We start from the raw sequence: 1,097,977 nt of genomic DNA on the forward strand, positions 1-1,097,977 counted from the left end.
AGATCACTGGATGGCCCTGAGCAGCCAGTTATCTCTCAGCCTTACTTACCTCTTTGAAGATAAAACGAAATAACCTCATGTATGCACCTTCAGTTCCTTGGAGGAAATATGGTATACAAATGAGATAGACACAGAAAGATAAAAAAAAAACCTTTATTGATTTAGAAGAGATGTTAGAAACTCTGTAATGCAATCATATCACATGCAATGCATTTTACTATATATAGTAAAACTTATTACAAAAGGAGATATTAAGGAGTCCTTTGAAGGTCTAATGACTGGTTATCAGCACCATTGTTTCTAAAATGAGTCCACCTCCCCCCACCCATAAAACAATGCCCTGGTATAGAAAAGACGCTTATTCTCCATTTTTTCACTGCTAAATCTTGTTGTTTAGTCATTTAGTTGTGTCCGACTCTTTGTGACCCCATGGACCAGAGCACACCAGGCACACCTGTCTTCCACTGCCTCCTGCAGTTTGGTCAAACTCATGTTGGTAGCTTCAAAAATCGAAAACTGCTAAATCTAATGCCTATCAACTCATCTTAATTTTCAAATCACTGGTTAAACCCAGCACCCAGGAACCTAGGGGGAGGCAGGGCACTCACAAATCCATAATGTCATTATTAATGTTACACCTTTCTCCAGAACTGAGACTCAAGGCGGCTTGCAAATGTAGTATCAAGGATAAGACACAAAAAGCTTAAAACATATAAAAGATAATAGTTCAAAAGTAATTAAACTCTAAGAGAATTAAAACAATATAAAAGCCCTTTCCTTAGAAAATAGTCAGTTCCCAAAAGCCTGTCGGAATAAAATATTTTTCACCTGCCGGCAGAAGGAGAACAAGGAGGAGATATTTAATTGTGTGGAGTCCTTATTTTGCAAGAGATGCAGGAAATTGAAATATCTCATTAAAACATTCTAGTTAGATATACATAACCTCAGATACACACATAGCATTTCTGTATAGAATTGCTTGAGATCTGTTTGTTGTATAGTGGTGGTTTGCTGTTTTTTTTACTGTGGCATCCTCATCTGCTCCTAGCTGCTGGGTGTGTGTTGCTTACATTTTCACCTGAATAGAGAAAAGGACAAAACAGGGATGGGGAATTATTTTATAGTTTAAAAGTTCAGAGTTGCAACGTGCTAATTGACAATTAAGGCATCATTGCTACACACTGGGGCTTCTGTATTTTGGCACACACCTACCTTCTATAGTGCCTTAAGATGGAGGCGGATCTACTGCCCTTAGCTCAACAAAATTTAAATGGTATTTCAAGGGAAAGTGCCAGAACCAAAATGAATATAGCTTAAGTGGGACACTTGTAGCCTCAAGAAGTGGAGTATATAGTAAGCTGTTACTTATTACAAGTTATCATACTGCACTTCAGGCTTGCATTGTCAGTGAACTTGTGTAATAGCTAGGCAATTTCTCTCAGTGGTGTTGTGTGAGTCAACATCTCCTCTGGCTACAGCTGGGGATCAATCTCCTCACCTGCCAGTGTGGTTGGCTCACAGACAGAAAGGATTGCCCTCCATATATATATACCTCTTGTATGCTCATGGTTCTGAGAACCTAATATTCTTTGACATGAGATGTGAGACGGCCACGCTAAAGCATTCAGAAATAAAATGGGTTTTCTTCAGAAGAGATGATATTGTGAGACAGAAAGATTCCTTTTAAGACTGCTACTGAAAGATTTAATGGGATGGAGAAGAATAAGGGAGGGTGAAATATATTGTTATAATAACAACAGAAAGCTGGGCTGAGGGCTTACATAAAAACATCTAGGCCTTGGCTTTCACACATCCAGGCCAGAGCAATATGAAACTTAACAACCTGATTAATGACAGACTATGGAGACATTTCTGAGTCTCAGCTGACCCCAAGGTTACAGACTATGGGGAAAAGAGAAACCTTGTGTGATTATTAACAGAAATAGTTGAACAGAAAACTAAGGGCAGCATGGAAGACACCAAAGTAGCAACAGTTCAGCAGCATCTGCCAGCATTCATTTCAAGAAAAAAAAAATTTAGCTTTCAGAGCTGAGAAGTCCACACATTCAGATAGCAGTACCTTTGTATGAGGAAAGGAATAGTTTTAGATGATGCCAAGATATTTTGGTCATGGATGACAAGCTAGATGTAGTAGGAGAAGAAAGTCTTAGTATTAGTATATGCGTGTGTTTAGCTTTTTCACGTATTCACTCTGGAGGGATTAAAGGTAAAGGTACCCCTGCTCGTTACGGGCCAGTCTTGACAGACTCTGGGGTTTGTGCGCCCATCTCACTCTATAGGCCGTGGGCCAGCGCTGTCCGGAGACACTTCCGGGTCACGTGGCCAGCGTGACAAAGCTGCATCTGGCGAGCCAGCGCAGCACACGGAACGCCGTTTACCTTCCCGCTGGTAAGCGGTACCTATTTATCTACTTGCACCCGGGGGTGCTTTCGAACTGCTAGGTTGGCAGGCGCTGGGACCGAGCAGCGGGAGCGCACCCCGCCGCGGGGATTCGAACCGCCGACCTGACGATCGGCAAGCCCTAGGCGCTGATTTCATCAACTTCTGTCAACAGCATTTTTATTATATTTTTAAAAGAGTTGTGGTTGTTTTTTATTTCCCCATGGTAAATGGTGGTGATGGGTCATGAAGCCTCAATTGTTTCAAATCAGACTAGGATTCCAAACTGAATCAGGCAGCTTCCAAGGTAGTCTGCTTTCTAAAGCACCAAACCAGGATCTGAACCAAATCTTGTTCTCAGTGCACACCCGTAGCATTTAACTACGTTCTACATGTTCTCTCCCCCCCCCCCACCAACTCACTGTTGATTTTTCTCAGCAGAGACTGGATGCTTTTAAAACACTGTTCTGCTATATTTAATTTTGCAGAGCACCACATAATCTGATGGCACTACATAAATAATAAGAGTCCGGTGCTTCTGGAAGACTTCATGCTGAAAGCAGTTGATAATTAATGTCTTGCTTTAGGGCCAACAAGGTTGTGACTGCTCTCCACATAATCAGCCCATCAAGATGCATTAACTCCAGTAGTAGTTAGCAACATTTGAAAATGGAAAGTGGGGGAAGCAATATGCACTGAAGTTACAGTGGTGTTCAGAAACCAAGCCTGCATTGCTTATGTTAAAAGCACAACTTTGGTTTCATAAAGCAAAACTGAAAACTCGAGAATTCAGAAAAGAAAGTCACCTTCATTTGGATGTGTGAAAGATACGTGGAAATACTGGGAGTTGGCATGAGGGCTGGTCTACATGAAACAAGCGACTACAGACTCAATGAAACTATAGCAACACTTCCCAAGTGAACATGTGAGGTAATTCATGCAAGCAACAGGAAAAGACTCCATAAAGATTTGGACTCCCCGTTCAGAAGTGTCTTTCATGCATTCGAATGGGAACCAGTAGTGAAGACTGTGTATAACATTTACCTTTCCTCCCCACCCCCCACAATCTCGGGGATATAAGCAGAAGATTATATGATAAAATGCCTATTCTTAGACTGTATCACTTTTGATGGCTGGGATGGGTCAAATAGTTCAATGCTTCCTCATATAAAAATAGATGCTAGATAGAAAAATGTTACTGCAGGTGCCAAACTGCAATATTTGTTTATAATGTGTTTGGATATTTTGTAATAGACACTGGAGATCAAACAGTCCACATTACTTCCAGCAATTTTGAATAATACAGTCCAGAAAGAGTTTATGTATTTGTGTAGAAGCAGAGATGTCTGCAGCTGCACATCTTATATTCAAAGGGTTCAGTGTTGTGCATATTGCTTACCATCTTGCCTATATAGCCCAACTTCTACTGAGTTGTTATTCAGGTTGCTAATGATTATTTTATTGGCTATCTTCTGCCTGGTATGATTCAGACACCTCCCAAATGAGTAATGATGTAAACTACTGGAAAACCAGTACATAATCCAACGGTTTTGTACTGCTGTTGTCAACAGCAACATACTTATAGCCTCCCTTCACGAATGACTCCAGGGCGGGTTACAAAAATATCCCACTTAAAAACAGAATGCACTCTCATTAAAATCATAAAATACTGTCACAGTACCAACCAATAACAAAATTAACAGAACAGCCCTACAAAGCAACAATGTGGAAGGAGGGAAAACATCCACTCATCCTAAGACCTAGGTAAGTATTTGTATCATGAGCAAACATCAAAATGTATAAAATGCTGGCAACCTGGAGGGCAGATCATTCCCCAGCATGGTGGCCATCACAGAGAAGTCACTCTCAGGTACCACTGCCCCTTGAAGCACAGAGCACAGCACCAGTGCTAACTCCTGGTGCACAGACTTGGGGTCATTCTGGACTCACAGCTGTCCATGGAGGCACAGGTTCATTCTGAGTCCAGGGCAGCTATCTACCAGCTACCAGCTGAGACCCTACCTGACTCAGCATGGTGCTAGATGCTCTGCTTATCTCCCCTTGGAATACTGCAATGCGTTCTACCTGGGGCTTTGAAGGTGACTCAGAAAGTACAACTAATCCAGAATGTGGCAGCAAGACTACTGACTGGGAATGGCCACCAATATCATATAACACTGGTCCTAAAAGATCTACATTGGCTCCCAGTACAATTCAAAGTGTTAGTGCTGACCTTTAATGGCCTTGGTCCTGTATACCTGTAGGAACATCCCCACCCCCTGTAGTTCAGCCCAGACACTGAGATCCAGCTCGGAGGGCCTTCTGGTGGTTCCCTCACTGTGAGAAGTGAAGGTACATGAAGCAGGCAGAGGGCCTTCTCAGTAGTTGTTCTAAGCCTGTGGAACACCCTCCCATCAGATGTCTAAGAGACTATATAACTTTTAGAAGACATCTGAAGGCAGATCACGAAGTTTTTAGTGTTTGGTGTTTTGCTGTGATTTTATTATGCCATAAGCCTCTCAGAATGGCTGGGGCAACCCAGACAGATGGGTGAGCTATAAGTAACATATTATTACTACTACTACTTTATTACTTTATTACTTTATTAGTAGGGATGCAGGTGGCGCTGTGGGTAAAAGCCTCAGCACCTAGGGCTTGCCGATCGAAAGGTCGGCGGTTCGAATCCCTGCGGCGGGGTGCGCTCCCGTCGTTCGGTCCCAGCGCCTGCCAACCTAGCAGTTCGAAAGCACCCCCGGGTGCAAGTAGATAAATAGGGACCGCTTACAAGCGGGAAGGTAAACGGTGTTTCCGTGTGCGGCTCTGGTTCGCCAGAGCAGCGATGTCACGCTGGCCACGTGACCCGGAAGTGTCTTCGGACAGCGCTGGCCCCCGGCCTCTTGAGTGAGATGGGCGCACAACCCTAGAGTCTGGCAAGACTGGCCCGTACGGGCAGGGGTACCTTTACCTTTACCTTACTTTATTACTATAAAGAATATCACTAGCAGCATGTCTACTTGGAAGTAAACCACATTGACTCCAATAGGAGGTACTCCCAAGTCACTAACTGAAGGTGATGGGCACTAGCTTGAGAGACAGGATCATGACTGCTTTGGGCCACAGCAGGTTCTAGTACTATTGCTTTCTAAATGTGTTGAAGAGCACTTTCAATTTTTACCCTCTTTCTTGGCAGTCAGTTCCAATCTGACTCAGGTATACCTGTGTGACTGGGTGCTCTTGCGTGAAGGTCTGAAATTACCCTTACACTCAAGGCTGGGAAAACAGGCTGTAAAGAACTTAAACTTCCTGGTATAGTGCATTGCTCAGACTTTGTGATGAATGGGACAGGATTTCAACACACAGTCACTAGGATACAATCACTATGATCCTGCAGTCTGCTCCAACACCAGTATGGATACATACAAATGCATACATTTGTTTCAGTTGCAGGAAATGGTCCATCAGAATGGGAAATGCTTCTACAGTGGTACCTCGAGTTACATACGCTTCAGGTTACATACGCTTCAGGTTACAGACTCCGCTAACCCAGAAATAGTGCTTCAGGTTAAGAACTTTGCTTCAGGATGAGAACAGAAATCGTGCTCTGGCAGCATGCCGGCAGCAAGAGGCCCCATTAGCTAAAGTGGTGCTTCAGGTTAAGAACAGTTTCAGGTTAAGAATGGACCTCCGGAACGAATTAAGTACTTAACCCGAGGTACCACTGTATTTCCTATTCCTTCTTCTTCTTCTTCTTCTTCTTCTTCTTCTTCTTCTTCTTCTTCTTCTTCTTCTTCTTCTATCACTTGTAGCTGAGTAAGATTGTCTTCCATGAACATGGTCTGTGGAGACCAATTCTGGAGCCACACTTTCTTCCACAGTGGGGACATAGTTTCCAGGTTGATCACAGTGAGGATTTGCCAAGCATGCCTTCCTCTTACCTCATTTCTCCCTTTTGTCCTCAGTTTGTGCTTTTTCAAAATCCGCAATGCCTTGGGTAGAGGCTACTCTCCAACTGGAGGACTCGCAGTCCAGTGTTTCCCAATTATCAGTGCTTATACTACATTTTTAAAGATTTGCCTTGAGAGCATCTCTAAACTTCTGTTCCTGCAAGGGGATCTAGAGCTGTGCCAAAAAGCCTCTCCCATTTCCACCAACCCATCATTTAATGCAATTCCACATCCTTTGGACTACAGCTGCTATCAGTTCCAGCCAGCATGGCCAGTGGTCATGGATGAGGGGAGAAATAGTCCAAAACTATTTGGACTGGGAAGAGCAACAGGCTGGGAAGGTTGAGACAGACCATAAGTGTGCGAAGTGCTTTCAATCACCTTCTTGCATGCACTCACAAAAAATGCATGAGGAAGGCAATTCTTGTTGATTGAGTTGTGGCTGAGAGCAGGAAGACCTCTCAAAAGATCTCATAGGAGACAGACTGAACCAGGGACCTGCATGTCTAAGACCAATATGCTTGCCAGTGGTCCTTGCTGTTTGGATCAAATGCAAGTATTATTATTATGATTACTACTACTACTACTATATCTTGGGATGGCCATGCCTACGGTGGCTTCCTTAGTCTGCCTAATAGTAGGTCTGTTCCTCATTCTGGGTTATAAAGAGAAGTAGAAAAAGTAGAAACTTCACATATACTGCTTTTAATGGTTTTGTATGTTGCTGCATACAGCCCTGATATTTTAAGAAAATAAGTGAACAAATGAGATAAATTAATAAATTAATATAAAATAAATATAGCCTTCCTTTTTCAAAATCATTGCAATAAATACAATATTAGGATTTGAATTCTCTCACTCGCTCTCGTTCTCTCTCTCACACACAGGAAAAAACATCCCAGGTCATAAGGAATGCTACTGGAACAACTGTGAGACACGTGGGTCCTACAAAAGACCAGTAGTTCAAATCCAAGGCCAATTGAAAATAGGATTCGTTATTAGACTTTCAGATAAAAACAATTGCACTTTTGAGCTATGTGTTCATTTCCAAATTTTATAGACTGCTGATATCAGAAGCATACAGTGAAGGTGCCTGACTAAGGCAAATAAAACTTAATGATATCCTTTAATAATAATAAAAAAAGTTTTTTCCTAAAACGGATTACAAAATTCACCTATCCAAATCGCAGCAATGTATAAAATATATGGTGCTCCATTGTCCAAAAGCTATAAAGAATTTCACCCAAGATCAACAATAATAAATGAAGGAGAACAAGCCCTCCCCCTTCTAAAAGGGGGTGATGACTCTGCATTACTTTTTGTTCCCTCTCTGCAAATGAGTTCCCCAGCCCTCCAGCCTGTGAATCACAAAATAAAACAAATGTTGGCCGAACATTACATATGATCATGGTCTGTATTTCTATATTAAACTTTTTCATCACTTTGAAATGCCATCCAGCAGATTTATTTTTGTAATTAAGTGAATTGTTATTTACCAGCAGAAATAAGGCTGGGATAACAGACAGCCTAACAGTACCATAACTCAAAGGGCATGAATTATTACTGAGATCTGATTAATTGAATAGTTATTTCTTTTGCTACAGTTTAGGGAATGGCACCTCATACGAGGGTGGGTGGGAATGTTCCATTTATACTTGGCAAAGGCAATTTGTGCCTGGCGAGTTCTAAAGAACTGAAGAACTGGATATAGTGCACAGAAACATGCAATGGTAACTCTAGGACCTGCTCTTAACTATGGGCAATTTTTGTCAGCAAAGTCCACAACAGATGGTGTGATTGTGAAAGTGAATTCCACCCAGCCTCAAATTTTGTGATTGCAATTTTGGGCCATTAGAACTATATAAACTCTGTTTTGTTGGCACTGTGTTTTCTCTGGACATCTGGCTGGTTCTAATTAATGTTACAAGTCAGGTGTTTCTGCGGACCAAATTACACCCATCACACATGCAATGTGCAGGTCTGAATTCAAAACCCAGATTAACTGGATTTGAAATCTAGCAGACATTTGGGGACTTAGTCAGTGAACTACAGACGGGCATTTAGGGCATTCACTTATATCTAGTTAGTATGTACGCAGCAACTGTTGTAGGATTATAACTGTCTAGCCAAGTTTTCCAGCACTGAATTATCCAGACAAGTATCTGTCAACAAGGTATTACATTATTACTACCACGTACAGCTGTATACATGAGAGTATGCTGTCTACTGTGGGATGGGGGAATCATTCCCTGTGAAACAGATATCACTTCCACAAACTGAGTGTTTCAAGGAGCTTGAATTAGCAAACTAAGATTCTCAAAAGGTTCTCTGGAAAACAAATTTAAGTCCAGCTGCAACTGCTGAACACATTTCTTGAACCAGTTCAAATCTTCCAGAAGCATTTACTTGATAATTGGTTGGGAGGTGGACTTTCAATCTAGCATAAAGCATATAAGGCTTAAATTATTGTGCTGATCTGCAGTAAGGATACTGGATTTTATAAATGGGGATATCCAGTGCTTTTTTTCTGGGGGTACACAGGGGTACGCATACCCCTAAACATTTTGTGAATCTAAGTTTGGCCTCATTGAGAGGCAGTATTTTAATATGAGTAGGAAAATGAGAGTACCGCTAAACATTGTTTTAGAAAAAAAGCACTGGAGGTTGTATACTGCCAGTGTACCACTCACATCACTTGGTTCAGTTTCGTAATTTGATATTCCATCTTGTTGACTGCACATTTATTACTGCAACCTTTGGAGACAGCAGTAAATGTGATGCTCAAATTTTAAACTGCAATGTGCAATGAAAAGAAATGTCATGGTGCACCTGTAGCAGCAAAACCGGCCACCTTCATCTACCCCACCTGCAATAAAACATGTCTCTCATGTATCAGAATCCATAGCCCCAGCAGTTGCTGTAAGTCTACAACACTTTGACTCTGCCCCTGAAAGGACATTTTTCCATTGTCTCCAGAGACAGCTGGATGCCAACAATGTATAATGTTTCCAGAAAGTGATATTTGATTCTGCAGCAGCGGGTTTCTGCATCCCCAGAGCTCAGAGTTTCCTTTCTTCATGGACATCTGGAAGCAGTGAGAGATTCATTTCCTGTACTCATAGCCTGAAGGGGCAGCTTGATAAGAGTCCATCACCTCATGCTCAAGCATTGAAGGAAAATACAAATGATTCACACTGTAGTAACACAATATCATTATGTTATGGAAATTAAAGAAGTCAGATGTGTACTGTGAGAAAGCTAGGATGGGGAGAGTGGTGGTTGGGGCGAAAGAGGAACTGTGGAGGGGAGAGGGGACTTCAGATTTGGTTTCAGCAGCAACCTTGGAACAGGAGGTTGACACAAGTCCTGGAGCAAAGGGAAACAACCTGAGTTCAGTATAAGAAGGCCTATGAGAAATCTGAATGCCTCTTTGGTAATCTCCCTCAGTGAAAATGGAGGTGAGGTAACATGACCGGATTGGGAGATGGTTTTAAAATTCAGACTCTCCCTGTCAGGACACTTGAGAGATCAGCTATTGTCTGTATGTGTTCAATTTTTTTAACTCCCTCCTCTTTCTTGATTGGCTTACACTCCACACAGCCCTGATTGGTTTCTGGGTCACCGGGAGGCTGTCCCAGGGTCCGTCAATCACAGTTTGCAACCTTAACCTTAGCAGTTTATTTGAGAGACTGCTTCATTCCATATAAACCCAGTAGATTGTTGTGGTCTGTGGGACAGTCTCTTCTGTGAGTTCAAAAGATCTCTGAAGCCAGATTCCACAGTCATTCAGAACAGAGCTTTTTAGCTTGGCTGCCCCTGTTCTGTGTAATTGCTTTCCTGATGAGTGCCCACTAACTGTACGTTATAAAAAACGATTGAAGATGCAAACTTTCCCAGTTGGATAAATGGGTCTTTACCACTAGTGTCCACTTTTAAATGTATTTGACTTCTTTGTGTTTATAACTATTTTTAATTATTGTATATGTAAATCATCTTAAAAAAAATTATAATTTCCAGGTTTATACATTTCAATAATTTTACAATCCTTTTAACATTTCAAAACTTGACTTCCTTCCCCCTTCCTGTATTTTTAATATCTTCTGCATATCCAAATTAATTGGTTCATTTATTCATTTACTTTAAATATATATGCTTATGAAACTGCAGGTTATTACAATAATCCTGCCAATGTTCTTATCTGTTTACAATTTATCTGTAAATAAACCATTTCCAATCTTTTATTTTAAAAATGTTATCTTGATTTCTTATTTTTCCGGTAAGTTTCGTCATTTCTGCTTATTCCATAAGTTTTTGTATCCATTCTTCCTTTGCTGGGACTTCTACTTCTTTCCATTTTGGGGCAAGTAAGATTCTTGCCGCTGTGGTAGCATACATGAATTCTGTACAGTTTGGGTAGTTCTGTCCCTATAATTCCCCCCCCCCAAAAAAAAAGCTTCTGGTTTTTTTTAAACAAACTTTCTTTTAAACATCCTTTTCACTTCATTATATATCATTTCCCATTAAGCTTTAACCTTCCTACAAGACCACCACATATGATAAAAAGAACCTTCTTTCTCTTTACACTTCCAACACTTATTTGATTTAGATTTATACATTTTTGCCAATTTACTCGGTGTTAGATATCACCAATATATCATTTTCATGTAATTTTCTCTGAGACCATAACATGCTGTAAATTTTATATCCATATGTGTAAATCATCTTGAGATGGTGGATTAGAAGGCAATTAATCAATATTAATAAATAAAATAATAAATAAAGGAATATTAATAAAAAATTAATAATAGCAACAGATCTGAACTACTAACATAGTTTTATACCCATAAACTGCTAATATGGTTATCCTCAAAACTGAACAATTTAATTGTAGTTTGGCGAACTGCTGAGATCTCTCTAATGGAGGTCATTAGTCTCCCTGAGCTCAGACCTACAAATTAAAGTATTCACTTAGGGGAGAAAATGACTCTTGATGTAGTCTAGATATGCCATTAGAGGAGACCTGAAAGAAAAGGGTAAGGCTCCCAAGTTGAATTCAGTGGCAGGGAAATGCTTCTCGTGCTCCAATATGGCACATTCCCAGCAGCAGTTAGAATCGGGAATGCATCTTGTAATCTCCAGACCCTCTTTGCTCTCCATATTTATTCTTTACTCTTTCTTTTTAACTTGACAGCAGTCACTTTGACTATTCATTCTCCCCATCTGCATCTGTCACAAGGATTTTTGTGCATCTGCAGTCAAAAGTGAAGAATCTTCTCCGACAAGAATCTGTTCCAAAGATGTATCTGCCGTTGCACTTATGACCCGCAATTACCTCTTTATACCAAATCACTTGATTACAGTTTCCGCTATCCTTATTTTATGACAGTGTTTATATTCAAGGAATTTATCTGGGCTTTCTGGATAAATGAAAATACAATATAATGTGTGTTTGGGGGGGGGAGTGGTGTTACTTCTTATAGGAGAGAAAAACTGAAAGCAAAACTAGCCCTTCTTTATGTAAAACTTCTAAGATCATTGAAGTCCTTTTTATTCAAAAAGGCCTTTTAAAGCAGCGTAGATAGTCTGGGCCTTTGTTCTAAATTTCAGGGATGTGGGGAGTATAGATGTAGGACTCTTTCTATTTTTTAATTGCTTTAGAGTTTCGATTTCACAAGTTTCTAGCATTATTGTAAGCTGTCCAGAGTTGTAGAGTAGCATACAAATGTAATAATTAAGCAAATAAAAATGGCTATTTCATACTGTTACACACCACCCAAATTTCAGAGCAGTGAGAGACCTGAGAGGTTCTAGTGATTATCCAAGGTTTGGGTTCATTGGAATGAAGGTGAGTGAAACTGTGTTATCTTTAGGATATATGGTGGTTGTTTTTTTACACAGACATACAAACTGAGCATAGAATTGAGGGGGCTCACAGCATTAATATCTCACAAGAGATCTTGCTTCCCCATTTGGTTGTCAGGGAAACCCCAAAGTCCAGCAAAGATCAGCTTAAACAAAAGAGCTTTTTTAAAAACAACAACAACCAAATCTCTGTTTCCAGTCTGCTTCCAGTCCACATGCACACACAACAACAAGTGAAGCACTGTTAATTGGCAGTTCCCTATACCAGATCCTTGGGAGGTTGACAGCTCTTGATGGGATAACAGTGGTACCTTGGGTTTCAGATGCTCCAGGTTACAGACGCTTCAGGTTACAGACTTTGCTAACCCAGAAATAGTACTTCGGGTTAAGAACTTTGCTTCAGGCTGAGAACAGAAATCATGCTCCGGCGGTGTGGCGGCAGCGGCGGGAGGCCCCATTAGCTAAAGTGGTACCTCAGGTTAAGAACAGTTTCAGGTTAAGAACGGACCTCCAGTATGGATTAACCCGAGGTACCACTGTACGTTCCCTCTGAAGAAGCGGGTACTCAGCTTGGGAAAACCTCTGGATCCACTGCTGTCACTTGAGGCTCAGGTGGCCTTGGTGGTGCAGAGTGCCTTCCATTAGTTTTGGCTGGTGACCCAGCTGCACCCCTATCTGTTGTCTATGCTCTGGTAACCTCTAGAGGTGGATCTACACTCATGGTTTATAATGTTTATGAGGGTCATGGAATGATTCTCATGATGTAATGGACTTCTAACGTTCACAATGCGTTGTTAAAATGTGACACTAGAAGGCGCTGCAGAGCAACTGGCATTAGGGAAACTGGCTCAGGACAGCAATACTTCAAGGACGGCCTCTCCCCATGTGAACCTACCCAGATCCTGAAGTCATCCTGTGAGGCCCTTCTTGTGCTCCCTTCATGATGGTGGCAACACAAGAACAACCCTTTTCTGATTGGTTCCCTGCTTGTGGGATGCTCTCCCCAGAGAGGCTTGCCTGGTGCCATCATTATATTTTCTCTATAACCAGGACTTTGGCCTTTAACTATCTGTGGCCCTTTAGAAGTAGGCAATATATTTTTAATGTATTTATTTTTCTTCTTAGTTTTAATGTATCAAATAGGGCAAAACCGAAAGCAATTTTAATGTTCCAACTCAGGCAAAATGTCTTAGGAATTCAAAGGAACCAGAAGAGGGAAATGTTTCAAAGTGGTTTCAGACATCCCCCCCAATACAGTATCCTGCTTTCCCTGAAAGAGTTGAATCCCTAGAAGCCAATTTGCTTCTGGGATGCACCAGAAGTGTCACTGCAGTCTCTTGGCATGCTACCTCTTTAGCACACATGCGCTGAAATTAGAGCAGCCTTTGGTTTTAATGTTTTAGATACCCTTCTCATTAAAAAATGCTTTCATTGCATTATCACATACTGAAAGCCTGAGGGAACAGCAGATCTCCCATGTTGTAAACTGGAGATAATTTTCTGTATCTGTAACTCATGTAGAAAGTAATATAATCCCAATTAAAGCTTTAGAGCTTTTTTAAAAAAGAAATATTTGTTTCCTCTCATAAACTTCAAGCAGTAGCACATCCTTCAGAATAACTATCATAAGTACTGCACATATCATATTTTCATTAAAAAGAAACACAATGAAATATCCAAACCAGCCTTAAGTTAGCATTAAGGAGTACTGAAATTTATAGGTACAGTAGAACATTAAGTATACATAATATCCTGAAGAGCAAATTCAGCCCAATTGCAATTACGCTATTTTACCCAACAGCGTAAAGTTTTAATTGTTCCCATTTGCTGAGATCTAATTGTATTTTATGCATTATTGGGCCTAAATTTAATTTAGCGTAATCCGTTTTGAAAGAGATAGGTGGGTATTTAAGTTGGCCATGTCTATTAATGCTAATGTGAAACACATGGCAATTCTCCATGAGGGCTGAATCCAGAGAGCAGAGATATCTATCTTTCATTTATGTGGGGACTATTACCTTTATCATCTGAAGCCCTCACAACCCTTTAATTGCTGCATCTTTACAGGGGGGAAAAGGTTGTGTGCAAGCTACTTAAGATCATGAAAATGGATGGTGATGTGTGGGGAGAGTCATTAGTAAACAATGTTTATTTTGTTTTATTACATTTGAAAGCTAACTAGCTTATGCCCAGAGTGGCTGGGGAAACTCAGCCAGATGAGCGGGGTATAAATATATTATTATTATTATTATTATTATTATTATTATTATTATTATTATTCTGCCCCTTGCTTGTGGGAGCATCTACTTTCAGAAGATTATGAAGCTGAACTGTAATACCGGTGGAGATAAAAAAACAACCTACTTTTTTATTTGTAATATGATTTGCTCTAATGCACATACTTGACTTAAGCAGAGGTTGGATGGCCCTCTGTCTTGGAAGTTTTAGTTGCGATTCCTGCACTGCATTGCAGAGGGTTGGACTAGATTTAATAATAATAATAATAATAATAATAATAATAATAATAATAATAATAATAATAATTTATTATTTATACCCCGCCCATCTGGCTGGGTTTCCCCAGTCACTCTGGGCGGCTTCCAAAAGAATATTAAAATACTATGATACATCAAACATTAAAAGCTTCCCTAAACAGGGCTGCCTTCAGATGTCTTCTAAAAGTCTGGTAGTTGTTGTTCTCTTTGACATCTGGTGGGAGGGCGTTCCACAGGGAGGGTGCCACTACTGAGAAGGCCCTCTGCCTGGTTCCCTGTAACTTGGCTTCCCGCAGTGAGGGAACCGCCAGAAGGCCCTCGGTGCTGGACCTCAGTGTCCGGGTAGAACGATGGAGGTGGAGACGCTCCTTCAGGTATACTGGACCGAGGCCGTTTAGGGCTTTAAAGGTCAGCACCAACACTTTGAATTGTGCTCGGAAACGTACTTTTGGGGTCCCTTCCAACTCAGTGATTCCATGGTTCTATGACTCCTTGACAGTTCTGTCAGTACCTGGGACTATGACTTACAGAACATGAGTGCATATGAATAGCCCTGCAGGATCAGGCCAGTGGCTCAGCTAGTCCAACATCCTGTTTTCATAGTGTCTAACTAGAAGCCTGTGGGAAGTCCAGAAGAAAAACCTGAGTGAAACAGCACTCTCCTCTCCTGTGGTTTCCAGCACATGTTATTCAGAAGCATACTGCCTCAACACTAGAGGCAGAACATAGCCATCATGGTTACTCAATTTGTGCCACGGGCAGGGAGGGTTACGTACCTGGCTGAAACTGAATAAAGGTATGTATAAAGGTAAAGGTACCCCTGCCCGTACGGGCCAGTCTTGCCAGACTCTAGGGTTGTGTGCCCATCTCACTCAAGAGGCCGGGGGCCAGCGCTGTCCGAAGACACTTCCGGGTCACGTGGCCAGCGTGACATCGCTGCTCTGGCGAACCAGAGCCGCACACGGAAACACCGTTTACCTTCCCGCTTGTAAGCGGTCCCTATTTATCTACTTGCACCCGGGGGTGCTTTCGAACTGCTAGGTTGGCAGGCGCTAGGACCGAACGACGGGAGCGCACCCCGCCGCAGGGATTCGAACCGCCGACCTTTCGATCGGCAAGCCCTAGGTGCTGAGGCTTTTACCCACAGCGCCACCTGCGTCCCAAAGGTATGTATACATATGCACAAATAACATTTGAATGCTCGCCAAGCGTATGTTTCTAAGGAAGAAGAAACACTGTTAGAGATTTCTTTGTAGTCAAAGGAATTTTGTCGAGTAGACAAGATTAAAGCATGTGTATTAAGGATACATTTGAAAGTATAGTTACGGGTGGCAATTATTCTGTTTCAGAACAATTGCTTTCGATTTTGTATTACATAGAATGAAGATGCGCATTACAAAAAATATATATAAACTCACCTAAAAAGTATTTATTTACTTCTTTTCTCTGTAAAGACTGAATATATTTGAAGCTTAAGGCTGCAGTCCTATACATGTTTACCTAAACTAAATGGGGGTTTTCTGAGTAGGCACGCATAAGATTGCATGGTTATTTAAATGTCTTTTAAAAATTCCCACTCAGAACTAGAGACTCGAACTCTATAGATCGAAGAATTTAGGAATTCATCTTCTGCCCCTGTCTTAATAATAATATAAAAAATTTTCTATGGTAGTTTAAACATTTTCATTTTCAAGGCAAATGAAGGAAATGGAAGGTAATGAAGGGGAGAAGACAATCACCACTGATGCAGTTTATAAATCTTTACTGCATGCAACCCTGTTGCATGATATGTTTGGATACTAAATACAAAACTAGAACCCTGTGCGGCTTCAGACATTACAGTAATTGTTCATCCAAAATAGCCTTTCCCTACCACTCTTCAATAACTTGAATGTATTATTATTATTATTATTATTATTATTATTATTATTATTATTACCCCGCCCATCTGGCTGGATTTCCCCAGCCACTCTGGGCGGCTTCCTACAGAATATTAAACACACAATAAAACATCAAACATTCAAAACTTCCCTAAACAGGGCTGCCTTCAGATGTCTTCTAAAAGTCAGATAGTCATTTATTTCCTTGACATCTGATGGGAGGGCGTTCCACAGGGCGGGCGCCACTACTGAGAAGGCCCTCTGCCTGGTTCCCTGTAACTTCACTTCTCGCAGTGAGGGAACCGCCAGAAGGCCCTCGGCGCTGGACCTCAGTGGGGGCTGAACGATGGGGGTGGAGACGCTCCTTCAGGTATACTGGGCTGAGGTCACTTAGGGCTTTAAAGGTCAACACCACCACTTTGAATTGTGCTCGAAAACGTACTGGGAGCCAATGTAGGTCCACATCAATCAACACCAGGACTATTCACATGTTATTATGAGCATGTTGAAAGGAGAATGGGGCTTCGTCCACTTCCATATGCCCTTGCTCTGAATACCAATACATTGGGGTGTTCTGCCCCCTCAAATATTTTAAGGGGTGGGGCTGAAGACCCATCGGTTCCTACGAGTTGGATTCTATGGGCAACCCCAATTTTGCTGCCTCCCTATCACTCTCTCACACAGTGGTAGTGACGTCATGCTGGGAGGCCATTGCCGCAGCTGCACCCTGCCACTCCTGAGTTGCTGGCCCAGGCCATTCTCTAGAACTGGGAATGTATGCCTGCCCAGTTCAAGGCTGCTTAGGGCTTTAAAGGTCAGCACCAACACTTTGAATTGTGCTTGGAAACATACTGGGAGCAGCAACATGGACTACAGTCTTCTTCACTGGGTGTGTTAAGTGTTCTTCTGAATTACAGGTCAGTTTTTTTAGTGGAGAGAAGGGGATTGTAAGCAGTGAGTTCAAATGAAAAGTTCTCACTATATACAATTCCCATGCAATCATAGCTGTCTGATAAAGAAGGTGGATATTTCAAGATTTTCACTAAACTGCTGCACACAAAAACCTAACCTTGCTGCACATAAGATTGCTTTTGTAATCTTTACATAAAGGAAAAGTGGTGGCCACAAAATTGAATGTGAAATGCACACATATCTATTGGCAAAACCTATCTGGTGTTTCGCAACTTTCTGACTAGTTGCAGGACCTTAGCCAGACCTAGCAGAGTAAACGCAGAATCCATGGAAGCAACTGGCAACTTGGCTGCAGACAGGATAGATGAAGCAGGAACCAGGAGCTTGTAGTTAGGTGTTTATTATATACAGTGGACTATTTACAGGAAAAGAGCACGGATCTTTAGCTAGCTCTCTCATACACGACGCACAACTCCTACACTGACACACAGAACTCTGAACACTGAACTCTGAACTAACACATTCCAGTTAGTAAGCCATTAATTATTACTCCCTTGAGAGAGCTTGACCAATCAGGGCGCTGTCTCCATGTCTCTGTTATCACCAGGCAGACTTACCCCTTCACATAACCTTTTGGCTGTCTGCCAAACCTTAATTGACTCTGTGTGAGTAGCTGCACATACACAGTTTCCCAACAATATCTTGGGTGGCAGCTCTCCTCCTGGTGAAATGGGTCTGCAATTCCAGAAACACAGGATTTTACAATTGTCATGATTTGACTGTATATGCTGTATATCGTGGATACTACACAGAAAATTGTATCATGTAGCTGGCTTGCAGGCATGTGTGTTCTCTAAAAGTTGGCAATTTGGAACTGATTCTCTATGAAATAAGGATGGGTTCCAAAATTCATTGTCATCTAAGTAATCCATAGAAACGCTTACCTCTAATATGCTAAGTTTTGACAAGAGATTTTGTGATATTGCGTGGAATTGCCCCAAAATTAAGAGTTACTGGCTGATACACTATCAGGTATATGAAATATATAACAGGGTATATAATCCAATTAAAGGCAGAGGTAGCCTTACTCTGCTATATTAAAGATCCTTTTAGTAAGTGCAATTATCAGTTAATAGAGAACATGTTGATAATGCCAATGATTCTGGGTCGTACTAAATGTAAATCTGATAGGCTTCTGCGCATTACAGTAGCTCAATAAAACATGGCATACTGCCAGGTTAATAAAATTAGCAAATTATTCACAGGCAGACAAAAATCTGTTACAGAAAGACAACTTTTATCCAACATGAGAGCCTTTTCTGAGAAACTGGATTGGTCATCATAACTGAAGCAATATTGACATGGACAGCTGTAATTTTGTGTCTGGAAAATGACCACATTTTCCAAATACCGTATTTTTCGCCCCATAGGACGCACCGGCCCATAGGACGCATCAAGTTTTTTGGGGGGAAATAAAGAAAAAAAATTATTCCCCCCCCCAGGCGCTTGTGGAGATCAGGTCGGGGACAGCAGGGAGACGCGCTGCGTCTCCCTGCTGTCCCCGGAGTGGTGGGGCAGGCAGCGGGGAGAAGCGCTCTTCTCCCCGCCGTCAGCCTCCAAACCACTTCGGGAGACAGCGGGATGGTGGCGTTCCGCCTCCCTCTGTCCCCGGACCTTGTGGGGCTGGCGCTGGGGCTCTCCTGAAGCCTGGAGAGCGAGAGGGGGCGGTGCGCACCAACCCCTCTCGCTCTCCAGGCTTCAGTGAAAGCCTGCATTCGCCCCATAAGATGCACCCACATTTCCCCTTCATTTTTGGAGGGGAAAAAGTGCGTCTTATAGGGCGAAAAATACGGTAACCTTTTTTCTTGTGGTGTTTTCCAACACTGTTTATTACTATATTAAGTTTTCATGAAGTATGTGAAGACTGTAATATAATGCTTAGACAGCAAAGCTTGATGTTTTTATTGTAAATTGAAAATGATGATAAAATATGTGTAAAAATAAATGCAGTCTTCACTTCAGCTTTTTGTGTCCACAAATTTCCCTTAGTTATAAATAGGCAGATTGTACATCCAAGCAAAGATGCATTGAACTGTAACAGGACTGTACTCTTGTTAGACCTCTACAGATATATTGTATGCATGTAGGTGCCAAGCACCATTTTTGGACCCATTAGAAACTTGTATCTCATGCCTGCTCACATACTTATACCACAACCCAGTCCCATACATACAGCTTCATAATTCATAGAATCATAGAAAAAGGGACGTGAGTGGCGCTGTGGTCTAAACCACAGAACCTAGGACTTGCTGATGAGAAGGTCAGTGGTTCGAATCCCCATGACATGGTGAGCTCCCGTTGCTCAGTGCCTGCTCCTGCCCACCTAGCAGATCGAAAGCACGTCAAAGTGCAAGTAGATAATTAGGTACCACTCCAGCGGGAAGGTAAACGGCGTTTCTGTGTGCTGCTCTGGTTCACCAGAAGCAGCTTAGTCATGCTGGCCACATGACCCGGAAGCTGTATGCCGGCTCCCTCGGCCAATAAAGCGAGATGAGCGCTGTAACCCCAGAGTCGTCTGCAACTGGATCTAATGGTCAGGGGTCTCTTTACCTTTACCTTTAAGGGATCCCCAAGGGTCATCTATTCCAGCTCCCTGCATTGCAGGAATGGAATAAAATCTTCTATTTTAATTCTGAAATTGCATTTCTACATTTCTGAAATTACCCACTGTGGCGATCACACAGGGTCCCTGGACGTTTGATGGTCTATTGATCCCTGTGCTACCACTGTGATCACTTCCCTGCTGCCACCAACCCGTTTCTCTTGGGTGCACACTGAGTCCAGAGAGTTGTTAACATTAAACCAAATAAACAAGTTTATTTTATAAGCATTAACAAGTTTATGCTTTCAGATAATTTCTCTTGTCAGTTTCTTAATCTTAGTTTCTTTACCAGCCTATACCTTTCTAATACCTTCTAACTGATTATCCCAGCTGTTTAACTGACTCCTCTTAACAAGATTCTCTCACATCAAACTAGCCCAACCCACAGACTTATCCTCCTTCCTTCTTCTCTAACTCCAGACTGACTTCTTAACAACTCTAACTCTAACTCCTCCCCTTGGGTTCCTATTGGTTAATCATTTTACACTTAGTTAACCCTTTCCTTATGAACCCAGTATGATGTCACACACCTAGGAGGGCAAACGCCACACCCACATACAGGCTTTTCTGCCACACCCCGATAGATCTGCCCCACTTTTGCTATGTTTTGTTTAGCATAACATCTTAAAGAGGAGTAAGGTACAACTTGCTGGCAATTTTGCAACCTTTTCGTTGGTCCTATTAAAGTATTATCATTCCATTGATGTTATATATGGCTGCATATATTCTATAAAGAAACCAATTTGCTTCACAGCTGTATTTTTTCCGGACCATTTTAAATGAAAAACCATGCCGTAATGGAATAATGGTGACAGTATCTGACCATGTTTTGAAAGCATTAGACAGGAATTAGACAATATCATCTGACAGCTTCCAACCAGCACCATTGCCCCAAGCACAGGATTAAAACCAGTGCTAGTCCTACTCGGGGCTTTTTTCAGTTGGAACTCGCTGGAGCTCTCAGGTGGGCCACATTGCCATTCTAAAAGAATGGGGAAGCATTCATGATGGTGAGTTCCAGTAGCTCTGTTTCTAGAAAAATAGCACTGATCCTACTCAAAGGAGACCTACTGAAATTAATGAAACAAAGTTAGTCATGTCTATGAATTTCAATGGCTCCAGTCTGAGTAGGACCAGCACTAGCTACAACCCAGTTAAGGAAATCAGCCCTGAGTGCTCACTGGAAGGACAGATCGTGAAGCTGAGGCTCCAATACTTTGGCCACCTCATGAGAAGAGAAGACTCCTTGGAAAAGACCCTGATGTTGGGAAAGAAGGAGGGCACAAGGAGAAGGGGACGACAGAGGACGAGATGGTTGGACAGTGTTCTCGAAGCTACCAGCATGAGTTGGACCAAACTGCGGGAGGCAGTGGAAGACAGAAGTGCCTGGCATGCTCTGGTCCATGGGGTCACGAAGAGTCAGACACGACTAAACGGCTAAACAACAACAACAAAGTTTCAATATTGAAATAATTGGTCACCTTGTAAATTCTGTCAGCGGCACTGGACCCCACTGTCCCTGGAAGCGATGCCCCTTGGCAAAGCTCTCTGTCCCTCAAACTACAACTCCTACCAGGGCCAGCCCAATATATTTTGGCACCTGAGGTGTACCACAAATGGTGCATCTCCCCACCAGGGAAGAAGGGCAGAGTGAAGATCTACATGAGGAACAAGGGTTGGGGGAATCAAATCAGCCTTACCCAACAATTGAAGTGGGAATTCAAGGCCGTTGGGCGGTGGTGGTGGGGAACAGGTGCAATCTGAAGCATGTTGGGTGCACGCAGAGCCCAGGAGACCTCAGAGGGCAGCCCCCCACCATTTCCTCCTAGGAGTGGAAGGAGACCAGCAGGGCCTCCTATGCACAGAGGGGCACCATTTGGGGCAGGGGTGGGCGGCTGCTGAGGAGGCAGCAGATCCTGCTTCCAAGGAGTGCACTGCAGCTGTCACTGCCACCACAGCAGCAGCAGAGGGTAATACATTTCTTGGAGGTCCCTGTGGATCCTGCCCCTGAGGCAGTTGCCTAAACTTGCCTCATGTGTGGGCCGGCCCTGACTCCTACTTGAACTGGGCAGGCATACATTCCCTGGGCCAGCAACTCAGGAGTGGCAGGGTGCAGCTGCGGAAATGGCCTCCCAGCATGACGTCACTACCACTGTGTGAGAGAGTGATAGGGAGGCAGCAAAATTGGGGTTGCCTGTAGAATCCAACTCGTAGGAGCCGATGTGTCTTCAGCCCCCACCCCCTAAAATATTTGAGGGGGCAGAGCCGCCCCCCAAAGTTGATGGGCATTGCCATTAAAACGATGTACGTGCACCACATCATGTGATCAATTATGCAATGTGGGGCTTATCTCTCCCCCCAATATTTTATTGAAGTTTGCACCCCTGGGGTTTCCCATGAGCATAATGGTGCAGCCAATCCAGTGCTTCTGCTGGTGCACACATGTGTCGCCTGTCTTCCTGACGCCTCACTGTTTCCCTTCCTGATACCACTGCTGAGGGGCTATTGCTATAGTTCTGCCCCACCAAAGGAGCTGCCCCTGCAGCGAGTCACTGTTCAGAAAGCTGCATGTTCTGCTGTAACACTGCTCCTGATTGGCTCCAGCAAATCATGGTAGTTCTGTGCAACAGAACACGGAAGTAAGTTTCTATAAATGCCACCAAGCATGAGTTTTAGCCTGGGTTTTCCCCCTCACAGTAATAGGGTTTCAGCTTGGACCAGAGCACTCTGCAGAATTTATGGTCAGACGGAGAACACGCACACATAGACAACAGTTGTGTGCATGGACCCTTCTTTCAGACACTCCAATGTATTGATATTCGGCGCAAGGGATCGAGGACACATGGAAGTGGCCAACGTACCATTCTCCCTTCCAACGTGCTCATAATAACATGTGTCCTGGTGTTGACAGATTGATGTAAACCATTGCACATTTTACTGTTCTTGGACTTTTTCAAGGTGTCTCCAGAACATGCCATGACAAGTTCCTGCTATGTGCCTCTATTGCAAAACTTCAAGTATAGGTGGTATTTCAGGGGAATGGAGTAGTGCCTCCCCCATTTCTCTCTTTTTGTTCTTTCTCTTTTAGAATACTCTGCCTCTTCAAAACTGGCCAGGAAAATGTCTGAAACCACTTCCAGTCACTGCAGTTACCTCTGTGTGAAAGTGCTCTAAGTGCTTTAACATCTCTGCTTTTTGAATGGTAATAGCCAGCGCAAATTGCCTTAATTTAATCTTAATTTGATTAGAGCCTCAATGGTAAAATGCAGAATTTTCTCCCTCTCTGCCTCCCTCCCTCCCCTTACATCTCTTTCTCCATGGATAACCCTGATAGGATTTCAAATCCCTCTCTAGCTTCTGGAAAGCTGAAGTCTGGAGGTGAGCCAAGCTTATTAGCAAGACAATGATGTTATTGATGGGTGCAGTCCAATGCCTTGCAATGAAGTGTCCACATTTCAAATAATTAGGATTGCACTTGGCTCTAATCAACCACTAGGACTAGTGCTGAGGAGCAGTCATCATTCAGTTCACAAGGGGGTAGAAGGAATAATAAGGCTAGCACCTATGTGGTGGCTCTTTGGTTCCCTGTCTACAAGGCTGGGTGCAAATGCTGAAACTCCTTGCTGTGGTTATGGCTACTTGGAGACAGTGTTCAGAGCTGGCCCACCCATGAGACAAGGTGAGAGGACCACCTTGGACAGCAGGATTCACAGGGGCAGCAGATCCAGCCTCCAAGGCATGCATCCAGACCCTCCAACAGTCCCGTTTTAAGCAGGACATCCCATATCACAGAAGCCAGCTTCTGTTTCATTCTCAGAATGTCCCAATTTTTGGTTCAGCACTCTGATAGGTAACTACCTGGGAATCTTGCACTCCTCACACATACAGTGGTACCTCAGGTTACATATGCTTCAGGTTACATACGCTTCAGGTTACAGACTCCACTAACCCAGAAATAGTGCTTCAGGTTAAGAACTTTGCTTCAGGATAAGAACAGAAAAAGGGCTCCAGCGGCACAGCAGCAGCAGGAGGCCCCATTAGCTAAAGTGCTGCTTCAGGTTAAGAACAGTTTCAGGTTAAGAACGGACCTCCGGAACGAATTAAGTACTTAACCCGAGGTACCACTGTAATTGGATATGGCCCACAGTGTGTGTTTTTTTCTGTTTGATTTTTACCTGGTCTTTTTGTTACATTGGTGCAGCACCATAGATTATCCTCTTCTTTGTTTTGTTCTTTCTTAGACCCACTTTTGGCCTTGTACGTGCAATCTGCCAGAGCCTGTCTTCGCAGGACTCACTGAGGGTTTGAGACCCATTGATTGGAAACCTTCACCTGGTTTAGCCAGCCAGTCGAAGCTGTTCCCACTGTGGCCACTGTTGCATGCTGGCAGATTCTTGAAACCAAAAGGTGGTGTGTAAACATAATACACAAATAAACTATGAGGCGAGCCACAGTTTTCTTAGGAAAGGGTGGCCTGTTCCTTAGATGGCGAAGTGCTGAACAGCGTAAGTTCTCAAAGAAAAGGAATAGATCCTGGAGGCTTTTAGGCATGCCTGTATTGGTGTGCACATACTTTGAGTGGATGCTACAAAGCCTGCATAAAATCATTTACAAATTTAAAAATGAATCTGCCCATCTGCACTTCCATTTAAAAATAGCTCAACTGTGTTTGGGCTTGGTGCCTCAAGGCATGTGGTTTTGGAAAGGTAATACCTTGCACATTAAATCAGCTGTTCCTGCTGCTCTTGATGAGAAGAGTTGTTAATAATAATGAATTTTTTTGTTCTACGGTAGAATTAGCTCAGAGGGGATTTTTCCCTTCAAGGTTCTCTTCACACCACTTCTGCTTGAACAACCCACAGAGATACTCTGCCTGCCCCACCTCGCATTTCCTAATGGAGAGAATTTGCCCTTTTGCTGTAAGTCATTGAAAATAATTTTTTGATCCATTCCATTCTCTTCATTAGATTAATGAAGTATTCTGAGCACAGTGAGGAGAATTAGAAAGACAAATCATAGGTTCCTTTGAGAGATGTTTCTGGCTGCTGACTTACCGATGAGAAGAAGGAAAAAAGATCTCAAGTACAAACTGGGTGTGTAAGTTTCCAGAGAAATTACTAGGTTACCACTCATGATGCAGAGACTTCAATATTTGAGGGCCCACTGTGTGCGTAGCCTGCGGTGCACCTTTATTTTGAAAAATGCTCTCAAATATCTGTGTCAGAGAGTTGGAAATTAAATAGAAAAGAGAGGAGTCAGGAGGTTTTTCTCTGCAAGGGGCTCTTTAAAATATTGCGGGAAGCAGAGTGATCTTGAAAGGAGGAAATAATACGTCAAAAGGAACATGCAAAGTATGGGCTCTACCACACAGCTATGGGCCTTCTTGCCTTTGAAGGCCTGGCACCCCTAGAGGAAATGGCTTGCCTGATGCCTCTTGGGGCCCCTGTCAATGTTATTAGCAATTTGTGCTTCGTGGTTCTTTCCCACACTTATTTTGCCATCACTCCTAGACGGGGCAAAGCTAGCATGAGAGGGAATCGGCTCCTTCCATGTAACTTATGGCTTCCAATGTTAACAAAGCAGAATAGTCCAGACATGGTGGTTCCCATGCTAGTAATATCACACCAGAAAGAAGGGGCCCCGGGTGAATTCATGGCTCTAAAGTCCTGCCTCACACAGACCTGAGGCATCTCAGACCTTATGTGCTCCATATGGTCTGAGTTACCTTTTCCTCTCTGTGCTTTGTGAATGATTATGACATATTATGAGAGCGTAGCTCCTTACTTCTGGGCAGACCCGCTTATCAAAGAACTTCCTCCCTCTCCCACCAGGATCTCTGCACTTGTCAGACCACTCACCAGACTGGTAGCTGGGTTTCATTTTTGAAGCAATGCATATGTAAGCACGTAAAAATAGCAGCACGTAAAAATAGCTGCATGGCTCAATCTGTAGTTTATCCCAACACATGGAGCACATCGTAATGCCTTGAGATTTCTGAAGATGCTCAGGGGCATCATTTACTGCTAGGCAGCATGGGAAATTCTTCTTCTATCTTCCAGCGAAGCTAAGTGAATTGAGAGGCACAGGAATTTGCAGATCACATGCCTCTCAGCAGGAAATGAGTGTCCAGCATTGGATGGTGATGCGTGTCCCATTTCTAATGAGCTTTTGCCTCATGACAAGTTTGATGGGGGACAGGTGAAGAGCAAGCCGGGCTGTATTTCCCAGGTCCCAATATCTCAAAGTAGCCCATTAGGCATTCACACTTTAAGAAATATCTCTCTAGTCTACTTCTCCCCACCTCACTCCCACCCACCAAATCTGGTTAAGGAAAGGCTCTCCAACCTCTTGAGAGTTGTCAAAGACTGAAACCTATGATCCAGAATTGAGTGGAATATTTCTGTAACAAATTTACAGCTGGATCAAAGTACGTGATTTTACAGTAGAGTTTATCTTGAAATGTTAAGTAGCCATTGGCTGCCTCACCTGATACAGTGCTTTTTTCTGGTGGTACTCAAGGGTCATGATCAAACACGATCAAAGTGTGGCACTTACTAAGCTTCATGATGAGTATGGGCGCCATTTTTCTTTTTTAAAAAAGCACTGCTGATAACCCTGGTGGGGTTTTGGAAGATTCTGTGATGTTACTGAGTGTATTGTTCATAAACATTTTGGAGATGTTGTTGGCAATTAGAGGCCTGATGATAATCTTTGTAATCCCCTCGGAAGGCGTGAAAGATAATTTTGACAGGGATTGTATTTCACTCAGATTCCAAAGGGAAAGGAAGACCAGTGCTTTGGTGAGGGAAGAAGCATTGGGAAGGTTGAGGTTGGAGGTGGTGAGTCGAAAGAAAGCCTATCAATATGGAGCCGAAATCCAGAGGAAAGAGATGGATTAGGTAGGTAACCACAAAATAGGAACATCTTTTTGGATGAATGCTGCACCAGCTTGAATAGGACATACTCCCAAATAAAGGCCCAACCGAACATAATAGTAAATGCATAATTAGAAACCACATCAGTATTTCTTGTTTATTTAATTGGTGTGGGGTGAAACTTTTATTTATTAGGACCAATAAAATCCTTCTCTTCATATATAGAATCCTCATGAAAATCCCCCCTGCGCTGCTATTAGCCTTAGGGAAGAGAACCTCTAATTTCTCTCAATGGGAGCTTTTTCTCTAAGATGAATAGCAGCATGAGGAGTTCTTTTTTCCTTTGGGAACTTGGTTGAGGAGGAATGGATTAAATGTCCCCATAACCTCCAGAACCAATAAAAGTTAGGGCATGCCACACCCATGATTTTGTAGACAAAGCCCCCTGATGTGCTTTCTGATGCTGAATTTAGCACTGCATATAGCTTGCTCCTAAATGAGTGTAGCATGGCAGCCTCAATGAATATGTACTATTAAAAACATGAAAAAGGAAAGAAAAGTAGTGTAATCTACCTTTGACATCTAAACAGCACTTCTGTGCATTGCTGTAGCAATCAGCACTGGGGGAGTTCCTGTGATCTCTGAGCACACAAAAAAACAAAGCTTTTCACAAAGGGAAGTTTAAATATTTTTGAAGAACCGATTACTAATTAATCTACTTACTGAAGACATTAGGAACGTGTCTGGGTTTCCTTTCCTTTCCTTTTTTATTATTTCAGGTGTGCAAAACCCATTGTGAGAACACCACAATTTGCATTTTTTTCCGGAACTCTAAATGCTATCAGTAAAAAATCCTTGAAGAAACAGATAGGATGCAAAGGGTTATCTAGTCCAGCCCTCTGCAATGCAGTGTTGTCCACCAGTTCTGTCCCTATTACCTTAGAAAAGTACATCAGTCTTTCACTAATTCATATAATGTATTTAATTAAAAAGAATATAAGGCTGGTTTACAATGCTATAAAAGCAATGCAATAAACTGATGGTTCTGTGTACTCAAGTCTTTACTGTTCCAAGAAGTGTATATGTGAAAACATGGAAAAACTAATCAATGACCCTCTTAGAAGGAGCAACTGCAAAAAAATCACTGGAGCAGACAGAAATTATTAAATTGACAACTAAGTTAAAATAACACTCCAAATTACAGAAATGAATCCCTCTGATCCACTATATTAGAGGGAAGCTGGAAGTGGTATTGTGCTAGCAGTACTACTGCAAGTAGATTCCCCCGCTTCCTCCCCTACAGCCCTGTGTCATCCCCATATCTGCTCCAGAGGTTTGATGGAACACCCAGAAAATATCTAGAGAGGCGTAGGCAGAGAATGTTCCATCATGCAGTAAGAAATTCTTGTGCTGAAGGAACATTCACCTTGGTGCTATGTTTTTCATTTGAAAGGAATCTAGCTTTCTGCTACTTTAATTACAACTTACGTGTCAACCTTTTGTACTTGTGGAATATCTTGTGTTAGTATGGACTATCACTTTGTTCATCATTTTGTGAAATATGTGGCATTCTTTTAAAATTTGGTAGGGAAATAAAAACAGGAGGAGAGAAAATGTTTGCTTTTCGATAAGGCTTGGTATGTGTGCTTTCATCCTGATATGAACTTAGTTTCAGGCTTAAAACCCCTTTGAAAACAATAGTTTACAAATGAAAACCTTTCAGACCTTTAATTATAAAGGCTCGTTCATCCCTGATGTAATCTTTGTACAATTATATACATCCATTATAAAAATAATTAATTTCCATTGTGACAATTGGAAATCTATCTCACGGATTTTAATGAAGTGAGTGTTATTCTAACCGCCCATCCTCCAGACATTAATGGAATAGATAATTCCTTTTCACTTTTGTGTAGACGGAACAAAGGCGCTCTATATTTAGAGATGTGTTACTTTTAAAATCAGAAGATGGGAAGATGCACCACAATGCTCCTAGAGATTTTTCTAGCAATTGACGGTAAGGTAAGTGGATGACAGGTTACCCACTTGCTTGTGTTGTTTATAGCTGATGGTGCCATAGCAATGGCAGGGTATGTTTGGCAGCATCTGATGCTGTACCATTACTAAAATATACCAGGTGCAGTAGCAGATGGTGTGGTGGGGCAGAGACTCTTACCTGATCACGCAGCAGGTGAGTCATTGCTGCCACTTCTAATCCCTTTACTAACAATCCCTAATGATGAATTTGCTTCTTTTGTCATAGCTACCAGCATGATTGTCCTTACATTGTTATTGAGTTATCTACACTTAGAGCTGATCAACAGTGGCAGAGTCTCTTGGAAGGTGCTGGACGAGAGGTTTTTAAGCAGAGGTTGGATGGCCGTCTGTCGCGGATGCTTTATTTGAGATTCCTGCATTGTAGGGGGTTGGACTAGATGACCCTGTTGAATGGTCTCTTTAAATTTGAAGGTTCATTATTTTTTCACAAGATGTGTATTTCTTTAAAGGCCAGAGCAAATAACGTGACCTAGTTTTACAGCTGTGAAGCAGTATAGCAGGTGCTGTTAAGTTGTGGTAATTAAGCTGTTGGGTATGGTATATAAAGAGCAGCAAGCAACTCTCTCAGTGCCCTGGTGGATGGGTCATGCTTATTGATATATTGTAATTTAGTGTAAAAGGAATTTTTTTTTTGTTTTTGTTATTAAAACCTAGCAAAAGTTATTTTGCGTTTCTTGAATGTGTGATCTCCCCAGCATGCTTTCTGCAGCGCAACTAATCTGCAAAATAATCAACAGACCCTTCCAACTCTACAATTCTATGATCTTACAATTTGACCAACTGAAACCCTATCAATGTATACAAAATTAGATATCTTGGAGACCACTGTAAGCAGACGGAAACATTATCAGAATTGTAATGTAGCAAGTACTGTGGAGAAAATGATGTTATATAAAATAAAGATTATTGGAAAAGATGCAGTAGAAAAGGTTTAATAATAGGACCCATGGAGGGGAGGTGGGAATCTGTAAATGTGGATGTCTATGGTTGTATTGTTATATTTTTATACTTGTAAAATCAAATAAGAATTATTTCCTTTAAAAAAATGTATACAAAATTCAGATTTTTTTGTGTATCACTTCACACTTATATTGGACTGCATTTGCCATTTTAATGCCGATTCACACAATCTGGAAAGCTTATCGCAATACCTTTTCAGACCTCTTTTGTAATCCCTTTGTGTGTTTCGCACCCTGAATTATTTAGTGTCATCTGAAAATTTGGACACCTCACTGCTCACCCCAATTCCAAGTTGCTTGTGAACAAGTTAAAAACCAGCAAATATGCATGAGGGGATTTTCACATCCATACTGCTCCCAGTCACCCTTGCTTATCGGGCTCCATTTTGTCATGTCTCTTACAGTATTCTACTAGCCAATCAGGGCTCATGCAATGAATGAGGTGCCTCATGCTACCCTATGGCCAGTCAAGTTGGCTACATAACACAACTGCTGGGGCAAGCTAGCCAGCCTTGCCATCACTGTGGGCAGTGGGAGAAATTTGTCTCTACATTACCCAGAGAATCAGGCATCTTCTCCTTATTTTACTGGATGGTAGTGGTTTCAATGCCCAACCCTCACAACGCAACATTGGAGAGGAAGCATCATTCAGTTGCCTTGGCAATGTGGGAACGCGTTATTTCTCTTCCTCTACTACTCTGTGAGGACAGGCAATGAAAACACTGCAGCAAGGCAAGAAGATAAGGAACATATCCATTGCCTGCTCAGGCTGAGGTCTCCCTGTCTTCCCAAACTGCACTGCAATTGCTTCATTTCCAGCACTAACAATCACCTGTTTGCCTATGCAACCCAGGGACCTTGTCCCTGCCTTGCAAACTAGGGGGACGTTTCACTACTATTCACAGCCATCTCTGAAGCATAATTGAATGTTATAGGGGGCTCTTTCTCCGTCAGTGAATTGGGGTGGGTGCTGTGAAACCAGGGAGGTTGTTGTGCCTCAGCCCTGATTACAAGACAAGACATATTGATGTATTCTGAATTTCTGTTCTTGGCTTTTTTTAGGAAGGAAGGAAGGAAGGAAGGAAGGAAGGAAGGGGTGAGAGAGAAGAGGCAGAGAAGGAAGGAAGGAAGGAAGGAAGGAAGGAAGGAAGGAAGGAAGGAAGGAAGGAAGGAGGGAGGGAGGGAGGGAGGGAGGGAGGGAGGGAAGGAAGGAAGGAAGGAAGGAAGGAAGGAAGGAAGGAAGGAAGGAAGGAAGGAAGGAAGGAAGGAAGGAGTGGGAGTGAGAAGAGGTGGGGAAAGAGAGTGGTTTTTTTTTTTTTTGCCAGAATAAGTACAAAATGAGAAAATAGACACTCTGTGGGTCTAGTTGGAGAGAGAGATGAGATACGACTGCATTTCAAACCCTTTTCTGTCCTTCAGGAGCTAAGAGCATACTTAGGGTTTCAAGATCCCATCACTAGACGTGGCTTCAGCCTAGTGGATGCAGTGCTTTAAAACTGCCTGACAGGAAGCTTCTGTAGCTAATAAACTCCCTGATGCTCACTTTCCACCTCAGCTGACCTGCAAGTGAAAATATTCTGTGATTTTTTTGGGGGGGGGGTAGGACACATTGTGGTCATTTTCAAGGAGTGTTTTTTTGTCACATCCATCATGGCTAAAAACTTTGCCCAGAAGAGAAAGCAGAGATTACTGTGATTCATTTCTAGCAGTTGTCATGGTTGCTAATATAAACTCCAAGAGTGTCCAAGCCATTATAGGATGGTCCTGTAATTCTGTGTACTGAAACAAATTGCTCTGAGCAGGTAGTGCTTCTTCTAGCGAGTAGCCTGGCTCCTGTTGACACATTTGCCCCTATTGACTCTGTGCACGTGTAATCATTATTGGCATAATAAATCTGAACCACTCACAATGAGATTTTCAAGTTACCCTTGAAGATTATTCAGAAACCACTTTGGGTGGTGCATGGTCATTGAAACCACTGCAATCACCCTAGTATTCGCTGAATCATCCTCTTGTACTCTGAAGAGACTTTCGAAAATGTAATCTAAAGGTGAAATGTGACCATTTAAAGTGTATCTTGTGTTATTAGATCCTTTGTCAGACACATGCATTTCATACCATCAGATGTAAGGAGGGGTGTGTGTGTATTTGTTTTCTCATGAATTGTGAAGTTGTGACTAACAACGTTGATCCCAACATTTTCTAGGAAATGAAGCCTCAAAATGAAAGCTCACTTTCTGTAGTACCTCCACAAGGGTGGTGAGGGCCCTTCTGAGCTGCCCTAGTCACCCACCTGAATCAAAGAGAATGAGGGAAGTGGGGGCACATTAATTTGACCTGCGCCAGAATCAGGGGTGACCCCTAAACCAGCTAGGGAGACAGCTTGTCATTGTTTCTAGCACCTTCGCAGGTGGTGAATGTGACTGTTGTCAAACAGGCATCTGTTTAGGGCTGCCCCGGGTCACGCGGCGACTTCCTGGTGAGTTCTAGGTCTCATGCAGGGAAGGGTTCCCCACATGCAAAACAGTCTGGCAATTTACATGTGCTTAGGAGTAGCAATTAGGTTTTCCTCTTTTCAGACATGCATCTCTTCTTAACAATATGGGCCACTGAGTGCTGATTTACACACAGTCCCTGCACTAAGCTTAACCACAAAGCAGGCATGGATGTCAGGTGTACACACCTTTCCCCAGAACCTTTCATGTGAATGGCAGCCTCACCTGTAAATGTCTATGTGTGCAGGTCCTCTGATGTGATCTAAGCACATTGGCCCCAATCACGTACAGAACTGAAAGCATACATGGTCTTGCATTTGTGAAGGAGGATTTGTAGACCTGCTCCCAACAGAAAAACAAACAAACAAGAACTCACTTTCCCATAATATGTAGAAACAAAGGGGGAAGTTGTCAGATTTATCCCATTAATCTCAAACTACTTAAGTAGTTAAAATGTATTGGCCAGTTTAAGCTAACTAAAGATAGTGGTTTACATCCAACTATTCTGGCTTAATCAAGCTAGAGGAAAAAGTTAAGCTTGAGAAAAGATGGTGACATCAGCTGGAAAGAAAGGGAAATTGAGCAAGTTTTCACTTAACCAAGACAGATCCAACTTCATGCAATACTAATGAAATATTTGAGGGTGAGCAGTGGGGGAGTAAGATTGTCCTTCTTAGATTGCAGTGTGCTTGATGATTTGGCTCCAGCACTCATCTAATATATCTGGCTATTTGAAATATCTGCACTCTCAAAGGGACCATTTTATAGTTTTCTCTTGCTCTTGCATAATTGATTGATCCCTTCCTTTTAAAGGCCTGGACAGCTTTCAAAGTGATGGGACATGTATTGATGTGACTTTGAGAGGGACATGAATTGTGAGCGTGTGACAGAAGGCTGAAAAACTTTTCTCGAAAGATGAAGTGTGTGTGTGTGTGTGTGTGTGTGTGTGTGTGTGTGTGTGTGTGTGTGCTAATCACGTAGGCTATGCAGGCTGCCCATGAAGACACATGGCATCTTTCAAACTGGGTTACGGCAGCTGCTTCCAAGATCTGGACTTGACTATGAAGCAGCAACAGATCCTCTGACAAATTCCATACTTCAGCAGGATATGATTGTTTATTTCCACAGGCACTATCTATGGTGAATCGATGCCACCATGATCACTGGTTGTGAATGCATTGGCATCATCCAGAAGGTGTTTCATACTGTATAAAGTTGCCACAGAGAGCTGCTGTCACATTCACAGTTTCCCCACAGGCAGGAGAACCACACCAGACCTGGAGTTTTTGATGGGGAGCAAAAACAGATCAATGAAAGGAAAACACTGCTGAGCTTCTAAGAAAAGGAGTGAGTTGTCCTGTTTAGATCCTTTGAGTGAGGAAAGCATGGGGAAAGAAAGTCAAACATTATTCTTGTTCTTTATTAAATTTCTATAATGACCTTCATCTGAAGATCACAGGGAAGTTTACAATATAAAAAGATATATACCACAGTGACAAAAAAACACCACAATATCCCTACACACAGTTCAAAAGGCCATGGATTGTTTATTTACCCAAATGCCTAGAAGAAGAGGGAAGTTTTTGCCTGATGCCTAAAGATATGTAGCGAAGGTGCCTGGTGAGCCTCTCTAGGGAGAGCTTTCTACATGTGGGAAGCCACTACAGAAAAGACCTTGTTGTTACCCTCTGGACCAGGCATAGGCAAACTCAGCCCTCCAGATGTTTGGGGACTACAATTCCCATCATCCCTGACCACTGGTCCTGTTAGCTAGTGATCATGGCAGTTGTAGTCCCAAAACATCTGGAGGGCCGAGTTTGCCTATGGTACTCTGGATCTCTCATGGGAGAGACATATGAAGACGGGCTTCACACATGGTCCAGGTGAGTTCATATGGGGAGAGGTGATCCTTACGGTAATGCGGTCTTGAGCCATCTAAGGCTTTATAGGTCTAAGTCTTTTATTGGGCCCAGAAACTAATTTTCAACCAATGCAGTTGGGCCAGGATTGGTGTTATATGCTCAAACTGTCTTGACCTAGACGGACAGGAGATATGATAGCCACCTTCAGATATATAAAGGGCCGTCATGTGGAAGGTGCCGCAAGCTTGTTTTCTCCTGCTCTGGAGGGTAAGACTCAAGGGCTTCAAGTTACAAGAAAGGAGATTCCGACTAAACATCAGGAAGAACTTTCTGATAGTAAGAGCTGGTTAACAGTGAAACAGACTCAGAAAGTGGTGTTCTCTCCTTCATTGGAGGTTTTCTATCATGGATCTATCATGGATGTGTTAGCTAGGATTCCTGCATTGTAGGGGATTGGACAAGATGACCCACGAGGTACCTTTCAACTCTACAATTATATAATTTTACGGTTCTAGCTAGCTAGCTAGAGAGAAGAGGAAGAGAAAATGAATTAAAAAGTAATAATAATAATAATAATAATAATAATAATAATAATAATAATAATAATAATATCTTTATTGTCATTGCCCCCTCTCGGGGACAACAAAATTACTTGGCTGCTCCATCCACCCAGGTAGGGCACTCCACACAAAATCAAAACAACTATAAAAACACTAATTAAAACAATACAGTATAATACAGCAAGGAAGATTAGATGACTTTCATAGTCCAGGCTTCCCATTCAGGGCCGAGATCGCTCTGGGGAAGAAGCTGTTCTTAAGACGGCTCGTTCTTGTCTTCATCGTCCTGTATCTCCGTCCCGACGGCAAGAGCTCGAAGAGACAGTGACCAGGATGCGATGGATCTTTTACTATGTCCAGTGCCTTCCTATGGCACCTTGTTGCATAAATCTGCTCTAAGGTGGAGAGTGGGCAGCCAACAATGCTCTCTGCTGCCTTAACAACTCTGCACAACCCCAACCTGTCCTGGGTAGTACAGCTTCCGTACCACACACACGTAAATCATTCAGATAAGGGTTGTGACACAAGTTGACCTACCAACAAGAGATCTGGTTAGCCATTGCTACCTCCAAGACAACTTGCTGATTTTTCTGACTCCATGAGTTTTGATATCTACTTTCCTCTTAGAAAGAGAGCCTGTAAAACCTTATGGTTTAAAGATCACAGTATCTCCCCCCCCCCCCGGGCTTCTGATAACAAAAATCCATTATTTATTCAGTGCCAGATTAGCAGGAGCCCTGGCTCAGGACCTACCACTGACTCCATCCAACAAATTAATTGCTTGTACCTCTTCCATTAGTACAGAATAAAAAATGACCTTAAACGGTGCCATGCATTTTTAATTGTGCCCAGCCAAAAACATACAGATTCTTACATGCCAGTACTATTTTGCTTAGCAATGACTGCATAACGCATTGGAATGGTACCACTGAGTATGTACCGTACCTCTGTATGTCTGTCTGTGTGTACATGAACCCTGTCAAAACCACAAAGGACCACATTTTCCTAGAAGCTCAAAATAGGCTCTTTTCTCATTCTACTGGATGCTGCTCCAAATTGAAATGGGGATTTCCCATTTCTGAACACAATATTGAATCACGCTGGATCTAGATTCTTCACAGCTGGAAAGACCCTTTCTATTTGAAATTACTTTTAAAATGGGACTGTTGAACTTCAGTCTTCAGTACAGTGGTACCCCGCAAGACGAACGCCTCGCAAGACGGAAAACCCGCTAGACGAAAGGGTTTTCCGTTTTGGAGGTGCTTCGCAAGACGAATTTCCCTATGGGCTTGCTTCGCAAGACGACAACCCATAGGGAAATATCCGGGACAGCGGGGAAGCGCAGCGCGTCTTCCCCACTGTCCTCGGACCTCCTCCGAAGCCGGGCGGTGGGGCGGGAACGCCTCCTCCCGCCACCGCCGGGCTTCGGAACGATGCTCCGAAGCCGGGCAGCGGGGCGAGAACACCTGCCCCCGCCGCCGGGCTTCGGAACGCTGCTCCGAAGCCGGGCGGCGCGGCGGGAACACCTGCCCCCGCCGCCTGGCTTCGGAACGCTGCTCCGAAGCCGGGCGGCGCGGCGGGAACACCTTCTGAAGGCGGGCGGGGGGGCGAAAGTCTTTGTCCCCCCTGCCTGCCTTCCCAGGGGCTTTTAAATCGCCCCGGACAGCGGATTTAAAACATAGAGGTGTCTCCCCCCTTTAGTTGCTTACAGTGGAATGTGACCGGGCATGTTGTTCTCTTGATGCATCTTTTCATTGACCAGCCTAGATTATAGGGAGGTATTCAAGCCCTGCAGCAATAAATCTGCGCCAAACTAAGCCCAGTGTGAGCTAGTCAATCAACTTTTTGATGTGGCCACCATGTTAGTGACCAAGTTTTGATTGGTTCCCATTTGGCCCCACCAGAGCCCCCCGTCAGTGTTTGAGTGAACACATGTGGTCTTAAGGTGAGGATGGGGAGGCAGCTGTGCATGCAAGCCCTGCCCCCATACCAAGGTGCAACAGTTCTACCTCTGACCTTCACATGTAGAACACAAAGCCTGATGAGAGATCCAAACCACATTCAACTGAATTTGATTAGAAGCCTCCTGGTAGCTGATAATTTGTGATGTTCAGGGTACATAGCTGCAGAGATGGTTCTAACTGTGTCCAGCCAATCCCCTGAGTAGGGCTCCATGTCAAAAATATTTTCCTACAAGCCTTACTGAAAAGGTGTGTGTGTGTGTGTGTGTGTGTGTGTGTGTGTGTGTGTGTGGCAAATGCCGCAGGTCACATAAGAAAAGTTCTCTTCATTATTAGTGTTCATGTGGTGTGGCTGTAATCATGCAAAAAATTGTTTCCTTTCTAAAAGACAAGTTGAAAGTGGAGTGCAACAATTTACCTTGTCAATGGTGGAAAATCGTAACTCTGTGGAAAGTGAAAGCATCTTTATTATAATTTAGTGTAAAAAAAACAAAATCAGAATTTGACAATACGGAAACACCCCAATTTTCTGCTCATTTTCTTGAGCTCTGCATCTCTGGAAATAACCTTCAGATTTACATTAACGTTGCAGAAAAACAGCAGTCGGTTCTCAAGAGAGCCTGGCCGATTCCATTACATACCTCACCAGTGTCCAACTTGGCATTCTCAGGAGTTGCTGACAGATGTGGTTTCATGCCAAGCCAATAATTCCCTGCCATTTTCACATGACAGCGCAACTCATTGTTGGAGCAGAAGCTGTGATTTTCAAATAGGGAGCCATTTAATCAGCAAGCATTTGCCCACAACTTAATTTCCTTTGTCCGCACATGGACTGCAACAGTGATGGTTGCCTTCCCCCGCCTTTCTCATTAATTTTACTGGATGTGAGGTAAACCTTACCTTACCTTACCTTTGTATTGGATGTGAATATAGTCAGTTGCCTTATATATTGAGTCAAACCCTTGGTCCATCTAGCTCAGTATTTTCTACACTGAGAGGTTGTGCCTCTCCAGGGTTCCATGAAGGGGACAGTCCCAGCTGTACTTGGAGATGCTGGGAATTCAGTTTGGGACATGCTGCAGGCAATGTAGATGCTTCACCAGTGAGCTACAGCCCCTCTCTCTGGATCTTGATGACTATTTCATGTTCATCAGTGATGTGTAGGCATCCCCCAGTACTAAATTTCAAGTGTTTGAGATGTATGTAGAAATAGGGTGGCTATGTGTCTTCCTGAACAGAGTGCTCTGTTGGGTGGGGTCCTCTGAAGGGCTCCCTGCCCAATCCAGTTTAGAAAGGTGAGTAGGGTTCTTGGAGCAGCACATCAGCTGTTTGCCCCTGGAAAGCAAACTGAATGAGCACACAAGTCACTTGGCCACACTTCACCCCATTGTGGTAAATGGTGCTTCCATGTTCCCTGGCTTCCACCATGGTGTTCTGTTGCCACAGAAGTAGTTTAGTCATGTTGGCCACATTACCCAGAAAGCTTTCTATGGACAAACGCTGGCTCCCTCAGCCTGAAGCGAGATGAGTGCTACACCCCATAGTCACCTTTGACTGGACTTAACCGTCCAGGGGTCCTTTACCTTTACCTGTGATTATATGCATTTCTATTTAAACTATAGTAATCATTTCTAAATTTGCTTCTATGCATATAAATCTTCTTGTTTGGATTTTATGCAAATTCGTGTCCTCTTTTTTGATGATGCATTTTTTGGCAACGTGTAAGTGGCCATCCTATGTAGAAACATATCTAGTTAGCTCTGCCTTCTCCCAGGAACCATTTTTTCACTGTGACATCCCATGACCCCTTTCACGTGCACATTTCTTTTTCCATGGTGTTGTGCATGTAAATATATCAGCCACCTGTGTGACTGGCAGTGTGAGATTTGGCATTCTTCTGAATAGGCTGGAACCAGCTCAGTTGGAATGATCCACACCAATGGTCTTGCCTATGTCATTCAAGTATTCATACACACATCCATCAGCCATGTGGGTCAGAAAAGGAAGAAGCAGCTACCACTTAGCCCAGGGGTAGCCCGGCCTGTAGTGAAGTTAAAATAACAGGGGGGGGGGGAATAGAAACCTAATGTAATGACATTGCAACAGATGATAACACGCTTATTTCCAGGTACATCAAAATGTCATATAAATGGACAGTCAGACATTATTATTATTTTATAGTGATGGGGAAGGTGATGAGAGAGAGAAAGGACATACAAATTGACACAGAAATGTATTGGGAGCAATCACTGCAATTGCAAATATCAACCATTATGTGAAGAAAATTTGAGTTGAAATAGGCAATTTGCACTCTAGTCTGATAATAGCATGGAAACTGGCAAAAAAAAAAAAAAAAAGCCTCCGGAAGAAATCTTACACATGTTACCTTCTGTAAATAGGCCATTATTATTTAAATTTTACTTTGAATACACTGGTGCTTAATGATGGTGACCCTAATCCATCAGCTTCTTCCAAAATACACACAGAAATGCAGGGTTTCTCTAAAAGGATGCAACTTACAGAGCTGCCCCTGTAGTAAGGTGAAGTCCAAATGCACACAGGCAGCAGCTCCAAATTTAGATACAGTATGCTCTGAATTATCCTGTAACAGTGCCCTATTCCTTTCCATAGTAGTTGTTGTTTTCTTTAAAAAATAGCTAGTAGAGGGGTGCAGGATGGAGGGGTGATCTGGATCAGGACCATGATATGGGAAAAAGGACTTTGCCCCTGCTGTGGTCCTGATCAGAATCTCCCACGCCCCTGCTCAAATTGCAAATAACAAGCAAGAGGGAGGGTAGCTGAGTCCCATCAGGACCATATTGGGAGGTCAAAGGGTTAAAGGCCTTGCCATGTTTCCAATCTGGTTCAGCCCCCTCCCCTATCACACTGGCTATTCCCTGAAGGCAAAGAACAAAACAAATCCTATTGTGCTAGGGCAAACTACATGACAAGCCTAAAATCATGCAACAAGTTGAAGCCTAAGGTTGTGCCTTAACTGGATTTGAACTCACGTCTCTTTATAGAAGTTCTATATATATTCAAGAGCAGTCCTCAAAATCTATTATTCCAAGCAGATCCTCTGGCACACCAAAATCACTGGGCTTATGCTGCATTCAGTGGCTTGGGAGTTGCTGCCTTTGCCGTATATTTATCCCACACAAAAAATTGCCCTGCATTACAATAGTTTTCAAACTCCTGCATAAGAAAACCTTCTCTTTTTTTCCTTTTTAAAGAGCAGAATTGGACTCACTTGACGCCTCTTGACATGTTCTTCTAAAAGGATCCAAAGGATCAAATGAAAAGATTAAAAATGAACAAACAGAAAATGAGTCTCTCATATGACGGATACCTCATTACCATCCCTTCATCCTCTTCTATCCCTGACAATAAAGCATTGTCGTTCATAGATTTTGAAGCTGGTGGACGATCTGCTATTCAAAACAGTTTTTGAGCTCTGCTCGAACAAAGGGCTTCGTGATTCAAGAACTGGCTCTCCTCATACCCCAATATCACATTCACCAATGTCGAACACGGAAATCTATATTACATGGCCAGGGAGAGAAAGAGAGCAGGCTGGCATTTTGATGGTGGCAGTAGGTGGATGGCATGAAGACTATGCACAAATCCACTTTAGGCACCCTAGCTCTCTCTGGTTTGGGATCATTATCTCCCAGCCTCGGTTTTCTGCCTTTCGGTGATCATGAGCTACTACTCAAGAAGATAAGAAGAGTCCAGCTGGATCATCCCAACTGGTACTACAGCTTGTTTCCAAGACTGGCCAGCCAAATCTTTTCAAGGATCCCACAAGCAAAACAGGAAAGTGATATCCTGTCTCTGTCATTTGCCTACCAGCAACTGCCTTTGAAACTGCCCCTTGGAAAAACAAAGTGAGAGATTGGCTTCATTATTATCAGATAATGGAGACATATAATTTGGATAAGAAAGTTGGCTTCCAGGTGGAAAAGTCAAAATTAGAAACAGAACTATTAGAACCCAAAACTAAGAATTTGTCAAGAATGTATAATTTGCTGTTGAAATGGAATACTCAGGATGAAACGGTGAAATCTGTTATGATTAAATGGGCACAGGATGTTGGACATAATATTATGTTTGCTGTCTGGAAACAGTTATGGACCGCAGGTATGAAGTTTACAGCATGTAATGCCTTAAGAGAGAATATTATGAAAATGATATACAGGTGGTACATGACCCCAGTCAAGCTTGCAAAAATCATTTGCCCGATAATAAATGTTGGAAATGTAAAGAAACTGAAGGTACATTTTTTCACCTTTGGTGGACGTGCCCAAAGATTAAGGCCTTCTGGGAAATGATATATAATGAATTGAAAAAGGTATTTAAGTATACCTTCCTGAAGAAACCAGAAGCCTTTCTCCTGGGCATTGTCGGCCAACTGGTGCCAAAGAAGGATAGAACTTTTTTTATGTATGCAACAACAGCAGCAAGAATACTTATTGCAAAGTATTGGAAGACACAAGATCTACCCACCCTGGAAGAATGGCAGATGAAGGTGATTGACTACATGGAACTGGCAGAAATGACTGGCAGAATCCGAGACCAGGGAGAAGAGTCGGTGAAAGAAGACTGGAAGAAATTTAAAGACTATTTACAGAAACATTGTAAAATTAATGAATGATAGAAACTAAGCGGTTTCCAGCTGTAATGCTTTAAGAGATATGGGGAAAAAGGGTTTCACAAATGGGTAAAAGTTTAATGGTAAGGATTTGCTGAACTAACAAATCGAACTGGAATACAAAGAAGGGAGGTATGAGGAAGTCCGAAGAAATAAGTGTATGGAAGTTATGTTATTGAAAATTAATGTGTGTTTTTAACTGTTTTTCTATTTTAACTGTTTTTCTATTTTGTATCTCTATTTTTCTTTTTTTCTGTTATATCTTAAAAACTTTCAATAAATATCTTTTTAAAAAAAGAAAAGAAACTGCCCCTTGAAATCCCATGGCTTTCAATAGACCTACCTTCCATGAATTTGCATAATCCTCTTCTTTGGGCTGCAGTCCTGTGCACACTTACCTAGGCATAAGCTTCACTGAACACAATGGGACCGACTGCTGAGTAAACGTCAATCGGATTGCAGTGTAGCACAAATCTAAGGCCATCCTCTCATCTTGTGGAAGTGAGTGTGGCTTTTGTGATTTTAAAGTGTGAATGACAGCACCTTGGCACATTTATTTATTTAGTCAATTTCAACACCACTTAGCTACAATAATCTCTCAGTGGTGTATATGGGGTTTTAGGTTTCTCTGTTCCACATTCTGTAATGTTTGCTTTAATTTTATATTGGTTTTCATCTGTATTCTTATTGCTGAAAAGTGCTTTGGGGCCTTTGGTGAAAAGCAGCCTCAAAATCTTATTAATGACGAAAAATAAGATTAAATGAATATAAACAGTAAGGTTGGTGGCAAGTAGCACTAAGGAGAAGACCAGACTGTGGAGGAAACAGATATATCTGTTGCTGTACAACTGTGTGTCCACTGCTGTAAAATCACCTTCTCCTCTTCCTCCCTGCAGCATTAACCACAGAGGAAAACGGCTGCCTGTAGGATCTGGCCACATGGTGAGATAAGCTTTACAATATAAAACAAAAACAAGTCACAATAATATCAAAATAAATAACACATGAACATGTATTCAATGCAAAACAATGCAAAGCGCAGCAGGCAATTCCCCAGTCTGACGAGTAGAATGTAAATACCCATAATTAACATAGTTATTTCACTGATTAAAAAACTCCCACACACCATAGTTCTAAACTCACATTTTAATAAACAGTCATCAATGAAATGGTGGTTGCATGCTAAAGATGATAGCTGGTTACGGGTAAATATAACTGAGGGATAGCTGGCAAAAAATAATAATCTGTTTTTATTTAAATCTTTATCATGAACCATGCAGCTACTATGAAATGTGAGGAAGATGAGGGCATGGGCAACATCATCTCATCACAAAGCTAGAGCCTACAGAGGACTGATTTTTCCAGGAGATTTCTATTCCACTTCTGCTGAAATGCATGACATTAAGTGAAGGATGTAAGGGCATGGCAGCGGGCATTCATTTCTAGCAGGGCGGCCCAGGAGAACTTCCCACCAGTTGCTGTGCCCCATGTGATCAGAACTAGCACTGGAAAACTTGGAAAGTGCCAATGAATGTAGTAAGTGTCTGACTGTTTCAACCTTCTGTGAGCAAACATGGAGAGGCAACAGTTAGCATGGAGAAATTATTGGGATGCTTTTGTGACAGGCAGAGATGAAGATTCACATTCAGCTGAGCAGCACTGAATGGGTTGAAATGACAAATGAGGGATGATAAACGAGCCTCAGTAGCTTGCTGTTTGACTGGAACAGGGCAAGATACAGGTATGTTTCAGCATCAGTGGGCCTCAGGAGGGCAGCAGTCAGTGGAGCACACGAGAAATTTCCAGTGACATCTCTGGCCTCATCCTCCCTCCATTTCCATCTGACCTGGACAGCTCTGTTTATGCCACCATCCCAGAAAACCTTGCTTCCTTTGCTTAACTTGACACCATGTCCCAGTTGTGTCAACCTGATGATGAGCAATATTATTCCTCCATACAAACAGAAAAAGAAGAGGTCGGGGACACTGAACCAAAATCTTTATCATCAAATAATTTTTCTTCTCCAGGGGTGGTTGTGTGTGGCTGTGCTTAACAATATATGTATTTTAAACAATAACTACATGGTTCCGACACTGTTTCATTTTCATCGTGCTGGATTGCAATCCTGGGCACACTCGCCTAGGAGGAAGCCCCATTGACCTGAGTGTGGCCTCCTCGTGAGCCATAGGACTATTAATCACTATGGAACCCTGGGCAGTGTAAGCCCTCTGTGGAATGCCTCAAGTACAGCCATTTTAGGCCCTTGGGTGGTGCCCTAGAAAACAGAAAGGTTTGGTCTCAGGGTGGGAGACAGTTCTGAAATTTTAAGGAGAAAGAGAGAAAGAGAGAGACTGAGAATTGATGACATTTCAAGCACTATGATACCACTTCAAACAACCATGGCTTCCCCGTAATAATTATGGGAGCTGTAGTTTGTGAAGGGTGCAGAGAGTTGTTAGGAGGCCCCTATTCCCCTCACAGAGCCATAGTTTCCAGAGTTCCCCAGGAAGAGGGGATCACTTTTTGAACCACTCTGCCAACTGTACATCTAGCAGTGGATTAGGGATCTCCTCACAGCTCACTCTTAACAAACTATTTCTCCCAGAATTCTCTCTGTCTAAAGTGGTATCATAGTGCTTTAAATGCGTGGCGGGAAGGCTGTCAAGAGACAGGAGGGAGGCAGTTTTCCTCCCTCATACAGCAGCCATTTTTCAGTACCAGCTCCACTGCCAGCCTGAGGTCTACACCTGCAACTCAAGACTGTGGAGCCAGAGGCTGGTCCAGCAGCCCTCAGGATTTAATGGTCTTATTGCTTATGGTAAAGTATATTATTTCCCCCCACATACTTTAAAATTTAAGGCAGCCCTACTGGGTTTAGGGGCTTTCCTGCTCACTCTGCAGAGTGGGGCCTACATGGATTGCAGCCTTCACATCCCTGCTTTGAGCAGGGGCGTAGCCAGGATTTATGTTAGGGAGGCAAGCTTTATGTTAGGGAGACCCAGAACCGAGTTATCTGTAGCACAACTGGGCAGTTAGTTAAGTATTTTTATTTATTTACTTGATGTAGGGGAGCAGTTGCCCCCACCTGCACCTTCCTGGCGACACTCATGGGACTGGAAGACTCTGAAATGCTCACTCCTCCACTCATACTTTGCTGTTTAGAGACTTGGCTTAGAATTGTATACACCTGAGTAGTTCCTCCTGCTCCCATACCCTCCAACCGCCCCCATTTTACCAGGACAGCCTGGATTCACAGAAGCATTCTGGCTTCCATTTGGATCCGGGAATATCCCGCTTTCCCCCTCCAGAACTGCTGCCAAGCTCAGGGATGATGATGATGATGATGATGATGATGATGATAATAATAATAATAATAATAATAATAATAATAATAATAATAATAATAATAATAATTTATTTCTACCCTGCCCATCTGACTGGGTTTCCCCAGCAACTCTGGGTGGCTTCCAACAGAAGATTAAAAATACATTAAAATGATCCTCTCCCATGGCCTCTGCTGCTGGCCTCTTTCCTTTTGCAGCTCCAAGTGGCTGCTGGAGAGCAAGCAGAAGAGGAGAGGAGAGGCTCACCACTGCCACCACCAAAGCCCAGCCCTCAATAATTAGCCGGAACTAGCAATTCAGGCCCATCCACTGCAGGAGCCAACAGAATCGCTGGCGTTGCAAGCATGATCTCACTGCAGGGGTTGTCCTCGCCTCCCTTGCATGCCAGAGCCCAGTGGCAGAGAGACCCAGTGCTCTCTCTCCCACTCCCACTGTGACTCCTTCTCTCTACCACTGCCACCTCCAGGTCGGGCCTGACCCAGGAGAGGCACTGCGGCCTGGCGGCACTGGGCCAGCAGTAATATTGCATGCCATGCAAGAGCCCAATAAGGAGAGGCGCGGTGTTGCCAGTGTTGTCGTTCTGTCTATCCGCTGCTGCTATCCCCAGGTTGGACTTGACCTGGGAGTTGAGCTGTAGCCTGGTGGTGCTTGGCCAGCGTCAGTCTCGTGCACCAGAGCCCTGTGGAAGAGAGGCATGGTGCTGCTGCCCCAGGGTCAGGCAACTGCTTTACCAGGGCCAGTACAGTGGTACCTCAGGTTAAGTACTTAATTCGTTCCAAAGGTCTGTTCTTAACCTGAAGCACCACTTTAGCTAATAGGGCCTCCTGCTGCCACCGTGCCGCCGGAGCATGATTTCTGTTCTCATCCTGAAGCAAAGTTCTTAACCCGAGGTACTATTTCTGGGTTAGCGGAGTCTGTAACCTGAAGCGTATGTAACCTGAAGCGTATGTAACCCCAGGTACCACTGTATGGCTGTAGGTATCTCTGTTTGTATTCTGTTCCCTTGAGTAAAATTGCAGCTTGGCAGTGCTGGGCCAGTGGCAATCTCGCACGCAGGAGCCCAGTGGAGGAGAGGCACAGTGCTCCCACTACCCCCACCACGCCTTCTCTCTGCCACCCCCTGGTCAGACCTGTAATCATTCCTGTAAGCAGCAGAAATGCCTCTGTTGAGACTGCCCTACCAGGGCAGCCACTCCTGGACTAATCATAGTGCTGAGTCTTGAATGGGGATGAGGTGTGTGTCCCACCAAGGATATAAAAAACCATGGGAAAGGAACTACATCTATCACTATCTAACTACATCTACATCTAACTACATCTATCACAATCTATCACAACATCTACCACAGCTCTGAATAGCCTAATGAAAGCTAACCCAGTCTTTCCAAATTACCTCCATGTGAAAGGGAAGGGAGGGGACGTGAAAAAGGAAGAAGGCAACAGCAACAGGAAAGCATCACAGTGTGGCCAGCCCATCACAAAACAAGTTGAGATTTAGATCCAATGCGGATGACAGGTCTATCAATAGCTGTTAGTCATGATAGCTAAATGGAACTTCAAAATGGGTACCTCCAATATGCCAGAGACTAAGAATGGTAGAAGGTTCTAGCTTCATGCTTTGCCTCGGTGAGTTTCCGATTAGCCAGGGAAATGCTGGAGCAGATCTGTCCTTAGTTTGATCTAGCTGGAAATTCTTTCTTTAGTCTTATTGGCTGGGGTGCTACCAAAACATACTGCATATGTAGTAAAGCCCTATTTTAAACAAAAACAAAAAACAAAGCTCATGCTCCCTGAGCTCTGGCCTTGCTAGCTAGGGGTGATGGGAGTTGTAGTTCAACAACATCTGGGGACCCACAGGTCGAGAAAGGCTGTCCTAGAGCATTATGCTCCTTGTTAAAGGTACCTGATGCCTACTCTTTGTCTTCAGCACAATTCGATTTTCAGAGCTGTCTAAGCATATTTGAACACAAATTTTCCACTAAATATGTGTTTCAAATTAATGGGAGATGTGCTGAAATCCCTTAGGGTGCTTTGAAAAACTCAATCAAGAGTTAATCAGCTAGAACCACTTATAATTTGATCAGCCACATCTGCTAGCCTACTTCTACCATGAAATCTTAATGTTACAGGATAAAATTTGGCTGAATCTAGAAAGATCAAGATGTCTGATCTGAGATGCTGTCCTTGCTGAAGTCCAATACACTGAATACAACTAATCTAACACACCACTTTGACTTCTGCCTTGCAGCTAAAACAAGGGAGTTTGCCAGCGGGTATATAACTGTGCAGAATACACTCCATCCCAACTGTATTTTTTCCATGTACCTCAATCATGAAAAAGAAGCATATTTAGCCACTTTGAATTTCTTAGAATCATAGAATTGTGGAGTTGGAAGGGATTCCTAAGGGTTATCTAGTCCAACCCTCTGCAATGCAGGACTCTCAACTAAAGCATCAATGACAGATGGCCATCCTACCTCTGCTCAAAAACTTCCAAGGAAGGAGAGTCCACAACCTTCTGAGGGAGTACATTCCACTATTGAACAGCTCTTGCTATCAGAAAGTTCTCCCTAATGTTTAGTCATTATCTCCTTTCTTTTAAGTTGAATCCATTGGTTCTTCTCTCTGGAGAAGATGAAAACAAGCTTGTTCCACCATGTGACAGCCCTTCTGGTACTAGCATATGGCTATCATATATCCTCTCAGTCTCAGGCTTGATTTCCTGAAGAATGATTGATGGAGCTGAGTATGTTTAGTCTGGAAAAGAGGTGACAGAGAGGAAACGTCCCAAGCCCCGCTGCCTGGAAGTCTGTAAAAGGGAAGCTAGATGCAGTTTTCACACATCCTGAATCATGTGTCATGAGTTTGCAGTCATGTGGAAGCTGTACATGCAAAGCCTTTTCCTTTGCAGACCTCTGCATTGGTGCTTGGATATCCAGGGGGAAGAGGGCAGAGTGTTTGTGATTGGGCACAAGTTCGCTCCACATCTAAATTCCCAAAGGCTATAGGTGTACTCAAGTCGCCTTCCCTAAATTGTGAAAGAGCTGAGAATTCTAGTAACACTGAAGGGAAACAAAAAAGGGAAAGATAGTGCGCTAGTTTACATAACATTCATTTTGATTCCTCTTCTGACAGTGCCATCCACACACAGGGCAAATGAACTGATAGTTGGTGACTTCACCTGACTTCCCTACCTGCCCCATCCCACAGGCTGGAATAAATTATCTATGCACTCTTGATCAAGTGTAGGTTCTACTGAAATTTCTGATGGGTGGCTCTAGTGACTTAGGAAGTACTCTGCACATTGCCAAAGTCACGAGAGAATAAATGACCATTCTATATAACATATTTTGTTTTACTTACTTTGTAAGGCACTCTAGTATCCTAAGAGATGGAGAGCAGTTGAAAAAGGAAATGAATTGTGCACAGGACCTGAGCCCTGACATTGGAAACCAATTGTGTGGCTGAGCATCATTGGGTTAAATAATATATTGAACTGATTCAAGTTACACTAGAAAATAGTTTGCTTGTCTTGTTTCTCCCGTTTCTCTCCTGTCTGCTGCTCTGGGTAGCACAGCTTTGGAACTCCAGAAGCTCTATAATCGACAGTTTTAAACCGGCCATCTGTATTGGTAGAGGATATTAACAACAAAATTACTTACCCAACACCCACCCCAATTAGAATGGTGAAGAAAATTTGGAATTGCCAGATTTTTTTTCTTTTTCTTTTTACAGCGATTGTAAATTGAGTTCTGTCCTGGTGCTTAAAACCAAACCGCACGCCTAGCAGCTGCTCAGAGAAACAATGTTGTTCAAATCTAAGTGGATGCCTTCTGCAACCGGCACTACAGTAGTTGATACTTCTAGTAGTTCTAGTAAAACACAAGAAAAATCCCAGAAGCCAAAGTTAGACCTCTTCTCTCCAAGGTGCTGAACAGCGGGTTGAGCATCCCTGTCCCAGAAAGTTCACAATCTATTAGAAGAATGTGCTTTCCTTCTTCGAAATCAACACAAGGTACACCGTGCCCGAATCTCAGGTTTCAGGGGTCCCGAATCGGTTCAGCAGATGATAACAGGTGGGTCTTCTTTTGAAGCAGCCGAGAATAAGCCGATGGACAGCAGCGGAAAAACTATTTGAAAAGGCAAGAGAAAAAAACCCGAAGAGAAGACACTCTAAGGCAGGCTGGAGATGTCGCCTGCCTCCGCCGTGCAGAGAACAGCCCCGGTTTGCGAGAAGCTCGCCATCCCTTCTTCCCGCAGCCGTCTCCGCCTCGCCGGCGGTTCTCTCCGCTCCTCCCGCTTCTCTGCGTAATGACGCGCAGGGAGAGCAGGCAGGCAAGCCTGGGAGCAGGAGGAGGAGAAGGAGGTGGGCAGAGCGCGAGCGGGAGGCGGAGAGGAGCCGACCGAGCATTTAAAGAGGCAGCCCAGCCTCCCCTTCGCCCAGTAGCTAGCCGAGGAAGGCAGGCAGGCAGGCGAGTGCGTTCGGGAAGAAGCGCCTACGGCAAGAGTCCGGAGCTGGACCTCTCCGCCCCACCGGACCATCCCCTGCCCGCCCCTCGGTAAATCCTCTCTCGCTTGCGGCAGGAGGCGCCCAGATCCCCGGCTGGCTGGCTGGCAGCTGCTGGAACAGCGGCGTTCCCTCCTTCCTACTCGTGGTAGCCTGGGTGCCCACCATGCTCCAGCCGGGGAGGCTGTGGCAGCTGCTGACTTTGATGAAGTTGCCCTGGTGCCTGCTGGAGTTCCTGTTGTCGGCGGTGGCGCAAGGCCAGGAGATGTACGCCCCGCACTCCATCCGCCTGGAGGGCGACATCACCCTGGGCGGCCTCTTCCCCGTCCACGCCAAGGGCCCCACCGGCGTGCCGTGCGGGGACATCAAGAAGGAGAACGGCATCCACCGCCTGGAGGCCATGCTCTACGCCCTGGACCAGATCAACAGCGACCCAGAGCTCTTGCCCAACGTCACCCTGGGCGCCAGGATCTTGGACACCTGCTCCAGGGATACGTATGCGCTGGAGCAGTCGCTCACCTTCGTGCAAGCGCTCATCCAGAAGGACACCTCCGACGTGAGGTGCACCAACGGGGAGCCGCCGGTCTTCGTCAAGCCGGAGAAAGTGGTGGGCGTCATCGGGGCGTCGGGCAGCTCCGTCTCCATCATGGTGGCCAACATCTTGAGGCTCTTCCAGGTAGGGCGCTCCGCGGAGGCTCCAGCATCAGGTTGTTGGCGCCAGAAATGGCCAGAGAGCCCTGGCACGCGGGCTGGCAGGGAGTGGTGCTGAAGGAGAGCGCCAGCCGCGGGCATGGCAGAGAGCAGCCCCAGCAATGGAAACCAACCAATTTGGCATTGTGCTGTAGGATCACTAGACTCGAGGGCTTCCTTAGGACCAGGATGCCCAGCGTTAGATAATCCACCCCATCCCACTTCCCTCCTGCAGGCAGTTCACACGCTCCCATCCCCCGGGGGAGTTTGCTGCTCTGCTCTTTGCCTTCCCCAGCGCTCCCATCTCTATTTTCCCAGCCGCCTCTTCCCTCCTTGGAAATCAGAGGCACCCTCCCTTCCAGCACGTATCCTCGGGATTTTTCTCCTGACACTCTCTGGATTTATGATCCCATTTTCAAGAATCAATCAGTGAATCAAGACGACGGAGGGGGGAGACGCAAGGCGATGATTTCAATGGGTTTGCATTAGAGTGAAATATGGCTTGGCTAAAGGCAACCGGTTCCCCGCCAAGCTCTCGGTTCAGTGCTAGAAAGAGGCGAGCTGTTGGGTGAGGAGGGGGCAGCTTCCACGGATCCGCGAGGAAGCAAGACGCCACTTTCCGGCTTTGGGGCTGGAGGAATAATCCTGCTGGTTAATAGGAGAAAAAAGCTTATTTCATTTTCATTTATTTGCATTCTAGTTTAAAGCCCCGTCTTTATAAATTGGAGCGGGGAGGGGGAGCTGAACTTCGCTCGATTATTTTTCTGCTGGTGTACCAGTTTGGGTCCAATATTTGTTTGACAAAGTAGGCAGTATTCAAACCAGAAACGGGGGTGAGTGAAGATGCGTTTTGCAAAAGAGTTGCACAGCTGCATCCTCCATCCTCAGCCTTCTGAACGCCTTGAAATAGTAATAACGAAGAACAGTCAGTTTCTCTGTCAGTCTCGTTAATTTCAGCAGCAGAATCATCATAAGAAATGCTAGGACAGCAAAGGGTGAAAGATGGGCGGAGGAAGCGAGATTAAAGGATGTCACCATCGTGTGTCTGCCCCCGCGCGCGCACGTGTGTCGCTGCGACGCTTTGCTTCCGCGTGTATCTCTCTCTCCCTCTCCTCTGCCATGGCTTTCCCCCTTTCCCAAATTGAATTTCCCCTGCGGGCGCTAAAGCCCAGTCCCAGCGGTTCACCGGCCTGCAGCTGCGTCGAAGCATTCCCAAAACCAAGCCTCCTTCTTTGATACGAAGTTGTGCTTCAGTATTTGGAGTTAAAGCCGCCCTCTTCCAGAAAACAAACCAACCCATAACAACAACAACAGCGAGCCCCCTCCCGTTTACAAAGTGCCTGCGGTCTCCCTGGGTGAGACGACTGGATGTCTGGTGATTGGTGAACAATCCAGACTCTCTGGTACTCAATGGCCTTTGTATCCACCGGAGTGGGAAAGAGCTGGCATTTAATTAACCCAAAAGCCAAGACTTCGTCTTTGAGGTTTGGGCAGGGAGGATGCCTTTCTGTTTTTAAAAAAAGAAAAGAAGGGAATGATTTATAGCCTTGAACTCTGATTGGGTTCCAAATAGGAGGACTTCAGCAGATCAGGAAAGAAAAGCGTTTGAATGTAATCAAAGTGGAAGGAAAAGGAGGAATGGGGGAACGGGGCGAGAAAGAGTGGGGGCACTTCTCCGCCGTCCGCCCTCGCAACACCCTGTAATTTCGCGTCTAATTGCCACATGGCAACTGTTCCGTGGAAGGCGGAGCGCAGAGAGGGAGCAGGTTGCTTTCGCTGCTGAAAGCGACTGGGGAGGGCAGGCTGGGCTGAGCTGCCCCGAGCGGAGCGGTGCGTCAACTTGTAGCTGGCAGCGTGAAGTTAGGCTCCGCCACTTGTCCTCGTTTGGCGCCGTTGGTTCAGCATGGATTCCCCACCCCTCGTTCCCCCAGCTGGGCTGCCTTTCCTGGCTGCGTTTCCTGAGGCGGCGACCGCCCTGCTCCGGCTGTTCTGCTCTCGCCTAGCCTGGGGGCGATGTGAAGAGGGAGAAATCTGGTGGTGATCCGGTCTTGCCTCTGGGTTCCGTGGCTCTGCACCAGGGGCTGCTGCCACTGCCCAAGGATGCCCGATTCCTGGATCTTCCTTTTCTCTTCCGTTTTCCCCACGCCAGGAGGTGGAGGATGGGAGGGCTCAGCCGGCTTTCCCGTTGCTTCTGGCACCTTAGCTTTGCAGACATCTCTCCAGGAAGAGCTTGCTTGTTCAGAGCGGAGCTTTACATCTCCCCAGTGAACCTGCCAACTTGGGCTTCCCAACTGCTGCTTCCCAATGATCACACATGGAAGGAGTGGCAAAGCCATCAACAGCCACACCAGGGCTCTCACTCTTCCACAAATTCTCCTTTCCTTTCTCCAGAATTTCAAGTTCCCCACAGACAAATTCCCCCCCCCCCCATCTATGGTAACAAAGCAATCTTAATTAAACCAGAGATATTGTATCCTGGGCACACTCCTCTCTAGCCCTTTTTGAAGACCAACAAGATTCCATAGATAGCTGCTTCCCTGTGCAGTTGGACTGCTCTGCTGAACATTTTCCCTAATGCCTTTGACCATATCAGCCACCCTGCATTTTAAAGACAAAGTGAATTAATTGCTTTCAATCCTCTTCTCTCTCTCTCTCTCCATCAACAACTCTTCGTTGCCTCCCATGCCAAATGCACAGCACACTGTAGTGCACAATCCGTACACCTGGTCCATATCATCAAACTGCCAGCATTAAAGAGAGCCCCCATGTTCTGAAACATCTAGCTGAAGGATATAGCAGAGTTCCTGCTTGAGATGTGTCTCTCAAAACTTTATGATGGATTTGTGTCGGAAATTGTTTGGTCCCTCTATTAGAAAGACCACTTCTTAGCATTCTGGTTTCCAGCTACCTAGAGTGGCTGTCTAATCACAACTATAGTTTGAATTGCAATAGGCTGGTCCCAGAATGATAGAATTTTATTTTTTTTCCATTTCACCTGCTTTTTTATGTTATTTAGAGGTACATTCAATATTTATTAAAATGTTTAAATTCCACCCTTAGCCTAAAGATCTCAGGGCACATAACAATAAAATGTCGTAAGATCACTATATGCATTACAATAAAATCACAAAACACACACACAAAAAGCCATGTCATACTTTTTCAGCTATACAACAATGTAGCCATTGATGGAAGGGCAACACACACCACAATTGCCTCGTTACGTATATCATGTTCAGAATACCACAACACAAACGTGTTGTGGTTATTTGTGTGTTGGTGGAAAGGCAGCAGCACAGCCCCAGCCGACTGTGTAGGGTGCTCCACATTGCACACCTCAACAACAGGCCATTCACAAAACAAGGGAACCACTCAGCCACAGCATCTCCCTCTTAACAGGATTCAGTTTCCTGGCCTTCATCCAGCCCATTGCGGTGGCCAAATATTTATCTAGAACTTCTACAGCCTCATCTAACTCTGGTGAGATACTGGATCTATTCAATTCCAAATCATCTGAAGACTTCACCCAGCAGTTTCATATAGATGTTGAATAGCACTGTGAACAGAACAGAAGCTTGAGGGACTCCATGGATCAACTGTCTTGGGGCCTCTGGTGGACACCCGTCACTACCCTGGGTCCTGTACCACCTGGGAAAGGAACATCTGGCCACCACAGAGTATACTTCCCTGAGGCCTCTCAGGGTAGCATAGTTTATGGCTTCTAGGTTTGGAGGTGTTAAAGTGAGACAAGACCACAATAAGTTTATGAAACAAAATCTGAAGTTATATGGTGTTTTAAGAAAAAATATTACAAGGAAAATTTCACAGAAAACCAGCATAACCCAAATGAAGCAAAAGACAAACAAATGGTTAAACACAATCCTCTATCCCTAACTCTAGTGCATTCCCTAAAGTGAGAATCATAAACTTATTTGTTGTCCTGTACAATCCCAGCACATATTTCTTACCACCATTCTCTCCCAGGCATACAAAAGCTTTGATGCCTCAGGAGCTCCGCCTTAAATCACACACCTTCAGGCTAGCTTCAGGCTAGTAGATAAAGACTTTCCCTATCCACCCCCTCGAAATCACAGGCTCCACCTACCAGGTTATGGGCAACAGGAAGTATTGGAGCCTTTTAGTTTCCCCTCTCTCAGACAAGAGACATGTCATAATTCATATACACAATGGAGTTCTATTGCCTTTTTATTTGAGCCTCCAGATACAGCAAGTTAACCCTATATAATCCCCAACTGAACAGACAATAAAAATATGCATTCCCATATATTACACAATAATACATATAAAATCAGAGTTCTTAGAAACCATCTATTTAAGAACAATCTAATTCCTTCACAGGGCCAAACAGAAATCCCCTAGTGCTACATATGGAACTGGCTATGTAGGTAGGAGTAGGACCACTGTACCTCCAATTTCCAACCCACAGAGCTATACTGGTGAGATGCATTAATTATGGTTACAAAAACCACTGAGAAATCCAGGAATGTCAACAGGGTCACATTTTTATTGCTTTTCTCCCATAGAAGATAATTGGTCAGGGTGGCCATGACTATTTTGATCCTAAACGAGTGCCTGAAGCCAGACAGAAACTGGTCCAGAACACTTGACCTCATCCAAAAATGCCTGAATCATTGTAATAATGCTTTAGGCTTTTCCATAAACTAACAACTTAGCTTGCCATTTAGTATCTCAGGTTCTTCTCCCTCATAATGTAGTGAGGGGTTGTTATGTGCATATCCGGTGATCCCGTGTGTACAGAATGCTAACTTTATTTTTACTGTATGAATGCATTCTGTTAATTCTTTACAGAAAAATGTGTGGCCACAACCCCCCCCCCAGCTATCCTAATTTACCCCGCTTCCAGTTGTGACTATCCCTTCCAAAACTGACCATTGTTCAATTGTGGTAGAAGAGTCCCACACAAATCTGGTACAAATCTGTTGAATTGTTACATACAAAACCACTACCTTAGTCATTTCTCTTTTTAAACAAAAAAAGCATAAAAATCCATACTGGTTTTCCTCTTCAGAATAAGCTACCATTCAACAAGAAATCAATTATTTACTTTTATATTTGATTCACACAGAATCATGGGCATAGCCAGGATTTTTGTTAGTGGGGCAGGCTTTTGTTGGGGGGATAGAACCTCAGCTTGGTATTGATTCTTATTGATTTAGGGGGACTGTTGCCCCCCTGCCCCCCTTGGCTATATCCATGCACAGAATTACATAATAGCCTTCATTATTAGGCATAAACTTGGTTTTCTTTATCATCAAGCAAATCATCCCCAAAGCCCCTCCCTACACAAATAATTGTCACTCAAAAGTCATTGCAAGTACAATCCCACTCACCAATGAGGTTTATATTTCTGATACACTAATACTGCATAAGGATACACCTGCATGAGAAACATATGTGGAGCTAGTAATATATTGATTCTCTTAAAATAGTCACTTAAACCAGAAAAAAAGAAAAGCCCATTTCCTTGACTTGTATAACAATTTCTCATTTTGGATGCTGTCAGGGGTAGAAATAGAAATAGCAGAACACTAAGGACTCAGCTACACAGCTGCAAATAAAACGTTTTAAATGTGTTGTAAAGTGCAGTATACAAATGTGACACTAGATGGTGAAAGTGAGCTATGCAAAATTCAATGTGTTTTTCAAAACGTTTTTTAAAAAAGCATTTTCACGGCCTTTTTTATTTGTGTGTAGATTCCACCTAAGAGAGCATGTGGTTTATTTTGAAAATATGCAAAATATGTTAAAGTGGCTATGTTGGAGGGTATATATCTTCTGTATTGTGGATCTCAAAGCTATACCATGGAGCTTGGCAGATGTTGTCAGACCATTAGAAAAGTTTGTTATGATGTACATAACAGAAGAAATAATATTTTGAATTTCACCTTTTGATTTATCTCTAGTTAAAGTCACATATTTGTAGAGAAATGTGTCTGGGGTCAAGAAGACAGACATTTCACTAAAATGCATATTTTCTTCTTAATGAACAAAAGAAAAGCATTTCATTTACTCTCCTGCCTAAAAGTTTCCCAGTCAGAATGCTGTAAAAAATGAGCAAGACCTATGTCAGCAAAACACTTTAAGAATATTTGCAAAATATGTGTATTTACAGAGTTGTCTATTGATGCTAGGGTATATGTTGTATTCTGTATAGTGGACTAGACTGTGGGCTGTGGTTGCATTGCATCTCATGAAGATAGTGTCTAAATACAAGAGGTCATTGAGACAAGATGGTTACATTTTTCAGTTTCTAAATGTCATGACACATTCAGCTAGCTTGCAGAATTTGATTTAGGATGCTGAATCAGGCTACACAAGTGACACTTACTCCAGCACTCAACAGCTGAAGATAGAGACATGAAAGAATTAAGATTTAACCATTCACTCACTATCACCAGTGATTTAGAAGGGACACAGAAACCAACCACAAATCTGAACCAGTAAGACGGAATGGCTATTATTTGTGTAGTGGGTATTATCAGATAGATAGATAGATAGATAGATAGATAGATAGATAGATAGATAGATAGATAGATAGACAGACAGACAGACAGACAGACAGACAGACAGACAGACAGATAGATAGATAGATAGATAGATAGATGATAGATACATAGATATACTGCTGTACTAAGTATCAGGGCTTAGATGTGGATATAGACAGGGCTTTTAAAAAATCGTATTATTATTTCATTATTTCTTCTTCTTGATTTCTATGCAGAAACATAACCACAGTTGTGTGTCTTCTAGCCACATGTTTGCTGGTAACAATGAAACAAAATTAGGATAATACAGACTAAAATACATGTGCAGATGAGCAATGGTATCACTAGTTTTGAAATTTTAGCTTACATCTCACTAGTAGGGTTAACTGACCCCTCACCCAGGTGTGTGTGGGGGGAGCCATGGGGTCATGCTGGCTAGAGCTGCCCTCCAAATCCCAGTGCATTGTGCTGGTCACATCTTCCACAAACTGCTTATTTGACAGCTGTGTAAAGGGGCAGCACATGCACACAGATGTATGTACACAAGGCTTTTCTACCACAAAGAAGAAGAAGAAGAAGAAGAAGAAGAAGAAGAAGAAGAAGAAGAAGAAGAAGAAGAAGAAGAGGAGGAGGAGGAGGAGGAGGAGGAGGAGGGGGGGGAAGGGTTTGGATTTGATATTCCACTTTATCACTACTCTAAGGAGTCTCAAAGCAGCTAACAATCTCCTTTCCCTTCCTCCCCCACAACAAACACTCTGTGAGGTGAGTGGGGCTGAGAGACTTCAAAGAAGTGTGACTGGCCCAAGGGCACCCAGCAGCTGCATGTGGAGGAGTGAGGAAGCGAACCTGGTTCACCAGATTACGAGTCCACCGCTCTTAACCAATATGCCACGCTGGCTCTCCTTACAAGAGAGGGAATCCTGTGCCAGCTAGAATTGCCCCTCATGTGGAGCAGCCCCACACAGCTGTACTACACATAGCTAGCCAATGTGAATGCTGGTAGGCATTTCAGTTCCAATTCTAGTTCTTAGCAGATTCTAATAGATGGTTGAAATCATAGCCAATGGCTTCAGTCTGGGACACAGCTTTTTGATGTGGGCAGAACCTGCCTCCTTACCTGATATTCCACTACAGTGTATAATGGAAACTAGTTCCTGTGAGAATGAGCAGGTATAATGTATCTCTGGCTATACCACTGCATCTCTGGAAGTGCATCTTGGTTGTATCTCTGGAATCTCAGCAAGTCAGGGCTTGGTCTCTTGCATTAATACAAACCCGCCTCGATAACTCAATGTCAGTTTCACAGCATCCCTGGGATCTCTGGTACATTTCACCTGCTTTTTCTCTTTGTGCATTGGGTTCCAGTCTTGCCTATCACTTTTGAACTCTATGTTGTTCAGCTAGATGTGCTATTCAGTTAAGTGTGTGTGTTGGGCATTGGAGAATCAGGATTTGTAGGAACTGGTGAAATATGTATATATGACCTTACAAAGAACCTCTCAAAACATGAGATGGTGTACAACCTGGGACAGTTATGTAAAGTTGAAATATGTCTGGGAGGTACCTAAATAAGGACGGAGCAATAGGAACATAAACACACCTGGCTGGTTTTGTTGAATCAGTGACAATTGTACTTCTTCATCAGTTTAAGAGATTTATATTCTGTGTGTCTGGTGCTAAAATTTGTAAGACAGCTAACAAACAATTCTGAATAATATTGTTAGCGTCTCAGCTGGGGTAGACATCCACAAGATTTTCCTCTGTAGAACAAAACAACAGACTCCCATGACTTATGATACAGTAGATATCAGCACCGGAGTTTTCACAAGCCCTTTGAGTTTCACTGTCTTTCTAAAGCCTGCCTCCCATCCACATTTGAGCATAGCTGTCAACCGTCCCTTGTTTGGCAGGAAACTCCCTTATCCCAGCGCCCTTTCCCACTGCTGTCCCTTATTGATGATGTCCCTTAAATTTCCCGGATTTCAAAGGAAGCAGCTCCTCTCCCTCCCTCCCTGCCAGCCAGGGAGGAGGGAGGTTCCAACTGTGTTGCTTGGCTGCGTTGCTCACCCAATAAGGAGTCCAAGAATGTCTGGGGGCTGGAGCTTGCGTGCCTTGTGCCAATCAAATCGGCCACATTGCCTGGGGACTCGCCTTTGCTCAGTGCTTCCCAGTGGAGAGGTGACAGTGGTTTTCCTTGCTGCATCTCCTTTGCCGGGTTGCTGCGCTGTGGGAACCACTACTTGAGGCTTCGTTTGGCTGCTGGCTGGGCTTTCTGCCTTTGGCTTGGTGGGGCTCAGAAGCTAAACATACCTGTGCTCGGAATCAGATGGATATGTCATCGATGGCCCACTCACCCTTGCTGGGGAAAAGGTCTTTCTGGAGCAGGGGCACATGGTGGGGGAAAAGGAAAGGAGCTGGTTGAGTGCAATGGCGGGCGGCGATCTCGTGTGTGTGTGTGGGGGGGGCTTTTGGATTTGTTTTGGAGGCTCCTTCGATTGACTGTTATGGGGGAAAGGAAAGGAGCTGGTTGACTAAAATCCCTTATTTTGGCTGCTGGTCCCTTATTTTCGAGGCTGCTGGTCCCTTATTTTCAAATCTGTAAGTTGACAGCTATGCATTTGAGACTAGTTCACATGCATGTATACATATCACTTGATGTCCACAGAATCAGGTGATGATGACTTGCATCTGTAGATGAGCCATTACAGACCAGACACTGCAAGTGAAACTTCCATATTTCATGCACGGTGTTTTTCAATAGAGTCAGTCACACATTCTGCTGCAAGTCATCAAGTGCTGAGTCACCAAGTGATGTACATGCTTGCATGAACTAGCCCTAGGCAGGAAAGCAGGTTTCATGATGATTTGAAAGAGTAGAAAATGAGGCTTCCATGATCAGCTAAGCCTATTGAAAGGTTAGCAAGACAAGACCCGGGAGCGGAGTGGTAACGGCAGCTTCTTCCCTGTGCAATGCGATACCAAAAAAAGAAGCTTTTGTAAGCACAGTCATAGAAGTGTGAGAGGGCCACACTGCTGCCCAGCAATCAAACTACTGTCTCCATGCAACACACAGTATACCCCCCCCCCCTTGCCAGGTTTTTTGTGTCACTTCCATGTCTCTATGTTCTAGTCCACTGTTGGAGACAATATGCCTCTGGATATCCACTGCTGGGAATCACAACAAGATGTTGGAGTAGGTGAGCCTTTGACCCAATTCAACAAGTCTTCTATTATGTTCTTATGTTCAAAAGTTCCTGTAGGAATGGATTTTGGTGCTAGGAGTGGATATATTATTTAGTTATTATACATTCTTACTCATGTGATTGAGATCAGTAGAGTAAATGGGCGTAGCCAAGAGGGGGCAGAGGGCAGCTGCCCCCCTAGATCAAGTAAAGCAATAGGAATACTTAACTAACTGACCAGTCATGTCAGTTCTGCCCCACTAACAAAAGCCCTGCCCCTCTCTAAATCCTGGCTACACCCATGGCAGAGTACCATCCTTTGCAGTTTTAAACTTGGAAGCTAAGGCAATGTTGATTTAATCTTCTAGAAACAATAATCCAGGATGCTTTAAGACAGACTAGATTTTCTCTGGTATCATCTTTTCTCCTTCTTAAAAATAACAATCACACACACACACACACTTTTGTAAAGAAGTAAAAGTAGTATTTACAGGTACAGTAGCAAAATAAAGGCAGGTTTATAACTACAATCTAAGTTCCAAAAGTACAAAAACTAAGTTCAAAATGGTGTCTGAACTTCAGAGCTCAGACATGTCCATGTGGTCAGCTTGGAGGCATGATGATGGAGAGATGCCCAGGCAGGAAGGATGTAGCGTTGCAGCTTCCTGCCAAAGCAGACCAAGAAACTGATCTCATAGAGTTCCTTTAGAAAATGTTACTCAAAGTGGCAGATAAAAGACAAAACAGTGACCAGCAACACTGAAAACTGGATACTCTCTGCCACTGTATTTGGTCCCATGACCCCTTGGAGCAGTGACTAATACAAGGCCAGGATTATTGTATTTTTGTTTGCTTGTTTGTTTTATAATTACAAAATTTTGCTTAAATCATACATCAGCCAAATCATGTCATATAGCAAACACTGCCATATTGTAGCATGCTAAGAATGTTCATAGCTATCATTTTATCCATTTTCTTCAAATTCCAGTATAGACGACTATCAATTTTGTTGGAATATCTGGAGTGTTCAGATTCTTTCTTACAAGTAATTTTGTTCACGACCATGGAATCCCACACTTTCCTTAACCACTGGCCTTTGGGAAATTACAGCTTATCCAGGTTTTGGTTATGACTATCCAAGCTGCTATCAATAGTGCTTTCTTTACTTTACACCCAATGTTGCGCCCAATACTTTTCTCCTATACATCAATTGAAAGAGGAGTTGGAGGTACCTCCTCTGAGCTACCTTTTTATGGGAGGGGGGTGCAGCAGAGGCAAATCATTGTCTATGGCCTTTAGTCAATACAAAAGATGATTTCTTTGCAATCCACGTTAATTTCATTCAAGAGAACTTCCATACTTGGGTTTATTTCATATGTGCAATCAGCCATGTACTTTGTGGGTCTCAACACAACAATGCAAAGCTCCTTGTAGCAGGTGATTTGTAAATGCTGTTCTTTACACCACTAGGGCAGATTTTATCTATGAGAATTTGACACAAGCACAGCAAATGGAATGCTATTTTGGTATAGTTAAACTTGTGCAAACTGTATTAGAAGTTGCTTGAGGAAACAGCTCAGCACTGCAGTTATCAAAGGATGTTCTGTTCTGTGTTCCCCTGCTTTCTAAGTGAAGGGGGAGAGCAGGGCCTTATTATCTGCTCTGGGGGAAATGGCTGATCCCCTCTCTAGATGAATATGTGCTTTTCCAAAGATGCTCTCTGATCTGAGTTACTTTTACAATGCAGCTGTTGAAATGGTAACATTATTTTACATTTTTTGTTACCATTACTATTGGTTGTGAGCTGGTTTGGAACTCCTTTTGATATAAAGTTCAGGATATAACTCCCAAGGAGAGGTGGGGGGTGAGGCAGAGAGCACTCCATCTTCCTATTTACATTAAGACTTCTGGTAGAGCCATTAAAAGAGATTGGAATCCCTATTTTACTCATAAATTCACATCAAAAAGGTGGGGGCGAAGGAACCCATTGTTTAAACTGCCTTATTTGTAAATAGGACAGAAGTAATTAAAGAGCATTATGAGGCCATTAATCTGCCTCTTGGCTTTATATACCCAAAGATGGAGAATGGACAAAACAGCAAGGTTAAATTCAAAATAGAATAGCTCCATCTCACATCACATCACACACACACACACACACACACACACACACACACTGAACAAGCCCCTCAAAGGACACACACTACAAAGTAATATTAAAACTCATCAAATAATATTGACAGACTCCTCCATTTTATCTGTTTGTTTGAACAGAGCCCTTCTCTTCACAGACATCATTTATCCCTCTTTTAAGCATTTGTTACTGAAAAGAAAGCAGGCTAATAGAGCTATGTTATTGCAAACAACTCCTGTGTATCCATTAGGGTTTCTTTATAGAGCTTGCCCTACATCTGCTGGTTCTATCAAATTATCCCTATTCTTTGTGCCTGGCACTATGCTGGAAATGCCTGTAAAAGCTGCCATGATGCCTCTGGGCATCTTTCAGACACCTCAGAACCAGGTCAAGCCTTCTAGCTAAACATTGAGCATCTCTGGGTTGATCTTGTGGTGTCAGAATGCACTTGTTTGGTGGTGCACAAGGATATTGCCTCCCGCCTGCCTTTCTCCCTCCCTCCCTCCCTTCCTTCCTTCCTTCCTTCCTTCCTTCCTTCCTTGAGCAAATGATATCAAGGCCTGACAAAATCCAGTTAGAACAGCTGATATTTAGCCAGGAGATAGAGAATATAATTGGAATGTTTTAATGTAGGTAAGAGGTCTTCAGGGTTGATGCTCAAAGCATGTGAGCTGTTCTATAGGCTGCTGTTCAGGTGCAGAAAGGCAAACATGTTTGATGAGTCTTCTCAACAGATCCATGTTACACAGAGTGCTATTTTTGAGCACTCCTCAGCCCTAGCTGTAGTTGGTTCAACTGCAATGTCATTATCTCATTCCACATGGCTGTAGTTGTCTTTCAGCTAGCTCCGAGAAAACACTGTGCTTTGAAAGTGGGAGGGAGCGGAGGAGAGAAAATGAGGATACACAGCAGCATTGGACTAGAAATGACATATTCAAATTGACAGAAAAAATCAAATGTAATAGGCTTGGGTAGGTACTCCTTCACCTTGGTCCTTCTCCTCCCCTTTCTCTTGAATGCTGTGCAGAGGGCAGTTAAATTTGTTCCACATGCCACAGTGTCAGCAAAGGAATGTAGAATAGTTGCACAGATGGCACAGTCAAAGTTCGCTGAGGCTGTCCTGTTCTGACCTACTTCATTTGTTTATTTTTTCATTCAACTCTGAGCATCTTGTATCAGGTCTGGAATACCCAGAGCCAGGTGTCTTATGCCTATAAGCTGTTCTTCTCTTGGCTTTTGGCAGATAAAATAGACTCCAAATTTGTCTCTTTAGTGAAGCAGGGGGTCATGATTTGTTTAAAGGCAAAAGAGAGCCCCAGAAAAGAACTGTGGTTTCCAAGAATGAAGATCAACTCTTTCAGTTCTGTAAGATTCTGGGTTTAAATGGGATGCTCTTCCCAAGCTCTTCTGTAGGACTGGAGGGGTAGAGCATCTGTTTGACTGAATGGGCACCTGTTTCTGCAATTGCATGCATGAGGCAGGCCTCAGTCACACTGATGCAGTGGTAGAGTGTATGAGAACCAGTAGACTGAAGCTGAATCCTACTTAGACAGAAACACTGTGGGTGAGTCGCAGATTTGAGATTTGAGAACTGGGAAATTTGCTTGTTCTAGACTGAGTTGCACTCCGTCTGGAAGAGCAGGGGTGCTCTTTGAACCATCATTTGTCCATTGAGCTCCAGCTGGCCTTGGTCACAAAGAGCACCTATCACTAACTACGATTGCTGCGCCAACTACACATCTTTCTGAACAGTGACAATTGGGCCACTGCAACACATTGTCGAGTTTAGAGTCTTGCTTTTTTGCACTACATGGGGATTTCCTTGAAGCTAGGGTGCAGGGGCTACAGTGGGTGAGAAATGCCTCATCCAGAGCTGTGAGTGGTGCTCCTTATAGGGGAAATATCCTCAGGGATCTGCACTGGCAGCCCAGACACCACCAAACCAGCCCTAAACAACTCTGGACCAGGTTACCTGAAATCCGTTTTTCCTCTGCACTGCACTGGAAACAAGCTGCCCAGCTCTAGCCCAGCCAACCTATCTTTTCCTTCTCTCTGAAGTGAAAAATAAAATACCTGAGCTCCTCTCAAAGGATGCTGTTCTTAAGGTTGGGATTCATGAAACATCTGCACATTGTTGTAATTCCTGCGATTTTTATTTTTTTTACAATCCTTGCATTTACCTACCACGTATCCTAACTTGGTGAAACACTACTCCTGTCACTATTTACGTTCTAGTCTTGTATTTGAAGAGTTTTAATCAAATAGGATAGAAATATTTCGGTTATCAAAAAGGAATTGGTCAGAACTCACCCTACAAACTAGGGTTCAGAAGACCGCTAGGTCATGCAACAGTTAAATTAATGAAACTATTTAAAATATACAAGATACGTTCAGATAGTTGCCTCTTCACATTAATATACGCACCCCTTTGTACATGTAGCACGTCGCACACCTAGATTTCAAGCAAGGAACTGGTTACATCGAAGAACTGGGATCTCCACCCCAGAGAGCTTACGATTTGAAAGAGTTTGTGCTTTGGAATCAGTCGCCAGCGACTTGCGAGCGTTTTTCTACAAGCCACTGTACAGAGGAGCCTCCTCGTCCCAGAGCATTTGAAATCCTCCAGCGCAGGACGCATCCGCAAGAGGATGGAGAACGAACCGAGGGAGAGCTGCGAAAAGGCTCTCGGCACAGGTAACAGAAAGGACCCGAAGGAGAGAGACTCAAGGCAGGCAGGAGACGTCGACTGCCTCCGCCGAGCTGAGAGGCTCGCCATCCCTTCTTCCCCGCGGCCTCTCCGCATCGCCTCGCCGACGATTCCCTCCGCCCGCATCTCTGCGTAATGACGCGCAGGGAGAGCAGGCAGGCAGGCAAAGCTGGGGAGTAGGAGGAGAAGGAGGTGGGCAGAGCGCGAGCGGGAGGCGGAGAGGAGCCGACCGAGCATTTAAAGCGGCAGCCCAGTCACTCTTTCGCCCAGTAGCTAGCCGAGGAAGGCAGGCAGGCAGGCGAGCGCGGTCGGGAAACAGCGCGCCGACGGCAGCAGCCCGGAGCTGGACCTCCCCACCCTGCCAGACCCGCCCCGGCCCGCCCCTCGGGGGAATCCTCGCTTGTTCGCGGCAGGAGGCGCCGGGACCCCCGGCCGGCTGGCGGCAGCTGGAACAGCGGCATTCCCTCCTTCCTACTCGTGGTAGCCTGGGTGCCCACCATGCTCCAGCCGGGGAGGCTGTGGCAGCTGCTGACTTTGATGAAGTTGCCCTGGTGCCTGCTGGAGTTCCTGTTGTCGGCGGTGGCGCAAGGCCAGGAGATGTACGCCCCGCACTCCATCCGCCTGGAGGGCGACATCACGCTGGGCGGCCTCTTCCCCGTCCACGCCAAGGGCCCCACCGGCGTGCCGTGCGGGGACATCAAGAAGGAGAACGGCATCCACCGCCTGGAGGCCATGCTCTACGCCCTGGACCAGATCAACAGCGACCCCGAGCTCTTGCCCAACGTCACCCTGGGCGCCAGGATCTTGGACACCTGCTCCAGGGATACCTACGCGCTGGAGCAGTCGCTCACCTTCGTGCAAGCGCTCATCCAGAAGGACACCTCCGACGTGAGGTGCACCAACGGGGAGCCGCCGGTCTTCGTCAAGCCGGAGAAAGTGGTGGGCGTCATCGGGGCGTCGGGCAGCTCCGTCTCCATCATGGTGGCCAACATCTTGAGGCTCTTCCAGGTAGGGCGCTCCGCGGAGGCTCCAGCATCAGGTTGTTGGCGCCAGAAATGGCCAGAGAGCCCTGGCACGCGGGCTGGCAGGGAGTGGTGCTGAAGGAGAGCGCCAGCCGCGGGCATGGCAGAGAGCAGCCCCAGCAATGGAAACCAACCAACTTGGCACTGTGCTGTAGGATCACTAGACTCGAGGGCTTCCTTAGGACCAGGATGCCCAGCGTTAGATAATCCACCCCATCCCACTTCCCTCCTGCAGGCAGTTCACACGCTCCCATTCCCCGGGGGAGTTTGCTGCTCTGCTCTTTGCCTTCCCCAGCGCTCCCATCTCTCTTTTCCCAGCCGCCTCTTCCCTCCTTGGAAATCAGAGGCGCCCTCCCTTCCAGCACGTATCCTCGGGATTTTTCTCCTGACACTCTCTGGATTTATGATCCCATTTTCAAGAATCAATCAGTGAATCAAGACGACGGAGGGGGGAGACGCAAGGCGATGATTTCAATGGGTTTGCATTAGAGTGAAATATGGCTTGGCTAAAGGCAACCGGTTCCCCGCCAAGCTCTCGGTTCAGTGATAGAAAGAGGCGAGCTGTTGGGTGAGGAGGGGGCAGCTTCCACGGATCAGCGAGGAAGCAAGACGCCACTCTTCGGCTTTGGGGCTGGAGGAATAACCCTGCTGGTTAATAGGAGGCAAAACAGGGGCACCGCGTGGTGGTGGCACTGAAATCCGTATTCAGCTCGGTCGTCTTCTTCACTGATTTCTATTCTGGTTTAAATTCCCATCCTTTCCAAGAGTATGTGTATCTGTTTCTGTGACACACTCTCTCTTTCTCTCTCCTTTTGCTGGGTGTGCTAGGACAATTTCAATATGCGCATAATCTTTGCCTATCCGAGAGGATAGAATACAAAGTCGGAGCCGATGAATAGATAAGATCGATTTGGAAAGGGATCTTGTATGGAACCCAACTCCTTCAATCCAACCGTTCCCATCAGCCTGGACAACAGGTCAGTTTATCTGGCTGGCTAGTCCATTTCGGCATCTGAATCAGCGTGTGCATGAGTGCTCCTGTTGCAGGGAGATATCCCCCTTCTTTCCCCAACTGCGAATGCCCGGAGCCTTTCATTCCTCCCTCGAGTTGTGAGAGATGGCGGTGAAAACCGGATTAAAAGATTGGTGCTGGCGATGGTTTGCGGTGTGTGCGCGCGCCTGTGTTGCTGCAGTGCTTTGCCCCCATGTGCGCTGGTTTTTATTTTTCATGCATTTCTCTTGACTCGCTCCTATAAACTGAAGCTCCCCTTGCCCCTTCGGATATCAAACTGCGATTTCGACGGGTCCGTGTCCAGCAATTGCGCTGACAGCACGCGCGTCCCCTTTCTAGCCCAAGTTGCGCTTCCGAGTTAAAGCCCATCCCACTAAAAAACAAAACAAACCACCCAAACCACCCCCCGTTTCCAAGCTGCCTACAATCTCCCTGGGAAAGGCGGGAGACAGAGCACAATCCTGACTCTAGCAGTCAATGTCCTTCTCAAGAGAGAGAGAGAGAGAATAAATTAACCGACAGCAAAGGCATTTTTGCAATTCGGATAGGGGATACTTCTACCTTGGAAAGTGTGTGTGCGTTTGTGTGTGTGTGTTTGCAATAGCTGATTTGTAAATTGAAACTCCAGATGATTCCATCTCGGATATAAGAAGCACTTGTGTGTTATAGGGAGGGGAAGAAAAAGAGCTCCCCGGGACAGAGAGTCGGGGCACTTCTCCGCCGTCCGCCCTCGCAACACCCGGTAATACCGCGTCTAATTGGCAAATGGCAACTGTTCCGTGGAAGGCGGAGCGCAGAGAGGGAGCAGGCGGCTTTTGCTGCTGACAGCGAGGGGGAAGGACAGGCTGGGCTGGGTTGCCCGGAGCGGAGCGACGCCTCAACTTGTGGCTCGCAGCGTGAAGTTAGGCTCCGCCACTTGTCCTCGTTAGGCGCCTTTGGTCCAGCGCGGATTCCCCACCCCTCGTTCCCCCAGCGGGGCTGCCTTTCCTGGCTGCGTTTCCTGAGGCGGCGATCGCCCTGCTCCGACTGCTCTGCTTTCGCCTAGCCTGGGGGCGGTGTGAGGAGCGAGAAATCTGGTGGTGATCCGGTCTTGCCTCTGGGCTCCGTGGCTCTGCACCAGGTGCTGCTGCCACTGCCCAAGGATGTCCAATTCCTGGATCTTCCTTCTTTCTTCCGTTTTCCGCAAGCCAGGAGGTGGAGGATGGGAGGGCTCAGTCGGCTTTTCCGTCGCTTCTGGCATCTGAGCTTTGCAGGCATCTCTCCAGGAAGAGCTTGCTCGTTCAGAGCGGAGCTTTACAACTTGAGAACTGCCAACTTGGGAAGCTCAGCTGCTGCTTCCCAATTATCGTCACTCCTGGAGGGAGTGACAAAGCCACCAGCAGCCACACCAGGGTCCTTCTTGCCAAAGGGTGGGTCTTCTAGTTGTTCTATAATATGTGGGTGTTTTGAATATTATTATTTCATTTTTTGTAACAGGCAGGATCTTTTCATTTGAAACCTAATGAAACTTTTTTAAAGGCAGTTGGAACAGTGGTAGCAGTAGAAAAAAATAGGAGGGACACGGGCACAGAAAGGGCAAAATGTTTTTCTAGGTGTCTGAGTTGTGTCCCACATGTAAAGATCTGCGACAGAAACATATGTTAATCATAGGCATTCAATAATGGGGGTGAGGGTGGGGGCGGGGCGGGGTGAGGACAGCAAACTCCTTCAGATGTCTTCTAAAGGTTATATAGTTCCACATCTCCTTGATATCTGATTTGTTCCACATGCTGGGTGCCACTACTGAGAAGGCCCTCTGCCTTTCCCCCTTGTACCTTCATTTCTTACAGTGAGGGAACCATCAGAAGACCCTCAGTGCTGCATCTCAGTGTCCAGGCATACTTTTACGGAGACATTTCCTTCCCACAGCAGTTCCTCCCTTCAATCTTCTGTTTCATCTATGCAATCATGAAATGTCTGCTGTATTTCCAGTATGTTGATCTTATATAGCATGTCAGGAAGGCAAGAGTAAAACTTGTCACTGCACAATAAATTAAGACACACACACGTCTTCGACATCCCCTGATCTCATTATGTCATCACTCTGCTGCTGCCACCCTGCCAGAAACTGCTGTTCTGAATACGAATATTTTACAGGTGTGCATTACTACAATGAGGTTCATATCCCATCATTCCTCTTCATGTACTGCTCAAGAGTCACATTCTTCATCCCCGACACAGCTGCCTCTTTGAAAAGGTCTCTGGAAACTGACTGCAGACAAGAGAGGAAATGTAGCACTACTATTAGAGTACTGTGTTGCTCTGGATGTGCAACAGGTTAGGGTAGAAGAACAACGTGTCATGCTTACCACATTTCTTCCTGGGCCTTCAGCATATGTGCCCATGTGCTTCAAATCCACTTTGGTTTTAGCCAAATACACTATAGAGGGGTGGCTTCCTCATGTGCAAGTGTGGAAGCCCCCAGTTCAAGTCTCCTCCTCCGCCATGAACTTGTCTGAGTCTTTAGGCAAACTACTCTACCTCAGTTCCCCCATCTGCAATGCAGGGGTTATGATACTGGCCTGACTTACAGAGCTTTGCAATAAAAATGATGGTGATGACGGTAAGTATGGATGGAGAGAGCTAAAAGACAAAAGCGCCTTGAGTTTATTCACCACTGCAATAGGGCTAAACACAGCATTCTTTCAGAATCAAGCAAATGATATATTACTTTCCATGCTCCGCAAACGATCTGTCTCTCCTCGCAAATCTGTTAAGATCTTGCTCTTCAAAAAGATTCATATTTCTCAGATAGTGATTTTAAAAAGCGCAAAACCAAACAGCCTCCCCCATCATTTTGTATTCTACTATATACACAAAAGAATCCCACATTTATACATGGGACATTGCTATAATTAAGAGGGAGCTAATAGCATATTTCCCAGGGGAACTGATGCTGTAGGATTCATTGCTACTTGGGAAAGATGGCTATTTATTTACATGAAGGCTTTGACTACCCCCTGATGCATTTTGTAGTAGTATGCTGCTTGCAGGCTTGGGATCAATTCAAATTATTATTTTCCATTAGAAAAGTTCATTATGATGTACATAAACAGAATACAGAGCATTTTTTATTTCTGCTTTCAGTTAGGCAAAGTTGTATGTTGGAGGACAAATATCTATGGGGGACCACAGAGATACATTTCCCATTTTACTGAAGAAGAGCTTTTTTCATTTGCCTGCCTAAAAAATCTTTAGCCTTGTTGTTGTCAGATGTAGAGAAGCCAGGAGCCCTAAGTGACCAGGACACTTTAGAAATGTTCTGGAGTAATGCAAGAAACGTATATTTGCATGGTTGTCTGTTGCTGTTGTTGGTTCAGTTTGTTGGATGGTTCTCTGCCAATGCTCACCTTGTATCTCAGGAAGCGGTGGAAGAATTGTTAACATACAGCAGTTTGCTGAGGCAAGTTGGCAACATCCTCAGAATATAACTCTGACAAATGTATCACATGATTTGCTCTTGCCTGAATTTGCATAGAATGGGAATTTTGTAACTATTATGTCCTCCTTCAGAGAACTGTGGTTTGTTTAAACCAGCTGTGGTTAACTTTTTCTAGCTTGAGGGCTACACTGACAATCAGCCACCCCTCTGAGGGCCAAATGCTAGTGGTGAGCATGGCCAATGTGTATGTGTACACATACAATTCCCATACATTCTAGACTCGGGTAGGTAGCCATGTTGGTGTGACACAGTCAAAATAAATAAATTTTTTTCCAGTAGCACCTTAGAGTCCAACGAAGTTTGTGCTGCGTATAAGCTTTCAGGTGCATGCACACTTCTTCAGATACCCATACAATTCCCATACAGTTTACACACACATACTCACACTCACTATACAGTGGTACCTCAGGTTACAGACGTTTTAGGTTACAGACCCCACTAATGCAGAAATAGTACCTTGGGTTAAGAACTTTGCTTCAGGATGAGAACAGAAATAGCGTGGCGGCGGCGCAGCAGCAGTGGAAAGCCCCATTAGCTAAAGTGGTACCTCAGGTTAAGAACAGTTTCAGTTTAAGAACAGAGCTCCAGAATGAATTAAGTTCTTAACCTGAGGTACATACTTTCCCTCCACACAAACTTTCACATAACAGTAGATTGTGGTTTTCCATTACATCAGAACAGGATCATTATCAGATAGGCTTTGCGGAATGAAAACATCTGGAAATGTATAAATATCATTATAGGCATTATATAGGTTTGTGACTTACAGACTGCAAAGTTTAATATGGCCTAGTCTGCATGACATGGTAAGCCAAACTATGGCTCAGTGAGATTATGGATTATAGATGGATGTTGGGAGAGTTGCTTTGCTCCTCTCGGGTCCTTTTGAATACTATATGTTCTTTGCTGCAGCTCAGTTAGAGAGGAGATGGTTTGACCACAAGTCCTGTTTCAGATGACTCACTACACCAAAGTTTGGCTTAGTTTAGCCTGGCAGAAGAAAGGCTTGGGGAGCAGCAAAACAGCTGCAAGCCTTTCTCTTGGGGCCTCTATTTTTGCGTAGTCTCGCTAAGCCATACCATGTCATGGGAAACAGGTCTGTGTGCTACCTGTGTAAATAAGCCAGTACAGGTAAAACACCACAGGTAAAACTTACCGGTACATGTAATTTCAAGCACAGGGCCTTTCAGTGGGGCCAAGCCTATTCTGAATGTGTAGTGTGCGCCTACCCTCTTTGGTTTGGGTGCAGGCAGTTCCAACAAAACCCAGCCCCCTCCTTTCATGGCTATGGGCCGTAGGCAATAAATTGCTGTTGGTGTACATGGGAATTCCTGCCCCCTCAAGCCCCATAGCTGCAGGGGGGCAGGATTTTTGTCTAGATCACAGCTGGGGAGGGAAAAGATAAATCTCTCCTCCCCATGGCCTGTGCACGCTGTCCCACTACATGTTACAATTGATTAAAGAGAAGCTGATAATATAAAACTGACCTCCTTGGAAACTAGCCCTCAGGATGATAAGGAATACTTGTTAATGAGGACTCAATGAACAGAAAGCTCTTTCCAAAAGGCTGGTTGGACTAGAACTGAGAATGGCAAAGACTGTATAAACTGTCAAAGGGCTTTTCCCATTCTCTAGGTGTGGGGCACCTTATCCACAGAGAGTTGTCCTAGATGGTTTCTCCACACACCTACGACTGCTACTAGGGAACTTGCACATTTGCTCATTTGGGCCCCTCCCTGTTACTCTCAGTTTTTGCTCACTGAATGGAGATTATGATCTGGAGACTTCTCCTTTCCCAGCTCCCATCCTCTTTGTTTTCTTGGCTCTGTACTATATTAATTTTTATGAAAGTAATATTGATTACACTTGAGATGGCACCATGCTAATAGGATAAACCTGCAGACAATACGTTCTGAGTTTTCTTCTCTAAAAATTGGTTTCACTTGGAGGCACTGATCCATCCTACAAACCACATCATATCAGATGGTGTTATTTCTATTTATAGCAATATGCTAATTAATCTCAATGAGTGACAATGGAGAGTGTCCTGGGGATAGGAATATGATGAATTTTGTCATATTATTGAGAGAGATGAAGCATATAATTAAAGCCATTTGAGAAGCATAATACAATCAGAGCGCTGGAGGTGTATGAATATCCTGGACAATCAGGAAGAAAGTGATAGAAAAGAATTTGGCTTTTGTAAGCACGGTCATTTGGTCATGAAAGCATAAGAGGCCCACATAGCATCTCATATAACAGTTCTGTACACATGTACTCCCAGGAAAGTGAGTATAAGATGGTAGACTTAGTAAACAAACTCTTGCCCTCAGACACCATGGAAGAAGGAAAGTAAAGCCAGCTTTCTTGTCAAAGACTGGATGAGAAAAGTTTCCCCTTCCCCCAGTGGCTAACATCTGGTTGGAGAAATGAACTGAAAGTGACAGGCAGGAGACAAAACAATAGCCATCTACTTTGAGAACCAGATATTCCCAGCAGTATAATGGGGTTACATGATCTCAAGAGGCAGACTCTGTATTTGGCTTCATAATGTTTGACAGTGTGTGTGTATGTGTGTGGTTTATAAATACTTATAAAGAAATATGTATCCTGGAATGTGATTGCTGGCCCTCAGTATTATTTGCCCAAAAGCTACCAGAAACTAAACATTCCCAGATGTAAACTCCGTAAGTGAGATTCTCTTCTCAAGACTAGGGTGACTGCAAGTAAAGGGATGACTTTAATAAATAAGTGTGGGGTGCTTTTCTAACAGCTGCAGCACTGCTATACAGCAATCAACACTCATTGAACCAGCCTCAACGTCTTTATTAAAAGTCTGGGAGCCTTGTCCAACCTGGCCACCCTACATAACACTTGGAAATGATGGCCTATTCAAGCAGAAGCCGGGAGTCCTGATCATTGCTCATACTACACTACAGCTAAAGAGTGAGCAATTTCTAATCAGCTATCAAGTGTTCCGACTAGAACAGAACTGTGTGTAATCTCTTGCTGAGTCACGAAAGCGCAGGAACTGACACCGAGTGCAGAATTCTTAAGTTCCATTTACTGTTTGTAAGCATAAGACATTGCAATTTAAAGTCACAAAGGAAGAAAACGGAAGCATTGCCTCCTCATTCTGCTCCCTCTCTGCTCTGTCCCATTCCACCCCCACCCCACCCTTTTAGTGATGTCATTCATGATGTTTCTAGGTCACTTCTGGGTTCGGCACATGTATGTGATTGCACACATATTGGCCATGCCTAAAATGGGGGTTGCCTTTACTGTGTAGGTAGCACATCAACTGCGTACTAGCCCAGAAGTGGGGGGGGGACTATAAAAAAAGAAAGGTTCGATGTAACAGGTTGTTGTTATTGTTGTTGTGTCATTAACCTAATTGTGCTGGTTTCTCACCCTCCATTCAGACCAGCAGGAATTAACACAGGCATTGTCACAGATCCATTGAGGCTTGCAGGTGTCCAGTGTGCTGATTCAGCAAGCCTAACCAGGCCTTGGAAAGCTTCTGTTTGAAATCAGACTTTGAGTTGCAAATATTTTTTAAATTACAAATCGGTTTTCTTCTCAAGATTCAGCTGCAGAGGTGGCAGAAGAGAAACAAAAAGGTCACCGTGAAAGAATTCAGATGATTAGTTTTAAGCTTACTATTACATTGCAAAATATGGCTTTGTTACCATATGGTCCATCAAGATTCCCAAAGAATCTAGCAGCAAATTCAAAGTTACATTAGGGCAGTTTTATCTGTGAATCCTTCAGCTGGAAGTGTTTACCAGAATGCCCAGGGGAACTGACAGGCTCTGTAAGATTTCACTCTTCCCTTCCCAGAAGCATACCTTTCTCCACTAACACCCTGCTTTGGGCCATAATTTCACTTTTGTTTTTAGGTTTTCCAGCATATCTCCTACTTTCCCCTCTTTCCCTTAATTGAGACCTTTCACGACCACAATAGGAGACTTCATTTACAACTCCTGCTTATAGAACATCAGTCCTTGTTTGCTGCTATCTTCTGAAGTTTCCTGTGTCACATCCAAGCAAATGTTTCACATGAGTGCAAAGTCTACCACCCTTTCTCAAACTTGGGTCCCCAATGTACCTTCAACATTTCTGTAATGAAAATAGGGATGTCCCATTCCATAACGATAATTTTACTCTTTATAGCCCACCCCCCTAATCTTACTGGGTTGCCCCAACCACTCTGGGCAGCTTCCAACATATATAAAAAAATATAAAACATTAAACATTTTAAAAAACTTCCCTCTATAGGATTGCCTTCAGACGGCTTGAGGAGTCAGAAAACTCGCTACCCCCAATTTCTCCAATGAAAATAGTGACATCCTAAGGAAAAGTGGGACATTCTGGGATCAAATCAGAAACTGGGACTGCTTCTCTAAATCAGGGATGTCCCTGGAAAATAGGGACACCATAGCATAGGAGGGTTACCATGTTGTGGGAGAGGGGGAGGCAGAGTTCCTGCACTTTTAATCACTGCATTATTGCCCCTGGTGTTTACCATCACAGCATCTTCATTATGCAAAAAATACACCTGTTGAATTTCTGCCAGTATAACCACTGATAAATCATGCATAGGAGCTCTGCAGAAAAAAGTGGTGGCAAGATGGGCATGCCAGTTCACAGCAGGGGAGGAAACTACCACCAGAAAAGCATCTTATTCTTTGCAGATGAAATCTTTTGTTCAAGAAATACAAATATTTTGTTCAGCATGCCTCAGCAAAACAAACAAACAACAGCTAACCTCAATAATGAGCTAGCATTGCAGAGTTCTGTCATTTCAAGAATCTGGAATTGCAAGTATTTAGGGACATGTTATTCATGTCCATTCAGTAGTATTTCAGCAACCAATATGGGATGAAATTCCCACTCACTCAGTGCCTGTACCTGCAAGACTTTCTGCACTTACTTTGAATCCAAAATACATCAGCAGTGAATCAAATGCAAATGTGCCTACCAGTATTATGACCACCATTTCTCCATTGCCAAGTCTCTGAACTCGGGTATTCACTCTTGAGCCTAAAGATTCTTGCAGCTGGCCCAGAGTCCTCGAGTGGAACACCTTGAGCAATTCACTATCATCCGTCATCAGTCCAGTCACTGAAACGGTGATAATAATTGCCCACTTCATTGCGTTCTTGTGACTGATAATGCTTTATAATGAGATATGGATTAAAACATTTTGCACATTAAAAGTCCTTTAAAATGTAATTAAGTCTTAGAGAAGCCCGTGAAAAACATGGGCTGTGTCTTTCTTTATTAGCATGCTTTGAATTTTGCTGTTGCTCTAAATGGAACATGGGAATGGGCTGCATACAGAGTCAGACGATTTGTTCATTTAGCATTACAACTCAGTATTGTCCACACTAATTTATTGTTAGTCTACAGCATCTCTACAGGTTTTCAGACAGGAACTTGAAGATTCCTGTGACTTAACTGGGAACTCCTGCATGCAATACACTATAATTAATAAGTATTATTTAATGTTACATCACTACTACTACTACTTCAACTTATTTCATGCCGAATAAAAACCATCTCTGGGTAACTTACATATATTACATTGCAACTTGACTTCCATTTACAACTTGAGCTTCTCCACTCGACTATGACCCTCCTTTTACCAATTTGCAAGTTTAAAAATTTACCAGGTGTATCTCTCTGTGTGATGGTAAATGCCCTGTGGGGCAGGGGCTGGGGAGAAGAGAGGAGAGAGAAGGGTGAGGACTCAATGTGAGCATATGACATCAGCTTCCTTGCAGCAGTAATGTGACTCAGTAGATGTGGGGCTCGCTTGGGGTCAGGTCACAAAGGAAAAGAGCCTCTATCCAACTACTTGTGATGGCACAGTTGCCTGCTTTCTACCGGTTTTTCTGCTCCTGACTCATTAGCAACAGCCTGGTACACAAAAATTAAACATTCTCTATCTGACCATTCTCATGCACATGAGTTCCAGGGGAAAGTATATTAAAGTGGCATGGAATGAATTTTTCCCACTCAGATTTCTGTGACGGCAGCAGAACACACCCTTTGATGGACATTCTTGACCACTGTGGCCAGTGTCTGTCCATTCACAGGAATATAGAATCATAGAGTTGGAAGGGATCCCCAAGGTCATCTAATTTAACCCTCTGCAATGCAGGAATCTCAAGTAAAGCATTCAAGACAGATGGCCATTCAACCTCTGCTTAAAAACCTCCAAAAAGGAGTGTCCACAAACTCATGAGGGAGACCTTTCCACTGTCACAGATCTTACTGTTAGAAAGTTCTTCCTGATATTAAGTCAGAATCTCCTTTCTGTTAACTGAAACAAGCTTTCTCCATCTTCCATGTGACAGCCCTTGAGATACTGGATGATGACTATCATATCTCCTCTCAGTCTCCTCTTATCCAGGCTAAACATCCTCAACTGTTCCTCATAAAGCTTGGTTTCCAGACCTGTGATCATCTTGGTTGCCCTCCTCTGCACACGTTCCAGCTTGTCAACATCCTTCTTAAACCGTGGTGCCCAGAATTGGTGGTCTGACCAAGGCAGAACAGAGTGGTACTATTACTTCCCTTGATCAGGACACTAGACTTCTGTTGATGCAGCCTAGAACAGCATTAGCTTTTTTTGCTGCTGCATCACACTGTTGACTCATGTTAAACCTGTGGTCCACTAAGACTCCTAGATCCTTTTCACATGTACTACTGGCAAGCTGCTCTTTGTGCAGCAGGTTCCTCCTGCCTTACGTTTGTTCCTATTGAAACTCATTTTGTTAGTTTGGGCCCAGTTCTCCAATTTGTTGAGGTCATTTTGAATCCTGATTCTGTCTTCTGCAGCGTTAGTGATGTGACACCTCTGATGTGCATAACAGAAGTGTTCCATGTTCCCTGCATGGGCACCACAACTTTGAAGCATAACCTTGCACCCAGTAGGATACAGTCTACATGTGACACCAGCCTGCTAGTTAGGGTGAAATGAATTGAATTATGTTGATAAATGGCAAGGTAAAATTCATTTCCACTTTGTTCTCACAATTTTTTTCCCATCTGAAGCCTGCAGTTAAATCACTGCTTTTAATATCCAGCACACAAGATTAATAAGTCATTCTTTTCTTAATTGATTGTGATATCCAGAAACACTTTATAATAGAGTAAATGAAGACTGGGTAGTGATATACACAAAAGAGTTCCTGACTTAGGTCAAAAGAACTTCCTGGATACCAGTGCCCCAGGGGCTCTTATATAGTTCAAAAAACCCTCCATATTATGAACTCTAGTAGTGTACTAACACAATGAAGGATTCTGAGAAGAGCACCTCCTCTGGGACTCCAATAGTCTGCTAGTCTACAAAGCTCCTGTAGAGCAGTGTTCCCCAACCAGGGGGCATATGGCCCCCTCGCCCCCCCCCCAGGATATTCCAAAGGGGTTGCAGGTGAAAATTGCATAAATGGGGGGCACAACACAAGGCTAGGGGGCCACACAGAAAAGTGAGAAGTGACGGGAGGGGGGATCAATATATATATATAAAATCCTGCTTGGCTGGCTATCTGCTTGGCCAATCACAAGTAGGTAAGGGAGCAGCCCACCAGGGCCTCACGCTCCTTTTCACCACTGTGTGTTTTCTAGGAGCAGTCCTGGTTTGTTTCTGGCAGGAGAGAGCAATCACTGAGGCTCCGCTTTGACCAGCAAAGCCCACGATCCCGAACCCCCAGGTTAGGCAAGTGTAGTGGCAATGGGTAGGACTGGGCAAGCCGGAACTGCTTGTTGCTGCCACCAGTGTTGGGCCCGGTGGGACTGACTCCGCAAGGCGCAGGGTGCAATCCACTCCAGCGTCTAATGTATCAGAGCCTTTGGATGTTGCTGAGAGGCGCAGAGCCCGTCAGCAGCATCAGCCCAGCGCCTAGCTGAGTGGGATCGTCTGGTGCTGCTGAGTTGCATATAGTAAATGTCTACTCAGGAGACAGCTGCACTGAGTTCAGTGGGCCTTACTCCCAGGTAAGGGTGTGTGGGACTATAATGTTTTATCTAGGCAGCCAGGGCTCCTCCTGATGACAAGATCTTTTTGAACCAGGCCAGTGAGGACCACTTGCTTTTTAAAATTCTCCCATACATACAGAACTCCCTGTGCACCTTTTGGACTGTAGCTGTAGGTTTCCCCCTCTGTGTCAAATAACTGGGGCCAAATAAGTGTTGTTTACTATTTATAATACATGGAAGATGGATCTCCATCGGGAGGTTCTGGACTCTCCTTCCTTGGAGCTTTCTAAGCAGAGGTTGGGTGGCCGTCTGTCATGGATGCTTTAGCTGAGTTTCCTACATTGCAGGGGGGGGGGGGTTGCAATAGAATGATGACCTTCGGAGTCCCTTCCAGCTCTATGATTCTATTTTTTTCTGCTTCAACAATATTTCATTAAGTTCCTATCATTTTATGTAATTGTATTTTGTACAAATTATAAAAGTTATAAATAAAACATGTTCTATTTGCAAACAAAACATTTACCATATTTTTCCGTGTATAAGACTATATTTCCCCCCTATTTTTTCAAGTTTAAAATGGGAGGGGGTGTCATATGGGGGATCTCTTTATTTGGAGTCCCAAAAACAGGAGTCATGTTATACATGGTGGCGTGTTATACACGGAAAACTACGGTAAATACCCACCTTTCTACTGGTAGGATAGGGGGGCATGGGCATAGTCAGGATTTTTGTTAGGGGGGCAGGCTTTTGTTAGGGAGGGCATAACCTCAGATTTGTATTGATTTTTACTTATTGGGGGGCAGCTGCTCCCTTGCCCATGCCCAGGGGGTGGCACAGGAAGGAAACAAGGTCAGAAACAGGTTGGGAAACACTGATGTATAAAACATTCTCTCAAGATCTTCAGCCCTCTCCTTGCTTGGTGCTTTGGATACCACTGGATTTCAGCCAGTGTGTCTCATAAATTAGGAGATTTAGTTTCAACTGTCTTGACTCACCTGCAACTTCACCATTGCCTTTCAGAACCGTATTTGATGTTTTAGAAGTCTAGGAGGTAAATTTCTTAACACTGTAAGGCAAAGGTTGATCTGGAGGTGAACTAGCACCACAGTGCATTCCGACAGTGTTCATCTTTTAGCGGTTTCGCAGGGGGGAAATTCTGCAGAAAGTTCAGCTAAGAGGCTACTGTTTTGTCTCCGGAGAAAAGCATCATGGGAAGCGGGGAACCACCCTGGCCTGGTCCATTGACTAGAGAAGGAGCAGCTGCAGAGAGCTTGCTTTGTAATTGATAACCTTTATTTAGAGTATACCCTTCTTTCCCACTCCCTAAAGGAATTTATCAATGCAGCTTACAAATATGAAAGCAAACATAAGAAGAACAGTGAATCAACAAGCAAAAAACAAATGATCAAACTAAAAACCACAGCAAAAGAACAGAAAGAGCAGCACTCACAATCGGCACACTTAGCAGCAAAAGATGGTAAAGTGTACTGTATTTGAAAAGGAATCTTTTCAATTGCCAGCAGAACACCAAGAGGATGATAGCCTATCCTCTTGGGGGTTAGATTCCCAAATTATGTTTTTTCCTTCTGCCTACCAATTCCTTATCCATTTGTGCCACGTCTTTTAGATTGTAGGCCTGAGGGCAGAGATCATAATTATTGTTGATCACTGTAAAATACTCTGACAAACTTTTTTGTTGAAAAGTGGGGGAAATTGGATTTTTAAAAATTAATAAATAAAAGTAGCACTTTTTTAAAAAAAAAATACTTTCCATAACAAACGGATTCTATGAGTTGCCCAGGTATTCTACCCAGTTTTCCTGCTTGTACTTGGAGAACAGATTCATGAGGTTATAGCTATTAACTTTTCTGCAGCAGCAAGAGATGATGGAGGAACTGAAACAAAAACAAAGAAAAAGCCAGCATATTAGAAGTGCATGAATGCCTGCAGCAAGGCAGCTATTACATAAAAGTCTTGATAATCATGCATTATCTATCTATGCATTTGACAAAACGAACATTTTGTCTAAGAAATCATACCTACCACCCCATTCCTATTCATCATGAGTCACGTTGCTTCGTTAGAGGGTTGTCAGGGTCAGATTCAACATCCATTTATGAATGTCCCATTTTCTGCTTTGATACTGAGTTGCTGATGGAAAACAAACATTTTTGGTGACCTGAAGAGAGATCCTAGCACATGTGTGTGTGTGTGTGTGTGTGTGTGTGTGTGTGTGTACAAATGTACATAAATTCAGAGGCAAGTCCATGACTGAAGCCAACTCACTGTGTTTTGTTTTAGAGGTACACTCTTGCATAATGGACTAAGCTCAGGGAAGGAAAAGAAAACAGCTTGATGGGTCCACTGGTTGGAAAGGAATCTGATTTCCAAAAACGATCTCCATCCCCTTTCTTGAATCATAGGATGTAGAGCTGCCAGGTTTCAAAGGTGCTCTTGCACCTTTAATAGTTGTGTAGCAAGGGAAATTCAGCAGGTGTAACTTGTCACCTGTTTTTAAAATAAAATAAAACAGTTCTGCCTTCTTATTCAAGGATTCTACATTTAATTGATGAATGTACACCTGGCCAGTCCTACTTGGAGGAGGTGCCAGTGCCTTGCAAAAGGTAGAAAATCAAAGCCTGGCCTGCAGGAGTTAAATCATGGCAGGTAAACACAAGAAAATTAAGAAAGAGGACCAGGAAGAGGAATGGCTAGGCAAGTGGTTCTTCTAAGATTGCCAGCCTTTGAACTAATCTCTGTAAGTGCCTAGGAATTATTAAGCGTGTTCTCCCTAGCAGAGAGCACGTGTTGCGGTTGGGAACAGGCCACCCTCCAGTGACTAGGCAAATTTAGTTGAATCCCGGCCATTTAAATGGTTAAACTGGGTTGCTGGGGTGTTTTGATTGTTGCCAATTCGGAGGAGGGGTCAGAGTCTATATATACAGGGGCCAGACGTTGGCACGGCCTCTTGGCCGTTTTGCATCGGATCACATGGAGCACTGGGACAATCTTCTCATTGTCTGGTTACATTTCTTTATTTCTTTATTTCCCCTTTCTTTTAATCCTCTCTAGTCCCTTAAATAATTTAATTCCCCCCTTTTCCTGTTCAATTTCCCACCCCACCCCTTACCCTGCCCTGTAGGAAGATTCTCCCTGTATCTGTGGCTTGCCTTTCCCAATAGTGAGAGAGCCCCCGTTAGGGGCTTTCTTTCGCAAAAAGGTTTCCCCCATTTCTCTTGTTGAAATTGTGGGGCTAGTCAGGGCTGTTCCCAGCTTAGCTGGTATCACTTTCGTTTATAGTATCCCCGAAGGTTGGCTTTATGGCTCCCTGTGCCTCCAAGGACTATGAGCACTCTGTATATGCTCTTGAACTATGCTGTTTCTGAACAAGTTTATTTTCTTTAAGTTTGTTTTGCCCTGATAGAGGCGACTGCCATTTTGAGATGAGCCATTGTGGCTTAGTGGCTAAAGTGCAGGACTAGGACCTGGGAGTTCATATCCCCCTCTTAGCCATTGTTAAAACAAAACAAAACAAACTGCTCCTTATGGGCTATTCTGTTGCTGGGCAGTTCGGCCCATTTGTGATAAAAGAACTTTGGGTTTCTTGAAGGGGTGCTTCCCTCTAAAAGGGCAAGCAGGGGTACCTGGACAAGCTGTGGGCTACCTCAAATCTGCTATTTCACTGGAAACATTTATGCCTGGCCTAGCAGGTGATCCTAGGGCTTTGCCCTAGAATTCGATGGCCTGGAAGCGTTTCCGGCCTGAATAGTGTCCCCATGTGGTCCATGAAGCATTGGTTTCACTGGGTCAGCGCATAGTGCCGGTAATGCCTAGGTTGCAGGATTGGTCCCTGTATGGGACAGCTGCATGCTCCCCCATGCTCTACCTGGACACTTAAGTCCTTTTGGTGGTTACCTCACTGCGAGGGATGTAATGGGCGCCATGTTTGCAATATGCAACTGGGAGAAAGCACCTTTGCGTGCCCGCATTGCAGTTTGCTCTGTGCGTTGCAGAGCACGGCGCTGCACGGGCTGCAATTGCATTGCATTGCTAGGAGATTTGCAGTTGCATTGCACGGAGGGTGTGTAGTTGCATTGCACGGAGTGTGTTGTTGCATTGCACGGAGTGTGTAGTTGCATTGCACGGAGGGTGTAGTTGCATTGCACGGAGTTTGTTGTTGCATTGAACAGAGGGTGTGCAGTGTACGGAGTGTGTAGTTGCATTGCATGGAGTGTAGTTGCATTGCATGAAGGGTGTGTGCATTGCAGGGAGTGTGTAGTTGCATTGCATGGAGTGCGTGTGCATTGCAGGGAGTGTGTAGTTGCATTGCATGGAGTGCGTGTGCATTGCATGGAGGGTGTAGTTGTATTGCACAGAGTGTTTTTTGTTTTGCTTTGGTTTTTGCATTGCACGGAGTGTGTGTGCATTGCACGGAGTATGTAGTTGCATTGAACAGAGGGTGCAGTGCACAGAGTGTGTAGTTGCATTGCATGGAGTGTAGTTGCATTGCATGAAAGGTGTGTGCATTGCAGAGAGTGTGTTTTGCATTGCACGGAGTGTGTAGTTGCATTGCACAGAGGTTTTGTGTGTGCATTGTACGGAGTGTGTAGTTGCATTGCACAGAGCGTGCTTTTTGCATTGCACGGAGTGTGTAGTTGCATTGCATGGAGAGTGTGTGCACTGCACGGAGCGTGTGTTGTTGTTTTTTTTTTTGTTTTTGTTTTTTTTTTTTTTTTGCATTGCACAGAGTGTGTGTCTGAAAAGGAAGCTGGCTTGGCGGCAGCTTGGTTGGGACTTCTTTAGGGGTTCTGGCCAGCGTCGGCCCTGTAAATTTACATATCATGATGGCTGCACAAGATGCCCCCTGCCCAAGCGGGGGCTGGAAGCTGGCAAGCAATAGCTCAATACCTTTTGCCCATATTCCCATTTTATTTAGGGATCCAGTTGGATATCGTTGCTAAAACATACCACTTGGCTATGGAGAAGCTGTCTGCCTTGAAGGAAGTTATTTTGTAATACTTCCTCTGTAGCAAGTGATGCTTCACCAGATCCGATCTTGCTGGGTCACTTAACTAATCTTCCCACTAGGCCAGGCTGCCTAGATTTCACCCCTCCCATATCCAAGAATCTCCTGAGGAGTCTGCTGATTCTCCAGAGAGGAGGAGGCGTGTTCTGGTCTCTACTTATTCTGCTCCAGCACCAAGTCAGTCAGTCAGTCAGTGTCGGAGAGGGAGAGAGACTGAGTGTTAGAGATCATGTGTAGAGATAAGGTTGCTGCTAAGGGCAGCTGCAGATACTCAGTGCAGTGCAGCATTTATTTATGCTTAGACCTATTAAGCTCTGTATATAGTTTGTATAGTTGTAGATACAATAAAGAAGATATTCTACAGAGCTGCTCTCTGAGTTGTTTATATACTCAGACTCTGCTGTACTCTGCTGTGCGACGACTGTCTTTTTGTTGGAGTGAATCCGGTGCTCACAACTCTAAGCTGTGAGTCCACAGCACTTTGACCTGTTCATGTGCAGAAGGTGGTCTCTGGAAGTGCTACCCAGCTCGCCTAGCCCAGTTGGGGCTGAAGTGGATGAGTCCAGTTGGTGGCACTGGCTCAAGGGCAATGCTGACAGAGGTCCCCTTACCTTTGTGTATGCCTACCAAATGTGGTGAAGGCAGATATCAGGCGATGGTAGCAATTCCTGAATGTATGCAATAGTAGTTTGCCATGGCAGGATACCTTGAACCCGCTCAGGGATTTTCAGGTTCATGCTGGTGCTGCTGGATCTTTGCCCTTTGGTTTTTATTTCAAGGGCTGCTGGTGTGCAAAGCTATGGCCTCAAGCCTGGTGTGGTGAGGCAATCATGTGACATAACTTTTCTTGAGTTTTCCCCATTGTAGTAGCAGTTCACATGTGGCCCGAGGAGTTCAGTGACCATCGGATCTGCTTTTGGTCTGATAACCAGGTGGTGTTGAGCGTCTTGGCAAAACAGTCCTCATGCTGTAGCACAGTCTCTGCCCCTCCGCGCATGCTTTCGAGCTGCGCCACTTAAGGTTTAATATTGTGCTTTCTACTCTCCAAATTACGCTGACACTATCCGATTTTCAGATGAAGCGCTTCAGATCCTGGGCTCCAGACTCAGCTATTGCCAGACTTTTCCAGTCTTGTGGCATTTTGACAACAATTAGTAATTTCAGAGAGCGGCAGCTTCCATTTCCCCTTCTGCTTTTACCTCTTATGGGAAGGCCTGGATGGATTTCTTAGCCTTAAGCTGGCAGTTCTTGGCCATTCGGAAGAATTTGCCCCCATCCTCTGAGCAGATCCTGCAGTATTTGGTCCACCTGCTGCAGATTGGGCATGCGGTTATAACTATCCGAATTCAGTCCGCTGCAATGTCTGTTTCATTGAAGCTTTATTTTTTCAGAGACCCTTGTATAAAGTTTGCAGTGCGCAGGGCCTTGGAAGGTTGGAATAGGCTCCAACCTCATAGGACAGTGGGCAGGAAGTCGGTCAATTTTTACCTATGCAGTATCTGCAACAAGTTAAAACTTGTCTGCGGGTTAAAGATCAAGGTGAGACTCCTTTCAGTAGTCCATTGCATTTTCGCACTGAGGGTTGGGGAAATGGTTGTTGGAGCCAGCACGGGGCCGAGATTCTGGAGGCTTATTGCTTCAGGACTTTTCCTTATCCTTTGGAGCTTGTCATTAGAGCTGGTAACTCTAAAACAGACTTAGTGGGCAGGAGTGCCACAATCAGGCTTCCCGCCACAGGTGAGGAGGGCCCTTGCCCGGTTATGGATAACAGAATATTTGGCTTTTTATTCCCTGGGGGCTGGCCCGCTCCTAGTGCATGAAAATGGGTTCCCGTTAGCCCGGCATCAATGTGCTTACGTCGTGCACCAGTTATTAGAGCCTGCGGCTTGCTTACCGCTGAACACTCCTCATTCCTTACGATTAGGTGCTGCTGCAAAGGCTGCACACTGGGGGCCTGTCAGTAGACAGGATTGTGAATACGGGTCATTGGAAGTCTGACGCTGACAAGGATTATATCAGGAAGTGTCACAGTGATGTCTGTGCTGATGCTTGTCTGTTGTTTCCTTTTTTCATAGGAGCAGCTGTGCACATTTGGGCCACAGCATTGTACACTAGGCTGGCAAGCATGTTCACGGGTTTGGACTGGGGCGTCATCTCAGTCTTCCTGCCCATGTGAACATATACTGGATGTCCAGATGGGGAATGCTTTGGGAGGAGATCCTTCCTTTGGTGCGGTCGAGTGTGACCTGTGCAGGTCCTCCCGCAGTGCTGGTGGTACAGCTGGGCGAGAATGTTTGCTGTCTTCCTCCAGCATAAGTTTGCATTCCTGCATGCAAGAGGGCTTGGATTGAGTTGATGGCAGCTCTCCCTGGACTCAAAATAATTTAAGGCATTGGTTCAAGGTGGTCTGGAGGGGGGGTGGGAGCACCTGTCCCCTCCAATGCGCAAAGATGTTCCATTAAGGGAATCCAAGGATTTGCCATGCTTTTGTCGACCCATTTTGAGGGGTAGGGCCATGCAAGAGTCCCTGGGAGCATTTGGGGTGAGCTTGAGTCTGATCCTGGTTCATTCCTCCCCCATGCTGTTTATTGGAACTGACGATATGGTGGGGCCCAGTCGTCAGTGCTGCCCTGCTGAGGTCAGGTGCAGCTAGTCGGGAACCAATGCCTAGACAAACTACCACCGAGCAGGCCAGAAAGCATGTTAATAAGGCGGTGGATAATAGAATAAAATAAATAAAGTGAATAAAATAACAAATAAAATAAAATAGGTCCTTGCTTTAGGTGGTTCTGTAATATTGCACCCTCCTAATTTTCTTCAAGGCTGTTCCCCTCTTTAGGGCAGATGGGGTGCATCTTTCCCCTATGGGGAACGACACCTGGCGGGATGCGATTGCCTTGGGATTCATTGCTCCCCCACAATGTTTGCTGGTACTGACGATATGGTGGGGCCCAGTCGTCAGTGCTGCCCTGCTGAGGTCAGGTGCAGCTAGTCAGGAACCAATGCCTAGACAAACGTACCACCAAGAAGGCCGGAAAGCATGTTAATAAGGCAGTGGAAATAAAATACAGGTCGTTGGAAATCGAATGCATTCAAAGATTATGTTCGTTAACATTATTGGTGTCTTACAATTTTTGCTTGTTTCATCTTATTTATCAGGTTTAGCGGTGACCCGTGTTTGGATTGTGGGGCACAGTATCGTCCATTGGGCTGGCGTCGCAGCACGGCAATCTGGATTGGGTCCAGATTTCGGCTTTCCTCCACATATTCGCTTGTCTTGGCTGTCCAGACGTGGGATGTGCTGGTCGGAGTTCCTGCCAAGTATCCGGAGGCAGTTGCTCTTGGAGGGGCCGCCAGCTGCTATTGTGGTGCAGCTTGGTGAGAACGACCTGGTGCCCATGGACTGTTTGTCACTACGTGCTGCAATTTTGGGTGACCTGGAGACGCTGCGTGCAATGGTGCCGACAGCGAAAAATTTTTGGTCAAAGCTTTTGCAACGCTGCGTTTGGAAGGGCAGTCGTTGCCCGGCTGCCACTGAAAGGGCCCGAAAACGCATCAATTCTGCTGTGGTCAAAAAAGTTTTGGAGCTGGTGGCGATGCAATTTCCCACCCCGAGATTCTTTTTGAGAGGCCATCCTTTTTCCAAGCTGATGGCATGCACCTTTCCGCTTCAGGGAATGAGGTTTGGATTGGTGCGGTGGTGACCAAGCTGAGGTCTTGGTTGGGGCTGTGAGTGGTTTGGCGGTGAGCTGAGGGCTCCATGGCGGTTAGGCACTGGTTAAATTGGTGCTTGGAGGGGTAAGTGCCTACCCCTCCAAATGATGCGAATGGGAATTCCGTTAAAGGAAATCCAGGGGCTTGCCATTCTTTCGTCCTTGTCCCCGGAGTCGGACTTGGGCCGTGCAAGCCCCACAGGAACATGAGGGTGAGAAGTAATGGTCTGGTGCCCAGCTTTATTTCTCACCCAATACTTGTTTCCCACGCTGGCTTCCGCTGGTATCCGGAAGGCCAGCTCTGTCCCTGAGGGCAAGGACAGATAGTCGGAACCAGTGCCTAAGCAACCACTCACATTTTTGTATTTGAATAAAGTTGTGGCCAAAATTATGCCAAAAACCTTAAACAAAAATTGATGTGTGAAGTGTGAATTATTGGGGGGCTACTGTGACTCAACACGCAAAGCGTGTTCTCCCTAGCAGAGAGCACGTGTTGCGGTTGGGAACAGGCCACCCTCCAGTGACTAGGCAAATTTAGTTGAATCCCGGCCATTTAAATGGTTAAACTGGGTTGCTGGGGTGTTTTGATTGTTGCCAATTCGGAGGAGGGGTCAGAGTCTATATATACAGGGGCCAGACGTTGGCACGGCCTCTTGGCCGTTTTGCATCGGATCACCCGCCCTCCCTCCCTTTAATAGGGGGGTTTTTTATTTAAGCTGATCGCTTGACCTTGCTATGCCTGTCATGGTGTCGTTCGCCTTGGTGCGGGGGCACGGTAGGAATTTTGCCATCTGGCTGATTGGCTGGTGCCATTTGGTTTTTGCCTACTGCGTAGCAAATCGTCACAACTTGTAAGGTTGGCGGTTAGGCACTGGTTAAATTGGTGCTTGGAGGGGTAAGTGCCTACCCCTCCAAATGATGCGAATGGGAATTCCGTTAAAGGAAATCCAGGGGCTTGCCATTCTTTCGTCCTTGTCCCCGGAGTCGGACTTGGGCCGTGCAAGCCCCACAGGAACATGAGGGTGAGAAGTAATGGTCTGGTGCCCAGCTTTATTTCTCACCCAATACTTGTTTCCCACGCTGGCTTCCGCTGGTATCCGGAAGGCCAGCTCTGTCCCTGAGGGCAAGGACAGATAGTCGGAACCAGTGCCTAAGCAACCACTCACATTTTTGTATTTGAATAAAGTTGTGGCCAAAATTATGCCAAAAACCTTAAACAAAAATTGATGTGTGAAGTGTGAATTATTGGGGGGCTACTGTGACTCAACACGCAAGTGTGTGCCACTATGGAGGTGGGCGTATCAAATGTGGGCCCTGCTGAAATAACAGAGGCCCCACCTGTATTGGTATTCTGCCAGCTTTTAAAGAGGCATCTTTTGACACAGGTGTTTCCTTAATCTCTCAACCAGAGTCTTCCGTTTTAATTCCTATGTTGTTTTAATGGGATTGTTTGAGTGTGCATTTTAATTATTTGTGGATGCTTATATTTTGATGTTTGTGTTACCTCTTAGAAGCCTGTTGTAGTGTGTGTGTATATATCTCACAAAAAGCTGACTTACATTAACTCAAATAGCTCTGTTAAGTTGTGGGTGGACATATCAGATGACACAGCGATTCTTCAAACAGCTCTTGTTTATTCACAAGCCTGAACTGAACTGAACTGAAGGGTTCAGCCAGCCTGCTTATATAGAGCTCTACTACAATGCAACTGTAACCATTTTCTGTAACTATCCACTGAACGTCACTTTCAATCCCTTATTTGCATATGTGGACCTGAGTGAAAACTATCTACAGCATCCCCCTGCTGGCCCAGGATGAGAACTTCAGTACATAACAAGCTCAATGTTTTTTGCACTAGGAATGGGAAAGCTGTGGCCCTCAAGCTTTCATCAGCCCCAGCTAGCAGGGTTGATGATCAGGGATGATGGGAGTTGTAGTCCAACAACAACTAGAGAGTCAGAGTTCCCCACCTTTTGTTCACAGTGACTGGTAGTAGCTCTCCAGAGTTTTATAAGTCTTTCCCAGCACTACCTGCAGATGAAAGGGACTGAACATGGGGATTTTCTGCAAGGAAGCAACTAGAGCCGTTTTTTCCTCCAGCAACAGTAGGTGATCATATTGCTCTCTTTGCCATTCAAAGTCTGATCTGCTAATTCCTGCTGATCAAATAGCGATTTAAGTCACTGTTGCAGACAAACCCTGGCAACAAAAGTCCAGGGGGGCAAAATAGGAATTTCACTGAAGCACCACTTGTGTTTTTAACAACATAAAAGAAAAAATTAAAACGTGTTTATTCTTCTCCTGTTTACCCTCATTAATCACTGGGCTTTCTTTGAACACAAGATTGTGACTCCTTCTGTATTTTTACATATGCAGGCCACACTTTTAACATCTGCTATCACCAGTTGACAAGAGGTGCAGACAGCTTTCCCCCATTGTGTAAACGCTACCATTTTACAGGGTTTCCCAAGCTTGGGTCTCCAGCTGTTTTTTTGGACTACAGTTTCCAACATCCCTGACCACTGGTCCTGCTAGGTAGCAATGATGGGAGTTGTTTTCCAAAAACAGCTGGAGACCCAAGTTTGGGAAACCTGGCAGGATTGTATCTTCATGCTGAGAAGAGCTTCACCTACTGAACTTCTGTCTGTCACACACCTGTTAAAAAGCAGTGTTTGTGAACATAATAAGGGAGAGGCCCTAATCAGGACAGGCTTCGCAGTAAAAGTCACACAAATACACTGTGCATCTGAAAATGCCACTACTTGCTATGAGTGGTAGTATTCTGCCTGCTCCCTCTCCAGTGTATAACTAAATCTAAGCTAAATGATGTCATGAAGGAATAATTTCCCACTATCCTGTTTTCCTTTGGGAAGAGAATGGGGGGGGGGGGTAGCAAGTGAGTTCCCTTGGCTAGCTCCAGGTGTTGCAAGAACAAAGCAGTGTGCTCAAATATCAGACCACCAAGCTCAGATTTATATTTTGTGATGGTAAAACCAGGGGCAGCTTCTGAAAAGTGTGATAGTGCTGTCAGTAGAATTTAAATTCCTGTGTTTTCATAGAACAAAGGCTTGTTGATTGCCTAAAGGAGCCGATATTTTGTTAGCTTCATAGATAACAATGAGGTAATGTAGAAGTTACGATTAGGAAAAGGGATGTTTTTAAGCATGTTGATAATGGATGGCCTAAGTTAAAAGCATTTGTATAATAATTGCCCATTTCACAGAGAAGCAGCTGTTCTTGTAGATCAGGTATGATTACTAACCCCATAAATTGGGAATATAAAAGTTGCTTTCTTAATATGCCTCTCTGCCAATATTTCTTGTTGTGTATATTACAAATTGTGCTTGTCCCTCAATGATTTGAAATGTCTGGCTTTGTCATTTAGACTCCAAAACTTTAGGATGTGCGCCTGGTGATAAAATACTGCTGTTGCTTTTAAGGAGAACAAGTGTTTTGTGATTGTTTTTTCCCCCCTGACTTCTTTCTTGACCCCTTTTAATTTTGGGTTATATTCTTAAACTGTCTACATGTATCCAGTCCTTAGTCAGGACCAGCCAAGGGTGGCTTCACCACTGAATTTCATAACTTGGTGTTTATTGTTTGAGGACTTTCAGCTAAACATGTGAATTGTCTCCACTGAAGAGAATTTAAGATGCTGAAGCTTTTGTCTGTGGTGCTTGATCTCTCATGCCTCCGTAATGCATGCCTTAGTCATACCTTAGTGTGAATAATTATAATAATCACAAAGACCATAGGAGGTATAGGGACTGGTCTAGGCCCTTGATGTAGTGTGTAGTATATGGGGGGTGGGGTGGGGATAAGATTCACTTGTTGCAGGCTTGTCATTCCAACCCGTCAAAAACCCATTTAATCTGTTGGCAGCCCAAAAAATCACTATCAACCCACACACATCGCAGTTGGTCACTATTATCTCTTTAGTCAGCACAGACAGTCCTTTCTTTTTATGAATATGTTTCCTCCACACTTTGGATGCGTCATATGCATGATTCAGCAGGATGGCTGAAGCAATGAGCCTCGCGTTTCATAGCTCCTGGCAATGTGGCCACACACCCAAGGAAGCTTAGATAAACTGGCATTTGATTAAAAAAAAGGGAAAGGCATGTCTAATGCAGGAATGGAGTGGGGAGCAGTTTTCTTTCAAGGGCCACATTCCCTCAGGAGTAATCAGTCAGGGGCCACATGCTGTTGGTGGATGAGGTCAGAGGCAAAAGTGTATGAGGCACACTTTTTCCCTCTGTGTGTATTTTGTGTTTTTATATTGTGATTTTGTGTTGTGAACCACCCTGAGACCTGCGGGTATATGGCAGTATACTATTACTGTTATTACTACCGCTACTGCTACTTCTACTACTCCTACTGTACTAATATTTTGGTCTTCCACTCTTTTCCTGCCCAGTGGGTCTCCAAGGGATGAACAGATTGTTCTTGTGAGAGGTCTGAGCTGATTGCTTCCAGAAGGTGCCCTCCCTTCTTCTCTTCCTCCATTGATCCATTTTGCTTTGCCCCCTGCCACCCTGTTCTCTCTCTGGGCTCCTCACCCGTGGAATTAGGATAAAGTCACGTGTGGCCCTTGGGATGTATCTTTCCTGTATGGATCTCATGAGGGAGGTGTCAGCATTTCTTCCCCTGCTAAACAATCTGCATAGACAGATGGCGGAGAAGGTACTTACTGATATTGTACAGTAATCCACCCTGTCAGAGTAAAATAGAATGGCAACAAGCTGCTGCTGACCTATCTATCTTACAATAAATTGGCAAGTGGATCCAACAGCCTTCTGTGTTTCTCTCCCCAACCCCAGTTTTGCCAATTTTTATTGACTCTTGTAATTGCTTAAGTTAATACTTCCATTTTCATCTATCTAGCCCTTTCCCGGAAACTTTCTCCAGTGCCCTACTTCATGAAATTGTGGAATATAAAGGCAAAACACTTCAGTAGTTCTTTTAAAAAAAGAAAAGAAAAAAAGCTTTCATTGGGCATATTGAAGGCACTGTCTCAGAAGAAGCTTCAAGCATATCAAAGACATCTGGCCACAGTTGTGCATTTTATTCAGCGCACCAAAGGGGAATGCTGTTCCTCAGTGCTTTTATGCGGCGTTCATATGTAACCTACACACTAAGCTCCTTTTGTGGCTTGAGAGTTAATGCTGAATGGATTGAATTAAATAAAGGCAACCCGCAGCAGCTTTTGTCTTTTTGGGGTGGCCATGTTATAAAGGTTGCTTACATAGACACAAAGCAGAAAAAGTATCCAATCACCTAGCTATACCTGTTTGCAAATGTTATTTATATAAAGGAAGGAATGTAGCCTTGTGGCAGCACACATGCTGTGCATTGCAGAAGGTCCCAGGTTAAATCCCTGGGCTAGGGAAACTTGATTTCTTAACCCTTGGGGAGCCATTGCTAGTCAAGTTTTAGAGCAGACAGCTAGCATCGTACCCTCCAAATGTTGCTTGACTAAAACTCCCTTCAGCCCCAGCCAACATAGACAATGGCAGCAATGATGGGAGTTAAACATAATAACATCAGAAAAGCCCTGCCAGATCAAGCCAATGTCCCGTCTCGGCCAGCATCCTGTTTTCACAGTGGCCAACCAGATGTTTGTTGGAAAGCTGCAAGTAGGATTAGAAGGCAGAGCATATAGCAGCATTTGGTACATGGCGCCCACACCGACGTCCCTGCCACCTCATTTCTCCCCCTTTCCCTCTGGGGAACTACTAGCAACCCAAGCATTGGGAAACCCAGTTAGTAGCACAGAGCCACCCTGCCCCGCTGACCACTGCTGAAGTACGGTGGCAATACTGAGCTTGGAAGACCATAGGCATGATTCACTATAATACGATCTCCTGTGCAATGGTATATTTCTGAGTGCTTAGCTTAAGATGCTCTCTTCTTTCTCTTTATGAGACCATAGCAACTGGCAGCTCTTGGAGAAGACCAGCTGTCTTCTCCAGCTGACAACTCATGTGAGAAAGGAGTTAAGGTGAGAGCAGCCGTGGCGAGGAGGCTTCTTGGTGGATCTTACTGACCTCATTGGGTGTCATGGAAAGGAAGCAAATGAACAGATTCATGATTCTGATCTTATTGTTACACACAACCCCAATAGCTGAGCAGTGTGAGGTTCCAGGGATAACAGGTTCTGTGTTTCATTTTGGAACAGTGAGGCACAGTAGAGCCTGTGGTGTCTTTATGATATATGGCTTATTTACACATATCTACAACCTGAGCCTAGATGGAGAGAGTGCAGAGCATTCACATCCCTTGGGTTTTTTAGTACAAAATGATAAGAGACCAAGCAGGACAAAAGTAAGCGCGTTTGGAAAACAGATCTTGACTCGCACACTAGTTATGCAGGAACCTGACTCCTAACATTTTGAAATTTAGGATCAGAAGTTAAACTGAGCAGCATATTGACAAACTGTTGCCAAGGTATTTTAGCTTAATTCACATACATAATATAAGTTTTTACAAGTTCAAGTCAGCCTAGTTGCTTTCTATAATACACAAATGCTTGGCAAAAGATACTCGGGCACAGAGGCCTGTTCTGTAACACTGAATACGGAAGGTTTTCTTAAATCCCGACTCAGTGGAATTTACTCTCAAGCAAGCATTCTCTGGATTGCATCCTTTGCAATAAAAAATAAAAAATGAGAAAATAATAGAAGCTTCTATTCTGTTCACATTCACTTCACAAGTTTATAGAGCTTGAAGATTAGAAATAAAATATAATCACCCTGAAAGTAGATATATTAATATTTATTTAGCCTTTTATATTGTATACGTGGCCAGAATTAAATTTTGCCCTGAAGTGCTCATTGGGTGCTTCCCTCCCCCTTAATCCATTTTCAAAGTCCTGATTTGAAATTCATTTGAATGTATTTGTGCACCTTTAGACCAAGCTCATTCAAGCATTTATACCCCCTCTAATGAATTGTAAGACATCAGTGTATACACAGCCAGAAGTCCCTGACTTTTGTAGGACATATATTAGCACTGATTTATAAATTCAATAGTCAGGTTCATTGGCATGCATAGAGTCAAGGGACCTTTGTTAAACTAGGACATTTGGATGACGGCTGTTTGAGTAGCTGTGCATTGAGAGAAGCCCTTCCCATTTTAATGTCAGGAAATTAGAAATATTTTAATGAATTCTGCTTGCTAGCATCTATCAAAGCTTTGGAAAAAGGTCAATATTTAAAACACACTATATTAATGTGCTACTGCCATTCTGCCTTCCCGCTTGCAATTACAAGGAAAGATTCTCCATATCACAAAAGCAGACCAGCCAGAAGACTTTTAATATCCCTAGTATAATTGTCAACACATTCCAGCATTCAGAGAAAACAATAAGGAGATTCAAAAGGTGTAACGAGCAAAACATTCACAGAAAATTGCTTAGACTAGCTACAGTCACTGTGGTGTTCTCATTTCATGAATGTCACTTCCCAAGTATATCCCTTGAACTTCATGGTAACATGGACACTTATTAAACCTGTTTGCAAATCTTCAAAATCTCAACATTTCTTCATAGATAGTCGCAAAGATTGGTATCAGAAGTGCAATACAGTCAAGTGGTAAGTTTTCCACAGCTTTACTTGGTCACATATAACAAAAAATTGTTGTTGTTGTTGTTTTTCTCTTACACATTCTGGGGTGTGGTAAAAGTTGGAAACTGGAGCTGCTTGGTCTCTTTTCATTCTGTACTGGAAAAACAAACAAACCCCATTCTAAATTCTATCATCTGGCATTATTAAAATAGGAAATGTGGCCAAAATTATCCAGGAAATATGTCACATTCAGTGGCCAGGATGCAGAGAACTATGCAGCTATGTAGTTTTACCTGCTCAAGGGTGTTTGGACTTGGTGCTTTTGGGAAGCCTCTCGTGAGATATGGGCAGTACTCTGAAACTTAAGGGACTGTAAGTGTCACAGGAGTGGCAAAATCATTTCCATGGCCTCATCTCAGACACCTGGAAGTAAGGACAGCAGTTGCAGACCTCAGAATGCACCAAGTAGGCAGTAGAAAGTGTGCAGAATGATTCTTGCTACTCCCCAGGTGAGGCGGAGACGTGTGGTGGTGATAGGTGACTCCCTACTGAGAGGGATAGAGGCAGCAATGTGCAGAGGTAACAGGATGTCCCAGGAGGTGTGCTGTCTTCCAGGTACAAAGATTCATGGTGTGACAGAAGTTGCCAAGTTTTATAAAGCCCATGGACCCCTATCCCTTCCTTCTGGTTCATGTGGGTACAAACAATACTGCCACAGTATTCAATGTACATAGCAAGGGACTCTGGGACTCTGAGTAAGAGGATGCTGAAGGTTATCTCCCTTGATCACCTCTAAAGCAGCTCCTTCAGTCCTGGTTACTGAAAAGAATGTAGAAAATGAGCAAGGTAAATGGGGTGGCAGGGAAGATGAGTGGGCAGACGATGTCATGAAAGGGGTATGAAAAATAGCCTAAGAATCATCCATAGGATCAGTGGGAAAAGAGCTGGTAAGTGAAAGGGATGGCTGAAGATGGGGAATGGCAAAGATCAGCAGGAAATAAATGAAACAGTACAGCTGATGAAATGTACATTTGTTATCAGATGATCGATAACGCATTTGGACACACGATAATTGCTATGACTACAAAGAGAAGATGAATATTCACAGCTGAGCAGCTGAATGCCTTTTATTTTTCAAAGAAAACTCAAAAGCGGGGGGGGGGGAGTAGCTTTCATTTTTTTTGCAGAACGATTTCTTAAATCTCCTTGAAAAGAAAGGTTGGAAGTTTTTCCCTCATTCTTTTTGATGAAAGCAGTTCACCTGGGTGTAAATGGTGCTTCCTGCGAGAGATGAAGTAAGAACATGATGCGTCTTGAGCAGATTGGAAATCATCGCTACAGTTGCAGGAAAATCTTCCACGGCTGTAAAACACTAGTCACTCATTGTGGTGCCATCGTGTCCATTAAGACTGAAGCTACTTTATGCATTGCACGTCTCTCTGAATTAGCAGAACTAAGAGTCACTTTGAAACAATATTTCTCAAATCCGTTTTAGAGGATACTGTAGCATTGTTGGGTGTTGTCAGAGACCCTTATAGGTATGCTGAAATATGCTGTGGGAATGAGCTATGTTAGCCGGTTGCCAATTAATTTTTTTATCATATTTGCATCCCACCTTTTCTTAATGAGTTTTGGGGCACCTTACTCATCACGTCACTTTATCATAACAACAGTCTCTTGAGGTAGTTTCTAAAAGGCTTGCCTGTTAATCTGGTTGCAGCAAAGAGTCCTGTGGCACATTAGAGACTAACACATTTATTATGACATAATAAGAATTAATGGACTATAGTCCACTTCAGGTACACAAAGCATTCTCTTGAGTTGGAATGAATGGTAAATGGTGACGTCGGAAGGAAAGGAAATGCTTTAAAAGTACAGACAGTGATAAATTATGTCACTAACAGTGGTCATTCACACAAAAAAACTTACAAGCAAAACAAAATCAGTTGTTGATAACACTGACATCCAGCCATTGGTGAGCCAATTAAACACATGTACAGTTGGTACCTCGGATTACATATGCTTCAGGTTACAAATGCTTCAGGTTACAGACTCCGCTAACCCAGAAATAGTACCTCGGGTTAAGAACTTTGCTTCAGGATGAGAACAGAAATCGCATGGCGGCAGCGGGAGGCCCCATTAGCTAAAGTGGTACCTCAGGTTAAGAACAGTTTCAGGTTAAGAACGGACCTCCAGAACGAATAAAGTTCTTAACCCGAGGTACCACTGTAGGGTGATAAAAATCTGCTGTCCTGATTCAGTTCACAAGTGTTCTTGGTGAACTGTAATTGGTTCCACACTGCAGTCCAGCAGCAGTTCATAAGGTAACACAGGCAGGGCGGTGATGTGCACCTGGCTTCCCAGTGCTGAGCATCACTACCACTTCCCAGGGGCACAGGAAGCTCAGCACAGTACAGATGTGGTGGCACAATCACTCAGATGGTCCTGCTCCTGCAACCATACCACAATAAGCTCCTTGCACCTCCTTTCAGTAAGTGGAAGCAATGCTCTGTACGGATTTCTGCCTTGCCTCTGCTGTCCCACCAACTGCTGCCCCTACTGACAAATCCCCCCCCCCAAGAAACAATATCTGAAATGTCTCTAGTAAAACTGTGCAGTCCCTGTGTCAGGCTTTGGGAAGCCCTTGGGACAACAGCTGCCCTCCCAAAGCTGTGCAGGGCCCAACCCTGCTTTTAGCAGACACTCTGGTTGAGGTTCCTGCAGGGTTGGACTAAATGGTGCTCTACAGTTCTGTTGTTCTATGTGCTTTCTTTGCCGCTGTTGCTGCTGCTGCTGCTGCTGCCCCTGACTTCCCAGGCTCTAGATCTACCAAATCAGTGTGTGTGAATTGGGGATACCTTAAAATGGCAGGCGTGTGGCACAGCTGGGATCTGAACTTGGGTCCCATTCAGAAGAGGCACTACCACCTGCTGCTGTAAAGTATCTGAGTACAAAGCAGGGAAGGGAGGCACAGCTAGGTCAAGCCAGCAAGGGGCACTTCCAAGCCCCTGGGCCTGGGCCAGACAACACACTTGCTGCTGTTTTTCAGGGCTTGGTGTCTTGTCTGTTACATACTTCCACTATACATAATAATTTCACCGACTAGAAGTGCTTTTGACTGCACTTTTCATTTGCAATAGGGAACTTTATTTGAGGAGGTAGAGGAAACTGTGATTAAATATTCCAATTGAGCAATTGAAGAAAATGTGAAATGTTTTATTAGCTCAAGTGCCACGAGGACAATGGTCCATAAACAAGATTAAATAGTATAGCCTGCCGTCGATCAAAATGATGCATTGCTTTTACTTCCCCAACAAGGCCACTGAAATCAGTGTTCTATCAAATCATGAATTTCTTACTCATCCAGAAAAAGTCTCTCTTATTCAAGACAACATTTCATCATAATGCCTCTGCACTCTGCAAATGAGGCAATAATTCAAACAAACCTGAACTTACTGAGTAAAATAAAAATGAATTGGACTGATTTGTAATAAATACCCAATGTACTCAGTGAGCAAGGATAAGGAGCTCTGATTGAGGGATTGAGACCTAGGTGCTGAATGACTAGTCTGTGCTTAAAGGAAGCTGAAAAGATGGAGGGATTTCTGCTCTCTCTTTTAAGGTGGCATGTGATTGTTAGGCTAACATCACAAGTGTCCTGTCGTGAATAGAAAGATCTGTTTTTCTTGGCACGAGAGACGATGTTATCTCGAACAGCTGTCAAAACAAGAACATAAGGGAAGATGAAAACCTAATTTTAGAATTGGTTTCCTTCCCCCCCCCCCCGCACCCACTGAAGAACAAGTTGATAAAAAGTTAAAAGAAACAAAAACCATGGATATAAGATGAGCTTGCTGGTTCAGGCCAAGGAACCCTGTGGGTCAGTATCCTGTTCTCACAGTAGCCCACCAGATGCCTATAGGAAGCCTGCAAGCAGGATCTGACCACAACAGCACTCTGCTCACCAGTGATTCCCAGGAACTGGTATTCAGAGGCATGCGGGTGGCACTGTGGTCTAAAACACTGAGCCTCTTGGGCTTGCTGATCAGAAGGTTGGCGGTTCGAATCTGCACAATGGGGTGAGCTCCTGTTGCTCTGTCCCAGCTCCTGACTACCTAGCAGTTCGAAAGCACGCTAGTGCAAGTAGATAAATAGGTACTGCTGTGGCAGGAAGGTAAACAACATTTCTGTGCACTCTGGCACTCATCACAGTGTCCCGTTGCACCAGAAGCGGTTTAGTCATGCTGGCCACGTGACCCAGAAAGCTGTCTGTGGACAAATGCTGGCTCCCTCGGCTTGAAAGCCAGATAAGCGCCGCAACCCCATAGTCGCCTTTTGTTGTTGTTTAGTCGTGTCTGACTCTTCGTGACCCCATGGACCAGAGCACACCAGGCATTCCTGTCTTCTACTGCCTCCCACAGTTTGTTCAAACTCATGCTGGTAGCTTCGAGAACACTATCCAACCATCTCGTCCTCTGTCGTCCCCTTCTCCTTCTGCCCTCCATCTTTCCCAACATCAGGGTCTTTTCCAGGGAGTCTTCTCTTCTCTCTTTTTTTTAAAATACATTTTTATTAATTTTAACATACAAATTATAAAACGTACCACACAAATTATTACAAATACACTTTTTTGGACTTCCATCAGCACCTTCAATGATCTTCCATTGTTTCCATGTTTCCATTTTTACAATATTTCCAATGTTTCCATTTTTACAATATTTCCAACAATACTCCTCACAGAACTTTTTGCAAACCTACAAACATCGTCTGATCGGGAGTCTTCTCTTCTCATGAGGTGGCCAAAGTATTGGAGCCTCAACTTCAGGATCTGACTGAACTTAACTGTCCAGGGGTTCTTTACCTTTACCTTTTTACCTATTCAGAGGCATGCTGCCTCTTAGTATGCTGGCAGAACACAGCCATCATACCTAGTAGCCGTTGATAGCCTCCTCCTCCATGAAAATGCCTAATCCTCTTTTAAAGCCATCCAAGCTGGTGGGAGTGAGTTCCGTGCTTTAATTAGGCGCCACTTTCTTTTATCTACCCTGACTCTTCCAACATGCAGTTTCACTGGATGCCCACGATGAAGAAGAATTTTTTTTCTCTCTCTAATTTTCTCTATGCCTTGCATAGTTTTATAAGCTTCCACCATGTCGCCTCTTACTTGCCTTTTCTCTGAACGAAGAAGTTCCCAAAGCTGCAACATTTCCTCATTGGGGAGCTGCTCCGTCCATGGTTATCCAAGAAGAAGAAGAAGAAGAAGAAGAAGAAGAAGAAGAAGAAGAAGAAGAAGAAGAAGAAGAGGAGTTTGGATTTGATATCCCGCCTTTCACTCCCTTTAAGGAGTCTCAAAGCGGCTAACATTCTCCTTTCCCTTCCTCCCCCACAACAAACACTCTGTGAGGTGAGTGGGGCTGAGAGACTTCAAAGAAGTGTGACTAGCCTAAGGTCACCCAGCAGCTGCATGTGGAGGAGCGGAGACGCGAACCCGGTTCCCCAGATTACCAGACTACCGCTCTTAACCACTACACCACACTGGCTCTCCAAGCAATGCAAATCCTCAGAGAGTTGCATCTTTGTTATCCACTGCAAGTGTAGATGCAGCACCAGGTGTGTTAAAATCTTCTCTGCACCGGACATCTGGCTTCAATATCATAGGAATGTAAACATGCCAAGGAATCTAAAGGAAGAGCAAAGGTCGCAATCCCTTTCCCTTCATTTCCGGGAGGCAGAGAGAAGAGAAGCGCTATTACAGGCCATAATAATAATCCTTTCCCAAACCATCCTGCTTCTGCTTTACAGTGCTCAGAGGCAGAACCATCGTATTATGTTGCTCTGGAATGAATACTTTTCGGATGGTTCTTCAATATAGAATTTGAACAGATGTAGCTGAAGGAACCAAAGGATTTTAAACCAGCAGTAAAAACCCTTTGCGATAATAAGGCTGATGTGTATATACAGCTTAAAAAAATATGCCCCTATAAATCAACCGCTCGGCTTTTTAGCTCAGTGTAGTTCTTGCCTAAATCAGCAATGATGCCAGCCTAAAGGCAACATGTTTGCGATGGGTATTTATGCACGCAGGCCATCTCCAGCTGCATCGTTCAGGGAAATAGCTTCATTACAGAGTCTGATATCACTCATTTGGAAAGCCATGAATATCAGCCATTATATCTAATAGCAAATTGGTTCTGGGCACTGTGAATCATTCGGAGACCATGATCCTATCCATGTTTACTAGAAGTCCCACCAGTTTCATTGGGACTTTTTATTCCCCAGCTAGCATGCTTAAGAGCGTAGCCGAAGTCTGTTGTTTCTTCCTGTCTCATGCCAAGATTCAGGTGTTTGACTGAATGTTTAAACACTGTATTCATGGAAGGGAGGCAGGGGGTGAATGTAGCAGCCCCCTCCCCCTTGTTCCTGTGCATGTCACCCAATGTGCTCAGTCCCCATTGACCAGGCTAAAGAGGATTGTATTTGTGTTTGCTTGAATGTGAGCAGAATATCTCATGCAATCAGAGGCTCTGCCGTGGCACTACAGGTATAGTTTTATTCTGGTGTTATTGTGGGAAGAGAGATACTGAAGCAACCTGACTCCTTGAAGGGCTACAGTGGTGGCAAATGTACAATTCAATGGAATCTCTTATTATGCTTAGGCCTAAGCCCAGCATTGCAGATTAATGTCGGATGAAGAAGATTTGTGTACCTGAGAAATCCCCCAGATGAAGAGACACCCCCCCCCCAGCATAGCCAGTCTTCTGGAAAGTGTACCAATCCAGACAGATTTGCATATATCAAAAGACAAGGATAAAGGCTTGGCTGTGTCTCTTTCTCTGGCATCATGTACAATACAAAGGGATATAGTTTGGTAAATGCTGAATGTTATGTCCCCAGTTTAATATCTATGATATGTAAAAACCTTTAAGAAATACTCTAACCATCAAGGTTCTTGATGGATTCTAGTCCTTTCTACAAGCATAAGGGAAAAGATATGTTGCTATTCTGAATGATGCTCCATGGCAGCTATGTTTGCTCGGAATCACACACACATCAAAGGATGCTTAACTTAAAAAAGTAACTGAACTATTAACATGCTGCACTTGCAAAAATTGGTTTATTTTTATTAGCTGTAACATGAGGATTTCCCAGCTGCACTTACAGGAAGTTACAGGACATTGTGATTTTATTCCACTTCCTTTATTTTAATATTGCACTGAATTTTTGTGGGTTTTAGTTTGTCTTGTGAAAATTGTCAATGAGTTTGGAATGACTGTAAGATAGTTTTATTTGCACTGGCAAGTCATATTTTAAAGAAGGTGAACATTTTGACCCAGGCATGTTCATGTCTGAAAGATTGCCCAAACTGGGGACCATGTGCATTACAGGCTACCTACTGCCTACAACATGGGTAGGCAAACTAAGGCCTGGGGGCCAGATTAGGCCCAATCGCCTTCTAAATCTGGCCCATGGGCGGTCCGGGAATCAGTGTGTTTTTAAATGAGTAGAATGTGTCCTTTTATTTAAAATGCATCTCTGGGTTATTTGTGGGGCCTGCCTGGTGTTTTTACATGAGTAGAACGTGTGCTTTTATTTAAAATGCATCTCTGGGTTATTTGTGGGGCATAGGAATTCGTTCATTTTTTATTTTTTCAAAATATAGTCCAGCCCCCCACAAGGTCAGTGGACCGGCCCCCTGCTGAAAAAATTTGTTGACCCCTGGCCCTACAGTGTTCACCAGATGGACTTTCAAGCAGCTCCTGAAACCGCAGACATCTGTAGCCAAATCCAGATGTGGAATAGATTCTCTACACTCAGTTACTTGATTCTAAGAAATTGAGGTGGAGCCAATCCTAAATTGAAACGATTGTTGCTTGAATGTTGTAATTGGATAGATGAGGGCCAATAGATAAATATTGTTTTACTGTTTTACTGCTTGATTTCACTGAGTGTATTTGTATTATTTTGTTTGTTTGAATGAGACCTGCTGTGAGAGTACTTGCAGTGAAGGGTGGGATATAAATTTTGTGAATAAATTAAATACCAAAGATCACAGCCCAAGGAATCTCACCTCAAGTAAGTACTGCTGAATATCCTCTGTTGTTAGCAGTATTCATTTATTCTATACTGCCTTGCTCTCTCCTGATTATATATATATATATATATATATATATATATATATATATATATATTATATATATATATGATTATATATATATATATATATATATATATATATATATATATGATTATATATATATATATATATTATATATACTCAGAATATCACTCAAGAAATCACTCAAGATATCCCTCAAGTAATTAATGAACAAAAGAAGAAAAGGCACACTAACCTGGGAACTTCCTCTCTGCCCAGAACGTTGGAGGCTATACACCACACCCCCTCAACAGTATTTATAGGAACTCAAACACTGAGATCCTGCTCTGTTCCAGTAACAAGAAGCCGAAAGCACCAGCCTGAAGATGACGAGTGAGACCTCGTCGAAACGTCGCCTAGACACCCCAACTCTTACACGGGAAGACACCCGAAGACACCAAAACCTGCATTCCTGTACCCGTGAAAATCTACGAAAGCATATATATATATATATATATGAGCACCTATTCAAATTCAGGATAAAAATAATAAAAATTGACAAATATTTAAAGTACTGTTATAAAAATAAATTACTATAGATCAGTTTCCAGAACAGTTGCTATGTTAGTCTGTTGCAGAACAAAATCCCCCAGTGTCTTGTAGAAGCTTAAAAACTTTATTTATTGTGGCATAAAAGCCACAAAAGCTTATACCACAATAAATTTGTTAGTCTTTAAGATGCCACCAGGCTCTTTCTTGCTCTGCGTGCAACAGTTTCCCATTTCCTCAAGGTTCCCAATCTCCCCAATAATGATCTTGGAGTCTGAAGCTAATTCATTCAATTCATGTTCATGCCCATGAATTTATATGAATGCACACTAGGGACAAGTTGTATTCAGCTACTCAGAGATTTCGCTTATATAGGCTCCGGGGAGGAAGGTGAAGAATTGCAACTCTAGCAACTCCCCCTAATGGCAAAACAGAACTAGGGACTGTGGTGTGTCAGGTAAAACGGACTTGTGACTTCCTGGTAAATCGGGCTAGTTGGAGAAAATCTACAAGACCAGACTGCTGATATTTGGACCAGGCCAGGCCAATTGAGACACTGCATAGAAGTACTCTTCTGCACATCTTTTTCACCCCCAAATCCAACAGGACTCTGAGATTGGAGCATATGCAGATTCGGGGAAGCCTAGTAGCAAAGTCCTCAGACTCTGAGGTCTCTGAGGAGTACTTTAACTGTCTCAATGGAAGAGTATAGGCATTCTGTGGAATGATTAGCCTGAGGATTACAGCCTCTGAGCTCACCATCTTAGAATGAGCAGAGTTTGGTTTGGCTCGGAACGGTCTCAGTAGGCATTACGAAGGTAATCATGCAATACTGAATTCCAAGTATGACCGGTATACACTTTATTTTGTAACGTTAATAGTCTTGGATTGTGAAGAGCTTTCTCTATTCTAATTTACCCTAATTTAACTAGACTCTAATTTCATAGGCTCTAGTTAAATGGGTGATGAAAGATTCTATCCCCCAAATATAAAAAAATTACTCTCTCTCGCTAAATGGATTTTGTTAATATTGCTGCTGCTTAATGTTTATAATTGCACCCTACTAAAGTATTTGCATTTAATCAGTAGTCACTAAATGACAAACATTGCGTTATTAATAGGTGGAAGGACTGTCAGTGCCTGGCTCTCAGTCACAGAGGCTAAAGACATTCTTGTTGAACAAGAATGGCAGGGGTCACCAATACAGTGCCCTCAAAGTGTTGCTTGATGATGAGAAGGAGAAGAACAAGAACAACAAGAAGAATGTTGTTATTTATATGAGAACTGCTGTTCTCATTGTCCCTAACCACTGCACATGTTGCCTCGGGCTGATGGAGTCCAACAACATCTGGAGAGCTTCTGTCACAGAGTGAGCTGGCAGTAATTCAGACCGTTCAAAGTTGGAGTTCTTATCAAAAGCATGATCTTCACAGACTTCAATGAGTGTCAGGCTCATGACCAAAGCAGCTGAACCATTGGAGATCATCATCCCTGACCATTGGAAGCCCAATAGTATTGGGAGGAGACCACATGGACACAGTACTTCTTAGAGTAGCATGAGTGCATATGTAGGAGTGGGGAGAAGACCGGACCTTCTCCTTAGGAGGTTACAATTAACATTTCCAAGTTTGGGGTTAGAAGATGAGAGAGAATGGGGGGAGGGGGGTAAATCAAAGTGAGCCCTGATTTTCCAGGTTTCCCCGTAACTTGGGGAACCATTATGGATACAAATAGTCAACCACTAAATTGGAGCAATTAGCAATCTGAGGATAATCTGATTATTGTTTGCTCTGATTCAGCAGTAATAACCAGGTTTTCCTGGGAGAAGAACCAGGACAACAACAACAAAACACTCAGACACGGATCTGGAAAGCCTGGATCTGTGCCAAGAAACACACCACAAAAGGAAGGGTGGATGAGCTCTCAATGGGAAGGGCCATTGGAAAGTTATCTGTCTTTTCCTGCTGCCTCATTAAACTCGTGCTGCCAAATTCAGTACCTCTCAAAGCAGTGTTAGAAACTGAGATATGAAAGCTAGGAGCTAAATGGCACCTTAAACCGAGGTTATGGGCGCAACAACGGAATGTCTACTCATGATTTTTTATAACAAGAATACAAAGCTGAAAATGAATGAACTACAGCTAAAGTATTATGTTCATTTTTCACATGGTCTAGTCCTTCCTCTGCCCACCCCCCTAATATTCTTAAGGGGGTCTCTTCTCCAGTCTTCAGAGAGTATCTGGAAGTGGGGAGGCAGAAAAAGGTCCTCCTTTTCTTCTACTCTGCAGTTTTAATCTGAAATCTTAGGCGCAGTACTGTGCTCAGAATTCAGAAACTGCTAATGAAATGCACCCAGAACAATGGGAGTAGCTTGAAGTGGTCCCTTTTACACTGTGGTCAATAGGGCCTGCAGACTTTCAGTACTTTCAGTACAGACTTTCAGTACTGCTGTTGGCTCTGAAAGGAAGAAGGACAACACCTGACTCTGTGTCATATGGTATTGTTACTGGGATGATGGTGGGATGAGGGATAGGTATAAAAAACAAGCAAGCAGGATCACTACTCTTCCCCCATGCCATGCCCCACTGCTGACTAAAAATATCCATGTATGGTGTCTGACACAGCCTGTGCTTTCCTAGCCAGCAAGGAACTTCAAAATTTGCTTCCAGCAGCTACAGTTCTTCTCTGCCCTTGAGTGTCTTCTTGCTTAGTCATTCAGCCCTGCTTTTGCTAAGTTTTTAAAGTGATGATTTACCATTAGTTCCCTTTGTTTAGAGCGACATCACAGCACAGACCCCAAATCTTTGTCTGTCCTTCTCCAACCCTTCTCTTCTTAAGCTCAGACTCTGAAGCTTAGAAAGAACTAATAAAAAGATCAATGAAGGTTTTGAAACTTTTTAAGATTATGCAGATAAAAACTCTTTTGCTTCACAGGAAGCAGCAGCTTGATTATTGAATACTGTAGATTTGACAAAAGTAGATTATGTAGATAAGCAGCTGCGTGACTTGCAGATAATGTAAATTAATGGCCAAAGGCCAGGCCTTTGATAAAGATACCCATAAGACCCACCATTATTAGTTTCCAATAAAAATATTACCCTTGGAAATATTAACATATGCCAGAGAGACAAGTTTCTTCCATCGTTCCTAAGTATTTGGCAAACAGGTTTCCTTCTTGCTTTGGAAAATTCCTATTGAATAATCAAATTGCGGTGTTCACAGCTGTGTATGTTAGATCCTCACCCTGTTCAGAAAAATCTTAAGGCTTTTGGTGACCTGAACATTGCTATAAATTTGTTGTTGTTGTTGTTGTTGTTGCTATTGTTGTTGTTGTTATATTTATTTATACCCTGCCTTTTTCTCAAGGGACTCAAGGTGGCTTACAGATAAAATAAGAACAGCTAAAAACAAATTAAATGAATTGTACTTGTGGGATTTTTCATATATCACATTCACCAGGGAACATATGGGAACAAGTAAATATTATCCTATAAATGAAAGTCAGCTTCTATTTCTAGTATATTTGCTTACTTATTCATTCATTTCATAAAACTTATACACCGCTTGATTGTAAAATAATAATAATAAAATCCCTCAAGTGGTATATGTTTTCGGGGGGTCACTGAGTTTTTCGGTATAATTTTTGCCCTTTGAAAAATCAGTATCATTGATAGCATAAGATTAATCTCAGCACAAGTGAAATTGAACCTCTTTAGGATTGTGTGAGAGATTGGGTAAAAAGGGAGGGACCATAGCTTAGAGCAGGCACTCCCAAACTCAGCCCTCCAGATGTTTTGGAACTACAGTTCCCATCATCCCTGACCACTGGTCCTGTTAGCTAGGGATGATGGGAGTTGTGTCCTCAAAACATCTGGAGGGTCGAGTTTGGGGATGCCTGGCTTAGAGGTAGAGCTTGAACACTTTGCAGATAGAAGCCTAGGTTTAGTACCTGGCGTTCCCAGCAGCCACTTTGATAAGTAGGTAAGTAAGTAAAGGATATGTGTTTCTGTAGTCTATAAAGAAAACCATGATGATATAAACCAAATCCTTTGAATAGTGTTTCTTTTAGCAACACTTTAATTCATCCCTCTCTACGTATGTTTCAAAACATACTTGTTCCTCTTTCGTGACCCTTTCATAGGATTTTTATGAATTCCTTTTCCACTGCTGTATTTGTTTGTGTATCCTTGAAAAGCCTCCCCACAAATCATTTTACTTCATTGCTGGAAGCACTGTATTCTTCTATATTCTTTGTATTTTCTCAGTTTTGTTTGCTGCTAGCCTTGCCAAACAAATAATTTTGGTGAGTTCTCTTATACTCTTCTTGCGATTGCCTCCGTCCTTCTCAAGCTGATGTGTCACAGGCAACAGCTTTCCGGGTCATGGGGCTTGATTAATGTACATCCCATTGGGAGAGATTCATGAGTACTTGGTTTGCAGGTTACTCAAGAAGTATAGGTCATCAGTGCCTTTGCTCTCTCCATGTAGTTAATAATTTTATTATTTATACCCCGCCCATCTGGCTAGGTTTCCCCAGCCACTCTGGACAGTTTACAGCATATATAGTTGTAGTTTCTGAAACCACAATCACTGTTAATAGAGTCCTCCCGTATCTCTATTTCTGAAACATACTGGAATAACTTCTGTGGGGACCAAGATGTGTCCCGATGAAATGCTGACTTCTTAATATTGAGAGGTGATAAAGTTCTTTTATGGAAGCCGTAGCTGTGTGACAACGCTAACTTTAGAGGACTTTCAAACTTAGGTCATTTGGAGATGTGATGCCATCTGCATTCTTAGTTCCGTGTTTGAGGGCAATGGAACACAATATATAAATGTCAAAAAATTATATCATTCACTACCTTCCTCCCCCTACTCCAATGAAGACTATGTATCCCTTTATGTATCTAGGCAATTAAGTAGGGCCAAACTCCCTTCATCCAACATACATAAATTAGATCGTGTGTGTGTGTGTGTGTGTTAAAAGGTGTCCCCTTTAGCTGTTTTCACCATATTAACGACCAACAGCTACAATGGCATATGTAAATTAAGACTGCCAGTGGTTAACTTGCATATAAACCTTTGGAACTGAATTTATAAAGCCACCAAGCTATCTTTTAGTCAGGAATTAATACACAACAATTATTCTAGTGATAATCAGACTCATAGCCCTATGCTTGCACATGTATTTCATTCACAGACGTATGCCTTGTCTCTTCTTAATTTCACTCTTATCCTAGGGGAATGTTTGATTGGCACAAAATTCTCTGTTTTATTTATAATCAATGAGTGGTTTTCCTTTCCTGTCCCCTATCCAAATCCCCCTCTGTCTCCATCACTGCTCGAATTAGGGCAATTAATATTATTATATAGTTTTGCTCTGAATAGTGAGGTGTTTCATGGTTTCAACACACATTTTGGGTTTAATTTCCTTTTAGGAGACTGTCACCAGATGCTTACAATACACTTTGTAATATCTGTGTTTCTTTGTAAATATGGAGGTTGAGGATTGGCAGAGGCACAGTTTAAGCATGCTAACTGACAGGCAAATTCACTGTCACACATCTGATCTCTAGGGAGCCAGCCAGAGCCCCAAAGAGCCCAAACTCAGCTTTCTGGTTCAGTCTGTGTTAGACTCTCAGAAACTAAGGGTGCTTGTTTTCTCCTGATAGCCAGCTTGGCAGAGGTCTCCCATCTTTCTGGGACTGAGATAAGTATAAGTTTATTCTCTGAAACATCTCCTTCTTGGACCATTATCTATAGTTTCCCTACCCAAGGATGTAATTGGCAACTTTGCTAAAAAGGTAAAGGTAAAGGACCCCTAACAGTTAAGTCCAGTCGCGAACAACTCTGGGGTTGCACACTCATCTCACTTTACTGGCCAAGGTACCCGACGTTTGTCCGCAGACAGTTTTTCTGGGTCATGTGGCCAGCATGACTAATCCGCTTCTGGTGAAACCAGAGCAGCACACGGAAACACTGATTACCTTCCCGTTGGAGCGGTACCTATTTATCTACTTGCACTTTGACGTGCTTTCGAACTGCTAGGTTGGCAGGTGGCAACTTTGCTAAAGACTCTCAAAGAACAATATGTACTTATCCTTAGCTAATTAACCCACACCTGTCCAAACTCCCAATCTCACAACTAGGGATGGAGAAGAAATCCAATTCAGTCTGCAGCTAAAGGAGAATATATGAAATCTGCACTTTCTGAAACAACATATGAGTTGGAACACAGCAATCTTTTAAAATTTGCACTCTTCTGATATTTGCACTCAAATGAATTTTGCAGTGCAGTTCTTCAATCAAATGATGGTTACAAAATGCATACCTTCAGTAAAACGAGTGCATGAAAATAACATTCAAAAATTCACTCTACAGTGGTACCTCGGGTTACATGCACTTCAGGTTACATACGCTTCAGGTTACAGACTCCAATAACCCAGAAATAGTGCTTCAGGTTAAGAACTTTGCTTCAGGATGAGAACAGAAATCGTGCTCTGGCAGCATGGCAGCAGCAGGAGGCCCCATTAGCTAAAGTGGTGCTTCAGGTTAAGAACAGTTTCAGGTTAAGTATGGACCTCCGGAACGAATTAAGTACTTAACCCGAGGTACCACTGTATTAGGAAAAATTGCTTGCAATATGTATATTAGTCAAAACAGCAGACAAAAGTGTGCTTCTTAGGATGTTGTTGTTGTTTAGTTGTGTCCTACTCTTCATGACTCCATGGACCACAGCACGCCTGGCACTCCTGTCTTCCACTGCCTCCTGCAGTTTGGTCAAACTCGTGTTAGTAGCTTTGAGAACACTGTCCAACCATCTCGTCCTCTGTCATCCCCTTCTCCTTGTGCCCTCAATCTTTCCCAACATCAGGGTCTTTTCCAGGGAGTCTTCTTAGAATAACTTTGCACTAAAATGCTGAACAATTTTCATGAGCATTCAAAAGGAAAAAAGATTCTCAAATTTCTCCAGAAATGTGGAGAAGTGAATTTAAGATTGGAAAAATGAGAAACTGAAAAAGTTGAAATTGACAGATCTTCCCATCACTGGTAACACTATTAAAAATTCATTCTAATGTAGAGAGGTCACACAAAATAGAAACTTATTTACAGTCAGGGCAATATTAAAATACTTTATCCAGATATGCTAGAGCTTTCACTTTCTCACTTTCTTGTGCTGGTTTTGATCTATGGAAGAGCTAGCTTAAGGCCCAACTATAGAAAGGCAAAGGATAGAGACAACGAAGAGATCTATAGGAATTCTTGCTTCTATTCTCAAAATTTTATTTTATTTATTAAATTTATATACCACCTATAGCATAATAATAAAAAAAATAAAAAAATCACAGAAAAAAATCATAACAGTCTCCCCACCTTTAAAAGGCCATAGATTGTTTAATGGCCTGGGTAAAGATGAATGTTTTCACCTGATTCCTAAATACATGTAATGATTGTGCCAGGTGAGCCTTTCTGGGGAGAGCATTCCACAAATGGGGAGCCACCACAGAAAAGGCCTGCTCTCCTGTTGTCATCCTCCTAACCTTTGAGGGAGTGGGGACACAGAGAAGGGCCTCGGATGACAAGCGCAGGATCCAGGTGAGTTTGTATGGGGATAGGCGGTCCTTAAGATATTGAGGTCTAAGCCATGTAAGGTTTTATAGGTCAGCACCAGCACTTTGAACTGGGCCCAGAAACTAATTGGCAGCTAGTGCAGTCGGGCCAGGATTGGCGTTATATGCTCGACTTGTCTTGCCCCAGTGAGCTTGTCGGTATTTACTTGAATGCAACATTATAGCTGGTGATCAATTGAATGCAGCATCCTTACAGCAAGGAAAGTCGGGATGTCTTCTACCACTTAGCATTTGGCTCGCTACTGTTAGAACCCAGAAGTTGAACTAGATGGTTCTATGACCTAGATCATTAAGCCTGCTCTGACGTTCTTGGCAGGCTTTAGAATCTGGGCTGCCAACCAGCTACAAAGCAGTAGGGAGAGACTATGCTTTGCAGCCAAGAAATAGTTAGCGGGAGGGGTTGCTTTAATTAGACTAACCCATGCTTTTTTCTTTCATACCCTTCCACCCATCAGGGTTGCAGATGCGTGTCTTTGCCGTGTCACAGTAAAAATAATAATTGGCGCGAGGGGGGTGAGTTCCCCACACCCTCCCACTTTGAAAGTTTCAGCAGGTTTCTTTTGTAATTACTGAATATTTTCTCTCTCTGGTAGCCCAGTGAAATTGGGTCTATGCTGTTGTGCCCTCCCTTATACTTCTCTCTTCAACCTATAATGAATATTTATTACCTTGCACACGTCTCATCTTTTAATTCTCCGATTTCTCTGATAATGTAGAAATGCTGTTCATGCCTTAACCTTTTGTTATGCATTGCGCTGACTCCATCCTCCAAATGGTTCACCTGCATCCCATTGTTGCGTTCATTCTCTCATTGCTGAAGATGATATTCATAGTTGCAAATGCAAATTAAACACAATGCTGGTAATGAAGAAAAGATACCATCACATTACAAAACAGCCTGTTTCTTGAAAGGTTTGCTGCACCCAGAGACCCTTTGAAGGTTTATTTTGGTTGTCTCTCCAATGTGATTATACCTTCTTGTGATTTCCACTAAGCACTGCCAACTTTAATGGCCTCGGTCCTGTATACCTGAAGGAGCGTCTCCACCCCCATTGTTCAGCCTGGACACTGAGATCCAGCACCGAGGGCCTTCTGGCGGTTCCCTCATTGTGAGAAGTGAGGCTACAGGGAACCAGACAGAGGGCCTTCTCGGTAGTGGCGCCCACCCTGTGGAACGCCCTCCCTTCAGATGTGAAGGAAATAAGCAGCTATCTTCTCTTTAAAAGAGATCTGAAGGCAGCCCTGTTTAGGGAAGTTTTTAATATTTAATGCTGTATTGTTTTTAACACTTGATTGGAAGCCGCCCAGAGTGGCTGGGGAAACTCAGCCAGGTGGGCGGGGTATAAATAATAAATTATAATTAGTATTATTATTATTTTCAAAAATTGAGCAGAACTCAGCATTGTGCTGTTACAAATGTTCTGTTTGCAGATGTGTTTCTGTGGGGAACAAACTCCCCTCCCCTCACATTTCCCAGTCCCTCTCCAGGCCAGGAGACAGGACTAGCAGAAGTCCCTTCAAGGGCTTTCACTAACAGGATCAGTTCGCTGAATCAGGCCCCTTGACTGTAAATAGCCACTTTGAAATGAAAGCTACTTGGGGCCAAAGGTTCAGACAGATGCCAATGCACTACATTGAGACTATTTTCTGGTTTCCCTTTTTTTGAGCAATCTGCCTGTCCAGCTAATAAGCAAAGTGTCTACATCAGCATTCATTATGCTAGCTAATAAATATTTTCAATAACTTGACCTCTCTTCATTTAGGGGTGAAACCAATAGCTCTTTATCTGGCTTCTGAGGCAATTTTTCCTAGCCCTCCAGAGGCTGAAGGGCCAATAAAGAAGGAAGGTCCTACAATAAAAGCAATTTGATATTCAGACTGTCTAGTTGCAGGGAGCTCTTTCTACACCTGCTTGCACGCTCTGGAGCTTCTGCTCATTGCAGAGAATTCTGGGGCATGTTCTAGGCCTTGAACTCTATTTATGCAGGGCAATGAAACAAGCCTGTAAACTACCATGTGTTAGATGGGACCTAGAGGAGGGCCAAGCTGAAATGTCCCTTTACTTTCCTCGTTCATTCATGGCAAAATGGGGGGTTCATTTGAGGAGGGTCTCATGGTTGTTCTTAATGACCACCAGCAGAGGCAGCTCTTCATGGTAGCTGCCACATGGCAAGCAGTTTGTACCCCCATTCCCAAAGTCCTTTGGAAATGAAACAACAATTGTAAACAATTGCAGAGGTGGATGCTCTTGCTTCTATTGAACTCTGGTCTGGATTCTGATTTACATGTGATAGAATAATTAATAATAATAATAATAATAATAATAATAATAATAATAATACCCCGCCCATCTGGCTGGGTTTCCCCAGTCACTCTGGGCGGCTCCCAACAAAATATTAAAATACAATAATCTATTAAACATTAAAAGCTTCCCTAAACAGGGCTGCCTTCAGATGTCTTCTAAAAGTCTGGTAGTTGTTTTTCTCTTTGATATCTGGTGGGAGGGCGTTCCACAGGGTGGGTGCCACGACCGAGAAGGCCCTCTGCCTGGTTCCCTGTAACTTGGCTTCTCGCAGTGAGGGAACTGCCAGAAGGCCCTCAGCGCTGGGCAGAACGATGGGGGTGGAGATGCTCCTTTCAGGTATACTGGGCCGAGGACGTTGGTTCCCAGGACTAATTTCTAATTTACATGGCCTTCTGGATCCTTTCACCTGGAACTAAAAGGAGCCCTCTTCTTTCTCTGTCTCCCTCTATTCCCGCCCCCCTCTGGATCCTGCCAGGGAGGATATAAATAATTGTAATAAATACAAACTTAAGAAAAACAGGATTCATTTATTCTGGACATTTTCCACATCTTAGATTCCATTCCTCCTTCCTAGAAATATATCATTGAAGAAACAAATATGACCAGAAAACATGATTCACCGTCTTGTATATGTCATGGAGAGTTGCCAGAATTTCAAAAGGATTAAAATAAAGCTGGTTAGAAATTGTGCTTTTATTCAGTTAACGAGATGTTTTTACTTTCGTTCATCCGGAAAGAACGGTGATTTTAAAAGTTTCCAATAAGATACAATGTTGTCCTTTTCGTTATACATGTTGCAAAAGATGACCTTTATTTGAATGTAAAAATATTGCTGAAGTCTCCCACAGCCAGCCCTAGTTAATGTCTTGGCTGCAACAGAATTTTTGAAGGTGTTGTCAGGCATCTAGCATTTACTGTAAATGTAAGAAATCAGATGAATTTCCCTAGGGAAATATGGAACTGCTTAATTGGGAGTAGGCACCAAATTTCCGCAGAAATTGAAAAATAAATGCGAAGCAGGAAAGATGCAAAAGAGATAGAAGCAGCAAGATTAACCCAAGACTTGCATGGGCTGGATTCAGGGCTGGATTTAGGTTTGATGAGGCCCTAAGCTACTGAAGGTAATGGGGCCCTTTATATGTCCAGCTGTCCTTTGTCAACAACAAATTGTCACTGTTTTTTGTGTTGAATATATGCTATATGGTAATATATGGACCTAATAGGCATCTAAAGCCATTTACACAGAACAAAACATGTATTTTATTATAAAATACATATTTTATGTAGGCACCCTATATATAGAAATGAGCAAATCAGTGATATTTTAGGGAGCAGGCTAGCAGGCGGGGCCCATCAGTTACGTCATAGGAGCCTACACAACACAAAACACTGTTGCTGTATGTAGGTTTTATTTTATTTGTTTTTTATCTTATATTTTAGAAATGTACATTCAGTTTCTATTTCCTTTAAAAAAATTGGGGGGGGGGCAAGCTATAGCTTGTTTAGCTTATACGTAAATCTGGCACTGCTTGCACGTTTGACAACATGGGTTTTTGCAGCCTGCATCTTAAACTGTTTTCTTAACAAACATCCTTCCCTCTATTTCTGAAATCCAGAGGTTAGTGTGGGTCCTTATGTAACTCAAACAGCGCAGTTGATGCAAGGACATTGTATTGGGGGTTGGGGAGGTGGCTGTTCCCTTAGGTACATGGGGGCACCCACCTTTCTCTCTTTATAGTTTCTCAGCAAGGGGGTTGTGATGTACAGCTGCTTCCTGGGAGCATTTTAAAAGTGCGTTTTGCTACATGGCCACAGCGGAGATCTTAGCAGCTCTAGGCAGCTGTAAAATGTTCAAGACAGAAAAAGGCAGCCCTCAGACCGCCTTAAAAGTACAGTGTACAGTGTGGGCTCAGGGGCAAATCAACCCATTGATTGTGCGGTTAAAACTACAGATCTATACAGTGGTTTCTCGGGTTACATACGCTTAAGGTTACATACGCTTCAGGTTACAGACTCTGCTAACCCAGAAATAGTGCTTCAGGTTAAGAACTTTGCCTCAGGATGAGAACAGAAATCGTGCGCCGGCGGCGCAGCAGCAGTAGGAGGCCCCATTAGCTAAAGTGGTGCTTCAGGTTAAGAACGGACCTCCGGAACGAATTAAGTACTTAACCCGAGGTACTACTGTATTCTGATCTACAAATGAGTCCGAGGAAAGCAAAATGGGTAGATTTATTCCCAAACAAAGAGTGAACTGGAATCTTCTGCATTCTCACTTGGCATTGGTAGGGGTGACAGCCTGCCAGATCCCATACCTAGTCCACACCACACCAGCATTTATGCCTTCACTGGAAACTTTTAATAAAAAAATTTTTTTAAGTCCACACCACACCAGCATCCCAATATTATGAGGTTAGCCTGTGTCATAGAGGTTTTATTGGCAAGCAGAATAGATCTTGTTGGTTCTGCTCCACTTCTCGGAAACTAGATTACACTTCAGCTGCTGCAGTGCAAACTGAACTGTCGAACTGGGTTGCTGTGTGGCAATTTGAAATACATCCTCCTTTTTAAGGATACAAGCAGATGAAGCAGCTTTCTTTACCACCACAGTTTAGGGCTTGCAGGTTGAATGCAAGTCTGGTTTCTTGTGCCAAGTGAGAATGTGCCTAGGCATCCTGCTCCTACACATCCTCTGTAACATCACCAGGGATTTTGGGACACTCATAAGTTTGTGTTAGGGACACGGGTGGCGCTGTGGTTTAAACCACAGAGCCTAGGATTTGCCAATCAGAAGGTCGCGGTTCGAATCCCCGCAATGGGGTGAGCTCCCGTTGCTCGGTCCCTGCTCCTGCCAACCTAGCAGTTTGAAAGCACGTCAAAGTGCAAGTAGATAAATAGCTATCGCTCTGGCGGGAAGGTAAACGGCATTTCTGTGTACTGCTCTGGTTCACCAGAAGCGGCTTAGTCATGCTGGCCACATGACCCAGAAGCTGTACGCCGGCTTCCTCGGCCAATAAAGCGAGATGAGCGCTGCAACCCCAGCGTCGGCCACAACTGGACCTAATGGTCAGGGGTCCCTTTACCTTTACCTATAAGTTTGTGCTGGGAGCCACTTGAGAAGCCTGGGTTTACCATATGCTTCACTTTCAAAGATGCTTTGAAATGCTTCATGGGAGAGTCTTGTTCAGTTGGATGGAGTAGTTTATCGAACTTCACACATTCATAATTTCCCAAACTCTAGGAAAAATGGAGTCTGCAAATCCCATCCCCCCCACCCTAAATGTAAACATTTTGGAAGGAATTTAAAATAAATACCTTCATGTTGTGAAGTGGGATGTAGCATTGTGTTTAAGGTTTAAGTTGGTTTTCTTTTTTTGTAGCTCCAAACCTGTACAGATTGTGCAGATTCAGCATAAATCGAACAGAGTGCAATGTCTCTGGCTGCATGCTAGGTTTCTTCTTTCTTAGATTTTGTATAACCCCAGCTGAAATGGAAAACCTCACTCCCCATGGCCATTTTCAGAAATGATGCTAACATTGCATTTGGCACGTTTCTTTCTGCAAAGTGAATGCAAACTACATTGATTAAAATATACATTTTATTTTAAAAACGGTTCTTGATGTTATATATAAAGCACTAACATTTGCCAGTGACTCACTCCAGACTAAAATTCAGCTCTGTCTCAGCATATTTATTTACTGTGCCCAAAGGGGCTTACTCCCAGGTGTGTGTAGGATTACAGCATTACTGTCTCTTTTCAAACACCCTAAGATTAAAAGGTTAGTCCATATATGCAATAAAATAACCGTTTGAAATGGAACATTATATACATAAGCATTCTTGAGTTGATTTTCTGATGACATGAATATTGCTAGTCGTCTTCTGTACAGAAGTATTGATAATGCATCTTTTGTGTGGCTTCCTATTATCTACAGTATGTGCTTTGCATGCTCAATGGCACCTGGATACTTTGGGTTTGTCCACACTTCTGCTTGTTCTGAGCCTAGAAAGCATGGGTTTTCTGCTTGTCTCATGCTTTGTAGAGATGGGTCTGAGTAGTTTTCTGCTTTTCCTGCTGCTTTCCTGTTTACAGTTAATCGGAACAAACATCATTCCGCAGAAACCCCAATTGACGTTTGCTCCAATTCAGTGGTAAAGATTGGATTTTCTTGGGGGGAAACAGTGGGACAAGTGGAAAACTGGATGAGCTCTTACTTTTCCCTTATCACTCTCATTTTGAGTTCAATGGGGCACAGACTGTATTTGAATATGGGGTTTAGTGGATATTTTGAACATGGAGGTTCATGTCTTAATTCTTTGGCCCATCAGTGGCTACTTGTGGGCATATTGCCCACAAATGTGCCCAAAGGCCTATTGTTGGGCATGATGGGGATCCAGCACATGAATACAGTGGTACCTCGGGTTAAGAACTTAATTCGTTCTGGTGGTCCGTTCTTAACCTGAAACTGTTCTTAACCTGAGGTACCACTTTAGCTAATGGGGCCTCCTGCTGCCGCCGTGCCACCACTCCATGATTTCTGTTCTCATTCTGAAGCAAAGTTCTTAACCTGAAGTACTATTTCTGGGTTAGCGGAGTCTGTAACCTGAAGTGTCTGTAACCTGAAGCATCTGTAACCCGAGGTACCGCTGTATTAGGGCTGTAAACAAGATTTGTCTGAGGGTTCAATTCTGCTGGCTGCAGGGAACATACTTTTAAAGTAGCGCCCAGCAGGATTAAATTGTCTGCTCACCAGCTGGTAAACAGAAGGTTCAATCCTGATCTCCACAGTTAGGTCGAGATGGGGGGGGGAGGAGACAGAGCATCTCCTCTTCTGTCCCCCCTCCTGAATTAAACATTAGCTCTGCCCCTGAATCAATTTGGGACCAGACTGGGCTGGGCTCATGCAAAGTCTGAAATTGGCCACAGATGAGTTCAGATGATGCAAACACAGTCCCAGTGAATTTCTCATCAAGACCTACAGCTCAGCAAAGGTGTTACCAGAATGCTGCTTGACTGGATCCCCCTGATCCTGCTAAGTGATTTCCCCCTTCATGATTACTGATGAAACCAGGAGCGGAATGGAAGAAACAGTTCAAGTAGGGACAGATATTGAATTCCCAGTTGTCAGGCTGACTAGTTGTAGGAGTTATGGTTACTACATAGGGTGTCCGCTTACACATCACCAAAAATAAATAATGAAAAAAGGGGACTAAAGAGGAATACATTTTCATAATTTTTTATCAGCTAATTTATATGTATAGCTGCTAATTTAGAAATGATTACTATAATTTAAACAGAAGTGTAATACATCTCAGCATCGTGGAAAAGAGACTGTGACTAGGTGGTTTGTGTGCCTGCTCATGCAGAAGTCCAGGTATTGCTGATGGGCAACTTCAAGGATCCTTTTCTTCCTGCACATGATTCCTTATCCTTAAATCAAACTTGGACCAGGCAGCCTTTCAAAGATAGGTCTGTTATCTGTAAAGTGAGAAACATGGCCACCCTACCACAGTTCAAAAGCATGCCAGTGCAAGTAGATAAATAGGTACCGCTGTGGCGGGAAGGTAAACGGTGTTTCTGTGTGCTCTGACACTTGTCACGGTCCTCCGTGTGCCAGTAGCAGTTTAGTCATGCTGGCCACGTGACCCGGAAAACTGACTGTGGACAAATTCCAGCTCCCTTGGCCTGAAAGTGAGATGAGCACCATAACCCCAGAGTCGCCTTTGACTGGACTTAACCATCCAGGGGTCCTTTACCTTTTTACCTTTACCTATTTACCTACTACTAAAAATTAAGCAGCTTGGAAAAATAAAATAAAAGCGTAAAGTCAAAAACAATGCATTGCAACAAAACCATTGCAGTAACCCATAACAGTGCTTTAAAAATCCAGCAAGTCTTCTGTTGTTGGGAACACCCTTCAGTAAATAGCAACATTCAACGTAATCTCCAAATATTTGGAGAACAGGTAAGTTTTTACTTGGTGCTGAAAGGATGGTGGCAATGGGCAGTCCTCCCTGGGGGATGTTTCAGAAGTGGGAAGCCACAATGCCTTTTCCCTTGCTGCCATCCTCCACATTTCCCTTAGAAGGAGAACCTGGAAAAGAGCATTAGATGAAGAACGAAGGATTGAGATAGGTTCAATATCAGGAGAAAATTTCTGAAAGAAAGGAATATAGGAAAAAGTCTTCTATCAAGTCAGACCTGTTGGTCTTTCTAGCTCAGGATTGACTGCACTGACTGATAACAGCTGTCCAGGATTTCAGGCAGGGAATCTGTCCCAGCAGGGGGTCCTGAGCCATACATCCCTACTGCATGCACATTCTCTCTGTGGATTAGATCCTGCATTCTCCCATTTCAGCCAGAAGCATGATGTGCACAGGTTCCCTGCCATTATGATCAGCATCACACAGGGTCGGCCCTGCCCTGCAGCAGAATCAAGTGGCCTGCTTAAAACAGGCACTCTGAAATCAGGAATTATGTCTGACTTGCACAGCAAAACTTTCAAAAGTCCTGACCTTGAGTGGGTGAGTGGGGAGCAATCTAGCTCCACATCAGGCAGCAAAATGTCTTGGGCATGCACTTTATTGCACCCTATAGCCTGTGTGTGTGCACGCGCATGTGTGTCACTAGGTTAAAATTCATTTCATTTGCTAGATGTGCATGGAAAAGCATACATGATACTTAGAGTTGTGATAGAAATGAAAGATCTCAGAAGGTGAGATGAGGACACCATAAAGAGAATTTTCTTGGAGAATGATGCTAAAATGGCAGGATTGTATGATCCTGTCTTTATGTTTGTCTGGTTATTGATTGTTGTAACTGTAATTTTATTATGCCATGCTGAGTTTATTATGTACCCAGCCTAGGCCAGTTTTTCTTTTTTTCTTGATTCAAGAACATTTTATAAATGTTATACAATATATAAATGTTATACATTTATAACATAAATAGTGTGAGAGAAAGTAAAACATGTAAGGATCTCCCGCCCCCCCCCCCCACTTCTTCCAGGTGTGCTTGTGTGTACAATATGGCTTATTCTTTCTGCATTTGTTGATTCTTGAAGTGGAAGCTGATTAATGAAATACTTTTTCCCACTGAATTTCAGGCACTGCAGATATCCATATTGATGAGAAAGAGTAGCACATTTATTTACTTGGTAGCAGTATAAGCAGTGATCAGACCATGTGTCACTCCCTGAAATCTACAAGGCCAGGAACTTCTAGAGAAATACATCCAACATGTAGAACAGATTGATTATCCATCTACTTCTTTAACTCTAGGGGATAGATTTTCAAACCTAGTAACAAATATCATCAATCTTTTACAATATCAATCAATCTCCTAGTTCGTTTTGATATTCTAATACAGCTTCACTTTGCATTGCGTATGATTTTCTTTTTAAAAAGTTTAGCTGTTCAAAAAAGTTAATCTCATCAAAAATATTAAGAGCCTAACTTTATACTGGTTTGCTAAAGCCTGAAACTGAGGCAGATGCACATACAGAATAAAAGAACTAGCCATGTATTCATGAAGGAACAGTGCGATCAAAGATGGGTTGACTCGGTATTGACACAATTCAGTATCTGTGATTGGGGACAGTATGGACACAAGCAGTGCAGATGGAACCAATTAGTTCTGGTTGTGCAGAGATTCCCAAAAGTTCACAATCCGGCACACACCAACATGAATTTCATATCTGCATAAACTTCATTCTGCCAGCTGGTGGAGAAAATGCTTGATGGTGTCGCTGGAAAAGAACCATTTGATTTAAGCAATAAAGGGATCCAGCAAATGTAATAATGATCATAGAAGATTAACTGCATTATTGATTTTTTTTAAAGGAATGTCTGGAGTAGGTGGAAATCCAGAACGGGAACGTAGCAGGGGCAAAAGTTTAAATCACTTATTCCTCCCTGCCCAGTTCTAATTAAGATGGAGCCCCAGGGCTGCTATTTACTTATTAAACAAAAAAGTAAATAGCAGTCCATGGGCACCTCATCCACTTCAGGACAGTGTTGGTGAGAATGTAACCATTTGTCCCTACTATGGTTCTGGTTCAGATTGCTCCTCTCTCAAAGCTGCAATTTACGTGTGTGTGTGTGTGTGTGTGTGTGTGTGTGTGTGTGTGTTTTAAGGGAGCCCATTCAATTACAGTGGTGCCTTGCAAGACTAAATTAATTCATTCCGTGAGTTTTTTCGTCTACCGAATTTTTCATCTTGCGAAGCACGGTGTCGGAAAAGTTTTGGAAAAGCTTCAAAAATCACCAAAAACCTCAAAAAAGGCTACCACACCGCGTTCTATGAGTTGCTCCTCGAAGTCAAGTCGCAACTGTATTAACGGTGTTAAGAAAAAGGAAACAAACTTGCAAAAAATGCAAGACGTTTTCGTCTTGCGAAGCAAGCCCATAGGGAAATTCGTCCTGCGAAGCAGCTCAAAAACCGCAAAACCCTTTCGTCTAGCGAGTTTTTCGTCTTGCGAGGCATTCGTCTTGCGGGGCACCACTGTACTAATTGCATGGTTTTTGTCACTTCTGTTTTGACCCAGTGTTGCCTAGCTTCAGATATTGGTTCCCGCCCCACCCTCCATGCAATCCCAGTAATGAAAGGTTGGGAATAACTTTAAAGATCTGTGCACAAGTGATATACTTCTGATCCCCCTGGGCTTCAAGCAAAATCTTCCAGAGCTGCAGCTCCCACATTATGTAGGGCATATATGTTTTATAATCACATATTTAGTCTTATGCCAGTTAAATTGGCAGGTCTTCCTCCCACACAACATCTTGAGAATTGTAGTTTGACAGGGATCTGTTAGACATCTCCAGCTCCAGTGACACATGATAGTTTTCAAGGTTTCCTGGGGATAAGCAGTGATCTCCTGAGAGAGAGAAAGAGAGAGAGAGAGAGAGAGAGAGAGAGAGAGAGAGAGAGAGAGAGAGTCAGAGAGAGAGAGAGTGTGTCAGAGTCTGTGGAAGTACCCTCTAAAAACAAAACAACAACAGTGGGCTGGGGATTAAAAAAAACACCAAATGAAAAATGAAAAACCCCAACCCAAACATTTTACCAACGCTGGATAGAGAGGTCATTGTGATACTACTTATTGAAGATAATAAAAATCTTAGAACAGGAGAGCAAGAAACGGTTCAAAATGTTTATGGTGTAGTTGGAAAATGGTTGAAACAAAAAAAAAAAATCTGCATGAAAATTTGTATTTAAATATTTTTTATCATGCATACATATGCTTGTGTGTGAGAGAGATTATCTGTATTTTTATATATTTATACAGATTTAAATACATATGTTATATCAACGTAACAGTTCTAAAATATATCGTTTTGGAACACGTCTTAAGCTGAGCACTATATTGCAAAGGGTAATTATATTATAATCCATGTATTGGTGCAGGAGGTGTAAATTCTTCACATAACAATGCAGACTGAATTAGATTCTCCTCCGTCCCTAGTTTTGATATGGGTCCAGCAGCAACAGCTTATCTACAAAAAGATACTTTGAGAAAGGCATGCTTTTCTTAATGCATGCTCAAACGTTAAAGGGAGAGAGAAAAATGGAGCCACATCACCTACAGGTCACGGCCACCGTATTTAGTAGCTGTAAAGTGCTTATGATTGGTTTTTGAAGCAGCTTCAGCATAACATCATTTATATATTTGCTATTTTAGTAAAAGAAACACATGCCTTGTGTGCAGATTACTTGAAGCAATGATGTCGCCAGGCCAAGTATTTTACTGCAGTCTCAGAGGATTTTATGGTAATACTAAATTAGATTTGCATTTACTGTAAAGGTAATCTATCACAGCAGCATATGATTTTCATCCTGATGGGTAAAAAATCCTTCCATTTAATAATGCTGTTTTAGGGATTAATTTATTAGCTTTATGAAATGAAATTGGGTCATTTTATAAGGATCTTGCTACTTTGTGTTGGATCACTTTGTAAAATGCCAATTGGCACAAGGAATCCAGTTGACCAAATAACAGGAAACCTATACTTTTTGTTGTTGTAAAACAAACATGTTGAACTAGACTTCTGGTTTCAAACTTCTGCATTTTGAAAGGGAGTAATCTTTGTACATTTGTTCACAAAAATAGAGTGGTTTGAACAAACATGCTCAGCAGTTTCTCTGTTTATGTTCTATATTTAGTTTATTAAGTATATTTAGTTCTATATTTAGTTTCTTTTGTTTAGAAATGGCCTCGGTCCTGTATACCTGTTCAGTCCAGACACTGAGGTCCAACGCTGAGGGCCTTCTGGCGGTTCCCTCCCTGTGAGAACTGAGGTTACAGGGTACCAGGCAGAGGGCCTTCTCAGTAGTGGGGCCTGCCCTGTGAAACATCCTATCAGATGTCAAGGAAATAAACAACTATCTGACTTTCAGAAGACATCTGAAGCTAGCCCTGTTTAGGGAAGTTTTTTATGTCTGATGTTCTAATGTATTTATAATCTTTTGTTGGAAGCTGCCCAGAGTGGCTGGAGAAACCCAGCCAGATTGGCAGGAAATAAATAAATAAATAAATAAATATTATTGCTATTATTATTACTCACTGCCTGGTGATGTAAAGCAGGAGTGGCTAGTAGTCAGCCTTGGACAAGGTCCAGCCCAGGAAGCAGTTTTACATGGCCTAGAACGTTCCTGCCAAATTTCAGCCTGGGTGTCATGAAACTTTTCCCTATAGTTTTACTCCTCAAAAATTAGTTTTAAAATCTTGTGCGAAGGAGCACCATTTTCCCTTTAATATTGCCTCTGATGTTCTGAAAGGGAACACATTTCTCAACAGGACAAAACTTTATCTGCTTTTTAGGGTGACGTAAAAAGAGGCAACTTTCTTCCCTGCATGGATTAACACAAGCACTGTAACCATAATGACCGCTCCCCACATCAAATGGGGGGTGCCTTTTGTGTGGTCACGAGCAGCCCCCCGGATCCCAGTGCGGCTCCCGGTAGTACAGGCTAGCTTCGGCCTCCCCAGGCTGGATACCTGGAGGACTCCCCCTACCTCAACCAATCGCCCAATCCCGCCTGGGGAGGCGTGCCAGGGGATTGGCCAGGTAGGGTGAGGGACCGCCCTGCCCACACAACAGAAGATGAATCTCACCTGTGAAGTGTCATTTGGCTCCAGAGCTTCCTGGGGTTGGGGGGGACTCCACCTGTCCACGCAACAATCCTTAGCGCTTACATGGCAGAGTGGTTCCCAGATCCATGTTGTTGGCCAATAGCCTGCCTTAAATGGTTCATGTTTGCCCTGAATGAGCAGGTTTTCAGCCTGCGGCTACTCCTGGATCTCTCTCTCTGTCACTAGAGGCCAAGGTGATCTTGGTGACTGAAAGTGCTTTTTGCCAGCTTCATCCGGTAAGACAGCTTTGGCTGTTTCTGGACTGTGGTAGCCAGATTACTGCCATCCATATCCTGATAACTTCCAGACTGGATTACTGCAATTCAGTCTGTGTGGGGCTGCCCCTGAGGTTGACCTGGAAGCTTTAAGAAGTGCAACATGCAGCTGCTGCGTAGCTCACTGAGGCAGAATATTGTTATCAGCTTGGGTCCCCTTATATTCCCAGCTTCGACCAGTAATTCAGGGGTCAGCAATGGACTGGTGCACCATCCCTCAGGCCTTGTGGGGGGGCTGGACTATATTTTGAAGGAAAAAAATAATGAATGAATTCCTATGCCCCACAAATAACCCTGAGATGCATTTTAAATAAAAGCACACATTCTACTTATGTAAAAACACCAGGCAGGCCCCACAAATAACCCAGAGATGCATATTAAATAAAAGGGCGCATTCTACTCATGTAAAAACACGCTGATTCCAGGACCGTCTGCAGGCCGGATTGAGAAGGCGATTGGGCCACATCTGGCCCCCGGGCCTTAGTTTGTCTAGCCATGAGCTAGTGGTTCAGCTACCTCCCTATCTGGATGTAAAATAGGGATAACCTGGCTTCCATAATCTATGTTCTAGTAACCTTCAGATTACTGAATGAGTTAGTTGTGGGTATTTTTTTTGGAGATGGTTTGCAAATGCAGTTTGTGCAGAATGTGACAGCCAGACTGCTGACAGTGACTAGGTGGTCTAGCCATTTTTGGCACAGCTCCACTGCATGCCTGTCTGTTTCTGTGCCCAATTCAAAATACTGCTTTTAACTTGCAAAACTTTACATGGTTTGGGACCCTAATAACTGTCACAACACCCAACATGAACCTATTCAGACCTTAAGATCAACATTGGTGACCCTTCCCCAGGTGTCCGAGAGAGAGGTTCAGAGGGTGGCACCGTGGGAAGGACTTTTTCAGTTGTAGTTCTCACAATGTGAAATGCTCACCCCTGTAAGGCCAGCTGGTTCTGGCATCACTTTTTTTTTCTCTTCTGGCACCCAGTTAAGACTTGACTCTACTCCCGTGAATTCTGTGTTGTGTGACAGCTGCTAATTGTAAATTGGTTTTCAAGCATGATTCTATGTTTTTATGATGGTTATGCCTCTTTAAGTATTTGATGTTTATTTTTCTTTCATTATTGTAGTTTGTGCTTTATTTTATTTTGTGCCTTTGAATTTCAGTAAGTTGCCTTGAGATTATTTCTGAGGACGTTACCCGTATTTTTTGCTCTATAAGACACACCAGACCACAAGACGCCCCTAGTTTTTGGAGGAGGAAAACAAGAGAAAAAAAATTCTGAATCTCAGAGGCCAGAACAACAAGACGGATCGCTACGCAGTGAAAGCAGCAATCCCTCTTGCTGTTCTGGCTTCTGGGATAGCTGTGCAGTCTGCATTCGCTCCATAAGACGCACACACATTTCCCCTTACTTTTTAGGAGGGAAAAAGTGAGTCTTATAGAGCAAAAAATACGGTATTTGCTAAATTAATTAATTAAATAAATTCCTTATACTTGGAAAGTGACCCCCTCCATTTTTCTGCATAAAAAACAACAATCCTCTCTCTCAAAAAAGAAAAAAGAAAAAAGAGCAACACATGGGTATTGGGTATTGATTGCAAGACCACATAGCACCAGTTGAAAGTGCTGCTTTTAAAATAAAAAACCTTACATGGCTTGGAATCTTGCTGAAGTGATTTCAGAAGATTACGTTGTGGCCCAGGAAAAAATAATAACAGCTGAAGCTTTCTTCCCCACCCAAAGCCATATGTCTGGTTTAGCTTTCTGCATGTATGGGGACCAGGGCTGAAATTCTAGACACACTTACCTGCAACTGAATTCCGTGGGGGTTACTTCTGAGGAGACATGTTTAGGATTGTACGACAGAAAACACAAGACTCTTTAAAAAAGAAAAAGAAAAGAAGAACAGTTAGTTTGGATTGAGCAGGTCTTGCTTTTATGAATTCACTAACTCAGACCTGTCAATTTAGGGAAGTTTAGGGAAGTTTTTAATATTTAATGCTGTATTGTTTTTAACACTTGATTAGCAGCTGCCCAGAGTGGCTGGGAAAACTCAGCCAGATGGGCAGGGTATAAATAAATTTTATTATTATTATTATTATTATTATTATTATTATTATTATTATTATTAATTTACCAACTTCTTCACAGAATCTTAGAGCTGGAAGGGAATACAAGGATGATGTAGTCCAACCCCCTGCAATGTAGGAAACTTTTGCCCAAAATGGGGCTTGAACCCAGGACCCTAAGTTTAAGAGTCTCATGCTCTACCAACTGAGCTACCAAGGCAGATAGTAGACTATAGTTTGTAGACTTTATGTTAATTTAACATTCTGTTCTCTTGCCATGAGTTGTTTATCCACTTTATCTTTGCATTCACATTTTGTACACCATGGTTAATATGTTATCCATTATTTTGCTACTCTTGATTTTTGATTTTTTTAAAAAGGAAAATGGGGCATTTTTGATTACGAGATAGTTGCTTCTTGTTATTCTTAGGAATAGTAAGTGATATATTGGAAAATATATGAGAGTGCATTAAAAGCATGGTTAATAATTTTGCTTCATATTTATTGCAGGAGTGCAGTCATGCCTTGTTAAGCTAACTAAAGGCTATTGAAATGAACAGTGTGGGGCAACACCACTGATTCTTGGGGGAATCCGACAGTAGCTGTTGTGTAACATGTTCTGATCTCGTATATGTCAAAACCCCATGTGTCACTTTCATTTATTTTCAGTGACTGTTGTTTTCACACAGCATGAATGTAGCTATTAGACCTTGCATCTCATGCATTTATGTTTCTCTCATTTTGGTTTTCCTCTCTCCAGCTTTGTTTCATTTGCATATATTCAGTTTCAATTTTGTGTGTATGCGTTTCCTTTATTGTAATTTATTAAAATGGAATTAAAGGCTAATAATAGCCAGGCAAGAAACTATACCCAATGGTGCTTAGAAATGTATGCCACTGAATGCTAATTTATAGTGCTGGATATGGCTGGGCGATAACTGGTTTTCAGTATTGCGATATACAGTATCACCAGCTAAACATCCTGATATATCTATATACTGTATCATGATATCTGAAATAAGGAAGGAACTATGCAGAGGTGAACAGGACAATGTCCTGGCAACTGCTCCTACTTAAGGGTCTAAAACTGATAAATGGTGATATTATCAATCACTTTACGGTCACTTTCAGCAGCAGGCAAGCCATAATGCACCCAAATGAGACTTTTGGGGCTTGGCTACCAAATGGTTGTATTCAGGACAATCCTATGATGAGTCATAGTGAATGCAAATAATCTGGGACTGCCAAATGGCCAAACCAAAAGTCCTGTTGGGATGCATTTTGGCTTGCCTGCTGATGAAACTGAGTGTGTGATAGTTGATCATATTGTTATTTATCCATTTTAGACCCCTAAGTAGTAGCAGTTACCAGGACATTGCCCTGTTTGCCTCTGCATAGTTCCATTCTTATTTCAGACATTGTGGTATGTTGCAGTGTTTAGCTGGTGATATTGTGAGGTTTAGCGGCTGATAACTTTGCAGTGTTTAGCTGGTGAGTTGTTGTGAGGCTGAAAACTAGATATCGCCTAGCCCTTAAACACATTGTGATTCATGATATATTGCCAGCTCAAATATTATGAAACAATTATCACGATGTGAACTTCAAACCAGTTTGGGATGACATATTGATATATCGGCCAGCCCTAGTGCTGGATAAACTATAGAAGGTTCAGAAATTATGTTTGGTTTTCCAAGCCAATTGAAACTACCTAGGTAAACCAGGCTGTTGATCCCATATACAGTGGTGCCCCGCAAGACGAATGCCTCGCAAGACGAAAAACTTGCTAGATGAAAGGGTTTTGTGGTTTTTGAGCTGCTCCGCATGATGAATTTCCCTATGGGCTTGCTTCGCAAGACGAAAACGTCTTGCGTTTTTTGCAAGTTTGTTTCCTTTTTCTTAACACCGTTAATACAGTTGCGACTTGACTTCGAGGAGCAACTCATAGAAAGTGGTGTGGTAGCCTTTTTTGAGGTTTTTGGCGATTTTTGAAGCTTTTCCAAAACTTTTCCGACACCGTGATTCGCAAGACGAAAAATTCGCTAGACGAAAAAACTCGCGGAACGAATTAATTTCGTCTTGCGAGGCACCACTGTATTTGTATATTTGGGTGCAAATGTTCAACCAAGCCTCAGTTAGGAACATTCACTCAAATTATTATATCCAACCAGACCCCTATGTCCATGATCAGTCAAAGAAGAATGGATGGAGGCAGGATCCAGTGGAAAGCAAGGCAGATTTTCTGCTCCAACAGAGTTCCCTCTCTTCCTTCCAAGGAGGGAGAGACCCTGAACAAAAGTGTGCAGGAACTTTTTAAAACTTTTGACACTGCCCAACCCCCTTAGCCAAAGACCACCTCAAAAGTTTAGACAGCCAATCGCGTTGGGAGTGGGAGTGACCCAGGTTTTCAGAAATGTATCTAAGCAGTGGCATGCCTATTTTCTAGCCATCTCTTTCTTTGAAACCTCATGAAGACAGAAGGAAGAGAGAAACACTTTGAGTGAACAGCTGTGCATCCCCCCCCCCTGAGCTTGTCCAGCTGCTTGGTTTCATGGAGAAATATGCTGGTCCCTCAGAAACAGTCTATAGAAACAAAGGTTGCCTCTGAGCACAATAATTTCTGCAGAACGAAAGCTCCTGTGTAAATCTCCCTGAGAGTTGCTTTTGGGGACTAAGGAGCAGTATAAAATGACTTGTATTTTCCAGATTGCATTAACAGTCTTGAAGACCAGTCCACAAATACTTTTTTTTTTTTTTAAGAACCACTCTGCACAGTCAGGGAGAAATAGGGCAGTTAGCATCCACTGAGTTAGATTCAACTAGGAAGGGAGGAAGGTGTAAGAGAGTCATTCGAATTTCTTGTGGAAATTATTTCCCAGAAAAGGCTGCTATTGGCTTTCTTACCAGGGGCTCCAATATTCCAGCTGGGTTTATTTCACTTTTTATGCCCTTTCATTCTTACAATAAACTGCTTATATTAATCAAAGACATCCACTTACTCGCTATGAACAGCTTCTTTTTCAAGATGTGAGATTATTTCCTATTATTGTAAGCTTGCGATTTGTGTGTTAGGCTGTATGCCTGAGTCCCTTCTAATTAATGGATCCAGCAAGGATTCAGTTGTTGCCATAGCCATACCAGCTTCTTGGTAATGGTCCCCTAAGTGTGGGTTGTTAGGGTAACAAAGGAAGTAGCTCTGTGCCAGAGGGCAGGTGGCTGGGCCAATCTACCTCAACTGGCTGGTAGGTAGAAGGACAAAAGTCTGAGGTGTGTGAGAGAACTAGAAGCTAAAATCAGGCAGCAAGCAGAAGCTTGTGAGGGAATCCTGCTTGATTTCTATTGGAATCCAAGGCTCTGGCTAAGGGAGAAGCAAGATCTTATTGAGGTGTTAATGCTGTGAGCCCCTTCACCTTAGGCTCAGGTTGTATGTATGTGTCAATTATTTACTGTACAGATTCTTCTTGAAAGTTTTGTCATTTCGTTTTGAAAAGCTGCTGACCTGCACTTTTTGCATATTTGTAGTCATGTTGTTTAGTCATTCAGTTGTGTCTGACTCTTTGTGACCCCATGGACCAGAGCACTCCAGGCACTCCTGTCTTCCACTGCCTCCCGCAGTTTGGTCAAACTCAAGTTAGTACCTTCGAGAACACAGTCCAACCATCTCATCCTCTGTTGTCCCCTTCTCCTTGTGCCCTCAATCCTTCCCAACATCAGGGTCTTTTCCAGGGAGTCTTCTCTTCTCATGAGGTGGCCAAAGTACTGGAGCCTAAGCTTCAGGATCTGCCTTCCAGTGAGCACTCAGGGCTGATTTCCTTCAGAATGGATAGGTTTGGTCTTCTTGCCGTCCATGGGACCCTGAAGAGTCTCCTCCAGCACCATAATTCAAAAGCATCAATTCTTCGGCGATCAGTCATAGGAACTGTTTAACGATTTTTAAGAATTGTTCGGATAACTGTGTGTGTGCTTGGACTCTGTTTCGTGCTGTGGTGGCACAAAGGGAAGAGTGCACAAGGTCTTCAGGTAATACACCTCTGGCACCGGGGCTCCTATCCTGGCTTAAACATGTTGGAAACCCATTATCTTAGGCATGCCAAGAGTGCAGCCTGGGTAAGCTGCTTGGATACAGAACTGTAGCTGGGAGTGTGCACCAAGGAGAAAGAGGAAGGCTTGGAGAGATTGTGATGGCCTGGAAACTTGCTTCAAAGCAATAATTTGTTACTGTACTGGTGCTGGGTTGAAAGTTTAACTGGGCTTGACCACCTGTTTTTGATGATGTGTGTTCTTTAATGCCTTTGTTTACTTGTCTGCTATTTTTCTAAAGGGAAGCTGTTATTCCGTTGTTCGTTTGTACGCTTGGAAACAGATGTCTTGTTCTGGGAGGGATGCAGTGTTGTGACTTTAGGGTACATGTGTGTTAAACTGTATGGCAGAGTCCTTTCTAATTCCTGGATCCAGCAAAGATTCAGTTGTTGCCATAGCCAGGCCAGCTTCTTGGTAATGGTCCTCTAAGTATGGGTTGCTAGAATAACGAAGGAAGATGCTGTATGCCAGAGGGCAAATGGCTGGCCTTTATCTCCATCAATTAGCTGGACAAAAGCCATAGTTTGATGTGAGGCGCTAGAAGCAGGCAGCTGGCGGAAGCATGTGAGGAAGAGACATATTTGATTTCTGCTGCAATCCAAGGCTGTGGCTGAGGGAGAAGAAAGACCTTCTTGGGGTGTTAATGCTGTGAGCTTCCCCACTGAAGGCTCAGGTTGCATATATGTGCGAACAAACCATATATCATAAAGACACCACAGTCTCTGCTCGTTCCAAGGGAAGCAAACTTTGGGTGAGTGCCTGGAACCCCTGGAAACTCGCACTGCTCAGAGATCGGGGTGGCTTGCAACAGTATTATAATCCACCAAGATTATGTGGCATGTAGAATAACACAGCATCACTTATCCTCCCAACAGAACTGCATTTAAGCTGTGCACCTTTTCTCATGTCAATAAAGAGAAGTGAAGGCCAAAACTAAATTCAAACCTGGAATACTTGGGCAGGATGGTTGTGGTCCCTGAACTGACAAAAGCAGAGGATTTTTCTTCTCTCCCACCTCACTCTTGCCTTTCAAAAGCACTGATGTGTGGCATGTTAATCTGTAGATCCCTTGTAACTATTCTAACCCCAAACTCTCAGATCTCTGGTCAGACTCCTAACACTATGCACTTGGCAAAACGAAGTACAGTGGTACCTCGGGTTACATACGCTTCAGGTTACATATGCTTCAGGTTACAGACTCCCCTAACCCAGAAATAGTACCTCGGGTTAAGAACTTTGCTTCAGGATGAGAACAGAAATCGTGCTCCGGCAGCGTGGCAGCAGCAGGAGGCCCCATTAGCTAAAGTGGTCTTCAGGTTTAGAATAGTTTCAGGTTAAGAATAGACCTCCAGAATGAATTAAGTACTTAACCCGAGGTACCACTGTACAGGGAGCCAAATAATCACCTGAGCACTTCTACTTCATATAAGCATGCAGTGCACGCAGACATGTACAGCTCAAAGCATTTGCAAACTAAATTTGCTACCCAGAAGATGGCTCTGGATGACATCCATACATTTTGAAGGAAAAAGTCAATAACGTCTCAATTAGATACTGAATATGAAACAAAAAGTTATTATCTATGCATGCCTAATGTTTGTGTCAAACAGTGGCAACCATGATGAGTGAATTGGCCTTTTGCCTGTTAAACTTACTCACTTCTTAAGCCTGAAGCTGACTCAGTTACTGGTGTGGAATGCTGAGAAGGTGCCAAAAGGCTTGCTTTCCATTCTGCACCAACCTTTGAGATCTGCTACAAGCAACTTACTTAATTATAACTTATTAACCATAAAATGTGTGTGTTTTTATATGCTTTTATACTACTGTTTTACTGGTTTTTACATTGCATTTTTGTTTTGAAAATATTGTTTATTTTTTATGTTTTGCACCTCTTAGATTTCTTTTTTATTCTTTAAAAAACCCCATTAAGTGGTTTATAAATGCTTCCAGATAAAGAAATAAATCCACTCATGTGTCAATTAGAGCTCAAAATGAGACTTCCTGAGGACAGGACAGGACAGGACTGTTCTCCCTCCATGTAAGAGGCACGCTTTGTTTCTTATATGTGGCTAAAGTCCAGTGGAGATTTGTTTTAAGCAGGTTTCATTTTGTGACTTTTCCTTCAAGAATTTCACTTTGTTGCTTCTGTTTCCCTGCAACATAGATTTTGGAGAGTTCAGGATAAAAAACAGAGGGATGCTAACACATGCTTGTTTCACTTGAAAGAATACAGATGGTTGGCATAAAAAAGTTAAAAGTACTGCAAGAGCAGACATTGCGAGAATACATAATTCTTGTTCATGTAAGCATGATTCATAAGAAGTTCATCAACAGTATGGCACATTTTGGAATGGCTGTCTGGTTCTTTTTTTAAAAAAAATTGGAATGTAGATGTGAAGAATCACAATATTAAACCCAAATGCTGGCAGTTTAGGGAGGGATTAAATTTCAATAACAAACTTTTATTGTTGAAATGGGATTGCATCTATGTCGAACCAGGAATTTACTTCCCATTGCTGCCTGATTCCGGGTTTTTGAGGTGCACAAGAGACTTCAGTTTCTCATAAACATAATGATCAATTAAGCCTTTAAAAAACAATAGGAAAGGTACTGCCCATTGTGAATCGTGTGGACCATTCATTTTATAACTGGATTTAATAACTGGATTTGATCTTCTAGAAGTCCTACCACATCACCTATGTTTGGTATATTAAACTATGCATTAATAGCACGTCCTCAGGCTAAAATGTGGTTTTCTCTGAATGAATCTCTTAACAGTACAGCATAATAAGAAACTGCTTCTACTCTGCTTGGCTTTTAGAGTACCTGACGATACGGTGCAAAGTGTTTACTCTGTACTAAGGGTAGATGTCACTCAGTGTTTCACCCATTTCCCACATAAATCTGCCATTTTTTATTTTAAAAAACATGGAAATTCACATAATTTAAAAACCTATCTCCCCAAGAGACATGCATTTTATTGCATTTCACCCTATAATATGCATTTTTGCAAACATTGACCCTAAATAAAAGAATATCTACTTTATATCATCAAAAAAGGTGGCAGGTGACCTTGTCTCAAAGTTCTACTTTCTGTTAGGATTGCTTTAGGATTCCACCTATAATGGATACTTTGGGGTGCTACACTTAAATTTGGTTTTAGAGGTGGGATCTATGTATATCCTACAGAAGGGATAGGGAACTTCCAGATGTTCTTGGGCTGGTGGATAGTTTCAAGTGGCAGCTAGCTGCAATGTGCCCTTCCTGAGCAAAATGCTACAGTAAGTAATGACTGTTCATGAAAGCACAACAGTGGTGCTGCTAGAGCTCGACCTTGGGTATGAAGACTAGGTCTGCATAGCCATGTCCCCCAAATGACTGTCCAGAGAGCAGACATTGATGGAGGCAGTGACAAACAAAGTTATTCCAACACCCGAGCCAGTATGGTCAGGGCCGGATTTAGGTTTGATGAGGCCCTAAGCTACTGAAGGTAATGGGGCCCTTTATATGTCCCGCTGTCCTTTGTCAACAACAAATTGTCGCTGTTTTTTGTGCTGAATATATGCTCTATGGTAATTTATGGACCTAATAGGTATCTAAAGCCATTTGCACAGAACAAAATATGTATTTTATCAAAGTAATTGTTGAACTGAAATGCAACCAGTCCATGCAGAATGTAGGCACCCTATATATAGAAATGAGCAAACCAGTGATATTTTAGGGAGCAGGCTAGCAGGTGGGGCCCATTACTTACATCGTAGGAGCCTTGTTGTTTAGTCGTTTAGTCGTGTCCGACTCTTCGTGACCCCATAGACCAGAGCACGCCAGGCACTTCTGTCTTCCACTGCCTCCCGCAGTTTGGTCAGACTCATGCTTGTATCTTCGAGAACACTGTCCAACCATCTTGTCCTCTGTCGTCCCCTTCTCCTTGTGCCCTCCATCTTTCCCAACATCAGGGTCTTTTCTAGGGAGTCTTCTCTTCTCAATAGGCGCCTACACAAAACAAAACACTGTTGCTGTATGTAAGTTTCATTTTATTTGTTTTTTATCTTATATTTTGGAAAGGTACATCCAGTTTGTTTCCCTTTAATTTTTTTGGGGGGCCCCCAAGAGAGTGGAGCCCTAAGCTATAGCTTGTTTAGCTTATACATAAATCCGGCACTGAGTATGGTTGTATTAGGGACCACCGGGGTGGACACTGGTTGCCAAGCCAACTTTCTAAACTTGAAAAAGAAAATTTTATAGACAAAGACAGCCAGCCAGACATGTACATGGTTACATATGCTCATGTCAACATTTTTACTTTAAATATATTATCCTTTCCGTCAACAAATGGTCTTTCTTAATGTGCTGAGCACTAGGGCAGCAGAAGGAAACACCATATTATTTCCGATGGTGCTGTGTTAAGCCTCATGGTGGTAAGTGGGTTTAAAATGAAAAACTGCGCTTGCTCAGAGTACATGCAAATGTACCCCCAAAGCAAAGAAGTGTGTGTAGAACGCATGCACTGAAGGCAGTAATTTGAATGGCTGGCATCTCCACACAAGAGGACCAGGGCAGAGGTGATATGAAGGACCTCTGCCTGAGACCTGCTGAACCATTGCCGGGAACAGAGAATATTTGAGCAACTTTGTGTAGGTTTGCAACCTTAGTGAATAGTTCCTACCTGTGCTATTTTTCTAGAAAAAGAGGTGCCAGAATTCTCCATGAGTACCTCCCTTGTTCTCTTAGAACAGTAATGGAGAAGTGCCAGAACCCACTTGAGAGGTTCTGGAATTGAGTTCCTGTCAGTTTCCCCTGAAAAAAAAAAAAGCCCTGGTTCTGGCTGTTATATGTTTAAGATCACACATGCACAATAATATGGTGAGGAGGAAATGGGCATGAACATGAGGTCAAGAAATAGAGAAAGGACAGCTTAACCCTGGTTTTCATTTTGCATGGAGCCATTCTTCAAACATCTAATCTCCAAACATTGGCAGCAAGGGGCAAAATCTCTCTATATTAATGACCCAGGTAAAATTAATGGCACAGTAATAAAATGATCGTCAATAAAGGGCTTGAATGAAAGGCATCAGACCTGGAATGAGACAGAGGATTTATTTCAGACACATGAATTGATGGCCATTGAGCTGTCTGGAGCCTTGATTGAATGCTTTTTGCTATATTGGAAAAAGGCCACCTGGACAAAAAAAAAAAAAAAAAAAGGAGTTCAGCAAAGAAGAAGAGATGTGATGGGAAGCTTTAGAGTTTCGAAATGGTAAGGAAACATCCAATTTCATCCTTACCCAACTGTTGACTGACCATGAAACAACAACCCTCCTCCCAAAAAAGAATTATATTCTTGGGTGGGTGTGGGAAATGAGTTGAAGAGTGTATAATGAAATATATTTTTAAACAATGAAGAAAGAAAAGGGAGCAAAATAATAAAAATCATCCAGTATAGTTTAAGGTATCTTGATCCATTGATAATCCTGTACCCTTCACATAGCACAGCCCTTGTTCTTTCCTTTCTTGCTTTAGAACATGTATATGTCCCTTTTCTTTTGACCAGGGGTCCTTGTCTCTCCCCCCCCCCTCCACCGCCCCTCTCCTGGCCTTGGATCCTGCTGTCTCTCACAATGTCTTAAAAGAGAATGCCCTTCCCAATCAGGATGATTTATCCCTGCATATGACTTTCAAACGGAGGCTCAGATAACAAAGCATTTAGCACAAAATACAAATGTGTCTAAGAGAATGCCAGCATGGTGGCAGCATAAACAGAATACATTGAAAGCACCCTGTGAAAAAATTGTGGAACCCAGTTTGTTACGAGTGTTTGAATTTTAGCTCTGTGAGGGGTAAACTACAGCTTCCAGGATATTCTGTGTATGTGTGTGTCAGTCAGAGAGAGAGAGAGAGAGAGAGAGAGAGAGAGAGAGAGAGAGAGAGAGAGAGAGAGAGAGAGAGATGTATAGTCTGTTTGCAGCCCTGCCCATCTAGCTTTGGACGTACCTACTTCCTTCTTTCAGAACATATATACAGTATATAATCAGTAAAATTTGTAGAGCTGGGTGTACAATAAAACATTGCTGTTCCTTGTACACCTGTAGGAAAAAATATGCAATTAGCTGACAGTTATAAGTATGGTACAGGGCATGGTCTTTAAATGAGTTTTGAGGCGATTAGAGGATTTGCTGATATCTGGAAGGGCAATAACACAGCTTGATGCTCTTATGAGTGGTGACAGAACCCCCCACATTGTATTAGCCTATGCTTATATTTAATTTGGGACTTCCTGTGTGAGTTGCTCTCTGCTCAAAATGACTTTATTGGCTCCCCAGGGTTTACAAGGAACCAGTTAAGAAATAAACTTCTGTAATGAGATTGGAGGAGCCATGGGTAGGTTGAAATATAATAGGAATGTTGTGGCAAGTTTCCAGATAGAGAATATCAGACATTCCTTCATTTTATATATAATATTAGTAAGTTTACAGCTTGCATTCTGTTTCTGTTTGGGATCCTTATTTACTGGCCTATACTCCTCAGCTTCGTGTAGTCTTGTCTGTCCACAGAACACCGGTTGTCTTGCCTCCTGTTTGAGGTTCCACTGTGTGAGGTCTTTTTCCAGTTCCAGCTTTCCTCAGCCCACTGCCTGTTCTGGTCATGTTCTTCAGCTCATACTTAATAGCTCATATTCTTTAACCCTCTCTGCTAGCAGCACTGTCACTTTCTGCAGGAACCTCTCCTCCAATTCCTAACTCTCAGGTTGTCATGGATATTGGGGAAAATATGTATTCATATTTGTCAAAGAAGACTTTGCACTCTTGCTGAAGAGTTCTTTTTGTGCAATCTTGTGCCTTCCCAAATCTTGCAAGTCTCTTTCTGTGTAAACAGCCTGCATATTGCTGCTGCCTCTCTCTCAGAGCAATAGAATATGTTAAGGGAAGTATGAACGGCTGAGACAGATTTATCTTAAGCTTGATTCAGTTGCTTGATATATATAATTTTTTGTCTCTGCCCTTCTCACCTTGTTTTCAGCAAAACAATCTTCCTGCTAATGTGGTGTTTTAGAGGTCAGAAAACCTCTTGTCTTAGTCAGAAAAATCAGGTCAGAATGTTTGTCCATAAACACCTGCAGCATGTTTCAAAACTCAAGACAGTGTTGTTAATACTTTCTGCCTATGTAATAAAGGAGTGACTATGAGATTGACTGTTTTGGGGAGAGAATTGAATTCAAAGCAGTTTATGATTAGGTTAGCCTAAAGACGATGAGGGTAAAAGGAAGAGAACTTGATTATGACATAAAAGTCAAGCATTTTGTAAAGTAAACCTATTGTTTGGGAGGTATTGGAAAATAAATATTACTCCAAGATCATAGCTGGGAATCTTGATGAAATTAATAGTTGGTTGTTAAACAATTGCTGAGCTTAGTTCCTCACTTTGTATACCAGCCCATAAATATAGAGGGAATTATATATAGAGGGAATTTGTTCTGATTTGATAGACTATTTTTGTGCTCCAGGTACCATCCCATGTTAAATCTCAGCCTAATTTCATGTGGTTGGGGGATGCCCAGAGATAGAGAAGGAGGGTGGGAAGGGAAAGACTAGAGTGGGGGACCAAAAACTGATGGGGCAACAGATGGATGGATGGAGGAGGGGAGAAAGAACGCTGCAGGCCTCTGGCAAGCATGATTTGTCGCTCCCCTCGTAGCTCACTAGGTATAGAACAACAGGGAAAGAGAGAGAGACATAGAGAGAACGGGCATCGTAGAAATGGGGTTTATGGGCTAGTAGAAAGAGAGAGAAAAAAAGAGGAGATGGACCTGCCCACTTTTGGTTCTGGTTCCACCTTGTGCTTGTCTCAGCCTTACCCACTGCAAGCATATGATCTCTGGCAGAATACCCTGGAGGAAATGTTGCCTTCAGGAGATAGAATATTTCCCACTTCTGCTGCAAGGGGCTAAGCCACTAAGTTGCATTTCTTCCTGGAGCCTGTGATGTGTGAGTCTTTAGAACTGGAAGCAAAGCATTACTACTACGTACAATAATGGGCCAACAGGCAATTTATTTACTTAATGTGGGCCTGATAATTGGAAATGTTACTATTGACTTCAAGGAAAGCACAGATGAAGGCATCATAGATTCTCCAGAGGCATATGTATCCATACAGAAATTTGCAGATAAATATCTTTTTAACTGCACTTATTTCATTTTCTTTCTTCTGAGACGCAGAGTGGAGGTTTCAGATTTGTTTACATATTTGTGCTGATGGATAGCTTTGTGTTTTCAAAATTGTTGCCGCTAAGCTGGCAAGTGGAAGAGAGAATTTTCACGATAAAAAGGAATTTCCCTGAAGACACCTTACATTAGATACTTGCTGAGTGCATTTGCAAAGCGTGTTTACTTTTAATTAGGGGAATAGCTCTCTAACTGAAAATTGTCTCTTTTGAAATCTCTATTGTATGGGGAGGAGAAGAAACCTTGGATCAGCTAATATTTTTTTTAAAAAAGCATTTCCGAGCAAAAGGAATTGCTTAGATAAACTAATATGAATGATGATTATCCTCTGAGAACAGAACTTTCTTTTAAAAAGTGAAAATAAATTTATTATATGCAAGATTCAGTGAAAAAGAAAATAGACACTCAAATTAATCAGAAATTTGGGGTGGGGAAAAAATGTAGAAAGGGATGAATGGGCAGGATCAGAAACAAACTCTCCCAGTTTGGAAAACATTAGGCCAATTAGAAGCTGAGGTCTTCTACAAAACCTAGACCTGGTTAAAAAAAGGGCTCGCCTCAACCATAAACCCTCATTCCTTCATTTCCCAAAAGGGATCGTATTATTGGTTTGATTATGGGTCTGGAGTGTAATATCCAAGTTCTTCATTGAGTTGAGAGCAATTGGGAACTCTTATTTTCACTAATGACAATGGATGATTTGCACAAGCACCAATGCCTTAAAGCAAAGGTGGCTCTCTGGAGATTGCTCGAATACGGCTCCCATCTTCTCTGACAATTGGCCATGCTTGTTGTGGTTGCTGGCAGGTCAAGGTTGCCCACCATTGCCCTAAAGATAAGGCCTGTGCTGTCATTTGCCAGCTCCCCATACCACTCCTCCAGCTAGGATGCTAGAGGTGGAGAATAATGGTGCCTCAGTATATTATGAACTGGGAAACCAGAGAGTGCCTGCTTTAGTAGTGACTCTAGTGCAGGAAGCAATGTGTATGGGGAACAGATGTGCACATCTTGGCTTAATATACTGGTCCACCTGGGATGGTCACCTCTCAGTTTTGGGTGAATATCTTAAGGAACCTTGTTTTACAGGAATAAGAAGTTTTAAATCTTTTTTGTAGGAATTCCTCAACGTGCTTTGCACTTGCATAGAGCTAGTTTCTGAACTGGACTGATGTTGGATCAGTGTGTCTTAAACACACAGTATTTTGTTAAAGCTTTGAGTAAAAATGCTTAACAGGTGAGGCATAAATTAACTGACCTGTTTTGCAAGCCATTCCTAACTCCATTTATCTCGTCAGTGGGGAATAAGAAAGAAAAGCCATAAAAGTCTTGATTTACGAACCAAACTATTCTATATTTTCACTTTGTCCAGACTTCAGAATTGCTTAATTTTGCAAGTATAACTTACACCCCCCACCCACCCACCCCAATCTGTTCAGGGAGGCAAATGAAACTTTGTGATTGTCTTTACTGCATAAGGTGGAAGTCGGCATTTCCTACCTGTTTAGTGATCTATTTCCAAGACAAAATGCAATAAATAATATGAAAGGAGGTAATTTCTGATAGATTTATCTATGGTAATTTTAGGAATAACAGCTAAGCATATAGCAATACCAATTACTGGGATTTTGCCATTTACAGAGGTCTTGGGAAAGGTAATACCAATATTTTTCTCATTGCAAATCCCATTATCTCCACAAAGAAGCAGTTAATTATCCCCCATATAGCCATTAGAAGATCATTTTCAAAATTTAAGAGACATCCGTATTGTAAAAAGGATATACTTACTGTTGGCAAGAAAAGTCACGCTTCAGGATATTAATAGAAGCAAACCTAATGTGTGTGGACAATAACAAGAAAAGTCAATGTATTCAGAAGCAAATTGGAAAATGCTATATGTGCTTTTTGAAAAGTGTTCTGCTTGGGGTTTCAGAAATAAGTATTGGGGCTGTTTGTGCCTGGTTTCAAGAATATACTGTTTTATAAGTAAATACCAGGAGGAAATGTGATTTTTTTTTGCAAAATATTTTTTCTAAGTTAATGTAACAGTTAATAACCCCACCACTCCAAAATATTAACTTTTTACTATAGTATATAATGAAGAATGAAATGTGCATCCGTTTTGTGCATGTTTAGCAAGGCACACTGTTCAGTTGACTTAAACTAAATGAAGAGGGCTATGTTTCAGTGGCAGACCTTGTGCTATGCGTGCAGAATGTTGTGGTTCAATTTCCAGTATTTCCAGGTCTTGTGGGAGAGACCCCTGTCTGAAACCCTGGAGAGCCACTGCCTGTCTGCATGGACTGTTGTTTTTAAAAGAGTGGGCTGGGACTCAACAGTCAACCTCAGACCATTTTCAGATGGACCTTAGTTCCATAGCCTACCCAGTGCCTCTTCACCTACCTACCCCTTAGGCTTTTGGCTGGTCCAGTGACAGCACTGGTAACTCTTTGCATGCTGAGTAAATGTGTACACGAAAAAGAAAGGTTTGGGAGGAAGGAAGTTCTTTATGAGGGGAAAAGGCCAGAACCTGTATTGGGGGGAAAGAAGTAGAAAGTGAAACAAAAGGTTGACACTTCTTATAACAAACCGGGATAGACTAGAAGGGATAAGAGAAAGGAAAGCTGTTATAGGAGGAAGAAGTGAATGCAAAATGAGCAGATGGGATGATGAAAGAAATTAGCAGTTTGTGGGAATCAAAGGATAAGGCACAAGTTGCATATGAAAGGAAGAATGGGAGAAGAAATTACGGGAGATAGGTAAAATACTTTCAAGAGAGGTATGTGGGGTGGGGGTGGGAAGGGAAAACCCACTTAGAGCCTTTGGGAGGCATCTTTGGGAGAGAAGGATTAAGCAGCACTTATCTGCAAGTGCTATTGCATGGGGAAAGAAGCCTATAAAGTCTTTAAAATGTGCATTTTATTTGATGCAATAGTGATGCTACATGGAACCAGTTAAGTCATTTTGAAGGAATTCATAAATTATCAATATCCCAAGATAGTAGAGGACAGAATAAAAAATGCCATAGGAACAAGCTTTAAACTGAAAATAGAAACAGAAAATGTCATTTTCCTTAAAATATGAAGCAATAATCCAGAAACAATGATTTATAATAATGGCACCTTTAGAAATAAGGACCAAATGATTTAATGCATTATTAATGTTATAATAGCAATACAATTTTTATAATAGCAACAAAAGCAATTTTATACCAGCAGTACAAATTTATCACAGAAAAAAACAAACCTAATAGCAAATTGCAAGATGTTCCTACAGAATTATAATTGTAATCCATGTATTGGATTGGTCAAAATAATAATAAAATCTGTTTTTTTTCTAGAATAAAATGAATATTTTGGTATAACTAAAAATGTGCAATGTATTTAGGAGGCTCACCCAATTAAAAACATTTCCCTATAACATCAAATGTTTCCAAAACCTTATAATTTCCTTTTGTAAATATAACAATATTTTGCTATAACTAAAATTGTGCACTGTGTTCAGGGAGCTCGCCCAAGTAAAGGTCAATCCCCCCATTTAATATTCCTTATTTACAAAACCATAAAATAATTTCCTTTCTTGAAGAATGGGCATGTGAGAAGTGAGAGAACTTGCATATTTTACTTGATTTTGATTTGTGGAGCATGTGTGTGTCAGAAAAGTGGGGGTCTGTGCTTTAAAATAAATACCCTTGGTGATATCCAGCTCAGAGTAGACCCCTTCTCTGTGGCTCCGTGGCTTTAAACATTTAAATACATGTATTTAAATATCTTCTTCCTTAAAACCCATTAATTTCTACTCTGAGTATGACTAACATGGATATCACTCTTTGCGCCTGTCTGAGTGGCACACATTAATACCTGGATGGTCACTTCACAGTTTTATTTCTGTCTGTGTAATTTCCTCAGTCAGTTTCATGGAGAGTGGCCTAGCACTTGCATTGCAGGTAGAAGGTCCCTAGCATTTCCGGGTAGGGCTGAGAAAGACTCCTGCCAAATACAGCATCACCGCTGCCAGTCGGTATGGTGTCAACAATACAGAGCTAGGTGGACCAATGGTTTGACTTGGTATAAGGCAGTTTCATGTGTCCATTTCAGGATATGCTATGCACCTGGAGTGCAAGCCTTCCTTCCTGATCCATCTGTGGGACTAGACTTTCAACACAACACCACACTTCTCTAGACCGTTTTCCTTCACTGGAGCATCTAAACTGAGAGTTGCCTAGATAGTGTGCCCCACCACAGAAATGCTGCTGGAAGTGGCATCCCTGTGGTGACTTGTCTCTCCCTACCTGCCATAATCTCTAAGATTATGAACCATGTGATGGAGCTTGATCCTGTTTGTGAGCATCCTCAAACTCTCCAGAGGCAACCAATTAATGTGGAGTGGGAAGATTCTCAATGTTATGAATGAATCACATGGTGCGTAATCCTACTCATTATGACCGTGGGAGGGGGAGAATCATCACCAGAAGAGGTTGGAAAAGCTTTCAGGCTGAGAGGATTTCAGCAAATACCTTCTGCAGTTCTCGGCAGGCGATATAATAACACATCTTTTCATTTAAGACGATGAATCTGCAGTGAGGAACCTGCAGGAAATAGCATGCTTTGTATTTCCCGTTTGTGAAAATGAGCAGATCAGGTACCTTCCTCCTTTATTTTAGGAACTCAACCATTGTTGTTGTTTAGTCGTTTAGTCGTGTCTGACTCTTCATGATCCCATGGACCAGAGCACACCAGGCACTCCTGTCTTTCCTGGGAAGAGGGATTGATTGTTCAATCAGTCTGGGAATTGTAGCTCTATGAGGGAAATAAGGGTCTCCTGACAACTTTCAGCACCCTAAACAAACCACAGTTCCCAGGAATGTTTGGAGAAAATCATGATGGTTTAAAGTGGTATGATACTGATTTAAATATGTTAACACAGGCGGGGCCTAACACTGCTCCCACAGAAGTTGTCAACCATTAGTCATGTCAAAATGTGGGATTTTCATTTGCTAAGAATAATGAGGACTTCGCACCTTGGGTTCATATTGCTGACACTGTGGACAGCCATATGGGAATCCACTTGGAGAATTCTATTGCATTACAGAATATTAGTGATATCCTTCCTTGAGGAATTCTCCACCCTATCATGCTACCGCTCGGGAACCCAGCATCCAACTGACTCTTTAAGTGATACCGCAATGCAAAAATGTCCATGCAAGGAGCTTTGTTCAGCAGATAACAGCAAGTCGCACACCTCTGCTTCTAAATCCCTCTTCAAAACTTGCTGTTTTTGCAGAGCTTTTGCGAGACCACCAATAACTACACCTTCATTGTTTTCTTCAGAGACCAGTAGCTGTAGACAATTATGGGAATGAAAAAGGCCACAGGAATCAATTTTTAGTCAGCAAGCGCTCTTGTGGACCCTTAAAGAGGGGATAATTAATTATGGCATAAGTTTTAGTCAATTGGGGGTCATGAAACTGATTAAGTGGTTTATGTAGTCCATGAATGCTTATACCTTAATATGAATTTGTTAGTCTTTAAGGTGCCACAAGATCCTTTGTTGCGACATCCCAAGGCCCCATCTCATTTAACAGAGAATCATACCACTTTAAACAGTCATGGCTTTCTCCAAACATTCCAGGGAACTGTAGTTTGTTAAGGAGACCCTTATTCTCCTCTCAGAGCTACAGTTCCCATTTTCCTGGGAAGAGGGATTGATTGATCAATCAGTCTGGGAATTGTAGCTCTATGAGGGAAATAAGGGTCTCCTGACAACTTTCAGTACCCTAAACAAACCACAGTTCCCAGGAATGTTTGGAGAAAACCACGACGGTTTAAAGTGGCATGATACAGATTTAAATATGTTAACACAGGTGAGGCCTAACACTGCTCCCACAGAAGTTGTCAACACACAGGACAAATACTTCTTTTATGAAATACTGTTAATGCCTGCATTTTCCCCTGACCTGCGATTCATTCATATGACTGGTTGTTTTCATCACGTCCCATGATGGTGGTGACAGTTATGAACACCTGGGTAAATACCCCATTATTTTTCAATCACTATAATTGATAATATATTATTGTGAGTGGCCTTATTTTTAGGGCAAATGATTCTGGCCAGGAAAAGCATCACTTCCTGGCACAAGCTGCTTTCTGTTGCTGCCTTTAACCATCATCATGTGGCGTAAGGTTTCATTTTTTAATAATAGAAAATATAATAGGCTGTAATATAATATGACCAGGGGGAACTTTCATTTTTATTGTATTTGCCTTCAAATTCTTTTCATTTTTTAAAACCAGTATAGCTGTTGTCTTAAATCTAGGTTTATCCATGTGCACACACAGACACAGGCATTTTAATTTCAATTGTGCCATATGGAGGCAACTGATAGGCCACCTGAGCACACTTCTATGGTACGCTGGTTAAAAAGCATCTTCTGAACACATCTACTGTTCAGGATAGTCCTTCATTAACTGTGTTTAAAACAGATGTTGATTTTATGGCACACTTCTTAGGAATAAATTGGTGCTTTTATGTACACACTTGAAATACTGTACCTCTTGTAAATCTGAAGTTTTGCTGTATCTAGCATCTTTCTGGAAAGTCTAAAACAACATCAAGACAGATGTTGTTTGCAGGTGTGAGGATAAAGTTGCCTTAGCCTAGAATGGGAAGCATTGTAGTAATTTTCACAGAGGTGGAAGAACGCTCATGGATTCCTAGTTCAACCAAGTACACTAGCTGTATTTCCTGGAACTGGAGGGCTTGGGCTTGTTTTTCAAACCATGAAGGGTTTGTCTTTGGTCTGTTTACATTGGATGGATGTGTCCTGATGTGGTTTTAGACTTTCCAGAAAGATGCTGGATACAGCAAAACTGCAGATTTACAGCTGGGGAACCAACTGGTTATGTTGAATGGAGTTACAATTGGGCTTTGGTTCTATGTTGAGTGCCGCAGAAAACATGCCAAGGGTTTCAGATAGGTTGTCAACCATTCTTCTGTTGAAATCCTAGGAACTGTAATTTGTTAAGGGTACAGAGAGTTTTTAGAAGACCCCTATTCCCTTCTCAGAGCTACGGTTAACCCACACTGGGAATTGCAGCTCTGGGAGGGAATAAGGGTCTCCTAACAACTCACAGCACCCTAAACAAACCACAGTTCCCAGGATTCTTGGGGGAAGCTATGACTGTTTAAAATGGTATGATACTGATTTAAATATACAGTATAGTGCAGATATAATGTGGAACATTGGCAGTGTCTTTCAAATTGGCCCAAGATGGTCTTTAATACCATCTTAGTACATTTAGCCTTCTTTAAATACATGTAGTGCAACCTCCTGTAGACTTACTCAGATGAACGTCCCACCACATTCATTGGAACAGGCTTCCTCAACCTCGGCCCTCCAGATGTTTTTGGCCTACAACTCCCATGATCCCTAGCTAGTAGGACCAGTGGTCAGGGATGCTGGGAATTGTAGTCTCAAAATGTCTGGAGGGCCAAGGTTGAGGAAGCTTGCATTGGGACATAGTCTCACATAAATACACAATGGATTTGTTGTCTTTTAATACCTTGGGAAGTGCAAGTTGAAACACTGGACCACACCTTTTAAATTTCTGCTCATTTGGTACTGAAGTTCTAGTTAATACAGTGGATGCTCGGGTTGCGAACGTGATCCGTGCGGGGAGCACGTTCGCAACCTGCAGCGTCCGCAACCCACAGTGCCATGTCTGCGCACGTGTGGGTTGCTATTCAGCGCTTCTGCGCATGCGCAAAGCATGATTTAGTGCTTCTGCGCATGCGCAAGTGCCAAAACCCGGAAGTAATCCATTCCGGTACTTCTGGTTTTGGCGTGGTGTGCAACCCGAAATCGCGCAACCCAAAGCATCTGTAACCCGAGGTATGACTGTACTCCAAAAACATTTCACAAATAACATCTGGTATCACTGGATTTGGTTTCTGTGTGTGGTATTTGCAACACTAGAAGTTTACATGGGTGTGATGATTACCTAGAGGAAGGTAGAATTTCTGGAACTAAAAGCTGGTACCCAGAGATGTTCAGTGTCTAGATTGCTAAGCAGTCATGAGAACCATTGTGTAGGTAGTTTCTGAGTTTGTGTGATAAATTTTGATCTTTCTGTGGAGACTTCTTTGAGTAAATGTTTAAAAAAGATGAAATCAAGATGCAACTGTGAGAAATTCAACTCCTGACAGATGAATTAATGTTGACAAATTTCCCAAGATTATATTGCATTTGCCATTTGTTGTATACTCACAAGAAGGAATACTGTGTATTTAATTAATTGTGAACTTTTACCTGCAACGTGAAGGGCTAGTGGGGGAACCACTCTCAGAGGTAGTATTCCTTTTAATACCAGTTGCTTGGGGAGAGTCCTGTTGCACTCAGGTGGGCTTCTTGCGGACTTCTCATAGTCATCTGGTTGGCTACTGTGAGAACAGAGTGCTAGACTACATGGACCTTTGATCTGAACCAGCAGGGCTCTTATATTCTTAGATATGTAGGTACTAATCTCAGGTCATGCTTACCGTCCCATGGATAGAAACACATTCTACTACAGTTTACATATAAAAACACTAAGTTGTAGTTATGTTTATTATTTAATAAGCTAATAATAAACTAATCAATATGTGTGATTTACCCTGTATTACACAACCTAGCGTTTCAGAGTGAAAGGGTGTGATTTTTACATTTATGCAGTGACTAGTTTGTAGTGACTATTATTTTGACTCCTATTAGAGAGCTCAAGTAGCAAACCCTGCAATAGCAGTTATTTGAGTTTGTTTATCCAGAAAAGGGGGAGTGCGCTTTTATGTACGCAGCCTATAATCTTATAAATTTGTTTGACTGAGTATTTTAGAAAACAGATTTTAAAAGGAGTTGTGTGTGGAGTAAATGATAATTTAGAAAGATGGTTGCAAATTTATTTTTAGGATTGTTTTAGGAAGACAGTTGAGAATCATTTTTATCCCTTCGGGGGAAGGGGGGGCGGAATCCTCCATTTTAAAGTGCCAAGATTTGAAGCACAGCTTTAATACACGTCTAGAGTCACCTCCTGGTCTAAAGAAAACTGTCTAAATGAATTGGCTGCTGCTTCCAGCCTATCAGGAAGACCAATTGAGGTCTTAAACTTGCAAATGTGCCAAAATGGGTGTTGGCAGCTAGGTTGTGCTCCTGTCAAATTGGAAAGCTCGGAATACTGATAAGCCAGGTAGCTGTTGGAGAATTGAAATAGAATTGCCTGGAATAAATGGAAATTAATGGAAATGAATAATGGAATTCACTGCTGCCAACCAAGAGAGGAGGAGATTCGGTATGCATGTGTTTTAGTGGAAATTAATGACGACCATTTCAGATTTAATGGGATTCCTGCAGCCTTATTGGAATGTCATAGAAAACAATATTTTGTAATTGAAAATCAATTGGAAACTATTCCAATTAATAATTAACATTCCTACTGCAGCCATCTATAATTTAGTGCAAGTGGAAAAAGAGGTATGAGGCTGAGAGTTTGATCAATCCGGAGCTCCTAGGGATTCACTCTGGAAGAGACAAATGCCAAATTGGTCTAATCTCCCCTTTTAATGTAGTCTGTGCCTCTCCGCAGAGCAGTTTCAAGAACTAGACCTGTGCGTGCAAAGGGGAATAGATTCCATACTAATATAAAGCTGTGAAATTATTTTTCTATATTGTCAGGGGTTCAGGGACAGAGGCACAGGTGAGGGGGGAGACGGAGAGCGATGGGGAAGAATCCCAGGACTGTGAGGAAGAGGAGGACAATGACTTGAGGTCTTCCATGAGTCTCTCAAGTGAATCGGAGGATTCCCAGAAGGGGGCGCCCCTAGTCAGGCCAAGGGGGTTCACAAGGGGGACATGCCAGGGGCAGGGAAGCAGCAGGGAAACCCCGAGTGGGAGTGGGAGATCGGGGCCGGCTTCCCAGCAGGAACGAAGTGAAGAGAGTGGAGCTCCCAGTGTGACACACGGAGCAGAGCAGGAAAGAGACAGGGGAAGGAGATCGGGGCAGAACGTCCTGCCGGAAGAGGCGGAGAGTAGTACAGGGAGTAGTGTAAGTGTCAAGAGGAAGGTCAGGGGTAGCGAACGCGCGCCAAGTTCAAATGTGGAGGCGCGCGGAAATGGAGAGAGCCCGGAGGAGGAGCCTGGCCCCAAAGCACGAAGGAGGGGGGACAGGCATCTGAGGAATCCGCTTCAGGAGAGAGCAGGAGGGAAGGGACCCAGGGGGGCAGAAAGACCCTGCGGAAAAGGAAAGACAGGAAGAGGTGGACTAGCACAAGCCTCTTAAGCTGGTGTAGGGGCGGGACCGATTTAGAGGGGACTTAAAACGTCTAGGCTAAGAGACGCGGGGCTGCGCGCCTCGGTTGTGGAACCAATAATGAACTGCAATAAACATCCTTGTATATAAGAAGAACCTGGCGTTGGTCTTTTGTGAGCTGAGACCTGAGGCAGCCCTGACAGTAAGTCCCCTCCCAAAGATACGCAAAATTTTTTTTGCAAAGCTCACGAAGTTTGGCAGCCATGAGTATGGAGCAGCAGATAGCTGAGCTACGCAACGCAGTCTCCCAGCTTACCACTGAGGTAGCGATCTCCCAGAAGAGGGGGGAAGAGGCGGAAAAGCGGTGCCAAGATCTGCAAGCCAGGTGGGATCATGCATGCCAGGTGGGGTTCCCGGGGGCCAAAGCTGCTGGAGTAGCACTGGGCAGAAAAGGAGGCAACTTGGTAGCCCACTTCGATGGGAACCTGAAGCAGTACCCCAGTTTTAGAGCAGACGTAGAATATGCGTTGCATTTGCTTCGCGACGACTTTAAAGATGAGGAGGAAAAAGTGGGTTTCATTGTGTCCCACTTGCATGGGGAAGCGAGGGCTTGGCTGCGCAATCTGTGGCGCAAGGATTGCCCTGCTCGAAGGGACTCTGATGAATTTATCAAATGCATGGACGCTTGCTTCCAGTCTAGCGTGGATGTGGATGTAGCACGCCAGCAGATGCATGGTTTAAGGCAAGGCAAGGCTTCAGTACGTCAGTACCATGCTCGCTTTTTCGCCTTGCTGAATGTGCTGCGATGGGAGAAAGATTCTCTGGCAGTCAGGGACTTGTTTTGGGAGGGGCTCTCTGGCCCTGTGAAAGACGAACTGGCAAGGGGGGACAGACCTAAAACCCTGGCAGACGTGGTGCAGCGGGCGCTTGCCATTGGAGTACGCCATGAAGAACGCCCTTGGCGCAATGAGGGGGGTAGCCAGCTTCACGCACCGTCTAGAGTGCCTCCCTTCTTTCCCAGAGATCCAGGACGTACGCGTCCCTCCCCTCAGCTGCAGGCAGGGGAGGAGCCAATGGAACTGGGGACTGCAAAGGCTCAGTCAGCAGCCGGAGCCCCAGCGTCCGGAGCAGTCAAGACAAAGCCTCCTAGAGGGAACAGGAAGTGTTACATCTGTGACAGTGGGACGCAAATGGCCAAAGAGTGTCCCCAGAGGCTCCAAAAGCACACTGCAGCCTTAGCAACAGTAACTGCAGCAGCACAACATGAGGAGCAGTTTCAGGGAAACGGCAATGCCTGGCTGGAAGCTCAAATGCTGGGGCACAGCCAGGCGAGTCAGTAGGGCAGTCCCCAGCGCTTTTGCAGCCTACAGACCCCCTGCCACCTAAGCCAGTGGTGCAGCTCACTGCAACTCTCCAGCTACCTAATGGACGCACCCTAGAAGTCCCCATTACAATTGACAGTGGGAGCAACGCAGACTTCATAGGGGTGCACTTCGTCAAGCAGCATCGCATAGAGCTCCTACCAGCCACGCTGCCTTTGAACGTCGTCACGGTGGATGGCCGGAAGTTGCTAGGTGGGCAGGTGGTGCAACAGACGCCACCCATGGTGATGCAGATTGGCAATCACCGAGAAATCATCAGTTTCAACGTCACCCGCCTGTCAGACACGCCTATAGTGTTAGGCATGAGTTGGCTGGATAGGCACAGCCCGACCATGGCGTGGTACCAGCGGCAGCTCACCTTCGGCTCGTCCTATTGCGCACAGCATTGCATCCAGACCGGTCAGGAGGAGGAGGGCCAAGAGGAGGGGCAGCAGCTACGTCTCAGCATGGCGCAAGCAGTACCCCTCAAGTACAAGGAGTTTTTGGAGGTTTTCTGCAAAAAGGAGGCAGACCAGTTGCCACCTCACCGGCCCTACGATTGCGCTATTGACCTCTTGCCAGGGACAACGCTGCCGCCTGTGAAGCTGTATTCCATGTCTGAGGAGGAGCTGCGGGAGCTCAGGGAGTTCATAGATCACAACCTGCAGCGGGGATTCATCCGAGAATCAAAGGCTGTAGGGGGCAGTCCTGTGTTTTTTGTGAAGAAGAAGGACACGCCCCAAAAAAGGCTGATCGTAGATTTCAGATTCATAAACTCGAAGACAAAGCCCGCGGCCTTTCCCATGCCCAAGATTGACGACCTGCTCGGAAAGGGAAGGTGCGGAAAGGGAAGATCTTCACCAAGTTGGATCTCCGCGGAGCTTACAATCTCATACGCGTGCGAGAGGGTGATGAGTGGAAGACGGCCATGTTCACACCGTTGGGCACCTACGAATACAGAGTTATGCCGTTTGGTCTCCAAAATGGCTCCCACTTTTTCCAAGCTTTTATGCATCACGTGCTAGCGGGACTCCTCTACAAGAAGTGCGTATGTTTCCTCGACGACATTCTTATCTTCTCGGAATCGCCGGAGGCTCACGAGAGCGACGTTAAGGAAGTCCTGCAGCGGCTACGGGAGCACAGGCTCTACGCCAAACTGGAGAAGTGCCAATTCGACGTGACGGAGGTGGATTTTCTGGGCTATAGGCTGTCCAACAGGGGACTAGCCATGGACAGCACCAAGGTCCGTGCGGTGTTGGACTGGAAGAGCCCGCGAACGCGGAAGGAGGTCCAGAGGTTCGTCGGTTTCGCCAACTTTTACCGCAAGTTCATCAGGGGTTTCGCCAGGGAGACGGCAGCTATCACGGACACTCTCAGCTCCAAGAAGAAGTTCACCTGGACGGACCAGGCGGAGCAGTCCTTCAGGAGGCTTAAAAGTCTCTTTGCGTCCGAGGAACAGCTGTTACACGTGAATCCCGGCAGGCCCATGAGGGTGGAGACTGACGCATCTGACAGAGCAGTGGGGGCCGTCCTCTTGCAGGAGGACCCACAGGGGTACTGGAGGCCCTGTGCTTTCCACTCCCGGAAGCTCAGCAAGTCGGAACAGAACTACACCATCTGGGACAGGGAGTTGCTGGCCATCCATGCAGCTTTCAAGGCATGGAGGCACTTTCTCATCGGAGCCAAGCACACCGTGCAGGTCTGCACGGACCACAAGAACCTAGAGCACTGGCGCACGGCGAAGCTACAGAGCCAGAGGCACATACGCTGGGCGGAGTTCTTTGCGGATTTCGATTTCAGAATCGAGTACATCCCAGGCGACAACAATGTCATAGCAGATGCGCTCTCCAGAAAACCGCAGTATCTCGAGGAAGCGGCACCGGCGGCAGCCAAGCACATTTTTGCACCACAGGCGTGGGCGTGCGCTTCAGCCGCCGTGGACCTGGAGGCGGTGCGGCGCGCGTTGCAGGCGGATCCGTTCGCACAGTCCAAAATGGAAAAGGTGCGGAGCGGCACGGCGAAGGATGACGAGTTCCAGATACGCGACGGCCTGCTGACCCGTAAAGGTGCTCTCTACGTTCCGGGAGACGATCTCCGCGCGAAGGTTCTGCAGCAGTTGCACGACGCACCCAGCGCTGGCCACTTCGGCAAGGAAAAGACGACGGAATTAGTGGCCAGAGACTTTTAGTGGCCCCAGATGCGAGGGGAGGTCGCGGAGTACGTCGCCAGGTGTGACACATGCCAAAGGTCCAAGCCAGTGCACCAGAGGCCAGCGGGACTGCTGGAACCGTTGGAGACGCCACTGCAACCGTGGGAGAGGGTGGCGCTGGACTTTGTCACTGATCTGCCCAGTTCGCGAGGCAAGACGGCGGTGCTTGTGGTTGTAGACCTGTTCACCAAGATGGCGCATTTCATTCCTTGCGCGAAGGTGGCGACAGCGGAGCAGACCACCAAACTGTTCATCGACCACGTGTTCAAGGTGCATGGCTTGCCACGGTCCATTCTGTCCGACAGGGGGCGCCAGTTTCTGTCCAGCTTTTGGCAGAAGCTCCTAGGGATTCTGCACGTCAAAATCAACCTGTCGTCGGCGAGACATCCGCAGACCAACGGCCAAGCGGAGAGGGTCAACGCGATCATGCAGCAGTACCTGAGATGTTACGCCAATCAGCGACCCGCAGCTTGGGTGGATTACCTGCCGATGGCTGAGTTTGCTTACAACAACACGAAGCACGCGTCGACGGGGGTGACGCCGTTCTTCGCTAACAATGGACGGCATCCCAGAACCTTCCCGGGGCTCGTAACGACGGGGGAGGGGGCGCCACAGGAAGCCGACCAGTTCGCAGCAGAATTGCAAGAGGTCCACGACGAGTTACGGAGACATTTGGAGCTAGCCAAACAGGCCTATAAGGTGCAGGCAGGCAGACACAGGAGGGAGGGGGAAGACATCCAGGTTGGAGACTGGGTATGGTTAGCGGCCCAAGCAATGCCGGCCAAGCCGTTAGCTAAAAAGAAGCTAGGACACAGGCAACTAGGGCCGTACCAAGTTGAGGCCAGGATCAATCCTGTAGCGTTTCGACTGGCCCTCCCCGAAGGTTCCAGAATGCACCCGGTCTTTCATAGGTCGGTGCTCACCCCTTACAGGGCCCCACACAGATTTCAGGAGTCAGGGACGGCACCAGAACCGAGCAGAGAGTCGCCCAAGAGGGGGAGGTCACCTAGGGACGAACCAATCAACGAGGTCACAGAGATTCTGGACTCGAGATGGGGGGAAGAGGGAGTAGAATATTTTCTCGCCAGGGAGGGCGCCCCGGCCAGCGCCAACAGTTGGGTGCCGGACTACGCTTTGGACGAACCCCTCCTCAAGGACGAGTTCCATGCCCTTTTCCCACACAGGCCCATGCCAGCACAGTTTTTCGACGATTGGCTTTTTACGCCCACACTTTCCGCCAGCACGTTCCGAGGGTTCTCCTCCGCAGAGGAGACGACGCCAGAGTCGAGCCCTCCAAGGGGATCGTGTTCGGGGGTGGACACCGACACTCCTTACTGGTGGGACGACCAACCAGAAGAGGACTGGCGCACGAGGTGGCGGATGGGTCCTTGGCAAGCAGACCCCACCCAGGGAACAGGGGGAGGGGAGGACGTGAACATGTTGGGAGAGGACCATGGGTTTGAGCACACAAACAATGAACTGGAAGCAGAGGAGATCGACGTCGACGACCTGTGTCCGGCAGCGACCTCCGCAACGACGGAGCCCCCGGAACCTGCGCCCGAGCAGTGGGAGGGGGGAAGGGGGGGCTTCGAGGGGGGGATGGATGTCAGGGGTTCAGGGACAGAGGCACAGGTGAGGGGGGAAACGGAGAGCGATGGGGAAGAATCCCAGGACTGTGAGGAAGAGGAGGACAATGACTTGAGGTCTTCCATGAGTCTCTCAAGTGAATCGGAGGATTCCCAGAAGGGGGCGCCCCTAGTCAGGCCAAGGGGGTTCACAAGGGGGACATGCCAGGGGCAGGGAAGCAGCAGGGAAACCCCGAGTGGGAGTGGGAGATTGGGGCCGGCTTCCCAGCAGGAACGAAGTGAAGAGAGTGGAGCTCCCAGTGTGACACACGGAGCAGAGCAGGAAAGAGACAGGGGAAGGAGATCGGGGCAGAACGTCCTGCCGGAAGAGGTGGAGAGTAGTACAGGGAGTAGTGTAAGTGTCAAGAGGAAGGTCAGGGGTAGCGAACGCGCGCCAAGTTCAAATGTGGAGGCGCGCGGAAATGGAGAGAGCCCGGAGGAGGAGCCTGGCCCCAAAGCACGAAGGAGGGGGGGACAGGCATCTGAGGAATCCGCTTCAGGAGAGAGCAGGAGGGAAAAGGGACCCAGGGGGGCAGAAAGACCCTGCGGAAAAGGAAAGACAGGAAGAGGTGGACTAGCACAAGCCTCTTAAGCTGGTGTAGGGGCGGGACCGATTCAGAGGGGACTTAAAACGTCTAGGCTAAGAGACGCGGGGCTGCGCGCCTCGGTTGTGGAACCAATAATGAACTGCAATAAACATCCTTGTATATAAGAAGAACCTGGCGTTGGTCTTTTGTGAGCTGAGACCTGAGGCAGCCCTGACATATATGTTATTAATAAACGTAGTAAGTTGATATTGTGTGGCACAGCAGCCTATGCTGTAGGTTCTGGTCCCACAAAAAGGAAATTGTGTCCCGTTTTGCACTGTATTAATCCATGGTTTGTACTCCAGTAATCAAACTGCTCTGGTGACACACACCTTGTTATCTTAGGTAGGTATATAACCAGCATTTAATCATCTGGTAGAATTTGTTGTTTTCTTTGTCAGTTCATTAACAATAGTTCGCCTCCATATTACATCAAACTCTACTAGGATTTATATTTGTTGCACATAACATCTACATAATACCAATATATGTAAAATATCTACCGGTATATAGTGATATACAGTGGTACCTCAGGTTACATACGCTTCAGGTTATATACGCTTCAGGTTACAGACTCCGCTAACCTAGAAATAGTACCTCAAGTTAAGAACTTTGCTTCAGGATGAGAACAGAAATCATGCAGCAGCAGCAGCAGCAGGAGGAGGAGGAGGAGGAGGAGGCCCCATTAGCTAAAGTGGTGCTTCAGGTTAAGAATGGACCTCCAGAACGAATTAAGTACTTAATCCGAGGTACCACTGTAGTTTACTGTCTGCTCCCAAATCACCCTACTTCTGAATTGGGATTCTTCTTGGAGGTCCTGTTTTTGTTGGGATACTGCCGGGGAGACGGGGGCATTTGGCAGGCCCCCAGCTGGCTCTGGCTACTGGCAGCCGGGTGATCTCCACTTCCCAGTACAGCATCAATCAGCGACACGAGCCTCAGATACATTTAGAGACTTGGTATGCTCTTATCAGGGACGCGGGTGGCGCTGTGGGCTAAAGCCTCAGCGCCTAGGGCTTGCTGATCAAAAGGTCGGCGGTTCGAATCCCCGCGGCGGGGTGCGCTCCCGCTGCTCGGTCCCAGCGCCTGCCAACCTAGCAGTTCGAAAGCACCCCCGGGTGCAAGTAGATAAATAGGTACCGCTTACCAGCGGGAAGGTAAACGGCGTTCCGTGTGCTGCGCTGGCTCGCCAGATGCAGCTTTGTCACGCTGGCCACGTGACCCGGAAGTGTCTCCGGACAGCGCTGGCCCCCGGCCAATAGATGTGAGATGGGCGCACAAACCCCAGAGTCTGTCAAGACTGGCCCGTTCGGGCAGGGGTACCTTTACCTTTACCTTTACTATGCTCTTATCAGGAGAGTGAATAACTTCTCACAATGGAAGTGGCGGACAGAGACATGTATAAGCATTATTTACAGGTATTTATTCAGCATAGTTCAGGAACAAAGGAAAAACATGTCTGCTTCCCTTCGTGTCCAAGCATACAGCAGCATAAAGCAAAAGCAATATACAAACGGTAGTTCCCATGCCTGGAAGTAAACAGGCATGTGACACACAACAGTCATGCCTGTTCCCTTTTAAGGTGGAACGGAACTATATCCTAACAGTTCTATGTGTCATTACAATATGGCATATTGTGTATGGCAACACAGGACAAGACTTTCTTTGAATGGCACCAAAGTGATGTAGCTCGTTGTTTCACCTGAATCCTTCCTTATTGGCTTTTCAGTGCTAAACTCTTTCCAACAAGTATTTGGGCTGCTCTTCCTCTGGCTCCTGGAGCACCTCAGAGAGGCCAAGAAGGGGGCTTATCATCTGGGCAGCCCAGGACTTCCATAAAACCACCCAAACTTGTGCCTTGGAAAGATCACTTCGGTTCTGCTAACACAGCAGTTTTACTTCACCTCTGGAGGTACACTCCATTGGCTCTTGAGACAGATGGGTGCCAACAACAAAAAGATAGCTGTGTTAAGAGTCTTTTTCTTTAAATAATACCTTTTAAAATGTAGATGGCTAAGATGGCGCTTTGGAAATAGAGCTGGCCTGCGTTGTGCATCCATCCTTCATAGAGACCCCCTGGTCGTACAGAAGAGCAGCTGAAGCAGGAACTGAACCTTAGCAGCAGGTCTTTTGCTGCTAGCCCATATTGTACTAGAAATATGTCAAGAGAGGAAAGCTGCTCACTTTTTGAAATCCACTGGGAAGACTGGATTACAACTGAGTACTTTTGTAAACAAAATAATCACAAGACCTTCTCACAGAGCCTGTCAACGGTATCTTTGACTGGGCTGCTGGTGGTGTGAGAGAAAATATTGCAAAGTGGACATCTTGGGGTACCCTCCAAGAAAGCATATTTGATATCTGATTGGTGAAAAGTGGTATCAAATTATTATTGCATTGCGACACACACAGAATAATTTTGTGGTCTTGGAGAATGTGATTTTTGTTATTTTATTGACATCAATTTGATTTCTGTACAACTCTTTCTTCCATTCAACAACATGTGGAGAACAGGGGAAACTGTCTCCAAAGTTTATAGAATCCCTTCCTTATCATTTTGTTCTTGGGGCATTTTACATAAAATGGTAACAGTTTTATTTATTTGCAAGTATTTGTCTGCTGCCCAGTAACTGTGCTCTTTGGGCAGCTTACAACAAATATCAAAATACAGTAACAATCAATAAAGCAGCGGCAAGTAAACCGATATAATAAGTTTCACAGCATCACTAAAAATACAAAGATTTCAAATTCAGTGGATTTGGAGTGCAATGATCTAAGAAGTCTGTAAAAATAAATTATGTTGCACCTTGCACTTAAAATAATATAAAGGAAACACCAGAAGAAGGCAAGTTTATATGGAAAAGAATTAAACTCATTTATAAGTATCTGTGATTGTTAATCATTCATATATTTTAGGAATGCATGCAATCATAAGGATGTTGGTACATCAGTACATCAAAGACTCAGTCATTTACTGATGCAAATTCCCCAACAGAGGATAGTATTTAACCACCAGGGAAATGTGCCAAGAATAAGTCTTTAATATTGCCGTGGATCTATATTGTAGCAGCTGCCCACGTACACATAGCTATTAGAACTACAGAAGACTACAATCTTGCTTGTTTGGCAGTAGTGTGAATTTCTAGTTCTTCTTTCAAACAAGCACCTATTTCTGGAATTTGTGATGATGGCGCCACACCAATGCTCATTCAACACTGTCTCTGCTGGTTTGAGCAATACTTTTGCAGTTGAATCACAAAATATTATATTTGCTTTTGACTCATCAGTCCTCACTGGTCTCCCAAACTCCATCACGTCAGCATCCTATATTTCTTTTTTCCTGGGGATTTGCAGTATTTCAGGGTCCACAGAAAAGAGAGTTTGGGTTTTATTCTTTAGCGGTAATTTAGATATTATATAGGGTTAAACTTTGCAGATAGGTCACCATGTTTTCCTATTAAAAATTGTGAGGATTTTGATAGAGTTGTAATCCAGCTACAAGGAATGAATCATGAACTAGAAGGAATGAATCATTCCCAAAGGATAATAATAATAATAATAATAATAATAATAATAATAATAATATGCTCACCAAATAGGGACAGCATAGAATTAGACATGACAGCAAGCCAAAGGGCTGTATGGGAAGATGTAAACATCAGAGACATTTGGAGATGGACACAACGTGCAGGTGTTTATATACTAATGTTAGAAGGCCCAAAAGGGGATCTGCAATGTTTGCTTTTAAGGAAAACATTGTCTATATAGTGGCATAACAGAAGCCTGGTACAAAGGAAAATTAATTTCCAAACTATTGCAACTTCCCCCCCTCCGCTCAATAAGATAGCATAGTAAGATAATATTAAATTTAACCAGTTTTGTTTCTTACTTATTTGTTTCTTACTTAATCACTTGAACTTTCAGGTCAGGATAAGGAATGCTACTGTATATCTTGGTGTAATAAGTATTAAGCAAGAAAAACTGGCAGCATAAAGAGCCTAATTGAGGACGTACTATTTCTGTTTCTGCTTCCCATAGAAGTGTTCTCTCATTTCATTACAATTTTGTGAAAGGTTTACAAATGAAAACAGATGAGTTTTTAACTCAGCCAGCTTGCAAGCAACATTACCCAAGGAACTGAGCAGGAGGAGGAATTTTCCCATATTTGGAAGAGTTTCATAGATGCCTACAGCTACCACTAGGTAGTGTGAGATGGCTGCCTCAGGCAGAAGATGAAGAGTAAGGAAGAGCAACAAGGTATTGGAGGACAGGCCCCTCCATATCTTCACTAGTGTGGTGAAGACTGCTGTCCAGTTGGCTTTTGTACACGGAAAGGAGACAGTTGAGAGAACCATATTGTTCGTTGCCTCAGCACCACATTGTCTTTATGCTTCCTGTATGTTACCTCAAAGAATAGCATTTGCCTCAGGCACTTCTGTGAAGGATGGCAAAGAAAACCATTGTGGAATCTATGTTTTGAAGATTTAACAGAAGGGGATGGGTAAATATTATTGATCCAACTAACAGGTATGCTTTCCTCCTGTACTTGTGGGGAGTTCCCATGAATTTCAGAACTCCAGAATGGAGTTAGTATGCCCATCCTTGTGACTCTCACTTCATATGTTTGCTGAACGTGCTGATGGAATGAACAATGTCAGAGTGTTGAGAGCTGGAAACTGAATGTGTGAATTGGTTTCATTGGAAACCAGTTCACACATTCTGTTGTCTGTCTGTCTGTCTGTCTGGTGCCAAACTGAGAGGGCCCATTCACACAGAAGTCATTACAGTGGTACCTCAGGTTACATACGCTTCAGGTTACAGACTCCGCTAACCCAGAAATAGTGCTTCAGGTTAAGAACTTTGCTTCAGAATGAGAACAGAAATCGTGCTCCAGCGGCACGGCAGCAGCGGGAGGCCCCATTAACTAAAGTGGTGCTTCAGGTTAAGAACAGTTTCAGGTTAAGAACGGACCTCCGGAACAAATTAAGTACTTAACCCGAGGTACCACGGTACTTGAATTTGCAGTTGTTAACTGTTGTACTCGCATGTTAGAACTCAGCTATGTGTGTTATATGTTAAAAACAGCACACACAAGTCTAGCAATATCAACTCGGGACCATGGATCTGTAAGCCTTGTGAGCCAGTGTACTGCCGTAATACAGATTTAATGCTGAATGCCACTTTAAAAGGAAACAAGTGCCTCGAGGAGACTGTTGAAAGCAAATTGATTTACTTCTAAGTGAACAGTTCCTATAAGGATTTTCATTCATATGTTCCTTTTGACAAGATGGTGTTTGAATGAAAGACACCATTTATGACTTCATTCGTCAGTAGGATTTGAAACCTTTTATTAACAGGAGAATTTGTGATAATTCTTTCCTTTCATAGAGCTGGGGGGGGGGGGGAGTGCTGCCTTTGGATCGAAGCCGAGGTACTTCTTATTTACTGATGATCTATTAGTCATGTTAAGAAGCATGCATCAGGGTGCTTGATCTCAGAATGAATGTATAGGATGGTGCGGAAGACTCCAAAAGTCTCGCTACTTTCTGAGTATGACTAAGAAGCAGGTGGTGAAATTGGCTGGGCATGAAAAGAGATTGCTGCCGTCAGCAACACTAGCCAGAAATTAAGGCATGGGCTAGTACTCCTGCAGAGGGACAGGGAAAGCTCTGCTGATATCAAGAAGACACCTGGAAGGCTGTGATTATAGCTGCCACTGGAAGTCTTTAACTGAATTTACAATGCAGGGCTTTTCCATTGATGAATGCTCTCAAAGATTAGATGGCAGTTTCTTCTTCTCTTCTTTGGCGATCACTCGTAGCCGAGTCAGATTGTCTTCCATAAACACGGTTTTAACAAGGAGTCCGTAAGTGACTGTGGAGGCCAATTCTGGTGCAGACCACCTACAACTTCTCCTTAGCATTCTGAATGCCAGCGTATCTTTTGATAAGTCTGGGTTCCACATTTTATTCTGCAGATAGCTATATTTTCTTCTATTCCGAGAGCCTGCAAAATTGATTTCTGTCTCGTACCCAAAGTCTTCCTGCCAGTCTTTGTTGTCACAAAGACGGCCTAATAAGATTTCTCATTAAATCAACTATTTCCTGCCATTATCTTAGGAAAATGCCTCCGAACATTTCAGGGAGTGTGTCCAAGGTCACAGTGTTGTTGAGTGCAGTGGTGTGCAGCAGCAGTGGCGTAGCGTGGGGGGTGCCAGGGGTGCCAGCCGCACCGGGTGTAACATCTGGGGGGGCGCGAGTCCAGAGGGAAGGGACAAGTTCCTTCCTCCGCCGGGCTCCCCGCCGCCACCGCCAGCCTTGCGCCCTAGCACGCGCGCGCCCCCCGCCGCCGCTGCAGCTGCGCTCCACTCACTGCTCGCAGGAGGAGCAGCCACTGCAGCAGCGCCGACGCTGCCACCGACGCCTGGCCGGCACGGGCAGCCTTCGCACCCCGACGCGCCGCCGGGCCTCGTCGCGCCCTGCGCTCCCCAAAAACCTCCGAGAGGAAGCCGGTGGGCGGGCGAGGCCCGGCTAAGCCTCTCGCCAGCGGGTTAAGGGGCTTTCGGTTTTAAAAGGATTAGCTTGGGAAGGGGCGGGGGGGGGGCTCCTCGCTGGCAAGCGCCTGCTCCGCGTTTCCAAAGGCGCTCGCCATCCGAGGGACACGGAGCGCTTGCAAGGAACGGGCTCCGTGGAGCAGGTTAGGAAGAGATCCCTTCCCTGGCAGGCCGCCGGCTTCGCCAGCTGTTTCCCATTCACGATCAGGAGGAACTTCAGGCTGCTTTCAGCTTTGGTAGAGGGAATCTAAGCAAGGGGATGGAGCCGGTGCCCTGAGGAAAGGCGGCAGCGTTGGGTTTGTTTTTAGTTTAGAGAAAAGGCAAGCAAGAGGCGACAGGAGAGAAGCCTGCAAAACTAAGGCATGGCAAGGAGAGAGTGGACAGAGAGGAAAGTTTTTATCCCTCTCTCTGTACAATATAACTCGTGGGCATCCAGTGAAGCTGAACGTTGGAACAGTGGCGTAGCGTGGGGGGTGCCAAGGGTGCCGGCCGCACCGGGTGCAACATGGGGGGGCGCGCTCGCACTCGGGTGCTAAAATCCACGGGTTAGGGGGCGCAAATTACTTGCCTTGCCCCGGGTGCTGACAACCCACGCTACGCCACTGTGCAGCAGCCACACAATTTACCTTCTTTCTGTATCTATAGTGTTTGGAAGCAGCCTGATCCAGTAGAAGGAGCCACTGTATGACATCCCAATCTGATTTGTTATTTGGGTCTGAATTTGATCTACTAAATCTGCTGTATGCTCCACCCTCCTAATCTAAAAAAAAGAGGCTTTACCTTTGCCTCCCTTTTCACATAAGTGGATGGAATTTGCAGGCAAAGGAGACCCTCCAGAATGGTTCAAGCCAGCCAAATTTTAGGCAGGTCCATGCAGGGGCACCATGCAAGGAAACGACAAAGTTTGACGATTTAAAAAGAAAAAAGGCACAGTCCTTTTCTGCCAGAATTGGATGCAAATTGCAGGCATGGTTGCTCCTTCTGAAGGAATGAAGCCTGCCAAATGCCAGAAAGACAGAGGAAGCAATTCTCTCACAAGGACAGACTTCAACATTTCGGAGTGGGAAAATAGAAATCAAGCCTGATTTTCCGCAAAATTGGAAATCGGAAACTATGCCCAGCATAAGTGACTGGCAGGTTAAAGTGGTAAATTATGCAGAGCTTGACAGATTAACAGGCAGATTACAAGACCAAGATGAACAGAAATTTCAGAAAAATTGGAGTAAATTTTGGAAATATATTGGAACGGATTTATAAGATGAACTGGCGGGGCTAGAACAATTCTATCAGTGAACAACTCTAAGATTAAAAATTAAATACGTAACTATGGAATCTATTCGATACTTACCAAAAGGGTGGAGGGGAGTCAAAGGCTCGGTAGAGCCTAAAACATTATGATTCTTTTTTTCATGATTTTTTACGTTTACTTTTTCTGTATAGATTCGGGAACGGGAACAATAATTTATGTAATTTTGCTCTCTTTTGTATTTTTTTTTTTTTTGTAAAACCTGAATAAAAATTTATTGGAAAAAGAAAAAAGAAATCAAGCCTGATTTTCCCTCTGCCGGTGCCTTAGTCTGTTCCTCAGCATTGCCTCGTGCAAGCACAGCAGCTTAAGCAAACCATGGCCATGGTGGATGCCCCCTTACAGGGAAGGGAAGGGCTGCAGCCCAGAAATAGGGACCAGGCTCTGCATGCAGAAGCTCTGAAACTCAATCCCCAACATCTCCTGGAAGGCCACTGCCAGTCAGTGTGGGCAATACTAGCTATAGTCTGACTCATTTTCCTAGGATGCCCATGGTAGATGCCTTAAAAAAAAAAAAAGATGTCATCTGTGGAAGTAACTGCCTAACCCATGGTCAGTGTCTTGTTTAAATGTGGTCTTAATCTACAGTTCCACAATGCTGTAATTTCTCAGAAGTGTCTGAGCTGATGCCATCCTTACCTAATCTCATTGTCACTTGAGATTTAGACCTGTGGCCCTCAAATGGGTGGGGCTGATAAGAATTGGAGTCCAACAACATTTGCAAACCGCACTTGATTTAGACTGATGTAATCATTGCACGTGTTTAATACATTTTGCGTCAAGAGTCTTAGGCACCGAAGCATCATATGCAGTTGCATTTTTAATAACTGACGTATTGTTCCCTTTTATTTGCAGTTTCACAGAGAAGCAAAATATTGGCTTCTTCAGACTTTGTTGTTTTTCCCTTCTAGTATTAACCACAACTATTAAAAAAATTAAACATTTTAAAGCTTGGCCTTTAGAGCTCTTCGCATTTATTTCTTGCTTTACAAAGGTCAGTATTGATTTCCATGAAGAAACTGTGTTTGGAGTAGAAAATGGAAATAAATGCTGCTGCTGCTGCTGCTGCTGCTGTTGTTGTGATGAACCAGCCTATAATCTGTAAATCAATGCAAAAACTTCATTTAATGGTTTAGAAACTAAATGGATGCAATCTAATTAACTCTTCTAGCTGTGAAACGTATTTATGTGAATTAATTTTTAATACTCGGTGCTGGGAGCAAGAGAACTGCAGTGGAGAACAGATCTTCTGTGCTCTCCTTTGAGTACAACAGAGTGAGATGGGAATGATGTAGAAGATGGAGGGTAGAACCAGTTGGTATTTATTCTCTTGTTTTGGGTGTCATTTTAAAGCACTACATTGTCACTGCAGAGTCTTGAAATTCTTCGACTTGGTCCATCACTTCTAAAGACATCCCCATCGATCTGTTTTGGAATTTGGAAAGGGTTCACCAATTAAGGGCCAGTCACACTTCTCTGAAGTCTCTCAGTCCCACTCACCTCACAGAGTGTTTGTTGTGGGGGAGGAAGGGAAAGGAGAATGTTAGCCGCTTTGAGACTACTTAAAGGGAGTGAAAGGCGGGATATCAAATCCAAACTACTACTCCCCCTCCTCCTCCTCCTCCTCCTCCTCCTCCTCCTCCTCCTCCTCCTCTTCTTCTTCTTCTTAACAATATTTTTTAAAAAAGAAAACTGTCCCATTGTGTTAAACTGACTTAAAATCTCATCTGAATGTTGGAAACTGGACTCAGCTCAACCAACCCCCAAAAGAAATCTCTGAAGCTCTAGGGGCTAGATCAGTGTTTCCCAACCTTTTTTGGGCTAAGGCACACTTGTTTGATGAAAAAAATCTCGAGGCACACCACCATTACAGCCCCGTGACGTCAGCGCGCAGCGTCGCGCCAGGAGGGACGCACGAAAGTGTAAGTTTCAATTTTTTCCCCTCCCCTCCTGTGTAAAGGGGAATGCACTCTGCTAAGTAAAGGCGCTTGCCACAGCAGCATCAACGTCACAGCACCCACCGGCACCCAAGAGAGAAGGGGTCTCAGCAGCCCTTTTGCCAGGAAGAGGAGCAAGAACGAGAGGAGGAGGAGGAAGAGGAAGAGAGTCCCCCCCCAAAAAACATTCTCCTTTTGATCTTCCTTATTTGCAATTCCTCATTGCAAAACAGCGGTTGATATACAGCTGATTTTTTTGTTATTACAGTCCCCACCCCCTCACCTAGAAAAACACCACCTGTCAATTTTATTATTATTATTATTATTATTATTATTATTATTATTATTATTATTATTATTATTATTATTATTATTCCCCGCCACTCTGGGAGGCTGAAGCCCTTTAAGGCTTCCTTCTGTCCACTCTCTGTGAATTACCTGCCCGGAGCGGGTTTCTGGGGGGGGGCGCTGTTGCTGGTGTCCTCCCCGTCGAGTCTCGCCTTGCCCGGCACGTGGTGGCCGCCCTTTCCCACACTCTGCCGGCTGCGCTGCCAAGCCCCGCGGCTCGGCCTGTCAGCGTTACCGGGCTCGGCGGGCGGTAATTCCCGAAGAAAGCCGGCGGCGCTTGAAGAGCTGGCAAGCCCCCATTTGCATGTCTGTTTTCCGCAGCCCTTGGAGAGGATTAAGTTCCCTCCTTCCTGCCGGGGAACCTCCAAGCTTTGGGTGGGGGGAGGAGGCAGCAAAGCGAGGCAGGAAGGAGAGCGCGGCTTGGCTGGGTGAGCTTTGGCAGGGGCAGGGAATGAGAGCCACGAGGCGGGCGCTGTGGACGGAAGCGCTGCCCGCCGAGCTCGCAGGCAGCCAGGCAGGCAGACGGTGAGAGCTCCTCGCCGCCGCCGCCCTGCCTCTCGCCGCCCGACTCGCCCGCCTCCCTCCCACGGAGGTAGGCTGGTGTGCCGTGGGAGGGAGGCGGGCGAGTCGGGCAGCGAGCACACGCGGGGCGGCGAGCGAACTCCCTCCCGCATCCCATCGCCGCTCGCTTCAGCCGGCCTACTGGGCTGTCGCAGGCGGAAGGCCTGCGTATGCGCGAGGTTTTCGCGCCTTCCTCCAGTAGGCCGGCCGAAGCGAGCGGCGATGGGATGTGAGAGGGAGCTCGCTCGCCGCCCTGCGTGTGCTCGCCGCCCCGCCTCTCGCCGCCCGACTCGCCCGCCTCCCTCCCACGGAGGTAGGCTGGTGTGCCGTGGGAGGGAGGCGGGCGAGTCGGGCGGCGAGCACACGCGGGGCGGCGAGCGACCTCCCTCCCACATCCCATCGCCGCTCGCTTCGGCCGGCCTACTGGGCTGTCGCAGGCGGAAGGCCTGCGCATGCGCGAGGTTTTCGCGCCGTCCTCCAGTAGGCCGGCCGAAGCGAGCGGCAATGGGATGTGGGAGGGAGCTCGCTCGCCGCCCCGCGTGTGCTCGCCGCCGCCGCCCCGCCTCTCGCCGCCCGACTCGCCCGCCTCCCTCCCACGGAACACAAGGCAACGTTCCGCGGCACACTAGTGTGCCGCGGAACACCGGTTGGGAAACACTGGGCTAGATAAGCAAGTCCCCAAGCTCCCAAACCTTGAGGAGATGGAGTTGCTGTGCACTCACAGATCTTCCTTAACCAATCTCATGAGAATCTCCAAATGCAACTAGCACCATTAATATGGGCAAATATCTTTACTACAGATTCTGACGGCTGTTTCTTGCCCTGTGATTTCTTAACCCCTTTAGCTCAAACTGCTTAACCTCCAGTGGTGTGTGGTCAGTGGACTACGGGGACTAGGTAAATCAGAGCATTCAAGCCTGGTGCCTCCTTCCCAAAGCTCGGGATGCTTCTGCCCAACTTAGGGAGGGAGGTGTGATGCTCTGACAGGGTCCAAGAGCCCTCCTGCCACCTTCCCAAAGCCCAGAAAGCTTATGCCTGGCTTAGGGCGGGAGGCACAATGCTCATTCCCCCATTGCCGTTGCAAGTTGGCGCCTCTAGTCCTAACTGTTCCCCTATGAAAATTTTCACTGCACGCCACTGTTAACCTCTTTAGCTCATAACAAAACATAAGATAATTCCTCTCAGATGCATTGCTGAATGCAAATCATAACACTTTCCTTTCCTCCTGGGCTTAGCCACAGATCTGTAGAAGCTTAACAATCCCCCTTTCTTCTTTTTCTTACCTATGTGTGAGCAGCAGTTGGTGTCCAGGACTCGGACTAAAAATAGAGTAAGTTAAAAACCACTCGCTTTCCTCATTGTATCTCATTTTCTATTCTGAGCTATAGAAGAACTCTGGGGGAAATAATGTTCAACGTATATTGCTTCAGAACATGATGTGCTGTACAACTCATATTCTGTACCAAGTTTGGAGCCATTGTTAGACTTTAAACAATCTTTTTTTTAACTTTGAAAAATATATTTAATTTCATTGATATATTTTTTTATTCTCCAACTTGAAGCAGCACATGGGGTCCCTCCTATTTTATTCTCAAAACCACACTGTGAAGTAATTAAACTTGAAGGAATGGCTGACCTCAACTTTGCCCAATTAACAACAACAACCATCTTTATTACGGTCCAGAGATCCAACAAAACATTACAAATCAATACACAGTTCATACAGCCTACCTCCAGGTTGCCCAATTAGTTTTGCGGCTAAGAATTTGAAGCCAGGCCTTTGTTTTAAATCCACCCCACATGCTGACCTTAGCCCACCCCCATCAAACCCTGAAAGAATTACCAAGGTTTCAGGGGTTATAGGTCACAGGGAAGGCCCAGTCTACTTCTATAGGATTGGGACAAGTTCAGAAGTTTGGCAAGGCATTGATAATGTCATGGAACGGGGGTGGGACCTACAGGCTTCAGAAAATAATTGATACTTTGGGAAAAACAATTTCCCGCCATGCATTTCTTCCAAACTACAAAATGGAACCCTGGAGTTCAGTATCTTGAGGCTACTCCTTGAGTATCTCTTCTGACACCATAATGCAGAATGTGTAAGTCAAAAGGACACAGGCTTGCAATAATATATGAATAAGGTTATATTATTGATGTTTTCTTCTTCTTCATACTTCTTTCAGCAATTTGGGTGTGCATGCCTCACCTCAGAAACCTCCTTAGCCTTATCAAAACACTTTGTTTTATTTCGCAGAATTATTCAGATGTTTGGTTGAGGGCAAACCTCTGCATTCAACAAATTCTTGCTGTAGATGACATTTTGGTGGAAACTCTATGTCTGTTGGCAAATGTCATTTGTAGATGACATGTTTATGTACTTGGGAGCACATGAATAATGCATGATGCACAGTGTTGGAAAAAGGGCAATAGATGAATGAAAGTTGGTAATTTATTATTTATTTTATCAATGTGCTCTTACAAGGCAGCTTACATATCATAAAAACATAATACAATTCAGAAAGCAAACACAGACAATTGATCTGGCAACAAAGCACAAAAAGTCATTTAAACACATGAAGAACATAGGCCAGTTAAATAAAACAGCAAATAGGAGTTGCTGAAGATAAAAAGGATTCTGATTTAAGCCAGTAAAATGCAAAAACCTAAATCAAGAAAAAGTGGCCTGAAATAAATAGTTTTTTAAAAACTGGCTTACATTTTAGTCCAATGCATGTTTGCTTGGAAGCAAGGTTGTTTTTATTCAGTTGGGCCTATTCTTTGTGATTTTGTTTAGGATTGCAGCTTTAAAGAATGGCGACATTGAGGCTGTCCACACTTCAGTGGGGAGGGAGTTCTAATCTGGGGTGACTACAAAAAAATGCCCTCATTCTCTCATGCCTGCCAAATTTGCAACCATACAGTTTTTCATTTTCGTTATTACATTGTATAGGACCATCTGGGATGACTAACCTATGACCATTAGATGTACAGCTTCAACTCCCATCATCCCTGGCCATCATCCTGTTGGCTGGGGTTGATAGGAATTCAAGTCCTATATCATCTGGAGGGCCTTGAGTTAACCACCACTGAGGTAATTTATAGAGACGCCCTTGGAATTAAATCAATCTGGAATGGCTGATGTTCATCCCTGACATGCTGATTTCAGTCTAGATTGATTTTAGATCCCGGCATCCACAGGTGTGGGTGTGGTTACTGTAGGAGATTGTGAATGATGGGAAGGAGCCCCCACCCCCATGAAGCACTCAGGAATCAAACCTTGTTTCAAAAAGAGCTTTATTCCTGTTGCAGTCTTGGATGGTTCATCAAGGTACATAATGCAGTCTTCTTACAATACCAGCATCCAGGTGTCACAAGTATGCCAGCTCATACAGGAGACATCACATACAGGGGAGAAGTCAGCACTGGGAGTCAATCATACCTTTTTAAAAAAACCCTGACAGTTAAGTCCAGTCACGAACGACTCTGGGGTTGCGGCACTCATCTCGCTTTACTGGCCGAGAGAGCCAACGTTTGTCCGCAGAGTTTTTCCGGGTCATGTGGCCAGCATGACTAAGCCGCTTCTGGCGAAACCAGAGTAGCACACGGAAACGCCATTTACCTTCCCCTTTATCTACTTGCACTTTGATGGGCTTTTGAACTGCTAGGTTGGCAGGAGCTGGGACCAAACAATGGGAGCTCATCCTGTCGCGGGGATTCAAACTGCCGACCTTCCGGATCGTCAAGCCCAAGGCTCAGTGGTTTACACCACAGCGCCACCCACATCCCTCTAATCATACCTTTACTTCATACTAACTAGCTGCAGACTAATTAGTTAACTCCCCACCACTCGTGACGCTGACTCATACTCCATGAGTCAGCATCCTTACCTAATACAAAGTATTTATGTATGCCACTACTACTGTGGCCTGTGTTTTGTTAGCCGCCAAAAGAGAAAACGAGCGAGGTCTCAGCCAAAGAAAAGTGGCAATTTAAGCTGACAGAATATGCACAGATTTAACATATAGAATAAGAGAACAAGAAGAACATACGTTTAGAGGAGATTGGAAAACATTTATTGAATATCTGGGAAATAACAGTTTACAGCTAAAAATGCTGGCAGCATTAAGATAGATTCAACAGTGTAAATAAGTTATGATGGATGTAATAATGGAATGCTGAATGGTATAGTTTCTGTAAAATATGCAGGGATTTATGATATGTAAAATGAACCAAGGAAAGAGAAGAAGGGAAGTCACTGATATCTTAAGGATGTAAAAACGAGTGCTTTAATTTGTAAAACAGAAATAATAATAATATAGATATACAAAGTATTAATTGCTTGATAACTGCAACTGTATGAATGTCAAACAGGGGTGCCAACTTGAATAAAATATTGGGGGGGGGGGTAACCCCAGCCCCACAAAATTAATCACAAGATATGGCACATGCACACCACTTGAATGGCATTGCCCATCAAATTCCCCCCCAGCCTCCTCAAATCTTTTATCGGGGGATGAAGGGACTTCTGCCCATAGGAGTTGGCTCCTATGATGCCAACAGTTACCAGATACACATTTGAAAACACTTCCCTTGATTAGGTTATCCACTCATATTCCTCTTTGCACACACCCCCGGGTGAATGAAGAAGGAAGTGGAAGATTGCAATCCTGGTCTATGTCCACTTACATCATTGACAGATGTGGCTACTCCTCTAGTGCCATGCCTGTCCACATCTGTTTTCAAATACACACATCAGAATCAATTGGCAACAAGCTTTTATTTTCAGAACAAAACCAGTTTCTCAAGAACTAGTTAAAACAATTTAGGGGTTTTAAAAACCCTGATATGTGGGCTGCATAATAAAAACAGATACTCAGTCTTCATTGATTCTAGAATAAAATGTTGCGCGTACGCAGGGGTGCATGGTTACAGTAAACACTTTCAAAGCAAATGTATCGTGTCGTTCAGCTCTCTACAGTTGACCAAAAAGGGCTTATATATCTTGTTTTGCAGGTTTTCTGTGTAATCCTTCACATCTTTATTTTGAAACAAATCCCACTGAATTCAACCCTAGTAAGTGTGCATTGGGTTGCAGCTGTAAGCAGCTAACTACCTGTGATATAATTTAGAGCCTGTTGTGTTTATGATGTGGTTCATTTTGAATCTGAGTGTGGGTGGCCAAACGTATCAGCACATATTACGTGCCTAAGCTGCTTTAGTGTGTTATCACTCAGAAATTCAACTGTCTTTTTACAGCCCTGAAAATAAGATATGTTGTCATGGTGTTAGACTGTGTTATGTATTGGATTTTCCTTGCAACAGCTGCAGTCTTGTCAAACTGCCTTTTGAAACAAAATTATGTTTCATGTTGGGGGAAAAGGCAGCGCTTGAGTCTCTTTCTAACTAAATGGCACCTATTGTTTTATTGCTGTATGCTCCCCCACCCCTCTCTTTACAAATTGTTTCACAGTTACAAGATGTTTTTTGTGTGCATTCCGTGAAAGGCCCCTTTCATTCCAGTTTTGTCTATATAGAGCACTAGCAAAAACAGGAGATGGTGCTCTCAATAAGTGGCTGCTGCTGCGGCTTTTCAAAGGGGATTTGCCAAATCCAGGTCAAAAAAGCACAGACCTTCGCTGCTTGTAGTTATTGCAAAGCTCGTAGTTGCCGAAAGCTTCTTTGGATGCTGGCTAGATCACTTTCCAAATATTTCTGCATCCTTTTAAGAGTTCTGGTGCTTTTTGTCATGAACCATTGAAAGCTGCAAGGTGGAGGGAGAACAGGATAATGTTGTCTTTTGAAGTCTAGCACTCTTCTGCTAATTAAGTCTCTAGGTTTTCTTTTCCCATTCAGATTTCCTGTTTCAGCAGTGCCACCTGGGGACAGTGCCATCTTCCAAATTTCTGATGTTTGCATGCCTGGGTCTTTGCTTCCCCTTGATTTTTCTTCTTCCTGTTTTCACCCCGCATGCTAATGGCTGCTCAAGCCTGGGATAGACATCTGTCTGCCAGATTGTATTTTTGCCACTCAGTTGGTTATCGTGATATGTGACGTTATGTGATAGTTGATCACGTATAACCCATAGGGTACATTGTGTGAGACAAGCAGACAGCTAGACAAAGAATTTCCCCCTTAAAGCTTTCCTCCTTAAAGCTTTCAGTATTAAATGAAATATGGATTGTTCTCTGCTTCTTCCAAACCGGCAATGGAAGTTTGAGGAAAAAAGGATTGGATGGAAAGAAGGAAATCATTTCTGATGTCCATATTCCACCCTAATCTATTGATAAAACATCATGCAATTTTTGATTGTAACATGAAAATTGCTTTTGCTAACTATGTTGGCAGAAAAGGGCAGATGAGAAAATGGTTGGAGTTAGTTAGAATAATTGGGTGTGGGCCCAGCTTTTGTACTGAAAAGCCTGTCTAAACATGTGGTCCGCTAGGACTCAACTCTTTAAGCATATAAAGATAAAACACTGGTCACTTGTGCTTTCATCAGGTCTGCAAAGGTACAATGTCTGAAGCCACCACCACTGTTAATACATTAATTTTGAACCACTTTGAAATAACCACCAGGGCTTCAGTAAATCTGTCTTGTAACTTCTGTATTGTTAAATCAACATGGTCAAAGGGGTTGCCTTAATCCACATTTAGCCCCCCCCCCCCCGCTTTGCTAACTTTTCCATGGGTTAATCAAAAAGAAACAGGACACAGCAAAAAGATTGTTTACTTTTTCAAGTTCGTAATGTTTTGTAGCATGGGTCAGGCAGAATCAAAGAGCACACAGAACAGTGTTCGGATTAATAAATCTAGTCTGCTTTGACAGTGTCAGAGTTTTGTAGTTTATGTTCTGGTCTGTTAGATTTGCAGTCTAATCCACTACTGAGCGATGATTACAATCTCTCATAAGCTGCTCCTCAGTAGGATATGGCAGCTTTGGGGTGGCTTTTCCTTCTCTGTTTTCTCACTATCAGTCTGTGGCATGTTTCTAATCATGTTTCTTAGGGCACCAGGCACTCTTCCCAAAGATCTTTCTCACCCTTTCTGGATTTGTTATGATGCTCAATCTCTATCACCTGTTTTGAGAGCTGGGTTTTTTGTTTTTGCAGTTTCTCTCTCTCCAGTCTCCTTGCACTGGGGATATATTACATCATACAGCAACTTTGGAAGGAATTTGTAATAATACATACTAATAGCAAGCACATTCTCTGAGTGCCGATATTTTTGTAGCATGCAGCTGCAGATGTGGTGGGTGGCTCTGCCACTGTGTTTGCACTGTGCTGACTTCCCTGTTGCCTCGTGTTTCTTCCTCCTGGTACACACAGCAACACGGCTGCCAGGAGGCCAGGTAAGCAGTGCCACCCCTTTCTGCCAACCCCCCTTGGATGAGATGTATCTGCTGTATTGCTGTAGTACCTGACTGACGGATGTGCTATCATCACACCATTCTTCCATGTCCATTCTTTATGTGGACTGAAATGTCATGGATGATCTATTGATAACATGTGGCTTAAGGTTCTTTCAGAGTTCTTTGAATGGATTTTAAATGTTGCATACCTATGTAGAAGTGACTTAAAAGCCCATACTGACACTCTGTATATTGCATCTAGCAACTTACCATGTTTCTCCCCCAGTTGCAAGTACCATCTGAACATTAGTGGTGACAATAATACTGGCAAGAATGGAGACTGAAAAGACATACCTATTAATATTGAAAGAATAAAGAGTCGGGGGGGGGACCACATTTGCAATTGCCAGTTAAGACTAGCAGCAAGGCTGTGCTTCCAACATGTAGTCTTTCTCATGAGGTGCAGGACTTTCTCTGTGGTTGCCCCAGTTAACTGTGTAACACTCTCTCAGGAGACACTCATTTTGGTCCATCTCTCTTGACTAAGGAAGGAAGGAAGTCCTATCCTTTTAGGAAGTCATTTCATTACTGAAGGACCAGGGGACTGGTGTATGGAATTTTGTACAACGGCATTGCTTTGTGTTTTTATGCTGCTTTATATAAGCCACTTTGAACTCAGGAGAGAGATGGAATTAAAAAAAAGTAAATAACATGAAGTTCATTTCAGGAGAGGCCTTTTTGGCAGTATCACACAGAGACTGCTAGATAAGTTCAGGTCTTAAATGTTTCAAGAAAGAACAGCATAACATAACTTTGCTCTCCTTAAGAAATACATCAGTATTCTGCTCATATGTTAGGGGCTTGAAAAATACATTGAATGTATAATGTTTGGGAGCTGAGAGTAATTCGGTGGCTTGTAGAATGATTCCTGAGCATGTAAGTTATGCAGTTGTACAGTGAATTAACGTAATGCATAGATTTTAAAGTGGAAATAGGTGATTTTTCCAGTTTCCCTCCATAGTGCAAGTGATAGCCATTTTCCTGGTATTTCCTGCACAAGAATAAAATATTACTTTAATGCATTCTCTTTTCTCCAAAAGCTCTGTGGAAACAGGCAAAATAGAATATGTAGATAAATTTGAAGTGTTGCGGTGGGTTTACTTTACACACAGACAAGGGACATAGAAGTCAAGAGAAATTAGTTAGCAAGGTGCAATTATTTGCTCCTTTGATTATTTATTATTTAATACAAATTAAACTAATTAAGCAAGAAGGTCCCATTGCTATTTATCAGTCAGTAGTTGCCATCTCTGTTGTCTTTTTGGCACCTATTGAAAACAAGCCTTCAAAGCGGAGATTTTTTTTATCGCAGATGGCATTGGATTCAAAATTACTGTTATATATGCAGTTGATTCTTATTGTATTCATAAATCAGAAATGATAATAATAGTGCTAACAACAGTAAGTGGTAGTCAACTAAATTTTACCCAAAATAGGTACAGTGGTGCCTTGCAAGACGAAATTAATTCGTTCCACGAGTTTTTTTGTCTAGCGAATTTTTCGTCTTGCGAAGCACGGTGTCGGAAAAGTTTTGGAAAAGCTTCAAAAATCACCAAAAACCTCAAAAAAGGCTACCACACCACGTTCTATGAGTTGCTCCTCGAAGTCAAGTCGCAACTGTATTAACGGTGTTAAGAAAAAGGAAACAAACTTGCAAGACGTTTTCGTCTTGCGAAGCAAGCCCATAGGGAAATTCGTCTAGCGAGTTTTTCGTCTTGCGAGGCATTCGTCTTACGGGGCACCACTGTATATTAGAATTAATGGACCTAATTTGATCATGCTCATTAATTTCAGTGGATCTATTCTGCCTAAAACTTACTTGCATACTACCCAATGTGTCTATCTACAGAGAGATCACAACAGTGGTGGACCTGGGGGTCTCAAATTTCAGTGGTGCCCTGTGCTCCCCATGCCTTGCCTTCCATTCTACCTCATGGTTGCAGTGCCCCCGAGGCTTCATGCCCAATGTGGCCAAACTGGTCCTGTGCTCCTAAATCCACTTCTGGTGACAAAAAGGGGAACGTGTGGGTGCTTAATGTTTAAGAGGAGCTTTTAGTGGAAACCTTTGGTCAGGATAAAGTGATTTCAGAGAGGCCTGAATGACTATCACGTATCTGGCGGTGCAGCCTGCTTTGTCCCTGCTCAGGGCTTTGACTGGAGTAGATTGAGCTCTGGGCACTGCATTCTTCAGGAAGATGAGCTGCATTGAAGGAGCATCTGTGTATTAGGTCTGCAGTTCCCCATTTTAAAATATCAATGATCTATCTTGCACAAATGTAAGCAGAATTGCAAAAAGGGTTGCAAAAGGCTTTTGCACACTGTCTAAACTATTGTATAGGATCAACAGTGGTGCTCATTTTATTTTTTTTAGTGTAGAAATGGATATTCACCATGATTTAGAAAAGAGCTGTTTTATAATGAGTTAGTTAAAGCATGCTTGACACTGTGCATAATTATGGCAGAGAGTGGCACCTTATCCCTGTTCCTGGTATGTATCCTCCTTGTATGATAGGGAGGGCTGCATCTGCCAATATGTAACAATTTTACTGACTGGCATTGGATTGTGCTTTGATTATAGCATGAGCTGTGTCCTTGGTTGAACCCATACCAGCACATTTCTATATCCCTGGGTTTACATTTTGTGATAAATAGCATCTCATTTCCATTTCCACTTTTACACCAGAACTGGAGACATTTCAGTCACTATCGCAAATCCTATATGTGCTTAACCTGCGACTCTGGCAGATAACTCCCTAGTAATACTACACAATAAGATAACATTGCTATCAGGCCAGCAGATGCTACCTTTGACCAATTAATTTTTTATGAATCAAATCTGTCCTTGAAATGGACTCTGCATATGCCCTTTGGCAGAACTCATAGAGTCTAGATTAATTTTCTTTTAAAGTTGGAATATATTGAATGATTGCTATCTTGCAGCATGTGATTTCAAAAGTGAAAATTTATTTTCTCCGGTACACTAGTCAAAAATGCACTCTTTCGTCATAGTTCCCAAGCCAATGCAGCCCAGGTCTGCTGGGGAAGGACATTTTTTCTTAGTATTCCCAGTTTGTCTGACAGCCTGTTTCACATTCTACTTGTCAATCTAAAGAGCACCTTGCAGCTGGCAGTCAGTCCAGTCCTATGGACTGTATGTTCTTCAGCAGTGCATATAATGCCTTAACCTTTTAATCTTGGTAAGCAATTTTTGTGTGCAGCCAGACATGAGCATTTTTACATTATTAACTTGCGAATGTGTGTACAATTTGAAAGTGGAGGATGGTAAAGGTGATTGAATAGAGGAGTAAAGGGGAAAGAAAAACAAATTTGAAAGGTCTTTAGCAGAAAATATTGGCCCGGATTAAACTTTCTCTGGCCACCAGTACAAGGGTTGTTACAATAGGATAAGGACAAAAATAAAAAGTTGTGCAGTATGTAATGCAGCACAACAGTTGTGCTAGTGGAAGCTTGTTGCACAAGTATCAGGACTACAGCAGCAATCTGTTGCACAAGCAGTGATGAGATTCAAACTGTGTCTCTTTGACTTCCTTGCACAGCTAGTATACTGCTAAGTGAGAGTGAGACATTGAATTCCTCCTCGTTGAATAGATGAGCAGGATTTGCACATCAGATTGCTTCTGTTTGGGGAGTAGCACAGAGTCTGGTCACTGTTCCTCGTTTGATCCATTTTCATAATGTATGGGCTAGGCTTTAGCTGCTGTTAAGGCAAGACATTAGATTCCTGTAAAGCACTAGGACACAGAATTTGAAGCTAGTTCTCTGAATCAGAAACCCATCCCACTGTTCCCATTAAATATTTAAAGATCAACACAGGAAGAAACCTGTAAATATATCTTCCCACAATATTTGATTTGCTGCCCACCCCACATTTGATCTTCTCATTAAATCTATTTGTGTTTGCTTCTTTCTAAAAGACAAATTAAATGTAATGGGTTGGGCAATTAAAAACCACACTACTCTCATCTAGAAGCACTAGAGTCGTGTGCATCTTTCATCCCCAGGTTGCATTATCAGACTGAATTGTTCTTTGTAGCGGGCAGTTGCTTGAAAGGTCTGTAGAGAGTGCCTTATTTTATGGAGATTCTAGTTGTCTGTGAAATCTCCTCCACATCAGGCCTTTTCTGAGCCTCTATGCTGTAATTTGCTCCAATCATCGTAACTGTGAGCTACCCCATTCCTGCCCTTACGTTTTTGGGTGGCCGTGTGTGTAATTCCATCCCTTTTATCATTCACTTGGCATTCTGAAGGCAGTGGCAATTGAACTGAGCTTTCAGCTCCGTTTTCCCGGGAACGAAGGGAAAGGGAGAGAGATTTATTTCTCTATTCACAAGAAAAACTGGAAACACTCCATTTTAAGTAAACTGGGCTTAGCTGGTGATACATTTATTACTGCACTAACAGATGCTTGGCTGCTTGTACTTTGTAATAAAGAAGGAACTTTGTCCTGAAATATGGATGGGAAAGTTTACTGAATGGAAGCTGTGCGATAGGCATAAAGTGAAATAATCAAAAAGTTTAGGGGGCAGGAGAAGAGGATCCAATAAACAGGAAGAGGATTTTACATATGTAATTTGGACCAAGACTAGAAAGCTGCATTCTGAAGACTAAATGATCAGTGAGAGTCATACTTTTGAAATGTGCATAATCAACAATCGTACGTATGCATGGTACAGTTCTTAAACCCATCCATCTCATTAGACTCCTGAGGTAATGGGTTCATGAATTCTACACATGATAGCTCTAGCAAACAATTCATCTGCTTCATCTCTGTGATGAGCGGGACTGGATTTATGAATGTTAGCATTTTGTAGAAGGCATAAGAACAGATATAGGGAGGGGCTGAGGTCTCCAAGTTGTTCTCCTGTATGCTTGTGCCTGATTTCGGAGGAGATGGGAGGATAGGCGAATGCTGGCTAGAGCTGCAAAGATCCTGACTTATCAACCATCTGCTGTGACCACTTCTGGGTCACTGTGATGCACACAGTCATGGTTGCGGTTCAATTGGATGCACATAAATCGGTTATTGGTTGTGTGTTAATGAAAACAGATGAATATGATTTAAATTAAAACAGTTGTGGTTCGAGGACCCGATCCCCACATAGTGAAATGAAGACACAAGGACAAGTAATATTAGGTTAATGGGCAAGAAAAGGCCACAACTTTATTGATTACAGCAAGTGAAAAGGTATTGGCTTAGGCATTGGATCACGTGACTTGACGCCACCCACTCGGAGAGGGGTGAGTCTGAAAAGGGGGTTTATTCAGCAGTAGGTGGAGCCCATTGATGCTAATCCAAATATAAGCTCTCCCCTGATGTCACCAAGGTCGTGCCATGGCCCCCCACCACACAGGCATCAGACAGGATCCACGACCGCTGGATTCCTTTAACGGAATACCCCAAAATTGAAGGTGTAGGTGATGGCCACACTTAGCCCTTCCACACACCACAACATATTCCAATGCCAAACCCACACATGAGTACCACGAAAGTTGTGACGATTGCTACGAGGTAGGCGAAAAAACCACAAAGCCTAATGCCAAATGGAAAAATTCCTACCAGGCCCCCTGCACAACCTGGGCGACCAACCTAAGGTCCATAGCAAGGCCAAGAGAGAATTGGAACCCTGAGCTCTAAGGGAGTGGAGGGTGGGTGACTCGTGATGGGACGACGAAAAGTGAGGCCGCGTGGCTGGCGCAGCAACTAGTTAAGTTGCTATCCACGCCGCCTGGTTGGCCGCCTGCCCATGGGCGTGGTGCGCCAGCCAGGTGAGTGGTAGGCAGGGGGCTAACGCCCCCTGCTTGAGGCTTGGATCAGATCCCGCCCACAACCACTCCCCTCTCTTGAAGGAGGAGAGTCTTTAACAAAACAAGTACTTTTTGGTAGAAGGTTTAGAGGTTCTATTTACAAGTAAGCAATATATAATTTTTGTTATTTTTTAAAATACATTAAAAAACTAAATTTTTTTTTAGTGTCAATAGCCTGGTGAAAACTCATAGTTCCACATCAACTTCTGCATGATTTGCTTGTTTGTCTTTAACTTTCGGGTTTGATTGTTTGTCTGGGTTTGCCTTTTTTTGTTTTGTTTTAAAGTCTGTATTTTTATCTTAGTTTGCATTGTATCGTTTTTGTGTAAGCTGCCTTGTGTAGAAAGTTGGGGCATGAATTCAGTGATGGTGATGACAATAATATTAATGACCTAAAAGGTTATTCTTCCTCCATCTCCTTTATGTATAAGCAGCTACCTCACTTTGGCCTCAAGAGTCTGTCTTAGCCTGAGAGGAAAAAGGACAAGAAGTCTCCATCTTTGCCTCACCTCTCTGGCAGACTACAATATATTCCCAATTACTGAAATATTGCCATCTCCAACTATTTCTTGTCTCTGATGCGGAAGCAGTCTTTTCCAGCCCTGCTCCTGAGAAACGTCTAATGGGAGAAGGCAAGGTTTCAAACTGAAACACTTCTCATGCCAAGTATTTGCTCTAACTTTGAGCTTGGAGCATTAAAAGCAGCTCCAGGAGGAGTTGCACTGTACTCAGATAGGGTCTGGTTGGTAGCAGTGCTAGTGAAGAAGAGTTGAACAAAAGAATTGGAATAGTAACATCTCTTAGTTCGGAAGATCGGTACACCCCTCTTAATTCTCATATTCTTATACATTCCATTGGAAAATGAGAATTTATCTCCCAGATATAGATTTGAAGGCCAAAAGTTGGAGAATATATATTAAGATGGTATTATAGTCCCAGCATAGGGGACGCAGGTGGCGCTGTGGGTTAAACCACTGTGCCTCTTGGGCTTGCCAATTGAAAGGTCGGTGGTTCGAATCCCCATGACAGGGTGAGCGCCCCTTGTTTGGTCCTAGCTCCTGCCAACCTAGCACTTCGAAAGCACATCAAAGTGCAAGTAGATAAATAGGAACTGCACCGGTGAAAAGGTAAAGGGCGTTCCCGTGCACTGCTCTGGTTTCACCAAAAGTGGCTTAGTCATGCTGGCCATATGACCCAGAAAAACTGACTGTGGACAAACACCGGCTCCTTCGACCAGTAAAGCAAGATGAGCACCGCAACCCCAGAGTCGTTCATGACTAGACTTAATTGTCAGGGGTCACTTTACCTTTAAAGTCCCAGTATATATATTTATGGAATGACTCCTAGCAAGGGATGTAAGTAAAGTTTGAACTTCAAGCCAGCTTTAGAACAGAGCTCCCTAAAGTCTTCTCTAGCTTTGATTTTGAACGGTGGGAAAATGGTCCCTTCCTCTTTCTGCTTTAGGTTCTCAAGGTACAAGGGTTTTCCTATGGACACCCATCCCTTTCTGTTCTCCCTCACAGGACCAAATACAATGAAGCGCAGGGCCAGTCCATGCATGAGGCAAGGTGAGGCAACCACCTTGGGCTGCAGGAGCCACAAGGGCAGCAAATCTAGCCTCCAGTGAATGCATAGCTTGCTGCTGCTGCTACTGCTGCTGCAGTGGCAACAATGTATGGGATGTGGTCTTTGGATCTGCTGCCTCCTCACCAGCACCACCTCCCACCTCCCACGCCCCACCCCCATACAACCTCTAAAGTAGCCTCTTGGCAAATAGGAGGTTCTCCTCTCACCAAAGTCTATCTTTATCCCTCCTTTGTTCCTGATGTAGATCTTCACTCACCCCTTCTTCCTTGGTTGCGGGTAGGGTGAGAAGCCATTTTGTGGTTCCCCTCAGGTGCAAAAATATATTGGGCCTGCCCAAATGAAGCTGCACCATGAGGTCTATGAGAAAAGACACTGAAGAGCGCCTTTCAGTGATGGGTGTGCAAAGTTCTGCCTCTGTAGTGTAGATTCCATGTTTGGGGCTGAGCTATATACCCTTTCTATGAATTGGAGCAAAAACAACCTGTTACATCATCTGGTGAGGCAATTAAAAAGGCTGCTGGGACAGGTTCCAATAGTGTGGTAGGGAACTGCATTGGCTGGGTTCAAAACTTCTCCTGCAGTGCATTCCTACATGCCCTTTCTAGGAAACAAAGGAGTGAAACCTCTTTTTATTTGGATTATTTCTTATCATGTTCTTTATCCTGAAGTTTCTCAGAATATCAGTCCACAAATAAAAGCTCAGTAAAAACCCCAGAAACCATACAGCCAATCATAACATAACATAACATTGTTAGTATCTTCGCTCACAGGCAGAGGTACCTGGCCTCCCCCGAGGCAATTGAGCGAGATACTGTGTTTACCTTCCGTCTGCGACCCCCGGCAGGCTAGGTAAACAAACCCGACGATTCTTCTCATTAGACGTGAGAAAGAACACACCCTCTGCTTTCCTCTTCTTCTCTCTCCCTCCCTGCATTCCCCCAGGGAGGGGAAATGAGACAGACAGGAGTCCTTTTTACATGTTTTATTCCTGTCACTCAGCAGTACATAGAAATGCGACTGCTCCCTTCAGACTCCATCAGAAGAGACACACCTCCTCCCCTGTACTTCCAGCACAGGTCACACATGACACTCTGAGCTAACATCCGGTGCTCAGTACAGAGAATAGGCTCCACCTTTTCCCCAACAGTACATCTGCAAAACACAACATCCTGTTTTGCATTCCAGCCATCTGGAGCTGGCTTTTGCCTTGCTGCTTTTTCCCAACAAACATAACATAACATAACATAACATAACATAACATAACATAACATAACATAACATAACATAACATAACATAACATAACATAACATAACATAACATAACATAACAACATAACACATAACGTATCTATCTATGCACAACAGCATCGTATGATGCTGGAGGACCGTCACACTAAATGCTAGGTGAACCCTTCTCATTTTCAGAGGTGATGGAGGACAACTCAAACAAGGACCCCTGAAGATGATCATAGCTAGTATATTTACATCTATATATGGCTGGTATCCGAACTTAGACCAGCATTTGCAGCATCCGAAACAGAAGCCGTAACTCACAGCTAAGTGCATGTTTTCATAGCTATTCTTTGAAAATGTTTTATTTCTCTGTAATTTCGGTAAATTTAAGCAATGTAACAAAAGCCATCAGTTATGTGAGAAAAGCCAGTTTGAAATGAAATGTAGAAGCATATTGCCACATAAATAATAAAAGAGCATTTGGGCTTTGCACGTGAAGTAGAATCAATCAGAAGCTCCATATGCGGAGATACGTTCCGGAGATCAAATGCTTTTGGAAAAGTTAGAGCTGAAACAAATAGAGCCTTTTGAGTTCATGAATAAATATCTATATATCTATATATCTAAACATCTTTGGAAAATGTCTGAGATTAAAGCTGGCCCCTTTGAAAATGTCAGCTTTATTTGCTTTATACAACTTGCAGTTACACCAATGCATGCCTCAACCATGTACTGATATCAGCCATTCAGTCATTCCCATCAGTCACTGGAGAGCTGTTTGTCACTTTTGCCTATAGACTTCTACAGATGGTTCACTTCAGTGTTTGCTATCCTAATCTTTTGTTCACGCCATGTTGTTTATAGTCTTTGTCTAAATTGATGGCTTGCAGGCCTTACAGGACAGGGTTTGTAAACACCAGGCCTTACCAGGATAACTTTAAAGAGACTGAGAGAGGATTGGCTGAGAGAGGATTGGCTTCTTGCTCCAGCAAGTAGTACATACCTGTAGGAAATGGTGTGCTGCAGGGCCGATCCACCCTTGAGGCGAGATGAGGTAGTTGCCTCAGGTGGCAGGTCTGACCTCCAAGGAGCATGCTGCTCATCACCTCCTGATCATCTCCGGCCTCCTTTTACTCCATCACCACCCTCTCTCTCTCTCTCTCTCTCTCTCTCTCTCTCTCTCTCTCTCTCTCTCTGTTGCTATAGAGGAGATGGGTAAGACTGCAAAAGAGGTGGCAGCAGGAGGGTGGCATTTTCTATTTTTCCTCAAGTGCCAAATCATCCTGGGCCAGCCCTTGTGTGCAGAAACCTGCCCTCCATTTCTCAAAACAGAGAGCCTTATTTCCTCCTCTTATCATCCTCGGGGTGCTGTAAAAGTTCTTTGTAATTTCAGTGGCTCATCTTATTGTCACAAGGTGCTTGAGGGTCATATGCGCGTTTTTTCTTTATATTAAACATTTCTTCAAGACTCTGCAGCCATCCCAGTTCCCTGTACTTCTTGATCGGAAATACCCCATGAGAGGGGTTGATGTCTTCCCCTGAGCTTTAATTGAAGTGCAGGAAGCTGTGGAGACTGGTTGGAGTTGGGGGCAGAAATGCTTCTGCATACTGGTTGCTAGAAACTGTAGGAGGGAAGAATGTGCTCACATCCTGCTTGCAGTTTTCCCACAGGCATCTGGTTGGACACTGTGAGAACAGGATTCTGGACCAGATGCCTGACCATTTTCGTGATCCAACAGGCTTGCCTTATGTTCTTATGGACCACATGCTTGGGAATAATGTGATTGCTGGACTTCTTAAGGGAAGTCCCTTGTACTTAAAACAACAGCAACAACTCTGATTTCTTTAATATTAAGAAAAGACTTCACTAAAAAAAAAATTATGCACACAGTAGGCAGCTTTCCTGACTTCGCATGTTTACAGGATAGCTGAGCTGAGGACATCTTGGGCTGAAGTGTCGTGCAAAAGCTGCAGAGTGCAGATCGCTGTAGAGATGATTTGCAGAATGGAAGGAAGGACACTCACAAACACACCTTGGCCACCTTGAAAGTAAAGAAAGTGCAAGAAAAGCACTGCACCCCACCCTTGAGAATTTCACCATTTTTTTCTCTTTCTCTTTTCAACTACTCCCCCCCCCCTCATTGATTGATGTCGAATGGCATAAAGAGGAACACAGGGGGAATTTTGAGCACAGCACTAGTTGTAGGATCTTTGTATGCTGAATCCTACTCTGTATCCATCAAGTTAAAGACCCTAAGGTGCATTCAGACATGGGGAATATTGTCTTAGCCACTATCCAGGGTGGCCATGGGTCCAGTGCCATTGGACCATGTTGCTACTCCTCCATGTAGCAACATGCATGCTTCTGTTCCCCCATGACTGGCAGAAAAGAACTATATGCCAGCACACAACTCCAGATTTCATCCCTTTCCTGCTGCAATTTTCTAGGTTAATGTGGTTGCAAACGGATTATTTCTGGAACCAATTAACACAGAAATAAGTGCTAAACTTCCAATATATTCTGCTGGATTTCCAGAAGTGGCTCTTACATTGTGTGAAAGTTCAAATACAATATGGAAATGAACAGTCTGGGAAGCATTGGGGGAAATGCAATAAACCACCCTGTGAATGCAGCCTAAATCCCAATCTGGTGACAACCATCAATAATGTCTAAATCTTACCCCCTCTAAACATAATGCCCTTTCCTGACATTGGATGCTCCTTTGCAGCAAAGGATTGCCTCTTCCTGCAGACAGTAGCTGGGGTCCCCTTCATATCTCAAATGACCCCTGTTTTAAAACAGTTGTTTTGGTGGCCAGTTCATTTCCAGGTTCAATTCAAGGTGCTCACATTAGTGTTTGAAGCCCTAAATGACTCAGGCCCACCCCAGTTCCTGCCTCCTTCTCTACAGATACTTTCAGGTGCTAAGATGGTTTGTACCCAGTGCTCTCAGAAGCTCTGTGGGTAGTGACCTGGGAGATGGCATCGTCTGTGGCGGCCTCATTGGCAGAACCTCCCCCCGGGGGGGCTGGGGGCTGGTACCTTCATTATACATCGTTATACTCTTTACCATGGCTTTTGACACTTGAGGTACCACTTGTTTTCAGCTGCTTTTAATATTGTGTAATATTGTGTTTTCATTTTGTATTTTATGCTGTGAACCACGCTATGATCTTCAAGTTAAGGGTAGTATACTAACTAACAACTAACTAACTAAAGTCAGGTAGGTAGCTGTGTTGGTCTGACACAGTCAAAATAATAATAATAATAATAATAATAATAATAATAATAATAATAATAATAATAAATTGTCCAGTAGCACCTGATAGAGACAGATAGACCAGCTACATTTGTTCTGGTATAACCTTTTGTGTTCATGCACACTTCAGATTTTTTTTTTTTAAATTATTTCAACTAACTAAAATGTCATGATTGTAAACCACCCTGGCACTTTAGGATGAAGGGCAGATCGTAAATTGTAATCATAAATATAAATGGATAAATGTGTGTGTGTTTGCCTTGCACTGTCAAAATCACTGCATGCATTTGTTCACACCTGCCCTCACTAAGGCAGCACAGACCCACTGGTTGCTTTTGCATTGAGTATGTACTGAAGTGCAGGTGACCCATGAAGCCAGCATGGTCTCACAAGTCAGTTGAACAACAAACTTGCTGCATCAACATCTGTGTGGGGTCAGTACTAGGTCATTCTCTTGCACAGTTGGAGGTAGAGTGTCTGGTGTAATAATTCCTGCTCAACTAGATTTTCAGTTTTTTCTTCTGCCCCCTGTTACAAAGTGATTTCCAATGGAATAGTATTTTTGCCGGCAGCTTTGCTTAGATCAGTGGCACAGCTTCATACCCAGCGCAGGGGCGGGGGGTGGCAGCCGCGATGGCACCCCACCAGGATCGCGCTGCCGTGGGTGGTGCACTCCCCCTGCACTCCTCTTCCTCTGCCAGTGGCTTAGATACCCAGTTTTGGATTGCCATGAGCTAACCGGCAAAGCTCATTTCAGATCTGGAGTAATGGCTTTTTATACTAGATATTTTTGCCAGCTTGTAGGGTAACAACTAATGTCTTGCATGTGCTACAGTATTCTAATCCTAGCCACAAACTCTCTGTGTGGTCTTAAAGAAGTTATTTTTCTCCTTGATTTCTGTACTTACTGCTGAATCTTAAGAATTTGCTCAAGTTTCATGAAGAACAGGTTTATTAAACAATTTTATACACAGCTTCCTAGCAGGATTCTATTAATAATAATAATAATAATAATAATAATAATAATAATAATAATAATAATAATAATAATAATTTACTTAATTCATGTATATGCAGATGCATTACAAAAACAGCTTCTAAAAATATTATTTTGCCGTTTTCCCTGTAGCAAGAATATAATGAGTTAATTTTGCAGAAATTATTTGTACATGTAGTTTCCTCCCTCCATCCGCTGTCACTTAGGCAGACATCATCTGCCTTGCAATCTTTCTAGTGTTACTAACTTTGTGTGCATAGACTCATAGAACTGTAGAGTTGAAGGGAACCTTGAGGGTCATCTATCAACCCCCTTCAATGCAGGAATCTCAACTGTAGTATACATGACAGATGGCCATCCAACCTCTGCTTGAAAGAGCCTTCTGCCTTCTGACGGACTCCATTCCACTGTTGAACAGCTTTTACTGTCAGAAAGTTCTTCCTGATGTTTAGTTGGAATCTCCTTTCAAGCAGAGGGTTTTAGAATCTTATAAAACTATTCCTCATTCTTGGTGCCTGTTATTCGACCCAGAAACGTTACGACACCAGTACTAACTCCAAAAGTGGAAGACAGCTTTCTCCTTCTCCTTCTGCAACTGCAGCAGTTTGTGATACCATTTCTTCCTAAAAAATCTCACCATTGCTCAGTTAGCTGGGCACAGTTTACATATCATAACAGAGGTATGGTAACAGTAATTGGTAGAATTAGTTTCAATTGTCGTGTTAATATTCATGTAGTTTGAAAAGAATACCATTCTGATTAGCAGGCTTTTCCTCCCCCTCTCTCTCCCTTGTGGTAACACAGGACAGAATGTAATTTCTTTTGATTAAAGGGATATTTAAAAACCAATTAGCATGGCACACACAAAACGAAACCTGGAGAGGTTCATACTGAATCAAAATGCATTCTTGAGAACCAAGGATATAATCAAAAATATTTTACTTTTGTAACTCATTTGTCAGAAAGTAGCGGCCTGCACCTGAGTCTAGATGAAGTATATAAAAAGAGAGAGCAAGATTTGTTATTTCAAAAGTAGAAGGGCCTAGTTATAAAAGTTTTCTATACAACAAATTATCTTCTCTTTGACTTCAGCGCATTTGTTTCTCCTATATAGTTCCTTCTATTGCTGCCATTTTCCCCTCTTAAAACCCCTGGACAATCGCTTTTGTAGAAGCTTGAAAAGAGTAACTGACATGTACTCCTTCCAGGCCTTGAGCACTCAAAGATTTCTCTTGGGAGTCTGCCTCCAGACAAGTGGTTCTTTCCTCTTCCCTTGGTGAAACGCAGCATCTAACAACTTTCATACTCATTCAAATAAATGTGAATGAGTTGAGCTTCCGATTTATGTGTACCAGCTGCAGCTTTTGGATTGTCTTCAAGGGAAGCTGCACATAGTGTGCATTGCAGTAGTCTAGGTGGCGGTCAGCACAGCATGGACAACTGAGCTAGACTGTCCTGATAAGGAATGGCTGTAGCTGGCAAACTAGCCTAAGCTGGGCACAAGCACACCTAGCCACAAAAACCACTTGGAATTCCAGTGGTAAAACATGCATAGTGTACCGTATAATGATAAAGGTGTACATAATGATAAACTGTAGGATTGGAGCCTCACTTGTGTTGCTTGCTTTGTCATATTATCATGCCCTTATCCCTCCTGGAAGTGGTCTACCCTACAATGGATCTAGGTGCCATTCTAATGAGAGCTACCAGAAACTGATCCCCATTTGGAATTGCTTGGACAGTGAGCTTAACTTGTCTTGACTGCCTCGATTCTTCATTCACATATGCTGCAGAAATCACCCTGTGGTGGAATAAAGCCAGGCCATATATTGAAACCTAGGCCATAATGGCATTGGTTGGTATTTAAGGTGCCAAAAACTCTTTAGAATAATAATAATAATAATAATAATAATAATAATAATAATAATAATAATAATAATTTATTATTTATACCCCGCCCATCTGGCTGGGTTTCCCCAACCACTCTGGGCGGCTTCCAACAGAACACTAAAATACAATAACCTATTAAACATTAAAAGGAAAGCAGTTGAAGAAGGAGCAAAAAGGGTTTTCTCTTGTGTGCTTGTGTTTCTTTGTGGCTGATTAGCTGTTTTCCCTGTGCAAAGGTCAGAGGGGGCAGGGTTTCTGTTGAGGAAGGTGATTAGCTGTGGGAGGAGCTTATCAGAGCTAGCAGGAAAGCAGTTGAAGAAGGAGCAAAAAGGGTTTTCTCTTGTGTGCTTGTGTTTCTTTGTGGCTGATTAGCTGTTTTCCCTGTGCAAAGGTCAGAGGGGGCAGGGTTTCTGTTGAGGAAGGTGATTAGCTGTGGGAGGAGCTTATCAGAGCTAGCAGGAAAGCAGTTGAAGAAGGAGCAAAAAGGGTTTTCTCTTGTGTGCTTGTGTTTCTTTGTGGCTGATTAGCTGTTTTCCCTGTGCAAAGGTCAGAGGGGGCAGGGTTTCTGTTGAGGAAGGTGATTAGCTGTGGGAGGAGCTTATCAGAGCTAGCAGGAAAGCAGTTGAAGAAGGAGCAAAAAGGGTTTTCTCTTGTGTGCTTGTGTTTCTTTGTGGCTGATTAGCTGTTTTCCCTGTGCAAAGGTCAGAGGGGGCAGGGTTTCTGTTGAGGAAGGTGATTAGCTGTGGGAGGAGCTTATCAGAGCTAGCAGGGCAGCGGCGCGCGCCTAGCGGCGCGCGCAGTTTGATCCATCTTTTAGATTTAGGGGAGCTAGTCTGCAACGTTTGTTGGGGGAGACCTAGGTTTTTTGTGGGGGGAGTTATTTGTCCTGTCTGCACACTTTTTATGATGGAGGACCGCTGTAGCCACCCCCAACGACGCATTCTCAAGATGGAGGGGGAGGGAACAGCTGCTGTCGCCTGCGGTTCCTGCGCAATGTTTGCCATCTTGCCAAAGGTTGCAGGCAGCTTTACCTGCAGCAATTGCATGTTGATTGCCCTCTTAAAAGACAAAGTCCAGAAACTGGAGGAAAGGGTAGCTACGCTCCAAAGAATTAGAGAGCTGGAGCTCTTCTTGGAAGCAACAGACCACACCGCCTCCATCAAGGAGGAGACAGGGGACTCCCCAGAGAAGGAGGCTAGTTCACCAACACAGGAGCCGGATATATGGAGAAACGTGACTCAAAGAAGTAGGAGGCCCAGGGTTCGTTCTGATTGTTTAGAATTACACAATCGCTTTGAGGTCCTCTCCCCTAGCATGGAAGACAAAGAGCAGACTCCATTTGAGGATCTCTCCCTCATTTCTGTTGATCAGGTAAATGAAGACGAGCAGCAAAGTCAGTCCTCAGGGAATGTGCAGGCGACCTTGGAACGGACAGCTCATGGAAGAACCCCGACCAAACCTAAGAGGAGGCGTGTAGTGGTGATAGGGGATTCCCTACTGAGGGGAACAGAAGCAGTGATTTGTGGGCCTGACAAGATGTCTCGGGAAGTGTGCTGTCTCCCCGGGGCTAAGATCCAAGATGTAACTGAACGACTGCAAGGAATCATAAAACCCACTGACAAATACCCCTTCCGCTTGGTTCATGTGGGAACCAATGACACTGCAAGCAATAGCCTCCAGAAGATCAAAAGAGACTACGAGGCTCTCGGCAGGAAATTGAAGCAACTAAATGCACAAATTGTCATCTCATCTCTCCTCCCAGTTGAACGACGTGGCCCAGGGAGAGAGGGGAAAATAGTGGAAGTGAACAGCTGGCTTCGCAGATGGTGTAAACAGGAACGGTTTGGATTCTTAGATCACGGACTGCAGTTTCTTGAAGATGGACTTCTGGCAAGCGATGGGCTGCACCTCACAACAGTTGGGAGAAATGTTTTTGCCAAAAATCTCAGAAACCTCATCAGGAGGGCTTTAAACTGACTAATGTGGGGGAGGGAGACAGTGCTCCTGAAGGTAGGAGCCTATCAATTGATGAAGATGATCATCCAAATGTCATAGACCAAATGGAGCAAACAGCACGCAGACCTAGTGGTGGGAGGAAAAAATCCTTAAATAAGAGACACGGGGGAATGATTAATGGACTTCAATGTCTGTACACTAATGCGCAAAGCATGGGAAATAAACAAGATGAGCTTGAGCTCTTGGCTCAGCAAACTAAATATGACATAATAGGCATCACTGAAACCTGGTGGGATAAGTCCCACGATTGGAATGTAATAATGGGGGGATACAATCTATTTCAGAGAAACAGACCAGACAAGAAAGGAGGAGTGGCGTTATATGTCAGGGATGTGTATACCTGTGAAGAGATCCAAGATTTAGAACATCAAAGCCAAAGTGAGAGCATTTGGGTCAAAATTAAGGGAGAGAAGAATAACAGGGACCTCATTGTGGGAGTTTACTATAGATCCCCAAGCCAAACGGAGGACATAGATGATGCCTTCCTGGAACAGATGGCCAAGCATGCAAAAGGAAGGGAGATAGTAGTAATGGGGGACTTCAATTACCCGGATATTTGTTGGATGTCAAACTCAGCCAAGAGCATAAGGTCAAACAGATTCCTCACTGGCCTTGCAGACAACTTCATTGTCCAGAAAGTGGGAGAAGCAACAAGAGGAACAGCCATTTTAGATCTGGTCCTAACCAATGTTGATGACCTGGTTAGTGGGGTAGAAGTGGAAGGATCATTAGGCGCGAGTGATCATGCTCTTCTGAAGTTTACTATACAGCGGAAAGGAGCAGCCAAGCATACTAGGACTCAATTTCTTGACTTTAAGAAAGCCGACTTCATAAAACTTAGGGAAGTGCTGGGTGAGATCCCATGGACAGTAATACTAAAAGGAAAGGGAGTTCATGATGGCTGGGAGTTTGTTAAGAGGGAGATACTAAAAGCACAACGTCAGGCAATACCAATGAGAGGGAAACATGGAAGGTGCCTAAAGAAGCCAGGGTGGCTATCTAAAGAACTTTTAACTGAGTTAAGATTAAAAAAGGATGTGTACAAAAAATGGAAAAGGGGGGAAACCACCAAAGAGGAATTCAAACAAATAGCCAGCACGTGTAGACACAAAGTCAGAAAAGCTAAAGCACAGAATGAACTCAGGCTTGCTAGAGAGGTTAAAAGCAACAAAAAAGGCTTCTATGGGTATGTTCGTAGCAAAAGGAAGAGCAAAGAAACAGTGGGGTCACTCAGAGGAGAAGATGGTGAAATGCAAACAGGGGACACAGAAAGGGCTGAACTCCTCAATGCCTTCTTTGCCTCAGTCTTCTCCGATAAGGAAAACAATGCCCGACCTGAAGAATTTGGAGCAAATGATTCAGCAAAGGAAACACAGCCCAGAATAACTAAGGAGATAGTACAAGAATACTTGGCCAGTTTAGATGTATTCAAGTCTCCAGGGCCAGATGAACTGCATCCAAGAGTATTAAAAGAACTGGCAGATGTGATCTCAGAACCACTGGCAGTCATCTTTGAGAATTCCTGGAGAACAGGCGAAGTCCCGGCAGACTGGAGGAGGGCAAATGTTGTCCCTATTTTCAAAAAGGGGAAAAGAGAGGACCCAAATAATTACCGCCCAGTCAGTCTGACATCAATACCAGGGAAGATTCTGGAGCAGATCATTAAGCAAACAGTCTGTGAGCACCTAGAAAGGAATGCTGTGATCACCAATAGTCAGCATGGATTTCTGAAAAATAAGTCATGTCAGACTAACCTGATCTCGTTTTTTGACAGAATTACAAGCCTGGTAGATGAAGGGAACGCAGTGGATGTAGCCTACCTTGATTTCAGCAAGGCATTTGACAAGGTGCCCCATGATATTCTTGTAAAGAAACTGGTAAAATGTGGTCTTGACTATGCTACCACTCAGTGGATTTGTAACTGGATGACTGACCGAACCCAAAGAGTGCTCATCAATGGTTCTTCTTCATCCTGGAGAAGAGTGACTAGTTGGGGTGCCACAGGGTTCTGTCTTGGGCCCGGTCTTATTCAACATCTTTATCAACGACTTGGATGATGGACTCAAGGGCATCCTGATCAAATTTGCAGATGACACCAAACTGGGAGGGGTGGCTAACACCCCAGAGGACAGGATCACACTTCAAAACGACCTTGACAGATTAGAGAACTGGGCAAAAACAAACAAGATGAATTTTAACAGGGAGAAATGTAAAGTATTGCACTTGGGCAAAAAAAATGAGAGGCACAAATACAAGATGGGGGACACCTGGCTTGAGAGCAGTACATTTGAAAAGGATCTAGGAGTCTTCGTTGACCACAAACTTGACATGAGCCAACAGTGTGACGCGGCAGCTAAAAAAGCCAATGCAATTCTGGGCTGCATCAATAGGAGTATAGCATCTAGATCAAGGGAAGTAATAGTGCCACTGTATTCTGCTCTGGTCAGACCTCACCTGGAGTACTGTGTCCAGTTCTGGGCACCACAGTTCAAGAAGGACACTGACAAACTGGAACGGGTCCAGAGGAGGGCAACCAAAATGGTCAAAGGCCTGGAAACGATGCCTTATGAGGAACGGCTAAGGGAGCTGGGCATGTTTAGCCTGGAGAAGAGGAGGTTAAGGGGTGATATGATAGCCATGTTCAAATATATAAAAGGATGTCACATAGAGGAGGGAGAAAGGTTGTTTTCTGCTGCTCCAGAGAAGCGGACACGGAGCAATGGATCCAAACTACAAGAAAGAAGATTCCACCTAAACATTAGGAAGAACTTCCTGACAGTAAGAGCTGTTCGACAGTGGAATTTGCTGCCAAGGAGTGTGGTGGAGTCTCCTACTTTGGAGGTCTTTAAGCAGAGGCTTGACAACCATATGTCAGGAGTGCTCTGATGGTGTTTCCTGCTTGGCAGGGGGTTGGACTCGATGGCCCTTGTGGTCTCTTCCAACTCTAGGATTCTATGATTCTATGATTCTATGATTCTATGAAAAGCTTCCCTAAAGAGGGCTGCCTTCAGATGTCTTCTAAAAGTTGGTAGTTATTTTTCTCTTTGACATCTGGTGGGAGGACGTTCCACAGGGCGGGTGCCACTACCGAGAAGGCCCTCTGCCTGGTTCCCTGTAACTTGGCTTCTCATAGTCAGGGAACCGCCAGAAGGCCTTTGGCGCTGGACCTCAGTGTCCGGGCAGAACGATGGGGGTGGAGAAGCTCCTTCAAGTTATAGCAAAACTTCCCCATGTTTCTGTTTCTAATGGCTATAAAAGAGTACTTATGCAAACAAGGTCTTTCCCAAGAGAGAGACTAAACAATGGACATTTGGAAGTAACTGGTAGTTGCTTGGTGGGTCAGTTTAAAGGTGGACCATCTCTCTCCTACTCTGCACTGCACACAGAGGAAGAAGTGCAATGAAACTGACGTTTGGCTGCAAATCAAAATACCTGCAAAACTTACTTGAAGTAATGTGGCTATTTATAGCTCGGTGCCAGCAAATTATACCTCCCACACATCCCAGCTCTCTCCCTCATACTGACAGATACGTTGGGTAATTAATAATAATGTCCCTGTCATTTAAGTAGACCTGTCAGTGAACTGTCACTGCTGTGCCTCAAACATCAATGTATAACTATCAAAAGATTCTCCCAGAGCAACATGCTCAGGTTGGGGGGGGGGGGAGAGAGACAATTCGCTTGTGGCCAGCTAATGACTGTATGCAGACTGAGACTTCACATAGTGCTTATATAAAGGAGATTGCCATTTCACAATGCTAATTTTCTTAATGGTTGCCTGTGAAGAATGCAGCATCTTGGAAGCTCCTGCGCTTTCGTGATTTCTGGGTGGGTGGAGGGTTCAGTCTTTGATAAAATGCTTGCTGTGCTTCTCTGAAGAGAGTCTAGTTTGATTCCCATTTGGAATTGCTTGTAAGGTTGAGCGTTGTGAGTTGAGTAATTACCAGCTGGTCAATGGATCTTGGAAAAAATATTCACATGGGGTTTGTTCCATGGCACGCTCCGTGTAGACTCTGAAGAAATGTTTGGAGGGAATATTTAACTAGAAGAAAGGGAGTTAAAAGACAAAAAGGTTCATTTTCTGGTGGATGGAGAAACTCATCTTTTATGCCACCAGTGTCTGGGCATTCTTAATGTTATTTGTTTGTATACCACCTTTCCGAACAGTTCCTCTGAAGGTGGCGTACAATACTTGCCCTTTGCAACACATGCACAAAATCAGATATTAAAAAGAGAAACAAAGCTGATAAAAGTCAATAATAGCTGAATCACATACCCCTCAACTGTCCCGATTAAATCAGGACGTCCCAGTTTTGGTATGCTCTCTCATAAGAACATGGTGCACCAAAACACACATCCCTGTTTTCCACTGGGGCATGTTGGAGACTATGTAATCAGAGTCCTTGCAGAACAAAAAGGTCATGAGGTCCCTCTTCAAACGCTTAGGTGATAGAGCCAAATAAAGTTCTTAGGGGAGAGAGCAACAAAGATGTAGGGTCACCCCAAATTATGGAAGGGATGAAGGGACGAACAATGTCCATCATAATAAATGAACCACATCTTGGATGAGCCATATAGCCAGGCATGATGGCAGAAAGAAAGGATTAGGATCTCCCTGGGGATTGTGCAGGGTCTGGCAACCACAATTTAAATATTCTAATCTTGAGTGCTGCACGATATTCTCATTAGCAAGCATGCTGTTTTGTGTAGGTGTATGCTGATGCGGCGGTGGAAACACAATTGGAAAATGGGGGAGGTTTCCTGTGGGTGATGGAACCGAGGAGGGAAATGACAAAAATAGACTAGCTGAACTGATAAGGTTTGCTCCAGAGTTCTCGCACTGTGCCACTTTTAGCAGTGTCACTTCTTGAAGTCTGATGGATATGACAGAATGTGCATCACAGGCCACACTTGGAAAACTCGAGGTGAAAGAATCCATCTCCTGCCGAGATGAGCCTGAGCAGAAAAAGTTTTAATTGCCCTGTTAGAATGTCATCACCAGCAGAACTCACAGCCCTTGTTAACAAATTACTGTTAAGGTTTAACACTGCTATCCAGGACATCCTGGATCTCGCAGCTTCTTCAGATGTGTTGAATATGGCAGAAACCATGGATATGATTACTTAGCATTATCATTTACTTCTTCATTTATTTTCTTACATTTATATCCCAGCTAACATTTTGGTGCATTCAGACAGCACTTTATTCCATTTGCCATACGATGTCAAAGCCACATCTGGGAAACTAGCAGAAAACTTCGGAAGCTTAGCACTCATTTCTGTGTCATTTGCTTCCAGAAAAAAAATCAATTTGCAGCCCTGTTAAGCCTCGAAACCATTGCGTTGCCATTTGATGTGATGAAATCTGGGGTGGTATCCAAGCATACAGTTCTTTCCCACCATTTAAAAAGCAGCAATACTTGGCAGTATATTAATCAAAAAGCCACAGTTCCATAAAACAACAGGTAATGTGTTTTTCTATATGTTGGAAGCCGCCCAGAATGGCTGGGGCAACCTAGTCAGATGGGCAGCGTATAATAATAATAATAATAATAATAATAATAATAATAATAATAATAATAGCAATGTAAAAAGAACATTAGAATCACAGAGAGAAGTGCCAGGGGAAATGAATGCAATATTACCCCATGCACCCAAAGCTACAATGCACAGAAAATGGAAGAAACATTGATCCTGCTTGCTTTCACGCTAGGGCTCTTTAGCAGTGCAGATGTATCACTTTTCCATATGCAACAGGAAGCAGAATTAAAATAATGGTTCTACATAGCAATTTACACTTATCTGGTAATGCATTTTCTCGTGGTCGTGGTATTTCCGTAATGTTTACCCAGAGGTATGATGTTGCAAGGTCCTCTGCAACTTTAGTTAGAAGTTTCCCCTTTACAGCTTTCTCTCTCTGTTTGCTTCTTGTGTTCAGTGTGACTTGACATTTGTGATGAAAGGTCTCTTAGGGAGTCAAGTTTCTTGTTGTGGGCGATGTTGGCTTTCATTACTGGTTTTTGAAACATTGCTACCACCACCACACAGCCTTTCTTGTATTCTCTCAAAAAGAAAATGAATAAGAGAAACTCTGCAAGCAATGCCACCTTTCATAGAGGGAAGAACCGACAAATTATACAACAATTCATCAGTTACTGACCATGCTGAACAAGAGACATTTAGTGACAATGAAGCTATTCTTAGGCTGGCTGGGCCTGCAATTGTTTTGCCACAGAAGAGATATAGAAAAAGGACACCACCAAACATTGGAATGCAATGGGTTGGCAGTAATGCTATCTGGATTTTGTGGGGAAAGCGAGTGAACAAAAGGTAGCAATTTCAGACTAAACTCTTACTCTTAGTGGTGGAATAATAATAATAATAATAATAATAATAATAATAATAATAATAATAATTTATTTATACCGCATCCATCCGGCTGGGTTTCCCCAGCCACTCTGGGCTGCTCCCAACAGATTAAAAACAGAATAAAACATCAAACATTAAAAACTTCCCGAAACAGGGCTGCCTTCAGATGTCTTCTAAAAGTCAGATAGTTGTTTATTCCCTTGACATCTGATAGGAGGGTGTTCCACAGGGCAGGCGCCACTACGGAGAAACCCCTCTGCCTGGTTCCCTGTAACCTCACATCTCTCAGTGAGGGAACCGCCAGAAGGTCCTCAGTGCTGGTCCTCACTGTCCAGGCAGAACAATGGGCGTGGAGACGCTCCTTCCTAAGAAGGGAAGCATTCTTAGGATCTATAGGATGGCTCATAAATGTTCATTTCCTGATGGCAGCATCAAAATGGTAACTCGAATAAGCCATATCACCTCTCAGAATAAATTTCAGTGGATTCTGCTCATACATGTATCAAATATTAAGTAATCATATTACAGTATAAGATATGATGTGATGTCCATGCTGTCTGCATGAAGAAGAGTGGGGTGAAAGAGACAGTGGAGGATCAGCTATGGCATTTCTAAAAGAATAGTTTTCCTGGAACATCTTTTCAAAAAATGGGAAATGGTGTAGAAATGGGGAGGCTATTTAGTCATAAGGACAAATGTAGACAAATGCATGGAGAAGGCTAATAGCTGAGGTGCTTGTATAGAGCGAAATGAGGGGGGGGATCATTAAAGATGAGGACTCATAGTATGAAGTTGATGTGTTGGGAGCATAGCGAGACAGGAAACAAGTGCAGAGGTGTCACTGAAGGGGTGACCTATAGTGACAGCGGAGAGGCTTTAAGACAAGACATTCTACATTTGATTACAGGGCAGAGATATAGGGCAAGCTGGACACTTAACAGGGAGTTTAATAGCCTACTACATTAAGTTCCTTAGCCATTGGAAAGCTGAAATCTGTATTAAGATCAACAGTTTATAATGGCCACTAGATGGCATTGATGGTAAGGGGCTTTCAGAACATGAAAAGGGAAGACATACAGCATTCTAAATTTCAGTTTAATTTAATAATTGTGAGTGAGGAGGGAATTAGGTAATTCAGATAGGTTAGTCTGGGCTGCGCAGTAAATTTAGTATTTTTATATTACTGATGTTTCATATCCGTAAACAGACTAGGTTTACTGCACAGCAGCCACCCTGGCACATGCCTATCAAACCAGCACAAGTCCCATTTAACTTGATGGAACTTGCTTTTCAGTAGACTTGTAAATGACAGTGCTGCTAATAAATTTTGGTAAAACACTTTGCAGACACCTTAACTATTCTTTAACTAAACTTCTCTTGCTGCCAATTCAGCAGTAGAACAGTGTGTGTTTAGCAGCATGTCTGATCTTTCTAGTCCTAGGTTTTTTCCAGCAGGGTCAATTTGTGTAATGACTCCAGCACTACCTTTTACTTTCAATCTCCTACCAAGTATTTTCTCCAGTCGCATCTATAGACCCCATCACTGAAATGCTTCCACAGTTCTCTCTTTCCAGGCTGTCTTTTCCTTTCTTCATCCTGAGGAAGGAAACCATTTCACAGTCTCTTTTGAGGGACACATAATCCATACTCATAGCAGTGCCATTAAAACTGGAGTTTATTCCAGTACTCCTTAGGTAAAGATAAAAGGACCCCTGACCATTAGGTCCAGTCGTGGCTGACTCTGGGGTTGCGGCGCTCATCTCGCTTTATTGGCTTTATTGGTACAGCTTCCGGGTCATGTGGCCAGCATGACTAAGCCACTTCTGGTGAACCAGAACAGCGCACAGAAATACCGTTTACCTTCCCACTGGAGCAGTACCTATTTATCTACTTGTACTTTTACGTGCTTTCGAACTGCTAGGTTGGCAGGAGCAGGGACCGAGCAACGGGAGCTCACCCCGTCGCAGGGATTCGAACCGCCGACCTTCCGATCGGCAAGTCCTAGGCTCTGTGGTTTAACCCACAGCGCCACCCGCGTCTCAGTGCTCCTTAGGCTACTGCTAAATCTCTGTTGCATTTAACCCATAAAACTTCCAGCATAGGCTCACATGTAATATCATGAAAATGATTTTAAAAAAAATAAAAAATAATTAGTCATCGATATGCAAATCAGCTTTCTAGAGAGGGGCAATTTCCTTTGCTGATGGCTCAGTTGACTAGAGGCTTGACTGAAAGGCCTATCCCTAATTCTGTTGTACAGTCATACCTTGGGTTACAGGCACTTCAGGTTGCGTTTTTTCAGGTTACGGACTGCCGAAACCCAGAAGTACTGGAACAGGTTACTTCCAGGTTTTCGGCAGTAGTGCATGCGTAGAAGTGCTAAATCGCACTTTGCACATACGCAGAAGCGCCGAATCGCAACCCGCACGTGCGCAAATGCGCCGCTGCGGGTTGCGAACGCTGCAGTTTGAGAACGTGCATCCCGCACGGATCATGTTCACAACCCGAGCTTTCACTGTACAGTGTTAGAGAGAAAGCAGCTTATAATTAGTATTAATAATGCTATTTTTATTGATTGTTGTTATAAACTGCTTTTTGCAGTGTTGTACATAAATAATGCTGCTGCTATGTAAAATGACAGTCTGTAACTGGCACTAAATTATTGACAAGACAAACAAGGAATGAAGGATCAAGTCCATTAGCGGTTTGTTCTCTGAACTGTTTGGGAAATAAGTTCAGACACAGCAGAGAGCCAGGGGGGAAAAAACCAATTCAGTGACCAAGAGAGAAGCTAGTGATGTGAATCTGTTGGTTCCTTTCTATGCCCACTTTTCTTCTTCACCCAATAAACAACTGAAGAGAGCTATGTATGTATCTATCCGTGCACACACACATACACATGTACAGGCAAGTAAGAAATACACACACAATCTTTTTCGGGAGGACACAGAAGGGGATATGAGACTTCTAATACAGTGGAAAGGAGGACAAACGAGAAGCTGATATAGCATAGCGACTGAATGTGAGCCGTGAATCAAGTCCCCTGTTTCAAGCTCTCCTCAGCCACAAATTCAGAAAGTGGCCTCAGGAAAGCCTTTATCCTCAGGGGCCATTTGCAAATGTGAATGAAATAGTACTATATCTCAAAGGACTATTGCAAATAATTTATGTGAAGGGGTTCAAACACTCATCCTGCACTATATAAATGCTGAATATTATTTAAGAACTACATAATTCCCCCTCAGTTGAGACGCTGCTCACTTCGAGAGTTGGGAAATCCACTCAGGACGCTCACTTACCATTGTAAAGGTTTGTTTTTATGCTCCCTTTCATTAGGGTCTTTGTGTGTTTTTTCTCAGTTCCTTCATTAACTCACAAGTGGTATTCTTTTGGCATTTGTTAGTCTTCTCCCTCCCTCTCTTGTTTTTGCAGTTAGCCTCCAAGGCAAATAAACGTTACGCTTTAACAAGTTTGCAGTGTCTATTGAACAAAAGCCAACACGCACACACTACAGAGCTATTTTAGGAGATGATAGAAGAAGCAGTTTATATTTTTATCAATATTAGCATATAAGGTATTTTTTTATTTTTTAAAAAAGGCTTTCAGCTAGTTTACTGAAAGCTCTTGTAGAAATAGCACGGAGAAACACTGTAGGTATTAGTGAGCTATATGTAGGTCATTAAACTATAAACTTTCCCCCAAACAATTTCACACCCTCCCTCCCAGTTCACATTATCAACTCGGATAAAATTCTGTGAAAATCCACAGTGCTAGCCAGTTCATGATCCAATTTTAAATTGCAAATAATATGTTCTCAGAATAATTATTCTTTTCCCATCTGCTAGGGGGGGAATTGAATGTGCAATTTGCTTATGTATTTATAGCAGGTAGAGGGGTGGGCGGGAGGGAGTTTTATAAACAAACTTAGGCAAAAAAAAATCTCTATTAAAGTTACAGAAGGCATATAAAAGTCATGCTTTTTCTCAATATAAGAAGCACATTTTATGAGCAGCAAGATTCATCCAGTTTGGTTTTATTCTGCTTCTCAGGACATGAATGGTATTTCAACACAAGGTTCTCTCGGTTTGATTGTTCTGTGATTTGTAACAATGTGATTTGTTTATATTTTTGTGTGTAGACCGGTTTGAGGTCACTTGTGACAAAAAGCAGTATGTGAGCAGGTGGTGCTGTGGCCTAAACCACTGAGCCTAGGGCTTGCCGATCAGAAGGTCGGTGGTTTGAATCCCCGCAACGGCGTGAGCTCCTGTTGCTTGGTCCCAGCTTCTGCCCACCTAGCAGTTCGAAAGCACGTCAAAGTGCAAGTAGATAAATAGGTACTGCTCTGGCAGGAAGGTAAACGCCGTTTCCGTTCGCTGCTCTGGTTTGCCAGAAGCGGCTTAGTCATGCTGCCCGCATGACCCAGAAGCTGCCTGCAGACAAAAGCTGGCTTCCTCAGCCTATAGAGCGAGATGAGCAAGCAACCCCAGAGTCATCCGCGACTGGACCTAATGGTCAGGGGTACCTTTACCTTTACCTAAGCATACTTAATCATCATCACTAACACCCTCATTTTCCTTCCAAGCAGATAAGCAAAGTGCTTGAACCTGAACTGGGGTACCTTTCTCCTGTATCTGAGAAGCAAAAGGGTAGCAGCAGAGTAGACTGTGTAACTCATGTGTTGCCAATGTGGAAGGCCTAGATATGCCCCCCCCCCCAATGCCTTCTGGTTCCTGCCCATGTCTTTCTCCTTACTGAAATGAAGCATAAAAGAGACATTCCATTGTACCCAATAGCTGTGATATGTGCTTGGTTTGGGTGTGTTTCTGTGCAGAATCTACAACAGGTCCCCTCCCCCCCAAAAATGTTGGCGCTTCCTAATTTAACTCACACAGCTTGGGTTACCATACTCATTAAGGACTCACTTTATCCTGGGATTTTTCCAACCTGCTTGCTAGTTTGTTAATCATGCCAATGCATGAGAACCAACACACAAAACCCACAATATTTCAAGTGTGTACTTTTAAAACACATGGGCTCTAGTCAGTATATTTCATCTCCTTTTCCTCAGTTTTCAGTGCAGAATAACAATCTTGCTACGGTTCTTATTTTTATAGTACGTACATAAATTGCTACCCAAGTTTGTGAGGTAGATCTTCTGTGATCATTCTCATTTTACAAGTAGGCAGGCATTGAGGCTCAGAATAAATAACATGATGAATATCAGTCAAACAGGCCCGTGGTGAAACAAGTTTCCCAAGTCTCTGGCACAACTCTGTTGGTTTTAGTGGTGCCATACTAGAGTTGACCATATTAGTCAGTTTACATTTCCCCATGGTAATAATTATGATGATTCAAATGCCGCGCATCTGACCGGTTTCCCCAGCCACTCTGGGCTATTTCCAACATAATATTAAACACACAGTAAAACATCAACCATTAAATACTTCCCTGAACAGGGCTGTCTTCAGATGTCCTAATGAAGTCCTAATGAATGTCTTAATGAAGCAAAATTACTCATCTTATTGACCAGATGAGTTTAGTAGAGTTCTGTTGAAAATGTTACAGTATTCCGGGAGGTTCAGTCAAGCAACAACATATGACCAAGGAATTTAGAAGAGTCACTAGCACCAACAACAACTAAGGCAGCATCTGGCAGAGATGCTCTGTCCCTGAGTAAAGGAGATAAGAGGATAGAGGAATGCCTATTCTAGCTGGAGTCTGTTGGTAGATGATGGTGGAAGCAAGGGTAGCTCAATTGACACCATACAGGTGCATGTCTGCTGGTAGCTACTGTCTACAGGGCAGCTACTGATGTCAGCAGGGATGCTAGCCAATCATCAGCCATGCGCTTGCCTCCAGCCTCTACTGCTGCCTCCCAATTATCACAAGTAATGAAGCATCCCATATCAATTGTTCTTCAGCAGTGACAGTGTATAACTGCAAATGAACCACCTCACCATGCTGGTATTGGCTACTAAACCATAGGAAATTCCACGTGTGGAGAGGATCAACTAGAATGCAGACATATCTTCTGATTGGTCCATCATATTATAAACTAGTTCTGCTTGTTTCTTATCATTTATTGCAGGGATTTGGGAGAAGTGAGGACTTCCTCCATTCGTTCCCTCCATTCTAAATCATTGTGTACTGCTCATAAATCAAAATTATACATGCTTATGATTTTGCACAGCTCATTTATCCAGTCCAAAAATGGCTTATGCTTGAAACTTGACTTGTTATGGTTTAATAGCTGGGTCTTTTTAGGACTTGTAAAACTGTCATTGTGGCCTTATAGGCTGGCTTTTAATAGAATCCTGCAAATTTATAAAGAACTTGTGATGTGCAAGAATAAGTGAAAATACCCAAGACTTAAGATTTTTCAGAAGCCTTGAAGGGTGTGCCTAATGGATGTGCATTAGAGCAAAGCATCCAATTTGTGGGGGAGGGGGGTTATTAAAAAAATATTTCCTTGTGTCAACATTTTGTTCATTTGTTGATAGCCGCCCTGAACCCGGTCTCGGCCGGGGAGGGCAGGGTATAAATAAAATTGTATTATTATTATTATTATTGAAGTCATAGGTGTGGATGAAGACATTCTGTCTTGTAAAGGGTTCCAGGCTCAGCTAAAAAGGTCTTGCCATACACAGTAGGCTGTGTATATCTTTATTTGTTTGTTTAAAATATCTATATCCTTCTTTTCCAGCTTGAACTGTCTAAAGCAACATAACAAGCTATGTGTGGCAACATCGACTGCACCTCACGTTTTCAGAAAGGGATATAGGTAGTTCCTTTATTTTTGGTAGAGTAGAAGGCCGTTAGGCATGGAAACAACAATAAGGCACCACGAAGCTTGAAACCCCAGTAAACCTTGTACTTAAGGCTTCTGTAGAGTAACAAGTTTAAATAACCGAGAAGAGTGAGAATAACTGCAAGTAACCAAATCTCCTTTATGCATGGGAACAGGGAGAGTAGGGATGACCATGTAGTCCCAGAATTTTCATTCAGATCTGTTCAGACTGATTGAGATCAGGCCTGGGGGATTCCACCATCCTTATCTGTCAGTCTCCCTGCCCTTTCCTCCTTTTTTGGTGGCGCTGTGGTCTAAACCAGTGTTTCCCAACCGGTGTTCTGCGGCACAGTAGTGTGCCGTGGAACTTTGCCTTGTGTTCCGTGGAGGCGGGCGAGTCGGGCGGTGAGAGGCGGGGCGGCGAGCACACGCGGGACGGCGAGCGAGCGAGCTCCCACATCCCATCGCCGCTCGCTACTTGGCCTGCGCATCCGCTCGCTACTGGGCCTGCCCCAGGAGGTGGGGTTGCGGGCATCACGCCCTTCCCCACGTGAGTGGGGAATCCCATCCGCCCCCACGTGAGCGGGGAATCCCATCTCAGCCCCCGCGAGAGCAGGGGAATCCCATCCGGCCACGCCTCCTGGCCAGCCAATCGGCTGGCTGGAGGGGGCGTGGCTTGCCTCGAGATTTTTTTCATGAAACAAGTGTGCCTTTGCCCAAAAAAGGTTGGGAAACACTGGTCTAAACCACAGAGCCTAGGGCTTGCCGATCAGAAGGTCGGCAGTTTGAATCCCCGTGACAGGGTGAGCTCCCGTTGCTCGGTCCCTGCTCCTGCCCACCTAGCAGTTCAAAAGCACAAAGTGCAAGTAGATAAATGGGTACCGCTCCAGCGGGAAGGTAAACAGCATTTCTGTGCGCTGCTCTGGTTCGCCAGAAGCGGCTTAGTCATGCTGGCCACATGACCCGGAAGCTGTAGGCCGGCTCCCTCGGCCAGCAAGGCGAGATGAGTGCCGCAACCCCAGAGTCATCCCCGACTGGACCTAATGGTCAGGGGTACCTTTACCTTTACCTATAGGTAGTGAGATACTGCCAAAAGGCCCCAAGGGCTAGCACACACTGTGAACACCATCCAGTTCCAGTTTTCCTCAATAGCATAGAATAATAGAGAGCTGCCTTGCAAATGAGCAAGGGCAGCTTGTGTGTGTTATACAATTTTGGATGTGAATGGCCAGCAGTTGACCCAGTGGCCAACCAGATGTCCCTGGGAAACCCCTGACCTGTGATTCCCAGCAGCTAGTAATTAGAGGTGTAACACCTCTGACAGTGGAGGTAGAACATAGCCACTGCAGCTGTTCACCTTGTCCTCTGTGAATTTCTCTAATCCTCTTTTGCATGTTGGTGGCAATCACTGCCTCCTGTGGGAGTCTGTTCCATAGTTCAACTATGTGTGGCATAAATAATTATTTTCTTTTATCTGTCTTGAACCTTCCAACATCCAACATTCAGCGAGTGTTCTGAAGGAGGTGGAAAGACTTCTCTGTATCTGTTTTCTTCATAACATGCGTAATATTATAAACTTCTACCATATCACCTCTTACTCAGCTTTTCAGTAAACTAAAAAGCATCAAGTGCTGGATCCTTTCCTCTTAGAGAAGCTTTTCCATTCCTTGATCATTCTGGTAGCCAGATTATTTTAATAGCCAGGCCCTCGCCTCCCTACTTTATACAAAGTTTTGATCCTACTTGCGATGTTCCACCCTTTTGATATAGCGGTATCTTTGTTGTGACAGAAGCAACTTTGTTGCAGTATATAATTACCCAATGCATTAATTAGAAAGGTTAAGAGGGCTCCAGAGCAACCCCATCCTCAAGTGAGCTCAGCTAATAATTGGTCTGAAACATAACCTCAAAAGAGACAAGTGAATTTGGGGGTCAAGTAAGACTTCAAATTATATGCTTCAAAGCACCATGTTCCTTTCAAACTCATCCATATTGGAATAAGAATATGCAGATGCAGCCGCTGACCAAGGATGTCATTATCAACAGTTTTTCACCTTGTATGCCTCAGATGGGCAGGAGGAGCTTTTTGCACAAACTCATAGCCAGCATATTGGGATTTAAGTGTGAACTGACCAGTTTACCATTGAATGTCTCTAGCTGAGCCAACAAAGTGGTCAGCTTGAACAAGGGCATCCCTTGCATATAGCATCCCACCACCAATACACAGTATGTGAGTGTACCAAAAGAGATGGAAGGATTGAATTTGTCGTTGTTATGGAGGTGCATACATGCAGAACGTGGATGCGCTTGATGTGCCTCAAAGCTAGTCTCTAAAAGCCAAACACTAGACCAGCTGATGCGGTTGCATTTTCCAAAGAGAAAAATGAAATGTGGGGTTCTGTTTTGCACATATGTGGTTTTTATTTTGTTTCATTGAGAGAGAAAATAACCATGCGTCAAAGTATATCTGCTTGTTCTTTGGCACTGTCACTTATCTAGTTATGAACCTAGGAAGTTGCCTTACGCCAGGCCATTTTGTCCATCGATCCCAGTACAGTGGTACCTCGGGTTAAGTACTTAATTCGTTCCGGAGGTCCGTTCTTAACCTGAAACTGTTCTTAACCTGAAGCACCACTTTAGCTAATGGGGCCTCCCGCTGCTGCTGCGCTGCCGGACCACGATTTCTGTTCTTATCCTGAAGCAAAGTTCTTAACCTGAAGCACTATTTCTGGGTTAGCGGAGTGTGTAACCTGAAGCGTATGTAACCTGAAGCGCATGTAACCCGAAGTACCACTGTATTGTCTAGCTGTGACTGGCTCTTCAGGCTCTCGGGTAAAGAACTTCCACATAATCTATTTACCTGACTCTTCTAGTTGGCAATGCCAGAGATTGAATCTGGGACCTTCAGCATGGAAAGCAGGTGCTCCACCACAGAACTAAAACATTAGATTTTGAACCAAGAGCTGATAGACAATCACACCAATCTTTTCTAATTTTTAGCTGCCCACAATTAACAGTGTTGATGCAACTTTAAGCTCAATGTTCACAATTACTGGCATGCGTTCTAATATTTATGGATTTCAGGAGTGAGGAATAATAATAATAATAATAATAATAATAATAATAATAATAATAATAATAATAATAATAGCACATTCCCAAATGTATGGAGATATGTCTGCCTGCCTGCCTGTTTCAAAGGGCCTAAAATCCTGCAGTCTAATAAGCAGAAGGAGGCTCCCTCATTCAGTGAACTTGTTCTCATGAGGAAGCGTGCAGTTAACGGACTCTTCTGGATACAATCTTGAGGGACAGGTAGCAAGTTTAAAAGCCCATTTAATCTACAGTTGTGCAAGGCTTTCCATGCTTTATTGCAGCTTCCCCTTTCTGTTGCGTAATTTGCCGTGTACCTTTGGCCATTTTTTCTCCATACAGCTTATGTAGTCTGATAAGCCATTGTTAAATAATCCTATCAGATGATCTTGAAAGTTTATACAATAACATGCTCTTTGTACACCAGAACTGTGAGTGGTTCCTCATGGACCAGAAGCGCATGTCAGCAAGCAGTTGTACTTTTAGCATAGTGTGTCCAGCTGTTTGAAACTCTATCCCAGTAGAAAGCCTGCAGGACCCATCCCTGCTAAATTTCAGACACCAGGTTTAGTGAGTTTTATTTCAGGAGATATTTACACTAGTTTTTCTATTTCTGATGCTTTAATCTGTGTTTTTCGTTTTGCATATTGTGTTGAGTTTGTGGGTGCCTTGACTCTAAAGTCCTGAATTCTCTAATGGAGGGCAATGAACGTATTGAAAACCTGAGACTTTATCCAAAATGTTGCCCTTTATGAAGTTGTGACCTGAGAATGCCTAAAGCCACAAATGTGTCTGTCCCTTACAAAAGCTGCCTACATTTACGGCCCCAGTAATGCAGAGTTGCTAATTCATCATTATGAATTCACTACAAAGATAACAAAGGAGAAAGACTGGGATTTGAGCAAACAGGATCTTGTTTGAACACAAGTAGCTTTAGTAATTGGCAAACATGAGCAGGCAAAGTAAGGGGAGAAAATGTGAACTGTAAACAGCTTAATGTTTTTGCAAAAATTCCACTATATGAAAGACTGTATTAAAGCAGCCTCTTTTGTTCAGCCACTCCAGTCCTCTTAATCTGAGTATTTCTTCTGAAATAAGTTTAAATGTTTTACTAGACAAGCCATGCCAGTGTTGTGATTAGGTAGCATATGTCATCCTCAGTGGTGAAGTGGTATAGATAGCATGTAATGGATCACTTGCTGAACATATTATAATTATTTTTACTTAATTTCAGATGTTGGTTCAATAGCCAAATAAACCAACACTTCATTACAATGGTACATTTATATTTACCTTTAGCTTCACAGTAGAATTCAATGCATGCCAACTCAAAAGTAAACATCTCAGAATTTAAAGGGGCTTGCTCCCAGAGAAGTTTCTATAAGGTTGCAGACTAAATTATGTTAAGTAGTTGAAACAGAAGTCTCCTTTGGCTTTTACTATGCTGGAAGATCTGAAAGCTTCAAAAGCAAAAAAAATTCAGGGGGTGGGGGGAGTTAAATGTAACTGCACAGATGTAAAGGGATGTGGGTGGCACTGTGGATTAAACCACAGAGCCTAGGTCTTGCCGATCAGAAGGTCGGCGGTTCGAATCCCTGTGAGAGAGTGAGCTCCCGTTTCTCGGTCCCTGCTCCTGCCAACCTAGCAGTTCGAAAGCACGTCAAAGTGCAAGTAGATAAATAGGTACCACTCCGGCGGGAAGGTAAATGGCGTTTCCGTGCACTGCTCTGGTTCGCCAGAAGTGGCTTAGCCATGCTGGCCACATGACCCGGAAGCTGTATGCCGGCTCCCTTGGCCAATAAAGCGAGATGAGCGCCGCAACCCCAGAGTTGGCCACGACTGGACCCAATGGTCAGGGGTCCCTTTACCTTTACCTTTACTTGGATGATATCGTCATGCAGTTGGGCATGAGCGCTTGGTCTCAGACTGCATTCCAGGGGGAAGGGCACTTGATGTTTGTCCTAGCAGTAGAAGCACTTTCTAAGTGAATAACTTTAATTCAAGGCTGCAAATTATTATTCATTGCTGTTGGAATGCCAGAGTTTTTTGTTATGTAATTAGGGAAGTAAATTGTGAACAAAGAACAGCTGGGAGAACTGATCTGAGCTCTGACAGAGGAACATTTCTACATCAGTACAAGTGAAACCCAAAACCCATTCAGAGCCGTTAATCATCCATCAATCACACTGAATTGTTTAGTGTCTGACTGCAAATTTCTTCATAGTCCTCTTACTTTATATGCAAAGTGCATTGTGCCACCAGGAAACGGATGCTAAAATAACTTTTCCAAATAACTTTGGTTCAAAAGGTTGCGAATCTGTTTTCTGTGGCATTTCCCCCCCCCCCCCTTCCTGTTGTCTGGAACCCATATCAATAAAACTTAATAGGAGGCTGAAAGTGAAATTACAGCAAACTGTGCACTTAATAATACCCCAGTGGGAGCTCATTAATATCTCAACAGGTACACTCATGCATTATCTTAATCGCACATGATCCTTAAAGAAATTGCCTTTTTATTTTTATTAAAAGTTTCCTAACAACTGTCTTTTGGAAAGAAGTTTCAGGTTGGTCTCATTTTATTAAATTCTGCCTCGGTAGCAAAAGAGATGAATAGCAAAATTTACTTAGTAATTTGAAGTGATATAACATTAGACATTGCATTTATATTGCTATTAATGTCAGTGTTTCTTTTTACACAGTGGGAGAAACCAAGCAAGTAACAGAGCGAAAGCAGTAGGGCGGAGGAGATTGATCAGCCAGCAGTGGCAGATGCCACAGTGAAGCAGGCTATATATCCTTTGTGGATTGCTCTCTCCCATATTCTAAGTGAGACACAGTAGCAACAATGCAACAATGAGATTTAATGCTCACGTTGGGTTGTGGCCAGAAAAACGAAACTGTAAAATTTATTTATTTAATAAAATTTAGACACTGCTCGATTGTAAAAATAGAACCTAAAAAACAAAACAAAAACGAGGCTACAAACTTCTGACCATCTGTGGGTGATATTCAGAGTAAACATTCATTTAGAGTCAATGTTTAGAGTAATTGTTAATTTAGCTTACTGGGGGGGGGGGGCAACCTGCATTCAAATTCACATTTTCAAGCGTGATCAGCAAAATGTAAGATAAAGGTAAAGGGGACCCCTGACCATTAGGTCCAGTCGTGGCCGACTATGGGGTTGCGGCGCTCATCTTGCTTTATTGGCCTAGGGAGCTGGCGTACAGCTTCTGGGTCATGTGGCCAGCATGACTAAGCTGATTCTGGCGAAACAGAGCAGCGCACGGAAATGCCTTTTACCTTCTCACCGGAGCGATACCTATTTATCTACTTGCACTTTGACATGCTTTCAAACTGCTAGGTTGGCAGGAGCAGGGACCGAGCAATGGGAGCTCACCCCGTCGCAGGGGTTCGAACCTCCAACCTTCTGATCGGCAAGCCCAAGAGGCTCAGTGGTTTAGACCACAGCGCCACTTTCCCTCAAAGATCAAGAACTCAGAACATTTCAACATTTACTTTCCCCCCTGTTAATAACCACCAATCTAAATAGCATTTCTGGTGTGCTTTGTGAAACTCTGATTAGCTTGCTATTGTTAGGTTGGTTTAAGGCAGGCTTGGCCCTCCAGCTGTTTTAGGATTTCAGTTCCCATCATCCCTGACCACTGGTCCTGTTAGTTAGGGATGATGGGAGTTGTAGTCCCAAAACATCTGGAGGGCCGAGTTTGGCCATGCCTGGTCTAAGGGGTTAGTCCTCCAACTGGGTTGGGACCATGAATTTCTTCACTGTTGTGGTTCCTTTTAGAAATGGAATCCACTATATATGTGGAGATATTTCCCCATCCCAACTCAGGCCCCCTCTTATAATGAATGGGGTGTTGGGGCAGAGCCATGGAGCCAACCTCTGAACACCTGGCCTGGGTGAGGCTGAGGTGGGTAAGGCGATAGCCAGGTCAGGGTTTTGTGAATGCATAGGCAACCCAGCGCCCTGCCACAGCTTCTGAACAGTCTCAATGTTGTTGCCACCCTGCCTGCTCCAGCCCTGCCCAGGGAAGCTATAGCATCACTGGTGTCAGGAGAGCAGCTTCACAACTTGGGCCCACCACACTGCCACTTCTCCAAGAGTTAAATTAAGAATTATTGGTCCCTATATCACTGAGGGATAGTTCATGAAAAATATCTGCAAGTGTGCTCAATGAGAATAGAGGCAGCAGTTGATCAGCGAGGTGGTACCTGGGGCTTGGAAAAATATATTGCCCTGAGCCATAGGGTTCTGTTGCACTTTTGTTTATGGAGGGGGAGGAAGATTTACCCCATATTCTTTCTCTGCATGGTCCAAAGGGCTATCAATTCTGTGTGGAGCATACATCTCACTGGAAAGTACATTTGTAGAGTCTGCATCAGTCATTCTGTTGAGAGACTATGGAAAACATCTGTTTTCATCCATTTTTTTGGCTCAGTTTAATCCCTACAACACAGGGATGTTTTCACTGCATCTGTTATGAAATATGTTACAGCACTCAATCATGTTCAGTAAACCCTGACTTTCAGAAGAAACTCAGTAAGAAAAGAGGGGGGATAGCTCTCCCTGGGGAGGAAACAAAAAAGATTTCGAGAATAGAGTTCTGTACAAATAAGGTAATGGGGGAAAAATATGATGAAGAGCAATGCAATAAAATGCCAATGGATGCATTCTATTTGATTACAAGGATTTCTATGTACTTTTCCATGCATTGTAGCTTTGCAGCACAATATGAAAAAGAAAGAGTTCTTGAAAACAATTATATACAATATATCGAAATGATATTGAAAATTATACTGGATTTTTAAAAGTGAGTCCTGCCATTGCATTTTAGAAGGTTGGCTTCTCTGTTCAAGTGCAGATCAGCATCAGCCTATGGACCACCACTCTGTATGGCACTGAAGAAGACTCCATACCAGCCACGTGAAAGGCATTGGTTTCTGCACACTCATCCACACACACATCCTCCATCCTAGAAGCATAATCACAGTCCTGAGTGCCAATTAGGGAGGTGTGGAGGAGCACATTTGACCCTTGGGCTTGAGGTTCCTCACCCATTCAACCCAATGTAAAATATTAGACCAACAAACCAGAATAATGATAAATGGCAATCTCATTCATTTGTTTAGTTTTGCTGCTAGCTTTGCTGTGAATGGTATAGAAATCTTCATTTGATTAAAAAAAAAAGCCCCATGAATATCATTTATAGACCAGCTGGTGCGCAAGGACAAAGAACAATATACTGCCGGCGTAAACCCCTGGCACTACAGGGCAAAGCAAACAATATTTTCAGCTAGATTGGTGCCAAGGTATCAGCCATGGTAACAGTATCAGCAGGCCAAAGGAATGAGGTGATACATTTCATTCAGATTCCAGAAGGCACAGAGTGAAACCCAAGTTCAGTAAAATCCTGCCTGATGTTAAGTTCCAGTAAATATCTGAGTGTACTGTTCATTTTTAAGCAAAACTTATATTTGGGGCGGAATTGTCCATTTAATCCATGTCAGCCAGGCTACATAAACCGAACTTCCTCAGCAAGACTATAAGGCTCAAGGACAAAGCCCTTCTTGAGATACCCTAAAGAACCAGGACATTTGTGACTTTAAAGGTTAAAAACCTGCAGTTGAATTGAGCCCAGAAGCATGGCAGCAATCGCTGCAGCACCTTGAGATAGGCAAAATATGCTCCGCTGAGGCTAGAGGCCAATCTGCACATTAACATTATTCACACTTGCTTTAAAAAGTGTGCTTAAATTGGCTGCTCTCATTCTGAAGAAAAAATAGCTGCAGGGCCCCCGATCAAGAATGTGTTTCTAAACCAGATCGGGAACTGTGCCAGTTTCCTCCTGAAAATCATTTCCCTCCTACTCAGCTTCTATTTGCCCCCCAAAGGCTCTGTTCCGTGCAAACAGGACTATTGGGGGCAAACTTCCAATCCAGATCAGGAGTACATAAAATTGGCCAGTTTAACTCTCTATTCCAATGGGGCTGCTGTGAAATGTAGCAGCTATTTCATATATTTGGAAAACAAATATTAGTTGGTCTATAAGGTGCTACTGGACAATTTTTTAAATTTTTATTTTGAAAAACAAATTTAGCAAACCCGAACCCTTTGTGCTCTGTGTAGTACTCAACAATCATGGGTCACTCCTATTCAATTTCCTAGGAATATGTTTAATTTACGAAGCTATCGGGGTCCAATTTACCATGACAGAAAGGAACAGGAAAGCGGAACTGCCAAATGTCAAGTTAACTGTGGTTCATTTTGTCCCCACAAACTTTGCAAAACAGGGTCAAAATAAGGCAACCATTACCCCTCCCCCCAAAAAATCACAATATGAGAGTTTGAGAGAGCTGCCCCTCTGCAAAGAGAAGAATAATGAATGCACATTCAGGTTGTAAACGTGTCTCACATGATCCTTGTTTAGAAGAAGAGTTTGTGGTGAGAATCACTGAGGACTGTTGAGGTGACACCCTGCAGTTTTAAGATTGAATGCTCATGCTGGGTCTCTATTACATATCAATCCGACGGTGCTTATATAATGGATTTATCGTTCATGGCTTCCCAGTCATTTTTAAAAGTGTGAATTAGCCAAGATGCTTTTTTGTGTGTGCTTAAACAAATTCCATCTCCTCGTCAGCCTCTCTTCTCTTTCTACTTTTAATCCTGCAGCAAAGCCATGGTAATGCTGAATTTGTTGACATCCCTGCCATTCCCATGGCAGCAGGGTGCGGTGCTTTAAACACCGGAGCATCGCAGGATCAAAAACAGGAAAGAAAGAAAGTATCGCAGGGCTCCAACCCTGAATTCTAATACTGACATTTTTATAGCAGCAGAGCATGCATTAGGAACTTTTGTTGTCTCTTTTGTTAATGCATTTACTCTCTTTAGTGATGCCTAAGTATCCACCCCACTAAAAGCTGTCTCTTTGATATTTTTGTATTTCAGAAAGAGTTAGCCACCCCTCTTTGGCTGGCCAATACTCAGGCTTTTGGTTGTTGTTTTATTTAGTTCGTATATGAACAGCTTCCCACGAGGTATCCCAATGTACTATATTATATACTGTATACAGTAATCCCTCATTTACACACATTTGACTTGCACGATTTCAACCACCTGCAGAGGAAAACAAACACAAGCCAGCGTTTTGAGTTCAGTCCACTATGTGCTGGGGGCCTTATGCAAAGCATGTGGAGTAATCACCAAGTAGCATTTTGTGGAGAGGGATTAGGACCTAATTTTACAGATAAGTATTTCTGTATACCTTTTATTGTTCCTCGGTGTCCCTGTTTTACCTTCCAAGTTGATCAGCATCTGCCTACCTGAATTCTGCATTAGAGGGAATGAAAAATATGTTCATAAATACCAATGATGCCGAGAGACTGCTGTATTCTCTCAGGAAATTGTGGATGATTTTGAGTTCCCAATATCTTGTCAATGACATATGTTTGTGTTGCACACTCCACTTCTCATCCCTACCAGAAAAGGCCCTTGACAGCTCAGCGCTCACAATTCATAGTAGTTCACTAGCTTGAGTTTTGAGTCTAGACTTCCTAAATTTATGGTTCCCGTATGATTGCAGATTCTTGGCTGCTTTGTTTACTGACAAGCATCTCTCTCTTGAAGTCATCTTTCAGCTTCCTATTCATCTGTGACTTGATTGCTCTAGAATTGAACTTTTTGACTCAAGAAGTGGTATATTGAGCTTTTTCTTTTCTTTTAGCTGACTTGAGCAGATGTTGTTTGTTTCATACATATGAGATGGTAACTTTGTGCTGTGAATTGCAGTGATGATCCTTCAGGGAGTAGATATGATGGAAAGAGGACTTCAGCATAGCTCACAAAGTTTATTGCCGGGCTTGCAGGAAATATTGGACCAAATTGGTGACACTGCAAAAAAGAAAAGAAAGGGGGAAAACAATCTGTACAAAATTCCTCACGCCACACAAAGCTTATATGCACTCATATATATATATATATATATATATATAGAGAGAGAGAGAGAGAGAGAGAGAGAGAGAGGTGTACCTCGGGTTAAGAACTTAATTCATTCCAGAGGTCCGTTCTTAATCTGAAACTGTTCTTAACCTGAGACACCACTTTAGCTAATGGGGCCTCCCGCTGCCGCCGCACAATTTCTATTCTCATCCTGAAGCAAAGTTCTTAACCCAAGGTACTATTTCTGGGTTAGCAGAGTCTGTAACCTGAAGCGTCTGTAAGCTGAGCGTCTGTAACCCGAGGTACCACTGTATATATATGAGAAAATGTGGAATGAAGCTAACATCTGGATTATGTGTCTCAAGAGTTAAACACACACACAATCAGATTTAAAGCCCTGTGCATCATTCGGCAACTCATTTAAAAAGGAAACAAAGAATTTCAAGAAGCCAGGGCTTTATTTAATTCCTTTTTAGATTTCTCACCCATTAGATTCCTTACCCACCCCTTACCATAAGGTCCCAGGATGGGTTACAAATAATGACTGCTTATGAACACATCCTTTTTTTTTTTTTTATTGCTAACTGTTGACACCCCACTCCACCCCATCTTGCATGGTAGGCAAGATGGTAGGGACATGTAAAAACCTGGGGGCCTGTCAAAGGAGCCCATTCCTTTCTTTAATGCCCTGTGTGTTGTTATAGTTGTTATAGTCCATCAGTTGTTATAGTCCATCAGATAAGTGTTATCAAATATGTGGTAGTAAGTCTACCTTTTTATTTTGAAACTGTGATGGTAAATCTCTGTGTTGAAGAGAGCACTCCTCAAATTCTTGCAAGGAGGTATGCTTGGGGTGATCAAGCCCTTTAAAAATTTCAGTTCCCTGCTTGAGACACTTACTGACTTGACAGGGACCTGTTTAAAATGAGCAACAAATTCTTTAAAAAATGCAATCCTAGCAGAAAGGCAAGTAAGGATAGGAAAGGTAATGAGGGATAGATTTCTCTTTAAAATGTAAGAAATGCTTCTATAACCTTGCCTGAAAGTTTGAGCACTTTTTTGGTGAATAATTTACAATAGCAAGGAGAGGCTGATGCAGCTGGTTCTTTCTGTTTGGTGTTCTTACTGAAAATACTGATTAAATAAGGCAGGGTCAGCCCTGTTAAACCAGACAGATATGTCAATGAACAGTGTAACGCTTCCATCAGAAAGATGTTGTCAAATGGTTACATATCATCATCAATGGGATTTGGGAGTGCTGTGTGGTTTTGAGTATGGCCATGATTGCACATACAAGAATGAAATTTAGTATTAATGGGTGCTATTCAACCCTGCACTCTTCCATTCATTTTGTCTTTGCAAGCATTTCACCTTGTCGGATGCTATGATCTTCTTCCTCCTCCTCCTCCCATGCCCTGTTTTGGGGGTTCTTCCAATGCCTCCCCCAAACCAAAATCAAGAGGCATGAGAGAAGGAGATAAGGAAAAGCCCAGTTATGCAAGTGGAAGTCATTATGTGGGGTTTCCATTGGTGGGGCTGGTTAGGTGAATCCTGCCTATGCTTTTCTTAAAAGGCCAAATCAAGGCCTTGTGTCTGAATAGTTACCGGTAAATCAGAATATACATAGGCAGCCCTGGTGAAATTTCAGAAGGCAGAGGTGGTCTGACTAGGAATTTTGCTGATTGGGAATTGGATTTCCAGTGCTCTCCACTGCTCCATTATGTCCCGTGGAACAGCTGATGCACCTAATCCCTGAATTTTAGGGAGGGCTTCATACTTGAGATGCCAGTGGATCTTACACTCAGGTCCTACTTGCCAGTTTTGGGAGAACAGGATGCTGGGTTAGATAGGCTTAGCCTGATCCAGCAAGCTCTTATGTTTTTAATGGCTGGTTGACTGGATTTTCTCAAAAATTGGCAATGGTTATGGCTGAGATTGATGAGAGCCAAAGTAACAGAGATGATCACAAATTGGTGGGAACTAAGGTTCTAGTAGGCAGTATTCAGACTAGCAGAGCTAAGTGTAAACAGGCAAATACTCAAGAACCCTAAAGATGGTGAAATATTGTTGACAAATCACGCATCATAAAGTCCATTGGGGGTGGGGGCAAGCTTACCCAAGGCTTATCTCAAAGCATGCTAACTTATCCTTCATCAAAGAGGTTCATGGAAGTTTTTTGGGGACAAAACTGATAATAGTTTAATTGGCCTATTAGTATTCACATAATGAAAATCATTTGAAAGATGGCTTCATTGACTTTCACTTAGGCGCTGACGGAGATAGAAAGTAACAGATGGGCACTGGGAAGACTAATTGTGTTATAGCTCAAGCTAATTGTTGTGCGTGTGTTGAGTTTATCAATTTATAACTCCAAATAATTGTTCTATTCCCTACAGATACCCCAAATCAGTTATGCTTCAACTGCACCAGAGCTAAGTGACGACAGGCGCTATGATTTCTTCTCACGGGTGGTACCTCCAGATTCCTTCCAAGCGCAGGCGATGGTGGACATCGTGAGGGCTTTGGGGTGGAATTATGTCTCCACATTGGCTTCTGAAGGAAGTTATGGAGAAAAAGGCATGGAATCTTTTATACAAATTTCCAGAGAGTCAGGTAGGTGACGAACCACACTGCACAAAATGGGAACTTATTTTAAATACTATATTGAATGAAGCTTTATCCTTTAACATTATTCATACCTTCACAATTCCATTCCTATGGTTTCTTCATTTCTCTCTTCTCAACTTACATAGAGGTTTTCAGGAACAAAGCACTTATGAGTCTGAGAGCTAAATGGCATTAATGCTCTGTTGGAGAAAGATATAACAGTGAAATTGTATCAAGTTTCTGGTGCGACCACTGTTAAATTCACGTGCTATGGTGAGGTAGTACAAAGCAATGTTTTAGCATATTGAGTCCTTATCTCTTCACAGCCAGGAGTGCTTTTAAACCAAGCAATTTCTTACATATAAACTTTATGTCAGACAATTCTTCTATGTCTTTCAATAGTTTTACACATTTTTAAAAAAAAATCAGATGGGACAATGTGAGGAGGTCTCAGCTTGAGGGATCAAAGGTTATTAGCTCTGAAGAGACACCAAACCTGTTTTAATGCAATGGGCTTGGAAGCCTAGAGAAGTCCAGTCTATTGATATATGTTCAAAGGCTCCCCACTTACATTTGAAGATATTCCCACACTATTTGAGATAAATCGGTGGTTTTCAAACATACCTCTTGGGAACCTTTCTCACAATGACGAGTCTGCTGTGGAACCCCTGCACATGTCTTTTATTGAAATACTAGTATGTGGTGGAAAATTCATGGCCACATTTTAGAATGTCCATCCATAGGTTTTGGCAGTAGATGTCTGAAATCCAGTTGCCCACATTGCTGTTGCATACAGAGAGGGAGGGAGGTAAGGTGTCGGCAAGGTCAGCAAATGCACCTGTGGGAGCACTGGCTTGGTTCTGCTGGTGTGTTTTCATCATAGTGACCTCACTGTTGCCTCAACCCTCTCCACCCTGGTATGTCGTAGTGACATGCTGCAGCCCCACCCCATCATCTAGTACTGCTTATGGGCTCCATCACTGCCTTGAGTACGAGCCGTTTTCCATGTGAGTTTATCTGCTGCTACTGATCTCCTCACTGAGAATCTTGATACGTTGCGAAAGAATCCCAGGGTTCTCTGCAGGACAACTTGAGAGTCATGCATGGAACCTGCTTTGCCGTAGTGAAATACATCATCTCAAAACAGAACACTCCAGATGGTAAGAAAATGAAAGCTAGTCTTCTGCTAGCTCAGATAAGCTGAAACATTTGGTGGATTTAAGAAACAGGTTGTTACGGAGGAAGGTGTACCCCGGTGAAAGGATTTTGCTGCTTCTGTTCAGGATAGACTTAAGGACTCGAGGAGACTAAATGAGCCAGTTGGATTAAAGTATCTGGATTTTACTTTTTCATCAGGAGAGATGTATAAATGCTGCCACCCCAAATATATATAACTCCATGTTCTAGTTACAGAAATGTGAATACTTGCAGAAATAGTATGTCCACGTATAAAGTGATGGTCACACTACACCTTGAATACATTGCTCAGTTTTTGTTACATTACCTTAAAATACTTGCAATCAATATAGATCACTTGCAATCAATACTTGCAATCAATACAGAAAGTGAGACTGAACAGTTATGATTCAGAAGTATGGTATTCCTTCTGCAGACAAAGGAATGAGGGTAAAAATACTGATATAACTCAGAAGTATTTCGTGGGGTGGGGCAGGGCAGTGGTGAGGTCAGAGTTAGGGCTAATCCAGCACCTCCCTGACCTCATTTTCACCCTGCCCCATTACAGCATGCACATTTCTGCCAGGATACTCCTGTGGTCACTTAATACATGCTCACTTCCCTCAGTTTTTTTTTTCTTTTTAAATTTCTGACATTGTTCTCATATTGGCTATTTTCCAGTCATCTTGTATACAAGGCGATTTTCATGGGTTGGCTGAATGCCCTTGCTGTAATTTAGTTCGTGAATTAGCCTGCTCCCCCACTTTTTAACACAGTTCTTCTAATGTGATGTATAACGGGAAGGAAAGGTGGAATATTTAAGATGATGGCAACACAAATAATGTGTGGGTTCTCCAATTTTCTTATTCATTCATTCATTCATTCATTCATTCATTCATTTGAACTTTATATATCACCCTCTTTACCAGTTATGATTTCAGGGTAGTTTACAAAACTAAAATACCAAGAAACAGTAATACAGAGTTTAGGAAGGGGGGTGTTGAATGCCATAGGCGTGCACAGTTCCCTGTCAATGGTTTGGAGTTTCCGTTGCTAACCTGGACAGAGTGTGCTGACTGCATCAGAGGGAGAGTTGAAGTGCTAGACTAAAACGTAAAAAGCCATCCTTTTTCCTTGCCACTCTGCTGTTGGATGGGCCATTTGGCCAAAATACGTGCTGAGTATTGTTCTGGAAAACTTGGTTTGGCTGCTGTTATCAACAGGCTGTATCATAAGCAGTGGGATTTTCAAGGCATTCCTAGGCAGGAAAGACTATCTGATATTGTTCTTACATTGGCCATTTCCCAGTCACTTGGTATGCAAGCTGATTTTCATGGGTTGTGGCAAAAAGTCACACCTGCCTGTCTCCAATGCTGCAAAGCTACTGGTTCTTTGACTTAGTGTTGGATACCACTGAGCTAGGTGAACTATTAATCTAACACATCGAGTTTTTAGGTAAAATAAACTAAGTAGACTAAACAAATACGTGAAACTGCGTCAAAATCTAAAATGTTTCTCATGGATTTCAGATAGATTTGCCCTCCTATGAGATCTTCTCAACCTCCAATGAGATTTCCATCTAAAATAGGTCATGAAATAAATTTTCCATGATCTCAAGCAGCCACATGAAGTTTGTGTTTATTGCTGGATTAATTAACTAGTTCAGTGGCGGCAGCAACAACTGCATCTTTGCAGATTTCCTGCATTATCCATACGTCAAAGCAAGCGCATCTGTCTGATTAACGACTCTCAAAGCTGTCATTGGGTAATTTAAAGCATCTTATTCTTGAGCATAATCCATGTGAAAATGGCAGTGGTGGGGAAGCTGCACTTTCAAAAAGATCTCTTTAGAAGCAAGATACAATATGTTGATGTTTCAGAAGCTGCTGGTATTTACATGCATTTTCCTGGTTTGGATGCATATTTATGTAGCATTAAGGGGGGGATTTTTGGGATTTAATAGTGCAGGAACTGATGAACTTATTTATTTAACTATTTATTAGTTAAATTTATGCTCCCTGCTCCCCACCCCCGGACACCCAGGGCAGAAAACAACAACGAATTGAACAATTAAAAACTATTTCAATGCAGGTGTGTTTGAAGGAGCAGGGGTAGCACATAAAGCCAAAATCACAAACAGGCAAAACACACAGATGTTTTTGGCCTACAACTCCCATGATCCCTAGCTAGCAGGACCAGTGGTCAGGGATGATGGGAATTGTAGTTTCAAAACATCTGGAGGACCGAGGTTGAGGAAGCCTGCCCTGCACCTTTGAATGCTCTCCCAAAGTAGGTTTAAAATGTCCTGGAAAACCTGGGCATATGGCAGCCCATATCGGAAATGTTGATTTGGGGGCAATTTGTGCCCGGATTTTCACTTTTTGAAATATGGCAACCATACATTGTGCGGAACGAATATAAATGCTAAGTGTTATTAATATTATGCTGGACACTCCATATGATGATGCATGTCTTGCATCAAAACTGGTACAGTTCAAAAGTGATTTGCTGGAATACGTAGGAGATGCTGGCTGGCATCTAATTCTTTCTGATGCTCGGCTTTCATTGATGTACAAGAAGTCTTCTCATAAGTGATAAAATGTTTATTATCATCACCCTCAAATCTGTGCCAAATTACCTGTTATTCTGGGTTATTTCCCAGAGTGGCTGCCAAAGTGCTAAATTCTCAAGGCTTGCAACAGTAACTAGAGAACATTATTCTTTCTGTAATTTTTTAGACACACTAGCAGAATCAGAGGACCGTGACTTGTCCTTTTGGAGTTCATAATTCTTCTTAAAGTGACTTTTATTATGGGCACTTCAAGTTAGTTTAGATTTGTCTTTGTGACAGTGGATGAAGATTTGAATTGCATTCTGCAGTCTGTGTGGTTTGTTTGGGGTTTTTTTTAGCCCCCACCCCCCAATGATTAAAATGTTAACAGATAATTTGGATTTACTGATGCTGCTACTGGCCACAAATCTTAAACATCATATCTTTGATGAATTGGTTTTCTTAATTAGTAATTAGTGGGGTTAATTGCTGACTAAAAGGTTAAAAGGATGTGTGTGTATTAGGGAGGGAATGTTCAGTTAAGGATCAGACTGCAATAGCAATAAGGGTAAGACCATTAAAAGTGAATTTCTTTTAACTTAGTGAGACTTACTTTGGGGCAAATTTACATAAGATTACAAGGAGAAAGAGCCCCTCAGCTCAGTGGTACAGCAACTATTTGTGCACGCAGATTGCCCCAGCACTACCTTAAATCCTCAGTAAAACTTTTAACTGTTGAAGGATCAGGTAATCAGTAAAGTCCCCTTCCCTCTTTAAATGGCAACATGTATTCTAATAATAGAGTCTTAAACTGTAGAGTTGGAAGAGACCACGTGCGTTATCTAGTCCAACCCTCTGCAATGCAGAATTCTTTTGCCCAATATGTGGTTCAAACCCATGATCCACGACCTCACATGAGGTTCCAGTACTTGCCCTGAGAGTTAGGATGGGAAAATACTGACAATTGTTCTCATTTGCAGTTTCTTATTACAGCCCCATCGGAACCCTAGGCTAAAGCTGCAAATTTTGTACGGAGACCTGCAAGGAGAGTTGCAATAAATAAGGGAGAATTATTCAGTTTTACCGCTCTAACTGCATATAAAATAACAATTACTTCGAACATTAGAGCTCTGAAGAACCCCTTGCCAAGAATCCCCAGTTTCCCTTATGCTGGTCCAACTGCATGTCCCTTTGAAAGCAATTTGAGCAGCATAATGAAGGGTGGCATGTTTGGGACGCACCTAATTTCTAACTGATGATAAGGGCACCAGTTGATATAAAGTAACTCTGCTCAATTCCATAACGTTTGGATGAAAGCCCCTCACAAAACAGTTTTACTTTTTAATCTGTGTCAGGCTTTCAAGCTGCTTTGCTCAGAATGCCCCAGGAGTTAGCTTCTTGTACATGTACCTAGAGAATGGCTGTAGTCTTGGACTCCTCTCACCCTTGGCTAATTATATTGAATTGACATGCAAAGTCATACCAAATTAAAGGCTGAGCAGAAACAGTAGTGGGGGGGGGGGAGCGGGGAGAGATGCAGTCTCATCACACCAAATCCATCCATCCATCATGTGCTAAAGGAACATACATAATGAAGAGATCCCTTGGGTAACGCCTTTAAAATAAATATCTCCACAGAGGGAGCCATTGGGTTTAAAAGCTGAAAATCATCATAAATGAGACAGGAGGTGGAAGTTTGGTAGACAGGCTAAACCTCTCTTAACGAGAGGCATAATTTATGCATCCTCAGTTTTCTCTATATTGAGTGATTTTCCCCCATCCCGCTTGAGTACATTCTAATGGACTGTACTTCATTTCTCTCATGGGTTAAATATACTGCATAGCAGAGTATGAAATGTTAATGACAGAATCGTTTTATGTACACTTTCAAATGCAGTTTGCAAAGTATATTTTACCCTCTTAATTGCTGAGATCTCTAGTCATTCATATTAGTGCTTTTTATGTATTGCCATATTAGCTGAGGAGCATTCTCATTAATACAGCATCCTCTTAATTACATTTTAAGTTGACACTACTGAAACTGCCACTAAGTATCATCACCAAAGTTTTCTCTCCACTTCCCATAAAAGAAGCAATATCGCAGATTTTGTCTTCTGAGTTGGCATGGTAAAGCTGGCCAGAAACATTTAATGAGATATTTGATTTTTGCTGGTGGTACATTTAAAAATAGTAGCAATAACATTTATTCTCTCCCCCCCCCACTTTCAGATGAGTTTTATCAGTTTCATGAGAAATGTTAATGAGGGTACTTGCTTTGGAGGCTAATTGTAGCATGTTTCTAATGTGTCTTTGACTGATAGTAGACCTTCTGGCGCACATTGCACACTTCTGGTGTGCTCCTTGTTACTAGAACTATTAGCAATGGTTTAAAGGTTTCCCCTCTCCCTTTGCGAATGTTGATTTAATAAATGTTGCATAAGTTTAAGTCTCAAGGGTGTCTTCTGTCACAAATGCTGCATTGTAATACATAGTAGTAATTTATTATGTGGAGTTATACCACCAGTAGTACTATGCTACTAATAATTATTTCCCTTTTGGGCTTGGATGCTAGGTTCTTTTCTATGAAACAAATAGTGTTCCATTCAGAAAACAGGGCTTTCCCACCCTTTCCTTCCTTGTGCACTCCCCTCCCCAAATCTGTTTCTGGAGACTGTGGGATTCCTAGTTACCAGGGCCAGCCCAAGACATTTGGGCACTTGAGGCAGAACCCAAAATGGTGCCTCCTCCCCACCAGGGAAGTAGGGGCGAGGGAAGATCTACATCAGAAGCAAGGGGGGAAGGAAGATCAACACTGGGAATAGCTGCCCTGGTGGATGCTGCTGTCTGAGTCTGTTGCCTCACCTGGCTACTTGGATGGGGGCTGCCCTGAATAGAGATTGACATTGGGATCTGCTACCCAAGTGGATCCTGCAACCTGAAGCAGTCTCCTCACCTGGCCTCATGGGTGGGCCAGGCCTGCTCGTTACACTGTAGGGATATATTATAAGGGGATGCAGATGGAAGGAAAGGGTCACAGGAAATTCATGCTGTGTGTTACTGGAAGAGCTACTTAGGACTCCATTAGAAACGTATGTGTATAGTATAATGGCCACAGCCCAACGTCCTGAAAATATCTACAGCAAGTCTTTGAGGAGTTAACAGGCTGCTCCGTGCAGGGGAGAATCATCAGGACAGTCTCCCATACCCTTCCTTCTGGAGAATGTGGCCATGACCTCCTCTTTGAATTCCAGAGATTAATGCAGAGCACCATAAGGCATCCACTCATCTATATAATATGGATTTCCACACTCTCTAGAGCTCCTCGACCCATTCCCACATCACATCTTTCAATGAGGAAGGAAGGAAGGAGATGCTGTGGTACTCAGTATCTGGCATGAGTCCCATGGAGGCGTCATGGGAAGATGGTCTGTTTCTGAGGAAGAATGGCAGGAACTCAGATTGCTGCAGCTGGACCACCCGGGACAGAGTCTCAGTGTAATGGTGGGAAGTGTCGGCAGAACCTAAGGGAGGTCAGAGTCCAGGGACAGGGCTGGTACTGTGGGTGGTGGTGAGCTGGATCCTGGTAAGGGACCATGCAGCATAGCAGAGGAATGTTCTGCTCCAGTGACATTGGACACCTCTAATCAGAACCTTCTCCAGAACCTCCTCCTGTCAGCCAACGAGAGTGAATTGGATGTTGAGCTGGTGTCAACTCTGCTTCTACCTCCAAGGAAATGGAGATGCCAGACTGGCATCAGAGGCAGATCCAGGGAAGAACGAGTGGTTTGGGGTGCTGCAGGGGGTGCCTCAACTATGATGTAGAATGGAAGGCAAGAGGGAGGTGGCATATTTTGGCTTCACACTGGGTGCCACTGAAATTCGAGACCCTAAGGTCCGCTACTTGTGGCATAAACACACATAAACACACATCAACTCAAGTGGAGGAATGCCCATTCTCTAGACTGGGCTCCACCCATTTGCCACACTAAGTGCTGTGACTGCCCTGTCTTTCAAAAGGAAGGTGCTGCAGAATCAGTGTCTTAGCCATGTATTTTTTTATACACATGCTGTACATTGTAATAGTGCCTGATTTAAGCATTAAAGTCTTGGGCAGAAACCTGATCTGGAAGTTTGAATTCTTTGTTGGGCACTGAGGGCCAGAACTGGTGAATACACTCTCTCTTGCAGGGCAGCAGCTGAAGAAGTAGCAAAAAGGGTTTTCTTGTGTGTGTGTGTTTTTCTTGTGGCTGATTAGCTCTTTTCCCTGTGTAAAGGTCAGAGGGGGCAGGGTTTCTGTTGAGGCAGGGGATTAGCTGTGGGAGGAGCTTATCAGAGTTTGTAGGGCAGCGGCGCGCGCCTAGCGGCGCGCGCAGTTATATCCATCTTTTAGATTTAGGGGAGCTAGTCTCAAACGTTTGTTGGGGGAGACCTAGGTTTTTTTTGTGGGCGAAGTTATTTGTCCTGTCTTCAAGCTTTTTATGATGGAGGACCTCTGTAGCCACCCCCAACAACACGATCTCAAGATGGAAGGGGAGGGAACAGCTGCAGTCACCTGCGATTCCTGCGCAATGTTTGCCATCTTGCCAAAGGTTGCAGGCAGCTTCACCTGCAGCAATTGCATGTTGATTGCCCTTTTAAAAGACAAAGTCCAGCAACTGGAGGAACGTGTAGCTACGCTCCAAAGAATTAGAGAGCTGGAGCTCTTCTTGGAAGCAACAGAGCACACCGTCCCCACCAAGGAGGAGACAGGGGACTCCCCTGAGAAGGAGGCTAGTTCATCAACACAGGAGCCAGATATATGGAGAAACGTGACTCAAAGAAGTAGGAGGCCCAGGGTTCACTCTGATTGTTTAGAAATACACAATCGCTTTGAGGTCCTCTCCCCTAGCATGGAAGACGAAGAGCAGACTCCATTTGAGGATCTCTCCCTCATTACAGTCGATCAGGTATATGAAGACGAGCAGCAAAGTCAGTCCTCAGGGAATGTGCAGGCGACCTTGGAACGGACAGCTCACGGAAGAACCCCGACCAAACCCAAGAGGAGGCGTGTAGTGGTGATAGGGGATTCCCTACTGAGGGGAACAGAAGCAGTGATCTGTGGGCCTGACAAGATGTCTCGGGAAGTGTGCTGTCTCCCCGGGGCTAAGATCCAAGATGTAACTGAACGACTGCAAGGAATCATAAAACCCACTGACAAATACCCCTTCCTCTTGGTTCATGTGGGAACCAATGACACTGCAAGCAATAGCCTCCAGAAGATCAAAAGAGACTACGAGGCTCTCGGCAGGAAATTGAAGCAACTAAATGCACAAATTGTCATCTCGTCTGTCCTCCCAGTTGAACGACGTGGCCCAGGGAGAGAGGGGAAAATAGTGGAAGTGAACAGCTGGCTTCGCAAATGGTGTAAACAGGAACGGTTTGGATTCTTAGATCACGGACTGCAGTTTCTTGAAGATGGACTTCTGGCAAGTGATGGGCTGCACCTCACAACGGTTGGGAGGAATGTTTTTGCCAAAAATCTCAGAAACCTCATCAGGAGGGCTTTAAACTGACTAATGTGGGGGAGGGAGACAGTGCTCCTGAAGGTAGGAGTCTATCAATTAATGAAGATGATCATCCAAATGTCATAGACCAAATGGAGCAAACAGCACGCGGACCTACTGGTGGGAGGAAAAAATCCTTAAATAAGAGACACGGGGGAATGATTAATGGACTTCAATGTCTGTACACTAATGCGCAAAGCATGGGAAATAAACAAGATGAGCTTGAGCTCTTGGTACAGCAAACTAAATATGACATAATAGGCATCACTGAAACCTGGTGGGATAAGTCCCACGATTGGAATGTAATAATGGGGGGATACAATCTATTTCAGAGAAACAGACCAGACAAGAAAGGAGGAGGAGTGGCGTTATATGTCAGGGATGTGTATACCTGTGAAGAGATCCAAGATTTAGAACCTCAAAGCCAATGTGAGAGCATTTGGGTCAAAATTAAGGGAGAGAAGAATAACAGAGACCTCATTGTGGGAGTTTACTATAGATCCCCAAGCCAAACGGAGGACATAGATGATGCCTTCCTGGAACAGATGGCCAAGCATGCAAAAGGAAGGGAGATAGTAGTAATGGGGGACTTCAACTACCCGGATATTTGTTGGACGTCAAACTCAGCCAAGAGCATAAGGTCAAACAGATTCCTCACTGGCCTTGCAGACAACTTCATTGTCCAGAAAGTGGGAGAAGCAACAAGAGGAACAGCCATTTTAGATCTGGTCCTAACCAATGTTGATGACCTGGTTAGTGGGGTAGAAGTGGAAGGATCATTAGGCATGAGTGATCATGCTCTTCTGAAGTTTACTATACAGCGGAAAGGAGCAGCCAAGCATACTAGGACTCAATTTCTTGACTTTAAGAAAGCCGACTTCATAAAACTTAGGGAAGTGCTGGGTGAGATCCCATGGACAGCAATACTAAAAGGAAAGGGAGTTCATGATGGCTGGGAGTTTGTTAAGAGGGAGATAGTAAAAGCACAACGTCAGGCAATACCAATGAGACGGAAACATGGAAGGTGCCTAAAGAAGCCAGGGTGGCTATCTAAAGAACTTTTAACTGAATTAAGATTAAAAAAGGATGTGTACAAAAAATGGAAAAGGGGGGAAACCACCAAAGAGGAATTCAAACAAATAGCCAGCACGTGTAGACACAAAGTCAGAAAAGCTAAAGCACAGAATGAACTCAGGCTTGCTAGAGAGGTTAAAAGCAACAAAAAAGGCTTTTATGGGTATGTTCGTAGCAAAAGGAAGAACAAAGAAACAGTGGGGTCACTCAGAGGAGAAGATGGTGAAATGCAAACAGGGGACACAGAAAGGGCTGAACTCCTCAATGCCTTCTTTGCCTCAGTCTTCTCCGATAAAGAAAACAATGCCCAACCTGAAGAATTTGGAGCAAATGATTCAGCAGAGGAAACACAGCCCAGAATAACTAAGGAGACAGTACAAGAATATTTGGCTAGTTTAGATGCATTCAAGTCTCCAGGGCCAGATGAACTGCATCCAAGAGTATTAAAAGAACTGGCAGATGTGATCTCAGAACCACTGGCAGTCATCTTTGAGAATTCCTGGAGAACAGGCGAAGTCCCGGCAGACTGGAGGAGGGCAAATGTTGTCCCTATTTTCAAAAAGGGGAAAAGAGAGGACCCAAATAATTACCGCCCAGTCAGTCTGACATCAATAGCAGGGAAGATTCTGGAGCAGATCATTAAGCAAACAGTCTGTGAGCACCTAGAAAGGAATGCTGTGATCACCAATAGTCAGCATGGATTTCTGAAAAATAAGTCATGTCAGACTAACCTGATCTCATTTTTTGACAGAATTACAAGCCTGGTAGATGAAGGGAACTCAGTGGATATAGCCTACCTTGATTTCAGTAAGGCATTTGACAAGGTGCCCCATGATATTCTTGTAAAGAAGCTGGTAAAATGCGGTCTTGACTCTGCTACCACTCAGTGGATTTGTAACTGGCTGACTGACCGAACCCAAAGGGTGCTCATCAATGGTTCCTCTTCATCCTGGAGAAGAGTGACTAGTGGGGTGCCACAGGGTTCTGTCTTGGGCCCGGTCTTATTTAACATCTTTATCAACGACTTGGATGATGGACTCAAGGGCATCCTGATCAAATTTGCAGATGACACCAAACTGGGAGGGGTGGCTAACACCCCAGAGGACAGGATCACACTTCAAAACGACCTTGACAGATTAGAGAACTGGGCAAAAACAAACAAGATGAATTTTAACAGGGAGAAATGTAAAGTATTGCACTTGGGCATAAAATTGAGAGGCACAAATACAAGATGGGTGACACCTGGCTTGAGAGCAGTACATGTGAAAAGGATCTAGGAGTCTTGGTTGACCACAAACTTGACATGAGCCAACAGTGTGACGCGGCAGCTAAAAAAGCCAATGCAATTCTGGGCTGCATCAATAGGAGTATAGCATCTAGATCAAGGGAAGTAATAGTGCCACTGTATTCTGCTCTGGTCAGACCACACCTGGAGTACTGTGTCCAGTTCTGGGCACCACAATTCAAGAAGGACACTGACAAACTGGAACGTGTCCAGAGGAGGGCAACCAAAATGGTCAAAGGCCTGGAAACGATGCCTTATGAGGAACGGCTAAGGGAGCTGGGCATGTTTAGCCTGGAGAAGAGGAGGTTAAGGGGTGATATGATAGCCATGTTCAAATATATAAAAGGATGTGACATAGAGGAGGGAGAAAGGTTGTTTTCTGCTGCTCCAGAGAAGCGGACACGGAGCAATGGATCCAAACTACAAGAAAGAAGATTCCACCTAAACATTAGAAAGAACTTCCTGACAGTAAGAGCTGTTCGACAGTGGAATTTGCTGCCAAGGAGTGTGGTGGAGTCTCCTACTTTGGAGGTCTTTAAGCAGAGGCTTGACAACCATATGTCAGGAGTGCTCTGATGGTGTTTCCTGCTTGGCAGGGGGTTGGACTCGATGGCCCTTGTGGTCTCTTCCAACTCTATGATTCTATGATTCTATGATTCTCTGATTCTCTCTCTCTCTCTCTCTCTCTCTCTCTCTCTCTCTCTCACACACACACACACACACACACGTCTCACAATGTAGTTTTTGAATTTCCTCCTGCTTTGTATAGTAATCTGAAAGCAACAAATGCTTGAGGTGCATTCCAGGGGATAGCAATGCTATTATGGTAATCTTACAGTGCATGCTGTGAAGAAGAATGAAAGAGTCAGTGGGAAAGGTGGACTCTGACCTAGGAGCACTCAATAAGAGGGCTTATTTTGATGAGGGCTCGACCACCATTACAGAGTCTGAGCGACGTTCTCATTGAAATCAAGAGGGAATCTTTAACTGGATTTTAACAGTACTTGCTGATAATGAGAGCCCTCAAGAGCTTCCTTCCTGTGATGATAAGAGAGGGGTTAGCTTTGTGGAAAATATTGTGCTGAGCCTCTCAGTTCCCTGAAGATGCACCTCCTTTTCTTTGAAAAAGCTCAGTTTATGGAGGGCTAAGCAAACAACGACTAATAGAATCACAGGATCATAGAATTGTAGAGTTGGAAGGGACACCAATAGCTATCTAGTCCAAACCCCTGGCGACGCAGGAATCACAACAATTGCTCCCTCTGCTCCAGTTTCACAGCAGAGGCCAGAAGCGCCCCCCTCCCCTTGAGTGCAGATCTAGAAGACTTCAAAAACCCAACCATTATTTTATTATAAACCCCAACCCAAGATGGACATTACCAAAGAGCTTCCTCTTAATGCATTCTGGGGGAATGAAGCAGTAGATTTTGTGGGGCAGGCAGAAGTTCACTTCCAGCCAGTGGTTGATGTCAAGCCAGACTCCACCTCACAGAGGCTGCAGAGGCTGGAAGGGAAGAAGAGAAGATGATGATGGGGAGGGACGCCTCGTGAACAGGGCACTTGCCAGAGCTGCTGTAGTGGCATGGGCAGCCAGTGCCAGGAGATGAAGGACTCTTTCCCCAGAAAGCATGTGCATGCATGCATGCACACGCGCGCGCACACACACACACACACACACATGCTGCTCCAGGGGGCTGGTGGTTCCCCAGGCACAGCTGCCCTCCAGCCTCAGCGTTGCAGGGGTTTCCCCATCACCCAGGGCATCAGCATTCTGTTCTTACAGTGGCCAAACAGCTGCCTGTGGGAAACCAGCAAGCAGAACCTGAGCACAAGAGCTTTGTCTCCTGTGCTTCCCAGCAACTGGGTCTTAGAAGCATTGCTGCTTCAGCCTAGCCATTCTGACAGTAGCCACCGACAGTCCTTTCCTCCTTCATGAATTTGTCCACTCCTCTTTTAAAGCCTTCCAAGTTAGTGGCCATGATTGGCTCCTGTTTGAAGTGCGTTCCATAGTTAAACTATACACTGTACTTTCTGGATCACTCAACAATCAGCTTCCTTGGTTGTCCACGAGTTCCAGTGTTTGGAGGGAGAAAAACTTTTCTCTGTGTTTGTGCTTATCTGACAACTTTGATGTCCAAGCATATTTTACTTAGTAGACATTCTATATTCCCTACATGAGTTTTGTCGTCCCCCCTTAATTTCCATAATCCTTATGCTTAATACCATTTTAATTAGCAAGTTTTACAATGCATCTATCTTTCTTTTCTCCTTTCCACTGATGAGTCTAACTTGAGCAATGTTGTTTCGATTCTTTTACCTCCTTCGCTACCTTTACGGATAATCTGAGCCTTGTTTTGTTTCTGCAGTCTTCATTCAGGCAATTAGTTTAATGAATGTTTCCCCCCCGAACAAAGACATCTCAAGCAAACAAGTTGTTCCTCACTTCAAAGTGAAGAAGACCCACTCCACAAGGCATTACCTGCATGACATAACAGCAGCTGGGGATAGTCTCTTCCCAAATGTGTAATACCACTACCTGACTCTTCTACCTGCTATGGATAATTTCCATACCAGCTGTCACTGGGAAGTTGATGAATGCAGATGCTGTATGTATGTCAGCATGCTTGCAGACAGTCTGTGAAGTAGAGACCATTTTCAGTTTCCTTTAAGTGTTGTATAGACCAACCCAGTGTTTACCAAACTTGGGTCTCTCTGTTTTTGGACTACAATTCCCATCACCCCTGACCACCCCTGCTAGCTAGGGATGATGGGAGTTGTAGTTCAAAAACAGCTGGAGACCCAACACTGGTCCAGTTCTAAATCTGACTGGATTTTGGCACTTCTCCTTTCTGCTGGTACAGAAAATGGAAGCAAATATTTGATATGATGAACCACAACGGTAGGTGGGTGGGTTTAGCCTAGGGAGAGTGGAATTGCATTTATCCCATACTTGGTATCTGATGATATAATGAGATTGGGGGAAATGCAATATGTGTCCTCACTTCAAAGTCATCCACATTTCCGCTTGCCCTGTGCTTACTAGATTCCAAAGGTTTTTCGTTTGGCCTGCTGCTTTCCTCAGGAAAACCCAGTGTTTACCACTGAATCAGAACAAATGTCCATCCACAGAAAACCCAACTTATGTTTGTTCCCATTTGGCAGCAAACAGCGAGTCTCCATGGAGGAGAGCGATGGAACAACTGAAACCTAAGTTGATAGCTGCATCATATTTGTGTAAATGGTACAGTTATAATCTTGGGAGCCACTTTGTTCACTCCTGAATTCTGCTTTTGGCACACTGTGTACTATAGATGAGGCACTGCATTCTTTTGTCTGTCCTGAATCTACTGGCAATCAATTTAATTTCACCTAATTTTTGAGAAGCTTTCTCATGGTTTGTGGGGAATAAGAGTTGCCTCCAGACAATTACCTAAGACTCCAGTAAATCCCACAGAATTCAATGATGCTTATTTCTAGCTATGTTTGGTCAGGGTCCTGCTGGTTTGCTACTATTTAAAAAGGCCCTGGCCTGAAAGCAAGACAAATGTAACAGATCAGCCTTCCCAACCTGGTGCCCTTCAGACATTGTTGACCTACAACTCCCAACAGCCCTAGCCAACATGGCCAATGGCCAGGGATGATGGCATTTGTAGTCCAAAAATCAGGATGGACACAGTTTGGGGAAGGTTATAATAGAAGAACAATGAAGGACAATGCAGCTTGTATATTTGAGTTCCAATTATGCTGTAAATAGTAACACATTATTAGTAATAATAATACTTTTTGAAATGTGTTTGCATAGTATTGACCATAATCTGAATTTTCTTGACAGACAAGATGAAAAACACTTAATTGTTCAGTTTTCTTAAAGCTAGTTTTATATTAAGAAAATAGAAAGTCTAGACAGAGCGTCTAAACAAATTTAATAGCTAATTAAATTTACATTGTTGGCATTTCTGAGCTACTTGGATGGTTGCTAAGCAATTGCCTTTTCATTTTTTAACATTATTGTCATAATTTGGTGATTAATTTGATTGTTGTTTAAGTACTGTTTTCTGTCTGTTGTATAAATTCCCCGTTTTTGTTTTGAAGAAGAGAACAACCAAAAGAAAAGAAAAAAACCTTCAGTGCCAACACCTGGCAATCTGTATTCATTATCCAAAGGAAGCATCATAGTGATCTCACTACCAGCATTTTTTAAATTGAAATCAACAGATGTTGCAGGCCAATAAGTTCCTGATTTACTGGTGGTTACTACTAATGGTACAAATCTCTTGGTAAATTGGGTTTGATGGAGTGTGGCAAGAACTGCTTCACCATGAATATATTTAATATGTGATGACCCACCCAGTCCTAAAGAAGCCAGCCTGCTAAACATCTGTCAATAAGAGTAAGCACCTTTGACCTCATGTGTTGCCCAAATATTATACTTAAATGCACTGAATGGCTATGATTAGCAATGTAGGTCCTCCAATTTCCAAAGAGATCAGTAATGAACCGTCATAGGATAAACACCACCCCATTCCTTCTCAGCCCATGCTTGAAACAAAATTTCACAAGGACCAAATATTTTACAACTAGATACAAGGAGTTTCAGATCAAATATTTAGCCCTCCATCCTTTCCCATCTCTCTAATATGCCCTGCTGGTGGTTGGGAAACAGTGGTACTTGGTGTGAACACAGTAAGGTTTGGGATTTAAAAGAAATGCATCCTACCTATTTCCAGGTATAGGATGCGTTGGACACTTTTTCATACCTGTGATACTTTAATCCTTTCAAGCCAAATCTCCTTTCTTGTGTCACTCTTGGTGCTGCAGTATTAAAATCACTGAAACCTGTGGACTTAAAAATAACTTGTCCTGCAGACTTAAAACTACAAAATCCCAAATTTGGTGGAGCTGTTAACTATTTATGCATCCACATTGTCTTTTGAGTAAATAATGTTGAGAAAATGAAAGGGGAGAACAAAAGAATCTGACATGGCCCCAACTCTGGCGACCAGATCATCTTCCTCTGCATACTGTGAGGGTGGGCTGGCTGCTGCATCATTTTCAGAGAAAGCTGGAGGAGGAGACAGGCCTTGAATAGTCTCCACCCACTGCTCCCATGTCCTGGCAAGCATGTCCTGGCTCAGCTGAAACTGGTCTCAGGCTGGCACCACTGCAAAAGTGCTTCTGCCTGGACCCCTTTCAGAGCCGGACAAGGGGGAAATGTTGGCAATATGTCCTCAAATACCAGTTAGCTTGTCCAAGTTCTCTTATCCAGGAAATAAAAGATAGTGAATATGTGCTTCATCAAGATCTCATCAGTTTCATAAGATAGCATGCTGTACATGTCTATCAGAAGTAAGTTGCTTTGATTTTACAGAGAGTTGTTGCCAGATGTGGCTATAAGTTTGCAGCCTAATGGAGGTTTAATGAACAGTATGCAAACAGTCTCAAAGAACGTAATAAATAAGTTCTCAGTGATGGAGTTGCTTTAAACAAATGTCTTTTGGGGTGGGGGTGGATCTCCACATCAAGCACTTAAAAAGGAGTCATTATTGGTTTCCTTACAATTTGATAGCCTATTGTACCAGCGTTCCGGAATACACACTAAAAAGCAATTAACACTTCTGAGTGCTTTGCAAAATTTTATTAGTTCGGTGCCTCTTGAGGTTCTTTCACATAATGCTGTTGCACTGAAGATCTCTTTGATGCGGCATTCCTTTCCTTTGCCGGTTCCACTATAATAAAGTGATCCCGCTATGGCTGCAGTAAATCCAGAAATTTCTTTTCAGTGCTCCTACATATGAATAATATATAAAAATCCATTAATTGCAACCAACTTTTCACTTTATAAGATATTATGTAGTCGGGCCACATTGGCTTGGAACAGGCCAGTTCACATCAGCAGATGATATACTTACCAGGAAGCAGTGCTTGATATGAATGATTCCACCCCAGCCCCTCTCCATGCTGGTTTTCTCTTTCTGGTTTTGCTTTTTAAAAACACAGCAGAGCATTTCTAAAATGGCATTCCCACCCCTGCAGTCTGATGTATCACACACCATGGTACTATAACACCACTCTGTCAACCGATTCCAATCTATAGATCAAGTCTTAGGAGATGACTGTCTCTTAAGTGTTCTTCACATGCTGCACATTCCTTTGAATGTTCTGTCACCTCGTCCTAGAAATGACTAATTAAAGTTACTGTATTGGGCTGCTCACCGGGTGGGGTGGAGCTGCTACCCTTGCTTCCTGGTTGATGATCACTGTTGCTTGCTGAGACGGAGGGGTGACGCAGCAGGGAGGTGGGCACAGTGCAAACACACCAGCAGGAGAGCTGAATTGGCTCCAGTGGTGCATGTGCATCAGAGCGTTGCCCCCTCCGCTTCCTGGTAACCCCCAGCAGGCCACCAGCTGGGAAGCTAGCAAATCAGCTCTGTCCCCCACCCAGCGAGCAGCCTCTGATATTCAGGCTACTTCACACTTTTTGTATTTTAGGTGCCCATCTAAGATGTCAAATTGCATGTAAGGATTTCTGTTTATCCCTGGCAAAAATTTGTATGCCATGGCAGATGTAGATTTGCAATGTATGATACATGAAATGGCTGGAGGACACAGTGATGTGAAGGACTCTCTTGAAGTTCCCACGTCTATTCAACTAGGAGGCTGCTTTTAAGACTCGACCTGAGAAGCAATTTCTGGTAGACTGCCACTCCCTCTTCATCTTTGGCATCACTTTTTACCTTGAAAAGTGCCACTTCTCCCTCTGGCATGACACCTTTGCTAGAAGGTCTTAGAAGATGGAGGAAACAGGAAGGGCAGCTAGAGGTAGAAATTAAAAGACCTTTGAGTTGCTTTGTTCTCCCTCCCTGCCAAGGCACTTTGTTTTTGTTCCCCAGAGCAGCAGCAAGCAGGGCAGCAACCTCCCATCCCAGTGCTGCTGTGTTCTTGCTTCCCATCAAGTCCCTGGTGTAGGTCATATGCCCCCTTTCCGTTGAGTGTATGTGTCTGCCTGCCTGCCTGCCTGCAGTGTTTCTGCACTGATGTATAAGGAATTATTTTCATTTTCATTTACAGTGGTACCTCAGGTTACGAACTTAATTCATTCCGGAGGTCCGTTCTTAACCTGAAACTGTTCTTAACCTGAGGTACCACTATAGCTAATGGGGTCTCCTGCTGCCGACGCAAGTGATTTCTGTTCTCATCCTGAGGTAAAGTTCTCAACCCAAGATACTACTTCCGGGTTAGCGGAGTTTGTAACTCGAAGTGTTTGTAACCTGAAGCATTTGTAACCCGAGGTACAACTGTATACCAGGACTGACTAACTCATAACCCACAGACCCTTTCTAGTCCCCCTCCCACTGCTCACATGTCTTTTTTCTGTGGCACCCAAGCCCCAATCCAAAATTTGGCATTTCAAAAGATCCCTTTTAAAAGAAACATTGACCACTCCCAAATGTCCTGTCACCACGATTCTGTAATGCCAAAATATTTATTATTTGGGGCCCCCACTTTTTGTTCTATTTTGTTTTTTTAGTCACACACACACAAGTAATTCTTTCAACATTATTATTCAGAATTATTTCCAACTTTGTCTAGTATCTTCCGGCACAAAAATACTTCTACCTGCAGCACAAAGTTAAGCTATGGCTCTTGTTCCCACAGGAGACAGTGATGGCCTGGGGGGCTTTAAAAGAGGATTATACAAGTTCATGGGGGAGAGGGCTATCAATGGCTACTAGACGTGATGTTTGTGCTTTTCCTCCATGGTTGAAGGCAGCAATGCTTCTTAATACCGGTTGCTGGAAACCACAGAATGGGAGAGCACTCTTCTGCTTAAGTTTTGCTTACGTGTTTCCCACAGGCTGACCACTGTGAAAGCAGGATGTTGGATTAGATGGGCCAGTGGTCTGATCCAACCAGTGGCGTAGCGTGGGTTGTCAGCACCCGGGGCAAGGCAAGTAATTTGTGCCCCCTAACCCATGGATTTGCGCCCCCTAACCCGTGGATTTGCGCCCCCTAACCCATGGATTTGCGCCCCTAACCCTAACCCCCAGATGTTGCGCCCGGTGCGGCCAGCCCCCCCTGCACCCCCCCCACGCTACGCCACTGGATCCAACAGACTCTCCTTGTGTCCTTAAAAGTAAGGTGTGTAAGAGTGCAACCCAAAAAGTTGCAACAGCACACAAAACATAGGTAATCTTTCAATGCACTTTCCACTCCTTTGAAAAAAGAAGAAATATTTATATTACTATATATGTATTAGGGGGGAACTTAATATAGTTACTGTAGCACTGAGGAAGAAGGTAAGTCATGATAAAATATATATCGAAAGAAGAATGATCATGACTAACTGGGCTATGAACCGTCTCTGAGATTGCTTATTGGTTAGATTTCATTATGTGCTGAGTTAAGGGACAAGAACATCAGCAGGGAATTAATCTAGTAAAAAGCCCAGTTGACAGCTCAAAGTATGCAAATAATACCATCACACTGAAGAAAGGCAGCAAGAGAAAAAGAGAAAATAAATGCTAGATCAAAAGTGGGGGGAGATTGAAAGGAAAGATGTAGAATCCCAAGTATTCAGAGGCTCGATGTATGACAATGACATGATCAGACAGATCCACATTATTTTAACAAAGATCCATATTTAGAGCAGCCTCAAAAGAACATCTTCTGAGAAGCTAAAGCACCACGTGTGAGAAGAACTAATTACCCTCTTGGCATTTCGTATCCTGTGATCCAATGTACAGACATTGAGTAGAAATCAGTATTGACAAAGTCTACATGAAATGCATCTCAAGTACTGTACACAATTAGCTCCTGGGTTAAAGAGACTAAAGAGAACAGCATCAGGAATAATAATAATAATAATAATAATAATAATAATAATAATAATAATAATAATAATAGACTATTGGTAGCCCTGTCACAACATTTTCTCACCCACTCTACTTTTTATTTTAACCAAAGCAAATTCTAAAGTGACTTAATTAATCAGTGCTAAGTTCAACATTATATTAGTAGTAGTAGTATCATGGTCAATAAATCTGTCACCTCCACCGGCAGCTAAACTAGTACAAACATTCATCCTGTATCATATTCAAGCTACCAGAGCAATGTACCATCATCACCCCTTACACTGAGCTGAGATGGCCAGGTTAGATTGTGTAGTGGCATCCAGCCAGCCAGCATTTGTGACTGCGCCAAACTCCCAGTGTTCATTGAACATGCAGAATGTTGGAAGGTCTGCTGGTGGCTCCCTTTCTGGCAGATCCCAGTGGAAAACCCCAAAACAGGACATTCCAAAGGCAAGGAAAGGTTGAGCTGGCCTAGGATCCACTGGATCTTGAGCTTGCCCCACTGCTATCATGTGACTGCATTTGGACTGTGGATGCATGAGCAGTTCTGCCACTTCACAATGCCCCACCAGGGGCGCCGACTTATAAAAAATATTGGGGGGCCCATACCGGGGTCCTGCCGCTGGTTCGCTCGGGTAGCCGGGAGAACGCAGTTCAAGGTGGCGGTGTTGGGGAGAGACCCTCGCTCAGGGCGCCACGAGACTTGGCGGCCGGCAGCCTATCTGGGGGGTTTTGGAGCGTATTTCGGTGGAGCGATTGGGGAGGAGGGGGCTTGTTGCCGGATTCTTCAGCTGGGCCGGAGATCCGCTGCTGGGGGGTCCCTGGGCCGAGTTGTGAGCATGGCCTGCTGAAGGGAGATCCAGCCGATTGCGCAACGGGGACAGCCGGGGCTCTCCGGCTAGGGCGCGCGGCTGGCTGGCTGGCTGGCTGGCGAGGGAGCAGGTGGGGAGGAGGCGGGGGTCCTGATACAGTCGGGGGCGGAGGCAGGCGGGGCCGAGGGGCGAAGAGGGCAGACGGGGCACGGGGCGCTTGCTCAGGAGCTCAGCTAACCTGTCCCAAGAGACATAGCCTAAGTACTCCTTCCTTCCTTCCTTCCTTCCTTCCTTCCTTCCTTCCTTCCTTCCTTCCTGTTTTTTTCCTTCCCTCTTTCCACTGCTCCCCTCTTTCTTTCTTTCTTTCTTTCTTTCTTTCTTTCTTTCTTTCTTTCTTTCCTTCCTTCCTTCCTTCCTTCCTTCCTTCCTTCCTTCCTTCCTTCCTTCCTTCGTCTCATTCCTTCTTATTTCATTCATTTTCTTCCTTTCCTCCAACCCTTTGATGCTCCTTCCTTCCTCCCTTCCTATTTCATTCCTTTCTTTCCTTTCCTGCAACCCTTCCCTGCTTTTTCTTTCCTTCCTTCCTTCCTTCCTTCGTCTAATTGCTTCTTATTTCATTCATTTTCTTTCCTTCCTTCCTTCCTTCCTTCCTTCCTTCCTTCCTTCCTTCCTTCGTCTCATTGCTTCTTATTTCCTTCCTTTCCCCCTCTCTTTCCTTCCTTCCTTCCTTCCTTCCTTCCTTCCTTCCTTTTCCACCCCATCCCTCAATCTCACCCACCCTCCCTCCCTCCCTTTTTCCTTCCTTTCTTCCTTTCTTTGCTCCAACCCTTTCCTTCCTTCCTTTCTTCTCATTGCTTCCTGTTTCATTCATTCCTTTCCTTTCCTCCAACCCTTCCCTGCTCTTTCTTTCTTTCTTTCCCTTCTTCCTTCCCCCTCTCTCTTTCCCTCCCTCCTTCTTTCCTTTTCCACCCCCTCCCTCAATCTCACCCCTCTCTCTCTTCCTTCCTTCCTTCCTTCCTTCCTTCCTTTTCCACCCCTCCCTCAATCTCACCCTCCCTCCCTCCCTCCCTTTTCCCTTCCTTTCTTCCTTCCTTTGCTCCAACCCTTTCCTTCCTTCCTTTCTTCTCATTGCTTCCTGTTTCATTCATTCCTTTCCTTTCCTCCAACCCTTCCCTGCTCTTTCTTTCTTTCCCTTCTTCCTTCCCTCTCTCTCTTTCCCTCCCTCCTTCCTTCCTTTTCCACCCCCTCCCTCAATCTCACCCCTCTCTCTCTTCCTTCCTTCCTTCCTTCCTTCCTTCCTTCCTTCCTTCCTTCCTTCCATTCCTCCAACCCTTTCCATCCTTCCTTCTTCTCGTTGTTTCCTGTTTCATTCATTTCTTTCCTTTCCTCCAACCCATCCTTCCTTCCTTCCCCCACCCCTCCTCCCTCCCCCTCTCTCAATCTCACCCCTATCCCTCCCTCCTTCCTTCTTGCCTTCCCCACAGATTCACACTCTCCCCCCCTCACCGCCCGCCCTACAGCCCAGCTGAAACTCCCGCTCACCCTCCAGCCGCAATTGATTTTATATCGCTATTCTCCCTTACTCCCCGCTGCTGCTGCGGCCTCTCCCCTCACCCCCCGCTTCCCCCCCCGCCCACCTCCCAGCACTCGCCTTTCCCTGTGGTGTGTGTGAGAGAGAGAGAGAGAAAGGGGGGAGAGGGAGAGAGAAAGAAAGGGGGGCACACACCCTTGTTGATGCCTTCTATACACAGAGAGGCAGAAATCACATTCATAATAGGAACCAGAGAAGCCACACTGAGGCTGGCAGGTGGGCACTCGTTAGGAGCACGCTGGGCAGGTTGTGTGTGTGTGTGTGTGTGTGTGTGTGTGTGTGTGTGTGTGTTTGGGGGTGGTGTCAGTGGAGAGGGGGGGGCGGACAGACCGTAGCTGGGCGCCGTGACGTCAAGGCGAGAGGGAGGCTGAGCCAAGGAGCAGAGCCGCGCGATCGGCGGCGGCGCTCTGCTGGAGGGGCGCCCGAGATTATTGGGGGGCGGAGCCCCCCCAAACGAATTTTTGAGGGGGCTCGGGCCCCCTCAGGCCCCATGGAGTCGGCGCCTATGTGCCCCACTAACCGGTGTGGGGGTTTGGTTGCACCCCATACAATGCATTTCAAACCAACTCACAAAAGCATAGAATCCATGCCAAACCCAACAAAATTCATCTTTTTTCCTTTGATGTATTTCACTAAAGGGTCCCAAATATTCTGTTATCTTAATGTCTAATATTCAGATGTACTTAAGAGATCATGTGCTCTGAGTCACAAAGTAAATACCGTGGCAGAATGCAGCAAAAGACAAGCACTTTGAGGTCCCTTTGATTTATGTGGATGAGTTAAACATGTACTTAGATTTCTGTCATTTCAATCAATAGGAATTAAGCCTGCTTAACTTTGGTTGCATTACGCCTTGTGTATTTTGCATTTGGTTACTTGGAAAAAAGGAAATACCCTTTTTTCAGTAAGGTTATATAATATAATAATTAAACAGGGTTTTGTGATAAATTGAGTAGGGTTATATAAAAAGTGTCCACTCAGGACTTCCGGGTTGGCGCGATCGGGAAATGGCGGATTCCCTCCGAGCTCCGGAGGGAATCGGCTCAGCGGTGGATGGGTCTTTGCCGTGCCGGCGACACGGGGACCCTTAAAAACCGCAGGCGCGGAAGCCTGCGGACTGAAGACTCGGCGGGTGCCTTAAGCGCCCCCCCTGATTCGCAATGAGCCTTTTTAAAGGCTACGGAGGGGATACAGGGGACGGCGTGGCACTGAGAGTCGACCGCTACCGCCGCTGAGCGAAGCCGCGAGCCATAACCGGAGAGCGCTGACTTCCTTCCTTGAAATTCGGACTGAAAAAAGAACCCGTGAGTAATTTGGAACTGAACTTTAAAACTTTTACCTTTTGAATTTGAGACGACCGGGGGGTGTGCTAAAAGGAAGTCCCCACACCCCCCCTTGCAGACGATCCAGAGCAACGAAATAAGAACTAAGCTGGAGTGCCTACCCTGTAAAGGGTGAGTTTTAAAAAGACAGTAACTTCCAAGATTTAGAAAGGTAAATTTGAGCAGGAGAGTGGAGTGTTGGAAGAGTCTTTGTTTTGTGGTAAACAACCCTCCCTCCCGGGCCCGGGAGCGACCTGATTTGGAGCCTGTATAGAGGAGCAGAATTTGACAGCTGTCAAAAGCTGTCAAATGGACTATTAATAGTGAAAAAAAAAAAATTGCTGTTTAAGACCTCTCCGGATTAAAAGGAGTTACAATTGAACTAAAATCTTGAGAAACAAAGAAACAATAATAGGACAGAGGATTGTTGGAGAAAAGGTTACTCAGTAACCAGATTCCCTCTAGGGGGAATTCTGTGGAATTACAATGGCTGTGGGTGGAAAGATACTGAGAGAAATCGAAAGAATGTTCTCACTGGTGGGAACCCTACAGGAGCAGACTACAGCTATGAGTAAACAATTGACGACCTTGGATTTGGAAACAAGTAGTTCTGCTGAAAGTAATGAGGGCCTGAGTGAGAAAGAACCCACAGCTGAATTTGAAACAATAAACAAAGAAGAGGAGAAGACAAAACAAGAAAGAGAACAAGTTATCTGGGAAAGTACTAACCAGAAGCCGGCATCTGGAGAACACAAGCAAGGAGACTATTGGATTAAATCCACTCTAAGCCTACGAAAGATACAGAAGATGAAAGTGGAGGCCCTGGGACTTTATGGAATTCAGGAGCTCGAAATAAAGAAGTACAATTGGGGCCTCCACATAGACTTTGATTTTGACTATCAGCAAGACTTAGGCCTTGTGGAAATTCCTCAGCAGTTGCCTTTAAATATGGGAAGAGACTATGGACTGACTGGATTGATTGTTAAGGAAATCTTTCGAGACTCGATGATAGACAAAAAGGACTACCAACAAAACCGGCGGAGAGGGACTAAAAGAGAATTGAGAGCCTCGGATATCCGGAATCCAGGCTAAAAACTGTTAATTTGGACATGTCTTGGGAAAGGACGCAAAGCGGGGAGGGGAGGGAGGGAAGTATTAAATTAAAACAACACTCAAGACCAGGGGGTTTAGTATTAAGAAAATTATGTAAGAAAAAATGAGAAATCGAGGGAAGAGAATTGGGGTCCAACTTAGGGAAAATTTATTTTTGTTTTTTATAAAAGGACTAATATTAAGATGGAAGAAATGCCAACTTGCTGACATAAGTTTGGGAATAGGGATGCAGGGGAGGGGGTGGGGGGAAGTCAAGGACTAGGGTTAGAAAATAAGATTTTCGGGAACTATTCATGTTTGTTGTTTTTTATGTTTGTTTTGGTGTGTTGTTTGTGTTTATATAAAATGTGAAAACCCAATAAAAATATTTTTAAAAAAAAAAAATAAAAAGTGTCCACTCAACTTCTGTGGGGAAAACTGGAGCACAAAATTGCAGCCTACTCCTCTCTACCATGAATCCACTTGTGTACACCTCTCTACCTTTGGGACCAGACTAGTGGAAGTGATAGTGGCCTCGCCTACTTCTCCATGATTCTGTCAAAAGTGAAAAGAGACACACCCAGCATCTTGACACTCTGGCATCTCCCTCTGTTTGGGCTCATAAGAATTCAGGTACAACTCCCACCATCCATGGCAGACAATGCCAATGGGATGTTTTACTGCTATCCCAAGCAGAAGGAGATGCCACAGTGCCAAGAAGGTGGTTGTGCCTAATGAACAACAACAGAGCGAGGTGCAGGCAAGATGGAGCCTTTTCATCTAAGGAACTACTACAGTGTTGGTGTTGCCTGTCTAGCCCTTAAGGCAGTGGCAAACCCAGGGGTCTCAAATTTCAGCAACATCAAAATTTGGTGTCCCCATCTCTTGCCTTCCATTCTACATCATAGTTGTGGCACTCCTTGCAGCACCCCCGAGGCTCCAAGCCCAGTGTGAGTGAACTGATCGCTCTCCCCAAATCCGCCTCTGCATAAGGTCAGCAGGAGGGAGGAATCAGTTGAAGGATGGATAGGCAAGCAAAGACAGAACAGGAGGAAAGGAGGAATTTGTCAACACCGTTGGGCCCCTTTGAACTCCAAAAAAGAAAGAAAGATAAGACATACTAAGAGACAACCTTCATGTAATTTACACTTGAACAAAGCTGCTGTTCTTAGGTATCCTACATCTCAATACATGGAAATCCAAATTTACAGTGGGCAGTAGCCAACCAACTTGTTCCAACAGGATTTCCACTTGTGCAAAGGAACTTCAGCTCCTCTCCTCCTCTCCAGGCATTTTCCCTAAATCTGTATGGGGTCCCCCACCCCGCAACCTTCTAGAGCAGATTTGGGATTGGTGTGGGGTGCACAAAGGGGAGAAGAGGGGGGAGTTCCATTGCACATGTGAAAATTCTTACACTGATAGGACAAGTTAGTTGGATACCATCCAGTATATGAAAGGGCAAGAGACAAACCTGAGTTGGCTTCTTTGTATCATTCCCAGTAGCATTTAGACCATTGACCAAATGTGCCCCTCCAGGTCTGACTAGCCCACCTCAGGGCTTTTCCTAGGTCATGGCTTCCTTCCCATGCTTTACTAGCCCTGCTGTACACCGTTCTTGAGGGCTTTTTTGTGGCTGGAATGTGTCCTTGAACTGTGCTCATCTCTCAGTGTTGTGTGTTATGATATGTTATGTTATGTGGTGTTTGTGTGTGTGTGTGTGTGTGTGTGTGTGTGTGTGTGTGTGTGTGTTAATGAGCTACCCTACAGGGTGGGGGGGGGAAGCAGGGTCACCTTTGGCTTTTGTACAGCTAGAACATAGCTAGAACATAGCCTACTGTACAAAGGTCAGAGTCATGCCTATTGTTGCTTCCACGTTGCTTCTGGCTCTGCCCACCAGCGACAAGTCGCCCTCAGAAGGTTGCTTTTTAGGGAATATGACCCTCTCACTGGAAACTCTGATCCATCCCTGGATTAGAGAGAACAGCTAGTCATAGGTGAGATAATGAATGAAGAAGACTCTTTAATCAATTCAGGGTTTCTAATTCAAGCTAGTTTGCTGAACAAGTCAAGAAAAAACATGAGTAACATATCAGAAAGAGAAAACAAACAGTAATTTTCTAACTCTTCCTGTATCTTTGATATTTCTTAAAATCACTAGGTCAGATCAGTGATTTACATGAACAAACATTATCCTTATTCCTTGCAGAGGGATGCAAAGGACTCGCTGAAACTGGAGTGAACAGAGTTGCCCCAGGCAATGAAGACAAGGACCTGCTCCAGTTATCCACTTTCACAATGCATTGCAGGTCTGTGATTGATAGGGGAAGAGCCAGCATCCAATCAAATTGGATCCTGGGGATCAGCAGATACAGTGTGCAGCTAGATGTCAACCTTCTCCCATGACATTAGCTTTAGGAGGTGTAAATTGGGTAGGGTCTCCCCTTTTGCTCTTGCCAGGTAGTTTTAACAAAGGGTGGAATATCCTTGTGTGCCTGTGTGCTTTGTTCACAAAAGCTTTGGCTTTCATAACAGGGGAACACTGTAAGGAACCACCTGTGCTCTGCACACAGCTGCCCTGTGTAGTCAGTCTCCAAGAGTGCAGCTTAGAGCTTCTCCCTTGGCAGCCAACCATGTTTGCTACATAAGAGCCCTTTTGGATCAGACCAAAGACCCGTCTAGTCCAACACAACATTCTTACAGTGGCTATCCAGGAGTTGACAGCTTCAAACTTGATCCTAGCAACTGAGTGCCATGATGCCACATTGTAGCTAGTAGCTATTGATAGCCTCATGCACCATTGATTCTTCTAATTCTCTTTTAAAGTCATCCAAGTTGGTGGCCATCTTGTGGAAGTGAAAAACATAGCGTAACTATGCATCTTGTGAATAAGTACTGTCTTGAACATTCCATTTTCTTGATTGCCCCTTTCTACGTATACTAGCCACTGGGCCCTTCCAGGTGCAAGGGATTATAAAAGACTTCCTGGGACTTTCTCTGGGCAGCAGCTGTCTTCTTGGCTCTAGCATTTGATTTTTGGGTTTGCTACTTGTCTCTGACTCCTGTCTTGACACCCCATTGGAGCGTAAAGGGAAACGCCATTGAACAGACTAAGACCTTCCAATACTTAGGCATTACTTTCTCTTATAATGCCAAATTGTCAACACACTTGACCACATCAGCTATATCAGCAGAAAGAAGTGCAAATGCTATCCTTAGATTATTCAGAAGGAAAGGAGCTGGCTTCCTCCCGATGGCCCTAACAGTCTTTCAGGCAAAATGTTTAGCCCAACTTCTATATGGCTCCCAAATTAGCCCCTCTGCCAACCTTAAGACCCTTGAAACAGTACAATCTAAATTTTTAAGATCATTATTTGCTACCCCTAAGTGTACACCTAATGCAGTCTTAAGGCAAGAGGCAGGACTGCCCAGAGTGGAATTAAAAGTCTGGGAACAAGCAATATCCCTCTGACTGAAAATCCATTACAATCCTAAGGGTCTATTACCTTGCTTCCTGGCCGCAGTTCCCTATCCTCCTTGGCTTATGCAAATAACTAACAAGATCAAACAAATTGGCCTAAACCCTGAAAATCTTTTTATTGGAACTCTGAACAAGGCAAAAGCTATTATCACTCGGAGACTTTATGATATCGAATTACAACAAGAAGGCGCCCTACTCCCGGAGACGTATAGATGTTTAAAAGCTTGGCCTAATTTTGTAGCTGCCCCTTACTTAACTAACATCACTAACGAAGCCTATAGATGGGCTTTCTCTAGAGCCCGCTTTGAGACAATGCCCTCAGCAGTGCTGTACGGCAAATTCACGCGGGTTCCAATGCATGCGCGTCTCTGCCCTTGTATGTCTAATAAGGTAGAATCTGTCACACACATTCTTCTATTTTGCGAATTTTATAGTGAAGAACGAGTTCAACTTATTTTACCGCTTCTATCAAAATTTATACCCCTTCAATATTATTTGGAATCCTCCCCTGAAATTCTTCGAAAATACCTCCTGGAAGATTCCTCAAGCTCAATATCATATGAGGTGGCTAAATTTTGCACTTTAGTAATTAGGAAGCGTAAATCTCTTCTGTTGAATGGCACACTGTGAAGTTCCCTTGTGTAACCTTTTTTTCTTTTCTGAGGTTGTTGCTGATTTCTTGTTGTCTGATCTTGTGGTGTTTAGTGTCACTGGCTTTGGCCGCAATAAAACTTGAAAACTTGACTTGACACCCCAGGTCTACGTCCTCGTTCCCAGCTCCATGCTGAAAACTGCCTGCAGCTCTGCCCTCAAAAAGTGTAATAAACCTGAATATTAGGATTTTAACCTGAGTCTATGTATATTTTGAAGAGAAGTTCAAAATGTACATACAACACCCACACAACCCTTGAGAATTGTATTATCCTAACGGAAGCCTCTTTTTGTTTTCCTTCAAAATTATTCAACTATTTTGAGGAATGTTTTCCAGATTGAGTTCAGATTTCAGTCAATGTTATTTTGAGATATGCACAAACTCTCTATGAAATTGTACTACTTTCAATGAAACTCCCTTAGGTTGTTGTTGTTATTGTTGTTAGTAACCCCACCCCTCTGTTCAAGCTCTAAATACATGGTGTATTTCATTTTAGGTGAAATTTTGGTAGCAATTGAAGAAGTACAAAACTTCATATCCATGCAATAGTTGTGAACATTTCATGGAAGTGTATACTGCAAGTTCTCAGCCAGGTGGAATCATCAATTCCGTTGTGTCTACGCACCAGAAATTTTGGAGAAGCACAGACTGTGCAATTGAAAGTGTTGTGTGCTTGATTTCTTTTTAAAAAGAACATGATATGATGAGAAAAGTGATGCAGAGGAATGGAGTGTCTGTGGATGTTAAAGGCAGCAAGTTGAGTAGAAACTTGTTATCATGCTGCCTTAACCAATTTGTTTGGTCTGTGACAAATTCAGAAACAGGCTACTGAGAGAGGAACTATACTATCAGCAAATGTATGTGGCCACTTCTTCAAAAGTTAATATTAGATAGCCTAACAAACATGTAGACCACACTCAGTCAGGGATGACATCTGATGCCCTTTCTAAAACAGATACAGTGGTACCTCAGGTTAAGTACTTAATTCGTTCCAGAGGTCCGTTCTTAACCTGAAACTGTTCTTAACCTGAAGCACCACTTTAGCTAATGGGGCCTCCTGCTGGTGCCATGCCACCGGAGCACGATTTCTGTTCTCATCCTGAAGCAAAGTTCTTAACCCGAGGTACTATTTCTGGGTTAGCGGAGTCTGTAACCTGAAGCGTATGTAACCCGAGGTACCACTGTATCCTTATTTAAAAGACAAATACTCACCACTCTTTTCAGATGTCTAATTTGTATGCACCAGTGCTTGGAGGTGGTGATGGGCTACAACTGAATCTTGAAGAGGTAGAGGTGTTAAGTGTCCCAGGTTTTCATGTCCAGGAGCTGGGGAGATGGCCTGCCTTGGATGGGATTGCACTCCCCTGCAAGGAGCAGGTTTGCAGCGTGGGGTATCCTTGGAGCTCAACGTGGCATGCATGCTCAACGTGGCATGTATCTTTTAAAAAATTAATGAATCACTATAATATTTCTGCAAATAATAGCAATATTTTTTTTTGGCACAGCTGAAAATAACAGTAGGTCATTAGTGGGTTGCTATTGTGATGCTGCAGGCTCTAGTATATATCATTTTCATGCCTGCTTGAGAGTGTGGAGATTGAAAGGCTAGGGACAAAATTTGACAAAAGGTGTAGAGAGTGTTCATGGACTACTGAAAAAGGAGCAGGAAATAAGCTTTCCCTGATTTCTGGAATTTGTGACCTTAAGATTTTACTAGTGCTATGCTCTATGTGAAGTGGATTTTGAATTGTCAGAGACCTCAACTAGTGTAAAATGCATGAATATCTGAATCGAGGAGAGGCCATATCTGTGTGATAAAATATATGGTATGAAAGCATAAAGTCCCTGGTTAATACCTAGGACTTTCAGTTAGCAGGTTAGATAGCAGGGTTGGAAATGCATACTGTACTTTGTTTTCTGCAGCCTTGCAGTTCCACTGGCAATCAGATCAGACAGTGTTGGGCGAGATGTACCCATAGTCTTGAACATTCAGCAACATTTTCCATTCCCTTAGTAATCCGTGTAAGGCTGCAATCCTGCACATTTTGGAGTAAGTCCTATTATATTCTGGAGCAAATTTCTAAGGGCACCTACTAACAGCTGGGCAGCCACCCAGAGTAAGTGGCATGCCTGATTGAACTGCAGGCTACAATACATCTATGTCATATACGTGGCATTTTGATGTAAGACATTCATTCTCTGGCGACACTGGTTCCCCCAAAACGCTTGTTCAAAAATAACCATATAACCCCAGTCTTTCTGGATGTGCAGTACTAAATATGAAAATCAAAAAACAGCTATGCTATGAATATCTTGTCTTTCAACTGAATATTTTCCCTAGAAAAAAGTACATCCATTTAAATACAAGACACTATATCAGCAATGTTGCATAATTTCATGACATTATTTACCCTGACATTAATTTATTTTTTTGTTCATTCAGTGCACATCTAGAAGGGGATACCAGAAGTTCACTGGGAGATGCACGTTTGTTTGGTTTCTTAATTGTGACATGGCTGCTATGTTTCTGAAACAAAACAAAACAAAACAAAAGGATTTGGCTTCTGGTGCCCCCAGTTAGCTATGATTTTATAATGGCAGCTGAATATTTGTTTATCCTTATGCCTCTTTGGCATTTCATGTATGATAAATATGTTCATCCTTTGCTTTCTACTAGGAAATGTTCTTTAGGCTAGGAATTTGTCCTCATGATTGTGTATTAGAATGAGCAGAAGGCTTCTGTGCTGCTCAACATCTCTCAGTGGAGTTAAGATTTGATGCTTTGCCGATTACTTGCATTGTGTCCAAAGGCAAGCGATGGAACTGTTCCATGTCACTCAGCACATAGTCCGTACAGTGTTCCTGCTGCTTTTCCTTTTGTGATAGTTCCCTTAGAAACTGCTTTTTGAAGGTCAAGGGGAGCACAATGAGCTAATATGGTAGGGGGGTTATTGGTTTTGTTTTGTTATGTTATGTATTTTGTACTTTTATGCTGTGAACCACACTGTGATCTTGGGATGGAGGAATAATAATAATAATAATAATTGAGAAGGTGGTGGGTCTTGTGATTCTATTAAAGGTCCCATACCGTTGCTCCAATATTATGAGCTTTAGGCAGAGTTAGCACAATTGTATGGATTTTTGGATCATTTGTTTGGTGTAGTGGTTAAGAGCGGTAGATTCATAATCTAGGGAACCGGATTCGTGTCTCCGCTCCTCCACATGCAGCTGCTGGGTGACCTTGGGCCAGTCACACTTCTCTGACGTCTTTCAGCCTCACTCACCTCACAGAGTGTTTGTTGACGGGGAGGAAGGGAAAGGAGAATGTTAGCCGCTTTGAGACTCCTTAGGGTAGTGATAAAGCAGGATATCAAATCCAAACTCTTCTTCTTCTCTTCTTCTCATTGTAATAGAATTGATAACTCCGGTGTTGGAGTATCACAATTCTTGGGGAAATGGCTCGAAGGTCTCAGCCAGTTTTTAGCCATGTGTGCTATTTGGGCGATTTCGCAGTCCTGCCAATGGAAATCATCCCAGCGTTTTTGCACTTTTAATGTGCCAGAGGTAATCCAGCTAAGCTGTAGGCATTCTCCATATTCCTTGTAGACAGCGATTTAAAAGCATTGGAACAGAAAGCAAATTCCCAGGTGTTACTAAAGTGCTAGACAGATGAAACTGCCTTTATACCAATTATTAAGATGCTGGGAAGAATGAAAAGAAGGTAGTAAGACTCTGAAGACTCCGGTCGCTTGATACTCAGGCTGGTTGTTGTGGTGGTGTTGTTGTTAAATTTATTATCTTCTTTTCACTAGCAAGTCTCAGGGTGGTTTATAACTGTTTAAAATTCAGTATTAAAAACAGTTAAGTTACACTCACAGGAAAAGGGTGGGTCCTGAAAACACATACTGTATCTCAAGTGCAAAGGCCAGAACATTCATTAGTGAGGGGTTTGTTGGTATTCATGAAGAGAGGCAGAGAAGAAAACAATGAAATGGTTTCAAAAACAGGGGTGGCTAAATGAGGGGAATGTTTTTAAAAATTAATGACAAATTCAAGAGCTCTGTGGAAAAAGCTACACAATTATTTGTGGGAGCAGTGCATAAAATTTCAGTGCTAACATATATTAAAGCCACTGTGAGACTCCATTCAGTCTTCAGTAATTCCCATTTGATCACTCCATAGTGAATCAGCACAGTACATGGAGAGGAACAGAGTATGCAAGTGACCCCCTTTTCTCATAAAAGACAGGGAGGCTCATATGTGTGGCTTTCAGACATTCATATTCATTTTTTTAAAACGATAATCGATAATCTTGTGGAGAGCAAGCATCAAGAAAAAGCCTGCCCCGCCCCTGCCCTGTCATTTTCACCTTGAACTGTAACCAAGCTTGAGGGCAGAACTAGATGATATGCTAAATGTGTGGTCACCTTTGCATGTTGTTGTTGTTGTTGTTGTTGTTGTTGTTGTTGTTGTTGTTGTTGTTGTTTTTAGTTTAGAATTATAGCCATGAGCTGGGTCATGACAATAGCATTGGCAGAGAGAGTTAGATAAACATTTGCTGGAAAATAGAAATGGTTTGCTGCATGTGGGATGTGGTGACAGAGAGCAGAGTTTTGTTAGCTTGAAGGCAGCCTTGGGTACTTCAAGGTGGTCGCTTTATTGACTTAGGTATCTGATATAAAATTAGCCCTTGAACTATCTGCTCTAAGAAGCTGCTTCACTGGGCTTTCCTTGAATATCTGTAAGTAAACATAGATTTAACAGGTCATCTAGTGCTGTATTAAACGGCCATGCCTTGTCCAAGCTTCAAAACCAGCCAATGCTGCTGGTACAGCTTTGGTGCAAACAAACAAGACATTGAATGCAGAGATGTTATGGTCAAAGACACACTGGAAGACAGGTCTGTGAGCTGACAGGTGGGGATCAAAAAGAGCCAGAGGCAGGTGCCATGGTGAAAGATGGGCTGGTGATAGGTCCTGGACCAAGCAGGCAAGATAGGTAGAGAGGGATAGTCTGTGTGGCTATTCTAGTTACTCAGACCAACAAATTGACTTGAATCACAGCCCTTATAAGAACTGCTGTGCTCCACTTCATAGCACTGGCTTCATAGGAAATAAGGGGTCAAAGGTTTGCTGCTAGACTTCCATTTTGTGTGGGGATGGGGCAGCAGTGGTGTGCCTCCAACAGCTGCATTTGATGGCTTGGGGATAGAGTGGGGCAAAGTGCTGGAGAGTTTGGAGGAGGCCCAGGATAGTGGCGGCGCATGGGTCCACCACCAGGACTGAACCTCCATCTCACCTTGTCCCCACCCCATTTTCATTCTGGCGAACGGTGCCACTACCCCCACCATTCACACCCAGTGGCGGAGGAAGCTGCTCAGGCACCTGGGGCCTCCAGAGTCTGCCTGCCTCCTCCCACTCAGCTGTAGAGCTGCAGGGAGGCAGCAGGTGGACCGTTTGGGCAGCACAGAGCCTGCGTGCTCCCAAGCCACCGTGTCTCTCCCAGGAGAGACGCGTGGCTCGGGCGTGCTGCAGGCACCGCCATGAGTGCCGCCCGGCATTTTGCCACCCCCTCAGTGGTGACACCTGGGGTGGCCCACACCCACCGCACCCCCTTCCTCCGCCCCTGCTCACTCCACTGCTGCTTCTAGCCCTACATGACCAGAGGAAGCTAATCTCTGTGTTGTTGTTGCATAATTCCTCACTATTTAGGTAAAGGGGAGGAACATATAAATCCAGGCTAAAATGGCAGCTGGATGCTTCCTGCTGGACATCCAGTGCTTTTCGGCATTTAGCCAGACATAAGCAACCAAAATTTCATTCCTGTGGGGAAACCAAAACCAATACCATTACCAGCATGAAATGAAACAGCTTGGACTTTTCACAATACTTCTGTCCTAAGGATATTATGAGTCGAGACCCAGAGTACAAAAAATCAAACGACAGAAATGAAGCATCTTCTGGAATTTACCGTATGCATCTATTTAGAAAATAAAATATCTGTTAGAACCCAATTTTTCATTTCTGCTTCAGTGAAAAGCAGTAATGAGAGCTGTCTTCCAAATCAGTTCCCACGTCCCCAGATATTTATTATAAACAAACAGAAACAACACACACAGAGAGACATAGCCGTTCATGTAGGATGAACAAAACAAATTAAATTCTTTACAAACTAAAGTGTGTGAGAGACAGGGTTTTACAATGATTCTTTTGTTTGCCTTTGTTTGTTTAGCTTTGTTTTCCCAGGTGCAACCATTTTTTATTTTATTTTAATTTTGTTTGCATTTGTGTTCCATTCATTAAATAAATAAAGCCCAGTCTTGGAGAAATAAAGATTCACATCATTATTACCATAATCTGCAAATAATACAACAATAATGACTCACATATGCCTGGCTATATGGTGGCTCTGTGGTTTTACACAGACTCTGTTAGCTTGCTTGTCATGCAACCATTCATGTAAATTCTACACTATACCTCCTGCTACATTTCAGCATTTGGTACTCAGTTGCAACCACAGCATTTCGAGCTACTGCAGCAAAATGGAGCGAAACAACCCAGATACCTTTCAGCACATGACAGAATGGCAGCCAATGAGGTCCACAATAATTGGCTTAGCACCATCTCAGGGTGACACAAAGTTACAGCTGCCATGGATGAGAACATAGGAGCCATTTCCTAGGGACTGAGATCCCTTTGCCTCCCACAATAAAATATTTGAGGGGGCCTGGCTTCCCCAAAGCTGGTGGACATTGCCATTCAAATGGTGTGTGCACCATGTCTTGCAATTCAGCTTGTGCAGCTGGTTATTTCTGCCTAAGTGCAGAACCTAATCTTCGTCCCTACTGAAATTCATTTTGTTAGCTTGGGCCCAGTTCTCCAATCGGTTAAAGTCATCTTGATTCATTGCCTGTTCTCATGTTGTCACCCTCTGGACCTCTTGCAGTGGAGGCACACAAAGAAATGCCTCAGATGATGGTCACAGGGTCTGGGATGGTTCTTATGGGGAAGTTTCAAGGTTAAAGCAGTTGTGAGTAATTATTGGGCAGGCCTAATTTCCTGTAACAAAGTAATGGGAGTTGGTGAAAAAACATTCTTAACCACTGATACTATTGAAGGTGTTAAAAGCCCCCAAGGCCATGAACATCAATGTTCTGGAGAAGCTGCACTGTGGCTGCCTTTCTTTACATTGTAAATCCCATCTTTGAGCAGCTCATGACTGTGAGTGAAGTCTTTGTTGCAAATCCAACCACAAAATTCCCATTTAAGATTAGCTGTGTGCAGTTGCTCGATAATTAAAGTCTTTCTGTCACCATGGAGCCACCCCTGGACTTCGGTTGTGATATTTACGTTCTGTTCTCATTTAAAACAAAAACAAAATTAAAAAAAACATGTTTCACACAAATATTGAGAAGTGCTATGCTATCAAGCATTTGCATTTCTCAACAGTCTCAGCAACACAGCTATGGACAGGAATAGTATCCGCATTTGCCCCCTATGAACACTTATCACACATACTATATCTTAAGAATTAACACCTGTCAGGGGTTTAGGAGCAGAGGCAAGGCCAAGGGAGGAAACAGAGAGCGAAGGGGAGGAGGCAGAAGAAAAGATGAGTGATGACGACGACCCGAGATCTCCTAGTCTTTCCAGTGAATCAGAGGATTCACAGAAAGGAGCACCAGTGGCCAGGGCAAGGGGGGAGTCTAGGGGGGCACCCCAGGAAGATAGAGCCAGAGGGGACTCAGGGGAGAGCAGTTGGAAATCGGGACCAGCGTCACCGCCAGGGAGCAGGGAAGAAGAAGGGAGCCAGGGGGCAAGCGCTGGCAGCTCACCACAGGAGGGAGGGCATGAGTCAGGAGGGGCCACACCTCCATCGGGGAGCGAAGAAACGGTTAAGAGGAAAGTGGAAGGTTGGGCGCGCGCGCCAAGTTCAAATGCAGAGGAAGGCGGCGCAGTAAGCAGCCCGGAAAGGGAACCAGGTCCTAAAGCCCGGCGCAAGGAGGCAGGAGGGTCCGGGTCAGCGTCAGAAGAATCCAGGAAGGAAGAAACCCCGGGGGGTAGAGGGACCCAGAGGAGGACAGTCAGGCGGAAAAGGTGGAGCAGGGCTAGGATATTAAGTTGGTGCACAAGGGGCGGAGACTCAGACGGAGCTTCGCCGATCTAGCTACTAGACGTAGAGTTGCGCGCAGCAGCGTGAGAATGGAAACTGCAATTCAATAAAGACTTTTTCTTAATGATCGCTGGCTAGCGTGATCCTCTGTGAGCTAGGATCTTCAAGCAGCTCTGACAGTAAGCTCCGTCTCACTCAATTGTGGGCATCTACAACCTCGAGGAGGGGAGAGAAGCAGGTGCCCACTAGCGAGCTCACGAACGGCAGACGACATGACGGCTGAGCAGCAGATAGAGGAACTCAGAAAAGCAGTGGCACAACTGAATGCCGAGGCTCACCGCATCTCTCCAGCTGCCCAATGGAATCACCATGGACGTGCCCATCACAGTGGACTCGGGCAGCAACGCGGACTTTATAGGGCAGGACTTTGTCGACAAGCACGCTATACAGTTGCTGCCGGCCACACTGCCCCTGCAGGTTGTCACGGTGGATGGCAGAGAGTTGCTAGGGGGGCAAGTGGTGAAGCAGACGCCGCCAATGGCGATGCGACTTGGGAATCACAAAGAAATCATCAGCTTCAATGTCACTCAACTATCGGATACGCCCATTGTATTGGGAATGAGTTGGCTGGACAAGCACAGCCCAACGCTGGCTTGGTACCAGAGGCAGCTGGTCTTCGGCTCTTCCTTTTGTGCTGAACACTGCATCGTGCACCGGCAGGAAGGAGAGGAAGAGGAGTCACAGCTGCTGCTAGGCACGCTGCAAGCGATTCCCCACAAGTACGCAGAATTTTTGGAAGTTTTCTGCGAGAAGGAGGCGGACAGGCTACCCCCTCACAGACCATATGACTGCAAAATTGACCTGCTGCCGGGGGCGGCGCTGCCTAAAGGGAAACTGTATTCCATGTCGGAGGACGAGCTGCAGGAACTCAAAGAGTTCATCGATCATAATTTGGAGCGCGGTTTCATCCGAGAGTCCAAGGCAGCGGGGGGCAGTCCTGTATTCTTTGTTAAAAAGCGAGACACGCCCCAAAAAAGACTGGTCGTGGACTATCGCATTTTAAACAGTGTGACCAAGCCGTCGGACTTCCCCATGCCCCGAATCGACGACCTCCTGGCGAAGGTGCGGAAGGGAAAAGTGTTCACCAAATTAGACCTGCGAGGGGCGTACAACCTCATTCGCATGCGGGAGGGAGATGAGTGGAAGACGGCCATGTTCACACCACTGGGTACCTACGAATACAGAGTTATGCCTTTTGGACTGCAAAATGGCTCCCACGTTTTTCAAGCTTTCATGCATCACGTGTTGGCGGGACTTCTCTACAAGACGTGCGTCTGTTTCTTAGATGACATCCTGATCTTTTCGGAATCGCAGCAGGAGCATGACAGGCACGTCAAGGAAGTGCTGACCAGACTAAAGCAACATAGGCTCTACGCCAAGCTGGAGAAGTGCCAATTCGACGTGACGGAGGTGGATTTTCTGGGCTACAAGTTGTCTGACAAGGGGCTCGCCATGGACAGCGCCAAGGTTCGAGCGGTATTGGACTGGAAGAGCCCACGCAACTGGAAGGAGGTCCAAAGGTTTGTCGGCTTTGCGAACTTCTATCGCAAGTTTATCAAGGGCTTCGCTATGCAGACAGCGGCCATCACAGACACGCTTAGCTCCAAGAAAAAGAAGTTCGTTTGGACAGAGGAGGCGGAGCAGTCCTTTCAGGCACTCAAGCGTCTCTTCGCGTCGGAAGAGCAGCTGCTTCACGTCAACCCCAGCAGGCCGATGAGGGTGGAGACAGACGCCTCGGACAGAGCCGTGGGGGCGGTCCTGCTGCAAAAGGACCAGCAGGGGGTGTGGCGACCGGGAGCGTTTTACTCCAGGAAGCTCAGCAAGTCCGAGCAGAACTACACCATCTGGGACAGGGAGTTGCTGGCCATTCATGCAGCGTTCAAAGCATGGAGGCACTTCCTGATCGGCGCCAAGCACACGGTGCAGGTTTGCACGGACCACAAGAATCTGGAGCACTGGCGCACGGCACAGTTCCTAAACCAGAGGCAGATACGCTGGGCTGAGTTTTTTGCGAACTTCGACTTCCGCATAGAGTATGTCCCGGGGGACACTAACATCATGGCGGACGCCCTCTCCCGTAAGCCACAGTATCTGGAGGACGCAACGCCAGCGGCAGCCATGCACATCTTCGCACCTACAGTATGGGCGTGCGCCGCGGCCACCGTGGACCTGGAGGCGGTGCGACGAGCGTTGCAGGATGACTCCTTCGCGCAAGCAAAGATGGCAGAGGTGCAAAGGGGCAAGGCTGTGGCCGACGGTTTCCAGCTACGAGATGGATTGCTCATCCGTAAAGGGGCCATCTACGTGCCGGGAGACGACCTTCGCGCCAAGGTGCTGCAGCAGCTGCACGACGCGCCCACGGCCGGGCACTTTGGCAAGGAGAAGACGGTGGAATTAGTAGCCAGGGATTTCTGGTGGCCTGGAATGAGAGGGGAGGTCGCAGACTACGTGGCGAGGTGTGACACCTGCCAGAGGGCCAAACCAGTGCACAGACCGCCGGCCGGACTGTTGGAACCGCTGCAAACTCCGGTCGAACCTTGGGAAAGGGTGGCTCTGGACTTTGTCACAGATCTGCCCAGCTCGAGGGGCAAGACGGCAGTGCTGGTGGTGGTGGACCTGTTTTCCAAGATGGCCCATTTCATTCCGTGTGCTAAGGTGGCCACGGCGGAGCAAACCGCCAAACTGTTCATAGACCACGTGTTCAAGGTTCACGGTCTGCCACGGTCTATTCTGTCCGACCGCGGGCGGCAGTTCATCTCGAATTTCTGGCAGAAGCTGATGGGCTTCCTAAACGTCAAGATCAACCTGGCGTCGGCGAGACACCCGCAGACCAACGGGCAAGCGGAGCGGGTCAATGCCATCATGCAGCAGTACTTGAGATGCTATGCGAATCAACAGCCTGCGACGTGGGTGGATTACCTGCCGCTTGCCGAGTTCGCCTACAACAACACGAAGCACGTGTCCACGGGGGTCACGCCGTTCTTCGCCAACAACGGGAGGCACCCCAGAACCTTCCCGGGACTGGAAAGGATGGGGGAGGGGGAGCCGCAGACGGCAGATGCGTTCGCGTCGGAGCTGCAGGAAGTCCACGATCAGCTGAGGCGCCACCTGGAGCTGGCCAAACACGCATACAAGGTACAAGCGGACAGACACAGAAGGGTTGGCGAAGAGCTCCACGTGGGAGACTGGGTCTGGTTAGCAGCCCACGCAGTGCCGGCCAGGTCGTTGGCCAAGAAGAAACTAGGGCATAAACAACTGGGGCCCTACCAAGTCGAAGAGCAAGTCAACCCGGTAGCTTTCAGACTGGCACTTCCGGAGGGTTCCAGAATGCATCCGGTGTTCCACAGATCGGTGCTCACTCCCTACAAGGCACCGCACAGGTTCCAGGAACCCGGAACGGCGCCGAGTCCGGTCAGAGACAGAACAGGGCACGCGGGAGTGGCACAGAAGGAGCGCATCAACGAAGTCACGGAGATTTTGGACTCCAGATGGGGGGAAGAGGGGGTAGAATACTTTCTCGCCAAGGAGGGCACCCCGGCCAGTGCGAACAGCTGGGTGCCGGGCTACGCCTTGGACGAACCTCTACTCAAAGACGAGTTTCATGCCCTCTTCCCACATAGACCTATGCCAGCAGACTTTTTCGACGACTGGCTTTTCAAGCCCACGCTTTCGGCCAGCACTTTCCGGGGGTTCGACTCGGAAGAGGACCCGACACAAGACGTCCGTTCCCCGGAGGGGTCACCCTCGGGATCTGCATCAGAACCCTCGTATTGGTGGGACGATAGACCAGAGGAGCAGTTCCGCAGACGGTGGCTGGAAGGCCCAGGACGAGCAACGCCGCCAGGAGAAAGTGAGGGAGAAACGGACATGGACGTTTTCGGGGACGACCCTAGTTTCGAGCACGGCGGCACAGAGATGGAAGCGGAGGTGACCGTCGTCGACGAGAGCAGGGAGGAAGACCCGCGAGACTTCAGATGGAGGCCCGCCACGGGAAGCGAACGATATCCGACGTTCGTCCCTTTGCAACAGCAGCACCCAGCTCCAGCACCGGAAGGAGGGGAGGGGGGAATGGGGGGCTTCGAGGGGGGGATGGATGTCAGGGGTTTAGGAGCAGAGGCAAGGCCAAGGGAGGAAACAGAGAGCGAAGGGGAGGAGGCAGAAGAAAAGATGAGTGATGACGACGACCCGAGATCTCCTAGTCTTTCCAGTGAATCAGAGGATTCACAGAAAGGAGCACCAGTGGCCAGGGCAAGGGGGGAGTCTAGGGGGGCACCCCAGGAAGATAGAGCCAGAGGGGACTCAGGGGAGAGCAGTTGGAAATCGGGACCAGCGTCACCGCCAGGGAGCAGGGAAGAAGAAGGGAGCCAGGGGGCAAGCGCTGGCAGCTCACCACAGGAGGGAGGGCATGAGTCAGGAGGGGCCACACCTCCATCGGGGAGCGAAGAAACGGTTAAGAGGAAAGTGGAAGGTTGGGCGCGCGCGCCAAGTTCAAATGCAGAGGAAGGCGGCGCAGTAAGCAGCCCGGAAAGGGAACCAGGTCCTAAAGCCCGGCGCAAGGAGGCAGGAGGGTCCGGGTCAGCGTCAGAAGAATCCAGGAAGGAAGAAACCCCGGGGGGTAGAGGGACCCAGAGGAGGACAGTCAGGCGGAAAAGGTGGAGCAGGGCTAGGATATTAAGTTGGTGCACAAGGGGCGGAGACTCAGACGGAGCTTCGCCGATCTAGCTACTAGACGTAGAGTTGCGCGCAGCAGCGTGAGAATGGAAACTGCAATTCAATAAAGACTTTTTCTTAATGATCGCTGGCTAGCGTGATCCTCTGTGAGCTAGGATCTTCAAGCAGCTCTGACAACACCCTTTCAGACTGCTTCAGTCTGGAATTATGTGTGTGTGTATACACATCCCACGTTGATAAAATGCCAGCTGCCTATCATCCTTACTTTTTCGGCAAAAAATATTCTAAAGGTACTGTGTGTCCTTGAATGGAAGGATGCAAGTTGAACATAACTCTCTGTATTTCATGTGGGACAGCTTGACATTTAATCAGATCTTTCTGGGTATAGTTCTGAAAATCCAGTTCAGTCCCACAATTTCTCCACACCTTTATTAAGAGCTAATCAGGGGTTTTTTGTGTGTGTGTTTTGCGAGATCTGCGGGAATGTTGTACTTGTGTAATGACCACATTCAGATTTATCTGATCTCATACATTGTTTTCCTGAAATTCCCACTCCCCTGCGGCTCCAGGGGAGTGGCGTTTGCTGTGTGGCATGGCTGCAGCCCATTCAGAAGGCCATCACCCACATGCACAGCTGTAGGTGGGGCATCCAGAACCTTCCCTTTCCAGCCATTGTGGCCAATTGGTTGGAATCCTGTCCCAAGAGGCCAATTTGGTAGCAGTGGGAGGCAGATTGAGCTTGCTCTCTGCCAGTACTTAAGAGGATGACCTCATGGAGTTCACCCTCTTTGGAGTCTATCTGCAGATTCGCTACCCACCCAGCCAAGCTGGAAGTGGCCTGCCCAGAGGTGAGTGGGCAGACTTTCATGAGGACATTGTTATGTTTTATTCAGTTGCTGTGTTCAGGGATAGTGAGGATTCCCCCCCCCCCTGAAGACTTCATGTTTTCACCTGTGTCATAGCAACAGTCACAACTTTGGTGGATAAGGCATTGGGTTGGATCCTTAGCTGAACAGGTACCCTGTAAAGGGGCCCAGGAAAATTATCTCTGCCTGGGAGCCCACACAGGGGTTTAAGTGGGGTTGATGAACCTGATCCATGTCAGGAGCAACTCCCCAGCTCTGGGTCCACCCTGCAGTATTTACCAACCAGCAGGCTGCATGATACCAGATTCATATGCAATGCCTTGGCCAGACTGCACTTGCATCTATAATCAATAAAAGTTGTGGCCTATTTCAACCCAAATACCAATCTCCTGTGTTTATTTCTATGTTTTCTGGCCCTTTCCATGCTGTGAGTGGCATGCACCTGCGATGGCAACGATGAATACACCTCTCCCACGCAGCGTACCAAGAAATAAACTGAAAGCCACCCCATAAATTTGCCTCGGTACAAAAAGAAACACTTATTTTTATATTCAATTTTATTGTTATATTTTATTTCATTAGTATGGGTGCATTTGCCAAATGTACAAGACTTATTTATTGAGGAGTAAGGATTAGGAAAGGTTCTCAAATTTTACACGTGGACTTTAAAAAAAAAAATGTTTATTTTACCTTTTGAATGAAGTTCTGATACAGGGCCATTTGAAATGTGACACAGTGACACAGAACAAACATGTCCGTGGCAAACAAGAACACTTTGCTGACAATGGCTGAATTCTTTTCATTTCATTTCATCAGTTTACTGGTGTTCTGTGTGTATGTGTGTTTTCCATAGGTAGCACATCTCACTGAGTTACAGCAGGGAGAACAAGGATTAATGGCAAGTAGGTTTAATGAGGCTCTTATGCACAATTTGCAGAGATTAGGAGGCTCTTTCGTTGGACACATTTTACCACTACAAGCTCAACGACTGTGTTCTGAAGTCATTCTGAATCAACATTTAACAGATAGCTTTCCTTTGATAGCTCTTTTATTCTGCAGGTGCAGCTAAATGGGGTGAGGAGGTGGGGGGAATTTGTGAAGGGGAATGGCTTCTATACCATTATTATGAAGTCTCCTTACCTTGACAAAATTTTTAGATATACCCCTACATTCCAAACAAGGATATAACAAATTTGGGGACAGGATCAGTTTATCAACTAGAGTTCCCTCATTTTGGAGAGCAGCATCTGTGGGGGTTTTAAAAATAGGATTACCACTGCATTTGAAAATGGATATATTGGGTGTGGGAGCTGCAAAGGGTAGGATGGGGGTCCAGCATGTGGGTATCAGTATCTGGCTGGCCATTGTGAGAAGTCCACTCACCCTCTCTGGTGGGCGCCATTGCAGGCTGGCATTCTCCCATGCACCAGGATCCACCATGGGAATTCCCAGGGACTGTTTTCCAGGCAGCAAACGAAGCCTCTGGGCTGAGCTTGCTGCCTGGGTAAATGGTCCCGCCTGCTTGCCTAATCAGCAAATTGTGAGCGGGCATGGGCCACCAGTATATTACATAGGTATATTACATAGTCAGCCACTTTTTGTTGGATCGTCTTAGGTTCATCCAAAGTGCTTCTGCAGGGAACAAATAAGATCATTTGGGGCGAAGTCAAAGCTCTTAGCTCCATGTGTGTGTTTAATCCCTTGCAGGTGGCTACAGCCTTAGCAGTTGCAGATGGTTCTTCTCCATTGGCACATGGTGTTAAACTCCAGGCACTCCAGTGTTAAGATTAATTAATTAAGATTAATTAATTTTTATAATGAAATATTTTTAGATTGTGTGATTATTTTACTGATTATTTGATTGTTGTTAGCCGCCCTGAGCCCGGCTTTGGCTGGGGAGGGCGGGATATAAATAAAATTTATTATTATTATTATTATTATTATTATTATTATATGACAGAATTCATCCTGTGCATTATATATTTTGAACTCAAGTGTACCCAGACATGGCCTTTCCTGACTAAGGCGTTGGGTGGTGAGTCACTCATTTGCACTAGATGCAATCTAGCAAAGCCTTTGTGGTGCCATAAAATAGGACACTTGATTCTGTTGTAGGTGGCCAAGTTTTTAAATGAAGCTCCCTGCTGTGTCACCTCAGGCAAGTCATGATCTCTCATCCTAACCTACCTTACAAGGCTGCTGTGAGGCTGAGAGCATTATGGTCCCCAAACAACTTCCTTGTGATGAGTTATTTCCCTTTCTTCTATAATATTTAGCTATACCAATGGCTGTCAGTGGTGGAGATACTCATAACCTGCTGCTGCTGAATGAAGCCCTGAGTGCACTTAAACTTACTTATGATGGGAACGGGGTGAAAGAACTCGTTTACGGAGAGACTGTTTTCACTGCTATTACAATGGTGGACATGTTGTTTATTATTTGCTTCACAAAATGTACACACCACTTGACTGTAAAGAATAGGACCCTTTTGAACTTCTTGGAGGGAAAGAAGAAAATACGTTCAGAAGTTTGTGAAAGAAAGGGATCAACTTTTGGTGAAGAGGAGAATGCAAGGACTGAAAATGCACCAAAGTTTTAAAGAGTAACTGTATCACTTTACAGTGGTACCTCGGTTTACAGACGCTTCAGGTTACAAACTCTGCTAACCCAGAAATAGTACCTTGGGTTAAGAACTTTGCTTCAGGATGAGAACAGAAATCGTGCAGTGGCAGTGCAGCAGCAGGAGGAGGCCCCATTAGCTAAAGTGGTGCCTCAGGTTAAGAACAGTTTCAGGTTAAGAATGGACCTCCGGAACTAATTAAGTTCTTAATCTGAGGTACCTCTGTATTCCTTTGTTCCCTTTTGGCTTTTGCTGAGTGCTTTCATGGCAATTCCAAGACCCATGATGGCTATGTTCTGCTTCCACAGCTTGAGGCAGCAATTCTTCTATCAGGAGAGGAGAGTCATCTTGGGCTCAGGGCTTGCTCATGGCTTTCCCGCAGACATCTATGAGAACATCGTGCTGCTCTAGGTGGGCTACAGGCCTGGCCCAGCAGGCTCTTCTTATGTTCTGATAATACGGATATGCTGGATCATTGAAAAAGTATGGCATAAGCTAAAGTGATTGTGAGATCACTTCAATGTGCAATTATCTCATATTTCAATCTGCCTTTGCTTACAAATACACTATTCAGTATACTTTCAACAGCTTTCCTCTGTTATCATACAAGGCTTGAGTAGACCCATTGACCACAAGGGAAAGTTTTTTTGTTTTTTGTTTAATGAACTAGCCATTTTACATGACAACAACCGCAATTATTTTCATGGGTCCTGTGGGTGAGTTGCCGCTGCTCATGTATGGGTATATTCATATCAAAGACTTAAATCCTTTTTTGCTTTTTTTTTAAAAAAAATAGCAAAGCAAAGGGTGATTGACATGAGCGGACAACATTGCTATGGTTTTCTAGAGGTATAAATAGACATAACAAATGTTCTTAGTATACATTGCTCGCTTTTAAACACATTTATCTTGAATTTATCCAGTCATGGACATTGGAACCTTGTCTGCTATGAATATTAAATCTCTTCAAGTTTCACCCCCACCTCCTCCCATTCTAAAATACAGTTTAAGCTGGTGGACACCCTAGTGCATTTCCCAAAACAGAATACCCTTCCCCCCAAAAGGAACACGTGAAACAAGATAATACAATACAAGTCTAATAGTATCTTAATTTATTATGGTGTAAGCCTCTGTGAGCTACCAAAAAGATATGCCGAGCCATTAAAATACAACTTTCTATTTCTTTTCTTTCTTTCTTTTTCCCAACCCTGATAAACAAAAATGCAAATACTCCGTGCGTATGCAGTTTCACATTTTAAACTCACTGTCTATCATTTAAATTGTCATTGTTTTTGCTCACTTCCTGCCTTGGGTCTGTTACTAACAATCAGCCTAGTTTACATCATATAACTGCTGTGAAGATATAGAAGGCATTATAAGGAGACACAATGCTTGGATACATAAAATTTTTGATTCTTTTAACAGTGATTTTAAAATTGTTGGCTGGAAAGGAAGCACTCAGAACTGTTGCTAGGCAGGAGCTCATGTAGGCCAGAGGATCACATTAGAAAGCAAGAAAAAGAAGACTGAAATTTATACATCCCTAGAGATCAGAGGCATTTTACTGGAAATAGAGTACTTGAAGAAAACTGCACACGTGCCAAGTGGCAAGCCTATAGTGGGCAGGCAAAGTGGAACTGTACCGTACATCTACAGGCAATAAGGTTAATGTGGGCTGGGATTCCTGCCAATTTCTCAAAGTGCCACTTTTTCTACTGAAAGCTGAAGACATATTCAGTAGTCCATGTTTGGAGAAAACTGTCCTGGACAAGCTAATGCTGGATGACCAAAGTATTCTTGTTTAATTAGATTTGAGGAGGTGGATTAGACTGCAAAGTAGGAAAACATTTTATTTTGTGTGTGTATCTTTTGGACACATCATACATGGAGACTTAGAGATCAGTCTGCGAGGCCAGTGGGTTAGCACTTCTTCATTTTAGCTGCAAAGAAATTGCAAACCCTGGATTCTGCAATGTCACAATGCCAGTGTGGTGTAGTGGTTAAGAGTGGTGGACTCGTAATTTGGTGAACCGGATTCAATTTCCCGCTCCTCCACATGCAGCTGCTGGGTGACCTTGGGCCAGTCACACTTCTCTGAAGTCTCTCAGCCCCACTCACCTCACAGAGTTTTTGATGTGGGGGAGGAAGGGAAAGGAGAATGTTAGCCACTTTGAGACTCCTTCGGGTAGTGATAAAGCGGGATATCAAATCCAAACTCCTCCTCCTCCTCCTCCTCCTCCTCCTCCTCCTCCTCCTCCTCCTCCTCCTCCTCTTCTTCTTCTTCTTCTTCATGACCAGGTTGATCTTTGTTTTCTTTGCAACTCCTCCACCTAAGACCCTGCTAATTCTAAAACTGAGGTGCTGAACATCTAGCTTGTCTGATTGCAGAATATTTTCTTCAGTGCTAAAAACCACACCCCTAAAATGAAACGATTTAAAGTATTAAATAACTGCTTGCTGGCATCTTCCAAAATGCAAAACATGCCACTGCATCCATAATTCTTTCTTCTCGCTTAGAGTTTGACCTAATGATCATTTAAAACGTCTTCTTTACAATGTGCTGCTATAATTATTAACTGTGCCTTTTGGAGGATTTAGTACAGTATGAACAGTTTCCCTCTGTCTTTTCCAAGTACTATTGTCAGGAAAATGTTTTCCTTTTTGTTGCACAGTTGATAGAATTTCTCCGTCTGTCAGCTCTTCCTAAAGCTCATCTGCAGGGGAGGAGCTTTAGAAGCAGCCTTTGCGAAAAGAAAAGGAGCTCAGCTTGAAAAATAGAGCTGGAGATGATTACAAGTAAAGTATATGTGCCGGGACAAAATTGAGATTAGTGCAAAATGATTATGAAGCCTGAGACTCAAACAGAATCAAGATTAAAATTCTTAAGGAGTTTTTAACTCTTCACTGATGAATATGTATTTGTGCCTTAGTAGAGGAATCACTAGCCACAGCTTTTTTGAGAGCTATATTGGATATTGTGAGCTTTTCTGCTTTGGGCTCATGCTTACAGAAAAGGGAGGGGGAAAGCAGAGAGGGATCCTTCTTTCATTCCTTCCTTTTTCTGGCATGTTGTATCTCTTGCCTTCCATCTCAATACTGATTTTGTGTGTGTGTGTACATAGTTCTAGGTAAATGGTGTCTCTAATCAGTTTCTCATTTTCAAAAGTGTGATATACAAGACACTATTTTGTTTAAGGACAGATATTTCTGTCAAGCTAGGATCAAGAAGGGGTGATAAAACATTCTTGTTTTGCAAGGCAAGACAGTAGTTTTCATCTTGGCATGTGGAAGAACAAATGGTAGCAGAACAAATGGAAGGACTGATTCTCCAACATGTGCTCCTGACAACTCAGAAACTGTTGGAATGTTTTCATTCATGCTTCCTTGCAGTAATGTGGGTAAATGAAAACATCCCTCAATCACTGAGAGTTGGTAACTTACCTAACACCAGTAGAATGGTCATGATTCATGCATTTGTTGAAACACTGGTAACCTGCCCAGCAAATGTCCAGAATCCAGCATTGTTTGAGAACAGGAGAAGTTGCTTTTTGCTTGCATGCTGGATTTGGATATATTCAGACTGAAGCCATTGGCTGATTCATTTGTTGCTGTTGTTGTTAATGCAGGGATTTTCATGACACATCGCTGTTGTAATGGATTGCAGAGATGCAGCAATGGATCCCAACATTGCATTTGATATGCAGGATGAGACAGGAGATGGTGGGCTGTGGATTTGCCACTTGCCCATAGATGTCGTTTTTAAAAAAGGTCACCATTTCAGTTCACAGATACATCTGAGGCTGTCTTATGCTGACTCATATTTGTCTGGATAGCTGAGTACTGTCTTCAAGGCAGGGGACCTGTTTGCTGCCTTGATTCTATTATAAAGGATTCAAGCAGGGGTGCTTGCTTCTTATAATTCTCACTCCAGCAGTCTTTCACCACATTTTAAATGTTATTTATTTATGTATTACAATGCCTTGCCTGTCTACGAAAAGATACTCATCAGCTAACAATAATAAAAAAACCTAACTAAACCATGTAACAAACAGACAATATCGCAGTAATCCCATCTAAAATCAGATAAGAGCATGAAACATGGTAGCCAGTTAAAAACATGATTAAATTGAAAGCACAGATTACAACACCAGCAGCACAGAGAAACAAATTAGCTCAGCAGACCAAAAATGGCAACCAGTTAGAAATGTAATTAAAATAAAGACACAATTGCCACACAGGACAACAGGGGAAAACAAATTAACTCAGTATGCCAAGCATTCTTGGATGAAGCAGATTATCTTGACCCATTTCAATCTGACCTCAGACCAGTTTTGGCACTGTGATAGCTCTGGTTGCCCTGGCTAATGTCTCTTTTGAGGAAAGGGACTAGTGTGACCCTATTGGTTCTCCTTGATCTCTCAGTGAGTTTTGATGCTATCAGGTATCCTCCAGGAGCAGCACTGGGGGTTGGGTCCATAGTGATACAGTCATTCTGCTCCTCTCTGCAGACCCACTTTCAGAGACTAGCACTCTGCTTAACCCAGTGACTGTTGAGCTGTGGGGTCTGTAGGGTCCTTTTCTGCCCCCAACACTATTTAACATCTATATGAAGCCATTAGGAGTTCTCATCTGGTGCTTTGGGACTCCAGTGTCATCAATGTGTAGATGAAACCCACTACATCCCTGCTACATCAGAATGAGATGTAGCTGTGTGGATGTTGAACCAGTGTCTAATGGGCTAGATGAGTGCCAACTAAATGAAGCTAAATCTTGATAAGATCTGTTGGGGGATTGCTCCTGGGTCTGTGTAGAGCCACCTTTGAAGATGGTCCAGCAACTATTGTAGAATGCTGCTGGTGGAGTGCTGGCTGATGTTTCAAAATGCAGCCACATAACAGCTGCCCTGTAGGATCTGCATTGTTTACCCTTATATTACCAGTCCCAGTTTAAGGAGCTGAAGTTAATATGCAAACCACTGAATGTCTTGGATCCTAGTTCCACTTTCCCTTCCACCCTGCCCTGGCTATGAGGTTCACTGTCCTCTAGCAAAGCTTGCTCTCTCTGCAGAGTCACAGGACAGGTTGCACCCAGTCCCTTTCCCTTGAGGTCTTGGTAGGTAGTCAAAACCTAAGCTTTAATACTGCCTCTGGTGAATGGAGCTTTGTCTCTAATGTGATGATTCTCTCTGGAGGTGGAATGTCACCAAAATTTAGCACAACATCATGGATGATACCTTGTCTTCCTCCCAGCTCCAATCACAGGGAGATGGTGGAAGATTATTGATGCCATGTGCCAAGCTGAATGTTGGAGACTACCCTCCTAAGTATGCCACAGCTGCTGAGATGAGCCCCCCCCCCCATCTCAGCCTTAAGATCAAGAGAATGCCCCAAAAAGAGAATATGACAAAAATGGGAAGCAAATTCTGTGGAGCTCTATTTTTGTCTTTTGGGTTCAGACAGAAGCGATACCACTGGCACGATAAAGAAAAATGTCCCTGTGAAACTTCGTAACACTCTTAAATCCAGAATGAATTTTAATGGTTGAGTTTTGAACAGCTTCTTTAAAAGAGGCTGCATTTGAATTGTTGACTTATGCTAACTGAAGCAGGACAAATGGCAACAGCATTATAGATTGTGCATGAACAAAGATATTGTTTATCTTCTTTAAGTATATTTCCAGGCCTGTCAGGGAACATGTAAAAGAGGGTTTAAGCAGCTTGTGCTTCTGACTGTGAATGCTATCTTGAAGCACAACCTTCATAATTTTCATGAACTTGAACTGAGATATTAGGGACATATTTGAAAAGTTAGATTTGATGAGGCTTTAAAACACAGTTTTATCATGTGGCATTACGAATACAAAGCTGAAGTCTTGCAAGATTATTTCCTCTAATACACTGCTTCATTTTGCTGCAGTGGATCATGTAAACCAGCATCTTTTTTTAAAAAAATCCAATTTGTTTAAAGAGAAATAAACATTTTGAAACATATTCCCATTGCACATTCTTTTTCTGGGGAGCTGATGCTTCTAACATCCAGTGATAAAGAAGCGGAGGATTTGTGAATGAGAAAATGTGTTATCTTTTTTAAAAAAGCATTCCCTATTTGACAGTCTACTACATCAAATTCATGGGAACATTCTGACCTTAAGAGAGGGTGGATTGCAGGGATGGTATTGTTTAATCCTTGAAACAATGTCCTAGCTAAGTCACATTTCCTCCATTTCAGAAGGCATTTGTTTGTGTTTTCAGCTGAAACATTTTTTGCTGAAACATCTCACAATATTCCTATACTGTGTAGGCATGAAGAACCCTTAAATCGAACACCCTTCTCCTTGTTCTTTTCATTATACAGCTTGTGAGAGGAGTCATTATACAAAGTTTTTCAAGTTTGTATTTATTGCAATATCCTGCACTTTTCAAATAGAACAACAGAAATGGAGATTGCTTTAATATGCACCCCATTAAAGTGAAAAGCTTAGAACTATCTGCATTAATGCCTCACACACAACAAAACAGCATGCTTTAAATCCACCAACTTTATTTACTTAAATCTTACTTTTTTCTAAGGCAAAAGCAAAAAAGAAAGATTCTAATATTTAGTAGACATGCTTATTGACTTTTCTCTTGCAAAATCATAATGCAAGCGTGTCCTGATCCACCAGCCCAAAAGTGGGTTCATGGGAATGGTTTGATGCAGGAATACCAAAGAAGAAGGGCAAAAAAAAAAAATTCAGAGTAATCAATTCTAGTGCTTTATTGTAAGAAAGAGTAAACTTGAAGCACAGCCTTCAGAGTCCTGCTGCCTTTGCAGACATGGGGCGAACATCACAACAGTGGGAGGTCATAATGACTTGTCCACACCCAAGCAACCATTTACACATGATTTATGCACAAAGCAGCACACATCAGTTTGGCCAGACCCTCCCATCAATCCACCTGGCCACTGAGGCCATAGGTGGCAACAATTCAAAGTGTATAGATAACTTCTCTGTCTGGGCCAACAGCCCAACAGCCCAGGGTCAACAGATAAGCACAACATCAAAACAAGCCAATTAGTATATATCAAAACAAGTGAATATATGAGCTCATTTTTGCAACAACCCATCAGTCAAAGCTGATTATATTCATTTGTTTTAATATATCTTGACTACCAAGTGGCATTTGCAGGCCTTCTGGAACATTTTGCCATCGGTTCAACACAAAGCATTTAACACCTGGTACTTGGTTTTCCAAAGATGAATTTTAAAAGATTTATATATGCCTGTGAATGTTGTAGACTGCATTGTTAAATGTTCAGAATTCATAGCACAATTTATGTCTTGCTCTGTTAGGATTTTGGAAAATAACCAGATTAAGCCTAAATTATGTTGATTCAGGTCGTAGAGATGTGGATTATTCCCTCTATTTTGCAGGCTTTATCCTACATCATTACCTGATTATTATTTTTTATTATACTTATTTTTAATGCATTTATGCAGCAAGGGTGCACAGGCCTGCTGAGCTGTCCACCTTGTTGAGTTTTGGTAGAGAGCGGAATTGTTTTATTATTCTCTGCCTAAATTCCAGAGTGGATGGTGGGCTCTGACTGTCTTCTGTGACTCACTGATCACTGATGGGAAAGAGGGGGTCTGAGCAGACAGGGAAAGAAAATTAAGGGTAATAGGGGAAAATATGTGCAAATACTTAGTCTTATTTTCTGTAGGTGGGTAAGGAGGACTTAATGAGTAATTAAGCCTTAATAGCCCACTTAGATAGTTCTGTCAAACTTGTGTTATACCATATTATATGGTGAACCCCAGTTAGTATCTTTATTTTTCATTTTTATATCTGCTGAGTCTGTCTGGCTATTGTTCTTTCTTTCTTTCTTTCTTTCTTTCTTTCTTTCTTTCTTTCTTTCTTTTCCGTTATGGATTCTTTTGTGTGTGTCTGTTTTAAGCTACTCTCAGTAATGTGAATGCATTGTAAAAATGGGATATAAATCTGAGAATGCACATGTACTATTATTCTGCTATTCGTGGTGTTTTAAAGAGTATCATGAGCAAAAAGGGCACATCACAGTTCCACAGAGTTTACAGTTTTATTTCATTTATTATTTAGGTTTCTGCTTCCTAGTCACCCTTCAGCCAAAACTCCCAGAGTGATTTACAAAATAAAAAGAACAGTCAATAAACAACTAGAACAGTAATGAAAGAACCAGGTCTCCCCTGCCCCCTTTTCTGTTAATGAATTCCTCTGTCAACAGCCTCCTGTCAATTTGTGATCTGAATGTAGAGAAAGGGGAGGCAGGCAGGTAGGCAGAATGCTGTGAGTTTAGCTTAAGGTAAAACGTCTTATAATTCAAAGGCTCTTTATGAGTATCTGATGCAAGGCTGGAATAGTTGCTGCAAATTTACAGAACTCTGCTCACTTCTACCAAGTTTCCCCCGAATATTTGTAAATATTGCAGAGATGCCATATAGTTCAACTGTGTCTCATCCAAAGGATACCAAATTCGTGGTGCTGTCCCTAGACATAAGTGCTTATGTTTAGTTTGTGCTTGTGATTTCATGTGTATTGTGCCAGGTTGATATGAGTGTTTGTAAAGTTGACAGAGCCTTTCTTTTCTCCAGGCCCTGCTTGTGCTCAGCTTTCCACATTTAGATACCATAGCCACCTAGTCCTTGATCTGAGGCTTTCATTTAATTATATAGGATGGGTGACATTATATTAACATATTCCTTACACATGTTTCAGTTTAGAATGGCAAATGTGGAGCACCTTTAAGTATTCGGAGAGCCTCATTGGGGTGGTTTTTTGTTTGTTTGTTTCAAGTTGGCACTGAAGTCTCTGATGAAATTGCTGCTGCGACAATTGATTCTTCTGTGATATCAGGCACTGTTGCAATATAGCATGTTAGTAGGGTAAATGAGCAATACTCCTCAAGGTGAGGTTCATATATAGTACTCTAGTATGGAGCTTCTGACACTGGCCAAAAACAGACATCTCAAAAGAAAATGGTTTAGTAGGCTAATCTATCCCTAAAAGCTAGTATTGCTGATGTGTACTATTTTGAATGTTTTCCTCTAACAGAAGAAGAAGATGATGATAAAGCAAAGGCATAAAAACCTGTGGCATTAAAACTTATGTTTGTAAACTGGACAGATGTCTATTTTCCAGTATTTTTTGAATTCAGTCCTGGAAACAAAAATGAACTCTCCACTTTAAATTGTAAATGAAGCCTTTATTTTTATTTTTAAAGCACCAATGTTACTTGATCTGGAAAACATCTTCAAAAATATTTCACCCCTGTAATGGACTATAAGGAACTGGCAGAAATGACTGGCAGAATCCGAGACCAGGGAGAAGAGTCGGTGGAAGAAGATTGGAAAAAGTTCAAAGATTATTTACAGAAATACTGTAAAATTAATGAATGCTAGAATGATGTTGGATAGAAACTAAGTGGTCTTTTGCTGTAATGCTATAAGGGAATATGAGAAAATGGTTATTAATAGGTAAAAAATTAATGTTATAATATTTAAAAATTGAAGATTAAGATGAATGAAGAGGGGAGGGATTTGCTGAATTAACAATTTGAACTGGAATACAGAAAAGGAAGGCGTGAGGAGGTCCGGGAAATAAGCAAATGAAAAATATGTGATGGAAAGACTGATTTTTTTAAAACTATTTTTATTTTTTATTTTTATTTTTTATTTTTATTTTGTATTTTTTTGAAAATCTTAATAAATATCATATATATATATATATATATATATATATATATATATATATATATATATATATATATATATTTCACCCCTGTATTTTCTTTCAATACTGGTGTGGGGAAGGATAGCTGCAGAAACCCAGAGAGAGGGACTTCCGGTCGGTGCCAGCGCTTAATGGCGGTCCTACCTCCGAGCTCCGGAGAAGGACTGCTTCGCAAGTTCGGGTCTTACCCGCTACGGCGAGCGGGGGACCCCTAAAATCTCAGGCGCTGAAGCCTGAGAACAAGGAGACTCGGTGGGCACCTTTGCGCCCCCCGGTACCGTGAAAGAGCCTTTTTAAAGGCTACGGATCGACATCGGGAGTGAGCGCGGTGCTGAGAGTCGTCACCCAGCCTGTGAAGTGAAGCCGCGTCGCCATAAGCGGAGAGCGCCGATTCCTTCCTGAAAAGAAAATTTGGACGGAATTCCCGTGAGTAAGAACTGAAAAACAATTGGGACCCTTTAAATTCTGAAAATTGAGCTAAAAGCGGGGAGATTAAATCAAGGAAGTCTGCCTCCCCCGACTGCATGAAAGTGAAAGCAACGGAACTTTAAACTTGCATCCGTTGAAACCTGCTCCTTAATTAATCAAACCAGACATTCAGACCTTAGATCTCCCCTCTAGCTAGCAGGGCAGAGGGGAGGTGAATGAGACTTTAATAACTGCATGATTTATCTGAAGTAAAAATCCTCCGCTGTCTCATCTACTGAAAGTACGAAACGGTCTGCCTTTTTAGAACAATAGGACACTGAACTGACTTTTACCTGCAAAAGTGATACTGTGATACAAAGTTCTCACAGGGACTGGCTACAGTATATTACAAGAAGAAACAGTATAAACTGGGAAACTGTGGCAATTTGTAGTTACAAGCTTCTAGCAACATTGACTTTGACTGTGTTAAGCTTTCTTTCTTACATCTTTGGACATTCTCCCTTGTTTTTGTATTTGGATACTCTACTTTATGGCCATTTTGATTTGCTCCCCCTAGAGGGTAAAGTAAAGTTCGGCACGGCCTAGGACAGTGGAATTTTCCAACGGGGAATAGCTCCCGTGGGAACGACCTTGACATGAGTGGCGCACAAGAAGAGATAGTCACAAGAGCCAAGATCAGGCAACAACAACAACAACAGCTGCAACAGCAACAGACAAAGAAAAGAGGCTCAATATCAGCTGCAACTCCAGGACCAGCCGGAACAACAGAACAAGAAAAAGGAGCAGCTGCCTCCATGGAAGCTGTGACAGATGCTCTGCTCAAGATAAATCAAACTTTGGAGTCTTTGACAAAACAGACTTCAGAAAATACACAAAAATTAACAGAAATATCGGTAAGACTAAACCAGAACACAGAATCTATAAATAAATTGGTGGAGGAAAACGCTACCACACGGAAAATTGCCGAAGATGCCAAAGCCACTGCTGGAGAGATGCAAGAGAAATTAGAGCCGATTGCTAAGAAGGTTTATGAGCACGACGCAACTTTGGCCTTGTGGGAGTTACAGAGGAAAGAGAGAAACTTGAAACTAAGATTGATTCCGGAGAACGAGAGAGACAACCTTGCGGAATACCTGACACGGGAGTTTGTGGACTGCTGGGATTTGGAGGAAGACGAATTTAAAATTACAACAGCTTTTAGACTGGGTAAAAAGCAGGACAGAAAGACCCCGAGAGACTGCCTGATTACATTTAGATCTAAGGAGGAAAGAGACAAAATATTAGGACTACATTTTGAAAAGGCTCTGCAAATTGGCAACTCAGCTGCACAGATCTTCAAAGACATCCCAAAATACATTTTGGATTTAAGAAACTTTTACAAGGACTTGGCTCTTTTGTTAAAGAAAAATTCTATCCGCTTTAGGTGGGAATTTCCACAAGGACTGTCATTTGACTACAAGGCAAAGAAGGTGAAAATAAAGACAATTCAAGATAAAGACAAATTTTTGGCAAGAAATCAGGAGGACCTGCAGAAGGGGACTGTGGACGTACTTGCAGAACAGAGGAGAGCATTAGATATCCTGAATCTCTCGATTGGACAAAAACCACCACCATCAGAAGAAGAGCAACAACTTGGAGCTGTTGGAGGAGCTTTAGGAAAATAACAAGATGGCTCTGCAATTCCTTAGTTGGAATTGTAATGGGCTCAACGGGCCTCTGAAGAGAAGACAAGTATTTCATATATTGAATAGAGAACAATTGGACTTGATATGCCTACAAGAAACTCATATAACTAGAGCCCACAGGAGACTACTCACAAACAAAAGGCTAGGACAAGAATTTGTTTCATCAGATAAAGTCAAGAAAAGAGGAGTTGTAATATATGTGAAAGAGAAATGGGCTCCAAAAATGATATTCAAAGATGAACAAGGGAGATACTTGGCAGTGGAGATACAAGTACAAGGAGAAAAATACTTAGTTGTTGGAATCTACGCACCAAATGAAGGCAAATCTGACTTCTTTAAGAGACTTCATGAAACCTTGATGGACTATCTGGATTACAATATGATAATTATGGGAGATATGAATGGCGTGGTCTCCACTAATATGGACAAGGCACAAAGACTAACAGTTAGTAAGGAAGGGAGACTTCCTAAGACTTTCTTTGAAATGACGGAAAACATGGACTTGATAGATATTTGGAGAACAAGGAACCCTCTGGAGAGAGAGGGAACCTTTTTCTCTCAAGCATTGATGACCTGGACCAGAATTGACCAAATTTGGATTACTAGTGGTATGGCCCCAAAGATTAAGAAAGTGGAAATCTGCCCAAAAACTTGCTCCGACCATAATGCCGTGAGGATGGAGATGAAACTTACAATAACTGGTCAATTTAGATGGAGAATGAATGACAGCCTCTTTCGAGACAAGGAAATCCTCACGAAGGCCCAAAAGACTTTAAAAGACTATTTTGAAATAAATCTGAGGGCCGACGTGGAGAAAAGAGTGATCTGGGACGCAAGTAAAGCGGTGATGAGAGGATTCTTGATTCAACAAAATTCAATAAAGAGGAAAAAACAAAATGAGAAAAAAGAAAAGATTTTGGAAAAGATAAAAGAAGGAGAGAGAAAATTAAGAACAAAACCAAAGTCCCAGGAGATTTTAAGAGAGATCAAGCTATATCAAACACAATATATGGAATTGATGAACCAAGAGATTGAATGGAAGATAAAACAAGTGAAGCAAAAGACCTTTGAATCAGCAAATAAATGCGGCAAACTTCTGGCATGGCAACTGAAGAAAAGGCAGAAATTAAATACAGTTACAAGTCTAGAGGTAGATGGGAAAAATATATCTAAACCTAATGAAATTAGAAATTGTTTCTTGAGTTACTTTAAAAAGCTTTACACTCAAGGCCCGCAAAATGAAGAAGATATAGACAAATTCCTTGATAAATATGGATTACAAAAAATCTCTCATCAAAGCAAGATGGATCTGAACCAGAGAATAACAGAACAAGAGATAGAGGCTGCCATTCAGAATATGCAACTGGGCAAATCTCCAGGACCAGATGGACTGACTTCAAGATACTACAAATCGCTGAAGGAATGGTTGATTCAACCACTAAAAGAAGTTTGCAACGAGATTCTTGAGGGAAAAAAGGCACCTGAATCATGGAAAGAAGCATATATTTCACTCATACCAAAGTCAGAGACTGAAAAGACACAACTTAAGAACTACCGCCCAATATCATTACTTAATGTGGATTACAAAATCTTTGCAGACATTTTGGCAAAAAGACTTAAAAGAGTGTTGATGGAGAAGATTCATAGGGACCAAGCAGGCTTTCTCCCTAAAAGGCATCTAGCAGACAATGTAAGGAATGTAATAGACATTTTGGAAAAGCTAGAGGTGAATATAAACACTAAAGCAGTATTGATTTTTGTGGACGCGGAGAAAGCCTTTGACAATATTTCTTGGAGTTTTATGATAAAGAATCTTCATGGGATGGGGGTAGGTCAAGGTTTTGAGAATGGTATGGCTGCAATATATTCTGAACAAAAAGCTAAATTGATTGTAAATAACGTAGTGACGGAGGAACTTAAGATAGAAAAAGGAACACGACAGGGGTGCCCAATTTCCCCATTACTTTTTATTTCGGTTCTGGAGGTGTTGCTGAACATGATAAGGAATGACCAGCAGGTTAAAGGAGTGCAGGTCGGAGCCAAACATTACAAGTTAAGAGCGTTTGCAGATGATTTAGTATTGACTTTGCAAGAGCCAAACACTAGTACGAAAAAGGTCTTAGAAATAATACAACAGTTTGGCCAGGTAGCTGGATTTAAGTTGAATAAACAAAAAACCAAAGTTTTAGGAAAAAACTTAACAGATACAGAAAAGGAGAAATTTCAAGAGGAGACAGGGTTGACAGTGGTCAAGAAGGTGAAATACCTAGGGGTTTATTTGACATCTAAAAATGTGAATTTGTATAAAGACAATTATGAAAAATGTTGGTCAGAAATTAAAAAAGATTTAGAAGTATGGTCAAATTTGAAATTGTCAATGTTAGGCCGAATTGCTGTGATTAAAATGAATGTATTGCCTAGAATGTTATTTTTGTTCCAGACCTTGCAGATTCTGGATAAGATGGAATGTTTTAAGAGGTGGCAGAAAGATATTTCGAAATTTGTCTGGCAGGGCAAAAAGCCTAGAATCAAGTTGAAAATATTGACAGATGCTAAAGAAAGAGGGGGTTTTGCCCTGCCGGACTTGAAACTGTACTATGAGGCAGCAGCATTTTGCTGGCTGAAAGAATGGATGCTCCTCGAAAATACAGATATCTTAGATCTGGAAGGTTTTAATAATGCTTTTGGTTGGCATGCATATCTATGGTACGATAAAGTCAATAGTGCTTTTAAGAATCACATTGTTAGGAAAGCATTGTTCAATGTTTGGATAAGATACAAAGATCTGTTGGAAAACAAAACCCCTAGATGGGTCTCACCAGTGGAGGCCAAGGCAGTGAAGAAACTCAATATGGAGGTCGGATGGCCGAAGTATTGGGAAATCTTGGAACAAGATGGAGATAAGTTCAAATTGCAAAGTCATGAGAAATTGAAACATAAGGTACAAAATTGGTTTCAATATCATCAAATAATGGAATTTTTCAAACAGGACAGGAAAATTGGCTTTCAGATGGAAAAATCAAAACTAGAAACTGAATTGTTAGAACCCAGTACTAAGAATTTATCTAGAATGTATAACTTGTTGCTGAAATGGAATACACAGGATGAAACAGTCAAATCAGCTATGATTAAGTGGGCACAGGATGTCGGTCATAACATCATGTCAGATGACTGGGAATGGTTATGGAACACCGGTATCAAATTTACGGCATGTAATGCCTTAAAGGAAAATATTATGAAAATGGTATACAGGTGGTACATGACCCCAGTCAAACTGGCAAAAATTTATCATCTGCCCGATAACAAATGTTGGAAATGTAAAGAGACTGAAGGTACCTTCTACCACCTTTGGTGGACATGCCCGAAGATTAATAATAATAATAATAATAATTTTTTATTTATACCCCGCCCTCCCCAGCCAAGGCCGGGCTCAGAGCGGCTTACAAGCAATAATAAAAACAAGATGAGTGATTACAACTTAAAAACAAAAATAAAATACAACATTAAAATAATGGAACATTAAAATATTAAAATGGAGCCTCATTGCAGGAGAAGGAAAAGAAAAAAGAAAAAGGGGGCAGAGGGAATCAAATTGGCTCCAATCCAAAGGCCAGGCGGAACAACTCTGTCTTACAGGCCCTGCGGAAAGAGATCAGATCCTGCAGGGCCCTGGTCTCATGAGACAGAGCGTTCCACCAAGTTGGGGCCAGTGCTGAAAAGGCCCTGGCTCTGGTTGAAGCCAATCTAACTTCCTTAGGGCCTGGGACCACTAGGGTGTTGTTATTTATGGACCTTGAGGCTCTCTGTGGGGCATACCAGGCGAGGCGGTCCCGTAGGTACGAGGGTCCTAGGCCGTGAAGAGCTTTAAAGGTCAAAAGCAGCACCTTAAATCTGACCCTGTACTCCACCGGGAGCCAGTGCAGCTTGAAAAGCACTGGATGAATATGCTCCCATGGCAGAGACCCTGTGAGGAGCCTCGCTGCAGCATTCTGTACCCGCTGGAGTTTCTGGGACAGCTTCAAGGGCAGCCCCGCGTAGAGCGAGTTACAGTAGTCAAGCCTGGAGATGACTGTCGCATGGATCACTGTGGCCAGGTCGGGGCGGGAAAGGTAAGGGACCAACTGCTTGATGCGGCGAAGGTGGAAAAATGTCGCCTTGGCTGTTGCTGTGACTTGCGCCTCCATGGAAAGGGAGGCGTCAAGGATTACACCCAAACTCTTAACGGAAGGCAAAGATTAAGGCTTTCTGGGAAATGATCTATAATGAAATGAAAAAGGTACTTAAATGTACTTTTCTTAAAAAACCAGAGGCCTTTCTCCTGGGTATTGTCGGCCAATTGGTCTCAAAGAGGGATAGAACTTTCTTTATGTATGCTACCACAGCAGCAAGAATACTTATCGCGAAGTATTGGAAGACACAAGATCTACCCACTCTGGAAGAATGGCAGATGAAAGTGATGGACTACATGACATTGGCCGAGATGACAGGCAGAATCCGTGATCAACGAACAGAGACGGTGGAAGAAGAGTGGAGAAAATTTAAAAGCTATCTTAAGGACCATTATAAACTTAATGAATGTTAAAGTGTTTTGGTTTCCAGAAACAAAGGGATACAGTGACACAAGGTCAGATTATAGAGAGGACTAAGATGACAGAGGTGGAGAGTAACAGTTGGGAGTTGCTATAAAAATATGGACATTGGGATGCAGAAAGGGGGGGTATGGGGAAGTCTGAAAAAAGAGGTTTATGAAAATGGGTGATGAAACTATACATGTATGTTTGTTTTTTTAAGTGTTTGTTTGTTGTTTAAAACTTTCTAAAACCAATAAAAATTTTATATATATAAAAAAAGAAACCCAGAGAGAGGATCTTCCTCACTCTTTTGGTATCACGCAGGGATACACGATGTTCTGGAATGTTGAATTTAGGTATGGTTAGAAAGCACAATTTCAGCACCTCAAAGGTTTGGACAGCTCCACAGGACTTTAGCTCTATTCATGCATTATTTGCAGTCAGGCGTAAGTGTGTGGCGAGAGAGGGGGGAGCACCCACAGAATCACAGAACTGGAGAGTCATCTAGTCAGTGCTATGTTTTAAGCCCTGCCCCAACATTGTTTTCCCACCACCACCACAACTGTGTACCGTGCATGCTTGTGTGAAATGTAGGAATGGGGGAGAAATTATATTCAGTTTGCATTTATAGGTAAACCAAGCTAATTTGCACTTTCCAAAACAATTTTGGTGGCAATTCACACTTCTCCAAATGCCTATATTAGTGAAAATAACACAAACTAATATAGACATATAGAGAACTGACTTTAAAGCAACACAAATGAGAAATGAGATTCTCCCAACTCACAAGAAGAAATCCTAGTTCACAAGCAGGGCCTCCACACAATCAGGACACTTCTTATTTTTGATCACACAATGTGGGGAGATGTGATGTTGAGGGTGGGGCTAAAGGCATAGACCTGCTCGGTGGTTGCTGCCAATGAGACTGGTGGGGTGGAAGGCTGGGAGACCAGTAGCAGGTAGAGTCCAGACCCAGTGACAGGCAGAGCCACCCACCTGTGTTGGTTGTACACAATATGGGAGGCAAGTTGAGCACTGGCTGAGGGCAGATTGAGGTTAGTTAGTGGGGCAGTGACTCCTAATGGACCAGCAGCCACTGGCCCTGCTCCTCTCTCTATACACTCATGCTCTACACACAGGTAATAGTGGTTTGTATAAGCCAATACAACACAAACACCACAGCAGCTAGTTATCCTCTGTTGTTATGCAAATAGTAAGATTCTGCAGTGCCTGTTGCACTCACTGCTACTCCTTGCCTCTTTTCTTAACACTATGTCATGCTGCCTTCTTCCCTCCAAAAGCTACTGGTATATCTGAGCCTCTTTTTTTGGAAGTGAGTTACTTCCTTAAATTTTACATCCTCCAATATTCATCAGGAGATGCCATAAACTTGGCTTAGTCATTCATACAAGAAGAAGAAGAAGATAATGGTAACAGAGTTTGCTGGAAAATATTTGCATTTCTTTTTCTGAGCTTTGAAACAGGTAAACAAAAAGTGTTCTAAAACCCCTAAGTGCTCCAGCTTTTTCAAAGTGCCTTGTTTTGAATTTAGATAAAAATTGTGCTGCAATATTTGATCCATATGTAAATAAATTGCCTACCCCACTCCCTTTCATTTGTGCTATGAGGCAAGAGACCGGAGCATGCCAGCTACAACTGGAATAGTTGAGAAGTCATTAAGGTGGACCCAGCTTCCAAAGCCAGTGATGCAGACATTACAGTAAAGGGATTATATTTCTGATCAGTTGGAATCATTGCTGTTAAACAGAAGTGGGTTTGAAAGACTGGCTTGCAGGGAATGGAGACTGTGCTCTATTACAAAACTTTTGAGACAGCCTACACAGCTGAAATTAGTAACAGCTCATAAATCTGCGAAGTTGTGAACTTTTCAACCCAGCAGGCAGATAAGCCTTTGAAGTTATTGCTCTTTCTTTAAATGTGCATACATTGCTTGGCCTTATAAATAGGTACAAGTTAGGTGTATGAAATCCACTGATTTGTCCTTGATTTGGGCAGGCTTTCACCCCCCCCTTCCATATCTGGAATAGCCAGCTTGCTTAATTGCTGTATATTGTTGGTCCTTCCTTCCGTTTCCACACAGTATGAGTTAAAAATATTCAAGGGCACGTTCTCTTACTTTAGATCACATCTGCACACAACATTCACGGTCCTAGTCTTGATTATCCTGGTTTACTGCATCAGACTCCCTATTAATATTTCCAGCATGATTCCCCCCCCCCACACACACACATGTTCAGCCATACTCTCAGATACAACTAGAAGAACTGTGTAGGAGGCTATGTGGGAGAACCTATTTTGAAAACCACAGTGTGCTGTGATTTGTTAAGTAAATATATAAATATGGATTAACAAATTAAAACTGACACAACTGAGAACCAGGAAGCTTGAAAGTAAGGATGACACCAAACAAAACTTAAAGATGACAAAACAAAAGGTCCTTTTCCTAATCCTTACATGTTAAATAATGAAGCTGAATTCCCATGTTGTTTTTTTGTGTGTGGAGGGGGGTGGACTTTGAAGTGCTCCTGGTAGTTTAGATTTAAGCAAGTTCTCAGGCAGGCTAAGGCTGCTCAGTTCTGCAGAATTCTACAAACAGGGCTTCATAGTGAACTCAGACCCACCCATGGTAGGCAACAACATTAGAAAGGTTCCAGGCATCCTGCTGGCATGTGAATGCTAGACGCATAGTGGTTAGGGCCAAATTTGAACATGGATACATTGTATGGCTGAACAAATGGAAATAGGTTTCCGTATCAACCATGGGTTGAAATGGGTTTAGATAATCAGTTTTATCCTAGAAACTCTGGAGCTGAGATACCACTACACACTCAAGGTATCCTGCCCCCAAATGGCACATTTTAGAATGGTCAGAAATTCCTCACACCATAGGTTCCAGAAATACATTTTATAGGCTGGAATGAACTACAGACTCCTTTAAAGGAGTCATTCACTATTATTCTTTCTTCCTTGACCAAGCTTCCTTTGGCCAAGTATATGGGATATGTCAATGTGTTCTGTGTCAGAGTGCAATTCTGAATTATATGGCTTCAACAGGCCAGGTCCAGAATTATACACACACACTTTTGCTCTTCATAGATAATGAAGACTGCACTGCACTGCAAAGTTAAGCTGAAAATGTCATTTAAACCCCCCAAAACTAATTTGCCAGTTCATTTTGGGGAAGCCTGACCACTCACATCCACTTTTTCTCTCATGGTAACCCAAAGGCTTAGCTTCTGTGATGATCTCTTGCTACTGTCACTTATCTATCCAAAGCCAATTTGGCCTTATGGAGAGGGAGAAGAGTTCTAGCTTTTAAAGAAAATATCTTTCTTTAAGGATTTGAGAGGACATTTCTAACAAAACCAACAAAGTTCTATTGTGTCACCTTAAAGACTGTTAGACTTGAAGGTACCCAAAGACTCTTTGCTATTTTTGCTGTAACATATTAACACAGCTATTCCTAAGGAAGATATTTTTTTTTAAAAAAAAATGGTTTCATTTTATTTTACACTTTATTTCAGGTGAACTTTCAGATAAACATAGCAACACTGCTTGAGCTCTCTGTGCTAGCTTGTACTAATTAATTGGTCAATCAATCCAGTTAGTCTGAAATTGCTTTTTTTAATGTCACTGTTCCAATATAGTTACTTTGCAGCTAGACCAAACCAGAAAGGATGCTGGACACAGTGCCAAACCAATATGTTTTGCTGCCTGAAACGAACACCAAATCTCTCTCCCCTCCCTCCACCCCGCAGCACTTGGGGCAACACTTTAAAAACTCTTGTTGCACCATTCTGACATAAATCCCTACCTCCTTCTTCAGTTCCTCATGGTGCAGCCTGAAGCTGCTCACCTCACACTGCTGCATAGCAAGGCCAGGCCTGGCTGGACAGCAAAGGATGGACACAGCTTGATGTAGGCACATTTTTATCACTAAATAAATCCTAAACCTATGTACTTGGGAGCATGCCCCTTTAATCACAGTGGGATTTACTTCTGAATAAAAATGCATAACCTACTTGGGCTGCAAGATTCGTGACCATAGTAGCTTTCAAACTATACATTAAAAAAGAGCACACCTTTCGGCATTTAATAAGAACCAAGTCATCTTAGTAGCCAAGTCTCTCCTGCTTGTACACTCAGCGACAGCTACAGGGGAGGGACTGCTAGAACCAGCAAGGACTAGATTTCCCACTTGCCTTCCTGCACCCCCTAAGTATTCACTTTCACTCTCTCTTATATGTTTATGCCCTCTGCCTCTTTGGTGTGAACATCAATGGTTGTGTGTGTGTGTGTGTTTGTGTGTACATGCATATTTAACATGTTAAGATTTTGTTTTTTTGAATTTTTATAAATTGTAATGCAATTTTTTTTTGCATTTGTGTGCTACTTTCTGCAAGCCGTCTTGAGGGACTCTTTTGACTGCATGTACATAAACAATAAGGGACGCGGGTGGCGCTGTGGGTTAAACCACAGCGCCTAGGACTTGCCGATCAGAAGGTTGGCGGTTCAAATCCCCACGATGGGGTGAGCTCCCGTTGCTCGGTCCCTGCTCCTGCCAACCTAGCAGTTTGAAAACACGTCAAAGTGCAAGTAGATAAATAGGTACCGCTCTGGCGGGAAGGTAAATGACGCTTCCATGCGCTGCTCTGGTTCGCCAGAAGTGGCTTAGTCATGCTGGCCACATGACTGTACACTGGCTCCCTCGGCCAATAAAGCGAGATGAGCGCCACAACCCCAGAGTCGGCCATGACTGGACCTAATGGTCAGGGGTCCCTTTACCTTTACCTTTACCTATAAATAATAATAATAAGCATCCCAGGTGCTGAGACTAGTTGCCTTTTCTTGTGGGCTCTGGCAGTGGACACTGCCTTGGATGACTTTAATGAGAATTAGACAAAGGAATGGATGGATACCTGGTGGCATGAACCATGGCAGTTAAATGAAACTCCGTAAAATCCAGTGGATGGTTGAGGGTGAAGGGAAGAGCTGCTTCCTTCATGCTATGCCAGCTATCTTTCGTGCTTGCTCCATGCTTCTGGAAACAAGATGCAAGACTAGATGGGTTTGTAGTCTCATGCAGCACAGCCACTTTTATGGTCTACTCTGCTCTGATCCACTGCCTCACCTGCAATAGTCAACAGAACTCCAGGAGTGGGCTTCTACAGGTAGTGGGAGAGGTCAGATGAAGAGAATGCAGGCAGTGATCAGCAAGGTTGTTGGAGCCCAAGATCCTTTTCATATGTTGGCTGTTACTCCTCTGTGTGTCCACTCATGATGGGGTGGAGGCAGCAATATGGTAGGTAAGCACAGGGCCCTGTTCACTGAACATGTGGACAATTGGTACCATGTGCATTTAATCTGCTGATGGCCAACAGCCCTTGGCATGAAGTTGGCTATCATTCTATATTTCAAATCCATAGGAAAAAAGAGAAGTAAGGAGGATTGTGGCGTATCATTTCTTTCCGATTTCAGTCCTCAAGCAGGAGCCTTATTGCATATGTTGCAAACAAAATCGTAGCTGCAATATTCATTAGGAAGGAAAAGAACAAGCCAGCTCCTACAACAATTTTTATAGCCATTTAATGGCGGGATAATGATTTAATTTATCTTTTCTGGAGGCCAGGATTTTTCAATGTCTTTATTGCAGTGTTGACAATGTTGTGATAAATTTACCAGCCCTAGCTAAGCTATTTTGCTTCATCACCTAGTAACTGGTAAAATTTTGTTAACAGCCATAATGCAATGCAAGACTGAAAGGAGCTCATTTATCTGCTATGGTCCCATTGTCAACCAACGCTTATGTAGCATTTGAGAATATTCCTGCTGATATAGAACACTGGTGAGTTTGAACTTCAAGGGCAGGGCAATCCAAACTCTGAATCCATGGTGCTGGAAGGGTCTAAATGTGGCAAGGGTATCACTTCACCCAGCCTTGCCCCAGCTCTGGTGGCAGCAGTGAAGTCCTCCCAGTGATGAACACCTCAACACACGTACTCCAAATGTGGACAGAAGCTACCACTGGTGGTATCCCTATCATCAGTAGCCAGTAAAAAAACCTCCTAATTCAGAAACTACCCAGCAGCAGGGATCCAGGCCTCTTTGCTGCACCAACCTGTAAACCAGCCCAACAAAAGTGCATTTTCCTATGCCCCTCCCACCTTCCACCCTGGCTGGCATCAGCAGCAGGGCTTAGTGGGTGAAGCTCTGGTTGTGCTGCTCCATTAATCCCTGCTGCTTCCAGATCTGGACTGCCGCCTCAGAGTGATTCATGTGCTTACATATTTGCTTACATATTTGCTTCTAAAAATATGCCCACCTGATGTAAGATCTGCTCCCTTAATTGCAACGATAATAGACATTGGGTTTAAATAGATGTAACCTGGACACATCGACTATGTTTTTGTTGCAGAGGTAAGGTAATCAGGATGGAATGTGTGGCATTATTTCATCTGTTTGAAAGCTATACTGTGTGATATAACACCATCCCTTTCCTGATACAGAAGGCTGCTTCAGTGACATAGTCATACACATAGACTTATATGACTAATTGGAAGCTTGAAAAAAATTAATGAGTTAATTAAAATATGCCAGAGTGAAATGGATGGCGAATGAACCATTTAATTTTGTAGCACCCCATTATTCCTGTTTTGGTTTGACCAAGGGCTGATGCAGATGACCTCTAGTTGTGTGGCAGTGTAACATGACATTGTTTCCTTCCCCAAATAAATTACCTAGTCCTCATAAAGAATTGGGCCATTTGATTCATGTAGCTGTTTGGTTCATGACAGCAGGTGTGCTTGAAGTGCTCACAATGTAGGCTGCTTCATGATTGTCACTTCTGTGAGATGGTTCTGAAAGCAACCAGTAAATTAAATTCTGAGTTTTGTTTGTGGAAGTAGCAACATTATAGTCAAGTCTGCATGCAATATTCCATGTTTCATGCACGCCCTCACCCTGGGTTCTGGAGGTTATATGTAGGTATAATGACTAATAGCCATCAATAGCCTTTTCCCCAATGGATTTGTCTAATACACTTGTACAGTTGTTCAGTTTACCGTCTGTCTGAGGAGTCCTATTTTTGGTGACATGATTTCCAAGAATGGGCTCCGTTGCCCATATGCAGTCTGAAGGTCTCAAAAGAGAATGACTCTGCACTGATTTGAGGCAGAGTGATAACTGATGGGCTAACTTTATTTGTATACCAATATGCTGGGCTGTTTTGTTAATAGAGCATGGAAAATACTTTAAGCTTCTTTGGGGAGGCATGCTCATTAAATTTATCTGTGAGAGCGCTAGCACAGATGTCCCATGGCTAGTTAAAAAAAGGGGGGAGATGGTTCTGAAATAAGAAACCTGTTTTGGTCGGAGAATTTGTTTAAATAAGCTAGTGTCTACCATCCTTTACAATCACAATTCCTTTTCCCTGCTCACTTCAGTTGTGGCCTTCCTGCTGCCTCTGCACTGTCATTATGCTTCCAGTTAGGTTTGCAGATTCCACGATTATTCGACAGTCCTCACTGCTCAGGCATTGAGAGAGTTAACAGTTGTCTTATAGATGCTCTAGAGCAGTGTTTCCCAACCTTTTTTGGGCAAAGGCACACTTGTTTCATGAAAAAAATCTCGAGGCACACCACCATGCCAGATGGGGAAAGGTCACTTTTTACTTATGTAAAAAATAATAATAAAAAAATAGTAACAGCATAGAAGGTAATGGTTAGGCTAGCATCCCTCTTCCAAATATGCTAGGTTTTTATTTGCAGGGACTGTTCTACATGGGAAAGCATTCAGCACTGTCATTCTCCCATCTGCCATCTGAATTGGTACTATTCTGGGTCAACTTACTCTGCTGCATGTGTAGATGAAAATGGCACCAAGTGTGGGGGAGGGGGCAGAACAGGTTTCAGATACAGGATATTAAGCATACACGTACTTCAGATTGAACTGGTTGCTTGCTTTGCAAGTTTTCATTTCCCAAATGACTGCCTTGGCAAGCACAATACCTACCAGGCTCAACGCCGGTCTCACGCTGCCGCTTCCCGCGCTCTCAAGGACCCGGGAGGAGGAAGGTGTGAAGGGAATCCCGAAGGCGCGAAAACCTCGCGCATGCGCAGGCCTTCCGCCTGCGACAGCCCAGTAGGCCGGCCGAAGCGAGCGGCGATGGGATGTGGGAGGGAGCTCGCTCGCCGCCCCGCGTGTGCCTATGTGGGGCACGTTACAGCCCCGTGACGTCAGCGCCACGCAGGCAGCCAGGCAGGCAGACGGCGAGAGCCCCGCGCTGGGCGGCCTCTCCTCGCCGCCGCCGCCCCGCCTCTCGCCGCCCGACTCACCCGCCTCCCTCCCACGGCACACCAGGCAACGTCTCGCGGCACAATAGTTGGGAAACACTGCTCTAGAGAGACAGTAATGGAACACAGCTTAAACTAAATGGGGTCTTATTTTATCACACAGATGTTATAAAAATAAAGCTTATATCAATCATATAAGACTGGTGCATAGATTCTCCACTTGTACATTGGATCGGGCAGATTTCAATCTGATTGGCTTGGAGGTTCCAGTCAGTTGGACAGTCACTTCATTCTCAGTCTTGGCCTAAAAGGGTTTCCAGTTCAAGCCCCATACAGTGGTACCTCAGGTTACATACGCTTCAGGTTACATACGCTTCAGGTTACAGACTCCGCTAACCCAGAAATAGTGCTTCAGGTTAAGAACTTTGCTTCAGGATGAGAACAGAAATCGTGCTCTGGTGCCGCGGCAGCAGCAGGAGGCCCCATTTGCTAAAGTGATGCTTCAGGTTAAGAACAGTTTCAGGTTAAGTACGGACCTCCAGAACGAATTAAGTACTTAACCCGAGGTTCAACTGTATTCTGGTAGGCTTCAAATATGTAACAGTTTGTGTAAATTCAACTTCAGTTCAGCTTGGGAGTTGGTGTGGTACAAAATAAACCAATATAAGTGTGGTGTAGTGGTTAAGAGTGGTAGACTCATAATCTGGTGAACCGGGTTCGCTTCCCCGCTCCTCCACATGCAGCTGCTGGGTGACCTTGGGCTAATCACACTTCTCTGAAGTCTCTCAGCCTCACTCACCTCACAGAGTGTTTGTTGTGGGGGAGGAAGGGAAAGGAGATTGTTAGCCGCTTTGAGACCTCTTAGGGTACTGATAAAGTGGGATATCAAATCCAAACTTCTCCTCCTCCTCCTCCTCCTTCTAAAGCTATACTAACACTGATTAAACTTTGCATAAGCTTGTTTTTAGAGTACTGCAAACTGGATCTATGTAGAACTGAATCTAAACTTCCATAGGTAAAACTCAAAGAGAGCACTTCCTTTGAAATCAACAATGCCACACCCTAATATAGAAACTGGGTCAGAAAGAAAAGAACCAGACTCTTAATAACATGCTGGGTGGAGTTTTTCATTTATTCTTTTTTGACAAAGCATTATGCATATTAAAGTTAATACAGTTTTCAAATGCCTATTTGCATATCACCTTCTACACTCAGGAAAAGTGAAGAATGATTCATGATCAGCTGCTACCTGATATCTCACTCTCCCTTTGAAACAACTTGGATATTTTTAAGGTTGCTTGGGAAACAGTGTGACAGACTCGATGAGAGAAAATATTTGGGGGGAAATTGTTCTTGCCTTTCTCTGAGAAGTGATTCACATGGATGCTTTTCATGGGCTTGCATGGCTGCTTCAAAGAACATGGACGGACCTTGCCACACTGTTCTTTTATTTCTGTTTTACCAGCTCTTTGACCATATAATAAATGTTGACTCATTGAATTATTAGTTGGGGTTCATCAAGACATTTGAAGCACTTTAGAGGTGCAGTTCTTATCATTGGCCATGATGATGGGAGCTATGTCCAACACCATCTGGGACCCCACATATTTCTCATTACTGCTTTATATGCCAAGACCAAACTCCTTTCTCTGAATCCCCATTCTTATGTATCTAAAGCCCTGCAAATTGTGGCCAGAAATGAATTCAGAGCCAGGGCAATTCATACATCTGGTCCCATTTAGCAATGTGCCCAGAAGTATTTCTAATATCTCTTTAAGGTGAGATGCTAGAGACTGAACACTGAGTCTTCTTCTACAAAGCATAAGTTCTACCACCTTCTGTTTGGTATGCCAATCTGTTCCTGCTTCAGTGCTCTTTTTTCCAAATAAAACAAAAAAGTCACTGCAGAATCAAAGCCAACCAGAAAACCCATAGTGAATGCAGTGATGTCATGGTATTATGTTGGGGTTGCTAACGTGGTGCCTTCCATATGTTTTGGACTACAGCTTTCATAATTCCTGACCATTGCTCATTGTCCACAACATCAGGAGGACATCAGGTTGGCTATCCCAGAGATAAGTAAATGCAGCAATATTGTGGTGATCTGTAGCCAATTCACACATGAGGATGTCACTAATGGCAAACATGTCCTTTATTCTTTCCCTTACTTTGAATGGGGAAGGCAGAAGCATATCCTTGATTGCCTAGACAACCAGGCAGGTCTTTCCTGTCTTCATATGCTGCACTGGAGGTTCTACTGCCTGCCAACTGTGCAAAACAAGACTGTTCGTTGCCTTGATCCAGCTTTAACTGCATAGCATGACTAGTTCAGGCAGAATGTGGATTAGGATGCACACTCAAATTCACTACCACAACTTGTCAGTTATGTGTGACTCTGGATGAGGGAGTGTTAGACCCTTTAAAAAAAGGGGGAGACATTTTTAAAGGGTTCCAAACTGTTTATGAAAAGTGGCCCCCCAGTACAAATTCAAAGAGCCTTTTTGTCTCTTTTCTTGAGCTGTTTGAGATTCACGGAAGGACTGTCAGAGGGCACCTCTCTTAGTCATCAGTTTCCATTGGGTTTCAAATCAGACACAGACAATCCAGACAACAATAGATCTTACTTTCATCTGCCTTTCAGCTCCAATGGTTATCTAAAGATGATGACAAGAGATTCTGAATTAGGGATTTCAGGTAATTTTCTGGTTCAACATTGAAAGCACCATAGCCCAAAAAGAGGGGAAGAACAGTATTTCACCAAAGGAAATGTGGCAGAAATCGAAGAGTGAAGATGAGCCTGAAATACCATAATTAACCACTGGCCAAGTAGGAAGAGCAACCGAGGAGGAGCATGCAAGAACACAACATTATTTCAGCCAATAGTGCCAAATACCATATGGCAACTTTCAAAATCCATAATATGCTATCAGTCCTCCTATACCTGCTGCTTTGTTCATTCAAATCTATGCTGTGCTCTGCAGTCACTAATCTATTAAAATTTAGAGAACATTCAAGCTGGCTTCCTATAGAATGTACAAATGCTACCTACCGCTTAGTCATTATGCCTTTCTTGCTCGTTGAATTTTTTCTTCTTCTTAGTTGACAATGACTGCTTGCCTTGAAGGCTGCACAGTCATCTGAAATAGGCTGGAACACTATGCATCTGTCCAAGAAAATAAATAAATCAGAAAAGCTTTATTTTTATTTTTTTTTAAAAGGCTTTGTGCTTGCAACTTGTAAAATGCTTCACTATCTAGAGGCGGTCACATTAATACAGAGGCTGGAGAGAAATCCTTGTAAGAATGGCACAGCACTGAACAATCTCTTAAATTACAGTGTGGTGTTCCAAGAGGCAGTTCAGAAAAATAAAACAATGTCACAGAGCATAACATTCTCCTGGGCATGCGGAGGTTGCAGGAAATTGCTTTGGGCAATGGAGCCAAATCAGTGTTGGAAGGTATTGTTTGTGAGCAGTGTTGCAACCAGTAATTCTAGGTAGCAGACAAATGACTGCAAATCAGAAATGGGCAAGCATTGATGCCCACTGCCTACAATGAAAATGCACTCAAAGACAACAGGCAAACAAACAAGTTTTCTCTCCCTCTCTCCCTCTCTTTCTCTCTCTCTGTCCAGATAAAGGACATATCACAAGTATTCTTTTGCTTCTATTTTGCTTATCATTTTATGGTCCCACACTATACCAAACATCACTTTGGCAACCCTCTTTTGTAGCTCTGTGTTTTGCTACTGAAAGGAAGCAAGGCAATTTACCACCAGAGCAGTCTTTCTGTCAGTGCAAGCTTTTCAGCTTTCAAGATGGAAGGACCCTCTCCGGCTTTCCCTCTGGGCTGTTCTGTGGGTTCTTCTGCCCCCCACAAGCCAAATTTGGAGGGTGCATGGGGAAGGAGAGGGGAGAAAGCCCCACTGCAGTAGCAGAATTTTTTTGCACTGGCTTCTTCTAGGAGGGCTAATTACCGTATTTTGCGCCCCATAAGACGCTCCGGCCCATAAGACGCACCTAGTTTTTTGGGGGGGAAATAAAGGAAAAAAATTATTTCCCCCCCAGGCGCAGGGCTGGGGCAGCCCGAGCTTCCCCCGACCCCAGCCCGCAAACAGGCAGCTCTCTGCAAGCCGTGGGAGCCCAGCGGTGGTTCCCGCTGCTTGCGGAGAGATCCGCGAAGCCTGCCCGCGCTGGGATCAGCGCGGGCAGGCTTCGGGATGCCTGCAACTCTCCCCAAGCAGCGGGACCGTTCCCGCTGCTTGCGGAGAGATCCGCGAAGCCTGCCGTCGCTGGGATCAGCGCGGGCAGGCTTCGGGATGCCTGCAACTCTCCCCAAGCAGCGGGAACGTTCCCGCTGCTTGCGGAGAGATCCGCGAAGCCTGCCGGCGCTGGGATCAGCGCGGGCAGGCTTCGGGATGCCTGCAACTCTCCCCAAGCAGCGGGAACGTTCCCGCTGCTTGCGGAGAGATCCGCGAAGCCTGCAGGCGCTGGGATCAGCGCGCGCAGGCTTCGGGATGCCTGCAACTCTCCCCAAGCAGCGGGAACGTTCCCGCTGCTTGCGGAGAGATCCGCGAAGCCTGCCGGCGCTGGGATCAGCGCGGGCAGGCTTCGGGATGCCTGCAACTCTCCCCAAGCAGCGGGAACGTTCCCGCTGCTTGCGGAGAGATCCGCGAAGCCTGCCGGCGCTGGGATCAGCGCGGGCAGGCTTCGGGATGCCTGCAACTCTCCCCAAGCAGCGGGAACGTTCCCGCTGTTTGCGGAGAGATCCGCGAAGCCTGCCGGCGCTGGGATCAGCGCGGGCAGGCTTCGGGATGCCTGCAACTCTCCCCAAGCAGCGGGAACGTTCCCGCTGCTTGCGGAGAGATCCGCGAAGCCTGCCGGCGCTGGGATCAGCGCGCGCAGGCTTCGGGATGCCTGCAACTCTCCCCAAGCAGCGGGAACGTTCCCGCTGCTTGCGGAGAGATCCGCGAAGCCTGCAGGCGCTGGGATCAGCGCGCGCAGGCTTCGGGATGCCTGCAACTCTCCCCAAGCAGCGGGAACGTTCCCGCTGCTTGCGGAGAGATCCGCGAAGCCTGCCGGCGCTGGGATCAGCGCGGGCAGGCTTCCGGATGCCTGCAACTCTCCCCAAGCAGCGGGAACGTTCCCGCTGCTTGCGGAGAGATCCGCGAAGCCTGCACGCGCTGGGATCAGCGCGGGCAGGCTTTGGGATGCCTGCAACTCTCCCCAAGCAGCGGGAACGTTCCCGCTGCTTGCGGAGAGATCCGCGAAGCCTGCACGCGCTGGGATCAGCGCGGGCAGGCTTTGGAATGCCTGCAACTCTCCCCAAGCAGCGGGAACGTTCCCGCTGCTTGCGGAGAGATCCGCGAAGCCTGCCGGCGCTGGGATCAGCGCGGGCAGGCTTTGGGATGCCTGCAACTCTCCCCAAGCAGCGGGAACGTTCCCGCTGCTTGCGGAGAGATCCGCGAAGCCTGCAGGCGCTGGGATCAGCGCGCGCAGGCTTCGGGATGCCTGCAACTCTCCCCAAGCAGCGGGAACGTTCCCGCTGCTTGCGGAGAGATCCGCGAAGCCTGCCGGCGCTGGGATCAGCGCGGGCAGGCTTCCGGATGCCTGCAACTCTCCCCAAGCAGCGGGAACGTTCCCGCTGCTTGCGGAGAGATCCGCGAAGCCTGCACGCGCTGGGATCAGCGCGGGCAGGCTTTGGGATGCCTGCAACTCTCCCCAAGCAGCGGGAACGTTCCCGCTGCTTGCGGAGAGATCCGCGAAGCCTGCACGCGCTGGGATCAGCGCGGGCAGGCTTTGGAATGCCTGCAACTCTCCCCAAGCAGCGGGAACGTTCCCGCTGCTTGCGGAGAGATCCGCGAAGCCTGCCGGCGCTGGGATCAGCGCGCGCAGGCTTCGGGATGCCGGCAACTCTCCTCAAGCAGCGGGAGCATTCCCGCTGCTTGGGGAGAGGTCCGCGAAGCCTGGAGAGCGAGAGGGGTCGGTGCGCACCTACCGCTCTCGCTCTCCAGGCTTCAGCGAAAGCCTGCATTCGCCCCATAAGACGCACCCACATTTCCCCTTCATTTTTGGAGGGGGAAAAGTGCGTCTTATAGGGCGAAAAATACGGTAGTTGAATTATGCCTTTATTTTTATTTAATTATGCCCTATGCCTTTATTTAGGAACAATGTGTGCCACTGTCTGTCTAGTATCTGTGGAATGGGAGCCTAATAACAGTTCATTTGTCGCCTTGCAGAAACCATAACTAAAAGTCTGAGGTGTGCAATGACCTAAGCTAAAAGGATAAGGTGAAGAAGATGTAGAGAATGGGAGATTCTCCTAGGCGATAGCACTTCACAAATAACCTTGCAAGATGGTAAACTGGGGAATCAGATAAACTGCTCAGTTTTGTAGAAGCCCATGATTTTTATCATTTCAGGGTCTTCCTCAAAATAATTAGCAGGAGGCACAGTTATCCTAAGCAGATAATTTGTCGTGCATATTCTCTGACCCCAATCCGAGCCTGCCAGCCGTCCTATTTTGGCCTCTTGGGGGGGGCACACAGGGCAAGGTGAGGTTTCTGTGGGAGCATCCCTGTTATCTGGTCAGCTAGAGGTGCAGGAAACTCATAGCAAACAAGAAAGCAACTGGAATTGAGGAACAGAAAGTCAGAAGCAATTTCACCTGGACAGAAGTTGCCAGAAGTCTGACAGTGCTGACATTGATCCAGCATTTGTAGGGAACAGGCCATAGGGGAGCTGGGACACATGTTTAGGGGCACACAGGTGGTTGAGTTTCATGTCTGCAAGTAGTTTTCCTCATTGGACTGGGTTTCTGGTTCATCCTCATTAGGATCAGAACCATGGTTCACATCTAGTATCTCCTCCCCTTTAGGATCTATGACCAATTCACTTGTGAGACCATGACCAATCTTAGTACCCCCAAAAAATTATCTGGAAGTTTATATTCGATGGGTAGTGATTATGAGGTAATGCCCAGGTTTGATTTCTTAACATAGCCATTTTAGTTTTAGGGGTTAAAACAAATACCTGGGACCCTTCATGTATCTATTTATTTAATTTCTAATATGACAAAAAAGGTGTAATGGTTGATGCTCAGATTCTTGTGAATGCTAACCAGAGAAAAGATGTGATGCGGTTGGTTATGTGACATTTATGCATACACAAATAATTTTGCTCCTCTGCAGGACAATTCTTGCAAAATTAACAATTGAGAATTCATTACATTGGACATTGTGGAGTTAACAAGTTATGAGGCTCTGTAATTACCTATTTTTAGATAAGAATCAATCCATCAAGAAAAACTATTCTATCTTTTCCATCTCTTCCATAATTATCATTTACACCATTCTTAGCATTCAATTTAGTCTTCCAGCGACTGCCTTGATTTTGGTAGATTAAAGAAGCTTGATTTAACTGTCATAATAAAAGTGAGTCTTTGAGGTGATAAAATGCACCAGGGAACTGCATTAAAAATGCACCAAAAATTACAGTGACAACTTTAATAGAATAAAGTTCTTAATTAACTCATCTGTGCTAGACATTTTTCGTTTCTCTGCCAATTTACACACTATGGCTTCTGTTTAATTTTGCTTTAGATTAGGTTTGCTGTGGGGAAAATATATAAAACCAACCAATAAACAGAGAAACATTTAAAATTATTCAGTAAAAAAATTCCATATGGACAAGTTCCAAAGGAATCTTAATTCTCATTCCACACAGAAATTCTCTGCAAAAAAAACACACAACAAATTATGCTTCAAGTGCATATTGCATCCATATTTATTAGGAAACAGTCATATAAACCCACACTTTATATGTTTATTACAGCATGATTCTTAACTAATTCATCTTCATAACCCCAAGGAATGCCACTGTTGTATTAGGCTTTATGTAGCCAAAATGGCATCATCCATGCACATGAGGGAGGTATCAGCAGACTTGGAAGAATACTGACTGATTTCTGTGACTGGTAATCAAAATCCATGGGAGTATACTGGGAATATCTTGGAAAAGGTTTTGGTTTGCTGACTGGAAGCCTGAACAGGAGCACTGCACTGCAACACATTATTCAGACCCCACTTGTGAATATGACCACATTTGCCGTTCTTATCTCTTACAATTTGATGATAGCTAGGAACCAAATAATTGCTATGCTAGTCCGGTGAGCCAAAGTATATGTATAAGAGGGAAGGACCCTGTCTCCCCCATGCAAAATGGCAATTGGCTTTTGACATAAAGAAAAGATTAAATGGGAGTTTATGATATGGCACAGTGTAAAGAAGATCAACTTCTTTTTAAAAGTAAGCTAGAACTTTATATGCTGGCTATCCTTTACTCATTTCTTGCTCTACATATTGGAGCAGCCATCTTGAAACAACTTGCTGTAGGGAGTAACTGACAGCTGTTAAGCTAACATGGCCTAAACCCATGCAGCCTTGGATTTTGACCTTGTCAGATTTCATAAAGTATTCATTGTAGGGCCTGAACAGCCTATAGACATGAGCCCTTTAAGAGATGCTGATTTGGGTTTCATGAGAATATCTAGAGGGCATCTCTTATTTTAGATGCAAGGTATATCGGTCTCTTAGAAACCTGTATGACATAAAGGTGAGATATTGAGTATGGAGAGGTGAATGCACAGGCGTTCGTTATACATAAGGCATTATTTATCAAAGCAAATATTTTAAAGGAGTTATTCAATATGTTTCCTCTGCAGACTGGTAACGTACTGGATTTTCTGAGAACAAATTCTGTTTCTGGGTGGATAAACTGGAGAACTAAACAGGTTGGAGAGGTTGGAGAGGTTCAGGAGGTAACTTCCATAAATCTCCATAAATCGGCACCTCTGCTACTGTTTACTCCAGCTTAGAACAAAAGATAAGCCGCCGGTAAGCAAGCACCCCCTACTATACATCCATATATACCCATATACCCACTATGGTCCTCACCAGGAAAAATTACAAGGACCAAGGAATTCTGCCTAATTCACCACAGAGGCCGATGGAACGACGAAGGAGACAAAGTAAAATTACCAGCTACTTTCCCCAAAAAGACTCGAGCAAGAGAACTCAGAATGAGAGTATCCTAGATGTAGCTATGCCTTTGCCACTCACAGTGTTGGATTGGTCAACACAGCTAAAGGACTTGCAAACAAACAACAAGAGGACAAACCATCCAACAAACCTGGCCCAAGAACTTGCCATAGCAGAGAATGCTACAAAGGCTAACACAGCCAACACACCCGATGCCAATCCTCATTTGTCACCGCTGGAACTTGGAGGTAATCTTTCAACCCACTGGGTGAAAGCCAATGACTGTGGAATAGAAATGTGGGGTGATCATCTTCAGGAGCAGATATACCAGATCTCTAAGGATCTCCTTAACGTTAAAAATTTTTTAGCGATAACAAACGGGCTGCTCCTGACCCTAGTGGATAACTTCAAACAACATGTGAGCGCTTCAGACCAGAATACAAATCCCCTAGCCAGCCCGGATCCACCACTCCCCAGCAAACCCCGGAGGAAAAAAGCTGAGCCTAAGATGAAGAAAAGCAAAAACATGAAAAACCTAAGGCGGCTTAAGACAACTCACCGTACCTGTAAAAAATATTGGCAGAAGCTCTTTAATCTTCTTCCATCCCTTTCTACAAGTGGAAAAAACAAATCCAAGTCGAGTGCCATCAAAGAGACACGTAAAGTAGATACACCCATAAAAGAATCTAAATTAAGTTCTGAAGAATCAACACCGAGCTGGGACAAAGGAACTGATCCGTCTGCAGTCATATCGCCCCAGAGTCCTCTCATGGCCAGCACAGAATCAGCAGACAGAGGTGAGCAGGCGATCCAAACTATTGAGGGGAACCACTCCTCCCAAGTTCGACAGATGTTGTGTCCCAAAAGAGAATGGAGTTTAGTCCTAATCCCACAAAAGCTTGTCTTTGCTAATTACCCTAAACCGCCTAGATTTTATGCAGGGTTGGACCGTATAGACCACTTTTTGTTTATTATAAGTGGCATTTTACCGGGGGTAGTAAAAGCAACTGACATAGCCGCTATAGAGTATCTACATCAAGATGATTGCTCGGTACGAGCATTGATTACTTTTTTAGATCATAATCTGGCCAGTTTCATTTTTAGAGCCAAAAACCTATTCAAAAAAGAAAGAATAGTTCTGTTAAGAATATTTGAAAATAGAGCACCTGCAACCTCTCTGATAGGGCCCAAGAGCATAGGAGTGGAAGTTCACAAAAGGGAAAAAACCAACCACCAAAACCATCGAAATAGAAAGCATAAGCTCCAGCAGGATCATCCCCACCAAACAGCATCAAATGAAAAAAAGGAAGCCTCACATCCAACTGGCGTCGGGCCTCCCACGTGGGATAGTGAGGACTCCGTTTGGGAGGAAGAACTCTCGCTGATAAAGCGATTCTGGTCACTGCACTCTCCAGCTCAAACAGAGATCCTGAAAAGATTTGATTTACTTCGAAGCAGACTAGAAAAAAAGGATGATCAAGGTGAGACAATGAAGGACCCTTATGTGCAGCCCATATCTCCCAAATGTCTGGTGGATAAGAAGACAGTGGGAGGCACCTTTAAATGTGTAGACGTGGAATTACAATCAGAGCCCCCTGTGATGTACAATAAAGTAAGACCAAAGCAAGGTGTGAAACCTCAAAGCTCCTGGCACAGCTATCTTAAATTGTCTCCGAATGAATTAGCTTCCCCCCCAACTCCAAAATCTAGCCCCAAATCACCAAGAAAAGAGGATCACTACACTCTCTCCAAGCAGCCAGCCTCGAAAAGAACCAACGGGTGTGTTTTTTTAGACACCAAAGAATTGCTGGACATGGTGGTGACATAGATCCAGCTCCCCGAAGGGCCCGGGGCCTAAAAGTGCTGTCTTGGAATATCGCGGGCTGGCACGCCAAGAAAAATAATCAACAATTTTTGTGTTACCTTAAGCAATTTGACATCATCTTCTTTCAGGAGACATGGCAGAATGACCCTATATTTCTTAATGGGTATAACTGCCACTACCTGCCTGCCTCTCCATCTCAAAGGGGCGGCAGATCTAGTGGTGGCTTAGCTTGCTTCATTTCCACGGAGCTAGCGCACTCTCTAACAGCCCTACCCAGCTGCAATTCCTTAGCAACAGCCGCTCTACTTAGCTTCAAGAGAACTATTCTCTTGCTGGTCAATGTCTATATTCCCCCAGGCCAAAAAAAACCCGTTGTTAAGGCTACATGGGCGGAGCTAGAGGCGTTCTTAGAGCCTCTCGAATCTACTTACCCGTCTGCCCTGACTATTGTGTGTGGAGACTTCAACGCTCGTATAGGAACAGATGACAACAGTCTATACACTCATTTCAACCAATTTATGGACCCTGAAGAACAGATGGATATTGGCGCGACACGTCTGTCCAAAGATAGTAGAAGTAATTTCCCAGGTCTCTGCTTAGTGCAGGCTGCTAGACGGAGGGAACTGCTGATATTAAACGGCAATATAGAGGGGGACCGCCCCGGGGAATATACCCATTTCTCCAAGGCTGGGGGAAGTGTTATAGATTATATCTTAATCTCAAGATTTGCTCACAGCTTTATAAGGAAGTTTCAAGTGGGCCATAATACTCTGAGTGATCACCTACCTCTAATTTTAGAGCTTGCAGGTGGGCCTTTTGACTATTCTATTGCCGAGCCACAATATATACCTTCTGTAAATTTGGATATATCTGCCCCCAAAAGACTCAAATGGTCCCCAATATTGAATGAAAACCTAACCCTCCTTCTTCAGTCAGTGGAGTTAAAGCTTATTCGCTCCGCTATTGTATCAGGAAATTCAGCAGCTGCGATTATGGAACGCTTTAAATTACTCTTGGAAAGATTGAAACCCCATTTAACAACAGCGATACATAGCTCCGCTACAAAGAGGGCAAAGGACGGAGCTAGCTGGTTTGACCTGGAGTGCAGGCAAACAAGGAGACAAATGAGAACAGCCTACCGGAGATACAGGAAATCAGGGACTGCCCTCCTACTTAATGCTTATATTTATCTGAGACGGTCGTACAAACAATTATTAAGGAGAAAGAAACTGGAAGCTGAAAGAGCCGCATGGCACAGGTTGGTTAAGGCATCGCACGAGAAAGATACTACTTGCTTTTGGCGAACCATATCTGGTCTACTGGACCAGGAGCGTACTAACTCCATCTGTACAGTGGAACCAATGGAGTGGTTGCGCCATTTTCAATCTTTGTTCTATGACCAGGAAGCCCAACATTACAAACTATGCATTCAACTGGAGGACCTACCTCATTGGCCAGCAGTAACTGCGAAGGAAGTTGAGAATTTAATCGCACAATTAAAGAACAACAAGGCCCCAGGGAATGATTACATCCCTGCCGAACTTCTGAAGTCCAACATTGGCTGGTGGGCCCCCCTGCTGGCGTCTTTATTTTCTTGGATCGACTCAACGGGTTTACTCCCAGATGGTTGGACTGAGGCAATAATTATCCCAATCTATAAAAAAGGACCCATGACAGATCCGGCGAGTTATAGACCAATCAGCCTTCTGCCTATACCCAGCAAACTATATGCCAAACATCTTTATACCAAGCTAACTAGCTGGCTGGAAACCGAAGCTATTCTAGCGGAAGAGCAAGCGGGTTTCAGGCAAGGCAGATCCACCATAGACCATTGCTTCACCCTAGCCTATTTAATTGACAAATATGCCAAAAAATCCCGTGGGGTGTTATATGCAGCCTTTATCGATCTAAAGGCTGCTTTCGATTCAATTCCACGTGTAAGACTCTGGGACAAATTGAGCACCTCTAGCATAGACAAAAGACTATTATTTCTGATCAGCTGTTTATACAAAGACACGGTGCTGCATGTAAGAACTTCGTTAAATGGCCATCTTATAGGACCAGTTCCTGTCAGTAAGGGGGTCAAGCAAGGTTGCATCCTGGCCCCAGTTCTATTCAACATCTACATCAATGATATGGTTAACTGTTTGTCATCTCCGGACTTCCACGCCCCCAAACTGGCTGACAAAGCAATATCAGTGCTTTTGTACGCTGACGATGCGATACTCCTATCTCGAACAAGAATAGGTTTAAATAGGCTCATAGGTGAATTCTCAGCATACTGTAGAAGAGAGCAACTTGCAATAAACTATCAGAAAACCAAAATCATGGTTTTTGCAAGGAAACACAGACAGTACAGCTGGAGGATGGATAACCAGACAATTGAACAAGTCAAAGCCTTCAAATATCTGGGTATCGTTTTCCAGTCGACCGGGTCCTGGGATGTCCATCAAAAATGTGCCAAAGAAAAAGCTGCTCAAAGCATCAAGATGCTGTCCCGCTTCTTCTATACGAAGGGGGGCAGATACATCCCAGCAGCCCTTGAAGTTTTTCAAGCAAAACCTCTGGCGCAGTTACTGTACGGGGCGCAAATCTGGACGGGGATCCATTGCTCCAGTCTCGAAACTGTCCAGTCCAAATTTCTAAGACAGATACTCGGTGTCCCCTCCTGTGTTCCAAACGCAGCATTACGACTCGAGGCCTGCCTTCCATCTGTGGAAACTCGGACCTGGCAGAGAACATTTAATTATTGGCTTCGTCTTAATCTGAATCCTCCTGGTCTACTGCCGCTAGTAATGCAAGACCCTCACAAAAGCAAGTGGTTTAAAACTGTGCAGCAAAAACTCCTTACATGCGGTCTGCACTCACAGTCCCTACTATCAATGGGCCTCATTAAAGCAAAGAGTCTAATAGGCCAGCGCCTGAAAGACATTGAACGACAAAACAACCTGACTATCTTAAAGAAACTGTGCCCATGGTATACCTATTTTCCCCCTTCTCATTTTGATTCTCCAGCTTCATATTTGTCTAAACTAACCATCCCAAAATACAGACGTGCCTTTACATTGGCTAGATGGGATGTTCTTCCCTCTGCTGTACTCGAAGGTCGTTACCAAAAGACTCCATTTGAAAAACGACTCTGCCCATGTGGAGATGGTAACACGGAAACAGTGTCCCACGTCCTTCTTACTTGCCCCCTTTATAAAGACCTAAGGAATGAGATTATTACTCCACTCATTCTCTCCAACCCCGGCCGTTCACCAGACATTACACTGCATTTTCTATTATCTGATACGGATAGTCAGATAACAGAGAAGGTCGCGAGGTACATCGAGAGAGCTGCGAAATTGAGGGCCACCATCTGAGTGACAGACCTGTTCACCCGACGGACCTCCTTTTGCCTGTTCTTTTCTTCCTTTTATCCCTATTCTCACTTTTAACTCTTGTACAGCTGTGGCCTGTTGGCTTTGCTAATAAAGTTTTGAATTATTTTAAAGGAGTTATTCAATATGTTTCCTCTGCAGACTGGTAACGTACTGGATTTTCTGAGAACAAATTCTGTTTCTGGGTGGATAAACTGCTACTTGATTGACAGCCAAGTGGCTTTGCTCCCTGAATCCATGATTAATAGTTCAAGACACTTGATTGCATATACATTTGTGTGTGCGCATGCACAAATGTAATTTGGTGAGCTAGGCATATTTCTACCCCATTTTAATTTGATCCACATAGGCAAGAACACTTATAAGCCCGAATATATCCAACACAACCTAAACTCTTCTGTTAGATGACAGTTTCAGTTGGGGATACATTTACAAATCACATGAGTTCATTTTGATTATGTTACATAGCCATTCTAAGGTCTGTTGAGCCTTCTCAGGAGAAAAAACACACACCTCCTATATGTTACACACTAGTGTGCTTCAGATGGCATTTTTTTCATAATCTAGATTTTCCTTTTTTTAAGTAGAATTTCATCTGACTTTTTTTGCTAGGGTTGGTCTAGGATCTTTAGCCAGGTGCACAGGGGCCAAGGGGACATCTTCCTGCCTCCTCCTTCTTCCCAAACACTGGGCTTTGGGAAGAAGGCAGGAGGTCTCTAGGACACTGCCAGAGCCTCACACCTCCTTCCCAAAGCCTGGTTCCTCATTTACCTGGCTGAGAAGTACATCCTATTGAATTCAGCAGGGCTAGGAAAGCAGCTCAAAAATAAGAGAGCAATCCTAAATATGGGAATCCAGTGTAATTTATTTTATTAAATTTATATACTGCTTTTCATCCGAAAATCACAGTGAGGTTTATGGTCTAAAAGCACAAAATACATAAGAGAATAACAACCAGCCCGATAATAAATGTTGGAAATGTAAAGAAACTGAAGGTACATTCTTTCACCTTTGGTGGACGTGCCCAAGGATTAAGGCTTTCTGGGAAATTATATATAATGAACTGAAAAAGGTATTTAAATATACCTTCTTGAAGAAACCAGAGGCCTTTCTCCTGGGCATAGTCGGCCAATTGGTGTTAAAGAAGGGCAGAATTTTCTTTATGTATGCTACAACAGCAGCAAGAATACTCATCGCAAAGTATTGGAAGACACAAGACTTACCCACTCTGGAAGAATGGCAGATGAAAGTGATGGACTACATGGAATTGGCGGAAATGACTGGTAGAATCCGAGACCAGGGAGAAGAGTCAGTGGAAGAAGATTGGAAGAAATTTAAAGACTATTTACAGAAGTATTGCAAAATTAATGAATGTTAGAATGATGTTTGATTGAAGTTGAGCGGTTTCTAGCTGTAATGATATAAAAGAATATGGAAAAATTGGATTTCTGAATAGGTAAGAATTTAATTTTATAATATATTAAGATCAAAGATCAGGATAATAAGGAGGGAAAGAAATTGCTGAATTAATTAATTGAATTGGAATACAAAAAAGGGAGGTATGAGGAGGTCAGGGAAACAAGGATATGAATGTAAGATATGGAAAGGTTGATTTTTTATTTTTATTTTTTGCCTTTTTTCTCTAAGTGTACTTATTTTTTTTATTCTGTATTTTTCTTGTATTCTTATTTTTGTTTTTTACTTTTGTATTTCTTGTTTTTATGTAATTCCTTTTTCTGAAACTTTAATAAATATTTTATATAAAAAAGAGAATAACAACCAAAATACAAACAAACAATAACACACACACAACTGGCATAAAGTATGCCAGACCCAGACTTTGTTCAGGAGTGATGCTACTGCCGATTGAGCTAACCTCAGCCTGGCAGAGGGGAAAGAAGCCTTTAAAATAGTTTAACTTACACCACTCTTTTACTGGTGTAAGTTCTACCAGGTAGCCAGGTCACGTGACAGAACTGAATGGAGTTTGGACCCAACACAGGTCTGTCTCCCTTGCCTGGTCCTTCCCTAGCCACTTCCACAGTATACCCATTTTTCAAGGACTTGACTTGCTTGACCCAGCTGGCTGAGCTGGGATGGGGAAGTTATGCTAGTGTATCTTAGGCTGAGCCGGGGTTGGGTACTTAAGTCAGCGTAGCCCAACTCTCGCCCACTCGTTCTTTCTCTACAACCTGGCTCTCAGTCCAGCTCAGTCCATTCATCCATGGCAAAGTCCTGTTCCCAAGGCCCAGTGAGCAAGAGCGGTTGCTGGCTCCAAAGAAAAACAAACTTTATCTGTCCCACTTCTTTATCAGTTGACTGCAACAGTAGTCTTTTGTTGTTGCTTGCTTGCTTGCTTTTGGACAGATGATCCCAGGGAGTAGGCTCCAGTCATTTATTTCATCTTCTCAGTCAAAGTCAAACAAACAAACCAACAAATATATACATGACATTCTAAAACCCATCATCCATCCAGATCCAGCCTGTCTCTTAGCGCAGACCCAGGTCATCAAGGCTGAGCTTCCACCAGCCATCATATTGGCAGGGTTGGCAGCAAACCTGATGGAGGATATTATTATTATTATTATCATTATTATTATTATTATTATTATTATTATTATTATTATTATTATACATTTCTCTTTAAGAAGCAATATCATAAATGATCAGATGCATATATCTTAGCCTTATAATAATGACAAACTGTGCCATAGTGACATCTGCTGGAGGACACTACAGCTGTTATGAGATGTGACAGGATAGATTGGTTTCCTCTGATGCAACTGCAAAGATCTGGAAACTATAGAGAAGGAACCAATTGTGAAGCTGGAAATTAGACCTTTGGAAATGTGATTCCTTTGTGTTGTGATTCTTTTCTCTGCAGTGCCTAAGGCAGAATCGTGAATATCAGTAGCCTAGCATTTAAAATGTCATATAACTTAATACCCTTAGTAGTAAATATCTGTTGCACGTTAAAGCCCAAAGCCCGTTAAGCAACCATGAGAATGAGAGCCACGAGAATAGGACTTATATATCTTTATTAGAATTTGAAATGTTTTACTGTACCTACACGGTAAGTAATATGAGCATTTGCATACAAATTGTGTGACATTTATTTATTCATACAATTTATACACTGCTAATAATTAAACAAAAAACGGCTTACCACAGGTTTATATTTAAGTTTACATTTTACGTATAGTGGATGTGTTTGCACAGCAAACTTAAATAATTGCACAGCAATTAGAAAACATTTTTAAAAATAAGATGGCAAGTTGGCCTTTTGTACTCTGTGCTGAATTGACTCCCCTGAATTATGGTAGCTGTCCTGAATCGCACTCAGCAATAGAACCTTCTTCTTCTCCTGAAAGATTGTGTGAGGAAAGTCTCACTTTGGTTTTATGTTTTGTCTAGCAGGCTGTTCTTTGGGGATGTTTCAGGCTAAATGTTTTAGTGTCTCTATGCTACCTGTGAGTACAGCCAGGGACAGATAGTGCTGGGAATTTAAATGACTTGGACAATTCAGAAGCAATTGGGTCTGTCTGCCAAAGAGACTCGAGCCGCAGGGGAAAGTAGTAACTATAAAGTCAGGCAATTTTCACAATATTGTTTGGGGAAATGGATTTTCACTCCTCACCCTTCCCTTTATGTATCACTCCAACGCTTTAACACCATCCCCGTTGAGCAGAGGCTCCACATGGCTGTACCTCGCACGTTTGCTGTGCTATTAATAAGCTTAAGGTTAATGTCCAAATGTGTCCCCGTTGCAGTGGACAGGCCATTAGAGCAGGTCTGACCTAGTGTTGGAAAGAAGCAGGGGAGGGGAGAATAGTAGAAAAGTTTATCAGATGCCATCTTCTATCAAAATAAAGAACAGGTTTTCTGGAGGAGGAATGCATAATTTGTGCACGGTGCTCATGTCTGTGCAATTCTGACACACACACGCTGAAAACATAAAGCATATATTAGATTTTAAATTAGTTAGTTGATGTTCATGAGACAAAATTTGTTCTGTAACAGTTAAGACCAAAGGCATCTCTGATTGATTGATTGATTGATTGATTGGCTGACTGATTGATTGAGTTTTGCATCTCAGTTTTTCTTCAAGGTCAGGCCAACATACATGATTCACTACCCTCTCACTTCAGCCTCAAAACCATCCTGTGAGGCAGTGGCTACCCCAACGTCACTTAGGGAGTTTCACATTTAGTGGAGATTTGAACCTGGCTGTCCTTTGTTTTAGTTGGACAATCTGCTGCTACACTGAATATTTAAGAATTCAGAACAATCTGTTGTTGATCAGAGTGAGCCTGAGGGCACAGACACATCAACCTCTCACCCCCACCATTCCCACAGAACCCTAAACTAGGTGTTAACATTACCTGAGTTTACAAAGCAGTGTGAAGGATGGGCATCAGATCTTATTACCTACCACCACCAGTCCTCATGTGCTTTTTTTTTTTTTTGCAGTAGCAGAAAGTAAGTATACCACTCCAAAGTTCAATAGAGATCACAATGAAGAATTGAAAGCAAACTCCATGCATGAGGTTTTTTTTTCTTTTGAATCATCTTTAACTTTACCTTTCGTCACAGCATCATGCCACCTCTCTCTCTCTCTCTCTCTCTCTCTCTCTCTCTCTCTCTCTCTCTCTCCTTCTCCCTCTCCCTCTCTGTTGACAAGCACGTTCCTTCTCATGTTGTTATCACCTCTCAGGAAACCTTTCTTAAGCTATAGTGAAATCCAGCCAAAGGTGAACTTGTGGTTAGAGTTCCATCTGCGTACAACTTGCCAAAGCCCTATATGGGTTGGCCGCACCCCAGAACCTGCTATGTCTTTTGCTATGTTTTGCTGAATCTTCTCCAAATGCAGCTCGCCTGCAGTGCACAGATCCATCTCTCTTTACAGGCCTTGGATTCACACCCCTCTCAGTTATTATGTGAGGGTAACAGGGATGGACTCATTCCACGCCACGAAGTATTTCAGGTGAAAAACCAAAGTCCAAGCAATGCTTCTACACACTTGGAGGGCAGTCTAGATTTTGGGAAACCTCATAAGGTCTGGGATATTTAATGGAAATCTAATTCTGGATTCAGATTTTCAGATTTATCTGCATTTTTCTTCCTTTCCCTCCACTTCTAATCATTTATACTGCCTTGTTGATTTATAGGGTACCCTAATATTCCTGAATTATTAATCTTCACAGTGCCAGGTTGGACTAGCTGAGAATTTCTGAGGTAGGTTAGGCTGATCTGATTACTTGCATATGAACATCCAGATATCTTCATGGCTGAGTGGAAATTTGGATCCATTTCCCCCAGAGTTAAAACCACATCCACTGGACCACACTGGACAAGTGAAGTCTTCATCTAACCACTATTTCCCCCCCAGTATTCCTTCTTGCACTAATTTACAGATTTTAGCATCTTGTCTTCTTTCTTTCTATTAACAGGTAACCTCTGCATTGCTCAGTCATTGAAAATCCCTCAGGATCGCAAAGACAAGACCTACGAATTTGATAAAATTATCAAGCTGCTCCTAGATACTCCCAGAGCCAGGGCTATCATTGTATTTGCCTACGATGAGGATATAAAGTAAGGATGACTGGAGAAATTAACTTGTTTACACATAATGGCTTTGTGGATTAGCAAGAAAATATAGAAAATAATTTCAAGAGCATATACACATAGAACAGAATGTGCAACTCAAAGTAGTAGTGGAAGTTTTTGCGAGCTGCATCAGTTTTGTGTATTAAAATGTCTGTGCATTACATGAGCAATAGATGTTGATCCACAAATGTTCCTGGACTGTACCACTTCAGACTGAAGGAGGGGGATTATATGGTTGAATTCTTCCCCATAGGAAAATTCCCTCCCCATACAAAACTGGTACACTAGCAGAAAATGCTAGCAGAAAATACTCAGTAGAACTTTTCTCCATGGCCTCTAGTGTACTATGTACATAGAGTGATTATCTACCTATCTATCAATCTGTCCATCAAAACATATTTATAGTTAATATACAGTTGTGTGATTGCTTGTCTGGAGTCTGAAGTGGTAAATTCCAAGAACCATTGTCCTACATCATATGCGTGAACTAGACCTCATTTACTTTTGTGTACAACTAAAGGGATGGTAAGAGCCAAAGGAATTAGCTGGTAGTGCAATCTGCATCTCAGATCACTTGCTTGCAATCCAAATATTTTGTACTTTACAGCAAAGGTCCTTTGTAGCTAATTATATTGCCCTTTGCAGAATTCAGTTGCTTTGCAATTCACTTGCAAAGTAGCTAAACTGCAAGGCCTTTGGTCTGGGAACTTGATGCTTGGACATTTAGCCTTGCCAGACCAGAGGTGCAAAATCAAGGCAGAATTCACTAAGAGCTCAGTTACTATGAAAATTCATTAAATGTAGACTTTTTACAATCCGAGTTGTTTGATAGTCAAGAGCAAAGCTATTGCAAGCAGATTTTAGCTAAAAATAGGGCTGCCATACGTCTGGATTTTTCTGGACATTACAGGGATTTCAAAGGGGGGGATTTCCAAAAGGTGGCGCTTTGTCCTGGATCTTAGGCAGGTCAATCGAAAAATTGCAGGTTTTTTAGCATCAACAATTTGTAAAAAAAAACTAACAAACGCTCAACAACTGGCTTTTACTTCTTGAATTATGGCAACCCTAAGCTAAAACTTGCCAAACAATAAAGAGAGAAAATGCTTGATGTAAACATTATGTTCAGAATCATCTGAAGATTGAGATTAATTGGGAGGGGGAGCAGAAGAGGGTAGACCCTTCTTGCAAAGTGTCTATGCCATGGGAAGGCAAACTAAGGCCCGGGGGCCAGATCCGGCCCAATCACCTTCTAAATCCGGCCCTCAATTGGTCTAGGAATAAGCATGTTTTTACATGAGTAGAATATGTTCTTTTATTTAAAATGCATCTCTGGGTTATTTGTGGGGCCTGCCTGGTGTTTTTACATGAGTAGAATGTGTGCTTTTATTTAAAATGCAACTATGGATTATTTGTGGGGCATAGGAATTCGTTCATCCCCCCCCCCGCAAAAAAAATATAGTCCGCCGCCCCACAAGATCTGAGGGACAGTGGACCAGCCTCCTGCTGAAAAAGTTTGCTGACCCCTGGCAACACCAACACAGTAGTAGTTCCTTAGATGAAAATGCTCCATCTTGCCTGTGTTTTTAAATAAAAAAGCTGTATTGATATAAGTTACCATTTTGTCTGGAGACTGTGTTGCATTGATTTAATTTTAACCAAGATGAGAGCTGATTAAGAAACCAATAACCCCCCAAAGTCTTAGAAAATTACTGAGCAATTTGTGGGATAGAAAATGCAAGATACATAAACCACTAAGTTATTCAGTCAGTACTCAGGCTGAACATTTTCACAAACTTTGGGATGGGAAGATAAAGGCTGCAATTGTTGTCAACTGAGAACCACCTTATAGAATGATGGTCACATGGTTTAGAATGACTTGTTTTCAATTATTTGAAAAATATAAGCAACGTTTCAGAAGGCAAATGAAACAGAGGAAGAAAAAAATGAAGGAAATAAGGAGTAAGGAGTCTGAGAGAAGAAAGGAGAATGAGAAAGAGAATAGGCATAGAATAGAGATGCTTATGACTTGAACCTGAGTTTTTACATGAGTAGAATGTGTGCTTTTATTTAAAATGCAACTATGGATTATTTGTGGGGCATAGGAATTCGTTCATCCCCCCCCCCGCAAAAAAAATATAGTCCGCCGCCCCACAAGATCTGAGGGACAGTGGACCAGCCTCCTGCTGAAAAAGTTTGCTGACCCCTGGCAACACCAACACAGTAGTAGTTCCTTAGATGAAAATGCTCCATCTTGCCTGTGTTTTTAAATAAAAAAGCTGTATTGATATAAGTTACCATTTTGTCTGGAGACTGTGTTGCATTGATTTAATTTTAACCAAGATGAGAGCTGATTAAGAAACCAATAACCCCCCAAAGTCTTAGAAAATTACTGAGCAATTTGTGGGATAGAAAATGCAAGATACATAAACCACTAAGTTATTCAATCAGTACTCAGGCTGAACATTTTCACAATCTTTGGGATGGGAAGATAAAGGCTGCAATTGTTGTCAACTGAGAACCACCTTATAGAATGATGGTCACATGGTTTAGAATGACTTGTTTTCAATTATTTGAAAAATATAAGCAACGTTTCAGAAGGCAAATGAAACAGAGGAAGAAAAAAATGAAGGAAATAAGGAGTAAGGAGTCTGAGAGAAGAAAGGAGAATGAGAAAGAGAATAGGCATAGAATAGAGATGCTTATGACTTGAACCTGCAGAGGTGAAGGTCTGCATGCCATTTTGAAATAAGCAAGCAAATAGTTAATGGAGATCTGCTAGCATTACTCTCAACACAGCCCACTTTTCAGTGGCTACTGCCGAGGCCGGAGCTAAGCTAGTTAGCGGTACATCTTCCATTGTCCTGAACAGAGAAGGCTGTTGATTGGATGTGACGGGATACACTTCATGGGGTGTGGTTTGAAAGGGTATGCAAATATTCAAACTGACTGAAAGAGAGACAGATGGGGTGGTGTCACTGAACATGCAGGTACACAGTGGGCAGGCACCAGAGGAGGAGGGCAGTAATCAAGAGAGGCGAATCAGCTGCTTCTCCTAGCCTGTAGCTTGAGGCAACTGCCTCACTTTGCTTCATCACTGGGCTAACTCTGCTGCTCAGGTCCCTCTGTGAAAGTTATTTCACCTTGAAGGGAAACCCACACAACTTCAGTTCTAGCTTCCAGCTCAACATTCAGAATAGCACCTGTTTCCTACAATTACTTGCTATTGAGGAATCAGAGGAACCATGTGCATCCAAGAATTGTTGGGATTTGGAGTTGTTAAAATAAACTATTATAGAGGTAATTTCAGGTAAAACGGAAAATAAGTGACATTAGAAATGAAACAATCCAAAGCAAAGCCAATTCCATTGAAGAAAGCCTGAAACCTGATTAAAAATTGCGCTCTCTCTCTCTCTCTCTCTCTCTCTCTCTCTCTCTCTCTCTCTCTCTCTCTCTCTCTCTCTCTCTTATGAAATGATACCATTAAGGGAAAGAACTAAGGCACTGTTATTCAGTAATATGTTCAGATTATCCTCTTCCAGATTGCGCTTTGCAATATAATGAAGTAACAAAAGACAAACAATTACAGAACCTGAAGGTTTCTGGTAAAATCTGATGATGACAGTTCTGTTGTTGTTGTCGTTGTTGTTATATAACAATCCAGTGGCATATATGAATAAAATAAAGAGGGGAAAGTACCAAAAAGCAAAACAAAAAAAACATACCCCAAGATTCACAGCCATTACCACATAAAATAAAGCACATTTTCAATAGACTACACATTGAAATAGATGTTGCACAAAAACCCTGAACACACACAATGTTGTCTAAGTGTTGTTCTTGTTGCCAGTATCACAGTGTCCACTCATAGCCACCCAGAGTGGCTGGGGAGACCCAGCCAGATGGGTGGGGTACAAATAATAAATTATTATTATATTATTATTATTCCTCTGCACTTTGTGATTGATTTATATAACAGGAGGAGGCAGATGTTGTTGCTGTTGCTGCTGCATGGCCTATGGTCAGGGATGATGAGAGCTGGAGTCCAAGAGCATCTGGAGGGCACAAAATTGGCTCCCCTGCAGTATAACATTGCAAAGTCACTATGCAAGGCCAGCCCGCAGGACCTATGCTAGCAAAAACACTTTAGCGAAACGTTGTCCACAACCCTGGCTCTGGATTTTCCACAAACACAAAAGCCTCTTTTTTTCTTTCCCTTTTTTAAAAAGGGGAAATCAGTCACAATGTAGTGTCAAGCTGTAGCTTAAAGATTTATTTTAACATTTATTTTTAATATATTGGATCAAGTTGCCACGTATGGTCAAATCATGAATTTGTTGCCCTCAGACTCACACACTTCCCTGTCCCATCTTCCCTTCCTCAGTGGCTCCTTTGTTCAGACAACTGCTTGTTTTGTGGATATTACATGAAGCCGAATTTTGTCTGTGCATATCACTTAATTAAGAAAATTAATAAGCAAGAGAAATATTGTAACAGTAACATCAGGCAGCTGCTGGTTTCTGTATATGGTTGGTGGGTGATTTGCAGGTTCTGCATGGCTTCCTTTTATATTGCTTAGCTGATCACTTAAATAATTCCATGTGGTGTCCTTCTGAATGCCATTGTCACCAATAAGCCTAGAGTGCCCTCTTTATTCCATGGAGGCATATAGGCAAATAGGCAAGGAGGTCCAGAAATGCAGTGATATCCTTCTTCTCTGAATCAGTGGCTGGAATCCAATGTAGAATGAAGGAAACCATTCCATCAGTGCAAGGCTTCTTTTCTAGTGCAATGGAATGTTCTCCAGCTCTCTTCCACCCCACCTGTGTGCCTCCTAAAGCTGTTTTAGAGGTTCCCCCAACCCAAAGGAGCAGATTTGGAGAGGGTGCAGGACATGCAGAGAAAGGACTGGGGAGTCCATTTGCACAGGTGGATATCCATGCACTGATAGGATGGTTAGTAGAATACATCCCCAATATATATATGCTGGAATCCTATAACAGATACTGAAGAATTTAGTATTGCTAAAATGAGACATAGTTTGATAGCATCCTTGTTTCACTCACCTGAGGCATTTATGCATGGGAAATACGTCTCAGCAATATCCAGGGCACATGCATACATGTTAAACCCAGGCTGGACTCTACACATCTGCAATGCCAGTTAGGTATGGACAATGTGAAGGTCTCAAATGTGGGGGTGATGCCAGTAACCAAAGGTTCCCCCAGGCAGCACATTGCTCATCCTCTTTCAGTAAATGATGCTTGTAATTCCTATGTTACAACTATAAGAAAGGGATGTCCTGTGCTGGCATGCCTTTCCATTGACATGAGTGCCTATTCAGCATGAGTTATGGATGCCAAAGGGTGATTTTGTAAGAATGATTTGTGGATGGGAGCAACAGCATATAAGGAGTCTGGCAGGGCTCGTACCATTGTTTTGCCTCATTGTGCCATCCCTGGTGCCATTTGCAGTCAGGCTGTGGGACTGGTGCAAGCAGAATTATATGTATGATGAACTTTGTTAAATCCTTTGCTGATGCAAGAACCACCATCCTATTTTGTTCCTGCCAATCAGCTGAAGCCATGCTATTCTCCCTGTCTCCCCACAGTGAAAAACCTTCCATTCTAGCAGGTTTCTCACTTATTAGTTTTAAACACACATTTTAAAGACTGAGAAAACTATTGTAAGGAAGTGTGCTGAAAGTGTAATGAATGGATGAATGTCCATGGGCAGAAACTGCATGCTGATTTTGAAATCTATAATGAGATAATCCCTGTGGATATTCAGTTTTGGGGAGGCCAGAAATTTGATGAATTCTTATTTCACAAGTTAGTTGAATGCTAAAATTGTCCTTCACTCTTCGCTTAAAGACACAGACCTGTTTATTTTACTAGAGTGTTTGTGCACTTATGCACATCCTTCCTGTTGTGAAAAAACGTGTTGTCGTTTCATTACAACGTTACTGTAACAACTTTCTAAAACTATCCAATCACTTTTGATCCCTTATTTGCATAACTATCTACAGTATCCCCCTGCTGGCCCGGGGTGAGAACTTCAGTACATAACACTTGTCTCATCCCTCTGTTGCTGTTCCTCTTGCCCTCCATGAGTTGGTGAGATAGTGACTGCACTGAGAGCCTGCTCTAATCCATGTAGAATCATCACACATTTTAGAATACTAATTTTCTATGCAGTGCTTGAGCATGCTCATTCTCCCTTCCTCGCCTGTACAGTGTTAATTGCACGGAAAAAGCCCGAAGAAGCCTAGGACGTTAGGCTATTGCTTATAATTACGTCTTGCTTTTCTGTGCTCTTTATTGATATTGCTTTAGTGCTGGGGTATTGCTCGAAGACTGAGCTATTGCGCTCCTTCCTTGTTCCGTGCAATTAGCTTGATTCCGCAGCATCTTGTGTAATGTCATCGTTTTTCTTTTCTCTGTTTCACCAGTCAATCAACTGTTTGGAAAGTTGTGGCAATATTTGAACACTTGTCTGATATGGTAATTGTGCTTTTTTTTGCTTTTTTTTTTTTGCTTTAGGAAATGAAAACCATGGGCATTCATTGCAACCCTCCTATTACGGGGGAGAAGTGGCCTTTCCAAGTGCAATCATATCCATACTTGCTTAACCATTAGGAAGGAAAATAAGATAGGGGTATTTTCTTCAGTATGAAATGTACTGTAGCTAAATGCCCATAGACCTTTTTGTATAGATTATTCTACAGGGAAGTAATTAGCACTGAAATTACCATGGCGATAGAATGAGGAGTGAAAAAATCAAGATAAAAATAAATTTCCAGGAGAAGTAATTCTACATTTTGCATTTAGGAAGGCATAAACTATACTATATATCACATTCATTGAAGCTTTAATTATGTTAGGATTGCCATATTTCAAAAAGTAAAAGCCAGGACAATCAAAAATGGTTGAGCAATTTTGTTGAACAAAATCAGGATGTATGGCAGCCCTGAGTTATGTTGTTGCCCTTGGGTGTCAAACAAACTAAAGGGTTAAGAGGTTTACAGTACAATCTTCTGCTTGTATGTTCAAAATGTTTTGGATCCTACTTTGATGCTTCAGATAGAAGGTCAGATCATCTCAAACTGATTTGGACAACACCTAATCTGCCTTAGATTTGAAAAGCCTGAAACTACAGATGTCTCCCCATTGCCTTTCCTTCTGAGGTGCAGCTTAAGACAGCTTTCTATATTCAAGCCTTATAAAGGGGCAGAGGATACAAGCCTCATGCTCCTCCTTTTTCATAGCTGTACTCTGACTGCCTGGAACTTATCCCTTCCTAGTATAAGTTGTCAGCAGCATCACTTTTAACAGAGAGGTGGTACCCTGTTCTCTCTGCACTGGCAGCCAGTGAGAGGGTACAGGGAGGACTCAGGTTGTGGGCATTTGGTGGAACTCTGCCTACCAGGTTAGGAAGTTGGTGTGTCAGTACCAGGTAATGCTTTCTCTCAAGCCATCTTTGGGAGTCCTGAGCTTTGCAGCTGCCTCTGTTACTACAGACACACAACAATGCGGTGAAAACACTGGCACAGTTTTAGATTCGTTCTAGACCTCACCCAGAAGCACTATGATTGCAAAGTCATTGCCTGGTTGGTCACAAAACTATGCCCCTATTTCTACCCCCTCTTTCTTGACAGTTATGAAGAGCTTTGTAGAAAATGGACTATAATCTTAACTCTGGGGCCTGACTTGCCCCAGTGAATTTCTGAAGGAGGTTAAAAGCTTCAGGAGCAGCCCAAATTGTGGCATAATTTCTAAATGACCGGTGGATATATATTTTTAAGCATCCTTGATTTTGAAATCACACAGCTGCTTCCTAACTATATCAAATTGTGTAGCTGATTGTACCAGTCTAACTTCCAAAGCCAAGAAACAATGGAAAGCGAGACTAAAAGCAGCCTTATGAGGCAGCACTCAACTTCCAGTTATGGGGATTCATTGTTCCAGCTCATTAAGCAACCTTTCTCTGCTCGCTATTGTTCTCAAGTGAATAAGTATCACTTTGACTTTCCTTCTATCTCCCCCCACTTTTATATTTGTGTAAATTATAAATGTTTCTCTCAACTGAATTGAACTGAATTGTTTCTCTCTGCAGGCATATCCTTGCAGCAGCAAAAAGGGCTGATCAAGTTGGCCATTTTCTTTGGGTGGCATCAGACACTTGGGGCTCCAAAATAAATCCTGTAATTCAGCAGGAAGATGTCGCCGAGGGAGCCATCACCATTCTGCCTAAGCGTGCAACGATAGAAGGTAAGGGTTTTGCTCTCTGGTTTCACTGAATGGTCCTCCCTTGTTTTACATGTAGACTGTGAACCTAACTTCATGTTAAACCGTTGTCTCATATATTGTAAGTTTGAGATTCATAAACACAATGCAGCTGAATTTAAGAGAAGCCATCTTCCTAACTGTGTAGGCTGCTGTTACAAAAATCTTTATAGGCATGCAGGCTGTTCTCCGCATCACCTCTGTTAGTGAGCAACAGGCATCATGGGACTTGCATGGGGTATACAAATGCTTCTCTGACAACGATGACTGGTAGCCCTGTAAAATGACAGCAGTAAAATATTCTGCACCAAGGTGAACGCTTGTGAAATGCAGCGTCAATTATCGGCAGGCAGCAAGATGTTCATGTGTTTTGCAACCTCTTTATAAGCACAGCAGGTCCTGCCAACTTTATGATATTATAGGGATGCCGTAGGAGCTTAAAGCTCCCATTTGTTTGTTGATCAAGCAAGGCGCACTCCCACCCGCCCACTGAGGGCTGACTCTGACTGGCAGTGGCTCAGTGGGGATTTAGACAAATCCTTGCCTGGAGACGCGTAGTTTCGAACATGGGATATTCTGCATGCAAAGTGTGTGCTCCATTGCTGAGCTCTAGCCCCTCCTTGTTCTATTAGCACCCTTCAAGAATCAATAGGCTTCCTGATTGGTATTCATATACATTTTAAATATGAAAACCTCTTTCTTAAGGAGATGCTGTGTAAAGAGAAAAAGTGTTCTCTGTTGATACAGGGCTTTGTGTCTGTTGCATGTTAGGCCATCTCTGCAAAGACCCTGGAAGATGAGTTTCGCACATTAAGTTGACATCCGGTGTCTTTCTTCATTCCGATGAAATCAAATATTTGTATTCCTTTTTACGAAGTTCACGCTGCTAATATACTCCTTGTTCCTTCTAAGAGTTATAAGGAAATCTGGTCTGAAAGCGTTCTGTTCAGCACTGTGCAATTGGAAGGCAAGCAGGCCCAATGGTTCTTTCCCTTCTCCTCCTTCCCCACTGCAGCTCCATCCACTCCAAAAAGCCTCTTCAGAGATTTTTTTTGGGGGGGCTACAATTGACTTGGGACGCGGATGGCGCTGTGGGTTAAACCACAGAGCCTAGGATTTGCCGATCAGAAGGTCGGCAGTTTGAATCCCTGCGATGGGGTGAGCTCCCGTTGCTTGGTCCCTGCTCCTGCCAACCTAGCAGTTCGAAAGCACATCAAAGTGCAAGTAGATAAATAGGTACTGCTTGGACGGGAAGGTAAATGACATTTCCGTGCGCTGCTCTCGTTTGCCAGAAGCGGCTTAGTCATGTTCGCCACATGACCCGGAAGCTGTACCCCGGCTCCCTTGGCCAATAAAGCGGGATGAGCGCTGCAACCCCAGAGTCGGTCACGACTGGACCTAATGGTCAGGGGTCCCTTTACCTTTACCTTACAATTGACAGGCACGGGGAGAAAGTGGGACTGTGAAGAACGTGACCATTCTGTACAGGCAACCTTCAAAGTCTCCTGCCTTTGCAATTGCTTCCTTGCAGGTCTGAAAGCAATTGCGGCATGTGATGCCCTCCAGAACATGTTGGACTATAATTCTCATAATCCCTGACTATTGGCCACTCTAATCAGAGATGGCAGGAGTTGGACTCCAACAACATTTGCACACAGGCTTTTGAGGCTTGGTACTTAGTTTCTGAATATAGGACTTTCCTTGTAACATGGACTACTGCACAGACAGATGCCTGCATTACATTCCCTTGTTCACTTCACAAGAACGTGATTGACAATTGCACATACAGCCATGTGCTTGGCATGACTACCTATGTCCAGGGGGCACTGTGTGCAATGCCAAGGCATATCCTATCATATCCTATCAAGTCTGTCAGTAGAAGCAGATGCAGCTTACGCATGGATACCTTTCTAGAGATAGGAAAGGATGAATTGCTTGCTTTGGAGGGAGGCTGCGCAGAATCTCCAAAATCCAGTTGTGTGCAAGGGCGGGTTGCATCCCATAATGAGCACTCACATCCTATATTGTGGGTGCCCTTTGTGGGATTGCGTGTGGTGCTACAGTTCCCAGGGAACTTGCTAGTAGAAGGGGGCTAGGTTGCTTCTCAGTGTATTATTCAGAGGCTCATGCCCAGCCTCAGTATTAAGTTTCATTGCTGGAAGGTGGGGCCAGCCCCATTATAAATAGGGGGAGGAGCCAGTATTAGCCAGGCAGATGGCTCTGGAGATGCACCCTCCCTACCCTCCCTTATTTAATGTTTTCCTGTTTGCTGGTTAATGTTTACTCCCTGTTTAGAGGGTGCTGCTATGGTCTATGACTGGTTGCTGTTGAAGGACCGGGAAGAAATTTTCCTGCATTGGCAGGTCTTGTCTTCCCTGTAGCAATTTGTTACAACTTCGGCGGTTATGGTGGAATCCTTTAGTCTTTTCTTCTCTATAATGGGGGGAGGGGGTGATGTGGTGATTCACCCCCTGCGACGGCGATTCTAGGGTCCCCTCTTAAAGGGGTTACATAAATGGGTATCACTGGCCATACACTGAAAGGTTGTCACTGAACTACTCTGCATGCGGGGATATGGGCTTGGCTGCCTGCCTACACTTACGTCGGGCAGAGCACCCCCATATCCCAGTTATCCTGATGTGCCGCAGTTCCCCCGGCTGGGGGGCTGGGAGGGATACACGCCCAAGGCCTAAGCCATGGTCTTCCTACATTCAGAAGTTTAATAAAGTTGTGGCCTAATTTTAATTCCATAACGTTGTCAGAGGCTTTATTTCCTTTCCCACAATCCCTGGGGGCTGGGGTTGTCGTGCCTGGTCACGCAAACAATCTTTGTTCCACTGGTATGTAAACGGTTACTAACCTGGATGTAGAAGATCCATTCTCAATGCAGCCATGATGTCTTATTCTAGGCCAATTGTGGGTCCTTATTTGATAATACACTGTGATAAGATCTTAGGGCACAGTGTGTTAATTAGAGGGTGTCAATCACATTTATGTAAGACTGTTTATTTGGTAAGACTGTTGCTGCTTCCCCCCCTTTTTTTTTTTTGCTTCCACTGCCTTATCATTTATGTGTTTCAGATTCATAAATTAGACTGCCATGTTTCTCTCTTATCATTAGATTACACATCAAACTGAAATGAGAAGAGACATTTTAATGTCATCTCTGTTATCTCGTAGCATAGAACAACTGCTCCCCAAAGACTGCTAGTGAATGTGTATATACCAAAGGAGGATGCCTCGCCTACCACGAAACATGAGAGCACCTCCATTTGCAGTGATAGGCTTTCATTATTTTGCTCAAAGAGGTTATTTGAGTTTATTGTAGTTTATCTGAGGCTCCTGCTGCTGTGCCCAACTGCACTCCCTTTTGCCTTGCCTCTCTCCCCAGTAGCTGGCAGCAAGGTGCAGCATTGGGAAGCCAGGTCAGCAATACAGCTCTGCCTGTATTGGCTACTACTGCAATGGAGGAATTTGAATCAGGGATTTTGCTCAGGGAGTGTTCTCTTAACTGCTATTTGGCTGTTTTTTAATGCTGCTACCTGGAGATAGTAAAAGTTGGATGACTGGAGCAATGGATGAAGAAGTGGTTAAGGGAAAGCAAGAATGGCAAAGAATATACAGAATTTGAAAAAAAAGATTATAAAAAGGGGAGATAAAGAAGAAAATACAGTTTTAAAAGGGGAAACCAGTGAAATTTATAAAATATTAGTAGAAATGGAGGATCAAGAAGATCAATTAAAAGAGGTGTAGGAAAGGAGACAGATAGATAGTCAAGGCTGGGGGAAAATATGGGAGAATCATATGTTGAAAATGTTGTCCATAAGAATAAAAGAAAATTATTATAATTAGTTTGGGGATGATATTTAACACCAGTCAGATTAAATCAAATAAACAAGGAATATCCGGTGTTATGTTGGAGGGGGTGCCAGGAAACGGAATTATGTTCACATGTGGTGGGGTTGTAAATATGTACAAATTTTCTGACAAAGGGTGTTTAAGGAGATAACAGAAATCACTGGGTTAAAGCTGACCGAAAGTCTAGAGGTAGCATTATTATCAATTTACAATGAGGTAGGAGGTTCACAGGCTATGAAGGACTTGCTCACAAATTTATTGACAGCTGCACAAATTATGATAGCTAGGAAGTGGAAGGGGCAAGCAGAATATAAAATGGAAGAATTTGTATAAGGAGGTGTGGGATGTAGCTATTAAAGAGAAATTAACATGTGCCATTAAGGTAAGACAGGGAATAAGCAGTAGAAATGATTTTGAGGAGATATGGAAGGTGTTCGTAGAATTTATACTGTTAAAACGGAAAGGGGTCAAACCATTGCAAGAAGTGTTGAAATTCTGGGAGGTTGTTCTGGGAGATAGTTACAATGGAATGGTCTCGGTGGTGGGGTCACATTTTTATTCTTACTTATTTATGATTATTACTTTGTCAAAATAAAAATAAAAAGACTCAAAAAGTTGGATAAAAAACTGAGATTGCTACACAGGAGAGTATGAGCTGCTTGAATATCAAGTAAAAGTGAAATGATGTTGGATAGTTCAGCTGGTTAGAGCATGGCACTCATAGCAGCAAGGTTGCAGCTTTGATCCCCATATGGGACAACTGCATATTCCTGCATAGTTCAGGGGCTTGGAATAGATGATCCCCAGGCTCCCTTCCAATTCTATGATCCCAAGAGTCCTTTGCTGCTTAAGAGAAAAGGTTAAAATGTGAAGTAGGTTGATAGGCCTTAGAGATGAATAACTGGTGGAATAACTGTAGTCCATGAGTTGGTAACCTCAAAGATGGATTACTGCAATGAGCTTTATCTGGGGTGCCTTGAGCCTGGTTCAGAAGCTCTGCCTGGTTGCTGACAAGGACATCCAGCTGACAACATGTCAGTGGCGTAGCGTGGGGGGTGGCAGGGGTGCCGGCCGCACCGGGCGCAACATTTGGGGGGGCGCGTTTGGCTGGCCCTCCTCGAGGAAGCAGAAACCCCACTGTCCTCGGACCTCCTCCGAAGGCTGGCGGTGGGGCGGAGAGACCTCCTCCCGCCGCCAGCCTTCGGAAGGCTGCTCCGAAGCCTGGCGGTGGGGCGGAGAGACCTCCTCCCGCCGCCAGGCTTCGGAAGGCTGCTCCGAAGCCTGGCGGTGGGGCGGAGAGACCTTCTCCTCGCGCCAGCCTTCGGAAGGCTGCTCCGAAGCCTGGCGGTGGGGCGGAGAGACCTTCTCCCCGCGCCAGCCTTCGGATGGCTGCTCCGAAGCCTGGCGGTGGGACGGAGAGACCTTCTCCCCGCACCAGCCTTCGGAAGGCTGCTCCGAAGCCTGGCGGTGGGGCGGAGAGACCTTCTCCCCGCGCCAGCCTTCGGATGGCTGTCCTGAAGACTTGTGGTGGGAGCAGTGGCGTAGCGTGGGGGTTGCAGGGGGGCCTGCTGCACCTGGTGCAACATCTGGGGGGGCGCGGAAGAGACTCGAATGCTAAAATCCACGGGTTAGGGGGCGCAAATTACTTGCCTTGCCCCGGGTGCTGAGAACCCACGCTACGCCACTGCAACATGTGACACCAGTGTTAAGATTCCTGCCCTTGTTTGCCCATCGACTGCCGAGCTAGGTTCAAGGACTTTGTATTCATTTGCAAAGCCTTGAACAAGAAGGCTTAAATCCCAGCTTGGTCACTGAGTTGATCTGCAAGAGCAGGTGAGCCTCACCTAGGTTGGTGAGGCTCATTTGACAACAGCAAGAAATCATGTCTTTAGAATCGCAGGCAGAAACTGAAGCAGGAGAGTGGGAGAACAAAGGCCTAGAGGCAGAGATGAATCAGGCTGGTGAAAAGTCACAGATGTCTCTGCAACTGCTTCATTGGGGCAAGACCTACCCAAGAAGGGTTGCTGTGCTCATGAGGCCTGACACTCCTGTGCAGAGCCTGGATTTTCCCCCCCTAATAAAGAGTTAACTCCAACTTGCTCAGTGTGGTTTACTGCTGACTCACTCCTATCACAGTCTGTGCATACGACCTGACATTTTAGAAGTTATAATGATTTTTAGCGTTTGCAAGATGGGCGTATTTTGTAAGTTTGATTTCATTTTATCATTCTGTTACTGTTATTAGCACCTCAAAGCTCTTAGTAGACAGAGGGTTGTAAGGTCCATGAAGAAGAACAAAGAGTATGTGCCACACACAGCAGCCGTCCTGCCATCAAGGTAACAGTCAGTGCCCATCCATAACAGTGAAAATTCAGGCAGCTGGGTTGAAATTCACAAGGGAATATTTCCAGTGAAGTTCCATGGGAACGCGAATCTTTGTGGTGCCTTTTTCTAAAAGAGTTTTTTGCCGATAATGTGAGAATAACATGACTTGTTAAATGTGCGATACTTCTGACCTCCTCTATTCGCACTTAGAAAGAAAAAATTAGAATACCGAGGAGACTTGCTGTCTCGCTTAGGCCACACGTGTCTCTGCACCAGTTTTACATAAAACATCAAGTTCTTACAAAAGTTTTTTAAAATCCATGCTGGGTTGTCCACAGTGTATCGTAGTGCGAATGAGAGGGAGGCAAGCTGTTATTCTTTCTTTATTTTCTGTTGGCAGGGTGTGTGTGCTCTCTGCCTCTCTCTCTTTTAAAATTGTGTTGGTGTTTGTATAATTTATTTCTCTAAGTATAAGCTACATCGGGGGTTCTTTGCAAGGCTGAATGGAAGGGTAAGTATGTATGTTCTCTCGATGTTGCTGTATTCTAAGAAACAATGGGCAATGTTCAACCAAAATATTGCACTAGCGTAAGGATTAACACTAGTGCAATGAGATTTCCCCCTTCTTCCCCAGGCACACCCTGTGCCATCCCCAAATCTGCTCTGGAGTATTGGGCAGAAACTGATTTAGGCAGCTCGTGGAGAAACAGATTTAAGTGGTGCATAGTGAGTGGAGAGGGGAAGAATGTTCTATTGCACAAGAAGAAATCCTTGCGCTGATGGGATGTTCACCTTAGCACTGCATTGAACACAACCCAACTCATTTCCCAAGGATAACCTTCCAGATCAATGTGTAATTTTCAGCAAACAGACCTGCCATTCATTCATTCATTCATTCATTCATTCATTCATTCAATATCCTGCCTTTTCCAACAAGGAGCTCAAGGCAGTGTACATGGTTCTTGCCTCCTGATTTTATCCTCACAACAGCCCTGTGAGATCAGTTAGACTGAGAAACAGCGGCTGTCCCAAGGTCACCCAGTGAGCTTTGTGACTGAGTGGGGATTTCAACCCTGGTCTCCCAAGTCCAAGTCTGGCACTCTAACCACACAGGTTGATGCATGTAGTTTTGCACTCAATTTATGGAAATTAGAATGAGAAGAATGACTCTTAGGATAGAGAGACACTTCAACTTTCTCAAAGGCGTTGACTACTTTGAACCAATGAACATTCCTCAAAGGACCCTTTGTCTGTTCAGTTTGTCAGGGATGTTCTGGGCCCTTTGTTGTTCAATGTCTTTATGAAAGACTTGGATGAGAAAACTGAGGGGCTGCTCATCAGATTTGTAGATGACACCAACCTGGGAGGGGTTGCTAATGCAGAGGACAGAATCGGGTTTCAACATGACCTTAACAGACTGGAGAACTGGTCCAAATCTAACAAACTGAATTTCAATAGGGACAAATGTCAGATTCTGCACTTAGGCAGGAATAACCAGCTGTACAAGTATAAGATGGGGGACATCTGACCTGCCAGTAGTACATGTGAAAAAGATCTAGGGGTCTTAGTAGACCACAAGCTTGACATGAGTCAACAGTGTGATGTAGCAGCCAAAAAAGCTAATGCTATTCTAGGATGCAGCCACAGAAGTCTAATGTCCTGATCAAGAGAAGTAGTAGTACTGCTTTATTCTACCTTGGTCAGACCACTCGGAGCACTGCGTCTAGTTCTGGACACCACAATTTAAGAAGGATATTGACAATCTGGAACTTGTGAAGAGGTGAGCAACCAAGGTGAACAGGTGTCTCAAAACCAAGCATTATGAGGAACAGTTGAAGGAGTTGAGGGTGTTTAGCCTGGAGAAGAGGAGACTGAGAGGAGATATGATAGCATTCTTCCAATATGTAAAGGATTATCACATGGAAGATGGAGCAAGCTTGTTTCCTCGTAGTGTGGAGGGTAGGACCCAAACCAATGGTCTTAAGTAACAAGACAGGAGGTTCCGACTAAACATCAGGAAGAACTTTCTGGTAGCAAGAGATTTTTGACAGGGGAACAGAGGTTTTTTAAGTAGAGGTTGGATGTCCAATCGTCATGGATGCTTTAGTTGAGATGCCTGCATTGCAGGGGAATGGACAAGGGACCCATGCACTCTCTTCCGACTCAACGATTCCATGATTCTATCAACCTGCATAGTCATTTGTCATGGTTTCTGTCTGAGCTGTTAGCTGAGGGGTTGGAGGGGGTTGTTTAGCAATGACAAGTCACATCTGCCTATCATTGTCAATGGTTCTGTGTTAGGGTTTTTTGTAGGGGGGGTGGGCTGTAATTCCTGCCCTCCCCAGGGAAAGCACTTAGCCCATTTTGTCGTCCTATACCACTGCCTGTGTAAATTGGTTCCCCAAGAAGTAATGATCTAACTTAACAACATTTGTGGGACAAATATATGTTTGCCACTGTCCCAAAGGTACAGATTACGTGAATTAAGCCCTGTGAGCTTACATCAGTCTTAATATAGTCTGGTCTTGTTTGATGTAATTACAGTGAAGGATAAAGTCAGATCTTATTTGCAAAGGACAAGCAGTGTGCTTATATAATAATCACTTTATAAAAGGTTGCATTTAAAAGGTGTTTAATCAGAGCTCTTTGGTATTGATAAGCAATAAACAGTACCCATGTTTATGCAACAAAAATCAATAAAAGAGAATTGCATTTTCTTCAGACAGCCGTTTCAAAGCTTATTTGGGCAAAATAAAATGAAAGTAGTGAAAATCATTCAATGATTGTTGTTGTTTTGTATTGAAGCCTCTTAGGAGAGGCAGTTACCCCAAAGGCAGCTTATACATCTTTTATTTTATTTTTTAAAAAAAGGTTGTTAAAACAAAAACAAAGAACTCACCCTTGTGATTTGTACTATATGCACACTTATATGAAGCAAATGGGAAAAGATTAGAATTTATTTTGACTGGCCATGTTGGGTAGAATCTAAGGCCAGAAGGAAATGTTGTGTCATCGCAATGAGGGCTTTGTTGTGAATTTCTGTGTATGGATATGAAGTGTGTAGTCCTGGGCACATGTGTGTAGAATGAAAACAGGACTAACAATGTTTGTGCAGATTCCCAAGAGAAAATAAAAGGAGCATACTGACAGGTCCAATGGCATGAAGCAGCAAAGGGAAGGAAGAGCGCTTCCTACTTTAATCTTGTATTTATTACCTTGCCTTTTTGCCAACACTATCCAAAAATGAAATGCATAAAATGACTAGACAGAACAGATAGTAAATCCTGGGATCTATGCGAGGAGGAGCAAAACTAGCAAGGGTTCACCTGACTTTGAGGGTCTATTGCTGATTTCAAAACAGAGACATCACCTTGCCGACAAAGGTCCGTATAGTTAAAGCTATGGTTTTCCCAGTAGTGATGTATGGAAGTGAGAGCTGGACCATAAAGAAGGCTGATCGCCGAAGAATTGATGCTTTTGAATTATGGTGCTGGTGGAGACTCTTGAGAGTCCCATGGACTGCAAGAAGATCAAACCTATTCATTCTTAAGGAAATCAGCCCTGAGTGCTCACTGGAAGGACAGATCCTGAAGCTGAGACTCCAATACTTTGGCCACCTCATGAGAAGAGAAGACTCCCTGGAAAAGACCCTGATGCTGGGAAAGATTGAGGGCACAAGGAGAAGGGGACAACAGAGGACGAGATGGTTGGACAGTGTTCTCGAAGCTACCAGCATGAGTTTGACCAAACTGCGGGAGGCAGTGGAAGACAGGAGTGCCTGGCGTGCTCTGGTCCATGGGGTCACGAAGAGTCGGACACAACTAAATGACTAAACAACAACAACAATTGCTGATTTCCTTCCATTGCCATTTCTGTTGGCCATCATGGTCTATTTCCTACTGGTGTTATATTGGTCTTCCCCTTTTGTTCTCCTCATGTGCTGCCATCCATCTTTGCATTTACTTTTGTTCCTCTGCCTCATTTTGTGTATTCCAGCCCTCTCAACATTTTCTTTACATTAAAGGAAAATATTCTGTACATTCTTACATTAAAGGAAAATATTCTGTACGATTCTTGAAGCCAATCCATGATGATGATGATGATTAGGTTGGCACTAGGGCCGACCCAAGACATTTTGCCACCTGAAGCCGGCTGGGCCCAAATGGTGTCCTCCTCCCCCAGGCCAGTGCTTTAAAAAGTCTTACTGCATAATGCTGGTTCCTGCTTTGTGTATCCTGGACCACCTATTATGCTGCTTGAGCATGAAGGGCAGAGCTGGACTATCGTTCAGTTATCCTGGTAGCCACTGGAATCTGCTTGGAATGCTGCATTGATTCTTTGAATGTGGTGAAATGCCAACTTCAAAATCTGGGTGTTTTGTATTATGACACCTGTACAAAAGGCAGAGAGCCAATTCACATGTGATTTCAAAGGAATACAACCCACCCATAAAGTCCACCCATAGGTGCATTCAGCCAGCTTTTTATTGAGACTGCATATCTTGTCATCATTTGATTTTTCTCACATGAGGAAGGCAGTATACCAGCAAGGTGTTCTGCTAAATGCAGGCCAGCTGAGTTGTCCCCATTTTTCTATTCATAGCCAGAAGGGCTGCTATGGGAAAATAAGGCTTTTGAACTCTGTAATTCTGTAATAGTTGTTTGGAAAATAAATTAAGCCATAGTTCAGGGACAAGTACTCCTTTTTAGGTCAGAAGCATCAGGTATGGAAGTACATGCGGCACTTGCAAACCACTCTCTAAGAGTAAAGGTGCCAGTTACAAAGACTTCTGGTGGGTGGAGTCAATCTCTAAAGAGGTCTGAAGAAAGTCTGTGTAAAAAAATCATTAGCCATCATTTTCTTTGGGCTACGGATAATATATCTATACCTTTGCTGACATTACCAGTAAGCAAACAAAAAGTGCACAAATATATGAAAGATTTCGGTGCACCCCGAATAATACTTAATTGTACACACGCAGGCATTCATGTTTAACATCTCCTTTTTATTGATCAGTGGTGTAGCATGGGTTGCCAGTGCCCGGGGCCATGAAGGAGTGAAGGAGGGGTGGGAAAAGAAGGAGTATGCATACACATTAAACTGTCCAACAACATCCACATCACCCAAAAGATCGCAACCACAGAGATAAGAAGAGTCTGGAGAGGTCACTTCCTGGTTCTCATGGAGAAGCTGTTTTCAGTGGAGCAGCAAAAGTGGGTAGCTAGATTCAGGCATCACCAGGCCTTGAATTTTGCACCCCTAACAATTTTACACCTGGGGCAACCACACCTGCCCCCTCCCACACCACTGTTACTGCTCCAATTATAATAAAACCTTTTTGTAATACATGTACACAATTTAGGCACTAAATGGCAAACCTTTAAACTCAAGATCTGTTGGAGAGTATTTAAATCTGTCATTTCATCATACTTAATTTTCAGGTCATAGCCTCTCCATCACCATCCCACATAGATATGGCATATAATACAAAGAGCTACCTTAGGCTAATTTTTAATTAGTTTTTTAGTATCCCAATGATGACAGGAAAAATGACAGTGCTTTAAATTTAGTGTGAATGAAGAGGTGACAAGTGATTCTTAAAGATCAGAGTATGAAGTCAGATAATAAGAAGCAGAGGATGGAGTTTTGACTGAGGCTGAAAACAGCTGTAGCATCATAGGAGTAGTGGGGGTAGGTTCAAAGTAGCCGGGCTGCCATTTTCTATCTTGCAGCAGGCTCTGATCAAAGCTATTATGTGGGGTTTGCCAAGTTTGAAGCTGACCTAGGATAAATTTAATTCCTACCTTTTTTAAACTACACCACAGTTGATCCAACAGTTGTGCACATATATATTCCTATTGCATATGGCTGTTCGCTAACACGTTTGACCGTTACATTTCTATACATTGCTATAAGCAGTATAAAAGCCAAGACAGCAGCCTCCTGACACATCCTTTGCTCTTTCTTCTTCTTTCACAGCTTTCCCAGTGCTGGAAAGCTGTGTGCTATGGGGCTATGTCTCCCCCTACCCTCATCAGCAAAGTCCGAAATGTTTTGTGGCACTCAGAGTACACTTGGATAGAAGGGACAGTGACTTATGGATAGAGACTTAGTGTTATGTAGATGGTAGGGACATGGGTGGAGCTATGGTCTAAACCACTGAGCCTCTTGGGCTTGCTGATCAGAAGGTTGGCGGTTCGAATCCCTGCGATGGGGTGAGCTCCCGTTGTTCTGTCCCAGCTCCTGCCAACCTAGCAGTTTGAAAGCACACCAGTGCATGTAGATAAATAGGTACCACTGCGGTGGGAGGGTAAACCGTGTTTCCGTTCACTCTGGTTTCCGTCATGGTGTTCCATTGTACCAGAAGCGGTTTAGTCATGCTGGCCACATGTGGACAAACGCCGGCTCCCTCGACCTGAAAGCAAGATGAGCACCGCAACCCCATAGTCGCCTTTGACTGGACTCAACTGTCCAGGGGTCCTTTTCCTCTCTTTTTTTACCTTTATAGAGATGGCAGTTATATTATATATATAATATAACTGGGACAAGGCCATTTAGGGCTTTAAAGGTCAGCGCCAACACTTTGAATTGTGCTCGGAAACGTACTGGGAGCCAATGCAGGTCTTTCTGGACTTGTGTTATGTGGTCTCGACAACCACTCCCAATCACCAGTCTAGCTGTCGTATTCTGGATTAGTTACACACACACACACACACACACACACACACACACACAGCCCATCTGACTGGGTTCCCCCAGCCACTCTGGACAGCTTCCACAAATTAAACCACAAATTAAAACACAATATAACATCAAACTTTAAAAACTTCCCTGATCATGGTTGCCTTCAGATGTCTTCTAAAAGTCAGATATATTTTTATTTCCTCAACTGTTTATGCCTAGACTTTAACAAGCCTCCAAAAGAACAGCAGTTTCATAAGTGCATTACAGAGAGTTTTCACTCCTGAAATTCTCTTATTTGGTCTTTGCTGTACCTTCATCAGTAGAATCTATTGACATTGCAGATCAAAGTTAATCTTGTTTTTTTTTTAACCATTCTCTTCTATTGTTCATATCATAGTTTAATTCTTGCATTTGTATGGTGCAGTTTTAAAGAATGCCTACTTATAATAAATTGAGGCCAAGAAGTGGGAGCTAGAAGACAGCAAAAGCAAAAATGCACGACATTGGAAATGAACTATTTGTTTTCAGTGAGCTTTGAACTATAACAGCATGGATGTGCCTTAAATTCATCGTCTTCCTCCTGGGAAGTCCTGGGATCAACGTACACCATTAAAAAAATTGCCTCTCCTTTCCTTGCCACCCAAACAGTTGGCAAATGGAGTCCTGCAACTTTTGTTTAGATCCCATCACTAATTGGTATTGAATATTGTTGCTTTTTGTTTTAGGGAATACTCTTCTTTCCCAGTACACAAGACCATTCCAAACATTAATTACACAGACATATTAATGTGATAACCCCCCTGTATTTTTCTCTTCAAGCAGTGCATCATGCATCTTATTTCTTTCTCTATCTCTCATACACTTCTTTTCCCCCTTCAATTTCTCCTATGGTAAATGGAAAACCTCAGCCGCAATTTAAGATAATTACTGTAATTAAAAATTACACTTATTTCAAACAACAGGGAGGAAAGGATTTAAATCTAAACAGAGTCTTCAGATTTAAAGATGATGATTTCAGAGCCAGGTCCTGCCTCTGCTACCACTTATTTAGGAGGAGTTGCTAAGAAATTTAATGTCTTGAAGGAAAAGAATATAGCCACTGCCACCTAAGCTTTCATCACATTTTGTATGGACTACTGTAATGTACCCTTGTGGGAGTGTCCCTGAACGACAGTCTGAAAGCTTCAGATTGCACAATGCAGAGCTGCCTGCCTAAAAATAATAGAATCATAGAGTTGGAAGAGACCACAAGGGTCATTTGCCAAACGTGAGGCTCAGACCCGTGACCCTGAGTCTCAAGCTCTACTGACTGAGCTATGCTGTCTATATGAATATAGAACTAATTTTCCCCTGGTTCCCATTATGTTGTCAGTTCAAGGTGGTGATGAAGCTGTGCTCAGTTTCGGCCGAAGGTTCCTGAAAAAAACACTTTTCTCCCACTATGAGCCTTCCCAGATGCAAAGATGCCATTGTAGAATCCTTGTTCACATGGTCTAGTTGTCAAGTAACCTATACAAATGGAATGGTGGTTTCCAGATCAGTTTCAAATCAGTTTTCAGAAGCGAAGGGTTCACAAAGTTGAGCCCAGATTTCAGTAACGAGTTGGTATGAGGTCATTATCAGTTGTATCAGAAAACATTTCCAAAGCATAAATTGACTCAGAAGCCTGAAGGTATCAAATGTGGCTGTATTTCTAAAAGTAATGTAATGAGTGGGAGACTCATGAGTACCAGGATAGAAGCCCCCACTCAACTCCACCAATAGAAAAAGTAGGAATCAAAATGCAACAAATCATTAATAAATAAAGTAGGGTGGTTTATTCATATTCCATTTTAACAGATCGGAAAAAGGAAGGTTCTAGCTTGCTTCAGACCACACAGTGAGTTTAAGACTCCATAAGGTTTTGAAACCAGATATTCTGTCCATACTGATAACCATGCCCTTGATTTGTAATTCAGAGTGGATCTACACAAAGGAGAAAAATGCTATAAATAAGTCAGAAATAAAATTGTTATAACAAAAGGGGGGAAACGCTCTGGAAAATCATTGATTTTTTTTACACTCCAGCGCCGTCTGGTGTTGCATGTTTATAACACATTCAAAATACTGGGGTTTCTTTTTTACTAATGTAGCTGAGTCCCTAGATGTCTGGCACATTTGTTTTAGTTGGCAACTGTATATGCAGGAGTTGCTCAGTATTAAATTTGGTCAGTGATATATGAATTGTACAGGCTGACCAAAATTCCCTCTGCCTTATATGTGAACAGGATATACAGTATGTGTGGACAACCATTGTGTCTGCCCAATATTTCATGTATTTCAACACTTAGCTTCTACCTTTTCCTCAATAAATCAGAACGATTCAACTCCTAATAAGGGTCTAACCTACTCTCATGCAGGAGAATGTTAATTATATGAGTTTTGGAAAAGTGTGAGGGGAAAGATTTGATGTTTCTTCTCCTTCATTAGTTAGGAACAGCATACAGGGGTACCTCAGGTTACAAACACTTCAGGTTACAGATTCCGCTAACCCGGAAGTAGTACCTCAGGTTAAGAACTTTACCTCAGGATGAGAACAAAAATTGAACAGCAGTGGGGCAGTGGCAGTGGGAGGCCCCATTAGCTAAAGTAGTACCTCAGGTTAAGAATGGTTTCAGGTTAAGAACAAACCTCCGGAATGGATTAAGTTTGTAACCAGAGGTACCACTGTATTTTATATTCCCCATTCTCTCAAGCTACTTTGTGGAGGGGCCATGCTCACTGAACGTAGTGCAATGCATGAGCCATAGGTAGGGGCGGAGGAAGGGGGTGCGGTAGGGGCGGTCCGCCCCAGGAGTCACCACTGGGGGGGTGACAAAATAGCAGACGGCGCTCGCCCCACCCCTGGGCACAGGGACATGTGCACCACCCCAGGCGCCCGATTGACTTGCTCCGCCGCAATAGCAGAGCGCTCATAATATTACTTTGGTGGATACTTTCCTTACTTCTATATTGTCCTTTGCTTTGTGCTTTGGAACTGAAAATTATGTGGGCTTTTATTTACCATTTGTAATGTTTAATGAAAATGTTTTTTTAAAAAACAACAACAACAACCTTTGTGCTATGTAAAAATGGGGAAACCTGGTCATGTGTAATTTAGGTTTCCTGTTGCAAGGTGGCTGAACACAATCTCACTACAGAATGATTGCAAGGTATGTCAAATTAACTTTGCTTGGAATTTACGACCAGTCGACCAGATACATGCTTGCATATTCAGTGAAAGCATAGGTCTGTATCTATGTCAAAACTTCAGGTCATATTGTGATGTGCTCATCTGTCTCCCGTATGGACATATCTAGTATTCTACAGGAGCTGGCACATGTGGAATTTTGGCAAGATGCTCTTATATATCAGCAACCATGCTGTTTGTTAGGGCTAGGTTTGCAAAGACAATCAGAACAGATCTTTCTCCGTGCTGAGCAACAAGTCAATTGATTGTTTAATACTGAAGATGGCTAGGCATTATGAAAGAGACTTTAAACTGTCCCAAATCACCTAATGATTTCACCGCCTTGAAAACTCTCTGTGAGGAGCTAAGAGCTATTTCAGCGGCTCTTCGTTTAATGCTGACTCTTGTTTTTGCTTGCCAGCGCTTGCGCCAATTGATTATTATTACATCTGTGGTGTTTGCAAGACTGTAAATGTCCCATATTTGTCTGTGTTGGTGTTAAGAGCTAAATGCTAGGAAATACTCACTCCCCTAAGTATAATGAGCTATGATTTCCATTCCAAGCATCATACAGTATGTTATTCCATTTACTTTTTTCATGGTCATTCAGTTGCCAGGCTCATCTTGAGGAACAGTATACAATCAAATATTGGGTTAGCTTCTATTCTATAGGTTTTTTTAGGCAGAGATGCCTGGTAATCCTTTGGCAATCTGGGATATATTCCCAAACTTCATACACAGTGTGACATTTCTGAACCAACTCAGTGCTTAACATTATAAAGTTAAAAAGAAGGCTTTGGGGAGAATTTCAATAATCCCAGGGAGCACTAGCTGGAGGGATGTATTACTGTTTAATATGCAGGTCTCGGGAGGCTAGGAAATGCAATTTTACTGCAGCAAGATTGTGTTATCAAGTTAATATAGTTTCTTTCTTCCGTCTAACTTGTTGAAAGTATTGCAGCTTTTTCTTTTCTTACTGCAACCTTCTTCAGCTTGCTCAGTTAAAAATCCTGGAGACTTACAATGTCTGACCTTATCCTGGAGTCTCTCTATACTAGCATGGGAGGGTGGGACAGGCACACATGAAATGTAACAAGCAAACCAAATGTTCTCCTATTTAATCCCAGCGACTGAATTTCTTGAAAGCAGTTGCGGTTCCCCTACCTGCATTTTCACCTGGGGAACGGCTTGCATTGATTAAGTTTGACCCCAGTTTTGCACAGTTTCCATCTCCCCCCCCCCCCTCTTCTTTTTCGACATGGCTTTCAGAGCTATGAATAAAGGTTTTGTCTTTGTAGTGCTATATATTTCGGCATTCCCGGAAGTTAACTAATGAATAGAGGATGCCCCGCAGGTGACTTCAAATCCTTTAGAACACCTTCCTCAGGACCTCTCATCACGTTGTATGAAAAGATTCCTTTCTTGATCTTTCCTGAAGGTCTGTAAGGCACTACAAGAGTCCTGTCCCTCTCACATTCTGTTTCCATGACAAATCCTGCAGATTAAGCCCTGGGTTTAGGGGTTCCTCCTAGTTTGCAAACCACCCTACTTGAGTACTCAAGTCAGTTCTGTAAAAGGGCTGAACTTCAACTGCTGGAGACTTAAGACTGAATACATCAAGGAGTCCTATTCAGAATATATTCAGGATCTCATTTGCAATACAGAAAGGATGCATTCTTTTTACTGGCATTGCAAACAGTCCCAAGGCATGTAAAATTCATTCCATGTGGAATTGCCCAATAGGAACACAATGCTGGCTTGATGTTGATACTCATTTCAACTTAGCTTTGCAAAGCACCATTACACTTGATGCAAAGACTCTCCTAATGGGCTGCATTCCTAGGACTACGGAACATTAGTCCAAGCCATATCAAATAAATACAGCATGTCGCCGTAATCACACACAAAAATGCAGTCTTTTAGACCTGGGGAAACCACAGATGCTCATCGATCTTGAGATGGTCAGTGGTGCTACTCAGAGGTGTATGCTTGGCAGCACACCTGCGGTCTCTTGACTAATCAAAGGGGGAGTTTCCTTTCTGCACCGAATGCAGGGATGCGATAAGGTAATTGATTATTTGAAAACTGTATTTAAGTTGATTAAATGTTTTGTATGCTGCTGGTGAGGAATGGTGACTTGCAGCTTTTGATTGTTATATATTCAAAAATAAAAAAGGCAAAGATATTGCGGACAGCCTTTTATTTCAACACCCCAGTCACTGCGCACACCCTGTTGGAGAAAAAGCCCAACAGTGTTGACCAACTTGCTAATTGAGAAGTTATAATGCAGGGGTAGAGAACCATTTTTGGGCTGAGGGCCACGTTCCCTCATGCACAACCCAGCAGGGGCCAGAGGCAAAAGTGGGTGGATTAACAAATGAGCCTCTTAACTCTGTTCAGTAGGCCCCCATTTTTGTTCCCTGCCCCACAGAGCATTTCCTATCACAAGGAGGACAAGTGCCACCACCACTGCACCAATGGGACACAGCACAAATACCAACTGCCCCTTAATCCTGACTTTATTTTACTTTATTCTTTGGTAGATATACAAAAAGAAATAAATGTTGGAAAGGTCCGAGATTAGACACAGACACACAAAGCGTATTTTAGTAAAAATAATAATAATAATCAAGATGCCTTGCTCTTCACTCTTCTCCCCCTTTTTTCCCACCCAGGGCAGCCCTACACTCTGCCTGCCCCTCAGAGTCGGTGTGTCACGTGGGGCTGGGCCTCGGTGGCAGCAACCTCTCCTCATCCTTGCCTGCTCTCCAGCAGCCACTATGAGCTGCCTGAGGAAGGTGGCTGGCAGTAGCAGCCATGGACATGCTCTGTCGTAGCCGCTGGCCCTGACACATCAGCCTCCCCAAGCTCAGCAGCAGCAGCACTTCAGAAAGGGAAATAGGTGTATTCCGGGATCAAATCAGGGACACTTGGAGGGTGTGTGTCAGGGACTGGGATGAAGAGACTGAGGAATGGTGGGTATCTCACCCCCCCCTTCTCCTGTAGCTGACAGGGAGGAGAGAGACAGTACTGAATTGCAGCCAAACTATAAGGGAGATAACGGGGTAGAGACGGGCGAGCAGCCAAGTTATGCTGAATTTGGAGAATCAAGGGAGGGGAGAGAGCAGCCAGTGAACACTTCAATAGACAGCACAGATGATCCTCCGCCCCCTAGGATGCAATGGTTGTTGAGGGTACAAGAGCAAGGTGCGCAGCGATGTTTGGCAACAGGGGGCTTCCGTAGGGGCTAGCGCTGTTGGGGAAGGGGGAAGGGGGAGGAGCCAGAGTGAGCAACTCCATTATAGAGGAAAGACTGAGTTTCCTTTGTCTGTTACCACAGTGACTGAATAAATATCTTTGAAAAGCTTTCTTGTTCTTCCCAGCTCCTTGAAACCATTGGGAGAGGAGGGAGAGAATTCCTCAGGTCTGACAGGATGCAATTATTATTATTATTATTATTATTATTATTATTATTATTATTATTCATAATCATTAACAGTATGTTAACACCACTTTATATTTCAACAAACATCTCAAAGCAGTTGATATATCCCACCAAAAATCAAGATAAAAATTGAATGTTATCCCCACGTTCCATGTTACTGGTTATAATAATGATATCCTACCATTACAGCAACACAATTAAGCCACAATAAATCTCAAAGCACAGCACATTGATAAAATAAAACCCACAAAACTGAATCATGTATCGCTCAGCTGGTAGAGCCGGAGATGCTTAATCTCAGGGTTGAGGATTCAAGTCCCATGTTGGGCAAAAGATTCTTGCCTTGCAGGAAGCTGGATTTGATGACCCTTGTGGTGTCTTCCAATGCTACAATTCTGTGATTCTATGAAAGCCTCAAAATGCAACGCAATTACAGCATACATGTTTGTTGTTTAGTCGTTTAGTCGTGTCCGACTCTTTGTGACCCCATGGACCAGAGCACGCCAGGCACCTCTGTCTTCCACTGCCTCCCGCAGTTTGGTTAAACTCATGCTGGTAGCTTCGAGAACACTGTCCAACCATCTCGTCCTCTGTCGTCCCCTTCTCCTTGTGCCCTCCATCTTTCCCAACATCAGGGTCTTTTCCAGGGAGTCTTCTCTTCTCATGAGGTAGCCAAAGTATTGGAGCCTCAGCTTCAGGATCGGTCCTTCCAGTGTGCACTCAGGGCTGATTTCCTTCAGAATGGAGAGGTTTGATCTTCTTGCAGTCCATGGGACTCTCGAGAGTCTCCTCCAGCACCATAATTCAAAAGCATAAATTCTTCAGTGATCAGCCTTCTTTATGGTCCAGCTCTCACTTCCATACATCACTAACAGCATACCTATATTCAGCATACACTAACAGCATACATATATTCTCATAAATATGGCCCCCCAAAGCCCTAACATTTAATAATACCATGCATGCAGTAGGCTCCCTGCTTCAGATCTTCACCCCCAGTGATTGGATGGCAGAAGCAGAGCCTTAAACTATGTAAGATTGAGCAGACGCAAACCACTGAATAGGACTTGTTCAGTGTTTTGTTCCCATCTTGCTGCCTTTTGTCCATTTCTTCGCCAGTGAGGCTAAGAACACATTTTAATCCCTCTCGCCTCACTTCTAAATGTTATTAACGTGTGAAAGAAAATGCAGAGAAAAGTCATTGTAAAACTCAATGTATGTTCTGATCAGCCTGGCTTTCTCCTTTGATTTACAGACTTGGGAAATTCAAATACTGCTGTACACAGGCTCCTCTTTATCATTGTACCATTGTTATTGCACAGTAGTTTTTCCTCATTACAAGTGGGGGAAGAAAACAGCTTTTCTCTTCCATACTTTCTGAAGAATAATGGGTAGGGAGTCCCGGCCCTTTTTCAAAAATCAAAGGCTGATCCATTTTATTTATAATAAAGAAATGCCTTATTAGAAAAATACCTATATACCCTACCATAAACTTTCCTGCATTTGTAGTAGGGGAATATCTGTAGAACCTACAAACAGGGCTGTTCCCATAATATTTTTGGGAGGGTGGTGTTGCCTGGTATCCCCCAACCCTCTCCCAATTAGGGATGGGTCCAGTCCTGTTTGTGGCAGCTGCTGTGGTGGCCTCCATATGCTTCCTCTGCTGCCCCTCACCACCCTCCAGACATGCTTCAGTGGTGGACAGACAGCAGAGCTTTAATGGAAGCCAAATTCAGCTCCCATCCAGCTCAGACTATAGAACTATGAAATCTGAGAATTTCATAGATCTGTGGGTTGGAGCAGTATATTTCTGGTAACAAAATGGTGGACAGTCACTGTGGGTAGGAGATTGGCTTCCATTCAAGAACATCACCAATAGCTGCTACTGAAAAGCATCCAAAGGACCCAGCAGGGAGGGTGGTGAGTGGCAGCTTGACTAGGTCACTTGGCCAATGCGGAGCTATTCCAAACCCCTGGGCTCCTCAGCGATTGTTGCCAGGCTTCCCAGCACCTGTGTTTTCAATGCATGACAACAGATTTCTTTTTTTGTTACAGTCTGTTCTGCAGAAAGAAGTGCGAATCTGAATCACTCTAAAGCAGGTCACTCAAATCTAACATTTCCCACACACGAATTGTGTCCTTAAATCACATGCACACCTGTTCTGAAACCTGATGGCTTGCAGATGCTTTCTTATTAAAGACATATTATTTAAACCAGTGGATTTTCTTTAAGCAATGCTTTTCTGTATTTCCTGTTTACCCCTTTTTTGGGGGGGTAAAAAAGAACATGATAACTTATTTTTAGATACTTGGCAAACTGGTGTAGCGACCTGCAGTGATCTTGACATCAAAAGAACTTTGAATGGAGGCTGATTTGAAAAGAAACGTAGCTATCCTGCTAAATACATAATGCTGTAGCATTAAGCAATAACAACATATCAGTTGCTGAAGGTGGCAGTTTTTATAGATGATGATTGATAGATAGATAGATGATAGATAGATAGATAGATAGATAGATAGATAGATAGATAGATAAATAGATGATAGATATAGATGGAAATGAATATAATAGCACACTCTGCTTGAACAGCTAAGTAGCTTTACTTTTTCATGCCTCCCATCCCCCAGTTGTAATATATCATTTTTTCAGGCAAAAGAAAGATGAAAGTTTTGTTGAGACATAGAAGAAATATTGGGAAGATTAATCTAAGTTTTATCTCCTCCTGCCCTGATTGAAATGCGATCTGCTGTGTTTAACTTCAGCTGTTGAATCTCACAAAGATACATCATTGCAATCTTAAATCTCTGTCTTTGGCAGATGTGTTCTGGATTGGGCAAGCTAATGGCAAGGGTTGGAGGATCTAGAAAGTAGATGCGATGATTTGACACACTTCCTTCTAACTGCATGTGAAGGGAATTGAACCTCAAACTCTAGGCATGAAAAGGAGGTAGTGTACCACTGAGCTATGAACTTGTTCTCTAGCCCATGTTGTGATAGATAGGCAAGTCTCACTTTTTTTAAAAAAGGCCCTTCATATGAGAACCCAGCAACATGAGCTGTTGCCTCAGTCTGATGCAGGAGCCCTTATGACTTTGAAATAAACTGAGTGTAGAGCTATCGGTTTTCTTGTGTTTATTTCAACTCATAGTAAAAACAGTCAATTATTCTGTAGGAGTCAAGTGGTCCCTGCCCAGATCCCAGGCTATATATACTTCATTGACACCCTCAGTGATAGGCTAATTCAAACTCTCCTCCTGAGCCGGATTGGACAGCCCCTATGAGCCAATCACATTGCTGCATTCTAAAATCCTACCTGCCTATTGTTCTGGGATCCAAGCTCAAGACATAACAGACCTACATGACACAGGGCTGGTATTTATTTATTAAATGACCTTCTAACCAGCCCTTCAGGGTACATTGCCGTCACAAAGTGGTTTACAGAAGGGGGGGGAAAGGTGTAAAACTATTGAAGTTGGGTCATTGGCCACTTTCTGGAGTAGGAACCAAAAAACATTCAGGAACAGAGGGGAAACCAAGAGTCAAAACCAGGAACACATGCCATGCTAGAGTTCAGGTAAACTTCGTTGCTCAAATGAGACCCAAGTGAAAAGAAAGCTCTCTCTACTTGTTCTTCAGCCTGGGTGGGAAGAGTCCATCCAGAAGGTTCTTCAATGGCAGCCTACCACTGCAGTTCACTAGTTTACCACAAAGGGCAGCCATACACAACTTCCTGCAGCAGCTCTTGACAGAAGTACATAAAAACTTCATAAATATCAACCAATAACTAGCATTCTTTTTTTTAAAAAAAAATCCAAACCATTTATTTCAAAACCAGTTGCAGCAAAAACATTCCCAAGCACACCAAATGTTAACCAAATGTGAACTAGAATAAAAACATCTTCAAAGTTCTGCTAAAAATGGCAGTGGCAAAGCTGGGGGTGGAATTTTAAAAGTGCTGGGCTGCTGGTACAAGCCTTGTCTCTGGTGCCTTAAAAATCTTACAGCTCATACTGGTGAGCTAGAGGAAAGGGCATTGGATGCTGAACTTCATCTTACTAGTAGGTTAATATGTCCTGTGGGATCAGCCTTTGCTTCAGTGGTACCATACTGCAGCAAAGGGCCATACTGCCAGACATGTGTGTGAAAACATCATAATGAGAGCCCTCAAATAGAAGTATTACTGGATTTACAGGTTCAATCCCTGGTCTGTATTTACTGAAGATTTATTTTAGCAATTTTAATGAACTAGTATTATAAGTGATAATAAACACCTTTAATCAAATTTCCCCCCCTGTGGCAGGTGGCAATAATTAAATAATCACATAAACTAAAAATACACAGTTTTAAAAGTCAGTATCTGTGGTTGAGAAAGAAGAAGAAGAAGAAGAGGAGGAGGAGGAGGAGGAGGAGGAGGAGGAGGAGGAGGAGGAGGAGGAGGAGTTTGGACTTGATATCCCGCCTTTCACTCCCTTTAAGGAGTCTCAAAGTGGCTCACATTCTCCTTTCCCTTCCTCCCCCACAACAAACACTCTGTGAGGTGAGTGGGGCTGAGAGACTTCAAAGAAGTGTGACTGGCCCAAGGTCACCCAGCAGCTGCATGTGGAGGAGCGGAGACGCGAACCTGGTTCCCCAGATTACGAGACTTAACCACTACACCACACTGGCTCTCAAGACTGTTCCTTGAAACCCTGGAACTCTTCTGCCCCTCAGATTGGAGTTTAAGTACACTTGACTTAAATGGACAGATAGAATGGCCTGGCATAAGACAACAGCCTGTGTGAGCTACATGGCAGAATGCCCAGTTATCCTTGAGTTTTGAAGTTATTAAAGATCTGGCCTCTTTTCCTCCACAGCAACACCTGCCATTTTTATGGGAGCCCTTAAAATCTTAGAATTTCCTCTCAATTTCAGTATTTATTCCTGGTGGTTCCACTTCACTGAAGCTTTGAGGTGTTAAGAACTGGAGGCGGCTTCCTCAGTCAGCACTTCTCTGCTCTTAAAGCACACGAGGTGATATATTTTCAGTGACTCGTTCCCTTATCTCGCAGAGATGAAGTACACTTCTAACCGGATACCTCTCAGCATTGCCAGGATAGAGAGAACTCAGAATTTCTAAATATACATAAGGCTGGAAAAACAATGGCCACTCTATTCCCTTGAATTCTTTGTCTTCCTTTTTCATCACACTGACTGTTCCGGCAGTGCTACTCTATGCATGCTTACTTACTCGAGTAACTCCTCCTGTGTTAAGTTATGCTGGTTTAAAGTCAGCTGGCATAAGGTATACCAGATCCAGAGCCCACTTAGTGAGCTCGGGGAGGGGGAAATGTCAGTGGAGTGGGACCCATCCTGGCAGAGTGGGAGGGGGGTGGAACAACCCACCAGAACACATCACCATGGAACTGTGGTCTTTGGCTGACACCCAGGAGAGAGTTATTGAGCCCCCACTTTTAACTCAAGCATGTCCCAACCCACCAGTTGAAGACCAATACAGTGGTACCTTGGGTTACATATGCTTCAGGTTACAGACTCCGCTAACCCAGAAATAGTACCTTGGGTTAAGAACTTTGCTTCAGGATGAGAACAGAAATCGTGCTCCGGCAGCACGGCAGCAGCGGGAGGCCCCATTAGCTAAAGTGGTGCTTCAGGTTAAGAACAGTTTCAGGTTAAGAACGGACCTCCGGAACGAATTAAGTACGTAACCAGAGGTACCACTGTACAGTCGTACCTTGGAAGTCGAACAGAATCCATCCTGGAAGTCCAACTTCCAAAATATCCAGAAACCAAAGCGCAGCTTCCCATTGGCTGCAGGAACCTCCTGCATTTGGGTTCCAAAAATAGCTTGCAAACTGGAACAGTCACTTCCGGGTTTGCGGCGTTCAGGAGCCAAAACGTCCGAGTACCAAGGCGTTCAAAAACCAAGGTACGACTGTAGTTGACAGTGACTGGCAATGGCTCTCTGGGGTTTCAAGTGGGTTCAATCCCAGCCCTATATTGGTGGTGGCATCTGGGGCCTTCTGCATGTAAAGAAGAAGAGCTATGTTCCTTCCCCTAATTGTGGTGAATGAAAACAAGTTTTCCGTGTTTCTTCTCCATGTGTAATGTTAGTCTTTGGGGATTTCTTTTCTTTTTGTTGTGGGGGAACATGTTGGAAGTATTTGTTGGGGGGGGGGAGGTAAGAAGAATGAATGTTAAAAGTCTAAACCTGGATCCTGCTAGGTTACAAAATACTTGAAAATTATGGTGTGTTTGTGGTTTCCCCCCTCCAGTTTGTTGACAACATTTGTTGAATACACATTAGCAACTAAAGGGAATGAGATATTAGCTGGGAAATTTGCCTCAGCAATTTTTTTTAAGCAAATAAAATATGTATGCCTGGTAAGAAACAGGTGTCATGCTTGGTGTGCTGATAAAAGAAGACCAGCAACACCTATTTGCTTCATTTGAATTAGAATTTAATTCCCGGGTGGACAAAAAATGTATATCTATAAACATGATACTGCTGCAAGCATTCCCTGACCTTGTCTGGGGAATAAATTAGTATTTTTTATAACTGGAATACTCACCACATGATAACATTTGGAGATGTTATAGAGACACTAATCCTAAATAGGGCATGCAGGTTCAAATTAACTGATAGCATACAGGTATATTTATTTGCAATGAAAGATTATCAGTTGCACAATAGACTTATCACGTTTTGATGGTGAGACACACAGACACCTGAAGGGCCAGAGAGAAGTGTCTCAGGCCTCCTAGAGCAATTACTTTGTTAGCAAGTGTATACCAGGACTTCCATGTGTGCAGCCAGCACTCAGGTATGTTTATCTACACACTGCTGAGAGGGTTAGGATATTTTGCTGGAGTGGACATGCACTTGTTATGGATGTGTGTTAACCCTTAACCTTATGCCTGCAAAAAGCTCTCACACAAATAAATAAAGCTTGATTTATTACATAAAATAGGAGTGACATAACCTATAAAAATGCTACTTAGACAGCAAAGCTGCAGTCTAAGCAGGTTGTTGTTGTTGTTTAATCGTTTAGTCGTGTCCGACTCTTCGTGACCCCATCGACCAGAGCACGCCAAGCACTCCTGCCTTCCACTGCCTCCCGCAGTTTGGTCAAACTCATGCTGGTAGCTTCAAGAACACTATCCAACCATCTCGTCCTCTGTCGTCCCCTTCTCCTTGTGCCCTCCATCTTTCCCAACATCAGGGTCTTTTCCAGGGAGTCTTCTCTTCTCATAAGGTGGCCAAAGTATTGGAGCCTCAGCTTCACACTCTGTCCTTCCAGTGTGCACTCAGGGCTCATTTCCTTAAGAATGGATATGTTTGATCTTCTTGCCATCCATGGGACTCTCAAGAGTCTCCTCCAGCACCATAATTCAAAAGCATCAATTCTTCGGCGATCAGCCTTCTTTATGGTTCAGCTTTCACTTCCATACATCACTACTGGGAAAACCATAGCTTTTACGATACGGACCTTTGTTGGCAAGGTGATGTCTCTGCTTTTTAAGATGCTGTCTAGGTTTGTCATTGCTTTTCTCCCAAGAAGCAGGCGTCTTTTAATTTCGTGGCTGCTGTCACCATCTAAGCAGGTAGCCAAGTACAATACATACACACATTGATTGAAGGGTAAAAGATTCCCTAACGATTCTAAAAGGCCTACAGAAACGTGAGCATGACAGTTTTGCCATGAACCCACACTAGAAGTGGATAGAGAGCAGGGAATGAAAGTAAACCTGTCCTTAAAGCAAAGCAGAAGTGTGTGGGCTCCTGGGGAGTGCAGGGTATTATTCTCAATCTTCATTAACAATGAATCCCAAAATCAAGGATCCCCTCAAAACCGGTGCCAAAGTTTTGTAGTCATTTTGTAGCACCCCCCTCATGTTTTTAGTGCCCCACAAACAGAGTAATTGATACATCAAACGCAGGTGCCATGGATGTCACCCCAAAACCAATGTTGTCCAATCCCCTGAAATTTGGTAGTTGTTTTGAAATGTTTTTTTAATGAAAACCCCGTGTTTTGTAGTGCCCCTCAAATGAAATACTTCATACATCAAACCTGGGGGATTGTAGTTCACACAAAAAAAAACCCATCGCCATGCAATTAACTCCAAACTGGCACCAAACTTGGCAAAATTTTTGTAGAAAGCACATCAAGGTATACATGAAGCCAGTGTTCCACCTTAATGCTATTGTTTTCAACCTTATGGTACTGAACCCACATTTTTTACGCCCCCCAAAGTGGGTTGCTGCCTTTCTCAGTGTAGGATGGGGCCATACTAGACTTACCCTCCTTCCTCTTTGTTTTTCAATGCATGTATCTGACTGGTGCACAACCACAAAACAGCAAGGCAACTAACTGTCTCGTAAGTTCACATTCTGGGTAATGCCCCCTTCCATTTTCTATTGTACAGTAAGCTTTTAAGTTTAAAAAACACAAAAGTTAGGAACTCTGTTGGTATAGAACCAGTTTTGTGAGCAATATAGTGAAGTAAAGAGTAGTAACTATATATTGTACTTACTTTAATCAAAAAGGTTGGAATTGGATCCCTTTATCAATCTGATTAAGAAAAGAAAGTTGTCTAGTATAAAGGAAGAGTTGTCAAATTATAAAGGTAGAAAACAGCTGGCCTTTTTTCAAAAAAAAAAAACAACAAGCAAGATTTCAGAAAATTTTTCTTAGGTCATTATCTGCAGAGAATTTGAAAATAGATGTGGCTGGCTCAAAAAAGAGAGAGAAATTGCTTTTCTGTATAGCCACAACCAATTATATCAAATCCAGTACATTCACTGCATGAATTGCCACCATTGTTCCTGCTTACATATTAGCTTTACATGAATGCAATTCACAATACCCGCTGGCAAAAATCTTCAGTGTATGCTATTTAATTGGTGTTCCAATAGAAAAGGGGGAGAAAACACGGCATTAAGGCAACAATTATTATTTTTTTGATTTTTTTTTAAATTCAGCTCAAATGTTGCCATATCAACAATAAAGTATATCTTTCACACACAGACACACAAAACAATGTGGCCACCTGAAGTGCGCTTCTTGCTTAATGAGAGCATCCCTATTAGTAAATACAGCAAATGAAGGACAGGAATGTCAGGAAAGAACTTATGAATGTAAGAAGAGCCTGCGTGGTACAGTGCCAGTGTGGAGAGCCAGTGTGGTGTAGTGGTTATGAGCGGTAGTCTGGTAATCTGGGGAACCAGGTTCACATCTCCGCTCCTCCACATGCAGCTGCTGGGTGACCTTGGGCCAGTCACACTTCTCTGAAGTCTCTCAGCCCCACTCACCTCACAGAGTGTTTGTTGTGGGGGAGGAAGGGAAAGGAGAATATTAGCCGCTTTGAGACTCCTTAAAGGGAGTGAAAGGCGGGATATCAAATCCAAACTCCTCCTCCTCCTCCTCCTCCTCCTCCTCCTCCTCCTCCTCCTCTTCTTCTTCTTCTTCTTCTTCTTCTGCTGGATCAGGCAAAGACACAGCATCCTGTTTCTATAGTGACCATGCAGGACATGAGCGCAACAGCATTTTGCCTCCCTGTGATTCCTGGCAACTAGTATTCAGAGGTATATTCCCTCTGACATGCTTATGCTGATGGAGTGATTTCCTTTGGCAGTATATTGAATTCCTCCCTATATGTAAACATATTTATTTTTGACAAGACTACCTCACGGAGCCATGCGAGCAGCAATGCTCCCCACCCCCATACAATCCCCTCGAGAACAATGACCCATGTTGCATCATGGTATGCCCCACGGTATGCCCCACAGAGGACCTTAAGAACCACAAATGACAACATTTTGGAAGTCCCAGGTCGCAAGGTCTCAACCAGGTCCAGGGCCTTTTCATTACTGGCCCCGACTTGGTGGAACGCTCTGTCACAAGAGACTAAGGCCCTGTGGGACTTGACATCTTTCCACAGGGCCTGCAAGACAAAGCTGTTCCACCTGGCCTTTGGTTTGGACTCAGTCTGACCCTTATGTTTCCCTCCCCTTATGGTCTTGATTTATCTGCTACTTTTAAAATGAGGCTGCATTTTAAATTGCATTTTAACCTCTTTTTTAAATTGGTTTCTCCCCCCCCCCATTATGTTTTTACTGTGATTTTATTGGTGTTAGCCGCCCTGAGCCCTACTCTAGCCAGGGAGGGTGGGGTATAAATAAAATTTATATATTATTATTATTATTATTATTATTATTATTATTATTAGCAGCATCAGCAGCATCAGCATCATTATTATTATTACTCGCTCTGGGTATTGCAGATACAGGTGTTTTCAATGTCTGTGACAACGAGCCCAGTGACTCCTTTAGGTGGCTAGCCTTATCTGTTAGAAGAAAAGGACAGAGGCTGCCCTCAGACCCCCTCGTCTTGGAATCTGGAAGGGGCGAGGTTTCTGAAATGGGCCCATATCTGAGCCAGACACTGATTTGTGCACTGTGGCTCTGGTGAGTTCATTTTGGAAGCTGAGCTTGCCAAATGCCTCCCCAGTCTCCTTGTACGTTCTGTTTTACATGCAATGGACTGCATCAGCTCACTGAGACACTGACATGCCAGTGTTCTGATGAGACAGGGTTAGTGCATATGATGGTTAGCAAATGCAGCTATTTGTGTAAAGGCTGTTCTCCAAGTCTTCATTCATCAGGAGCAGAATCACCTGTTTCCCTTTACTACGAGGCATCTTCCAGAGTAAATCAGAAGTGGCCATTGCATCATGTCAACAAGAATATTTTTTTTCTTCTGCTATTCTACCTGGAAGTCCTTTTTATCCTCGTTTCCCCATACCCCTGCCCCCAGTCCTGAACCATTTTTATGGCACCTTGCCAGTAAGTTATTAAAATCACTCAGTAGCAGCATTTCCTTTTTTATTGGCCACAGAGGTCTAGAGAGCTTCTGTAAAGCATCTTAATAGTTTCATAAAAAATATGGAGTGTACTGTTCAGACGACATAATAAAAACTGAGGGGAAGTGTGCTGGGCCAGAATTCTTTCAAGCCGGATTTCCTTTCCTCCCATTAATGTTTTCTCTTCAGACTTAAGATCAAGAAATAAATGTACTTTGGCTTGAATGCTGAACAAATAGGGGAAAATGATCCGAGGGCTCTTCAGTTACATTAATCAGAGGTCAAGCCTAGCTGCTTATTAAATCAATAATCTTAACTACATAAGAAAGGCCAGCACTTTGATTACTGTCCATAGCTGTAATGGTTTCTTTAGTTACTTTAAGAAGAGCGGAGGTGAAATAAAATAACCGGTAAGAAAAGCACCAAATGAAATTGGGCCAATATCTTATGTGCAGACACATACTACCTGGCTTGAAATGAAATAATGAAATTCACTGTGCTCTATGCACAAGTACAATAAAACAGGTCAATAATTTCATTTTATAATTGGACTGTATTCTATTTCCACCCCTTTATGGAAGACAGCTTATGCTGAACTCTGTTTCATATGCCTTTCTCCCAGCAGACCTTCAGTATACCTTCTTGGGGGAAGGGGGGAATCATTCCAGTAGGTATTCATTTTCAGTCTGAAGATACCACCCTTCCCACTTCCTTAGGAGTATTTGCTTTAAAACTGTGATTGGTCTACAACCTCGAAGTGTACCGCCAACCAATTCTAAACTGATGCAACTCATCTTAATATGCTCTACAAAGTTTCAAGTCAATTCTCCATTTCAGGTTGTCTCCCTTATTGCGGCAATATAAGGATGTAGGCACAGTATTACAGCACGAGGGAGGCTGCTGCTACAAAATATACTCCTCGCTTTATAATGCAGCAGTATGTCCATAAAAGTGTATCTTTGATTGTTATTTTTCTTAAATCTTAAGTTTTTACAAGGTGTGCTATCACTAGTTTTTCAGTGTACCTCACTGTATCAAGATTAACCCCCCCCATTTTTTAAATTGAGAAATGCCTGCAAAGTCCTACAGTATCAATATCGTGACACAATGAAGAAATGACTTATTTGTTCAAAACTCAGGCTTTCTTCTGTCTCTTAGCCCAGTTGTAGTAACATTGGGAGTGGGGGACAAAGGGCAGAACTCTTGTATATTCTGGGTGTGTCCCTACAACCTTCATTTGAAGCACACACACACACACACACAGAGAGAGAGAGAGAGAGAGAGAGAGAGAGAGAGAGAGAGAGAGAGAGACCTGGTCCTTGGGACATGTCCTCTCTTGCTCCCTCCCATCAATTCAGGCCTATCATATAAAAGATATGATAGAAGGCCAAACTCAATGTGACTTGCAACACGTTGTGAACAATGTCTGCATTTTATTGTTAAATTAAACAACTGCAGGAATTGGAGGATTCACCCCACCCCACCCCACACAACTGCTGCACACAGAGAAGGATGGTTTATCTGTTTCCTCTCTTGGTGTGGTACAGACCAAAATCAGCTCCAAAACTTCCCTTTCAGGTAGTTTATGCTGAGAGATAATGGTTAGCTTTATGGCTGATCAGTGAACCACCCCACTCTGAGTCCAACACTAACCAGCGGGATAAGTACTTGGAGTACATAGTTTGTTTAGGGACAACAAACAAAAGCCTAAACTGACATCAGTGTTTCTTGGTCAAGAATCTCTGATCTGAAGCTTTGAGATTGGCAGTGGTTGCTGTGAAAACAGTGCAATCTATCCTTGAGAAATGACTCTAGGTAAATAATTGCTGCAGGAAGGAAAAGTCCACATCATGGGAAAAAACAATGCAACAGGTTCTCTCTTAGTGTCCCAAATGCATATGGATTTTCTCTGGAATTTAGAGCATGACACTATTTCTGCATGGAAATTCTCTCACGCCTGCTTCATGTGCCTCAGCTGGAGCGTGGGAGGACTTCGTTTGATGCCAAAATAGAAAAATAGTGTAACAGCATAAGGGAATTCACAAGGTTTGTGATGAGTGGAAAAAGGCTGAGCTGCTTTCTACATTCATCTGATGGTTTCCCACTGTAAAACTCTCTCCTTAATTATATAGATGAAATGGTGATATTATTAAGATGCATATATGTGTGACTATGTGGATATACGTAAGGGGAAAGAATGGCTGTAGGAATTAGCCTTACACATACAACGCCCTGCATTCTCTGAATGGATTAATGAATAATTGTGAACATATATTTCAATGTTTCAGTGGGAATATATATATTTGTTTGATCTGTTTTTCCATAGCAGTAGTTGCTGTGCTATTTACCTTACCCCAAAAAACCCTAAAATGAATTATTCTGCTGTAATTACGAATATTAATAACACAGGCAGAGAATAAATTAGACCATTTGATGTTAGCTAAGTGTAAAAATATTCATGCAATAAAATCCTGTGGGTATGAAGTAAATACATTTATTTTCATTAGAGGAATGTCAGAATAACTACTTATGTCATTTGGGGGAAAGGAGCATACTATACCTCTTTATTACATACCCCAGCCCTGTACAATGTTAATATTTCATTCTGTTCATATTCAAGCATCCTGGTCTGCACTGCTGTAGGATAGCGAACACTTATGCAGGAGCAAAACACAAACTCCAAGTTAGATTCCAGATTCACTTCCAAACCGGCTCTAATCCACCAGCCTTTAGAACTGCATTTGGAACTTGGAACTTAATATTCATTCATTTGTTCATTCATTCACATGACATCATAACCTGATGGAACACTTGCTAGTAAAAGGGGTGGTGCAAACGGAACTCCATTTTAAGGGCTTGTTTTCTCTCTGCTCAGCCTGCAACAGCACCACTCCTCAACAGAGCTTGGATCTATCACCTTGCCAACAAAGGTCCGTATAGTTAAAGCCATGGTTTTCCCAGTAGTGATGTATGGAAGTAAGAGCTGGACCATAAAGAAGGCTGATCGCCGAAGAATTGATGCTTTTGAATTATGGTGCTGGAGAAGACTCATGAGAGTCCCATGGACTGCAAGAAGATCAAACCTATCCATTCTGAAGGAAATCAGCCCTGAGTGCTCACTGGAAGGACAGATCGTGAAGCTGAGACTCCAATACTTTGGCCACCTCATGAGAAGAGAAGACTCCCTGGAAAAGCCCCTGATGTTGGGAAAGTGGGAGGGCACAAGGAGAAGGGGACAACAGAGGACGAGATGGTTGGACAGTGTTCTTGAAACTACCAGTATGAGTTTGACTAAACTGCGGGAGCCAGTGGAAGACAGGAGTGCCTGGCGTGCTCTGCTCCATGGGGTCACGAAGAGTCGGACACGACTAAACGACTAAACAACAACAAATGCTGGGGTAACATAAACCAGCCTAAATTCCTGTTTTTTGTCTCCACACCCTAAATCCCCAAACAGGTGTTTTACAATGGTATTTGCTTGCAAATTTTTTTTGATGGCAAGTTGAAATTTTGTTTCCTTCCCTCCTTCCTTACACAAACTATATGCTACTAATAAATTATATATTATGTCACTTTTCAGATCCTTCCTTCATTATCGCAAAGCGTGGTTTGAGTTTCCGAATGTACCACAGGCAAAGCAGGGTTTACATGTGCTTCTTTGATTTGATTTTTCATCCGTATAGCACTTTGTGTCAAAAGCTCAGTCCTAGCCTTTTGAGAGGGAGCAACCATCCTAGCTGCTATGATTTAACAATTATATGTGCATTCACATGGCAAACATTGGCACAATGCCTGATTCAAATCATGGTTTGATGCTTGTGTTTGGCAGATTAACACAAATAATGGTTAATAAAAGTGTGTGTCTTCCTGTTATCCTGCCCTGCTGATGCCTTAAGACTTTTAGAGGAAGCTCTTTTTGTGTACCACTGCTTGATGAGGAGCACCATGTGACGATGCAACAAAAGGCATTCTCTTTGGTGTTGCTCTGCTTGTGGAATCTTCTTCTTCTTTGGCAATCACTCATAGCTGAGTAAGATTGTCTTCCATGAAGAAATCATGGATAGAGCTGCCAAGCTGCTCAACTGCCTCATTCCTTGAGTCAGAGCGACTGAATCTTTATCTTTCGCCCATGTGTCGGTTCATCACTAGGGGCTTCCAGATTTCACAGTCCTTCCCCCATTACCATTTGCCAGTTGTCATGGGACTTTTAGGGTTTGGGTTTGGGATGGGTTTTTGGAAGATGCCTGTGCATGAATTTGTTTTATGTGTGTAGATCAGTGAGGCTGACCAATGCACATTCTTCGGAGTAAGGCTCTATTCTGATGACATGAATATCACAATGACCAGTAGATTCTTATCTGTTGCAGCCTTCCCCCGCCTTCACAGCCGTTGTAACATGCCACTTGTTATCTTCTGCCTGTTCTGCCATTGAGAACTTCTTGGATCATTCTTGGTCTAGCTCCTTCCCTTTGACCTTACTGCCTTGGGTGACCCTGCTGGGAGTACGAGACTCCTGACGGCTTCGCTTACAAGGGTCATAGGAATGTGCAAGCCCACTCACCACGACAAGGTGATGATCCAGTGAGTGAGGCTTGTGGAATGCCCTCCTTTTAGAAGCATCATTGGCACCAATACTTTTTTGGCACCCTCCCATCAGATGTCGAGATAAAGAACTGTACAACTTTAAGAAGACATCTGAAGGCAGCCCTGTATTGAGAGGTTTTTAATCCTTGATGTTTTGCTATGTTTTTATGTATGCTGTAAGCCACCCACAATAATAATAATAATAATAATAATAATAATAATAATAATCATAATAATAATAATTTTAGATATAGACAAAGAAAAAGAAAAACAGCTGAGCTGTGGGGAGGGAGTTATGCCTGCTGAGCTGGGAACCTGCTGGCAGAGCTGGAGATCTGCTGGATCCTAATTCCCAGAAGAACTAGGTTAGGGCTGCAACCTTAGATTATTAGTCCATTTATGATAGCTCAGCTTGCTCTGTAGTTTCAGTTGATCTTGTTGCTTAATTTGGTTTCATGATTTACTAATGTGTCTTTTGCGGTTTTACTTCCTCTGTATTCCGTAACGCACCCTGAGATGAAAGCAGAGTATAAATAGTCTTAATAAAATAAACAAAAAGATTTGGATATAAAAACAATTCATGGGTGGACTTGGCATCCAAATATACCCATTGCCTCTACCCAAACCTATCTGCCATTTTCATCATCTGCTGAGAGGCGACAGCCTACCAGGTATTGGGCTGGGCTGGGGCTGGGGGTGGGGATGGTATAAACTGGTGTTTGTGTGTGTACTCTTTGCTCATACTTGGAGAAGTATCTTGCCTGTCTGTATGACTGCACCACAGTAAGCTATTGTTATATACGGAAGATAATTTGAAGCAGAACATTGTTCGCATGCTGGACTCTAAAACTGAGCTGGAAAATGACTGTGGTTTATATGTTTCCTTGAGCCAGGGCAGCAAACTAACACAAAATTGATTCACAATGACAAGAGCCAAATGCAAAATCAATGCAAAGAAGAGAAGGAGATAATGCTCACATTCAATATACAAACAAGAAAATATTGCCATGCAGCTATGCAGTTACAGTTGTTATTTAGGCCCAAAGGGAGCAATGTTCTTCAAGTATGGATCCAAAAGACTTGTCCTAAATTTAAAATGTTGTTTTACCCAGTGACCCTGTATCTTTTTGTGTCCAAGGCTGAGAGAAAAAAAAAAAAACATTCTCACAATGGGCCTAGGTTGCAGAAAGAAATAAGTAAATAAATACCAGGGGAGCTAGGATGTAGAAAAAATGGGGGTCCTCCAGTTGGATGGCCACTGCTGCTTCTGTGCACCTTCCTTGCTGTGCACCTCCTGCTGCCCAGGCAGAACCCTTTGTGCTAATTGGCTCTCAGCAGCAGCACTGTCGCCACAGGCTGGCAGAAGAGGAAGAAAGCAGCCAGGAGCTGCACTGGCTGGCCTGTGAATTGGGATGCCAGAGACAGCGGCCTTGAAGCTTGCAGCAAAGGAACCAGCAGAGCTGGAAGGCTGCAGAAACCCCTCCTGGCTGCCCTTCTGTGACTCACCTAGGCTTCCCGTCCACAGCCTCTCATTACACTATATTTCACAGGAGCCCTCTGTCCATGACCATGTGAAGTATTGTGCGACAACAGAAAAGTGCACTCGTACATATAGAAAGAAGTGCAATTTTGTGAACTACTTAGAGGTATAGAACTTTTCTTAAATAAATAATTTTCACTATGTACAGGAGCCATGGTCTGGCTAATAAGCATCACTGTCAGCAGATGAACAGTTTTTAGTTTGTTTATTTTTTATTTCACTAAATCAATTTGCATGTTACCAATACTGCATGTTTTTCAGTATTGATCATTTGGGACACTGAAGGAACTGTAAGGTCACTTGCAATCTAATTAAAGGTTCCACTTGTTGGTGGGGGGGAAAGTGGTCTTTGATATGTTTCTTTTCATTCCCTATTACAGCAGCACTGCAGAGCACGAAAACAAAAAACAAAAATCCAATGTGCTCTTAATAACCAAGAGCCCCAAAAGTATTTTCCCATGTTTGCAATTTGTAAACAGTCTTTGGCTCTTTGTCTGAATACACACCAAACCATTCACAAGTGTCAGATCCACTGCAAGGTGGCAAACTAGGTTGTGTGAATCCATCACAACTCCATCTAACGATGGGTCAAAATACAGCTGTGGGTGTTGAACTGACTTTCCTTGTGCAGGTGATATTTGGGGGGGGGGGAATCAAAGAAAGGGGAATTTAAAAAATGGATGGACTGAAGCAAGTTTTCATTTAGAAAGCAGCCAAATAGATACCACCACTGAGCTTGGCAGGCGATTTCTAATCCTGAGATGCTTGGCTTGTATTGAGAGCATCGTGATCATGGCTAGTCATTGCACTTTCATGCTGCGTGAAGTCCCATTAGTATCTGTCAGCATAGCATCACCCAAGCTGAGACTGCTGTCTGGGTGTTTGACCCACATTGACATTGTGATCCTTCCTTGTCTCTGTAGCCTGCTCTCATGTGAGCTTTCTTTTTTGCAGTCATAAAGGTCAGCTTTCTGACACCAAGCTAGTATTTAGCTTATGTATCTATTGATTTACAATACCTCTTATTTACAAAAGGTCTCTTTGCATTTGATTGACTGCTTTAAATCCTGGACGCGTGAACAAATACTGAAGTGGTAAAGCAGTAGAACTGAGGGCGGCAAGCTGTGTTGTTTGGCTTGTCAACACTGCTATTGTATTCTCATATTATTGTTTGCAGACACTTATGGGATAAAAGGCTCGCTTGCATCTCCTCAAATTTCAGCAGGCAAAAGACACTGTGTTCCAGTTAGAGTTAGAACAGGAAAGATATGAGAATTGGAGATGATTCTCCCTTGTGGCAATGGAAGTTTGCTGTGTCTCAACTTTACTTACAGCCTGGAAAATGGGAATAATACTGGGCTTCTCCATAAAGGCCTGAGAAATGCATTATATTAACAATAGAGATGGGCTATAAAATCAGTTCACAACACCGCTGTTGCTGCACTTAAGTCTTCCTTTTAAGATTTATAGATTTGTTTATGTGTTGTATCATTTAAGGAAACAATGTTTAGAGTCCTTCAGGTGTCTGACTTAAAAGCATATTTGCAGAGCAATCCAAAACCTGGCTGAGTATTGGTGGAGCTACTTCTGCACTTGCAGTCCAGTTGTTCATTTCAACTGGGACAGAAGGGGATGGAGATAGCATAGGGATTGGTCAAGCGATAACAGTGGGGCCAACTCAGGCAGAATTGGGGGCTCTGTGTGGATGAAGACCTCTGTGGAGGGAGACACCCACCCCATTCAAACCTGCCCTCAGCGTGGCAGACTTGAAGTTGGTTCTAGCAGCTGGTATTCAGAAGCATTGCTGCCTTCAACCATGGCAGCAGATCATAGCTAGTAACCAACCATAGTCCTTTCCTCCATGAATTTGTCTAAACCTCTTTTAAACCCATCCAAGTTGGTGGCCATCATGGCCTCCTGTGGAAGCAAGTTCCATACTTTAATTATGCGCTACATAAAAAAAATTCTTTTATCTGGATGTTCCAACATTCAGCTTTGTTGGGTGTCTACAATTTCTAATGTTATGAGAGAGTGAGAGACCAAAAAACAACCACAACCTCTAGTCATTTTCTCCATGTTATGAGACAATTTTCAGCTACTTTGTACTATTGTATGGTACAAGAAGCTACGTAAGTTTGATACTAAGGACAATTTGCCAGAACCTCAGATACAGGAAGATTTCTTCCAGTTATTCAGTAGTGTCTAAAAGGAGATACTGTTTATAGAGATTTTTTAAGTGGCGTTGGACCTTAAAGATTGTCAGAGGAAGCATGAAAAACTGACAGGGGAAAGGGCCAAAGCTCAGCCGTCAATAACATGTTTTCCATTATTCTAGTTAAGATTAAAGTTGGGTATTAGAGCTAGAAAATGTTTTCTGAAGCCACTGCCACTCAAAGTACAGTCCTGGGCTAGATGGACCAAGAACTCAGTTCAATATAAGAGAGCTTCATGGGTAGATAAATCTCGCCAACTGAAATTAGTGAGATTTAAATATGTGTAACTTTGGCTGTGTCCTGAGAATTCACAATGTACGGTGTAGTGATTAACTTGTAAAGTGTGGTTGATAAATGCAAAGTGCACAATGGCTATATTTTAGTATCTTCAATAGTTACTTCCTAGAAATTGTAAATGTCTACTTTCTTATACGTAGAACTTCAATCATCAGCAGCAGATGCTTTCACCCACAACCCTTTGTCTATCTGAAATCCTTCTTCCCTTTTCATCAGAAGAGCCTCACATTATTCTAGCTCCTATTTGTGGTCCGTTCCCTGTTGGTTCACCTTCTTCAATCATTTCCCCTCACCAGCTACCCACTGAGCAAGCATCTAATTGAAACATTTTTCACTTTTTAAAGCAATCCTGCCTCGTCCATAGCCTCAGAACCCTTCCCAAATTTATTAGTATGGAAGAATGAGAGACTTTTTTTTCAGCTCTGACCACCACCACACCTTCACAAATAGTCAGTTTGCTAGGATGTTTTGAAACAGCTCTATCGGCTGAGGTTTGTCATGGAATCATGTCGTTCCCCCTTGCAATAGGCGTAGCAAGTCCTAAAACATCAATCTTGTATATGAATTATATATGTAATAATAACAACAACAACAACTCTCTCTTTTAGGATTTGATACCTACTTTACTTCCCGCACACTGGAGAACAACAGAAGAAATGTGTGGTTTGCAGAATACTGGGAAGAAAACTTCAATTGCAAGTTAACGATTAGTGGGTCAAAAAAGGAAGACACAGATCGTAAATGCACGGGTAATTTCATTCTCTTTGTCCTTCCCATGATGCTGTACGTGGCTGGCATAAAATGTCTGTGTAGCTGGTTGGAGATAAGTTGAGAAAGGGAGACAGAGAGAATTTTTATCTGTTTTATAAAAATTGGAACTCAGAAGCACAAGTCTTACAAAGAAGAAGAAATAGATTAAGTAAAAATGACACTTTTTTTCTGTTTCTGCCTGTCCATCCTCTAGGAACTGGCATTTTTCATTGATTTTTGTGCTCATGAGAGAGAGAGAGAGAGAGAGAGAGAGAGAGAGAGAGAGAGAGAGAGAGAGAGAGGTGTTTGTATCATTTTGAATGTTTCCTCTATACATTCATTTCATAGAAGAGAAGTTGTAATCTGGGAAAGAGCATTGCTTTCTCCTGGTCTGGAACTGAAATAGATTTGAGTAGGGAATGCATCTCTCTTTGAGGGGAGATACCTATCTAAGATGTGAATATATGTAAGGACTTAAGAGGAGCCCTACTGGGATCAAGACTAACATCTACCTAGTCAGTCTTTTTCTTTACACAGTGTGAATGAAACCTAGAAGTTCCATACACTAATCATGTTTAGTGGCCATTAATAGACCTTTCTTCCATGAATTTCTCCAATTCCCCTTTATAGCCACCTGCATTTGTTGAATCAACATATTTTTATGGTGATTCCATGAATTAGACATGCGTTGCTCTCCTGAATCTCCTAACAATCAATTTCATTGGGGCATCCCTGTGCTTGAGTGCTATTGGAGGCTTTTGCATGTACCACATGTGATGTTTTGATTGAGCTATGCACCATGACCCAAGATCTCTATCCTGGTTAGTCACTGTCAGCTCAGTAGTGCCAGTTCAATCCCACCAATGTGACATTAGGATTATTTTAACAGCTATGTGCATACTCTTACTTACGTTAAGAACATTAGTAGATTCCCATCCAAAGGCCTATCCAGTCAAGGGGCCCAACACATATGTGACATGCGCAAGTGGAGTTGCTCAAATCCCTTGTCCTACCCTCCGCTTTGACTGCCCTCTTCTCCATCTTTTCCAGCTTCACAGAATCCTTTTAGGGGAGCACAGACACCATTCCAAATGTAGTCAGACTGTAGATTTATACAAAAGCATTGTGAGATTGGCAGGCTGTTTTCTGTTCCTTTTCTAATGATCTCAAACATGCAATTCACTTTTTTCCCACAGCAAATGCACACAGGGTCAATGTTTTCATTGATCCCTTTCTTGCCTAGTCTTTACCTCTGCAGGGCTGGTGGGCACATTAAACAAGTTGTTTGTGAAAGTAACACTCTGGATCCAACCTACCGTAATTGCAACGGTTAACAAAAACACCATGGGAGCCTATGGCTGGGCGATTGCCAAAGGTGATCAAGGTAGTAAAGATGTGATATAAACACACACACTCCCGCCACGGCCACTATCAATGCTGCCTTTGAAACCGAGAGTTGAGTTTGCTCTACAGTCTGTTCCCACTACCACTTTGTTAGGACATGGCTTTGCACAAAGGGAGAAATAAGATGAACGTATCAGGCAGTCCGAGTCAGTGCAGTCTTGTCTTCTGCCTGACACCACACTAGAGAGATTTATTCCGTTTGTATACACAAGAGAACAAGAAAAATAAAATAATGGTTCTAATGTAATTCTGTGTTTGCTGTGTCTGCTTTGCAGATATATCCAAGTGCGACCATATTTTCAAGTGCCACTGGATGTGTTTTCCTGCTTTAATGTACCAACAAACTCCCTCCCTTTAATGAACCATGCTTCTTTGGTATGGCATGCCTATAAAAGGAAGCCCAAACATTTGACTGTAGTTGTGGCAGTTTCCCCTCATTAGATACCGTCTTAAATGTTGCCTGCCTTGTGCTCAACAAGGCATAGTGAAGTGATATTGGGGTGACATCACCCTAAATGCCACCTTGTTGGATGGTAGGTGACTCCAAGAGCTTTTCTAATTACCAGAGTCTGTAATTGGCCTGAAGGTGCACTTCAGTTAATGGTATAGAGAATGAGCTGCTTAGGGGAAGAGATGCCGTAAATGGCAGCTATTTTGTAAAAGACAGAGAGCACTGTATGTTTTTTCCCCATGGAGATTCAGCAGGAAAAGAAATGTGTCAGGCATACAAATGTAAGGCAGTAAGCACCCCGTTCTGATCTCCTACTTACTCTGACACCTTTCAGTTGGCTTCTGTGGGAATTCTCCTGATTGAAGCTGGGGCAAGAGGAGGAGACAGAACAAAATGAGAAGGCCGATTCCATCTCTGGGTTTGCTTATGGAAAAGAATGCCTTTAAATAACACATAACTTAGTCTACTGTGGAAATAAAGAGGCTTAAATTGGAACAACAGAATTGTGGTTGGCCCTAAATTTATGCCTTCAAAAATAAATAAAAAATGACCGCACTCATATATTACTTCTCAGTCACTGCACTCACTCTTTAAAATACTTAGAAATAAATAAATGGTTCAAAAGGCCAAAGAATAACACAGCAGCATTCTCTCAAGCCTTTGGTGATCTTTACAGGAGCAGATGTCACAAACTCCCTGCTTGGGTTTCAGCAGTTCAATGTTATAGGCGAAGGGGATCGAGATATGGATATGCTCGTACCCCTTCCAATCTGCGCCCCATCCCGAGAGACGAGGGTAGGGTGAGCAAGGATTACTCACCTCCTTCACTGGTGTTGTGCAATGCCAGGTCTATAGGCAACAAAATCCCTGCGAGATTTCTTTATCTCGCAGGGAGTTGACCTGGCTTGTGTGACGGAGACCTGGGTGCGCGAAGGGGTAACTGTTACCTTACGAGAGATGGCGCCCCCGGGTTTCTCCGTCCTCCACCAGTCACGGACTGTGGGCCGGGGGGGAGGGGTGGCAGTATTAATCCGGGAAGATTGTTCTTTCAGGGCTCTACCATCGCCATCGATCCCCGGCATTGAATGTGTTGGCCTAGTGTGGGGCTCCGAGGAGAGCTTGGCTGTCTGGCTGGTGTACCGGCCACCTAGCGCACCAGCAGCCACCCTGTCAGGCCTGCTGGAGGCGGTGGCCGGCTGGGCCTTGGAGTTCCCTAACCTATTGGTATTGGGAGACTTCAACTTCCACGCTGATGCCACTCCCTCCTCACAGGCTCTGGACCTGGTGTCTTCCATGGCGACACTAGGGCTCTCCCAGTTTGTATCGGGCCCCACACATCAAGCAGGCCACACGCTGGATTTGATCTTTGGCGCCGGTATAGATGTGATCATGTCTCCTTCGATGAAGGTGCCATGGTCTGATCACTACGCTCTGAAAGCCAGGATTGACTTTCCACCCCCACCCTGCTTAGGTGGCGAGCCGATTTGGGCTCGCCCGCGGAGGCTGATGGACCCGGATAGATTCCGTCAAGCCTTGCGGGACCATGCTCCCCCTGGCGACTCATTGACTGAGCTTGTTGAGGGCTGGAATACCCAGCTCCTGGCAGCCATCGATGAGATCGCACCTAAGCGCCCTCTGCGACCCCGCAGAAACCGGGCTCCCTGGTTTACCGAGGAGCTTCGGAAAATGAAGCGGGACCTCAGACGGCTAGAGCGAGTATGGCGGGGTGCCCGTGACGGAGCCTCAAGAACATCTTATAGGGTTTTTATGAAAACCTATGAGATGGCAGTGAAGGCTGCTAAGAAGTCTTACTTCTCGGCCTCCATTGCATCCGCTAGCTCTCGCCCGGCGCAATTATTTAGTATAATTCGGTCTTTAACGTCCCTTGAAGGACAGCCAAATTTAAATAACAATCTGACACACAGCTGTGAGGCATTTGCGAGCTTTTTTGCGGAGAAGGTCCTGTTGCTCCGCCATGACCTCCCTGCCAATTTGGATACAATAAAGGAACTGGAGGCCCCTCGACTGTCCTCGGGTCCAGTATTGGACCACTTTGACCGGATATCTCCAGCCGATGTGGACAGATTCCTCCAAGCTGGAAAGCCCACCACCTGTCCTCTGGACCCGTGCCCGTCATGGCTGATTAGAGCGTGTCCAGACGAGGTGCGGGGCCCCCTGGGGGATATCATCAATTTGTCCCTTGGCACCGGGATATTCCCAGGGGAACTGAAGGAGGCGGTGGTGCGTCCGCTCTTAAAGAAAACATCATTAGATCCCTCAGATCTATCCAATTACCGCCCGGTCTCGAATCTTCCATTCCTGGGTAAGGTGATTGAGAGAGCGGTTGCTGAACAGCTTGGTAGGTTTCTGGATGAAACATCTGCTCTGGACCCATTCCAGTCCGGCTTCCGCGCTGGTCATGGGACCGAGACGGCTCTGGTCGCCCTAACAGATGATCTCCGCAGACAGCTGGATCGAGGCGGGTCGGGGCTGCTGATTCTTCTAGATCTGTCAGCAGCCTTTGACATGGTCGATCACGAACTCCTGGACCACCGCCTTGCCGACGTGGGGATCCAGGGCACAGTCCTTCAATGGCTGCGCTCGTTTCTCTCTGGTCGGGGACAGAGGGTGGCGCTTGGGGGGGAATTGTCATCACGCCACTCCTTGGTGTGTGGAGTGCCTCAGGGTGCAATTCTCTCCCCGATGCTTTTTAACATCTTTATGCGCCCCCTCGCCCAGCTTGTCCGGAGTTTTGGGCTGGGTTGCCATCAGTATGCTGATGACACCCAACTCTATCTGTTGATGGATGGCCATCCTGACTCGGCCCCAGACACACTGACCAGATGTCTGGAAGCTGTGGCTGGATGGTTACGTGGGAGCCGGTTGAAGTTAAATCCTTCGAAGACAGAGGTCCTCTGGCTGGGGCGGGACGATATGGGATCGAGGGGGCAACTCCCATCTCTTGCGGGGGTGCAATTAGTGCCAGCACCGTCCGTTAAGAGTTTGGGTGTAATCTTCGATACCTCCCTCTCTATGGAGTCGCAGATTACAGCTATAACAAAGGCGGCATTTTTTCATCTCCGCCAAGCTAAGCAGTTGGCCCCTTATCTCTCTCGTCCTGACCTAGCCACTGTGATCCATGCGACGGTCACCTCCAGACTGGATTATTGTAACTCGCTCTACGTGGGGCTGCCCTTGAGACTGACCCAGAAACTCCAGCGGGTGCAGAATGCCGCGGCGAGACTCCTTATGGGGTCTTCGCTGCGAGAGCACATTCATCCGGTATTATACCAGCTGCACTGGCTCCCGGTGGAGTACAGGATCAGGTTTAAGGTGCTGGTTTTAACCTTTAAAGCCCTATACGGCCTAGGACCCTCGTACCTACGGGACCGCCTCTCCTGGTATGCCCCACAGAGAAACCTACGGTCTGCAAATAATAACATCCTCAAGGTCCCAGGCCTCAGAGAGGTTAGGCTGGCCTCAACTAGAGCCAGGGCCTTCTCGGCTGCAGCTCCAAACTGGTGGAATGCTCTGTCAAAAGAGACTAGGGCCCTGCGGGACCTGACATCTTTCCGCAGGGCCTGCAAGACAGAGTTGTTCCGCCAGGCCTTTGGTCAGGGCGCAGCCTGACTCCCTCCTCTGGCAACCTGCACATAATTCTACTTAATTGGTTGCCATCAATTTGATTTAATTAATTTTTATAATGAAATATTTTTAGATTGTGTGATTATTTGATTGATTATTTTATTGTTGTTAGCCGCCCTGAGCCCGGCTTTGGCTGGGGAGGGCGGGATATAAATAAAATTTATTATTATTATTATTATTATTAATAAGGTTTACTCCCAGAAAAGTATGCATACTATTGTGACTTCAATATTTGTGTTTCTATGTTGTAGTGTTCTTGTTGACAACATAGTACCTTTTTAATGCTGCTGCTTCCCGTTGCAGCTATGTACCATAGTGTCAAAATCAAGAATGGACAAATCTGTTTATGATACAAGAGAGTTTGTGTGTGTTTGTTCATTCATATGTTTGTTTGTTTCATGTCATATCCATCATTCTACATGTTTGCTGTACATTTTGCCGTAAAACACACTTCTTTGTATCTGCATTATCCTAAAATACACATTTTCATATGCATTTTGACCCCAAATGTGTATTTTACTTTTTTGAGCCGAGAACTGTATTGCAAAATTGAGAGAAGTGGGGGGTGGGAATCATTAACTGAATTAGGCCTGCTAGCTTTAAAATGTGGACTGAATGAATCCCTCAATTATCCCTAGCCAAAATAGCAGAGTAAGAAATGTTATTCCAAGTATGGACTAAGCCCAACGTCACTTAGCCCACATTTCAGACTTTTGTTGGGATTGTGTGAATTGGTCTAAATGCCTATTCATAATAATTGCAAATGAATATTAATTATAGGAGATATGTTTTTTTAAAAAAACAACCATGCAAAACCATACACACCAGAGCTGTGAGGCTTAGTTTTAGGCTAGATCAGCAACTCTATCACCTATCTATATCTCTCTATCTCTCTATCTATATATCATCTATCATCTATCTATATCTATCTATCATCTCTCTCTCTCTCTCTCTCTCTCTCTCTCTCTCTCTCTCTCTCTGTCTCTCTCTCTCTCTCTCTCTCTCTCTCTCTCTCTCTCTCTGTGTGTGTGTGTGTGTGAAGTTAGTTGCCCTTCTCAGTCCTCGTTAGGAATTGTGACAACAAAACTTGCATAGAATAGCCTAGAGAAAGGCAGAAACTAATGAGGGGAAAATGAGAAAAAGAAAGCCTCAAATGAACAGCCCAAGGGTTGATAATGGAATATTAGCTATAAACTGAAATAAATAAGAGATCTGAAAAGGTGCAGCAAGGGAGGGGGCTTTCTCAGCACATTCCACCTTAGGGAAAATGTAGTCTGTGACATTTCAAGCAACTTCATGATGTATAATTCAAATCTCAGAGCATATTTCAGAGGACGGGTTTACATGAAGGTAGAGAAATCTGCTGCAGGAAGGCACACTTTTTAACTTGCTTGGAGAGAAAGTATGCCTTAGTTTTATTTGTGGATAAAGCCACTTGACTTCAGAATGACCTTGACTCTGCAGTTCTTGCTGTTCGAGATGAAGTATCCAAGGCCATAGTCAGTGGGGTGTTCTGAGATCAGTTTCAGCTTATGCAGACAGCTTATGTGGACAAGGTGTTTGTAGCTACATATCCAACCACACGCCCATCTGCCCTGGCTTATTAATTCTAGCAGAGGGGGCTGATGGTTCTGTCCAGAACATCTGCAGGATTGTGCAGTAGGTAACCTAACTGCGAGAATATGTATACCTGTGTTTGTATGGGTTGTGGGGTGCAAGGGATTGCTAGAGAGTGTGCTGCAGTATGTGAGATTATGGGGAACATTTGTCAGGCTGTGCTGGGTTGTGGGGGCTTCCTGTGTGTGTCAGCACTGTGAGTCTAAGTCAGGGCCATATTTAGGTTTGATGAAGCCCCAAGCTACTGAAGGTAATGGGGCCCTTTATATGTCCAGCTGTCCTTTGTCAGCAACAAATTGCCGCTGTTTTTTATGTTGAATATATGCTATATGGTAACTTATGGACCTAATAGGTGTCTAAAGCCATTTGCTGTATGTAGGGTTTTTTTTTAATCTTATATTTTGGAAATGTACATCCAGGGTTTTCTCCCCTTTATTTTTTTTTGGGGGGGGGCCGAAGAGAGTGGGGCCCTAAGCTATAGCTTGTTTAGCCTATACGTAAATCTGGCACTGGTCTAAGTGTGGGATTTGGAGTGGAGTGAGACAATGAAATCTCTAGTGTATGTGTATAGTTACTTTTAACCCGGATAACAACAGCAGTTCCTTTGAGTTTTCAATGGTTCAGATTTGTCAGGGACATAAATGACATTCAGTGAACATCTTGAAATCATTTCTTGTTTGGGAATAATGGAAACTGTGATCCTTTTATGGACATATAATTTTAATGTAAACTATGACGCGGGTGGCTCTGTGGGTTAAACCACAGAGTCTAGGGCTTGTTGATCAGAAGGTCAGCTTTTCGAATCCCCGCAATGGGGTGAGCTCCCATTGCTCAGTCCCTGCTCCTGCCAACCTAGCAGTTCGAAAGCATGTCAAAGTGCAAGTAGATAAATAGGTACCGCTCCGGCGGGAAGATAAACGGCATTTCCGTGCGCTGCTCTGGTTCGCCAGAAGCGGCTTAGTCATGCTGGCCACATGACCCGGAAGCTGTACGCCGGCTCCCTCGGCCAATAAAGCGAGATGAGCGCCGCAACCCCAGAGACAGTCTTGATTGGACCTAATGGTCAGGGGTCCCTTTACCTTTACCTTTATGAATGCTTATGTGCTGCTTTTTTTGTTAAAAAGAAAATAAAAAACAATGGAATTTGTCTACCTGCCTTGACAGCATGTAGAGCGGTTCTGAAACTTGAAATCTAAGGCAGGAGGTGAACCAAGGTTACTTTTTTTTCTTTTTGGCAGTGCCCACCCTGCACCACACAAGGGCCTCGTGTCTCACTCTGTCAGCTTGAACGCCAAAGAAATCATAACAGACATTTTGTTTTTCAAAGCAAAACCAAGCTGACTATAAGGCGGAAACACTCTTGCGCAGCTCAAGTGGGGAGGAGGAGGAGAAGTCACTCATCTTGACAAAGAGGCCTAGGTTTAAATCAGAGGGAATTATTTTAGCAGCGATTTGGAGGAGGGATGTTGATGGAAGTTTGATAGTTTGTTTCACCTGCTCACTCCTTGCTCTTTTACAGAGCAAGGGCACTTAAAAGAGTGGTGGACTAGCCAGGGTTTTTCCCACCTGTTCAAACCGATTTCCATTTACCAGCAAACATTACACTTCATTTAATGATTTCTCTCTCCTTCTCCTTCTCCTTCTTGTTTTAGTGTTAATGTTGGCTATAGTGCTTAAAGTGCTATTCTTCCCCTTCCAACCTTAGTTGCAGAATTGTGGAGTGTGAGCTGCTTTTCATTCCAGTGTTTTGTTGTTTCTTTTTTAATCTCTTCCTCCTGCCCAAATCATCTTTAAAAACTCCTAGCTCAAAAACCTGTGAATGCATTAATTTGCATCCAGGTTGATTTCTCAGAGGCACCTCTCTCATGTTTGTATGGTTGGTTGGTTGGTTGGTTAGTTTATTTATTTGATTGTTTGTTTTACCGCCCTTCATACATAGATCTCGAAGTGGTTCACAACATGAAAATACAAGTTTTTTTTTTTAAAAAAAACAAACAAACAAAAACAAAATGCATAATAAAAACAAGAACATAAAACCCCCACATAAACCAGTACCTCTCCTCCCTGCATGCCCTTTCAGAAACACATTTAAAAGAAAAAAATTCCTTCCAGTAGCACCTTAAAGACCAACTAAGTTAGTTCTTGGTATGAGCTTTCGTGTGCATGCACACTTCTTCAGATACACTGAAACAGAAGTTGCCAGATCCTTCTATATAGTGAGAAGGTGGGGAGGGGTGTTACTCAGAAGGGTGGTGGGAATGGGAGATAGGCAGATAGCTGAGAGAGCCTGTTGACGACTCTTAACGACTGTAATAGGTCTTACAGGAAAAGGCAAGGGGTGAGAAGGTGAGAAATGGTTTAGTCATGTATAGTGAGATAAGAATCCAATGTCTTTGTTCAGCCCAGGTCTTTCCATGGTTTTAAGTTTGGTAATGAGTTGTAATTCAGTAGCTTCTCTTTCCAGTCTATTTCTGAAATTCCTTTCTAGTAAAACAGCTACTTTGAGATCTTGTATAGAATGTCCTGGGAGATTGAAGTGTTCTCCTACTGGTTTCTCTGTTTTGTGATTCTTGATGTCAGATTTATGTCCGTTTATTCTTTGGCGTAAGGTTTGGCCTGTTTGTCCAATATAGAGAGCTGAAGGACACTGTTGGCATTTGATGGCATACACAATGTTAGACGATGAGCAATTAAATAGTCCCGAGATGGTATGTGTGATGTTGTTGGGGCCAGTAATGGTGTTGTCCGGGTGTATGTGGCAGCAAAGTTGGCATCTGGGTTTATTGCAGGCTCTGGTGCCAGTGTCTGTGTTAAGTCTGGTTGTAGTATCATTGTGGGTTAGGAGTTGTTTAAGATTGGGTGGCTGTCTGTAGGCAATGAAAGGTCTTCCTCCCAGAGCTTGAGAAAGAGAACTGTCATTGGCCAGGCACTACGTTACAGCCGCATCTGTTCCAATTCTACAGACAGAGACTCTCACCTAAGAGATCTACAGCAAACCTTCTCAGAACTAAAATACCCAGCAGATGAAGTTAGACAACAGATCAACAGAGCCAGACTGATACCCAGAGAGAACTTGCTGCAAGACAGACCCAAAAAAGAAAATAACAGAACACCTCTAGTCATCACATACAGCTCCCAAGTTAAAACAGTACAACGCATCATCAGAGATCTACAACCTCTCCTGGACAATGACAGTTCTCTTTCTCAAGCTCTGGGAGGAAGACCTTTCATTGCCTACAGACAGCCACCCAATCTTAAACAACTCCTAACCCACAATAATACTACAACCAGACTTAACACAGACACTGGCACCAGAGCCTGCAATAAACCCAGATGCCAACTTTGCTGCCACATACACCCGGACAACACCATTACTGGCCCCAACAACATCACACATACCATCTCGGGACTATTTAATTGCTCATCGTCTAACATTGTGTATGCCATCAAATGCCAACAGTGTCCTTCAGCTCTCTATATTGGACAAACAGGCCAAACCTTACGCCAAAGAATAAACGGACATAAATCTGACATCAAGAATCACAAAACAGAGAAACCAGTAGGAGAACACTTCAATCTCCCAGGACATTCTATACAAGATCTCAAAGTAGCTGTTTTACTAGAAAGGAATTTCAGAAATAGACTGGAAAGAGAAGCTGCTGAATTACAACTCATTACCAAACTTAAAACCATGGAAAGACCTGGGCTGAACAAAGACATTGGATTCTTATCTCACTATACATGACTAAACCATTTCTCACCTTCTCACCCCTTGCCTTTTCCTGTAAGACCTATTACAGTCGTTAAGAGTCGTCAACAGGCTCTCTCAGCTATCTGCCTATCTCCCATTCCCACCACCCTTCTGAGTAACACCCCTCCCCACCTTCTCACTATATAGAAGGATCTGGCAACTTCTGTTTCAGTGTATCTGAAGAAGTGTGCATGCACACGAAAGCTCATACCAAGAACTAACTTAGTTGGTCTTTAAGGTGCTACTGGAAGGAATTTTTTTATTTTGACTATGGCAGACCAACACGGCTACCTATCTGCTACATTTAAAAGAGTATCAGATGTTAATTTCCAGACCAACTGCCCTCAAAACAGTGGGAAAGGTTTTAAATCATTCCTCTTTTACCTACCTTAACATTGGAACGTGTGTGTGTGTGTGTGTGTGTGTGTGTGTGTGACCCCCACAAAGCTCTGGGTGCATTTGCCTGGAATTTGGCACATTAAATCTAATCTGGAGGGACTGCTGTTCCTGAGAATTTTATCTCCTTCTATCAAAAGGGGAGTGAAATATTATAAACCATTCTTATACACTTGTAAACATATATACCACAGAGTGACTCAGAACATATTGAGCTGCTTCTCAAAGTGACAGACTCAAGTACAAACTGAATCTTGTGTCTTGTACACACCCTTATACGCTTATTGATTTTTATAAGAATACAGTCCAGTCTGGAGAAATATGTGTAAGGTTTTTTCCCCTGAGTTTCAGAATCCAGAAATAGCTACTCTGAGTTTGAGAGCTGTTGGTCTTTTGTTGAAAGTGGCAAAAAGCTTTGTAATGGGTCAAATTCCTTTCTTTGATAAATATGCACAACTCACATTAAACACAGTAGGAGCTGTGTGTACATGCCTGAGGGCAGCTTTCAGTCCAGTGTGTGCTTCTAAATGACAACTTTAAAGGCAGCAATTATTTATTTTTTGATAGAACTTGGCAAGTACTGAAGATTGCTACTTTTCTTACTAAAATGCTTCTAGGTTTAAAATACATAGATTTCATCAAGGGAGTTTGTTTGGCCTATTTATTTGCCCACCGAACTATATATTACAAATCCTTACAAATGATTACTCTTTGTTCTCCAGCACATCACACGTCCATTTTAAAATAAAATAATACTTTGGGGGATGTTTTATGTTTTGTTATGGATTGAAAACCTTAGTCTTTACGTATATCATTCTTAGCTTGGGAATTAGCCAACTACCAAATGTAAGTTCTTTTGATTTCTATTGATTTCAGTTGCTGAGATTTGCAGTGCAATCCTATAGAAGCCTGCTCAGAAGCAAGCTCCATTGAGTTAAATTGTATTTATTCTCAGTTGTGTGTATAGGATTACACACCCAAACACATGCAGTGAAATAAATGGGAGTTAACCAGGTCTGCCCAGTGCCTGATTTATGTATTAGCTAAACAAGCTTTAGCTTAGGGCCCCACTCTCTTGGGGGCCCCAAAAAAAATTAAAGAGAAAAAATCTGGATGTACATTTCCAAAATATAAGATAAAAAACAAATAAAATAAAACCTACATACAGCAACAGTGTTTTGTGTTGTGCAGGCTCCTATTTGTTATTCGCAAATGGCTTTAGATATCGATTAGGTCCATAAATTATAGCAGGAATCCCCAACCTTCGGCCCTCCAGATGTTTTGGACTACAATTCCCATCATTCCTGACCACTGGTTCTATTAGCTAGGGATCATGGGAGTTGTAGGCCAAAACATCTGGAGGACTGCAGGTTGGGGATGCCTGCCATATAGCATATATTCAACACAAAAAACAGTGACAATTTGTTGTTGACAAAGGACAGATGGATAAAGGGCCCCATTACCTTAAGTAGCTTAGGGCCTCATCAAACCTAAATCCAGCCCTGGGTCTGCCCAACCTGAAGGGTTGGCCCAATATATTTTGCTGCCTGCAGCCTGAAGCAAAGAAAATGACGTTGCCTCCCTCCATTCTACATACAAAAGCTGGTCAGAGTAGCTGAATCTTACTTCAACACTGGTGATGGGGCTTCATCCCTCACACATGAGGACCACAACCTAACTTAGAGAGCACAGGGAAGGCTTTGTAACACACACAGCTCTGTCCTGATTGCCGCCTTCCAGTATCCATTGCCAGGCTTGGCCCACCCATGAGGCAAGGTGAGGCAACCACCTCAGGTGGCAGGACCCACGAGGAAATGGAAATCTTTATCTTCCCCCTTGTTCTTAATGTAGATCTTCACTGAACTCTTCTTTCCTGGCAGAGAGCAGGGAGCCATTTTGGGGGTTGCCTCTAGTGCCGAAATGTCTTGAGGCAGCCCTGCCTGCTGCCTGAGGCAGCTGCTTCACTCTGCATAATGATAGGGCCAATCAAACTCAGCCTCCTACACTGAGGCCTGCTGGGTATTTAAATAGCAGAATTTATTGCATTCATAACAGCAGCGTGCCAGGGTGTAGAGCAGTAGCCATGCCCTGGTGGCTGCAGTATTGTGCTCAGTGGGGTGGGGCAAGAGAGGGGCAAGATGGAGGTTCTCTGGCTTGTCAGTGACTCCTCAGGTACATACACACTGTGGGCTGCCAACAACAAACTGGAGTTCCCCCAGGCTCTCCCCGTTCCCGACCCAGGAAGCACACTCTCCCTGCACTGGACTGTAGTGCTCGAACCAATGGCTTAAAATTACAATAAAGGAGATTCTGACTAAACATCAGGAAGAACTTTCTGACAGCAAGAGCTGTTCAACAGTGCAACGGTTTCCCTTGGGAGGTGATGAACTCCACTTCCTTGAAGGTTTTTAAGTCAAGGTTGGATGGTCACCTGTCGTGGATGCTTTAGCTGAGAATCCCTGCATTGCTGGGGGTTGCACTAGAACCCTTGGGGTTTCTTCTAACTCTGCAATTCTAGGATTCTTCCCAATGCTGGGAGGCAGGGCTTTGGTGACAGTACTTACTAGCATGGAGTCCTGGCAGCTCTCTTTTTCACCTGACCATGTCAGCCATTATGCACATTATCTGTGTTTGGTTACCAGCACCTCATTTTTTACCAAAGGAAAAACTGCTGGAAGGGCAGCACTATTGCTCAGCAATAGAAATCATTAAGAGTGACTGTTATGTGGTAATTTGTAAAATGGATGGTGTTAGAAGTAAATAAGAATATGAAATTCAGTAATATTAAATCATAAAGACCCATCAAGAACGGCACATGGGAAACCTCTTGAACGGAATTGTCTTAATTTGGAATTAATTTGTGTAATTGGGTTGAAATTGGAAAATCAATAAAAAATAATTGACAAAAAACCCTATTGCTCAGCCTCCCCTTGCCCTGTGCACTGCTGCTGGTTTCTACTGGGATTCTTATCTATGGCTGCTGGGCTTATTAGGTTACAGGGATACAGAATTCCCCTTAACAGGAGTTAAATGTTCACGTTTAGCAGCCAGTGAAGTAACTTGGAGCTCGGCTGGTTGCTGCAAAGGCTGTTGGGCAAATTCTACTGGGCTGGCTTTGACGATAATAACTGTGATTCAAATCCACACAGGCTTTTCTCATTACCAGTTATGGTGGATGATACTCTATGAGCTGATGGGTGCTTTGTTTTGGCAGAGTTAAAAACCAGAGAGCCACTTGCATGCACTGATTACATAACCGGGTCAAGAGGCATTATCTTGTTGATTGCAAGGAACGTTTATGTCATATGCATATAGATGAGCAATCAACCTTTGTGGTCTCCAAGTGGCCACACACCTCTTATAGACGCCTTGTAAGTGGGACTGATAAGTTATTTTGCCGGAATGATACTTTCTCATGTCTTGGACAGAATATAAAATTATTTGGGGGAGCGGGTATACATGGTATCCAACTAACCTTTACTCAGTGTAGACCCATTGAAAACAATAGGCCTATCTTAGTTGTCGTCATTAATTAAAGTGGGTAGTTAAATACCACCCTATATTCATGAGCTGTAAAGGATATTCTGTAGAGAATCATTGAAAGTCTAACAAAAGGCTATTTGTCTTGATATTGGCTTTAAAAATACTGGCATTTTGAACCATATGAGCTACAGTGTGTCAGGCTCAAACAGAACTAGCACCCCAAGGTATTGAAAGACAAGATGTCAGTGGCATGTTTATATTCACCTTAGCTCAGAGCAATTATGACGGCTTGGCTGGCACATTGGCAATGGTACAATAGAAATGGGAACGTTAGTGGTAATTGCTGCTTCAGAATATAGCTCTGGTGTGTGCCTCTTAAAGGAAGGTTGCTGAATCCTATAAAGGACATCCATCCTCACAGTTATAACCCGTTATTTAAAACCTTTATATGCAATAGGTTTTCAATGGCACCACATCAAAACTGAATAATTTTGCAGGCTTTGTTCCTTTGGGATGATGGCATGTTCTGAAACAGAGATCACATCTACATGCAGAGGCCAGAATGCACTTGTGAGAAACTCCCTATTCAGATACTAGGCGCACAGAGAATGTGCAGTTGCTTCCCTCACAACCAGCTTCATATTCCCCAAGAAAATAGAACGTAGCAAAGGAATGTGAATGAATATTTGCTGCTGCTCATTTGTTAAATTTCTACACCACCCTTCAGCCGAGAATCACAGGGTGGTTTACAAAGAAATCCATGATAGTAACAGCAAAACCCCCCACAAAAAAACCACCACTAACATCCTTATCTGGCCATTGCAAAACCTGCATTCTTTGCAAATGCAGTCTGCAGAAGGATTATCTCATGACAGCATTCTCACTTGTTTTGGTGCATTCCATATTCCGACATTCTATATGGTCCACCTGGTGACCTTGAGTTTGGGAATCAGCCTTCAGTGTTCCAAATAAGCAGTCAGCATAACCTCATAGGAAGTTGCCTTCAGCACGTCTTCAGACCATGGCACCATCCACTTAGAATCACAGAATCACAGAGTTGGAGGGGAATCCTGAGAGTCATCTCTTCCAACCCTCTGCAATGCAGGAATCTTTTGGCCCAACGTGGGGCTCGAACTCAAGAGCCCAAGATTAAGAGTCCCATTCTCTACTGACTGAGCTATCCCAGCCAGATCTAGCTCAGTGCTGTTTACATTGACCATCAGCAACTCTTCAGGGGTTTAGAAAGAGATGTTTTTGAGCCCTACATGGAAATACCATGGAACCTTTTGTGAGTGAGGCATGTATGCTACCTTCGATCTATGGCCCTTCCATAAATCGGTCTCCCCTAAATTTCTCTCTGATCTCTATCAGACTAGATCTCACGCTTTGCTGTATAACAGAATCACGATTCTCATCCCCCCCCAAAAAAAAGCTCAAAAGCTTTGGCTCATCCTCCCCCAACTCTTGTCAATCCAATGGGTAGATAACTGTCAGGGTTTTTTTATAGTGGGAGTAGATTGGAGTCTCTTGGAAGTTGGACAGCCCTGCTGTATAAGATTTGCAGTTTCTTACATTCATGTCTGTGAGCAACCAACCATTTAGCAGAAAGAAGAAATACTTTTACCTAGTCTGTGAACTGTTGTCTTCAGTGGCCTGTTTATTATGTGACTTCAAAAAAATAAATAAATCTATGAAGGAATTCGTTTATTTTTCTAGTCTTTCACCACATCCACTTTTCCTTTTCTGACATATCTGTTGTTTGTTGTTTAGTCGTTTAGTCGTTTCCGACTCTTTGTGACCTCATGGACCAGAGCAGGCCAGGCACTCCTGTCTTCCACTGCCTCCCACAGTTTGGTCAAACTCATGCTGGTAGCTTCGAGAACACTGTCCAACCATCTCGTCCTCTGTCATCCCCTTCTCCTTGTGCCCTCCCACTTTCCCAACATCAGGGGCTTTTCCAGGGAGTCTTCTCTTCTCATGAGGTAGCCAAAGTATTGGAGCCTCAGCTTCACGATCTGTCCTTCCAGTGAGCATTCAGGGCTGATTTCCTTAAGAATGGATAGGTTTGATCTTCTTGCTGTTACTTCTATCTCCCACCTTTCCCCCCAATGTGCTCAAGACACTGTACATGATTTCCCATTCCTCATTTTATCTTCATGACAACTCTGTGAAGTAGGTTAGACTGAGATATGGCGACTGGCCCAGGATCATCCAGTGAGCTTCATGACTGAATGAGGATTCAAACCCTGGTCTCTCAGGTCCTACCCCATCACTCCAACCATGCTGGTTCTCTCTCTTAAATAACCGTATCTCTAGTGAGGTATTGTTTCTGGGGCAAAAATCACCTGCTCCCTTCCTTTGTTTGTCAGTGACACATATATGAAGTCCTGGAACCAGCTTTTGTCTCCCCCTATTCCAAAAGTCCCCCCTCTCTCATTGAAAGGCACAACCTGAAAACACGATGCAATTTAGGAGTGGGGAACCTGTGACACTCCAGGGGTGCTGGGCTTCAACACACATGAACCCTGACCCTTGGCCATGCTGGCTGGGGCTCATGGGAGTTGGAGTCCAACAACTTCTGGAGGCCCTTCACAACTTTTCCACCTCTGCTTTAATTTAATCAAAGCAAAACCGAATGTCCCACTTTGAAAAGTTCCCAGGAATTCTTTGCTGACTCTTCTAAGAGACCACAGAAGGAGAGTTTATATAAAGAAAATAATTGCCCTACTTTCTGGTCATTATTTCATACTTCCTTCTTAATAGCGCCCTGTCATACTCGGGCAAATCCCAACAAACCCAATTTTATTCTGTCCGGGGGGGAAGATTACCCAGTTGATTACTTCTGATGGCAATAATCTTTGATGGCATGCCTTTTTTTTTCATCAAAAAATGACAGACAAGCCTGATGAAACTGACATTGAACTTGGTGGTTGGAGTTTGGAGCAGGGAAATTAGACTGGTGAGTTAGTGTGGGAGGAACTTGTGCTGCAGCATTGCTGAAACGGAGTGTGGAGCTGATCAATCTGTGCTGGTCCCGTGGGCTGAGAGGCGAGGTCCGAGTCCAGTCCAAGGTCAAGGGTGCAGTATGGAGGCAGTCCGTAAAAGTTGAAGCTGGGTCCAAGGCAGGGAGCTGGGTGAGGTCAGGAGCTCCGGCAGGATAGCAGGACAGGGTTCAGGCAGGAACTGGCTACCAACGAAGTTGCTCCTGCAACTTGGGACTGGGGCTGGCTGGCTTTTATCTGCCCCGAGGCACAGGGTGGCCCCGATCCTAAGGTGACTCACCTCTCCTGGCCTGGAGACGAGCACTCCTCCTGCAGGAACTTAGTCCCCTCCGCCTCTCTGCTCTGAGCCTCTGCAGCTCAGGAGAGGATGGAGGGTTACCAGACCCAGAGGCAACCTCAGCTTCCTCTGCCAGGGCTGAGAATGGAGCACCTGCAGGCAATGGGTCCTCCACGCTCTCCGGAGCCCGAGCAGACTCAGCTGGTGCCTGCACCTGAGGATCCAGCACAGGTGAGGACCCTTCAGGCTCATGCCCCAGCCCCAGCTCAGTTGGTTCTGGAGGCGGGGAATCCTGTGCAGGCTGGGATTCCTCAGGTTCAGCATCCGAATCCGAATCCCAGGCCATCACACAATCTCTTGGAGGGGAGAGCAGGACATAGCTATAGTAAATATTTTAAATATGTGTTTTTTCTTTAGACCTAATAATTAACCACAAGATGCCATGGTAATCACCTTGGATAATTAGCTTTTTTCATGTTGAAGCCTCTTTCTGTTCTGTTGCAAATTAAGATAAACTTCCCTTGAGACAATAACATATTACCGGTAAACCTCTTGTGTGTGTTAGTCTTGTACAAAATATCCCTCTGTAGGCTGTTTTGCTATCGTCTTTGCCACTAAGAGAAATGTTGTTCTCTTCCCCTCCCCTGCAATTTAGGGCAGGGAGGAAGTGATAGTACGTCTCAGAGCTGGGGTGTGGGTCAGTGCAGCCATTGGCAGGGGGGGGAAATGGCATGTGACAGAGGACTGCTACTGGGGAATACTATTATAGAGAAAGACAATCTGATTGCATATTGATCACTCTACCTTATAAGGTGTCTTTGAAACAACAGTATTGTGGTAACTTTTGTGATAGCCCCTCTGATTTTAAAGTTCTATTGCTGAATGCCGGGTCAGTTTTTCCATCTTTGCCGCACTAAGTAGTTGGTCCCTTACCTTTCCCACCCCGATCTGGCCACAGTGATCCATGCGACGGTCACCTCCAGGCTTGACTACTGTAATTCTCTCTACGTGGGGCTGCCCTTGAAACTGTCCCACAAACTCCAGCTGGTGCAGAATGCTGCAGCAAGGCTCTTCACGGGGTCCCTGCCATGGGAGCATATTCACCCAGTGCTTTATCAGTTGCACTGGCTCCCGGTGGAGTATAGGGTCAGGTTCAAGGTGCTGGTCTTGACCTTCAAAGCCCTTTGTGGCTTAGGGCCCTCGTATTTACAGGACTGCCTCTCCTGGTATGCCCCGCAGAGGACATTAAGGTCCATGAATAACCATAGTTTAGAGGTCCCGGGCCCTAAGGAAGTCAGATTATCCTCCACCAGGGCCAGGGCCTTTTCAGTGATGGCTCCGACCTGGTGGAATGCTCTGTCCCATGAGACTAGGGCCCTTCAGGATTTAACCTCCTTCCGTCGGGCCTCTAAGACAGAGCTATTCTGCCTGGTCTTTAATTTGTATTCAGCCTGATCTATTAATTCCCTTTCCTTCTCTTCCCTCCCCCTCCCCTTTTATGAAGATTACCCGCTCTGAGACCCCACAGCTAATTCTCCCCTGGCCTCCTCGCTGGCCCAAGTAGGACCAATTCAGCCAGCTAGCCCTGGGGATTATCTAATGCTTATTTCCCCTAAATTGATTTTTGATTTTTGATTTTTATTGTTATTCATGTTTTTATACTGTATTTTATGTTGCTTTTACAATTAAGTGTTCTAAATTTGTTGTTAGCTGCCCTGAGCCCGGTTTTTGAACTGGGAACGGCGGGGTATAAATAAAAATTTTTTATTATTATTATTGTTATTATTATTATTATTATTATTATTAATTAATTAATTAATTAATGCTAGAACATCTGTCAGCCAGAATTTGAACATGCCCTCCTGGTGTGTATCGCAGGAGCCTGATTGAAAGAATCAGGAGTAAATTTGAGTTTAATTAGCAGGTTCAACCCAGAGACAGGCAGGTGGTTCAGTGGTGGTCCATCACTGACCAGAAACCTAGTCCAGCCTTCATTAACTTGAGCAACCCGTATGAAACCTATTGAAGTGATATGAAAGTAGAATCCCATGCAAAACAATTTCATGTATGAAATCAATTTCAAATCCAGTGCAGAGATAGACTGTTTGTTTGTTTATTTACAAATAAATGTGTTTCTATACCACCATATCATAAAATATCAGGGCAGTCTATGATGTTAGCACATAAAGCAGCATTAAAGCATTTTGTTGTTGAAAAATGAAGTTTTTTCAACGCACTGAAGACACAGTAGAGATTGTGCCTATCTGTTATTTAATGGGGGGGGGGGTTCCAGTGAGTAAGTGACAGCACGCTAAAGGCCCAATTCCTGCATCATATGGAACAGATATCCAGATAAGATGGTGTCTGCAGAAGTAACTCTCTTGCAATGTGCAGTGATCAGCTGGGTATACAAAGGGTGAGATGATCATGTAGATAGCCTGGTCCCAAGCTGTATAGGGTTTGTACACCGGTCTCAGCACCATGAACCTAGACCAGGATCTAACTGCAGTGGGTTAATACGATGGTGATATTCTGCTCCAGTAAGCCGTCAAACAACTGCATTTTTCAGGTTGCAACATTTGGGGCACTTTATTTTTGAAGATAAGGCAAATAAGAAAATCCATGTTAGAGATTGAGAGAAGTCCCCCCTCCCTTTCTTTTACTACAAGAACCAAGGTCATCTGTTGAAGCTGTTAGACTATTCAGGGGAGACAAAAGGAAGGACTTTCTACACAACCTCTGGAATTCACTCCCACAAGATATAAGAATACCGCTTCAAGGCTGTCACTAGAACAAAGCAACGGCTAACTATGAATCCAGATCAGGGAACTCAGGGAGACGAACCTTGCTGAACCTTAACAAGTCACTAGTAAAACGAACACCTATGTACAAACAGAAAGCATTTCCAGTTTTTCTTAAGGGAAACACCGAGGCAGGGACAATTTGCTGCAACAATCCAACACAAGTAACCCAATAGTCAGCCAGCCTCGGACACGCCAAAGGAATTTGGCACAAATGGAGCACAACACATATGCAGCAGAGCAGTGGCGTAGCGTGGGTTGTCAGCACCCGGGGCAAGGCAAGTAATTTGCGCCCCCTAACCCGTGGATTTGCGCCCCCTAACCGTAACCCCCAGATGTTGCCCCCGGTGCGGCCGGCCCCCCTGCACCCCCCACGCTACGCCACTGGCTCCATGTGCCCTGGGGGGTCTCTTTTCTATGGTTCTATTAGGCCGCTCAGTTGAGAAGTGTAGGCCGAAGGAGCTAATCATCCTTGCAGAGTTGGAAAGGGACCACAGGGCTCATTTAGTCCAACCCCACCCCATCTTTTGCCCAACAGGGGACTCAAACCCAGGACCAAGGTTAAGAGTTGTATTCTCCAGCCTGAGCACCCCAAGGAGCAAGAGTGATGGGGCTGTAGGGAGAAGGGGCAAGTGCCCCACAGGAAGTGGCCCAGGAAACATGATAGATGGCTGGTTTGCAATCCAGGGGCAAAGGGAGGGGTGGACACTGCAGCCTCCAGACCTCTCCCCCTCCCCCCAGGAGAGGAAGGTAATGAGACCCTTTATAAAATACTTTGTTTATCCTTGACACTTTTGAAACTCCCACACACATAGAGATTATATATTATTATTATTATTATTATTATTATTATTATTATTATTATTATTATTATTATTATTTATACCCCACCCATCTGGCAGTTTATTCAGTATGATGATGCAATGTAGGGAATAGGTTTTTTCCCTTTAAAATACGTTGTTTGTCAGTTAAAAATGATTCTTCACAAACAAACCTTTATTTTGGAAACATAACAAGAACTGACCACTCTCTTTTATACTGTCACTTTAAAAACAAACAAGCAAAAAAACCAACCCCTGTCTCTCCCTGCCTACTTTCAAATTGGCAAAACCAAAGGGGGATTATGAAAGTTGTGCTTGCAGAAAGGTTACAACGTTTTTAGAAGGGGGAAGGGGCAGAATGGGTGGGAGGCTGGGAGCAAAAGGCCGTTCAAGCTACAGCTTTGCAGCTACAGATTGTGGTGATCCCTCGTTTTAGGCGGCTTTATAGATCCTAGAGGTGGAGAGTTGGAAGGGACCCTGAGGGTCATCTAGTCCGACCCCCTGCAATGCAGGAATCTCAGCTAAAGCATTCTTTAAAAAGGGGCTAGACATGTTGGCAGAGGACCAGAGGCAGGGGGCCTCTGGGAGACCAGTTGCTGCCCCCCCGGGGGCGTGTCCCGCTTACGGCCTCAGTCGTGGGGAGCTGCTGCCTGGCAGAAGGGTGGAAGGTTTGCTTCCAAGTTGAGGCGCGGAGAGCGCTCCCACCTCCGGCCTGTTCCTCCCGCGCCCGGGCGCGCGCCTCCCATGCCGCGGACCCTCCCCGCCAGCCGGGGCTTGCCACCTGCTCCCGCGGCCCTTCCCCCTTTGCAGACAGGTTTCTCGTGCCTTCCTTGTCAAAACAACCCTGCCAGGTAGGCCACCACCGCCGGCCCAGGTTGATCGTGCCAGGGCCCACAGGGCTGGGCTGGTGGGACCGAGCGGGGGCGTTGCGCAGCCCGTCTGGCTAAGCCCATGGAGATCACCTGCCTTCTCCCCTCGCCCCGCTCCCAGTTTCTGGCGCGGCGCTTCCCCTTTGCACCGGCGCTGCTGCTGAGTCACAAGGGAGCCCCAGAATAGCTCGGGCTGCGACTTGACACCCGGGCACGCAGCGCAGGGCGCGGCGAGGCCCGGCGGCGCGTTGGGGTGCGGAGGCTGCCCGTGCCGGCCAGGCGTCGGTGGCGGCGTCGGCGCTGCTGCAGCGGCTGCTCCTCCTGCAAGCAGTGAGTGGAGCGCAGCCGCAGCGGCGGCGGGGCGCGCGCGCGCGCTAGGGCGCAAGGCTGGCGGTGGCTGCAGGGAGCCCGGCGGAGGAAGGAACTTGTCCCTTCCCTCTGGACTCGCGCCCCCCCAGATGTTGCGCCCGGTGCGGCCGGCACCCTTGGCACCCCCCACGCTACGCCACTGCAGCAGAGGACAGGAAACTAGTCCAGGAACTCAACACCGCTTGCTGGAGCTGCTCCATGCCATTCTGGAGATCTCTGTTACTGCTATTTCTATCACTTCCATGTGTGCAGCTGCTGCCATGACATTCACTGCTACAGTCACAGTACAGATGTGGTAGTGGCTGCTGCTGGCCAAAAGGCAGCACAAGCAAAACCACTGTCAGGCTTGTCCTACTTCTGCTGTCTGCAATGAGATTTATGGACATCACCAAGTTATCCAACTGGCCAGTAGGCAAGGCTCCCCACCCTGCTCAGACTCTCTCCTCTGTCTTAGCTTCTCACTACACCGTCTGGAAGGGGCAAATGCACTGGCATATGAGTGAAGCAAGTCTCCAAACTCCACCTCGCTGCTAGTCACAGCGACTGGGCAGCAAAGAGATTTTGAACTTTGCTTATTCAGTGTTGCATGCCCACACCTTCTTCTGGTCCTCCCCTACCTGCTAGGCATATGCACACAAGAAGTGAGCATACAAAATAAATACTTCTTTGTAGAACTTTCAAGAATTGAGGTACGGGGAACCAGTGAAAGGACAAGAAACTGTCTTTCTTCTGTTATGAGCCATCTGTTGTCTGCCCAGATTCTCCTAAGCTGACCAGGCCAGCTAAAGAAAAGATGAACGACCAGTTGGTAGCTTTATTATTTTTTCAAATGTCTGAATATATTTCATCTGTCTGTTAGAATCTGAGTTGTTTTCTCTTTGTAGAGGCTTTTTGAAAACCGTGCTTCTCTGTATCATCTTATCTCCTTTCAATATCTTACATGTTTCAAGATAACCGTTTTTAAAGATTTCATAACATCAGAACAATCAGCTGAATAGAAAGGGAGGGAATGCAAAAGAGTGTAACAGGAAATCTGATTTCCGATAAGAAGAACAAAGGGAGGTCATATTCATTGAATTGGAGAGAAAGGGTTTTTTTCTTCTTCATTATCTCAAACTGTGTCTTTCCACCTTGTGTCCTCAGGTGCTGTTGGACTTTGACTTCCATTATCTCAGACCATTGGCTAAGCCAGATGGGGGCTGATCTAGAACTAGAAAACTGTGGGTGTCCTTAAAGGATGCAGTCAAGGATGAAGATATTTATAAGACCAAAAATGGTGACTTAGTAACATACAACTTAGAGAATTCAGAACACAGTAACACATTCTCTTATGAGCCCCTTTCCTCTTATATCACTCCCCTGCAATTAAAGAAAGAAAGAAAGAAAGAAAGAAAGAAAGAAAGAAAGAAAGAAAGAAAGATATTGTGATAATATGAGGACTGGGGGTGGCAATGAAGCATAATGCCAGGGAGAAGTGCCGACTCGTTCTCCAAATACATTTGACTCAATAATGGACTTTATGCCAATAAAGGTCAAAATAATAATAACAACTGACTAATGATCTGTGAGATTTTTGTTTTAGAAAACAAATCTTTTAGGGTTATAGGACTGCGAAAATGTGTCTAAAATTGCAGTGGTGTTATTTGCCAAGGTTGATGCTTCTAAAATGTATCCACATTTCAAATATTTGGTTTTAATGTAAAGCCCCTTTGTGGCAATGGCAATCTCTCGTCTTGGAGAAACCCAAAGCTGATGTTTGGGGAACAGATGTAGCTCAGTGGGGCCAAGCAGCTGCTTTGGATGCAGAAGGTCTTAGGTTCAATCTGCTGCATCTGCAGGTGGGACTAGGAGAGAATCTTGCTTAAAACATTGGAGATCCACTGCCACTCAGTGTGGATGGTACTCAACAAGATGGACCAATGGACTCCTATCTTCCTAGCATCATAACCAAAATGATACAGGCTGCATCATGCCGTCATGTGTACTTCTGTTGAATGTATTCATTACCTAAAGATATTATATTGCTTTTGTACTCACGGTACATTCCATTATCATGGGCAGTGTTACTAACCTATTTAATTAGATCATGGGCATTTTTAATATATATTTTTAGACTGTTCAGCAAAAAGAATGCTGAATAAGGGGTGTGTTTTTAATTATTCTGGTTGCTAGGGAGCAATATCAGGGAAAGGTATTGCCTTTGTGGCCTACTTCTGATCTTTCTCAGAGACACATGGCTTGCTGCTGTGGGTGTTGGACAGGATGGGTGTTTGCTTTTATTCAATAGATTATTTTTTTTATGGCTTAACATTAGGCACTTGTGTCTTATTGAATGGAGCATTCAGTGAATATGGCCTAGATGTTCCCACTGCTATGCAGTGAACATAAAAGGAAAGATGCCCTAATTCCCTCTTTGTATGCTCTAACGCTCTTTGCACACCTTTTGCATTCACCGCACGCACACAGACATAAGAGTGTTTCCAAGTAGAAACACTTTGCAAGTTCATAGGGACGAACATTTCCACAGACGTCCCCCATCATCCCAGATGATGCAGTGTCCACTACGCATGCAAACACACATTATAAAAGTCTATGCTGCTCTAACTATGAATTTCTAACATCTAGGATGTTGGCAATATTCGTATTTCCAATGTTCAGGAAAGGAAATATAGACTGAATCAATAGATCAGTTCTGCATTTTGCAATAAGGAGCAAGGTGACAACTCACAAGTCTGTATTAAGGCTATCCCAATAGATTCAAGAATGGCACAGCAGCTCTTACTGGCTTAGTAGTACCAATGGGATTCCCAAACACCCACTGCTGTGCTGAGGGTGGATTCAGACATGTTAGCTTTCCTGTTAATACAGCTAGCACTTCTGTACTGGTTTCTACAATTTCTTTTACAGTGCATTGTAGATGGTGTTACAGAATTGTGGATTATTATTATTTTATCAATATGCCGCCATGGCATGCTAAATTTCATTCACAACAATGAGCATGATGTGACACAACAGCAGATGTCAATGGACATGTTGTGTCACCACCACCACCCTGCCGTGCCCATGTGTGCTTCTGTTCCCCAGTGATTCATACATGAAAACAACAGGAAAGAACTGTATGCCAGAATACCACCCCAGATTTTGTTCCATAATTTTCCAGGTTAACAGGGTTGCAAATGTTGTCTGCCTGCCTGCCTGCCTGTGTGTGTACACACACACACACACACACAAATTAACACAGAAATAAACACTAAGTTTCCACTAGATTCTGGTAGTGGATCTTACATTGTATAAAATGCAAAAATTAGTAGGTAAGGAAACATCAGGGAATTGGAATAAAGTGCTGATTGCAGCTTTAGTCTGCTCTGCCAGGGGCCAAGAAGGGGTTCAAAAGACTCCCAGCAGTACACTGTTGAGTATCCATTAGCCTATTCTCAGTGACATTTTAAAATAAGTCTTGATCTCGTGATATTTCTACTTGCTACTTACCTGAAGCAATGTGCTTTGTGGAGGTTAGGCAGGACAGAGTTTGAAAGAGAGAGCCCGTGACAAAAGCTTAGCTGTAGAGCTTTGAGGAATGATGTTCAGAAGTCCTGCCACTTTCTCATTGAAAAAGTCATGACTGTTCCCATATAAGATAACACAAAGCAGACTCAGCCATTTTGCACAGCATTCCGGGTCCTACATCAAGTACATTTATCTTTCAAGAGCTGACTCATTCTAGCTGCAATGCCAAAGCACTCTCTGGTTCCATTTTGTCACACCACCAGACGTGAATACTAAGTGGCATCAAACATTTAGGAGAATTGTCATGGGACAAGGATCCTTTTTTTTTTTTCATTTTAGCTCTAGCTTGTGGTTAAGCTTGAGCAGTTATCTGCTATAAAAGTATAAGGAACAAGTGATGATTCATGAGTAGAACTATATTTTAAAGCTGGAAAAATATACTGTATTGCCGATATGTGGAGTACCAGGAGAGCATTCTAATGGACAGAGGAACTTGATGTTTCATTCTTTTGGTCCATTTATTTCTTACTTACATAGTCAACATGCTCAACGCTTTACAGAGTACAAGAGGATAAATAAGAGATACAATCTATAATTTGGCACAGTGGAGCCAACAGAGGAAGGAACAGCAAGTGGAAGCAGGGCTAAATTGGGGAACAACACACTTTTTTTTGGTTATATACTGTATATAGCAATCATTGCAAATTATTCAACACATAACAACATTATTGTCTAAGTCCAGTATTTGACAGATCAAACCTAGTGCTCTGCAATGGTTTGGGTTTGGCCCTCTCCTTCATGCCTTGACATCATTATTCAACATTACTATACCTGTGCATTTCCATTCTGCCAGCACATAATATAAAAGTTAAAACATGGTGCATATTTCATATGGGACCAAACTTATCAGCTTTGCCTTCCATTCCTCACAACTGTTGCAGCCAGTGGTCTGTTCTGTGGGACTGATTCCTCAAAATAGTTTACTGCTTTTCAGGAGGATTTCTGCATAGGCCAAAGTCTATGGTTTTCTCAAGTTATTTCTTCACACAGGCAGATGAACTGATGATCTTGCTTGCCTTCATATCTGCCTGATATTGCTCTGAATACCATTACTGACAAAATATACCCAGTAAATGCAATCCTCAATTCACAGGGCAGAAGAATAAAAATAGATTTGTTTATCAAGTGATTACAAACTGAAAGTTTGAATGTGTGGACTGATTGTATTCCAGCTTCTATCATAGCTAGCATAATGCAGGAGAATACTTATATACTTCAGTTGAAACCTCCTCTTCAGGGCTATTTATCCTATCGTGTGTTTGGATTCTCTCTCTCTCTCTCTCTCTCTCTCTCACACACACACACACACACAAATGTGAGTGTAAATATGTCAAGCATGACTGCAATAAACACATTTTTGGAAACACATGTGTATCATATAGGCACACTTGCTGGGGAACTGTGATTGGCTAGGGTACCCTATGTGTGTACAAGGTTGGGCTGTGAATAATGTGTAAAGCAGCCATTATTTACTGGTTTAAAGAAGGAACCTTCTTTCTAAATTATATTTCCTAAAAATGTGTGTCTTGACCCAGCAAAGATACAGCAGTTCCTTTGGATGCGGGGGACTTGCTCTATGAACGGTGTGTGTGTGTGTGTGTGTGTGTGTGTGTGTGTGTGTAATAACACCTTGTTCAGCAGCCCTGGGTACACTTGGAATGAAATCAGTAGCCATCCATGTATATGTCATTTACTAGATCTCACCCTTGTAGCCATTAAAGGTCTAAAAAATTTTAACACAATGCAAGAGAGGTAGACTAGAGGCAGAAGTGCAAAAGACCTCAGATCACTTCCAGCTCCTGTTGGAGCATGTTGCCATGAGGAGCTCTCCTTGGTGCTGTAATAACTGACCCACCCAGCCAAATAGGCTCATTGGCAGGCCAGGACACAGCACAAAGGTGTCATGACACTTGTACATTTCCGTCCCTTCCTTGAGAATTTCTACCACACCCCTTTTTACCACTGCTGCACATAGCTTATGTTTTTAGTGAGCTGTACACCATGACCCAAATAGCTCTTGGACAGCCACTGCTAATTTGGACCCCATTAATGTATATTTGAAGCAGTCACTTTGTGAATTTCATCTGTCATTTTGTTATCCAGGCAAGCTATTTGGAAATCCCCTTGTAGTTATCCACAGTCTTTTGGGGGTTTCACCATTTTGCATAGTTTGGAATCAACAAACGTAAGTACTTTAGTGCTCCCCAACTCCAAATAAAGGTAAAGGGACCCCTGACCATTAGGTCCAGTCACAACGACTCTGGGGTTGTGGTGCTCAACTCGCTTTACTGGCTGAGGAAGCCGGCATACAGCTTCTGGGTCATGTGGCCAGCATGACTAAGCTGCTTCTGGTGAACCAGAGCAGCGCACAGAAACACCGTTTACCTTCTCGCCACAGCGGTACCTATTCATCTACTTGCACTTTGACATGCTTTCAGACTGCTAGGTTAGCAGGAGCAGGGACCGAGCAACAGGAACTCACCCCTGTCGCGGGGATTCAAACCGCCAACCTTCTGATCAGATCTTTGGAGAATCACAGTGCTTAATTCCACCAAAATTTGCCCGTTTCAGGTTGTTCTGCCCATCCATAAAGGACCTGCCCACAATAATGCAAGGTTTTAGTTTTAGGTGACAGGCTTTGCCAAAACATTTTGAAAGCTCCAAGGTTCCACTGCGGTCACCCTCTGTACATTCTTTTTTTAAAGCAAGCTTCTTATATCCTGCCCTTCTTCCAGTATAGAACTCAGGGTGGCAGATAACCAATTAACACAGCTAGGTGTCAATATGACTGCTATTTGTTGACATGCTGCCCAATTTGAAGGTTAGTGAGGACATTCCTTTGCATGACGAGGCCCCAGACCCCACAGTTCCCTTAGATAATAAACACACAGACACACATACTTAGGTAAGTGGAATAAAATAGCCCACAACTTTATTGGTTACAGATGTGAGCGGTTTGGCTTAGGCATTGGTGAAACCAGACTACAGTATATTATGACTCCTGCCCGACTGCAGGGCGTCCCACTAAGGGCAAACCACCAGTGGGGGAGCCCTATGACATACGTCAAATCAGCACACCCCCAGGGTCCCCAATGGGTCATGGCATGGCCCTAGCCCATGACCAGGCTTCAGACGGGATCCACACCCCCGGATCCCTATAACAGAATACCCTTATCGAGGAGGGGCAGACGGAGGGTACAACCTCCTCTCTTATAAACAAAGACTTACCCAATGTCTAACTGCCACTCGAGCCAAAGGGGCTCACCCGCAACACTCTCACATCTGCAACCAATCCCTAATGCCCTCCACTATGTCAACCAGCCAAATATCATTTCCCCAATTGGAAAGGTGAATGCCATCATTGTGAAACAAGGCCTCCTGGTCAAAAGTAATGATGGGGTGCCGTATCACCCAACCATTCAATAGTTACACCTTTTGTGCCAGTGTACGATTAGCCATTTTCCTGGCTCTGTTGATTGCCGATGGGTTGACTGCTGACTCCTCTCCAAGAGTTGGGACCAAATGAAGGTCTTGCAGAAAACATACTAATTTTTCCTCCCTCAGAGCCTTATCTTCTCTGTCTTTTAATAATTCCAGATTTACCCATGCTTTCTGCCAGTTTGTTTTCCTAGGAAGTGTCCACATCCCTTTAAGAAGGTTTCATTTACACTTTCACAGCTGCAACACTAAATTCCGCTCCCCCACCCTTTCAGTTTGCCATATATGACCTCAAATTTAGTGTGGCTAATTAAATCCTGTTTGTCTTCATTTTTAAATTCTAAGACTGCTTCTCTGAGTCTCTTAGTGTGCGTTTTCCACTGCATTACAGATTTGGTTCTGGATCTCAGAGAAAGACAATTTTGATACTACTGTAATGTCACCGCCTTGCAATGTCATACACTCTGTAATCAATGAGTATGGCACGGCATGATAATAAAAAAAGGGACAGTTGGTGAATTATCAAAGCTCAGGCCATTTTTCACCCTCTTGGATTAGTTGAGAGAAATTAATCATGGCTAGTCCTGTTGTGAATTATAATTGAGCTTTAACCCAGGGAATATCTTAATCATAGCACCTCTCTTCAAGCGGAGTCCTGCAGCTTGCCACATTTGGAGGTTGCCTCGCACAATGTTATATGAAGATAAAAGGCATCAGCTGGAACAAATGTGTGGGGCAGTGGGAGTAAAATATGATTGTTGCTGCTGTTGTGTATGCCACAGTGCCATAACTAGCTCAATGCAAATCGGTTGTTAAGCATATTGGGGTGTTGTATTCGATGAGAATATTCCAATTCCAGCAAGCATTCATCTGAAGGCACTGGTTCAAAATGAATGGCAGTGAATTATAGTCAGCTGCAAACTGTTTGCGTGGGCCGTGCTTGACATCTAGCTTTTCTTGCCTATAAGGGAAAGAGAAACATAAAGGACCCTTGGACAGTTAAGTCCATCCAGTCAAAGGTGACTATGGGGTGCGGTGCTCATCTCACTTTTCAGGCGGAGGGAACCGGCATTGTCCACAGACAGCTTTCTGGGTCATGTGGCCAGCATGCCTAAACCGCTTATGGTACAACGGAACACCGTGATGGAAGTCAGAGTGCATGGAAATGCCATTTACCTTCCCACCACAGCGGTACTTATTTATCTACTTGCACTGGTGTGCTTTCAAACTGCTAGGTTGGCAGGAGCTGGGACAGAGAAACAGGAGCTCACCCCACTACACAGATTTGAACCACCGACCTTCCGATCGGCAAGCCCAAGAGGCTCAGTAGTTTAGACTACAGTGCCACAGTGTCCCTTATACCTGTGTCTTGACTATACCTGATCAACAAGACTCACTGCCTCCAGGATCAGAGGCTGCATGCCATCAAAATACCACTTTCTTGAAAGCAACATGGCAGATAGTTCATGCCTTCATATCCTGCTTGTGGGTTTCCTAGAGGCATCTGACTGGCCACCATAGAAAACAAGATGCAAGTCTTTGATCTGATTGAGCAGGGCACTTTTTATGGTCATTTGCTTAGGAGTCTTAGACTTAAAATAAATACTTCTAGGTGGCTGCAATTTCTGGTGTTGGAGGTATGAGCCCACCTGCCCCATCATCCACTAAACTAATGCATGGTGGGACATGCCTCATGGATACTGATACATGCAGTGGCCTGATTTACATAATCTCTCCCTGCCACTGCCCCCAGTTCTGAGTGGAAAGAAAATATAAAAAATGGTGGCTGCATGTGTATGCCTCCAAGTGGAGTGTAAACATCACTCCTTACTTAAGGTGCATAGGGAAGTAGAGGGGCATGTTCCTGTGTCTAAATTGCGTCTTGACCCAGGATACCCATACAGTTCTGACAGCACCATATTTATGGATTTTGCTGGATAACTTAACGCATCAGTTTTCTCTTTGGTGCGCTTGGCAACAAGCTCCCAAGAGCAGCAGCAAGCTTCACCAGTTTCATTATTATTCTGTGTCAGAGCATTTGTCAATCCCTGATTTATTATTAAACATTTCTCTAGTGCTTTTTCAGCACATTGGCTGCTTTACTGTCTTTAGCTATTTCTTCACAATCAGTGATACAATTGCCTACATAACAGATGAAGGAGTAAGGAAGGCTAATTCTTTCCTGAAGAGGCTCAGTGAATTCTTGATGGCTGAGCAGGCATCTGAATTCAGATCTTCTAAAGTGTCAGGGACTGGACAGAGGAGGAATGGTGGAGACCGTCTCCCCCTTCTCTGTACGGAAGATCGTATAGATTTACAACAGTGGTTTGCAGAAGGTTGCGGCTCAGAGGTAGATGAGGGGCAAAGTTGGGAAATAATGGTGGGAGGGGGGGAGCAGAGCCAGAGCAGCTGGCTGACACATTATTGGTAGAAAGCATTCCAGACCCCCCTTCTCCCAGAACCCGGTGACCATTGAAAGTAGGAGAGCAAAAGGCTCAGAGGCAAATGGCCCTAAGTAGCCACCATAAGGTGGGTGGTGCTGTTGATGATTGAGGAGAGAAAGGAGGGTGGAGATTACTCAGAGCAATGCCATTACTCCAAGAGGCTGCATTTCTAAGCCTCTCTCTGTGAATATTGAATAAAAAACATTGGTAAGAGCTTCCCTTGTCTATTCCTGGCAGCCTATTGTGGGGGGATAGGATTCCCTGATGCCTGACATAAAGCCAAGTGGCCAGGGCCGGCCTGCCCACCCATGAGGCAGACTGAAGTAGTTGCCTCAGGCAACAGAATCCCATGGGAGGGTGCCCCTGCAGGCATCCCAACCACCACAGGTTTCACAGTGGTGGCATTGGTGAGATTTGCTGAGCCACTGCTGTGCAACTCTCTTAAGCAAGGCTTTGGTAGAGCAGGGATGGCACCTTCCCGTTTCACCTCAGGCAGCGAAACGGGACTAGCTATCCCTACAAGTGGTGCTCACTGTCGCCACAAGATCGTGAAGTTGGGTACACAGCCTTGGGGAGAAAATTCAATGTCAACCATCTACCTATGGAAGAACATTTATAAAGGCTACTTCATTGGAAACCTTTTCTGTGTTTGTTTACCCATGTACATGATTAAAAGGTGAAAATAAGCTCTGCACTTTTGTGGACAACCCTCAAGCCTAGTTACTAAAGAATATATACATAAACGTGTGCTGGTTTTATAAACCAGCACCACGGTGTGTCTCCCCCCCCAAAAAAGGGGGGGGGAGAAATACACCTCCTCCTTATGGGTTGAAAGCAGCAGGGCTTCTTTTAACAGTGGAAGGTGGGGGGAATGGAATGGATTTCTGCATTGCTAATGCAACATTTGAATAGCATTCTATGAATTCAGATGAACTCTTTTTATCCCTTGGGGGAAGACGAAAGGAAGGCCTCTTGAATTGCATACGCACCGCACTCCCCCAGATTGCTGGTTAACCAAATTCTCTTGAGCACCCTTCAGTTTGCCACAGAAACTACTCTTTCCTTCTCAAATCTGTCTGCATCTTTAAATTAAGAGTCTGGGATTTGAAAAGCATGCATACCATCAGACTTCAAAATTGGAAGTGTGTCTTTTTTTCTTTTTTAAAATAAAAAAGCAAGATTTCTTCCCATTCAGATAAGTATTATTTGTTGCATATTGTAGGGGTATCTTTGGTTTTGGTTTTAACAGACAAATACAGTAGCTGAATGTGCATGACACTGTAGGTATCTTCATTCTGGAGTTGGAACAGAGGCTCAGGCTGCATTGTTGTTGTTTAGTCGTTTAGTCGTGTCCACCTCTTTGTGACCCCATGGACCAGAGCACGCCAGGCACTCCTGTCTTCCACTGCCTCCTGCAGTTTGATCAAACTCATGCTGGTAGCTTCAAGAACACTGTCCAACCATCTCGTCCTCTGTTGTCCCCTTCTCCTTGTGCCCTCCATCTTCCCCAACATCAGGGTCTTTTCCAGGGAGTCTTCTCTTCTTATGAGGTGGCTAAGTATTGGAGCCTCAGCTTCACGATCTGTCCTTCCAGTGAGCACTCAGGGCTGATTTCCTTAAGAATGGATAGGTTTGATCTTCTTGCAGTCCATGGGACTCTCAAGAGTCTCCTCCAGCACCATAATTCAAAAGCATCAATTCTTCGGCGATCAGCCTTCTTTATGGTCCAGCTCTCACTTCCATACATCACTACTGGGAAAACTATAGCTTTAACTATACGGACCTTTGTTGGCAAGGTGATGTCTCTGCTTTTTAAGATGCTGTCTAGGTTTGTCAGGCTGCATACACACCACATATTTAAAGCACATACAGAGTATCCCTGAAACTGTAGTTTACCCCTCACAGAGCTACAATCCCCAGCACCCTCAGCAAACTGCAGTTCCTGGGATTCTCCTGGGCTGCTTTAAACGTGAGTCTCATAGGGGGGCCACTAGGGGGCGCATTGGAAGATGGCTGACAATAACATCTCTCCGACCCACACGAGGTAATTTGGAGGCTATGATGGGGGCAATTAGCCTCCTTAACCCCCCCAGGATTGTGGGGGGGACGGCCCTTGCCTGCTGTGCCCTATACCACCCCCGAATTTGTGGGGGTGGGGGCACTAGGCACAAAGCCCTCCTGTGGGATTTCGGCACTCCTGGACGCCGTCCCTGATTCACGCCACTAGATGCAAGAACTTCAAAAGAAACAATTTGGATGAAAGGAATGCACATATTTCAAGAAAGAAGGGGGAGTAAAGACTGCTAACAGAAGAGATCTCTGACAAAACAAGATAAGAATAAAACATAAGAAGATACGCCAAGACAAGGTACGGCAAATGACTGAGGGGGGAGGGGGGGAAAAACTCTCCCTTTTTTTCTTATGTGATTAAACAAGAATCCCCTCCCCTCACGAGTCAGAAATGTCGTTTTAAGGACTTAAGCTGTGGATTTAAGGCTGTGTGGAGATAAACTTTCGAACCAAAGCACATTTTAAGAAGAGCGTGGAATGTGTAAGAGCTTTGGAATTACGCAGTTTAAAATGCCGTCGCCATATTGGGAAGCTCTGTCGGAGGTCTTGAGTCTGGGAGGAGAAAGAGAGAAATAGAACTGTTTATATATTGTGGGTTAAACTCCTCAGTGGGACTTAAGAGCGACAGTTTTACGAGACTATGATGGAAAGAGTGATGTTATCTATGAAGGAGATGATATATGGAAACCATCTCGATTTGAGGATTGGAAGAACGGAAAATTCACACAGGACTATTATTACTATTGGTGTTTATCGGCTTAAGAAGACTATCAGAAGAGATCATAAAGAAAAAAGAGAAAATATATGAACAAGATGTGATGTGGAAACAGCAAGATAAGATGGGATAGAATTATGAACTCTGTTTGGACTGATTTGGACTGATTGGGACATTAACGCAAGAAGATGATCAGAATTCCCCTTCGGATCTTGAAATATGGGTCCCCCCAACAAAATTTAAAATTCAGCTTTGTAATTCGGAATTTATGTGATATGATTTAATTTGATGACATTGTTCAACATATGGCAAAGTATAAGTCATCAGCTCCTGCCCTCGAAGGCAAACACCTGAATATATTGCTATATGCGGATGACATGGCTGTCATGGCACTCACTCGAAGGGGCCTACACAGCATGCTGGAGGGGCTCGCAGCTTATTGTTCCCAAAACTCTCTAAAGATAAATTATGACAAAACAAAAATTGTGGTATTTACTAGAGCTCGCCACACATTTAGATGGTCTTTAGATGAACACAAAATTGAACAGTGTCTTTTTTTTTAAATATCTTGGTATCACTTTCCAAGCTACATCTAGCTGGCTTGCCCACTTCAAGACTGTAGCCCTTCTAACACGTAGGACAATCGGTGCTCTGCTCAGCTTTTTTTATTCAAGGGGAGGGCAACTGGTGATCCCGGCACTAAAAGCTTTTGTTGGAAAAGTGATTCCCCAGATGCTATATGGAGTAGAACTCTGGGGATGGAATCAGAAGCTGTTAGAACGGCTTGAAATCTTCCAAAATTTTTACCTCAGAAGAATTCTAGGCCTCCCTCAGAGTACTCCGGCAGCTCTCCTAAGAGTGGAAGTAGGATTACCTTCTGTGTCTGCCAGGGCCCACTTAAGATTCCTGCGTTTTTTCACCAACCTCATAGATGCCCCGAACAACTTATTGGCTAAACAAGCCTTTGTATCATTACAAAATAATACTACTTGGCGTAAAAACCTACTAGATATCCTATCCAGATACAATCTACCTGAGTTTAATACCCTCAAATTGTGGAGCCCTGATAAAGTTCGGGAATGGATCTTTGAAAAAGACGCCTTTTTGGACTCCACAAAGATAAAAAACTCTGGGTTTTCCTACTGGTTTCCCTGAGTAAAAGCAGTCAAAATCTGTGCCAACTACTTGGCGGAGATCACTGATCCCACCCTTCGGAGAGCTTTCACTATGGCACGGTTTCAAACATTGCCAACTGCATATCTGACCGGTAGATTCACAAAAACCCCAGTAGAACATCGTTTATGCCCTTGCCTTATGAAAATTAAAGAGGATCTTACACATTACCTCCTCTATTGCCCCATCTACTCGGGCTTTAGAGACGCATTGCTGCAAATTATACCCGACTCTATAACCAATCCTGAAGATAGAGTAAAATTCTTGTTAGTTGATGCAAACCCACGTATTACCCATGTGGTAGCGGTTTTTGTGATGAAGGCCATGAAAGCCAGGGAAAGATTTATGGATGACAATGTGAAGACCCCTTCACCGTCTGTTTAACTCATTGCTTGTTTTCCCTCTCTTTCTATTTTGTGGGATGAAGGTTTTGTTGGCATAGTATCTAATGAATTTTAATATTTTTAACTATTGTTGTGTTGATGTTTGTGTACAGGCATGGTCCTCACAATAAACAGATTTGATCTCCTTGATGTGATTGGCCAGTTAATAAAAATTATTTTAAAAAAATAATAATAAACCTGAGTCTCATAGCTCAGAGTTAGAGCACACATTGGGCTGGTTCACATCACATGGTAAGCTTGGCTTACCAGAATCACACAAATGTACAGGCTCCCAAATTAGAGCTTGAAGACACTTTTCTCTTTCCCTGGCTATTTTTTTAACCGCACTAAGCTAAGCCAAAGTTTGAATTATCATATTGCTTGAAACCAGGCTTGTGGTTAAGCTTTTCCCTCACAAACCAGAAGCTGTAGGCAATTCTGGGATGGAGTAAAGCTGTTGTGAGCTCCTCTTTGGGAACCCACACATTTGGCTTACTGTCATATGTGAACCAGACCCCTGCCAATCAAAGGGTTGTATCCTACAAAGTCAGCCCTTTGAACTTGATGGACCTGATTAACTTACGTCAACTGATTTCAATGGGTGTGCACTGAGTATGACTTAAGCCAGATACAACCCAGAGCACTGGGCCAGATGGGCTACTTTTGGGGGGGGGGGTCTGGTTAACTTTCAGACTATGTTAAAACTAAAAGCAGTTATCTTTAAAATGCAGCTTGCTTGTGCTTCTTCCTCAATTAAATATATTTCAGATAATTTAATTAGTACTCCTTGAGCTGGTCTTATTCACGATAATGAGCTTTGTGTGTTAAAGCTAAAAAAAAAGTCCAAAAAATCTCTCTTTCTCTCTCTCATCAGTGCTTTTTGAAATGGACATGGCACTTTAATCATGGGAATAATTCTATTCCTCAACAAATATCTTTTGTGTGTATTTCTTTAACTGTGCAGGACAGGAGAGAATTGGGAAAGACTCCCACTATGAGCAGGAGGGGAGAGTTCAGTTTGTGATCGATGCTGTTTATGCCATGGCTCATGCCCTCCATCAGATGAACAAGGATCTGTGCAGTGATTATTCTGGTGTCTGCCCAGAGATGGAACATGCAGGGGGCAAAAAGCTGCTGAAGTACATCCGCAGTGTTAACTTCAACGGTGAGTCCACAACCATCCATCCGTCTCAGAGATTTGGTTCGAATTAACTACCTGACCCTTTCCCAGTCCTGATAAACATTTTTAAAGCAAAGCGATTTGTGTTGCCTTCAAGGGAACTTAGTACACAGTGTACAGGGCTGGCTGGCTGGCTAGCTGGCTGAAAAAAAAGGTGAAAGCTGCTGCAGTACCCAAGTCTAAGCCATGCTTTGGTTTAGGGTGATATCTGGACCCGGGCTAGTGGTATGCTCACTCCTGTTACTTTTATTTTCCTGAAAGAGACTAAGGGAAGATGAACTTAAGGATAAATCTGGAACAGCTTTCCCCCAGTCTCCTCTGTTGTTGGTTTCCACTCCAGAACTGTGTTGATTACTGGAATAAGAACATATTCTGGAGGAAGAAGCTATTTCTGGATGCTAGTCAAGATTCACTGTCTTCTGGTGGCAATATCTCTTTGAAGCAGATGGAATGTTTTCTGAGGGAAAACACAATAATCAAGAAGTTCCATTCCCAGCACAGATTTCCATCCAAGAATCCCCCCCTTTTTGTAGTGGAATGGGCCCACCCCATATATTGGGTCATATGTATGAATTAGACTGGAACCAAGACTGCTACATGTTTCAGCTAGCTGGCATTGGGCGGGGGGAGTCAGGACAATGAATCCCAGAAATGACAGAAGAGAAGACAGGGAAGGGTGTTTTAAAATGTTGATTTAAAATGTACAGTGATGGGAGGTTGCTGTCTAAGCTGTAATCCCATCCTAAAAGCTCTTCAACCACCAGAGAACAAAGAAAGGTGAAATATACTCAGAGTCGAGTGTGGATTTCATGTTCTTTATTCAGCTCATAGTAGTGAGGAATGAAAGTTCCCCCCAAATATCTGCTTTATATACATTATTTACACAATGGACCGCACGTGATTGGCTAATTCCGGGATTCTCCTGTAGGCCAATCAGGTTGCGGATTCACTTCCACCTGGAGCTGGATTGGGTGGCTCCTGCGGACCAATCATACTGCTGCATTGTTCTAGGAGCAATCAGACTGCTGCATTCTGAATCCTATTGTTCTAGGACCAATCAGACGGCTGCATTTTGAATCCTATTGTTCTAGGACCAATCAGACTGCTGCATTTTGGATCCTATTCAACTCAGTACATAACAAAAGGAAATATTGTAAAGTGTTGGGTCTTTTCTCTCTTTCCTTTTGCTTGACTTCCTTCCTCAGGCAGTGCTGGCACTCCAGTGATGTTTAATAAGAATGGTGATGCACCAGGGCGTTACGACATCTTTCAATACCAAACAACAAACACCAGCACTCCAGGCTACCATCTGATTGGCCAGTGGACAGATGACTTGCAGCTCAATGTAAGCCTGTTTTATTCTCTACTTTGAGGTATGCTCATGAGTAGTATGCTGCTACTTCAGGTCGGATACTTGCCGCTGCTGTATAGGGAAAGTCACCTGTGGCCATTGCAATATTGCAACATTATATAGTTCTGTGAAATACTGTATTTTTCCATGTATAACACGCCTCCATGTATAAGACGACCCCTATTTCTGGGGACTTGAATTTAATAAAATGGGGGGAGATTGCCCAGGGAAGGATTGCCCAGAGTTATTGAGTTGTTGAGCTTTGTTGGGGGAGGGGATTGCCCAGCGCTGTGGAGGGTTATTTTTTTTTGGGGGGGGGGATTGCAAATGAACATTTATCCGTCAGAGCAACCAGCGCAATGCGAGAAATCTAGAAATCTGCCAATCATCACTCCGTGTGACAAGAAGACGCAGATCGTCTGTCTGGTTGCAGCAGCAGCAGCAAATCAGAAGCAGCCATTGCCGCATGCAACAATCACCCACCCAATTGCCACTTGCCATCTCCTGCTCAAGGCAACAACCGATCCCCAGTCACAACTCTGCAATAACCATATATAAGATGACCCTCCCCCCCCCATTTTTTAGATACTTTTTATGGTAAAAAAAATCACGAAAAAAGTACGGTACCACCAGCAGCTACCAACACTTAAACAAGGATGTTTTGATAGTTCTACTGTAAGAATTGTAGCTGCGTCTTATAGCTGCCAGTTAAAACATCATTAAATAACCGTAACAAACTGAGACAAAGAGCAGCCAAGAAAACAAGCCAGCTGTATAGGCCACATACCTGTTTGTGCCTTTTGGAATGATAGATTTCAAGCATCCCCAGGCATTCTTTAAAAAAAAAAATATCAGGAAAACCACACAAAGGTTTGAGCTTGTATACCTGAAGGTGTCCTACATGGAAAAGGTGGTTGTGATGGGAGATATCAGATAGGAAACAGATGACGTAATGGCAACTCCAAGCTACGCTGCTCTCCCCATTCCTTTTCTGGAATATGTCAAAGCAGGCGTCAAGTCCATCTGTCCTGGTTTTACTCTGGAAATATTTCTACACCGATCCCTCTATTTTATTTTAAGGAGTGTGTATTGGGGATGGATGAACTACCACTTTACACTGCATGTTGTGGCGCTACCGTGCCTGAATGAGGAAAGGGTTATTGTAGCAAATTAAAGTTGCAATCTTATACATGCTTGATGGGAGCAAACTCCACAAATTCAATGGGAGTCATTTCTGAGTAAACCCTCTTAGGCTATGAATCTCTGTGGCTGATCTAGCACGAAAGCACAGGGTCGCCTGAGCTAGCACCGTGATTGTGTGCAAATTGTATGAGCAAATCGTAAATAAACAAGATACCTCGTTTGAAGTGCATTGGCCAGTATTTAACTACAATGTTGTTGTTTAGTCGTTGAGTTGTGTCCAACTCTTCGTGACCCCATGGACCAGAGCACGCCAGGCACTTCTGTCTTCCACTGCCTCCTGCAGTTTGGTCAAACTCATGCTGGTAGCTTCGAGAACACTATCCAACCATCTCGTCCTCTGTCGTCCCCTTCTCCTTGTGCCCTCCATCTTTCCCAACATCAGGGTCTTTTCCAGGGAATCTTCTCTTCTCATGAGGTGGCCAAAGTATTGGAGCCTCAGCTTCACGATCTGTCCTTCCAGTGAGCACTCAGGGCTGATTTCCTTCAGAATGGAGAGGTTTGATCTTCTTGCAGTCCATGGGACTCTCAAGAGTCTCCTCCAGCACCAGAATTCAAAAGCATCAATTCTTCGGCGATCAGCCTTCTTTATGGTCCAGCTCTCACTTCCATACTACAACTACAATATGCTGGGATAAATATTATTTATAATATGCTGAAATAATGTTTGGCTTCCCCCAATATATGATGAGCATTTCCTAACCTCTTTCAGTTTTCCTGATCACCATGTACTAACTGTAGAAATATTGATGTCCTATTTCTTGTTCTACTCAATGTTCAACTTCCTGAAGCAAAAGCCTATGTCTTAAATATCCATCCATTTGCACACCGCTACATGCTGAACTGCTCAAATCTCACACACACAATATAATTGTTTTGTTTTGAGTTTTTTAACTGCTTAGACAGTAATGTTGTTGCCTGAAATCCAAGCTGGATTTCACTGAGCTGATTCTGAGAAGACTCTGGAATGTTACAGAAGGCGAGAGAGAGGGAGAGAGAGAACACATGTGTTGGTAGAGCATGAAGACAAATCATCCTCCTGTGTTATTTTTCCCCCTTACTCAGTTAACTCTGACTGCAGTAGAATATTGTCTTAGAGTAGGCAGAGTTCTGCAGAATTATTCTGCCAATATGTTGCTTTAGTTGTCAGATTGAAATTCAAGGCAGTGCATTGTGTTGAGACACACGTGTTTCTTAATATAGAACTGCACAGATTGAGAAATGACTCTTCTGGGCTGCTTGCTATCCCAGCAGGAATTTGGTTGAGGTGAGGATATAGAGCAAGTGAATATGTGGGAGAGAATGTTTATACATGTGCAATTGACAGCATTCCTAATATTGCTGAATTATTAGTAATAATAATTTCTTCCCATAGGAAAAAAAAATCCAGTGGTACCTCGGGTTACATATGCTTCAGGTTACATACACTTCAGGTTACAGACTCCGCTAACCCAGAAATAGTACCTCAAATTAAGAACTTTGCTTCAGGATGAGAACAGAAATCGTGCTCCGGCGGCGCGGCAGGAGGCCCCATTAGCTAAAGTGGTGTTTCAGGTTAAGAACAGTTTCAGGTTAAGAACGGACCTCCGGAACGAATTAAGTACTTAACCTGAGGTACCACTGTGGTACTTGGGGATTCTTTTCATTAAAATATCAGGACTGACATGTTGAACTATCAAAAAGAAACTGTGTCTGTCTTGCTTTTTAGTTCATCATCCTATTTTAACATATCACATGATTCACTGGTCTTTAAAAAGGGTCATACCCTCCAAGTTCTTTATTGTACTATTTGATTTAACTTTCACATTGTTTTATCATCCACCATTATGATATAGTGACCAGATTAATGATAGTCACTAGCCAGGTATTGGAAAATGAAGGCTCCCATTTATAAGAATTTGTGATCTGACATAGTCTGGCATATTTTGCTGATAGAAGAGCTTGCCTACCATGCATTTCTGGGCAGACTGAAATGAAGCGCAGCCTCCACAGTGAGAAATGAAACCTGTTGTAATGAAGATGCATCTGAGTTTATTTAACTACTGGATTTTAATTCTAATTCTTGGCAGGTCACAGGTTGTTGAAGAGATGTTTTATTATATAGATCTTGTGGGCAGAGAGTGTTGGCCAAGTGACTTATAGAAATGGGTTTTGTTCTCTCTACCTTCTAGGAGCCTGGCCAGATATTGCAAAGAAAGCATTTAAATCCAGATTATGTGGTGATTTGATTCAACACGATTTGTTGCTTGTTTTCAATTTTAAATCATTCTATGATATACCATGATAACATAATCACTTTCTTAGTCATTTGATCTGTTTGTCAAAAGCCCATCTAGACGTTATGTATTACGTAGGTAAAACATAATTGAACAGAGCATTTTGAAAAAAATAAAAATAAAATAAAAGAGCATTATAGCATTTGGCGATCACATTGGTTTGAAATATCAGATCTGGCTTATAGCTACCTGTCAGGGAACTGACATCAGAGCGAGAGGCGAAGGGGAGGCTCCCAGATGATGCTGGCGAAGGACCCAGCAGCAGGGGGAGAAACAGCTCAGTAGAGGGGGAAGCCAGTCAGCGCAACACCGGGGATAAAGGGAGGCAGACGGGGGAAGTGGAGAGAGGGCTCCAGGACTCTTCACTGGACATCAGTGAGGAGAGCCCAGGTCCTCCGCTACCCACGCCTTCCCTGCGCAGAAGACTCCCGCGCAGTGAGAGCAGGAGGAGACTGGGTGTCAAACAACTTTTATGTTGGAAGAGGTTCAAGAAACGCCCGCTGACGGATACTGCCAGTGACTGAGGCAGCCGCAATGAGAAGGGGCTGTGCAGTCAGAAAGGTTTAACAAGGCAAATTAACCGAGAAAGGCACCAGTTTACGCACGAGTAACTCATACCCATTACACTACCCTACCAAGTCTTTATAGTAATATGTGCAACCCTCACAGTAACAGGTTAAGACTTATTTCTACCTATGATCTGTTCAGCAAGGTACCCAACAATCAAAGTACCCCGATTGAGATACACTAGTTTTCCAAGGTCGTTGGTGCACTATGATTGGACTGTCCAATGCCTTAGAGTTATTATTATGGATTGCTACTTTATTTATCATTCCTTATGATTTGTTGAATTTCATTTTGTTTGGGTTTTACAACCTTGTGGTTGTTTGGCTTGCTTTATTTTAATGTCTGTGATTGGCCATTGGATCTGTATCCAAGAAGGGTGGTTCAGAATTAATTAATAAGGTAATAAATACATACTTACAAACATCTACAAGAGCTTGATTTGATATTTTACTTTACAGAACATATTCTGGTTTTTGAAGGGCTTTCAGAGGATATTCCTCTGTCCTTCAATCTCCAGAGCTTTTCGGATTGTAATTATTCAAAACATGTGTTTGCAGGCAAGTAAAATGTCTCTCCCCTGGCCTCTAGTCTAGACTACACTGAATGTTTACACAGCAGTTGCAATACTCTGATTGTTTTCATATTAAATAATGGGCTAGCATGGCCATAATTCTCATGGTGAGTAAAAGTAAAATATTAGCATCATGCCCAGTATGGAAAGCATAACGACCATGATCATGATTAACTTTTATATTTACATCTCTTTTATATTTACATCTCTTTTATATTTACATTTCTTCAAGTTTGTTTTAATTGCCAGTTTTCCCATCATGAACATATCTTACAGCTCAGTATTATATCAAGAAAAGGTACTTTATGGCGTAAGTATTGATCCTTCTTTCCACTGTATTCTCAGGATAAATAAGAATGGTACATAGAAGCTTGAGGGAAAGAAAAATGAATCCATTGCAGCAGAAGAGAGGGTTTTATATAGGATTTCTAAGTATGCCTAATGTTTAAATTCCCAAAGAGTAGCCACATTTCGCACATACAAAAATTGTGAGGGTTTGACTAGTTGACTCTTGTGGTCCCTTCCAACTCTACAATTCTATGAATGTTCTGATTAATGTATATCAGCCCCTGTATGTGTTAAGTTACATCCAGGATGGGGAATCTGCTGCCCTACCCATATGTTCCTTGTCTACCATACTGATCATGGGCTCTGCTGGTTGGGGCTGATGGAAACTGGAACCCAACAACATGGAGAGCCACAGTTTCCTCATCCTTAATTTATATATACACTCACTACTTTTTCAGTCATAGAATCATAGAATCATAGAGTTGGAAGAGACCACAAGGGCCATCGAGTCCAACCCCCTGCCAAGCAGGAAAGACCATCAGAGCACTCCTGACATATGGTTGTAAGCCTCTGCTTAAAGACCTCCAAAGAAGGAGACTCCACCACACTCCTTGGCAGCAAATTCCACTGTCGAACAGCTCTTACTGTCAGGAAGTTCTTCCTAATGTTTAGGTGGAATCTTCTTTCTTGTAGTCTGGATCCATTGCTCCATGTCCGCTTCTCTGGAGCAGCAGAAAACAACCTTTCTCCCTCCTCTATGTGGCATACTTTTATATATTTGAACATGGCTATCATATCACCCCTTAACCTCCTCTTCTCCAGGCTAAACATGCCCAGCTCCCTTAGCCGTTCCTCATAAGGCATCGTTTCCAGGCCTTTGACCATTTTGTTTGCCCTCCTCTGGACACGTTCCAGTTTGTCAGTGTCCTTCTTGAACTGTGGTGCCCAGAACTGGACACAGTACTCCAGGTGAGGTCTGACCAGAGCAGAATACAGTGGCACTATTACTTCCCTTGATCTAGATGCTATACTCCTATTGATGAGGCCCAGAATTGCATTGGCTTTTTTAGCTGCCGCGTCACACTGTTGGCTCATGTCAAGTTTGTGGTCAACCAAGACTCCTAGATCCTTTTCACATGTACTGCTCTCAAGCCAGGTGTCCACTTAGTGCATTCACTTTTGTAGGTTCTTCCCTACAAAAGCCCCTGGTGATGTTCTTCTTAGTGCTTGGGAAACAGTTAAATATCCTTTCATTAAGTTGTCTTGCAGGGTGGAGAAGACAGAGAAATGCTTTTGGGTGACAGAGAGAAGGTGGAACTGTTCAACACCTACTTTGTCTCAGTCTTCACCCAAAAGGAAAGCAATGCCCAACCTGGTGATAACAGAATAAATGACACAAGGAGGGAGCTGCAGCCCAATATAGGAAAAGAGGTGGTAAGGGAACATGTAGCTACTTTAAATGAATTCAAATCTCCAGGACCTGCTAAGCCACACCCAAGGGCACTAAAGCAGCTTGCAGATGTAAACTCACAGCCTCTGTCTATAACATTTGAGAATTATTAGTGAACAGGTGAGGTCCCTGCAGACTGGAGGTGGGCAAATGTTGTCCCCATCTTCAAAAAGGCTGGGAAAGAAGACCAAGGGGGATCCAGCAGATTCCCACCCTGCCCCCCATAAAATTTTATTAAGGTTTTCTCATAATACAATACAATGAAGACAAACTAATCTAGATAAAAACAAGAACAGAGAGAGAGAGAGAGAGAGAAGAAAATGCAGAGTCCTATCTCAAATGTAGCTCTTAACCTTTATCTCAGGCATAGGCAAACTCGGCCCTTCAGATGTTTTGGGACTACAACTCCCATCTTCCCTGATCACGGGTCCTGTTAGCTAGGGATGATGGGAGTTGTAGTCCCCAAACATCTGGAGGGCTGAGTTTGCCTATGCCTGCCTTATACAGAAAGGGGTGGACCCTCCCATCACTTACCTGGGAGTTTTCCTTTCTTTTCTTTTCCCAGGTGAGGGTGGAATGGACTCCCTTGGAAGGTGGTGGACTCCTCTTCATTGCAGCTTTTCAAACAGAGGTTGGATGACTGTCTGTGATGGATGCTTTAGTTAAGTTTCGTTCATTGCAGGGAGTTGGACGAGATAACCCTCAGGGTCCCTTCTAACTCTACAATTTATGATTCTGTGAATCTATGACTGTCTGAAAGTACTTTGGGGATGGAATTAGTTTATTAAAGCAATAACGGGGGGTGGGGACAGTTAACTGGTTAACCAAATAAATATTAGATAGTATCAGTCCAACTGATATGTGTTCTGTGACTAATAACATTAGCAATTCAGCAGGATGAAGTAATACAGGAGAACAATCTAATAGTGGATAAATGTTTCTACAAATATTGATTTATATATTACTTAGAATCAACAGATGGTGCTATTTACAAGGGTGGATAGGGAACTGGGGCTTTGTTATAGTTGCTGCTGGAAGAAATTGCCACCACAGCATGCATACTATTTTACTCACTGCACCAAGATTTTCCTTTCAGAACCTTTTATATTCACCTCCCAAGCTGCACGTTAAACTTGGTGGTTTTGTAAGGCATCTGATGATGGAAGAAAACACTCTGAAGAGTGTTGGGTTATTCAACTTTTGAGTCATATCCTATGTGCCACATATGACTGTTGTTGTTGTTTAGTCGTTTAGTCGTGTCCGACTTTTCGTGACCCCATGGACCAGAGCACGCCAGGAACTTCTGTCTTCCACTGTCTCCCGCAGTTTGGTCAGACTCATGTTTGTAGCTTCGAGAACACTGTCCAACCATCTCATCCTCTGTCGTCCCCTTCTCCTTGTGCCCTCCATCTTTCCCAACATCAGGGTCTTTTCCAGGGAGTCTTCTCTTCTTATGAGGTGGCCAAAGTATTGGAGCCTCAGCTTCACGATCTGTCCTTCCAGTGAGCACTCAGGGCTGATTTCCTTCAGAATGGATACGTTTGATCTTCTTGCAGTCCATGGGACTCTCAAGAGTCTCCTCCAGCACCATAATTCAAAAGCATCAATTCTTCGGCAATCAGCCTTCTTTATGGCCCAGCTCTCACTTCCATACATCACTACTGGGAAAACCATGGCTTTAACTATACGGACCTTTGTTGGCAAGGTGATGTCTCTGCTTTTTAAGATGCTGTCTAGGTTTGCCATCGCCTTTCTCCCAAGGAGCAGGCGTCTTTTAATTTTGTGACTGCTGTCACCATCTGCAGTGATCATGGAGCCCAAGAAAGTAAAATCTCTCACTGCCTCCATTTCTTCTCCTTCTATTTGCAAGGAGGTGATGGGCCCAGTGGCCATTATCTTCTTTTTTTTGATGTTGAGCTTCAGACCATATTTTGCGCCCCCTCTCTTTCACCGTCATTAAAAGGTTCTTTAATTCCTCCTCACTTTCTGCCATCAAAGTTGTGTCATCTGCATATCTGAGGTTGTTGATATTTCTTCAGGCAATCTTAATTCCGGTTTGGGATTCATCCAGCCCCGCCTTTCGCATGATTAATTCTGCATATAAGTTAAATAAGCAGGGAGACAATATACAGCCTTGCCGTACTCCTTTCCCAATTTTGAACCAATCAGTTGTTCCATATCCAGTTCTAACTGTAGCTTCTTGTCCCACATAGAGATTTCTCAGGAGACAGATGAGGTGATCAGGCACTCCCATTTCTTTAAGAACTTGCCATAGTTTGCTGTGGTCGACACAGTCAAAGGCTTTTGCATAGTCAATGAAGCAAAAGTAAATGTCTTTCTGGAACTCTCTAGCTTTCTCCATAACCCAGCGCATATTTGCAATTTGGTCTCTGGTTCCTCTGCCTCTTCTAAATCCAGCTTGCACTTCTGGGAGTTCTCGGTCCATATATTGCTTGAGCCTTCCTTGTAGAATTTTAAGCATAACCTTGCTAGCGTGTGAAATGAGTGCAATTGTGCGGTAGTTGGAGCATTCTTTGGCACTGCTCTTCTTTGGGATTGGGATGTAGACTGATCTTCTCCAATCCTCTGGCTACTGCTGAGTTTTCCAAACTTGCTGGCATATTGAGTGTAGCACCTTAACAGCATCACCGTTTAAAATTTTAAGTAGTTCAGCTGGAATACCATCACTTCCACTGGCCTTGTTATTTGCAGTGTTTTCTAAGGCCCATTTGACTTCACTCTCCAGGATGTCTGGCTCAAGGTCAGCAACCACACTACCTGTGGTATACGAGACATCCATTTCTTTCTGGTATAGTTCCTCTGTGTATTCTTGCCACTTCTTCTTGATGTCTTCTGCTTCTGTTAGGTCCTTACCACTTTTGTCCTTTATTATGGTAATCTTTGTACGAAATGTCCCTTTCATATCTCCGATTTTCTTGAACAGATCTCTGGTTCTTCCCATTCTGTTGTTTTCCTCTATTTCTTTGCATTGCTCATTTAAGAAGGCCTTCTTGTCTCTCCTTGCTATTTTTTGGAAATCTGCATTCAATTTCCTGTATCTTTCACTATCTCCCTTCCATTTGGCTTGCCTTTTCTCCTCCGCTATTTGTAAGGCCTCGTTGGACAGCCACTTTGCTTTCTTGCATTTCCTTTTCATTGGGATGGTTTTCGTTGCTGCCTCCTGTATAATGTTGCGAGCCTCCACCCATAGTTCTTCAGGCACTCTGTCCACCAAATCTAAATCCTTAAACCTGTTCCTCACTTCCACTGTGGATTCATAAGGGATTTGACTTAGATTGTATCTTACCGGCCCAGTGGTTTTTCCTACTTTCTTTAGTTTAAGCTTGAATTTTGCTATAAGAAGCTGATGATCTGAGCCACAGTCCACTCCAGGTCTTGTTTTTGCTGACTGTATAGAGCTTCTCCATCTTTGGCTGCAGAGAATATAATCAATCTGATTTCGATGCTGCCCATCTGGTGATGTCCATGTGTAGAGTCGTCTCTTTTGTTGTTGGAAAAGAGTGTTTGTGATGACCAGCTTGTTCTCTTGGCAGAACTCTATTAGCCTTTGCCCTGCTTCGTTTTGAACTCCAAGGCCAAACTTGCCAGTTGTTCCTTTTATCTCTTGACTCCCTACTTTAGCATTCCAATCCCCTATAATGAGAAGAACATCCTTCTTTGGTGTCAATTCTATAAGGTGTTGTAAGTCTTCATAGAATTGGTCAATTTCAGTTTCTTCAGCACCAGTGGTTGGTGCATAAACTTGGATTACTGTGATGTTAAAAGGTCTGCCTTGGATTCGTATCGAGATCATTCTATCATTTTTGAGATTGCATCCCAATACAGCTTTTGCCACTCTTTTGTTGACTATGAGGGCCACTCCATTCCTTTTACGGGATTCTTGCCCACAGTAGTAGATATGATGGTCATCTGAACTGAATTCACCCATTCCTGTCCATTTTAGTTCACTGATGCCCAGGATGTCAATATTTATTCTTGCCATCTCATTTTTGACCACATCCAGCTTACCAAGGTTCATGGTTCTTACATTCCAGGTTCCTATGCAATATTTTTCTTTACAGCATTGGACTTTCCTTTCGCTTCCAGGCATATCCGCAACTGAGCATCCTTTCGGCTTTGGCCCAGCTGCTTCATCAGCTCTGAATCTACTTGTACTTGTCCTCCGCTCTTCCTCAGTAGCATGTTGGACGCCTTCCGACCTGAGGGGCTCATCTTCCAGCGTCATATCTTTTATATGCCTTTTGTCTTTGTCCATGGAGTTTTGTTGGCAGGGATACTGGAGTGGCTTGCCGGTTCCTGCTCCAGGTGGATCACATTTGGTTAAAACTCTCCACTATGACCTGTCCATCTTGGGTGGCCCTGCACGGCATAGCTCATAGCTTCTCCGAGTTATTCAAGCCCCTTCACCACGGCAAGGCAGTGATCCATGAAGGGGCCCATATGACTACATATGAAAGGGCCACATATGACTACAGGCTTATGAATAGAAGCTGCATTATTTTGGTGGACTGGTTTAATTGCTGTATTTGATGAGCTGCCTAACAGAAATCTGGGCTGCTGCTGTTTTATAAGCAAGATTCCATGCTGTGAGATCCTATAGAACTTAAAACAAAGAAGCATGACGGTTGGTTTAACAAGCTATGTGTTTCCACAGAAAGTAGGGGAAGTAGGATGGGATAGAATTGGAATGTGTGATCTCAGTTTATCCAGGCATAAGAACTGTGCTTTTAATTTCTGTGCTGTTGACCACCAAAGTCTCAAAACATCATGTAGTGCAACCTCGCCAGCAGAAAAATTTAAATCGCTTTGCTCTATTCTGTCATGTTTATGAAAATGCCTTGCACTTCTGTACAGTGGTACCTTGGTTTACAAACTTAATCCGTTCTGGAAGTCCATTCTTAAACCAAAGTGTTCTTAAACCAAGGCGTGCTTTCCCATAGCAGCGGGGGGCTCAATTTACAAATGGAACACACTCGACAGGAAGCGAAACATGTTCTGCTTCCAAGGCAAAGTTCACAAACCAAAACACCTACTTCCAGGTTTGCAACGTTCTTAATCCAAATTGTTCATATACTAAGCTGTTCTTAAACCACTGTATCTATTTGTCTCTCTGTGTATAAACTAATCTCAATTACTGTGCATGGATGCAAAGGGCTAATTTTGGGAAGCATGGCTTTGTCCTGGGTCACCCACCTCCCCACCCCTGCTTTGAATACTAAGCCCCTGTCCAATATTCTTTTGAAAGCCATTTTAGTTTCATAAGTGATGTGTCAAGGAAAGTGTTCAATTAACAAAAACCCACAGCCCCTGTGATTGTTGAGAAAAAGTTGGGTCATACTTTGAATCCCACCACTGAATTTAGAAATACTGTAATATTATGAATGACATAGTGAAGAACAGAGTAATTAAATGTCTGATCTGGATGCCATGCAGCTTCTCCGTATCTGACATGTTTCAGGAGGTACTTGAATAATAAACAATGGGAAGCAAGTAATATACTTAGTCACATTTTCCTCTTCTCACCTTCGATTGGAAAACAGAAGGCAAATTTACTGAATGTTTTATGGCTGTTTTGTTGGTTTTGTGTCTTCCAGTTTTGTTTATTCAGCACTTTATGGATCTGTGGCCTCCCCTCCCCATTGAATAATCAATAAATTAACCTAGGCTACAGTCATTGCCACTCTCACCAATTACATCCTATCTAAGGACAAGTATCCATTTTTCTCACTACGGAATGACAGTGTTCCAATGGTGAACACATTTAGAGCAAAATTGTAGAGGAGAATTTTAGAATATTTTCACTAGTTCTAATTACAGTTTTCCATTGCTTGTGTTATTAAGAGGTGAATGAATTTAACTTTCACAGAGCCAACTGGAAGAGGATTTGTCAGCCTATTGACATGCCATAGGCTTATTCTGATCTTTAGTCATATGTGTCAGAGCTGCTTCAAGATCCTAGCTCACAGAGGATCACGCTAGCCAGCGGTCATTAAGTAAAAGTCTTTATTGAATTACAGTTTCCATTCTCACGCTGCTGTCTGCAACTCTACGTCTACTAGCTAGATCGGCGAGGCTCCGTCTGAGTCTCCGCCCCGTGCGCACCAACTTAATATCCTAGCCTTGCTCCACCTTTTCCTCCTGACTGTCCTCCTCTGGGTCCCTCTACCCCCCGGGGCTTCTTCCTTCCGGGATTCTTCTGACGCTGACCCGGACCCTTCTGCCTCCTTGCGCCGGGCTTTAGGACCCGGTTCCCTTTCGGGGCTGCTCACTGCGCCGCCTTCCTCTGCATTTGAACTTGGCGCGCGCGCCCAACCTTCCACTTTCCTCTTAACCGTTTCCTCGCTCCCCGATGGAGGTGTGGCCACTCCTGACTCCTGCCCTCCCTCCTGTGGTGAGCTGCCAGCGCTTCCCTCCTGGCTCCTTTCCTCTTCCCTGCTTCCTGGCGGTGACGCTGGTCCCGATTTCCAGCTGCTCCCCCCTGAGTCTCCTCTGGCTCTATCTTCCTGGGGTGCCTCCCTAGACTCCCCCCTTGCCCTGGCCACTGGTGCTCCTTTCTGTGAATCCTCTGATTCACTGGAAAGACTGGGAGATCTCGGGTCGTCGTCATCACTCATCCTTTCCTCTGTCTCCTCCCCTTCGCTCTCTGTTTCCTCCCTTGCCCGTGCCTCTGCACCTAAACCCCTGACATCCATCCCCCCCTCGAAGCCCCCCAGTCCCCCCTCCCCTCCTTCCGGTGCTGGAGCTGGGGGCTGCTGTTGCAAAGGGACGAACGTCGGATATCGGTCGCTTCCCGTGGCAGGCCTCCAGCGGAACTCTTCCAGGTCTTCCTCTCTGCTCTCGTTGACGACAGTCACCTCCTCTTCCATCTCTGTGCCGCCGTGCTCGAAACCAGGGTCGTCCCCGAAAATGTCCATGTCCGTCTCCCCCGCACTTCCTCCAGGCGGCGTTGCTCGGCCGGAACAGTCCAGCCACTTCCTGCGGAACTGCTCCTCCGGCCTATCGTCCCACCAATACGAGGGTTCTGAGACCGATCCCGAGGGTGACCCCTCCGGGGAACGGACGTCTCGTGTTGGTTCCTCGTCCGAGTCGAACCCCCTGAACGTGCTGTCCGAAAGCGTGGGCGTGAAAAGCCAGTCGTCGAAAAAGTCTGCTGGCATAGGTCTATGTGGGAAGAGGGCATGAAACTCGTCTTTGAGCAGAGGTTCGTCTAAAGCGTAGCCCGGCACCCAGCTGTTCGCACTGGCCGGGGTGCCCTCCCTGGCGAGAAAGTATTCTACCCCCTCTTCCCCCCATCTGGAGTCCAAAATCTCCGTGACTTCGTTGATGCGCTCCTCCTGTGCCACTCCCGCGTGCCCCGTTCCTTCTCTGAGCGGACTCGGCGCCGTTCCGGGTTCCTGGAACCTGTGCGGTGCCTTGTAGGGAGTGAGCACCGATCTGTGGAACACCGGATGCATTCTGGAACCCTCCGGAAGCGCCAGCCTGAAAGCCACCGGGTTGACCTGCTCTTCGACTTGGTAGGGCCCCAGTTGTTTATGCCCTAGTTTCTTCTTGGCCAACGACCTGGCCGGCACTGCGTGGGCTGCTAACCAGACCCAGTCTCCCACGTGGAGCTCTTCGCCAACCCTTCTGTGTGTGTCCGCTTGTACCTTGTATGCGTGTTTAGCCAGCTCCAGGTGGCGCCGCAGCTGATCGTGGACTTCCTGCAGCTCCGACGCGAACGCATCTGCTGACTGCGGCTCCCCTTCTCCCCTGCATTCCAGTCCCGGAAAGGTTCTAGGGTGCCGCCCGTTGTTGGCGAAGAACGGCGTGACGCCCGTGGATACGTGCGTCGTGTTGTTGTAGGCAAACTCTGCAAGCGGCAGGTAATCTACCCACGTCGCAGGCTGTTGGTTTGCATAACATCTCAGGTACTGCTGCATTATGGCATTGGCTCGCTCCGCTTGCCCGTTGGTCTGCGGGTGTCTCGCCGACGCCAGATTGATCTTGACGTTTAGGAAGCCCATCAGTTTCTGCCAGAAGTTCGAGATGAACTGCCGCCCGCGGTCGGACAGAATAGACCGCGGCAGACCGTGAACCTTGAACATGTGGTCTATGAACAGTTTGGCGGTTTGCTCCGCCGTGGCCACCTTAGCACACGGAATGAAATGCGCCATCTTGGAGAACAGGTCCACCACCACCAACACTGCCGTCTTGCCCCTTGAGCTGGGCAGATCCGTGACAAAGTCCAGAGCCACCCTTTCCCAAGGTTCGACCGGCGTTTGCAGCGGCTCCAACAGTCCAGCCGGCGGTTTGTGCACCGGCTTTGCCCTCTGGCAGGTGTCACACCTCGCTACATAGTCTGCGACCTCCCCTCTCATTCCAGGCCACCAGAAATCCCTGGCTACTAATTCCACCGTCTTCTCCTTGCCAAAGTGCCCGGCCGTGGGTGCGTCGTGCAGCTGCTGTAGCACCTTGGCTCGAAGTTCGTCACCCGGCACGTAGATGGCCCCTTTACGGATGAGCAAGCCATCTCGTAGCTGGAAACCGTCGGCCGCTGCCTTGCCCCCTCGCACCTCTGCCATCTTCGTTCGTGCGAAGGAGTCCCCCTGCAACGCTCGCCGCACCGCCTCTAGGTCCACGGTCGCCGCGGCGCACGCCCACACTGTCGGTGCAAAGATGTGCATGGCGGCCGCTGGTGTTGCGTCCTCCAGATACTGTGGCTTGCGGGAGAGAGCGTCTGCCATGATGTTGGTGTCCCCCGGGACATACTCTATTCGGAAGTCGAAGTCCGCAAAGAACTCAGCCCAACGTATCTGCCTCTGGTTCAGGAACTGTGCCGTGCGCCAGTGTTCCAGATTCTTGTGGTCCGTGCAAACCTGCACCGTGTGCTTGGCGCCGATCAGAAAGTGCCTCCACGCCTTGAACGCTGCATGAATGGCCAGCAACTCCCTGTCCCATATGGTGTAGTTCTGCTCGGACTTGCTGAGCTTCCTGGAGTAAAACGCTCCCGGCCGCCACACGCCCTGCGGGTCCTTCTGCAGCAGGACCGCCCCCACTGCTCTGTCCGAAGCGTCTGTCTCCACCCTCATCGGCATGCTGGGGTTGACATGAAGCAGCTGCTCTTCCGACGCGAAGAGACGCTTGAGGGCCTGAAAGGACTGCTCCGCCTGCTCTGTCCAGATGAACTTCTTCTTCTTGGAGCTAAGGGTGTCAGTGATGGCCGCCGTCTGCATCGCGAAGCCCTTGATAAACTTGCGATAGAAGTTCGCAAAGCCGACAAACCGTTGGACCTCCTTCCGGTTGCGTGGGCTCTTCCAATCCAACACCGCTCGAACCTTGGCGCTGTCCATGGCGAGCCCCTTGGCAGACAGCTTGTAGCCCAGGAAATCCACCTCCGGCACGTCAAATTGGCACTTCTCCAGCTTGGCGTAGAGCCTGTGTTGCTTTAGCCTGCCCAGCACGTCCTTGACGTGCTTGTCATGTTCTTGCTGCGACTCCGAAAAGATCAGGATGTCATCCAAGAAACAGACGCACGTCTTGTAGAGAAGTCCCGCCAACACGTGATGCATAAATGCTTGAAAAACGTGAGCGCCATTTTGCAGTCCAAAAGGCATAACTCTGTATTCGTAGGTACCCAGTGGCGTGAACATGGCTGTCTTCCACTCATCACCTTCCCGCATGCGAATGAGGTTGTACGCCCCCCGCAGGTCCAACTTGGTGAACACCTTTCCCTTCCGTACCTTCGCCAGGAGGTCGTCGATGCGGGGCATGGGGAAGTCCGACGGCTTGGTCACACTGTTCAAAATCCTGTAATCCACTACGAGTCTTTTTTGGGGCGTGTCTCGCTTCTTAACAAAGAATACAGGACTGCCCCCCACTGCCTTAGACTCCCGGATGAAACCGCGCTCCAAATTATGATCGATGAAGTCTTTGAGTTCCTGCAGTTCGTCCTCAGACATGGAATACAGCTTCCCTTTAGGCAGCGCCGCCCCCGGCAGCAGGTCAATTTTGCAGTCATATGGTCTGTGAGGGGGTAGCCTGTCCGCCTCCTTCTCGCAGAAAACTTCCAGAAATTCTGCGTACTTGTGGGGAATCGCTTGCAGCGTGCCTAGCAGCAGCTGTGACTCCTCTTCCTCTCCTTCCTGCCTGGGTACGATGCAGTGTTCAGCACAAAAGGAAGAGCCGAAGACCAGCTGCCTCTGGAACCAAGCCATCGTTGGGCTGTGCTTGTCCAGCCAACTCATACCCAATACAATGGGCGTGTCAGACAGTTGAGTGACGTTGAAGCTGATGACTTCCCTGTGATTCCCAAGTCGCATCACCATTGGTGGCGTCTGCTTCACCACTTGCCCCCCTAGCAGCTCCCTGCCATCCACCGTGACAACCTGCAGGGGCAGTGTGGCCGGCAGCAACTGCACAGCGTGCCTGTCGACAAAGTCCTGCCCTATAAAGTCCGCGTTGCTGCCGGAGTCGATGGTGATTGGCACGTCCATGGTGATTCCATTGGGCAGTTGGAGAGATGCTGTGAGCCTCACTACTGGTTTGGGCGGGAGGGGGTTCACTGGCTGTAAAATTTCTGGGGACTGCGTCACTAACACGTCTGGCTGGGCCCCAGTGCCTCTTCCTCCAGCCAGACATCGTCGTTTCCCTGCTGTGGTCCTCCCTGCTGCGTTGCTGCAGTCACCATTGCTGAGGCTGCAGTAAGCTTGTGGGGCCTCTGGGGACACTCTTTCGCCATATGCCCTGGCTGCTCACAGACGTAACACTTCCTGGTCCCTCTAGGAGGCTTCGCCTTCACTGCTGCCGGTGCTAGGGCTCTGGTTGCTGACTGAGCCCTTGCACCTCCAACCTCCATAGGTTCGGCTCCTCCTCCTGGCGGAGGCGTGGATTGCGTTCGCGCTGCTTCTCTGGGAAAGAAGGAGGGGCCCCCGGCTGGTTCGCGCCCTCCACGTCCTTCGTCCTTGCTCCACGGACGTCCTTCCAGCCTCACCCCCACTGCCAGAGCCCTTTGAACGACCTCCTGGGTGGTTCGGGGTCTCTCCCCCCTCGCTATCTCATCTTTAATCGAGTTGTGCAGTCCCTCCCAAAAGAGGTCTCTTACAGGAGCCGAATCTCTGTCCCATTCCAGGGCGCTGACCAAGGCGAAAAAGCGTGCATGATACTGTCTGACGCTGGCCCTCCCTTGTCTCAGCCCATGCACCTCCTTCCGTGCAAGATCAATGTCAATACTTGATAAGAAACACCCATCCATCGCTTTAATAAAGGCATCCGCATTCTGGAGCGCCGGATCGTTATCTCTCCATAAATTGCGCAACCATGCTTTCGCCTCCCCATGCAGATGGGACATGATGAACCCCACTCTCTCCTGTTCATCTCTAAAGTCTTTATGCAACAGTTGCAGTGCGCACAGTACGTCGGCTCTAAAGTTGGGATACTGTTGCAGGTTCCCATCGAAGTGAGAGAGCAGCCCGCCTGTCCGTCTCGCCAACCCAATTCCCTCCTGCCGGGGTGGTTGCTTTGCCAGTACGTCTAACCTGACCTGGAGATCCCTGCAGGCGGCAGCTGCCTCGTCCTCTCTCTTCCTGGATGCGAGAACCTCGGCGTTCAGTTGTGCCACTGCTTTTCTGAGGTCCTCTATCTGCTGCTCAGCCGTCATGTCTCCTGCCGTTCGTGAGCTCGCTAGTGGGCGCCTGTTTCTCTCCCCTCCTCGAGGCTGCAGATGCCCACAATGTGGAGACGGAGCCTACTGTCAGAGCTGCTTCAAGATCCTAGCTCACAGAGGATCACGCTAGCCAGCGGTCATTAAGTAAAAGTCTTTATTGAATTACAGTTTCCATTCTCACGCTGCTGTCTGCAACTCTACGTCTACTAGCTAGATCGGCGAGGCTCCGTCTGAGTCTCCGCCCCGTGCGCACCAACTTAATATCCTAGCCTTGCTCCACCTTTTCCTCCTGACTGTCCTCCTCTGGGTCCCTCTACCCCCCGGGGCTTCTTCCTTCCGGGATTCTTCTGACGCTGACCCGGACCCTTCTGCCTCCTTGCGCCGGGCTTTAGGACCCGGTTCCCTTTCGGGGCTGCTCACTGCGCCGCCTTCCTCTGCATTTGAACTTGGCGCGCGCGCCCAACCTTCCACTTTCCTCTTAACCGTTTCCTCGCTCCCCGATGGAGGTGTGGCCACTCCTGACTCCTGCCCTCCCTCCTGTGGTGAGCTGCCAGCGCTTCCCTCCTGGCTCCTTTCCTCTTCCCTGCTTCCTGGCGGTGACGCTGGTCCCGATTTCCAGCTGCTCCCCCCTGAGTCTCCTCTGGCTCTATCTTCCTGGGGTGCCTCCCTAGACTCCCCCCTTGCCCTGGCCACTGGTGCTCCTTTCTGTGAATCCTCTGATTCACTGGAAAGACTGGGAGATCTCGGGTCGTCGTCATCACTCATCCTTTCCTCTGTCTCCTCCCCTTCGCTCTCTGTTTCCTCCCTTGCCCGTGCCTCTGCACCTAAACCCCTGACAATATGCTAACAACATACTTGTAACAGTAAGAGCTGTTCGACAGTGGAATTTGACAGTGGAATTTGCTGCCAAGGAGTGTGGTGGAGTCTCCTTCTTTGGAGGTCTTTAAGCAGAGGCTTGACAACCATATGTCAGGAGTGCTCTGATGGTGTTTCTTCTTGGCAGGGGGTTGGACTCGATGGCCCTTGTGGTCTCTTCCAACTCTATGATTCTATGATTCTATGATTCTACTTTAATGGGCAGCTTAATGACCATAAGGGACATGGGTGGCGCTGTGGGTTAAACCACAGAGCCTAGGACTTGCCGATCAGAAGGTCAGCGGTTTGAATCCCCGTGTTGGGGTGAGCTCCTGTTGCTCGGTCCCTGCTCCTGCCAACCTAGCAGTTTGAAAGCATGTCAAAGTGCAAGTAGATAAATAGGTACCGCTCCGGCGGGAAGGTAAAGGGCATTTCCGTGCGCTGCTCTGGTTCACCAGATGCGGCTTAGTCATGCTGGCTACATGACCCAGAAGCTGTACGCCGGCTCCCTCGGCCAGTAAAGCGAGATGAGCGCAGCAACCCCAGAGTCGGTCACGACTGGACCTAATGATCAGGGGTCCCTTTACCTTTACCTTTAAATGACCATAAAACTCTTGTTTATTCATGTCAAGCCTGAGCATAAGTTTTGAGTTACATAACCTAGATAAATGTAACCAAACAGGTTTGTTTATTTAAAAGTTCTAGAACATTCTCAAAGCAGACAACAGTGGTATGAAATGTACAAAATAGGCTTAAGTCTCTACCAACATAAAACAGCTGAAATAATTTATACGGTCCGTGTGACATGATTTCTGAAAGACCATCAATTTTGGGTACTGGATATATTGATCTGGTATAGTTGGAAAAGTAAAGGAGTCCATGCAGATTCTTTTTGAATACTGGAAACAGATACCTCACAACAAATCAGTGCGGTAATTAAGCTGAATGTGGTAGCTTGCCCAAGGTAACCAAATGAGCTCCATGGCTACTAAGGAAGGATCTGGGCTTGTAAATAAATAAACCAGACCAGAATCTCAGAAGGGGAACACTTCCAAAGAGTTGGAATTACGGGGACTTCTGATTTCTTCTTGTCCAAATTGTACATTGTTACTTTTCACTTCTGAAAAGCTGTAGGCAGCAGTGATAGGTGGCTGCAGTTTTAGCTGGCAGGAGGAAACTCCAAACCTATAATGCGAGATGATTATATAAATAATTGGTGTATTATAGATTTCTCAATCTCCTTGGCAGAGCAATGCAAATACAGTAAACACCACTTATCCTTGGTGTGTTGTGGGGGAGTGAAGGTGCTAAGATTGCAAAATGCAGCACTTTAAAACGAATCCCCCTGAGAGCACCACAAAAGCTTTTTGAACAACTGCTCAGCAGCCATATCCACAAATTCTTCCGTAAGAATTCATTGTGCAGAAGGTAAATATTTTTGAAGCACATGGTGTCATAAACAAATATTATACGGTGAAACATATTGTGAATATAGGCCATATTGTATAAGGTTGGCCTTTTATAAGTACCTAGTAAAAATGGCAGATGTGGTTAAGATATTATATAGATTTTAGCGATGTGTCAGCGTGTGGAGGAAGGCAGAAGACAGCTGAGTCTCTCGAGAACAGGAAGTGTGCTTGGTAGGGCCTGGTCTAGGCTGGATTCAGGTCCAGGCAAAGCTGGACAAAGATGAGATGGGTCCATGTTGACATGACCATCATCTGCGCCACTGGGTTGTATTCAGTGTGAAACATACTCAAGTCTGCTAAATTCAATGGGTCTGCTCTAAGTATGACTAGAAGTGTTTCTTCAGCATTCTCTGAAAGCTGTATAATAAAGGCATAGACACACCTCTCCACAGCTTAGGGGCCGCCACAGAGAAGGCTCACTCCCAGGCCACCATCACCTCCCCAAACCTCTGAGAATGGAGGAGCTACCACGAGGGCTTTCTCTGTAGATCTCACCACTTGAGAGGGTCTGGAGGGAAGGAAGCAGTCTTAACATTTATATCCCGCCTGACTGTAAAATCAAAAACCCCTAAGGCCTGAGGGAATAGCAATTGTACGCAGCATTGTGCAAATGAACTCAAAAGCTGTGGGTGGTTGTAGGTAAATTCCTTCTCAGTTTAGTGGGGCTCTTCCATGCAACTTGGTGAAACCATCTGTTTCAGGCAGCCCATGAAAGCAATTATTGTGGTCTGAATGATGCAGCAAGACTCTAGCACATTTGTACTCCACACCAGGCAGCAAAACGTCTTGAGCCAGTACTGAAACTTGGGACAACAGCAGCAATAAACATACAGGCTCCATAGCCAGAGGTTGTTTGTATAAGCTGAGTTTTCTCCTTTTCTCTAGCTGTTGTTTAGAATCGTATTTTATTTTTTTTGGTCAGTGATTTCCCCCCTCTTTGTGTGACTGCTCCTGAGTTTTCTGTTTCTTTTGACGATGATAGATGGACCCCAAAGCTAGCAGTAGTAACTCACGAGATTTTCATTTAGCAGACATCTCTTTGTAAGTTAACAGCCCTTGCTAATATTGCATCAGGGATGCAGTACTGTAGTGTAGCCCTACTGGGGAGCTTGGAGCTAGTTGTTTCCTTATTTGAATCGTGGCCTATGACTGATCCTTCTCGGTAACTTCGGCCATAACCTCCGACTGCTAAGTATTACTCTTTTGTTTTCTGAAGTCACAGGGACCAGAAGTCTGCTCCGCCTTGATTGGTATTAAAAACAAATGCCATGACAGCAAAGCAGACTTCTAGCATTCGTGGCTGACACTCGAAACAGAAACGGTGGCAGCAGAAATAGAACTCATTAATGTAGTCCCAAAGTTCATTTTCCACCTGGGAAAACTGGCTGCTTAAGGGTCTTTCCCCTGCTTTTCTCACACTGCACTCGCACTCCGCAGCTCTTCATGACACATTGATCCATGATGCAGTTTCGGAACAGCGGATGTGGAGTATCACTCTTACCGTGTGCCTAGACAGCAAAGTGTAACATCATTATGAGATGCACTACCTGTGGTGCGAGGGAACAAATTAAAGTTTATTATCTCTTGGCAACTGAACATTGCTGTTGCTTTCCTTGCAGATTTTTTTTAAAAAAAAAATGTCTCAAGAAATAAAAACAATGTCAAGTAGAATCACACTAAGAAAATAGCTGGAAAATAGATTTCATCATGTAATTTAGAGAGATATAAATATAGAGGGAGTGTTGCAGGAGCTTTTTTTAAAAAGAGAGAGATAAGAACATATTAAAAACCCTAGATTAGGCCACAGGTCTGTTTAGTATAGCACCCCACAGTGGCCCAGTGGGATGCCTGAGGCAAGCCCCCATGGAGGAATCCAGTGCAATATCTCCCTCCCCCAATAATTGCTCCCTACTGGGATGCTCCCTTGGACCACAGAAGTTCCATATAGCACTGGTGCTTACTTTTACCAGAAAGAACAATTACTCCCATACCAACCTCCCTGTGCATTCTCATTTGTAGAGGTACACATTCACCTGCGGCCAGTTGTGCCGTGTTGAGAGAGAGAAAGACAACTGGAATCCCTTCTCAGTGGTGGTGTCCATTGAATGGAATTCCCTCTCCAGAGATGCTAATATGGCACCAGCATTGCTGCCAGTTTTCAAACCTCCCAGGCTTTTTGGCATGGTCTGACGTAATTTTCTTTAACATGCTATTATGTCTTATCTATGTATTTTGTTTTTGTAAACTGCCTTGGAATCTCCACTGAAGGTTAGAACAGACATGCCTTAAATAACAAATAATAGAGCAATGCTGATGATGGAAAGCCAGTATAAATTATCCCTATTCCAAACTCCCCTCAGGAGGAATTTGACTTGCACCCCTCTTTTGCGGGCAAAAGTTCCATGGGGATACTAGGGACTCAGCTACATTAGTGAAGAAACAGCGATTTGAATGCGCTATAAGCATGCAACACCAGATGGTGCCAGAGAGCAAACAAAATTAGAATGCTGTTTTCCAAAAAGATTTTTTCTTCTTTTGTTAAAATGATCTAATTTCTAATTTATTCATAGAGGGTTTCTTCCCCTGTGTTTAGATCCACACTCTGTGAGGTGGCGAGGTTGAATAGGTATGAGCCTTTCATTGCCCTATTCCACCTCTCCTGTGCCTCCATCACATCCCTTTGGGGAGGACTTATGCTGGCATAAATTTTGGTGATTTAAATTTTGCTGGCTGAGCCAGGGTGAGCAATTTATGTGGATATTTCTTTGTCTGAGCTAGGGTGGTAGAAGTGGGCATGGCATTTTTTTCTACGCCAGAACTCACTGGAACTCAGTTCTGGCACCTCTCAGGTGGGCACCATTGCCATTATAAGAGAACAAGGGAGGTGTTCATGGTGAGTTCTCGCACTTCTTTTTCTAGAAAAATAGCTCTGGGGGCAGGTAGCCCAAGATCAGCAAATAAAAACTCCTTCTGCAGATCTTGGATTTGAATTATAAGTAGCCACTGTAAACTTTGTCTAATCCTCAAATCTGAGCTAGTGGTCATTGCCACATCTTGCCACAAAACATTCTAAAAATTAATTGAGTGCTTAAGGTAATAAGAAAGCTTGTTATTAGATGCCTATATACAGTGCTTCTGTGGGAACGCAGGGATACACATACCCCTAAACATTTTGTGAATCTTTGTACTTTTGTCCTTTTACTGTATTTATTTTTCTTGATTTGAACTATAAAATGGTGATTTTCTTGAGTGAAAATGAGAGTACCCCTAAACATTTTTTAAAGAAAAAAGCACTGCCTATATATCTTTTGAAAATATTCAAAAGATTCTTGTGTGACTGACCTTGAAAGTCGGTGCAGAAGTATTTTTAATTAAACTAACAGTAATAAATAACTGAGCTTGCAAGCTGTGAAAATAAGAATGTTGACTCAAATAGTAATGCAGGTACTCAACATATCTCCCACTACGCATCTGGAGCAAGACAAAGTTGCTGTTTGGAATGCCCTGAGCACCATGCTCAAGGGACTGTGAAGGAACGCCTGACAAGGAGTCCTGGTGTCAGCCGGGAGCCCTCATTGCTCCAATGTTTTCCTTCTGCGCACTGTATGCTGAACTTTGTGGAGGCCTCTTGACAGACTGAATTCATATTTTGTTCAGAAAATGCACCCATGCATGGCCTTGCCTCTTCCATTCTTAACTCTTGCGAGAAAGAGAGAGGAACTTCTGTTCTGCTGGCAATTTCCCAAAAGCAGAAAAGACATATTTTCAGTTAAAAGTGGGCATTATCCCCTCAGAAACTCAAATGAAGCAGTGTGTTAGAAATAGATATATATTCCCCCACCCCACCCCCCAAAATGCACTTCATTTGCAGCCCAGTCCTCAAAGCTCCTCTTGAGTAGGAAGTCTCACCAGTGGGAATGTCAAAGGGCTGTATCAGCATAACAGTTTGAGGAAGGAAACCGCAGACCTGGGAAATGCAAATATTTCTACTCAACCATGCATATCAAATGGTTGCAGAGCCCAGCTCTTCACATCTGCTTACCATCCTTGGGCTGAGTTATTAAAAGGCTGCAGCAGCAGTAGCACAGCACAGTTTGAACAGCAGGAAGCCATGATAATCTTATAAATAGGAGATTGTGGTCCACAAGGGATCTCAACTGAGCCACTTAAAAGATAGAGCTAAACCATTCAAGACTTGGGAGGATAAGGTTGGGACATGATCAGATTAATAATAGATTTTTAACCTCAACAACTTCTTCTCCTCCTCCTCCTTCACAGAGGTGAGTAGATGTGATTAGAAGTGTCCGCCTGATGCCATTTTTCACTTGAAATAAAAAATTATAACCACATCTCTCCTGCTCTGGAGCTCATTTTCTCAACAGAGGTGGATAAGCGCAGCAGAAAATGGTGTATGTGTTGCACACTCATCTCTGCAATCTGCCTGTGGGAAGGCCGGCATTTCACCGAGTTGAGGTGGGCTTACCAGGAGAAGTTCACCTGGTGGGTGGGAGATCATAGAATCATAGAATCATAGAATCATAGAATCATAGAGTTGGAAGAGACCACAAGGGCCATCGAGTCCAACCCCCTGCCAAGCAGGAAACACCATCAGAGCACTCCTGACATATGGTTGTCAAGCCTCTGCTTAAAGACCTCCAAAGAAGGAGACTCCACCACACTCCTTGGCAGCAAATTCCACTGTCGAACAGCTCTTACTGTCAGGAAGTTCTTCCTAATGTTTAGGTGGAATCTTCTTTCTTGTAGTTTGGATCCATTGCTCCGTGTTCGCTTCTCTGGAGCAGCAGAAAACAACCTTTCTCCCTCCTCTATGTGACATCCTTTTATATATTTGAACATGGCTATCATATCACCCCTTAACCTCCTCTTCTCCAGGCTAAACATGCCCAGCTCCCTTAGCCGTTCCTCATAAGGCATCGTTTCCAGGCCTTTGACCATTTTGGTTGCCCTCCTCTGGACACGTTCCAGTTTGTCAGTGTCCTTCTTGAATTGTGGTGCCCAGAACTGGACACAGTACTCCAGGTGTGGTCTGACCAGAGCAGAATACAGTGGCACTATTACTTCCCTTGATCTAGATGCTATACTCCTATTGATGCAGCCCAGAATTGCATTGGCTTTTTTAGCTGCCGCGTCACACTGTTGGCTCATGTCAAGTTTGTGGTCAACCAAGACTCCTAGATCCTTTTCACATGTACTGCTCTCAAGCCAGGTGTCACCCATCTTGTATTTGTGCCTCTCATTTTTTTTGCCCAAGTGCAATACTTTACATTTCTCCCTGTTAAAATTCATTTTGTTTGTTTTTGCCCAGTTCTCTAATCTGCCAAGGTCGTTTTGAAGTGTGATCCTGTCCTCTGGGGTGTTAGCCACCCCTCCCAGTTTGGTGTCATCTGCAAATTTGATCAGGATGCCCTTGAGTCCATCATCCAAGTCGTTGATAAAGATGTTAAATAAGACCGGGCCCAAGACAGAACCCTGTGGCACCCCACTAGTCACTCTTCTCCAGGATGAAGAGGAACCATTGATGAGCACCCTTTGGGTTCGGTCAGTCAGCCAGTTACAAATCCACTGAGTGGTAGCAGAGTCAAGACCGCATTTTACCAGCTTCTTTACAAGAATATCATGGGGCACCTTGTCAAATGCCTTACTGAAATCAAGGTAGACTATATCCACTGAGTTCCCTTCATCTACCAGGCTTGTAATTCTGTCAAAAAATGAGATCAGGTTAGTCTGACATGACTTATTTTTCAGAAATCCATGCTGACTATTGGTGATCACAGCATTCCTTTCTAGGTGCTCACAGACTGTTTGCTTAATGATCTGCTCCAGAATCTTCCCTGCTATTGATGTCAGACTGACTGGGCGGTAATTATTTGGGTCCTCTCTTTTCCCCTTTTTGAAAATAGGGACAACATTTGCCCTCCTCCAGTCTGCCGGGACTTCACCTGTTCTCCAGGATTTCTCGAAGATGACTGCCAGTGGTTCTGAGATCACATCTGCCAGTTCTTTTAATACTCTTGGATGCAGTTCATCTGGCCCTGGAGACTTGAATACATCTAAACTAGCCAAATATTCTTGTACTGTCTCCTTAGTTATTCTGGGCTGTGTTTCCTTTGCTGAATCATTTGCTCCAAATTCTTCAGGTCGGGCATTGTTTTCTTTATCGGAGAAGACTGAGGCAAAGAAGGCATTGAGTTCAGCCCTTTCTGTGTCCCCTGTTTGCATTTCACCATCTTCTCCTCTGAGTGACCCCACTGTTTCTTTGTTCTTCCTTTTGCTACGAACATACCCATAAAAGCCTTTTTTGTTGCTTTTAACCTCTCTAGCAAGCCTGAGTTCATTCTGTGCTTTAGCTTTTCTGACTTTGTGTCTACACGTGCTGGCTATTTGTTTGAATTCCTCTTTGGTGGTTTCCCCCCTTTTCCATTTTTTGTACACATCCTTTTTTAATCTTAATTCAGTTAAAAGTTCTTTAGATAGCCACCCTGGCTTCTTTAGGCACCTTCCATGTTTCCGTCTCATTGGTATTGCCTGACGTTGTGCTTTTACTATCTCCCTCTTAACAAACTCCCAGCCATCATGAACTCCCTTTCCTTTTAGTATTGCTGTCCATGGGATCTCACCCAGCACTTCCCTAAGTTTTATGAAGTCGGCTTTCTTAAAGTCAAGAAATTGAGTCCTAGTATGCTTGGCTGCTCCTTTCCGCTGTATAGTAAACTTCAGAAGAGCATGGTCACTCGCGCCTAATGATCCTTCCACTTCTACCCCAATAACCAGGTCATCAACATTGGTTAGGACCAGATCTAAAATGGCTGTTCCTCTTGTTGCTTCTCCCACTTTCTGGACAATGAAGTTGTCTGCAAGGCCAGTGAGGAATCTGTTTGACCTTATGCTCTTGGCTGAGTTTGACGTCCAACAAATATCCGGGTAATTGAAGTCCCCCATTACTACTATCTCCCTTCCTTTTGCATGCTTGGCCATCTGTTCCAGGAAGGCATCATCTATGTCCTCCGTTTGGCTTGGGGGTCTATAGTAAACTCCCACAATGAGGTCTCTGTTATTCTTCTCTCCCTTAATTTTGACCCAAATGCTCTCACATTGGCTTTGAGGTTCTAAATCTTGGATCTCTTCACAGGTATACACATCCCTGACATATAACGCCACTCCTCCTCCTTTCTTGTCTGGTCTGTTTCTCTGAAATAGATTGTATCCCCCCATTATTACATTCCAATCGTGGGACTTATCCCACCAGGTTTCAGTGATGCCTATTATGTCATATTTATTTTGCTGTACCAAGAGCTCAAGCTCATCTTGTTTATTTCCCATGCTTTGCGCATTAGTGTACAGACATTGAAGTCCATTAATCATTCCCCCGTGTCTCTTATTTAAGGATTTTTTCCTCCCACCACTAGGTCCGCGTGCTGTTTGCTCCATTTGGTCTATGACATTTGGATGATCATCTTCATTAATTGATAGACTCCTACCTTCAGGAGCACTGTCTCCCTCCCCCACATTAGTCAGTTTAAAGCCCTCCTGATGAGGTTTCTGAGATTTTTGGCAAAAACATTCCTCCCAACCGTTGTGAGGTGCAGCCCATCACTTGCCAGAAGTCCATCTTCAAGAAACTGCAGTCCGTGATCTAAGAATCCAAACCGTTCCTGTTTACACCATTTGCGAAGCCAGCTGTTCACTTCCACTATTTTCCCCTCTCTCCCTGGGCCACGTCGTTCAACTGGGAGGACAGACGAGATGACAATTTGTGCATTTAGTTGCTTCAATTTCCTGCCGAGAGCCTCGTAGTCTCTTTTGATCTTCTGGAGGCTATTGCTTGCAGTGTCATTGGTTCCCACATGAACCAAGAGGAAGGGGTATTTGTCAGTGGGTTTTATGATTCCTTGCAGTCGTTCAGTTACATCTTGGATCTTAGCCCCGGGGAGACAGCACACTTCCCGAGACATCTTGTCAGGCCCACAGATCACTGCTTCTGTTCCCCTCAGTAGGGAATCCCCTATCACCACTACACGCCTCCTCTTGGGTTTGGTCGGGGTTCTTCCGTGAGCTGTCCGTTCCAAGGTCGCCTGCACATTCCCTGAGGACTGACTTTGCTGCTCGTCTTCATATATCTGATCGACTGTAATGAGGGAGAGATCCTCAAATGGAGTCTGCTCTTCGTCTTCCATGCTAGGGGAGAGGACCTCAAAGCGATTGTGTATTTCTAAACAATCAGAGTGAACCCTGGGCCTCCTACTTCTTTGAGTCACGTTTCTCCATATATCTGGCTCCTGTGTTGATGAACTAGCCTCCTTCTCAGGGGAGTCCCCTGTCTCCTCCTTGGTGGGGATGGTGTGCTCTGTTGCTTCCAAGAAGAGCTCCAGCTCTCTAATTCTTTGGAGCGTAGCTACACGTTCCTCCAGTTGCTGGACTTTGTCTTTTAAAAGGGCAATCAACATGCAATTGCTGCAGGTGAAGCTGCCTGCAACCTTTGGCAAGATGGCAAACATTGCGCAGGAATCGCAGGCGACTGCAGCTGTTCCCTCCCCTTCCATCTTGAGATCGTGTTGTTGGGGGTGGCTACAGAGGTCCTCCATCATAAAAAGCTTGAAGACAGGACAAATAACTTCGCCCACAAAAAAAAAAACCTAGGTCTCCCCCAACAAACGTTTGACACTAGCTCCCCTAAATCTAAAAGATGGATATAACTGCGCGCGCCGCTAGGCGCGCGCCGCTGCCCTACAAACTCTGATAAGCTCCTCCCACAGCTAATCCCCTGCCTCAACAGAAACCCTGCCCCCTCTGACCTTTACACAGGGAAAAGAGCTAATCAGCCACAAGAAACACACACACACAAGAAAACCCTTTTTGCTCCTTCTTCAACTGCTGCCCTACAAACTCTGAGAAGCTCCTCCCACAGCTAATCCCCTGCCTCAACAGAAACCCTGCCCCCTCTGACCTTTACACAGGGAAAACAGCTAATCAGCCACAAGAAACACACACACACAAGAAAACCCTTTTTGCTCCTTCTTCAACTGCTGCCCTACAAACTCTGAGAAGCTCCTCCCACAGCTAATCCCCTGCCTCAACAGAAACCCTGCCCCCTCTGACCTTTACACAGGGAAAAGAGCTAATCAGCCACAAGAAACACACACACACAAGAAAACCCTTTTTGCTCCTTCTTCAACTGCTGCCCTACAAACTCTGAGAAGCTCCTCCCACAGCTAATCCCCTGCCTCAACAGAAACCCTGCCCCCTCTGACCTTTACACAGGGAAAAGAGCTAATCAGCCACAAGAAACACACACACACAAGAAAACCCTTTTTGCTCCTTCTTCAACTGCTGCCCTACAAACTCTGAGAAGCTCCTCCCACAGCTAATCCCCTGCCTCAACAGAAACCCTGCCCCCTCTGACCTTTACACAGGGAAAACAGCTAATCAGCCACAAGAAACACACACACACAAGAAAACCCTTTTTGCTCCTTCTTCAACTGCTGCCCTACAAACTCTGAGAAGCTCCTCCCACAGCTAATCCCCTGCCTCAACAGAAACCCTGCCCCCTCTGACCTTTACACAGGGAAAAGAGCTAATCAGCCACAAGAAACACACACACACAAGAAAACCCTTTTTGCTCCTTCTTCAACTGCTGCCCTACAAACTCTGATAAGCTCCTCCCACAGCAATAGACTCCTGTCTACAGCATTACTGCTCCTTACCAGCAGGGGGAGGGAGGAGCAAGGTAATGGTGAGATCAGGCCTGAGCAGAGATGCCAGATGGAATCCAACAGCACAGTGGCGCAACCTCAATCTCAGGGCGCCTCAAACTTCCAATTAAACAGCAGTAATGCTGCTGCTAGGAGGCTGCTGGGGAATCTGAGCAAGGAAGAGCTATAGCACAGGTGTCCTACTTGTCAGTTTCCCATAGGCATTCTGGGATCAGAACATGGGATTACATGAGCCCTTGGTCTGATCCAGCAACACTCTTCGTAGGTTGATAGAACAGCATGGGGGGGGGGGGGTTTGGTAAGGGATGCTATGTGTTTTGTTTTCATACATCCCCTTGACTTGCTTGTGCCAAATCTCCAAACTGCTTTTTGAACTTGGTGAAGGATGATTTTGACAAATAATAAAAATAATTAAACTAAAACAGATGCCATATTTTTCTGTGTATAAGACTAGGTTTCCCCCCTAAAAAATAATATCAAAAATTAGGGGGCGTCTTATACATGGATACATCTCTCCCCCCCCCCCATTTTCTTAAATCCGAGTCCCATAAAATACGGGGCGTCTTATAGACTGAAAAATACGGTACATACTTCTTTTCAAAACCTTAGGCTCAGGGAAAGCCTAATAATTTGAGGAAATGTGCAGCAGTTTGACTAGACTTGGGTAATAGCTGAACATCCCGCAAGACTGTATTTCACTAGAGATTTAACTTTCAGAAGGGCACTGTTAGATTGTTCTTCAAGGGTTTCTTGTCTGTTTTAATGGAATTGCCCTGAAGGGCAAAATCAAAAGAGAAGCAAATTTAATGCTGTCTGCTTATGTGACAGCAATGGAGGATGGAGCCTTCATCCCTATAACAGAGGCACCATGAGACTTGAGTACACTTTCCACACGCACAATATTAATTTCTCACAAGGACTTGCAGCCTTTGTTATATCTTCGGCCAGTAAAGTAGATATGGTTAAATAAGATCTGGGATTTAATTAAACAAGTCAAATTAACTGCATACCAAACCACCCCTCCCAAACTCACCATCATGACTTTATAACACGAGCAGCTTAGCAGCCAGAACGTCAACTGAATCCTTTTTGGACTGGACATCTGGCTTGAAGAATGAATTTATTGATTTAATGAGATTTTCCACTGGAATATTTACCTTAAAGAATAGCGCAGTTTCAAAAATTGGTGGTATGTAAGTGTTAGCTATACCTGGTTACAACTATGTTTTAACTGGAGGGAGGTGCTGGGTGTGTTTCATTATTTCTGCTTTTATTAGTGCTTTTGAATCTAGTCTCTAGAGTAAGTTAGGATTATTTCTCAGCATGTTATTATTTTCATACAGTCTAGGATCATTAATTCAACAGTAACAGTGAAATCCTATACATCATTACCCAGAATAAGGTACAACTTGCATTAGTGAGACTTTCTCCAAATCAGTGTGCTTAGATTTGCAGCTTGTGCTACCTTGTTTAATCATACTTTTAAAATTATGCCCACGAACCAACGATGCTGCTTACCTGGGCATCTCCCAGAGGGCTCTGCTAGCTCAGTTTGGGAAGATGTTGCCTCAGTAAAGGCTTAGAACAGATTTGGGAAACCTGAGGCCTCCAGATATTGTTGTACCACCATTTTTGATCATTGGAAATAGGACTCGGGGCTGATGTTGGAATCCAACAACATCTGGAGGGCCATAGGTTCTCCTGCCCTTGCTTAGAGTCATCTGCAGCCCTGACAGCCCAGTAACTCCACCCTCCCTGAGAGAGTTGTTGAAATATTTAAAGGGTGTGTAGCCTATTCTGTAGTCACATGTATTTGTGTTGTGGTGGGACAAGAGAGTCTGCAGAGGAATGGAGTCATGTCCTCAGAGCAGGACAGTCTAGAAGGGGTCCTCTTCAGGCTAATACACTGAGTCAGGGAACATGACAAAGCTCCTAAGCCTAACTCTCAGAAGCACTATAAAAAAATTCCTTCCAGTAGCACCTTAAAGACCAACTAAGTTAGTTCTTGGTATGAGCTTTCGTGTGCATGCACACTTCTTCAGATACCAAGAACTAACTTAGTTGGTCTTTAAGGTGCTACTGGAAGGAATTTTTTTATTTTGACTATGGCAGACCAACACGGCTACCTATCTACTCTCAGAAGCACTACATAGGAAAGCTCTTCTTAGAGGTTGTGATGTACTGCAACATTCTGTTGCAGGTTCCCACTTTTTTGTCTGCAATGATCAGTTGTGTGTTTTCTCCTCTCTGCATGCTTCATCAGGCAGACAGGACTGAGATGTTAATGTGAAAATGTCTCCAAATGAAGCATAATTAAAGTTCAATGAGCAAAACCTAATTTTCTGTGTACCAACTCTTGTTGTCAGAGGAGGATTGATTGATGACTGCAACATGAACAAGAAAATGTATTAGTTGCGAGCTCTCGCTAGAGCCCTCAGAAAGTCAAGTGCTGGGGGCCTGCTCTGAATTTCTGGTTAGCACCAGCTGTGGATATTTTAGGGGCTAACTATGATGGGACGTGGGTGGCGCTGTGGATTAAACCTCAGAGCCTAGGACTTGCCGATCAGAAGGTCGGCAGTTTGAATCCCCGTGACGGGGTGAGCTCCCGTTGCTCGGTCCCTGCTCCTGCCAACCTAGCAGTTTGAAAGCACGTCAAAGTGCAAGTAGATAAATAGGTACTGCTCCAGCGGGAAGGTAAATGGCGTTTCCGTGTGGTGCTCTAGTTCGCCAGAAGTGGCTTAGTCATGCCGGCCACATGACCCAGAAGCTGTACGCCGGCTCCATCGGCCAATAAAGCAAGATGAGCGCTGCAACCCCAGAGTCGGCCACGACTGGACCTAATGGTCAGGGGTCCCTTTACCTTTACCTTTATGATGTTATTACTACTGCTGCTGCTGCTACTACTACTACTTTGTTGTTATTGTTATTTGCCAACCAAAAGTAAATGTAGAACTCCCTCATGACTGCACAGAGCAGAGCAGAAATGTGGGTCATGGCTGTTAAAGAGGAAGGCTAAGCTAAGATTCTCCTGGTTTGGCAGAAAAGGGTCTTTTGTAAATAATGGATTTGGAAGAAGCTATGTGGTTGTCAGGATAAATTTGGAGAGAGAAACTATTTTGTACCATTTTGATTTCTTGGAAGAAAGATGGACTATGCATGTAATAAATGAACGCATGAATGTTACAGAACCAAATATACTGCCCCCAGCTGTGCTCATCAAAAAGGTGTCTTTTGACACTTGTGGATATTTGGCTTGAGATCAGCAGCACCCTTTATTTTTACAGGGAATGATATCAAGATGTGCTTTGTTGCATTTGAGTGATATCAAGGTGTACAGAGATGCAGCTTGATATCTATGCAATATAAAAGTCCTTCTTATCCACACAAGCACCCTTTCTTTCCCAATTATCACTACATTTTCAGCATCAGCCACGCACATACCTGCTTAAATGATCTTATCTCTGTATTGATAACTTTCTGCAAGCACTTCCATTGGAAAGTTCTCCTTCAACTTGTGAACCATGATAATTGAGATTATGGAAGATGCACTCAACTTTTCTTTGTGCCTGAAAGAAAAGTTTGTGCCATTGTTAGAAAAGTTGATCAGATAACTGACTTGTCTGGAAGCTCTTTTGCTTTTGCTCTGCATTTCCATCATGCCTGAATCTGACACTTGGGGACAGTAAAAATATTGATAAACAAAGCAAGCCAGCAACAGTTTTAAAACCATAGTAAAGCTCTATGTTTCATTCGAGTCCTGGGCTTTCTAAGGCAGCCCAAATAAGCAGCTTTCTGAAAATAGAACTCCAAGAGTGCTTGTATTCCACTGGGATCAGCCCTGGTGCTGCCTATATTTGCACTTGATGTATGTGGCAAGTTTGTTGACAAAAACTCAATATCTCCCTGCACCTCTCTAATAACAAATGATATGTGCTGTGTAGATAAAAGCTCTCCCACATTCTTAAGTTGCAGTGCAGTGGTCAGTAAAAGCCAAGTACTGTGACCCATTGTCATTATGATTGAGTGAATTCCTCATTAGGGAGCGTGTTCTCATCCATCAGAGGTGCCAGCTTTCATTCTACCAGCTGTATTTCACCTAGGATCACAGCACTCTCTGACAAGCTATATCATGCCAGAAAACGAGAAAGCACTTGGGGGTGGCTGGAGCCATGTTTTCCTCCCCATAGTTCTTCATGATTATCCTGGCTACTTGCCAGAGAACGAGTCATTCATTCATTAAACGAAGCCAGCTGAAGAGCTGCGGCGAGCATGCCTTTGTTAAATGTCATGATGTCCAAGTGCAAATTGCACGTGTCACACCTTAAATTGGAACTTGCTGATAATACATTTTAGAGTCACTGGAAAATTCTGAATGGAGGGGTTTCTGAGTTTTTCTGGATCCATTTCGAGAAGCATTTACTTGGATGAAATGGCCAGCCACATAAAATGGTGCCAAAAAAAAGTCTAAAAGATTAGGGGTTCCTCAAAGGCTTCTAAAGGCAGCCCTGTTTAGGGAAGATTTTATTTTTGATGTTTTTTCATGTTTTAATATTCTGTTGGGAGCTGCCAAGTGTGGCTGGGGAACCCCAGCCAGACGACCAGGGTATATTATTATTATTATTATTATTATTATTATTACACCCAAAACATTTAGTATTGCCTTAAAACAGGGGTGGCCATTTGACCAGTGGTTGCCTGCCAGTGGTAACTGCATGGAATTATCATGGAAGCAATCAAAGAGCTTTTTAGGAGTGCAGAAAAGACATTCCTATAGGGAACATAAGTAATAAAACACAGTCATCAGGGGATCGAGGGTAGTATGCACCTATATTACACAGGATCTTGGTTATTCTTAAAAACCTTAATTATTAGGTCTGTCTCTCAGATGTTTACAAGATGGCAATAATCCTCCTGTGCCATCATTTGCACCAGCAGGCACTGTTGCCCCACAAGGGTTTTAAACCACCTTCTTCCCCAGACCTTTCAAATCCTAGTAGCACATAAAAGCCTTCACAGACTGCCTTGCCATACAGAAAAGCAGGCATTGGCTCCTGCAGATGCTTCTCTTCATTGCTGAAAGTAGAAAAGCTAAGAACAAACGTGGTATTGCTGGGTTTGGATGTAAGTAGAAGCCAGTGTTGAGAGGAGCAGAGGCACCAACTTGAATAAAGTACAGTGGTACCTCGGGTTAAGTACTTAATTCATTCCGGAGGTCCGTTCTTCACCTGAAACTGTTCTTAACCCGAGGCACCACTTTAGCTAATGGGGCCTCCTGCTGCTGCCGCACCGCCGGAGCACGATTTCTGTTCTCATCCTGAAGTAAAGTACTTAACCCGAGGTAATATTATTGGGTTCTGAGTCTGTAACCTGAAGCGTATGTAACCTGAGGTACCACTGTACTGGAGGAGCAAGTAAGCCCCATCTCACATAATCAATCACATGACTGACCCACACCATGTGGATGGCAATGCCCATTAACTCTGAGGGGCCCTGGCCCCCTCAAATATTTTACTGGGGGGCACAAAGGGACCTCAGCCTCTAGGAGTTGGCTCCTGTGGGAATGAATGGACTTCACAATGTTTGTCTTTGGATCGCTGGAAAGAAGGAGTGAAGAAAGTCATAGCAGGAGCATGCAAGATATGACTGCAAATATTCCCAGTCTGGTATGAAAGCAACTGAGGAGACAATAGTCCACTGCAGTAAAGGAAGATGAAAAGAGATTTGTTATCTTAAGCTTTGTTGTTGTTGTTCTTTGCTGCATCTGATATTGTTCGTTTATTTTGTTTCGATGCACCCTAATTTCCCATAAGCTGTAATGGCACTGAAGGCGTCCTCGCTGCAATGAGCTCTTCTTATAATGCCTCTGATGAGCTCAGAGAAACTATTCATTCTGCATTCAAGTCCTGCACATTTTTAGCCCTGCTGCGCTGTCAGAAAAGTGCTTCATCTACAATTTCACAGAAAATGCTTATTATTTGAAATTTGCATTGATGCACACAGTAAAACTGTAGATTAATTATTCAAATGCTATTAAAGACCCAAGTACAACTTCAGGCCTTGCTTTCAAGAGGCAGAGGAAGTGGAAAACATGGATTGGCTTTTTAGCATACCTTCCCCACCACTGGCTTAATCTGATGGGCTGTTTTTGGATTACATTTATCAAAATAATTTTCATATTAATGCATTCACTTTTTTGTTTCCACCTATTTAAATAAAAATGAACTGAATATGGATAAAGCTAGGAAACGTTGCACTATTCCAGTACAACCTTTGGCCCTTAGATGACAGGAGAAAGGATCGTTTCAGGTTGGTGGAAGAGAATAGATAATAATGTTTCTCTCTTATGTAAGGTCACTGTAACACATGTGAGCAACATGTGGCTCTGGCTTGGTCGAATTTCACAGGACCACAGGCCAAATTTTATGTGGGCAAGGAGGGGAAAACCTCAGTTGGCACTAAATGCAGCTGCCAGATTTCTCGTTGGGGTTGAGCTTAAATCAGGTCTAAACTTTGTTTTAAAACAGCTGCATTGGTTGCCACGAAATTTAAGGTGCACAACTTGGGACAGTGCACCCTGCCTATTAAGTAGTGGGTTGACAAAGCAGACGACACAGAGATTTCTCCAAGTGGTTCTTTATAGTAAGCTGGAACTGAACTGAATTGAACAGCAAACAGCTCAGCCGGCCTACTTTCATAGGCAGTCAGCTGTCAACATTGTAACAACAACAACCTAGGGTTTCCCAACTAAAGTACCGGTAACTGATGTGGACCTGAGTGAAAACTATAAACACGATACTCCTGGTGGCCAGAGAACTTCAATACATAATACCGCCCCTCTGCCAAAGTGACCCCCGCCCACTGGAGCCAAGGAGGGTCGTGCTGCTCTGCCTGCTAGCTTGCTTGGATAAAACCAACTAAATCCAATTGAACATGGAACTGGGATTACAACCTCTTAAATCAGGGGTCAGCAAACTTTTTCAGCAGGGAGCCAGTCCACTGTCCCTCAGACCTTGTGGGGGGGCTGGACTATATTTTGAAGAAAAAAAGTGAACAAATTCCTATGCCCCACAAATAACCCAGAGATGCATTTTTTTAAAAGCACACATTCTACTCATGTAAAAAAGCGCCGATTCCCGGACCCTCCGTGGGCCAGATTTAGAAGGCAATTGGGCTGGATCTGGCCCCCAGGTCTTAGCTTGCCTACCCATATCTTAAGTCATCTTCCTACTGTAAAATTTAGCATCAGTAAACCTGGTTTGAAAACCCATAAATGCAGGATAATTTTTTTCACATGAAATTTAGGACTCTTTCATTCCCACATCCTAATTTAAATATTTTATGGAATGCAAAGACTGATTTTGTCAACAATCGAGAAGATAATATCAAATATAGCTCCTAATTAGACTTCCAATGCCTCCTACTTCACACCAGTATTTTAGACTTGGAGAGGAATGCTTGCAAATTCTGCAGTGTTTGAATTAAGGGAAACTTACCTCTTCTGTTAATAAAAACTTCTATTTAACCAGCAGTGCAGGATTCTATACTCACTATAAACTCTGGAGATTTTCCTCTCCAATAAGCACAGGAAGAAAACAAAGAAGAAAACCAAATATAAGGAACATGCAGAGATCTAATCATTTTGGGGGAAGGAAATTATGCTTGTGTGTGCATATATAATATGGGGAGGGAGAGAGAGAGAGAGTTTGGCAGCAGAGTTTTTATGTAGTGCCTAAACTGAGCCTATGAAGAGAGCACAGCAGTTTTACTGGCTTGGAGGGAATGACATTGTTTACTGTGCCAGGAAGACATCCATCAGCAAATAAATCCTAGGGGCCCTGCGGTGGACTGACAAAGGGTGGAAAACAAGTGCTCAGGGGCCATGTGGTGGTTACTTAAAATTATACTGCAGCAGCAAAAACCTTTTGGAAAGAGTCTGCTGCCACACACAACATGACCATCACTCTTGCCTAGTCAAAATCCAGGACAGGTGCATCTCTATATGGTTACCATATAGCAGTTTTTCAGTTTAATGCTGGCTGAAACAACAACAGAGTTTTGTTCTCCTAATATGCCGTGTCCCAGGCCTCGCCTTGGCTGAGATCAGTGCTTACCATACAGCCACGTTGTTGATGTTATTGTTGTTGTGCCACACATCTGACCGGGCTGCCCCAGCCACTCTTGGTGGCCTCCAAGAAATTATAAAGCCCCAGTAAAACATCCAACATTAAAAATGTAGTTTTGTTGTTGTTTAGTCATTTAGTCGTGTCCGACTCTTTGTGACCCCATGGACCAGAGCACGCCAGGCACTCCTGTCTTCCACTGACTCCCACAGTTTGGTCAGACTCATGCTGGTAGCTTTGAGAACACTGTCCAACCATCTCGTCCTCTGTCATCCCATTCTCCTTGTGCCCTCCATGTTTTCCAACATCAGGGTCTTTTCCAGAGAGTCTTCTCTTCTCATTAGGTGGCCAAAGTATTGGAGCCTCAGCTTCACAATCTGTCCTTCCAGTGAGCACTCAGGGCTGATTTCCTTAAGAATGGATAGGTTTGATCTTCTTGCAGTCCACGGGACTCTCAAGAGTCTCCTCCAGCACCATAATTCAAAAGCATCAATTCTTTGGCGATCAGCCTTCTTTATGGTCCAGCTCTCACTTCCATACACCACTAGTGGGAAAACCATAGCTTTAACTATACGGACCTTTGATGTAGTTTACTGTTTACCATATGTTCTTTCTGCAACTGCCTAGAAACTATCTTGGTATTGAGTAATATATAAATATATGAAATAAGTAAAATAGCATTTTAGTATGAAGAAGCTCATATTCATTACTTGGAAATAACCCAGTTTTTTTATCTGTACAGTGGTGCCCCGCAAGACGAATGCCTCGCAAGACGGAAAACTCGCTAGAAGAAAGAGTTTTCCGTTTTGGAGTTGCTTCGCAAAACGAATCTCCTATGGGCTTGCTTCGCAAGACGACAATGTCTTGCAAGTTCCTGCTGGTTTTTTTTTCCTCCCCCCCTTTTTTCTAAGCCACTAAGCCGCTTATCAGCTGATCCGATCAGCAGATAAGCCGCTAAAAGCCGCTAATAGCGCTAATAGCGCTAATCCTTCAATGGGCTTGCTTCGCAAGACGAAAAAACCGCTAGACGAAGAGAATCACAGAACGGATTCTTTTCATCTTGCGAGGCACCACTGTATTTTAAAGAGTAGAAACAAATAATTCCTGGAATTACAACTTTCCCCATCATCGGCACACACTTCATAGTAATATTAAGGGCTGTTCTCATATTCATAAGCAATATTCTCCATAGTGACAAGCAAGAAGCAGGATGGAAACCTATCTTCCAGTATGTTCTGCAATGCAGAAGAAGTATGTAAGACTCAATGTAAAAAATTGGTGCCTCCATTTAGGAAGGAATGATGAGCAGACTTAAAATCTAGCGGCAGCATTAAAGTTGCTTAAGAAATCAAGAGAGATAAAATGTTCTTTTGGAATCGCATTCAGAGTAGACAAACTGCAAAGAGAGAAAATCCAGCAGTCAGCTGCAGAATTCATGATCAGGTTTTTAATGGTATAATCAATACTCCTTTTGGAATATAGCAGTGGTGCCTAAAGGAGTTCTAGAAGCCCTTTTATCTCAACACCGAAATGTTCCAACAGGAACCAGTCGTGATTAGTTCAGATATTACGCTCACTTTCTGTGATTCAAGAAGCACTTCTTTAAAGTGTCATCCTCCTCCGCTTGGGAATGTTGCCATTCTAAACAGAGCCAGGTTTCTTTCTTACAACAAGAGAAAGCCACAAAATAAAGTTAAACGTGTATATAAAGAGATCATATAACTTATTGGGACGCCTTTGCAACATACTTCTCACTCCACTATGTAATTTTATGACAAACACACCCAAACCAGTTGAGATAAATATACACAAAGTCACTGGATGAAGCAATTGGAGCAGGTCTGTATTCTTTGAAAGGTCAGCTGTACTAATCACTGCTGTTTGCTATTTACTAATACACATCAAGCATATTGACACGGTCTACCCACTCCCATTTAATCAGCCATGACAGAATTATAGAGTCAGTTTCAAATGGTCCAAATCTACCATGCCATGCCTCTCTTCTGCAGCCTTCATGCTCCCACAAAGCTGGTTTGGAGCAGAATAATAATAGAGGTTTACCGTATTTTTTGCTCTAGAAGACTCACTTTTTCCCTCCTAAAAAGTAAGGGGAAATGTGTGTGCGTCTTGTGGAGTGAATGCAGGCTGCGCAGCTATCCCAGAAGCCAGAACAGCAAAAGGGATTGCTGCTTTCACTGCGTAGTGATCCCTCTTGCTGTTCTGGCTTCTGAGATTCAGAATATTTTTTTTCTTGTTTTCCTCCTCCAAAAACTAGGTGCGTCTTGTGGTCTGGTGCATCTTATAGAGCGAAAAATATGGTAAGTTAGCAGATGCGTAGTGGCTGGAGGATGACAAAAGGGAACTAAAGATTGTGCACAAAAGGGAATGTAAGCAGGGCAAAGGAGTCAAAAAGCTGGCGTAGTAATTGGGGGAACTTCTGTGAGGCTATTTTTCATAAACTTTTGTTTTTAAACCAGCCACTGTTCAGTCTGAACGATGTCTGGTATACCATTGGCCAGGTTCTTTTCTGTGAATGATGTCAGCAGGACTTGTCACTAACAGAGCCTCTGCACATTTGAAAGCCTCCAACTGCAATATAGTAATACACTGAAAAGTTGACTTCTACAATTGAGAAGTTGTTCACCCTCAGATATGCCAAGAAAAATAAGTCTAGCGTGTGATCCGCTGGGTGTGCTGCATCCATGGCTGTCATGATGGCCATAAAACCCCCAACAAGGTAGCCTGTGGATTTTCCCCATAACCAACAGATTGGATTCACAACTGTCAATCCGAAGCCTTCTGAAGGCTCAGGCAGGGAAGCTGTCATGGGGGGGGGGGGTTATTGCACTGGGAGGTTCCTTAATTTGTCTGTCCCGATGGCACAACTCATCCATGCAGGGCTCAGCAGTATAAGCCAGATGAGCCTTCTCATTATGGATTAAGCCCAAGATAGGGTTAAGCCCAACATGATGGTGAGTCCAACTCTCATCAGCCCCAGTCAGTATTGCCAATGGCTAGGGATGCAGGGAATTGTAGTCCAGCAACATCTGGAGGGTTACCGTGCTGACTACCTCTGTCCTAGATAGTAGATGTTTTATTATGTATCAAGCTGGTATTAAATAGCAGCACCAGACCAGATAGCAAGTTTGCTAGGCAACCAGGGCTGTCCTGGCTTGGGGAAGATCTTCCTTTCCGTAATTATTAGCTGCACAATTGTACAATGGATTCTTAGTCACTGCAGATCAAAAACTTACAATTTCAGTCTCTAAATGGGAAACTAATTCTTTTTTCCCCTTCTTAGGTAATTTCTCATATTTTAATTTGTATATTGTAGTTTGTATCAACTGCATATTATTGACATATTCCTAGCTTCAAACTATTATCATTTTGAAGCCTAGGATTTAGAAACTAATTACAAGACTTAAATGGATAAGCCCGGGGAGCTAAATCATGCAAATACTCCTATCTATGAAGCTAAATATTAAAAAAACTATTTGAACTGCTGTCTTAGTAACTGGAGTTGGGATGGAATTTGCAAGATAACAACAAACCTGAGAACAATCCTCAACTCTTACCCCCCTAATCTATCCATGGCAATTGTAGTGTAGCTGTTATTAAGCAGCTGCAGGGGACAACTGTGGCTACAGAAGGGAAAAAATGTTATTTTCAAGCATGGTGTGTTAATTAACACTCACATGATTATTTCTGTACTGATTTTTAAACATTGCATGGCATTGTTCAGGATAAAACAAGAGAGATACTGCAGAAAAACTCATTTTGGCAAGGGAAGCACGTTTACAGTAGCTGTTACAAGTGATGGAGTATTTGGAGAGGTGGCTTTTTCTTGCTCTGTTCCAGAAAGCTATTCCTTGACTGCAGATACATCAAGTATCATGCCCTTTGTTCACAGTTGATTGGTAATTGTCACCAGGCAACTTGTATTCCTTGCACCTGCAGGAGTCCTTGGATCTCCTATGGTTCACCACAATCCCACCCCCTTTCGACAACTTTTGCTGCAAGGTAATTTCTTCTCCATGCTCTGATCTGACCCCACCTCATTTTATGCTATGAATAAGGTAAAGGTGGAAGTCAGGAGTGCCTGGTGTGCTCTGGTCCATGGGGTCACAAAGGGTCGGACACGACTAAACAACTAAACAACAACAAAGGTACCCTTGACCATTAGGTCTGGGGTTGCATGCTCATCTCACTCTATAGGCTGAGGGAGCCGGCGTTTGTCCGCAGACAGCTTCCGGGTCATGTGGCCAGCATGACTAAGCTGCTTCTGGCGAACCAGAGCAGCGCACAGAAATGGCGTTTACCTTCCCACCGGAACGGTACCTATTTATCTACTTGCACTTTGACGTGCTTTCAAAGTGCTAGGTGCGCAGGAACAGGAACTGAAGAACAGAGCTCACCCCGTCGCGGTGATTCAAACCGCCGAACTTCTGATTGGCAAACACTAGGCTCAGTGGTTTAGACCACAGCACCACCCGCATCCCTTATGAATACTGTATTGGAATTTTATGGGTAGCACTCATGGCCTGACTTTTCTTTCCTGCTGGATCACCAACCTGGGAGGAGAACAATTGAGTGGGAAAGAGCCCTTGCCATTGGTCCTGGCCATGTTTCCAGTATTTATGCACATTTTGAAACTGCAAGGCAGGTGCTCCCACATGGCTGCTGTCGTCAGAAGCCATACCTCAGGAGCACGAAAAGGCACACTTCAGAACGAAGATGGATTTTGTGTGATGGATTGTTGACTTTGTTATAGGAAAACTACCATGTCCTGGGGGGAAAGGCTCAGACTTAGCTGTCTCCCTGACAAGCTAGTTTTCCACAGATAAGTATGTTGCTGCTGTTTTCAAGTAAGGACGTATTCAAACATGCAATCGGTCTCGGTCTCAGTCCAGTACACCTGAAGGAGCTTCTCCACCCCCATTGTTCTACCCTGACACTGAGGTCCAGTGCCAAGGGCCTTCTGGCGTTTCCCTCGCTGTGAGAAGCCAAGTTACAGGGAACCAGGCAGAGGGGCTTCTTGGTAGTGGCACCCTTTGTGGAATGCCCTCCCACCAGATGTCAAAGAGAAAAACAACTACCAGACTTTTAGAAGACATCTGAAGGCAGCCCTCTTTAGGGAAGCTTTTAATGTTTAATAGACTATTGTATTTTAATATTCTGTTGGAAGCCGCCCAGAGTGGCTGGGGAAACCCAGCCAGATGGGCGGGGTATAAATAAATAAATAAATAAATAATAATAATAATAATTATTATTATTATTATTATTATTATTATTATTATTATTATTATTATTATTATTATATCCCTCCCTCCCTCTCTCACAAAGACATGGGCACATACTGTAATAGTAGTATAATCTGCTTCTCCTGCTTTTGTGGATGAGGTAGAGTTGGGAAAGGCAGCATCTAAAATCCTGATAGAGTTAGGATTGAACCGTCTCCATGTTGTGAGCAAAGAAACAGCATCTGTGTTTGTGAATTTTCTTTTTTAGCTGCTGCCCCTCCTGCCACAATGGATGTGTTCCAGAAGCCCCCTGGAGCGCCAGAAGCTCCTAATATGACACAAGGTGCTATATTGGGAAGGCAGGCTGGAAGACTCCCACTGTGTGTGGTTTGTGCTCTGCACACAGACCCTTTGGGTTTCAATCAAAGCAAGCAAGAGAAATCGTGGCTATCATAACACTTATTTTCTCAAATTTCCTTCCTCCTCCTTTTGCCATGCCTGGCTTTTTTCTAGCCTTTATTCTGTGTCGCTAGGTGAAAACATATCTAGGCCTGACATCCGGAAACACTAATATTGCATTCTGTTGCATAACGGCATCAGCCTTGTAAGAAAAAGCGAGACAGCCACAGCTGCACTCCCCAAAATATTAGACGGATACCAGCAAAGCTTGCATGAGTTAGACCTGATTCCTGTTATTCTTCCGAAGGAGTCTTTTGAGCTGTGCATGATCCCATCGAGGTCGACAAGTGGGAATAAAAGCCATTTCATTTTAAAGGTGAAATGAGCATTTTTTGTCTGGGAAAGATACAGATACTCCCTTAGTGTCCAGAAATGACTGCAACCCCCTCAATAATGGCTAAAACCTTGCTTGCAGTCTTCGACAATGTAAAGGAAGCATGACTGTGAGTGCAGGTAAGTGGAAGATAAATAAGCTTTGCAAATATTTTATTTTCATATAGATCATCTGCTTGCTCCTTGGAAGGGTCAGCAGATGCTGTTAGCAGTTTCATTTATTGTGTCACCTTCTTGACCAATTAATTTGTTCAGATTCCCCCCCCCCCCCCGCTTCGGTTTTCTCCGGTACGTAAAATAAAGAGGTTGTGCACTGACAGGCCATTTCTGTTTCAAGCTTTCTCATGTAAATCCTCCAGTATGATAATAGATAATGTACAAGATTCAAATGCCCTTCTCTCTTTCTCTGCCCACTTCTCCCATTAAAGATCCTGCAATAATGAGGGGGGGTTGATGTCTTCCATGGAGCCATCAGCCAAATGCTCTAGGGTTCCATGGACAGCATAAGAGCCACACAGAGAACTAGCAGTGGGTGGACTGACCAATATTTTGTCAAGAATGAATCTGAGTAGCTGAATAAATTTTGATCCATGGTCCAGATTTTGTCTGGTTAGGCTCATAGGCTTGAGCAAATGGCCTAAAGGACACACATAGCTTGTACAATCCATTGAAGCCCCACAATTCCAGAATATATAACTGTATTCAGGATTGTATTCAGGCTGTGGTATATTTTGCAGGAAATGGATACCTTTCACTCTCCTGTCACTGGTGGTTTGTGCAAAACATATGGTGATGCTCTGGTGATGAGGTGATTGTCACCTGTCAGAGATTAAAGGCCCCAGTCCAGATTTACATTAGACTGGACCAGATGATTTGAGGCTCTGTCAAAAATGGATCTATGAGAGAATGGCATCTAAAATTCAGTTCCTCTCTCTCCAACAGAAATGTGATGTGATGAGTATCTGAAAAGGGTGTGGGTCAAAAATGCAAGTCCTCTACTCAAATTGATCTAACCCATTTCATGTTCAACCCCCTGCCCCTTTGAGCCAGTTCCAAAATGGGCTTAAACGCCTTGTGGAGCATGCTTTGTTCCTTATTCTCCTACAAATACAGCTCATGTGGGGATTTTGCCTACAATGAGTAACTTGTTTTCTTATAGGATAAATAGATTGGGGATTTACATGGAAAAGAGAAACCAGTTTGTGTTTGTGTCCATCATTTCCCAGCAATATATAGTAATATAAAGTGGTAAGCAGAAATCCCCATGTGAACAAACTTTTCTTCCTGAGGCGGCATGTTCAAACAAATGTTAGTTCTGAAGGAATTAAGAAGGGTTTTCCTTTCTGCATTTTTTCTCTTTTTTTGGTCTGTCATCAATCTCTATCATTCAAAATGAGTAGCAGCCTCAATAAATGGCGCTTGAGGGACCACAGAGCGAGAAACCACTCTGGAAATAGAGAAGTCTGTTTTGGCTGAAACTGCCCTGAATTTTTACCAGCAGGTCTATCTAGCAAGTATTGCTAACTCTAACTGACAGGAACTCTAATGGGTCTAAATAAGTCTTCCTTTCCTAGCCCTGCTACCTGAACTTGAGATAACTTTTTCAACTTCAGTGACCCTGCAATCTTGAACCCACAAAATATATGCTCTGACACTGAGGAATTACTAGGCTTTCTCATATATTAACAGACACACACACGTGCGCACACACACAACATACACACATACGACCACACACCAGGTACACATTATTTATTTTTATTTGTTAAAAGTCTGTGGCATCCATTTGATTTCCCAATTTTACTTTGCTGGTTTTGTCAGCGGCTTTTGTAACAGGTAAAGGTAAAGGTACCCCTGACCATTAGGTCCAGTCACGGACGACTCTGGGTTTGCATGCTCATCTCGCTCTATAGGCTGAGGGGGCCGGCATTTGTCCACAGACAGCTTTCCAGGTCATGTGACCAGCATGACTAAGCCGCTTCTGGCGAACCAGAGCAGTGCACGGAAACGCCGTTTACTTTCCCGACAGAGCGGTACCTATTTATCTACTTGCACTTTGATGTGCTTTCAAGTTGCTAGGTTAGCAGGAGCTGGGACCAAACAACGGGAGCTCACCCCGTCACGTGGATTCAAATCACCGACCTTCTGATCGGCAAGCCCTTCTGTAACGGGTAGTTTTTCCATAATTAAGTTTCTTGCCAGAAGCAACAAAACGATTAGCTTTGGGAGGCTTCTAATTTAGAGGTATGATGAAGGGCATTCTTGCTAGACAAAAAGAAAAGGAGAGGAAAGGAAAAGAGCATCCATAATTTTCCATGGATTTCTATTTCAGTTTTGAAATAGTTTTGAAATTTCTATTTCAGTTTCAGATTTCTATTTTGATACAATTTTGTATCGATACTCCCATTATATTGGTTAGTTTCAAATAGCGACTGCTAATAGAGAAATGTTTCTGAATATGAAATTACATGCATATATCCAAAAGCCCCAGACTAGGTTACTTTTTATTAGATGGGTCATGTGGCAGATCTATGTTGCACTAAAGAGGGATTCATGTGAACTTTTGTGTGTTGAAACGTGTGAAGGAATCTGCCAGCGGGGTGGGTGTGTTCACCATGTCCTGCAGAAGCTGCAAACTTATCTTTAATTTAAACTAAAGGGATGAAGACCCCTTTATTCTAAACTTTACAGCTCTTTCTCCCTTACACTGTCTCTGGACTTCGATTGAAGGGGGCACATTAGCACTGGGGAACATGGCCATTCATTGCATTGGTGTGTGAAAACCCCATTAGCTTAAGCTTTAGAAGCAGCTTTTGCAGACTGCAGACCAAGATGCTCAAATCAAATTCAGACTTCAGTGTTCATTAAACAATTTCCAATTTTAAGAAATTTCTAAGACTTATAAGGTTATAAGAAGTTATGCATGGCTATATGAGCATTTACTGTGTTGCAAAGGAAATGAGAGAGAATGCCAAAATATTTCAGCTGATAAAACAAACTTCATCATTTCAACAATCCTGGATCCTGGATGCAATTATTTCCTATAGCATCTCCCTAATAACCTTTATATCATTTGCTTATTATTTGCTTCCTGCGTGAAATTTTAATTCTATTTTCTCTTTCTCAGCAACAGCCCTCATTTACTTAGTGGTGGATTAACATGGCTCTATCCGTTTTACCCAAATATATGTACAGAATTGAATCTGCACAGATCAAATTTTAGCAGAAAATGGATTGTTTCCATGATGCCATCTGTGCACACATTTGTTTTCCTTTGTCGTTACTAAGGCTTGCTTGATAACTACTTCCAGATAACCAGTCCTATTTACTTTGATTTCTTTTACCCATAGATGGATGAAATGCAGTGGGGCAAAGGAACGAAGAAGGTCCCTACTTCTGTCTGCAGCCTTCCCTGTAAACCGGGAGAACGAAAGAGGATTATTAAAGGGATGAGCTGCTGTTGGCAATGTGAGCTATGCGATGGATACCAATACCAGTCTGACGAAGTGACCTGCAAGATCTGCTCCTACAGTCAACGGCCAAATGAGAATCGTACAGGATGTAGCCCTATCCCTATTGTGAAGCTGGAGTGGCATTCCCCGTGGGCAGTCATCCCAGTCTTCTTGGCCATGCTTGGAATTATCGCCACCATTTTTGTTATGGCAACCTTCATTCGATACAACGACACCCCCATTGTGCGGGCTTCTGGAAGGGAACTCAGCTATGTTCTATTGACAGGAATATTTCTGTGTTATATCATCACGTTCTTGATGATTGCCAAGCCAGATGTTGCCGTGTGCTCCTTCCGACGTATCTTCTTAGGGTTGGGGATGTGCATAAGTTACGCTGCTCTGTTGACTAAAACAAACCGCATCTACCGCATATTTGAACAGGGCAAAAAATCAGTGACAGCACCCCGGCTTATTAGTCCAACGTCACAACTAGCAATTACTTCAAGTTTGATATCAGTACAGCTTCTTGGGGTTTTTATTTGGTTTGCAGTTGACCCACCAAACAGTATAATAGATTATGATGAGCATAAGCCTATGGAACCAGATCAAGCCAGAGGAGTCCTCAAATGTGACATTACGGATCTACAAATCATATGTTCTTTGGGGTATAGCATTCTCCTCATGGTTACATGTACTGTCTATGCTATCAAGACTCGGGGTGTCCCGGAGAATTTTAATGAAGCCAAACCCATTGGATTCACTATGTACACGACTTGTATAGTATGGCTTGCCTTTATTCCAATATTTTTTTGCACTTCCCATGCAGCTGAAAAGGTAGGTGAAAATCAAGTAACTCACGGGATGATTATATATGGAAATTTTTAGTTAAACGTGCTTCTGGAAATGGGCTAAATGGCTTGACAAAAAATGGTTCCTTACAGCTACAGCAATACACGATGTATTTGCCTCGCCCCTCCTGCCGTTAGTTTGTAAGTCATTTGTTTGATGAAGTGGCAGATGATGGTCAGTAAGAATCAGCTGATCCATCGGTTCCTTCTGTTTGAGCTGCACCTTTTTTAACATAATGGATAGAATGTTACTATTTTAATGGGAGGGAACAGCTCATTGCTTTGATTACAGGATATAAAGTCAACATCTATTAAAAATAGTTTTGTGTCCTAATCTGCATTTTGGGAATTCAGAACCACGGGGTGCAAAGGATCGCTGAGATGCGTTTCTCAAACTAGGTATTGTGGTACAATCCTATTAACATGAATAGAGTATAGCCAGTGGTAAGTATATAAAGGATTGCAGCTTTTGTTGTGGGAAACATGGCTACAATTTCTAAATATGAAGGTTCAGTGTTGCCTTAACCAAGCTGTTTTTTTGACTTGTACACATTTCAATGTGGAGTCTACTTGTGTAGGTTCCCTGTGCAATATGAAATCTTGTAAGATCAGAGCTATAAATTGTGCAGGGAGCCTACAAAAATAGAGAAGGATCTCCACTGCAAAAGTTCAGTCCCCAGAACGTGGAAGGCTGCAGCGACAGTGATGCAAAGGAAGGCGAGTTGTTGCTTGAAGAGTACTCTAGATTTAAACATATGCGTGAATTTCTAATTGACTTTATTGTGCCTTAGTGGAAGGAGATTCCGCAACTTCCTTGGAAATATATTTTGCATTATAACGCTTTTGGGTTTTGCTTCCAATATTGTATCCACTTTCTAATATGCATTTCTTCAATTTAGTTAGGAGGATGTCTTCTGAATTGGTGACAAAAGTTTTTCTAACGTCAGGATACATTATATCCACAGTAGTCCTTCTTGTCCATTATACCCATTTCCACATCAAAGAAGAAAAATTGGGTTGGTTGGTATGATTTGTTGTTAACAAATGCATTTTGACTCCTAGGAGTATATATACTTGCATAACAGACTTGTCATCCAAACAAGTTTTGCTCCGTGCTTTTCTACTTGCCTATTATTATAACCATTTCTCAGACAAAACTAGATTGTATGCTTCTTCTTCTTTTTACTTTTTAAATTTAATTTCCTTCTGCCTGCAGAATTTGGGATCTGAAGCAATCATTGTCAGAAGACCATGTTTTGTAATCAGACTATATATATATATATATATATATATATATATATATATGCTTTCGTAGATTTTCACGGGTACAGGAATGCAGGTTTTGGTGTCTTCGGGTGTCTTCCCGTGTAAGAGTTGGGGTGTCTAGGCGACGTTTCGACGAGGTCTCACTCGTCATCTTCAGGCTGGTGCTTTCGGCTTCTTGTTACTGGAACAGAGCAGGATCTCAGTGTTTGAGTTCCTATAAATACTGTTGAGGGGGTGTGGTGTATAGCCTCCAACGTTCTGGGCAGAGAGGAAGTTCCCAGGTTAGTGTGCCTTATCTTCTTTTGTTCATTAATTACTTGAGGGATATCTTGAGTGATTTCTTGAGTGATATTCTGAGTACCACTTAGGAGGGTCATTAGGTGTGGATTAGCAACTAATCCACACCTAATGACCCTCCTAAGTGGTACTCAGAATATCACTCAAGAAATCACTCAAGATATCCCTCAAGTAATTAATGAACAAAAGAAGATAAGGCACACTAACCTGGGAACTTCCTCTCTGCCCAGAACGTTGGAGGCTATACACCACACCCCCTCAACAGTATTTATAGGAACTCAAACACTGAGATCCTGCTCTGTTCCAGTAACAAGAAGCCGAAAGCACCAGCCTGAAGATGACGAGTGAGACCTCGTCGAAACGTCGCCTAGACACCCCAACTCTTACACGGGAAGACACCCGAAGACACCAAAACCTGCATATATATATATATATACACACACACACACACACACACATACATATATATGATATATCTCTACGCACTGGCAGAGGAAGAGGAGTGCAGGGGGAGTGCACTGCCCCTGGCAGCGTGATCCCGGTGGTGTGCCATCGCAGCTGCCCCCGCCTGTGCTGGGTGCCACGCCCCTGCAGGCGACGTGCCATGCCCCCAGGATGCATGCCACGCCCCTGAGGGAGGCGCACCATGCCCCAGGACACGTACCAGCCCTTCCCCGCCTGCTCTCCGCCCCCCCAGTGCTGGAGTATGAAGTTCCGCCACTGTCTCTACGGAGACAGTTATCACTTAGCTTAGTAAGTGACACTGCACATATGTATAACAAAGCAGGGTACAGTGTGATTCATTGATCTCACCTGTTAGAAGGCCACGTGCAGGTAACATTTGCAAGTCCTATTCCATTTACAGCAGTGGACTAACCAGGTAATTATTCATAAAATCAAGGCTGATTCTGTGAGCAGGCAACAATTGACCAAACTAGATGTGCTGTCTAGAGTTTTGTGAACGGAACTATCATAATTTCTAATACTGGGAAATAAACTGCATTAAGATAATAGTATTGCTAGGCCTTTGAATGTTTCTCCTTGTACCATTTTCCTGATTCAAATCCCTTCTGAATGCATTTTGAAATGTTCAAGTACATGCACATTGGGTTGTGCTCCCTATATATTGATTTAGGTTTTCCTATAATACTGGCATGGATAACATCTGGCTTTATTAGTTCTTACAACATTACATGTTGAAAAATGGCATTATATTATATAATATAATAAGGGACTGTAATGATGCCTTGGAATAAAATTACACTATATGAAAATGTGAAGAGCTATTGATAGTTTAATGGTAACATTTCTGGAGGCTTTGTTATATTCAAGAAGTTTTTAATATTAGAAAGTATTCAGGAACTTAAATCAGAAGCAATAAAAATTGTCTTGATATTGATCTTTTTATAAGACATAATAATATAAATGTGACCAGCACATTTTAATGTGACTAAGAAATATGGATTTATATATTAAAATGTGCACATTCTGATTTTAGAACAAGCACATTGTGTCTGGCCAGCATTAACCCCAATTATACACATATAATTTACTTAGACTAATCACTGTCTTCCAATTAAAAATTACCGTATTTTTTGCACCATAACACTCACTTTTTTCCTCCTAAAAAGTAAGGGGAAATATCTGTGCGTGTTATGGAGGGAATGCCTACGGGTGGCGTGCCTACGGATTTTCCTCCTCTAAAAACTACGTGCGTGTTATGGTCGGGTGCGTGTTATAGAGCGAAAAATACGGTAGTTTTCAGCAGAATCTTTTCTGTGCTAACAGGACGGGAAGAGATATATACTGTGGTGAGGGAATTGGGTTTGTAAAGGAAGGAGAAAATGTTTGGGAAAGAACTGCAGCTGTCCTTACAACCCTTCCTTCTTGTTCAGACTTGTGAAACTCCTTGGAACTATGAGGAAAGGAAATATTAAAAAAGAAGAAGAATATAGATGCTGTTGTGATATTGTGGAGACACAGGAGGTCAAGTACCTCTCTGCCCTCCTATGATTTAGTTAGTTAAAATTATTTCTATCACACTTTGTGGTTAACATACAAAGCAATTTAAAAAATAAAAATCATACAAACCAACATAAGAGAGTGTAGCCGATTAAAAGCTGAAGGTAACGTGGTTGCTTATTTCAGAGACTATTAGGTAAAGCCATTTACCATAAGCAAGGCTGGATTTAGGTTTGATGGGGCCCTAAGCTACTGAAGGTAATGGGGCCCTTTATATGTCCAGCTGTCCTTTGTCAACAACAAATTGTTGCTGCTTTTTGTGTTGAATATATGCTATATGGTCATTTATGGACCTAATAGGTATCTAAAGCCATTTGCACATGCTGCCATGTAACCAGTCCATGCAGAATGTAGGCACCCTATATAGTATATAGAAATGAGCAAAGCAGTGATATTTTAGGGAGCAGACTAGCAGGTGGGGCCCATTACTTAGCCTACGCAACACAAAACACTGTTGCTGTATGTAGGTTTTATTTTATTTTTTTATCTTATATTTTGGAAATGTACATGCAGTTTTTTCCCTTTAAATATTTTAGGGGGCCCCAAAGAGAGTGGGGCCTTAAGCTATAGATTGTTTAGCTTATACGTAAATGTGGCACTGACCATAAGCTGCAGTGTTAAATTAGACTACCTTGTGATTTTGTATACAGCCTTCTTACAGTCAGTGAAGAGTCATCACAGGGGAGAATTTACTGGATGAAATGCTTACAGAAAGTGAAATACAGGGTCATTGCCACTTTCCATGGCCCTGATATAGTTTCTGCCATAGCCACAATGGCAGTAGTGCAGGCACCCATGAGATTTTTACTGTGATCTCACCTGAGGAAGAACCCCATCATGGCTGGCTAGCAGAAGCAGGGAAGGCAGTGGCAAAGGCACCATTGGCAATTACAGGCAGCCCTGTGAGCAGACACAGGTGGAAGCCACAGGCAGGCAGACCCATGGATGGCAGATGGGGGAAAAGAAAAACACCCACTGTTGTTCCCGGTCTACCATCTGAAGCATGTGACGCATGTGCCCAGGGCCAGATTTAGGTTTGATATGGCCCTAAGCTACTGAAGGTAATGGGGCCCTTTATATGTCCAGCTGTCCTTTGACAACAACAAATTGTCGCTGTTTTTTGTGTTGAATATATACTATATGGTAATATATGGACCTAATAGGTATCTAAAGCCATTTGCACAGAACGAAATATGTATTTTACCAAAGTAATTGTTGAACTGAAATGCAATTAAGAAGAAGTATATTAATAGTGAAATACAATTAAGAAGAGGTATATTAATAGTGAAATAATTATTAAGCTCTAACTTAAAATGATTTTTTATTCATAACAAACTTAATAATGCCAACACATTGGCATTTGGCAATAACAAAAGTTTAATTTTATTTGTTTTTTATCTTATATTTTGGAAGTGTACATCCAGTTGTTTTTTTCCTTTAATTTTTTTGGGGGACCCAAGATAGTGGGCCCCTAAGTTATAGCTTGTTTAGTTTATATGTAAATCCGGGCACTGCATGTGCCCATGCTACTGCCTTACCACCAATTAGCACATCAGCTCATCTGAAGGCATTCTTCTTATAGAGATCGATCCCTTAACAGATCTTATTGCGCTAGCTTTCTTCCTTATGAGAACGATGACTTCCTTGTAATTGAATTGTGAACAGCTGAATCAAAGTCTTTCTCCACAGCCATGGGGAGTTCAGAATAGCTGACATCCCCGACTCACCATTTTCTGTCCAACTAAACACCGTGGTGCAGCACAGCTTATTAACCTCTCCCTTTGGCAGCAAGTGTTGTACAAATGAAATGCTAGTGATAATGCTGCCAATATAATTGGCCTGGACAACAAAACTGTTTTAAATTCTCCCCAGATCTGTGGATACCTTGATCAGGAGCAAAGGCAGCCTCCGAGAAGTGTTAGACCAATTATAGAAGCTATAGGTTTATACTAGGATCAATACAAAGTGGCACTTGAAAAGAGCAAAAACAGCCCCTGTAAGGTCAAGCCAAGCACAGCTAAATCAATAAGCCAAATTGAATCAAAATATTAGAATAGCAAAGTGAGGCGATAAGGAGTTGAGTGAGTCAAGCAAGTTCTCTAGCAAATTATTCATGTGACTGACACACAAAGCATATAATTATTCTCTGAAAGCTTCTCCCTTTTCCAACACATGCCTTTCTAATTCTTACTGTATTTGTGTTCTTAGTCTTTTAAGCCAGTATACATTGTCAAGAAATCAGTATGCATTTAAGCCAGGTGAGCTCCCGTTGCTTTGTCCCTGCTCCTGCCAACCTAGCAGTTCGAAAGCACGTGAAAGTGCAAATAGATAAATAGGTACCGCTCCGGCGGGAAGGTAAATGGCGTTTCTGTGCACTGCTCTGGTTTGCCAGAAGCGGCTTAGTCATGCTGGCCACATGACCCGGAAGCTGTATGCCGGCTCCCTCGGCCAATAAAGCGAGATGAGCGCTGCAACCCCCGAGTCACGACTGGACCTAATGGTCAGGGGTCCCTTTACCTTTACCTTTATATCATTATCTGTATAGCATTATGCGATACCCATGCCTGTGCATATTTTGTTACATGAGCACATACTAGGAAGTCACATTCACTCTGTCACACAATGATCCACATGGATTTGTTTATGCTATTCCCTACACAGTTTCTTTATGTGCAAAGCTCATTAGCTCATTATGCTCAAGTGTTCCTTGGCAAAGCAAGCATTGTTGAAACTGTTCCCTGGAGGTAGAAAGTTATAAATATCCCACAACACTGGTCTGGGGGCCAAATTATATTTCATTAAATGCAAGATCAGAATTAATATGCCTGTTTGATGGGTTGCTGTTGGGTGAACAACAACTGCCGTCAAGGCTATGATATGTGAAGAGCAGGGTTAAACATCCCTTTGTGTGCCACAGTCCTAAGGAAAATCACCCTCACACCACTATAGCAGTTGCCTTCCCACAGCAAACAGCAGCTTCAGGAGGGTGATTTTCATTGAAATGGCAGAGCGTGGATCAAGGGTTAACTCTCCTCCTTACCCACATGTTGTGCTCCCCCACAGCTGTTATTTAACAACGCAAACTAAAAAAAGTTAGCCATAGTCACAAATATACCCTAAGGCAAATTTTGGCCCTGAGAAAACAAAGCTCTTTGCAGAAGCAATCTGAAAGTGCTTATCATACTAGAACAAACTCTCCTTGAGGCTAATGTGTGTCTTCAATCATGTATTTTTCTGAGCATCCATTAAAGAAATTCATGTTTAGGTTGGGTTTTGAGGATGTGTGGGAGGATCAAGTGCTTTTGTTGTCAGAAGTGCATTCTGCAAGGTTTTTGACTATTACATATGAACCCAAGCCATCCATTTTATCTAGCAGTACTGCACTCATAGAAGGTGGCTAGAATTATGATCTTGGAACTTATCAATATTTTTCAGCGTGCTGAAATGATGTCAAGGCACTCTTTGAGATGTCTGTGTCTGTAAAGCTGTAGGCAAGGTGCTCTAGCAGAAAAAAAGGGTGTATCAGAAAATTTTAAAAGTATATGGATAGAGCAAGAGAAACAGTATGCATACTTCTTTCTGCCTAGCTGCAGTGAAGAGTAGCATGGTTAGGAGCTGGCATTGATCATTGTGTTCCCACAGAAGCTGTGTCCATCATCACTCAGCCTGACTTGCTCTCCTGCGTTGCTCTTCCTGTACTCAAGCATCCAATAGAAGAATATCTCACTGCATCTAGCTGTGAAGTCTAATTGGGGATATATTTAGGTTTCTTTGAACTTTTATAAACTATCATTATCTGAAAGGCGTTAGTAATCTCTTAACGTTGATTCTGTGTTTGAGCATGCTTAGTGGGGAAAGTGTGAGGAATATAAGCAGCTAATTCATCGCCTCTAGACAAACCTTTGCTTTCATGTCCCAGTTGCAGAGGCCTCTGTCACATCCTCCCATTCCATGTATCTCTACTAGCAGGAAATGTGAAGCCCTTAATCCCATTTGCTGTTGAAACCAACTACCCTCTCTCCTCTGGTGACATTTTATTTTTTAAAAAAATGGCCTTTTCATTCAAAACAGTGGGAGAATGAGAATGTGCCAGGTCCATTTGGCAGAATGAGTAAACACACACATTCACTGAAAGTATGGAAAAGGCAAAGTAAACAACGGCTGGGTATCCTGCTATGGTGAGCATCCTTTCTGTGCCAGCATTTCCTCCTCCCATGTGCTATTCTGAGGGTTCTCCCCATAGGCGCCGACTCCATGGGGCTTGAGGGGGCTCGAGCCCCCTCAAAAAATTTTTTGGGGGGGCTCAGCCCCCCCAATAATCTCGGGCGGGCGCCCTTCCAGCAGAGCGCCGCCGCCGTCCCCCGCCTCCTCCCCACCTGCTCCTTCGCCAGCCAGCCAGCCGCGCGCCCTAATCGGAGAGCCCCGGCCGTCCCCCGCGAGATTAGGGAATCCTCGGGGGCGGGGGCTCCTGCCTCGCTGCTTCGCAGCACCACCGCCACTGCCAAGGCACCGCCGGAAATCCCGCGAGAACAGGGGAATCCCGACTGGCCACACCTCCCAGCCAGCCAATCGGCTGGCTGGGGGGCGTGGCTTGCCCTATTTAGGGCCGGAGCCATTTTATTTGCATATTCACGAGCTTATTTATTATTCATGAGCTTTCCCGGGCCCCCCCAATATTTTTTCTAAGTCCGCGTCCCTGGTTCTCCCAACTGCCTTGGGTGAATTTTGGGAGCATGGGGAGAGTGGTAGAGGATACTATTGTGGAAGCTGAAGGCCTTGTGCAGAGCTTGCGCTGATGGGACTCGTTTGGTTCACCCTACACAATGTAATTCTCAGGCACATTAAAAAAGCTGTATTTAGTAATGTCACATTTGCAAAATATTACTGTACTTACAACACATTTAGGGGGATGGGTGCTATTCCCTGTTTGGTTGTCCTGCGAAATATTGCTTAACTGTTGAGGCTAATTTGTGTTTCACCAGGAAAGTGAATGTGTGCCATATCAACAAATGCTTGATGTAGTAGTTGCTATAGCAACAATATATTCCTGGATGTCAGTGTCCCAAGCATTCCAAGGAACCATTTGTCAAGGTTGCTAAACTATAATACAGAGTTTTCAACTGTCCCATGCTTCCTCTGTTCTCTCCCCACTTTACTCTCCAAAATATAAGGCTATGTTTAGTTGTACAGCTCTACAAAACTGTGAAGATACTTTAAAATCTCAGAGTGAAGGAGATTTTGTCCAATTTACCGTATGTAGGATTCATAACTTGACAAAAATTATGACTTGTAATGTGGTCAGATCCTCACTAGTGATAATAGGGTTATTGTTTTACTTGCATTTACCTCTGTTAGGGACTAATGCTACTTTAGATTGTACAGCTTTACAACTGCGTGGAACTGTAGCTCTGTAAGATCTTTAGAAAAACAACATGAAATGCCCTTTAACTTTTACAATGTTGATCTGACAGCCTTTGCCTAGGTTCCCTCATGCTATAGTGGGAATTGCATGAGCTTTCTATTTAGGCAGCAGTTCTTCTTACCCATGGGCACTGGGGCCAACTGTAGGTCACTGGTGGAGGAAGAGGCGTGCGGGGGGAGCACACCGCCCCTGGCAGCGCGATCCCGGCGGGGTGCCATCACTGCTGCCCCCCCGCCCGAGCTGTGCACCATGCCCCTACGGGCAGCACGCCATGCCCCCAGGATGCGCGCCAGCCCCGCCCCCTCCTGCTCTCTGCCCCCTGGTTCCAGAGCATGAAGCTCTGCCACTGTTGTAGGGGACCCTGGGTGCCCAGGCACCCACTTAAATTTTGTCGTGGGTGCTCAGCACCTGCACCACAGGGCCTCCGACATGACTTCCAGGGCCATGCAAAGCACTGGAAGTCGCACCTGAGGCCTCACGGGGCCTTGGAGGTGGCATCCAAGGCCTTGCAGGGTCTTCAACATGATTTCCAGGGCCTCATGAAGCACCAGAGGTCACATCTGAGGCTTTGGGAGCCCTAGGGGGTGGAGTCCAAGGCCTCACAGATGGTAGCTGAGGCCTCATGTGTTGTGACACATAGCGCACATAGCGTATCGTGACATCATGATGGCACATCACGTTGGCATGCTGCTGGGCACCCATAATCTGGGGCCCAAATTGGCCCCCCTGTCCATGGGCTTTGCAGGTGTGAGAGACTTCTTAGAACTGGAACTATGAGAAAATGATCTTAGCATTACTTATTTAAGCTTCCAAAACCATTGATCAGCATGATCAATGATTGTTTAAGAAAGTAATAAAATAATTAACCAATCTGATTGTAGTCTAAACTGACATCTGTAGTAATGCTCTAAGCCACATATGCACCTCTCTTGAATCCATCTACATACATCCATGCACATACATGCAAACAATTTTAATTAGCAATAAATTACTTCTGTGTATAGGTTAATAATTTCAGTGTATTGTTAAATAAAGCTATATTCATCAAAATGTATCAAAGATACCCTTAGTTTGTACTAAAATAATGTTACATTTCTTCAACTCTCCAGCCCAAACCACATTTAGGACAAAATTAGACAGGATACTTAATACATTTTTTTTTCATTTCATGTGCCTCCTTTAAAAATGGAAAAAGCAACTTTTGGAGTTGGGGAATGAGGACTGTTGAGGTGGAGGCTTGCAGAAGGTAGAGAGGGGAAGTTTAACATTACCTCCTCTGTTGGAATCCTGACTAAAACCTCTTCTTTAAAACTGCTATTTGCTTTGGGAGGGAATCTTCCATTAACACCAGTTGCTATTAGCGGGGGGCATTAGAACATATGTTTAACCTCTTGTCTTCTTTGGATATTACTTGGTATGTCCTACTAGGTTTCTTTATCAGTTAAAGTAAGACAGAAAATAAATTGCCAAAGTCCTTAATCAGTGGGCATCCCATTTACTGAGTTTAAGCTTAAAGAAATTCATTTCAGAACTGGCAACGGTTGCCCATGATGTTAAAAAATATAGCATTGGGGGGGGGGTGAGCTACACTATAGCCATGTTAATCTTCCACGAAATTGTTCTGAGCTAGTTTGCGGCAATCTAACATTTTAAAATATTCAATGTGCTATTGCTGGATTTAATGACCTGACACATGTCTCAGTCTCAGACATGCTTTAGAAATGAATGGCAAGGGGAAGCAGGGTTCTCTTCACCTTTTAAATAAAACAACACCTGTTGAAAATTGTACTTCAAGGTCTTCACAAGCCTACTAGATAGCATGCAGGGAAAAGATTGTACAAGGATTCCCTTTAGAAGGCTGGCTGTATCCTTAGGGAAAGATGGCAAGTGATGGGGACAGCTATGGCTGCTCCTCCCGAGTCCCCTAACCATTTCCTTCTGCTGGAGACCAGAACTCCATGTTCCTCATGGTCTGTCATATACCCCTAAACTAGCTTGCTGTCAACTGGTGCACCAAAGGATGCTGCCCCATGACCATCTTGCCCTTTGCTTCAGTCCGGGTGGGATTTTTAATCTAAGTGATTTCAGCGACAAAAAACAACTTCCATTTAGCACTCAACATAAATAAGAAGTGAATAAATTGAAGCTGAAATTATATAAGGTAGGAAGCCTGGTGCTTTGGGGCCTACTAAATAATTTTAAGAATGTTTTGAGTGGCTGTTGTTTTCTCTGTTAACCATTCTTCCAGGTGTTGTTATCTCTGGAAAGCAAAAGTGCAAAACATAGCTAAATATTTCAGTGTGCTAGAAAAGCTGACTTGTTTCTTCCAGAATAAGTAATGGCTCAAGAGAGTGGGCTTAAAACAAAACAAAAGAAAACATCATCCTGAAACTCTTAAGTCTATCACAAATTTATGTTCTTCCCAGATAAAACAGTGAGAAATGTTCATTAGGAAATTAATCCTAAAATAACCAGAGCTCTAGAAGAACCCCCAAGACAGTATTAAGATAGCAACGAGAAGAAATGCACAAAGCTTCTATCAATCATTTTATGTCTTTGAAATACAGTTGCATCAAATTAAGGCAGAGAAGTTAATGTTCTATCAACATTTCCCTTCACAGAGTGACTCTCATACTAGGTTTGAGTCCAGGTCAGTTTGCCAAATCAGTTGAAAAGTATTGTTTTTTGGGTGAATTGAAAGTTCTGCCCATGATGCTTCTTCTGAGATGGTTCATTCATAGGTTATACTTACCTATAAGTGATGAATATGCATATCTGATCAAGTCTTAGAATGGTTTAATTTGGATGATGTCCAAAATTATCTAGATTGTTTCCATTTTCCCTTTAAACTTAATCTGTCTGTCAGTTTCATGTATTGTTTTGGAATGTATTAATTAGGTAGGATCACCTTTAAATGCAAACTGAATTACATTTCTCCATCACTGCTAGGGGTACCTAGTACACTCTCTCTCTGTGTGTGTGTGTGCGTGTGTGTGTTAGTTTATATTGTTTACTATACTGTAATATAGGCTAGGTAGCCTTTTGGTGATGTGCGGTATGTATGTTTCTTAATAAGTAAACAAATGCTGGCAATACCTATAAGGTAAAAGGTAAAGGACCCCTGGATGGTTAAGTCCAGTCAAAGGCGACTTTGGGGTTGTGGCATTCAGCATTTGTCCACAGACAGCTTTCTGGGTCATGTGGCCAGCATGACTAAACTGCTTCTGGCACAACTGAACACCGTGATGGAAGCCAGAGCGCACAGTAATGCCGTTTACCTTTCCACCACAGTGGTACCTATTTATCTGCTTGCACTTTTGGGCGTGCTTTTGAACTGCTAGGTAGGCAGGAGCTGGGACAGAGCAATGGGCGCTCACCCCGTTGTGTGGATTCAAACCGCCAACCTTCTGATCAGCAAGCCCAAGAGGCTCAGTGGTTTAGACCACAGTGCCACCCACATCCCTTGACAATACTTATACATTTAACACATAAGTTTGCAAACATGCTTGCCACCTTCATAATTTACATTCATGATGTGTACTTAAAACATTATGGGTGTACACCTAAAAATGTAATCTGCAAAGTGGCCCATAATATTGTATTTAAATCAGTTTACTAATTGCAGTGGGATACACCAAAAGGGAAAAGTTTAAAAACAGACAAAAGGAGCAGAATGTGCAAGACATAAATTTATTAGACTAAATGTGTGAATTAGGAGATGAGAATAGGCTAGTTGTTAAAAATATTTTTAAAGTTATCATTCTGAGACCCTGTGCTCCTTCTTCAACTCGTTATTTACATACATAGAATCATAGAGTTGAAAGAGACCACAAGGGCCATTGAGTCCAACCCCTGCCAAGCAGGAAACACCATCAGAGCACTCCTGACATATGGTTGTCAAGCCTCCGCTTAAAGACCTCCAAAGAAGGAGACTCCACCACACTCCTTGGCAGCAAATTCCACTGTTGAACAGCTCTTACTGTCAGGAAGTTCTTCCTAATGTTTAGGTGGAATCTTCTTTCTTGTAGTTTGGATCCATTGCTCCGTGTCCGCTTCTCTGGAGCAGCAGAAAACAACCTTTCTCCCTCCTCTATGTGACATCCTTTTATATATTTGAACATGGCTATCATATCACCCCTTAACCTCCTCTTCTCCAGGCTAAACATGCCCAGCTCCCTTAACCGTTCCTCATAAGGCATCGTTTCCAGGCCTTTGACCATTTTGGTTGCCCTCTTCTGGACACGTTCCAGTTTGTCAGTGTCCTTCTTGAATTGTGGTGCCCAGAACTGGACACAGTACTCCAGGTGAGGTCTGACCAGAGCAGAATACAGTGGCACTATTACTTCCCTTGATCTAGATGCTATACTCCTATTGATGAGGCCCAGAATTGCATTGGCTTTTTTAGCTGCCGCGTCACACTGTTGGCTCATGTCAAGTTTGTGGTCAACCAAGACTCCTAGATCCTTTTCACATGTACTGCTCTCAAGCCAGGTGTCACCCATCTTGTATTTGTGCCTCTCATTTTTTTTGCCCAAGTGCAATACTTTACATTTCTCCCTGTTAAAATTCATCTTGTTTGTTTTGGCCCAGTTTTCTAATCTGTCAAGGTCGTTTTGAAGTGTGTTCCTGTCCTCTGGGGTGTTAGCCACCCCTCCCAGTTTAGTGTCATCTGCAAATTTGATCAGGATGCCCTTGCAAGGACCACCTCTCTCCATATGAACCTACCAGACCTTGAGATCATCCTGTGAGACCCTTATTTTTGTGCCTCCTCCACGAGAGGTCCAGAGGGTAGCAACATGAGAACAGGCCTTTTCTGCAGTGGCTCCCTGTTTGTGGAATGCTCTCCCCATGGAAGTTTGGCTGGCACCTTCATTATACCATTATACCTTTAGGTGCCAGGCGAAAATGTTGCCTTTAACCAGGCCTTGGGCTGATTGACATACGATGCCCTTTTAAATGTGTTGTAGTTTTGGGGGGTTGGATTTTTCTTTATCTGTTTTTTATTGTGATTTTATGTGGTGAACAGGTCTACACAAAAATCCTTGTTTCTGTGTTCATAAAGCACTCACATGCTTCTCAAGAGTCTTCAAATATGTTTAATGCACCTTGCTCCTGAAAGATCATGTGAGATGTTTACCAAAAGCAAAAGAAATTCAGAGGTGTGTTGGTTAATAATATATTCAGATTCCAATTACTGAGATCTTCGGGTTAAGGTTAGGGCAGATTGAAATAATTATCTCCTCCTTAGAAGGGCATAAATTAATAAACTATGATTCTTGAAACAACAACAAAAAAGATGTTTGATGTTGACCTGATTTAACCTATCATTTTTTGTTGCATCGAAATCCCCCCTAAAATTTGTATTTTGTCAGCTATGTTGCGGTTGTAAGGTATGCATCTAATTTAAAATATTGAACAGAAAGAGCCCAAGGCCATAATCATGCTCTATATAAATTACTTAGGGAGCTGAATGTTCATTTTCAGTGAGGAACATGCCACCAGCCATTTGGATAGAATGAAAACTATATTCATGCTGCTGTAACCCCTGTATCTCTAATAGGAATATACAGATGAATGCTAAGGCATAATTAACAATCAGTATCCTTTGTGGAATTTTCAGTTATTAAAATCAGTGTCTTCACAATGGAGGGATAATACTCAAATTAAATTCAGATGAAACTGCATCATAATGGTGATGTATTCATTTAGGCAGAAATTACTTTTTTAAAAAGTTGGCACCTCCGGAGATAGGTCTCCAGTCACAGAGGAATTCTTTGAAGCCTGCAAGCGCTGGTGCTTTGATGTTTCATGCAGAAAGCAAGGATCCCCCCCTTCCCCCGTGTGATTATTCTAGCCTCTTTTGCTGGGTCGATCCTGCCTGTACAAAGGAATGAAAACTAATGTAAATAAAATACACAGAAGCCACAAAGCAGGAAAGAAAGAGAAGATATTACTGAACCTGAACTGCATGGGGTGGGGGGATGAATGAAATATATCCAGGTTCACACCAATTGTGGATGCGTTCTGCTTGTGCTATAAGAACAGAACAGAGTGGAGCACAGAATCAGTGAAACACAGAATCAGTGAAACACAGAATCATCTAGTCCAACCCCCTGCAGGAATCTCAGCTAAAGCATCCAGGACAGATGACCATCCAACCTCTGCTTAAAAAATTCCAATGAATGAGAGTCCACCACCTTCCAGTGGAATCTGTTCCACTGTCAAACAACTCTTACCTTCAGAAAGTTCTTCTTGATGTTTAGCTGGAGTATCCCTACTTGCAACTTGATGCCATTGATTTGGGTCCTATGCTCAGGAGCACCTTGCACTATCTTCCACGAAACAGCCCTTTGAAGATAGCAATCAATTATTCTCCACTGTTCCAGGCTCAACATACCCAAGTCCCTCAACCATTCCTCATAAGGCTCCCCCCCCCCAGCCCCTTGATCATCTTGGTCACCCTCCTCTGCACATGTTCCAGCTTGCCAATATCCTACTTAAATTGTGGCACCCAGGACTGGATATATTACTTCAGGTGTGTTCTGACCAAGGCAGAATAGAGCAGGACTATGTCTTCCCTTGATCTGGACACTAGACTTCTGTTGATGCAGGCTAGAATATCATTTCATTTTTTGGCTCCTGCATCACACTGTTGACTCATTCTAAGATTCTGGTCTACTAAGAACCCTAGATCCTTTCCACTACTGTTCATCCAGATATGTGTCTGCCATCTTATATTTGTGTAGCTGGTTCTTCCTGACTAAGTGTAGAACCTGACATTTGTCCCTACTGAAATTCATTTTGTGATGGTCGGCCCAGCTCTCCAATATGTTAAGGTCCTCTTGAATCCAGATTCTGTCTTCTGTGGCATTAGCTACCCTCCACCAGTTTGGTGTCATCTCCACCAGTTTGGTGTCATCTGCAAAGTTTGGGAACCACTAATATAGATTGAGGGCTACTTTCCTTCCTCCATCCCATATACCCCATTCTTAAATTCTAAGGGGAAATTGCATTCATTTTCCCCCCTAGAATGCCCTTTGGAACAGCCCATTCCAGGGATAAGGGTGGCAGCTACTAATCTAGTGGAGTTGCAAAGGCATTGAGGTAGATTGAAGCCTCCTTTGCCCCAGCCCCGGTCAAAAGAGGGGAGCCAGTTTTGACCGCTTTCTCCCGCCTCTGAGCCTTCTATCTCCATACCCCCATCTATTCCTATTTCTTGGCAGCATTAGAATATGATAGAATGTTGGGCTTTGCATCTATTGGCACAAGGCTTTGTCATGCACATTTAACGGCCTCCAGCTAAATGTTAAAAGCTAATATTTTTGCAAGGCATTGAATGCATCATGTTGACACCTATTCCTTTCTTTCTTCAGAAATTGTAAAACTGCCAGCAGAATTTGAATACCAAATCCTTTGTCCCGCCTGTGACATTACATAATAGTCGACCTCCTAGCTAAAATGACAACCTACTAGCTAAAATGAAATAATTGCCATTCCGCTGGCAATATTTTGAACAGCAAAGTCTAATTATTAAAAGCCCTCCCCTATGCCTATACCTTGATTTTGTTTTAACATCAAACGAGCTGCAACTATAAATAATTCAAAGGGCATATATGAGTCTATGATTACTATTATTGTTTTTGGTGCAATGCTGTGCATTCTATTTCACCACATGCACCAACTCCTTCCCGTTCTAGATCAGTGAACGCCTCTCTTTCATTCATGTGCAGCTGAATTAACTTCAGAATCATTTTGTGTAAATGTGCCATTAATAATGGATGTGAACAAGCCCATCACAAAAGCCACAAATTGTGGAGTAAACCAAAACAAAAAAGGTTTAGTTATTTTAAACTTTACTTTGTACCTTTTGGTTGCTGAAGTAAGAAGTATCTGCCTCTCCTGCTGCTGCTGCTGCTGCTGCTACTACTACTCTTAAGGGCTTAAAATACTAAATGCAGTAGAGTGAGTAGGCTAAATAACATCTTTCCCCAATGGCTTTTCATTTTGCAAAGGAAGAAGGGCTGTGGACATCAACACTTACATTATGTTACATTTTGGTTACCCATGTTATCAGGTGGAATGACCACTGGTGGGCAAGGCAGATAGCAGTGTCAGTGTTTATTGGTCCCATACAAGACAATAGCTTACATGCCTAGATATGGACAGTGATTAGTGATAGTTTTCCCCAAGGTAAACTGAGTATTGCGGGGTGGGGGTGGGGGCAGAGGTGTAATCCTGCTTTCAGAAGTATAAGTTACCACAGGTCTATGCAAATGTTTTGATTCAATGTTATTTTTTATCTTCCATAGCTGTATCCTGTATTTCTTTATTGGCAATTGTGACAACTTATCCTTTTCTTTCTTTCATTTTAATTTTTTTAAAATGTGTTTGTCGTTATTAAAATTCAATGAAAAATATTGGGCGGGGGCAGGGGGACGTAGAGACCACCTCCAGGGTTGTAGAGATGTCAAGAGCCCATCAGTGGGTCCCATCTCCTTTCATGGATTATTCATGTGCTCCTCTTCCTTTCCTGTTACATTTTACAGGTATAATGGGCAAACAAATTCTAATGAATGCAATATCGTGCGGGATTCCCAGGAAGGCTTAAGTCAGCAAGGCTGTGCTCATGATCCTTCCGGTGCTTCCAGCTTCCTCTCCTGAAGCTGACATGAAAGTGTGAGTTGAGCACACCCAGTTTCAAAAGGCTTGAGGCAAGGCCAGTCTAGTTTGGAGGAAGGAATAGGGCTGTGTATATAACATTGCCTGCAGGCAGAAGTTCTATAGTATCATAAGAGAGCAGGGCAGAGCACACCCTCCATTTCCACAGATGATACAAAGAGAGTGAGAGGCCCCGAACAGCAGATCTGGGGCTCGCCTTGCTCATACCACCCCAAATGGTTTGAGGTTCCAGATCTTGGACCAGTTTGCCCCGTTACACGTCAGTCTTCTTGTAATTCATTTAAATGGGGGGAAATAGACCCAGCTGTGCATTATTTTGGCCATGCTGATCTACTCTCTTTGTTGGATTTTTTACATCTGACTGCAGGTTTTGTCCCTAATAGCCTGAGGCAGACATTATCTCTGGACAGGTGGGGGGGGGGCGACGGACATGATCCAAGTGTTTATTGTCATTTGATGTCGTGACCAACACTGGACTGATAAATTTGTAAATTCACATGGACAGAACTGAGTACCTGAACATTAGAGAAACTCTGGCAGTTTATACATGAATTTTTGCATAAATATATGCTTAGAAACATTGCCGCTCAGAAACTATAAGTTCCCCTTTTGCAATTTGCTTTTAGTAAGAGGAAGTAATATTTTGTCCAGAGAAATGGTGTAGAAGCAAAGCCTAGCACTGGAAGTTGAATGCCAAAAAAACAATCAAACTAGTGTCGTGTGTGAAAAGATCATAATGAGGCCCTTAATCCCTTCAAACATAATAACATTATTTTCTGTAAAGCATAATGTCTACTGATTTTAAGCTCAGCCAGGAACACAAAGGAAACCATAGATGCCTTTATTCAGTTCCAAATAAGTTATGCAGATGTTCTTCAATTTTCATGCTGAACACTTGAGCAGGGCTTGATTTGAGGAAACTGCTTCAGGAGATCGTGGAGGTGGGGGTGGGAGAGAGACATTATATTTTTCAGCATTTTTTCCCACTGAATACAAATACTTTATCGAAATAGAATATTGACATGTTAAATCAAACAGCAACAGCAGCATTCTCTCATCTGCTTACTTTTGCACAGAGTAATCATTGTTGGTTAGTTTTTTATAGAGCTCAGAGAAGTAAATGAAATGAAACTGCTTCCTTGGGTACTGGGTGTTGCACGTTCCTCCTTAGGAAATAAAAAAGAGGGATTTCGCATTTATTTGCTCCGTAAGGGTAGCCTTCACCTCAGGCTACTTGTTGCAAAACATTTTTGGAGTTCAAATTATGAGTCTTCATTGTTTCATCAACCACATTAGGAACTACTATAAAGAGGTAGGCCGGGTTCCAAAGAACCATAGAATTAGATCTATTTACCCATACAATTTTTGAATTTGTAACTGTGATGTCTTAATATAATGTCATTCTAAGCAGGTGTCCCAACCTGCTGTCCCCATGGTTGTCAGCAGACAACTCCTCCAACCCTTACCCCTTCTGGCCTGGTCTCCTCAGGACTCAGGGCAGTAGGGCAACGTCTGTGTGTGTGTGTGTGTGTGTGTGTACGCAGGGGGGGGGGAGGTCAGCAAGCAGGAGCCGGTGCACAACCACATTTGATGCAGACTGATTTCTAATAAGTGAGGCTAAGCAGCTGGTTGGCTGACTGCCAACCCTTACAGTCCCATGAAAGCAGAGCTGGTGCAGTTTATCCTTTTGGTATCATCACCTGGGGATGGAACAAGAAAGACGGTGCCACATTGCTGTAGTACTGTGCTGGAATATTGCTGGTCTTGTACTGTTGCATGGAACTGAGATGTATGTGTGAGACTGCTGGTATTTCTTGGTTGTGTGTCAGGGATGAGGCATGTTTGCAATATGAGGATGTGGTGGAACACCTGTGAAAGGAACGGATGTTCTATTCAACCAGCATAATACCCTCTGGACCTTGCTCTTCCCACACCCCTGCCCTTTCTCTTGCAACACATGCAAAAATTACGGTAATAATAATAAGAGAAACTCAAAATGAAGCTATAAATGTTGGGAAATGTAGGAAACGTCTGTGTAAGGTTTGGGCAGGTGAGTGTAGGTGTTGTTTTTTCTACTTGCAAGACCACCTGATGCTAAGTTTGCATAAGTAGGAAGAGAAAAAGCAATTATTTTACCTTCATAAAAAGACGGAAGGAAATACCCTCACGAAGGATCCGAAATTGAAAGCCTTTCTCTCTCTTTTGCTCTCAGCTATTTATCTGTGCAATTGCTAATGTTCCTGTCACATCGGTCTGAAAGAATGAAAGATTCTATGGCATGTACATTCCTCTCCTCTGATATCAATCCTGAGGGCATGACAAAGAAGAAACAGCAGCTGGAAGTGTGTCCTGGGGCTCTTGGGTCAAAGGAGGAAAAATCCAAGAGCTTCAAAGCCCAGCGCTCTCTGTCACCTTATCCTACAGGCATGTTCCTGCTCCAGTCCCAGGCTCCAGGGCTCTTCATGACAAATAGACAAAAAGTGGTGTGCATGTATTGTTTTCACAGGGTCAGCTGCATTAGAGCTATGGTGAACTTGGTCTGCTCATGACAACTGTAGAACTTTTTATGGACTAGTATTTTCTTTTTTATCTCCCCCCTGCCCCCCCCCGGCTCTTTTTTTCTTTTTCTGTCACTCGTGCTATTCCCCTTTGGCTAGAGATCTACTTGCCCTGCTCCCGGAATACTGATAGGCCCTCCTCTACATTTAGTGATTCCTTGCTTCAGAATTCATCAAGTATGGGAAATGCATAGGAAATGTGTAGCAGGGTGGGAGAAAACCATCAGAGCTGGATTCCCACAATTCCCAGTGGATCTTTTCACAGCAATGATAGAACCAGAGAAGATGTCTTGCCCCTTTAAGTGTCTCCACCTTTTAGGAAGGGGATAGAGCTTTGGAAGTGTAACCAGATCAAGGACAAATGTAAAATATCAGTCAGAGGCAAGATTCCCACTAGCAAAACAAAAACTTAAACACCTGGTCTGCCCCATATGCGTTATTAAAATCTGGATATATTAAGTACAGTGGTACCTTGGTTCTCGAACTTCATCCATTCCGGGAGTCCATTCGACTCCCGAAACTGTTTGAAAACCAAGGCACGGCTTCCGATTGGCTGCAGGAGCTTCCTGCACTCAAGCGGAAGCTGCGGAAGCCGTGTCAGATGTTCAGCTTCTGAAAAATATTTGCAGACTGGAACACTTACTCCCAGCTTTGCAATGTTTGGGAGCCAATTTGCTCGGGAGCCAAGCCATTTGAGTGCCAAGGTACCACTGTACTGCTGTTTATTGATTTTAAGGTGTTTATGTATATTGTAAAGTGCTTTGAGATACGTAAATGGGAAGTAGCAGTGCTTTTTTTCTGGGGGGACGCAGGGGCACACATACCCCTAAACATTTTGTGAATCTAAGTTTGGCCTCACTGAGGGGCAGTATTTCAATATGAGTAGAAAAATGAGAGCACCCCTAAACATTCTTTTTTAGAAAAAAAAAGCACTGGGAAGCAGTATATAAGCTTTTAAAATTTATTTCCCCAAACCGAGGTGGAGAACTCCTTAGAAACTCAAGGCCCACATTCCTCTGTGGGCAACTTTCCAGGGGTCATGTTGTTGTTTAGTCGTTTGGTCGTGTCCGACTCTTCATGACCCCATGGACCAGAGCTCGCCAGGCACTCCTGTCTTCCACTGCCTCCCGCAGCTGGTAGCTTCAAGAACACTATCCAACCACCTTGTCCTCTGTTGTCCCCTTTTCCTTGTGCCCTCCATCTTTCCCAACATCAGGGTCTTTTCCAGGGAGTCTTCTCTTCTCATGAGGTGGCCAAAGTATTGGAGCCTCAGCTTCACGATCTGTCCTTCCAGTGAGCACTCAGGGCTGATTTCCTTAAGAATGGATAGGTTTGTTCTTCTTGCAGTCCAATGGGACTCGCAAGAGTCTCCTCCAGCACCATAATTCAAAAGCATCAATTCTTCGGCGATCAGCCTTCAGGGGTCATGTAACCAGAAGCAAAAAATTGGTGGACCAGAAGCAGGTGTAGCAAGAGATGTGACTCTTACCTTTGTACAGCAGATTGTATTCCAGCCTTGTTAAAAAAATTTGTGCACATGTCTTTCCACCTTGCATCCAAGTGAGAAAGGGGCTTTATCACAGCTCAAGGATACACTTCAAGCAGGTACATGGCAGCAATGCTGAGAGGTGCAGCTTGAAGAAGGTCTGTGTGGCCTGGGGAGAGAGAGAGAGACCTGCCCTAAAGGGTCCCTGGTACTGTCGGATTAGGCTAGTCAGGAGGCATGTGATACAGTTCTGCAGCTGAACCTATATAGCAGAAGCAGAGAAACTGGTTTTGGCCTGAGGGCTGCTCTCCCTCATGGACGTGACCTGAGCTAAATGTGGCTGCAGCGATGGATGTGTCTCTCTTTGTACAGTGGTTTGCATTCAAGCCACGCAGGAGTCAGAGGTTTCCATTACACAAACACACACCTCTCCATTCTTTGTTCAGGCGAACGGCATTATCACAGTTCGGGAATGCATTTCAGCCCGGCAGAAGCACCCGAGGAAGTTGCAGAGCAGAGGCAGTAAGGCCTGAATAGAGAGCCCTGGAAGGGCACATTTGGCCAGTTTACATAGCCGTGTTTTGCCCTGTGCACAGCTTACGTGGCAGTTTGCTGGCAAACTGCATAATAACTGCACATGGTAAAAGTGTAAAAAAAGTAGAGATTTATAGCATTTCTAACTTGATAGCAAATGTTTGTTTAAATGGTTAAACAGAAGGATGTTAGCAAGCTTACCTGCTTTTATGAGAGGCATATTTTATTTCCTTGCCAGCTGTGCTCCTCTCTCCTTCCCATTACGTTTACTGCTCCTTCTTTGATCTTCCCTTTTTCCATTCCCCACTCTGTTCTTCTGGTTAAATGTTCTGTTTTCTATATGGAATTGTTAATATGTGCTATATTTGTTAAATAGTGCTTTTGAAAGCTCAACAAAACGCCCAATAGAAATCATTCAATAAAAAATCTATGTTATTCATTCAGCTCTGAATTTCAGCCATAGAAAAGGTTGAACTGATTGCTGTTGTTGTTCCATCCAATCACACAGTTAAAGAGATTCTGATACTGGAAGAAATAGAAATTCCAGTGAAACAAGAAATTATGTTAGTTGTTCATCTCTTTGGTACTAGCTATACACAAGTCCAAAGGAGAAGCAGTTGATTAGAGAGGCAGAAAAAGGGTATGCGGAGAGAATATTTGTTGAAAAATATGCCAAAGTAACAGCTCTGTCTAACTATAATTTACTTTCTAAATGTTAGAAGAGGCTCTAGACCATAGCATAGGCTCTAGACCAGGCATAGGCAAACTTGGCCCTCCAGATGTTTTGGGACTACAACTCCCACCATCCCTAGCTAACAGGATCAGTGGTCAGGGATGATGAGAACTGTAGTCCCAAAACAGCTGGAGGGCTGAGTTCGCCTATGCCTGCTAGACTTTACAGTGCAACATACCCTCCAACATTTCTCCAATGAAAATAGGGACATCCCATTCCACAATGATAATTTTACTATTTATACACCACCCATCTGCCTGGGTTGCCCCAGCCACTCTGGGTGGCTTGCAACATATATAAAAACATAATTAAACATTAAAAAAACCTTCCCTATACAGGATTGCCTTCAGCTGCTGGTGTCTGCTTTGCCAGCATGTTTCCACTCTGGGTGGCTTCCAACATATATAAAAACACAACAAACATTAAAAAACAGAATATCCTATACAAGCAACAAACAAGCCAATAGATCAATAGAAACCAATAATAACAATAAACAGTTTAAAGTTTTACCCAAATTTAAACAACTGCCAACCCCAATTAATCATTTAACCAACACCAACCCAACAAAAAACAGGGAACGGGTACATGCAGCCGGAGTGCAGTGGTTCGGAAGCCCTTCTGTAAATAGTCATGTGCTGCCTTCATAGTTAGCCTGTCTCCTCTTCTCCCCCCACCCCACCCACTGCCCAACCACCTCACCTTCTGAAAGCCAAGGATCACTCCAAATAACCCAACCTGATCCTGGGTAATCCTGGGCTGTCTGAACCCAATTCAGCCAAAGCCTAGCTCTGCCGGATAAATATGATTACATTGAATATAAAATAGTTCAGGTCACTATATTGGACAATATCCTCTCTGGCTGCTTACACAATTCAAATTACAATTATGTATATAAGATTGAATGGACACAGATTTCATACAGGGAGATTTCACAGCCAAAGAAACAATGGGCAAAGTTCATCACATGACGGGAGTCAAATGAGCAGATTAAAACTAATATTCTAAAACAGCAGCCATTTTACATTGATACCACTGGAATATGGATAGCTCAGTACAAGTGGAGAATGATGTTTGTTCAAATTGATGATTTTCTCAGCAAAATGCACGAAAGTGGTGACTGGGATAGAAGGATGAGGGTTCTGCATCAATAGTGTGTGTGTGTGTGTGTGTGTTTAAAGAAGTCGTAATTCTCAGCTGAGCCAGGGTATAAAGTGCAATGTGAATTGAGCTTCCAGTGAACCCTGTGAGGCTGCCCACATGTAACAGTGGATAAGGACTGAATGTTCAGCAGCTAAAGTGTACAGCTACCTGGTTTTCGTGAAGAAATACAATGGGTAGCAATAAAAATGGAGACTTAGGAAGGCATGTACACAGTGGTGTTATGTGGTAGCTAAAGAATGGAGGCGTTTAAATAATATATTGCTAGCCTTACCCAGCTTGGTAGCAATGTGGCAGATTTAAGTGAAAAGATCAAATGTTTTGCTACACGAGTACTTGTTTAATCAATATGATTCATTAGCTGCCTTCAGTAGTGGAAAGTGAAAACTGATAATGTGACTCAGGATAAGAATTAGAGAGCCTGGCCCTTTAAAAATTCATTCTCTCCAATCAATGGCGGGCGCATCAGCCCCATCTCCTTTGGGAGGCGAGCTGCATTGTCAGTGGAGACAGGCTAGAAGAGAGAGTGCAGACGAGCGTGTGAAGTTACAAGGACCAAATTCAATCTGACTTGAAAGTGAGCAACAAGAACTCCTTGGGAAGAAAATAAATCCCTCTCTTGGCCAAGTGCCTAAGTAATTCTCCTGTGAACAGGGGGATGATATTGGAGCATGCAGCTTCTATGAAAGGGGTTGTGGGGAAGGGCACTCTTAACACAGAAAACATTTTCATGAAAAGCTTGTTTTGTTATGAGGTTTAAAAACATTCAGGGAACCTCTGGTTTTATCTGGATTAGTTTTGAGGAGCATTTGGGGTGATTCTCCTTTGTATCATTCAGGATGTTGCTGTAATCTATGAGTTTATCCACACTTACATTTCCTCCACTCCTTCCTGACACGGTCCGTAACCATGTCTGAGCACCCATTTTTATTGCTTTGGAGCTTTCCCCAGAAAAAAACCCCGCTCTTTGAAGCTAAATTGGAACAAATGGCAGTCCGCAGAAAACCCAAAACGATGCTTGCTCCAATTCCACTTTAAAGAACAGGTGTTCGTGTAGAAAGCTCATGACAAAAATAAAATTAAAAACACAGAGCATTAAAGCACAGACCTCTGCCTAGAAAGAGAGGCGCAAAAGGTAAGTGTGGCTAAGCCCTAAGTGTTTTTTTATTATATGATTCCTGGATCACAGGGTATTGGACTAGATGATTCCTGGGATCCCTAGTTGTAATCCTATAGGATTAAAAATAAAATGCACAGCTCCCCACAATAGGGGAGAAACAGCAATTCCTTGACTGTGAATCTCTTGGCTGTTCTTCTGTACGTTGAAAATAAAAAAGACAAAGTGAAGTTACTGGTGAAAACATAAACTGGTCATCAAAAAGCAAAATGACAGCCTCCAGTGGAGGAGGGGCTGCCCCTTTTTGTGGTGGCTCCCATTTGCCCTCAAACTGGCTCTCAGAACCGAGAATTCTGGGAGAATCAAAGTGGTGACTGCTAGCCAATTAGAACAGCAGGAGCAGATTTTGAAATTTCACTCATGGTAATTCCACCATGAAAGCTACTTAACTAAACATCATGGTATATGAAATGGTGGTCATTGGTGTGGGGAGCGTTTTGGCAGAGACAATTTAACCAATTTCCTTTTTCCATCTGACCTTAGGAGCAAAATGTAGTTTTTAATGTTTATTTGTTTTTGTTTTTAAAGGAAGATGAGTTTAAAAGATTGTTCTCCAGGTTTGAACACGTCATCAGATAGATACGGAAAAAGATTTCAAACAAACACAAAAAGTATGCTCCCACATTTTTAAAAAAAGATAAAAGTTTTCTTAGCATTTAGAAAAATATTGGGATGAGTTTGAGTTGGTTGATTAATGTAAATACATATCGTGCTCATTTTCTGGCTTAACAATATTTAATAATATATGTTTGTCAACATTGTAACTGATCTCCAGAGACTCATATGCAGTTTATGCTTACCTATTAGATGAGATTTAGACTTGTCCAGTAAGGATCAAATATACAATAATGAATTTCTAAGTTTTCTATTATAGAACATTAAAACTGACATGCTGTGCTACAAGGTGCAGTACCAGAGAAAACTATGTAGGCAGTTTGCCCATTATCTTAGAATACTGTTATTCAGTGGCGTAGCGTGGGGGGTGCCAGGGGTGCCGGCCGCACCGGGCGCAACATTTTGGAGGGCGCGTTTGGCTGGCCCCCCTCGAGGAAGCGGGAACCTCTCCAAGGCGCAGCGCGCCGTCGGTGGAGGAAAAGAGCCGCGCAGCAGCAGCAAAGCCGGGAGGAGGAGGAGGTGGAGCGAGCACTCATGCTTGCTTTACAGCCAGGAGGAGGGGGTGGAGCTGAGGAGGAGGGAGGGAAGGAGAGCCATGCCAGCAAAGCGGGCAGCAGCCGCTTACACGCGAGGAGGGACAGACGGGAGCCATAGGGACCCGGAAAAAGCGCCGCGTAGCCAGCAACAGCTGCTGCAGCCTCAGCTTGCAAAGGTCCGTGCGCTCTCTAAATGGAGCAATGAGGCTGCAGAGGGACGGCAGGGCACAGGAGGGCTCTGAGCCACGAGCGCAGTGAAAACCAGTAAAAAAGTTTTTTAAAAGGCTGCTGGGGACAGGAGGGCACGGGATGAGGGAGAGGGGGAAATTACAATTCTCCCAGCGTCTCAGCTGATCCGCTGAGCAGGACTTGGGTTGCAGGGGATTTGCCATTAGCTGTGTAAAGCAGCAAAGAGGGAGAGAAGGAGCAAAGCGGGAGTGGAAAGGAGCTGCTTACACTGCTGTAAGTGGCTGCTGTCCGGTTGGCTCCTTTAAAGCAACAGTGCTCTTTCCCTCCCCCCTCCCCGCTCAGCTCTCCGAAAAGCTCCTTCTCCACCCACCCCATGCGAGCTCCTTTTCCCCTTAGACCCCCCTCCTGCATTATTAGCCACATCCTTCTCCACCCACCCCACGCGTGTTCCTTGTCCCCTTAGCAGTGGCGTAGCGTGGGGGGTGCAGGGGGGGCGGCTGTACTGGGCGCAACATCTGGGGGTTAGGGTTAGGGGGCGCAAATCCACGGGTTAGGGGGTGCAAATTGCTTGCCTTGCCCCGGGTGCTGACAACCCACGCTACGCCACTGCTGTTATTGCATTGTCACAATTTCAGGAGGAAATTACTTATTGTCCTTTATAATAATAGAAAGAATGAAATTCTTTCGAGAGGAAAGAATCAGGATGCCATTTGTGAAAAGCAGTTTCCAAGCCGTATGGGCTATTTTCTCCACTGTAGACTTCTCTGGAAAATGCTTTTCCTTTCTCATTTCTCAGAAATTTGAGACATCTTAGAATGACTGGATTTTGGCATCAGGGATTGAAGTGATCAATGTCTCCTAATGAGATCTCCACTGAGTGAGCATCTAAACCATTTTGTGTTTCAAGATTATCAAATCCCAATTTAGCTTCGTAATAAACGCCCATCTGCTTGTCTTGGAGTGACAGGAATTCCATATTAAAGCACAGGTTTACTTCACTTTACAAATTCCTCTAGATTGAGCAGTGTCCACAGCCTCAGTTTTATCTGACACATAAGTAGCAACATAGCTTGTGCTGTTGAAGTAATTTAGTCAATTAGACTTGGTGCTGCCAAAAGAATAATGGGTGCAATTTGCACTCAGAGGAATCCACCTCTCTAACAGGAAATGTGTTACTATTACATGCATGGAATATTATTATTATTATTATTATTATTATTATTATTATTATTATATAGCATCCAATCCTGTACAGTGGTACCCCAGGTTACATACGCTTCAGGTTACATATGCTTCAGGTTAAAGACTCCACTAACCCAGAAATAGTGCTTCAGGTTAAGAACTTTGCTTCAGGATGAGAACAGAAATTGTGCTCCGGCGGTGCAGCAGCAGCAGGAGGCCTCATTAGCTAAAGTGGTGCTTCAGGTTAAGAACAGTTTCAGGTTAAGAACGGACCTCCAGAATGAATTAAATATTTAACCTGAGGTACCACTGTATTCACAGAGTATCTTTCAAAGGCCTTGTCCAGTTTTGGGTATAACTCTGGATTTGTTTTGAAGTGATGAAATGTGACAGTCCTGATGAAAATACAACACACGCTCCTTGATTCAAGCCATAAGGATATGTAGCCTACCTAATTATTCCAGATTATATATCCCTTCCTTTTTTCTTTTCTTTTTTACTCGCACATGTGCAGGGCAATTTTTTGCATGTCTTCTTAGAAGTAACTCCTATTGAATTCAATGAGACTTACTCCCAGGTAAGTGTATATAGGACTGCAGCCTTAGCAGCTTAAAACCATGATGAATGGGTCTGGCACTATCTAGCCTTGTTGTGTCATACACCCATTTTTACTGCGAATGCCAAATCTCATCTGAAATAGGCAATTCTCAAATAAAATAAAATAATCTTTCTATTACCTAAATCTATGCTGCCAACTTTTTGTTTGGTTTTCTGCAACTGTGAAGATCCTTCAGGCAAAAGTGCTTTGTTTTCTGTGTGCTTTTCAGTCTGTTGTTCATATTTAGTAAATGCAATACATTAGAGCAGTGGTTCCCAACCTTTTAAGGCCATGCCCCACCTAAGCATCTCTAAAATCCTATCCCGCCCCCCACGTGACATATAATAATTATTATTCAAAAAGTGAAGTCCTATTCATGTGGAGGAAGAAATGCAAAAAAGTCACTGTTAATAACTCATGCTTAAATGCCCCCCCCCCAAAATTTAAATCGTCGCCTTGTGGGGTGCATGCCCCATTTTGGGAACCATGGCATTAGAGCAGGAGTCAGCAGACTTTTTCAGCACGGGGCCGGTCCATTGTCCCTCAGACCTTGTGGAGGGCCGGACTATATTGGGGGGGGGGTAACAAATTCCTGTGCCCCACAAATAACCCAGAGATGCGTTTTAAATAGAAGGACACATTCTACTCATGGAAAAACACGCCGATTCCCGGACCATCCGTGGGCCGGATTTAGAAGGTGATTGGGCCAGATCTAGCCCCCGGACCTTAGTTTGCCTACCCATGCATTAGAGACATCCCAGTTCTATTGGCCTTGCTAGAAGCAATGCTCATGGTATATACCTGCTATTATGTCAAAAAAGAAAATATTTTGCAAGTATTATCACAAAGAAGATCTCAGTGTGGCTACTTGGATGTCTCAGTTATATGCAATGCAGTATCATGTACGTAAAACATCTACTAGACTTCTTAATTTACAAACTCATTTCTTTAAGTAGTAGTGTAATTTAAGCAAATAAAATTAAATGCTTTTGCAGACATATCATTTGATTTCTGTGTCTGCAATGTAATTGATTTGTTGTGTTGTTTTGTTTCTTTAAAACACCGTAGAGATCAATATCCCCTGAACTTTTCCTAATGCAGTTGTCAACTTTACTTAGAATTGTAAACATGAAATATACAGTGGTACCTCGGGTTGAGAACTTAATTCATTCTGGAGGTCCATTCTTAACCCGAAACTGTTCTTAAGCTGAGGTACCACTTTAGCTAATGGGGCCTCCCAGTGCCATCACGCTGCCACCACACGATTTCTGTTCTCATCCTGAAGCAAAGTTCTTAACCCGAGGTACTATTTCTTGGTTAGCAGAGTCTGTAACCTGAAGCGTCTGTAACCCGAGGTACCACTGTATAATCTTAGAGCAATTCTTCCTAGTGATCTGGTAGTGATCTGTGGTGAAGCCGCAGCCGTATCCTGAGCCTTACCGGTTCAGAGACCAGAGCCGGAGATGGGCAGGTGACCTACATAAGCCAGCAGAATTCTGGATGTGATGGTGGCAGCGCCACAATTCTAATTAAAGTTGACAGCTACATTAGGAAATGTTCAGGGAATATTAACCTGCATGGTTTTGAACAGAACATCTAGTCTCCCCCATCTCCCATTGTGGTGAGTGGCAGCTCCAGAACTAGAGTAGTTTTAGGGCTGGGGGGGAGGGACCTAAGGTCCTGCAAATTCACATCCTCCAGTTTCTGTTGCACATCCTTGATGTGCTCCATTCTTGGTCCCACTATCTTCAGAGCACTGCCAGAAGAACAGCCATGGCTGTTTTGCAGTTTGCTGACACTGCACCAGAGAGACAGTGGACCACTTCCTCTGTGGTGAAGAGGAATATCTGCAACATCCAATGGCCCCCTCGTCGACCTCCCAGGATCATAGGTTTGCCACTTTGGTGTTTCCATTTTTCAGTCATATTTGTCCATACGTTGAAAATATTCGTGAACACCTTTCTGATGTCATACAGGGAATATTTTCCTTGTTATTACATATTTTTGCATGGCTGGTTATTTGTATATATATTTAAATTTCATATATGTGTGTTTTATTACAAATATAGGCCATCATAAAACACACATATATGAAATTTACAAATATATACAAAAAACCAGCCATGTAAAAATATGTAATAACAAGGTTTTTCATTGGAGATGTGAAGTTTCCTGAAAATCAATAAACTTTTTTTGTGTGTGTAAAGTATACATAAAGTGGAAAAATATTAAATGTAGATAATAATTCTAGCAAGTGTAGCTGTTTTAATGAAATTGAAAGTTATCTAAACTTCCTTTGATATGTCTTAAAAGCACCTCTGGTGAGATTTTTAGTAATATGTAACTAGAAATCATTTTAAGGATGATATTTACACACAGTGGCATTCTTGACTTCATAATATATTTGACTGTTATTTTACCTTGGTCAAATAATAGACAGTCCGATGATAATATTTGACCAGTCAATTGACCTGTGAGCAAACAATTCAATGCTGCTAAAACGCAATGCTGTCTCTTCTCGCCTCAGACCACAGAATACTTTGGGTGATGTTTTTCAGGACAAACCAATGCGGAGCAGCAGTAAATATATGCTTTCTTCCCAGCGTTTTCATTGTCATGCCAACAGCGTGTGAATTTATGAGCTGCTGTCGATTGTCAAGCAGAGCTGTCAGTTTTGACCTGCCTCTTGACAAAAAGCACCTGCATTACACATGCCCTGCTGTGAGCTGTTATCTCATTTGTCCATACTGATGAAATGTAATGAGGGGAAAGAGAAAGCAAGCAAGGCACCGAATCCCAAAAGCTCGGCCCTCTCACAATCTGTATGCGGGTTCTTCTGCTGAGGTTGCCTGTCTCTTTGATATAGAGGTTTCGGGTTATTTTATCAAGCCCCTGATTTGTCTGCCGCCAGCTCTTTCAGACAGCCATTGTTTCTGTGCAGAGCCATTGTACGTATAGAAAGAAGCCTGTGCGGTTCGAGTTGTGACTGGGAAAGAAAATGCAGCCCCAGAGGCAAGCATATAATACACCAGCAGGTTGTCAAAGGACGTTATCATCCCCTTTATACAGGTCCAAATTAAGGCTGGTAGGGGACTGGTAATAATTTTGGAAATGTACTAAGCTGTGAATGCAGTTTTCATCTGCCATACTCATTGCATTAAAAGACATCCTGCCTTTTATATATACCTAATTGATCACTGGGCTCTGCAGGAGAGAGCCTCCTGCTGATATCATCTTAGCTGGAGGTCCCTTCTGCACAATACTGGAGTTGGGCCTTTAGTGCTGTGGCACCTACTCATGGCAATTTCCCCCACCACCACCACCCCAATTAAATATGAGACAGGCACCAACTCTGCTGTCTTTTCAGAATCTACTGAAGACTTCCCTCTTCCAACAAGCCCTTTAGAGATCTTTCCCAGTCTGCACCTGTATTGAAATTGTTATCAGAAGTTTTTAGAAGTTTGATTTTTGGATCACTTGTGTATTTGCCACCCTGCTCTCATTAGGGAAGAAAGGTGGGCTATAAATTTAATAACTGATACGAATACTAATTAAAGATCAGTGAGGAAAACAAGGATTGGGCTGTTGGTGTGTGCTAGACAAACATGGCAAGCTTATCTATTGATGTATGCCAGGAATGTCATTGGAATATAAAAAGGTAAAGGGGGCCCTGACCATTAGGTCCAGTCGTGACTCTCTCTGGGGTTGTGGCGCTCATCTTGCTTTATTGGTCGAGGGAGCTGGCATACAGCTTCCGGATCATGTGGCCAGCATGACTAAGCCGCTTCTGGCGAACCATAGCAGCGCACGGAAACACTGTTTACCTCCCCACCGGAGCAGTACCTATTTATCTATTTGCATTATGACGTGCTTTTGAACTGCTAGGTTGGCAGGAGCAGGGACCGAGCAACGGGAGCTCACCCCATTGCGGGGATTCTAACCGCCGACCTTCTGATTAGAATATGTAGAATATAGTGCTATTTAAATTGGTTAAATAGCAAGTACAGTCTATTCATTCTTTGCTGTTTGCATACTTCTAAAAGGAAGAGAACATATTTTGAAGTTGACCCTGATGGGCTTTTCCTATATTGTACTATGCCAGAGGTTTGGATCACAATTCCATTTACATATGTTCAGAGACATAGGTATGTAGGAAATCATATAGGGCATTATCCTCCCAAAGTTGAGCACTTAAGACTTTTAGCATTCCATTTATTTTGTTTCCCTTTGAATTGTTCAGGAATCAAAGTTATCCAAAACTGAAGACTTTTCTTCTTTGAGTTGTTGGATGGGGGCGGGGGGGAAATCTATTTCATTTTAACTTTACTCTCTAGCCATGAATAGAATGAATGAAATGCAATTGGTGTGAAGAAATATGATTTATAATGGTAGCTCATGCCTGGCAATGAAAAACCATAAAATGCCGAGATCATCTGTCAGTCATTTTAATGGGACATTTGTGGATGTGAAAAATGAAAAAAGCCTCCCGTAGTCATATGCTTGAAGAAGCAGGATAAGCACACAAATTGTATCCAGTTTAACATGCATGCATACACACAGTTTGGTTAAAGGAAGAAATAGAGTTATACTAAGGTCACTTACAGTGTAATCCAGCAAATGACTACTCAGGAGTAAGACCCATTGAGTTCAATAATATAGATTAGATCATCGCAACATGTTTTCTGTGGGATGGTTTTCCAAGATGGATGAGAAGCTGCAGGTAGTGCAGCACACTCAACAAACAGACACTGCTCACAGGTCAACCCATCCTTCTGGGAAAGCCTGAAAAAATGTAACTTTTTATACAGGCAACGATCGATTTACGCACATCCGATTGATGCGCGATTGTGCAAATATGCATGGCTCCAAACCCGGAAGTGACCTGAAGACGTCAGTAAAACATCACTAAAATGGTGGAATAGGGGTGAGGTGGAACGCTTTAACATGGGCCCCTCCAATGCGCGCAGGGGTCTGGAATGTAACCTAAGCCCCTTGCCTGTACCTGATGAAAAGGGTGCAACATTAGAACCTGTCTAGCTTCAATGGGCAGGGTTTAACAGGACAGCTGCCTCAGTGTTGAGGGACCTAGTCCATGCTACTATCCTTATAAGGCGGTACATCTGCTCCCATCTATCCCAGCCAGCATGGTCCAATAGTCAGGGTTGATGGGAGTTGCAGGACACAATGTTGGCTATGCACTGGAGAAAGATGAAGGCAAGAATTGACATTGTAATGATGCAGATAGCCTTTCCACAGTGTTGGGCTTGTCATTGGAGAGCTGGGAGGTGGAGATATTCTGTTCTCCTCCCAATGCAGCAAAATGTCATGGGGCCAGCACTACAGAAAGGCCCGTGGCTTTTTCAAGGCTACTCTGAAGAACTCCAGAAAACATTTCCCCAAGTGCTTTCCCAAGGGAATAAACCCATCAGTAATCATCCTGGAGCAGGGTGCATAAATATTTAACTCCAGATTCATTTAAAAAATCATGTATACTTTGTGTTCACAGTCAATTTTTTTCCTCTCAGCATTTCTTCAGCTTGTGAAATAAAAGATTCACAACCAATACACCCAAGCCATCTGCCAGGTGTTATGCTTTAAGACAAGGAGATTTAGGTTGGCTACAGCACTGCGACACCTGGATAAATAGTTCTTACATTGCTGGAAGGGGAAATTGAAAATTAGTCCTAGAGGACCCGTTTACCGTGGTACTATCTTCCTTTGCATTTGGCCTCTGCAGGTGGCAATCTTTCACAATATGACCCCAATTTTCTCTTTGGTATCCAAAGTCTCCTGCTGCTGGGAACATATTGAAGTACCATAACCTGCATAGCTATAGCACATAATTTTGCTGTTTCTATGCTCTCATGAACTAGAGCCTTAAACTGGGAAACATTTGTGCTGAGCACTTATGCACATGTTTAGGGGGTTTATCAGTGTTATTGTTCTCCTCATTTGTTTCTCCCCAGGTTTATTACCATTGCATTGTTGCATGCCAAATTTTATGGCATTCTGAGGCAGCAATATGATCTCCACAAAAAAGTGAGTGCAACATTTGTGCCAAATGAAATTTCACAGCTGTAAAATCTTATTGAATAGGTTCTCCACACACACACACACACACACACACACACACACACACAGACCCCAAAATCTTTCTGCTTTCATGTGGCCTTACACTGTCACTATTTAAAATATCGCAGCAAACCAATATCAAAAGCCTGTCTGAGAGACTTCATTTGGGTTTCTTTTAGGAGAGAGGAGCTGAATGCTTTTAAAAGCAACCAATGAGGAACCATGCACTTTTAAAAGCAAACATTGATTTTTCTGGTGTGGTGTAGTGGTTAAGAGCGGTAGTCTCATAATCTGGGAAACCGGGTTCGCGTCTCCGCTCCTCCACATGCAGCTGCTGGGTGACCTTGGGCTAGTCACACTTCTCTGAAGTCTCTCAGCCCCACTCACCTCACAGAGTGTTTGTTGTGGGGGAGGAAGGGAAAGGAGAATGTTAGCCGCTTTGAGACTCCTTAAAGGGAGTGAAAGGCGGGATATAAAATCCAAACTCTTCTTCTTCTTCTTCTTCTACTTAGGTTTCCCTGCAACAGTAAAGACGAGGCAGTTATCTTTCTATATGTTTACAAAGAATGTAGTCCCAGGTGACTTGTAAAACTGCCTTTATTTCTGTACAGAAGCACACTGGGATGTTAGGGAAGTTGAAAGGGTTTGTTTGCTTGTTTAAAGGACACTCATCCATTACTTTCGTGTGAGAGAAAGAACTTCTGTATCCCACGTGCTGTATCCCATAATCAGGGTCATTCAGGGCATTTTTCTACCTGAGTCAGTCAAGATGGTGCCTCCCTTTCAGGTACAGAATTTTAGCACTGGCAACAGGACTGTTAGAATTCCTGCTCCGTGATTGCAGTGATGGGATTGTTGTCTTTCACAAGACGGTATATGTTGTTACTCCACAGAGTGGGAAGTGATGGAGACAGTATGTCTGTGTTACTGTGTTCCATGAAGTGGGACTATTGTCCTTTGTTCTTTTGCCTTTTACTGTCTGATGCTAGAGAGAGAGGGAGCCATGTTGCAGTGCTCCGTGTGTGTTTATATGTAAATAAAGTAGATTAGCCAAAATGCTGAGATCTATCACGAAAGCTGTGAAGACTCTGTGGATCTCTTAAGTGTGCCGGTGTCTGTTGGCATCGGTCGCTGTGATGTTGGGGCTCCCAAACGATCAACCAGGAGGGAGAGAACATTCCAGTCGGGCATGTGTCTCTGCCAGGGTCATACTTGAGAGTAGGACAAGCTCCTGACAAGGACAGCATCCCTCACCACATCTGAAGGCAGATGTATAGCTTTGGGGTTGTGGGACAGACTGTGTGGCACACAACTCTTGCCCTCACTACCATTCCTTCTCCACCTCCCTCTAGTATCTGCCACTTGGAGCACCTGCCTCACTCTGCCCACTGTAGGGCACAACTATCATAAAAGTAGCATGAAAGGTAGACAGTAGCACACGGTTTACTAGCATCGGATGCCAGTTCAATCCCTGGCATCACCATGGAATGGAAGATTGATAAAGTCTTCAGGCCTTGGAGAACTGTTCCAGTCAGAAAAGTTAATTCTGGTCAGGTCAGCCCATTGATTTGACTGGGTGTAAGGCAACTTCATACATTCATGATGTACGTGCATTGCATGACAGTCAATTTTTAGGCATTGGTTTGTAAAACAGGTGCAGAACCCTTGCGGCTAGCATTCTGTACATTCTCTTGCATTGTTGTTGTTAAGTTGTTAGTTTTATTACTCACTGTCTAACCTGAAGGTTCCCAGCGCAGTAAACAAATGCAGCATATCAATAACATGTAGAAATTAGAAAACCAGAAACATTATGAAACAAATTCAGCAGTGAAAAGATGACTCTTTATATCGGCTGTCTTCACAGGTTTGAAGAAAAAGAGACATCTTAGTTTGATGTCTAAAAATATTGTGGGAAACAGATGTACAGTATCTCCAGAAGCCCTATGTGGGTCAGCTGTCAATTCTCACAAATCTAACCCTACTCCTCAAAATCTTGTTTAAATATGGTGCTGAAAAGTGAGTCATTGTCAAATAATAATAGTCCTTGTGAAAAGATAAGGCAGGAAAGAGATTGAAACATAAGTTTTCTCCCTTCCAGATAATAAGATGCCTCTTTTTACCAACCATAGAGAAGGAAATGTTGGCAGATGGAGGGGAGCCGTCAGTGGGAGGTCATGTCGTAGGCCATGTAAGATAAGCAGTGGGCCAGAAGCAGCCCAGGAGGTGCAGATTGAACACTTCTGAAATAGTGATGGGGGGCATGTTCCTTGGAGACTCTGCATAATGACTGGAGAATGTGCACATTGCCTACAGAATGAGCAAAACACAGCCAAGATATACCTGTTCCCAAAGCCTTTGGGGGATTATCCATATTTGCTAGCTAATGTAGTTCATAGATACACATTCCCCAAGAGCTGTTGGAGATTATGTTTACCGGCCAAGAAATATGCACAGTTCCCTATCCAAGGACAGATTATGTGCACATTTTCCATGAGGCCTGGTGAATATGCACAATGGCCAGATGTTAGGCACACTAACCACTCAACTCACATATAATCCCTAACATGCACTCACATTGAGAAACTAGTCCCCACAAATGAGTATAGTTTGGCAGCCATGCACATCCTGAAGTAACCTCACAAGGATATATGCTGTGTGAAGTAGCCTTTGGAATTTCCTAGTTCACTCTGTCATGTAAGTACATACTCAGGGACTGTAAAAAATATTCAAGTGAACAACAGTGTATTATGTGAGCCAGACCCCCAACTCATTTTCAAAGCCCTTTAAATTAAATGCAGACTCTTGTAGAGTTTCATGGTACACCAGAGCCGTTCCACCACAGGGAACAATTTGATGCAAAGAGATCAGTTCATGAAATTAATAGAACACTAATTCACTTATAAACTTCATCACACCTCTTTCAGACTGTCAAAAGTAGACAAACAGGTGTCTGCTCTGCATAATTTGTGGAATAGCCCTAGGCAGATGACTTCTTGTTAGATGTTTTAAAATCCTCCATAAGGAGTCTTATGACAGACACATTTTACCAGACTAAGAAATCATACATATTCATGAGAAAGGGAATTTCAATTTTAGTGTTAAAAAATGGCTGTCTGCCTTCATCACCTTTTAGTCCTGCTTAGACCAATCTGACAGCTAATTAATTACCTGAGCCATAAATGCACCTCCAATTTCAGCATACTAGGTGAAATTTATCAGCTAGAGTGATTAATACATTGCATGTTGAAATCCCTAATGGATGAAGGAGCCATCTATATTAGAAGGGCCTATGGATTGCAAATTGTATTTTTGATATGATTACTCCAGAACCAGGGGCATCTTCTGATCTCATGACTGGTTTATTCTGGAAGCATTCCAGAACCTCAAAGGAACCAATCTAAACTTACAAGTTTGATATGAGAATCAGGTCTTTTTTGCTCTGACTTTAATAAGTATAGACAATTTACAGTGTTATTTTAAACTATTGATTTTTTAACAAAATATTAGCTTGGTTATTCTGTTCATACAGAATGCAACATGAATTTTTGTATTTTGTGTGTGCATGTGAACATGGGTGTGTGGGAGTTATCAGCATTGATTTGAATGAAGAAAATAATTACATAAACACAGGGGTGGGCAAACTGTTCTAGCCAGTGGAACAGATCATTATTTCCTCACCCCTTGGTGAGCTAAACTTTGACAGGTGGGTAGAGAAACTCATCTGTCAGTTGCCTGATGTCATTGTGTGGTCAGGTGATGCTATGCGTTGAAATCCCTATTGTCAGAACTACAAGACACAGTGCTGGGCTGCTTGGAAGCCCTTTGAAAACAGCTTTACATCTTGTTTGAGAAGGAGGAAGCAGTGTCCACCCTACATAAGTAGAACCAGATCTGTTTGAAAGCATCTACTTAGTAGATTCTACTACAAAGTGTTTTCCTTGGTCATTCAAGCTGTTAATTCAGTCCAAATCTGTCTCAGCAGCATGTTCCCCAAAGTGAGCTGTCCTAGTTCTCCACACCCATACAAAGTTTGCCAACCAGTCATTACATACTGTACTGTTTTGGCTCCTTTTCCTTTTTATCTGGCAGGTAACTTGCACTGGGATCTAAAAAGCCAGTAAATTTCAGAGCCCTCCCAAAATATGCTAACCCCAACACAAGGTTTATAAGACTCTTCTCATTTCCCAACAGATTCCACCCTGGTCATCCATGAACCCTACTTTATCACTGAGAAACCAAGCTCTATTTCTGCTTGCACTGTGGCCTGCTACATTCTTGCAGGCTTTGCCCTTTGATCTATCTTGGCTTCACAACCTGGTTCTGCTCCAGAGAGGACAATTTTTAAATCAAAGTTTAGGAAGCTTGGCCATAGTAGAAATACTGCAGACTGATATGGCTTCATAGAATCTATATTATATTAGGTATATGCTTGGAAAATTGTCACTACCTTTTATAAATGAAGTTGAGAGTGCAGATAACCATAGTGGCAGTGGGAAGTTTCTAGTCTGTAGATAAACAATAATCTCATGGAGTAAATCCACCTAACTAAAAACTTCCTGCTAACACATAAGTTCATTTAAACCACATGACGGCAATGTTTGTCTTGCAATCTAGATAACACTTACTTGTAACTCTTTGTCTGAGTTAACTCCACTCCTAAAAGCTGAGACATTTTTATTGTTCTCTCCAGACAAATTGTCAGCTACTTATCTCTCATTTTATCTCTGTTCATCCTGTAAATAGTTCCTGCATGTATAAAGCCTTTGAACTCCAGTAACTGTAAGTGATTGTTCCAATCTAATTCACCCAACCTGCTGTTGGTTTGCAAGCCCCCTCCATAGAGGCTGGCCCCTCTCACTGTCCTCGGAGCTTGCTTACCGGTAACCTCCTCTGGCTGATATCCAGACAGACCAGGGAGATTTTGATAGGCGACATTTCCCCAAGAGTGGGTAAAATGCACAACCCCTCTCTCCTGCTTCCGCAGGGGAAAGAAAATAAGTCAGAAATCTATTTACATGATGTTTATTTCTGACATTACAGCACTAGAGAAAAACACGTCCTTTCAGTTCAGTTCTTCTAGCAAGTCTGACAAACTTCCTGAACATGCGCAAATGGAAGGTTTCAGATTACACTCTTCACAGAGACTTATCCAGCCTGTGAAGGTCCTGGGAAATTCTTCTTTCCCACAGATAGGCGCATCATGTGATGTCAACAAACTGGCTTTCTGCAGCGGTGATGTTTCCATATACTGACACCTGCAAGGTTTGCTAACACGAAAAAGGTGTGAATCTAATCCCTACCTATGCTTAGTTTACTACAAAGCTCATAACTTTCAAGAAAAACTACTTTCACTTGGAGCTTGAAAAAGAGGCTTGAAAATCTAAAAGATCAGTAGTGTAACCACCTGCTATGTCAAGGATAGGAAGCATCAAGCCAGGGGCCAAATGCAGGCCTCTTTGTTCTGTTCCCATACCCTTTGCAACCCCTATGCTGTGCCCTCCTTGAGCACTTTTGCTGGCTAGAATATGTTCTTTATTTATGATACCATCTCTTGCTTGCCCTGACAAAGGATGGAGTGATATGAGGCACAGAATGTAGGACATCTGGTTCTTCAGTGGCCTACTGTGTTGTACATCCATACAAAGGTTTGCCTCTTGCATGTGAACCTAGAAAGTTTCACATGCAGAAATACCACCCTTTGGTTGAAAATGGGTTCTCCACCCATTTTTAAACAAAATTGTATGGGTAAATCTCAACCCACTACACTAGGAGTGAGAAGAAGAGACTAGCAAATCTAACATCAGAAGAACCAGAGCTTTTTTCAGGGGGTACTCAAGAATATGCAGTACCTACACCTCTTTGTTATTGTTAAAAAGTGGCACTTACTGTAACACCTTCATGGTGAGTACTGGCACCTATTTGTCTAGAAAAAAGGCACTGAGAAGAAAGTGCAACCATCCTCTGTGAACATGACTATGTACAGCATCAGGCTTGAAATGTACCAGTAGTTTATAAACCAACATCTATTTTGTTCCCACTTGGACAACTCTATTATATTTTTTAATCATGTAACTTAGCATGCTAGTACAATCCCTCTTTCACTTAAGAGCAAATCAGTATGTCTGACACTGGACATGCAGTATTACCATGTGTTAAACAGCAAATGTAGTGGAAATAGCTTCTCATCATTTTCTTGTCCCTACAGAGAATATCACCTTTTGTTTAATTACAAAGCACTGATTTGACAGTCAGATGGTGCAAATGATACTCTGACATTCCTATGGAAACTTCAGAGAGGCTATTTGCATGCCTTGTTATTTTGTACAGTAATAGCTGCAATCATCATAACTACTATCATTTGTTTATCAAATGTCCCCTGGGTGCCATCATTAGTCACTGGTAAAACTTAGTGAGCTACACCGAAGACATAGCAATCAGCATAGCATTACTTTGCAGTTCAATTGCCCTTAAAAAAACCTACACCTCTTGTAGGCCAAGAGGTGTGTGTTAAACGCTTGCAGTGTAAAAACTCCCACAAATGGAAATGCTAAATTCTGTGTTTGAAGAAAAAATATGCAAATGCCATAATTGCTACCTATTATCATCCTCAGATGCAGATGGAAATGCATTATGGTTTGCAGTACAAGAATATTTTGTTTTTGGTAATGAATTGCCTATTTATAGTTGCAGATAGCTGTCTCCCCGTTTACATACATTCAGTATGTGTGCGACTGTGTATATGGGCATCACTCCAAACCCAGAAGTAACCCAGAAACATCACTGAAATATAATTAAAAGGGCTTTTTCAATGGGTTTCAGTTATACGTGATTTCACTGACATGTGCGCTGCCTTGGAATGTGAGCTCAGTGGGGGGCTTCCTGTGTAGTGAAAGGATTTTGAATCGTTATTGTGGATTTGGATGAAACAGAGAAAAGTGATGATAGGCTTGACAATATAAAGTCATTGTGGGGTGCTCCAGGACCCTGTAGAATTGTTGTTTTCCCCCTCAACCTCCTACACTTGCACCTTTTGAATTTTCACTGTTAAATTACCCACGAAAATGTAGCTGTTGTCAACATGTTAAATAGGTGTTTAATATTTCCATTTCTGGCAACTCGTTTGCTCTTGTGTGTGCGAGTGTCTTATTTTGCTAGAAAACAAAAAAAATACATTAACACTGTATATCATCAGAGATATACAGTCTGAAGCAACTTTGGGTAAAAATAACAGGGTTAAATGAAATCATATTCTTGAAACCCAACACAAAAAAGAACATATATTTCTAAATCTCTAAAAAGAGTAACCATTTTTTGTCCCATGTTTGTGTAAAGAGACAAGCCACATACATGCTTTATGTACCCAGTTTGTAAAACGTCTCATTTTGAAGAGAACAGAATCAGCTCAGTAACCAAGATAATATGTGGATTAACTTAGCATTCAGAAAATCCTACCCTTGCAAATGCTATTTCTCAAGCTGCAGGAGCTAGAATGAAGCGTGGGCCCCTCTCTACAGATCTCTGCCAGTGTGTAGGAGTACCACAGAGGCCCTGTTTTGACCCAAATAGGCAGCCCCCCAAACAGGCCATGGTGGGGTCACTAGCTAATTGCCAGATGCCCTCATAAATATATGGAGACAGGCATCTCTCCCCACCCACCCACAATTACCCAGGAAGGGGTGCTATTTTATCATATACCTCCATTTACAGACAATGTTGTATAAAATGCTTTTTACCTACTCCAAACAACTAGAAGCAGTCCCACATTTTTAACAGTTTAAAACTGCTAAAAGCATGAAGATTTCACAAGGATTTTTCCTCCACCAAAACTACCGCATGGACATTGGATAGAAGAGACTTGCCAGTCCATTTATGTGAATGGGACATGAACAGGATTCATCACTAGTGAGAAGCGTTTACTTGCAGAGCCATAAAAAGCTTGGCTTTTTGCTACTTCGTTCCAACTACAGAATCCCAATTTAAGAAAGATTTGGATTGTAGAAAAGCAAGGATTTGTGGTTCATCATTGCCGACTGGAAATTCATCTTCCAAATCTAGTAATATGGTCATGCCATAACAGTGTAAACCAAAGCTGTGGAGGAACATTAATTGTTCCAGGAACTAATCTCCCAAACAAGTGCTGTTGAAATTAAATCAGTTTACTTTAAAGAAATAGGGCGGTATCCACTGTTAGTCAGAGTAAATCTATGGAAATCAGTGTGCTTAAGTAAATTCAAGTATTTATTTAAGTATTAAATATTCAAGAAAATATTTAATTAAATGGCTTCCTCAGAGTATGACAGTTGGATTTCACCCTAATGTTTTAACCTCCCATTATATGTTCTGCCATTCATGTGAGAAAACAAAGGGCAAAGTTTTATGAAATGGACAGCTGGACGATAAAACATAAATTCAGAATTATGACAGATTGGAATTAGAAAAATCTGGATGAAAGATTCCCTCCCTGCCTCCCCCCAGTACATGTCACACAAGTGAATATTTTCTTTCCAATCTCTTTTTTCTGCTGCCTCAGGTATCGAGATGAAAACAAGTTCTAAACAGTTCTAAAACATATGGAATGAACATGACAGGGTTGTCTAGGCATGGAGGTGAGCCTGTAGTCTCCATCTGGTACTGCAAAACCAAGTGCAACAGAAACTGCATGTTGTTGTTGTTTTTTAAAAAAACCAGCCTTATGCTATTTCATGTAGACAGTGATAGGTCTTTCCCTTGGGATGTGCCTTGTGCTAAGTAGATGTACAACGTGTAAAACAGAAACAAGCACCAAGATGTCACTGAAAGCGATGACTGGTTGGTTGGTTGGTTTGTGTTTGTTTTTTTAAAAAAAATCTTCATACCACATTCACTATCCCTTGTTATTCCCCGATATTAAACTTGTAGTACCAATTAATTTAAGCATTATTTCTTCCTATTCAGAAATGCAGAAACAATGACAGAAAGAACAAAAGCAAGCAGAATTCTTGCCCTCTTTTCTGTCTGCTTCTCTCTTTCTAACTAATATATTGAGAGGATGAAGTGAATGGGCCTGAGATGCGTGTATTCAGACTGGACCTATATACTCACAGGCTATTGTACATATGGTGATGCACTGCAATATTGTAAAAGAAATGGGGGGAAATGTCTTGTCCTGGAATTAAGTTAGAGTGAAAAGAAATGCAAGCACACGGTAGAAGTGAATAAAATTACAGTGGTACCTCGGGTTACATACGCTTCAGGTTACATACGCTTCAGGTTACACACTCCACTAACCCAGAAATAGTTCTTCAGGTTAAGAACTTTGCTTCAGGATGAGAACAGAAATCGTGCAGCAGTGGCACAGCGGCAGCAGGAGGCCCCATTAGCTAAAGTGGTGCTTCAGGTTAAGAACAGTTTCTGGTTAAGAATGGGCCTCCAGAACAAATTAAGTTCTTAACCTGAGGTACCACTGTATACATGATGTAGAGAAGGAGGATAAATAAAAGTTTTTCTGTCATAACACTGGAACTCGTGGGCACCCAATGAAACTGCATGTTGGAAGATTCAGGGCAGAAGAAAAAAAGCATTTCTTCACACAGCACATAGTTAAACTAAGGAATTGACTCTTACCAACCTTGATGGCTATACTCTGCCTCCTTTGATGGTTGGCCACTCTGAAAACAGGATGCTGGGCTAAATGGGCCACTGGCCTGATCTAACTGGCTATTCTTATGCAGATCGGTGTTTGTAGGTAGAGCGTGTAAAGAAAACACATGTTTAAGCTAAGGGTTATGTACCCGGAGCTAGAACTATGAAGAGAGAGTGAAGATACGAAAGGGCATTATTGTGGAGATTTCAAGCAAGTTCATAGAAGCATAGAACGTTGGAAGGGATCCTAAGGGTCATCTTCTCCAACCCTCTGCCATGCAGGTATCTCAGCTAAAGTATCCATGGCAGGTGGCCAGCCAATCTTTGCTTGAAAACCTCCAAGGAAGGAGAGTCCACCCACTTCCGAGGGAGTCAATTCCACTGTTGACCAGCTCTTACCATCAGAAAGTTCTTCCTGATGTTTGGTCAAAATCTCCTTTCTTGTCACTTGAAGCCATTGGTTCAGGTCCTACCCTCCGAATTTGGAGAAAACAAGATTGCTCCATCTTCCATGTGACATCTCTTGAGATATTGGAAGGTGGCTATCGTATCTCCTCTCAGTTTCCTATTTTCCCAGCTAAACATACCCAGCTCCTTCAAGCGTTCCTCATAAGGCTTGGTTTCCAGACACTTGATCATCTTGGTTGCCTTCCTTGTTCCAGCTTGTCAATATCCTTCTTAAGTGGTTGTTTTGCTATGTGATATTAGACCTTTCTCAGATAACTAACAGTGTAGTCTGTTCAGAAGTCGGTCCTGTGGAATGCAATGCCTCTCCTCAGTGCCTGATTAAGTAAGAGATGTAGGTAGATGGTGAAATCTTCAACAGTACATGACAAACCACTAGTTGTGTAAAGAGTATGTATTATAGGACAAAAACAGCTGTTACCTCTTCTTCCATCACGGGGCCATTTACTAACAGTTGCTTTATGACGATCCAGACATTCTATTGCCTTGTGAATATTTTTATGATTGAAATTTGAGTTTATTTTTAAATGGCCTTGTGAAGATTTGTTTCATTAAAAGAAATAATGATGATGAAAATAACCATTCCTTTTGATTCGACTCAGTAGTAAAGCCCCATAATAAAAACACAAGTCATTTCAGCTACCCACTTCTCGCTAGCAGAGAGACACAGAACATCTCAATTGATACAGAAAAAACTATGAAATCATCTATTGAATGATGCTTCTTTTAAAAGTGTTAGTACAAAAAGTAATTTGTTCTTAGAGGGAGGCAATTGTCAAGTGTGACCCTGCAGTAACGTATTTACAGCCCAATTGTCTTTCTCTTTATAGGCTTTTATGGTGAAAGAGTGGTAGTCGCTAAATAAAATATGATGTCCAAACTGTGGCATTTCATAGTACAACCCCACAAGGACCTGATCCATAAGTCATTAGAGGATGCAACAGCCCCTTAGCCATTAAAATTGTCTATTTGGTGCCATATGTGCTGTTCGAAGTTTTCTAGTTAATATCGCTGCACTTTAAAGGCTATTTGCAGCATTTTAAGGTAATTTTGTGTCATTTGCATGGAGAACATGAGATTGTGGCACACATGGAAATTCAAACTGAAATATTTTATGTAAAGTAAATGATCAAACCTAGGTACCTTTGCATTCAAATGATATCCTGAGGGTGTTCTTGTTGCTAATGTACTTTAGCAAAGTTTGATGTGTTCTTGATTTCAGGTTGATGTAACTTTTTTTGGGGGGGGCAGATTGAAATTCTGAATTGTTGCTGCTCCTGAACAAATGTGTTGATCAGAACAAAGCTGTCCACGGGATGTTGCACGTTTCTGAATATTGTGAAACATCTCTCAGCCCAAAACTGTATCAAACATTTTTTAAAAAAGAAGTGTATTTTCCCCCCCAAATGTGCATTTTGAGGGAATATAAGTTTTAAAATGCATATTTAAATATGTATTTAGTGAGAAATTTTATCTGGATTTTAAAAAAAGGAATGCGTATTAATGTGGAAAGTAGGATGAAATGGATTTATGAGGAAACACATGTGAAAACCTCCTTGGAAGATGATAAACTCACCTTCAGTGGAGGTTTTTAAACAGAGGTTGGATGGCCATCTGTCCAGGGATGCTTCAGTTGAGATTCCTGCACTGCAGGGGGCTGGACTAGATGACCAGCTCTACAATTATATGCTCCTTTGCAAGAGACAGAGGAAGAAATGGGCTGGCTCATCCATCCATCCCTAGCCATCTTTCCCTAGCCAGGTGTACATTTCATGCACAACAGAAGCAGGTTTTGAAAGACAAAAGGAAGACTTCTTTGCATAGTGCCTTGTTGACAAATGGATTTTGCTGCTACAAAATGTAGGGATGGAACTTCTTCAGTTGAGGATTAGGCATGGAGGATAAGTCTAGCAATTGCTACAAGTCATGATGTCTACACTCTGCAGAGCAACACTAGGAGAGGGCTATTGCTCTCTCTTCTCACTTGTGAGCTTTCCATGGGCAGCTCATTGGTCACTGGGAAACAGGACATCCAGCAGAATTGTTTTAATGATGCACAGTAGTGGTGAAGAGGCAAGGAAGACATTTCTATAAAGGAGCCTTTTAGGTCCTTTGTCAGTGTGGAGTTTCAGATCTGATACCCACTGAGAGCTGCCATGGACTCAAACTAAAATACAAATTGTCTGCTAGCTTTGGCTACCAATTTCAGGGAAGGTCCTCTGTAAGTTACCCTTTTCATGAAATTTGGCACAGGGAAGAGTAAGCTCCCATACTGTTGCAAGCTGAATGGCAGGCTGCCCTTTAATCTCAGCACACCCTCTGAATAATTATGGGGCAACATTTAATCTGCAATTAAAGCATTAGTTGATTAAGCTACTAAATAAATTGATTGAGGCTTGCGAGGCTTCTTAAAGGCTCTGTAACATGAATTAGCAATTCTTCATCCTTTCCACTGTACACATGTACAGGTGGGTCACCCATTCAGGCACTTAACTCTCAGCATATAAGTAGATTTATCCTATTTGATGGGAGTAATTGTCCAAGAAGCTAAAATCATGCTTTAGTGCCTGACTGGTTTACTAGACCTAGAGCAATCAGTCTTTTTTAGAAATGAGAGGAACCTTTGAGTCTGAATAGCATGAAAATAAGGGGATTTTATTCTTGACTTACACTAGAGAGTACCTGAGAAGAATGGTAATTTCCCTCTTTTTCAGTCAACATTTTTTAAAAAACCTAGGCCTTAACTAGGAGGACCAAGGGACGTGGGTGGCGCTGTGGTCTAAACCACAGAGCCTAGGGCTTGCCAATCAGAAGGTCGGCGGTTTGAATCCCCATGACGGGGTGAGCTCCTGTTGCTCAGTCCCTGCGCCTGCCAACCTAGCGGTTCGAAAGCACATCAAAGTGCAAATAGATAAACAGGTACCACTCCGGCAGGAAGGTAAACGGCATTTCTGTGCACTGCTCTGGTTCACCAGAAGCGGTGTTGTCATGCTGGCTACATGACCCGGAAGCTGTCTGCAGAAAACACCGGCTCCCTTGGCCAGTAAAGCGAGATGAGCGCCGCAACCCCAGAGTCATCCACGACTGGACCTAACAGTCAGGGGTCCCTTTACCTTTAGGAGGACCAAGTTTCAAATCCCTACTAAGCTATAAAGCCGTTGGACAGCCATTATCTCTCAGGCAGGGACAGTAGAAGTAGGGACGCAGGAATATCACTGCCACTCCCTGGGATAGTGCAGGGCTTGTTCAGGATGGCGGCAAGTTTGAGAATTCACAGATGCACCAGCAGAAGCAGTGGATTGGCTCCTCTGATGCCCTACACAGTACTGACCTCACCACTACCCTGCTCTACCTCTTTCATCATTCAAATAAGTGACATGAAAACTGATGTTTAAAGGCCAGCTCTGCCCCTCTGCTGCTTCATCATACCAGCGCTCCTGTACTTAGCCTAACATGCTACTTGGGTAGTTGCCTGAAATCCTTGGAGGAAGAATCCCCCATCCTAGTGGGATGTCCGTCCTAGTAAAAATGCATAAGAAGATAATGTTGGTATCTTTGTGTTGGGAGGAAGAGCAGCTAGCTACATCCCTGATAAGAAAAATGGAAAAGTATGCTTGAAACATACATTCGCACAACCCATGTAAGTGGAACCGGGATGAGTTGTGGTGAGGATCTTAAGGTACCAGTGGTGTTGGCTGTAGTGTAGACTTTACAAAGAAACTCTGCCTAAGTTTTTGTTCGTTGGAGCTTAGTCAGACAATACCTGGGATTGTTGTTGTTTAGTCGTGTCCGACTCTTCGTTATCCCATGGACCAGAGCACGCCAGGCACTCCTGTCTTCCACTGCCTCCCACAGTTTGGTCAAGTAATACCTGGGATTACAGAACTTCAAAGCCTAGGGGTTTCTTTGAATTGTGCTCTGTGGACTAGCTAGGATACTTCCCCCTTCAGCAGGGGTCAGCAAACTTTTCCACCAGTGGGCTGGATCGCCCACGCACGGGAGCACGAGAGAGAGCGCACACGCGTACGCATGCACACACGCCCGCCGCTCTTTCCCCACTGGCTTTCGGAGCCATGGTGGGGGCGGAGGCGACATCTGCAGCTTCCTATTGGCTGCAGGAGCTTCCTCAGGCAGTATCCGGCCCGCAGGCTGTAGTTTGCCAACCCCTGCCCTTGAGTGTTAAAATCAGTTTTAAGAACTTTGCACAGCTAAGCTATGGTTAGTGTCCAGGACACTAATAGATTAATTTTTTTAAGGCAGTTGAAAACTCCTGGAAAAATAGAGGTGTGGTTTGACAAGAACAAAACTGGAAGCAAAACCGAAAAGACTGAGCCAATGTTGCAAACTGGGAGAGAAGTCTCCCAAACAAGATGTATTTTTCCAAAAAGCTTGCCAAGGAAGCTCATAAATATTGAGTTGGTTCTGGGAAATTTGCCTGTTATATTCCAGCACCCAGGACTCAGCATGCAGTCCCCTTGTTGGACTGAGATGACTTACACAACTCCATGTCTTCATCTTTATTCCAGGAGACAATAAGCTCTGTCAGAAATAGTTCAGTGAAGGGAATTATGTACATGATCATATTTTATGATGAAAAACACCAATTTTGTAGACTTACCTGAGAGTTAAGTTCTGTTTGATATAATGAGATTTACATTGTGTTTATACATAAGATCATATGAGATTTCTAACCTAGAAATATTTGGTTTTACTGCAAAAGTATTTGCAAACTTGACAGAGCCTTGTTTATTTGGTTTTCATACGGTGTGAAAATGTGGGTAGGGATCATCCACCGAAGCTGAATGACAAGAAGATTGAGGGCAGACAATGGAAGTATTTCTTCACTCAGTGCATAGTTAAACCATGAAATTCACTAGCACAAGACTGAGTGATGTATGCCATCTTGGATAGCTTTAACAGCAATTTAGATAAATTCATGGGAGAAAAGGCCACTAATGGTTACTAGTTCTGCTGGCTATATACTGCTTCCAATATCAAAGGTAGGAAAAGAGCTACTGGAAAACCCAAATGGTAAGAGTAAGCACTGATGTCCTGCTTATTGGCTTCCTACAGTTACTGTGGGAACAGAATGATGGAGCAGCAGCACTTTTTCTATGGTGAACCGCTACTGCAAAATTCAGAGCAAGGAAAACAAACTATCTTGTAGTCCACCCTGTTTCAAGTTATTTCAGAGGCACCTCCTTTTTAAGGTGCTGTTGTCCATTTCTCAATCGTTATTCAACAGTGTCCTCGTGTGTTCTTTCTCCTAGGTCTACATACAAACCACCACACTTACAATATCCATGAATTTAAGTGCTTCAGTGGCCCTGGGGATGCTTTATATGCCGAAAGTGTACATCATCATCTTCCACCCTGAACTAAACGTCCAGAAGCGGAAGCGCAGCTTTAAGGCAGTAGTGACAGCAGCAACCATGTCGTCGCGACTGTCACACAAAACTAGCGACAGACCAAATGGGGAAGCAAAAACAGAACTCTGTGAAAATGTAGACCCAAACAGTAAGTAATCTCAAACTTGTTGCTTTCTCTGCCGGTGCTATGCTAGGGGTCCTGTTGAGAAGTGCCTTCATAAGTTCTGGTCTCCTATTTTGAAGATTATACACAGATATCTAAAGGTATCTCATCTCTGTGGGAAGCTCTTTTTATGACATTTATTCTTTCTCCATTGCTCTTTGGCTCTTCCCACTGAGAGCGACCCTCTGCGCTACTCTTGAAAACCACAAGCATTTATTCCTCCTTGCCTCACCTTCTCTTTTAGGAATAGGCTTCCAAGTATAGCAGTTTTCTTTCATAATTGACCCCAATGCTGTGCCCTCATTCACACCTGCCCTATATGACTGAAGGTCTTAAATGGAGAGGCAGGACATCTGTCTGGTGGTTCCTCTCCTTTCTGTGTCTGACTTACTTGGCTAATTCACACATCTGTTAATCTCTGTGGAGGCATTTTCTCCATGCTTATATCCAGTACTGAAAAGTAGGATTACAGACATAAATCACATTTTTTAAAAAAGATATTATTATTATTATTATTATTATTATTATTATTATTATTATTATTATTATTATTATTATCTCATGCGGTTCTCAGAACTTGAGACTAAAGCACTCACAGGCAACACAATCTCTGTGCCAAATGTGAGGAAAGAGAAATTTAAAAAGATTTATTTTGATTGATTTGTCCTCTAAAGTAGATGTTATTTGGTGTTCCATAGTACAAGTATGGGAAAGAAACACAAGCTATAGATAGTGCTTAGTTAAAATCAGTGTTACTTCAATACTGACAGGATTTGTATTTGTTCATTTAGAAACCGTTCTGGTTCTGTGTTGTTATATGGAATATGGTATATTCAAAATTTCTGAATGAAGCAGTGACATTTTGCTCTTTCAGTGAGTAGCACATTCTAGGAATGAGCGGCACAATCTGGGGTTTTTTGCATCAAGAGAAATGACATTCTTCCTTTAATATCCTCAGAAACAAACTGTTTGAAAATTTGCAAATTTATTTAAATAGATCGATTAAAAAGCAGATGATTGATTAACCATTTTGACTGACAGCCCTAATAATAACCTGAGGGCTCATGTTAACTTGAATGTTATACACACATGCAAATTTGATGCAAATTATATTAGAAAACATTTTAGTAGATATGGTTGTCTTCCTTAGAAGAGTCTATAAACTCAAACTTCACATTTGTCAACAACAATTGAAGTGTCATATAACAGAGTCAACTTCAGGCAACTTCTTTCAGTGCCTTGCAGAAAGGCTTTTGTGTCCTATGGAGTGTCCCAACTTCCTTACCAGTTAAGGAGATTAAAGGCATTCTCCTGCTAATTCAAAAAACAATCAAAATCATAAGGCAGCCTTATGGGCTTAGAATCATAGAATCATAGAGTTGGAAGAGACCACAAGGGCCATCGAGTCCAACCCCCTGCCAAGCAGGAAACCCCATCAGAGCACTCCTGACATATGGTTGTCAAGCCTCTGCTTAAAGACCTCCAAAGAAGGAGACTCCACCACACTCCTTGGCAGCAAATTCCACTGTCGGCTTGGCTTAAATGTGATTGGCAATCACACATAAAATTCTTATGTTTACACCTTGACTTTCAGAGACATTGGGTTATATCCAGTGCTAATGCCAGCCATTGAAATTAAGGGATTTGATTAATTCAGGCCCATTAATTTCAGTGGGTCTTCTCTGAGTAGGACTAGCAATGGATACAACCAACTGGGTGGGATTCAACTAATGAGTCCTGTCTGCAGAAGTGCTGTTTGCACAACGGAAGTTCCCACCCTTTCTGCCCCCCATCCCCAGAAATTGACCTTGGGATAGTGCAGCCAAGTAAAAAAGGATAATGGGGGATTGTTCTATCTAGCAAGCCAAAATGTGGCCTTAGTGAAATGTGGCCTTGGCAACCGAGGGAGCCTCTAAATTTACATTTTGGTTTTAAAAACTCATAATAGTCTAGAATTTTATCAGGAGCTACTTATTGTCCCTTGCCCAGTTAAAACAAATTCTAAATCAAATTAAAAGCATGAATGGAGAAGTTGTTGTCGCTGCCACTTACCAGCACTAGTGCAGAGAGATCTGATATCTCATGATGCCGGAAGCCTGCATTGTTTCTTACGACCCCACAAGTAAAACACGGTTATCATTCTTCATTCATCTTCTCGCCCTTTGGATCCTAGGGTGTAATTCCCTATGAAATTGCCAACAGCCAATCTGTATGTGAGTCAATAAGCTATCGTTTCAGAGTGACACTTAAAATTAATTAAACTCTCAATAAAACATGTTGGAAGTATCTTGTTTCGTACACCTATGCGATTTTTTTCTTGCAGATGCACAGTAATCACCAGTCTGTCACAAGCAGGCCCATCTATGTTATTGTTTCTTCTTCTCCCCCCCCCTTCATATCTTAATTACAGAATACACAAAAGTTGCAAAAGGGGATGAAATCTCATTTATCCCACTTTGCTTTATTTGCAGCGCCAAATGCAATTATCTTTAGAACTTGAAAGGTGTGTGTAATTTCAGTGCTGCTCTTTTTTGGACCTGCTCTGTGGTTACAGCGAAACTTTAGAGGAGGCAGGAGAAACACCTTGCCTTCAGGACCACCAGATATATAAATCCAAGTGCCAGTTGAATCTGTGCACAGGTAGTCCACACAACCAAGGTCCCCAAATTCACAAGCATTGCTTGTGATGTCACAGGCTCCCCTTCCTTCACGCATTTGCCATCCATGTGGAGGAAGCCTTGAAAGGGCTCATATATCGAAAACTAAAACGTGCTGATTGAGGTCTGAAATAGCTCCAGCTACGTAGTTGCAACCTGTGAGATGGAGCACACGAAATACTATTCTGGCATAATCCCAAATCATTTCAATGTATATTACTCTGAAACAGAGCCTGATGACTTGCATACTTAATTTAGGCATGAAATGTTCTTTAAGAGCTATCTTTGGTTTAACAAAGGTTGTTGCTGTGAGGTGTTTGGTGGGATTTTACAATGTGTTCCTTTATTTAATGATAAGATGGGGTTTTATATCCATGGTCTGTATCTATCCCCACAGGAGATTCATGTACCTCAAAACAATAGATTGTTGGGTGACCAAAAACAATAATAAAAAGCTAGCAATTGACTTTGTTATTTTGTTGCTAAGAGTTTAACGTTTAACACACACAAAAAACCATATTTATAGTGCAAGCAGACCTCACAATTGGTGCATTTCATAAACGTAAGAGAGGCAACATGTTTTAATGACATACGTGCCTCAGGTAAAGCACTGATAAAGGGGTATATGAGGTTGCAACAAATGATATGCAAGATCACCTCATTATATATTGTTCCATCTTCAAGCATTTTTTCCTCCCTACAACCTCAAACACCAGTAGTTATAAGGTAATAAGGGGTTTCTAATAATATGTTTCCTAATTGATCTTCTGGCAGTGATTTACTGAAGGCCAAAAACAGTGTAAGTGAAGGTTATTGGGACCATTCAGTGCACCATGGAACTGACCAAAGTGGAATGGTGGGGGACCATTACCTGCATGTGATGCTCAGTGAGTCTTGGTGAATGGCATGAACTGAGCCCTTCACTAACAAATGCAGTGGGCAGCTGGTTGAGATGCATTCAAATATGAATCCATTCATATATGGCTCTTTGCTTCCACAGAAGCTTTCACAAATGGAAGTGGGATGGAGGAGATTTTCACATATTTCCCCTTCCCTTGCACTCCTGCCCTCAAAGCACTTCCCACTCTGTTCCAAAGACTCTCTTGCCAGTCCTCTAGAGCAGATTTTCAGAAGGGGCAAAGGGGGAATTAGTGAAAATCACCTCCCTCTTGCAGAAACCTTCACTATATCAAAGAGCTTTCTATGGCAGGAGGCTGAAGTGGGTGGAATCCAAAGCTTTTTCCTGTCTTTTAACAACGTTAAAAGTCTCGCTAATCACTAATACTGTTATCATCTGATATGTGCATGTTCTCCTCATTGAGCAGCTTTGCTTTGCTATTACATGTTTGCATTATAAGTATTTTCCATATGTGATTGTGTTTAGAAATAAATAAATCCAGCAGTTTATAATGAGCAGAATTGTTGGAGGCACTGTTACTTCTTCTCTTAAATTGTTCATTTTCTCTCATGTGTTTCACTGGTTGAATTTCACGGTTATTTGACAAAATAACTCATAGTGTTATCATTTGAATAAGTGAAGTGTATGTTGTTCTTGATAGAAAGTGGCAAATTTGGACAAAAGCAAACAACTCACCATATTTATCTTAATTTCGATGTCTGTGCCTGTTGTCTTTAGCTTCTTTAAAAAATTAATATATTTATGAAATCAGCAATGAGAAATAAGATCTCACTTCTTCCTTAATGAGAGGGTTCCCTTTAAAAAAAAAGTAGAATACTTCTTTTCAGAGAAACTACTTCTCAAATACTACTTTCTTCAGAATGTTTGAGAAGCAAAACAATTTTCCTCCAGGTATGTGACCACATCAAGGCATTATATTAAAGCACCCACCCACCCCTTGGGTCAGAAAATCATACTACGTAGAGTTCTTACATAATTGTGCCAGATAATAACATTAAATTCATTGACATAAACCTTCAAACATCAAGTGAATCTCCCTAAGAAATCACAATTCCATCACAATTTCTCCTATTTGAGTTTAAGTGTTTTGTGATAGAGCTTGGAAGTCGCATGTCAACCCTCACAATCAATAAAATTTGCATGGTTGTGTAAGGCAAACATCATTTGTTTAAGTGGAAGGCCAGCTGCCTATTTTTGTGTTCTCACCTTGGGGTCTTTCTTTTGAGACAGTAAAACATTCCTTACCTACACACACACCCTGTTAATTTCCTTTAATTTTTCTACCCACATACCTGGAAAACATGTGTCTATCTGTATGTTTTGATTTTGTTATGCTTCAGAAGGCTCCAAAGCATGAGCCTTCACTTAAGGAAAAGTCACTGCTGCGTATTGAGTAGAGATGGAGAGTGTAAAGAGCAACTGAATGGCCACTGGATGCTGGAATAAATGGGCCTTTGGCTCAATCCAGCAATATATTTTTTGGTTCTTAAGAAGCATTGGCAAGGTCAGTACAGTGCCAACATATCTGCAGAATCAGGCCAGTGCTACCTTCAGAGCATCTCCACCATACTGGCCTCATCTCCGCTTCACCCCTTAGTCACTCAGTCACAATATACAGCAGAGATGCAGGCGACCTGAGGTCAGGTAAGCAGTTGCTCCCCTCTTCTCCATCTTCTATTAAAAGCATTCCATGTGATACTTTCAGAATAGATGTAACACAGGCAACCCCAATTCTGGCAATGGACTCATCACTAAATGAAGCTTCCATGTTGTCTTCAAGTATAACCCCACATATTACAATGATTACAGCTTTAAGTACAGTCATACCTCGGGTTACAGATGCTTCAGGATGTGCATTTTTGGGTTGCACACCGCACTGAACCCGGAAGTACTGGAACGGGTTACTTCTGGGTTTCGGCACTCGCGCATGCGCAAAACCACTAAATTGCGCTTTGCGCATGCGCAGAAGCACCGAATCACAACCCGCATGTGCGCAGACGCGGTGCTGCAGGTTGCGAATGCTCCAGGTTGCGAATGTGCCTCCCGCACAGATCGTGTTCACAACCCGAGCATCCACTGTACTGTAACTGAATCAGGAGGCCACCAGTGTGTGAATCACCATGTATTGCAACTCTTTTTTTCAAGCCGGCAAGTTCTCAGCTGGAGGAGTTGCCTTCTTGACCACCATAACTTGGACTTCAAAATAAAATCAGTGCCTAAATGTGCTTCAAGAGTAGATTTGATACATTTGGGACTTCTACCTCCCTCACATATACTCGTCTCCTCTGAGTTAACATGGAATATAATTTTAACCGAAAGTGCAGCACAGACAGGCAAAACAAAAGCTTTGTTGCCTCCCTCTCAAGGGAGAATTTTTTTTGTAAGACTTCATTTAGGATGTTTGTGACGTGAAACATGGCAGTTAAGAACCTACTCTGTCTGTGGAATCCCATCAGTGGATTGTGAATGATGTACATGTGAAATGAAAACATCCCATGTTCTACTTCAGAGAATGAAGTAGGCCCCACGATGCAACCACTGCTCTGCTGTGCCATTTCTTTCGTTTGTTCATTTGTATGAGTTCCTAACATCATTGGCATGTTGTTGCCTAATTCATCTTTTTATGGTGGGGAATGGTGGGAGTTTCATAAGACCAGCCAAACGAGAGATGTATGGAAGACAGTGAAGACTGATAGCATAGCTGAACATAGGGAATTAGATTCTGGATGTTAGCTGGTGCAAACAGTTCCAGGCCTTTCTGGAATGCATCCAGTGTATTTCTTTGAAGTGTAGGCACCTTCTCTTATGTTCAGAGGTACCTGAAGCCTTCTGTCAACTGATTTGTTCATTGTCAATTTACAGGACTGTAATTTGTGTGTTGCCATATCCCCAAACTTTATAGTGTGACTAAACCTAGCTCATAAATTAAAGGTTGATATTCAACATCACACAAATGGGCATCTGTTCACGCAAAGGGACTTCCCCTTTCTCTCCCCCCCCCTTGTAACTCTGTGTTCCCCAAAAAGGTATGGAGGACCCCAACCAATAACCATCTATAACAGATTTTGAAGTCATGCAGGGGGCTAGAAAGAGGAAGAGACAATGGGGAAGTCCGAATGTGAGAGCAGAAGTCCTTTCCGCTGCTTGACTGAAGCCTTTTGATGTCACCCCCCCCCCAAATTACCTTATCTATTCAAATGTGTGCATTATATATACCAATATATTTACTTTTCCTGTAGACTGCATACCACCTGTAAGAAAGAGTGTACAAAAATCTGTTACTTGGTACACTATTCCACCTACAGTATAGCTCTTGCCTGCTTTCTTAGAAGGTAAGACAAAGATCTAACTTTTACTGCTTAATTCTTTAAAAAGTTTTTTAAAAGCAAGTTAAATGTCAAGAATGTACATTTGTTTCAATGTAATAATGGAACTAAAGATGTCAGATTAATCAAAACAAGTCAACAAAGAAATAATATGCAAATGAAAATCTTAAGGGGAGGCAAAATCAGCCAACGTGAGCCACCACAAGAGCATAGAACAGGATTGTGGAAACTCAGACCCAGGAACCAAAAGTTGCCTTTGGGCCTTTCCTTAGGGTTACAGTTCGATGCCAAATATTGTCACTGTGAGCAGGTTCTCCAGAAACTTAGGAATTATGAGAAGCTGTAGGGGATCTTCACATGACACCCTCCACATGTATTTGATGAAGGGAAGGAGGGTCACAACTGTGGGCCGTACCCCTCTCTTGCTGGCACTCCACACAGCAGGTCCCCTCCAGTGACCATGTTGGTTAGAAAGGATACTAAATGTGTGCGGTTCTACCTTGTGTTCAAGCACCCTGGACTAATCAGGGTTCCTTGTTATTTAAATGTTATACGCTGTATATATGTGTATATGGCTGTATGCACACTGAGTCCTTTGTCACCAATAACATGGGGCATGGCCTGCAGGTTGACTCATGCTCCCTCCTATGCATTCATTGAACACGAGAGAGAGAAAGCCATGTGAAGACTATTCTGTGGGGTGGGATTAAGTTGCTCAGTCTTCTGTGGTTTTCAGCATTGTAGATAGATTCCTGAAGCATGCAGTGTTCAGTGGGGAAAATACAATTATACGTTAGCTGTATCCTCCTCAGAGTTTGGAAATAAAAACACCACAGCAATGTAAGCTTGCTGTCTGTATATTCACTAATGTTGCAATCCTATAAAGGAGTAAACCCCAGTGAACTTAAGGAGGCTTCAGTTCCAAATGGGCATGTGTAGGATCACACTGCACATAAAGGTTTTGCATACACAGCTTAAAAATATTTCATTATAATGTATGGGCTATCTTTACAAAGTCTGGTGGAAATTACTTTTCGGTGACTTCAGCTGTAGGAAGTTATTGCAGCATTGTTTGGAAAAGGTATGGGTCGTTTTTGTAATCAACCCAATCTAACAAGTTTTCATTTCAACTTCTGAAAAAAATAATAGAATGGGAGAGCAATGGTAAATTTAATATAGTTAAATGAAAAATGTTGTTAAGCATGTTCTTAAATTCTTCTGTCATAACACAATAATCTTATAGTGGACTCATCAGAGACATCCAAATGGCCGAGTTAAGAGTCAATGTAGCAAGAAAGAAGGGATGTTCCTAACAGCAACAAGCAGGACTGGTTAAGACTGCAATCCTATGCCTGATAAGTTAGTACAAGGAAGTCACTGAACCTTCTAATGTATAGGGTATAAGCACTGGACTGTAGAACACTGATTTCATTTCTATAAAAGAGGTAATTCTCCAAAACTTTTATGAGAATCTGCTGGATCAGATCAAAGCCTGTATAATCCACCATCCTGTTCTCACATAGGCTAACCAGCGCCAGTGGGAAGCCCATTCACATGAAAACCATACTATGGTCTTTTAAGCACCAGGTGAAAACCTCCTTTTCCCCCCAGGCATTTGAATTTCAGTTGCTGTCATTTTCCTGAGCTGGTTTCATGCTGGTTTGTTTAATGCTGTTTTTAAGGGGGGGTGGGGAATGTTGCATGGTGTCTTGCCTTACAACTAATTTTTAATGCATTCTGTACTTTATTGTGTATGTAAACCACTCAGGAGGACTGAGTGGACAATATACAAATGTAATAAATATTTTCCCTAAATAGTTTATTTAAATTGCTTGAACAAAAGCTGGAGATGAGAACTTACCTCCTTCGTTGTCAGAGCAGAAACTGGAATGAAAAAGGCTTCTGTTCTGCCTGGGTCTCTCTGAAGTGTCGCACCAGGAAAGCTTCAGTTTCCCCGAGTTTCAAGCCAGCAGCTATTTCACTCTCCTCATACACGATTTGCCCTACTTTTAAAATAGGACAGATATTCACAGCTCGGCTTTACCTGTGGTCCTTTGGCATTTGAATTTCTTCAGCAGCAATATTTGCTTTATAAAAAACAACACCCTAACCACTTAGTAGCTCTTCTGTATTCCAGAGTTATTTGCCAGCAAGAGGTCAGCTAGTTCTTCAGCTAGCATACAGCACGATACATTTATCTGAACCCACCCAGCAATAATCTGTTTTAGATATTAGATTCCTGATTTTAAGAAAAATGACAGGATCCTGCCCACCTTCCTCACCCCTTTGCATTATCTCACTTTAAACATGTCGTGCATTTATCAGACCTGAATTTGGTGCCTTAAGTAAGGTAGGATATTATAAGTCCAGCTTTACAGGAACTGAGTTAAAGAGATGCTCACTCAACTGAGATACAATCCTAAGTCAAAACCCAGAGCCAAGCACCTGGGATTGTTGTTTCCAAAGCAACAGCAGCATGGTCCAGTACCTAAGCAGTATCTAACATGTATCAGCAGGGGAGAGCAATAGACCACAGCTTTTCAAGAATCGTTTTAGCCTGAAGCAAAGCTTTGTTTCCCCCTTTTGAGCTCCGTACCAGTGGTGGGTGTTCTTTTAACTGTGTCTTACTACAGTGTGAGGATAACAGAAGTTTTAGCTTCTGAGGCTTCAATCCTAAAACCACACTAAGTCCCATTGAACACAGTAAGACCTATATCAGAGAAAGCATGCATGGAAAGAGCTCCTTACTGCACCTAACTGGCTGCTTTTCTGGACTGCTTAATTTTTAGAAGACGGTTGCTTGTTGTCGTTTATACAGCCTTCAATCCAGGGCTCCATCACAATTCACCATGTTGTGCTTGCCAGCACTGAGAGCTTACCCCTACCACCAGCAAGGGGAGCCCATTGTAAAACAGGGTGGGGCTTTGTATTACAATTCAGTCCTCGCCTTAGGCTTCCCTGTGCCCTTTCCTCCTTGGAATGAGTGTGCCACTGTGCATTAGAAGTCACATGCAAAGCAATGGATTCACATGTAGAATAGCACTTGCTTCACCCAGAGCTGGATTTAGGTTTGAGGAGGCCCCAAGCCAGAGGTCAGCAAACATTTTCAGCAGGGGGCTGGTCCACTGTCCCTCAGACATTGTGGGGGGCCGGACTATATTTTGAAAAAAATATGAACCAATTCCTATGCCCCACAAATAACCCAGAGATGCATTTTAAATAAAAGGACACATTCTACTCATGTAAAAACATGCTGATTCCCGGACCATCCACGGGCTGGATTTAGAAGACAATTGGGCCAGATTCGGCCCCCAGGCCTTAGTTTGCCTACCCATGCCCTAAGCTCCTGAAGGTATTGGGGCCCTTTATATGTCCAGCTGTCCTTTGTCAACAACAAATTGTCACTGTTTTTTGTGTTGAATATACGCTATATGGTAATTTATGAACCTAATAGGTATCTAAAGCCATTTGAACATAACGAATAGGAGCCTACACAACACAAAACACTGTTGCTGTATGTAGGTTTTATTTTATTTGATTTTTATCTTATATTTTGGAAATGTACATCCCGTTTTTCTTCCTTTAAATTTTTTTTGGGGGGCCCTTGTTTAGCTCATATGTAAATCCGGCACTGACTTCACCCCATCTCACATACAATTAGATGGTTGACTCTTTTGACAATGGCCACATTCAAATGATCATACTCTGGCTTAATAAATTGAGGTGTGTGTGAATCTTTCAGCCACATGCTCCATCCTTACATCATCCTTTCCTTCCTCAATGTGCTGTGATAAGACAGGAAGTTAACTCTTGTTTTCCATTTTGTTGGAATTGAGAAATGGACGTTACCAGATTTGGAACAAGCTTGGATCCTAAACCACAATTCTTTCAGCTGTTTGTTGGAGAGGACCCTTAACAGCATTGCTTGCCCTGCGAGTCATTGATTCAGTGAAGCCCAAGTGTCTGCATACTGATATGATACCCTGCCTGGGGACCTGAGTTTAGGTGCACTAAAAACAAGTCCATTGATTTCAACAAGACTGATAGTAGTGCACAAAGTTAAACTGGTGCAGCATATGTCTTTGTAAGGCTGGACCTAGGCGACATAATCCTCAAAGTGTTCTGCGGCATTGGAATGAACAGAGCTTGTTCCAGCAAGGTTTTTAAGGATCAGTAGCTTCATTTCCTAATACATTGCTGCAGAATGCCTCTCCATCTGGGCAGTTAGAGAGCTGTTCGTTGCCTGCATTAGCAATTCACATAATTATTGATTACAGCATTAGCCCTTACCATCTGTAAGGTGTTTCCTAAAGGCCAAGCTCTGTTATCCTGCCCACATTAGCTGCTGTATTAATTTAGTTGTCAGTGGATATTTCAGCCCTCTGGGCGTCTCTGCTTTATTTCTATTCATTATATCGTTTTCTTTACCCTTTGGAACTCAAAACAGGTGTTCATGCTAGATAGCCTGATGGGGAAAAAATTTTGTGGGCCTTAGGCATCCTATGTGTCTTCACCTATACATATTTTCTTTGAATTGTTTCTAATTACCTGGAATTAAAATAATTAACACCATGTTTTCAGTAAATTTTAGAGCCAATAACAGTGCCCCAGCAAATGTATAGATTTTGAAAAGAACGACCATACGCAGAGGGATATGTTCAAACAGGAAAATGTTTGCCTGTATCATGAGGTCTTGGGCAGTTTTAGTGGTGCCATCAGGGCAGGACTTTGGGGCAAATATGCCAGGCAGAATGAACAGGAGGCTCCCCAAACTCAGCAGGGCCAGCTTACTTACATTTTAAAATAAGTGAAGAAATATAGTAGAACATTAAGTTCAAACACTAAATCATCTAATTGCACTACTGGTGAGTTTCCCTGGAACATCTGGATGAACATCGATTGCTGGCTGAAATGGCTCTTCTACTGAACAAGGATTTTTTAAATATTCTTCTGGTGTGCCTTTCCTAGCCTACTTTGTTAGGGGGAAAGACCAGTGTGTTAAATCTACATGATCCCCCCCCCACTAGCATTCTTTAATTCTAATTGATGGTGATGATGGTGATATTTGAACATACACATCCCAGATGTGTTAGAATGGTAAGGCTTATCAGATTGAGCTAAGAGATAACTATGATAGGGAAGGCATGTCAGAAAACACAGTAAGTGTAGGTGTGTGGGATAAATTTTGTGAATTGTGTGCAGCCCACGTCTTTATTTTTTAAAAGTGCCTGCGTGAAAATAATACAATAGCCCAAAGACCATAAGTCAATTATCTGTATCAAATTCTCCTTTCAATTGTTCCCTGAAAACTCATTTATCTCCTGGATGCAGTGTAGTCATACATGAGAGCAACTCATGTCAAAATGTGCTATTTTTCACTTGCTTTTGAATAAGGGTACAAATGAATAGTTGCCATAGTTACTGTTAGTTGATACTATGCCGATCACATTTGGGGGATGCTATGAAGATCATACTGTGTGCATGCACACAAAAGCTTATACCCAGAACGAACTTAGTTGGTCTCTAAGGTGCTACTGGACATTTTATTATTATTATTATTATTATTATTATTATTATTATTATTATTATTATTTATTTCAACTGTGTCAGACCAACACAACTACCTACCTGAATCTAGTGTAGCAATGTTTGGGTCATTTGATCAAGTGGATAAAAATTGCATTCAAAACTACTGATTTCTCTACACTAGAGTTGCCAGAGTGATTGGCTAACACTATTCACCCTCTTGTTTGTAAATAGTCCATTCTGCTTTTTTCTTCTCTTTTCAAGTTCATGGGCATGCTCTGAGTGAGCTTGAGCAGCTAAAACCTGTTGGTAACATTTAAATTTGAATCTGACTTCCCTGGAGCACACGAGTGAGATTTAGGAAATGCTAACACTTACAAATGGTGGGGGGCGAGGATGGAAATAAACAGTGGTCTTAAAATATGAACCAACTCGAATCCTGCAATCATTCTCTGATGCCCTTCTTCGTGTGCCTCCTCTGAAAGAGGTCCAGAGGCTTGCAACACAAGCACAGGCCTTTTCTGCAGTGGCTCCATTTGTGGAATGCTCTCCCCAAGAAGACTCACCTGGCACCTGTTACATATATTTAGGCGCCAGACAAAAGCATTTCCCTTCTCCCAGACCTTAGGCTAATTAAACCATCTCTGGTCGTTTAAACTGGGGGGGGGGCATTGTTTTTGTGTTATGTATTTTTGTGTTTTTATATTGTAAACAGTCCTGTGATCCTTGGATAAAGGGTAGTATTTTAATAATAACAACAACAATAGTAAGAACAACAATAATACAAGATTTAATGGTGGAAGGGGGAGCCAAAATCACAGTCTTTATTTGAAATGTAGAAAGACCTATGTGTATGTGAAAAAGTTATTAATACTTCAGTTGCTAACACAGCAGTGCTGTATAAGTGTTGCTTTGAGATGAGGAGAAATTCGTTTCCGTCTGCATTTAAAGACAAACCCACCACAATATGTGAACCTGAAGCACAGCCAACCTTCGGTTGCACTTCTCCTAATTTTGCAATGCAGTTCCCCAGCCCACGAAAATGCATATGCTGGGGTGAAGTGTGTACAAAAATTCACCTTAGCTAAACAACATATAAAAATACAGCGTATTGGGCAAAATTGCATGTCATCATCATCATCTTTTATTTATATCGCGCCCTCCCCGGCCAAAGTCAGGCTCAGGGCGGCTAACATCAGATATATAACATTGGTATAAAATCAAACAATAATTAAATTACCTCCTAAAAAACAGGTAAAAATCAAATTAAAGTCTAATTAGATGGCTTTCCACAGGGTTAAGGTTGTGAACAGTAAATGCTCATCGACCCAACTGTTTACACTGATCTTATATGGGCCTGTGAGAATGCTGGGAGTCCTCTTTCATACTAGTTCTTATACAAGAGAAGGGGAGTCAGGCTGAGGCCTGACCAAAGGCATGGCAGAAAGGCTCCATCTTGCAGGCCCTGCAGAAAGATGTCAAATCCTACAGGGCCCCGATCTCTTGTGGCAGACCGTTCCATCAGGCTGGGTATATATCAGGAATGTATGTATGTATGTATGTATGTATGTATGTACAGTGGTACCTCGGGTTACATATGCTTCAGGTTACATATGCTTCAGGTTACACACTCCGTTAACCCAGAAATAGTGCTTCAGATTAAGAACTTTGCTTCAGGATAAGAACAGAAATCGTGCTTCGGCGGCGCAGTGGCAGCAGGGGGCCCCATTAGCTAAAGTGGTGCTTCAGGTTAAGCACAGTTTCAGGTTAAGTACAGACCTACAGAATGAATTAAGTACATAACCCGAGGTACCACTGTATATCACACTAAAATGCTGATGAATTTTCATAAGTACTTAAAAAAACCCACAAACGGATGTGGAAACTGAACTTAGGATTTGGGGGGAGGGGGAGAGAGAAACTGAGAGAAATCAGAATTGACACATTTGGTCATCCCTAGCACTGCTAGTTTTCTCTCTGACAGATGGAGGCTCTGTGAGCTACTTGAAAAACAAAGCGTCAACAGATGCAGTTGATCACATCATACAGATGTGGTGGGGAAGAAGCTGGATCAGCTGCATTTCTGCTTTGAGCTGCTTTAATGTTAAAGGGATAGAGGCTCTTGCAGGAGAAAAAGGTGGCAATCCTAACTAACGAGTATGCTAAAATTTATTGCACTTTGTGATTACAAGGCTGTGGGACTCCAGCATGCATGGTAGTTTACAGGTGACCAATGTAATGCCTCCCAGATATTGCTGTACTACAAATAAGTAGTTTTTAATATTCTGTTTTAATTGTTGTGACCCACCCTGGGACCTCAGGGTGAAAGGCTAACAACAACAACTCTCAGCTTCCCTGACCATTGGCCAAGTAGGTTGATTGATGGGTGTTGGAGGACAACATTTTCAGATAGGGCCGGCCCACACATGAGGCAAGGTGAGGCAACCACCTCAGGCAGCAGGATCCACATGGGCAGATCCCGATGTAGATCGTTTTTGCCCCCTTGCTCCTGATGTAGCTCTTCACTCACCCCTTCTTCCCTGATAGGGAGCGGCTGCCATTTTGTGATTTGCCTCAGGTGTCAAAATGTCTTGGGTTGGCCCTATCTGCAGAGCATCACATTGATGACTACCCCAGTAGTAGGCTCTTCACAAGAACACTCAAGAGGGTTTTCTAAAGGTTCCGTAAGATATTCTTCATTACTAAAAGTGGAACCATAAAAATGCCATAAAATATTTGTTTGATCTAGGTACATAGGCATGTGTGCTCTGAGACAATTCAAATCACTCATCATTGCAAGTAAGCGGCTGGGCTGCTACTGTGTCCAGTGTTGCATGAACTAAGACATTAAAAAGAAATCTCATCCAAAGATTGCAGAATGAAAACATCTGCCAATTTGCATTTCTTCTTGTTTTTAAGCAGCTGAAATATGTTAAAGTGATAAATGAGCTAGAGAGAGAAAATGAGCTAGCAGTACAAAAACTGTATTTATTGAATTTTGGCACCAGCAATAATATTACAGTTGTACATAAAGGCATTTTGAACTGAGGGTATAAAGCAATAGAAGCTAATTCAAAAGCTTTACTGAGATTAGTAGGGATCATGTATTTCAAATAAGAATGGACAGTTCAGTCTATTTCTGGTCTGTGACACTTTCATCTGTGTTCATTTGTAAGTCCATCTCATTTCTGCATTCATCTGTGGTTTTATTTTTATTTTTTTTAAAAACCTGCATTCATTTTAAACGTGTTTTGAATGCATTTTTCACAAAATATGCATTTCTAAACGTATATTATCTCAAAATATGATTTTCTAAGAATTAAATTTCTTAGAAAATCTTTTCTTTTAAAACACACCATGTCCTTTTTGGGAGTTGAGAGCTGCATCACAATATTCAGAGGCACAAAAAAATTATGAGGAATAACGATGTGTTTATTTGCACATTACTCTGTGAGATGCAGATCAGATGAGTTCACAAGAATAAAATTCCTCAAATATATTTAATAATGTTGTTTTATTGTTGTTTTCATTTCTATACCACTTTCTATATTTAAGAAAAAATTCAAAGAGGTTTACAACACATTGAAACATCAAATAAGCACATACACCAAGTATTGGCAAAACCTATTGGTGTTTCGCAACTTCCTGACTAGTTGCAGGACCTTAGCCAGACCTACCAGAGTACACGCAGAAACCACAGAAGCAATTGGCGACTTGGCTGCAGACAGGATAGACGAAGCAGGAACCAGGAACTTGTAGTTAGGTGTTTATTATATACAGTAGACTATTTACAGGAACAGAACACAGATCTTTAGCTAGCTCTCTCTCACACGACTCACAACTCCTACACTGACACAGAACAACTCTGAACCTCTGAACTCCTGAACTAACACATTCCAGTTAGTAGGCCATTAATTATCACTCCCTTGAAAGAGCTTGACCAAACAGGGAGCTGTCTTCATGTCTCTGTTATCACCAGGCAGACTTACTCCTTCAGATTGCCTTCTAGCTGTCTGCCAAACCTTAACTGACTCTGTGTGAGTAGCTGCACGTACACAGTTTCCCAACACCAAGCTTAGTTTTAACCAATGAAATAATTGCGGTAAATATATTCCAGCACAATCCTAGCCATGTCTACTCAGAAATAAGGCGCTACTGAATTTAATAGGGATGCTCCCAAACAAGTGGCGTTAGTACATATTTACCTGAGAGTAAATCCTACTGGACACAATGGATATAACTTCTGAGAAGTAGGAGACATTGTTTAGATTAAATATATAGCAACAGCAATCAGCATTCTCTTGTCAAGATGATACGTGGATATGGGAAAGCTGCACATTTACAGGTAGAATAACACTGAAAATAAACTGAAATAAAAAAAATCCTTCCAGTAGCACCTTAGAGACCAAGCAAGTCTGTTATTGCTATGAGCTTTAGTGGTATCTGAAGAAGTGTGCATGCACACGAAAGCTCATACCAATAACAAACTTAGTTGGTCTCTAAGGTGCTACTGTATACAATACTGGTGTGTGATGATTTGGTTGGGGGGGAGCTATTTGTGTACTCTTGGGAGGCGGAGAAACACCCTCATTTTGATAGTATAGCATGCACCTGGAAATTATTATACTGCGCTATTTTGGATGAAAAAGGAAAGGAAATCAGCCCTGAGTGCTCACTGGAAGGACAGATCGTGAAGCTGAGGCTCCAATACTTTGGCCACCTCATGAGAAGAGAAGACTCCCTGGAAAAGACCCTGATATGGGAAAGATGGAGGGCACAAGGAGAAGGGGACGACAGAGGACGAGATGGTTGGATAGTGTTCTCGAAGCTACCAAAATGAGTTTGACTAAGCTGCAGGAGGCAGTGAAAGACAGGAGTGCCTGGTGTGCTCTGGTCCATGGGGTCACGAAGAGCCGGATGCGACTAAACGACTAAACAACAACAAATTTTGAATGAATATCTCACCAATAAAACAAACTGAAGACTCTGAACTGCATAGATAACTAGACAGAACTGAAATTCTGACAGTTCAAGAAAACAATGAGTCTTGCTATTTGGGGAGAAAAGGCAGCAGGTGAGTTCAATGGAAATTATTTCCATGCCTGGCTTAAACCGTGGAGAAGCCAACACAGTCTTGCAAAAAGAAAAACATGGTTAATGGCATTGCTTAAATGTGAGAAAGTAATTTGCAAGCCTTTGTTATCTTTCAAGTCACTGGAACTTAAATGAGAACAGACATATTCAACAGTCTTAAGACAGTTTACATTGAAATGGCTCTCTGTGATTTATGCTTTTTAATTAAAGGCACTTAAGGTTTACTGTAAATTATGTGAGCTGGTTTTGTTTCTGAATAATGCATCTTTGTTCCAATCACAATGAAACAATGTAGCTACACATTTATTAAGACCCTCTGCCACAGAACACATCTTGGGTTCCTTGCACACCAAAGAATGGAGGCAAGGGAGTAATTCACAAAAATAATACATTCATCAAATTAAATGTTTTCCTACCCTGCATAACAAAAAATGCTGCTCTTCTAAGAATTCATCCATGCTTAAAAATAAAAATAATAGCAACCTGCTTAGGATTGCCTAGGTAATCACTAATCTGTTGCCTATGTTCTCTTTTTGGTCCATTTATGCCTCAACTCTGTGCTGTTAGAGGTTCAGGGATGCTTTATAGTTTGCAAGTTAGATGGAACTGATATAGATATTTGAATAGTCTACCAATTGATCCAATGGTGGTGCTTTGGGGGCACCTTACAACTCTGCAATCCTATGATTCTATTGTAATTCTGCTTCCCACATCAATGGAGCATAATTAGACCCACAATGTAAATTGTGTACATTCAATTAATGTGCATGGTTTTTGTCCCCCAAAAAGTAAATAGCACTGCAAGGAAGTCCTTGGGAAGTGGGATGAAGAGATGGTTTTTGTTCAGACTGTGGGAGGAAGAGAGATTTATTTTCCTGCTCTTGGTTCAGGCTTTCCCATGAGTCCTATCCACATAACAGAAGAGTGCATTAATTGCATTAACGCAATTCATGTCACATCTTATTTGACCCTTATTCTCTTACCTGTAGAAAGACAATTTCTCTGTAGAGCTCCTAACATGAATGGCCATATGGCATCTGCATTTGTCCACCTTTTATCTGTAAATATTTAATCTTCAGCATCACTTGCTGTGAAATAAGACTGCCATTATTTTGGCCATTGCCCAGTGGGAGCTTCCAGATCTGTGTCACATGTTTCCTTATAAAGGTTTAATACCTACACTTTGTTTACCATAACTGGTTTATCAAACAGTTTGACTTGAGTGTAGAAACACTTTATTTTAATGGTTATCCATTTAATTACAAATACTAATCTGAACATTTATCGTTCAACCTTAATATGCTGATGGGTACTTTGCTTTAAGTAAATTCCTTCAAGTACACATTGATGGGTCTTCTGTGCTCTAAGTAGATTGTAAATTATTTTAAAATATTGACTATATTAATGATGCACTCCAGAGGCTAGTAGTCTCCAACAGACTCTACACTGCATCGATTAGCTAGCTATACTGTCAATAGATACTACCATATTCCAGATGGCACACAGTAAAGCAGATATTTTCTGCAAATTATACAAAAGTAGCTGAAAGTTCCTGGCATCTCTTGGGAATTCTGAGAAACAACAAAAAGCCTGAGATTTATAAATTGATAATAAAATATGTTCACTTGTGTGCATACACATGACCTGACCATGGAAAATCCGAATAGAATCCAACCCAGAATTTGGGCTTTTAAATTAACACTGTTTCCTTTCTCCTGCCCCTGATCACAAAACAGCATGTTCTCTGTGGGGAACATAATATATTAACACTAATATTAATTTATTATTTATACGCCAGCCATATGGCTGGGTTTCCCTAGGCACTCTGGGCGGCCTCCAACAAAATATAAAAAATACATTGAAACATCAGTCATTAAAAACTTCCCTAAACATGATGGCGGAGCAGACCCCTCCAGGATTACTCACTTGGCACATGGCTCAATTTCTGTATCAGCTGTCACTATTACAAAGGGGGCCAAAACCAATGGCAAGAGATATCTTTGGAGATGTCCACATCAGCACAGTTTGGAACTGCTGCATCAAATTGGGAAGCAATATCTGCAGAGGCATCCAGATTGGCACAGTTTGAAACTGTGTGGTCCACCAGCTGAATTCAAAACAGGGTCTGATGGCATTCAATCATAGGCCAAAATCCACTCCTCGAACCTACCTAACTGGGCAACAATATTTCCAGAGGCATCTGAAGTGGCAGAGTTCAGAATGTTTCAGTCCGCCATCTTGATTCAAAATAGCATGCAGTATCCAAAAAACTGCCTCGGGAACCACCGTATCAGGTTTGGTGATGGTATCTCATGAGGCTCTGGAATGCACAGAGAACAGATGAATACACAGGCACATCACCTTCCAAAATATATGGTAGATCTGCGTAGAGTATGAAAGGGGCATCAACAGCCAAATGCTTACTACTTCAAAAAGAAGACATGCAGTTGTCTGTAAATGTTTGCTTATTGTAGTCTGTCAAAATATTAACAACCTCAACACCTCTTATTTTCCATTGATTGTGTTAGAAATGGTTGGGGGGGTTGTTTTTCTTTTTAGCTTGTTTGCTTTTTGCTTCAGAACATTATTTCTTGCAATACTGGTTACTATGACAACATGGCACATTTTTTGTTTCGTGTGATTTTTCTCCTTGTTTTCACCAGATCTATTCATACTAGTTTCAAAGAGGGTTTTATGTGTTGTACTGAGTACTTCTTTGGCTTCCATTAAGTCCTTAGTTCCCATTCTGGGCTCACTGTTTAGATCAGTTATTTTCACTATGCCTAAATTATTTACCGTATTTTTTGCTCTATAGGACGCACCCGACCATAAGACGCACCTAGTTTTAGAGGGGGAGAACAAGAAAAAATAATTCTCCCCCTCTCTGCTCAGCACCCCTTCAGCGAAGCAGCAGGAGAAACGGAGCCCCTTCCATTTCTCCTCCCACTTGGCTGAAGGAGCGCTGCGCAGCGCTCCCTCTCTGCTGAAGCTGGGAGAGTCTTGGTCTCCCAGCTTCAGCAGAAGGAACCCGAGGCCTGCAGAGCACAGCGGGAACTCACACTGCACTCCAAAGGCTTCAGGCGGCTATCCCTGAAGCCTGGAGAGCTAGAGGGGTCGGTCCGCGAAAGCAACGCGAAGCCTTCGGAGCACGGAGGGAGCGCTCCCTCTGTGCTTCAGAGGCTTCGCGTTGCTATCGCATTTGCTCCACAGGACGCACACACGTTTCCCCTTAATTTTTGGAGGGGAAAAAGTGCATCCTATAGAACGAAAAATACGATAATTTCAAACCTGTTTCAACTGAATGAACTCTTTTAGAGGGTTGTGGTCTGTCAGCCTTTGCCATTTAACCCATTGTCTCAGAAACAGTACTGTGATGATACCATAAGCTCTGGACTGCCCACGACAGGACAATTAGTGCATCATTAAAATAATAGAACTAAACCAAGGACATGCACTCGATGCAAGCTTATGTCATGATGTGCGAAGAGCGCTAATTAGATTACAACTTCCTGTCTGATAATAAAGCTTAATGCTTAGAATTATGATTGGATCCAATGGGCTGCTGTTCTTCCTGAATATTGGCAAAGAGGACTGGCCTTCTTGCACAAGAGGAGTCTAGCCTCATCCTCTGTGTAGTTACACTGTTGTGGGGCCAGAACATATGTGCTACACAACCTTGTGCATAAGGAACTGAACCATGTTAAGTCTCATTAAAAGAAACAGCAGTACCAGCTGTAGGTGTAGTTGAAGGATACATGACAGTACTGCAGATTTAAGGCTTTAGAATGGTAGCTGGAGCAGAACTAAGCAGCTGTGTTCTGCTTTGGGTTCCATTAAAACAACAGGGGCAAACTATTCTTTTGTAACACTACAATTAAAGCATCCTTTTCAGGAGGAAGATGCATAACAGATGTATTTCTGCTGGGTTTGAATTAACGTAAGTCATAATGCCTTGCTTCAAGGATCGTGCTCTTGGTGAGCTTTGCAAGAACAGCTTCTAAAAACAAGTGAACAAATTGACTAGTTGTCTGGGGGAGAAACGACAGCAAATATGATCTAATGATGCAAGACATCTCAAAGGATTCCAAAATATTTGAAAATAGGTCATATAAACTGAAAATAACTAAAACAGCAACACACAGCTATTGGTACAAGTTGCCAGAATGTGGATACACATTCAAACATGTATCCCATTGAAAGCAATGCTGTGTGGGTAGATGGAATCCAGAGACCCTCTTCATGCACTGCTTTTGAAGTCTTACCGTGCAATTTAGAAGCCATCAAGTGATTGCCCACTTATGTCTGTGTATCTCCTTAAGTACCTACAATAATGTAATAAAATAAAAATGTAATTAAATACAATTAAATACAAAAATGTAATTAAATAATAATAATCCTCAGATCATTTGCAGTCAGACTCATCTCACTTTGTTTTGATCCAGTTCAGGATCATACCATTATACCATTCACATCTCCAGAGTTTGAATGCTTTTTGGTTACTCAGTGCAACTTTCTGGCTTCTTGTGAATATTGAAGCATCCATATAATTAAGGTAAAGGTAAAGGGACCCCTGACCATTAGGTCCAGTCATGAGCAACTGTGGGGTTGCAGCGCTCATCTCACTTTATTGGCCGAGGGAGAGGGATACAGCTTCCAGGTCATGTGGCCAGCATGACTTAAGACGCTTCTGGTGAACCAGAGCAGCGCACGGAAATACTGTTTACCTTCCCACCGGAGTGGTACCTATTTATCTACTTGCACTTTGACGTGCTTTCAAACTGCTAGGTTGGCAGGAGTAGGGACCAAGCAACGGGAGCTCACCCCGTCGCGGGGATTCAAACTGCCGACCTTTTGATCGACAAGTCCTAAGTTCTGTGATTTAACCCACAGCGCCACCCACGTTCCTATCCATATAATTAACTAGCTCTAATTTAGATAAGGCACCTACTTATACCATCACATTGTGCAATGCAATGTGCAATAATAAATATACTGCAGTAGAACATTTGGAAATATTGTAATCTGATGACTGCTACTTCAAACTGCTCTTGCAGGCAGCCAAGGTTAAAGAAAATTATTATGGTGAACATCTATAATTGTTACTTATGGTTCAGGCATCGTTTTGTGTGATAGTATTTTACCAGTTCCATGAGTAACAGGCTCACACAGTTTTTTGATAATTTACTTCTATTGCTAGCCCAGTGAGTTTGTTTAAGGATTGTAAATAATGTGCATTTATAAGAAAGCTAACAATGAGAGAGTCTCATGGTAGCATTCAACCATGACTCAGTCATGAAATATCTTAAAGAAGCAAACACATAAATGTAAAATGACCAGCATATAACCATGTGTATATGCAAACAAAGATACTGAATATCCAGTTAATGTCCTTAACATTATTCCACAAGCAGAGATATTGGGTCATGGAAGAGGAAGAAGGTAGGAAATGTTTGGAGATTCCTCTGGCAGTGCCTGCCCTGCCCCCAAATCTATTCTGGTTGCAGAAGGCCACCAATTCGATACCACCCATTGACTCTAAATGTAGAAATATATTGATGGATGCCTTAAATTGGCTCTCTAAGGATTTTGAAAGCGCATTTTGTTTTTACAGTGGTATCTCAGGATGCGAACAGGATCCTTTCCGGAGCCCCGTTCGCATCCTGAACGGAACGCAAGACGTGACGGCTTGTCTGCACATGTGCGTGTCACGTTTCGCCGCTTCCGTGCATGACGTCATTTTGAGCGTCTGCGCATGCATGAGCGGCGAAACCCGGATGTAACACGCTCCATTACTTCCGGGTTGCCGCGGAGCACAACTCGAACTCACTCAACCGGAAGCACATTCAACTCGAGGTATGACTGTTTATATTTGAGGTTTGTGTCTCCTGGATAGATACTCGACACAAGTCATTTTAACGGATCAACATAATTTCTGTACCATCCTTAAGAAAAAGAAACATATGAGACATTTGTTCCATTTGTTCTATTTGTCACATCACCAACAACTACCAATGCATGTTCTGGAGGCTTAACTACAAAACCAGATATGAAACTTTGGCAACAGTAGGTGTCCCAGATGTTTCTGTTTGCCCATTTGCTCAGATCTTAGCATTACTGTGCATTGTTCCTCATTTGAAGGCACAGAGTCATGGCCTAATTGAGAGTGGTTCTCAGCCAGGAAACCTACCTGTGCATTTTTCAGCTTTAGATGTGAGTAGTTAGTCTTGCACAATTTATAACACCTTGTAAAACTGACCATCTGAGTACTGTGGTTTATTGTTTCTGAGCTTTGACCCCATTTAAAGCACAGGCCAGCTTGTTAACCAGCACCCACAATGCTAGTTAACATGTTCTCAACATGTTGCCACCCCATCCCTCTCCAGATTCATGATAACCTTAGAAACTTATTTCAATATCCACTTACCTCCCTGGCAGTAATCCCCAATGTACTCAGGGGGATTTGTATAGGAATGTATAGGAGTGTGGCGATTCACAGCTTTGAATCTTTGATTTCTGCTCCACAAATGAAAAGGAATAATACCTGCTGCCTCTTTAAAGTGGGTTGAATATTGTGTGTGCTATTCTGAATTCTGAGGCAGGCGCTCTGCCTTCAAGGAGAATCCATCAGTGCTGGAGGGGCCAGTAGAAAAAAGCAAACAAATTATAAAGTTGGAATTTGTTAGGAGAAGCTCAGTTCTGAAAAGCCAAAGATCAGTTCAGCATATAAGTGGATTCTGATGTTATCTCTGCAGAACCATTTCAAATCAGCGTGCCTAAAAGTACCTGATTGTCAACAAGCAATAGTGAATCAAAGGGGGGATCTGATGTACATCAGCACATGAAAGGCAATGGTGACATGAAATGATGTTGTGTTTCCTTCTGTGCTTCAGCTTTTGGTGACAGACGTGAAGCCATTTTAACGTGATACCCCAAATGACCCTGGAGTTTACACAGTATTGAAAACAGTCTCATCCTTAATTTCATTTAGCTAATACAACCGTTGGTGGCCATGCTCTGAACTGTTTCCAAAGACCTGGGCAGAATGTGTCAGTTTCTGTCAGGATTTTGTTTTCCAGTGATATGGCTTAAGGTCCTGCTGTGAGGGGGGTACAAAAGTAAATTGAGGCTGGAGTCTCATCCTCCCCCACCACCACCAAATGTATGAGAGCTCTGAGCAAAATATGATACTGTTAAGGCTATGAGACAAGCACTCGAGGCTACACGCTCAGCTGTGTGTGTGTGTGTGTGTGTGGCTTATAGACTTATACAAGTCTCTTTAGTAATAGTTTTATTTCCAACATACCAGCTCATTCTGCCAGTAGCACTGAATTGCCACCAGTCACTGTCATCTCAAAGGGATGCCCAGCTCTGGTAACCTTGGGAAAGTAAATGTAGCATTTCTGCTAAGAGGCAGGCCCTAAAATTCTTAACTGCCTCTTCTGGCCTACTTGCCGTTGAAAAACGGATCACTCTCCAAATTTCAGATGTCAAGTCTTCCTCTAACAATGGCAGCTAGCTTATTTTGTGACATGGTGAAATTAAAAAGCTCCCTGCACATTCCCAGAAACCAATATCAACAATTCCAAAGTTTGAACTGCCTTCATCTAATGCGGAGAAATGGTAATAGTTGCTAAGCAACCTGAAACTCTTCCTTCCTTCATGCCATTTCAGTTCATTTCAGCTTTTCAGGCTGTGTCTAGAGCTGCTTAATTTGATCCTATTTGCAGTGACAATTTAGGCCTATACACCTTAGATGCCAATTCTCAAGGTGCATATAAAGAGCTCTGCCACATTTGGGGGTTGTACCTTGTGAAATCGGAATAAAATAAAAATAATGTGATTTCACCTCTTTGAAGTCTGTCAGGGAATGTTAATACACTTGTTTTAAACCAATTTGTTCCTGTCCTGCAATGCTTCTGAATGGCAGTTATATCGCTATTAATAATACATGCTTGTAGCTGCTATGCATCGCGTAGTAGCACAGGCAACGTTTTCAGACTTGCCGCACAGAGCCAAAACTTGACCTTATCCTCGGATCCATATATTTTTCCATGTTCCTGTCCCACATGGATATGAACACAATGCAAGTTAAATAAATATAGGGTGGCTACATAATACATAGGAATTCTCCTCCAGGTGTGTCTTTTTTAAAAAAAACAACAACCCAAGGCCATATTTCATAATATTTCAGAAGCAAGCTCTTTTATTCATTCCATAGGCACTTTTAATGTGATCATTTGGCTGTAGCCATGAGTTTAGGGAGCGGTGGGACTGGCAGAAGAATTGCAAATACAGCTAGTCAAACTGTATTTGAAATTAAGCCGTTTATGCAACAAATGAAGTCACTAAAACAAGTGCAATCCTTGTATCAAATGCAGTCAAATAAATCAAGTGAAAATAAGTGCTTGCCAGTCATCCTAGCAACCTATGCTTTCATCGGCTGTAATACTGGAGGCTGTGGTGAACAGCAGTGTCTGGCGCATTCCCTATGTCTACAGAAGTAAAATGAGCTTGAAAAAGAAGAAAATGTGAATATTCAAGGAAGGAACCTTGAATATTTCAGATGGCCAACTACCCCAAGGTCTCCCTAGCTATGATCCTGGTGGGTAAATTAGGAATTAATGTTAAAAATAATAATAATAAAGGCACTTGGTTCCAATCATTTGTTATGCTCAACTCCATGATCCCTGGCCAGAAGTTTACATCCTAAGAAGCAGCTTTTTAAATCACGCCCACCAGACAAATGCACAAGCTCCTATCTGTCCTACAGTACTGAAAACAATCCTGTGGTCTCCTGTGCTAAGAAAGGGAAGCATTTTGGTTTTCTGTGCAAGTGGTCATTATTAAGATATACTGACTCTTTAATAGCACTTTTTAGCTAGACTGCATAGCAGAATCCCTCTAAAAATTATCCATCATCCAATGCTTCATTTGCATTCTTCTGTAGAACACTGTCCTCATGGGCACTTGGTTATGCTGTAGCGTGGATTTCTTAATCTTCAGTGCCTCATATAAGTTCTTTATAAAGCATCATTATTAAACAAGCTTCTATTCTGGTGGTCATTTAACTGGAAAAACAAAATGTTTATCATCTTGTTGCTGTGTGCACTTGGTATGCCCGAAGTTCCTTAGAGGAGCTTGAAAGCATCTGGATTTAATATGCACTTTAAAACAATCTGATTAGAGGAGTCCTACGACTGCCACGACAAAATGAATAAATACTACAACATTAAGATGCCTTGATGTTGTAAATTACCTGGCTCTCTCTGTATGGGAGCTGTAGAAAAGGCAAATAAACAAATGCACCAGAAATCAAATTACCCCAAAGTTAACTACAAATCTCACAGACCATTTTCTTCTTGTTCCAAAGCAGGGCCTCCTGTTTCCCCATTTACCACAGTTCAAGACATGCTGTAAATGAATCTTTTTAAAGCCATGTCAACTGCCATGTGAAGTATTACATCTTGCAGTACAAATTAGGTTTTCTTTGAAGCATGGGAGGCATTCCGCGTAGAGAAATAAAAGCAGCTTTCCCCCCAACGTTTGTGTCGCTTTGGTTCAGACCCTGCCTTTGTATTAGAAGAAGTCATGAAGTATTAAAAGCTACAACTGGATTCTGATTTGATAATGTTGCGCTGCCATTGGAAAATAGCATCAAATACACCCTCTAACAGTGATCACAAAACAAAAATAAATCCGGTTAAGAAGGAATACAACGTTGATATCATTTTCAAAGATGATTGGGTTATATCGCAGCATTTGTTATTTGTTATCTTTTAATAGTCCGTCTAAAAGCAAAATCCAGCAGACATCCTTCCACAAGTCTTCAAAAGCATGGGAAAGCTAAGTTGATAGGGAGAGAATGGGAAGCAGTAGGAAAGGAAAACTTTTTTGTTTGCTTTTTTCCCCAAGCTGAAGGCATGTTGGTGGAAGTCTAAAGATTACTGTACTTTTCTGTGTATAAGACAAGGTTTTTTTACTTTAAAATATGGTCAAAAATCTGGGGGCGTCTTCTACACGGATAGTGCATATGCCCATTTTCTAATTTTTGGGTCTCCAAAAGTGTCTTATACATGGGGGCATCTTATACACGGAAAAAACCTTTTTATGTTGTTAGTTATTGAGACAGATGGGGGAATTTGCTGGAAAACTGCATTTTTTTCTATAAGAGTTACCTGCGCCTCCCCCTCCCCCTGGAATTATTATAGGCTGCTGCCAAACAGAGTCTGCTTCTCACCCTGGTTCCTCTCTAGCTGCTTGGGGAGTCTGCACTCTATTGCCTAGGGCCCTCGTACCTACGGGACTGCCTCTCCTGGCATGTCCCACGGAGGACCTTACAGTCTTCAAACAAAAACATCTTGGAGATCCTGGGCCACAGGGAGGTTAGGCTGGCCTCAACCAGAGCCAGGGCTTTTTTGGCTGTGGCCCCGATCTGGTGGAACGCTTTGTCACAAGAGACTAGGACCCTGCACAACTTGACATCTTTCCACAGGGCCTGCAAGACAGAGCTATTCAACCAGGCCTTTGGCCAAGGCACAGTCTGACCCCCTTCTTTGGTAATCTGCATAGAACTCTAGCCCAATGGTTGCCATTAATTTGATTCTAAATGACTTTAGAATGAATTGATTTTAGAATGCTGTGTTACTTTTATTGTTGTTAGCCGCTCTGAGCCCGGCTTCGGCTGGGGAGGGTGGGATATAAATAAATTATTATTATTATTATTATTATTATTATTATTATTATTATTATTATTATTCAGCACAGTTCGGGGGGGGGGGGGGTTGAGGGGAAATAGAGGCACAATGAAGCTGTGGATTTATATCCCCCAAAGCAAGAGGCTGTATGTTTCTGAATACCAGCTGTAGGAAACCACAGTGGGGGGAGAGGGCTATTGCACTCAGGTGCTGCTTGCTGGCTTGCCGTGTGCATTTGGTTTGCCTTTGTGAGAACAGGATGCTTAGGACAAAGTGGGCCACTGGGCTCATCCAGCATGGCCAATCTTATGTTAAATAAAAACAAGTTTGTTGTTGTTTAGTCATTTAGTCGTGTCCAACTCTTCGTGACCCCATGGACCAGAGCACGCCAGGCACTTCTGTCTTCCACTGCCTCCCGCAGTTTGGTCAAACTCATGCTGGTAGCTTCGAGAACACTGTCCAACCACCTCGTCCTCTGTCGTCCCCTTCTCCTTGTGCCCTCCATCTCTCCCAACATCAGGGTCTTTTCCAGGGAGTCTTCTCTTCTCATGAGGTGGCCAAAGTATTGGAGCCTCAGCTTCACGATCTGTCCTTCTAGTGAGCACTCAGGGCTGATTTCCTTAAGAATGGATAGGTTTGTTCTTCTTGCAGTCCATGGGACTCTCCAGAGTCTCCTCCAGCACCATAATTCAAAAGCATCAATTCTTTGGCGATCAGCCTTCTTTATGGTCCAGCTCTTACTTCCATACATCACTACTGGGAAAACATGGCTTTAACTATACGGACCTTTGTTGTCAAGGTGATGTCTCTGCTTTTTAGGATGCTGTCTAGGTTTGTCATTGCTTTTCTCCAAAGAAGCAGGCTTCTTTTAATTTCATGACTGCTGTCACCATCTGCAGTGATCATGGAGCCCAAGAAAGTAAAATCTCTCACTGCCTCCATTTCTTCCCCTTCTATTTGCCAGGAGGTGATGGACCCAGTGGCCATGATCTTCGTTTTTAAAAACAAGCTTAGCTTTTAGTAAATGTTTGTAAAGCAGCAACTTAAACAGTTTTGTTTTATTTTTGATCAGGAATACTCAAACAACACCACAAAAATGCATCTAGTTAAACCTTGTGTGGTCTGTTTCCCTACTTAAACATTAAAACAGTTTCCATTCCTCAGATTCTAGTTCCACTGCTGTGCTTTCCATCCTGCCCACCCTCACCCACCCCACTTTAGCTTTTCGCTCTTTGTCCAGTGGTGTTCCAAGCCCAACACTCATTAATTATTTTGGCTAATTTTAGTTCATGTACTTTGTATTTCCACTTCTCCTCCCAGTCTCTTGGCCAATCAGAAGGGCAGTGGAATTTTGTGTGAGAATTAAGTTCTCTTTCCTGTAATTTCTTTGATTCCTTCACCGCTTTTGTGTTAATGTTTCACTTCCCCCTTAAACTTCAGTTTCTTGGGCTGAGCTTTTGACCCTCCTGTGAAGAAGAGCCTCTAACTAAAAGCTATCCTTTTTCAACAAAGAATACAACACAAAAGACCGAAAAGCTTCATTCCTTTACACTTTATTAGGACCAACCGAAATGTCACAAAATAATGAGCAAGCTTTCACGTTCTCCAGAACAGCCGTAATGTCTACATCGAGACATGGGGTGGTGTTCAGTGCTATTCCTACTCTGAGTAGATCCATTGAGGTAAATGGGCATGACTAGCTGAGGCTTGTTAATTTCAGTGCGTCTTGTAAGACTTTCAATGAGTAGAATTTCAATGAATACAACCCAGGTAGGGATAAGGATAATCTCTCTTAGATGCCACAGGTTTCAGGTTACATCTAGAATTCTGGGACAAAGAAGCAATGGCTGACCCAGATTTTCAAAAACACGAAGTCTGCCTGAAACACGTGTTTCTTGTTAGGCAGAGAGTTTTTATATTGGCAAAGCTGAATATTGATTTTAGGAAGAGTTCTAAAAATTAAAAAAAAAGCCCATCAGAAGTGGATTGCCCAGTGGGGCAGTGGCAACTCTAGATTCCCAGCGTACGTATTGTTCCTTCTGACCAGGAGGGGATGAGGCAGTAGGGAAGTCAGTGCAGTGTGGACACACCAGCGAGAGCACCGGATTGACTAGTGTGCCTCCACTGTGCCACCACTGTGTTGTCTCAACCCTCCTCTCTCAGTAAGTGGTAGCGTTGCTGCCAGGAAAGAAACATTGTGGCTGTGTGCCATCAGGTGAGCTGCTTCTGAAGTCAGCTGAAACCAAATCAGCTGGAGTGAATGGGATCCTCAAATGGTAAATTCCCTAAAGAGCACCCTGCAGAGACAAAGGAAGGCTCCACTTTTGAGACTGAGTCTAGATGCAAATCTGATGGCTACAACATCAGGCCAATTTGTCACTTTTTTAAAATTTGTCCCCTGCTTTACACAAGGCCCAGCCTGGAGAACTCAAAATCTTGCCCACTCTTTTGTGGCAACTGGTTGCCCAACTGTGGATTTCCATTTCTGCAGGCGGCAAAATTAGGAGTCTGCCACACACCTAGCATTCAACAATCCCTATTTGATAGACTGTAACAGGCTTGGTCAGGCTCAAGTTCTGAATGAGTTGGACGTTTGCTCCATTGTTGTGACAAGAAGGTGAATTCATTAATGACTGCAAAGCTTTCTCAGAACTGTGAGCTGAAAGCTATATAAAATGTCAGAAGGCATGTCCATTGTAAACCATGAAAATCTTTAATAAAAATCTTTTTTTTAAAAAAGTCATCCACTGCTATTAATTACATCTTTATTTTATTCTGAAAACACTTTTATAACCTTACTTTTCTGTGGTCCTTTTTCACTTAAACATTTTAGGGTTATTGTTCTTCAGTACCATCACTACACAATCCCTGTGTGCTGCAGAACTGAGAATTCTGATATGAAGCCTTTCATTTCATATCAATAACTGTTGGAAAGATCCAAAACCCAAAGTCAGTTTGCAATCTGGCCATTTTGTGTGTATATATGAGGGCATCTAATGCTATTGCCATTATTACTGTCTGGGTCTTGTTTACCAGGTGCTCCTCTCTGATTAGATTGATGGCATTTTGCAGCAGCAGATGCTTAGAAAGTTACAGCTGATTCCCCCCCCCACGCTCCCCAATAACAACAGGCACAATCCACCGGCAGCTGGTCCTCCACAAACACTGTGAATGAATTAAACTTATGCCAGGGCATAGCCACCATTTATTTCAGTGGGGTTGTTAAGGAGAAGTTACTGGTGGATCGAATTACTCCCTGCTCTTTCTGAACGGTGCAGCTGTAAGCATACTTACAGACTTACAGGTTAATACATGTAATGTTAATAATAAACACAAGCATGCTATTCACCCTTCGTATATTTATATACAACCAATTGCCATTTAGCAATTTGCCACTGATGACAATAATTGAGGCTGTTACTTTGAGATGAAAATTGATTTTGTCTGATGTGAATGGTGGCTACCCAAACAGAAGTATTTCAGGTTTCGCCGTAAAATAAAATTACCGGCAGGCGTCCAAATAGCCCCACAGTTACTTCTGTGTCAGTAGGGGCTCTGGGGCCTTCCCAAGCCTTTAGAAGCAGATCTGAGGAGAGTGGGAGGGCACAGTGGGAAGGAGATGTCATTCCACTCATGAAATGACTTTGCTGGATTCAACCCTGTTGGATGAACTCAATCTAACGTGGTATCAAACATTCTGCCAGCGCAATAATTTCAACTTGCCAGAGAGAATGACCCGGCCTCTCCCTTCCCCACATGCTGGTTTTTTGGGATCTCCTGGCATACATACCCTGGGCGGAGGGCATGGGGGAAGAAGAGAAGGCAAAGCCCCATTGCGCAAGTCCTTGTGCAGGGCTTCTGCTGATGGGACTTGTTAGGCAAAATCCACCTTATGTGTGTGCACATTATGCAGCCACATGTAAACTGCTGTGCAAGATTTGGTTTGCAATGGATATATATATATATATATATATATATATATATATATATATTCTCCAAACGGGGAAAATATGGTACAATAGTGGACTACTTGCAAGCTGTTCACGTACGAGAAATGACTTACATTGGTACACCTAGGAAGATGGACTAGTAATAATGTTTATGGGCTGGCAATTTTTATGTACCTGCATGCATGCCTGTGCCTCTCTGCCTCCCTCTTCTCTCACCATAGAACGCCAGCTCCCAAATGTTGGTATCTACCAACAGACCATGGCAGAAGATTCAGCAGGTTCTTGTATTGCTGATTGGTCTTCTCTCGCCCTTTTCTTCCACAGGCCCTGCTGCAAAAAAGAAGTATGTCAGTTATAACAATCTGGTTATCTAGTCAGCTGCATCAGACGGAGCCATGGGAGGATGGAGATTTGCATCCATTCAGTCACCTAACCTCGTGTAGGCCTGTTCCTGAAACCGCAGCGTACGCACTGCTGGAGACGTTGAAAGGCCAGGCAGTTATTATGGAGGATCCAAGTATTCTGAACAGCTGCTCTATGAAAATATCCTTAACTTATTCTTGGCTTAATAAGTCACTGGCACTGCCACTGGGCTGTGATGTTGGACCTTTTCTTCATTGTATGGGAGGTATGACCTATGAGCTCCGACCAGCTTCTCCCGGGTGAACTGCAATTGGCCATGGTGACTTTCAAGGGGCTATTTTTGTCTTTCTATGTACTTCCAAACTGCAAGTTTTTGAACTTTCTGTACAGTTTGTGAGGGATTTTTGCATATTGCCATTCATGTCGTTTCAGAGGTTCACCGTTGGTTTGGAATGCACAGTTATCATGCAAGCCCTGCTCTTTCTAACTTTAGCACACTAAAACAAAAACGACAAAAACCCTGAGATTTAAAAGAATTTATGTACATGACTTGTATGATTATTACTGTACCACTGCAATTCATATATGTTATTTTTTTAATTAAAACAAAAGGGAGAAAAAAGATACTTAAGACCAAAAACTGTGCTGACCAAGCAAGCCCCTCACTCTGTCCCTGCCCCTTTCTTCCACCTCCACCTCCATTCTCTGCCTTTCATAATTCTGATGGCAACAGAGAAAGCAGAACGGATTGCTGAATTTTGATAGAGGTCGTCTTGATATTTGGAATGCATGCCAGTAATGTATTTTACAGTACATGTTAATAATTTATGTTGGATATTTGTATTTGTGTTTCTATTTTGTTCTTTTCATTACGGTATATAACTATTTTGCAATAATTTCAATAATTCTTATGGTATTTGAAAGAAAGAAAACGGCTTTTACATGTCTTGAAAAGATTTTTTTTTCTTTGTTAATGCCCCACTATTGACTGACCAGTGTGATTTAAACAACAAAAAAAGACTTTTAAGGGAAAAAGCATGTATGTTTTATACTGTTTGTAATAAGTAATTTCGTTAATCTTGCTGCTTATGTGCCAATTTAGTGAGAACAATCTTTGCCGCAGAACTCCCCTCTTTCCATACTCTCAAACCTGTGATATTGTCTAAGAATGTATCAATAAAACATTTTGGTTAACTTTTCTTTATTTACTGTAAAAATGCTATTTTCTAGTTGGGACCCCACTTCTTTTTCAAGGTTATATCAAGGTGGCTAGTCTTTGCTGAGATAGAGACGAAACAGGCAAGAAGTCGCAAGAAAAAGCACGTTCCCTGTGTTTGTGTGACAGAGGAATGGATTCCAGAATTGGCTGCTTGCTGAACAGAAGACTATTCTTGGCCAAGGTGAAGTGCACAGATTGGGTCTATTTGTGACTGGAATATAAATTGTATATACACAGCAAATGTAAAGGTAGGTTGGAAAACAGGCAACCACTTTAGGGTATGGTCACTCTACATATTCCAAATGAACACAGGGCTCGCTGTACAGTAGCTTATAAAGATAGGAAGTATTAATTATTGCCCATAACTAATGAGATTGCCAAGAGGTTTTCCTTTACTTGGGATTCCCAGCAATCTTGAGTACTGGTCAAAAGCAATTGAGAAAGCAACAGGCTACAACCACACTAATGACTGCATGTGTGTAATTTTGTTTTCCATAGTCAGTCTGTGTATAAGAAGGTTGCCAGATGTTGGATATAAGTTAACTTCATCCCTTCACAGTATGACTGCAATGAAAATGAGGCCAAATTCAACTTGGCATGATTCAAAAAGACCTCCAAGGAGCACGCAACAAGTTTTCTATAGGATGAAAGAAAAAGAATAGGGTGACTCATACAGGTCAAGACAGGTGATTCATTTAGATTCTCTTTCTCGACAGATGAGATGGCACACCTGCATGCTACCTTCAGGCAATGCAGCAATATTTTCTGTCTAATTTGAAGATTAGATTCCAAAGTATTTATCGTCCCTTTTTATCCAGACAACTTGATAAATTATACTGATGAAGGTAATCAGCATCAAAACAAAATGTGACAGCCGGGAGGCATTAGCCCACAACAGAATGCTATGGATGAAAACCTTCATGTTCCAATTTTTACTGGATCTTGATGCTGTTATTTTAAGGGGAAGAGAGGGCACTAAAGAACTTTTTCAAAAGCCATACCTGAATGGGAGCCATACCTCAGTGAAATATACATACGATATACATGGATATATGGAAAATCACCATATCCTACAATTATGCATCACAGATCTATCCAGGGTGCGCTGCAATGTTGAAAAACAATGTCTGCCTGTGTAGGCATTGCCATTCACTTCTTTATGGTAAATCTGCATTCAGACTGAGAGCTGCCACCTCACTGAAATGTGTGAGTCTGTGGTAGGTATGGGACTTCTAAAGCATTTAAGGCATGGATGGGTAATCCTGGTGCCCTTCAGAGTTTGGTGATCTCCAACTCCCATCAGGCTCAGCCAGCATGGACAATAGTCAAAGTTAATGGGAGCTGTAGTCCAGCAACATCCACACAGCTTCAGCTTCCCCATCCCTGCTCTAAGGGATAGCTGGATAGGAGTGACGATCTTGGAAAACAACTTTTAAGTAAATCATTCATAAGGAATGTGAGCAATGTAAAAGCAAAGAGTACAAGGGTTAACACCTGCAATTTCCCATTCGTTTTCAAATGTCATTTCAGAAAAGAATTGAAAAATGTCCAATGGCTTTTGTTTATTTTTTTATTGAAAATATAGTTTTGCTTCCCCTATACTTTGTAAATTCATGAAAAAGTGTACTCCTTTCCTAATTTCTTCACAGTATTACAAGCAACAAGGTAATTAATAAACTATGATTAGGAATTATAGATCAAGCTTCTGTATTATACTTGATCCAGTCTGTTGATACAGTAAACATAGAGCACATGAACACATAATGCATTCTATTTTGGACATTTAGTAACATTGGACACTGCCTTTTATTTACTGAGTCAGATCACTGGTCCATCTCAGTATCATCTCCACTGATTGACAGCAGCGCTCTAGCATTTCAGTCAGGATTGTCTCCCAGTCATACCTGGAGATACCAGAGATTGTACCTGGAACCACGTTCTGCATGCAAAGATGCTCTACCAATGAGCCATGGTGCTTCCCCAAACTTCTGAGTTACACAGAACATAACACTGGGTTATGAAAATTAAACATAGGTTTTCTAAAAATATATATTTGGGGGTCTAGGAAAATTTGATAAGTTGTGTCCAACTTATAGCATTGCATGCAGACTTTTTCATCTTAAGGTAGATGGAGGAAGCATATAGGATTGTCATCTGATTACTATGAATCAGAAATTATGGGTTTGACTTGAAGCCATCCTGGATCACAGCTTGAGGCTTAGGCAAAATAATGCTTGGGCCAGAATTACTGGCTGGTGTTCCTTAATGGTAATGGAATGTGTTGTTCTGGGAGCTAATTGTTAAAATATGGCTTCTGGAAAGAAGCTCTTGAATGTTCTGACAGGAGGAAAGGAAGGCAACATACCTTTTCTGAGCCTCCTCGAATGAAGGTGTTTTTGCAAAAAAGAACAAGAAGAACACTACAGTTAGCAAAAAACTGAGATGGAAGGAGGCAAGGAGCTTTGAGATTTGCAAAGTTAAGAGCATCTATGGGTGGCTCTCTGCCTTTCTGGAGATCTGATGAAGCAGTGGATCTGCTACTCGGCAGGAGTGCTGCACTGTCTACCTCCACCTATGCTCAAATTGTCTTTTTGTAAATAAACGTTATAAAAACATTGTAAATCTCCAGTGATCTGTCCTACTAAAGAGATCAAAGCAGTGTAAATGCTGCCACTGAAACTTGTCAACACTGAGGTAAGTGTGGAACATGTAACAATATATGACAACACTATATTAACCATGGATCGTGTGAGTAGGTTTCAAGTTATACAAAGCAATAAATGAAGACGCCTTCATTGTGCAAATATATATTCCATAGCATTTTGGTGTAACAAAAAGATTCCACTGCAGGTAGGAAATATTTCAAAAAGTGGGCATGACTATAAACGTTATTATCTTCTTTCCAACTACCAGTGATGGCACCAAATTATCTATGGTTTAGGCCAGGAATGAGTGGGGGAAAGACAGAAATTGCCATCCACCATTAGACTGATTGATGTTTTGCAACATATCAGCAAGAGTTTCTGACTCTCAATTATTTAACAACAGCAACAACATTGTTACCCTGATCTTGTTGGGTCCCTGATATGTCATCCTTCTTTATGGGTATAGTTTGGAACTGGCTCCATCAACAACACCCAGAGCCATTATTTTGCATAGGCTCTGGTGGGTCAGTGTGAAGCTTCTAGTAAATAGCAAACTAGATCCTGCAAACCTGGACTCTGCTTCTTGAGTATTCAGAAAAATCACAGCACAACTGTGGATCAGGAACTGGTTACATTGCAGAAAGCAAAGAGTAGGACTAAATGGATAGCTCTCCCAATGTAGAGATGTAGAAGGTGTGGTCTGCCAAGGATCGGTATTGTGGCTTATACTTTTGATCAAGAGTTGGGGTGAGCAGTGAGGTGGCCAAATTTGCTGATACTAAAGTTTTCAGGGTTGTTAAAACATAAAGAGTGTGAATGGGAGGTAAAATGGCAAATGCAATTCAATGTAAACAAGTGTAAAGTGATGGATGTAGGGGCAAAGAAAATCTTAATTTTTGCATATATACTCATTGGTTGTGAACTGGCAGTGAGTGATCAGGAAAGAGACTCTGGGGTGGTAGTAAATAGCTTGATGAAAATGTTGACTCAGTGTGCGGAAGCCGTGAGAAAGGCAAATTCCATGCTAGGGACCATTAGGAAAGCAATGGGAAATAAAACTTGGTATCATAATGCCATTATACAAATATACAGGGCGGTTAAATGTGGAAAAACTGTGTACAGTTCTGGCCACCTTACCTCAAAAAGGATAAAATTATCCATGGCACTATAACATGGACAGCCAGTGAAGCTGAAGATTGGAAGATTCAGGCTAGATAGAAGAAAGTACTTCTTCGTGCAACTTCATGATGCGATGCAACTTGCTCACACAAGAGGCAGTAATGGCCGCCCACCTAGATGGCTTTGAAAGACGACTGAACAAATTCATGGAGAAGGCTGTCAACAGCTACTAGCCATGATGGCTGTGCTCTGCCTTCACAGCTGGAGGCAGCAATGCAAATACCAGTTGCTGGAGACCACAGAAGGGGAGAGAGCTTTTGTGCTAGAATCCTGCTTGAGGGTTCCCTACAGGTATCTGGGTGACCACTGTGAGAACAGAATGCTGGCCTGGATGAGCCACTGGCTGATCCAAGAGGATGTTTTTTATGTTCTCATGTATATAATAATATAATAATATAATATAATATAATATAATATAATATAATATAATATAATATAATATAATATAATAATCTTTCACTGCTATGCTGGCCTCCGATTTCAGTGGGTTGATGTTCTTAATTGCTGCTCATATGCATTATCAAGTTCTCCTGCTCAGACTAAATATGTATTTCGAACCAGAAGTAGTGGGAAGAAGAAATGTGAGTGGCCAATGTATTATATCTGGGTTGTAGCCATTCTCTACATTTTTAAACAGGATGATTGATAGCCAATTTTCTCCATTTTTAGTGCCTCTGTATTAAATAGCAGTCTACAAGCTTTCCCAGGATGCTCTGCTCTGAAATAGATTCTTTAACGTCAAAGAAGCTATTGAGTCATTTATCCAGGGGCAAACTGTATGCATTTCCATAGGTGTTCCAGGCCCATAAAGACATGCCTCAGTAAACACTACCCACATATTCCCCGAAGGATTCATTATTTTCTCCATGAATCACACACGTTCAGCAACCTGCCTCGGCCATTTAAATATTTACATGAAGGGGAAACAACAGGGAGAAACAGGTTTTCGGTAAATATGGATCCTGAGCAGATCCATCATTTCTGAAAGTGTAAACTGGTTTCCATTATCCAATTTCCTACTGCAGTGGTGGATACAGTAAGACGAAAGAGATGATGTCATTCTTTGCCCTGCACCCTAATACACAATAATAATCCTACCATTAAACCACAAACCAACACAACTTTTTTCAGTACTGTTGATTTGTGTTCTAACCATTAGATCCTTGTTGCTTTTGTAGTTGCTTTGAGTGACCCTGCTGTGGAAGGGGAAAGTGGGGTGCAATTTTATTTTATTTTAAATCCTTATATACTTTGGTCATCTGACAACAGTATAGAGCTAACCACTAGTCCCACTCCTCAGCTATATTTCCCCCCCTGACCCATCCCAGCAGTAGAAAAATGGGGGGCAGGCAGAATGGATTCAACACTAGGGTAGGTGAAGAAGTTTAAACCTCTCCCCCTACTCCTGTGCCCTGATAGGGATGGAAGTTTTCCCCTTTCTGGTCATCAGATGAATTATTTGATGAGGAAGTGGGCGGCAGCTCCACTCTTCAACTGATCTGAAAAAAAGGGGAGCATGTGCCATGTGTGTATCAAGTGGTCACACCTACTTCTGACCACGCCTATTGTTGCGTGTGATGCACACAGGGTGAAAGCAACCCTTGTGTTAAAAAAGGGGGTGTAGTTACCAAAGAATTCTGGGAATTCTCAGCATGCTAATAATTTTATTGGCCTCTCACACAGTGCCATACCCTCCAGCTTCATCTACACGCTCAGATCATGGTTAACAACAGGAAGAAAGATGGTGCCACCCGGGTGTCTGTGTGTGCCAATGTCTGAATCCTTCACATGCACACAATTCTACATGATCCAGAACCTTTCCTGATTCTGGATTTGTAGAGTGGACTGAAATCACAGGTGTGTTTGCTTTAGAGAGCATGAGACGTGAAGGGTCGCTACCAGGAAGGAGTACTAAGAGACAACTGCTTATCCCCATGGCTCCTGAGTGGTGGAGCCCAAGCTTTTCAACATCTCTATGAAGCTGCCATCCAGGAATTTGGAGCGCAGTCTCATCAGTATGCTGACAAGATACAGCTCTATCTCTCCACCCTGGGAGAAAGGGAAGGATGCAAATTTAACAATAAAAAAGGGAAACTATTAATGTCTCCAATATCAGAAGCCAAGCTTATGCACTTTTTAACTTTCAATAAAGATGTTCGGGGAGGGGGGGGTGTAAGGAGGAAACTCCAGCAAAAAACATTTTCAGCAAGCACACCCATGGAAAGAAGGCTCAGCAGTCATAATAGAGCTTCTTCCCAATTCCTGGTTCTTGTTTTTAATTTCCAGTAAAACCTATTTTGTGGGGGGGGGGGGAGGGTCCCATTGACCCTCAACTGATATGTTATTGGTATGCACAATACAAAAAGAAAAGAATCATTTGCATTTAGAAAGGATTTCATGTTACACTAAGCAAAAAATGCAGATAGAAATACAGTATACTTTATATGTAAATATTTGGGAGGGGAATAAACCAGCAACTCTGCAGCAGCTTTTTGTAAAAGTTAAACTATATCTACTGACATACAAAAAATGCTGTTCATTATGGCAAAATAAATGTGAAGCATTTACCAAAATGTATCCATTCAAAAAGTTGAGATGCTGAGGGTTTGTAGTTTTGTTTTTTCATTATTTCCTATGTGTAAATGAGAAGCATGAAAAGACACACATTGTGGTAAGATTTAAGTGATGTGGCTTCCTATCATGTGCCAGGCCAGATAATCATGTGACTGCTTTGAGTCCCAGATACAAAATATTTGGGCCGATAATGAATTGCTCAGAAGCAGAGTGCCTCCTTTTCTGGCATTGCATATGGACGGATCTAATGGTAGCTGCCCTAATTGAGTGTGAACAATCTCTAGGGTGCTGGAAACAAGACCACACTCACTGTGTCTGGTACCCTCTATCCTTTGGTTGCCACTGCCACATTTGTCCTGGATGGAACATTTGATCTAATGGTAAGCACTCCTCTCCTGTATGGTAGGGGACCAATTTCTGTCATTCTCCTCCTAGAAACTTAGGAGAACTTAAAAGATTCCTGAATGCACCAAGAGATTTTCTGGTTGACATACGTGACACTCTGGTCAAGGCTCTGGCCTCAGTAAGAAATGGCAAGATGGAAATGGGCCATCAAGATGACTGAGCACCTTCACCAATGCTGTTCATTCTGGTGAAGCAGGTTGAATGAAGCAGGCTGGATGAAGGGCAGAGTGCAAGTGGAACAAATCTTGTACGAAGCCAATTGAACATATTAGAGCACATAGTTGTGCCTATCATTTGGTAACCATGGTGGCAAATGGAAATTACTTTTCTATCATCCACAGTAAGCTACCCAGCAGAGCTTTTTAGAGGTTAAGAAAACTCTTGATCAGTCTGTAACATCTGAACCACTGTCACATATTTGCTAGGCATTTTGAGGATGAAACCAGTCACCCCATTCTGCCCTTTGGCAACTACCGTTTTGGAGAAGATTACAGAGAACCATCTGGCCCTGTTTGTTGTTGCTTAGTCATTTAGTTGTGTCCGACTCTTAGTGACCCCATGGACCAGAGCATGCCAGGCACTCCTGTCTTCCGCTCCCTCCCGCAGCTTGGTCAGATTCATGTTGGTAGCTTTGAGAACACTGTCCAGCCATCTCATCCTCTGTTGTCCCCTTCTCCTTGTGCCCTCAATCTTTCCCAACATCAGGGTCTTTTCCAGGGAACCTTCTCTTCTCATGAGGTGGCCAAAGTATTGGAGCCTCAGCTTCAGGATCTGTCCTTCCAGTGAGCACTCAGGGCTAATTTCCTTCAGAATGGATAGATTTGATCTTCTTGCAGTCCATGGGTCTCTCAAGAGTCTCCTCCAGCACCATAATTCAAAAGCATCAATTCTTCGGCGATCAGCCTTCTTTACGGTCCAGCTCTCACTTCCATACATCACTATTGGGAAAACCATAGCTTTAACTATACGGACCTTTGTCGGCAAGGTGATGTGTCTGCTTTTTAAGATGCTGTCTAGTTTTGTCATTGATTTTCTTCCAAGAAGCAAGTGTCTTTTAATTTCGTGACTGCTGTCATCATCTGCAGTGATCATGGAACCCAAGAAAGTAAAATCTCTCACCGCCTCCATTTCTTCCCCTTCTATTTGCCAGGAGGTGATGGGACCAGTGGCCCTGTTATTTGGGATCAATTCCAGCTACTGTAGCCTGATATTATGGACAAGACAAATGAAGAAGTGAGACCAAGCTCCCCTGCCCCATGTGGTTTGTTAGCAATAGCTGTACAGGGTTATTGGGGTGGGTCCAATGAGTGGTTAATGCCTCGTTATGAGAGGGAATGGTCCCCCCCAACTTGAAATAGGTGGTGATGCTTCCTCTCCTTAAGGAGCTCTTTTTGAGTCTGGAGACTTTGAATAATTGCCACCCAAGACCTTGAAGAGGATTGTGGCTGTGCAACTTCAGATACATTTGGATGAAGCAGACTGTCTTGACTCATATCAAACTGAATTCAGACCTCGATTTGGTTCTGAGATTATGTTGGTTCCTCTGCCTGATGAGTTGCTTCAGGAGATGGTGGGGAAACAGAGTGGAATCCTTGATATGTTAGTGACTTTTGATACGATAAACACACTCTGTGGGTTGGGAGCTGAGGCCATAGTAGAGCACATATTAGTTCCGCTCCTACTTCCAGGGCTGTTTCCATGGAGTATCTTCTGCTGAGCCCCATGGCAAGTAAATCTGTGAAGTCCTGCATGAGAAACTACATAATTGCTTCAGATTATCCTATGCATGAGCCTGTCATGATATAATAATGAATTATGATGCCTAGGCTTTTACTTAGTTGTGTGTTCTTTTCAATTCACTGTAAGCTATGAAAGTTATTGGAGAAAATGTTGGTGAAATAGAATGCAAAAGGTTTAACCACAAGTTTTAAAGAACAAGTGTTCCAAAGTACCTTCAAATGGATACAGCTTTTTTTAGCAACAAAAATTATACACTGGCACCTTAAGGCCTGGGGCACTGCCCTTGGCTCTGGCACAAGGGAATCCCATAGTCCCAGCAATGACTGTAAAACATCATTTGAAAAAAGTGCAAACAATGAGGTGACAAGTGTGACCCATGTCTTGTTGAAAAGATACCAGAATCTTGGTTTGTGTGCTCTGTGGATTGACACCCTCCTCTGATCTGAGAAGATGTGGGTGAAAAAGGGGGCCATGTCTACTGTAGTCTTCATGAACTCTTAACCTTGTAGTTTTCAAAGACAGCTGGAAACGGCAGAAGCACTGTCCTGTTCTAAATGGCCTACATTTCTTCCAAAAAAAGTATAACTTAGATACAAAGAGGCCTTTTCCTCTTAAAATTCTGTACTATATTCCTATTCCTTGCAATAAAAATATTGCTGAACATCATTGTTTTATTCTGCTGTATACATGTATACGTGTATTCTCCTGTATACATGACGTAATGTTCAGAGGATTTGAACAATTAATTCATTATAGGACTCTGTACAACAGGCCTTCTCTCCTTGAGCTACTTTCTCCTTCTGCTTCTAGTCTTGCCTCCTGCTTGGGCCAACCTCCTGCACTAGATATTGGGGGGGGGGGTGCCCTTCAAGATATAGTCAAATTTATCCTCATCCATAGGGAATCAAAAGCTGTCTTACCCCAGAACAGACTATTTTGTCTCTCCAGCACAGGCAGAGTTCTCTCACATCACAGATCTTGTTCAATTTCAGATGCCTTGACTGACTTAAATGCAAAATGCATGCCTTAGCCATGTGCTGTGGTCTCTCATCAAAATATACACGTGTCCATGTCTCCTACTCTGTACAGAAGTAACAAAACACTGGCGTCTTTCCACAAAACTAAAACAAACAAAAACAGTTGTCTATTTGACTTGACATTGTGTTCAACGCGGCTGCTGATGCTTGGAGCCAGTTCACTTACAACAGTTTCTTGACTTCATTGAAAATGTTTAACGATTATACCACATTCGGTGCTTTACCAAATACAGCACAGTATAACAATTCATACATTCTCCCTCCCAGAATCATAGAACTGTAGAGATGCAAAGGAACCCCAAGGGTCATTCCCGCAATACAGGAATCGCAGATGGGAGGTGGTCTGGAATGCCACTCCAGATAAAATCACATTAAGTAGGTGGCTAGGAATAATAAAAATGTTTCACAAGTTTCCTGTTCCCTGGGATGCTATCATTGCAACGTTCTAAATGCCGGGCAAGGGAGGAACTAAACAGATGTTTCCAGAGAGATATTGCTCCTGCCTTGCCTTGGCCACCAATAAGAAAGCTTCAGAGATGAGAAGGAACAGCTGGGCAGGTTAAGGAGTTCACTAGTCGGGTTCGGGAGAGGGGAAGTTTTCTGCTTTCATCAAGCTCTCACTGACGTAATTGGGAGCACGACAGGGGCTTTGGAATTTGGAGCTGGATGGGTAAAAAATGTATTATTTTCCAACTTTTTTGAAAAGCGGCTTTCAGAAACAGTTCTGAATTGAACTGAGGGATGTTCAGCTATCACCAGTTACAGTGGCAATCTGGAAAAGCTACCACACAGAGGCTGCTTGCAGTTTTCATTACGCTATAAATATGTGCAGGCTTGTCCTTTTGCTGTAATTTCATCTACTCACATCCTCCAGTTTGAGAGTAAAGCCCTGACTTTTGTAGATATTTCCCTTCATGATTTCCCCCCCCCCACTCCATTTTTGCTTCATGCACAGAATGAACAGCAATTAGTGAAATAATTTGTGTGGTTCTATCAAAATGGCAAAACACATAAAGATATGGAAGGATTAAAGAGAAGGAATTAAAAATGAAATTAATAAATACATTTGATGACTGCATGCATGGGTACCCAAAATACTGTAGATAGAAGCACCAAATGCCACTTAATTATGTAAAAGAAGTAATTAATTTCACAAAAGGAATTCTAGCTCAGCCTAAACACTTATCAAGCAGAGCATTCTGAAAGTCTGACTTGAAAGCAGTTCAGTGCACCAAGTTCTCAGTAAGTTCTATTTGAATTTGAAGTATTTGCATTTGAAAATGGGCACCTGAAATTGGGAGTAATGGAAGGAAGAGGAATTCTTAAAATAATTAATGGGAGATCAGGCTTACCAGTCCCAGTGCAGTCAGTGAGCTACTTTTCTCTTTTCAAAAATCAACAACAAAGAACCACCATCACTGTTTCCAGATGGCCCAGAGTGTTGTGGAAGGAAATAGTGCCCTCCCCAGATATTCTCAAACAATGCTGTGTCCTCAGCATTCTAGAGGTGGGAGAGTATGGCCACTGTGCAAGATCTTCCTCCTCTTTGTTGTTAAAATGACTTTAAAAAGAGGGAGAAATTGGATGTTGCATTGCCCATCACTAATGGCAGAGCCCTGACCTGGATACGTACTCTTCCAGAAATTGACCATGTTTTCCATAGCGATGTCACAAGCAGTGTCCAGTCATGACAGTGCAGAATAGAAGTTAGAAGAACTGGGTTTAATCAGCATTCTGCAGTGTGAGAGAAGACATCTTCCCTCCTTCAATAGCAAGGATTCCTTTCCATTTGGGAACTATTAGGCACAACCTTCTGCTTCTGTCTTCTGAGAAGAAACAGAAACAGAAACAGAAACAGAAGACATCAAGAAGAGGTGGCAAGAATACACAGAGGAACTATACCAGAAAGAAATGGATGCCTCGTATACCACAGGTAGTGTGGTTGCTGACCTTGAGCCAGACATCCTGGAGAGTGAAGTTAAATGGGCCTTAGAAAGCACTGCTAATAACAAGGCCAGTGGAAGTGATGATATTCCAGCTGAACTTTTTAAAATTTTAAAAGATGATGCTGTTAAGGTGCTACACTCAATATGCCAGCAAATTTGGAAAACTCAGCAGTGGCTAGAGGATTGGAGAAAATCAGTCTTCATCCCAATCCCAAAGAAGGGCAGTGCCAAAGAATGCTCCAACTACTGCACAATTGCACTCATTTCACACGCTAGCAAGGTTATGCTTAAAATTCTACAAGGCAGGCTTAAGCAGTATGTGGACCGAGAACTCCCAGAAGTGCAAGCTGGATTTCGAAGGGGCAGAGGAACCAGAGACCAAATTGCAAACATGCGCTGGATTATGGAGAAAGATAGAGAGTTCCAGAAAGACACCTACTTCTGCTTCATTGACTATGCAAAAGCCTTTGACTGTGTCAAACTATGGCAAGTTCTTAAAGAAATGGGAGTGCCTAATCACCTCATCTGTCTCCTGAGAAATCTCTATGTGGGACAAGAAGCTACAGTTAGAACTGGATATGGAACAACTGATTGGTTCAAAATTGGGAAAGGAGTACGGCAAGGCTGTATATTGTCTCCCTGCTTATTTAACTTAAATGCAGAATTCATCATGCGAAAGGCTGGGCTGGATGAATCCCAAGCCGGAATTAAGATCGCCGGAAGAAATATCAACAACTTCAGATATGCAGATGACACAACCTTGATGGCAGAAAGTGAGGAGGAATTAAAGAACCTTTTAATGAGGGTGAAAGAGGAGAGTGCAAAATATGGTCTGAAGCTCAACATCAAAAAAACGAAGATCATGGCCACTGGGACCATCAACTTCTGGCAAATAGAAGGAGAAGAAATGGAGGCAGTGAGAGATTTTACTTTCTTGGGCTCCATGATCACTGCAGATGGTGACAGCAGTCACGAAATTAAAAGATGCCTGCTCCTTGGGAGAAAGGCGATGGCAAACCTAGACAGCGTCTTAAAAAGCAGAGACATCACCTTGCCAACAAAGGTCAGTATAGTTAAAGCCATGGTTTTCGCAGTAATGATGTATGGAAGTGAGAGCTGGACCATAAAGAAGGCTGATTGCCAAAGAATTGATGCTTTTGAATTATGGTGCTGGAGGAGACTCTTGAGAGTCCCATGGACTGCAAAAAGATCAAACGTATCCATTCTTAAGGAAATCAGCCCTGAGTGCTCACTGGAAGGACAGATCATGAAGCTGAGGCTCCAATACTTTGGCCACCTCATGAGAAGAGAAGACTCCCTGGAAAAGACTCTAATGTTGGGAAAGATTGAGGGCACAAGAAGAAGGGGAAGACAGAAGACGAGATGGTTGGACAGGAGGGCCATTCTGTATGGCATAGGAACTGGGCCTTTAGCATGGCGTCACCGACCCTTTGGAATTCCTTCCTCGTCCATATCAGATGTTGTCTATACTGTACTGTCTTTCTGATGCCTATTGAAGACCTTCCTTTTTCAGCAAGCCTTTCAGTGGGAATTTTTCTTCTAGTCTATATCTATATTGGATTTGTTGTAGATACAGTGGTACCTCAGGTTACAGACGCTACAGCGGGAGGCCCCATTAGCTAAAGTGGTGCTTCAGGTTAAGAACAGTTTCAGGTTAAGAACGGACCTCTGGAACAAATTAAGTACGTAACTAGAGGTACCACTGTAGAAAATATTTTAATGGTCTCTACAATTCTATATTAAACTGTTTTAGGGGTTTTTTAAACACACGCACATGCAATTTTATATATGTTTTCATTGCTGATGTTTTTCCTGTGAAATCACTTTGAGAGGTTTCATGCGAAGCTGGTTCGTGAAGGAATGAAATAAAGTGATAAATATTGGCTCAGTTGCTCAGGCAATGCAGAGTCATGTCCCTTTCTCTTCCTGCCTGTGGCGAAAGAAACCCTTCATGTGTACCCTGTAAATATACATAGCTTGCCCTTTCCATAGACAAATGTACATAGCTTGACCTTTCCACAAGAGCAAACACTGCAAATGGTATCTACACCACCTCTATAATGAAACAAAGCAAAAAAAACAAAAAAACCCCAAAGGAACTTGAACTTCTTGGAATCACCCGCAATCTCTCAAGCTGCTTGTAAACATACTTACATAGGCTGTAATCATTTGCTCTTGGAACATGTCTTGCTGAAAGCAGGAAGAGCAAGATGAAGGAAGTAATAACTGCTTTTGCCTAGATGTCTTAGAGAGCTGTGCAACCTTTGTGGTGTAAGTTTTTAGTTTGGTTAGTAATGCACCTTGTCAGCACCAACCTCTGCACCTTCATTACCAACCCAGCAGCTATCGGCAGAATTGTATGGTGCTGGGAGAAACCCAGTAAGTATATATGTACCAAGTGAGTGACAGGAATGAAGAGATTGTGCCAAAAAACAAATGAGCGGACATCCTTCATCATAACAGTTTCAGGGTCATTCAAAATATTTGGATAATCAGATGAGCAGGTAGTATCTGTACGAGTGAGTTACAGTGTCCCAGGCGACACAGGAGACCTACAGTAAAATGCGGGGTTTAGATAATGGAGGTCTTCTGCCATAGTGCATTTCCTCACTTCATTAAGACAGTAAATCCATGAGGAGCCATGAAGGCGAAAAGGCAGCAGCAGCCGAGTGCCAGCCAGCTTAATCGCACAGGCAGAGCCGGCTGCCGAACTACCTGAGCTGCTAAGCAGACAGATGCTGCTGTTACTGGAAAATATCTTAGTTTATGGTTTGGCATTAGAGTTTCTGCTAGAGCATCTGTGATATAATTGACTCAGGTTGTTACATTAAAAAACTTTCTATAGCTGGAAAATAAACACATAAAAACAAATCTAGAATAGAGATTTGGGTAGAAAGTGCAACTACTAAACACTTTGGCATTGCACACATGATGTGAATTAGGAGACCATTGTATGCACTTTCAAGGTGGGATGACTGCTGCCTAAAAATGTCTTCCATGTTGGCTCACTTGCACATGAAGCTCTGATCTGGAATTGTGCCAATGACAACATCCTTCTTATGCCCGCACTTGGATAATCCAGCTTCAACATTGCTAAAGCCAACATTTGCCAGATCTGACAACCTCGGATTGTATCCACCACAAGTCATACTCAGAGTAGACCCACTGGCATTAACACACGTAGGTAGCTTAGGTCCAATAATTTCAATGGATCTACTCTGCTTTGTGGGACATCTTCAGAAGAAGAAAAGGCTAAGGAGTAAAGCATACACAAATCCACAGTGGAATCCCTAAGACAGTTGGATGGTGCCTTGTACGCCTACTTCTGGCAACTCCTGCAGCCCAGCTGGTGCCAAATGTATTGCTCTGGTTTCCTTTGGATGACAGCAGTGAGGCCAAGGGGGTCTTGTTGTCTGGGCAGTGCAGGACCTCCAAACACACTGCCCAGCCCTGTGCCCTGAAGAGATCACTTTGGTGCTGCTAATGCAGCAAAAACACTGGGAGGCAGCAGTTACTGGTCTCTGCTGCCACAGCAGGCCCTGTGATTCCCCAGCAGTTTGACTTCATCCCCAGAGGCACACCCCATTGTCTCTCAAGACAGACAGGTGCCAACAGAACTGAGCTGAATGCAAAGCTAGAGTTCTGAGTTCTAGCTATGAATGCAAAACTGAATCCCAGTAATTTCATTGGGCCTTAGGCAGTGTGGTACTCACTAAAACAGTTTCCACAGCTCTGGAATCTCTGTAACATGTCCTGTGAGGTTTGATGGTCAGAAATCCCCCCCCCCCAGTACCAGTGGAGCTGGCTGGATGGTCATGATGTCATCAGCGCAACTGCACATGATCAATAAAGTCACTGAGACAGACAACAAAGGATCAAACCACACAGAAAGCAGATTTTGAGCACCTATTACACCACATTGGTAGTGTCTGAAATGGGCCTAAGTCCCAGTGGAATCAGTAGGATTTAGTTCCATAGTAGAGTTGCATCTCAAAACCCAGAAAGCACAAAGGATCCCTGTTGTTGGCTCTGGCAAACGCTAGCAAAGTTGAAACTGGAATGTATGAAAATGTATGTGATGATCGCACCTAGTGGACATTTTTTTTATTAACTTATTTCATTTCACAACATTTATATATGGCTTGATTGCAATAAAACCTCTAAGCAGTTTGCAAGAAAACGATCAAGAGTGCCATAGGATCATATATAGACATATGAGGGGGACCTTTTCCCCCTTCTCTTCCCTTACCTTCCAACATTTCTCTGATGAAAATAGGGATGTCCCATTCCATAATGAGAATTTTACTATTTATACCCGACACATCTTACCGGGTTGCCCCAGCCACTCTGGGCAGCTTCCAACACATATAAAAACATAATACAACATTAAACATTAGAAAAACTTCCCCATAAATTATTGCCTTAAAATGGCTTGGGGGTCAGATAACTCCAAACCCTCAACATTTCTCCAATGAAAAGAGGGACATCCTAAGGAAAAGTGGGACATCCCAGGATCAAATCAGAAACTGGGACGGCTTCTCTAAATCCCTGGAAAATAGGGAGACTTGGAGGGTCTGTCTTCCTCTTCCATATTACATGTGCTTATTAAGGTACACAGAAGTGAGAGGAAGAAAGAAGTGTCAAGTTGTTTCACGCAGTATGTGTCTGAATGATTGACCAGGAAGCTTTAAAGCAAATGTAAGCCTATGTTCAGCTCTTAAAAAGCATGTTGGACAGGAATGCCAACAAATTTCTGTGTGCCGAACTGTCTTTCTCTATCTGCAGAGATACAGTTACGAGATATGAGGCAGAGATTGCTACTATCGGAAATGTACCTGGATGATCTTTATTTCCTTTTAATAAAATGAAAAGCTTATGCTGCTTGCCCCCTAGTATGAGAAAGAGACTTTTGTTTTTTTGACCCCAGAGTATACAGAGACTAAATATACGGGGCCATGTTTTTTACTGGAGCAAATCTTCTTGGCTAAGATTATGCGGAGCTCTTCATCAGACAAAATGAAGTTGTTGCTAATATGTGGTATAGAATCTGGTTTCAAATGAGTTTATTAAATAACTTCATATATACAGGTTTAGGATTGGGCACTATAAATTCTGTTGAACAGAAATAGATATGTTTAAGATTACTGATTTCATTTTATTTATGTAACTTGCTTTTAATATTTCTTTTTTATTGGTATTTTAAATGAATATTTTCAGCTCCCTTGTAAACCCTCTTAGAGGAATTCGGTTCCAGTAAGCGTTGTATAAAATTTATTAAATATATCAAAAATGTATCAAAAACAGAATATTTGCTTTTGTTAACAAAATTGTTCTCGCCATAACTGAGAACATTGTTTCCACTATGCCTGTTAAATCGGCATGCTTATACGAAACATTTAGGAACATGCCTCAATCTGTTCTAATTCACACTTTCACCTGGCATTCCATTCTGCTGGAATTAGTTTACTTTGCAAAAGTCTTTGTTCTGTTTTGCTGTCCAATGATGTGGGAACATACATATTTTAAACATATCTTTTCCCTAGCACACAACAGACACACACGTCTCAGTCGTCAACAATACAGTCATACCTCATGTTGTGTCCGCTTCAGGTTGCATTTTTTCGGGTTGCAGACTGCCGAAACCCGGAAGTACGGGAACAGGTTACTTCCGGGTTCCGGCAGTCGCGCATGCACAGAAATCGCACTTTGCGCATGCGAAAACACCAAATCGCAACCCGTGCGTGCGCAGACGCTGGTTGTGAACACTGCGGGTTGCGATCATGCATCCCGCATGGATCACGTTCACAACCTGAGCGTCCACTGTACTTGCATATCATTTACCTTCCCTGTGTGTTCCCTTCCAAAGTTAATGAATTTCCATAGGAGAGATAGTTAATCTCCCCATTTAACTCCTTGTTGAATCCCTTCTCTACCACGCTTCCTACAAACGCTAGTTACTTTTCGGGGGGGGGGCGAATCTAACACATCCAATACATGCACGCAATTTGGCTGCAATCATAATCCCTACTGCTGCATCTGCAGCTCAGGTTCTCACAGCAGCTGTAGAGGAAGGTGGAAGGCAGGACAATCAGTCTTTATTGGGCCTAATGCCATCCCTCAACGGGATGAAGGCCAGCGTGAGGTCCAGTGAATCTCAAACTAGCTCAGCCCCAGCCTTGGAATGCCCCATTTTGGGGGCTTTCCACTGGTGGGGACACTACCAGAGGGCCTCCCACCTGCTTGCAAATTCCACAGGTGAGCAGGGAGGTTGATTGGGTCTAAGTTGTGACTTAACATTTTATCCACTACATTGCACTGACTACATCCAGGCTTGTGATCTTGGGGGGGGGGGAGGGAGAGAGATTTGAGATATTCTGAATATGAGACTCTCATATTGCCTAGTATTACTTCCCATTGTAACAAACCATGTTCTCTCTTTTGGAATTGATTGTCTCATTTCTCTTGCTATGCATGGCCTTTGCAAGATACAGATGGTTCACCTGAACAGGTCAAACAGGAAAAGAAAATTAGGTGTAAAGCACTGAATTCAAATGAAAAGGATTCACAGAAGTGTACCGGCTGGATTCTAATTCATCATACCGATCATACATAAAGACTGCCGTGAGCATAAGGCTAGGAAGAAAAACTTTTCCCCTGAGAGTTTTAGGAAGGAAGAGTTCTCTGAATGTTGTGTACATTCAACATGAAAAGTGTTCAAATCAACATTTGCTTTGGAGCAACACTGCAGATAAACATATTTGGACAATGTATAAACAGAGAAAATATATGAAAGGGAGCTGTATAACTGTGCTTTTTGAATAAGAATGAGAGACCAATGGAATGATTCATTTGTTGGTAAGCTCTTAATTTGCCAGTGGTGCTTTGAGCTCTCAATGAGCATTTTGCATGAAGTACACTGGAGGACAATGGTGGCATGACTTTATGACATACGGCAGGTTATTCCAAAGGCCTGACTTTCAATCTCCATTGATACAAAATTGGCTGTGTCAATCCAGTATTGGGCCCAAATGTACCCCAATGAAGTCATGAAAATAAACTATCTAGTGGGAGTGATTATGGAGAACATAATCTGCAGGTAATACCGTATTTTTCGCTCCATAGGACGCACCGGACCATAGGAGGGGGAGAACGGGGGGGGGGGGAGTCTTGTTATCCCCCTCTAAAACAAGGTGCGTTCTGTGCGTTCAAGGTGTGCTCACCCGAAGCCTCCAGAGCCCAGCGGGAGTTCCCGCTGTGCTCCGGAGGCTTTGGGTTGCTTTCGACCTGCTCTTTGGGGCTGGCAGGGGGGGGGAAGCACTGCATTCCCCCACCGCCAGCCCCAAAGACCCAGTCGGGGAGCAGTAGGAAGGTGGTGCTCTGCCTTCCCACTGCCCCCCGAGCTTGTGGGGCTGGCGGTGGGGGGAAGCGTTGCAGCCTCCCCCCCCCCCGCCTTCGTAGCCTCCGCAGGGCAGCGGGGTGAAGGCTTTGTGCAGCCGTCCGCAAGCTAGAACAGCAAGACGGAGCGCTCCACAGCGCTCCTTCTCGCTGTTCTGGCTGCAGGGACAGCCTTCGTAGCCTCCACAGGGTAGCGGGGTGGAGGCTTTGCGCAGCCGTCCGCAAACTAGAACAGCGAGACGGAGCACTGCACAGCGCTTTGTCTCCCTGTTCCGGCTTTGGGCTTAGCCGTGCAGCCTGCATTCACTCTATAGGACACACACACATTTCCCCTTAATTTTTGGAGGGGAAAAAGTGTGTCCTATAGAGTGAATGCAGGCTGCACGGCTAAGCCCAAAGCCAGAAGAGGGAGACGGAGCGAAAAATACGGTAAATCATGTCTTTATAGAGACTTTTTCCCCGAGTGGAACAATATTGTTGCAAATAATAGAGCCAACAATTTCCCACAATGCAAAGTCCAAAAAAACTGCACAACACTGGGGGGGGGGGAAGGTATCATTAACCGAGTTATAACCAATGCACATGTATAATGGTACAATAAGCATGAGTTGTGGATTACAAATCTCACAGATCTTGCAACAATAGCACATGCCACTTGAGCAGTCTAAAACCAATTAACATTTCCAAACAGACAAAATGGTTACAAGAAGCACATATGTTTCTGCAATTGTCTGGCATTATATCAACTTCAGACATTAAACCTTCCGTTTTCATGACATTTCAGATAAACTATGTTTCTAGACTCAGATCAGGTTGGATCAACTTTAGACCTAGGGTTATTAGAAAGCAGTGTCCTTAGGGAAATTCACACTGTCACGGGTTATACAACTTCCCAGCAATACAAATATTTCAGCAGGCAATGCCCACCATATCTGAGGGGTGGCAGGGCAGGAAATACGACTGGCCATAATTTGGTCCCAATTAGCTCTTTCTTACTAAGAAATGAGCTCAGGCTTGGAATTCTGGTCCGAGAAAGACGCCCCCTTGTGCACTGAAGAAAGGAGAATCACTGTGCTTCCTTTTGTTGGCACATAATTTACCAGTGTCAAATCTTCTTTAAAACCAAAAATGCTGTTAACACTTCCGGGCTTATGGGAATAAATCCACGGAGGATTGTTTATTCATGTTCAATGTGCCAACCAGTGTTGGCTAATCCCCAGGCCAGTGGCACATTGTTGAAGAAGTTATGAGTTATTTTTCATCCAGAACCCAGTAAATGTATTAGCTTCTCAACCACTGATTGACCTAGATTGCAAGCTCCAGGAGTGCCTGCTTCCTTCACGTATATACGGCTATATGGCAACTGTAGAACTGTGGCACAGACAGTTTTATGCCATACTTTATGGATTTGGGTGGCACATACTGTCTTCCTTTAAATGGCACTAATCACCCATCAATTGTAACTAGGTTTGATGCCAGTCTTGGGCCAGGTCAGGCACTGGACAAGGTGCCCACAGCATCCTGACCCGACACTGCACAAATCACTGTCTTTCCCACTGGGCACAGATGGCTATTTTAGATTTTTAATAACTATTAAATCAAAGATCTGTTGACCGTAGCATTACATCTATTACATTTAAATGATGGGCTGCTACCACGGATGGAAGGTGAGCTTGGGTTCTAGTCTAAAGCAGTACTGCTGTATGCTCACCACTACTGGAGGGTGGTGAGTGGTACTGAAGTCACTGTCATGGCAGCAGTAGTAGGAATATATATATATATATATATATATATATATATATATATATATATATATATATATATATATATTGACTGAATTGCAAAGGTGTATGGAGGGTAGGGGCCCATTGCTGAAGCTATCTTCATATGATACAAAGTATTGCAGGAAAAAAGTAGGAACCCCACACTGAAGGCTTCATGGGGCTGAAAAGCATATGCCCTCTGGAAATGACCATCCAAGTAGGAATGGAGCCACCACAAAGTGGTGCTACCACTCCTTAACTCAGACAGCTCCTCCAGAAGGACACCATGGTCAATGCTATCAAAAGCTGCTGAAAGGTCAAGAAGAATGGACAAAGAAACATCCCCCTAGCTGTCTCCCGACAGAAGTTACCATGCAAAGGAATTTCTGTGCCAAAATTGGGCATAAACCCCAATTGAAAGGGATACAGAAAATCATTTTCCAGTTTTGAAGGAAGCTCTCGACACCACATTTCGCAAAGCTCTTTCCATGAACAAAGAAAAGTGGTTCTAGGAAGCTCCTTGAGTTGCTATTAAACCTGGGCACCCATTGAAGTGAGTGTGATGGGTGCTTGCTAACATTTGCTGACACAATTCTGGTCACAATGTACTCAAAATGTGTTATGTAAACTGATCGTTATGTTGAAAAAGAGTGTTTTGATGGGTCACAATGAAGGTTGGAGTGATTTGACCATGGTTAAGGAGTCTGCAACGAATTTTTAAATGGTTGTAGGAAAACAAGGAGATTATCTTCTCTAATGGATTGCTAACTTCCCAACATAATTCAAAAACTTCAAATCAACCAATCTGAAGCTGAGGCTGAGAGGAGAAGTTTAAAATTCTACTGTCATTCAGGACCAAGATGGAAAGAAGCAGCACTCAATTTTACTGGGGGTGAGTAGGCCACTGGTAATGGTTTGGCAGGCTAGTTCAAATCCAGTTTGCCCCCCTGCTATGAACAAAAAGAACATAAGAACAGTAGTGGATCGCATGATGGGGCGCCACTGCTCACATGACCTCTGTTTGGTCACACCACTGGTGAGAGGGGTGAGGTGGCAGCAAAGTTGGTGCAATGCAAATGCCTCAGCAGAGCTAATAGGGTGCCCCTGCCAGTGTGTTTTCACCATGCCAACCTCCTTGCCACTGCTCTGCTTTCCCTGTACCTCCTGATAAGCAGGAGCAACATGACCGACCAGAGGTCAGGGGAGAAGGGGAGCTACAGGAGGAAACTGGTTTGGGGCATAAATACAAGCAGGGGCTGGAGTGGACCAGTAGAAAAGGAAAGAGATTGGTTCATCATCATCATCATCATTTATTATTTATACCCCTCCCATCTGGCTGGGTTTCCCCAGCCACTCTGGGCGGCTCCCAACAGAATAATAAAAACACAGTAAAACATCAAACATTAAAAACTTCCCTAAACAGGGCTGCCTTCAGATGTCTTCTAAAAGTCAGACAGTTGTTTATTTCCCTTACATCTGATGGGAGGGCGTTCCACAGGGTGGGCGCCACTACCGAGAAGGCCCTCTGCCTGGTTCCCTGTAACCACACATGCAGTGCTTAAAATGGACTGTACCACTTCAGGTTGCCCACTGGGAGGTACAGTGGTACCTCGGGTTAAGTACTTAATTTGTTCTGGAGGTCCGTTCTTAACCTGAAACTGTTCTTAACCTGAAGCACCACTTTAGCTAATAGGGCCTCCTACTGCCGCCATGCCGCCAGAGCACGATTTCTGTTCTCATCCTGAAGCAAAGTTCTTAACCCAAGGACCTATTTCTGGGTTAGCAGAGTCTATAACTTGAAGCGTATGTAACTTGAAGAATATGTAACCCAAGGTACCACTGTAACTAAATTTTAAAAAGTTCAGTTCCCTGCGAAAAACAATACCTAAAAAGTAGCAAAGCAGATGTGGATTTTTTGGGAGAGGGGTTCTTGCAGGGGGGGATCATTCAAAAAGTGTCACCCCCCCACACACTCTCTAAAGTAGTACAATCCATTATTCACAGTCTATTCCCTGTGGAAACCCAAGTCCACTAGACCAGGTCAAGGGGTATGAAAGAATAGAGATGCCAAATTTTACTTTTGATAGGAAATAATGAAGGGGCATGTCAGGGCTAGGGGAAAGAGTTGTGATGTAAAAGCAGCAGAGGCCACTATTCTCATGGCTACTGCAAATGTTGGTGTTCCATGTGGTGGTCAAACTGTAGATATCTAGGAAACAAACAATTTTGATAACAGGCAGCATTTCATTTTTAAAGATATTGAAGTGTCAAATTATATGCTTTCTGGTTACGGATGATTCTCCTAACAAGAGTAGCCAATCTACATCTTCAGGACCTAATTAATATTCACGGAAAGCAATTAAAAGGAAAAGGAGACAATTGCATTTGTGCTGCTGCTGCTATACCAAAAGGCGAAACGAGCAGCATATTAAAACGGCAGCCGTATACTGGCAAGCGTTGTTGATGCCCTACATGTTAGAGGCATCGAGACACACAGAGTATTGTAGTCGACAGATCTGAAGGTGACACATTTTCACAGATGGCGTTTCCACATACCTGCACCAGCAAAGGAAATCGGAGAGATCAAAGAGACTGCTGTGCATACAAGATGGACGGATGGGGGGGAAGTGATAAAAATAAATAAATCTGCCGATAACAAAAGCTATTGCTACAGAAATGGGGTAAGTGAAACTGATGAATAACTGCTATCTGGCAAGCACTGATAGCAGCTGCACACAGGAGTGAGGATGTCTGAAGAGAGTTTCTGAAAAGTCGTTCTGGAGCTACAAAAAAATACAAAGAAAAGTCATAATAGACTTCCAGCAGTATAGATAAAATGTTTACAGGAGGGGTAGCTAAAAAGTGTGTTTCTGCAAGGGAAATGTGATTTTTTTATTGACAGTATTTCTATACTGATTAAATTATTTGGGAAAAAATGGAATATCGCTGCCCCGCTTCCCAAAAAAGGTGGTGCCCAATGCAGGAAACAAAAGAAAGCAGAAAGCAGAGGTGGTCACATTCACCCTCCGAGGGCAGGATCTCAAAGTGGGTGTGAAAAGACCTGGAGTTTGCAAGTTCGTCTACACATTTTTTTAAAATTATTTATTTGAAGGCATTTAAAATAGTGTTTCCCTGATTGATTGTAAATCACCGATAAACTACTTAATACTTTTACAGTGGTGCCTCGCAAGACGAAATTAATTCGTTCCGCAAGTTTTTTCGTCTAGCAAATTTTTCGTCTTGCGAAGCACGGTGTCGGAAAAGTTTTGGAAAAGCTTCAAAAATCACCAAAAACCTCAAAAAAGGCTACTATGTACACCACGTTCTATGAGTTGCTCCTCGAAGTCAAGTCGCAACTGTATTAACGGTGTTAAGAAAAAGAAAACAAACTTGCAAGACGTTTTCGTCTTGCGAAGCAAGCCCATAGGGAAATTTGTCTTGGGAAGCAGCTCAAAAACTGCAAAACCCTTTCGTCTAGCGAGTTTTTCGTCTTGCGAGGCATTCGTCTTGCGGGGCACCACTGTAATATCTCTAAGCAATTCACTACTCTTATTTTATGTGGGCTCTCCTTCCTTGGAGCCTTTTAAGCAGGGGTTGGATGGTGATCTGTCGTGGCTGCTTTAGCTGAGATTCCTGTATTGCAGGGGGTTGGACTAGATGACCCTCGAGGCACTTCCAACTCTACAATTCTGTGATTCTACAATTTTATGATTCTATGATGTAAGGCAGCTTCCTATAACAGGCTTAATGAGCTTTGGTTTTATTAAAACATTTACTTCCTGGCACTGACTTAAAAACTGCCTAGGGGACTAGCTTGGGAAGGGAAGGAAAGGGACAAAAAAAATCACTAAAGTTGCAAGATCCAAGGCCAGTAATTTATATAAAGACCTCCTCCCCTGCAAGAGAAAGCCAAGTGACTCCAAGCGATGTAATGACACCAGTACTGAACCAAAATAATGGTTTGCTTAAGTTATACAGTACTCTCATTCTGTTTTCAGGGCATTCTGTTTCTTTTTCTTCCAATGCTTTTTGGGGAGTGCTGTTTTGGGAAGAGGGCGAAGTAATGTTTGCTCTTCTCCAAGCAGTTTGTCCAAAGCATTGTTTCATAATAGCACTGCTTACGAAGTGCCTGAGAGGGTTACAAAAGCGCCGAGAAGGAGCTGGGATTGAAGTGTTTGCCATCCACACTGCTTACCTGGATTCGCAGGAAAAAAGTTAGTTTGAGCTCTACGTCCATTTTGCGATAATACTTGGTTTATTTCTTTTATGATATCAGTCATGCTTGAACAACATAACAGAAGGGAAATAGCAAGCCTGGGGGAAAGCAGTTCATTAAAGGGCTGGCTTGTGCAGAGGGCAGGAGGAGTTGCCTCCCTCCAAGATTACTTCCTAGCCACAAGAACAGACATTCTGAGCCGGTTAGAATGTGGTCTGAAGCCTAAAGTAGAATACTTTTCTAGGCCAAGGCAACGTCTCTAATCTTTCTTTCTGGCAAAGGGTAGAAGAAGCCATAGTGAGGTGTGGAAACTGGGACTAAAATACTGTCCCCTCGGTTCCATCAACTCAGCCCCAGTGCCCCTACTGTACCCTATTTAAAATTATTCAGAATACAGTGGTACCTGGGGATGCGAATGGGATCCGTTCCGGAGCTCCGTTCACATCCTGAATGGAACGTAAGATGCAATGGCGCATCTGCATGTGTGTGGGTCGCGTTTTGCTGCTTCCGCGCATGCGCGTGATGTCATTTTAGCGTCTGCATATGCGCGAGCGGCGAAACCTGGAAGTAACACGCTCCGTTACTTCCAGGTTGCCGCAGAGCACAACATGAAAGCGCTGAACCTGAAGCACATGCAACTCGAGGTATGACTGTAGCAGTTTGCATGACCCACTAAGGAAGGTAACGAAACAATAACATTAAAAACAGAACCAACTGATCGCACATTTATACAAAATGCAGTTATTTGGCTTAATTAATTCAACAAAATTTATGAACCTGATGCAGTGATACTATCTTTTCAAAGTCACATAGTCATTTACACCTCTAGCACCCGTTGCTGCTCCCTTGTTTCTCAGTACCCCCTGCCACCCACTTGCCTCTTTGTGCTCCCTATGCAATCTCCTCCCATGGGGTGGGGTGGCACACTGAACAATAACCAACGCACTAGAGATTCCTGGAAAGCCTGATGTCTCGCAGTAATTCTCAGTAATACACAGTTTTCCCTTCCTAGTTTGTTCCTGAGCAAGATAGGCTTAGAGCAGGGATGTCCTACAGGTCAAACTACTGGTAAATCCCCGGGAGGTTTTGGTAGATTACGGTCGATCACTGGATCCCTTTCCTTAGCATTGGTAAAATTGAATCTGGCCCCGCCCCCGCCCCCTCGCCCCGCCTTCCATTGTTGCAGGAACGGAAGACGGAGTTTACTCAGTGAGGCTGTTTGTTCCCCCAGCAATTTGTTGTTGAGTGGCTGTTTCTTTTTCTCCTCCAGAACCCTTAAAAATGGGGCTTTCTTCCTCCCTAAAAAAGCTAAACAACTTTTTCTTGTACCCCCCCAAACCAGGGTTTTGTTGTTGTTGTTTAGTCATTTAGTCGTGTCCGACTCTTCGTGACCCCATGGACCAGAGCACGCCAGGCACTCCTGTCTTCCACTGCCTCCCGCAGTTTGGTCAGACTCATGTTTGTAGCTTCGAGAACACTGTCCAACCATCTCGTCCTTTGTTGTCCCCTTCTCCTTGTGCCCTCCATCTTCCCCAACATCAGGGTCTTTTCCAGGGAATCTTCTCTTCTCATGAGGTGGCCTCAGCTTCACGATCTGTCCTTCTAGGGAGCACTCAGGGCTGATTTCCTTCAGAATGGATAGATTTGATCTTCTTGCAGTCCATGGGACTCTCAAGAGTCTCCTCCAGCACCATAATTCAAAAGCATCAATTCTTCACTGATCAGCCTTCTTTATGATCTAGCTCTCACTTCCATACATCACTACTGGGAAAACCATAGCTTTTACTATACGGACCTTTGTTGACAAGGTGATGTCTCTGCTTTTTAAGATACTGTCTAGGTTTGTCATTGCTTTTCTCCCAAGAAGCAGGGTTTTTCTCCTCCCTAAAAAAATACTTGGACCTGAACCTCCCAAAAATGGGGGTAGATCACTGCCAGTTTTTAATTCAGTAAGTAGATCGCAGTCTCTTGGGAGTTGGCCACCCCTGGCTTAGAGCACTCAGAGAGAGACCCCAGGGAAGCTAAATGAATAGGTTTCCCACAACCAACTTTTCCACATTTGTGGCCGACGTTCCTCCAATGCTCTCATCTTCTATCAACACTGGCAACGTAAGAATACAGAACTCATATGACACAAGTGGTATGTTTCATGGGAATATGATAGGCTGGATCAGGCTGCACAGGGTGGTAACTCAGGAGGATTAACTCCTGCCTAGTCCCTGGGAGCTGCCATATATCGAATCAGGCTGTTGGCCCATCTAACTCAAGTGTTGTCTACTGACAGTAGCTGTCCAAGTTTTCAGGCAGGAAGAGCCTTTCCCAGACCTAACAGCAGACCATCAGAGTGATGCAGAAGGCAGATGTGAAATGCATTATAGGGCATGGCAAACTATGGAAAAGGAGGACATGAGCTGCAGGACATCCATAGCCATGCCCTTTTGAAGGTGCTCCACTGGCTCCATCTGGCGTATGTGCCAGAGAGGCTGAACAGGCATGCAACTAACCACTGAAAACAGAATTGTGAGCTTATGCTTCTAAAGAGATGGGAGTTTTGTTAGTAGGAAACATTCTGTGTTCTTGCTATGAATCTGATAGGCACAAATTGACATGCCCCAAGGTTATGGTGGCTGATCACACTCTGGTGTTTGGTAAAATAGGGAAATTTCACTGAAACTAATTTCTAAGTGTTGGAGACTGTGATTCCAGCATAATGTGCCTGCATTTCAATGCATATGTTATCTCCCATAGATTTAAGTGAGTGAGAGAGAACACTTTTCGTTCCTGACACCTGTCACATTCTGGGAATACTATAATTATCTCTCCGTTACATCAGGCATTGCAAACATTATATGCAATTTCGTAGGCATAGTTATTGCTGCACTCTGTGCAATATAAGTGCATTCGCACTGTCAAAAGCATAATAAAAATACCTTCCATTGTATGGTTCTCTGGAGTTCAAGAAGAATTAGTATGGAAATTATATACACCTGAAATACCACACATAGTTTTCTTCATGTATATGGTTAAAGTAACTGATGTATCCATGAGTAACAAAGCAGTTTTCTTTACTTGTACAAGTAATAATGTTCTCCAATACGACCCCTTCATTTCCATCTTTAAGGTGGGAGTAATGCTTTTGCTGCATAAATTTATTCCGCCTAAAACTGCCGATATGCCTCCCACAACAAAGCATCTCTCCGTAATTGTGTATCTGGCATGGTAAATCCTATTCTGCATGAAAACTAATGATTGAGATTGCAAAAGATCCACATGAGCCTGAACATTCAATTCTGGCTCCATAGATGGTACATTAATGGGATCGCATTTTCCATGTACTGCCTGCAGTTATCTCATGGTAACCTACATCTAAAATTTGAACCACCTTTCTGCTTCCTCCACAGTAGTTCCCCCTTCCCGACACACAAATGCAATTATGTGGGAGAAAACATCAGCATGATGACCTTGTCCACATGCAAATGAGGTGGAACAATCTGAAATATGAGGTTTCTGAAGTGCACAGTCCTGCTTTGTGCAACATCAATATGCTAGCAATCCACCATTCCTACTTTAAAAATAAATAATTTCTGGAGTTTTTCATGCGACTTTGCCACAGCTTTCATTTTGCTGAAAGTTTTGTTTCTTACAGGTTACCATTGCATACCAGTGCATCTTCGCCGCCATTAAAACCACTGTGTGTAACAGAATTGAGCAGTTATATTAAGATGCCTTTTTGTGTTGTGATTTAATCTGTGTGCACTGGTGTGCACTGGTAAGGCATAAGAAAAAGGAATGTTCTGAAAACTGCAGCAAATGATGCATGCCTGTCCATTCTGAAATAAATTTTAGAAATTCTCCAAGTTAAACTGGAAGGCAGTAGCACAGAACACACAGAGAGCAAAATGACCTCATAAAACAAGACTAGAAAGAAACAGGGGAACTCCCAGTTATGCCTAGTTGATACAGTGTGCATGGAAATCTACGTAATCTGAGAAAAGCAATTCTAGGTAGTGCTTTCCTAGATATTAAGCCACATTTCTGCAGGGCCATTTCCCTCTACATTTAAGTGTTTTAACTTTAGAATAAAACCCATCGCCATGCCTCCCTGCAACATGGGTGTACGATTTGCTTACCTTTAAAATGGAGCTGGTCAAGAGGTTGTGTTCTTATTTTTCACAATCAGAAGCTGGAGCTGCCTGGAATGACTCAGTCTCAACACCCATTCTTCTTCGTTCACACATTACTAGCATTGCTTAAAGGGGAAAATAAAACACAAAATGGGTTTTATACTTACCGTTACTTCCTAGTCACAAGAATGGCTTTGGATTCTACACTACAGTGGTGCCTCGCAAGACGAAAATAATCCGTTCTGTGATTCTCTTCGTCTAGCGGTTTTTTTCATCTTGCGAAGCAAGCCCCATTGAAGGATTAGCAGATTAGCACTATTAGCGCTATTAGAGGCTTTTAGCTGCTTTTAGCGGCTTGCGTGTTGAGTTCCACAGTGCCACCCCCCAAATAATTACACACTTCACACATCAATTTTGTTTAAGGTTTTTGGCATAATTTTGGCCACAACTTTATTCAAATACAAAAAATGTGAGTGGTTGCTTAGGCATTGGTGACTATCTGTCCTTGCCCCCACAGGACAGAGCTGGCACTTCCGGACTCCACCGGAAGCCAGCGTGGGAAACAAGTATTGGGTGAGAAATGAAGCTGGGGCACAGACCCACACCTCTCACCCTCATGTTCCGGTGGGGCTTGCACGGCCCAAGCCCGGCTCCACGGACAGGACGAAAGAATGGCAAGCCCCTGGATTCCTTTAACGGAATTCCCTTTCCGCATCATTTGGAGGGGTAGGCACTTACCCCTCCAAGCACCAATTAACCAATGCCTAACCGCCAACCTTACAAGTTGTGACGATTTGCTACGCAGTAGGCAAAAACCAAATGGCACCAGCCAATCAGCCAGATGGCAAAATTCCTACTGTGCCCCCGCACCAAGGCGAACGACACCATGACAGGCATAGCAAGGTCAAGCGATCAGCTTAAATAAAAAACCCCCCTATTAAAGGGAGGGAGGGCGGGTGATCCGATGCAAAACGGCCAAGAGGACGTCCCTACGTCTGGCCCTTCTATTTATAACTTCTGACTCCTCCTCCAAATTGGTAACAATCATATTTCCCCAGCAACCCAATTAACCCTAAAGGCCAGGGTTGCAGATTAATTTGCCTAGTCATGGCTGGGCGGCCTGTTCCCCAACCGCAACACGTGCTCTCTGTTAGGGAGAACACGCTTTGCGTGTTGAGTTCCACAGTGCCACCCCCCAAATAATTACACACTTCACACATCAATTTTGTTTAAGGTTTTTGGCATAATTTTGGCCACAACTTTATTCAAATACAAAAAATGTGAGTGGTTGCTTAGGCATTGGTGACTATCTGTCCTTGCCCCCACAGGACAGAGCTGGCACTTCCGGACTCCACCGGAAGCCAGCGTGGGAAACAAGTATTGGGTGAGAAATGAAGCTGGGGCACAGACCCACACCTCTCACCCTCATGTTCCGGTGGGGCTTGCACGGCCCAAGCCCGGCTCCACGGACAGGACGAAAGAATGGCAAGCCCCTGGATTCCTTTAACGGAATTCCCTTTCCGCATCATTTGGAGGGGTAGGCACTTACCCCTCCAAGCACCAATTAACCAATGCCTAACCGCCATGGAGCCTCCAGCTCACCGCCAAACCACTCACAGCCCCAACCAAGACCTCAGCTTGGCAGCCACCGCACCTAACCAAGCCTCATTCCCTGAAGCAGAAAGGTGCACGCCATCATCTCGGAAAAAGGATGGCATCTTAAAAAGAATCGCAGGGTGAGAAATCACATCTCCACCCAGCTCAGCAATCCGGTGTGTCACAGCAGAATTGATGCGCTTTCTGGCCCTTTCTGTGGTGACTGGGCAACGACTGCCCCTCCAGACGCATCGTTGCAAAAGCTGAGACCAAAATATCATTGCTGTAGGCACCATTGCCCGCAATGACCCCAAGTCCGTCCAAATTGCAGCACGCAGTGAAGAACAGCCCATAGCCACCAGGTCGTTCTCTCCCAGCTGTATTAAACCAAGACCTCAGCTTGGCCACCACCGCACCTATCCAAGCCTCATTCCCTGAAGCAGAAAGGTGCACGCCATCAGCTCGGAAAAAGGATGGCCTCTCAAAAAGAATCTCGGGGTGGGAAATCACATCTCCACCCAGCTCAAAAATCTTTTTTGAAACAGCAGAATTGATGAGTTTTCTGGCCCTTTCAGTGGCAGCTGGGCAACGACTGCCCCTCCAAATGCGTCGTTGCAAAAGCTTTGACCAGAAAATTTTTTGCTGTTGGCACCATTGCCCGCAGCGTCTCCAGGTCACCCAAAATCGCAGCACGTAGCGAAAAAGAGTCCATGGCCACACAGGTCATTCTCACCCAGCTGCACCCCAACAGCAGTGGGCGGCCCTTCCAGCAGCACCTGCCTCCGAATCAGCGGCAGGAATTCTGGCCGGCGCATTCCCCGTCTGGACAGCCAAGGCAACTGCACATGGAGGAAGGCCGAGACCCGGTCCCAATCCGGACTGCCGTGCACTGATGCCAGCCCAATGCATGATGCTGTGCCCCACCATCCAGATGCGGACAGCTGCTAAACCTAAGATAAAACAAGCAAAAATTGTAAGACACCAATAATGTTAACGAACATAACCTTTGAATGCATTCGATTTCCAACGACCTGTATTTTATTTTCACTGCCTTATTAACATGCTTTCCGGCCTTCTTGGTGGTAGTTTGTCTAGGCATTGGTTCCCGACTAGCTGCACCTGACCTCAGCAGGGCAGCAGTGACGACTGGGCCCCACCATATCGTCAGTACCAGCAAACATTGTGGGGGAGCAATGAATCCCAAGGCAATCGCATCCCGCCAGGTGTCGTTCCCCATAGGGGACAGATGCACCCCATCTGCCCTAAAGAGGGCAACAGCCTTGAAGAAAATTAGGAGGGTGCAATATTACAGAACCACCTAAAGCAAGGACCTATTTTATTTTATTTTATTTGTTATTTTATTAACTTTATTTATTTTCTTTATTTTATTCTATTATCCACCGCCTTATTAACATGCTTTCTGGCCTGCTCGGTGGTAGTTTGTCTAGGCATTGGTTCCCGACTAGCTGCACCTGACCTCAGCAGGGCAGCACTGACGACTGGGCCCCACCATATCGTCAGTTCCAGTAAACAGCATGGGGGAGCAATGAACCAGGATCAGACTCAAGCTCACCCCAAATGCTCCCAGGGACTCTTGCATGGCCCTACCCCTCAAAAGGGGTCGACAAAAGCATGGCGAATCCTTGGATTCCCTTAATGGAATATCTTTTCGCATTGGAGGGGACAGGTGCTCCAACCCCCCCTCCAGACCACCTTGAACCAATGCCTTAAATTATTTTTGAGTCCAGGGAGAGCTGCCATCAACTCAATCCAAGCCCTCTTGCATGCAGGAATGCAAACTTATGCTGGAGGAAGACCGCAAACATTCTCGCCCAGCTGTACCACCAGCACTGCGGGAGGACCTGCACAGGTCACACTCGACCGCACCAAAGGAAGGATCTCCTCCCAAAGCATTCCCCATCTAGACATCCTGTATATGTTCACATGGGCAGGAAGACTGAGATGGCGCCCCAGTCCAAACTCGTCAACATGCTCGCCAGCCTAGTGTACAATGCTGTGGCCCAAATGTGCACAGCTGCTCCTATGAAAAAAGGAAATAACAGACAAGCATCAGCACAGACATCATTGTGACACTTCCTGATATAACCCTTGTCAGCGTCAGACTTCCAATGACCCGTATTCACAATCCTGTCTACTGACAGGCCCCCAGTGTGCAGCCTTTGCAGCAGCACCTAATCGTAAGGAATGAGGAGTGTTCAGCGGTAAGCAAGCCGCAGGCTGTAATAACTGGTGCACGACGTAAGCACATTGATGCCTGGCTAACGGGAACCCATTTTAATGCACTAGGAGCGGGCAAGCCCCCAGGGAATAAAAAGCCAAATATTCTGTTATCCGGGCAAGGGCCCTCCTCACCTGTGGCGGGAAGCCTGATTGTGGCACTCCTGCCCACTAAGTCTGTTTTAGAGTTACCAACTCTAATGACAAGCTCCAAAGGATAAGGAAAAGTCCAGAAGCAATAAGCCTCCAGACTCTCAGCCCCGTGCTGGCTCCAACAACCATTTTCCCAACCCTCAGTGCGAAAATGCAATGGACTGCTGAAAGGAGTCTCACCTTGATCTTTAACCAGCAGACAAGTTTTAACTTGTTGCAGATACTGCATAGGTAAAAATTGACTGACTTCCCGCCCACTGTCCTATGAGGTTGGAGGTTCCAACCTTCCAAGGCCCTGCGCACTGCAAACTTTATACAAGGGTCTCTGAAAAATAAAGCTTCAATGTAACAGACATTGCAGCGGACTGAATTCGGATAGTTATAACCGCATGCCCAATCTGCAGCAGGTGGACCAAATACTGCAGGATCTGCTCAGAGGATGGGGGCCAATTCTTCTGAATGGCCGATAACTGCCAGCTTAAGGCTAAGAAATCCATCCAGGCCTTCCCATAAGAGGTAAAAGCAAAAGGGGAAATGGAAACTGCCGCTCTCTGTAATTACTAATTGTTGTCAAAATGCCACAGGTGGTCTGGAAAAGTCTGGCAATAGCTGAGTCTGGAGCCCAGGATCTGAAGCGCTTCATCTGAAAATCGGATAGTGTTTCAGTGTAATTTGGAGCGTAGAAAGCACAATATTAAACCTTAAGTGGCGCAGCTTGAAAGCATGAGCGGAGGGGCGGAGACTGTGCTAGAGTGTGAGGACTGTTTTGCCAAGACCTCACCACTACCTGGTTATCAGACCAAAAGCAGATCCGATGGTCACTGAACTCCTCGGGCCACATGTGAACTGCTACTACAATGGGGAAAACTCAAGAAAAGTTATGTCACATGATTGCCTCACCACACCTGGCTTGAGGCCATAGCTTTGCACACCAGCAGCCCTTGAAATAAAAACCAAAGGGCAAAGATCCAGCAGCACCAACATGAACCTGAAAATCCCTGTGCGGGTTCAAGGTATCCTGCCATGGCGAACTACTATTGCATACATTCAGGAATTGCTACCATCGCCTGATATCTGCCTTCACCATGCTTGGTAGGTATACACAAAGGTAAGGGGACCTCTGTCAGCATCGCCCTTGAGCCAGTGCCACCAACTGGACTCATCCACTTCAGCCCCAACTGGGCTAGGCGAGCTGGGTAGCACTTCCAGAGACCACCTTCTGCACAGGAACAGGTCAAAGTGCTATGGACTCACAGCTTAGAGTTGTGAGCACCGGATTCACTCCAACAAGACAGTCGTCGCACAGCAGAGTACAGCAGAACATATAAACAACTCAGAGAGCAGCTCTGTAGAATATCTTCTTTATTCTATCTACAACTATACAAACTATATACAGAGCTTAATAGGTCTAAGCATAAATAAATGCTGCACTGCACTGAGTGTCTGCAGCTGCCCTTAGCAGCAACCTTATCTCTACACATGATCTCTAACACTCAGTCTCTCTCTCTCTCTGACACTGACTGACTGACTGATTTGGTGCTGGAGCAGAATAAGTAGAGACCAGAACACGCCTACTCCTCTCTGGAAAATCAGCAGACTCCTCAGGAGATTCTTGGATATGGGAGGGGTGAAATCTAGGCAGCCTGGCCTAGTGGGAAGATTAGTTAAGTGACCCAGCAAGATCGGATCTGGTGAAGCATCACTTGCTACAGAGGAAGTATTACAAAATAACTTCCTTCAAGGCAGACAGCTTCTCCATAGGCAAGTGGTATGTTTTAGCAATGATATCCAACTGGATCCCTAAATAAAATGGGAATATGGGCAAAAGGTATTGAGCTATTGCTTGCCAGCTTCCAGCCCCCGCTTGGGCAGGGGGCATCTTGTGCTGCCATCATGATATGTAAATTTACAGGGCCGACGCTGGCCAGAACCCCTAAAGAAGTCCCAACCAAGCTGCCGCCGAGCCAGCTTCCTTTTCAGACACACACTCTGTGCAATGCAAAAAACACACTCCGTGCAGTGCACACACTCTCCATGCAATGCAACTACACACTCCATGCAATGCACACACCCTCCGTGCAATGCAACTGCAAATCTCCCAGCAATGCAATGCAATTGCAGCCCGTGCTCTGCAACGCAAACTGCAATGCGGGCACGCAAAGGTGCTTTCTCCCAGTTGCATATTGCAAACGTGGCGCCCGTTACATCCCTTGCAGTGAGGTAACCACCAAAAGGACCTAAGTGTCCAGGTAGAGCAATGGGGGAGCATGCAGCTGTCCCATACAGGGACCAATCCTGCAACCTAGGCATTACCGGCACTATCCGCTGACCCAGTGAAACCAATGCTTCATGGACCACATGGGGACACTATTCAGGCCGGAAACACTTCCAGGCCATCGAATTCTAGGGCAAAGCCCTAGGATCACCTGCTAGGCCAGGCATAAATGTTTCCAGTGAAATAGCAGAGTTGAGGTAGCCCCCAGCTTGTCCAGGTACCCCTGCTTGCCCTTTTTGAGGGAAGCACCCCTTCAAGAAACCCAAAGTTCTTTTATCACAAATGGGCCGCTTAAGGAAAATAAACTTGTTCAGAAACAGCATAGTTCAAGAGCATATACAGAGTGCTCATAGTCCTTGGAGGCACAGAGAGCCATAAAGCCAACCTTCGGGGATACTATAAACAAAAGTGATACCAGCTAAGCTGGGAACAGCCCTGACTAGCCCCACAATTTCAACAAGAGAAATGGGGGAAACCCTTTTGCGAAAGAAAGCCCCTAACGGGGGGCTCTCTCACTATTGGGAAAGGCAAGCCACAGATACAGGGAGAATCTTCCCACAGGGCAGGGTAAGGGGTGGGGTGGGAAATCGAACAGGAAAAGGGGGGAATTAAATTATTTAAGGGACTAGAGAGGATTAAAAAGAAAGGGGAAATAAAAAATAAAGAAATGTAACCAGACAATGAGAAGATTGTCCAAGTGCTCCATGTGATCCGATGCAAAACGGCCAAGAGGACGTCCCTACGTCTGGCCCTTCTATTTATAACTTCTGACTCCTCCTCCAAATTGGTAACAATCATATTTCCCCAGCAACCCAATTAACCCTAAAGGCCAGGGTTGCAGATTAATTTGCCTAGTCATGGCTGGGCGGCCTGTTCCCCAACCGCAACACGTGCTCTCTGTTAGGGAGAACACGCTTTATCTGCTGATCGGATCAGCTGATAAGTGGCTTAGCAGTTTAGGAAAGGGGGGGGAGGGAAAAAAAACCCAGCAGGAGCTCGCAAGACATTGTCGTCTTGCCAAGCAAGCCCATAGGAGATTCGTTTTGCGAAGCACCTCCAAAACGGAAAACTCTTTCGTCTAGCGAGTTTTCCGTCTTGCGAGGCATTCGTCTTGCGGGGCACCACTATACATGACTGGAGCTACCTCCATGGTACCCTCTTGAAAGGAAGAGGGAGAAGAGAGAGGAAGAGGCAGAGCTTGGATGGTTAGTGGGAAACCACAAAGTGTTTATTAGTCTCAATCCTGCCCTCTACTGACTGGAGGCTCAGAGAGGCAGCAGAAGGCTGGGGGGGAAAGGTTGTTAAGAGCCAGAATTGCCATGGAGGCTGCCAGTTTTGTACAGTAAATGCATTGCTTTTTTCGGGGGGGCAGGGGTATGCATACCCCTAAACATTTTGTGAATCTAAGTTTGGCCTCATTGAGGGGCATTATTTCAATATGAGTAGGAAAATGAGAGTACCCCTGAACATTTTTTTTTAAAAAAAGCACTGAGTAACTGTATTACTGTATAGTTGTATGCATTTGATCCCCTTTTTAAAAATTACATCTTTAGTTTGTTGGGATTTATTTCCTCCTTGCGTTACTGACTGCCAGTTGGCCATGCCTGTTTTGTACTATTTATTTTTCATGTATTTTAAATATTTATAGGCTGCCTTTTTGGATGAAGTCCTTTCATTTGCTTTCATCAAGCAAACAAGAGTGTGACAGCCAGCGGTTTAAAAAGAAGAAGAGGAAGAATTGATACATTTCAGAATGGTGAATCTGGTAGAATGAAAAAGTAGTGAGACTCAAGTTTATTATCAACTTTGTATTAATCTACACGTCTTGGTACTCCATCCCCTGGGCCATAAAATGCTCTAAAATGCACTGACAGTGTGAACTTAGTACAAACTCCCAAAATTTTTAGATCTGGGCTCTTATTAACACTTTGGGAGGGAGCCTCAAGCTTCAATTGTAAACCAATTGTGGCCTCATGATAAGCACATAATTTTGCCTACGATCAGGATGGAAGATTCTGCACCCTGGAGATAAGCAGCAGCAAGATGAAGACAAATATTGACAAAGGAGATAAATCAAGCTGTTGTGATAATGAAATATAATCGTATGTTATTTTTAAAAAGCCACAGTCAAAATGGACATATTTCTCCTGCTGGGAAATATTGAGCCTTCAGGAAAAAGAAAATTACCTTCTTCCTTTTTTTGGTCAATTCTCTGTATTCATACCTGAGAGTGAAATAACCAGTATCCACATGAGCAGACAGGGGCTGTTCTTCAAACTATTTGTTTTCTTGCATCTTCTTCACATTAGATTGACTAATGACAAGCAAGGCAGCTGTTCAGAAAGGTTTGTTTCACATTTGGCGAGTCTTTTATAACACACACATCCTGTGCTCACCTGTACCACTGTGGACCCAGGCAGACTTGAAACCATGTTAACAGTTTGGCAGCTTTCCTTCATGTCAATTCACCTACCCAGCTGGAGGCCTTAGCACTAACAAGCCACTGATACATGCTACAGCCTTAACTTCCTAGGCTTCTAGGCTTCTTTGTTTTCTGAAACAATAGCGACAATTATGATAGGTGGCGTGGAGGATGTGGAAGAAAAGCCTGACTATTCAGCTGCAAGGATTCTGTGGAAAAAATCGGGAGGTCACATAACTCCATACCCTCCGACATTTCTCTGATGAAAACAGGTAAAGCTAAAAGGGACCCCTGACCATTAGGTCCAGTCGTGACCGACTCTGGGGTTGCGGTGCTCATCTCGCTCTATAGGCCGAGGGAGCCGGCGTTTGTCCGCAGACAGCTTCCGGGTCATGTGGCCAGCATGACTAAGCCGCTTCTGGCAAACCAGAGCAGCGCACGGAAACGCCATTTACCTTCCCGCTGGAGCGGTACCTCTATGAAAATAAGGACGTCCTAAAGAAAAGTGGGACATTCCGGGATGAGATCAGAAACCAGGATGGCTTCTGTAAATCTGGGACTGTCCCTGGAAAATAGGGACACTTGGAAGGTCTGTAACTAGAGAGCCACAAGTTCCCTTTTCCCAAGAGGCAATAATTCACTTGTATGGGAGAAGGTAAAGGAACGCTATGGGGAATAATATTGAGTGGAGGATAAAGCCACCATCACCCTAAATGACAGTAAAGCAAGTTTGAGCCAAGCTTTGTTTGATCTAAGCTGCATCATGGATTTTGTTTCTTGGTTACACTGCTAGGCAAACTTGGCCCTCCAGATGTTTTGGGACTACAATTCCCATAATTCCTGACCACTGGTCCTGTTAGCTAGGGATGATGGGAGTTGTAGTCCCAAAACATCTGGAGGGCCGAGTTTGCCTGTGCCTGGTCTAGTATGAGTAATTGGGAGATTGGACTATTGATAGATAAGTGTGATTGCTTATCACACTCCTTTTGCCTATGCCAATCAAGGTAGGCTCTTCTCCTGACCTACACACATTCATTGCAACATGTGTAAAAAATCCTGCATGTGTATTTGCAGAAACTTCCTAACACATGTCCTAGAGAGTGTGCATAAGTTTTGGTGTCATGATCCCAGAGTCCAGCAGTGATCATGACATTGGGGAGCCAGGGACATGAAGTCTGCGGCTGACTGGCAGGCAAGATCCTCCTTAACCAAATCCCACAGGGCCCTGGCCTATAAAATCATAGCCAGGCCTCTCACAGGCACCTTCTCTGAAGGAACTGCCTGCCTCCCAACCTCCCTCAATGATTCAACCGCAGAGGGAGAACAGCAGGCTCTATTCACCAGGCCATTTTTCCCCTGCAAAAGGTGTTTGTGCGTTGGGCAAAGTGGTAAAGCATTTCTAATAACCATTGGAAGGGTTGAAGCAGTGACATACCTGTAACTGGAGAAGCCACCCTGGGAATGATGCTACATGCTCATGGGAAATGTGTGCCATATTTTGAGTTATTTTGACAATATCACAAATGATCACCCTACTGATTATTCACTCTGACTGTCTCTGAGTGTAGCAACAACAAAAGAGTTAGACAGTTTTCTTGCGCAAGGTTAAATGTTAGAAACAACACAGCATTTTAATTAGAGGCATCTGTTCTTCAGTAGACTGCCTTCCCCATTTATCTGTGATAAATAATCCACTTTCTCTTTAGTCTTGAACTCTGTTCCTTTCAAGGGAACCATTCAGCTAAATATAACATCTAATGACAAAGTATTTTAACATTTAAAAACCTTAATTGGTTGTTTACAGTATGTCAACTTAGCAACATTTAAAACAAAACAAAACACAACCACCAATATTTTGAACAGAGATATTTGTTTACTTCAATTTTGTGTGAGTCAGTATGTTTCATCCAAGGCTATTGATTATGAAACTGGGCTTATTCTCCAAATAAGATGTGCTTCTCCTATGGTTCTTTAGCACAGCTCACTCTGAGAAGTTTGGTTGGCTAGGTCTTGGACAAGGGGGAGAGAGATAGAGAGAGAAAGAGAGAGAGAGAGAATCTCAAAGGAGCACTCAAACAAATAGAAATAAGTGGAAGGTTTGTGTGAAAATGAAACAACCATTTTTACTTGTTACCTACTGTATCCTACACCAGAGGCATTATAGGACCACAGTTCTGGTTAAGGGTGTGTTGAGGAAATTACATTCTGCTATAATAATGGTGAGAAAGTAGTACAGTTAGAAGATATTTCAGTAGACTGCTTTGAAACTTGGCTGTACTGTATAGGAAATGATGATGCTTGTCCATGCCAAAACTAGGACAGAAAGAATAATATCTGCCTCATTTTAAATGAGTTAAATGTTTGACAAGTAACTTTGTGAAGGTGACATGTGAGGGAAATTTTTCATCCCATAGACTTTGTTGGAGTGGCTTTTCCAGAAAGCAGTGCATGGTTAAACTAGGGAACTTGCCCCCACATGAGGCACTGATGGTCACCAACTTGGATGGCTCTAAAAGAAGATTAGACAAATTCATGGAGGACAAGGCTATTAGTGGCTACTAGTCATGATGTCTATTTTTTTCCTCCACTGTCCAGTTGCTAGGAACTGTTGTATTCATGTCCAGCTCGGAGGCTTCGCACAGGCCCCCATGAGAACAGGATGCTGGACTAGATGGAACACTGGGCTGATCCATATGTCCTTATGTTCTCAAATGTGAGGGCAGGTGGAAAGAGAATTCGGTTGCAAAGATGGCCCACAGGAAAAAGGTTGGATCAGTCTTCTCCCAGTGCTTCAGCTGTGAACAAATTTCCACCCACAGAGCTACACACACACAACATGCAAGGATACTGATATCCTCTCACACCAACAGGGGCTCATTGGGGGAGCCAGAGATGTCATTCTGGAGGCAGCCAAGTGCTCATCAGGGCATGGGGCAAGATGGTGGTGAGCTTGAGGAAGTTCCAGACTCGTGGCAATGTCCCTGCATTGCGTGTGCACTGTGGGGCTGCTGCTCCTACCACCTCACCTCATCTCAACAAACGCTGCACTGCTGGAAGACTGCCTCAGCCTCCACACAAGCCACCATTGCCACATACTGTATTACTGGACCCTGAGATGCACTGAAACCTTGCATGGTGTTCAAATGTTTTGAGACAGATGGTGCAACTGCTTGTCCTAGACACATTCACGTTTAAGCATTCTCACCCAAACTATCACACAAATGGTTCAAGTGTGAAATGACCACACTGAGCTCTCCTCTACAGACATTGGCCTATAAATGTCAATGGAAGATACATATTTATATACATGCAGGAATTCTTCCACTGAACCTAATGATGGGACACCCCCTTTTGACCTGGGATATATGGATGTTATAAAAGCTACAATCCTGTGCTATAAGGCTGTATTTAACTAAATAGGACTTACTTCCCAGAAGGTTTGCACTGTAAGCCCATTAAACATCCTAAAATATCTTCTGCATGGCTGACGGGTTTCCCCACAACGTGGTAGCTCAAAAAAAAAAATACCCTGAGAATCTCATCAGAAAGGTTTCTTTAACTAACCCGAAGCTGCCGCTGCAGGATAATTTGAGCGACTGTGCTTAATAACCAGCGATATGGCCTACCTAGATCCATGTCAGATGAAATCCAATCCATTTTTCTTCTGCAATACATCAGGGAAATTAAATTGTATCTGTTACCATAGGAACATCTTGGCCAATTGCTTGAAAATAAATCTACAAGAAAAGAAGATGCCATTTTGTTCCTGTAAGAAACCATGTGTTCCAATAAAGGGGGGGGGGAGGGAGCATATTCACTAATGTGAATATTTCAGCAACTGAAAACCTAGACTTTAGTTGATGATGCTCCTACCCCCACCACACACATCCCTGAGATAAGGGAGATCTGCACAGAGAAAAGATGGTGGCTTCTTCCAAAGATATCTCTGCACAAAAGGGTTGCATGAGTTCCTAGTATCTCACTGTGTGTGCACTTTGTATCTGCTTCAAGATGTGGATAGCCAGTATGGAAGCACAGACTGGTGAAGGCACATTGTATTACGGCCACGCTGCTTTCCCCAATAGGAAGCATATTGTGCATGCAGAAATTAATATGCAGGCACACTGCCAGGCTGGATAGTATTCCTTCATTCATCGCATGCAGCAGGATCCGCAAACACAGCAATTGATCTCTTCTTGTTTTCTGGTTTGAAGCAAATGAAGAGAACGTGCTTCCCTGCCCCTCCTTCTCTGCACTGTGTGCATATGAGAACACTGGAACAGCACCTCAGAACAAGAAGCTAGTGTATATTTTTGCTTCCCCATCTAGCCTTCACTCACCAACCCAGCTAGGCATGTTCAAGTTTAAAATGCTATTCAGTGGTACCTCAGGTTAAGTACTTAATTCGTTCCGGAGGTCCATTCTTAACCTGAAACTATTCTTAACTAAAGCACCACTTTAGCTAATGGGGCCTCCCGCTGCTGCCACGCCGCCGCCGCACGATTTCTGTTCTCATCCTGAAGCAAAGTTCTTAACCCGAGGTACTATTTCTGGGTTAGCAGAGTCTGTAACCTGAAGCGTATGTAACCTGGAGCGTAGGTAACCCGAGGTACCACTGTATTGGGAAAACATGAAGTGCGGCAGACTCCTATAATGGCTGGTGGGTGCATGCGAACCAATGTGAATATGCATCATGGATAGGAATAGAGAGGAGTGTTGCACTGGGATCTGCAGCAATGATCCTTCCTTGAGTGGGCCTGCACATGAGCAAAAAGCAATAAAGTACAAAAAAGGAGGTGTGGGGAATACTTTCCATGTGTTTTGGGGATCCAACTTTCCTGGTCAGTATGGCCAACATCTAGGAATGATGGGAGTTGTATTCCACACAATCGAGATAACCACATGTTCCTCATCCCTGCAATAACAATAAATAAATAAAAGCCTTATATTCCATTCAGATATTCATAGCAGACAATTTGGCTGCCTCACAATCGTTCACTTTAATTCAAGGTTGTTCATAATTATAACCAATATGGGATTTTTAGAAGCAACCCATAACAAATAATTCAACATTTGGGGTTCCATATAAGTAAAGCAGAAAGAAATTCCTGGTAACAAATCCCAACTAAAGGCCAATCCTATGGTCCCTACTGGAGGCGCCAGAAAGTATCTCAGATTTGACTCTTCAACACTGGAGAAATAGATCAGAAATCACTGAAGAAGATCCAGTGTAAGATCACCACTTTCTACTGCCATGAAAAGCTGGTAGGGCCATAGAGGCATGTCAGGAGCAGTTTGAGTATGTGCTGAAGGAGGTCCAGGAAATGGGTTGGGTCTGAAGGACTGAAATGCTTCCTAGTCATTTGACACCCCAGAAGCCTTACAGTTGCGAAGTAAGCTCAAGTCTATTCAAGCAGAAGAGTTGTGTGTGTGTTTAAGAGCGATTGCTATGCTACATTCAACAAGGATTGTGTGAATTAGTCTATTACTTAAGGATGTTCTTTGAAATGTGTTGGTTTCAGTATGCTATCAAAACATAAATTTTAGAATTTTAACCAAAATATGCTTGTCTTTTGGAAAGTTTTCCTACATCATCCTGTCTTTTGGTTCAACGCTGATCTGATACCATCAGGTTTTTCTTGTGGTGGTTATCTCAAGAGCTGCTTTATTTTGTTTTAAATGTGTCTCATGATTTGTTTTCTGCCTCTATTTTTACCCAGCCTCTGTCTAACTTTCCCCTTTCCACATCTTTATGAGACAGATCCGATCTCACTCTCTGCTGCTTTTGAACTGGCTCATGTAATACTTTGTGGAAATGAGGCACTTACTACATTTTTGTTGTCCTTGCTCTAGTATTTTCCATTAGCGGAATGGAATCCTGGTAGGTACAGTAAACAGAAAATAATCCCACCATGTGGTGACATTGAATGTGCTAATTGTTCTGCTGAAATCTTATGTGCATTTAGTGGTATCTGTCTAAAGGTAAAGGTAAAGGTACCCCTGCCCGTACGGGCCAGTCTTGCCAGACTCTAGGGTTGTGTGCCCATCTCACTCAAGAGGCCGGGGGCCAGCGCTGTCCAAAGACACTTCCGGGTCACGTGGCCAGCGTGACATCGCTGCTCTGGCGAACCAGAGCCGCACACGGAAACGCCGTTTACCTTCCCGCTTGTAAGCGGTCCCTATTTATCTACTTGCACCCGGGGGTGCTTTCGAACTGCTAGGTTGGCAGGCGCTGGGACCGAACGACGGGAGCGCACCCCGCCGCAGGGATTCGAACCGCGACCTTTCGATCGGCAAGCCCTAGGTGCTGAGGCTTTTACCCACAGCGCCACCTGCGTCCCTGTCTACCAGGCTGTAATTCTCCTCCCTTCCACCAGCAGTGCAACTCCCTGAAGTGTAATGACTCAACCAGGCACCTGTATCATTGGGGAGCTGAAACCACTGAGGCTGGAGATACAGATGTACCTGTAAGGTGGCATTCAGTTAAATGGAGTGGCACAGACTATCCCACAACCTCCCATCCTCCCATGGTTATAACTCTGGGTTTTCTATTGAAGAGTGTGTGAGAAACAGTACTAGGTGGGTCTGTGAGACCACCAACAGTGAACAACTGAGATTCTAGATTCCATGGGCCAGATTCAACTAAGATGAGTCCCACTAGCACAATGGGACTTTCCCCACTCTCCACCCCATGCACACCCCTGTGTTCTGCCTGAATCTGCTCTGATTGATGGAGGGAAACTCCAGGCTGATATGTGCCAGTTAAAGGGAAGATAATGCCATCTGACAAGCAGAAATGCTTGTGCTGACAGAATGATTGCCCCATAGAAACAATAATCATTTATTTTATTTTATTTTATTTATTAAATTTATATACTGCCGTATACCCAGAGGAGGTCTCAGGGCAATTCACAAAAAGATCAAAACATATAAAATAAAAATAAAAACAATAACCCAATAATACCCCTCCCCCAAAAGAGCCACATTTTAAAAGGGTATGGGATGTTGATCAAGTAACCAATGGGCTGGTTAAAAAGGAACGTTTTTGCCTGACGCCTAAAGGTGTATAATGAAGGTATAATCATCACTACAGATAATCAAAAAATAAGACAATTAATTGGATCTATTTTTCATTTTGCAGAAATATTGATTCTCCTTTTGCCATTGTGGCTATACTAAACTATATGATAACTTTATGATGTTGTTCTCCCATGTACATAAATATGTTGTGTTATGTACTGACAGAATTTGGTGTGTGTGTGTGTGTGTGTGTGTGTGTTTGCAACGGGAGACTCCCAAGACTCTGTTTTGCCCTGAGCTGCACGTTAACTAACTGTGCCCCTGATGGTTTGGATGTTTCTTCGTTTGATAAGCCTTTGGGTTATAAGAAAAGGATACATCAGAGATCGCTTATGAAAAAAAGAGTAAAGAATGGACCAAAAATTCATACTTATCAGCCACATATTAAAACTTCCACTTATCTAAAATACTTTGATGTACAGCAGCTGACTGAATCATTGCAATTATTCACAGAACTACGTAGGATCCATGATAGCAGTATCACTATTTCCCGTATAGCTGTGACTTAATTCCCTGGGCTGTGTTTGGTATAATTCAACATCTGTAGTTCAGTATTTGAAGTATGAGGAAATTGAAGATGATATTCATTTAATGTTAGTTACACTGGAGCTGAGGTGCAAACTTCTCTTGTAAAGTGCAATAAGGTATTCCTTTGTTTCGTTGGTACATTCCCAGAGGGAGAGACATCTCAAATTAGCCTGGTATTTTACAAAACAAAAAGGCAGTGGAGCCACCATACAGATAAAGTGAAGAAGAAAGGTGATCAACCACTGTGAGCTCAGTCAAGGGTTTTGAAAATGTTTTTGGAAATACTATCATAGATATCTGCAATGTTCAAAATGAACTGGAGGTGGCAAATGTCAACTGCCTGTTTACAGCTCAGCTGTTTTGAAAGATACATGAGCCTTAGTGACTTATCTTGACCAGTCCTGAAATCTTCCAGTGTGTATATACAAAACCTGTATACCGTATTTTTTGCTCTATAAGACTCACTTTTTCCCTCCTAAAAAGTAAGGGGAAATGTGTGTGTGTCTTATGGAGCGAATGCAAGCTGCGCAGCTATCCCAGAAGCCAGAACAGCAAGAGGGATTGCTGCTTTCACTGCGCAGCAATCCCTCTTGCTGTTCTGGCTTCTGAGATTCAGAATATTTTTTTCTTGTTTTCCTCCTCCAAAAACTAGGTGCGTCTTGTGGTCTGGTGCGTCTTATAGAGCAAAAAATACGGTACATATGCTAAGCACTGCAGAAGTGGCTTTTACATCATGTGAAAACTCAAGTTGAATGTGGAAACCAACACCTCGGATATGTTGTGAAAATGAAGCAAACTGCCATGTAAATGCACTTTTTTCCTTTAGGATATCCCAATGTCAGTTGTGCGTGTGTGATCTGTACCAGAGAATATCACAAAGGGTTCACACAGCCCACACTTCATTATATAATGTATTCTGACCAGCAATCAGCTTGGAGGCCACTTTGATAATCTTTTGGCACCTAGGTTTTTTTTAAAAAAAATCCCAGGCTTTTAATTTCTGATGAAACAGGCTTAAAAAAAAACCTTAAACAATAAATACAACAAACATTGTATTTCCAAAATACGAGTTGTAAAACACTAGAATTGCAATTTCCACAGCAATCATTCAGATAAACTGTCCCCTCCCAAGCCATGTTGGATTTTAAAGGTTAATTCTTTGACTGCCTGCAATCCAGTGCAGATGCCAATGAAAGAGACTATTTTTCAGGTTTCGTTTATGAAGGCCATAGCCTCAGGTGTAAATGTCATCATGTTAATCACCAGGGAGCCATTCAAGATACCCATAGTCAGGAAATGGAGCCAAAACATAACTTTAAGAACCGCCTTATCTCTGGGGATTAATTCACAGAATTGTTGTCGCTCCCCGCCACCCCATTTCATGTTCTTTTCACAACTTGCTGTCTTCGTTACATTTGCTAGTGCTGAGATATGAAGACAACAAACAGGCTTCTGTTATTGGGTTGCTGTTGTTTTTAAGTTATGGAGAGCTGATCGTACATCTCACTGTGGCAGAAGAATAAAGAGATTTCCAAAAGAAAAGAAAAGCAGTCTTCAGGACTAGATGAACAGCATTTCAAGCTCTGGGAGGAAGACCTTTCATTGCCTACAAACAGCCACCCAATCTTAAACAACTCCTAACCCACAATAATACTACAACCAGACTTAACACAGACACTGGCACCAGAGCCTGCAATAAACCCAGATGCCAACTTTGCTGCCACATACACCCGGACAACACCATTACTGGCCCCAACAACATCACACATACCATCTCGGGACTATTTAATTGCTCATTGTCTAACATTGTGTATGCCATCAAATGCCAACAGTGTCCTTCAGCTCTCTATATTGGACAAACAGGCCAAACCTTATGCCAAAGAATAAACGGACATAAATCTGACATCAAGAATCACAGAACAGAGAAACCAGTAGGAGAACACTTCAATCTCCCAGGACATTCTATACAAGATCTCAAAGTAGCTGTTTTACTACAAAGGAATTTCAGAAATAGACTGGAAAGAGAAGCTGCTGAATTACAACTCATTACCAAACTTAAAACCATGGAAAGACCTGGGCTGAACAAAGACATTGGATTCTTATCTCACTATACATGACTAAACCATTTCTCACCTTCCCACCCCTTGCCTTTTCCTGTAAGACCTATTACAGTCGTTAAGAGTCGTCAAGAGGCTCTCTCAGCTATCTGCCTATCTCCCATTCCCACCACCCTTCTGAGTAACACCCCTCCCCACCTTCTCACTATATAGAAGGATCTGGCAACTTCTGTTTCAGTGTATCTGAAGAAGTGTGCATGCACACGAAAGCTCATACCAAGAACTAACTTAGTTGGTCTTTAAGGTGCTACTGGAAGGAATTTTAGCATTTTAAGAGTTTTGAGAAGGCATCTGAGGTGGCTGTCACTGGTATATACAAATTCCCCACAGATGTAAGCCTGGCTAGGCTGGCAGTGGTGGGGTCAGGGAATGTGTTCCTGTGCGTACCGTGGCTGCATAAGAGGCAGCTGTTGTGAGCTGAGAAACAGATTGGCTAAGTGGTGATAATGGAAGAAGGGAACGTGGAACAATCCCATCAGAAGAAGAGAACAAGGATTTGGAAAGGGGAGAAACAGAGCAAGGCAGCTCCCAAATGATTTGCATTCATTTATTTACAATGTAGTGTTGATATATATTATGACAGTGCACCGAGCAGTGGCAAGAGCTCACGGGGTTCTAGGCATTCACCCAGAATCTGCGTTCCTTTGGAGAACTGAGACACGGTGGAGACTATCATAGCTTTAAGAAATATGGTTTATTCACCTATTTACACCTTTAGTTTTCATGGAGGGTGTCCAGACCTTATAGCATGGTCATTTCAAGAGGGGCTTGTACCCCAACCCCAGCAGTGCACCCCTGGAGTCCAAAGCATCTCTCATAGCCAGCCTTCAGCCGGCCTGCCCAAGATGGATCCCAGTCTTTTCTTCCTTCTTTTTCTTCCCAGCAACCCTTGCTCAGGACTTTTTTTTCCTGTCGCTTCCACACCTAGTTACCCTTGCTATCTTCCAACCCCCCCCCCCCCGCCTCTGTTCACAATTCAGGGCAAGGGGGACGGCAGTTCTTTCGCATTGCCAATGGCTCTCAATGGACCTATATTGTTCCTTAATGGCCCCAGCATGGCCAAGTCGTTTTGCATAGGCTAGCACAGGAATTCCTCTGCAGCTTATATTTCTCCCCAACCCAAATAATCAAAATCCTACCATTTATTAATTTCTAGGATTTAGGGGGATCCTCCTCCCAAATCTATAACAATATATTATTAAGTAATATTCTCCATGCCACATGTAATAAACATTGACCACAATGAATGTATTATGATGGTTTATTCATGCTTTCCTTGTAGCCTCGCATATAGAACTTAGTGGAATTTTATGCCTGGCTTGTTTTCATACCTTTAAGGGTCCCCAGATGGGTCCCCTCTCTTGCTCAGGGCCGCCCAAACACGAAGAGAGCCTGGCCATGCCCTCTACCTGCAATGGGCAAAACAGTCACTTGGGTCTGAATTATACTCACCTTCTGACACTGCAGCTATAAGGCAGCCTTTGGTTTAGCTGGAACTGCATCTGTTTTCTGCTTGTTTCAGCAAGTGTTGCAGCACAGAAGCAAGCAGCCACCACACAGCTATGGGGATTTGTTGTCTGGATGTTTTACTTTCGTATTGATTGGTCTCCTCCCAATAAAGAAAGAAAAATGCAATTACTTCCCCTGGTATACAGTCAAAACATAAAATGACTATGAAATCATATTTTCAGCGTAGTGCAGAGTGAACAATAAGTATACATTTCTGTGCAGAAATACACGCAGCCCAGGCCTTTCAGCTTCCGTCACCTAATTTCAAGTTGTGCTCGGCGCTAGCAATAAAAGAAGCAATAGGTTTGCTAAAGTGGGCTTTACTTTAAGTGTACGCTATTCATCAATATCTGGGACTAATAACACAGACTACAGTACGATGCTTTTACCCTTGCTGGCAGCTAATATGCAAGGGTTTCTCACTAGCTAATACCGGAGTGGTTTATGATATAATAGCTGTTATGCTATAGAGCATAAAAACCCAAATTCTAAGTACAGGCACATTAAGAGAATATCCGCAGCTCCTGCCTTTTTTTTATGAAGAATAACTGATGCGTGTTCAAAAACCTAATTGTGTACCATTTCTTCCCCACTGTAATCCCAGTCAAGCTTCTGCTAGCTTTGGTTGAATCTGGCCCACGGTGTTCTAAGCAGGGTTTGGATATTTAATAGTTCAGGAGTTCAGGAGCCCATTTCAAAAGACATGTGTCACAAGGTACAAAGGGAATGGATATCTGAAAACCACCCTGTTTTCCTGTGTACTTCCAAGACACCTGGGACCAAGGCTTTGTGGGCTGCATAAAGATGTGGCTTTTGTGTTTTGTTTTGTTTTGTTTTGTTTTGTTTTCATTTGGAGGAGACACAGGGAGTTGGATGTTCCCAAATGGCTGAACTAGGTAAACCAGTTTCAAAGACCATTTTCAAAGTCCAGTTTCAAAGACCAATAACAACCCAGAAACAAATGTAGTTTGAACTGCCTTTATGACTCCTTGGAATGGAAAGCAGATTGTGCCTGTTACTGTCATGTGGCAGCAAAGAATTTCTTTCAGAGAAGTAGTCAACCGCCTCAAATATGTAGACTCACACAACTTAAAAGGTCACAAATAATCCCCTATGAATTCAAGCGGGTCTTTCTTACTGGCGCACTACTGGCGTTTAAAGTGCAGCTGGCATCACTGGACTGCACTAATGCAATGAATTACTTTAATTTCTGCTGGGCTTTTCTCTTGCTCATTCGGAAAGACATTACATTGCACATTTGGGATTACTTAGCTGCATCAGAATTTCTCTTCTACCTGCCTCTTTCTTTCTCTCTCTCCCTTTTTCTCTCCGATCCCATATGTCAAAGACGTGGAAAGTCCCCTGGAGTTCCTTTTGCAGTATTTGTAAATGGGATTAATTGAGTTATATAGGAATAAAGCTCCCCTTTTCATTAGATGAAAGCAAACATCAGTACCATTGACTGAGCAACAATGATCTCAAGACAAGGCACTATTGTCATTCAAAGGGTCCTAGAATCTTGAGAGGTAGCCTACCCATATAGGGAAGGAAACACTATGAGATTATAGCCCGCTGATGTCTCAGCAGAGGTGAAGAGCTGGAGCTGGAAACATTAGAAAATTATTTCATCACTTTCCCCCTAGCTGTTCTGCTTCTTTTCTTATTCCCTGGGGTGGGGTGGGAAGCTAAGCATCTTAGTTCACACCTCCTACTTATCCTTTGCAAATCCACCCCTTGGCTGCCTTGCTGTTCTGTGCATTGGCAGCCAAGGCAGGGTAAGGAATATTGTGTCTGCTGTTGTCAGTATTTAGTCTCGAGGAGTCAATCACATCTGGGGAACATTAGGCGCCAGTTCCCCAGTCATATTGGCTGCAGTTCCTACTGCTTATTCCTGATCAACGAAAGAGTTTGTCTCTCTATAGTCCTATTAAAGCAGCATTTACCAACTACTGAGATAAAAATTCCACTGGTTCATTGCCATTATGAAACCTGTTAGCCTCAGATAGTTCGTTTTTTTAAAAGGGTGTTGTCCAGATTTCCAAAACGCTGAGAAGAACACAGAGTGGAGAAGAAGAAGAAGAAGAAGAAGAAGAAGAAGAAGAAGAAGAAGAAGAAGAAGAAGTTGTTGTTGTTTATTTATACACCCCACCCATCTGGCTGGGTTTCCCCAGTCACTCTGGGCAGCTTATAGCACATACAAAACTGTAAAACAATAGGCACTCAATTTTTCCTGATACTTTTAGATGTCTTCTAAAAGTCAGATAGTTGTTTATTTCCTTGACATCTGATGGGAGGGCATTCCACAAGGTGGGCACCACTACCAAGAAGGCCCTCTGCCTGGTTCCCTTTAAACTCACTTCCCGCAGGGAGGGAACTGCCAGATGGCCCTCGGAGCTGGACCTCAGTGTCCGGGCTGAATGTTGGGGATGGAGTCGCTCCTTCAGGTATACTGGGCCAAGACCATTTAGGTCTTTAAAGGTCAGCACCAACACTTTGAATTGTGCTCAGAAACATACTGGGAGCCAATGTAGGTCTTTCAAGACTGGTGTTATATGTTATATGGTCACCAGTCTAGCTGCCACATTCTGGATTAGTTGTAGTTTCTAGATCACCTTCAAAGGTAGCCCCACATAGAGCGCATTGCAGTAGTCCAAGCGAGAGATAACTAGAGCATGCACCACTCTGGCAAGACAGTCTGCGGACAAGTAGGGTCTCAGCCTGTGTACCAGAAGGAGCACAGCAGCACCTTAAGGTCATGTGGGTCTCCCTTGTGGATTTCAGTATCCTTCAGGTCAAGACTAGACACGGAGACAGGGATAGTCTTCAAACAATGACTAAACCTGGCTCCTCGGTAATTGCAGGCGTGGTCCTAGCGTAACTCCACCTCCTACCCATGATCACTGAGATCGGGTGTCCCAGTTCATCCTCCCCCCCCCCACTGTGGAACCTGCCCCAGCCATTCTGCTGGCTGGGGCCCACTCCTAGTCAGCCCTGATCCTCTCCCCTTCAGAACTGAATATGTTATACGGATTATAAAGGTAAAGGGACCCCTGACCACTAGGTCCAGTCGTGACCAACTCTGGGGTTGCAGCACTCATCTCACTCTATTGGCCGAAGGAGCGGGCGTACAGCTTCCAGGTCATGTGGCCAGCATGCCTAAGCCACTTCTGGCGAACCAGAGCAGCGCACAGAAACGCCGTTTACCTTCCCACTGGAGTGGTACCTGTTTATCTACTTGCACTTTTGATGTGCTTTCGAACTGCTAGGTTGGCAGGAGCAGGGACCGAGCAACGGGAGCTCACCCCATTGCGGGGATTCGAACCACTGACCTTCTGATCAGCAAGTCCTAGGCTCTGTGGTTTAACCCACAGCGCCACCAACGTCTCTTAATAAACAGTAGAAACTAATAATAAGAAACACAATTTGCAGTTGTATTGAAGGAATGGGTTTCCAAAACCCAAAACTAACTGCTTTTCTATTAATCTTTACTTCCAGCAACTCTATGATGTCTATAATGTTCCTTACATTGTCTGACATATGTCTCCCTGGGAGAAAGCCTGTTTGGTCCTTATGAATCTCCTGCACCAAAACTCTCTTCAGTCTTTTTGCTAAAATATCTGCAAAAATTTTATAATCCACATTGAGTAGTGATATTGGGCGGTAGTTCTTGACCTGGTTCTTTTCAGTTTCTGTTTTCGGTATAAGTGAAATAAAAGCTTCTTTCCACGATTCAGGTGCCTTTTTCCCTTCCAAGATTTCGTTACAAACTTCCTTTAATGGTTGTACTATCCATTCCTTCAGTGCCTTATAATATCTAGCAGTCAAACCATCCGGGCCTGGAGATTTTCCCAATTTCATGTTCTGAATGGCGTCCTCTATTTCTTGTCCTGTTATTTTCTCATTCAAAATCCTTTTACTTTGATCTGGAATCTTTGGTAATCCGTACTTTTTAATAAATTCTTCTGTTTCCTGCTCGTTAACCGGCCCTTGTGCATATAGTTTCCTGAAAAAGCTTTGAAAACAGTTGTTTATCTCATTTGGTTTGTGGATAATTTTTCCTTCCATTTCCAAACTTGTCACAGTATTCAGTTTCTGTCTCTTTTTCAGTTGCCATGACAGAAGTTTCCCACATTTGTCTGCTGATTCAAATGTTCTTTGTCTCATTTGTTTTATCTTCCATTCTATCTCTTGATTCATCAATTCCATATATTGTGTCTGATAATATTTTATTTCTCTCAAAATCTCATGAGACTTTAGTTTAGACCTCAATTTCTTTTCAGCTTCCTTTATCTTTTCCAGAAGTTTTTCTTTTCTCTCATTCTGCTTTTTCCTCTTTATGGAATTTTGTTGTATTAGGAAACCTCGCATCGCGGCCTTGCTAGCGTCCCAAATTATTCTTTTCTCCACATCAGTTCTCAAGTTTATTTCAAAATAGTCTTTTACTGCTTTTTGGGCCTTCTTGTAAATCTCTTCATCTCTAAATAGGGCGTCATTCATCCTCCATCTAAAGGTTCCAGTTGTTGTTAGTTTCATCTCTATCTTCACTGCGTTGTGGTCAGAACAAGTCTTTGGGCAAATTTCTGCTTTTTTTATCTTCGGTGCCATACAACTGGTCACCCAAATTTGATCAATCCTTGTCCAGGTCATTTTAGCTTCAGAGAAAAAGGTTCCCTCCCTCTCCAGGGGGTTCTTTGTTCTCCAGATATCAATCAAATCCAGTGTTTCAGTCATTTCAAAGAAAGTCTTTGGGAGTCTTCCATCATTGGAAATTGTCTGTCTCTGTGCCTTATCCATGTTAGTGGAGACAACACCATTCATGTCTCCCATCATTATAATTTTGCAGTCCAAATAATCCATTAAAGTCTCATGCAACTTCTTAAAGAATTCCGCCTTCCCCTCATTTGGTGCGTATATTCCCAATATCATAATTTTTTCTCCTTGAACTTGTATTTCTATCGCCAGGTATCTTCCTTGTTCATCTTTAAAGATCATTTTAGGAGCCAATCTTTCCTTTGCATAAATCACAACGCCTCTTTTTTTGACTTTATCAGATGAAATAAATTCTTGTCCAAGCCTCTTATTTGTAAGTAGTTTCCTATGTGTCCTGGTCACATGCGTTTCTTGCCAACAAATTAAGTCCAATTGCTCTCTTTTCAGGATATGAAAGACTTGGCGTCTCTTCCTGGGGAGGTTCAGACCATTACAATTCCAACTAAGAAGTTGCAGAGACATTTTGGTACTATGTACCTACTCCTCCAACTGCTCCAAGTTTTTGTTCCTCCTCCGATGGTGGTAAAAGTCCAAATGAGAGATTTGCAATGTCTGTCGGTTCTTTCTCCGCTGTTGTGTCTACTGTTCCTTTCTGTAGATCCTCCTGGTTTCTTTCCAAAAAGAATTCTTTATCTTGAATTGTTTTTATTTTAATCTTCCTTCCTGTATAATTAAAGGATAGTCCTTGTGGGAACTCCCACCTGAAAGGTATGTTGTTCTTCTTCAGAAGATAAACCAGATCTCTATAGAAGGCCCTCACCTCCAAGATGTATTTAGGGATGTCTTTGAAGATCTGGACTTGACAGTTCTGGATTACAAGGGCCTTTTGATAATGTAGATCCAATATTTTATCTCTTTCTTCTTTAGATCTCAATGTAATCAAACAGTCTCTAGGCTTCTTGCCTTGCCTTTTGCCCAACCTGAAGGCCGTTGTTATTTCAAATTCTTCCTCCTGAAATTCGTCCTGCCAAAATTCCAAAATATTTTCTGTAAGAAATTCTGCAAGACTACCTTTCTCTTCCTCTGGGATTGATCTTAATTTAAGATTTTTCTCCTTTCTCTGAAGTTCCCATAAAGCCAGAGTTGCCTCATGTTCATTCACCTTTTTTGTAATTGGGGCAAGCTCCCTCTTAGTTTCTTCTGCTGTCTCTTTTGCACTTTGAGCAATCTTTCTTGTTTCTGAATTTTCTTGAATAAGTTTATTAATAGAGTCTGTGTTAGAGGCTACGCTAGCCGTATTCAAGTCCAATCTTGTTGTCAGGTCATTCAATTTTTTTGTGTTCTCCGCTGACTGCTTTGTCAATGCCTCCAAAGACTGATTTATTTTGAGCAATGCCTGTGTCATTGACTCCATAGATGCAGTTGGTGCTTTTTCCTGTCCAGCTGGTATTGTGCCTTGCATAGAACCCCTTTTCTTTTGAGCTTGCTGAGTTTGTTTTGTTTTAGATCTAGTTGTTATCTCATCTGGTTGACTACTCATGTCCTCAAGGTCAGTTCTCACAGCAAGGCTTGGAGGTGGAAAATTCCACTCTTTCCCTCTCACAGTAACAAATTTTCTTTAAATCCTCTAGAGGGAGCATTTAATTGTATCCAATTTAGAAAGTCAAAAACACACAATATAGGGAACAAAGAATCCAAAAAACAAAGTCCAAAGTCCACAGTCAAAACACTTTTTACAGTTTCAATCTAAAATGTTCACAAAGTAACTCCGTTAAAGTCTTATAACTTGTTTCAGTCAAAACCCCAACTTTGTATCCACTTTAAACTAACAGTTCAGTTGCCCGGTGCTTGCTCCAGCAGCCCGACTCAGGGTTTTGCCAGTGGAAGATCTTTTTCCTCCTCTCCTTTAAGCAGGTTTATAAATCTCAGTCTTATTCCCCCCCTTTCCCTGCTTACTAGGGGGGGAAATTTAAGTCCGATGTCGGGTTAGACAATTTAAAAATTATCCTTCAATTAGATGCAGCTTTGTTCTTTCGTTGCTTTATTTACATGCAGTCCGGGGAGGCAGACTTCCTTATTTTATGCCTTTCCCGTTTTCAGCCAAATTTTAAAAGTCCCACTTTAAATGTCCCGTTCCATCTGCCAATCTTACTCACGGGTTTTACAGTCCAAATTCAATTTCAGGAAGAAATCGGCGCTCTCTGCTCAGTGGCGACGCAGCTTCACTCCGCAGGCTGGGTGACGACTCTCAGCACCGCGCTCACTCCCGATGCCGCTCCGTAGCCTTTAAAAAGGCTCTTTCACAGTACCGGGGGGCGCAAAAGGTGCCCGCCGAGTCTCCTTGCTTACAGGCTTCAGCGCCTGTAATTTTAGGGGTCCCCCGCTCGCTGTAGCGGGTCAGACCCGAACTTGCGGAGTAGTCCTCCCTCGGAGCTCGAGGCAAGGACCGCCATTAAGCACCGGCGCCGACCGGAAGTCCCGAGACAGACATATCTTATGTCCTGACCACAAATGACGGGGAGACCCAAGTCTGGGACTAACGCCAGAGCATGTTCTTGGAAGTAGTGACCTCTTGCTCCAAGATAGGAGTAGGAACAGGAATATCCTTTTTTGGTCAGGAATGCAGGAAGGAAATCCCTTTTATGGTTAAGAGTGCCGGAGCAGGAACATATGTGATGTCAACCTACGTATACAAGCTGATGTGGTTGGAAGGAGGGAGAGGGTGCCTGGAGGGTATATATACTGCATGAAACTTGTCATTTCTTTGTACTTGCTGTGGACTCACCACGCAGGTGCCTTCTGCTATCCGGAGAGCAAAATAAACTCTTTCTTTGAACCAACCTCAGTGTCATTTTGACTTCCTTCCTCCTGTCCCGGAGCAACGCAGACCCAATCGGTGAACTCCAATAAGGCTACAGTATTAAAATTAAAATAATCCCCAACTCCAACTAAATGTTTATTCCACCCTCAACAGAACAAAAAGAAAACAAAAAGGGTTTTTTGGGGGAAAGTGTGTGTGTGTGTATTCACATTTTCATATGCTTTTCAATGCTAGTCATCGGCTGCTTTAGTGTTTTCCAACTCTTTACTACAACTTTGAGACAATTACACTGGCTGGTTGTGATTACCCAGCATTAAAACAAATACTTAAAAGACATAATGAGATTGCCTTCCTCTCAGTATTCCAAGCACAAAACAATATGTTGCTTGTAGTTCCTTTTCTCTATGATGCATGACATTATTGGAAATCGCTTAGGATATGAAAATAAGCAACCCAAATTAAAAATCAATAATGTTAATCACTTCATTTTATTGCCTCCCCCCGCCCCCGCAAAAGGGGCCGCTATCTCGTTTCCTGCTGAATATCAGTTGACACCTACGTACTTGGCATGGATTATGCACTAATGGTCATCATTACTTTTTCTATCCAGCTAAGCAAAAGGGCCCAGACTGAGATGTGAGCAGCCATAAATCTGCAAAACTATAGGGCTTTCCTTCCAGTCTTTTTTAGCCAGCGACTCTAAAAAATCCAGTTCATCTGCTTGACCTGGTGTATGAGCACCTTCTACTGAAGTTCCTTCTTCTGGGTTCTGAATCTCAGGACACTGAGCAAAATGGGATCTTAATGCAGTGGTGGCTGTATCATTCCACCCTGCATTGTAGGCTAATTGCACCCTTCATCTTAAGCCCTTATCAGAAGGTTCCTTCTATTTGTACATTAAATATGTTGAAAGGCAGTAGAACCGTGGCTGCCATGTCCCCTGCACGACCCACACCCACCATCCCGGTGCTCTTTTAAAGGGAGCCTGAATGCATAGCACTGTATGATGCTTGGGCTCTCCAGGCAACCAGGGACTTTACACAGGGTTCCTGATGTGTCATCCTATCACTGCACATGCATAGGCTACGCTCAGTGCATAGACATTACAGGCAGGACTGCAGGTGTGGAGAGGACATTCTTTTCTTTTCTTTTCTTTTCTTTTCTTTTCTTTTCTTTTCTTTTCTTTTCTTTTCTTTTCTTTTCTTTTCTAGAAAGCCAGGCAATGCCTGAGGGTCTCAAACCACTGGAAGCGATTAGGGGATCTTAGCAATGCTATGGTCAGTGGAAGTGCTGGGCTGAGCTGTCTCTGGAGAGGACGTTCTGAGTAAAGGTGTACAGCTACAGTCTAACAACCTAAGCTGTGCAAGTCTGCTTGCAGATGGGGGCCTTGCTGTAAACAGGTCACAAGGCCCTTGTTTTCTGTGTTTCTGTGGCCTATGGGCTTCCTCTGTTCCTCCACTGCTCACTGTCTACATCAGTGGATGGAGGACAGGGGGCAGGGGGGATAGCCATGTGAATTTGTTGTTGTTTTTTAATCTTCATTTTAATAGTGAAATATTTACTTGACTTGCATATGGCTTGTGAAAGAGAGGTAAAGGAGTCTTGTACAAGGCCTCCAGATCACATTTCTTTCATAGCCCAGTGCACATACTGCAGTTGCAGTCTCTGAGGTAATCCACTGCTGTTACTGTGGGGACATTTGAGAGAATAACCACTCCCAACTGTCTGCACATTCAGTGTGTGGCAGTTAGAAGGATTTTTTTATATATATATAGAAGGAATTAGAAGGTCTTTTGTTCGCTGTTGGGACCTGCTGGAGACAAAATGGCCAGATTGTGCTCACTTGAGAAGCATACGGAAGTAGCAGCATGACAATAGAGCCCCCCCCCATCAAAATGTCACCACACAAATAACTGCCCACCCCCAAAACTAAGCTAACAAACTTTGACACCAGAGGTGACTGTAAAAATCAATTGGTTTATGTTTTTCCGATTATCTGAAGTAAGGTTGAATCCAGATTAAGGATTGTAGCCAACAAATCCATACCATTAGAAAAAGGACTTCCATCTGTGACACAGGTCTTCCTGTCTCTCTTGTCTCCCTGAATGCCTCCTGTGTGCTCCCCTCAGATATGCTCTGCAGGTCTGGGGGAAACTGCCAGGGCAGATTTTGGATATGGTATACTTAGGGAAAGGAGAGGGAGAAAAAGTCCTGCTACACAGGTGTAAGATCCTGCATTAACAGGACGGCATCTTTGCATACAACATTATATGTTTAAAAATGATGGGCTGGCATTTTGATTATGATAACGTCCTGTGAAAAACTTGTGTGCATGAACAGCATTGACTCCAAAAATAGTTCCCATCAGGAAGGACCTGAAGGCTTATTGACCCTCACAGGATTTATTTGTGACATCTAATGGTGTCAGAACCTTTTGAAATTTCCTGGGAATTGAATTTGGATGATTAATTATATATAAGTAAATGTATATATACATTAGGGGGGATGTAACCCTTATAGGGATATGCCGAGCGAACAACTCTGAGATCTACAGAATAATAATAATAATAATAATAATAATAATAATAATAATAATAATAATAGAGCCATCATAAAAATGTAAGCTTCCCTTGAAATTCTTCTGTTTTTCCTGAATGGGAACCCCCAAATTTAACTCACAATATTCTTCAAGTGAATAACTGAAAACTCTATTTGCCACACACTAAATTTAATGGAACTAGATGGGGTTTGAGGACTGCAGTTTCAGTTTCTACAACCTTATCACATAGATGGCCTAAAGTGTGACCTCTGTTGTTACAGCTGAGTTCTTATCCTGTTCCTGGGAAATTCCTGTCTGTTCTCTAGTTGCCATGACATACAGATCAGTGGTCATTGCACAGCATAGGTCTTGTCTCTGAGAGGGAAAGGTAAGCCATTCTAGGTAAGGTAAAAGGTAAAGGTAAAGGACCCTTGGATGGTTAAGTCCATTCAGTCAAAGGTGACTATGGGGTGCGGCACTCATCTCACTTCAGGCTGAGGGAGCCGGCGTTTGTCCACAGAAAACTTTCGGGGTCAGGTGGGCAGCATGACTAAACCGCTTATGGCGCAACAGAACACCGTGACAGAAACCAGAGTGTACGCAAACGTCGTTTACCTTCCCGCCACAGCAGTACCTATTTATCTACTTGCACTGGCACGTTTTTCAACTGCTAGGTTGCCAGAAGCTGGGACAGAGCAACGGGAGCTCACCCCGTCACATGGATTTGAACCGCCAGCCTTCTGATTGGCAAGCCCAAAAGGCTCAGTGGTTTAGACCACAGCGCTACCTTTAGCCATTCTAGGTACAGCGGTACCTCGGTTTATGAACTTAATCCATTCCTGAAGTCCATTCTTAAACCAAATCCGTCCTTAAACTGAGGCGCACTTTCCCTAATGAGGCCTCCTGCCGCCGGTGCCCTTCCACTCTTAGACTGAGGTAAAGTTCGCAAACCAGAACACTACTTCCGGTTTTGCAGAGTATAGTTCGTAAACAGGACTGTTTGTAAACCAAGGTACCACTCACTGTATAGCCCAATGGCAACTGTTGCATTTGGGCAGAGTTATATTTGGCTGTCAATCACTGTGGTGTTATAGGAGAAGCAGAGGGACTGTGCAGCATATTCCTACATGCTGCAGAAAGCTTAAATGTGGCATCAGGCTGCCAGAGCAAGGCGGAAAGGAGAGGTAACTACTCCACTCTCGTTAGCCATAGGACTAAGCTACTCGTTGCCTACCCAACTAATAATATGTATTATGGTACTTGCTCTTGTTTTACTGCTTTCAATTACAATATAATTAAACAGAGAAGTTTCAAGCTAAAGAACATTTCCCCCAGTGGATCTCACCTCTGTGTGCTTAGCTGTATATTTTCTCTGAGCAGCATGCAAATTGTCTCTCACAAGCAATCTTTTGTTTGGAGCTGCTGCAGATTACACTTGATGTATAGAGTTCTATTTCTGCTTCATCGGTTGGTTGATCACCCAGTGTTTCCCCCTATTTTTTTACACGTTTGCTATTGTAGATTGGAATGCTCTTTACAGGACTAATTGACTTTGCTTGTAAATGTAAATAGACCTGTTTCTCCAAGCGCAGGTGTTTTCATCCGCTGCAAAACCAGAAGAAAGAGGTGCACCCACACAAGGCAATTTCTGAGCACTTTGTAAAGCCAAAGATTCTGGCAAGAGTTAAGAGGTTTATTTTTAGTATAGCAGGATATGCAGCGTGCATAAGTTTGACTGCAGTTTTCAATTCATAACACCCTTCGTCTCCACTCTGTATGTGTGTGTGTATGAGAGAGAGAGAGAGAGAGAGAGAGAGAGAGAGAGAGAGAGAGAGAGAGAGCGCACAGGATATGAAACAAATATCAGCTGTAGAGATGTACACACCAAGAAGCTCTTTCTGGAGAAAGCCAACTGGCATTAAGGCTCAGCTGTATACAGTTTCTATTGAGGAATAAAGAGCAGACAGCAGAAAGTGAAAGATTTCACATATGTGCTTCATTTGTCTTCCTGACATGTTGAGCACAATCAGTGTGTTATGCCATCTCAAATAAACAACCACTGAATCTCCTGAGTGGACTGCTGCAGCACATTCTTGAGCTATATAACCTTTATACTAGAAATTTCCCACCCTATTTATGAGGAGATAATTATGGGTTGGCAGGGTGGGGCAAAGAGATGCCACCTAATTTATACAAGGAGACATTCTGTACTGCTGAGCTTCTTGGAGGCGGGAGACTTACCATTAGCAGGTGCAATAGCACAGCCATGTTGGCAGCTTGGCCACCATTTTGTGTCCTCCACAATGCTTTGGACTTTCCACTGTGCCCACAATAGATTATCCCTGAGGAAATGAGAGCCATCAACAGAACAAAAGAGTGCCCACATCTGTAAAGGTAAAGGACTCCTGACAGTTAAGTCCAGCCGTGAACGACTCTGGGGTTGCAGCACTCAGCATGCTTTACTGGCCGAGGGAGCCGGCGTTTGTCCGCAGACAGTTTTCCCGGGTCATGTGGCCAGCATGACTAAGCCACTTCTGGCAAAACCAGAGCAGCGCATGAAAATGCTGTTTACCTTCCTGCCGGAGTGGTACCTATTTATCTACTTGCACTTTGATGTGCTTTCGAACTGCTAGGTTGGCAGGAGCAGGGACCGAGCAATGGGAGCTCACCCCGTTGCGAGGATTCGAACCACCAACCTTCTGATCAGCACGCCCTAGGCTTTGTGGTTTAGACCACAGCGCCACCAGCATCCCTCGCCCACATCTGTACTACATGATTATTAGGATTGTGAGATAATGTTACTGGAGGCTCATGGTTGGTCAGTCTAGTCCAGTGTTTCCCAACCTTTTTTGGGCAAAGGCACACTTGTTTGATGAAAAAAATCTCGAGGCACACCACCATTACAGCCCCATGACGTCAGCGCGCAGCGTCACGCCGGGAGGGACGCACGAAAGTGTAAATTTCAATTATTTTCCCTCCCCTCCTGTGTAAAGGGGAATGCACTCTGCTAAGTAAAGGCACTTGCCACAGCAGCTTCAACGTCACAGCACCCACCGGCACCCAAGAGAGAAGGGGTCTCAGCAGCCCTTTTGCCAGGAAGAGGAGCAAGAACGAGAGGAGGAGGAGGAAGAGGAAGAGAGTCCCCCCAAAAAAAACATTCTCCTTTTGATCTTCCTTATTTGCAATTCCTCATTGCAAAACAGCGGTTGATATACAGCTGATTTTTTTGTTATTACAGTCCCCACCCCCTCACCTAGAAAAACACCACCTGTCAATTTATTATTATTATTATTATTATTATTATTATTATTATTATTATTATTATTATTCCCCGCCACTCTGGGAGGCTGAAGCCCTTTAAGGCTTCCATCTGTCCACTCTCTGTGAATTACCTGCCCGGAGCGGGTTTCTGGGGGGGGGGCGCTGCTGCCGGTGTCCTCCCCGTCGAGTCTCGCCTTGCCCGGCGCGTGGCGGCCGCCCTTTCCCACATAAAGAAAACAAGAAACAAGAAAGTAGATTCCCACAAAACATTAGGAAGGCCTTTCTGGTGGTGAGAGCAGTCAGACAGGGGAAGGGGCTTTTAGGGAGAGGTCGGGGGGGCATCTGCCAGGGATGCTTTAGCTGTGAGTCCTGAATTGCTGGGGGTTGGACTGGATGACCTTTGGGTTCCTTCCACCTCTATGATTCCATGACCTTTAAGGGAAGTCACCTCCATCTTCCTCTCAGAGCAGATGCCCACAAGCCCTGGGCGGGAAGAGCCAGAGAGAGAGAGAGAGAGAGAGAGAGAGAGAGAGAGAGAGAGGAGGAGGACATTCCTAAGAACCGGCAGCTCAGCTCTCGCCTCCCTCCAGGAACCAGAAAAGCCAGTTTAGGCCTCAGATCTTTCCCACAGGCCTTTCTGAGTTCTTCTCCGGGGACACCCCAGGATGGCCAGAGCGTCACAAGAACCGCACCAGACATTCACCAGACCCCAAATCTTTCCCCCTTCCTGGCCTGAGAGGCTGCAAATTCTACCTGCCTTCCCCCCTCCAATTGATCAACACACAGAGATGCAGGTGGCCAGGGACCCACCTGTGCACACCTGAGCCTGCAAGGGGCAGCCAAGCCCCCTTCACCGCCTGCCCCCCCACCAGCCCCCTCTCCCCTCCTCCCTAGGCGGCAGCTCCGCCATGACCACAAACGGCGGCAGCAGCAGCAGCCGAGCGCGGCCCGGGCTCCCCTCGCCGGCCGCGGGAGCCAAGGCATGCGACGAGGGAGCCAAGGCGCCCGATAATTTTCTTAAATTATGTCAGCGGCGCCCGGCAGAGCAGCCCTCTCGGCCATGGCAGCCCGGCTCTCCCAGCCCCCGGGGGCCGCCCTCCTCCCTCGCGCACCCGCAGCGTTCCCGCCCGGAGAGGCGGCAGCGGCAGCAGCTGCCGCGCACGGCCCGGGCTCCCCTCGCCGGCCGCGGGAGCCAAGGCGCGCGACGAGGGAGAGCCGCGAGGCGGGCGCTGTGGACGGAAGCGCTGCCCGCCGAGCTCGCAGGCAGCCAGGCAGGCAGACGGCGAGAGCCCCGCGCTGGGCGGCCTCTCCTCGCCACCACCGCCCCGCCTCTCGCCGCCCGACTCGCCCGCCTCCCTCCCACGGAGGTAGGCTGGTGTGCTGTGGGAGGGAGGCGGGCGAGTCGGGCGGCGAGCACACGCGGGGCGGCGAGCGAGCTCCCTCCCACATCCCATCGCCGCTCGCTTCGGCCGGCCTACTGGGCTGTCGCAGGCGGAAGGCCTGCGCATGCGCGAGGTTTTCGCGCCTTCCTCCAGTAGGCCGGCCGAAGCGAGCGGCGATGGGATGTGGGAGGGAGCTCGCTCGCCGCCCCGCGTGTGCTCGCCGCCGCCGCCCCGCCTCTCGCCGCCCGACTCGCCCGACTCCCTCCCACGGAACACAAGGCAACGTTCCACGGCACACTAGTGTGCCGCAGAACACCGGTTGGGAAACACTGGTCTAGTCTACAAATAACAGGATAAGACTCGCTGACCTTTGAGCTGCCCAACTCTGAGAAGTCTTTGTGACCCACACTATTATCAGCCTTGACTTTGCTGTTCTGTACAGAAGGACAAGGCTGGGATGCTAAAGATGGATCCAGAATACATGGATGGGCAAATCAGTCTCTCTCCCATCCATATCACTTTTGCAAGTGTTACTCAATAAGTTGCTTCTATCCCATTTCCACATTAGGTAAAGGTAAAGGTAAAGGGACCCCTGACCATTAGGTCCAGTCGTGACCGACTCTGGGGTTGTGGCGCTCATCTCGCTTTATTGGCCGAGGGAGCTGGTGTACAGCTTCCAGGTCATGTGGCTAGCATGACTAAGCCGCTTCTGGCGACCAGAGCAGCGCACGGAAACACCGTTTACCTTCCCGCCGGAGCGGTACCTATTTATCTACTTGCACTTTGACGTGCTTTCAAACTGCTACATTAAATGGATGTTAAAAGAAAAAAGAAAAAGAAAAAAAACTCAAAGGAAAATTTGCACCAAACTCTTGAAGTAAGCACAACAAAATAGACTCAAAAGACTTACAGTGGTACCTCAGGTTAAGTACTGGTATTAAAACCTCACAAGCTGTTTCTTCAAAAATGTGTTTGAATATTATTGCTTGTTTGTCGGGTGGAGGGATCGTGAGAACAGTTACACTACAGTGGTACCTCGGGTTAAGTACTTAATTTTTTCCAGAGGTCTGTATTTAACCTGAAGCACCACTTTAGCTAACAGTGCCTCCTGCTGCTGCCGCGCTGCCGGAGCACGATTTCTGTTCTCATCCTGAAGCAAAGTTCTTAACCTGAAGCACTATTTCTGGGCTAGTGGAGTCTGTAACCTGAAGCGTATGTAACCCGAGGTACCACTGTATTGCTAAATGTATTGCCCCCTCAAAATATGCATTTTAAAAACATAATTTGATACTTCTTTGAGTTGAGACTTGTGTTTGGGCATTTGGGAACTGTGGAAGCTGGTAGATAACTTATGTTTTGATCCCATAAATTAGTACGAGAAATGTGGATCAAGCCATTTCACATCAGAAATCGCAGATATACCAGATACAGAAGATGAAATTCTCCTACCATGCTTTAAATAAAGTCATCTCTGGGCCTTAACCTTTGGTAAAAATAGATCCACCCCCACCAGCTATTTTGAAAGTCACAGGCTAAACTTCAGATGACTTGCTGAGACAGCAACGGAAATGTTCTGAGCAGGATGGGCAACAGCACAGCTCCAACTAAATTATTCCAATGGCTTATAAGAGGAGTGGTCTATTTTGGCTTCTTAGTCACAGTAACCAGGGGAGCAGCAGGTGGCAAAGTTTCTTCTGTGGATGAATGAGGTGCTTTGCATTCCAGAGCTGAAACTTCAAAGTCCAATAATCTTTCTGAGGGCAGCACGCAATGACCTTAAAAAAAGAATGAATAAAAGAATTCATGGTTCTGTAAATGGAGGGAAAGCATTGGGCCACAAGCCAAACGTACAGTGATTCTCAGCGTACCTGTAAAAATATACAGGTGTTAAACACTGAAGTGGAAGCAGAATTTGTCAGCATTTTGTGGAGGGGGGTGGAATTTGAGGAAACTGCAAATTACTTCCTTCATCTCTACACAGGTTTTTTTTTATTGTGACTCCTGTTGTAAGGGGGTGGTGGTTATTGGGTTGTTTTTACTTTTTTTATATCTTAATTTTATCCTGTGAACCACCCTGGGGGCTGTAGTCTGATAACAGTGTGAGTATGCTAAAGCACCCATTATGCAAGTGTGAGGAGATAAAAGACTCACCAAGCAAAATAAATAAATAAATAAATAAAATGACAATGATGGTGATGATGATGATGATGATGATAATGATGGTGATAATAATAATTTATTTATTTATACCCTGCCCATCTGGCTGGGTTTCCCCAGCCACTCTGAGCAGCTCCCAACAGAATATGAAAAACACGATAAAACTTCAGACATTAAAAGCTTCCCTAAACAGGGCTGCCTTCAGATGTCTTCTAAAAGTCAGACATTTGTTTATTTCCTTGACATCTGATGGGAGCGCGTTCCACAGGGAAGGCACCACTATCGAGAAGGCCCTCTGCCTGGTTCCCTGCAACCTCGCTTCTTGCAGGGAGGGAACCGTCAGAAGGACCTCAGTGGGGTGGGGGTGGGGGAGGAACAATGGGGGTGGAAACGCTCCTTCAGGTATACAGGTATAATATTCTTTACAACTCCAAGATGGGATGTGAGTAAGCAGAGAACAGGAAGGATGTTTTGAAATGAAGGGAGTGTGTGAATTATGGCGTGTCTTCTAAGAAGAGCTCAGGAGGAACTTCAGTTTACTGCAGCGGTAGGAAATCTGTGGACCTGCAGATATTGTCAACCCTGACAACTGCCATGCTCCCTGAGGTTCACAGGTGTCGGGAGACCAACAATATCTGGAGAGTCAGAGTTTGTTCATCTGCGATTTAATTTGGGAGAAAAAAAGACCCGTGGAAGGCTGCCATGATGGCGGCTCAGGGAGTCCACTACAAGCCCAATACTCTCTCCGCTAAACTTCACTGGCTGTCAAAGAAAGCCAACTCTGGAAGGAATAATAAGTACCTCAACATCTGTGGAAGAATTTTGAGCAAATGCTGAACATTGGACGTTTTGCCCAGTTGGTTGAAACCACTGTGGCTGAAGAATCCCGTATACAAAATGTGAGAAATCTCCCGAGGGAAGCTCAATGCTCTCCATTGTTACTGCTGAATTACAACCAAGTGCAGCTCTGTGAAAGAAAAGCCTGAAGAGAAAGACAGCTCTGTCAAGGTTTTTATAATAGCATTGAGATGGAATATTCTCTTGCCAAAGAAAAAGGAACAAAAGGAGGAACCTGGGGAAGAGAGATTGTAAGCCAAAGTGGGGATTGCGTGACAAAGAAATATCAAGGTTTCTCCCATGTGCAGATACAAAAGGGAAAGGCCTTCGAGAAGAACTTAAGAAGGCTGGTGGAGTGAGTGGAACATTGGCAAATGAGAAGCGGAAAATCTGTTGGAAGCATGGGTTGAAACCACCGCAAATAATGTAACAGGCAGAAGAAACAAAGGAAGTATATGTGTTTGAAGAGCAGAACTATACCTGCAAACCTGTTGGAGGAAGAATGAAAAGGCAGGGCGCTTGTCTGCATTCAGTATTCTATCTCGGGCCATTCAAGGACAATTGAAAGGGTAAAAATAGAGCAGATGTTATTTGTGGAGGTAAAAATTACATATGAGAAGAGAGAAAAAGAAGTACCGTAAGTCTGTGCTAGAGTCTGACTCACCAGCAAAATGCTCCTAAATTTGACTCCACTGGCAGCTGCTCTAGTCTGCATTACAAGCAAGCATCAGGTCACACAGGGCAGGACCACAGGGAGTCCATGATGTCCTTTTGTATTACCTACTCCTACTGACAAGATCACACCCAAGGGAGAGAGAAATCGAGATATGCTGCACATAGTTTTCCTGTGCTTCGAATCATATGGTTTGATTCTCCTGATAATTGTCAATGGGCCTATAATCAGTGGTGGCTGATAATAATAATAATAATAATAATAATAATAATAATAATAATAATAATAATAATAATAATATTTATACCCTGCTCATCTGGCTGGGTTTCCCCAGCCCTTCTGGGCAACTTCCAACAGAATATTAAAATACAGTAGTCTATTAAACATTAAAAGCTTCCCTAAACAGGACAGGGCTGCCTTCAGATGTCTTCTAAACGTCTGGTAGTTGTTTTTCTCTTTGACATCTGGTGGGAGGGCATTCCACAGGGCGGGTGCCACCACCGAGAAGGCCCTCTGCCTGATTCCCTGTAACTTGGCTTCTCGCAGCGAGAGAACTGCCAGAAGGCCCTCAGCGCTGGACCTCAGTGTCCAGGCAGAACGATGGGAGTGGAGGTGCTCCTTAAGGTATACAGGGCTGAGGCCATTTGGGGATTTAAAGGTCAGCACCAACACTTTGGTGATTGGGGGGGGTGATTGGGGGGTTTCTTAATGGCTGCAAATCACTTTCAAGCCTTTTGGAATTTCCCAGTTTTCAGCTAGTGAAAGGAGCAGAGAAATACTCGTTGCCATTTAAGTTTGTACAGAGAGAGAGCATAATGTGAGATTGGCAAGACAATGGAAGCAGTATTGAGCTAAGGGGTTAGGTCCATATCCATGCTTTGGGAAAATTATTAAGGATTACTTGGTGTGCTCCCTGCTTTGGGAGACTGCTTGCTTTCAATACACTCTGTTTCTATATCTGAAAATAAAGAGATATTACAAGAAGTCTCTAGTACCGTCTCTGACACAGTGAAAACTATTTGTCTGATACCCCTTGACTTCTCACTATTTATGGAAGTGTAAAATAAGTAGTAATATATATTTATCTATTGTCGTTGTTGGCATCCACCTGTCTCAGGTGGAGCCTTCAAAGTGTAAATTTAAAAAATGCAAATATGTATTACATTATTTCTGCTTTTAGTTAGATTTGGGTTTTTAAGATTAATCCATTTAGCTGTTTTGTATTTTTAAATGCTGTTGCAATTACCATTTTTGCAATTACTGTTAGATTGCTTCAATGAAATGGTTACTTAATTACTGTTGTTTTAAAATTGTTTGTTTATGTTAAGTAGTTATGCGCCTCCTTCTGAAGATCTGCTTTAAAAATAGGATATGTTTATGTGAATAGAATCAAGAAATAAGATTCATCCATTCTAAGATAGGTTTGCAAGGGATACAAAAATCTGTGGTACAATGAATGATTCAGTCATTTGAACTATTCACACCATACATTTAAGAGACTCTGGTACCACTTTAAACGGGCTAAAGATTTTGGTTATAATATTCAGTTAGAGGCTTGGGGAATGTTATGGAATGAAGGAATGAAATTTACTGCCTGTAGCGCATTAAAAGAAAATATAATGAAAATGATGTATAGATGGTACTTAACACCAACTAAATTGGCTAAAATGTGTAAGACAAGAAATAAAGAATGTTGGAAGTATAAAGAAAAAGAGGAGAATTTCTATCATATGTGGTGGACTTGCAGTAAATTAAAAGCTTACAGGGAAATGATATACAATGAGTTAAAGAAATTGTACAAAAGTACATTTGTTAAAAAACCAGAAGCATTTTTATTGGGTATAATAGGTGAGGAAATTCCAAAGAGACAAAGAACTGTTTATGTATGCTTACAATGGCAGCAAGGACTCTATTAACCCCAAAATGGAAACAGCAGGAATTACCAACGATAGAAGAATGGCAGACGAAGATCACTTGAGTATGCAGAACTGGCGAAGCTGACTGGGAAAATCCGAAACCAGCATGATCAAGCTTTCCAAAAAGACTGGGGAAAATTTATACAATATTTGAAAGATAATTGCAAACAATTAACAATGCTAGCAGGGCTGATTTAGAAATCTTGTAAAGTTTATGATTCATACCTTTTTATAGTTGCGTGTTGAGGTCCCCAGGTCCACCCCAATAACTCACACATCACACAGAAGTTTTTGTTTAAGATTTTTGGCATAATTTTGGCCACAACTTTATTAAAATACAAATTTGTGAGTGGTTGCGTAGGCATTGGTTGCGACTATCTGCCCCCACCATGGGGGGCAGACTGACATTCCGCACGATGCGAAAGTCAGAATGGGGGAATACACTTGGGGGTTACGCGGAGCAGGGAACCTGCCCTCACCCCAAGTGCAACCAGGAGCTCATTGCTATGGCCCGAGCCCCCTTGATAGAGTGGACAAGCAATAGTTAGCCCCCAATTCCTTTAACGGAATCCCTTGCAGCAGCAGCATTAGAGGGGCAGGCACAGCCAATCCATGCCCCTCAACCAACCAAACCATAAACCAATGCCTAACCGCGAACCTTACAAGTTGTGACGATTTGCTACGCAGTAGGCAAAAACCAAATGGCCCCAGCCAATCAGCCAGATGGACAAAATTCCTACCAGGCCCCCGCTCCAAAGCAGACGACCCCATGACAGGCATAGCAAGGTCAAAGCGAACAACCCTATTCTAGGGAGGGAGGGACGGGCAATCTGATGCACGGGCGAAAAGAGGAAGCTCTAGCCTCGTGCAAGGAGTTTTACTATTTCTGGCTGTCAATCAAAAAATGGCAACATTAACTTCTTCCCAACAACAAGGGAAGCCCCAATCGTATCAGTGGCCAACAATCAATTAGCCCGCCCCCCAACTTTGGAGTGTCCTGGCAGCCCCACCGCAACACGTGCTCTCCATGAAGGAGAACACGCTTTACTTAAAAATGTGATATTGGAATGAATGAAAGATAAATAAATAGGAAGAAGTACAAATGCTATGATTTAGAAAGGATTTACAAAAACCATGAGGCGGGAGGGAGGGAAGTCGACTAGCTCGTAAGAGCAAAATTAATGTGAATAACAAGGATGTACCTAAATATTATGAAATGGAAACTTAATAAAAATTTTATATAAAATTGATACCACTTTAAACAGTCTTGGCTTTCCACAAAGGATTCTGGGAACTGTACTCTGTTAAGAAAGTGGACACTTGTTAAGAGACCCCCTATTCCCCCTTCAGAGCTACAATTTTCAGAGTGGTGTAACAATCATCCTTCACAGGGAACTCTGAGAATTGTAGCTCTGGGAGGGGAAGCAGTGTTCTCCCAACATCTTTCAGCACCCTTAACAAACCACAGCTCCCAAAATTATTTGGACATTCCCTCCAAACCAAAGTAAGCTCTAAGATAACTTCAGTCCAATTTGTTGCACAGAAAAATAGTACAGCTGCAAATTCAGAATGGGCATTTAACATCCAGTCTCTATCCATCTGTAGCCTACTGAAGCTTCAGTTCTGCACTCCCTGGGGGTTTCTGTGTAAAATATCAGCTGCCTGCATAGACTGAGTCAAATCATTACCAGCTGAACAAAACCTTTCCTTCCAAAACAGTTATTGTCCTCCTTGAAGGGACCCAGCAAACTGGTCTCATAAACTTTGAGTAGGGTGTGTGACATTTGAGGGAAATATAATGCCAGAAGGTGCAGTAATAATTCATTCTGGTATTAAAACCTCACAAGCTGTTTCTTCAAAAATGTGTTTGAATAATATTGCTTGTTTGTGAGGTGGAGGGATCATGAGAACGGTTGCAGTATATTCAGTGTTTTTTTTTAAAAAGGTATGTATTTATCATACTACAACAGGGGTGTGTGAAATCGCCCAATTCTGCTCTGTGGAGCTTTGACAGAGCAGGATGAAGTCTTTTATGCTTTCAATGTGCCAGCACTCTGGAGAGGCCTCTGGAAGTTGGGTACGGGATCATAAAGGGTGGGGGACACCCTTAAACAGGGGCATAAAAACTGAAAACCAGTGAATGTTGAGTGACTGAGAAGGTGGCTGGGTAGTGTGGGAGGGACAGGAAGTTCAAACTTACATGCAACCTGCTTCCAATCTGTGTACCTCTGTACAGAAATAGTTGAGATACACACTCAGACAGTTAGGACTCAGCTGTGCAGCTGCAAATACAATTTTTAAAGTATGTTTTAAGTGCATTATGCAAATGTGACACTAGATGGTGATGGTGGGCAAATTCAACATATTTTTCAAAACGCTTTTAAAAAAGCATTTTCACAACGTTTTTTATATGTGTCTAGATTCCACCTTAGTCATATTAGCATTCAGTGAGTATTGTCTGCACATGAGAGATGAGCTCTATAAACATGTCTGCATGTTCAGAGATAGCTTGTACCCTCATTCAGAGTAAAATATGAACCAGCCTATAGAGATAAACAGGTGCGCAGAGAACCATCTCACTGCCTAGATAGGTGGCTTCCTGCTTCACACTGAGAAGCTATTTTCCAAGGATGGAAGTGAGAGCTGCCCATGCAAATTAATGGAAAAACTCAAGGTTTTCTTGTAGCTGGGATTGAGCAGCAGTGTTCGCTCTCTCTTTCTCTCTCTCTCTCTCTCACACACACACACACAGGGCTGGATTTAGGTTTCATGAGGCCCTAAGTTGCTGAAGGTAATGGGGCCCTTTCTATGTCCAGCTGTCCTCTGTCAACAACAAATTGTCACTGTTTTTTATGTTTAATATATGCTATATGGTAATTTATGGACCTAATAGGTACTGTATCTAAAGCCATTTGCACATGCAGAATGTAGGCACCCCATATATAGAAATGAGCAAACCACTGATATTTTAGGGAGCAGGCTAGCAGGCAGGGCCCATTACTTACATCATAGGAGCCTCCACAACACAAAACACTGTTGCTGTATGTAGGTTTTATTTTATTTGTTTTTTATCTTATATTTTGGAAATGTGTATGCATGTGTTTTTTTACTTTAATTCTTTTTGGGGCCCCCAAGAGAGTGGGGCCCTAAGCTATAGCTTGTTTATACGTAAATCCAGCACTGCTCTCTCACACAGCAAAGTAGCAGCAAAGAGAAGAGTTCCTGTTTTTTCTCATTCAGCTCATATTAAGCTCCTGTCGTAGGCTGGTGGTTATCCATGCTGTTACCTTCAAATTGCAGGCCGGGCTAAGAGAGTAATATACAACAATCCTGCAGTGTTTACACTCCTGTTGTAGGTTGGAGGACTGTACCGAACATAAACATAAGAAAAAGCTTTGCTGGATGAGACCAGAGGCCCATATATCTAGTCCAGGATCCATCCAGAGGCAGGCAAGTAAGGAAGTGGCTCCTTCCCTTAACTACAATTTCTTTGGAGTTTTTTACAGGGCGGTAATGAAGAAGAGATGCAATAGGGCCAACATACCATCTCTATTGGGACACGAGTGGCACTGTGGGTTAAACCACAGAGCCTAGGACTTGCCGATCAGAAGGTCGGTGGTTCGAATCCCTGTGATGGGGTGAGCTCCTGTTGTTCGGTCCCTGCTCCTGCCCACCTAGCAGTTCAAAAGCACGTCAAAGTGCAAGTAGATAAATAGGTACCACTCCGGCGGGAAGGTAAACGGCATTTCCGAGCGCCGCAACCCCAGAGTTGGCCATGACTGGACCTAATGGTCACGGGTCCCTTTACCTTTACTACCGTCTCTATTAGTCAACGATGGTCCTACTGGGCCTCGGGAGGTGCCCAGTGAAACCAACCCCTGATGGCAGCCCTGCTTAAGCTGCAGATCTCCATTATATTGCCTTCAGCATCTTCTTAATTAAGGCATCCAAAATAGCTTTTATTTCCAATAGCTTTGTTAAGCACACTTTGTGACTTTGCATTCTCTTTATAGCTCTAATACTCTGTTGTGTCTCTTCTTTCACTGGTATTGCTCTTATAAAGCATTTTCCATGGCCGGAGGTTTTTCTGAACCACAGCCAGCCAGCTAATAGTATTTGAAAATGCATGTACCAATCAGATATACAGATAGCTGGATTTCCGAATGTCATTTAAAAGCAGTTGTGATACAATTAAATCAGTGCCCACCGAAATAAAATAAAAACCCATAAACAATGCACCAACAATTTAAAAGAATGTTATTTGGTTTTGAAACGACAAGGGTGGGATTAGAACATATTGCACAAAGCCAGAAAGATGCTGATTTGGTATTAGGAAGAATAGCAGGAGCATTGTTTGATGGGGCTGCATGCAAGCATCATAAACACCATAGATTTGAAGCAAGCATGCCAGTGAAATTATTGTTTAACTTGTAAAGTAATAAAAATTTACTTATGGTCTGTCAAAAAGGCTTCTAGCTGTGAAAACACAGAAGCAGACAGGTGCATCGCAATGAAGAAATATAATAATTGCCACTATAAATTAAAAATAAAGGTAGAAGAAGAGGAAGGAAAGGATGTATTCCTACATACAATATTTAGTCACTCTGCATTTCTTGTGATTAAGGAGAAAGTGATTTTAACTGCTAAGATGTATAAATGTAAATACAGCGACTTCCTTAAATGACAAATTATAGGGGTGTTTTCTTTATTTTTTAAAACTCCCTATAGGGCTCATAACCCTGCTTCCTCCGCTCTTGAAATGAGCTATTACGAAGAATTCAAGGACTATGGGGGCTTCCAGAGCCAGTGTGGTGTAGTGGTTAGGAACGGTAGTCTTGTAATCTGGTGAACCGGGTTCGCGTCCCCGCTCCTCCACATGCAGCTGCTGGGTGACCTTGGGCCAGTCACACTTCTCTGAAGTCTTTCAGCCCCACTCACCTCACAGAGTGTTTGTTGTGGGGGAGGAAGGGAAAGGAGAATGTTAGCTGCTTTGAGACTCCTTCGGGTAGTGATAAAGCGGGATAGCAAATACAAACTCCTCCTCCTCCTCCTCCTCCTCCTCCTCCTCCTCCTCTTCTTCTTCTTCTTCTTCTTCTTCTTCTTCTTCTTCTTCTTCTTCCATACCCCAAGCTAGTCTGTCGCTTTACCTTGCCCAGGGCAACCCAAAATAACTTACAACCAAACAAATAGACAACAAGCCCCACATATAGATACATTAAAACTAAGAGGAAAGATAAATACATTAAGAATATCCCACCCACTTCTAAAAGACCATAGAGAGTCAAAGGCCTGGTTACAGAGGAAGGTTTTTGCCTGGCATATAAAGACTTCTAATGATATATTAATTATAAATTGTGTAAATTAATTCTGCTGCCTGTTTATTCCCATGCAGATGCTGAGGTGGAGACATGAGGAATATGGGAGTCCTTTACTTCTTGAAGAGATGGCGCTAATCATTTATTAGGAGCAGCGATGGAGAAAAGTTATTCTATACACTTCTTTCCCTATGAGATAATATGTTGTGCCAGAGGTGATAGTAAAATAGATTAATTGTGTGGCTAGAAGTCTTTAAACTAGCACTTAATGTATCATTTCACTTACTCTGACATGAACTTTGTACGTTCGTGCTTGCCTAGTAATATTTGACTGGATTCTTGCCTATGATCTCACAGAAATATTAAGATAAAGAATGAGGCAAGTTTCTATGCTCTAATAGGGGAGACTGCTAGATATATAACCTAAGGAGTAGTTTCATTTACAGATGACACCAAACTGGGAGGGGTATCTACTGCTGCAGAAGACAGAATTGGGATTCAAGATTACTGTAAGAGATTGGAGAAGTGGGCCCAAACGAACAAAATGAATTTCAGTAGGGACAAATGTGAGGCTCTGCTCTTTGGCAGGAAGGACCAGATGCACCAGTATAAGATAGGGGTACACCTGCTTTGTCAGAAGTACATGTGAAAAGGATCTGGGGGTCAAATTAGATCACAAGCTTCACACGAGTCAGCAGTGTGATCCAGCAGCAGCAAAAAAGAGAGAGGGGAAAATGCTATTCTAGGCTACGTAAAGGGAAGTCATAGTTCCGCTCTGTTCTGCCTTGATCAGACCACACCTGAAGTACTGTGTCTATTTCTGGGCATCACAATTTAAGAAGGGGTGGGTAAGCTGGAACAGATGCTGAGGAGGGTGACCACGGCTGGATCTAGACCACATCAAAGAAGTGCTTCAGTTAAACGCTTTTTTCAACTTTGTATGAGAAATCGGGTTGGGGAAAACGGAACTCCACATCGTCATCTGGTGTCACAGTGTTAGAATGCATAAACAATGCATATAAAGTGCTTTTTCTTTGCCAGTGTAACTGAGTCGCAAGATGATCAAAGGTTTGGAAACCAAGAGTTATGAGAATGGTTGAGGGAGTTGAGTATGTTTATCCTGGAAAATAGGAGACCGAGAAGATATACGATAGCCATCTTCATATATCACAAGGGCTGTCACAAGATGGAGCAAGGTTATTTTCTCCTGCTCTGCAGGGGAGGACTCAAACCAATGGATTCAAGTTACAAGCAAGGAGATCCCAACTAAACATTAGCAAGAACTTTCTGACAGTAAGAGCTGTTTGATAGCGGAACAGACTCCCTCGGGAGGTTGTGGACTCTCCTTCCTTGCAGGTTTTTAAGCAGGGCTTGGATGGCCATCTGTCATGGATGCTTCAGTTGAGATTCCTGCATTGCAGGGGGTTGGACTAGATCAGGCTTCCTCAACCTCGGCCCTCCAGATGTTTTTGGCCTACAACTCCCATGATCCCTAGCTAGTACGACCAGTGGTCAGAGATGATGGGAATTGTAGTCTCAAATCTTCTGGAGGGCTGAGGTTGAGGAAGCCTGGACTAGATGACCCTATGAGTCCCTTCCAACTACAATTCTCTGATTCTTTACTTTTGAAAATGGTGGCTTCCATAATCATTGTGAGATGCATCATAGACTCACAGAACCCTACATATATGAATAAATATATACACATGCATAGACACATGGTAGAGTTCCCTGATAACACCCTGTAATTACACAAAAGAGCTCTTATTTATTTAAAAAGTTACTTTTCTTTTAAAAGCGATATGGTTTGGAAATAAATAATGCCATATATCAAATAGTTAAATGCAGATGATAGTCCATTGGCTTTGCTTTTATTCTACATCAATCAAAACTACTAAAGTATCCTGGGAATTAGAAGCACATAAAGTATTTTTTCTGTAAAAACACATTTTCAATTATAAAGCATCCATTGATCAAAACTCTGCAATCTGTATCTCACAAGATATAGGTTGCATTACAAGATAAATTAATTCCCTTAAGCTTAATTGCTTCGTGTAAGAATATATTGAGCCTTGAGAATGGGCTATTAGTGTTTCAAGGACTAGAATTATTAATATCTGTAGCAAATACTGAAAGTTTTTTAAAAAGATTTTTTAGCCTTGAGACAGCAGGGGAATTTTGGGCATTCCCATGTTGATGACAGGATGACGTGGCAAGGGGGGTATAATTTGTGGCTGGCCCAGACATGGCATTTTCCTTCCACACTGGGCATTGCTTGTTATTGTTTCCTGATTTTATTTAAATGTGGAAACAGGAAACAATAAAAATATAACCACAGCAACAATGTAACACATAAATTACGAAACAAATGCACAAAACTTTTAAAGCCACATGAAATCTGTCTGCAGGAGCACAGAAATATAGCTGTGTGGTGATTTCCTATAGATTTGGTGCAAAGAGCCCTCACCGGTCTGTCTTAAATCTGCTAGTATGTTGGGGAGGTGTATGTTTTAAAGGAAATGACCACATTTTCTGTCTGACTGCCCACCCCCATTGCTTTAGTATGAGTTTAACAAATTGTGTCCTCCTCCCAGAGAGTACATGTTGCGGTAAGGTCATCAAGGCTGACCTCACTGATGTTGTGGGTGGGAGTGATTGGATAGCCACAACAACCCGATTGGTGGTCCCTCGGTTGCTGGGGTAATTCTGGCCAATGGGATCGTTTCATGCATTAACCGAGGGACCTATATTTACCGCTGCATGTTGTGTTGAGCTTCCTCTTTTCGCCCTGTGCATCAGATCACCCGCCCACCCTCCCTATATTTAGGGTTCATTATGACCTTGCTATGTGGTCGTGGGTCATCTGTTCTTGGGATAGGGGCCTGGTAGGAATTTCCCCATTTGGCTGATTGGCTGGTGCCACTTGGGTTTTGCCTGCCGCGTAGCAAATCATCACAATTTTGTAAAGTTTGGCGGTTAGGCATTGGTTCAATGTGGAGTTGAGGGGAGGTTGTCACACCTGCCCCTCCACTGTGCGAAAGGGTATTCCATTAAAGGAATCCAGGGGCTCGCCTTGCTTTTCAGAGCCCCTGGAAGCATTTGGGGTGAGCTTGAGTCTGAACCTGATCCAATGCCCCCCCCCCCAATGTTTTCCCTTACTGACGTCTGCTGGAGTCCAGACGTCAGTGCTGCCCTGCCGAGGTCAGGGGCAGCTAGTTGGGAACCAATGCCTAAACAAACCACTGCCTAAACCAATGCCTAAACAAACCACACGATCTTTAATCAATAAAGTTGTGGCCAAAATTCTGCCAATAACTTAAACTAAATTCCAAGTCAATTGTGTCTTTACAGTACTTATTGAAGGAGGTCTTGGAATCTTAACACGCAATAGGCAACCACATATTCCTATCATAATGATAATAATAAGGTGAGTAACTAGAGTTGCAGCTTAGCCTGCCAGGTCCACCCGCCATGACAGGCACCTCACTTGTAAACGCCTGTGCCACTACACCACAGCTTCTGTAAAGCTAAGCAAGTTCAAGGCGGTGAGTACCTTCATTTAGTCAGCATGAAGGATTCTATGTACAAGCATAGCTTGTTTATGCAGATCCTAGCCAAGACAAAAATGGTGTCTTCACTGGGCTGTCTGTTGAACCTTAATGATAGAATCTAAGCTTCATGTAGGTATTGGTCATTTTAAGAGGCTGATGAACAGGGTTACTCACAGCTCCCCTGGGTGGGTTCTTAACACAGGCCTGAAGCAGAGCTTTTCCCCAGGCCATGAAAGGAAATGAAAGAGGGAGTTAGATGGCTGGTTTCTGCTGTTGGGACAGTGCACACTTAGTTCAGCGTGCCTGTTTTTAGTACACAGCCATTTTAAAGAGATACATTTTTAAGACATCTGATCCACAACATACCTGAGACAGAATGGTAGCTTTCCATCTTGCGTTTCCAAAATATGAGATATTTGATTTTGGAAGTTATGCGCCACTCTTTCACAAATGATATATGTCTTTCCCATTTGTTTAGTATTTTCTCTAAAGTAGCAGTTGAGTTTTACAAGCCCTGGTGAGCCTCATAAGAAAAATTCTAATGAGCTCAGACTTCACTGTTGCCATAGTAACTAAGCAGAAGTTACTAAGGACTCTTGCTCCATATTGCAACAAATATCCCGAAAAGCTAAAAGCCAATTAAATTATGTCTAATAAATATATTGCACACTGAGCACACCTCACCTCTCATTTCAGGTTAAAAAATGTGGTTTCCAATATTAAATTGTGGGGTTTTTTTGTTGCTATTACTATCACTGATATAAAATACATTAGCCTTTGAACATGTAGATGAGGTTTTCTTGAAGTAGGCAATATCTTATACTATTAATGGATGCATTTATTTTATGGAGTGTGCTAATGCATTTATTATGGAATGTGATACTATATTTATCAGTTTTTGGCAGGAACTGTATCACTCTGAAGAATCTGAAGGTTTTATAAAAGAAAAATGTAAGTCCAGAAGCTCATGGACAGAACAAATCACTTACGACCCATTCAAATGCAATGAAACAATTGCCATTTGTTGTCGAATGCTTCAGAAACTTGTAAATCCATATAAACAAACACATAAAAATATCCCTGCAAGGTCCTACTTTGCTATAACTGGATTTTACTGTGAATGACAAATGGAAGGATTCAGCATTGGTTTTGTTGTTGTTGAAGTTTGGGTCCATCTTTCAAAACTTTTTCTCATATTGGGAACTCATTTTCCATTTGTTGTTGTCGTTTTCTTCTCCGATAAGCAGAGTTTTTTGAAAGGATTTCAAATTAAAAGTCAGCTCCAATGAAATGAATGTGTGAGGCAAAGTATTGGATGTGGGGAATTGACTTAATGGGAGCTTGGGTATTCATACTTCATGTTGAACTGGGCCAAGTTGGGAATGGCACCTTACCAGCCAACTACTCCTTGTAGTTCCTTCAACCAACTTACTCCACTAAAAAGATGGGGAAACTGTGCTTCAGAGAACCAGATCATGGGGAGATCCAAAAAATTAATAATTATAATTTGGTCTATTTATTTTAGTTTTTTATTTTAATTGGAGTATTATGATTGGATATATTAATTGGATGTTTTTTATTGGAAAACCAATAAAAATGATTAAAAAAAGATGGGGAAACTGGCAGCAAGAGAATCTCACGTGGGGAGTGAGAAGAGGCCTTGCAGGCCTAGGATTAGCTGGAAATACAGGTCCTGGTCATGAATTAAATTCACATTAATTGATTCAGGAAACATAAATCCTTAGAAATCCCAAGAATGCTGCATGGAAAGGCATTTTCCCTGTTCAGGAAAAGGCCTAGATTCAGCATGCTGTTCTTCAGGACTGCCTCACCCAGTGGATGCTGGCAACAGCATCGCTGCTGCTTATTGAGAGAGGTGGCAGCCAGGTCAGAGCTGTGCGGGAGCACTGGCAGCGTCAATCCGACACTGCCACTGGTGCACCTATCATGCCACCACCTCACCCTCTCCCCTCCTAGTAAGCAACAAGGAAATTTCTGCCAGGAGGCTATTACTGCAGCTCCGCCCAACTGGGAGATCTGCTCCCGCCCTTCCTGCCACCATGCGCCTCCACCATTTTGTAGCAGGTATGGTGGGTTGGGAAGTAGACTGGTGGACAATTCATTTGCAAACTTTTTTAGCACTCTCAGGAAGAAGCTCAGAAAGACCTCTGGCTTTTTAATGAACCTGTGCAAATGTCTGGGAAAGCAAATGAGATGGGGATTTTAACAAAGTCACTAAGGTGCCTTTATATTAGCTATTAAGCCACTTAACAAACCTCTGCATTACATTTTTTTGCCCAGGCTCAGAGACCTCCATATTCTGACATTGGGAAAACAGTAGTAGAAGCATTCCCAGCACATGTGTGGGATGCTAAAACAATGCTTGGGGAAATTGGTAGTTAAGATGTGTGCATATTGGAAGATAAGTAGAGCTCTAGATCAAGCAGCAAGTCAAGAGACCTACAGCACATTACTGTCTCAACCCACACTCTGCTGTCTCCTTTGAAACAGTAATTTACTCAGAAAATGGGTATTAAAATTTACAACTTCTCTTAATGTGATATATAATGCTAGTCTCAAAACTATTCAAATTACAGTGCAACAAACTGCAGATCCCTGGACAGGAAAATATGCATTAAACTTGCAACACTTAAAAGGGGTGTGTGTGTGTGTGTGTGGTGGTGGTGGTGGGGAACTGTCCTATAATTGTCCTTATCAGTAATAACAATGTAGTGGAATAAATCCTAAAAGACTGTAATTTAAGGTTGCTAAAGAACATAGCACCTTCATTACAGCAAATTAGCAGTTATGGAGAATTAGATCTGGTCTTTCTCGTGAAAGGAACTCGTACTGAGTATTATTTGTGAGAGAGATGACTATCGTTTCAATGCAGAACTATTATATTACAGGGAAAATAGACAACCAACAATTAGGCTCCATATTGGAGAGGTGAAAATGAAGTGCCCCTCAACAGTAGAAATAAGCAGCAGTTCCACTTAGGCTTTGACCATGAAAGAAGATAAAAGAAAAGAAAAAGAGAAAAGAATTATTGAAATCTTCCAGGCAGCATCAAGATTGAGGACCAAAAGTGAGTATAAAAATAATACTGTAGTACCTGACTTTGGGCACATCACACAGGCTTTTATTGTGAAATTGGGCTTTTATAGTGGAATGCTACTTCTGAAGAAAGTAGAAAATGCATATTTTCATTTTTCTAATGAAATTTCCTTATATTAATGGTCGAGGGCATGGCAGATTTAGACATGATACTGCTTTCCATGATTTTCATTAGGATCACAACCTCTCCATCCAGATGCCATGGTCCCAACAAAAATGTTCTCCACAGTGGCACCTATTAACAATTAAATGTTTAATTCCAGGTCTAGTTCAGCCCATAGTTTCAAGTTTAGAAAATGCAGGTAAGGGCTGAAAACAAATTTCTGTGCAGAACCATTATTGCCGATTTCCCATGTTTTATAATATATATATATTTCCATCTCTTTCCTAGCTCTTGCCCCAAATGCCAAGATTCTGAAGAAACAGCTAAAACCATTCTTCAAAATGTGCAAAAGAACATGGATGGGATCCTAAGCATAATGTATATTGCAGAAAGTAAGTCCCACTGAACTCAGTGATAGTTACTTATGAGTACATATGGTTGTTGACTAAGGCAGCAAGTATATGCTTCCTTGTTGCTATGGAATTTGAAAGCTAACAATCAGGGCTGATGTAAAAGATTGTGGTGCCTGTGGCAAGAGGTGACTTTGCCAACCCTACTCCTCGTCTTCCCTCTGTCACCCACCTCATCCCATTGTGGTGTGGTGTAGTGGTTAAGAGCAGTAGACTCATAATCTGGTGTACCTAGTTCGCTCCTCCACATGCAGCTGCTGGGTGACCTTGGGCTAGTCACACTTCTCTGAAGTTCTCAGCCTCACTCACCTCACGGAGTGTTTGTTGTGGGGGAGGAAGGGAAAGGAGAATGTTAGCCGCTTTGAGACTCCTACGGGTAGTGATAAAGCGGGATATCAAATCAAAACTCCTCCTCCTCCTCCTCTTCTTCTTCTCCTCCTCCAATTCTAGTCCTCCTTACTTACTCCTTTTACCACTGCAGTAACAGTGGCATATTCTCCACCAGCCCCTCCATTGCCTCCAAGCATCACTGTGGGACAGATCCGAGGGCATCTTTCCTCATTGTAAGGCATTATGGGTGAAGTGGCCAGGAGAGTACCTGAACTTCCACTGCAGCTAAAAACCCTGTTGAAATTTATTGATTTCTAGCTGCAGTGGTGGTACAAGTGCAGTCCAGCCACTTTGCCCAGAATGCCTCACTCTGAAGAACGACCCCCTTGGCCCTTCCAGAGTGAGGCAGGGAGGAGATGGAGAGGGCAACAGGGAGCCTTGCCTTCTCTAATGGGAAGGCTGCCAGTCACGCCATGGGCAACTGGAGGGCTAGCAGATGAGCAACCTGGCCTGTAAATGAGGTGTTTGAGTGGAGGTACACCAGTTACTTTTCCTGTGCACCTACCACCTGAGACAGTTCTCGTTCTGCATTAAGACCAAACCATCCCTGCTAACAATGTGAAATGTTCCTGACTTCCTGACTTATTTAGGCCCAATGTATATGTACTCAACAGCAAGTTACATAAATGCTCCCCCCGCCCCAATTCATTCATGACTTTGATTCACTGGGTACTAAAATGTAGAATCAACCTAATCAATAAAATATAGCCTAATTCTTGACTTTGCTTCCTTTTTCATGCTGCATTTCAGTATACCATTTACACAGCCAGCCACCAAGGCTAGTGAAATCTCTGCAAATATTAGATGCATAATTGATCATAGCTAAATATTTAATTTAGGCATCTGTTAAAATACCCCAGAAATATTCTCTCTCCAAAATGGTCCAGCTGCATTTGTCTAAACAGGCAATTCCTGAATGCCTATGGCATGACTTTGTGGCACAGTTTACACCAGGGATGGCTAAGCTTTGATACTTTGAGGTGTTACTGGAGTACAACTCCCATTTCCCCAAACTACTGACCATGCTGGCTGCGGCTCATGGCAACTAGAGTCTTAGAACACGTGGAGAGTTGCAGGTTAGCCATCCTTGATCTACACATCATGGCAAGTTCAAGTGTGAAAGATACAGGAACTGCTGGAATAAAAACCTTTGTCCTGTCTGGTATGTGTATTTTATTTGATGTTTGCCTACATCTACAATCTGAAGTGGGGAAAATGGCAAATCTCGATCAGCTCAGATGCAACTACTCTCCCACCCCGCCAACAGCTTTTGGACACACATACTCTATTTCACTGAAAGGAAGCATACTTGAAGAATTTTGTTTTAGCGCTTTTTAATGTCATTCAACATTTTATTTTTATTTTTTTTTTATAAAATTTTTATTAGTTTTACAAAAATTTTTAGAAAACAAACAAACACTTAAAAAGACAAACATACACGTATAATTTCATAACATATTTTCATAAACCTCTTTTCTGGGACTTCCCCATACCCCCCCTTTCTGCATCCCAATGTCCATAATTTTATAGCAACTCCCAATTGTTACTTTCCAGCCTCTGTCATCTTAGTCATCTCTGTATTCTGGCCTTATATCACTGTATCCCATTGTTCCTGAAAACCACAACACTCTAACATTCATTGAGTTTATAATAGTCCTTAAGATATCTTTTGAATTTTCTCCATTCTTCTTCCGCCGTCTCATTTCCTTGGTCACGGATTCTGCCTGTCATCTCGGCCAATGTCATATAGTCCATCACTTTCATCTGCCATTCTTCCAGAGTGGGTAGATCTTGTGTCTTCCAATACTTTGCGATGAGTATTCTTGCTGCTGTTGTAGCGTACATAAAAAAAGTTCTATCCCTCTTTAACACCAATTGGCCGACAATGCCCAAGAGAAAGGCCTCTGGTTTTTTAGGAAAAGTACATTTAAGTACCTTTTTCATTTCATTATAGATCATTTCCCAGAAAGCCTTAATCTTCGGGCACGTCCACCAAAGGTGGTAGAAGGTACCTTCAGTCTCTTTACATTTCCAACACTTGTTATCGGGCATATGATAAATTTTTGCCAGCTTGACTGGGGTCATGTACCACCTATAGACCATTTTCATAATGTTTTCCTTTAAGGCATTACATGCCGTGAATTTAATACCGGTGTTCCATAACCATTCCCAGTCAGCTGACATAATGTTATGACCAACATCCTGTGCCCACTTAATCATAGCCGATTTGACTGTTTCGTCCTGTGTATTCCATTTCAGCAACAAGTTATACATTCTAGATAAATTCTTAGTATTGGGTTCTAACAATTCAGTTTCTAGTTTTGATTTTTCCACCTGGAAGCCAATTTTCCTGTCCTATTTGAAAAACTCCATTATTTGATGATATTGAAACCAATTTTGTACTTTATGTTTCAATTTCTCATGACTTTGTAATTTGAACTTATCTCCATCCTGTTCCAAAATTTCCCAATACTTCGGCCATCCGACCTCCATATTGAGTTTCTTCACTGCCTTGGCCTCCACTGGTGACACCCATCTAGGGGTTTTGTTTTCCAACAGATCTTTATATCTTATCCAAACATTGAACAATGCTTTTCTAACAATGTGATTTTTGAAGGCACTATTCAGCTTGATTTTGTCATACCATAGATATGCATGCCAACCAAAAGCATTGTTAAAACCTTCCAGATCTAAAATGTCTGTGTTCTCGAGGAGCATCCATTCTTTCAGCCAGCAAAATGCTGCTGCCTCATAGTACAATTTTAAGTCCGGCAGGGCAAAACCCCCTCTTTCTTTAGCGTCTGTCAATATTTTAAATTTAATTCTGGGCTTTTTGCCCTGCCAGACAAATATCAAAATATCTTTCTGCCACCTCTTGAAACATTCCATCTTATCAAGAATCTGCAAGGTCTGAAACAAAAATAACATTCTAGGCAATACATTCATTTTAATCACTGCAATTCGGCCTAACATTGACAATTTCAAATTTGACCATATTTCCAGATCTTTTTTAATCTCTGACCAACATTTTTCATAGTTATCCTTATACAAATTCACATTTTTGGATGTCAAATAAACCCCTAGGTATTTGACCTTCTTGACCACCGTCAACCCTGTCTCCTCTTGGAATTTCTCTTTTTCCGTATCTGTTAAATTTTTTCCTAAAACTTTGGTTTTTTGTTTATTCAACTTAAATCCAGCTACCTGGCCAAACTGTTGGATTATTTCTAAGACCCTTTTCGTACTAGTGTTTGGCTCTTGCAAAGTCAATACTAGGTCATCTGCAAATGCTCTTAACTTATACTCTTTAGCTCCGACCTGCACTCCTTTAACCTGCTGGTCATTCCTAATCATATTCAGCAACACCTCCAGAACCGAAATGAAGAGTAATGGGGAAATTGGGCACCCCTGTCGTGTTCCTTTTTCTATCTTAAGTTCCTCAGTTACTACATTATTTACAATCAATTTAGCTTTTTGTTCAGAATATATTGCAGCCATACCATTCTCAAAACCTTGGCCTACCCCCATCCCATGAAGATTCTTTATCATAAAGCTCCAAGAAATATTGTCAAAGGCTTTCTCCGCGTCCACAAAAATCAGTACTGCTTTAGTATTTATATTCACCTCTAGCTTTTCCAAAATGTCTATTATATTCCTTACATTGTCTGCTAGGTGTCTTTTTGGGAGAAAGCCTGCTTGGTTCTTATGAATCTTTTCCATCAGCACTTTTTAAAATCTTTTTGCCAAAATGTCTGCAAAAATTTTGTAATCCACATTAAGTAATGATATTGGGCGGTAGTTCTTCAGTTGAGTCTTTTCAGTCTCTGTTTTTGGTATGAGTGAAATATATGCTTCTTTCCACGATTCAGGTGCCTTTTTCCCCTCAAGGATCTCATTACAAACTTCTTTTAGTGGTTGAATCAACCATTCCTTCAGCGATTTGTAGTATCTGGAAGTCAGTCCATCTGGTCCTGGAGATTTGCCCAGTTGCATATTCTGAATGGCAGCCTCTATCTCTTGTTCTGTTATTCTCTGGTTCAGATCCATCTTACTTTGATGAGAGATTTTTTGTAATCCATATTTATCAAGGAATTTGTCTATATCTTCTTCATTTTGCGGGCCTTGAGTATAAAGTTTTTTAAAATAACTCAAGAAGCAATTTCTAATTTCATTAGGTTTAGATATATTCTTTCCATCCACTTCTAGGCTTGTAACTGTGTTTAATTTCTGCCTTTTCTTCAATTGCCATGCCAGAAGTTTGCCACATTTATTTGCTGATTCAAATGTCTTTTGTTTCATTTGCTTTATCTTCCATTCAATCTCTTGGTTCATCAATTCCATATATTGTGTTTGATATAACTTAATCTCTCTTAAAATCTCCTGGGACTTTGGTTTTGCTCTTAATTTTTTCTCTCCTTCCTTTATCTTTTCCAAAATCTTTTCTTTTTTCTCATTTTGTTTTTTCCTCTTTATTGAGTTTTGTTGAATCAAGAAACCTCGCATCACCGCTTTACTTGCGTCCCAGATCACTCTTTTCTCCACGTCGGCCCTCAAGTTTATTTCAAAATAGTCTTTTAAAGTTTTTTGGGCCTTCATAAGGATCTCCTTGTCTCGAAAGAGGGTGTCATTCATTCTCCATCTAAATTGACCAGTTGTTGTAAGTTTCATCTCCATCCTCACGGCGTTATGGTCGGAGCAAGTTTTTGGACAGATTTCTACCTTCTTAATCTTTGGAGCCATGCCACTAGTAATCCAAATTTGGTCGATTCTGGTCCAGGTCATCATTGCTTGGGAGAAAAAGGTTCCCTCTCTCTCCAGAGGGTTCCTTGTTCTCCATATATCTATCAAGTCCATGTTTTCCGTCATTTCAAAAAAGGTCCTAGGAAGTCTCCCTTCCTTGGTAACTGTTAGTCTTTGTGCCTTGTCCATGTTAGTGGAGACCACACCATTCATGTCTCCCATAATTATCATATTGTAATCCAAATAGTCCGTCAGAGTTTCATGAAGTCTCTTGAAGAAGTCAGATTTACCTTCATTTGGTGCGTAGATTCCAACAACTAAAAGTTTTTCTCCTTGTACTTGTATCTCCACTGCCAAATATCTCCCTTGCTCATCTTTAAACATCATTTTTGGGGCCCATTTCTCTTTTACATAAATCACAACTCCTCTTTTTTTTACTTTGTCTGATGAGATAAATTCTTGTCCTAGTCTTTTATTTGTAAGTAATCTCCTGTGAGCTCTGGTTATGTGGGTTTCTTGTAGACATATCAAGTCCAATTGTTCTCTGTTCAAAATGTGAAAAACTTGTCTTCTCTTCAAAGGCCCATTGAGCCCATTACAATTCCAGCTAAAAAATTGCAGAGCCATTTTGTTATTTCTCTGACACTCCTCCAACAGCTCCAAGTTGTTGCTCTTCCTCTGATGGTAGTGGTTTGTGTCCAAGCGAGAGATTTAGAATGTCTAATGCTCTCCTCTGTTCTGCGATTGGGTCCACAGTCCCCTTCTGCAGGTCCTCTTGATTTCTTCCCAAAAATTTGTCTTTGTCTTGAATTGTCTTTATTTTCACCTTCTTTCCCTTGTAATCAAAAGACAGTCCCTGTGGGAATTCCCACCTGAAGCGGATGGAGTTTTTCTTTAACAGAAGAGCTAAATCCTTGTAAAAGTTTCTTAAATCCAAGATATATTTTGGAATGTCTTTAAAAATCTGTACAGCTGAGTTTCCAATTTGCAAGGCCTTTTCAAAGTGTAGTCCTAGTATTTTGTCTCTTTCTTCCTTAGATCTAAGTGTAATCAGGCAGTCTCTCGGGGTCTTTCTGTCTTGCTTTTTGCCCAGTCTAAAAGCTGTTGTAATTTTAAATTCGTCTTCCTCCAGATCCCAGCAGTCAACAAACTCCCGTGTTAAGTACTCCGCAAGGTTGTCTCTTTCATTCTCTGGGATCAATCTCAATTTCAAATTTCTCTCTTTTCTCTGTAATTCCCACAGAGCTAAAGTTGCGTCGTGCTCATGAACCTTCTTGGCAATTGGTTCTAAATTCTCTTGTGTCTCTCCAGCAATAGCTTTCGCTTCTTCAGCAATTTTACGTGTAGTAGAATTTTCCTCAACCAATTTGTTTATAGATTCTGTGTTCTGGTCTAATCTTGCTGATATTTCTGTTAATTTTTGTGTATTTTCTGAAGTCTGTTTTGTCAGAGACTCCAGGGATTGATTTATCTTGAGCAGGGCTTCTGTCACGGCTTCCATAGAGACAGCTGTCACTTTTTCTTGTCCTGTTGTTCCTGCAAGTCCGGCAGTTACGCCTGTGATTGAGCCTCTTTTCTTTAGCTGTTGTTGCTGCAGCTGTTGCTGTTGTTGTTGCTTGGTTTTGGCTCTTGTGACTATCTCTTCTTGTGAGCCACTCATGTCAAGGTCGTTTCCCACGGGAGCTGTTCCCCACTGGAAAATTCCACTGTCTTAAACCGTGCCAACCTTTACTTTACCCTCTAGGGGGAGCAAATCAAAATGGCCAAATATAAAATGTCCAAATACAAAGGCAAAGAGAATATCCAAATACGTAGAAGAGGGAGAAAGAGAAAAATTAAAGCAAGTATAGCTGGAGGCTTGTAGCTGCAAATTGCCACAATTTCCCAGTAGATACTGTTTCGGCTTACTCTGATGTACTATAGCCAGACAATGCAGAAACTTTGTATCACAGTGTAACTTTCACAGGAAAAAGTCAGTTCAGTGTCCTATTGTCCTAAAAGGCAGACCGTTTCATGCTCTTAGACAGCTGAGGCAGCAGAGGATTTTTCTTTTAAATAAATCATGCAGTTACCAAAGTCTCTTTCGCCTCCCCTCTGCCCTGCTAGCTAGAGGGGAGATATAAAGTCCAAATGTCAGGTTTGATTAATTAAGAACAAAGTCTTTAACGGATGCAGCTTTAGAGTTCCGTTGCTTTCACTTTCATGCAGTCGGGGGGAGGCAGACTTCCTTGATTTTAACCTCCCCGCTTTCGACCAAATCTCCAAATTTTAGATCCAAATAAAAGTTCCGTTTTACTCACGGGTTTTTTCTGTCCGTAATTTACAGGAAGGAATCGGCGCTCTCCACTAATAGCGACGCGGCTTCACCCTGCGGGCTGGGTAGCGATTCTCAGCACCGCGCTCCCCCGATGTCGTTCCAGAGCCTTTAAAAAGGCTCTTTCTGCAGTAAAGGGGGGCGCTTTTGGTGCCCACCGAATCTCCTCGTTCACAGGCTTCCGCGCCTGTGATTTTAGGGGTCCCCCGCTTGCCGTAGCGGGACAGACCCGAACTCGCAGGGCAGTCCTTCTCCAGAGCTCGGAAAAAGGACCGCCATTAGCGCTGGCGCCGACCGGAAGTCCATTCAACATTTTATTTTAGTTTAGTTTAGTTTTGGGGATTATCTGTCAGTTTGCATTTCTTAGTGGAGAAAGTATTGATCAGATGTGTAGAGATCTTTCCTACTCTAATGAATTCAATAGAGTTCTGGAAGCTTCTCTGTGTGAAAGAAACAAGCAGAAGGTTCATGATGTTTGGGTTATACCTTCAGAAAAACTGAGTACAGCTGGTTTAAACTGGTCCTGTTATCCCATCAGTCAAGATCATGCTGACTATAAATGTAGGGCCAGAAGAAACCTGGGTTTCACTTTCTCTTTCGATCTCTTTTCCTTCTGGTGTGGTGTTCTGTACATAGTATGCTTAGTGTTAAGGTTTTAGACTTATTATAAGTTATTGTAAGTTTAAGTTAAGTCAACTGCAACTGGATTGCTTACGGATGGTGCCAATCCTGAATGTATTGGATTTGTGACCATTATGCTCATTTGCCTTCAGTAGCAGTAAAGCTTTGCTGGATGAAATATAATTTCCTCTGGTCTATTTTGGGGGAATCCTGCAATGTGTTTAAGTTGTTATTCTGCTAACTAAACGTCGGAGTTCTGCTCTGGATCAACATTGAGTAGAATTCCATGACATTAGCAACTGGCAACTTATTGAGATTGGTCAGTCCGTACCCCTATTCATGCATCCCCTATTCATGCATTCTATATTATGGTGCTGGAGGAGACTCTTGAGAATCCCATGGACTGCAAGAAGATCAAACCTATCCATTCTGAAGGAAATCAGCCCTGAGTGCTCACTGGAAGGACAGATCCTGAAGCTGAGGCTGCAATACTTTGGCCACCTCACAAGAAGAGAAGACTCCCTGGAAAAGACCCTGATGTGGGGAAAGATGGAGGACACAAGGAGAAGGGGACGACAGAGGACAAGATGGTTGGACAGTGTTCTCGAAGCTACAAACATGAGTCCGACCAAACTGCGGGAGGCAGTGGAAGACAGGAGTGCCTGGCATGCTCTGGTCCATGGGGTCACGAAGAGTCGGACACGACTAAACGATTAAACAACAACAAAATATAATGGATGAGGGTTTAAACGGGGAAGGCAAAGCAGGCACTTTCACATTGGGTGTGCCTGGTTCACCTCCAACCGTTCCGTGTTGAGTGGGGAGGTGTGAACAGGGTGGCAAGCATGTTCAGCCGAGCGCGCTTGCAAGCCACATTTCGACTTGACTGCTCGAGACAAGAAAGTTGGGTTGTGGAAGGCACACCCAGTGCATGCATGAGTGTTGGGCATGGGACCAGCAGAAGCACACCCGCTCCCCCTCCCCAGTGTGAAAGCCTTACATGTTATTTTGACTGCATTAATAAGAGCTGTGTTAAATAACATTACAGGATTCAGTTGCTGGTTGGGGAAAGTGTGGTGCTTAACGGGTATCTACTCTGCAAAGGTTGGGTTAGGATTCAGTCATAGGGCATCTTTAATATCAAAGATCAATGCAGAGCGATCTCTCCCAGGCACATAGTGTTCTTTTGTACGAGGTTGCAAGAAACACAAAGTACAATAATTTGCTTTAAAACTATGGAGGCAGCTTTTTCTACACCTCTTCCAAGACCGAAGCGGGAGCAAAATTGCATTAAGAATGTATTAGAGAGTCCTTTTAGTCACATCTGAGCCATTATCATCCTATTGCATGATTGCATTTGATGGGATGTAGCTGAAAGACTGGAGCTAATACCCTTTATATATATATTAAAAAAATAGCATCCATTGAGTTACCACCAATGGATTCACTCATTTCTCTTGGAGAAAAACTACCTAGTCTGCAAAAAGAGCTTCTCCCCCCTCCCCCCTTTTCCCTTTCGTAGATGCACCTTAATCTTGTTACTTTTCTATTTAACCCTTTGATAAAAACTGCATCCATTTCAGCAAAATGAATGCCAACGAGGAATGATTAAGCCAAAGAGTTTGATGTGGGCGAAAGTTTCCACCTTCTTGAGGTTATTTATTTAAATGAAAAGGGAAGCCTGATGGCAAGTTAAATGATGCCTATTTCACTTTCAGGGAGAATATATATATATATATATATATATATATATATATATATATATACAGTAGGTTCTTTTCAAACGGGATGTTCTTCAGATGCCCATGTAGCTTAATTTAACAGCTATTTTTCTTGAGGAAACCAATTTGTTCAGAATTGATATAAGTGAGCAACAGGTTATAGGTTTGCTTCAAGGCTGTGTACTGTATGTATGTAGACATCCACTGGCTGACTACTAAGCACCTCAGCATGGATTTGAAAAATTAGCACATTTCTAGTGGAATAGCGGGGGAAGGGAATACCTTACAGGGGCACACAGTGCCAACTAATACTTCAAAGGACCTTTGCTGATAGTGACATGCCTCTGCAAACACATATGTTCTTCATGTCCACTAGTTCCTACATCCTCAATTTTTTTACCGCATTGTTGCGTGCCCCTTTCTTTTTGATTCTCTACCATTGCATGTATTTGCAGTTAGACAAGATCATATCTAACATGGCCCTAGCAGTGTCTACTATCACATTTTCTGCTGATGCTGAACTACATTTCAGTTGAATTACAACTTGTGCAATTTATTCTGCAGAGTTTGGATTTCTGAGTCCAAGGGTATTGGTTGTTGTTGTTGTTTTAATTGCAACAGTCAAAGTGACAGTAAGTTTTTGTGTTGTCATAAATGTTTATAAACGTTCTCATGAGAACCCATTATTTCCTTTTCCTTCTGTTTTTCTCTAATCAGTTTCTTTTCATTCTTTTTTAAAAGATTGTGTAAGGCATTTGTGAACAGAAATGGAGTTTTAATTGCTTTGCATTTGCATTTATTTATTTCTACTGTTTGCAAAAGCAGAAATCTGGAAGAAGCACACCCCTGTTTTCCTGAAGATGTTGTTTAGTCATTTAGTCGTGTCCGACTCTTCGTGACCCCATGGACCAGAGCACGCCAGGCACACACGCCAGGCACACACTGCCTCCTGCAGATTGGTACTATCTCTAGTTTTCTATGCACAGCCAGGGACATGCAGGTGGAAATTTGTTAACCTGTTCATGTGCACACATGTAGGTCTTTTAGAATATATAAATTCAACCCGAAGCACTTTTCATTTTGCAGGTCATAGAAGTTAGCCATCTGCTCATCTTTGTGTACTGAAGTTTGGGGCGGGGGTAGGGGGCTACCTAATTTTCACTTGCTGAAACAATGTACAAACTGAAAAATGTCCATTTGCATTTCTCTGAATTCAGCTAAGTCATGTGTATAAAAACTCACATATTAGGGTAAAGAGTGCATAAAAATGCATAGATTCATTAAAATGAATTAAATTAGGGGGCATCACTTTGCAAAAATGTATATATTAGTAAAAATTGCATGCAAATATGTGTCTGTTAGGATAAAATCACTGATGAATTCTCCTGAGGAGAAAAAATGCAAACTATGTGGAAAGCTGCATAACTGAACTTAAGATCGGAAAAATGAGAAATAGGGAGAACCTGAAATTGACAGATTTATCCACTTGGAGCTGAAAATACAACTGGATTTCGGAATTGTACAGAGATGATCCATTCTGAATACTCAAGCATAAGTTTGATTTATCTTTTGACAGATCTATACTTTATTTACATATAAAAAAGTTCAAATCAAAAGAAGCCTTATGTTAAGCACTTGTGCAAAAGTAACAAGTAGCTTTATGCAGAAGGCAATGTGAGAAAAAGAGGGGGCATAAAATAATGTTCAAGATTAAACTGGACTGTAAATAAAACCGAAGCAAGCTAATATTGCTTTTTTGTTTCCTGTAGATTTCATCTTGTCCAACGTTAATGAGCTAGGATCCAGATTCATTGCCTATCAACCCAGTACTGTCAGTTCTGACTAGCTGTGCCTCTTTAGCCTACATCTGTCCAAAAACCTGTTACAGGAGATGGACCCTGAGAAAACTCTTTAGTTTGTCAGCCGGCTTTCCTCCTTCCCCTTTGGGAAACAACATTTCAATTTGGAAAACGGCAACATGGGTGCCACAGTTCTCTGAGATACAGTGCACTGTGACCAGTTAGTGGGTGTTTTCAATAGTGGGCATCCTAACTCTGGAATGCCCTCCAACATTGATGGAGTTTTGATGCCAGGGAAAAGCATGGCTCTTCACCAAAGTGTTTGATTAGAGTGATGTTCCTTGCCTTGCTGCCGTAGGTATGTTGTTAGGACTTTGTGTTTAATGCTGTTTCTTGCTCTGAGATTGTGTAAATGGCGAAGAGCAGGTTACAGATAGAATTAAATAAAGCAAACAAATCTTTGTCTTCTGAAATCAGTAGAGGAGGAGGAGGCATTTGGATTTGATATCCCGCTTTATCACTACCCAAAGGAGTCTCAAAGCGGCTAACATTCTCCTTTCCCTTCCTCCCCCACAACAAACACTCTGTGAGGTGAGTGGGGCTGAGAGACTTCAAAGAAGTGTGACTGGCCCAAGATCACCCAGCAGCTGCATGTGGAGGAGCGGAGATGCGAACCCGGTTCCCCAGATTATGAATCTACCGCTCTTAACCACTACACCACACTGGCTCTCTAACTGCTGGTAGCAGTTAGAGATAGCTGCCAGGTTCTCTGTGCTCAGACTTGCAAATATACTTTCAAGACTTGGAAAGCCCACCTGAAAAAAGCAAACTTTAGGACCCCCCCACCCCAATTCATAGCTGCCATATAGACCAAGTCAGATCATTGTTTCATCTTGCTCGGTATGGTCTGCACTGATTTGGAGTACCTCTCCACGGTCTTAGATAGGAGACTTTCCAGGCCAGCTTGAAGATACTTGGCACTTTTTGCATGTTATGGCTGTACCACAGCTCTTCCCTAATTCAGTTCAATGCTTGCCAAGCTATAGGAGACCTTGGGAGAACTACATCTCCCATAGACCCCTGCCATTGTTGCACAGTAGAGCAACAGAGACAGAAATCCTCCGGACTTCTTCCCATGGGCATCTGCAGTGGCTCTTGATGCCACCAGACTTCAAAGTAAAGGAAGGGAAGGGGAGATATTGAGCCAAGGGTGGTGGCTGTCTTTTGGGAACAAGTGTGGGCGTCCAAGATGGCTAATTTTTTGAGCCTGGACCAAACATCTTTCCCCTTTTTTCCCATCACATCCCCCATCACTTCCAAATTAATCCAAGGTGAGCCCTGGAGAACTCTCAAGTGGCAATGCATGGAGGCTGAGACTTCTATCCAACCACAACATGTTTGGTCATTTTGTGTAAGAGCTGAGATACATAATTTCTAATGAGGCCTTTGGGAATGTAACTACTTTTCAAACGGCAGCGACATCTTTTTCACATGTCTCCAAACCCTAGATCGCTTCTTCCCTTTAGAATATATTCCTTTTCAGATGAACTGTCACCACGCCAGCATCAGGTATGAATTCCAACCACCTCACCTAAGGAGGTATAGTTTAGATTATTTAACAAAAGCCATGGCAGGTTTCTGTGTGGGATGGCTCAATCACATAGGAGCAGAAAACACAAAAGGACCACATGTGTGATAGCTGGCAAGGCCACTCAAACATCATAAAGCCCTCTCTCTTTTCCAAGGTTCACATCACATCATAAAAATGTGCTGTGCAATCTTTTAAACAATGTACATGCATTGATGCTCCCTGAAGCATTTGGAAAGGTTTTCTAGGCTTTTCAATCTGCAAAATCCTTCAGATTTTTAAGGCCTGAAGGGAGCCATTACATGCTGTTATCTGCTGTCACTATGCTTCTGAGAGAAGCACCATTTACTAGTTAGAACAAAGAGACACATGATATAATGACTTACCTGTGGGGCACTTTTAGGCTTCTTTTTGGTTGCGACTATTATTTTGGCATCCTTGCATATCATGCCATTAGAAAGGGGTTGGCTCCATGGTTTGTTTTTGTTTTTTGTGAGGATGGGGCTTGGGGGAAGCATCTACCACAAGCCCTCCTGTCTCAGTGTGTCTGTGGCTGGTCCTCAGCCTCATCATTTTTACCAACTGCTTGATTTCCAGAAAGAGGCAGGGCACCATTGTTACTTCCTTTGCTCACCATTTCTTGGACAGGGCAAGATGTAGGTGAACAAGAAGGCCCAGCCTTATCCCCTCACAGAGGTGCAGTTCTCAGAATTCCCTAGGAAGAGGGATTGATTGTTAAACCACTCTGAAAATTGAAGCTCTGTGAGGGGAATAGTGGCTCTCCCAATAACTCTCAGCAAAGTACAGATTCTAGGATTATGTGGGGGAATACTGTTTAAAGTGATATATTACTGTTTTAAATATAGAGGGCAGATGGGGCCATGCTCAATGTAACTCAGCTTACTAGATTGCACAATGACCGACTAAATAGTGGTGTTTAAAGCTCCCAAATTAGTTCACAACTGAACGTCAGTAGGTGAACTTCCAGCTTACAGTTCGCACTCTTAAGCTTTATGCTCTATCAGGATTTTCTATAGCTGTTTCAGTTCATATCCTGCAAACAGGTCCAAAGATTCCCACCTGAGATCCAAACTGCCCAGATGGAGGTCTGCTTGTGCATTTGTGATGAGAGCTATTTTGGAAAGCCATGTTCCAGACAAGAAATTGGTACGTGATTTGCAGTGTTGTAGATGCAAGTTCAAACCTGAAAGGACCTTTTTTTTTTATTGCTTGCTTGTTTGTTCTGTACCTAGAATATTCACTCCTGTGCCATCTCTAAAGATTTTACGTCAATGATTTAATTATGAAGTTCTGTTGATAATAAACAAGGCTGAAAGGAATCTTGTTCACTGGGTCTATTTTAGTCGCTAATAAGGTAAGCAGAGGAGACACAGAAGACACACAATAAGTCAATCTGTTGAATGAGCTTCGGCTATTTTTAGTGCGGTGCCTGACATCTCCCTTCCTGACCTTACCTGACTGATTGAAATTATAAATCATGGTGTACACAGTCCTTTTAACTGGAATGCATAGATTTCTTCTTTTTAATTTTAGAAACTGCATTGCACTTTCTCACTCAAGGTGGCTAACTGTCATTAAAATGTAGTAAATAAAATCAAAACCTATGGCACACCTGTCTCTAATCACACTCACAAAGCAGGATGTCTGCAATGTATCCAGGTGACTTTTAAACACCTAAAACAAGAGACAGCTAGCTCAGCACCTTTTGCAGTGGCACACTGACTGGGTATTATGAAACATTAATATTTCATCTTTCTATTATGATGCTTTCAAACTGGCGCACAAAAAATCTAAGCCCCAATTAAGTCTCTCTCTCTCTCTCTCTCTCTCTCTCTCTCTCTCTCTCTCTCTCTCTCTCTCTCCCCCTCCCTCCCTTCCTCCCTCTCCCTCCCTCTCTTTCCTCTTTGCTCATCCCAGTTTCTAATTTCCCTTGCAAGATTTCAACCATACCACTCCAAAAGCCAAGCAATCGGGTCCCCTTTTCAGCAATCACAGGGAAGCAAATCACAAAAAGCACAACCCTATCTCTCAGATCCCACAAATTCATTCTGACCCATTTGTGAGACCAGATGGGAGTGACCTTCAGCCCCCCAGATGTTTCTGGACAACACCCATCATCTCTGACTATTAGCCTGTGACGAATCAGAGTTGGTCCACCAAGATCTGAAGAGTTGCAGGTTCTCCATCCCTGCCCTGGACCCCTTCTTTGCTTAACTCTTCTCTTTCTTTCTCCCAAATTTACCTGATAGTAGGGCAGAAGCAGTAGTAAACTCTCTGCCTCTGTTTTTCTGCATGCCCCTCGAAAGTCCGGCCATTGATTTATAGAGTCAGCCCCATAGTTGCTATGGAGACCATGAAGTCCTGGTCTGACACTGTGGTGGTAGCTGTGACCTCTAGGAATAATTCATACCTGTTGAATTTCAGGTGCTTGTTGAATATCTTTCTATTTCAGTTAACATTTTAAGGGCATTTTCTGCCTTTATGGTTAATTTTAATTGATTTTATCCCACTGTGTGCTTTTTGTAAATTATACGTACACCGCTTGGAAACTTTGGTGATGAAGCCGTATAGGAAGTGCTGAAATAAACAAAGAAGGGAGTTGACTATCAGTCAGAGCAGAAATCTCCAATATGCATCATTAGGCTAAACTGGCCCAGAATTCCAACCTCCTCAAACTAATGCGTGGTTAGCACGCAGTATAGAAATCTTAATTGGGGTGGATGCAGTCTTTGTAATACAATATACAGGTATATTGTGTATCTGTCACATCTTCCGTTTGCAGGAGGGGTTGTGGTGGAGAGAGAGAGGCAGTGGCATCGCAACGGGGTGGGAGGGGGGCAGTGTGCCCCAGGTTCCATGTCTGCGGGGTGACAAGAAGTAACCCTGAGGGGGCTTACAGCGGCATGAACAGCCATCCCACTGCCGCAGCCACATGTGGAGGATCCTCCATTCGCAGCTGCAGCTGCAAGCAAAGGATCCCGGCGCCGGCGGCAAACCGCTAAGTACAGCGCATGTTGTGCTGTACATAGTGACACAGCACATGTGCCACTCCAGCACCGTACGGACGGTGCCAGGATCCCTCCGGCGTTGCTACAGCCACGAGCAGAGGATCCCGGCACCGTCTGTATGGTGCTGGAGCGGCGCTGGCGGCAAAGCGTGTTCTCCCTGACTGAGAGCACGTGTTGCGGTTGGGAATGCAAGCCACCATGTGTGAATGGTAATTTGGCTAAACCGGGACTTTAATGGTTAATTTGGTTACTGGGGAGTTTTGGATGTTGCTATTTTGGAAGGAGGGGTCAGAGGCTATAAATATAGGACGCCCAACGTGGGTCGTCCTCTTGGCCTTTTTGCACCGGATCACCCGCCCACCCTCCCTTTATTTAAGGGGGGGGGGGTTTTCCGGGATCTATTGACCTTGCTATGCCTGTCATGGGGTCGTTCGCCTTCGTGCGGGGGCCTGGTAGGAATTTTGCCATTTGGCTGATTGGCTGGTGCCATTTGGTTTTTGCCTACTGCGTAGCAAATCGTCACAACTTGTAAGGTTGGCGGTTAGGCATTGGTTAAAATGGTTGGTGGAGGGGTAAGTGCCTACCCCTCCAATGGTGTGCGAAAAAGGGAATTCCGTTAAAGGAATCCAGGGGCTTGCCATTCTTTCGTCCTTGTCCCCGGAGTCGGACTTGGGCCGTGCAAGCCCCACCGGAACATGAGGGTGAGAAGTGATGGACTGGTACCCAGCTTCATATTCTCCCCAATACTTGTTTCCCAGGCTGGCTTCCGCTGGAATCCGGAAGTGCCAGCCCTGTCCCTGGGCAAGGACAGATAGTCATAACCAATGCCTAAGCAACCACTCACATTTTTGTATTTGAATAAAGTTGTGGCCAAATTTTATGCCAATAACCAAAACAAAAATTATGTGTGATGTGTGACTTTTTTGGAAGGGGGGTGGCTTGTGGGACTCAACACGCAAACGCTATACAGCACATGTGTGGCATCGCTACGTACGGTGCATGCGTCATACATAGCGAAGACACACATGTGCCCTACGTAGTGATGCCTGCCCCGGGTGTCACAACGCCTTCCTTTGCCCCTGGAGAGAGGCGTAGCACTGTGATTTAAAGACAGATGATTTGTATTATACACAGAGAGAACATTTCCTCTCCTTCCCTGCAATCACAACCCCATTGGATCAGCTACACTGATGACTGCCACACCAGAGCTAATATATTTCAAGGCTGTACACACCCTGCGTACCCTAGGATATCATCTTTGCAAAAAAAATAATTTAAAACCCACGAATATCAATTATTTCTGTAAACATTCCTTTGCTCATAAGAGTCACAAAAACCTACCAGATAAATAGATCCATGCACACACCCCTCCCCCAGTATTTCCAGGAACATATTTACTCTCATCTCAACAGGGTGCATATATCCTTTTAGAGCAGGAGCAGCTGTGACATCTACACTACATGTTTCAAAGAGCAGTGCTGTAGGCAATCCAGATGATACTCAGTAGGTTCACAAAAATAACCCTTGCATACCAAGAGACCTTCATGGTAAAAAAAGAGGAGGAGGAGAGCCGTTTATTTTATGTGCTGATAAAAGACGAGGGTGGGGAAACAATTGCAAAGCCATGATTTGGCCAGCCCTCAAATTCTATCAACTTGAACCTATGTGAATAAGTACCTTACTGTAAATCAGTCTTTTCATACATTGCAGATCAAAAGAACTATACTCTAAAACATCCCATTAGTTTCATTTCCACAGATTCGTCATTCTGATGCACTGTGCATTGAGTCAGTTCATCCCAATAGCAAAATCACAACTGGTGGAACTGGTGGTTGGAGCAGAGATCAGTGGAGTGGTTCAGACTGATGTGAATTGTCACCCTAGTTTGGGATCAAGTGATGGGATTAAGATTTGAGCTGTCATTTGGCTGTGTTCAGGCTTCTTTGGATCAGACTTTACCTTTAGCTGTAAAAATATTGACAACGTGGAGAAGAATATTTTTTTACTAACCGCAGTATAAACATATTCTGATTTTTTTAAAAAAATGTAACAACTGAAAAGCCAGTGCCCAAGGAAACAATGGTTGGTGGAGATGTGGAATGGAAGTGCGTAGAAAACAGGACTGGAGAAAATCTAAAGACAAGGCCTAAAGACAGGAGGACCTAGGTACAATAAGGTAGGAACATGAGAGCCCTGCAGAATCAGCTCAATGTACCACCTAATCAAGAATCCCATTTCCTATAGTGGCCAACCTTGAGGAAGCCCACCTGCTGGACCCAGCAGCCCTTCACCTGCTCTTGCTTCTTGCAGGTGGTACAGAGAGACGTGCTGCCTCTAAACTTGTAAGTCATTATAACTGTCTTAACTAGCAGGATACTTAACTTCCGTCACTGAGATCCTCTGATGAGGCATGTCTGGTGGTTCAGTTGGCCTTCACTGGGGACCAAGCCTTTGGTGTGACAGGTCCTGTCCTGTGGAACTCCTTGTTAGTAGAGGTTGGGCATGTGTCTTGAAAATTATATTGCTTAGACAAGCCTATGCAATGTGAATTTTCTTTTAAAAAAACACCAAATTGTTATTTATTGATGTTTTGTTGGTGTTTTTTTAATGATGTTTTTATGGATGCTTTTGCTGATTTTATTCTTATATGTTGCCTACCACCTTAATATATATATTTTTAAGAAGGTGAGGGTAATAAATAAGCAAACTAGTAGCAATTGATTGCCCTACACTTCATGAGTTTGTCCGACTTGCTTTTAAAGTCATTTAGCTAGTGTTTACTACCACCACGTTTTGCAGCATCGAACTCCACAAATTAAAGATGCGTTGTGTTCTTGTATTTCCTTTTGTCTGCCCTGAACTGCCTATCAATCAATTTCATTGAATGTTCTTGAGTTCTAGTCATTAGCAAGACAATGAATAATTTTATAAATCTATCTCATGGCCCTCCATTAGTCACCTTTCTGAGTGTAAACTGAAAAGCCCCAGGCATTGTAGCCAAATTCACATGTGGGCTTTGAACTTACAAGTTGACAACACTGGGCTCTGGGCACCAATCAGACATGGCCAGGAAAAATAGGAGCCTTGAGACAAGCAAATAATCAAGATCAAAGGATAAGTCAGAACCAAAGAACAATTCAGTAGTTGAGAAGAAAGCCAGAAGTCAGGCCTGAGTTACAATAGCTCAGTTGGTAGAGCATGAGACTGTTAATCTCAGGGCTGTGGGTTTGAGCCCCACATTGGGCAAAAGATTCCCGCATTGCAGGGGGATGAACTAGATGACCTACATGCTCCCTTCCAACTTTACAATTCTATGATTCTAGGAGCCAGGCTTAAGGAGCAAGCCAAGTCCAAAGAACAAGGCTGCAAGCAGGGGCGTCTTACCCATAGAGGCTAGTGGTGCAGGGTGCCAGGGCACCAAGTTCTGGAGGGTGCCAGGGAAAAGGTGGAGGCTGGACATGGCACCTCCCAGCATCAGCTCACTGCCCTTGCCCACCTCCAAAGCAGCACCATGCCCAGAGCTTCCACCTGCTGTGGCCACCATGGCACAAAGTGGCCAGCTTAGTCGGGAGCTGCCATGTCCAGTCTCCACCTCTTCCCTGCTGGAGGAGCTGGCCTCCAGCCACTGTCCACCTCCTCTAGCCCCACAAAGCTGGGTGCGTTGCCAGCAGTGCAGTCCTCCCTAAAAAAGGTAGACAACGGGGGGGGGGGGGTAATTCTAAAATGGCCCTGGCTGCAAGGCTGTGATAAGGCTTCATAGAACCACAGGAAGCTGCTTTCTGCTGAGTTGAACATCTAGTACAGTATTGTCAACACTGTAGGTTTGCCATATTTTGAAGAGCAAAAAAGAGGACACATTTGTCAACTTCTACTTTTAACCATGGATTGCTATGATTACCCATGAAAAAGAGGACATATGGCAACCCTCCAGGCAAGCTCTCCAGTCACTGTTGACAATAGGCAGAGCTCTTTCCCAGCCTTACCTGGAGATGTCAGAGATTGAACCTGGGGCCTCCTACCTGCACTTAGCAATGGGCCTTCCTTGCTGCTCAAGCAAGGCTTAACTGGGTAAGAAAGTCCTCCTTCCAGAAGAATTCAATGGTTAACTTAGGCATGTGGCAACCATCCACGGTCTGTAGGTAGCTGCCCCATGCAGTTCACTGGCTTACCACATGGGGAAGCTGTCCACAACTTCCAACAGCTCCTGCTACCAGCTAGGTTCTTGGGCTGCATGCTTCTAGTTCAAGTAAGTTAGGACTGAGAAAAGATATAAACCAATCGGCTCTTATAATGAATATGATCTCAGAGTGCAATGAGGTTTCTTTAATCTTTCTGAACAAGGAGCAAATGGTTTGTCAAGGAAATAAACAACTATCTCACTTTTAGAAGACATCTGAAGGCAGCCCTGTTTAGGGAGGTTTCTAATGTTTGATTTTTATTCTGATTTTAATCTGTTGGGAGCCGCCCAGAGTGGGTGGGGAAACCCAACCAGATGGGCAGGGTATGTACGGTATGTATGTATGTATGTATGTATGTATGTATGTATAAATATTATTACCGATGGACAGGATGTAGGGTTGCCATACGTCCGGATTTTCCTGGACATATCCGGAATATTGTCCCGTGGAAATCGGTCAATAGCTCAAAAAGGGCATTATTATTTTTTAGATTTTGCCCCAAACGCTCAGCAACTTTGCCCTCCGCCCGCCCCAGAAAAAAGAGCTCAACAGCTTCTTCTGGATTTTCACTGCTGGAAATATGGCAGCCCTTTGCTTCTGAGATTGTCTGAGGGGAAGTGGAAATGACCCCGATGTCAGTCCCAGAATAGTTGCTCCTTTGCATGCCTGGGCAGGACAGAAGCAATCCATTTGTGCTTTCTGAAAGCTGAGCGCTTCAGCATCGCGGATAAGGAAGGTGAGAAAGAGCACAATTGGGTCTCATAGCATCTTGTCTGAACTTGCCCCGAGAAGCTAAGCACAGCTGCAGCATAAACACTCATAAAGAAGGCATCCCGAGAGAAGCTGAACAAATTGATTCAACAAGGCGGTTTCAAATTCTTTTCTTTGCCCAGGAGACGAGCTTCCAATAAGCACAGAGTTCTGGGCAGATTTTTCATTTTGTATCGCCAATAAATATGTCCTCTCTAGGTTACTGTACCAATAATCTATGAAATGTTGTTTCTATTGCCAGGAGCATTTCAGGAACGTTGCACGTATCCTGAATCATTTGCATTCCCTGGTTCCTATAAGGCTGCAGCCATAGATGTACATTTGCACCACTTGGTCTGATATTTTTAGAAATCCTTTGTCACTTTGCCTTTTCCCCAGTAATCTAAAGTGCTGGAGAATATTCTACTGATTTTCTGCATGTCTTGTTCAGCTAGCCTTGCAGGAACCAGTCTCCTCCTTTAAATGGATTTTGAGGAAACTGGGCCACCATTATGAGTCACACATCCACCAGTTTTCTGATTGCTTTTGAAATGCTACATTTATTTATTTTCAGATTCTATCCTCCCCCCTCACCCAAATCTGGTTAAAAGGAGTTTTAGAGACTGACTGTTGTTCTGGATCAGTAGCGGCTGACATGATGACATGGTACTGCTCCCCTGACTTCTGGCTGATTGCATTGCTGCTGTTTTTCATGAGTTAAAGAGGCAGAGACTTGGCTGTGGCAAAGCCAGTGTGTTGAAAATGCACCATCAGAGCCAATCCGTTGCTCCTGCAAGTGAGTTGCACCACTCTGACCTTGCCACTGCCTTGCTCCACACCTGGGTGACCACCTTTCTTGAATGCTTTAGTTGAGATTCCTGCATTGGACTAGATCAGCAATGGCCAACACGTCGGGATCAACTTGTAGATCATGTGATTGTTTCTGTCAATCTCCCCCCCCCCCAACATCCCTTTCTCTGAGGAGCCATCACACAGGGCCTCTCTCTCTCGGAAAAGGAGAAGCAAGCAAGTGGAGGCATGCGCAGACAGAGGCTGGGCAAGAGAGAGAAGCCCTGTGTGCTAGCTCCTCGAGAGAAAGGGCTGGTTTGGATCCAGAGAGAGAGAGAGACAGATGGTGCTGAACATTCCAGGATACAGCCCTCGAGGGGAGGGCTGCCTTGCCTCCCCTGTAAACCTAGTAGCTCTCTACTGAGCACAGTGAGGCTTACTCCTGAGTAAACATGTACGAGGAAGGGGAGACCTTTCCTGGTTGCTGCCATCCCGCCTACGCGAGGAGGGGTGTGTGTGTGTGCGTGTGCAGCCCTGCGCGCTGGCTCCTGGGAGAGAGAAAGGGCTTGAAATATACTCGGAGTTGAGTGTGGATTTCATGCTCTTTATTCAGCTCAGAGTAGTGAGGAATGGAAGTTCCCCCGAAATGTCTGCTTTATATACATTATTTACACAATGGGCCCAACGTGATCCTGTAGGCCAATCAGGTTGCGGATTCACTTCCACCTGGAGTTGAATTGGGTGGCTCGCAGACCAATCAGAAGGCTGCATTCTGGATCCTATTGTTCTAGGACCAATCAGACTGCTGCATTTTGGATCGTATTCAACTCAGTACATAACAGGGCTGGTTTAGGTTTACTCAAAAGGAAGGGGGGTGGGTTGGATCCAGGGCAAAGGGCTTCTACAGGTTTCATCCAGTTCTTAAGGTGGTGCTGGAAGGCTGTCAACTCTGTAGTTGAGTTCACCCAATTTCTGTTTCGAACTATGGGGGAAACCGCTGTGGTTGACATGTGCCCCTGACTCATTTGAAAAACAGCAAGAGTCCTGGGGTACTTTAAAGACTTAACACATTTATTATGGCATGAGCTTTTGTGAACAACAATCCGTGCATCATGTTCTGATTATGTAGGACCTTGTCCTCAATGTTATTTTCTTATGTTATTAAAAGTATACAAAGTATGTATTTTTTAAAAAATATATTGATTTATGATGAACTTTTCAGGTTTCATGGAAGCGACTATCACTTGCTTTTATTTTTATCATAAGCTCAGCCAAATATAATATGTTTAAGTTTAAGAATGACAATGGGAGAGTTTGATAGATCACTGCCAGTTTTTGACATTGGATGGTAGATCTCAGGCTACTTGTAGTTGGACCTGCCTGGACTAGATGATCCTTGGGGTTCCTTCCAAATCTGTTATTCAATCATTCTTGGTAAGAAGCAGCGATGTGACTGACAGGAGGTCAAGTGTGTTGTACCATGCTTCACCATGCTCTCTGCTACTATTAAGGATATATACTTTAGGAAGAAATTTCTGACAGTAAGAGCTTTTTGATAGTGGAGTGGTCTCCTTCTGGAGGTTGTGGACTCTCCTTCCTTGGAGGTTTCTAAGCAGAAGCTGGATGGCCATTTGTCATGGATGCTTTATTTGAGATTCCTGCATTGCAGGGGCTTAGACAAGATGACCCTTGATGACCAGTGGTGCACACACACAATCAATTCTAACCCAATACAGATACAGTGGTACCTCGGGTTAAGTACTTAATTTGTTCTGGAGGTCCGTATTTTCTGTTCTCATCCTGAAGCAAAGTTCTTAACCCGAGGTACTATTTCTGGGTTAGCAGAGTCTGTAACCTGAAGCATATGTAACCTGAAGCGTATATAACCCGAGGTACCACTGTATGGGAATACCTTTTAAATAACATTCACTCAGAGTGGTTTACACAACAAGAGATAAAAATACAGTTTCCAACATAAAATAATAGAATAAAATATGATAGAAGAGCAGCCACAAAACTCACAACATTAATAAAACCACAAATAACAGTACAGTGGTACCTTGGGTTAAGAACTTAATTTGTTCTGGAGGTCCGTTCTTAACCTGAAACTGTTCTTAACCTGAGGTACCACTTTAGCTAATGGGGCCTCCTGCTGCCGCTGCGCTGCCAGAGGACGATTTCTGTTCTCATCCTGTAGCAAAGTTCTTAACCCGAGGTACTATTTCTGGGTTAGCGGAGTCTGTAACCTGAAGCCTCTGTAACCCAAGGTACTACTGTACACACCCAGGGCAATATTAGAATTCCCACCACCACCAAAGAAAAAAATGTAGTTTACACCCAAAGAGCTGAACAGCAACACAGAAAAGCACCCATGAATGAACTCATTTCAGTGAACACGTTTCACATGTTCATTTATGAATCATCAAGGCTTGATTCTAAGTATCACTTAATAATCTGCAGAGAAACTGACTCCATTGAAAAATGAGATTTATTTTTTTTTAAAAAAACTATTTCTGATGGTTCACTTACAAATGTGAGTCACCATTTAGTGCTATACTTGTCAAGTAATGGGAAAAAAAACAGTTTCGACCATGGATTGATACCGTTATCAAATATCGAGAAATCAAGCAATTGTGTTCCTGTGCGAATGAGCCTAGAGTCTTCTCTCATACTGAATGTATGAGATCCCTTTTCTTTGGAAAATTATTTAATGGCCGTGAGAGAGTAGGGGGCTCTTTTTTAGCAGAATGACAGATACCAAAACACACGGATGTGGCCACTCTTTGGACCCGCCCCATGCCAAAGGCTGCCTGAGGCATTGACCCAGTGTGAGTGGAGGCAGCCACCAGCGAGAGGCTTACCAATCAGAAGCTAAACTGTGCCCAGAGAATGATGGGAAGTGCATTTGTAGTACATGCAGTATGGTTCTAGATGCACGGCTTATGGTGAGATTTCCGTGTAGCCTCGAGGGCAGCTCCATGTCATTATACACACAGAGGAGCATCTGCCACCTTCACTACACAGTGTTTGGTGAACACTGGAGAGGCTCCTTTGTACTTCAAACTTAGGAGATACAGTGGTACCTTGGGTTACATACGCTTCAGGTTACATACGCTTCAGGTTACAGACTCCGCTAACCCAGAAATAGTGCTTCAGGTTAAGAACTTTGCTTCAGGATGAGAACAGAAATCGTGCTCCGGTGGTGCGGCAGCAGCGGGAGGCCCCATTAGCTAAAGTGGTGCTTCAGGTTAAGAACAGTTTCAGGTTAAGTACGGACCTCCGGAACGAATTAAGTACTTAACCTGAGGTACCACTGTATATTTTTAGGATCCACTCTAGTTGTGATTGTTCTGTTTTGTTTGAAATCTTTTCAATGCTCTATTATGCATTGTTGACCTCTGCCCTGGGCCTACTACTACAATGCATATTTCATCAAATTTCTTTATCAAAATTCACAGAGGATAAGTCTTTTCATGGCTATTTACCAACATGGAGGCTATACTCAGCCTCCACAGATGGAGGCAGTACACTTCTGAATTCCAGGTGCTGGAAACCACAGGAGACAAGAGTGCTTTTGTGCTCAGGTCTTGCTTGCAGATTTCCCATGGGCATAGAATCATAGAATTGTTGAGATAGAAGGAACCGCAAGGACCATCTAGTCCAACTCTCTGCAGTGCAGGAATCTTTCACCCAATGTGGGGCTCGAACCCATGTCCTTAAGATTAAGAGTCTCATGCTCTATTGACCGAGCTATGCATCTTGGTTGGCCACTGTGAAAACTGGATGCTGGACTACATGGGCCATTGCCCTGATGCCGTAGACTTCTCCTAGGTACTTATCAATTCAGTAGGTTTTCATATAAAGGTGAAGAGCTTGTCTGAGGCCCAGGACACCCAGGAGGAATGGGGTGTTATTGGCCTAACAGCGTAAGTCTGGCAGGCCCTTGGTGGGGGTCCCTTGCTGACTTAGTCCTCTGAGGCCCAGGGCAAGTGTACCCAGCTTCCCCTCCTATACAGGGGCCTGGGGAAGAGAATCACATTTCTTCTCCCCTCCCTATATCTAAGTGCTGCTTTTCAGCACATGAAAAGTGTTGCTTTTCAGCATATGGAATTGTCTTCCCTCATCAGTCCAGTCCAAGAGAATGGAACAAAATCTGTGTGAGAGAGCGATTCCTTGTGCAACCAGAGATACTTACTTATGGTATTGCTGCTGCAGCAGCATGCATTAGAATCTCTAACCTTGCAATGTGCCTTCGAGCCTCAATATGATGGACATGCGCGCCCTCTGAGACGATGCATTTGCTTCAGCAACAACATTATTTTCATCCTCCTGCAGACTCCGTTTTGATGGAGCATTTCTTTATGATGCTTGTCGGCCCTGGCAATGAGCAAGAGAAGAGACAAGGAGGATACTCCAGGATACACTTGAAATGAAAAATGCCACTTTTAGTTCTGTGTTAGTGCCTCATACTCAGTCCCAGAATGAAAAAAGAAAAAGCATTTGCTAGACATACAGAGAACCCGGGCTAACCATCCTTCATTAATATTTGATTTTCTGCTTCTCCTGTCGATTAAAGGAAGAATGCTGTCACCAAACTGAACCTCACAACTGCCATGGGAAGCTATTTTCTTTCCGAGCTGTATGCCTGCAAAGGTTAACATTTCAGAGTGGGCCTGTCAGGCTGCTCACATATAATGGTATACTGATGGTAACTGCTCAATATTTAATTTTAAGGTACAGGCCAACGTTGGGCAATGCAACATTTCCATTTCTCCCTTAAAAATGTATTGCCATAGAGCACCCAAAGGAAGACAAATCACAGCAATTTAATTCCTTTTCTTTGCAGCGGAAAATAGCTGTAGATTTACCAGAGCTTTTGGGGAAGTCTATGCACATTTATTCATTTGTCTGGACTTTTTAAAGCTATATAATCTATCCTAGCATCCCATGGCTGGAGCCCAGTTCTAGACTTCCATGTACATTTTCAAGCCATACAGCTTTAGGCTTCCCCATTGACTTTAGTGGAGGAAGCAGGGTTGTGCAAAAGAGGTTGCTCACAGAGCTTGTCCACTGCCTGGAATGCATGAGGGTGCTGCTGTGGATGGGAGAGCATAAAGCTGTTCTGTACCTCTGAGTATGTCTATTGAGCCCGATGTATTTATTCAGAGGCACCCTGAGGAAGAACTAAGAGCCTTCCCATATATACCAGCCAGCTGTGAGTGGAAACCAACAGAAGCATTTCAGGACAGATGCTGCAGATTTTTTTGAATGAGCAAGCAACACTCCCATATTGTCAACTTGTGCAGACAGGTAGAGGAGCTGGTGAAGACTGGGGTGGGTAGGATGGGAAAAGCAGCCATGATTTTCAGCACCAGTTTGGGATGTCACCATTTTATTGGTTGGCTGAGCTATTCCTTGCCTGCAGCGCAGCCAGTCAGGGCTCCCTGATTCTCTTGGGGTCTTGAAGCTCATGAAGGACATTTCTCCTGCCATTACCAGCAAGATTCCTGTTACTCCCCTCCCCTCCCCAAAAACCTGACCTTATGGTCATTTGGCAAATGCTGTTTCCTCATAGGACTGGGAAACAACTTTCCTCTGTCATTTAGTGGCCTCTTGGTGGCTGAGGTTTGTCATGTCCTCACCAGCAGGTCACTTCTCTGAACTTTTTCAGATGTGAAAGAAGACGAAGAAGAAGAAGAAGAGGGGGAGAGGGGGAGGAGGAGTAGTTTGGATTTGATATCCCACTTTATCACTACCCTAAGGAGTCTCAAAGCAGCTAACATTCTCCTTTCCCTTCCTCCCCCAGAACAAACACTCTGCGAGGTGAGTGGGGCTTAGAGACCTCAAAGAAGTGTGACTGGCCCAAGGTCACCCAGCAGCTGCATGTGGAGGAGCGGGGAAGCGAACCCGGTTCACCAGCTTACAGGTCCACCACTCTTAACCACTACACCACACTGGCTCTAGGAGTGGGTGTTCATTGTGTTGTGGGTTTGTTTGTTTTTATGTATATATTCTTTTAGGGACAATCATTAGGACTGAGAGGGGGGAGGAATCTGGCAAATTGAGATTCAGCTTAACTAGAAGTGAATGTTAGAGTTGTTGCAAGCAGACTCCCTGATCTGGACCTTGTGCAGAGTGGAAATGAAATAAAGTCCATCACAAGAATGAGTTCCAGTTTGGTAGTTTTAATCTCTTAAACTGGTTACAAAATAAAACATTGCAAAAATACAAAGCAACACTTTAGCAAACTAGCAATGTGATCCATTCTTCTTTTTAGTCCTTAATACAATCCAATAGCTTTCCTCTCTCTGGTCCCAAAGGGCAGTGGCGTAGCGTGGGGGGTGCAGGGGGGCCGGCCGCACCGGGCGCAACATCTGGGGGTTAGGGTTAGGGGGCGCAAGTCCACGGGTTAGGGGGCGCAAATCCATGGGTTAGGGGGCGCAAATTACTTGCCTTGCCCCGGGTGCTGACAACCCACGCTACGCCACTGCCAAAGGGAGATCCTATACAAGCTCCCTGCTCCTAATGCTGCTGGCTCCCACTACTGACTAAGACTCTTGAGTTCTCAGGTTTCATCTTTCTGCTGACAGGCAGAGTGCAGCTCAGGTTTCCAGGGTTGAGTCATCAATTAGCCTACAACACTCTCCATGCTGCATTTACCATAACCTCCTGCCTAATGCAAATCCCTCTGCATAGCATTTTATGCATATTAAGCTTATATCTTTAAAAACAAGTTATCAATAAACATAATACATGCATGCAACTTGAAACTTATCAGTATGGCTAACTATGCACACATCCAGAACATGTTTGGACTCTTCAAGGGTCAGGTAGGGGTTTTCTATTTTTTTTAAATTTTTGCACTCTGTAATTTATACTGAACAGTGAGCTTAAACTTTAATTTGACAGAATTCCACAGGCTCTCAAATTTGGAGGGAAGTCAAGTGTTAAGCTTCATCTCTGGGTGTCTTATTGCTATGCCGACGATGCACCAGGTTTATACAGGGTCATTATCATGCTGTAGTCTTATGGAGGGTTGAGTTTGTTAGCCCAATATTCAGTAAAAGTTGTGGACTGTTTGAAATCCATCTTACATTTCCCATTTCACTTTCATTTTGGTATCTCCCTTAAAAGAGGGAGAGGGCTTGTTCTGAGTTCAGGGAAGTGCTTTTGGGCTAGAAAGCTGTGTCTGTTTGGAAATCTGTTGCAGGGCAGTAGGGTTTGCCATTGGGGTGTTTTAGGAGTTCACCTCCAGCAATGCTCAATCTGCATCTTTGTTAATAAACCCAATTATTACAAAATTATGGTCCAATGCAGTTCCTGCACCCGCAGCTTAGCTGCTTACAGTGGCAATAATGAAAGATGAGGGAAGGGTGATGTGGCTTGATCCCTGCACCAACTGCAAGCTACTACAGAGATCAAATTTGGATTGGGCCCAATGTCACTGGGTAATGGCACCATTGGATAATGACAGGCTGGCTTGTGATCTAGTGGATCCCAAACTGGCTTGGCCCCACTCTCTCCTTGACCCATTTCAGGGGGCCTGACCTCTATAGGTAAGGATATCCCCAACATGCCTCCTGCCCAACCATGCATTCAAGGGATGGATATTAGTGTCACTCTGTTGGTGGCGGCAGAACAGAAGCTTGGGATGGGGGAGAGCAATGCAAACCTATCTATGTCACACTTTCCCCAAGCAGTGCACAAACTGAAATGCAGCTATGGTTCTGAATTCACAGTTCTCCAAATTCAATCATTTGTGTACAAAAATGCATATATAAGCGGGAGAAAGCAAAAATAAAAATAAAATAAATGCATTGCAATAGCGGGAACTGCTTCCCAAAACATGCATCTTTAGGGAAGATCCCTGTGGAATGCCCTCCCACCAGATGTCAAAGAGAACAACAACTACCAGACTTTTAGAAGACATCTGAAGGCGGCCCTGTTTAGGGAGGCTTTTAATGTTTGATGTAGTACAGTATTTTAATATTATTTTTTGAAACTGCCCAGAGTGGCTAGGGAAGCCCAGCCAGATGGGTGGGGTATAAATAATAATTTATTATTATTATTACATTAAAAATATGTGTTATGAGTATTGCACACTAAAATTAATTTTCATGAGGACTTTGAAAAATATGCCAACTGATATGGAGAACTGAGCATAAGACTGGAATAACGAGAAACTCAAATTGATTCATCCACCCATGGCGGAGGGGGAACCTCTGAACCACATCCATCCTGGTGTAAATGAAGGTTTGGACTGCTCCAATGATTCCTCATCATAAAGCAAAGCAAACCCGAGTAAGCACTGCTTATCTGGAACGTCTCACCATGCCGAGGAGTGGTTCTGCATGCAAAAAAGCAGAACTGCGTAGACCAATGCTCTTTGCTTAGTGTAAGGCAGCTTCTTACGCACTAGCCCACTGCAGAGAATTGTGGGTTGAGGAAAGCTCTTAAGGAATATGTAAAGGGGGTTCTGGGTCTGACAATGGGGTGTTACAGGGGCATCCTGATTTTTATCTGTGACATATTGTAGGACATGGGACCAGATTGCCCAACTGTGGCACAGGTATACATCTAGTCAGCTGTTTATTCTTTCTATGTAGGATCACCGGGGAAAATGAAAGAGAGAAACTAAGAATTGGATCCACACAATCACTTTTTAATGCAGTAAAGCTGTTCTCGGCATACTAATGCCTAGTTGCAGGAAGAGATTTTTCAAATTGCTTTGGAGAGTTTATGGTTACTCATATATAAGCTCCGCTGAAGCATCATATCAAATTTACCTGTTCCCTAGAAAAAGCTTGGGGAATAACTTTGAAAAGAACAACTAGCAACACAACACCTGCTGAAATAATGCAAGAGTTGTGACTGGAGAAACATAATAATAATAATAATAATAATAATAATAATAATAATAATAATAATAATAATAATAATAATAATTTATTATTTATACCCCACCCATCTGGCTGGGCCACTCTGGGCGGCTTCCATAAAAACCAAAAATACAGTAAAATATCACACGTTAAAAACTTCCCTGAACAGGGCTGCCTTAAGATGTCTTCTGAATGTCCCCAGTCAAACTTGCAAAGATATACCATCTGTCTGACAATAAATGTTGGAAATGTAAGGAGGCTGAAGGAACATTCTTTCACCTCTGGTGGACATGCCCGAGGGTGAAGGCTTTTTGGGAAATGATTTATAATGAGTTGAAAAAGGTGTTTAAGTACACCTTTCACAAGAAACCAGAGGCCTTCCTCCTGGGCATTGTGGGCCAGAGGGTGTCAAAGAAAGATAGAACTTTCTTTTTATATGCAACTACAGCAGCAAGAATCCTTATAGCTAAACATTGGAAGGCACAGGAGCTACCCACGCTGGAAGAGTGGCATTCGCAGCTGATGGACTACATGGAACTGGCCGAAATGACCGGCAGAATCCGAGATCTGGGAGAAGAGGCAGTGGAAGAGGATTGGAAAAAATTTAAGGACTATCTACAAAAACATTATAAGCTATATGAATGTTGAGAATTTGCTAAGTTTTTGGGAAAAACATGCTTCAGCATTGAGATCTATAAATGATGGAAATTAAGTTATGATTTTGAAAAGTATAAATTACAGATGATATAACTAAATGAAAGCACAAAAACACATGAAATAAGGTATCAATTTGCTGTTTATTTTTATTGTAAAGAAAGCAGGGGATGGAAGATCTGGGGAAGTCCAGTTGACTACGAAAATAGATCTGGAAAAATGAATTTTCTTTTATAATTTCTTCTTTTTATAATTTCTTCTTTTTTCTGTAAAACCGCTTTTGTTATGTTGTTGACGATGTTCTTTGACCTTGGAAAAAAAAAGCAATAAAGCAATAAAAAAATTATTTTTTTAAAAAAAGATGTCTTCTGAATGTCAGGTAGTTGTTTATCGCTTTGACATCTGATGGGAGGGCGTTCCACAGGGTGGCCGCCACTACCGAAAAGGCCCTCTGCCTGGTTCCCTGTAGCTTTGCTTCTCGCAGTGAGGGAACCGCCAGAAGGCCCTCGGCGCTGGACCTGACAATAAGCACCTTGTGAAGATTGTGTTGCTGGTTTCATAACAGATGATTCCATAATCTAGTTGGCAAAACAACATTGGATTCTAACTACAGATTATAATAAATTTCCCTGGTTATTTATTGGCAGCAGTGGGGCAGAAAGTGGGGGCACAGTGGCTTTAGCACCAAGGCTGCACACCTGGAAAGGAATGGGTAAAGACAGGGTGATGATGAGGTTGGGGGGAGCTCTCAAAGGAGCCCAGAGTGGCAAACGCCAAAGTGGTAAAACAATACAATTAAAAATGAAATTAAAAAGTATTAAAAACAGTTTGCATCTATTTTTAAATATCTAAAACATTTAAGAACAATAAAAACATAAAAACCTATGCAGATTACATAACTCTAGTTGTCTGCATTTAACATAGGTATGCGCTGTCAAGGCAACGGGTTATATATTCATAAATAAATAGAAACCCTAATGTGCAGAATGCAATGTTCAGTTCATTTGAGATAAAAACAGAAATCTTAGTTTCATTCCAACTTAAACACAGAAGCTATGAGAAATTTCCTTGCCCAATTTGCATACTGGGTGATTTGAACCCAGGTTTTTAAGATCTGAAGTTCAACATTTTAGGTAGCAGGGCACAATGGCACATTTCAGGGCAACAATGACTGTGTTTAATTTTACAGCAAAATGTGTTTATGCCCTCATATTCCCTGAAGTTCCATGCAGCCTTTGCAGTAAAACCAACATAATTAGGAGAAGTTAGTCATGTGCAACAGAACCTTAGTTTCTAAGAGAAAAGATATCAAAATACGAAAAGAATATGCTAAAAACAAGTGTGGGACATGTTTCGAATGATCCTCTCACCCTGAGTAAATCCACACACACACACCAAACTAGTAGATCTGTGCTTAGAATCTGGAACGGTAGTGTGACTTGTGTGAAGAGAGAAAGCACATGGAGAGGGGCTGTGGGGACATGCCTTTGGTCCCAATCCTGTGGCATGGAACTCCTCCTCCCTGCTCCCCCAGTCCTTGGCTTAGTGTAGCCATCTAATGTGGAGAATACTTCCTGCATTTACCTCTTCAAGTGAATGCTTCCCAATATCCTAAAGCCCTAATTGTATAGGGTCCCAGAATCCTGGAGTGTCTTTGGGTATAGTGGTAAAGATGCAAAGGCCTCCCTCCCTCAGACAGACATCCTAGTATATAGGTAGTGCAGCAGACACCAACTAAGGGGATGAGTTCAAATACAGAGCTCCAACCCCGCTCTCTCTTTACACAACTAATGCATAAAAGGGGCTTATACCTCACATGTACTAAGGGCCAAACTACACATTACATTAGTTCCCTAGCTGTGCTTGTAAGTGTTTGGACTTCTTTCTTACACAAATTTCCAGTGTGGTACCCTTGATTTGGATCAGGACCCTAGTGCGAGTAAAGGGGGGGGGGCTTTAGTCTTTGCCTTTTATTGTCCCAAACTGGGTTCCACCCCACCCCAGACACCTTCAATTTGCAACTGAATATGTGCCTCACTGAAAGGAATAGGCAATTACCTCATAAATGCAAACTGAAGGACAACAGTGGGGTTTGTGTGTAAAGGGTTAAAGAGCTGTACAGTGGTACCTCAGTTTAGAAACTTAATCCATTCCTGAAGTCCCTTCTTAAACCGAATCCGTTCTTAAACAGAGGCACGCTTTCCCTAATGAGGCCTCTTGCCCCCAGTGCCCTTCTACCATTCGGCTTCCGTTTGTAGACCGAGGTAAAGTTCGCAAACCAGAACACTACTTCTGGTTTTGCGGAGTTCGTAAACCGAATAGTTTGTAAACAGGACTGTTCTTAAACTGAGGTACCACTGTATTCCTCACAAAAGAGTTCCCCACCCCACAGGCAATTTGTGTGTGTGTGTGTAACTTTGTTCTTAAAATATACACAACATACACTGTAGCTTGCCCAGATTCTCACCAGACAGAGGGCCTTCTCGGTAGTGGCACCGCCCTGTGGAATGCCCTCCCATCAGATATCAAGGAAATAAGTGTGAGTGCCTGGAGGCGGTTGGAGGATGGATGGCGGCTAATGGATTGAAGTTGAATCCTGACAAGACAGAAGTACTGTTCTTGGGGGACAGGGGGCGGGCTGGTGTGGAGGACTCCCTGGTCCTGAATGGGGTAACTGTGCCCCAGAAGGACCAGGTGCGTAGCCTGGGAGTCATTTTGGACTCACAGCTGTCCATGGAGGCGCAGGTCAATTCTGTATCCAGGGCAGCTGTCTACCAACTCCACCTGGTACGCAGGCTGAGACCCTACCTGCCCGCGGACTGTCTCGCCAGAGTGGTGCATGCTCTAGTTATCTCCCGCTTGGACTACTGCAATGCGCTCTACGTGGGGCTACCTTTGAAGGTGACTCGGAAACTACAGCTAATCCAGAATGCGGCAGCTAGACTGGTGACTGGGGGAAGCCGCTGAGACCACATAACACCGGTCTTGAAAGACCTACATTGGCTTCCAGTACGTTTCCGAACACAATTCAAAGTGCTGGTGTTGACCTTTAAAGCCCTAAACGGCCTCAGCCCAGTATACCTGAAGGAGCGTCTCCACCCCCATCGTTCTGCCCGGACGCTGAGGTCCAGCACCGAGGGCCTTCTGGCGGTTCCCTCATTGCGAGAAGCAAAGCTACAGGGAACCAGGCAGAGGGCCTTTTCAGTAGTGGCGCCCGCCCTGTGGAACGCCCTCCCATCAGATGTCAAAACGATAAACAACTACCTGACATTCAGAAGACATCTTAAGGCAGCCCTGTTCAGGGAAGTTTTTAATGTATTATATTTTAGTGTTTTTTGGTTTCTATGGAAGTCGCCCAGAGTGGCTGGGGAAACCCAGCCAGATGGGCGGGGTACAAATAAATTATTATTATTATTATTATTATTATTATTATTATTATTATTATTATTATTATTAACAATTATCTGACTTTTAGAAGACATCTTAAGGTAACCCTGCATTGGGAAATTTTTTATGTCTAATGTTTTACAATTCTGCATGTGCTGTGGGTGCCCAGAGTAGCTAGGGAATCCTAGCTGGGTGGGCAGGGTATAACAACAACAACAACAACAACAACAACAACAACAACAACAACAACAACAGATTGTTCATCATGTAAAATACAGCTGAACTGAATTTGGGTAAAGCGGGGGGGGGGATTATAAAGGAAATTCTATCCAGCTCTGACGTGACAACAATTAATATTAAGTATTCATAATCTGAGCTTTCTTCATCATCTTCCATTTATGCATTTTGTTGGGGGCATATTCTGAAGCAGGTGGAACTACCAGGAGACTCCCCTATGCTGATCTCAACAGCTGGGAGTGTCTGTAGGGAAGGAGGCGGTCTTTCATATATTTGGAACCTAAGCCATTTAGGACTTCAAACACTCAAATGAGCTGCTTAAATTGGGCCCAGAAATTGGCCGCCAAGGTCTAAAACTTTCTCCATTATTAACTGTCTATTTCTGCAGTGAAGGAAGTGGTACAGCCCTAATGGGAAGAGGAAATCTTGGAGTGCACCAGGAGCCTTGCATCTGCAGCAAATAGCAAGATCAAGGAGACTGGATTAAAATAATGATAGGCATTCACTTTCTTTACCTTGTCATAATCCATCTTTGAGCAATTAATCCAGCATTAGTAAATGTGCAGGTGGCCAGGCCAACATTAGCATAAAAGAAAATTATTTCTTCTGTTTATGTCATTTGTATGCATTTGTAATCAGGCAAATGACAGAAGATATAATAGGCCTCCTTCTGAGATGCACTTTTTAATCTTTGTCACAGATTCATCACCTACCTATAAAATAATAAAGATACCATCCCTTTGATGGAACTGAAATGACTGCAATTATGGCTGATTCTTAGCCGCTTTGTTAAAAACTGTTTATGCTAGCATTTGCTGAATAGACAGGGAAACAAATAAACCTGCATCTTTCAGGAGGGGCCGATTGTGTATTTTCTATTTAAGAGGTTCCTTTATTTTTAACTTGCCGTGGGAGGTGTTGAAGCACGATGTGAAAAAACAACAACAGGCCTCTTCAAAAAATGAAATATTTGTTTGTGAGCTTTCAAGAATTCCCTTTAAGAGATAAAGAGGTTTTCTCATAATGGAAGCCGGTTTGTGGGAGTTTTTTCTTTCTTTCTTCTTCTTTCCCCTGCTTTGGGCACTCCACAAAGCATCTTTTTGTCTACACTCCAAAATGCTGCAATATAAGTGCAACATAAATTATTATCTGGATGTGTTTTGTGTGTGTGTGTGTGTGTGTGAATGTTGGTATTACAGCAAGCTGCGGGGCATCGAGAGTCATACAATGTTTGGATATGTATACATTTTGGCACCCAGTTATGCAAAGCCTCTTTGCATAAGCCGGCATATTTATAACCTTATTGCCACATACAGCATTTAGAGGATTGTCACACAAGTGAGAAATTATGAGAAACTAATGAGCTTTATGAGAAACTATGCATTGTATCTACTGCTAGCCCTTCACAGAATAGTTCCATTGAAATTAATGAGCATAACTACCTTAGGTAGTTATGGCTAATTCAGACAGACTGTCCCCACATGGATTGCCAGGGAGGGCCCACTCAGTCCAGGAGATGGGCTTGAATGGTTCTGTTAGTTATCATCTAACCAAGGCATGTCCAACAGGTAGATCACGATCTACTGGTTGATCACGGGGTGGTTCCTGGTAGATCCTGGTAGCTTTCTGGCCTCTCAGTGATCTCCTCCCACCCCCACCCCCCACAAAAAAGCTCAACAACTTTGGTCCATCCAACGACAATGGGTAGATCACTGCCAGTTTTTTTATACTGTGAGTAGATCACAGTCTATTGGGAGTTGAACATCCCTGCTGATCCCCACTGGAGGCAGTCTTGGGATGAGGAATCTCCTTAATCAAATGAAGTCTTCTATCCAGCTGCTGTGAAGGCAAATGATAAGGATTTGCCTTAGGTTTCTATATGTTGTGTGCCATATGCTAAAACTGGATTACAGCGGTACCTTGGGTTACATACGCTTCAGGTTACATACGCTTCAGGTTACAGACTCCGCTAACCCAGAAATAGTGCTTCAGGTTAAGAAATTTGCTTCAGCATAAGAACAGAAATTGTGCTCCGGCGGTGTGACGGCAGCAGGAGGCCCCATTAGCTAAAGTGGTGCTTCAGGTTAAGAACAGTTTCAGGTTAAGAACGGACCTCCAGAATGAATTATCGGTAAGTACTTAACCCGAGGTACCACTGTACTACAACCTCCCCAATGAAATATTTCCCTCCATTCAGATCTACACACAATAGCCCGTTTACAGCACCACTGCACACTAACACCGTTTTACCATTACTGTTGACCAGTCTTATTTACTATCGGGTACTTGCTGTGTAGATACTAGCCTCCTTGGACATTTTACAATACAAGCAAAGAAGAGAAAAGTGACATAGTTTGTGGGCGATGGTTGTGCAGAGGAGAAGGGATACATTATCAGGTTGTAGACACTAGAGTCAGGTATTTTTAGCAAATAAAATGGAAATTATTGATCTATTTTAGAGCACAGCAGTAGTCCAGCTGAGGCAGAAAGGAAATAATGACTGTCTTTGGAGGGTAAAATATGGAAGAATGCTACCAGCCTTCATGTAGAGGAGAAGAAGTCAGGAAAGATCACAAGTCTGCTTGAGAGAGAGAATTGATGTGCAAGTCGTAGAAGAGAAATATTTTGGGGGTAAAGTTGTAGTCAAATTTTACCCAAATTGTAGCAGATTCAAGAATTCTTGGCCAAGCAAGCTCTCCAATAAAATTTGAAGAAAGATCAGTTTGGATAATACAGATGAGTGGTGTTTGTAAGTATGGGTTCTTGTCTGAATTTGCTGCATGGTTCATTTTTATGGATCCTATGTTTCATATAAAAACTGTCCCCTTCTGAACTGTCTATGATCCTGGTACATCTCTTATTTGATAAGTGACATGAATAGGAGAGTTGACATCCTGCTCCTATCACTTGCAAGAAAAGGTTGGATCAATAATACCTGTATTGGCAAGGAATATCTGATTAACAAAGAAATATAATTTCAAAGAGACAATGAAGTTTGCTTTTGAGAATACAGTGGTACCTCGGGTTAAGTACTTAATTCGTTTCGGAGGTCTGTACTTAACCTGAAACTGTTCTTAACCTGAAGCACCACTTTAGCTAATGGGGCCTCCTGCTGCCGCTGCACCACCAGAGCACAATTTCTGTTCTCATCCTGAAGCAAAGTTCTTAACCTGAAGCACTATTTCTGGGTTAGCGGAGTCTGTAACCTGAAGCGTATGTTAACCTGAAGCATATGTAACATGAGGTACCACTGTATATTTACAGCTTGGGGGTTATAAAGAAAAACCTTGTTTTCCCAAAAGTTAGGGTCTTGTCCTCTTCACTTCAAACTTATCTCACAACAACGTGATAGTAAGCTGGAAGAAAGAAGCACAATTCATTAATTATCGTGCTTGTTTCTTCCAGCTTACTATCACGTTGTTGTGAGAGAACGTGATAGTCTCACATTACGGTAAATTTGTCCACTTGCTCCAGTGGAACATCTCCACTGTCAGCTCTATGTCTTGCAGGAGATGGATCAAAGGAAGAGGTGAGAGATTTCTGATACCTGGCAGTTATGGGATTTTAAAAGGAATCACAGATCTCTGATCCCTGACTTTGGGTTCCATTAGGCTTCGGGATCAGGTATAACCCTCAACCCACAATTTCTTTTTCTTTTACTGTGGGTCTGTGGCAAATGTTGCAATCACTCTTTCAGGAGTTCAGTGAAGCAGAACTTTCTTTTATTCTATAGAATAAAGGTGTTTGAACGTGTTAATGATTATTTGCTGCCTGCATGCTTTGCAACTTGCTGTCTAAAGCCGATCATATAACAAATAGTAATAATTTACATTCTGTCTTTCTCTTCTGTCATCTAAGGAGGTATTATTGGGTTATTGCTTTTATTTAATTTTATATACTGTGATCTTTTTATGTGAACCACCTTGAGACCTCCGGGTATATAAATTCAATAAATAATAAAAAACCATTATTTTACTATTTCTTGGCGTGATAACTTCTTTATTGGGTTTAAAGTTGAACATGCATGTGGGTTCAGGTATACAAATGTAATACATTTCTCAGGGCTAATTTTATACATCATTACTTTGATGGGAAGGCTGAGGTTTAAAAACATCATGACCATCTGTGTTCCACGGTCTAAGAAAAAAGAAAATGCAGTTAATTGGATCCATTGAATTTATTCTGTTGAACAAACCCAATCTTAGAAATATTTGCAAGAATTTCAGCATAATAATTTGCAATAGATAGTGGAAAGATTTCTATTGTAGCTTTGTGGGAAAATCAAGGAAGAATCTAATTAAAAACCAAAGGCATTAATTTTAGTTGCAATCTTTGCACACAGGCTGGTTAAATCACATTATTTTAGATTATTGTAGTACTGCTTTCTTATTTTAAACCAATCAGTTTGTGTTCCACCACATGGTAGTTGAATGTTTGGATCTGAAAATACTTCACATTCATCCATTACATTGTGTGGCAATGAATTTAGCTAACTGTATAATAGTTACTCATTATGTGAAATCATTACCCTTTCAAAATGTGTTGATTAGCCATTTGCACACTATGGTCAAAACACTTATTTTTCCACTGAGTACAATAATATTAGCCATATGAAACAAAAAATATAATTATCTTTAATTATAATTATCTTTTTTATGTTGTCTTGAAATTAGCCAGATAATTTAAAAAAATGTATTACAACAAAGGCCTTTCATCCTTGGAAAGGTCTCCTGAATGTGGGGTTCTTTGTGCTAGATGTCTGGTGCCGTCAAGTTGAGATATACAAATGTAACCCCAATGACAAAAGGAAACAGGAATGTCACATGCTTTAATGAAAGCTGAGAAGCTACCTGGGCTGAGGACTGGGTTTACCCATCACTAAACAAAACTATTTTGTTTTTCCCAAAGTTCCTCAGAAGTTTTTACTGATGAATCTCCACCTTTAGTTAGAATTTTGCTTTTGATCAGGGATGGAGTACCTATAACCCTCTCTGAATGCCAGGGGTAGATTGGAATATACAGAAGATATAATTATGAGAAGAGAGTGACGTTCAACAAGTTAGATCTCTGATGCTTTATGTAGAGCCTGTACAGAGACCTGAAACTGTTTAGCTCAGTGGCGTGTGGTCATTCGACTAGGGGGACAAGGCTAGCCCCCTAAATGTTCCCCTAGTGCCTCCTTCCCAAAGCCCAGGAAGCTTCTGCCCAGCTTAGGGAAGGAGGATCAATGCTCTGTCAGTTTGCATTTCTTAGTGCAGAAAGTATTGATCTGATATGTAGAGATCTTTCCTATTCTACTTAATTCAAGAGGGTTCTGGAAGCTTCTGGTAACTTCTCTGTGTGAAAGAAACTTCATGATGTTTGGGTTATTCCTTCAGAGAAGCTGACTACAGCTGGCTTAAACTGGTTCTCTTATCTCTTCTGTCAAGGTCATGTTGACTAGAAAAGTAAGGCCAGAAGGACGACAACAACAACAACAATAATACCTTTATTTTCATTGTACAACCTGTGTGCAATGAAATGAAACAAGCCTCCCTCCCCCCCCCCAACACTAAATCTCTTATCGAACAACACACCACCTCGCAAGTCAATTTCACTATGTTATTTTTCATTCAATAGCCTTACAGCTTGTTGGGATACTGCCAGGGAGACAAAGTCCATCATGGCCCCACGTCGCCTCCGGACGTCCATCGATCTCCCGTAGACACGCAGTATCAGCAATTAGCGACACGAGCTCTAGAAATAGCTTGCCACCACATTCCAGGGCTGATGCACGCTCTTATCAGCAGATAATGCACAGCGAAAGATGCACGCAGGAGAGCATTTTTCATAAGTTTATTCTGCGTTAGTCAGAACAGAGAAAAACATGACTGCCTGCTTCAGTGTTGAGGCACCGAGAGAGGGAAAACGAAAGCAATAGAAAAACATAAACATCCTGTGAACAGGAAATACGCAGACTCACAAAGCCTGCTCCCTTTTAAGGTGGAACGGAAATATCCTAACAGAGCTAACAGGTTAGAAACTATTTTTTAGCCTATGGGTACGGCTGATTATACTTCTATATCTCCTGCCCGAGGGTAGAAGATTAAAGAGGTGATGTCCGGGTGTGAGTCATCCCTGAGAATTTTTCTTCCTCTCCTAAGGCAACAAACCCTTGTGATGTCATCTAGCAGACTCAAGGGCCAGCCCATGATATCAAGGAGCCTGGGTTTCACTTTCTCTTTCTACCTCTTTTCCTTCTGGTGTGGTGTTCTGTACATAGTATGCTTAGTGTTAAGGTTTAGACTTGTTATAAGTTATTGTAAGTTTAAGTTAAGTCTGCTGCAACTGGATTTCTTATGGACAGTGCCAATCCTGAATGTATTGGATTTGCGACCATTATGCTCATTTTCCTTCAGTAGTAGTAAAGCTCTGCTGGATGAAATTTAATTGCCTCTTGTCTATTTTGCAATGTGTTTAAGTTTTTACTCTGCTAACTATACATTGGAATTTACTCTGGATCAATACTGAGTAGAAATTCAATGACATGCTCATGGGTGCAACATCAGCCCCCCCCCCACCCCAGTTGCCCTTGCAAACTGGTGCCTCTGGCCCTGTGAAAAATTTCACCACACACCTCTGGAAGACAATAAAGAAGAAAAGACAGGAGGAAAGGAGGAAAGGGAAATTCCAAAGTCCTCTATCAAAATTAAATCTTAACCCTTATTCTGCACACAGAAAAGTGAGCCGCCTCAGCTCTCACCTGGAAGCTTCCCCCTCTTCCCCCAGCCTCTCACCCTGGGGGATCCTCTGCCCTGCTCCTCACACAGGCCAGTTCATCTTCAATCCGTCACCTGAGAGGAAGTCAATCTGCTTGCTCAAAGACTTTCTTGCATTCAACCCTCAATTATAAAGTCCCCTTTCAAATACCTAACAGGCTATCAGCGCTGTCACAGCCAGCAATGCTGAACATGACAACCGAACACTGCCTCTTCAGTCAAGTAGAACACACCAAAAGCCTTGAATCTTTATTACGTAGATCTACAACACACCTCTCCATTTTATTCTATTTAGCCACGGTCTTTGTAAACAATCGGCAACGCCGGCGGAGTGATAAAAAGCTTGGGAAATATTTGATTTATTTCCTCTGTTCTCCGGGTCGGGCACCTTGTCTTCTGGCTCGCCTGTTAACTGCCTCGCACCCTGCCAGTTCTGTATAAATAAATAATGGCAATAAGGCCACTGATGGATTTGCCGGCTGCAGCTGCATTACTTTGACAGGAGGTGTCACTCTGGCTTGTTAGCACTTTGCCATTAAGCAGACCGAGCAACCCGCATGCTCAAGCTCTCTCAGGTCCCAGCCTCATAAGCAGAATGGCTCTCACTGAAACACAATAGCCATGAAAGCGAGGCTGCGTTTACTGCACCCTTCAGTAATGAAGAGGGATGGCCTGAGCAGCAACGAACTTAGAAAAGGAATATATCTGCCACCTGGAGTTCTATTAGCTGGTTCCGGGTGCCATAAACAGTGAGTACAAAACAGGCGGAGATACTGTTTCTTCTTTGCAGGGACTTTTTTCACTCATAAAAGAGCAATAACAATTGGTCCTGTTCATGGGCTGCCATTTAGAGAAAGAAAAAAGGGGTAACAGGGCTGAAAAATATAACTTGTAGGGGCTGAACGAAGCACAGCAAACAAAACTTCATGTTCCGACTGTATTTTCTTTGCCCGTGTAATGTATTTAAGCTGCAATCCTAAAGTGAGGGAGGGGAGCGAAAGGTGGTGGCAGTTCCACCTTCTTATCCTGTGCCCAGCAGGATGGAAGCAAAGGTGGAGGAGTGATCTTGCATTAAAAAATCCTCTGATTTTTTTTTAAAAAAACCACGTTCTCTCCCATTGCAGCAATGGGAGGGAAAGGAGAAATATAGCCAAGCTCAGGAACATGACATCTTCAATTGGAGGGCAACTTAGATGACCAGGTCAGCTCTGGAGTCTTTGTATCCAAGCCATTTGTCAGAAGACCCTTATCCAGTGCTGGAGCTCAGATGTCAGTTGGGCCAGGGCTTCAAAGTCAAAGTCTCTGGTGTCAGAGGAGTAGATTCCAGTCTGTCTTATGAGCCTTGGGACAGCCTAGGATTGCAACCTAAATTCTTGCTTTGATTTGCTAAGATCTCAGAGGGGGTTTGGATTATGGTGCTGGAGGATACTCTTGAGAGTCCCATGGACTGCAAGAAGATCAAACCTTTCCAATCAGCCCTGAGTGCTCACTGGAAGGACAGATCCTGAAGCTGAGGCTCCAATACTTTGGCCATCTCATGAGAAGAGAAGACTCCCTGGAAAAGACCCTGATGTTGGGAAAGATGGAGGGCACAAGGAGAAGGGGATGACAGAGATGGTTGGATAGTGTTCTTTAAGCTACCAACATGAGTTTGACCAAATTGCGGGAGGCAGTGGAAGACAGGAGTGCCTGGCGTGCTCTGGTCCATGGGGTCACGCAGAGTCGGACACACAGAGTCGGTGTATGCTTTCACCAGCTTTCTCTGCACTTTTCAGTACTTTTCATGTGGATGTACGCAACAGAAGTCTATTGCTTTCATTTGCAGATCACCACCCTGGTCAAACTTCAGTTTGTGGAAACTGATTATGCTCAGTTGATATCATTGGTTGGGTATCCCATGTGTATCCCACAAGATACACCCTTACTAGCAAGTTCCAAGGCAGGCTCCAACAATTTAAAATTCAGAATTAAAACAGTTAAAATAAATTACAAGAACAGGGTGGGTGCTGAAAACACATACCTCAAGTGTCAAAGGCCAGGGTTGAAAGGTGCACCTTTAAAAGACCCAAAGCTGTATAGTGAATGCATCAGAAACACTTCTGTGAGGAGTGAATTCCACAACATAGGGGCTGTCAGCCTTTCTGAGCCACCACTTTGAACTTCAGAGGGCAGCAGAACTACCAAGATGGCTCCCTCTGCTGATTAGCACCTAGGAGGATCTGTAGGGAAGGATGAGACCTCTCAGATATAAGCTCACAACACAAAATATCTCAGTCATGATTAACCTTCCATGTTCTGCAGTTGGCCATTTCCTTTCACTCATTGCTCCTTGGAGGAATTTAGTCTCATAGAAACCCAACACTAACCTCTAAGCTAAGCATGCATGAAGGGAGGGACATGTATTTGTACCGTGGTAGAGCAGCTGTTGTAACTCACTTTAGGTCCTGACCAAGGCCTAGTAACCAAGTATGGGTCCCAACCCACCACTTGAAGATCAGTGATCTACAATGACTGATCTACATTCCAGGTAAAATAAAAAGGACAACACATTCTTTACATCCCTGAAATGATTGATGGATGACGCAATCTTGTCATAAACTGATGAGTTAGTTAAAAACTTGAAAGATCTCAGTCACATCAGTATAGAATTGTTCGTTTGTAAATGCTTATATTTAAAAAATAGGAGAGAAGAGACGGCCAATGGGAAAAAAATTAATAAAATGCTGGCTTACTATTGAAATGGAACATTCATTTAAGTACAACTTCAAACCTATCTTGGTGTAAATGAGAAGAGTTCCACTTAATTAAATGAATTTGTAGTGGCAGTGGACCTGGCAAAGCAATTTTTTCAGCTAGTAATAGCTCAGATTTCCAGAGCCAGGAAATGTCTAACTTAAAATAATACTAAAATAGCTGTCTCCTCATAAGATCCTGAGTACAGCCGAGAGATACCACCATTCTATAATCTGATCCTTCTGCAGGAATTTTAAAGAAAAGGCAGGGGTGAGAAGCAGAAGCTATTTCTTGTCTGATTGTACTTTTCAGTCCAGAGGCAAACAATGTCAGAAATGATAGGGTCTGTAATCGTTGTGCCTCACATCCAAATCCCAGCCTAAAGGAGAGCACCATTACTTCAGAAAGCTATAATGTGATACGGTGTAGATTGGAAACCATTTCTCTTTCTAATTGGGTTTACAAAAAAAAATATAGGTTGATATACCTTGCTAATGACACCACACCATATTGATATGTTGTTTCTCCTTGAAAATTAATTCTGGGGTGAGTGGCAGGAATTCTCAAGCACTTTTTATTGATTTGAGTTTGATTTCAAAAGTCTAGTTTATATGGTGCAAATTAATTTCATCTTCTGCTTTTATATTTTATATGCAAATGCAACATTTGATCATGTTTGAAATTCTGTATGGTTGACATATTTTGAAATTTCTGCACATTTCCTTTTCACGTCTAATCTTTATACATCATTTTTAGAGCATGTTTGCAGGTTGAGCTCTAGAGGCTTGTCAAATAAATCTTGGGAAACGTAAATTTAATAAGGCAGTTTCCTTTTTGTTTTGTACACAAGAAGCATGGGGAAAGATCTGCAACGTATTGATAATAAGACTTCAAGGTAAATTGGACTTGAATGGAAAGATCAGAACTAAATGGAGGATTATGAAATTGGGAGAATATTATTAATAATAATAAATTTAAATTTATTACCCACCCTTCACCCTAAAGTGTTACAACAATGTAACACTTTAAAGCATTAAACACAATTGAAAAACATCACACCAAAAATATACTCACAAAACAGCGGATCCAAAAATTTTACACCTTGATATGATTTCTTTTAGCCTGAAAAAAGCTTATTTATGAGCATAGCTTGCTGTCTATCCCAAAGAAACCGCATGCAGCAATTAGTGGTGTTAGTTGGACTATGTGTTCTGTTGTGGACGTATACCAGGGTACAGAAAACTGAGGCCCACATATTGTACCCAGGTGAATTTCAGTCAGTGCACTTTTCCTTAGAATCGACAGGTAGGAAGCTTCACTCGTAACCTGGATTCCCATCAGTTTAGACTTGTCAGACCTGGAAGAAAAGATCGATCAACTCTATTGATGCTTCAGATTAATTTAAATACCCTGCGAGAAGGACAGATTGACACTTCCCCTCAAATAACTTATTGATACTGTCAATCAGGCCAAATGCCAACCTACTATTTGCTGTTATATATTTTTTGTCACATGGGCAAATGCCGGCAAGTTACCTTAACACTTATCTGAAGCCTTCAGTCAATTTCAAATTATTTCTCTCCCTTGGTGGAAACTCCCAACTGTCCAGCTTCTGAGTCCTAAGCATTAACAATAGTTGAGATCAGCAAACTCTCTTTGAGTTCCATACATCATGTGAACTTGCTGACTTTCAAAATATTAGCCACTAGAGCAAATTATGTTACCTTTAGATTACGTGTCTTCATATTTATAAAATGCTTATAATTGAGGGGGAAATGTAGGGGCTTAATGAATTCTTGTATACACTTCTACATCAATTGCTTCCAAAGTACAGTGGTACCTCAGGTTAAGTACTTAATTCGTTCCGGAGGTCCGGACTTAACCTGAAGCACCACTTTAGCTAATGGGGCCTCCTGCTGCTACCACGCCGCTGGAGCATGATTTCTGTTCTCATCCTGAAGGAAAGTACTTAACCCGAGGTAATATTTCTGGGTTAGCGGAGTCTGTAACCTGAAGCGTATGTAACCTGAAGTGTATGTAACCTGAGGTACCACTGTATTGTGGTTTAAAAGATAAACTGTAGTGATCACTAGGGAGTTAATACTCCAGCTTCGATCATATGTTTGCTTACTTGCACTAAACTGATGACATTGTTCCTCTTTTCTCACCAGTTTTTATAGTATTTCTGCTTTTGAATCACTTTACAAATACTGCCATTTAGATGGAAAACGTTTTGAAGTATGACCATAGAAAGATATATAGGTCAAACGCCCACGTTTTTGTTAGTTAATCCTTTAGGGACTACTGCGGTTCAGCAGTATAAAAATGGTTCAAATAAATAAATAATCTAGGGAAAGCTCAGAAAAATGTGATAAACACAATGGTATGATTTTGCAATATCAGGAAAAGTGGAAGAAACTGCACATGCATACATACATGGGCAGGGGGGGAAGATTAAATATGCATTCAAATATTTAAAAGGCTGACCTAAATAACTGTGACAAATTCTGGTTCCATTGTCTCTGAGGAAAGGACAAGAAGCAGTGAATTCAAGTGGAAAGAAAGCCGGCTTAAAATGTACAGTGGTACCTCGGCTTACAGACGCTTCAGGTTACATTTGCTTTAGGTTACAGACTCCACTAACCCAGAAATAGTACCTCAGGTTAAGAACTTTAAAGGATGAGAACAGAAATCGTGCGGTGGTGGTGCCGCGGCAGCAGGAGGCCCCAATAATAATAATAATAATAATAATAATAATAATAATAATAATAATAATTTATTTATACCCCGCCCATCTGGCTGGGTTTCCCCAGCCACTCTGGGCGGCTTCCAACAGGTATCTAAAGTGGTACCTGAGGTTAAGAACAGTTTCAGGTTAACCCGAGGTACCACTGTACAGGCAATGGCTGTTTTGCATAGGATTCGCACTCCTGACCCCTGTGTGTATTGGCACCCATTCTGCCCTGACTCTGGCTGAGCTGCCTGGAAGAGGTGTGACCTGCCTAAATGTCCAGCAAGTGGGCCTGAGTGAAGTCTGGAGGCTTGGATCTTCACCCTGATTCACTACATAGGAAACACCCAGCTTTTGGTTGGTTCATTCAAACAAACAGGTGGGCACCCGGCAGACCACACATTCAGGAAGGAAGGACCCAGGCAGGGCTACGGAAAGGAGTCCTTACCTGAGCAAGAGAATGCATTTCACACAAAAATGATGTGGTGGAATTGTTTTGTAGGCAGGCACTGCCGGCCTGTATCTATTCCCAGTGTTGTAGGAGACTGGACAAGGTGAATCATCAAGCCTCTTCCACTTCTTTGCTCTAATAAAGAGATCTTCATTGGATTCATTTCCAGTTTAAGGTTCATCTTCACAAAACACTTGTTTCTAATGCTATCTGGTCAAAATGGGGGAAAGTAATCACTTTTATCTGACTAACTTCTGTTGGTCAGATAGCGCAAGCTTTTCAGGTGAAGGTATAACCTTGCCGTAGAAACTATTCATCACAGCCACAGATCCCCAGTTGAGATCACTGATTTGACAAAACTGGGGGGGAAATGCCTACATAATCATCACCCTTATCCCAGATACTTAGTTGTCTTCCATCTGTTTGGCATAAGCAACATTGATGGATCTCTTTTAAACCTCAGTGCTAACTGTCTGAATCCCCTTGTGCATTCCCTGTGATCTCAAATTTTATATATATATATATATATATATATATATATATATATATATATATATCCCAAGCCATTTACTCTAGTAGCTAACATTAAACTATCAAGCCTAAATATATTGGTCGGTGTGTCTACATTAGTTATATGGTCTCAGCTGGCTGTTCCCAAAAGTTACTAAGCCTTGTTACAAGGTCATAAAACGGTTATTACCACATTCTGTTTTCTACATCTAATCTCCATAAATTATGATGCAACAATCCCTTCCCTGAAAAACCTGGACAGGATCCAATGTAACCGATATGAATTTTAAAACCGCCAGCTCTTTAATCTAGCTCTCCTAGTGGGCTGATAAAGGGCAATCATTCACTTTCGCCATCTAGCCTTCTGTTTCGCTCGATAGTGTTTGTTCCCTTTTAAATTTAAACTTCATAAGAACTGCACTTGGGAGCAAATGATTAAATAATTGGGCATCTATATGTATCAGAAAGGAGCTCAATGATCTCTTATCTTCCTATCTCTTAGCAACCTAATAACCCAAAGAGAGCTGCTCATTGGAAATGATCATAGATAATGTGCATTATTACAATCTGGCACTGGGCACTATTCAGTACTACTTCAGATTATCTATGAGTATAACATTTTGGCTTCGGACCCTGGGAAAGAAATGTGTTGATGGGAAGATCTAAAGGCCACTAAGCTTATCTGGATCTGGACATTTTGTCCAAAGACTGTCAACGCTGGGATAAAGAGACAGCTAAGAAAATAGCCTTAGAAAAACCATATTGAGAAGGTGCCATACTGAAATAGTAATACATTGTTTCCTTTAGACTGAGTTAAGCATAGTCCTCTGTGAGAACAGTGTCTTCATGGGGCTGAGAGGCTTACTAAGGATCCAGTTGGTACGTAACATCTTCCTGCGCAAGGTGATGCAGCATGTTATGGGCAGGTACTATGTAGTCATCTCAAAGGCCTTGGCATACCTTGACTTATTTTCTGTTTGGTAGCTTCAGGATGAACTGTTCCTTTCTGGACCAAGAAGATAGCTAAAGGTACCCAGGGATATCACAGGAAGCCATGCCATCTGCTCTACCAGAGTCTTTCAAAAATGCCCGTGCCATTATGCTATTTAAAGATTGTAAATATAGGATAACCTAGCTGTTCGATGCTTTCATTCCATGGTTTATCTCCCTCAACAGGAGGATATTTTTGAAAAATATCATTGCATTATTGTGCTGTAAGCAGTCACTTTGACTCAGCCCAATATGCTTCCTCTGAAGTAAAATGGACCAAGGTAAAATGGTAAAATGGACTAATGGACTCACGTTCGCTTCACACCATAATTTACATCATGGTGAAATAATGGTGGGTAACCTTATAGTATTACCATAGTATTACCATAATATTGGAATATTTTAAACTTTCTTTTTCCCTGAGTGATATTGTGATCATTTATAGATGAGGAATTCTTTTTCCTGAGAAACAGAGTTACAAATCCCATTGAAACATTTAGGTCAGAAAACTGCAGTTAGAAATGTTTCCCCATAGTTCCGCTGATAGGAAGTGAAAAGTTTCATTCCTATATTATTACCCACTCTCTTTCTTCTTTCTTTTTTTATTTCTCAAGTTAAGATGGTTGAAACTGGAAATTAACAAAACACTTTTCACTCAGCCAGACAGCTGAGCCCATAAATTTAAATGAAATGCCATGTTATGAAAGGAAAGGAAAGCAATCTCAAGGGTTTACATGCCTGTAGACTTTTGTTGATTACAGAAACATGACAGAAAGACCTTTATGTTCATATCCTCAGCAAAACAAAAGGTTGTGAGAAGCACAACTGCCAATCATACCGTTCTTTGGAAGGAAGAGACCATGAGAAGATCTCTCTTGTATGAAGGAATGGAGATTATTTAATGGCAGTCATATAACAATGGCAGTCACATAACAATGAAAGGAGTTTATCCTATGGGTATGAGAACATTGAAGGATTGGTTTTTTTAAAAAAAGTGATTCAAGCTAGACATTCACAAGTGCATTAAAATAAAACTCTCAACATTCATTATTCCTTCCTTAGACAGTACTTTCAAAATATTTCATAGGAGTAGAGAGAGAGAACGCTTTGATGCCCTAAATCATTCTGATGGTCTGCTTATCAAGAGTGATCTATTAAAATTGAACAAGAAGGAAAACTGTTCTGAACATCCTTGGAATCCCAAAGAGACTGTAGCTCATGCTCTTCAGAAAACAAGAAGCAAGGTTTCGTATATGATTACAAACTTGGTATTTTGATCTGCTTTTCTGCTTATCTGCACGACTGTAACAATGTATCGGGTAGAAGTTGTATCCTCCATCAAACAGACTTGCTCACAGAGCTTCTGCGGCATGTGGTCAAAGTTGGCGAGATTGTGGCTGTTGAGAGTGCTAGCAGACACCTTGGACTGGTGCAATTTTATGACTTATGTGGATCATAAAGGAAATGAGAGAATTGCTGGTTCAAGGTGTTCTCTGGAATTCGTGACAGTTTGCAAATGCAGACACAGAACTGTGATACACATTTAACTGCTGAGTACATCTGAAAGAAAGCACAGAAGAAGAACATAAGGTTGTTTTCAATACATGCCCTCAACTACCTGCATTGTTGAAATGCTGCGCTTCTTATGTTTGGTTTTATGGATGTTGTTAATATAAAACTATTATTATTGTTATTATTGTTATGAACAATAAATAATGTTAGCAGAGATTCCAGCTCATAGAGATGGACAAACAAACATTTGAACATTTTTTGCAATGCAGAAGATTTGATAGCTCCACAAATATATATGTATGGATGTATAGCATGCAAGCAACATTTGGGAAAATCTAAAACAGAGTCACATTCCACTGGGGATAATGTGTTGAGGAATGCATGGCAGCAATGGTTGCACCCAGAAACAAAAGTGGGTTTGGGTATGTCTCTCTCTCTCTCTCTCTCTCTCTCTCTCTCTCTCTCTCTCTCTCACACACACACACACACACACACACACACACACACACACACAAATACACCCCACTGTAATTTACATGGGAGAAATATGTATCCAATGCTGTTGTGTGCAAGCATTTTTATTATTTATTTATCCCACTGCAAATACATCATAAAGAGTGTCTTCTTTTTATACCAGTTAGCCCTCAAAGCTGCATACACACCATACATTTTAAGCACATTTTAAACTCCCCGCCCAAAGAATCCTGGGAACTTCAGTTTGTTAAGGGTGCTGGGAGTTGTAGTTCTGTGGGGGATAAAGCAAAAAAAATAATAAAAAAATCCAAGTATTATTTGGGGCTGGATAATAGCCAGTAACAGTGGTTTTGTTTTTTAAAAAATAAGAAAAAGGTGCTGGTACTCACCATGAAGTTGTTATAGTAAGTGCCACACTTTTAACATTTGGGGGGAAAGGTGCCAGTATTGTGTGTCATTGAGTACCCCCAGAAAATAAAGTATTGGTAAATTTATGGCATGTATGCTGCCTCAGTTGGGGGAGGGAAATATTATTACCTCTGTGTTTTGGGGTGTTTTTTTAACAAAACCTTTCTTTATTTGTCTTTGCAAATGGTCTTCTTATTCTCTGTGCTCCCATTTCATCCTGGACAAGTTATGCCTCCTCAGCATTTAGGAGATAAGAGAAATTTAGCATAATTTCTGAGCCTAAGTTTGCATCTGCTGTTTAAGATGGCAAATAGGATTGGTGAACTTAAGGTGAAGATACCTTAAGATAAACTCTTTCAATAATTTGCATTCAAACAGGATCTTTCCTATCCAAATACACCCTGCATTAGGAGGCTGTGGAACAGGGTGGGGTGGGGGGAAATGCAGCCCAAGGGAACCTGACTTAAGCAGGGAGCAGGAGGAACCAAAATGTGTCACACTTGAGGTGCCTACAGGGTAAGAAAAAGTCATTACTCCCAGGTGAGATGACGGAAAATGCCGCCTTCAGCATTGTTCACACTGTAGTGGGTCCATTTTTATACTCCCGAGCCAAATTGCAACTTGTTAGGCAAAGACTCTCACACATTCTGTGCCCTACTACAATTTGCCATAAATTAATTACTGTCAGCACATCACGAGGCTTCAACCATTTCTGCCTGAGGCACATAGCTAGCATAGCTCATTAAGGATCTTTGGGGGATATAGAATAAAATGGCAAGCATGGGGAAATAATTCACACAGAATACATAAAATTGCATATGGGGGGAAATGATTAGTGTTTCTGCAACATTTTTTTGTCACAGAAATGGTTTATAAATATATCAGATGTGACTGACTGATTACAAAGTTAATTGGAAATGTATTTCACTGATTTAGATGAACACAGTTACAAGTTCAACCTGTTAAAAGTACAATGTTTTGAATCTGATACAGCACCAGGCTTCAAGAGTCCTCTGTTTTTTACACAGCTCCGCTTTGATTGCATAACTGTGTTTTCTCTCATCCACTGATTTAGTACAGCCAACCTGTGAATACCCATCAGGTATAATATGTCATCAAAAAAAGTCAACTCCCAAATAGTATCCTGCCCACATCTTATGATTCTCTCCTTCTGAGGCCTTCTTCAATTCATCTAGCTACCAGATGTACAGCATGTGGACACAGGTATTTTGCTGTGTGTTTGGACCATCAAGGCTTTCTTGATCTGCCCTGCCCAGAAGGAGGTGCCATGGCAGACCAAACATATTTTGCTGCCTGAGGTGAAGGGCAAGACACATACCCTCCTGGTTCCATCAGCAAAACCCCACTGGGCATTTGTACCTTCCTTCAAAACTGGTTATTGAATGGCTTCCTCTACACCTAAGGGCACAAAAACAGATTTACTGTCATCCTGACGGCAGGTGGCAATTGTGGCCTGGTACGGCTGCAGCCAAACCAGAGTCATCTCCTGGTTCACACACAATTGGATGAGGATGTTACTTCCTCTTCAGCGGGCCACACTGGGCTGGGTCAATTGTGGATGGGCTAGAATGGAAACTTTGCCCCCCACCTCCCACCGGCTTCACTCTGGTCCACTCTTCGGGCATTTACAGTAAGTGGGCCTCACCCGGCCTCACCAGCTCTGTTGGCACTGGATTTCCCTCTCTCCCATCCTATGTGAAATGTTTGGCTTTGCCCCAAAGTGAGCATGCAGTTCATGCTTAAGACCTTACTATGGAAATATTCAGTCACTCAATTTGAGAACAGGGAAGAATTTGCCTGCCAACAAATTGAGACTGTCTGAGGTTTTTGTCTACCTCATAGTAATTGTCGCAGCTTGTGGGAAGATAAGGCATTGGGTTGGGACTCAGGACCGCAACACCTCAAGGACCGTCTCTTTCCATATGAACCTACCCAGACTCTGAGATCATCTTCTGGGGCCCTTCTTCATGTGCTTCCTCCTCGAGGGGTCCGGAGGATGGCAACATGAGAACGGGCCTTCTCTGCAGTGGCTCCCTGTCTGTGGAATGCACTCCCCAGGGAAGTTTGCCTGGCGCCTTCATGATATACCTTTAGGTGCCAGGCAAAAACGTTCCTTTTTAACTGGGCCTTTGGTTGATCTGATTTACATCCTATGCCCTTTTAAAATGTGGGGGTTTTTGGGGGGGTGCTATTGGGCTGTTCTAATTTTATTATGCATTTTGTGATTTTATATCTTGATTTTATTCTGTGAACCACCCTAAGACCCCCAGGTATAGGGCGGTATATAAATTCAATTGATGATGATGATGATATGATGATGATGATAATAGGATTCTTAGTTGAGGTGGGGGGCCGGGGGTTTGGAGCCCTATCCCCCACTTCAAGGAAACCGGATACCCAGTTAAAGGAGTCCAGGAGGAGGTGCTTCTGTCTGGATGCCCAAATGGAGGACATTGGGCTATAGCACCCCCCATTATGGCAGTCTTTGAGGGATCACCCTGATGTGATGCATGTCATTGGGCAGATCTTAACCCAGGATTCACCCTGCGAAATAAGCAGCCAGCAGATGGGTGGGATGTTTCGGGATACACATTCAATGCCTATGCCAAAACCTACTGGCACCTGTGATCAATAAAGTTGTGGCCTGTTTGATCCCAATATGTTTGTCCTGGGTCTATTACTTCTTCCTGTGCCATGGCCCCCCACTGGTCAGGGGCTCACTGTACCTGTGTGCGCAACTCCAACTTCATTCAGCCTCAGTCAGCATGACCAATGCTCAGGGGTGATGGCACCACATAAATTCCCCAGCACTGACTTAGTGGGGAAATGGCAGGAAATGATAACCACATGGGAACTTTTTTCTGTTGATGTTGACTGCATACGTTCATCACTATAGTTTTCTCCAAATAGAATTTGCTTTCTTCTAGCCATATGAGAGCCTCTTCCATCCAATAATGATGAAAACAGCTTTATTCAAATAAAGCTCTCAGTTTTTTCCATTTCACATGTCCACTGCCACAGTGATTCAGTGGTGTCTGTCTTTCCAGGAACGATGTTTCTGTCACTTTGATTTTAATCAGGTATTGCAACCAAGAAATGTTTTCTGTACATCTCATTCAAAAGTGGAGTACCCAAGCTTAGCAGCCTTCCTCTATCCCATGCGGTGTGAGAATACAGAACACTGTTACCTGTGAAGAAACATTGAATCTCTGATCTGAGTAGTAAGTTCTCATTAAGCTGTAGTAGACTAGAACAAATGAGCTAATCAGGAAATACCTTAATCTCTTCAGATCCTCATCATTCCCATTTCAGGAGCTCAGACAAGCAGCTAATCTGCTGGCAAGATTGGAAATGAACTACTGGTGACAAATTATTAATTCCACAGGTTGAGAGAGAGGGGGGGAGGGAGGGAGGGAGAGAGAGTTCCCTTGTGAATAAGGTATTTTAATCCCCCCTCCTTCCGCTTTTCAGTTTTCTCCTGAAATGGTATCTTCATCAAAATCTCTTAGGCTATACCTGTTGTGTTCTTCAACCTCATAATTGTTTTCTTTTCCAGCCTTAGTTTCAAAGCAATAGCACCGTGAAGCCTGTTTCAACTTCCCAACTCTCCCTTATTTATTTTGGGAGACTCTTCCTTTGCCTGACCATTGAAAATACTGGCAAACCTACCAACTTTTCCTGGTGTGATTCATGTGCACACTCTAATGCAGGTCAGATTCACAATAATGTTGTTGTTTAGTCGTTTAGTCGTGTCCGACTCTTCGTGACCCCATGGACGAGAGCACGCCAGGCACTCCTGTCTTCCACTGCCTCCCGCAGTTTGGTTAAACTCATGTTCATAGCTTTAAGAGCACTCTCCAACCATCTCGTCCTCTGTCGTCCCCTTCTTCTCAGTAATACTCAGTTGCTTTTCTGTAAGCGTCTAGGCCAGGGTTTCACATGTTCTAAAAAATAATTATTCACATCACAGACTACCTTCACTGTGTTTGTCACATGACAAACTGAGGCCTAAATTTGCTAAGCAAAACTGAAGGATTACACTTCTATGTCATGGTTAAAATATGTCCATCAACAGCATTATTATTTGGATTCCTACATTACATAGTGTATATAACTATAATCTGCTGCTTTTTCTCAACTGAGTAGATGGTGTATGATGTCCATACCTACTTTTGAAAAAGTAGTAAGGGGAAATGGTATGTTCTTTGGAGACTGGAGAATGTACAAAATGCTGTTGAGCTATACACACTCCCAAAGGCCTTTTGGAGATTGTGTATATTGGCTGGGAAATGTGCACAATACCCTCTTCATGGAAGGATTTTTTTGCACATTCTCCTTGAGACCTAGTTAACGTGCAAAATGGCCAATTGTTAGGAATGTTAACTGCTACACTTGCAGTCCTTTTAACAGTCCTTTTAGATATACTGTTACACTTGTTGCAGAAAAGTATCTTTCCCTTTCCTCTGCATATCTTATTTGTAAAGGATGGATCCATGTTGCCTATTTTTTAAAACTAATGAAAATCTATTTTTGCATTAAAGGTGTCCAATGAGTCTATATATTTAGAATTATTTGTGGAAGCAGAATACCAGCACCTGCAATCTGCAAAAAAAAAAAAAAAAAAAGAAGGTAAGAATTGCTTGTTAAATAAAGTTCTCTCTTCAATTTGAAATGAAGGATAAACAGAAACGAGCCATGTCTATATTCAGAACAGCTGTGCTTTTGAGGGGTGGGGAGATCACCGGGGTATCAAAAATGTATACTTTAAGCTTTTTAATTCTATGCTAATCATGGCATGGATGGGAAGGTGGCAGAAAAGGGAGATAAGAAAATGCATTCTCCAGCAGTGCATGAACTGAAACAAGGCCATTGTTTCCTCTCCATGACCTTTTGCTATGCATCTACCAAGTACTGTTTAGACTTGACTGGTTTTCAATCAGTGACAGCAGTTGCAAGAAGGACAGCTAAGGTGTGACATATGTTAAGGAGGGGGTTCAGAGGTGTGCCTCTTTGTGGTTTAGGGAACCAATCCCTAATTTTTTTATCTTTTTCAGACAGTTCTGTGTGCAGTTTGCTACCTACAAAGGAACGTGGGCTTGCTACATCTCATGAGTTTTAAGAGAAACATATCAAGACTATTCTGAAGTGATCAAGGGTTTTTATTACTATTGGTTGGACCACTCTTGGGCCACGTGTCACAGGATCAAAGGAGTCCAAAGGTCCTGTGGATCTTCTATGCAGGAAAAAGAAAGAAGGAGTAGAAAGGCTAGACAAGGAATAGGGGATCTGTGACCCTCCAAACTTCCTTAGATTATAACTCCTATTAGCCACTGTAGTGCCAGCATAACAAATGGGCAAGGATAGTGGGAACGATATTCAGACAATGGTCTACAAGTTCCTCATTCCTAGAAGAGGGGCTGGATTTATGCAAAGGGTAGGAATGGATTTGTGCTCTTCAATAATGTCTACTATGGCTTGCTATACTTCTGGTTGAACAATACAGTAATACAGTATAGAGCCGATGGCACTTATAGACCTCAAACTAAGGACAGGGAAAGGAGGGACGATTTTGCAATTTCCCAAACATTGCGAGTGAACATGGGAGGAGCAGCAGGAGGAGGATGGAGAGAAGCAGTGTCCAAAAAAGCCAACAACACAGATTGTGAGGTACCCTCCTCATTGCCTGATTACCTCTATTTGGAAGGATGCTTCACCTGACAACTCCATATGCTTGTACAATGGATGCTGCAGTGCTAAACACACATACATAGCAGGTCTTAGACTTATTTCTGAGTAAACTTGAATCAGATTGTGCTATGAACCAGCAGATTGGCTGATGGACTGTTAGTGTATAATGTATTTCGTCTTTGCAGAGAGTTATTGATTTGCTTATTGAAGAGAAATGTTGCCTGCCTTATTACCAATGAGCCTTAAAGAGAGTTCTAAAACAGTGTTTCTATGAGCTGCTCATAGCATTATTTCCAAGGATGGCCACTGAGGTGCTACTAGTGCAGGATTGACACTGAATGTGTATGAAAGTCATTACCAGTGACTGTTAAGAGGTGGAAGAAGGGGAAATGTCAGCTACTGCTTGCAAGTGCACAGCTGTTGATGGGCTACCACAAGGATACGGAGCCTCTGGCCTTCCAGATGTTGCCGGACTGCAACTCCCATCACCCTGACCACTAGTCATGCTGACTGGGACCAGTGAAAGTTGGAGTCCAGCAACATCTAGAGGGCTAGAAGTTCCCTGTCCCTTGGCTATCAGTTGCTAATACCGGTGCAGCTCATTGCATGACCAGCAGCTGTACGCTTGCATGACGCCAAGGGAGCCAGTCCCTGCTTGTTCTGCCATCTCCCTAAGGTTGCTGGGAATTACTTATGTTCCCTTCCTCATTCAGCTGCTCCACAGAGGTGTCCAGTCATTCCCCTGCTACACACAATGAACCCCATCTCTGGCCCTGACATTTCTGTGTGCAAGTACATTTTACAATGTTCATGGGACTTCTGCCAAAATTGGATATCCCCAGTTTCCCCTTCTTCCTCAAAAATTGCCCCAATATTTACAATGTTGTGTGTTTCCCCAAAAAATGTGTTCCCTAGTGGGGTGCAGCAATAGCCTCACAGCAGCAGCAACATCACCTGCTGCTTATGAAGAGAGGAAGGGTAAAGTAGCAACATGGCCAGGGTTCTGCAAGGATGCCAAAGGGAGCATCAGATTGCTTCAACCTGTGCAATATGTAGGCCTTATCTCAATGCCGTCTCACAATGCTGCTGACAGGAGGCTATTGCTGAGGCTCTACTAAGGCTCCTGAATTTCACATGCTTTTTTTTAAAAAAGCAATGTAAGTAATCTCTCTCTCTCTCTCTCTCTCTCTCTCTCTCTCTCTCTGTGTGTGTGTGTGTGTGTGTGTGTGTAAAATTTGTACTATAGCATCAAATGGCAGAGAAGCCTTGTATCATTCCAAAAAGTACTCACAATTCTATAGGGAACTGAGGATTCTTAACACAGAACATTGACATTATCCTCTTTGTCAACATTCTCTGTTAAGAAATCCTCAGTTCCTCATAGATTTGTGAGTACCGCTTGGAACAATATATGGCTTCTCTGTCATTTGATGCTCCTGTACAGATTTTATACCCAAAGCATTTTGAGTGTCAATTATCCATTGCAATGTAATGTCAAGTTTTCAAATGAGTTTACCTTGGTGGCTGGCTAGAGAAAGATGCTTGAAATAATAGTTAGCACTGTAAGCATTTTTTCCCTGAGAGGAAATTTATGTGGCAAAATAAAATGAAATAGGTGTACAAAAAAGGAACAATTCAAATATAATGTCTCTGTAATGTCTTTTGGCAACACATGCAATACGTTCATATTTTAAACCTGATGTTTATGACTCATAAAGTGTAACGATGGTCCACTGAGCTCATATATATGGGAAGTGGATATAATCAACCAGCACATAGGAAATCAACTGTACAAAATCTGTAAAAAAAAACAAAAAAAAAACACCCAACTGCCTAGAGGATAACTAACCATTCTCCCTGAAAATTTATAACTTGTATACATTGTGATGTGGTATTACCAATTATACACCAATCCTCAAAGACACACCCTAACTTTAAGAAATTCAAATGATCGTTGATTAAGCTTCCATTAGGAACAGTGCTTGTTGGAAAGGGGCTTTTGTCACTGTTATTCTCCCCAGGGCTAATGAATGACCAAACTGAGACACATGCAGAGGTGATCAGGTGAAGAATAAGACATTTGCATCTAACCAGAGTCCTTTCTTCCAATGGTAAGGTGGGTGTCATTTGAAGTCTATCTCCAATTTTATTTCTACATCACCTAGAGAGCTTTTAAACAAATGATTTATAAATATTCTAAATAAATAATAAAAAGTAACCCACTTCGGATCTTAGGTAGTTTATTGTTCAGCAACAGTCTGCAACTAAAAGTGTAGGGCTCACAACACAAGTACAACACCCATGCAGAGAATTCAGGTTCTGGAAGAATATTTCATGTATACGCAATGTGTGCATAGTAAAATCAGACCATCCACTGAATCTTCCTATCACTGAAAATTAGTGTTCAGGTCGAAAGTGGAAAATGTACTGTCACCACCACTGTGGAGTAATAGTACACTGGTCTTTAAGAGTGGTTGATATGAGTGAGAAGTGGCTTCCTTAGCAAGGAAGAATAGAGAGAGATCCCTGCAGCACAGTAAATGTTGTCTTTAGAAGTTAACAATATTATTTTCTTAAACATTAGAAGCCTGGTTTATTAACAGAGAAAGCAGCATAAGTACCATTATCACCTCCTTTAAATTATGCACAGCATAATCTACTGTTAAAATGCTGCTGCCATCATTGTGTTTGATTTAATTCCATTATCAGTTGTGCAACCTCAAAGTATAATTATTAATAAATGTGATATGTTCCTGTTTTTTGTACAATATACCAGTGAACAGCTGGAAATGCCATTCCTTAGAAGAACTGACTCCTACTATTCTCTAATAATATTTATTTGTTCTTTTCTTACATTTGCCTGGATTTAGAATAAACTCTCCAGATATTTCCTGGTAGGGTTTCTCTTCCCTGCTGATGACCCTGCCCACCCACCTTTATGCAGAGAACCACCAGGAACCCAACTGAACATGCCTTCTGAAATTAAAAAAGGAGGAAGATCAATATCTAGGTATTGTCAGTAGCAGCTGTTCACTATTTATCACAAAGACTTTGACTGAATTTGTAGCATGTGTAACACAGAACTAATTAGAAATGTTCATTCTCTGTAAAATCCTGGTAATTAGTGACATGGGGGTTACTAATTTAATTGGCAGAATTGAATTTAGCAGAGAATTGGCAGATCTGGTTCTAGAGGTTTAATTACATGGAAAATGCAGGTATTTGTTTGATGAGTGGACTATGTTACTTTATTCTTAGACATTCCTATGATATGCAAAAATTACCCATAATTATTTAGTTATTTGCTCATTGGTTAAAATATTTCCTTATCATGTGTCCTGACAATAGGCTTCACCTCCAGGCTCTGCCATGCCTCTTTTTCATTTTTCTATGGCTGATAACCAGACATAGGCGCCGACTCCATGGGGCTTGAGGGGGCCCGAGCCCCCTCAAAAATTCGTTTGGGGGGGCTCCGCCCCCCAATAATCTCGGGTGCCCCTCCAGCAGAGCGCCACCGCCGCCCCTCCCCCAGCCCAAAATGCACAGGGTCGGGCTGCATGCCTCCTGCCCTCCCTCCCGAGCAAAAGCTCCACCCAATTTCCTTCGGAGCTGATTAATAGGCGCAGCTCGCTCTCCCCTATTCGCTCACGAGGAGGCGGCGCCACTTTATTTGCATATTCATGAGCTTATTTATTATTCATGAGCTGTCCCGGGCCCCCCCAATATTTTTTATAAGTCCGCGTCCCTGTAACCAGATGACTGATTCCTCCTCCAAGGAAAAAGGAAGACATGCTAACTGAATCACACATGAAACACCAAGGCTTAAGTGCCAGGAAAGTCCCTATTGCACATTCTGATGTCTGGAAGTTTGGCTTTGGCTTGGAATGAGACCCATGATGGGAATGTAGAAATTATGGGGTTTAACCTATTCAAAAGGAATCCAGGGATTTCCATCCAGTAGATCACGATCTACCAGTAGATCCCCAGCTGATCCTGGTAGATCATGGGATCCTTATTGTGTATAAAAAGTTACGGGAGGGGAAGCAAAAAAAACTCTGTGCAAGCCTACTCCCCAACAACTCTGGTCAATCCACTCACCCCATGCATGCTCGTCCTCCCTCCAATGACAATGGGTAGATCATTGCCGGTTTTGTAATACTGGGAGTAGATCACAGTCTCTTGGGAGTTGGACATGCCTAGACCAAACAGGAAGAGATGAGCAGCATCTCTGGAAATTGCTCCTGGTATCAAAATATTTCTGTGTGTCTAATGCTCAGCTTGGAAATTTCCTCAACTGATGGACAGCTGCTCTGAGTGACTTCTTGTGCTCCATTATCTGCAAAGCCCATGGCTTTCTAAATACAGAGGAACATTTTAGGGAAGTCCTCTAACAGGATTTGATCTGTTATGAAGTTTGGCTGTTTCTTTCCAGTGCTTAGAAATCGTTACAGAGCAAAATTTAATTATTACCTTTGCTGAGCATAATGATGATGGTTGCTGAGCATGACCTATATTCACTGGATTATTACCAGGACCACATTAGAAACCCCCAAGGACTGCAATGGTTTCCTATATGATTCAGGTAATGTTAGATGCAAGAAGTGTGGCACTCTTGTACACAGCACTCCCCAACACAGGGCAAAGGTCATCCCTGAACAAAGGGTTATCCATCCATTCATTGAAACATCCAAGAGTATTAAAAGAACTGGCAGATGTGATCTCAGAACCACTGGCAGTCATCTTTGAGAATTCCTGGAGAACAGGCGAAGTCCCGGCAGACTGGAGGAGGGCAAATGTTGTCCCTAAGGGAGCTGGACATGTTTAGCCTGGAGAAGAGGAGGTTAAGGGGTGATGTGATAGCCATGTTCAAATATATAAAAGGATGTCACATAGAGGAGGGAGAAAGGTTGTTTTCTGCTGCTCCAGAGAAGCGGACACGGAGCAATGGATCCAAACTACAAGAAAGAAGATTCCACCTAAACATTAGGAAGAACTTCCTGACAGTAAGAGCTGTTCGACAGTGGAATTTGCTGCCAAGGAGTGTGGTGGAGCCTCCTTCTTTGGAGGTCTTTAAGCAGAGGCTTGACAACCATATGTCAGGAGTGCTCTGATGGTGTTTCCTGCTTGGCAGGGGGTTGGATTCGATGGCCCTTGTGGTCTCTTCCAACTCTTTGATTCTATGATTCTATGAAACCCTACAAATTGTTGCGCCTCAGTTGTAGAAGCACTTTTCTGGACATCTCAAAGTTTCTTGCATTCACCTCTGAATTTTCTTGAACATTTGTGCAATGTCTGTGGGATATTTGTGACAAGAATAACAGATTGCACCTGAATATGGAGCATAGGTCATTCAATGGAGGACACCACAGAAGTAATATGTGATTCATGAGGCCAGTCAGGCTGTGCAACTAACACCAGTAAACAGTTTATGAATAAACCCCCAGCATAAAATGGTTCCATAGCAGAGCTTTAGAGGACACAATGAGCAAGTCAAGAGCTGCATGAAATGCGCTTCGTCTTCTAGGCATGGATGTAATTGAAGATCCAGTATCAATTTTGCTGAGTTATTTTTAATTGTTCTAATTTGCTGGAGCAAATTGGGTGTAGCATTGTTCTCAGCAGGAGATATACATCTGTGCAAATAAGTATGATAATATGCACTTTACAAAAAAAAAGAAAACAACTCACAATAAAAAATGGCAAAGCCACTTAGTGTAAATTAATTAGACTTCCTGCCCTTCTAAAATTAGGATGCGGATATTTTTGAATAGCTGGGATATGATTATTAAGCTATGGCTTCTGTCAAGGTCAAGAAAAAATGCTCCCAAATACTAGTTGGTCCTGAATAACGCAAAGTAGGCAAGGCATTTTGTCATTTAACAAAATGTATATGCAGAACAGAACAATAATGACTTTCCCCCTTTAGCTCACCTTTGACTCCCTTGTCATCTAAGGGTCCAACCAATTACTGCAACATTTCCTCTCTTGAATGCTTCCTTGATTTCTTTCTCCATCCCTCAGCATTTCGATCTGTGGGATAGCAGCCTCTTGGGGCCTTAAATTACTTGGGGCCTTAAATTAGCCATAAATTCCGCTTGGGGCCTGGTATCACCACCCACAATGATTCTGTGGAGGAGCTTGCTTGCTGGATTCAGTGCCACCCTCAATGTACAGAGTGATGCCACCTCCAGTATGTCCTACCCTGTCCTTTGGTCATTCCCAGAGAGAACCATGTTCCACTGGTTCCCTCCATTTGCTTGCACGAATGGGACTTCCTCTGCTCCCTGCTGGAGCCCCTGCACACAAACCTGAATCTACTTCAGGGAGTTAGAGAACCCCACAGAGCAGTTATGGGAGCATGGGAAAGGAAAGGAAAGGATAGAAAGGGGAAATCCTGTTGTATTTGTTGGTGCACCATTGGCTATCCCCCCTCTATTTCCGGCTTTACCCGTATAGCAAAATCTGCATGAATAAGTGTATGCCTTATTCTGCCTGGGGGAAAAGGGGGGGGGGAGGCCTAGCAGAGGCCAGCAACCTATATAAAGTAAGGAGCTCATAGCTTACAAGTTAATGAAGTAATCTTTTAGTGTTACAACATGTCTCTGCCTATGACAACTGCAAGAAAACAAATACGTAATATACAATTCAGCAACAGGGAAGATTTTATATCTTTGGACTATAAAATGTTAATAGGATTACAAAGGATCTGATTTGTGTAGTTAAGCTTCATTCTCATAGTTCTGAGAGCATTGTGAGATATACTGGTGGCAGTGACTTCTAATTATTGCCACAGCATGCACTGAATATCTCTAAATTATTTATGTAGTTTGCATAATTCTGCCTCTTTCTATAGACAGATATAGGAGCCAAGTCATCCCTCAGAGGTCTTCATTGCATTAATATATATGGTCAATATGCATTCGTGCCTACCCCTCACCTGATTAATTATGATCACAGAGGTTGCGTAGTCTCCTTTTTAATTTAAGCCTTGGTTGAAAACTTTATGGTGGTACTCAGAATTAAATTATTAGGCTGGGTGGAAATAAATATTTAAGTGTCATGCGGTTTTAATTGAAAGCTTGATCCCAGAACAGAAATGAATCCAGAGTAACAAGTCTTTCTGGGTCTGAGACGACACTGGTTATTTATGAAAACTAGGCTAGAATAAAATCCCCCTTTCCTTCAGGAATTGAAAGGGTGGATTGCAGACACAGTGAAAGGGCAGGGCTTTCTTTCTTTCTTTTTGGAACTAACCTCTTAGTGTAGACATTTTATTAAAGGGATAACCATTTGTGGATGAACTCCAGCCTAGCCTGCTGAACTGAAAGTCATTGTTCCAGTCTCAGCACACACCCACAACCCACATCATGTTGTGTGGCAGGTAAGGATGGGGGAGAAGATAGTTCAATCTTAATGCAACCCTACCCAAGTTGCACTTTTTGAAGCAATATGCTGTGACGCAGTTCTCCAACCAGCATACATTTAATCAAAGAACACAACCAAAGAATGTGTACTGAGTTGTGTATATCTAGCGAAACTCTGCATTCAAACGCATAGATGAGTGAAACTAACATTATGTCTGGGGGTAATTCCTTGTAAAAAATGTGCATATTAGCAGAAACGGGCACTAAAATGCTAATGGATTCATAGGAGGATTCACCCCCCAAAAAAACAACAACCCCAAGAACTGATGCAGAAATGTGGAAGACTGGACTTAAGCAGTGGCGTAGCGTGGGTTGTCAGCACCTGGGGCAAGGCAAGTAATTTGCGCCCCCTAACCCATGGATTTGCGCCCCCTAACCCATGGATTTGCGCCCCCTAACCCTAACCCCCAGATGTTGTGCCCGGTGCGGCCAGCCCCCCCTGCACCCCCCACGCTACGCCACTGGACTTAAGACAGGAAACCAACAGACACTGAGGGAGTGCTAAGCCCAAGTCACACCCCACCAAACCAAGTCAACTCTGGCTCCATTAGTCAGGCATGCCACCCAGGGTGTTCCAGGTCCTCCCTACTAGGCCAGTAACACCAAGGGCAGCCCCACATAGAGCACATTAGAGTTACTAGCCTTGGACTACAGTGGTCAGGCAGGAATGGCCCTAGACAAAGCTGGTAAAAGGCATTTCTTAGCCACAGAGGACACTTGGGCCTCTAGTGACAAAGATGTGTGCAGGACTAACTCCAAGCAATTATTCCTTCAGAAGGAGTGCAAACCCCATCCAGAACAGGTAACTTACCAATTTCCCGAACATGGGAAACTATTGTTGCTATCCTTTAAAGATGTCACCTAAGAAATAATGAAGGATGCTCTGGGCAGTATCTAGCTAGCTCATTCTGTCAGTACAAAGATTTCCACTTGCACAATGAATGTTCCCCCTCTCCCCCCCCCGTACACCCACTAAATCTGTTCTGGGTTTTTCTGAGCAGATTTAGGGAAGGTGCAGAGTGCCCATGGGGACAGGAAGAGGGGAGAAGTTCAACTGAGCAAGTGCACTGACAGAACAAGTTGGTTAGATGCCACCCCATATAAAGAAAAATAATTTATAAGCACAAGATGTCAGGATTGATGCATACATATAATCCAATATCACATTCTTTCAGGAGCAATGAATTATGTTTGTGTCCTTGGGCTAGCTGCAGAAAGAAATGTATATAAACATAAGTGGTCCAGTAATCCTATCATTTGAGAAGTCCCCCCACCCCACTACAAGATCTGACAAGTGAAAATTAAATGTTATCCTATAGCAAGCTTTGAAAGATTCTCACCATTAGGATACAGGGAAGAATGATGAAAGTGTTGCATTGCTAGGGACAATTTCCTGAACATGGATCAGTTTAGGAGTGGTTCTGCTTCACAAACCAATCTCTCACATTTTAAAGACATCAACACTGTCAATGCCTGTTAACGGACTCTTCCATTGTCCTTCGGGTTTTTAAATTCATGTTTGCTTGATAGTGTTAATGAACCACCTTTTATATTTTGTGTTTCACTCATATAAGCCAACAGGGGCTGAGCCAGGAGTCCTTTCTCTTTTTTTACCTCCTAAAGAAGGTGAGTTTCAGTGCATAACTGTTCATAACATTCATAACAACCAACCATTGTGTACATTCAGCAGGTCTCATGGATAACGTGCACATAATTCTTCCACAAAGAAGGAACTGTGCACAATTCCCAGTCAATACACAGAATCACCAACAGGTCTTGGGAAATGTGTGTATACCAACTAAACTTTGCACAATCTTCAGCCATATGCACAATCCCAATTTTGAACAATGGGAAATTGTATGAAAAATGCACATGTCGATGAAATATGTAACATCAGAATACCCCCATAGTTGCCTCAAAAGGTAAGAGAGAGTGAAATATACTCAGAGTCGAGAGTGGATTTCATGCTCTTTATTGAGCTCATAGTGGTGAGGAGGGAATGAAAGTCCCCTCAAAGTATCTGCTTTATATACATTATTTACACAATGGGCTGCACGTGATTGGCTAATTCCGGAATTTTCCTGTAGGCCAATCAGGTTGTGGATTCACTTCTATCTGGAGCTTGATTGGGTGGCTCCTGCCAACCAATCAGACTGCTGCATTGTTCTAGGACCAATCAGACTGCTGCATTCTGAATCCTATTGTTCTAGGACCAATCAGACTGCTGCATTTTGGATCCTATTGTTCTAGGACCAATCAGACTGCTGCAGTTTGGATCCTATTCAACTCAGTACATAACAGAGAGAAAAAGCTGTAGACCAACCATGAACATTTTACTGAAATTTCTCTTCCACCGCTTTAACAATTTTCTGATGCAGTTTATTTTCTCATTATTTGATGGAAAATGGTTAAAGAAACATGGGAGGAATTCTTGGCACAGCACTAAAAGGAACCGTTTTTGTACCTGACAAGACGATGGGCTTCAGCTTACTAAGCAGTTCTGAAGAAAGAGCATCAAAGCTAGAAAGCATACACACAGTGGCAAGTTTCTCTCCTTCGCGCAAAGTATTAATGCTTAGCTCTCCGCCTTGAAGCTAGATAACAATGCTTTATTTATTTCCTGGCACAGCAATTGCTCTTTGTTACTCAGTGGTCTCAGTGAATTAATGGAGACCAGAGGAGATAAAAAAAGAGAGACTAACATCCATTTCATGGTTGGCATTTCAGCCTCAGTTCTTTGTAATGATTTCCATTTATCAACAATCAGCTACTGATTGCAGCTGCCCACCTCTTCTTCCTACCTGAACCAAGGTATACCTGCAAGCCACAGTTTTCATTTTCCATTTGGTTCAGACCATCCCCACTCGATTACTGCTTTTGCTGATGTCAAAGCTGTGATGACAATCAGCAAAATGGAGAGAATCAATCTGAATTTGTATTTCACTTCTAACAGTGGGCGTTAAAGGAGTCCCGGGATTGCCACTTCAAGCAGAATTTAATAAGTATTCCATATTATTTATCCACAGTTTACAGGGTCTGAAATCCTGCAGGAAAGCTAGCATCCTCAGTGTCTCCTGATTCAATGAACTCACTGCATCGTTTCCTCCAGTTTCGCTCTTCAGTAGGTGTTTTGGACCACGGTTGCCGCAAGCAAAAGACAGAGATATGTTGTAAATTAAGGTAGCTAAATAATTAACCCCATTAAGGAGTCTCGGAGGGCAAGTTAATAAAGTGCTCACTGGGACCTGTGGACAATGAATTATATCTCCCACCACTGTGTCTACATGGGCTGGAGAACTAATTTTATGCCACTGTTACACCCCTGGGCTTAACTGTTAGTGATCTTGAAGCGGGGTGACATTGCTCTGATACAGAGCATAATAAATATGTTTTGCACAAGGGAAATTAAAAGAAACAAATTTCTGAAATACGTTTCCTTGAAGATGAATGTATTGTACTTGCCAGTTCCAAAGGTTTAAAAAATATACAGCATTTGAATGTGGAACAAAACCACTCTAAACCCATAACCATGTGCATTAAAAAGATACACTTGCAGAAGTGGATAAGAATCTGGTGAAAAACAACACCTGGACCATTGTTGTTGTTGTGTGGCATTTAACAGTGCATAAGAAGCTGGCATCTCCCCACTTACACACGTTCGACCTGTGCGTGACTGTGTAGTTGCACAGCACCGGGAAATAATGAAATAAACCACTTTAAACTGCAAAAGGGGCAAAAACAGCCTGAAAGCAGCAGGAAAACTGCAGAAATGGCCCCAAAAGAAAAAGCTAGCAATCCCAGGAGCTTTTGCAACTGCAATCCCAGGAGCCTTTGAGGCCTGTGGAGAGTTGGAGTTTGAGAAAGGGGATTTAGAGGGAGCGATTGTGGTGGAGTCTGGCCAATTTTTGTGGATTTTTGTCAGAGCTTGGAGGAGTTTTTGGAAGACCACCATTTTTGCCACCATTCATGCCACTCTGATAAGTGCTGCTGTTTTCCCCAAGGGTATTTTCAAGAGTTTCCCGAGCTTAAGAGGGTGTTGACAGGCTTTTTAGACAGTGTTCCCTACTATATGTGATTTCATGTATACACAGGGTAACCTGGAACGTAACCTAACCCCCATGCAAGTGGTGAGACACCTGTATATATTTTGACAGAGGGAAGCTGTGTCATAAAGACAGTAGGGGTCCTTCCTACTTCAGTCCTGAGACCCTTAGAAGGTGTCCTATGAGGGTCTGCAGTCCTAAGCCTGAATAAAAAGGTTGTCCACTCTTGCTGTATGCAGTATAAAAGAAAACACAGAAATTTATTCAGACTCACTTGCCTGGAACAAAAAAAGAAGAAGAATTGCTTGATTACTAAGCAATAAGAGTTGTGGCACATGTCCAATTCTTATGAAAATGATTAATGGGCATGTTAATATGGTTTCAAGCTGTTCAGCGAACACTTTCAACAAGAGACAAATGGACAGTATCAAGCTGTTAATGTAAGATGCCTGCTCTTTCAAGACATTAGCCCCTCGTTGGTTCATATGAACAGGGGGCTCTGCGAATCTTTTGTTAATCTGTTTTTATATATTTATTCCAGATTAATTAATCCTGATTATTAATAGGTTCAGTCACTAATAAGACTTGGATAACCATGTGTCCATACTATTAACTAATTCAATTTATATGCCATCTTTCTTTCAAAGAAATTATAGTACACATCCAAAGAGCCCATGGTGGTGTATAAGGTTCTACCTCTCTCCATTTTATCCTCACAACTCTGAGTTAGGTTGGGTTGAGGGGCAGGGAGTGACCAAGGTCATCCAAGGAGTTTCATGGCTGAGTGGGGATTATAACTTGAGTCTTCCAGGACCTGGTCCAACACTCTAACCACTACTGCACACTGGTTCTCCATAGATGAAAAGTTTCTGCTAGCAATCTCCCATCCAGGTGTGCTGCAGAGCAGATCTTAAGAACGGACGCCACAATTATGTGCCTGCAACCCATGCCTTAGAATTTTAAATCACATTGAAAAAGTGTGGCATCATTTTACCATCCTTTGTCATGGCAATGACGTGTGTCTGAACATGGGGGGGGGGATGCAATCCTGCAGCACTTCAAACTCAGTTGACCTTTGGCTCTAGCCCTTGTCTGCATGTGGCTTCCAACATTTGTGAGAGAATGTGACCCTTAACAGAATAAGAAAGCTCCCCTGCAGTCGAGGTTTAGTCAAACCTGATACCTTCTATGCTGTTAAAGCATTAACCATCTCTTCAGGATGTAGTTGGTGCTGTGGTCTAAACCACGGAGCCTCTTGGGCTTGCTGATGAGAAGGTCAGCGGTTTGAATCTGCATAACAGGGTGAGCTCCTATTGTTCTGTCCCAGCTCCTGCCAACCTAGCAGTTTGAAAGCACGCCCCAAAGTGCAAGTAGATAAATAGGTACCACTGCGGTGGGAAGGTAAATGGTGTTTCCGTGCTCTCTGGTTTCTGTCACGGTGTTCCATTGCACCAGAAGCATTTTAGTCATGCTGGCCACATGACCTAGAAAGCTGTCTGTGGACAAACAGCGGCTCCCTCAGCCTGAAAGCGAGATGAGCGCACAACCCCATAGTCACCTTTGACTGAACTTAACCGTACAGGGATCCTTTACCTTTACCTAGCCATCTCTTCCTAAGCTGCCAGTTGTTCATCAATCTGTTTTGGGGGGAAAACACATTTGGCTAAGTGCATTTTTATGTGCATATCACTGGTCTGTTTTGATCTTATCCGTGCGTCCACTTAAGAACCTTAATGGTATGAATGAAAGGTGGTTAAAAACATTTAAATAGATAATGGTCAGTCTTGGTAAATATTGCAGACACTCCTCGAAGCGCCGTCTAGGTAAAGTAAATACAGTATTGGCGGTCACAATGCTGAAGCACATGTAAGCTGAAGACTTGCTTTAACTGTGCCTTCTGTTACGCCTGGAAAAAAAATTGCTTTTTTCTTTTCTTTCATAAAGAACCAACCCAAGAAAACACTTATTTAGGCCAATGGAGGAAGTTGAGAAGACAAGGCAACTTCCCATTACTGGAACCTTTGAAAAGGGTTAGGTAAACATCTATTAGGGATGTGTTTTAAGCTTAATGAATTGTGGCTGCCTGCTTGAGGGAACAAGCCAAGTTTCCATTCCAGCCGCAGAGCTTTCTGCCTCTAGGTACCTGTGAACCCTGTAACTCAGGAACTGACATTCAGCTAGCATACACCAATTGAAAACTTGATTCTTTCTGTATAAAATATCTCATGCTGCTAGAACACATCCCATCCATTTTACATTTCAAAAAAGAAGAAGAGAGAAAGAAAGAAAAAGAGAAGAAATCTGTTCTTACCTCGCAGGCGTTATGCCTCCTGGATTCAGAGTGATTCGGAGACATCTGCTGGCAGTGGCTATTGGCCAATTCTAAATGCATCATGGAAACATTCTGCTGTATATAAACGGCAACCCCAATTAGTGCATGTAATATGACAACCTTTATGTTACTGCTGTTGAGAAGCATAATTCCAGCCAGGTGCACACAAGTAGGTCCTTATTAGTTCACAGATGATTTCTTATTTAGCTAGACATGTCCCCCCCCCCCCAAAAAAAATTGACCATTATTGCCAACGTGTCCATTTCTGGAGAGAAGTACTTGCAAGTTTCCACCTGGGAGTTAGGGAGGAGGGAGCATGGCTAATGGAAAGATCTTATAAAGTTTCTTTTGATGACAACCATGCCTGCCTCTCAGGGCTGCTGTGAGCCTCCTCCTCCAGTTTCATTCTCTTGTAAGGAGGTCCCTGCAGACGGCTTTCATGGAAAACTCATGACTATCCATGTGTTTGCCCGTCAGGCTCACACCTGTCTCATTATGCTAGGATGTTCTAAGCAATCTCATTACGATTTACCCAGCTGCCTCATATTCTAATACTGCCTTGAGAGGTTCCTACAAATCCTAACGATACAATTCAGAATACAGGAAAAATTTATCATGAGGTTTGCTGGGAAAGAATGTAATGATCAATGAACCAGACTTATCCCTGAGAAATACAATTATGGCTCTTCCCATATTTACATATTCATCAGCTCACTGAAGTGCTGAAATAAAAATGTAAGGGCACAATCCAATCAAACTGAAGCACATTGAGGTCTCATTGACATCAATGGGGGAGAGATAAGCACATGCATAATGGAAGAGAGTTCAGCACGTCTCCCATTTGAAATCCCATTTGAAATCGCTGAGACACTCATGTGCTTCATTTGAGCTGAATTGAGCCCTACATCTATTGCGACAAAGAGACTTGCCCCGCCGTTCTTGCCACCAGGCTGCTCAATCTTCTCCCTTGCTCCCAACAAAGATATGCTCTCAGAAACTAAGGGATCATTTCAGAAGGGGGGGAAAACCAGTGAAATCTGAAGAAGAAAAATCATTCATGGAATAAAAACAATTCTGCTTGCAGAAGAAAAGCATGTAGTGGAAAGGGGCAGGTGACTAGATACATGAGCAGTACTGAGGAACCATGATCTCCAAAAAGCATTGTGGCTACTGACTGTCAATCAGCTATCAGGCCTTGCTCAAGGTTTTGTTGTGAACATATAAAGCCCCAGACAACTTGGAACAAGTGACCTGAAATATTGCCTGCCCCTGTAATATCACTTTCATAACCTGGGCACATTTTACTTATGACATTGTACTCTACGGATGATCATACAGTTGTGACCCCAAAACGAACAGTTTTTTGCAAATGCTTTTAAATAATAAAAAAGATGAAGCAAATATTTTCCTAAGAAACTGGATAAGAGGGAGGTTGGGGTTAGAAGACGCCAGCTCCACGCAGACAAAGGATGCTCCCCATGCACCAGGAAGGCTGCATCAGGGGTGTATTCATGTATGTCATTGCCACAGACCTAGAGATAACTCATGGCCATAGCTAAGGCTGGAGGCCAAAGTGGTGGAAATGAGCCCACCCATGTCACTTAACAAAAGTTACTTTGTATCTAACTTCAAAGGGTGTGAGCTTTAAGTAATTTTGGTGATGATTATTTTTGGAAAATCAAAAAGTCTATCCAATTTGTTTTAATTAAAATTAAAAGAAAAGCCACTTTAACGTTTTTGCTCGACGGGAGTCTAATGAGGCATGTGGGTTCCTGTTGTTTGGGCACAGTTGGAAGAGTTCAGAGATAATTTACTTCATTAATATTCACAGAATGCAGATCATCAAAACCATGCTGCAATGGGAAAGAGCTGAAATATGCCAAAAGGAAAGTTTTATATTTGATATCAGTGCTAAGCAGACATTGCGGCAGGTGACAGGGGGCTGTCCAAGGGTTAACGGCCACACTTTATTCTGGCACATCTCTGCAGTACCATCTGAAAGCCATATCAAATTGGAAGAGTGACCGAGCCTGTCATCTTGTGCACGCAGGTGAGGCATCTGACCAAGAAGGTCGTATTCAACTTGTTCTGTGATGGGCTTGGGTTGAACAATCCTAAGAGCCAATGGCATGTTCACTGTTGTAGCTCAGGGCACAAAACACTTATCAGTTCCAGGCTCACAGCAACATCAGACCAAAGCACCCTAGTACCTTCTGCTAACAAGTTTTCTTAGAGTTGCCTTCTCTTCCTTCTGTCTCTCCATAACACTAAACTATGGCTCATGTGCTGCTCACTCCCTCTTGGTGAGTCTGTGAGATTGGAAGCATTCACTTCCTGATTTTCACTAACTTCAGTTTATTGTTATGTTTGAAAAGGTCATGTGGGCTATTAAGCCATATTTTGTTCCTTGCTTGTGTGTGTGTTTTTAAATAAATATGATTAATTCAACTAGTTTGTCCTTTGGGGATATGAGATCATATGAAGCCATCTTATACCAACTCATTGATCCATCTAGTTCAGTATTGTCAACACTGACTGACAACCATTCTCCAAGGTATCGCACAGCTTTTCTCCCCAGTCCTACCTGGAGATCAAACCTAGGATCTTTTGCAGGCAACACAGTGAGCTACAGTCCTTCCCTCATTATGTAAATGTGAACCACAGCTAGTAAAAAACAGGAAGTCTCCTCCTTAGAGCCACACTGGAGAGGGGAAGAGAGGTGAGCCCAAGCTTCTACATGTCTGAAGTAGGAGTTCCCAAACAGTAGACCATGGACTACCAGTGGTCTACAGCCTTCCTTCAGGCAGTCTGCAACAATGCAACATGTTTGTTGATTTTCTGATTGAAAACAGGATATAGCTCACCCACCACATTCCATATGTACATATTTAATTGTATCTTATTGCTTCTTTAATTTCTTATATTGCATTTTACTGTATTACAATTTGAATTCTATGGAATTCAAATCATAATACAATGAAATACAATATATAAGAAATAAAAGAAGTAGCACTACAATTCCTGCAACTGGATGGTCTTCCAGGACCATCAGCAATTTTCAAGTGGTCCAAGAGGGGAAAGTGTTTGCAAACCACTGGTCTAAAACAAGCCCCTCTCTCCTTTCTTTCATTTATCCAGATATAAACTGACGTTTGGCAGTTACAGTACTTTGCACTCAGATCGACACTGTATTATATATATATGGAGAGAGAGAGAGAGAGAGAGAGAGCTTTGAATGTTATGGACCAGGGACTCTCTTTTAACTTGAATTAATGAATGCTGGTTGATGGCAAGCAATGCAGATCACTTTGTCATTCAGATGATAAGCTTATACCACCTCCAGTTTCACAGCTTCCTCCCACCCTGAAGGTGGCATGAGCTTATCAACCCCATGGCCAAAGGGATCCGTGTGCCTTGCTTGTCCACTAACTTGCATCAATTAATTAACACAATCATACTAAAGCTAAAGTGATTCTCTAATAGGTCCAGAATGTTATAAAGCAATGGATATTTTTCTAATGTAGAATGAGCAGGAAAACAATGATGCATTCATCATAGACATATATTTCAGGAAATCACCTAGTGAAACTATTAATATCCCTATAAGATGTTTCAGATCAACCTCATGAAGTTGGGATTTCAGGAAGGCACATTATTAAGTAAACTTATTTAAAAATGAGTGCCCCTAGAAGCAAACCAGGCACCCTTCCACATGAATCTTAGTTGCTGGACTTGTCCATACATCTTGCAAGTCAACATAAAATTAATCAGGACAATTCAACCATTGACTGGTATCCATCTGTCTCAGGAGACAATGGAAGAGTGCACCTTCACGGGTAAAGTCAAACCATTGGAGAGTTACAGTGGCTGCTGTGGCTGTAGAGACTGAGATGGGCGAGATATGTTCTATTGCAGGTGGGACAGATGAAGGCATCCAGTTTTGCTGCCACAGGGGCATAATGGCATTTCTTCCGAAGCCAGCCCCCTGCAGAGCATGGCCTTGCGGATCTTTCCATCTTCCATTCTGTGGACATTACCAAGCCAACATAGATGTTGATAAGACAGAAGTGCGAACATGCTGAGAAGATGGACTTGGGAGAGCACATAGTTATTTGAGACTCTGTCCTGCCGTGTGATGCCCAAAATCCAACCAACCCACTCTTATTTCACATTTCTTTGGTGTTTTTTGTACAAGCTAAATTAGTTTTCCCAAGAAGAAACAATACTCTAAGGGCTGAGTGACATACAGTCTTTCAAAATGTTTCTTGATTACTCTGTCTTTCGAGATGAAGTTGATGCCACTATCAATCAAACACCTCTTTGCTTCAGCTCATTAATATTTTTACTGTGTATTTGGGGATTTTATTAGGAAGCGTCTGCCTGTCTTGACAAACAGCTTGTGACAGATGAAGACATATGGCAATTAAAACAAAAGACCCACTCTGATATATATAGATAAGGATCACCTAACCTGTGTCACATACAGGCTCCTCAAGGTTGACCCCTTGCCCCAGCTTACCAGTGGCTTCCAAGAGCCTCCAGATTTTCAAAAAGACTGCTCAAATATAATAAACAACCAACCAACCATGAATATTTAAAGATGCTAAGAAAAAACATGTGCACCATTTCCATTGTTACCTGTGAATGGTTGATCTATTGCTCACAAGAAAGCGAGAAAGAAACAATATAGGGGGGAAATGAACCTGAATCCCCAAAATGATTTTACTACTAACTTAATCTCTTCGAGTGTCAAACAAATGAAGCAAGCGCAGGAAACCAGAAGAAGAATTTCTGGCTACATTAATTACCTTATTTATCTGTGGAAATCCAGTTTTATAAAGTCCCCTAGTTTTGGTCATGTGGAAATACAGTGGTACCTCAGGTTACATATGCTTCAGGTTACAGACTCCGCTAACCCAGAAATATTACCTCAGGTTAAGAACTTTGCTTCAGGATGAGAACAGAAATTGTGCTCCGGCGGCGCAGCAGCAGCAGGAGGCCCCAATAGCTAAAGTGGTGCTTCAGGTTAAGAACAGTTTCAGGTTAAGAATGGACCTCCAGAAGGAATTAAGTTCTTAACCCGAGGTACCACTGTACATTAGCATTCTTAGGTGACCACAACTTTCCGTACATTAGTAATGTAGCTTTTTCCTGCCACAGCTTCATTTTTTTCAGCACCAAGGTCAGCAACATTATAAATTACGGTAAGTATGGGCTATGGGGTGTTTCTTTTCCACTGAATTGTTAAGACAGAGTTCCATCTGCTAACAGCTTTGTGCTACTGCAGCAAACCTTTCCTACCTGTAACCACTGAGATTCACTAGATCTGATTACTATTATACACTGATAAGAATGATTTTTGATTGTAAGCACTTGTTGCTCCTCAGTTTAAAAAGGAACTTGTGAAAATGTAGCAGATACAACTGAACAAATGTTCTTGCTGTTGCAGTTGTTGCTGTGGCAGATCTCTAGATAGTTCAAGCACTCTGTAGCTGACATCCCTGCCTCCCTGCAACCTTTCAAATGAAAAACATTTCCTGAGGTTATTGCGATGGTGCAGTTTATTCAATGAAAGACAAGAAATCTTCCAGATGCTTCAATGGAAGGAAGCATAGAGCACAGAAGCAGTACACTATTTGGAAAGTTTTTATTATTATTAAGTGGCTTTTAAATGTAAACAAACAAACAAACTTTGGGAAACCAAATCCTGTTAACATCTAGACTGAGTCACTATTCTATTACTCCCTCCACCGCATTCCTTTCCACTTTCTTCAGCGATGCTTTCAGGTTGAGTACAGAGTCTTCTTTTTGTTTTGCTAAGGGAAGGGAAAAAAAAGATGTGCCCCTTCCAGTATTTTCACTCCTAATCATCATTATCCAAGGCTGCTTGCCTTAAGTACTGCTAGACTCAATTTCCCACTCACAGAAGATGCTTGTTAGTGAACCTCTTAGTATGACTGGAGCATTTCGAAGCCTGGTTTTTGTAATCAGGAAATCTGGAATAGTCTGACAACCGCAAAGCCCTTGAACCCATCTCAAACTGAGCAGCTATCAGGATGCTTTGTAACCTACCTGTCCCAGTTTTAGCTCATTGTAAAAGGAAGGTTCTTGCTTGTGCTCAGTGAGTGTGGTTCAGCCCCTCAGAAACTGTGGCAGGTCCAAGGACAGGCAAGCATCTGCACACATGGATCTGATAACAAGCACTTCCATGAACACGATCTGTTGCATGGTTCACTGATGTTATAGATTTTCTTGTGAATAATAAAGAGAGAACATTAATGCAAGGCTGGCCACAGAGATCAATTTGGGCAGCTTCACAAATGAAGTTTTCTTGTTTTTGCTTCTGCTGCTGATTGTGTAGTTCAGTAACACGGTCCAGGAGAACCTAGCAACTGCTACTACTTCTAATAATAAAATAAAAATAAAATTGTATTTATATCCTGCCCTCCCCAGCCAAAGCCGTTCAGTGCTCTGGTAGTCACCTGTGTTAGTAAAGGTAAAGGGACCCCTGACCATTAAGTCCAGTCGTGACCGACTCTGGTGTTGCGGTGCTCATCTCGCTTTATTGGCCGAAGGAGCTGGCGTACAGCTTCCGGGTCATGTGGCCAGCATGACTAAGCCGCTTCTAGCAAACCAGAGCAGCGCACAGAAATGCCATTTACCTTCCCGCCGGAGCGGTACCTATTTATCTACTTGCACTTTGACGTGCTTTCGAACTGCTAGGTTGGCAGGAGCAGGGACCGAGCAACGGGAGCTCACCCCGTTGCGGGAATTCGAACCACCAACCTTCTGATCGGCAAGTCCTAGGCTCTGTGGTTTAACCCACAGCGCCTCCCGTGTCCCTAACCTGTGTTGGCTGCCCCTAAATCCAGAATAGCCTAGCTCCCTAGCCAAGGAGAAAACTGCCCTGTACCCCAGTAAGAACTGCCTGCAGTTTCATTCTACAACGATCCAGCTTGGTTCTGTATGTGATGCTCAGAAACTGGATGTGACCCCACCCCCCCTTGCACAGGCCTCTCTATCTGTCCTTCAGGACTGTCCCCATGGCAACCCATTCTCCATAGCCACACCCACAATGGCCCTCTTTGGGTGATTTTCCTTGGCTAGATTTTGCCCCTGAATTCTATAATGCTTCTGGTTTGCCTGGAAGGGGAATTATTATCATTTATTATTATTACTAATTTAATTTCTATACAGCCCTATACTCAAAGGTCTCAGGGCAGTTCACATAAACTATCAAATACATAAAATCAAAACGAAAACAACAACCCAATAAGCCCCCCCCAAAAAGAGCCAGCCTCTTAAAAAGGGTATAGGATATAGGTGAAGTCAGGGAAAGGCCTGGTTAAAAAGGAATATTTTTGCCTGCCGCCTAAAGGTGTGTAGTGAAGGCACCAGGCGAACTTCCCTGGGGAGAGCATTCCACAAACAGGGAGTCACTGCAGAAAAGGCCCAGTCTCATGTTGCCACCCTCCTGACCTCTCGAGGAGGAGGCACACACAGAATAGTGAGGGATATATGAACGTATGAACACTCATTTACTCCACCCATTTTTGCTTCACTCACTTTCCCCCAGCTGTCACTGTCCTGTAACCCGCAGTAAAGTAATCTAGGAGGGACTGAATACTTAGGAATAAGTACATTGGAAACTCGAATAGGCTTCTATGGGCTTCTTTTTTTACAATGCCATCATTTCAGTGCATTCAACGTTATAGAATAAGGAACTCTAAAGAATAGCATGTCCTCCCTCCCCTCAATTTTAATAGTGTCAATGTTTCCTTCCCTGTTTATTTGATTACTTTCAACAAGCATTCCTGGCAGAATTAGCTAGGGAGGGATAGATGTGGAGTCCCCCCCCCTAAAATTTCTCTCATAGGATTAGCTGAGAACATTGTTTTAATTAACACTCTACCCTGAGAAAGAATGCACACATAAAAAGGTCTCGAGGTGAGGGGAAACAAGTGAGAACATAAATTCACATTGGTACAATTTAGGGATGTACACATTAAAAAAGGCAACACCCAGAACCCAACTTGCTGGCTTGTTTATGGGATTTTCTATCCTTTCAGAAGGATCAGTACTAGGCAGGAGTTATAATTCTAGATGATGATGATGATGATGATGATGATGATGATGATGATGATCATCACTACTATTACTACTACTCCTCAATTTGCACTGAATGCAAGTGGTAAGACCTCTGTTCTAAATTGATTCCAGCCAGAATACAGCTGATTTGTAAATGGAAGCTAGAGGGCATTGCATGCAAATTTCGTCTATGGGTGGATTTCTCACCCCTCCTTGAACTATTTAACCCCATCCCCTTCAGAAAACTGTAAGTTCTCCTTTGGGGGAATCTTAAATTAGAAATCCTGTTCCTTGTTTAAGTTGTCAGGAAGTGTCAGCTCTTATTTACAGTACATCTGAAATAGAGATATATTAATTTAGGCAGTAAATATAATTGAGCAATGAATTGGCTATCCATGTGACAAAACATTTCAATATGTATGCTTTGGGCATAACGAAAACAAATTTATATTTATTGTTTCGTTAAACATTTGTAAACTACCTGATCTCAGTATAACATTTTAAATTTTCAATAAAGCATTTGCATATTCTTCAACATTTTTGCACAGAACATATCATATGTTCCCAATTTATTTATTTGCATGATGCTGTGTAAACAATAATAATAACAATAATATAATAATAATCAGTAATGGTTTCGTTTTTTAAAAGATTTTTATAAATTGCTTTCAGATGACCCATTGAGATAGCTCGATATCACTATTACTTTTAATAGTCCATAACTTAAAATCCAGTCTTATAATTTTTTCCTGCAATATAATAGTGAAAATAATGAAATGCAAGGCTAAATGATAAAGGTTGAAAATCATTGGACATGGTTGATGGAAGTCCTAGGCTTATAGCCAAAATGTTGTATAAGATGAGAGGAGATGTTATGTTTTGTTTGGAATATATATATATATATCTAATAAAAATATACTTTTAAAAAATGAAATAGCTCGATATCGTACAACCCTTCAGTTCTGAATGAGAAGTGAAACTTCTACATATATATTCTACTGCTGTATGTTTATTACTGAACATAAATTTTAAGAAATATATTAAATATTTGAAGTTGAAACTCATGGAACTTTGGAGTGTCAGGCATAGCCCTACTGGCTTTAGCCCAAACGTAGCAGAGTTTTCCTGCACAGCGAAGAAGCTAGTTGCGGCAGTAATGACTAGTCAGCTAGACTCAGAATAACTATTTACAGGATTTATTAAAAAGGGAAAAATAAAAACCAGCAGAGTTTCTGCATACAAATAAAAGCAAAATAAACCCTCTCTTTCTTTCTTTCTCTCTCTCTCTCATAACCATACACAGCACTTCTAACTCCTAACACACCTCACCACCAAACTGAACTAGCAATCCCTTGATAACAGAGTTGAGTGCTGGTCGTTAACCAATCAGAGTGAGTAGTTTCTAGGTCAAGCAGACCTGGGCTTTCTGCCAAGAGTAAATTGACACCAGCTTGAGTTAATTGGTGAAGCTAGAATCTGCAAGTTTCCCACGAGAACCAATTAATAGAAACTGAACACCCCCTCACAGATTCTGCTGAACAATTAACACCAAATACACCTATGTAGGAGATTATTTTTCCAGCAAACCTAAACCCTTGCACATACGCTTGTTCTTTATCTTTGCCAATGGTTTAGTTAACACATCTGCTACATTTTCTTCACTTGACACATAAGTACAGGTGATTACATTGTCTCGTACACAGCAACGTACATTTTGGTATTTTACAGAGATATGTTTTGAACGCGATTTGAAACCCTCTGTTTTACTTAAGGTTATACAAGCTTGATTATCAATGTAAACTTGTACTGGTTCTCCACAATTTACATTTAAATCTGCCAACAAATGCTTGAAATAAATCACCTCGTTGCACAATTCACTCAATGCGGCATACTCTGATTCCGTTGATGACACACTTACAACGTCTTGCTTGCGTGACCGCCAGCTGATTAAAGCTCCACCGACCCTTATGACTAGTCCTGTGACAGATTTTCTATCTGGCAAATTTCCCCAGTCACTATCGCAGTAGCAACTCAACATTTCATCCTCTGAAGAATTTAATTGTAACATATAGCCAATTGTCTGTTTGAGATACCTCAGAACTTGTTTTACCCCTTTCCAGGCATTTAGTGTGGGTTTTGAGACCAATCTACTTAATATGCCTACTGCATAGCTAATATCAGGTCTGGACCACTGTGCTAGATACAATAAACTTCCAATTACAGAGTGATATACATCAGGATGTTCAAATTCAGGACTCTCATCTGTATGAAGTGTTTTTATGAAACCTGGATCCATAGGCACCGCTGCCCCTTTGCAATCCTGCATCCTGTATGTAGTCAGTAGTTGTTTAACTTTGTTCTGCTGACTAATTAGACAGCTGCCATCTTGGGCCCAGCACACTTCCAACCCTAGATATGTCCTAACCGGGCCTAAGTCTTTCACTTTGAACTTACTGGACAATTGCTTGGCAAACCTTTTAGTTTGTTTATCTGTTTTGCAGGCATACAATACATCATCTACATAAATCAGACAAAACTCTTGATCACTGCCTGTACCACGTACATAAACACAATTGTCAGCTGTACTCTGCTTGAAACCAAATGACACTAAGGCCTCATGGAAACATTTGTTCCAAGATCTTGCAGCCTGTTTAAGACCATATAGAGCTCTGTTTAATTTCAACACTCTATTGGAACCTGTCTCATAACCAGGCGGTTCGGCTAGATACAGGTCTTCTGATATTGATGCATGTAAATATGCAGTCTGAATGTCAAAATGGTTTAACAGGAGTTTTCTCTTTGCTCCAAGCGTTAAAATCAGCCTTACACTGTCCCCCTTAGCAGTAGGGGAAAAAGTCTCGTCATAATCTTTTCCAGGCCTCTGAGAGTATCCTTGAGCAACTAAACGAGCTTTGTATTTGTACTCTCCTGTCACCAGAGGTTTAAGTTTGTACACCCACCTGCAGCCTACAATCTTTGCCCCCTCAGGCGCTGCTACTGGTGTAAAAACCTTGTGCTCATTCAGAGAGGACATCTCTTCCTCCATTGCCTGTTTCCAGCGCTCTGCCTCCTCTTTTGGTAACTTTAACACTTCCTGAAAACTCTTGGGCTCTGCACTTACACTAAACACATTTGCAGTATCAGGAGAAAAACGCACTGGAGGCACTCCTTTGTTTTGTCTTTTAGATCTTCTGGGAGAAAATTTTTCTTCTGACCCACTTTCCTCCTCAGAACTACGACCTCTCTTTTGTTGCTTAGCAACTGGTCTTCCACTTTCTTGAGAGCTCTTATCTGAACTTTCCTCCCCCTCAGACTCTGATTCTCTGTGTCTACCTTCAGAGTCATGAAGCTCCTGGGAAGGTTCAAACCAAACCTCAGTATTGGCATGTAGCCTCTCCCAGCCACTATGTTCACAAAAACTGGCATTCCTGGAGATCACAATGCCATTCGTCCCTTCAGCAAAACGGAAACCTTTTCCCAGCTCCTGGTAACCCACAAACACTAACTGTTTGGTCTTAGGATCTCCCTTCTTTCTCATTTGTTTCGGAATTAATACCCAGGCTTTTGATCCAAACACATGCAAATGGTCAATTTTAGGTTTTTTCTGAAACAATTTAAAGTACGGAGTTGTACCTATTGTTTGATGAAAGAGCCTATTTTGGAGATAACACGCGGTGAGCATGCTCTCCCCCCAATAAGACATGGGTAAATCAGCATCATCAAGCATGGCAAACATCATATCTTGTAAAGATCTGTTTTTTCGCTCTGCAACGCCATTCTCCTCTGGGGAAAAAACATTCGTTTTTCTATGCCCAATGCCACGCTTTTGTAACCAATCTTTAAAGGCATTTGACATAAATTCGCCACCTCTGTCTGTCTGAATCCTTTTGAGTTTAATGGACAGAAATCTTTCCACAGATGCCACCCAGCCTTTAAACTTAGTGAACACGTCACCCTTATTTTTCATGGGAAAAACCCAAGAATAACGCGTGGCGTCATCCACAATTGTTAGTGAAAAGCGCGATCCACCCCTGCTTACAGCAAATGGACCAATTACGTCCATGTGAACCAGCTGTAGCGGTGACTCACTGACTCTGTCACTTCTGGGGTAAGAGACTCTGTGGGTTTTAACCTTTTTACAAACATTACAATCAAGGTACTTGTTACAACTCTTTAAATTACCCCCATCAGCCAATTCAGACATTTTTAGTACACTTTTCCAGCAAGCATGCCCCATTTTCCTATGCAATAAGTGCACACAGTTGTCATGTATAGCTTTGTTATTCACTGCAGGCTGAGATTTACTGACTACTGCTGCAACTTGAGATCCTGCTTTAAGCCAAAACAAGCCTCCCTCTGACTTAGCAGTGCCTAAAATCTCACCAGCCTTCTTAATAATGCAACTGTCTCCTTCAAAATACACTTTAAACCCAGCTTTTAGCAAACAATCTACAGACATCAGATTGCTCCTTAATGACGGCACACAAAGTACATTTTTCAGGCATTCACGCAGACAAGGAACAAAAACTGCACCCCCCGAAATCACTTCGGAAGTACTTCCGTCTGCTAGAGCCACCTGGCTGCGCTGTGCTGAGTTCTTGGAAACAAACAATTCATCTGAATTCACGATGTGGCGAGATGCTCCCGAATCGACCACCCAGACCGCTTGTTTCTCATCAGCAATCTTGACCTCGCCGGTCACCAGCTGAGCCGACTGTTTTTGTTTGAAGAATTTCTTTTTACGCTGCTGCTGCTGCTGATCTCGTCTCTGCTCCTGCACCGGCAACTGAGACTTGACCAACTCCGGACATTGTCGTTTTAGATGCGCTGAAGACCCACATCGGAAACAACGCCTAACAGCAAACGCTGACTCCTCACCGGCACGCTGCTCTTGCTTCACCTCTGGTACGGCATGAGAACTCCCTCCAAACCGTCCACCTGTAGAAGCCTCTGCAGCCAACGACCTTTCTTGCCGCTTCTGCCATTCTTCAATCAAACGCCCAGTAACGTAACTGACTGATAAATCACGCTCCTGTATGCCTTCTAGAGACAAAACTAAATTGTCCCAGCTTTCCGGGAGAGAACTCAAAATAATAGCCACCTTCTCCTGCTGGTCTAACGCACAGTCTCTTTCCTGTAGTGCAGCAAACTTTAACTGTAAACTGTGTAGGTGTTCCTGCATTGTAACCCCAGGCTGTAACATTGCCTTGTACAATGCCTTGCGAATGAACAGCTTGGAAACCGCTGTCTCACGCACATGGAGTTCTTTAAGTGCTTGCCACACACCTCTAGCTGTCTTGATTCCCCTCACATACGGCAACTGGGAATCTTCCAGCCCCAAGACAATTGTGGCCCTTGCTCTTTGGTCTTTATCGAGGTCTTCATCATCAGGCTTCGTAGGAAACTTACTCACCACTTGCCAGAGACGATCCCTCTGCAGCACTGCCTGCATGCGTTCCGACCACAGCAAGTAATTGGAGTCATTCAGACGCTCAAAAGCCATCTGAACTGGTTGTGAGGCCATCTTGAGAGCGATGTCCCTGGAACCCGGAACCAGCTACTCACGACCACCGAGAGAGAAAACAGGAACCACAGCACCCAGCACTCACACGCTGCAGCTGTTGTCCTTGTGTCCGCTGCGTCACCAGCTCACCACGGTCAGGAACCAGCCAGAGTCCATCTGCTGCACCAACAGGAACAACAACTTCTGGAACTACTGGAACCAACGCCGTTGATGCTGACACCACCGCAACTCAGGCTGGCAGCACAATGCCCATAACCTCATGGAACTTTGGAGTGTCAGGCATAGCCCTACTGGCTTTAGCCCAAACGTAGCAGAGTTTTCCTGCACAGCGAAGAAGCTAGTTGCGGCAGTAATGACTAGTCAGCTAGACTCAGAATAACTATTTACAGGATTTATTAAAAAGGGAAAAATAAAAACCAGCAGAGTTTCTGCATACAAATAAAAGCAAAACAAACCCTCTCTTTCTTTCTTTCTCTCTCTCTCTCATAACCATACACAGCACTTCTAACTCCTAACACACCTCACCACCAAACTGAACTAGCAATCCCTTGATAACAGAGTTGAGTGCTGGTCGTTAACCAATCAGAGTGAGTAGTTTCTAGGTCAAGCAGACCTGGGCTTTCTGCCAAGAGTAAATTGACACCAGCTTGAGTTAATTGGTGAAGCTAGAATCTGCAAGTTTCCCACGAGAACCAATTAATAGAAACTGAACAGAAACTATATAGTAAAGTTGATAGTCATGGATGCTGTTACTGCCTTTAGTACATCTGGCTCAGAATTGTCTTCACACACCTTCATGTGTGTGTGTGCAACCCTGCACCCCCTCCATTCTTCATTCCCCTGTGTTTTCTTTGAATGTCTAGAATCAAAGAGTTAAAGGTTCCCCAAGGGTCATCTAGTCCAATGCACGCAATGCACTGCCTGAATAGGGCTTTAGCATTTGGGCAATTTGATAAGTGCCATCATTATTAGATGAAATCAGGATGTCTTTGTGCACTCTGATTTGATTAAAGCACATAATGTGCTGGTGCACATCAGCCCCTTCCTCACATAGCTGCAAACTGGGCATGCACCAATTCTGAAATTTCAGTTGAAGTGGGTATAGCCCATGTTGAGATGTCCCCAAACCATAATTCTGTTTCCACCTGCCCTGCCCTCCTCCATCTGCTATCCCATCTTCTTCCCAGTTGGACTTTTAACCTGACCACAGCTTCCCTGGCATCAGAGGCGTGTGTGTGTGTGTGTGTGTGTGTGTGTGTGTGTATTCCTATACATGTGTACTCATTAAGAAGTGTTCCGTGGTATAACAGGTATGTGGAGACTGACTTACCTCAAGAGGTTTCTCTAGTCATTGTTGGATCTCAGAGTCCCTTCCAACTCTATGATTCTTCTTCCTCTGCTAGCCTTCACCAACATGAAGTGTTTTTTGTTTAACCTTGAGGGACAGTGATGATCTGTTTTTGCATCTTTTGAGCATTAAAGCTGAACACTGAAAGAGCTTCTTGAGGATTCCTGAGTGTTTGACTTCAACCTTTGATGGCCACAAATGCTTTTAGGGGTGAGCAATTTGGTGGCGCTGTGGGTAAAAGCCTCAGCGCCTAGGGCTTGCCGATCGAAAGGTCGGCGGTTTGAATCCCCGCGGCGGGGTGCGCTCCCGCTGCTCGGTCCCAGCGCCTGCCAACCTAGCAGTTCGAAAGCACCCCTGGGTGCAAGTAGATAAATAGGTACCGCTTACCAGCGGGAAGGTAAACAGCGCTCCGTGTGCTGCGCTGGCTCGCCAGATGCAGCTTCGTCACGCTGGCCACGTGACCCGGAAGTGTCTCCGGACAGCGCTGGCCCACGGCCTATAGAGTGAGATGGGCGCACAAACCCCAGAGTCTGTCAAGACTGGCCCGTTCGGGCAGGGGTACCTTTACCTTTAATTTGGTGTTCACCTAGCACAAGAACCAGCCTTTCTTACAATGGTTTGGGGGCTCAGCAAAACCTTTTCTATTCTCAAGTGTGTTTTCTCCTTGGTAGTATAACAATCAACACATTTTTTTTCTCTCAGGACATCAAGATTCGGTGCCATTCTAGATGAGTGAACTAATCAGACAGGACAGGGCGCCTAATTATAAATGAGAGCTCTTCTATTTATTCCCAAGTATCTCACTAATCAAGAGTAATGGAAAAGAAAACATACAGAAATCGCTTGAGCTGTGAGGTTTGGGAGATGTGTGTATATCAGAGACTCTTTAAATCTTCATTTTGCTTTGTCAATTACATGAAATTCCTAAGTTTCTAACTATCACTATCCCCCCTCCCCCCGAAAGGATACATTACAAATTTGTTTTAATGATAAAATTAGTAGTAATTATCTGGAGACTAAGCAATGTTTATTGTTTGTCTGAGGACTTCGATTGACACATTAGTCAACGAGAATGTGAGAAACAAATTGCTAGAGAAACAAGTAAAAGATCTGTTATGACAAGTAATTTAACAAGTCAGAATTTGCCCGATTAAGCCAAATTGAAATACAGTGAAACTTTAATTCATTTCATGACTAGGAGACCACAAAATCATTAGTATACTCAGTAAATATATTGTTTGTAAAGTATAGACCAGTAAAGAGCGATAGATGATAGATGATGATAGATAGATAGATAGATAGATAGATAGATAGATAGATAGAGAGATTAAATAGATAGATGAAAAGGTAGTGGAACCTAAGTAACCAGGAGTGTCAAATAACCAAAGTTGAAGGACATTATATGGTATCTTGCTGGTTTCTCTTTTCAAATAATGTTCATGAAAGTTTATATGTCAAGGGCAAATTTCTCCTGATAATATATATGGCATTACACTTATGAAATGCTTAAATTCCTGCTAAATAGACTACCTGTAAGTACCACATAGGAAGGCTTAAGTAGGAAAACATATGACGTGTACTTCACCTATTAAGAGTGAGGAATGGTGTTCATATTGGGGAGGAACATAGGAAACTGCATTATCCTGAGTCAGAACATTGGTCCATCTAGCTCAGTATTGTTTATATGGACTAGCAGAAGCTATCCAGGATTTCAGAAGGTGTCTCTTCTAGTTCTACCTTGAGGTGCCAGAAGTTGTAGGACCTCCTGTATGCACAGCAGATGAGCTACCATTAACCTACGGCCCTTCCCAAAGGAGATTATCGGGAGAGATTTGGTATCTGACCCTTAAGGAGATGGGAGCATGAGGGTGGGGCTTGCTGATTGGAATTGGCAGCTGAGCCAATAAGCAGAGGCGGCCTGTTCCATTTCACTGCCTGAGGTAAAATGGAAAGGCGCCACCCTGCCCCACCCCCTTGCCACCCCCACCAAAGCCTCGCTTACCAGGGCTGTGTGGTTGCAGTTCCAGCGAGATCTTACGATAGCCCTACAAAATCAGGCAGAGGCCTCTGGAGGAACCTGGAATCCACTTCAGCCACTTCTCCTTGGATTCTTTTACCTGAAGTGGCTGCCTTAGTCAGCCTCATGGAGATGCTACATACACCTGACTTCAGAAAGTGAAGTTAGTGAGTAGGAACTAGGCAGAGGGCCCTCTCTGTGGTGGTGCCCGCCCTGTGGAATGCCCTCCCATCAGATGTCAAGGAAATAAACAACTATCTGACTTTTAGAAGACATCTGAAGGCAGTTTTTAACGTTTGATGTTTTATTCTGTTTTTAATCTGTTGGAAGCCGCCCAGAGTGGCTGGGGAAATGCAGACAGATAGGTAAAGGTAAAGGGCAAAGGGACCCCTGACTATTAGGTCCAGTCGTGACCGACTCTGGGGTTGAGGCGCTCATCTCGCTTTATTGGCCGAGGGAGCCGGCATACAGCTTCCAGGTCATGTGGCCAGCATGACTAAGCCGCTTCTGGCAAACCAGAGCAGCGCACGGAAACGCCGTTTACCTTCCTGCTGGAGCGGTACCTATTTATCTACGTGCACTTTGATGTGCTTTCGAACTGCTAGGTTGGCAGGAGCAGGGACCGAGCAATGGGAGCTCACCCCGTCGTGGGAATTCGAACCACCAACCTTCTGATCGGCAAGTCCTAGGTGCTGTGGTTTAACCCACAGCGCCACCTGCGTCCAGACAGATAGGCGGGTATAAATAATATATTATTATAGGAATATATGGATATATATGGATAAATGCTTTATCCACTGTTGCATCACTTGGGCTGAATGATTTCTTTCAGTTGGCCTTAGGATTTTAGATTTTTTAAGTAGAAATCTGTAAACCCCGGAAGCAAGTCAGATTATGTTTATCTTCTTAAACACATAAAAGATATCAAGATACAATTTAGTCTTTCTTTCATTGTTATGGCTTATATTAGGATTGAAGGCATTTCGGCTGATCATTACATTTCAAAGAGAAAACCAGACAATTAGTTTGGTAAAATTGCTTGTTGAGGATGTTGTTTAACATCAGTATGAGTGATTTCCCATTATTTTTAACTTTGTCGGCTGTAACTGAGTAGTAGAAGGTTTGCATGCAGAAGGTAAGAGGTTCAGTCCCCAACATCTCCAGATAGGGACTCCATTTTGAAACCCTGGCACTCCAGTGAATACTGCTGAACTAGACAGACCATTGGTGTGCCCTGACATGAAGCAGCTTCCTGTGTTCCTTCCTGCTTTTTACAACTTTGATTCATCAAATGTCTATTCCCCCCCACCCCCCAAAAAACTGCTTACTTTATCCTTGTTGATGCAAGGTTGCCTAAGGCTCCCTTACATTACAAAACACACTTCAAAGGACATGAAAATTGTGTGTTTAGGGTTAGCTAAACAAATTTACTGTGCTTATGAAAATTATTTACTTCAAGGGATTCCTTGGCTCTGAGGTAAAAATAAAACAGAAATTCAGATTTTATATGGCTCAATATTTGGTCACAGAAGCCGTGGCCCACTTACTGTGGAGCAAATCTTGTTAACTTTAGTGGGACATCCTTGGAATAAATGGAATCTGGATCATGGCCTGAGTACAAGGACAAATCTTCAGGTATGTGGGCGATAAAAGCTTTCTACTTCTGAATCCTCTGAATAGTGCTGCTTTTTAACCCTAGAGAAAATCTGGAAACAATATTCCTCCCTTGAGATATAAATTCATCTTTCAACTGCAATTCTATGCACACTGGGAGTAAGCCCTTTATGAACTTAATTGGGCTTACTGAATAGACAATGTATAGGATTGCATAATTTCACTGATGCCCTTTATAGTCATGCTTCATGATGGCAAAGAGAGACAATATCATCTCTCCCCTATGTTTAATTACCACATTTTTCATTCTATAAGACGCACATGACCATAAGACACACCTAGTTTTTAGAGGAGGAAAACAAGGAAAGCCAGCAAGAGCCGCAGGCACGCTCTCTTGGCGCAGCTCTTTAAAGATAGAGCGGCTCTTGCTGGCTTTTCCAGGAGGTGGGAGATGGGACTGGCGGGCTGCCCTCTGTCCCTTCTCCCACCTCCCTGAAAAGCCAGAGCAAGCTGTGCAGCTATCGCTGAAGCCAGCAGGGCTTCTCCCTTCCATCCCTCATCCTGCTTCGCTGGGAAGGCAGCACAACAAGAGGCGCTGCACAGCTCTCACTCTTGCTCTTCTGGCTTCAGCGATAGCTGCGCAGTCTGCATTCACTCCATAAGACGCACACACATTTCCCCTTACTTTTTAGGAGGAAAAAAAGTGTGTCTTATGGAGTGAAAAATATGGTCATCTGAAAAAACCCTAATCAAACACTAGCCCTGTCCCCATACTAATTTGTGATTGGATTCGTGTTGGGGTGGGCAGTGGCAGAGCCTCATGCTCTGGCACCGGGGGGTGGAGAGCAGGTGGGGGCAGGGCTGGCACATGTCCTGGGGCATGGTGTGCCACCCGCAGGGGTGTGGCATGCATCCTGGGGGCGTGGTGCATGTCCTGGGGGCTGGGGGCAGCCGCGATGTCACCCCACTGGGATCGCGCTGCCGGGAGTAGTGCACTCTCCTCCCCCCACTCCTCTTCCTCTGCCATTGTGGGTGGGGGAGAGTCCCTGGGTTGGCCCAGAGCAAGGCAGCCTGATTGAACTCCTTGAACTCTGCCGTGGAAGTTACCGTATATTTTGCTCTATAAGACTCACTTTTTCCCTCCTAAAAAGTAAGGGGAAATGTGTGTGCATCTTATGGAGCGAATGCAGGCTGCGCAGCTATCCCAGAAGCCAGAACAGCAAAAGGGATTGCTGCTTTCACTGCGCAGCGATCCCTCTTGCTGTTCTGGCTTCTGAGATTCAGAATATTTTTTTGTGTGTGTTTTCCTCCTCCCAAAACTAGGTGCGTCTTGTGGTCTGGTGTGTCTTATAGAGCGAAAAATACGGTAATTCTCATGATCGGTTTAGTGGATCATACGGACAAAGCATGGCAATGCCTTCTAAATTGCTTTCAAGGCACATGTCATTGAGGCTGATTTTTTTTAAAAAAATCCATAATGACCCTTAGGTTACCTTGCCCAGCAAAAAACAAAAAACAAAAGGAGGCTTGGCTATCTTCTAAAAGTCACCAAAAACTATTTGGCTCTGCAAACACCTTTCTGCACTGCTCAGACTGCAGTGGTGTGACAATCTGGCCTGGATATCTTAAACTGGCCGTGGCCTCTAGAGATTGAGACAGCTGTCCTGCCTGTCAACAGTAAATTCAGATGCTGGTGGGGCTTGTATTCACTGCTAATCTTGTGATTTTAGGGATGTGTCTGGTAGAGCATCCTCCTTTAGGCAAAGCTGGTCCACGAGGTCCCTTCTAATCATAGAATCATAGAATCATAGAGTTGGAAGAGACCACAAGGGCCATCGAGTCCAACCCCCTGCCAAGCAGGAAACACCATCAGAGCACTCCTGACATATGGTTGACAAGCCTCTGCTTGATTCTACAGTCTCAAGGAATATGTTCTTTCAGTGCAAAGGATCTAAGTTATTATTCTTTCCCCATTTTTTTAATTCCAAGGATGTTTCCCAGGTGCTTTCAAACCTATATTTTTCTATTTGTGTATTAGAATGAAGCCTCTCTTCATATCAGAGAAGTGTGACATACCTTCCATTGAAATGTGGAACTAAGCCACAGGTTCAAGATAACATAAGAAAACTATTAATACTGTGCATCCTGCCTTTTTTAAAAGAAAGAAAGAAAATAACATGTGCACTGTGTCCCTTCTATAGAAAATTAATACCTTTCAGTATGAGAGTCTTTCTTCAGATATGCATTTGTGTCTGAAATTTGCTTCACTACCAAATAATCTCCCAGGCGATTTTTATTTGACATTTAATTTGCAAGTGCTTTTAACCTGTGTTTATCTAAAAAAGAAAAAAATGAAATGAGATGAGATGAGATGCAATGTGATGATAAATGGAAGGGATTTAGGAAAATAACAAGTGAACCAAGATTTTAGTTCATGGCATGGAGAAGTGGCCACCTTTCCTGGGAATTTATTAATTTTAATTTTAAGATACCCAAGGAGAAAAGAGAGCTAAAATTGCTACTTGATCATTCTGCAGAATGTCAGAATTTATATTTTCCAATCTGATGAAAATGTACAGGTTTTTGTTTTTTTTAAAAAACCCCAACATGGTACATCAACATTGTTTTCTCAGTAAATTAAATAGCAGGATAAATACACCCATTTACTGCTGTGCCTTCCTGGAAGCTGTTTGCGCTGGTGTACTAGAAATAATCCACACATAGCTGGAGGGGAAAGGGTTAAGAGATTTGAGAGATGGGGAAACACATCATTGCTCCAATGGGTGCTTGAAAACTAACTCTTTCAGGCATCAGAAAACCTAAGCACTGTAATGTTCCAAATTATCAGTGAAAACTTTGGCAGAACACAAAGCAATTTTCTCTGCTAGTGAGGTTGCTGTATTGCAAATTTTGATCAGATGGCAAACAAGTGCAGGTGTATGGGACTAAATAGGAATTTTGCCTGCAATCTCTCTGTCAACAAATTAGATAACTATGTTGGCAACCTGACAGCTTATCTTGTTTGCATTTGAAAATTAAGTTTTTCGCACTTGCATTTGCAAAGGTGACTTCTTCAAAAAGAAAAAGAAAAAAGACTTTGCATCTGCGGTCCACATGTGAGTGTTTAAAGATGTTCAGATTCACTCTGGCTGACTGAAATGAACTTTCCATTTCAGTAGCAGCAAGTCTTCTATTAGGATTATCAGTGTCCTGAACAGATTTGCCATGACGGACTTTGCACTGGAAGACAATGATTTGGTTGCACATCAGCAGTGACATTACTGACACATTTGCCCTGAGTATTTAAATGCTTGGTACAACAGAATGTCAGTAATTGGATGTGAGAGCCTAGGAACCAGGTGGCTTCATCTATTGTTGTTATCATCACCATTTTTATTATTTCACTTATTTATCATCTTTTACTGAAGTCTCAGGGTGACTTACAAGCTGACGTGATTGGCAGGCGAGGTCTTGGTGTTGCCATCCAAATACAGTGGTATCTCTGGTTACAGACGCTTCAGGTTACAGACGCTTCAGGTTACAGACTCCGCTAACCCAGAAATAGTACCTCGGGTTAAGAACTTTGCTTCAGGATGAGAACAGAAATTGTGTGGTGGCGGCGCAACGGCAGCTGGAGGCCCTATTAGCTAAGGTGGTACCTCAGGTTAAGAACAGTTTCAGGTTAAGAACGGACCTCCAGAACGAATTAAGTTCTTAACCCAAGGTACGACTGTAGACCTTTTCAGCCCAGTTTGGGGTATCCAAGCTGAACAGGAATCTCATCAACACCCTGAACTGAAGCAGATACCTCCAAAGTGACTTGGGAAAATTTGGAGATTCAGATTAAAAAACAAAACAAAACTGTGCAGATAGTTTGTACCCCAAAATGGAATCATTTCTGCTTAGACTTGCCATTTAAGGAAAATGTTGATGAGGGAAGGGCGAACTCTTTTGCCAGTGACAGGTCTAGCTTTTCATGGGAGGGAATAATTTTATGAGGGCTCTCCAATCACAGTACAGTGGTACCTCAGGTTAACAAACACTTCGGGTTACAGACTCTGCTAAGCCGTAGTACCTCAGGTTAAGAACTTTGCTTCAAGATGAGAACAGAAATTGCGCGGCAGCGGTGTGGCAGTAGTGGGAGGCCCCATTAGCTAAAGTGGTACCTTAGGTTAAGAACAGTTTCAAGTTCGTAACCAGAGGTACCACTGTACTTTGGAGAAGGGTTCTTGAAGTAGCCTTGTTCTTTTCTGCTCTGTGCTCTTTGCTAGATCTGCTACTGGTGTTTGCTTGGGAAATGTTGGCTACTCATGTTTTCTTCCTTGATGCCAGATTCCCACACATCTGAACCTTTCAAATCAGCTTTGCACTCACTTTCTGCAAAATGCAAGGTTGGCCAATGTTTTGCTTCTGCACTTTTTTTCTTTTCTTTTCCATTCATCATTCTTCATAACTCCACAATCCCCACCACCACCTTAGCAGCACATTCACTAAAGATCCCTCCCCCAGGAACTGCTTTTTTCTGGTCATTTCCTTTCCAAAAATCTTGTGATTGGTGGCCATAAACACAGCAAAGGAAATGAAGGGTTGGGAAAATCCTTTCCTTAGTTAGTGGCAAGGGGTTACTTTAGTCTGCTTCTCATGTAACCTCCTCCCTAGATCTTTAAATAAGAAGCTTCTTCTCAATGAGCCACTAATGACATCACCTTCTGACACAGATGGTAGAATCTCCCAACCAATTATCCACAAAATGATGCAGGTCTCCAGTTGTCTATAGATTTGTTGTATCTAATCAGGCTCCTCCTAACATTTGCCACTTTATATTGTAAGATAATAGAATCCACCATATTTTCCATCTGTCCTAATATCATCAGGTGAGAACTCTGATGTGGGCTCAAATGTTTTATCATCTGGAGATCATTCTGATTGGTATATATTTTCTCACTCTTTACACAAAGCTCCTGCATTAAACATATTTAATTGTTGCTGATTGCGCCTTCATAAAATGGATATTGCTTGTAAATATAGATCTGTGTGTGTTCATCCTTTAAATGGTGATCGTATCCCACAAGCTGTCTCCTCACTTCAGATGAAGATGTTTCTCTTCTCCCAAAATAGTCTCATTTCATGACTATAGAATGTATATGGGCACTATTATTTAAAGCAGTGTGCTAATTAGCTGAGTAATCTGATGTTGGATGTATTAGAAACTTATCTATTTGTTTATATTTCTATAGCCCACTGTTCAAGGTAAAGAGCTTTCACAAAGGGCTTTCAGCATAGCTAAGCTCGGGTAAATATAATTTACAAACAATAACAATTCATTGAATAAACCTAGATAATTTCCCAAGTCACTTTCAGTTCTATGGCTTTATTGGAACTGAATAAGGTAATCTTAAATTTACGCTGCACTTTGAAATAGGCTTGGAAGCAAACTGGCAGTCAGTGCAGATTTCTAAAAAACTGATGAGATATGTGCCCTGTGGGCCATTCCAGTTAAAATGCTGGTCATGACATTTTTGCAGTTGCAGCTTTAAAACCATTTTCAAGAGCAGCTCCTATATCCCATGAGCAGAAGCAAAATAAAAAAATAAAAAAGTGTCTTCAGTTGAAGTTGAAACACTGTCAGCATGACAGGTACCCAACCTTCCCCAGAGAGGGAATTCTACAAATGGGACACCACCACCAAAAAGGCCCTATCTCGTTTCACCACACTATGGATCTTATCTATCAAGGGGACCTTGAGCACACACTGCCACTGGCAGGTATGTGGAAATGTGCCTCTAAGTATTTGTGTTTGGATAAACACCGGGAGATCAGCTATTCATTTCCCAGCTTTATTGTACAATCTTATGCATGTTTTCTCCAGGAGTCCTAATGTATTCAATAAGTTTTACTCCCAATAATCTGTGCGTAGGATTGCAGCCTTAGCAACCTTAACTTGCCAACAAGACATCTAAACACAAGGAAGAATATTTTTCCACATAACGCTTTGTTTGGATGTTTCATGAGCCTGCCCCCCATCCCCCCAATTTATAGGCCAATTTGTACATTACATGCATTTCTATATGCCGTCATTTAGGGATGGGGTGGGGTGTTGAATTCAATTCAGTTCACATTTAAAGGTGAACGACCTAACCTACCTAATTTCCACGGCCCAAAACAATATCCAAACCAAAACACAGCCATCTTTCCAAATGTCACAGTTCTCCAAATTTCACAGTGCAAATTTCCAGCCAAGTAGTGTGTGCAAAAAAATGCATATGCTGGAGAAAAGGCACACAACAATACATTATCTTAGCAGAAATTGCTCTGCGAAAATGGTTATATTAGGCAAAAGTACACTCAAAAAGTGTGTATATTAGGATAAATTGGTAAACTAAAATGCTGGCGAATTTTCACAAGGACCTTTTAGGGAAAAAATGCAAACTCATGTGGAAATGAGAACTGAATTTAAGATTAGAAAAATAAGAAACAGAAACCGAAATGGAGAGATTGACACCCCCCAAATTAGTCACAGGTAGAACACTGGAGGAATGGTAGATTAGCAAGGAAGGAGTTGCTTATCCTTTCCCTGCCAGCAATTAAAATCTCCCCAGCTGCTATTCTCCCCATCCCTGAGGAAAAGGTGCAGTGCGAAAAGCCACACCAGGCTTTTGAGAGGTCAAAAAACGTATAGCAGTTGAGGAAAAGGGTAAGGATCTCACCATATCTTCTTTCTCCACTCCTGATTGCAGCCTAGAGGATAGTGCTTTAAGGAATATGTACACAAGTCCAGCGTAAGATACCTATTTGGGAAGAGATACTTTGAGCAAGAAAGACAGTACAGGCACGCTAACATTTCCCATTGGGTCAGCTGCCAGATTTTGTTCAGATGCTCAGGGCATAATTGATTGCCATATTATGGGTTTAAAAGGAATTTTCCCCCAGGAGAGGTTGTCTGGTAATTAGGTCCTTTGGTTATTAATAATAATCACATCAGATTGTCAGGCTCAGCTTGGATTATTATCAGTTATGAAACAACATTACTAGCTAATCAGCAGGATGACACAAGATACAATACCTCATCAAAAACCGTGTAGCATTTGGGGGGGGAACCCTCAAGAAAGCCTAATTTCCCTGTAGCATGAACATTCAGCATAGTATTATTGACAATGCTACTGTGTTTTCACACAGATTCACAGTGCATAACTGCCCCCCTCCCCGTACATGAAAAAAAAAAATCTGCATCTATTCTCCCTCCTAACGTTCTTATTTTATCTTCAGGTTACCTGTTGCCTACTTTTTCTAATTCATTTCTACGTTCCTTTTAACTTAATCTAGCAAATGTGAAGCTCTCCTCTCCTCTTCCCTTTGTTTCATATTTTCATTTAGATTGTGAGCTCACAAGTAGCAAGTACTTATTTTCCTTTATGTACTAGTCTTTCTTTCTTTAATTAAAAAAGGCACTTCTGGAAATATTCCAGCTGCTCTCCAGCTCAGAGTTATGTAGAGTCAAGGTCAGTTGAAAGCACTGTGCATAAGCACCCGACATTGCATTGGATTGCACCAACTGCAATAATAATAATAATAATAATAATAATAATAATAATAATAATAATAATAATAATTTATTTCTACCTCGCCCATCTGGCTGCATTGCCCCAGCCACTCTGGGCAGCTTTCAACAGAACATTAAAAGCTTCCCTAAATAGGGCTGCCTTCAGATGTCTTCTAAAAGTCGGATAGTTGTTTGTTTCCTTGACATCTGATGGGAGGGCATTCCACAGGACAGGCGCCACTACCGAGAAGGCCCTCTCCCTGGTTCCCTGTAACCTCACTTCTTGTAGTGAGGGAATTGCCAGAAGGCCCTCGGTGCTGGATCTCAGTGTCCGGGTAGAACAATGGGGGTAGAGACGCTCCTTCAGGTATACTGAGCCAAGGCTATTTAGGGCTTTAAAGGTCAGCACCAACACTTTGAATTGTGCTCAGAAACGTACTGGGAGCCAATGCAGATCTTCCAAGACCAATGTTATATGGTCTCGGCGGCCACTCCCAGTCACTACTCTAGCTGCTGCATTCTGGATTAGTTGTAGTTTCTGGGCCACCTTCAAAGGTAGCCCCACATACAGCGCATTGCAGTAATCCAAGCGGGAGATAACTAGAGCATGCACCACTCTGGCAAGACAGTCCATGGACAGGTAGGGTCTCTTATGTAAACTTGCACTTCTAAAATCGGAAATGCCTTATACCTGGACACTCTTTACCCCCAGAACCGAAATGATCTGGTGAATCTCAAGAACCTTGAGAAAAAAGCTTCAGAATTGGTGAACCACTGAAAATATCTCTGTATACTTATTATTTCATAGAATCATAGAATCATAGAGTTGGAAGAGACCACAAGGGCCATCGAGTCCAACCCCCTGCCAAGCAGGAAACACCATCAGAGCACTCCTGACATATGGTTGTCAAGCCTCTGCTTAAAGACCTCCATTTGTGCTTGGTTTACTTCAGAGTACAATCTTTGGATTATTTTAGTGACTAGAGAAGGGCATCAAGGAAAGATCCCTCAGCTTTTCCCCTGGAAGTATGATCCAATAGGAAATCAAGCCAGAGGGAGAGTTCATTCATTACTATTCATTTACTATGGACAACCACAGAAGCCGTAGTTCAGTACAAGCAGGGGCATCCCATCCTGTTTTTCCACCTGAGGCAAAATGGGAAGGAGCTGTTCCCAGCTCCTCCCTGTCACCATGCTCTGCTCCCTCATTTCCGCAGTTGCTGGACTGCCCCCTTTCACCAAATTCAGCGAGTAACAGGGCACTCCTCAAGGCATCGCCACTTGTCTTCTCCAGCCCAGGGAGGGAAAGCAGAGTGGCAATGCTGCACACAGGAGCGCCCCCCTCTTGCCAAACGGGCATTCCTCAAGGCACTGCTTCTTGCCTTCTCTGCTCCAGGGGCATGGAAGACAAGCGGCAACAACCTGAGGAATTCCTTCCTTTCACTGGCAAGGGGGGGGGCATTCTGGTATCAGTGTCAGCAATGGGGCAGGCACTTCTGCCGCCTAAGGTCACTGCTTCACTCTGTCTCATCGGTGGGCCTGCTCTGAGTACATGTATTGAGAAGAAAAGCAGAGACTTCTAGGGTGTATGTGAAGCTTAAAGGGATAAGCTGGTGCCTGTGAGTTGCGATTGGTTGCAGTAGGGGTCTGCTTCTGCATGCATCGTCCAATTGAAATCAATAGAATTGAAGTGCATAGTTAAAAGCTTAAGCACCACTGATTTCAGTGGGGCGCAGCTGAATTTTGTGTATTACTGTTTATTCAGCACCAGCAAAATCGAGGCAGCTTCTTGCCACTCGTGCGCAGAGGGAACTGACTACGTCCCTCTTTTATCTATAATATTTGCAGTAGTGAAGCTCTACTGGGAGACATGGGAAGTTGCACAGTTATTGATCCACTGCTAATGGATATGAATTGTCAGTCTGCTTCAAATGTCACCCTAGATGCTGTCATTTATGTTGTGAATACCTATATCAGCCTCAGCCTGTTGTATTTGTTTGCTGAGCAGTAATTCTTAGTCACCTTTCTCGTCCTTCAATGCAGCCTCTGAGAGGCGAGTTCGGCATTTGCTTTATTACGCAGCATGCAGCTATGTATCTTGTTTTTCCTTAATTGCAAGCACAGGGGAGCTCCGTTCCTGCTGAGAAGACAGTGTGCGGGGAAAGGAGGCTTACTACCTCACTGTCCCACTGCGATTGGCTCAGAGTTGTATAGTGGGGAAAGCCATTCACACTGATGTGGAGGGTTGTTTTTTAAGTCCCAAAGCTCATAGCCACATGAAGTGGCGCAATCAAGATTCCAGTTCTGATGGGGGTATATAGAAATAAGCCTCCCCTCTCCTAATGTTGCCTTCCCAGTAAGAATTGGGATCTCTTGTACCTGGAATGTATCTAGCTAACATTTAACTTGACTCTAGTTATTCACTGTAAATTGCAGCTAACCAATGAGGTGAGATTTATGTTAGGCCCATTATTAGTGAGGCCAGAGTTACAGTGCAGGAAGAAGAAGAAGAAGAAGAAGAAGAAGAAGAAGAAGAAGAAGAAGAAGAAGAAGAAGAGGAGGAGGAGGAGGAGGAGGAAGAGGAGGAGGAGGAGGAGGAGGAGGAGGAGGAGGAAGAGTAGTAGTAGTAGTTCGGATTTGATATCCTGCTTTATAACTACCCTAAGGAGTCTCAAAGTGGGAGTCTCCTTTCCCTCCCTCTCCACAACAAACACTCTGTGAAGTGAGTGAGGCTGAGAGACTTCTGAGAAGTGTGACTAACCCAAGGTCACCCAGCAGCTGCGTGTGGAGGAGCAGGGAAGCAAACCCAGTTCACCAGATTACGAGTCCACTGCTCTTAACCACTACACCACACCGGCAAGAATGTGGGCTAACCACAGAACTGGTTAAAAACCAACTGAAGGGAAAATGAACAGTTTACTGTAGAAGTGAAAAACAATATATAAGGTACAAGGAGGGTTCTGAGAAATATAGGGGAAAATGGGTTGAGTAAGTTATATTTCAAGGATTGTGGTTGGAAGAGAGATGGTAGATGACATATTGATGGTATTTAACACCAAGTAAACTGGCAAAAATGTATAAATCTAAATCAAACAAGTGTTGGAAATGTAAAGAGAAGGAAGGTACTTTTTATCATATGTGGTGGTCTTGTAGTAAGGTTAAAGCTTATTGGGAAATGAGATAAAGAATTGTAAAAGGTGTTTAGAATAACTTTTGTAAAAAAAAAAAGCTTTTCTTTTGGGAATTATAGGGACAGAACTACCTAAAATGTATAGAACTTTATTTATGTATACTACGACAGCGGCAAGAATGTTGTTGTTGTTGTTTAGTCATTTAGTCGTGTCTGACTCTTCGTGACCCCATGGACCAGATCACGCCAGGCACTCCTGTCTTCCACTGTCTCCCACAGTTTGGTCAGACTCATGTTTGTAGCTTCGAGAACACTGTCCAACCATCTCGTCCTCTGTCGTCCCCTTCTTCTTGTGCCCTCAATCTTTCCCAACATCAGGGTCTTTTTCAGGGAGTCTTCTCTTCTCATGAGGTGGCCAAAGTATTGGAGCCTCAGCTTCAGGATCTGTCCTTCCAGTGAGCACTCAGGGCTGATTTCCTTAAGAATGGATACGTTTGATCTTCTTGCAGTCCATGGGACTCTCAAGAGTCTCCTCCAGCACCATAATTCAAAAGCATCAATTCTTCGGCGATCAGCCTTATTTATGGTCCAGCTTTCACTTCCATACATCACTACTGGGAAAACCATGGCTTTAACTATACAGACCTTTGTTGGTAAGGTGATGTCTCTGCTTTTTAAGATGCTGTCTAGGTTTGCCATCACCTTTCTCCCAAGGAGCAGGCGTCTTTTAATTTCGTGACTGCTGTCACCATCTGCAGTGATGATGGAGCCCAAGAAAGTGAAATCTCTCACTGCCTCCATTTCTTCCCCTTCTATTTGCCAGGAGGTGATGGGGCCAGTGGCCATGATCTTCGTTTTTTTGATGTTGAGCTTCAGACCATATTTTGCACTTTCCTCTTTCACCCTCATTAAAAGGTTCTTTATTTCCTCCTCACTTTCTGCCATCAAGGTTGTGTCATCTGCATATCTGAGGTTGTTGATATTTCTTACGGCGATCTTAATTCCTGCTTGGGATTCATCCAGCCCAGCCTTTCGCATGATGAATTCTGCATATAAGTTAAATAAGCAGGGAGACAATATACAGCCTTGCCGTACTCCTTTCCCAATTTTGAACCAGTCAGTTGTTCCATATCCAGTTCTAACTGTAGCTTCTTGTCCCACATAGAGATTTCTCAGGAGACAGATGAGGTGATCAGGCACTCCCATTTCTTTAAGCACTTGCCATAGTTTGCTGTGGTCGACACAGTCAAAGGCTTTTGCATAGTCAATGAAGCAGAAGTAGACGTCTTTCTGGTACTCTCTAGCTTTCTCCATAATCCAGCGCATGTTTGCAATTTGGTCTCTGGTTCCTCTGCCCCTTCAAAATCCAGCTTGCACTTCTGCGAGTTCTTGGTCCACATACTGCTTGAGCCTGCCTTGTAGAATTTTAAGCATAACCTTGCTAGCGTGTAAAATGAGTGCAATTGTACAGTAGTTGGAGCATTCTTTGGCACTTCCCTTCTTTGGAATTGGGATGCAGACTTATCTTCTCCAATCCTCTGGCCACTGCTGAGTTTTCCAAACTTGCTGGCATATTGAGTGTAGCACCTTAACAGCATCATCTTTTAAAATTTTATAAAGTTCAGCTGGAATATCATCACTTCCACTGGCCTTGCTATTAGCAGTGCTTTCTAAGGCCCATTTGACTTCACTCTCCAGGATGTCTGGCTCAAGGTCAGCAACCTGGGGTATAGTTTCTGGTATAGTTCCTCTGTGTATTCTTGCCACCTCTTCTTGATGTCTTCTGCTTCTTGTAGGTCCTTTCCACGTTTGTCTTTTATTATGGCAATCTTTGTACGAAATGTTCCTTTCATATCTCCAATTTTCTTGAACAGATCTCTGGTTTTTCCCATTCTATTGTTTTCCTCTATTTCTTTGCATTGCTCATTTAAGAAGGCCTTCTTATCTCTCCTTGCTATTTTTTGGAAATCTGCATTCAATTTCCTGTATCTTTCACTATCTCCCTCACATTTTGCTTGCCTTCTCTCCTCCGCTATTTGTAAGGCCTCGTTGGACAGCCACTTTGCTTTCTTGCATTTCCTTTTCATTGGGATGGTTTTAGTTGCTGCCTCTTGTATAATGTTATAATGTTAATCCATAGTTCTTCAGGCACTCTGTCCACCTGAAGAATGTTACTCGCCCAAAAATGGAAAGAAAAAGAACTCCCAGCGAAAGAAGAATGGATACAAAAACTTATGGAATATGCAGAAATGGCAAAACTTACTGGGAAGATAAGAAATCAAGACAACAAGTTTTTTATAAAAGAATGGAAATGGTTTATTGAGCACGTACAGACAAATTGTAAACAGATAAAAACATTGTCAGGATTATTGTAATAACCTGCACTTTTATAAGAGTATATATTTAGAGTAGATAAAAATGAGTAAATTGAATGAATTTGGATATGAAGACATTAAAAACAAATTTATGGAATTGCAGAAAGAGGGGAAAGGAAGTCAAATTGGGAAATCTTAAAAGGATTGTAAAACAAATGAAATGTATAAATCTGAAAAGTATAAATAATTTAAAAAAGAAAAGAAAAAGGAAGAGAGATGGTAGGTGCTTGGATAGCAGTGAATAGCTTTGAATAGCTAGATGACATATACAGTGTATATCCTAATGGAAAGAATCTAAATAGCACCAACAGAGGCTTTCCCCAGTGCCCACAGGATACCCATCCATCTTCCCAATGACATTTGGCTTGAAAGAGGCATCATATTGTAGCCGATAGACTAGGTTGTCATGTGTGCTTGGTTGTAGTCTGTATGCCATGCCCATAGTAGTTTCTCCAGTTTGCAAATGTGTTTACAGGTCAAAAAAGGTAGGTGACCAATGTTTTAACATCAGCCTGTTAACGTCAGCCCATGAGAATGGTTGAGTAAAGGTCTCAAACAGATCAGGCACACCAATTGATTTCTAGCATTATCATGTATTGCAGCCTCATTCAATCTGACACTCTGGAACGTTTGACTTTTTCAGCCTGCCTTTCCTTAATTTTTAGAATCCAGGAGATCTTTATCAGTGGATTCCCCCCCCCACACACACTTATTTTGCTCCCACTATATATCAAAGTCATTCCAATAGTCCTGATGAACTAAACAGTCAAGAAGGCCCAATTCCTATCCACTGCCTAAGACTGGTGATAACAAAGGCAGTGCCTTCTTCCTAGCTGTAATCTGGTATAAACATATCTAGCTATGATGGTGAAAAAAGGATCTTAACAACAGCACAGGAAGGAAAAAGCTTACGAGTACATCAGATTTCAGAGACTTTCTGCCCAAGGTTTTTGATTCAGCTTTTCAGTGTTTCCTGGAGTTTTGAATAATCGAAGTTTTGCAGATAGGTGTCAAGAGAGACACAGCCATGCAAGCAAGGGGAGGATAAAACTCACTCATCTCCCACCTGATGGCTGTATGTCTGCATGACTTCAAAATATGTGTGGCATGAAATTAGTTCTAGGGCAGCCCTGCGCTTTTGCCATGTGAACATAGCCATGATTAGGAGTTCCTGAGCATGGGAAAATTGGAAATTACACAGAGTCAGAGCATGGAGGAAGAAGGAGAGGTCCCTAATGTATAATATCCGCTCCCCTTTCTCCAGACGCACTGCGTATCAACATTTCATTCATACGGTCTGTCTCTGTGCTTTGGTGCCACAATGACTGGTGCCAGTGGCATTACTGAAATAAATTCATAAATGCTTCCTTGGATTTATTTGCAGGCAGTTTAGCTCTTAAATATGAAATACAGCTGATAGGCGAACATTGTAATTTATAAAGTTCTGTATTTCCTGGGAAGGATTAGATAGTGCACTTTTTTTTTATCGCCACCACAGTCTGTTTATGATGTTGTGTCTGCAAGCTGTTCAATAAAATAGAATAAAAACTTGTGGTACCAATGGACAGCCGTTTAAATTTTTTGTCTCACTTTTCCCATACAGAGCCACTGAGAGCATCAAAAGTCATTTGTCAGTTGTGAGAGACAGAGAAAGAGATTAAGAAAACAGTTGAGACACAAGTGTGGAAATTTAGGGAATTTGTGAGGCAAATAAAACAGCCTGGACTTTTAGTCATATAATTGTGCACATATATACACCCACCCACTTTTTAATAATAATAATAAAGGCTTAGGAAGGGCCATAGCTCATAGGTCACAGGTCTCTGGCATCTTCAGGTAAGGCTGAATGAGACCACCTTGGAGAACCTCTGACAGGCTGTCTACACGGCAATGAGCAAAATATTCCGACGTTGTATAAGGCAACTTCCTATGTTCTAAATCGTTACTTCCAGTCTTTTCCTTCTGTAAATCACATTGCATGAGCTTATTTCGCAGTGTATTTGTGTTTCTGAGTTGGACTCCTGGGCCCTGAGCATGCCTCTGCCAGGTACGCCAGATGGAGCCCATGATTGTCTATGGTTATGCACCTCTGCAACAGCTCTGTTTGCGCTTTACAAAATGCAGAGGGATACGTTTGCTGGATCGCATCCAGCATACGCTCCAACAACTCAGGGAGGGAAACAGGCAGTTAGAAGAACAAAAGAGCATAAACAGAGCCCTGCTGGATCAGGCCAATGGTCCATCTAGTCCAGCATCCTGTTCTCACAATGGCCAACCAGGTGCGTGCAGGGAGAACCCTCAAGCAGGATCTGACCACAACTCTCCCTTCCTGTGGCTTTGAACAACTGGTATTCAGAAGCAATACTGCCTCCAACCGTGGAGGCAGAGAGCATCCCTCATGGCTAGTAGCAATTATGAAGGAGACTGCATAAAGGCAAACACAACACTTGGCATTCCCAGTACGTTTTAATCCCAAACCTACTTGCCCGTCGAGGTCCTCAAGCCACCCCTCAAATAACTCACAACTCACACATAATTTTTGTTTAAGGTTTTTGGCATAATTTCTGGCCAAAACTTTATTAAAATACATAAATGTGAGTGGTTGCTTAGGCATTGGTTAAGACTATCTGTCCCCCTGCCTGGGGATAGAACTGACTTCCGAACTCCCTTAGAAGCCAGTAAGGGAAAACAATATTGGGGAGAAATAGAGCTGAGCCACAGGCCCTCACCTCTCCCCACATGCTCCCTCGGGCTTGCCGGCCCTAGCCCCATTTCAAGGATTCGGACGAAATCATGGCAAGCCCCTGGACTCCTTTAATGGAATTCCCTTTCCAAAGCAGCATTGGAGGGGCAGGCCAAGCCAATCCATACCCCTCCTCCAACCAATTGATAACCAATGCCTAACTGTAACCTGACAAGTTGTGACGATTTGCTACGCAGTAGGCAAAGACCAAATGGCCCAGCCAATCAGCCAGATGGACAAAATTCCTACCAGGCCTCTGCCCCAACGGCAGATGACCCCATGACAGGCACAGCAAGGTCAACATGAAATCCCTAAACTCAGGGCGGGTGGGCGGGTGATCCAGTGCATGCAGTGAAAGAGAAAGCTCAAAGCTGCGTGCACAGAATTTAAAACGTTCGATCCCTCCCACCAAATTGCGACATGGAATTTACCCCAGCAACCCGGCCATCCAATTGTTGCCACAGGTCAGCTTAATAACCCTGCCTGGCAACAGAGGGGTGGCCTGGCAGACCCCACCTTACCACGTGCTCTCTCTCAGGGAGAACACGCTGTCCGTGCATACTCAGAAGTCCTACTTTGGTGGGGCAAAGCTGCAGCTTCCTAGCAGCAGCACCTGCTACTTGCCAAAAGGGAAATGGGCCAGGCAGGACCAAGGACTATGTGGGCACACCAGTAGGAGCCCCAGATTGGTTCTGCCAGTGTGCCTGCACAGCTTTAACCTCACAGCCCCTGTCCCACCCAATCAGCCACAGTGGAGCTGCTGCTGGGAGGCCAGTGCTGTGGCTCTACTCCACCCAGGGAGCCACTCCTGAGGCCAGGTCAACACTTTCAGCCGAATGAAGTTGTTGCAAGTGAAGGGTGTACCTGGAATCAAGTGCACAGCCAGCACTCATGTTCATCTACACACTCCTGAGAGGTTTAGGATATTTTGCTGGAGTCATGATGTGCGCTTGTTGTGGATGTGTGTTAACCCTTAACCTTATGCCCACAAGAAGCTCTCACACAGAGGAAAAAAGAAACCTTGGTTTATTATATGAAACAGGAGTGACAGAATATATATAAATGCTGCTTCAGACAACAGAGTTGCAATCGAAGCAGGCAGCAAATTCTACAATACCTTGATTAAAGAGCAAAAGGTTCCCTATTCTAAAAGGCCTACAAAAATGAAGGTGTGACAATTCTGCCATAAACCCACAATAGAAGTGGAAAGAGAAGGCGAAGGAAAGTATACTTGTCCTTAAAGCAAAGGAGAAGTGTGCAGAGTCCTGGGCTGGCTAAGCAGTGGCATAGCGTGGGGGGTGCAGGGGGGGGGCCGGCCGCACCGGGCGCAACATCTTGGGGTTAGGGGGCGCAAATCCACGGGTTAGGGGGCGCAAATTACTTGCCTTGCCCCGGGTGCTGACAACCCACACTATGCCACTGTGGCTAAGTGCTGTGCTGATGGAGCTAGAAGCTAACTACTAGAAAATCTGGGGTTTTAATAATGCCTCCTAGCAGGGAAGGGAGGTGCTTTGAGAAGAGCAATTCCTGTCTTTTCCAAGAATTCCTGACCATTCCTCACCTTGCCCATCGCAGTGAGAAAAATGACTGAACACTGGCCATCCTGTTTATTAAACAAAAGGGTGAAAGACTTTCAGAGTGAGCCTCTATCTGAGCCTGGCCATCTCTATCTGCTGTTAGCCTTCAAATCACCTGACCATTGTGGGGATGAGTGTCCTGTACTCAGCAAACTAAATTTACATGTGCTAATTTTTAGGTCAGATGCGGGTGAACTCAGGATAAGCCTCAGTGCCTTTCAGGAGGCTGGAAGTTCCCAGGTCACCAAAGCTCTTCACGGAGGGTATATTGCCATACTAAGAATTATGTCAATCTGCCATGATCTACAAAGATAAACCGTATCATAAGTTCAGATTCATACAAGTCAGGATATGACGTTCCAGCCCCCAGACAGGACCACTCTCAGAGACGGGCCCTGGTGTGCCATTGAACTTCTATCCATTTCCTTATTTTGACTAAACCCCTGCTCAGTCAGAATTACTCTGGTGTAGCTCTCCCTGGAAAAGACCCTGATGTTGGGAAAGATGGAGGGCACAAGGAGAAGGAGACGACAGAGGACGAGATGGTTGGACAGTGTTCTCGAAGCTACAAACATGAGTTTGACCAAGCTGTGGGAGGCAGTGGAAGACAGGAGTGCCTGGCGTGCTCTGGTCCATGGGGTCACGAAGAGTCGGACACGACTAAACGACTAAACAACAACAACAACAGCTCTAGCTGTTGGGACAGCACAATATCTGACTACTCCAAATTCGCTCATCCTGGAGGATCTTGAGTTTGGATGGCACAGGTGATGGGAAAGACATCTGCCTGAAAACCTGGAAAGCCACTTCTGGTTGGAACGGCCAGTATTGGCCTAGATGGGCAAATGGGCATGAGGATCTATGAGAAAGAGCACTAAAGTAATGACATGGTATGCAGCCTGCCAATTTACCTTTAGCAGCTGGGGAGGTTGATCTTGAGCTGTTGATATAATAATATTATCAGGAAACTGCATTTTTGCAGTGGATGTTTAAGGGGAGGAAAAAAACAGACACCCTCTATGCTTTTAAACGGGGGCATTCAAAGTGAATGAATTCAGCATATACCAGACAAAGAAGAACCTTTAATTATGTCTGCAATTGCAGGAGGAGCATCACACACTGTCTCAGAATACGTGGGCGATTCAAGAGTGTCCCTTTGAAAATGTTAGAGAAAAATAACACGATTTAAAATGAAGCAGAGGTTTTTTTATCCTGGTTGGTGTATTGCAAATTCAATGGATGTATCTAAGTTGGGTTCCATTATTTGCTAGGGCCTTGATGCCCTCTAGTGGCAAATTAGGAGCTCCCAGCTCTGCAGGCAGCCTGGCTACAGCCAAATAATCAGAACTCTCAAACTGTTGGGTTTTTTAAAATAATAATAATAATAATAATATTTGATTAAAAAGGCACTGGGTAATAGCTCTGCAATCTCTTTGGTACTTACACTGAAATGGTAATAGTGCAATATTGATAGTCTCCACTTATGACATTTATTTAGGTATTTGCTGCTAAAACACTTTTTCTGATGCACACATCAGAAAAAAGTAATTACTTTAAATGTGATTGCTGTATTTTGGGGTGGGGGTGTGTGGGAGGGCTGAAAATCCAACCAATTGTTTTTCCCATAATTGCTGGTTAGCTGCACTCGCCAGCACATCCACAAATAACAAGTGCCCCCCCCCCCCCCGTTTTATACTCCTGCTGCTGCTCGGAAGATTTGGCTGGTTTCTCCTGCCGTGAGCAACCTACCCAGGAGGGTTGCTCATCTCTTTGATCTGCACCTCATTTATCTAATTTCTGGACCCTGCCTGGATGGAGGGAAAGGATCATTTAGAACTAGGAGAAAATTCTGCACCTCACTTTTGAAAAATGTGTAACCCACCGAAATGGACAGAGCCAACCAGCCATGGCTAAAGCTCATGTTTCCCCACTTGCCTGCAATTGAAGAAAATGGGGGTAGAAACTGGAGGTGTTCAAGCATCTGAGAGGCCACCACTGGGCTCAGTCCATCATGCTGGCCTGCTCTGTTTTGACTTGGAGTTTTGAGAACTTCTACCTAGATCCCCACAGAAAAAGGCAAATGCCTTTAAAGAATTCAGATAGCGAATCCTTAGGAACAGATAAAGCCACTTCCGGCCTGCCCAGGAGGTGGGGTTGCGGGCTTCATGCCCACCCCATGTGAGCGGGGGCTGTTTCAGCCCCCGCGAGAGCAGGGGAATCCCGTACGCGTCGTCCCCCCCAGCCGGCCAATCGGGTTGCTGGGGAGGCATGGCCTGCCCTATTTAGGGCTGGCGCGGACGGGGCTTGCCCTCTTTGCCGGCTAGCCCCCACGTTTTCCCCACCCTCCCACCCTTTAGGTAGGCTTTAGGCAGGTCTCTGACTTTGCTATGGACTTCGGTCTGTCGCCGCAAGGGGCATGGTAGGAATTTTTCCCAAATGGCAATTTATAGCCATTTGGTTTTTCGCCTACCTCGTAGCAACTCGTCACAACTCCTCAGCATTGGCGGTTAGGTATTGGTAAGAAGGGGTTAAGAGGATGTGGGGGGGGGGAGGAACGCCATCACCTCCCCCCAGTGAACGTGGGGTAGTCCGATAAAGGACTCTGGGGGGCGTGGCTCTGTCCGAAGCCTATGGAGGTGTGGGCCAAAGGCACGCCCCTGAGCGGTGACCCGGGGGAGCTCCTAGTTGACGTGCCTCAGTAGGAGACTCCCCCTCTATGGTGTTAACCCTTCCCGTGTCTCCAGCAAATGGGCTGGAACTGGATAGTCGATAGGACCAATGCCTAAGCCAATGCCTCTCATTCCTGAATTCAATAAAGTTGTGGCCTAATTCGCCCATTTAACCTTAAATTATGGTGTCTTGTGTCTTTATTTACCCTGGTGGGGGGTGGGAACTCGCCACGCAATGAACATAGCTGCTTTATCAATTTCCCCCCTCAATTATCCTGGTGAAAGGAAGATGGAATGCTGTTATTGTATTCAGATACAGGCATCCTCCCAAACTGGCTTTGTGGAATGGCTGTCGGAGGAATGGTAATATAGGATTGTGTCCATGTCCTACTCAAATTCGACTTCATTCAGAAAGTAATGAAGCTTAAGCTATCAGGGCCCCTAATCACAGAGGAGCCCCAGAAGCAACTTCATTCCACATTGCTTTTAAAAAGTGGGTCTAGTATACCTTGTTGTATATATTTTAACAATCCCAAAGTTTGAGAGTCAGTAGCACACATGTTGTAAAAGTTGTTGTGCCTCCCCCCAGGGTACGCAAGGGTACACAGGACCGACACCTCTTCTTTTGTTGTTAAAAAGTGTGGCACTTACTGTAACAACTTCATGGTGAGTACTGGCACCTATTTTTCTAGGGGGGGGGAGGACTGGCTGTAAACAACCCCACTGAAGAAGATAACAGTGGTTACCCAGACCTTGTTGCTGGTTGTGAAGGGGCCCCCATCAGAGTTCAAGGTTCCGGGCCCCCAAAATGTAGGTCCTCCACTGGACCCATTAGAGTGAATACATCAAAGTTCATCCTGTCCATTAATTTCAATGGGTCTGCTCTGAGCATGACTAACATTGGATAGTATTGCTGCTTCCACCTGCAGGACTGGTTCCAGACACTAGCACTATTTGGCTTGGAAGAGTTGTGTTTCAGGGTTCTTCCAAGTTCCACCCTGTTCTCTGTTCTAAAGTTCCATCATGTTCTCAATTTAATATGAAGCTGATGGGAGAGGTTGTATGTGGTGAGGTACATTTGTGGTGAGGTATGTATCATTGGTATGCAGATGACACTCGGCACAACTTCTCTGTGTTATCAAAACCAGGAGGGCTGGAAACGTTAATGGGAATATGAGGGCAATAATATGAGCTCAAATCCTGACAAATTGGAAGTGTTGTGGATACAGTTATTGGGTCCCGGAATTGTGTAGACGACCGGTTCTGTATGGGGTTGCACCAGTGACATTACTTTGGGGGGTAATTGTCACTGGAAGCCAGATGATACCAGAGGCGTGGAGCACATAAAAGTTCCAGCTGGTTCACTGTTCCTGGATGGAGGTGGTTCATCGATGTGCTGGTATCCTTCCATTTGGGTTACTGCAATGTACTTTACATGGACAACCCTTAATGATGGTCCAGAAGCTGCAGTTAGTGAACAATGCAATGGTCAGGTTGGTAAGCATGAAAACCAGGACTTGTGTCTTAATTAGGCACATGGTATTGTTGCTCAATGGGCAGCTACTTTTGTGAGGCTTTCCAGTTAGGCAAAACTATAATCCTGTGTGATTGACTAAAGGTGAGAGAACTAGAATTTTGAACTGCAAAAGAGAACATTTAAGCATATAAAATGTTGTTAAAGGTTAAAGAAGTGGAATAGCTTGGACTGGAAGGAACAGAGCTGTCTATTTCTTGAACATTTACACACACAGCAGGATATTCCACTAAGCTTTACTTAGAATAGACCCACTGAAATTAATGGACCTACCTGAATCATGGTCATTAATTTCATTGGCTCCACTCCAAATGAAGCTTGGTGGAATTCCACTCTTAGGATATCAATTTATTGCTGGCGGTCTAAGCTCTCTGTGTACCCTTCTGAATCTAAAATCAGATGTATAAGATCAGAATGCCTGTTCATAATTCGAACATGAAATATAAAGAGGAGTTTGAAGCACCTTCTCAGAAGAATTAACATTACTCAAAAAGCCCCACCCCCTCTAAACTCTTTACAGTATGGATTTTCTTCTCCAGGTAAAATGTTTCTGACTTTTATAAGATCAGGAGATAACCCTCCCCAGCACTAATTCTTATTGCTTTCAGCAGAAAGCAATCCCCTCCCGCTGAAAAGTGACTGTGACAAATTAGAGAAGGACCTCGTGAAGCCTAACAACTTGGCAATAAAATGGTAGTTGAAATAAAATATTGTGAAGCACAAGGAAGTACATGAAATGGAGGGAAATAAACATGATGCACACCAGAAATAGCTCCAGGTGATGATTGTGTTAAAATGTGGGGTTTGGTTGAAAGAGACTAGGCCTCTGAAATCATTGGCAGGCATTTTGGGGTACTTCTGTCCGCATCATGGAAAGTCATGGCTGATAATTATTATTATTTTGGCTCAATGCAGAAGCAGCCTACTGACATCAGGTCAATGACCCATGCCTTCACTTCCACTTCCTGACAGGGAAGCATAGTGGTGGGTCATGGGTGGATAAAAGGATAGTAAAAAAATAGACACCATTCTTTTCAAATGGCCCTCATATTTGTTTTCATGTTTTTTTTAAATATGTTGGTTAACATCTAGTTGTGCATGTGCTCTAGCTGTCAGATTAACAGGAAACTCTGTGGCCCTGCATCTATCAGTTGGGCAGTAAAATGAAACCAATCACGGGCAAGATAAGGGTTTCTGCATACATGGGGGTTCCCCAGGTAAGCATAAAATATTTCCTCAGAAATGTCTTTGTTAAAACTCAATAACAAAGCAACACAGAAGTGGTTTGATGAAGTGTGCGCATGCTCACCACAAATGGGGAGACACAGGACGTTGTGAGTGAAGACTTATCCTCCATGAATTTCTCTAACCTTCTTTTACAACCATCTCATGTCAGCAAATCCCATCAATTAGCATGTGCCCTGTGAAGAAATGCTTCATTTTGTTTTTCCTGAACTGCTGTCACAAAGCAAAGGTCACATATGATTGTTGTATTTCCAAGTGGAATTGTTCATTTTAGAGAGATGCTGTGACAGATGGGTTAATTCCTCTGACAATAATGTACTTGATCCAACTGTCTACTCATGTAGCTGCCAGAACCGAGGGCCAGATACACTCAAACAAAACAAAACTGCTGCATCAAATGTGTATACATGTGTGTATGTTTTTTTCTTCCTTAAATCCACTACAGAAGGTCCTGATATGGGCCCACAGCCTAGATGAAGATGTAAGTATGTAGATTTATAAGCAGGGGCTGTATTTAACTAAAAATGTGCAAGCAGGTGGGTGGGCAGCCAAGATCACAAAAGTCCTGGCCACTCTACATGCAGGGTCATTTCTCCCACCTGCCCTGCTTTGCTACTAGCATTTCCTGGTTGGCAGGGCCAGGTGGGAATATTACTTCAAACCTCAACTGGTACTGGGGTGAGAGGTTTTCCCCTTTTCCCCTTGTGTTTTCATGGAATGTTTTCATCATTCCCCTGTTATGCATCCTGTGCTTTGTCATGACTTTGGATGGGAATGACGCTGAGTAGCAGCTAAGCTAAGGGATTGGGAAGAGACATGCAGGCCACACCCCTAGTCTGGAAGGGGTCAGTCATTGCATCAATTCCGCCACCCAGTAGCCCAGCAGGATTGCAGTCTGCACTATGATGGGGGTCAAATGCTGCCCAACCTGCATGCGTGCTTCCCAACCAACTGGCAGCAACAAACATCCCAACAGCAAGGGCTGATGGAATGAAGACTGGATCCTTGCCCTAAAGTCATGCTAACCCCACTTACAAAAACAAAGTTTTAGCCTGATTCAACCCACACATCTGCATCAGTTGTGTTCATTCCCACTGCCCCAACCATCTGCAACCTGCGACTGTTGCAGAAGTCATGTTCTTCAACATGTTTGATAATTTTGTCTTGAATAACACAGATTAGATATTGACTTAACCTGTCTGTAAGTTTCTGGATCCTGCAAAGATCCCTTTTGTTTTTAAAGGAGTGTTATATTATCCACTTCCCAGTCCTAAGCAACGGAGGCCAATCATGGGTTGCATATTTTAGTATCTCCTATTGTCTGTCTGCATCCCCCCCCCCAAAAAAAACCTGTGCTTCAGTTAAGTTAGATTCCCACTCTGTCCAAATGGAATACTTTATTTTTCACATCATAGATAAGAAACACCGTAAAAATATTTTATGACCCCCTACCCTGGTAACAAATTTGGAAGCATTGTTTTACTGCCTACTCAACCGTCTATTGGGTTGCAAATTTATGAAAGAGCTTGCCTTCACTGCACAGTAAACATGATCAACATTCCAGATGTCTATTATTAATCTCATGTTGTATCATCCCTCCATTCAGCTCCTAAAATATATCACACAAACCAAAACACATTTATACCTTGTTAAGGCAGTGATACAAAGCATAACAGATAAATACCAATGAAGAGGTGGAATGTTTTCAGTAATATAGGCCACCACAGAAACAATGTTAATGCCAGTGTTTTGCCCCATATATTTTGAGTCTGACAATAATTCAGACATTTTGTTCAACAATTATTATATTAAGAACAGATAAGGGCTTAGTCACTGTCTATATGGATCCTATGGTAATGATTCTATGTTTTGTTAAGGAGGAGACTGCTGGAGACAGTTATAGAGGTAATCTTTTGACTGCTGATGAGTCAAGCTTGTTCAGTTATAAGAAACCAGAGGTTCCATCATGCTTGGACTGGCATGAGGTGCTATGGAGTTCAATGACAATTTCTAAAGGTCAGTTTTCCAATATGCCACAACAAAGCATAGAAAAATACATGTTATTGGTTGCATTCTGGAACAGCAGATTTCAGGAATCTGTACAACCATTTTTCTTCTTTTCATTACTGTAGAATGAATTATGGTTCTGAATGCATTTTCCTTTTCTTATGCCTCATGATGGCTGCTTCTGTATACAGGTATATCAACGTGCTTTGCTTTTTCATTTTTTTCTTTGCTTGCAGACTTTATAGGTGGCCCTATGACAAGAGTGTTCAGAGTAGCTCATACACAACCTTTGGAGTACTTTGTGTTAAAAAATAAATAGGGCATCCAGACTACATCCCGCTTTTGTGCTCTGTAAGGATTTCCAGTGCTACCCTCTCTTCATTAACTAAAGAGCAACTGGAAAAAATAGTTTGCCATCTTTAATATGGGTGAGCCTTGTTTTGAGCTTCTTCTATCTGCCTGCCGCCCCAAACTGATCTGTCCAAAGCTGGATCCAAACAGGCCTACAGGAAGTGAGTAATTTCCCCACTTGTGAGGGGATAAATTCTATGGTACATTTTCCACTTTGACATGCATTTCAACCATGCATTTGAAAAGGTCAGATCAATTTATTCAGGGACTTCAGAGCCAATGCCAATTAGGAGTGTATTCAAAGCACATGACTGTATCAGGCCCCAAATCACTCTGTTAATCCACCATTTCCACCCCATTAACATCCAGATAGGAAGCACGAAAAGAGAAGCCCTTTTATTTTCTGTAGTATCAAAATAACTTGCTATGGTTTGGTGACAAGAAGCCCTTTCTTTTGCTTGCCACCTAACCTTAGCAAGCTCCTCTTGCTCAGAGAAGTGCCTTTCTTCACCCCATGAATGCACTGAATCAGAAGGGAAGTGCTATTTCATTCATGTTGCCTTTCTGCCTTTTTCAAATATTGCTTCACTAACCATGAGTGGCAAGCTCAAGATTTCAACTGCATAATCCAAGGGTGGATAACCCACAGCTGTTCGGCTACATCTGGGCTCCCAGAAAGTTTGACTCCCCAAAATGTGTCTGTATAAATGCATCAAAAACTAAAGGCCAGGTTTCCCAGCTTTTGTTATGAGGCCATGCTCCCATGTGTTCAGACCTCCCCTTGATATAGCTCTGCATAGAACTTGACCAAAGATGTGGGTGGAAACCAAATCAGCTCATCATTAGAGGAAATTATTTGTTCCTCTATAGCTGGATGCCAAACATAGGATTCTCCCCTGTTATCAAGATACGATTCTCAGATACATGATTCTGGAAGGAAAAAAATACTTTTAGTCAGTAAAGACTGAAAGATTACATTTCTATTGTCAGTTATTTCTATTGTCAGGCTCACTTTAATTTGCATCAATGGGCCACATATCAACACATCTGGAGAAATAACAACCAAAATGGAAAGGCACATGGCCTGGCACAATTTGTGAACCCCGAAGAAGAAGGGTTTGGACTTGATATCCCGCCTTTCACTCCCCTTAAGGAGTCTCAAAGCAGCTAACAATCTCCTTTCCTTTTCTCCCCCACAACAAACACTCTGTGAGGTGTGTGAGGCTGAGAGACTTCAAAGAAGTGTGACTAGCCCAAGGTCACCCAGCAGCTGCAGGTGGAGGAGTGGGGAAGTGAACCCGGTTCCCCAGATTACGAGTCTATCACTCTTAACCACTACACCACACTGGCTCACAAAGCCTCATGAGCATAGACCACCAGTCACATGATGTAAGATGCTTGGCCAGCCCCAGGATATGGCTGGTGAGTGGGGTTTAGGTGCAGGCACAAGAAGTCTTACTTATCTTCAGAATCACTCAAATCCACCTACTACAATGGCAACTTCTCCACCTAGGGACAGCTCCTGATAGAGCACATACATTGAATGTGGAAGATCCCAGATCCAGCCTCTGGTATAATAATAATGATAATAATAATAATAATAATAATAATAATAATAATAATAATAATAATTTATTATTTATACCCCGCCCATCTGGCTGGGCCTCCCCAGCCACTCTGGGCGGCTTCCATAAAAACAAAAAATACAATAAAATATCACACGTTAAAAACTTCCCTGAACAGGGCTGCCTTAAGATGTCTCCTGAATGTCAGGTAGTTGTATGTCCAGCATAGGCTTGGAAAGGCTCCAGCCTGAAACTTTGGAGATCAGTTGCCTGTCTTTGTAGACAACAATAAATGGTTTGGCCCAGGACAAGACACTTCCCTGTGTTCTCTATAAGCTTGGATGGGTGGCTTTAAAAGAAGATTGGACAAATTCATGGGGGGTCTACCAATGGCTCCTAGTCATGATGGCTATGCTCTGCCACCATGGCTGGAGGCAGTCATGCTTCTGAATATCAATTACCAGAAGCTTTGGGAGGGAGAGTGCTTTTGTGCTTGTGTTCTGTCTGTAGGTTTCTCACAGGTATCTGGCTGGCCATTGTGGGATTTTCCCCCCTCTCCTTTTGCACAAGGCAAGAGGCCCTTCTCACTAGGTTTTTGCTGGAAGGCTCAGGCCCAGCAGGAAGGCGGTGAACCTCCCACGCTTTCACTTGAATTCTCTGCAACTGAGAAATCAAGAGGTGAATAAGGTCAATCCCTCCCCTTCTTCAGTTGCACGGGGAAAGGTGATAGTGGTCATCTTCATCATACTGGGAGAGAAGACAATGGTAGTGGCCACAAACAATAGCTTGTTAAGTATATCACATAGACGAGGGAGAAAGGTTGTTTTCTGCTGCTCCAGAGAAGCGGACACGCAGCAATGGATCCAAACTACAAGAAAGAAGATTCCACCTAAACATTAGGAAGAACTTCCTGACAGTAAGAGCTGTTCGACAGTGGAATTTGCTGCCAAGGAGTGTGGTGGAGTCTCCTTCTTTGGAGGTCTTTAAGCAGAGACTTGACAACCATATGTCAGGAGTGCTCTGATGGTGTTTCCTGCTTGGCAGGGGGTTGGACTCAATGGCCCTTGTGGTCTCTTCCAACTCTATGATTCTATGATTCTATGATTCTAAGTACTATTAAGCCAAACCTGTATTTTTTTAGTCCTCTGTCTTAGGCAGGAAATGAAATTGTCACATTTACCGTATCTTTTCAGATGACACAAAATGATAAACTAGATATTATTTACAGGGGTCAATTCTGACCCTTAATTATCCAGGCATTCTGCTTCAATTTAGTAGAAAAGGGAGCCAGTCTTGTCATTTTTACTGACAGTTAAAATGTATGCTGAATGCTCCTCCTATTATCTGCATATCCTTGCCACAGTTAAGTTTCATTTGGCCTTATGAATAACCTCCTCTAGCAATTCAGTTTGAATATGTTAAAAACGTATGACATACTTTTAATGGAATTCTACTGACTCCTCTGCTTCTGGAAAGAAACCTCCTAGCATTTCCTTGGCTGTGAGAAATTGATTCTTTTTGGTTGTGCTTCCTCGGTTGAATTCGCAAGCGGCCACAGAGTAATCTAAGGCAATAAGCTGATTAAAAGAGTAATAGTTTCTAAAACTCAATGGGACCTGGTGTTCAGATGCCTCCCTCCTTTTCTCAAGAGGCTGGTGGTGTTCATTCAGTGTGGGGGCAGAAAGAAGTGTGGAGATGACTTACAGACATTAGTGTCAATCAGGACTAGATGATGAACTTTCTTAAGCAATGAGTCTTACATTAAGTCCTCTGAGATTTCTCAGCCAGTATGTAAATTGGAGTACAGCAGGTGCTTAATAATATTAATGTGGGGGGGGGGGATTCATACAGACGCAACACAAATATTGTCCTCATTCAGGTATGGGGAACTCGTTGTTGACACACTCCAATATTCCTCCAACAATTTGCAGATCAACAACATCTGGAGGGCTATAGGTTTCCCATCCCTGCCGTAGCTCATAGTGGTGTTTTCAAGCCTCCAGAGGATTGCAAGACAACATTTTGGAATAAAAACGTGTGGAAGAAGATGTGTAATGTATCAAATAAGATTCAGGCAGAGGCATGGCTGGCAAGTGTTCCACATCTGCCCCAGAACATCGGAAAGAACTCACCACGTGGTTCTTCCCTATCATATTGTGTGCCAGACAATTCTTTTTGTAAGACAGTTAGCAGTTCCAGGAAGAGATGAGCTAGAGTAGAGAAACAGTGGGCAGGGAAAGGGTTAAATACCACCTCCCCGCCTGCTGCAATTCACTCCTTAGGACTCCCTCCAGAAACTGAGCAAAGTAGTTGAGTGAATACATATTTGATTTGGAACAAGGCTGAATTGTATATAAGCATTAAAAATAGAAAAATTCCCTCCCCTCCCTTTGTCTTTCTGAAAAAGAATATCAGGTTGCACTCAGACCAGTTAAAAAAGCAAGAAGGGCATGGAATGCCTACTTAGATATCACTTTCAAGAGAAAATCAAAGCAGCACATCTTATTTATCTTTTCTATGTCTTCTATTCAGCACAAATGTACACTTTTGCAAGCACCAGGCAACACATATTGAATGAAATAAAAAAGCCCCGTGCAGGGAGTTTGTTAATTTTATCCCCTCCAAAACATCTCTCCCAGATTTTGTCAAATAGGATTTACTATTTATTAAACTTCACAAGCAAGGTTTATTAATTCACATTTCCCTAGGTATTATCTCTCAAGTGTTGCTTCCTGGCGCTCAGTTGCTACTGAAATTATACTTTGTAGGACTCATGTTTTGCCTTCAGCTACATAGGTGCTAATCCCATTAACCCTGGGGATTTATTTTTCTGGCAACTCCTTCATGGAGAACGACCATCATGGTTACTTCATTGGCAAATTCTTTCATTGTTTCTCACAAGCTTATACACAGCATATTTCCATAGGACAATCCTTTGAAGTCATTTTGGAAGGGACTAGTTATTCCCTGTAACACCAGTGAAGACCATCTTATCCTGAGGGGATGGGAGAAAGAAGAGCTTGGAGAGCTGCCTGGGGCACATAGCAGACAGTGTTCAAGCTGAGGTGACCTCCTTTCCCCCAACCATCACCACAAGGCTACTCAAAAACCAGCTGGCATTGAGGGAGGATAGAGAGAAGACAGAATGACCCAGAGAGCTACCCACTATCTACCATAGTTCCCAGAATTCCCAGAATCCCAGAATTCCTCTATCAACCTCTTGATCTGAAGGGAGCAGACATCTAGTCTCTCCCCCCCCCCCGCCCACCCCGCAGTCATGGCTTATCTTGCTTTTAATTTATCCTTGCAAAGTTTCCTTTAAGAATGTAAATAATTTCTGAATTGTTAGCATCCATCTGTCTTGAGGGACAATGGAATGTTCCTCCAGTGTTGAAGTCTAACTGCTGTGTTAGCAGCACCAGTGACCTTCCCCAGGGCACCAGCCTGGACAGTGTGTCTGGAGACCCAGAGCTGGCCAGGTGGCAAGACTCGCCTCTTAGCCTCACTGATGTGCTCCAAATGAAAATAGAGCAATACATTTGGCACCAGCTTGGCTGCAGGAGTTGCCAGAAGGAAGTGTACAAGGCAACATCCAACTGTCTTTGGCATCTCCACTCCAGATTTGTGTATGGCTTACTCATTAATCTTTTCTTCTCCCAAAGATATCTCACAAGGCAGTGAAGAATTTTTTTTCTCCTGGATGGGCTACCTTCCCAAGTTGATGAACCCATCTGCCCCCACTTTCCTCTACAGCACGTGCAGAAAATGAGCACTCACACTTTACATTGTGGGTGCCCTTTGAGGGATCGTGTGTGGTGCTACAGTTCCCAGGGAGCTTACTGGCAAACAGGGGCTGGCTTGCCTCTCAGTGTTAATTTTTGGAGGTTAACGCCCAGCCTCAGTAATCAAGTTTCTTGCTGGGAGGTGGGGCCAGCCCTATTTATAAATAGGGAGTGGATCCAACAATAGCCAGGCAGTCGGCTCTGGAGATTCACCCTCCCTACCCTCCCTTTGTTTAATGTTTCTTGTTTGCAGGTTAACTTTTTCTTCCTGTTTAGCGGGCACTGCTATGGTCTTTGACTGGCTGATGTTGAAGGACCGGGAAGAAATTTTCCTGCATTGGCAGGTTTTGTCTTCCCTGTAGCAATTCGTCACAACTTTGGCAGCTATGGCCTTGGGTGGAATCCCATAGTTTTTTCTTCCCTATATAGGGGGACAGGGACGGGACGTGAAGTGGTGACTCACCCCCCCCCCTGCGTCGGTGATTCCAGGGTCCCCATCTTAAAGAGGTTATATATATGGGTGTCACTGGCCATACACTGAAAGGTCGTCAGTGAAGTACCCTGCATGTGGGGATATGGCCTTGGCTGCCTGCTACACTTATGTCTCACAGAGCACCCCCATATCCCAGTTACCCTGATGAGCCCCATTTTCCCCTGGCTGGGGGACTGGGAGGGATACATCCCCAAGGCCTAAGCCAAGGTCTTCCTACATTTAGAAGTTTGATAAAGTTGTGGCCTACAGTAATTTTAATTCCATATAACATTGTCAGAGTCTTTATTCCTTCCTTATGATCCCTGGGAGCTGGGGCTGTCGCCACCTGGTCATGCAATGCCTTCTTGACTGTTGGAGCCACTATTAGTCCTGTCCACTCAATCCACTGTAACCTGACTTTGCATACAAGCGAAGTCCCTAACCCGCTGAGGGTGTGAAACCCATTGGCTACCCTCACCTGGCTTAGCCACCCAGTCAAAGCCGTTCCTTGGGTGTGGCCACTGTTGCATGTTGACAGCTTCTAGGAGTCACAGGTGAGACCTGAGTGCAGGGTTGGGACGAAAGGTGAACAAAGTACCCTAGAAGGAGCATGATGTGTTCCCTACCAGAGGTACTAGCCTATAGAGCGAGATGAGCACCACAACCCCAGAGTCATCTGCGACTGGACCTAATGGCCAGGGGTACCTGGCCATTGATGGCTGTTGATGCTTTTGAATTATGGTGCTGGAGGAGACTCTTGAGAGTCCCATGGACTGCAAGAAGATCAAACATATCTATTCTTAAGGAAATCAGCCCTGAGTGCTCACTGGAAGGACAGATCCTGAAGCTGAGGCTCCAATACTTTGGCCACATCGTGAGAAAAGAAGACTCCCTGGAAAAGACCCTGGTGTTGGGCAGGATTGAGGGCACAAGGAGAAGGGGACGACAGAGGACGAGATGGTTGGATAGTGTTCTTGAAGCTACCAGCATGAGTTTGACTAAGCTGCGGGAGGCAGTGGAAGACAGGAGTGCCTGGCGTGCTCTGGTCCATGGGGTCACAAAGAGTCGGACACGACTAAACGATTAAACAACAACAACAACAACACCTTTACCTTTAATACCTTACACACCACAATTTCTGAACTACCATGGTGTAAATAAGCCCAGAGAAGCCCAGTTTAAATTCAAGAAGTCCATGTTTGAACTCAGACAGAAATCTTTATATTTAGATGCTATTTGGATCTGACATGCATTTAACCTACCAATAGGTTAACTCACTACTATGTTAAAAAATATCTGCTTTGACTTGGTGTTAGATTTTTGACTTGTTAATGAAGTCAAACTTCCACATATATTTTCATTGAATTAATCACAGTCAATTCCTTTAAAGCAAATCAGTTCAATGAAGTCAATGTTCTCTGGGTGAATTAAATGCAGTACAAATTCTTAACAGAATGAATTTTAATTCAGATGAATTATTTTGAGGTGACAAGCCCTATTTATTTCAGTTCAGATTTTGCAATATATCCCTCCTTTATTACTGTTCTTTTCTGTGTGATGATCTCACAGGCGGCTTCTCTTTCTGTTAGGAATCTGCAAATAGACTGTGATAACTGCATCTATCCCACAGCACCTACTGGTGAAAAATGCCTTCAGTAGCATAGATTGGCATGGGGAAGATAGGTTCAGATAAGGCATATTCTTGAAATTAAATAAACATGTTTATTGTGTTTTATATTTACTGAATGGATATCCATCACCAGAAATCGCAGAGATGATTCTTGAGGACAATTGTGGACATAGTTCAGCTATAGTGGCCAGACCCACATTTGCCCATTTCTGTGAGAACAGACTCAGATAGCTACCCTAATCTATGTAGATTAGGGGTGTTATCTGCTTGAAGGACTATCAGAGGACAGTTTTCAATTTGAAACAGTTCTCTTTTCCAAGAGCTATTCAGTCTGAATCCCATTTAAAAAGAAGGGAGAGCAAGGAATTGAAATTGCCTCTCAGCACCTGGACAGCAGACTGAGCAGGCACATAGGACACCTGGTCTTTCACACTAGGGTGAGATGTTTTGGGTGCAGTTCCTTGAATGAGTCCTGTTGGTGGAGGTTGTGCACAATATCTTCCAGTTATCAAGGCTTCCCCTCATCTTCTCCCCTATGCATCACTGCACCTCCAAAAATTGACTCAGGAGTCAGGAGAACAGTACGCAAGGAGTGAAAAAGGGGGACTGCTTGGTGTGGTAAACTGAGGAGCTTGTGCTGAAGAAACATTCAACGTAGCAAGATGCTGAATTCCTCCCATAGACTTTCTATTTAAAATATAGTATTTAGTCCTAAATTTGCAACTCTATATATATTAGCACATGAGAATTTTATGCCCATCTGTGTCCCCTTCTGTTGTCTTTGCATTTTCTCTTATTTGGTGGTGTTTTAGTAGTCACCTTAAAGTGAATTGCACTACCACTGAAAGCAATAGGACTTCAGTAATGACTAACTTGCCTCATTGGGTTTTAAGGACTATTTTCCTAAAATTGAACCTAGCATTCAAGTCAGGGTAGCCAATGTGGTGCCTTACTGATGTTGCGGACTGCAGCTCCCTTCACCCCCAGTCAGCATGACCAGTGGCCAAATTCAATGAGAGTTGTAGTTCAATCTAGAGGGCACCCTATTGAATAAACCTCATCTAGGTCATGGTAATCAAGTTAACACAAACCATAATAACTCAATGCCACAACTGTGTTCGATTCATTTTGTAGCTTTGAGGTCATTTAAAGAAACAAAGTTATCCCTAAATGCTCAAGCCAACCGCAGAATAATTGCTACCTTTACATTTTCAGGCAAGACTGGCTAATTGCAGGGGGAAAACCCCAGACAATGGGTTTAACAGCTTTCCATATTTATGACACATTCCCAGGGATTAGCATCATTTATGTGCTTAATAATCATTACATTTTATTATCTATCCTACAAATAATTTTTATTAGGAATGACTGAATCAAATACAGTGTCCCCCACCCCCTCCTCTATTCAAATCTATTTACACATCCCCAGAAACAAATGTATTCACATTGTATAATTCTGATTGTATGCTTCGCCAAGCATTAAAAAGCCTTCCTCGACTGCATGGCTCTCGCAGTTTGACAATTCTGACAGCTTCACTCCCAGAGTGTGCATGAGCAAGCAAGAAAAACCTGCAAAGACATGAGGTGTGTCGCAGAGCACAGGATGCTTTCAAACGATTTTTCTGTCATTGTAATCCGTTTTCAGTGGGTGGTCTTCCAGACTGACATATTTATCTGGGAAAATGTCACGTACTCACGAGATGCCGATTTGCATGGCGTCTGGTTCTCAGGTGTACTCTCTCGATTCAGCGGCGTTATGAATTGATGGTTCCCAAATGGCTGCTCAAATAGCTCCCCCCCCCAAAAAAAAAACCCCTCTTTGCTTGTAAGAGCAATAGCTTTGTAAATGTGCAGGGCTTCCAAGAAATCCATTACATCCCCATGCTAGAGCAATCTGGATCGGACAACTGAAGTTTTCAAAAGTTCTCTTCCTGCTTGAGAAACTGTTTTGGATCATGAAAACAGGCAGCACCACCCCAACACTATTTTACCATGTGTTAATAAGTTTGGGTATCTCTGTAATATATTGTTCCTCATTGATAAGTTTGCCTGTTTAGACTTTGCTGGAATGGGTGGGAGTAGCTGCTTCAGGAATATTAGAAGGAGGGGAGGTTCGTTGTTTGGGTCTATCCCTGCAATGCCTCTTCCTCTCCAGAACTGCAGGGGACAAAAACAAAACAAAACAGGAAGGCATCTTACAGGGTTTAAGACTACTGCCTTCGTACAATGAAAAGATGCATCTATTGATGTTTCATAACCTTAACCTGTTGCAGGATCTTAGCCAGACCCAGCTGAATATAGCAGAGCATACGCAGACGTCCAGAAGCAATCAGTTGCAGACAGGCAGGATGAAGCAGGAACAAGACGCTGCCACCAATAACTTGGTTACTTTTGAGGTGTTTATTATTTACAGCAGACTCACAAGTTACTATATACAGGTTACAGACACAGATCTTAACTCTTTCACTGAGCAAACTCCAAACGACTCTCAGAACACCACACTGATCAACCAAGTATCCAGCAAGGAAGATCATGAGTCAGTGTGGTGTAGTGGTTAAGAGCGGTAGATTCGAAATCTGGGGAACCGGGTTCGCGTCCCCGCTCCTCCACATGCAGCTGCTGGGTGACCTTGGGGCAGTCACACTTCTCTGAAGTCTCTCAGCCCCACTCACCTCACAGAGTGTTTGTTGTGGGGGAGGAAGGGAAAGGAGAATGTTAGCTGCTTTGAGACTCCTCTGGGTAGTGATAAAGCGGGATATCAAATCCAAACTCTTCTTCATCATGCCTATGTGGAAACCTCAACCAACAGCAGAGCTGTATCCAAGGTTCCATATCTCTAGGCAGAATAACTCCCTTCGGCCAACTTCTTTAATTGCATCGAACAGCACATAGGGAAAAATCCCAACATGCTATTGTGTGCATTAATCTCTTGCCATCAGCATTGAAAGACAGTCCATCAGACCTCTGTCTTTCATTTGCAGTAGGAAGGAGTGGTGAAGGAAACTTCAAGAAACAGGGGCCTGAAATGACCGGGACAGGGTAGAGGCACACTATATGTACATTTATAGCACAGGGCTTCCCCCAAAGAATCATGGAAGCTGTAGTTTGTTAAAGGAACTGGGAACTGAATTAGACTACAGTTTCCACTATTACTTGGAGCAGGATTTTTTTTTCAGCAGGAGCTCACCGGAACTCAGTTCTGGCACCTCTCAGTGGGTGCTATTGCCATTATAAGACAACGAGGGAAGCATTTGTGCTGAGTTCCGGCACTTCTTTTCCTAGAAAAACAGCACTGACTTGGGGAAAGCTGTGTGCCTTTAATGTATGGTACAGCTGGCTTGAGCAACAAGAGCTTCATTTCACATCTGTAATCAAGTCATTAATTTTTTTATTACAGTGGTTAGTCAATTAAAAATTTAGCTTGTTTATTTTGCACATTATCCATATGCACATAAAGGGAAGCTTTACAGGATGAGTGTTTATGTCATAGAGATTTAAAAATGGCCAATTGTTGCAGTAATAGCTATGGAGGATAGGATGCTCATTCCTTTCCTGGGGAAGCCTACTGTGCTTCACACAGGGCAAGAAGGAATTCAATCAGCATATTATTTCTGCATTCCCCACTGTCTAAAGCTGAATTGTTAGAATCACAGAAGCCAGGAAAGGAATTGGTAGCACCCAGCATGCAATAGGTCATGGGCTACATTGTTGTTGTTGTTGTTGTTGTTGTTGTTGTTGTTGTTGTTGTTGTTGTTGTTAATACTGCCCTGCATCCACAGGGTGGTTCATATTAATCTTGGTGAGTCACAGGTTGTGAGGAAGGAGGAGAAGGAGTTTGGACTTGATATCCCACCTTTTACTCAAAGTCTCAAAGTGGCTAACAATCTCCTTTCCCTTCCTCCCCCACAACAAACACTCTGTGAGGTGAGTGGGGCTGAGAGACTTCAGAGAAGTGTGACTAGCCCAAGGTCACCCAGCAGCTGCATGTGGAGGAGCGGAGATGCGAACCCAGTTCACCAGATTACGAGTCCACCGCTCTTAACCACTAGGCATCCCCAACCTTTGGCCCTTCAGATGTTTTGGACTACAATTCCCATCATCCCTGGTCCTGTTATCTAGGGGTCATGGGAGTTGTAGGCCAAAATATTTGGAGGGCCACAGGTTGGGAATGCCTGCACTAGACCATGCTGGCCAGAGGACAGACCAATTTTTAAAATCATTAATAAAATGCAAGCATAAAATGAATGAAATTGTTGGAAGGGATCTTGGAGATATCTAGTCTGATCCCTTGGTCAACTGAAGAATCTTGCAAAGCTACCAACCCTGAGAAAAGGACATTTAGCATCTGCTTAAATAACTCCTGTGATAGGGAGCCCAGCACCTCCTAAGACAGTCTGTTGTTCCATGGTCAAACTACCATTAGGAAGTTTCTCCCGACTTTCAGCTGAAATCTGCATCCTTGAAATTTATACTCATTAGTTCCAGGCCTGCTCTCTGGAGCAATGTAATTATATTTGATATACAGTATTTATGCTCATTTTACAGAGCTATTAGCAATGACTTGCAATCACAGACAGTTTCCATTCATGAGAAAACATCCAGAACTGGTTTTAAGGCCAGGAAAGATGCTATCAGATGTTGAACTCTAGAATGTTTTGCCACAGATCAGGGTATGAGATTGAGTAACAGAGTGACAATAAAAAAAGGAGGAAAAAGTACGATTGAGTGAAATCAAAGGGAGAAGGGACAGAGATATTTCATGTAAGGAACTCTGCAGATGAGTGAGAGATTGTCTCTTGACCAAGGCTTTTTGACAGTCATCAAATCATAGAGTTAATTGCTTGTATTGTAGCGCATGTGTTGATTATCCCGCCATAATCTAGCCATAAGCCATTACAGTGGTACCTCAGGTTACATAAGCTTCAGGTTACAGATGCTTCAGGTTACAGACTCCGCTAACCCAGAAATAGTACCTCGGGTTAAGAACTTTGCTTCAGGATGAGAACAGAAATCGTGTGGCGGCAGTGGGAGGCGCCATTAGCTAAAGTGGTGCTTCAGGTTAAGAACAGTTTCAGGTTAAGAACGGACCTCCGGAACAAATTAAGTAAGTAACCAGAGGTACCACTGTACTGTGAAACAAAACTAAAAAGAACCCACAATTCCCTAATAAGCACCACAAATTTGTCCTTCATCAAATGCATTAATTTATTATGCACTTGCGGAGGGGGAAGGTAAACGCACCGTACCTGAGAAGGCTTGCATAACTAAATTTTGAAGTCTGGTTTCATACATGAAACATACATTTCCTTTGAGCCTGATATGTGCTATGTATACTGTGTCTGGTTGTTGCTCATGTGGAGACGGGATTAGAGAAAGGGTATTTATATTGCAAGTAAGCATTCTGGATAACTGTAATGAATGCTTTAAGCCTTATGTGTGAAAATACGTTGCTAAGTGTACTCTTAGCTTTGGTTTTGTTTGGGGTTCTCTTTTGCCAGCAGTTTCTCTTTCAGCTTCTGTTTAAGACAGGACCAGCATCCACACCAGAAAGTAATCTCGCTTAGCTTGGCTCATGGTTTTCCTTTTTTTTAAAAAAAAAAAAAAAAGTGTGAAAGCTTCCAACAAAGAGGTGTATTTTTAAACAAAAGGGGGGAAAGTGAATCTTGCACAATATTTATACAAGCAAAATGCCTTCTCTACGGTGGCATATCTTTTGCCGGTAGCATGTAATTTCCTTCTGTTTATAATCCTCATTTGAATATCTTAACAAAGAGGGTGGTTTCAGTTGGAACTGTGACCTGTTTTTCAGTAAGGTTTTAATCCTATTGCCTCAAGTGATTCGGTTTCCCAGTGTTGCACAGCAGCCTGTCAACAGTGCTTACAAATCGGCAGGAAAGGATGTAACCTCCAGGTGCGTGCCATGAGATGGGTGAAATATTGACAACTATTTATTTTTATTTTTATTTGTTTTGCAAAAGACGGACACTTCATTAGAGAACTGGATAGGATTATCATAATTGTGTATGTTCCTGGGCCAAAGGGGTTTCCGGCTGAACAAATCCCAAAGTAAAGCTATTGAGCATCTCAAAGGCCTGAATGTTTGGATGTAACCTCTGAGATTATGACAGCCCATAGCCAAGATGCAGAAGTGGTAACAGCTACCTTCTGTGAATAGAAAAGTCACTCATTCATGGTCCCTGTGATGGGCAGAACAATTAGGTCAACCTTCTGGAGATGTTTCACCGATCATGTTTGCGATTGGAAACAGCAAACTCACATAGAGGGAGGATGGAAAAGGTGGATTTTGATGGTTTAACTGCCAGATAGGGCCTGGATAAGGAAGCAGCTAGGTGTGCTTAGGGAATTGTCAGGCAGGATAAACCAATTTAATTTCCTCAGGTGGAGAAAAGGGACATAGAGAAGGGCTAGAGGTTTTCTACAGAGTCAAAGTGAACAGGAAACAAAAGATTCCATAGAAATAGTTCTCTTGAAAAGACTCATAAGTAAAGTTATCATTTAAACCTACAACTGCATTTATGACTATTCCTAAGTATTATGCCTTGGCTAGTGAAACCATTAGAACGTTATCTCTTATTGAGTATTTGTTTTTAAAAAGTACTGTTTCATTTCCAACATGTCTCAGCTTTAATCTATATCCAGACCTGGGAATAAGTTGACTTAAGAACCACAACTTCAAGAGTCTTTGCTGCAGATTCATAGTTTCCGCTACCACTCATAGACAATATCTGAATTCTTAGTTGATTTATCCAGGGAGGGACAAAAGGTATATCTTCCCAGTCTCAGTCATGTTGCATTGCCGCCATCTTCACTGAGGGCGTTTGTCACAATCCCCACTTCAGATGTTACTAGAAACACACACAGATTGGTTGTAGTGGTAGTAGTATCATCCCACCTTTCTGCCAAGCAGCTCAAGGTGGCATACAAGGTCCTTCCTCACCCCTGAATGGAAAGAATTCAGTTGATATATACACAGCCTCAAAAGCCTGCTGTAGATTATGCATAATGGCTGGAGAATGCACAAAATTCAGCCAAGATATGCATATTCCCCAAGGCCTGTTAGAGATGATGCATAATGACCCCAAAATGTAAAAAATCAGTTGATGTATGTTCACATTTTCCAATGCCTATTGGAGATTATGTATATTGACTAGGAAATGTGTGAAACTCCCTCCTCATGGAAGGATTATGTGCACATTGCCAGCGCACCCATAAAGAAGACTCATGAAACAGTAACTGCAGTGAGAAATGGTTATATTTATTCAAATATAAAAACACAGAGGATCTGCAAGTAACTCCATAATTAGCTGAATCAAAAATAGCCTAGGCATGGAAGTTCCCTAAGGAGGGGGCCATCATGGCCCCACCATAGCACAGTGTTTATTCCAGGGCACTCCAAAGCCAAGGCAGCATAGAGTGCCCTTAGCCCAAGAAATACCGCAGGCATTTACCCCAGCAGATCTTGTTTCTCCTCTCTGGACTAAAAGCTGATTAAACCAACAATAGCACTCCAATAAAAGGACTCCTATCAATAGGTAGTAAACCAAGGAGTTGAAAGGTCAACCAGGATTCCCCCCCCCCAAAAAAAAAGTCCCACTCAGCCCACACACAGGCAAGTAGCAAAGCCCATACAGCAGAACCGGGCTGGCTCAATACATTTTGGTACCTGAGGTGAATCACAAAATGGTGCCCCCAGCCTTGGAAAAATGGGTAAGTGAAGATCTACATTAGGAACAAGGGTGGGAGGAGACCAGCAGCACCTATTCAACAAGAGGCTGCTGTAGAGGAAAGGGGACTGCTGAGGAGATGGCAGATCCAGCCTCCATAGATCAGCTGCCCCTATGGTCCAGTGGTTGCTTCACCTTGCCGCAGGCAGCCCCTGCAGTGGAAGGTGAGTTGGCTCTACAAGGAGAAGAGTGGAGAGTTTGGGGAGGAGCCAGCTTATAAAGCCTTGCTTTGTCCTGGGTTGCCAGGCGGCCACCATATGCCTACTTCCAGCTCCTCCCCAGAGACAAAGCTGCCCGAGTCTTCTTCCCATGTGAGTTGGGGTGTGGCAAATTCACCCCACACCCTATGGTGGGAGTGACATTCCCCATGAGGCTTGGTGAATGTGCACAATGGCCAGATGTTATGCACATTCACTGCTCAACTTACATTCCCTTTAACATATGCACAATTTTATAATTATAGGAATAAAACAGACATGCATATAGGCATTTGCACTTTTTTTAAAAAAAAGTTATGGGTATTTTCATATCTTCCTACTTTCTGATTATGATATACAGTAATATTCAACTGCAACAAAGGATGAAAAACTGAGGAAACAGTCTTTGAATGCATCTGTCATTTTTTTTATATCTGTCCTCTTGAATGTTTTACATTTTACACTTCAGTTCAAAAGATATTAATGTGTTTCAGAGTGTTTAAGTACAGCATGTTTGGCTATTCTCTTTTTACACAGTTCTTTCCTTGGAAGGCAGTGCAATAGTAAATCTATGGTGATGTATATGTTGTCAGGTGCTGAGGATATTTCACAGATTTTAAACTGTTGAGTAATGGAAAGAATTTAATTAAACATTCCATAAATTATTTGAGCACTAGCTTGGTATTTATTGAGTAGGGCTACAATCTATTGCTTCAGCATTTGTTGCTTATCCCCTGGCTTATAAATTAAAGGATAATTAATGCATTGGTTATTCCATTTGGGAGTATAATTCACAACCGTTAGCATTCAGGGGAGTTTGCCATTGTCTTCAATAGGTTGTCTGCCTAATAGTTTAGATGACTATACAAAAAACTAGAAGAGGATGGGCTTCTTCCTTATGGAGAACACACTGCTAGGTCTGGTTCTGACATTTACTAGGCTTGCAAGAAACTTCACATGATGAATGAGCAGGCATGCCTTTCTTCCTTCCACTGTGGTGATAACATCACTTGTAATTTAGGCACTCCACACAGATGCTTTACCAACACAATTATTTTCCTTTAAAGGGGTGGGGTAAGCAAGCCAACCCTAGCATTCTATTCTCCTCCCAGAATGGCTTGACAATCAATTATGCTACAGTGGTGCCTCACAAGACAAAATTAATTCGTTCCGCGAGTTTTTTCGTCTTGCGGTTTTTGTCGTCTTTCGAAGCATGGTGTCGGAAAAGTTTTGGAAAAGCTTCAAAAATCACCAAAGTCTTCAAAAACCTCAAAAAAGGCTACCACACTGCGTGCTATGAGTTGCTCCTCGAAGTCAAGTCGCAACTGTATTAATGGTTTTAAGAAAAAGGAAACAAACTTGCAAGACGTTTTCGTCTTGCGAAGCAAGCCCATAGGGAAAATCGTCTTGCGAAGCAACTCAAAAAACCAAAAACCCTTTCGTTTTGTGAGTTTTCTGTCTTGCGAGGCATTCGTCTTGAGAGGTACCACTGTACTCGGAGCATCCCATTTGGGGGCTACAGCCATTTATGGACTGCTGACTTGTGCATGAATTTGACCTCAAATTCAGGGCAAACCATGTGCACCCAAGAGCTGCCTTGCAAACATCTAACTCCCCCACTGGAATGGATGGCTACATTCTTCCTCCGCTGTCTCTGTATGCTCATTGCTGGAGAGTTTGCACACACATACAGCCTTTTATGTTTGTATAACAGGGTCAGCAGTAACCCATGAATCAGTAAAAGGTTTTAAGCATGGAATGGTGGTGGTGAGCAATGAAACTCTTACCAGAGATTCCCATGGCCTGTCAGCAGAGGAATGGGAACTGTTAGCATTGCACCACGCTGACATATGCACAGGTTGCTGAGTAACTAGCAGTTTCCAGCATTTTGCTGACCCATTGAAAACACAGCCGTATTATATCAACGCTTATATTTCCCTTTTTACATGCTCAGTGAGTTCTGATCTGTGCTAGTAACGGATATGGGTGGCTTTGATTTCGAAAGGCCATGGATCTTCTCAAGCATATATTTCCCATCACCAGCACTTTATTAAAAAGAAATCTTGAGCATTCTTCCTGAGGCAGATTTCAGTACAATTTCACAATGCTCACAAAACTACAGTGTGAACCTTGCTTCATCTGAATGAAGGCTTCATTTTATTGGCTATGTGAATTGTAGTGTTTCAAAAGCTTATGAGCTTAATACAAAAGGCTGCATCAAAACAAAACTGACTGCACTTATTAAAGCTAACTCTTTAAAAATATGCCCAAGGTTGAAATTTAGCATGATTCTGTTCCTGTTCCGTAATGACAACGAGCCTGTTCCAGGCTGCTCTGGAACTGGTACAAAAAAATGGATCTTCTACTCTTCCAGCTGCCCAAGCCAGGGACTTGTGTTGATGCCTAGGTGTGTGGAAGTAGATGGTCTCTTGGTCAATCCGGAACCTTTGGTTGGCATCACCTCAATCCTACTGCTGAGTCATGAGAGATTGTTAAATACAGTAGGCTCCCAATTTATGCCAATTCTATCTACACATTTGCAACTTTGTGCTGATTGCCAATAAATTAAAAAACTAGAAAGGGGCAGGAGACCCTTGTGGTACTGTCCCAGAGCCCAGCAAGCAAGGCAGAGGGCTTACTCATTTCTCAAGGGGTTTTCTAACAATGGAAAGCACTTTGAAGGCCTTCATCTTGATTACCAGGTTCTGGGAGGCTTCACAATAGGGCACTGGGAGGTTCCCATGAGATCCCACAGGGCTGTCATGAGGTCTCAGATGGCCCTGATCTTATGGGATCTCAAGTGGCAGGGTAGTTCTGATTGCATGATTTCACCTTTGTGCACAACCCCTGGGAATGTAACCCTTGGATAAGTTGCAATTGTGGTGCATATTGAGGTGACCTAGTAGCAAAATGTTGAGGTTAACATTGCTCCATTGAGCACAAATGAGCTTATGTCTAACACAGTATAATATGCAGTGGGGGAAACTATTCCCAAGGTCTCTTTTAGAGATAAGAACAGAGTGATTGCTATTCCCTTATATTCAGTTCTGTTCATAACTAACTCTCAGGATAATAACAAGCTCGCAAATCAAATCTGTTTTGCGGGATTAATTTGTAGATTAAACTAATTGGTGATTTATATTTGAAAGTGAAATATGAAACACCATTGGCTGAGGGGAAGGGGAAGGTCTTGCTAACTGCAAGCTGTTATCCTTTGCCATTTTTTTATAATTCTTTCACTTAGTGCATTACAGCGAGAGCTGTGCAACTCCTATTACATGGATCAATAGGGAAAGAAACACAGGAGGAAGCATGGCAGCTTTTCAACAGCTTCTTAAGAAGCTGTATTGAAGTCTTCATTTTCACTCTCACAAAGCCCTGCTGGATCAAACCAAGAGCCTAGCCAAATAGCATCCTCTTTTGCACAGTGGCCAACCGGATGCCTAAGTTCACAAGCAGGACATGAAGAAGCATGCTGCCTTTGATCCTGGTGGTATAAAATAGCTACCATGACTAATAGTAATAGCCATTGATAGCTTTGTCCCCCATGGTCTAATCCTCTTTTAAACCTGTCCAGGTTGGTGGCTGTCACCTAAGGACACACACACACACACACACACACACACACACACACACAAACACACACTTTTTAAAAACTTTCTTCATCACCCAAAAGTGATCATCTCCTTTCAGGCAATGAAGGGAGAAGTTCTGATTTTGGATTGTGCCCCATTGCAAATGGTATGAGCCCAGTCCATTATGTCTTTCCTCTGTTGTTATAACCCATACATGCTATGCTTGCATCAGGATGCGTATGAATATTGGCTGCCAAAACTCAGTACAATTTCCAAGTGAGGCAGCCCTGATCATCACGCTATAAAAACTGAAGAGCACAAGCAAGTTGTCTAAACAAACCTAAGTGAAAAGTTCTGTTTCCTAAAGTTAAACTGACACTGAGAAATGAAGTGAAACACCATGTTAAAGCACTCTGATCTTCAATTATCTATACACGTTGTTTCCAACACAGTGGTTCATGGTTCCTTTGCATTCAAATTGAGCAGCTTGACACAACCATAATTACTATGACCTCTCCATTGTTACCATGAGGTGTTGACATCTGTATACCGTAAGCAGCTGGTGGGTGCATCTGCTTAGCAATTAAATGGCTGGCCCTGCCCAAGGATTAATGCCAAAACTTTGAGTAAGAAGCGGGGTTGATCAAATGTTAATTGCAATTACACTGTTCCCTTTCTACACCTGCCTCGACTTTCACAGTCTTCAAGAAGTTGTTATTTGATGTGTGACTTAGCAACTTCAGGATATAATCCTTCTGTTCAACTAGCCTGTGCATTACTCAAAGCAACTATTTAAAAAGTGGCTTCCAAGCAAAACACAACTATAGCTTATATTTTGAAAATGTGCTAAAACCATAACACAATGTTGGTACTTGGGGCAGTTTTGGAATCACAGACAATTAAGCCAAAGATGATTTCATATATACTTGCAAAACAAGTATAAATGTTTAGAAGGGATCCTGTAAAGAAAACTGCTCTAGATCCAAGTAAGGGACACACTTCACAAAATGTTTACCCATGTGTGCATCATCAGCTGAAATGCCCCATGAATGAAGCTACAGCCTCTCAAACTAATGCTCAGCTTTAAGCTTTCAACATCAGTAAACGAGGGACGCAAACAATGCATTAGTTAAGACAACGCAAATGCTTTAACTATTTTCATGCCCGTGTGGAAATTGTGGACCACCTAGATTGCTCCTAAGATACAAAAAAGCATGAAGTGTTACAGCTTTGACAAGACAATCCATCAATCTCTGGCATGCAATTAGGCATGTCATATGTGGAGTCATGCTGAAGATCAAGAAGGTTGTCCAGAATGATCCGAGTTGTGATCATTTGAATGGCTGCTTTTTAGCAACGGATTCCTGAAGGTCAAACTACACATTATATTAACACATAGTCTCCAGTTTTTCTTCAATTAACTGCACGTGGAGGGGGTGATTTTTACATGAACCACAGCCTATCGGGAGGGAGGTTTATATCTTGTCTTCCAATACAGTTCAGATATATACATGCACCCCTACAGCTAGCAGTCTAAGGGGGTGGGGTGGAATCCCAGAATAGGGAGAAAAGTTCCCATTGGTACCCATGAGAACTTTTTTCAAGGACTCCTTGTTGTGCACAGGGGATTTTAATCCTGACTGTGGCTAGGAGGAAGGAAATGGGCCTGACCTCTCTATGCATCTCCTGTGCTTGTCAGTAATTAAAGAAAATCCATAGCAGCATGCTACACACTAAGTATAACATGTGGTTTTATCTGCTAGCCATGGGTAAAAATTCTGCTTCTGTACTCTGCAGGCCCCTTTCTTTCTGAACAGATGCATCTACCAAGGTGTCTGCTTTTCAGCAGGTCATTATGGCTGATGGAGCTGGTGGACAAATGGGAATGAACAAAGGACAAGGCAAACTATCAGAGAAATTCAGGGAGATGAACCTATGCCATGCTGCCTTTAAAAAGGCTTTGTGCAGCCCTGCTCACTGGAAAAATGCCTTGATTAAGATAATATCTGATCTAGTGCTCCAATAAGAAAATACCATAGGTATATATCATAGTAGCATATACTGTAGAAGCCGCTGAAAATTGCACTTTTGACAGCATTTCACCGACCTTTTGTAGTACGACAATAATGTCCTTGTAGATTATCATCCAGAACCACATGCATTCATAGCATTTACATTACTCATCTTAGTCCCCTTCACAATTTGATATGGCATTGTCATTAGAAGAAGAGTTTGGATTTGATATCCTGCTTTATCACTACCCTAAGGAGTCTCAAAGCGGCTAATAATCTCCTTTCCATTCCTCCCCCACAACAAACACCCTGTGAGGTGAGTGAGGCTGAGAGACTTCAGAGAAGTGAGAACCCGGTTCACCAGATTACGAGTCCACCACTCTTAACCACTACATCACACTTGCTCTCACCACATTAGAGGCTTCAGTGGTGTCTGTGACTTGAGTGCCTTTTATCAGCGTAGCCTGATACACTTGGATGGAGGTAGCTTGGCCACCATTACCCATGTGCTGGTAACCTCCTATTTAGATTACTGCAACATCCTGTACATGGATGTGCCTTTAAAAACAGTCCCACAACTGTGGTTGGACCAAAATAGGTCTGCGGATTTGATTATATCTATCCAATAAAGCAATTGCTTGCAGGTAATTTAAATCCTGTTTCTGTGCAAAAGCATGCCCAGGGCAGCTAAAACAAAGAAAAATACAAACAGTTAACAGTAAAACAGCAATAAATGAACAGCAGGATAAAACAGCGGTTACTCAAAATGGTTTTGTCACAGAGTAGAAATTGGGGGAAATAAAATAGCATTGGCTTGGTGGGCTAAAAGAACATTTGTATACATTCCTACTTAATTTCCTTCAGGGGCGGGGGGGAGGGGTTATCACCTCCTTCACTTCAACCTTGATCCAGGGCATTCTAATCATTTGTTCCCCTTCTGTCCCATCCCTCAAGAAGCCTACTTTTTAAACATTTCATTGGCCAGGATGGTCCACAAACATTTTTCATCTTGCTTGAATAAAACTCTGTCATTCACATATTTTCTGTCTCCCTCTGTACAGATGCCTTATTCTCATCTCTTCTATATATATTTTTTGTACTTTTCAGTTAACCTTTTAGTAATGAATGGTGTGGACCATTTATCAAGCTGGTCAGCTGGACTCTCCAATTGGGAGAAGCTTTCTGACCTGCGTTCAGCAAAAATGTAAATGGATGGCTCCTTATAATTCTCTCTGTCCTCTTTACAACTCAGCTGGGACCAGCTTCTCTCATATATATACACACACACATGCTATATTTCTTCCATATGAGAAAGAGGGAAAGTAATATTGCCCTTTGTTTAATGGCAGATTTATGAACACTTTAACTGTATATTTCATTAAGAGCTTCCATATATCTTCAGGGACATGCCAATCCTGTTTATTAAAATGTCTGTAAGTACAAATTGGGTCAGTTGTGCTTTAAAATGTTGACTGAATGGCTTTCCTAAAATAGGCTCTTTCACGTAACGCCAAACTATTGTTTAACACTTTCAAACCTAGTCCATCAATGGTGGACAAGATGCATCCCTTAAAATGTTTGCTAGTCTTATGAAAACTTTATTGGATTTCCTTGACCTTCTTTTGATGTAAAGTTCCTCAGGAACTCTAAACAAAGCTATGAGGACAAGAAACATTTGGATAGGATGTTGAGGAAAACTGTGTGGTATTTCTTTGAGGACTTGCACCAGACAAAAAAAACAACAAAATATTTCAGAATATCCAAAAGAAGCTGGAATTGGCTTCTGTCATTCTGGGGTGTCTCATTGAATAAGAGTAAGCAATTGAATAGAGGGACGTGGGTGGTACTGTGGGTTAAACCACAGAGCCTAGGACTAGCTGATCAGAAGGTCGGCGGTTCGAATCCCCGCAACGGGGTGAGCTCCCGTTGCTCGGTCCCAGCTCCTGCCAACCTAGCAGTTCAAAAGCACATCAAAGTGCAAGTAGATAAATAGGTACCGCTCCAGCGGGAAGGTAAACGGCATTTCCGTGCGCTGCTTTGGCTCGCCAGAAGCGGTTCAGTCATGCTGGCTACATGACCTGGAAGCTGTACACCGGCTCCTTCGGCCAACAAAGCGAGATGAGCGCCGCAACCCCAGAGTCGGTCACGACTGGACCTAATGATCAGGGGTCCCTTTACCTTTAAGCAATTGAATATGTGAGGTTGGTCAGTTGTAGGTTATACTAATCAAATGAGGTCTAGGTATATATACAACAAATGTGTGGGTATAATAACTAATCTACTAGATTAAAGGACAGTCTCAAATATTCTGCATGAAATGGACCTAGGAACAGAGTTCTACAGAGCAGAGAAATCCAGTTTGAAGTTGTTCTAATAAGTCCTTCTTGTTAGAGAAATCTAAGGGAGCAAACACACTTAGGGATATATGTATTTATGATACAGCAGTATATAAATATTTTTTATAAATAAATAATAAAAAGGAAGGAGGCATCAATTTCTGTTCTGACCTTTGTTTATCACACTCAGTTCTGTTTCTGTTCTGCTGCAGTTCAGCTTCCAACAAAAGCTATGTTATTTGTCTTTGCAGTCATGGAATTTCACACAATTATATAACCAATGGCATTGTCACTACTTTATTCCAAAACATTCATTTCATCCCAAAGGCCATTTATTTCAATGCAAAAGAAGCACAATGCAAGTGTGTGTGTGTGTGTGTGTGTGTGTGTGTGTGTGTGTGTGTGATCAATTACTCATTGTTTGTGGACTGAAAACAGGCGCTTGACTAGGGCCTGCCATTTTCAGGGGCAAACCCAGGTGCCTTGTAATGTTTGGCTCTGCACAAAGTTGTTGTTTAAAGTATAAAAATGACGAGTCCACCCAAGAGGAGAGCTCACGTGGATTAGATGACTTACTTAAGTTACAACAGCTGTTGAGGGGAAAGTAATTAGAAGTACATCCTGGGATCTGAAATGAAGTCGAGAGAAGTAGAATAGATGGAAATGTGTTGGCTCTTCGCTAACTCTCGGCAGTCATGTGAGATTTGTTGTGTTGAGTAAATATCAAGTTGTGTTTATCAGAATTACCTCTGTTCTTTTCTTAAGTAGCCTTTTTTTAAAAAAAAATTATTATTATTAAACCTTACAAAAAAGAAAAAAGAAAAAAACATACAATACAATATATAAACAATACACAACACAACATTAACACATTAAACAAAGCAAAAACAAAAACAGTTCTAAAAACACACATCATACCATCTCAATATCCTCTCTTTCATTCCCTTGTTTCATCGACCTCCTCTCACCTCCCTTTTTGTATTCCATTTCTATTAATTGTTTCAGAAAATCCTTTCCATCTTTCTCTATTTTCTGTCATATGATTATCTTAACATATTTTAACCTTATTTTCCATTAAAACTATAATACTTGTTTATGCTTAATTCCTTAAAACATTTCTACTAAAGCCATATAATTTCCTTCCAACATTTTTCTAACATTCATTAATTTTACATTATTTCCATATATAGGTTTTAAACTTTTTCCAAAATTCTTCCACCATCTCTTCTCCCTGGTCTCGGATTCTGCCAGTCATTTCCGTCAATTCCGTATAGTCCATCAACCTGGTGATCTTCTGTCCGAGGCTCTTAACTCTTTTCCAAGTCCCTTCTGCGAGTCTTCTTCATATTTATACATGCACTTTACTTTGTCTTGTCCTGATCTTGTTCTTATTTTCCTTCCTTTGATGCTGAAAAGTAAATCTCAAGGAAATTCCCACCTAGCAATGTTTTTATTCCTACTCGACAAATCAGCCAGATCTCCATAGTTAAAACTAAAATTCACAAGGTATTTCCAGTCGTATTTCAAAGTTCCTCCAAGTCTAGCAGTCCCCACAACTCCAGTCTCCTCCTGACCCAAGTCCAAGTCCCAAAAGTCAATATATCCCTGCATAAAGGGATCTATCCAACTTTCCTTCTCCAGTCCAAGCGGGGCTCCAATCCTCAAAGTCTGGCTTTCTCTAGATTCAGTCATAAAAGGCATCCACTTATAGTCATCAAATTGCATCTGTGATGCTGGGGCTCTAACAACTTTCTCCCCCGCCTTCTCCTCAATTTGCCATGTGAAGGTAGATCCCTGTATCGATTCCTGAATAGTTTCTGTATTAATATTCACTTTTTGCCCCAAATTAGTCACTTTTTGTTCCAAGTTATCAATTTTTATACTCATCACATCCGTCTTCCTATGGAGCTGTTCCAGTGAGTCATTAATCTTAAATAATGCAACCACTAAGGCTTCTTCTGTCAACATTCTTAACAGTCCAAGGTCAATCCCAGATTCTCACGGTCTTGTCTTACAGCTGGAAATTCCCCACTCAGCTCATGTAACAATTTCAAAAGCTTCCTCTAGGGGGAAACAATTTCTATTTGTATCAATCCTTTTAAGCACAATTCAAACAATAAAGTTAGTTTCAATTTTCAATTACATTTACTCCTTTTTAAGCGCAGAAGGAGACAATGGAAACAATGTATTTCTCTTTTTTAACTTACTGTCAACAAACAATCTATTCACAGTCAATGAACATATCCAAAACTTCAGTCCTACTAGCAGCCCGTTTCCAGGTTCAGAGAGGTGGTAATTTGACTTTCTTCACTCTCTCCTGTAGGCTTGCGCGGTCTAAAAATTCCCCCCTCTCCTCCTGCTTCCAAGGGGGGTTTGATAATTTTAGCCGATGGAAGTTCAATCCTTTATAAAAAGCTTTCCAAGACTTTAGCTTGCAGCCTTTTTGCTCCAGTCTATTTACAAAAGGGGAAGGCGGACTTCCTGTTTGAAACCTCCCCGTTTCGTAATATATTATGTCAAAGGACTAAGATTAAAACAAAGAGGGAAAGAAATTGCTGAATTAACTAACTGAATTGGAATACAAAAAAGGGAGGTGTGGGGAGGCCAGGGAAACAAGGAAATGAATGTAAGGTATGGAAAGACTGATGTATTTTTTAAAGTGTTTTTTTATCTTTTTTGTATTTTGTAGATTTTCTTTTGTTTTTATTTTTGTTTTTCTTTTCTTCTTTTTTTTCCTAATTCTTGTAATTCTTTTCTTTGAAACCTTAATAAATATCATTTTTTAAAAAAATGAAACCTCCTCGTTTCGGTACCAAATTAAGACGTTTAAAAATCCAAATTTCCGTTCTACTCACAGGTAGTTGTTTTAAAATCGAATTGTCCACAGGAAAAAGTCAGCGCTCTCCGGCAACAGCAATGCGGCTTCACTCCGTGAAAGAAGCAGTCAATTCGCAGCACCGCGCCACTCACCCCACGTCGCTCCGGATCCCCGAAACCGGGTTTTCCCGCGAGTGGGGGGGGGGCGCAAAAGGTGCCAGCCGAATCCCACGTTCACAGGCTTCACCCGCCTGTGATTTTTTGTGGGTCCCCGCCTTCGTCGTGGCAGTCAGACCCTAATTTCCACGAAGCGAATTCCTCCCGGTCAGAGGAATTCAGCCATTACCAGAGGCGCTAACCCAGAAGTCCTTTCTTAAGTAGCCTTTTATCATGCAAAGCCTCTTGCAATTGTACCATTTCTGTTTTGAACTGAGGCTGCCATTGAAGGCACACTGTCTTTGAAGTAAATACCACAGGAAAAAGGCAAGAAATGTGTATCTTTTGAAATGTTCTCTCCAGGGAGGCTCACCTGGCTCCTTCTTTACATATATAGGTGCTAGACAAAAGTGAGAGCTGGACCATAAAGAAGGCTGATCGCCGAAGAATTGATGCTTTTGAATTATGGTGCTGGAGGAGACTCTTGAGAGTCCCATGGACTGCAAGAAGATCAAACCTATACATTCTTAAGGAAATCAGCCCTGAGTGCTCACTGGAAGGGCAGATCCTGAAGCTGAGGCTCCAATACTTTGGCCACCTCATGAGAAGAGAAGACTCCCTGGAAAAGACCCTGATGCTGGGAAAGATGGAGGGCACAAGGAGAAGGGGACGACAGAGGACGAGATGCTTGGATAGTGTTCTCGAAGCTACCAGCATGAGTTTGACCAAACTGCGGGAGGCAATGGAAGACAGGAGTGCCTGGCGTGCTCTGGTCCATGGGGTCACGAAGAGTCGGACACAACTAAACAACAACAGCAACAAGGCAAAAGCATTCCTATTCTCTCAGACCTTTCGTTGATGAAACTAGTGGGATATTGTTTTTGTTTGTTACTGTGTTATGTGAATCTCTCCTTATAAACGCATTTCTTTGTGTAGTTTTTACTAACACACCCATTTTTGCAAAACAATATTTGTGAATATGATGCATTTCTGCATGTTACTTTCACTTAGGCCTTCATTTTTATCCTCACTTTCCCTTAATATATGCATTTTTGTAAACATTATTTGTTTGAAGAACTGCATCCCAAGTGTGGATTTCAAAGGATGACTCTTTTAGTTTTCATATTGTTTTGGAAAGTGTGGACAAGATTTCACCTTTAAATGGGTATAGTATCAAATTTCTCCTCCATCCCTCCATCCCACATGCCTCTCTATCCTCCATCCAGACAAGCAAGAGTCACAGAGTACATGTTCCATCTACCTGCGGGTGTGAAGCAGGACAAAGTGAAGGCTTGGAGAGAGGGGGTGTGGCCTAGGGAGCAGTTTGAGGACTAGATAGAGAGATCTGGGGGCCACATTTGGCTCTCAGGTCTGGGATTCCCCACTTCTTTAGGGGATGTAAAATCCAAGGGAAAACATTACCCAGGTATGGTTTCCTTTGAAGGAGGCAAAGCATTGGAATCTTATAACCATTGTGTCCTGTTTCCTTACAAATCTATAACTAGAGCACAAGGAGAAACAAGCAACAGGTCCCAGAAAGGACTATAGCTTAGTGGCAGAGCAAAAGCTTTTTATGCAAAAGGTCTTGAGAGCAATCATTGGCATCTCTAGTTGGAAGGATCAAGTAATGTGAAAGATGTCTGGCTGACACCAGGGAGAATCAGCACCTTTCAGAATACACAATACAGATGAACTAGATGGACAAACTGGCTGCCTTGGTAGGAAAAGCTTTCCTACTTTTCTACCAGTTTCTAGCCTATATCAAAGCCCCACAGAGTAGTAATCTTTACTCCAGGGTGATTTCTGCTTCCTTGTTCTCCGTCTCTTCCTGTTCCAAGCTTTCCACACAAACATATTTCTGCCTCCCTCTTCTGTGCATGTGTATTTCTTCTCCAAATCACATACAGTGGTACCTCAGGTTACATACGCTTCAGGTTATACACTCCACTAACCCAGAAATAGTGCTTCAGGTTAAGAACTTTGCTTCAGGATAAGAACAGAAATCGTGCTCCGACAGCATGACGGCAGCAGGAGGCCCCATTAGCTAAAGTGGTGCTTCAGGTTAAGAACAGTTTCAGGTTAAGAACGGACCTCCGGAATGAATTAAGTACTTAACCTGAGGTACCACTGTATATGGAACCGTGTGGAAACATTCAGAAAGTGTAAAATCTGGTGGATAATTTAAGTTCCTAGTCTGAGTGGTGTGGATCAGGTCTGTTCATATCATAATCCATAAAGTCTGAATTGCTCCAAGCATCTCTAGTTCAAGGCTCAGATGAAAGGCCAATAAACATATGTCATCAGGTTCAAGAATTGATCGGCTGCAGTGTGAGATACACAGGTTGTAAAGAAATCAAAGCAATATCGAAAACAAAAATGTGCTGCCCCAAAAAAGATGAATGTCGGTAGGCTGTAGACAAAACAGAGGTGATGGCTCTGGGGGGAGAGGAGCCATAAACTTGCACTAAATACAGAGCAAAAGCAGCTTTGGACGTTAAATTTAGATGGTTGGCATATTTGCAATCTACTCATCAGACAGCTTTGCAGCTTCTTTTTTCTTTTTCTAATCTTGACTATAATTTCCAAATTTGAACAGTTATCATAGGGTTGTAAAGTTTGAAGGGAGCCCCATGCGTCTTCTAGTCCAACCCCCTGCAATGCAGGAATCTCAACTAAAGTATCCATGACAGAAGGCCATCCTACCTCTCCTTGAAAACCTCCAAGGAAGGAGAGTCTACAAGCTTCCAAAGTAATCCATTCCACCTATGGTTGCTTATAGAACCATGTCTGACATGATGCATTATTCACCACCAGTTGCTAAAATAGTGGCCCCTTCTAGATAGTACCTTGTGATATTGTGAATGACTGCAATAGCAAATAGTTACAGGTAGGTAGCCGTGTTGGTCTGCCGTAGTCAAAACAAAATTAAAAAATTCCTTCCAGTAGCACCTTAGAGACCAACTAAGTTTGTTACTGGTATGAGCTTTCATGTGCATGCACTTCAGTTATATCTGAAGAAGTGCACATGCACACAAAAGCTCATGCCAATAACAAACTTAGTTGGTCTCTAAGGTGCTACTGGGAGGATTTTTTATTTTTATTTTGCAATAGCAAAATAGTTGTTGGGTCAGGAAAAAACAGAATCCAAAGGCTGAACCTTGTTTTATATTCAGTTAGCTAACATTTTATCACCCAAAACTAAAGACATTTGGCCACCACCATTTGCTTTGCCAGAATACTACTGTACTTACCTAACTAGTGATAGTGGCTCACTGCAACATCAAGGCAGGCCTGCTTAGTGTGCAGCTGTTGCTTTTTAGCTGAGAACGACCAGGAGTTTAAAAGAGCAGACTCCTGGCTCCTGTAATTTTTCATTCTGCCATTGCTGAGTGGCACCAAGTAATACTAATCTAAAAGAGAAATGAAAGATATTTAAACTTTGTGGGATCCCAGAGGCAAATTGTCAGAGGCCCACTTTGCTCCTGACTCATTCTCTCAGGTATCTATGAGCGGATACATGGCACAAGTCATTATAATATGTCTCCAGTTAGTTCTCCAGTTTAGTAAGCTGACGTTCCCAATGTATACTTCATATCACAGGAAGTGAAGGAGTATCTGAAACCTCACAAGCAGAACAGAGCTGAGCGCTTTCTTTCCACACAACCTCCAGCCTCATATGCAGGGTCAGCATCAGTACCCAAGGAGCCTTGGACAACTGCAAAATCCCACCATAGCTGATGCCTTCTTTGGCTCAGACCAACCCATTCTCCTTTCCTGAAGGCAGCCCTGTTTAGGGAAGCTTTTAATGTTTCATGTATTATGATATTTTAATATTTTGTTGGAAGCTGCCCAGAGTGGCTGGGGAAGCCGAGTCAGATGGGCGGGGTATAAATAAATTATTATTATTATTATTATTATTATTATTATTATTATTATTATTATTATTATTCCTCAGTTTTTACCCACCATTTTAAACCTCAGATCCTGAAGCTGAGGCTCCAATACTTTGGCCGCCTCATGAGAAGAGAAGACTCCCTGGAAAAGACCCTGATGTTGGGAAAGATGGAGGGCACAAGGAGAAGGGATCGACAGAGGATGAGATGGTTGGACAGTGTTCTTAAAGCTACCAGAATGAGTTTGACCAAACTGCGGGAGGCAGTGGAAGACAGGAGTGCCTGGCGTGCTCTGGTTCATGGGGTCACAAAGAGTCGGACACGACTAAACAACTAAACAACAATGACATTACATCAAGGTATTGTAGGGAATTAAAATGGCAGGCAGCTCAAAGCAAATTTAATCATGGTGCTGCTGCCCACAACCAAACAGCCCTAGTGGTCTTGGGAGGAGCAGTAGAAAAGATTTTGCTGGGCAGTTTCTCAAAATGGGAGCTAGCCTGCTCACATGGGTCCACAGTCCCAGGAAAAACTTGGGCAAGTGGCCCTGTCTTAACCTTGACCCTTGCAGGGGACATCTGCATACATAGAGATATTGATCAATGATGGGGCCCAGGTCATCTGTTGTTGCCAACATGAACTCACCTCTTTCCCCTCTCAAATGGATATCAAAACCTTTCAAACTGGTCCTGTAAGCTGCTCTGCTCAAGTCTTTTAAAACTCAGAATTGCAAGGATTAACAGAATGAAACAAGCAATGTATGTTTATGGTTGTTGAACAATAGCCCAAAATTGGGAGTGCTCCACCCCTCCCACATTTTAAAATTTATATTTTTATGTCATGCAAGTCCCTCTGCCTCAAATCCAGAGTCTTAGCTCTTTCTTTTGCCTCTCCACAATCTGCTCACTGTCAGAAGAGCCTATCTTAGCATTGCCACAAAAATTGCTCCCTAATCTAAATATGTAATTTTGCTTTCTCCTTCTGTGGAGAAAGATGTGACTGTGTAAGTCAGTTCTATTTTTTGAAAAAAAAAGCTCTTCATTCAATGTTTCTAGGCTACCAAACATTCTCATCGTGATATACACAGTCTGTTCTGTTATGTGAAGCTATATATTTGTATTTCTCCATTGACTTGTTTGAACTGTGACTATATTGCTGTGATGAAATTTGTCCTCCAGTTTCACCTGCCCACACTTCCTGATCTGAGAAAAAGCTCCATGGAAGAATAACATCATTTTGTCCCTGAGGCTTTCACTGAAGCGTGGGCACCTGGGAAGGCTGCAGAGTGGAGACCACAGGTGAGATGGTTTATTTCCCCTTTGCTAACTTTTGAATGCAATTTATTTTCTCTTTCGTTCATGGAGAATGGGTGGGGGAAATGCAGAGGAATTTTTTGTTGAAGCACTGAGACTATATTCATGGTTTTGGTTACTGGTGAAGTGTTCCTTTAACTAGTGGGCTAAAGAGGCTTAGATGTTTGGATTCAACACTGCCACCAAACAGTTTCATTCACTCAAAGAGGTGAAGTCCAAATACATCCCACCATTATTCCTCTTCATAATCCACCAGAGATGGATTAACAATTGCATTAGATGTGCTGTGGAGCAAAAATAGTCAGATTTGAGGCTCTTGCTTTGTGCAAATTGGAACGAGAACTATGGTGTGGAGGATGTGTGAATTCTGCTTTCTAAACAGCTGAACAGCTACAATTATCATTGCCTCCCAAAATGGGCTGGGTGCCCTCTTTTAATAGCCAAGCAATGGTGGCCATTCTCCAAAAAAGAAGAAGAGGAAGAAAAGGAAAATGCCAACAGCTTGCCCCAGGTAAAAAATGGAATCTAATATTCTCGGTTGCATGGCAAAGTTCCACTACCTGTTTACTTTTACAAGTTATATCTGCAAAGATTTTTGTTGTGTGCGTGTTGAGATTCCATAATAGCTTTGTAGGTTGGAAAGGCCTATACGGCTATAACTGCCAAATCCAAACCCTTTGAGACATTTCTTTAAAGAAAAATCCCCAACCACACATACAATTTGTACATGACTACATGTGCAAATGAATACATTATATTGGCCGGGGGCAGGGGAAGCAGTGTCTGCTGCTGTGATCCCCTGCCCACCACTCTTGTATGTAAATAATAATAATAATAATTTATTATTTATACCCCGCCCATCTGGCTGGGCCTCCCCAGCCACTCTGGGTGCCTTCCAAAAGAATATCAAAATACTATAATACATCAAACATTAAAAGCTTCCCGAAACAGGGCTGCCTTCAGATGTCTTCTAAAAGCCTGGTAGTTGTTGTTCTCTTTGACATCTGGTGGGAGGGTGTTCCACAGGGCGGGTGCTACTACCGAGAAGGCCCTCTGCCTGGTTCCCTGTAACTTTGCTTCTTGCAGTGAGGGAACCGCCAGAAGGCCCTCGGCGCTGGACCTCAGTGTCCAGGCAGAACGATGCGGGTGGAGACACTCCTTCAGGTATACTGGGCCAAGGCCGTTTAAGGCTTTATTTTAGGGATGTTTTAAAGTGATTTTGCAGCATCACACCTGCGTTCTGAGTCAGCCTAAGGCCACATAGGTGAGTCTTACCTGGAGCTGTATGCATGATTATGTGATCCTTTAAACTGACCTAGCCCTCAGTATGTTCAGGGCAGTTAAATAAAGAGGGTGGGGAAGCTGTGGCACATGTTGTTGTTGTTGTTGTTGTTGTTTGTAAAATTTCTATACTACCCTTCATCTGAAGATCACAGAGCAGTCTACAATATAAAAACACAAAAATACCTACCGTAATAACAAAAATAACCCAATACCCACCCCCCATATTGAAGTGACAACATCCCCAGTCCGTATGGCCAATGGTTAGGAATGTTGACAGTGGTAGTCAAAGAACACCTGGAAAGTATAGATAACTGAGTGACAGCACATATGCTGTACATGAAGAAGATTCCAGGATCAAACCCTGACATCTCCAGGTGGGGCTGGGAATCTCCTCTGCCTGAAATCCTGGTGAGCCACTACAAATCAGTGTAGACGAGAGTCAGAGCCAGATGGACCAGTGGTCTGACTCAATATAAGATGCCTGTGATTTTATATCACATTCCTGTGATATAAGACATGGCATATGTTGAGCAAGACTACAGAGCAAGTATCAGAAGCACAATGGCTTTTCAATACACATTATATCCACTCTCTGCGCAAACTGGGGAACAGTAATTACATCTCTGTTTCTGCAGGTGTTGCATCTTTTAATATCTTGAAAGTAAATGTACTACCCACTCACAGATATAATCTTCTTTCCTTTAGGTCATCAGTTTATCCACTTTGTAAAGGAATGATTTTCTAGAAATTATTGCATTCCCTCCAGGTAATAGGACCTATTCATTTACAGAAACCCCTGCACCCACTCCACAAACCAACTGAATTATCATAGAAATGTGTTTTTCTTCCTGAAAGGCAATTGGTTAACAAGAAATAGAATAATACGTGATAATGATATTTCCATCAGTGATAACTACCTTCAACACAAATTGCAACACAGTTTGGTGCAATGCCTTTTGAAGTCGTGCTAGTGCTAGTTACAATTATTTGTAACTTGAGGGACTTCTGCGTGGAATCGCTGTGCAATTACTTTCCTGGTGACACATTTCTAGGAGTGAGACCTTTTCTTCCATGCACACTAATATTTCCATTACAATAAACAGAACAAAAAATGGGTTCGATCCAGACTTATTGCACAACCCAAACTCTGTGTCCAGGAGTCATAGAATCATAGAATCATAGAAGAGTTGGAAGAGACCACAAGGGCCATCGAGTCCAACCCCCTGCCAAGCAGGAAACACCATCAGAGCACTCCTGACATATGGTTGCCAAGCCTCTGCTTAAAGACCTCCAAAGAAGGAGACTCCACCACACTCCTTGGCAGCAAATTCCACTGTCGAACAGCTCTTACTGTCAGGAAGTTCTTCCTAATGTTTAGGTGGAATCTTCTTTCTTGTAGTTTGGATCCATTGCTCTGTGTCCGCTTCCCTGGAGCAGCAGAAAACAACCTTTCTCCCTCCTCTATGTGACATCCTTTTATATATTTGAACATGGCTATCATATCACCCCTTAACCTCCTCTTCTCCAGGCTAAACATGCCCAGCTCCCTTAGCCGTTCCTCATAAGGCATCGTTTCCAGGCCTTTGACCATTTTGGTTGCCCTCCTCTGGACACGTTCCAGTTTGTCAGTGTCCTTCTTGAAGTGTGGTGCCCAGAACTGGACACAATACTCCAGGTGAGGTCTGACCAGAGCAGAATACAGTGGCACTATTACTTCCCTTGATCTAGATGCTATGCTCCTATTGATGCAGCCCAGAATTGCATTGGCTTTTTTAGCTGCCATGTCACACTGTTGGCTCATGTCAAGTTTGTGGTCAACCAAGACTCCTAGATCCTTTTCACATGTACTGCTCTCAAGCCAGGTGTCACCCATCTTGTATTTGTGCCTCTCATTTTTTTTGCACAAGTGCAATACTTTACATTTCTCCCTGTTAAAGTTCATCTTGTTTGTTTTTGCCCAGTTCTCTAATCTGTCAAGGTTGTTTTGAAGTGTGATCCTGTCCTCTGGGGTGTTAGCCACCCCTCCCAGTTTGGTGTCATCTGCAAATTTGATCAGGATGCCCTTGAGTCCATCATCCAAGTCGTTGATAAAGATGTTGAATAAGACCGGGCCCAAGACAGAACCCTGTGGCTCCCCACTAGTCACTCTTCTCCAGGATGAAGAGGAACCATTGATGAGCACCCTTTGGGTTCGGTCAGTCAGCCAGTTACAAATCCACTGAGTGGTAGCATAGTCAAGACCGCATTTTACCAGCTTCTTTACAAGAATATCATGGGGCACCTTGAGCTTCTTTACAAGAATATCATGGGGCACCTTGAGTCTGTGGAGTGGTGAACCCACCGCTGCTTCTGCAGTCCTGCTGTTCTCAGCAGCTGTCACAGAAGGTGAGGTGCAGGATGATGAGAACAAGTGCAGGATGATGAGGCAGACAGGTGGGGCCTGGGTGAGGGTAAGTGTGCCCCCTTGCCCTAATGGACCAACCTCCCCCATCATTATAAGCCCCATTGATTTCAGTGGATGTTCTCTAAGCAAGGCCAAGTCTGGATCCCACCTATTGTCTACCAGCTAAGGCTTCTTGACAAACTAGCATCATGATGTCGTGTAATGTTAGTTACTGATTAAGGGGAAAGAATGATTATACGGTACCAGATGGTAGCTATATTAAGATACCTCTTGATATTTAAATCTAAGCATGCACTAGAAAGGGCATGTTTTCATGCTCAAGGACAGCTGCACAATTTGGGAGCCCTTATAGAAATCCTGAAATAGAATGAGATACACTAGACCAGATTTCCCCAAAACTTCAGGTTCCATTCAGGCATCAAAGTTAAAGCTGCACAGCAGGTTTCCCCCCGCCCCCGTGTGCAAAATTTAGCTATGAAGGGTATCATCACGGGACATGATTATGGCCAGAATTGCAGCTGAGTTGGAAGTAGGGGGGTGGGACTAGCAATGAGAAGAACATGTGTTTATATCTTTAGGCTATTCATAAACCTTGAAACATTTGCACATGTTGGCAACAGTTGGGCAAAAGTTATGTGATTTTTCCTGATTTCTATCAGAGATAAATTGGAAATAAATCTGTTTAACTCCATAGCATTTGGAAGCCCATAACCATGGTTCGATTTTGTTGTCAGTTATAGCAGGATCTCCTCCAAAGCATGTGAATCTGGAGCAATCTCCATCTATAATATTGTAGCTATCTACAGTGTCTTCTTTCCTATAGAGTCTACCCATTGCTTAGAGGCAGAATTGGAGTTGGACAAAGTTAAACTGAGTGCTTATTTTGATTCAGGACTGATGCCACAATAGTCGCCAGGTGAATGACATAATGGTCACCATTGGGAAGAGCGCATATGACAAGTCTATGAGCAAAACAAATGGGCTGCATCAGTTTCTGGTTCGCCTTAGGCAACTCTTGGGCATGCACAGTCTAAATTAATGCATGCACAGTCTAAACAGCTGACCAACAGTGCTTCCTGCTCCCTTCTCTGTTTCCAGACCTGGCATCATCAATACACAGCATTTTCAGTGTGCCAGCAATGTCCACAATTGCTAATGCCTGCTTTACTAAAGGTAAAGGTAAAGGTACCCCTGCCCGTACGGGCCAGTCTTGACAGACTCTAGGGTTGTGCGCTCATCTCACTCTAGAGGCCGGGAGCCAGCGCTGTCCGCAGACACTTCCGGGTCACGTGGCCAGCGTGACGAAGCTGCTCTGGCGAACTGGCACCAGAGCAGCGCACGGAACGCCATTTACCTTCCCGATATAAAGCGGTACCTATTTATCTACTTGCACTTAAGGGTGCTTTCGAAGTGCTAGGTGGGCAGGAGCTGGGACCGAACGACGGGAGCTCACCCCGCCGCGGGGATTCGAACCGGCGACCATGCGATCGGCAAGTCCTAGGCGCTGAGGTTTTACCCACAGCGCCACCCGCATCCCGCCTGCTTTACTAGCCCTGCTTTAAACAATGCTTCCCCCTGCTGTCTGATCAGTGTCAGGGAGCTGGCCTGGAAGCCATCATTTAAATTTCCCATAATGCTTTGCTCACAGTGCTATTTTTCCGGAAGAAGAGGTGCCAGACCTCACCATGAACTAGAGATGGGAAGGCCTGGAAAAAAACCAGGAAAATTGGGGGGTACCCATGTTTTTTTTCTGTTTTTTCCCCAAAGCCATTTCCCCCCCCCCCCCTGGAAAAATTGAAAAAAAGTTTGTGGAATATTCAAAGTATATCAAACTGTTGGTTTTTTCAATTTTTCCAGGGGGGGAAATGGTTTTGGGGGGAAACGGAAAAAGGGGGGAAACCTGTTTTTCCCCCCCAGGCCTTCCCATCTCCACCATAAACACCCACCTTGTTCTCTAATAATGGCAAGGATGCTCACCTGAAAAGTGCCAAAATTGGGTTCCACCGAGTTCCAGCTGGAAAAAAAGCCCTGGCTTTGGAACTGTGCAACATCTAGCAGAAGGCAACAGGAGGTGATTCAGGAAGTGAGGTGGATCTTCCAGTGGCCACACAAGGCTATGGGGAAAGCCCACAAATCATCATCATCATCATCATCATCATCATCATCTGCCCAATAAGAACAGGTTTAATCTGCCCAATAAATAAAATCAACGATATGCTAAAACTCAGATTAAAATGCATGTCAGCATTTTACATGTCTGGATAGGCTTGCCAAAATGAAATTTTTTTAGCAGGTTCTAGCAAGTATACAGTGAAGGTGCCTGTCTGATGTCAACAGGCAGGGAGTTCCAAGTGCAGGTGGTGATTTCTTACAAATGTTTTCAACTAACATTCACTCTCCATGTAAAACTGCTAATAACAGCAATGAAGTTCCATGTATAACTTCAGTTGTTGTTGTTTTTCTAAAATGCCCATTGATTATAGTCCGAAAACTGCTGTCAGCTGCATCCTTGTGAATGTCGGTGCCTGTGAAGACAGAAAGAAATTATGAGAAGATGGGAAGATGAGAATGATTTGACCTCATTTATAGGGAAGTCTAACCATTACTTTATCCAAGTAATTTCAGTGACTACCACCCTCCTTCAAATTTACGATACCATAAATATTTATTGCTTTTAGCCACTGCATAGATTACAAATACAGCAGAAATGTCACAGATATAAAACATTAGCAATTAAATTTCTCAATTCTCCTTTAACATACGAGGCATAGCTACAATAAATACATAATAATAACTTCTGAAGGTTACTCTTAGCTTAACTTGTTCAGATTAATGAATCACCTTTACAATCCACTGGCACTTTATTCAAAATATCCACTGGAATGTAGTTTGAATATAAACGGAGAAAATTGACTACATATAAAGAAGGTCACAACTATTTCTCACAGTAGAATCCCTCTCCAAGCATCCTAATCCTCATCCCACTTCTGGAGCAACCTAGGCAACATTGTCTTTATTTGAGATAACCATCAATAGCTTCCAGCAGTTTCAGCAGCCCTAGCATCCATTTGAGCATTCACTCATTCATTCAGTTTATGATGGATTAGATTTTTGGAAAACAGTAATATTATAAGGCTAATAGAAGCACGAGCATCAAGAATACATAAAATTCTTGCTCGTTTTGCAAAATATCTGACTTATTACAGTGCGTGACACTTGCCTTCATCATTTCTGAGCCATATCATGGGCAGACGTCTGGGCTATCATTGACTTCTGCTTGTGCTTGATTAAGTATAATAGAAAGCCTTCGCATTGGAAAATGCCAAACGTCCAGGCTAGCCTGCAATAACAGCAATTATTCCATAAAGATCATAGAATCAGAATTGTAGAGTTGGAAGGAATCCCAAGGGTAATCGACTCCAACCCCCTGCAATGCAGGAATCACAGCTAAGGTTTCCCAGACAGATAGCCACCCACTTTGTTTAAAAAAGACCTCTCCAATCAAAGAGATTCCTGTTATCCTGTTAGCAAATGGAACTTCTGAATGCTTTGTTCCACCTAAACAATTAGTTGGGTGATAGACTAGATCAGGCATGACCAAACTCGGCCCTCCAGATGTTTTGGGACTACAACTCCCACCATCCCTAGCTAACAGGACCAGTGGTCAGGGATGATGGGAATTGTATTCCCAAAACAGTTGGAGGGCCAAGTTTGGCCATTCGTGGACCAGATGGATAGATAGAGTGAAGGTAAAGGTTTGACCAAACTGCGGGAGGCAGTGGAAGACAGGAGTGCCTGGCATGCTCTGGTCCATGGGGTCACGAAGAGTCGGACACGACTAAAGGACTAAAGGAGGGTTAAGTCCAGTCAGATTTGACTATGGCGTGTGATGCTTATCTCCACTTTTCAGGCTGAGGGAGCTGACATTTGTTTACATGTGAGTCATGTGGCCACCATGACTAACTCACTTCTGGCTCACTGAAAACTGTGATGAGAGCCAGAGCGCACGGAAATGCAGTTTACAGCGTTGGTCCTACTGTAAGGTGAAGTTGGTAGCCGGTGGCATTAAAGGGCTGCAAAGTGGCAACAGACAGATCTGACTCATGGGACATAAAACACTGGAAGGTCCTTCTCTGCAAGCACACAAAATAAACAAGAAGACTGTGATCAGTGCTCTTGAACTACTTTCAGTTACTTCAATAGGATTTGTGCTGAAGGATTTCCCATTGGATTACTCAACCCTCATGTTAATTAGTGAAAGGAATTGCCATTTAGATTTTCTTCTGCAGGCACCGGTAACTTCAGCTGGTCTTGTAGTCGCAGTGTGAACTCAGTCATTTCACAAAATGACTGTCATTACATCAAATAGCTCGCTATCAGTATTTGCCTGACTGTGGCTTTTCCACTCGTTCAAAACATAATTTCAAGACTGCTGTCATTATCCAGTCATACTGTGAAATTTGATTCTGTAGAAACCAATAAGTCAATAGAAATTCCTGAGTACATATTAAAGATACGTTGTGCAAAATGATGGTTTATATCTGCTTAATGTCCAGTGCTTTGAACACATTTCTGTTCAGGTGCATAAGAACAGGGTTGACTATACAGGTTAATCCACTTTATGTTACAGTAAACAAAACAACTATGAAAGAGACATGGGACTGAAATGAGTGAAAAACTGCAGATTGCAAACACTGCCTTCTCAATGTCCAATAGCATGTGCATCACCATTGATTAAACTATGCATCACTGTTAATCTATTACTTCCAGCCATTGAGTTCCATTAAGGAAAGCAATATAGCTATGCTGGCCAGCAGGGTAGATTTATACTATGTACAGAAGTCTTTTCTGCTTTAGCAAACATGTTTTTTGTTTGATGTGAGGTGCGTGCTCCAGATTTTCTTCCACAAGTTTTGCAAGCCAACATTCAATGGTGCAAAGATTTAAGTATTTCCCCCATTACTAGTTGTCACTTCCAGCAGGAAAGTTGGTGCATTAATCCTAAACTGGATATTTGAAACTGTAAATAAAGTTGAAATTTAGCAGAATCCTATATGATTCTCTCTCTGTATGTGATAGATAATTTAATTTTCACACCCATGGGGGGGATAATAGAGCTGGGGAAAAATTAATACAGCTGAGGTCTTGGCAATATATTTATTTCTAAGGAGGGTAAATATTATGGTGCCCATATTAAGAACCACATGAGCCCATTATTTTTCTGCTCTAAGATAATTAAGGAACAACTAGAATAAGAGGCACATAGAAAATTAAAGAAAGCTAAAGGATTAGCAACTATGGAATGTTACGAATTTGGTTTCACTGAAAATGTTCAAGGTAAGATGTGATAATTATATCTATTCAAGTTGCCTTGGGAAAACAATAAATTATCCTTTTGCTATTGAGTTGAACAGGCAAGGGGGTCATCTTAACCCTAGTATCTATACAATCAAATCACTTTTCTTAAGAGAGAGGTAGGTTCATGGTTGTTTTTTATATGATACGGAGATTACTCCATTAAGAAAATACACTTAAAAAACGTAAAACACCAATAACTCCCTTCCCACAAACAAATATTAAAGGCCATATAATGTTTAATCATCCAAAGGCGTGGATATAGAGAAACAAATTTGTCTGGTAATAAAGGCACCATTTGTCAGGGGTTCTTTAGTTGTGATTGCAGGGGGTTGGATTAGATGTTCCTTGGGATAGCTTCAAACTCTATAATTCTGAGGGTGGTTTTATATACAGCAGAAAAAGCCCACTATAAATAAGTGGTTAAATTGTTATAACAAAAAAAGCCTATGCAAAATCACATAGAAAAATTCTGTGCTCTGCAGCGCCTTCTGGTGTTGCATGTTCATAATGCATTTAAAATGCTGTTTTTGGACTAATGTCGCTGAGTCTATGTAAAGAGCCTCCACAGGTAGATGAGATTCCCCACTGCAAACTTTGCCGTCCAACTCATGGAGAGTAATGAGCATAGCAACAAGGAGGTGTAGGTGGGACACAGTTTAGCGTTACTTTCCCCCAACTACTCTGCTTGCCTGTATCCTTTACTTGTGAGCAGCATGTCCCAACAGGGCTTCTGCTCTTTAAAAAGAGGAAAGTAAAATGGATAAGAATCATTTCTGAAAATGTTGCAATACCAGATTTTCAAACGGAGCCAAATAATAATGCCTTGCCAGCTCCCACGGGCTCAGCACAGAATAAAGTAGAATGTTTTCAGGGCCGACATCTGAGGGGCTATGTCAAATGGAGGTGACAAAAGATGAAGCTTTTGAGCTAATTGAGAAATTAGAAATTAACAAGTCACTGAGGCCTGCTGGCAGTCAACCGAGAATTCTGAAAAGAACTCAAATGTGAAATTGCTGATCTTTTGACAAAAATATGCAACATCATTAAAATCAGGTTCCTCACCAGAGGACTGGAAAGAAGCCAATGCAACAACATTTTTTAAAAAGAAAAAAGAACCCATGGCAGACCTGAGGAAAATACAGGCACTAAACTAATTCTGTCCTATGTAATTTGGTGTAAAGCACTCTTAAACTTGGGATTGTGACTTCTGCAAAAGGATATCCTGCTTCACCAAGCTATAAAGGCCACAACTAAGTACATAGATATGCATGACCCAGTGGACATCATCTACTGGACTTCAAAGATTTTGATACCCAAAGATTCTAAGCAACATAGCAGCTGTGAGTGAAGCTGTGAGTGAATTCTTCTCATGAATTGAGAATTATTTAAAGGAAAGGAAAGGAAAGGTTGGAAAAGGTTTGGGTGGGGTTGCAATGGAAGGGAGGAAGGAAGCACTGGAGTCCCCTAAATTCTGTATTGGGATTGGTGCTGTGTGATTATTCCTAAAAGATCTGGAGTTGGGAATGAACCCACCAAGTTTGTAGATAACACAAAAGTCACCTGATAGGCCACTGTGAGAACAGGATGCCGCATTACTTGTTGTTGTTGTTTGTTGATTTTATACCAGACCTATCTGGCTGGACTGCCCGGCCAGATGAGCCTTTGGTCTGATCCTGTAGGGCACTTCTGAACTGATCCAGATATTTGTCCTAGTTTGGTCCAGCCTCAGTATGAAGTAGTCCAGCCATTGATCTGGAACTGCTAATTGGCTCTCTTCTCTTCCTTTCCAATCTGCTCTTACCTTCCATTTTCTAGTTCCTTGCCACTATAACAAAATAATTTCATTTCCACTCTAGGCTAAGGCTGTTGTAAGTACAGGAGATGGCACCCAATGTTTTCTGTTCACTAAAGGATTCTATTTGTGGAATAGGGGATGGAGGCAGCTTTTAGGGATTCTGCCTCCCTGTGATCCCAAACATGGTCCAGGAGATTGGCAGGGAGGTGCCTGGAGCAGATTTAGGGAAGGTGATGGGAGCTGCAGGGGGAAGGAGGATTGCTGAAAGTGTCTCTCTCCCCTAGTCTTTTGATTGACAGTACTGAATACCTTCAATAACTATAGAAGCCAAACTCATACTGCACTGAAAAAGCTATAGCATGTGATCTCCAGCATGAAATGAACAAAAAAAAATTTTTTTTTAATTAATCCTCAAATATTTGAACTTCCAGATTGAATTTCTTGCAGCATCTCAGTACTGTTACCAAAACATCTAGTGAATGAGTTAACCAATGAGTAACACCATCAATCTCCTCCACAACCAGTCATTAAATTGCCATGTTTGAAGATGCTGCAGAAAATGTCAGATCTGAAATGGTCCTAGCAAGTACACCATGCAAGGCAAAAGAGAAAATACCAGATTCAAAGATTCAAAAATAAATAAATGACAAAACACCAACAACTGGAAGAGCAGACTCCCATGGCTATCAAGTCCAAGAATTTACCATACAATCTTACACATGCCTATTCAAAAGTAAGTTAATGGGACATACTTCCAGATAGTATAGGATTGTACCTTTGTTTATTAGAAAATGCCTGTGGTCCACATATTGCCTAAGCCAGCTCTAAAGGGTGGATGAAACAGAGGTTGACTTTTCAAATTAATATCCAACATCAAAGATAGCCAGCATGGTACTCTCCAGATGTGGCTGAACTCAAACACTCATCAGCCCCTCCCAGCATAGCCAATGGCTAGGAATAGTAAGAGGTGAAGTCCAAAATTTGGAAGGCAACATGTTGGCTCCCCCATATCCTACATAATATCTAATCATGACCTCATTTCTCTATTGCAGTTCTTCTCATAACATTGATACTGGGGGATCTGTCGCCCAAACTTTTATTATTGGGTTGTCCCCAGAGTAACAGCAGATGCTATTCTAATGATCACACACACACACACGAGAGAGAGAGAGAGAGAGAGAGAGAGAGAGAGAGAGAGAGAGAGAGATTAGCCAGCTATTCATATTCCACGATGCTCAGTTCCCAGTGGGGCTACCTTTAAAGGAAAGTATTGATCTTTTTCAGTATGCTGTGACATGTACAAACAAGCAGTAAACTGCTGAACCTATTATACTGTGAGCTGTTATGTGCTTGTATGCCATTTGGGAACTTTCTAATTTTTTGACAACCTAAAGGGATTGCATACACAAACAGGGAAAGAGCAACAAAAAGAGAGGGAGGGAAGTTGTGTCATACAAGTCAAGGCAAACAAAGTTGGGAACGAGCAGAGTTTGAAAATGAAATTGTAGACAAAATACATGAAACTAGATTGAGTTTTACAAGGGGAAATCTCATCACACAGACATTTTTTTCCAGAGCGCGACTCTTTTATACTGCCATTTTTATAGCATTGTTTTATGTTTAATCAACATCCCCTTGCCACATGCCTGAGAAATTCAATTCCTTTTTCAGTAGGGAAAATAGAGTCTTACTGATTTTCATTACATTTACACCATTTTGTCCCATGTACTGTGGACACCTTCTCACTGGCTCCTGAGCTGACAACAACTGATTGATGGGAGAGCTGTGGTGAAGCTGAACATGGCCCGGCAGGATATTACATCTCCACATTCCTCGTCTTCTAAAGATGTGATGGCTCACATACTGCTATCTTGACCTGCATTGCCAGAAGCTTTTATATGCCAAAAGATGGCTGAGCTTTTTTAATAGCAACTCATTTTGATCATTTCAGGAAGACTGCATGAAAAGTCTACCTTTGATGATTAAAAAAGAAGAAGACTGCACAATCCTCAGGGTGCGGGTAGAGGTCCACAGCCATTTATCACAAGGTTGTGAAAATTTCCCTGTGTGATACAGTGGACATGACCACACACCACAAATTATTTGTAACCATAGGATAGTTGCCTGGTCTTAATATAACTGTCCTGGAATAATTGAAGCAACTGTGGGTAATAGCCCAAGTGATTAGATGATGAGATCACTTCTTTAAAAGTACAGTGGCACCTCTAGTTACAAACTTAATTTGTTCCGGAGGTCTCTTCTTAACCTGAAACTGTTCTTAACTAGAGGCGTGCTTTCGCTAATGGGGCCTCTTGCTGCCGCTGCACCGCCAGCACACAATTTCCGTTCTCATCCTGGAGCAAACTTCTCAACTCGAGGTAACTCTTCCAGGTTAGCGGAGTTTGTAACCTGAAGTGTTTGTAACCTGAGGCATTTGTAACTCGAGGTACCACTGTAACAGTATCAGGTCCCACTAAGAATTGCTTTATGCATTATGCAGCAATTCTATTGGCTGTGGCTACAAAAGAGCTGCATTGCGGTTTGTTGCAATAAATAGTTCAAAACATAAAAAGGGCACATGGAAGGAAGTCCTCAGTGGTTTACACTCCCTAGTATGTATCCACTCTAGGCATAGCAGTGGCGTAGCGTGGGGGGTGCAGGGGGGGCCGGCCGCACCGGGCGCAACATCTGGGGGTTAGGGTTAGGGGGCGCAAATCCACGGGTTAGGGGGCGCAAATCCACGGGTTAGGGGGCACAAATTACTTGCCTTGCCCCGGGTGCTGACAACCCACGCTACGCCACTGAGGCATAGGATTGAACAATCTATCTTTCACATTCCATCCCTTCATGTATTTCATGTTTTTCAAGTGGTGTGGAATGCCTTCCATTACCTTTGCCTGTGCTCCAGCTGCACCCCTATCTGGGCAAAGGCAGCCTAACTTCTCTATGCTCTTCTGGCAATGCCTGGTTAGACATTGGATTGGCTGCCTGTGAAGGTGGTTCAGAAACTGCAGCTGTCAATCAGCAACCCAAGTAGCCCAGTGAGGCTCTAACACTGAAGATGGGTAGGTGGGAAACTTGTGGGGCAAAATGGCTCCCAACCAATGCTTCTTCCTCCTTCTCATGAGATCCTGCAGGACTATCCCCATGATGGGATCCCCCGAGAGCACAATGTGGAGACATAACTGTCAGAGCTTCCGTACGACCAAGCTGTAATGGCTCTCCTCCTTGTCATATCTTCGGTGTCCATCAACCTCTGCTCCAACGGTGATTAACAACCTAAGCCTTTAATGAGGCTTCAGGCACATTCCCCATTACGCAGAGTATCCAAACAGCAGAAGGAGCCAGGAAATATGTGCTACTTTACTATGTTTCTTTCTTTCTACAGAGGACAGAAAAAAATATGCATCTGCTCTCTGTGAGAGACAGAGAACAACAGGGAACAAAGAAACAGGAAACCAGTAATATCAACATCCATCTTCCGTGAGACTTCCAACAGTCTGGAATGTCAACAGAGTCTTGTGACTCCAAAAACTGCACAGTGGCATAACAGAAATCTAACAATAACTTCCCTTGTTGCTCTCCAAGTGCCCATGCTGCTGGGCAAAGTCGTTCTCCTACCCTTCTGTAGGCATGTCAAACATTATTGCAATGTTAAAGCAAAAGTGTATGATCTTTATTAGGAGAAACAAGTGAGATATGCAGGGCGGGGGGAAATGTGGGTTATGGAATGCTCCTATTTAACATCCCAACAATATTCTACATTCAGTTTCATTTCCCTTGGTTTTCCAGTCTCCTACCAATGGACACTCATCATTCTGCAGATACTGAGTATGCTCCTTAATTCTTTTCCAAAAGTTTTTCTGCTTATTTCTGCAAACCTTGTGCTACCTCCCTCTTGTGCATGGATTGCACTATTTTGACTACGTAAGTATTGGCAAGAAGAAAGGAGTTCACTATCAGTTTATAGGACCTTTTGCAGCTTCAAAGGACAAATGAGCGAAATTCACTGATTAGACATACCTCACTGCAGCGTGGAGCAGGGATGAGCCTTCCAAATGTTGTTGAACTCCAGTTCCCATCAGCTCCAGCCAACATGGTCAATGGTCAGCGATGATCAGGGATGATCAGAGATGTGGTCCAACAACACCTGGAAAAGCCACAGATTGATCACACACACACCCCCCCAGCCTCCCAGCCCATAAACAAAAGACTCAACAGGAATTTTGCTAATGATTTCAGAATATATAGCAATTTACGTTTCTTCCATCCATCCATCAAAGAAGTTAATATGAATGGTAGGGAAACCTAACTATGACATTTATAGCCCCAGTTTTAGATTGGTATTATTCTCTCTGGTAGGCAGACAGCTGTGATTTGTCCATCTTATCTTTTCTACCTGTTGAAAGTGACATTTTTATTGAAACCTGTTGATCATGAAAGAAAAAGGAAAGGCTGATTTGACAACAGTCCTGAACATCCTGGGAAACAAGAACTTATTGATAATATCAGATTATACATTTGTTAAGAGATTTGTGGCTGAGATTTTGATTTATTTCAAAACACTCTGGGAAATTCAGGACTCCCTCCTTCCTTTCTCTTTCTCCTCCCCAGCCCAAATATCCATTCCCTTCCCACCATCAATTTAAATACACAGCACTAACCACAGTTCTCCCATCCCACTGAGTTCCTATGCAGATCCTGCCACGGTATTATTTATATTATTATTTATTATTGCTGGCACACACACACGTCCTATCCTACCTCCAAGAAGTGATGGAAGTAACCATCTGCCATGACTTGTTTTTGAGAAATTCATGCTGGGTCTTAGTAATCACAATCCATCCTGTTCTCACAGTGGCTGACCAGATGCCTGTGGGAAGCTGGGAAGACAGACATGAGTGCAATAGCCCACCTGCAATTCCCAGAAGCTGGTATTCAACTGCCATTTTTGTCCAAGAAGGGAACAAACTGGCACACCAGCCAGAGCTGGTGCATCTGGTTGCTGGAAGCCACCACTAGAAAGGCCCATTCTCATCTGCTTCCTCCCCTGTGGCAGTAAATAAGAAGATCAAACGAAAGGAACATCTTACCAGTTAGATTCTTTAATAATCACAGTGAGAGATAAAAAAACATGTCTCCCTAGAAATGGCGGTGCTCCCAATTAAGGCTGACTCCCCCTCTGTCCCTATTAATCTACGTCACTCCTATGCCTTGTAATACGAGTTTGTACCCTCTGAGCTTTCTGTTCTGTGACTTTCTGAGCTCTTCTTGACTTTGGGGAGGGCGGTGGAGAAATGTTGTCCAATGACTGTGAATCTGTTAACCTTCTCTCTCCCAGTGTTGTTGTTGTTTCTTCTTCTTCTTCTTCTTCTTCTTCTTCTTCTTCTTCTTCTTCTTCTTCTTCTGGCTGTTCCCCATCCAGTATTTCCCAGATTCTGCCTTCTGAACTATGCCCCTCTGCAAACCACTGTTCCAAATCTATGCTGTCCTCTTGCTCCTGGGAAGATTCAGGATCAGGGGGAGGGGGTGGCTCCCACCAATCCTCCTCAGTGCAGCCCTCCTCAGCACAGTCCCTGACACGTCCAGACTGCCTGTGTAGTAGCCTGAGTATTCCCAGACAACATGCTTATTTTTTCAGAATAGGTAAGCGATTTATAATCTGGACAGAGGACCCACTCACCTACAAGGTCTTCAGGATCTAGTTTGCTGGACCTCATCCAGCACACAGTATCCACTGGTTCTGGGCTTGCACCCACATCTAATTCAGATAGAGTTGGCTATCATCAGCATACAGAGAAAACTTTGCTCCAAATCTCCAAATGATGACAACCAATGGCTTCCAATAGGAATGTTAAACAGCAACTAGATGGTATTCTGTGGGACCCTATGGTATACTTGCCAGGAAAGAAGGAAGTTCATGACCAGAAAACACATAGCTTCTCTGCTGTATCTGTGCATCACTGAATTGTGGTCACAACAACCAGCATGAACCAGGCTGTTGGATGTGAGTGCCTTTCCCCACAGCAGCCCCTTGAACATATAGTGAGTTTATCCACTTTCAGATACCTGTCTGTGCATTGCCCCTCACTGTATTGGCATCTATGTCTTTTCATATTGCACATCCTGTATCAGTGCCCAAGGGTGTGATATTATCAATTACTGAGATCACAGACACTATTAATAAACATTTTACTGGAAAGACAATTTCAAATTAGATGGATCACAGATTTTGCCATTCATCACCAGATGTCACAGAGTGGTCATTGCACATAACAATTTATAGTAACTTAGATGTCAACATTTTCATTTTTTTTTTAAGGCTTACTAAATCAATTAAAAAACAGCACAGTGGCTCCCAGTTACTCTTCATCCTGCGAGTTTCTTTCAGAGGCAATTATATCAATGAAAAAGGCAGTGCAGTAAAAATGAAATATGTGGTGCTTTTTGCCATACAGAAACCAGAGCATGAGATGCATTTTTCTGCTGCTTACAATTTCCCCCATTCTCTCAGAAAATTATTCTGAATCAGCCTTCACCAACCTTATTTCTCCAAGTGCTTTTGACTACAGCTCCCATCAACCCTAGCCAGCAAAGCAACGACTTGTAATGGAAACTGTCCATCACAGCTGGTGAAATCAAGTCAAGAAGATTTGATCATATGGGTTCAGTGAGTGATGAATGTCTTCTCATGGGAAGGGGTGGTGCCTGTTGCATCAAAGAAGATGGTAGTCTAACCACTATTGAAAAAGTCAATCCTGGTCCCAATGGACTGTAACAACTGTCCACTGGTCACAAATTCTTCCTTCTTGGTGAAGGTGATTGAGAGAGTTGTGGTGGAACACAGGCAGACATTCCTGGATGAGACAGTATCTCAGTTCATACCAGTCAGGGTTCAGGACTGGGTTGGGGACTGTCTCAGCCATGGTTACCCTGACCAATGGCCTTTAGAGAGAGTGTGTCAGAGGGAGTGCAAGCCTGCTCGTTTTGCTCAATCTCGCAGTGGCCTTTAGTACCTTTGCATCTCACCATTCCACAGTGAGATGAGGAGCACCTGCTCTGTCCACTAGAAAACCCCCCCAGAGCATTCAGTGATCCATCAGGATCCCTGACCAAAGGGGCATAGCTGCTGTGAGTCCAAACAGGACACATCTACATTAGTAAAAATAAAATGTTATAAATGTGTTATAACACAGTGACACCAGATGGCGCTGTAGAGCTGAAATCAGAAGTCTATGGAATTTTCCATTGTGAGCTTTAAAATTGTTTCCTTTTCCAGAGCATTTTCAGAGTGTTTTTAAATAGCTGTGTAGATGCAGCCATAGAGACACCCCATTCCCATTTCCAGAGCATCCCTCTCCCCACTTGGAGGAAATTATCTGTGCTCCTTGTGAAGAGGGATTGGTCGCTCTGAGAATTATGGCTCTGGCAGTAGAACAGGGGTCTTGTCTCAGCACCGCACCCTTAACAGGCTACAGCTCTAAGAATTGTTTGGAAGAAGCCATGACTGTTGAAAGTTGGCATCATAGTGCTTTAAATGTATTTTGTGACTGTGAGCTAGATTGGAACCACTGGCATGCCTTCAGCCTCACAGACACCAGTCTACTGCAACTGGCCCATCTCTCTGCTTTTCCGATAGCTGCCAACATCCTAGCCTTTGGGAACACAACTGCCTATAATACTGCATATACTCATTCCTACTCAGTGCATGAATACAAATACAGACAAAAAAAGAACAACAGATGCACACAAGCCCTTACCTCCCCCTTTCCCTGCATTTCACCTCCCCCCCCCCCGTTGTTTCTTTTTGCTCTGTCACCCTGAATTCAGTTGCTTTGCAAAGAGCCCCTAAACATATAGGGCAAGAGTATATATTTACCAACATCATCACCTTTCTGATATCCCCAAAGGCAATCCATTCACAGGGCAGGACTGAGGGATAGTTCATATGCCATAACTTCACTCTGGCGGCAGATGAAAAGGTTTTTAGAGCTTGGAGGGTTTCATTGCAAGTGTCTTTTGTCCCTTTTCTCTCTCTTTCTCTCTTTCACCATTTTTGCTCACAGATAATATTGGATAAGCCATGCTTCGAATAGAAGAGCAAGGCGAAAGCTGTGGAAGACAATAACAATGACATGGCCTACAGCACTGCGTTCCTATTTCTCTTTGCAGCAGATGCTGGCCATCCATTCAAGCATAGGAAGAGATCCAACTACGCCTCTTTTAAATATTTCAACGAGAATTTTTATTCTCTTTCTGTTGCAAGCTCAAGAGAGAAATGTATAAACTGAAATGGGGATGTGAAGTCAGCCAGCAGGGCTTTTTACTCCTCCAAAGTTGCATACATGATATCGGCGCAACACTATACCACCCACTCCTTTTTCAAAAAAATAGATAAAATCAGGTTTTGTGGAGAAAAGGAATTAAACAACACTTTGAACTTCAGCTCAAATTTACCTGTTATCCCATCACTTTTGTGGTGTCTTCAGAAATGTTTGAACTGCAACGTGAAGCCTTATTTGTTGCTTGTTTTTATTTTGTAGAACCTAAGCCTGATTGTGGAAGAAATCACTAGAGAATCACCCATTATTGGGTTTTGGATTTTAAATATTGATTAGACTCTCACTCAACACATTCTGCAGTTGAAAAGAACATGATTGATAGGAGACTTGAATGCTCCTCAATGTGGATAAAACAGCAGTGTGTGCCCTAGTGTTTTTAGTAGTTATATCCTCTCATTTTTACTGGTGTAAGATTAAACTAAAACGGCCATTGTGAAAGATAAATGTCCTCATGTGGTGCAATCTCTGCTGCCATTTTCTCTTGGGGCTAAGCTGCCCTTAGCCATCTGCCAACACTGTTGGCAGAAGTGTTACATTTTGCTTTTGGGAAAATACAATTCATTCCTAGATAGCACATCCTTTGCTATCCCCATGCAGAGTGTTTGGCATTTCCTGGACAATGCCTCTGCTGTGTTATTTATCCATGCTTTTCTTTATGTCTACTCCACCTTTAAGAGCAAGTCCTCAAAAGCTTTGAAATGGATTTAGAAAATCAGTTTCCTCCAAGAGCATCTGGATCTGGTCCGTGACCCAGTGGCGTAGCGTGGGGGGTGCCAGGGGTGCCGACCGCACCAGGCGCAACATCTGGGGGGGCGCGAGTCCAGAGGGAAGGGACAAGTTCCTTCCTCCGCCGGGCTCCCCGCCGCCACCGCCAGCCTTGCGCCCTAGCGCGCGCGCCCCCCGCCGTCGCTGTGGCTGCGCTCCGCTCACTGCTCGCAGGAGGAGCAGCCGCTGCAGCAGCGCCGACGCTGCCACCGACGCCTGGCCGGGCACGGGCAGCCTCTGCACCCTGCCGCCGCCATCCCCTCGGCCCAGCCACAGGCGGCGGCTGCTTCTGCCTCCATCCTCCTCCGGGCAAGCAGCGTTGTTTGCGCGGCAACTCGCAGGTTAGGGGTTGGGGGGGGCGCAAATTACTTGCCTTGCCCCGGGTTAGGGGGCGCAAATTACTTGCGTTGCCCCGGGTGCTGACAACTCACGCTACGCCGCTGCCGTGACCACCCACTTGAGAACCTTGCACAAGAAAAGAAGGATATCGACAATCTGGAATGTGGGCAGAAGAGGGTCTAGAAACCAAGCCTCATAAGGAACAGTTGAGGGAGTTAGGTATGTTGAACCTGGAAAAGAGGAGAGGAGACTGTGATTCCGATCTTCAAATATCTCAAGGGTTGTCACATGGAAGATGGAGCAAGCTTGTTTTCTTCTGCTCCAAGGGAAGAATGTGAACCAGTGACTTTGAGGTACAAGAATGGAGATTCTGACTAAACATAAAGAACTTTCTGGTGGTAAAAGCTATTTGATGGTGGAACAGATTCACACAAGAGGTTTTGGATTCACCTTCCTTGGAGGTTTTTAAGCAGAGGTTGGATGGTCATCTGTCATGGATGCTTTAGTTTATATTTCTGCATTGCAGAGGTTTGGACTACATACTGAAAACAGCTTCAGATTACAAACATATATGGGGGCCAGCAATCAAATGGTCTTCAGGGACTACTTTCTTGGACACTGTGTACAGTGGTACCTCGAGTTACAAACACTTTGGGTTACAGACTCAGCTAACCTGGAAGTAGAGGGGATAAGAACTTTACCTCAGGATGAGAACAGAGATCGTGCAGCAGTGGTGTGGCGGCAGCGGGAGGCCACATTGGTTAAAGTGGTACCTCAGGTTAAGAATGGTTTCAGGTTAAGAATGGACCTCCAGAAGGAATTAAGTTCGTAACCAGAGGTACCACTGTATAGACATTGCGAATGCAAAATGCTCATACCCTTTTCAAGGTATAGATATAGAGTAGTGGTTGCTAAACTTTTTGGACCAGTGGGTACAGATGGAATTTTGAGAAAATTCCATGGGCACCTGTCCCCAAATGACTGTTATAGGGCATGGCAAAGTACAAAATGGCTGCCATAGAGAGCAGAAAAAGAGTCGGAACAAAATGATGCAGATACCCCCTCACACACACCCAATCAATAATAAGAACCACTCCCACACTCTTTGCACCTCTTCTCTGTTCAGAAAGGAGCTTGGGTGTTCTGTCCGGGCATCCAGTGAAATGTCAGCATGTTTAAGGGTGTGTGGTCAACATAGGAGAGGCTGAGTCAGGGCAAACAGGAACTGAGAAGTAAGAGGAAACGGTCTCTTGTGCATTGTGGGTTTTTGAGGGGGTATTTACTAAGACTTTTTGTGGAAGGACACAATGCCAACCTGTGATGTAGCAGTTCCCATTGGCACACAAAAACTACCAACTCTGTGCAAAGTAATTCCACTGCAAACTTCTTCAGAAATCTAGTATCTAAAGAGTAGTTCCAAAAAACACACCAGATAGTCTCCTTTCAGCAGAGGGGATAATAAGTAACCTCCAGGCATCATCATTAGGTGATAATAGAATCAGACATGAAGATGGGGAGGTCCCCCATGACACTCTCAGCATGCAAGCTCTACTGCAATTCCTATCTCATGCATGTCTCTCACAAAAAGACATCTTTTCACAGATAATCAGTCCCTCAGTTGACAAGAGACAGCTGGGGACCATATTGCCACATCTACCTTGTTGATAATAACCACTGTTCGTTCATTATCCAGATACTTTGTTTACTTAGTTATTGTTCTGCCTGTAAATTGCATTTTCATTTTAAGGTCCCGCGAGGTTTCTCCTGCCCTTCTCTTGTTTCCTGCATATGTGACAGACTGCATGACTGACCACACTTCTATTTTTCTGGATGAGATCATGTAATTTGGCAACATGGATCAGAATGCCTTTCAAAGGAATGTTATTGGCATCTTAGAGAAACTTGAAGGGAAGGACCAGAGCTCAGTAGGAGAGAATTTGCCTGGCATGCAGAAGGCCCCAGTTGCATTTAGTCCAGTGTCCTGTTCTTACAGTGGTCAACCAGATATCAACAGAAAGCCTGCAAGGAGGACATGAGCACACCACCACTCTCTCCTCTTCTGAGCTCCTTGCAATTCCTTTTGCTTTTTACCGCCCTATAGTTTGGTGTCATCAGCAAATATGGCTATCTCACAGCCAGTGGCGGAGTTTCATGCTCTGGCACCAGGGGGCGAAGAGCAGGTGGGGTGGGGCTGGTAAATGTCCCGGGGGCATGGCGCACCACCTGCAGGGGTGTGGCGCATGTCCTAGGGGCGTGGCACCCAGTGCAGGTGGGGGGAGCAGCCATGATGGCACCCCACCAGGATCGCACTGCGCTCCCCCACACTCTTCTTCCTCTGCCAGTGCTCACAGCTTGCTCCAAACTTCAGAATTAAAGCTCAAAAGCCCCAGTACAGATCCTTTTAGAATCACTTTCTGTGTGTGTCTATCTCTCTCACACACACATACACACATTCTAACCTCATGTTGTTTACTTTTAAAGTGCATTGCCTAATCAACTTCACCGAATGGCATTTCGTCGGAAAAATGTCTCCTTAAAACTCTCTAGGTGGGCCAGTGAGCTGTATTTCTGAATGGATGCAGTATCACTATGTGACCCCTGGTGTTGCAGGATCACCTTTTTATATTTTTAAAATTACTCTAATGGTCTGATCCATGTTACTTTTTGCAGGTGTTGACCCATAATTACGCTCCGTTCCATTTCCATATATCTGCAATTATACTTCCATTCATAATATTTTCACCACATATTTGGAAACAACTAAACTGCTGAGAACTGCATCACCATATCTGGACAAGTATGAAATCTGGTGGACAGCTATATTAGTCCGAGTTCAGGTAATTTTTTTGCAAGATCATGTAATTTTTTTCCCCACATAGGAATTTGCAAACATCAAATTCCTCAACCATCCCTAACACACAAAAGTCTGTGATAGGAGGTTTTTAAGTGCACGAGGTTAGTAGTAAGGATATATATAGTCCAACCACATAGAACCTCTGAGATTGCTTCTTTATAATTTGCTTTCTTTATAATTGTGCTTTCTACTTTGCATATCTAGTTATCTAAAGCATTTATACGCTTTGTATCTATCCAAAGCATCCTGCTTAGGATGTTGGGGCTGTGTGCAGTCAGTTGTATCACAGCACAAGTACAGTAATAGAACAACAGATCAAAATCCTTCACAATTAAAATTTGCAACAGATTGCATTGCCTGAGTGAAGAAGAAAGTATCTGCCCCCCACCAAAAGGATTTCAATGGAGGTTGCAGGTATCAGGCAAGCCTCTTTAAGGAGGGCATTCTAAAACTGGGACTCCATTGTCAAGAAAGCCCCTCCCATTGGTGGCAAATGAGGTCCATCTGAGAAAGGAAGTAGCCAGCTCTGTTATCAGACAGAACAGGCATTCTGGGCATGCTCCAGGTCTTCCCTCTTCCACATGTGGTTCAAATTATAACACAATACAATTGGCTCCCAAAGGAAGCAAAACCAAGCAAAATTTAAAAGCAACACAAACAAAACTTAACAAGGAAAAGTCACCAAATACATTCATCATCATCATCATTATCATGAGTTTATTTGTATGCCAACTTTCCATGGCAAAACCATGCTCAAAGTGGCTTACAACAACATATGGAATAAAATATGACAACATTTCAGGATAATTAATTAACAATTAAAATAAATAGACATACTAATATTAACAGGCCAAACAAGCATCTCACATTAATAAATATTGAAACACTACCCTAAAAATGAAGTACAAAATGCCCCAATAGCAGCAAAAACAGTTTAGCTCAGCCAAAACTAAATGCTGACCCCCAAATACACCTATAAATAAATATTTATTCTTAAATAATTCTTAAATAAATATTCTTGCTCCACTTGGCACTCTACCTCACCTACAGCAGCCATTCCAGCAGGTTGAGAGAGAGGCAGATGGGACTGCAGGACCACTCCACTGGCCCTGTCGAAAGACCTGCAACTAGTGATTCCTAGGAGCAGTTGCTGAGGAGGAGCGGTGCCAAAGCCAAGACCTCCTGGCAGTGGAGTCGCTGCCGCCTACCAGGAATGAGGTGGTGGGGAGGTTGATGCCGTGTGGGCACATTGGCAGGCACACTGGGTTGGCTTTGCTGATGTGACTGCACATCCCTGCCTGCTCCATCACCTTTCCCCTCTCTCCGGAATCAGTAAGTGGAAGTGACTCCACTGCCAGGAAATGTGGTATGAAGCAGAGGCCTGTTGTCACCTCTCCACATATTCTTCTCTTTGCACTATTCATTATTAGATCTCTGTTGCTAGGAATTAGCAGCCAAGCTTGCTTTTTCCTTCCTTCCCCCCTGCCCAGTCTCTTTTCCTTTTGTGTCTTGTCTCTCAGATGAGGAACCTGACGGCAGGTTCCCCACGGTCTTCTCACAGATTTCTGTAGACCACTCTGGGAGTCTTTAAAATGTCAGTCAGCATCAGCAGCTAGCTAAATTATCCAAAATGAAGACTGGTCTGCAAAATGGAATGGCATTTGAAATATACTTGGAGTCGAGTGTGGATTTCATGCTCTTTATTCAGCTCATAGTAGCAAGGAATGCAAGTTCCCCCCAAAAATATCTGCTTTATATATGAAATATACTCGCAATATACATTATTTACACAATGGGCCGCATGTGATTGGCTAATTCCGGGATTCTCCTGTAGGCCAATCAGGTTGTGGATTCACTTCCACCTGGAAATGGATTGGGTGGCTCCTGCGGACCAATCATACTGCTGCATTGTTCTAGGACCAATCAGACTGCTGCATTCTGAATCCTATTGTTCCAGGACCAATCAGACCACTGCATTTTAGATCCTATTCAACTCAGTACATAACAGCATTTAACCACATTTCTTCTGACCCAAGACTGTCACTCTTCAAGCTCCCTACTCATGCCCCCTCTGAAAATAAATCAAATTTCTTACTCAAAAAGGAGGAAGAGGAAGAGGAGGACAGCAAGACTTTTCCAGTTTGATGAAGGGGCAAATTCCTTATTCAAGGGAGGCCATGATAACAATTGAGTTGAGTCCTGCTAGACAGACAGTGTGTACAATTCACACTGGGACCACCATACTCGTTCAGAGGTTGTCACTTTTTAAAGTGCCCCTTTCAAATATTCGCCTCTTCCCTCTTCGTGACTCCGATTAGCAAGGCAGTTTTGCAAGGCCTTGGAGAGGTAGCATATAGTCTAGCTGCTGCCTGTCAGTCTTCACTAATTCATAATGCATAATCATCCCCCCTCCCACCACCAATTTATAATGAATTCTTGGATGTCTCAGCTAAGCTGTAGGAGGCTAGGGAGTAATATTTGCTTTTTCCTGACAAGGCTGGAAATTTGACAGTGCAGATATCAATGGGCCATAAACAAAGAACCACCAAAACCTTGAAATGCCTGCATTCACTTAAGCTATGCTTGCTTTGTGAATATAAATAGGTAGCTTAGGGAAGGCATTACATTCCTGCAGTATTTTTATTCTCCATCTCTTAATTAGCCAGAAGGGCTACAGAGGGCATTTTACTGCAGCAGTACTAGGAAAAATATAGAGGTAAAGGTGCTACAGTGTCTCCTAGTTATGAGAGATCATTAGACCAGAATGTCTGTTCAGGAACTTTAAAACAGGCTTCTGATGAAATGTGTGGAGGGCTTGTTTGTTTTTTTAATATCTATTTTCCACAAGAGTCCCCTAAGTTTAGAAAGGAAGAAAGAGATGGTTTGGGTAAACAGGAGTCATTAACCTGATCCGCAAAGAAGCATTTGCCACCTGAAATGATGGGGTTCTTTACATCAAGGAAGCAATTCCTTATTAGGAACTACTGAAAGCTGCACAAAGTGTGTGTGTGTGTGTGTGTGTGTGTGTGTGTGTGTGTGTGTGTGTGTGTGTTTAGCTCTAGCACTTTGCTTCATCTCTGTTCAGAGGCTCCATCTTGGGAGTGTAAGGGGGGGGGGGACTGACGTCGTACGTGACATCACAGAGCATAGCCATTATGGCTAGTAGTTATTGGCAGCCACTTACAGCTACCTCTGCCATACACTCAACAGGCAGCCTTAAGCAAGGCACACACTCTCAGTCTCAGTGCCCACGTCTGCAATATGACGAATCACAATACTGCCTGAATATAACTGGGTTATCGTAAGGATTACAACGGGGTCACCAATGTGGGCACTGGTGGTTGGCAGGGTCAACTTCCCAAAAACCAGGGCTGCCAGCCAAGATCTCCCCTAATCTCACCTCCTCACTCTGCCCCTCCCTTGATCCTGAGAGCAGTAGCAGCACCAATGTCAGGAAGGTGATGCTGCAACTCCACCCCCTCACATCCGGCTGCAGTTTGAAGCTCTCAAAGAGACCTTCCAGTTTTAAACAGCATGATGAGATGGGAAAGAAGCCCCAACTCTTGTATTTTTAATGCCCGAATAATGTTGGCAGATGGAGTTTGCATCAAAACACCTTCTCTTCCACCTGGACTCTTTAGACTCTATCTTCTCTCCTAAATGTGCCTTCCTCTTCCTACTCTGCTTGCCCTAAGGCAGATGTGAGGAACCTTTGACACTCTAGATGTTGCTGAACTACAACCCCCATCATCCCTGACCATTGACCATGCTTGCTGGTGCTGATGGGAGCTGTAGTTCATCAACATCTGGAGACCAAAGGTTCACCTACACCTGCCCTAGGGTTCAAGCCTATATCTAATGGTCTCAGGTTACAGGATTTTGATTCAACATTAGGAAAACCTTCTTAATGGTAAGAGAAGTTCAGCAATGGAACATATTACCTGGAAGTCTTCAAGTAGAGGCTTTGGATTTTCTGCACCAAACAGAGTTGAACCAGATGGTTCACAGGCCCCACTCCAACTGTGTGATCCTATATTATTAACAATTTACCAAATCTCTGGTGGCCTTGGGCCTTCCAATGGGAATGAAGCTTTGTACTCCATAAGTACTGAAAACTCTCAGGTGCCTGTAGGCTTGCAGATCAGCACCCTTTCTGTTCTAAGTCTCTGCAAATGTCAAATTAAACAAAACCTAACCTATGCAATCAATAAACAGCTGAGTTTTCCATGATTTAACTGCCACTAGAACTCACCCTTTTACACTACGTGATTGCCTCCCTTCCCTAGACAGCTGTCAAAGTTATAAATGCTGCGGGTTTGAGTCTGAGAACAATACTGTGTAAGGATGATGAGGGAAAGAAAAGAAGAAAAAGCACCTTGCAATTAAATATTTTAACAGACATTTTCAAAGGTGTTTTTGATGGAATATAAAATTAATGTTACCACCAGAGCACATCAGAGACCTGAGATTATACAGTACCTATCACTTTTGCAGGTATAAAAATAATACCCTGAGATGTTTTATACCAACATCTATTTTAACTTTCATCTTGGAGGCATTTGCATAACCCGCTATTTCTTTATTCAGTTTCTACTTTTTTATTAACTTACTTTTAAAAATTTACCTGTAAGAGCAGTTTACTAATGTTTCACAAACTTTGTAGCTATGTTTGGTGTTGGCAGTGAGCAGTCCTGTTGACAGACTTGGCCGGGTGAGGATCCATGTTGGAGAAGCAGATACAAGCACTCCTCGGTTCCACCTCTATTACTTTTATGTTTTTTAATATCAAATTTACTTGTTATGTTACATGTTTATTTTAGCTTTGTATTAGGTAAAGGTAAAGGGACCTCTGACCATTAGGTCCAGTCGTGGCAGACTCTGGGGTTGCGGTGCTCATCTCGCTTTATTGGCCAAAGGCGTACAGTGAGAGCCAGTGTGGTGTAGTGGTTAAGAGCGGTAGTCACGTAATCTGGGAAACCGGGTTCGTGTCTCCGCTCCTCCACATGCAGCTGCTGGGTGACCTTGGGCCAGTCATACTTCTTTGAAGTCTCTCAGCCCCACTCACCTCACAGAGTGTTTGTTGTGGGGGAGGAAGGGAAAGGAGAATGTTAGCCGCTTTGAGACTCCTGAAGGGGAGTGAAAGGCGGGATATCAAATCCAAACTCCTCCTCTTCTTCTTCTTCTTCTTCTGGGTCATGTGGCCAGCCTGACTAAGCCGCTTCTGGTGAACCAGAGCAGCGCACAGAAACACTGTTTACCTTCCCGCCAGAGAAGGTATTTATCTACTTGCACTTTGACATGCTTTCGAACTGCTAGGTGGGCAGGAGCAGGGACCGAGCAACGGGAGCTCACCCTGTGGCGGGGATTCGAACCGCGGCCTTCTGATCGGCAAGTCCTAGGCTCTGTGGTTTAACCCACAGCGCCACCCGAGTCCCTATTTTGTATTAAATGGTTTATAAATGCTTTTAAATGGGTAATTATTCCACATTCACTGTGCTATTATCGAATTGGCTTGAGTAAGTAGAATGCAAATGTGTTGCAGACATAAATGTAATCTTCAAGTATCTAGAAGGGCTGCCACATGGAATATGGCACAGACGTGTTTTCTCCTGCTCTGGAGGGTAGGACCTGAACCAATGGATTCTAGTTACAAGAATGGTGATTCCAACTAAACATTAGGAATCATTAAAGACAGTGAGAGCTGTTCGACAGTAGAATGGACTCCCTCAGAAGCTGGTGGACTCTCCTTCTTGGCGGTTTCTAAGCAGAGGTTGAATGGCCATCTTTCATGGATAATTTAGATGTGATTCCTGCATTGCAGGAAGTTGGACTAGATGACTCTTAGGGACCCTTCCAACTCTACAATTCTGTGATTCTGTGATAAACCATGCCAAATCAAGCCAGTGATACGTCTGAAGACCTTAGGCCCTCCAGCTGTTACTGAACTCTCTTCAGTCCCAGCAATCCTGGCCAACATTCACAGGGTCAAGGGTTCCCCATCCATCTGGTCCATTATCCATATGGTCAGCATTTTATGCAACAACGGTGCCAAGACAGATGCTTCAGAGAAGCTCACAAGCAAAGACTGACAATATTTCCTTCCTCCGATAATAGACACCAGGATAACGTCAACTGATTTATACTGGCTTCCATTCTTCATTGTTTTTTTTCTGTAAACAGAGGGGACTTCCAACCATGTAAAGGAGAATTCTGCTCATAGAAGTGATCTCTCTGTGAGTGAAATTGTCCTACCATTAATGAAAGTTCATTGCATTCAGGTACTAGCAGGGTCCATGCTACTGCCTCAGGGAAGTGAAGGTGTCTGTGGCAACAAATTGAGAGGCAAAGTTTCCATAGCTCAACAAGTTTAGTGCCAATAGGAGCTATCAGCATTTGGCAAGCAGACACCAAAATAAATAAAAAATCTAAATATAATTTTTGAAAGACAGATTAACAGTGCTCCAGTACTGAATTTTACAAAAAGGCATATTACAATTTGGTGCTTATTGGGTGATTTCCCATTAGGCATCACTTCATTAAGAACAAAATGTTCCAATATTCAAGATACACTGGAACAATGAGGACAATGACAATTGCAAATGCTTTGAAATGGGGAGGAGGAAGCCCTAATTTGTTTAGACCATTTTAATTTCACTTCAAAGAACTTGATCTCATAAAGAGACTGCCATCTTTCTGCTTCTCTGCATAGCGCATTGCTGACTGACTCTATTTTCATTTGGCTTCTCTATAGACGTACACTTTATGGTCACTGGATTCATTCTCATTTTGTTTATTAGTACCATCAAAAGGCCTGCAATACATATTATCAAAACAAGCTCAGATTCATAGAATACTGAAATGTAAATATATATTTTGATAACTATAGAGACTCATAGACTTGTAGGCCTCAATAGGTGGCATAGCAAAGGTTACTTGACGAAGTACATCAAGGGGTGTGTACTGTTTATTTTAGGCAAAAGCAGACCCCACTGAAAGATAATATTAGGTTTGGATATGTCACACATTAGGGGAAATATTTCACTATGGATATTATGTTTTCTCTTATATCTGTTTTTAATATATCTTTTATTTTTATTCAGTGCTGCAAAGCGGGGGGAATAGATCTTGTCTGCACTCCGACAGAGTTAAATACAGTCAATGCTTTGGATTTAATGGGTGTAGAAATATGTAACTCTGTGTTGCAACTTTTGCGTTTTGACAAACTTTTCTTGAGACATCCTATAAAATGTTATGACAGCTAGTTGAAGAGAACAGATACTCTTATGACCAGAATTTATTTTAATCATGTATCAGTTTAACAAATACAGAAATATTTAGCATCTCTGTAAGTTGGCTTCATCCCTTGGAAGTCAACAGACTTCAGTCTACCAGTTGTGGACCTCATGTTGAACCCAGTGTGGTGGGCAATTGACCTCTGGTCAGTAATGTCATTGCTGCTTACCAGGGAGTAGAGGGGAAGAGGCGAAGTAATGGGGTCAGCATGGTGTAAATGCACTGGGAGAGCCAATTCAGCATTCCTGACAAAGCATTTGCACTGTGTCAACATTATTACCACCTTGCCTCTACTCATTTACTTCCTGGTAAGCAGCAGTAATGGAACCATCCAGAACTCAGGTGGGCAGTGCCTGTCCACCATGTTGACCAATACTGGTAGAACCTCAAAAAACAACGTAGAACCATTGTTTTTATACACCACCCAGAATGCACTGAATGCTACAAACCTAGGAAGATCTAGTCCAGAATTTGCTCTCACGGCTAACCAGATGCCTGTGGGAAACCCACAAGCAGGACCCAAGCACAACAGCCCTCTTTCATCCTTCAGTTTCCACCAACTGGAATTCAGAAGGATGCCTCTTCTGACCATGGAAGCAGAGCCATCATGGCTATCTGATAGAAATAGCTTCCATGAATCCTCTTTTAAAGCAATCCAAGTTGGTGGCCATTGCTGCATATTGTGGGAGCAAGTTCCATAGTTCAACTGCCCCAGTCAGCAAGCAGGGTGAATGGATAGCTAAAAGAAAAAGAAATGAAAGGTTAAAATCAAAGGATGGACAGCCCATTACAGAGTAAAAGATAAAGTCAAAGAAAGAGTTCTTAGTTAGGGGAAGACAAATGGAGAGACCTCAGTATAGAACAGGATAATGAATTTCAGTTGCATTTTTCTTTTCCCAGTGGCCTGTACTGGCAACACAGAAGGTAGCAGATACTAACATTCACCACCATGAAGTCCATTCCACACAAACTACAACATGTCTCCACATTGCCATTACTCATCCAAGAACACTGTAATTGTTCTAATGATATAGAATGCATCCACTTAAAAATTTCTAAGTAGTTAGAGTGATGGTGAATGCATCCAACAGAGCATACATGGGACATGGGTGACGCTGTGATCTAAACCACTGAGCCTCTTGGGCTTGCCAATCAGAAGGTCAGCGGTTCAAATCCCCGTAACGGAGTGAGCTCCCGTTGCTCTGTCCCAGCTCCTGCCAACCTAACAGTTCGAAAGCATGTAAAAATGCAAGTAGATAAATAGGTACTGCTGCGGCGGGAAAGTGAACAGCGTTTCCATTGCTCCAGAAGTGGCCACATGACCCGGAAAAATGTCTGTTGAAAAATCTGGCTCCCTTGGCTTGAAAAGCAAGATGAGCGCCGCAACCACATAATTGCCTTTGACTGGACTTAACTGTCCAGGGGTCCTTTACCTTTTTTTTTACCTTTTACGTGTGACATTTTCTTGAACTGATTTGTAGTCATATCTCTTCTACTGTTGCTTTTGTAAACAGTAATGAAAAATGTATGTGCACCAATCTTAGTGCATAGCTAAATGCCTTAAGAGCATTTACTTCTATTTAAGTTACCATTAATTATCATGTAGGATGATACCAGCACAACAGAAGATTTGGAAGTAGTGTACCTAACATTCTGTTGCCATTAAAGGCTTGCTATCTATCATACAACGGCATTTGCTGTAGTAGTTGTCATGTTAGAGAAGTGCACAAGATGGAGGACACTGAATATTTAATGGTGATTACTATCGTCATATTCATTTTAATCAATTCGTGAAAGAAAAGAATGCTCTTAGCTGTCTAAGCATAAAAATGGTGCAAATGCAGCCCATTCATTCTTAGGTGTAAAGCTGAATTAAAGTGCTTTAGGACGAGAGAATAATAATGATTAAGAATGACTCCACCATTTATTTTTTTACAAGCTCTTGCCACATGGGCATTCTTTTCATGCAACAAATACATATTTGTTACACAGAAAAGTGCACTGCAATATTTTGTCTCTGGATAAATACTTTTATTCTTCTCTCTAGCCAATTCCTTGCTATTGTGACTGCTATATGGAATATGGGTACATCTATGGGTACACAGCTCCCAATCAACTCCCTGATTTCCATGTAAGAATGATAGAGAAGAAAAACTATAATAGATGAGTCACGTCACAGAATCATGGAGTTGGGAAAGATCAGTGGCATTCATTATAAGAGACTAACAACCTAAGCTTAAATTGTCAAGCAAGCCCAGGAGAATATGAGACTGCAGACCTCTGCCCCTTTTTCTTCAGAGAAAGTTCCACTCAATTCTGTTTACTTCTGAGTAAACACACTACCCAACTTGCTTTCTTTGAAGAGAAGACTCTCCATGCTGACTGAGGGGAATTTCAAAAACTGTTTGTCATATGACATGGAGGATATGTAGTTGTTTGTGGTGGCGGTGGTGTGTGGAGGGAATAGCCTAAAATCCCATTGGACTAACTGAAGCTTCTTGTGTAGGCCTAGGCACTTCTTTGGATCATAGTCCTTATTCCAAAAGCATCCCTGAAAAATTCCCACTCCAAGAATTCCACAACGGCACTAAGCAAATATTGGACGACAGAGGAAAATATTACTGCTTAGGGTGACAAAACAAAGCATTTCTTCTTCAAATGAGGCATCTAATTCAAAATGTTGCTGAGCTAGGGATGCTTGCATGGCAGAACTGTTTAAAAAAGAGAGCATAATAAATGCTACCAATATCAGGAGGAACAACAGTGTCTATAAAACATTCAAATGAAATGCCATGCTCTGTATAGAGGGGTAATATATGCAGCAGTGGCCATCTGCAAACCTGAGATAACTGGACATGCCTACATCCCACCCCCACCCCCTTCTCTGATCCAGTTCATTTAGTCATAGAGCATCCAGGATCAGTAACTTGCCTGCTTGTTAAACGATCTGGGCACTAAGGTAGAGTCAAACTGGAATTGCTTCTTAGTAAAAGCATCAAACGAGGAAACCAATTTTAACCATCACCACCACCTTAAAAATAAAATAAAATCTGGTGTAATAAAACAGGGATTTGAGTTGCAAGGAGTTTGGGCTTTCAGGCAGAACTGTGCAAAAATGGCCTCTCCTCTCAAAAAGACAATTGAAAGGAGAGTGTGGTCATGAGATACTGAGAATAAGTGAGAATAAGATGAGAGAGAGAACAAAAGCATATGCAAAGAGTTAACCTAGATGAAGAAGAGTTAATAAATAGAATAAATAAATAAATAAATAAATAAATAAATAAATAAATAAATAGAATTCAGTATGGAATTACTGAATCTGGTTGGATTCTAAGGTCTGCTTTGAATAGCTGTTCCGCTCTTTGTAAGCAATGGCAATAGATATATTACGGTAATTGAGACTCAGCAGAGAGAGCAGAGGTGGATTTAGGGCAGCGCAAGCAGTGTGGGGGCACTGGGCTTGCAGCTGAGGATACCTTTTCAAAGCCCAGTGAGAGCTTGCCCTGGCTTTGGTAATTAGGTGTGAGGACTTTGGCAGGGTCCTAGAGTCCCACCACCTCCTTCCCAAAGCCTGGCATGTCTTTATAGCGGTTTGGGAAGAAAGTGGGAGGGCTCTAGGACCCTGCCAGAGCCTTGCACTTCCTTCCCAAAGCCTGGCGCCTTCTTTGCCTGGCTTAAGTTGTAGCTGTGAGGGCTGGGGGGAAGGTGTCAAATGTTGGCCTCACACACCAAGGTCCGCCCCGGAATGATTGACCAAGTGGCCATCGTTGGAACATCAGATTAAGGTTCTGCTGTTGGTGTTACTGTTACTGTGTTGGCAGCCTAGACACCTTCTTCCATTTTTCGCAATGCCCTGGACCAGTAGCAGCTGGTCTTTGCTGGGGTGGTGCCACACAGCTGCCTTGCAGACACTGGGGTGACTGAGGAATACCTGGATTGGGATGAAAATGTGCCAGGATGACAGTGAGGTTGGGTTTACGCAGGCATACTGATGGAAGATCTGGATTGGCCCTGCCAATGTAATCCAATTAGCCACAGTTTAGCTGCTGTCCTTACCTGCAAACACTCGCCCCTCTTTCCATCCCAGTATACTGCTGTGACTCAGTGGGATCATAGAATCATAGAATTGCAGAGTTGGACTAGATCCCAAGTGTCATCTAGTCCAACCTCCTGCAATGCTGGAAGTCGGGGACTCAGCTATACAGCTGCAAATAGAACATTTTAAGTGTGTTTTAAGTACAATATACAATGTGATACTAGATGGCGATGATGAGCCTTATGGAAAATTCAATGCCTTTTTAAAAACATTTTTATAAAAGCTTTTTCAGAACGGTTTTTATATGTGTGTAGATTCCACCAGAGTGTGTGGCATGGTCCCGGCATTATTTTAAAATTATTATTTATTAAATTTATATACCATCCTTTATTTGGAGATCTCAGGACAATTCGCCATGCAGTCTACTGCTCTAAAAGTTGACCGGATGCAAACTTTGACTTGGGCATAGAGACAAACTGGCAATCAGTTGGTGCCCACTTCCCTATCACAGACTGTGAGCAGGTGAATATGAATGAAGTGCAGTACAGAAGACTTTGTTTCCTCTCTCTCTCTCTCTCTCTCTCTCTCTCTCTCTCTCTCTCTCTCTCCTCTACTATACTTTCCTGTTTGTTTGATCTTGCTTTGCAGTGCACAACTAATTCTTCTGTAATCCTCCAATGAGCTTTGTGCCAACTTTCTGACTTCTTACCCAAACCTTCTGAGCTCTGCTGGCAAATTGTCTGCACCGCTAATAAAAACAATCTCGACAAGACACAAGAGTTCCACTGAACACCTTGAACCCGATGGGACATCTCGAATAAGAAAGGCAAGCGAGTTTGGCTCCAAGATTTTGCCATACATAAAATAAATGGATTTTGTTCTCCTGAATAAAGGATTAGTATTGCTTGCATAGCTCCAGCTCTCATAGAGCGAGAGATTTGTTGTGCAGTTAATCAAATGAACCTGGCAAAATCTTTCATGCTTTGCATTTTGATCTGTAGATGCAATGTAGCTCATGATGTTAGCTTGTCATTTTGGTGGCTGGATCAGATGCATCAAATGAGTAACTTGTCTGGGTTTGTTGGGGGGGGTTGCCCCCACCCCCCAGGTTGTAAATTTCTTTTGTGACTGATGTAGATCTTCCCATTGAAAAATGCCAATTAAAGTACATGGCTATGCTAATGTTGCAAGTTCTTTAAAAAAAAAGGATTAAAAGGATTACTGCAAGTGTGAATCAAGGTTCTATTGCCTAATGTTTGTTTTCCCCCTTATGCTTGGATTTTAAACCACAACTCTTCATAAAAGCACACCTTGGGGAATAAGGATTCTGCTGGTGCTTATAGTTTTCCCTTGTAGACATGCTTTATTTATACTCTATTTGTATTGAGTTTCTTTAGAGTGCAATATTATTAAAAAAAATATGCTGGTGGTAAAATTCCTATTAAAGGAGATATGGATGCAGCTGATACAGTCTGTGATTGCAAAATGGCGTAATTATTATGCATGCTGCCTTTTAAGACTTGCACTTTATGCCTTCTTTTGTGACATTCAGAAGAGTAAGGAAAGAAGCAAACGTCAAGCTGACAAATGTAATTGTGTTTCCTCAAATGATTTGTAGCCCGTTCCGTTGTCTTATAGAATCTCCTGACTTTAAACATCCCTCCCCATCTTCTTCATTTAAGACAGGATTCTGATCTCACACCTTTGTAACCAGGGAGTTACTTAAATAGCTCCTGATTCAAGCTGTCAAGACGGCTCAATCAGACCCTGTTTGTGCTTGCTGTAAATCTAAGCTGGCATTTTCAGGATTCTTATAAGAAAACAGCTTTGGGGGACGTGTGACGGGACCCGCAAGCCACCTTTTTCTTTGCCCACCCCTGCTCTACGCAAAGGTATGAGTAACGAGGTATGAGTCTCCACACACTCAGCAGGGATATTTATTGTTCTTCTCCACCCCACCAAAAAAGTAGAGGCTTTCTACGCAGTACATCATCAACTGCTTTCAAAGGCAGGATTTCCCCCACTCTGTTTCTTCCCTTAGATTTTGGGTTGCAAATTGCTCCATCATGTTTGAGGACTGGCAGCAATGCATTAACAATCTGCTAGTCTGCCTTTTAATTTATTTTTCAAAAATTTCAGGAGTGCATGCAGGTTTTCATCCACATTTCTTCAACGCCCCCTTGGATACAAGGAGAAAAAAGGATCTTGATGCAATGGTGTGACAAACTGTAAGGATATAAGAAGAAACCTGCCAGATTGAGCCAATGACCTCTCTAGCATCCTGTTCTCAATGTACTTGGAGCTTTCTTTAAAGTTTTGCACTGCTGCTATTGCCCTTGTAGATCTGGGACAACTCTTAACAAGTGTTAGAGAGCTACTGAAGGCTACAAAGAAACTACCAGCTGCACACAGTATTCATATTTGCACTTAAATAATGCCCCGAGCTCTTGGCTGTAATCCTCATTCAACGCACACCAAGGATGCATGAAGTATTCAGCCTTTGTGAATTCTGAAGCGAGCAGGCCCACTTTACACCTCTGACTTGGACTAATGTTCAGATCAACTGGCTTTCACTTCCATAGATGTTCTTGTCTAAAAATAAAAAAAGTTTCACCATAAAAATATGCTTTAAAATACATGTTCTGTGCATATTTAAATGTGAATCTAAATGCCAATTAAAAAAGAAATCTAATAAATGTGGACTGGTGGGTGAATGCATGTAAATGTGTCATGGACTACAGATAAACTGATTCACCAGTTCATAATACACAGAAGCTCTGGATTTCAGTGAAGCTTTCAAAATGTTTGCTGGGTTACACCCTAGTAGTATACTTAATAGTTCTTCTGCATGGAATTCCATGATCTGACACTACTTAGTGTTATACCTCCTATCACATACTTTTCAGTGGTTCATCTGACATGGCACTTGACAAATAGTCCAGGAGGATCCAGCCCCTGGTTTTGGAAGCTTCACAGTGCCTCTCCCAACCCAAAAGGAAATGAATCTCTTGGGTAACATTACTCTCCAGGCAAAAAGCATGCAAGGTATCGCTTCTGAACCAGCAACAATATCACTCTTCTCAGAGCCTGGGTGAAGTCTAGGAGCTGGTACAATCAACCATTTCTAACACAGACTAACATACAACCTCTATTGCAGTGGTGTGCTTCTGTGAAGTTGTGGAACATTTACTACATTTTCACAGCAGAATGAAGGTTTCAGCAATAAGTTGCTGACAGTGCAAACTCCGTGAAGAAACTATAAGTTCAGCTTGGGTGAGAGAAACTAAGGGAGGCTTGAGAGCAACAGAAAGTAGGAGGGAACTTGGGAACAGGGATCATAGAAGCAGACAACTCTAGGATGAGGATGGTGAAGAACAGAGTAAGTATTGAGCTAAGAAGCACGTTCCTGAGTGAAGGATGAGTAGAGGATGCCAGAAACTGAAGAGAAGTAGGTGGGAGAGGCATGGCTGGAGCTAAGAACATACAAAGTGCTCTTCCAGACCTGACCAAAGAGCTACCTAGTAGCAACATCCCGCTTTTCATAGTCACCAACCAGATGTCTTGGGAGAGCCTACAAGTTGGACATATACAAAGGAAATGGCCTTTTCAGTGGCCCTGGTTGGAAAATGCCCTCCTCAGAGAGGCTCATATGTCACCCACATTCTGGTGAAATCCTCTTTTTTATTTTCTGAGGCTTTATGGTTTTAAACACATTTTAAGCTTTACAGATCTTTGTGTGGGCCTGCTGGGGCCCCCCCCTTCTGTTTCTGATTTTACTATGTGCGTCTTAAATTTTCTTCTGGTATTACATCCATGTTGCATTTAATTTAAAAAGAAATCCAGAAAACGTGTTAACAGTGTGTGTGTGTGTGTGTGTGTGTGTGTGTGTGTGTGTGTGTGTGTGGTGTTCAATAAATAAACAAATAATACGTAAATAGAATATAGCACTTCCTCGCTGTGGCTGCCCAGCAACTGAAATCTGGAGGTAGATTGTCATTGTAACTAACAGCCTGCCCTCCATGGATATATCCAGTCCTCTTGTAAAACCTTCACCATTTCGTGTGGTGAGGAAAGAAGGAGGTTGTGGGTGGGGAGAGGAATCAGTGAACTGCCTAACACAGGAATCTGGAGCAGGAAGCTTTCTTTGGTTGACAGGAAAAATATGGGGACGGGCTTTTTGGAGGTTGTGGGCAATGCTGCCAACAGCTCAACCAAACCTTGGGCTGTACATCTCAAATGTTTTGCTATTTTCCAGATGCAGTTAATGTTTTTGTGGTTTAGAGTCCCTCACCCCCAATTTCAGTCCCTCTTTTTTTTATTTTACATGGAACAGCTTCTTTGCTGTCACATAACGTGTAAGTCAAGAGCCGAAGAGCTGCAAGTTACTTTAAATGGAAATAATCTCTTTCCAGCATCCAATTCTATTCTGTTTCTTCTCCTCTCGCTGTCACTCTCACGCTAGCCTGTCACAAAAGTGAGAGTCTTGAATATATTAATTACCACTCGTTAGGAGCCTCCGTATACTTACTGCTATTGAGGAAATCAAATCAATTGGAAAATAACTAAGGAGGCACCGCATTTTGTAAAGCAGCATTTTATGAGCCGCACATCAAAGTGAGCATTGTGTGAGACGACGGCAGAGTGCTATTATACAGCATGAGGCAGTGTCACGTTCAACTTGATCCTTTAGCCTTTGCATGTTTGATGAATGTATTACAATCTCTCTTTTTATTTGAGAGAGAGATCCCTTGCAATTATTTTCATTTACTGTCATTAGTGTGGTTCAGCTACCAATACAGAGCTTGAAAGAGTGTCTTAGGATACCGCTGGCCCAGTCCTCAAACCAGGGTAGCTAAATCAGAATTATTGTTGGATCTCTGATGACTCAGCCCTGTTGAATTTCAGTGGGGCTGACACCTCAGTCCCTCCTAATACCATTAACTTGAAAGTAAGTTCCACTAATTATCACATAACCTACTTTCTTGGTGTTTAACTCTGTCATGTTCCCCCCTAAAAATAATAATAGTTCAATTTTCTATTCTCTACACATGTATTATTTTCTTAACATTTATTATACAGTGGTACCTTGAGTTACGAATGCCTCAGGTTACAAATGCTTCAGGTTACAAACTCCACTAACCTGGAAGCGTTACCTCAAGTTGAGAACTTTGCCCCAGGATGAGAATGGAAGTTGTGTGCCGGTGGCACAGCAGCAGCAAGAGGCCCCATTAGCGAAAGCACACCTCTAGTTAAGAACAGTTTCAGGTTAAGAACGGACCTCCAGAATGAATTAAGTTTGTAACTAGAGGTATCACTGTACTTCTACACTGCCCTGTGCAATGACCTCAGCACTTAATAGCACTTTCTTTGAAATCTCAACCCATATCTCTTTTCTGGACCCACAGATAGGAAATAGAATTCCATCTTACTTAGTACACATATTTGATCATTCATGTGCTTGTTCCCTGTCCAATTATTTAAATGTTGGTAGTAAGAGCACTAACGAGATGCAAACAATGGCCCCTGATGCAATAACTGGAATATATTGGAAAATCCAAGTCTTAGCAAATGGCCCTTGGTTTTATCTGTCTACTACTAGCTGTTATAGAAGATGATGCCCTTCAGAGCCATCTTTCCTATTGGCTTAGTGGCACGTTGCGCCAGGGCGCCGGCCTCTCAGGGGCGCCCTAGCAAGTGGGGGAGCTGCGCGGCTCTGCCGGCGGCCTCCCCTTTCCTTGCACGCCTGCCAGCTTTGCCTTGTCAACCATATGGCTGGCGGGCATGCAGTTTGCCTCCCAAGCCTCCACGGGAGAAGAGTGATCCCAGCAGAGGCTTAGGATGGAAGCTGCACCCCACCAACAATATGAGAGGACAGTGATCCCCACAGAAGCTTGGGAAAAGGTTGACAACTCTGGGAAATTGGGGGGGGGGGTGCTGGAGGGATCTTTGCACCAAGCCGTCGGCTATGCTTAAGACGGCCCTGATGCCCTTCATCAAATTTATATCATATATATCCTACCATTTATACACACAGAGAGAGGAAGACCCTCCCATCTCCCACCTGGGAGCCTACTTCTTTTCTCAGTCTCTCACCCTGGGAGACCCTTTCTACCCTGAATTTCATGTAGGGACCCTGCTTCTCCAACTGTCCCCTTCTATAGGTCCTTCTTCCAAAGGCCTTTCTCTGATACCCACCCAGAGCCTTGTAGCACTGATTGTCATGCTTTTTCCCGGAGTTTGCTTTATCCCTGCAATAGCTGTTTTTTGTGTTGTCGTTTTTTAATGTAGTGTATGAATCAGCTCCTTAAAGGAATAAGAGTCTCAAGAGTTTATATGCTGGCAAATGAATCTGAGCCAGGGAGTTTCCATTTGAGCCTAAATTGATGCAAACATGAAAATTCAAAATCTGTCTCCGAGGTCAGCTTTCCTCATAATCTCCATTGGCATATTCTTGCAATGTAAACCAAATATCTTCAAATTCCATCTCCAGCTTACCATACTTATGTAAATACTTACATAAGCTCAATACAGTTTTGGAATCTACAGCTATATATTCCATTCATTTGCACAAGCCAAATCGATCCTTTTGTACAAGGCAGAAACATTTTGTTTGCCCCTCAGAGACCTTTGTGACCAGAACTCTGGGGAAAGCAAGGGGAGGAAAGCCACTGAAGTTCTGAGATTTAATTTGCTCTTCACAGCAAAGAACTTGAGATGGGGGGGGGGCAATAAATCCTTTGACTGAAAAAATAGCAGAGGAAAAAATGAATAGCATTCATTTACTGGAACAAATATGCATCTAGAAGAGAAAAGATCAGAAGGTTATTTGAACAGGCACCAATGCTGCTGTGCAATTGTGGCCAGCTAAAAAAAAAGGCAGAAATTGCACCAATCAGCTGTTTTCAGCAGGGACACAAGAGAAGGGAAGTACTAAACCTAGTACCCCTTCTTCCTTTTCCCAAACAGCTCGGCCCAAGTATTTCCAAAATATGAGTAGTGGTGGGTGGGGAATACAGTTTGCATAAATCTGCTAGTGCAGACATTGTCCAGTTGGGTGGGGAGATATGTACAATACTAGTCAAATTATGGTACAGATCACCGTATTTTTCACCCTATAGGATGCACCGGCCCATAGGACGCACCTAGTTTTTTGGGGGGGGAAATCAAGGGGGAAAATTTTATCCCCCCCCCCAGGTTTGCGCAGCCATCCCCAAGCTAGAAGAGGGAGACAGAGCGCTCCATCTCCCCCTTCTGCCTTCAGGGACAGCCTCCCTAGCCTCTGCGGGGCAGCGCAGTGCGCTGCCCTGCAGAGGCTTTGCACAACCATCCCCAAAGCTAGAAGAGGGAGACGGAGCGCTCCGTCTCCCTCTTCTGCCTTCAGGGACAGGTTGCCCCACTGTCCCCCGAGTTTGTGGGGCTGGCGGAAGGAGAAGCAAGCTTGCTTCTCCCCCCCCCCCCGCCAGCCTCCAGATCAGGTCGGGGAATACCGGGGTGGCGGCGCTCCGCCATCCCCCTTTCCCCAGAGCTTGTGGGGCTGGCGGGGGGGGGGAAGCAAGCTTGCTTCTCCCCCCCCGCCAGCCTCCAGATCAGGTCGGGGAATAGCGGGGTGGATGAAGCAGCTTTTCTGTCTCATAATGCCCAAGATACTTTGTTTTCTGTGTTTTTTCCTCTCAAATTCCAGACCTTCTAATAGCCTGTCTGGCCATCATAACATGTAAACCCACTTTTGGAAGATCAAGCAAAGTCAGGAGCCTCTTTCATGCACTACTCACTTGAAAAGGGTCTCCACACTGTTGTCATGTAGTGGTTGGATGCAGTTGGGAAACCCCCAAGGGAAGAAGGCTCAGAGCCTGGGGAGTAGTGGTGGGACAACAATGAGTGGTCAGAGGGAGGAGACTGGGAGGCGGAGGGGTTGGAAGCTGAAGAGGTAACAGGGCTTAGTGAGCGGGACGACTACATGGCAGAGAGAAGTCCAGAATCAGAGGCGGAAGCTCAAGCAGAAGCATGGGATGAGGGACGCCAAGAGGCAGAGATGAGTCAGGCTGGTGAAAAGTCACAGGTGTCTCCACCCTCACTTGCTGTGACAAGCTCCCCTCCCCACTTGTCCCAGAACCAGTAGAGGCATGAAAAGGGTAGAGGAGAAATCGTTTGTGTGCCAGTGCAGTCTCTGATTGCTTGGGGGGGGGGGGACTGGATGATGGCTGTGGGGAGGCAGGGGCTTTCAGTCTCAGCAACTGCTTCATGGGGGCAAAACCTGATGAAGATGAGTTACTGTGCTTATTAGGCCTGGTACTCCAACAAGTGCAGATTGCATTTTTGCTAATAAAGAGTTAATAAAGAGTGTACAGCGTGATTTGCTACAGGCTTGCTCCTGCACAGCTTTCCCAACCAAACCCGTGACATCCACAAGAGCCAGTGTGGTGTATTGGTTAAGAGCAGTAGACTTGTAATCTGGGGAACTGGGTTCGCGTCTCCGCTCCTCCGCATGCAGCTGCTGGGTGACCTTGGGCCAGTCACACTTCTCTGAAGTCTCTCAGCCCCACTCATCTCACAGAGTGTTTGTTGTGGGGGAGGAAGGGAAAGGAGAATGTTAGCCGCTTTGAGACTCCTTCGGGTAGTGATAAAGCGGGGCATCAAATCCAAACTCTTCTTCCTCCACAAGTTAGGAATTGGCATCTGCAAAGGTACTGCATCGGCCCGAATATAAGCCACACCTTTAAAATTCAAGGGGGAGGGAGACAATACCCGAATATAAGCTGCTCCCTTAATATTCTGCAGGCACTCACACCCGTTCCATTTTACTGTATGTCTGTTTCAGCAGTGATATTATAAAAAGCCAATTTTTGTAAGGTGTGGAATTTAAGCCACACTTTAACTTTTCATGGTCGGAATTTGGAAACAAAGTCCGGCTTATATTCAGGCCAATACTGTAATTCCTATATGCACACCAGTTAGATTGGGAAGTAGAAAATATTGCATTAGTTTTCCTAATTATAAGGCTAGCATTTCTGTCCCTTTTTCTAATATTCCTTTCAAGCTGAAGTACCTGTTGAAAGGTACAAGAGCTATCTTGTACCTGACCACCCAACTGCCTGCCTGTGCTCTCTCTTTCTCTTCCCCATTCTCTCTCTCTCTCTCTCTCTCTGTGTGTGTGTGTGTGTGTGTGTGTGTGTGTGTGTGTGTGTGTGAGAGAGAGAGAGAGAGAGAGAGAGAGAGAGAGAGAGAGAAGGAAACCATATTTATGTTTTCTGTGTGAGTTGTGGCTGCAACTTTAAAAGAATAAAAAACATTTTTCTTCTTGCTTGCTTTAAAGATATCCATGCAAGAGAAAGAACATGTTTGTATTTGTTTCCTGTGTGCCATCAGAAAAAAGGGATGTGTATGCTTGTGTTGAAAGAAAGAAAGAAAGAAAGAAAGAAAGAAGAAAGAAAGAAAGAAAATAAGAAAGAAAGAAAATAAGAAAGAAAGGTTTGTTTGCTTTTGCTTTTTGGTTTTTTGCAGTTTTGACCATCTCTCAGTCTTTTCATCTTCCAGTGAGCTGTGAAAACTGTTTTATATCACCAGGTGTTTGGTTTAGTCTGAGTCCCTCTGTTGATTGATTTCATTTTAATTCACACTGTTTTTATACACTCCCTGTTTTTATTATCAATTGCATTTTTATTTTATATTCATAAGCCACCTTGGGGGCCCTTTTAAGTGCCAAACTGCAGAATAGAAATGATTTTTTATAAACCAACAAACATTTAGGGGCGAAATAAAAGGGTCCTCTTATTAGCTACATCTCTCCCCCACCTCCATCCCCAACTGACTTCACACCTGATGTTTTCCAGGTATTTCTCTCCACTATGAGAAACGAAAAGAATTGAATACAGCAATTGATGCATGAAGCACACACCCTACTTCAATGGCCCTTGAAAGGCATCTCAAAAGAAAGATCCAAATGGCTTGGCATGTTGCTCCCAGTTTGAGCAGTGAGATGACTTACCGGACAAAGCTGCAAGCAGCTTCTACTGCATGTGCCAACAGAGAGAAATCTGTTGTTCTGTGAACCACCCTGAGACCTCCAGGTGTAGGGCGGTATATAAATTGAAATAATAATAATAATAATAATAATAATAATAATAATAATAATAATAATAATAATAATAATAATAGCTATGAGCAAGGGAGATGGAGGTGGGTGGTGCTGTAGCCAGTGTCATTAGCCAGTAGCTGAGTGGACAGTGACCTCTGCTGGTGTCAGTAGCTGGATCTGTAGTCACTGACATGTGCATATGAATGAACTCTGTGCAACTCATCAGCCTCTCGGCCACTAATCTAGGAGTAGCCACTACAATGTCCTACAGACCTTGAAGAGACTACAACATCCATCAGCTCCAGGCAGCTTGGTGAATGGTGAGGAATAATGGGAGTTGTAGTCCAACAGTATCTGGAGGGCACCATGGGTCAGCTACAACACCCATAGTATCATCACACATTGGCTTCTGTAGTTTCAAGGTGGTTTTATATCATGCCTGGGTATTTTTGAACAGGAGATCTGCTCACCTCTAAAGTGAATCACTGTGGTTTATGTAAGAAAAATGATTACATAAGAGAAATGAAGAAGAAATTAAAACATATTATCTTAATTTGTATAAAAGGAATTCCCCCCCCCTCGTTACATCATATAACTTTTTTTAAAAGCCATTTTTGGCCTTAGTTCTTTGATTTTCTAGTGCTCCAAGAAGTTTTATTGGTTGTATCCAGGTACAATGATTGAAGTACCAGACTAAGAATGGGGAGTTCTAGGTTCAAGTATGTACTCAGCCATGAAACTTAGCCAATCACTGTCTCTGCTTAATCTATCTTACAGGGCTGTGAAATGGAGAAGAGAGAGCTAAGCACACATGCTGCTTTGAGCTCACTGCAAAAAAGGTGGGGTATGTATGTGGTGAAGGCAAAATAAATGCACAATAAAATATAAAGAGTAGTTACATGTAATAGATAAAAACCTTTCATACCTACTTGAAGGTGTTGATCCCTCCTTCCCCAATTTACTGTCCATCCCATTGTCAGGGACTGGGCAGAAGAGGAATGGTGGAGACTGCCTCCCTATCCTGACCCTTCCAGAGATGAGGAAGACAGTTTAGAGTTACAACAGGGGTTTGAGGGAGGTCACAGCTCAGAGGCAGGTGAGGGGGAAAATGGGGAAATAATGGGAGAGCCAGAACAACACCCAGCTGACATGCTGTCATTGGAAAGCATTCCAGACCCTCCATCTTACAGAACCCGGCGAGCCTTAAAAGTAGGAGATCAAAGAGCTCAAAGACAAAGGCCACTTAGTGGCACCCACAGAGGAGATGATGATGATGACAAATGAGGAAGTGGGAGAGATGGGGAGGAGAGATTCACTCGGGACAATGCCATTACCCAAGAGGCTGGGTTCTATAGCCTCTCTCTGTGAGGAATGAAACAAAAAACGGATAGTAGAAAACGTCTCCTTGTCTTTATACTTTCCTAGGCAACCAGCTGGGAGCCACTGACAGCACCCTGACACCCATGTAGGAATTCCATCTGCCTATTGCCATCAGGCAGGTGTTGCTTAAAACATTTTGGCATAGATAAGCCTATCCAGTCATGTAGCAGTTACATATGTTTTATTTATGTTTAGCTACTCTAGATTTAAAGCATCTTTTCCACATTTTATGTGATTTGTCACATGCCATTAACATTTTGTGTTATTTTCACTTCTGGAAATCTAGTGGAATCCAGCAGAGGTTTAGCATTCCTTGCCACCTTCTTTGGTTCTTTGGTAACCCTGGGAATGCCAGGAATTTCGTCTTGTCATGTGATGGAATATGGGGACAGTTTCCCAGCATGCAGCTCTTTCCTGCCATTTAAAATTTGGCAGGGCGTGGCGCTATATTGAGCAAAAACCCACTGTTCCATAATGCAACAGGTTAAAAGGAATGTTAGAATCCAGGCTAGAAATACTAGAATTATAATAAGGAATACTAAACCCCACAATAATCCCCACATCGGAATGTACCCTGAATGTTCATGAACTGCCAATATACCAATACGTTGGCGAGAAAACATGTTTGAAATGTATGCATTTCAGTTATCCAAAACATTCAGTAGGCAAAGCAAGTTCACTGCAACTGAGGCCTTAAAGCACAGAGTTTATTTAGAATGAACAATTAGGCAACAATAACGAACTAGCATATGTTTGCGTTCCTGCCAAATTTTGCCTGGATTCACTTGAGGTTACTTCGGAGGGCTCTACCACAGCAAAACACCTGTATGCATCCTCATGGTAATCAACAGATTTTCGGTAAGGTCAGCATAATTCGTCAGCAGGGTTTCCTCCGGGGCATGGTTTCAGTAGAACGTTTTTGAAGAGGAGCAGATGGTACAAAATCTGTAACTTTGTAGCTGTAACCTGAAAAATGGCACAGTGAAATCTCCCGCATCTCTCAAGTTGCTCCTGCATTTTGACTAAAATTGAACTTGTGGTGAATCTGGAGTGCCCTGCTCTTGTAATACATCTGTTGAAATTTCAAATGTAATATTATTTATAATACTACTGGCAAAATTTCTTAGGGTGGAAGTCCAGATCTCTAGCATACAGTTTCAGTAGAATTTCTACGAAATGTAACAAGTGGCACAAAATAGGGAAAGTTTTCTTAATTTTGCTCTGCCCACGATTCCTTCGGACTTCCGTAGTTTGATCTTGGGTGGGATTCACCTAACAAACCCTGTCAGTGGAAACCCTGTGCAAAGGCTTCAACTTGCACAGCAGGACTTTCCTCCGCTCTGCTCCCCGCTGGGTCCCAAATTTGGCTCGGGGCGGGAGGAGGTTGGGAGAATTGCACATTGCGGTGTTATGTTGGTCACAATAACTGTTGAATGTAAACACATTTCAGACAACATCTAATAACATTTTTAATGCTAACAAGCTGAAAGAAGAGAAGAAAGTTAAAACTTAGAAAAATTCATTTCATTTCCAGATGGACCTTTGGGCTGTTCTAGCAGGGGTGTTATTTTATGCATGTGTGGACCAGGAATCTGGTTTGCACACTGTTTCCTCTACTATATGGTTTTTTTCCTTGCAGAGCATATGGCATTTTTAATTGATAAATGAGGGGCATATGCTTTTCTCCATCATTTCTGGATGAGCAGCTTGGGGTAATATGCCAGTATGACAGAATCCAATGTTTCAACTTTTGCCAATCCATACAGAATCTGCAGGCTCACATTTGCAATAGCTGGTCACCATCACAGAGACTGTGTCCACATAGAAGTAAAATACATATTAGACCTAGCATGTCTGATTTATTCACCTTTGTCTCAATGGAACAGAAGATCCAATTTGGACCACCTGAATGATAGAGACCAATTTGTTAGGAATACAGTGGTACCTCTGGTTACTTAATTCGTTCCAGAGGTCCGTTCTTAACCTGAAACTGTTCTTAACCTGAGGTACCACTTTAGCTAATGGGGCCTCCTGCTGCTGCCGCACCGCCACCACATGATTTCTGTTTTCATCCTGAGGTAAAGTTCTTAACCCGAGGTACTACTTCTGGGTTAGTGGAGTGTTTGTAACCCGAGGTACCACTGTATTTGGGTGTGAAGAATTCTTCCTTGATGGAATGATGAGTGCTTATATGTATGTTGCTAAAACAACAACATCCATACAAAGACTAAACAAAATCACTGGCAGCTCTGAGGTATAGATTAACAGATTAGAGTGCCAGGGGAAATGGAGGTAGCAGAGATGGCTGTTGCTACTTACATAGCAATAAAACAATTCAGACCTGCAAACATGGGCTTAGTTCCAGAGTTGTTCTTCTGTGGATGTAAGGGACTCTGACTCAATGGTGCCCCACTTGGTGGATGAGAGATGTTCATCAGCTCTTTAAGTACCCTATGTGGTTTCTTTATCATGAGCCCTTCTCGCCATCCCCCCTGGGTTGTCATCAGCATTAGGCCACAGTACCATGCTATCGTGATAGCTCATTCGGTGGAGCATGGGACTCTTAATCTCAGGGTTGTTGGTCTGAGCCTCACATTGGGTGAAAGATTCCTGCATTTCAGGGGGTTGGACTAGATGATCCTCATGGTCCCTTCCAACTCTGCAATTCTATGAGTCTTCTTTTTTACTCATGCAGGTTCTTTGAAATGCCTGCTGAGTTAAAGGTGCTCTGCACCCAACTCAAGAATGGATGAATTATTCTGCACTAAATGAATCAGGCTTTCTCTTGGCATTCATTCTGCCTATAGAGCAACTGAGTCATTTGACATGGAGAGAGTTTATCCAAGTCTAATTAAATTCACTCTAGAGGTTATTTAAGTATTTCTAATCTATATTGCTATATATTGGTTTATTATGTGTCAGGCTGGGAAATAGGACTGACATTCAACTTTCGTGACAAAAGCACAAATTTTGGCACAGAGTCTTCTACCTAATTCTTCTGCATGCTCACTTTGCAGAATTTGTGGCTGCCATAGTTTAAATATTCTTTTCTGAAGATTGTATTTCCTTTTAATAACACAATGATGGAAAGAACATGCCAAATTATGTCACTGTTTTTTCTTCTTTACCTTATGGTGCACAGAAGCCCTCTCCTTTGTGAACCAGAAAAAAAACAAAAATTGAATAGTAAATTGGCAACAGAATTAGCAGCCCAATTTCACTGAACAGATGTCAAATAGCCATTAACATCACACCAGTTAGTACACTGAAATGAGATGTCATAGATTTAGTGTATTAGATGAAGTGTTAACCTGTTTTAATTAAATTGCTTCTTGGTAATTGATTTCACTGTGCCAAACTATAAATAACAAATCACAGATGCTCTTTCTCACCAAAGAATCCCAGGTTCCTTACATGAACATATGACATTGCTTTATACTGAGTCTTATGCATGGGTCTTCATTGCTCACAAGTGTCTTCTAGGGGTATGGATCATCTCTGCGTATACTCTGAATTCAGGGTAATTTAAGAGAGGCTCTCATGTTTCCAAGTCAAATCAAAGCTATTATAACAAGGAATCTCAAGGAGGAGTTCCTAAGCTTCCAAGGACCTCTGTGGCTGGGGTGTCCAAGCATCCCCCCCCCCTTTAAGATATGAAACCGAACTGACTGGGGTAATACCCAGGGCTTGAGAAGGGAAAAGGTGGCGACGTGAAGTGATTTCTCATTTTGACAGAAAGATTTACTTTTTAATCACAGTACATTGTGTTCCCAGGACATTTCAATTACAGTGAATTGGGGGAGGGATTAAAGATACTGGAAGGACTTCAAAGTAGCACCAAGGAGATGGTTCCGTCAGTGCAGGCATTTTGGTTTGCCAGATGGAAGATCTCTTGTCTCCTCTGCCTGATTCCTGTTCTGGGGGTTCTCTGCACCCCACTGGGTCAGTTGGTTGGATTACAGGGGGAGGAGAGGTAATGAAAAAGCCAACGCACTAGCCAAAGTCCTTGCGTTGACTTCCATTAGCTGGACTCATTAGCTGAACCCATCCCTGCACTTGTTTGCTTTGATATGAATCCATAGCTTACCTATGCAAAGCTATACAGAAACACTGAATCCCAAAAATATCCATACAGGGATGTCAGATGCCACCTCCATTCATGACCCTTGTGGTAACAGGATCCTTGCTGCAAAGGGTGGCAGTTACCCTACTCCAGTGCCATTTACCTCTTTCCTTTCTATAAGTTGATGAAGAGAACTTGTGTGTGTCAGGAGCCGGAGTCAGGTGTAGGTCAGCAATAAAAAGCACTGGTGTCAGTGAAGTCAACTCTTTATTCAAAGAAACCAAAACTGTGCAGGGCTAGTGATCGTAGCAACCCTTCCCAGTAGTTCTTGCCCAAATGAGGCAGTTGCAAGGACTGAAGGTTCCCACCTTCCTACAGCTGTCTAAGTCTCCTCCTCCCCCAAGCAACTAGAGACTATGTCAGTGTGTGAAACCAAACTCGTCTCTTCTCTTTTCATTTCTCTGCATGTTCTGGGAAACTGGGGGTGGGGATGGGGAGCTGGTCATAGCAAGAGGGGGAAACTCCCTGGATTCTTCTGCAGGTTGCCTCATCTCTGTCTCCTGCTCCCTCCCCTGCCTCGGAGTCTGGGCCACTCTCTGCCACAGCCTCTTCCTGCTCACTAAACCCCTGTTGCCTCTTCAGCTTCCAACACCTCCTTCTCCTCCCAATCTGCTCCCTCTTCTCTCCCTCTGACCACTCACAGTCATCCCACCACCAATCCCCTGGCTTTGAGCCTTCTTCTCTTGGGGTTCCCTTAAGGGTTCCCCAGCTGGTGCCTCCCACCACCCCTTGGCATCCAGCAACTCCATGACACACACACACACACACACACACACACAGAGAGAGAGAGAGAGAGAGAGAGAGAGAGAGAGATCTTCCAATGAAAAAAGGCTGCATCCCCAATAATCACACAGAATCCCAGAATTGGAAGAGATCTAGAAGTTCATCTAGTCAAACTCCCTGCAATGCAGAATCCTGCCCACAGTTATTCACAAGTGGGCCTGTACCATAAGATTACCAGATGTCCCTGTTTCCCAGTGACAGTCCCCAGATTTACAAATCAGTCCCCATACAAAATCCATTGAAGTTGAAAAGTGTCCCTGGATTCATTGAAAAAAATCTAGTAACCTTATTGTACCACCAACTTTCTATTTAACAGCCAGACTCACTGACCCACTGCAGCTTCAATGGGAGGAACAGAATCCCACCCCCAACAACAAAAAAAGGTCAAGAACTGCCAAAAGAAAAATGGAAAATATTTATGGATGCTACAACAGCGGCAGTTTTGTTAGCCCAAGGCTGGAAGACAGGAGAAGTACCAATGAAAGAACAATGGCAAGAAAAATTGATGAATTATGCAGAATTAGCAAAGTTAACAGACAAATTACATGAAAAGGACAATAGTGGCTTTAAAAAAGAATGGGAACCTTTCACAACTTACCTACAGAAACAACAAAAAGATGGAATCATGGGCAGGTTTTAAATAAACATTTCACAACTTTATTTAAGCAGAATATGATGAAAGATAGCCTAACAACATGTATAGTTATATAACATGCAGAAGATAACAAGTAATGTAAAAAACCAGAAAGGGAAGATGAGGGAAGTCAATGGGAGGGTGGGGATTGTAAAATATAAAATCTGTATAATTGTATTTGCATTTTGTTATAACAAAGAAACCCAATTAAAATGTATTTTTTTTAAAAAAAAGAATCCCACCCCAACAACCCTAGGGTTTAAGAATAATTGTTGGAGAGTTATATTGAACCCACCCAAGTCTTTCCATGCTTTTTTTACCTCCTCCAACCTACCACCTATGATTTGTCTTGTACCCACCCTGAAAGAGTAAATTCTTCCCTCGAGAGAGAATCACTGCAACTGTAATTCCGAAATTTGGTAGACTTTGTCGCCTTTGAAGGGATAGCCAAGCCTGACAATTACATCCCATTTTGGCAGAAGATGAAAAGAGTTATAGACTTTTCCTTTTGGTTAACACCCCCCCAATTTTTTTTTTTTTTAGATGCCCTGCCCAGCCTTCTTGGAAGTATTGCTGTACAATCTGGCAGGCTTGGGACACTCTGTGCCTGCAAATTTCAACCACTTTGGCCAAAAAGCAGAAATGTTATACCCATTTTGAACTATCAGGATTTGGTTCTGCATCTAACTTGTGGTGCTCTTTCTTTGTCAGTGCTTATGCTAATAACAACGACCTTATCCTGATTCTGGCATATATACCAATTCATTTCTGTTAAAGGCTAAATCAATTTCATCTGGTGTTTGCAAAATGAAATGATCAAATCTGAAAAACTGGAAGACATGTTTTGTTTTGTTTTTTTAAAAAAAGCCATTGAAACATGCCACACAAAGCCTGTTATATGAATACATACATATTTCCAAGGTGTCTACTTAAGACCTGCACTGGCCTTCTTTCTTTGGAAATCCATTATACTGTTTTGCTATATCTGTCTATAAATAGAATTTGTGTTTGTCAAATCTAACACAGCTTCTGTGGCAGCCTCTGGCATTTTAACTTCCTATTCAACATCTTTTGAACATTTTCCCCCTTTTATCTCATCTGATTAAACATTTATATTATAGAAGAAAAACTAACAGCTACCCAACATGCTGACCAGAAGCGTATGTTTATTTTATGAAGAGATACATTTGCAACTTGAAAATCTCCGTGGGCTAGAATTATGATAAAAACTTTGTATGCACTGTGGATTTAGTTGGCGCTAGTATTATTGTCAACTAATAAGAAACAGAACTTGGGCTGTTACTTTTTCACTTAGAATGTAGAAAGTATCATCACATTTATCTGTAAGTGGGGAGTGGGGTTACTGTCCTTCCTTTAAAAAGCATCAATTTTACTTATTTATCCAGAGTTGTTATTTTTTCCTATTCCCAAAATTCAGCGTAGATAAAAAAAAACCCACCCTAAAAGCATTAATATTAATTGGGAAAATAAAAGGCAAAAGTGAAAATGTTATACAGGCAATTCCAGTGCCCTCGGTTTAACTAGCAACTCTTCCAGACGATCCTTGGGCTCAGTACTTGGACAGTCTCTGTGGCCTACAGCTAGTAAAAAATGTAGACATCGCCTCATTGAAAAATATTGAAGTATGATCTCTTCAGACTCTGTGCCTTCAACACTAACTTTTGAGATGTCTCTGAGAAGAAGAAGAAGAAGAAGAAGAAGAAGAAGAAGAGGAGGAGGAGGAGGAGGAGGAGGAGGAGGAGCTTTGATTTGATATCCCACTTTATCACTGCCCAAAGGAGTCTCAAAGTGGCTAACATTCTCCTTTCCCTACCTCCCCCACAACAAACTCTCTGTGAGGTGAGTGGGGCTGAGAGACTTCAGAGAAGTGTGACTGGCCCAAGGTCACCCAGCAGCTGCATGTGGAGGAGCGGAGACACAAACTCAGTTCCCCAGATTACAAGACTACCGCTCTTAACCACTACACCACGCTGAGAAGCTCATAGGCAAGGCATTCAAACTTCTAGTGGACAACTTCCTATTAAAAAGACCAACAACAACAACAGTTTACCTGCCATAGCAAATCATTATCTGCAATGTTTATTATTATCATTTTTTATTATTATTATTATTATTATTATTATTATTATTATTATTATTAAAATGTATATCCCAATTTTCATCATGAAATTAAAAGAATTAATTAAAACTCCACGATTTAAAGTCTCAAGAATTTAACATCTGCTTTTATAAAAGAGATATAGATAGAAAGAAGAGTAAAACTTCTGAGAAGTATTCAGGGTGCCTGAAATAAAGCTGTTTTGCCATGGCATCTACTATACAGTAGAATAGTTTTGGACCCACCACACTGAATGTACAACTCCTCACTGACATGTTGTGGTTCTGGCCCATAGGGAACCACTAATAGTGTTCCCCCCTCCCCATAATCTCTGAGATCAATTTGTGGTACATATAGTAAGGTGGTCTTTAAGCTTGATACACTAATATAAAAACCTTGAACTTGGCTAGGTAGGTAGCTGACAGGGAGTCCGAGCAGGTCATTTAACACCAGCATTCTGCAGTAGTGAAGCTTTCAGACCAGACCCAAGGGCAGCCCCACATAGAGCACCTTGCACTAATCGAGACTTGAGGTTGCCAAGATGTAAACTGCAGTGGTCAGGTTATGAAATGGCCATAATGGATGTACCAGCCAAAGCCTGCCCCTTGAATCTCAACTGACAATGATGTTCAAGGAAGACCACCCAACCAGCGGCAGCCTGAGGCATTTTTGCACCTGAGGCAAAACTTCCCACAGCTACATCCACAATGGGGGGCATGAGGCCATGCAAAGAAGAAACCCCTGTAATGTCTTCCCCAAGGATGCTGCAAAATGTGAAGTGCCACTCTGTTCTACTGTATCGCCATGCCACCTAGCTCCTCTGGTGCTGCGCCATCCACTGTGGTGCCACAGCACCAATTTCCAGGGAGATCTTACTGAAATCTCACAAGATCTCTCAAGATCTTGGCAAAAACTGGTCTGATTCTGATGCCAATTCTCTGGTGGTGGTGTTAGTGTGGCAAGTGGGGCAACCACAGGAGGACTGCCTTGGGGCCTTCTGCCACCTGAGGTAGCTGCCTCTTCACACCTCATCATTGTGCCGGCCCTGTGCCAAACTATGTACAGTGGTACCTCAGGTTAAGCACTTAATTCGTTCTGGAGGTCCATTCTTAACCTGAAATTGTTCTTAACCTGAGACACCACTTTAGCTAATGGGCCTCATGCTGCCACCGCACCGCCACCACCAGATTTCTGTTCTCATCCTGAAGCAAAGTTCTTAACCCGAGGTACTATTTCTGGTTAGCGGAGTCTGTAACCTGAAGCATCTGTAAACCGAGGTACCATTGTACCTGCTTCTTCATAAGAAGTGCAATCCTATCAGGGGTAGGCAATTTCAGGAGCTCGTCCTACTCTCGAGTAGGACCCTGACAGAGACACATGCCCGACTGGCATGTTCTCTCCCTCCTGGTCATTTGTTTGAGAGCTTTAAAAGCTTTCTTCAGCCCAAACATCACAGCGACCGATGCCAACAGACATGGGCACACTTAGGGATCTGCAGAGTCTTTGCGGCTTTGCGTGACAGACCTCAGCAACTCAGCATTTTGGCTAATCTACTTTATTTACATATAAACACACACGGAGCACTGCAACATGGCTCCCTCTCTCTCTAGCATCAGACAGCAAAGAGGGGGGGAAACAAATGGCAATAGTCCCACTTCATGGAACACAGTAACACAAACATCCTGTCTCTGTTACTTCCCACTCTGTGGAGTCAAAACATACACCATCATATGATAGACAAAAATCCCATGACTGCAATCATACAGCAAGAATTCTAACAGGCAATTGGCCTATCTCCCAGAGCTGAGAACCACCCACCCAGAAGCCCTCTATTTCCCCTGGGGTCAGGGGTAGAGGGGCTTCCAGTAACTGCCAGCATCCTGTGGTATGCCACCCCACCCATGGGCTACATTGTTATGTAGCATCTCAACTCCTGGCTCATTACAGCACCACAGCCACTGCTGCAGTCATGGGGGCAAGTCCACTCACAAGCAAGGGAGAGGAAGCTGGCATCTGCAGTTATGCCACTGTGTGGTGGTGGGTGCTCTGGGGTGGGGGCAAGCAATGGCTGCCCTGACAAATGCCCCATCCTGCTCAGTGCTGAAGCCAAGCCTGCCAAGACTAACTGGTTCCCCCATGTAAATGTACTACAGAAATTATCACAACATACAGGGTTCAGGGACAGATGTACAAACGTGGAAAAGGGTCCCTCGGGATAGGAGATTTGCAAACCGCTATTCTAAATATAAAAAAGACAGCCCTAAAAGCCAGTTAAGCAAATCCCACTGGAAAATTGCAAAATAGTCGATAGTGACACAAACAAATTGCCATCCCATTGCAATCTCTTAACTATGGGTTGTGGTGTGTGAGTGAGTTGTCATCTCCCCCCACCCTTTTTTTAAAAGATGACTTGTGGCTATATTAACTTGAAATGTTATTGTTGTTTGTTAGTTGGAACTGATTCTTAATTCTTGTCAAATGTTGTTCCTCAGCACGGAATGCTAATGTTAGATTGTGTCTGCTCCCCCTCCCCCTCCCCATTCCACAGTGATTCGGAGTCAATGACATGCAAAGAATGTTCACTTGAAGAACACTGAGCACATAAACATGCACATTGTCTATTGGCATCATAGTGGATTTGTCAGAATGGTATATCATTTGCAATGTATGTTATCTACTTTTTGAAGAAGAAGAAGAAGAAGAAGAAGAAGAAGAAGAAGAAGAAGAAGAAGAAGAAGAAGAAGAAGAAGACTTCTATGCTGCCTGCATTGCTATCGTCTTTCCTGTAATTCATTTTGTCTGGTATATTATGCAGCCCAGTAGATTTGGTTGGAATGTTCCTTTTGCATGGAATGGAATTTAATATAATGCAATTAACAGAAAACCTTCTAGGTTACAATGTCATTTCAAAGGCTTTCTAGGTTTAACAAGTTTTCAATGTTTACCCTAGCTGCAAAATGCTGCACAATTACAGATGTCTTGTTTAGGCAATATGGGTGTGGTATAGTTTTGTATGGTATGGTATTCTATCCTGTGGCTTATTCCAGCTTCACCCCTGTGTTGGAGCTGGATGACTGTCAATGGCAGACTAGATGACATAAGTCCCATATTTGTCTGTTCACTGACATGCGGCTGAAGCTATCATTCCACTTCACAAGTATCCAGCTGGCAACCAATATCATCCACATAGAATGACAGAGCTGGCCCTTGCACTTTTGCTAACATAAAAAGGTAAAGGTACCCCTGCCCGAAGGCCAGTCGTGACCGACTCTAGGGTTGTGTGCCCATCTCACTTAAGAGGCCGGGGCCAGCGCTGTCCGGAGACACTTCCAGGTCACGTGGCCAGCGTGACAAAGCTGCTCTGGCGAGCCGGCACCAGCGCAGCACACGGAAACGCCGTTTACCTTCCCGCTAGAAAGTGGTACCTATTTATCTACTTGCACTTTTAGGGGTGCTTTCGAACTGCTAGGTGGGCAGGAGCTGGGACCGCAGACGGGAGCTCACCCCGCCGTGGGGATTCGAACCGCCGACCATGCGATCGGCAAGCCCTTGGCACTGATGATTTACCCACAGCGCCACCTGCGTCCCTTTTTGCTAACATAGTACATAAATAAATAAATGTTCAGAGCTCTCTTCTCTCCCCCACGTCCTTTTCTGTTTCCTACACAGCCGTTTTCGACCAGCCATCTCCGTTGCTCATTCTTACACCACCCAGCAGTCCATTCAACACCATTTACCCTTCTCTCACAACAGGTTCATGCACAGGATACAATCCAAGGAAATCCCATTCGCTAGCATTGCCCACAATATCTACATGTAGAAGAGATTCCCCAGAATCCAAAGCCTCCTCATTCCCCTCACATATTCTCAAAAAAAATAAAAAATAGTGTAACATGGCAACACAGCAGGATGTTTTGTCTTTCATGGAAGGAAAATCAGAAAGTGACTCAGGCCACATCCACCCCATACCTCTAAAGCACTATGATACCAGTTTCAACAGTCATGGCTTCTCCCAAAGAATTATGGGAGTTGTAGTTTGTTAAGGGTGTTGAACGTTGTTGAGAGACCCTCCTATTTTCCCCACAGAGCTACAATTTACAGAGTTCCCTGTGAAGAGGAATTGTTTCTTAAACCAATCTGGGAGCGACACCCAATGCAGGTGTTAGCAGAAGACACATTCTGAAAGCACAAGATAAAAGCAGAATTGAGATATAAGGAATACAAAGTATAATCCCCTCCAGCTACATAATGTGGTTTCTCTGATGCAACCAACTGTAAAAAGACACAAAAGCACCCTGTTGTCGACTTGTAAAGCCAATGGCTCTGGCATGGGCTTTCAGATTATGCTCCTAATGTTTTCAGTTAAAAACAACAACAACATGTTAGTACGACGGTCTCTGAACAGGGAAAAAAGAAATTACATTCCGTTTAGTTTCACAATATTATACAGATATTACTGTTTTAAATATTGCAACCCCTGGTTTCCACCTAAAACAAAACAGACCTCATTAAAATATTTATGTACTATTTATCTACACAGGACCATTTATTCTAATACTGAACCTAGGTAGTGATTGCCAACTGGCTCTAAGAAAAATATCTGGCCCTATGAGAATCTGAGCACCCTGATTCACTAGCTGCCTATTAACAGTTGTGGGAGGGATGCAGGTGGCGCTGTGATCTAAACCACTGAGCCTCTTGGGCTTGCCGATCAGAAGGTTGGTGGTTTGAATCCACACAGTGGGGTGAGCTCCTGTTGCTCTGTCCCAGCTCCTGCCTACCTAGCGATTTGAAAGCATGCCACTGCAAGTAGATAACTAGGTACCACTGTGGCGGGAAGGTAAACAGCGTTTCTGTGCGCTCTGGCTTCAGTCACGGTGTACCATTGCGCCAGAAGCGGTTTAGTCATGTTGGCCACAAGACCCGGAAAGCTATCTATGGACAAACGCCAGCTCTCTCTCTCATGGTCCAGTCTACGGGCAATCGAAGTCCCGGCTGAGAATGTTGGGACCGGGGGCAAGATGGTGGGGTGGGAGCAGGAACGAAAGTCCAGAAGCCAGGGGTCCGAGGCTGAGGAAGCAGGAAGTCACAAAGTCAAGGGTCCGAGGGTCAAGGAGCAAGGAGTCACGAAGCCAAGGTCTGAGGATCAGGAAGCAAGAAGTCAAACACAGCAAGGTAGGGAACATGTTGCTGTGGCAAAGAGCCGAAGGGAAATGCTGACCTTATATCCCTTCCCGGCTCTTGCTACCAGGTGCAGTGAGTTACCAAGCAGCCTCACCTGTGCGGCTGCGCCTTGCCTCTCCAGAATAAACTTAAGAAGGCCCCAGTCCTGTGAAGCCCTACTGGCCACAGGGCCTGGCTCCTGCATGCACTCCTGACACTCTCGGCCTGAAAGCAAGATGAGCGCCACAACCCCATAGTCGCATTTGACTGGACTTAACCATCCAGGGGTGCTTCACCTTAACCTTTTTTAAAAAATTAACAGTTTTATTTATTTGTCATACCAGATATGGGACCAATAGGGATGTGGAAATGACCTGCCTCTGCTGACAGCTGAACCCTGGCAAATCCCAGACACATCTGGAATGCATGTCCCAGAGGTAATGTAGCAGCTGCCGCCACCCTTATAATACATTCTCACCTCACCTCACAACCTAAAATTTTTGGGATCCTGGACCATACCAAAGGAGAAAGTTAAAATAACTCCCAGTCACTGGAAGCAAAACTTAACTACTTCCACCACATGAACCACATTTGCTAAGAGAAAGCACCACGGTTGTCACATGGTAGATGTGGTAAACAGGAACGGCACAGCGAGCTGCAGTTGGACAGAAAGTGATGAATTTGCTGTTATTAAACCTCCAAGCATAGCCCACATAAATTTATTCTATCACATTCATGCAAGGCTTATGTGTGTGGGGGGGGGAATGGTAATTAAGAAACTGTGTCTCCATTGTATAGAGTTTTGCAAAGTGCCTTGGGTTTAAGCCAAGAGGGTGGCCATAAAATGATATAACTCCACATTATATTGGATGATAGGTTTTATTTTGAGTTCTCTAAGCCTTCCGGCTCCAACGATATTGAGAGATATATGCCTAAATCCTTCCTTCCAGTATCTAGGTATTCTAACAAGATAATGCAAACCACTCAGGAAGCACAAAGACATCTGAGAGTTAAGAATTAATAACAAGCACTTCATATCAGGTTAGCTAATGAATAATATCAAATTTGGCTTCCTTCCAAGGCAGAAATGTAGCATTAATTTTTTAAAAAAATCTTTTTCTCACCCAGAAACTTGTAGACCAACTAGGGTGATACAAATTAACAGTGTCACTCTGCAGGCAGGCATTTCATTAACTAGGTAGTATTTAGTATATTTATATAATGTTACAGGGCAGAGTGCCATATTACTGCTATTTTTGAGTATAGCTGGTGGAGTGTGAATATAGAATGATCAAGGAACTCTTTTCTTCCTTGAGGACTTGGTTTTCATCAGGAGCTTTGAACTTTGAAAGTAGCCTCAGTTGCCCACCCTTCAAATCTGCAATAAAAGTATGATTACTATTATTCTTAATTAAATTTATATTCCGCCCTTCATTTGAAGATCACAGGAGAAAAATGCAAAATGAGAACACAAAATACAGAATAAAACAAAAACAAATCAATAATCTCCCTCCCACAAAAGGCATTTAAAAGGCAGTAGACCAGCCAAAGACCTGCTTATAGAGAAACATTTTTGCCTGGCATCTCTTTAAGCAGAGGCTTGACAACCATATGTCAGGAGTGCTCTGATGTTGTTTCCTGCTTGGCAGGGGGTTGGACTCGATGGCCCTTGTGGTCTCTTCCAACTCTATGATTCTATGATTCTAATAATAATAACAGAAACTTTTTTCTTTTTTTAAATTTTTTTACTGTGATGCAATATGTATATACCACTTCTCGGTTTCTATTTCCCAGGCAACTTGCAATGTAATTAAAACAATAGCATGCATTTTGAAAAGACTGCTGTGGGTACTTGTTACAACTCCACAAATTCTTGAGACTGGGGATCTAGAGAGTCCTTTCACTTGCTGCTTCTGCATTAACATATTTAGCGTCTGAGGTGAGGTGCCTTTTCCAACACTTGTCAAGCCTTATTAATCCAATTCTCCACTCTCCTCTGAAGATATTTAATGCTCTGGTAATGATCAATACCCGCACACTGATGATAAACCAAGACAAATGGGCCTCTGCTTTGGGGATGGTATTTGTAATTACCACCTCTGTAGACATTCAATTACATCTGATGAAAATGTGACAAAGCTGCCTTTCTCCTGGACAGAGTTGGATTTATACTTGGAGACTTGGCATGCAATTGTCGGTGTGCTAATTTCCTTCACCAGCCTCTGCTCACTATTGCCAGAACAGTTCACTGAGCCTATATTAAATATAAATGTCACGACATCTCTCCTAATGGAATTTTACAGTGAAGAGTCTAGGGTGGCATCAAACTGCCATCTTGTCTGGCCGCTTGCTAAAACTTCGTCTCGCCACCCTATTGATGCCCAAGGCTACAGAATGTCAAGATGATTCATTGGTGTTAGAAAGCTGAGGTGGGCTTCGGAAAAGAAGAAAAGAGGGGAATTATCTAAGCCTAGAAGCATGGGCTGTTTGTTTCCCCCCTCTCCTGTTTTGACGGCCTCAAGGCAGAAGTAAATATCACTGGATTTGAAAAATGAAGACTAATATGGAATTGACAGGTCTTGGCTGGGGCAAGCACATAAACCGAAGTGCTTGAATAATGATTCATCTTTGTATATATGTAAATAGTTAATAGACTGAGCACCAGCTGACGGTGCAGTTCAGAATAAGCACCGCGGAAACAGGAGCCCCAGAGATGCAAAGTTTAATGGCAACTGGTAATTTGTCAAAGTTTTAGCTACTCATTTTAAGGAGCTGCTGTGGCAGCTCCCAGTTCAGAGCTAAATAAAGTGAATGATGCTGTCAAGGTGTATTTCATATAGTGCTGCCACAAAAAACACCTCGCCCATTACAAATTTTGGTTCAGAAATGGATGGTTCTTGGGAGACAAAAATCATATTCAAAAATCAGGCCTTAAGAGTGCTGGGCTGGGTAAGTGAGGGTAGTTTTGGAACAGAAGGAAATTTAAAATGCAGATGGAATCATCAGGACCAAGGAGCTACAGTGATGGGGGATGGAGTAGAAGTGGTAATGATATTTTTTTTTTTTTTATAAAATTTTTATTGGTTTTACAACATTTTTAGAAAAAACAAACAAACACAAAAAGTGACAGACATACATGTATAGTTTCAAACATATTTTCATAAACCTCTTTTCTTGAACTTCCCCATACCCCCCCTCTCTGCATCCCAATGTCCATAATTCAACAAGCAACTCCCAGTTGTTACTTTCTAATCTCTGTCATCTTAGTCTCTTTTATAGTCTAACCTTGTATCCCTGTACCCTTTTGCTTCTGGAAACCACAACATTTTAGCATTCATTAAGTTTATAGTAGTCCTTAAGATAACTTTTAAATTTTCTCCATTCTTCTTCCACCGTCTCTTTTCGTTGATCACGGATTCTGCCTGTCATCTCGGCCAGTGTCATATAGTCCATCACTTTCATCTGCCATTCTTCCAAAGTGGGTAAATCTTGTGTCTTCCAATACTTTGCGATAAGTATTCTTGCTGCTGTTGTGGCATACATGAAGAAAGTTCTATCTTTCTTTGTCACCAATTGGCCGACAATGCCCAAGAGGAAGGCCTCTGGTTTTTTAGAAAAGGTACATTTAAGTACCTTTTTCATTTCATTATAGATCATTTCCCAAAAGGCCTTTATCTTCGGGCATGTCCACCAAAGGTGATAGAAAGTACCTTCAGTCTCTTTACACTTCCAACATTTATTGTCGGGCAAATGATAGATTTTTGCCAGTTTGACTGGGGTCATGTACCACCTGTAAACCATCTTCATAATGTTTTCCTTTAAGGCATTACATGCCGTAAATTTAATACCGGTGTTCCATAACCATTCCCAGTCAGCTGACATAATGTTATGTCCAACATCCTGAGCCCACTTAATCATAGCCGATTTAACTGTTTCATCCTGTGTGTTCCATTTCAACAACAAGTTGTACATTCTAGATAAATTCTTAGTATTGGGTTCTAACAGTTCAGTCTCTAGTTTTGATTTTTCCACCTGGAAACCGATTTTCCTATCCTGTTTAAAAAATTCCATTATTTGGCGATATTGAAACCAATTTTCTACTTTATGCTTCAATTTCTCCTGACTTTGTAGTTTGAATTTATCTCCATCCTGTTCTAAGATTTCCCAATACCTCGGCCATCCGACCTCCATATTGAGTTTCTTCACTGCTTTAGCCTCCACTGGTGACACCCATCTAGGGGTTTTATTTTCCAATAGATCTTTATATCTTATCCAAACATTAAATAATGCTTTTCTAACAATGTGATTTTTAAAGGCGCTGTTAACTTTATCATACCAAAGATATGCATGCCAACCGAAAGCATTATTGAAACCTTCCAGATCCAAGATGTCCGTGTTCTCGAGGAGCATCCATTCTTTCAGCCAGCAAAAAGCTGCTGCCTCATAATACAATTTTAGGTCCGGCAGGGCAAAACCCCCTCTTTCTTTAGCGTCAGTCAATATTTTAAATTTAATTCGGGGCTTTTTGCCCTGCCAGACAAATTTCGAGATGTCTTTGTGCCACCTCTTAAAACATTCCATCTTGTCAAGAATCTGCAAGGTCTGAAACAAAAATAACATTCTAGGCAATACATTCATTTTAATTACTGCAATTCGGCCTAACATTGACAGTTTCAAATTTGACCATATTTCTAGATCTTTTTTAATTTCTGACCAACATTTTTCATAGTTGTCCTTATACAAATTCACATTCTTAGATGTTAAATAAACCCCTAGGTATTTCACCTTCTTGACCACAGTCAAACCTGTTTCCTCTTGAAATTTCTCCTTTTCCATATCTGTTAGATTTTTCCCTAAAACTTTAGTTTTTTGCTTATTCAACTTAAATCCAGCTACCTGGCCAAATTGTTGTATTATTTCTAGGACCTTTTTCGTACTAGTGTTTGGCTCTTGCAAAGTCAATACTAGGTCATCTGCATACGCTCTTAACTTATACTGTTTAGCTCCGACCTGCACACCTTTGACCTGCTGGTCATTTCTTATCATGTTCAACAACACCTCCAGAACTGAAATAAAAAGTAATGGGGAAATTGGGCACCCCTGTCGTGTTCCTTTTTCTATCTTAAGTTCCTCAGTCACAACATTATTTACAATCAGTTTAGCTTTTTGTTCAGAATATATTGCAGCCATACCATTCTCAAAACCCTGGCCTACCCCCATCCCATGAAGATTCTTCCTCATAAAACTCCAAGAAATATTATCAAAGGCTTTCTCCGCATCCACAAAGATCAATACTGCTTTAGTGTTTATATTCACCTCTAGCTTTTCCAGAATGTCTATTACATTCCTTACATTATCTGCTAGGTGTCTATTAGGGAGAAAGCCTGCTTGGTCTCTATGAATCTTCTCCATCAAGACTCTTTTAAATCTTTTTGCCAAAATGTCTGCAAAAATTTTGTAATCCACATTAAGCAATGATATTGGGCGGTAGTTCTTAAGTTGGGTCTTTTCAGTCTCTGACTTTGGTATGAGTGAAATATATGCCTCTTTCCACGATTCAGGTGCCCTTTTTCCCTCAAGAATCTCATTACAAACTTCTCTTAATGGTTGAGTCAGCCATTCCTTCAGCGATTTGTAATATCTGGAAGTCAGTCCATCTGGTCCCGGAGATTTGCCCAATTGCATATTCTGAATGGCAGCCTCTATCTCTTGATCTGAGATTCTCTGGTTCAAATCCATCTTACTTTGATGAGAGATGTTTCGTAGTCCATATCTTCCAAGGAATTTATCTATATCTTCTTCATTTTGCGGGCCTTGAGTATAAAGTTTTTTAAAGTAACTTAAAAAGCAATTTCTAATTTCATTGGGTTTAGATATGTTCTTTCCATCCACCTCTAGGCTTGTAACTGTATTTAGTTTCTGCCTTTTCTTCAGTTGCCATGCCAAAAGTTTACCACATTTATTTGCTGATTCAAAAGTCTTTTGTTTCATTTGCTTTATCTTCCATTCAATCTCTTGGTTCATCAATTCCATATATTGTGTTTGATATAACTTGATCTCTCTTAAAATGTCCTGAGACTTTGGTTTTGTTCTTAATTTCCTCTCTCCTTCCTTTATCATTTCCAAAATCTTCTCTTTTTTCTCAGTTTGTTTTTTCCTCTTTATTGAATTTTGTTGAATCAAAAATCCTCTCATAACCGCTTTACTTGCGTCCCAGATCACTCTTTTCTCCACGTCGGTCCTCAAATTTATTTCAAAATAGTCTTTTAGGGTCTTTTGGGCCTTCGTGAGAATCTCCTTATCTCGAAAGAGGGTGTCATTCATTCTCCATCTAAATTGACCAGTTATTGTGAGTTTCATCTCCATCTTCACGGCGTTATGGTCGGAGCAGGTTTTTGGGCAGATTTCCACTTTCTTAATTTTTGGAGCCAGTCCACTAGTAACCCAGATTTGGTCAATTCTGGTCCAGGTCATCATTGCTTGGGAGAAAAAGGTTCCCTCTCTCTCCAGAGGGTTCCTTGTTCTCCAAATGTCTATCAAGTCCATATTTTCTGTCATTTCGAAAAAAGTCTTAGGGAGTCTCCCTTCTTTAGTGACTGTTAGTCTTTGTGCCTTGTCCATATTAGTGGAGACCACGCCATTCATGTCTCCCATGATTATCATATTGTAATCCAGATAGTCCGTCAAAGTTTCATGAAGTCTCTTAAAGAAGTCAGATTTGCCTTCATTTGGTGCATAAATTCCAACAACTAGAAGTTTTTCTCCTTGTACTTGTATCTCCACAGCCAGATATCTCCCTTGTTCATCTTTGAATATCATTTTTGGAGCCCATTTCTCCTTCACATATATTACCACTCCTCTCTTCTTAACTTTGTCTGATGAGATAAATTCTTGTCCTAGCCTTTTATTTGTGAGTAATCTCCTGTGGGCTCTAGTTATGTGAGTTTCTTGTAGACATATCAAGTCCAGTTGTTCTCTATTCAAAATATGAAATACTTGTCTTCTCTTCAAAGGCCCATTCAGTCCATTACAATTCCAACTAAGGAATTGCAAAGCTATCTTGTTATTTTCTTAAGACTCCTCCAACAGCTCCAAGTTGTTGCTCTTCTTCTGATGGTGGTGGTTTTTGTCCAAACGAGAGATTCAGGATATCCAGTGCTCTCCTCTGTTCTGCAAGTACGTCCACAGTCCCCTTCTGTAGGTCCTCCTGGTATCTTGCCAAAAATTTGTCTTTATCTTGAATTGTCTTTATTTTCACTTTCTTTGCCTTATAGTCGAATGACAGTCCTTGTGGGAACTCCCACCTGAAACGGATAGAATTTTTCTTTAGCAAAAGAACCAAGTCCTTGTAGAAGTTTCTTAAATCCAAAATGTATTTTGGGATGTCTTTAAAGATCTGTACAGCTGAATTTCCAATTTGCAAGGCCTTTTCAAAATGTAGTCCTAATATTTTATCTCTTTCCTCCTTGGATCTGAATGTAATCAAGCAGTCTCTCGGTGTCTTTCTATCTTGCTTTTTACCCAGTCTAAAGGCAGTCGTAATTTTAAATTCGTCTTCCTCAAGGTCCCAGCAATCCACAAACTCCCGTGTCAAATATTCCACAAGGTTGTCTCTTTCATTCTCCGGAATCAGTCTTAATTTTAAATTTCTCTCTTTCCTCTGTAACTCCCACAAGGCCAAAGTTGCATCATGCTCATAGACCTTCTTGGCAAGTGGCTCTAATTTCTCCTGTGTCTCTCCGGCAGTGGCTTTTGCCTCTTCGGCAATTTGGCGCGTGGTGGCGTTTTCCTCCACCAATTTATTTATAGATTCTGTATTCTGGTTTAATCTTGCTGATATTTCTGTTAATTTTTGTGTGTTCTCTGAAGTCTGTTTTGTCAAAGACTCCAGAGTTTGGTTTATCTTGAGCAAGGCCTCTGTCACAGCTTCCATAGAGACGGCTGCTCCTTTGTCTTGTCCTGTTGTTCCTGCTGATCCGGCTGTTGCGCCTGAAATTGAGCCTCTTTTCTTTGCCTGTTGCAGCTGCAGCTGTTGTTGTTGTTGTTGTTGCTTGATCTTGGCTCTTGTAACTATCTCTTCTTGTGGGCCACTCATGTCAAGGTCAATTCCCACGGGATTATTCTCCCTTGGAAAATTCCACTGTCTTAGGCCGTCAAGTTTTACTTTATCCTCTAGAGGGAGCAAATCAAAATGGCCATAAAACAGGATTTCCAAATACAAAAACAAAGGAGACAGTCCAAGATGTAAAAAAAAAGGAAATTAACACAGTCAAAGTCAATGTTGCTAAAAACTTATAACTCCAAATTGCCACAGTTGCCCAATTTATACTGTTTCTTCTTATGATATACAGTGATCAGGCACTGTGGAAACTTTGTATCAAAGTATCACTTCACAGGAAAAAGTCAGTTCAGTGTACTAACTAGGCAGACCGTTTCATGCTTTCAAATAGGTGAGATAGCAGAGGTTTTTTTTCCCTCCAAATGGATCATGCAGTTGTTGGTCAGATTCACCTCCCCTCTGCCCTGCTTGCTAGAGGGGAGATCAAAGGTCTAAATGTCCGGTTTATATGATCAAAGAGCAGGTTTAAACGGATGCAAGTTTAGAGTTCCGTTGCTTTCACTTTCATGCAGTCGGGGGGAGGCAGACTTCCTTTGCTTAAATCTCCCCGTTTTTAGCCCAATTTCTAAAATTTTAAAGGGTCCCGATTATTGTCCAGCTCTTACTCACGGGAATTCAGTCCAAATTTTCTTTTCAGGAAGGAATCGGCGCTCTCCGCTTATGGCGACGCGGCTTCACTTCGCAGGCTGGGTAGCGACTCTCAGCACCGCGCTCTCTCCCGATGTCGATCCGTAGCCTTTAAAAAGGCTCTTTCACGGTACCGGGGGGGCGCGAAGGTGCCCACCGAGTCTCCTTGTTCTCAGGCTTCAGCGCCTGGGATTTTAGGGGTCCCCCGCTCGCCGTAGCGGGTAAGACCCGAACTTGCGAAGCAGTCCTTCTCCGGAGCTCGGAGGTAGGACCGCCATTAAGCGCTGGCACCGACCGGAAGTCAGAAGTGGTAATGATAAGTCAGATGGGAAGAGCTGGAAATAAGGAAATGCATAACAAATGTCTCAGATGTATTCCCTAGCATCTCTAGTTTAAAACATCAGGTAGCAGGTGATGGGAAACTTTAGCTCTGTGTTTGATACTCTCCACCAGTAAAGTAGACAATCCTGGACTAGATGGGCCAATAGTCTGGTATAAGGTACCTTCCTCTGCTCCTATTTCAGAAAAGTTTAAGAGGAAAGGGAAAGGATGTACCTATTGACACAGCAACAATGGACTAAATGTGCTATACTAACCACACAATTCTATGCAAGTTCTACTCAGAAGTGAGTCCCACTCATAGCTGTCAAGCGTCCCTTATTTGGAGGGACAGTCCCTTATTCCAGCACCATGTCCTGCTGCTGTCCCTTATTGATGGATGTCCCTTAAATGTCCCTTAAATGATGTCCCTTAAATTTCAAAGGAAGCAGCTCCTCTCCCTCCCTCCCTGCCGGCCAGGGAGGAGGGAGGCTCCAACTGTGTTGCTTGGCTGTGTTGCTCACCCAATAAGAAGTCTAAGAATGACTGGGGGGTGGAGCTTGCATGCCTTGTGCTGATCAAATTGGCTGCATTGCCTGGGGACTCACCTTTGCTCAGCGCTTCCCAGCGGAGAGGTGACGGTGGTTTTCCTTGAGGTTTCGTTTGGCTGCCGGCTGGGCTTTCTGAATCATAGAATCATAGAGTTGGAATAGACCACAAGGGCCATCGAGTCCAACCCCCTGCCAAGCAGGAAACACCATTAGAGCAATCCTGACATATGGTTGTCAAGCCTCTGCTTAAAGACCTCCAAAGAAGGAGACTCCACCACACTCCTTGGCAGCAAATTCCTTTTTTTAAAAAAAATAATATTTTTATTGCATTTTTTTCCAGGTATAGATGTACAGTCAGATATAAAGCGAAATAACAAGAAAAGAAAAAAGAAAAGAAGAATAAAAGAAATCCATCTTTCCAATACATTTTTTCATAACCAACCGGACTTCCCCACGTCTCCCTCACCCTGCATTCTTTACAATAAAGATATCAGCAAATTAGTACCTTGTTTCATGTGTTTTTTATACTTTCAAATAGTTATATTTTGGGTTTAAAATACTTATTATTAATTTACTTTACCCTAATATAAATATAATATAATGTTGTTTTAAACTTTGGTCCTTTCATAATTATAACTTAGTTTCCAATATCCCAGATCTTATTGCTGGAGCTAGATTTTCCAAGTCATGCAAATTCTTAACATTCGTATAACTTATAATATTTTTGTAAATAGTCCTTAAATTTTTTCCAATCCTCCTCCATTGTCTCTTCTCCCAAGTCTCGGATTCTGCCAGTCATTTCGGCCAGTTCCATGTAGTCCATCAATTGCGTCTGCCATTCTTCCAGTGTGGGCAAATCTTGTGTCTTCCAGTGCTTTGCCATAAGTATTCTTGCTGCTGTTGTTGCATACATAAAAAAAGTTCTATCCTTCTTTGACACTTTCTGGCCGACAATGCCCAAGAGGAAGGCCTCTGGTTTCTTGGTGAAGGTATACCTAAATACCTTTTTTAGCTCATTATAGATCATTTCCCAGAAGGCCTTCACCCTCGGACAAGTCCACCAGAGGTGAAAGAATGTCCCTTCAGCCTCCTTACATTTCCAACATTTGTTATCAGACAGGTGGTATATTTTTGCAAGCTTGACTGGGGTCATGTACCACCTATATATCATTTTCATAATGTTTTCCTTTAAGGCATTACATGCCGTAAATTTCATTCCGGTGGTCCATAACCTTTCCCAGTCCTTGGCAGCAAATTCCACTGTCGAACAGCTCTTACTGTCAGGAAGTTCTTCCTAATGTTTAGGTGGAATCTTCTTTCTTGTAGTTTGGATCCATTGCTCCGTGTCCGCTTCTCTGGAGCAGCAGAAAACAACCTTTCTCCCTCCTCTATGTGACATCCTTTTATATATTTGAACATGGCTATCATATCACCCCTTAACCTCCTCTTCTCCAGGCTAAACGTGCCCAGCTCCCTTAGCCGTTCCTCATAAGGCATCGTTTCCAGGCCTTTGACCATTTTGGTTGCCTTTGGCTCAGAGGGGCTCAGAAGTTGAACATACCTGTGCTGAGTGCTTGGATCAGAATCAGACTGCAGGTCCTTTATTTTGGCTGCTGGTCCCTTATTTTCAAGGCTGGTGGTCCCTTATCTTCAAATCTGTAAGTTGACAGCTATGGTCCCACTCAATTCAATGAGGCTCACTTCCAATTAAGATGGTGTAATAGAACTGCAGCCTAAACTGATTGAAATCATATTTCATTCATCGCTGATATCACAACTTAGCTATTCCTTGATGTGCTTTCTGTGACTTTCTGCATTACCTGGTTTTCCCTAGCCATATGTTACTTCCAACATCCATAACAGAAAACAACTACCACAATCATACTGCTTGATTCAGGGGTAGAATTCTAGATGTGCAGGGCCTCTCAATGTATGGCATCCTCACACTTTTGCTACCTAGCTACTATTAGTACCCTGAAGCAGTCCGAGGAAGAAGTAATCCAGGGGAAAAAACACAATTAAATGAAAGACTGAAGAACAGGAGGGGGTGGTGGCTTCATAACAGGAAGGAAGGTGAAAAGGGTGTTTAGAAGTAGCAAGGTTTGCAAAGAGGAAGATGCAGGAAGCTACCATGGGAGTGGTTTGTGCACAAGAAGGGTTGCACCAAAGGAGGAGGATGGTAGCACATAGAGTGAATACCCTCCACCATTTCTCAGAAGAAAATAGGGATGTCCCATTCCATAATGATAACTTTCCTACTTATTCCCCACACATCTTACTGGGTTGCCCCAGCCACTCTGGGCGGCTTCCAATATATATAAAAACATAATAAAACATTGAACATTTAAAAAAACAAAACACTTCCCTATACAGGATTGCCTTCCGATGGCTCAGAAGTCAGATAATTCCACACCCTCCAATATTTCTCCAATGAAAATAAGGGCATCTTAGGAAAAGCAGGACATTCCAGGATCAAATCAGAAACCAGGACAGCTTCTCTAAATCAGGGACACCCCTGGAAAATAGGGGCACTTGGAGGGTCTGGGAATGTAGGGGGGAGGGAGTGCAAAGCAGGGTTGCAGAATATCATCATCTTTCATAACCACTCTTCATCCAAGGATCACGGGTGGTTTCCAATATAAAAAACACAAAAATGCACAACATAGTAACAAGCAAAAACAATAAACCCTCCACACACCGTTTAAAAGACCATGGATTGTTTATTTAGCCAAAGGTCTGGGAGAAATGTTTTTGCCTGGCACCTAAAAATATATAATCTAATAATAATAATATTTATTTATTTATTTATACATACATACATACATACATACCCCGCCCATCTGACTGAGTTTCCCAAGCCACTCTGGGCGGCTTCCAACAAAATATTTAAAAAATACAATAAAACATCAGACATTAAAAACCTCCCTAAAGAGGGCTGCCTTCAGATGTCTTCTAAAAGTCGGGTGGTTGTTTATTTCCTTGGGAGGGCATGCCACAGGGCAGGCACAACTACTGAGAAGGCCCTCTGCCTGGTTCCCTGTAACTTTACTTCTCGCAGGGAGGGAACCGCTAGAAAGCCCTCGGAGCTGGACCTCAGTGCCCAGGCTGAATGATGGAGACGCTCCTTCAGGTGAAGGCACCTGGCAAGCTCCCTCGGCTGAGCATTCCACAAACAGGGAACCACCGCAGAAAAGAAGAGTGAAGTGGCTTCAGAGATGGGGCTGGGAAAGTGAACTTAGCAGTTGTGTGGGGTGGGAAGGAGGTTGTTAAGTTGGAGTGAATGGTAGGTGGTTGGTGAGCAGAGCGAGTAGGAGCTGAGTCTGTTGTAAAATAAAAGCCCAGATGAACCTCATGCAAGAGGTAGAAAGCTCAGTGTCCTCCTGAAAGGATTTCTTCATGTTTGAACTTAGAAGTGATCAGAAAGGGATGCTTCCCTGCTGAGCAAACAGTGATACCAAAAGAGTTGTCATTTGGATACAACTCTTTCTCAACTCTGCTCTCATGATTATTTGATTCTTGGTTTAATTATTTACGTCTCCCTCACAGCAAGATCATTTCCACACTCGACAGACGCATTTCAACTCTCAATGAAATAGAGTTTATTCATGATGAAAACTGGAAAAGTATGGAAAGGCAAGGAGGATCAGGGTCAATGGAAATGAATCTCTTCTTTCTGAATGAATGGCACCCTGCTAAAAATGATAATATATACATCATAGTAACAACCAGGGAGCTGCCTTGATTTATTAAAGAACCAGGCAAATCCCTCTTTATCAAGCTCCTCTACTGTTTCTTTGGTTATTTAATGAAATCACAAGATGCATAAATTACTAAAACGACCGGCGCTCCTGTCAAAGCCCTGACAGACTGAGGCACTGTGAGAGGGTGGTTCCCTAGATCAGATGGATGGGAAATTGCTTGCTCTTGATGGGGTTAAACTCCCTCTGAAGAAGCAGGTAAGTAGCTTGTGTGTACTTCTTGATCCTTTGCTATCATTTGAGGCTCAGGTGGCCTCAATGGCAGAGTGTCTTCCATTAGCTCCTATCTGGAGAGGGATAGGCTAACTAATGTTGTCTATGCTCTGGTGGCCTCTAGGTTAGATTACTGCAGTGTGTCATACATAGGGTTTGGAAGCTTCAACCGGTACAGAATTTGGCAGCCAGGTTGCTTACCTTTAGGCACCAGACAAAGACATTTCTCTTCAAACAGGCCTGCAACACATTGAACATGGATATAGCTCATGAAACTACAGGATAAATATGGATTGTTGATAAAGTCGTGTGTGCAAGGCTTCAGACACCAGCAGTGAGAGTGCACTGGAGGCAGAGTTAAAAATAATGTGTACATGGCCAAACACTTCATGGATGGGCTGAGATTGGAGGAAGGATTTAAAGCAAGTAAAACACCTGGCATAATGGAGAATTTGGAGGCAGGACAAGACATAGAATCATAGAGTTTGAAGGGACCTCCGAGGGTCCTCTAGTCCAGTGTTTCCCAACCTTGGGCCTCCAGCTGTTTTTGAACTACAATTCCCATCATCCCTGACCACTGGTCTTGCTAGCTAGGGATGATGGGAGTTGTAGTCCAAAAACAGCTGGAGGCCCAAGGTTGGGAAACACTGCTCTAGTCCAGCCCCCCTGAAACGCAGGAATCTCAACATGCAGTCCCCCATCCATTTGGATAACACACTGGTCCCTGCTTTGTTTTACAAATATGCTAGCAGTCTTATTGCTATGTCACTAGAATGACTAAACATGCCAGGAGTTGACCAGAATATGAACAAGAGTTTACTGCAAATCAGAATCACAAGGTTGGTCCAAAAGACTTTTCCTTTTCAAATACAAAAGGAAGCTAGTATATCTGGTTTCTGGGTTCTTTCAAACTTGATCCCTCCACTTAATATTCTTATCAGTTATGCATGAACAGCACTACAGCCAGAGAGTAGGAATGCCCTTTCTTACATAGATCCTAGTAGCCAAGGGAAACCATTTGTAATTGAGACGTTTCTTCCCTTGACTTCACAGGAGATATAGTACACAGTCTGCTGCACTAATAGAACTCTCATAATGGAAAATCATTGTCCCTCTGATTCCCATCTGCTTCCCCCCCCCTGTTTTCTCCATAGTGTCGGCATAGTCAGTTGTTGTTATGTAGAAAAGAATTTTTATTCTTGCTCAGACCACCACATTCTCATGTTGGAAATAAAAACCTGACATACAGATGCCACTGGGGGCGGACGGGGGGGGGGGGACTACCGCTGAATTTTGCTAAGCAAAATTAAAGTAACATTTCAATGTGAATTGGGAGGGGGTCCTACTTGGGTGAAATGTTGAAGGAATTTCAAGGAAGGAAAAGGAGTTTTGAGGAAGCTAGCAATATTTCTCAAGGGAAGTGGGCTGAAACATCACCAAATTGGGATTGGGCTTTGCACAAAATGACATTTTGACACCTATGCTGTTTAACACCTACGTGAAACCGCTGAGTGAGGGTATCCAGAGTTTTGGAATACGCTATCGGCAATATGCTGATGACACACATCTCTACTTCTCCAAGTGTGGCTGTGGATATGTTGGACACTAATGGACTAGATGCGGGGCAACAAAGTGAAGTTCAATGCATATTGAACTCGTACCTAGGACCCTCATACCTACGGGACCGCCTCTCCTGGTATGCCCCACAGAGAAACTTACGGTCTTCAAATAAAAACATCTTGAAGGTCCCTGGCCACAGAGAAGTTAGGCTGGCCTCAACTAGAGCCAGGGCTTTTTCGGCTGTGGCTCCGATCTGGTGGAACACTCTGTCACAAGAGACCAGGGCCCTGCGGGACTTGACATCTTTCCGCAGGGCCTGCAAGACAGAGCTGTTCCACCAGGCCTTTGGCCAGGGCACAGCCTGACTCCCTCCCTCGGCAATCTTCGCGGAGCTCTGGCCCAATGGTTGCCAGTGGCCTGAATTAATTAATTTTATAATGAATGATTTTAGAGTGTTGTTTATGTTATACTTTTATACTGTTTTATTGTTGTTAGCCACCCTGAGCCCGGCTTCGGCTGGGGAGGGCGGGATATAAATAAAAAATTTTATTATTATTATTATTATTATTATTATTATTATTATTATTATTATTATTAAAGACTGAGGCCCTGTTAGTGGGGGGTTCCCTTGACCCCGTTGATGGGAGTCTGCCTGCATTTGAAGAGGTTACACTCCTTCTGAAGGAGCAGGTACATAGCTCGGATCCATTGCTATTGTTTGAGGCTCAGGTGGCCACAGTGACACAGAGTGCCTTCCATCAGCTTCGGCTGATGGCCCAGCTGCTTTCCTATTTGGGCAGGTATAGTCTAACTTGTGTTGCCTATGCTCTGGTAATCTCTAGGTTCAATTACTGCAGTGTGTTATATGCCTCTGAAGATAGTTTGAAAAATTCAATTTGATGACTGCAATGCGTTATTGCAGTTTAGAAAGTTTAGAAAGTTCAGCTGATGCAGAATTCACTGGCCAGGTTGCTCACTGGGGGAAGAACGTTTGAGCATATTACACCAATCCCACTGGCTGCCAATTAGTTTTTGGGCTCAATTCAAAGTGCTGGTTTTGACCTATAAAGTCTTAAATGGCTCGGGACTGCAATACCTCAAGGACGGCTTCTCCTCATATAAACCAGCCTGGACCCTGTGCTCATCATCTGAGGACCTTCTTCATGTGCCATCTCCACGTGAGGTTCAGAGGGTGGCAACATGAGAACTGGCCTTTTCTGTGCTGGCTCCCCGTTAGTGAAATGTTCTCCCCAGGGAGGCTCGCCTGGCTCCTTCATTACATATCTTTAGGCACTAGACGAAAATGTTTCTCTTCAACCAGGCCATTGGCTGATTAACATTCTGTGGCCTTCAAAATGTGTTTGTGAGTGGAGGGCTTTTATATCATGTAAAAGATCACACAAAATGTGGAAATCAACAAGAAAGGAAACAAGGCAGTGGTGGGAGGCCCCATTAGCTAAAGTGGTGCTTTAGCTAATGGTTAAGGTTAAGAACAGTTTCAGGTTAAGAACGGACCTCCGGAACAAAGTAAGTACTTAACCCGAGGTACCACTGTAATGCCTCTGGCAGAAGGCTATTGCTACAACTCCACCCCACTGGGCAAGCCAGGCCTGCTTATACAATGGTGAATTGCCATTTTTTCACAGTCATGGGAACTTTAGCAGCTAATAAGAGGGCATAAACCAATATTATTGAATTCAACAAGAATAAAATGTACAACTCTTGCTTCAGCAGACCATTGAAAAAATGTTTTTACCAAGTTGACAAAGTAGCTGTGTGTTAATTTTCTTCTTTCAACTTACTTGAATGCAGGAAGATTTCCTTTGCCCCTTCCATGTAACAAAAGGTATTGGCCAGATGTCAATTTATGAATCACCATTTGCAATCTTCCTTTTTATTTTCAGTATTCTGGTTGATTGAAGCCCTTTGGGAAGCATGTAGCTTCTGTTTCACCCAGACTTGTTAAATTAACCCACTGAAGAGTACAGAATAATTGCAGTTTCATTTTATGGTGTTCTTGAGGTCAAACTAGATGTGACAGCCAAATGCCTGAACAACTGGGATGGATTGATGGGAGAGGTGGGCCCTGGCTGCAGATGCTTACCAGATGCTTCCTCTTCTGAAGTCAATATTGTAAATAAAGTCAGAGAAAGGTTCGGAGAGGGGCATGTAGAAGCTAAGCATGCAGAGGAAAGCAACAAGCAAGTAAATAATAAACATGATTTCATTGTATGATCTACTCCACTCATATCCACTACATAAAGGTGGAATCAGTCTAGAGAACCATTGCAGAAGAGTGGTTTTCCTCCACTAGCAAGTCATTGCTTTGAATCTATAAGCTTTGGGGACAAAGTGATTTTTGACATACAGAAGGGCACACTGCTGTTTGAAATACTTGTTAAAATAAATGTCAAAGCCTTACACATCTTTCGTGGGAGCAAGCTTATGATCCTCCCAACCCTGCCAGCAAATAGTGACGAGAAGGAATACTTATATTTAGTGGGTTTATCATATAAGGCTGTTTAATTAAAGTACCAAGGTATTTTTTTTAAAAAAAGATTATAATAGCTCTGGTTCTAAGATAAAGAGTGAAAGAATTATGTATGAGTAAACTATATTTAGGGATGCAGGTGGCGCTGTGGGTAAAACCTCAGCACCTAGCACTTGCCGATCGTCAGGTCGGCGGTTCGAAACCCTGCGGCGGGGTGCACTCCCGTTGTTCGGTCCCAGCGCCTGCCAACCTAGCAGTTCGAAAGCACCCCCGGGTGCAAGTAGATAAATAGGGACCACTTACTAGCGGGAAGGTAAACGGCGTTTCCGTGTGCTGCGCTGGCTCGCCAGATGCAGCTTGTCACGCTGGCCACGTCACCCGGAAGTGTCTTCGGACAGCGCTGGCCCCCGGCCTCTTAAGCGAGATGGGCGCACAACCCCAGAGTCGGACACGACTGGCCCGTACGGGCAGGGGTACCTTTACCTTTACCTTTAAACTATATTTACAACACAACCCTATTCATTTCTACTGAGGAGCAAGTCCAACTGTATTTAATGGCTGTTATTCCCAGGGTAATAAATTCCCAGCCAGTCTTGCCACGGCCTGATGATTTTTTGCTTGCGGTGATGTGGAGGGAGGCTTTTTCACTGGTGACAATGGTGTTATGGAACATACTCCCTGCCCCATCTATTCAAAAGGTCCCATCTATATTGGCATTCCACGGGCTCTGGAAGATGCACCTGTCTATACAGGCATTCTCTTGCTCTTTCAACCTAAGTCTCCTGTTTCGACTGCTAATCTTCTTTTGATGTGATTGCTTTATTATGCATTTGGATTCTGGATTTTTAAAATTTTAATGACTGTATACTTATTCTTATACTTAGAAGCCTATTTTGGCATAAAGCAGTCTAATTGTCATAATCATGAAAGAGTAGATATTACCATAGTGGGGTAGCAGCTGGCAGTAGCCATAATAAAACCCTGAAATGGAAAGGGGGGCCACCAGGGGGCACATTGGAAGATGGCCAACAATAACATCTCTCCGACCCACACAAGGTAATTAAGAGGCTGCTATGGGAAGTATGCAGCCTTCCCGCCCCCCCCCCAAGGGGATGGGGGGGGCTGCCTTGCCAGCGGTGTCCATAATTCACCCCCGGATTCAAAAGAAGGGGGTGCCGACACTTGGCACAAGCCCTTGTGTGAAGTCGGCTCTTCCTGACGCTGTCTCCAATCAGCGCACTGGTTCGCTTTAGCTCGAAATATATAATTGGAAATATATAATTGGAAAGAAGCTAAAGCACATACATCAAGCAAAGATCGGGAGTAAAGACTGCTGATTAATGGATCTCTGTGAGCGGAGTGACGGGCGGAACAAATAAATCAAGTGAGGAATCACCATTAAAAGACTGGTATGTTTGGAGTGAAACGGAAAGGGGGTGGAGGAAAAAACTTTTCTTTTTTTTTTGCCTTATGTGAGTATTAATAACCCTCCACCCCAGAGAGAAGAATCGTTGCAATTTATTAATCACAAGCAGGAATTCAAGAATTGTGTGGAGTGAATTATTGATCAAAGAGAGGATTGGTAAACATCAGAGAACGGAGGAAAGTTTTATGACGCAGTTTCAAATGGCGTCTCGCCAAGACAGGCTTGCCTAAGAAGGACGGGGGGGAGGAGGCCCAGGGTCATCGGAATGTGAATGGTTATTGGAATGTGATCTAGACCTGGCAGAGCCCTCTGAGATATGTTTGGCAAGCCTGGGGAAATCAACAGACAGACTGAGGGAAAGTTCTTTACGGAGGTGTGGAAATGGCGTCCGTCCTTATGTGATATGATTTTTGGAGAGTGTAAAACCCACACAGAGGATGTTTGTTTTCAACCCACTTGTGAAGATTATCAGAGATCGCAAAGAAAGGAATATATGATAACAACAAGAAGATTAGGAAAGTAACAAAGAGACTATCTGGACAGAACTGGATAGAACTGTCTAATTAAAGCAGCAATATAAGTGATGTTTGGACCCCTTTTCGGAGCTTGAAGTATAGGTACCCCCAACAAAAATTTAAAAATCTGGCTGTATAATTTGGAACTAATGTGATTTGGAAGTAATGTGATTTGATTGGCCTGTTAATAAAAAATATATTTAAAAAACAAACAAACAAACCCTGAAATGGAAAGTTATGAGGGCAGGGCAGGATGCAGTGGCAGACCTTGAGGTCTCAAATTTCATTGGTGCCCTGTGTGATGCCTAATTCAGTTCTGCCCCACCTCTCACCTTCCATTCTACATCATAGTTGTAAACCCCACCCCATGGTACCCCTGCAGTTCTGTGCTCCGTGCAACTGAACTGGTTGCGCTCCTATAAATCTGCCTCTGCAGAATGCTGTCAGCATCGCCCTTGAGCCAGTGCCACGAACTAGACTCATCCACTTCAGCCCCAACTGGGCTAGACGAGCTGGGTAGCACTTCCAGAGACCACCTACTGCACAGGAACAGGTCAAAGTGCTGTGGACTCACAGCTTAGAGTTGTGAGCACTGGATTCACTCCAACAAGAAAACAGTCATCGCACAGCAGAGTACAGCAGAGTATAGCAATGCATAAACGACTCGGAGAGCAGCTCTGTAGAATATCTTCTTTTATTCTATCTACAACTATAATATGTTGGCTTTTTGCAGTATGGTAGCGCTGCAGAGAGCTTGCTGGGGAGACCATGCATTAAAAAAGGGACTCAAAAATAACTTAAAGAAGGTTTTAATAAGAAAAACAAAAACTCCATTTACACTAAATACATCAACAAACCAGACCCAACCACCAACCCATCCCCCAGGGTAATGGGAGAGCTAGGTGCTGCTCCTTATATACTCTACCCAATTGCTGACCTAGTTTAATCAGTACAACTCAGCAGCACCTGCTATGTTTCACAGCTGTAAAGCTGGGTCTCGTTAGTTTGCTCTGGCCCTTGCTCTGGCCCCTTAAAGACACACACATCGGGTGGAACAATGATGAACCTTTACATGTAAAGAAACCATTCAACATAATACACAACTATGTACAGAGCTAAATGAGGTCTAAACGAAAATGCTGAACTGCACTGAGTGTCTGCATCTGCTCTTAGCAGCAACCTTAGCTATACACACGATCTCTCTCTAACACTCTCTCTCGCTCTCTTTGATGTGAGGCTGGAGTGGAATAAGTAGAGAGCAGAAACTGCTCCCTCCTCTCTGGAGAATCAGCAGAGAACATCAGCAGATTCTTGGACATGGGAGGGGTGAAATCTCCTCAAGTGCATCTGTCAATGGCTCTGTTGGGTCCAACGTAGGCCCATTTCAAAGAGAGAAGGCTGACCTGAGTCCCTCTGCTGCAACAGCTCGGAACTGGCACAGCAAAAAGTAAAACAAACAAATAAACAAAGCACTCCCACCTTCCACCCTGGCCAGGATGAGCAACCCATCTTTGGATATGATGGATAGGGATATGAACCCACTGTTCTGTTCCAACCTGTTGCTCCAAGCTAAGGCATTCACACGCTGAAGTTGTTTCATATGAAGTATCATGCCACTGGGCGCTTCCAGCTCTGCCCCTTTGCTGTGCAATCTCCCTGTCTTGTTCAGTGAAATGGTTGACATTGTCATGCATTTGCAGTTATATCAGGATTTTCTCACCGCTCTCTGTTATGTACTGAAGTTCTCACCCTGGGCCAGCAGGGGGATACTGTAGATAGTTTTCACTCAGGTCCACATATGCAAATAAGGGATTGACAGTGACGTTCAGTGATTGGATAGTTACAGAAAATAGTTACTGTTGCGTTCTAGTGGAGCTCTATATAAGCAGGCTGGCTGAACCCTTCAGTTCAGTTCTGTTCTGGCCTGTGAATAAACAAGAGCTGTTTGAAGAATCGCTGTGTCATCTGATATGTTCACCCACAACTTAACACTCCCCCTGGTTAGATCACTTGGAAACAGTTAATCCTGCACAACGCAAAATCCACTATGTGAGAAAATGGGTGCTTCCACACACCGTTTCCTCCCTGTAGAGGGAAAGTTGTGTAATATAAGGATAAATCAAACCTGAAAAGGACTAAGAGACCTTCAGCAGGTCAGAGACTCGTTTGCTATTCCGACTTCATGAAAATACTGACTGGCACCAGTTCCAAGGCTCCCATCTGGAAGCAGCTACTGTGTCCTGGCCCTCAGAAACAAAATTAAACATCAAAACTTTGAATATTAAAACAGCCAAAAGACAGTTCTGTTGCTTCTGGGTACAAGAGATAAAATTTCCAAAACAAACAAAGCACACAGAAATGATTGAGTAGCAAACATTTAAGACAACATGCCACGCTTGCTTTCTTGTCAAGTGTAAACTTGCATTTCTACTGTAAGATTAAATGTATCATTTATTTAAAAAAAATTGGGGGAGAATCATACTAGTTCATTGTTCAAACTGTTTTATTAAAAAATAATAATGAGTTACAAAAAATAGCTTCACAAAAATGGTTCAGATTGCCAGATTACAAAAAGCCTTAGTAAGAGTGAAATTTGTTTTGACCTAGCGTTTTCTAATTGCTTTGCCACCCTACCTGGTATAAACAAGTACCACTTAGTGGAAGCCTCCACAAAATAAGGTGCCAAGAAGGCTGGGCTGCATTACCTATTCCCCACTCCCTGTTACGGTGCAGGCTGCAGCCTGTTCCTTCACTCAAGTGATACAGCAGATCTGTGCTAAGAAATGTCTTTTCACATAAACCTTTCAGGTTAGTTATAGGAAACTTTGCTAAATTAGAATCAGCTTCGAAATCCACCCTTTTCTACTCGTTGTTTTGAGAGGGGCAGAAGGAACAGGAAAATATGAAATGTCAGGAATTATTTAATTGACTGTTGCTATTTGTGAAAAGGGAATCTGATTTATGAGAAACTATTTGTACAAGAGATTGCTTTAATTTGACACAGAGCCCTTGGCTTCTCCCCAGCCTCCACTGTTTAATTAAATGTAAATATATTACACTAGCACTTAAATGGCTGTAATAAGGGTAATTTAAACAAAGACGAACAAGGCCCTCATAAAATGACTGTGTGGTGGGATAGGATAAAGTGGGGTCGTGCCCTCTGGTGCTTGAACTTGGAAATTCTTGCCCTGAGACAGGTCACTATCCTATCTGATACTCTTCTAAAGTGATCAGCTTATGTTGTGGTCATCACTACCTCTTGTGGGAGAAAATGCCATAGTTTAATACTGTGCTGATCTGTCATGAATCTTCCAGCATTCAGCTTCACTGAATGTCCCTGAGTTCCGGTCTTACCAGAGGAGAAGAAGACCTTTTCTCTATTTACCTTCTACAAACAATGCATGATTTAATACGCTTCTATCATGTTGCCTCTTACTAGCCTTTTCTCTAAATTAATAAGAACATAAAATGAATGTTGACTTTGAGAGGGAGAGAGAGAGGGGGGGGGGTAAATATAACTTAAAAATAGAAAAGCCAGACCAGGGAAATGGGAGAGGTGGAGACAATTTTGTTTGGCTATCTCTACATATGGTCTGTTTTAACTTAGAATGAGCCTTGGTCAGTCATATTTAAAATTAGCTGACATTTGGCAGAGAAAGATAAGCCCCCAAAATAAATTTTTCCTGTAATCCAATTTTCTGTTGTTAATGTGCATTTGTGCATGAAAAAGCCTAGGTGGGAAACTTTTCAAAGCCCAATTCTGTAGCATATCAGCAGAGAAACCTCTTTGATGAGTTCTTTGCACTGCTTTAACGCTCAGCTTTCTCACCTATTCCAGTTTTGACTGCATCATTAAAACAAAAGGTTTTCTCAATCTTGGGCCAAAGCAATAAACACCAGGAAAGAACACCCATGTTATTTGGAGGTGGTGTTGACTGCAGTTGTACCTGAGAATGGTCTTGAACACTTATTTCCTCGCAATAAGCTGTTGTGTTTGATATCACTTCTAGGAAATCCAAATGCAGTTGTACGTTTAGTTAAAATCATTTGGCTGGATTCAAGATGACCGTTATCTGAGATCACACAAAGCGATCTTTCCTGTGTCACAAAATTGGTTCATTGTACGGGTTACTAGAGTCACATTTATGATAGTAAAATCAGAGGAAAGTGGGAGGGTTTGTGATGGAATGGGAAGTGTATTCCAGTCACCCCCAATTTCCCCTTTCTCTGAAGGACTATGAAATATAGCCTGATCCTATGCATGATCTTATTCCAGATAAGCTGATTCATTAGCATTTTCCAAGACTTTGAAATATCTGGAGATTCTATGCATGCATCATCTGAAACAGAAGTCGTCGTCTCAGGAGCACATTCATTTGTGCTGTAGCCCATTTGATGACCAAGACGACTCACTATTTTGATAAGCCTGAGGTACTGGCTTCAAAGTGCTGGAAAGGAGGGTTTTCATTTGAAAACCAATGCTTATGGTTCACACACATAATAATTACTGCCTCCGCTTAACAGTGTTTTAGTTGTGAACACATGCTGGAAGGATGAAATGAGTGATGAAAATCAAATGTTCATTATCTCAGCTCTAGTTAATTACTGCTCATGTAATTGATCAGTGGAGTACCAGACGGAATGAGTGCATACTGAATCTCTGTAAATTGAAATTAATTATTCTCTTTCAACCTCAAGTAACCTTAGAAGACTCAATTTATGTGAAAGGCTGCCATTCATCCATGGTTTTCTATGTCCCAGGGTAAAATTTCAAAAATGCCATTGTGATTCAAGAACAAGGGTTTTAATTTAACTAATCCAGTGTACAAGTAGAATCCAGTCAAGGGCTCCCATTAGTGCAACAGGTCTTCCCTCCCACAATGCACTGCCCATGTCTCCCCCAAAATCCAATCCGGTTGGTTGGGAGAACCCGCCCAAACACAAGGCAGGGAGGGGGTGGGAAAAGGAGACGGTTCCATCTGGCATGCAGAAGTGTTTGTAACCAGGGGGGGGGGGGGAGTATCATAATAATGCAATGTTGAATTCCACCCAAAGCAGCTGTAACATAATTCACTTTTGCCATTCCACATCTTTACTCAGCTAAATGTTCCTCACCACAGCAGAGAGCATGCTTAGAAGTTGCAGAGTGGTGCAGCAATAAAACTGCTAGCACATTTGTAATCATAATCATATTAATTTATTATTTATACCCCACCCATCTTGCTGGGTTTCCCCAGACACTCTGGGCAGCTCCCAACAGACTATTAGAAATACGATAAAACATCAAACATTAAAAACTTCCCTAAACAGGGCGGCCTTCAGATGTCTTCTAAAAGTCAGATACGGTGGACGCTCAGGTTGCGAACATGATCTGTGCGGGATGTACGTTCGCAACCCGCAGCGGTGTGTCTGCGCACAGGCGGGTTGCGATTCAGCACTTCTGCACATGTGCAAAGTGCGATTTAGTGCTTCTGTGCATGCGTGGCTGCCCAAACCCAGAAGTAACCCGTTCCGGTACTTCTGGGTTTCGGCAGGTGCTTAACCCGAAAAAACACAACCTGAAGCGGCTGTAACCTGAGGTATGACTGTAGTTGTTTATTTCCTTGACATCTGATGGGAGGGCGTTCCACAGGGCGGGTGCCCCTACCAAGAAGGCCCTCTGCCTGGTTCCCTGTAGCTTCACTTCTTGCAGTGAGGGAACTGCCAGAAGGCCCTTGGCACTGGACTTCAAAGTCCAGGCTGAATGATTGGGGTGGAGACGCTCCTTGTAAAGCTAAGTAGGGCCTGGTATGGTTTCAAAGTGAATGGGGGACCATGTGTTGAGATTTCTGCATTCCAGAGGGTTGGACTAGATAGCCCTTGGAGTTACTTCCAATTCTATGATTCTTTTATCTTAATTGCATACTTGTTTGTAGATTAAAAAAATATCAAGAGGAAGATAAAAAACAACAGTAAAGGTATGTAGGGCCTACTTCTTCACAGAAGCATTCCCCATTGACTAAAAGGCAAATAGTGTTGAGTAGGGAAAGAGGAAGGGAGACATTTTTAGATTTTTCACTAGTTGTTCATGCACTAGTGTGCTTCCCCTAATAATCTCAGGAGGTCCACATCAATGCAGGTGTAATGCCTCCTTCAAAATATGAAAGGCAGGCTCAAAGTTTCCTGCGTCTTCATATGAAACAAAGCAAAACCCCAAGAGAAATTTAGTTCAGATCTAATTTAGTGCTTTGAAGAAGCATAGCCAGTTGTTGACTAATTGTATCAATAGGGCTCGGTGAAGAAGCTTAGTTCTCTTTTCGTTTTCCTAGTCACCTTTGGCAGCTGTCCAGTCAATCAGATTTCCAGGCCACGAGCATTAAGAACTTCCCCCACCAGGTATGCTTTGTGGTTATTTCAAAAACTGAACTCAGCAAAAGTAATTAATTCCAATTGACTGTTTACACAATATTTAATAGCTTTCCATTCCAAAGGAAATTACCGCCATTTGGTAAATATTTTCTTGCATGTTATTAAATCTTCCTGCTACCCAGCCAGCCTCCAAGCTCTGGGATGCTAAGACGCGTCCCTCTGTTGATACAGAAGCAGGTTGCTCAGTCTCTGCTTAATTGGCTATTTAGTAGAGGGACCGAATTACCTTTCTTTTGAAATAAATCACAATAATTGTCCACTGAGAATCATTAAATGAAAATGCTTGCTACTCATCAAGCATTGTATTTTGCTGGAAGACAAAAATGGGTACCTAAACATTTAGAAAGAATGATGGCAATGATTTACAGGATACAATCCTAACCTTGGGTGCCCCACAAGTTCACAGAGGGTACGGTTATGCATAGACCGTTGGTAAAAGCTATGAGACCCAAGGCACAAATATTTTCCAGTGCTGAGCAGAGATCCTAAAGTGACCCCTAACTCATATTCATCAGACTTGCCTTCCTCAGTCTGGTGCCCTACAAATGCCATTGGACTGCAAGTTCCATCCTTCCTTCTTGACCATTGGCCATGTGGGCTGGTGCTGATGGGAGCTGGAGTTCAACAACATCTGAAAGGTTCCAGGTTGCGGGAACGTGCTGTGGACACATTAATATGCCATACTATTGAAATACTCTTGACCTATTCCATTACCAGTGCACAACATCCTAACTCTGCCTCCTAAGCAAGAGTCCCTTGTAAAGCTGGCCATTAGTCGGAGTGGAGCAGGCAGTGATTATGGGTACCATGAGCAGTGTCCTGTTGGTTATTTAACATTTTGTTGTTGTTGTTGTTGTTGTTGTTGTTGCATTTCTACTACTATGAGAGATCATTGTGCAATCGTCTGCTACATGTGCCCAAATAACCCAACCAGCCTTTGAAACAATGCAGCATGACATGTGAGGAGGGGCAACGCTTGCCTTAGTGGCAACAAAGTCTTAGACCAGCCCTGGAAGGAATATGTAGCTTCGCTATTCATCAATCCATTTTCTGTAGTGCCTTCCATTGGCTCTATACAGATTTTTAAAAGATGCCACAGAAAACACTTTATGAACGCTCTTAATGGAAAATCCCGCTGGCGACGGATCATCGCTCTACAGTGCCATCTGGTACCGCATGTTCACAACGCAGTTATAACAGTATAATTGACGAGTGTAGCTGAGTCCCTTGTGCCCCAAACTAGGATGGGTGAGAATATAGTGACTGCTAACCCTGACGGATATGTTCTGCCTCCATGATCAGAGACAATGAGTTTGGGGTGGGTGAGTAGGCTGTATATTGAAGACCCTTCTAATCCCTGGAGCCAGCAAGTGTTAAAATATAAGTCAGGCTGACTTCCTGGTGAGGCAATCATCTGGGTTATCAGCCATTAAGGGGAACAAAGGAAATGGACTCTGTGTGAGACCACAAACTTGCAGAAGGACAAAGATAGTTTGCAGTGATGTGAGCTAGAGGCACAGCAGCAAACTTGGAACCGAGAAAGACAGAGTAATGTTTGATTTCTGTTTGAATCCACGACTATAGAAGCAGCAAGGCCATCTTGGGATGTGTTAATGCTGTGAACTCCTCCATCACAGGCTTCGGTTGTACATATGTGTAAATACATCATATAACATAAAGACACCACAGACTCCTCTGCGCCTCACTCTGAAGGAAACATGAACTCTGGGTAAGTGCCTGGAATCTCATACTGCATGGAGATTGGGCTGGAATTCAGCAATATGCTTCTGAAACCACAGAAGAGGAGAGTGTGGAACATTCAGATCCTGCTTGTGGAGTTTCCATGAACCTCTGGTTGGCCACCACGAGAACAAAATGCTGGACTAGAAGAACTCTTGGCCTGATGCAGCAGAGCTCTTCTTATGATCATTTTAATGTTATTGAATATTCTGTTTTAATAAAATATTCAGGAAACTAGTCTTACTGAAAAAAGTCAAATCCAAACTGGAAAGATTGAGTGAGGCTGAGATCTCCTCCATCGCTGACTGGCCAATTCAGCTTGTTTAGATCCTAGCAGTTGCTGAAACATGGCCTAGAACTGGTCCAGATTCTGCCACATTCAGATGCCTGCAAAATATAAAATAATTTTGGGTGCAGACTTCAAACATTATGGGACACAGCTGAAGAATCTAGGAATTTCACTCTTCTGTGACAAACATTCATCACCAAAGAGATGTTTGACTCACTGACCATGGGAACAGTGAGCATTTAGCCAAATGTTTCCACATGAAGCCTGTGAGCTGCCTTAATGTTCATTTCAGGGGGAGGGGTGTAATTGTTTTTTCAATGTTTCCAGGTATTTTGGTGCTTGAGTCAAAAAATTCAAAATAGTAACTTCTGCTGTCATTATATCCTAAAAATCTGCTATGTGAGGTGGATCTCTTTTCATGCTACTTCATTGTAGGTCAGTAGAAAAGTGGCACTTACTAAAGTAGTTCCTGGCTTTTACAGGACAACAATCATTCATATCCATCCAGATTTTGTCTCATGTTTGCTGTCATGCATTAAAGATACTGATAAAGGAATGTAACGTCGGCCGCCATTTCTAAGTCTCAGAGATGTCAAGAGAAATGATATCACTGTAAGAAGGCATAGAACACTTTACAAGAATTTGTGAGCTCTAAAATGTCTTTAAAAGCTTCTCTGGGTCCAGTTTATTGACAGAAACCAGACCTACTTACTTTGAACCACAACACTTGTGATTTTAGTCTTTTAGCACTTCGCCTCTGGTAGGACATAAAGAAGCGAGCCAGTGCAGTATTTGGCATTTAAATGAAAAATGTGACATATGCCTTTTCCTTCGTAGACCATTAGGTGTCAATTTACGCCTTACCGTGAGTTATTCTGAATCAAAGCTATAACAGCAAAAGTGATATTTAATTTCACTAACCTTTGAATTTTCCACACATTATTACAAATCCAGCTATGTTGAAACACGAGGATGAAGCTGCATTTGAGAGAACATAAATGGCAATAACAATCCCTGGATGTGTTCAATGGGTGAAAATGACTTTTCTCTTGGGCAAAATAGCACAATCTATAATTCATTTAAAGGTGAATGGAATAATTAACTTCAATCATACATTCATCTGGATGGGAGCCAGGTATGCTCCTTTTGGGTAGCCGCGTAATGGAATGGAAATGTCAGCCTAAAAGTAATTCAGTGTCTCTAATGTAGTTATGATGATTGCCTTTAAATTTTGCATCTTTGAGAAACAAAGTTTCCATAGAGTCATTTCATTGTAATTCAAAGATAAATTAATACTTGATTGAACAAAAGTACTTAGAGTCATATGTCTCCAAGTGTCTTCAAGCTACTTCTTGAATGGTTTTTATGACAGCTCGGTTGTTTAAGCATTGATTAGGTCAAGCTAACACGATGATTTCCAGTTGTTATCAGACTCCATATCCCATGAGTCTCAGCCTGCATGGCCAGTGCATAGAGATGATGGGAGTCATAGGAGCCAACTCTGAAGGGCCATGGGGGCTTTGGCCCCCCACAATAAAATATTTGAGAGGGTTGGGCCCCCACAAAGTTGATGGGCATTCCTATTCAAATGGTGTGTGTGCACACTGCTTCATGTGATTGATAATGTGGAGCAGGGCTTACCTGGGGCCCAGTGGTGTAGCATGGGTTGTCAGCACCCGGGGCAAGGCAAGTAATTTGCGCTCCCTAACCCGTGGATTTTAGTAGGGGCAGAGAGCTGCGAGTGCGAGCGAGCCGCCCCCCCCCAGATGTTGCGCCCGGTGCAGCCAGACCCCCCTGCACCCCCCACGCTACACCACTGCTGGGGCCCCACAATATTTTATTAACGTTGGCACTCCTGGTGGGGTTGTAGTCCCACAACATTTCAAGGACACATATGGCTACCTTTGCATTGTCAAACAGACTTGTATTCCTAGAAGAATAACAACATTGTAGGACAAATAAATGGCCTATTTGACCTAGAATCCTAGGTCCCTATCTTGGGGAGGGGTTAAGCTGTGCAACAGTTTTATTTCCAGTCATCCTGTGATTGTTATGGGTAGGGGGGGAAACCAGAACTCAAAGTAAATTTTGAAAATTGTTGAGGCAATTGTGATTCTACATTTAGCTGGTCCTTACGATACCAGCTCCATTTTCTTCAGACTTCCATTGGTTGTACCTTGCTGGTACAGGAAAACCTATCTGGCTGAACTAGATAACACTGGGAGCTGATCTAATAATATACACTCATTTTCAGCATAGATTATCATCAACTCAGATCTTAAACAATTTCCTCTTCTCCCCATCCCTATACATTAAAATAAGGCTTAGCCGTCAGTGATAGGAATATGAACCTTTAAGCATGGTGATAAAGTTCATATTTCACAGGAAAGAACAAATCCCTTTGGACACAGGACTTCGTAAGGAATCATTTAGATTTGCTCGCGTACTTCTTATGGTTCTCATTTTCAAAGTCTCAGATGATGTTAATGATTTTGACATTTATCCCACTTACAATATGTTTAATACATTCCGAGTGCCCCGTTGCTGGACAGCGTCAAGTTCCTTGTCAGAACCAATCCATGTCACCACCAGGGCAATGCCGTGTGCTCCCATGTCTTCATCAGCTCACTGAGAGATACATAAAGTCAGCAGATAAAGAACTCCCAGCAACTCTGGTGCTCTTCCTCAATTCTGAGAGACTGCTACTTCCCAACCGCTTAACAATGCTTGTGCTATTTAATACAACTAATTCCTATAAGATGAAGTTCCATGTATATGTTATCTTACTTGCCACCTAGAGACTGCACAAAATACAGTGGTACCTCAGGTTACATACGCTTCAGGTTACATACACTTCAGGTTACAGACTCCGCTAACCCAGAAATAGTGCTTCAGGTTAAGAACTTTGCTTCAGGATGAGAACAGAAATCGTGCTCCGGCGGCACGGCGGCAGCAGGAGGCCCCATTAGCTAAAGTGGTGCTTCAGGTTAAGAACAGTTTCAGGTTAAGTACAGATCTCCAGAACGAATTAAGTATTTAACCTGAGGTACCACTGTATAAGGTTTTGGGTGGATTAATATGTGGTAGGGCTATACTGAGAGGTCCAGTTGAGACATAGCCAGTGGGGACTGGTGACTACTATGGCTGGTAGGGTGGAAGACCAAAAGTAGGTGGAGCCAACTGCCAGTGACAGGCAGAGACAACTAATTTTGTCCTCACCATCCTCCCTGTTGGATTCTACAAAGGTATCACTGGGCCTAAGAAATGGGAGGAAGCTAACAGCCAGTACCACTTCCTGAACACACTCATATACTGGCACACCTTAATGTTCCTGAGGAAAGGCTTAACTTGGCTGAGGGCAGATCAAGTTTGATGGGGCAGTACCACATGGGAGTGGCTGCCCAGACCATATAACACCGGTCCTGAAAGACCTGTATTGGCTCCCAGTATGTTTCCGAGCACAATTCAAAGTGTTGGTGCTGACCTTTAAAGCCTTAAATGGCCTCAGACCAGTATACCTGAAGGAGCGTCTCCACCCCCATCATTCAGCCCAGACACTGAGGTCCAGCGCCGAGGGCCTTAGGGCAGTTCCCTCACTGTGAGAAGTGAAGCTGGGAACCAGGCAGAGAGGGCCTTCTCGGTAGTGGCACACCCCCCCCCCTGGAACGCCCTCCCATCAGACGTCAAGGAAATAAACAACTATCTGACTTTTAGAAGACATCTGAAGGCAGCCCTGTTTAGGGAAGTTTTTAATGTTTGATGTTTTATTGTGTTTTTAATATTCTGTTGGGAGCCACCCAGAGTGGCTAGGGAAACCCAGCCAGATGGGCAGGTTATAATTTTTATTATTATTATTATTATTATTATTATTATTATTATTATTATTATTAGCCCTAAGGAACCAGCCTCCACTGGACATATCTTTATTTATTCCATAACAGTTAGGCAGTGCTTGACTGTTATTTAAATAACAATAATCCACCCAGAAAGCAGTTTACAAAAAGATAAAAGAAAAAAAGGAAGAGAATTACTACCATACTTTGAAAACATACAAACGTTAAAATACTAAAACAGCTTATGATTACCTCAGCTTTCTAAGCATCTGGTTACACTTGTCTAAACAAGAATGTTTTAGCAGGTGCAGAAAAAAGTACAGTGAATCCGCTTGCTTGATCTCAATAGGCAGGGAGTTCCAAAGTGTATGTGCTTCCACAGTAAACGATCAATGAAGCTGAATAGTGGAAGGGTGAAGACCAAAATGAAAAAGAAAAAAGCACACTTCATCACAAAGTGAATAGTTAAGCTGTGGAATTCATGATGACAATAAATAGTAACAGCCATCAACTAAGGATATGTTTGAAGGGGATGAGAGCTTCATAGGGGATAACAGTATCAATACATCCAGACTCAAAAGTAGAATGCCTAGGAATGCCATTTGCTGGGAATCACAAGCAAGAGAGTGTTGTCATAGAACAAACACAGAGCACATGTGTTGTATCTGTAAGCCTCCAGTGTGATCCCTGGCATCTCCAGTTAAAGGAATAAAGCAGATAGCAGTGCTAGAAAGAGAGGTGCCGGAACTCACCATGAACACCTCCCTTGTTCTCTTATAACGGCAATGGCGTCCACCTGAGAGGTGCCGGAACTGAGTTCCTGTGAGTTCCAGAAGTTATCTGTAATCTTGAAGTTTGTTTGGTTCAAAAAATTATAGACCGCTTGATTGCAAAAAGAAAACAAAAAAAAAACCTTCAGGTTTGAATATAAAGACCTATATGAAGATGATAAAAAAAAACTTTCAGATATAATAATTTAAACACTACACCTCACTGTAAAATAGTATTGGGATATATAAAGTTGGAGCTCCTTGGTGTATGGAAAAAGATGGGGCAGATTGGATCTGATTTGATGCTGAGGAATGATGTGAAATTAATTTCCTGCTATTTCACCACATGCAAAGCAAAGGTCTTTCAGAAGAATCATGTGGCTGGTGCTTCATTTATCTGGCTACTGAACCAATACGCCACAGTTCAGCGGTGATTTTGTCTCTCATTTGAACTATGCATCACCATTTGGGCTCCATTCAAAATGCATCAGACCATGGTGGTGGCTGCAAGGGAACTTATCTCCGGTGACAAAGTCAGAGTGCCTCCCAAACGCAAGCTGGATCTCAGGCATAGGATAGCTGTGCTATTGCAAATTGCTTAACTTCTTCTTTGACACCAATGGATATAACTATCATTTCCCACCTCCCTTTTAATCATGATGGGGAAAATGCTCATAAGTCAATGGGCTTTTAACCCTATTTTTTTTAACCACCACCAATGACAATGGTGGTGACGGCAGGCCAGTTTACAGTGGTTACCAGCTAGTGGCTGCTACCCACCCACTTCCAATGTGGCATTATTCTAGAGCAATGGTGGGGATGGAGTCTGCTATGTCTGAGGCCCTGTGAAGGGAAATGTCAACTGCTACCTGAGAAGAGGTCCATTGCTGTTTAACAAGAGAAAATTAACTTAATGACAAAAAATAAGACTTACAACCACGACCACCGCCAAGGAAACAAATAATTGCCTCAACTATGGAGATAAATAAAGAGAGGCTTAAGTGACAGTGGTTAAGAAATGGAAACTTAAGGCCCAAAAATGGAAGCAAGAAGAACTACCAATGAAAGAAGAATGGAGGATGAAACTAATGGACTACGCAAAATTGGATAAACTAACAGGAAGGATTCGAAACTGGCGGGACCAGAAATTCACAGAAGACTGGAGTAAATTTACAGACTATTTGAAAAGTGTGATGATCAGACTATGTTTGTAGGTTTGCAAGAAGTTTTGTGAGGAGTATTATTGGAATTATTGCAAAAATGGATAAAGGGGATGATGGTTAGTTAAAATAGTTAAAGGCAATATGCATTTAAGAAATGCATAAGAAGTGGTCAAAATGGTGGATCATCAGAGGTGCTGATGGAAATAAAAAAAATGATTATATAAGTGATGATGTTTTGTGGTATGTATTATAATTTATATGTTAAAATTAATAAAAAATATTTTTAAAAATCTGGGGTGGGGTGAGCAGGAAATGATTAAAAAAAGAGAGAGAAAGAAATGGAAACTTAAGTTAACAATTGTAAAACTGGGAGCTTGGCAAGAAGAGGGCTACATATAAGAAGGCAGCCAGGCAGGATGGAAGTACCGGGGGGGGGGAGTGTGTAGTATGAAGTACCATATTTACTACATAGTGCAATATAGATATTCAAGCTGTGGACTACAGTGAATCAATTGACAAGAGTTTTAGGCTGCAAATATCAGCTGGTCCTTCATGCTGGTGACATGGATGAGGGTGTACTGCAGTCAATGTTGCCCCTCTGCTGGTGCCTCTGGACCTGAACCACGTATTGGTGTCGCTCACAACAATACCATAGATTCTCTGGACCGGTGTCCCTGAGAAACTGGTGATATGAATGACTGAAGAGCTGGAGAGAAACACACCACGGAGAGATTAGACACAGCACAGGCAATTCTGGCATGTAAAGTTCTCTAAGCTCCCAACAGATAGAAGGTTGGCAGGTTGTCGCAGCATAGCCTTTGGACTCACGTCCCAGGCATCAAATATAGATGTCGCACAGTTGCTCATGAACGATGTTAACATTCCTGGATTTTCTGTGTCTAGATGGGCTTCTGCACTGTTTCCCATGACAATGATAGCTTCCATTTTGGACTGCGGAGAAGATGTCAGAAGGAAGGAATAGCCAATGTTTGGAGCAACGATCCAGACCTTCCCATACCCAAACCAGGTGCATATATCACCTGAGAAGTTGGCTGCATTGTTTGTTTTTAAAATGATTGTTTAGTCTGCTGTAGTAATTACCATGGTGACTGGAGCTCTCTCAGTCTGCAGTGCGCTTGATGAGAAAATGGACAAAGGGTGGGATGAGAGTCAATAGGAAGACACAGGGTGTGGATGCGGGAGAGTGAGCAGGGGAGAACAAGTAGCTGGAGGGGCAAGATGGGAAGCAAGCTGCAGAGAAAGATAAATTAAGTGACATGGGTGGCTTTAAAAGAGGATTGAACCAATTCATGGAGGAAAAGGCTACCATGGTGATGCTTTTCCTCCATGTTCAGAGACAGTAATGTTTCAGAGTAAGGTAAAAAAGGTAAAGGACCCCTGGAAGATTAAGTTCAGTCACTAGGGGTGTGGCACTCATCTTGCTTTCAGGCCGAGGGAGCCAATGTTTGTCCACAGACAGCTTTCTGGGTCATGTGGCGCAACGGGACACCGTGATGGAAGCCAGAGTGCACAGAAACACTGTTTACCTTCCCGCCACAGCAGTGCCTATTTATCTACTTGCACTGGTGCACTTTCGAACTGCTATGTTGGCAGGAGCTGGGAAAGAGCAACAGGAGCTCACCCTGTTGTGGGGATTCGAACCTCCAATCTTCTGATCAGCAAGCCCAAGAGGCTCAGTGGTTTAGACCAGGCTTCCTCAACCTCAGCCCTCCTGATGTTTTGAGACTACAATTCCCATCATCCTTTACCACTGGTCCTGCTAGCTAGGGATCATGGGAGTTGTAGGCCAAAAAACATCTGGAGGATCAAGGTTGAGGAAGACTGGTTTAGACCACAGTGCCACCCACGTACCAGTTGCTGGAAACCAAAGGAGGGGACAGTGCTGTTGTGCTTTGCTCCTCCTTGAGGGATTCTCACAGGCATCTGCTTGGCTTCTGTGAGCACAGGATGCTGGACTAGATAAGCCAGTAGCCTGTTATGTACTATAACTATAAATAGTTACATATTATAACTATTCCTTAACAAGTTCCTTCTACAGTGATTTCTTTTAATATTACCTGCATTTGAAATACTGGTGCACCATCTATTTACAAGCAGGGCTTTATGAGAAAAAGAACAGAAAACTTTTTCAGAGGGAAAAGAATCAGTGTTACTAAGGTATTCCAGAGTAAATTTAATGTAAAATGAAATCAGAGAGCAGAAAACTATCCTATAAAATGTAATACAAGTTTGTTTTATAGCAACCTATCCCAGAATTCCATTGAAAGTGACACATTAAAAGATCAATATTCCATCAGGGGAAATTGTCTGAACACTTTGTGAATGTGTGTTGCTATTGTTTTGCCCAATGCATCACTATTGACCTGTGGGTAATGTCAAAGAATTGCTTTGTTTCTCTTCAATAATCTCCAGTAGCCTGTTGCTGTTTTTTAAAGAAAATAGAAAAGTTGTAAAAACTTCTGCAGTCAATTCATTCTTATTATATGAAATTATATGACAGATAATACTGAAAGCGTTTGATGCACACCGTAATTCAAAACAAGTTCAAAAATTTGTTTCATATTATCCTCTAGGATGTAGACTTTTGTTTATGGTGTATTTTGCAAAAAAAACTGTTGGCATCAAAGGTTGCCATTCCTGTTGCATTCTAGACATTGAATAGATAATTTCATTTCTGCTGCTTCTAGTTTATTGGTACCTTTCTTTTGTTTTTCCCTCCCTTCTTTAGTTTATCTACTCTTCTATTGCTGCTGCTATTATTACAAAACAATCAATTCAATCAGTTGAATCTGTTTTGCATTGTTTTGTGAACCAGAAAGTTTCAGCTGAAAGGTAGCCTAGGAGTCTTTTATAGCACAATCAACACCAAAGTAAAGATGGTGGAGAATTTCAGATTCCTTCACAATTTTGAGCACCTAGTTGACTTCTCGTGTATGAGAAAGATTCTGTGAGTGATATGCTAATTACCCATGCTTCAAATTTTCTAGTCTGTAGCCAGATTATCGAAAGCTAACTGACAATCCACATACTAATATCTCTACAAAACTAAAGACTTAATGTTAGGCCCTTTGCTTTTCTGGATGGCCATTATAAGGAATTACCCTTGGAGAAGTCCTTTTGTGTGTTCTGTAAAAATGGTTGTAGAGGGCATTGTTCACTACATTATGCCATGTCCTCTTTGTAAATATCCTTGTGAAAAATATTTTCCTAAGTTTAGTAGCAGAGAGAATGCTGTCACACCTAGTTTTTTGCTCTATGACCATGCCTATGAATCTTTCCAACTTACTTAAAAAAAATGAGGTGGTCCAAGGGCTCCCCTGGTTCTTTTTTCCTTGCTTGTTTTAAACCACATCTAGCTGCTTGCAGCATTCACTGCTGCGACAACAAGAAGTGTCCCCTCAGAGCCTCAGCAAGTTGGAACAGGGAGAGGCTGTTGGTGTAAAGCAGAGTCCCGTGCCCAGCGGAAGGATGAGGAGTACGTGCTGCATACTCTATATTGCTTTATTTACAGTTCAAAGCTGGTATATTACAGAAAGACATCTTGCCTCTGCCGGAGCAGAAAATGCATCCTCTCTCCTCGACAGCTCGGAGAGAATCACACAGTGAAAAACAGGAAACCAGTGTACGTCACATCCAGCCTCCCTTTCCCGTGAGAAACTCCAACAGTACAGACTGTGGAATGTAAACACCTGTCTCGTGACAAGCCCTTTCGCTGCACAGTGAAGGAAAGCAGAAACCAACATCCTCCCCCTTTCTGTGAACATCACTGGGCAGCGTGTTCGTACAATATCAGTACAAACCCAACTTTTGCACATAGGTACAGTGTTGATCCCTTGATACAATCTTGGACAATACATCAGCAGGAATTTCATTACCTGGCATATAGGACACCGTTACGAGTCCCTTCTGAATACATTCCCTAGCATGCTGCAACTTTAATTGCAAGTGCTTCGTGCTTTGCTTACAACCTTCAGACTTCAGCAAAGCCAAACATGCTTTGTTGTCCTGGTAAACCTGGATTGGACATTTGACAGGAATTTTCATATCTTTGCACAATTGTACTAACCATTCACAATCCTTAAGTGAATAAGACAGTGCATTCAGTTCAGCTTCACAAGTACTTAAGCTAACTGTTGTTTGCTTCTTGCATGACCAATCAAACAGACCCTGATTGTACATGTAGCAAACTCCAGACGTACTTTTCCTGTCTGTAGTGTCACTTCCAAAACTTGCATCTGCAAATATTTCAAGACCACCAGACTTCTGATTGTTAAGTCTCAGTCTGTAATGCATAAAGGTAAAGGTAAAGGTACCCCTGCCCGAACGGGCCAGTCTTGACAGACTCTGGGGTTTGTGCGCCCATCTCACATCTATTGGCCGGGGGCCAGCGCTGTCCGGAGACACTTCCAGGTCACGTGGCCAGCGTGACAAAGCTGCATCTGGCGAGCCAGCGCAGCACACGGAACGTCGTTTACCTTCCCGCTGGTAAGCGGTACCTATTTATCTACTTGCACCCGAAGGTGCTTTCGAACTGCTAGGTTGGCAGGCGCTGGGACCGAGCAGCGGGAGCGCACCCCGCCGCGGGGATTCGAACCGCCGACCTTTCGATCGGCAAGCCCTAGGCGCTGAGGCTTTAGCCCACAGCGCCACCCGCGTGCCTTTCAAATACCGCGCTATGCGTTTCAGAGCTTTCCAATCCTTGACACTAGGATTGTTGACTTGTCTGCTTAGCAAATTACAGCTAACAGCAATGTCTGGTCTTGAACATCTGGCAATGAAGTTTAGCTTGCCTAGCACACTTCTGTACAGTGTAGTGTCAGAAAATGCTTCTCCAGTGTCTTCTACCTGATAACCTGTTGTCATCGGTGTGTCTACAGGGTTAGCATCCATCAGGTTCAGTTTGTTTAACACATCAGCAATTTTCCGTGACTGGTGTACTAGAATGTTACCATCTTGATTTCTCTCTATTTCCAGAGATAGGTGTTGTTTACCTCACCAAGATCTTTCATGTCAAAGTGCTCTTTCAGTTGAGCTAGGGCGTTATTGTACATTGCGACATCTTTCCAAAAGAATAATAAATCATCAACATAAAACAAACAGTACAGTTTCTTTTGCCCCTCCTCTTTGACAAATACACATGGATCAGCTTTCCCTTGTTGAAAACCTAGAGAAAACAATACTTCAGTGAGTTTTGTGTGCCAACACCGTGCACTTTGTTTGAGACCATAAAGGGACTTCTCCAGAGCACAAACAAATCCCTGTTTTACCTGTACGCCATCAGGTGGAAGCATATAAAGTGATTCATCTAGAGATCCGTACAGAAAAGCTGTATTAATATCATGGTGACTAATGTGCAGATTTTCCTCTGCAGCTAGCTTGAGCATAAGCCTAATGCTTTCATATCTCACTGTGGGTGAGTAGGTCTCGTGATAGTCTTCACCTGGTACCTGTGCAAAACCTCTGGCTACCAGTCTGGCTTTGTGTCTGACTATCTTGCCATTTTGATCTGTCTTCGCTTTGAAGACCCATTTGCTTCCAAGCAGTTTCATTCCTGGAACTACTGGAACTAGCTCCCATGTTTTGTTCCTTTCTAAGGAATCAAGCTCAGCCTTCATGGCACTTAACCATGGCTCAGCTTCCTTTGAATCCAAACCCTGGATTTCCTGGAAACTTGAAGGTTCAAATACCTTCTTGGAGCTTTTAACAGCTGTTACTGCTATTGTAGCAAACTCATCAGCAAATCTCTTTGGAGGTTTGCCTTTTGTGGCTCTTTGTGACCTACGAATTAGCCTTAAGTCTTCAACACTCTCCTCTTCCTTCTTAGGAGAAAAACGACCTATTGTGAACAATGGTTCCTCCAATTCTTGATCAGAGCTTTCAGAGGGTCGCATAGAGGCTTTCGCACTCTTGAAATCCTCTGAATCACCCGATTCAGTTTCAGATTCAGACTCAGAACCTTCATCAGTGGGTTGTTGTGGTTGCTTTTGACTATCCTCAGTCTCATCACTGTCATCAGGATAACATTGGAAAATTCCCACATTCTCCCCCCACTTTGCATTGTACTCAACACTTCTCGTGAGCTTAATTGTCTTAGAGTCAGTCATCATAATTCTGTAAGATCCTTTCTGATAACCTAGAAAGATACCATGCAATCCACGCTTGTCTAACTTGGTGTTTTGTGGTGAATGAACCCACATGTCAGAACCAAAAATTTTCATGTGTTTGATGTATGGCTTCTTGCCAAACATCTTCTCATAGGGGGTACAACCAATCGCTGAAGATAACCTGCGATTGTAACTGTAAACAAAACACGAGAGAGATTCGGCCCAATAACTCTCTGGAAGATTGGCATCATGCAGCAAGGTTTTTAACCCTTGAAGCAACGTCTGATTTGCCCGTTCCGCAAGTCCATTCTGCCATGGCGAGCGAGGACTAGACAAATCGTGTTGAATTCCTTTCTCAGTCAGAAAAGCTTCAAACTGCTGAGAAGTGAATTCTCCCCCGCGATCACTGAAAAGAGTCTTTACCTTCTTACCATGCACATTTTCCAACCAAGCACAGAATTCCTTGAACCTAGGAAAAGCCTCTGATTTCTGCTTGAGATTTTGTACACAAAAATATATCTAGAAAATGCATCAATGAGAACCATGAAGTACCTATTTCCACCCAAAGAGGGCGATAGTGGACCAACCAAATCAGCATGAACAACCTGGTATGGTTCTGTAGCTTGCCTACTAGACACCTTACCTTTCGCAGCCATTTTCACCTTGTTTGCTGCGCATGCTTTGCACTTCATGTGGTACTTGCAGGGTTTAATAGTCATACCTTCAACCAAGGCAGGCATTTTAGATACTGCCTCAAAATGCAAATGACCAAATTTCCTGTGAAAATCATGAATACATTCTGCATGCAAACTTTTGTTAGAACCTGCAATGCAACAAGTGTCATCCTTTTCAACATCATCATAATACAAAACAAACAATCGATCAACATATTCAGCATGCAATACATAATCATTTTTCTTTGTGATGATGCACTTTTTGTTCTTGAAGGAAACGTCAATGTTCCGCTCATTCAACTGTCCAACGCTGAGCAGATTATGTTTGGCGTCTGGCACGTAAAGCACATTCTGTATCGATAAGTCCAAACTGTGAAGAACAACAGTTCCGTAGCCTTTACTTGGAATAGTGTGGTCATCCGCCTGGTGAATCGCACCTTCCTGCGGTGTAAAAGACACAAACAGTCTCTTATCGTTGCACATATGGTGAGTTGCCGCTGAATCAACAACGAAGAATGATCTAGACGTCTTCTGGACCTCTGCAACCTTTGGAGTGAAGCGTGAAACCATAGCCTTGTGTTGCGTTGTCCTAGACACCGGACCTTTGCCTTTGCCTCGGCCTTTTCCACGCGATGAGCTTTCGCTGCGCTGCTCTGTCTTGGCCCTGGGATATTTGCATTCCCTCTTCATATGGCCTAGACATCCACACGAGTAGCATTTCACTGCCTTCAAAGCTTTGGCGCCATCTGGTGGTTCCACTGCACTATGGGATGACGTCTGTGAAGACTCCCCCTTGCCCATGCAGCTAGCACCCCAGCGATCCGCTTCATTTAAAATCACGGCAGTTACATAGTCCACTGTCAGCTGAGCGGTTGGCTGCACAGCAATCTGGGTTGCAACAGACTCCCAACCTGAACCCAAAGATTGTAGTATCATGAAAGAATACACAGCCTCTGGAAAGTTGAGTCCTCTCTGTTGCAGCTCATGTCTCAGATTTTGCATCTCCATCAGATGTAAACGCACATCTCCACCTTCAGCAAGTGCCATATTATGCAGCTTGTTAAAGTAAAACATCGTAGATCCAGCTTCTGTCCTTAAGTGAGCCTCTCTCAAAGCGTCCCAAATTTCTCTGGCTGAGGTCTTATCACGCAATAGACAGAGCTCTTCTGGGGATACTATCAATGTAAGAGTTCCCCTTGCTTTGGAATCCTTAGCTTCCCATGCATCTGTAACTGGAACTGGGGGGGTTTCTGTAATCACCTCAAACAAACCCTCTTTCCGCAGAATTGCCTCTGCATACAGAACCCAGTCGGCATAATTTTTCTTGTTGAGCTTAGGAATCCCACAAGCATCCTGAAGGGCCATCATGACTCTGGCATTAGCCTTCAGCGTCATATATGCTGCTTTAAATCTTGCTGCGTCACTGCTGCAGCTGCTTTATTCCAAAAGCGCACTTAAAAGTTACTTTCGATTTCCCCAGCATAGTAACTTGTGCCTGGGAGACTTTTGCCTATTCCCGGCAAAATGGCTTTAAAAGTTCAAAGTCCAGCCATAAAGCAATTAACTAGAAGCTGGCAGGCTGCCCGGAGCAGTAGCACATACCTCATCAATCACTTTTACGCGCAGAGCAGATTCCGATCCGATCTGTCCCTCTGCATTCCGATCCTCTGCCGGCACTCCGATTCGACTTCTGGAGCCCATAACCACGTGTTGGTGTAAAGCAGAGTCCCGTGCCCAGCAGAAGGATGAGGAGTACGTGCTGCATACTCTATATTGCTTTATTTACAGTTCAAAGCTGGTATATTACAGAAAGACATCTTGCCTCTGCCGGAGCAGAAAATGCATCCTCTCTCCTCAACAGCTCGGAGAGAATCACACAGTGAAAAACAGGAAACCAGTGTACGTCACATCCAGCCTCCCTTTCCCGTGAGAAACTCCAACAGTACAGACTGTGGAATGTAAACACCTGTCTCGTGACAAGCCCTTTCGCTGCACAGTGAAGGAAAGCAGAAACCAACAGAGGCGCCCCATCAGATTGTTGGCTATTTGCAGTATGGTAGCGCTGCAGAGAGCTTGCTGGGGAGACCATGCATTAAAAGGGGACTCAAAAAGTACTTAAAGAAGGTTTTAAGAAAAACAAAAACTCCATTTACACTAAATGCATCAACAACCATGACCCAACCACCAACCCATCCCCCAGGGTAATGGGAGAGCTAGGTGCTGCTCCTTATATACTACACCCAATTGCTGACACAGCTTAATCAATACAACTCAGCAGCACCTGCTATGTTTCACAGCTGCAAAGCTGGGTCTCGTTATCTTGCTCTGGCCCTTGGTCTGGCCCCTTAAAGACATACACATCGGGTGGAACAATGATGAACCTTTACATTTAAAGAAACCATTCAACATTTCCCCTGCGGTTCATGATTGTGGAACAAAAACATAAAGCATATTTTGTACATGTCTTTCATGTGTAACCTTTGGAAGTGCTTTTGTAAAAATGTCCGCAATTTGATTGTCACCTGGAATATATTGAAGTACAATCATTTCGTCAACAATTAGTTTCTTTACAAACTGTAAACGTAACCTTAAGACTCTAGTGCGCTGCGTATTGGTTTCTGAACATAGGATAGCGAGTCCACTCTGGGAATCAAGGTAAACTTTTACTGGTAGTGTTACTTGCATCTGTAGGTCTGCAAATACTTGCAGATACCATTCTACATCACAAGTGGCCTGAACGCATGCACATAATTCACTTTCTGTTGTGGAGAGACAAATAATGGTTTGTGTCTGGGACTTCCATTCAAATGGACAACCGTTATAACAAAACACCATACCAGACACACCCCTGCAATTATTTTGTTCCACTGCATGAGATGCATCGCAGAAAATTTCAAAACCTTTGTTGATACTTGATGTAAACTGCAACCTATAATGTTTGGTATGTTTAAGGTACATTACTACTCTCTTAAGAGCAGAGAAACATTGCGTTGTGGGCTTTTCCACAAATTTTGCCAGAAAGTGAAAAGCGTAAGTTATATCTGGTCTTGAGATTCTTTGAATGAAATTTAGCTTGCCTATAGCAGAACGATACAAAGTTTTGTTAGGGAATGGCTTATCTTCACCTGTAAAGGTGAAACCACACACCATTTGCATTTTCTAAACATAGCATTTCGACTAGATCATCAATTTTTGCAGTTTGATGAACTAGAAAAGATCCATTTTCGCCTTTCTTAATTTGCATGGATAAGTAATTTTTAGCTATACCACATCAAATTTATTCTGTAACTGTGATACTACCTGTTCATATTCCTGTTTAGTTTTTGTAGAAATTAACACGTCATCTACATACACACATATTTTTGTTACAGAGTTTGCCCTTTCCTTTATGAACACACAATTGTCCGCCTTTCCTTGCGAAAAACCAATATCCAGCAATTCTTTTGCTAAAGTTTGGTGCCAATTCCTTCCACTTTGGTGCAGACCATACAGGGATTTATTTAATTTGCATACCAAACCTTCAGCGGCATCTATGCCTTCAGGAACACGCATAAAAATTTGTTCTTTTAAATCTGCAAACAAATATGCAGTTTTTATATCTAGGTGATAAGCAGAATGTCCACGTTGTGATGCATCTTTTAACAAAAGCTTAACTGTTTCATATTTTACACTTGGTGAATAACACAAATCATAATCTTCGCCTGGAATTTGTTGAAAACCCCTAGCAACTAATCTAGCCTTGTACCTTACAACTTCATTTTTGTCATTCATTTTAACTCTATAAACCCATTTTTAATCAATAAGTCTCATATCTGGGGTTTGTGGTACAAGACACCAAGTGTTATGCTCTTTTAAAGAAGCTATCTCGGAGTTCATAGCTTTATACCAATTTACAGCTTGGTGCTTAGGTAAATTCTGAACGTGATTGTAGCTTTTTGGCTCAAAAACCACCTTATTGGCATACACAGTATTAAAATGTTCATCTGCAAATCGTTGTGGCTTCTGCCTCTTTCTATCTGAACGTCTCAGTCCGGAAGGAGAGTCAGACTCCTCAGACTTAATGGGACTAAGTGAACTACTAGTTTCAGGTTGTAAATCATTGTCAGGCTGAAGAGATGCCTGTGGGCTAAGCTCACGGCCAGAAAACTCAAGAGAATCTAACCTCTCCTCGGGTGCCTGTGACTTTAAATCAAACAAATTATCAGATTCAACAGGCTTTTCGTCTTTTCCCATTAATTCAGAAGCACCATTTCCTGCTGCTGCTGCTTCCTCTTCTTCCTCAGTATTATCTATACCATTAGTATCTTGGAAAACAGCAACTCCATTCCAATTTACAGTTTGTATCATATTTCTGGTAATATGAAATTTGCCAGTTGCTGGTATGTAAATTCTGTACGCCCCCTGCTGGTAGCCCATTAATTTTCCCTGAACACTACGTTTACCCAATTTCTGCTTAGCGGGATAATGCATAATTACATCTGAACCCCAAATACGTAGGTATTTCAGATTAGGGCGTTTTTTAAACAGCTTCTCATAGGGGGTGACATCTAAACCAGAATGATAACTGCGATTTCTTACATAACAAAAGGCATGGAGCGCTTCAGCCCAAAAGACTTTGGGCAGATTAGCATCGTGCAGATAAGTTTTAACCCCTGCCTGCAGGTCACGCTGCACAACTTCAACAAGCCCATTTTGCCAGGGACTTCGGGGGCAAGATAACTCATGAGTAGTCCCCTGCGCTTCCAGGAATTTCTCAAAATCCTCAGAAACAAATTCTCCGCCCCGGTCAGAAAACAGGTTCTTAATTGGTTTGTTAAAGTGCGTTTCTACCCAGTTGCAAAAAACCTTGTACTTCTCAAATGCTTGGGAACTCTCAGCTATTGCATAAGTCCAACAATATCTACTAAACTGGTCTATCAGAGTGAGCCAGTACTTAGAACCTCCTAATGATGGTGGGAGTGGCCCAACTAAATCACAATGTACATGCTCAAATGGCTCAGTTACTTTCCTATCTGAGCACCTACCCTTGCGTGCAACCTTAATCTTATTCTTGCAACAGGATAGACATTGCATAAAGAATTTGCATGGTTTTAAGTTGAGGCCATTAACAATATTCTTTGTCTTAATTACATCAGCAAAATTCAGGTGTCCTAAAAGTCTGTATGCCTCATGGACACACCCGGAATGTGGCCTTACATTCCTCAATCCCTGGCTTGACTGTGCTGCTCTGCAATTTATAGGCGATTGTGAGTAGGTGCGAAAATACAGTCCATATAAACCATCAGATTCCCGGGCATACAATAGACGTTTGTTCCCCTCAAAAAACTCACACATTGAATTTAAGAAATGCAGAGTTATGCCTTGACGAGCAAAACACCTCACTGACAATAAATTGTCCACTGACGGGCAGTGAATGCAGTTCGCTATTGTAATGTTTAAAGAGTCAAGTTTAACAGTACCCCTGCCAAGCAACTGCAAGACTTGTGAATTGGCTAAATGTACATTACCAATTTCCTCTTCGAAAGAAATAAACAAGCTTCGATCATTGCAAATGTGCTGGGATGCTCCTGTGTCCACAATAAAAGAATTCCACTTGGCACCTTTAATTCTTTTACGATCTGTAGTCCGAGCGTGAAAAGCTTGCGGCTCATTTCTGTCTCTACTATACAATGTCGGCTGCTGGGCTGACGACCATTATTGACAAACAGAAACAGGCTTGGGAGTACTTTGCTTTCTTTTGGATCTGCAGTCCTTTGCGAAATGTCCTTGCTTCTTGCAGAACCAACAACGCTTTGCAGCTTTAAATGCAGTCGTATCACCACAGGTTTGCATATGGCGTTCCTCATTGCTTCTGGAAATAGGAGAGCTTATGGCACAAGCCTACCTTCTTTCCAACTCGCCTATTAATCTTGCCGTTACACCTTCCACAGTTAATTGTGCTGGTGGAACAGCAGATATCTGGCTAGCTATACCATCAAAGTCCTCATTAAGGGAACATAGAATGATGAAAACATACTGAATATCAGGTATCTCCATGTCCCTTCGAATTAATTCGCCACGTATCACTTCCAGATGCCTCAAGTGTGCTGCCAAATCACCACCAGGCTGCAACTTCGTCTGGTACAGCTGCTTGAAAAAGTCAATGCAGACGCTGACTCTTTTCTAATATGCACTGCTGCAAGACTGTCCCACATTTCTTTGGCAGTTTTCTTATTCCTTATATAGACTACTTGCTGGTCGCCGACTGCCAAATTAATTATCGCCCTGGCTTTAGCATCTCCTTTTGACCAAGCATTAGTTACAGGGTCAGGAGGGTCATCAGTTACATAGGTCCATACTTCTCTAGAGGTCAAAAGCGCCTCCACCCAAAAAGACCATAAACTATAGTTCTCATCTGTCAGCTGTGGGAAGACCAGAGCCTTCTCAACTTCTGGAACCGGGTCAACCATTCTGGAACTCTTCCAGATCCACAAAACTACGCCAACAGGAGAAGGAGTTTTCAAACCTTTCTCAGAGTCCAAAAATATGCAGTCATCCACTCAGCATCTGGGCCCATAACCAAAGATGCTGGCTATTTGCAGTATGGTAGCGCCGCAGAGAGCTTGCTGGGGAGATCATGCATTAAAAAGGGACTCAAAAAGTACTTAAAGAAGGTTTTAATAAGAAAAACAAAAACTCCATTTACACTAAATGCATCAACAACCATGACCCAACCACCAACCCATCCCCCAGGGTAATGGGAGAGCTAGGTGCTGCTCCTTATATACTACACCCAATTGCTGACACAGCTTAATCAATACAACTCAGCAGCACCTGCTATGTTTCACAGCTGCAAAGCTGGGTCTCGTTATCTTGCTCTGGCCCTTGCTCTGGCCCCTTAAAGACATACACATCAGGTGGAACAATGATGAACCTTTACATTTAAAGAAACCATTCAACACAGATACCTCTGTTCGTAAGTCATTTATGTCTTTGTAAGTTATCAACGGCACCTTAACTTGGGCTCAGTAAGATACAGGCAGCCTGGACATTCCCTGCAAGACTGTTGTTATATGACTATACACTGAAGTACCGTACCAGACAATACTCAAGTGGCAGCATTCTGCACTAGCAGCAGTTTCTGCACCATCTCCTGGATGGAAACAAACTTTCTGGAGATGCTTGGCAGTAGCTAAATTCTGAAGTCCTCTTTCCAGAGAATCACTGGAAGGAACTTCAAAGGTCATCTTGGTCTAATTCTCCTGATGACGCAGGAAACCCACTATTGTAGCAACAGCTTGTGATGTTGTTCCTCGTTCTCTTTCCTATCTAAGTCCATGCAAACAGGAACCAGCTCTTGTTTTTTAAAAAAGAAGGGCCTTACTTTCAGAAAGAAAAATAAGCTGACTGCTTGGAAGCATTCCCTCCTGCCTCATGCAAAGGCATAAAACACAGTTCTTTTCTCCTGCCCAATATGCACCAATCATTTTCTCTTTGTAGGTCGGATGTGCGTTCAGCAGCATTCAGTTACCAGTGAGGGAGCTGACAAAGATAATAAAGCTTAGGTAGGGGGGAAAGCACAGTTGCTTGTGTCATCATTCTGTCTTGCAAAAACTGGTGAGATGGCTGAGGAGCAATTTCTTATTTTGATGGTCATGGACCCTTTTTGAATCTACAGGACAATGAAGCTCGACAGCTGAACCAGCGGCCTTGTACAGAGGCATTCCCTGACTTCCTCATACTTCAGAGTAGGTTATCATCAGTACAAACACCATGACTAACTCTATTTGAAAGTGATTTACCTTCCCCCAGTTAAAACAAAACAAAACAAAAACCCAGTCTGTGTACTGCTGTAGCTTTAAAGTGGAGCTACTGCACTAGGTATATCTACTCTGTTCTCCATAGTTGTTACACATTGTTTTGACCTTATGAGTTACTCAGTTGCCTCCTGCCATGCTCCAAATCAGGGTTCTGCCATTTCCTCCCCCCATTAATTCATGTAGACCTGGGATGGGGAAGTTGTTGTGAGCTATAACTCCCATTGGCTACGCTGCCTGGGGCTGCATTGGAAGAAGGGCTCCAGTGACATCGCCACAAGCACAGGTTGCCCATCATTGAGACACCATCAGTATTGGCATCCCACCAGCTCCCCAAAACACACCGATTTAGGCAAGCAACCCCCTGAAATGAACTAGTGGTGTTACTGCTTTAACTGTTTTGATTGTTGTGTTTTTAAATGTTTTGATGGCATATTTTAATTAAAGATGTTTTAATGTTATCATATATTTAAATTATGGGTTTATTTTATAGCTGTAAACCACTTAGAAGCCGTTTTGACATATAAGCAGTATATGAATTATTAATAATAATAGTAACCACAAATAACGAATGAAAAGGGCTAGCTTGTGTTATGGATGGATGGATCTTTTCCACCATGAAAGAGGTTGTCACATCATGGCTTTCCATGTGAATGGAAGGGAGTAGCAAGGACATTTTCCATTTAAACTACAGTATTCTAGTCTTGGTTGTATTTTTATTTCCTCCTTGCCACCCTGATTTTTGGAGTCATTCTACCCCACTGATCTCACTGGGCTTAATTGGGAGCAGCTCCATTTCTGTAGCTGGCAGACAGTGTATTTTGTGCCACTATAGAGGTCCTGAGCAGAGAATCAATACTGCCTGTTGGGAATTTTACCACTGACTCAATTAGAATCAATCTATGTACTGGAACATGATATCATGTATTCCCCTGAAGCCTTGGTTGTTACTTCTCCCCAGCACACCATTGATCCTGAAGACAACAGCTTTTCAATAAGGATGTCACTCCTCAGAACAGGGTTCAGATAGAAAGAAGAAACAAAGGTCCTGATGAAATTAAAAAGCTAAAAAAGCCAATGCAATTCTGGGCTGCATCAATAGGAGTATAGCATCTAGATCAAGGGAAGTAATAGTGCCACTGTATTCTGCTCTGGTCAGACCTCACCTGGAGTACTGTGTCCAGTTCTGGGCACCACAGTTCAAGAAGGACACTGACAAACTGGAACGTGTCCAGAGGAGGGCAACCAAAATGCTCAAAGGCCTGGAAACGATGCCTTATGAGGAACGGCTAAGGGAGCTGGGCATGTTTAGCCTGGAGAAGAGGAGGTTAAGGGGTGATATGATAGCCATGTTCAAATCTATAAAAGAATGTCATATAGAGGAGGTAGAAAGGTTGTTTTCTGCTGCTCCAGAGAAGCAGACATGGAGCAATGGATCCAAACTACAAGAAAGAAGATTCCACCTAAACATTAGGAAGAACTTCCTGACAGTAAGAGCTGTTCGACAGTGGAATTTGCTGCCAAGGAGTGTGGTGGAGTCTCCTACTTTGGAGGTCTTTAAGCAGAGGCTTGACAACCATATGTCAGGAGTGTTCTGATGGTGTTTCCTGCTTGGCAGGGGGTTGGACTCGATGGCCCTTGTGGTCTCTTCCAACTCTATGATTCTATGATTCTATGATTCCAAGAGCAAAGCAAGTAATATATGGCAAAGGATTGCCAGCAGAGACATCTTCCTGTGCAGGCCCAATTGAAATGAATGGGTGCTATGTTGCAGCTCTGATGTGGCTCCCATTCATTTCAGTGGATAAGTAGCTGGCGAACTGTGTGCCTCACCATCCATGTCAAGATCCAGGGACCAATACCAGTTTAAGTAAACTTCTTGATGATCTTGGTCAACCTTCCATATCTAAACTCTCATCTAGATAGTTCATTGTCTCATTGAATTGTGGCAACTGTGAAGTGAAGTAAATGTGCAAAAACATGCTGCCATATTATGTTAACTGACGGAGAGTCAGAAAGTGTCATGTCACTGCCTCCCTTCTTAAGTTGATTTGACACGCGATCACAACACGACAGTTTACTGAACAAAGGATAAAAACCTTGTCTCCTAATGTCAAGTTTGATTGCAAATGAATACCCAGTTATATGTTTGTTTGTTTACAAAATGTGCTGTTCCATTTGGTTATATCCATCTCTCGTGTCCCCAAAATGACAGCCCTATTTAGATCTGGTGTTGGGATTTTGTTTTCTGAATGTACCTACAGGAAACAGCAGCTGAAGAGCCACTAAAGTGACAGTGTAAGCAACATTCCTGCATGCAGGTGGTTGTCCATCCTTTCTGCATTTGCACTGAGGTAAGACTGCACTAACAACGCAAGAGACGAAGTTCTGACTTTTAGGCAATGAATCAGCCCTAACTCGACCATTTAATGGCAGCATGATGGATGCAGAGGGGCGTCACACAAGACTGCAACGGCTACTTCTGCAAAAAGGATTTCTGATTTCAACCCATCCATTTCATGAAAGTAGCCCCTGCAGACTTGCAAGAGTGCCCTTTTCGTACATTACATCACTCAAGTGAGCTGTAAAATGTGCAAGTTAGCACTGATTTATCAGGTGTTGATGGGTTCCAGAGTTCTGTGCTGGGCTATAATAGGCCTGACCGGCCCAGGAAGTTGGAAGTGTTCCCTGTGATTTTCACACAAGAAGGTGGAAAAAGAAGAGGGTATTGGGGTAAAGCTAGGGCTTAGCATAGCATTAATGCTGCTACCAGTGCCAATATCTCTGTATATTTGTAAAAAAATAAAATAAATAATAGATGCTGTGGCGCAAAGAGCTAAAATGACAGATTAAGGAGTGGGGCAGGTTTCCTCTGCCCCAGGACACTGTATCCAGATTCGGCCCTCCAACTCATTTGCAACAACAACAAAAAAACACACCAAAAGATCACACAACATTCACATGCACTTTGTGATATAAGCAAATTTGTATCCTCCTTTATGGCTGGAGTGAAGAGCTCAAAAACCAGGGTCCACAGAGAAGTAATAAGATGTGTGACAGACAGAAAGCCAGCAACTGGTTGATTCCCCCGTGACTGCGGGTCCATAGCAGAAAGGGCTCAGTTCAGTTTTTGCCTGCCATAGCTGTTGAAGCCACAAGGGTCCTGCTCTCCCCCAATGCAAAGAACTCAAATGATAAAACCAATTGTGATACTAAGGACTTTCATCAGTAGTTCTCAGGTTGGCAGTACCACATTCAGTGCAAGGTGATCAGGTGTGGCAGATGGCAGAGGGAGTGGGGGGTCAAGACAGATGAAAGATTTGCAGCAATCAAGTCTCCGTTCCCCTTGCTTGGATAACATCAAGATTAATATTGTTTGAAAACAATCAGTCTATTCTAAGGACATTTGCTGTGGCTCTTTATTTTTAATCTCCTAACAGCTACAGCAATGTCATCAAAGACTTTCTTTCTTTCTTTCTTTCTTTCTTTCTTTCTTTCTTTCTTTCTTTCTTGGATTTGATCCTTTGCATTTTTATACCTATTTAAGTCTACCCACAATAATCTTCTGTTAAAGTTCTGTTTCAGTGTATCTGAAGAAGTGTGCATGCACACGAAAGCTCATACCAAGAACTAACTTAGTTGGTCTTTAAGGTGCTACTGGAAGGAATTTTTTTATTTTCACAATAATCTTCTTTTCACTCATGGCTGGGAAAACATTCACATATACTCATGTTGCTGCTGCAATCAACTTGAGATGTATATTTTTAGGACCCACCTTATTTTTTGCAATTTTAAGTTGCTTTAAACTGTTTTTAATATTGTGCAATATTGTGTTTTAATATTAATGCTGTATTTTTACTGTTGTAACCTGCCCTGGGACCTTAGAGAGAAAGTGGGTAATAAATTGTAAAAATAGCAGTAGTAATAATAATAATAAACTTAACAGATCCCACCTCACCAAAACTGCATTTTCTGTTAAAAAGCAACAACCACAACATAAATCCTGGGTTTCTCAATTATTTTATCTGGGCAACCATTATTTATTTACCAGAGAGCACACACACACACACAGAGAGAGAGAGAGAGAGAGAGAGAGAAAACCCCTTCTAAAAGAACCAAGCCGGGGCTTTCTCCGTTGTCTTAAGAAGGGACTTCCTGACATATTCTGAAGCCATTTTGGGCCTCTATGACTCTAAAGTTCCTGATAGCACTCATTAATCACAACTATGTCTTTATTCATTGGCTCAAAACAAAGGAAGGTGAGAGTAGACTTATATCTCACAAAGCAATTGCTTCAAAGGTTGTCAGCACATTTTGCTTTATAACTTTCATTCTGCAAGAGCTGCAGACTTCTTCTTTAGCAGTTCAGAACCTGGGACCTCTGCTGGACTTGTGCCCCGGACAACATTCCCCTGCTACACACACACACACACACACACACACCCATCTTGTGGGAAGGTCAGTGGATGAGCGCAGGAGGCAAAAAAAACCCTTCATGAACATAAATCTGAAAATATATGCAGGGATTCTGAATCTTAATTCAGTACACTGATTTGGTGGAGTCTTTCTGATAAGCTCATCCAACTGGATGAAATATTGTGATGGTTTTGAACTTTGTCCTATCAAAACTGATGGTTGCACATTTGTACAGTGCATGAGAATGTAAGAAGAGTTCTGCTGGATCAGGTCCAAGGCCCATTTGGTCCAACATCCTATTATCACAGGGACTGTCTGAGACAGGCTTCCTCAAACTCAGCCCTCCAGATGTTTTGAGACTACAGTTCCCATCATCCCTGACCACTGGTCCTGCTAGCTGGGGATCATGGGAGTTGTAGGGCAAAAACATCTGGAAGGCTGAGTTTGAGGAAGCCTGGTCTGAGAGAAGCCTGAATGCAACAGCACTCTGACCGCCTGTGATTCCCAAGAACTGGTATTCAGAAGCATACTACCTCCAACAGTGGAAGAATATTATCCATCCTCCATGAATTCATCTAATCTTTTAAAGCCATCCAAGCTGGTGCTCATATAGTTATCTTGTGGAAATGAATTTAAGGAAAACTGTGTACTGTGTGAAGCACATCATTATGCAGAAGGCATCGCATCTTCTACTCTAAGTCTAAATGAAATTCCATTTTGCCTAAAGACTGTGCACATGTCCCATGTAATCCTATGTCTGCGTAGCCAGGATTATCTGACATCTGAATTATTCAATTATTAAGAAGCAACAGCTGTCAGTAGTAGAGAGAGCAAACAATGGATAAGCGCTCACAGTCCTTTGGACTAAGTAATCTTTACTAGGTGTTTGTCTTCAATATTCACAAATCAAACAAAGCTCTTTCCACAGGCCAGCATATTTCTCCATGGGAATGCTAAGGCCAAGAAAATGAAATGGGCAGAGGTCCCAGTCTCCCAAAGCCTCAGGCAGAAATCATCTCATCAGGAGATCAGTTTCAAACAATCTAGGAATCAGGTCAGCATCTACCTGTTACATATGATCTCTTTGGAGCCCATTGAAGACTTCCCCTTTCTCAAAAAGTCTTTTAAGTGGACATCTTTATCCCAGTCTATCTATACTGATTAGAAATCGTTTTCAATTATTTGCTTATATGGCCTTGCTTTCGCACAAATAATTCTTTTTCATGGTTTTATTGTGGGTGTTTTAAACCGTGAAATCACGTCCATATATTTTGTGGCAAGTGATTCCTAAACTGAATCAGATGAATGAATAAAACTTCCATTCTGTACAGAGGAAGAAAGAAAGGGAGGGAGGAAGAAAGAATCAGGGAAGGCAATAAAAATTCATTGAATGGAAGCAAACAACTGATTTTTAATTAAGGTAAATGTTTATTTTGCCCTTTGGAAGAGGCTCCAAAGAGAGTTGTTGTTGTTTTTAAAGTAAGTTGTAGTAACAATAAGAGCAAAAGGATGCCAAAGACAGTCAAAATATTTGATGAAATTTACTGTTATGAGTATTTTTTGCCTAAAGTGAATTTTGATGCACATTCTGAGGTAAAACATTTGATTTCAGGAGAAGCCCAAAAGTTTGCTTAATAAAAACTATAATAATAATAATAATAATAATAATAATAATAATAATAATAATAATGGTGTATCAATGTTCCAAAAACGTGTGGAAATTGCCTGTCCCTAGCCAGGATGCAAAGATTCCTGTGCTTTAACCCAAAACCTGGGAGCATAATTACAGATCACAAAAACATAGTTCTATATGTGTAACAATATTGATTTCAGTGGGCTTAACTCTGCACTGGGTTCTAGCTTAGAGTTCTCCAAGGATCCACAACCAATCACAGCTCGCTGATTTACAGTGTGTATCAAAGACTGGTCCTCCAGCTTTTGGAAGCAACTTTTAAGGGGGCACAAAAGTCTATGGTCAGGCATGAGAAGCCCTGGTCAACACACAGAAAACACTCAGATGTGGCAGGCTCCTCTACAATGAAATAATAGGAGTAAGGAACAATGGTTTAGAGCTGTTGACTGAGAGATATGAGGCAATAAATATGTCAGATCTTTAGCTGATTTAGAGAGCAATCTTACACTCATGTTACACCAGGATTAGAGGTCTGTCACCTCTATGTGGGGAGAACAGCTGCCAAATGCAATGTGTTCTCAGTCTGGGAGGGAAGAGGAAACAACACAATCAGAAAATACAAACATAGCAAGCAAACAAACAAACCAAACAAACATACACCCTAGCATCCTTAAAAACTCTGCCACAACCCACTGTGTTGGTGATATTGGCCTTCTTCTGTCGACATAGAGAGGCAGCCAATGAACTCACAACAAAGCTTGTATATTCCAGTGGACATTTCACCAACATATTTTTCCTGGCAGTGGAGCCCTCAATATAGCAGGGCTCCTAAGGAATTTTACAGCCCTTCAGCCAGCCTATTCTCTGTATAGGATTGTGCCCTTAAACAATTAATGAACTGGTTTTGGAATAACATATTTTAAAGATATCTTCGAAGATGCTTTTCTAAGGCTCATCTTACATTGAAGGCAAAAGTTCCCTGAAGAACTGGTTATTAAGTAGTGGGTTGACATAGCAGCCGGCACAGCGATTTCTTCAAGTAGCTCTTTATTAAGAAAAGCTGGAATAGAACTGACTGCGAACAGCTCAGCCGGCCTGTATTTATAGGCAGCCGGCTGTCAACATTGTAACCACAACAGCCCAGAGTTCCCGCCTAAACTAACTGCCGCGGACCTGAGTGAAAACTATCTACAGACCTGAGTGAAAACTATATACAGTATCCCCCTGTTGGCCCAGGGTGAAAACTACACTACATAACACCCCTCCCCACCGAGATAAGGCGTTAGGTACAATCGTAATGGTTTCCTTATATACAGCACTACGCGTAATGGTTCAATTAGGCACAAAAGCATAACGGTTACATTCCCATACTTAGACCAACAGTGATACCTGTCCAACAATGTAGTCCTTTAAATAAGTTGGGCGCTTGGAAACTCTGCCAGACCGCCGGGGACTGGTAGCCAAGTCCGAAGGGCCACACAGTTCTCGCTGAGGCTGTGGTGCGACCCTAGGTGGCGTTGGAACCAACTCCCCTGGATCCGCTGCTGTGGGTGGAGCCTCCGCAAATGGAGTGGTCTGAGTCTGTTCTGAGACAGCTTGGTTCGGCTCCACGCTGGCAGTTTGCGAGGGAGGTGTAGGTGGGGCCTCGCCATCTGTACGTGTCTCTTCTGGAGCCGCAAGCGCAGTTGGGGGCACCTCGGTAGTGTCCAAGTCGCCAACCCTGCGCCTAAGCTGGTCTATGTGCCGTCGCCACAAACGTCCGTCTTCGAGTGCCACCTGGTACGAGCGAGGTCCAGTGACTCCCACTACTGTGGCTGGCACCCAAGGGATGTCCCCCACATAGTTCCGGGCAAAGACCTGGTTTCCTGGGACAAATGACCGTGGTGCGTTGGCACAGCCTGGGGGTTCAGCCACGGCAAAGTCTGGGTGTAGCCGGTCGAGCGGTGACCTGAGGCGGCGGCCCATAAGCAGTTCAGCAGGACTCCTCCCTGTGGCCGCATGAGGAGTGATGTGCTGCACGAACAAGTATTCGGCGACCCGCTCATGCCAGTCTCCCCGGTCCAGGCGCGCCAGTGCCTCTTTTGTCGAGCGCACCATTCTTTCCGCTTGCCCGTTGCTGGATGGATGAAAAGGTGCCGTTAGGGCATGGCGGATGCCCAGTCCCAAAAGATACCGCTCAAACGTGCCTGACGTGAACTGCGGTCCGTTGTCAGAGACAAGGACATCAGGACACCCATGCGTTGCAAACAGGCCTCGCAGCACCCGGATGACAGCTTCGGTAGTGGTGGAGGGCACCAGGGCGACCTCCAGCCATTTGGAATAGGCGTCCACCACTACCATAAAGGTCCGGCCGTGAAAGGGGCCAGCCAGATCGATGTGCACCCTCGACCAGGGTGTCTTTGGCGTCTCCCAGGTGTGTCCCTTAGCTGCCGGTGGTGCAGGCCTCGACTCTTGGCACGCTTGACAGGCGGACACCCAGGCAGTGATGGCATCGTCCATATTAGGCCACCAGACGTAACATCGAGCCAACGCCTTCATTTTGACAATTCCCGGGTGGCCAACGTGCAGAACCTCCAGGACGCGCTGACGGAGTCCCTGGGGAATCACGACGCGGTCTCCCCACAGCAGACAGCCGCGATGAGCTGAGAGTTCATGTTGTCTGGTTGCGAAGGGCTGGAACTCCGATGCAAAAGGCCCTTGTGGCCACCCCCTCCACACCCAGTTGAGCACCCGGCTGATGGTGCGATCCTGGGCAGCACGGCACGGAGGCGCTCGAACAGCTGCTGGTGTGAGTCTGCAGACACCAAGACGTCATCAAAATATGGTACCACACCCGGAAGCCCTTGCAGGAGACGCTCCATAAGGCTTTGGAAGATGCCAGGAGCCACACTCACCCCGAACTGCAACCGGCGGCAACGGAATGCCCCCCGGTGGGTGACGATCGTCTGGGCTTCAGCAGTGGCATCATCGACTGGCAGTTGTTGATAGGCTTGGGCAAGGTCCAGCTTAGCGAAGACCTTACCCTCACCTAGGGAATGCAGCAGGTGTTGGACAACAGGAACCGGATAAGCGTGCTGCTGAAGTGCCTTGTTGATTGTGCACTTGTAGTCAGCGCAGATTCTCACCGACCCATCTGGCTTGACAGGCGTGACGATGGGGGTTTCCCACTTTGCGTGGTCAACGGGCTCCAAAACTCCTTGGGCGATCAGTTTGTCCAGTTGTTCGTCCACCTTAGCCTTGAGAGCAAAGGGAACCCGGCGTGGCTTAAGCTTGATGGGGGCGACTTGTGGATCAAGGCTAAAGGAGATGGGCGTACCAGTATATTGTCCCAAGGTGCCGTCAAAAACCTCGGCAAAGTCTTTGACCAGACCCTCAGTCTCTGCGTTAGAGATGCAGTTAATGCCGGTGACTTCCAGGCCGAGGGCATCAAACCAGTCTAGCCCTAGGAGGCTTGGCCGCTGACCTTCGACCACCACCAACCGGAGCAGGCCCGAAAAATCCTTGAAGGCGATCCGGAACCGGCCAACGCCTACCACGGGAATGTCGTTTCCCTGGTAGTCTCTCAGGTGTACGCGGTGAGAGTCGAGTTGCCTTTTGGATACTCTGGGTACCAGTCTTTTGATGGTGCTCCATGACACGACGGACAGGGCAGACCCGGTGTCGATCTCCATGTCACATGGAGCTCCTTCAATGAGCACCGTGACGTTCAGCTTGCGTCGCGTAGACGAGTCGGTTTGGCCAATCGTGGTTCCAGACGGGCAGTGGCAGTTGGTGAGAGCGAAACAACTTTCCTTGGCAGACTGGAGTGAAGACTTGAACTTGCGAGTCGATGAAGGGGGGGTGTCAGACGGAGCCGATCGGCAGACCTTAGCGATGTGGCCCCTTCTGGAACACCTCCTACAGATGGCGTCTCTGAATCGACACTTGGCACGGGAATGGTCGCCTCCGCAGCCAGCACATTCCGGTTGGCCCTTGGACTTCTGTTGGAGCTTCCTGCGCTCCCGCTTTGTCTGGTGCACGTCATCGTCTTCACTGGAGGATGCCTCATCACTGCTGGCCTCTTCATGATGCACCGGAACTGGCCCCGTAGCAAGACGCGGGCTGCTGGACTTGCGGATCTCCTGGGCGGAGCGTTCAGCAGCTTCTGAGGCCACAGCCTCCTCAATGGCTTTCTGTAGCGTGAGGTCTGGCTTGGCTAGGAGACGCCGTTGCAGATGGATGTCCCGGACCCCGCAGACGATTCGATCCATCAGGGCATCGTCTAAGTCTCGGAACTCACAGTGCATTGCAGCCTGTCGCAGGGCGGTGGCGTAGTTGTTGATTGACTCCCCCTCTGCCTGGTTCCGGTGGTAGAACGCATGGCGGGCAGCAATCTTGGACGGCTTTGGTGCGTAGTGGTTGCGGAGCTTCTCTTGGATCGTGTCCCATGGTGTTGCCTGGACTGCTTCAGGCGCAACCAATGCTCGGGCCGTCTCAAACACCTCAGGCCCACAGAGGCTGAGGAATAGGCCCCGCTTCCGAACCAATGATACTGCTGTCAGCTCGTTGGCTTGGAGGTAGCAGTCGAACCGAGCGAGGTAGGAGTCCCATGACTCAGAGGCTGGCGCAAACGGCGGTAGAGGCACAAGTGAAGCCATGATTCCGATGCCGGCGTGAAGGGCGATGGATGGAACACAGTGCTCTAGCATCCTCGTCGCCCGTATTAAGGAGTGGGTTGACATAGCAGCCGGCACAGCGATTTCTTCAAGTAGCTCTTTATTAAGACAAGCTGGAATAGAACTGACTGCGAACAGCTCAGCCGGCCTGTATTTATAGGCAGCCGGCTGTCAACATTGTAACCACAACAGCCCAGAGTTCCCGCCTAAACTAACTGCCGCGGACCTGAGTGAAAACTATCTACAGACCTGAGTGAAAACTATATACAGTATCCCCCTGTTGGCCCAGGGTGAAAACTACACTACATAACACTGGTGTTCTTCAGCCATGATTTGAAATACAACTTGGCCTTGATGATAGCAGAATTGAGACGTAAATGAAACTCGGGCATATTTACTGGTCATGTTGAATACCCTTTCAGATAACATTCCCTGTGGCTTGGCTTCCGCATTCCTTTTGTCACAGAGCCACACTCTTTGGGAGTACAAAGAAGCCTAGAAACATAATAAATTGGTCAGTGCCTACATATTCCTTCGCTCAAGGAGGGATGCTATCTTGGAGTACCAAGTCTAGAAGCTTAATTGACAGGTACACTTTCAAAAGCCTTCAGTTAAATCTTTAATATATCAAAAAAATATTGTTGAAAATTTGCAGTATTGCTATATAGAGATGAGTGTTTTGAACTTGGAATCACTTTTCACAAAGAGACTCCTCTCCCCCTCCCCCCGAGGTTTATTACTTTTCTTGTTTTCTTGTGTTGTATTACTTTTCTAGGCAGCTGAGCACTGCCTGTCTGAGGGAAAATGCCTTTTCATGCCCAGGTGTGTCAGAAAGGTCCACTGAAACACCCTTGGTGACCTTGATGCAGATTTAATCTGTCACGGTGCACACATTTTAGCTCTGGTCCCGTCTTCCTGCCGTCTGGTCCTATAAAAAGTCAAGCAGATATCTTTTCATTCACTTGCAACATTTGGAGTGACCTTGGCAATGGCCTAATCTATCTTGGCAGATTCAAGATAGAGAAACAAGCAATAGAGACAGACCTGCTGCTTTCTGCTATTGATCAGCGTCTTGAGTGAAAGCTCATTATGAGCAAAAGGAACGTGCCAGGCACGCGTTCTCCTACAGAGTCTCTGAAAGGAAGACCAATAAAGACAGAGGTGGGAGCAATACTTCCCTTGACTGAGGGAGAGGACTTCAAGAATAATAAAGTTCACTCAGTGCAATACAGGAAGGCCGTTGAAGTAAGGAGATACATGTGTAATAATATTCAGCAACCACCAGTTTCTACCCAATCTTAAGACTTGTGGTGGCCATAGATGATGCTAAAATAAAACATTTCAATATTTCATTCTACCTAAAAACATAAATGAGCATAAACTCAGGTTGTCACATTTTGCTGTATCGGGGACTGCAATCCAATGGACAGCTACCTGGAATTTATGTCCCATGGTATATAATGGGACAATTTGGTCAACACATCTATAGGATTGTGCTGCAGGATCTGCGTGGCTGAACTTTGTGATGGTGAGTACCTTTTAGCACTTTGACAGGGTTCCCTCTACTCAGCATGGAAAGCCATCTAACCAGAGCGCACCATCTCGCAACAGGCCCTGTCAACCATGTGGTCAGCCGCAAGGCTTAGATGTGTTCAATCCACATGGAGAGTCAAGGCAGAGCATTTCTGATCGTTTCAGCCAACCCATCAACCCATATGGTTCTTTGTCACTCTGACCATCAGGTCTTTCTTAAGACCAGCATCAGCAAGAAAGCCTTTCTTGATGGTCCTTACTTGAACTCCAGCCCCACTGGTACCCGTGAGCCTTATTCAGACATTCTTCAATCTCATGTTGGACATGGCACTCAGTTTTAAACTCTTGTCTAGAACAAAGTCCAGACTGTGAAGCAGAAATCACATCAAAGGCATGGTTGAATAGAAAGGTCTATTTTGGCACTAGGAAATGAGAGGAAGCTCATTCACTTTACTGTTTACAATTATTATTAATAATAATAATACCCCACCCATCTGGCTGGGTTTCCCCAGGCACTCTGGGCGGCTCCCAACCAAATATATCAAAACACGATAAAACATCAAACATTAAAAACTTCCCTAAATAGGGCTGCCTTCGGATGTCTTCTAAAAGTCAGAAGTTTATTTCCTTAACATCTGATGGGAGGGTGTTCCACAGGATGGGCGCCACTACCAAGAAGGCCCTCTGCCTGGTTCCCTGTAACCTCACTTCTCGCAGTGAATTTACCTAATTTACACCAAAATACTGCTCTCCTCTGAAATGTGCACTTCTGTACATTTGATGATGCAATCATTCGCACCTTTGGATGAATGGCTGTCTTCCCTCCTTCTTTCCTAAACCTCAGAAAGTATTGTACCCATAGAACTTCACGGTGCTTGGAGAAGTCGGGGGAACTGCAATAGCATGTCCTAGACCCTTTGATAAAATTGCATTTCTTTAAACACTGCATAGCCCACTGTGTGGTTATTATGACAGTAAGAGAAAAAACAATGGGGACCAGTACTAGCGTTTATGTGATGCTACAGTGAGGATCAGGATGCATGGATTTATGAGAAGTTATTATCTTTATAATTATCATCATCATTATTATATTTAATATTTATTTATTCCCTGTCCTTTTTCCCTGATGGAATTCAAAATCACTTACAGATAAAAATAAGAACTGCTAAAAATATATTGGGGCGGGGGGATAATTAGAAAACTATTAAGCATTAAATGGTAGAATTAAAAATATATATGCATATACAACATCTATTAAAACCATAGAAATAATTACAAAACAACAACAACACAGCACCAGTCCTTTCATTAAAAACAGTCGGTTCCCAAAAGCCTGTTGGAACAAGAAATTCTTCACTTGCCAGTGGAAGGAAAACAAGGAGGAAGCCAGGCTAGCTTCTCCAGGGAGGGAGTTTCAAAGTCTGGGAGCAGCCACCAAAAAGACCCTGCTTATAGGAGTAAACCCCTGGAGTTTTGTTTTCTTTTGTTTTTCTTTTCGTAAAGTACACTAATACCAGGATGTTTTATGATTTTAAAAAAGGATAGGAAAAACCACTGGTCAGATTGTAAAAAGAAAAGAGGAGAGGAGAGGAGAGGACTATACAAACTCACTCAAAAAAAAAAAAAGAAGAAGAAGAAGAAGAAAAGGAGAAGGAAAAGCAGTACAGTGGTACCTCGGGTTACATATGCTTCAGGTTACATACGCTTCAGGTTACAATCTCCGCTAACCCAGAAATAGTGCTTCAGGTTAAGAACTTTGCTTCAGGATGAGAACAGAAATCGTGCTCCGGCAGTGCGGCGGCAGCAGGAGGCCCCATTAGCTAAAGTGGTGCTTCAGGTTAAGAACAGTTTCAGGTTAAGTACGGACCTCCAGAACGAATTAAATACTTAACCCGAGGTACCACTGTATTTGAAAACAACAGAAAATAGTAAAACACATCACACCACTCCACCTGGAATGGAATGGCAGCATTCCCTTGTTCCTCTCACTCCTCATCTGAAGTTGCGTCTGTTCTCCAGTAGCACTGTCAGTTTGGTGTGTGAAAATGACATGGCCCTTTAAATGGTCAGTTTCGTTTTAAAATCTCCAGCTCTTCAAAATAAAAGAGAAATGCCCTAGATAAAATTAGGCAAAAGCCAGACATCAGAAGAAAGAGAAATCTCAGAGCAGGACTCCGGGGACAGGTATCAAGCATCCGAGTGAGCAGGCATATATACTGTGTGAGCAGCTGATATATCCTGTTAAATGTCAGTTTCATTAAAGGTCACTGGCTGTATTGATTTCCAAAAAGTTTTAACATAACTGACTCTGTCAAGCAATTCTTTCACATGTTGGATCAGAGAGCAAAATCATTTTAACGCAGATGGGAAAAGCCAGGTGTGGGATTCAATTTGCTGCTAAGAGTCTAAAAATATTAAGGCATCACCCAGGTGCTGTAATTTCTAGGGATGCAATTAAAAGTGTAGCTTTTAAAATAATGGCAGAGAGAAGATATATATATATATATATATATATATATATATATATATATATATATGCAGGTTTTGGTGTTTTCGGGTATCTTCCCGTGTAAGAGTTGGGGTGTCTAGGCGACGTTTCGACGAGGTCTCACTCGTCATCTTCAGGCTGGTGCATGTTAAAGAAATCACTCAAGATATCCCTCAAGTAATTAATGAACAAAAGAAGAAAAGGCACAATAACCTGGGAACTTCCTCTCTGCCCAGAACGTTGGAGGCTATACACCACACCCCCTCAACAGTATTTATAGGAACTCAAACACTGAGATCCTGCTCTGTTCTAGTAACAAGAAGCCGAAAGCACCAGCCTGAAGATGACGAGTGAGACCTCGTCGAAACGTCGCCTAGACACCCCAACTCTTACACGGGAAGATACCCGAAAACACCAAAACCTGCATTCCTGTACCCGTGAAAATCTACGAAAGCATATATATATATATATATATATATATATATATATATATATATATATATATATATGCAGGTTTTGGTGTCTTCGGGTATCTTCCCGTGTAAGAGTTGGGGTGTCTAGGCGACGTTTCGACGAGGTCTCACTCGTCATCTTCAGGCTGGTGCTTTCGGCTTCTTGTTACTAGAACAGAGCAGGATCTCAGTGTTTGAGTTCCTATAAATACTGTTGAGGGGGTGTGGTGTATAGCCTCCAACGTTCTGGGCAGAGAGGAAGTTCCCAGGTTATTGTGCCTTTTCTTCTTTTGTTCATTAATTACTTGAGGGATATCTTGAGTGATTTCTTGAGTGATATTCTGAGTACCACTTAGGAGGGTCATTAGGTGTGGATTAGTTGCTAAAGCTTTCGTGTCTTGACCTCTTGAGCTTGTGAAGAGTTTTTCTGAGAAGATGGCTGTACTGCACTTAGTTGTGCTCTGGCTTGGCTTCGTGTATAGGGGTGAGCTGTGGTTTTGTGCCCTGTGCCAGCCAGATCTGTGTAGGGATTGCAGGGGGGTGCAGCATCCGGAGGTGCCACTATGGTTTGGCTACTGGATGGTGTCTGTAATTTATCTGTGGAGAGGGTCTGGGTTTGGGTCTGGTGTGGTTGATTGGAGATGGCGTTCTGTGTGCCTCTGGTTCTGGTGTCGGTTTTTGTGGGGAGGGCTAATTTCCAGATGTCTGGCAGGCGGGACGTGTCGTCACGCTTGTTCATGTTGTGAGGGTGTTTCTCTATCTCGATGGCTTCCATGATTATTCTCTTGTGGTGATGTTCCATGTTAAAGAGCAATTTGGAATCTGCAAAATTAATTTCGTGTCCTGTTTCTTTCATGTGTTGGTAAAGAGAGGAAGTTTTTTCTTCTTTTTTTAACGGCATTCTTGTGTTCTGCGATACGTGCATTTATTCGTCTGTTTGTTTGTCCAATGTACGTGGCTGGGCAGACTTTGCAGGGTATTTCATAGACCCCTTGGTTTTCTAACTGGATTTTATCTTTTGGGTTTCTGAGGATATTGGCTATTTTTTGGTTGGTGCAAAAGGCTGTTTTGATATTGTGTTTATTGTGCCAGACATCTGGAAATTAGCCCTCCCCACAAAAACCGACACCAGAACCAGAGGAGATGGCGTTCTGTGTGCCTCTGGTTCTGGTGTCGGTTTTTGTGGGGAGGGCTATTTTCCAGATGTCTGGCAGGCGGGACGTATCGTACAGACACGAAAGCTTTAGCAACTAATCCACACCTAATGACCCTCCTAAGTGGTACTCAGAATATCACTCAAGAAATCACTCAAGATATCCCTCAAGTAATTAATGAACAAAAGAAGAAAAGACACACTAACCTGGGAACTTCCTCTCTGCCCAGAACGTTGGAGGCTATACACCACACCCCCTCAACAGTATTTATAGGAACTCAAACACTGAGATCCTGCTCTGTTCCAGTAACAAGAAGCCGAAAGCACCAGCCTGAAGATGACGAGTGAGACCTCGTCGAAACGTCGCCTAGACACCCCAACTCTTACACGGGAAGACACCCGAAGACACCAAAACCTGCATTCCTGTACCCGTGAAAATCTACGAAAGCATATATATATATATATATATATATATATATATATATATATATATATATATCTGCAGAAAATAAAAATGCAAAACTTTGCACTATCAGGCAATCAAACCTCAGTTTATTAAGCCCAGGTCTGCACAAGGCTTTTCAATGTACATGAAGGCTCTTTAAGCCTTCCTTTGAACAAACCATGTTTACAGCAGGAAATATCCAGTTAAGCATAGTTTCCTATTTTGTGTGAACCAGTAAACTATGGTTACCCAGTTCCCTGACTTGTTCCAACACTGACTTGTTCCAAAACTAGTTACCATTCTTCCAAACTTGGTACAAAACTGGAAACAATGGTTAATTAGATTCTTCCTGGCTTGATTGTTCTGAACCAAGAAGGGTTGGGCAAGGGAGCTATGTGTCCTCCTCAGACCATGTCTGCACAGCATGGAAACTTCCACTGTAGCTAATCAAAGGAGTTGCAGAGACCTAACAGACTGATAACTTGGAAAGTATCTCTGCTACTCTGTCATGAGGTGTTTAACTTTCAATCACATGAGTAGTACAGTATTCAGTTGCAAATCTCCAATTTGTTTGAGTTAGTCTTTATTCTGTTTCTCAAACACTAGAGAAGAAATGATGTGTGCTAATGATTTTCTCCAGGAGGAACACATCCTCAGGATGATTGTATGTCATCTGCATACTATCCCTTGCTTTTTCCTATAGGACCAATTGCAGTTATTATCAATCATCAACAGGCCATTGAGGCAATCACCCATCTCCTACTACCCTTCTGAGAAATACCCCACCCCACCCTCCCACTATATACAGTGGTACCTCGCAAGACGAATGCCTCGCAAGATGAAAAACGTGCAAGACGAAAGAGTTTTCCATTTTTTGAGTCATTCCGCAAGACGAATTTCCCTATGGGCTTGCTTCGCGAGACGAAACGTCTTGCGAGTTCTTGCGAGTTTGTTTCCTTTTTCTTAAAGCCGCTAAGCCGTTAATAGCCGCTAAGCCGTTAAGCCGCTAATAGCCGTGCTTCGCAAGACGAAAAAACCGCAAGATGAAGAGACTTGCGGAACGGATTAATTTTGTCTTGCGAGGCACCACTGTATAAGGGTCTGGTGACTTCTATTTCAGTGTATCTGAAGAAGTGTGCATGCACACAAAAGCTCATACCTAGAACAAACTTAGTTGGTCTCTAAGGTACTACTAGACAATATTTATTTCAACTGCGTCAGACCAACACGGCTACCTACCTGAATCTAACATCCTCAGGCTGTAACTGAGGCTGTGGGAGAGACAGAGTTTTGTTTTTAGCTCTGTTTGAAGTAATTTTATAGCAAACCCTAAGATGCTGAACCTGTGCTTGGACAAGCACGTAATATTATGCAACTATTTGAATGTAACACTATTGTTTTGAATGTCTGTTTTGGAACAAGTTCCGTTAGTAAAGCTTTGGAACCCCATTTTTGGATGGGACAATTTTTATCTTAAGAAGAGTCAGTTTTGATTAATCCTATTGCTTCCATCTGCACAATATGAAACCACCATAAACAGTAGCAAGAGAAAGCAAGGTTTAAGCCAAACTGAGATCAGAAACAAGCTTCCAAATGTAATCCAGAGGCAATGTCAATAATCAGGGGTCCAAAGGTCAGCAATTGAAGAGATGCAGTAGAAAAGAGGAGAAAAGAAAAGAGCTTTAGAGCCTTCTAAAGAGTGTTTGTGCTTGAGGTTTAACCATTGTGATTACCGTACTTTTTGCTGGCCATACCCTTAGCCCTTTCTGTTAATAAGAGGAGGTACAAGAGCCCCTTAAAGCTATATTGAAGTTAAATGGCGGAACAGAGATCATGAAGAGTTCAGCTAGGCCTCTTGATTTTCCCAGGGTTAACAACACTGCAAGAGCTGTTATAGCTAGACTTCATTGCCTTCAGATGCTTCCACAGCTTTTAAGCCTAATAGATAGGAGGTATGGTTTCTTAAGTAATTTCATTCCTTATTGTGGAAAGCTCTAGAATTCACTTTGACTAGAAAATGGAAGTTGGGGGTTATTGGGCAATAATCGTTTCAGTTCATTGCACTGAAGAAAAGCACACCGTTGGGGTAACTGCTTCACGAGCTCTTCTTAGATATAAAGAGCCATATCTGAATGTTGCATTCGAGAATTGGCTGCTGCAAAAGGTAGCACTTAATTCTTCCTTCTCTGGTTGCTGCAGTCCCTTTCCACACTGTCACAAGTACACATAAGCTTAGTCGTTGTTTGTCTGTCAGGTGTGCTTGGGAATCTGTGTACTGAAGAGTATTGCGGTTGTTGACCCAGCAGGAACCTTCTAAATCCATAGTCCTAAGAGCCCTCTGGCAAGTGAACACGGGATTGTGCCCACATACATGCACACCGCAGCACATTTTCCAGATGTTTCAGGTCCTGCTTGAGGGTTTGCCATAGGTGGCCAGTATGTGAACAGGATGCTAGACTAGATGGGCCATTGGCCCAATTTGGCAGGCGCTTAGAATCATAGAATTGTAGAGTTGGAAGGGACCATGAGGGTTATCTAATCCAACCCCTTGCAATGCAGAAATCTTTTGCCAAACATGGGGCTCAAACCACGACCCCTGAGATTAAGAGTCTCATGCGCTACCAACTGAGCTATCCCAAATCCAAGTGATGATGGGAAAAATGGTTCTTTGTGACACGTTTAAGGAAACAGCACTCACTTCATTCCTTGATCATTCTTTGGGTTATAATTTCCATAGCTGGGACATGCTGGTTCACATATGGTTCTGTGATGAAAATACTGATATTTGTCCTGGTGCTCCTCTTCACCTCCCAGGTGAGGGGACATGATAATGCGATTTCTGTAGGTACATGTTCCAGCCAGAGGTCTGCAGCTGGCATGTCTCTTCCATGTAACTTTCCCCATTTCTTCTTCTTCTTCACAGAAAATCCATTTGCTCAAGCTTTTGTGATGGAAGGAAGTAATTTTTACCCTCTCCAGCCTGCAGAGCTTTAATAATTTTACAGCAGCAATAAGATTACTTGGAGATCAATCTTTCCCAGCTCTGGTGATATCTCTCGTGCAATGCATCAGCCATAATGCTTGTACAGTCTGCTTCTGATTTAAACAACTGGAGGAAATGGCACCAGATGTTTCAGGGAAAAAAACACCATATGAGTTTTTAATGGGAGGGATCATAGATCAGTCAGGAGGGTTCATTGCAATGATTGGATTATCTCAGCATAAGTCCATGAAACCCAAATCTTCCACTGCTACGTATATCTGAAATACTTGCATTTTCAGTGAAGGGGAGCCTTTTCTTTATTTAGAATCAAGAGGATTTCTACTAAATTACTTGAAAGGTCAACTTTAAAATTAAAGCCATAATTTTATTGGACTGCTTCTCTCCAGTGGACATAACCATGTTTCTTTACCGTATCCGTATTATTGGATTTCTTAAATCACACTTCAGTGGTTTCCAGAAACACACATAAGAAATTGTCAAATGCCAACAACGACTCAAACAATAACACAGAGATATTGAAGAACTGTAGTTAGCAAGTTACCTTTTGTGAAACCCCGCTGGGCAGAAGATTGAGGGAACACCTGAAGAACTCAGCAGTTTCATTCTCTGTGTTATTCATACTCAGTGATTTGACTAACCACTGTCTATACTACCCCCTCATATAGGTCATAGGATCTAAGCTTAATCAACCTTATTTTATCATCTTGAGATATGGATTCTCTGTATGAAATTCACAGTTGGTGGTGCCACTGTTGCTTGCTGTCTGGTTGGCTTCAACCCATGACCACTGGCAGAGGAAGGAGGTGCAGTCCGCCCTGGGTGTCATCCCTGAGGGGGGTGACATCGCCATAGGCGGAGCCCCCTTGGGATGCTCGCTGCTTACCGTGGCGCCCCCCCCCCCCGGGCACCTCCCTCACGCTCCATGGGCACCTCCCTCACGCTCGCCCCCCGCCCCCATGGGTGGCTCGTCCCACCCCCAGGTGCACAGAGAAACTAGCTCCGCCTCTGCCCACGACTAGGGATGTAAGAAGCTGTTGTTTTCCAAGTCACCCTGTCTTGTTTCTGCTCTGCTGCATTTTGCCTTGTGTCAAGCACTGTGTTATCTAATTAAATATATGAGTTATATTGTCACTACATCATTCCAACCCATTCATTTCAATGCTAAGGAAGCACAATGCAAATGGAGGTGGAGGGTGGGGAACATAATAAATTGTGCATTGTGTCTGGACTGAAAGTAACAACAGTAGGGAATACCAATCATATTCACTGGATTGTTTTCCATTCTTGTTTTATCTTAAACCAAGCAGTGCATAAATTTTATGAAATAAAATAAAAGTTACGAAATAAACAAAGCAGTGTCTGCCCATGAAGGGTTGACAACACTAGTGGCAGGAAAGGCATTGTGAGGTGAGGACAAAAGCTGGGCCATGACAGATACAAAGGCCAACATCAGGAAGGGGAGCTTTTTCCAGGACAACTGATTACCAAGTTAAAACTCAGAATGGTCTGAAGCAAAGAATAACAGGAGCAGAGAAGTGGGAGGCATGAAAGAAGAATATCAAAACTCCCTCCCTTCCAGACAGCAGAACTTTTTGGGGAGGGGGGATTTTGGGGCCCAGAACTGGGAGTCTGTTTCCATAGAGATCCTTTTCTTCCACCACTGCTTATGAAATGGTGGGTGGATGAGTCGAATCAGCTGTCCGTCAAATGGGTTGCCTCCAGGCTGTCAGTATTTTGCAGGAGGGAAGGAACAGCTTATCTGAAAATTTAGATTTGTGTAATTAAAGTGGGTTAAAGTGCTCTGTCACCCTCATGTAATGAATCCACGGTTTCTATTTAAACAAACAAACAGACTTTCTGTGGTTAGGAAAGGCATTGAGAAATGTGGGGTGAGTATAAACACCACACAAGCAAATCAAGAGGAATACTAATTTTCATAACACACACACACACACACAGAGACACACACCGGAAACAAATCAAAACAGATCCCCAATAAAGACGAGACATAGTCTAACATCCACATTAGCTCTATGCAAGCAAATCAGGGAGAATACTTAGTGAATAGGACATCTGAAGAAGCCCTTGGTGGAGCTGAAAGATGCTATGAGGCATCTGGGTTTCAAACGTTGCTTTAAGCCATTGCTTATAGAGAACCTGTCTTAAGCAGAAATACCAAACTTGTTATTTTGCTGCTCCAAGAATGATACACACAGATGTCACAATTGAACAATATACTGTTTAATTTACATCTTTGCCTCCTTCTGTAGATCACTGTCCCACAGTTTTCCAGTGTCCATTTCACAGGACTTTACATCCGTTGCTCAGTTATCAGGTGCTACTGCAGATAAAGAACCATAAAGGATCATAAAGAAGGCTGATCGCCGAAGAATTGATGCTTTTGAATTAAGGTGCTGGAGGAGACTCTTGAGAGTCCCATGGACTGCAAAAATATCAAACCTATCCATTCTGAAGGAAATCAGCCCTGAGTGCTCACTGGAAGGACAGATCCTGAAGCTGAGGCTCCAATACTTTGGCCACCTCATGAGAAGAGAAGACTCCCTGGAAAAGACCCTGATGTTGGGAAAGACTGAGGGCACAAGGAGAAGGGGACGACAGAGGACGAGATGGTTGGACGGTGTTCTCGAAGCTACCAGCATGAGTTTGACCAAACTGCGGGAGGCAGTGGAAGACAGGAGTGCCTGGCGTGCTCTGGTCCATGGGGTCACAAAGAGTCAGACACGACAAAACGACTAAACAACAACAACAACTGCAGATAAGGGGGTTCAATTAAATGCATAGCCTGACTGCTGCTAGCAGTATCTCAGCTATGTATTATGTACCCAAATGAAACCCAAATTTGAGAGAGCTACCTGCCCAAACTCATGCACTCTTCGCAGATCACAATGGAGAGAATTTGGATATTCTGGCAGCAGAAGCATCGCTATTCAGTTGTGAGTCAGCTGCAGCTCCTTCTCTACCCAGTCTCAGTCATCTGTCCTCCCACTTACCTGACTCACTCGCACACAGCCTAAGGCAACTCCCATCTGATTGACTGATGGCGCTCTAGTAGCCTTCAGGCAACTATCAATCTTGCATTTAAATCTATGCACATTAGAAAATGGCAATCATTTGGCTAAAAATCGTGTTTTGGAGTCATCTGGAAAACAGTGAAACATTACCCTTCCATTGCAAAGCCAATTACCTGGCTCTCTGCAGAGAATTGTGTCTTTAAAACTAATGCATGGGGATAAATAGTCTCAATCTCCCAACAGTAAAGTGATTATGTGTCATTCAGATGTCAGAGTTTTGCAGGTAAATTGCGGTTTTTGAAATAAAAAGAAAATAAAGAAAATGGTGGGGGAAGCACTGTAAGTGGGAAAGCATAATTAGAACTATGTTTTGAATAATAGGTAACCATGCATAAAAAGGGCTACCTATGACCACCAGTGTAAATAAATGTTCCAAACTCAAATAATGCATATTTACTTTATAGTTTTAGAAAGTGGATGGGATAGACTAAAAAAGACAGGGGCAAAACAGGTCTATGCTTGTAATGACTAAATGACATGTAAGAAAATATTATTATTTTTCACAATACATTTTTACTAGGATGGGATGTTGTTCAATCTTTCTATTGCCAAGAATTCTTTTTACCATCTCTTTTGCTAGATATCCTGTTTTTCACACAATATTTTCATGGGCTTATTCACAACATTTATTTATGGTGCGTATTCGTCAGATTGTTTCTCCAGATAAATTTGCACATGTGTAATAGACGCTAAAAGCTTTTTGCTGTAGCTTTTTCCTTCACATCTTGGCTGGCAGTAGTTTAGGAATGGGCTCCTCACAATGTTGGTTATGCAAGCAAGCCAGGTGTAACTTGTCCTGTCCACAAGGTGCAATAAAAAAAATGTATACTGTTGTTAAATATTGCCAATAACTTTCCTAATGGCATTCTAGGACATTTGTACATGAACATTAACTACAGTAGGTATTAGACTAAGAGTTACTCATACAGGATTGTAGCCAACTAAGTTCGACTTGGACTAGACCTTTTGCAATTCATGGAACCCAAGTTATTCATGTCCACTAACTTCAATTGGTCTACTCTGAAGAGGAATAGCCCCTTGACAGCAGACACTGCTGTATACTGGGAGGTGTTAAGCATGGGACTCCCAATTTGGTGCTTCCAGCAGTGCACTCATGCAGCCCTGATCTCAGGATTGCTGCACAGATTAGCCCGGAAAAAGGAGAATACACATAGTAATGAGGCAAGAGCCACCATTTGTAACAGGGTTCTTGGCTTCAATACAGCAGACTGCCATGTGCAACTGCCAGGGGAGGAAAAGCTAGGTACTTGTCCCTGCCTTAAATCCTGTGTGCAGTAGATCATCATCTGCCAATTGCCTGAATGTCACCTTAGGGTAAGTCCATGCAGCTGCAGTAGCAGCACCAACTTGGAATGAATGCAACCCAAATTGAGTTGGATCCTTTCCAATGGCTGACAATGGGCAACAAAGGATCACCCGGAACTGAAACTGTATGAAGGGCAGACCCATCTTCATGGGCAAAATAATAGCCAGCTGGTGGAATGGCTTGCTGCACTTCTCTTTGCCAAGATCCACCACTAAGGGGGGGGGCATCCAAACTGGATCAAGAAAAGCATCTGGAGCTGGCATCTGAAAATGCTCCACCTAAAAGCAAGAGAAGGGACCAACCATGCTGTTCGGCAAGTCTGGCATGTGTCTTGGCACAAAAAGAACATTGTAATGTAGCTACTGCAAAACAAACACTTGGATCAAGCACATCACCCTGATGTCAGATCACTGGGGGCCGGGATGCAGAGGCTTGGAAGATGGAAATCCAGACTTCAGAGAGGGACCAAGTCTTCCACACTTCTACCTCCTTTGCCTTCTCCTGTCATTCAGGGGCTAGCAGTAAGCCTAATGCCAAGTTGGCTGGGTCTCAGCTTCTATCACCACAGATGCAGGGCATCCCACCCAAAGGAGTGCTCACTTACTTGCCCAGTCCTGGGACTCCAGCCACTTGCCACACTAAAGCTATTCAAAAGGAAGGTACAGAGGGCATATTGCTTGTAAGCCCAATCTTCTAGCTCACACCTAGCGATGTATTTAGGATACCTGCTGATTCTTGTAACGTGTCTTACATATTTTACAATCTAATCTGGAAGTTAAAGCCATTGCCAGGACCAGAGATGTGAGCTCAGGTTCTTCATCAGATAGAAAGGGGCAGAATGAAAATAGTACACCGTGTCATATTTTGCTCAAATGAAGTATTGACTATAAAATCTCTTTATTGACCAGGAAAAAAGAACACAGTTCTTCCCTGTTGTTTGAAGACAATCCCAAAGAATTTTGCTCCCCTTATGCATTCATTCAACATGAAAAATAACATGCTTTCCATGATGTACAATAGATAGTACTCCCAGTGGCAGATCTCAGTAGGATTAGATGTAGGGTATTCACTTAGCACTTCTTTTTATTCCTAAAGGTCAACGAAACAATTGTTTTTGCTCCAGGCATTTTATGAAATTACCCAAGTGAAACAGCCATTTTGTCAATGTAATCTTTTCCCCAGAACAGTGACTGTTGCTAGTCAAGTCAAGGAAAAGGCAGCATATCTAATCTTTCTGAAACATGTTTGATTTGACTACAAACTGGCAAGGGATGGATCCAGTGCCATTAGGCACCTGCAGCAGTGCTGTGAGTGTTACAATGTACTTTTTATTCAACAGGTCCCAGGCTCAATCATATCCATCTCCAGGCTCCTGTCTGAAACCCTGGAGAACTGCTGCCAATCAGTGTAAGCAATACTGAACTAGATGGACCAATGGTCTGGCTTGAAATAAGGCAGCTTCCTATGTTGCTTTACATCAGAGATTTTGCACCCAGAGATTTTAGTAAAGTGCCCTTAAGGGTGTGTGATATTCAAAGTGAATGTCTTAAAAAAATTATATATGTGACCACTTACTACATTTCAATACCGTTGTACAGAATTTTCTTTTCATCATATAAGCAGAGTTTGTTTTATATGGTACAACGACCAAGAGCAATGCCTCTATGCCTTCCACATGCGCTGCTTCAGGAAGAATTTGGGCATCACATGCAGGGTCGGATTTAGGTTTGATGAGGCCCCAAGCTACTGAAGGTAACGGGGCCCTTTATATGTCCAGCTGTCCTTTGTCAACAACAACTTGCCACTGTTTTTTGTGTTGAATATATGCTATATGGTAATTTATAGACCTAATAGGCATCTAAAGCCATTTGCACATGCAGAATGTCGGCACCCTATATATAGAAATGAGCAAACCAGTGATATTTTAGGGAGCAGGCTAGCAGGCGGGGCCCATTACTTACATCATAGGAGCCTACACAACACAAGACACCATTGCTGTATGTAGGTTTTATTTTATTTGTTTTTTATCTTATATTTTGGAAATGTACATCCAGTTTCTTTTTTCTTTAATTTTTTTTTGGGGGGGGGTACCTAAGCTATAGCTTGTTTAGCTTATACGTAAATCTGGCACTGATCACATGGCAGGACAGAGTCTCAAACAAAGATGTGCTCTCCCCAAGCTCACACTCCTGTCTCAGTGCCGGCTTGGTCATGTACACAGAATGGAAGATGGCAGGATCCCCAAGGATGTGTTCTTTGGGGAGCTGGCTTCCTGCACCAGGTCAGTTGGCAGACCAACTCTGTGTTACAAAGATGTCTGCAAACGTGACATGGAGGCTGGCAATATCAACCCTGCAATGTGGGAATCCTTGCAGATGACTGCAAAGCCTGGAGACAGGCAGTCGAGTCGCGTATTCATAGCAGGATGAATGACCGCTGGGAGGAGCGTAGAGAGAAGAAATGCCATGGCGCATCTGCAGCAGAACAACTGGAGGCCTTCTTCTGCCCCAGCTGCAACAAAACATCTCTCTTCTGTATTGGTCTCTACAGTCACAGCTGCAACCTTCCAACAGTTTGACCTCACCCCAAAGAAGCAGTCCTTCATTGTCTCCTGAGGCAGATGGATGATGGATGCCAACCCCCCAAAAAAAGTTTTACATGGTGTGGCTATTATCTATAACAGTTTGTTGACTTCTAATAATCCCTCCACTTTCCTCTAAATCCTCACAGATTAATTATTTTATTTAATCCAATAGCCTCCATGCAGAAAACTCAATTTTTCTGTTTGTTCATTCAAAAAACAACAATGACCAGACCTTGGATTTCTTGATTCCCCATCTATAGGACCAAGAACAGTTATCTCAGAGTCTTCCAAGTGTATCAAAGTTGTCCTTCCTCTAAATGTCAAGATATTTATGTACCTACTTGTTTGACAAATGTTAGCACAGTTTTACCATATTCCATATTTTAATTTGGCTGTAGCAGCAAATTCTTGAAGTTATGATCTAAGCATAATGGTCATGGGGGGGGGGGGAATCTTGTTTTAACATCAGTTAATTACCAGCAGCACATAACATTTAAAAGTTTGTGCTGGTTGCCCAGGAGAGGTCCACGTTTCTTCTATTGATTTACAAGGCACTTAGCAACTTGGGTCCAGGATAAGTGTGGCAGCCAATTGGAAGCCACACTTTGGTTTTCAAACGTTTTGGAAGTCGAACGGACTTCTGGAACAGATTCTGTTCAACTTCCAAGGTATGGCTGTACTGAAGAGGAAGTAAATGCAGAGTACACCCCCCCCCCCACTTTGGCCTGTGGATGAGATTGGCACACAAGAAGCAGGGTTTTCTCACCACCACCTACCCTGCTCTGTTACTCAGGGAAGGAGGGTTCACCATAGCACGATGGTGCCTAAATTAGCAGATAGGTTAGTCATAATAGCAGAGGAGTGTGGGAAGTCAGCTCCAAACAGACTTCTACCCCATCCCACTTAAAGATGAGCAACAGAAACAAGCAATAAATCATACTGCCTTACATTCTAATTTGGGAACCAAAAGCCTGGGCAAACAGGAATGCCTTAGCCTGGCACCTGAAAGTTAGCGACATGGGCGGCAGGCTTGTTTCCCTGAGCTAGAGAAGGGAGAGCATAAGAACGCAAGGAAAGTCTCCTGTATCAAGTAGTCTCGGGAGGGGGGAATCAGGTGCAGCAGGTGGGCTGGAGGATGGAGTCAGATGGCATGGTTGGGGAGTAAATTAAGACATGAGAGGAATACAAAAATAGGCAAAATGCCTATGGAGGATGATAGACATGACATGAAAATAATAATTAAAAATCCCTTATCAATTCTAACACCACCACACCACCCTCAAATTTTATTTTAAAAAAAAGATTTTTAAAAAATGCTCAATAAATGTAAGTTGTCAAAAGACAACAGGAATGAGTTGTCCTTTCAAGTTGAGTGAGGCAATCAGTCTTTAGTGGACAAGGGAAAAAGATTGCAGGAAGTCATGATTATTGAGGGAAGTGTAAGGTAAAGAAAATGACTTTGGTTTGCCAAGAATAAAGATACTGTCAAGCCCTGGAAATGCAGTATCACCTGTGGAGATGGCAGCCAAGAATGATTAACATTAGCAGAACTTAAGTTGTGCAATCAATCGCAAAGCGATTTTTTGACTGGGGGGGGAGGGAGGGAGGAGACAGTCAAAGTCACTTACATCAACTTCACAATAAATGATTTCAAGTCTTGTTATAAGGCACTTGGAGAACTGAATGACTAAACGAGCTGCTTTTGCACAAGGTAATTCCGAAAACTACCGAAATTGCAGCAAGTCTAGTCCTTACTCACCAATCATTGGCCCACAAATAGGGAACCTACAGCCCTTCATTGGACTCCCATCAATCCCAGCCAGCATCGTCACCAGCATCATAATTGTATTGTTTATATGCCTCCCATCTGACTGGGTTGCCTCAGCCACTGGTCAGGGATCATGGGAGTTGTAATCCAATGCCTAAAGGGGCAGCTGCTCTAAGACTATCACAAATGATACTGTCCTATTGGATGACATCTGATCAACAGTACCCACAGATTACTATTTATCATTACAATTATTATTTATTACTCACTTTACTCATTAAAAATTACTCCAAGAGACTTGCAAAGACTTACATCCCCTCGATTCTCAGAAACCTGTGTGTTCCTAGCCCTAAGGTAAAGGTAAAGGTACCCCTGCCCGTACGGGCCAGTCTTGACAGACTCTGGGGTTGTGCGCTCATTTCACTCTATAGGCCGGGAGCCAGCACTGTCTGCAGACACTTCCAGCTCACGTGGCCAGCATGACGAAGCTGCTCTGGCGAGCCAGAGCCACACACGGAAACGCCGTTTACCTTCCCAGTGGCGTAGCGTGGGTTGTCAGCACCCGGGGCAAGGCAAGTAATTTGCGCCCCCTAACCCGTGGATTTGCGCCCCCTAACCCTAACCCCCAGATGTTGTGCCCGGTGCGGCCGGCCCCCCCTGCACCCCCCACGCTACACCACTGTACCTTCCCGCTAGTAAGCGGTCCCTATTTATCTACTTGCACCCGGGGGTGCTTTCGAACTGCTAGGTTGGCAGGCGCTGGGACCGAGCAACGGGAATGCACCCCGCAGCGGGGATTTGAACCGCCGACCATGTGATCAGCAAGTCCTAGGCGCTGAGGTTTAACCCACAGCGCCACCTCCCCTCAAAACCAGCAGAGAAACCAACTGGGAGCATTGGGTAACCTCAAATGGATCATCACTACATATCTTATTCTTTCCTTCGCATTTGGGGGATTTTCTCCCTAAGGCTCCTAGCTGCATGGAGGCAGGGTGATTCCTTGGAAAAGACAAACATCCCCTCCCTACATGCAGGATTCCCTATGTGTCCCCACTCCCAATACGCCTGTAATTCAGGAAGGAAAAGCAAGACCTATAGCTTCATGCTACGTAGCTAGTGGACATCTACTTTATTTTACCTAGTACTCTCTGAGAATCTGCAAGCTTCTAAAAAAAAAAAAAAAACCCTTCCCGGAAACCAGCCCAGTTTGGTGTCTGCAACAGTGCAGCATGAAGGAGGGCTTTTTCATTTTTGTAGAGGAAGATTTGTGTACTTGATGCTGTAATTTTCTTTTTATCAGAAGATGAGGCCAGGGCCAGGCACCTCCACTGTCCTCTGGCATCATATCAGTTAACAGCCAGGCCAAAAACAGAGCAAGAGCTCACACACGCACACAAAAAGGTCTGTTTTCTCTCTGACATGGGAGGTGTCAGGGCTCAGCTGCAATATTGATGGGAGAAAGAAAATCCATTTAGCTATCTTGTTGTTCCTAAAGCTTCCTAACTACAAGAACAGTTCACCAACTGAATAAGCTGCCTATGAAGGTGATATTATATGATCTATCAGACCCCTTCCTTCTCTAATCCAGCAAGTTGTGTTTTATAGCCTCTGAAAAATCTGATAAATGTAGTGCCTACGAGGCTGTTGAAAAGCAACAGACTTGGAATTGGTATCTCTTCCCCGTCTGATGTTGATCTATTCATTACTATTATTCTTCACACAGTAGACCCTTCTATCTCATATTTCTGAAGCTTTCTTAAATGAGGTCATATGGGATTAGGTCAAAAACCTTTCTGTCCAGATATATCATCTCAACTGCATTTACCTCTGTGTTAGACTACTCTTGGCTCTTTACAAAGGCAAGAAATATCACTTGATTTTCATTTTAAAAGCAAGAAACACTTATTCATCATTCTGAATAAGGGTTCTAGATTACCAAAGGGCATCCAGACAGTTAAGTCTGGGTGTCTTTTTAATTTTTAATTTTATCAGATAACTGTATGGACTGTAGTCCATGAAAGCTTATGCCACGATACATTTGTCAATCTCTGATGTGCCACTTGGTTTTCTGCAACAGACTCATATGGCAAAAGGAATGATCAAGAAGGATCAAGACTTGATCCAAACAGTTATTACAGAGACCAAATGAAACGGGTAAAAAAAGGGTGACTTGATTAAGACGTTGTGCAATTCAGACAGTTGCACAGTGCAACCATCACAGCTGTACACAGAGTAAGGTAAAGCAGATATTGCCAAGAAAGAAGCAATGATGGACAGAGAACCCAGAAGTCTAAGATAGCCTCGTACACAGTACATCAGCCAAGTCATGGTACGTTAGGTTAGTTCTAACTGATTTTATCTTTATTTTTTGTAACCTTATTGCACACCTCTTAGGGGCTATGGTGGTAAGCAGTACATAAATTGCTGAAATAAAGAAAATAAGATTACTCACTCATTCCAAACATCTGCAGTAAAGGTCACAGTGAGCAGCACCGTTAGATTCTCATGGATAGTGTTCAAAAGGATGCTTGACAATGACATTTGGACAATGATATAAACTCTTCCATTTATCCTGGAGTTTAGGAGTGGGCAGATATGTGGAGAGTAAGTTACAAAAGGCATGTAGACAAGGTGGGGGGGAGGGAAAGGGGAAAGTTCAGCTTTCTGAGACCTTTTTCAAAAGACCTATGAGAATGCACCCATATTAAGGGGGTGTGCATAAGGGATTAAATAAATGATGTTGCAATTTGCTTGCAAATGAAACCCTTCCCTGAACTGCATTTAATCGTGTTGTACTAACTCCTGATATTGCCCCTTTATTCTTAGGGCATGCTCTGGCCCCTTTTGAAATCCTGAGCTATTAGATGCCAGGCCACTGAATACATCTGTCATAGGTGTTGGCCAATGCACACCTACACACTCATGCACAAATACAGCAAAGCTGTGTCCATCTATTAGGGAGAAAAATGAAGCAATATCATTTCCTAGTCACTGCTAGATGGCTGCAAGGGGAAACGGGCCTGCTTATAAGAGTGTATAATAAAAAAGACAAAATGTGCATACATTAGGAAAACAAACCTTGCCAAACATCTATTAATATTTTTCCCAAGGAAAAATGACTTACTGAAGAGCCCACAAGGACAGCTGAGGTACATCGCTCTCTCTTTTCACAAAATATCCCTGTACATAAAAAACTGATGTGATTACTTGCTAAATCTAATAAGTTTCCTTTTCTTTTTTCACTCTTGCTCCTTAATGTGCCATAAAAATATAATGAAAAACATACATTTATTCAATGTGGCAGCTACTGCATATTCTACAAAGGCATAATCCTATAAAGTTTAATTTCACAGTGTTTCTAAAGCCTGTTTCCTTCTTACTTGCCGCATACTTAGGGTAATAGTGAAGGAATATCATATTTTAACATGATGCTTTTGTTCACTCACATTAGCACAGACACCCCATACACACACACACCTTTCTTCTACTTGCTTCTTTCATGCTACAAAGGTGCAAAATAGACAGAGAAGAAAATCAATTTGGTTTCCTGCAGCGTCTTATTATGATGGGAGGCCAAAATGTTTGACTCCTCTTTTAGAAATTGCTTTTGGAGAGTCACGTTGATTCCCTCCCTCTCCTTTTAATTTCAGATGCCTTTGATAATATTTTAACACAGTTCTCTTTGAGGGGGTTTTTGAGGGGGCTGTGATTAATTCTTCAAGCTCCATTCTGTGTTGAGCAGAGCCACCAATAAAATAAAATACATTGCAGAAGTCTGCCGCGAATGTGGAGTTGCAGCAAAGGGGGGGGGTTTTCCCAACACCAGTTTCACCCACACCAACCCCCTTTAACTGCTGTTGACACTCTTGTTTCATAGTCCAGGTAACACTGGTGACAGCAATTATTCTCCAAGGTTGGGATCTCTATATTTGCACAAGGCTGCAGGCGAAGATTACAAAGTATTGCCCTCGCTCATCATTCCATGGCAATATTCTATTCACAAACTGCCTCCATTCATGCACAGGCCAAGGGCAGATCTACGCTATACATGAAAAGCATATTCAACACACATTTAAAGCATTTGACTTCCCACAAAGCATCCTGAGAACTGTAGTTTTCACTTCATAGTGGCCATTTCCAGCAACCTTAACAAACTGCCACTCTCAGGGTTCTTTGGGGAAGTCGTGTAATTTAAATCATGTTGAAGAGTGAGGACAACGTTTTGTAGTTTTTAAAGGGAGAGCAGGACTGGGGCTACTTGCCTTTCCTCCAACATTGTCCACCCCACCCACCTCAAGGTCCATGCATTTGGTGTACATCTGAAAAGGGGAACCTACATCTTGTGTTTGTAGGCTGTACACAAAACCTGCACGTCTGGAGTTCCCAGTTGCATGGGCATCCTCCGTACATATAGAGCCAGTGTGGTGTAGTGGTTAAGAGCACTAGACTCGTAATCTGGGATCGCGTATCTGCTCCTCCACATGCAGCTGCTGAGTGACCTTGGGCTAGTCACACTTCTCTGAAGTCTCTCAGCCCCACTCCCCTCACAGAGTCTTTGTTGTGGGGGAGGAAGGGAAAGGAGAATGTTAGCCTCTTTGAGACTCCTGAAGGGGAGTGATAAAGTGGGATATCAAATCCAAACTCTCCTCCTCTTCTTCTTCTTCTTCTTCTTCTTCTTCTTCTTCTTCTTCTTCTTCCTGAATTTCATATTTCCCTAACAGCCCAAGCTCATTTGAATATATTTTACTTTATGAACAATGAAGGTAACTCATTTCCGCATTTCAAAGCTGCCTCGTAGGTCCAAGGAACCATGTAAGCATCCCAATAATTCTGAGGTTAACAAAAGATATAAGATAACGCTGAGCCCTAGATGATGATGATGATGATGATGATGACCTCTCAGTGCTGGAATTCTGCATCAAAGATAGCAGTGCTCTTGAAGCAGTAATGAGTTTACGGAAGATGGGAATGGACAAACTGAGTTTTCTATCTACAAGATGCAAGTGGCAAAATGAAAGCAATTGATTCAAACAAAATCTACATGTGCTAATCTGTTTCACATGACAGAACATCAGATGGGTGCCTGAGCTACTGACTGCTGGAGCCTGAGCAAATGCTGCCAAAGAAAACCTGAGCCATGTTCCAACAAGTGGCAACTACCGACCAACAAGGAAATTAGTTGGCTATAAATTTCTTCTTGTCTTGCTATGATTGTTCATAAAGATGGGGAAGAAATTGGATCCAGGGCACGTTCAAAGGCAAACTTAACAAAATCACATTTTCTGAAACAATATGCAAACTGAAAAACAGCTATGAATAAAAATTTACACTGGCCCAAATTTTGCAGTGTACTTTTGCAGACTAGTAATGTGTAGAAAAATGTGCACTACGGTAAAGTCTGCACATGAATGGATGTTAGTGAAAATTACATACAAAATGCATTCTGCTAGGGGAAATTGCTTCAGAAAAATCTGTATAAAAATGTGTAGAGTAGTAGAAATTTGCACCAGAAGGCTGATGAATTTTCATGAAGACCTTTTAAAAATAATTGCAAACAGATGTGGAAATGTAGAGAACTGAACTGAAGACTGGAAAAGGGATAAAGGGATTCTAAGCCTCAGGTTCTCGTGTGATTTCAGCTCCCAGGACTCATCAGCCCTGACATTCAGTTACTCTGAGTAAGGATGTGGCAAGAGGGGAGCAAAGCAATAGCATATCCCTACCTTGCAGCTTCCTGGGCCAGTGTTGAAATGTTCCTTGCAAATAAGTGCAGGGGGTAGGAGAATCTGGCTTCCCATAATCTGGCTTCTAGGAGTTTGGTTTTGTAGGAATGTATGAAAGAGATGAGGTGAACATTTCCCCACCATGATCAGTTTAAAATTCCCCTGAAGCTCCAGATTTGAGATTGCTATAATGTTTCAGCCCCTTCATGGATCACTGCCTTTGGCCACCTCATGAGAAGAGAAGACTCCCTGGAAAAGATCCTGATGCTGGGAAAGATGGAGGCCACAAGGAGAAGGGGAAGACAGAGGACGAGATGGTTGGACAGTGTTCTCAAAGCTACCAGCATGAGTCTGACCAAACTGTGGGAGGCAGTGGAAGACAGGAGTGCCTGGCGTGCTCTGGTCCATGGGGTCACGAAGAGTCGGACACAACTAAACGACTAAACAACAGCAACAACATAATTTTTCAGGCAGAGTGTTTATATGCTGGTCCCTGGTTTCCCAGGAGGTGTTGTGGGGGTTTTTTTTTGGGGGGGATGATTTGTCTTACTAGCCCAACTACGTCCACCTTGACTGCATTATAGGTTTATCCTGTCTTTCGCAATAGGAAATTCTACTTCTTGGGGTTGAATGGATACACCTTCCATGGGGGACTGGGTAAACCTTTTGTTTCTCTAATTCTGTCAATTCCTGCACCATTGTGACATACCAAAGTGGATAGCAAGGCCTCCTGGCTCTAGAATCCATGTCAATATGTAACGGGGTGATTCCCAGCATGCTTTCCTGGTGTCTCCATTTCCCACTCCAGTGCTGAAACTAAGAGTGAGTTGCCATGTTACAATTAACACTAGTAACAGCAGTAACAGAAGTGTCTTATGCAACATGTTAAAAATCTCAGATTTCATAGTATAGCATGCACATCCCCACCCAGAGACCCACCCATCTAGCACAATGTCACCATGCTAGATTGTGATCTGGAATGCAGGCGGTCCCATCTCTTCATCACTTGAGTTGATAAACGGAATAAATGAATGCAACACTTCCATGAATTTATCTCATTCCATTTCCCCACTCTTACCTTTATATATTGAGCAGGTAGTCAGCCACCTTCCTTCACTTGGTGGGAACATCCAGAGCAGGATCCCTGAAGAAGAACTCAAGCCATGAGCAGGTATATGTGCAGGAAGATGATCTCTCAAGTATCCTGGTGCCAAGCCATTACAGACTGTAAAGGTTAAGTCCACCATTTTGAATGGACTAGGAACCAATGAAGCTGATTAAGCAGTGACATAATCTGACTGAATCTCCCAGTTTCAATTAATCATCTTGCACCCCTGTTTTGGACCAACCCTAATGTGTAAAAAGATAATCAATTTAAAGGCGACGGTGGACTTTAATTATATGCAGAAAGCAGGGAGGTTGTGTAAGGCCTGTGTGACTTAAGACCATAATCAAAATGTCATCAGACTGCCTCTTGTACTTTCTACCTTGCAGGAAATTGACTCTGCTCATGTTGCAATATAAGATTAATTTGAATGCCTCTATCAAAAGCATGGCATTTGGTTAATGTCAGATATCACCTCCACTGTCATCTGATATTTTCCCCTGGGGACTCGCTTTACTAATGACTTAACCAGAGGAGCCATTGGAATGGAATGCCTAAAGGGGGGGCAATAAGTTGCCATAGAATTGTGAGCACATAGGAGCAAGTTTATTTTTTAGAGCATATTTGTTTGTTTTTACAAAAAAATAAATTGAATTTTAATAACAAAAAGAAAGTTACAGGGGGGAAAAGAAATGAAATAAAAATTAGGGTTTGGGGGGTATTTTTTAAAAAAAAATAATAAATAGAAATGTTGCCACAATTGCAAATAAAGAAGCCTAGGATACAACCAGTGCTATTTTTCTGGAAAAAAGAGGTGCCATCAGTCTCTTAGAATGGCAATGGCATCTACTTGAGAGGAGCCAGAACTGAGTTCTGGTGATCTCTGGCTGAAAAAAAGCCCTGGATACAACTACGTGATTTACCAAGTCAATCATAAAACATGCTGAGAGGGAAATATTGATCTATATTGACATGGGGTTCCATGATCTCACTTAAAACAAGTACACTTTTTTATTTCCAACAAGAAGATAAAAAATAACATTGAAATATACTAAATCCAGACACTTGCATAGACCTGTGGTCCCCAATGCTCCTGAGCTGCTGTATTTCTGTGTGTGTGTGTGTGTGTGTGTGTGTGTGTGTGTGTGTATGTATATGTATATGTATATGTATATATGGGATGCGGGTGGCACTGTGGGTTAAACCACAGAGCCTAGGACTTGCAGATCAGAAGGTCGGTGTTTCGAATCCCCACAACGGGATGAGCTCCCGTTGCTCGGTCCCTACTCCTGCCCACCTAGCAGTTCGAAAGCACGTCAAAGTGCAAGTAGATAAATAGGTACCGCTCTGGCAGGAAGGTAAACAGCGTTTCCGTGTGCTGCTCTGGTTCGCCAGAAGCAGCTTAGTCATGCTGGCCACATGACCCGGAAGCTGTACATCGGCTCCCTCGGCCAATAAAGCGAGATGAGCGCTGCAACCCCAGAGTCGGTCACAACTGGACCTAATGGTCAGGAGTCCCATTACCTTTACATATATGGACTGCAAGAAGATCAAACGTATCCATTCTTAAGGAAATCAGCCCTGAGTGCTCCCTGGAAGGACAGATCGTGAACCTGAGGCTCCAATACTTTGGCCACCTCATGAGAAGAGAAGACTCCCTGGAAAAGACCCTGATGTTGGGAAAGATGTAGGGCACAAAGAGAAGGGGATGACAGAGGATAAGATGGTTGGACAGTGTTCTTGAAGCTACCAGCATGAGTTTGACCAAACTGCGGGAGGCAGTGAAAGACAGGAGTGCCTGGCGTGCTCTGGTCCATGGGGTCACGAAGAGTCAGACACGACTAAACGACTAAACAACAACAGTATATATATATGAAATAGACTAAATGACAGAGAAGTGATCTCAAGCACTTTGGCCCTTGGACACTTAGCTTATGCAAAAAAAAATAAAAAAAATTCAAGAGAGGTGATTTGCCAAGTCTTGTAAATCCTATTACTATTATCCTCATAATCATCATCGTTATTATCCAGTGGTGGAGCTTCATGCTCCGGCACCGTGGGGCAGAGAGCAGGTGGGGGCAGACGGGCACGCGTCCCGGGGGCGGGGCACACTGCCTGCAGGGGCGTAGTGCGCATGCTGGGGGCATGGTGCACCCCACCAGGATCGTGCTGCTGGGGGTGGTGCACTCCCCCCGCACTCCTCTTCATCCTCCAGTGTTATTATCATTTTCAATTGAATTTTCATACTACTAGCAGCTTAAGAATGGTGCAAGACAATGCGGCAGTCCAAAGGCAACAGTTGGTTGAACTTATGACTAACAGCCCGATTCTATGCACTTTCATTCAGAAGCAAGTTCCCATAGTAATGAGAGTGTTGGCCACTGTGTGCATAGGATCACAGCCAAGACTTGCTGAAATCAGGGGGCCAAAAGCCATTGCGTTGTGCATTTTGGGCCCATTGATTTCCTTAGCTGTGAAACACACAGAGAAAGAGTGGCTAAAGGACACAAAAGGCTGAGTGAGGTGGCAAGCAGCAGAGATGTGGGAAGACACAAACAGACACAAACAGAAGGGAGATACCACACTCTAGGTGCCCAGCAGGCTCCTTGTTTGCCTACTCCATTTAATCAACTATTATTTGTTAGCTGTGTGTCAGCATGATTACTGGAACCCACCAGAGTTAGTACAGAGATTGCTAACACTGAAGCGCCTTCGGTCCTTGCTGCTGACCCTGATTATGCCTGCATGGTATTGATTTGTATGTAGCAAGGATCACTGATGATCAAATATTGAAGCTACTTCAAATAAATGATTGCAAAAAAATCACCACCTTCCAATAGCTTTGTTAGAAATGATCAACATCCCCAAATGGCCTCTTTATCTTTTCCCCCCTCCAGAGAGTATTGGAATATTAAGTCTGATAAGTGATATTTAACCTACTCTATCCCTTTCTCTCTCTTTTTGTTTCCTCTTTCCTGCTATTTCAAAGCTTATTTTTCTTTTATCCATGAATGTCTTTCAACAGATTCAAAGGCTCTTTTGTGGAATACTTGAAGCTCAAATGAAACTGTGAAGAGATGGGGGAGGGGGGAACGAAACACATTTTTTAAAAATGTAAAACAATTTTTCATACAGCTGCTTCACAGAGGGGGGGAAATATCTCGGGCATTATTTTGCAATGCAGTGAACTGTCTACATCTCTTTCACTGAGCTTGGCTTTGTTGATAACACCGTGCTCTGTTTCTCCCAAAGGAGAAGGTACATATTTTGCAAGTGCTACTAGAACTATTATTGTCACTAGGACACTTGGGTTTTATATGACTTACTCACACAAAGCAACAAGACCTTGGGTGGTGGTGATGCTGTGGGCACAGAGATTATTTCTATCCCAAGTGATCTATCCAGTTATTGACCAAACAGATCTGGTAACTTCAGTAAGGCGGTGATCACAAAGTGGTTCCTAAACTCACCCCCCTCCTTCATGGACCACTTGAAAATTGCTAGTGGTTTTTGCAGATCACTTAATGGCTTGATCTCCCTTATCCCTTTTCTTTTCTACAAATCTTCTTTCATTGCTTTGTATTTTTCCTTTCTCTCGAAATAAAAGACAGTTGTGGTCCTGCAAGTATAAGACTACAGACATATGGACACTTAACTGGAGCAAATTGCACTGAACTCAACAAGACTTACTTCTGAAGAATCATGTGTATAGGATTGCAATAGTCTCCAAAAATGTTTACACGTCATTTGGGAAGACAGGCGAACTAATCCCAGTATGCTGGAAGAAGCAAAGATCACCAGTGTTGAAGCAATGATTATTCGGATGCCTGATTATTGTCTTCCAAAGCAACTACTGTATTCCGAACTTTAAAATGGAAATCGTAATGCTCGTGGTCAGCAAAAGAGGTTTAAAGACTCTCTCAAGGCAAATCTTTTAAAAATGTAGTCTAAACACTGACAACTGGGAAACACTGGCCTGTGAGCACTCCAATTGGAGAACAGCCTTTACCAAAAGTGACATAGGCTTTGAAGATGCTCAAACTCAGGACGAAAGAAAGAACCGTGCTAAGATGAAGGCATGTTTGGCAAACCCTCACCATGATCAACTCCTGCCCAGAAACCTAGGTCCCCACTGTGGAAGGATGTGTGGATCCAGAACTGGCCTCCACAGTCACTTACAGACTCATTGTTAAAACCGTGTTCGTGAGAGACAGTCTTACTCAGCTACAAGTGATCGCCAAAGAAGAAGAATCCAAAATGCAAATATCTCACAAAACATTTTTCCTTTGTCTAATCTTTATGCTGAACAGCAGGCTAGGAAATGGCATTTCCCAATGTGTTCTGCCTCTACCTTTCCCCCTTTAACATGAATTTTATTTCCCATTATATGACAAGTTGTGATCATGACTTGCTTTCTCTAGAATTGCAAATATGGCATTAACTACCTTTTCCCCAACATACAGCTAAATCCAGTAAATTGCCTTTATTAGGTCTGTGATCATTTTATGGCTAAACCATTTCCTGTGGGATTCTAAATCTTCATTTTTTCCCAAAAACTTCCAAGATAGCCACCCTTAGGGTAGCAGGGAATTGAGAAAAATGATACTTAAAATGGGGGGCAGGGGGCGGGGGAGAGAGAATGGCTCCTGGCATCAAGTTCAGGGTGATACACACGACTTCTTTCGAACCATGTATCATATTTTATCCTATAGTGGCAGCTCATGCCCTTCTGAAATAAAACAATCTTGCAGATCCACTTCTCATATTCTCCAACATTATAACTAAAGGGTCACTGAGCCTGGCTGCAAATTCAGAACAGCATCAGCTGTTGCAAGGGATTCCTGTAGCTTTTTCAGAGAAGATGCTTCAGGCTATCTGCTTCAACTGTGTTTACAACTCTACAATACACTATTTCAAATCCAGGAAACATGCTCAGGCACTGTGAAAAATGACTAGCCACCAGATTTTGATACAAGAAAGGGCAAACAGTCCTCACCAAACTAACAAATGTATTGTTAATAATTCCTTTATTGCAGCCACCTAATGAAATGAAAAGGATATAGGTAAACCCTGTCATACTGTATATGCATGCAATTAAAATTGATCTTGTGGTGAGAGAAATACCCAAATTCCTAAACATTATGCTGGAGTGCCCTGGTGCTCTGGAGAGGTCTGCCCTGAAAAATGAAGTCATAATGTTGGATGCATCTGTTGACTACTCTGTGCAAAGCAATGAGGACAAAACATTTATTTTGATCTTTAAGTTGCCCAGTGACACATGGTCAAACAGAGGTTGCCAATTTTCATAAAAGAAGCATGCTAATCTATATTTATAGATGCAAATTAAGGGAAAACGATACTACAATTTAAATAGAAATGCAATTCATCTCACCGTAGTGAGGTTGGCACCAGGTTACTCATTCTGCTGACCAGGTGCTTTGATCAGATGATAAGCAATTTTTTTTATAGTTCCTTATCTTTCAACAAGACTCAGATGGTTCAGCCCTCAATGTGAAGATATCATCAAACAAAAGACTATCTTCTGACAGCCCTTCTTAATACAGTCATGTCCTCTGTTAAGTAGGACACATGGCCACCATCCTTATCTTCTGATATATGGGCAGTGGCATCATCCTTGGGGAAAAGTAAGACTGCGCTGAGATTCACTAATGCAGCCTGCATCAGGCTAGACAGAAGCATCCACCTGCCCAGGTATTGACCATTCCCAGAGGCCCTTCTCTGGGTTCCTCAACTACCAGAAGCAAGGCCTGCAGATAACGAGATAGGACCTTCTCTCGATGGCAATGCAAATTTGGAACACTATTTTCAGAGATGGTCTCCTGGCACTGAGGCTTCCCCCCCACACACACACTACGTGGGGGGGAATGGATTTGCTCAGGCCTATTGATTTCTGGTTTTAGCACTGGATTTAAACTATTCTGCTTTATGTTGTCTTAATGGAGGGATGGAGAGTCTGCGACCTTCCAGATGTTGTAGGACTACAACTCCCATCAGCCTCAGTCAGCATGGCCAATGGTTGGGGATGATGGGAGTTACTGATTAATAGCATTGGATGGGGGGGTGTCACAGATCCCTCATCTCTAGTGCATAGGACCATAGTGCACAGTGGCAGAAAAATCTTTAGGGCTCTTTTTGAGCCACGTAAGCTGTTCCCCACTCGTCTTGAAGGATTATATTATTTTTACTGATGTTATGTTTGACTGTAAACTCAGAGGATTCATGAATAAGTTAATAAATATCTCTCTCTCTCTCTCTCTCTCTCTCACACACACACACACACACACACACACGGACCTCCATCCATCAATCCTGACTGACTAGGCAAAGGGAAGGCAGGAGCAGGAACCATATTAAAGGCCCATCAAAGAGGATGCCTGCCCATTGGTCCCTGGGAGTGGATAAAGAAATATGTGAGAGTGAAACTGTGCTTCCAGTTTTAATCGAGCCTCAATAGTTCAGGAAACATTTATTTAATTTTATGTAGAAAATATTGTTATACGTGTATTAATTCAATCTCTCCTTTTTCCATGCATCTGTGGTGCTCACACCTGTCTGAATACCCTTCATCATGAGTCCTGAATATGAACTAAAGATAATAAGGAAGGATGTAGGATGTAGATAGTCACTCAGTGAAGAAGACACTCTTCACAGGCTCAGGAATTATTCAGTCTTATTTTTTTATCATCACACTCCAGGGCTGACCAGTGGCAATGAATACAGCTTCTGTACCTGTCTATAATAATATGATGATGATGATGATTAATAATTGTGTAGTAGTAAGAAAATATTAAATGTGCCGCCGCCACCTACAACCTGCTTAAGGTGGATCTGAACTCATGCCTGCCTGATTCTAAGATGCTGCAGCACAGGCCAATGAAAACTGTTAGGCAAGCAGGACTGCAGTGGTGGTGTTATATTCCAGACTGTTTTGTTACAGCTGTGCTTCAGAGAGCAAGACAAGCACACACAAATGCTAAGGTGAGAGATGCATCTTAGCTAGTTTAAATGCAAATGTTGTGATTTAACTGGGTTGTGATTTAACTGGCTTGCAGACCAGATTGCCTGTTTCCAAACCATCGTCCTAATGATTGTGAGTAATTAGGTTGTGCTGGGTTCAGGATTTTTCCAGATGGCTCTAATACAGAGTGGCACTTATTTATTTATGCGTCTTCACGGCAAAAGAGATATTCAAGTAAGCCTTTGTTACTGAGATATGTATAGGCCATCTGGGCGTACTACACTGAAATAAATCAAGACAAGTATTGCTGAATGAGACAAATGGGATGAGAATTGGTACAGCACACTTGCTCACTCCAATAAAAATAGAACACAGACTTGGAAGTGTGTTTAATGACTACAAATACATGCATTGTGCTGAATTTACAGCCAGCTGCCATTCACATGTGGAAACAGAGGGGCTGGCATCTTGTTAGGCCTGCCAGATGTTTCACTGTGGAACTCTATGGGCCAGATAATACCCCTGGAGTTTGACTCTTAACGACATCTATCAAGGCAGTTACTATTAGCAGTGAGCTTCCTGATGCTTCCATAAGGCGAGCTGACTCATTGGTTATCACTCTTCAGACAGCTCAGGCTTAGACATTTATGCGAAGACTGGTTAAGCTACAGCATGGATGTCACAAGTGGCAGAATCAGCTGAGATTTGTGGACAAGATGAGCGCATATGGGGAACCTGTGGCCATTCAGATGTTGTTGGACCACGACCCCTATCATTCCATATGACTGGCCGTGGTGGATGGATTTGGTGGGCACTGAGGTGCAGCAACATCTGGGGAGCCACATGTTCCCCATCCATAATCTATAGAATGGAGGCATTTTTACTGCTATGCATTCCCATGCTACACTACACCTTGATTCTTGGTTCATTAGACAAGGAGAAAAGCTACTCTCCTTTGATCATGTAAAACTAATCATTATTTTTTGTTGCAGAACAGCTGTGTGTGTTCTAGGCTCATTCTTTAGATTCACTTTTTTGTTGTTGTTAAGGCTTACAGTTTCTAAATAAAAAACAGACACATGGGGAAAAGGAAGAAAGAGGGTGCAAGGAAGGAGAACTAGTCAATCATAAGAACATAAAAAGAGCTCTGCTGAATCAGGCCAAAGGCCTATCTAGTCCAGCGCTCTGTTTTCAAAAACCCTCAAACAGAACTTAGGTGCAACATACTACACTTGTGATTCCCAGCAACAGAGGTAGACTTACCTCCAACAGTGGAGGTGAAACATAGCTATTGTGGTTACCAGCCACTGAACAAGAAGAGACGCATTGAGATAAAAACTCTGTGAATGATACGGACATGAGAAACAGATATATCTTCTAAAAGGTTTTCAAGTAAAGGAGTAGGGGTGGGGGGAATACCTTAAGAGGTATTTATTTTTTGAATAAGCTATCACTGAAGGGGGAAAACGACATGAAAAACACAGCCAGTCTACATTGTCTGATGGGTGATATCCAATGTCAGTGATGCTCAAAGGAGACCAGTTGAAGTCATTGGGAAGTATCCAGCTCCCAGTGCAAGGATTTCCTCTTGCAGGACAGACCTCTGCTTTCTCCCGCCTTCTCTTCCCCTGCCTGCTTCCTAAATCTGTTCCGGAGTTTCCTCCAGCCCTGTGGGGAGAGGAGGGGAGGCATTCCATTGTATGAGTGGAAATCTTTGCACTGATGGTACAAGTTAGTTGGATAGCAGCCATTGATTTCAGTGGGTCCACTCTGTGCACGACTTGGCTTCATGTCACCTATTCAGTTCAACGGAACTAGTTCAACAGCAAGTGTGTACAGTATATTCTCTTTTATCCAGAAAAATTGTACATTTATGACTAGTATGACAACCACACAACCATTCAGCCTCCTTTTCAATTTCTGGATTGAATTACCTAATCATATTAGCATTGTTCACATTCCTCACTTTATCTGTATGACTGAGTAGTTATTATTGGATTATTTACTGCCTTTATTGTTATGACTAAGCTAATGAGTACAACGGACAAAGGTATTGCTCATAGGGTTGTTCTTTAAACATGCATTTCACAAAACTACAGAAATATGCTATTTTTTTGTCTAAATTTAAGATTTTAACAAAATTTCGTTTCACTTATGGTTTGTGGGTGGGACCACATTGCTCGCCAATCTTCCCATTGCTGTGTGTTGCTACCGCTTCCTCGGAGGGAGGGAGGCAAAGCAGAGTGAGCGTGGCACGGGTACAGTGGCAGAGCCAGTGTGGGGCAGTGGTTAGAGTGTCAAACTAGGACCTGGGAGACCAGGATGCAACCTTGGGCTACTCCCTGTGTCTGCGCCCAACCTACCTCCCTGGGCTGTTGTGGGGATTAAGTGAGGAGGGGGAGAACCATGGACACCACCTTGAGCAATTTGTAGAGAAAGGTGGGATAGAAATGCAATAAACACATAAGCCAACCTTCCTGAAACTGCGCTAACATTATGCAGTATTCCTGCTGCCTTGCCCCTCTCCCTCTTGGTGAGCACAGCAATGTGCGGCATCGGGAAAAGAGGAGAGCCACACAGCCCCACCAGCTCCTACTGATGGCGTGTAAGAGTCACACTACAGTGCCTTCAAATGTGAAAGAGAAATAAATAAAGGGGAAAATGCAGTGCATACCATCTAATATGCATTGTGTCCGGGACTGGGCAGAGGAGGAATGGTGGAGACTGCCTCCCCATCCTAAGGAGGAGGAAGAAGACGGTATAGATTTACAACAGGGGTTTGCGGGAGGTCACAGCTCAGAGGCAGATGAGGGGGAAAGTTGGGAAATCGTGAGAGAGGAGGAGGCAGAAGCGGAGCGGCTGCTGAATAACATGGTGTCATTAGAAAGCATCCCAGACCCTCCATCTCCCAGAACCTGGCGAGCCTTGAAAGTAGGAGAGTAGAGAGCTCAAAGACAGAGGGCACGTAGCAGCACCCATAGAAGTGACAAATGCGGAAGTGGGAGAGACGGGGGGGTGGAGATTCACTCGGGACAATGCCGTTATCCAAGAGGCTGGGTTCTATAGCCTCTCTGTGTAAATATTGAAATAAAAAAGGACGGTAAGAAACCTTTCCTTGTCTTCATACTTTCCTGGGCAACCAGCTGGGAGCCACTGACAGCATCCTGACACATTGATTCTTTTAGATCACAAATGAACACAGATTAGTGTATAACATCACAGGAGTGATATGTGGTCTAGGGTCCATCACACCTAGGAGGCTGGAGATGCAGTCTAGCCCAATCATGGCCCTCAGGGTGAGTGATTCAGCTTGAGTTTCTTCCCATCTGTAGAATCAGGATAGTTATCACCCTGCCTCACAGGCTAGGCATGAGAAGGAGAAAGATAATACAACTTACTAATAATAACAAAAATATTGATGCAGCTTCAATGATTTATTAAGCTTGGTTGCAGCAGGGGGAGTTTAAGAAATGGGACTGCTAAGGATTGTCACATCAGGGAGGAGGGGTTCAGGGCTGTCTTAAGTATATGCGGTGCCAGGGTGCAAAGATCCACCCAGGACTCTCCCCCACCCCGGTTGCCCAGTCCCAGGCGTGCAGGAGGGCGGAGCCAGCCAGCCACTTCAGCGTCTCGCTGGCTCGGTCGGCCCAAACTTGCAATGCAGAGCCGCCTGCAGCAAAAGAGCCCGCCGCAGCGCTCCGACCAACAGGCGGGCTCTTCCCCAGTCTCAACTCTCGGGCCCCGGACTCTCGGCCTGGCGCCCCTGAGAGCCCGGCGCCCAGGTGCCCCACACCCCTAGCGCCTATGGTAAGATGGCCCTGGAGGGGTTTTAAAAATAAAACGAGAACCGTTTGTATTTTTAAGACCACTGCCAATTTCCCTGCTTCTTCTTAACCACTTGGAAGCTCTCTTTTCAATTTGTACGTAAAAAGATGTACCAATTAAGAAACCTTCCCGAACTTCCAACTGCTCAGAGGGAACTGTCCAACTTCACAATTAGCACATGATGAGAGGAAGCCAGACAGGGTGCTTTCGACAAGGTCGGATTTGAATGCAGATCTAGGACAAGGACCCCAGTGGCAAAACAGTTTCTCAAGGGGACCAATTAGAAAGTAAAATACTTGGTGCGTTTGTAATGTGTTTACACATTCTGCCCTCTCTCTCTCAAGCTAAAGTATACTTTTTCTATTTTCCACTTTCTGCTGCTCTCTCTCATCCTTTATCTAAACTTCTTAATTAGATCAGTTGCTGAAGTCAGTTGATCAACTGCAGGGCCTAACGAATCCTCTAATGAGCTTCAGGAGCAGCAATGCCCTGGCAGCAGGCAGTGGATGTGAGCTGGGGTCTAAAAACCAAATAGCGCTGCTGTCTCTCAAACTGTTAACTTCCCTCAGATTAAAGATTAAAGTCCTGTGGGGATGAGGGCCCTGTGTCATCCTAGTTGCCAAGTACAACACGGGACAGGACTTCTCAAATCTTCCTGGAGTGATTTAAAAAATTAAAAAATACTTGCTCAAGCATTCCCATGTGATCACTCTGTGTGTAAGCCCAAGGACCTTGTTTCAGTGGAAGGTTCGGTCCTGAAACAAAACAATCATTCTCCAGCATAGACAGATTTATCAGTCTTCCTCCTAAAAGCAGCCTGACAAACACAAATTAACCAGGTAAAACTTTCCCCATCGCTGTACAGTGGTACCTCGGGTTAAGTACGTAATTCGTTCTGGAGGTCCGTTCTTAACCTCAAACTGTTCTTAACCTGAAACACCACTTTAGCTAATGGGGCCTCCTGCTGCTGCTGCGCCGCCGGAGCACGATTTCTGTTCTCATCCTGAAGCAAAGTTCTTAACCCGAGGTAATATTTTTGGGTTAGCGGAGTCTGTAACCTGAAGCATATGTAACCCAAAGTACCACTGTATTTCAGTTCACAAAACCCTTCACAATTGACACTTTGGTGGCCAGGTCAAAATGCAGGAAAATATTAAGTAAATAGGTAAAAGCCTCTGAAATTTTCCAGAGTGTCTTTTCTTTTCACTACTGGGAGATAACAAGCAGGTCTGGAAATAAGGCAAAGAGCATTCAAGTCAGACAGTATTTTCAATATTAAACCAGAACTGAACAATTTGCGATCAACCACATATTGTGGCCTGCTGGATGCTATACACACACACCCCTTGCATTTTTGCAGCCATCAGCAAGTAGCAAAGATGAGAGTTACGTCAGAAAATTCATTATCATAAGCAGTGGGCTACCTTGAGCTTGGTGAGTCATACGTTGTGCAGGCCTGAATTAATGACTGCACTAAGCCTTGTCTCAAAAGAAAATGGGTTTCCACATAGCAGCTTCAAAAGACAAGCCCTTTTGTGCATTGACAGTACATGAATCTGCAATTGCATGTGCAATCCTGCTTGTAGATAATTATTCACAATTTGATTTATTTATTCACACTGCTTAGAGAGCTCTTCAAGCAAGCTGTTTATAAATCTTCCAAATGAATGAAAAGTATAAAGTGTCCAGAGTTTCCCAGAAGCAACATCTGGCAGAAGGAAAATAAATGGTCCCTTCTGTTTTGTCTGACAAAGCCTAAATATCAGGGCTGGGCTGAAATTTCTCAGAAAACAATTTTCTGATAGATTTTTGAAAATGTCATTTTATAATATAATTATAATAATGTATTATTTATACCCCGCCCATCTGGCTGGGTTTCCCCAGTCACTCTGGGTGGCTTTTAATAACTAGCCCAAATGAAAAGGAACAAGTTGCCAGCTGTACAATAATAAAGTTATGTTTTAAATTGTGTACAGTGCCATTGCTTTCCCTAGCAAGATGCATAGTACGTCTCTGAGACCCTTCCACTATCAGACCCCACCAGAGACACACCTGGGAGAGTGGAGGACTAGTCAATTGCAGGTTCTACTGCCAGGTCCTTGAGGTGAATGTTCTGTGAAATGCCCGCTAAGCTTCTCTGCTTGTGACAAAGGTGATCCAGCTGTGGATCCAGTTTTAGTGATTGCTTAAATGTTTTAATATTGTTCAAGAAAGCAATGGGCTTGTTCCCTGCTCCTTCTGTCCCTCCTCTCTGAAATCATTGCTTCCTTCAACCAGCAGTATGAACTAACACTATAGTTCCATTCACTGATAAGCCAAAAATTATCAAAAATATAATTTTCTGATAATTCTCTTTCAGCCACAATTATGCCCTTCACATGTTTTTGGACTCACGGCAGCCTTGACCGTCAGTCATGCAGGCTACAGCTGATTGGAATTGGGGTCTAACCACATCTGGGAACACCATGGTGACTATCCTTGTTCTGTCACCAAAAGGGAAATCCATCTGATTATGGAAACTCAGGTGGCTTTTGAAAAAATATATATGAGATGGCCACAAGATTCCGATAGCATTGGAGTACAGATGTTTGGGCTTAAAGTTCCGTGTACTTGACTAGTACAGTCAAGTACACGGAACTTTAAGCCCAAACATCTGTACTCCAATGCTATTGGAATCTTGTGGCCATCTCCCATCTAATTCTAATGAGAATATTTTATACAGTACAGTGGTACCTCGGGTTACATACGCTTCAGGTTACATACACTTCAGGTAACAGACTCTGCTCACCCAGAAATAGTACCTCAGGTTAAGAACTTCAGGATGAGAACAGAAATCGTGCTCCAGCGTCGCGGCGGCAGCAGGAGGCCCCATTAGCTAAAGTGGTGCTTCAGGTTAAGAACAGTTTCAGGTTAAGAACGGACCTCCGGAACGAATTAATTACTTAACCCGAGGTACCACTGTACTGAGATCCTTTCTGCTTCTCCAGAATCAAAATTCATCAGCTAAGGCCACATTTTTTATCTCACTTGGGCTGGAGTTGTCTCCATTAAGATGGTGTTATATAGAAGGTTTTTTGATTAGCACTTAAAAGCACCACCCATCTTATATTCAAGGTTGGTCCAACTTGCCACATTTACGAGGAAGCTGAAAGTAACACAGAGCTCTTCATTAGGCAAACTGAGCCTATTTTAGCATTCAGGCTAAACTAATTAGGTATGCTGCAAATTAGATTTCCTTTTGGCCAGAAATAAATGGTTCCCGCTGGCTCTTGGTTAACAGGATTGACAGGCATTGCAGTGGAATATGCATTGTTCTACCCATAAAACTGCCAATTCTCTGGAAAATATTGGGAAAATACATACATCTGTATCTCTGTCTCTCTTTGGTGAAGGGAGAGATAAATTAACATTAGTTTTTAACAGACATGTATTATTATTATTATTATTATTATTATTATTATTATTATTATTATTATTCATTTCTAGAGAATGAACCATACATTGGTCCTAGTGATTTGTCTTTATTTTAGTTTTGCCAGCTAAATTACCCAAGAAGGTCTGGCACCAAGCTAGGTTAAAGAGTTGCCCATCCTACTGAAAGGGCCTGAAATGACTCTTGAGCTGTCTCCACCACAGGTCCCTAAATTTCTGGAAGAACTTTCCGTTCCTTTAAGAATTCACTAGAGAAGAAAGAAATGCATAGTTGTTCCTGCCCTCTAGGTAAGGACTTGATTGGGAAGACAAAAAACACATGACCTGCATTCTATAATAGCAAAAGGAGGGAGTGTTTGATTCAATCATACAGTACACAGAGATTCGCCCCAGGAATCTTCTTTGCTGACCTACCTATTTACCAAGACAGGTAATACTAGAGATAATAAGAGCCTAAACAACAGGTTGGTCAATTTCTTCTGCATTTGCGATATACCTCATTAGTTTCTTTATTTTTTATGTCACTTATGAATAGTTAATAACCAATAGCTTAGCCCTTGGCAGGGTTACATAACAAGATAGCATTTTCCATTTCTTTTTCCTTCCTAATGAGAGATCCAAATCTACAGAGGCATGAATATATTTAAAAATATAGGCACTCAGAATAGTCCACATAGCAGGTTGTGTGCTGGGTATTTTACCTATATGAATGTCACGGAAACAAATTAACCAAGTGGTCTCAAACTTATGTAGATGTGCCCTGATGCTGATGGCTGGTACACACTCTATCTATCTATGACAGGGGTTGGCAATTTTTTAGCTGTGGGGGGCAGAGGGAAGATGAGCGGCATGAAAGGGCTGGCTCCGGAGAGGGGCTGCTTAAAATGGCGCTCAGCCCAGCCCCCTTCCTCCTCTAGGCAGGGCGGAGAGAAGTCAGAAGAAGGGAGGAGGAGGAGGTGTACTTTGTGTGTGAGGGAGAGCGGGGGAATGGCACAGCCCGAACAAACAGAATTCCTATGCCGATCCACGGACAGTCCGCTGGCCAGATCCTGAATGAAGGCAATTGGGCCTCATCCGGCCCGCGGACCTTAGTTTGCAGATCCCTGGTCTATAACATGGATTTGGGTTTGTTCAACTGGTCTGTTCAATACCTAGATGAGAAATGAGTAGAATCAATACAGCTCATGGCAGAAATAATTGGACAGAGCCAAATTCATTTTCTATAATTCTGTCCTATTTTTCTCCCAGAATGACATTTCATAGATCAAGGGACGATGTTATCCTGGCATTGTCTGGGTTGATAATGAAGTCATTTATCCATGCAAAATGTAGATGCTGCCATCCATGCACCCAAAGACCTGGTAGGCTAGCTTTCTTGAACAATAGTAAGCCTTCATCCTGGGCATCTTCCACCAAAATACCACAACCCATTTTTTCCCCAGAATACATTGCCTTAATTAATTCACTAACACATTCAAAAACATACATTCAAAAGAAGTCGGAAGAGAGGGGGGGATCCAATAGAAGTTTGGAGAGAACTACAGGCAAAAGGGGAACGCGGGTGGCGCTGTGGGTTAAACCACAGAGCCTAGGACTTGCCGATCAGAAGGTCGGCAGTTCGAATCCTTGCAACGGAGTGAGCTCCCATTGCTCGGTCCCTGCTCCTGCCAACCTAGTAGTTCGAAAGCACGTTAAAGTGCAAGTAGATAAATAGATGCCGCTCCGGCGGGAAGGTAAATGGCGTTTCCGTGTACTGCTCTGGTTCGCCAGAAGCGGCTTAGTCATGCTGGCTGCATGACCCAAAAGCTGTACGCCGGCTCCCTCAGCCAATAAAGCGAGATGAGCGCCACAATCCCAGAGTTGGCCACCACTGGACCTAATGGTCAGGGGTCCCTTTACCTTTACCTTTAAAGGCAACAGGGAAGGGTGCACAAAGACCTCCACAAAAAAGAAGGGCAGATTTGAGGGCATAGAGATGCAAGAGCAGAGAAGGTGAGACTTTGCACTTCATTCCCTCTGTGTGTTCCATTTCCTCCAGGCAAGAAAAGTTCCAAGCTCACCCATCAGCAATGGCAACAAATAGCATTCCAGGTGTTGCTGCCATTTACGGTGTGCTGCAGTCCATTGAGCACATGTAGGAAAACCCAGCTGTAGTAATCTCAGTGACACTGTTGGGAAATTAATTCCCAAGTGTGTTACCTATCAATCAGTTGATAAATTTTCACCTGTCCCCTTGCAAATTGGAAGATCATTCCTGAGAAAAATAACCAGGGGGTTGTCTTTCATCAAACATGCCTGCCATTGGAATTGTCCTAGAAGCCATCAATTTGTTATGGTTTCCTGCCTTTTCTGCCAACTGCAACTTCCAGGTAGGGAAAAAATATTTCCTCACCTCACCTGAAACAATTAAGGGAAAGCGCCATTTACAGCCAATCACAACGACAACCAATTATTCTACTAAAATACTTACAGCTGAAAGTCAATGGGACCCAGTCAGTGTGTGGCCACTACATATCCAAGTAAATTTGTAGTGTTCCCCTTAATCAGAAGAAAATAAATGAAATCTTTTGGATTTCTTCCAGCCCTTTTTGACTGTGGTTTCCCAGAGCGGGGCATCTGATCACCTCAGGGACATTTGATAAGATGTATTGGAATAATGTGCACATCACTCAGCCATCCTGAATAACCACAAATCTACCTCAGAGTATATAAACATAAAACAACTACAAATAAATGGAACAACCTCCGTTGTTTTTGTCTGAGCAGACAGAATAGCAACTTACACTGGTAGTTTTTTCCCCTTGGGCAAAGTGTTGAGAGAGACATATATCAGGAGTGATCCCAACTTCTGGAATTTTGAGTTTGGGGGCACTTGCACACATTTAAGGCACATGTATCATAGATTTAAATCACATGAATCTCTCCCCCCCCCCCGAATCCTGGGTATCGCCTTGTGGAGCCATAATTCCACTGCTCCCAGGATTCTTTGGGAGAAGTAATGCGCTATTTGTGAGAATTGGGTGAGCTTCCAACATATGGTGTGAATATGCCCTTTACTTTATATACAAAAAGCCCTGAAAAATTTTGTAAGCCGTGGAATGATCCACTGGAATGTTCTTCAGTTTTAGAGGAGGTGGTTTGAGTAGATGTTCGGAATATATCTGAGTGATTGTATTACAATCTAAAATACGTTTTGTCAACAGAAAAATCTTAGAAACATCCAGTAGCTTAATATACCGCTAGAAATTGATGGAGTGTCATTAAAGGAGAGCAATCCATCAGATCCAACATACACAATGGCTGTGATGGTTTATGTTTATTTCAAGAAAAATGAAACTAATGTTTTTTTCAGGAATGATTGTTTCTGGAACAAACCCAAGAATATGTAAGCCAAGACAAAATATAGCTAAGAAACCTGATGCATTTTATACAGATTACTGACTCCCTCCCCTGGTAGCAGATTTCTTGTAGTGATTGTCATCTGCTATTAAAATGTTTCAAGCTAGGACTATGTCATGCCTATGTTCTGCACATGGACAGTATTAAGTATCTGCAAAACAGTAGTCTGCTCTATGCACAAATGGATTTGATAGTTTCATGATGGGTGAGTCCAGTGTACTTGAACAAAGGTGATCTGCTGGCTTCTACTTTGCTTCTGTGAATGTATAAAAATGTTCACCACAAAGTTTGGTTTCTTTGTATATTCATAGGTATGAGTGAGTTTGTCTGTTTCATTTTTACATGCATTCACCCTTGAGTGGTTTTGTTCCATTTCTGCAGAAATCTGTGGTTTTGAAAAGAAGTGCATTCACACATATAACACATTTAATTACACATGCATAAATGTCTAGTTTTAAATATAGTTTCTCCCAAAATATGCATTTTAAACGTACCTTTGATACTTTGTAGAGCTCGGCACTGTGTCAGAACATCTGAAAAGTGGATAATTAACTCCTAATCCACACATTAGTCTGAGAGGTGCTGATCAGCTGAGTTCTCATTGGAATTCACGAAGACTGAATTCTTCAAGCATCTCTAATGGAACTTGGAAGCAATTCCCAATGGCTTGTTAGTGTGTGAAATGCATGGAAGCTTATCCATAGGGGCAAAAGATCTAAAAAATTCAGGGACTGGTAGGATACACATAATGGGGTGTGTGTGCAAGATGTCAGTTATGTGATGGCCGATTTCCTACATACACACAGTTTTGCTGCCCCCCCCCCATACTTTTGTGCCTTGTTGTTGTTGTTTAGTCGTTTAGTCGTGTCCGACCAGAACTCGCCAGGCACTTCTGTCCTCCACTGCCTCCCGCAGTTTGGTCAAACTCATGCTGGTAGCTTCAAGAACACTATCCAACCATCTCGTCCTCTGTCGTCCCCTTCTCCTTGTGCCATCCATCTTTCCCAACATCAGGGTCTTTTCCAGGGAGTCTTCTCTTCTCATGAGGTGGCCAAAGTATTGGAGCCTCAGCTTCATGATCGGTCCTTCCAGTGAGCACTCAGGGCTGATTTCCTTCAGAATGGATAGGTTTGTTCTTCTTGCAGTCCATGGGACTCTCAAGAGTCTCCTCCAGCACCAGAATTCAAAAGCATCAATTCTTCGGCGATCAGCCTTCTTGATGGTCCAGCTCTCACTTCCATACATCACTACTGGGAAAACCATGGCTTTAACTATACGGAACTTTGTTGGCAAGGTGATGTCTCTGCTTTTTAATATGCTGTCTAGGTTTGTCATTGCTTTTGTGCCTATCTGCTGGCAATTCCATAACCTTCCGTAGTCTTCATTTAGATGGATATTTATTTAATTTATGACCTTTGTGTGCTGCTCCAAAATGCAAAGTTCTCTGGGTGGCCTGCAGTAAACAATAAAACAATCTGAACACAAATAAGACACTGAACCGTAAAAATACTTTAAGTGCATGGATTTTTAAAAATAATTATTCACCGGGTAGTATTCAACTACACAGTTGCAATAACTCAAGGATTAGCCCAAGGGCATTTCTCCCCCTCTTTCCCTGTGCATGGAGTGCACCTCCCCCCAATCTGTTCTGGAGGGTTCAAAGAACCCCCCAGAACAGATTTACAGGTGTGGAGGAAATGGAGGAAATGTTCTGTCATGCAAGGAGAAAACCTTGCATTGCTATACCGTTTTGATAAGCACTACATCAAATACATCCCATTGTCATAGGAGAGGAATGTTTTGAAGTAGCCCTTTTTCTTTTCTTTTCTTTCCTATTTCTTTTTCTTTTTTCCTTTCTATTTTTTTCTGCCAGTTTTGAAGATAGAGAGCCAAAGGCTCAAGCACATACAATAAAAACATGGCTAAACAGGGATCTGAATTCTTACCTCCCAACTCTAATCGATTTTCTTCATTGAACTCTGTCGGCTATCAGTGTAAAAATAAACATTCGAGTCTGAGATTCAGCTTGGGAATTTTAAATTGGTAGTGAAAGATCCATTCTCAAAGGAATTTCAGAAGTTGCTTTGTTCTGAATCAGGTCCCTGGTCCATTTAGCTCAATACTAATACTGACCATTAGTGGCTTAACAGGGTTCCAGGCAGCGGATATTCTCAGCCTTGCCTGCAGATGCTGGAAATTGAACCTGGTACTTTCTGGGCACAATGCAGATGCTCTATCAGCCTTTCCCCTAACTATGGCTGGATCTATACATATATCAAAAAAGCAATTCAGTTTGTAAACTTCATAAAGGGAAATCCCATTGCTGAAAGACAGGACTCCACAGCGCCATCTGGTGTCACAGTGTTTTACACATATAAAGTGTTTTTTCTTTACCATTGTAGCTGACTCCTTTGACTCTCGTTCTAAATTTGAATACAGGTTCATTTCTGAAATGTGCAATGAACGAGGTTGTTGAACAGATTCTTGGGCTAGAGTATTGTTTATGGGAGGTTGGGAGAGGTTGTTGCTGTTATTGTTGTAGCTTTGGTTTTGGATCTTATAATTCATGTGGAAATTGTTTCCATTTGGTTGTGTACTTTTGGATGTGTTTTATCTATTGTTTATGACTTTTGTTATGTTTGTAATTGTGTAAATCTTGTCATGTTGTAAGCCACCTTGAGCATAGTTCCAACTATGGAAAGGTGGCATATAAATAAAATGATGATGATGATGAAGATGAGGGTGAGATGACAGAAGAAAACTACCAGACTCCCTTTTGTGTTCAAACTCAAATATTAGCCCCAGACCTGGTTTGGACAGTTGCTTCCATCCAGCCAAGAAAATATCTTCCACGACTTTTCTTCGCTGCACTGAGCAATAGAAAATTCCATTCGCTCAGCCACAAATATCAGACAGGCAGTCAGACAGCACCTCAGGGAGAGAAGGTTTGAAAGCAAAGTAGAGCTGTGTGTCTTTGACATGTGCATATGAAAACTCCCAATGTGCTGACAATTCAGGTTTCCCCAATAATAGCAGTGCAGAGTCCAGATTGAGCAAAGGATCTGAACGAAAAGGCTCGCTGGGGGATGATGGTAAGAAGTCTGTGTTGGGATGGAGTTGAAATACGTTTCTGCACATGAAGAGTTTGTATGACTTGACGAAATTATGGAGGGGGCTCTTTGCCACCAGCTTCCACGGGCCCAATAGAGTTTCTGGATGCATTGCATCAAGCACAGTAACCAGATTTATAACAAGGAAAGGCACAGTGAGCTTCAAAACTGCTGTTATAAAGCCTAATTGCTCACCCTTAAATGCCTGCCAAATCAGTTAGTCATTAGCCTTTTCAGACACAGGACAACTAATGGACTCGATGTTATATATCTGTGCTCTTATGTGCCCAGTTAGTTACTAGAATGGGGCCCTGATCTGAATTTCTTTTTTAGGCCCCTCCCAGATGACCTGTTCATTGAGTATCCATCCTGATTTGTTTGCAGGAAGCTTTCACTGAGATTCTATTATGCCCACCCTTAAGTGTACATTCATTCTGGTTTGTGGGAAGTTTATGCAGCAATGAACATTCATACTGATTTGCCTGCATGGTGCCAATCAGTCAATAAATTATCCCACACATTTCCCCATCACACTTCCATCTGCAAAAAGTCTCTCTGTGTGTTTTAGGTGGATTATAGTGAGGGAAAGGGGGATTTTTTTCTGCAGATGTAGCAAAACATTTAAATCAAGCAAATGCTTTTCAGGTTCTTTGACTTTTCCTCTCCTATTTAACTCCAAGACCAGGGAGGAGGAGGAACATACTTTAGCTAGAGCAAAGATTTCCACTTGAACAACGTAACTTCCCCTCATGGACCCCAGGTTCTTTCCCCAAATCTGCTCCAGGGGGTTGGAGGGAAACCCAGAACAGATTTGGGGAGGGAGAGACACTCAAGCCACATAGGGAGAGAAGAAGAAAGGGAAGTTCCATTGCACATCCCAAAGGCTTTGTGTTATAATTGCTTCATTGGATATCTCCCTATGAGCTGGAGTGAACCACAAGCACAGTGTCAGGAGCCCAGGCCGCCGTCTTGATATCACAGCACGCAAGGCATAATTAGCTTGAAGATTTATTGCCAAACAATTAGCCTTTGGCAGTCTAGCCGAGTGTCCATGTCTTATGATTCAGTTGACCCTTCTAAGGAATGTTTCCGGCTTCTGGAGAATATCCTGAACCTATGACCCTTACATTTCTGGTTCTGTTTTCTGTCTTATACCTTTCCCATTCATCTACTCCTGGGGCTCATGGGGTTAACATCCTCCTCTTCCGGTGAGGAAATGCTCTCCCTCCTGCCTTCCGATCCTGCCTGTGCTTCTTGAGAGAGTTAGCTTATCTACATCCTTTCAGAATGGGGGGAGTTGACAGCCAACTGCTTGCAGCTGTCTGAGAGAAATGCAAGCCTCTCTGTTCCTGGCTGCTTTCTAACTCATGCTGGACTTCTCTACTTTGGGCAGACACGATTGTGTGTTCATGACACACAGTTTGCCTCTTCAGCACTGGATATGCTGTAAAGCCGCCCAGAGTGGCTGGGGAAACTCAGCCAGATGGGCGGGGTATAAATAATAATAATATATTATTATTATTATTATTATTATTATTATTATTATAATACTGCAGTTACATGTCCAGTAAAACTAACTCTAAAATAAATAGACGCTGCAGTCCAACCCCTTGATGTCTGAAGTGACAGCATAAAGCAAAGCCAGTGCCAACAAGCAAGTGCAGAAACACCCTTGAGGGCAACTCTCTATGGTGCTCCCTCTTTTTTGAATTTGAAAGTGCTATACTCTCATCCTTGAGATGACAGATTCCCTGGGAAAAGAGCTTTGTGCCATGACTGGCTTGTGGCTTCAGAGACACTGAATGGTTTGTCTCTCCCACCTGCAGTAACATTGTCAAGATTCCATTCACAGGCTGTCAAATGTAGCAATGGCTTCCTCATCAAGCCATTGTTCCTGGATAAAGAAAGTGCCAAGCAGAAATTTACAAACAGTGATAAGGACATTTTCCCCTTGATCTTGCATTGGGTGAAATACATTTTAGTTACTTGCAAAGAATAGGCAAACCAGGTCAACATTGCCAATCCGATCACCTGCTTATTCATAGAGGATAAAGCTATCAATGGTTACTTGTTATGATGACTATGTTCTGCCTCCACTGCCAAAGGCAATATGCCCTTGAACACCAATTTCTTGGGAACAACAGTAGAGAAAAGCTATTGCTGTCCTACCCTGCTTGTGGATTTCCCAGGGGCCTCTGGTCAGCCTAAGTGGGTCTTTGTCTGATGCAAAATATCTCTTCATGTACAAGTTCAAGTGGTTTTATTACGGTCAATGACCAGTACCAAGACAAAAAAACACCAATTACAAAATGTAAAAGCGCAAAACAAGATAAAATGATATAAAATCACATATACTTAAAAAAAAGCAGTTCTGGGTGGTCATTTATCTGTCAGAAAGGAAACCTTCTGATCAATAAATGTCCATTGGTTGATATATAATATTATTCTAATCCTGGGTGCTAATCATTATATTTTGATTGCTGCTGCACAAAATTTGGCCACCTTGTAGGTTATAAGAGGATTGTTATCAAGGAGCAACAGAGTGGCAAGCAACTGATTAGAGCATCCAGTATATTTCTGGCAAGATCTCTTCGTGTGTCTACATGTTCTCAATTTGTCTGATACATTGTAAAGTCATTTAAATGGATAAGAACATAAGCCAATACTGAACAGGACCAAGATCTGATGTATCCTGTGTCCTTCCTCAGACAGTGCCAGCCACAAGATTCTGGAAAATTCTCAAGTAAGCAAAGCACAACAGCAACAGCCTTCCTTCATTATTTGTCCCCAGCATCCAGTATTCAGAATTACACTGCAGCAGAACACTGACTTCTCATTTAGCTCCTTCATTAGGAAATACTATGTACATTTCCTTCAAATAGGTCCCATTGAACTTAACAGAATGGACAGTACACAGCGGCACATCCCTGTACTCCCCCCAACACACACACTTTTCAATCTGTTTGGAAGACATGCATATTCCTTCTGTAAGGAATATGCCTGTTGTCCTTGTCCATTGAGTTTTCTTGGCAGGGATACTGGAGTGGCTTGCCGGTTCCTGCTCCAGGTGGATCACGTTTGGTCAAAACTCTCCACTATGACCTGTCCATCTTGGGTGGCCCTGCACGGCATAGCTCATGGCTTCTCTAAGTTACTCAAGCCCCTTCACCACGGCAAGGCAGTGATCCATGAAGGGGGAAGATCATGGCTACTGGGCCCATCACCTCCTGGCAAATAAAAGGGGAAGAAATGGAGACAGTGAAAGATTTTACTTTCTTGGACTCCATGATCACTGCAGATGCTGACAGCAGTCACGAAATTAAAAGAGGCCTGCTTCTTGGGAGAAAAGCAATGACAAACATAGATAGCATCTTAAAAAGCAGAGACATCACCTTGCCAACAAAAGTCCGTATAGTTAAAGCTATGGTTTTCCCAGTAGTGATGTATGGAAGTGAGAGCTGGACCATAAAGAAGGCTGACCGCCGAAGAATTGATGCTTTTGAATTATGGTGTTGGAGGAGACTCTTGAGAGTCCCATGGACTGCAAGAAGATCAAACCTATCCACTCTTAAGGAAATCAGCCCTGAGTGCTCACTGGAAGGACAGATCCTGAAGCTGAAGCTCTAATACTTTGGCCACCTCACGAGAAGAGAAGACTCCCTGGAAAAGACCCTGATGTTGGGAAAGATGGAGGGCACAAGGAGAAGGGGACGACAGAGGACGAGATGGTTGGACAGTGTTCTCGAAGCTACCAGCATGAGTTTGACCAAACTGTGGGAGGCAGTGGAAGACAGGAGTGCCTGGTGTGCTCTGGTCCATGGGGTCACGAAGAGTCGGACACAACTAAATGACTAAACAACAACAAAAAGAATATGTGTTTCGATGACGTCCTAGAAAGGAAGCAGAATTTGCTTGGTGCAAATATAACTATTACCAGCCTCTCTGCGGTTCTTGAACTGTCCCAGAATTTTGTTCGTTATCTTCCATCTTCCAGCCTAGCGTTAAGTGGCTACATCTTCTTTATTCTCCCTTTGTCACAACGCGGGGAATTGTCTAAGGTAAAGGTGAACTTCACCATTGACAGGAGAGAGACTATAAAAAGCTCATATTGAATTAATGGGCTTTGGAGAGCCACAATCTCAGGTATGTAAAAGGGCAGAGGGAAGATGAATTCAGAGTTATCTTAACCATGGTGCTAGCACAGGCAAACCACCTAAAGTGCCATTTGCTGTCAGATAATTCCCCAGTGGTCTCTAACGCTTTCAAACAAGAAATGCAGAAAACATTCTGTCTAAAAGCCACATTTGTCATGTTCACTTTTAACACTTGCACATTTCAAATGCTTTCTGTCTCAGTGGGGAAAATGACTTTTTTTTTTAAGAAGTCAAAAACTTTTTTGATTATATATGGTCAGTGGTTAGAACTGGTTCACATCTTTTGATAGCCAGTTAACCCCTGCAAATAACCCAGGCTTGCGTCATCTACTTGCATGAACCATAACATCAGACAAGAATGTTGATGGAACATGGAGGAGCTCTGGTTCTGTGAGCAGAGCATGCTGGGAATTTAAAGATCTCCACTCACAAGAGTGCTTCCATGAATATTCTTACCTGGCAATCCACAATCTGATATGAGCAGTATTTTCCATGGTGTTAATGAGCTGATAGGCATTTGCATATTGACTAGGATTATGAACCTTCTTAAAGTGTTTGCTGAGAATGTGTGAAGACAATCATAAGATCATGCATGCAATCCCTGACTCTACTATCCCCATCACTGCCAGAGCCCTTCCTGCACTGAGAGCAGGAAGGAAAGTCAGATGGAGGGTTGCAAAGACATTTGGCCAGCTGCACTTCCAAGCCCTGTGCCCAGGAACCCCAGTGATGTAGGGATACAAATCACAAGAACAATTAAGCAGAATATACTTACAATCCCTCTTCAGACCTTCTTGACCAATGTGGGAAAGTGAGGGTGGAGCAGAACAGCTTGGATGGGATATCAGGCACTGCAGTAGCATGCATGGCCCTACATGATTCGGGATATACTGTGTTCAATCCGCACAGGTTACTAAATAAGTTTTAGCAGGTGCCTAAAGCAATATTGGGACACGGGTGGCGCTGTGGGTTAAACCACAGAGCCTAGGACTTGCCGATCAGAAGGTTGGTGGTTAGAATCCCCATGGTGGGTTGAGCTCCCATTGCTCGGTCTCTGCTCCTGCCAACCTAGCAGTTTGAAAGCACGAAGTGCAAGTAGATAAATACTTCCAGCGGGAAGGTAAACAGTGTTTCCGTGCGCTGCTCTGGTTCGCCAGAAGCGGCTTAGTCATGCTGGCCACATGACCCGGAAGCTGTACGCCGGCTCCCTTGGCCAATAAAGCGAGATGAGCACCGCAACCCCAGAGTCGGTCATGACTGGACCTAATAGTCAGGGGTCCCTTTACCTTTACTTAAAGCAATATTGTGAGGGTGCCTGTCTAATGCCCATACATTAGGACGTAGGGATCGGGGAGGAATGTGATTTGGATCACATTTTAAGGTACCTAATTTGCAGTTTCTGAAACAACAGACAAACCAAAACACAGGCATCCTTTGAAATTCAGCCCTCTCTGAATTTTGCAGCCCAGTCCTCCAGCCAAGTGTACAAAATGCGTATGCAGGCAACCCCCAATTTACATAGGGGTTATGTTCCAAGGCACCATGTATTCACATGAAATCACATATATTTGAAACACCATTGAAGAAGCCTGCAAACACCCTATTCTGTTTCTGCCCTGTCCAAATCCACCCCTTTTTGTGACGTTTTCAGGCCACGTCCACATTAGGCGCAATGTGTGTGATACATATATGTAAATAGGGGGTTTCCTGTACTAGAGTAAGGATGAGGCCAGAGCAGGGTGATGTCAAGGTAGAGGCCACTTCATTGCACCAATGGGAGCACTGGATTGGTGGTGGCATTCCCAACCCTACCAGCCTCTTTTAGCTCTGTTGCGGTCATCCACAGTCACATTGGTGTCAGGCGGGCAATTTGCCACCCCACATGAACCACATAGTAACCAGCAGTTTTCTCCCAGGGCTTCTGCAATGAATAAACACGAGTGAATGAAACCTAATTCTTTGTGATAGTCTTGGTTCTGGCTATTTGCTGACCACACACTTCTGCTCTTTCCTGGAAGTCGGAGTGACTCAGGACTCGAAGTGAAAACTTATCTAGGATGAAAGGGACCTGAGCAGTAGCCTGGGGGTAGCAGGGACTCTTTGGTATTGATCTGCTGCGCTCTACACAAAAAGCAGAGTCCATCCCTCTGATTCTAGAGGATGCAGGATCTTTTGCAAAGAGTCTGCCTCCACTTTGTAATAAACTACTTAACTGCTGTTAAACAAAGTGCACCGAAATAAGCCCCAAGCGTCATGTGGCGATAAATGGGAATTGGTTTACAAAGATAATCTCTGTTTCAGGGCACCATCTGATTTACTGCCAGACAGTCATCCAAGAGAACAAGAAGCCTGAAGGTGAAGAATTGACTTGCAGAGCCTGCGCCAACATACCAAACAGAAACTCAGTGCCTGGTTGCCTCTCTCCCTCTCTTTTTCCTTCCTTCTCTGCATCTCAGACCTTCCTAAGTTTGATTCCAAGGACGGGACAAGAAATCAGAGAGAGAAAGGGGGGGGGAGGCCAAGGAAACAGCATAAGGATTGGAGGGGGTGCTATTAAGTCGAATGCTTATTTTAAAAAAATAAGGCAACCAAATGCAGATTGTAGCCAAACAGAAAGGTGTGGACATAGGTCAGATAGAAACACCTTAACCTACAGAATACATACAACATATATGAAAAACGGGATCTTAGATCTCAAGGGCAAATTTAGCTGCTTTACAGACCTGTCTGAACCAGACAACAGATCCTTCATTTTAGCCATACCATGGAGGGTAGGAACCACTGCTGAAGATTTCTCTAAATATTTTTGCTTCAGTGTTTCATACAGTTTACAGTATAGCATATAGTGCAGGGTCAGCAACCTTTTTCAGCCGTGGGCCGGTCCACCGTCACTCACACCATGGGGTGGGCCGGACTATATTTGGGGGGTGGAATAAATGAACGAATTCCTATGCCCCACAAATAACCCAGAGATGCATTTTAAATAAAAGGACACATTCTACTCATGTAAAAACACGCTGATTCCCGGACCATCCGTGGGCCGGATTGAGAAGGCAATTGGGCTGCATCCAGGCCCCGGACCTTAGGTTGCCTACCCCTGATATAGTGCATTGTGTTCTCTACCAAGGGACTAAAGAGTAAAAGGTACTACCGCAGATGCAAAAGTACTGATCTCCTGGGATTTTCCTGAATCTCCCTTTCAGAAAATTAGACTTCATCATCTGAAAATGCAGAGCTGCAAATTCTGTCGGTAGATCTTCTTCAGTGCTCCTGTCTTGGAATGACCACACCTAAGTTAGAAGCCCAACCTTTCTGTTTCAATTTTCCACACTTCTCTGTGTGCATTTCGTATTTGGATGAAGTCTTGTCTCTTCCCGCCCCACACTGCCCCCAGCCCAGCCTGATATAGGCCACTAGTCTGGAACAAAGTGTTCTCAGAGCCTTGTCAAGCTGAAACAAAAATGAATAAGGGGTGAAATCATGAAGCAGACAGGCAGCGGTCAGATGCGCTGCCTTATTCCAGCTCTGCTCTTCAAGCTTCGGCAGGGATCCGTTCATCAGAAAATAAATTCACTCCAGCAGAAGAGGCAGCTGTCAGTGTTGCCTGCAATGTGCCAATTTCAGTTAAGAATCCAGGGATTTCAGTAAGTGCAGCAATTCTTTCGGGGTTTTGTCCTGGAACATCCAAATAGCAGAGCTCCTCTGAGCATGTACAAAGAACAATTTATGAGTAACCATAAGCATCAAACCATTTTCTCAGATTAGGATATGGCACTTTTAGAAGAATAGATGTCGCATCCAGGCAGCACTGATCCAATTCATTGTAAGGCTTCGTGGCAGTCCGCTCTTTCCAGAGTATTCTATAGCTTCATTGGACTGGTCTTCCAAAGCAACTACTCTATTCCAAACTTAAAAATGGAAAATGTAATGCTGGTAGTCAACAAAAGAAGTTTAAAGACTCTCTCCAGGCAAATCTAAAAAAATGTAGTATAAACATTGACAACTGGGAAACACTTGCCTGCAAGCGCACCAATTGGAGAACAGCTTTTACTGTAGATGTCATGGGCTTTGAAGACGCTCAAACTCAGGACAAAAGGGAGAAATGCGCTAAGAGGAAGGCACGCTTGGCACACCATGATCGACTCCTGCCCGGAAACCTATGTCCCCACTGTGGAAGGACATAGGGGTCCAGGGATCTCCACAGTCACAGACTCACTGCTAAAACCCTGTTTTGGAAGACAATCTTACTCGGCCACAAGTGATCACCAAAGAAGAGGAAGATAAGATGCTTTTCAAAACTATTTTCATAAGAGTGTAGTGAGGTTGGGCTGAAAAGGCAGCAGAATTTCCAAAGGCTGCTCAGCAAACTTCATGTGTGATTAGGGGTTTTGGGGTCTTTCTAGTTCTACAATTGGTCCACTTGAATTACAACCTGATGTGTTTGTTAGTTGCAAGATGAGACAGTGCACTCCTTATTCATGTGTTGACATCACTTCTTCTTCTTCTTCTTCTTCTTCTTCTTCTTCTTCTTCTTATTATTATTATTATTATTATTATTATTATTATTATTTCAATTTATATACTTCCCTTGGATACAACATGTGTACAACATGAAAAACACATTACAGAACATCAGTGATAAAAACATAATAAAAACTCTTAACCTGTCCTGTCCTTCTAGGTTCAGGTTAGGTGACAAGGGTGTAGGAAATTTAAAAAACAGAGTATATAATTTATTTGACAAGAATCATGTTCTCCTCTGTCCCCGTCCCCAATTTCTTGGTCCTCCCTCCATACCAAAATGTTTGTATAAATAAACAAGCAGTCAGATCATCAGGTCCCAACATGCTGTTCTTAGGACCGCATTCTGGTAGTCAAAACACTCCAGAAAGGAATACAAGATGACGTCAGATTTCTGTGCTAACTGAAGTTTCTGAACCTTCTCCAAAGGCAGTAGAATGCATCTCAGTAATCTTAAGTAGAGCCATAAAGAAGACATTCCCATCAGTGGTATAATATATTGCTGTTGACGTATCTTTGATAATACACAAGGGAGCCACTGTTGGATTTGATCTTTTACTAAGGGGTTCACTTCAAGAGGTTGCTTTCTGAACCAGGATCAGTTTGACTGAATGTCATTAAAAGCACTAATAACATACACTGCACTATTAGTGTCTATGCAGCCCAGCCTTTGCTATAGCTGCACAAATGATTGCTATTTAGTTGAAAGAAGGGCATTTACTAAAATGTTCTGATTTTATTCAGAAGAAATTGCAGCAAAATTTTGCCCTAAACTAGGGCTGTGTTGAATTGCTGTCAGTTGCTGGTGGTCAGGGTGAAAGTAATATTTTCTGGGGGCATGCAAAATATTTCCTGAAAAACAAGTCTACTGCTAAGAACATTCAATCTAGCTTGCAGCTTCACGGCTTCTGTTCCATAAGTCTGCTGTTGCTTCAGTGCCATTTTCCCTCCTTAGTTAGTGCCGCCTTGACCTATGTACAGGGCTCCCAGCTAATCAGGAAACACCAATAGGATGACATCACGGTGCTACCTAACCAATCAGGTGTGATTGCATGCTGATGGAAAATAAGAGATGGCAGTGTTTCCTGGACTAGTCCCATGGATGATCCCTTAATTAGAAAAACATGCTTTTTCCATGCTGCCATATTGGGCAAAGATGCTAAATGGAAATATCATTTTTACATTAGACAGCATCACCTTAAAGATCAATATCCTTCCCATAAATGCAAAGCATTTTTTAGGACTATCGGGATGGCTTACGTTTGGCATTTGTACATGCAGTGCTGCCACTTAGAGGCTTGTCTGAGGAAGGATTTGATTAAAATTAAACATATTACCACATTGCCACCTTGTGGAGAGCTTAACAAAGAACACATGGTGATTCTAGATGGGTAAAGACAAGTGGGGATTTAATGGTGTTCGGAAGAAAACAGAAACACGGTCCCTCGGGACATTTGTGGCTTGATGTCTGGGAAGTCTGAGGAGACAGTGCTGCTTTTATCAGTACAGCTAATGTCTAAGAGCAGCAGGAGGGAAAATATGATATGCAAATGGCACAGGGAAAGTGCCAGAAGGAATCGGTGAAATACTAGGGAAAGAAAAAAGTGAGGAAATATGTCCAAGACTCAGCAGAAAATTATCTGCCAAGTTGAAGATAATGGGCAAAATATTTTCGAGGTTACCTGTAAGCTGGCTTCTAGTTTCAACAGCTTATTAAGATGTGATTTTCCTCCACATAGAAACCGATTAACTTAAAGGGAGCTTGGTCTTGGATCCAACATTGACTGGTGTGTTATTAATCACAGAGTTGAGACAAAGGTTTGAGTTATATGAAATATGACTACTAAGCATTCAAATATACCAAATTCATCCAATGGCCTTTAGTCCCACCATATTGGTGGTTCCTAAACATCTCATCCCTTTCCAGGGCTTTCCCCTCTGCATTTGTTTGTTCAGGCAAGTCAGCAGAGTGCACAGTGCCAAGGATATATCCACAAAAGGGACAGCATTTCTTGCTATTTTCAAATCCTTTGTTGTGCTAGAGATATTTTCTTTTAATGCTTTGTCACAAAGCAAGAAAACTGGGGACTCAAACTTGTTTGCTTTTGTTTCCCAAGTGCTTAATTAGCTGCTTTTGTTCGTGACCTGAGAAAACCACGTCTGAAGCAAGCAAATAATCATTACCAAGCAAACAGTCTCAAGAAATGTGGATAAGAGGCAAGCAATTATCATAATTACTTTGCAGAGGCAAGACTGAAAATATTAAGAAGCCTGGAGTGGGTTGGCAACTGGTTACAGTCGCACGCTTCTGTGAGCGCAAAACGTTTCCTTAGTGTTTGCATTTCAGACATCTCCAATACAATTGTCCCAGCACTGACATTTCCAGTGTTTCAGGCTTGAGAAAGACAGTGTTAGGGTAATCATACCCCACCCCGCACCCCACTTCATGAAACACTATGCTTTGTAGGCAGCTTTATTACCCACCCTTCACCAGCAGGTCCCAAAGTGAATTACAGTGGTACCTCTGGATACAAACGGGATCCGTTCCAGAGCCCCGTTCACATACAGAAACAAACATAACTAGCGATGGCACATATGCGTGTGACGTCATTTTGAGCGCATGCGTGAGTGGCGAAACCCGGAAGTAACACGCTCTGTTACTTCCAGGTTGCCACAGAGTGCAACTCGAGTGCACTCAACATGAAGCATATTCAACCCGAGGTATGAATGTACAGCAATTTAAAGCAATTTTAACAGGTAAAGCAGATTATATATGGGCCTGGAAAACATATATCTCATGTGTCAAATGTCAGGATAAACTAAAACTGTGTCTTCCTGAGCATTCGCTGAAAGCTGTATAGTGACGACACCAAGGGCACCTCTGTGAGGCAGGAACTTTACAATTTAGGGGCTGCCACAGAGAATGCTATGTCCGGGGCCATGGAAATTGATCTGTGTGGAAGGCCCCTCTCCGCACAAGCTCTAGTGGTTTTTTTCTTCATATAATATTCAGCTGCAAACAAGATTTTTAAGAAAATCAAAATGGAATTGGGGGAGCAGATATATTGCTCACACCAACATCCTGGGTGTTTATTGCATTTCAGTGGTGCAAAATATACACGGATCCCAGCGTTAACCCCCCAGGAAGAGAAGCAAAGCCTTGAGGGAAAGAGCAAAATGGATAACAACGTCATTTATTTCACTAAGAAGTTCACTATCTGGAAAGTCCCAAAGTAGCCAATTAAAAAGAGTTCTTTAAAAAAATGACTCATATAGATGGGAAGAGTGGCAAGCAGAAAGATATTGCTTGCTAGGTTTTGACAACTATCATTGGCAGTCTCTGCATGGCATGAGTTTCTGCAGAGCTGAGGGGTTTGTTTTTGTTTTAGCTGCTTCTCTAGAGAAATGGAGCAAAACTCGTTGCTCCGGCTTATCAATACGAAACACAACCCCTGTGTTGTCTAATAACATCCAGTAATATACAGATGATCATACCCATAGTATTGAAGAAAGACAGGTAGGACCCGCCTTCAGATCAAGCTAACTGGGTTACTTTGGGCCTGCCTCAGAGCGCTGGGGTGAGGATAAAATAAAGATGGGGGGATAAAGCTACCACCCTCACCTCCTGAGGAAAGATGTGGCATAAATGTAGTCACTAAATAAATGAATATATTTATGCACACACACAACCAAATGATGTGTGCACTTTGCTCAAGGGGATGTGTGTACTATATGTGTGGGTGGGTGTATATGCACACATACAGTACACACACCCATGTAAGCAAGAGTGCAGACAGCCTTATGCTGTCTTTTTTCCTATACTCTCCCTTTTTGCAGACCGGGTACCTGATAACAGATGTTCTACTGTACACTGGAAGAGCACTTAACATTTTCAGATGCTCAGCGGCTGCAACCGTGAGTCCCTTTAACATTTCCCAGCTGACAGTTTGTCCTTTCGTGCTTCACCTGTCAGTGAGTTTGTCAGACTAGGTTACATCACTCTGGAATATTTAAAAAGAGGGACTGTTTCGGAAGTTACTGTGTCTGCAAGCTCCTCTTTTTTCAGGTAAAACAGAGAGCTGAATAATTGCAGCGATTCTTCTTCCTTCTCAAACTGCAGGCGGCTTTGCTAGGCAGTACTCCTGATTTGTAACATACTGGGCTGGATTTTCTTTCTGTATCTTGTAGAGTAGGGGTGAGGAACCTGGTGTCCTCCTGATGTTGTTGGACTACAACTTCCATAATCCTTGAATGCTGGTCATGTTAGCTGGGGCTGATGGGAACTAGAGTCCAGCAGCATATAGGGGGCAATAAATTCCCCACCTTTATTGTAGAGTCACACAACCTAATTGAGCATGTGCAAGTTTAAGCGGTAAAAGAACACCAAGACGAAGCATTATGTGTGCTTCTGATCGCATATGTGTGTGTTTTCCTAGCTGTATGAACACTGGAAAGCCCAATTTTGTATGGCTTTAAAAGAGAATTAGGCAAATCCAAGGAAGGCAAGGCTATCAATGACAACTAGCCACAATGGCAATGTTCTACATCCCATGTCAGAGGCATTGTGCCTCTGAATACCAGTTGCTGGGAACTGCAAGTGGAAAAAGCATATCTGTTGCTTTCAAGTCCTGCTTGAAGGACCCACAGGTATCTGTCTGGCCACTGTGACAAGAGAATACTGGACCAAATGTGTCATTGGCTTGATCCAGAAGGCTCTTCTTGTGTTCTTAGGTGGGTACATTCTCCTTCCTCAGCTTTTGAACATAAGCTTGTGGCAATGTGGTATGTTTCTCCTGAGATGTGAACTTTCCACATGCTGATGTGTTTTTGCAAGCAAATGACCTCAAAATTGCGGGAGTTAGACTTTACAGAGTTATGCGGAAGAGGGCCCGGGTTGTTTGATCCTTTAATTAGTTCCCTTTTCCCTCCTATAAAAACTACGCAAGGCACTCTCTTTTAAAGTTTAAATAACAAATAGCTTTTACTTAGGGTACTTGCATTTGGAAATATTGAGCCTCTTGGGCTTGCGGATCGGAAGGTCAGCAGTTTGAGTCTGCGTGACGGGGTGAGCTCCCGTTGCTCTGTCCCAGCTCCTGCCAACCTTGCAGTTCAAAAGCACACCAGTGCAAGTAGATAAATAGGTACCACTGCAGCAGGAAGGTAAACAGCGTTTCTGTACCCTCTGGCTTCTGTCACAATCCTCCGTGTGCCAGTAGCAGTTTAGTCATGCTGGCCATATGACCAGGAAAGCTGTCTGTGGACAAATGCCGGCTCCCTCAGCAAGAAAAGCAAGATGAGCACCACACCCCATAGTTGCTTTTGACTGGACCTAACCGTCCAGGGGTCCTTTACATTACATTTACATTTTTACATATCTGAGATATTAACAGTTACAGACTAACTCTGAGGCAGACAGTAGTGCAACAGAACATATCTGCTGCTCTAACTGTTAAGACTGTTAATAACTGCCATAACTGTACCAACTGAAAATAACTGCCTCAGATGTATGACATTACAGAGTTCTTTATCCTTGAGAGCATTAACTCTTCGCTTAGTATTGTGGAAGTTTTCATCCCACAAAAATAGGAAGCTGCCTTGTCTTGAATCAAACGATTGGTCCATCTAGTTCAGCACTAACTGGCAGTGACTCTCAAGATTGCTGGACAGGGATGTCAACATGCCCAATTCTATGTGGGACCTTTTGCATGCAAAGCCACTGAGTCACAGCCCTTTCCCAGCATGGCACAGTCCTGTGCGCTGACAGCAATACAACAGAAAGAAGAATGTTCAGAACAACTCATAAGGTTCAGTCTTGTCCATGTATACTCAGTGGTGAGAAATTCTGGCAATCTAAGGCCAGCTCGTGTATACATGCTGCTTGTGGCCTCTGCTTTCTTCACAGCCTGTACCAAGCCCCCGTCTTGGCAAATGGATTGTTACACTCAGCCCCCACAAATCTACCCTGCTGTTTTGGCAAGGCCACACACCACTCACACCGCGTTGGCCTAGGTTGACCGAGGGAGGCAAAATGTCAAGCTCTGCTCCCGGCAAATGAATCAGAGGACTATACATTTGCCTAGACCGTACAACTGCTGCTCAGATGGTTAACCCAACTGTAAATCCTCAAACTGGCTTCAAAGCTGGTCAAGCGGCAATGCTGCTGCGCCACCACAAGCAGCCAAACAGTGGCAATCAGTCCTAAATCTTGTAAGCACACACACAAAATACTGACCAGTGACTGAGTTTGCCTACAAGGTGGCCAGCGACTGCATGACACACAGATTGAAAGGGTGGATGAGCACAGGAGGAGGGAAGTATCTTTCACTGTGCAGCCGATCTAAAATGTCAGCTCTGGCATAACGGACAAAGCACTTATCATGCTCCCAGATAAGGAATCACAATCACCTTGATTACAGAACATGGGATAGCTCACTTACGCTTGAGGGATTCCAATTTCCTTCTCATTAGAGCCTGTTCTGACCCTATTCTGTCACTCACAATGTGACCCATTTTATGAGATCATTATAGTTTAGGTATCTTTGTTGCTCTCAAGATGCTGCAAACAGACACAAGCTCTCCTGGGAGCGCAGGAACCATTTTATTTAGCATTTTGCTAGTGTTTATGTTGCCCTTTACATCCGTTATATATTCCATAAACTTCCTCTAAGTGAATTTGAGCAGACTGCTCTATTTATTTATTTATTTATTTACCTGGTGTACTCTTCTCCTATGGGGCTTGTGTTGTTTATTACATAAATTATATTAGGTTATTTATCACATTTATGTCCTGCCTCTCCTCAAAGCAGCTCAAGGTGACATATAGAGCTCTCCCTCCCATTCCCAGTTAGTCTTCACAACAATCCTGTGAGGTATATTAAGCTGAGAGAAAGACACCAATGGGATTCATGGCTTACTTGTGATTTGAACCCAGCTCTTCTAGGTCATACAAGCGGGTGGCACTGTGGGTTAAACCACAGAGCCTAGAACTTGCTGATCAAAAGGTCGGCAATTCGAATCCCCATGACGTGGTGAGCTCCCGTTGCTCGGTCCCTGCTCCTGCCAACCTAGCAGTTTGAAAGCACATCAAAGTGCAAGTAGATAAATAGGTACCGCTCCAGCGGGAAGGTAAACGGCATTTCCGTGCACTGCTCTGGTTCGCCAGAAGCGGCTTAGTCCTGCTGGCCACATGACCCGGAAGCTGGACGCCGGCTCCCTTGGCCAATAAAGCGAGATGAGCGCCGCAACCCCAGAGTCAGCCATGACTGGACCTAATGGTCAGGGGTCCCTTTACCTTTACCTTACTTCTAGGTCATAATCCAACTCTCTAAGCATTTTGGCATACTGGCTTTGCTGCAATGGAATCAGACAATGTACTGCAGTTAACTCTTTTATCACTTGTGAGATAAAGAGCATTAAAGAAATGGAAAGAAGCACAAACTAATAAGCATAAACTAATTCACTTTTTTCAGCAGCCCATGGCCTTATATTACTCTGCACACAATGAAATCCAGTACAATGGTAATGAAGATGCTGTAAGAAAAGTCACTTTATAAGGCCTGCAAAAAGAGAACAGGTATATAAGAGCATAAGAAAAACTCCACTGGATTGGTTGAAAGGCCCATTTAGTGTAGCATCCTGTTCTCACAGTGGCCAACCAGATGCTTGGGCGAAGCCCATAAACAAGACCCGAGTGCAACAGACATGGTTTTCATAGTCTCATAGTGTAAGGAACAGCCCGAGACATTTTGGTGCCTTGCACAGAAAATCCATGCAGCCTTCTCAAAGGTGGTTTCAATAAAAGTATAAAAATGAAACAATTGTCAATTTGCTGCTCTTCCATTGTAACCCAGAACCTGCTGCCTCAGGCAGTCAGATGGTAGCCTGCATGATGGTAAAATGTGACCATCATCTAGATACAGTTATCTATGCTCAGGTAACATCAAAGCTGGATTACTGTAATGTGCTAAAAAATGAAGCTGCCTGCGAACACAGTTTGGAAACTTTAGTTCAGGTGTGGCCCTCCAGTTGTCGCTGCACTACAACTCCCTTAATCCACAGCCACTGATCATGCTTGCTGAGGCTGGTGGGAGTTGTAGTTCAGCAACATCTGGAGGACCTAAGATTTCCCATACCTGCTTTAGTTGGCTCAGAATACCATTTGCAAAGCTGTTGACTGGTTTTGAGAGGAGGGAACATACCTTGCCATAGGCTACAAAGTAGTAAGCTCTAATGGTCTGGTTCCATTCTACTAGGAATATAAATCAACATGGAAGAAAAGCTGAGCAATGCAGCAGAAAAAGATTTATTTTTTTAAAAAGTGAATTATTTATTGTGAGTGGCTGTGGTGCAGTCAACAGAGAGCTGGAGAGTAACCTTACTCAACCCAAGACTTTGAGCAAGTAATGGTCTCTCAGCCTCTGCTCTTTGGCTGCCAAATGAAAATAGAAGAGGCTGACTTCACAGGGTTGCTCTGGGAATGAATGAAACATGAGCACTTTGTTTACTGGGGGAAAGAAATAAAGGTACACATATGAATAGCAGTTTCCTGACTGAAATGGAAGAGGAGACTGGGAGATGCCACACAAAAACAGGTGCCTTGTTCTGTTAAGTTATGTAATTTCTCCACAGCAGACAGTGAGATGAATAATGTAGTTTTTGGCAGAAGATAAACTATAGCAGAACGGAAACAGTGCTGCATGCAACAAATAAGGAACAGAATGGAAAATGATGTCTTCTTACTTCCCTACTTCTAGGGCTGGTCTTGTCAGAAACAATGCAAGTCCTTTCAGGTTCCTGAGAGGATTTCATTTTCCTGCCTCAAATATTAATCCCCAGAATAATTAAGGGAAGAATAATAATAATACCAACAAATACTACCACCACCAACCTCCAATCCAGAGATAAGTGTGTCACTTTTAAAATTTTTGATTCAGATATAAAAACAATCACCATTCTATTGTAATCTCCATTTACTAGATATGAAGGCTTCCAACTCTGATTCATTTTTGATATCTCCAGGTTTGGTTAAATGAGATGTGAATTTCATTTGTATTGGGTACATAAAACAAAAAACATTCTTAAATCTCATCATAAAATCCTGTAATAATGTTACAGTTCAATTTCTTTTGTCCATTCCTTGAAGTGATAAAAACCAGCAGGGTTTCATGTGACATTAAACCATTTCCCTTGGTTTTATCATTGCATATTATTTTGTAGCAAACCACCCTGGAGTCTTAGGGTGATGAGAAGGTAAGGAATCTTATAAGTAACATTAAATTAAAATATGCATTCTTGGAGACAAAAATTCCGGAACGAGCTAGACCTTGCTGTGGTTTAGCAAAGCAATTCTTATGTTCATTGTACAAAATCAACCACCTTTACACGGAGTCCTCAGCCTAATTCCATTCAAGTGTCAAAACAGGGGAGAGGAAGAGGGGGGTTCTTTGGGCTACAGCCTCACCAACCACCAGCATGACTCTCCCCATAGAATATCTGCAGCATGTGGCCCTCAACAGAAAAAGACCCTCCACTCTGCTCTTGGGGATGGCCCAAGACATTTTAAAGCCTGAGGCACTTGGGAAGATGGTACCTCCCCTTCCACACACAGAAGGCAACTGATTGGCAACTGACTGGCATTGAATCTTACTTCAATGCTGACAACCAGATCGCATCTTCTAGCACACCTGAGCGCAGGTGGTTAGTTTAGGTGACACAGGCAGGTTGTTTGGCACACACACAACTGAGGGTGGGGTTTCTGGACAAAGAACTAATGTAGGCTGCTGCCACTCCATCCTCACCCAATATCTGCTTCCTGAGGCCATTGTCCCACTCTGCCTAATAGTAGGGCCAGCCCTGCCTGCTTCAAAGCATTGCAGCCATTTAAATATCCCATCACTGCAGCTGTGCACTGCTAGTCTTTGATTCTTCCTACGCCTGATCTGGTAAGCTCTTCTCCAGCACTCTGACAAGGTTGCACACACCAGGTCCTGCATAATTGCTATGTGGAGCTTCTTTATTTATCTGTTTGTTGTATCCTGACACTGCTGTGTCGATTCTATGGTGCTGCTAAGCCAAAACTGCAATCTCAACAAGGTTTTATCGGTCCCACAGGTCACTTTTCAGAGCAGCAGACAACAAAAAGATTTCAGCTGCACTTAACAGCACTGCCTGGCAAGCCAGCTACCTAATGAATCAGACTCCTTGTATTCACTGAAACTCCTTCGCTGCTTTCAGATGCCATTGCATTCATCTCCTAAGGGAATCCTGTGTGACAACTTAGGGTTGGTTTGTTTATTATTATTTTTTTAAAAATCACAGTTGGCTGATAGCTGTGAGGAGCTTCAAAATGTCATGGCATGCCCGTGTTACTACACTGGAAAAGATGTAAGCAGAACTCTAGGGGGGCCAGGAAACTGTGGTCTCTTTATATAAAGCTCTGCCTGGATCACAAAACCTTTTTATTCATCTTCTGAAATGATTGTGCCACTAACACACAAAATAAGGTGGGGTTTTCCCTTCGTTCCATGGGGGAAAGACTGGGTTGTCATAGCTAAAATCTGAATCCCCCAAGAGTGCTTTCATAGAGAACCATTGTGACCTGGAAAATAACAATGCTATCATTGGGGATGTGGGTAAGGGCCACCATTCAGACACACAGCTTCATGGACGATAAGGCTATGAATGGCTACTAGTCATGAAACCAGTAGTATATTATACTACTAGTATATTACCTCCAGGCATATAGCATATTATTAGTATCTTTCCTCCGGGCTCAGAGGAACAATGCTTCTGAATGCGGCTTGCTGAGGAATGACAGAGTGAGAGTGCTGCTGTCCTCATGTCCTGCTTGTGAACTTCCCAGAGGTATCTGTATGATACTCGACTAGATAGGTCCAGCAGGGCTTGTCATATGTTCTTCACCTGCTTGTTATTCAGTATAGCTTGTGTTAGCCCAGAATTCATGAGTGAACAATTCTGACCACATTCCCCCCAGAAAAAGCACTTCCCACAGACATTTGGTTGTCCACTGTGAGAGGCAAGACTTGACAGACTTTTGGCCTCATCCAGAAGGAATTCTGTTGTGTTAAAGGATAGGTATGCAGCCAAGGCAAATGGCTGTGTATATTCCTCTGTACAGTGGTGCCTCAGGTTACAGATGCTTCAGGTTACAGACTCCGCTAACCCAGAAATTGTACCTTGGGTTAAGAACTTTGCTTCAGGATGAGAACAGAAATTGTGATCCGGCAGCATGGCGGCAGTGGGGGGCCCCATTAGCTAAAGTGGTACCTCAGGATAAGAACAGTTTCAGGTTAAGAAAAGACCTCCAGAATGAATTAAGTTCTTAACCTGAGGTACCACTGTAATATACAGTGCATGTATATATGCATATAGCTACCCATTGCCAGAATGTTTTAATTCCAATATTTCAACCAAAGAAACATTCTGCACTTCCCCTTGAGAGGTTTCCATTTCAAAGAATAAGATGATTATGGATGGAATGCAAGAGATTGCTTTCCTGCTCTTGAACTACCTGGCTACTGGCTGAACTTCAGGAAGCGAACACTCCATTTCCTCACCCACTCTTCCTACAGCAGTGCGTTTGTAAGGCTGAGATACAAAATCCCAATGATACAGATGGTGCTGGTTCACAGATCCAAAATCAATTACTGAATGCTCAATTTCACATCAGTATGTTATGGCCAATTACCATACGTTCATGGAGCCACATTTAGATTTTTGTGGACCTAGATAAAAGGGGCCTTACAATGCATTTTCATCTGTCCCATAAAGATCATAGTCTAAACAATAGCACAATTTGAATTAAATTAGAATCAATTACAGGAGTTCATTAAACCAATGTGTTCAGAGTCAACAGAAGGCCTCTGTTCCAGTTCATGCCAATGTCCCTTAGGGTGCTTCCAGATGGGGCTTTTATGTTACAAAAGGGTCATTGTTTATTTTGCAAATCTTTTTAATAAAATAAAATAAAATAGGTTATCACCCTCCAACATAAAAATATTATAGTTATTATTCCCAGGGATTGGTGAGTAACATGATCCATTGAGGGGGGGGGGAGGGTTAATTGAATTGTATAGTTTGTTTTTGCTTTTTATCTTTGTACTTCATTGAATTATATGTTTTTGATTAAACTCTGTGTGTGTGTGATTCTGATCCATCCTTTCTGGGTGCACAATTGGCATGCTACTATCTACAAACTGGTTTTGGTTTTTTTGAGGTATTCCAATGGATGCCGTCTACACCCATCAGTGGTCCTTGCTGGTGCTGTGTTTTCTCTTCTGTCCCCTCAAACACTAGTTCTGTACCTGTGCACATTCATCTTAAAAATAAATCCCCATGGGAAGGGTGCAAAAGAGGAAGAGCACGTTTTACCAACCACTAGTTAGTCATGAAAGCAGAGACATCACCTTGCCAACAAAGGTCCATATAGTGATGTATGGAAGTGAGAGCTGGACCATAAAGAAGGCTGATCACTGAAGAATTGATGCTTTTGAATTATGGTGCTGGAGGAGACTCTTGAGAGTCCCATGGACTGCAAGATCAAACCTCTCCATTCTTAAGGAAATCAGCCCTGAGTGCTCACTGGAAGGACAGGTCCTGAAGCTGAGGCTCCAGTACTTTCGCCACCTCATGAGAAGAGAAGACTCCCTGGAAAAAAGACCCTGATGTTGGGAAAGATTGAGGGCACAAGGAGAAGGGGACGATAGAGGACGAGATGGTTGTATAGTGTTCTCGAAGCTACCAGCATGAGTTTGACTAAACTGTGGGAGGCAGTGGAAGACAGGAGTGCCTGGCGTGCTCTGGTCCATGGGGTCACGAAGAGCCGGGCACGACTAAACGACTAAACAAACAAAAACAAAGTTAGTCATGTTTCACAAAGTGAAAAGTGGAGGGTTGTGGGGGGTTTTTAGGGGCAGAGGTAATGCCCATTTTCATTTGTTGTTGTTTTCAGAAATCACAAACAAGTGATTTGTGTGCAACATATTACACACAGACATACCCCCTAGAGAACAATGTCTAGATCCCCTTTTGCAGCCAACTTTAAGACCACTGAATGAAAAAGAACAATTCATTGCAAAGGGCTTCAGTATCTGGGGAAGGGGAAGGCAATGACTGAAGAAGAAGAAGAAAGCCAGCTCTGCGCAACAACAGAGCACACAACAGCTACGGCATAATAAAATTAGAGTGTCAAGTTTACCTGCTATTATTAATCAATCCATAAAATTGATTTTTCTCGAGAAGCATTCTCTCTGTTTTTCATTTCATTTGTTTTCAGCTGTCATAGGATAAGCCACCCTTCTTACGAAATACACGGACGTAGAGAAATATAAGAGATATATAGGAAAATATAGGATCACAGAAGGTGCTCCAAGGGTCCTGTAGTCTAGCCCTCTGCAATGCAGGAATCACAACCAAAGAACAATGCTCATAAAAGTAAAGAAACATAATGACAAAGCAAGTTTTGTGGTGGGACAGAACTGACTTAGGGAAGTTACTGACATGCTTTGACTCAGGAGTGGGGACACCTCCCCCTATCACCCTGATTTATCTCATTATTCAGCTCCCACACAGAGCCAACGCACATACCTAGCAGATACTAAAAGACTATACATATATCTATACATTAAGATTATAGGTTTAAAAAAATCTGTCCATTAAGGAGTTAACAGTGGGTTAGCTAGAAGTTAAGGAAGAATTTCCTGGCTACAGAACCAGTTCCAGCTATGGTTCTGTAGCCTGATATCAATGTGGTATATTAGCCATGTATACCACATTGATCATTCAAGGTTTCTTGGGACTTGTTCACACTGGAGGAAAACGTGGATTCACAATGGTGTGTCACCCCATGAAAGCTGGAGTGTCCACATGACGTCCTCCCCATCCCAGCATTGTTGGGAAACCTTCAGCCTTTAAATGTGGGCAGTTTTCACCCTTGGGACATCAAAATCAGAACAAAACCAGATTTAAAGTTGGAAAGGTCCAGGGCAACACTGGATGGGGTCCACGTTTTGTTCTGGTGTAGTGGTTAAGAGCAGTGGACTCGTAATCTGGGGAACCGGGTTCATGTCTCCGCTCCTCCACATGCATCTGCTGGGTGACCTTGGACTAGTCACACTTCTCTGAAGTCTCTCAGCCCCACTCACTTCACAGTTTGTTGTGGGGGAGGAAGGGAAAGGAGATTGCTAGCCGCTTTGAGACTCCTTAAAGGGAGTGAAAGGCGGGATATCAAATCCAAACTCTTCTTCTTCTTATGCTCTCCTTACAAACAGGTTTCCAGGACCTAGAAACAAAGTGTGTAGTTCACATATGGCAAGCAGAGGGCTCTCTATGCACCTTCGATACTACAAAGAAGCCAGACCTTCTGAGTGTTTCCTTATGATCAAATGCATAGCGTAATCTTAGCTTGTGAGGATTACTGGTGGATGGTCTCTTAATTGCTCCACATCCACTGTCTGCCCCATGTTCATTTGTGATCGCCAATCCTAGCTGGTTTGTTTTTGTAGTGAAACCGTGCTGTAAAAATGATAAAAGAAAAATACAGGATAATGAGCTTAATTTTTGAATTTTGTATTATATGGTAAGACAGCCTGGGGGAAAGGTGTTTTCTTTTATTCCTGTGAAAGAGCAGGATACCAAATGCTTGAAATATCTATTGGGGGAATGTCCATGTTTGAACTATGAAGGACTTGGGCCAAAGTATGAGTGACTTGCATAAGAGGTGTGAGTGTAGGAGAAGGGGGTGCTTTCTCCATCCTCTGGATCTCCTGGGAAACTCAACAGATCTGCTGTACCTGGAACAGGATATGGAGACAGCAGCTGAATGGGACACAGCTGTGGGAATGCCTGAGGATCTACCTTGGGCCTTCCCATAAAAAGCAAGTCTAGAGTGAGAGACTGTGGTGATGGCTGCTGTTTCCAGGAACTTTTCTCATTTTGAGACTTTTATGGGTGAGCTGAGGTTTTTTTAGGACCCTGGGTGAGAACCTGGAGGCTAAGAGGAAGGAAATGGAAATGAATGTGTCAGATGGAAACTGAATATCTATCTCTATCTACTGTAACTATCAACTATCTATCTTGGTATGAATGTAACATTTTTATATGTAACTGTATTTTTGTAATATTTTTGTTTAAGCTATCTGTTGTTGCTTCAGTTTTTTGTACACTGCTTAGAGATATTTTTAATATATTGAGCAGTACAGAAATTAAATAATCTAATCAAATAATCAAATATTCGCATGAGGGATCGTCAGTAATGGGCATACTCACTGCTTAACTAGGATTGTCTCAAAGGAGATATATCCTGTACAATCTCAGAATTTCTTAGACTTCATTATCCTGCTGTTGCATCTCCAGCCACAACACATATTCCCCAAACTCGGAATACCATAGCCTGCCAGCAAAGCACATTTAATTAAAATTAATGAAATCTGACAGATTGGAATGACCTCAGTTGTAAAGATATTCTTTACTCCATTTAGAAATGGAACATTTGGGATATCATTAATAATGGGGTGGTCTTAACAGCAGCAACGGAATGAAATGGAAGGATAATTGGTGCAATTTGTAAAGCAGTGACAATTTAATTATTGGCAGTTTTACTCAGACTGAAGCAAGCCGTGAAAGGAGGACTGCAGCTTAATATCACATTGCATAAATATTTTGATACCCCGAAAGAGTCACACTTCCCATCAGAGTGTCAGGGAAGGGCTTTGCCTTTTGGATATCATTCATTATTCCATAGGATGCATTTATTCCCAAAAGTAGTTTCTGGTTACACTCTTGCTGAAACCTATAAAATAAGATCCAGCTAACTGGCATGAAACCAAAACAAGATGATCTTGTGGCCTCTATTAATTAACATGCTCTAGACACCAGAAGCAAGCTGAAGAAAATGAACATGACATGAATTACAATAATAGTACTGGATTGTACCTACTGACAATCTATGGTACCTGAGCTCTAGGTACCCAACATGGGGCTCTCCAGATGTTGTTGGACTCCAACTTCCATCATCCCTAAGTATTGGCTATGCTAGATAAGCCTGGTGGAAGTTGTAGTCTGGAGAGCACACTTGAGGTCCTAAAGCAACATGCTCAAGATTACAGCTTGTACCCAGCAATCTTCAACCAAGAATGACGGACAGTCCTGGGTGCCACTATCACGCATGAACTTCAAAGTAGATTCAAATTTACCCATAAACCCATTAAGTCATGCAGAGGCCATTCCTAGCCCAGTACTTGAAATCCTTTTTAATAACAATCAATAATAAATAACTAAAGGTGTCAAGATTTAACCTGACAACTTTTACATGCAAAGAGGGTGCTAAGTCTGTGAGCTATGGGTCTTTCCATGACAGGATCACACCTACTTGTCACTGCTGGTAACCTCCAAAACCATTCCTCCTAATTACCTAAGTCTGCATTATCCTTATCTTGATCAAGCCTCCCAAACTGAAATTACGTCTTCAATTTCAAGCACACCAGATGTAATACAATTTTATAGTATATGGCATTTGTAATATCAGAAATATTAGTTTGAAGTGTTTTCTCAGTTTCAAATATTTGACGGATGGTTAAGGGCTACGTTTTGATTAGAAATGGATGAATCACTCATAACGTTTTTACTCAATGTTTGTAAAAATAAAATAAAATCAGCTAGTAATCTATCCATTCAAAACGTTTTGCATTCCTTTCCAATGCAGAGGTGACTTTTCAAAAGTCCAAGTGAAAAGCCTGATAGATGGGTGCCTGCAGAAACAATTATGGGATGGGGAAGGCATGTGTGATCCATGCATGTGTGATCACGTGATCAGATTTCATTTTGCTGGATCGCAGTCAATATCTGCATTTAGCTATGTTTAGGAAGACAGCCCACTGCATTCAGTAGGACTCACTTTTGAGTAGATATCAGTAGGATTACATTCTTAGATGTTTAAAAGCAAAGAATGGTACCTGTGAAGAAACAGTCCAAAAGATGATCCAAAATGCACATTCAGATTTCTTGTGCATGACATGCAGCTCTTCTGGATCAAGAACACTTTGAAGCATTCACTGCATTGATTTGTTTCACTCATTGCTGGGGTTATTAGTATGAAATATCCATTGCCACCTAGCCACGCACAGTTTTCAGAGTCTACTGGTTTGCATTTAAACAGTAAAATTTGCCTTCAAAGGCAGGTCATCTTTGAGATTATTATCTGCTTTGGTAGGATTTGATGTGCAAAATCTTTTGACTGCACTGTCTTTGATTTTTATCTGTCTGTTCTTCACGTGTCCTAGAACACCAGGGAGATTTAAATGATACATGACCCATCAGCTCCCAGCTCCAGATCTTTGATGTTATTATAATGTATTCAACTTCAGGGCATTGTTCTGGCCTTTTGTACTCAGTGCTACGTATCTTCACATCTACTCAGGACACACATTAACAGGTGCACACTTTGCTTTGTGGTACTGTAATGCTTAGAATTTCTGGAAATTATGTCTGTGCTTTGTACAGCGCTGAATCAGGGTCTATCCTGGCTGTCTCACAAAGCCTGTAGCTAGGGAACATCAGGCCTGATTCTCTAGTCCACGCCATAATAATTATCTTAGAGTAGGACCGAGCTCGCCTGCTCACCTAGCAGTTCGAAAGCACCCCCAGGTGCAAGTAGATAAATAGGGACCGCTTACCAGTGGGAAGGTAAACGGCGTTCCGTGTGCTGTGCTGGCTCGCCAGATGCAGCTTGTCACTCTGGCCACGTGACCCGGAAGTGTCTGCGGACAGCGCTGGCTCCTGGCCTATAGAGTGAGATGAGCGCACAACCCTAGAGTCTGTCAAGACTGGCCCGCACGGGCAGGAGTACCTTTACCTTTACCTTTAGGACTGAGCTAAAAGCCCCTGTAACTTCACAGCCTGATTTGCAAACTACAAGGTTGCCACTCCTTGGTCAAGAATCCATATTGACTTTGCAAGTCCCTTCCAGGGAAATAACTTTTTGATTGTGGCAGACTCTTCCTCAAAATGGCTTGAGGTGGTCTTGGTCCCATCATGAACTTCTACTGCAGCAATTGCAGCTCTGCACAAATTATATGTGACACATGGATTGCCTGATACAATAGTTTCTGACAATGGCTAAGCATTTACCATCAGTGGAGTTTAAGGAATTTACAAATAGAAACCTTATCTGAGCTGTCACCATTGCACCTTGTCATCCCTAAGCAAACTGACAGAGTGAACAGAAGGTGCAAAAAAAAAAAAAAAAAGGGATGCCCTAAAGCAGATTGTTGGTAGAAACTGGACAACCGGATTTGGCAGGTTTCTCATTACTCAACAGGTCGCTCCACTTCCAGCAACAGGAGTCAGTCCCACCAAGCTACTCATGGGACATCTGCTTAAAATGTACCTTGTCCATCTTCATCCTGACTTAGCTGAAGACTAGCAAGGTAAAGACAAATGAGCCTTGGATGCTGCTCTGTCAGCATGTATTCTTTGTTCATTCTTGTGAACAGCATTTTTGCAAGGAAATAGGAGTTTAGATCTAGGTGCTTCCTTCCATTATCGTGGTCACTGGACAGGCATCTCACAAGGCCCACCATGCTGGTAGTCAAGAACGGCATTGCAACATTGATCAGTTGAGAAGGTGCTCCTCTCAAAGTGAAGTGACATCAGCAGAACCATTAGAACAACCAGTAGAAGCTCTTCCTGCCACACTACCTGTGGACATATCAGAAGAGCACAGTGACGAGAGCAATGATTCTTCCTTACCAACAGCTGCTGTGAACTACAGGCACCACAGATGGCTAACTGGCAGTGAAGTCAGCAGACAGCACTGTGAAAGGACAACCTTGGTTCCACCTTAAACATCTTCTGCAACAACTGAAGCTTTAAACTACATAACCTAACAGGAGGGGTGTTGCTAATGATTTAAGTTAGTGGGGTGTTTTGCCTCATTGGGCTCCTGTAGTTCTCTTCCAGTTCTAGCTGCTTGGTGGAACCTTCCTTTTAGTATAATTATGCTGCAATAAAGCTACCGTAGGTTGTGTTTGAAGGCTTATGAATTGTTTCCTCCCTGAACCCTCAACACAACACTGAACTGTGTCTAAAACTTAATAACAATAGTGCCTGGCAAGTCTCATTGGAAAGAGAACTCTACCTACAAAGTGCCACTATAAACACCCTTTTCCCCATACAGTACAGTGGTACCTCTGGTTACGAACTTAATTCGTTCCAGAGGTCCGTTCTTAACCTGAAACCGTTCTTAACCCGAGGTACCACTTTAGCTAACGGGGCCTCCCACTGCCCCCGTGCTGCTGGCGCATGATTTCTGTTCTCATCCTGAGGTAAAGTTCTTAATTCAAGGTACTACTTCTGGGTTAGCGGAGTCGAAGTGTTTGTAACCCAAAGTACCACTGTACTGTATACGGATTTGGTAGTTGTAAAATAAGTGTAGTTACAGTTAATGTCGCTAGTTGGCATGAGTGATTGTTAGTTATGGAAGCTGTATCACACAAAGTAAAGTGTTCTTTGCTGTGCTTACTCAGGGTGGTAGTCAACTAAGTTTTACTCAGAGTAGACCTAGGGAAATTAATTATTGTGATATTATTAATTTATATCCTGCCTTTTCCCAGACAGGGAATCAATGACACTACAGATAAAAATACAAAAACACTTAACTTAGTCACATTCATTAACTTCAGTGGGTCCGTTCTATGTAAAACTTAGTTGATAACCATCCTCGGCAAGCACGGTGGGTGTGTATGCTCCTACCCCCACAACATCCACAACAGAACATTACATGGCGTCAGAATCAGGATGTGGCAGAACTACCTGAAAGAATGGCAGGACATTACAGTTGGTGCTGCAAGGAGGTTTTTTTAGGAAGGCTGCAGAAAAGGGAGAAGCAGCAGTCACAGATCACAGAATTCTGATTATTGAAGCTGTTTCATGAGTAGAACATCCTCCATTTCCTGTAATCTCATTGCTGGCCTGTTACATCTTGCCCTGATTGACAGCCAGCTCAATGGTCATCATCCAAGTCTGTTCACAAAGGCACGTCAATGCTAAATAAATGTTCAGAAGCTTCCAGAGAAATTTCACACGCTTTGAATTGTCTTTTGGGAAACCACTTGCTCAAGAGCCTTCCCAGAAAAGAAATATTGTCAGATAAGGACTGCTGACTGGGGAATCTGCATCCAAGTTTGACATTTTCACCAGAAGCCAAAAGACCACAAGATCAATGCTGTTTTGAACCCTGTCCTTCTGGAGCAAAACATTGTTAACATCGCCCTGACTGCAAAAGACTGAATTGTTGCCACAGTCTAAAATGTCTGACAGGAAGCAATGGCAGCCATTTTGTACCAACTGGGCTGTGGAGGACAAAGGGTTTTCTTCTTTGATTCCTGATCAAGTCATATTATATCTGTATACCTCCAAATGGATGGGAGAGGAGTCACAGAATTAGACTGCCTCGACCACCTTGCCCTTTGAAATTCTCAGTACTAATTGAAGCACCGGGAAAATAATAATAATTACGCTTTGTCAAAAGTTTAGCTTGATGAAAGTGCCAGCATCAGCCCAGCTCTAACAGAGACATCCCTTCCACAGTTCAGCAGGCTGCTCTTTCAGTCTTGTTGCACTAGCTGTCAGCAAACAAGAGCATTACTGCTCCAGTGATTTATCGGATGGTGGAATTAGACTCTCACTGGATCACTGAATACATCTGGACTGGCCTAATGAGCACAGTCTTTACCAGCAGACAAATTGTGGAGGGCTCCCAAATATTTTAGGCATGATTCACAGGCCCAATAGGTCTTGTTTACTGATACACTATTTATAACTAGCTCAATTAAATCACCTAGAGGAGGAGACAGACCAAAATCTCACATACCCAGGGATACCAGTTTTGTCTGAAGTGAGTATCTCCTCATTACACAGGTTAGAAAAACACCATTAATAATTTTGATAGTTTCTCTCAGGCATATTTATGTTACAGGCTTTGTTAAGCAGCACTGAGTATTTTTTATTCCTTCCTTCTGGCAGCACAAGAAATCAATTTGAGTGTAACCATCACACTGTGTAAACTAACTTAGGAGCAATGAAGTACTCAAAAGTTTATTTTCAACACTTAAATTAGCAGTGTTCCTGAATGAAGACCATTCTGTTTCTCTCGATAACTGAAAGGTTTCGATTTGTGGTGGCAAGGCACACCGTTTTGCTGTTGTGAGAAATGACACCATGGGAAGACATCCTGACATTCTTCCCCACACAAAACTGAGGTGGCAGAATGCAGTTGGGACAGCAATGTGAGCATCCGTCTTATGTCAGTTCGGGGATCTTGAGTGGAAGAATGTTGGTGTCAGGCAGCATTTGTGATGCCTGCTACTGGCCCTCTCGGTGAGTTCACACATGCATGTTTGTCACTTGATGACCGCCACACTGAATGTTCATTTGCCCACTCAGCCACTTCAATCTGAAGAATGGCATTGTTCTGGGTGCCACATAATGCCCATTCCACATTTGTAAGAAATCAATATGTTGGAAATCAATATGATATCGAGTGGGCTCCTTCACTCTACTCTTTTCAGTGCCTGCTAAAACTTGCTTAAACAATCCTACCTAGTTACCTAGAATGCTAATGTGTGTTTTTTAGTTTACTGCTGGTTTTATTTATTTATTTGAATGTTTTAGATAGTTGTTTAAATGGTTTTTACCAATAATTTTATTCTTTTATTCTTTTGGTAAACGGCTTTGAGGTTTATTTAACAAGCAAACGTTTTATATATATATATATATATATATGCAGGTTTTGGTGTCTTCGGGTGTCTTCCCGTGTAAGAGTTGGGGTGTCTAGGCGACGTTTCGACGAGGTCTCACTCGTCATCTTCAGGCTGGTGCTTTCGGCTTCTTGTTACTAGAACAGAGCAGGATCTCAGTGTTTGAGTTCCTATAAATACTGTTGAGGGGGTGTGGTGTATAGCCTCCAACGTTCTGGGCAGAGAGGGAGTTCCCAGGTTAGTGTGCCTTTTCTTCTTTTGTTCCTTAATTACTTGAGGGATATCTTGAGTGATTTCTTGAGTGATATTCTGAGTACCACTTAGGAGGGTCATTAGGTGTGGATTAGTTGCTAAAGCTTTCGTGTCTTGACCTCTTGAGCTTGTGAAGAGTTTTTCTGAGAAGATGGCTGTACTGCACTTAGTTGTGCTCTGGCTTGGCTTCGTGTATAGGGGCGAGCTGTGGTTTTGTGCCCTGTGCCAGCCAGATCTGTGTAGGGATTGCAGGGGGGTGCAGCATCCGGAGGTGCCACTATGGTTTGGCTACTGGATGGTGTCTGTACTTTATCTGTGGAGAGGGTCTGGGTTTGGGTCTGGTGTGGTTGATTGGAGATGGCGTTCTGTGTGTCTCTGGTTCTGGTGTCGGTTTTTGTGGGGAGGGCTAATTTCCAGATGTCTGGCAGGCGGGACGTGTCGTCACGCTTGTTCATGTTGTGAGGGTGTTTCTCTATCTCGATGGCTTCCATGATTATTCTCTTGTGGTGATGTTCCATGTTAAAGAGCAATTTGGAATCTGCAAAATTAATTTCGTGTCCTGTTTCTTTCATGTGTTGGTAAAGAGAGGAAGTTTTTTCTTCTTTTTTGACGGCATTCTTGTGTTCTGCGATACGTGCATTTATTCGTCTGTTTGTTTGTCCAATGTACGTGGCTGGGCAGACTTTGCAGGGTATTTCATAGACCCCTTGGTTTTCTAACTGGATTTTATCTTTTGGGTTTCTGAGGATATTGGCTATTTTTTGGTTGGTGCAAAAGGCTGTTTTGATATTGTGTTTATGGAGGATTTTGCTAATTTTATCTGTAGTGCCCTTGATATAAGGAAGGAGGGCCATGCCATTGTTTTCTTCTGTGTCTTGGTTTTTGGGGGGTGTTTCTTTTTGGATTAGCTTCGTAACCCTGTTTTGTTGGTATCCGTTGGCGATTAACACATTTGAGAGATTCTGTAACTCAGTTGTCAAGTGGTCCTTGTCAGCCAGGCGTTTGGTTCTGGAGATGAGAGTCTTGGCTACGGAGTTTATTTGTGCAGGGTGGTGGTGTGATTGTGCATGTAAGTAGCGGTTGGTGTGTGTTTTTTTCCGGTAGATAGTGTGTCCTAGGGAGCCATCAGGTTTTTTGTAGATTAGGACGTCAAGGAAGGGAAGTTGGTTGTTGGCTTCTATTTCCATAGTGAATTGTATTTTGGGGTGTAGGCTGTTGAGATGTGTGAGGAAGCTATCTAGTTTTTCCTTCCCGTGTGGCCAAATTACAAAGGTGTCGTCAACATATCTGAGCCAAAGTTTGGGTTTGTGTTCTGACTTGTCTAAAGCATTGGTTTCAAAGTGTTCCATGTACAGATTTGCGATGACCGGTGAGAGGGGTGATCCCATAGGTGCTCCTTCTATCTGTTTATATCTTTGTCCATTGTGGATGAAGTACGTGTTGGTTAGGCAGTGGTTGGTCAGGTCCAGGATGTATTCGGGGGGATTGTATTTGTTTTGAATGGCTGTCAAGGCTTCATTAATGGGCACTTGTGTGAAGAGAGATACAACATCGAAGCTCACAAGTAGGTCGTCGGGATGTAGGTTTTGCTTCTTTATTGTTTCTATGAACTGGAAGGAGTTTGTAACGTGTGAAGCGATAGATTCTGCATAGGGCTGAAGTTGCTTAGCGAGAAATTTAGCGAGATTTTGTAGAGGTGAGCCTATGGAGCTGACTATTGGTCTGAGTGGTGTTCCTTCTTTGTGTATCTTGGGGAGACCGTAGAGTTTGGGGCATCTGGATGATTTTTCTCTGGGGATGATTCTTAGCTGGATTTCTTCACTGATAGGAGAGGCTTTTATTTTGGATTTGGTGGTTTTTTCCAGATAGGTGGTGGGATCTGTTTTTATAGGTTGGTAGGTAGGGTCTTGGAGTAGATTTGATAGTTTTGCTTGGTAGTCCGATGTGTTCATCACAACAGTGGCATTACCTTTGTCTGCTGGGAGAATGATTATGTTGTTGTCTTTCCTCAGGTTGGTGAGTGCTTTCTGTTCTTCTTTGTGTAAATTGCTTCTGGGTGGTTTGCTGGAGCAGAGGATGTTGGTGACTTCAAGTCTGATTTTATTGGCTTCATCTGGGTTGATTTTGGTTAGGCTAGCTTCGACTCCGCATATGATGTTTTCCGTGGGGATGCGTCTCGGGGCGACTGCAAAGTTGAAACCTTTGGAGAGTACTTTGGTTTCAGTTGAGGTGAGGATCCTGTCTGATATGTTATGTACTGTTTGTTTCATGGGTTGTTGTGGAGGGTGGCTGGGCTTCTGGCGTTTCTCTAGTTTGTGGAGTTTGTTGGTGTGTGTGTCTGTCTTATGTGAGGACTCTGTTTCAGCTCTCCAAACGGCTAGTTGTTTGCATTTGTCCCAGAGTGCAGGGTGGATTTTGTTACAGAGTTTGAGGTGAAGAGTGAGCAGATCTTTGTTGGTTTGGTTTAGTAGGTATCTTTTCTTATGAAGTTCGTTTCTGATTAGGGATAGTTCAGTTCGTTTCAGGATCCTTTCGGTAGCTGGGGTTTTAGAGTGGAATTTAAGTTGGAAGCATGTGGGAATTAAGTTGTTGTCTCGGCAGTTGCGTAGGAACAAGAGATCACATAAGATGGTGGCTCTTCGGATTTCTAGTTTCTCGTAGGTTCTTGTCAGCTGGAAGGTTTCCTCCCCGTAGAGGTGAGATATTTGCTTTCGTAGATTTTCACGGGTACAGGAATGCAGGTTTTGGTGTCTTCGGGTGTCTTCCCGAAGTGCAGTACAGCCATCTTCTCAGAAAAACTTTTCACAAGCTCAAGAGGTCAAGACACGAAAGCTTTAGCAACTAATCCACACCTAATGACCCTCCTAAGTGGTACTCAGAATATCACTCAAGAAATCACTCAAGATATCCCTCAAGTAATTAAGGAACAAAAGAAGAAAAGGCACACTAACCTGGGAACTCCCTCTCTGCCCAGAACGTTGGAGGCTATACACCACACCCCCTCAACAGTATTTATAGGAACTCAAACACTGAGATCCTGCTCTGTTCTAGTAACAAGAAGCCGAAAGCACCAGCCTGAAGATGACGAGTGAGACCTCGTCGAAACGTCGCCTAGACACCCCAACTCTTACACGGGAAGACACCCGAAGACACCAAAACCTGCATTCCTGTACCCGTGAAAATCTACGAAAGCACATATATATATATATATATATATATATATATATATATATATATATATATATTTGATGAAATAAATAAATGTGCAGAATGGCAAGCACACCTCAAACACAAAAGCCTTTTCAGTGTTGACAGCTTATGAAAAACATCAAGCGCTGATGTAGCTTTGTCAAAAGCTTTCTGAAAATCTAAGTACATGATGTCAGTTGGCTCAGTCTAAGGATGCAGTCAACATATAATAATAATAAGACTGTGGTAAGAATGAAGGAGTCAGCTGCAGCTAAAAGGTTTTGGAGAAGTCTGCTTACCTTAGGAGTCAGGCAGCATTGCAGCCTGGCCATGGTTGTGTCTGCGATCTGAGGTCGTTGACTGGTGGGGATGGCAGCCTACCTGCAGATTGACCAATTGCAGGCAGGCTCAGGCACAGAACGTCCCTGGGAGGCCATAGGACTCCTCAAGCGGGGGCCCCTCATGGTACCCCTATTTGATGTAGGTCATAGGGGGGCCCCATCATATTTGCTCCACCCTTAGATGCACTCCCAGCAGGTGGGCCAGAGTGAAAAATGGTTATACCCAATGGCTAAGCCAAACCATGCACATCTATAATCAATAAAGTTGTGACCTATTTGATCCCAGTTGTTGTCCTTGCTATGGGAGCAACGGGTTCACGGGGCGTTGGCATGCAATAAGATGGTATTGATGAGCTATCAAAAGGACCTAAGGAGTCTGGCATTCCAATATCAGAGTGTCACTACCAAAAAAGACAAGAATCTTAATAAACATGCTGGGGGGAGGGGCGGAGAGAGATAAGGTGTCTTAAGCTGTTTAAGTAGACATGGAAAAGGAGGGGGAAAGCAATATAATTCCACTATCAACCCTTGTTTGATCAAACATTTAAACCAGGCTTCCTCAACCTTGGCCCTCCAGATGTTTCGAGACTACAATTCCCATCATTCCCTGACCACTGGTCCTTCTAGCTAGGGATCATGGGAGTTGTAGGCCAAAAACATCTGGAGGGCCGAGTTTGAGAGAGCCTGATTTAAACTGTGCAGAAATACTACCTTAGAAGCAGTAGTAATTACTCCCCCATCTCAACTGCAACCGACTCAGAAGTCCAATCAAGGCATCCAGTAATATGGGAGAAAATGAATACAACCTACACTGTGGTACCTCGGGTTACAGATACTTCAGGTTACAGACGCTTCAGGTTACAGACTCCGCTAACCCAGAAATAGTACCTCGGGTTAAGAACTTTGCTTCAGGATGAGAACAGAAATCACGCGGCGGTGGCACAGCGTCAGCAGGAGGCCCCGTTAGCTAAAGTGGTGCTTCAGGTTAAGAACAATTTCAGGTTAAGAACGGACCTCCAGAATGAATTAAGTTCTTAACCTGAGGTACCACTGTAGTTCTGACCAGCGCTTGATACCTGTATGGAAATAACACCTCCATATAGCCATGCTTCTGGTTGGCTGGATATTTTGTGCATTCAGGAGTTGCCTGGGCATGGGGGTAAGTGCTTAATTTAGAAGGTACATTTTTAATATTGAACCACCTATTCCAGCAAAAGAGAAAACAAAGAGTTACACACACACACACACACACACACACACACACACACACTTGCAAGAGAGTGAACGTCATAATGCAACGTACCACAGTGATTTAGCGGGTGAGAGTACTAGATTCTCAGCATGACAGCTTATCCAGGGTATGCACTAAAGCACTGAATCACTAAACTGGTATGTTCCTAAACTTCACATTGTATTTTTAAAATGAATATTATTCAGTTGAAAAGTGGCCTGATGTAGGTTTACACAGTACTATTAATTCTAAAAATAGCTTTTCCAAACATTCATAATGCACCATATAATAGAGATGGTGGTATTTTAATATATTATTCTGATTACTTGCTTTTACTATAATGAGTTATGCAGACATACAGAAAAATGTTCAGTTGACACAGGCTATCCAATACTCCATCTGAAGGATAAGCAGCATTTTTTGTTGGATCAGGATCAGGGAGTATTGATTTGTTTAATTGAGGGGGGAAGGAGGGGGGAGAGAGAGAGAGACGTTGCTCTTCAGCATCAAGTTATCTCATTTGAATAAATCCCAAGCTTCAGCCCTAGATGTGAAAAGGACCTAGGCAGTCTTAGCAAACCATAAGCTTAACATGAGTCCACAGTGTGATGCAGCAGCAAAAAAGCTAATTCTACTCTAGGCTGCATCAACAGAAGTATAGGGTCCAGATCAAGGGAAGTAATAGTACCACCACTCTATTCTGCCTTGGTGAGACCACCCTTGGAATACTGTGTCCAATTCTGCACCCAACATTTAAGAAGGATATTGACAAGCTGGGAATGTGCAGAGGTGGGTGACCAAGATGATCAAGGATTTGGAAACAAAGCCTTGTGAGGAACAGTTGAGGGAGTTGAGGATGTTTAGCCTGGAAAAAGAGGAGACATGATAGTCATCTTCAAATATCTCAAGGGCTGTCACACTGAAGATGGAGAAAGCTCCATCTGGAGGGTGGGAGACTCTGAGTTACCAAACCAATGACTTTGAGTTACAAGAAGAAGAAGAGAAGAAGAGTTTGGATTTGATATCTTGCTTTATCACTACCCTATGGAGTCTCAAAGCGGCTAACATTCTCCTTTCCCTTCCTCCCCCACAACAAACACTCTGTGAGGTGAGTGGGGCTGAGAGACTTCAGAGAAGTGTGACTAGCCCAAGGTCACCCAGCAGCTGCATGTGGAGGAGCGGGGAATCGAACCTGGTTCACCAGATTACTAGTCCACCGCTCTTAACCACTACACCACACTGGCTCTCGAAATAAGATTCCAATTAACATGAGGAAGAACTTTCTGACAGTAAGAGCTGTTTGACAGTAGAACAGATTCCCTCTTTGGAGGCTTTTAAGCAAAGGTCGGATGGCCATCTGTCATGGATGCTTTAGCTGAGGTTCCTTCATTGCAGGTGGTTGGATTTGATGACCCTCAGGATCCCTTCCAACTCTACAGTTCCGATTCTATGATTTAATAGATCCTCGCCAAGGGATTCCTGGTAAATATGGTGTCTAATTGGCAATAGTATCTGTAAACAATGCATTATGTCTCTCTGTGTAAGTGACGAAGAGGCAGTTTCTATAGCAATTGCTATTTTTATGGACTGCTTGAAGGAAATGGGCACATAAAACTGCAGACTACAATCCCCAGGCAGCTCTAACTTAGTGCAGAGTATACTTTTGTTTCACTCAAACAGTTGTCTACCCATAAAACAGGAACCACTAATATTGGCTGCAATCCTGTGCACAGGTTGCTTAAGTCCTCACTGTGTTCAATTAAGTCCATCCCATCCAGCAGCATCTATCCTGTTGGTTAATTCTCTTTGGTACCAACTTTGATTTGAGGATAACCCTTCATATACTGTCACTGGCGGAGGAAGAGGTGTGCGGGGGGAGCGCACCGCCCCCAGCAGCGCGATCCCAGTGGGGTGCCATCACGGCTGTCCCCTGCCCGTGCAGGGCGCCATGCCCCTGCGGGCAACACACCACGTCCCAAGGATGCACACCACGCCCCCGGGATGCACGCCAGCTCCACCCCCACCTGCGCTCCACCGCCCGGTGCCATAGCATGAAGCTCCGCCACTGTATACTATATCTATTACATTGCAATTACCAATAACAGCCCTGTATGGCAACTCCTTATGGTACAACAGAGTTTGACTTAATATGCCAGTTACTAAGCTTGTTTTTTTTATTGCTTGATGTTTATTTCCGTTTTGTTAAGTTTTAACTGCTGATTTATACCCTGCATTTCATACCTGTGCTTTTATGTGCAATGTACTGCTTGCCTTTGTGATAGCTTAGTTGCTGTTTTTATATTCTGCATTATATATCTAATATCATTCTAATAATGTTGAACAGGTCAGTGTCGATCCAACCACAGTAAGCAGTGTGGGATGTAATCCACTGGGAGCAGTCAAGTACAACATTCCTTGTTTTGCTAGAGTGGACATGCAAGGGAATGTTTGGTCCAGCCAGTTGAAACTTCCTGTTCCTCCTGGCCTGGAGCATCCTTCCTTGCATGTGACAAGTGGGTAGGTGTGACCTTTCCAGACCTGGTAAAAGGACAAGGCATGCAGCCACTCTCTCTCTTTTCCATCTTCTTTTCGTCCTGCAAACTTCCTGGAATGAACTGCTGGCTGCCAGCTAGGCAGTCCCCCAGGTCATCTCCATTATGGGATAAACCTGTTAGTATAAGTTTGTAACATTAAGCCTAAAGCCTGCCTTCAGGAATCACACTGTGTTCTGCCTGATCATGAGCAAGCTTTCTTTTTATTGCTTATGAATAAGACTGTGGTGTCTTTATTTTTTTAGGAGGAATTTAAAAGGGGATCTTACCAGGAACATACAATTCAATCTGAGGGAGACTGAATTGTGTAATAGTAAGAGGTCCTAACGACCCTGCTGTGTGTGAGAAGGGGAATGTAAACTCTGCTAAGTAAAGGAACTTGCTAGTGCAAGTTAGGAAGGATATTAATAAACAATATACAGTGGTGCCTCGCAAAACGAAATTAATCCGTTCCGCGAGTCTCTTCATCTTGCGTTTTTTTTGTCTTGTGAAGCACGGCTATTAGCGGCTTAGCGGCTATTAGCAGCTTAGCGGCTATTAACGGCTTAGCAGCTATTAACGGCTTAGCGGCTTTAAGAAAAAGGAAACAAACTCGCAAGAACTCGCAAGACGTTTCGTCTTGCGAAGCAAGCCCATAGGGAAATTCGTCTTGCGGAACGACTCAAAAAACGGAAAACTCTTTCGTCTTGCGCGTTTTTCGTCTTGCGAGGCATTCGTCTTGCGAGGTACCACTGTATCCTCTTCTGCCACCCTGAACACTCCCACAAGCAGCTGCCCTGTTAAATTGTTAAAGTGCGGGGTGTGAATCCCTTAAACAAATAAATATAAATGGTGGATAATACCTCCTTGCGCTATTCCTGCAGTGGAGGCATCTGCCAACAGAAGAGGAAAGGAGGAAATTTGTCTCACTTCTACCTCTCCTTTGCAGTCTGCAGTGCCCCTCCTAAAATCTGTTCTGGGGGGTTAGGAAAATTATAAAAGAAGGGGAAAGGGAAAAACTTGCCTCCCCCTTTTGTTTACCTCATGTACCTACCTATATTTGCAGGGAGGGAAGGACTCATGATTTGCCCGATCCTTAATGCCTGCAGCCAGTATATCCTAAAGGCAAGACTAGAAGTGACGTCACTCTTGCAATCAGCAGTCCCAGTAAGTGGTAATGAAGCTGCTACCAGGAGGTCTGTTCCTAAGCAGCACCTTGTCATGCTGACTGCTCCTGCCAATTGTGTGAATTTTAATTAAAAGTAAATTGCAGGTGAGGGGAGCCATCCTGGCGGAAGTAAGGGCAGAGGGCAAGGAGGTCACATCTGAACAGGCCCAAGTCTCAGCACAGCACAGAGTAAGTGTATAGTAAGTGAATTATACATTTTATAAATAAAGTGCCCCCTTGTTTTTTGGTTGCCCCGTTTTCAGCTGTGGATGGCATGGTGGGGTTGTGCTGAGTCACAACTGCATACCGGGATGGAGAAGGGGAGGGGCATAGGGCAGAGTTGGCTTGGTGCAAACGGGCCAGCAGGAGCCCTGGATTGGCTCCAGTTGTGCATTTGCACCATGCCAACCTTGCCACTGTGCTGCCCCTCCCCCACTTGGTATGCTGCAGGGGGGAAACACAGCCATCCTACGCCACCCACCGTAGTTCGTTTTGTTGCCAGAGTGATACATAGCAGACCTCCAGAGTTCAATAATATAAGGAATGATGTCACACAGCTGAGGCAGGAATTGCTCATTTCTTTGACATTTTCATGGCAACTATAACGTGTTCTGGCTCTCTCTGAAACCCTTCTTAGGAAACCCTTCTTAGTAAACTCTTCTTAGGAAATCAGAGAAGCTCATTATAGCATCTAGGATTCGTTTGCAGAAAGGATAATAGGATACATTGGCTGCTGCTTTGGCCCAGTAAAACTGTTTTTCTGCTGTTAAAAAACTTCACAGAATTCCTGCCCTTAGCTACCGTCTGGGAGCACAGCAGTTTATAGCACACTCATCCCAGCGACTTCCCTCTCCCCAGAACGTGCCTAAGATTAACACACCATAAGAAGTGGGTCCTATTGATTAGTAGATGTCCCTTTCAACTGGTTAACTCTTCAGTCTGATATCCCTATCTGATTGTATTTGTAGAAGCTAAACTTTTAGGCCGGCAAGTGTAGTGTTATCCTCAGATGTCTTCCAGCCAAAAGGATGTGTCGTAATAATCCCTCCATCCTGATGCCAGTTCAGACTGAGTGCTTCTCTAAGCATGGTTGAACAAAGAGAGGATATATTTTCTAGTGACAGGACTAAAGAGTTATGGTGTCCTAAATCAAATTAGCAGACAGGCTCTGAGTGGGAGCCTCGGTAAGATTAATAGGCTGCTAGGATTTTTTTTTTAAGGGAAAAAAGAGCAACAACAAGGTAATGAACAAGTTCAGCATTAAGCTAAATGGATGAACAGAGATAAATCCACAAGGTGAAATACAGGGCCTGTTAAAGTCTGCAGGAGCCCTGTCACTAATACCACTGGAGCTAGGATTTCTCCTGTAAAATTTCCACAGGGATCTTTCAAGCAGACGTCAGGAGGAAATCTTGGCACAAGATACAATATGACATGTTGTTGTTTAGTCGTTTAGTCGTGTCTGACTCTTTGTGACCCCATGGACCAGAGCACGCCAGGCACTCCTGTCTTCCACTGCCTCCCGCAGTTTGGTCAAACTCATGCTGGTAGCTTTGAGAACACTGTCCAACCATCTCGTCCTCTGTCGTCCCCTTCTCCTTGTGCCCTCAATCTTTCCCAACATCAGGGTCTTTTTTCCAGGGAGTCTTCTCATGAGGTGGCCAAAGTACTGGAGCCTCAGCTTCAGGACCTGTCCTTCCAGTGAGCATTCAGGGCTGATTTCCTTAAGAACGGAGAGGTTTGATATTTTTGCAGTCCATGGGACTCTCAAGAGTCTCCTCCAGCACCATAATTCAAAAGCATCAATTCTTGGGTGATCAGCCTTCTTTATGGTCCAGCTCTCACTTCCATACATCACTACTGGGAAAACTATAGCTTTAACTATAGGGACCTTTGTTCACAAGGTGATGACTCTGCTTTTTAAGATGCTGTTTAGGTTTGTCATTGCACAATACGACATATCTATGATCATTTCTATGATTGCATCATTAACAATGGATCCTGCCCTGCATTAAAATTAATAAGAAAGCTCTTGTTTTCAAAGACCAAATTCAATTCATTCATATTATGGTTGCTTGTGTAGAAAAGTATGAACTAATTTGTTCCATGCTTTGGAATACAGACCAATGAACATTAGGTACCTTTTACCTGGGTGCTAACATGCAAACCAATGATACCAGGTTGTAAAGATATACAAGCCAAGTGCAATATGTTATTTAAAAACCTTCACATCAGAGTAAATTAATCTGAGGCCAATCTAGCACATTACAACAGTGGCATAGTTTCTTTCTGGGGAGTCTGACCTGTTTTCAAGCACCAGCTTTTTAAGAAATTAAACAAAAATTAAATACACAATGGTGTCAGCCTGCTTGTGCACAGGGCTTCCACTCAGTAAAATCTCTGCAGTGGCGCATTGGCTGTTAACCAGGTTAGTGGTTCAAGCCCACCCAGGGATGGCTGTGGGCAGAACTGCATTACAGATGACCCTTGGGATCCCTTCCAACTCTGCAATTCTATGATTCTATGAAATGAAAGTTCCCCTTCCTCTCCTCACCCCTGCAGCACCCGTATGTGGCCAAAAAGCCTGCTGTGGAGGGTCTGGAAAATGTCTGATACAGATGAGGGGGTCACGGTGAGATGCAGTGGCAAGGATAGGAAGGGCAAGTTCCTTTGTGTCCATTGGTGTGACGTTGGATAGTGCCCATCTGTGATATCTATATCTATCTATCTATCTATCTATCTATCTATCTATCTGTCTGTCATCTATCTATCTATCTATCTATCTATCTATCTATATCTACCTATCACCCATCTGGGTGGGTTTCCCCAGCCACTCTGGGCGGCTCCCAACAGAATATTAAAAACACAGTAAAACATCAAACATTAAAAACTTCCCTAAACAGCTAGCTAGATATGTGGGCTCAAGCTAGCTAGGAGCAGGGCAACCAAGACAAATCAGGGTTTGTACAGCAAACTAAATATGACATAATAGGCATCACTGAAACCTCGTGGGATAAGTCCCACGATTGGAATGTAATAATGGGGGGATACAATCTATTTCAGAGAAACAGACCAGACAAGAAAGGAGGAGGAGTGGCGTTATATGTCAGGGATGTGTATACCTGTGAAGAGATCCAAGATTTAGAACCTCAAAGCCAAAGTGAGAGCATTTGGGTCAAAATTAAGGGAGAGAAGAATAACAGAGACCTCATTGTGGGAGTTTACTATAGATCCCCAAGCCAAACGGAGGACATAGATGATGCCTTCCTGGAACAGATTGCAAGCATGCAAAAGGAAGGGAGATAGTAGTAATGGGGGACTTCAATTACCCGGATATTTGTTGGATGTCAAACTCAGCCAAGAGCATAAGGTCAAACAGATTCCTCACTGGCCTTGCAGACAACTTCATTGTCCAGAAAGTGGGAGAAGCAACAAGAGGAACAGCCATTTTAGATCTGGTCCTAACCAATGTTGATGACCTGGTTAGTGGGGTAGAAGTGGAAGGATCATTAGGCGCGAGTGATCATGCTCTTCTGAAGTTTACTATACAGCGGAAAGGAGCAGCCAAGCATACTAGGACTCAATTTCTTGACTTTAAGAAAGCTGACTTCATAAAACTTAGGGAAGTGCTGGGTGAGATCCCATGGACAGTAATACTAAAAGGAAAGGGAGTTCATGATGGCTGGGAGTTTGTTAAGAGGGAGATAGTAAAAGCACAACGTCAGGCAATACCAATGAGACGGAAACATGGAAGGTGCTTAAAGAAGTCAGGGTGGCTATCTAAAGAACTTTTAACTGAGTTAAGATTAAAAAAGGATGTGTACAAAAAATGGAAAAGGGGGGAAACCACCAAAGAGGAATTCAAACAAATAGCCAGCACGTGTAGACACAAAGTCAGAAAAGCTAAAGCACAGAATGAACTCAGGCTGGCTAGAGAGGTTAAAAGCAACAAAAAAGGCTTTTATGGGTATGTCCGTAGCAAAAGGAAGAACAAAGAAACAGTGGGGTCACTCAGATGAGAAGATGGTGAAATGCAAACAGGGGACACAGAAAGGGCTGAACTCCTCAATGCCTTCTTTGCCTCAGTCTTCTCTGATAAAGAAAACAATGCCCGACCTGAAGAATTTGGAGCAAATGATTCAGCAGAGGAAACACAGCCCAGAATAACTAAGGAGATAGTACAAGAATACTTGGCTAGTTTAGATGTATTCAAGTCTCCAGGGCCAGACAAACTGCATCCAAGAGTATTAAAAGAACTGGCAGATGCGATCTCAGAACCACTGGCAGTCATCTTTGAGAATTCCTGGAGAACAGGCGAAGTCCCGGCAGACTGGAGGAGGGCAAATATTGTCCCTATTTTCAAAAAGGGGAAAAGAGAGGACCCAAATAATTACCGCCCAGTCAGTCTGACATCAATACCAGGGAAAATTCTGGAGCAGATCATTAAGCAAACAGTCTGTGAGTACCTAGAAAGGAATGCTGTGATCACCAACAGTCAGCATAGATTTCTGAAAAATAAGTCATGTCAGACTAACCTGATCTCGTTTTTTGACAGAATTACAAGCCTGGTAGATGAAGGGAACGCAGTGGATGTAGCCTACCTTGATTTCAGCAAGGCATTTGACAAGGTGCCCCATGATATTCTTGTAAAGAAGCTGGTAAAATGCGGTCTTGACTATGCTACCACTCAGTGGATTTGTAACTGGCTGACTGATCGAACCCAAAGGGTGCTCATCAATGGTTCCTCTTCATCCTGGAGAAGAGTGACTAATGGGGTGCCACAGGGTTCTGTCTTGGGCCCGGTCTTATTCAACATCTTTATCAACGACTTGGATGATGGACTCAAGGGCATCCTGATCAAATTTGCAGATGACACCAAACTGGGAGGGGTGGCTAACACCCCAGAGGACAGGATCACACTTCAAAATGACCTTGACAACAAGATGAATTTTAACAGGGAGAAATGTAAAGTATTGCACTTGGGCAAAAAAAAGGAGAGGCACAAATACAAGATGGGTGACACCTGGCTTGAGAGCAGTACATGTGAAAAGGATCTAGGAGTCTTGGTTGACCACAAACTTGACATGAGCCAACAGTGTGACGCGGCAGCTAAAAAAGCCAATGCAATTCTGGGCTGCATCAATAGGAGTATAGCATCTAGATCAAGGGAAGTAATAGTGCCACTGTATTCTGCTCTGGTCAGACCTCACCTGGAGTACTGTGTCCAGTTCTGGGCACCACAGTTCAAGAAGGACACTGACAAACTGGAACATGTCCAGAGGAGAGCAACCAAAATGGTCAAAGGCCTGGAAACGATGCCTTATGAGGAACGGCTAAGGGAGCTGGGCATGTTTAGCCTGGAGAAGAGGAGGTAATATGATAGCCATGTTCAAATATATAAAAGGATGTCATATAGAGGAGGGAGAAAGGTTGTTTTCTGCTGCTCCAGAGACGTGGACACGGAGCAATGGATCCAAACTACAAGAAAGAAGATTCCACCTAAGCATTAGGAAGAACTTCCTGACAGTAAGAGCTGTTTGACAGTGGAATTTGCTGACAAGGAGTGTGGTGGAGTCTCCTTCTTTGGAGGTCTTTAAGCAGAGACTTGACAACCATATGTCAGGAGTGCTCTGATGGTGTTTCCTGCTTGGCAGGGGGTTGGACTCGATGGCCCTTGTGGTCTATTCCAACTCTATGATTCTCTATGAGGATTAAATAGACGGACTGAACAGTGAGCTTTAGAAGAGGACAACTCAATTACCTAAGGTATATGTGATTTCAGACTGGAATTTGGTGCACTTACCTAGGTTTTCAGGCTACAGGTAATGCATGCAAAGGTGTGTGAGAAGGGGTCTCAGTGGCCACTTGATGGATTATAATGGGTGTTGATGTGTTTATTGTGTAGTACCTCTGAAACAGAATATCCTCGCACAGGCCTCTCAGTGAGCTGTCAAGATACAGATTGTATGAATTGATTAAGTTGGGGGCCAGGCATAAAGGAAGGCATTGGCATTTTCTGCCCTCCTCTCATTATTTTGCAGCACTGATGAATATCCTTTCTACTGTGTTAGTTCAGGGGTAGGCAACCTAAGGCCCGGGGGCCGGACGCGGCCCAATCGCCCTCTCAATCCGGCCCACGGATGGTCCGGGAATCAGAATGTTTTTACATGAGTAGAATGTGTCCTTTTATTTAAAATGCATCTCTGGGTTGTTTGTGGGGCCTGCCTGGTGTTTTTACATGAGTAGAATGTGTCCTTTTATTTAAAATGCACCTCTGGGTTATTTGTGGAGCATAGGAATTCATTCATATTTTTCTTCCAAAATATAGTCCAGCCTACCACATGGTCTGAGGGATGGTGGACCGGCCCATGGCTGAAAAAGGTTGCTGACCCCTGGTTTAGTTTAAGTAGAGGTCATCATGCACACACTGCAACATTCTTGCTCTTTATGCATGAGCTTTGCATACTTTCCTACAGATTTCAGAGTCAAGGTGCTAGGAGGTAGAACAACAGCTAAGCTGAGTTCCATAGTAACAACTGAAGGTAAGAGCTTCAGGACTAAGTGGAAATTTGAACTTGGGCTCCCCTACTCCTGCTCTAACCACTACAAATACTTGCTGTCTCAAATACTCTTCTCCCAATCACTCAAACCAGTAAAACATACTTAAAGGGTTTTATTTATTTACCTTGCTTTTCTGCACGTTTTCTGGGTCTCAAACCTGTTCACAAACAAGAAAACATACAATAGACAACATTTAAAACACAAATTAGGGACGCGGGTGGCGCTGTGGGTTAAACCACAGAGCCTAGGATTTGCCGATCAGAAGGTCAGCGGTTCGAATCCCCGCGACGGGGTGAGCTCCCATTGCTCGGTCCCTGCTCCTGCCAACCTAGCAGTTCGAAAGCACATCAAAGTGCAAGTAGATAAATTGGTACCGCTCCAGCGGGAAGGTAAACAGCGTTTCCGTGTGCTGCTCTGGTTCGCCAGAAGCGGCTTAGTCATGCTGGCCACATGACCCGGAAGCTGTCTGCAGACAAACGCCGGCTCCCTTGGCCAATAAAGCGAGATGAGTGCCGCAACCCCAGAGTCAGTCACGACTGGACCTAATGGTCAGGGGTCCCTTTACCTTTACCTAAAACAGAAATTAAAGCTTTTGAGAATAAGACATAACACCAAATTCATTGCATTTTAAAGCATTGGAGAATAAAACATCAGAGCAAAATTCACTGTTCAATTGGCATCCTGAAAGAGAACCATTTTAACTTGGCATGTGAAACCGCCTGCCCAATTTCTAATGGGAGTGAGTTCCACTGAGTTGACAAAACTGAAGACACAACTCCTGATTGACCTAAGCCGTGCTCCTGGTTCATGAGCCATGGGCCAACTAGCACTAGCAATTCTTTCCTCTGTTTGTACAACTATGGGAGCTACGGGGTCAACTTGTGATGATTTTTCATAGCCATCGCGGGGGTGCGGGGTGTCCCAATGTATGATTTTCTCATAGTGTATAAGGAACCATAAAGGAAAAAATTGTAAGATGTTCTGCAACCACAGAGCTCTGCCCTCCCACACACTCCAAACCTCTGCTAGTTAATGTAGCTTTACAGTTCTGAGCTGATCATTGTAATTAACTGTGTGAAAGCATGAATCAGTTTAAACATGATTATAGTGGTGCTATTCCTACTTGACTGGCCCTGTCAGTGCTCCTGTTACAAACATTGTTTTTCTTGCCATTTGTGATTTTAATCAGAGCTCCGATTAGACACTTAGAAATGATGGTCTTGATCCAATGTCCTTTTAAACTGGATTGCATCCCCCCCCCTCAATCTTGTATTGAGAAAATGAGAAAATAAATAGATTTGTCATTTTATCCAACTTGAAAGCGAGAGGAAAAAGAGCAGCATCCTATCATGTTCAATTTGAAGTAAGGCATGTTTTCGTCTTAACCAAGATGATTTTGTAAACTGATGCAAAACTCTGAAGATTAAGCCACTTTCTTCTAAACCTATAATTGTTTTCTTGATCTTACAAGCAAGCACTTAAGCGAGAGAGATTTACTGAGACCCTGGAGTATTTGTCTGCTGAAATACCACAGCATGTAAACACCATTTGTTCTCATGTCTGTGAAGAAGTAAGGGAGCTCTAGGTAGCACCAAAATTGCTTACATTTCCAACAATGGCACTTTTCTTTTTCATAGATGCTGATTAATATTTATTGCTGATGCAAATGGCAGTTTAAGTGGGGGCACTTAAGCAATACACCGTTAATTAAAAAAAGAATACCTACTGTCAGCCAAGAAGAAGCTGGGACATATGAATAACTGAGGCAATACAGCATAGTTTTTACAAAAGCAATGGTTTGGATGCTATAGGACGCATTTTAAATCCAAAGCTGAAAAGCTTCTCAGGCAAAATAAGTAAATAAAAAGATTATTTGCTGGGCAAGGCAATGATCAGCTCCTTGCAAAATAGCTTACAACACCTTGTTATAAGTATGATTCTTGCCATTTATAACAGATAGTAAGGCAAAGATTTGGCCTACTTTATGGGTTCTAACTTGTTCTCTTATCAGAGGTCTGGATTTCTGAGGCCTTCTAAAGCAGACTTTTTTCGATGATTCACTCTAGCTTGTTTCAAGAAAGGATATGAGCGGTGGGGAAAATTTGCCGAGGTCAAATGCAGATGTACCTTTGTTTTCCCTAAACGGACTTTGACGGCCAACACATAAATGCTTCTGGAATGCATGGGATTAATACTGACCTCACAGCCTGACTGGGACCAAGTAGTGTGGCTATTTATATGTTGTGCTCCCATGTGGGTTGCATAGATACAGATACCCCAATTCCTCTGGTGATGGTGGCATCAATAAAGAGGCTTAAAACGTGTGGCTGCTGATACACTATATGCTTGAAGGGATTTGTTCTCACATGCTGCTTGTATGTTGTGAATCCACTGATAGCCCTGTTTATACCCACAGATATCATGTTGTTCTGGCCACACAGATCAAATAGCCTACAGAACAGCACACTGGTATACTGTTATTTGAACAAGTGAAAAGTACATGACTCCAGAGAAGATGCATGTCTCTTCAATGTAACTTTGTTGAATTAATCCTGTTGAGCAAGTACAGTGATACCTTGGGTTAAGTACTTAATTCGTTCTGGAGGTCCGTTCTTAACCTGAAACTGTTCTTAACCTGAAGCACCACTTTAGCTAATGGGGCCACCCACTGCTGCTGCACGATTTCTGTTTTCATCCTGAAGCAAAGTTCTTAACCCGAGGTACTATTTCTGGGTTAGCGGAGTTTGTAACCTGAAGCATATGTAACCTGAAGTGTATGTAACCCGAGGTACCACTGTATTGTCCATGCGAGTAGGGTTAGCATTCCAATTCTCTTATTTGTAACATAACAAAATTTGGAAATGGGCAAGATGACTTATCTTCACAACCATGGCATGCACCTTTATGCTGAAATTATGAGATCAAATTTGCTGAGTTACTTAGTAGCATCCAATGTGGGGGGGGGGCAAAATTCATTGCCACAAAATATCTCTCAGACCAGAACGAGAGAAATATTGCCTTTCCACCAAAGTATATAATTATGGACAAATAATCACAGCTAAAATTGACATACAGAAACGTCTTCCTTTGCTTTACTGGCAATCAATATGAAAGCTGATGCCTGGATTTAATTGTGTGCCTCCCCCCTTTTTTTCATTTCACACTCTTCTTCCAGTCATTTCTCAAGTTCATTTTCATTTATTTTAGAGTCTGCAGGATTAGATTATCTGTGAAGAATATTGACCTCTCTGTCAATGATTCTTGATATTGTTATTCCTCATTTCAAAAGAGTAGATTAAAAAATATATCGCCAAAAAAGAAAAAGGGAAAAAACCAACTCTGTAGAAGTGTTCATCTCCCCCAGGCCCCACTCTGCTAGTGATTAGTTCACGGTCTTATCAAAAGAAAGCCCTGAATTTTGCCCAAGAAAAGAGCAATACAAAAACCTGATGAGTCTAAAGCAGCGTGAAAATATATATTTAGCAGTAGTCATATTTGCAAATTTCTTTTATTTTAGAACAATAAATATATGCACAACAGATACCACGGGTGGATTTCTCTGTATGGATCCAAGACACAAACAAGGTTCATGTCCATATTATTAATTTATTTCATAACTTAAAAGAACCCTACCCTTCTTCAGAGTGGCAAATAGACTTCCTTTCTACTCCCATTCCATTCTCATGTGAGGTAGACACAGAGATGTAGGCGGGGTTGCTACACTACAGAAAATTGGCTTACAGGGACAGTATCTGTCAATGACATGAGTACCCAGGCTCATATGGAAGGGATAAAGACTGGAAAAATGTAAATGCCTTTGCATCACACTAAAATGACAAGTCCGTGGGCCTTCTCTGCTCTTTGCCTGGTGGTGATGCCACCTGCTGAAGGGTCTCCAAAGATGTTCTTAAGGTCCAAGTAGGTACATGCAGAAGTGGGCAATGATTCGGGTATCCTGGCCTGGTCCCAAGTCTACCTTAAGACATTATGCTATCTCAGGTAGAAAACATGGCGATTTCCTTCCATATACTGAAACTGACTAGACTGGCAGTTGCATCTTATTTCAACATTGGTGGCAAAAAACTGTCCTCTGTATCTAGGGGGCAAAGGGCAAACTGTGTGGCATACTTCATCACCAGCACCAGTCCCCTGTCCTGACTGAGGGCCGGCCATTCAAAGGTCAAAACCAGCACTCTTAAGTATGGTTCTGAGCATTAAATACTGGTACACATGCTACATTTATGTAGGTATTGTTTAATTCAGGGGCATTCCAAGGCGGGGGCGGCATGCCTCGTGTGCTATTCCAAAGGGGTGGTGACAAAATGCTGACCCCCGATTGGCGACACCTCCCGGGGCTCGCACCATGTGCTGCACATCCCCCCAGAACATGCACCATGCCCCCCACAGGCACCATGCCATGCCCCCAGGACACGCATCACACCCCTGGGACTCACGCCACGCCCCCTGGGTACTGGAGCAGGTTGCTCCACCTCTGGTTTAATTCCCTTTTTTATCTTCCTTCCTTCCTCTACAAGTACCGTAACAAGTTACATTCTAACACAAACATCAGTTTTATGTGTCTATGTCTTCTTAATCTGTAATGTGTGAGGTAACACATGAGATTGATCCATCGATGACCTTTACACCTCCATCAAAAACGTTGTGGATATATAAAAGTGAGAGGCTAGGTAGCCTATCACATCTTTTTACTTCAGCAATCTAGTTTAAACAACTATAAAAGGATGTAAAAGGAGACATGAAGTCTAGGCTTTTCTTTCCTAAACGTCTTGTCAGAATAAGAAAGGAATTCTGTTTAGTTAAGACATCATGCTAATTCCAAGTTACTACTGATTTACCAAATTGCAACCATTCTTTTCCTTTTGTCACTGTAGGCTGCCTTAAAGGACTACTCAGCCATGAATACACAGGAAGAAGGTGATCTCCAATGCTGCGCACTTTCCAATAATGAAGACCATTTCCTCCTTCATCAGCCTGTCACGTCAGTTCCCAGAGTATGACCGTTACAGAGATTTAATCTACATTTAGTCAGAAAATGATTTAGTTTCTTCATAACAAGCAGACAGGCATAAGACAGATGTATTAGTCAGAGGCAGCCGGAGAAAATATTTTTTGGAACCCTGCCCAGACAACACACTGCCTGAGCATCTCAGCGTCTTCCATGACAATGTCCATCAGAACTTTCTGTTTATTTTTCCCATGTTTCTAACTCAAATGCTTTCATTACTCAGCTTGTTTGGTGCTCAAATGCCATTTCAAAGTTGAATAGTCATGTCTGGCTACTGCTGTCTCCTATGTTTCATTAACATTCAGAGCACCTTTTTTTCTTTTTCTTTTTGATGGGGTTTTAAAATGTGGCCAGAGACAATGATAAATTTCAATGAATCAAATGATTTATCTTCTCAAGCCAATAATGGGGACTGGGAAAGTCTAGAAAAACCCTAAGGGACTAGAATTCTACCTGTTAAGCTAACCTGCTTACAGCTGCTTCCAGACCATTTCATGTACAGTGGTACCTCCGGTTACATATGCTTAAGGTTACATACGCTTCAGGTTACAGACTCCGCTAACCCAGAAATAGTACCTTGGGTTAAGAACTTTGCTTCCGGATGAGAACAGAAATCGTGCTCCAGTGGCACAGCAGCAGCAGGAGGCCCCATTAGCTAAAGTGGTCTTCAGGTTAAGAACAGTTTCAGTTAAGAACGGACCTCCGGAATGAATTAAGTACTTAAACCAAGGTACCACTGTATTCTTGTTTATTTATTTGTAAGCTTTGGGACACTTAAATTTGTGTTCCATGATAAACACAAAGCAGCTGCAGATAACTCTTGAGGAACTATCTTGAAGCACACCCAGAACTCAAAATGTATTTGTAAAGATCCCTTGGTCAGTATTTTATTGATTCATGTGGAGCTGGATGCTATGGGCTGCTTTTCATATTAGATTTTTTTATTGTGTGCATCTTATTATGTAAGATGTTTTACGCAAACACCTAATAATGTGTGTGAATGTAGCAAATATGATTGCAAACTTCTTTCATGAAGGCGGACCATCATAGACCAGGTTCTGACCGTGTTGTTGTTCTTTTCTGTTGAGTGTACACTCAGCGGCAGATACAATGTGTGAGATGACTCCAACAATCCTCTCTATATGCTATTTGGTTCTCGTCAAAGCTCAGTACAGGTGTGGCTGCTATCTGCTTATGCAAAATTAGATAAAAAGAATTTAATAAGGATCTGAAACTCAATCTATTAGTAATATAAATGAGCATAACTGAAGATCATGTTGTTCCAATAGAAGAGGTGTGGAGAACCTTTGGCCCACCTTAAAATAGTAAAGGCAAAGGACCCTTGACAGTTAAGTCCAGTCACGACCCTTGACAGTTAAGTCCAGGCCGAGAAAGCCGGCGTTTGTCCACAGACAGTTTTTCTGGGTCATGTGGCTGTTAGGATATTTCCGTTCCACCTTAAAAGGGAGCAGGCTTTGTGAGTCAGAGTCTGCGTATTTCCTGTTTCACAGGATGTTTCTGTTGTGTCTTTTGTTTTCGCTCTCTCTGTGTCTGGAGACACTGAAGCTGGCAGTCATGTTTTTTCTTTGTTCTGACCAACGCTGAATAAACTTGTAAATATGCTCTCCTGTGTGCAACTTCTGCTGTGCATTATCTGCTGATAGAGTGTGATGAGCTCTGGAATGTGGCAAGCTATTTCTGGAAGCTCGTGTCGCTAATTGCTGATACTGTATCTACGGGAGATCGATGGATCGTCCGGACACGGCTTGGGGGCCATGATGGACCGAGAAGATTGTTCTTTCAGGGCTCTGCCATCGCCATCGATCCCCGGCATTGAATGTGTTGGCCTAGTGTGGGGCTCCGAGGTGAGCTTGGCTGTCTGGCTGGTGTACCGGCCACCTAGCGCACCAGCAGCCACCCTGTCAGGCCTGTTGGAGGCGGTGGCCGGCTGGGCCTTGGAGTTCCCCAACCTATTGGTACTGGGGGACTTCAACATCCATGCTGATGCCACTCCCTCCTCACAGGCTCTGGACCTGGTGTCTTCCATGGCGACACTAGGGCTCTCCCAGTTTGTTTCGGGCCCCACACATCAAGCAGGCCACACGCTGGATTTGATCTTTGGCGCCGGTATAGATGTGATCATGTCTCCCTCGATGAAGGTGCCATGGTCTGATCACTACGCACTGAAAGCCAGGATTGATTTTCCACCCCCACCCCGCTTAGGTGGCGAGCCAATTTGGGCTCGCCCGCGGAGGCTGATGGACCCTGATAGATTCCGTCAGGCCTTGCGGGACCTTGCTCCCCCTGGCGACTCATTGACTGAGCTTGTTGAGGGCTGGAATACCCAGCTCCTGGCAGCCATCGATGAGATCGCACCTAAGCGCCCTCTGCGACCCCGCAGAAACCGGGCCCCCTGGTTTACCGAGGAGCTTCGGAAAATGAAGCGGGACCTCAGACGGCTAGAGCGAGTATGGCGGGGTGCCCGTGACGGAGCCTCAAGAACATCTTATAGGGTTTTTATGAAAACCTATGAGATGGCAGTGAAGGCCGCTAAGAAGTCTTACTTCTCGGCCTCCATTGCATCCGCTAGCTCTCGCCCGGCGCAATTATTTAGCATAATTCGGTCTCTAACGTCCGTTGAAGGACAGCCAAATTTAAATAACAATCTGACACACAGCTGTGAGGCATTTGCGAGCTTTTTTGCGGAGAAGGTCCTGTTGCTCCGCCATGACCTCCCTGCCAATTTGGATACAATAAAGGAACTGGAGGCCCCTCGACTGTCCTCGGGTCCAGTATTGGACCACTTTGACCGGATATCTCCAGCCGATGTGGACAGATTCCTCCAAGCTGGAAAGCCCACCACCTGTCCTCTTGACCCGTGCCCGTCATGGCTGATTAGAGCGTGTCCAGACGAGGTGCGGGCCCCCCTGGGGGATATCATCAATTTGTCCCTTGGCACCGGGATATTCCCAGGGGACCTGAAGGAGGCGGTGGTGCGTCCGCTCTTAAAGAAAACATCGTTAGATCCCCTAGATCTATCCGATTACCGCCCGGTCTCGAATCTTCCATTCCTGGGTAAGGTGATTGAGAGAGCGGTTGCTGAACAGCTTGGTAGGTTTCTGGATGAAACATCTGCTTTGGATCCATTCCAGTCCGGCTTCCGTGCTGGTCATGGGACCGAGACGGCTCTGGTCGCCCTAACAGATGATCTCCGCAGGCAGCTGGATCGAAGCGGGTCGGGGCTGCTGATTCTTCTAGATCTGTCAGCAGCCTTTGACATGGTCGATCACGAACTCCTGGACCACCGCCTTGCCGACGTGGGGATCCAGGGCACAGTCCTTCAATGGCTGCGCTCGTTTCTCTCTGATCGGGGACAGAGGGTGGCGCTTGGGGGGGAATTGTCATCGCGTCACTCCTTGGTGTGTGGAGTGCCTCAGTGTGCGATTCTCTCCCCGATGCTTTTTAACATCTTTATGCGCCCCCTCGCCCAGCTTGTCCGGAGTTTTGGGCTGGGTTGCCATCAGTATGCTGATGACACCCAACTCTATCTCTTGATGGATGGCCATCCTAACTCGGCCCCAGACACACTGACCAGATGTCTGGAAGCTGTGGCTGGATGGTTACGTGGGAGCCGGTTGAAGTTAAATCCTTCGAAGACAGAGGTCCTCTGGCTGGGGCGGGACGATATGGGATCGAGGGGGCAACTCCCATCTCTTGCGGGGGTGCAATTAGTGCCAGCACCGTCTGTTAAGAGTTTGGGTGTAATCTTCGATACCTCCCTCTCTATGGAGGCGCAGATTACAGCTATAACAAAGGCGGCATTTTTCCATCTCCGCCAAGCTAAGCAGTTGGCCCCTTATCTCTCTCGCCCTGACCTAGCCACTGTGATCCATGCGACGGTCACCTCCAGACTGGATTATTGTAACTCGCTCTACGTGGGGCTGCCCTTGAGACTGACCCAGAAACTCCAGCGGGTGCAGAATGCCGCAGCGAGACTCCTTACGGGGTCTTCGCTGCGGGATCACATTCATCCGGTGCTATACCAGCTGCACTGGCTCCCGGTGGAGTACAGGATCAGGTTTAAGGTGCTGGTTTTAACCTTTAAAGCCCTATACGGCCTAGGACCCTCGTACCTACGGGACCGCCTCTCCTGGTATGCCCCACAGAGAAACCTACGGTCTACAAATAATAACACCCTCAAGGTCCCAGGCCTCAGAGAGGTTAGGCTGGCCTCAACTAGAGCCAGGGCCTTCTCGGCTGCAGCTCCAACCTGGTGGAATGCTCTGACACAAGAGACCAGGGCCCTGCGGGACTTGACATCTTTCCGCAGGGCCTGCAAGACAGAGTTGTTCCGCCAGGCCTTTAGTCAGGGCGCAGCCTGACCCCCTCCTCTGGCAACCTGCACAGAATTTTGTTTAATCGGTTGCCACCAATGTGATTTTAACTAATTTTTATAATGAAATTTTTTTAGAATGTGTCATTATTTGATTGTTTATTTGATTGTTGTTAGCCGCCCTGAGCCCGGCTCAGCTGGGGAGGGCGGGATATAAATAAAATTTATTATTATTATTATTATTTGTCTCCCTGGCAGTATCCCAACAGTGGCCAGCATGACTAAGCCGCTTCTGGTGAAACCAGAGCAGCGCACAGAAACGCCATTCACCTTCCTGCTGGAGCTATTTATCTACTTGTACTTTTTGGGGTGCTTTTGAACTGCTAGGTTGGCAGGAGCAGGGACTGAACAATGAGAGCTCATCCCGTAGCAGGGATCTGAACCACTGACCTTCTGATTGGCGAGCCCAAGAGGCTCAGTGGTTTAGACCACAGCACCACCCGCGTCCCTGGCCCGCCTTATGTTGCTCTAACTACAACTCCCATACTCCATAGGCCATGCTTGCTGGGGCTGATGGGAGTTGTAGTTCAGCAACATGTGAAGGCCCCAAAGTTCTCCACACCTGCCACAGAAGCTCTGGATGCAACATGTTTGAGTCTTTGAAGTTGTCAACACATAGGCTGTGAAGCACCCTGGGATCTATGAATGAAGGGAGCTATGCAATGTAATTTAAAAATAATAAAAATAATAATGTTAATTCATGGCAGATGGACTTAGATGGTTACTCTGTCACAAGATGTCACCCTTACAGCCCACATGCAATTTTGTTTACAATTCAAAATTATGTTTCCCTGTATCACTTAGCTTTCAGGTGGCATAGGTCTTAAAACCACAAAATCATAAAAGTAGGTAAGTGGGTATAGGACTGCAGCATAAACACCTTGCTTGAAACACAGCAAGGTTGTGTTTCCCTCTCACCACTGCATTTCAAGTCACTTTCTTGTCTTGCTGTACACGCCAATGCACATTAACTGACTTGTTCCTCTGTGCCAAACTCCAGTTCACTTAAGTTGTCATCTGCCTACGCACAATGGATGCCTCCAGTGTACATACTTCTGCTTAACTGCGGCTTCTGTTTTCTAATCAGTTGGAAGCTGGTTTGTGGGGAAATGAATCAAGCAGGTGTATTACTTATGAAGCTGCAGAATACATGTGTATGTGCCTTCTGACACCAGTGGTGTCAGCATGCTGGGCTCAGAGGAAACAGTAATGTGTATGCAGCCCAAGTATAAACAATAAAAAGTTTTGTGGCATCTTAAAAGATGATCCCATTTTATTGTGACATTAGCTTTCATGGACTAGAGATCTTAGATCATGTATCAAAGGTAAATCCCACTCGCTTCAGTGTGACATATAACACAAATTTCCGCATGCATACTTGGAAGTGTGTCCAACTGTGTTCAACTGGGCTTACTCCATAGGAAGTGGATTTAGGATTGCAGCCTTACTGGTTTGAATATGCTCAGAATTGCAGCCCAAGTTACAAGACGGCTTGTTCTCTTAAGAACCTATTTCCATTTACATTATTGAACAAAGAAAGGAAAGTTGTTTTCCTATTTCTTCCTCATGAACATGTGGAAGAAATTTGAGTAAGACATAACAGTGTGTTAAAAATGGGAAATGGCAGGTTTGGTTTAGGGCCACTTCATAGAGACGTAGTTAACAACCAGGCTACAAAATAGGAAAATAAGTTTGAAAACCCTCCTTTAAAACTTTTGGAAAAGTATGTTTTGAGTCTCCAGAACAAGCAGAGAGCCTTGTTGTTTACATTTGGATTGGATCTCTCATTTTAGTGTTTTGTGCATGCGTGCGTGACCCCCCCCCCCCGCATCAGGGCAGGCCGCTGCGTGGCAAAATGGTCTGCTAATTTCACCTGAGTTCAAAACTCAAAAGCCAATCAGTTCTTTAGATTAATTAGCAATTTGCCAATGGTCAGATAGAAGAACAATAACTCAAACTTTTTAGAAGAATTGGCAGCTGAATCCTGTTTATCCCAAGACCTTGAAGATTAAAGCATTCCCACAGACAACCGGATTCTTTGAGTTGTAAATTAACAAGATAACCCATTCACACTGAATCCACGGGACAGCCAGGTGTCAAGAACCACAAATCAACTAGAAACTCCCTTTCCTACAGATGGAGAAAATGACTTATTCACACTCTTAAGGACAGAAAGTCTGCAATTAAAGAAACAGATCCACTTTCCCAGGATTCTACAGCATTTGGCTCTTCTTTAACATGAGCCAAAGTTTTAACTTGCTAAATTTCCCAACATCACTACATGGGCCATCCTAAGGGCCATTGGCAGAGGAAAAGCGAGTATTTAAAATGGCATTTGAGTTACACCACCCTTTTTGCAGGCACTGCCCTCTTTTTTTCCCCAGCTGCAGACACCAGTAACAAACAAACGTTGCCATGGCTTAAAAATATGCATTTGGCTTAAATAAAATGTCTGATTAGCGCAACGGCGATGAGGGCCACAGTTTAGATCAGAAATTATTTTTGGATTTAATGGGCTAATAATATCCCAGGTCCCACACACTCACTTCCTCTTTCTGTGAATGAACTGGCTTGCTTAAGCGCAAGGTTTCCCTTTCATCCTTTAAAAGGGAAAGCAGGAGACGAGAGATCCCGGGGCGGGATCATTGCAGTCTCCTCGCTCGAAGCAGCTGGGCGAGCGCTGCCTCCACAGCTGGAAAACGGCGTGCCTCTGCTCGCTCCATCCTTTCCCTCTGGGGGTTAAAAAGCAAACCGAAGAACCTTGAGGATTAAAGCCTCACTTCGCATTGGCTGGAAAAGTTTAAAGCCCTCATCTGATTGGCTGGCAGGGTGTTTAGAGGAGTTGTGAGCTCCAATTAACGGGGTTCCATGCAGGCAGCTTGTGAATAAACGCTGGGGATTGGAACGTGGGGTTTGCTAATAGCTCCCGGGGCTCCTCGGTACCTACAGCAGTTTGCGATTTTTACTCACTCCAAAGCTGTTGTCCCAGCTAAAGAATTACAGCAATAAATATTTGCACGCCTCAGGCAGATTCAAATAGGAGGAAGCGCGAAGCGGGGAAGGCAAGCTGAAGAATGGATCTGAGTTCAGGAATCCAAAAGGTAAATTGCAATATTTCTTCCGCTTTACTTCCTCTTGCTTCCGTAGTTATTGCTGAGGAATATTCGACCTTAGTTTTAGTTTCTCTCTCAACAGCTGTGGCTTTCCAGCGGACCGCAGCAAACAAAGACTTGACCTGCGAGTAAGCTTCACTGAAATCACTGGGGCTTCCCTTTAAATAGACCTTTGTACACACCTAGCCTGGGATTAAATCGCATGAACTGGGAATTATTGTTTGACTGAAGCATTCAGCGTGTTGAAGGGACGCGCTGCTGCTGCCTTAATCTTATCGCTGATAGATTCCAGTCGGTGTTTTATGGGGAACAAACTCCAGACTTGAAGAGTCTAAAAAGTGTGCTCAATACTAATGTGATAAGGAGAATCCAGTTTTGCACAGACTGTTCTACTACTGTTCTGGATTTTATTCTAAGAAATTTGTGGCTGGAAACTGTGTGCGTTCTTTTTGACTTTCACAGTCAATTTCACCAACTGTAGGAAAGGAAAGAAATTCAGCTGGTCTATAAACTTCTTCATGTGCTGAAAAGCAGTAGCCACAGGCTAAGTATAAGGTTCGTAGCCTTTGCTTCTCCCGCTGCAAACCTGGTATGTTGGCCTGATGCCCGGGCTCTGTATATGTGTGCATATAATGTGCTGGATGTTACAGGTCACATAAAACAAAAAGGAGAGGCGTTTCTGTTGCTCCAGCAGCTTGAATACAGATCGCTTTCTTTCACAAAGCATATGGAAAAGTAGCCATGAAGCTATTGCTACTCCTTGTGCAGTTTTCTTCATGTAAAAAAGTTTAAGATATGCCATTGGGGGCAGGATTTCATGGGTGTAATTGAATTCCCTGCAAATGGACCTGTGAACTGTGGGTCAATATCCAATCATACCTTCCGCTTGTAGGCATAATTCTTGCTGGGGGTTATTCCCTGGTTAAATGACCAGGATATCATTCCTAAGCATACTGTTTGAGAAGTAAATCCTACTGAAATCAATGGAATTTATTTCCGAGTAAGAGTGGTTAAGGTCAGGCTCGTGAGAAGATCTCTGCAGCATGTTGTGTATTGGGAAATGCTAAAGAAGTATTGAATAATTTGTGGGTCGATCACTGGACTTGTTTGCACTGAGTGTCTGGACCTGTGTGGAATTGGAAAGTTATGTTGAAGTAGGTGCTGGTTCAGTGGAATGATCAAAGGGTGGGTCACAAATAAGAATGTCTTCAATTCTCGGATGCAGTTTAGAAGACTTTCTGGGAACCTGTGCCCTGAAAGAAGGCCTTTCACTTGGCATAGCATATAACAGGACTGCATGCCCTTTGTTCTTAACTATAAGAATATTGATTTCCTTCCCCATCCCTTCCTTGTTCAGATGGGCTTTATGCATTTTGAAGCCATAACTTTGGGACTGGGAGGGTGAAAGCTTTATATATCTTGATATTCAGGAGGGGGGCAGTTAGATGTTGTTGGTGCAGAAAATGAGACTCAAGGTACTGGACTTGATCTATTTCCTAACAGACGGTGATTATGTTGTAAGATACTTTGTCTAGTGTGTAATATAATAGGTGTGCAAGCTTGCTTACATACAAAACTGTTTAATAGTCAGAAAATTGAGTAGTGGCAGTGTTACAGTATTTGCAAAGGGTTAAAATAACCTGGAACACAACACCGTGCAGCATGGAGATAGTCATCCCAATAAACTAGGTGCAGGGACTTTAAAAGCCAGCACTGTACCATTCAGCCTCAACATGCTTATGTTGCAAAACCTTTTCCACAATTGGCATGGGATGGTGGTTGTGTGCATACCAACAAATCCAGGAACGGACTTGTTCAAAACAAAGGGTCCATTTCTAGCTTATTGCTTAACCCTTCTTGTCTCTCTTATGATAATTTAATATCTCTCCTGCCCTCTGTTCTCAGTTTTCTTGAATATGAAGTTTTCAACTGATTTTTTTTAAAAGTTTGCTTTTTCTGAACTTTCTGGGGGAAAACACCTCTGACTTCCAGCTGCTCTGTCAAGCAACCTCTATTCTGCTTCTCTTCAGTAACTTTGGCACAGTTGATTAAACTCTCTGTGTATCTATGACTGAATCTATGCATACTGTATTCATTACAGTGGTACCTTGGGTTAAGAACTTAATTCATTCTGGAGGTCTGTTCTTAACCTGAAGCACCACTTTAGCTAATGGGGCCTCCTGATGCTGCTGCGCCACATGATTTCTGTTCTCATCCGGAAGCAAAGTTCTTAACCTGAAGCACTATTTTTGGGTTAGCGGAGTCTGTAACCTGAGTGTATGTAACCTGAAGCGTATGTAACCCGAGGTACCACTGTAGTTCTTTTCAATACTCCCCCCCCCCTTTATGTTAGTGTACCCCAGAGTTTGGTCCTTAGCTTCCTCTATCACTTTATTCTGGGCCCACTTATGTTCCATCTCACTCATTGAGATCTTCTGAAGGGACACTTCTGGTGGTTCCTCATGCCCCTGTGGTTCAGCCTTTGCAATGTGATTTGTTTCCACCATTCTAACCAACCAGTATGTATTGATGGTTTTTACTGATGCTTTTACTGATTTTATTAAAATCTTGTATGTTGTATGCCACCTTTGATAAACTTTTATAAAAGTCTGGATTATAAGTATTTCAATAAATAAATATTCATCACTTTATCATAACTGACTACTCACTCTTGCCTTTACTTATGGTTTTCAATCCTTTATGCTCCACTCCTGAGAACATGGCAACATGTCTTCGTCTTCGTCATGTCAGCTTTAACTTAGGACTTGATTTTTCATTTCAGTGGTGGTGGGACTGCCATTCCACACTGCTCTGGTAATAGCCTGGGTCCTGACTTGTACGCAGTGGTGCTCTGCCGGTACTAGAGGAAAGGGGTTCAGGTAGTAATTTTTGCTGATTGTCCTCAGCCTCCTGTGTCTCCCTTGGGAACACACACCCAAACAGTTTTGGAAGTGTATGGGAGGAAAGCATGGAAGCTGGCACTTGTGAAATTGTTGCCTTGCTCCTTTCCTTCAGTGGTGAGCCTCCACTGAATCCTAGTTCCCTGCACAACTGAAGGAGCCCCTCCATTCTCACAGAAACAAGTGTGGATTCAACCCAGGGGCTGCTTTCAGGGAACCATGTAGAATGGACCAAATATGTGGCTAGTCCCCATGCCAGTATAACTTCATGGGTGCGTCTAGCACAGAGAGTGCTGTATGCTGCTACAATAGCAAAGTGTGTCAGAAACCCTCCTTCACATTTTCTCTTGCTGTCCATCTTGTCTAAGAACATAATACGGCTTTCATATTTAATTTCCCCTAAGTTGCACCTGTGGGTGACTAGAAATTATGTGGTGGCATCTTAAATGTTCACGGCATCAATAATACGGGAATGCTGTCATTGGTGATGACTCTAGCTTCTAGTGTTGGGTAAAGGATAAGTGAGGTGCTAAAATGCTAAAGCTGGCTTTATCTGTGTTGCTGGATGCAACAGAAGGCTACCTTTATTACAACTTCCATGTGGTAAAGCATTTAAATGGCTAGCACATAGCTCCTCGTCAGTAAACCAGAACATCATGGGGCATCTTCTCACAACACGTAGCTGCTAGTGAACTTGAGAATGGTGTCCAGTTAAAAGATGGAGCTTGTGTGCCTTTGGTAAAAGGGCGAAAGGGATTTAGGCTTCCAAGAGGCATCTAGAGCCCTTTCTACACCCAATGACTTGCTTAGGCATGTATTAGGACCTCTAATCACAGTGTAAAAATGCCACGTAAAATGAACGTAAAAATGCTAGGACAAAAATGCTTCATGCTAGCTTGAAGTAGTAAAAAGGCTTTTCAGTGATGGAAAACCCAATACAGTGCAAATAGGATGTTTGGTTCATGCAACACAGTGACCCAAATGCAGGGCTGTCTTAAGCATATGTGGCGCCGGGGTGCAAAGATCCACCCAGCGCCCCCCCCCCAGGTTGCCCAGTCCCAGGCGTGCAGGAGGGCAGAGCTGGCCAGCCGCCTCAGCATCTTGCTGGCTCAGTCAGCCCTGAACTCACGGCGCAGAGCCGCTTGCAGCAGAAGAGCCTGCTGCTGTGCTCTGACCAACGGGCGGGCTTTCCCCCGGACTCAACTCTCAGGCCTCGGACTCTCAGCCTGGTGCCCCTGAGAACCCAGCGCCCAGGTGCCTGCACCCCTAGTGCCTATGAGTAAGACAGCCCTGCCCAAATGTTGGTATGGACATACAGGCTGCGGGAGAGGAGTTGGAGACCATTTTGCTCTTCCTTGGTCCTTTTTATGGCTGCACCGCACTAAGCTGTACACCAAGGTTTGGCTTAGCATTTTGTCCGAACCAGGACTCCTCAGCACTAGCCCAAGTTTTGCCAGAATGAAATGCTTCCCCTGATGTTCACACTGGGTCAAGCATTGCATTTGGGGTAACCCATTGTGGCAGGGGGTTGCCATGGATACTACTGACAACCCCCATATAAAAGTGTTGCTTCCATTGCTCACCCACCAGGGGAGTGGAAGGAGTTATGAGTGACTGGCAACAGCCACTGTTCTGTGTCATAGCTCGGGGTGCGGGCAGAAACACTGAAAAGTGGTTCAGATGGATCAGCAATGGGCCCTCATCAGGTGCCCAGCCATCAACATGAGAGGTCCGGCTAGAGCTTCTGAGTACAGTGGTACCTTGGGTTACATATGCTTCAGGTTACATACGCTTCAGCTTACAGACTCCGCTAACCCAGAAATAGTACCTGAGGTTAAGAACTTTGCTTCAGGATGAGAACAGAAATCGTGCGGTGGCGGCGCGGCAGCAGCGGGTGGCCCCATTAGCTAAAGTGGTGCTTCAGGTTAAGAACAGTTTCATGTTAAGAATAGAGCTCCAGAATGAATTAAGTTCATAACCCGAGGTACCACTGTATTAGCTTTCTTCAGGTACGAAATCTGCACTCCCCTCCCTTTCTTTTGAAATGGTGCCATCTTGAGCAAGAAATATCAGCACCATAGATGGCGTGTGAGTCCTGTACTGCTGTGGAGTAACATTCCAAGCTGCCTGACACCTGAACTGGAACCAAGTACAACACTGGCTGACCAGAAAGAAAACAGTCGTGCAGCTAGACCACACTTCGGAACAGAAATGTTGTTGCCTAGTCAAAATGAAGAAAAGACCTTGAATAACACTATGATGCCCAAGGCGTGCCTAGGCCTGGCATCATTATGGTGGCATGACTCCTCTCTCTCTCCCTCCCCCCCCCCCCATTGGGAGAAGTCTCCTCATTTTCTGGGCACTAGGCAAACTGCTGTCAGTTTGGAGGTTGACCTAGCAATGCCATGTAGCCAGTGTGTGCAAGTCTGTGACTACAGAATCTGGCATCCATTATGGCTCATTTCAGGGTCCTGCAATGTTGATTGTTCACTCACTTTGGGGCTTAATTATTGTTGATGCCTTAAGCGGCATCCTGTTAGTAAAAAAAGAGGCAGTGGGTAGGGCAGCCATTTCAAAGCTGGAAGAGCTTAGCTTGAGAAATCTGAAATGAAGAATCTTAAGTCAAAACTGGAATGGAGCTTGATGGCTTCCACCTTTTGAACATTATTGGAAACATTTGGTGCCAAGATGGAGATGTAATCTAATACAACCCACTCCCGCTGAATTGAAACTGTTAAATAGTGGGTAGACATAGCAGACAACACAGCGATTTCTCCAGAGCAGCTCTTTATTTGTAAGCTGGACAGAACTGAACAGCAAACAGCTCAGCCGGCCTGCTTTTATAGGCAGCCGGCTGTCAACATTGTAGCAACAACAACCCAGGGTTTCCCGCCTAAAATAACTGAAATGGACCTGAGTGAAAACTACATACACAATACTCCAGGTGGCCAGGGTGAGAACTTCAATACATAACACCCCTCCCCACCAAGATAAGGCGTTAGTTACAATCGTAATGGTTTCCTTATATACAGCACTACACGTAATGGTTCAATTAGGTACAAAGCATATCGGTTACATTTCACATACTTCCATTAGACCAACAGTGTTACATGTCCAACAACATAGTCCTTTAAATACGGTCTACTGGCCTTGTGGATTTCCTGGGCGGAGAGTTCAACAGCTTCTGAGGCCACGGCCTCCTCAGTGGCTTTCTGCAGCGTGAGGTCTGGCTTGGCGAGGAGATGCCGTTGCAAACGGATGTCCTGGACCCCGCAGACGATTTGATCCATCAGGGCATCATCTAAGTCTCGGAACTCGCAGTGCATTTCAGCCTGTCGCAGGGCGGTGGTGTAGTTGTTTATTGACTCCCCCTCTGCCTGGTTCCGGTGGTAGAACGCATGGCGGGCAGCAATCTTGGACGGCTTTGGGGCGTAGTGGTTGCGGAGCTTCTCTTGAATCGTGTCCCAATGTGCTGCCTGGACTGCTAGAGGCGCAACCAATGCTTGGGCCGTCGCGAACACTTCGGGACCACAAAGGCTGAAGCCATTCGTGAAGGAGCCGCGCTGCACAAGATCTCCTGTCCATATTTTTAAGCCTTATTGAACTGTATGTTAAAATAGTGTTTAAAAAGCCCTTAGCTCTTCTCCCAAATTGGGGTGGGTGGGTGGCCCCTGGGAGGGGGGCACAGATCAGTGCCACAGGTGGGCCCATGATGAACAGCCCTAGCACTGTCTGCCAGTACCTGCCATTCCATAGACTTGAATGGGGCACGGAAAACGTAATGTGTGAAAGGCTGCATTGAATTTCACCAATCCAGTGCAAACATGCTCCTTGACAAGCCTAAATAAAATGCACTGGTAGTTTCTGCAAAAGAAAAAAAGGGGGGCATACAAGCTGGAGAGGAAAAAAGGGTCAGAAGTGTCAATTTCAGTGCTTTTAATGCTCTACCTGTGGTATTATGTATCAGATTAGTTTGATGGTTGGCTCATTAGGTGTAGCATGTATGCCAAGTTTCAAGGTATTAAACTCAGCAGGTTCCACTTTTATAAGCCATCAATTTTTGAAGCTTAGAATAATGAGACTTCTCTTTGCTATTCCTCTTAACTATAGAGCCACTCCTGTGCCCCTATACAGTGGCACCTCAGATTACATACGCTTCATGTTACATACGCTTCAGGTTACAGGCTCTGCTAGCCCAGAAATATTACCTCGGGTTAAGAACTTTGCTTCAGGATGAGAACAGAAATCATGCTCCGGTGGCACGGTGGCAGCAGGAGGCCCCATTAGCTAAAGTGGTCTTCAGGTTAAGAACAGTTTCCACAGCTGCCTTCTGCAGCACAGTTCAGCCAATGGAGATTCCTTAGCCAGATTTGCCCCCGGGGAGAAGTCCTGTCTGGTTTTCTAGCTGCCAACCTGGGCTGAAAGGGAGGTGTGGAGACAGCCAGCAGTTGTGGCGATGGAATATGATAACAGCATTCCTCACCCCATTCTCCACCTGACACTTCAAGTATAGTGGTACCTCGGGTTAAGTACTTAATTCATTCCAGAGGTCCGTTCTTAACCTGAAACTGTTCTTAACCTGAAGCACCACTTTAGCTAATGGGGCCTTCTGCTGCTGCCGCGCCGCCGGAGCCCGATTTCTGTTCTCATCCTGAAGCAAAGTTCTTAACCCAAGGCACTATTTCTAGATTAGCGGAGTCTATAACCTGAAGTGTATGTAACCTGAAGCGTATGTAACCCAAGGTACCATTGTAAACTAGTTGCTGAATTTAAATGTTGAAACCTTGAAGAAACCAGCTGAAAGATCTTCCTAAAAACCTTACGCCTATTTCACACTAGGATGGTAAACCTGTTTCTGGGCTGCACCTTTAAGTAGGCAGGGCTAGATTAAGCCATAGGTGAATACCTGGGAAGCAGGGGTGGGGGCAAGCTTGGGCCTGCCTGTCGCAAGGTTTCTACTCAGCAGCTGAAACAAATAGTACAAACAGTTCCTTCTTCACATTTTGTTTTGATGCATGGGAAAAGTTAAGACTCTAGACTCCATTTTTCAATGGTGTGCATTTGAAGAGATTGTGAATGGATGCGATCTGATTCACTGAGGAAAATTGGATAATGGGGGGTCAGTCATGTACAAGTGGGTTCTAAATGCAATGAAAAATAAAAAAAAATTGAACAAATGGGGTGTCAATGGTGTGACTTGCCTGGGGCACTATTTGGCTTAGAGCTAGCCGTGCTCCTTGGTGCTAGCATTCGTGGATGTGTCTGTCTGAGGGCTTCCTATACAGAACCCTTAAAATAGATTTACTTTACTCTTAACAACCTGCAGGATATACAGTGGAACCCCAGAAGCCGAACGCCTGTAAGCTCGAACGTTTTAGCTCCCGAACGATTGGAAACCAGAAGTGATTGTACCAGTTTTCGAATGATTTATGTCCGGAATGGCTCCTGCTGCTTCTGATTGACTGCAGGATGCTCCTGCAGCCAATCAGAAGCTTTGCCTTGGAAGTCAAGCGTTTTGGAAGTCAAATGGAATTCCAGAACAGATTCCGTTGGACTTCCAAGGTACGTCTGTAATGCTATTTATGCATCTTGATTCTGACTGAAATATTTGCATGTACACACAGAGGATTTCTGAGGAATGCAGATTTCCATTAGTTTGAGAACCAAGCATGGCTTTACCACTAGCTAAAAATAAAGGTAAAGGGACCCCTGACCATTAGGTCCAGTCGTGACCGACTCTGGGGTTGCGGCGCTCATCTCGCTTTATTGGCCGAGGAAGCCGGCGTACAGCTTCCGGGTCATGTGGCCAGCATGACTAAGTCACTTCTGGCAAACCAGAGCAGCACACGGAAACACCGTTTACCTTCCCGCTGGAGTGGTACCTATTTATCTACTTGCAATTTGACGTGCTTTTGAACTGCTAGGTTGGCAGGAGCAGGGACCGAGCAACGGGAGCTCAACCTGTCGTGGGGATTCGAACCGCCGACCTTCTGATCGGCAAGTCCTAGGCTCTGTGGTTTAACCCTCAGCGCCACCCTGCTATTTAAACTGCTGGATTCTGTGCCATGGATTCTGTTGTTGGAAACCTGCCATGTGCCAGTTCTAAGTGGGGCTTGAAAACTGGCAGCCTGGGCATCCTCTTGATTTAGTCTACTGATTTTGTGCCACAGCACTGCTCTTCCCTACCCCTGATCTGCTCCTGACCCAATTGGCCACCCAGAAGTTAATACAACAGTAGATCATAATTTTTCCTTTAGCCTTCTAATCAGTAGCCTGTGAGCTTCATTCAGGTAGTTCGGCGGTGTGTCTGTGGATTTGTGGTTAGGTTGGGAGATTAAATAGTCGTATTAATGTTAAGTTATACGGTATTACAATTTTATGGATTTCAAACTGTAGTACAATAAAATATAGTATGTCTGGAGGGGAGAAGCAATAAAATTATAGCTAAAAATATCCAGCATTTGGCATGGTGCAATTCCTACAACAGGCAGAAAAACCATTAAGTGGTCCATCAAGACCACCGGCAATTTTCCAGTGGTCCATAGGGCGGGGAGGAGGAAAGTTGGGAATATTTGTTCTAATCAGTTGAGGGCTCCAGACATTGGAAAGGTTTTCAAGGCAAGAACTCAAGCTTGATCTCGCAAAGCAAGTCTTCATGGAGTATTTGGAAACCTGCCTCAGTGAAGGCGCCGAGCTCACTTCAGAGGCAAATGACTTGAGGTTGCACCTGCTCAAAGTAGACCCGTTGAAACTGGTGGACATGGTTAACTATTTCAGTGGGTCTACTCTTGAGTAGAATTTAGTTTGGTACAATCTTTGTTCTTAAAGTTCCCAGCAAGCAAATCACAGAGGGGGTTTCCCTAGTCCAACAGTATCCTTAAGTGTCCTCTTTCCTCTTCTGAGATTAAGTTTAGAGACTCCAGGTACCCATTGGCTCTGTGTGTTTCTGTATTTAGAATATCCTTGAATTTTGCCACAAGCAAATTGCCACCTATCCCTCTCTTGTTCTCATTTTGGAGTCCAGGTCCATTTCTTTTTCTTTTTCGAAATACCAGTTTTAAATCCAATTAATACAGGGTTGGGTGGGAGATCTTTCTACTCTATTTTTAAAAGCCTGCTCTTCCCTCCCTGCTTATCATGAATTCACACATTGTTGCCTGTGAAAAGAATCCTGCCAAGTATTTGTGCTTGGAAGGGCATGATATTTGCAGAGACTTTTGCACTGTTATATCTTGGTCACACTGAAGGGATGCTGAAATCTGGCAGATACACTTGGATTAGAATCATAGAATCATAGAGTTGGAATAGACCACAAGGGCCATCGAGTCCAACCCCCTGCCAAGCAGGAAACACCATCAGAGCACTCCTGACATATGGTTGTCAAGCCTCTGCTTAAAGACCTCCAAAGAAGGAGACTCCACCACATTCCTTGGCAGCAAATTCCACTGTCGAACAGCTCTTACTGTCAGTTTTCTTGGACATTGGTGTGGGTGTGCCTATAGCCAAAATAAGTGTTTCTTTGGCAAAACTGTCTTCACCTTCTAGTACCACTGTCAAACAGGGCGCTTCCAAATAATTCTGATGGCACTGAACCTTGCTCTAGGTTTGGTAGTTTCTAAAAATTCAGAATCAAATCTGCTATCTCTAATTCTTGAGTGTCTCTTAGAGTGAGTGCTTGCTGGGGGAATACTGATAAATGAGCAGTCAATTATTTCTGGCTGAACAAGAAATCAGCAAGAATGTCTTACCATTTTGTGAACTTGCTGCCTTTGCATGCCTTTTCCAGTTTCCCCCACTCTCCAATGATATTTCCAATATTTTCCTTTTCTTTAATTCATGGGAAATTGGAATCGAAATCTCTACTGCATAAGAGAAGAATAAGAAACAGTGCATGAACAGGATAGTATGTTGGTTGGAAGTGGATTTTGCGCAAGGATTTTCTTGTACAACAGAATGTTCTCCCTCTTTCATTCTTCCCATGCACCTCCTAAATCTCTTCCAGGGGTTTCCCCAATCGTTTAGACCAGATTTGGGGGGTGTTGTTTTTTGTGGGGGACAGGACAGTGAAAGCTGCATTGTGCTAGCACTAATCCTTTAGTGGAATACTGCCCCTGGCTCCATATTGGAGCAGTGCAACATTAAGAGTGGTATAGTGTTAATCTGGATTGGCCACTAATTCTAGCTGATGCCTGTTAACCTTATGACTGCAAACCTAATGACTTGTCTGGAGGGGGAAAGAGACTGGATGTCATGTGTCTGAGGGTGTTGATCTCTACATAGTTCACCAGCAGCTCCTATCTCTGGTTTTAGAAGAAGAGGAGCATCAGTTACTAGTACGGACACATGGTTGGGTGCGGAAATGCTGAATGACCTGACAATTGCTCACTAGTCATAACAAGGAGAGCCCTGATAAACAATGCAGAACTGATACACCCTTGTTTCCCCTTTAAAGAAATATTATATACAAGAAACCGTGGGAATATTTATATTCTCTTTGAAGCAATGAGGAGAGAACCTGAAAGCCCATTCTGTGTTTATTTTGTATACTCATAACTGTTGGGCTCTTCTGGGGTTTGCCTAGTGGAATATACGAAGCAAGCTCTAATTACTTCAGGCTTTGAATTCTGCCCACTGCAGTGCATTTAGCAACTCGTTTTTCCCCAAGAAGGCTATCTACAGCAGTGAACTGCAAAGAGAGAGAATGTAAATGCGCTGTAACTTAGAATAAAACTACACAGCATCCAATGCATTCCATAATAGTAATAACAGTAACCCTGAGTTTTTAATCCATTGCAATTCACTGCCCTGTCCACAAAGGTCAAAACACCATGGAGATTTGCAAATGCCCACCAAGAACCTGGTTGTGTCTGGACATAGTAATAGCATGCTAAATTTTGGCCCGTATAAGATATGCTTTACACTGCTTGCAACAAATGTTGTGGTGCTTGAATGCTATTTCACAATTATTATTTTTTAAAAAAACAACAACAACCCAGTAAATTTTCAGTTTCAAAATTTTGAATATTAATGTCCTGAAATTTAACCTCAAAACTTTTGACAGTATTTTGTGACCAGTCCTGAAATCTGTATCTGTGGATTTGCTAGAATGCTGTTAGTAGAACATGAACGTGCAACAGAATTTACTTATCTGTTGGATCCTAGCCGATGTTGTCCACTCCTGTCACATGCTACAAAATGTTGAACTCTATTGTAAACAATGCTGACATGTGGAAATAAAGCTACTGTGCCATTAGGATGTTTTTCACAGGCAGCTGATGTTTCTAAGTTTACTTCTGAGTAGGAATGGGCAACACATTTGATTTGGTTCACATTTAAAGGTGAATCTCTCTTATTCGCACTTTCCGAAATAATATGTGAACTGAGACACAGACATCCTTTGAAATTTGCACTTCTTCAAATTTTGCAGCCCCGTTCTGTGGTCAAATACTGTGTGCAATGCATATACAGTGGTACCTCAGGTTAAGTACTTAATTCGTTCCGGAGGTCCGTTCTTAACCTGAAACTGTTCTTAACCTGAAGCACCACTTTAGCTAATGGGGCCTCCCGCTGCTGCTGCGCCGCTGCCGCGTGATTTCTGTTCTCATCCTGAAGCAAAGTTCTTAACCCAAGGTACTATTTCTGGGTTAGCGGAGTCTGTAACCTGAAGCGTATGTAACCTGAAGCGTATGTAACCCAAGGTACCACTGTACTGTACGAGGCGAAAGTGTGGCTGAAAACGCAGGCATTGGTGAAAATGACATACAGGAATGCAGTATATACGTATGGGGAAATAGCTTTCCAAAAATTCACACTACAATGCTGAATAATTTTCATGAGGACTTTTTAGAAAACATTGCAAACCGACGCGAAGAACTGACTGGAAAAATTAGAGACCGAAATTGACAAATTTACCCATCTCTACACTTGCTGTTCAGAAGGTCGGCAGTTCGAATCCCTGCGATGGGGTGAGCTCCTGTTGCTCGGTCCCAGCTCCTGCCAACCTAGCAGTTCGAAAGCACTGCTCCCAGCGGGAAGGTGAACGGTGTTTCCGTGCGCTGCTCTGGTTCACCAGAAGTGGCTTAGTCATGCTGGCCACATGACCTGGAAGCTGTACGCCGGCTCCCTTGGCCAATAAAGCGAGATGAGCGCCGCAACCCCAGAGTCGGTCATGACTGGACCTAATGGTCAGAGGTCCCTTTACCTTTACCTTTACCTTTACACCTGAGCAGACGTGTCAGCTCCAGAGCACTTAGCCTCCTTCAGATGACGTGATTTGCATGTGTGTGATGTCCCCCCACACACACACACTCTGGGCCCCCTCAAACTTGGGGGCAACTTGGTGCCTCTGCACCTGAGCAAGCATGGGTAGGATTGGACTGCATGGATAGCTTTTCCATAGGTCCTGAGAGCTCCAAAAGGGTGTTGAGTCACTCCACATCTTGACACATGATGGAACCAGTCCTGCTTCTTTCACACAACCCCAGAAGCATGGAGAGAGAGAAGTGTTTCTGACTTTACGATCTAAAAGTTCTCAGGGCAGGAGCCTGTTGGCTTGCATGCTGAAGACGAATCCTTTAGTAGTGGCTTAAATGAAAACTTGCAGTGTTTTCAGCTCTTCTCACACTATCCCCAGTCTTGGCCCAGCTGAGGAAATGCAGGAGTGAATGGGATTATTATGCATTGAAACAATTTGAACCTCAAATATTTGCCTTGGTTTTGTTCCTAGGAGTGGGTGAAGCCTTGAACCTAGTCCTTGGTTATTTTACCCAGACTGTTTTTGCCATACTTGTCACCTTAGACTCAAAGTAAACTTCGGTACAGCACACTCTTTGCATTCATGAATAGGTGCAGAAGTTCAAACAAGGATAAAAACCTCTGTAGACAAGGCTCTCCTGTTGCTTGTAGAAGGCAGCGGACACAGCCCTGACAGGAATGTCCTGATTTGTATTGGATTAAGGGCAAGTCTAGCAACTTCATTTGCCTGCGTCCCGCCCCGCCCCCCGCCCAATAGATTTGGGCTTGGCAAGCCTCCTAGTCCTGCCAACTCATCAGTGTTCTGTATGAATGTAACTGATCCACTATAGAGAAAACAAACTGATTTATTAAGGCTACTAATGGTTGCCAAATGCAATCCATGGCGGTTTTTACCACAGGGATGCTGCCTTGTTTACATTTATGCACAAACACTTGATAGCTCTCTGCTTGAAAGATCCTTTTTCTCCCTCCTTCCTCCATCTCCCCAAGTTGTAACAACCCTATCCAACAGTGTGGAACTGAGCCAAAAAGCAAGGCTTTGTTGATCTTTGATGCCTCAGAGTGATTCTGTAGTAAAGAGAGAGAGTTCATTATTTTAGATGTCTGCAAAAGACCCTTTTGTCCACATAATGTAGCAACTCTGAAGGTGAATGTTGAAAGAATCCTGGAAACTACTTTTGTTAAGATATTACAACTGGTATATAATGATGGATAAGCCTCTTAATAACCTGCTTATTGTATTTATTAAATTTATGTCCCACCCTTCCTCCCAGGGGAGCCCAGGTTTCTACATTCATTTCTTCTTTTTCTGAATGCAGTGGAACAGTTGCACAATTTCTCCAGCAGTAGATGATTTGTCACACAGCTTTTCTGGCCGGCCATTGCCTATATAGACTGTGGCAGCCATTTTATTCTTTATGGTCCATCGTTCCTTTCTATGAACACTCTATCGCAATTGTGTCTTTGTACATCTATTTTCTTCCGCTTAAATTACAATTATTGGGAGTACAGCAAGGTAGGGGGAGGAAGTATTGAACCCCCTCCCTGGTCTCAAAACACCACAGTCCCAATGAAAATTACCTTTATCTTTTTTTAAAAAAAAAATTATTGGTTTTTCACATTTTATAAAGACATAACACACACAAAAAAGACAAAGACAAAAACATGTATAATTTTGAAAATCTTACTTTCTTAACCTTGTTCCTTGACTTCCCCCCACCCCCCCTTCATACATCCCAATTCCCATAATTATGTCAGCAAGTTATTATTTCTCCTTCTTACCATATTAATATTACATCTTTTATGAAAAATTAAGTTCTTTCCTAAGTTGGACTCAAGTTCCCTTCCATCGATTACCCATTTTATATTAAATATAAATCATACTAACTAAACCCAAAAGTCATGAGTGTTTTTAAAATTCTGTTTTCCCCTCCCTCCCATCCCCGGTTTCCGTCCCTTTCCCAAATACGTGTCCACCATAACAGTTCTTAGCCTGGATTCCTCACATCCGAGGCCTTCAAGTCTCTTTCAGTCCCTCTCCGCCGGTTTTGTTGGTAGTCCTTTATGTTGGTCTTCGAATCTCGAAGGAGTTCTGCCCCAATCAAACCAGGTTTTCTTCCCATAAGAATACTTAAAAACAACTGCTGCAAAAGTTCCACCAACCCTTCATATTCAAAGTGGAGGCCCCAATCATATTTCTTCTTTGTTTTAAGTTCCTGTATTCCATATACTCCAGGGTCCTCCTCCTTCATCTTTCGCATCTTTCGCAGATTTGTAATCCATGTAATCCAAGGGTCTTCTTGCTTATAATCCACTAGTATAGGCTTCTGGTTGGTACTTTCCATCTACTTTCCATCTGTACTTTCTCCTTTCCTTGTTTAGTCTCCTTCAGTTCTTGAGATATCTCTTCCAGTTCAGCTGCAGATTCTTTCTCATTCAAGTCCTCAGTACATTCAGCAGAGTTGCTTATCCCAGAAGTCAAGGTCGTAAGTTGTTTGTTCATAGCCAGACTCTGCTCTTGTAAAATTCCCACAAGGTAAAACATTCTTTCTATCTCAGCTAGTAAATTTCCATCCGCAGCCATTGTAATGTCTCAGAATTCCCCCTAGAGGGAATCTGGTTACTTAGTAATCTTTTTCCAACAGTCCTTTGCCACTTTATTTGTTTCTTTGTTTCCAACAACTTTAATTCAATTGTAACACATTTAGTCCAGAGAGATCTTAAGTAACAAGTTTTTTAACTTCAAACTGCCCGTTTGACAGCTTTGACAGCTGTCAAACTCCTTATTCTTCTTCAACAGACTCAGACACAGGACGCTCCCGAGCCCGGGAGGGAGGGGGTTGCACACAACAAAAAGAAAACTTCTAAAGTTCCACTCTTACACTCCAGCTCAAAACTTCTTTTGTCAAACCGTGGAAGTTAATATCTTTTTAACTCACTCCACAAAGGGTAGGCTCTCCAACTTAGTTCTCCTGTTATTGCTTTAGATCGTCTGCAGGAGGGGGGTGCGGACTTCCCTTTAACACATCCCCCGGTCGTACCGAATTCAAGGATAAATATTTTTTAAAGTCCGAATTCCGTTCTACTCACGGGTTATTTCTTTTCGGGTCCGAATTCAGGGAAAAAAGTCAGCGCTCTTCAGCCATGGCACACGGCTTCGCTCCACTGGGGTAGCGGTCTACTCCCAGCACCACGCCACTCTCCGTACCCTCTCCGAAGCCTTTAAAAAGGCTCTTCGTGGGTCAGAGGGGGCGCTTAAGGTGCCCACCGAGTCACCAAGTCCGCAGGCGTCTGCGCCTGCGGTTTCTAAGGGTCTCCGCGTCGCCGTCGCGGCAAGACCCGTCTCCAGCGGAGCCGATTCCCTCCGGAGCTCGGAGGGAATCCGCCATTTACCTCGAAAATTACCTTTATCTCCCACGACAAACCATTTGTGGCTAGGTGGACTGCTCACCTGCTACAGAACGTTATTTAGATTCCCGAAATCTGGCATCAGAGCTGCTATTCCACTTGCAGCTTAAAGTGGAACAAACGGGGGGGTTTTCAGCCGGAACTCGCCGGAACTCAGTTCTGGCACATCTCTGGTAGGTGTCATTGCCATTCTAAGAAAACGAGTTGAGTTCTGGCACCTCTTTTTCTAGAAAAATAGCTCCAAGAACAGCAATAACTGGGTACTGGTGATACAGTCCATGCACTGCCTGTGCAGTAGTCTCTTGCCCAAAACATAATTCTGTAAAAATGTGAAGTCACTTTTCTCTTGGGCTACTGCTCCTGAGTCCTGGCTGAGTGATATTTCTTAGCTCATCTCAACAGCCAAAAGATTCTCTGTGTTGTATATCTTCAAATATGTATACCTTTTAAAAACATGCTTTACCTGACTTTCCAGATTATTGGAAATAAACATGGCTTGGGTGGATTATAGCCAGGAGTTCTATTTGTTCTGTGCCATTGTTGTGCTTCTAAAGCCTCTTTATTCTCAGCTTCTTTGTTGTCAACCTTTCTTTCATGTTTGTCTGTTTGTTTTGCTTGCTGGTGACTGTAGTCACTGACTTAAAGCTGCTTCTTCTTTTTTTGGACAGTGTCTTATCAAAACATTTTACAAACATAATATGTTTCTTAGAATCCCCAGCCCTATATAGACCTGAAACTTGGAAATGCCCCAACCCACATCGGGACAATATCTTTTATTCCGCCAACCAAACTGTGGCAAAATAGCACAAAAGCTTTTGAATTCTCTGGAGCTCTTCATTGTCCTAGATGAGAAGCAAAGCAACACTAGACCTTTAATACAAATTGGTATATGTAATAGACAATGGAAGCAACTTGCTTTGCAAACCATTAAGGATGAGTGGGGAGTGCACGACGATAATGACTATGTCTTCTGGACATCACTTGTTCTCAACTAGTATCACTCGCTATGAAGTTTGGCAGCTGTTGGCGTCTTGACCGACTCATGTGTAGGCTGCCTTTAACTCCACTTGGAAACCCTGAGCTCCAGCTGCATTGCACTAATGATTGCCAGACAGAATATTTTTGGTCTGCATGGGACTGCTGTGATGTGGTTGAGATTTTTATACTAAGGGACGAGACCCATTCAGCTTTCTATGAACTGAGCACTTCTAAATAACTTCCTGAAAGAAGCAAGTGAGTGAGTGTGTGTGTGTGTGTGTGTGTGTGTTTGTGTGTAATAGTGGCACCAGCAGCTAGGAGCATGATACTTAAAGGGACAAGAGAAAGATTAAAGTGAAGGATGTCACTGTGTGACTAACGGGATTCATTTTCTAATGCCGTAGAATTGCTTCAAAAAGCAACTCAAAATTCTTTATAAATGTGTCTACTGCCTAGTACAGTTAGTTGGAAACTGGTGTACATGAGGATAAAAACTCATTAACATAATAAACTCATGATATAATGAACAAAGTACAGCTGATAAGCCAAAGGGACACCTTGAATAAACTCAGAATTAAACAGAGGGCAGTAGTATAGATCTGCCTGGATTCTAAATTGCTGCCAATATATGACTGTCCATTTCTTGCACGTTTCCCAAAAGCTGTGTTTCTCTTCCCTCGTAGGCGAAGGCGGGACTTGAGTGGACAGATTGGCTTGCAGGATCTGCTTTTGGTTTTGTTTTGTTTTTAGTGATAACTTGAAGGCCAGCCATCCAGAGGCTGGTGCAAAAGATGTAAGCCCAGACATTATCAGCCCCCAAATCATTGTTTCCTCCCAATCATTCTTCATTTCCATTTCTTCAGTCACAAGATAATTAAGGAGAGGGGGTTTTTTTTTTGGTTTTTTTTGCTGCCATGGTTAAACAGATAGGGGCTGGGAATCACCAGTAGATCCAGATCTGTTTTCTTCCCACTTGGGGCTTTTCCAAGTGCTTCAGCAAGCTTCCAGGTTGGCTCTGCAGAGGCACTTGTGCAGTCCTGATCTCACTGCCGCCCTGACCAGCCCCATCCAGGTATGCTGCAGTGACCCTGGGGTCAAGAGGACAGCTTTGCAGTTCCACTTCGCCACACGGGCCACCACTGCTATGGAGAATTGACTTTCAATTATTCCCTATGTCCTTCTTTGTATTTTATGCCTAGGCCCTCTTAGTATGTCTTCAGGATGTTTGGGAAGGGCAGTGCATCCATTTGTATCATGACCGCTGAAATAAACCATTGGCTAAGGTGCACAGTCTGTAGCGCTTGCTAGCCACCATTTGCATGAGGCTTACACCTTTGGCATCTCTGCAGTCGACAGAGTCAGTGATTGTATCTGGCAGTGCCTTGGAGCCATTCATCAACAGAATACTCTGCTGGATGCTTGCATACCACACCACAAGATCCTGACTAGTAACTAGCCTCGAATCCATTGCAAGCCAATTGCTTAATATTGGGAAGAATATCTCAGTTCATTCTGATTCCCCATAAGGGTGGAATAACTTTCTCGGAGGGGTCCTTCTTGGCTCCGGTTAGTACATGTGTTCAGCAGCGGGAGGTGCCAGAGTTCAGAATACTCGGTTGATCTGCCTGTAATCCACTTGGCCATTTCCCTCTCCCCCTCCAAAAGTTAACTCAATTGTTCTTAACACCACTTCTAAAAGTGCCAGCCAATTCTGGATTTGCTGTGCTAGCAACTAAGCACAATGGACTCAAAGTAATAACAGCTGCACCACAACACAGCATCGCAGACCAAGATGCTTGTACCTAGGGATGAAAAAAGCGTTGCTGCATTGCCAAAAGGCATGTTGAGGCTAGATGCAGTCACTCGAAGGCTGTTTTGACAAGCAAGACTTACCAAGTCAATGGATTCTTTTTGCATCCCCCACGTGTAACTAGGAAGTGACCTTCTACCAAGCAGGTGCACCTAGCTCAGTATTGGCAATACTGACTGGCAGTGACTCTCTCCAGGGTTTCAGGCAGGGGTCTCTCCCAGCCCCAGCTGCAGATATCAAGACGGAACATGGAATCTCCATGCAAAGCCGATTCTCTCCTCCTGAGCGACATCCATTTGTCTCTTAAATGAAAAACCTACATCAATGAGACTAGTCTTGCCCAACCTGGTGTGCTCCAGATGTTTCAAATTGAAACTCCCATCATCCCTGACCATTAGCCATGCTGAGTATTGAGTATTGAGAAGGCCCCTGGGATGACTACCCCACTTCAGATGGTAGGAATACCTGCAGGACGTCCTCCATTGAAGTTCTTCATGATGATGATGATGATGATGATGATGATTTATTTATTTATACCTCGCCCATCTGGCTGGGTTTCCCCAGCTACTCTGGGCAGCTCCGAACAAAATATTAAAAACACGACAAAGCATCAAACATTAAAATTTTTCCTAAACAGGGCTGCCTTCAGATGTCTTCTAATAGTCAGATAGTTGTTTATTTCCTTGACATCTGGTGGGAGGGCGTTCCACAGGGCGGGCACCACCACAGAGAGGGCCCTCTGGCTGGTTCTCTGCAGCTTCACTTCTCACAGTGAGGGAACTGCCAGAAGGCCCTTGAAGCTGGACCTCAGTGCTTGGGCTGAACGATGGGGGTGGAGACTCTCCTTCAGGTATACTGGGTTGAAGCCATTTAGGGCTTTCAAGGTCAGCGCCAACACTTTGAATTGTGCTCGGAAACGTACTGGAAGCCAATGCAGGTCTTTCAGGACCGGTGTTATGTGGTCTCGGCGGCCGCTCCCAGTCACCAGTCTAGCTACCGCTAGACTGTACATATGGAGGTATAGGTGGTCTTTCAAGTACTACAATCTTAGCTGTGAAGGACCTGAAAAGGTTAAATGCAGCACTTCTGAATTGTAGAGTTGGAAAGGGCCCCCAAGGGCCATCTAGTCCAACCCTCTGCAATGCAGGTCCAATGCAATCAGCATGGCAAAGGCTATGATCTTAATAGTTTCTGTATCCTTCAGTAACCCTTAGTAACAGCCTTCAAAGGCACTCCTATGTACATTGGTGCCTCGCATGACGAAAAGAACCCGTTCTGTGATTCTCTTCGTCTAGCGGTTTTTTTGTCTTGCGAAGCAAGCCCATTGACGGATTAGCGGATTAGCGCTATTAGCAGCTTTTAGCGGCTTATCGGATCAGCTGATAAGCGGCTTAGCGGCTTAGAAAAAGGGGGGAAGGGGGAAAAACCCTCAGGAACTCGCAAGACATTTTCGTCTTGCGAAGCAAGCCCATAGGAAATTCATTTTGCGAAGCACCTCCAAAACGGAAAACTCTTTCGTCTAGCGAGTTTTCTGTCTTGCGAGGCATTCGTCTTGCGGGGCACCACTGTATAATACATTGCAGTAGTCTAACTTGGAGGTTCCCAGAGCAAATGAGGCCAAGCTATCTCTGTCCTAACATACCAGCTGGTGAAAATTACTTTGTGCTACGGAAGCAGCTTGTGCCTAGAGTGTCAAAGACGAAGGAAGGAAGACTGCCTTTTTATTATTGTTATTATTTCAAAAACCTGCAAAACCCATATGGCTCGGAGCCAAAAATGGACAAAGGGAATGAATACATACACCATGAGAGAAGGCAGTTTTCCGCTCCCATCTGTGTCCTGCTGTAGGATTGTGGTGATGATTGCCAGCTAAGGTTGCCACCCCCAGACCAGTCTTCCTTGGAACAAATTGTCTTGGCCCTCTTCTCCTCTTGTGAAGCCAGTCACCGCTATGTTGTCAAGCACCATTTCAAATATGAATTTCTAAGAAAAGATCTTAAAAATAAATGTTATCTCTCATCCGGATAAGTAGAGCTTATTTTTCTTCTGTTTTATCCACCAGACACCCAGACATCTAAATTTATCTAGCAGGATTATGCCTTTTTACAGTCATCTCTCATTTTCAGCCTATGAAACTTCACCTCATATTTCACTGCATCATTCTTTCAAGAAACATTTGCACATGGGTGGAGCTGGAGAAACTCAAACCAGGATAACAATCCAGGCTTCTTCCTTATTTATCTCCCGCAATGTGCTTTCCCCTGTGCCTAATTTGTCTTTTTCAGTTACTCCCTCATTTTCCCAAAGCTTGCCAGCAACTATTATGAGACTTTGGAACACGAACTAAAGAGACCCATATTTCTGGATAGAAGGCTCTTTAAAAAAAAACACCCTAAGTACAGTGAAAGTCTTGTCGTACAGAGAATCATTTTTGGCAGGGGCATTACCAGTGATGTTCTATAATCTAAGGCTTGCAATTGTTGCCAACTTTTTAGCCAGCCTCTCTAGCTATGCCTTTTTTTGTGCAGGCATTCAAAGGAGATAAGTGATAATGGTTGATCAGTGAAAAGGCACAGGGACAAAGTTGTTCTTGGTTAGTTGGCAACCCTAAGCTCTAGAGAACCATAAAATGCCGTGATTATTTTATAGGAAGATTGAGGCCCCTCCAGAGATCTTTTTTGTGTGCATTCATGATGATTTGTGCTCATGGTGCTATTGGGGCGGTCACACTCAATCCAGCTTTCAGTACTGTTGGCTCCTGCAAAAATTTTGGGGTAGTCATACTGCTTGTTTTTCCAATCAGTGCATATCCCATAATGACCTGCTGAAATCCCATAACTAACTTGTTTGTTTGTTTGTTGAATTTATATAGCGCCCTATACCCGGAGGTCTCAGGGCAGTTCACAGAACAAAATCAAAATATAAAACCAAAAAATATATAATCAAAATAAAAACAACCAAATAACCCCACCCCCAAAAGCCCCCCCAAACCAGTGGTATCTGGTTACAAACTTAATTTGTTCCGGAGGTCTGTTCTTAACCTGAAACTGTTCTTAACCTGAGGTACCACTTTAGCTAATGGGGCCTCTTGCTGCCGCTGCGCCACCGACACACAATTTCTGTTTTCATCCTGAGGTAAAGTTCTTAACCCAAGGTACTACTTTCGGGTTAGCAGAGTCTGTAACCCAAAGTGTTTGTAACCCAAGGTACCATTGTATTTTAAAAGGGCGTAGGATGTTGTAATGGTTCTAGGGGTTGCTCGTGTGTAAATCTGGCTGGGTTGCCTGGGTAAACCCTTTCTGTCTGGACAGCCACTCACCCGTGGCTGTCTCAATTGCTGGCAGAATCCGTCAGTGGGCGTTTCTTGAACTTCTTCCAGCAAGGATGCTCTCCGGAACCCCTTTGGAGCCCTCCCTCTCCCTCAGGCTCCGATGGCAGTTCCCTGACATCCACCTCCTCCCCAGGACCCCCTCCACCCCCGGCGCAATTTTCCGACACAACCTCGTCTCTTTCCTCGGCCGACGATACGGGGAATCCCCTGAAGGAGCTGTCACCATCCTCTGAGGATTCAAAACCAGCCTCCCACCCGCTCCGATCTCTCCTTGCAGGGTGGACTTCCCAGTCTGATTCTTCCCCCTCTGACACCTCTCCTCCCTCCTCTTCAGAGGCAGGAAAACCCACAAAGTCCCCTTCGTCGTCTGTGGTTCCAAATTCTTCCTCCCAGAATCTAGCTATTGGTTTGGGCTTATCCGGGAACAAACTGTGGAATTCTTCCACCAGATACCCGTCATTGATTGACTCAGCGGGGACCCACGTGTTTTCTGACCTGGGTTCTCCCTCCCAAGCTACCAAGTACTCCACCTGGCGACCTCGCCACCTTGAATCGAGTATTTCTGTGGCTTGGTTGCGGTGTTCCCTCTCCTCAAAGGATTGCTGGGCACTTTCTGTCCACGCGAACTTCTTTTTGCTACTGAGACAATCTATTATGGGCGCTGTCAAGTGAGCGAAGTTCTTTATGAACTTCCTGTAGAAGTTGCTGAACCCTAAGAACCTCTGCACATCCTTCCAGGTTTTGGGGGCTTTCCATTCCAGCACTGCCTTCACCTTGCCTGGGTCCATAGCTAGGCCCTTGTCTGACAACTTGTACCCCAGAAACTCGACCTCCCTGGTGTGAAATTGGCATTTTTCCATTTGACCCACAACTGATGCTTCTGCAGTCTCTGTAGCACTTCCCTGACGTCTCTGACGTGTTGCCTCTCATTGTCCGAAGAGATTAAGACGTCATCCAAAAAAGCTACGCAATTCTTGTACAGCAGGGGCCCCAACACGTGGTGCATGAATGCTTGAAAGCTGGCCTGGCTGCTGCCCCTGCTGGTTGGCAGCCAGGCGTTGTCGTTTCCCTGCGCCTGCCCTTCCTCCCCCTCCTCGTTGTGGCCTGCAGCCCCCACCATCCCTTGCCAGGCTTTTCGTTGAGGGCAGACCTTAGCAAAATGTCCCAGTCGATTACAGAGGAAACACTTCTTGGTAGTTTTCCAATCCTTTCCTTCCTTTTTACGACCTTCACCGGAGTTTGAAACCTCGCACACGCGCACGCCATCAATTTCCATTGGCTCTGCCACCTGGGGAGGCTCCCTCGGTATCTCAGGAATGCGGTAGTCATGGAAATGTTCCCCTCTCATTTCCCGCTTCTCCTGAGCCCGTGCTTCTTGGCATACGCCTATCGCGAGCACAGCCTTTGTGAGCTCATCCATCGACTGTGGCCAGGGCGCTCGGGACAACTCGTCTTTCACTTCGGGGGCCAGACCCGCCTCAAACAACATTTGTATCGGTTCAGAGTCCAGATCCCACCCGAGCTGGTGTACTAACATCACAAAACGCGACCAGTAGCTTCTGACTGACTGGCTCCCCTGCTTGCACCCCATCAGTTCCCGCCGTGTCACGCTTTGCTCCACATCACTGGAGAACATCGCGTCCATCCCCTGAAGGAATTTCTTAAGGTCCTTCAAGGCATCATTTTGCGTTGCCATTAGGGGCCTGATCCATTCTCTCACCCCATGCTGCAGATGCCCCACAATGTAAGCCACCCGCTCCCCATCATCAGCAAAGTCATTTTTCTGCAGCTCCAAAGCGTACTGCACTTCCGTTCGGAAAGCATTGTAATCTTGGGGCTTTCCACCAAATTTGTGTACCAGCCCCGGTACCTCCCTTGCGATGGGGGTGGCTCTGACCTGTGCATCCTGAGCCTGTCTTTCCTCCAGCCGCGCCGTCAGGATAGCCACGTGCGTCTCCAAGTCTTGGTTGCTCTCGACCAGACTCCGCACCGCAGCTGGCTGCTCTGTCTCTCCGGCTGTTTCTGTTTGGCTCATCGTGCTGCCTCTCCGGGGCTGCGCACAAGCAATGTCAGGGACTGATGGATTGCTGTAACGGTTCTAGGGGTTGCTCGTGCATAAATCGTCGCCACACCTGGCTGGGTTGCCTGGGTGAACCCTTTCTGTCTGGACAGCCACTCACCCGTGGCTGTCTCAATCGCTGGCAGAATCCGCCAGTGGGCATTTCTTGAACTTCTTCCAGCAAAGAAGCTCTTTGATGCCTAGTCTCCGCCTAGTCTCCCTGCGCGGAAGCCTTCTGCACAGGGAGGGTGTGAGCAGCGGAGGACCCGTGCTCTCCCCGCTGGTCCCCGGCAAGGAGTCGTGGAGCCTCCTCGTCGATTCCCCCATCTGCCCCCCTTCTCCACTGGTGCTACGCTGATTTCCTTCCCCAGAAGATGTGCTGCTTCTCTCCCTCCCAGGACGCTCTCCGGAACCCCTCTGGAGCCCTCCCTCTCCCTCTCCCTCAGGCTCCGATGGCAGTTCCCTGACAGATGTCAATCAAATCAACTCAAGGCCTGGTAAAAAAGGAACATTTTACCTTGCGCCCAAAGGTGTATAATGAAGGCGCCAGGTGAACTTTCTTGGGGAGAGCATTCCACAGACAGGGAGCCACTGCAGAAAAGGCCTATTCTCCTGTTGCCACCCTCCGGTTCTCTCGAGGATTTTAATAACACAGACGTTCTGGTTTATATTTGTTCTGCTTTTATTGTGCTGTTCTTTTGTTTGTTTGTTTGTTTGTTTGTTTGTTTGTTTGTTTGTTTGTTTATTCTATCTGCAATTATTTTAACCAAATAAAGCACAAACATGCATTAAAACCAGCATTTTAAAAAATCTAATTTTAAAAACTCGATGAAAACACCCCACTCACATAAAAAGGCCATAGATAATTAAAAGCCAAAGGGATGTTTTTGCCTGGCGCCTAAAGGTATGTAATGATGGCACCAGGTGAGAGCCTTCCATAAGCAGGGAGCTACATCAAAGAGAGTGGCATTGCAAAGGAGCAGATGAGATTCAGAGCTTTCGCAAAGGAAAAGGGAACATTAAATGCAACTTGTTGCTGTGGCATCAAAGTAAAACTGATGCAGTGGGTGGCCTGGCATTCGCTGGTGAGGATTAGCTTTGCGTAATTGATATCGTATGAGGGACAGAGTAGGGTAGCGCCCCACCCCCCGGCCCCACCACCCACGTGCTGGAAAGATCTGAAGCAAGGGACATGTTGCGTATGTGTATGTAGGACCCTGCAGGAGCAGGGTTCAAAAATGCTTGGGGAGTTGATACAGGTCCTCCCCATCGCCTGTCCCATTCCCCCACACTTTCAGGTTTTGTACTGATAGCAAGGTGCGAGGGTCAGCAGGAATGAGAGCAGTGAATACAGGCTTGCTCTCTCCTTCATGTGAGGGTAAATCACATGAGCGAATAAGCTGTTTGAATACGGAAGGGCTGTGCGATGTCTGTACCAAAATGCACTGTACTTCTGCCAGCTTGCTCCCTCTACACGTCCATAGACACACACAAATATATTTCCTGTTAAAGGGGGGGGGGCGAGGAGAGAGAAAAGGCTGCACTGCTTTCAAGGGCAGACTGGCACCTCTGTGTATAATCTTTGACATGCAGAAGAATTTCTGCCAGGTCTGAGGAAATGGATTTTGGAGCCTGGAAAAATTCCTTGGGGGTGGGGGAGAGGGACAATGACAAGGCCGATTATGAAGTCGGCATTCCACGGTATCCATTTCTCTAGAATATTTCCTTTTAGGACAACTTCATTTTTGGCGCCACCAGTACATTTTTCCCCTTCTTTAAATACAGAGTCACACTGGATCATTTTCTGAAGATTAAAGGCAGGAATTTGTTACGTTTTTGAGCACAATTACCGGAGTATTTGTGCCATGTCAACTTGGAAGTGTTCTCTGTTCTTCACCTTTTTAAAAGACCAACATTACATTTGAATTAATTTTATAGGCCCTTTTCTCAATGGGCCTGCCCTCTCATGAATGAACAGCAGAACAAGATTGCAGCGATCTCTCCCCCCACCACCACCACCTTTCCTTCCTCCTAGGACACTTTTTATTTTTCACCATGGAAACCATCTACAAAGTATAGCAGCAAAGATGTGGAAACTAGGACCACATTCTCAAAATAACTCTTAGGTCTTTCTGGGTACAGAGCGCCTATAAAAATGAGCTTGGATATCAAGTCACCAGTGTATTGCAATCTCATGAATGCTCAGTTTATGTTTCCTTGTTTATCTTGCAGCAAAACAAATTCTTCAACAACCAGAACTAAGACAGCACTGTGTTTCTTTATCTTAACCTCTTACCAAGATAATATAGCTTTAAATGTGTCATTTATCATCGCATACTTTAAGCAAGTATCTTATCACAGTGAAAGATGGCTGCTCAGTTCCCTTCTAAGTATAAATGCGCTTTGGACACTTGGCTAGCTTACGGTCTTGATCTATCCAATTAATCTTTACATTTTAGAACCAGAAATGAGAACATGGGTATGAGAACATCTAGGAAAAGTGCTGGCCATTGTTTAGAGAGCACCAATCAGCATTCTTAATGCCATTCCTCTTCTGGAATAATCCCTGTTGTTTGCCATTATCATAACTGAGTTGTTCCTTGTTGGTTGACCCATCCTAGCTGCTTCTCATTCTACGGAGCTGTGATCACTGGTTTGCCAAGGTTAACACATTCATGTGGTTACAGAGCTTAATATGATACAGGGCTTAGTCTCTGGGATCTATTTTCAATGCTTGAAACAAGCTGTGTTGTTTTTATTAATAGCAAATGAAGAGCACCTTCCCTTTCCTAGCACTTGCCCACATATTTTGGAAGAGATGTTCAAATCGCAAAGCATGACTTCCAAGAAAATCTGGGCCTCTGCGCCCATAACTATGTGAAGACATATGGCATGAGCACTGCAGAATTAAAACCTTAACACAAGCTACTCACTTTAAGCCTCTGCATTCTGTATATCTGTGTTTCCTTTTCTGCACATTCAATCTGGCAAAGTCTATAGAACAGTAGCATAGGAAGCTGCCTTACACGGAATCAGATCATTGGTCCACCTAACATGGGATTATCGACTGACGTCACTTATCTGTCATTTCAGGCAGGGGTTTCTCTCATCTGTAAATGCCAAGGATTGAACCTGGGACCTTGCAAATGCAGAGCTGAGCTACAGAAAGCTATGCTGGAGTATAGTCCACCTCTTTCCATTTGTGACATGTAAACATCTGCCTTGTAGTTAGTGGCATTCTAACAAATATTTCAATGCAGTTAATGTATGGCCCTAACGGAACAAAGTTTTATCTCCTGTCACACATCAAAAGTGGTGAAGAAATTCATGGCAAAACAGCAAATACAGGTACTTGATTGGCCAGGGAATTCTCAATGGGTGTAAATCCCATTGAGAATTTGTGGGTTATATGCAAAAGTCGTCTCCATGCTATATGGAGAAGCTGATTCAAGTGTGGTACAGGGATCCGAAAATCAACAATGACTGTTCAAAACTAGCAGACTCCATGCCAAACCGTGTTCAAATGCTGCTTAAAAATAATGTGAGATTTATACATGTATATGTGAGTTTTGTACAATAAACTACATTGTTTGTTTCAATTAATTTGCACAAGGGTGTAGGTCAAGAAAAGACAAGTATGGTGGTTCAGTCTGAGGATGTACCCAGAACATCATCTGCTCTGGTTTTGTGGCATGAATTTTGGTTGCTGTAGCCTCAGAAAGTATGGAGGAATATGACCTTCTTAACGCTGGCTCCATTCTTTGCTTTTCATGGAACCATCATGCATCAAAGAAATGGGGATTGCCTGGCCTCATGCTCATTTTCTTATCGATTGATTTTATGCTGCTTGAACTGTTATACTTGTACACCACCCTGGAATCAGCAATGAAAATAACAGCATCTTCTTTGTTTTTCAGGTGTCCATCAGCCAGCAACCATCAGGAAGAGGTGTGCCATGTTTAAGATGCAGAGGGATGTGCAGTGGCTTTGAGCCACATTCTTGGAGGTAGTGCCTTTAATACTTGATTCTGCTTTTCCACTTTGGTTGTTGTTCATGTTCTGACTTGTCTTCTGATTTTGTGCCGCTGTGCCTTTTGTGCTTTGCAGTAGATAGAGAGACCTGCACCCAATAAGATCAATAATGGTTTTGTTACTGATTCTCATTATAATTTTACAGTTAAATTAACATGGAGGTTGCCATGGATACAAAAAAAAGATGCAAAGCCCTTTTCCCCCCAAGTACTCAAAAGCAGCCTGACTTTCATTTCACAAGCACTCAAGAGAGTTTTGCATACACTCAGTAATTCTTACAACAACGTTGAAAGGTAGGCCAGCACCGTTCTCTTCCTATATAGATGATGGAGTTAGGATGTTAGAAAGCAGTCGCTCCTCCACATGCAGCTGCTGGGTGACCTTGGGCCAGTCACACTTCTTTGAAGTCTCTCAGCCCCACTCACCTCACAGAGTGTTTGTTGTGGGAGAAGGGAATGGAGATTGTTAGCCGCTTTGAGACTCCTTGGGGTAGTGATAAAGTGGGATATCAAATCCAAACTCCTCTTCTTCTTCTTGAAGCAACCTGCTTAGAAAGCCGTCTTTTGCGGGAAGAAAATTTTTATTGACCTTTAGTAAGCCATTGCTAGCACCAAATTAAAACTCAACTGAGTAGACTGTTCAAATATTGCTCAGCTGTTAAAATGAGTTACACTAAAGTTCCTTCAGTTTTTCAGACGTGTAGGATTCAGAGTCTCAACTGGTTAATCTTGAGCTTGCTGCTTTTGTTCTCCATCAAAAGGTCAGCCTATATAATTGTGTCCCTGACTCTTTTGGCCCTTCCATTCCAGTCAAAGGACACCATTCTTTCAGCGGTGATGTCATCTTTTAAAAATGCCACATTCCTTGAAGTCTCCACTCTCAAGGGAACAGTTTGGAAAGACTCAAGTGACCCGTTTGAATGCAAATAGTCAGGCTTTTTGATATATCTGCCCGGCCAGCGTTAGCATAAGCTATCAGGCATGTAGTGAATCTGGTCTGTTTTGGTTTTGGTGGGAAAACATTTTCAGACCAGTGATCCAAGACACACATAAAAATACAGCAGTCCTTCCTGCCTGCTTTTTAATCTTACTCAGTCGCAGATAGCCTTTCTCCCACAATTAGGACATCTTTTTGCGGCAAGCTGGCAATGAAAGCATTGCTCAAATCTGGCCCCACTTTATGATTCCTCCATCAGTGCATTGTCCTTCTCTCTTGTTTATGCAAAAAAAAAATATATTGTTGGATTTCTCTCCTCCTTCCCCATTTTTTTATATTATTATTGCGCCATAGATATTCATGTCTTGAACTCACACTTCCAGTTCAGCACTAAGGCAAAGAGCTGGGAGAGTATTCCTTCTCCTCACATCAAAGATATCCAGGGACTTTTATTTACCATATTTACTCAAATCTAATGCTCATCTTTTTTGGCCCAATTATGTTGCAAAAATCAAGGTGCACATTAGATTCTAGGGCGCATTTACATTCACCAGGAAATCCTTTTTTTATTTCAAGGTTCTGAAAACTGAGGTGCGCATTAGATTTGATGGCGCATTAGACTTGAGTAAATATGGTATTTATTTTGGTCCTATTTAAGTACTGTCAACCACATTCCACTCTTCTGGGTGGGGAGCAATCTGATTATTCTGTACTGCAGCCAGTGCAAGTAGATAAATAGATACCGCTGTGGCTGGAAGGTAAATGGCATTTCCATGTGCTCTGGTTCCGTCACGGTGTTCCGTTGCACCAGAAGTGGTTTAGTCATGCTGGCCACATGACCCAGAAAGCTGTATGTGGACAAACGCCGGCTCCCTTGGCCTGAAAGCGAGATGAGCACTGCAACCCCATAGTCACCTGTGACTGTACTTAACCATCCAGGGGTCTTTCACCTTTACCTTTTAGTACGATAGAGCATCATAATAGAGTACAAAGAGGTTTTCAAGATGCTAGTCTTCTCTGGCTTTTCCCTTTAGCATCTACTCAGACTTCCTTGAGTATATCTTCCTCCAAATTCTGCTCTGCGCAAGAAACCATAGACGATTCAGTGCCAAATATTTGCATTACCTACAAGTGATATATCACTGAAAAAAGATGAACCTCATTTCATCAAAAATCTCCCCCCCCCCCATGTGTACTACTTTTGAGATGTGGTTTCAGAAAAGCTTTTAAAAGGAGTGATCTGGATTAGAGCTGTTGGGATATTGGTTCCATTTGCTACAAGCAACAGTGCCAATATATCATTCTACCCACAAAAAAACACATGCTCTGCTTCCCTTACATTAAGGCTACTGTGAAGCCAGGAAACACTTTTTAAGAACCATGATGGTGTTACCTGCTGTTAATGCAATGGTCTGCAAATATATAAAATCTGAAAGAATATAGTCTCTGGCTTATGATCTGCAAAGCAAAGGAATATAAAATTTTAAGACAGCTTGGATCCAAGTTCCCATGCCAAGTATGCTATAAATCTGCTGCTGTCTGGGTTGCATCTTTTCTTCCCAAACGCTTTAGCTACTTGGGAATAATCATAGTATTGTGACTAGGGCAGAGTGGGAGAACACATGCGCAAGGTGCCCAGGGGTCAGTCCCTGGCATTTCCTGTGATCCATTCCACCCTTTGACCCAAGGCAATCTATTAAAATACACAGATCAAGATACAAAGCTAGCAATCTATACAAACAATACATGAAAGTGCTCTCTAACCAATAGGCTTGCAAAGAACCCAGCCTGAGACCATTGCCAGTCAGGTTAGAGATCACTGGCCTAGATCTTATAATATTTGCAGTACTATATTCTGTAATATCTGGTCCGGTACTCCGTTAGTCAAGCTTCAAAATGATTGCCACCAGCATAACAGGCTGTGCATTAAATGATATCTCAATATTTAGGTCTGTGCATTTCTAGAGACACTGTTAAGAGAGAAGAGCCCAACTCCTCAAGCAGATTGATTTTAGTGAGGTTCAGTAAGTTGGGTGGTGGCGAAGCATCAGCACTTCTTTCCCCTGCTACTTGCCAGGATGACAATAGGACAAGGTAAGATGGCAATGTGGACATGGAAGCTCCAGCGGCACCTGCATCATGCCACCACAGATCCGGAGCTCCTCTAAGCTTATCACCCTTTCACCCTCCATATCCCTACCTTGGCAAATAACAGCACCACCAGCCCTGTTCATTCTTTTCATGTTCTGCTCTGCTAAGGTCAGAACTGGAGACAACAATTTCCAGGGAGAGGTGCCTGCAGATAGGGATATCTATGCTTTTAAACAGTCTGCCTCAGACTCTTTGCCTTTTTAAAGAACCTATCTAGGACAAAGAATGACTTTTGTAGACTGGAATTTGTAGAAAGACATTGAAATAGTTTCTCAGTTCTCTGCAGTGGTTCCCCCTCACCCAAGCCTCCGCATGCTTTTTATAATTTTAAATTCTTTCTTTCTTTTTTTTCATAAATGACATGTAATCACACTGACTTAATGCTCCTTGGGGAGTAGGAGAGATCAGGGATCCTAAAAAGAAAGCATTTGCCCCTCACTCTGTAATCCTAGTACTCCTTCTGAATTGAACTTTGGCAAGGCCAGTTGAAAACAGACATTCTTCTGTGGCATCAGCCAATTGGAGAAGAGCAACCACATGACTGGTTTTTATGTGCACAACAGGGGGAAGAGGGCAAGATGCTGCATGTGGATTTATGCACTGTAATAATTTTCCCTACATCTGCGAGAGACTGGCTTCCAGATCTAATTATTTCAACACAGTTTAATAAACCCTGTTCTCCTTATTTGCTATCAAGATGGGGGCTATTTAGCAAACTATTAAGTATATTCCATTCACTTTCCTCCTACTGGGCACAGCAATGTCATTTGTTGTTTGGCTCTGGAAAGGCTCTTGAAATTATTTTCTGAAAATTACTCTTTTATCAGTGCCGAAAATCTATTTGTGCGTTCACTGTCTGTTTTGTTTGAAATCTGAGCTGGGTTCATATTTTTATTGTGGTTCCACACAAAGCATAGCCTTTGAAGAATCTCTTCAAATGGACTTGCATCTAACTCATTAGTGGATAATTGTGGACATCAAGTGTAAATGTTCCTCTAGAGGCTAGAATGACCTTGGTTTGTGTAATTCCAAAGGGAGAAATGGATGCTTACAAAAACTAGGTGGCAGGGCTGGACCAATACTTTTTGGTGCCTCAGGAAACCCCCCCAAAATGATGCCTCCCCCACCAGGGAATAAGGGGTGAGTGAAGAACTACATCATGAGCAAGTACAGAATAAAGACTGATATCAAGATCTGCTGCCCCTGTTGATCCTTCTGTCTGAGGCAGTTGTCTCACCTTGCCTCATGGGTGGGGCAGTCCTGCTAGGAGGAAGTCATTGGGTATCTTGCAGATAATGGATGAAAATTCAACACCGCCTTTCTACTTGCAGAGCGGTTCTTGATACAACAAATGTGTCCAGTAGCATAAGAGGTGACATTTGCTGATTTTACACCTCCCCATCTCATGCAACTCCCTGCAGTTCAATAATTTCCCTCAGTTAGTGTTGAATAGTGGGTAGACATGGCAGACGACACAGCGATTTCTCCAAAGCAGCTCTTTATTTTGTAAGCTGGAACAGAACTGAACAGCAAACAGCTCAGCCGGCCTGCTTTTATAGGCAGCCGGCTGTCAACATTGTAGCAACAACAACCCAGGGTTTCCCGCCTAAAATAACTGACATGGACCTGAGTGAAAACTGAGTGAAAACTATCTACAGTATCCCCCTGCTGGCCCAGGGTGAGAACTTCAGTACATAACAGTTAGTATGTATTTTGCATACATATAGATTTGAAAGCATTTCTGTTGCGTTGCCCTTAAATCTCTTTTCACCCTTACTTTAAGATCTCGAGTATCTGATTGAATATATGTTTATGTGTGTGCACTCACCCTTCCTACCACTTTGCATTCCAGCTGCTTCCATTGCCCGGAGCTCCCTAGTAAATGAAGGGATTGCTTAAACTTCAAGGAAACAAAGGGAGCACTTGGGTGCAATTGTGTCAATGGCCCACCATGCTTCTCTATTCCATAGGAAGACTTGGTCTCTGGGGTTGGACCCCCAATCCTACAGCAGCTTACTGGTACTGCTTTACCAGGGTATTAAGAATAAGAATATTTTAGAGAAGAGAAGGAAATAAAACAAAGACTTTGAATACAATGCCAGAAGTGTAGAAAGAAGATATGTGTGTTATTGTACTACAGGCGTTCTTGTCTTATTTTTATGTCAAGGCAACTGAGAGATTCTAGCTGAACTGCCTCACTGTAAAGAGGAAAGCACACACAATGCATCTTGTGGAACTAGTGCCCCAAACTGCATTCCTGTATCAATGTTCTCCTTTCTCCACAATGTGTAGTGTTACTAGCCGTGTGACCTCACTGTGTGACCTCACTGACTATGGCATATTGCTCCGCCGCTTCCAGTGTCAGCCAATGATAAGCAGCAGAGAAACCTATTTATGTGACCACATCACTGTGAGGGATCAGAAATGCTGCTATCGCAGAGACGGGAACTAACTTAAAATGGAGAAGGTCTGTTGGTGGCAGACACATGACATGATTTTAGAATATGTGATTCGTTGCCCAGATTATGCAGCATTATGCCACAGAGCATACCCTCGACAGAGCTTCAAGTCCCTGACATGTGTATTTGTATGCTTAGACGTATTGTAGATGACTGTTTTATATTGTGAGGGTGGTGGTTTGCCTCTGTTTTAGAATCAGCCGTGTACTGTGAATGCAAATATGTTGCTGTTTTTATTTCTTATGTCCCAATACTTCATCCCACAAGAGCCCAGAGCAGCTAAAAACAAATATACAGCCTTTAAAGCAAAGTTAAGGCATGGTACAAAGCACAGCAGGCATTAAATTATAGAAATGCATGTACAAAAGCAAGTGAGTTAATTTTTTATTTAAAAGTATTTCTAAGCCACTTCATGCTTTCAAAGAGTCTAAGCTGCATACAGTGGACCAATGGTACAAGGCCCAGTCACATAGATCAAGGGAAGTCTGTGATGTTCTTCTTATTGTGCCCCAAAGGCCTGTGGGAACAAATAAGAGTTCTATCCAATAGGGCCAGTTGCCATGTGAATACTCCCAAATATAACCCTGCTCCCAAATATAACAATTTCCATGCTTTATATTCTTAAGAAACTGGGGCAAGGGGAAATAGCACAGAGACTCAAGAGGCCTATAGATATCACAACAGGATGTATTGGGGGGTGTCTTTGTTTGACATAACCTACACTGACTAAACATTCAAGTCTGTATGTTTTGATCTTACCTCATTCTAGGATGTGTTGCAGTGATACACTAATGACAAACCCATTCATGCCATAGAGCTCTGAACTACCCTCATTCTCCCATTGTAGTCTTCCAGTAAAGGAGGAGAAATATTTAAGAGCAGGGTAACAATACTATTATATTTTCCTCAATTAGTAATTTACAGCTTAATCTTATCAATTTGCAGCCAAGACTCTCGTATGTTCTGTTTCCCCCACCCCATCTTATAAACTGAAATTTCCACAATCTTTTTATTATTATTTTATTTAGTCTTGACTTCAAAGAATCTTACACCCATATTTCCTGTGCAGCTCTGCAATAAACTATTTACATATATCAGATGCCTTTAAACCTAGCTGCCAAGGCAATGCACTCAAAAACGACTTTGCTGCTTGAATCCAAATCCCTTGAAATCATATATTTAGCTTTGGAATCAGGATGGGGGGGGGGAATGTGAATGTGTTCTTATATAAAATATTAGAAAATAATGCACCTTGCATGATAACACTGGGTTTGTACATGGATATTGAAGACTCGGGTGTTGTTTTCCAATTTGGAAAAAAAGAGGGATATAAATACATTAAATAAACAAAGCAGTGAGACTCATGTCCTCATCGCTCAGGTGATTCTTTCCAAAATTGTGTAACTGACTAGCTGCATTCACAGCAGCTTAGAAGTAACACTTGGTCATTGTGCCCTGAGGCTTATTCTCCAGGGTCTCTGCAGTGTGGGTTTTTACAGTTTTATATTCCACACCATGGCAAATTCCATTAGTCTGCAGCTTACAAATTGAGTTCTTGCCAACAAAGGTCTTTTGTCCTACGCCATGATCCATTTCAATCTTTAACCTTCAGTGTTTTTGAAAGTTCATTCCTGAGCCTCCAAAAGAGCACATGCCTGTTTGGGGTTCAGCTTATATCAAAGGGTGATCTCATTTTGTCTCCCACAGGAAAATATGCAAGTCATGTAAATGCAGCCAGGAAGATCACAGTCTGAGCTCCGATGCAGAAGATGATCGGAAAATTGGCCGCTTGCTCTCCGATTCGAAATACTCTTCGCTAACTGCCCGGGTGAAAGGAGGTGATGGTGTTCGCATCTATAAAAGGAACCGTATGATTATCACTAATCCCATCGTGTCTCGGAAAGATCCAACATTTAACACTATTACATACGAATGGGCTCCACCTGGACTGACTCAGAAGCTGGTAAGATCACACACCTAATTGTACGTAAGGACTACTTGAAACTTTCCAAAACACACAGGGTTTCAGTAGCTGCTAAAGAATCTAGCATCTCCACTATGTGTCCCTTTCCCCTGACCCCGAACCCCCTTTCTCACATCTTCTTAACTTACTTATTTTATATCCTGCCTTTCTCTCAGTGCAGCACACAAGGTGGGTTTGCAACCTACATTAAAACAGATACACCTGAAAACACACCATGCAGGTAACCCTATTAAAACAGCACTGAAAATGCTTAAAACCGTTAAAAACACACACACATGCACACAGTGCAATACCCACCCTCAGGAGATCCTGCCACAACAGTCAGTCAGTGTCCAAAGGCTGTCAGAACAAAAAAGTATTTGCCTGTCAGTGAAAGGAAAGTAAGAGAGGAGGTCAGCCTAGCCTTCTGTGGGAGTTCCTTTATCTGGGAGAAGCCACCTAGAAGGTACTCTCTCATTTTCTCACCCAATAAGCCTGTGAAGGTGGTGGGACTGAGAGAAAGGCCTCCCTAGAAGATCTCAAAGCCCAGGCAGGTTCATATAGGGAGATATGGTCCTTCAGATAGTCAGGACCCAAACCATGTAGGGTTTTGTAGGTCATAAACAAGACTTTTGAAGCAGCTGCTGTGAGAAACTTGAAGACAGATGAATTTTGAATCAAGACCAGAAGATCCTTGTCTTGGACTGTTTTTAATCACGGTTAATACATGGAACTAGAAGCTCAGATCTAGTATCAATCTATGGTATTTCAAAATCTCCTGCATAGAGGATGAGTTGCAGTGATATCTCACTCTAAGCAATTTATTTTTCTTGCCTCCTGGGACCATTTCTGCTGTTGTAAAGGAGGGAAAACTTGAGAAAGCACCAAACAGTTATTTTTTTTACCAGAAAGATATGTCTGCTACTTGTTTCTTGATTAGTAAATAATGTTGAGGCAGCACATTCGCTTGAAATGTTTAGTGCTGAAAAATCTAGTAGGAATGAATAGATCTTTATTGGCTATGTGTGTTGTGCATTCTGGGGAAAAAACCTGAAGAATGGTGTGCTTTTCCTCTTTATATACGGCGTGAGGCCTTTGAATTTTCCCTCCCAAATTAAATCGGCTGAACAACACGGAATTCAGTACTGTATAAATTTCAAAGCCCATGTGATTAATACGTGATGTTTGGTTCAGCCGGCTATTTGAGGGAGTATGATACAAGAGGAGGAGTTTTCCCCTTCGGTGGTCTAGTTTTCAAGAGGTTGGGAGTAAATACTAACTCAATGCTCTTGCTGACACAATGGGGTATTCTCCCCTCTCCTCCAGCACATGCCCTACACTAGCTCTGGAAGGTCAGAAGACCCCACAAAATAGCACCTTGGAGGAAGAGGAGAGGGATCGCCCTTCACCTTGCAGATCACCCAAACCCCACGTTTCTTGCCCTTCTTAAGCCCCACTGCACTGCCACTGCTGTGGGAAGCCAGAAATTGTAGGCTATTTTCTCCAGTAGCAGTGGGAGATGGGGTGGTGGATAAAGAGGAGAAATATTTTCTCCCCTTCATTCCCCATCCCTATGCCAGTTGAGGCAGCAACAGGAGAAGCGCAGGGCAGGTTGAAAAGTCCACACCACACTGATCCGATCCTGCCCACCTGCCCAACTCCATCCATCTCCACTTTACCTCTTTCTCACAGCTTTGGCAGCTCACTTGTTCACCTGCTCAGGCAAACCTTCCTCCGCTTAACAGCTCAGCCAAACCGCGGCTGAGGCGGCTCACAGAGGAACAGGCCGGGCTGTCTGATCACTCACTTGCCTGACTGCACTGCCCACCTGCTGTCCAGTAGGTGGCCACATGAACCGCAGCTTGATGACAGCTTTACAGTTTTATTATATACAGTGGTGCCTCGCAAGACGAAATTAATTCGTTCCGCAAGTTTTGCCGCCTAGCGAATTTTTCGTCTTGCAAAGCACGGTTTAAACGGCTTAACAAAGTCGCAAGACGTTTTCGTCTTGCGAAGCAAGCCCATAGGGAAATTCGTCTTGCGAGGCAAATCGCGGACGAAAAAACCTTTCGTCTAGCGAGTTTTTTGTCTTGCGAGGCATTCGTCTTGCGAGGTACCACTGTAGTAAGATACACAACATTTATTTATTTATTTATTTATTTATTTCATTTATTTCATTTATATCTATCTCTTTCCTCCAAGGAGCTCAGTGTGGTGTAGATTGTTCTTCCCACTCCTCATTTAATCCCCACAACAATCCTATCATATAGGCTAGGTTGAGAGTTCCAAGGTCAGCCAATGAGCTTCATGGCCAAGTGGGAATTTGAACCCTGGTCTCCTAGGTTCTGGTCTGACAATCTAACCACTGCATACATAACAGAGTAGATGTTTATCAATCTTTACACTTAGAAGTTTATAAGACATTAGTTGCTTTCTCCGCTAAACCATTCATATAAATGGCCCGGACTTCCAAGGCCAGACGTTTTCATCATGGCCCAGTATGTTCTCTATCCTTGACTAGCACGAAGAGATGGAGATGCTCAAGAACAGACAGAGGGCAATAAGAAGTGCCTTATGTAAGCAAGTATCCTAGAGTTGCCTTGGGTGACCTTCTAAAGTTACAGTTCACCTCAAACCTCCCTGTTTGTAAAAGTTCTTTGTCACAGGAAAGGAATGAAACTGGAATTCTTGGGAAACCTGTCAATCTCCTGCAGCATGCCTCAGTCCCAAAATATATCTGTTGCTCTTGAAAAGAGGGCAAGACACATGGACAAAGTGGTCTGGGATTGGCCCAGTCCTCTTGGTAACCAATACGGTGCTCTGGGACTGACTGTGTAATGCGTAAGATGGTTCAGTAGATAATGACAGCTGAGTTAGGTAGCCCAAGAATCTAGAATAATAAATCACAAATGTCCCCCACCTGGCAGTAGTCGATAGCTGCTTACTCATTGCGTATTATGAGAATCTTATTTGGGGTAATTGGTGGCTAGTTCTGTGAGGTGGAAAGTAAAAGATTATTGTCCCAAATACTGCAAATGTGAACCTGTTGTTCAGGTTCTGCCTGTAGGCTTCCTATGGGCACCTGGTTGGCAACTGTGAGAACGGAGTGCTTGGCTAGATGAGCCTTTCGCCTGATCTAGCAGGGCTGCTCTTATGTTCTGAAACCCCTTCAGTTTTGACACAACCCTCAGTTTCCAAATGCACAAACAGTTTACATTTCTCTGTAGCACAGTTGGATGGACTGAGAGAGTTTGGGATAAGAATTCTACTTTGAAGGTTCGTAATATGGATTGCTGCAACACTGGCATGCATCCTCAGATATGGGTATGGATTTATATATGTTTCTAAAAATGAACAAGAGCAAGTCTTGCATTCTTCAATATTTCGATGGATCAAAGGCACAGAGTCACTACTTCACTACTTCTCTTCCCTTAAAATTCCATAGATTTGCTTCAGGTGGTCATTAGGCATCTTTGCACATGGTCATTTCGAACCCAATCTCCAATCCTTCCTCAAGTGGGGGGCAGTGGCCAAGACGTAGGATTGGAACTAATGCTAGTTCTCTTCAGAGTAGATCCATTGAAGTTAACAGACATAGCTGACAGGTACGTTAATTTTACTCTAAGTAAAACCTAGTTGGCTGCCACCCTTAGGGCTGTATTCAACAGCACTAAGGCAGAAGTTCTGTCAGTTGCAAGGATTTTTCTTGTGCAGTGGAACCTTCTCCCCCTCTCCTCCCCCCATGCACCCCCTAAATGTGTAATGGGGGTTCCCCCAGCCCCCCAGAGCAGATTTGGAGCTGGCGCAGGGCATGTACAGGAAGAGGAGGAGACTGGGAAAGTCCCATTAAGGTAGCAGGAATTCTTCCAAAGGCTTCCACTAGCACAGCAATTTAGTTGAATACAGCACTGAAGTTTTCTTCATGTCACTAGGAACAAGTTTTAATTACTGTATTTTTCGCTTCATAGGGCGCACCGGACCATACGGCGCACCTAGTTTTTATGGGGGGGAAATAAAAAAAATATATTATCCCCCCCCCAGCCCCAAAGAGCAGCGTACAGGCTGCGCAACCTCTGCCTTCTGGAGGGGTTGCGCAGGGCTATGGCACAAGCCAAGGCAGCTCGCTGTTTTGGCTTCCTCTTTAGCCCCGTGCAGCCTTTCCCTGCCGGAGGGGTTGCGCGCAGCTATGGCACAAGCCAAGGCAGCGAGCGGGATGGATCCCGCTCACTGTTTTGGCTTCCTTTTTAGCCCCACTTTAGCCCTGCCGGGAGAGGCTGCACAGCACTAAAGAAGCCATAGCCCCGTGCAGCCTCTCCCTGCCGGAGGGGCTGCGCACGGCTATCCCTGAAGCCTGGAGAGTGAGAGGGGTTGGTGCGCACCGACGCCTCTCGCTCTCCAGGCTTCAGCGAAAGCAATGTGAAGCCTCCAGAGCGCGGAGGGAGAGCTCCCTCTGTGCTTTGGAGGCTTAGCATTGCTATCGCTGAAGCCAAGGAGCCTGCATTCGCTCCATAGGACACACACACATTTCCCCTCAATTTTTGGAGGGGAAGAAGTGTGTCCTGTAGAGCGAAAAATACGGTACTTATTTGAGTTGACGAAGTTATTTAAGCCCTCAATAAAGTTTCTGTGACCACAATAAATACCTTTGTTATTCTCCTTCTATATATAGGCACGTGAAGCTCAGGAATTTGATATCCTATCGTTGTGAAAACAAGTAGTGCCCTTTAACTCAAGTACATTTATTTAATGCTTACAGTTTACATGTTTTGCTTAGAGTTTTATCTGTGTTTTGGTTGTGTTTTCCTGTGATCCTTAAAGTTTTGGGTTCTTGTTGACTGTTTAGATGTTTTTAGTTTCCATAGGAGGGAATAACTTTTGACACACAGAGAGAGAATCGGTCTCATTTATTCAGTCAAGTGCTCTACTCTATCCCTCATGCATAGCGATGAAACCTTTCATATCCAGCACTTCTGAATGATGTCATGTAACCCAAAGTATAATGCTTCATAAGGAATGTGCCAGCTCTAGCCCCCAACTGCATTTAAATCACTATAGCGCCACTTGAAGCAGTCATGGATTCCCCCAAATAATCCTGTAAAGTATTGTTTCTTAAAAGAAACTTCCCCTACCATTCCCCTTAAAGAACTACAGTTCCCACAGTTCCCTGGGGAAAACGAGTGATTGTCAAATCACTCTGAGAATGGTAGCTCTGTGGGGGGAATAGGGTCTCCCCACAAACTCTCAGCACCCTTAACAAATTATACTTCCCTTTAAAGAATGACTCTTTAAAGTGGTATAATACTGTTTTAAAGCTATTGTACAGATGGGACCATATTGTTTGCAACTTAGAAAAACAAATACTACTATTGAACCTTCGGTGGCTTTGATAGCATAATCTTCTGCAGCATCTGACTGGAGCCTAACATGTTCCGAAATCAGGTCCAGCATTCCTTTCCATGCCCAGTATTTGGACTTGGCTGACTTGATACAATTGTGAGAACACATGAAAATACATTCAAGATATCTGGAACAGGTTTAGCAAGCGAGATTTGATTTAGCTGCGTGCCGTGATATCTACACTTTAAATAAAAATACTTTTTTCTTCACCTTCAAACTGACTTAAGTTGATTTCTAAGCTGTTTCCCAGAACTCTGTTCTACATGCCAAGAGGGATTTGGAAGTGAAAGTGATACAATTCAACAGCTTAAGAGGCAGAGTACACCAAAAATAAGGACATTTCCTCAATGTAAGGTGAAGGATTAAACTCTGGGTGGCCAATTTGGTGCTCTCCTGGTCATGCAGGGCTGGGAAAGGGAAATAATCTCTGTGAAACAGGCTGCAGACTCCACCTTCAATTTCCTCTGCCTCCTCCTTTTGTGGACTACAGCACCCATTATCCTGGCCATGCTGAGGGGAGAAAAGGAAATTAGTTCATAAAATAACTGAAGGAACTATTGTGAAATAGTGAAAAGAATTTTCTTTTCATGAGCTTCTCCCCAGCAGCCCAGTATGGTAAAAGCAAGTTGTTTCGGCATACATTTAAACTTCTGCAATTTTTCCTCAGTTATGAGAAGATTGTGTTGTGCAGCTGGTTTAGCAGATGTAGGGTGGCATTCTGTCTGAGAGGAAGAAGACGCCCATGGTAACCCTTAATTAGGCATGCTGGGTAGCCATTCCCAATTTAGAATAATAATAATAATAATAATAAATTTTATTTATATCCCGCCCTCCCCAGCCGAAGCCGGGCTCAGGGCGGCTAACAACAATAAAACAGTACAAAAGTACAACATAAACAACATTCTAAAATCATTCATTATAAAAATTAATTAATTCAAGCCACTGGCAACCATTGGGCCAGAGCTCTGCGAAGATTGCCGAGGGAGGGAGTCAGGCTGTGCCCTGGCCAAAGGCCTGGTGGAACAGCTCTGTCTTGCAGGCCCTGCGGAAAGATGTCAAGTCCCGCAAGGCCCTGGTCTCTTGTGACAGAGCGTTCCACCAGATCGGAGCCACAGCCGAAAAAGCCCTGGCTCTAGTTGAGGCCAGCCTAACCTCTCTGAGGCCTGGGACCTTCAAGATGTTTTTATTTGAAGACCGTAGGTTTCTCTGTGGGGCATACCAGGAGAGGCGGTCCCGTAGGTACGAGGGTCCTAGGCCATATAGGGCTTTAAAGGTTAAAACCAGCACCTTAAACCTGATCCTGTACTCCACGGGGAGCCAGTGCAGCTGGTATAGCACCGGGTGAATGTGATCTCGCAGCGAAGACCTCGTAAGGAGTCTCGCTGCAGCATTCTGCACCCGCTGGAGTTTCTGGGTCAGTCTCAAGGGCAGCCCCACGTAGAGCGAGTTACAATAATCCAGTCTGGAGGTGACCGTCGCGTGGATCACAGTGGCTAGGTCAGGGCGAGAGAGGTAAGGAGCCAACTGCTTAGCTTGGCGGAGATGGAAAAATGCCGCCTTTGTTATAGCTGCAATCTGCGCCTCCAAGGAAAGGGAGGTGTCGAAGATTACACCCAAACTCTTAACGGACGGTGCTGGCACTAATTGCGCCCCCGCAAGAGATGGGAGTTGCCCCCCCAATCCCATATCGCCCCGTCCCAGCCGCATTTGCATCCATGTTTGTATGGACAGTTTGTCCAAACAGGGGTAAAGGCCACAAGTTGCCCAAATGTGGATTGGAATGACTGCTGTCGCACCTAATCGATCACTGGTTACAGCATTTCCTTTCTGGGAAGGAAGGAAGGAAGGAAGGAAGGAAGGAAGGAAGGAAGGAAGGAAGGAAGGAAGGAAGGACTGCTTGTGTGGTGTTCACCTTGTTCACTGTGCTCTCTAGTTTCTTTAGGGTTTACTTTCATCAACCTCAGCCAGCGTAGCCAATGGTGGAATTGTAATCCGAAACAACTAGAAGGGCGCCAGTCGGATGGGGAAGGCTGGCATGGACAATGTTGAGCCAGTTGATCATCTGACTTGGGATGAAGCAGCTTTCTTTTTAAAATAAAAAAACTAACATTGTTGTTGTTTAGTCGTGTCCGACTCTTCGTGACCCCATGGACCAGAGCACGCCAGGCACTCCTGTCTTCCACTGCCTCTCGCAGTTTGGTCAAACTCATGCTGGTAGCTTCAAGAACACTGTCCAACCATCTTGTCCTCTGCATAGATAACGGTTAATATTTTAGGGATAATCCAGACATGCATTTGTGCTGTATTTCAGGCACACACCCACACTTTAAAGCTCCCCGTGAATTTGCACAGGCCCAGTTTTATGCAATGAAATGGGCCTGCCTTTCTTTTGTGTGCCAGTTGATAGCTGTGCTATACGAACATTGTACTTAATCAGTCACAAGAGGTCTGGCAGATTTTGCTTGTGTAACTGCATTGGGCATATTGTTTAAACATTTGGGGAACAGATCTTCTATTGCAAAGCACTAGTGGGTTATGTTGCATGTTTCAAACAAGCAATACTTTAGCCTGCTGAGGTATTTAATATACACCCTAACAGTTGTGCTGTTCATTAGGCAAGTGCTGACCAAGGTGGAAATTAATTGAACTCTCCTGAAAGCTGGTCTCTAAAAAAACCAACCAGTGAATGGCCAACTTGGCTGCCTATGAACAAGTCACGCTACCACGCTACGAGAGGTCCCTGTCAGAGAATCTCTCTCTCTCTCTCTCTCTCTCTCTCTCTCTCTCTCTCTCTCTCTCTCCTAACCTCTGTTCCATAAAGAGATTAACTGCACTGAAAGTTCTCAGCATCCTTTTTGCAAATGTTAATCTTGAATGAGACCAGCCTTTTGTCTCCCGCTATGAATTACAAGCCAATGGCTAACTTGATTACAGTACTTACAAACTACTTTGTTAGATTTGAAACATGGGTCTCCAAATAAAGTGCAGACTTTTCTCATTTCCCCCCGAATAGCATTGGACTGTGTGCTTGAGTAATAAAATGAGTTGGCTACTGGCCGCTGAACTTGGTGGCCACCCCCTGCCACCAGCTCTCCTGTTTGGCACTTGAAAAAGCAGTAGAGATTGCAAGGGGTGGTGGTGTTCAAAGGTGTAAACTCAACGAAATACTGATTTATAAATTAGCTTACTTAGGTTAACTAATGGCTTTACAGAAGGGAAAATGGAAGACCTTCCAGACTGTATACAACCCTGCGTAATTTTTCTTTTTGTTGTTCCCTCCCCCCCCCCAGCACTAAATTAGAATCATTAACATCTCACCCAAGTGCTGTTTGTGTGCTACATGTGGGTTTGTAAGGCATTGCAGCTGGTGGTTAACTGTTAACAAGCTTGCCTTTCCATGGCTTTTAGCCAGCTAAATTTTGGCAACCACTTGAATGTAATCTTTCATAAATAGGAAGCATGTCTCCAGGCACATACTTAATATTTGCTAGACACTAGGGATGCCAAAAAGGTTAAGGGAGATTGAAGTTTTGGACTTGTGCCTTTGGTTTTTGTGACACCTGATGTGTGCTGGGGCTCTTTCTTAATCTGTTGTGTTTCTGGAATGTCAATCAAACTTAGGCTGGAGTGGGGCAGAGATGGGGCATCTGTGTCCTACCCTATCTGGCAGGAGCAAGGTATGTTGTCACCAGGCCAAAAGCAGTGAAAAGGAAACCCTGACTGATAGATAGATAGATAGATAGATAGATAGATAGATAGATAGATAGATAGATAGATATTGCATATCTATTCTGAGTGGTTCAAGACTAGGCCCAATACTCCTTACAAGTAATCATCCCAAAATCCTCAGGGGGCCTGTTGTGATGACTTTACAAGACACCTTAAAAGATAAAGTTGCTCATATATTTGCTTAGACCTTGATGCCTCATTTGCAGCAGTGTCTGAGAATGTTAACAATATCATCTGGTCTGATTTTATGGGGTGGGTTACAGTTTCTGTGGTCCAAGGATGTAGACAAGACTTGTGTTCAGGCATTCAGCTGAATAAAAATGTTCGCATGAGTCACACCCCAATGTCTCTGCCCACTCAGTTCCTGACCTTCCCCATGTCTGCAGGCTGATTATATTCCTGTTTGCTTCATAATCACCTCATGTGACTAGAAATCCTGATAAGGCATAACTGTGCCCCAGTGACCTCTCAGTTGGACCACTGTAATATGTTATACATGGAGCTGCCTTTTGAAGTTAGTCTAGAAGCTTCAGACCTTTGTCAGAGTAAAGCTGCTGGAATTTTGACATGTACAGCATAGTTGTATATTTTGCAAGTGTTCAGAATTTTGAGAACCTGTTTTTTATCCACCAGTCATCTTGTGTGTGGTTTTTTTTGGCAATTTAATTGTATAATACCAGCAATTTTGCTGAAGAACAGTATATAAATACTTGGGGAAATGCTTCAAAAATATTTGAAAATGTGAAAAGCCTTTGACATGATACAGCAAGGATGGAGAACCTGTGGCCTTCTGGATGTTGTTGGGCTTAGACACCCATCAGCCCCAGCCAGCATTGTCAAAGTCTCAGGAAAAACAGGACTTGTGAGCCAGCAACACCTGGGAGGCTCCACATTTCCCTCCCCAGTGATACAGTATCTCTGCTGCATGCTCTGTACATGGGTATTGCATCATGAAAGGATGCTCTTGACTTGACTAAACCTGACATACAGTTTGGCTGCACAAGACTCACATCAGGTGGCAGTGGTGTGGAACCACTGGGAAAATCCTTACTGGTTGTCAGGGCAACGTGCTGCCATTTGGGATGCAAGCAGTAGCAGATGACACAGGTAGTGTTGGTGGCATCATTCGCCTGACCCCTCAGCTTTGGGAGCAGTAAGGTAGGGGAGCCAATGCGGTGCTCCTGCCAGCACATTTGCTCACCACTGCCCTCCCCTGCCCTCCACCACCTTGCCCCTTGCACTCTCCCAGTAAGCAGCAGTGACTCTGCAACCTCCCAACCCCACCTTTGCTACTTTGCTACTGAATGCAAGGGAGAAACTCCTAAGATCTGAGTGCAAGGGAGAAACTCCTAAGATCTGAGTCATCTGCTGTGTTGCGTGGAGAGTGGCTTCCCTAGGGAAATGGTGGACAAAGTCACAGAGATGGACAGCCATAGGCATTCTCGTTCCTTCTGGTGTCTATATGCCGCTTGATGCATTCACAGGTGGAGATGAATCAGCGTACAGGGGGGAGGTTCAAAAAGTTTCTACATGGTGCTTAGAGAATAACTTGCACCTAAATATTAGCAAGACAAAGGAGATGGTGTTGGACTTCCGGAGGAAGAGAGGGGAACTAGCCCCATTGTATATTAGGGGGCATTGTATGGAGAGAGTCTCTTCCTTTAAATTTCTGGCAGTTTACCTTAGTGAAGACCTCACTTGGAAAAACAATATAACTCAGGTGGTTAGGAAGGCCCAACAGAGACTCTAATTTTCTCAGGGCCTTGCGAAAGAACAATGTGAAACAACAATTGTTGACCTCCTTCTACCGGTCCACAATAGAAAGTGTCCTCTCATATTGTATCACAGTGTGGTACATTGGCTTGACAGCCACAAACAGAAAGTCTTTACAGAGGGTGGTGAAGACAGCACATGATATCATGGGTAGTCCCCTGAGCCCGCTAGATGACATCGCAAGGGATCGTTGCCTTAGGAGAGCGAGAAAAATTCTCAGGAACGATTCACACCCCGGCCAGCACCTCTTTAATCTTCTACCCTCGGGCAGGAGATATAGAAGTATGATCAGTCGTACCAACAGGCTAAAAAACAGTTTCTATCCGTGGGCTGTTAGGCTGCTGAATGGAAAATAATATAGTGCAACTGACTTTGGGGTTTGGTGTGTTATGCAACAAACACACAGAGTGCAATGAGACTGAGTGTTTGTGGGGGTGGGGAGGCTCAGTTAATTTCATTGTACACAGGTTGTACCTTGACAATAAAGGTATCATTATTATCTTGTCTCTCTCTTTTTCTTCCACGTGAATCAGGCTACCCAGTACATGGAACTGATTTCGAAAGAGATGCAGCCAGTGGCTGGTACAGAAGGTGCTTATTATCGTCGCAGGAGGTTGATGAGACAGCTTCCTATTTATGACCAGGATCCTTCCCACTGCCGGGGCCTTTCAGAGAGTGAAATAAAGTTGATGGAGGACTTTGTGAAGAAATACAAAGATGGCGTTCTTGGCGTTGGGGAAGTTGCACTGCCAGGTCATGGAGGAACTGCCAAAGATGATGGGAAACAACCTGATAAAGGCATTCCTGCAAGTAAAGAAGTTGTTTCTACCAATGGAACCCTGGGTGACGTGCCTAAGGGGCAGGAATTGGTAAGTATGCAAAGGCTTCCCCGGAGGCATATAATTGGGATACATAGTGCATGGAGTTGCATAGGAAGGAATGGAGCATATTTCTGTGTTTGGCCAAATGTGGTTTAATGAAAGAAAACAATCTGTCTGCCAGAAGTGCTTAAAACAACTTAAGTGTATTTTTCGGTATAGACTCCCCAGTAATCTTGGAAATCTTAGTCCTTGAGTTCACGAGGCCGTCATGCTCACATACTTACTAATTTCAGAGCTTCTTCTGAAAAACCTTTGTAACAAACTGGTGGCATTGTCTTTTTTAAAATATTTTTATTTTCCAAGGATTTTTTAAAATGACAACACTTTTACATTCAATTATACACCAAATTCATCGTGTTTGACTTCCTCCCACTTGCCATGGCTTCCTAATTCAATCATTCATCATCTTGCATATAATTATTTTTCCTTTGTTATTTTCAAATCTTAATTATAAATACGTTGTCCATATTTAACACATCGTAAATGTTACAACAACCCTGCTAATGTTTTAACATATTTACAGTGTTCTTTAACATATTCTATAAATTTTACCCAATCTTGTAAGAATTTCTTCTCTTCTTGTTGCCTGATCCTCATGGTAAGCTTTGCCATTTCGGCATAGTCTATCACAGGCATAGGCAAACTCGGCCCTCCAGGTGTTTTGGGACTATGACTCCCATCATCCCTAGCTAACAGGACCAGTGGTCAGGGATGGTGGGAGTTGTAATCCCAAAACAGCTGGAAGGCCGAGTTTGCCTATGCCTGCTCTATCATCTTGATTATCCATTCTTCCAAATTGGTGGCAATGCCATGGAAGTGTGAATTGGGTGAGCTGGTAAGTAGAATAAGTGGAGAGAGGTGGGGGAGAGAGACAGATTGAGGAATGGGTTGGGCAGAAATGGGTTGAGGACTGCCAAAAGGTGGGCTTGGGGAGTGGGGTTTGCAGGTATGAGCTCCTTTCTTTTTTTTCTTTCTTGCCCTATGCTCTGTAGCAGTAGTGGAACATACATATTGGCTCTGAAAGAGACATATCTGATAGTGTCTCAGTCCCTGCTCTAATTTTTGCTAGAGCAAGGGTAGGTGGGGGATTGTAAAGGGCAAGCTATCAAAAGGGGGAATATTACAAACAGTGAAAACCCTTTGCAAGTTCATTGCTAGACCATGTTGCAGCGACTCAGTCTGGGAATGATTTTTGTTACCCATTCTAGGGGGGGGGAAATACACACTACCCTTCCTATCTGAAGGCTAAGACTTCCGCTTAAAGGCATTTGTAAAAACCATCTTGGCAAGGGAGGTTTATTTTGACTGCAAGTTCTTCCCTCCAAGTAAATACATACCTGTGGTGTTTATTCTCCAGAAGAATTTAATGCTTTATTTTTTTTCCTTTGGGCACCAGTGGAAAAGCTAAATTCTTTGAAAAGCAATTACAAAAGCTCCATTTGTGCAGATGTCGTGAGACTGCTAAACTATGGGGCTGCTCTGCAAAATTCCATGGAAGGTTCTGACATTCCAAAAAAATGGAACATTTAAGCTTTTGTTTGGATTAGCAAAATGGCACCCGTGTTAAGGGCTGTGGGTGGGTGGTTAGATAGATTGTCCTCAGGCTATTCAATCAACAAGTGTTAGGTTGTTGATAAAATCTTGTAGAATTTAAAACAAAGTACAATGCAAAGTGACTGCTTCTCACTTTGGTTTACAACTGCAGGTTCCTGGTGTTCTCAAAAAAAGATCTACTTTTTAAAACTTCTTCCATGTTCAAATTGTTTAGAATACATCTCAATACTTGGCAGTAAGCGTACCATCACACTGCTGAAATCCCTATAATTTTTATCTGATTATCTTGATTTTTTTAAAAATAAATAAATTAGCAATTACACGTCTACTCTATAATTCTCCGGGAAAATTGAATTGTGTGTGATGTGCCAGCACTTTGCTGTGCCAGGCTGCCATTATGAAGCAATAAGTGAGAATCTGCAAAGCCACAAAACATTGTTCACAGACTAGTTTCCTTCAGTGCAATAACAACCCTTTTCTATGACACATTGAGTGTGGTCCCTTTGCACGTACAGAGGTTTTGACCCTCCTGTTAAAAAACTTTTTGCTATTCACACTTGCATGTTCCCTACTTCTCTGAGAGATGAGGGGAAACCCAGGGACGGTGATACAAGTTTGGACAGGGTCTTCTAGCATCCTATACAGTATAACATTTGCTGGCATATTTGTAAATAATTAGGTGCAAAATTGCTAATTCTGCATTGGGTTCTCAAACAAAGAAGCAGTACCCTAAGACTAAATCAGTTTTAGCCATTCCTAGCCCAAACACTTTCAGCCCTCTGCCTAACTCAAACTTAGCAGTGACAACTGGTTATGACAATTCTCTTATCTCCCAACTCTAAGGGAGGTCAAGACCAGGGCCGGATTTAAGTATAAGCTAAACAAGCTATAGCTTAGGGCCCCGCCCTCTTGCCCCCCCCCCCAAAAAAAATTATGAGTCTTTGTAAATTGTGTTTCTAAAGGAACTTTGTTATTGCCAAATGCCAATGTGTTTGCATTATTAAGTTTGTTATGAATAAAATATCATTTTAAGTTAGAGCTTAATAATTATTTCACTATAAATATAAAGGTAAAGGGACCCCTGGCCATTAGGTCCAGTCGTGGCCGACTCTGGGGTTGTGGCGCTCATCTCACTTTATTGGCCGAGGGAGCCGGCATACAGGCAGGTGGCCAGCATGACTAAGCCGCTTCTAGCGAACCAGAGCAGCACACGGAAACACCGTTTACCTTCCCACCGGAGCTGTACCTATTTATCTACTTGCATTTTGACGTGCTTTCAAACTGCTAGGTTGGCAGAAGCTGGGACTGAGCAACAGGAGCTCACCCTGTCACAGGGATTCGAACCACCTTAATTGTATTTCAGTTCAACAATTACTTTGATAAAATACATATTTTGTTATGTGCAAATGTCTTTAGATACCTATTAGGTCCATAAATTACCATATAGCATATATTCAACATGAAAAAACAGCAACAATTTGTTGTTGACAAAGGACAGCTGGACATATAAAGGGCCCCATTACCTTCAGTAGCTTAGGGCCTCATCAAACCTAAATCCGGCCCTGGTCAGGACTAAGAAGGCCTCTCTTTTTGCATCCCTTTCAAAACTACAGGACAGGTTTCTTAATGCAAACTCGGCCAGCTTGTAAAAAATACAAAATCCTGCATTTGATAAAGTGAGCTCTGGTCCACAAATATATCTATCAGTCTTTAATGCGACAACATAGCTATGCATCTAATTTTTGCATCTCTGCAATTTATAAGGATTTTTGTGATTTTAAGAATGCAATCGTTAAGAATACAGTGGTACCTCGGGTTAAGTACTTAATTCGTTCCGAGGTCCGTTCTTAACCTGAAACTGTTCTTAACCTGAAACACCACTTTAGCTAATGGGGCCTCCCACTGCTGCTGCGCTGCCGGAGCCCGATATCTGTTCTCATCCTGAAGCAAAGTTCTTAACCTGAAGCACTATTTCTGGGTTAGCGGAGTCTGTAACCTGAAGCGTATGTAACCCAAGGTACCACTGTACATACTACAGTTTGGGTTAAAAAAAAACATGTTGCTTGAGTTACAAGTTAACTGCACTGTTGAGTCAATACTGTACTATCTTAGTAAATTAGTCAGATTCACCTGAATGGTTACAGAACATTCTGTGCACTGGTGGAGAAGTCCCTCCTTTGCCCATTTTACCCTGGCTGTGTTAAAAGAAAACAAACTGTGCAAAGAGGAGGCAGAAGCATAAAAGCCTCCAAGCTTTCCATCCACTACTAATCAGAATTCACCTCTGTTCCAGAGCATTCTTTGAAGCCAACAGCAGTCAAATAAACACTCGCTGAAAACGTACCCACATTTGTTCAACCACAAGGACTTCAGCTTTCAAGACATTAGAGAACACCAGTATTAGTGCCAAACATTGAAACCATTTGGATTGGGGGGGGCACTGAAGCTTTTTGCTGTTATTCCATAATTTTGGTGGTTCAAGCTTCAAGCATTAAAATCTGAGATAATGGTGAACTAGCACAGTTTATACTGATGGCGGGGGGGGGGGATTCATGGGGGAATTCCTGTTGGACATCTATACACAGTGCCAGATTTACGTATAAGCTAAACAAGCTATGGCTTAGGCCCCCACTCTCTTGGGGGCCCCAAAAAAATTTAAAGGGAAAAAACTAGATGTACATTTCCAAAATATGATAAAAAACAAAATCATATATTTACAGCTATTATTATTTCATGTTAAAACAAGTTTCTAGAGACTAGATTATGAGTCTTTGTAAATTGTGTTTCTAAAGGAACTTTTGTTATTGCCAAGTGCCAATGTGTTTGCATTATTAAGTTTGTTATGAATAAAAAATCATTTCAAGTTAGAGCTTAATAATTATTTCACTATTAATATACTCCTTTTAAATTGTATTTCAGTTCAACAATTACTTTGATTAAATACATATTTTGTTATGTGCAAATGGCTTTAGATACCTATTAGGTCCATATATTACCATATAGTGCATATTCAACACAAAAAACAGTGGCAATTTGTTGTTGACAAAGGACAGCTGGACATATAAAGGGCCCCATTACCTTCAGTTGCTTAGGGCCTCGTCAAACCTAAATCCGGCCCTGTCTACAATTAAATCTAAGGCCAAAGAAATCCAAAATTTCTGCCGCTGCAATTGCAGAGCAACATCCCCAGTCCGGTCCCTTGTAGGGTTGCCATACGTACAGAATTTCCTGGACATACAGTCATACCTCTTGTTACGTTTGCTTCAGGTTAAATCTTTTCAAGTTGCGTCCTGCGGTGACCTGGAAGTACCAGAAAGGGTTACTTCTGGGTTTTGCCACATGCGCTGATGCTCAAAATGGCATCACGTGCATGCGCAGAAGCGGCCAATCACGACCCATGCACGTGCAGACGCGGGTTGCATTCTGCTCACGTTGTGAACGGGGCTCCAGAACGGATCCTGTTTGCAACCAGAGGTACCACTGTACCTGGAATTCTGCAGTCGGAAGCAGAGTCCGGCAGAAATCAGCAAAACGTCAGGGGAAATCCAGGCGTGTAGCAGCCTATGTCGGCATAATTCACTTTTTGAAACATGGCAAACCTAGTTACTTGCAGCAGCAGCACCAGGAGGAGGAGGAGATTGATGGTGTCCTGATCTCTGCACCAACTCCATACTGGCACTGTGATCATTTCCAATGCCAGCTGTGACAGCAGCCTGAGCAGCCAATGGGTGCTCAGCCCCTTCCTCAGCTCATCCCCTTCTTCAGAATGCCCTGTGTCAGGGCTTTCCACCCAACCCCACTAGCAGGGATACTGCAAGCAGGCCTTCCACATGCACACTGAGTGGGCAGAAACTGGGAGGTCTGCACTGGCGAAGTGCTGCTTGTGTTACTTGACTGGCAGGAAACTGGCTAAGCTGCCAGAGGCAAGTAGAGGCCTCTTCTCAGTCCAAACCTCTCACAACTCGGTGTAAGTGTCTTAAGACTGGACACACAGTAACTACCTCTTGGAGTCTCATTTTAAACCTCCCACATTCAGCAAAGATCTCCCCACCAGTGCAAAACATCTCTCCGTAGGCCTTCAGTGATGTGATCAACTTGCATAGCAAGCTCGTAATAAAGGAAGAGGCTAAAGACTGCAGTCTTCAAAGAGTTTAGGGAAATCCATGTACAAGTCTTGGCTTTCCGAGTCCTTTTCTTGAGATTCAGCTTGGGGCTGGAACACAAATATTCCACCGATGCCAAAGCTTCCCTTCACAGGAAAAGCGTGGTTTGTGTGCTTAAGGGAGGGATTCTTCGGGGAAGCTGTTTTTGTTTTATTTCATTTCAGTGGAAATGGAAATAAAAAGCTGTCAGTATTAACTAAGGAAATATTCATTGGCATGCAATGTGATAAGCCACATATTGAAAATAAGTTCTCACCGTGGATACTCAGGGGGCCAACAGCGGCCTTTCCTTATGGTTGAAATAGCAGACTTAAAAGCAAACAAACTAGCCTTATATCAAAAAGAGGCCATTTTTTTTCCTTCTGCCTGCCTTCTATGATCAAACTAGAGCACCCTCAACTCTTAACCATATAATGTTTAATTGTATTGTTCTTTGAATGGCTGGGGAAACCCAGCCGGATGGGTGGGGATAAATAATAAATTATTATTATTATTATTATTATTATTATTATTATTATTATTATTATTATTTTATTTGCATGACAGGATGGGGGGAAGTTCATAATGGGCAGGCCAAACCAGACCCTGAATCTGCTATGCTAGAGGGGGCTTCAGTGGAGTAGAAGCTGTCCAGTTCCACCAGCAGGGAAGCTCCATTGGTGAGGGGTACCCCAATGAGTCTGGAGTGAGCAGGCAAAAGCTGCCACCACCAGTGTCCGTCCGTTCCTCTCCCCCCATTCAGTAGCCAATAGAAAACCAAAAATGGTTTTTTGCTGCCATGGCTAGCCAGGAATTAAGATTACAGCCCAAGACTATAAAAGGCTGAAACAAATACAGTGGTACCTTGGGTTACATACACTTCAGGTTACATATGCTTCAGGTTACAGACACTGCTAACCCAGAAATAGTACCTTGGGTTAAGAACTTTGCTTCAGGATGAGAACAGAAATCATGCTCTGGCGGCGCGGCGGCAGCAGGAGGCCCCAATAGCTAAAGTGGTGCTTCAGGTTAAGAACAGTTTCAGTTTAAGAACGGACCTCCAGAAAGAATTAAGTTCTTAACCCAAGGTACCACTGTAATGTCATAATTCAATAATTTAAGGTGATCGGTAGGATCTTTATTTGAATGTCAACGTTATAGCTTGCTGAATCTTTCCCCTTCAACCTGTCATTAAATAATTATGTGAAGCTAAAGAGAAGGGCGGGGGATGTCTTAGGCCACAGTTATCTTGGGAGGTCCCCATGATCACACAAGCCCTGTTGAACAACAGCCATACAAGACTTCACAAATGCTGCTAAAAATTACTTGGCAATATTTGCTAGGAAACAGGATTAAAAAACCCAGTAACATTTTATTAAAATAAGAACACGAGAAGAGCTATCTTCTTCTCACAGTGGCAGCCAAGTGCCTGTGGGGAGCATAATATTAACATGAAATTAAAATATTACTTAAAAACAAAAAAACCCCTTGAATTTTAGTTTCGCAGGAAGTAACCATTTTCTTTGCCATGTTGTATAAAGTGCAACTATTTTTCTAGAATTTGTTTCTATATTCATTTGCTATTTGCACTCATAAATGAGGTGTTATTTTCGCTGCTTTAGCCAAATCTCAAACTTTATTAAGCCACTGTTTCCAGGGAGGGTATATGTAACTTTCCATTTTCAATCCAATAACATTCTTGCAGCTATTAACAAGTAGAAGTTAATAGGTAAATAAGTCGTGATAGGTGAAGAAATTCTTTCTTTTGTTTGTCCTGGAACTTCTAACATTCATTGGATATCCCTGAGTTCCGATGTTATGAGAGAAAGAAAAGCTTTCCACTGTCCACTTTCTCTGGCTGATTTTATACACTTGTTTCATGTTTTCTCTAAGCTAAGAAGCCCCAAACGTTGTAAACTTCCCTCAGAGCGGCTCCATCCTGTTTATCACCCGCTTTTCAGAACCTTTTCCAACTCTACAGAATACTGTTTTGATTCATATCCCTACTATTTTTTAAAGCAGACTGTCTGCTATATAGCTTGCCATCTGCGCTGTAATCCATCACGGGAGATCACAATTGAATTAATAAAACAAATAAATATTACAAATATGAATCTAATTTCTGAAGATTGTTCATGGCGTAAAGAACAATTAGTATTTTATTATTTTAAAATGTATTTCTATGATGCCTTAACATGACCCAGAAGAGAGAGAGACTTCATTGTAGTCTACATTTTGCTCAGTTCGGTTTTTTTGTTTTGCAATTGAGTTACAATCGGAATAATTGCTGAAATACCCTTAGGGCACGTCAACACGCTTTGTCCTCCCTCTGTAGCCACAGACCAACATTGTCCCGTTCTCTTGCCAATGCTGGCGGCAGAACCATGAAGAGTCTCCATGCAGTGGTGCCAATTGATGTGTTGAGTTACAGCCATGCAATAAATTGCACACTGCGGCTGATGTAAATGCTTCCACTTGGAGGGCCTAAGGCAGGAGAGCCTAAAAGCTGGCCCTGGGGTTAAGGTGAATGGGAGCTGGCTGACACTAAGCATGAAATTGTACCTTTGGCTGTGAATTGGTTGAGCAGTGCTTTAGAAGAGCCAGTGTGGTGTAGTGGTTAAGAGCAGTGGACTCGTAATCTGGGGAACCAGGTTCGCGTCTCCGCTCCTCCACATGCAGCTGCTGGGTGACCTTGGGCCAGTCACACTTCTGTGAAGTCTCTCAGCCCCACTCACCTCACAGAGTGTTTGTTGTGGGTAAGGAAGGGAAAGGAGAATGTTAGCTGCTTTGAGACTCCTTCGGGTAGTGATAAAGCGCGATATTAAATCCAAACTCTTCTTATTATTCCTTGCAAAAGGGTGGATGAATATTCATTACGGCCTTACTTTCTTCTTCAGTTCTGCGACCTCTGCAAGCAGGTGCTGCCCTCAGAATCCCCTGTGGTATATGCCAGCAGAGGAGGCTATGATCGTCAGTGGCATCCCGCATGCTTTGTGTGCTGCAAGTGTTCTGAACCGCTTGTGGACCTGATCTACTTCTGGAACAATGGGGCCATCTGGTGTGGGCGTCATTACTGTGAGAGCGTAAGGCCACGCTGTGCGGCCTGTGACGAGGTATGACAGCTGGGGAAATGGAAGTCTCTTCTCCTGCATAGCTCTGAATGTCTCTGCCTATAAGAAACTATCAGCTCTGAGAGATTGCGTTTGGCCGAATGCATCTGCAAAATGAATACTTGCCTCTAGTATATGAGTGCTTTTTGGGTGGGGGTGGGGATTTTGGTGGATTTGAGGAATAGAAAATGGAACAGGTGAATGGGGGTGGAACCATAACTACTCACGGAGGAACCTGCTTAGTACCAGGTACAGAAATATAGGGAGTGGTGTGCAGCTTTGAAAAAAGTGTGAGTAGAATGACTTCTGCTTGCACAACTGAGCTTTCCTGTCCCACACTGTCCCCAGAGGGTTGGAGGAAACCCTAGAATAGATGTAGGGGTCAGGTGAGGGAAGAGGAGAAGGGGAAAGTCCCATTGCACAGCAGGTCGTTCTGCTTGCACAAAGGACTACTAAGCACCACGTTAAATTCAACTCAGTGGCCTGATCTGCCTAACATGGTGAACTAAACTATGACTTACCAGGACCATGACAACATGCAAACTCTTGGAGATGATCTCTCAGCCACTCTACTCCTCCCTCATCCTTTTTGCTCCAGGGACATTTGGATTTGTGTTTGCCTTAGCTTGTTATCTGAAACTGGGCTGGTAGTTAACCTCTCTCCTCGCTAACCATGAGCTGTTTGAAATATATTTAAATCATGGAAACCAGAAGCATTTTAAGGTGCTCTTTTTTGTTGTTTCAGTTTTATTTTAATAAGCAGAGGTTCTATAAAAACCGAAAGCGGAATATAAACATGCCCTACAGCTTTGAATTAGCTAGGCCAAACTACTTCCGTAGTATATGTTGAGAGATATCCTCTTTTGGTGTGTTGCTAAATAGTAATGATGCAAACACTGCTTTGTTTTATATGTGTTTTGGCTTGTCAACTGCTTTGTTTGTGTGTTGCTTCCATAATGAAGCAGTTACAGGACTTGGCTGGCTCTAGGAAGAAAGTGACATGATAAATGGAGTTGTTTACTTCCACAGATAATATTTTCTGAGGACTACCAGCGAGTCGAAGGCCTCACCTGGCACAAGCAACACTTCACCTGCCTGGAGTGCGAGACCTTGCTGACAGGCCAACCATTCATCCTGGATGCAGCCAACCTGCTATGTACAACTTGTAGCAAAAACAAGCATCCTTAGTCGGCATGAAGTTTCTCAAACCAAAGTTTTCATTTTCTGATGCCATCCAGATTTGAATTAATGGGATAAAAACACAGGGAAGGGGGGGACAAGTGAAGAAAGTCACTTCATAGTGGCTTTGGACTACTATGGCTATTTACAATCATGTTATCCTGGGAAATGAGGTGGGAAATGATGACAGGGTTGCAAACACATCGGGGTGAAATCTAGAGAATGGAATGTTCTAGTTCTTTCTAGAGAGATAAAACTAACGTTCTGGAAACCAATGCCCATAATGTTCAATTACCGATTGCCTGCATGTTACAATAACTAATCAAGGGTCTCTAGAAACATGCAGAATTCTTAATTTTGCTGTCGGGGCTCACTACCTTTCTTGTTATGAAAGTGTTATATTTATAGATCAAAACCACCACACTAACTCCAGCCAAATTAGTGGCTTTAAAGAATGGAACTATGTGGCAAAACGTATATAACCCTGACGTTCACAAGAACTTTCTCTTCTTTGTTGTAATGACCGACTTCTCAGATGCAAGGGATCTGCTTATTAACTTGTGTTTACAAGTCAAGTACTGTTAAGATTACTATAGTAAACTGTTTGTCTTCATGTTCGTCAAGATATTGGTGTAATAATGGCTTGTACAGGGTGATTGGAACAGATGTATATTGCAACTTGCATTCAAATAATTCTAGCTATAGCTGTTCTTAAAACAAAATGTGTTTGCTTTATGCTTAGCTTTCAGTGGGCTTTATGGCGATGGATAAATAGTTTGTGTTGGTTGTTAGTCTGTCCCGTATATTCTTTTTCTCATCCCAATTAGTTTTTTACCCAGTTTCATACCTATTAAAATCTGCCACGTGGAGCAGTTCTATTGCGACAGCCAAGAGACAGGAAGGAGTGATGAGTAACTGGTTTGTGCTCAACAGTTTCTTGACTCTCTTTTAACTCCACTCCCTCTATTTATTTTCATTGAAACTGGAGGATGAGCTCAAATGTTGGCATTAACACACTTGCTCATATGCTTTGGTGACTTAGAAATAATAATGAACCCTGGGCATTATGTCAACTCACTTACTACAGTGGTGCCTCGCAAGACGAAATTAATTCGTTCCGTGAGTTTTTTCGTCTAGCGAATTTTTCGTCTTGCGAAGCACGAAATCCCATAGGAATGCACTGAAATCCAATTAATACGTTCCTATGGTCAAAAAAAGTCCAAACAAAGCCAAATTTGGTACAACAAGAGTTTATTAAGTGCTCTTTAACGTCACACATACTGTAAAGAGCATTTCAAAAATTGAAGGAACAGTAAATTAAGTTTCTAAACATGACAGGAAAAACATTTAAAAATCAACAAAGTGTACATTACATTTTCTAAGACTCTGGGGGACCACTCGAAGAAGGTTCCTCTTCCACTCTTTGCTTCTTGCTGAAGAACCTGTCCATGGTCTGCTGCTTCATCCGCCTTTTCAGCACCTCCCTGAAAGGCGACATGACCGTTGTATCAAAAGTGTTCGCAAGGTCATGTGCCACGTGCTTGTTAGGGTGGTTCCGCTCTGCAAAAGCCTGCACATCCTTCCACTTCATGCAAATGTCCCTCAGTTCTTTGGAGGACAGCCGTTCCTCAGTTGCTTCCTCCTCTTCCAGCGAGGCCTGCTTCTGCGCAGCCTCTGCCTGCAGTTCGACCAGCTCCACGGTGGTCAGCTCGTCGTCGTGCTCCTCCACCAGCTCGCAGACGTCCTCTGTGACCTCCAGGCCCATGGTCCTCCCCAAGGCAACAATGTCCTGCACCACTGTTGACTCTGGTGCATCAGAGTCACTTGGTGCCACACAGTCCGGCCACAGGCTGCGCCAAGCGCAATTCAAATTTCTCTGGCTGATCCCTTTCCAGGCCGTGGTGATCATCTTCAAGCAGGTGACGATGTCAAAGTGGTCCTTCCAGAATTCCCGCAGGGTGATGGTGGTGCAATCAGTCACCTCGAAGCATCGCCTGAAAAGCTCCTTGGTGTAGAGTTTTTTGAAATTGGCGATGACCTGCTGATCCATCGGCTGGAGCAGTGGCGTGGTGTTAGATGGCAGGAACATGATGTTGATGAAGCTGAACTCCTCCAACAAGTCCTCCTCAAGGCCTTTAGGATGAGCAGGAGCATTGTCCATCAGAAGCAAAGCCTTCAGCGGCAGATCGTTGTCCAGCAGGTACTGCTTGACAGCAGGGCCAAAAGCAAGATTGACCCAGTCCACAAACAGCACACGTGTGACCCAAGCCTTACTGTTGGATTGCCACATGACACTCAGCTGCTCCTTGTCGACCTTGTGTTTCTTGAAGGCCCGTGGGTTCTCCGAGTGGTACACCAGCAGGGGCTTGATCTTCAGGTCACTGCTTGCATTGGCACAGAAGAGCAGGGTCAGACGGTCCTTCATGGGCTTGTGGCCAGGCAACTTGGCCTCCTCCTGAGTGATGAAAGTCCTTTTGGGCATCCTCTTCCAAAACAGCCCGGTCTCGTCGCAGTTGAAGACCTGCTGTGGAACGTAGCCCTCCGTCTTCACAGCCTCCAGGAACTCCAATGCAAAGTCTTCAGCCGCAGGAACATCAGAACTGGCAGCCTCTCCATGCCTGACCACGCTGTGGATTCCAGATCTTGTCTTGAACCGGTCAAACCAGCCTCTGCTTGCCTTGAAGACTTCTGGCTCGCCTGAGGTTCCTGGCTGTTCCCGGACGAGGTCTGTGTGCAAGGCCTTGGCCTCCTCACAAATCACGGCTTCAGTCACTGTGTCCCCTGCACGCTGCTTCTCTTCTAACCAGATGAGCAGCAACTTCTCAACCTCCTCCAGGACAGCTGGGCGGTTCTTCACGATCCTGGTGACTCCCTTGGCTGCATCAGTCGCAAGGATCTTCTCCCTCATCTTCAGGATGGTGCCGATGGTCGATGGGTTCCTGCCGTACTCCCTGGCGAGGTCTGTCACACGCATTCCACCGTCGTGCTTCCGGATGATCTCCTTCATTTCCAGCGTCACCTTCTCCTTCTTCCTCTCGCTGGCCTCTGCAGCAGCAGTCTTCTTGGGTCCCATGACAGCACGGCTCCTAGCTTCGTAAACTCAGAAAGAAAGAAAAAAATCAGTGCTTCACACCCAAAAAATTCAAAAGCACCCAGCCACCCACCACACAGGAATTCAAACCCAGAACCAAGTCCTTGAATTCCAAACACCCAACCCAAAATCCAAAAACCCCCCAAAAAAGTTTTAAAAGTTTAACTTACGAAATGGCTGCAAATCACCAAAGTCTTCAAAATCCTCAAATGGCTGCAAAAGAAGTTTTGGAAAAGCTTTAAAAATCACCAAAGTCTTCAAAAACCTCAACTGTTCCCCCAGCCACCCACCCACCACACAGAAATTGCAAACCCCTCCCCAACTGTTGCAAACCCCTCCCCAACTGTTGCAAACCCCTCCCCAACTGTTCCCCCAGCCACCCACCACACAGAAATTCAAACCCAGATTTTTTTTTTTTGAAAAAAACAACAACACGGCACAATGGTCACAGAAAATCATAAAAATGCAGAAAAAAACCACACAAGCTCCCAGATTCTTACAAACCCCTCCTCAACTGTTTCCCCCAGCCACCCACCACACAGAAATTCAAACCCAGAATTTTTTTTGAAAAAAAACAGCAGAGTGCCCCAATGGTCACAAAAAATCATAAAAATGCAGGAAAAACCCACACAAGCTCCCAGATTCTTGCAAACTTCTCCCCAACACCAAGTCCTTGAATTCCAAACACCTCAACCCAAAATCCAAAAAACCCCAAAAAGGTTTTAAAAGTTTAACTTACCAAATGGCTGCAAAAGAAGTTTTGGAAAAGCTTCAAAAATCAGCAAAGTCCTCAAAAACCTCAAAAAAGGCTACCACACCGCGTGCAATGTATTGCTCCTTGAAGTCAAGTCGCAACTGCACCTCTTCAAGCAATGCACCCTGGGTATTAACGGTTTTACGAAAAAGGAAACAAACTTGCAAGACGTTTTCGTCTTGCGAAGCAAGCCCATAGGGAAATTCGTCTTGCGAAGCAGCTCAAAAAACGGAAAACCCTTTCATCTAGTGAGTTTTCTGTCTTGCGAGGCATTCGTCTTGTGGGGCACCACTGTATTTGGTCTCAGCTACTGGATCATATTATAGATATGGAGACCTTCAGGTCCTTCTGAATCTTATTATGTCTAATGTTTATGATGAGACTCTCATCAGCTTAAACTGTACGATGTTAAGAAAGCAGCATGTGATCATGAACATTATCCAAGGCACATCCAACAAGATGTGCATTGACTCTTGTGATAAGAGTACATTGGAATATGTAAAGTCTATCTAGTTCCTAATCATTCATTTGCTTGGGCTTAGCAGCAAGGCCAATATTAGTTGCATGTCTTTATGAAGCTGAAACTTTAACTCAGATTAAGCCCATTTATAACAGATAACCAAGGGAGCCCTCAGAAGCTATAGAAACTATTTTGTCGTTACTAGTTCTGTAAATATTTGGTTTGGTTGACTAGTCCAGCAACAATCGCCAATGTACTGTGATCACCTGTCAGGATACAGTGGGAGCAGAAGTTACTTGAGGTGAAGAACTGGAAAATAATTTCAATTAATTCTTCTGATTTGAGACATAGCACATATTAGATGCTTGTATTTTGCTTTCAGACATATAATCAGTGTGGCTGTTTAAAGAATTTATGGAAACTAGGTATGTACAAAGCATAAGCTTCTTCAGTAAATTTAGTTTTGGACAACGTTTTTTTGGCAGCACAGGAGAACTCCATTCGGCCTGTTATATATGCACAGTGAGTTTCTGGGTTGAAAATAAAAACTGCAATCCGTTGATGCAACTATGCTGGCAAATCACCACCAGTTATGACTGAGAAATGTGTTCCATTGTAGTATCTCCAGTTGACACTCCCAAGTAATGTGTAAATAAGACATAATGGCTTGTGGAACACATTTCTACCTAATATACAATACCTGCTCAAGAGCCATTGCAGTGTGTACCTCTGAACTTGCTTGGGGTGCACTGATTTCAGTAGTGCTTACCTGTGACACCTAACTGTGGCTGTAAATGTAAATGCACCAGTGAATATATTCATTTATTTACCCTGCCCCTCCAATGTGAGTACTTAAAATCTGAAGCAAAGATAAAATGCACAGCTTGTTTGGCCAATGGCAACTGGTAAAAGAAGGAAAAATCCCCACAATTTTATATATGATTTCACCTGGTATAAAAATAATTACTTTAAAATCAATGCAGGACTCTTAACACTTAAAAAAAAATTATTATTATTTTAAAGAAGCCTATTGAAGTGTCAATACAGCTCCAATGCAGACATCTATAGGGATGGTATTTGGGTGTTCAGCCAGTAGAGCCAGCGTGGTGTCGTGGTTAAGAGGGTTAGACTCGTAATCTGGGAAACCGGGTTCGCGTCTCCACTCCTCCACATGCAGCTGCTGGGTGACTTTGGGCCAGTCACACTTCTCTGAAGTCTCTCAGCCCCACTCACCTCACAGAGTGTTTGTTGTGGGGGAGGAAGGGAAAAGGAGAATGTTAGCCGCTTTGAGACTTCTTCGGGTAGTGATAAAGCGGGATATCAAATCCAAACTCTTCTTCTACTCTTCTTCTCTTCAACACATTTTACACATGCACCGAAAACCTGTGACCTTCCAGTTGTTGTTTGATTCTTAGTCCCATCATCATTTTTGACCATTGACAGGGTTGGTTTGGGCTGATGGGAATTGTAGTCAAACAGTATTTGGAAGGCTGCAGATTCCCCATCTCTGATGCAAAGAGATGGACCATGCGGTACATGGGTCAAAGGAGCAATTGCCTCATCAAAAGCAGGCTGGACTTCCTATAATGCCTCAGAATGGATTGTAAAGATGGCGTCCATGGTTTTGTAGCATTCTGCCACATAGCAGTCTGTGAAGTCAGCTGCATCAAGTATGATCAGATTTGCATGTAATCCCATTGCACATGTGTTGCAAAGGATGCTACCACAGTCACTGGCATATGAGGGGGGGCAGCGGAGCACACCACCCCGGGCACCATTTGGGAAAAGGTTGCCATCACGGCTGCCCCCCCTCCCAGACACACGCTGCAGCCTCCTGGGACACGCACCACACACTGTGCAACCCCAGATGCACATCATGCCCCTGCGTCGCTCGCCCCGCCCCATCATGTCCCTGGGACGCACGCCGGCCACACCCTCAGAAGTAACCCATTGCATAAGTTTGGCAGGATGTCTTCAGGCGAATCACATAGTTCTGATTGGACAGTCTGGGCAGTCGGTTTGATGGGGACAGAATTCACCAAACCCTGACCCCCCCCATACAATCCATCCCCCTTTTTCTTTTAATGGGGACTGCAGGTGAAATAGCACATGGAGAATTATGCCCATCACCTCAGTGCAGGTAGTTTATATGTGTATAGTGTGAATAATAAAGAAATAGTCATGTTCTTTTAAGTTGTGGGGCTTAAAATATCTAATATCTAACATTAACTGACAAGACATGGAAAAAATGTTTCTAAATGCTTAAATATAAAGTATTCGAAAAAATAAAATGTAAAGAAATGGAAGCCTTTTGAGACGTGTCTTCATCACTTTTTTATCTTGGCCTTTAAGCAACTCAGATGTTTTTAAAAAGTTTTTCCTGAAAGGAATATACTATGCAGAAGGGGCAGAGTCAGAAAGGGGAGAAGGATAGTGCTGGCAATGCTTTCAATATCAGATTTGGAAGGCTGAAGTTCAGGTCTCTGCCCTCATCTTGTCTAACCCTAACCTCATAGTTGAGAGAGAAGAGAAAGCAATAATAGATGAGCAGCATGTGCTTGAAACTCTGTCTTTTGGTCACATTAGAATGTGGAATTCATTTAGAGTCACCTTTAAATGTGAACTTACCTGCTTTGCTCTTTTCAGAACACTGCCATACTTCGAAATTTGCACTTCTCTGAATTTTTGCAGCTCTCCAAGCAAGGAATGTGTACAAAAAAAATAAATAGACTTGAGGTAAAGTGTGAATAAAAACGAATTCATTAGTGAAAATAATGTTCAAAAATGCATTATTTGGGGGGAAATTGTTTTCCAAAAATATGTATATTAGGTAGAAATTGCATTGAAATGTTGGTGCATTTTCACAAGGGCTATAAAAGAACCCCCCCCCCAAAAAAAAAAACACCTCAAGGCTGCTGTGGAAATGTGGATAGCTGAACATAAACCTGGACTAATGAGAAACTGAAACACCAATGGGGACATATGCCCATCCCATGGAAGATGTGAAACGATGGAGAGAATGCATGGAAAGAGATACACTGCTCAAATAGGAGACTCCCTTCCCTCACCTCCATCAGACAGTTGCTGAGGGTTCGTGGTGTATACAGATCAGTTCTGGGACAAACCCTGTTTTTAATAACATCTCACAGCTGGTGTTCTCGCTGTGTAGCTATACCTAGATTCAAAGATAAGCCGTTTTACTTTAAATTCTACCACAGAACCACTCTAAGAGCTGTGACATAAAGCCCAGGCTGTGTATGAATGAGTGAGAGGTGCAAAAATTCTAGCAGACCTGTGTTGGACGCTGCTTCAACTTCGTGAATAAAGTCTCCTTTTCTGTAAAGCAGACATATTTGGTATGTTGCCAGCTTATATTCCAAGAGCCAGGCAGAACAAATGGTCTTTATAGTGAAGACAGGAAAAGGCCCTGCAAATTGTTTTCAATCCTCTGAACCTGATTATCCCATTGGGTTTGAAATTCTACTTTTTTTTTTCCTTCTTTGACAATGGAAAATTAAAATTAATGGCCAGTTGTCAGCAACTCTTGTTGATTATTAGTTATATGATGATGAGAATTATAAATTACTCAGAAGGTGAGCCGCTAGACTTTTTTTTTTTAAGAAGAGAGTAAGCAGCAATATATGCACAACAAGGCTACTTATCCCTGTGAAGGGGGGCTTTTAATTTCCTCCATTTTTTATGGTCCTCGGGCTACTAAAAAAGGGACCAATATGACTAACCTTACTGGAAATTAGATTCCTCTTAAGCAATGTTGTGTCAAACAGTTGTTATACCACACTTTCCAGTGCCTTTCCCCATAACTTTCTTAAGTCTTTTTTACTTATAAAGAAATGTTTTCAAATGAAAATCAAGAGGAGGGACTTCCCTTAAATCAAATTAGCAAGTACATCAATCCCAGACACTTGGTAGCCAACCTCACTGCTTTCTGAACTTCAATTAAAGGCCAAGGGACTGCAGAATGCTGGGAAAACGTTAAAACAGACACAAAACCTGCCACCTCACGGTAATAAGGAAAACTCCACGCTGCATCCAGGAAAAGGCTAAAGGAATTCTAAAGTAACCTGCAAATGAGGGAGAAAAACAGAAGATTTGTTTTCAGGGCAAGAAAACTGAAGGACAGATTTTGCCATAGCCATAATCTCTGTATTTTGTATTTCACTTACCTGTCTGCTAGCATGTCCTTGCTTTCTGCTTAAGTATTGATGGCTGCTAGTCTTAATGGCTCTCTGCCACCTCTAGAATGAGAGACAGCATGCTTCTGAATAATGGCTGCTGGAGACAACAGGAGAGGATTGCCTCTAGCCTAGCTTGTGAACTAGGCTTCCCAAAGGTATCTGGTTAGTCACTGTGGAAAACGGAATCCTTTAGTAGACAGGCCTATGGATTTATCCAGGAGAGCTTTCCTTATATACTTATGTTTGATCTGAACCCCATTCCCCCAAGCTTTTTTTCTGGCTACCCCCCAAAACTCACTGATTTTGGTACTCTTGCCGCTGCCCCCCCCCAGCAGGAATGGCGGACACCTCTGCCTGGCTCAACATGCTGACGGGGATAATTATTTATTAAACCACAGAGCCTAGGACTTGCCAATCAGAAGGTCGGCGGTTCGAATCCCCGCGACAGGGTGAGCTCTCGTTGCTTGATCCCTGCTCCTGCCAACCTAGCAGTTCGAAAGCACGTCAAAGTGCAAGTAGATAAATAGGTACCACTCCGGTGGGAAGGTAAACTGTTTCTGTGTGCTGCTCTGGTTCGCCAGAAGCAGCTTAGCCATGTTGGCCACATGACCTGGAAGCTGTACGCCGGCTCCCTCGGCCAATAAAGCAAGATGAGTGCCGCAACCCCAGAGTCAGCCACGACTGGACCTAATGATCAGGGGTCCCTTTACCTTTATCTATCTATCTATCCCACCCACTCTGGGCGGCTTCCAACAAAAGATTAAAAATACATCAAAACATCCGTCATTAAAAACTGCCTTCAGGTGTCTTCTAAAAAGTCAGGTAGTTGTTTATTTCCTTGACATCTGATGGGAGGACATTCCGCAGGGTGGGCGCCACTACCGAGAATGTAAACTGCCTGGATGTAAACTGCTCCTTCCTCAGCCACCAGGGATAAATCAATAATCTCCCTCCATGGATCACATGAGGAGAGCTGCTTGTGAGAGTAAAGGATGGTCTCACCCACTTTTGGCCAAACCAGCCATGGCAGGTGGTAAGAGCTATGGCCCAGGAATGAATGCAGCCAAAACCTGTTAGCTACCTCTGTTTTAGAGACCTTTCATGTCAGCGTATAGAGATCTCTATGACCAGTTTAGATATTTGCCAAGGCTTAAAATTGAGGTCATGCCCTAGATTATGTGTATTTCAGTACACATAAGGTTAAAGCATACTCCTATCACGTAGCTGGGTTATTTTGGTTTGTCTAAATTGTTAGGAGGACATACTAAATGAAAACTCTAAACCAAACAACAGATTTATTCAGTAGTGTGGAGCACTCTGGGGCAAATTGTGCTGGGGGGCAGGGAATTAAACTAACTGGCACAGCTAAATTAATCAAAGGAAAGAAATGCAATACCCTCATCTGTTTCATATTGGCCACTGCAGACAGGAATTACAACCAGACTCCTTTTTTTTTTTTTGTGCTGTGTGAGACAGATTCATTGCACAGTGAGAAGAATTGACTGATTGAGAAAAGGCTGGTTTAGGTCTCGCTGCAGGTAATTAAAATGTGTGGAAACAAGGAGGTATTAACAGAAAACCTAGAAGTATTTTTAAAAAATATTATTTTATTAAGCAGCAGAACAGTGCTTTCAGGTTTTCCACCTGATGCCTGATGGTTTTACAAGAAATGATTTATTGCGCTGAGCTGCGATTAACAATGTATTTTGGAGCCACAATATTAAAAAGAGTTCTTCATAGGCTTTTGGTTACAGCCGATCCTCAGTAAAACATGGCTGGCTCTCGAAGTGTCAGTGGGAGAGCTTGATGCCATTGTAAATATACTGTGTTTGAACATAAAGCATAAAATTTCTAGGAAAGTGAACATGGGAAAGTGTGCTGCAGGGAATTGTCATTTAAAAGCAGTGGTTTGGTTTACAAGAATTTTATCAATTTCAAAAAATGCTAGGTGTATCCAATGCTAGCCCTACTCAGAGCAGACACATTGAAATTCATGAGCAACTTAGGTCCATTAATTCAGTGGGATTACTCTGCATGTAATCTAGTTGGAGAAAACACTGTATCTTGGAAGATCAGTGTGCTGCCATGCTGCTCCAATAAGAAGACAAGAGGGGGGACTTGCAAACCAAAGGTTTTTGAAGCCTAAAGTCATGAATAGCCACCTGCGCAGGTGAAGAAAAGGCCCTACCCTTTCTGGATGCTAATTAGTGATGGGTGGTGTCGTTGTGATTGGCAGGACAGGAGGCCAACAGCAGGTGGAGACACAGCCAATGGCAGACAGAGCCAGCTAATTCAGGTTTTGTCCCCACCCACTTCCCCGCTGAGTTCTGCAAGGGCAACATGAGACTAAGGAGGAGAAAAGTGACAGACTGAAATGGGTTTAGGTAAAATACAGGCAAGTGGGCAGAGGTCTAGACCAGTGTTTCCCAACCGGTGTTCCGCGGCACACTACTGTGCCGTGAGACACCGGCTGGTGTGCCGTGGGAGGGAGGCGGGCGAGAGGCGGCGGCGAGAGGCGGCGGCGGCGAGGATCCGCGTCGAGCCGGGGCGGCTCCGCGGTGGTCGTGCAGAGCGGCGGGGCAGCGCGCGCAAAAGGGAGGAGCGCGAGACAGCGGAGGAGGAGGAGGCCGGCATGTCCGGGCAGCAGCAGCAACAGCAGCAGCAGCAACTCCCGGCGACGGCTCCTCCTCCGCCCGCTATCGCAGCCGCCGCCGCCTCAGCTGCCGCCGCTGCCTCAGCTGCCCTCGCTCTGCTGCCTCCTCCCACCCCGGCAAGGGGGAGGGAAAAAACGTTCACTTTTGTGCGTCCCTCCCGGCGTGACGCTGCGCGCTGACGTCACGGGGCGGGGCTTTAATGGTGGTGTGCCGCGAGATTTTTTTCCGGTAAGCAGGTGTGCCGTTGCCCAAAAACGTTTGGGAAACACTGGTCTAGACTACCTGCAATAGGGTTGGAGGGCTGGGCAAAATCTAGGCAAAGCAAAGATGTTGCTAGATGATGCTAACTCCCATCAGCTTAAGCCAACACAGTCTGCATGGGAACGGCAGTCCAACAGGATCTGAAGGGTTGGTCCCTCATGCATTAGATATGTGACAGGTGATCCTTTCTGAGCAGGTGATATCCAGATCAGACTCCTCCCCTCCTCAGGAGCTGCCTTGTGGATGTGTAGTGGGTGATGGGCATGTCAATGTATGCAGTTTTTCCTATGCAAGAGAAGTAAATAAGCAAATCCCATTGTGTCTGGTTCACTGTTTTGATTCTTAGAAGTAGAGCTAATTATGTTCAGATTTTTGGAAGTTATACTGAAGTTGTAGTAGATATTTATCAGCCAACACTGTTAACCGAAAGCCAGAGAGACAGTTTTATACTACTCGGTCTAATCCGTCCTTGGCATGCAAAATTGCTAGACTGCAGTACATCTAAGATAGTGATAAAAGTACTCTTTTTTTTAAAAAAAAAAAGTTAGCAAAAGTTCAGTGCAATAGTAAATTATTCAAATAAACATGCTACCGCATGAACTACAGTTATGTTTGTAAAGTGTGGCTTCCCAACTCCAAATGGACCAGAAGACTCACAAAATTATTGTTTGCTGGCCTTTTAATTTAGCCAAAGTAAGGCTTCATTTCACAGGCCTGCAGTAGGAGTTGCTCCATTAAAGCCACACTGTTCTTCTCGAGTGTGGATTTTCCATGGTTGTTTTTCCATAACCCATAACTTAAAACCACATCCCTGGAGTAGATTCCAAGAACAAAAATAAATATTATGAAAACTTAGATGTCTTAACTTGGGAGGGGAAAGCATGCTTTCCGTTAATGAAATGAAAAAAAATATGGGTCAGTTAGGTGTGCCAGCTCGCAGCTTTCGGCCACAGTTTTTAATTCATCTGCAACAGGCTCACTCTGCAATCCTGTGGTCTCTGGGAAGGTACTCCAAGGGGCTTTAGGGCAGAAGAGATCTCCTGCTTCAAGTGGAGAGGGGAGTCTGCCTTTCCAGAAGTAGACCTGTCTTCATTATGTCCTGCCACCATTGAGAGTTCCATGGCTTTTGTGTCAGCAAAAGTGGAACTTGAATGGTGGTAGAGGATTGGGGGAAGACATGGATCCAAAGGAAGGAAACTAGAACAGCCCTGGAGAATTTTCATCCCACTTCCCACTGGGAGGGAAATTGTTAAAGAGGAGAGAACATACTCAACAATTGAATATGGAAAAGGACAGCTTTGCCTTCTTATTTGTTTTCCTATATTTATATACCATTTAATACCAAAAGAGCTTCTAAGCGGTTTACAAAAAATAACCAGAAAGGCAAAACAAAAACCATAAACATATTTCATCTAAAATACAGCTCACTGTATGACACAAAAAAAGAAGAAACCAAAAAACAATGCAGCATACTTTTAAAACGTCTTCCAAGTCAAAGAAGACGACCATTGTTGTTTGAAGCCCATCATCCTGTACTGCAGGAAGGAGGTCTAGAGGGTCCTTAGTACCACAGGGAACTCTCATTTTCATAAAACCATGAAACCTACTGGTATTGTCAGTAGGATGTTCAGTTAGGTATATAATGGGGAAGGTTGTTACCTAGGTACCCAAGCCTCAAGATACAGTGGTACCTTGGTTCTCCAATGTAATCCATTCCAGAAGTCCGTTCTACTTCTGAAATGTTCGAAAACCAAGGCGCAGCTTCTGATTGGCGTAGGTGCCCCGGAAACAATAGCCGACAACCGCATTGGATGATCAGCTTCCGAAAAAATGTTCAAAAATTGGAACACTCACTTCTGGGTTTTCGGAGTTCAGGAACTGAAAGGTTTGAGTACCAAGGCGTTCGAGAACCAAGGTTCCACTGTATATCAATGATAAAACCTTGAACATGATTTGTTAGCTAATTTGAAGCCCATGCAGTTCCTTCAGTGCTGGTGAAAGATGTGCATTGCTGAGTGCTTCACTTAGCACCCTAGCTGCTGAAGTCTGTACATCTGGACCAAGCACAAGAGGTTAGCAGGTGTTGGATGTGGTGACTTGCCTGCTTTGGTTCTCCCTCATCCCTCTCACCCATGCCTTAAGGCTGCACTCCTCTGCACACTGAGGGCTCCTCCAGAAGATCTGTGTATTCATAATTCTTCCTGATCTGCTTACACAAAGTTTATGTGGTGCTCAGACTGTTTCCGGTCTTTAATGAGCATTTGTTGTAACCGCTGGCTCTGATGCTCAAAGCAGTGGCGGACTTTGGGCACTCAAATTTCAGTGGCACCCTGTGCAACATTAAAATTTGGCACCCCCACACACGGCCTCTTGCACTCTGTTCTAAAGCATTGTGTTGTTGCCCCCTACAGTGAAGCAACTTGTGCAAGCACACCAGTCACACTATCCTAGAACTGCCTCTGCTCAAAGTGGTGACAAGCCATCATCTCCAGCACTAGAATAATCAAATTTTAATTTGGACCTGATGAATGGTGGAACATCTGCTTTGCATGCAGGAGGTAGCGGGTTTGACTCCTGAATTGCCAGGTAAGAGTGGGGGAAACCCTGATCTGGAACTCTGGAGAGCTACTGTCAATCGGTATCAACTGGTGAGTCACAGCAGGAAGAAGAAGAAGAGTTTGGATTTGATATCCCACTTTATCACTACCTGAAGGAGTCTCAAAACGGCTAACAATCTCCTTTCCCTTCCTCCCCCACAACAAACACTCTGTGAGGTGAGTGGGGCTGAGAGACTTCACAGAAGTGTGACTGGCCCAAGGTCACCCAGCAGCTGCATGTGGAGGAGCGGAGAAGCGAACCCAGTTCACCAGATTATGAGTCCACCGCTCTTAACCACTACACCACACTGGCTCCACCATGCAAATAGATGATAAAAGAATCAGAATTAGGTCCCCAAATGCATGTTTGGGTTAAATACGAGTCCGTAAAGGATGAAGACTATTGGTATAGTCAGTACTGAGCTCTGCATTAAATTCCTGAAGGCAAGTAGTTCTGCCCCACACATGGCAGAAATAATAGAGTACAACTTGAAGGTTCCACCCCACAATCTCCTTCATAATGATTGACATTCTATCATGTCAGTGCAGCGTTTGAGAGCAGAAGCCAAGCTATAAGCAGGAAGGCTCCAGTTGAAATCTGAGCATAGCCATGAACTCGCTGGGTAGCTTTAGCCTCACTTCCCAATCTGTAATAAGGCAATAACTGACCTCCTTTGCAGAATTGCTGTAAAGGTTATTGACATTCTGTATAGAAGCACTCTGAGAATTGAATATAATGTAAACTGTATTTTGCTTATTATTTTCTATCAGAATCACAAAAGCCTGATGACAGTGCATTAAAAGATCGAACATCCCTAAAGAGCAATCGTCTGTCTTTGCTTAGGTTGCATAACGCAGGCAGACAATTAACGAGCTCTGGGCATTGACCCAATTGGCTCACATCAGTCGCACATAATGGCAATCAGCACGCACCCCTTATCATCCTCAAAGCACTCTTGACCTCAGACTCTTAAAGCTACAGCCAGCCTTCATGGCTCTGCAAGAGGTACTGCCCTAACCTTTGCTCACTCCCACTGGGATAGTTCCTTTCATTCAGTCAAATATAGGGTGGAGCACATGAAATGTCCTTGCCTTCTTCCAAACATCTGGCTATCATTACTGCACTGCGCTGCTCTGAATTTAAAAGAAATGGAGACAAGAACTTTTGTTTTTAATCAGGGGTGTGGTGGTCCCAGCCATTCAACGTCGAGTATGTCCAAACAATCTGATGTCTAATGGCATACGCATCAACTGATACAATCATGATGCAGAGAACACTAGCACATGTGCATTAGCATAGCATGCAAAGGAATTCCTATCACCACAAAGATGGAGGGATGAGTTTATGCTTTCACTCACTCAGTCTAGTTTTTAAATGTAGGCACTCTAGAGCTGGATGATATATCAATATCTCATCCAAAACCGGTTTGAAGTCCATATCTTGATATCGGTTTTTATAGTTTTCAACCTTGCAATATATTGTGAATCATGATATGTGGGTTTTTTGGGAAGGGGTGATATTTGTCAAAACCAGTTTCAAGTCCATTTCATGGTATTGGTTTCATAATTTTTGACCTGGCAATATACCGCAAATCATGATGTGTGTATGTGTGTGCTATGCAAAAATCACCATGTGGGAAAAACTGAAGCCAGCCAATGCCTCTATATACAATGGTACCTCGGGTTAAGAACTTAATTCGTTCCGGAGGTCCGTTCTTAACCTGAAACTGTTCATAACCTGAAGCACCAGTTTAGCTAATGGGGCCTCCCGCTGCTGCCGTGCCTCCGGAGCACAATTTCTGTTCTCACCCTGAAGCAAAGTTCTTAACCCAAGGTACTATTTCTGGGTTAGCAGAGTTTGTAACCTGAAGCATCTGTAACCTGAAGCGTATGTAACCCGAGGTACCACTGTAGTTCCATCCTTATTTCAGACATTGTTCTATACTGGTATTTTGAAATGTTTAGCTAGTGAGGTATCTCAAAGTTGAAAACCAAATATCACCCAGCCCTGCTATACAGCAGCCTTTCACTACCTGGTGCCCTCCAGAAGTGTTGAACTACAACTCCCATCAGCTTGGTCAGTGGTCAGTGATGATAGGAGTTGGAGTCTAGCATCCTCTACCCCAAGGGGATCCATTCCGATGCACAAGAGTTCTGATCATGAAGAATTAAGTGAAATACTATCAGAGTGCTATTTATTTAAGGAACCTGGCAAAATGTGAAATTATGTTGTTTGTGCAGAAAGCCTTCATTCTGCATTTTGCCTGCTTTCACAATAGCTTCAAGGACAGCAATATAGTCCCAGATAATAACAGAGCCCTGCAGTTGTGCCTCCACACCAATGAGAAGATAAAGCTTCCAGCAGCAGCTCAAGTAACAGAAAATGCCATCTGCCCTGGGAAACCGAAGAAGGCTAGGAGAAGATGATAAAGCAAAGAAATAAAGCTGGAACACACACGGTTTCATATCAACTTCCAAAAACATCTGAAATGTGCTTTCATGGCAAAAGAAAAAGAAACATTCTTATGTTCACTTCTAGTAGTCCTTCTTTGAACCAGCACATGTAAGGAAGTGAGGAGAAAAGCTTTTTTTTTATTTACCACATTCCCTTGATCCTCCCCATTTTCTATTTCTACAGATAAGTCAGTATCAGGCACTGGGGAATCTGCCAGAAAGACAGGACTAAAACAAATATTTTGATAGCTAGAGCTTGGTCTAAATGAGTAAGGTTGTAAATGCTGCTACCATAAATAAGTTATTTTGACTTTATTGCAGTGAAATGTCTGAAGCGTACAACTTCCAGAAAGGTAGCACCAGGGGGGTGGGGGTGGGGCTATGAAGATCAAATTATACTGTGGATTCAGGAGAGAAGGCATTCAAACAACCAAGATGTGAACTGGTGGTGTGAGATGACAGTTTCCTTCCTTAGTTTGCTAGAGCTTGCCGTTCGCCGGCTCAGAATGGCTAACTGCATAAAACATGAGACTAAACATCTTAAAACAACAATCCAATCATACAATCCTAATGGTAACAACAGCAGTTGGCATGGCACATAAATCATATGCCAAATAAAATGTGAACCTCCAAATACCTAGCAGGACAGACCAGCCTTTCAACGCTGCTTATGAAAATCTAACAGTGATATGTACCTATTAGGTCATCCTCATGAACCGGGAAGTCTGTAGCCCTGGAACAGTTGCAGAGAAAGAACCGCCCTGCTTTAAACAGGGCTTTCTCTGCAGTTTAGGCTGACAATATTACAGCACCATGCTTTGAGAGTGTGATAAAGTGGGAGGATCTCATGTTTCTTCTTTGCCAGAAAATAGCCAGAGAGATAAGGGATTTCCTTTAAAATTCCTTATAGAACAGCATGTTATTAAGGAACACAACTCTCACCATAAATCCTTCCAGGTGCCCTTTTAACATTCTCCCAGCTGCAAGGTGACAGCTTAGCCCCCAAGAGATCCCACACAGCTGGGGAAACGTCTAACAATGCAATCCTGTCTTTTTCTATTCTTTGAGACCGTGGTACTTATTCAAAGTTTAATGACTATAGGGCTGCACCCTAAATGATCCCAACATGTAGACAGAAACAATTGTGTGGCTCTCCTCCATGGAACGGGCAGTGCCCTCCCCGTGGGGTGCCAATGCTATGGAAAAAACCCATGCAATTGATGGCACTGACATGGCCAAGTTAGGGACCAGGTGGCACTGTGGTCTAAACCACTGAGCCTCTTGGGCTTGCTGATCAGAAGGTTGGTGGCTCAAATCCCCGCAATGGGGTGAGCTCCCATTGCTCTGTCCCAGCTCCTGCCAGCCAAAGCACACCAGTGCAAGTAGATAAATAGGTACCGCTCCAGCGGGAAGTTAAACGGCATTTCCGTGCACTGCTCTGGTTTCGGTGTTCCGTTGCACCAGAAGTGGCTTACTTATGCTGGCCACATGACCCAGAATAACTCCAGAGAAACGCTGGCTCCCTCGGCCTGTAAAGCAAGATGAGCGCCATAACCCCAGAGTCATCTGCAACTGGACTTAACTGTCAGGTTAACATGGCCGAGTTATTTATTTACTTATTTTAAGTATCTGCACCCTGCCTTTCCATTTTGAGAAGTTCTTGAGGTGGCTCCCTCCCAATATAGAATTTAAAATCTCGACAAAACATTTTTTATTTTATTAAATATATATTTTTTAAAAAAACAGCTGAGCCTACATTGCTATCATTGCCCTGAGCCCGGCCTTGGCTGGGGAGGGTGGGGTATAAATTATTATTATTATTATTATTATTATTATTATTATTATTATTACTACTACTACTACTACTACTACTATTACTACTACTACTATTATCATTATTGAGGTAGCAGCATCACTACAATAAAACAGGGAAAGCCATTAAAAACTCAGCCAGTGTGGTGCCTAAAATATAATAATGGTGGTATCAGGTGTATCCCCCAGAAACCACAGTGGATGTGTAATACCTACCTAACCTCCAAAGGCTGCAGAAGAAGAAGCCCCCATCACTTTCGATCCACTCACAGATAGATGACTCCTACACAGCTAGGAGAACATTCAAAGGCACTCAAGTCTACCAGTAATTGTGTAACTGTGTTTTTGTGCTGCAATCATAGGAAATAAAACAGGAAGCTGCCTTCTCAAGTCAAATCATTGGTCCATCTAGCACAGTACACCATAGCCTACCTATAAAAATGCCGCCACCACAAACAGCATGTACCATACAGAATTTGCATAGCAGCATTTGAGGAAAATGGTTGAAAACTGCCGGGACTTATTCTATACTTGCCCTAAGACTGCACTTAGAAAATCCTATACATGTCGGCTCAAAAGTAGGCCCCATTCAATGCCTGAAACAATGAGAAGCTGACTGCTGGTTTCGAAAAAGGAAAGAGGGTTGGATTTTAACGCCTTGTCCAACTCCTTCACAATAGAGATTCTTTCTCGAAACTTTTCTAACACTTTTTCTTTATGATACCCAGAAAGCTGAAGGAGTAATTATGTACTTTATTGGTATCGTTTCCGGATTTTTGTTGAGAAAGCGACATTTGATATCACTCTGTGCTACCACTACAATAAATGAGATGTTTACTGTTCCGACTAACAACCACCCAGGGTAAAGTAGGTTTCTGAATCAACTGCTTTGTGGATGATGTAACCATGTTTTGTTTCACTAGGAAGAAAATGTGTATCTTCAGAAGGAAAAAGCCAAATATGGCAATAAATTAGACTGAAGCTATGCCCTAAAATGGGATTTTGGACTGAGATTAATTAGGACAATTCAGAAAGGGTAGACCGCATTGTAAATGCAAAATCCCTTAAATGTATTTACTACTGGACGGTTGGAAGTGGGAGGGAACCCACTAGGCTTTGGAAAGGGGAAAAACCAGCCCAATTCAAGGAAATTTTCTCCACAAAAATGAACTATGTCAGGGGGTCAGTATGTGAAGAATTTCAGAGCTAGATGAGTGGATAGACCAATACAGGAGATGTTTCACATGGCTCTTCTTTATATTTGGCATTTCAGGACTGAAAGAAGGAATCCTTTTAACACAGATCTAGGGGCATTTCTGTGTGTTTGAGTTATTTTATTATAATTCTTTTTTATTTAGTATGGGGGTTGTTGTGTAGATACTGCTCCACACAGCAATAAAACAAACATTCCTGTGATCTTCCCACATGATGGTATGGTGTGTTGTTTTTTTAACAGAGATTATCTGTGTGCATGTGTGAATCAGCCCAGGATTAAGGTGTTGCTCTTATTCACTAAACCATTTAGCACAAAACTGTAGTTTTCCCTCAATCTGGAGTCATTCTCGCTCACCTTGAACATGCTGCTTTCGGACCACATTGATCTTGGGTGGGTGTGGTTACTTGACAACAATTTAAAATATTCTCCTTGGTTGGATTACCTTTGCCTTTTCCTCCCTGAACATGCCCCAAGTGAAGGAAGAAGGAAATGGTAATATTGGTTTATGCCTACCCACAATGTCATTGTGCAGATACACCACCCATTGCTGAGACTGCCTGCATCTGTTTCCATACAGACACACTGTGGGGTAATGCCAAATCAGTCTGCAATGAGCTTTTATTTTCAGAACGAAACCCATTGCTCAAAAAGTGCTTATGCAATATATCTAGATTGTTTGTGGGCTATGTAGAAAGAACAAGTACCCAGTTCCCATTGATTCTAAAATAAAATGCTGTGTGTGCACAGCCCAAGAAAAATGAGATAAATCCAGATGTTCAGCGGCAAAGAACGTAGGGTAGGGGAAAATGTTTTTCCCCTCATACACCATCCCTTCCCTCACCAGGCACCTGATTCACCTTTACTTCAGAAGTCACCAACTTGTCTTTTCACATTCATGCTTGATGTTCTTCAAAAGCTACAAGCAGTCTGTGGAACACATTTATTATGGCACAGGTATTCATGGAATACAGTCTTCTTCCCCAGACACATGAAATGTTATTGTGAGTTACAGGCATCGACTTCAGCATTTTGACTTAAAAATTTAATAGATAAATGTGCATGTTCATATTCTTATTGATTAATATTGACTACAATATGAAATAGGCAAAGGAAAAAGGGAGCAATAACCCATCTTGAGAATATCTCGTATACCCTGTTAAGGACCAAAATGAAATTATCCTTTTCTAGATTCCAGGGAGAAAGTGTTCTGAGAGCACGCAAATATTATTAACCAAGGGGAAATCTTATATCCTTCGCCTGAAAGGCTCCACCTCTGAAAAGAATTTCCTCAGGATCTTAACAATATTTTGCTGCCCAGGCAAGAGGGAGAGTCCCTTGGAGCAATCCAGTCAAAACACCTCGAGAGAAAGGGAATTGGCTTCCTCTCTTTTGGTGATACGTGCATTTTCACTATAGGCTACAGGAGACCATACATGGAAAGCAGAGCTATGGTAATTAATTTATCATCCTTGTTAAATGAAATCACATCTTTGATGTTTTACTAAAAGATTTAATATTGGAATAAGCCCAAAGGGGGAAGAAATCAGCTGGCCAAAGAAACACATGGTTCTGGCACTTACAAAAAATTAAGTGTGTTATTAATGGATTTGAGAAGAAGGGCTTTCCCTCTTCACCAGTAATAGGATCAGTGGAGGGAGGAATTACAATTCAATTACATACAGCACAGGCTGAAATTCAAAAAAAAGTCATTTTTATTAAATATGATACATTTAGGTAGTAAAACGTTATGCCAATGCATAGAATTGTAGGCTTAGATTGTAGGATGGCCTATAAATTGTTATGTAGCAAATACATATATGAAATAATACTTCCTACAGGGAGCCTCAGGGATGTGTTCCAGTGGGTTCTAAGGTCCTAGGTCAGGCCTATATAACGTGATCCAGCAAAAGGAATCCAGCGATAGTGTCCAGATCATAGAATTGTCACAAGGGAATGCACACATCTATCAGCCCTTGTATTAACATCCTTCACAGTCCGCATCTCTGTCAGGCATTGCTTTTTTTCTGGGGGGATGCAGGGGTACACATGCCCCATAACATTTTGTGAATCTAACGGCAGAAGAGATTTAAAATTTTTAGTTTCTTCTCTAGCACGGTGAATCATCAGTTCCATTGCCAGTGCCAGATTTAGGTTTGATGAGGCCCTAAGCTACTGAAGGTAATGGGGCCCTTTATATAGCAGGCGGGGCCCATTACTTACATCATAGGAGCCTACACAGCACAAATCACTGTTGCTGTATGTAGGTTTTACTATATTTTATTTGTTTTTTATCTTATATTTTGGAAATGTACATCCAGGTGTGTTTTTTTATTTTTTCTTTATTTTTTGGGGGGGCCCCCAAGAGCGTGGGGCCCTAAGCTATAGCTTGTTTAGCTTAGGTAAAGGTAAAGGTACCCCTGCCCGAACGGGCCAGTCTTGACAGACTCTGGGGTTTGTGCGCCCATCTCACATCTATTGGCCCGGGGCCAGCGCTGTCCGGAGACACTTCCGGGTCACGTGGCCAGCGTGACAAAGCTGCATCTGGCGAGCCAGCGCAGCACACGGAACGCCGTTTACCTTCCCGCTGGTAAGCGGTACCTATTTATCTACTTGCACCCGGGGGTGCTTTCGAACTGCTAGGTTGGCAGGCGCTGGGACCGAGCAGCAGGAGCGCACCCCGCCGCGGGGATTCGAACCGCCGACCTTTCGATCGGCAAGCCCTAGGCGCTGAGGCTTTAGCCCACAGCGCTTAGATGTACCATATTTTCCGCCCTATAGGACGCACTTTTTCCACTCCAAAAATGAAGGGGAAATGTGTGTGCGTCCTATGGGGCGAATGCAGGCTTTCGCTGAAGCCTGGAGAGCGAGAGGGGTCAGTGCGCACCAACCCCTCTCGCTCTCCAGGCTTCAGGAAGCTCTGCGCAACCCTCGGGAGACCGGCGCGACTTTGCAGAGCTGCCTGCAGTCTCGGGCTTCGCGCAGCTCTGCGCAGCCCTAGGGAGCCCGGTGCGACTTCGCGCCAGTCTCCCGAGGGCTGCGCAGAGCTGCCTGCATTCTGAAGCCTGGGGCGCGCTGAAGAGCATGCCCAGGCTTCACGCAGCTCTCCGCAAGCCTGGGGAGACTGGCGTGACTTCCCGCCGGGCTCCCTAGGCTTGCGGATAGCAGACTGTTCTCGGGGCTGGGGTCGGGGGAAGCTCGGGCTTCCCCTGCACCAGCCCCACGCCTGGGGGGGAAATAAAAAAAATTTCTTTATTCCCCCCCCCCAAAAAAAACCTAGGTGCATCCTATGGGACAGTGCGTCCTATGAGGCGAAAAATACGGTAAATCCAGCACTGTCCATTGCTACCCCCAATGGCGGCCTCATTTCCTGTCACGGTGTTTCCTGAGTCTCAGATGGAAGTGAGCGTTTACTATGTGAAGTAGGAGTTGGAATCTAGCACTTCCAATGTGGAAGTTACTGTGAGCTGTCAGCTGTGTAATATGAGGTAATGCATGTTCTTTGTACTTTTGTCCTTTTATTGTATTTATTTTTCCCAATTTGAACTATAAAATGGTGATTTTCTGGAGTCAAAATGGGAGTACCCCTAAACATTTTTTTTAAAGAAAAAAAAAGGCACTTCTGTCAGGAATCTGTCAGGCATGAGCCCCTTTCAGGCATTGGTGACACCAAACTAACAGAAGACACTGAGAAGAGAAGACCACAGTTTTAGTTCTCTCAGGGAAGGACTGTAGCTCCATGGCGCAGCATCTACTTTGGATGCAGAAAGTCCCAAATTCCATTCCTGGCATCTCCAGGTAGAGATGTTAAAGATTCCTGCCTGAAATCCTGAAGGGCCACTAGCAGTCAGTGTAAACAATAGGGAGCTACATGGATCAATGTCTGACTCAAAATAGTTTCCTGTGTTCCTACGTCCCTTTAACGTCTGCTGCAACTTTTCTATGAGATAACTTCTTTAGATGTGAGTGACTCTTGCTGTACCTTTTCTCATTGTCTATGAGAGAGCGCAGATCTGCATGGTATCTCACTGCCATGGATTCCAGAGTTGCCTGAGAAGCTGGTAATACCTCACGAGATATTTATTCCCACATCTTATCCTCCAAGATTTCGCAGATGAAAATAGAAACACTCCTGTGTATGTGTAACATCATTACTCCCAGACTCACTGTCTGAATGGCTTCACCCCTCCTGCTATAATATATTGCTAAAGACCTTTTTCTGCCTGCTGTGTGTATTCATTAACTCTGCAATAGCGTGCACTGCTTTGGCTTTTGAAGCCTGGTATCAGAGGATGCCAAATTGAAGGTGCAAGCTGGCTAGAAAAACCGTGTAGGAAGTAAAGATGTGTCGTATTATGATCACAGCATTATTTTTTTCCAAAAAAGATATTTAATTTCACAATGTAGCTTCTTTCCAACTCCTACATATCGAACAGCATTTACGACTGTATTTGGTTACACAGTTAAAGGGAGCAGTGAACAAACATTTTGTGTCATGTGCATGATCTTGCCTAATTTTTATTTCTTTCTCACTCCATATGCCCCTTTATTTAAGATAAAAGAAATGCGCTTAATGGCACCTTAAGTCTAACTTTTTAGAAGCTTTTTATTATAAAACAGCATACACTTTCATAAATGGCAACATATCATATGTTGAGCTGGAATTAGGGAAAATAAGAAAAGTCTGTAAAAAGCTGACTTAGAGAAAACGTTTAGAAGTTCTTAAAGGGACTGTAATAGTGCAAGTTATGAGAAATCTTTATAATGTGCAAAGAAACCCTAATCCAAGATTAATGATGTTCTTTATTTTGGTTCACCACCATATAGTACCTGTTTGAAGTAGCTATTAAATTTACATATATAAATTTCTGTTTCTGGATGTATGTCCTTTGAACTTAGCTGGCAGCAAATTTATGGTTCATCATTTCTTCATAAAACACACATTTTTCACTCTCTGTATTAAAATTGTGGCTGGATGGTGAAGCAAGGTTTTAAGCCTATTACTTTTAGGGAATTGACTTCATACACTGACAAACTGTCCTCTGTTAACAGGTTGCAAATTTAAGAATGGCTATTTGAAAGAACAATTCTTAATAAACCTGATTAGGACCCAAGCGGTATAATTTTAAAAATAACGATGACAAGATAATAATAAATGCAAGAATGATGCCATAAACACACGGACACACTAAATGAAAACAATTCAGGAGGTTGGTTTTTTTGCCACTGCTTCCCTCTAGTGGATAGTCTTCAAAAGGGAAAATTCTCAGTCCTTTCCTAAAATAAGCATTAATAGCAGCAATCCTGCGTAAAGCATTTAACAAAGGTTTGCTGTTAGTGTAAATATGATTAGTACAGTAAACAAGAAATCTAGCAATGAAGCACCCTATTTTTTTCTTCTGTATCATAAAACAAGATAAAATAGGTAAGCAAGACAAGGGGGATTCACATATTACAAATGTGTACAATACTCAATAAGAGAATTTTGGTAGGTAATTTTGTGACTCATAAAAATAACTACTTGGTGCATGTGGAATACTGGAGATTGTTTTGGTGGTTTCTTGGAATGATTGCTCATAGTTGGCCATGCATTTATGAAGAGTAAACTTGTATCAGAACTGCACTTTAATAGAGTCTCCTAGACCTACCTTTTGAGAATACTTTTTTCTGCAGAGCATACTGGTCTCTGAGATCCAGCATGAAACCTCAATTTGCTTCCTCATCATGGATCCCATCGTCCTTAAAAACTATTTTAAAACTAAAACTACATGCATATACTGTAGACTAGGACTGCCATACCTCCAGAATTTCCTGGACAAAAGCTCAACAACTTTTGTGTCCGAATTTTCCCTTTTTGAAATGTAGACCTAATGATGTTCCCATTCTGCCCAGTACTATAGCCCAACCATTAATCTAGTGTGACTTTGAAGCAAAAGAAAAAAATATACTCATACAAAAAATACAAATATACTAATACAAAAATATATTCTACACAGTGTAATACACTCTGCTAACGTAACATCTTTTAAAGTCCAGCTTGCATTTGAGCCCCTCCAAGGTAAGTGCTACATATTTCGATATATTTTAATCAGCCTCTGAGCAAGATCTAGCAATCTTCTTTGGCCTTTCCCACTAGCGATCCCAAATCAAATGGAAGAATCTAAATTTCAAATCCTTGCAATCAACATATTGGATGGCATACAGGTCTGAGTAGACACACTGAAATCAGTGGACTTGAGTCCCTTGGTTTCATTGGGCCTATACTGAGTATGACTTAATTGGACACCACCAAGAATATACAGCCTTCAATGGATACCAGTCATGATGGCTATGGTCTACCTCCATTACTGCAGGCAATATGCCTTTGAATACCAGTTACTGGGAATCACAGGTGGAAAAAGTGCTGTGGCTCTCAGGTCGTGCTTCCAGGGCCTCTGGTTGGTCATTGTCAACCAGGCCTTTGGCCTGATCCAGCACCCTCTTATATTTTTATCCACTGTATTCCATTTAAGTGCTTTTTCTCCTCCATAGTTTATTCCAACATTTTCTTCCTGGAGTTCTTCCTAGTTCCATCACTCCACCACCCAATTTCTCCATCTATGCAATAAATTTACCAGACACTTAGATCTCAAGAGGAACAGTATTAATAATGGCTGAAACTGTAGCGTGAATACAATTAGGTTATAATAATCGCTATGTCTTTTGGTGGCCACTGTGGGCAAGCAAAATAAGACGGGGCTACAGATGGGTAAAAAGATGAATTGATTTGTACCCACAGACACCCGTGGATAATTAAGCAAGATGAACAGCTTGCTTCGTACTAGGAATCCTCCTTGCAAAGTGTCCCACTGTCAGATGATGGTACAGCCACAGCAATACCTCTCTGGATAGTCCAGGGCATGAACCTTGTTCTCCATTCCATAGACGTAATACATGTATGTCTTCTCAGCATACTGGTAGTGGACTTCAGTGACTGGAATTAGCTCTATCGTCTGCCGCTGAGGGACAAAGCCAGAACAAGAATTTATTTGTTTGTTTCTAAAATGTCTTGCTTGCTCTTAACCACAAGGTCTCCGGTCTGCTTATAAAACGTGTTCTCCCTAGCAGAGAGCGCGTGTTGCGGTGGGGGATACAAGCCACCCCATTGTTGCTGGGCGGATTTGTGGAGGGACCCAGGCAGTGAATTGGTTAATCGGGTCGCTGGGGAGAACTGCTTGTTGCCGATTTTGAAGGAGGGGTCAGAGGTTTTAAATACTGGTCGCCCAACTTTGAGCATTCTCTTGGCTGCTTGCACCGGATCACCTGCCCACCCTCCCTGTATTTGGGGGGGGGGGTTATTCACTTGACCTTGCTATGCCTGTCATGGGGTCGTCTGCTTTGAGGCAGGGGCCTGGTAGGAATTTGTCCATTTGGCTGATTGGCTGGTGCCATTTGCTTTTGCCTGCTGTGTAGCAAATCGTCACAACTTGCAAGGTTGGCGGTTAGGCATTGGTTCAAATTGGTTGGTGGAGGGGTAAGTGCCTACCCCTCCAATGGTGGTGCGGAAAGGGAATTCCGTTAAAGGAATCCAGGGGCTTGCCATTCTTTTCGTCCTTGTCCCCGGAGTCGGACTTGAGCTGTGCAAGCCACCAGGAGCAGGAGGGTGAGAAGTGAGGGACTGAGGCCCAGCTTCATTTTCTCCCCAAAAGTTGTTTCCCGCACTGGCTTTCGCTGGAATCCGGAGGTCAGTTCTGTCCCCTGGGCAAGGACAGATAGTTGGAACCAATGCCTAAGCAACCACTCACTTGGATGTATTTAAATAAAGTTGTGGCCAAAATCATGCCAAAAACCCAAACCAAAATTGATGTGTGATGTGTGAGTTATTGGGGGGTGGCTTGGGGACCTCGACACGCAAGTAGCAAATATACAATTATAAAAACAGCTAAAAGTGTTGCAGTTATAAAACACATTAAAAACATTTGAGAGGCAACAGAAAAATATGAAATTAATGGAGGATGCAGAAATGGTGAAACTTATCAGAAGAATAAGAAATCAAGACAATAAACTCTTTAGAAAGGAATGGAAATGTTTTGTTGAGTATTTACAAACAAACTGTAAACAGATTATTGGCAGGATTGTTGTATAAACCTGCGATTTCAAAAGTGTTTATGAGATAAATATGAGAATAGATAAATAAATAAATAAGATAATTTGAAGTATGCAGGAAATGACAAAAATAAATGCAAAGAACCACAGAAAGAGGGGGAAGGGAGTTGAAGTTTGAAATGTTAGAACGTTTGTTGAATAATTGTTGTAATGTATATTAACAAAAATTTTATATGGAGAGAGAGAGAGAAAGAGAGATATTTTACATAGGATTGAATCTGCATGGCACAAATCTTTCTCACAGAAAAAACCCATACCAATAATCTGCAGCCATTTACCGGTATCTTTTTTTATCAAAAGCACTTAGAAACAGGGAAGGTGGGATACCTGGTGTAAACATAACTAGTATGTCAGTTCTGGCCTTTGACACCCGAGACATGTGTTCTGGGGAACAACCCTTTTCCTGAGACCCTTTAAACTGTTTTTCATACTGAATTTTAAATTGTTGTCACCCACCTAGGGTCTGCTGGTGAAGAGTTTGGTGATTAATTTACTTAATAATAACAGCTGGTATTGACTGTATAGACAGTTTTGTGGACACACACACACACACACTTGATTCCTGTGCCTGCAGCCTGAAGGAGGACAGTCTGGCAACAGAGATACCATGTAAAGCTGTAGATCATCCCTCTACCCGCCAAGATGCAGCTGGGAAGGTGAAAATGCCAAATCTGGAAGGACAGGAGGGAATCCTACTTGATTGACACGCAGAAGTGGACATGGCTGTGAATGTGATTGGAATGGAGGCAGAACATGGCCTGTTTCAGCTTTTACTAGGCCAGCTGCTAAGGATTACCACCAGTGTTATACAATATGCATGTACCTGACCTCTACAAGTGTGCTTCCTAACATCATCATAAGTTAATTTTACCTCACCCCTCAAATGTAGATTTTATTGATGGGGCCCTTATGTGTGGAAGAAAGGTTTATCACAGCAGGCGTGTATTTTGTAATGCGCGCATAAAGTGTCCCCTCACAGCATCATTGTCTTGAACATACCGTAGATCATATTTATGCATACAGTGGTACCTGAGGTTACATACGCTTCAGGTTACATACACTTCAGGTTACAGACTCTGCTAACCCAGAAATAGTGCTTCAGGTTAAGAACTTTGCTTCAGGATGAGAACAGAAATTGTGCTCCGGCGGCGTGGCAGCAGCGGGAGGCCCCATTAGCTAAAGAGGTGCTTCAGGTTAAGAACAGTTTCAGGTTAAGAACGGACCTCCGGAACAAATTAAGTACTTAACCCAAGGTACCACTGTATATTCTTTGAGGCAAGTTGCCTGGAGACCTGCTAGGTGACAAGTGACTAATAAGTCTAATAAATAAGTGAAGTTGAAGCAAGCTAGAAAAACGTACGCATGCACTGTTGTGGCTGAATGCAGCCTTCCAGCGCTGCTCCGATCACGTTAGGAGCTCTCTAAGGTGATTGGGAAGAGCCTGCAAGGTGGCTGTGTTTTATACTTGTCTCCCCCAACCCTAAACTAACATTAGAAGTTTTCTTCCATAGTGGAAGAGGGCGCAAAGACTGGATGGTTATTTCATTCATAAATATGAACTTCATGCCTAAACTCCAGAATTCTCTACCAGGTTATTGCAGGAACTCCTGGGACAATGCATCAAGCTCCTGAACGCTTTATGTGTTAAGGTTTATTATGGTGATTAATGTTTCTCAGACATAGTCTGATGGTTATATTTTAGCAATGAGAGAGTTTCAGGGACAACAAATTGGTTCAATTGATTCATCAGTTGAAAACATGCTTAAAAACCAAGCATGTAGTCAAAATATTTGACTACATAATTCCTTTACCATTGAGGTTGGGAATGAACCCTTTATGAAGGGTGCAGAAGTTAACTAGCTGCATAGATGATATGTTGTCTCTATGCCACCTGGTGCTAAAATGAAATAGTGCAGCATGCTATTACAATACAATGTGATTCAATACAACAGGTTCACTTTCAATATTTCAGTATTTCCCCGGAATTGTGGCAAAGGAATGCCTGAGTAACGCTGAGGTCTGTAGCATGGCAGCAACCTTAGTACATTTTTTAAAAAAGTATTAAGAATAATTATCAGATAAGAATTGCCCTTTCACTACAAAGTTTTTAAGCTCAAATCAATTGGCTTGTATAATTGGCTTGTATTCAGAATTCCTGTGAGTGGAACTCTACTCATAGGATGTTCCCACCATTGCAAACAAAATGGAGGAAATGATTTCTGCCTATTCCTCATCCCCCACCCCCCGTAAACCTGCTCAGAAGTGTTGGGGAGACAGAATGGAGGGCAGCAGAATGGAAATCACCTCCTTCCTTCTGCTCCAGCAGCAGCCTTCTCTGAATCTCGATGCCTCTTGCAAAGAGAAGGCGCCTTTCCATTCACAGATTATGATGAACAACAGATAGATTCATACAGATTCAACAGCACAGAATCAAAAATGAAAAGAAAGTTGACCAAAACAAAAACCCACACATATTTGATTCTGTGAAATTTCCCCACAGTTTCAAAGTTCCCAGTATTTAGCTGGGGTTAAATGTTTGTTTAAATAAAAATCAAAGAAACACATGTCTATTGCGAATACCTGTTGCAGAATGCGGGATGTGTTGGTGAATGTGGCCCTGTGCTCTGCAATAGCTCTTTCAGATGCCAGAGAGATCTCAGGGTAAGGGAAGTCAAGAAGGGGATACACCTGCAATTTCAAAAGAGACAATCAGAGTCATTCTCACCCTCCTTCACCCATCTCCTTTCTGACCATCCCCACCTATCCTCCCAACCCGGGACTCAGCAACATTAGTAAAATAAAATAAAAGAAAGTGTGTGTGTTTTAAATGCATTACAGCATTATGACACCAGATGGCGCTGTAGAGTCCGCTCCTTCAGCAACGTGATTTCCCATTATGAACTTTGCAACAAGTTTCCTGAAATGTTTTTTTGATGTGTCCAGATCCAGCCCTGGTTTATTAACACACTAGGCAAATAAGTTAAGGTGATGGCCATTTCACTTAGTCTGCTGGGGCATTGTGTATAATGCATTGTCTAGCAAGATGAAATAAGAGCAACCAGCCACTTTTCTAGTCTAAGCCTGTCCATCACTTTCATCAGTTGCAGGGGATTTGCTCAGCATCATGCTCTGTTAGAGCAGCGTATCAGGAGCTGTAGAACCAAAGCCGTATCATTTACATACTATGAATATGAATGAGATGAACATGGTGGATGTGAAATTGCTGGATGTGGTGCATTTTATTCTTCCATTCTGGAATTGTTAATACCAATAGGAAGAACACTGAATCTTCATCAACTGCTCTCAAAAGGCAGACACAGAAATCATAATGTAGATGATCACCTAATAGCTGAGCTGAGCTTTCGTAGTGCCTGAGTCTTTGGTATATAATATTGCCATTATGTTTTCAGATTTATCTCTACCAGCAAGAGGAAGAAAAACATGCATGTAAAAATGGAATGTGACATTATCGGAATATGGGAGAGATGCGGCGTGAATGTTATCTATAGAGAGCAAATGCATTGAACAAATACTTAGTGACATACTGGTGGCTTGCTATCAACATCAAACTGGGGAAGCAGCATGGCTCAGGGGGAAAGCACATGCTCTGCATGTGAAAAGGTCCCAGTTTCAATCCCAGGCATCTCCAAATAGGGCTGGGAGAGAGCCTGCCTGAAATCCAAGGCAGCTGCTGCTAGCCAGTGTAGACAGTACTAAGCTAGGTAAAGGTAAAGGGGCCCCTGACCATTAGGTCCAGTCGTGGCCGACTCTGGGGTTGCGGCGCTCATCTCGCTTTATTGGCCGAGGGAGCCAGCGTACAGCTTCCAGGTCATGTGGCCAGCATGACTAAGCCGCTTCTGGAGAACCAGAGCAGCACACGGAAACACCGTTTACCTTCCCGCCAGAGCGGTACCTATTTATCTACTTGCACTTTGACGTGCTTTCGAACTGCTAGGTTGGCAGGAGCAGGGACCGACCAACGGGAGCTCACCCTGTTGCGGGAATTCGAACCGCCAACCTTCTGATCGGCAAGTCCTAGGCTCTGTGGTTTAACCCACAGCGCCACCCGTGTCCTTACTAAGCTAGAGAGACCCCCAACAGTCTGACTCAATATATAGCAGCTTCCAAACTTCCTAAGTACAAACAGAAACATTAGCTCCAATGTTAAGTAGGTAGTCTGCAATCTTGAGTAGGTAGTCTGCAATCTCATGAGATTTCTGAGCAGATTTCCATTGTCCATGAAGGTAGGGGGCAGAAAGATGTGAGTGAGTTATCGTGTTAAGCAGTTCAGCTGCTTCCAGTAATTTTTCACCAAGGTTTCATATGGCAAATACCAGGAGTCATGTTTTTTTTTTGGGGGGGGGGTATTTTACTCACCACAGCGTTCTCATCTTTAAATATGTTATCTCCCGTAACTTTATTGAGTAGTTCTCTGGGAAAGTTCAACTGATTCTCATAAATGAATTCATATACATTGTTCTTCCTGCAAGGTAAGAAGGATTCAGAGCACTGTGTCAGTCTATATTGATCAATGTATGGATAAGGCTTTCAGTGTTTACTAGTTATGATTCTACCTCCAATATCGGCAACAGAGGCTTTGGAGACCAGTTGCTGGTGAACACAAACTGGAGGTTGCTGCTCACACATAAACATTCTGAAATCACTTTTGGTCTTCCCTTGACAGACAAATTATTGTTGCCCAGAGGGGGGGAAACATTGAGAAGTTCAGGATTTTAGTGGGTCCACCAAAAATCAAAGATAGCATGAAATCGTTTATGCTCTGTGGTTTCATTTAATCCAAAAAAACCTACTTGCTTTCATAGTCTGCAATTAAAAAGATAAGAATACACCACCATTTATCTTGTCAGTTATCATATTACCTGTGTATAGCCCCTGATTGGTGTGTGTGTGTGTGTGTGTGTGTGTGTGTGTGTGTGTGTGTGTGTGTGTGTGTGGTGTGTGTGTGTACGCTTTCATTTCCCCACCTTATACTTTCAAAGCAAGTAGGTCAAAATGGTTAGACATATTAGATGGACACGTGGAAGGGGGTGTGATAAAAGAACTTCTTTTTAATCTATCTGCCTGAGACAGGTGTCTCTCTGCTTCCCATGTTTCCAGTGCTAAGTTCATTACTCCACGTTTCGACACAAAACTGTTGTTTTTGTTGTTTAAAAAAAGTCCTCATGGAAAATCATCAGTGACTCCCTCCCTATATACACACACTTGTATGCAATTTCCCTGATATACCCATATTAGCAAAGGCATCTCCCCTAATTTTATACATACAGTATTTAATATAATTTTCATTACATTCTGTCCTAATATATGCATTTGTGCATACATTATTTGGTTGCAGAACTACATTCCAAAATCTGGAGAAATGCACATTTTGAAGAATGGCTTTGTTTCAGTTCACAGATTTCAGAAAGTGTGATTTAGGTATATTTGCCTTTAAATTTCTCCCCCACCCCTCCCTATAGGGTCTAGTCTAATTAATGTTGCAAATCACTCACAGAATCTTAGTATTAATAAACACTTCACACATATGAATTTAAGAGGCTTTGGCAGTCAAGGCAATTAATTTCAGAGAATGATGACAAAAAGAGCAACATCACGAAGAAGAGAACATACCAAGTGATTGTTAGCTGGATGTAGTGTAGCAACTTTTTCTCTCCATGGCACGTCGTACAGGTTTTGCTGCCTCTTCCAGAACAGGTGCTGCACCTTTTAGATGTAAAATTGAACTTTGTGCATGTATTGATTTATTCAAAATGTGATCCACCCCATTTTAAGCAGGAGGACAGTATAAAAAAGCACAGCCTAAGAAACTAAATACAAAATATAAGATAAAACCAGTAGGCAGATATATAATGCTTGTGACTTGAATTACCACTAAATTTCATCTGAAGGCAAATTTTGAGGCAAATTCCAAGCCTCTGTTCTGGTGAAATATTCAAGAACTGTTGAAGGCACCCAAAGAAATTTTAATAAGCTGTACACTACCAGAGAGACTAATCTAGTTTTGTGGTCAGATTTCCTAACATCTCAAGATAAAAAATAAAAAAGCAGTAGCTGTGCCACAATTGGGTCAGTTTGCTGATGTCTGGAATGGGAGTTAACTCTTTAGCTTGTGTTCGACTTTTCTGATCTGAATCTTCCTCTTCCCTTAAAGCTGCTATTTGCCCCAGTGTGGAAGGCAAATTGATTTAGGTCAGTGGGGAGAATGACATTGAAGAAAGAGTTGCACCCCACTCCAAAACCATAGGCTTAGTCAAATCAAAGATGGGCATGGTTCTCCATTGCCTCACCTAGATTGGCCCTAAAACTAGTAATATTTCTCAGGGAGTTTTCATATATGTCTCCTTTGGATCCACATAGGCCATCAATGATGGCATCTAGTGGGTAGCATCTGGTTATCCCAGTGACCCACTAGACCCTTTAAACTGTGTGAGAAACAGGATAGGAAATCAGTTGTCAGAAGGGGAAGGGCTGGAAGTATTATGGGTCTTGCTTTGGTTTAGTTCCATTATGAGCCACCCTAACTACCAATATAAATGTTTAGGAGCTAAAAGGGGGGAAGTGTTTTTACCTATTTAGCTTCAACACTCAACAGCGAGTCGCTCGAATTGCATGATTTGTGCCAGCACAGAGATCACTGAGTAACAAAGATGTCATTGAAGGAAATGAAATGCTCATCTGCACAAAATGGCCGTTTCCCTACAAAGCTATAGAAGACTAGGTGACCCTTTTCAAGGAAAGTGCCATTCTGCCTACAACAGATGTAGAAAGCATATGTTTGTTCTTGGCAAATTTGGATTGCATCAACATGACGCAGATTAGCAGCAGTTAACAGCTGATTTATGAAAGCACTTTAAGATGTTGCTAGCCCCAATGGATCCCGCTTTCAAAATTATTGCCACGATTATCCCGCAATGCCATCTCTGTTATTTTAAGCGTAATGGAGCCTAATAAAAACAGTTTAAAAGAATGGTGAGCTACTTTGCATCACTTAAAGATCATTTGTAAAGGCAATTAGTTCAGCAGTCGGAGAAGCAGAAGGGCAGCGGTTCTGCATACTGCAGACAACCTGGGAGGAGAAAGTGTCAGAAGAAAACAAGGCTCTGTAAAATATGGTACAGTCGTAGCTCGTTTTGTGGCCGGGATCCATTCCAGAGCCCCGGCCACTAGCCGAAAAGGACACAGGGCAAAGCACCGCATTTGTGCTTCTGCACATGTGCAAGCGGCAAACCCAGAAGTAACCAGTTCCAGCACTTCCGGGTTTGCCGCAGACGTTTGCCAGAACGGACACTAGACAAGGCAGACGTTCACGGTAAATGGAAAATGGAAGTTTTTCCATGGGACTAGGTGAGATTTGGATCCCTCAACCAGATGGTGTCATCAGCCTTGTTTCTCAATGATAACGTGCATATCAAAACCTATCAAAGTACCTCTGAGCCCTGAGTACCTCTGTATAGACATAACCTTCAAAAATATTTTCCTTGTATAAAAAGTTAATGTTGGGCTCAGAGGTTTTGATATGCACATTATCATTGCACAGATGAGATTTAGGAAGTCACAGCTTGAGGGTGTCAGACCTATTTGGAATGGAAATCTGTCAATTCAGTACTTAATCATTGAAGTTTGGCTGGTTTGCATTGCTGGGCAGTACTATGTTGTTGCTATTGCTATTGCTATTGCTATTGCTATTGCTATTGCTATTGCTATTGCTATTGCTGCTGCTGCTGTTACTCTTATTCTTATGCTTATGCTTATTGAATAAGTGGATAAAAGCCCCAAAATGGAGAATCTGTTGCGAAGAAATGAACTGGGTTTACATTTTCCTTATCCCTTTTGTTCCTCCTTCTCTGCCCCCCCTGTGTACCTGCAAATGCTGCAAGGATGCCCCCCCTCCCCAGTTCAGGAGAGCCCAATAACTCCCTACTTTCGTCCCTGCCAGCCCCAATCTGGATGGACATAGTGCTTGCCTGCCAAGTGTACTGCAATGTTCTCAGCCTTTCCCCAGAATGGTCAGCCTACCCATGTCTTCCATAAATAGAAATCCAGTTACCTTGCCCTTCCCTGGAGCTGGGCATGCAGGCGACTCAGGTTCTGTGCCAGTGCACATAGCAATAGAAGAAGAAGAAGAAGAAGAAGAAGAAGAAGAAGAAGAAGAAGAAGAAGAAGAAGAAGAAGAAGAAGAAGAGTAGTAGTAGTAGTAGTAGTAGAAGTAGTTTGGATTTGATATCCCGCTTTATCACTACCCTAGGGAGTCTCAAAACGGCTAATAATCTCCTTCCCCCCCCCCCCCGAACACACACTCTGTGAGGTGAGTAAGCCTGAGAGAAGCAAACCCGGTTCACCAGATTAAGAGACCACTGCTCTTAATACCAGGGAGTCATGGGACTGCTGGGCTCACACCTAGGAGGTGCCTGTAGACCATCCCATACATGCAGTGTCTGCATGTCTAGCAATGCATTTGATGGATCCAAAGGGTTCTGTTGAGCCGTAGGGAGATCTTGCCTACATATTGCCACCACAAAAACTCAGAACATGGCCAGCATGCAGAGGTGCTCACCATTTCTTTATTTCCCTGTATGCCAGTGTGGAAGAGTGGTCACAGTGTGAGACTAGGACCTGAGAGATCAGAGTTCCAATCCCACCCAGCTATAAAGCTCTCTGGGTGACCTAGGGGCAATGACTGCCTCTTAGCCTAACCTACCTAACAGGGTGGCTGTGGGGATTAAATGAGAAGGGGGAGAACCATGCCTCGGCTGAGCAGAGGGCATGAAATCATCCTCATTCCTTCTCTTCTCTTTCTGGGTTAGAACGCTTCTGTGGGCGACCCTCCTTAGCTTACGAATAATCAGCTGCAGGTGGGATAGTAGCACACCCACCCCTCACCCCAATTCGGCCAGCCTTCCTTCCATGGAAAGAAGCATCTTTGTCACCATGGCAACACAGTCAAGCCTCCCTTTCATGTCAGCTCTTCCTTTCAGGTAATCGGTGGTTCGGCTAATGGGGCAATCACTGCAGGAAAAGCCTCTAAGAGCTCCTGCGATAGATATACGTATGTGTGCATATCTTTACTTTTGGATTTCGGTTTATCACTTTATAGTAGGACTCCCTTGATTTATTTAATTCTTAAGTGCCTTTGGTGTTGGCAGAAATTATCCTAAATATTTAATAAGTAAAGTAATATCTATCAAGGAGAGAGAGAGAGAGAATATCCCACCTCAAAAAACTTACCTCTTACGTCCACTACCTGAACACATCTGGCATCGCTTTTGATGTTTCAGGTGTTTTGCTTTTGCTTTATGTCTGGCTCCACTGCATGTCACACACCTCATCTAAAGGTGCACCACAACAACAACAGAACAGATTACACGATTCTACATAGCTGTCAACTGTCCCTTATTTGGCGGAAAAGTCCCTTATCCCAGCGCCGTGTCCCGCTGCTGTCCCTTATTGATGATGTCCCTTAAATTTCCCAGGTTTCAAAGGAAGCATCTCCTCTTCCTCTCTCCCTGCCAGCCAGGGAGGAGGGAGGCTCCAACTGGGTTGCTTGGCTGCGTTGCTCACCCAATAAGGAGTCTAAGAATGACTGGGGGTAGAGCTTGCATGCCTTGTGCCAATCAAATCGGCCGCGTTGCCTGGGGGCTCGTCTTTGCTCAGCGCTTCCCAGCGGAGAGGTGACAGTGGTTTCCCTTGCTGCATCCCCTTTGCTGGGTTGCTGTGCTGTGGGAACCACCACTTGAGGCTTCGTTTGGCTGCTGGCTGGGCTTTCTGCCTTTGGCTTGGAGGGGCTCAGAAGTTGAACATACCTGTGCTCGGAAAATCCCTTATTTTGGCTGCTGATCCCTTATTTTCAAGGCTGCTGGTCCCTTATTTTCAAATCTGTAAGTTGATAGCTATGCGATTCTAGAAGTAACAGCTTTCCCCCAAATGTCAGAAATGTCTGCCTGAACATGCCATTCCCCAACACATTTGGTATTTTTAAGTATGCAAGGCACTGCTTTCCTTCTGGTGTATATATGGATTTTTCAACACAGATTACAACATGAAATGACTAAACAGGATTGCTGTACAAGTGGCACAAGTGATAACACTGAGAACACAGAAGAAAGAAGGAATTGAACTGGAGAGGACACAGCCAATACTCACTCTTCCGGCACCATGACACCCACTGCATTTGTATCGGCCACGACCATGACACTTGTGGCATTCCTGAAATATAAATGGTGCACAAATACAGATTTCTGCCATGTATTTCCAGCAATTGCATGCCATTGTCTTAAACAAAATGAATGGTGGTGCCTTAACTGGGGAAGCAGAACAGTGCAATCCTATGCATGTCTACTCAGAGGTAAGTTTCATTTAGTTCAAGGGAATGACTGTGGCAGCCTAACTGAACTACCAAGGGCAACAGAATTTTTTTACCTACGGCAAATGAAAGCAAAGGGTATGTAAATGAAAACCACCTACAAAATATTAACCATCACAGAGCTGTGTGATAAAGCAGATCAAGAAACCAGCATAACTGAGGTATAATAATGTGACTTAATGCTTGATTTTCAACCCATGATTGACAAATTACCTTTACTAAAGAAGAGTGAGGAATGCGAAACTTTTTTGTATCTTCCTGAAACATCTGTGGAACTTGGACTTTAATGTCCCATGGTTGAGGAGATGCGCCATTTTGTGGCCCATCTACCAAAATATCTGATAGAAAGAAACAACATAAACACAATATTTTAGCAAGCCTAGAGACCATAATCTAAACCCAAACACCACTTAAGCCCATTGAAATCAAATAGTAGATGGAACAGGGAAACCTCTGCTTTGTTTACAGGGGGTCCTGTTTTGCTTCACCCTGTTCAGCATATTGCTGCTTACTCGTCTTATTATAATTAGAAGGAATACTAGAATTATTTTGTAAAAATGTTGCTTAATATGAATAAAAATTGAGTACCATGTGTATATATATAGTTCCACGTTTTAGATCCTTGATTAATATATCCATTGAACTAAATTATCTAAAGAGTTTCATTTGAAATAGATAAGACAGCTAGCTATTCAATATCTATCTTTTTTCCATGCCGAGTTACATTTGTCTAGTGGACCCAAGATCCAGATATAATGTTCAAGTTTTCTAGGGGTTCATCAAGTTGTGCAGAGATTATCTGTGCAGTTTCTTTGTCCAGACTGCTCCTTTGGATCAATAAGTGAATTCATTCTTTCCAGGGATGTCAGTCTGAGCTCCTTGACAGGCACTGAGGTATTTCACACATTGCAGAAGTTTCTAGAGAAGAGTTGCCTTTTTGAATAGCAATAATGGCTGCCTCCAGCTACCCAAAGACACCACAAAGCCCCCACAAACTGGGGAGGGGGATGAAGTTAGTAAAGAGAACCTTTCAGCTCTCTTCAGCAACTCTCAGCTGCTTTGTACAACAGGCCATGCCAATCACTTTAGTAGGAGTTTATTACTTTTCCAGGAAAGCCATTACACTGCACCTTCATAATACTGATAGTACAAGCAACCTTTTTTCTTTTAACTTTGGGTTCTTTTGTGAGCCCATGATAACTTGAAGAAAAGGCCTTTTCCTAAAGTAAGTGGGAACTTTTCTGTGCTGAGTCAAAGTTCAAATGAACTGACAATCCTATGAAGCAGTGCTTTTTTCTAAAAAAAAGAAAATGCTTAGGGTTACTCTCATTTTGACTCAAGAATATCACCGTTTTATAGCTCAAATCGGGAAAAATAAATACAGTAAATGGACAAAAGTACAGATATTCACAAAATGTTTAGGGGTATGCGTACCCCTGCGTACCTCCAGAAAAAAGCACTGATATGAAGGAACATACTATGCACAAAATGAACAAAAACTGAATGCTTTATGAAATGTTAGTGGCATGGACGCAATCTATTTGAGAGGCAAGAATCATCAGCTTCTGAAATATTTAGAGATATATTGATTGGCATATGAGATACCAGTTTCCCTTTGCCCTCTGTTGATTATTTTGGAAGTGTTAACAGCATTCAGACTGTCTGTTAAATTTCTGGTGTCAAAGGGCAGGACTCATCTAACTTCTGAAGTAGACATGTATACCACTGTACTGTAAGTTGTGCAGTGAATTCTTAAAGCGTGCCCGGACATCAGCTCCCGCACAGCAGGATATCTGTACAGTGGTACCTCAGGTTACAAACTTAATTTGTTCTGAAGGTCCGTTCTTAACCCGAAACCGTTCTTAACCTGAGGCATGCTTTCGCTAACGGGCCTCCGGCTGCCGCAGCGCCACCATCCTGGGGCAAAGTTTGCAACCGGGAGCAACTACTTCTGGGTTAGCGGAGTTCGTAACCCGAAGCGTTTGTAACCCGAGGTACCACTGTATAAGCTTCTCTGCAAAGTTATCACGTTTTGCATTTGCCATGGGGGGAGGGGATTGCTTAACATTCACTTCCCACTTATTCTGCAAACAGTAAATTTTAGGGAGTACCTGATCTCAGATGAACCCTTCATAGGAAAAAAAACACATCCTGGTTGCTAGGAAGAATGGAAAGGTGAAGTATGGAAAGTACTAGAAAGCAAGACAGATGCAGGAAAAGTGCACTAAATCGGGTCCTCCCTAAAAGAGAGCACGTGTTGTGGTGAGACCTGGCAACCAAACCCTGTGCTGTGGGTGGGTACGTTTGGATAGCCACAGCACCCAGTTGGTAGGTCCCTTGATGCTGGGTTTAATCAGGCCAATGAGACTCAGCCTAAACGGATCAAGGAACCCAGAGCTTCCTCTTTCGGTTTGTGCATCGAAACACCCGCCCACCTCTCCCTACTTTCAGGGCTTGTTGCGTTTGACCTTGCTATGCCATCTTGTGTCGTCTGTCGTTGGGACTGGGGCACGGCAGGAATTTCCCCACTTGGCTGATTGGCTGTTGCCATTTGGGTTTCACCTGCCACATAGCAAATCATCACAACTTGTAAGGTTGCGGATAGGCTCTGGTTCAGGTGACAGGGATGGGGGAACACTCTCACCATCCCTATATGAAGGGTATTCTGTTAAAGGAATCCAGGGACTCAATGGTTTGGTCAACCCCTGAGAGGGGTTTGTGCCCGTGCCTGAGTCCAGGGGGACATTTGGTTGGTGGACATAGCCTGTTCCCGACTTTCCGCTTATCCAGGTGTTCACCCTTGGCTGACCTATGCTGGTGCCCTGGGTCAGCGCTGCCTGCAAGGGTGCAGGGAGCTAGTTGAACCAGAGCCTATGCAACCACTCACTTGCTGTAATCAATAAAGTTGTGGCCTAAATTCTGCCAAAAACCAAACCAAAAGGTTTAAAGGTCTGAACACGCAAAGGGAAGAGGAAAACATAAGCTCTTTAGGAACCCAGGGGTTCCTGCTGCCTGGTGTTCACACACCTCACTTATCAATGACAGCTCTGACTTCACCCATTGGCTGAAAACACTGACAGGTAGAAGCAACCAGGCTCACTTATTTCCAGAAATCACTAAGAAGGATAATTGCACATTTTGCTTCATAGCTTTATTTCTAGGACTTCCTTTTTAAAAAGAAAAAAGAAAAGAAATCCCGGAGTCTGCCTCCCAAGCTTGAGGGCACCACTGAAGCCCTTTGCAGGCCCCATGATACCCATAGGCATCACATTGAAAAACCACAGCCTAGTGTGTGTATTTTTCTGCAAGGAATTCTCCCTTAATTGAATGCATTTTTTATGTTATTTTCATTTTTTCACTATTATGCACATTTCTGTGCACATTCTTTTACTGGAGAATTACATTACAAATAGTTTGGATTTTGAAGGAGAAGTTGTTTTGATTCATATATTGATTCTGTGGGTGTGGTAGGTTCGCTTAAAGTGTGAACAAATTATTCTGATTTCATGGACAGGTGTTACAGGGAATCAGCCATCCACGTGGCTGTGTGCTCACTATCAGTTATGACAGAATGGCTGTAAGTAAAATGAAGCTAGATTTTTTAGGGCTCTGTACAAAGCATGATTAGGTGGCAAATTACATTGGATTACAGTGACACAACTGCAATCAAAATGGATGATTCACTATTCATGAAAATTACTCACTGGCATAAGGCTCAAAAGTCCATTCACATAATCTTGTTTCAGTAAAGGTTTCCAGCCGATACTGTGGAGAAATAAATATTGTAATTAAATGCAATTACTAGAAACTGTAATTATCACTGAAAGTAAATAGGAAATATTTTGTTCACTTTAAGCCCTGCTCAGCAAGTAGAGTTGTCTGGGGACATTTTGAGATGGTAGTCTGTGATGGACCAGTGGCCATGCCATGCCATCCCACAACTCCTGAAAGTAATTGAACAAGGAGCAAATCTCTCCCCACCTCTCTGCTTCATCATATCTCTGCTTCATTGCCCTCCTGTTCCTCATATTCTTAGTCATCTCACAACAATAAAGTAATCTCAGCCTCTTACAAACCAAATTTGGCATGTTCAGTTTGTGCCACTGGTCACCAAGACTCATGTACATGAACCAGTTTTTATTTATGAGACTTAAGTCTCGGCAAGAGTGGCCCACCCATGAGGCAAAACGAGGTGACTGCCTCAGCAGCAGGATCCACCGAGTGGCAGATCCAGTCTGCAAGGAATGCGTCACCTGCCACAGTGCTAGAGACAGCTGCAGCTCCTTGAAGGCCACATCTACCACCTCCTTCACAGCCTCCCCCCGCCGCCCTAATGTTTCCTCCACAGTGGCCTCTCAGTGAATAGGAGGCACTGCTGGTCTTCTCCCAAACCCTGTTCCCAATGTTGATCTTTATTTTCCCCCCTTGTTCCTGATGTAGATCTTCACTCCCCTTTTCTTCCCTGGTGGGGGGTCATGGACTGGCTGGATGCAGAGGAATGGTGGGAGGCACCAGCTGGGGAACCGCAGGGGAAGAAGGCTCAGAGCTGGAGGATTTGTGGTGGGACGATGACGAGTGGTAAGAGGGAGCAGACTGGGAGGAGGTTGTATCGGAAGCTGAAGAGGTAACAGGACTTAGTGAGCAGGAAGAGGTTGTGGTAGAGCACTGTTCAGACTCAGAGATGGCAGCAGGGGCTGGAGGGAGTGGGGCCAAGAGGTGGAGAGGCCTGCTGCAGAAGAAGCCAGGGAGTCTCCCCTCCTGCTGCGTCCAGCTCCCCTTCCCCCTGGGATTCTAGAACACACTGAGAAATGAAAAGGCCAGAGCAGAGGGTGGTTGTGCCCAGACACAGCTTGGAGAGGAAGAGCACTAGGAAGTCAGCACTAGAAAGGTGGGGACTTTCCACCCTCGCAACTGCTTCATCAGGGCAAGAGGTCCAGGAAAGGGTTGCTGAGACCACTGGGCTGGAGCTGCAATTTGTTTCCTTAAATAAAGAGTCACTGGCCTTGGTTGATTTATTGTTTTATTGCTGACCTACAACTGACTCCATAGGGACGCGGGTGGCGCTGTGGGTTAAACCACAGAGCCTAGGGCTTGCTGATCAGAAGGTTGGAGGTTCGAATCCCTGTGATGGGGTGAGCTCCCATTGCTTGGTTCCTGCTCCTGCCAACCTAGCAGTTCGAAAGCACGTCAAAGTATAAGTAGATAAATAGGTACCACTCCGGCGGGAAGGTAAACAGTGTTTCCATTCGCTGCTCTGGTTCGCCAGAAGCAGCTTAGTGATGCTGGCCACATGACCTGGAAGCTGTACGCCAGCTCCATCGGCCAATAAAGAGAGATGAGCGCCGCAACCCCAGAGTTGTCCATGACTGGACCTAATGGTCAGGGGTCCCTTTATCTTTACCTTTACAAACTGACTCCAACTGACTTTACATCCTGACACAGGGTGAGGGGCACCATTTTGTGGTTCGCCTCCGGTGCCAAAATGCCTTGGGCCCGTCCTGGCCCTCGGGTATATGAAATAATCATTAAAAGGTTGCAGCAGTGGGGGCAGGGTGGGGCAGCAGTGCTTGCCTGGCCTCCTGGCAGCACAATTGCTCCTGCTTACCAAGAGGGAGAGTGGGAGGATCAAGATGCCAGGGTGGCTGGAGCTGTGCAAACACATCAATGGAGCCAGCATGTTGTTCCTGCGGGTGCATTTGCATAGCACAGACTTCCCCACCGCCTTGCCCCTCCCACTCCCATTCCTGACAAGCAAAAGCAATTCTGCTGCCAGGTCAGGTAAGCAACACCCTGCCCCACCCTCTGCTCCTGGAAGCATGCCTCTGAGCAAATGCAGACTGAATAACCTGCGCACTGAAGATTAAAGGGAAGAGACCTCAGTGGAGAGCATGTGCCTGGTAAATATTTTTAGCTATGAGATGCTGCTAAAGTCCCACTGAAATCAATCAGACGGATTGGAGTGCTTACCTATCTGCATCAAGCCACTTCCCTTCCCTAACTCTTGTCTAATTTACACCTGTTGGAAGCGCATCTGGGGATACTCACCCTGTACAATGTTTGCGGCTTCAGTTCCTGAATGACAAGCTCTCCTGCAGCTCTGTTGCCATAGCAACATTTGGAATTGACAAAGCTGAAGAGCGCATTTCTGGCCATGTCATCTGTCATTCTTGGGATCCTGTGGATTAACGGCACAGCACACACTCGTTTCTAAACCATACATAAATGAACCATACATAAATGAATTTAATACCCGTAGCAGTCGTTCAGGAGCTCCAAAAATGCAAACATGGAATGAAGAAGTGAATGGCAATCACATCTCTTGGTGCGATACACGGCCTCTATGACGTTGCCGTCAGGGCTCTCTCAGTGTCCATAACACAATAATGAATGTGCTTGAGCTTGAGCTCTTGGTACAGCAAACTAAATATGACATAATAGGCATCACTGAAACCTGGTGGGATAAGTCCTACGATTGGAATGTAATAATGGGGGGATACAATCTATTTCAGAGAAACAGACCAGACAAGAAAGGAGGAGGAGTGGCGTTATATGTCAGGGATGTGTATACCTGTGAAGAGATCCAAGATTTAGAACCTCAAAGCCAATGTGAGAGCATTTGGGTCAAAATTAAGGGAGAGAAGAATAACAGAGACCTCATTGTGGGAGTTTACTATAGATCCCCAAGCCAAACGGAGGACATAGATGATGCCTTCCTGGAACAGATGGCCAAGCATGCAAAAGGAAGGGAGATAGTAGTAATGGGGGACTTCAATTACCCGGATATTTGTTGGACGTCAAACTCAGCCAAGAGCATAAGGTCAAACAGATTCCTCACTGGCCTTGCAGACAACTTCATTGTCCAGAAAGTGGGAGAAGCAACAAGAGGAACAGCCATTTTAGATCTGGTCCTAACCAATGTTGATGACCTGGTTAGTGGGGTAGAAGTGGAAGGATCATTAGGCGCGAGTGATCATGCTCTTCTGAAGTTTACTATACAGCGGAAAGGAGCAGCCAAGCATACTAGGACTCAATTTCTTGACTTTAAGAAAGCCGACTTCATAAAACTTAGGGAAGTGCTGGGTGAGATCCCATGGACAGCAATACTAAAAGGAAAGGGAGTTCATGATGGCTGGGAGTTTGTTAAGAGGGAGATAGTAAAAGCACAACGTCAGGCAATACCAATGAGACGGAAACATGGAAGGTGCCTAAAGAAGCCAGGGTGGCTATCTAAAGAACTTTTAACTGAATTAAGATTAAAAAAGGATGTGTACAAAAAATGGAAAAGGGGGGAAACCACCAAAGAGGAATTCAAACAAATAGCCAGCACGTGTAGACACAAAGTCAGAAAAGCTAAAGCACAGAATGAACTCAGGCTTGCTAGAGAGGTTAAAAGCAACAAAAAAGGCTTTTATGGGTATGTTCGTAGCAAAAGGAAGAACAAAGAAACAGTGGGGTCACTCAGAGGAGAAGATGGTGAAATGCAAACAGGGGACACAGAAAGGGCTGAACTCCTCAATGCCTTCTTTGCCTCAGTCTTCTCCGATAAAGAAAACAATGCCCGACCTGAAGAATTTGGAGCAAATGATTCAGCAAAGGAAACACAGCCCAGAATAACTAAGGAGACAGTACAAGAATATTTGGCTAGTTTAGATGTATTCAAGTCTCCAGGGCCAGATGAACTGCATCCAAGAGTATTAAAAGAACTGGCAGATGTGATCTCAGAACCACTGGCAGTCATCTTCGAGAAATCCTGGAGAACAGGCGAAGTCCCGGCAGACTGGAGGAGGGCAAATGTTGTCCCTATTTTCAAAAAGGGGAAAAGAGAGGACCCAAATAATTACCGCCCAGTCAGTCTGACATCAATAGCAGGGAAGATTCTGGAGCAGATCATTAAGCAAACAGTCTGTGAGCACCTAGAAAGGAATGCTGTGATCACCAATAGTCAGCATGGATTTCTGAAAAATAAGTCATGTCAGACTAACCTGATCTCATTTTTTGACAGAATTACAAGCCTGGTAGATGAAGGGAACTCAGTGGATATAGCCTACCTTGATTTCAGTAAGGCATTTGACAAGGTGCCCCATGATATTCTTGTAAAGAAGCTGGTAAAATGCGGTCTTGACTCTGCTACCACTCAGTGGATTTGTAACTGGCTGACTGACCGAACCCAAAGGGTGCTCATCAATGGTTCCTCTTCATCCTGGAGAAGAGTGACTAGTGGGGTGCCACAGGGTTCTGTCTTGGGCCCGGTCTTATTTAACATCTTTATCAACGACTTGGATGATGGACTCAAGGGCATCCTGATCAAATTTGCAGATGACACCAAACTGGGAGGGGTGGCTAACACCCCAGAGGACAGGATCACACTTCAAAACGACCTTGACAGATTAGAGAACTGGGCAAAAACAAACAAAATGAATTTTAACAGGGAGAAATGTAAAGTATTGCACTTGGGCAAAAAAAATGAGAGGCACAAATACAAGATGGGTGACACCTGGCTTGAGAGCAGTACATGTGAAAAGGATCTAGGAGTCTTGGTTGACCACAAACTTGACATGAGCCAACAGTGTGACGCGGCAGCTAAAAAAGCCAATGCAATTCTGGGCTGCATCAATAGGAGTATAGCATCTAGATCAAGGGAAGTAATAGTGCCACTGTATTCTGCTCTGGTCAGACCACACCTGGAGTACTGTGTCCAGTTCTGGGCACCACAATTCAAGAAGGACACTGACAAACTGGAACGTGTCCAGAGGAGGGCAACCAAAATGGTCAAAGGCCTGGAAACGATGCCTTATGAGGAACGGCTAAGGGAGCTGGGCATGTTTAGCCTGGAGAAGAGGAGGTTAAGGGGTGATATGATAGCCATGTTCAAATATATAAAAGGATGTCACATAGAGGAGGGAGAAAGGTTGTTTTCTGCTGCTCCAGAGAAGCGGACACGGAGCAATGGATCCAAACTACAAGAAAGAAGATTCCACCTAAACATTAGGAAGAACTTCCTGACAGTAAGAGCTGTTCGACAGTGGAATTTGCTGCCAAGGAGTGTGGTGGAGTCTCCTACTTTGGAGGTCTTTAAGCAGAGGCTTGACAACCATATGTCAGGAGTGCTCTGATGGTGTTTCCTGCTTGGCAGGGGGTTGGACTCGATGGCCCTTGTGGTCTCTTCCAACTCTATGATTCTATGATTCTATGATTCTATGATTCTATGAATGGGTGGGGAATAAAAATCACTGCCAGCCTCAAGTTAACCAAAACAAATTATTAAATAACATGCCTGTTCTTATCTAATATTCTTGTGCTCTAGGCTGGTTGCAGTTTCCTTATCTCTGTCAAATTATATTGATATGCCTTTTCTCGACAGCCCCGTTCTAAAGATTACAGGCAGCGCAAAACCTCTGAAACACACAGACACGTATAATCTTGCTCCTTTTATGTAGAGGGAAATGGATCCTAACGATGGAGTTTTGAAAGCCCCATCCATTCTCAGCAGCTGGTTCTGTGCACTTTGCTCAAAACAGGGCCATCACACGAACCACCTGACCATTGCTGCCTGGAACAAAATGACTAGAGGCAAACAGCATGGGCTTAATGTAGTGGCTGGGGGAGAGGAGTGGCTGACTCTATGGAGTAGCAAGTTCCTGGTGCAAACATGCCCACTGTGGTCCATTAGGGCAAATTGGGTGCTGCCCCACTAACCTCAGTCTGCCTTAAGCCAGCATCCCAAATGCCTGCCCCCCTTTTTTTATTACAACTAGCCTAGGGGTGGCCCTGGCTGTCAACTTCCTCCTGCTTAGCTTCCACTTCATCCTTTTAGAGATCAGCAGTTTAGAGGGTGGGAATGAAACAAGGAAAACCTGTAATTGCCTTTGCATTGCAGGGGTTTGGACTAGTTGACCCTTGGGGTCCCTTCCAACTCTACGATTCTATGATTTTATGACACTAGCTACTGTTGGCCGGCCAGTCTTCTGCCCTAACCATCACAATAGGCACCAGCCACCAAAGAATTTTTGCTTGGCCCAATCCTATAGGCTCAGGAGATTCAGTCTGTGGGTACTTGCACCTTTTTTGCAGGGCGTGGGGTGTGATTCATACCAGTGCTAGGACCTTAGAAAGGCAGCTTTCCAAGGCAAGGAAAATAAACAAACATTTCTTACCTGCATTGCAGAAACACTGGGTTGTTTCTCTGTTCGCTAAACTTTTGCATTACCTCTGGAGGCGGAACTAATTTTTTTCTGCCTAGATGGGAGAATTTAAAGAAGAATTAGTCTTCATTGTCAATGATTTCCTGGTGCTGACAAAGCGGGTGGGGTGGGATAACAGTGAAAACCTGAAAGCTAAGGAAAATCCCCCATAGAGCTGATGCGAAGAAGAAGAGTCCCATGGACTGCAAGAAGTCCCATGGACTGCAAGAAGATCAAACCTATCCATTCTTAAGGAAATCAGTCCTGGGTGCTCACTGGAAGGACAGATCCTGAAGCTGAGGCCCCAATACTTTGGCCACCTCATAAGAAGAGAAGACTCCCTGGAAAAGACCCTGATGTTGGGAAAGATGGAGGGCACAAGGAGAAGAGGACAACAGAGGACATGATGGTTGGATAGTGTTCTCGAAGCTACCAGCATGAGTCTGACCAAACTGCGGGAGGCAGTGGAAGACAGGTGTGCCTGGCGTGCTCTGGTCCATGGGGTCATGAAGAGTCGGACACAAATAGACGACTAAATAATAATAATAATTCTCATCATTCTGCTTTCTATCTTCTGGCCATTGGCAACTAAATGAACCAGGGAAACATATGAACAGACCTTGATACACATTTTTAACTGTTGTAATTAACATGCAGCATCTATCTGTCAAATATATATTCTGTCTGAAAACGGAATCCCACCTTTCTCTAGTTCTTATGGCTGATACTCAGTGAAAGGGTTTTCTGCACAGATTCTCAGCTAGGTGAGTTCTATTGGCCATGGTTACAGATGTGCTATGGAGGCAGCCTTGGGTACTTCCATCATACAGTGCCAGCCCAAGACATTCCGCGGTAGCAAGTGGAAACTTGCATTGCATTACAGTGGTACCTCGGGTTACAGACACTTCAGGTTACAGACTCCGCTAACCCAGAAATAGTACCTCAGGTTAAGAACTTTGCTTCAGGGTGAGAACAGAAATTGTGCTCCAGCGGCGCGGCAGCAGCAGGATGCCCTATTAGCTAAAGTGGTGCTTCAGGTTAAGAACAGTTTCAGGTTAAGAACGGACCTCCGGAATGAATTAAGTACTTAGCCCGAGGTACCATTGTATAACGTATTGTTCTTTGGCTGTAATGCATCGATTGGGTTGGATCCAGACTAGTTCTAGGGAGAACTCTTCTCTGTTTGAGGGAGCAGATCGTTGCTGCTGATTCTGCATTGCAAAACTCAGGATCCCCTGAAAACCTGCTCCAGAGGATTGGGGGACCTTCAGGAACAGCAGAAAGTTGCCCTGCCTTTCCTTCAGTGGGACCCTCCCTTTCATGAATGGAAGGAGCCTCCATTTGCAAGAGGGCAAGTCTGAATCCGTCCCCAAAGTCTTTAGGCTGAGATTCTATTGTTTGTTTATTTGCTTATTTATTTAATTTACTAGTCGCATTTTTTTGCCACTGCAGCTCAAAGTGGCTTACAATATTTTAAAGCGACTTAACCATATTTTTCTAGGGGGGCCATGATGTCAATGCATACTTACCAAGATCTCGGAAAGTCCACTCATAATGACCCAGTGGCTCTAACAGATCTGCAGGAGGTGCTAAAGGACTTTCAGGCTCTGATTCCAGTTCCAGGGTAGCTGTTTTAGACATAAATATGAGTGGAATATTTAGTCAAATTATCGTGTATTTTGGGTTTCTTTTTTGTATAATCATATGTTCTGAATTCTATGGTCTCAGACTTTATTTTTTAGCAACAGCCATTGCCTTTTTAATGCAAGAGTTTAGAATTGCCTGAAAGTAATCTTAGGGCACCAGATGTTTCTTTGATTCATGTGCTCTTCTAAAAATATGCCCTTTGCTGAGCTGTAACAATAGGTGCTCATGATTCCTAATGCAGAAACAATGCACTCAGTAACCATCACACTAGAGTGCTTTGTGCCATTTTGAAGGTCCATACAAGAAAATATATATACATGCAGAAGCTCCAGGAAATGCCACTTGCTAACAATGTACAATTCTAACACTGGGGAAAGTGACTTGATGACATCATTCATCAATTTGATAAAGTGGACCTTTCTGCTGAAAGCATTCACAATTATTCACTAGGACAAAAATAATCTCTCTATTCTTCTACGTACAAAAAAATATATATAAGATGATACACCAGTCCATTTCTCTTGCTTTAATACAATACTGTGGTCTGGAGGTAGAGGGCAAAAAAAGAATTGATCCGGACACAAGCAATTTCTAGCTTCCTTTATTACAGATGATCTCACTAGACCAGTGGTACCTTTTGACACCAACACCCATCACCCCTTGCCCGTGTTGACTGCAGCTGATGGAGTCCATCAACATCTGGAGGGAACTGCAATAGCTACGCTTGCCCTAGGCTAGAGAACACAAGTAGGTTATGCTGTGGGAGGTTTTGATAGCTTTAAAAAAAGAACCCAAAACCTTTAATCAAATCAATTTTCCCCTTGCTTAAAAAAAATAAATGTGGACTCAGAACTGCTTCCAGGTCTTCTGAGTCCAGCAGGGCAAGAGGGAGCTAGTAGCCTATCTCGTTTCCAGAATCTGTTTAGAAAAGGCCTGCACTACTTCAGCAGTATTGGTACTGAAAGTCCCTAGTAATGAACTGTGGCCTGTCAAATGCTCATCAAGGGACCGTAGTACTATCCAACACATACCCAAGATTTATGAGCTCTTTGGTGGAAATGGTCAAGCTGGAGTCTATACAGAAATTTAACTGAGAAGCCACCTCTCCCCTCCATAGCCATTTGACTGCCATAGTTCTCTGATGAGGTTGTCCTGGTGGTGCTTCATAGTCCTGCCATCCATCTTTATTGCGGTGGCACAAGTTTTCTCAAAAGCCTTCAGTGGCTCAGGACCACAATGCCTCCAAGACCGGCTCTCCCCATATGAACCACCCCAGACCCTGCAATCATCATCTGAGGCTCTTCTTTGCGTGCCCCTTCCATGGGAAGTCCAGAGGGTGGTAATGCAATCATACTTCTTACCTCCAAAGGAATGTGGCTTTGCAAAACCGACAGGCCAGATTCTGTGCACTTGAGAATGATGTTTGGCTTATGGATATCCTGGCTGATTTGACATGTTGCTTGTGAGTAGATTGGTGGCGAGTTCTTAACCTGAGGTACCACTCTACACCGCTTTGATATTTCTTACATTTAGCAGTGTATATATTTGTTAACTAAATAACCCATTATTCAGACCTGAAGGGTCTCTAGAGTGACCAAAATTGGAGAAGAAAACAACATTAAAACTGCATAGAGAACTTGTAGAACATGAGACACTTAATTTCAGGGTCACTGGTTGGAGCCCTACATTGGCTGAAAGATTCCTGCATTGCAGGGGGTTGGACTAGATGACACACATGGACCCTTACAACTCTACAATTCTATGATTTTATGATAACAGTCCATGAATGCTAAAACCACACTATCTAGGCCTGATTTACTATCGGTGAGCCAGCTTTGCAGCCCTAACCTTCATTATCGCCAGGTTTAGTGGGTGCCAATTCCAACATTTAAACAAAAGAAGATGAACTCAAGTTGTTATTTTTCTTTAAGCCTCCCCTCCCCTCCTTCTACGGTCTTTAACTACTGGTTTGAAGCTGGTTGTATAACAATGCTCACAAATCTGTCCAGCTTGCCTTGAAAGTTAACTATAGTTTGTAAATGCCATAGTTAAGGTCAATTTAAAAGGAAGAATATGCTCATGTGTGCCAGATATTGGCCCTGAAAATAATGATATAGTAAATAACCAGAAATAACAAAGTTATAAATAGTTCTTGTTTGTAGTCTGCAACTTGCAGACAGACCTGTTGCTATAGCAATCCAGTTGGAAGTCACAATAGTGTGTAAATACAGCCTCCTTGTTCTAGGTTAGTGGAACAAAGAAGTTGGGTGTGCTTGGACAATGGAAAAGGGTGTATTCACATCTATTCATAATATGCATTTGACCGCAGTTGGGTGATACCTCTGTCAAAACCCATAGAAATAAAGGGTTCATTTCCATTAACTCTGGGTGAAACACATGAAGATATTGAGAGTTTTTGTGCCATTATGCATGTCAATGAAAACTGCCCCCTTCATTATCGTTAGAAGACATCCAGAGCAAAAAATAAAGAAATGATGTTATGTGCGACAGAGGTACATGTGAACCCAGCTTCAGGCCCATTACAGTCAAGGAGTCTGTGTGGTATAGTGGTTACAGGGTTGGACTAGGACCTGGGTTCAGATCCCCACTTGGCCAAGGAGTTCACCTGGGTGACCTTGGGCCAGTCACTGCCTCTCAGGCTAACCTGCCTAACAGAGTTGTCGTTGGGATTAAATGGTAGGTGGATAACCAAGTATACCACCTTGAGCTCCTGGGAGAAATAATGCAATAATGAATAAATAGTGGGAAATAAAGGAGTGAAATGGCATGTTGCCTAAAGCATACATGTTGCTGAATCCTCTTTTCTGCTTGTTTATATGAAACGGTGTGGGTGTTTGTGTCTTTAAAAATTGCAGCAGTATGGATACAGTTGAACTTACTCTAAAACAATTGCAAGTCAAGCAGATTGGCAACATTTGCTGCATGGATGAGTGGCTATTAAAGGGGAATGGGATGGAAGAGCTGCAGCAGTGTGGTAGCATCATATGCCCCTCTAGAGAACAGGGGAAAGAGCTGAAAACTTAAGATATTCAATATGTTGTTTCTCATTCACAATGTTTATAAGACATTCTCAGCATCTTACCAAATGGCACACTCTAAGAAAACAGGACCAGTGAGTTACCAGGAACAATCAGAAACTAAGGTAATCTGCCTGCTGAACTGCCTGCATGTGGGTGTTTGAGCAGGCTCAAAGATGTAGAAGAAGGCATCTCAGAGCAATTCAGAAATTGCCCCAATATCATCTATTCTGATGCTTTGTCAAATTTTCAGGGTTTGTCCCATACAGTGGCGTAGCGTGGGTTGTCAGCACCCGGGGCAAGGCAAGTAATTTGCGCCCCCTAACCTGTGGATTTGCGCCCCCTAACCCGTGGATTTGCGCCCCCTAACCCTAACCCCCAGATGCTGCGCCCGGTGCGGCCGGCCCCCCCTGCACCCCCCACGCTACGCCACTGGTCCCATACATCTTCCTGCATTTAAGGAATGGGGTGAACTTTAGTTATAAATAAAATCATAATCATATCCCCCTGTAAGCAAGTATTTCAAGCACATTGCCCATATAATCCAGCAATATGCATGAGCCACGTCTTCACAGTATTTCCCCCACCCTTCTCAAATCCCTGAGCTGCCATTAATTATACTCTTCTAGTTTTTAAAAAGCAGCTTGTTTCTGGAAGAAGAAACAGCCCAGGGAATATAACCGTGCATGTGTAGCCATTGCAATCTTGTGCACTACCACACAAGATTAAGGCCATTTATTTTCTAGGTGCTGCATGTAAAAAGGCAAATCACATAAATTGTCCCGATCTATAATATTCAGGTCACGCCAGCCATTTCTTTTCTGCAAGAAAAACGCCTCCCCATTTCCCACTTAGGACTACTGATTTGATCTGTAATAACTGTAATCTTGCAATAGCTTTTCTGTGTCCGTGATGGATCATCTTTGACAAATACAGCTCAGCCCCAAATTGCACATCCACTTTCATATTCTCCAACATTTCAGAGATGAAAACAGGGACACTCTTGTGTGCTTAATTTACTCTGCAACAGTCTGTCCGGCACTGGTTTTCAAAATAGGTTATTTTCCTAACAGACCATAATAGAGGTCTATTCTCTTGTTACTGGTATATTTAAGAGTGTTTAATATAATGCTCAATACCACCATTGATCTGTTTGTACTCATTAGAGAATAGCAGCAATTGGCTATTTTCTTTACTACATTCATCCCCGCCTTCCCTCGAAGCATTTCAAGATGGCGTACGATGGCGCTCCCTAATTGTATTTTTGCAATTACCCTGTGTGGTAGGTTAGACATAGGCTTGTAGCCAGTGCTAGTTGAGTAGGTCCACTGATATTAATGGGCCCAAATTATTTCAGTGGACCTACTCTGTGTAGGACTAATGTTGGGTGCAACCCACAGTGACTGACCCTAAGTCATCCAGGGAATTTCATGGCTGAGAGGGGATTTGACCTTTGGTCTCTCCAGTCATAGTCTAGCACTAGACGAACCACTATACCACAGTGGGTTTTTAGAGCCCTCCTCACCTGAATAGTTTCAGAGGGAGAAGAAGGAAGGAAGAAATTGGCACTTTCTGCCTATATACAGTGGTACCTCAGGTTAAGTACTTAATTCGTTCCGGAGGTCCATTCTTAACCTGAAACTGTTCTTAACCTGAAGCACCACTTTAGCTAATGGGGCCTCCCACTGATGTCGTGCTGCCGGAGCCCGATTTCTGTTCTCATCCTGAAGCAAAATTATTAACCTGAAGCACTATTTCTGGGTTAGCGGAGTCTGTAACCTGAAGCGTATGTAACCTGAAACGTATGTAACCCAAGGTACCACTGTATAATGCTTGGACACTGGTATCAAGACGAATCTGCCAGTTCCCACTCAGAGATTTAAATTCTGGAATCCCATGGGAGGGATTAAAACCTGTGGGTTAGCCACTTTAATAATTTACACTAACAAAATGGGGTCCTGTACTATATCCCAGGAGACAAAACACAGGCAGTCTTTTTACCAGGGCAGAGTACCGGTAAACATGGTCTTTTATGTATTCATAAATGTGTAAAGGGACAAGATGAAACAAGATTCCCCTTAGAAGAGAGATCAGTTTTAAATTGAATGGAATAAGGCATTTATACTTCTTTAAGTACACTAGGAAATTGCTTTCTTTTGTTTCTTTCTCAGAAAAAGCCTCTGAAGCAGAGGAAAATGGAGCCTTTAAACCAAGTTCTCAACTAGATCTTAACTATATGTATGAAGCTGCTGAATGACATCCCCTTGGACAGAAATACCAACTCTTTCTTAAACAACCATTTAATGTCAGCATCAAAATAACCAGTGCATTCATTTACTAGCAATGGGATTTGGTTACTAAGCCTCCTTGTAAAGGGCTATTTGACGAACTTCTGCAAAACAAGAGCAGGAGGTAGCTTTAGATGATGCTTCTGTTAATTACACATCATTCCCTTATGGGTTAGAGAAATGACCATTAAGCTCAAATCACCTTCTATGGACTCTTGCTGTCAGAAAGTGCAAAGCAACCGCAAGGCAGAATTCAAAGGATAGTGAAAAGTCAATGAATGGCTCCAACTCAAATAGAAATCCAGGGAAACCATGCACCAGGCTTTCAACCAGATATCAATATTATTCTACCTGCTCTCCGATTTCTGAAAGAAATTGCAACTAGCCAACTTTTCATCAGGTTGTACTAGAAAACTTGCATTTATTTACCACAAGCCACACACTGTACTTCAAAGCCGAGTCTAAGGCTATGAACACACCATACATCAAAAACAAATTTCCCCATTCTCCAGAGAACCCTGGGACCTGTAGTTTACCCCTAACCGAGCTACAGTTCCCAGCATGCTTAGCAAACTACAATTCCCAAGATTCTTGTGGGGGGAGCTTTAAATGTACAGTGTGTACAGCCGCTGATTTTGAAGAACGACTTCCCAGAACAAAGCATGCTTTCAGACAAATTGCCTGCTTTTGCAAGGCATACTGAACAGCGTGACTTTGTTTACTTACTGTCTTCGTCTCCGTTCTGTCCCTGATCCATTCTCATGGTGCAGGATGAAGGCTCTGAGTCCCACTCCAACAATTTCCACATATATTGTTTACTGAGGATTCTGTGTTAGGAGCAGATAAAAATCCCATGCACGCCCCTGGAACCACTCCCACTTTATAAAACAATCTGAAGAACAGTATGTAAAGTGATTCATCAATCTCTGTTGAAATGAAGTCCAGGCTACAAGTTAAGAGCTCCCATTGATACCTGCCCTCATTTCTAAAAATACATTATTTCACTGTCTGTTGGATGTGATTGTGGGTAAAAAAATTCATCTTTGTACTTTACTCTTTTTCATTCTGCCTAAAACACAGGATGCATACACACTGTACATTAAAACACACACGCACACACAAAAGAATCCTGGGAACTGTACTTTACCCCCAAAGGGCTACAATTCCCAGCACCCTTAACAAACTACACTTCCCATGATCCTTTGAGAGGGGGAAACAGTGCTTTGAATGTGCATGAAATGCATGGTGCGCATGTAGTCATAGTTTAGATCAATGTCTAATTCATTGCTGCCAAAGGGAGCCTAACACTCTCCTAGTGCTTCTTTGAAGGAATTTTCACACGTGAGGAATAAACTCAAAAAGGCACCTTTAACCACCCAGAAAGGCACTTTCAAGCTGTCATTAAAAAATTACAAATAAAGCAATACTATAATTATAATAAATGTGCTTTAACATTAAATGTGATTTAGGCTGCCTCCAGACAGGGATTCAGCATTGAAATCTACTTGCTCAACTATCTCAAACAGGTTGTTGGAAACAGGTTTGTTCTTCAAGTTAGAAAAGGTAAATCCTGATTAAATGGGGGAAATAGGGGCTGGTATTTTGATGCCAACAGTGTTATGTAGATGCTGCTTAAAAAATGCACAAAGAGCATACCGTTCTCAGTGGTGGCTGGTCCCCATTGGGAGCCCAACAGTAGGTGGCACTAAAGGCAATGGCAGGCAGAGTTAATGGATTTTAGCTGTCTCCTCCCTTCTGAGTTCAACTAGTGCAGGGGTCTGCAACCCGCGGCTCCGGAGCCGCATGTGGCTCTTTTACACCTTTGCCGCGGCTCCGGGGCGGATACTAGCGAGGGGAGGAGGTGCATTGTGCACCCCGACACTCCCCACTGTGGCGGGCGCTGTACAGTGGTGCCCCGCAGGACGAATGCCTCGCAAGACGAAAAACCCGCTAGACGAAAGGGTTTTCCGTTTTTCGATGCGGTTCGCAAGACGAATTTGCCTATGGGCTTGCTTCGCAAGACGAAAACGTCTTGCGATTTTTTCCGCTCCCCCCTTTTTCTAAGCCGCTAATAGCCTTTTAGCCGCTAAGCCGCTAAGCCTTTAATAGCCGCTAAACCGCTAATAGCGCTAATCCGCTAAGCCGCTAATAGGGTTGCTTCGCAAGACGAAAAAACCGCTAGACGAAGAGACTCGCGGAACGGATTATTTTCGTCTTGTGAGGCACCACTGTACTGGCTGTGACGTCGCATGGGGGCGGTGCGTGCGTTAGTCACCTTCCCGCCCGCCCGCTACATTGTAAGGGGCATGTACGCTGGTCACTGCATTGAAAGGGGGCATGTACGCTGGTCACTGTTTTGAAGGGGAGTGAAGAACACACACACACAAAAAGGTAACTTGTTAATTTAACGTTTATTTCTATGAGGAGGAGTAATTCTGAGGGGTCAAACAAAGAAATAATTTTTAAAAAGTGACAAAAAAGTTATTTTTATAATGACGAGTTTTGCGGCTCCCAGTTTTTTTTTCTTCGGAAACGGGTCCAAGTGGCTCTTTTTGTCTTAAAGGTTGCAGACCCCTGAACTAGTGCAACACTGGGGCTAACAGGGTTACCATACGTCTGGAATTTCCCAGACATTTTCCAGGAAAATCCAGATGTGTGTTAGCCCATGTCAGCAGTGCCGTTTTCCATAAAAATAGCTCAAAAACTGCAATTCTTTTGCGATTTTGCTATTTAAAGCTCAGCAACCTTGCCAAAAAGGCTCAGCAACTTTTCTGTCTGGATTTTCAGTGTTCGAAAGATGGCAACCCTAGAGATTAAGGAGGAGGAACATGTACGACAGCAGGTAGGTGACTCCCTAATGGACCAGCTCATCCCACGATAAACACCCATCTGGAACTACCCTTAAGAAATTTAGGTCTGACATTCTGGAACAAACTTCTCTAGTCAGCCCTTACACCACCACACAGTCTCATTTTCTACTTAGTTGTTCCCTCTGTATCCTCCCCACTGTATATGGGCAGCATACCCATGCTTTCCCCATTCTTAAGAACCTCAGACACTCAATAATCTCCCATCAGCTTTGCTCCTTGATAACTTCTGACTCCCATTTTGTAGTCAAGGGGGTGGCTCAAACTTGTGACTTTTTAGTTTAGAGAAAAGGGAAGTAAGAGGTGACATGATAGCCGTTTATAGAATTATGCATGGCATGGAGAAAGTGGATAGAGAAAAGTTTTTCTTACCTCTCTCTTAGGGATGTGGGTGGTGCTGTGGGTTAAACCACAGAGCCTAGGACTTGCCGATCAGAAGGTCGGCGGTTCGAATCCCCGCGACGGGGTGAGCTCCCGTTGCTCGGTCCCTGCTCCTGCCAACCTAGCAATTCAAAAGCATGTCAAAGTGCAAGTAGATAAATAGGTACCGCTCTGGCAGGAAGACTAACGGCGTTTCCATGCGCTGCTCTGGTTCACCAGAAGTGGCTTAGTCATGCTGGCCACATGACCCGGAAGCTGTACGCCGGCTCCCTTGGCCAATAAAGCAAGATGAGCGCCGCAACCCCAGAGTCGGTCACGACTGGACCTAATGGTCAGGGGTCCCTTTACCTTTACCTCTCTCTTAACACTAGAACTCGGGGACTTTCAATGAAGCTGGCTGGCTTAAAAGAGGATTAGGCAAACTCATGGAAGATAAGGCTATCTGTGCCTACTAATCCTGAGGGCTATGTTCAACTTCCATTATCAGAGGGAGTGGCCTTCTGAGTGCTGTTGTGCTCAGGGTCTGCTTGCACATTCCCCACAGGCATCAGGTTGGCCATTGTGAGAACGGGAAGCTGGACTAGATGGGTCTTTGGTCTAACCCAGCAGGGATCTTTTTATGTTCTTATTTTCCTAACATAAACAGTTCTCAGGTGTGTCTTTCTGCTCTTTATAGTGTACTCACGTCTCTTGATCATTTTGCGTTCTTTTCCAGCCCTGTGCCTTTGTGAGATGAGGTGACAAGAACTAGGCCCAGCAGTTGTTGATGTCAGCCAAAGTTTGTTTCTGGAAAGCACCCTGGAAGCTCTGCTGAAGTAAATCTTTTGACCAAGCAAACGAGGCAGAGTGGAGCATGATCTTCCTCATTTTGGCACTAACAGGCTAATTATGAAGCTTGTGGTCAGAGCATAGTGAACATAGACAAACAATACTGGAAGTCTTTTCGCTTCTTAAATGTGTGCTAAACTGAAGCAGGTGAGATGGTGCTCAGATTCCACAGCAGACAGGTCAAACACAGAGCATTCTTGGAGGAGACTACCCAAGGCAATGTGTGGGAGAATCAATCCAAATCCATTTTCAAACCGGAGACAAGACCTGTTGGAAATGCAAGAAGAAAGAGGGAGATTTCCACCATATGTGGTGGACCTGCGAGGAGGTAAAGAAGTTCTGGGGCTCAGTTTATGATGAATTAAAAAAGATTCTAAAGTATACCTTCCCTAAAAAGCCTGAGGCATTCCTCTTAGGAATGGTCGGGGATGAAATCAAGAAAGATGACCAAACCCTATTTCAGTACGCAACAGTATCCGCCAGGATACTGTTGGCACAGAATTGGAAAACACCCAACATCCCAACAATCAGAGAATGGCAAACCAAATTAATTGAGTATATTGACTTAGCAATAATGACACAGAAAATCAGGCAACAGGAAAATACCAAATTTATTAACGATTGGAATAAATTCCTCTCATACATGGAGACGATTTTAGGAAATATCAAAATCACAGTAGGTATAATATAAAAACTGCGAGGTAAAAATAATGGTTAGCAAAAGACACTGCCGAATATATTATTGAGTTACAGCTCACGCCGAGGTGGTGGGAAGTCTAACAATGTAACAGATTTGTATAATGATTTAGTATCTGAACAGTATGGAATTTGATTCTGGGATTATTTAATTTTTTCTTGTTTGATGACTCTGTTTTAGTGAATGATGTACATGTGTTTTTAAGTTGTTGGAATAAAATAAAGGTTTTAAAATTTAAAAAAAAAAAAAAATCCAGAAGGCCAAGTTGAAGGAAGCGGCAAGGAAAAGGAGACTGGTAGCAGTTGGGTCCCAAGGAATATCAACATGAAACCTGAAAGCACCAAGGAGCAGAGTGGGAATACTGTAGGAGAGAACACCTGCCCATCGACAAAGCTTTGGCCCACCAAGGGTTAAGAGATAAGGATCTGGCCTTGTGGCCAGAAAATATTCCCCATCCCTGATGTACAGCCTGGTTTACAATTCAGTTTCTACACCCATTCCCATGTAGGCATAAATGTGGACAAAGTAAGTGATATTGTAAATCTGCATGAATCAGTCCAAGAAAAAGTGTTGCCTGCCTGGTATGTTCCAGTTATACTTGTGGGCGCTCAAGCAACATTTGGTTTCAGTTTGGGATCTTCTTCTCTTCATTAAGGCAGGCTTATTCTGATAAGATATGAGAAACCAAAAAATTCTGTGCAGGAGTCAATAAATTAAACAAGACCACCACCCAAGAATATATAAAAAGGAGGGGAAATTAGGAATCTAAACTGGCTTGCTAATGGCAGTAAATTTAAACTGGCAAAAAGAGATGCAATTTCTCATGCTGAAATTCCACCAGAAAAATCACAACAGCCTCCAGCGCACGCAGAGCATTTCAGTAAATAACAGCATCTGGCGCTCGTTGCAGTAGCACTTTGCAGCAGCGTAGCCTAAACTATTCATCACTATTAATATGCATGACTAATATAGTGCTCACAGGGGAGTGATTTGACACTACAATTCATCTTGGTGTTTATCAGATACGAGTCATGAAAATCTCCCCCCCCCCCATAAATTTCCCCCTACAGAACTGTGATTAACATCTGTTGTAGAAAATTGTATAAAATTAGCACACTTTGGAGCTATGCATTAAAAATATATGGCACTCTGGTTATATATTCTCCACTTGCTTGCTGTTGCAACGAAAAGTCACCACCTGGGTGTGCTGCTTTGGGCAGATTGTGCAGAAATGTTGTAAGGGCTCAGGTGCGGGCAATTTGAGTCTGTCTGTTGGACAGAGTGAGTCTGCGCGGCATCATGGAACCTGACAAAAAGAAAGCAGTTTTGCACGCAGCACATAGTTCATCCATGGAATTTGCTTCTGCAAGAGGTAATGATGGCCACCATGTTGGGTGGCCTTAAAAGAGGTCTAGACAAATTCATGGAGGATAAGGCCTCGAAGGGCTGCTAACCATGATGGCTCGGTTCTGCTTCCACTGTTGAAGGCACTATGCTTCTGAGTACAGTTGAACTTCGGTTTTCAAGCATCTCGGAAACCGAATGCCGAAAACCCACAATTAATTGCTTCCGTTTCTGAACGTGCCTCAGAAGTTGAACAGCTTCCGAGGCGTGTTTATCAATTCTCTCCATTGACATTTCCAACCACCCATAGCACCTCGGTTGTCGAACGTTTTGGAAGTTGAACAGTCTACCAGAACAGATTATGAAGGACCAGGTGCGCAGCCTGGGAGTCATTTTGGACTCACAGCTGTCCATGGAGGCACAGGTCAAATCTGTATCCAGGGCAGCTGTTTACCAGCTCCATCTGGTACGCAGGCTGAGACCCTATCTGCCTGCGGACTGTCTCGCCAGAGTGGTGCATGCTCTGGTTATCTCCTGCTTGGATTACTGCAATGCGCTCTACGTGGGGCTACCTTTGAAGGTGACCCGGAAACTACAACTAATCCAGAACGCGGCAGCTAGACTGGTGACTGGGAGCGGCCGCAGAGACCACATAACACCGGTCTTGAAAGACCTACATTGGCTCCCAGTACGTTTCCGAGCACAATTCAAAGTGTTGGTGCTGACCTTTAAAGCCCTAAACAGCCTCGGTCCAGTATACCTGAAGGAGCGTCTCCACCTCCATCGTTCTACCCGGACACTGAGGTCCAGCACCGAGGGCCTTCTGGCAGTTCCCTCACTGCGAGAAGCCAAGTTACAGGGAACCAGGCAGAGGGCCTTCTCGGTAGTGGCGCCTTCCCTGTGGAACACCCTCCCACCAGATGTCAAAGAGAACAACAACTACCAGGCTTTTAGAAGACATCTGAAGGCAGCCCTGTTTCGGGAAGCTTTTAATGTTTGATGTATTATAGTATTTTAATATTCTTTTGGAAGCCGCCCAGAGTGGCTGGGGAAGCCCAGCCAGATGGGCGGGGTATAAATAATAAATTATTATTATTATTATTATTATTATTATTATTATTATTATTATTAGTTCGACAACTGAGGTTCCACTGTACCAGTTGTTGCAGACTCCAGGAGGGGAGTCTGTTGTGCCCGTGTCCTGCTTGCAGGCTTTCCCCAAACATCTGGCTGGCCACTGTGAGAACAGGGTGGAAGATTAGATGGGCCCTTGGTCTCATCCTGCAGGTTCTCCCTAGATTCTTATTCCAAATTGTTATCTTATTCATACAGCTTTCTAGTAGTAATGCCTATCATCTCAGTTGCACCGTCCTTTCAAATCCTAACTACCCAGTTATGCTCACATCCTTAAATGCATGCTAATAATGCCATATACAAAACAGCCTGTAATACTCTGATAACATTGTTATCAATTTATCAGATCCCGAGGGGGAAGAACATATTACGATATTTAATACTTGCAAAGGGAAACACTACAGTTGCACAATAAAATAATACAGCAAAAAAATAAAAATAGCTAGGGAAAGAGCCCTGCGTCTTGGAAACATTGGATTGAGAGCTTTATCAAGACAGTGTTGCAATATTTCCTTCTGGAGTGAACTGAGATAACAGTGGCAAATACCAGGCTTGGTACCAGTAAATGGTCTGGTATACATGATTGTTGTTTGTTCGTGTTGCTTTGATATATGGACTACATGTCTAAAGTTTTCGAGTCATAAGGTTCAGGTAAAATGATGCCCCAACTGTTTTTATTATGTCTTTTGTGTTCTCATTTTGTATTTTTATGTTATGGACCAACCTGTGATCTTTGGCAGTAAGCAAATTTAACAAGGAATAATAATAATAATAATAATAATAATAATAATAATAATAATAATAATAATAATAATATCATCATTCCAGTTGGTAGATGTTGTTTATGTCCATTACTTCCATTCAGAACTGTGTCCTGCCTGTTACACAATCCAATTCCAACTACAATGTCTTGAGAGAATATCATTGTTTGTGATCTACTGACCTTTAACATTGGCAGTCATCCATTATACCTGTCTACTAGTTTAACTACTTATCTTATGTGGGAGCAGTTCCAGCGACCCAAAATCTTGTTAAGAAACTTCCTATTGTTCTAAACTCTCATATGAAAGGCTTGGTCTGCTCAGTGACGTCAGTACAATGCCCCAAGGAGCTGTTCGTTTTCTGTAATTTTGCTCAAGCAAAATTCCTCGTGGAACTTGGCATCTGGCACAGGATCTTGGTTTCAACTTCAGCATGTTTACCTCTTATGACTATGGGT

General features: G+C 43.3%; 4 protein-coding genes and 2 long non-coding RNA genes across 8 annotated transcripts; 3 read left to right on the plus strand and 3 right to left on the minus strand.

Annotated features, from left to right (window-relative positions):
• Window positions 1–64,752: 64,752 nt before the first annotated feature.
• Window positions 64,753–526,614, plus strand: GRM7 (glutamate metabotropic receptor 7). 2 transcript variants are annotated; one of them, XM_081184049.1, is made up of 11 exons: window positions 64,753–65,675; window positions 216,404–216,620; window positions 306,811–306,952; window positions 315,080–315,234; window positions 354,870–355,010; window positions 392,652–392,852; window positions 394,073–394,212; window positions 441,790–442,725; window positions 492,620–492,866; window positions 499,697–499,789; window positions 525,372–526,614. In XM_081184049.1, the coding sequence occupies exons 1-10, from the start codon at window positions 65,166–65,168 to the stop codon at window positions 499,765–499,767; spliced, it is 2,760 nt and encodes a 919-aa protein (XP_081040175.1). In that variant the 5' UTR covers window positions 64,753–65,165; the 3' UTR covers window positions 499,768–499,789; window positions 525,372–526,614. The 2 variants fall into 2 exon arrangements, with proteins under 2 accessions (XP_081040175.1, XP_081040176.1); XM_081184050.1 differs by lacking the exon at window positions 499,697–499,789 and having other exon boundaries at window positions 64,754–65,675.
• LOC308581703 lies at window positions 512,678–555,885 on the minus strand. The gene is made up of 5 exons (XR_014005193.1): window positions 555,842–555,885; window positions 525,222–525,377; window positions 516,828–524,021; window positions 514,666–514,725; window positions 512,678–512,723 (listed from the first exon to the last, which is right to left on the minus strand). It is a non-coding gene; the product is annotated as an uncharacterized lncRNA (long non-coding RNA).
• A 111,183-nt stretch (window positions 555,886–667,068) lies between these two features.
• Window positions 667,069–676,554, plus strand: LOC308581728. The gene is made up of 4 exons (XR_014005220.1): window positions 667,069–667,124; window positions 667,758–667,852; window positions 668,607–668,746; window positions 676,187–676,554. It is a non-coding gene; the product is annotated as an uncharacterized lncRNA (long non-coding RNA).
• Window positions 676,555–976,083: 299,529 nt separating this feature from the next.
• Window positions 976,084–1,034,345, plus strand: LMCD1 (LIM and cysteine rich domains 1). The gene is made up of 6 exons (XM_081184308.1): window positions 976,084–976,277; window positions 1,004,947–1,005,035; window positions 1,012,315–1,012,570; window positions 1,024,003–1,024,338; window positions 1,032,944–1,033,159; window positions 1,034,186–1,034,345. The coding sequence occupies exons 1-6, from the start codon at window positions 976,251–976,253 to the stop codon at window positions 1,034,342–1,034,344; spliced, it is 1,083 nt and encodes a 360-aa protein (XP_081040434.1). The 5' UTR covers window positions 976,084–976,250; the 3' UTR covers window position 1,034,345.
• Window positions 1,034,346–1,035,625: 1,280 nt separating this feature from the next.
• On the minus strand, window positions 1,035,626–1,038,457 carry LOC308581588 (tigger transposable element-derived protein 1-like). 2 transcript variants are annotated; one of them, XM_081184220.1, is made up of 2 exons: window positions 1,038,166–1,038,457; window positions 1,035,626–1,037,639 (listed from the first exon to the last, which is right to left on the minus strand). In XM_081184220.1, exon 2 carries the CDS (start codon window positions 1,037,406–1,037,408, stop codon window positions 1,035,714–1,035,716), a length of 1,695 nt encoding a protein of 564 aa, XP_081040346.1. In that variant the 5' UTR covers window positions 1,037,409–1,037,639; window positions 1,038,166–1,038,457; the 3' UTR covers window positions 1,035,626–1,035,713. The 2 variants fall into 2 exon arrangements, with proteins under 2 accessions (XP_081040346.1, XP_081040347.1); XM_081184221.1 differs by lacking the exon at window positions 1,038,166–1,038,457 and having other exon boundaries at window positions 1,035,629–1,036,508; window positions 1,036,650–1,037,837.
• A 19,958-nt stretch (window positions 1,038,458–1,058,415) lies between these two features.
• On the minus strand, window positions 1,058,416–1,090,372 carry LOC308581617 (protein SSUH2 homolog). The gene is made up of 12 exons (XM_081184291.1): window positions 1,090,234–1,090,372; window positions 1,084,064–1,084,162; window positions 1,082,508–1,082,589; window positions 1,078,399–1,078,528; window positions 1,076,058–1,076,118; window positions 1,072,567–1,072,691; window positions 1,072,134–1,072,196; window positions 1,071,219–1,071,319; window positions 1,067,604–1,067,696; window positions 1,066,350–1,066,455; window positions 1,064,553–1,064,660; window positions 1,058,416–1,060,825 (listed from the first exon to the last, which is right to left on the minus strand). The coding sequence occupies exons 1-12, from the start codon at window positions 1,090,313–1,090,315 to the stop codon at window positions 1,060,679–1,060,681; spliced, it is 1,197 nt and encodes a 398-aa protein (XP_081040417.1). The 5' UTR covers window positions 1,090,316–1,090,372; the 3' UTR covers window positions 1,058,416–1,060,678.
• Window positions 1,090,373–1,097,977: the final 7,605 nt, after the last annotated feature.

Source organism: Podarcis bocagei, assembly GCF_964188305.1.
Source record: "Podarcis bocagei genome assembly, chromosome: 2".
Taxonomy (NCBI): domain Eukaryota; kingdom Metazoa; phylum Chordata; class Lepidosauria; order Squamata; family Lacertidae; genus Podarcis; species Podarcis bocagei.

Excerpts from the sequence above, each read along its gene's own strand:
- LOC308581588 (XM_081184220.1), bottom strand. The coding sequence starts at position 1,037,408 with ATGGGACCCAAGAAGACTGCTGCTGCAGAGGCCAGCGAGAGGAAGAAG.
- GRM7 (XM_081184049.1), top strand. The coding sequence starts at position 65,166 with ATGCTCCAGCCGGGGAGGCTGTGGCAGCTGCTGACTTTGATGAAGTTG. Across the intron at positions 216,621-306,810 it reads ACAAATTTCCAGAGAGTCAG|GTAACCTCTGCATTGCTCAG; the intron begins GTAGGTGACGAA and ends TTCTATTAACAG. Across the intron at positions 355,011-392,651 it reads CACAGATCGTAAATGCACGG|GACAGGAGAGAATTGGGAAA; the intron begins GTAATTTCATTC and ends TTAACTGTGCAG.
- LOC308581617 (XM_081184291.1), bottom strand. The coding sequence starts at position 1,090,315 with ATGTGGAAATTGTTGGAGTGGGACTCAGAGCCTTCATCCTGCACCATG. Across the intron at positions 1,072,197-1,072,566 it reads CTCACTCTTCTTTAGTAAAG|GAATGCCACAAGTGTCATGG; the intron begins GTAATTTGTCAA and ends TTTATATTTCAG. Across the intron at positions 1,064,661-1,066,349 it reads TTAAAGATGAGAACGCTGTG|GTGTATCCCCTTCTTGACTT; the intron begins GTGAGTAAAATA and ends TTGAAATTGCAG.
- LMCD1 (XM_081184308.1), top strand. The coding sequence starts at position 976,251 with ATGGATCTGAGTTCAGGAATCCAAAAG. Across the intron at positions 1,005,036-1,012,314 it reads TTTGAGCCACATTCTTGGAG|GAAAATATGCAAGTCATGTA; the intron begins GTAGTGCCTTTA and ends TGTCTCCCACAG. Across the intron at positions 1,033,160-1,034,185 it reads GCTGTGCGGCCTGTGACGAG|ATAATATTTTCTGAGGACTA; the intron begins GTATGACAGCTG and ends TTACTTCCACAG.